Source organism: Apis florea, unplaced genomic scaffold (assembly GCF_048593485.1).
Source record: "Apis florea isolate Af1SG1 unplaced genomic scaffold, ASM4859348v1 contig_2350_pilon, whole genome shotgun sequence".
Taxonomy (NCBI): domain Eukaryota; kingdom Metazoa; phylum Arthropoda; class Insecta; order Hymenoptera; family Apidae; genus Apis; species Apis florea.
Window position 1 is genome coordinate 1,079,649 of NW_028256565.1, and position 1,070,417 is coordinate 2,150,065.

General features: G+C 34.4%; 78 protein-coding genes, 20 long non-coding RNA genes and 2 other non-coding genes across 206 annotated transcripts; 56 read left to right on the top strand and 44 right to left on the bottom strand.

Annotated features, from left to right (window-relative positions):
- Positions 1-1,976: 1,976 nt before the first annotated feature.
- LOC100865927 (cyclic nucleotide-gated channel alpha-3) lies at positions 1,977-62,996 on the top strand. Its single transcript, XM_086904305.1, has 13 exons — positions 1,977-2,407; positions 3,427-3,659; positions 4,432-4,646; positions 5,323-5,578; positions 6,186-6,440; positions 7,807-7,937; positions 51,352-51,492; positions 52,000-52,152; positions 53,577-53,726; positions 57,500-57,667; positions 60,168-60,485; positions 61,375-61,723; positions 61,838-62,996. The coding sequence occupies exons 1-12, from the start codon at positions 2,087-2,089 to the stop codon at positions 61,641-61,643; spliced, it is 2,610 nt and encodes an 869-aa protein (XP_086760431.1). The 5' UTR covers positions 1,977-2,086; the 3' UTR covers positions 61,644-61,723; positions 61,838-62,996.
- LOC105736302 (uncharacterized) lies at positions 14,855-59,053 on the bottom strand. Of its 2 annotated transcripts, XR_015290999.1 has the most exons (6): positions 58,792-59,053; positions 57,834-58,026; positions 18,679-18,794; positions 18,408-18,525; positions 18,036-18,322; positions 14,855-15,426 (listed from the first exon to the last, which is right to left on the bottom strand). It is a non-coding gene; the product is annotated as an uncharacterized LOC105736302 (long non-coding RNA). The 2 variants fall into 2 exon arrangements; XR_001112527.3 differs by lacking the exon at positions 14,855-15,426 and having other exon boundaries at positions 17,941-18,322.
- Positions 19,993-26,542, top strand: LOC116415410 (uncharacterized). 12 transcript variants are annotated; one of them, XM_086904296.1, is made up of 8 exons: positions 19,993-20,062; positions 20,377-20,682; positions 21,511-21,669; positions 21,779-21,889; positions 22,756-23,139; positions 24,188-24,678; positions 25,235-25,390; positions 26,289-26,542. In XM_086904296.1, the coding sequence occupies exons 6-8, from the start codon at positions 24,636-24,638 to the stop codon at positions 26,396-26,398; spliced, it is 309 nt and encodes a 102-aa protein (XP_086760422.1). In that variant the 5' UTR covers positions 19,993-20,062; positions 20,377-20,682; positions 21,511-21,669; positions 21,779-21,889; positions 22,756-23,139; positions 24,188-24,635; the 3' UTR covers positions 26,399-26,542. The 12 variants fall into 12 exon arrangements, with proteins under 12 accessions (XP_086760422.1, XP_086760424.1, XP_086760419.1 ...); XM_086904298.1 differs by having other exon boundaries at positions 22,756-23,006; positions 24,129-24,678; XM_086904293.1 differs by having other exon boundaries at positions 22,756-23,006.
- LOC147658083 (uncharacterized) lies at positions 42,169-44,652 on the bottom strand. The gene is made up of 2 exons (XR_015290998.1): positions 44,517-44,652; positions 42,169-43,341 (listed from the first exon to the last, which is right to left on the bottom strand). It is a non-coding gene; the product is annotated as an uncharacterized LOC147658083 (long non-coding RNA).
- LOC147658084 (uncharacterized) lies at positions 61,839-62,996 on the top strand (the record flags this gene model as incomplete). Its single annotated transcript, XM_086904291.1, has 1 exon — positions 61,839-62,996. A coding segment is annotated over one exon (951 nt), but the record flags the coding sequence as incomplete, so codon positions are not given.
- A 9,173-nt stretch (positions 62,997-72,169) lies between these two features.
- Positions 72,170-76,748, top strand: EF1a-F2 (elongation factor 1-alpha F2). Of its 3 annotated transcripts, none has more exons than XM_012490646.2 (5): positions 72,170-72,248; positions 73,682-73,858; positions 74,049-74,657; positions 74,856-75,131; positions 75,396-76,748. In XM_012490646.2, exons 2-5 carry the CDS (start codon positions 73,715-73,717, stop codon positions 75,750-75,752), a joined length of 1,386 nt encoding a protein of 461 aa, XP_012346100.2. In that variant the 5' UTR covers positions 72,170-72,248; positions 73,682-73,714; the 3' UTR covers positions 75,753-76,748. The 3 variants fall into 3 exon arrangements, with proteins under 3 accessions (XP_012346100.2, XP_012346099.2, XP_012346101.2); XM_012490645.3 differs by having other exon boundaries at positions 72,176-72,326; XM_012490647.2 differs by lacking the exon at positions 72,170-72,248 and adding an exon at positions 72,889-73,560.
- A 310-nt stretch (positions 76,749-77,058) lies between these two features.
- Positions 77,059-77,901, top strand: mRpS14 (mitochondrial ribosomal protein S14). Its single transcript, XM_003696489.4, has 3 exons — positions 77,059-77,220; positions 77,328-77,468; positions 77,598-77,901. Exons 1-3 carry the CDS (start codon positions 77,146-77,148, stop codon positions 77,781-77,783), a joined length of 402 nt encoding a protein of 133 aa, XP_003696537.1. The 5' UTR covers positions 77,059-77,145; the 3' UTR covers positions 77,784-77,901.
- Positions 77,902-78,471: 570 nt separating this feature from the next.
- LOC100866167 (gustatory receptor for sugar taste 64f) lies at positions 78,472-84,386 on the top strand. 2 transcript variants are annotated; one of them, XM_003696488.4, is made up of 10 exons: positions 78,472-78,739; positions 80,864-81,152; positions 81,232-81,463; positions 82,162-82,297; positions 82,646-82,842; positions 82,922-83,013; positions 83,159-83,379; positions 83,643-83,811; positions 84,002-84,091; positions 84,171-84,386. In XM_003696488.4, the coding sequence occupies exons 2-10, from the start codon at positions 80,931-80,933 to the stop codon at positions 84,225-84,227; spliced, it is 1,416 nt and encodes a 471-aa protein (XP_003696536.3). In that variant the 5' UTR covers positions 78,472-78,739; positions 80,864-80,930; the 3' UTR covers positions 84,228-84,386. The 2 variants fall into 2 exon arrangements, 1 of the variants encoding a protein (XP_003696536.3); XR_015291001.1 differs by lacking the exon at positions 83,643-83,811 and having other exon boundaries at positions 78,530-78,739.
- Positions 78,982-81,462, bottom strand: LOC147658085 (uncharacterized). The gene is made up of 3 exons (XR_015291002.1): positions 80,662-81,462; positions 79,382-80,438; positions 78,982-79,216 (listed from the first exon to the last, which is right to left on the bottom strand). It is a non-coding gene; the product is annotated as an uncharacterized LOC147658085 (long non-coding RNA).
- LOC147658086 (uncharacterized) lies at positions 82,831-83,739 on the bottom strand. Its single transcript, XR_015291003.1, has 2 exons — positions 83,574-83,739; positions 82,831-83,493 (listed from the first exon to the last, which is right to left on the bottom strand). It is a non-coding gene; the product is annotated as an uncharacterized LOC147658086 (long non-coding RNA).
- A 2,083-nt stretch (positions 84,387-86,469) lies between the features above and the next one.
- On the top strand, positions 86,470-88,176 carry LOC100864916 (cytochrome b5). Its single transcript, XM_031918361.2, has 4 exons — positions 86,470-86,739; positions 86,888-87,016; positions 87,152-87,225; positions 87,549-88,176. The coding sequence occupies exons 1-4, from the start codon at positions 86,620-86,622 to the stop codon at positions 87,583-87,585; spliced, it is 360 nt and encodes a 119-aa protein (XP_031774221.2). The 5' UTR covers positions 86,470-86,619; the 3' UTR covers positions 87,586-88,176.
- On the bottom strand, positions 87,516-97,962 carry trp (transient receptor potential). Its single transcript, XM_086904307.1, has 18 exons — positions 97,827-97,962; positions 96,157-96,382; positions 95,700-95,844; positions 95,441-95,536; positions 95,106-95,248; positions 94,405-94,606; positions 93,847-94,017; positions 93,532-93,766; positions 92,969-93,121; positions 92,612-92,757; positions 92,415-92,521; positions 92,086-92,219; positions 91,763-91,892; positions 91,485-91,680; positions 91,226-91,390; positions 90,610-90,832; positions 89,333-89,758; positions 87,516-88,869 (listed from the first exon to the last, which is right to left on the bottom strand). Exons 2-18 carry the CDS (start codon positions 96,309-96,311, stop codon positions 88,346-88,348), a joined length of 3,351 nt encoding a protein of 1,116 aa, XP_086760433.1. The 5' UTR covers positions 96,312-96,382; positions 97,827-97,962; the 3' UTR covers positions 87,516-88,345.
- A 1,649-nt stretch (positions 97,963-99,611) lies between these two features.
- LOC100865272 (FMRFamide-related peptides) lies at positions 99,612-106,610 on the bottom strand. Its single transcript, XM_012490765.3, has 3 exons — positions 106,037-106,610; positions 101,935-102,332; positions 99,612-101,351 (listed from the first exon to the last, which is right to left on the bottom strand). Exons 1-3 carry the CDS (start codon positions 106,037-106,039, stop codon positions 101,159-101,161), a joined length of 594 nt encoding a protein of 197 aa, XP_012346219.1. The 5' UTR covers positions 106,040-106,610; the 3' UTR covers positions 99,612-101,158.
- A 2,142-nt stretch (positions 106,611-108,752) lies between these two features.
- On the bottom strand, positions 108,753-112,209 carry Tango14 (transport and golgi organization 14). Its single transcript, XM_012490764.3, has 4 exons — positions 111,720-112,209; positions 110,262-110,381; positions 109,928-110,177; positions 108,753-109,840 (listed from the first exon to the last, which is right to left on the bottom strand). The coding sequence occupies exons 1-4, from the start codon at positions 112,012-112,014 to the stop codon at positions 109,750-109,752; spliced, it is 756 nt and encodes a 251-aa protein (XP_012346218.1). The 5' UTR covers positions 112,015-112,209; the 3' UTR covers positions 108,753-109,749.
- On the top strand, positions 111,790-114,340 carry Gar1 (Gar1 ribonucleoprotein). Of its 3 annotated transcripts, none has more exons than XM_086904312.1 (4): positions 111,790-112,216; positions 113,418-113,545; positions 113,618-113,858; positions 113,946-114,340. In XM_086904312.1, the coding sequence occupies exons 2-4, from the start codon at positions 113,436-113,438 to the stop codon at positions 114,192-114,194; spliced, it is 600 nt and encodes a 199-aa protein (XP_086760438.1). In that variant the 5' UTR covers positions 111,790-112,216; positions 113,418-113,435; the 3' UTR covers positions 114,195-114,340. The 3 variants fall into 3 exon arrangements, with proteins under 3 accessions (XP_086760438.1, XP_086760437.1, XP_086760439.1); XM_086904311.1 differs by having other exon boundaries at positions 112,207-112,429; XM_086904313.1 differs by lacking the exon at positions 111,790-112,216 and adding an exon at positions 113,174-113,322.
- On the bottom strand, positions 114,234-116,875 carry Larp7 (La related protein 7). The gene is made up of 5 exons (XM_086904309.1): positions 116,352-116,875; positions 115,934-116,280; positions 114,893-115,873; positions 114,658-114,802; positions 114,234-114,598 (listed from the first exon to the last, which is right to left on the bottom strand). The coding sequence occupies exons 1-5, from the start codon at positions 116,599-116,601 to the stop codon at positions 114,447-114,449; spliced, it is 1,875 nt and encodes a 624-aa protein (XP_086760435.1). The 5' UTR covers positions 116,602-116,875; the 3' UTR covers positions 114,234-114,446.
- A 278-nt stretch (positions 116,876-117,153) lies between these two features.
- Positions 117,154-119,187, top strand: Rpt3 (26S proteasome regulatory subunit Rpt3). Its single transcript, XM_012490831.3, has 6 exons — positions 117,154-117,332; positions 117,499-117,591; positions 117,714-118,047; positions 118,123-118,326; positions 118,423-118,687; positions 118,765-119,187. The coding sequence occupies exons 1-6, from the start codon at positions 117,300-117,302 to the stop codon at positions 119,081-119,083; spliced, it is 1,248 nt and encodes a 415-aa protein (XP_012346285.1). The 5' UTR covers positions 117,154-117,299; the 3' UTR covers positions 119,084-119,187.
- An 80-nt stretch (positions 119,188-119,267) lies between these two features.
- LOC100867538 (alpha- and gamma-adaptin-binding protein p34) lies at positions 119,268-121,347 on the top strand. Its single transcript, XM_003696495.4, has 6 exons — positions 119,268-119,824; positions 119,961-120,130; positions 120,198-120,312; positions 120,388-120,543; positions 120,669-120,785; positions 120,848-121,347. Exons 1-6 carry the CDS (start codon positions 119,761-119,763, stop codon positions 121,018-121,020), a joined length of 795 nt encoding a protein of 264 aa, XP_003696543.1. The 5' UTR covers positions 119,268-119,760; the 3' UTR covers positions 121,021-121,347.
- A 328-nt stretch (positions 121,348-121,675) lies between these two features.
- Positions 121,676-133,826, top strand: LOC100866940 (uncharacterized). The gene is made up of 18 exons (XM_031918422.2): positions 121,676-121,871; positions 122,463-122,601; positions 122,685-123,122; positions 123,216-123,296; positions 123,360-123,507; positions 123,602-124,075; positions 124,157-124,426; positions 124,489-124,706; positions 124,772-127,440; positions 127,513-128,845; positions 128,934-129,291; positions 129,395-129,769; positions 129,855-130,184; positions 130,377-130,527; positions 130,771-131,206; positions 131,293-131,914; positions 132,027-132,429; positions 132,571-133,826. The coding sequence occupies exons 2-18, from the start codon at positions 122,568-122,570 to the stop codon at positions 132,865-132,867; spliced, it is 8,637 nt and encodes a 2,878-aa protein (XP_031774282.2). The 5' UTR covers positions 121,676-121,871; positions 122,463-122,567; the 3' UTR covers positions 132,868-133,826.
- Positions 133,803-135,669, top strand: Daao1 (D-amino acid oxidase 1). 2 transcript variants are annotated; one of them, XM_003696497.4, is made up of 6 exons: positions 133,803-134,245; positions 134,337-134,460; positions 134,623-134,768; positions 134,841-134,997; positions 135,075-135,359; positions 135,429-135,669. In XM_003696497.4, the coding sequence occupies exons 1-6, from the start codon at positions 134,061-134,063 to the stop codon at positions 135,540-135,542; spliced, it is 1,011 nt and encodes a 336-aa protein (XP_003696545.1). In that variant the 5' UTR covers positions 133,803-134,060; the 3' UTR covers positions 135,543-135,669. The 2 variants fall into 2 exon arrangements, with proteins under 2 accessions (XP_003696545.1, XP_086760436.1); XM_086904310.1 differs by having other exon boundaries at positions 134,623-134,692; positions 134,846-134,997.
- On the bottom strand, positions 135,365-138,437 carry mof (males absent on the first). 2 transcript variants are annotated; one of them, XM_003696493.4, is made up of 7 exons: positions 138,059-138,437; positions 137,478-137,737; positions 137,316-137,406; positions 137,111-137,238; positions 136,790-137,020; positions 136,466-136,710; positions 135,365-136,388 (listed from the first exon to the last, which is right to left on the bottom strand). In XM_003696493.4, exons 1-7 carry the CDS (start codon positions 138,249-138,251, stop codon positions 136,169-136,171), a joined length of 1,368 nt encoding a protein of 455 aa, XP_003696541.2. In that variant the 5' UTR covers positions 138,252-138,437; the 3' UTR covers positions 135,365-136,168. The 2 variants fall into 2 exon arrangements, with proteins under 2 accessions (XP_003696541.2, XP_012346031.2); XM_012490577.3 differs by having other exon boundaries at positions 136,491-136,710; positions 138,059-138,375.
- A 931-nt stretch (positions 138,438-139,368) lies between these two features.
- On the bottom strand, positions 139,369-143,022 carry Mppe (Metallophosphoesterase). 3 transcript variants are annotated; one of them, XR_015291004.1, is made up of 9 exons: positions 142,431-142,572; positions 142,151-142,283; positions 141,781-141,990; positions 141,507-141,669; positions 141,294-141,425; positions 141,049-141,183; positions 140,742-140,973; positions 140,400-140,654; positions 139,369-139,810 (listed from the first exon to the last, which is right to left on the bottom strand). XR_015291004.1 is itself a non-coding variant. In XM_086904319.1 (8 exons), exons 2-8 carry the CDS (start codon positions 142,165-142,167, stop codon positions 140,485-140,487), a joined length of 1,059 nt encoding a protein of 352 aa, XP_086760445.1. In that variant the 5' UTR covers positions 142,168-142,283; positions 142,911-143,022; the 3' UTR covers positions 139,369-140,484. The 3 variants fall into 3 exon arrangements, 2 of the variants coding, with proteins under 2 accessions (XP_086760445.1, XP_086760444.1); XM_086904319.1 differs by lacking the exon at positions 142,431-142,572 and adding an exon at positions 142,911-143,022 and having other exon boundaries at positions 139,369-140,654; XM_086904318.1 differs by lacking the exon at positions 142,431-142,572 and adding an exon at positions 142,726-142,860 and having other exon boundaries at positions 139,369-140,654.
- LOC100867664 (DNA polymerase beta) lies at positions 142,968-145,008 on the top strand. The gene is made up of 6 exons (XM_003696496.4): positions 142,968-143,367; positions 143,660-143,859; positions 143,927-144,087; positions 144,147-144,441; positions 144,499-144,694; positions 144,758-145,008. The coding sequence occupies exons 1-6, from the start codon at positions 143,301-143,303 to the stop codon at positions 144,850-144,852; spliced, it is 1,014 nt and encodes a 337-aa protein (XP_003696544.3). The 5' UTR covers positions 142,968-143,300; the 3' UTR covers positions 144,853-145,008.
- Positions 144,959-148,751, bottom strand: LOC100867903 (heparan-alpha-glucosaminide N-acetyltransferase). Of its 6 annotated transcripts, none has more exons than XM_086904316.1 (13): positions 148,384-148,703; positions 147,996-148,098; positions 147,645-147,887; positions 147,432-147,556; positions 147,210-147,316; positions 147,013-147,122; positions 146,839-146,936; positions 146,654-146,761; positions 146,343-146,595; positions 145,973-146,255; positions 145,766-145,890; positions 145,511-145,694; positions 144,959-145,432 (listed from the first exon to the last, which is right to left on the bottom strand). In XM_086904316.1, the coding sequence occupies exons 3-13, from the start codon at positions 147,774-147,776 to the stop codon at positions 145,254-145,256; spliced, it is 1,704 nt and encodes a 567-aa protein (XP_086760442.1). In that variant the 5' UTR covers positions 147,777-147,887; positions 147,996-148,098; positions 148,384-148,703; the 3' UTR covers positions 144,959-145,253. The 6 variants fall into 6 exon arrangements, with proteins under 6 accessions (XP_086760442.1, XP_086760440.1, XP_086760443.1 ...); XM_086904314.1 differs by having other exon boundaries at positions 145,973-146,270; positions 148,384-148,492; XM_086904317.1 differs by having other exon boundaries at positions 148,002-148,098; positions 148,384-148,477.
- A 2,489-nt stretch (positions 148,752-151,240) lies between these two features.
- On the bottom strand, positions 151,241-155,234 carry LOC147658087 (uncharacterized). The gene is made up of 3 exons (XR_015291006.1): positions 155,051-155,234; positions 154,747-154,840; positions 151,241-151,500 (listed from the first exon to the last, which is right to left on the bottom strand). It is a non-coding gene; the product is annotated as an uncharacterized LOC147658087 (long non-coding RNA).
- LOC100865511 (caspase-3) lies at positions 151,269-156,345 on the top strand. 2 transcript variants are annotated; one of them, XM_086904321.1, is made up of 6 exons: positions 151,269-151,462; positions 153,724-153,815; positions 153,916-154,142; positions 154,691-154,869; positions 155,060-155,183; positions 155,284-156,345. In XM_086904321.1, exons 1-6 carry the CDS (start codon positions 151,322-151,324, stop codon positions 155,526-155,528), a joined length of 1,008 nt encoding a protein of 335 aa, XP_086760447.1. In that variant the 5' UTR covers positions 151,269-151,321; the 3' UTR covers positions 155,529-156,345. The 2 variants fall into 2 exon arrangements, with proteins under 2 accessions (XP_086760447.1, XP_086760446.1); XM_086904320.1 differs by having other exon boundaries at positions 151,317-151,450.
- On the bottom strand, positions 156,159-157,327 carry LOC147658088 (uncharacterized). Its single transcript, XR_015291005.1, has 2 exons — positions 157,025-157,327; positions 156,159-156,677 (listed from the first exon to the last, which is right to left on the bottom strand). It is a non-coding gene; the product is annotated as an uncharacterized LOC147658088 (long non-coding RNA).
- A 123-nt stretch (positions 157,328-157,450) lies between these two features.
- On the top strand, positions 157,451-160,326 carry LOC105736257 (caspase-7-like). The gene is made up of 6 exons (XM_086904966.1): positions 157,451-157,603; positions 158,596-158,693; positions 158,798-159,030; positions 159,385-159,566; positions 159,638-159,878; positions 159,976-160,326. The coding sequence occupies exons 1-6, from the start codon at positions 157,469-157,471 to the stop codon at positions 160,197-160,199; spliced, it is 1,113 nt and encodes a 370-aa protein (XP_086761092.1). The 5' UTR covers positions 157,451-157,468; the 3' UTR covers positions 160,200-160,326.
- A 1,973-nt stretch (positions 160,327-162,299) lies between these two features.
- Positions 162,300-164,652, top strand: LOC105736258 (uncharacterized). Of its 2 annotated transcripts, XR_015291056.1 has the most exons (4): positions 162,301-162,447; positions 162,784-163,004; positions 164,130-164,180; positions 164,292-164,652. It is a non-coding gene; the product is annotated as an uncharacterized LOC105736258 (long non-coding RNA). The 2 variants fall into 2 exon arrangements; XR_015291055.1 differs by lacking the exon at positions 162,784-163,004 and having other exon boundaries at positions 162,300-162,447; positions 164,292-164,558.
- A 127-nt stretch (positions 164,653-164,779) lies between these two features.
- Positions 164,780-165,731, top strand: LOC147658089 (caspase-7-like). Its single transcript, XM_086904967.1, has 4 exons — positions 164,780-164,790; positions 164,856-165,017; positions 165,148-165,278; positions 165,377-165,731. Exons 1-4 carry the CDS (start codon positions 164,780-164,782, stop codon positions 165,586-165,588), a joined length of 516 nt encoding a protein of 171 aa, XP_086761093.1. The 3' UTR covers positions 165,589-165,731.
- A 5,607-nt stretch (positions 165,732-171,338) lies between these two features.
- LOC100865628 (high-affinity choline transporter 1) lies at positions 171,339-186,875 on the top strand. 2 transcript variants are annotated; one of them, XM_012490505.3, is made up of 14 exons: positions 171,339-171,698; positions 175,203-175,394; positions 176,463-176,690; positions 178,669-178,776; positions 180,435-180,663; positions 180,804-181,032; positions 181,261-181,498; positions 182,090-182,196; positions 182,351-182,454; positions 182,546-182,676; positions 183,786-184,063; positions 184,155-184,829; positions 185,186-185,382; positions 185,528-186,875. In XM_012490505.3, the coding sequence occupies exons 3-14, from the start codon at positions 176,519-176,521 to the stop codon at positions 185,802-185,804; spliced, it is 2,745 nt and encodes a 914-aa protein (XP_012345959.1). In that variant the 5' UTR covers positions 171,339-171,698; positions 175,203-175,394; positions 176,463-176,518; the 3' UTR covers positions 185,805-186,875. The 2 variants fall into 2 exon arrangements, with proteins under 2 accessions (XP_012345959.1, XP_031774126.2); XM_031918266.2 differs by lacking the exons at positions 175,203-175,394; positions 185,186-185,382; positions 185,528-186,875 and having other exon boundaries at positions 171,341-171,698; positions 184,155-184,993.
- A 4,856-nt stretch (positions 186,876-191,731) lies between these two features.
- LOC100865743 (uncharacterized) lies at positions 191,732-198,639 on the bottom strand. The gene is made up of 2 exons (XM_012490512.3): positions 192,749-198,639; positions 191,732-192,442 (listed from the first exon to the last, which is right to left on the bottom strand). Exons 1-2 carry the CDS (start codon positions 198,410-198,412, stop codon positions 192,203-192,205), a joined length of 5,904 nt encoding a protein of 1,967 aa, XP_012345966.2. The 5' UTR covers positions 198,413-198,639; the 3' UTR covers positions 191,732-192,202.
- Positions 198,640-199,432: 793 nt separating this feature from the next.
- gcl (germ cell-less) lies at positions 199,433-203,334 on the top strand. Its single transcript, XM_003696503.4, has 8 exons — positions 199,433-199,786; positions 200,022-200,145; positions 200,255-200,351; positions 200,425-200,794; positions 200,891-201,160; positions 201,431-201,649; positions 201,724-201,814; positions 201,891-203,334. Exons 1-8 carry the CDS (start codon positions 199,641-199,643, stop codon positions 202,020-202,022), a joined length of 1,449 nt encoding a protein of 482 aa, XP_003696551.1. The 5' UTR covers positions 199,433-199,640; the 3' UTR covers positions 202,023-203,334.
- Positions 203,335-205,893: 2,559 nt separating this feature from the next.
- Positions 205,894-212,595, bottom strand: LOC100869121 (UPAR/Ly6 domain-containing protein crok). 2 transcript variants are annotated; one of them, XM_003696508.4, is made up of 3 exons: positions 212,194-212,595; positions 207,364-207,525; positions 205,894-206,683 (listed from the first exon to the last, which is right to left on the bottom strand). In XM_003696508.4, the coding sequence occupies exons 1-3, from the start codon at positions 212,261-212,263 to the stop codon at positions 206,412-206,414; spliced, it is 504 nt and encodes a 167-aa protein (XP_003696556.1). In that variant the 5' UTR covers positions 212,264-212,595; the 3' UTR covers positions 205,894-206,411. The 2 variants fall into 2 exon arrangements, with proteins under 2 accessions (XP_003696556.1, XP_086761112.1); XM_086904986.1 differs by lacking the exon at positions 212,194-212,595 and adding an exon at positions 208,290-208,391 and having other exon boundaries at positions 207,364-207,526.
- On the top strand, positions 207,388-208,566 carry LOC116414873 (uncharacterized). Its single transcript, XR_015291205.1, has 3 exons — positions 207,388-207,505; positions 207,719-207,854; positions 208,301-208,566. It is a non-coding gene; the product is annotated as an uncharacterized LOC116414873 (long non-coding RNA).
- On the top strand, positions 209,438-209,834 carry LOC147658090 (uncharacterized). Its single transcript, XR_015291206.1, has 2 exons — positions 209,438-209,576; positions 209,653-209,834. It is a non-coding gene; the product is annotated as an uncharacterized LOC147658090 (long non-coding RNA).
- A 75-nt stretch (positions 212,596-212,670) lies between the features above and the next one.
- Positions 212,671-218,318, bottom strand: LOC100868471 (uncharacterized). Of its 3 annotated transcripts, none has more exons than XR_015291204.1 (10): positions 217,277-218,036; positions 216,737-217,191; positions 216,393-216,671; positions 216,106-216,295; positions 215,755-216,009; positions 215,452-215,685; positions 215,031-215,381; positions 214,754-214,944; positions 214,439-214,675; positions 212,671-212,689 (listed from the first exon to the last, which is right to left on the bottom strand). XR_015291204.1 is itself a non-coding variant. In XM_086904983.1 (9 exons), the coding sequence occupies exons 1-9, from the start codon at positions 217,601-217,603 to the stop codon at positions 214,498-214,500; spliced, it is 2,460 nt and encodes an 819-aa protein (XP_086761109.1). In that variant the 5' UTR covers positions 217,604-218,318; the 3' UTR covers positions 214,251-214,497. The 3 variants fall into 3 exon arrangements, 1 of the variants encoding a protein (XP_086761109.1); XR_015291203.1 differs by lacking the exon at positions 212,671-212,689 and adding an exon at positions 213,725-214,174; XM_086904983.1 differs by lacking the exon at positions 212,671-212,689 and having other exon boundaries at positions 214,251-214,675; positions 217,277-218,318.
- A 1,201-nt stretch (positions 218,319-219,519) lies between these two features.
- On the bottom strand, positions 219,520-233,873 carry LOC100868346 (protein DOP1 homolog). 4 transcript variants are annotated; one of them, XM_086904982.1, is made up of 26 exons: positions 233,700-233,873; positions 232,861-233,101; positions 232,451-232,728; positions 232,184-232,349; positions 231,912-232,101; positions 231,664-231,839; positions 231,304-231,576; positions 229,656-231,204; positions 229,299-229,561; positions 228,085-229,222; positions 227,564-227,989; positions 227,179-227,489; positions 226,892-227,093; positions 226,338-226,739; positions 226,128-226,264; positions 225,872-226,028; positions 225,419-225,790; positions 225,227-225,341; positions 224,871-225,042; positions 224,586-224,797; positions 224,337-224,489; positions 223,967-224,162; positions 223,581-223,592; positions 223,115-223,282; positions 222,926-223,037; positions 219,520-220,909 (listed from the first exon to the last, which is right to left on the bottom strand). In XM_086904982.1, the coding sequence occupies exons 2-26, from the start codon at positions 232,914-232,916 to the stop codon at positions 220,706-220,708; spliced, it is 7,440 nt and encodes a 2,479-aa protein (XP_086761108.1). In that variant the 5' UTR covers positions 232,917-233,101; positions 233,700-233,873; the 3' UTR covers positions 219,520-220,705. The 4 variants fall into 4 exon arrangements, with proteins under 4 accessions (XP_086761108.1, XP_086761105.1, XP_086761106.1 ...); XM_086904979.1 differs by having other exon boundaries at positions 225,203-225,341; XM_086904980.1 differs by lacking the exon at positions 233,700-233,873 and adding an exon at positions 233,193-233,314 and having other exon boundaries at positions 225,203-225,341.
- LOC105736330 (uncharacterized) lies at positions 220,737-222,893 on the top strand. 2 transcript variants are annotated; one of them, XM_086904985.1, is made up of 2 exons: positions 220,737-220,875; positions 222,247-222,893. In XM_086904985.1, exon 2 carries the CDS (start codon positions 222,252-222,254, stop codon positions 222,771-222,773), a length of 522 nt encoding a protein of 173 aa, XP_086761111.1. In that variant the 5' UTR covers positions 220,737-220,875; positions 222,247-222,251; the 3' UTR covers positions 222,774-222,893. The 2 variants fall into 2 exon arrangements, with proteins under 2 accessions (XP_086761111.1, XP_012345871.1); XM_012490417.3 differs by lacking the exon at positions 220,737-220,875 and adding an exon at positions 221,305-221,724.
- A 935-nt stretch (positions 233,874-234,808) lies between the features above and the next one.
- On the bottom strand, positions 234,809-236,740 carry LOC100868702 (uncharacterized). Its single transcript, XM_003696504.4, has 4 exons — positions 236,245-236,740; positions 235,971-236,123; positions 235,763-235,876; positions 234,809-235,686 (listed from the first exon to the last, which is right to left on the bottom strand). Exons 1-4 carry the CDS (start codon positions 236,410-236,412, stop codon positions 235,495-235,497), a joined length of 627 nt encoding a protein of 208 aa, XP_003696552.1. The 5' UTR covers positions 236,413-236,740; the 3' UTR covers positions 234,809-235,494.
- Positions 236,741-236,788: 48 nt separating this feature from the next.
- LOC100869004 (waprin-Thr1) lies at positions 236,789-238,510 on the bottom strand. 2 transcript variants are annotated; one of them, XM_086904988.1, is made up of 4 exons: positions 238,107-238,510; positions 237,727-237,786; positions 237,048-237,221; positions 236,789-236,943 (listed from the first exon to the last, which is right to left on the bottom strand). In XM_086904988.1, the coding sequence occupies exons 1-4, from the start codon at positions 238,111-238,113 to the stop codon at positions 236,852-236,854; spliced, it is 333 nt and encodes a 110-aa protein (XP_086761114.1). In that variant the 5' UTR covers positions 238,114-238,510; the 3' UTR covers positions 236,789-236,851. The 2 variants fall into 2 exon arrangements, with proteins under 2 accessions (XP_086761114.1, XP_086761113.1); XM_086904987.1 differs by lacking the exon at positions 238,107-238,510 and having other exon boundaries at positions 237,727-237,930.
- A 985-nt stretch (positions 238,511-239,495) lies between these two features.
- On the top strand, positions 239,496-240,484 carry LOC147658091 (uncharacterized). Its single transcript, XR_015291212.1, has 3 exons — positions 239,496-239,654; positions 239,749-240,028; positions 240,111-240,484. It is a non-coding gene; the product is annotated as an uncharacterized LOC147658091 (long non-coding RNA).
- On the bottom strand, positions 239,935-243,901 carry LOC100868816 (WAP four-disulfide core domain protein 2). Of its 6 annotated transcripts, XM_086904997.1 has the most exons (5): positions 241,753-242,098; positions 241,098-241,291; positions 240,739-240,831; positions 240,486-240,670; positions 239,935-240,344 (listed from the first exon to the last, which is right to left on the bottom strand). In XM_086904997.1, the coding sequence occupies exons 3-5, from the start codon at positions 240,801-240,803 to the stop codon at positions 240,088-240,090; spliced, it is 507 nt and encodes a 168-aa protein (XP_086761123.1). In that variant the 5' UTR covers positions 240,804-240,831; positions 241,098-241,291; positions 241,753-242,098; the 3' UTR covers positions 239,935-240,087. The 6 variants fall into 6 exon arrangements, with proteins under 6 accessions (XP_086761123.1, XP_086761124.1, XP_086761125.1 ...); XM_086904998.1 differs by lacking the exons at positions 241,098-241,291; positions 241,753-242,098 and adding an exon at positions 243,776-243,901; XM_086904999.1 differs by lacking the exons at positions 241,098-241,291; positions 241,753-242,098 and adding an exon at positions 243,784-243,893.
- LOC105736331 (uncharacterized) lies at positions 240,492-241,513 on the top strand. The gene is made up of 2 exons (XR_001112555.3): positions 240,492-240,861; positions 241,059-241,513. It is a non-coding gene; the product is annotated as an uncharacterized LOC105736331 (long non-coding RNA).
- On the bottom strand, positions 243,784-270,487 carry stumps (DBB domain-containing protein stumps). The gene is made up of 18 exons (XM_031918260.2): positions 270,454-270,487; positions 269,265-269,321; positions 267,121-267,469; positions 266,820-267,047; positions 265,238-265,503; positions 249,697-249,856; positions 248,728-249,115; positions 248,296-248,592; positions 248,085-248,220; positions 247,609-247,799; positions 246,961-247,033; positions 246,545-246,829; positions 245,916-246,341; positions 245,701-245,820; positions 245,483-245,577; positions 245,191-245,410; positions 244,340-244,936; positions 243,784-243,921 (listed from the first exon to the last, which is right to left on the bottom strand). The coding sequence occupies exons 1-18, from the start codon at positions 270,470-270,472 to the stop codon at positions 243,905-243,907; spliced, it is 3,924 nt and encodes a 1,307-aa protein (XP_031774120.2). The 5' UTR covers positions 270,473-270,487; the 3' UTR covers positions 243,784-243,904.
- A 10,269-nt stretch (positions 270,488-280,756) lies between these two features.
- jdp (DnaJ domain-containing protein) lies at positions 280,757-286,984 on the top strand. The gene is made up of 4 exons (XM_003696509.4): positions 280,757-282,056; positions 284,204-284,305; positions 284,661-284,777; positions 285,687-286,984. Exons 1-4 carry the CDS (start codon positions 281,973-281,975, stop codon positions 285,897-285,899), a joined length of 516 nt encoding a protein of 171 aa, XP_003696557.1. The 5' UTR covers positions 280,757-281,972; the 3' UTR covers positions 285,900-286,984.
- An 8,746-nt stretch (positions 286,985-295,730) lies between these two features.
- On the bottom strand, positions 295,731-588,311 carry PH4alphaEFB (prolyl 4-hydroxylase subunit alpha-1). 8 transcript variants are annotated; one of them, XM_086904993.1, is made up of 12 exons: positions 462,280-462,554; positions 429,824-429,874; positions 367,427-367,532; positions 339,369-339,592; positions 302,778-303,100; positions 298,422-298,589; positions 298,097-298,269; positions 297,722-297,988; positions 297,412-297,636; positions 297,277-297,342; positions 297,010-297,175; positions 295,731-296,846 (listed from the first exon to the last, which is right to left on the bottom strand). In XM_086904993.1, exons 4-12 carry the CDS (start codon positions 339,575-339,577, stop codon positions 296,752-296,754), a joined length of 1,692 nt encoding a protein of 563 aa, XP_086761119.1. In that variant the 5' UTR covers positions 339,578-339,592; positions 367,427-367,532; positions 429,824-429,874; positions 462,280-462,554; the 3' UTR covers positions 295,731-296,751. The 8 variants fall into 8 exon arrangements, with proteins under 8 accessions (XP_086761119.1, XP_086761117.1, XP_086761116.1 ...); XM_086904991.1 differs by lacking the exons at positions 367,427-367,532; positions 462,280-462,554 and adding an exon at positions 588,078-588,286; XM_086904990.1 differs by lacking the exons at positions 429,824-429,874; positions 462,280-462,554 and adding an exon at positions 588,078-588,214.
- On the top strand, positions 318,342-322,799 carry LOC100869440 (ATP-dependent RNA helicase with zinc finger domain). Its single transcript, XM_086904989.1, has 5 exons — positions 318,342-318,746; positions 318,976-319,661; positions 320,022-320,693; positions 320,783-321,298; positions 321,458-322,799. The coding sequence occupies exons 1-5, from the start codon at positions 318,524-318,526 to the stop codon at positions 322,088-322,090; spliced, it is 2,730 nt and encodes a 909-aa protein (XP_086761115.1). The 5' UTR covers positions 318,342-318,523; the 3' UTR covers positions 322,091-322,799.
- On the top strand, positions 375,741-401,761 carry LOC147658092 (uncharacterized). Its single transcript, XR_015291213.1, has 3 exons — positions 375,741-376,143; positions 400,265-400,351; positions 400,632-401,761. It is a non-coding gene; the product is annotated as an uncharacterized LOC147658092 (long non-coding RNA).
- Positions 459,625-478,700, top strand: LOC116414889 (uncharacterized). Of its 5 annotated transcripts, XR_015291207.1 has the most exons (3): positions 468,667-468,773; positions 478,130-478,335; positions 478,447-478,700. It is a non-coding gene; the product is annotated as an uncharacterized LOC116414889 (long non-coding RNA). The 5 variants fall into 5 exon arrangements; XR_015291210.1 differs by lacking the exons at positions 468,667-468,773; positions 478,447-478,700 and adding an exon at positions 459,625-459,740 and having other exon boundaries at positions 478,130-478,340; XR_015291211.1 differs by lacking the exons at positions 478,130-478,335; positions 478,447-478,700 and adding an exon at positions 469,926-470,311 and having other exon boundaries at positions 468,624-468,773.
- On the top strand, positions 560,006-563,114 carry LOC147658093 (uncharacterized). 2 transcript variants are annotated; one of them, XR_015291049.1, is made up of 4 exons: positions 560,006-560,703; positions 561,411-562,213; positions 562,321-562,906; positions 562,993-563,114. It is a non-coding gene; the product is annotated as an uncharacterized LOC147658093 (long non-coding RNA). The 2 variants fall into 2 exon arrangements; XR_015291047.1 differs by having other exon boundaries at positions 560,087-561,340.
- Positions 570,745-572,388, top strand: LOC147658094 (uncharacterized). Its single transcript, XR_015291046.1, has 2 exons — positions 570,745-571,316; positions 571,526-572,388. It is a non-coding gene; the product is annotated as an uncharacterized LOC147658094 (long non-coding RNA).
- Positions 587,268-587,361, bottom strand: TRNAY-GUA (transfer RNA tyrosine (anticodon GUA)). Its single transcript has 2 exons — positions 587,325-587,361; positions 587,268-587,303 (listed from the first exon to the last, which is right to left on the bottom strand). It is a non-coding gene; the product is annotated as a tRNA-Tyr (tRNA).
- Positions 588,312-591,008: 2,697 nt separating the features above from the next.
- LOC100869680 (pyrroline-5-carboxylate reductase 2) lies at positions 591,009-597,955 on the bottom strand. Of its 4 annotated transcripts, XM_086905015.1 has the most exons (9): positions 597,590-597,955; positions 597,337-597,502; positions 596,511-596,684; positions 594,345-594,482; positions 594,077-594,147; positions 593,098-593,268; positions 592,148-592,360; positions 591,898-592,063; positions 591,009-591,802 (listed from the first exon to the last, which is right to left on the bottom strand). In XM_086905015.1, the coding sequence occupies exons 3-9, from the start codon at positions 596,584-596,586 to the stop codon at positions 591,681-591,683; spliced, it is 957 nt and encodes a 318-aa protein (XP_086761141.1). In that variant the 5' UTR covers positions 596,587-596,684; positions 597,337-597,502; positions 597,590-597,955; the 3' UTR covers positions 591,009-591,680. The 4 variants fall into 4 exon arrangements, with proteins under 4 accessions (XP_086761141.1, XP_031774210.1, XP_086761143.1 ...); XM_031918350.2 differs by lacking the exon at positions 597,590-597,955 and having other exon boundaries at positions 597,337-597,578; XM_086905017.1 differs by lacking the exons at positions 596,511-596,684; positions 597,590-597,955 and having other exon boundaries at positions 597,337-597,444.
- Positions 597,956-599,296: 1,341 nt separating this feature from the next.
- On the top strand, positions 599,297-602,563 carry LOC100866348 (transmembrane protein 135). Its single transcript, XM_012490788.3, has 9 exons — positions 599,297-599,836; positions 600,288-600,418; positions 600,633-600,759; positions 600,960-601,114; positions 601,186-601,444; positions 601,555-601,722; positions 601,822-601,962; positions 602,049-602,215; positions 602,294-602,563. The coding sequence occupies exons 1-9, from the start codon at positions 599,693-599,695 to the stop codon at positions 602,406-602,408; spliced, it is 1,407 nt and encodes a 468-aa protein (XP_012346242.2). The 5' UTR covers positions 599,297-599,692; the 3' UTR covers positions 602,409-602,563.
- Positions 602,564-604,059: 1,496 nt separating this feature from the next.
- LOC100869795 (uncharacterized) lies at positions 604,060-606,978 on the bottom strand. 6 transcript variants are annotated; one of them, XM_086905002.1, is made up of 7 exons: positions 606,600-606,978; positions 606,466-606,497; positions 606,304-606,396; positions 605,884-606,217; positions 605,600-605,787; positions 604,544-605,532; positions 604,060-604,470 (listed from the first exon to the last, which is right to left on the bottom strand). In XM_086905002.1, exons 1-7 carry the CDS (start codon positions 606,609-606,611, stop codon positions 604,187-604,189), a joined length of 1,932 nt encoding a protein of 643 aa, XP_086761128.1. In that variant the 5' UTR covers positions 606,612-606,978; the 3' UTR covers positions 604,060-604,186. The 6 variants fall into 6 exon arrangements, with proteins under 6 accessions (XP_086761128.1, XP_086761129.1, XP_003696561.1 ...); XM_086905003.1 differs by having other exon boundaries at positions 606,304-606,391; positions 606,600-606,682; XM_003696513.4 differs by having other exon boundaries at positions 606,466-606,700.
- On the top strand, positions 606,600-608,210 carry LOC100869920 (haloacid dehalogenase-like hydrolase domain-containing protein 2). Its single transcript, XM_003696514.4, has 4 exons — positions 606,600-607,011; positions 607,214-607,513; positions 607,665-607,875; positions 607,955-608,210. Exons 1-4 carry the CDS (start codon positions 606,917-606,919, stop codon positions 608,120-608,122), a joined length of 774 nt encoding a protein of 257 aa, XP_003696562.1. The 5' UTR covers positions 606,600-606,916; the 3' UTR covers positions 608,123-608,210.
- A 2,197-nt stretch (positions 608,211-610,407) lies between these two features.
- LOC100869560 (WD repeat-containing protein 48) lies at positions 610,408-615,042 on the bottom strand. The gene is made up of 12 exons (XM_012490582.2): positions 614,298-615,042; positions 613,684-613,900; positions 613,340-613,552; positions 612,965-613,260; positions 612,687-612,875; positions 612,305-612,613; positions 612,123-612,225; positions 611,869-612,034; positions 611,582-611,773; positions 611,249-611,495; positions 611,048-611,172; positions 610,408-610,986 (listed from the first exon to the last, which is right to left on the bottom strand). The coding sequence occupies exons 1-11, from the start codon at positions 614,343-614,345 to the stop codon at positions 611,110-611,112; spliced, it is 2,043 nt and encodes a 680-aa protein (XP_012346036.2). The 5' UTR covers positions 614,346-615,042; the 3' UTR covers positions 610,408-610,986; positions 611,048-611,109.
- A 223-nt stretch (positions 615,043-615,265) lies between these two features.
- Positions 615,266-621,710, top strand: SF1 (splicing factor 1). Of its 2 annotated transcripts, none has more exons than XM_003696516.3 (9): positions 615,266-615,718; positions 615,981-616,133; positions 616,752-616,827; positions 618,584-618,736; positions 618,838-618,944; positions 619,211-619,377; positions 619,446-619,604; positions 619,677-619,954; positions 620,031-621,710. In XM_003696516.3, the coding sequence occupies exons 1-9, from the start codon at positions 615,520-615,522 to the stop codon at positions 620,584-620,586; spliced, it is 1,848 nt and encodes a 615-aa protein (XP_003696564.1). In that variant the 5' UTR covers positions 615,266-615,519; the 3' UTR covers positions 620,587-621,710. The 2 variants fall into 2 exon arrangements, with proteins under 2 accessions (XP_003696564.1, XP_031774033.1); XM_031918173.2 differs by having other exon boundaries at positions 615,355-615,437.
- Positions 621,711-622,176: 466 nt separating this feature from the next.
- LOC100866464 (uncharacterized) lies at positions 622,177-630,910 on the top strand. 2 transcript variants are annotated; one of them, XM_086905011.1, is made up of 7 exons: positions 622,177-622,743; positions 622,812-623,215; positions 623,377-623,669; positions 623,839-623,982; positions 624,059-624,173; positions 624,264-624,441; positions 630,145-630,910. In XM_086905011.1, coding segments are annotated over exons 2-7 (945 nt in total). In that variant the 5' UTR covers positions 622,177-622,743; positions 622,812-623,002; the 3' UTR covers positions 630,147-630,910. The 2 variants fall into 2 exon arrangements, with proteins under 2 accessions (XP_086761137.1, XP_003696384.3); XM_003696336.4 differs by lacking the exon at positions 630,145-630,910 and adding an exon at positions 624,500-624,784.
- nAChRa3 (nicotinic acetylcholine receptor alpha3 subunit) lies at positions 628,032-698,524 on the bottom strand. 7 transcript variants are annotated; one of them, XM_086905009.1, is made up of 14 exons: positions 698,197-698,524; positions 680,640-680,692; positions 648,035-648,152; positions 642,160-642,299; positions 642,025-642,069; positions 638,930-639,039; positions 638,178-638,358; positions 635,799-635,914; positions 635,332-635,500; positions 632,504-632,640; positions 632,197-632,316; positions 630,938-631,120; positions 630,489-630,702; positions 628,032-630,338 (listed from the first exon to the last, which is right to left on the bottom strand). In XM_086905009.1, exons 3-14 carry the CDS (start codon positions 648,084-648,086, stop codon positions 630,141-630,143), a joined length of 1,665 nt encoding a protein of 554 aa, XP_086761135.1. In that variant the 5' UTR covers positions 648,087-648,152; positions 680,640-680,692; positions 698,197-698,524; the 3' UTR covers positions 628,032-630,140. The 7 variants fall into 7 exon arrangements, with proteins under 7 accessions (XP_086761135.1, XP_086761130.1, XP_086761134.1 ...); XM_086905004.1 differs by having other exon boundaries at positions 632,158-632,316; XM_086905008.1 differs by lacking the exons at positions 680,640-680,692; positions 698,197-698,524 and adding an exon at positions 689,724-689,984 and having other exon boundaries at positions 632,158-632,316.
- Positions 643,005-645,362, top strand: LOC147658095 (uncharacterized). Its single transcript, XR_015291215.1, has 2 exons — positions 643,005-643,464; positions 644,706-645,362. It is a non-coding gene; the product is annotated as an uncharacterized LOC147658095 (long non-coding RNA).
- On the top strand, positions 650,406-652,207 carry LOC147658096 (uncharacterized). The gene is made up of 2 exons (XR_015291216.1): positions 650,406-651,179; positions 651,776-652,207. It is a non-coding gene; the product is annotated as an uncharacterized LOC147658096 (long non-coding RNA).
- TRNAN-GUU (transfer RNA asparagine (anticodon GUU)) lies at positions 667,632-667,705 on the top strand. Its single transcript has one exon. It is a non-coding gene; the product is annotated as a tRNA-Asn (tRNA).
- On the top strand, positions 668,418-702,968 carry LOC100866699 (dynein regulatory complex protein 9). Of its 5 annotated transcripts, XR_015291214.1 has the most exons (8): positions 668,418-668,547; positions 700,504-700,681; positions 700,767-700,847; positions 700,984-701,224; positions 701,303-701,509; positions 701,762-701,893; positions 702,190-702,296; positions 702,513-702,642. XR_015291214.1 is itself a non-coding variant. In XM_086905012.1 (7 exons), coding segments are annotated over exons 1-7 (1,041 nt in total). In that variant the 5' UTR covers positions 668,418-668,546; the 3' UTR covers positions 702,714-702,968. The 5 variants fall into 5 exon arrangements, 4 of the variants coding, with proteins under 4 accessions (XP_086761138.1, XP_086761139.1, XP_012346277.2 ...); XM_086905012.1 differs by lacking the exon at positions 702,190-702,296 and having other exon boundaries at positions 702,513-702,968; XM_086905013.1 differs by lacking the exon at positions 702,190-702,296 and having other exon boundaries at positions 668,470-668,547; positions 700,444-700,681; positions 702,513-702,968.
- Positions 702,969-704,069: 1,101 nt separating this feature from the next.
- On the bottom strand, positions 704,070-711,986 carry garnet (adaptor-related protein complex 3, delta 1 subunit-like garnet). Of its 2 annotated transcripts, XM_086905019.1 has the most exons (15): positions 711,719-711,986; positions 711,508-711,603; positions 711,288-711,416; positions 710,536-710,946; positions 710,030-710,103; positions 709,626-709,696; positions 709,253-709,526; positions 708,949-709,176; positions 708,711-708,873; positions 708,251-708,433; positions 707,575-707,959; positions 707,235-707,503; positions 706,547-707,119; positions 705,953-706,378; positions 704,070-705,842 (listed from the first exon to the last, which is right to left on the bottom strand). In XM_086905019.1, the coding sequence occupies exons 1-15, from the start codon at positions 711,812-711,814 to the stop codon at positions 705,750-705,752; spliced, it is 3,471 nt and encodes a 1,156-aa protein (XP_086761145.1). In that variant the 5' UTR covers positions 711,815-711,986; the 3' UTR covers positions 704,070-705,749. The 2 variants fall into 2 exon arrangements, with proteins under 2 accessions (XP_086761145.1, XP_003696565.2); XM_003696517.4 differs by having other exon boundaries at positions 709,253-709,696.
- Positions 711,987-712,618: 632 nt separating this feature from the next.
- LOC100870751 (uncharacterized) lies at positions 712,619-715,875 on the top strand. Of its 2 annotated transcripts, none has more exons than XM_086905021.1 (3): positions 712,619-712,910; positions 713,320-713,664; positions 713,733-715,875. In XM_086905021.1, exons 2-3 carry the CDS (start codon positions 713,362-713,364, stop codon positions 715,674-715,676), a joined length of 2,247 nt encoding a protein of 748 aa, XP_086761147.1. In that variant the 5' UTR covers positions 712,619-712,910; positions 713,320-713,361; the 3' UTR covers positions 715,677-715,875. The 2 variants fall into 2 exon arrangements, with proteins under 2 accessions (XP_086761147.1, XP_031774116.1); XM_031918256.2 differs by having other exon boundaries at positions 712,784-712,890.
- A 1,655-nt stretch (positions 715,876-717,530) lies between these two features.
- LOC100870995 (uncharacterized) lies at positions 717,531-719,253 on the bottom strand. Its single transcript, XM_003696522.4, has 5 exons — positions 719,183-719,253; positions 718,821-718,896; positions 718,508-718,699; positions 718,226-718,413; positions 717,531-717,877 (listed from the first exon to the last, which is right to left on the bottom strand). Exons 2-5 carry the CDS (start codon positions 718,893-718,895, stop codon positions 717,700-717,702), a joined length of 633 nt encoding a protein of 210 aa, XP_003696570.2. The 5' UTR covers position 718,896; positions 719,183-719,253; the 3' UTR covers positions 717,531-717,699.
- On the top strand, positions 719,183-720,791 carry BORCS7 (BLOC-1 related complex subunit 7). 2 transcript variants are annotated; one of them, XM_003696338.4, is made up of 3 exons: positions 719,183-719,435; positions 719,634-719,907; positions 720,011-720,791. In XM_003696338.4, the coding sequence occupies exons 2-3, from the start codon at positions 719,770-719,772 to the stop codon at positions 720,188-720,190; spliced, it is 318 nt and encodes a 105-aa protein (XP_003696386.1). In that variant the 5' UTR covers positions 719,183-719,435; positions 719,634-719,769; the 3' UTR covers positions 720,191-720,791. The 2 variants fall into 2 exon arrangements, with proteins under 2 accessions (XP_003696386.1, XP_086761149.1); XM_086905023.1 differs by having other exon boundaries at positions 719,401-719,502.
- A 31-nt stretch (positions 720,792-720,822) lies between these two features.
- Positions 720,823-722,690, bottom strand: LOC100871117 (ubiquitin thioesterase otubain-like). Its single transcript, XM_012490677.3, has 5 exons — positions 722,368-722,690; positions 722,249-722,301; positions 721,651-721,950; positions 721,350-721,550; positions 720,823-721,219 (listed from the first exon to the last, which is right to left on the bottom strand). The coding sequence occupies exons 1-5, from the start codon at positions 722,408-722,410 to the stop codon at positions 721,022-721,024; spliced, it is 795 nt and encodes a 264-aa protein (XP_012346131.2). The 5' UTR covers positions 722,411-722,690; the 3' UTR covers positions 720,823-721,021.
- Positions 722,691-722,800: 110 nt separating this feature from the next.
- Positions 722,801-724,361, top strand: PolE4 (DNA polymerase epsilon subunit 4). The gene is made up of 2 exons (XM_031918311.2): positions 722,801-723,537; positions 723,893-724,361. The coding sequence occupies exons 1-2, from the start codon at positions 723,289-723,291 to the stop codon at positions 724,031-724,033; spliced, it is 390 nt and encodes a 129-aa protein (XP_031774171.1). The 5' UTR covers positions 722,801-723,288; the 3' UTR covers positions 724,034-724,361.
- Positions 724,362-727,366: 3,005 nt separating this feature from the next.
- LOC100871238 (uncharacterized) lies at positions 727,367-731,075 on the bottom strand. Its single transcript, XM_012490836.3, has 6 exons — positions 730,780-731,075; positions 728,870-730,401; positions 728,323-728,764; positions 727,961-728,176; positions 727,652-727,881; positions 727,367-727,573 (listed from the first exon to the last, which is right to left on the bottom strand). The coding sequence occupies exons 2-6, from the start codon at positions 730,387-730,389 to the stop codon at positions 727,447-727,449; spliced, it is 2,535 nt and encodes an 844-aa protein (XP_012346290.3). The 5' UTR covers positions 730,390-730,401; positions 730,780-731,075; the 3' UTR covers positions 727,367-727,446.
- Positions 731,076-731,914: 839 nt separating this feature from the next.
- On the bottom strand, positions 731,915-733,604 carry LOC105736393 (uncharacterized). The gene is made up of 5 exons (XM_012490824.2): positions 733,405-733,604; positions 733,197-733,316; positions 732,891-732,995; positions 732,732-732,811; positions 731,915-732,268 (listed from the first exon to the last, which is right to left on the bottom strand). The coding sequence occupies exons 1-5, from the start codon at positions 733,460-733,462 to the stop codon at positions 732,134-732,136; spliced, it is 498 nt and encodes a 165-aa protein (XP_012346278.1). The 5' UTR covers positions 733,463-733,604; the 3' UTR covers positions 731,915-732,133.
- A 131-nt stretch (positions 733,605-733,735) lies between these two features.
- On the bottom strand, positions 733,736-735,850 carry scf (Calumenin B scf). The gene is made up of 4 exons (XM_003696524.3): positions 735,391-735,850; positions 734,518-735,085; positions 734,244-734,359; positions 733,736-734,145 (listed from the first exon to the last, which is right to left on the bottom strand). The coding sequence occupies exons 1-4, from the start codon at positions 735,490-735,492 to the stop codon at positions 733,957-733,959; spliced, it is 975 nt and encodes a 324-aa protein (XP_003696572.1). The 5' UTR covers positions 735,493-735,850; the 3' UTR covers positions 733,736-733,956.
- A 1,234-nt stretch (positions 735,851-737,084) lies between these two features.
- Tsp2A (tetraspanin 2A) lies at positions 737,085-741,556 on the top strand. Its single transcript, XM_003696525.4, has 5 exons — positions 737,085-737,328; positions 738,192-738,389; positions 738,571-738,747; positions 738,988-739,173; positions 739,274-741,556. The coding sequence occupies exons 1-5, from the start codon at positions 737,242-737,244 to the stop codon at positions 739,349-739,351; spliced, it is 726 nt and encodes a 241-aa protein (XP_003696573.2). The 5' UTR covers positions 737,085-737,241; the 3' UTR covers positions 739,352-741,556.
- LOC100867061 (uncharacterized) lies at positions 740,321-760,151 on the bottom strand. Of its 2 annotated transcripts, XM_012490838.3 has the most exons (9): positions 760,025-760,151; positions 748,328-748,416; positions 747,431-747,604; positions 746,957-747,183; positions 746,600-746,764; positions 745,259-745,640; positions 744,247-744,403; positions 743,572-744,160; positions 740,321-742,896 (listed from the first exon to the last, which is right to left on the bottom strand). In XM_012490838.3, the coding sequence occupies exons 2-9, from the start codon at positions 748,371-748,373 to the stop codon at positions 741,748-741,750; spliced, it is 2,889 nt and encodes a 962-aa protein (XP_012346292.1). In that variant the 5' UTR covers positions 748,374-748,416; positions 760,025-760,151; the 3' UTR covers positions 740,321-741,747. The 2 variants fall into 2 exon arrangements, with proteins under 2 accessions (XP_012346292.1, XP_086761146.1); XM_086905020.1 differs by lacking the exons at positions 748,328-748,416; positions 760,025-760,151 and adding an exon at positions 747,851-747,906.
- LOC147658097 (uncharacterized) lies at positions 742,820-746,901 on the top strand. Its single transcript, XR_015291217.1, has 4 exons — positions 742,820-742,956; positions 745,262-745,481; positions 745,538-745,660; positions 746,629-746,901. It is a non-coding gene; the product is annotated as an uncharacterized LOC147658097 (long non-coding RNA).
- Positions 760,152-761,428: 1,277 nt separating the features above from the next.
- LOC100867174 (tRNA (carboxymethyluridine(34)-5-O)-methyltransferase alkbh8) lies at positions 761,429-764,855 on the top strand. The gene is made up of 7 exons (XM_003696341.4): positions 761,429-762,091; positions 762,160-762,391; positions 762,515-762,637; positions 762,756-762,953; positions 763,029-763,414; positions 763,511-763,666; positions 763,736-764,855. Exons 1-7 carry the CDS (start codon positions 761,990-761,992, stop codon positions 764,291-764,293), a joined length of 1,755 nt encoding a protein of 584 aa, XP_003696389.2. The 5' UTR covers positions 761,429-761,989; the 3' UTR covers positions 764,294-764,855.
- Positions 764,382-767,593, bottom strand: LOC100871587 (high mobility group protein B1-like 1). 3 transcript variants are annotated; one of them, XM_086905024.1, is made up of 8 exons: positions 767,215-767,591; positions 767,072-767,100; positions 766,416-766,495; positions 765,915-766,089; positions 765,647-765,765; positions 765,416-765,558; positions 765,171-765,345; positions 764,382-765,089 (listed from the first exon to the last, which is right to left on the bottom strand). In XM_086905024.1, exons 4-8 carry the CDS (start codon positions 766,021-766,023, stop codon positions 765,027-765,029), a joined length of 609 nt encoding a protein of 202 aa, XP_086761150.1. In that variant the 5' UTR covers positions 766,024-766,089; positions 766,416-766,495; positions 767,072-767,100; positions 767,215-767,591; the 3' UTR covers positions 764,382-765,026. The 3 variants fall into 3 exon arrangements, with proteins under 3 accessions (XP_086761150.1, XP_086761151.1, XP_003696574.1); XM_086905025.1 differs by having other exon boundaries at positions 767,072-767,120; positions 767,215-767,577; XM_003696526.4 differs by lacking the exon at positions 767,072-767,100 and having other exon boundaries at positions 767,215-767,593.
- A 200-nt stretch (positions 767,594-767,793) lies between these two features.
- Rrp45 (exosome complex component Rrp45) lies at positions 767,794-771,011 on the top strand. 2 transcript variants are annotated; one of them, XM_003696342.4, is made up of 9 exons: positions 767,794-768,613; positions 768,713-768,807; positions 769,055-769,277; positions 769,465-769,682; positions 769,778-770,005; positions 770,100-770,233; positions 770,353-770,432; positions 770,505-770,631; positions 770,762-771,011. In XM_003696342.4, exons 1-9 carry the CDS (start codon positions 768,548-768,550, stop codon positions 770,824-770,826), a joined length of 1,236 nt encoding a protein of 411 aa, XP_003696390.2. In that variant the 5' UTR covers positions 767,794-768,547; the 3' UTR covers positions 770,827-771,011. The 2 variants fall into 2 exon arrangements, with proteins under 2 accessions (XP_003696390.2, XP_086761152.1); XM_086905026.1 differs by having other exon boundaries at positions 768,137-768,613; positions 768,693-768,807.
- A 111-nt stretch (positions 771,012-771,122) lies between these two features.
- On the bottom strand, positions 771,123-773,033 carry Sap30 (SIN3-associated polypeptide 30). Of its 2 annotated transcripts, XM_012490808.3 has the most exons (4): positions 772,926-773,033; positions 772,341-772,615; positions 771,599-771,826; positions 771,123-771,408 (listed from the first exon to the last, which is right to left on the bottom strand). In XM_012490808.3, the coding sequence occupies exons 2-4, from the start codon at positions 772,509-772,511 to the stop codon at positions 771,280-771,282; spliced, it is 528 nt and encodes a 175-aa protein (XP_012346262.1). In that variant the 5' UTR covers positions 772,512-772,615; positions 772,926-773,033; the 3' UTR covers positions 771,123-771,279. The 2 variants fall into 2 exon arrangements, with proteins under 2 accessions (XP_012346262.1, XP_012346261.1); XM_012490807.3 differs by lacking the exon at positions 772,926-773,033 and having other exon boundaries at positions 772,341-772,658.
- Positions 773,034-783,164: 10,131 nt separating this feature from the next.
- Positions 783,165-796,309, top strand: LOC100871828 (high mobility group protein DSP1). Its single transcript, XM_003696528.4, has 5 exons — positions 783,165-785,011; positions 791,760-791,984; positions 793,847-794,010; positions 794,135-794,309; positions 794,401-796,309. Exons 1-5 carry the CDS (start codon positions 784,424-784,426, stop codon positions 794,509-794,511), a joined length of 1,263 nt encoding a protein of 420 aa, XP_003696576.1. The 5' UTR covers positions 783,165-784,423; the 3' UTR covers positions 794,512-796,309.
- Positions 796,310-798,084: 1,775 nt separating this feature from the next.
- msps (msps cytoskeleton-associated protein 5) lies at positions 798,085-809,946 on the top strand. Of its 2 annotated transcripts, XM_003696527.4 has the most exons (32): positions 798,085-798,328; positions 799,143-799,210; positions 799,302-799,495; positions 799,686-799,892; positions 799,972-800,091; positions 800,177-800,352; positions 800,431-800,654; positions 800,760-800,954; positions 801,190-801,370; positions 801,440-801,552; positions 801,662-801,872; positions 801,942-802,105; positions 802,190-802,341; positions 802,443-802,661; positions 802,796-802,979; positions 803,120-803,323; positions 803,387-804,391; positions 804,505-804,708; positions 804,800-804,935; positions 805,007-805,200; positions 805,279-805,496; positions 805,740-805,865; positions 806,233-806,406; positions 806,674-806,845; positions 806,912-807,070; positions 807,136-807,323; positions 807,435-807,597; positions 807,686-807,859; positions 807,955-808,104; positions 808,202-808,376; positions 808,440-808,583; positions 809,242-809,946. In XM_003696527.4, the coding sequence occupies exons 2-31, from the start codon at positions 799,154-799,156 to the stop codon at positions 808,556-808,558; spliced, it is 5,958 nt and encodes a 1,985-aa protein (XP_003696575.1). In that variant the 5' UTR covers positions 798,085-798,328; positions 799,143-799,153; the 3' UTR covers positions 808,559-808,583; positions 809,242-809,946. The 2 variants fall into 2 exon arrangements, with proteins under 2 accessions (XP_003696575.1, XP_012346003.1); XM_012490549.3 differs by lacking the exon at positions 805,740-805,865.
- LOC100872192 (putative divalent cation/proton antiporter TMEM165) lies at positions 809,573-812,824 on the bottom strand. Its single transcript, XM_003696530.4, has 6 exons — positions 812,322-812,824; positions 812,044-812,245; positions 810,999-811,174; positions 810,688-810,870; positions 810,467-810,572; positions 809,573-810,312 (listed from the first exon to the last, which is right to left on the bottom strand). The coding sequence occupies exons 1-6, from the start codon at positions 812,457-812,459 to the stop codon at positions 810,236-810,238; spliced, it is 882 nt and encodes a 293-aa protein (XP_003696578.4). The 5' UTR covers positions 812,460-812,824; the 3' UTR covers positions 809,573-810,235.
- Positions 812,825-813,310: 486 nt separating this feature from the next.
- Positions 813,311-814,189, top strand: LOC105736312 (uncharacterized). The gene is made up of 2 exons (XM_012490284.3): positions 813,311-813,665; positions 813,735-814,189. The coding sequence occupies exons 1-2, from the start codon at positions 813,639-813,641 to the stop codon at positions 814,146-814,148; spliced, it is 441 nt and encodes a 146-aa protein (XP_012345738.3). The 5' UTR covers positions 813,311-813,638; the 3' UTR covers positions 814,149-814,189.
- A 337-nt stretch (positions 814,190-814,526) lies between these two features.
- LOC100867413 (fatty-acid amide hydrolase 2) lies at positions 814,527-820,338 on the bottom strand. Its single transcript, XM_031918355.2, has 9 exons — positions 818,945-820,338; positions 818,476-818,684; positions 817,602-817,828; positions 817,136-817,465; positions 816,279-816,571; positions 815,947-816,042; positions 815,523-815,681; positions 814,970-815,152; positions 814,527-814,853 (listed from the first exon to the last, which is right to left on the bottom strand). The coding sequence occupies exons 1-9, from the start codon at positions 818,975-818,977 to the stop codon at positions 814,764-814,766; spliced, it is 1,620 nt and encodes a 539-aa protein (XP_031774215.1). The 5' UTR covers positions 818,978-820,338; the 3' UTR covers positions 814,527-814,763.
- On the top strand, positions 820,283-826,208 carry LOC100872310 (protein SPT2 homolog). The gene is made up of 7 exons (XM_086905028.1): positions 820,283-820,691; positions 820,771-820,915; positions 821,007-821,138; positions 824,291-824,448; positions 824,670-825,630; positions 825,752-825,973; positions 826,057-826,208. The coding sequence occupies exons 1-7, from the start codon at positions 820,638-820,640 to the stop codon at positions 826,140-826,142; spliced, it is 1,758 nt and encodes a 585-aa protein (XP_086761154.1). The 5' UTR covers positions 820,283-820,637; the 3' UTR covers positions 826,143-826,208.
- A 5,257-nt stretch (positions 826,209-831,465) lies between these two features.
- REPTOR (repressed by TOR) lies at positions 831,466-836,264 on the bottom strand. Of its 2 annotated transcripts, XR_015291218.1 has the most exons (7): positions 835,696-836,264; positions 834,958-835,601; positions 834,156-834,569; positions 833,521-834,018; positions 833,196-833,318; positions 832,710-832,943; positions 831,466-832,388 (listed from the first exon to the last, which is right to left on the bottom strand). XR_015291218.1 is itself a non-coding variant. In XM_003696532.4 (6 exons), the coding sequence occupies exons 2-6, from the start codon at positions 835,589-835,591 to the stop codon at positions 832,849-832,851; spliced, it is 1,764 nt and encodes a 587-aa protein (XP_003696580.2). In that variant the 5' UTR covers positions 835,592-835,601; positions 835,696-836,264; the 3' UTR covers positions 832,494-832,848. The 2 variants fall into 2 exon arrangements, 1 of the variants encoding a protein (XP_003696580.2); XM_003696532.4 differs by lacking the exon at positions 831,466-832,388 and having other exon boundaries at positions 832,494-832,943.
- On the top strand, positions 836,155-842,929 carry morgue (modifier of rpr and grim, ubiquitously expressed). 4 transcript variants are annotated; one of them, XM_086905033.1, is made up of 6 exons: positions 836,155-837,448; positions 837,564-837,734; positions 838,479-838,604; positions 839,363-840,390; positions 840,508-840,679; positions 842,643-842,929. In XM_086905033.1, the coding sequence occupies exons 1-6, from the start codon at positions 837,287-837,289 to the stop codon at positions 842,664-842,666; spliced, it is 1,683 nt and encodes a 560-aa protein (XP_086761159.1). In that variant the 5' UTR covers positions 836,155-837,286; the 3' UTR covers positions 842,667-842,929. The 4 variants fall into 4 exon arrangements, with proteins under 4 accessions (XP_086761159.1, XP_031774117.2, XP_031774118.1 ...); XM_031918257.2 differs by lacking the exon at positions 842,643-842,929 and adding an exon at positions 840,882-841,488; XM_031918258.2 differs by lacking the exons at positions 836,155-837,448; positions 842,643-842,929 and adding an exon at positions 840,882-841,488 and having other exon boundaries at positions 837,469-837,734.
- Positions 842,525-843,124, bottom strand: LOC147658098 (uncharacterized). Its single transcript, XR_015291219.1, has 2 exons — positions 842,905-843,124; positions 842,525-842,815 (listed from the first exon to the last, which is right to left on the bottom strand). It is a non-coding gene; the product is annotated as an uncharacterized LOC147658098 (long non-coding RNA).
- On the top strand, positions 842,739-852,230 carry Regnase-1 (zinc finger CCCH-type containing protein regnase 1). 4 transcript variants are annotated; one of them, XM_086905032.1, is made up of 9 exons: positions 842,739-843,144; positions 847,263-847,388; positions 847,818-847,926; positions 849,426-849,885; positions 849,995-850,280; positions 850,670-850,777; positions 850,838-850,994; positions 851,119-851,371; positions 851,559-852,230. In XM_086905032.1, the coding sequence occupies exons 1-9, from the start codon at positions 843,037-843,039 to the stop codon at positions 851,902-851,904; spliced, it is 1,953 nt and encodes a 650-aa protein (XP_086761158.1). In that variant the 5' UTR covers positions 842,739-843,036; the 3' UTR covers positions 851,905-852,230. The 4 variants fall into 4 exon arrangements, with proteins under 4 accessions (XP_086761158.1, XP_086761157.1, XP_012346195.3 ...); XM_086905031.1 differs by having other exon boundaries at positions 843,010-843,144; positions 851,143-851,371; XM_012490741.3 differs by having other exon boundaries at positions 843,010-843,144; positions 850,670-850,994.
- Positions 852,231-853,559: 1,329 nt separating this feature from the next.
- On the bottom strand, positions 853,560-860,532 carry Usp16-45 (ubiquitin specific protease 16/45). 4 transcript variants are annotated; one of them, XM_012490700.2, is made up of 15 exons: positions 860,307-860,511; positions 860,122-860,226; positions 859,523-859,656; positions 859,242-859,432; positions 858,643-858,796; positions 858,343-858,510; positions 857,937-858,158; positions 857,455-857,717; positions 856,905-857,107; positions 856,513-856,759; positions 856,107-856,430; positions 855,509-855,746; positions 854,970-855,236; positions 854,436-854,617; positions 853,560-854,259 (listed from the first exon to the last, which is right to left on the bottom strand). In XM_012490700.2, the coding sequence occupies exons 2-15, from the start codon at positions 860,207-860,209 to the stop codon at positions 854,187-854,189; spliced, it is 2,754 nt and encodes a 917-aa protein (XP_012346154.1). In that variant the 5' UTR covers positions 860,210-860,226; positions 860,307-860,511; the 3' UTR covers positions 853,560-854,186. The 4 variants fall into 4 exon arrangements, with proteins under 4 accessions (XP_012346154.1, XP_012346155.1, XP_086761155.1 ...); XM_012490701.3 differs by having other exon boundaries at positions 860,313-860,381; XM_086905029.1 differs by having other exon boundaries at positions 856,905-857,104; positions 860,122-860,532.
- Positions 860,533-860,570: 38 nt separating this feature from the next.
- On the top strand, positions 860,571-862,538 carry beg (malonyl-CoA-acyl carrier protein transacylase beg). Its single transcript, XM_012490703.2, has 2 exons — positions 860,571-861,967; positions 862,048-862,538. The coding sequence occupies exons 1-2, from the start codon at positions 861,171-861,173 to the stop codon at positions 862,487-862,489; spliced, it is 1,239 nt and encodes a 412-aa protein (XP_012346157.2). The 5' UTR covers positions 860,571-861,170; the 3' UTR covers positions 862,490-862,538.
- Positions 862,539-862,937: 399 nt separating this feature from the next.
- On the top strand, positions 862,938-864,638 carry SmD1 (small ribonucleoprotein particle protein SmD1). The gene is made up of 4 exons (XM_086905036.1): positions 862,938-863,454; positions 863,630-863,706; positions 863,788-863,985; positions 864,180-864,638. The coding sequence occupies exons 1-4, from the start codon at positions 863,441-863,443 to the stop codon at positions 864,260-864,262; spliced, it is 372 nt and encodes a 123-aa protein (XP_086761162.1). The 5' UTR covers positions 862,938-863,440; the 3' UTR covers positions 864,263-864,638.
- A 5,560-nt stretch (positions 864,639-870,198) lies between these two features.
- On the top strand, positions 870,199-872,626 carry LOC147658099 (uncharacterized). Its single transcript, XM_012490706.3, has 2 exons — positions 870,199-870,404; positions 871,104-872,626. The coding sequence occupies exons 1-2, from the start codon at positions 870,224-870,226 to the stop codon at positions 871,793-871,795; spliced, it is 873 nt and encodes a 290-aa protein (XP_012346160.2). The 5' UTR covers positions 870,199-870,223; the 3' UTR covers positions 871,796-872,626.
- A 376-nt stretch (positions 872,627-873,002) lies between these two features.
- Positions 873,003-873,829, top strand: LOC100867780 (uncharacterized). Its single transcript, XM_012490708.3, has 2 exons — positions 873,003-873,181; positions 873,326-873,829. Exons 1-2 carry the CDS (start codon positions 873,146-873,148, stop codon positions 873,692-873,694), a joined length of 405 nt encoding a protein of 134 aa, XP_012346162.2. The 5' UTR covers positions 873,003-873,145; the 3' UTR covers positions 873,695-873,829.
- A 199-nt stretch (positions 873,830-874,028) lies between these two features.
- On the bottom strand, positions 874,029-875,984 carry fln (flightin). Of its 3 annotated transcripts, none has more exons than XM_003696536.4 (3): positions 875,783-875,984; positions 874,776-875,028; positions 874,029-874,621 (listed from the first exon to the last, which is right to left on the bottom strand). In XM_003696536.4, exons 2-3 carry the CDS (start codon positions 874,988-874,990, stop codon positions 874,378-874,380), a joined length of 459 nt encoding a protein of 152 aa, XP_003696584.1. In that variant the 5' UTR covers positions 874,991-875,028; positions 875,783-875,984; the 3' UTR covers positions 874,029-874,377. The 3 variants fall into 3 exon arrangements, with proteins under 3 accessions (XP_003696584.1, XP_086761164.1, XP_086761163.1); XM_086905038.1 differs by having other exon boundaries at positions 874,776-875,047; positions 875,783-875,932; XM_086905037.1 differs by having other exon boundaries at positions 875,611-875,896.
- A 1,890-nt stretch (positions 875,985-877,874) lies between these two features.
- LOC116414875 (uncharacterized) lies at positions 877,875-881,731 on the top strand. The gene is made up of 4 exons (XR_004225419.2): positions 877,875-878,290; positions 879,118-879,221; positions 879,435-879,573; positions 879,883-881,731. It is a non-coding gene; the product is annotated as an uncharacterized LOC116414875 (long non-coding RNA).
- LOC100867902 (nephrin) lies at positions 881,732-984,387 on the bottom strand. 10 transcript variants are annotated; one of them, XR_015291221.1, is made up of 15 exons: positions 982,676-983,109; positions 980,834-981,061; positions 966,057-966,189; positions 950,679-950,884; positions 935,216-935,326; positions 928,769-928,996; positions 920,765-920,916; positions 911,749-911,890; positions 891,297-891,427; positions 885,826-885,985; positions 885,315-885,665; positions 883,422-883,692; positions 882,782-883,021; positions 882,149-882,257; positions 881,732-882,067 (listed from the first exon to the last, which is right to left on the bottom strand). XR_015291221.1 is itself a non-coding variant. In XM_086905044.1 (15 exons), the coding sequence occupies exons 2-14, from the start codon at positions 980,958-980,960 to the stop codon at positions 882,181-882,183; spliced, it is 2,325 nt and encodes a 774-aa protein (XP_086761170.1). In that variant the 5' UTR covers positions 980,961-981,061; positions 984,118-984,387; the 3' UTR covers positions 881,732-882,067; positions 882,149-882,180. The 10 variants fall into 10 exon arrangements, 8 of the variants coding, with proteins under 8 accessions (XP_086761170.1, XP_086761166.1, XP_086761167.1 ...); XR_015291220.1 differs by having other exon boundaries at positions 882,149-882,261; XM_086905044.1 differs by lacking the exon at positions 982,676-983,109 and adding an exon at positions 984,118-984,387 and having other exon boundaries at positions 883,426-883,692.
- Positions 984,388-1,051,542: 67,155 nt separating this feature from the next.
- Positions 1,051,543-1,062,979, bottom strand: side (motor axon guidance molcule sidestep). 3 transcript variants are annotated; one of them, XM_012490809.3, is made up of 13 exons: positions 1,062,898-1,062,979; positions 1,061,427-1,062,280; positions 1,058,495-1,058,651; positions 1,056,611-1,056,822; positions 1,056,432-1,056,542; positions 1,056,127-1,056,345; positions 1,055,042-1,055,338; positions 1,054,838-1,054,968; positions 1,054,617-1,054,776; positions 1,054,239-1,054,541; positions 1,053,662-1,054,120; positions 1,052,178-1,052,390; positions 1,051,543-1,052,096 (listed from the first exon to the last, which is right to left on the bottom strand). In XM_012490809.3, exons 2-13 carry the CDS (start codon positions 1,061,575-1,061,577, stop codon positions 1,052,053-1,052,055), a joined length of 2,457 nt encoding a protein of 818 aa, XP_012346263.2. In that variant the 5' UTR covers positions 1,061,578-1,062,280; positions 1,062,898-1,062,979; the 3' UTR covers positions 1,051,543-1,052,052. The 3 variants fall into 3 exon arrangements, with proteins under 3 accessions (XP_012346263.2, XP_086761104.1, XP_086761103.1); XM_086904978.1 differs by lacking the exon at positions 1,062,898-1,062,979 and having other exon boundaries at positions 1,058,495-1,058,627; positions 1,061,427-1,062,486; XM_086904977.1 differs by lacking the exon at positions 1,062,898-1,062,979 and having other exon boundaries at positions 1,053,668-1,054,120; positions 1,061,427-1,062,484.
- Between the last annotated feature and the right edge of the window lie 7,438 nt (positions 1,062,980-1,070,417).

Sequence of the window (1,070,417 nt, forward strand, 5' to 3'; positions counted from 1 at the left end):
TCGAATTCGCTATTGACCAATTAAATTTCATATTTTTATTATAATTTATTTATTAATTTTTATATAAAGCGTATCTACTCTTTGCACAATATTCTTTTCTCATTTTCTTAGAACATATTGGTGCAGTTTGATCGTTTGATCCTGTAAAATACCAAAAAAAAAAAAAAAAAAAAAATTCCAAATTTTGAAAAACGCAACAGCGAGATGATAGATAGATAGATCTCTTTCCCCTTCTGCGGGAGAAAAATCACGTTTCGCGCTTTTCTCGTAAATTTTTTTATCGACAGCGTCCGCTCACCCGTCGTTACAATAAAACGTCGTTGATAGTTTCCAAGACGTTGGAACCGAGGAGCTGAGTTACGATGGCTTCCATAAAGGAGGGGGGGAGGAGAAATCTTGGACCTCGAGGAATACGCGTTGCGTGAGAAAAAGGAATGGAAATCGGATGGGTAATAAACGGAATGCTCGTAAATTAAAAGGATTTAACGCGGTGAAATCTGAATTTTATTCCCGGATGACGTGGAAAGGGCGAGGTTCGTGGTGGACAGAAGTCGGGAATTGAAACGATCCTCCCCATTGTGCCGTTTAGAATTTCGTTGTTTAAAGGGAGGCCCATTGTCATTCTGTGCGCGGTGTCTGAAACAGCATCGCGCAAAGAAAACGAAAGAGGGGAGCTTTGCCGTGCACCCACCATAAACTAATTGCCAAGAGAACCGGGTTCTGTTTTGTCAAGTTGTTTTGTCACGTCTCTCGTATAGAAAATAATTAATTCTATAGTAAAATTTTACTATATAATTGTGCGTCTGGATATATCGTTTAAGTATTATCAATTTAGAAATTGAATTGAAGATATTTTTTCCATAGAATTAATGGAAAAATTTATATATTCTGCATACCAATGCTTTCCTTCGTGAAGATAAAGTTTTTGGAAGCACGGAAAGAAGGCACGCTTTCCTATCAAACAGTGAATATATTTGAAAAAAATATCAAATCAAACGTCTAATTTTTATTAAATCGCATTTAAATTTTTGTACAGATCGAGCAAAAAGATTTTTTCGAATAAATGAATTTTCGAGAAATATATTCTGCGTGAAATCGGCTATTCCAATCGGAACGATGTTTTTTTCCAAGTACGAGTACGAGTCAAACAGGGATCTAATTTACCGACGAAAGTTTAAACGACGGGAAAAACGGATGAATCATAAATAGCGAAGTGGACAAAGCATATCCAATTACGAACGAATACTAAATTCTCCGGAAGTCTCGATTCTCGAGAGAATTATTGACCATCTGTATTTCCTTCCCGGACGGCAAATAATCCAAAGCGCAACAAATAATTGCTCGGCAAATAGGAAAGTTGAAGCGATCTCCTCGGTCCAATTAGTCACCTTCTCGCTTTCGAGCAGTCAATTAACTTGGAGAAATTCCTCGAGCTTTTATTTTTTTCGTTTTCCCCACCTGTTTCGAATCGATCGATATCAACGTCCCCCTCGCCAAATCCCGCTTTGAAGCGCGAATCCAGACGTCGCGAATTAAATATCGTTCAAATATAATTTAAACACGATGCGATGCAATGACGCATAAAATGAACGCTCGAAGCGCTACCGTACATTCGAGCTTTCTTAGATCACTATTATCTCACTAATTTTCAGATTTATTAGCCATGAAACGACAATTTATCATTCACAAAGTAACGTAATTATACAGATTTTATTTGCCATTTGTTCGTGATCCTTTCTCACCGTAGATAAAAAAACGAAACGAGAAAAACGGTACGTTTATTCGAATTTCCATCAGTTGTATCTTGATTCCTTTCATCATTTGATGTAATAAAACGGTTTGATCGAGGGCAACCCTGCTAATTATTACTTGATTCGTCAAACCAAGGGAAATTCAATACCATCGATCTCGACGCAGTTGTACGATGCTCGATCGATAATCGCTCACGCCGACGGCTCTCGATGCTTTTTTGTCCGTTAACCGTTCTCTCTCAAAAGAGGGAGAGAAAAAAAAGATAGAAGAGAAAAATGACGAAATTTCTCGTGCTTTTTAACGTTTTAATAAAGAAAAAAAAAGTAGTAAATTTATGAAATGGCCGCTTAAAGAACTAGAAAATCCATTGGACGTTGCAGGCATAATTGCAGGGGGCGGTGGCGGAGGGAGAGATCGGTATAGCGGTGGTTCCGCTTCCGCTCTGAGCTGCGGTGGCGAGAAGGTTCGAGAGGACAGGCAGGGAAGGATGGTGGACGGGAAGTCGAGGATCAGGAGGGAGAGGGAAGAGGACACGAAAAGCGCGGACAACGTGTCGAGGGGCGCCCCCTCGAGGCAGAGTTTGTTGGAGCTGGTCAGCGGTAAATGTATGAGCCGCCACACGCCCACGCATCATTATTATCATCAACAACAGCAGGTACCGTACCTGATCATACTTTGCCTCCAGGTTTATCCGGCTAAGGATGTTTCGCCGGTTGTGCATCGATGGATAGGCTCGATGCTAATTACGTTATTGTGACGATGGGATTAACCTCGATTCGCGTTTCGGTCAACTGTAATTAATCCGATAATCGTGCGGCTTTTCATCGGGCTCGACCGGCCGGACCGTCCAATCCAAAATTATCTCTTCGTATTCTCTCTCTCTCTCTCTCTCTATATATATATATATATATATATATATATATTTCCTTCTATTTTATTATTTTATTGTCTGAATAAGAATAATAAGAAAAAAAAATAATTTTCTTTGAGACGAAGAAGAATAAAATGGAAATAAGTATTCCTATTTCTTACTCGAATAAACTTAATCTACTGTTCACTGGTGGAAAGAAGTCTCGCGGAACGAACGCGCGTCTGATTGGTTAATGTGGAAACGCCTATTTTCACACGCATTTTTGTTTCTACCGTGGTATTTGTCACATATACTAATTCAGGCATCTAAACCTCAATAAGTAGCGTAGGCATAGAATCCAGAATATTCTAACATATCGATATATTATAAAAATTTTCGTATTTCTCGTAATATACTAGTAGACTAATTACGATTTACGTAACGAGTATACGAATAAGCTAAACTATAGGTAGTATTTCAAAAATATTTCAGTTTTGGATGATTATCCTAACGTAATTTTATGAAAATAAAAATAATTCTTACAATTTTGAATATTCAAACTATAGCTCTTCCACTGCTGTGGTGTCAGCGTTTGAAGTGGGGGATGGGCGGTCCTAACGGAGAACTCCTCTTGCCCCTGTGCCAAACTTCCCGCAAAACTTCTTTCCGCAAAAGTGAACAGTATATCTCGTTCCCTCAAGTAACGCATTCGCTTTCGATCGAATTATTCTTATTCCTGGCTTCGTTTAACCGCGTTTTTAAAGCGTTCTCAATTTCGATGCCAGTTTATTAACAGTTGACAAATTGAGAAACGCGGTTTACAGGTGTATTCGGTGCCGCAGAGATACTTCAGCTCGTCCCGAGACTCGCTTCAAGGGGCTTACGTGAACCGAGGGGCGAGCGAGTTCGACTTAAGTCGGAAACCGAAGAGAAGGGACCAGCTAAGGGGCAGATTCAAGCTACCGTACACCGTAACGCTCTCGCGAGATCAATCACACTTGCACACACCGGCGTCTGTCAATCATCTGAGCAATAGCAGCTGCAACGGCACCGAAACGTGAGTATCGATCGCCGATATTTTCCTTCGATTAACGCGGAATCGCCAGATGTGCCGCTATTACTCCTCGTTAAAAATCGTATCGTTATTATATCGGCTGATCGTAAAATAGGAATATAATGTCTTGGTAATTTAAGCTTGCGCAAAGCTTTAGCATTTTGCATTTGATTGCGTGTTAAATTTCGTTAAATTTTTCGTATTTAAGACGTTGGAAATTTTATGGGAAACGAGATACGACGTTTAGTTTCGTTGAATAGAAAATTTTGACGGAGGTGTCGATCGCGACCACGAAACGATATAAAATAGCGAATCTAATATGGAAAATCTCCGTCAATAAGTGTAGTAAATATCTAACAACAAACACTTGCACTATAGAAAAATATCGAATACGCTTTTTGTTGGATAGAGCAAATATTCGATGCTTGGAATAATCGAAGTAATAGTAGCACGCTGAATTATTTCGAGAGATGGATACATTTGACGAGTATCGAAATTTCGACGTAAAATGAAAATTTATATATATATATATATTTTTTTTTTTTTATAACAATTCTCGATAAACAACGAAAAATAATTACAGACGTATATATCGAAATCCGATTTTTAATTTCGAAAATTTAAAATTTTCAAAATTCAAAAACGCATACGCACACATATTCCTATCGCTTTAATTCCCTTTCGATGCGCCAATATTAAAAAAAAAAAAAAAAAAAAAGAACTATCGTCCTAGTAACTTTTCGCATAATCGTCTTGCCCTAATTATCTTCCCCAGGAGGTACACGGTGCAACAGCAACAACAACAACGCGGTAGCAGAGGTTACCCGGGTCAAGCGGGGACAAAAGGTTTTCGTACGGGTGCCCCTAATTGGTCCTTCATCTTCGATCCCGCGGGACGTCTCTGTTACTATTGGTCGATGGTCGTTTCCCTCGCCTTCCTTTACAACTTCTGGGTCATCATCTATAGGTTCGCCTTTCAAGAAATAAACGGTTAGTCTTTCTTTCCCGCGATTCCCATTTGATTCTTTGCCTCGATTTTCGATTCAATCACGGAGGGGGAGGGAGGATCGTTGCTAGGAAAAAGGGACAGTTCGTCCATACGTAACGATTGGCAAATTATAAGAATTTTCTATCCTACGAATACGAATGAACGCGAACGTTCCGCGTCACGAGGATTTCCTATAATGCGGCGGGTGACGCGAATATACGCGTCATGGTGGATTTCCTATAATGCGGCGGGTGACGCGAACATACGCGTCAAGGCGGATTTCCTATATATATATATGTATATTATACGACGAATGACGTACACGATCGCGTCATAGTTTTTTTCTCGAGAAATATAAAAGGTTTTTTCGAAATATTTCGTTTTTTTATCTCGCATACACGTTCAATTCGTCGTTTGAATTTTTTTTTTCCCCCTCGTTTTCCAAAATTGTTTTTTTTTTTTTCCTTTTCTCGTACGTAAATTCTCTCGAAAATTCGATATATCAGCGGAGATATCCTCTTTGATATTTGGCGAAGCGTTGAATATATTATAACGCTGAAATTTTGTTTCGTTTAAATTTTCGTTAAAATTTCGCTCGATAAAATAATTAAACGTGTATACGTACATTTTTTTTTTTTTTTTTTCATATATACATATTATTATTTTGTCGTTGTCCAGGCGAAACGCGGTGGGTGTGGTTCTGTTTGGACTACTTCTCCGATTTTTTATACGTACTGGACATAGTGTTTCACATCCGAACCGGATACTTGGAGGACGGTGTCTTGCAAACAGACGCGACCAAGCTACGAAATCACTATACGAACAGCACTACGTTTTACATGGACATCCTGTGCCTGCTGCCCCTCGATTTTTTATACTTATCTATAGGATTCAACAGTATACTTCGAAGTTTTAGGCTCGTGAAGATATATCGGTGAGTGAACAAACTCGACGACGTTAACGAATGGATTTATCATTTCGTTTATTCGAAACCATTAATAAACTACGTAGTCAGAGGGGAAGTTATCGATCCCTATTTCCCCTGTATTAATTTATTATTCTAGACTATAATAATCGACGATAAATAGTTATCGTCGTCTCGTTAATTATTTCCTGATAATCGGAATTTGCAAATGATACTCGACTCGTAAAGCAGCGACGAACGATGAATGTTCGAGTCCAGTTTCGACGTCGACACTTTTATCGAAATGTCGGGGAACGAGAGAATTCTCGTCTTTTTTTTTTTTTTTTTAAACGGATAAAAAAAAAAAATTCCGCCATGACAATGATATACCGCGCGATATTCGTTTACGTTCTATAATAAAAAAAACTTGCAGGCAGAACTTTTCTCTTTTTTTTTAATTCCAATATCGTGCGTTGAAGTGATCCAAAAAAAAAAAAAAAAAAAAAGAAAAATCGTAATTCCTACCAACTTGATATTTTTTAATTCGTATAATTTGAAACAAAAAAAAAAAAAAAAAAAAAAAAGGAAAAAAAGAATAACAATGAAATATGACGGAATTTTCTTTCTACGAAACCAGGTTCTGGGCGTTCATGGACAGAACCGAGCGACACACCAACTATCCGAATTTATTCCGCTCCACCTCCTTGATACATTATTTATTGGTGATCTTTCACTGGAACGGGTGCCTCTATCACATTATTTATAAGAACAACGGGTTCGGAAGTAAGAACTGGGTATTCAGCGATTCCGAGACCGCGGACGTGGTGAAGCAATATTTGCAAAGCTACTATTGGTGCACGCTGGCCCTCACCACCATCGGCGATCTCCCCAGGTAATTTTATCGATTTTTCTCTCCTTCTTTTTCTTTTCCTTCTTCTTCTTCTTCTTCTAAACAGTTTCTACTTAGAAACTTAATTACAAGAGATACGAAAATTCCGATTAGAACGATCGAAGCGAATCGAAATCGATGTGATATAAAGGATCGATTTTTTTTTTTTTTTAAATATTTTTCTGCAAAACGGTGAATGGTGAAGATTTTATTTAATAAAAATAATAAAAAAGGATTAGGTTAAGCTCAAATGCAAAGCATTAAACGATGTCGAACAAAATTTTGTTTAATTTTTAGTAGTAGCTTGAAATAAAATCAATAAAAATGGAATAATAGGAGCCAACTGGACAAAATTATTACGATACTGTTTTTTTATTATTTCATTAAAAACGTATATAACATAAAATATCTAAAAGAAAATGCATAATAATTAATATATTAAAAGATATATATGTGAATATTTATGGCAATATTTGTAGCAATTAACTTGAAAAACGCTTCGAATTTGACAAGCTAAAACTGGACTGAGAATTGGAAATGGTATTCCAAAGAAACAAATGTTAAGAAAAAAATGCTTATTAAAAAAAAGAAGTTATGGTTATTTGCTACGGAATATCCTCGACACTTCTATCCTATTATATAAATTATCCGATAAATATGAATCAAATTTGTGCCTAACGATAATTTAACGAAATAACGATAAAAACGGTGAAACTGAAAATTATAAAATGAAAAATATTCATTATTTTCAATTAACGTTAGGAATATTATCATTAATATTATCATATTATAACATAAGATAGATTAAAATGAATCCATAAATATCGGTGGCTAAATTAAAGAATCCGCCAGGTGTCGTTAATATATAATTTGCAAAGTTTTGCAAATTAAATATGGCGGTAAAAAAAAAAAAAAAGTAGAAAGTTTCTACTTTTCGTACATTCGACTCTCTAGCAGCGTGAACGAATCATTGCGTCTCGCGAATTTCTAATGCGAAGTAATTATTCAACTTTAAATTTAATTTACAAAAAAAAAAAAAAAAAAGAAACCAAAAAAACTTATCGATAACGGTTTAAATTAAAACAGATGTTTCGAGATGTTACAAAATTGAAATTTTAATAAATGTTTCTCAATCGTTGAAATACGAGCGATCAATTATCTATATTAATTCTTTGCCTGTATTTTGTTTAATCTGTTACGTTATATTGAAACAATTATTTTTTATACATTTCAAAATGAATTTTGTCCAGTTAACGTTACACGTTATTCGTGAAATTAAAAAATTATCTCTCTGCGAATATATCCATCAATAATTTGAAACGTACGGGAGAACGTGCAACTTATGTTCGCCCATTTCATTTTTTTCCAGGCCAAGAAGCAAAGGCGAGTATTTGTTTGTAATAGCTCAGCTGCTGTTCGGCCTGCTGTTATTCGCCACGGTACTCGGACACGTAGCCAACATCGTAACTTCCGTGAGCGCGGCCAGGAAGGAGTTTCAGGGTGAGCGAAAACAACAAATCCAATTATATTTCTCCCCCTCGCTTCTTTTCCAAAAAAAATTCAAATTTATAACGCGCCATTTATAACGCGATTGATCGTAACAAAAAAAAAAAAAACGCGAAAATAAACGAATTTCGAAATTAAAAGAGATGAATTTCATTCATTCCACGCAAGACGGATCTAATCTTTATTCTTATAATTTCTGCGCGAAAATTCTTTTGTGATGTTTGTTAATTACAGCGAATTCCGAAACTGGTGCAAATATTCACAAATGTTCAGCTCGATCGTATTCCCTGTTGGAAACGTAAGGATAGGTGTCAAATATTTTTTTTCCAACTTTCTGTTCAGTTTCTTCGCGAAACAATCGGTATATATAATCCTCTCCGCTCTAACGAATATCGAATGTGTGTTGCGCGCAATGAAATCTATCTCTTCATATAGAAATTTTGCACTTATTATAAATTTATCGATACGCACGAGATTTAATGAATATTTCCATGAAAATTAATACGTTGTTATAGCTCGAAACTTGTGTTATTTTATATGACGATAACTTTCACGGGATTATAATGTAAGATTAATGTAAATAATTATAATATAAACTTCTTAATCAAGATTCTGAAAGGATTAATAATATTTTTGTAGTGGCGAGAGATTCGACTTTCGGCGAACGTCGTAAATATTAAACGACGTTGGAGCTTTTTAAAACGATCGCGAATCGAAAAGGAAAAAAAAAAAAAAAAAAAAAAACACATCGAAGCAATTTCGCGTGGAAAAAACACGTCGATTTATATGTCAAACATTTTCAAAAGTCGTATCGAGGAAACACTTTTCCCGGCAAAAACAAAAAACGACTATTAGGATACACGTGATGTTTTCGTTTCCGTTGGTCATCTCTTTAAAACTGAGATACCTCAAGAACATCAACTTTCTATCTTTTTATAATTATATTATATCCATCCTTTGTTGATATAAACGCACATTTTTCAAAAAGCCTTTTGTTAATTTTAATAATTACGTACACGTGTGTGTATATCGTGTAAATCGAAACACAACAGGTATAATATTATTACACACAGATATTTACCATCGATATTAAAGTTACGTTTCTTCAATTAACAGAACATATTGATACGACATGTTTTCGATAAACTCAACCTATCGATAATTAACGGGACAAATTTGCATACAACACGTGTATTAAATAAAAGTTTAGAGAGAAACGCTCGCAATAATTTGTGACGGTTGTAAAAATTTATACCGTCATCGTCGTGAAATTTCGTTCGTTCGTCGCGTACGTAAACTCGTTGCACAGCCGCCATTTCTCGAGACTTGCCGCGTTCAGCGCGGTTCAACCGTGCTCGTAAAAATCTCGAATCCACTAACTCGGCGAAGTCGAATACGCTGGAAATTTCCTCTACACAACATTCCTCGACGAAATTGCGAAACGAAGTGATTCTCTTTCTCCCGCGATTAGAATCCCAAGTAGAGATGGTAAGGAACTGGAGGGAATACAGTGGTGGTTCGAAACAATCGAAAAAGGTGTAAAAATAATTTACGCTCGATTAAGATAGCCGTGGCGGAGAACTTAATCCGGCAGTTGCAGTGTTGCCGCGTTCGCGTATCCACTCGCCACAATTTCGCTCCCGTTCGAGCGCATTGTATTCGAAAACTAATGGAAGAAGGGGTTTGAAATAATTCCGTTTAAATGGAACCGAACCCGCATTTACCTTTGTCCCAAAATGGACGTGAATTTTTATCGTCGGGATATCGTTGGAACAGGTTAAGTTTCGATTCTTTCTTTTTTTTTTTTTTTAAATATAGGTAGGTATGAGACGCGTGTCAATCGCTAAAATGTAAAGTATACTTTATAGTTATAAACGAGCACGATGAATGATTAAAAACTACACTTTCCACTGTACGTATACATAATACGGTTAAATCGAAGTAAACATTTTGACGAGCACTTCGTAAAACGTCAATTCGTCGAATTTAAGTGTTGAAAATTTTTATAAAAGCGAAATTCGCCACGATTTTTCGTTAAAAAAGATGATCGCATCGGCGACATAATATCCAGGCGAATAAATCTTAAAAACGCTTCTCGTTACGTTAGGGGGAGAAAGGAGAGGGAATTCCCCCTCGTCATAATCGTGCTCTGGTACAAGGGACGAGAATGGACGGGTGACGGCGTAGGATGGATTATCCATGGGTAGGACGAGTGCTTTTTTACTCGAGCGGTCGTTGACGAATCGCGAGCATTAACTATATCCACGGTGCGAAAAAAAGGAAGTGGAAGAAACGTGCTCTCGCCCGACGCGAGCGACAAGGACGACGAGAGCGCAAAAAATGTCAATGTGGTTTCACGAAACGACGAGGGGAGCGTGATCCGCGAGAGCACGGTGATCGTTACGAGATAATACGGATCGGCCCAACGTTTTTTCTCCTGAACCACCGCTCCTTGTAAAAACGCATTAAGCAACGTTTCAACCAACCACGGTTTGGGAACACGAAAACAACATTTGTCGTAATTGCATCCACCGCTTTCCGATCTCCCCTCGAGAGGATCATTTATATATAGCTGGTAGCGATAATTTCGGCCGAAGAACGAGCGACCAGGGACTCGTTCGATCAATATTTGACGGGGACATTTTTAGGGAACGTACCCCGATATCGTGATCTTTCCGGTTTAATCCGTCTTGCTTCGTTTACGACGTCCAAAGAAGATCCGATTTCATTGTCCCTTTCTTAATTACTTTTTTATTTACGAGTACGAAAGAGATTTTTTTTTTTTTTTTATTAAGATATTGGCGCGGTTTTTTTTAATTATGGTAAAATTCGTTCGATCGAACAATGATAATCTAATGTCTAATGATATAACTTCATGTATGCGCATGAATCATGTGTAAGTTGATTCAAGAGAAAAGAAGTTGAAAAATTAGGAAATCGACTGAAGAAATAATTGCGATGAAATAATTTTTACAGAAAGGAAAATACATTGAAATTGTAATTTTGTTGAATATTTTCATTCGATGGCTTATAATTTGCAACAATCGCAATGCAAATTTGCATCTCCATTTCCGATTAACCTCTAATAACTAACGTAATAAAATAGTGAATGGCACTGAATTTTTCGTGCAAGAGAGAGAAAAATATATATCGAAATTACAATTTTTACATCGACCAATTTTCTCTAATTTCGAGAAGACTAAAATATTTCCATTCGATTGCTTATAATTTTACTCCGCAATTGTTGCACTTCCATTTTCTCCGATTAATCGAAACAACCGACACAAGCAAACGCAGTAAAATAATAAATCGCGCTTTCTTACAAATTATAATTTTTAGTCGATTTTTTTTCTAATTTCCAAAAGCTAAAATATTTCCATTCGACAATTTCACTCTTTTTCATTCTTATTGCGCCACTACTCTAATCGACGTGGCCACTCATAGTTATGAAACCGGATCGTCCATCGTTCTCAAAGAAGATTCTCGTGACGGTTCATTCGATCCACGTCGGATTTTAAGAGGAGCTCGATACCGAACGGAAGATGACAGGAGAGTTGCTCGAAGAAAACTTACTTGCTTGACCAACTTACGTCGAACTTCCATTTTCCATCCTAGGATCCAAACCAGAATTTCGAAATTTTAGTGAGAAGCGAGCAGGCCTGTGGCGCGCGCAGCAAGGAGAACGAAATTACAGAGGGCGCTGAATCTGTGGCGTGTGAAAGTAATCGTGGTGGCGAGCCCTCGAATATCGTATTTGGCTGCGGACAATTACGACGCGTTACCACCACGTTTTAGGCAAAAACGTGTTAGGCCGCGATTTTTGAAAGGAAGATTTTATTTTTATTTTCAAACGTAGATTTTAGATTTTAAATTTCGATATTTTTAAATTAATTCCGCTCTCAATCCAGTCAGATTTCCACTCGTGGTCGAATAAACTAAAATAAGACGGGTACATATTTTTTATGTTAAAAAGAAGCCTAGGTGAATTAAGTGAATTTTACTCGAAACGAGAGTTTTCGAGTTTTGAAAAAATTATTCAGCAGCAGGAGGGGAAAAAAGAGAGATATCTTGAAAGAGGTGAAATATCCATAATTTTTCCCCGCAGCTGGAATGGAATCAAATAAAATCGTGTAAAATTTAAAAAACGATTTATTAAAAAACAATTTGTTTTAATCCAATTTATACTCGAAATATTTCAACCCAAACTCGACTTTCGAAACTTTCGATCTTCAATGCATCTCTAGAATTTTTACAATTTTAAAAAGGGTGTATCACACGCTTATTCAAAACACTATTTCAAATTCATGTATCGGCAATTTTAGGTATTCTAATTGCCCAGTTTATCTGTAATTCTATTCGCAAAAATTTTTTCAAGAATTCTCCGAGAATCCGAGACAAGTCACTCGATTAAATCGTAAAGGGATTAATATTGTGAACTTGTAATCTCGAGGAATCCGAGAGAGAGAGAGAGAGAGAGAGAGAGAGAGAGAGAGAGAGAGAGAGAGAGAGAGAGAACACCGCGAAACGGTCCGTGGCGATCTCGTAATGGGTGGGATTCTACAATTTCCTTGGGGGAATTGAACCAAGTCTTGTCGACGAGGAGGGGAGGGGGGGGAGGAGGGGAGAAGGCGGCTAGGCGACGCTGATGGGATATAAAATTTCATTTCACTCCCTCCCCCTCCCCCCGCCACGCCTAAATCCACGCCTGTAACTCCACCTCGCGTTCCAGATTTCACTTTCGATAAACCCCCCTTTATCCCCCTTAATTGGCCGTTTATCCAATTCGCGGATTTAATTCGCCACATTCATGGAGCGATGCTGTAAAATTGTTTGTTTTAAACGACGTGTAAGAAAATAAATACGTATACGTATATATTATAAAACGATTTGCGATTGGTGTGATATTACGATATTATCGTTATCACAATTAATCCCCTAAAAACACGCTATATATAAATTATAATAAATTGGGAATGAATGTTTTTAGTTGGAAAGAATTAATGAAAAATCCGTTTCGAGAAACACGCTAGAATTTAAGAAATAGAAATTTTTCTTCTTTTGTTATTCGATATGTTGTCATTTCGATGTGTGTTTTCTTTTCAATATATAAAGTAATTGTAGCATTTCTTCAACAATTCTTTATAAAAGTGAAAGCAACGCGCTACTCGTTTCTTTTTAAATATAATGTACAAACAAATGATACGCATATACGTTACATGCACGTTAAAGATATTCAGGAATAATAATAATAATAATTTTAATAATAATTTTTAGAGAGAACGTTCGAGAGAAATTTTTTTTTTTTTTTTTGACAATATTCTAGAAACTCGGAATTAATCGTAAAATCAAAACTTAATTGGGCGCGTGATGAAGACAGTGCAATTCGAGAAAGAGAGAGAGAGAGAGGGAGAGAGAACGCGATTCATAACTATTTACCCGCACGATAAAATTTTCATTCGTCCGGTACCGTGACGAGCCAGTTTTTAAACCGCAATTTGCCAAAGTTTGTCCCAATTCCCGGTTATTTCAAATTTTAGTAGAAGGTAATCGTAATTTTCAGTGGAGACATAGTTTGCAGTTACGATTATGGAAACGCAACTAGAAGCTCGTTTTCGAGTTATAACTCGAGGAAGAGGGGGAGGGGGGGAAGGAGAGAGAGGGAGAGAGCGAGCTTTGCCGTTCCGTGCTCTGAGAAATGGGTGAATACGTTTGCTCGAATGAAGGCCCGTGATAAAAAGGAAAAACGCGCCGCGTCATCGCTGTTTTTCCCCGGAAATCTAGTCCCGATCCTCTCCGCATATGCTAAACCAAACTCTTTTGCGCGTCTCTCTAGATTTAACGAACCGTCGTGTCTTCTGTTCGATACGAATTTTGATATACGAATAATCGATACCAGACTGAGTTTTGTCAAGAAATAGTCGAGAAATAGTCGAGAAATACGTCAGTGATAGTAAAATGATGGATGATTTAATGCAAAAATTGCCGATATCAAAATTATTGAATAATATGTAAAATTCTGGAAGTAGGTATCGAGACTTAAATGTAGAATGTACTGTGGAAAAGTAATTTTTTTTCCTTATTCTGAATAGATTTATAGATGTTTAGAATTAAGAAATTGTGAAAATTATCGTTCGCAAGTTAAACAGAAATTTTTCTAAAAAAAAAAAAAAAAAAGAATATCATCATCAGTGTTTTCGCGATACCTTGAAATTATTCCTCTTGATTACACGGATCTGCAGGAAACGTTTCAATAAACATAAGATGTTACCGTTGATTAAGCAGCATGTTGTTTTGATTAATTGGCTTTATAGTCGTATATATATATATATATATATGTACAAGTGTGCAGCACATAAACTAGGATCACCGAGCTGATAAATTGTAAGATACGTCTGGTAATACTCGTTTCGAATGGTGTGTATCTGTGCAATAAGCGTGTGACAGCTTCGTAACTCTCCAGCAGAATCAACGTGCCAAGACTTGAAAGCTATTACAGTTAGTCTTTAAACAAATCTAAAAGACCGATGAAGAAGATAGATACAATTGTTTCTCTGGTATTTCGTATTTAAACGTTTTTTTTCAAATTTTTACTTTTTCGTTTTATCACCAAGATTTTCAATACCAAATTCTGATTCGTTTATTTACTATTCCCCTTGGCACGCTTAAGAAAGTAATTGGGAAGCGTTATATAGAACAGTAAGCGTTGTAATTGTAGGAGCAACTACTGGACGAGACCAAGAATTAACCTCCACGGACATTGTCCCTGCAGTTTAATTGCAAGTATGGCCAGGTTATTACGTCTTAAAGTCCTGAACATCGTTGTCCTTTCCTGAATCTACCTGCAAGTAATTTACTTATTGTAAACTATTGTTCACTGGTGGAAAGAATGCCGATTTGAAAGGAAACGTCTATTTTCACAAATTCAAAATGATCTGTATTTAAACCACGATGTATTAGATATAAAATCCGGAGAATTCTAACATAATATAACAATTTTTTTATTTTTCACAATATGCTAATTATGATTTGTAACGATTTAAGTTTAATTTATAAATGTAATTTCATATTCAAGTATATAAATTAGACATACTAGATAGATAGTTTCAAAAATATTTCAGTCTTGGATGATTATTCTAATGTAACTTCATGAAAATGAAAATAATTATTCCGAATATTCAAACTGTAGCTCATCTACTGCTATTTAGCGTGTGGTGTCAGAATTGTCAACAAAGCGTCTGAAGTGGGGATAGGCGGTCCTAGCGAAGGACCCCTCTTGCCTCTGTGCCGTCTCTCCTTACTTCTTTCCACCAGTAAACAGTAGTTTTACAAAGTTGCGTTTGAGAGAATCTTCGAAGCGAGCCTATGAGAGAGGACGTTCGATTCTAACATCGTAAACTCGTTCCGTTCGTTACTGAAACCGTTATTTCTTGCCAAACGCTTGTTATTTGTTTGCACGAACTTCGACAAGGTGAAAAAGCTCGTTCTGAAAACATAACCTAACATTAACCCAGAATTGAAAAAGTAATAACTGGTTAAAAATATCGAATAAAATTAGTTTAAGCAATTACTCGAGTAACATTTGTTCGCTTTCCATTTGGCACCATAATTATTTCCAATTATTATTATTAAATTTCAAACAATAAATTATCGAAACAACTTTATTCGTATTTCTTTTCAAGAAAAGAAATAACACTCTCGCTTTATCTTAAATCGTTAAATATTGACATTTTTTCCCTCCCTTTTAACCAGGGAATATAAAACACTCTCTAAATTAGCAAGAATTTTTCCGAATTTATGCGTAAGCAGAGGGAAATTTTTCCTTTAAACCAGGGAATTGAGTAAATTAAGGTACACATATTTCGATTTCGAGCAGACACAAGCGTGCAAAGTTTTGCATCGATATTAACGGAATAAAAAGTAAAGTGGAATGGAGGGAAAGGGTCGATTTTACGAAATTAATCGATAAACCTACCCATAAGAGTGACTATGATAGTCCGTTGACCCGCGGTGAACCACAATACTAGCCAGCTGACTAACCTTCCACCAAGCCAATATTAATTTCATTAATTATGCACCACCGTGTTACGATATTAGCGCCGGCCATTTCGCTTTCGAGCATAATTTCCTCGAGAACCGGCGGTAATTATTGCGAGAACCCTTCGGTGAGAGGGCGACAAAGTTCGTTCGTTTGTGGTCGTTGATGCTGAATCCGGAAATAAACGTGGTGGATTTTGTCGAGCGTTGTTGTCGATTTTACAGATTGCAAAAAAATGGCTCTAAAGGAAAATCTAAAGTTAAAATTTTCGCGCTGCGATTATTATTAAAGAAAATAGAGAAACGAAGTTAAAAACGAGATTCCTGGATATATGCTTATAATTTATTTTTCGAAAGTGAAGAATTACTCGCACGAAAGTTAAATATTTCGCAAAAAAAAAAAAAAAAAATAAATGTTTGGAAGATTTTCAGTTTTGCGAATTTAAAAATTTCCATTTTCGCGTAAATCCATGGATCGCCGCGAAGAATATTATCCATGAAAGGAACGGACTTGTTTTAAAATACATGGCTTAAAATTACGAGCCGAGCTTGTTGCCGTGTCAACGGTGGTAAACTAAGTTGTTCACCGTCTATCCGCGAATTTAACGTTCAGACTTTCGAACTTGGCTTGGGAAAACTAAATTTTGAATTGAGCCGTTCGATTAATTTCTAATTTGTTCCGTTCTTTCTCCGTCGAACGCAATTTCTCGTATATTCTACGTACATTCTCAAATAGTTAATTCGAATTTTTAATTTTGATTAATTTTTCTTAAAAGAAATTAGTAGGATGACAGAAATGTTGCTGATGTCAATTGTCCGAGAGAAAAACTGTTTTTTCCAACAACTTAAGTCCGCTCGGATAGAATTTATTCCAAAACTTTGCCACGTTTTACGTTTCCTCGATAAACACATCCCCCCACAGCTATCCGAACTTTATTATTCATACGGAAAAAACATTTTTGCGGAAAGAAAAAAGAAAAAAAAACGAATCCATCCAAATAATACGTGGAGAAAATATGTGCAAAATATTCAGGATATCGTTGGATTAGAAAATAAAATTAAATAAGAATTAATTCCTATATAATATATAAAGAGGAAAGAGGAAAATAAATTTTTTTTATTTCTACTTTTTTTTAATTGAAGAAGGTTAAAGAAAAAAGAAGAAGCGAGAATTTAACATTTCCCTCGTCGAGTGGATATTTTTCGTTTAAACCAGAGATTAATATTTCCCCGTATATTCGCATGTCTGACCGATCAAAGAAACCGAAGAAACCGGATTTTAAGATTTTATAAATTAAAATCCTCCATCTCATGATTCGAATATATATTTAGGAATCGAATATAAAAATCTCATTTTCCAATGTTATATCTTCGACGCGAATATAGATGGGCACGATAGTCCAAGTTAAAAATTAAAGTTAAAAATTAAGTTACTTCGATAATTTATTGCTCATGGTTATACGAAGATCGACTGTAATAAATAAACGTATACCGAAAATTTTTTTCGAAACGACGAGAGGTAACAATTTCCTCGATAAATCGTTGGATCATAGCACGGGCAAATAAACGGGAAATACGTAGCTGTTGCTTCAATTCATTGCCTATGGATGTGACTCAAGATTGAAGTACACGCGTTACAAGAGGATAATTCCAACGTTCCATCGGCACGAATGCTTTTGGAACTGTTGGTTATGTTGTTTCCGGTGGAAATGGCAGCATGTACAAGTTACCGACAAGCTATAGTATTACAACGTTCAATCTAGAGCGCAATCTAGAGAGCGATACGCGTCGCTTCGTTTTCGTCCATTGCTTCACTTATCCTAATATTAAATTATTGCGGCGCACAATATCCAAAGAAGATGAAAATTTGTCCCTTACTAGTGATTCCATAATCAAATTAAGAGATGCAATACAGAATTTAGAAATTGTTCTGTGTGCACGGAATTATAAAGAAATCGAACGATTACCGATTGAACGATGTTGCGATTTATTCAACTTTTGACACTTGTGACGTAATCTCGTAATCTTCGACGTTAAAAAGGTTTTAAGACTTCGTACCTTCTCTTTCGTTACGTTCTTTATTTGTATCCACGGAAGAAAGATAGAAGCTTCTTTCAGAAGTTGTCACTTCGCGCGTTCTAACTTTTGGAGGAAGCCATATTGGCCGAGGTCGTTTCGCATCGAAGCTTGCGCAATAAACACGCGCAGAGATCATATGCCATCTGCTGGCGTTCAAATGAACAAAATTCTATGTTTCTTCGCTCAAAAATAGCGATAGTTTTACGCGTAGTATCGCAAACGCTGCCTAGCAATTCGTTACGGGGTTAGCAATCGCCCTGTATAACCTATAAATTAATTAGAATTACTTTTATCTTTTAATTTCAAACTTTTTTGCTTATTTCTCTCAAAAGAAAAATTATCACGGCATACCTGTGCTCCGTCGCGTGAGCAGAATAAACGAAAAGAAGAAACATCTTTTGTTCCTTTTTCGAGTTAAAAGCCGATGTGTAGCAGGATGGCGGTAGTGGCGAGTAATACAACGTGTTAACTGAAATTGTCGTGGACATTAATTATCGGGCATAACGCAGGTGGTCAGAAAACGACATTAAAATTTCGTCGACGTTAATTACATTGGTGTCGGATGAATACGAGCGCATTAATGCACTTGACGCGTAATTTTATCAACGATAGCTACACTCACTTTGCGCTTTTGCCGCGACGTTGCTTAACAAGATTGAATTATTGCCAAGAGGCTGTGATTCCAATTAGTCAGTCATATGCGATTCCTTCTTATTGTCCCTTCATCGCATTTCGAATCTGAAAAAATTGAGAAGAAAATATATTTTATTTATGATTTACTTATTTCTATCGTAATAATACATGATCGTGTATAGAATATAGATCTTCTCGTTTTAGGAATAAATTGCTAATTGTCTTCCATTCTCTATTGTCTACCTCTATCTGCATATAAACATTTTCATTTTTTAAAGCTTTCGCGTCGCTTAATAAAATAGCTTTCAAATATTCCAAAACCCGTTGTCGAAAAAGCGGTGTTCCAACATTGCTGTTCGTTCTCTTATCTTCTTTTTCTTCTCTCTTTTTTTTTTTTTTTTTTTCATTCGAACGATCGCGAACACAGTTTGCTCCTTAAACGTAATTATCTCGAGCATAATTTCCAACGAGCGCAATTACATTTCTATCGCGGAGGATCGTCGATTATTATTGGCGAGATAATGCGCAGGTGGTTGGTCGACCAGCTGCGAAAATAGTATCGCTATTTTTATTTTAAACTATCAGATATTTGGAACACTTTTGCACACTTTTTAAACGGTTATCGTGAAAAATCAAATTGTACGAAATTAAAGTATCGCGTATACTATTTTAAACCATATATAAAAGTAGTTTATTTTTACATCATAGAATTAATTTTCGTTTGTCTGATATCATGAAAAATAATTTATCGGACAAAATTTTGTATTTTAAATCGAAATATCTATTGCAATAATTATTCGGTAAAACTCGTAAAAGACTCGTATTTTGAATGATAATTGATGGTTTTTGACCAGTCACATGATCGCTTCGCATTTCTTCGATACTGTCTAACGTGCACGTGGGCTTGCGAATTAAGATTTATGCGTTAATCAAGCTATTCCGTAGGCGTGCTTAAAACGCGTTTTCGGTAGGAGTGATTGAAAACTATTTAATAATAATAATTATTACGATTATGATTTTCGAACAATTAAGAAAAGGCGAATATGATCCGGTTACGTGAATATTCGAGGCTTGTGTACCAGACTTAACAGTTCGTGCGGCGGTTTGGGAAACGAAAGACGAGCGCGTGTTGTCAATCGCGACAGTGATAACGAAAATGGCGGGCTAAAAAGCAATTTCATTTTCTTCACCTCCGTTTTTCCCCCCATTAACTTCAATAACAAATTTCCGTCTCATCATGCAACTTTCGAAACTCATTATTCAAAATTGATAGAATCGAAGAAAAGAAAAAAAAAGAAATAATAAGTTACTGTCGCAAATAGTTGAAAAACCCCTTTACAATCTCGAAGAGAATCGAAGAAAATATTCAATAAGTAAGTAACATCAATATATATACATGTATATACACATTTTGAATCTTCGACTCGAAATTTCACGTAATTTTTTTCCGAAATAAAATAATATCGATTTAATGTCGAATGCTCTCGATATAAAAAAAAAAAAAAAAAAAAGAACACGCAAATTTCGCGTCAAACGTTCCAAGATCGAGCCAAAAGTAAAAAATAAAAATCTCGAGGCAAGAATAACATTAAAAAAAAAAAAAAAAAAAAAAAATGAGACAACGAATATCGTACAACGAAAATACCGAATCTCTAGCATGATTTTCTTTGTATAATCCATCTTGAAGAGGAGGAGAGAAAGAGAAAGAGATAGCCCCAGATCTCGAGAATTGTTTTATCTCCTATTGGCGAGGAGATAGATCTCTCTCTCTCGAAGAAGACGCCGAAAATGCTCGGTGGATAGAGAAAAAGGGGGAAAAAATTGGTTGAAATCAAAGAAAATGGCCGCCCAGGAAGGCTCGAATAATCAAGCTGGCGAACAAACGAACGATCAACCGAATGGAAACGCCGAGTCTCGCACCGTGGCCACGCCAGATAATTTCGATTGCGCGCCCGATTGTGTCTCCCCCGATGACGAAGATCCAACTCTGATCGTGCGTAGTTAAATTACTCGAAACTCGTTAATAAACCAACCCTTGTATCTTTGTATGATTGTATCTATGAGAATCAGGCTAGGATATGATGGATAGTTTTTTTTTTCTTAGGCTATATATTCTAATTTTTCTCTTCTTTCGATGAATTTTTGACGAGACAGAGTCGTTTTTTTTTTTTTTTTTTTTGGACGATATCGAAAAATTGGGGAGAAGAAGAAAAAGATGAATTTTTCGATGAATCTCGAACGAACGAGAGAGATTTTATTCGAAAAAACGAAGGATCGACTCGAGGCAGAGTCGTTCTTTTAAAAAGAAAAAAAAACGAATTCTCAGGACGAAAAATTAGGGAAGAAGAAGAGAGATCACCGGTTTGTTGCTCGTTAAAGTATGCGCCTCGGAAGTATTTCGATTATGAAACACGAGAATGAATTCCCATCGACGTTGCGGGATATTCGGGGCTGGGGGCGCTCGACGCGCCCGAGTTAATTCGACAAATACCGATTTCATCGAATTGTGAACAATAATCCCTCATAAATTCTTATTCTGTAAAATTGTGCCGAAATCGAAATCTCAGCGAAAAGGCTACGTTCTTTACTACGATGAAATGAGAAAAATATCTGACTTTTCATATCTTGCTTTCTAACGTTTCTCTGTCGGTAAACGAGAGAACTGCGATATAAGCGTAGCCAGGAAGGCTATCGTGTTAAATTAATCGATCGCGTGTTAAATTTCGAGAGAGAGAGAGAGAGAGAGAGAAAAAATTGTCAAAAACCTGTTGTTGTTGATCGCGTCGAGCAAATTGTAATAAATATCGCATTTTGGGAACAGTCGACGTTCAAAACTCCCGCTTGTGAAGCACGGTGCAAATACGAGAACAGCAGAAAGAAAAGTAAATGCAAAGTCAGTGATAAATGCGGATTGTGGAGTAGCTGTATTTGATCCATATTCTGAGGAGGAGGAACGTCGGAGCTGAAACGTCGAACGAAGGTTTTTTTTTTTTTTTAATTTTATTTTTTTCTTGTTTTCGATTCCTTCGAAAAAAAAAAAAAAGGGACGTAAGAAATGAAACTCACGTTGAAAATTTGTTCGTTTGTAGATCCTTTATAAGAGAGCGGGTCAAAGATGCCTATAATTGGATGCACCAAGGAGAACAATTGCAAGAAACTTGCATTCTTAAAAGCAAAGATGCGCGAGCAATATCTAGCAGGTTTGCTTTTGTCGATCTCGTTAATAAATTAATTCGGGAAAGGAATTATAAAATTGTCGTTCACAGATCCAATTTTTATCTTGATCTTTCTTAACGGTCCATCAAAGATTACGCCTTTGCGCTCGACAGTCGCCACAGCGCCATCTCTCTTCTCAATTTGTAATACAAATTGTCCAATTCATGTATGTATTTCCCCCTTCTTAGCCTCATTGGATTCAAATAGATACAAATAGCGAATAAAACTATACCACATTTTATAATTAAGTAAGTATACTTTTTTTAATGTTACATTTAAAAATATTTAAAAATAAATATTCATTGATTTTTTTTTCCATTTCATTATTTAAATTATATCATACGCGTTATATTTCCTTTTTATATATTTTTACATAAACAATAATAATAGTTTTTTAAAAATTAAATCTTCTAAATATAACCTCAAAATCGGGAGAAAATTAATTTCGCTCAGAGGCTAATAAGAACGCGGTATTGATTCACGAATAGATACTTTATTATATCTATATTTCTTTGTTAGAAAGATGCAGAAAAAGTCGTCGAGCGCAAAGGGTTAAATATCATCGATATCCAGAATCAATCGAATTAATTTTGAAATTTGATTTAAAACGTAAAAATTTCCTTTGAATCGAACTCTCCTTGGCCGTGAACACGATTCGATCCAAAGAGAAAATTAATTTTTAAATTAATAATAATAAAAATAATTTTTAATTAATAATATTAATTAAATTAATAATAAATTAATAAATTTTTAAATTAATAAATTATAATAAATTAATAATTAAACGAAAAAACACGCGAATATGTATATATATATATATATATAAACACTCCACTGGATTCGAACCTAGAGAAGAATAAAGGCGGCGAGGAGGGGAGCAGCTCGCAGAATCCGAAGAAGCCCAGCCAACTGTCCGCGAACGCGTCGGTAAAGGGATCGAGGATCGTGGAACAGTCGGAAGTGGAGCAAGGGCCGATCGAAGAGGCGGAGGTCCCGATTCAACTGCGCGAAACAGCTCCCGAGAAGGAAGAAATAGAGGCGGAGGAAGTGGATTAGATAGAAGAGAGGGCGGAAAGAAAATTGAAAATTCATCATCAACAAGTAGATATATAAAGGAAATAGAAAGATAACCCCTTTTCACCACCTTGTGTGGGTAATCATTTCCCCTCCCCCCCTCCTCATTCCATCGAATTCTTGTTTCTCGTTTCGCATTTTGTATGAAGCAGAAGTGTGTGTAAGTATCGTTGAGAGGGATGTGTAACGCTTGAAAAGATAAGGAAATATCTTCGTGCATCTGATTTCTTCTGATGGCCTTCTTTTCTTCTTCCAGTCTGTTATATCATAATATGTTAAAGGGAAATTGATTAAAGATTAAATTGGAAACGATTTAACGAGGGATCGAGGCGATTTATCGTACAGATTAATTTGTTGCGCGTTTTTCTATTCGAAACGAAAAATGGATAATAGAGTGGTGTAGGAATATTGGGAGAGAATCTTTCCAAATCGTTTTGCCTTTATATTTTCTTTTTTAAAGAAAAAACTCTTCAGAGAGGACACTTTGCAATCTTAATCGAACTTCAAACGACATCTTTGAAACTTCAATCTGCATTTAGAAAGATGTGCGAGAATTTCTTGCAAACTTGTCTCGAAACGTGTTTTAAAAAAAAAAAAAATTGTGTTTCGAGACTCTTAACTCTTTTCCAATTAATTCCATGGAACTTTTGTAAATAGTTTCTCCCCTCCACTTCCCACAAAAATTGCAAATACCGAAACAGAGAAATAAATTTCTCGAACGAAAATAATAAACGAAACAAAGAAATATTTGTATCCAAAATATTCAGTTGTTTGGATAGAGAGTTGCACGAGAAAGATTTTCATCCTTTGAAAAAAGAAAAAATTACAATCCACACCGTTTTCAAAATCACGCGTTAACAAAGAGAGAAAGAGAATACCAAAAACATTTATTTCTCAAAATACGGTTGACAAATACTTTTCCTCTAAATGTACAATTAAACAAAAATAATATTAAAACTTGAAAATATACTTGAATTCAAATCAAGCCATTTTAAGATGCACGAGGATTTTTTCACATCTCCCTCTCTTTAAAACTATACATTACCAATCCTCTCTTGAATGGAAAGTTTTTCCCCCCCACTTACTTAATAACACTCTCTTGCCGATCAAAACTCCCTAAAATTAGCCTTTACCTGTTTTCTATTCGAGCTCGCTTTGATCGACGACCACGGCCACGCGCTTATCATAAATTTGCATGATTCGAGCAGAAAATCAGGAACAACGGAGAGAGAGAGAGACAGACAGACAGCGGAGTCGTTTAGCCGCTTAATCAGCCAGAGTCGGATTAATTCGAGACGACTATAATCGAGAGGAGAAGCCTCGAAAGTCCTGTGTCCGTCCGACGAAAGGCGGAGGCGAGAAATCAAGGGAGAAGGGAGGAAGAGGTTTTTGCGTTTTAAAACGACAGCTCGGATCAGAACCGTAGTCCCTGGGTAAATTTACCGACCTCCGCTACCTCAGGCCCGCCGCCCCCTCTTCGTGAAATCCGACTGGCACTCTGAACTTGTCTCTTCAATCCCTCGTGCTTTTGCTGCTTCCCCCCCTCCTTCCTTTCGTCGTTGTTTCACGATGACGGTGATCGAGAGGCTGAATTGAAGCCAGGCCAATTTTTAAGAATTCGGTCAACACTTGTCCGAGGAAGATCGGTTTCGGGACATGGAGAATGAAAAAAACGAGAAGGAAGAGGAAAAGGAGAAAGGTATCGGAATATAAAAATGTGTCTATATATTTTCTTTTCGATGATTCGTGCGAGTCGCGAATTTTTCACGTTATTTTTCAGTTACAATTCTGCGGATGGTTCATGCATTTATGGAAAATTTTAATACGCGTAACAATTCCAAAGAAAAAATATGTATCGTAGAAAAAAATAGAGTTTTTTTTTATTTCAATTCCTATTTATCTGTGATCGTGAAAACAAATTTTAATTTGCATCGAACGTCAGCGATGTAGTTGCGAAACGGAAAGTTTTCGATTCGTCGCGTTAACTCTAACCGTTTTTTCGTATAAATATAATTAATTCGAATAAAAAATTGCGATCTACTCGTGACGGTACGTGTGGAAAAACTGAAAAAAAAAAAAAAAAAAACGAATATTTGTTCAACGAAATATAAAGAAAATCATTGTTTAAATTTCCTTTCCTCCATCTTCCCTTCAAAATTCCTCGATTATTTTATCGCACAACGGTAATAAAATGGGGACAAAACGACAATCGTCGTAAGAATAACTTAAATTATAGTCCCGTGATCTTTCGTTAGAAACGACCGAAGAAGCGCCTAGTCCCGTAGAAGAAGCGCCTAATACGACGGAGGAAGGAACTAGTCCGACGGAGGAAGGAACTAGTCCGACGGAGGAAGCGCCGTTGCAGGAAAACGAAGTAACAACGGATCCGTGGGACGAGGAGGCGAAAGAAAGTGAGAGGGGGGAAAAAAATGTTGATTTCTTTCGTGAAGGATAAAGAGGGATACGATGATGATAGAGACGAGGATTGGAAGGGTGAAGTCTTTCTCGTCCGGATATTTCATATGGTGGAGTTTTAATCGGCTTTGCGAAATTTCGCAAGTAGCGAAGGATTTAAAGGTTGAGGGTTCGGCGAGAGTCGAAAGATCGAATAAAACGCGCCCGCCTTTGTAATCGGCTTTGTCAAATTTCATAAGATCTCCAGCCAGCTAAAATTCCATTGTAGAGGAATTTTAGCCAAGCTTTTATCACAGTCTTATTAACACCGTCCTTCGATCCATCTCGAGAGTTCGATTTAAATATAAGTTTCGAAAAATTCTATGAGCATAATATATATATATATATATGCACGTAAGAGATAGTAGGTCTTACGATTGCGAACTCGAGTAAGTCTTCTTATCCTTTTTCTTTTCTCTTTTTAACTTTGAAAGCTCGAAAGTTTCGGCAAAGGATTCGAGTAAAGTCGCTAAGTCGCTGATTTTCTAAAATTTAACAAAATTTCTCTTCTTCCGTTTTTAATATCAAGGATTGAGAGTTTTAGAAATCTACATAAAGGGCCAAAAGTTCTTAAAATTAATTTTTTTTTTAAATTCTTTTGTTAAGCTTCAAAAATCTATATAAAGATCCAAATGAGTTTTCTAAAATTCAACATTCTTATCTCTTTCTTTAATCTCATCCATTAAGATCGTAAGAAATCTACGTAAAGAGTAAAGAGTCTTTAAGACTTTAAGACTGATTTTTCTGAAATTTATTACTGTAGATATATTTATTATTTCGACTCTGTATAGTAATAGTCAGCTGTATAAATAATATTCCAAACTCGTGGCTTCACTCACAATTTTGTTCCCTTAGGATTCGAAACAGCCGTGTTCACTTTGGCCACGTTCGCTGCGGTTTTCGCTGTCTACATGTACATCGTATACAGTTTGAGTAGCCCACCTACCGTGTTGGATCAAGTCTAACACTCTCCCCGTTACCCTGATCAAATGAGCGAAAGACCCTAGAATTCCGACCGACAAAGTCAACTGTTTGCGACAGTTACGCCACCCAACAATCATGTAATTCGACCATGTAACGAAATAAAACTTGCGGAGGAGAAAAATAAATTTCAACCGAGTATTTTACATTTCGTTCGAACGAAAGTGAGAGTCGATTTTTTTTTTTTTTTTTTTTTTTCTAAGAGCGAGTGTCGTAAGAAAGTTTCCTCGATGAAAAATTCAGTCGAGTAAGAATAATCGAGCTGATCGGCTCGTTCTGTTGTAGATTAATTAATTTCGAACTTCATCGAGTGATTCAGTTAACAAATTTTAATTAAATTTGAATATCGATAATAGAATTTGAAAAATGTTAACAATTTCGAAGAAAGAGTATCGAAGAGATTAGGATTAAGTTCGAACGATTGAAAAATCTTCGTTTAGGTTAGGTTTACTAATTTTCATTAACTAGGACAGCAAAGAATTTTTAAGAATTTGTTATATCATTTGTTATATCATAATATATTGAATTTATTTATATAAAGATTCTTGTATATTTGTGTATGAATTGAATCACTGGGCATGATTCTTTTTGAACCGTCGTGCGATATAATGAACTCGGTATAGTAGAAGTTCATGAAATCGACACGATGTCTATATAACGTAATTTATTCCTATTTCCTTTATTAAATATATTCTTTATTTTAATCGAATCATTTCGCAATCTTTTCCCTAATAAGAATTTTTTCATCTTCTTGATCGAGTGAAATGGAAATGAAACGAACATGAATTATCATCGATCGGTAAGATATATGGTAAAAATAAAATAATTCGCATTGGAAATGCGAGAAAGATTCTTTCATGTCGAAGCGAATATGATGCATATATCTTCAACTCGAATTAATTAAATTTCTGGATTCCGTTTGGACATAGAATGATGACCTTTCTCCGTACTAGATAACATTCAAACTTGTCTTAGAGTTGTCCGCAAAATTGTTGATAAGTTAGTGCTTCTACGTTAAATATAGAATTCCAGAAATTAGAGGAAACGTCTAAAATACGAACGTTTCTCCATATATGTACCTCGTGACCTTATTCGTATTTTTAAACACGTTAATGATCGCGTGGAAAGTGAACATTTATCCAGAGCTTACATATGTGGTATATACAAGGAAATTTATTTATTCTGGAAAATTTCCGTATGTATAGATCATAATGATTTTTATCTTTTTTTTCATATTTTTTTTACACAATTTCAAAATATATTTTACAATAGAATAATAGAGTACTAAAATTTAAACATTTGAAATTTTTTGTTCCTTGTCTCGTATGAAGTTACGTTCAAAAAATACCGATATTTTGAAATAATATTCCATTAATTGGAAGAAATTGTTTCATATATGATACAGTAATATAAAACAGAATTATTATTATTACTTTTAATAACGCAACTTGTTAATTGAACTCTCGTAAGGAACTGTGCGAAAACTTTTGAACGTGGGTGCTTCTCGACGAAATAACGAGCTAAAAATAAACATTTTCGAAACGGGAAAAAAACACGATACCCTTAATTCGTATTTTTCATCCGGTGAAATAATGCGGAATAAAGAGAATCGTTGTCTTGGCCTCGTTATTCGCGATGTTCTTATTCGTCGAACAGAGAGAAGATCATTGACGTCAGAGTACAGCTCGAAGGTTAATAGCCTTCTCGAAGACGATTGTACGGAGAGCAGAAAGCGGAAAAAACTATCGGTCATTTTTTTCCTTTTTCTTTTTTTTCCCCCGTAGATGTACGATTAAAAATGTAATTTACTTTTTTTTTTCTCGCCATCGTGAGAATAATTAATCGAAAGGATGGATCCCCTCGGATGGAAGAAACTCTGTCTGGATGAAAAGGAGGGAGGGGGAGGTGACGGCCTTACGCGCGAAATTGCCACTTAGACCTGTGCCGCGGATTGGGTTAAATTTCAATTTCTGGCACACGGCTGGCGAATTATTGGATTACTCGGAATGTTCGACGAATCTGTCCGCGTGACGGAATGTTTCGTGGCGTCTCATTACTCGCGCAATCGAGTTTCTCGGCGGGTGGCTCGCGCCGCGATGAATTTTCGCGCGATCAAGATCGGCCATCACGAAATTACTTCGAACTACATACTCGTTTAACATACTCGGTCGCGGTTCGCTTCGAAATTCGTCCAGATCGAGTGAAAACGTTTCTTCTTTTATCCAATATCGGATAAAGTAAAAATTTTTCTTAAACAATATGGAATAAGAACGTAAGTTAAATGTAAACCGAGGAAATGTTTCATCGAATGTTAGCTAATGAATATTAGAAATGTTTATAAGTTGAACCGTAATTGAAAAAAAGTGTTTGTAAACGAATTCATCATATTAAGAATAAAAATATTAAAATTAAGTATAGCTCAGTTGAAAAATGTTATCGAATATTAATTGAAATAAGAATTGCTCAAACATAAATTTGGGAAATAAAAGTTACAAGCGTGATTGAAAAACAGCGTGTAAATATTGAATTTGTCTAGAATACTAGTTAAATTGCAATTTTCCAAAAAGTAATGCGAAAGTAAAAATGTTTATAAGTCGAAGTGAGTTTGCACATTGATCGACCCTTACTTAAATTAGAAATTTTTCAAAACGTGACTTGATTTACGTTTAAATTTAAAATGGTCGAGAAAAAGATTTGAAATGAGCTATTCTTTTTCGAATAGAGGAATATTAAAATTTTAAAAGATAGATTAAAAAAAAAAAATTCGCACAAAACCATATAGAATATAACGAGAGTTGACGCTCGAAGGAAACTTTCCAAGAAAAATTTCCGCGTCTCCTCTCGCTTATTCTCTACGAACAGGATCATTCATTTAAATTAGTTTTCGTTTTATCGTAGTGGGTGATACGCTTTTTACAAAGCACGACAAGTGGTTACATACGTGGGAATATACGGAAACGATCGATATTCGACAACCGAATATTCCACTGGTATATCTGTCCTCGGGGATCAGGGATGGGGATAATATCGTGACACGAGTCGACAGTCTCGTCGAGATTCTCGGGCAGAATCGTCCCACTTGATGCGCGATATCGAAACACGGCGACCAGAGAATCGTCGCCGAAAACGTCGATTAATCGAATCGCGTACGGAAAAAATCGAACTGGCTGCGGTTATCGAAGAATCATTCCTCTTTTTTTTCTCCCCTCTCTCTGTTATCTATTTATAGCGTTTATCCTTAAGGCGCTCTCTCTCTCTCTCTCTCTCTCTCTCTCTCTCTCTCTCTCTCTCTCTCTCTCTCTCTCTCTCTCTCTCTCTCTCTCTCTCTCTCTCTCTCTCTCTCTCTCTCTCTCTCTCTCTCTCTCTCTCTCTCTCTCTCTCTCTCTCTCTCTCTCTCTCTCTCTGTGTGTGTGTGTGTGTGTGTGTGTGTGTGTGTGTGTGTGTGTGTGTGTGTGTGTGTGTGTGTGTGTGTGTGTGTGTGTGTGTGTGTGTGTGTGTGTGTGTGTGTGTGTGTGTGTGTGTGTGTGTGTGTGTGTGTGTGTGGAATGGGGAGGCAGAGAGAGGGAGGGAGAGTTTTCATTCGTCTCTTTTGTTTAATCCGCGGTTTTATCGTGAAAAAAATTTATTGTTCGGGCCGGTGAACGTAACGCGAAAATTTCTGATAAGCTTAGATTAGATTTTTCTTTTTTTTTTTCTGAATACTGTTTAGATGTGTACGATTGTGTTCGAGAAAAATGTATTTTTTTGGTTTTGTGTTTTTTTATTATTTTTTTTTTTCTTATCGTTCATCGAGTTATTTCTTCCAGTCACGTTGAATTTATCGATTGTAAAAAATGAGAGATCGGTATAGTTTCATTTCTGGGTGGATCTTTATAATTTTGCTTTTCTCGTGAAAAGAGAAATTGTATAAAAAATTATATGAAAAAATATGAAAAAATTTATTACATATCGTATATATTGTATAAAAAATATTTTCACATTTTATTTTATTTTATGAAACGAAACGGTAATCGAGTAAGATGTAGAACGAACGTAAAATGATCGTTCCAAAAAATGTAAGAACGATCATCAAGGTTTTAAGAGGTTGCAATAACCGTTTTCCCTTTAAGATGGCATTAACTTTATCAAATCGTGCAATCGTAAAATTCTCGCATCCGTCGCATCCCCCCTCTCTTCATTTTCGTGTTTTTTCCCCCTTCTTTATTGCGTTGTTCCCCAACTCGAAAGGAGTACTCGTTACTTGGATATTACATACGTTCTTTGCATTCTTTACATCATCCTTTTCTTTAAAAATGAAAGAAAATTGTACAGCGTCGAACGTTTTACGATATATCTACGATATATTAATATCATATTCATATAAGTTTTTATTAATCTTTCTTGAATCTATGAAGAAGAACAATCTTTTTTAATTTTCTAATTTTTCAAAAATTACACCAAATTGCTTTTCAACGTTCAATAAGAAAAACGAAATAACAATAAATTTTAAGAAATTTCAATCTATTGCAGATTCATTCGCGTAAAAATTCTTCTAAAAAAAGAAAAGTATCTTCACTTGTCTACTTCTCGCATGATATAATAACAAAAATCTTTCAAACAGATGATATTTCACAAAATTCATTGCTTCTAAAATTTTAAGCGACAACTAACCTTCCAAAGTGCTCATTGTCTTCAACTTCTCCACAATTTTTATCTCTTGAGCACTCCTTGCACTCCCACTTCATGATAGTATCTTGAGAATAGAAGAGTGGGCGAAAGTTTGGCAACATTGTGTAGATCGATGCTTGACTCTCGATTGCAACAAATTTTAAATTATAAAAAAGCATGAAGCAATCCACAAAAATCGAAGCCTTCGATTCGATCTTGGACGAGAGAACTAAGCTAAAACGAATCATTGTTTCACGATTCAAAAGTACGATCTTTCATCGAGCAATGTAATTTATCGTGCACTCCGCACTAAAGAGTGTTCAATCGAATATAACGAGCGGTTAAATCGACGATTCGAAAGGCTGTGCCGATTGAAAATATTCGCGCGCAATACGAGCGTTCGATTGAACGAGGGAGGGACAAAGCGGTTCAAATTAATTTTTCAAAAAGCGATCGTTACACGAGGCGTTATTAATTACGGCATTAGCGTGGATTTACCACGAGGGGAGAGGAGGGGGAGCAAATTGCGCACGATGAATAAATACCGCGCGAGTCGTTCGCGGAAAACTCGATTGAAAACTCTCCTCTTCCCCTCCAAATGAACAACGTGCGAATATCGTTCTCGATCCGTCAATGGTATCGAGCTCGTAACGCGTTTCGATTCCACGCCTCTCCACGCATCCGATTTACGAACGTCGTTGTCGATATCGTACTGTTCGAATTTCGAAAAAAAAGGTTCATCAGAATCATCACGGGCCTCGCCTTTTTATCGTTACGCGACGATAGAGATTCGTTTAAATTTTGTTTCTTTAACTCTACCGATTGAAAAGTTTGGAATATATTCCATGAGCAAATATTGTGTCAAGCAGTTTAGATTTGAAAATTGGAACAAACAAATTAAAATGAAGAAATTATAATTCCGAAGAGATAAAGAAAAATTAACGTTGAATATAACGATAATAAAATCGAATAATGATAAGAGAGTGATAATATTCGATAATTTTTTATTTCACGGATTTTATTTCACCGAGCGAAAGTTAATAAATTTATCACGCTATCGAAGTATCGATGATAATACATTGCGGTTCGATGTAGAGTCGTTTAGATTTCCTGTAATCATTGATGGTTACTCGTTATGCACAAAATCGAACCCTATTGCCGCAAATTGATCGTGAAACGTGACCGCAACCGATGGACATGTAACCGATGTAAATCAAGATTGTCGATGTTAAACGAAGGGAGAGGGAGAAAATGTGAAACACATGCTATGAAAATGTCGCGCTCTCGTCCCTTCAACTCCATTATGTTAATTTATTCCACTGACAATGCTGTGTATAATTTGATTAACTTGGACATACGCGCGTAGAATTCGAGAATTGAATCGTTCGATCAATGGCTCTTTTTTTTTTGGATCGATCTTTATCTGGTTTAAAATGAAATTACTGAAAGTTCTCAACGTTATATCCATAAAATTTTCAGTCTTCGAATCGTTATATTCGTTGGTAACTTTTTTTTTATACGTTAAAACAAGAATATAATTAATACTTTTGTTCTTACGAACGAAACACGAACGAAATAATTCGTAATTCGAACAATGGAAAGCTAAATTGGAAAAAACGTTCTGTGAAATTGGGTTGTCAGGAATGTATCAGACAGTTTAAAATTTCTATTAAAATTCGTAAAATTTTAGGAAACGATTAATTAATAAACGATATTTCAACGTACGATTTCGAAAAATAATACTGATTTCCCGTCGGAAACAAGTATGTCTCGTTTGCATCAATGAAATATATTCGATTCGATCATAACCGAAATATAAATATATGGTTATAAATTGTTCATTCCCGCGTATTTTATTCCGAAAATAAAACACTGTACAAATCATATATCATATGAAAACACAATACTACGCAACATATGATTTCTACGAAATTACGAAAATTATTATGAAAGCGACGTCTAATGATATTGTTCACACTGTATAAAAATTACCACAAAATACAATAACACATGCACGCACACAGAAATCTATCGACTAACTTTGCGAAAATTTTCGCTTCGAGTTATTAACTGAAAAATACTGACCAATCAGAGAGCCGCAGTAGTAGTATGTGCTGCCACTGATGCGCTTCGGCTGTTTACTAAAAGTTCAGCGACGACATCATCGCTGCGGTTTCCTGATTGGTCAGTATTTTTTGTTGATAGTTCGTTAACGAAGTCGAAAGGAACACTTTTAAAAAGTTGCTTGAAATCAGGAGATTAGAAGTCGATCGACTTGAAAGGATATTTTGTACAATTTATTTTCAACTTTTGATCGAGATATAGAAGTAAGTAACATATTTTATTAAATAATCGTACTAAAAAAATGAAATACTATGGACGTGATACGGCAATATAGTGCAAGGTATACGATCGTCGTGTATATGCAAATAGTTGTTGTCGTTCCGCGTTCCCCGGTCGAAAGTTTCAAACTCTGGCTTGAACAATTCTCGTTTATGAAAGAAGGCTGCGATATATTTCTCGAAACGGACCTTTTGAAAAAGTGGTTCGCGTTTCGGCGAGCTACGCTTGTTCTTCTCGAAAAAAATACGCTCGTTCGATGCATTCTCTCGAGCAAGTTCGAATCTTAATCTCAAGATTTCTTACTTGAAATAAGTTGGAATAAAAAAGTCGAAAATATCGTATTTTTCCTTCTGAATTTTCGCTTTTCTCTCTCTCTCTTAAAAAAATATATCACAACCTCTTAATCGTTTTATATAGCTTTTATTACATCAATTTTAAAATCTGATCTTTCGTTGAAGAGATGTTTAAATAGGTGCATCGAAGCATGGCGTAGAAAGAGAATTAACAACCTGATTTCTGCATTATCGATAGGGACAGAAAAAATTTAAGTATCATATCGAATTTTCCACACGCGATCGATTTGAAGAAACGATTGTAATATCGAGACGTAATAGTCCGTCTCGCTAACAGACGAGCCGAATAGAGAAATTCCGTATCGATTCGAGAAATGATAGAGCAAAAATTTGTGCAAACGTCTGGAGATACGGTTCCGTTCGATACGTGACAGCTGGACTTTCGCGTAATGTTAAAATATTGCGTTCGAAGGAAGAATCTTTTGTAAATCGATCTATATTTTAGTAGAGGATCGGTTCAGTTTCACGAATGGTTTATCGTTGGACGTACAGTGTAGTACATGACCAGAATAAGCATTTAGAATCACGATTATTCATCATCAGGAATCGAGATTTCTTCTCGCGTCTCGATCGATTTTCTTCGTTTTTACTTTATCACTTTAGATAAGGAAGAATAGTGAGGAAGGAAGAATAAGTTATGGCTATGTATAGAGGGCGGTAAAAATTCGTAAATATAATTTGGGTAACGAAATCGAGGATCTGATGAGTGAAGGATAGGAGATTGGTGAAAGGCAAAGTGGTGTCAACGGTCTGGTGTATCATGTGGTGTCGTGGCGATACGGTTGGATGGGAGAGTGGGGAGCGGTGTGGTGGATCAGTGGTCGATGCATTCTTGTCGGTCAGTAAATAAAACTAGGAGAAGACGTCCTTTGCGGGAGTGTACGTGCTCCTGAATATCGATTTTATCTCGAACGAAGCGACCGCAATGTTGCTGTGCGAGATAAAATGTAAACAATACTGTTTACACGCTGGATTTCGCGCCCATTCCAGGATTTTATATACCTCTCCTATATTCGTCGCTTCGTCAAATCCATTAAAAATATAACTGAATTGGTAACCCGTGTATTATCAATGTTCAAATTGCATCGCTCTCTTTTATTAGAGTACCGCATATATAAAATTTTCGAAAAACATATCTCGAATTAATATGAAATCAAAATTGTTGAATTCTATCGAATCAAGGCAGAAACAATTTGGATTATCGATAAAATCGTCTTCTTTCTCTATTAGAAAGCATATAAAATTCAATTTCCACGGACATCCAGTATATCTCGAGACTGCGCTCGTTTAACAACGAAACGAAATACGAAAATACTTCTATCTTAAACTTGAATTAGCGAAATCAAATCTTATATTAGAGCAGCGTAATTCTTGATTCGACTTTGAAGAGCATATCTAGTACAGAAACTAACGACCGAAATACGAGTTCCAATACGAGACAAGTATGAAACTAGTTGTTGAAATTTGTTTCGTTGTTCATGTTGAAGTTTCGATAATCTCAATTTTCGTTAAAAATCTTAGAGAAATTCGGATTAACTCGTTCCGTTATGCATCGAGCAACGAAACGGATGCTCAACTCGGCATGATTTGTACCGAGCACTGCCAATTTATAGCGTCGTGATATCTGAAGCTGCACAAACTTGCCGTTTTATTGACCCTGTTTCCAACCAACCACAGAAGCTGCCGTTATACGTTTCATCTGTCCTTAAAATTCTCCTACCTCTTGCTTTGTTAATCAACTATACGATTGTATTGTAGTTGATAAAATGTAACAAAACTTTCTCGATGGAAAGTTAGTCAAGGTTAATTTTTTTCCCCCTTTTTTTCGTCAGTCTTCAGTATTTTTACCATTCATTATTAGCACTTACTAAATAATACTAGTCTAGTTACTAATCTCGATTAATTTCAAATCCCAATCGAATTTCTAATTTTCTAAACGCCTAGAAGAAGAGTTTCCATAAATAACGACCGAAAGAATTCCAATTCCTCAACTAGTCAAAATTCTAACTATTTTCGAGTACATATTCAGAATTCAACGATGTATTATGGGCTAATTGAGCTGAAAAATTAGAATTTTAATTATTTTAATTATACGTGAATTGGGCGGACGCTTGGATGAACGCCATTGTTGTTTCGATTCTGTTTTGTCCGTTTTCCTTTTTGAACCGTCCTACGACACAGTGAGCTCAGTACAGTAGAAAGAACAAAGGCATCGGTACGATCCACGTTTATATAACATAATTTATTCCTATTATTATTCCCCCATTATTATTAAATAGATTCCTTTTTATTGTGTATTATTCTAATATTAATAATCTTATATCCATAATGCTAAAACAACGTAAGCTAATATAATTGAATTCACGTCATAACTTCGTTACAATTATTCGATTGACTTTGCTTCTTAATTTCGATCGTTCGAATTTCGCCGATCGCAATGCTTGCTCTACCTCTTTACGTTCTTATAAAATTCGAAAAAAAAATCTCCTTCCCCGATAGAACAATCTTTTCGAATCGGGAATAGGGAATATAAAAAAAAAAAAAAAAAAAAGAGAAAGAAGAAAGTTCAAATTTTTGCTGATCCTGATCAGTAAAAGCGTTCTATCTCTGTCCGATAAAATTCAAGCGGAAGAAAAAAAAAAAGATCCCCTTCCCCGATAGCAGAACAATCCTTTCGAATCGATGGAATGCGAAAAAAAGAAAAAAAAGAGGGAAGGGAAGAAAGCGCGATCTCGTGACACGGGGCGCATAGAAAAGGCGGGTTAGGTTCACAAAGCGGGCCCGTGGTTCCATATTTCCCGCTCCCCTCCTCAAAGCGAAGAATTTCCTATTTTTCCGAATTATCGCGCTCGATCAACGGACGACCGCTCGATCCACCGCCTCCCCTCCCCTCCCCTCCCTATCCAGCCACGAGTCGCCAAACAATGATTTCCCTCACGTACAGGCGCCGTTCAACCGGCACAATGCGGAAAATTGCGGTGATTGCGGACAACGTGAACGCCGCCGTTCGTCGAGCCGTTGTAGAGGGTGGGGGGAAGGAGAGGGGAAGGAATTCTTGAGAGCGTGCCAGCCGTTCGTAATTGCGAACGGCCCGCGACTTACGAAACTTTCGGCGTCGATACTTCTATTTTTTCCTCGACTGAACGTGTCTTTTTTTTTTTTTTTTTTTTTTTTTTTTTTTTTAATTTCATTTCTACCGAACGACCGGATTTGTTCTTAATCGAAAGAAAGAGTAAATTTACATACTTTAATATCTCCGAATTTGAATTAAACTGAACTGTGACGTTTTGAAAACGCGTATCCTACCTAAAAATGATCAATCTATTATTTTATACTTATTATAAATATATTTCACGCGATAAGTTTGCCTAAATAAAGAAATTGAATTTATCGACAAATTTCATTCTTACCGATCGATCAGATTTATTCTTAAACCGTTTGCTAATCGAAGAATTGCTTTAATATTTTAAATTTTTAATTTTCATTTTCCATTCTTTCATCGACAAATTTGATTCCTTCCGATCTCTATTATGTATCCATGTATCCCTGAATTAATTCGAATTCCCTGTCTCTGTTCGCACATTTTTCTTCTTCTTCTTCCTCCTCTTCTCTCAATTTCTTCTTTTCTCGGTCGGTAATCACGAATCACCGAGGAAAGAACAAATGCAACGCGATGGAAGCGAATAAAAGGTAGTTGGGTACGTCATATCGCAGCCATTCACCGCGAAGAAAATTCTTCTTGTAATGAGAAATCTAGAGAGTTGTGTAGCGCGCGTATTCCCCGTTGAAATTTTTCCCCATCCCCATCGCAAAAGGGATCCTGAATTTCCTGAACAAAAAATTCTGTCCCTGATTATTTTTAAATATTCCCGATATTCATTCCGTGTCGCGTGAATTAGATCGATTTATAGACCGAATATAATTATTATCTCTGTTCGATGAGTTTTTTTTTAAAATTACTTACTATAATTTTGTTATATTCAGTGGATCAAAAGGATCGATTTTATATCAACGATGTCACAAATTTACAAGATAACGAAATCGATCGATTCAATTTACGATTCATATATAAACGGAGATAAACAGAAATGGACGCTTTATTAATTCATTCGAGATACGCGAAATTTTATTCGAGGGAGAAAGTAAATTAAGTTTATTATCGCGCTTATTCGTTATTTCTGATTTCGATAAAACGATTAATCAATACACGATGATGTTTATTATATAATGGTAATGAAATTACCATCAAACGCGTGCATCAAATGAATGAAATAATTCTTTCCCCCTTTTTTGTAAAATATAAATAATATCGCGTAATAATATTCTTTAATTACGAAGTTGATTATTAAATATAAAAAAATCGTTGCAATTGTTGTTGCGATAAAAAATAATAAAAAAAATATTCTTCGTACGAAGGAAATATTAATTAAGCAAATATATAAATATAACAACTAGGCTGTTCGTACAAATTAATATTTTTCACGAGATATAGAAATGGAATTGAAACAAAAATCATTCATGATGTACATTTTTACTTTCGAATATTTCAATATTTTCTTGCCTATCGTTCTGTAGATTTTTCTACGTACAAATTTTCCACGAATGCATAAAAATCCGCAATTTATTTAATGATATGAAACGACGACCATGCTAGAATTTTGGATTTCTGTTCTGATAACAATAATATATCGCGAAAGCAATAACAATAGCTTTATTCCGCTCTTTGAAAGAAAATGGATAGGACAATGAAAGTCTCTCGCAATAGAATCCAGCTTGCTCGTTACGAAACCTTGGCCCGAATTCAGAGAGTGCATCCTTGAAAAGGGCAAGTGCCCTCAACGCATTTCCAACTATCAAATTCGAAGAGAAACATTAACAAATCGCGAACAGTTTTTTTTTTCTCGACTAATGAACTCATTCTGTCCCGAAAAATGTTCGAAGAATCTCTAACTGTATTCGTACGTGCTCGAGAGATCAATTAATCGACAACGAGAAAACAATAATTTCTAGGTAAAATTGAAAAGAATCGAGAGAATCATCGATAATTTAATGGAAATCAAATTAATAATAAAAATAAAATCTTCGCGAGTCTTTCTTCGTTTATCAAATAAATTTATTCGATTAAAGGTTTCGAATATTTCCATATTTATCGAATGTTGAATATTAAGAAACATTTTAAAATTCATATTTCAATATAATAATAAGATTTATTAAGGATATTAGAAAATCTCTTTGTTTTTTTTTATCATAAATCTTTATATGAAAATAACGAGAAAAGTAAGTAATGTCGAAAGAGACAAAAATTATCGACATTTCCTCAAAAAAGAATTTTATTCCGTCGTCCATTTGTCCAACCAATGAAGATCCATATTCGAATGTTGCATCGTAAAACATCCAAAGCGTATACGTGACTTACAGCGCCACGCCTAAACCGTGTAATTCCGAAGTAATGGGTCACGTGTGTGATCCGTACCCACACGGACGACCATATCATCGTCGAGTAGAACGCACGAAGCCGATTGGCTATCGGCAAGGAACGACCGAACCGAAACGAAACCCGTCGCTCTTGGATCGCATCCACAAAGATACGTGTGTAATCTTGATCCATTCGTTTGTCCATTCGTTGGCGTCGTTCAATTTTCCGTCGTGACTTCTTTCGTCGAATGATGTTTCGCACGGTGGATCCTTCTCTGGATTCTTCGCGATTTTTCTTTCCAAATTTTAGAACCGATGGACGGTGTGAATGTGTTTTTTTTTTTTTCGATCGATGAACTTTCTTCGCGCGACATGTGAACGTAAAATAACGTAAAATATTTTGCGAAATATTTATTTTCAAAAATAATACTCTTTCATCTTTTTGATAAATTTTTCGAAGAGAAATCGAATAATTTATAATAACACGCGCAATGTTTTTACAGTGTTTTTCCAGTGTTTTTTCGATCGACGAAAATTTTCGATTTAAAATCAATTCTTCGACCGAACGATGATTTGCTTTGGGAAATAACGTAAGGTGCTCTCGTAATATTTGCCCGTTGATCTTCGTTCCGATTGGGAATAGCATTTTGTAAACATCAAGAACAAACAATTTTCATTTCTATCAATTAATAGGAATTGTGTGGCGCGGTTTGCCTCTATTCTAGTATACGTGACAGCAATTGTTACGTTCATTAATATATCAAACGTGTATATGGTATCTACGTGTACCAAGTATCACTTTCTCGACTATACTATACTAACTTAACTTTTTACGATTAAATTTTTACCGTAACTCGTTAATTTTAGAGAAGAGAAATTTTTTCGTATACGTATAATTTTGATAAAAAAGATAATTGTTCGATTTTTAATTCCCTTGATTATCGACGAACGTTTAAAGTAGTTTTCACTTCCTTAAAAAATTTCGAAAAAGTTTATAGTATCTCTTTCAGAGAATCGCTCATTTTCAACGTGGATAGGGAAGATGAATACAAGTGAACGATCCTTCGAGAATGCATCACGCGGAATTCATTTTCATTTTCTGATTTCCCAGCAGACGTTTCCCAGGTGTGGTGGCTGCTAATCCGTTGAAAGTTGGTTTCTAGTAACTGAAACTATGCTTTAAACCACGCCAGTTCAGTTCGAGCCAATTTTTGATCAAACGATCGATCGGTTTCTTTCATTCCAATTACGAAAATAATTAGAGAAATTTTAATTATGTGGACCAAGTTGTTTTCAGATTTTTTTTTTTTTTTTTATGAAACGAAATCATTAAACAAACATATTATACATAAGATGTTGAATATATTCGTGGAATTTTGAAGGATCGATTCTAAATGTTAATCAAAGTAAATTCAAAAAATTGAAATGCATTTGTTAAATTTTAGATTGCGGATTTTTTTTACGACGTTGTGCAAAAAATATTTGAAATATACATTATGATATTTGAAAAATAAAACAAATCTTAAATTCCATTTTCTTTGATCATATTCATAAAAATTGCGATGTTTACAGTTAAAATAATCTAGCAATTTGTTGGAATGAGATCGCTCTCCGTCTCGTTTCATATAATACGAATTTAAATCGTTTATAACTCGATACAAATCTTAAACAATATTTCTATATATATCTTCCAAAGCAATCCTACGAATATTAATATTTTATAAGTAGTAAAATCATGAAGGATTCTGAATATTCAAAGGAACAGTCCAAAACGGAACATAAATAGCCCCAAGGGTAACAATCTCCTAATCCTGATGTAAATCAAACTTACACAAATACGTGTAAGCGCAGTGAACTGTATTTCGAAATAGCAAGAGGAATAACAAAATGTATTTAAATCGTTCCTAATATTTTAAAATTAATTATGAAAAATAAGCAAAATTTTTTGAAAGATTCAAAAGTAATGTGGATACTTTTTCGAATTCAATCTCTTCTAAAATATTTTCTATATTTTGGTAAGATTTCGTCATACCCATCATTATCGATCGATAAAGAAGGCATCGATAATATGAATCTTACCAATCCTCGAAACAACGGAAGAACAATATCAGAAAATAGCAAAAGATAAGAACAAATAATAAAATTTGAGGTTTTCATTTTCGAGAAAATGAAGTTTGAAAATGCATTTGCCATCTTTGTATCTCTTTGTATCTAACGTTGTCAAATCGTTTCGTCTGTCTCTATTACAAGTTAAAGATCGTACAAAAGATTCATTTCTTTCAAGTAACGGAAGTATCCAATTCGTGTAACATCTTCAAAATGCTAAAAACCTTGCAAGCGCTTGAAAAATCTTATTCTCGATTTATCTGAATAACCCTGTTACGTACACCGTCTATCCGCGGTCCATTTATTAGCCCCGAGCCAACACCAGAAATCCCAGATTACCCCGATCATTTTATCGCAACGTGAAACATGTTTCGTTCCACGGTCCCGCCAGTATCGTTAATCGCGATAAATCGTACAGAATCGCGAACCGATCACGCGTTCCTCCTCCCCTCTCCGTCGTTCGAATCCGCGTGGCGGCGAGGCGCATGCGTGCACTCGATCTCCTTCCTCCCTTTCCATTCTCTGGGTCAGCAGCAAGGATGAATGAGTCGAGGGGAGAGCGGCCTCCGGGGATGTCACCGATCCCTCGCGTCACCCTCACTCCCTCCCTCCCTCCCTCCTCCGCGTCGGGGGTTAAAAATAGCCGGATCCACTGACGTCATCGATCTGTCGTCGCCGGACCAGAATGGTGAGCCAGTTCGTAACATTTGAGTAGTGGCTCAAAATGCAAAATCTTATCTGTGCAGCCGCATGAGGTGATTGAGGCGTGTAGGTCAGTTACGTACACGATCGATCGATTTTCGGATTTTCAACAATGAAAGGAAATAGGATGTTGGAGATTGTTGGAGAGGTCGGTATTATAGAGAGGAATTTTGCGAATTTTGTTCCAATTTTGCAGAATAAATTTTATCATAATAATTACATAACTTTGTATTAATTAATTTTTCGTATACTCGAAATAAATATTATTTAAATACAATTCAATCGAAACGAGTTACTCGTACGATCGAAACAGAGGAATCATGATAACGAGAGTGCGAAATAAAATTTGTATAAACTTTCAAAAGAAGTGGACGTTAAATAAAGATTTGTCTTTATTCTTCAAATATCGTAATGCACCTGGTACATATTCGAATATTTTTTTACGTTTTTAAGTAATGGTAAGAAAAATAACGATAAGAATTAACCGTTTCTCTTATCTTTTCGTATCTCTTTCTTTTATATCGTTTTTCATCAGTTTTGTTTTAAGCCAGTCTCGAATGTGTGTTAATAACACGTGACCATCACCAGCCCTCCCCACCACCGCGTTTCATCGGTCTACGCTTTTTCCACACGGATGAAACACGCGTTTCATTGACCAGCTGGAATTCTCATCGAAACAGCGCGGCGCTGCGGTGAGGCCGCGTTCCTGTGGACGATTCACAGCGGCGATTTTACAAAGTTACCCCCTCGACTCGATTATTTCGAGCTCGTTCGAGCCGCCGTTCGACGACCGTTTTGCGGATTTTGGATTGAAAGGTTGTCGAACGCGGATGGAAATTCTCGCGCGAATCGGATACACGATTGTGAAGAGCGGTTTTGATTTAACGAGTCATCGCTGCCTTTTTTTTTCCACGCGCCGCGCAATAATGTATATTAACAAAATTCATTTTCAAATATATAAAAAAAATAATTGTTTCTTATACATTTATTACATTCGGAGAAATAAGCAATAATAATATTCCTAATTTTAATTTTTCTATTCCTTTCAATGTTTGAACGATTGGTATGTCTTCTTACATTTGCTTTTTCATTTTATAATTTTCAGTTTCGTTGTTTTTATCGTTATTTTTCGTTAAATTATCACCATTTTTCCTTAACATCTGTTTCTTTAGAATATTCCATTTCCAATTCTCCAATTTTCATACGCTCGTCAAATTCGAAGTTCTTTCTAATTGCCTGCTACAACTTTTTTGCGTGGTTTTACTTTTAAGAGCACAAATCACAAATATTTGTATATTCATGTATATTTTTTATATGTCGATTATTATTGTATGTATTTTCGTGTTATGCATACATTTTTACTGAAATAATAAATTATACATGATGAAAAAGCTGAATATATAATTTTCTAAAAATTAAATCTTAAATCCGAAAAAAAATTAATTTTGTTAAGCTGTCGATTCACTGTGGCTGGTTGCAGATATTGCGGCAATTGTGGGGCCGCGTAGCGTTTCGAAGTATCTCTCTCGCATAGAAAAATCGAGGGAAATGTATACACGGAATTATCGAGTGTAACAAGCGCGTTCGACTCGAGTATTTCTTAGACGGTCAACAATGCGAACTGGGTCGAGGCGAGGAGGATCGATCCCCCCCCTCCGATGATGTAAATGAACGAAACATTCTGTTTGGGACACGAGTTGTCGCATCGCGATGCTCCTCCCCTCCACGTTCGAGGATCGAGCAACGTAGAAATTGAGAAAAAGAGACAAATTCATTGTTTTCCAAGTCCTCTGCTACATCACGAATCCAAAAAAATGTAGGGAGTGCTCGTCAAGAGGATAAATTGGCAACACCTGCTCGAGATGGATGGCGTATTTTTTGGTAGACGCCCACGCGGTTCGAAACGGTCGAAACGCGAGAAGAAATAATATCATGGTTGTTTATTACATTTTCACGTAAAACATTTAATTTATAATAATTAATTAATTAATTAATTAAATAATAATAATATAAAATGAGTTTCTTGAAAATTGACTAATTAATTCGAATTACTATATCGTTTTCTTGTTCATTGCAATTATTTAATTTTTTCAACAAAATATAAAAATTATAATTTTTTTATAATTAATTAATTAAATACAGTCACGTATTTAAGCTACACATTAATTGTATAATTTCCGAATATTAGACAAGAAATTTATTATATTCCTATTTTTAATATAATCTAACGAATACTTTTATGCAAAATTCATCGTGACTTGGTATCGTGAATCTTTCGCTTTATAAACATCGCTAAACGTAAAAGAAAAGAGAAAAATTATCGAGATTTCAGAAAGGATAACTCTTAGAAAGGTTAAAACAAATGTATTCTTCAATATTATGATATATATTCTAATTAAATACTTATCTTTTAAACAAAATCGTATAACAGATTGCAAACATTGGATGATTTTAGAAATCTCGTGCATTTTTCCATATTTTCAAGTTCAAAAAATGCTGGATTATCTTTGAACAATTATGAAATACGATATATTACCTTAAATATCATTGATCTTTGAACGAATCTGAGAAATTGATTTTTTTTCGTAATAAATGTTATAATCGTTTACGTGTACGAAGAAGAATACGTGAAAAGTCGACGACTCGTCGAAGCCTTGGTTGGCACGCTACTGATCGCCAACCTCCCGAGAGACCGTTAATTCGTCAAACGAGAAAGAGAGAGGGAAGGCCTCTCCCCCCGATTTGAACGTCGGTTGCTTTCCGCCCTACTTCACGCACGGATCCACTTGGTGGCGCGACGTGTTTCAAAAAGTGTAGTATCGCTGAATTATTCATCACACGTTTTCTTTTCGGCTACGACCGACCACCGCCCACCCTCCACACGGGGAGAGGGGAGGGCTTCTCGTTAAGACGTTTGCGAGATGAATACAAAACACGCCGGCTGCCGGTGAAAAATAAGCACCAATCATCGGCCGTCCTCTAACAATTCATCTTTCCCCCGCAAATCGAAACGAGCTCCTTTCGGATCCGTCTATTTCGAATTTGCGCCAATGCCGTTCCCACCACGTTTCTTCGATTAAATTTCGAACGGAACTCGACGAATTCTAATTGTATCAATAATTGAAATTAGAAATTGTGATCGCGTTGAAAATATTTGAAACACACAACTACTCGTATGATAAATAAACAAATTTCGAGATTATTAGAAAAAAAATAAATTGAAATATTCATCCCTCTTGAACGGGCAAATTTTATGTTATTTCATTATTTTGTTACAAATTATTTTATTAGAAGTTAGAGATAGTGATTTTGAAAAATATTTGAATACACTACTGACTATATGTTAAAATGAAAATTTATTCTTTTTGTCACGTTCCCAGGAGTCGAGAAATTTGCTTTAAAAATCGTACGAATTAAAACATCGAATATTCCAACCTATATAATCTGGATACATCCCTTCTATATCTGAAGCACGTCAAAACGAAATACCATCGATACACATTGTAATAATTAACGTCGAGAAAATTGGCAGTAGTAATAATTCGCATTACCTTCAGTCAGAGAGCCTCGTTCGAACGAATCGATTCCCTTTGATATTTCGACGCGGCGAATCCATTATCGACGATCGATCAAACAGAGAGAGAGAGAGAGAGAGAGAGAGAGGAGGCAGGCAAGCACACGTGACGCGATCCATCGGTGGTATATGGCCAACGGTGCATCGAAGAAGGCACACTAATTCTGCCGTAAACGTGCACGCCCTTAATACCCGATCACGTATGCGTGCACCCCCCACACACCTAGGATTAGGATTCTAGATCCGGGCAAACGGGCCTGCTTCCACTCTGGTTTAACAGTTCATCCCTTAATCCAAGCGTTATACCCCTTATCTCGGCCTTATCCGAGTAGCCGTGCCGGATCGAAAATTCGCTACCGGCTATTCATTACGGATTATCCGGCGTAGCTAATCACCCGGCCAGAACAACTGTATTTCGACAAAATGGATCGAGGCGTGGTCGATTAGGCGATAGGGGTACTACCACTTAAGGGGAGGGGAGGAGGGGGAAGAGATCGACGAGATAAAATTTGAACGAGTTCAAATTCGAGAGATTGGATAATTTTATTAATATACGTTATTCGAATAATTGTTTTAACTAATTCGCTTTTCAAATATACTTTGGATGGAAAAATCAACGTGTTTCTTATTATAGTTTCGAAGATAAATTTTTTTAGGCGTTTTTTTTTTTTTTTTTGAACCAGGATAGAATAATTTTTTGATTGTAATCTATTCTTTAAAAAAATTAACTTCGTTCATTATAAAAATTGACGAAATAATTAACGGAAAAGAATTATTCTCACTCTTGATAAAATTTGATCAAGAAAAATTTAAAAGAAACTTTTGACGATTATTAGAATTTTTGAATATCGCAATATTGTATATTTATTCTTTTATTCAATACTTTTAATCTAATAATAAGTTAAATAATTAGATATCTTGGGATCCTTAATTTCTCGATATTTTTCATATCTCGAAAGAAAGGAGAATTTATTTGAACCGAAATGAAATCTCGCGCAACTTTTCGAAAGTACGATTGAAATAATTTTTTACGTGCAGCGTATAACTTTTTCAACTTTGATCAGTTAAATTTTTCATCGATTTTCGTCGAGTTTTTACACCCCTCGTCATTTTCCCTCTACACGAATAAGATTATCGTTATTAAAATCTGAAAGAACCTATTATTATCCGTATAAAGTGTCAATTTTAAACGATTCTAATTAATTATATATATAACGTGTATGTGAATTATATATGTTAATTTTTCTCGATGAAATCGCGAGAGAAAAAAACAAAATCCGTCAATTCTCGATGTTTAATTGTATATTCCGGTAGATTTTATTCAACAATCGAGAATTAGAACGAATATAGATTATTATTAAGGGATATGAAACGTGAAATCGGGCGGAATTAAATATTCAATCAGATTCTGAATATCGAATGAAGGAGGAAGAACGCAGACAAATGCCTTTATGAAATTACGTTAAACGATCGACCGCCGCCATAAAAACGTCGAATCTGTTTCCATGGATCACGTCGAACCGTAAAAAGTTCGTATCTCCTCCTTTGTTAACCTTCCCTCAGTTCCCGGATATTCAATCGTGCTTCCGTCTTCACTTTTATTCGAACATGGGAACATCTCACCGATCCGTCGATATTTCATAGATTTTTTTTTTTTTTAAGATCTCTTTTCTTATCTTTACCCTCACGAAAAAAGCGAGATGAATATATTCGTGGATTATTCTTTTCTTTTTGCGAGATCCGTGTGTAGAATCGTAAATCGAAGGAATGACAATGATTTTATTACACAATTGTAATATCTAATCTTAATAGATTATGAAATGATTCGATTAGAATAAAGAATATATAGTAAGAAAGAATATATTTAATAAAGGAAATAGGAATAAGCTATGTTATATAGATGTTTGGGTCGATGTTTTCGTTCCGCTACACTGAGCTCACTATGTCGTTTAGGACGGTTCGAAAAGGAGGGGAAAAACAAAACAGAATCGAAACAGCGATCGTACGCAATATACAAGATACGAGTCGCGTATATAAACTCAACGATCCGAATTCCGTCATTCTATTAAATTTTTATCGAATGTATTAAACTTAGATATAGTGGAATTTTTATATTTGTCATTAATTAATTCTTGATAAACTATCGATGGACGAGTAGAGAGATCTTTGTATTTCGATAACAATTAACGAAAAATAATTGGATATTACAAATTTGATCGACGATACAAATTTTTTTCGATGCATTCTTTTCAAAAAAAAAAAAATATTTAAAAAACGATAGATTTCATAATTGTACATGTTTACACATCGATAAGTATTACACATCACAAAGTATCTCGTTGAAATTAATGTAAGAGTGAATGACACGAACGACAAAGTTGGAAGAAGCTATTCCATAGAGGATGAGGCGGAAGAAAGTTCCGAGTGGCGTGGACGGGGTCGGTTTCAATCGGAAATGGGCTTCCAACCAGCCGAATAAACGACAACCGAGCCACGATAGACGCGGGTCGAGGCGCAATTTAAACTTTCTCGTTCTCGCTTATGGCTCCTTCGTCCAACGAGATTCCGGCTGATAGGCCGAAAGAAGGATGGCAAAAGATGATGGCACTGACAATGTACATAAACCTATTTCTAAAAATATCGACAGATTTTGGCAACGATCTTACAAAGATTCTTCGTTCTTCATCGAAAAACCAGATTTTTACTAACAAAACATTTTTAAAAATAGAATTTTTTTGTTGGATAGCATATAACTTTCGTGCTACAACTACGATATGTTTGAATTTTTTCGGATAATTATTTAAAATTAATCGCAAGATTGAGAAAATATCCCTTTTTCAACAAAGAGAAAAGAAAATTGGTGAAACGAAACACGAGACTGCAATGGTGCAATAGGTCAATATTTGAAATAGAAAGAGAATTTTACATGGAACGATCAAAGCGATCACGAATACTTTGGCGCATTTCCGGCGAATAGGAATCAAAGTTAACGTTTAATTTTGAATTTAAACGATCGAAGGTATACAAAAAAAATATTTTTTTTTTGTATTTTATTTCATACGAATATTCCCATCGAGATGTAATATTCAATAGAATACGTCAAATGGAAATACGTTCGATTAAATTTAATTAACGAAATTTCTAATTATCGACAACACGTCTAGTGCGAATGAATCCGCACTCGATATCCAAGCGCAAGGCAATCGTATTAAAAACAGCCTCTGACTCCCCGACCCCCGCCTAAACGATACCTCCAACTGACTCACAATCACTTTCAAGTTTTACTCGGTCGGTAAGAACAGTTGCCCGCCCAATTCCCTTCCACTTAGCCGAGTGGATCGAACTTGCCTACTTCTGCGGACAACTATACGCTGCAAACAGAACTGCGTAGAAGAGCAAACTTGTTCGACTTTCTTCGTGTTTCTAATAAAGTCTCGTAAACTAATTTCTCTTTCACATGAAGTGAATTGCGATGTTAAAAAATTGGCGAAATTGTGACACGGTATTTATAAATATAGATATTGGAACAAAATTGTACATTACGTTTAACGATATACAACGATATATGTGTAAATCATCCACGATAAACGAATGGCTCCTGTGTTTCTGGAAAAGTATATTCGTATATTCTGAATCCACAGCCTCATGTAAATTACATAAAGCATAGTTACGAGAGAACATTGAGCTGAACTTTAGCACGAATGTGTCATCACTTTCGAAGACTTTGTAAATTACGTTTGGGAGGAAATTGCAATTGGAATTGAAATTATGTTTAAAGATAAAATTAATAATTAAAGAATCTCTTATAAAAACTCAAAAAGTTAATTGATAATTATTTACAAGAAGATATTAGCTTTCGTGTTGATGACTTTTTAATGTAACAAAAATAATTTAGGTTAGGTTAACCCAATCATTAAATCGCCTAACGATTAAACGACTTTCTATTTAATTTTGATTCAAGTATATCGATATGAAACAAAAATTTATTCAATTTCTAGTTTTATATTAGATTAAATTATGTTAGATCAATCGATTTTTTAATAAACAATCAAAAAATCATCGAAATCATATAATAATATCTTTTTATGAATATCTATCGAAAATTTGTACATCAGTGACTAGATTCCTATTTAAAACATAGAGATATAAGAAACGCATTCGCATAAATTGAACTTGTATTGCGATTATTTACGAAAAAATAGCTCCTGCGAAATTCTCCTGCGAAACGATGAGAATTAAAAGCGCTAAGAAAATGAAGGAAGAAAGAAAAAAGAAATCGAAGTATTTTCGAGTAAATCCGGATAAATGCGCGAGGCTAACGAAAAGGGAGAGGAGAGAAAGAGTAGAAATTACGCGCATCCGCCGTAAAATATCCTTTTATGAATACGGTGGACTCGGATCTTTATGAAACACCGTCATTTCCGTTCTTCCATACTGGAATGCACGGCGCGAGTAAATTAAACGTTTCAGCTAGAACAACATCGGGTAGATGATACGGTACAGTAGCTAGCGAATGTAAGAGCAGAGGAAACACGATTTTTATTAACACGTTGTTCTGCGTTGGACGGAGTTGGACGTTTTACGACTTTCTCTTCGTATCTACTTCTCCCCCTTTTCGCGCTTTTTCGTCGAGACAATAGCACGTTCCACTGGAGGTTATATCCAGAGTTGGACGCTAATGAGCCGAAAAATAAATAAGAAAATTTCGAATAATGTCGTTTTAACATTTTTTCGTTCGTCTTAAAGAGAAACGTAGTTAATTAGCTCTTTCTTTAATACGCGCGATCATATCTTCGTTAAATGCAAAACAAAATTTCATGAAAATTAATAACGAAGGGGCGTGATCAACGAATGAACGAATGTTACCATAGCATAGTCAAGGTGTGCGAGATATTGTTAAATTGTAAGAGTGAGTCACGAGAGCGTACAGAAGGTTTCTTCTTTACCTACGAAACCTAATAGAGGAATTAAAAAGGTATGAAACTCGAGGCAAAATAGAAATAGTTGTAAACACACTTGTCAAGGTTGCTCGAGCTCAGTCTCTGAATCGACTCCCAAGGACACGACACTTAACTTGTTAAACTTCGTTCTCACTTCGATCGTTCAAATTTTCCTCGTCACGAATTCGAATACGCAACAACGTTACACTTGCTTCGAATAATAAATTATTCGAGTAGATTTATTAAAAAACTTTAATCGATCAATTTTGTCTCGATAAATCATTGTCTTAAAAGAATACTTAAGAAATACATTTTTCTTCGAGTTTTAAATATCAAGAAGATGAGATATATTTCAAGTTATGAATTATGAAAAAACCAGGACGGAAGAATACCAGGGTTTGCCGTATTCATTCCAATTTTCCATAAATTCGACCGGTAAAAGCATCGAAACGATGAAAATATACGCAGAATATTCCGATACGTGACCGTGCATCTCCATCCGCCGAGTCGAATTCGTCGCTCTTCTCTTATTCATAAATTTACTAAAACTACGCCACTCGTGAACGCCTTCCATTTTCGATGGAATAATCACGATGCCGCTTATTACACCCTATACATTGATCGATCGATAGATATCTCGAGAATACACGTCAGGAATCACGAGCAGAGGTATTCTTGCGTGAAATTTTTAATTAATACCGGTTTTTGTTCCGACTGAAACATTACTAGTACATTGATGTATAGGTATAATTGACAAATACATATTTTTGTACACGTCGTAATATTCGAGATATTCGAAAAAAAAAAAAAAATATTTCGACAAGGGAAAAATCGATAAAAGAAAATTGTTTTTACAGCAAAGTTGGATGGTGTGAAAACGTACATGAGGATGAGAAGAGTGCCGAAACATCTTCAGGTAAAGGTCATTAAATGGTTTGACTATTTATGGTTGACGCAAAAATGCTCGGACGAAGAGAAAGCTGTCAGCTGTCTTCCCGGTAAGTTTTCCTTTGTTCGAACAAAGAACAATTCCAGATAGAGCAAATGTACGTTTGTCTAATAAGAAAAAATTTAAAAATGAATGAAATATCAAATGAACGTCTTTTTCTCGTTATATATATTTATTCCACGGAATTTGCATCATTTTGCATAAATACTTTTACCCCTCCCCTTATTTCTTTTCATACACGTGAATCGCGTGTCGTCAAGATTCATTCCACCGAATTTATTTTTATTTTATTTTTTCTTTTTTTTTATTCGTCGTTGCTGCGATCTTATTTCATCTTGCTCTTAACTCGCGAGCAGAATTTTCTTGCTTGATTTTATTTATTTAATCCAAACATGGAAGAGGAGATATTAAAAAATATAATAATATTATTATAAAATCCCTTCAAGAATATCTTCATCCCTCGACAATAATCAAAAATATCGCGTAACAAAAAGACGAAGAAGAAAGTTTTCCAAGTTTTCCAAAGTTTTAATCGTAGTTGGGACAAACGTTGCAGACAAACTGAAAGCCGAAATCGCGATAAACGTGCACCTGGACACGCTGCGGAGAGTGGAAATATTCCAGAACACGGAGGCTGGCTTCTTGTGCGAGTTAGTTCTCAGATTGCGACCCGTTCTTTTCTCACCTGGCGATTATATTTGTCGCAAAGGTAATAACCATCTCTATTATTTTTTTCCCCTCTTCTTTTTCCTTCTCTCTTTCCGCTTTTACACGTCGCGACACGTTTTTCCTGGACACTGGAAGCTTTTGGAACGAGAGCAACTGGAACCGCGCCAAAAGATGTATCCTGGCTGGCAGAGGTTCGAAAAACCGATTGCCTACCCTTCCCACTTGGCCTCGTTGCCAATGGCCGTACCCAGAAGGCGCGCAGTTACGAGCGAGAAATACTTTATTCGAAAGGATAGGCGTATCCGTGAACGCGAGACGCGAGGAGACGCGAGGAGACGCGAGAGCAGAGTTTCGAACGACCGTCTGCGAACCGGTGCGAAAATCTTATCTTCACGCCCGTTTATCAACGGCACGATTTAACCGAGAAACTGAATGCGTTTGATAACTCTGAACTGTTAAAACAAACGATAAGAAACTATCGTTTCGAAAACGTTCGAAAACTTCTCAAATGGTTAAATTAGTATTTTCTCGGATAAGTCGTAGAGGATCGATTATCGATCGTGGAGAAAAAAGAGAATTGGAAAGAAAGATTATACAAGAGAAGAATAAATCCGAAATCGTTCGAAATCACCGACTTAAATTTTTTAATTAAAATCGACCGAGCGTCGGAACAGTTTACCGTTGGATACGCGATTGGTCATTGTTTCTCCTTGATGGACCGTGTAAACGAATAGGAGCAGTCAGGAGCAAATAACGTTCCTCTTTTTGTAAGAACGAGAAACGAAAGGAACGAAGAGAAGAGAAAGAGAGAAGTCGTTGACTCGGCGCTCTTCATCGGCGTGGAAACGACCGTCGCACGATCCGTTGGAACAGTCACCGTTTTCTAGATGCTTCCGTTTAATGGCCGACCTCTTCTCGAAGCGCATCACTGCCGCACAGTTGGCAAACTTATCCCGACTTATGGCTGACCGTCGCTACTGAAAGACGACAGATGCCGCTACCGTTTCCATGCTTCCTCCTCTCCCAACGTTCGTTTCGGTTTTCAAAACTACGTGATATGTCGTATGCCGTGGTTAAAATTAAAACGTTGCACTTGAAACGTACGACCAATTATAACAATAATTAAAACTTTATTTCTTAACGGTAATAGGAAAAGTTAATAAGTATACGTAGAATAGAGAATCAAGTTTTGACATCTCGTGATGTAGGTCTAATCTTCGTTAAGTAATATAACAAGCAGACCAACTAACAAACTTAAGGACGTTAGGGTAAAGGATTGTGACGCGGTAGAAGTAGAGAAGTATAGAACGTTCAACCGTTGTACAAAGTGCAAACAGAAAGATAAATAATTCTTCGTCTTTCTCGATCCTGTTCTTAAAACTTAAGAATTTCTTTTATTCTCTTATCCCTAGTGGAAAATTAATTTTAAAAATTGGTATATTCGTATTATGAAATTTGTTTAAGGTGAGGTAGGGAAGGAGATGTACATAGTGAACAGAGGGCGACTACAAGTGGTGGCCGATAACGGGAAGACAGTTCTCGCTACCCTTAAGGCTGGTTCCTACTTCGGGGAGATCAGCATTCTCAATATGAGGACTGCAGGTAAAGAGTGCGGTAAATATTCCAAGCGGACCAGGGGCCCGTCAGCTGTCCCCCTCTCGTGTTTTCACGATCACGTTTATCACGTTTCACGTTCTTACTACTCTGTGAGAGGCAAGCCGTCGAGCCGGTATGAGCCGATCTAAAAACCGAATTTTCTAATAACTCTTTTCTCTCTCTCTCTCTCTCTCTCTCTTGTCACTCTTTTACCATTTTATCCAACATTCCATTATTGTTGATTTTTCTTCTATTACGATCGACGATCACGCAACACGAAATAAATAATATTTTTTAATATTTTTTATATATTCGATGAAAAATTTTTAACGTTTTAAAATCTATAAATATAAAGAGTAAATAAATTTTCCAATGCTATGGTATCAAAATGATAGCTATTGCCTATTCAAAGGATCTTGACTAACTCACTTTGTTATTCTGATTCGAGTATCCATCCATTTGTTTGTCCTTGTCCCTTTCCATTCGCTATCATTAAACGGATTCGTCAAATGAACTTACGTTCGAATCATAAAATGAAAAATTAATGTAATGAAGATACAATTATTAAATAATTATTCCAAGAGATTATTTTATTTTTTTCTTGCAAATATGACGAAACAAAGGGGAAAAAGAAATACACGTTGTTAATGCATGGAAATTGAAGAGAAATTGAATGAAAACTTTAAAGTTGACGCACGTTGTTTATAATTCCCATGAATATTCACGCTCGTACGAGTCGAGTTTAAAAATTCCATTTAATTCTCTCGTCCATAGCGATTCTCTTTTATCTCGAAAGACATATGCTCGAACATAACCTCTTTCTTACGTACACGTTTACTATTTTCTCTTTTTCAATTCGTCGGGAGAACAATAGATGCATGGAATTAAAATGAAATCAATGGCACGAAGTCGTTGCGAGATCGTCGATATGTATTGAATAAGGCTCGTGACACGTATTACTCTTTAGCCTTTGCCCCTCTGTTTTTATCGATTATTGTCTTCCAGCCGATAAACCAACATGACCTACAGCAATGTAATGGATATGAAAATATACGATATTTTATAACGGGAAGCCGTACACGGCCTCGACCGTGATAAAAATACTAGCGTGCCGAAAATACGAGCCGCGATGGAGAGAGAGAAAAAAAAAAAAATATCAATCTTGTTGCGGGTCTTGTCGGTCGATCGATCTAAAATCAACGGAGATACATACACAGTGATCCAGTAATCGAAAAAAAAGGAATGATTCTTCCACTCTTCGCTTATTTGATCATCTCCTTTCTTGATTGTACCTCCGTATTTCTAGGACACCCTGTACTTTTGGTCACTCATATTTTATCACGCTTCCGTAGTATACGTTAGAATATTTTAGTTTAGAAATCGAATCCCCATCTTTGATAATTAGACTCTCCTCTGGTTTTTTTTTTTTTTTTTTTTTTTCTTATCGATCGATTGATCGCTTTTGATGACATGCTAACACGTATCGTTCTTTGCGATCTTATATTTTGTTTTATCTACATTACGTGGAAGGAAATATTTGCGAATCGTCCATGCGAAACAAACGTTTCGTTTGTACAAGAAATTGTGAAATTTCGAATATTAATTCGAGTCGTATCGTCAATCAAACCCGATTAATTTATCAGTCGTCGAAAATGAACAAATAGCGGTAAATTGCCACCGATGGATATTGTGCACGGATATATACAGACGCCAGGAACAGAGAATTTTAGAGGTCAATTGTAATTTTCTTTCTACCGTTATTTTTCCTCTCCACCATTTCTCTCTCACTGGCCATATTTTTCTTTTCATAAATTTATCTCTTTCTCTCAATGTTTATTTTCTTTTTTCTTTTTTTTTTTTTTTTTTTTTTTTTAATATATAAATATATGCACAATATTTTTATAGAAAAATGTAGATTTCTCTATCTGTCTTATATAAATAACAAAATTTTGTATTTATGAAAACAATAATTTCAGTCATAGCGTTAATATTAAGATATTATTATATGATACAGATAATAATTTTTCGAATATAACGGTAAATATTTCCTTCATTTACGTTCATTTTTTTAATATAAATGCACTATTTATATCTTATTATATTTTTCACGATTCTATCTAATCTGCATTCGGAATTAACATTATTTTTCATATCCATACTTTTTATATTCATATTACATTGATTATAGTAGATAGTTATTTATATTATATTAAACAATCCAAGAATATCAATACTTTTAGGAAGATCAATTTCTACTAAATTAATATTAAAAATGTAAAAGATATTTAATATTTTATATTATATTTTATATATATATTTTATATTATACTTATTAAGAAAAATATTGAATTTTTACATAAAAGAGAAAAAATTAATAATATATATAAATCTAAAACGAATTCAAAATTTAAATATATATATATATATAATTATTATTAAAATATATGACAATAAATATTAAATTATATCAATATTGCCTCATAATTTAATTTATTATAATTAATTGTAATTGAAACGAATGAATCGAAAAAATTAAATTAATTAAATTTTTATCAAATTATCAATAATTTATAATTTTCATATTGACTTATAAAATTTTTCGAATTGCAAAAATATATTTTTCATCTGTTTCGAATAAAACCATACAATCTATAATATTGCCTATACCGCGTCTACATGTGTGCACATGAACGAAAAGTGTATTTACATTTTAGTCATCGATAGAACGTCCCGTCATCAGTTTTGAAATAAATACACATTCCTTCGTATTTGCCTACGTATAATACGAATTCTTTGCATGTTCGAATATTATTTACACTTTACGCAAATAAATTAAATTTTATTCTTTATCTTTGTGAATTAAATTGCAGTAAATTATTTCCTTTTATCACTTTGACAGTTAAATTGCACCGTCAATAATTCGATATGTACGATTTCAATATATTTTCACATTCAATCTCATATTTCTATTTCTTAAATATAAATGTGTAGTTAGAATTAAACGTTGATTAATATTTTTCAATATCTTTCATCGTTTACGATTTATAAGCATTTAAATACTAAATACAACTCGGAAGGAATAATTTCTCTCTTAAAATATAAATACGAATTGAGAAAAGTAAGGTTAAGTTGATCTGATAGCGTAACATTTTAACATACGAAAATTGATACATACTAATATTTTTTTGCGATAAATAATAACGATTGATACATGTAAAATATGAATTTCTTGATCAAAATTTCAATCGCATTATTTTTATATCCACATATTTCGACAAAATAATTGTATATATTTTTTAACGATTCTAAAATTTAAAAATTCTTTAAAATGTTGCATTTTTTTTAATTCCGTAACATTTTACTTGCTAATAAGTTATTTACTTCAATATTTGAAATAAATAAGTAAGAATATCAATGTATAAGAAAAAAAACGTAAAAAAATTGATAAAAATTCTACGCCAGAAAGTCGAATATTCATATATTTTGTATAGACCAACTTAACACACACACACGCACACACACATATATATATACTTATATATTACTCACACGTAGTTTATCAATTTTCAATGATATTATTTTGCCAAGCATGATTTTTACGGCTTATAAGCCAAAGTTACGTTTTGATATGGTATTAAAGATGTATTGTTAGGTTAGGTAATATCGGCGTTTGTAAGGTAGGATCACAGTATTAATGTGGGATGAAGGAACGATCGATCGATCGTTCCTGAGCGGATACAAAAGAAAGCTTGACGCATCCCGATAACCAATAAATGGCTACATCAACGCAGGTAACCGACGAACAGCCAGTGTACGCTCGGTGGGCTACTCGGACCTTTTCGTCCTTAGTAAGAAGGACATGTGGGATGTATTAAAGGAGTATCCTGCGGCTAGGATCAGGCTAGAAGCTATTGCAGTGAAAAGATTGGAAAAATACAAGAGAGCTCCTCTCGAGAAAGGTAAAAATATATACATTGTTAATTTATAACCTAACAAAATTATCCAAACAATTTTATTTATCACGTCCACTGATTATTTTGAATTATTTGAAACTCAAATACTATGTGGATAATAATATGGAATTCGATAATATAAGAGGAGTAGAATTATATAATTAGTACTTACTGCGTAATTGAAATCACGTACTTTAAGCCGGTATCGTCACAATGATTTTCGGCTGAATAACACTGCGTTACTAACGTTCCACAAGTTTCTCTAGCTACTTTCTAATTGGCTAGAGCGGCGTGGATCTTTATTCGCTCAAAATTGCGCGAAAATTGAAACATTATATGATATACATTAATTGTTTCCATACCATCTATTAAAAATATAATAAAAATAAATTTATAAAATTAATTTAATATGAAAACTAATGAAATAAAAAAAAGATTGCAATGAAAGAAGTATTTAAAAAAATCTTTTATTCAAACGTATTGAAATTGATTTAAATATCGTAATATCGATTCAAAATGGATTAAAATTCACCATTCAAAAATTTAAAATATTAAATAGAATTTAATAACAAGAAATTTGTAATAATTGGCAAAAAAAGGAAATAATAATAAAAATTAAAAATTAATCGATTTTCTACTATATTGCTTCATATTTTAGCATCTAAGTATAACTTTAAACTATATACGGTCCTGAATATCAATACTGTCAAGAATATATATAGTGGAATCTATCAGTGGTATTATTTGATTGAGTGATTTATGATCTCACAATTTCTTTGAACGAATTACTAATTAATTGCTGAACTAATTAATACCAAAAGCATAAAAAGATTTTCGTGATATTATAAAAGCATTTTAATAAGATATTTCCTGAAAATATTTTCGGTGAAAACCAATCAGTGTATTATATTTTCAAGAAATGAGTGTCCTGTCTACAAGTAGTTTACAGTGTTTTATGTACATATTTAATTCAATAAAATTCGTAAGTACAATTTCTATTTTCCTATCTTTGTTTAATAGTCTGAATTATTAATAATTATTTAAGACAGAGCACAAATCGATACCTAATTGCTTTATAAAACAAAAATTAAATTTTTTATATAAAAATAATTGTTTAAATCATGACTCACAATAATAATAATGTTAATGTTGATCCAGAACTTCATAAAGTAGAGGTTAGAAAGGATCTCGCCACGAATAGTTTAACAAAGAACGAACAAAAACATCAAAGTCATTCTCAAAAGAATCTTAATCTTACTAGTGTATCGGTAACAAACGTGTCTAAACCACGAAACTTTAATTAATTAATCCGAAAGTTGAGCACAAAACAAATGCAACTCGTCTTCGCGGTTCTTTCTTTCGTTTGTTGTTGTTTCGCTGAAAGAAAGTTACGAACGGACTTTCGAACCGTTCGTTTCGTGTACACATACATGCACATATGTACATATATACGTATCTACTTCGAGGCGGTAAAGTGCAACACATACAAACACATATACGTTGGAGCGCGTGCGCGCGCTCGACACTGCAGTGACTGCACAATGAGAAAGGCTGTGGCTTAATTAAAGAAGCTCGCGGTGGTGAAAATGAGAGACGGTTAGACGTCATTGCCGAAGCGCAACTGGATCTGCAAGGCCTATTCTTGAACAAAGGACTCGAACACAAAACAAAGCGAATAAGCTTGAGACGAAATTTGAGAGAGAAAAAAAAAGAAAGATAAAAGAGAAAAGGAGATCGTACTCGTGAATCAATTCGACATGGAATAACGAGAAGTTCGTTCATATGTTTCAACTTTATTGCGTTTTGCCGCAATATATACCGTTGTTCGAAACGTAATATAAAGTTATACGTTGATTTGGAAAGAAATGTATCTTATGGGGTATATGTGTTATATAATTTTCAGTTTAACTTTACAAATTAATTATTTTTCGATAAATGTGTACGATAAGATTCGTTTATAAAAGTGTGGTAAAAAGTAATAATATTTCATAAATAAAAAATTTTAATTTCGTTTCAATTTTTTATTTTTATCTCGTATTAACAATTTTGATAATAAAAAAAAAAAAAAAGAAATAAATAAATACGATTTTTACCGCAAAAAAGAAAAAAAAACAGAATTTGTATAAAATTTATTCGAGCGGTATTAAAATTAAAACGCATTAATTCCAGTTATCTTAAATTGTAGGACACAATTTTTATATTCAATTATTTTCATTAAAACTGATATTACTGATGTTTGTATTACATTATGCTTCTCTTATGAAAAATTTTATTTCTAATATGAATAATTGATTATGAAAAAAATGATTTCTCACAACATTTAATTTCTCAATTAAAAGATAATCAATTTGATAAAATGATCTATATCCTATAAGCAATTCCTTCAACACGAGAAGATTCTTAATTCAACTAAAAGTTCCATTACAAACAACATTGCTTCCCCGAAAACGAACTCGATACATACATCTGTCCTGACACATTTTACGACTACGATACAAACTTGCAGCTGCAATGGGTCGATGTCAAAGCACGCCAGGACTCGTGGAGTCACGAGGTCGTATACCATTGGAGGAGATGTGGGTTTCGCCCGTGGATACAAAGTCCACTCACGCGTACTCGACCGGCCACTCGTTGTTCTCCCCCAGCCCGAGTCCTGTGACGTCGCGCGGTTTGGCCAGCACCAACGTCAACGTGAACAACGTTGCGAGAAGCATGGATAGTCCGATGAGTGCCACTAGCAGCGGCCACAGCAGCGAGGACCAAACCACCAGGGCACCGCAATCCGCCACACAGCCCTCCACCGGCAGGCAGTCCACCCACTCTGGCAAGTATTTCATCTTGAACGCCACCGAGTGGAAATATACCGCCTTCCTTCTGAATTCTTCGACCTCGATTCTCTTTCTTCGTTCTCAGATCTTGAGATTGAACGAATTTTTTCCTTTGCAATTTAATGGATGTTAAATCACGAAAGAATCCTCCCCGAAAATTGAACTGCTCGATGCATGGTTTGATTTACACGATTGGCTCGTGTAAAAGACGACGATTTGTAAAAACATGATATGAAACTTTGTACAAAAATGAATTGAGAATCTATTATAACAATATTTTTTTTTTCACAAGAATGATATTAAAAATACATTTTATTTTATGCATACATTTGCATACATTTGTTTTGTTAAATTTAGATTTCTTTCTTCTCTAAATCTAAATCTTTTTTAATAACTTATCCATATGTAAGAGATAAAACACATTTTTTTATAAAAATTCATATCGATGTTTAATTGTATGATATTTTACGTAATGTAATAGGCGAACTTGCGTAATTGAATAAGAAAATAAATGACAAAACGCACAGAATACATACATATATAATACAAATAATATATTCCGAATATGATAATATCGAATCCCTGTCAAAATGGTACTCATAAGTGATTAAAGGGTTATTGGCTCATACATTTTAATCGTAAACATTTACATTTCAAATAACACTGCTTTTCACTTTAATGAAGCAACAGTTTCAATTTGAATTATTTTATTCCATAATGTATTGTTTTTATTAAAAAGTAAATTAATTTATATAAATCGAACATAATTTATAAAAATGAATATTAATATACAAATATTACATATATCAATCAAAGTATACATATATATTATACTTTTAATTGATATATATTAAACATAGAGTTAATTGACTGATAATCTTCTAGGAATAACCTGCAACAGCATGACGCAATTAGTCGGCGAAGGTGCCACACCACTTTTAGGCACTAACGAAGCTTTATTGGCCGAAATTAAACGTCTTCGAGAACGTCTAGTTTGTTTGGAGTCTGAAAATGCTGCGATGAGTGCTAAACTGAATCAACAACAATGGGAAGTAGAAAATCGATTGGCCGAAATCGAGATGCAGATTTGCGGTGCTAGCTCGTCTTCCAGTTTAGAGGATAACAATGAAAGAAATCGAGAAAGTATCATTTAACAAGAAACAAGGCCGCGAGAGCGCGGCAAAACAAAAATAGGGCGAATACGACATTATTTGTCTGAAACTACGGATGATAGGTAAAATACTTTGCTAAGTATGCGAATACGTAAACAAATAATATTAAAATAATTATTTTGGAACGATTTTTCCAATCTTCTTTCATGTGTATGTGTAAATTTTTTTTTTTATAGATATACAGCAGATGATCGAGAAGAATTTGAAGAAGCTAGAATCTCTGGAAGATCTAGTGATACAAAATCAATAGGTAGTCTCAGCCAACATTTCTTTGAAAGTGACGAAGATGAGAAATATTATGGTACTTGTAATGGTTATGCTTCTCAGCCTGGCAGTAAATCAAACTTATTGCTATGCAGTGAATGTGATCAGAAAACTCGTACCTGCACATACAGACCACAAACACCTGGTTCTTATAGTAGTAGATACGTCGAGGAACGTTTTGACGAGCGACTTCAAGAACCAGGAACTTCTCGCACATACAAAAGCCCAATTCATATATCTTCTCCTCGGTTAGTATATCATGATCAGGATTATAGTGGTCAATCATCTTCACCTAGATCAATTTATCGTGATCAAGAATATCAAACTCGAAGAGGTTGGTCAAAGAAATATGAACAAGAATTTGATCGAAGAGAGTATGAAGACAGAGAATTAAAGCAGGATGATGACAGTCCTGTTTGTGAAGTTTGTCATGGAAATGGTCATATTGTTCAATGTGAACATTGCGATTTTTCTAGCGAAGGTGATTTAATATGTTTCCGATGCCAGAGTGATGAAGGTTCATCAAATGGTCAAAGTTGTCCTCGTTGTGAGAAAAATGAAAGAATACTATCAAGTAGATCGCAAAGAGGAACATCATCCAGCGATGAGGGAAAATACCCAGTAGATGCTGTAGTAAAAATACAAGTTAATGATCATATGATTGATGTAGATTCAGATGAGACACCTGAAAGTGACTTATCAAGTAGTCATCATCATCAAAGGAGTACAATGGAACGATTAGATACTATTGTTGAGGCAAAAGGAGACACTGCCAGTGAAAATGACGAGGAAAATGGGGGTACAAAGTTAAATGGAACTAGTAGTGCAAGATATCTCAATTATATGATTGTACTGTTTCTGTAAATAACATGGTTATGGTAGCTGCAGTTGAGCTATGGATTATGTTGGTAAATGGAGAGTGTTGTTTTGTTGAAGCTATCGATTAAAAAATAATTTTTAATCTTTATTATAAGCTATTATAACATTTCTTGTTAAAAATATAATAGTGTTATGCTACATTGGATTTATAAACTTATAAAATTATATAATAAAAATCTAATATTTCCTTCACTGATGTTAGATTAGTAATTATAAATAGTACAAGTAACAATTGATAAATATTGATAAATATTCTTCAAAAAATTTTTTTATAATGCAATAAAAATTAGTTGAAACATTTTCAAAATAAATAAAAACCAAGGAAGCGTTAGATTGGAACATTTTACACTTTCTTATTATACTATTTCAAATTCTCATATTATGTGTAAAATTTCTAAACGATTTATACTAAAAATTTTGGAAATCAACTTACTAAATATTCAACAACGATACTCTTCATCTAAGTCGAAACATTTTCAAAAGTACAATTTCGCTGCACGAAAAAATCTATTGATTTTAACGTGTCATAACTTTTCAAAATGTTCCGTACTTCACAGATTGCTTGACATCGAAATTTGTTGCCGTATGATATTTTCGGCGCCGTAGCTCAACTTGCATGTAAATAAACTGCCAAAGGAACATTCATCCGTATATCGTAGGGCCGTATAGGTTAATAGGTAACTCGTAATGTTTAAAATGCTATATGAGAGAATGAGAAAGAAAGAAAGATTCGAACGAAAGAGTGAAGAGAAGAAAGAGAGAGTGAAAGAGGGAGAGATATTATATTACGTTCGACACGCGCAGTGTTGCCATGAGCTGAGATCCGTAATGCAACGATCGACACGATTCCATGCGCGACTTTTAGAATAGGTTTGTGCAGAAATCGTGTTTATTTTAATTTATTGTTATTTTTATTGTTTCCTTTTCTTAAATTTTCTAAGAAAATTATATTTAATGGTTAAAAAAGTTTTATCATAAGTAGAGAAAATTTATAATTAAATTGAATGAAAAAGAAATTAGTTTGTCTATTATATATTATTTACCACGTGCAATTATTAAAACAAATTGGATATATTAATTGCAAATACATGGATTATATTTGCTTTGTAAGTATTTCAAAATATTTTAATTATCAACAGATAAAAGATTTGTACACAAACCTGACTAACTCATGTTCGGGACCAACTAAAGCCACCATCTGCATGACTGCTTCCGATTTCTGCTTTCATTTCCGCTCATTAGTTTTCATATATTGTTTTCAATATTCATATACGGAATACGAGAGTAGTATTAAACGATTTCCATATGCATCTGCTTATTGTCAAATTATTTTCATTTTAATGAATATTAGTTAATTGCTTCCGATTACTCGAAGAAGTTTAGTACAAAAATAGTGCTAAAACTTTTCATAAGATAATTTACACGATAAAATTGAACCTTATACAGTCTCATTTTCTTATACATTTTTCCTTTCATAATATACCAAAACCCAAATAGATAAAGACTACGGACGTGAATATAGTACTTACATATATATTTCGATCAGAATAAAAACATTCATAACGAGTCGTATTATCATAATTGAGCTTTGAAAGTTCAATTCAGATGAATGATGATATAGAATTCTTTGTCCTCGGATTAACGAACCATTATTCTTCGAGGGCCTCAACGGGACCGAATTTTTCCAGGTATGAAGAATCGAAATGGGATCACAACTTCCCTCCCTTTTTTCCCTCACTTTTAATAGATTTCATAATCGATAAAATTTGTTTAATTATTGCTAATACAATTTCAGCTATAACTTTCTTTAAAAAATAGAATTATTAAAATATTTAGAATTTTAGACAAATTTCTAGTCACGATTTTTGAAGATACGAATATTCGAAAACTAAAATTATTATTGGTATATATATATATATTTTTTTTTTTTAAGAATTATTTTTCATCATTCATTGATATTTATACATGATACTTGCGTAGATACTCATTAAATATTATAAATATTTAGTTGCGGGGGAAATGAACAGACTCGATCGTTTATATTATAGAAAAAAAAAAAAAAAAATAAAGATGAAAGCAGAATAAATTCTTCGAACTATAAAATACGAAACGATTTATAATAAGGATAGCGACTTTTTTAGTATTTATAAATCATTGAATAGATTTTAATAGTTAAATACATTTTTTTAATGTTCACTTTCCACTTTGTAAGTAAAACCGCACACAATATCGCTTGGAACGAAAAAAAAAAACATTTGGATTTAATGAACGAAACGTGTAATTCCTATAGACAGAAAAAAGAAAAGGAGGCAAGGAGAAGAGAAATGCGCAGAGTATAATGCATAGTTATCTAGTTATCTTCGAATATTATAGAGGGAAGGTATTTCATGCGAAAGATTTTGCGGGATTCTAGACTTATGTATCATCTGTATGATATTCACGGCGATAGATATTATCGAGAATAGATCGCAAAGGGAATAATTAGTAAGATATATCAAACCTAACCTTACCTCGAAGCAAAAATGTAATAACTCGAAGGGATAAAAAAATTATATCAAAAATATAAAAATTTTCAAATTTTATGCAGAATATATCGAAAATCTAAAGATTTTCTTTATTTCCGTTATTATTAATTCACTTTTTACTGAAAACTATTTGCTCTCCATCCATCCATCCATAATAGAATTATTTTATCTTTACGATTCGTTCTCGTATAATTAACTTTTATGAAGTGAAGTGAAACAACAATAATATTTATACATACATATTATCGAGTTAGTCCATATTTGCGACGAGGTGTATACGAGGTGTACTATTCTACTGCCACATTTTAAAACTAGAAAGAACTTTGAAATCATTGAATAACCTATATACATTATCGCAAGATACATCGCGCATAGGGAATATACTGGAACGACTAATCTCTCTTTCTCTCTTCATTTTATAAAGTTTTATACGTGATAGCGTTTATTCCTGATCAAGTATTGATTTATTCGCATGACGCGCAACGCTGTAGTATCCATTTTGATTGTGGGTGCAATTCGAGATATACAGGAGCATGGTTTACTGTGACTGTATATAAAATGGAGAGAGAATGCCCGGTCGCATTCGAATGAGGAAAGGAGTGCGTTTAATCAGCCTTACTTATACAATTATTATCTACATTATTATTATAATAAATTTATAAGCATGATTTGTGTACGTATATGTATGTCGGCGTACTTTTAATTACAGCCTTGAGAGAATGCTGTGGACAACGATAATCTCTGAGCAACGCATGGCTTGTATGTTTGTCTATAGTTCTATCGTTGTTATAATACGTTTCGTTTCATTTTTCGTTTCACCTCGACACTCATAACATTTATAAATGTAAAAATTCTAGGCTATTTAAATGGCTGTGATACGTGTACGTTCATAATTTTTTTTTTTTTTTAAATGAATAACCAAGTAATTTTAACACGATTTATTTTATTATCATTTATATCTATTTATTTATCGTAATATCGTAATATGCGTCAACGAAAGATGTTTTTTTTTTTTCTTCTTCTTTTTTTATTTTATCATTTAGCCTGTTGCTCCGAGCAATTTTCTTATTTCATAATGTAAAATATTTCCGAAACACAGCATTGAAACTGCTGATGAACAATTTATGAACTTATCCGATATTATAAGCCTTCCGATATCTTATCATGTATGAATAATACGTTTCAGAGATACTAGATTTATAGTTAGATATTTTAGGCCCCCATCTTTAAATAAAAGTGTCTTATTATGCAAAAAAAAAAAAAAAAAAAAAAAAAGAAAAAAGAAAAGAAAAAAAAAAAAAAAAGATCAAAACCATATTAACGTAGCTCTTCGTTGTATTATCCATTACTTTCTATCATTTCTCATAAAATTTATCGTTTATTCATTGAATTGCCGTCGAATTAAAAAGCAATGTATTTTGAAGAGAGGAAAAGAAAAAAGACATGCGAATAAACATGAAAAATATAATAGTAGAAATATATAATATACCAGGATGGTGCGGTGAAAAAAAAAAAAAAAAAAAAGAAAGAAAAGAAAAGAAAGATGTAGTGTCTCTGAAACTTTCGACGCGAGCCAGGAGTAGATTCGACGATTCGAGTCCGCTCCTAATCGCCATAGTTTTTATTCGATTTTGAGAAACTCGAATTTACACGATCGATAGAGATATATAATACTTCGAAAACGCTCGATTCTTCGCGATCTGAATAAATCTCGAATCCACGACTGTTTGCATGATATTGATTTTATTGAGATGTTTATCGGTGTTAAGAGGAAAAAAAAAAAAAAAAAAACGGAAAACGAGATGTGTTCGCCACTCGCGAGGAGGGGCGAAGAGTGACGGCTCCCCCCTCCCCCTCCCCTTCCCCCACACCCCCTCCCCCTCCCCCTCCCTCCCCCTCTCCCTTCCCCCTTCCCCCTCCCCCTCCCCTTCCCCCACACCCCCTCCCCCTTCATCCCCCTCTCCCTTCCCCCTCCCCTCCCTCTCCCTCCCCTCCCTCTCCCTCCCCTCCCCCTTCCCTTTCTCCCCCCTCCCCTTCCCCCGCGTTTATTCAGCAAGGGATACGATTCGTGAAAGTTTGTTGAACAAAGTCAAATCGATCTTCGATCAATCGATCGATCGATCGATTCCATACCTTACCATACCCATTCGAATATTGATATATTGTGCATGGAAATCAACCCGTTCGCCTAATTCGTATTGTTGTATTATATATTTACGCTGTTTAATTTCATTTATTATTATTATTATTATTATTATTATTATTATTATTATTATTATTATTATTATTATTATTATAACAAGAGACTTAAGAAGATGCACGTGTTATAATCGACGATTCGTATCGTTCAATTGTTGTTGCTCGCAAGAATTTCTCTCAATCATTTTGTGGATCGTTGTACCGTGTGGATATAACGGTTGAGCGCCAAGATCGGGCCGTTCTTCTCCTCGAACGGAATCTTTATGATTTTCGAATAATGATTTTCTTTCGCGTTGCTGTGTGTTTTTTATCGCTCGATTGACAGCCCACCGATCTTCTTCCGTAAATTTAGAGAATTTACACACGATTGACGATTATTAATTGTTATATGTCAATAAGATTCGCAAGATTGTATTAAATAAGGCCATTTGATTGTCAATTAAAACGCGTAAAAAACGCGCGCGTCTCGTTTCATTTTTCGAAATAAATGTTCGCCGATTTGTATAAGCCAAGTCTTATAGCCTTCCTTGAAATAGATTTAACAATCTGTGTTTCGTTCACGTGTTTTAAATTAAATTTCTATTTTCTTCTTCTTCTTTTCAAGTATTTCTCAACTTCTTCCACGACTCCTATAATAATAATAATAATAATAATAATATAGTTAATATGTATTATAATCTTAACATGTATTATTTTCCACAAAATTAGATTCAGAAAATTCTTCGTTTACGTTTTACGATTGGAGTTATTAATAATAACGATATGATATTAAACCAATCCATATCTGATTAATTATATAAATAACATAAAGAAGGAGAATGTTTGTTCACATTTTAATATGATCCAATTTATTCTATTTATATTAGATAATAAATTACACGCATATTTATATTCATTTAATACACACACAATTTACGCGAGCATTTTAATTGTAATAATGAAAGTTTTAGGAAAAATTAGGAATTACAAATTTCAAATTTCAAATTTCTTCGAATTCCACGATTAAAGAAAATCCACCACCATGTATCGTGATCGGTTTGGTTCAAAGATATCGAAGAATTGTATTTAAAAAAATAATTTTCATTCCGTATTCATCATCGTTTTTCGCTACCTCGGTTTCTTATCTCTCAGTGCTTTAAACAAGCTATTTGATAAAAGTTAATTATAGTTAAAATAGTGAAATAATTAAAAAAAAAAAAAAAGAGAGAGAGAAAAATAAGGAAGAGGCGAGTCTCTTAATGAATGGTCACTCAGGAATAATGTTATAATATAATAATAACAGTTGCGATATTGAATATTAACATTTAATGAACAACTTTTTTGTAAATAGGAGTATAATTATAAATATAGAATATATAATGATAAATATACAACATGATAATAGTATGAATAATTGAGTATAGAGAGTAACGTGCAGGGTTGTATAAAAGGTGTTCACGATCGGATCGAAGTGTTTCTGTGAACGGGGAAAAAAAAAAAAAAAGGTGTAATCGATACAAAAAAGAGGACGGGGACAGGAAAAATATCGATCACGAATTGTAAAACGCGCGAAACATTGAAAATTCCGAAACAGAAAATAATCGGGAAAAGAAAAAAAAAAAACACGAAATGTATTTCGAATTTAATTTAACGATTTTTCTTCTTCTACAATACAGCATTTCTTCGACTCGACGCCTGAAATTACGTTACCCTGCACACAACTTTACGATTGCCCCAATAAAAGATAACAAGCCTGCGAGATACCAATGCGTGAGTGAAGAAATAAATGTATATGTGCACATTATGAGAGAGGAAGCGAGAAAGAATGGGAACGAGGAAGAAATAGGAGAGAATGTAAGAGCGTGGACGGATATTGTGAGAATCTATACTTCCGATTATAAAGAATTGACCAAAACGTCGGCATTAAGGTAAATAATACGCAACAACATATTGTATTATGTTGATGATCGTAAACTGTCAACAAAAAAAAAAAAAGGGGGAGGCATCGACCGAGCAAACGGGAATAATCGTAACGGGAATAAAATTTAAAAATAAAAAAAAAAAACGATAAAAATATCACGATGAAACGCGACTGTAATCATACCAATTATCAATTAATATACTCGTAATGAGTATATTGCGTGTATCATCGACTACATTACTCGAGCATAAATTATGTCTACCCACGCGAAATATGCGTGAAATTTTTGTCCATTTCTACACGTATATCCGTTTCCTCCTCGACGATAGAAGTTATTTTTAAATTTTCGAAACTTAGCTACGCCGCTCCTACGTGCGAGTGTCTGTACGATCGGATGTCAGTAGGAATTCAGAAATATAAATAGACGATTGAAGTTGGCAAGATGTTTTCTTTGACAACACCCCTATTTGCCCATATTTGGAAAAAATTTCCCTTTTCTTTTCTTTTCTTACCCTGTTGTCGCGGATAATCGCATATTCCAACTCCTTGAAAACAATTGTAAAAGTTTAAACAAATGTCGTGTAAATAAATAATCAAATCTTTATTCTTTGATAAGAAATATATAGACTATTATCAAGGTTAATTACTTTCATATATATATATATATATATTTCTATATTTTTACTGTACTTTAAAAGTGATATATTTACAATTTAATTTCTTAAACTTGAGGAAAAAGTCAAAGTATTTTTTATTTACAGTTTTCGATTATAATGTTTTGTATTTAATTTATATATGCATATATATCAATAAGTAACACGTTATTATCGTATCTATGAGACAGTTTAGTATCATGTGTCATAAACGTATATATAACACAATGGATGTTTCATAGAAAAGGTATTTCAAACAGTAAAAAGGCAAAGATTGTGCCATTTGAAAATTTTTTTTTTTTTTTTTACGTATCATTTCAAAATTTGACTCGTTGTATGGATAAATATGGAAAATATAAATAGTTACAGATTATAGAAATGAATTAGAACTTTATTCTTATTTATATATTGTTCAAATAAAATAAAAAGATAATTTATTATCTTTTACGTAAACAAAGATAAACTTTTCAAAATTTTATGAATATTTTTTCCAAATTATCAGTATCATTTATTCTCGAAGTCCCAAGAAAATGACGTATTCGCTCGTTATTTTCAATGAATCATTCACCGGACAGAGAATATGATTACATAATATCTCGTAATAAACTATAATTCTTTTTTGCATATCTTTTTTGCAATATAAAATAAATGTTTTTTGAATTTATCGTTATGAATAAACTGTATTGAATATTGTACTACTTAATACTATTGTTATTAAATATTATTAATTTAACATAAATATTATTAAATGTTATGATATAATATTATTAATTAGATATCAACATGAATTTTTTAAAAAGTGATATACCAAAAAAATCGGAATAAATAACATTATTAAGAAAAATAGACAAGAAATAAAGTATAAAGATTAAAGAAATTGCATTATATTATCGTTGGTTAGGTATTGTATTGTAACAAATCCAAAACTGTAACGACTTTATTATGTTTCACGTTAATGAGTTTAAAAATTAAAAAAAAAAAAAAAACTAACTATATTAAAAATTTTTAAATTTATATTATAAAAGGGCAATATTGAAAAGTTCAATTTTATATGCATATTAAACGTTACATAAAGATGTTGTATAACTCCTATTGCCTACGAAATAAAAGAATAAACCTACTGCATAGGAAGATACATATGTACATGTACATCTGGAAGCATTACTATTGTATGTCTCGGAACAATATCATTCAATGTACTATGTAATATATATCGTACAATCTGTTGTTTTTCAACGTCTTTTTCTTTTTGACTCGTTTAATGATATAATTTTTTTCAGTGATAATCTAATTAATTTTTAATTTTTAATCATTTTATGATTAAAAAAATTTTCACATTTAAAAAATTAATTAATATTTATAAAATTAATATGTTTATCAATGTATATTAAAATTTCATTAAAAAATAATTAAAATATAATAATATTTTTTTAATATATATATATATTCTTGAAAAATAATTTAAAAATATAATTTTCTTGTGTGTTATATATATATATATATATAAATAAGCATATTTCCTTATTCATATAGCAATCAAGTATTGTCTGGATTGTTGCACATAAATGTATCTGTATTACTTCGAAATGCTAACGATAGATGCATTAAATTCATCTAAACAATTTCAAATAAATGCTCTAATTAAAAAAAAAGTCTGAAAGAAAATCAAATATTGCTTTATATTATCGTTTAGATTAAGAGTTATGATATTAAATCAAAAATTAGAAATGTGCATCCCTATACGCATCAACTTAACATTCTGTGGTTGAGTATCCCCATCTTTATTTCAATTCCATGCTCACACACATGCATGCATCCTAGGACTACCTACCTATACATATATGTATATGAATCTCTGGTACGCCTGTTGTTGCTGCGTAACCGTAATCTCAAACCCAGCGTTTTATCCTCCTAAAAACTTTAGTTTCACCGTTTATTAATGTCAATAATTTTTTACGAATTTATAAAAAATAAATTGAATATTATTTTTCAAAATTTATAATTTTATTAATGATATGATAAAAAGAATAAACAATACATGAAAAAATAATATATTGTTTCACAAATGATCGATATGGTGGAGGCGCTGGGTTCGAGGCTATAGTCGGGAAGCCGTATGCGCATGTCACTTCACTTGGACGATCTCTTTCTGTTGTGGCATCTGGAGGTGAGTGGTTGTTCGTGGTTTACGCACAGGAGTATAATCCGTCGATTTTCTTACCGAAAAGGTAGCATCGGACGTCAGGTACGGAATAAAACAACGATCAAAATACGGACAAAATGTGTTGTGAAAACAGTTTTACTAAAATGTTATTTTTTTTCGGTGAATTATAAGATTAAAAAATGGGCGCGTGGTTGATAGCTATATTTGCCGGCTGTTCGAATACGGACCACATGCTGATCTTAAAATTGTTTGTCATATCGTTTAAAAAACATGTTGAATTTAGCGATTAATTGTTAATTATAAACAAAAATTTTATTAATAAACGTTATAAAACGATTGAATAACTAAATGTGACTTTTAAACTATAAAAAATTAGAAAAAGCAAATAACCGGATGCAGTATGGCGGTCGCTTGTCAGAACTGGAGAGTTACGGTCACAAGTTTAGGCATCATTGGAATTAATTGTGTAAAATCTTCGTAATCTACGAATTTTTAAAAATATTAACAAAAATAATTTTGATTACATTGAGAAACAGCTGTATATATTATTTGAATTTTTGTAATCATGGTATCAAGATACACAATACGTATACTGGAAATCGTGTGCAATGACGACATTGTGGGACGATTCTTCGCCAACAATGGAGATTGCTTGCTGATTTCCAATGTAGTGGATCGTTAAATCAGTCATTTTCCTTTTTTCTTTTTTTTTTTTTTTTTGTTAATGTTAAAATATTTATTGCCGTGTCAAAGTGGTAACAAGTGAAAATTATATCGAAGAACGATAAGTGATAAACTTGATAATTGAACAATAATCTATAGCAATTGCATAATATACCGCTGTGTGTGATAATTTATCAATTTGTTAATATTCTTATTTTTTTTTTTTTATATTAAATTAATATTAAATTTGACTTATACTATTCTAATATTGTAAAAATAAATTATAGAAAAAATAGTAAAATCATTTATAATTAAAATATACATTATTTTTAAATCGCGTTTCTAATTAATATAGTGAATATGTACGTATATAGCACAATTTCGTCCATTGGAAATTATTAAAGATAATTTATAATATAGCATTGTGCAACAGTAAGCGTCAAGCAATAGTGGCAACGTTGCAATGTTCTTACCATGTACAAAATGGCTGCTAGTTCCGTTCTCGAATATTCAGATACCGCCACGTGGACCTTAATTCGGACACCTGCTGCTTCCTTAATAAAAATAAGCGTTGATTAATTTGAATTAATTTTTTTAAATAAAATTTGAAATTCAAAACAATTAATAAAAAGATATTTTATCATAAAATAAGGTTGAAATATTTTATTACATGGATATATGAATGCAATATTTATTAAAATTGTTTTCAAAAAAAAAAAAAAATTAAAATTTCATTTTATTTATTATTTTTTAATATTTTATATTTATTTCAGAGTTAACCAGTAAAATCTCGTAAAAACTTTATCATGGGTAAAGAAAAGATTCATATTAACATTGTCGTTATTGGACACGTCGATTCTGGCAAGTCTACTACCACTGGTCATTTGATCTACAAATGTGGTGGTATTGATAAACGTACCATTGAAAAATTCGAAAAGGAAGCCCAGGAAGTAAGTAATTCTTCCAATAATATATATATTTTAAAAAAAATATAGGATGTTTATTTTTATTATAATTTTTTCATTGTCATTGATAATTTTATTTTTCTTGGTGCATATAGTGATGATTATATTTTTTTTCTGAAACAATTAAGGATTTTATATATGACAAATTTTTAAATAAAATGAAATTAATTTTTAGATGGGCAAAGGATCCTTCAAATATGCCTGGGTATTGGATAAGCTAAAAGCTGAACGCGAACGTGGTATTACAATTGATATTGCCTTGTGGAAATTCGAAACGTCAAAATACTATGTTACTATTATTGATGCTCCTGGGCATAGAGATTTCATCAAAAACATGATTACTGGTACCTCTCAGGCTGATTGTGCTGTATTGATTGTTGCTGCTGGTACTGGAGAGTTTGAAGCAGGCATTTCAAAGAATGGACAAACTCGTGAGCATGCTTTGCTCGCTTTTACTCTTGGTGTAAAACAATTGATTGTTGGTGTTAACAAGATGGACTCCACTGAACCACCATATTCTGAAACCCGATTTGAAGAAATTAAAAAAGAAGTGTCATCTTACATTAAAAAAATTGGTTACAATCCAGCTGCAGTTGCATTTGTACCAATTTCTGGTTGGCATGGAGATAATATGTTGGAAGTTTCTTCAAAAATGCCTTGGTTTAAGGGATGGACTGTTGAGCGTAAAGAAGGAAAAGTTGAAGGAAAATGTCTTATTGAAGCGCTTGATGCCATTCTTCCACCTACTAGACCTACAGACAAGGCTCTCCGTCTTCCTCTTCAGGTAGATTTCTAAGTAAAATATAAAAATAATCAGATTTATTTGTTTTTTATGATGATATCATTATTTGCTCATTCGCGGTTTCCACCGGAGAATTTTATTATTTGGTGATGGTTAGAGATGTCTGATTAAAATAAAATTTTTTAAAATTATATTTGTATTAAAAAATTGGCAATAATAACATTATAAATATGATTGCAGGACGTATATAAAATTGGTGGTATTGGAACAGTACCAGTCGGTCGTGTTGAAACTGGTGTGTTGAAACCAGGTATGGTTGTCACATTTGCCCCTGCCGGTTTGACTACTGAAGTCAAATCTGTTGAAATGCATCACGAAGCTTTACAAGAGGCTGTTCCTGGTGATAATGTTGGTTTTAACGTCAAGAACGTATCTGTCAAAGAATTACGTCGTGGTTATGTTGCTGGTGATTCAAAGAACAATCCACCCAAAGGTGCTGCTGATTTTACTGCACAGGTATGTATATTATGAAATGATAAAAGGATTAAATATACAATAATTTTGCAAATTTAGTAAAATATTATTTATTAATTCGCACAATGATGAGAATTTCTAAACATCATTCGCGGTTTCCACCGGAAGATCCTTAGGATCTATTGATGGTTGATGGCGTCTGAGTGCTATTTTAAATAATTTTAATATAAATTAAATAGATAAAAATATACAAGATTCATATTTATCTAATTTTTTTAAATGTTATTTATATTTTTTACTTTTTAGGTCATTGTGTTGAATCACCCTGGTCAAATCAGCAATGGTTATACACCAGTATTGGATTGTCATACTGCACATATTGCATGTAAGTTCGCTGATATCAAAGAGAAGTGCGATCGTCGTAATGGAAAAACTACTGAAGAGAATCCGAAAAGCATCAAATCTGGAGATGCTGCCATCGTTATGCTTGTGCCAAGCAAGCCTATGTGCGTTGAAGCTTTCCAAGAATTCCCACCTTTGGGGCGTTTCGCTGTTCGTGACATGCGTCAAACGGTAGCTGTTGGTGTTATCAAAGCCGTCACTTTCAAGGACGCTGCTGGCAAGGTCACCAAGGCTGCCGAGAAGGCCCAGAAAAAGAAATAACTAGTTTCCGTACATGTGTATCACCAGATGGGCTTCGGCGTATAGTAGCTGAAGTAGTTTACCTTCTTTCTTCACGTTTCTCGCACGAGAGCAGCGCTACATTATTGCCATTGGAGACTGAAATATTTTCAACGAAATCGCGACTAATGATTAAGAGTAATAAAGTCGGTAAAGAATCGCGACGACTGGCATTTATTGTGCATGTAATTGCACGTTCGCCATATTTTTTTGATATTCGTATATTCCATTTATCAAAATGGTTACTCCGTCACTTTTCTCACCGTAAAGAATTTCGTAGGAAAGGTAAGAATGATCGACAATGGTATATAAGCAATGCTTTTCTCGCCTGCGAGTTCCATGAGAAAAGAAAGTGAACTATGGAAAGCTACTTGTAATATCTTTCACATAAAAACATCAAAAACATAATTTAGCTCGGCTTAATTATATTTTCTAATTATTATACGGAAATAAATCTTATATCTGCGATATTCGAAAAACATTCATTATTATTTTTTTGCCGTCATTATTAATTAATCATCGCCATCCTTATTGTAAAATGCTTCATATTTCCGATTATTTGTAAAAAATTAATTGAAGAATATTAACAATTTTTTAAATTTTTAACTATGAGTTGGGATACATCAATGTAAAAAAAAAAAAAAAGATTGAATAGCAGAAAAAGAAAAAGTAGTAGTTCCAATACGAATTTGGTTGGGAAAAAATGGGACCTGTTTTTTTATTACTTTCCAATTACCTGACTAGGTGAGGAATTGAACTGCTATACTATATACACATTTTTCTACGATATATGTCTTTACAAAGATTTACCTTATCTTTTTACACATTCTATGTTAAAAAAAGTATGTGCGGAAATATGATCTGCAATGGTTCAACACTTTTTATCCGCGATTTTCCGATTGAAATTGGTTAACAACGGTTTTCTGTACATACATATAAATAACAATAATAAAAAATAAAGGAGCTACGGAAACATTATATTGTGTCATATTATTATAGAATCCTTTATTCTTAGAAATATATATTATAATTAACTATTAAAAGAAAAAGTTAAAATTATAAAATACTATTTATATGTAAAAATTTATATAATTAATAAAAAAAATTTTTTTGAAATTAAAAATAGCTGTATTTGTACAAAATATAATTAACAATAATATCGTATAATTATTTTTATAAATAAGTGGTAAATTTTCTATTTTTTAATATCTATAAATACTTTATTTTTCTTTTCATAATTTTGAAAAATACAATAAAATATAAATAAATATAAAATTATAATAAACACGTCCTCATATATGCAATATATGTACATACACAATATATAAATATGTTTTCTAGTACGTGAATTTTATGAACAGCTGTTGAACCAAATATGGCTGCTGTAAGGAATGGTTTGTTAATATGTTCAAATTTTCTTTCAAGTAATGCAAATTTTATAGCCTATAATGTAAGTAAAAATAAATTTTTAATCATTTTATTATAATGATATTTTTTCTTCTTATATATAAAAATTAAATTCTCATATAATTTATTTTTGTTACATTCTTCATTTAGTTTCAACAAATACGTAATAACAATATTGGTCGCTGGATGATTCGTGATAATAAACGAAGAAAATTAATAGAAAAATATGCACCTGAACGATTACGATTAGTAGCTATGAAAAGGAATGATATTTTACCACCTGAATTACGGGTATATTATATATAATTTATATAACCTTAAAAATATATAATAGTTTAAAAATATATCAAGAAATTTATTTTATAATATTTAAATAACATTATTTAAATAGCAATTTTAATTTATTTATTCTATTTTCAGGAAGTTGTTAGTAAAGAAATAAATGAAAAAATTCCTCGTCAAACTGCTTTAAGACAAATAACATCACGTTGCATATTAACTTCTCGTCCACGTGGTAATGTTCTGAGATGGAGAATATCACGAATTATGTTTCGACATTTGGCTGATTATAATAAACTATCTGGTGTACAACGTGCAATTTGGTAGAAAAATAAAACTTTATTTCAATACGTTGTTCACAAACTAATTATGAAATAAATACAAAATATTTTAATTATAGTAAGATAAAAGATTATTAAATAAATATAACGATTAGTAAAAAGAACATAGAAAAGTTTTATTGAAGTATTTATATTATGTATATATTATTATCTTATTAAAAAATAAAATTTTTCATAAATTAACAAATAGTATTTAAAGAAAAATGTTTTTAAAAATTATTTGCTTAATAAATAAGATAATAAACAAATTAAATATATTACATCTATTATTTTCTAATTCTAGACATAATGAAAAATAGATCATTAATTATTTATTTATTTGTATTAAAAAATTAATAATAAAGATAAAGATTAAATTACATTTTAATTTATATACAATTTTGTATATAAATTTTAACATTATAGACAAATTTGTAAGTACATAATAATAAATTATAAAGAAAATATATTTTTTTTTATTTTATTAAAATTTATACAAAAATAAAAAATATCAAAAATTTGACAATTAAATAAAAATGGCATCTATTTATAGGAATATTTTTCTTTTATAATTAAATGAAGTCAAAGAAAAATAAATACTTTAGTATAAACTTAAAATTTTATATATATAAAATGGATAAGAGATAATATTACATAATTCATGTTTAAATTCATAATTATTTTTCACTGTTTAGCTTACTAAGCAAGCGTGTAAAATTAGTAGTATAAACGTTTATCTGATCAGGCATGTATGGCGCAGGTCCGAGTTTATAGTTCAGTTCTTCTGAATCAAGAAACTTTTCACGCGGTAGTATACATTGACATACTCGAGCAGAGGATTCTTTTTTAATCTTGTTAAAATTTGATTTGTTGCATTCGATATCATTATTTATCATAAACCATATTCTTCAGAACATCAAAAATATCAGAATCATGAATGGCCGATTCATGCACGCATATATAGTAAGTATTTGAAATAAAATTTTCTAAATTAAACTTGAATTTTTAAGAATAATTTTTCTTTAAATACGAAAAAAATATTTCTTTAATATTATTTTAAAACATAATTTTTTATTACATTTCAATATTATTCTAAAAAAAAAGCTATAATAAAACTGTATTCACAAAATAAAGATAAAGTATGAAGGAAGGACATGATATGTTAATAATTTTTTGTACGTGGAATATTTTCAGAAATTTCAAAGTTTTTATGTTTTGTTTAAATGACATGCTATATTTTCTTATTCTTATAGTGCAAAATTAAAATTTCGGATGACTTCAACAATGCAAGGTCATTTAATTATAAGTAAAAAAGTAAAATAGTAAAACAAGTATTACGTCACAATGTATAGAGCACAAACTTGACTACACAATGACTTTTTGTTCCATATCTTTTGATTATTATTGGCTTTTCTGATACAGAATATCTTTTACTGTTTCCTAAAAAAATGCTTCAATAAGTCACTGTCTGAAGAATCATATTAATAAACAAAAATTTCAAATTCTTTAATAATATCAATTATCAATTGTATTCGATACTTGTTTTAAAAAAAAAAGACGAAAATTTTATTAAATAAAATTAAAAAATATATAAATGTATAATACCATTTTGCAGTTTAGTGGTTAATCTTTTATAAATTTCATATTTTCTTTGGTTTCTCGCCAAATACGTTTCATGTTTTTAAGTATGCGAATTTCTGTTCTGATCAAGAGTTTTACGATTGAAGTGGATACATTGTTCCTATGTATATTTTTAAAATTAAAGTCGATGGTTATACATCGAATCAATTCATCCAAGTGTATTCCATAATTTTATCTCGATAATATATTTCAAAATCATGAATTTTGCAAATAATTTTTTACACATGGCTTTGAATTATAATATATAAAAATATATTTAAAGTAATTATAATCAATCTCATGTATGAATACATTTGTATTTCGAAATTTTTATCAATATAAGTTTAATATCACCCTTTTATTGAACTTATTCAATAAATGATATCAGTTATCTATTATCCTCAACAGTTTATTAACTAGCAAGAATGCATCCTTTATCATCTCGCCTAGTTTTGTTTTTGTTTTAATTTTATTGTATTTTTAATGTTTAAAATGTGATTAAAATATATAAAAAAATTAGCATTTTTATTTAAAAATTTGATGCAGTAACTTGTTACGATCGTTGTTACTTTTACATCATCGTTAATTCAATCTAATTGCATTCAAGAACATTGTTATTTAATTCTCTTTAAAAACACAATACAATGAAGTATATTTGAATGAAATATATCGTAAATCGAATCTTGGCTATCTTCCAATAATTCTTCTTTAAAAAGAGGGAATATAATGTAGAGGAGAAGAGAATATCGCAAATTAACAAGACTTTGCAGTGTCAACACTGTTACTTTGCATCCTAGATAAACACAAAGTCACCTCCTTCCTGGAATATGATGCATCATTGGGATCGGTTGTCTCAAAACATGCGTCATACCGTTAGAATGTCCACAATGGTAATTAATTGCACTACCACAGGTTCCGCAGGACGATGCTACTTTCGCATAGACAAAAGTCTATTGAAATTTATCGCTTAATTTTACGTGGGATTTAACGTAATGCAACCTTTCCATGATTTCGAAAAATGAGACATTATTAGCTCATGTTTCTGAAAAGAAGAAATATTCATCCAGGATATGATAAAACGTAAAATATTAGCTCGTATAATATTGTCAAGGATGCATGATATTAATGAAGACTTAGTATTTTATTTAAAGGGAGATATTAAATAAAAAAGAAAAACAAATAGTTATCAATTTGCTTAGTAAAATTATAAGAAAAATATAATTAAGCAAATTTAGATGAGAAATGATGAAAAAGTAATATTATACCATGCAATGTATCAAGGAAAAATGAAAGATCCAAATGGGAATACGCCCATGATTACGTCGTATCTATTTTATTTTCTCGTTATTGTTGCTCTTCTCGATGGGCGTGGAGGTTTCCTCGATTCTACATTAATAACATTCTGTTTTTTTTTCTTTTCTGAAATTAAATCAGCCACTTTCATCACTTTTTAATAACTCTTCACAGGATCATTGATGACGCATTTCAACGGGATCGTATTAGATGCACGATGTAATATTGCCGTAACCTAAACATGCATTCGGAGGATCAAATCCAACTTATGATGTTAAAAACGAAAGATGGTTTGGGCGAAATGCCGAAAGGCATAGGCAGAGGTTCCAATTTGAAGATATGGTCCTCTGTCATATATCACAAGGATAACAATAATACCGAGGATACGATAAGCGCGAGTCGAGAAAACGATTTGTCCACCAAGCGATCTCGAGGCGAACGAAATTATTTCAGAGATAGCGAGGTGAGAATTTGTTCGTTAATTCGAAAAAGAAATGATTTTAAATAATATTATTCGCAAGTTCGTTCGTTTACTTATTTAGGCATTGGAGAATTTTCATTGTGCAATCGGCCCTGTTTTAAGAGCCGCTCAAATATTCGGCATGTTCCCAGTGTCCGGAGTTGGATCTTCGTCACTATCAAAACTTCAATTCAAAATATTTTCATTTCTCACTATCTACTCAGGTTTTATCGCCTTAACGGTTTCGTTTATGACGATTATATCGGTGATACACATGTTGAAAACTTTTAACGCCAGTACATTTCAGATTCGTGGTAAGTGAATAATTTACATCATACACGTGTTGCAATAAATATACACGATTCAGCGTTTGCCTTTTTAAAACTGATATAAGTCTAAGAAAAGAAATGAATTAAACTAGTTTTAGCTTAATGATTAATATCTTCGATTTGTTATTTCTAATATTAAAGTCTATATATATACACAAGTTATTTAAAAAATGTTGTAACATTCGTAAATTAGAGATTTCTTTTGTTACTTTATTAACGAACTATTAACAGAAAATACTGGCCAATCACAGAGTACGTAACCTAGTCGAATTGCGACAGTAATGTTGGCTACCTGTTGCCGACCGAACATGAACAAATCCAAACAACGTATCGAAAAAAGTGTGAAGTTTGTGAAAACTCCAGTTTACGGATGTTCCAACATTTTTGAGACGTTCTGTGAAATTTCTGTTTCATCATATTTTTCATCAAAATAGATTGTTATAGAGTTCTAGATATCAGAGTGTTGCGCTATTGATAAAATGATAAAATATTTTTTCTTTATTAATTCTAAATTACGAAACATGCACATAAAACGTGTATATAAAATAATATTGACTTTTGGATCTGAAATCGATGACAATTGCATGAGATATTACGTTAAAACGTGATATCCTTTGTTTTTTTTGCCCGATGGATTAACGCGATAAAAACGAAAGAGGATAACCTATCACGTTTCATCCCAGGTGGTTTAGGTGCAGCGACAGTCGGTGCAGTGTTCTATGGGAACAGTCTGGTGGGCAGCATCTTATTTTTCTCATTATCGTCACGCTGGATATCTCTTCAGTACGAATGGAGAGCCATGGAACGATATATAGACAGGTCGATATCGCGTTCGCATGTGCAAAAGCTTGCCACTATTCGTGAGTTTGCTAATCGCGTTGTTTGCCGCTTATCTGCCGCACACGCGAGCTTTAGATACCCATTAATCGTCCAGGAAACTACGATAATTAGTTTATTTTAGCGTGCAAATGCGATACCGTGAGATTTCCAGATAATCCTATCCTTGATTGCAAGTTTTTTTCTTTGAATAGAGAGAAATATTCTTTTCTTTTTAAATGCTTATTTATTATTTTGTCTAGGCAGAAAAAGAAATTTATTCATTCAAATTTCTCAAAAATAAATGTTAAAATATAAAATAAACGTTTCATTCGTCTTCCTGATCCTCAGCAATTCGACAGAACCCACACGGCTTCGATGGAAATTTTTTATTATAAGCACCGTGGTGCTGGTTTTGTCTCTTATAGAACATGTTCTAAGTATATTTAACAATATCGATGGTTACGAGTGGAACGAATCAAATTCGACGTTTCGCAATTTCTTGGAGATATACACATTACGATCTCATTCGTTCATTTTCGACACATGTGAGTCACTTTATTTAATAAGAAAATGAAATCAAATTATCAAATGTTGCCATTTAATCAGAGACATATTTGTTTTCAGTGAATTACAACTTTTTTTACGGTTTGTATATCTTTGTCGTTAGCAAGCTAGCGACTTTCACGTGGAACTTTACAGATTTATTCATCATGCTTGTAAGTCGAATAATCGAATAATTTTCTCATAATTATGCATTTTACAATTTATTATACAAAAAGTAATTTAAATAATTATATTTACGTTGATAATATATTCTTCAATTAATTAATTCATTGATCATTCATTTCTGTGAATTTTCAGGTTGCTACTGGTTTGGCTGAAAGATATAAATCTTTAAACAAGAAATTAGCAATTACAATGACGAAATGTCAAACGGCATTTAATTGGCGCGAACTTCGGGAGGATTATGCGATATTGAGTTGTATTGTGAAAAAAGTAGACGATCACATTTCTCCAATAATCCTTTTATCTTTTGCAAACAATGTGTACTTCATTTGTCTTCAATTATTAAACGGCCTATCGTATGTATATTACACAAAAATACACATAATATTAAATTGGCGTTTATAATTGATTTTGTTTCCTAAATTTGAATCTACTTGAATCATTCATTAAATTTGATCCTAGAACGCAAACTGAAAAAAAAAAATTTTTTTTGTAAAAGATAAAAAATATTCTAAGAACGAATTAAAGAATTGCTAGAAAATTATTTTACCTTCTTACATGCGATTTATTCAAATCGAATCGATTGTGCATTAAGTTTTATTCTATTTTTGTTTCAAAGCATATCAGATAAAAACAGTGTATTGAGCGAAGCTTACTTCTTTGGCTCCTTCGCTTTCCTTATCTGTCGCACGTGCGCTGTCACCTTACTTACTGCTAGAATACATGATCAGAGCAAGCAAGCGTTACCTTATCTGTATAATTGTTCGACATCTAGTTATGGCGTCGAGGTAAATGTACATTCATATCTGTATATATTGTTTTTTTTTTTTTTTTTTTGAAAAAAGAATACATCGCAAGAAAGAATATATGTAATAAAAATTAAAATTTTTGAAAAAGAAATCGAACTATTATATAAACGGTTAATTTAACAAATATTTTGTTGTAACGAACTATAAAATTCTATTTCTCTATTCACAGGCTCAGAGATTACAATATCAACTCGCGACAGACGATATAGCCTTAACAGGATTACGTTTTTTCTCTATCACAAGAAATTTTATGCTTGCGGTAAATTAATTATTTATATTTGATTATAATGTGTTTTTGATATAAAATATTTAAATTGAAAAAATATAATTATTTGCAGGTGGCTGGAGCAATCATAACATATGAAGTAGTACTTTTACAATTTAATGGTAAATAAGAAAAAATTAAAATTTATTATTACTCTATTTGTAAATATATTTTTGATAATATTATTGCTATAATTTATGTAATTAATATTTTGCCCTCTATTAAAAAATATGAAAGAATACATTTCAATGGATTAAATTTGATTAATAAATTTCTAATGATTTTTAAATTTTCATTGTATTTAATTTTTATTAGTTTTCCTATATTTTAATTTTTTAAAATATGTTATCTAATTATAATTGTATTATTAGTCGTGTATCGATATGTTGTACAAGATTATCATCCTTGCAAAATTGAGAATGAGAATATCTATATTTTTTATATCTATATTTTTATAAAACATATTGTAATTTTGAAAAAAAAATGATGGAAGTGTGTTGATATCCCGTATCTTGTTTGAGTTGCATTTTAAATGCATTTTAAACAAGGAGAGTAAATAGTAAGAGAAAGATAGAGATAGCATAAAAATATTGAAATCAGCAACACATTCAAAGTATCGCATAAAAATCATAAAAGACAGAAAATAGTGAAAAAAGGATAGATATAATAAAAAATGACCACTAGTGGCATCTTTTGAGTGTTATATTTCTTTAAAGTTAGAATAAAATAAAAATAAAAATTGAGAATGAACGCCATCTCATGACTACTTTTAAAAATACGATTTTGGTACTATGATAAGTTAGGCAACGATCGAAAAATTTTAAGATTAGCACCATCTCGCGTTTGGATATTCGAAACTACGATTTGTTATTAGTATAACAGGATAAGTAAGAAGGTATTCGAATTCGTGTGATATCACATAAAAAAAGAGTAATATTATAAGAGAAGGTTAAAAGATACTATCAAAAAATTATTAATTTTTTACTAAAAATTTTCGCTCTTTATTCTTGTCGCACAATATCTCTTTCTTTTTTCATTATCCGAATTAGAATACCTCTTTGCACATTCTATTATGCTAATAACAAATCGAAGTTTCGGAAATACAAACGCGAGATGGCGCTGACCAAAATTTTTCGATCTAACTTATCGATGAAATATATTTCGTTATCAATTTAGGATAGAATTAAAAGAAATGCAAATAAATATAGATAAGGAAAGCAAATAATGATTTAGTTAATCTATTTATTAGACGTTTATACAAAAAACAGCTCTAATGTTTGATTAACTTTACTATCTTATTGATTAAGATCTTAACAAATGTTATGATTATTTTAATTGAAGTTTTATATATCTGATATATATATTTACATTTTTATATTTTGTGGAATAAATATTTTATATATACATTTATAAATTTTTATATATAAAATTTTTTAAATATCACAATGAATTTAAATGAAAATCTACATTTTTATATTTTATATCTATATTTTTATCATTATTTAAATAATATTGTTAAATTTTATTTTGCAATTCCAAAGAAATCTTCATCAATTTCGATTTTCTGAAATAATTGAATCATTAACAAAAAATTTAATCTAAGAAATAATTACATAAAATACAATTATTTTAATCATTAATTTTCTGTTATCTTTACGGATTATTCTTCAAGATTGAAACACAAGTTCGTTTAATATTACAATTAAAATTAAAATTTAAATTCACACAAGTCGTGTATTTTCTTTAGTGAAATGTTGTTCAAATTTTATACGATTTATCAAATATGTTTATTTTCAATTATTAAAGAGCTTTTCATCGCTTTAATTAATCTCTTAGAAAAAAAACAAAAAAACTATGGTTATTTTCAAAATCGTGAAACTTATTAATTTCATTTAATTAGAATAAATAGAAATTTTATTGATAAAATATTATATAATTGTTCAATTGTTAATAAAATTAATATTAGAAAAATATTAGAAATTAAATTATATTAAATTTGTTAACAAAAATGAAATGGAATATTCAAGATAATAAAAATTATTTGTGATTCATTAGTGAAAAATTACACGAAAGATTACATGAAATAATGATTATAAGAGGAAAATAGATACAAAAAAAAAAAAAAAAAAAAAAATAATACAGTGAATCCCCAAGGAAAAATAATTTAAGGAAAAATATCTGTTAAAAAAGACAAGTTAATTGAACTCTTCAGCTTACGATTTACAGATAAACAAAATGAATATTTCCTCTTGAAATTCCCAATCTGTAATCAATGTAACGTGACGCATATTATCTTTGTCTAGCGACGTGTGCGAAATCAGTCATGATTATATATGTATGCTTGTTCAAAATTATTTTCATCCAAGTATCTCCTCTCATTTAACGATGGAATAGTGAAGAGACTTGATCTTTCCAAGCGTTTCCATTATTTAATAAATTTCAATATTTTTTTTTTTTCCTCTTCTCTTCTCTAATTAAGTGTTTATACATTGAAATTTTGTTTTTTATAAAAAAAAAAAAAAATGAACGAATTAGCGAAATATTCGTTGAAAGAAGTTGCGACACGAGATGGAAAAGAAGAAACGAGAGTGTGGATCGTTATTTACGATATGGTTTACGATGTGACGGATTATAAGGATAAGGTAACAGTAGAAGAAATATAGGATAATAACATAGAATAAATTTAAGTTAAAATTAATATCATTAAATTAAAGATGAAATAACTAATATATGTGCATATATGTGTACATATACAGTGGGTTAAAATTAATGCGTTGAAATTAATTTTAGCATCCTGGTGGGCCAGAATTAATCGAAGAATATGCAGGACAAGATGCAACACGTGGATTTGACGAGTTTGGTCACAGTGCAGATGCAAAACGTATATTGAAGAAGTATCTTGTGGGTGAATTAGTGGAGGTAATAGCTACAACATGCTTTTATTATTTACATTATATGCTGTTATTATTTCTATTTACATTATTATTTCTTAATAAAATATATATAACTATAAATAATTATAATCTTGTAATAAATATTTGTTTTAAATTATAGGAAGACAAAATAAGGAATAGGAGAAAAAAGAATGGAATTTCTGTTAATATAGAGGAAAAAAGTAGAAGAAGAAGGTATGATAAATTCTGTTTGAAATTTAAATCTTTAATTTATTTTATAAATTTTAACTAAAATATTCAATAATTATACTTTTAACTTTTCGTTATACTTGAAACTTTTTTAAAGAAACGATTCAAGTTATCAAAAGAGTTATCTCGTAATTAGCGTTAATTTGTATTTTTATCTTTGAAGTAAAAAATTGTTGAATAGGCTGAAAATTAAAAAAGATCGTAAAAAGAAAGGGAAAAATTAAGAAAGAAAAAGAAAAATAATGTTTATCAATAACTTACACGTTAACAAAGAGTTATCTATGTATGATACGAAAATTTATTTGCAGGTTTCTATCAATATTATGTGGCAAATGTGCAACCTGACAAAGGAACGATTTTAAGTTAACAAATTATGTGTGTAAATAATATATTAATTTATTTTATTTTATTTTATATTATCCGTATACACAGATATAGAGCTAATTAGAAAGTTTAATGTAAAATAAGAATAATTATTTTTATTATCACGTATAAGTTTATTTTTTTAAAAAATCGCGTCTTAAAACTTTTATTTTATATAGAAATCGGAAATACTCATGAAACGTTGGCCGCGTTCCTAAATGTATACGAATAAAAAATATGAATCAAGCAATGAATCTTCACGAATGAATGTCCATTTGTTCTTAAACTGCCTTATTAATTCTTTTTTTTTTTTTTACGTTAATTTTTGATATCGATTAAAATTTATAACAAACGAAACAATATTAAAAAAAAAAAGAAAGAAAATAAAGAAGATAAAATCATTCATCACATAAAGATAGAAAATCGAAAACAAACGATCAATCTCTTTCAACAAATTAATTAATCGTGAATAATTAAATTAATTATATCTTATTATATGTAATTATTAAACAAAATTTCTTTCGAAAAGAAAGATAGATATGAAAGTAAATAAATCGAAAAAAAATCAAGAAATCTCTTTCCATTCAATTATGTTTCGTGAAAATTATAATCACAGTTGTATATTATAATCAAATTAATTATACTAATACAATTTTCGATATAATTTGTTCAATTCTGCCTGGTGAATGAAATCGAACAATCATCACACGTTGAAAAGTGCAATAACAAAGAAGAAGAAAATTTAAATCCATCCACCCATTATTTGACCGGTCGCTTTTGATTTTCCTCTCAATTTTGTCGTGGCTACCGGTTCTTGCGGTTCGTTTTTCGGTGGCTCGCTTTTTGCTTCTTTTTTCTTCTTCTCTTCTTCCTTCTTCTTCTCCTCTTCTTCCTTCTTCTTCCTCTCCTCTTCTTCCTTCTTCTTCTTCTTCTCCTCTTCTTCCTTCTTCTTCTTCTCCTCTTCCTCTTTCTTTTTCTTCTCCACGTCCTCTTTCGCGCTCTTATCTTCCTCCTTGCTTAACGATGGTTTTGGATGTACCGCTTTTTTCGCCGGCGTAGTTTTATCCTTTCCATCCTCTTCTCTCGGATCCTCCGGAATCGGTGACGGTGTCCTCATTTCCGCTGTGCCTCCTTTGTCTCCACCTTTCTCCATGCTAGTATTACTTATACTCTTTAATAATGTTTTCTTCAACAATGGCTTCGTGCCAATTTCATTGGATATTCGAACAGATTTTTGAGATCCTTCTTCATTTTCCTTCTTATTTTCTGAAAATAGAATACGTTAAATTAGGCAGACATATTTCAAGCAAATGTATATTTTCTTCGCCCACAATGGAAGCAATGGCAAGCGAAACGATAGAATAACTAATTACTATATTACTATTAAATACATAGAAGTAGGATTCTTATAAACTATGAGAAACAGATTTTTATCAATAATCAACACTCTGCTTATGGAATAATAAAGTTTACGCCAATATATGCTTTGAAGTTATAGTCACTGCATCTGTTTTGTTTCAATCACGCTCAATCACGTTCATATATATTCATTCGTATTCATGAAGTACAGATATCAGATATCAGTAGAACAGTAATACCTGTACTTTTCTGGATTCACCATCTTTCACCATGGATGAACAATGCGATAAGGAGATTCATTCAGTTCATCATTTTCGATAAAGATATACAAATGTATATGGCAAATATGTCAGAAGTTACAAAGATATACCTTCTCCCTGATCTCCTCCCGCCGGTTTCGGCCGGCGCATCATGAATTTCGCGTAAGCGATCCTCGTGGTCGGTGACACTTCCATCAAATTTGGATTATAATCGACCAACCGATTAGGATCCAACGAGGTTAGATCCGAGTTCGGTTGATGGCCAAGTCTGCGTATACTTCGCCTTGTTTGTTTTTCAATTGCCTCGTTCGAGCTGCCAATAGGATCCTTGGCGATCGTGTTCTGCCGTACCACGGCGTTCCAATCTTTCTTCTTGCTTCCGCTGCTCTTGCGGCCGATCGCCTTCGCGATTTGACTGAACACGTCCTTCGGCTCTTTCTCGCTCTGGATCACCGCGTTCACTATACCCTCCACTATACCGATCTGGAAGTCCTTCTGGAGTCGGCGTTCCATCACACGACCCTTCTTCCCGGATACTAGAGTAACAAAAAGTGTTTAACAATTCTTGTGTTTAACAATTTCTTTTTTCCTTATTTCTAATTATTAAAGTATTATTAAAGTATCCTTTTCACAATGATTGTTGTAAAAGTTTAAAGTTGGTGATTAACTTATTTTCCTTTAGATCAAAGAATTTCTTTAAATTTGGATAATGAAGTGAAAGTATAATTTCTCGTATTTTGAATTTTTGATGATGTCATGTATTTTGCAACATCTCTTGTATTTTTTTCTTTCTTGTTATTTATTCCCTAAGAAGAATGCAATGATGCAATTCATTTTCGCGATAAATTATTCATACAGAAGCTTCATATAGAATTATATCTAACGCAAGATATAAAATGATAAAAATTAACGTAAAACACAGTTCATGATACACGTTAAATTATTTACAGATTTTTGATTAGATAATTAAAAAATAGTCGATCGGCACGTTTCATGATAAGTTCGGATAACAAATTAAAAATAAATCATTCAGAGTTTAAGTGGTTCTTGTGAAATATTTATTTGTAATATAAATAATATGACAGAAAATAATCGTATTGATTCATTCTCGCACATCGCTACTTTTTAATTAAAAATCTTCCTTCTTATCGCTGTAATTAATATAAAATCAATAACTTTTTTAATACGTGTGCTGATATCCGATAGCAAATTTCTCACTTGTACTCGACACGCATTACATAAAATAAATAAAAAGACGCGAGTCATTTGTTACATAGCACGTGTGATATCGAATAATTGAAATTTTACTTGATCCCTTCTTGTGAATTTTTTTATGAATTTAACGCAATAATGAAACCAATATGGCGGAGATAATTCGTAAACTTACTCGCGGCATCCTGTTTCTCGAGCATAGGTGTCCTCATCCCATTTTGTCGAAGAATATCAATCAACTCGTATCGCAACGTGGAAATATCCTGCCTGATTTCCATCACATCGTCCTCGGTGATACCAAACTGATCTCGTTTCCTTTGCTCCGCGGTCACGTATCGTCTGATCAGTAATCGCATAACCGTATCGTGTCTCGCCTTTGCCTTCTCTCTTGATTTTTTCTGTAAATTACATTAATTATTATAAATCGAGGATATTTGAAATTTCTATCGGTTGTTTTCACACTCTCACTTTAACCACATCCTTTTTTTTCTCTTCATTCGACTCTGAAAGTGATTCTATCCAGCAATAATAATACAAATTAGAGATGTTTAATTATATATTTACTTGATTTATTACCGAAAGCATCGAATAACTGTAATTAACTGTAACGTCAGAGGTTATACAAAGAAGAGCAAGTAAGTAAAATAGCTACGAATTATTTGATCATCTTTAATAATGTTAATATAACTCTATTCGAAATTTTAACTAATTCATTTTTTTTCAGGTTATCTAAATCTGATATAAATAAATAATCTATTCTACTCACATAGCGTGACGATAAAAATACATACGATCAGAGATCTAGTTTGACGACCAGCCTTGCCACAGGACAAAATTTTGTTGAACGTTTTGGAAGTTGGGATCATGTTGAATGGGGGAGGTACGGTGTCGCCATCTTCGAAGTAACTCATCCACAAGTGGCTCCTGGCGAATTTCCATTCCGTATCGGATCTTTCCTATTCGTATTCGCATTGTATCAACAAATTCATTAATTGTTTCGCTATTGAAGAAAATTCATGAATGAAAATATATTTTACTAGTTTATCGTACCGAGATTATTTGATAGGAGTTGGACATCATAGCGATAAGCATGTTTAGTAAGACGATCACGTTTATCACGGAATAAGAACCAAACATAAGCAACGCCCAGAATCTGGTGAAACTTTTTATTCCAGTTAGATCAAACGACATTAGATCAACCATACCGAAACTGGCCCAGAAAAGCGATTGTGATGTCTCGAACAAGCTAAAAGTTTATTATTTATAGAAAATTAATTTCCCAAATAATATTTTTCACCAGAGAGTACAATCGAACAATCGTTATATACTTGGCGAAACGTCTCCATATCGAGCAAGCTTTCTCCTGATTATCGAAGTCGGGCAGATCTGGAAAATCCTTTATGTTATAGCATTTTTGTTTCTCCAGATCCGCGTAGTACCACATCAGCTGATTCATTCCTGAATTATTATTAAGTTATTAGTATATTGCAAGAGAGGGAAAAAACGAGGAAATAAATATAAAAAATATATGGAATTTTTGGAGAAGAATAGAAACTAATTGAAACAATAATTGTTGAATCTTTACCAAATGTTGTCTTTAACAACTTGCTAAGTAAGAAGCTAAATAAATAAACGGCAGGGAATTACTCACCACATCCAAAGGCGAACAACACCAGTGTATAAATGAAGAAGAACTTGATAATGTCTATTATCATCCTCCCGAGGGAAATTTGGAGTGGCCCGAGATGGGGGTTCACGCTGAATATGTGAACTAACTTCAAAAAGCTAGAAAAAGAAAAAAAGCGGATATTTTCATCCCGAATGAATTAATTATTCAATATTTATTTTGTTACACGATTTGTTTAATTTTATTTATATTAGAAAGGAATGTAATTTTCTTTTGACGAATTTTCGTTTTTCAGAGTGAAATTTTTATGACGAATTATCGCGAACGAAGATATTTGGACAACTTTGCATTACCTGAAAATCATCCCAGCGGCGAAAGCTCCCTCGGAGAGAAGCATGGGATCGAAGGCGTGCCATTGGTCTCTGGGATACCAAGGATCCAACCCACTTTTATACTCCTTCTATCGGGTGAACGATCGAATCAAATGATTATTATCACGTTAAATTGAACGAAAGTTAGAAATTTAAGAAAAAGAAAAAGAAATGTATACTTGAACAATAATCCACGCAGTTATTCTCAACATAATCCAAATCACGTAAAACATATTCTGAACGAAATCCACTATATTCCAAAGATCCGATATATACTCCATCAATCCGTCCGACCATAATGATCTTATTTCTCCAAGGATCAAGCCTGAAAGATTTAAAAAAAAATTTAAATTATATTATACAATGTGTGTGATTTATCTCGGAAAAAAATATAAATGATTCCAAATTTTTATTTGCAATTGAAAAGATTTATATAAGAGACTTGTTTAATAAATATTATATCAATGATAAATAAAATGAAAAATGGGATCATCCATTATTTTTATTTATTTTTAAGAAAGCATTAATTTGTTTACTGATTACGTAGATGATGACACCGGTTTCGACGAAGCCAGGTATGCATCCACGTTCCCGTCTTTTCCATCCAGCCAATATCTCGTGCAACCAGTCGTTTCCAAATAATTCGATAACCAGGTACTCGATACGTTGTGACGCCATTCCAAGAAGCACTAACGGAAATTTCAATCGGCTCGAGTCTCGTTATAACTAAATTTTCTAACAACTAATTCTTTTAACCGCGCCACCCCTTTTGTTGAAAGACTTACCTTACGAACAAACTAATTGAAAAGTTTCTTCTTCTTCTTCTTCTTCCTCTTTTTTTTTTTCAAACACACAATTAATTAAAAGTCGAACTTTAAAGGCTAATTTGATTTCTTATTTTTAGAGGAGGAAGTTAAACTTATTTGCCTTGTTAAAGTTCATTTCAGGGGTGAATAATATAAAAATTAATCGGTTGAAAGAATTTGTCGTTCACTCTGACATGTTTCTATGTTTTTTTTTTTAAATTTCTTATCATTGAACAGAAGATAATGAAAAATAAGATCGACTTTTAATAAATGAAATCGATTGCTTTTCTTACTGAGAAAGAATGCGTAGGAGGAGGAATGACAGATAAATTTGACGAAAGGTTTCTTCATGAACAGGCCCATCGGCGATGTTGGTGAGAGCATATAGATACTGCTATACACTGGGAACATTGCTGCAAGTTTTCCAATATCTATAAATTGCCCAATCATATTTTTCCTTCGAAAACCAGGCAAACCGTCGTACCAGATAGCGGCCAATAATTGTTGAACATTCGGATGAGCCACGAACTTGAAAAAAAATAAAAAAAATTGTATATATATATACATATATATATATATATATATATATTCAACAACAATCGTGTCACCTGTTTCTGTTTGTATTTAATGGCAAGCTTGAGTCGATCCAAGGTTTGTCGTTCTCCAGGCTCCCAGTTGTCACCATAAGGATTGTAATTTAACATTATCTCCAATTCTAAGGACGTGCGAACGTGGTCCAGCAAGGATGTGGCAAAATTTTGCGTCAGTTCTCGCATTTCCTATTCGCAGAATAATTGAGCGAAAAAATTAAAATTAAAACATTGAACATTGATGAAATATTAAAAAAGTAAATAGGTAAAAAATTTCGAATAAAGTTACTTTAAGTAGTTACTTATTAAAACGCTTGAATAACATTTATTCCCTTTTCATATAATAACCATTTAATATTAAATTATTTGCGATTATTATTATGTTTCGAACAATAAATAATTATCAAAGTAACTTTATTCGTAACTTCAATTATTAAAGTTTCTCCATCAACTCTGATCCAACGATTTGAATAAAAGTCGAATCGTCCACAACATTCGGTGAACAACATTGCGTCGCGGGATAACTTTCTTGGTTGGACTCGAATATGACGAAGTTCAAACGGTGAAAATTCGCACCTCATACTCGAAACGGAACTCTTGTTCCATTCGACTCAATCGGCGAAGTTCCCAAGAAAGTTCAAAAGCTGTGAGAAGAGGATCCCTCGAAGATAAAGCGATTAAAGATGGCGAGGTGAGAGCACGATACGCGTTTATTCGTGCTTGGGAGTGTCTCAGAGAATCTTGTTCGCTGGATGTCACGCATTCGTCGCATCCACATCTGGAAAATAGAAAATATATATAAGAATCAGATGGATAAACATTTTTCTAAATACTTTTCTTCGTGGCAAATAGTTATTTTTGATAAATTTTTGTTCGATATTGACATTAATGTTTAAAAATATATAAATGAAAAAAGAGGTAATTCGAAGATCTATATTTGAAAAGTAGGATTAAAGTAATATTTGGATAAGAGCTAACGATATTAGAATTAATAAATCGAGAAGGAAATTATATATCTATATTGGAAACGATACGTACATTTTAATAAAAGTTACTGGACACACGTGCACTGGCGAGCACGTGTCACATTTTCAATAACATAATTAGCATTCTTAATCGAATAACTGGCATCATAAGTGGAGGACAAGGATTGGACGTGAAGCCAAAAAACGTGAAATAATCGATCGGATTCGATTTAAGTTTCTCACGAATTAATCACTCATGAAATATTAAAATATCGATTGGAGGTTAAGACAAAATTAAATTTCGACTTGTACCTGGCATCGTGAGGAGTGGGAAGCGTGGCGCCACGATCCAGCAGGATTTTTAAAATTTCATAGTTGTTCTTATGCGCGGCCAGAATTAATGGAGTTATGTCCGGGGTGAAATTCGACGATGATTTGTCAACAGCTTCCCAACTCTGTGAGAAAATCAACGGAATGCTGATAGAAATTTCCTTTGTTACTTTTCAAATTCTTTCTTTAGAAAGAACATTTATATTATTTCCAAATTGTTCGATTCGCAAAATATTTCAAAGATTATATAAAAAAAGATAAGAAATAAAAAAAATATATAAACGGAAAAGGAAAAAATAAGCTTGAATTGAATTTACATAAGCTTGGCCAGGCTTGTGCGTTTTTTCCTCCCATTCCAGCAAGATTTCCACAGCTTCCACGTATTCTTCCTTTATAGCATGTAAGAGTCCATCCTGAAGGGAAAAGCGAAAATTATGTGTGATGCTTTTAAACTCCACGCCACAAGTGGAAACTTTATCGGTGATGTTTAGTTCTATCTATCCATCATTATCTTTCATTCACTCGCACAGAGAGAGAGAATGAAACGACCGTTTTGCTTCTTTATCTTCATCTTACCTTCACTTGAATCCCTAACTCGAGAAGTAGCTTGATGAGTTCGATGTTCTCGTTTTCGATGGCGGCGATCAGAGCGGATCGGTCCAAAGGATCCACGCAGTTGATGTTAAGGATTTCCGGATGATCCTTGTTCTCCAGCAATAATCTGATCGATAATATTTCATTATATTTCATTATATACGATCAAAATATAAGTAATCTTCTAAAAAAAAAATCCGACATTTTCACATTTTCACAGTATGAAATAAATCGTGAATCGAAATTCTTCTATCCCCTCCACCAATCTCCATTAAGCAAATAGACGAATAGAGGAATAGAGAGGAAGAGAAACGTAGCAGCAACGATCCTCGCCATTTTTCACGACGATTCGAGATCGATGCTACGACTCCCCCCTCCTCGACCACTAACTCCCCCTCCTCCCCAACGATTTATCTTCCGGCCGGGCACGAAGGATTACCTTTTGACAGTGGCACAATCACCTCGTTCCGCGCTCAGCAGGAAGTGCTTCTCAACTGGGCCAAGAGCGTAGTCCGTGGGCGCGTTTAGAGATTGTACCGACGGTGCTCTCGCGTCATCCGCGAGAAGATTCTGTTGCGACTCGGATGGATTCATTCTTGGCTTGGTGTATATTCCCGCGGATATTCACGGGGGATGGTTCATCGAATATATATATATATATGTACCTACGAAAATTCGTTGGAAAATTCGTTCAATATGGGAGGAAGAAATTTTTTGGCAGTTGGGATATTATTGTATAGGTTTTTTTTTTTTCGTGGGTGAGAGGAAAGAATAAACGAAAGAATGGACGAGTTTTGACCTTTGTCCTTTTCCAGGCAAACTAATGGAATGTGATACGGAAGGAATGGAAGGGAGATCTTTGAGAAATCGTGAATATTCAGATATTTTTCACTTAAATTTGAGAAATTTGTTAATCGTAAAAAAAGTCAATATTGGGATCGATAAATTGAGAAATTTATTTTGTTAATTCTAGAAAAATTTAATATAGGAATGAGATATTTCAGAAAAATTTCAGAAAAAGTCAATGTTGGAGTTGAAATTGATTTGCTAATTATAAAAAAACTTAATATAAAATTGAAATTGAGACATTTAAAAAATTTGTTAATCGTAGAAAAAATTAATATTGAAATTGAAATTGAGATACGTAGAGATTAAATGTAGTGGAATCGCGACGAAAGGGAAAGTAGGTTCGGATTGAACATAGAGAATATAGGATTCCTTTGTAATGATCCGAAGATAATCTTATGAGCGTGAACACGTCATAGTTATCGATTGCTCCGCATTGCTTCTATAAAATCCATAATTCAATTTCGATATTTAATCTGAAAGTACTTAATCTGAATTCTTGACCGCAATATTTCCATTTAAATCCATTCTGTATTTCAATTTTTTCTTAATCTACGAAAGAAACAAAATGTGGAAGCATTAAAACGATGAAAAAAAATATTCGCGAGTTGAAAGATTGGACATTTTTAACGAATTATTACAAAATAAAATTTCGAAAATTATTTAAAATTAAAATACTTATGATAACTCTCTTTAAAATGTTTTCCATATTAAAAGAGAAATATTTCAAAATTTTTATTGGTAGATATTTCATAGTCTCCAATTTCAGTTAGAGTTTTGTAGCAAAGCTTCTGAAATTACATCTTTGGTTACATGAAATATGAACACATCGGTGAAACAATTTCGTCTAGTTAACTAGATCACTCCTACTTTCTCTGAGATAAACATGGTACACTTTTACGTAAAACTTTTTTTAATATTATTTTTAATATTTAATATTTTTTAATATTATTTGATAAAAAAAAGAAACAAATAGAAAAACTATACTATATCTATATATTTATAAAAAACTATATATAATATTTCAACTAATCAATAAGAAAAAAGACTTCACTTCATCACTATATAACCTATAAAATATAATAAATACCTACTCGATATAAAGAAAGACAAAAAAACTTCATCTTCACTGCAAAATATATATCAATAAAATCATACGATAAATTAGAATCATCTTTCGTTCGATGTAACTTATAACAACTCGAAATCATTCAAATTTCATTTTCATCCACGCACAATCGACACACACAATCCGATCCGTACCTCGTAACGTTTCTAGATTAACATGAACCGACGATCATCATCGTGATTCTCGTCAACTCGATTCTCTTTCGATGCCTTCTGATCAGCTTGGACTATAACTAGAAATAACTTGGTGGCCAACGATAGTAGAATAAAAGCGGTATGCTCACCAGAGCTCTAGATAGTTGGTCGAAGCCATAGTACGTCGGTCAGCTAAGGCATGGATTAGGCACAAACACGTGGATCGCATCGAAAAAGGAATTGATCACACGCGTATCCACGTGCACAAAATCTGGCGACTCTCTCTTAGATCTCTTCATAATTCTTCTTATGGATTAACCTATCAAGGGACAACGCGACACTTCATTCGTAATCTTTTTTTTTTTAATCTTCTCTATATAAATCAGAATTTGTTCGAGAGATTTCTTTCTTCGAATTTCCTCGAATCGTTAATAAATATAATTTAGAATTGATACGCTGTTTTATCGATAAATCGAATAAAATAATACAATTGCCAGAATGATAATAAAATGAAATTAAAAAAAGATACGTAATTTATGATAAATCGCAAGTGGTAAAATCTTAAATTTGACAATTGGTTGCGATAAAAATGAAACGATCCAGTAATCATTAATTATTTAATGATTCGTCGATGATCTAATCTAATATGTATCAAGGAAGGACGCGTGGGATGTTTCTTCCTTTTTTGTTCCTTTTTCTTCGTTTACCTTTGGATTTGAGATAACGAAAATAATGAGGACTGATTCGGTTGAACGAAGCACGCGCAATTCTTTTTCGTCGGTCATTTAGTTCGTATACGTGTATATACCTGCACCCAATGAGATTTTTCGAGGTTGATTGGGAAAAATGGTGACATCTAAGGGATTCGAGACTTTCTTCTTCTTATACGATGTGTAAACTTTCGCTTATTCTCGTCGAATAGATTTTTGGATGTTTCCCCTCGTTCAAAAGAATAAATTCTTTTCTTGCGGAAGAACCACGTTCACTTATATGCAACATGTAATTTACAACATGTAAAAAAAAAAAAATAATAATTTTCTAAGAAAACGTATCCATTGGTTTCAATGTTAAGGTCATTTACTGATTAACTTTTGTAATAGTTTATTATATTAATTAAAAATATGTCAAAAGAAATTAGAGAAGATTAGTTTTATCCACAGTTGGACATTAACCCGTTGAAAAACTAATTAAAAATTTCGAATAAAATTATTAAAATGCTTGAATAAAATTTATTCGTAGCTATATTATAGTTGATTCGTTTTTCGTATAGTTTCGACTATTTGGCAATTATTTGCGATTATTATTATGTTTTAAATAATAAATTTGAAATAACTTATGAAAGTACTTTATTCGTAAACTACTAAATTTTGTCCATTACTGTTTTATCTATTATTTATCACATAAATGATAAACATTTTTTATCTCTGCTTATTTCGACTTATTCCATGCCTTAGATAAAGTTGAAATGACAGTTGCAGACGACTAATTTCTATTCATAGATGGTCTTCGAATAACTTCGGTTAGTTACCATTCGACTGAAGTTAACTGCGGTTATTCAAGCATTTCGAATAATATCACCAGATAAAGTAATTTTATTTGAAACTTTAATTACTACTAGTTACTTTTTTTAACTCATTAATTCTCGACTTAGATCACTGATTCGCATTTTTTCTTTAACAAATAACGAACAACACATGCAAATTCAAAGAGTCTGGAGAAAGTAGTAAGTTCTAATTTGTGTCAGACTAAAAAAAAAAAGACGAAAGAAGGATATAAGAAACATAATTCATTTTTTTCCAGCCACTTATTTCTTGTCCGTTTAATTATTTAATTATACGTGTGTATTAAATTACATCCATTTTAAGAATGATGTTCAGATTACAGACGATATTACAGTATCGTAATACTACAATCATAGAATAGTCGAGAAAAACAATAACTAAATTCAAGTAAAGCTATTTACGTATTTTTAAAAAGATACATTTCTTCGAAAAGAAAGAGCTAAAAAACAAGATATAATTATCGTTTAACTTCATCAGACGATACAAATTCATTACGTTATTTTACAATTTATATAATTTTATTTTAAATAATTAATCTTTTAAAATTATTATATCTCGTCCCTATCCCGCAATAATTAAAAGCATTTTTTCTATTATTCAATTTTTCTATTCCTTTATAAATTTTCTTATCGCGAATCTTTATCTTTTTTTTTAAATTCTCGATTCTAACCTTTGTATCCTAATATATTTTGATTATTTAAGAGATATAATGTTTATAAATCACGGAAAGAAAAAGGAAAATAAAAAAAGAGATTAATTTTTCTGTTACGAAATTTTCGTTGCTATTTCATCAATAAATAAAATGACGAAGATGATTCGTTGATAATAATAAATGGACTTGACCAAAATATTTTCCGATACAATACAACAATGGAACGATGATATCTTTGTCATCGACAATGATCGTTCGAACGTTCGATTTATCTTTTTTTTCTTCTTCGATTTCCTGTGAATCGATTCGCGTGCAACGTCATGTCGATGTTGAGATCGGTGATACAATTTTCCTATGTACACGCAGGTGGATGCATATTAAAATACCCAGAAGAAACATATGGAACAACGCTATTCGTTCGGCCATTTTTATTCAACTGAACGAGTATCTCTAAATAATTTTTGAATAAAATTTAAACAAATCTAGTTTTTTTCGCAAACTATTATTTTATAATAATAATAAACTGAAAATGCAATAATTTGCGCAGCCGATTATTTATGAGCTATAATTCTTTTATTCGAATAAAGATAACATTCGAAAAAATAGTTGTACTACAATAACGATAAATCTTTAAACTTTAAGTAGAAAAATCTGTATACCGTCGGACTGTCAACTCGTTATGATCCAATGCCGAACTAATATTCGTTTCCATCATAAATTAAATTTTAATAAACGTCTTATCACATCACACATATGTAATATATATATAATATATATATATATTAATTACAAAAACATTAAATGTATAAAATAATATAAATTAAGTATTAATTATAATAACGTCAAGTTACAAAGGATTAAAAAAAAACCTCTATACAAGTAACGTAACGCTAATTTATATTGAGAATGAGAAAGCATGAACCGAATCTATAAAATTTATTTTACAAGAAAGCTTACGAGGAAAGTTCGTAACTCGATATATGGATCGGCCAATAACAACGTTGTCCATGGGAAAAATTTGTAAGATCGTAATAAGGCGAGGCGAGTCGTCCCGAGAGGTCGACACACGACAAATCTCGATGAATTGGCGCGATGGATCGAGAGCGTTTCTTTTCTTTTTAATCGTGCTTCATGCCGAGTCGATCCTCGAAGAAGTCCAGGTTTTCTCTGTGATCGACGTCATTGTTGTTCAAGCTGTTACAGAAACGCAATAACCTTGCCTCGTATGGTTGGATGTCCTCGTTCGACAATAGATTCGAGCATATCGCTGTCACAACGCTGTCCGGATAAATCTGCATGCCTCGACCGTATCTGATGGAGAGAATTCATTATATAGAGTGATTTTCATCTTGCGACATCGTTTCGTATTATCGTGCCTCCTCGACACGACCGCTTCAAGAAATGAATTAGAATTGACAGCCATGAATACCACGCACGACCGATCATTCCAGTTTAGTATGCAGCAAGCGATTATCGTATCGAAAAGAATTGTAGAAAATTTTAAAATAGAGAAGGGTAGAGAATTTTAAAGAAATTAAAACACTTTGATCTCGAATATAATTCTAAAGATTTTTTCGAAGTTATTTTTCACGAATAATCAGACGAAACTTTCGTAACTCGAGTGATTCGAAGTCAGCACCGTACCGAAAAGAATTGTTGAAAATTTTAAAGTGAAGAAAAAAAAATATATTATCTCGAAGTTATTTTTTCACAAATCGATCAGAAGGAACTTTCGTAAATCGAGCGATTCGAAGCAAGCATCGTACCGAACAGAATTGTCTTCGATCATTAAAAAATTTCCATAAAACGAAATTATCTCGTAATTCGAGCAATTTGAAATTTTGAAAAGATGATATTATCCTTAAATCGTTACAACAAAGTCTGCCACGTCTACCTGATGAAATTCAAGTCGTTTCTTCCCCGTTTCTGCTCCCTGTTCAAGCTCTTGAAGCCCGCTCGGCCGAATCTGATCACGATGTCGGGCGATTTCCAAGTGCGCGGGGATCTGTTCGAACTTCTGTCACCGTCGCCGTTGTAAAATCTCTCTTTGCCTCCGTCTGGATCGCTACGCTCATCCCTAATGAAAAACGAGCCGCTGCATCCTTGGGAATTCTCTCTCTTGTCCGAGCGGCAGTCGATGCTATGCCTCTTCAACGCTTCCTCGAACTCGTTGGGCGCGTCTTTGAAGATCCTTAAACCTCCATCGGCCTTCAGGGTAGTCAACACGGAGGAGGAAACGAGGACGCAGTTGCAGATGAAGGGCAGCACGTACAACGATGATAAACAGCTCCTCTGGAAAAAAGAAACGATCGAAAGAATATATTTTATAGAATCGTCGCGCTCTCCAGAAGAGTAAGAAAGAATGAAAGAATCGGTTTATAGAGAGTTAAAATTTGCGAGATTATTAATTTCTTTTGATGATCGATGGAGAGAGTAGGATGCGTCGTCATTTTTAAAAAAAATCAGACAGATAACCGACGTTACGTATTTTACGTAACAAAAGACGAATGAAGATAAGATCTTTGTTACGTAACTTTCGACAACGTGGAATCCTTTATTGAACGGAGTGTATCTATACAATAGGTCGTAGTTATCAAGATTCAAAGAATCGACGCTTAATAACGTTTCTCTTTGTAATTTCGTAGATCTCTTTTTTTTTCTCTCTCTCTCTTTCTCTCTCTCTCGTATATTCATAGAATATTTCCAACCAACGTTCAATTCGAGATTTCCACGAATGTCGTTGATCGTTGAAAAAACAAAGAAAAAAAAAAAGGAATATATCGACCGTGAAAGATTAGAATCCTAATTCTAAAATAACAGAGAATAGGGGGCGAAATTCTCAAAGATTCAATGCCTAATTTACAATTCTCTATAAAAATGGCGCTTCATCTCTCCCTTATTATCCTTTCTCTTTTTCGCTCAAAGAGAATTCTCTGATAAAAAGGAAGACACGAAATTGTTTCTATCTTTTCAGAAATTGAGAAAACGTAACATTCACGGAGGATAAAAGAAATTTTTCACGAGAATTCGCCCTGTCTCCCCTCCAAGATTTCCTCAAATATTACAAATCACTAGAAAATCAGTCAGTGCAGGAACTACTTGTTACAGATTATCTCTAGATGCAGATGTCGCAGAGGTCGCGAGACAGAGTATGGCGATAAATAATATCGGTTTGTTATTAGCCTGGTCTTAATTAAGGATGTTCGGTAATATTGTGGTACACCGAGTCGAGATTAATGGCGATACCTTACGTTACTTTAATTAACCCCGGTAACATAGTCCACCCTTCGCGATGATCGCGTCGCCTACGTTTTCTGCTAAAAAGCTGGCAAGAATTTACGAGGATGGATCGAGAAGATGAACGGACATAAATTATGGCCTGAAAATAACATCGATGCTCCGTCGACGATCCGTTATCTCTCTTTTATTTGGTCTAGTTTTTCTAGTCTAGTTTCTTTGAGAGAGAGAGAGAGAGAGAGAGAGAGAGAGAGAGAGAGAGAGAGAGAGAAGAAAAAAGAATAACTTTCTACTTTGACTTTTTTCCTTCTCGCCTACAAAAATAATATATAATATTAGATCGACAAAATGATAGATCGAGAGATCAAACGATTAAAACTTTTGACGTGTCCTTCGATCTAAAAAAAATATCAGAAAACTTGAAACTGTTAATACTTGTCGAAACTCTAGCGTGACATTTGCGTTGATAAAACATTTTTTCCTCGCTAAGAAAACTTCTTACGTCCGTCTTTAACCGAATTAATGAACAATTAAGAGTGATCATCATTCTTTCTCTCTTTCGAAAAGGAAAATAGGATATTCTTTCTGGATGCTTTCCGCAAACTTTCCTACCCATTCATATCTCATACCTCGAGCTTTTTCGCTAACCGCCAACGTGACATCCTCTCTCTTGCTTGCCTTTATAAATTTCAAAACATCGGTAAAGAAACTATATTTGGAACAACGCCGGAAGAAGAAGAAGAGAAAAGAAGGAAGAAAGAAGTTTGAATGAATATAAGATTAAAAAACCGCCCATCTGATATCGTATTCGTCGTTCGCAACGACGAGGGAAAATCGACTTCGCAAATTATGTTACATCTCTCCCCTCTCCTTTCTTCTCCCTCGTGTATATAGTATATGTATCTAACCTTCTAATAGCAATTTATACGGCCAAGTCGACGAAAGAGAGAAAAAGGCGAGAGAAAGTATAGTAGGTTGAAGCCGCTGAAGGAATTTTAAACATGCGCACTCTTGCAAAGGAAACATCTTCTTTTTACGACACTGTGGGGTATAATCGGTGCGCAAGAAACGAATTAATCTTTAACTGTATGTATAGTGAAATGCGTCGGCTCTCTTGTGCCTTTCTAAAGTACCCCGATAAAAAATTTAAATTTAACTTGAGCTTGAATTAGTCGTGGTTCAAAGCTTGGAAAAGTGATGATAAAAATCTTTAATCTTTAAAGAAAATTTTAAGAGAATTACGGACGAACGGGAGCGCGTAATATACGTTTAAATAAATAACATAATCGAATCGTTGCTACGCGCGTAATTTCTCTCCGGCAATTGGATTCATTTACGCGTTCGAAATGCGAATTTCTATTATCCGAATTGGTGAAATTTTAGTTAATGTTCGATCAGGATATTAGGATAAAGTTCGGCCACAGGTTTGATCCACTTATCTAAAAGCGGTACCAAGGGAAACTATTATAGGAGAACTCCATTTAAACCTGATAAATTATTCCGTAAGTACCAATAATAAATCGAAATAATCGTAACAATTTTTCAACAATTTTTCTTGAATTGCTTATCTCTTCTGTCCTCTGTTTAGATTACTTTCGACCTTTCGTAAGGCAAAAAAGAAAAAAAAGAAGAAAAATTGAACTAACATAGGCGCGCAGCAATATTTTTTTGATCGGCCAGAGGATCGACCTTGATCTTTAGGCGGTGTGGATATGGAAAACACGGCGAAGTAATGAAATGAATAAATATTAAAAGTCGTCAATTAAAAAATAATAGAGGCAATTTTCCCCTTCGCGATTCTCCCAAGGGATAGCAGCCTACAAGTTGAAGTTAAACCGTTATAACTGTTATGGTCTAACCTTTTATAACTCGAAAACTTTCATAAAATTATAATTTTCTTTATTCCCTTATGCTCCATCTTCGAAATAGATACTATACTTTTAATCGAAATTATGTATTTCGATTTATCGTTTAACTTTCGTTCTCAAACTCAAATTCAAAATTGTCGAGCGATCGGTCCACAATTCGATACGAGAGTAAAATAGATAAGATGTTAACAATCGTAGAATTTTTTCCAGGGAAACAAATAAGAGAAATTCCTCTTCTAGAAGGAAATATATTAGATAACAATCGTAAAAGTTTTAATCCAGTTTTTCTCGCGAGATGATTGAATTCGAAGAATCAACAATTAAAAATTTCCGACGAATATAAATTCAAATAAATAATAAAATTTCATCAAACTGGGTGTAGTTCAATTGTGCTTGTCAGTGTTTGCTCTGGAAATAGCGATCTATTCGTAATTCGTTTCACCACGGAATTTAACACGTTCACCGTGTGTATATATCCATGTCTCAAGTTCGATTTAGCACGTACATTTTTTTTACGACGTGCACACATACCACGACTCAAATTAAAAATCACGAGATTTTGAAAATAAGTAAATTTCTTGTAATAATTCGTGCGCGTAGGATAATACTCTACGAGAAAAAAGAATAATAATATTCTCTCTCGTTCCAAGCTTTCCCTTCGAGAAAATCTAGTTCGAGTTCGAAGTTGAAACTATCGAGATTGAACGTCTAATTACTCTGATTAACAAACGTCATCAAACAAAAATGTATGATTAATATACCCGTTACTCCTTAATATTCATATTCAATACAAAGACACAGGAAATAAAAATAAGAATTATTTCTTAGTCCAAAAAAAAAAAAAAAAAGAAAGAAAGAGAATAGCAACAAAGGGATCACACGATCACTCACCATGTCGCAACTCTCGTTATCGTGTGGCTACGAGGGAGATTTTTCAACCGGTCTCTCCGACGATGTTTTCCTCTTCCCTCCGACGCGCGTGTGTATGCGTGCGCGCGTGTGGTGTGCGGTTTTCGGCCGATTCGAGGCGAGGAGGAAGAAGAGAGACGGCAGGGAGGAGGAGAGAACAGAGGGGGGAAAAAAACGTTCGCGTACTCGAAGATGGTTGTACGCGAGGTTTGCGGCCTGTTGCTGCGGTGGAACGAGTGTGTACGGGGTGTAGAGATGACACCCTTTATATAGAGGCACCACTCACGGCGCATCCCCCGTAGCCGGCACGGGCCGACACCGGCCGAGACACAGAGACGTGATAGCCTGAGTTATGATTGCCCGAGCCCGGTATAACGCGATACCTCTACATTATTTTGATTCAATTACACCGACGCCAGCCCACGTAATTCACCTTTATTATTTACGACACTTGATAAATAATAATTTATTCTATCCTAACCGAAATTTCTTGCGTCTAACAATGCACGGATAATAACAATCGGCCCGCAAAATCGGCCAGCATGTTGCCACGAATGTTGTATCTAGGTTAGGTCGTGGATAAATTATCTACTTCTTTCTTTTTTTTTTTTTTTATCCAAGGAAAAAAACTACAATATATACGGGTATATATACGAGTTGAAGAGGTTAAGGTGGGGCATTTTTGAATTTATTATTTATTAACACTTTTAATATTTATATTTTTATATATTTTTTTCGATTGATCGCTCTCTTTCTTTCGTATCATTATAATCGAAACAATTTTGTATCCGATTTTTTTACTTCCCCTTCGTCCTCTCTTTTTTATCGTGAGATTTTCAAATTAGTAGATTTCTAAAACGTTCGCCTTCAATTTTTTTTTAATAGTATTTTCGTTATAATTTAACTTATCTCTCGCCGATAATGTTGTCACTGATAAAGATCCAAATTGCAATATGTATTATTGTGAAAAGAATGTATTATAGAAGATTTGAATAAAAATTTGTGCAAATACGTCACGCGCAAAAGATTATTTATTTTTCATCGTTAACTATTTTGATTATTGCCATTTTTAATGAGATTTTAATGCAATATCCAGAAGATATCTTTTTACAGATATCATTGAATCTTGATTCGCGCTTCCTATTAATTCTTTAAATACTTTTATTATCCATTTTTTCAAATAAATATATAATTACAAGAAAGATTTATCATTATTAGAATCTAAGAAATTACTTTTATTTAAAAAAAAAAATCGAGACAAAAATTACAAATAAAAATTAATTTTTCATCGATTCTCTCTCTCTCTCTCTCTATATATATATATATATATATTTTATTCAACGTTCTTGTCAGAGAAATATTAAATACAAAGTTTGTAATTGTAATTTAAACAGACAAAAAAAAGAACATAATGTAATATGTAATAATTTAAGGAACAAAATATTACAGTTTGCAAATATTATTACAGAAAAAAAACAGTTCGTCTATCTCTGTGTTTTTACTTGTGGGATTGAACCTTTCCCATGAATCGGGGATAAAGTGCAACAGGTAGAGACACTTGTTTTCCAATGGAATCTGGGTCACTTGTTTTCGTGAAATAATCGCGACACAGGTGTGAATACATATTTCGTTCTTACTCGACATATCTTATATGTATAATTAAATATTCCTTAAACCAGATGCGAAAATGGTAAAGGCATGTTTCTAGAAATTAACTAATGTAATACTCCATTCCCAAAACACATGTTGAAATACTTGTTGCACATCTTCTGTAATATCGATTCTTTTTCCACTTCCGGTTAAGAAAAACTTAATATTTAAACGAATGCGTACGAAATCTCGATAAAAGAAATAACGATCTATTCGATGGGAATAATATTGAATTTTTATGATATATTATATTATATTTAACATAGGAAAAAAATAAAAATTTATTTACTTTGATTAATCAGAATTTGATTAATGATTAAGCAATAAAATATTAAATTTTAACGATTTAAATCTTAATTCTTAATAATAACGTGATATTCGCGTATATAAAACGATAATTTTATTCTTGATACGTTCTTTCTTGTTGTATTCTCCTTTATTTGCCTCCCACTCACGCAGGTGTATAACGTATATAAGTACAATATAGCACGCTTTATCTTGAGAAATGTTTGTTTCCTTGCTCGTCTACAACCATTGTGTGGCTTTGTGTGCACAAAAAAGCTGAACTGACATCTCTAGAGGTATATAATGTCAAACCTACGAATCGGCAAAGAATGTCGCAAACTGTTCGTTGAAAATCGTTATATTTATGAACGTCGATGAACGCGAACCATAAAAGTTAATCAACATTTTTTTTCCAAGTTCTCAATTGTTAAGAAATAATTTTTGAGCGTTGTTCAATTTGATCGAAAAGATTTATAGAAATTAAATATATAGGAGAATCGAGTGAAAAGTATTAAGAAGAAATTATAATTTTGAATGTTTTATCGATCAATTTTATAATTTAATAGAATCTGTATCTGTGATGATTACAAAGTTATTCGTTTAAAGTATTTGAAAAAGTAAAAATCATTGATAATTAAGTAATTATCAAATAGTAATTATCAATCGTATCATTGATTTTAAAGATATACTTTCTGGTTTTAATAAATAAAATTTATGAGCTGTAAGAAATGAGCTGTAAGGTTTGTCAAATAATCAAGACACATTTGTGAAAAAACGAATATAATATATTTTAGGAATTTAATTCCATAATAGGCAATTTTTCACGAGAACAATACCACAGATAAAAGTAAAAGTCTTATCGACGTTTTATCAAAATATCTACGTGATATATGCACGTGATCATTTTATTTTTTTCAATAAACTATTATATATGTACAATGGAATGTTATCGATTTTAATAAATGACATGCAATTACCAAAATTTTAATTTTATACAGTGATTGGTATAAGTATATTTAATTATAAAATTATAAATATTTATGATCTTTCTTTTTTACAAAACACAAGAATAGTGATATTAATTAAAACTTTAAAAAATGTACTAAACAATAATGTTACTAAAACATTATCTTAGATATACATATAAGTTTATTTGTACTTGAGTTTAAATTAATATACTTTTCTCTTTGACATTTTATTATTTATGGAACTTCTATTAATTTTCTTCATATTTAAAATTATTTTTTAAATAGCATATTAAAATATTATCATATTAAAATTAAATCAGTATATTAAAATTAAATCAATTAATAAGGCTGTTAATTATGAAAAAAATCGCACTGAAATATCACATTTTTAATATTTTTTTTTCTTTTTCTATGATATTATTTTATGGCAGGACAATTATTATATTTCACATAATTAAAAATACAATTAAAATATTTCACTTTTGCAACTTTTTGTGGAATCTTCTCTTTGATCCATGAAAATCTTTTCAAATTGAGTTATCTAAATTTTTATTTATCGATATACGTTAAAATCGGCTCATAAAACAAGATTTGCGCTACATATGTAGCCATTATAAGTTTATTTAGCACACAATCACTTATAAAATAGTATCTGTAAATTATTGTAAGTTCAGTCTTTGTAAAAAATCTCCTCAAAAGCTACTTTTTGCTTCATCCATCTGTTTTTTTGTTTTTGGATACATTAACCATATTTTTGCTTTATTTAAATGAAAAAAACAACAAAATTTCCAGTTATTTTCCGTATCGTTGTTCGCTTTTACTATATTTTTCCAACAGATATATAAAATCCTTTGCAGATAAACTAATGTGTAAAGGTAACATGCTGAAATAAAAAAATAAAATTATTAAATATTAAATATAAAAATATTGAAGTTTTCACAATAACTATAAATGATCATGAAATACCTACTAAAATTCTGTTATTCGTGTTTGCCACGGTAAAACACCATACGTGGAACAAACACGGCCATAAATTATTCCTAAATCAGGATCCGGCATTTTTCGTGAATTTAATTTTTCATCGAGTAATTCGATATTTATTTCCTCCGGCTTAATTGTTCCTGTGATTACAGCTTCAGCTAATGTTTTTGTCAAGGATACTATTTCTTTTTTTCCATCTAGAGAAGACAATAAAAATATCCGCATTTTCGATTTAGAATCTATAAATTAAAAAAAAAAAAAATCATTTAGAAAATTTATAATATATCGTGAATTATGAAACTTTATTCTTGTAAAAAATGCACCAGTTATTCCATTTTGAGAGAATCCTATATTTGATTTACTCCAATTGATATACTCCATTAAATCAGGTTGTCTTTTTGCAAGTTCATATTTTAATAAATTTTCGTTTCGGACTAGAAAACCTGTAACAACAAAATAAATATAATTTATATTTAGATATATAATAATTATAAACACAATATCATATCAAAAATCATATAATTAAATAAAAAAATTTTGATTAAATAAAAAAATTTATATTTTTCGATTTAATAGTCGTATAATATTTTATAAAGATTAATGAATTTTTTCTATTATAATCTTTCTTTCATTAATTTAACAATAAATCAATAATAAAAATACATATTTTTTTAGTATATGTTTAAAATAAATTATATCCTCATATAATATTATACGTACATTAGATACGTCTTCAAAATGATAAAATATTTTTGTGCAAATTAATATTGTGCTATTATTTTAAATATAATTTTAAATATGTACAAAATTAACTTAATTAATATATTTTACAAAAATTCACTTTTATGAAATTCAAAATATTTATTTTTACGAAATATTTATAATTTATGAAAAAATATTGTTATGATTTAATTTTTTTTAATAATAATTTAATATAATAATAATAATAATAGAATCAATAGTTTATGATATGTTTTATGATATATATATAATTAATAGAATATTATTTTTTATAAATATATATATATTTATAAAAAAATAATATTTTTATAAGAACACAACTGTTTATGAAAATAAATATATTATTAAAATAATTACTTTATAACAAAGTTATAACAAAATTTTATAAAAATGTTACATCATTACTATTATAAAATAAGACATAAATCTTATAATAATTATTTTTTTAAATATTAAATTTGAAATTGTAATAAATTATATTTAAAAAATTGAAAATATTTACAAACAAAAAAATTTATGCCAAGAAAACTAAGTAATAGAATTGTTTCGATTTTGAGGTTAGAATAAATAATGTACGAGATAAATATGTACAAAAATATTATTAATATTAAAATATGCCAACTATTTATATAATCATTGTTAAAGAATTATAAATCTAATTAAATTGAAATATGTTAATTTATTAAAACTTAAAATTAGGTAAGTTTAAAGTAAAATATAAATCATGAAGTATACTAAATTTATTGAAACATTTTTTTATATAATCTTTGTCGCTAAATAATAATATAATTAACAATACTTTTTATTTTGTTTACATTTACATTTTTTTGAAATCAATATAAAAATATTGATTTTAAATAGATCTTAAAAAATTGATATATTTCTCTCTTGGCATTATATCTACTTATAAATGTATTTAAAATTCATTTCGATTATATTTTTTTAATAAATTCATATTAAAACAAAATAGCAACAAAAATTAAATATATAAAATAAAAGAATACAATCATAGAAAACTAATAAACAAAAATGAACGTTACCACTGATGTCAAAGAAACTGATGTAAGATATACCAAGGGTATAACACCATCTAATAATTCGTATACAATCGAAAATAGTGTCCTCCTTCGCGCCGAAAATGATCACTATATGTCTTGGTAGCTTTGTCATCCTGCTCGCGGCACGCGTCAGTATTTCGATTTCTGTCCTTAAATTTTCACCGTACCATATTTCGATAAACTTACGATGAAGAATCATACAGCAATTATAAAACGCGGCAAATAAGTCACATGAAAAGTGGATTAGTATTAGTAACATGCGAAATACCGTGAACATTATACCGTCCAGTGACCGTCCGGTCTATAGAACATAATCACGCGGAACTAGTTGATAAAAGGTTTTCAAAACTACCCGGGGAACGTCACGAGGAGGTTCATACACTTAATTACTGATCCGTCTAGCAGACGGTCACCTCACGTGCACCTGCTTATGCCGGATAACATACGCACTCTTCTGTCGACAAGAAACACTAAATACAGTATGTCGGCCGCTAAATTATATGTCTATTTCACGTGATCTAGTTATTTTACATGTTATTTCCTATTATTGTATAATAGTTGTATAATATATATATAATAATATAATTTTAGATAATTGAAAATAATTTATTTTTTATCTAAATAATACTAAAAGTAAAAATTGATAATATATGATTAACTTTTTATGCTAGTAACAATATACAAAAAATGAGGTTATTTAATTATTTAATAAGTTTTCGATATTAATGATGATTGTTTAGATAATTCATAGTCAGAAGAATCGATGAAAATAAAATATATTTGATATTAATTATTTATTAATTTTTAAATTAATGTGATATACATTGTAATTATACAAAGACAGAAAGAATGATAAAAATAAACTAATTAGTAGTATTTTTAATAAATTATAATTATAAAAAAACTAATGACAAAACTTTAATTTGTTAATAAATATTTGCTTTAATTGAAATATATGTGCACAGCAATTATTTTTAATTTTTAGGTTATGTTTAATTTCAATCACTAGTACTGATTATTCATTTTCTAAATATAATGTACATTATCATAAAAATTATTTTATTTTAAAAAATGTTTGAAATGTATTCATATAAATTGAAAATATTAAATTCAAATTTGAATTTTAAATTATAGAATTAATTTTAAATTACATTTATAATTTTATAAAAAAAAAATAACGATGTTGGTATTTGTGTATTTCATAGCATCATTGCAATTTAAAATTTTCAAAACACTGGCCTATAAATCATATAATAATTTATTCTTTGCATTTGTATTCGTAACTATTTTAGCACAAAAAACTTTCTTCGACTTTTTTAAGATCATTGGAATCTACTCCCTTTTTTAATATTTTTCATTATTTATACATCAAAACAAAAATAATAAAAGAAGTTTCGTTCAAATTCTTATATTTACTGTAAACTTTACGTTAAGATAAAACTTCCGGTTGTAGTAGCGATGTTGCTATATTCAACATAGTTATGATTATACATCATTTTATATCAATGTTTGAATAACAACGAGTTTAAATATCTAGGGATATTATATAGGAATATTTTCATTTCGTTAATTTCAACTTTCATAGGTTAAGCACGTGGTTTTAGTTTACGTGGTTTTAGTTTACACAATCTTATAATACTTATCTTTAAATTAAAAAGAAATTCAATGTCATTTTTTTAGTAATTGCAACATAAAAAAATGTCATTCCGAGGTCGTGGAGGTGGATTTGGAAGAGGTGGAGGATTTCGTAGTGGAAGAGGTGGAGGAGGATTTCGAGGAGGACGCAGTAATGATAAGAATGGAAGAGGGTAATTATTAATTTTCATTAAACTAACTATTAAATATAATATTTAACTATAATTCTAATTTATATATTATAGATTTGATCAAGGACCACCAGAACATGTAACTCCATTAGGTCATTTCACATGGACAGTTCAAGATGATTTAGTAGCTAAAGTAGATATAGAACAAGTACCTTTTTTTAATGCTCCAATTTATACAGAAAACAAACAACAAATTGGAAAAATAGATGAAATATTTGGCAATATTAGAGATTATTATGTATCTATAAAACTATCAGAAAATATAAAAGCATCCAGTTTTCAAAAAGACACACAGGTATATTTTATTTTTACATACATAAATTGAAATTATTCATTTTATTGATTATTATCATATTATACTATATACTATGTTTTATTATAGCTGTTTATAGATCCAGCAAAGTTATTACCTTTACAAAGATTTTTACCTAAACCTCCTGGATCAGTTCAAAAGAGAGGAGGTGGAGGTGGACGAGGAATGAAAAAAGGAAGTGGAGGACATAGTGGTGGCCGAGGAGGAGGTAGACCATCCTTTGGGCGTGGTGGTTTTGGAAAAGGAGGTGGTGGTTTTAAAGGGCGTGGAGGAGGAGGAGGAGGATTTGGTAGAAATCGTGGAAAAGGAAAATGGTAGAAAATTGAAAACTACAATAGATTTTTATGCAAAGACACATTTAGTGATAAGAATTTCTTAATTTTATTAAAAAGACTAAAATGTAGATAACATTTGAGATACAAATGAAAAAGCAATGAAAACAATATATGATTTATTTACACCAATATTTTGTTAAATATTATTTATCATTTCTATTTTCATAGTTAATAATAGTAAATCATACATATTATATACATTGAATATATTTAACAGAAAAAATATTTTCTAAATTTATACTTCATCAAATTTGATATGCTTTCCAAGTTCTTTTTCTGCTTTCTTTAATAATTTATTTCTTCCTCTTTGTTTAACTTTAACTTTTTTACTCAATTTTTCTTCTCTATCGCGCAAGATTTTATCCCAATATATTTTTTCTTCATCACCTACAAAAAAAAAATTTTCTATTAAATTATGTTTCTGTTAAAAAAAAATATCTGCTTACCTTCTAATATTGTTATATGTTTTTCTTCACCAAATTTTTGTGTAAATGTCTGTGCTGCTTCAGCTGTTTCACATCTTACATAAATAAAACAAGAACCATCTTCAACATCTATATATTTTATAGAATTATTATTTTTTAATTCCATCTGTAAAAAAATATAAAATATATAAAAGATTATTTATTTATATTTTATTTTTTTATGCTCATATTATATTTTTATAAATATATTATATACCTTTAAACTTTTTGAATCTGTACATGGTTTATCCATTTCAATTTTGACTATAACTCCTGGTATGAACGAAAAACGACATGCAGTTATATTTGATTTATTCCCTTTCTCTTTTTCATCATTTTCTTCTCTTTCAGATTTATTTTTTTCATAATTTGACCATTGATATCTTGTTTTTCTTAAATGTTGTTTAAGTTGCTTCATTTTACTTCTCTGTAATTCTAAATATTTATTTCTAAGATATTTCCAATTTTTTTTAGCCATCACTTGTAATCCTATGCTATAATTAAAATCTTCCATTTTATTTCGCTTTTTTCGCTTTTTTCTTTTTTTCTTTTTTTCATTTTCATTTTCTTCAATATTTGCATTAGTACTCTGATCAATTACCATTTGTTCATTTTCATCACAATTGTCTAATATTTGTTTTTCAATTGTAGATACGTTTTTAAATTTATTTAATTTTCTTGGTAAATCTTCTAAAGAAACATCACTTTGTTTTTCATTATTTGATATGTCTTCTAAAGAACCATTATTTTGTTTCCCATCATTTAATGTACCTTCTAAAAAAGCATTATTTTGTTTCTGATCATTTAATTCCATTTCTTTGTTGTATACATCATTAGAATATTTGGGTTTTTTCTTTTTATTTTTTATCAATTCATTATTTATTTGTTTTTCTTTTTCAATTGTTTGCCCAATATCAGTATTCGTATGTTTTCTTTTTTTTGCTTTTTTTTTATTGTTATTTTCATTACTTTCTAAAATATCATTAGTGTTTATATTTTCCTGTTTTTTAATATTTTTATCCATTTCAATATCTTGTAGTTTTTCATTATCAATAACATTTTCAGTGCACTCATTTTTTTCATATAATTTTGTTTGATTTGATTTTATTTTTTTCTCTGTATCATCAAATGTAGTAATACTTAAAAGTTCATCAGGAGTTGTATGAGATGGTAAAAGACAGCCTTTTTTTTCAAATGCCTAAAATATTATTAATTATAATATAAAATTCATTCTATAATAAATTTATATTTCACTTACCTTCAAACATTTTTTAGCACTTTGAGGTATATCAAACTCTACAAATGCAAAACCTTTTATCTTTTTATTATTTTTAAATCTTGGAATAGAAATATATACAACTTGACCATATTGAGAAAATATTGAACTTAAAGTTTCATGATCTGAATCTGGAGGTAAATTTTGTACGTAAACTGTACATTCATCTATATTTTCTCTTGATATTATTGGTGTTATACGTCGAATCTTTGTTCCATCTTCAGATAAAGATAACATTTTAGATGTTTCTACAGCTTTAGCTATTCTATTTGAATCAGTAGTTAATTCTTTTATTCGATTAAAACTTAGAAAAACATTTAAATCAATATCTGAAATATTTTTTAAAATAGATTTTTAAAATATTACATAATATTTTTTATAATAATTTTACAAATCTTACATGGATCCTCTTTAAGTAAGTTACTTAAAAATCTATCTTTACTTAGATTTGCATCACTGAAATAAAATTCCATTTGTTTGAGTATGGCAGCGTGCAATGCCTTTTTTCTAAGTCTAGGTTTTCCTCTGGAAATGTTTGTAACCTTGTTAACTGTTTTTAAACGCGAATCTTCTATTGATTTTTGTACTTGTGGTACAGGAATTCTTTCTGAATCTAGTTCTATATCAGATTGTTGTTCTTCCATCACCATTGTTATTAATAAATTTATAAAAGTAATTTTGAACAACTACGTATAATTTTTTCTGCCACCAACTATCTACAAATTCATTTTTAACATATAAATTTCAATCTTTGTTAAACAATTTTTTAAATATATTTTTTGAAATTAAAATATAATAATTAAAATAATAGTTTTTTTAATATACTACAAGAAACGTTCTACGCAAAATAATAAAATTTTTTATACACAATCCGAATTGTTAATGTTTCCCGGTCGAGAAACCTCGTAAACATAGAGCCTGAAACTATATAAATTGTAGTTAGATTATCCAATGAAATAATGTTTATATAAAATTATTTTTAAAAGTATTTTAGAATTATAAATTTATAGGGAATTTATTTCATTACTTTAAGAATCAAAATTTCATGTTCTAACATTTTAATTATTCACACAATAATTAAAAAATATATATATATATATTCGTAAAAAATAAATTGATATATACAATTCGAAATAGATTTTTTAATAAAAGTTTAAATATTTATATAATTATAATTTTATATATTTCAAAAAAATGTTTTTATTAAGTTTGTTTCTTTAGTTGATTAAGTAGTTAATGGTAGCCACCTTTGATGTGTATAATCATTGAACTGAACTGCTGAAGAAATTCAAGTCATTCACTAATTCGTATGTTTAGCTGCGGTTAATTGTTAAGATTATATTAAATAATGGATGATATGGGTATTATTCTACCCGATAAGGTATCTAATATATGCATTTTTATTCATATTTTCTGTTCTAAAATTAAAGAAAAGAATGATTGAAAATTATATTTAAATTTAAAATTATATAACCTCAATTTTTATTCAGTTTAATTTGTTTGTTTAATTATTTATTAATAAATTTTTTAAATTCTTTTTAATTAAGGATGTTGGAGAAATGGAATGCAAACCTGTAATTGGACATTATACAGGTGCTGGTGATGAATTGGATGTTGAAGATCTTTATACCAAGTATAAGGTAAAAAAATTTGATGTTGGTAAAAAAAATGGTAAAAAAATTAACAAAAAAATATATTTTTATATATTATTAATTTACAAAAATATATAATTGATATATAATAAAAATTTTGTATTTTATAGAAATTACAAAGAATGTTAGAATTTCTTGAAGTTCAAGAAGAATACATTAAAGATGAGCAACGTAATCTGAAAAAAGAATACTTGCATGCTCAAGAAGAAGTAAAACGCATACAAAGTGTACCTTTAGTTATTGGACAATTCTTAGAAGCTGTAGACCAAAATACTGGTATTGTAGGTTCTACTACAGGCTCAAATTATTATGTACGGATTTTATCTACAATTGACAGAGAATTATTAAAACCATCTGCTAGTGTAGCTCTACATAAACATAGTAATGCTTTAGTAGATGTTTTACCACCAGAAGCTGATTCAAGTATTTCAATGTTGCAAGCAGGTATTTAGTTTAAATCATAATAAATTATTGTTTGATAGAACAAAACATTATTTTACATATTTTTGTATTTTTAAGATGAAAAACCTGATATTCAATATAGCGATATTGGTGGCATGGATATGCAAAAACAAGAGATTAGAGAGGCAGTAGAACTACCTTTAACTCATTTTGAGTTATATAAGCAAATTGGAATTGACCCACCAAGGGGTGTGTTAATGTATGGTCCCCCTGGATGTGGTAAAACCATGCTTGCAAAAGCTGTAGCTAGACATACTACTGGTATATATAATATTTTTAATATCATATATTTTAAGGGTATCTGACTAAACGGTATACTTAACTTCTTATAACTTAGTACAATTAATATTCTTTTAGCTGCATTTATTCGCGTAGTAGGATCAGAATTTGTACAGAAATATTTAGGTGAAGGTCCAAGAATGGTGAGAGATGTCTTCCGTTTAGCTAAGGAAAATTCACCAGCTATAATTTTTGTTGATGAAATCGATGCTATAGCTACAAAAAGATTTGATGCTCAGACTGGTGCTGATCGTGAAGTGCAACGTATTCTTTTAGAATTGCTTAATCAAATGGATGGTTTTGATCAAACTACTAATGTTAAAGTTATAATGGCAACGAATAGGTAAAATTTTTATTTTTATTTCTATTTTTGAATATGTAAAAACTAATTTAAATAAAATAATTTATATATATTTTTAGAGCTGATACATTAGATCCTGCATTATTACGTCCTGGCAGATTAGATAGAAAAATTGAATTTCCTTTGCCTGATCGCCGTCAAAAACGTTTAATTTTTTCAACAATTACTGCAAAAATGAATTTGAGTGAAGAAGTAGATCTTGAAGATTATGTTGCGCGACCAGATAGAATTTCTGGCGCTGATATTAATGCAATTTGTCAAGAAGCAGGAATGCATGCCGTTCGTGAGAATCGATACATAGTCTTAGCAAAAGATTTTGAGAAGGGTTATAAGAATAATATTAAAAAGGATGAATCTGAACATGAATTCTACAAATAATCAGCAAGAAACTGTGTTATTATGTGTCACATTTTATGACCATATATGTATTTGCAAATTTATGTATTGCTATAAATCTAATAATCAATATATGTTTATACAAATTTGTCTTATCAATTTATATATTTTTATATTATATATATATATACTATATTATTATATATTTAATTTTTAAAAATTATCTACAAATGAGTATTTGAAAATTTATAGATAATAATGATATAAAATTTTATCGCGTGTAATTGATCTATTTAAAATTATAAAATATCAGTTTTAAGTAACATATTAATTTTAAATTAATTCTCTATATTTTGAAATTTATCAAAACAATATTACATGAAAATTTATCGAAATATTACATGAGATTAATAGAATTATTCTAGTTCTTTTAATGATCAAATAATGACAGTTCTGATGGTCTATCACGAAATGTTATGAATTGCAATTTTATCGATGTTTAATATAATTCAATTGATTTATTTTCAAATATAGTGACAGATATCGCTATATATCACATAAAAGTAATTTATTTTATCTATTCACTATCATATTTTTATGTCAATTGATATTAAGATCGTAATCATAACCTAAATATCAAATAATAAATAGTATCTTTTAAATTTTAAAATATTCTTCTTATAATTTTAATAGTATTATAAAATATTATTAAATTAATAATGAATCTACCACGAATATTAATAATAAGCACAGAAAAAGGAAAAGCTAACGAAATTGCTATAAGTAAGTTGAAATTTGAATATCTTTCGTATTTAATATTAATTTGACAAGTTTAATAAATTAATTTTTTTAAAATAAAAGTATGCCTGAGAATTATTTTGTAATGATTTCTTATTTTTATATGTTATATATTTTATAGATATAGGAGGAGAAAAATTATCTAACCAAGATCATTTTGATTACTATTTATGGAATATTCAAAATAAATATTACAAAACACAGGTATTGATATGTGTTATAGAAAATTCTTCTCAAGATATTTCAATCAATGATGTGGAAGCATTGATTATACATCATGATCCACAGACAGTAAGATATTTAAATTTTAAACAGAATCTTTGACAGAGCAAATGAATTTTAGTTTTGATTTTTTTAGGAAAATGCAGATCAGAATTTAAAGGAATGGTCATCTTTGATTACTTCTTTAGCAGAAGTAGAAGTGTTATTGTTTTCTTGTAATTTTATAATAGATACTGTTATTAGAAACAAAGGTATATAAAAATAATAATCGACATATAAATATTATTAAATAATGAAATATTAAACATGTGTTTATAATATTTTAGTGATAAAATGGTGTCTACAAAATAGATTTGAGTTAATTGAATTAAATAGACCTGATATAGATGCTTCAGAAGCTGATTCAGAAAATAACAAATATGGTATTGAGAGAATTATTGAAGCTTTACATGCTCATATGTGGCCAAATATGACACTTAAAGGTTTTCAATAAAAATTTGAATCATAAATGTTTAAATTAAATTAATTAGATTAAAAAGTGTTATTTCATGAATATAAATACTTATTTATTAATTATAAATATTTACAATTTATATTAATTTTATAGGAAAACCATCAGATATGGAAGAGCGAAATCCTGACATGAATAAAGTTGAAGAACAATTTGGGAAAATTGAATTAAATCAAGATTCTACAGAAACATTGCCAATAGAAAATATGTTAGGTCAGTTGAACAAAAATTTATCATAAATTTTTGTTTCAATATATATACATTATTTGTTTCAGATGGAATTATGGGTGAAGAAAATACAGATTTTGGAGAACTGTTTAGTCAATTAAGGGCTATGAAAGAACATGCAGCATTATTGCCAACTAATCAAAGACGTATAGCAGCTGAACAATTAGTCACTGCTTTTTGGAAAGCAATGGGTGGTGATCCATCAGAAATGGAAGATTAATCTACATATTTATTTTATAATGCATATAAATTCATATTAGAAACATTCTATCTTAGTATTTCTATTTGGATTTGATATGTTAATTTTCAAGAACAAAAGCAAAAATATTGTTAGATAATTATAAAATCTTAAAAATTGCTTAAATAAAAAATAAACATAAAATTGAAAATTATAATAAAATAAAAATTAACGTAAAATTATAATTAAATAAAAATTAACATAAAATTAGATAATAAAATTAAAGTTATAATATTGCATGTGTATAAAATATACAGTTAATTATAATGTATGTTTTGTAGTAAAATTCATCAAATTTATTATTTTAAATGATCTCTTTTATGAATATATTCTTATTCTAGAAGCTTTTGTATAATTTCATGATAGATGTAATATTAAGTAGAATATAAAAATATATTTATATATGCGTGTATATTAAATATTAATGTAAACTTTTTATTTGTAAGCGTAAATCTATACAAAAATTTGATATTATAGAATTAATCGTAAATTCAGTCAGAATTATTTTTAAAATATTTTTTTGGATTCAAATAATTATCAAACCGAAATGAAATACATGTTTAGTAGTGCTCTTCGTTTATTTCTCAAATATTGGCATCCTTGTTCTTGTTGAATTAATGAACGAACATTTATAGTTGCCGGCCTGCCGTTTGACTAAAATGTCGGACGCTTTTCTTATAGTAGCTCTGTTTGACTTAGATGAACACAGGAACAGAATAGTGGAATTAAAAATATTTGTGGAACCGAAAAATCCGGTGTGCGAAGTTGATAATATTCTGTCATTTTTATCGTGGGCAACATGTATCCGTCTGTTACATAGCATTCACTATGAAGTAAGTTTTTATAACTAACAATATTATATCTAATGATATTTGGTTTTTATTTAACATTTTTTGGAATTTTTATGTTTCACTAGGTAATAATAAATTTTTAAATTTTATTAAAAATAGCTGCATTCATCATAACCTGTAAATTATCTATATTAAAAAATCAGATATTTGAATTTCTGTTTTTTAGCTTAAATTTTCTTCGATAAAAACATGCTCCACTAAATTAAACTTATCGATGTTTTAATGTTTTACCTGTCTATCTCAAATAAGTTTAATAACTGATTTTTTGTTCTTATTTTGAAAATTATCAATTAAAATTATTATCGATAATAATAAACATTGTGCAATTGTGCTTGTGCTACTTCTTAATAAAGTTTTCAGCTGTGTACATACTTATAATGTTTATATTTAAGTATTTTGATTATATTTTATATAAGTAATATCAGGTAAAAATATTTTTTAATCGAAAAATAGAAAAAATATTAATCATATTTTTTTTCAATATATAATTTTCTTATAAATGTGAAAATTATGATTTTTTTACAAGAAAATTTAGAATTCTTTTAGATGTAAAATACATGTTTTTTTTTATAGAATCTGATATATATGCATATTAAGCATGAAAAGTAAAAGTTTTATTGATGCTCGTAGTATTATTTTAAAGAATAATCACATGCATGATAAAATAAGGCATTGTCAATGACAAAGACAGATTTAATCGATCTTTCTCAAGGTAAATTTTCATATCTATTTGTTTATTTTTATCATAAATTAATTTTATTATATTTTCTTATTTTGATATAATTTTATATGTAGAAGAAACAGAAAAAAAAAATATTAACATAATGTCACAATCAGAGGATGCTTATGCTCCAGAAGAACCAACACCAGACATTCCAATATCTTTGCTTGATATACAAATGCCAGAAACACCAGAAAGTACAAAAGGTCAAATCAGTGATGGAGATACACCTAGATTGGAAAGTCCTAAGATGCTCAAGCCAGTATTAGGAAAACTACAGGCTAAAAAGAGATTAATGGCATTTGCTAACAAATTTAATGTACCATCAAAAATTCAAAATAAATCCAGTTTGCTTCAAGTACATACTACTAAAGTTTCTAAATCTAAAAGTATGTTGGGTAATAGTGGAAAATCTTTGCAAAATGATCCAAACACACTGTTAAATATTGACTCGGATTCTATACAGTTTCATAATCGTCATTCAAGTGGTAATAAATCAAAAAAAAAAACAGGTAATATGAAATGTGAATTTAATTTGCATTTGAATTATTTTTTTATATTAATTTATTCTATTATTAATATATACAATTTCCACTGTACTGTAGAGGAAAAGATTCTGGCTATTGAAGAAATTAGACGAGAAGAATCCAAAAGTAAAATGTTATTGGCTGAAGCTATGGCTGCAGGTATTTAGTATGACATATTTTAAGATAAAATTGATTTTTGGCAATAGTTAAATTATTTTACAGCTAGTTTGGAAGAAGAAAATTATGCAAATAGAAATGGACAAAATTTATTAGAAAATGTAAAGATAATAAGAGAAAAAAGTAAACAAGATGTTAATGTTTCTCATAAAAGTGGTTTAAAGTCTGCAATAGAAAATAAATATTCAGAAAGGTATAACAAAATTTATCGTTTATATGTATAACATATAAATAACATATTTCTTATATTTTTATATGTATAAATAATATACAAAAACTATTTTAAGAAAACGATATGGAAGAGAAGAACGAAGAGATAGTGCGAGTAGAGAATCCAAAGATTACAATAATAAAGAACGATATTATAAAATTTCTTATGATAAAGAACAACGTAGAAAAGATAAAGATAAAAAAGATGATAAAGATAAACGGGAAGATAATAAGTACGAAGAAAATAAAGATAGAAAATATGAAGACAAAGATAAAAAGGATAATGATAAAGATAAATGGGAAGATATACGAGAAAAGAAAGGAATAAAAGAAAAGAAAGAAAATTTTAAAGAAAAGAGAAGTGATTCACAGGAAAGATCTGAAACCAAGGATAGAAAAGAAAAGGAAAAAGACAAAGATAAAGGAAAAGAAAAAGATAAAGATATAATGAATTCTTCTTCATGGATAGAATTAAAAAAGTGTGGTATAACAATGGATGATATTATAGAGATTAGAAGACGTGATCATTCTGAACGATCAACAAAAAATAGGTTTGTATTTTAAAAATATGTATATTATTTATATTTTTTCTGATATATTAAATAAATATTTGAAATATATATATATTATAGAACAGCCGAGGATTATGTGCGTCACTTTGAACAAATGTTAATGATAAACGATTGTCGTTTAAAACGTTATGCTTTTATCGTTGAAGGACTTGATGGTCCTAAAGAATATCCTCCTGAATCAATAAAAATAACTAAACGCGGAAGGCCTCAATTATTTTATTCTGAAAATCCTCGCATATCTCTTTTTATCAATCATCAACAAATTCTTCAAGCAGTTACTATCGATCATCGTGAAAAAATGCGTAACATATACGAGGCAGATTTTATACGGTATATTAAAATATTTTGTCTGGCCAATTTTCTTTTATCTATTCAGATTTTAACAATTCTAGAGAGGATGCGGGAGAAGCTGAAATATCTCAACGTATACGTAATTGGTATCCAAAAGCAGGCATATGCAAATCTGATGAAAAGACCAAATGGCATGTACCTATTAATGTACAATTACCTAAATCAAAATGGGATAGTGAAGACGAAGATAGATTATCTAATGATACGGAAAAAGAACAAGAGAATGAGACAAAATCAGGCAATACTGTTTCAGAACATGGTAAACATTTTGTATATTTTATTTATAAAATAAAGAATATATTTAACATATAAAATTTATTTTAGAATCAGAGGAATTTTCTCCACAGTTAAGTACGATAGAAGAAGACGTCAATAAAGATAAAAATGTTAATGAAACTGAGATTTCTAATGCTAAAAAAGTAGATGATAATAGACCATCAACATCCCCTTTGTTACAGTCTGCGGGTAATGAAAAATTAAAATCGGAATATGAACAATTTATGAAGATGGTTTGCAATGATATTCCTATGTCAAAGGAATTTTCTCCTAAACCGAATAAACCATTTTCTCCTAAACCGAATAAACCTACTTCAACATTAAGTTATCATGAGTTCAATATAGAAACTAATTTACCAGATGACAATTTCTCATTTGTAGAGCATAGTATGTCCGAAAAGTCGGATAAAAGTGATTCAAATAAAATTGAAGAAAAATATAAATCTAATGAAAATCGACAAAATTTAGAGAAAATTACGGAGACTGAAGATGATAAAATGTCATTAAGCAATACTCATATTCAAAAACGAGTAAGAATGGAAAATAAAAATATGCATGATAAAAGTGAATCGGAAGATTCTAAATCTATACCCAGCGATTGGGAAAACGTTCGAATCAAAGTAGAACGTATGAGCGATGAGAATTCTGATTCTAAAGAGACAAGAAAAAAAAAGAAACGGAAAAAGGTGACTTCCAGCAGTAGTGAATCTTCTAGTTCGTCAAGTTCATCTGACTCTGAAGAAGAAGTAAAAAGAAGAAAGAGAAAACGTAAAATATCAAATGATTCAGATTCGTTATCAGATTCAGATAGCAGTGATAGTAGTACTAGTAGCAGTGATTCCTCTAGTTCTGACGATAAACGAAAGAAACGAAAGAAGAAGAAACGGAAAGCTGACAAATGGAAAAAGAAAGCGAAACGAATAGCAAAAATGAAAAAGAAAAGAAGAAGAAAAATCAGTTCCGATTCTAGTAGTAGTGATTCGTCTGAAGATAAGAGAAAAAAAAGGATAACAAGTAAAAAAACTAAACAGAAGAAAGAATATAGTAATAAACAAAACAATGAAGACATAATAAAAGTAATACGAAAATCATCTTTAGAATCCTCTTCTTTAGAAAATACAAAATTGGTACATTCACAAGTTCCGTTAAAGAAAATTAAAGAAGAAGTAAAAGTTGAAAGTAGAAAAAGATCCACAGATAAATGCGACATATGGGACAAAGAACAGGAGTTAGTTAGAAAAGTAATTTCTGATAATAATGTGCATAATAAAACTCACAAAGATGAAGAAAAAAGAAATAAAACTGATGAACAATATTTAGAGGAGTGGGAAATGGAATCTGTAATTATGTCACAAAAAGAAGATACTCTGTTAAAGAATAAAGTTGAAAAGGTAGAAAATAATGAAATAGAAAATATTCGGAAAATGGAAAGAAAGGATGAACGAAACAAAAAAAATGAAAAAAATAAAAAAGATGAATCTTTTAAAGAAAAATGTTCCAATATCAGCAAAGAAATTATACCTGGAAATTTGAAAATGGAAGAAGATATTGATGGAAAGAAAAAAAGAAAAAAAGATAAAGAAAGAAAGAACAGCAGCGAATTTTTAACTGATTGGGAGAAAGAGAGCGAACGTATATCTCAACAAATAATGCAAGATGAAATTAAACTTTCTAAAAAATATAAAAAAGAAAAATGGGCAGAGACTGAATTCGATACCCTAAATGTCCCATCATTGACACAACTTGAAAGGGAAGTAAGTAAGAGACAACTATTAGCAGATGAATGGGAAGTTGACAGCTTGGAAGCTGTATCTGATTTAATGATAAATAAGAAAAAAGCCACTCATATTTCAAAAAAATTAGAAAAGGAAGTCCGATATGATAAAAAAACAGATACATATATCGCTATAGAGAAAGAAACTTTGAAAGAATGTAAAAAGAGACAAGATAGATTATCTGCAATAAGAATCTGGGAAGAAGAGCAAGAAGAAGGAGAGAGAGAAGCTATGATGCTTCTAGAACAAAAAAACAAGAGGAAGAAAGATGATTGGGACATTGAAGAAGAGTCATTTCTACGAGAAAAAAATGACAGAAAAGAAAGTATAGAAGATATCACTATTATTGATAACATTCATAAAGAAATAAATACAATTAGCAAAAATGTTGATGCATCTATGAAACATGATATTACTGGCAAAAAAAATAAAAAAAGTCGTTGGGATATGGCATCACAGTCCGAAGAAAAAATAAAATTGAAAACTCCTGTTATGTGGGAGGAAGAGTGTGTAGAATGGGCGAAGATAAATAAATTCGATCATAAGATTGAAAGAGTATCTTTAGAATGTTGTGATTCAATATTACCTAAAATAAAAATAAAAGATGAGGATGTTTCTATGGTTGAACAACAATCAAGAAAATCTATATCTAAAAATGTAACAAATCCAGATATCGATTTATTCCCTAGAAAATCTCAAGATATAGACTTATTAGAATCATCTTGGACTTCAGAAGAACATATTAGAAGCAAATTACGCATAAAAAGTTTGGATAATAATTCTCAGAAAGACATATTTTTTGATAAGACAAAAGAGTTAATACCTTTAAAGGAACAATGTAATGTAGAATTAAAGGATATATTCGAGATAGATGTAAAATTAACGAAAAAAAATACAGAATTATATAGTCCTAGTTCTCCAGCTGGTTCTCAGAAATCTGAGGTATTTTTATATAATACATATTTTTCAATATCATATTAAATATACATATTAATTATTTATTTCTTTTTCTAGGATATGGAAGCTTTTAACAATAATCATACAAGTTCTTTAAATTTGAAGGGAAGCTTTCTTCAAGATAAATCAAAGAATGAAACTCTGATCAAGACTGATGACGAATCCATTCCCAATATACCTCTTCAAATAAAATATCGCGATGGGAAATATACGAAATCTCCAATAACAAAGATAGAATTTGAAGAAATTATAGGAGTGCAAAAGACAGAAGATCAAACTATTCCAAAAAAATTCGATGTAAAAACTATTGAAAATTCGCCTGAATTTTCAACTAACGAATCATATTCAGATACAAGTTATAAACCTTTACGAATGGATATATTTGCAGAGTATGAATCTGATGAATCATGTGAAAAATTAAATAATAAAAATTCCGAAATAATATCTTCATCTGTCAATGTAAAAGGAGCAGAGGAAACAAATGAAGGAAAAGCAGCACTTAAATTAATTCCTAAGCAATTATTAGTCCGACGAAATAATGAACGTATAAAGACAAAATTGATATCGGATGATCCTGTGCAACATGCTGCAGCTTTGTTAACTATTCAAAAGAAACTTCGAGAATCACATGCTATGAAAAATGATATAAAGACTATATCTTGTGACGAATCTTCTGCTGAATTCAAGATTGAATGTGAGAATGATAACACACACACATCAGTTACTGAAATTATTCCCACAGAACAAACTACTATTACGGATGTTAAGGTGGACTCAAAAGATCTATCAATAACAGTAAAAACCTCAATTACTACAAAATCGGAATCACCAGGCACAGTAAAGCTTGATTTTACTGAATATAAATCTGGAGATAAAGAAACTAAATTAGAAGAACTTAAAAAACCTAGATCACGTAATAAAGATGTGAGCGACACAGAATGTCAAATAAGATCACCAAGTACAGAACAAAAGAAAAAAAGTCCTAATAGAAAGGAAAATAGAGAAGATAAACGAATTAATGATCGCAGCAAAGAAAAAAGAGATAAAAAATTCGATGATAAAGAAAAAGGAGAAAGAAGAGATAATAAAAATTTAAAACAAGATTATAGTGAAAGTAGGAGAAGATTTAGTCCTTCTGATCGTAATAAAAAAAGAAGAAGTACTTCCTGGGAACAGGAAGGAAGTCGTAGTGAGAGTCATAGTCGTAGTTGGAGTAGAAGTAGAAGCAAAAGTCCAAAAAGAAAGGAAGAATCGCTTCCAGGTTCCTCTAGTAAAGAGAGACGATCAATTAGAATGGATGAAGATAGATCTGGCAGATCTAAAATAAATGATAGAAGAGAAAGATCCATAAGAACTTCTCCTCGATCTAACACTGCCTCATACAATAAAGGTAATATTTTTTTATATATTATTAAATATATATATATATTTATATATATATTTTTTCTTTTTTTAATATTATTGATGATTATTTATAGATCACTTTAAGAAGCATGGATCTAAAGGAGAGCGAGATGAATGGAGCAGAAGAAAATACGATTATATAGAAAGAGAAAAGGAAGGTAGATCGTATGAAACAATAGAAGTATTAAGAGAAAGAAATGTAGATCCTGATAGACATAGAGAAGGAAGATTTCGCGGAGATGAAGCTGATCGATCATTGTGGCCGTATGAAGCAGAAAATATACTTCGGGATGGAAATGAGTCCTTGGATTCCTATCCTAATAGTCAAGATTTGGACCTCGATTACGAAGAAAAATTGTACTATAGGAATGATAGTATTGAAAGAGATATTACAGAAGGTCCTTTCCGTTCCTCATCAAAATTCAAACATAGGTGCTATTAATATTAATATTAATTATTAATATAAATATTTTATTTTTATAAATAATGTTCTCTCTTTAATAAAAAACATTAAAAATTTATATTATTTCAAAAGAAAAAGCAGACCCAGTACAAGAAGAGATAGACAATGGGAGAAGGAAAGAGAATTATTAGATCTAGACAGACATGGACATGTTCGAAGAATAGAAAAACCATCATCTAGAAATCGTTCTCCATTACGATTACGAAGATCACCGCCTAGATCACACGATCATTTCAGATGTGAATCTAGATCGCGATCGAAGTCATGGTCAAGATCTAGATCAAGATCTAGGTCCAGATCACGATCTCGATCAACATCCAGATCCCGAATGATGCGTTCGAGATCAAGATCCCGATCTGGATCTCGATCAAGGACTAGATCTACCTCGAGATCAAGAATGAGGAACCCAGATCATATACGAATAACTGAACGATTACGATCTTCTAGGTGAATTTTTAAGAATAATTTACAATAATTAGTAAACTATTATTCATGTTAGGTAATCAGTAAGCTAATCTTACTGTCGATTCAGATCACCTTCTGTGGGACGAGGTAGAGTCAGTGAAAATTCAAGGGAAAGGAAGGATGAACACGATAATATGAAAATAGATAGCTGCACCGAAAGAGGTAGACGAATAGAAACAATTGTACAGTCCGTGTCCGGACTATCTAGGGACTCGACCGTGTTAGACTCGGAAATGCACATAGGTGACAATATGGAGACAGTCACAGCAGGTTTCCAATATTCGACTGAAAACGAAGTTGGAAACGAATACTATTATACAGAGAATAACTTAACTTATCCACCGTGCATTGATGACTCTGCAGCGAGTTCTCCGAAACGTTTGCCACTTGATGATAGGTAATATTTATAGAAATCGTGTTCGGAATCCTAGCCCTAACTGCCCTTCCTCTCCATTATTTCCTAAATTATTATAATATATATGTATATATATATATATATATATTATCATTGATCCCAATAATAATAAAATATATATTTTGTTATAAGAAATTATATTTTTTCATGATTAAATTTTTTGGTTAATTTTAGATTAGAACTTGAACTAGGTATTAAGAAGCAACAGGATGGAACAGGAATATCAAATGATTATGGAGATAATTTTAATTCAAATGTATGTTATTCGTCATCACCTCAGCAACAACAACAGATGTTATACCGTCAGCAACCTACCGTTTTACAAGTATGTAATTAATTCTTTATATACATTAAAAAATTTAATTTTAATTTATATAAAAAATCTTTTATTTAATAAATTTTATGAATTTAATTTTTATTTTATATAAATAAAATTAATTTTTATTTTATATAATTAAATAAAATTAAATGTAATATATTATTAATATTATTGTTTATTTATCTTTGTTTTATTCAATGATATAAAAAGATCAAAAAGTAATATATTTTCATATAAAATATCAAACAGGTTGGCAATGTATTGCAAGTTGTACCTGCAGATTTCAATGGAGTCTCAGCAACCCACAGAGACTCAACCAATTCCTCGAGTACACCGATTGTACGAGGCTCAAGTCAAGTAGTTCGCGTAGGTAATGTTCTTCAAGTTGTTCCGACATCGTTGGACTGGAGCGGCGGACAGTCCTCTTCGATCGATCAGTCAGCAGGGATGATATACTCCGCGACAGTCCCTCAACCCTCTCCGGTTCCCTCAGTTCCTATATCTGTACCTGTTCCAGTTCCTGTTCCAATGCCTGTACCGGCCGTTCCACCAGCCATGACTTCAACACCAGTTTCTACTTTGTCCCCGGTTCCATTACCTATTTCTGTTCCTGTGCCTGTCCCTGGTCCTGTCCCACTTCCGGCATCACAGCCGACATTTGCAAGAGCTGAAGTGACATCACAGAGTAAATAAATTTAATCTTTTTCTATGACACATAACATAGATATATTGTTGAAATATAAATAATTATTTATATAATTAAATTTATAGAAGTACCAGTTCTCCCAGTTTATAATTATGAAGTTATTTTGGAGACCCGCAGAAAAGAACAAGAAGAACGTAAACGATTGCGTGAGATTAGAAGAAAAGAAAAAGAACGTAGGCGAATTGAACGAATTAATCGTCGCGCTCTTCAATTATTAGAAAAAAGTAACATGCGCCAGACAGAAAACGCGAATCAGCAAAAAAATACAGGTTTAGATCCATGTGTTTTGAAAGCTCTTCTAGAAGGTGAAGAACAAGGTGATGTAGAAGAGCAACAAACTTCCGCTGCTATTTTTGAAAAAGAAGAAGAAACACCAGTTGTTGCATCTTCTATTTCTACAGAAGAAGAAGAAATGCCTGTTGAAGAGGATGAAGAAGAAGAAGAAGAAGAAGAAGCTGAGGTAGAAGATGATGAAGAAGATGAGGAAGAGGCAGAAGATGATGATGAAGAAGAAGAAGATGATGATGAAAAGTTGCGATTAAATAAATTAAAAAACGATGTTGATGAAGCTACTGCAACAATAACAACAGATGAAACAAATAAAACTCAAATCGAGACAGAATCCAAAGAATGGCCAGAATTGCCCCCACCACCTTTGAAAGGAATCTTAGTTGCATCAGGGTTCAGGTATATAATTATTTATATTTATATGGAATAAAAAATATTTATATTATTTTTAAATATAAATATATTTTATAAATATAAAATGCAAATATATATATAAATAAATATATTTTAGAACATCAGTTCCTAATGGTAACTTAGATGATTTATCTACTCCTGAAAATGATAGTGGAGATAACACGGATAAAGAGGGTCCAGAATCAGATAAAAAGGAATCTAACAAAGATGAAGCTGGAGAAAATAAATCAAGCAAATTCAAGATTCAGATGAAAAAATTAAAGTTAGCAAAATTGAATAAGCGTAAACAAAGAAGTAAAAAATCAGTGCAATTTGCAGATGGAATCAAACCTGGAGAAGGTACCAGTCCTAGTGGTGGTGAAGGAGATATGCCTTCGCCTCCACCACCCACATCTATAATTGCTCGGAATGGAATTCGTGATGTTCGAAGATCCAGTTCTAGGAAGAGCAGAAAGCAAGAGAAAAGAGTGCGACCTCCAAAAGCAAAGAAAAAAGTAAAGGTTAGTATTCTTTTAATTTATAAATTTAAATTTTTCATCTTAAAAATTTATTAAATTACTTCAAGATATAAAGAAAAAATTAGAACGTAAATTTCTAATTTTTATGTATTAAATTATTGTTTTATTAATTATGCTTATTAGGTGAAAATTATAAAAATAAAGAAACCCCGTGTCACTCCATTGACGGCAATGATGATGGATGATTCGGACGAACTAGATGATCGTTCTCCGCCGCCACCACCTCCTGGATCTCCTCCACCACCACATCTTTGGCCAAGTTACCTTTCTGCTTATAATGTTAATATTCGTAACAATGAAGCTCAATCAGCGACTACAGTTTCGAATACTGTTCAAGCTCCTCCGCCTCCTACTCCGCTGCCTCTTTTAGTTCCTCCTCCTCCTTTGAATTATACTATACAGCCTTGCAGTAAAGCGTAAGATTTTTGTATTTTAGGTAGCATTCTATTTTAACATGTAACAATCTTAGATATTAAGCTTGTAAAATGAACAATATACAAATATTTATTTCTCCATGAAGAAATAAAAAAAAAAAGAAGAAAAAGAAAAATCGCGAGTGTGGCCTTACATACAAAGGCTTTGTAAGATCGTTGAAATTTGCGCAGAACGTAGACGCAAAAAATAATGTATTATTATTAGTGACAAATTCATCGACTGTTTGCTTATTGTAAATAGCTTCATTTTTTGTGATGCGATATTAATCGTTTTCGGAATAGAGTTCGCGTATGATGACTATTCCATTGCGTCCACATCTCTGAAAATTCGCGTTACGTTTATATATTTTTCGATACGAAAAAACAAATAGTCGAAAAAAAAAAGAGATCCGAGGTACAATGGAAAATTGTAACGCGTAACAATGTAATTTATACAAAAGAGGACCGATTGTTAATAACAATTACATTGTTGAAGATGTAAGATACCCGTAAGGCAAATGAACTTATCATTGTATATTTTACTTTTGTAGTTTACAAATTATTTTTGATTTAGGCATAGTTTTAAAGAAAAAAGAAATCTTGATACAATTTCTTTCTTTCTTTTTTCTTTGAAATTAAAGTTTGTATATATGCGGGAAAATAGATGTGGTTAGATCAAATTTCATATTAATCTATAAATAAGACAAATAAATAAGAAAATGAAGCTAAGTTTAATTAACTAATTCTCTGAATTTTTAACATTCGTTGTACATATCTCGATTAATCATTGTTTAACGCGCAGAAATCTTAAATTCTTTTTATGCTATAATCACAACTTTACGTTTTCCATTGAACGATGTTATCTTATCTTTAATAAGAGAATAATTAACTGCCCATAATATTTGAATTACCACGACTTTTTGGAAAATGTCAATTTGTATTAAAATAAACATAATTCTTTTAATACATTTTGTAAATTCATTTTAACAAACATATTATCGACTGTAGCTATAAGTAATTTCATGATACATTCAGAACAAGAGTATTTTAACAACAGATAAGATGTGGAATTTTTAGAATCTTATCAAACAATATTACTTATTCTTAATTAATAATATCTTCTAATAATTAATAAATTGTTACATTCTGGAATCTTTGAAAACATTGTTTATTAATTAATTATTTTAAAAAAACAAAAAAATGAAAGTAGTTATAATTGGAGGTGGAATAATTGGTTTAACTACAGCTTTACAATTAAAACATGAATTACGTAATGCTGAAATTACTGTTTTCGCTTCTGATTTTAATAATACTGTTAGTCATGTGGCAGCTGGAATATTTAGAGTTGGTTCATCATATTTTGGACCAACTGAAGAAATAACAAGGTTCATACGTAAAAACAGATTTTATTTCTGATGTGATTTGATTTGATTTTGATACTTAAAATTTTTATATTTTAATAAAATGTTTTTTTAGATGTTGGATACGAGATTCATATGAATATTACGATGATATTCGAAAATCTCATGAAGCTTCTTTTGCTGGTATAACTGCTATATCCGGTTATTTATTTGCAAATTCTTCACCAGAAATTGTTAAGGTTTATTTTGAATTTTTAGGAATATTTTTTAAATATATTGTATGTTCATTAAGAATATTATAATATTTTTTGAGAAAATACATTATATAAATTATCATTATCTAATTTTAATTTATAACTTTGTTAAAAAGAAATTAATATTTTTTCTTTTTTTTACAATAGAATCATTGGATCGAAAATTTAGTACCAATATATAGAAAAACTACAGACGAAGAATTTGAATTAGTGGAAGGTAATTGGAAGTATGGTTCATTTTTTAGAACTCTTCTCACAGAATGTAAACTGCATCTGCCATGGGCACGTAATAAGTAACGAATTTACTTTATTAATTAACATAATTTTTTCAAACTAAACATTCTTAAATGAATATTTATTCCTAGATTAGAAATAAATGGAATTAAATTGATAGAAAGAAAAATAAACTCTTTAACAGAACTTGTATCCGATTGGGATTTAATTATGAATTGTACAGGTCTCGGAGCACGATCTTTATGCAATGATAAACGTCTCGTTTCTATACGTGGTCAAATACTTAAAGTATATTTGTTTTAATATACATAGAATTAATTTTTAAATGTAGAATATATTTTAATTTTTTAATTTTAAAAAAATAGGTAAATGCGCCATGGTTGAAAACATTTTTTTATGGCGAATTGGACACTTACATTATACCAGGTTTTAATGGTATAGTTACTCTAGGTGGTTCGAGGAGTTTTGATTCTGAAAATTTAAAACCTTGTCTGTATGAATCTGCAGCAATTCGTAATAGATGTAAAAACTTCTTACCAAATATTAAAAAAGCAGAAGTTGTAAAAGTAGAAGTTGGCTTAAGACCACATAGAGAAAACAATGTCAGAGTGGAAAGGGAACAAATTGTAAATGGATTTTCCAAAGCTATCGTTAGTTTCAATTTTTATGAATATTTTATTTATGAATGTTTTCGTTAATTGATCAAAATTATGTTACAGCTAGTGCATAATTATGGACATGGAGGTTACGGAGTGTGCACTGCGCCTGGAACTGCTAAGTATGCCATTAAATTGGCAAAAGAAATGCATAAATCATCTATTTCAAAATTATAAATAATGAATATTTTGGTATAATGATGATAAACTTTAGTCTCAAACTTACATTTGTGATTATTCTTTTTCATGAATAATTAATTTATTATTAATGAATGTATATAATAAAATCATTAATGGACTAATACTGTGTGGTATTATCAATCTTATTTTTTTTTTTATGTGAAACACAATATACTTGTATCTTGAAATTATAATCACACATTGCAAAATTGATATATTTCTAACAAAAATTAACAATTCGTTATTAAGAAATACATGGTATTTCGAGTCAGTATCAGTATATTATCTTCAATTCTTTTTTTTTGTGTACTACCGAAAAAAAAATTAAATTATTTAAAGAATATATTACTACTTTTTAATATCTTTACGCTCCGAAGATTTAATGAAGCTCTAGAAATCATCATGTTTACTCATCTTACGAGTCAAATACGAGTCTTACAATGCATATTAGCGAAATATACGCATATTTTACATAAATTCGCAAATGCGTATAAAAATTGTTTACCAAACTTAAGAACATTGTTGCATATCAAATGCAACTTTTTTTCATCAAGTGTTTAGTAAACACATTAAATCGTGAATCTCACAATAATGAAAATCATTGAATTGCAATTTGATTTCTGCTACTTTTTGCCAGGTTTTACATTTTTTCGTGGTGGAGCTCCCCATCTAAGTGCACTACTATCCACTGTTAACCGTGGTCTCTTGTATTGACTACTTTTAATATGTTCTTCGACTAATTTAGGTGTTACACAAATTACGTGTTGACCCTTCCAATATTTAACCATATTCATACTTTGTAAAGTCGATATGATATCTGTTTGTGATATACTTGTCATTTGACTGTAAATTATATTAATAATTATTTAAATTCTTTACATACAATTTGATCTAACTTATATTACATTTTATAAAGTTACCTCAGATCTTTTATACTAAGAGTACCTCGAAAATCCCGCAAAATTTCTAACAAAATCCAACTCCAGTAACTTCTATATGATAATTTTCCTAAATCACTTAAGGGTTTTTCAGGACTACCAACAGTTTGTTCTATTCTGCTTAATTCATAACTAAAAGCGATTAAAAGCTTTCCATATCCTTGTCTTTGAAATGGTGGTAAAGTTAAAATGCAAGCAACATTATTACCATCAGGTGATTCTTTCTCCTGTATGTAAATCAAACATGATAAACATAATTATATTTATATTATATAAATTATAAATATAATCAAATAAAAAATATACCTTTGAAAAATAACCAACTAAATGAGCTCCATGTTTATCAACTTCACAAAGAATATAAAAAAGAAATGGTTCAACATCAAAATAAAGTGTTTTATGATCTAAAAACAATTTTGCAAGTAAGCATAAATTTTGACAATAAATTTTATGCTCTCTACCATCCACTTCCCAAATACTTAATGTGCCTTTGCGATATATTTCTTTGCCAACTGGTTGCCTATGCGTACATTCACTCTAAAAAGAAAAAAATTTCAATTCTTAATTATAAAATTATTTAATTATTTTTGTTAGAGAATTAAATATTTTAATATTAAAATTTTTTACCATATGATATCTGTAAGTTTTCTCAAGACGCATATATTTAAGACAATATTCACAAATCCATAGTTTTGGTTGCTTGCCATATTCCTCTGGATATGGACTAAAGTACCAAGTATCAATTTCATACTTTCCTAGAAATGAACTTTTGAAAATAATGAGACTCTTTTCAAATAAGACTTAGTACCATAAAATATATATTAATGCTTACCTATTTGAATCTTATCAATGTATTTGACTTTTGTTATTGCTTCATGTTCTTTTTCTAGTGCAGCAGTTGTAGGATCCATTTCGGCATATGTCTACAATAAAAAAATATTGATTTTTTTTTATAAATATATATTTTTAATTTAATGATAATATAAATATATACCTTTTGAATGTGATTAATTTCATCGTGTCTTCTTTTTTGATTTCTTGTAATTTTACGATCTGATGAATCTGCCAGTAAATCAGTACCAGAATTTCTGTCTCCACTTTTCCAACTTCTATCACTCATATCAAATCTGCTTGACATAATTCTGTCCCTGGGTACCCATTCATCCAATCTTCTATTATGTCCTTCATAATGAACATAATATTCATAGTGGCTTTCACTCTCGTTATATCGAGTTTGAATAATTTCTGCTGGATCTACATAAAATTGAAAAAATTCTGTTAATATCATACACTTTTTTAAATTTATATTTTTCATTAATAATTTATGATTTATAATCAAAAGAAATAATCATAGAAATAAAAAAATAAAATATTAATAACAGATAAAGTATCTAAATCACATATTACACATATTGTTCATAATGTTTCCAAAACAAGTATAGTTTATTAGGATAAAGCCGGTAATACAAACGTAACAAATCGCGAAAAAAGTGCGCGAATAAGTAATTTATTAATATTAAATTATTCTTTATATGTATAATATAAAAATAATCATATGATAATATACATATTTACGCCAGGAATCATCAGATCTGCGAACAAGATAGTGTTCACCAATATCAAGAGGTAATTCTTCGAGACTATCCGCGTCATCCCCAGATCCTTTCCCGCCATTCGTCAACGTGTTCTCACGCTTTTCTTGCTTCACCATCATTTCTTTTGATCCTACGATACAATTCTCTTTGTTCCTTTGTTCCGATTCGGCCATTTTTCAGATTAAAAATTACTGATCATTGAAGCGATCTACCGCTACGAGACAATCGAAAATAGATGAACATTGCACTTGCTGATGCAACGCAACCAATGCGGCCATGAAATTCTCCACAGCATATATTATATATATATAAAAGAAACTAGATCGTTCAAAGCATTTTAAACGGAAGTGAAGAATTTTTTTTAGAACTAATAATTAAAGTTATAAATATATTCAAATAATGCAAAATTGTCATAATGTATATAATTTTATTGAGGAAAAATAACTAAAAAATACTTTGTTTATTCAGATTATTTTTTGTTATTATATTATTTTGTTTTTATCAATATTATATCAATATTAACTATTGCTAGTCATTAATCATATTATATTATAATATTATCCTCTTAAATGTCTCATTTTTTTCGTTTGAATGTGAAAAAATTATTCATATTATAATTAAAATTCTTTTTCTTTAGATCAAACATTCACTTTATTTCGATAACAAAAAGAAATATATCTCACTCATTCTTGTTTTTATTTTCGCATTCGATGTTATCAACAAGTGAACGAAGCAATAAAAAAATTTCTTAAAACATTTATCTCCTCAGATAAATGTCACAACATAGACTTGAACTAAGATTTTAAGCTATACCGTTTCGTTTCAAAATTTTCTAATTAACTTAATTAATTTATTATTTGTAACATATAATTAAAAAATAACATGTAATATCTTTTTTATTTGATTTACTATGATATATTATAAAAAGCAAATATTTCATAAAATTGGGAAACTGCGGGAAACTGAGAATTTGAAACTAGTAATTTCTAGTAACTTAATTAATTATATCAATTTGCGTCCGGATATTAGTATTGTCAAATTTATCTTTATAATGGATTGATGATTGGATGATTTTCTATTCTATACTTTCATTTCAAATAATATGGAATTTTTTAGGGAATAAATCTATTTTAAAAATTATATTGTAATATTGTATTAAATATTTTATAATTAATTCGTTTTTAAATTATCAAGATATAAAAATATATTATTTTTTAAATTATTTTATAATTATAATATAGATAAATTAGATATAATTATTATTATAGAAAATAATAAAATCAATCGAACTTTAACGAATACAATAATATTTATTTTGGACAATATATTTTTACACACAAATATAAACTCTCTTCTAAAAAAATTAACAATTGCGCTATGTTTTATAGCGATTACAATCTCTTAATATATTTGAACAAGAAATATATGAATTTTAACTATATTAAGTTTATCAAGTGTCAACAGAAGTTCGTTGGATTTTTAAATTTATTTAATCAATATACACAAACAATGAAAAAAGGATATATATTCATATATATTTTAATCAAAATATTTATGAAATCCATCTTTCTACAATTCATCTTTTAAAAAATTGTCCAATTTCTAAAAAATGATATATATTTAAGGCAATAAAAGTTCTTATTATGGGATATTCAGCAATATGGAATCTAGAATTATCATAAAACAATAAATTTCATCATATGTGGCTATTTATGGCTTTTTTATCTTTTACCTATAATAAAAATAAAATTAATTATTACTCAAGATGGTGTAAATAAATTTTAAAATTATGAGTAAGTATCTTGCTCCATAAAGAAATAAAATTGCCAACTTGCAATAATTTCTATTTATTTGGAATCTGACGAACTTTTGCAAGCACTTAATATATATTTAAATTAAATATTATACTAAAAATAAAGTTATAAAGCATAATACATAGATTTATATATTATACAGAAGTTATATTAAATTCCATTTTATTAATATTAAAAAATAATTAATATTTTATTCAAATTTATAATTTGTAAATAAAAATTATCATACTTAAACAAAAAACGAATAAAATATGCATTGTACTAAAATATTTTTATTAAAAATTTTTAATAAAAATAAAAATTTAAAATTAAATTAAATAGATAATGAAATCATGAATTATTTATTTTTAATTTTAAAGTTATTAATTATTTAAAATGTTTTATAAATTATGATTGATAATAAATAAATTTTTCTTATTTCAGGTGTGAAATAAGAAATTTTATCATCATATTATCATCACATTATTCTATTAGAAACTTGGCATAGATGGTAATAGAGTCACTTACATTGGACGGATCTTTATCTCATCTGATGTCAAATTATATTTCAGATTTTATGAAGTATTTGAATAATATTTTTGATTATACGCTGTTATATCGAAGACATACGATTATATACATGGCTCTTTGTACAATAATTGGAAATACACATGCAAATACTAAAGGCTAAAATAAATATTCCAACAAAAATATAAATCCATAGTTGAGGAAATCTTCCAGGGAGCCATAAAATTGTAAATTCTACTATTTTTTCTTGTGTATCTAAAAATAAAAAATAAGAAATATAATTAAGAAAAAAATTATTATTAGATCATAAAATAATTTTATAAGTGAGCATAATTTTTCTACCAATATAAGCAAGTCCATAACCCGTATGAGGAGTACCCATTCTATATGAACAAGTGGGTATTTGTAATTCGTGAATATCACCTACATCCATTCTTAATTGATATAATGGTGTTTCATAGGGAGGTAAAATCCATATCTCACTTAATTGATCTGTTGCTGTATCTAAACTGATACGCATAGCCTTATGCTCATGTGCAGTAAAAATAATTTGGGGAGACAATTCTTTCAGTACCTAATATTAAAATATAATTGTTAATAAGAATTGAAAATACTATTATTTTTTAATAAATGCATAAATTTGACATACATTTTGAACAAAGGTACCAGGCATAAACAATAAAGGCATATGACTAAGTACAACATTTGTTGTATTTCGTTCTGCATAATCATTAAGAAAGGCATCTTTAGGTGCTTCTGGTATTGTATGAGTTAATCTATTTACCTAATAAAAAATATGTATATTACAATCCATCAATAAGATCTAGAATATATTTGAAATATTTATGTATATTTAAAACATTATATTATATATTCATATATATTTTTTATTACCTTGAAAAATGTTACTGTTTTATAAACTAAAGTGTCTGGTTGACTATATGCAAAATTAAATCTTTTGTGAATATTAGATGAAATTGTATCTTCTTCTCCCCCAATATCATTGTCTCCAGGTAGATAAATTTTCTAATAAAATAAAAGTTGTTTTAATATGTTTCCTATCATAAATAATATTATTTATCAAATTATTAATAATATATGATATACCATTATATGATTAGGCATTTCAAATATGGAATCTAATCTTTTTTTATAAGTTTTAAAATTATCTGCATTGGCAATATGACCTTCATCCATGAGATCTCCCAGAAATATAACAACATGAGGATCAGAATGATCTAATGCTTTGGAAAATGTTTTTTTTAAATACCTGCAAATAATACACTGTGGAACAAAATGGCAATGTTTATATTTTATATGAAAAACCAAATTTATATATAAGAATTATGATTTTATATAATAAATTAATCATTATTCGTACTTGTCACTATCCCATCGTGCTATCCAAGAACCAAAATAATTTTCATTTTTTTCTCCTAATATCTGAGGATCGGCAACAAATAGTACCTTGACACATTCTGAACATTCTCGTGTCGACCATTTTAACTTTTGTATATCATACACTGAAAATTCATTGTAAATTACAGCAGCCAGCACCAGAAAACCAATTGCAATCATCCTATTCTTCAATCTATATAATATAATTTGTTAAATAAATATTTCATTAAAATTTTCAAAATAAATCAAAAACAATAAAAATTATAATACACCATTTTATAATTCTAATAATTGATGAAAAAATTAATTAAAAATAATGATTCAATAATGATATTATAATGATCACACTTCACCTGTTTCGTCGTAACATTTTTAAGATTTCCAATGTTGTTTGGTTGCATTGGTAAATTTAAAATCAAAGTAGATTAATTCATTTTTTACTATATCTTTTAAATTATAGAAAACTTATAACATATTCTCGTTTATCTACAATATACAATAATTTAATTAATTATAGATTATGCAATTATGAGAAGTAAATTTCTTAGTTCCATATTTATAATTATCACGTTAAATAATATAGACAATTGTGCAATAATCGAATATTCGATTTTGAGATTGATTTATTCTTACAGAAATTAAAATAATATACACGAATTTCGTTTGGATCATGCTTGGTTGAATAAAATCGATATTTACAAAACACTATGCTATCACAGAAGAGATATAGAATAGATCTAACATTCAATGTATTTTTTTATCCTATGCTTTAAAGGCATTGCAAACCTTATTGAGAATAAGATTGCAATATTAATAATGATTGAAATTGAAATTAAATTATAATATAATATCATTAATATAAAATTAATGAGAAATAAGGAATAAGGAAATAAAACAAATATTCTGTAATAGAATTTAAATTCATTACCGCCGAACGGTATTTTCCGTCAAGCATTCTCGTTATATAGAGAGTATACTATGTTTTGTGAAATCATTCTAAAGATACCTTACAATGCCAACAATGTAATATACTTTTTATATTAAAAATTAAGGCACATTGAAAAAAATTAGTCTTGAAAAAAATATAATGAAATTTGATTGAATTGACTGTACCTTCTATTATGTATAATTATGTATAAAAACAGTATAAATAAAGAAAACAAAAGAAATGAAATAAAATAAAAATTGACTATTAATGTCATTTTTTAATTGCTTTTAGAAGCATGATTATTTGAAGAAATGTTTTTGATATTTTAAAAATAGCGCAAAAAATCAATTCTTATTTTATCTTTATCTTTTTTCTACTATTTTCTGTCCTTTTTTATATGTTTTATTTGTGACACTGAAGATGGCGCTGATTTCTTAATTTTTATCCTACTTCTATAGTTACGTTTTCCATTATTACTGTTCTTGTCTCTCTCATGAATTGATTCTGTTTTGTGTTTTTTTTTTATAAAAATTAATTAGTGAAATTTAATAAATTGAATTCATATTATTCTTATCATGGGAAAACGAAAGGCCAATGATAATACCGGAAATCCGAATCAAGATTTATGCGATTTTCTGATAGGTGAATTATTTATTAAATATTTATTAAATTATTAAGATTATTGAGAAAAATTAATAGAAATTTTAATCACTTAACAAAACTATAATATTATTATTATTATTATAATATATTATTATAATAATATTATTATCTAATTATTTGTAACCTTAAATCTTTATGTAATAAAGTTATAAAATTTGTAATTTTAAATATTTATGTTATAAAATATTAAACTATTTGAAACTTGAAGTATATATATTATTAATTAATTTGTTTTAGCAATTGATATAGAATTTATATAATGAAATTACAGAGTTAGCAAATTATGAACGAAATGTTAGTAAAAATATTTATAAATATAATGCCTATCGCAAAGCAGCTGGCACTTTAAGTGGATTAACAGAAAGAATAAAAAGTGGACAAGAAGCAAAAAAATTACCAGGAATAGGAGAAAAAATTGCTAAGAAAATTGATGAATTTCTGAGTACTGGAAAATTGCAAAAATTAGAAGATGTACTTTATTTTAGTTATTTCTTATCTGAGTTTTTTATTAGTTTTTAAATTTATAATATTTTTTTAGATTAACAAAGATGAGAATAATATTGCAATAAATTTATTAACACGTGTATCTGGTATTGGACCTGCAAAAGCTAAAGAATTAGTAACTGCTGGTATTAAAACTTTAGATGATTTAAAAAAACATGAGGAAAAGCTTAATCATCATCAAAAAATTGGACTGAAGTATATATACAATACAATAGAGAATAAATTGATTTTTGTTATAATATAATTATTTTTAGGTATTTTGAAGATTTTGAGAAAAGAATTCCCAGAAAAGAGATTGAGCAAATTGAAAAAATTATGAAAGATATTATTGCAGATTTGAGTGAAGAATATATTATAATTATTTGTGGAAGTTATAGACGTGAAAAAGAAGATAGTGGAGATATTGATGTTCTATTAACATATCCTGCATATACATCTAAAGAACAAAAATTAAAGAAAGAAAACTCAATCTTAAAAAATGTTATAAAATGTTTTGAAAAAAAAAAGTTAATTGTAGATACAATATCTCTTGGACCAACAAAATTTATGGTATATTAAACATTTAATTAAATTTAGACAATATTTAAAAGTCTTTAAATATTTTAGGGTGTTTGTAAAGTACCCGGAAAAAATAAAAAACCATTTAGAAGACTTGATATTCGATTTATACCTTATGATCAATATTATTGTGCTGTACTTTATTTTACTGGAAGTGATCTTTTTAATAAGAGCATGAGAGCACATGCGTTGGAAAAAAATTATACTTTGAATGAATATACATTAAAACGACTTACATCTGAAGGTATAGAAAAATATGATAAAAATTTATTATATATATATATATATATGATACTATGTGATGTAGGAACTCCAGGAAAGGCAGAAAAAATTACATGTGAAGAAGATATTTTTCGAATTTTAGAATTGCCATATAAAAAGCCAAAAGATCGTAATTCATAATGAGCAAAGATATATATATATTTATTATATGTTAAGAATTTCTTATATACTATGTACCAAGTGAATTTTATTTTTCCTTAACTACTAAAATAATGAAAAAAATAAATATTTATTTATTATTTTTATTTATAAAATTAAATAACATTTTTAAAATTATTTAAAACTGATATAATTATTTTCCTGCTCGATATTCGTTAACTAACATTAACAACGTCCTCATTTCAAAATGTAAACATATGCCATTTATTCCCTGTTTATAAACATTGTTTTTCTTTGTGTAATAATAACGTTACCTGTTTTTTTTTTCATATATGTTAAATTGTAAGTAAGAAATGTTTAATTCGTATTAAGCCATAAATATATTTGTAACATTTTGAGTATTTTAGTAGTTGCATATATTTTTAAATTGTTATGATAATATCTTTCCGATAAAGAAGATATGCTATTATTGTCCATAAACTTGTTGTCCATAAGTTCATAGCAAGAAGAGATGCATGGGATGGAAAAGCAATATTCCATGACCATGGAAATAAACCTTTTGTCAAAATATGACCCACATAAAGAAAAATTGGATTTATTCCTATAAAAAAATAATGAATATACAATTTTATATAAAAAATATAAAATATTTTGTATATACGATAATTTTTATATATACCGGCATAAACGAATGGAGCTCCATTCCAAAATTGCTTATAATCGATAAGGACATATAAAAGTGCGTATAATAAGAAGGCGAAACTGGAACAAATCAAAACGTATGATAATGTCATCATTCTTTTACTGATTGGAATAATTCCTCCTTGAGTTTCGAAATTACATAAAATTCCAGCAACAATACCCTACAAAAATATCTTCTTTTTATCAAAGGAAAGTATTTTATATTTTGAAAAATTTATTTTTAATTTCTTACCGTAAATATAGTCCATAAAAACCATCTAATTACTCTAGAATTACATTGATAATACAATAATAGAATTTTACCAGCATGAACTCCCAAATAAACAATAAATATAGCTGATATAGTGTTCATCAATCCTGTAAGTTAATTATAATCGTGTATTAAATAATATATAAATAATATTTTGTATAATATTTAATATGTATTTGATCATTTTACCTTCAGGATCATAACGTAAAATCTGACCATAAAGAAAATTTTCTGTGTGATTATATGTATGATTCCCAAAAATTAATCTATCTATATAACCAGCTGCACCTGCAGTACAATTCATATATTTTCCACGAAAATGATATTCTCCACCAGGACCAAAATAACCCTTTGGACAATTCGATATAGGAAGAAGAAAAGTAATCAAAGTATGTGTAGTCACAATGCCAGCCATAATCAACCACTGAGGCCAGCTTTCTAAAATATCTCGAAACATAGCGAAACGGCCGAACTGGTGTAAGATATCCTAATAAGTTATTTTTGATACTTATCAAATAAATATAGAAATTCTATGTGATAAAAAGGACTATATACTAACCTGAGAATGAGGTTTCATAAAGATTGTTTCTAATATGGCGCATACAAAATATGATACACCTAATAATTGAAGAACACCGGGAAAACGAAGATCGTGTAGGGATTCACTATCCTTTGAATTCAACATTAATCCAAGAAAAATCAATATTGCTGATCGTCGAAGACAGTATAAAGTTATTTTAATACGTGAAGTTGTTAAACGAAGTTCTGTGCGTTTTGAAACAGTTATCATTAATCCCATAATCCATGCAAACCTGCAAGTTATTTGTTATATTATTTAGAACATTAATTATGATATAAACAATTTCTTACCAAGGAAGTACCAAATCAGCTATTGAAAGTCCAAACCATGCACTATGATTGAAAAAGACATATTTTCCTCCTCCATTATTCACAAATATCATTAATAGTATAGCAATTCTATAATAATATATAATGAATAAATAATGAATCTGAAATGATAATTATGAAGAAAATATGTAAAAATATAAAAATACCCTCTGAATGTGTCTACTGAATGTATTCTTGTGCTGAATTTTGTAGTTCTAACTACTAAATTTGTTACATTTTCTGCTTCTTGAAGTCTATCTAAATCCTAAAATGAAATCGAATAAATGAAACGGAATTATAATAATATATATATTAATTAATATCAAAATATAATATATTACATCATAAATATTATTGGGTGATAATTTTCCTCTTATTACTCGTATAATAACCTTGAATGTCGTCCATAAAATTGCTAATAGAACATATATTATAAAAGCTGCCAAAATTGCTGTAAAAGAAATAATCTGTTAATATTTTATAATTACTTTTAAATGTAATAATATATTAAAATATAATATATTAAAATAGCACTTACGAAGATAACTCTCTGTTGGTTCATGTAATACATAAATATTAGAACACAAATAAGCATTTGATATATTCCATCCATAACTTCCATGTTCTTTGAAAGTATAAGTTGTACTATAAGAGACATAAAAAGATAATTTGATATAAATGAAGAATCAAATATATATTTAAAAATATATATATGTAATATATTTAATAATATTATATATATTTAGAAAAAAATACTTACTGACAATATTCATAAACTCTGTCAGCTTCAATAGATTGATAATATATATGTAATGGATATTTTGTGCTTATTTTTAAAGTTGTATTACTATGTGGTTCTAAAGTGGCTATTGGAATACCATTTCCCTATAAATCAATTATAATGAAATTTAAATGTTTATTTATATCACATATGTGTTATATGTATTAATTTAAAAAAAAAATAAATACATACTGTATAAGCTTCCCATGCTATTGCATAAAATATAACAGGATTAAAATACAAATTTAAAATACTGAAATAAGCTTGATCTATACCAAGCGAAGTATTTGAATTTAAATAAGGATTCAGGGTTGAGTTTATCATTTTGAAAAATGTATTCCAAAATTTGATTTTTATTTAGAATAATTACATTTGTATGAGAAATTATATTTTTACAAATTCTCTCTTAATTTATCCCATAAAATAGAATCATAACTGAAATTAAATATATAATATTAAAATAAATATATTATAATTATTTTTATTATATTATTTTCATTATAAAATATAAAAAAAAATTATAAAAATTTTTGAAATATATACTTATACACTTGGATTGATACAGTTCTTCGAAATAATCCATACACAAACTATTATTTTGACGCAAATCGACGAAAATACATTTTAACTAAATGCGCAATTTATTCTTTTTTTTTTTGCACAGATTGAAATATGAAAAAGAACATATGATCAATTAAACTTTGTCATTTTTTAAATAAAAAAATTATCTAAATAAATTATTATTTAAAGAAATAGCAGTCGATTGAAAGACAAAGTCGATGAAATATTAAAGAAATATTTAAGTACAATATAATTAATAAAAACAATCATAAAATATATCAAACTGCGAATGAAACTTTTTGTTTCAAAAAACCAACTGTGACACTTAAAGATTAAAAAAATAATTAATCTATCGAATTGTTATATTTACGTAATTTCGTTATTAAAGAAACAAAAACTGTTGCTTGTTGAATGTTGCTTCGTTGATACAATATTGATAGACACATGAAAATATGGCGGAAGCCTCTTATTTTTAGTGTGAATAAAAATATATATAAATATTAGTAAAATTATAATATGGCAAAATCCATATTGTCATCTAATGTTTTATTATATTTGAATATTTATATTCATAATTAATATTTTAGTATTAATTTCAATTGAATTTAATTTGGAATATTAAATATTTTGAATTTTTTATAAGTTTTGAAGAATAGAATCAAAAATTTTTAAAAATTAACAATTGGAATTAATTGATTCAGAAATTATCTACATATGAAACTTTTGAATTTTTTTATATAATGTTGACTTTTTATCTTTCAGTTTAATTAGATGATATATTATGCGCCAAATTTAAATTACTTTTTAATTACTCTATATTTAGTAAAACTGAAGCAATGTAATAATAATTTAAATCGCATTAAAAATAAGTTTTCAAACGATAAAATTTAAAAGCAATCAATTCTATTATTTCAATAAATTTTTAAATTTATTCAATTTTATTTTTCAGTAAATAAATTAGAATAAATTAGGATGATAATATCAGATTATTATGTATTTAGAAATAATATTTTATTTTTTCAGAAAAAATTAAAGTTATAGTAATTTTAGATTTTTTTTAAAATAATTGAAAATTTCTTTAACAACAGAATAAAATATATATAATATAAAAATATAAAATAATATATATAATATAAAATATAAAATAATTTTATTTAAACAATATGCATTTTGAAATATAAAAATATATTATAAATATTTTATATGTTATAATGCATAATTAATAAAAAAAATTAATATTAATATAATATTAATATTAATAATTTTATTTTATAATTTATAATTTTATAATATTAATATTAATATTAAATAATAATATATAAATTATATTGATATAATATGAAATATATATAAATATAAAACAATACAATACAAATGAGATGAAAAATCAAACAATCATGAACAATATATGATATACTAGCAATACTACTTATCGATGATTCTGAATGATTCCCTAATTAATAGTTTTTAATTATCTTTATTTAATTTATTTTTTTCTAATTTATATACAAAATATTTATTTAATGCAATTTGATCTTATATTCTATATTTAATCTTATTTTATTATCAATAAATAATATCAATAAAATTATCAATAAAATTATATTTCAAGATTAATTTATAATGAACATTCATGGTTAATATATATATATATTAATATGTATAAGAATCTTAAAAATATAGGAATATCATTTAATTGATATAATAGATTCCGTACATAACTTCCGTAGATAACTTCAACATTTTTCTTTGTAAAAACTTTTATTTTGCTTTATTAACAAAAAACATTGTCCAAGCATAGAATGTATAGAATGATCGTAGAGTGCAGAATAAGTTGGAAAATTCGGTACTAAGCTCGCTGAAAAAGTAACTAGTTAAAATTTTGAATAAAGTTACTAAAGTAACTAAGTTTTTTAAATAATTTTATTTAAAATTCTTGAATAACATTTATTCTTATTATATTTATTATAATTGATATAATATCGATGCTTTGATTAAATTATTGATTAAATTATTGATGTTTTTGAATAAATTACTGAAATAATTACATTTTATTCTTAATTTCAACTGTTCAAATTTTAATCAACTGCGACGCGATAGTGTTCGATACACACCTCGTATTTAAACAAACAAGTTCAAACAACATGTGTCGAAAAAATTACAATACAATAAATAATTGAATAAATGAATATTTTTTTTAACGAAAAACAATCGAATAATAAATAAATTAATTAGTTGTTTCGTGTAAGATGAATATCATTCATAATTCGTCAATCAAAATGAATAAAGCAAAATTATGGTATACAATTTTTTTAACAAACTTTTTAAAAAATAATATAATAAACGATAATCTATATTAAGTTGAAGAGCAATACATCAATCCAATTACATATCTGAAAATTGTATATATTAAATATTTACATATGTGCTATTATTTTCAAAATTATTCAGAAAGAATTAATGAAGTATGCTATTTTTCGTCCATGATTGTAAAAAATCGGGATATTATCGCAGCGATTGTTTATAAATATGCGCCCTTGAAAAATTTGGATAATCAAAATCAAAAAGATAAATGATTTTATAAGATTAAATATAAAACAATCAAATGCGAAAAGAAATTGGCGATTAGCCAAATGCCGAGAAAATGTTAAAGTTGCAGAAAAACGTATATGAAAAGAAGAAAATGAATATCGAAAAAGAGAAATGCAAGAGAGATCAAGTATAATAGTCAAGTATCAATAAGTATCTAAAATAGAATGATTCCTCTTTACGTATTCTGAAACAAAAGTCCTATTTCCTTTTTCATTGACTATTTTTTCTTTTTTTTTTTAAGTTTAACAAAATACGAAAGAAATTGACTTTGATCAATTATATTCGAATTATATTTTGATTCCAATATTCCATCAGATTAAATCTCAGTTATCCAATTTGTTGTATTAATTTCGAGAAATTTTTATTAAGAAATTGATTGGCTTAACTTATTTCAATAGATTTTTACAAAATGAAGTAGCAAATAATTATAAAAATATTCTAAAATGATAAAATAAAAATTGAAAGTTATACAAATTGAAAAATATTCTGGAAGTAAAACAATGCGTAAGGACTATAATATATATATTATATATATTTTGTTTTAATACATTTAATCATAATATATATTAATAGAAATTACATATATATATTTTATATATATTATATATTTTATATATATATATATATTGCTCATCTGATAGTGAGTGATAATGATGATAAGCTATAATTCTTCACTTATATAAAGTATAAATATACAGCACGTCCAGGACTACATCATGTTCATAATTCTACTTTACCTGATCACTCGTTCCACTATCTATTTATCGAATTACTTGTTTCGGAGAATGCATGAAATCGATGATCAAGATAATCAGCCAAATTCGAACGATGAATCCAGTAACGAGGTAAGTATTGCAGTAAGTTGAAATTTTACACAAATTTTCTATTTCTCTGTCTGAAAAGTATATATGAAATCACATATATTTGAAAAAAGTAATCTCTGCATTAATATTTAAACAAACATTATTGTTGCTTCATTCGTATTGTCGATCATTTGATCAATGTGCATTTTTTTTTTTTTTTTTTTTTTTGTTTAGTGAAAAACGACCTTCGAAATCGCTATCACATGATTATGATAATGATAAACTATGAGAAATACCCGATAATTTGAAGCTGAATAAGATATGCTTGATTCGGGATATGAAACAATAATTTATAAAATAATTTATAAAATGTTAGTCATAATTATGGTTTATAAATTTGTCAATGAGATTTAAAAAAATGTTATTACAAAGGAATTACGAACATGTGTATTTTCGCCGAGAATTTTCGTTATTCGTGATATCAAAGAACCTGCAATGCGAAAAAATTTAGAATCGATTAAGTTAATAACATCTGTTCTTGTTTTACATTAGCATGTTGAAATAATTTTATATTTTATCGAACAATTACGTAAAAATATTACGTAGTCAATATTCAAAAATATAACTTTATTATATAATTTGGAAGAGAATTTAATAAAAATTTAATTCGAATATTTTTATATCGGAATATTAGAATGTTATAAATTCATAATAGAATACTAAAATATATATGTATGCATATCGTTTCGCTTTATTGCTTAGATTTTGTTATTATTGATTATTTTTCTGCAATCTTAAAGTGAATCGTTTTCTTTGAAAATTATCGAATAATATTATTATCGATAAACGAAATAAACGAATTAAAGATACGGAAATGGAGAGAAACCACGTTGACTAAATTTGAAAATGAACGAAATTTCATTGAAATCGAATTGAAAAATTATTTGAACGTACTAAAAGGTATACAACTTTCAAAAAACAAAAAGAGCAGAGAAAAATGGAGAAATATTTATATAATTATATAATATTTATATAATTTGTTTAACTAGAGATTTAAATTTATTGAAATATCTTTTGTAAGATTACAAACTAATAATTGCGAAATACATAAATCCTGTTATTTTCTTATTTGTTTTTTATTGGATCAGAAATGAATTATTCTTTGTTATTCTTATCAAAATATTAGACGTGAAAGAATATAAACTGATAATAAGTAAACATTAATTAATTTTTAATCAAAGATAACCAAATATAATACATTCTATCTATTAAATGATGAAACTTATCATTATTGATATATATATATTGTTAATATTTAAGATAATCGACTTAAGATTGTTAATAAAAAAAATGAACTTAACGATTAATTTCTCTTCCTTTTTTTTTTTAATGAAAAATACGTCGTAAAAGATACCATTTTGAATAATTTTTTTCTTCTACATATAATACAGATTATCAACTTTAGTTTTCGAGTTTGTCTATTCACAAAATACTATTGCTATATTATAAACACATTGCACGATACACGAGTGTCACTTAACCTATCCTTTAGCTAAAACTCTAATTATATATATATATAATATTAGGTTAAACGTGTAACTTAACCATAAATAAAATATGAAATATATGTGAAAATTTCAAATCAAAATTTAGTTCGACTATCGATCGTTCGAAGTATATTTTTAAATGTGGAAAAGTTAAATTAATTCGTTTAAATTACAATCTTACAGAACGTTTTCAATCGCGATAATTTTGAAACTTTTAACAAAGATTGTCCTTTCGATTCTTCGTGTTGTATCCAAAATTAGAAAAGGAGGTATTTCGAGGGAAATCGAACAAAATATAATATGGCCTTTCCATTGCGGAAATCCGTTTTTATCGTATTTTATCATTTTTGTTTGATAACATGATCGTTTTATCATAAAATGACCAAGATTTGAAAAAAATAAAAAAAAAAAAAAAAGAAAAAGATCACATATTGAAGAACGATGGATCACGTCGAATCGATATTAGATATTATATGATACCATTGCAGAAATTGAGATAATTTTAACGCGATACATAATGAATAACGTCATTATATTCTTATTTTCTATTTCTTCAACTATTGAATTATCAATCAATTTAGCATTCCTTAAGCCAATTTTTCCACATCGAATATGTACACAATCGATTATTTATTTATATTATTATAAAATACAAAATCTATTATTAATATAACAATTTATACGTTAATATTATTAAGTTGATAAATTATTGCAAAATATAATTGATTGTTGGGATAAAAGAGAATCTTGAAATAAAATTATTTGCAGAACGAACCGACAAATTTCGACGAAAGTTTCAAGACGAACGATATGACGGATGCCCATATGTTAACACCGTCGGATAAACCCAAGCAGAAAAAGTAAATGAATTTAAATTTAAATTTCTTCTTTTTTTCTTCTGCGTTTTTACGCAATATATATACTATTAATTAATTGATTATAACGTTGATTTTCATTCAGATTCGCCAAATTCGTTACGCCGAAAGATTCCCCTATTTACTCGATGCGAAAACGCGGCAAATGCGTGGTATTCAACCACAAGATCTTCGAAAATGGAAGAGAACTACCTCGAGAAGGGACGGAGTATGATGGGGACGTGATAAAGGAAACCTTTTCTGCTCTTGGTTTCGAAGTGAGGATCTATAAGGATAAGAGGTTCAACGATATTGTCGATATCATTATGAATTGTATGTAATCAATAATCTTTGTCAACAAATTTGTATATATTTATTCGTTACACGCTTCGATTTTGTTTGTGAAATAACGATAAAAATTAATTAAAAAGAAAAATCGGACTTCAAACCTGGATATTTTTATGGTGTGGAATCAAAATTTAATTTTTACACGACTTTCAATTCAAAATTTGGAATTTCATTTGTGCTCCGTCGAAATATAAAGAGGAAGAAAAAAGAATTTTATCGATGAGTTTTACAATCAAAGAAAATTTTTCATCGGTGAAGAGAATACTTTGCTTATTGTTGAATACTATAAAAACGAGTATATAATGTATCCACGTTGAAATAATATGTGCATCATAAATTTCTTAGAATGAACGAATTTTCAATCCGTTTTCCCTTATAGTTATCGTTACTTCGACAAAAATGAAATAAGGTTAGAATCTCATAATCTCATAATAGATAGATGCTCCCTCTTGATTGATTTAATTCCGAGCTTCTGACGAATAAATATAATTTTTCTTTGATATAAGATAGAAGTAATATCGGTTACTTTTCAGTGCAAAATGAAAAACATGATGATTGCGACTGCATATGTTTCTTTGTATTAACTCACGGCAAAATCGGTGATAATGTATCTGCGTACGATATGCCTTATCCGGTTCAGATGATCTGGCAACCATTCAGTGGAAACAGTTGCACATCATTGGCTGGTAAACCAAAACTATTTTTCATACAGGTAAAGTATTGTATAATCGTGTGAATGATATTATCGTTGTATATATTATTTGTGATATAATAATATATAATTATTTATAAATATCTTTGTATAGTATATATTTGTGATATAATAGTATATAAATTATTTACAAATATCTTTTCTTACGAGAATCGATAATTCTTACGATATTATTTTTTACCTCCGTCAGGCTTGTAGAGGTACAGCCAGCGATCCAGGTATTCAGGGTAGATCCTCTAATACAGATTCAGATGAAATGACTTATATGCTTCCTACTACTGCAGACTTTTTATACGCTTTCAGCACTATGGAAGGTATTTCTTTTTATTTATTTATTAATTTTGATTATAAATAAAAATTTTTTTTTCTATCTGGAACAAATTTTTATAATAAAGATATTTATTCCGTTCATAGGTTATTATTCGTTTCGTGATACGAATAGAGGTTCATGGTATATTCAAACTTTATGTAAAGTTATTAAGGAGCATTGGAAGGATTGTGACATGTTGAAAATGTTAACGATAACACTACGGAAAGTTGCTACAGAATATTCATCTCAACATGATAAATCGAGTTTAAACAACAAGAGGCAAATGCCTACTTTCACTTCAACATTGACCAGAGATCTATATTTTAATTCGAATTTCGTGGAACAGTAACGATCTATTTCCAAACGAATTAATTTTATAAGAAAATCCATCATTAATGTTGTAACCATTAGATGAAAAAAGGGAAAACAAAAAGAATTATAAGACAAAGTTACGTTTATAAAAATATTACTGCCATTTTGTACAAACATGATGATGATGATTCGTCGTATCGTTACAATTATTAGATTAGAATATTATTGCTCAATGTTTAAAGAAAACTGGTTAAAATCATTACTGTATTTTTTTGGAAAATATTTTTTAATTTACAAATTGACAAATGCAATAGATGAATCAATAAAAAAAAAAAGAAAAAAAAATTACAAATGCATTGCAATATGCAATATGCAATATGTATCTGAGGGATTAATAGGATTTGGGCAACTATTGAGGGGATCTTGAGCAATTAATAAGTAATAAGTAATTTTGAATAATTTAAATTGCCTTGAAAAAGAACAAAGAGAATTGCTTTTTTGAATTAGAATTATGTTATTTGAATAAAATATTTTTCCTTTTTAAATACTTTTTATATTGTAATTGAACCTCTTTATAAATGAATGCCAATAAAAGTCGAAAAATTAATATTTCTAAAATTATATACGGATAATGTTGAAATAAAATCTTAAAATTAAGGAAATAATGTATTTATATGATCTCTTATATATTTCGTAAACAATTAAATTAAAACATGAATATTAAGTTAAACATATAATTATAATTTTCTTACATAATTATATTAAATTATTTTATTTATGAAAAATCTCGTCATTTTGTAAATTTTCTAATTCTTTTAATGTAAACAAATTAAATAAAAAAGAGTGTTCAGAGAGATAAGAACAACTTTTCTTTTCCTGTATACGAGGTATCACGTATTATTTACTAATTTATTTTTGAAGAATAACTTACAAAATTAGTTTCCAATATTATTACATAATTATTTATCCGAAGTTTTTTTCTTCAACGAAGGATCATATATTTTTTCCTCTCTTCAATTTTTTGATAATGAAATTTCCTCTTGATTCACGATTTTTATTACGTTCTTTTTTTTTTTTTTCTTCCATTCAACGATTTTTTCTCGAGCTCTTGTCTTTGCACGATCTCTCATCGTTATTTAATCGATCCTTCGATTCGAACATTTCGAAATGAAGAAAGTTCTTATTACTTTAAACAGAAGAAATATTCCGTCACGAATCAAAGGTTGATGAAAAATAAATCCGTTTTACGAATTTATCTCGAAATGAAATTCTAGGACGATTTTCAAGAATTTTTTTTTTTTCGAATCGAACCGTGGTTTCGAACAAAATTATGATAAGATTCCGCGATATGTCAGGTTTATGATATTAAAAATTAATACAAATCAAGTTTATAAGAGCTTGAAAAAATTTTCTTCTATAAGCAAATAAATTCTATTGTTATAAAAAAGAGTTACTGTTTAAAATTTCGCGATCATGAAACTTACTTTAAGACTTACGACGAGATATGCGAAGAATTTTATAATTTCAACTTACATTTTCTTTTGGAACTTGGTTATCTACTGAAATTTCCGTTTCATGTTTCCAAGGTTATTCCTATAATATAAATGATCTTCATAAGTGAATCTTTATTAAATCTCTCTCGTGAATGATGAAAATTGATTCAAGCGTAATTTAATCTCTCCATGATTAAAATAGTTTAGCTTAAAGAAAGAAAATTGTTATTCCACGTTAAATTTTCTACAAATTTTCTGAATCAATGTTTCTCGTGGAAAGTATTTTTTTCTTTTTTCTTTTTCTCTTAATCAATATCTTTCCTATACGAAACTGTACGTTTCGTTTTTTATATTAATCTTACATTGAGCATTTACTTTGTCGATAAGTTGAAATTAAAAATCTGGATAATATAATGATAATAAACTATCAATTCCTTCAGTCATATGAAAGACAAATATAGATCAACACGCCCAGAATTTGATCATGTTCATAATTCTGCTCTACCTTATCATTCGTTCCATTACTTATTTTTCCAATTATTTGTTTGGGAGAATACCTGAAATCGACAATCGACATCAAGATAATCAGTCAAATTCGAACGATAAATCCAATAATGAGGTAAATGTTGCGCCAAGTTGAAGTTTCACACACAAGTTTTCTATCTCGCTTTAGAAGAAATATGTATGGAATCATGCATACTTGGTAAAAGTGATTTGTGTTTATTAATGTTTAAACAGACGTTATTGTCGTTTCGATCATTTGTTCGATGTGCATTTTTTTTTTTTTTTTTTTTCGTTTAAAAAACAATGTTCAAAATTACCATATAACGATACAAACGAGGAGAAACGGCCATATCGATCGAGATATGGCGGAACTGGTGTTTCTAAATAATTTATATTTTTTCAAATAACTCGTTTTACGTTGAAGCTTTCTCTTTATTTTGTTTTATAAATTTTTCATTGAGATTTATATATTTATAAAATGTTAGGAGTACAAACATATATTTATGTGCATTTTCTAAATCTAAAATTGATTATTAGCGATCAAATTTAATTAATCAAAATAGCTATTTCTGAGGTGCGAAATGATTTAAAATCAATTAATGAGAGTATTTAAAAATTAATATTAATATGCAGTTAATTATTTAAAGTTTGTAAATTCTTCTGTTTGTAAGAGTACAAACTGATAATTGTGAAATACATAAATCCTATTATTTTCTTATTTGTTTTTTATTGGATCAGAAATGAATTATTCTTAATTATTTTTATCAAAATGTTAGATAAGAAAGAAAACAAATAATAAGTGAACATTAATAATTTTAATCAAAAATAATATAGATTTATTAAACGAAACTTATCATTATTCAGATATACATATTATTGATATACATATATATTGACTTAATACCTAATATTGATACGCGATTATTATCTATCTTATCTTAGCTAAGAACACAATTGCATTTTGAGTCCAATGTGGATTAAGTTTGATGTTATATGTTAAAATTTCAGAAATCAAAAATTTAAATCAACCATTGATAATTGAGGTGTTAGAATTTAAAGTGTATTCTTCGATGATAAATTTTATATGTTTTTAATTATTTATTTTAGAGTTTTAGCGAGTCGGCGAAACAAAACCATTTTGGAGAAAGTTCCACGATGGATTATACTGAGATGATGAAAGAATCGTCCTCGAGTGAACAGGAAAAGTAATTGAATTTAAATCTAAATTTCTTCTTTTTCCCCTTTTTTCTTCGTTTACACAGAATATTATATATCGATTAATATTACAAAAGGTTGATATGCATTACAGAATCGACGTTAAATTGATTATCCCGAAAGATTGCCCTGTCTACTCAATGAAGCGGAAAAACCGCGGAAAATGTGTGGTATTCAGCCACAAGAAATTCCCAGATATAAATTTATATCGAAACGAGACGGTTTATGATGAGAATGCGATAAGAGAAACCTTTTCAGCTCTTGGTTTCGAAGTTGTGATTCATAAGGATTTGTACTTCATTGATATTATACATATAATTGATAAATGTATGTAATTAATAATTCTGTTAGCAGAATTTTCGATATTTATACGCTCGAATTTTCATTGCGAATATTGTGAAAGTCGAATAACTGTAAGAAGATTGAAACTGAAACTGGATACATCTTTGGAATGGTAGAATCAAAATTTAATCTTTACGCGGCTTGATCAAAATTTGGAATTTCTTTTATATTTCGTCGAACATGAGAAGGAAGAAGGGGGGGGGGGGAGGGAGAATTTGAATAGAAACGAGTTTATACCATGAATTTCAAGTGATCATTGTCAAAATAAAAATAAAATAAGATTCTATTCTCATGATAGATGGATTAATAATAATAGGATTAATATCTGTCATTTTTCAGTAAAAGATGAAGATCACAGTGATTCTGATTGCATTTGCTTCTTTGTGTTAACACACGGCGACAGTAAAGGTGCAATATATGCTTCCGATGGGTCTTTTTATTCAATTAACATAATCTGGCAATTATTCACTGCGGATAGTTGCCCATCATTGGCCGGCAAACCAAAACTATTTTTCGTACAGGTAAATATTGCATAATCCTGTGAATGATTTTATTGCTGTATATATTTACTTATATATTTATGATATAATAGTGTATAATTATTTACAAATTTTTATGCATTTTCTTACAAGAACCGATATTATTTGTTTATCTTTATCAGGCTTGCAAAGGTTCCGAAGGCGATGAAGGTATTGAAGGTACTTATCTTCATCAGGATTGCCAAAGTTTCAAAGATGATAAAGGTACTGAAGATACTTATACAGATTCAAATGAACCAAGCTTCATAATTCCTACGAGAGCAGATTTTTTATACTGTTTCAGTACTTCGGAAGGTATTTGCTTTTATTTTTTCTTCTTAGCTATAAGCTAAGAAAAAATTTTTTTTATCCAGAACGAATTTTTCCATAAAAATATTTGTTCCGTTCACAGGTTATTATGCATTTCGTGAAAATAATGGCTCGTGGTATATTCAAACTTTATGCAGAGTTATTAATGAGTATTGGCAGCATTGTGATATGATAAAAATGTTAACGATAACATCACGGATAGTTGCCACGGAATATTTATCTCAACACAATAACTCGAGTAAAAACGAAAAGAAGCAAATGCCTTTTTTTGTCTCAACATTAATTAGAAATCTATATTTTACTTAGAAATCCGTGGAATAATAACGTAATCTGTTTCTAACGAATTTTTAAGAATTTTTTAAGAAAACGAAACACTGTAACTATGAAAAAAAAAAAAAAAAAAAGAAATGAAAGTAAATACACTGATATTTTTTTATATACATATTGATTATTTCAAATGAATTTCAATATAAGATAATATACAATATACATAAATATCGTATGCAACTATGCAACATTTTTATCATCATTTAAAAAAAAAATTTTAATTATGCAAATTGAAATTATGTAATTAATTATCTAACAGAAACTTACCTCAAATTATACCAAATTCCACAATATTATGATGTTAGGTTAAGAGTTATAGGAGTTATATGATTATACAATATTTCATTTAAAATCATAGATAAATCATTCAACTTGCTGTATTTATCCATAATTCACAGAATCAAAACACTCTTCTATAAAATTTCGAGTTAAAAAGGTTGAATGTGTTTTTATATGCATAATTGCTGTTTTAATTATTTTCACATGTATAAGAAAGTCCGAGAAAGTATTGATGATACTTGAATCAATTTGAATTTGAGAATATTAAATTATCCAATCGAATCACTGACAAATATTTATCTTTATTTCACTAAATATTTTTCATTTTTATGAAAAGAGAAATAATAATCGATCTGGATATCACTTATTAATAATATGAATCAATATCATATATCCATAAAAAATGCATATCGCGATTTCTTTTTTTATGTATATTTGAATGAATATTTCAAATTCACTGATTTTTTTTTTCTTCACACTTTTATTTCTAATATACGTTACATGAATGTTATGAACGAACTGAATCCAGAACAAAGCAACACTATCTTACCAACGGAAAAGACTGCTGAACTAGGCTTTCGTATTCTTATACTTAAAACATACAACATTACATTCGATGTCAAATATCACTATCTCATTTTTTCTTTCTCTCAACTTTCTTTTTCTAACGTCCAGCGTTAGCACGCTATTTCAGTAACACATTGTCGCGTCATGGAGTTAGTTCAGAAAATGATTCATATTTGAATATTTGTTTTAAATATTATCAAAGTTTTAATTAAATAATTTTCAAATAAAATTAAAATGTACAACAAAATAAATAACAATCGAAATAATTTTCTTCAAAGAAATTAATGTGAATAGTGGATAAAAAGAAATCTAATATGCAATAGTAATGTGAAAAAGAAAAATGCAATGCTTATATGATTTTTTAGTGGATATAAGACAGTGGCATTAGTATTATATTAAAATATAGATATTGAATTTCAACTTTCTTGTTTAGTAATCTCATATTCTAATAAAAAATATTGAATTTAATATTAAATTCTAAAATATTGAAATAGAGACAAAGATTTTTCAATCGATGCTTCATTTGGTCTATGAATTTCAAATTGATTCGAGTGTAATTAGTGACTTTCTTGTACATATGAGGATAAACAAGTTTATGTGTAAAAAGTACATTCAATCTTTCTAACCTGTAATCTTATGCGTTTTGATTTGCTTTTATGGATTTCGGTAAGTAAGGCAGATTGAGCGCCATACAACGATTCAACTATGAGTTTAAATAATTTGTTTGTACTATAAAATAAGTTATCTACGGATTTATAAAAAGTGGTGTATATGTTAATATTCTGAAATTTACTAAAACTTATTATAAGTTTTCGTTGAATAAATTAAGTTTCATAATACGAACATTATATTACATTACACTGAAATTCATTTGAATTAATCAATTGTATATAAAAAAGTATCGATATATTTATTTTCATCGAGGGCCTCCGCTACGGAGGAGACATTGCAATACGGTACTGCCGCGCACCCAGCTGAACGTTTTCGCTCATTTGCCGTCTCGCTCTATCTAATATAAACTTAAAATACTTATAACTTCTTAATCTTTTTCGAACATATGTATATATGAACTTTTTTTATGTCTAGAATTCACCTTCCAAATATGTCTCACATTTTTATAAACACACGTATATATAATTCGCATATATAAATTACACATGTATATCTTATATAATTATATATATCAAAATATTACTTATCCGATGATGATAAATTTCCACGGTTGTATAAATATACAGTATATAAGATTACATGTTCATAATTCTGTTTTACCTGAATTTCTGATGTTTCATCTATTTTTCCAATTATTTGTTGTGGGACAATGAGTAAATTTGATCATCAAGATAACCAGCCAATTTCGAATGATGAATTCAATAAGAAGGTAAATGTTGCAATCAATTTATACAAATTTTTTATTTCTCTAAAGTACATATGAAATCGTGCATATTTGGAAAAAGTAATCTCTGCATTGTTGAAGCAAACATTCTTATTATATTGTCGATCACTTGTTCCATGTGCATTTTTTTTTTTTTTTCGTTTAATGAAAAACGGTCTTCGAAATCGTTATCACATGATTATGATAATGATAAATCAGGAAAAATATCCAATAATTTGTAGTGTAGCCAAGGACAAGCTATTTTTTAAGTAATTTATATATAATTTTTTAAATAATTTCGACATAATTTTTATTCTAAAAGTTTTTATATTATTTTTTCAGAATGGGAATACATGTACACGTGAAATGTTATTCATAATATAATTATTGTGTGAGGATATCAATCAAGTCTAATCAATTAAAATGGCAGCTTGCTGCAGTGCAGAAAGATTTAGAATCAATTAAGTTAATAACATCTTGTTTTACAACATGTTGAAATAATCTTATATTTTGTCGAATAATCCAAAAATTACGTATAATCAATATGTAATCGATAATCAAAGGTATAACATTAATTTGGAAGAGAAGAATCTAATAAAAATTTAGTTCGAATATATTTTTATCGGAATATTAGAATGTTATAAATTCAATAATAAAGTACTAAAATATATATGTATGTATATCGTTTCGTATTATCGCTTAGATTTTGTTATTATTGATTATTTTTCTGCAATTTTAAAGTGAATCACGTTTCCTTTGTGAAAATTCTCGAATAATTATTATTGTCAAGATAAGTAAACGAATTGAAGATACGGAAACGGAGAGAAACCACATTGATTGAATTTGAAAATGAATGTAATTTCATTGAAATCGAAAATGAAAAATTATTTGAACGTAATGAAAGGTATACAACTTTCAAAAAACGAAGTTGCAGGGAAAAATAAAGAAATATTTACATAATTTGTTTCTAAAACTAGAGATTTAAATTTATTGAAATATCTTCTGTTTGTAAGATTACGAACTAATAATTGCGAAATACATAAATCCTGTTATTTTTGTTATTTGTTCTTTATTGGATCAGAAGTGAATTATTCTTTATTATTCTTATCAAAATATTAGATGTGAGAGAATATAAATTGATAATAGTGAAGTAAACATTAACTTTTAATCAAGGATAATCAAATATAATATATTTTATCTATTAAATGATGAAGCTTATCATTATTGACATATATATATATATTGTTAATATTTAAGATAATCGACTTAAGATAGTTAATAAAAAAATGAACTTAACGATTAATTTTCCTTATTGATAATCTTTATAACTTCGAAAGGAAAAACAATATCATTTTGAATAATTTTTTCTTTCACATATAAAGCTGTCAATTTTAGTTTTTGACTTATTCACAAAACGCTATTGTATTGCTACTGTATCATATTGTCTATATTAATTTCCAATTATCATTTATCCTATCTTAGGATAGGTTAGAAACTTAATTTTATTATTTCAGTATGTTCGTTTGTTCAGTGTGAATAATCGTGTTAAAAATTTTAAATCAAAATGTAGATCACCCATCGATAATTGAAGTAAAAATTTAAGATATATTTTTTAATGTAAATTTTATATGTTTTATTGATTTAACTAATGTTAAAAAATTATTGAAATAAAATTTACGTTGTTTTAGCGAATCGACGAAACCAAATTCTGAAGAAAGTTCCTTGAATAAACAGAAAAGGTAATTGAGTCTAAATTTAAATTTCTTCTTTTTTTTTCTTTTTTCTGCGTTTATTGTATCACAGAATATTGTATATCGATTAATATTACAAAACGTTGATTTACATTACAGAACGGACGTTGAATCCCTTACGTCGATAGATAGTCCTGTCTACATGATGACACACAAAAAGCGCAGCAAATGTGTGGTATTCGTTCACGAAAAGTTGGAACAAAAATTATGCGATCCAATAAAATGGAACCGTGATGAAGCTATGATAAGCAAAACCTTTTCAGCTCTTTGGTTTCGAAATTGTGATTCATAAGGATTTGTACTTCATTGATATTATACATATAATTGATAAATGTATGTAATTAATAATTCTGTTAGCAGAATTTTCGATATTTATACGCTCGAATTTTCATTGCGAATATTGTGAAAGTCGAATAACTGTAAGAAGATTGAAACTGAAACTGGATACATCTTTGGAATGGTAGAATCAAAATTTAATCTTTACGCGACTTGACCAAAATTTGGAATTTCTTTTATATTTCGTCGAACATGAGAAGGAAGAAGGAGGGGGGGGGGAGGGAGAATTTGAATAGAAACGAGTTTATATCATGAATTTCAAGTGATCATTGTCAATAAAAATAAAATAAGATTCTATTCTCATGATAGATGGATTAATAATAATAGGATTAATATCTGTCATTTTTCAGTAAAATATGAAGATCACAGTGATTCTGATTGCATTTGCATCTTAATTTTAACTTATGGTAAGAAAAATGGTTGGATATATAGTTTCGATGGATTCACTGCGGATAATTGGCCGGTAAACCAAAACTATTTTTCGTACAGGTAAGTGTACAATCCTGTGAATAATTTTATTGCTGTACATATTTACTTATATATTTATGATATAATAGTGTATAATTATTTACAAATTGTTTTGCATTTTCTTATGAGAATCTATCATATTATTTCTTAGCTTTATCAGCCTCATAATCATTGTGAAAATAAAATTACAAATAGTAATATATAGTCATACAGATTCAGATAAAATAACCTACAAGATTCCTACGAATGCAGATTTTTTATACTGTTACAGTACTAAGAAAGGTATTTGCTTTTATTTTTTTTTTCTTAGTTATAAGCAGGAAAAAATTTTTTTTATCCAGAACGAATTTTTCTAATAAAGATATTTGTTTCGTTTACAGATTATAATTCAATTTGTGAAAAAGATGGTTCATTTTATATTCAAACTTTATGCAAAGTTATTAACGAACATTGGAAGAATTGTAATATCATAGAAATGTTAACAATGACATCATCGTTAATTGTTAAAGCAGAAAGTGAAAAAAAAGAAGATATGCCTATTTTTTGCTCAACATTGATTAGAGATCTATATTTTAGTTCGAATTATGAATAGTAATGATCTATTTCTAATGAATTATTTATTGAACAAAATCAGTCATTATTATTTTATTATTATAACCACTGGAAAAAAAATCGTTACGAATATAGCAAGAATAAATTATTATCTCTTAAGGTTTAATTGAAATTGTCACCTTAGATCCTTGGGAAGGATAAAACTTGATGAATAAATAAGAAAAAAAAAAAGTAATTGATATGATGTATAATAGTAATAGATATAATAGTAATAGTAATAGTATGAAATAGTAATAGATGTGATGTATAAAATGTATAGATTGTCTGCTATTCATGCAAATGATTTGAATATGCATTAACAAATGATATTGAGCAAGTAATATAAAATATTGAATAAATTTTATTCTTGGATATCTTCTTTGTAATAAACGCGCAAATATGCATGAATAACTTAATCATTTCGTGTAGTTACAATTTTAATTAGTTAATTTTTTCTTATTAAGTCATCAACTTATTTAAAAGAGAATTAATTGTTTCCATGAATGAAGTTTGTCATAAAAATTTTACCTCAAAAAATGAGTAATACTTACTATTCTATTCAAGAAATTGATAGAATTATGTCAAAATTATAGCAAATAGATGGTATCTTCTTCAAAATAATCTTGTTTTGAACTCGTATATACTCGTCCAGTGGCATTTTCATTGCTCAAAACAGTGTTGGAAATCTTCTTGTGAAACTTTGTTCAGGATCGTCGTTTTATAATTTCAATGTCTTTTAGATATCATAACATTATTTTATATTGTGCAAGTGAGTTGCAGTTTGATGTTTTCTAATCATGAAACATGTCTTATAGAAATATATGAAAAATTTGTTATTTTAACAAAAATTACCTAGAATTTGGAGAGTGCACAGAAATTTCCGTTTATCACGTTCACAAAGTTATTCTTATAATACGAATGATTCTCGTAGGTGAATCTGATTTAAATTTCTTAAAATTAATTCGATAAGTGCGCAATGTAATTGCTATAATTAAAATGTAATTCTTATTCGAAATGTGTTTAGCAAAAAAAAAAAAAAAAATATTATTAATATCAAAAGTATAATAATCAATAAACTTTTTATAAAAATTTTCTGAATTAATAGTTTTTTGTTGAATACTTTTTAATTAATTAATTATTTTTTTACTATACTATATATTTTGTTTTTTATATTCATGATTTTCAAAATATCTTCTTATACATTTTACAATGCTAGTAATAAGTCGAAGCTTCGAGAGATGGCGTTGATCGAAAATCTTCAATCGCAGTCTAACTTATCAAATGAATTTCTGATTGTCGGTTTATTATTCAAATTTAACAATCAAAGCATAAAAAATAGTAAGTAAAGTACATACATATATTTTATATACATTTTATATTTATATATATAAAGTATCTTATAAATATTTTTATACATCTTATATCGACAGTTATTTGTATGTTTCTATATCAAGTATTATCATATTTTATACATTAACAATTTTTACTGCAAAATTATATTTTTTATTTCAAAATTTTGATTTTCTACAATAGAAAATAATCCGAAAAGATACGTTGGACACGAATTTTTTGGAATTTTAATAAAGATTCTGTATTAATTCTAAACTAAAAAAAAATGATCTGAGAAAAACTAAGGAATTATGAAGATGCACACAAGGAAACGGAATACATTGGATAATGTATTTCGTGCGACATTCACACGTCCCATTAAATCAACCGTTCACCAGTATGTTCGCAGTTCCGCTTGACAAACATATCCCCACAGACATTATCCCCAGTATGGCTAATAAACCGCGTCACGATATTATCCATGTATCCGATCTGGGATACATTAATCATCTCGGTGTTGTTTCATAACCAAGAAATCGCCGTTATCGCGTGAATTAATACTGATTGACGTGGTCAATCTGTTATTTCTGATCTTTTTAATAAAATTAAAGCAATTGACTCGAAACTTTTTACATATACGTAATATAATACGAATACGTTCATATACAGCGTAATATAAATACACATACAATATTTCTACTTCGATAAAAATGTCGACTCGAAATTCTAAATCTTCTATGATAAATCAATTTTCCAGGTTAAGGGGAAGAAAAAAAAGCTCTGTACGGAATAACCGACGCAATTACAAGCAGAAGGTCGAGTAGCGATTTACAATCTTCCGACCACACTTTTGTCTCCGCTCGATGATGATCGTGAGAGAATATTTCAATCAACAACTTCCTCTGACGCGAATCGAGTCGACGAAAATGCTCGAAACAACACGCGTGCGTCCATAATGGACAAACGGGGGACGATGACCAGGCTTATAGTCGATGCCAGTGGAGCACTTTCGGCGTCGACGGGCATTCGTTGGCTTTGGGACGGACCAGTGGCGGAGTGGAGCGGAACAGGAAGGGGAGACATGGTTCTGGTACGGTGGAGCGAACGTAAGAGTCCAGGAGTTTGCGCGAACAGATCAATACTTCCCCCGCGCGTGGATATCCTCCTCTCTCTCTCTGTCTCTCTCCATCCACTCTTCTCGTAAAAATCTCCTCGTTGATCTATCCTATCCTCTTTCATCTTCCTCTTACTTATTTTCTCATTCTTCTCGCTTTCTCCATTTTTCTATTTTTTCTCATGTTCGAGATCTGAATAAATAAAGTTTGGCAAATTCATTGCCATCAGGAAATGTGTTTATGTCTTTATCTTGTCGCTTTTTCTGGAATAATTTTAATTCCTCGCTCTTAATCATCAAGGACGAGCCTTGATCTTCTAGCGTTATCATTATCATCTTTCACTGCCTATATTTATCTTCGAAGAGTCCTCGTCCTCCTTTCTTATTTTTTCTAATTCGTTCGTTGTTATCTAATTTTATTTCGATTGTCTCGACCGATTTCCGTTATAACAACATTAACGAAACGTAAACAAAACAATTTAACCTTTTACAATCTTTGACGAATTCTACGCTCTTCAACTTTATGCACTGTCTATTAAAGCGTTTAACCGACCACGACAAATAACCTCACGTTTTAGTTTTATCCCGATTTTCATCTCATCATCAACTCAACGTATAACTTTCTTCATCCATTTCCCTCTCTATTCCCCTCTCCCCACATCTGTTTATTCTGTTCTTCAGACTCCATCCCGAGTTTCTACCCTTTCTTCCAACAGTGGAGTTCTACTTCTAGGCAGGATTATATACCCGCTTTCATCTTTCCACCCGCGTTCATCGACGCACGTTTTCCCCGCGACGTACGACCCTCTTCTCTATTTGTATCGTAACCTCCTCCCTTCCCTCCCTACCGACCTTTTTATCTTTCTCCTATACGCTTCGCCCCTCCTTTTCTACGCTACGCCTCCCTTAGCGAGCTTTTAGTTTAGCGTCACCGTTTCCGCGTTACAACTCGTGTCGAAACTATACTTCGATACTTGTATTTACTCACAACGACGAACCACTCAATTTTGATTCTTTGCTCGTTATCGAGCATAAATAGAAGTTATGCTGTTAAATAAAGAATACGTTATAGGAATGTAACTATTTAGTCTCTTCGAGATTAAGAAAATATATAATTCCTATTTATATTTCAATTTTTCGAAAAAAATGAACAATCGTCTCTAATTTTGTTTCTTCGTTCGTTAGACAGCTTCCATTCTTGGCTAGAGTTCCTGGGTCGATGTTTCGTAGTTCTCTTTCTGTTTCTACATGGAAATATAAATGTAGACGTGTGCGTGATATTTCCGTCCTCGTTTATGGAGAATTGTGCGCATATATATACGCATATATATCGTCTCTGTCACGCAGTTCTCTCGGTTCGTTCATTCAACAACGCGCAACAATTTTCATCATTTTTAGATCCTCTTCCTCGTTTTCACCTTCGTCGCATCTCTGCGTTGTTTGAACGCAGATTTCACCTCTCTGCTACTGTTTCCCTTGATCTCTTCCTTTGTGTTCCGCTATTCCTCCGCGTTTGTTCTTCCATCCACGACGTGTATGCGCATGCGTACGTACGTGTATGTCCGTGTTTTCGGCGGATATATAGATGCATCCTGCCTAATGTTTCATTCGCTTTTTTTCTTGGATTTTCCATTTTCTATTCCCGTTGCGGCATTCTCCTGTAATCTTTCGTGTTCTTTGTTTCGTTTTAGGGAAAAGTACAATGTGTGAGAGATCGTTTTAAAAGCATTCCTACTGAAAAGTATTCTTTCAATATATATATATTTTAACGATAAATATAATCTTGTTTATCCGAAACAAATGAAAAGAATTTTTAATTCTGCGAAATTTTTTAAAAATATTTGTTTTTAAAAATATAATCAACAAAGTATTAATCTCCAATTAGCGCTAATTGTCAATTTCGAATGAACTCGTAACTGTTTGAGTTTACGTCGCTCCTTTACTTGCCGATATTTGCGCTGCCATTTTAAGCAGCAAAACTATTTTCCGCTTGTGTACCGTTGTCCGTTTCCATCAGCTGTCTATATTTTTCATTTATCCTTTCCTTGCTCAACTGCTATTCCTTTTCTGCGTTTCTCTCGACTGTCTAACACGTCATAGGATTTCTGTCAGGTTTTCTATCTACTGTGTCGTATTTCCTTCCTTTTTTTACCCGCGATATCTTTCTATTCCTGTCGCAACGGCAACGTTCGTCACGTTTCCCCTCATAATTCGCAATTCTTCTTCTCTTCTTCCTATAAACAATGCCGTAAATCATCCCCAATTTTTTTATTTTGCATCCTCTGCAGATAACTATTTTTTTTTTTTTTTTTTTTTTTTTTTACATATTGCGATTTAAAATGACGAAGAATCCTCTTTATCTTTCTTTCTTTTTCAGTATCTTTTCAATACTTGTAACGGTAAACCTACGTCTCGTGTTTGTTATTTTTTTTTTCTCTCTCTCTCTCAAATCATCTCGAATTACTTTTCTTGGCAAGTTGCTTTTTTCCTGTGGTGTTTACAAACAATCGTCAGTTTCTTTTCTCTCATCGTTTTAGTAGAAAGAAATTCTATTCCACAATTTTGCATCAACATGTATCCTAGCTTATCTACCCTCGTTCCAATTTCTTCTCTTCTTTCCCTCTACTTTCTTTATTTCCATCACTTTCCATCGTTTTCTTTACATTTATTATCTCTCTTGGTAACTTCCATGTTTGTTTTTCCATTTTTGTTTTATTCCCGTGCTCTTCATCCTCTTCTCTTTTTCCGCTTCATTCTTCTCGGTAGCTTTCATCTCTCTCTCTCTCTCTCTAATAATTCTCATTCCTCTTTCTCTATCACTTTTCTCTCCATCTCATTCCCCTTTTTTCATCCTCTCTTCTCTTCAGCTTTTCTACCAACATCCCCTCTCTCTTCGATGATATCCATATTCCTCTCTTCGCCTCCTTTTTCACACATATATATATTTCTCTTTTTCTTTCCCTCCACAAGAGAAAGAGGAAAAAGAGGGGGAGGGGGGTTTAAGTAAAAGTTTTGCAAAAGAAGAAGGTAGAAGAAACAAGAAGAGAGAAGGAGGAAAAAGTGGAAGAACCGAAAAAGGATGAAGATACACATCTCGGACAGGAGAAGGATGGGAAAAAGAGAAGAGGGGATGAGGGGAGAGTGCGTTTTTCCCCTTCAACCCCGATCCACCAGACACGTTCCCCTGCGCGGCGCATCAGCTTCCATCCTTCTCCCTCTCCATCTGCGGCACACGTCCCCCTCTGGCTGTGCCGCCTCCACGGCCTATCAGCTCTACACGGGATGCTGCGAATCCGGAGTGCTGCGATTCAGTCGTACGCTTGGCTCCCTCGTGTCGCCGCCGTTCTGCTCGCGTACACTCGTCTCGCGCGCACCCGTCCTCGTTAAAAGCGTCCGCGTGTCGCGCTTCGGCCATCACCCCGATCTTCCAGCTCCGACCTTCCATCCGTCACGCGTCTTCGCTTCCTTCTTCCACCCTTTCTCTCGATCCTCGCCGACTAATAAACCATTCTTCATCGTTCTTTTTTGATCGTAGTTTGTTTTCTTGTAAAAAAAAGGAATCGAGCTTGTTGGTTTCTCTGGAGAATCCAAGATTATTACTGGCCGGGAATATCCAGTCGGAAATCGAAGCAGCATGGGGATTCTCACGTGAGAGGCGTGTTCCGGGGGTAAGTCGCCATTCCATTCTTCGCTGAGAGAAAAATTAAACGGAAACTTCCTCTTTTCCGTTTTTATTCCCGAGGTTCTTTCGATTTTGTTGTTGTTGTTGTTTTTTTCTTTTCTTTTTTTTTTTTTTTCTTCTTTTAGGGAGAAGAAAATGTTTGATCCGTTTCTTTATTGATTCGTTTTCGAAATTCATTTTCGAAGAGAACGAAATTTCCGGGATGGGAGGATATTTTTCGCTTCGCTTCTTGAGATTCATTCTCAAGGAAAGGGAAAGAAGGAAACATTCGATTCTTGGTCCATTCTTCGAGTGGAAATTTTGATGATATAATCGAAGGTTAACGGTTGTTTTCAACGATTCGGTTCATCTTAGGAAAACTTAATTTTTCGAGAGCACGCATTATTTTCTAGATGTCACGTGTTTGCAGAGTGTGCCATCCACAGTGATTCGTTTTGAAAGCAATTTAAATGAAAAGCTTAAAATCGATCCTTCGTAATTTTTTCCGCTTAAAAAGTTGGAGAAACGACAAACGGGTAATAATGGTAAATAAAACGGTCGTCCTTTATCGCGTACTGTGTACGGAGTACATGAGATGGCAGTCCTTTGTTATTGTCCTCCGCCGTCGCATCCCGAGCGCCATTGTAATGGAGACGTCAAGATCTGGAGACAATAGGATGGGATACGATTTGAAAATTAGCTCTGCTTAACAACGGATGGTTAATCGATGTGAAACGGGATGAGAAAATTTATCAGAAATTAAATTAAAAAGCACAAAAAGAATCTGTGCGCGTTTCAATTTTTAAAAATATATTACACGTTTGAATAACTTAAACTATCTTGGAACTACCACGAAATTGAATAATTCTCTCTAATTCTCTTCGATGAAATCTTCCCCGTAATAAAATCCTCGGCTCGTGGTGATAATCGAACAAATTAAACGACGTACAATATGATAATCTCTTCCTTTGTCTCGGCTGAAAGCGATTAAGGCAGCGATTGAGGATATCCTGCGATGAAAATTCGTTGCGAACGATCGTGGAGGAGGAGGAGGAGGAGGAGGAGGAGGAGATTTCGAAGGAGGGAAAAAAACAGAGGAACAAACCGAGCAAACTTCTTAAACTCGTTCTCCCTCCCCTCCTAGCCATTTAACCCCTCGCCTTCTCACGCGTTTCTCTTCCAACCAATCCCTCCCTCCTCCCCTCCCTGTATACGTGTTTTTCCTCCTCCCCTCTCCTTTCCTCTTTCTTTCTTTCTTTCTTTCTTTTTTAATCTCTTCAGAGAAATGATTCGCGGTCTACAGAGTCTGTCTGAAACTCTCTCTCTCTCTCTCTCTCTCCTTTCATCCGTTCCAATTCACTTTTCCGACGCACTTTTTTTTTCCACAAATTTATAACGAGCCGCGCTCGCTATTTATACATTCTGTAGTTAGAAAACGGCCGGCCGTTTCCCCTCGTTAATTCTCTCCTTCCTTCTTCTCATCTCCTTACGCTCCTCCTCTCTCCGTCCGTTCCACTTTTCCGTTACACTTAATTAGTAAGCAATTTCAGTAACGAACCGGCCTTTTGCGGGCCCCGGCTTTTCCGTTTTCACCCGCCCTCTCGTTGGTTCATGTTCCTCCGTGTTGGCAGGAAAGCGATAAAAGTGAATTCGAACAAACGTATCGGAAAGGGCGGAAAAACTCGGGGGAGGGAGGGGGGGGGAGAAGGAAGAAACAGGTCGAGTCAAGCAATTCGATATTATATTTATCGATTCTCGATTTTTAAGAGTTTCTCGATTTGCGCGGGGCAAAGGGGGAGGAGGAGGAGGAGGAGGAGGAGGAGGAGGAGGAGTGGAGGGGGGAGAGGCGGCCATCGTGGAAATACACGCTCGTTCTAATTGGTTTTCTTTCCACGAGGAGCGGAAACGGATAGATGACGACGAAGGAAAAAAATTGAAGGAAGGCTTTGAACGACTGGTTCTTCTTCTTCTATTTTTTTTTTTAAACGGAATCTCTCCGCCGAGAGATTTGAATCAAATTATTAACCGACATTGTTGGACAGATAAAATGGGATGGATGCTTTCCTTTGGATGCTGGAAAATTTGAAATAATTTTAAAAATATATAGCGGAAGTTTCAGAAAAGAAAAGTATGATATAATTAAGAAACACTTGGTTGTAGTTAGAAAAATTTCCATAAAGGGATAGAAAGAGAAGACGGGAATCTTGATTGAGCGAAACGACTCCTTTTCCTAATCCTAACGAATACTCTAAGAGATTTTTACACGAAAATCAAATTATTAACGCGAAATACGCGTGTGTTAGTTTAACAAAAAATAGAATTTTAAAATATATTTTAAAAATTCGTAAAGCAGAAACAGAAAGGTATAAAAATATAATTAAAGAATAATACGCTTGCGATCGGAAAAATTTGCATCCTCTACAATTTTCATTAGTTTCATCGATAAGAATAGAAATAGCGATAGATTGTGGAGGAAATTTTGGTTAAACGATTTGATCTAATTTAATCAAATCAATTAAACGGGGAAGGACGCGATATTGCGAAGAGAATCTATCGAATAAAAGGGCCATCATTGGATGAAATCGAATTCATCCCACTTTTCTTTGCTTTGGAAAATTTAAAATTTGCGCTCAATTTGCAAAATTTCGCGAGGCAGAAGCTTTTTCGCCGTAGAGGGGGAAAGAAAAAAGGTACATAAAGTATAAAGTGTAATTAAGAAAACACGCTTGTAATTAGAAAAATTTCCGCCGGGATAAAAAAAAAACGGGGCCCCTTTTTCGCCAGTTGGTTTTGGTTTCCACCTGTGAAAAGCGCGCGCGCGCGCGCGCGCGAGAAAGGCGGCGGTTGATGCGAGCGGTTAACGAATTCGCTGAGAAGCCATCGTGAAACCGTGAAGATGCGTCCTGAACTCCTCCTCCTCCTTCTCCTCCTCTTAAGTCTCTTATTACGATTTCCGCGAGAAAAGTCTCTGAAAAGCCCTGGATACACGCTTTAGCCTGGGGAACGAGAGCGATGAGACGACGAGAGCGATGAGCTTCTCCTGAAAAAGAAAAAAAAAAACGCCCCGTAATACTTCCCTTCCCCCCAAAATTTTCCAAAAAGCATCTCACATTTCGTTGTGTCGTGTAATACAGTTATAGCGCATAACCATTTCTTCATTTCCACTATTAATTTGGAAATTAAGAACTAACAGGTTCTTAAAGATAAATAAAAAATTAAAAAATTAAATTAAGAACTAACTGATTCTTAAAGATAAATATAATTCTCTTGCGAAATTATATTTCCGCAAGGCGAGAGTAATTACATTAATAAAAAAAAACTCGTCAAACACGATCGAAGAAAAAAAAAACGAAAAGAAAATCGAAAGCGTGCTTCGTGTTCCGAGAGCAAATGAAATTCGAGGGATAAAAAAGAAACGAATACTAATGCTCGAATTTTTCTATCGAAAAAAAAAAAATAAATAAATAAACAAAAACCTCTGAGCATTCTTTTGTCCTTCGTTTTTTTTCAGCCGGTGGTTTCTCCACGAACGAGAAGAAGGAGGAGGAGGAGAAGGAGGAGAAGAAGGATCGAGAAAAGTCGAGAAGGAGGGAGGGAGGGGCAGGAAGGGAGGGTGGGAGGGAGGAAAAAGTGGGGAGCGACTCGCGAACGAATTAATAATGCCGCGCGAGAGGGGCGCGGAGGAGGATCGGCTGAACTTTACGTGAGTAAAAGCGGCGAGCCGGGTCATGACCCGACGACCCATCCATGCCCGATATCTGGGCCACACTTGAATTTTAATCCAGCCTGCAATTGCCGCCTCGCTCGATTAGCTCTTTCACTCCGCCGAAGTTTACCGAGCTTTAACTTTTGCTTCTCGTGCCCGCCTCTGCCCGCAACGATGCGAAGCCTCGACTGTCCGAATTTTATCGAGGCGAGAGAGAAGGACGATCGATACGGGACGAGCGAGACGCTTTCCAGCGTGGAACGAGAATGAAAGAAATGGAATGGAAAATAGTTTTGCCGGGGATAATATATATATATATATATATATATATATATATATATTGACAATTTTCAATTTTTGTTCTCTCTCGTCGATCGATTCGGCCTCTTCTTTCCCGCTTGCATAGAACTTGGAAATGGGAGAACAATCGAGAGCATTGAGAACGGCGGAAAATTAGTGCACGAAACTCGAGTCTTTGTTGCGAGGCTCGATTTGCTATTTTGCCCGCGTGCCCTGTTGTTCTTTCCAATCTATAGTTCTGTGGCGAACGTGCGATGGGCTGGAATTCGAATAACGGAAGTTACGAGCAAAGTTACTTTCATGAATCAATTCGATGATTTATCGTGCTCGAAACGTAATAATAATAACGTAGCAAATAATTACAGTGTCAAATCGTTATTCAAGTGATATTATTCAAAGTAATTTTACTTTCATAATTTACCTCAATGACTTATCGTTCGAAGTAATAAGAATAATAATAATCGTTCGTAATAATAATAATCGTTCGTAATAATAATAATTGTAAATAATTGCGAATAATTATAGTGGCAAATGGTTATGCGAAAAGCGAATAAACGTTCGAGCGTTTAAATAAGCAATTTACTCGAACTTAACTTTATTCGAAATTTTACTTTTTCAATCGGTTTAATGCCCGACTAATAAATTAGCAAAAGGGATTTAAAGGTGTGTTCAAATATCTTTTGTAATTAATCTCGCGTAATGACAAGTGTGTGTGTGTGTGGAGAGATAAAGGAGAAAACGCGTTAACGACTGAAAACGATTCAGTTGCAGGGGATCCCGCAATTATCCCGGAAGAAGAGAGAAGTGAAGGGGGTGCAGCGATGGGGGTGTACGTGATAGGTTTGGTCGGTGTGATCGCGTTTTATGTGGCGGTGTTGGGTGTCGGTATTTGGGCGGCCGCAGTGAAGAAGAAAAAATCCCGCCATGGCCATGACGCTTTGATACTGGCCAACCGTGGCTTAGGTCCGATTCTTGGTGTGTTTACTTTGATCGGTAAGTTTCACAAACAAATTCGTGCGATTATATATTTGATTCGATCTCGTCGGGCGAGAATGTTCTTTTGATAATGGAATATTGGAAATTCAATAAATTCAGACATTGTTCGATTGTAAATGCTTGTTATATAATAGTTGTAAGTTATAAAATAGTCAAATTGGGAATTCAATTAAAAATTGATCGTTTGCCTCGTATAAATAGAATTATCCGAATTCTGTTCCTTCTGAAATTCATGGTTCTATTAATCTGTTGGCTATGGAATCGAATATGATATTAATAATTCTGATGAAGATTATTAAATTATCAATTCTCAACTCTGTTCTCATTGAATCTATAAGTATCTTAATCATTTGCTTCATTGGGATTTGTGGGACGGTATAATCTATTCGGAATTACAATATTATTCAATTTCAATGTATATTTGATTCTTTAAAAAACAGGCAATCAAATCTATTCTTATAAAATTTAAATTCCAATTTGAAGTAGATTAATATTTTTTAAAATACTATTAAACTCAACAATCAGATTTGTCTTTATAAAATTTAATTTTTAATAAAAGCATATTTAACATTTTAATTATTAATTACTAAACTTGAATATAACGCTTCTAATAAAAATTAGTTTTAAAATTATACGATTCCCTGATTACAAAAAACAAGAATTCTTGATAAAATTTTATTCTATATTTTTTTGTTTATTTTTATATACAAAGTAAATCAAAACTATCAAAAAAAAAGTTCATTTATATTCAATAGAGAAATTAATCAATTTCCCTTTCATTCGAAAAATTTTCAAGCATGATTTACTTTATCAACAGAGCTTCGCACGAAAAAATATTATCCTTTTTTTTTTCCAACTTATTTTTACACGTAGAATCACCATCCGCTGTATCATGATTTCAAAAATCATATCGCGTATCTTCTTTACTCTCTTCCCGATTCTTTGAACGAACATACGCGATGTTTTATCGACTGCAGGCACAGTAGGACACCGGGGAATCCAGGCTTTGTTGTCGCGTCAATCGTGTTTCTCGTTTTATCCCTAGTTTCCTCTTTTTATTTCTCCCGTCCGCGCGTCTCCATTTCGCGTTTCCTGTGTTCCTCCCCTGCCCCTCATCACAACCGTTGAATCCATTCTAAAACCGCGTTTCATTTATTACACACGCTCTAACCGTACCCTATACCTCTCACCGTGGAAATCATTTTTGCATCCCTCCATTAGCTTAATAACACTAGGACGGGAAAATATGCCGTGGAAAATGCTCCGCTCGACCATAACTGTCCGTATTATGTTCTTTCTTCTCTTCCTCCTCCCTCCCCTCACCCCTCTCTCTCCGCTCGGTGAAGAGTGAATGGTAAGAGCAACGATGGAGGGGATTTGCACGCGTTTCTGCGGTCTTTCCGATTGTTCCAGCGGCGTTCGGTCAGCCACGGGAAAATTTAGGTCGGGGAATTGGTTTTACACCAGGAATAGCTTTAATCTTAATGGTCGGATCGACAAAGGTCGAGCTGTTTTGGTAATTGATGAAATGAGATGAGATTTTAATACTCTAGCGAAATTTAAATTTACCTTTTGTTTATGATATAATAGATAGAAATAGATTGTTATGAACAATAGATGCATTTATAAATAATTGGCACTTAGAGATATGATTAATTTACGCGCGTTAGAGAAAATAGATACAACAAGATATAAATAATTGAACTTTCGATCTTGGATAAACAATTATTTATATATTCGTGGGTATAATTAATCACATACTTATTTCTACACCACTTTTAACTTTTTTCTCTAATTTCAGAAGAAAGAAATAAAAGAAACGTCATTTCCTCACCAGTATATAGTAACATGTTTATTAAGCTTTTACAGATGACCGGCCTCGCTCCCTAACATTTTCCCTCGAAAGAGCGATTTCTCGCTTAATCGAAGCCAACTAATCGAGAGATACAGCACGTTCTTTGCTCTTTTTCCACAGCCACGTGGGTCGGTGGCGCTTACATAAACGGGACCGCTGAATTGATGTTTACCAAAGGATTGGCCTGGTGTCAAGTGCCCTTCGGTTACAGCCTCAGTCTACTGTTCGGTATGCTACTGATCTTTCACGCTAACGTTAAGCGTGTGACCACGTGTATATGCAACGAGGGCGTAAAATTCATCAATAATCGAAACAAATATTCCATATTCCAAATATGGTATCGAAAAATTTCTTAATTGAAGCGTTCTATCCAACACTTGGAAAAATATATAAAAATATATAAAAATAAAACTTCTCAATTATTTTCATTGTAAATCAACGTTGTCGTTGCATCGTGGTCCATGCTACACCGCACACATAACCTTAACTTAGCTACGTATTCGATGAAATATGGCGGTAGAGGGAGTGGAAGTAGATCGATGAGTATGAGAGATGATGAAACTGTCAAGGCCGAGGACATCCAAGGCTCTTATATTTATCTTTCCTTCTTTTTCTCTCTTCTCACGCGAATTATTTGAATTCCGCGAAAGTTATTTTAAAAGAGAATTATTGTTGACGACTTGTCATCCGAGGCGTGCTTTAAGAGAGTTGATCATCGTATTTTTTAAATATTCGTAAACAATTTTCTCAATAATTAAAATGGGGCAAAACATATAAAAATTTCGATATTAAAATTTATATAAATTAAAATTACTTTTTGAAAAAAGTTTCGCAATTGATGTAAACAATAATAAAGATAATTGCAATAATTGTCGATCCTTTTTTCCGATACGATTTTTAATACGATAAAAAAGAATAAACAAATGGTGAAAGATATTCCAATTTCAAAATCGTCAGAAATGCCAGATTAAAAATTTTTCCGATTCGGCGGAGAGCGTCTGGAAAATTCTCTGCTGAAATATTGAACGACCCAATCGATGGTTCGATCGGACGGACACACATAAGCTCGATTTATTTGCACGCCGACGAATGCTCAAACCACTTTATCGCCAATTCTTTTTTTTTTTTTTTTTTTTTTTGCGCGCGCGTATCCTGTAGTAATGGATATCCCCTTTCGTTAACGATGTTTCCCCCAATCCTCTCCACCTCCCCCCCCCCCATTCCTCGACCACAGATCCCGAATTTGATTGAACTCCAATTAATCGAGGCTATACTATTCACAACGTTTGCGTTTCACTTAATCGAAGCATCCGCTATCTAATTAAAAGCGCGAATCCATCGACATCCGTTAACAATTCAATCCCCTCTCTTTTTAAAACTAATTTTAATTCTATCAGAGCTTATGGTAATTTAATACCTCCTTCTATTTTATTCAATTCCAATTCGAAAGCTCTCTCTAGTTCGTTAGAATCCGATTGAATGTATTTTAGAAGGATTGTAAATAAAGGATTTGTTCGATACATTTCGTTTTCATTTCATAATTATAGATAAAATAAACGATACAATTTTACAGCATTCGATTCGAGGAGAAAATGTTTAAAATTATTAATATTAATCGATTGAGAAGAAAGAAAGAGAAGGAATTAGGTTCACGTGCAGGAAGAGGGTTTTTATCTCGGAAGAAGATTAGAGAGTATGTTAAAGTAGGTTTCTTGTTATCGACGATGCTTTCTCCTCGACCATGAAAGAAAATGGCCTCTTGAATCCAAAGGTTCAGAAAAATTGCATTTTCGCACGAAACAATTTCTTGATCGAGTTTTGATCAATCTTCGCGACGAAGATGTTGTTCGAGAAATGATGGATGTAAAGAAAAAAAAATGTTGCAGGTGCGGTGTTGTTTGTACGACCAATGAGAAAAGCGGAACACGTGACCATGTTGGATCCTTTTCAAGAGAGATACGGTGCAGGGGTCGGGGGGCTCTTGTTCCTCCCCGCCCTCTTCAGTGATTTGTTCTGGTGTGGCGGGGTGTTGAGAGCTTTGGGAAGCTCGTTGGCAGTGGTTGCTGGCGTGAATCCGGACATCAGCATAGTCGCCTCTGCCCTCTTGGCAGGCGTGTGAGTAAAACTTTGGGATTGGAGAGAAATTTTGAAAAAAAGGAAAAAAAAATAGAAATTATAAGCGATAAAACTCTATGACATACTATAATATATATCATAATTAAAAAAAAAAAAAAAATTAAACCTGTGAATTGCAGATACACCGTGTTCGGTGGACTTTACTCCGTCGCGTGCACCGATGCGTTGCAGCTGGCATGCATCGTGATCGGGTTGGGATTGGCTGCGCCATTCTCCGTTCTCCACCCAGCCGTCAACTTCGAGAAGAATCTAACGCCGCACGAATGGCTTGGGGAGATTAAGAACGAGGATCTTGGCGAGTGGGTGGATTGCATGCTGTTGTTGGTATTTGGCGGTATACCTTGGCAGGTATATTGAATATTCATCAAGATAATATTCTGATCTATATGACGCGTGAATCTGCACGAGCAGTGTACTCGAACGCGAGAACTTTCGTTTGGTTTGGTTTGGTTTGATGAAAGATTGTTTCAAGCGAGGACAAAGAATGAAAGAAAGAAAGAAAGAAAAATATCGATTAGTTCGTTCCGGTAGTTACGAATCTAGTTACAAATATTAAAAGATTTCACAATGATCCAGGGCTACTTTCAAAGGATCCTAAGTATGCGAAGCACATCGATGGCGACCGCTTTGTCAATAACATCGATGTTCGGTTGCATGATCCTCGCGTTTCCATCAGCTCTAATTGGCGTGGTGGCACGTGCCACCGATTGGTCATCCGTGCAGGGATTTAACAAAAGTATAATAGCGCACGAAGCGAATGCAGCATTACCGATCGTTCTCCGATACTTGACACCGCAGTGGGTCTCCTTTGTCGGTAAGTGTAGAACCCTCTGTGACGATTTCGAAAGCTAAAACAACTGTTCCCCTCTCTCCCGATAGTTTTCTCGATCTCCTTTCCTTGAGACGCTCAGACTTACCTTCGATTCCCTTCTAGTTCCGAATGACAAACACTCGAACTGTGTTTCGAGCGTGTTTCTCTTTCACGCGTTTTGTCTGAAATCTCGCGAGAAGCAGCGAGCCTGTTTTCTTCGCCTACAACCATCTGACCCTCTTTTCTCACCTTCCGTATAAGCACACTCACTCTCTCTCTCTTTTTCTCTCCGTACCAGCAAGGCACACCTCGAACATTAGTCACTTAAGCAACCGCGAAACAGGTCGAGTGTCCGTAAAGAATAAAAATTCAAGTAGTGATACACGGGCTTTCGAAGACTTTGCACATTCTTATCGACTGCTTCGCTTTGTAAAATAAAGTTTAAGCTTTAAGTTAAGGAAAGAGAAATAAAAGAGATTTGCATGATTTTAATTAAAAAAAAATCGGGAATTTGTCGAAATCTATCGAATGTATATATTAAGTAAATGTATTTCACGCTTGTCAATAGCGCAATTTTCGATATTGATCTATTAGGTCTGGGCGCTATTTCCGCGGCAGTAATGTCCTCGGCGGATTCAAGTATATTGGCCAGCAGTTCCATGTTCTCCAGAAATGTCTACAGACTGACGCTAAGACCGAAGGTTAATCCTAAAAAAAAAATGATCTATTTATTTTTTATTTAAAATAAGATTCTTAATTTTTACGACAAAATCGAAAATATTCAAAATGTTGTCTGAATGAAGATTCGAAAGAACGAGAACAATGGTAAAGCTTTTTCATTTTTTCGTAACACAGGCATCCGAAAGGGAACTGAACTGGATACTACGGATATCCGTGCTTGTGATCACAGTCTTGTCGACTGTGATTGCACTTACGGTGGACAGCGTTTATTATCTGTCGTAAGTAGTAATACGCTCATTTTGTCGACTCACTGATTGACGATCAATTAAACAGATCAACTAATTCATCTGTTTTTTTTTTTTTTTAAAGGTATTTGGCTTCTGATCTCGTTTACGTGGTGCTCTTCCCTCAATTGTTAACTGTGGTCCATTGGCCATCTTTGGTCGACACGTATGGATGTCTGGCTGGTTACTTCGTGGCTGTTGTTTTACGCCTTTGCGGTGAGAATAATAGAATATTTCCTATGTATTCCTATGTATTAGGCTGTACCACATAAAGTTGCCAATTTTAAAACAAATGACAATTATAACAAATGTGACTTGTAAACTCTACTTAACCTATATTTTGCTTACCATATTTTAACCTTATCCTTTTATATTTCTTTTGCGTAATAAGTTCTTTTTTATATTAACCTAATTATTTTTTGAAAAGTAAACGAATTTATAATATTATTCCTGTACGAGTTTAAGCTGAGTCACAGTGCAACTGAAGCATATCGAAATATTAGGTTAAGTTTCGGAGAAGATTCTATTATTGAGGATCGTGATAGTTTCAAAAATTCAGATCTGAAAATGACAATCTTAAAAATAAGCCTCGAAATAAATCAAAACAAAGATAGATCGAAAGTCAAAATGAAAACATAAATCTCTGATGACAGTTGTTAGACATTGAGTGCAACGGATAAAGTGAAAAAATTGGAAAAGTGGGTACCGCACCAACCGACAGAGGATCAAAAGTTGCGACGTTTAGAAGTGTAAAGCTCGAAACAGTAGAAATCCATTTTTGAATAGAATTATAACTTTGTACACGATCTGAATAATAATTGGATCCTAATGAAAATTCTAAATTCTGAAACCATCGTTACGGAGTAAAAAAAGTTACGGTGACTGTATGATAGTCTGTAAAGGGAATAATTCTTTGAAACAAAGAGGCATCATAACCTATTCTTTCGCGTGTCAACACTCGACATACATCATAAACCACCATACTCATCAGACATTTCATCGACCGATTATCACTTGTTTCGCCATTTACAGTTGTTTTAAATATATTCGACATTGAAGAAGCTGTAATCGCAGCATTCGAAGAATTTTTTCGTGACTGAAACCACGAAGTTTTACAAAAGTGGAATACGTCAGTTGAATTCTCGTTGAAAAAAAGATTGTTAAAGCTAAAGGTTCATATTTTGATCGAGAAAAACGCCAATGTGATCCAATATCTATAAATTGTTGTTCGATAACGCGATAACAATTTTCGTAAGGAAGAAAATTTGTTCTTAAAAATATTTTCATCTTAACAATGTTCATTTCGAAAATATTCTCTATCCTAGGCGGAGAAAAAGGATTGGGTGTGCCGGCACTGATCGAGTACCCATTTTACGACGTGGAAACGCAATCGCAAAAATTCCCATTCCGCACCGGGGCCATGCTAGTGGCCCTGTGCACCCAACTCGTGACGAGTTTCTTCACGAGAAATCTTCTAGGGAAAGGTTACTTTCCCCGATGCTGCGACGTTCTTAGCGTCTATTCACCGGGGAAATCGAAGGATCAGTCGGGAGTTGTACAGAGCAGCTCGGGCGCCGCCCTCATGGACACTTCTTCCGTCAATGTGAGTTATTAAATTATCCTCTCTGTTTTAAAAAAAAACTGTGAAAGAAGAAAAAGAAAAAGAAATATAAAATTAAAATCTCCCTCCCCAGAAATCTACCTCAGGAATAGATTCTTGCGATGGGATCGGGCCTGGAAGCTACGACGACGACCGCACCACGACTAACTCCGTCGAGGACTCCGTGACCGATCAAAGGGACAACGGGACCATAGCCGGCGATCTATACGAGAAAGACACTCCCCAGAAAAAGATAAACAATATTGGATCCGCTGCCCAAAAGGCGAACCAAAGCCTGCAACACCTTCAAACGTTGAGAAATTCCATTCACGCGAGCTCGATCACCGGCAGACATACCCCGACCCCGAATCAATATGCCCCCATACAAAGCAACGAGGTCTCGAGAGGTCAGATATTAGGCGTGCGAAATCTGAGAGGTTCTATGGGCCAGATGTTGTTGCCGACCGATCGTCCACCGATAGCCATGGCCCCGTGCAACAACCCGGCCATGGTCACCGTTCCGGCCAATTCGACGATGGCCACCACCGTCACGCCTGACGCCCATTACGCTAAAATCGAGGATCCTGGATCCTGCTTGGTGAACGACAAAACAAGGGAGAACGAGAGGCACGGTGTCGTGGACAGGGGGGCGACGGAATTTCAAACTATACCGGACAACATGTTAACCACGATCAACGTTAAGAAGAACGTGAAAGGGGTGAAACTGGTTGGTATGGAGGGTGGCACGTTGAGGAGGCCATCGTTGCAGGTGAGCGAATCCAACGTCACTTCCTTATGATTCTATCCTATATTCTATTATTATTTTAAATTCTCTTTCTCTCTCTCTATATATATATATATTTTTTGGTTATATTATAAAACGTTTATGTTGATTTTGTATTTGTTGTTGAATTAAACTTTTTCTTTTTTTTTTTACAAGTTTGATTTTTTTAGCAATTCCTCTCATCAACTGTTCCTGCTCCCCGTTCCTTCCTTCAGATGTCGAAAAGTATATTTTTTTTTAAGTTTCGCAAAGCTTACTTCCGATCATTTTTATCGCGGTGTTTCGTTATTCGTGGCACATGCACGGATAGGAGGGTGAGGTTTGATATAAAGCGTCTTTAGGGCACGTTCTCGCCGACACCGTCGGTCGAGCTTGTCCACATCTTGGACAGGAGGCAGAGCAGCGGTTCTTACGGGCCTGGCTCCCTTTCCCCCGTTCCCATGGGGGTGGAGGCGTGCAAGACCCATGGAACGGCGTTGGAGGGGCAGGGCGGGAACGAACATTGCAGGATCAAGAGGGGCATCGTCAGGCATCACAGGTATCTATATAATTTAACCATTACGATATTGTATCTCGATTAATGTTAGAAACAGAAAAATTCACCACGAAAAATAGATCTATCCACGACTCGATATTCGTTATTCGAACGCCCTCTCCGATTGTACGTTCAAACGTTTGCGCAGCTTCAACGACACGGGTGACCGTGCGCTGACCACGCTAGCCAGGCAACCGACCTATCCATCCATGCCGTTGCGTTCCGAGGACTGCCGCATGACGCTGGTTAAGAAGGACAGAAGGACGTCGACGATCGCCCGACACGGTTCCATGACGAACGAGAAAGAGCTGAGCGGTTGTATGACCGGCCTCGTGGTGTGCAGCCCCACTTACAACATGTACAGCTCGGCTGTGAAGAATTCCAACTACTTCGTGACCGACGACGAGGCGGTCAGCAGGTTTTAGAAAGTCGTACAAAGGGAAGGACCAAGGAAGGACGAGAGGACAATCGAATTATCGCCCCCCCCCCCCAAAAAGATCGAGTCGCGAGAAAGATACGCGAAAAAGATCGTGTCTTTTTTATCTTTACGATCCTATATTTTTCTCCAACGGTCGTACAACTTTACCACTGCCCGACTTTTACAACTTTTCTTACTTACTAAGCAGTTTTTACTACCACAAGGTTTTTTTTACATCCACTTTTTAGGCCCAAGTTTATTCGCGAGGAATATTTTGAATTTTCAGGTCGTTCCGTTTGCGGAGACGAGTCGATGAAAATTTGTGTAAGATTAAAAGGAAGAATTTGAAATTGTACGTAATAGGAAGATCTGGAGAGGAACGTTTAATTGTTGTGTTACGTTGTGACACGATATCCATAACCGAGCCACTTGATTTGTCGAAAAGATTCGAAGAGATTTGGAAACACGGTTTAACGACGATCTTTCGTGATTATACGAGTGTATAACCTCTCGACTATTGTCGGGGTTATATTACGAATCATATTATTTGAAAATAGGTCCGCAAACGGTCCGTCCATGATTTTCGTTTTCGCTCCTTTCGAAAGAATCGTTCGTTTTCCGCCAAATTGACGATGGAATTATATCCTTAAAACTCATCCTTAGAGATATTAAGGTAACGATAAGGTTTTAGGTAGCAAATGGTCGGAAAACGATCGTAGGTATTAGATTAGAAACGAGACAAGTTTTCGGTTGGAGCAACTGATATTCCACTCGTGGAGGCGAAAAAGGCTCCTACATTTTATCAAATTTATTGGACGAATCGTGAAAACAGCCGAATTTTTCGATCTCGTATTTACACCGTGAACATCCCATTGAAAAATTGCGAGCTCTTTTTTCAACTCATCTTTATTCACATGTTTCAAGGTTGTTCCACTTTTGTCCGATAAATTTTCTTATTCCTTCTCGTATTTTAATGCGGAAATCTCCGAGGGGAAAAAATCAATCGAAAGATTCATACCACGAATCGTCACTTGTCGCCATTTTTTTTTCTACCAAAAGTAAAGGATTACAATTGAAATTTTGGAAACAAACATCTTGCGCGATTCACGATATTTTTCTCGATTTGGAATTAAGTATCTAAAAAAAAAAAAAAAATGAACTTCACACAAATGTGATCGATAATTTTAATCCGATAATTAAATATTAACACGCGAATTAGCGTTGGGTGAAGAGAGAGAGAGAGAGAGAGAGAGGAGTTAAGAACATACGAAAAAAAAATACTAAAAATTCTAGTCATTATCTAGTGATTTTCTAGTCCGTTGAATTCCCTTTCCAGACTGATTCTATCCAGAGGACCGAAACAACCGATAAACGGTTTTTCAGAAAGTAATTAATTTTTCTTTTTGTACAAAAATCCGAGAGCGAACGAGTGATCATCTCTTTTGCGTGATTGTGTAGATAGAGCGATTGATGTTAAATCGAGGATCTTCGACCATGTTCGTATGTATGAAAGAAAGAGGGGAAAGAGAAGAGAGAAGAGAAGAGAAAAAAAAGAAAAGAAAAAAAGAGAGAAATCTTTGAAAAGCACGATTAAGCATTTAGATAATTATGTACGAGATACGAATAGCTTTAGTCAAGTTTTAGCTGTGACACGGTGAGAGAATTGGTACAATTGCCGCTCCGCCATTTCTAATGTCCAGAACGAGTAAAGTGAGAAGCGAAAAGTGAGAGGGATAGTCGCGATAAAATAAAAAAAGCAGCAGCGTGAGCTTCGCTACTCGAAGCCATTCTTCAATTTCGTTTCCAGCACGAAGAAAAATTTCAAAATTGAACAAAAACTCTGAATGCATTTTTATTTTATTTATTTATTTATTTTATCTCTCCCTTACTTGAATCTAATATAATTTCCAAGCTATAAGGTTAATTTTTGTAAATTTATATTTATCTTCTCGGATTGTACGATGTTCATTCTTGAGTATGCTTAATTATTTATTCAACAAAATTTCGTTGTTACGTTACGTTGGAAAAGAAGGGGAAGGGGCAAGTGTTATTTTCCTTCGAGCCGGAAACGGGTCAGGTATGGGGAGGGGAAAGGAGATGTGAAGGGGATTCCGTCGCTCAACCTACTTTTTCGTACCCGTGAGGGAAGGTTAAGCTGCTGGATATAGAACGTCCAATGTATTACGTGCGTAAATTTATGATATTCCGATTGACGAAGAATAACGATATTTTTCCACCGATTATACATCTAGTCTTGTAGGATTAATAAACCGTAAACTGTAGCTGTACGACATACATACATACATACATACATACACAACACACACATCACACATACGGAGGTTTCTCTCACGTGTCAACCGATATGTAACGATAGCGAGAAAACAACTATTACTGTTATGTACGAAACCTCCGTTCGCTCAATACCATATGTGGTAAAAAAAAAAAAAAAAAAAAAAAAAAGAAAAAGGAAAAAAAAAACGATTTTTCGTAGAGTAAACCCATTTGATCCTTCGCACGAAATCGTGTGATATCGTGGTATTTTTTCTTAAAAAGAAAAAAAAAAAAAGAAAAGAAAAAAACAGTTGTAGAGAAAAAATCAGTTTAATTATGCGATTTTATAGGATTTTAAAAGGATTTTCTAATTAGATTTTTTTCGCAAACTTTGGTATCTTTTGACATAGTACATACAAATATGTACGATTGAAGAAAATAATCGATGATTTAATTAATTAATTTAATTGATCGAAAACAACTCGGTTTTTGAGTTTTTTCCATTATACATGTTCTAATGCGGAGAATGTAATGGATAGAAGTAGTTATAGCATATGTTTAATGATACACAAGTGATAGTGATGAAGTGTCAAGAAGTTCGAAACATTTTTTTTGCTTTTAAGTTAAAAATTCAAAAGCGTTACAAATTCAAGACAAAAAAAAAAAAATTTATTAAGTTTTTTAGATTTTCTAGAAATTTAGATTCAGAATTCTTAATTTGAGATTCAAAATTAATTACACGATATATCTGTTGGATTTTAATATTATATTTGATTCGTACACCAATCTGCAACTCTTAATTAGAATCTTTTGATTAATCTTGGATTCTTTTAATTTAGCAGTTCTATTTTTTTATTTTTTAAAGTTCGATATAAGATGATAATATCAATCTTTTTCATCTGTCCATTATATCTTATCACGAATTATTTTTTTTTTTCTCCTTCTTTAGATAGAATGTCGTTAGAATGTCGATTTTTTGAATTTTCCGTATTTTTTATAAAAACAAATTGATTAAAAATTTTATAAACGTCGGGAGATGAACGTCGAAAACCTATATCAGTATTATTAAAATATACAGAAAAGGATTCGAAACTTAACAATCGACTCCTGGGGGGGACAAGCCTCGTGAAGGACCCCTATGGTCTTTCGTAGTGATACTTAATCATTAAGATAGACTTATTTATAATATAATATACTATTCGCACTATGTATTTGCGATTTCTTCACGTGTTTAAAAATTATTACGATTTATTATTATTAATTTCACTTTCTTTTTTGAATTTCATCGTTGATTTTAAATCTTAATCCGAGATAACAAGAAAGAATTAATATTAAAACAGCTTAAGTAAAATTTTTAAATTTTTCCTTTCTTTTTTTAATTCATAAAAAAAAAAAAATAAAAACCTTATCTAAAATCAAATTCAAAGCATAATTTAAAATTAATTATTATTTCTTATATAACCGGATGCTTTTCTTATTCTTTTCAAATAAGATTTACGAAAATACATAGTTACGACATAGTGAGTAGCCTTCCGCCTTTTATGTTCAAGATTCAAGTATAAGTCTCCATTAACGTTTAGCTTTATATCATGTATCGTCACGTAAACTGCACTGTAAAATGAATATGAAAAACATTTTGTTCTTTCGAGTTGCCGACACAATAAACGAATTGTGTTGAAATTGTGTGAATCACGTGCCAAATTCTAGGATAAATGAAAGTGTACTGCATACGTACGCTCGTAATACAGATAATACACGAGTAAATTATATAGGCTTGCCTTTTAAGGATCTTTTATTATCGTAATCGATTGTCTCGATTATTCAACCCTTATCGGGCATAATAATTAAACAATTCCTTTAACATAAATTAAACTCGATTCTTCATTCCCAAAAAAAAAAAAAAAAAAAGGAAAAAAAAAAGAAATAAATTTCTAATATCTTTATATGATAAAATAAATTTATATAATTTTTCTTCTTTTGAATATTTTATTTAATTTATTCAAGATCGATATGCACCTTTTCTAAATATTATAAGAATATTTTTCATCATATTTCGCTCAAATAGGATTGTACAACTCGTGTAATAATCAACGCTTCGAGTTCGGCCTTTTTAATATCTAAAAATCATATTTTTAGTAATAAATATTTATTATTGAACGAATATTGTTATTTTTGTTGTTAAAAAATGTTTTTCATTCCCATAATTATTTATAATTCTATTTATTTAATATTAACAATTAAGATTATATACATTAATTAAAAGCTCGAAGCGTTAATACAAGTCACGAGCAAAGCGTAGGATTTGAATATTTTAATTAATTTACAAAAAGAAAAATCGCGTAATGAAAAGTTCCGTTTTTCCCCGATCTAACTTCAAGTTACGTGATTTTTATTTATCTCTGTAGAAATCCTTCGAATTGCTAATAACTTTAAAAAAAGTATAGAAATGAGATTCCAATTAATTTTTACAATTAGTAGTAATTCACGTAAAAATTATTATTTGCAATAGTTAAGAGCAAGCATAATAAAATGCAAAATTATTTCTTTCTGATTGCTCGTAACTATTGTCTTACTTGTATTTGTACTTCAATATAGTAAACATTGAATAAGTTGTCAAATCTAATTATTGGGCGTAAATATTTCTTTAATGCACTATGACGTTCAATTATTTTCAGTCTTTATTTTTTTTCGCTTACTTTCTACAAAAGGAATTTATAATCTTTATCGATATAGATTGATATTTCGTTAATATTTAATTTGGATCTCGATTTTCAGGCACTTATCCAATGTTTACCATAATCACACAAATTGAAATACAATTGTTGGAAAAACTATAATTATAACTATAATCAGTCGATGAATAATAATATTTCAACGACTTAATAACGACAAATGACAGTATATATAAGTATATTAACTTTGTTCTACCTACTAACTCCCGATTTCTCGGATCACAATAAACAAGAAGTTCGGTCACGCGTCAGGCCAGCCTCGTGTTGTTTATATTTGATCCGAACGAAATACCTACGAGTCAAGCTTGTGTTTACGTTTAGTCCGAATGAAGTACCACGAGTCAGGCTCGTGCTTATAATTTTTAGCCCCTCTTATCACGAGTCTCATTCGTTGTTGTAGGACAAAAGATTAACTAACTTCAATCATCAATTCATCAAATCGATTAATTTCTAAACGATTATATCCTTATAATCATTTAAATATCGAAATATGTTTCCAATGATTGTATTTGTTTGTGACTTATCAATTACAAAGGTCGAAACGTTATTGTAAAAAAAAAAAAAAAATATAAAGCTCAAAGTGCCGAATAAAGGGAAATACATGTATATTATTTTAATATTTATTCATATTTAAAGATCATCCATTTAATTTCCTTTCGTCATAATTCATTTATTTATTCCTTGATATCGATATTAACAATTAAAATTATAATGTTAAAATACTTTAAAAGTATAAAAATATCTTATATCTCATATAATATTATTACTCATCTAATTACTATTTATTTGAATCTATTAGAAGACAAATAGTTTATATATGTAAGTAAATTTTATATAATAATAGTCGACTGATTCTCCCCATATTTTATGATTTCTCTTAGTTGAAATTAGTTAAAATAATGAAATTTGGACTAAATAAATTATTTAATACAAGTTTAATTAAAATTTTATTTTACTGTATATTCCAATATGATATGCTATTTATATAATATTATTTAAATATGAAATATACTTAAATCTAATTATATAATATATATTTTATTTAAATATGATACGATAATAAAATATTACTAAAAATTAAACCTTACTAAAATAAATGTAATTTTACAACAATGAAGATATTTATTATGAAAATATTAAAATATATTTTCTTATAAATAAAAATATAATATTAAATTATTATTTCATTCAGTGCATAATTACTACAGCTTAATGCGGTAATTTTTGCAAAAAATTATATATCATGCAATTACAATTATATATTATATCTTCAAGATATATAATTTTCACATACAATTTACACATACAAATATTTATACAATGTTTATGTATAAATATCAAACTATAAATATCTTTTAATATTTTATATTTATTATTCTAAATTAGTAACATTTTGAACTTAATATATCTTGTGTTTAATTTTATGAAGATTAAAATCGTTAAAATTATATAAACGCAAATTGCAAATATTACATACAAAATTATGAAAAATGTTCATATGTAACTGCAATAAATCTTCAGAAATAAATTTTTTCGTACAGTAAGAACATACGCATCGAACTTCATAAGTAATATTTGGCTTAGATAGTTTATACTGATTGCTCGTCATTTGGTAAACATCAGAAAAATTTATTAAATTCTGTAAGTAAAAAATTAGAAAATAAAAATACATATGATACTAATGATTTAATTAATTGTACGAATAATAATTAATTCCTTAAGTTGGGAAAGTAGATCCATTCGTCGCTTATATTAGTAATTAAGTAATATCAATTTTGATTTAGAAAATTAAAATTACAAATTAATTTTTGTAATTAAAATCATTGTTGGATTTCCTTATCCATATTAATAAAATTAATAAAATTATTATTTCCAAAGCGACTAAATCTATAAAAATAATCCAATTCAAAGAATTAATTATTTATGTATGATTGGACCAATATACCTGTGATTGCTGCATATATTGAGCATCTATAATTGTCATTGGTTCATTGTAAACTTGTGATTGATATATTTGTTGCTGTGTTGGTTGTTGCACAAATTCTATTGTTGGTACATTCTGTATAGCAGGAGCAGTTTGATTGATCACTATTGACATTCCACCAGCATTATGATTTAAATTTTTATAATAAACAGAAGAAATATTTTCTGTTATTGGTTGATTAGTTATTATTTGCTGATTTTGCTTAAGCATTGGAGTACTTTTATCTGAATTATTTGTTATTTTAGCAATATAAGGATATTGATAACATGTAGGCAAAGAAGTATATTTAATTTCTGATTGATTTATAATTGATTGTTGAAATTGTTCATAACTTGGATCTTGGTTTTGCATAATTCTTGTCTTTGTTTGTAAATTATCAACTTCTTTGAATTTTTTGTTCTGCTTACTATGTTGCAAATATTGTTTTTTACAACTAATATGATTACCTGGTAAGTTATGTTTTGACAAGTTTGATAAATTATCTGTACAAAAATCGCAATAATGACATTTATATTTATTTGACTTGATTGTGTTATTGAAAGAAGACATTTGATCATTTTTATTGATAAAAGAAGACGTTGTATGTGCTACATTTACATTTTGCTGTATATTAATAGTTTTTGCAGTTTTATTAGATCCATCATTACTGTTCAAAATAGAATGTGGTATAGTTGTAGTTGTTCGAACAATATTGCAAGCTGGTAAATTTTTATGGTATGCTGACGTTACTTGTGGAAAAGATGAATATTTATTTTGATTTATATTCGTTTGCAATTGCTGCTGTTGTTTATTATTATGATTATTTATTGTTATACTATATGGTTGCAAAACTTGAATTTTAGGGTCATTTAATCGTGAATAATTTGAATTAAATGAGGACAATGGCAATATATTTGAATTTTTCTGAAATTGCGTTGTTTTTTCATATAATGATGATTTCTCAAACTTGTTCGAAGTAAAATCTATAAATTGTTGTGAAGGTAATTCTTTTTCTATAATTTTATGTTGTTTATCATTTTCATTTAAAATATTATGATTGATTGAATCACCAACATTTTCAATAACATGATCATCAAATTTGTCTAATTCTAATACAGGATCTCTAAGCTCTGCAAGAGTTTTTACTCTTAAGAATCCTTGTCTTGGTGGAACTTCTTGTTCTTCGGATTTTAATAGTGTTTTCAAAACTGAATCTAATTCTGTAGTTGAAACTATATCTTGAAGTTTATTATTTTGAATAATTGGTTGTATATTTTTTATGATTAATTGATCATCTGTTGTTTTAATTTTTGGATCAAATTGATTACTATTATTATTAATCTTTTTTGAAGATATATGTGAATCTTGCAAAATATTTGTACATTTAATATTTGAATTAAACGTTCGTGAATTTAAAATATTTTGAGAAGATTCTAAATTTGTAAAATGTGAAGATGTTTGAACATTTAGACTTGTTACTGGTGATTTAGTTATATTATTTTTCAATATTATATTAGTTTGATTAATACAAGACGTTTCTAATATAGTATTAGAAGTAATTTCTTTTTCCTTACTTTTTTCATCACTTAATGATTCTGATTCGTTTATCAAATCTATTACTAATTCATTATCAGAATCATTTTCATTTCCTTCTAGTATCTTGATTAATTTCTCAGTATCGTTATCTACACCAGATTTTGTTGGACAAATTTTACTTTCTTTTTTTATTGTTTGAGTTTCCATTTGTAATGTTTTTTCTATTTGTTTCTCAACAGTTGATACTTCTGTAAGATTGGAAGCATGATTTTTCTTTGATAATAATGCAGAGTTATTATCATTTGTAACTTCATCAGTTTTAAAATATATCTTATTATTTAGTTCATGAATAGTAATATGTTCTTGCATATTTTGAGAAGATTCAAAACCAATATTACAAAATTCACAAATAAATTTCGCTTTTTCATAATTCACTATACATGTGAGCATATTATTACTCTCTTTATGTTCTTTAGCATGTTCTATAAAAGAATTTAAACTATTATAATATATAGTATTGCAATATATGCAAGTAAAATTTGCATGAATTACATTATGCTTCAACCAATGATCCTCGAAATCATTTAAATTTTCAGTTACTGTTGTACAAATACTGCAAATAAATACTAATTTTGCAGTTGTAGATGATATACAAATAAATTGAGGATCACTAAAATTATGTTTATTCTTTATATGCTTATAAAATTCATTTTTTTTAAATGTATTATCACATAAATTACAAGTTATTTTTATTGTCAAATGTGTCTGAACAATGTTATTAGAATTCTCTATAACAGTTACATTTTTAAATAAATTAGATTTATTACATTTTTGAATATGTTCTTTTAAATCATCTTCATTAATAAAATGTAATTTGCAATTGCAGCAAACATATTCTGCAACATGAATATAATCTTCTGTAGATGTATTTAAATTTATTGAAGAATTTTTTCTTAATTTTGAGTTTATTATAGAATTCTTTGGAAATGATTCCTTGCTAGCTATCCAAAAAGAATCTTTTGCATGTTGTGACCAATGAATATAAAAAAGAGTTCCTATTCCACAAAATATAACTTTACAAATGTTGCATCGAAAATCCATTATACAATTTTTTTTAAAACGGGCGTGTATCTCTAAATGATGACGTACATCTTGAACTGAACTAAATATCATACCACAAGTAGCACAAAATAAATTTGGAGAACGACCATTGTTTAAGCAATTCTGATTACAGTCTGCATATTCAGGAAGACGATAATGAGTCTCAAAACATTTTATACTTCTATATAATACTTTACAAGTATGACAAAAAAGAATTATTTCAATTTGCAAGCAATTTTCATTAGTTTCTGATTTATTGTGACATTTACATATTGTAAATGATTTTTTATTACATTCTTTTTTATTTATCTTCTCTTTATCAAATTTTATTGGTAATTCTATATTTTGCATATCATTTTCTTTGAAAGCAGTGCATTCTATATCTTTAATTTTAGAATTTTCTCTAATTAATGATTTATCCGATTCTTGTACACATAACAATTCTTCCTTACTGTTAATTTTTTCATTTATTTGAATTGTGTTAGGTATTATATTACTTCTACTGTCAATAAGTTTTTTAGAATTGTTTTGTTTAAATTCTTTATCTTTCATCGTTTCACTCTCATTTAATTTTTGATTTGCAACTTTATAAGCTTGTTGCAATTCATTTTCTGTATGTAAATAAATATGAGCTGCCAAATCAGTTTTTGTTAGAAAATCTTGTAAACAAATATTACATTCATTTGAATTATTAATAAATTCAATTTTTTTTTTCTCTTTATTTATTAAACTTTTTGTTATATCTTTTTTCTTTGATTGTTTATCATCATCAGTCACAAATTTTGACACATATTCCATATTTTTTTGTTCAGATATTTTTGGTGATTCTAACATTTCTATTTCTGAAAAACAAGTTACGATTTCTTGAGATTTTTCAGATGATTCGTTAGTATTTTTCGACATACCTGGTAAAGTATTACTTTGCTTTTGTGTATGAATAATTAAATGTGAATGTAAATCAGAATACTTTTTAAAATTAAGATCACAAACAATACATTTATAAGTAGAAGTTTTAGTTTCTTTCTTATCTTTAAGTTTTTTATCTTTTATTGGAGATATTATGGAAGAGTAATAAGTTACACTTTTTGTAGTATCTTTAAGATGTGTATTAACTTTCACATTTTCTGGAATTGATTTTTGTTTACATAAGGAAGTTTTTAGTATTTTTTCCTTTAAGCATAACATTTCATTAGTAGATTTTGTTGCAGAATCCAATATATTTATTGATTTTTTAATATTAACAATATTTTCAAATACATTTGATAAATTAGAAGTTTCATTAATAGACTCATGTGAAGAAGATAATAACATAGGTTTAGTAATAGAAAGTAAATCTGAAATTTGTTCTGAATTATTAATTGCATTTTGCTTAAATTCTTCTTCAGATTTGTTTTCAAATATTTTTGTTTTTTCTTTATTAATTGAATTTAAAGATGACTTTTTTGGAAAAGTTGATAACGGTTCATTTATGCTTTGTATTTCTTTGGCAGTTATGCAAATATTTTTATTTGCAGTTTCACAAATGTTTAAATTTGAAATATGGTTTATAGATTCTTCAGAGTTAACATTAGCATTTTTAAATATAATTGATATTTTATTTATCGATTTTATATTTTTCTGAGGTTTTAAAACATTAAAATTCGTTAAAGAATTTATATATGTTTCTATTAATTTCTCAATTTCTTTAGCTGAATATTTATTATTAAAGTTTTTCAAAGCATCAAATTTTATTAAAAAGATTTTTAACTCTTTAAAAAGTTTGTATTTTTGTATAGAATGTGTACTAGAATTAAATGATTCTTGCATTGGTTTTTGAATATTTTTGTCTTTTAAAATTGGTTTTTCAATCGCCATAAAATCATGTTTTTTTGTAGAAGAAGTATCATTTTCTATAATACTTAGAAGATTTAATTCTGAAGGCATAAAATTGGAATTATCTTCTTGTATATTTTGATCAAGATCTTTGTTTTCATCATCAGGATCACATGTTGTAGATAATATAGCTAATTTCTGTTGTGATATATTTATATTTTCCTTTATATTTAAATTTTTTTTGTCTGATTGATTAAATAATTCATTAGTAACATCTAATGATGTTAATTGCAACATTGAATTTTCATCTATATATTTTTTCTTAACATCTTCATGTACTATGTTAGTTTCTAATGTTTGCTCTGGTAAATTTCTTTTCAATCTTTTTATTTTATTTAAAATTATTTTACGTATATTATTATTTTCATTGTTATTATTATATTCATTATTATTATCATAATCATTATTCATATCATTTTTACGTTTCTTTTTAAAATTCTCTTTTCTAGTAATTCTTATAATTTCAGAATCAGAAGAATCATTATCATTATTTTTATTATTCTCATTTGATTGTGAAATTTTATTTATGTAAGGATTAATTATTGCATTTTTAATTTCTTGATTATTAACATATTCATTTCTATCAGTATTTATAGATGTCAATTCTACTGATTCTGCAATAAATGCATTTAATTCAGTTTGATTTTCTTTCATGCATTCTGTTTTTACATTTATTGTACATTCTTCAAATGAAATTGTTTTTACAAATGTTTGTGATATATTTTTGGTTACTTCATTTATTCTATGTAATTTTATGAATGGTTGCTTAATATCTTTTGATAAATTTTTTATATACAATGTTTTATTTTTACTTTTTGTTTCTTTAGAAAATAGCATATTTTGAGATTTAATTTTAATTTTTGATTTACATAAATGATTATGTTTGGAATTTATTCTTTTAACATAATTTTTAGTTTTTCGTTTTCTATTTTTTGATGTATCTTTTATTTGAGTTATAGATGAGTATTTTTCACAGCATTTTTTTATCTCTGATTTATTTATTGGTAACTTTATGATATTTACATAAACTGGCTTACACAATTTATATAAAATTTGTAATTTATTTTCTTTCTTTGACAATTGTTCCATAGCATCATTTTTAAATCTTTTTCTTAATGTATAACAGCTACTTTTCATGTTTTTTTTTTTTATATTTTATACTTATATACTGATTTTTGAAATAATAATGGCGTTTACTTTTTCTGAACAATTATTAGATGAATGTTAATTTTCATCAAAAATTCCTATTGTCAAACACGATAAAATTAACATAGAACTTAACTATATTACTTACAAGTAATATAAAAATGAATTATTGTACACATTAAAAATTATAAACATATCTATATCTTCAAACATGAATCAATCACTTTCAAGTGAGTAACATGCTATGCATAAAAATCAATTGCTCATTTTATTTTAAGTCTGACATACACTTGGTATAGTAACTATATATAGAATACATTATAACATAAAATATTAAAAAAATAAAATAAAAATTTATATATATATATTTATATAAATTTATATAAATTTAAAGATATATAATAATATTTGAATAAATTTTTAATTTATTTTAAAATTTAGTAAAATTTTCAAATTGATTAGCATATAGCTTATACTTTATATTTCTTATAATATAACATTACAAGATTAGAAATATATTATATTATATTTATATGGCTAGAAATATCAAAAGATAAGGTACGAGAAATTTTTTATCGTGCTCTTGTTTATAAATTATGTTTATTTTAATAAATTTATTAAGTCAATTGAAATTAACCAATTGAATTCGTATTCCTCACATGGAATTTTTTTACATGAAATATCTTCTCCACAAACTTTTCATTAATTCAATTTCCATTACGAATATTTTTATAATTTCATTTTATAAATTTATATAAATCTATTTAAACATTTGCATTAAATAAATACTTAAATATATAATATAAATTTACATCTTATTAAATTGTATCTGATTGGATACTTTCACTTCACAAGAAAAGAAATATCCAATTGGAAGATACTTAAATAATAATTTATCCATTAATGATAAATAAATTCGTAATATTCTATCTATAATAAGTATATATTTATGTATATATATTTGCTGCATCAATGCTGTATTAACTATATTTTTTGTTATGTCATATGTTTATATTATATATAAATTGTGTGTGTGTGTGTATGATGCGTGTATGTTGCAATTTCAAGAGGGATATCTATATAGACTTTCCTCTGTGTACTGAACACTAGCACTGGCAGCGAAAATACAGTTCCTGTATTAAAAACAATGTTGAGAATATTCAATAATTTGTCGGTAATCGAACTGAAAATTTCTTTTGCTCATTGAAACACAAAGACAATGGGAAATTACGTGAGCAAAATTGCATCGATGTCAAACAATGCGATGCATTCCATGTATCGCGGTCGTAAAAGAAAATGTATCGAGGAAGATGATTTTGATTCTGAATCGGATTACATCGATCGCACTCTTCAAACGCCAAAAAAGTATGTAAATTTTGAATAAATAATCTTAATTCGATAACAATAATTGATTATACAATTGAATTTTTAATGGTATTAAACAATGTTTGCATCATCGAAAAAAATAACTTCTTAATTTTGTAATTAGTATCTAACAATATATATCGTCAATTGTATTAAAAATTGCTTTCAATCTCAATAATTTTATACATATGAATTAATTATATCATAATTAATACATTTTTTTTAATTCATACAGAAGGAAATTGTTGACAACAGCACAATACATTTATAAAACATTATTCCAAGAAGAAAAAGGAAGTGACATAACTGTACTAATGTTGGGAAAAGCATGGAGATTACATAAAGTTTATATCAGTCAGGTAAATTGCTTATTTTAATATATATTGTAATATTATAATATTTATTGTATATATTATGCAAATTTATATATTTTTTATTTTAAATTATAATATATAATTTTTTTTACAGAGTCCATATTTTGCAAGTATGTTTTCAGGATCTTGGAGGGAAGCAAATGAGACAGTTATAAGTGTAGAAATTGCTGATCCTAACATTACATTAGATTGTAAATAATTTCATTTAAAAATTTTTTATTTTAATAAATAATATTTTTTTTTCTTAATTTTATATGTTTTTAGCTCTTTTGACAGTTTTTGGTTCCTTTTACCAAGATGAAGTCAGTTTAGAACCAAAAGATGTCATACCAATTTTGGCTACCTCCACTTTATTTCAATTGCAAGGACTAATTGACCAGTGTACAGATATTATGGTAGAGACAACAAATATAAAGACAGTTGTTCCTTATTATAATGCTGCTGTATCTTATGGTGTACCAGTGGTAAAAACAGCAGCAAAACGATGGTTAGAAGTTAATCTTTTGGGACATGGATGGTTACATCCAACTTTTTTAAAAGAAATTACACCTGATTTAATGGCTGAATTAATTGCTAGTCCTGATTTAATTGCTATGCAAACAGAATTTTGCATATATATGATGTTACGAGTATGGTAAATAGTGAAATATTGAAATAAAATCGTTTTTAAATATATTATATTATTATTAATTATAAATAACATTATTATTAACTATAAATAACATTTTAGGTTATTTGTTCATGTACACAATAAAGAGGAAACACTTCAAATTGATGAATATTTTAGAAATCATAAATGGACAAAACCATTTCTTACAACAGAAGAAGGCAAAGAATTTGCAGCTCCTTTTAAAGCATTAAGAATGAAATATCTTTTGTTACATGATCAAGATGTAAAAATTTTATATAGTGATAATTTAATACCACATGAATGGTTGCACAATGCATATAAAGAACAATGGTTACATTTATTAAGAATAGATGCGAATAAAGATCGAGGGTAAGTTATAAAAGTTTTTATTTTTTCTAAACATATCCTTGATCTGTACTTAGGTCGATGAACATAGTAAAGAGTCTCAAATATGTGCCTTCTTTTTTCTTCCCTTCCCTTTTATAACCAGCTTTGTGGCCAGAATTTTTACTCTAAAAAACCTACTCCCATGTTTGTCCCACTTTAGGTATCTGTGTAATTCATAATACCGAAGTAATTAACAAATAGACACAACAATAAAATGCAATTTTTCTTTTTTTTTTTTTTTAATTATTTTAGACCAAAACAGATGAGCGAAGAAGAATTCGCTCGTGAATGTTTCCGTTGTGGAAGGTGCATCGAAAAAGCTGGTGAACATATTTGGAGATGGACAGCATTTCATTTTGGTTTAGATTTGGTGGTGTGCTTAGATAGTACTACTTTAAGAATTAAAAGGAATCACAGATTAGATACAGATCACATAAAAGCAAATCATAGCAAACATAATATAATTCTGAAGTTAGTATTAGTTTAAAAATTATGATCTTTTAAATAATTATATAATTAAAATTTTGAAAAAAAATTATTTTCAGAGTAAGTCTAATTTCATTAGATGAACAACGTCAAGTAAAACATATTCAGAGTTCAGGTATGCTTAGGTTATCACTCCATAAGAATGAAGAAGTAAGTAATATTTATAAATTTTTTAATTGTAAGAAAATGTTTTAAGTCATTAAAGTAAATCAAATTTATACTTTAGAAACAGGTAATGTCTTTGGATAAACAACTCACTTATCCTTTGTATATATCAGTCAACATGCAAGTAGTTACTCCATTTGTATCAACAGAAGAGGAAAAATCAGCTGATATAGTAATATTCTCGGATACTTAGCATATTAAACATTTGAACTGAATATAACAACATACGCTTATCTGAGATAATAATCCGGTTGTTCCAATTTGTAATACTTGAATACAACTAAGTGCTATAAATTTTGTTACTCTCACGTGACGTTATATTATGAAGATTCTAATTTCTGATTAAAACTTTTATAAACTCAAGAGCTTCTAGTCGACTAAATGGAATTACGACGTTAGTAAGAAGAATAATATAATTTCTTCCGTTTGTACTTTTCAGATATAATGCAGATACTTATTTTTTCTAACTTAAAATCACACTTATTACTTATAGAATTATATTAAGACTATTTAAAAAAAAAATGTCAAATATAAAAATTTTATTTTTTAATAATTGCAACTAATTGAATGTTAAATTTAAAAAAATGTAATGTGTCATAAAATATCACACAGTATTATCCATTTGCTTTCACACTGCTCTTTATGCATTTATATATTTATATACCATAATGACATTAGTAACAGAATAGAATAATTTTTTAATTAATAATTTTATACATTCATAATAAATATTAATAACGTAAGTGCATAAATGAATTCATAGACACGCTGATCGAGTGCTTCTGTGTCTTCCGACCAACTATCGAAACATCGAGCTTCGTGCCTTATGAATACTGATTAAAAGTAAAATAACTATGTGTAAACAAATGTAAATATTGTTTTTAAATATTGCTAACTGGAAAAAATTTTTATACAGAATTTTGAATTAATTTTCGAAGAAACGTTTATTGCACGCAACATTTTCAATTTAAATGATAAATAATTAACGTTCCTTTAATTGATCTAATCTATATAAATATTATATGTATGTGTATATGGATATATATGTATTTAAGCGCGCGCATACATGTATATATACATACATTTATATATGGTGCTATTGTTTAATATGCGCGAAAAAATTTTACTTTTTACATATTATTAAATAAGAAAGTTTACTTAGCCTAGTATCTAAGATTTTATTACATTTAACAAACATTATTGATTTCAAATTAATTTTCCGATATAGAAAAATATGTTATGTTTACATAACGCTATCAGTTATGATTTATTACTTACCTTTTTAATAATTTATGTGTATGATTCTGTTAAGTTTGTTATGGCACTGATAAATTTTAAGAATATATGAATAATTACAATAATTTGCGCATAAAGACATTGCGCTTTAAAACATTTTTGTCTTAATTATGAATGAAGATACGAATTTATACGAATACATCATGAAAGAAAATATCATTTATTTCTGTACATTGAAATCGCTAAATAATAAACTAATTAAATTGCAAGGTTTTTAAGGTTTACTTTATATATGAAGTATAGTTTTGATTCTGTCATTTTTTTTTTTTTTTTTTTGATTTTTTTTGATAACCATTCAACAGTTTATTGGCAGAATATTTTCTGTACATAGTGATGAATGTACATTGCAACAATAGAATGTGATAATAAATATTATAATAAAATCAAATTTTAATTAACATTTTCTTGACCTGGCATGTCTTATAAATAAATATACTTATATTTTAATGCAAAATATGCAAATGGATGATCGATTTAAAATATAATATTTTTCCGTTGTTTCCTTTCTTGTTCATTGTTTCGATATGCTTGTATAGAGGGCAGTGTTGCCAGCAGTTTTATTTCATCAAAGTATGACAAATAGGCAGATGATATGAAATTAATTAAATATAAATAATTATCTGGAGAAGCAATTTCGTTATATTCCGCTCGATATTTGATAAAATTTCTATGATGAATCATAGATATATTCGAAAGAAAGAGAACATTAAGAAAAAAATGTCATTAATATTTATTTTTATTCATTATAGATATTATAGTATTTACTTTTTTTTGTCATAGTTTAGTTTTTATGATTATTATTGATCGTGATACATTTAGGGAAAAATAACAACAAAAATGCATCATAATGTACGCGTATATTTTTGTGTTTATTCTGGATATCATTATTTTTTTTTGTTTTGTATTAGAATAATTTTATGCATATTGTACATGTATATGCACTAAGTTATAGAAGTTCAAGATAAAATTCTAATCTGGATTGAACTCTGGAATTAATTTAAACATTATGTATAAATCAACAACTATATAAATTTTTTGTCACATTTAGATTGAAATCTTAAATAAAAATAAAAGAGCTTAATATATTACTATTCATACTTTTAAATAACTTTTCTAAAATAACTAATCAATCAATTAAATTATGTAATTGAACGAAACATAACGAAATATAAATTTTTAATTATCTTGATAATTTATTCTGTCTTTTGTTTATCTCACTTTTATTTATTTCTCCAGATTATTTTTTTATAGGTATTTTCATATTACGCCAGGTATAAGAAAAAAAAATACAATTATCGTAGAATTATATGTTCCTGTGAAAATCACTTCTTCAAAACAAATTGCAACTTTCGGTATGTACTTTTAATTGGACGTGTATCAATAAAAATTACACGCTTTTTTGTCTCATCATCCGCAGCTTAAAGTGAATCGATATTTAAAGCATTTGATCAAATATGACAAGCTCGTTTATTTGATATCCATATTGTTATAATTTCCGATTACTTTTCCATCTTTTAAAGTGTCAAAAAGTTCGCCATCGTTTTATTGTATTCTTTATATTTTATTTAAGTTATAAGTTTTATTATAAGTAACAAGAAAAACAGGAATCATAATAGCAATAATATAACAATGTTAACAACAGTGACAATGATTAGTTTAGTAACATTAATTAGTAGTAGCAATTAATAGCTATAGTACTGATGATGGTAATAGTAATTAGTAATAATAATAATAATAATGTAACGATGGTGACAATATGACACAATGACAACAGCGGTAGCAACAATTAATTACGTACTGCGGTGAGACATGTATTCGTTTTTATTATATTTTTATTTTCTTTTTTTATTTGTTTGTTTCAATAAGCATTCTACTTTATCTTCTACTTTCTCCATTGACAATAGTTTCTACATCTTCGTTTTACTTCTTTTATTTTTCTTGTATTATTTTTTGGTTTTCTGTTCATACTTTTCTTAATGTTCTTATTGGCTACAATTGAAGAAGTAGCAACATTTCACATTTTAATCGAACTGTATATATCTTTTAATCATTTTTTAGCGTTTTTTGACGTGCATATAATATACACGTACACATATACGTTGCCGTGTATCACACGTACGAACGTGCACTCATCACACGCACACATGCACACATCAATATCCTTTCTTTTTGTCGCGAGCCTCCGCTACTGTCTATCGTTTACACAGCATTTTATTGCAAAAATTAGCAGAATATGGGTCGCAATCATCATGCCAAATTTTGTTTCATCTTCGTCTCAACGAAATGTAAAATAAATTACTCATCGACGATATGTTTTTCCGTTTTTTTTTTCTTATTTTATTTCATTATCCCGCGTGCATTTCGATTTTGAAATATTTTATACAATACCAGGCAATTATGAAAGCAACCCGATATTATTTTTCTAAAAATAAGCTATAATATCCTTCTTGCGTGCAATTCCATTGCTTTTTCCTTTCAAAATATAATATATATTTGTATATATATATTTTTTTTATTTTATTTCATTTCTTTCATAGTAGCGTATAAAGTGCAATCGCAATCCGCTACACTTTTATATATATATTATATATATAATATATATAATATATATATATATATCGTATATATTCTTTAAAGTTAATTTCTTTTCTTATAGATTTCTTATAGATATTGTAATTTTGTTTCTTCTCTTTTTACTTTCTACGCTTATGCAAGACGCTGAATGGTTTCACGTGCGGAGGCCATATGTTTTCTTCTTCTCATTTAAATTTTCCTGAAGTGTACTACTGAAGTACGCTCTTGCGTATCTGGCAGTTTGTATCACCATTAAAACTACTATGTTGTAATTTGACTACTTTTTGCGAATTGTTCGAATCCTGGAATGGCATATACATACATACATTTCTATGTGTACAGTGCTCTCAATCGAGCATTTTTTAAAAATAACAGCTACAATAGCTGTAATTATATTCAACTCGTTAACAATCTCAGTTCCCTTATATTTCGTTTCGCTGGAAATTATTATACATTTAAAAAGTCAAATTGATCATTTAGAGAAATTAATGAAATATTTGATTTCTAAAATTTAAATATTATTTAAGGTTGATCGATAATATGTATTATATTGTCAAGTCTAGAATCAATCGCGATCTAACCTGAAAATGTAGCGCTTCGAATAGATAGGGAATCGGACGAAAACGAGTTGCTCCGGATCCGAACGGTGTTTTCTATGTTATCGTTGATTCAGTTTTAGGCATTAAGTATTATCCTTTGGTAACTGCGAAGTTTAGGCTATGGAGAAGTGCGGCGAGGTCAAGACAGGTAATGCGAACGGGTATGAAAGAAGTAAACTCGGCATCGTCAAAATAACCGTCAACAGAGATGTTAACGGCAGTAAGAAGGACGGTGTATGGCTTTCGGCCGAGTTACAAAGATCACCGGTGCATGCGCAATAAGCTGCGTGAACGTCGTGAGTGCCTGATCTCATCAGGCAATCGGCATTGTCTCTCTGGTCCGTAATGTATCCGCAACTTCTGACAACTCTGATCTTGCCATACACTGAAAATTGATCAAAATCATAGCATTACTAAATTTACAGATTCTCCATCTTTTTATAACAAAAACGATACCTAAATACGAAATAACTAACTTGCTACAAAGTTACACAAACAACCAATTAAATCAAATTGTTTACTTAGTATAAATTACCACAAAAAATTTTCTGACACATTCAAAATTATTTGACACATAATGATAAAATATGCATAATCTATGAGGAATAATGGAATTTCAAAATTTATTCCAAACTTAAATCAATTTTTACTTTTAGATAGTATATACTATATATATATATATATATACACTCCCGAAGAATAGATCATGGAATTTGTAAGTTTTTAATTATTTTAATTATTTATAAGCTTTATATAAAAAAAATTTATGATTTTTTTATATATTTAACAGAGTTATGAATTTAGGAATGTTACATATATACTATTTTACTTTGATATTTAAATCTTTTGAAATTTAATTATCACAAATGTTAATATAATGTTTGCTCAATATATAATAATATTGATTTTAATAATGATTAAAATCCATGAATAGTTTGAATAATTTATTATATATTCCAGATACAAAATTTATTAAATAATTTTAACAAACTATAATAATTATTTAATAATTTTAACTAATAAAACTATATTATGCATACAATAAATAATTTTTTTTGGATATACCTCTTTGGCTGATTTTTCGACAAAGAGTAGGTTCCAAATGACTTAGATGTTCCAAACGTGGTTGAAAACTGCAGTTCACAGTTCCAAGACTGTACGGATCGAATGGATCGCCGCACCTTGGGTCGTATTCGCTGTTGCATTGGTAACATATTATTGCTTTTCCTAGAAAATAAATTTAATATGAAACACTGAATATTATTTTAAAATTTTTTATAGATTATAAATAAAGAAAATACAATTATTATATAAAAAATATATATATATAGAACAAATATATAAAATATTTTATTTATAATAATTATTTATGTATTTCTAATAAATATATAAAAAAAATAAAATAAAATTTTAATTTTAGGATAATTAAAATAAACATATGAATAAACTTAAGAAGGAAATATACAAATCAAATCAAATCATATCAAGATTTTGTGTTATAAACATAACGAAATCACGAAACTTTGAAATATTAAACTACTATTGATTAAAATAAGGTAGGTTCGGAAGAACTGCTGAATCCATATTGAGTCGTAGCTGTTTGTGCGCTACTCTTATCGCGTATTGCAATTTAATCAAATCTGGGCCACTTATATTCAAATATTTGTTATTATAGATGCAATTAATTTGTTAATATTTGTTAAAAGTTTTATAACATAAATAAATATGTTTAACATTGTTAAACATGTTGATTCATGGTTATTATTTCTAATTTAAATAAATTATTACTTGATTTGATAAAATAGTCAAAATAAATTAAGGAAAAAATAATTTCTGAATAAAAATTATTCAGAATTAATATTATAATTGAATTAATTTCAATTTTTTAGTCCTGTATTTGATATTTTATATGATGATGATATGATGATTGCAATATGATTTAATAAAGTTAATAATAAGTATAATTTAATACAAGTAATTAAATAGATTTAATAAATTTTAGAATTTATGCTTGATTTGCTAAGTCTTGTTGATTGGCTACGACCCTGCCGCGTTGTGACGTCATCAGGCAACCCCATTCACCCTCCCAATGAGTCTGGTTACAGCACCAGCTGATATCGAGCAGGAAGACCCCGACCAATACATGCGATGACCTACTGATATACACATGGGAAAAGAGATCTATTGAGGGGAGCACAAATTTTGTAAATTTTTATAACAAAAATCTGGCCGGCAAATAGATATATTTATTGATTCCAGTCTTTGAAACTATAATTTAATCATTTTTATATTCTATTATATTCTAATATTATTACGTTATTTTATACTTTTTATCTTAATGAATTATTTAGTAAAATTTTTAAAAATCTTTTTTTTTTTTGAACTATATATACAATTCTCCAACATTTTTAAATTTTTTTACAAAATTTATTAAAAGAAAAAAGAGTATAGATATAGAGAAATGAAGAAATATGGAAAAATATTTAATTATGAAAGGAAAAAATGGAATAATATATAAAATTGTTTTTCTCTTTGTCAGCATCTTCACTTTGAATTTACCTTGAGCGAGCGAAAATATAGATGAAACAGTTCCATACCCTGACCTTGAGTAAGTAAATTTTGTAGGATCTTTCACTGGTTTATTCCACAAGCGTTTAATAAAAAGTTTCGTTCCATTAAAATATAAATATAATACCTTCTTTTCTATTTGATAACTAATTGATTTCTAAATGATAACTAATTAATGTTGCAAGAATACTTTACAAAGAAACTATTTAATTATTTTTCAATCATTGACATATTATATACATTTATATACTTTTATTATATCTTTCCATACACTTTTTGCATTCTTTTATATAAAAATTCTAACAATTTCTTTATATACAATTTCTTATAGATGTATTAGATGTGTTCAAGCAATTATTTCAATACAATTGAAATCCTCGACTATGATAATAAATCTCCATTGAAGAAAGACAAGTCAAAGTGTTATGATATCGACAGATTAATAAAATTTCTGTATTATTATTCTGACAATTATAGCGAAGTATGGAAACATTGATCAAAAGTATGTGCATATGGGAGGCTCTTCAACGACATTTGAAACCACACGAGACGTTCGATCAGCAGTAAATAGGGCAGGGCGGCTGGATAGACGGTAGGGGTGAGTCGCGTGAGGAACTAACAAGCGCTGCGTGACATTGCAGGTCCTTATGTAATCGACAGAAACTAAAACGAAGAGATTATCCTTCTTTGTTGATATAAAAACATTTCTGGTAAGAAAGAAGAAAGAATATCGAATAAAGACAATAGTATTTCTATTCTGCAAGATTCAATAATTTAACATTCTAGATGCATTTTTTTTTTATGATGATCTTTAAAAAATCGATATCACGAGACAATAAATTTCTTCCAAAAACTTGTACGTTATTAATACTTGAGAACAAGTATATAAATTACAAAAATACAATGTAATATCATTGGTACAAAGTAATTATAACACAATATATTATAAAGTAATATTATATTTTAAATAATTCTTAAATAAAAGCTATATAATTATACCCTTGATAAATATTTAAATGATTCGTATAAACATTTAAAATAGATGATATTCAATTATTATTATTCCTGCTAATTGTCATTTTGTCAATTTCCTTGCGCTTTGTTTAGAATGATTGTTTGAAACTCATTTCAAGGACATGTGACATAAACATGGTATAATAATTTTTAACAATATATTATTAAAGATTAACACGAGGAGCATCCCCTTGGTCACGGTACCACACGGTGCAGGGAGAACAGAATTCGAAGAGTATGAGAGAATGCAGCGGAGGGAGGGGAGAAAGTGGGTCGCTCGATAACCCTCGCGTGGGCCAGGTTCTATGAACCAAAATTCCAAATTTTAACAAATTGCATCGAAATTAACATAATTTTTCTTCAAAGAAAAAAAAAAAAAAGACAGAGAAAAAGAAAAAGAAAGTAACCTGCTTTTGGTCGACTTTCGTCGTTTTCCCCTTTTTTCACTTGCTAAAAAGAGCTGCAATTGGATTCGACTAGCAGCTTTAAGTTCGACCAGTTACGGAATTGTTTCTTTAAACTCACCATTTAACGATTGTAGCAGACTACACGCAGCAACGTATAATTAACGACATTTTTAAATCCTTCACTTTAAACGTTGCACTGTTTTCATGAAACTACGTTATTTTTCAAACGCATAATCGCATAATTAATTTGTCTTGTCGATGAATTTTCGGTTTAAACACTCTTATTGTAATTTTTCTCGTTATTTTTACGATTATTAAAATATTATATAAATGTTGAAAATGTCGATCGTTTATGAAAAAAAGTTGCTTCCTATTAAAAGTCGATATAGCATCGCTGTCGCAATGCTTTAAATTTTACAAAAGTCAGTTTTCTTAATACGATAATTTCCAATTTTTTTTTTTTTTTTTTTTTTTTAGAAATATGTATTTGTTTAATTTTTCTCATTTATAAGATCGACGTTAAAAATAAAAAATCATATTTTTCCAGCAAAAATAATTATTCTCTATTACACAGCATACATTTTTCGAATTTTTTTTTTTCGACTTTGATAATTTTCATTGTTAAGAATATCTCGTTTTAAAATTTTATTCTTTTCCCACACGGTAGAATCTTCATTTCAACTTCCGCCAACTTATTTCCCTTTCCTGTGATTTATTTTTATAATGAAATTCAATTTAGAAATTGAGTACAATCTGTTCCGGATAAGAATCGGGGAAGTACTACAAGTGCTACTATTGTACGAGTTCTCTGACTAACATCTGGAACACCATAATCTTTTACTAGACTGGAATATCCTCTATAATGTACTTTTTTTATTTTATATTAATTTTTCTCTGCACGCAAATATTGATTTGTGATACGAAATATCGCAGTTCGATGATTTACGTCGATACGATAAGAAGAGAAAGAAGAAATCATTGAGTGGAAGAAGCTAACTAAAAAATTGCAAGAACTGCAACTGATGAAAACTCGATCGTACCTTTTATGTAACACGAAATCAATATTGCGTTTGTTTCTTTATATATATATATATATATATATATATATATATATATTTTTTTTTTCTACAGCTTACACAACTTTACAACGAATACTTTTTAACGATTCTCTGATTCATTAGATAGAATTTGTCATTAGTATGTGAAACACATGCAAAAATAATGCTATATTAAATTATTTCCTCTTACTATATATATATATATATATATATAGTTATACTTTTTCTATCAATTACTGCATTGCGCTGCAATATACTATATGCTGCAATGTTCTTTTCAAATTTAATGTTTTTATTCATTATTTTATAATTTTCACAAATTTTCATTGTTCACAAATTTTTAAAAATGTTATTCAATTGATTTTTATTTTTATTTATAAGAGTTTATAAAAAAAATGAAAAAATATAAAAAGAATATATGAAATATATTTTATAATTTAAATTTCTTGTTAAAAGAATTTTATTAACATTAATGCAACGAAATGTTATATTCTATAGAGATATTGAAAAATAATCGATGAAAAATAACCTAACATTTTTTAAACATGTATATATTCGTCTGATTTGAAGAATAAGTCACGATAAAAAAAGAAAAAAAAAAGGATTTCTTAGTGATTCTTATCAATTGAAGTTGAAAAACTCATTGATTTGATCAATGAGTTGAAATTAAAACAGAATAGAAACAATACGATTTATTATCTCATATGTATACATATAGATTAGTTTCTTTTAATATGTGAACATAGTTTCAAATTGACAAAATTCAACGTATCGATTAATCGATGACAATCGTTTTAAAATGAATGAATAGTTTCAATAGGAAGAAAGGCGCCAAATATTGCACTCACCGGAATGAATAGTCGACAGCAGTACCACGAAGACGAGGGTGACGATCAGCGAGAGACGATTTGCAATCATGATCACGATCACCGGACCATGTGTTTCAACTAATCACGTTGCAGTCAGTCACTTCGGACGTGTTGTCTCCACCCTCGCTGCATGGAAAATTTGCACGCGACAGATTCGATTAAATATTTTCAATTTTTTTATAAAATAGATTCACCTTGAGAATCGAACAATGATAAAAAGATAACTCGAGAACAAATTGAAGGGAATTTTATTTGATGGCAGTGTTTAATCGACAGATCTTGTCTTCTCCTTTCTCACGTCCGAAATGACTGAACGAACGTGTACGAATCTTCTGATCTCTTGTGTGGTACACCTTACGTGATCGCGGACGCGTCGCGTCTGATGAGAATCAGAGTTTCCGTCGGCTATGCGGCAGATCTGCCCCCTCTGGTTTTTCCATGCGCTTTACGTCCATCCGTTGTTCACCACCGTACCCTATTAATTGGGAACCAATTTTTATCATTAAGATATATAATTTTTCGATTATTTATTTTTTTTTAACTTATAATTATCAATGAAATAATTAATTAATTCACGGAAAATATTTGAAGATTTACGATTGCAATTTATTTTTTGTTCATCATATATATTATGTAAGAATTTTAGGCTGTTGTTTTTTTCTTTGATTTTTTTTTTTTTTAATAAAAAAAATTATTTCAAATTTTATATTTGTATAATTTTTACTATTTTTTTACAATAATAAATAAATAATAATTAATTAAAATAAATAAATTATTTTATAATATTTTCTAGTTATATTTATTAAACAAAAATTTTTAAATTATATAACAACAAATTTTAATACCAATAATTACAGTTTTGTTTTGCAGTTAATGCTATATAATATAAAATTATTATATATTTGCATTTGAAATGTTAAATTGACGACAAGACTATAAATTGCATATAATTACATATAATTTGATCAATGGTAAAAGTTATTTATAATTGTGCAGCCTTTAGTAGTACATAGTTAATATAGTCAGACACTGAAGATGTTAATAAAATTTTTATTTTTCATGTATTAAATAAAAACACAACAATTTTTAATACAAATTTTGATTATTTATAAAAAATTTTTAACTAGTTATTTACAAAATATATCGCATTATAAAATATCATCTATTAAAATCTTAATATTTATTTAATACATGGGTATAATAGACGTATAGTAACCGCGCTATCTATTGCTAATATCATGTACTATCTTTTTACCTACATTAGATATGTTTGTAAATTTATTGATAATGCATTAATAATAATGTACTAAAAAAATTTTTTTTCATTATTTGCCTGACATCATTTATGTGTATTAAAAGCGAGGTTTACATTGGTATATTTTATATTAAATAGTAATAAGCAAAATAAAAAAAGTCCGAAATTAAAATTTTATAAATATAACGTTTTAATAAAATTAAATAAATTTTTTGAATAACAAAAAGGTAAATTATTCGGCTTTATATAGAATTATTTTCTATAATAAAAGTTTATTTAATAAGCGTACAAAGCTTTCTGTTGGTAGTGATTTTAATATAAATTTTATACATATAAAATAAAACGGTAATTATTTACAGTAACAATATATATTTACTTGTTTGCTTTTATTTGTTAAATTTACAAAAAAAATTCTGTAATTATAAAATGATAAGAAAAGAACAAACAAGCATTTCTTAGAATTTCAAAAATTTTCTTATTTAAAAAAAAAAAGAAAAAAAAGGAATGTCTGTCAATGCTAACAAATTATATAAAGAAGATAACATTTTTATACAACTTTGTGAAACTGTCACTAATGAACAATATATACAATATCTAATTTGATAATATATTTCTTCGGCATTTATAAATCAATTTGACTAAAAATTCATAATACAGTACTTAAATAGGCACGTTCAGTATAAGTACTAGTTCTAATCCAGTCTCCTATTAATAAATGATGCTTCATTATCAAAAATTATATTTCAACACAATCTATATTTATTTATAAATATACTATATATATATATATATATTTTTTTTATTTTTCATGAAACAGAATTACAAAACTTTTATTTAAGGCCAATTATTTTATTCAGGAACTAATGTGCCAGATTATCAAATAATTCAGTTTCAGCATAAAACCGATAACTGTTAATATTTATGTTAATATATATAATTATATATAACTTCTATATAAACAAAAGTTACCCTTCTCAAAGGCATTATTTTATGGTATAATAACCATTTGGCATTTTAACTTGTACAATTCAATTCTCGTGTTCGTCAGGATGATCTGTTTTAATATGATGCGTGAATGTATATTGCGTAGTAAATCGTTTTTTACAATAAGGACATTGATATGGCATCAGAGGATGTGCAGATCTTAAATGTGCAACAGCTAATTCTCTTAAAACAAATGGAGATTGACACACTCCACATCGATACCTAAATATCATAAATATTAATATTTTATACATTTTTTTTAAAAAATTCAATTATTTTTAATATAAATTTAAATCCTACCCGCCCATTGTCTTGATTAAGGTTCGTTTAATCGGAGGTGGTGCACTTTCTTCATTTATTTCTATTTTCGGTTCAATAGGAGATATGGAATATTCCAATGACGTTTCAGGAATTAATTTTGGCATAGCTTCTTCTTCTTCTTCTTCTTTTTCTTCTTCTTTTGACTCTTTCTTTAAATCTTGTTTTCGCACCTATGAGAATAATAGAAAGAATAATAGAATTTTAAAATATGTTGAATGTATAAAAATTTGTGTAAAAGTAGTTCTCGATTAGTTACCATTGTATATGAACTTTCCATGTGTATTCTCATATGAGAGTTTTTAGATTGAAAACTACTGAAAGAGGCATTACACTTGGAACATTTATATTTTTTGCTGTTACTAACTGACATAGATTTTTGTGAAGTCTTTGAGGAAACACCTTTCTTACTGAGCACAGTTTCTGCCGAACATTGATGTGTTAATAGAGATACTTCTTTGAAAAATATTTTATTACATTTTGAACAATGATATGTTTTATCAATAATGTGAGATTTTTGATGCGTTTTATATATATTTTTGTCTACAAATGATTTGTTACATACTGTGCATATGTACATTGATGTCGATTCATTTCGTTTATGAGATACCTATTATTAAGATAAAAAAATATTCAAATATATATCAAAAAATATCATTTTAAAAATGATAAATGTATACCTCATGTCTAAATAGTTGCCATTTTTCTTTGAAAGATTTTTTACATATGTGACAAGTGAAATTTTTACAAGTATAATTATCTGAATGTGTTCGTAAATGCGTTAACATTGTAGTATGATCACTGAACCATTGTAAACATATACCACATCTTGCAACATTTTTAAATGCATTAGTATTTAATGGAACATTTCTTTTCGATGGTAAATCTTCATGATTAGGAATATCTTCCATCATCTGAAAATTATATTTTATTTTTATTATAATATTTTTAAATAATATACAAATAAATAGATATAAATCAACCTCTGAATATGTTCTAGTTTTTGCACGAGTTCTGGCTTCTTTCGCCTCTTTAGCTTCCCTTTCAGCATTTAATGCTTCTTCTTGTTCAACACTGGTCATTACAAGTGATACTGTGGGTTCTTGACTATGTTCGCTCATTCTATGTGCTGCTAAACGTATAAAAAGTCCAAAAGATCGACCGCATATATCACATTTATGTCTTTTTGGTTCGTGAGTACGCATGTGATTTGATAATGCACTTTGTTGAGTACAAATCTAGATAAAAATGAAGAAAAATTTATATAAAAATTTAAAAAATTATTAAATTATAATTAAATTTTTTTTTTATAAAATATATATAAAATTATTTACTTTTCCACAAGTAGGACATGTAAGTGATTTAGTGGTATCTGTAAAATGTTCTTTTTTCATTTCTTTTGAAGATTCTTCGTTTTTGAGAATTTTCATTGATTGCTGATTTGTTAATTGCAATATTTTTGTTGAATTACTGACTTCATGCAATTGAATGTGACTTTGATAGGCTTCTGTACTTGGGAAAAATCTATAAAAAAATTAAGTATATTAAATATATATAGAATATTAAAAGTTAAAAAAATTAAAATGATAAAAAACAAACATTAATAAAAAATATAAACAACCTATTACATAAGGAGCACCATGTATTGGTCCCAATTTCATTTATTTGAGTTAAATGATCACGTAATCTGTGTTTCTTTAACATTTCCCAGCTCACAAATTGTCTATCACATTGATCACAATCTATAACACTTCTATCAAAGTCTAATGTTACTTTCAAGTGATTAGTAGCTTCATGTTTAGCTAAGTCTTCTACCAATTCAAAGCAAGCAGAACATTTTCTACAGTTATATTTTCTTGGACAGTGTAACTGCATATGTTTCATTAAGCTTTCCTTTGTTCTATAATAAATAATTACTAATTATAAAACTGTGGATATGATACATTATAATTATCAAAAACTTACTTATAGTAACTATTACAAGGAGTACACCACCATTTAGAAGATAATTTTGTTTCTGAGTTTAAATCTTTTCTGTCATTCATTGTTAAACTACCTGTCAGTACTTGTTCTAAAATACTAGTTCTTTTTTCTTCCTCCTTTATTTTTTGTCTTGAGACATTATTTTCATTTTTTAATAAACTTGTATTATGATTTACTATTATATTTAATTTATCATATAACTCATTTTCTATACAGTTTTTATGTGATGATTCATATGTACTGATATCTGTTTCTATTGATTCTGTAGTCATTTCTTTAATCTCTACTTCACATGGTAATTCAGGTAATGATTCTATGCAACTATTTTGATGCTCTTGATTAATATCTATTGACATTGATGGACTTTCAATTGGCAGTGAAACTGGCAAAGGTACCAAAGGTGGTGGTGCTCTAGCCTTTTCTCTCCATAATTGAGCCTAAAAATCATAATATTATTTATTCAAAAAATATAAAAGTAAATAATATCACACAATATAAATTAATTATTAGAAAATTAGATACCTGACAAGGATCAGGAGAATTTTTCATTGCTTCTAAATAAATTTGAACAGATTCAATATCCTTATATGCTAATAATTTCAAATACATACTTTTGTAAACACTCAAACAATATTCTCTGAACTCATAAACATCATCCAGCCTTGCGGCACAGAACTGACATATTTGCTTTGGCAGTGGATCGGTTTTGTATACTAAGACTGGCAAACAAGCACGTAATTTTTGTGCTACTTTACGTTGTACACCTTCATTACCAAAAATTGATAACATTTCATTCTTCTCTTCTGAACATAATCTACAAGCATTCTCCCACTTGTTAGACACAGCCATTATAAATAATTTAGTAATAAACTATTTTTTATATTTCCTTAATCTTTGTGATGAAACGATTAAGCGACGATGAACATACCACGATATGTGTTTATTTTCCGTAGTTATGTTCACGTCAAATATGTGATCGAAAAATACGATCAGTTTTACGAATTAGGTTAGCCAATAGTCCATACCGAATATAAGAGAATATAAGAAATTATGATCAAACGGTACATGCATCTCTTTCTCACGTTACACGTGCTACCCGGATACTTCAACGGGTAATTCTTGTTTTATAAACTTCAAATTTTCTTTTTATCATTCTACTTTCACCTTGTGCCGTTTTGACCATTCGGAACTATCCTTTCAAGTGTAACGATTCAGGAGAACCGGTTTTCGTACGTAACCGCTTATGTGCATGGATATTGCTTAATACTGTCATCTATCATATGCACCTTCCAACTATCTTCTGTTGAGTAGCTTTCTTTTTACATTCGACAAGTTATGTAGTCACTATGTTTTGATAACTACTGCTCGAAAAATTATCTTTGAAAATTTCAAATATTATCACTATATGTATGATTCAATGGTTCTTTTTATTTCACCTATAATATTATTGTCAAAATTAAATTTTCAAACAAATATAATGTACAAAGTTATAAATAAAAATAGTAAATCATTGATTTTATGAATGTATTCAATATTTATAATGGCGTGGCAAGGATCATTGATCGTCGAGTAAGAATCACACATGTAATGAGAAACGCGGTCTATTTAAATTTGCATTTATTATTTTTTGTTCCTTAAAATGTAATTAATAAAAATAATGTTATGTTAATGGAATAAGAAATTAATTAATATTTAAATAATAGTTATGAATTATGTAATATTTTGTTGAACATTAATTTATTGTATAAATTTACATATTTCAACATAAATATATATGAATATAATTTATTTTTCTTTGCCAATATTTTAAAATCTTATTTTTATAAATTTTTAAATTAATAATTCTATTTATTAAGAAAAAAATAAAAAAAAAAGCAAAAGTTATAATAAGTATACATATGTATTTCCTACTAAAAAATATTACATTATAGAATAATTTAAAAAATTATTTAACTAAAAATGTATCTTCAAATATTTATACAACATATAATAATAAATTACATAATAATTATTATTAATGAATTATTTCATCAAACAATTGAAAATATTTTATATAAGAAATAACATAATCAAATATTAATTTAATTATATACAATTATAATTAATAATTATTTAAACAAAAGACTTTTTTAAAAGAAATGAATGTATAATTTCTTAAATTTTAGAACATACTTCAATTTTCATTCAATATATTAATTTTAATATTAAAATAGTTATATTATTAATTATAAATATGAGGAAAATTAAAGTATGAATCCTTATATAATTATTAATCCTTATATGATTAGAATAAAATATTCAATTGAAAAATGATTTTTTCTTTCTTATACATTATATAAACAACAATTGCATATTATTTAAATTATTAGATATTCATATAAGTAACTTAATAATAATAATAAATAATATATAAATGCTTTTTAATAAAAAAATAACAAATCATATAATGAAAATATATTAATTATAAAATTTTCTATGTGAATATTTTTGCTTGTAACTTAATTTTTTAATTTATAAATTAATTGATACTACAATATTTTATTTATTTTTTTCAATTAATTTGTTTTGTATCTAAAAATAGAAGTAAAGTGTAAGATGATATGATAATACAATAACAATTATATAGCAAATAAATGTATGTACACATAAATGTGCACATATATGTATATCTGTATATGTGTGTTATATATATATATATATATATATATATATATATAAATACACACATACATGGTAAAATCAAAGTAATAATTATAACAGAGAAATATTTCATAAATAAGTTATATATTTTATAAATTATATTAAGAACTTGCATATTTGAATTCACATATAGAAAAATAATTTTACAATAAATTCTTTTAATCATTTTCCTTCCAATTACATATGAATTAATGAATCACATGTGTGAAAATTATAATTAAAATTGTCAGTAATAAATTTTTAAATAAATTTAAAAATTTTTTCTAGATAACAAATTTTAATTTCTTCTTATAAATTTAAATAATATATTTAATGATTTTTTTTAATAATCAATATATATAAGTAATCTTAAAAAAGATATTATAATAATATTCACACATATGATGTAAACGCATCTGTTCCCATTTCTTCATGTACATTAAATTTCTTAATATAATAAATAACGTTTCAAATATAGTAGTTATTATTTTTCAATATTCGCACTTTAAAATTTACTATAATTTACAGATGTATATTTTTAATTTTTAAATTACAAAAGAAAAATAGAAGATTTATTAATATAGACATTTTAAAAATGCAATTATTTTAAATACATATTATGCAATCAACTGAAATTTTATTGATATTTTGTATTTTTGATATTTCGTATTTTTCATAAATTGATGTGAAAATTTAAAGAAAATAAAACACATAAATTTGTTTATTTATGTGAATATATATGTTATTATATTTATATTATCGCTGTATCGATAATTCTAAAATTTAATCTTAATCTTAATTCTAAAAAATTAATATCAGGATAGAGAGATATACATGATAAATAAAGAATAAACAACTTTTTTCGAAATAGTTGAAAAAATAACGTTTCAATAAAATGTTATGTTACACTGTACATATTTTCCTACATTAATATTTAGCTAGGCACCAGCCTGGCATGTAGTATCTTTTGATAACTATTCACAACCGAATGAGGAGACAAGTTAGAAGCTTAACTAATAAAAATCAAATATTCATCTGAATATTTCTATATAATACATATTCTATGTTATTTCATTTATGATATACAAGTGAATATAGTTGAATTTCTGGAAGTGGATCACTTCTTTTAATAGAATTATTTTATCAGTTTATCATATGTAGATTAATATTCACTAATGAATTAAAAAAATATCAAAGAATAAAGATGTTTAGATGCCTCTTTCATTCTTCTTTTTTAAAAAATCGTTCCATTATGTTGTTTATATATTCCTACTATCTTGCAGCTGGCATTTTTTCAAGAAAATCTTGTTCGATCACTGTTTCCACTTGTGTAATATTCAACGGTGTTTGTGTATCGTTCGATCTGCGGCTTAGTGTCGTAAAAAAATAATGCAGATCTTGCAATGAACGAATATTATTTGACGTTAAAAGAAGTTCACCAGGTATAGTCTTTTTAGAGCTTGTTTCTTGTTTGTACTGAAACAAAAAATATTATACAAAATATAACTTTATTTTATGATTTTCAAAGAATGAAGAATATTTTAATTAATATTCAATATTTTGTATTATTTATAAAATAAATAACAAAATATTAATAAATTAATAAAATAATTATAAAGTACATATATTTATTTTTTTAATTTTTTATAAAAATCTTTAAATTAAAATTAAATTAAAAATTTATTAGATAACAAATTATTTTAAAATTTTTATAAAATAACACAAAAGGAAGATGTAATTTATAAATTTATTATAATTATCATTTTATAAATTGATATTATAAAATTTATTATAATATCAAATAATTTAGATATTAAATTAGAGAAATGAAAAATGATTGGCTTACAAAAATAAAATGTGTACATATATATATGTACATATATATAATTTGTACTAAAATAAGTATTTCATCAGAACTAATGAAAACAATTGAAAATAAGTGTAAAATAAGTATTCTATCTAAAATCATATGTTATTAACATATTAAGATTAAAAAATATATAAAAAACGAATAATATTATTATCAATAAAAAAAAATAAATAAATGTATAAAGCAATTTATTTTTTAATATAAATAATATTAAAAAAGATTTTTAATTAGAAAAAATATATGAGTGTATGAAGTTCATTAAGTTACTGTTAATTAAGTACATTTGTAGTAAAAGACTGCTGCACTTTACTGTTAGTCAGTTTAAAAGTGGCCATGGCAGTGACTAGATTAAGAACACTTGCTTGTTTCATTTTTTATATTATAATAATGATAAATGCTAATAAGTGTTATACACAATCGCGTAAGTATTTTTTAAATATTTAAAATAAATAATTATTCTCTACAATAATAAAAAATAAAATAAAAATGTTTATTTAATTATAGATAATAAATATGTTAATTATATTTATATTATAATAGTATATTAAATATTTAAAAAAGTTTTATTTAAACTTTTTCTTTTTTACTATTAATTTTTTAATTTAATAAAAATAATTATTTGATTTCTTCTCTTATATATATATATATATAAATGTCATGAAAAACCAATTTTTAAATAAAAATTAAATATTTTTTAATTTATTATTTATTTTAAATCATATAATTAAATGGAAAATAAAAATACAATTGGCGATTCATTGTAACTTCTCCACTTTTAATAGACTTCATTTAAGTTAATTGGCTGTAATTAATAGAAATTAAATGATATAAATTATACAATAAACTCACTTACATAATATTTTATTCTAAAAAATTAATTGAACTTTTTATAATATTTACCTATATTTATGCATTATTATAATGCATTATAATTATATTTTAGAATATATGGATGATTCTGATTATAAAGATTTAAAATTTTATGAAGATATGCCAGTTAATTATATTGAAAACTTTGATAAAGATCATATGGATATGATTCAAGACGATTTTTATATTTTGAGCAATTTTGAAGATGCAAACATACAAAACAATCTTTACTTTCATAAAAATAATCTTCAAATACCGTTTGAAGCTAATGATGATTCGTTCAAAAAAAAATCAGTTGAACACTTAGAATGGTATAAACCTGAAAAAATGTATCGATATACGAAACATCGAATTCCTGGATATGATTATGAAGAACTTGATTATATGATTACAAAAAATTTTCACCAATGTGATGAAAGATCCATTTGGACCCATTGTCTTTGTCAATTCACTTGTTCTGAACCAGATATGGTAGATTGTTATACACCATGTAAAAGTGGATGCGAATGCAAAGAAGAATATGTTTTTGATGAAAAAACACAACAATGTTTGTTACCAGAACAGTGTTTTCCAAAACAAGATAATTTTTATATCACATAATTTATGCAACTTAATATATAAAAAATGCAATGCTTTCATTTTATTTTGAATACTAATGTTGTTTTGTGTAATATAAAATGCTGAATTTATATTAATTTGAATAAAGATAATGATATAAAAGTTTGTAAAATCAAATTAATTCTTAAGTTTACCTTGCTATCCATCAATTTTGCTATTCTCGTAATATGTGGTACAAAATCAGAAGATAGATTATTGTTTTCTACAGATCCTGCCGCTGAATCGCCTACAAATGCCCACCGATACCTATAAAAAAAATCTCAATTTTATGTAATTTTTTAAAGAATTATTCATTATAAAAATTATTTGAATTTTTAACTTACATTTGAAATTGAGGAAGTCTATGTGCAGGCAAAAGCAATGCTAGATCTAATAATTTAGCAGCTGCAAGTTGTAATTGCAACCAGTGAGGATGACCATGTGCTTGAAGTCCATTGCTAGCATTTACTGCCCAAGATGAATCCAAAGCTGAGAGTAGTTTTATATGCGAACTGCACAAAAATAAAATATCTTAGAATTTCATTAACAAAATTCATGATAAATTTTTTTAATTGTTTTAATAAATTGCAATAAAAGCAAAAAAACAAAACAGACACAAATCCCATGAATTATGCATGTTGTAACTACTATTTCCCAATATTGCAAAATTAGATAAAATGTATTATCTTTCGATGATATCAAAAAATAATAATATTACATTTTTTTAAAGAAATATCTAACAATTAAATACGTTCAGAAATTTACATTTTGTTTTATGTACGTTAATATGCAAGAAGCATTCAAAATTACCTGCTATGACGACTGATGTCCCAACACCAATCAATTTATGGAGGCATCATAAATTCCACCAAATCACGGATACCGAAACAAAGTCAAAAACAATATGACATTAGAGGTATCATTAATGTTAGTAAGGAGGAAAAACAAACAATTTAATTAGAACACAATGCTAAATGTTTAATGAGATGTTTTATCAAACTACGCAAAGACTAGAAAAAACTAAACTCAGAATAAAAAATAATTTAATATAAAAAAAAAATATTCCCAAAAAAATTATTTTAGATTTTTGTTCTTGATAATTTTTAAATAATCCATTGAAATATCATGCATTAAAAGCACCAAAATCCCGAAAGCAGAATAATCCAATAATTAAAAATATGAAGTATTTACTCTACCTAAATTCTTCACTATCTGCATTCAATTCTTGTTCGATGTATAAGAAGACTTGAACAAGTTCGCTAACTATTACTGGCCATAAGGAAGTTGCGTGCTGTGGAGACATTCTAAGGAGTAACACCCGAAAACAAAGAAAGACTTGTGCTTGAATAGATGGAATCACTTGTGGTAGTCGTAAACTGTCCGCTAATCGTTCTAATAATAGACAATAATAATAATAATAATAATAATAATGATAATAATAATAATAATAATAATAATAATAATAATAATAATGATAATGATAGCAATAACAATAATATAATAATAATAAATTCAATATTATATAAAAATTCAATAATATTTATTAATGTTTTAGAAATAACTGACCTTGAATTTCAGGCATATATTTATGATATTGATCCATTTCACTGCAAAGTATCACATATGCTAATCTTTTTAATAGTTGTGCTTTTTGCTCATACTCTTGTTCTTTTGAAGAGAATATACTGATACTACTACTTTGAGCCATAGAAACGCGATCTGTAATAAAATAAATTCATAAAATATAAATTTACTTATAACAATTTATTTATTTATAATTTATTTTTTGGCATTTTTTCTAAAAAAGATAACTACTCATTAAATCTCGAAACGTTGTATTGTCATGTGTCATTAAATTATCTATAATAGTCCTCCAGTATGGCAAACATGCTGGTGTCATTTGGAAAAAGGCAGAATCTAACAAAAGATCCAGCACATCTTTGCGCCATGCTTTTCTTGTATATTGATAACCTGATAAGGAACTCAGTAATTGTGAACAAGCCGTGAACGAGGCAATATTCTTTGTCCTAGAAGTTTAGTTATTAGTAGAACACAAAAACTGCTAAAACAAAATTGATTAAAAGTTAGATAAAATCTTACGAATGATTCTTGAGATATGGTGTAACATTATACATGAGATTGGTTAACAAGGTCACTACACGTTCTTTTTCTTGGGAACCATAACTAACATCGAATAAAGGTGCTACTATCTCTGCTAATACTGCTTGAGCTTGGATACTATACGCTGCATTAGGCGGTGTACCGGGTGTTACTGTAAAAGATGTATTTGTTAGTTTTTTTGTCAAGTGAGGATTAGAATGCTAAAGCATATTGCTCTAACAAGAAAAAAGGGAAAAATAAATAACAAAAGTTACAATTTCTAATAGAATAGAAAATAAATTTTTTCTAAAAAAAAAAAGCACATTACGCACCAGCACCACTTTTGCCTTCTTTACCTTCCGAGGATCCTTCAGCAACTTCAAATGCATCTTCTCTTACCGCTAAGTTTCTTCTTAACCAAGTTGTTTGTTCTAAACATGCTCCAGCTATTTGTGAACATGATTCAACCAACTAAAAAATTTTAAAATTAATTTTATGATTATATGAAGTAAAAATTTGTTAATTTAAAAAAAAGATAAAAACAATACTTTTGCTGAAACATCTTGTAGATCTCTAATATCCTTTTTTTCTTGCATAGGTGGACATTTCTGTACATATTCGTTTAAGATAGCTAATAAAAGAAATTGAGCAGGTGCGGTCAAAGATAGACCATCTTTAAGTAAACCAAGTAAAGATGCCCATGATTCAATAAGAGACTGAGATGTATTACTTTGCATATAAATGTAAAGTAATTCCAATACAGAAACTTCTAATGAAAAATCTTGTTTTACACCGTGAATCGGTGGTGGATTTCTTACGACTTGATGAACAGTTTGAACTAAAGTATCGATAGGCATTACACGAATCGCGCTTACTAAATGAACCATGACTTGTTGATTTGGACAAGCTTCTGGAAGCACCTAATTATAAACAAATAAAATAAAAATGTATGATTATTTAAATATATATACGACATATTATTAACCCGCTGATATATTCACCTTTTTCGAATTAGCAGAATGTTGTCGTCTTTCATGCCAAGCGACAGCAATGGCGGCCAAAAAGTTTACACCATGATGAAAAGATATAGGAGACAAAAGTTCTAGAAGTTGATGCTTGACTATTCGTGGACTACCTACTACACAGCTAGCTTGATCACTAAAAAATTAATTTAAAAAATTTATTAATATAAACCTATTTTTATAACTTATTAATTATAAAAAAAAATGAAAAAAAAAAATGAAAAATAAAACAAACTTGTCCTTCGTTGCTAACACTGCTTGCCAAAGAGTGGAAAGAGATGCAATTATTCTTGGTAAATGACTTAAAGCAGTTCTTCGAGCATATTGTTGTAATTCACTGATCCCATTTTTATCCTTCGTTGTAGTAAGATCCTACAAAATTAAAATAAATGAATATTTTTCGTTAAAAATATATTTTTAAAAACATATATCTATAAGTTCTTACTGGAGAAAGAGGACTCGGCATAAATACGTGAATAAGATTATTGAATATTTGACCAGGATTTGCACCAGGAATTCCAGTCTGAATCGTACCACTTAGAGGTTGATTAAATGAAAAGCCGATTTGTTGTGATGTATCCAATAGACAATAGTGAAGTAAGAATGTTAAAGCTTCTAGGTGCGTAACTGTATAATCTGCAGGAAGACAACATTCAACATTACTTATATCTTGTAACTTTATCGCTGTTGTTGTTTCTTCGTTGATATAATACGATGCTAAATGTTCGATGTTGCAACACAATTGATGAATGACTGATGTAACTATAGATGTTAACGAAGATCCCATAAACGGAAGACTCGATGTAACGAGAGTTGTCCAATGTTGGTGTAAATGTCTCATGTGATCCTTTAAAAAAAATTTAATTTTTTGTAAAAAAAAAAAAATAATAATAATAATAAAAATAAAAATAAATAAAAAAAATCAATGAAATAATAGATTTTGTTTTAAATCATATAATGTTGAAAATTAAAAGAATGGAATTTAAAATTTATATTTACCAATTGTAAAGCGCTTAATATGCTAGCAAGAAACATTGGTTGTTGTGGAATTGATGCACCAGGTATATATTTTAAGCTATTTCCCATAATATTAGGAATATTTTCAGTTGGAGTATTTGGTATTGTTGTATTTGAAGGACATATTTCTTCACCTTTTTGATTACCACATTGATGTTCTAACATGATTAAAGCTAATAGTAATCTTAAATAACAAAAAAGTTTATTATAATGAACTAATAATTAGTAATATAAAATTTATAAATATATTTTTTTTCTCAAGTATTCACCTTAATAGTTGAATTTGAAAAGCTTCTGTATGATCGCTCGCTCTGTATTTGCATTTATTTACATCATTATCTGTAATTGGATCATTAAACAAAATAATTTCTTCGGTAAATGTAAATACTTCTTCATTTTCCTTATGAGCGTTTTTCATATTCATTACACTAGATACAAGACAATGTAATGCAACTTTTTGTACTTTACATTTAGTAAGTAGATCGATTATATAACAACTGAAACCTTTTCCTGAATCACGAACGATTGGAATTAATTCAGAAAATATAAGTGTTAACAATTCTGCGCTTGCAAGTTGTACCTAATTAGAAATAAATTTTAATTAATAAATATTCACAAAATATAAAAATATTATGATATTATGAATATAATTACCTGTCGATTTCCTGAAATTTCTTCGTGCGTAAGTCTCATTTGTCCTAAATTAGGATAGTAACTCCTAGCAAAATAAAGGCACACACTAATTAAAACTTCTAAATACATGCTACTTCTATAAGCCGCTATAAATTCTGTATTTGCTATCTCTCCATGAAAGTTTCTTCCAAATACACTTTTTCGGTGTCTTGCTAATAAATTTAATAATGTTGTATTTTTTGTAGTATTAGTTACACTAGTTGTTGCAGCACAACAAAGAAACATTCTTGTGTTAGTTAATAATTCGTTGCGAAGTGTACGCAATGCATAAAGTGTTTTAGTTGAATCATAAACCCCACAATAAAGCAGCATATGCGAATGGAGATTGTGTACACCGATTCCGAAATTACGACCCGTTTTTGAATTTTGATATATAGCTTCATCAATCTGTAAATATAATATTGAATCAATATGACATTAATATATTGATATTATATTTAATTATATAAACACATACAAAGTAAAAATAAATTACTACTTACAATTTTAGGTGATTCTACTGCATCACATATTTGCATTACTTTATCAAGTACTTCATTTAAGATTTCTTCGACTATGCTATTCCCACTAGAGTTACTGAAATATTCTTCTGCAGTTGTACTAACATCAAGGTCTGCTTCTTCATCATCCATTGTCCAGCTAGGTACTTCAACGCTCGCTTCGAAACTTCCAACATCATGAACATCATAATTCGTTGCAAATTCGTTTGTGCTATGATATTTACCCTTAATGATAGTTCCTGCTACTTCTCTAGAGCTACCTGGCATTATAATGGATTCTTTTTTCTGTTTTCCTTGTTTATTGGTAATTTCAGGACTGCTGGAGTCAAAACTATTAGTAATAGAATCCAAAGATGAGCCAACTTCTCCATTTAATTTTTTAAATCCATTTTTTTCTTTTGTTTTTAAGCTGGAATTCGCTGATTCATAAAGACTTTCATCCAGACTAGCAGTCGAACCTTTGTCAAAATCCATTTTCTTAAATCTTGTTGCATTTTTTAATAATTCTGTTGTTAAGTTTATTTTCTTTACAGTAGGCAACAAATCATCTTCCATTAAAGAATCATTAGAATTTTCGTTGCAATTAAGTGATAAAGGATTCACAAAAACAGAAATTTTTCTATTGCCAGATATACTAGGAGGTACTTCTAATTCTTTCATAAATTGATTCTTTTCAGTTACATATTGATTACAATTATCACCGGCAGCTAATGTCGTCACAGCGAATATTCTTTTTACTTTCACAGGATTTATGGCTTTTTTCTTTTTTTTACCCTTTCGCCATTTTTTATCTTCATCCACATTATCGCTAACGTGATATATTACATTCCCATCTACAGAACTAATTGCATAAATTTTTGCTGCACCTTCTGTATCATCTTGTATCTCAGACTTTTCTTCTATTGGATCATTTTTTGTGAGAACAGTATTGCTATGTTGTATACTGACATGGAGTACACTCATACGACAAGTGGATGGATCCAAGAGCATGATCAATAAAGGGTCTACTATACGTGAAATATCACCTCGCATTAGAGAGTGCAGAAGCCATGATTGAGCATGAAGTTTTAAAGAAGAGTTATCTGCAAGTTGTAGATTATCCAGTATTTTTAACAATGACCTGTTAAATAATTTAAATTAATAATAAACGAAATAATAAATTATTAAAAAATGCATAAAAAAATTATATGACATACTGATCAAAAGATTTCATACAGCCTCGTAATCTAGGATTCGTTTCAATTTCTCGCCCGAGATGCCATAATGTAGCGAATCTATTAAATGCTTCTATTCTTTTTTCTATATTTTCTGATGTAAGCGCCACTCCTATTACATCTTCTACAGCATCACAGGAATTATGTAAAGCATGGTGCAATTCGTGCAATAATTCAACACATTTCATTCTATATTTATGAGCAGGTAATTCACCAAGATGATGCCATAGAGAATGCGCTAATACCTTCAAAATAAAATATTTATAAATATTATTCTAAGTTTTAAATTCTTAGTTTAAATTTAATTTTTTTTTAAATATATGAATATATTTGAAATACCTGAAAAACATTAGTATATTGCATCAAATAAGTTATGTGCCATTGTTTCAACAATGGTACCATAATTACAGCTGTGACTCCTTCTCCACTTTTTGGATGTGTCTCAATATCATTATGAGCTTTTAACAAAGCTACTAAATCCAACAATGTAGCAATAGTTGTTAATTGGAGAGCAGGCTGTTTTCCCAACCAACAAGTACAAACTACTAAAACTTTTAACCAATCTGGAAGAATAATATTTCCTTTTGGTTCTTCTTCTATAAGTAATCCATCACCAGGAAGAAAATATTTAGGAAATGTAGATAATTCAACAAATAAGCTAGAAGCAATTTTCATAGTTTCATCCCATTCTGATTGGGAAACTGAATCAATGTTCAAATGAAGAATGTCCAATTGTTTAGTATCTTCAATCACAGAAAGATCTTGGCTGAAGAAACCAGAATCTTCCATGTTTAATCTAGAGTTTAATAAAAGTTCTAAATATCGCATTCTTTCATCGAAACTCTCTCTTGGACATGATATCATTAAGTTATCGAACATATTCTGAACTGTTCTTTCTTTAGTTAATACTCTATCACTAACAAATTTAACATAAAAAATTTCATACTGTCTTAAACATTTTTCCAACATTGAATGTTGTGCTTGAAATGCAGGAGATGGTCCTCTACCTAAGGATCCTGTGGAGCCCATAATGCTATTTTTACTAGATTGTTTTAATGTACTCAATTGATCTTTAGTCGGAGAATTAATAGTATTTGTTTCTATATATCCAGTCTTTATATCATCCATACTTTTATTTCTTGGCAAACCCTTGGATTCTTGATTTACTTCTATTGAAATACTTGTACTTGGTTCTGGTAGAGATTCACTTAATTTTGATGTACTTTTACTAGATTTCTTTTTTGACTTTTTATCAGATCGTTTAGTGGCACCCCCAGAATTTGCTCTTCTCCTAGGACTGGGACTTTTCTCAGAAAACGAACTAGTAGTTATATCCGGTTTATTTAATTTACTATCGGATTGACTTTTTTCCAAAGGAATTGCAGTTAAGGAATTATCGTTGATTGTGGTAGTATTTGTAATTGTATCCAATTTCGCTTCTAATTCGTTTTTCTCTGTGTGATTCGAAACTATTGTTGGTTGAACCTTCGTTAGAATTTTTGCGCATAATCGGAGACTTCGTGAAATCTCCATAGGAGTCAAAAGATCAATATGATACAAAAGTTTACTAATGATCTCATAGAACAAACCCGGTAGGTGCTCGGAAGGAGTGTCTATAAATGCATCCAATGACACGGTTTCAAGTAGGAATTCAGTCAATATACATATTTCTATGAAATTCGGCATCCCACTGCCAACAGGCCTCACAATAATATCTTCCGTTTCTCGTTTACTTTTTGCTCTAGCTTGACAAGCATTTTCAAATAAATGACCACAATGTATCCAAACATAAGATGGTTCTAAAGTTGAAAACAATAAATTTGCTGATTTTACTACTTCATTTGTTTTTGGTACTCTATTTGATTGTCCACAAGCATTATAAAAAGTTCTATAATTAAAAAAATTATCATAAGTTATTATAATTATAATTTTTATATTATTAAAGATTATTTTATTATGATAATTTTAAATATATTTTTTTTTATACCTAAAAACTTCAAATAAAATATCATCCAAAATTACTGGACCAATATCTGCTTTTTCTAACAAAGAAACTAATATTCTATATGGTTTTAAATCTTGTGGACTTTCTTCACAAATAGTTTTCAATAATGACTTTATTGCTTCAATTAACATTTCTTTTGAATACATATCAAAATAAGTAGGTGTATTTTCCATATTTCCTGATACTTTAGTATCTACTTTCCTCTTTAAAATAGATGTACTGACTTCAGTACCCAAAAGCCAAGCAAATAATCGTCTATGATATATATGTATATAAATTAATTTTATAAAATATTTAATTTGATATTTTTAATATTTTATTTTTCATTTTTTTTTACTTTACCTATTTAAACTCATATCTCTTCTTAGTATAGTCACAAGAGCAGCTGTGACTAGTGATACCATGTGCTCATGTGTTAATTGACTATTATGTACAGGAAAACCAACTAACAGCAAATCTAAAGCACTTCTTTGTACTAACACAGAATTGTCTTGTACTCCAGCACAAAGAGCAGTAACCTGATTAAGATTTTAATAATTAAAAAATAAAATAAGAATAATATTTGATTTTTTAATACTTTTCATATATACCATAATATTAGTATCTGTGCCCATGATATAATTCTGTTCTTCCATTGGCAGTTTTTTGTTAAAATGTGCTAATACAAAAGATATAGCAGGTAATCGAATTCCAGAATTTGAGGCTAAACAATCCCACAAGCATGCATAGAAATGTTCTGGACCTACTCCCTCACACACTTTTTCAAGTAAAGAATTTGTTCTAAAAACAATTTTTTAAAAATATTTATAATTTGTATATTTGTTTTATAATTTGTATTTAAAATCTATTTTATTAATAATACCTATCAAAATGATCAGAGCCATCTTCTAAACCAAGTAAAACACCACTTAAAAATCCACTCAAACCAGGCCTTAATCTTTCTCCAAGAGGTACAAAATGTGTTTCATATACTGTCAATAAAGATGGTCTTACATTCATAGCAGCATGACCCAACAATGGAAATAGACCTATAAAAATGTTTATATTAATAAATACAAATTAATAAATATATTTAAATTATATAACTATATGATTTTTATAAAAAATTTATTTTATTTTTTAATCTTACCAGCACTATATATAAACAACTCATGACTCAGTCTATTAGTGCCCATACATTTGAAAATAATGTCATAAGTTTCAAGAGCTTTTAAATGAACACCGGATGGCAAAGCAGGATGCATACATTGTGCTAATCTTTTAGATATCTTAATTCTTCTAGGAATAACTGGAAACTTCATATGACTTAACAATACTTTGTTTAATTTTCCAAGTGCAGATATTAAGTCTGCCCATTCGCTGGTATATTCAAAACTTTTTAACGCTTTGTCAACAGCAGATACATAACTGTATAAAATATATTCTTCCATTTATAAAAAATTAAAATACAATTTTACAATTTTTTATAAAAATTTAAAAATTTAAATATATAGTTTAATTTAATAAAATAGAATGTAAGTCAATAATTATATTACTTACACTCTATATTTAGAGTCTTTCATAAGTTCAAACTCTTCCAATGCTATAGAACCCATTGTTATGATGTTCTATTGTAATTTATAATAAAAATATATAACTATATATCACATATGCTTGATTTTTCTTACATTATTCCAATATTACTGATTGGTATCACAAGTGATTCATAAGAAACAATTATCATTAAAAAACGCTCTTATCACATAGCACATTGTGTTTAGATAAGAGCGTATTCTTTTGCCTAAAAAAGAAATTGAATAACCTCTTACAAATATGTTGATCTTAATCAATTAGCATTTTAGAAATTTGCAATAAAAATTTTTCACAATTACATTTTCGTTTATGGATAAAAATAAATTATCACGAATATCGTCTGATTCGATGATTTCGTAGTATTAAAAATAGATCGTTTTATCTGTAGTCTACAATAGAGAGTAACTATATAACTTATTAATTATATTCTACCATATGATTGACAAGTGATGTATGATCAAGAACATGTATTTTTTCGGATGAAATATAAAACAATATATCCCTTTTATAGCTTCGTGAAAAATATTTTTAAAATATAACCATATATGCTTAAAAAAATTATAAAAAAAAATTTAAACATGATGAAATATTAAACGTTGTCTCTTTTTGTACATTTATAATGATTTGTCCGTATTAATAATTTAATCTGTCCTATATGAAAATCATTTGAAAATATTTTAGGAAAACGTCTCATAAATGTTTCATAAATGAGGTTAATAGACATTATTCAACATATAAATCTATAAAACAAATTTTAAAAATCGGTTATGTTCATTCTTGCACATAAGGTCCGATGGATAGCTCACCTTTTGATGTTGACATTTCGAATTTGCATATGTCGTTAGGGATGAAGATAGAAAGCATCGAGTAATCGCGTGCGTTTTTCGATCACGAATGCGATCATTGAAAAATGATATTGAAAAAAAACAAAGGAAATCGCAGAATCGCTCGATAATCCTAAAAATGGATCACCATAATTCTCTTAAAATGCCCTATCAAATGAATTTTTGCATTATTTCATACACGTATGACATGGATGATCTGAAGTTGGTGGCACTGGATGAAACAGATTTTACGCGCACGTCAACGTAGATGCAATTCGTTGTTTGCTTTGTTCATGTACACAGCCACGTACATAATCAAAATTTTAATGCGCATGACGTAATTTAAAAAGGGGAAGTTTACATTCATTAGTTTTTGATCGATGCTATAGTAAATATAATTCTAATTTCATGTATGATATTATCATAAATTGAATATAAATTTCTTTATAGAAAATGTCATGTAAAATGCAAAATCACATGTTTTATTTTTCGCAATTTCATTCATTAATAAATTCATATTTTTGTAAAGAATATAATTTATTTTAATAAATGAATATAATGTAATTTCAAGATATTTTAAATTAATGAATTGTAAATTTATTTTTAGTATAAATAAAATTTTTTTATACTTACCGATTTATAGCGGTAAATAATCGATAAATCCAAAGTGATATGAAAAATATATGTAATTTAATAACACAATAATTTATAAGAATTTTGTAACGATGATAAGTAATAATGTAGAAGCAATATGAATGAAGAAATGAAGCAGAAATATGAAAAGAATAATATTATTCTATCCTGCGGTTTTTGCCCGTCCTTATCTCTTTTAGTTCACTCTTATCTGGTTGTACACAGGGGAAAATTTGTTTGATCATATACATTTTATCGACACACGAATAATTACATTTCAAAAATACATTCATTTATCATCTCTATTCTTTATAATGATCACTTTCCATATATAATTTCGTATAGACGATATTTTAAAAACAAAGCGATTTTTAACATTTATGAATATTTAGAATTTTTTATAAAATGTTAGTTTATTTCTTTTCAAGGTTTTTATAAGATATTTTAATTACACAACATTTAGTAATATGATTTATTTTAATTCACTACAAATTCAATGAACATGTTTTGAACATTACATCAATATGATTAAGAAATTAATCATATAGATAAAATAATATTTATAGAAATTAGTTATAAGATTTTATGATTAGCTTTTAAAAAATAGTCAGATTTGATTATAAAAAATCAACTTTTATATGGTATTAAAAAGTTATTTACATGGAATGTCTTTAGCTGTTAGAAATACTTTAACAATAAAATAATTTCAACAATAAAAACAACAATATTATCATTCTTTTCAATATGGAAATTCGTTCATTATTTTTGCATATATGCAAATAAGTAAATTCTCTTAGTCTTTCAGTATTTTTTAATCTATTAAATACCATTTAGTAATTTAATTAAATAATTTGAATTAAGAAATTAATTTCACTACATATATCAATATTAGTAAGCTTACAAAATATAAATTTGTATGTTTGAAACAAAATATCTTTACAATATGTTTTCCGATATAGAATGTCATTTGGCTTATTTTAAAAAACATAAAATAATAATTTGTGATGCATAAATAATCTTTGATTTTTCTTATTTTTAATCGACGTTCCATGCTATAGAAAAAAGAATATTTGTGCATGAACATCATTAAATAAAAAATTATCACTTTCAATATAAATTTTTGCAACTATATTCTTCCTTCTCATCAAGAGTTTAATTTTGCTCCTAATGGTAATGGTCTTGAACTGCGTTCGATTCTCTTTTGTTGCTGTTCAAATAGTCGCTGTTCTCTTTCTCTTCGTTTTTGTTCCCTCAATGTTTTTGTGGGATCTCCAAATTCTTTTGTTGTTTCTTCTTCCCAGCCAACAGCATTGTCTTCCCATTCTCCTAATTCATTCTATATAAATATAGTTCCACTAATTAGTTTTATATCATTAAAAAATTAAATATTGTAGTATGAAGTATGTAATTACAGATGGTATAGGATCATTGATCACAGCAAATTTTGTTGAATTCCAGGATGTATTCTCTAAGTTTTTATCTTTGATTAAAATTTTTGTCTGTGCAGTGATCTTTGGTGTCATATTCTGTAAAATTAGAAAAAAAGATTAAATATATATATATATATATTTATTATTATTTATTATTATTAGGATATAATAGAAATAAAAAAAAAACTACCTCAAAAAAATCTGGTTGTTGCTCTTCTGTAGATTCTGGTGGTTTAGATGCTTGCTGTCTATATTGTTCAATCTTTGCTTGTATTGTGTCAACTGGCCTATCTGGCACGATCACGACAGGATTTTCCTCCCATTGATCCCAGTGCTCTAATTCCTTGAGCAAGCATCTTCAGTAATTACTATTATCGGAGTCAATAGTACAAAGGGATTTACATAATCTTTAAATCGTTACAAAATATCGAATTGAAAAGATGGACGTAATACTTGAAACTCACTGGTTGTGTTGTGTTCAAGGTGTTCGGTACTACGCCAATAGCAGATAAGGGAATAGAATCACAGGATGATCTTCTTCGGCGTCGAAAACAGCACATTGCTCGCCGAAATACTCCCAAAAGAAATACGACGAGTGCTTTCAATCGATTTACTAAAAATTCTATTGCCATTGTAATATCGGCATAAAGCCTAACCTCTTTTATATAATATTAAGAAAATGTGTAAGAAATAATTTTATATATTGTGACAATTTAAGATTGATCAAATGCCATCTTATTGAAAAATGTTTAGAACGATGTGACTATCTTGTTATTTTGTACTTATTTTATAAATATTAATAACAAGCAAGTAGTACTCTATTCGGCATACACTCCTTATGAAACAATAAAAGGTTATCGAAAAATATCGATTAAAATCTGTATGTCGATTGTCGACTTATTTCAACAAGTTTCTATCGCTACTGATCGCAACTCGATTTGATCACTTAATCGAATTTGAATTTGAAATTTCTCTACTATTGAAAAATAAATTTATATACGAAATAAATTGATTAAAACAAAAAAGAAATTATTTATTTCATAAAAAATATATTACATCTAAGAAAATCATCTATGTACGAACACATTTCTCTCGTTTTGTTCTACGATCAAATTGACATTTTTCATATGGACCACATTTTATTCCAGCGCAATAAACATCATCTAAAAAATAAATTTTATGAAATATCCTAAAAAAATATATCCTAGAAAAAGAATCTTAAAAAGATATATTAAGAAGATATATTGAAAAAATATATCTTTTTTACCGTTCGATGATCCTTTATATCCATTGCCAGTATTAATAGGACTTGCTTGAACACAAGATTTACTTCCACATTTATTTGGACAACATTTTTCATTAAAAGAACATTGGTAATCGGAAACACATCTAGGGATGCATTTTGAAACACTATTTCTTAATGGACAGTAACCCTCTTTATCTGAAAGATAAAAAGTTGTAAGAAAAGAAGAAATTTTAATTTTTGTTCTATTTCTTGATAATATAAATTGATATAAACATTTAGTAATGTATAAAATTTTATATATTTTATATATGATTTTATAATGATTTATATATATATATATATATATATATAATAATTTAATAAAATTTAGTATACATAAAATATATAAAGAAATATAAAAAAAAAGATATAAAATTCAATAAAAAATGTATAATTTTTATTAATTATTGCTCAACCAAAAACTTTATAATATTAATACTTATAATAAATATTAAATATAAAAATAAATTTCATTATGATAAAAATACAAGAAAACAAATGTTAAGCAAAAATGAATTTTTAATGTTATAAATGATATTTGGTATTATAATGTCTATGATATTATTATGTAATTTTAATGATATATTTTTACGATATTATCTATATCATATACTCAAAACAACTTATTAAAAGTACATGTTCATACTATTAATTAACTTACGAGACAGTTGACAGACTGCTGTGGCAATTAATAAACACGCTAACACAATTGTTCCTTTCTCTATGACAAAATAAAATTCATTATCCATATATCAAAATTGCATATTATGATAGACAGTGAATAATCTCAATATAAATAAAAAGTAGATTATGTTTTCATCTAAAATTATATATAATGTATAAAATGATAAATCAATTTTTTTTTACATTTCAAGAATACATTTTTTTTCATTTTCAAGAATAAAAAATTGTCCATTTTCTATCTTTTTATCTTATAGTGTTTTTTTTTTTTTTCACATTAAATATATATTTTTTCAAAATATTTTTCAAAATATTATACATAAAAAAATATACATAGAAAGACTGATTTTTTACACATACTATACATTTCTGTTTATTTCACAATCCTGTTTCACAATATGTATTGTTCTTCCTCTGAATAAGATCCAGTTCGAAGATGAAACACGTCTAACTGGTGTAAGATAAAAGTTTAGCCTTTTAAATCTTTAATATTTTCTTTCCTTCTTTATCTACTTGTCAATCTCTATGTTTTTATCTTTATCGTTTCCACCTCTACTTTGCGGTCAGCGAAAGGAAAATAGTCATGAAGCCATATACTTGTATAAGTTATTTACATTTAATTGATTCAATTTCTCAATATTCCCCAATTTCAATTTATGAATTTTCTTTTTGTAAATTTTTATTTTATGTTTGCATTATGATTCAACAATTCGATGAATAAAGCAGTTGCGTATCTCAATTGTGTAAGTGAATTTACATGACTCATGCAGATGTCCGTTCTTTGATTGACGTAAATTATTTTTATGAAAATTCCCGTCAATGGAGTTAAGGAATAAATGGTATGAAAATTGTACGTAACTCACGATTAATTTTAGAAATAATAAGTTGAGAGTATTTTCGCAAATTTATTGTAAATTAAATAAAACGTTCTTTTTTTCGTTTTTTCTAATATTAAAAACTTTTTATTCGATAAAATGTAAAAAATATCTTAATATCAATCTTTGCATTGAATACACATAAATTTAATTTCATTTAATTATTAATTCATTTCATTGTTAGTTCTCTCTTTAAAATTCTATTAAAACAGATTGTTGTACTTACATGTTTTAATATTTGAATTATATTTCAAATATGAATCAAAATTCAAAGTTGATAAATCAATGAACTTTGAAAATAATTTTCTGATACTTCCATTCATATTCTCAAATATTATATATATTGAATTGTATTTGCAGATTTTTGTATTATGAATAGATTCTATTAAGATTTTTTAATCAATAGGCAAAATAAATCAATAAAATTAATCAAATATCGAGAATGTATTATTTGTTAAGCGCATAAATTTTATAAAATCTAAAAATCCCTTATAGAAGTAGGTATATTAATAGTAGAAATGGTATAATAATGGTATAAACGAAGAGAATAAATAGTGGGAGAAAGACAAAGATAGGATAAAAATATTGAAATTAGTGCCATCTGTAGAGTGCCTCAAATGAAACACATAAAAAAAAAGACAGAAAATAATATGACAAAGATAGAGAGAATATAAGAATTGACTAATAATACCATCTCTTGAATCTCAAAGATAAACTTTAAAAATAAGATAATGTAAGAATTAAAGAGTAGCGTCATCTTTTAAGTGTATTTCAAAGATAGTTTTTAACATGCATAAAAGATAGCGCTAATGATTAATTCTTATTCTATCTCTATCCCTTCTCTTATTATTTTCTATCCTTTTTTATGAGTTTCATTTGCGACACTCTAAAGATGGAGTTGATATCAATATTTTTATGTTATCTCTGTCCTTCTTCTGCTACTCGATTTCTTTATCTATTGTACTTGTTTTGATGTGTGATCATAAGCAAGTGTACAATGTCAATTGAAAGTATGTTTATTTCTCTTTTAAAGGTATTTTTTTCTTAATTGTTAATGTAAATTAAATAAAAAAAAATATATTATAATATAAAGATATTATATTTTCGATTTTACATTATATTTGTAGGATGACAATTACGCAATATAATATTCTGATATATGATATATTTTCGTGAAATTATTTCAAAAAATAAAAAAATAAATATATAGCGTCTGGATTTTAAACATAAAAATATAATAATATACAAACAAAATAGAATTTGTTTTTAATTAAATATTATTATACAGTTAAATAAATTTAAAATTTTGTTAATTAACATGAAAATGCAAATTTATTATTAAATGATATAAATATTACAATTATTTATTTTTATAAATAGATATGGCACAGAATATTTTATATGATGGTAAACAAATATTATATTTTCATATTAATTTGCTTTAGCATAATTTGCAATTATTTTTACTAATTGTTATAAAAATAATAAGGATAATTATTTGGATTGACTCTGGAATTGACGTATTTGGGAATATCATAAGAATCTTCTGGCAGTGAAACAACTGGGATGTCTATAGATTCTTGGATATCTGGTTTTTGACAAGCCATAGCTCCACAACGATTCTTACAACATTTCATTGTTCCTCTGCAATCACTGTCAACACTGCAAGTTGACGAACATATCCATCTTCCTTTAGGTATTGCTGGGCAGGAACCTGGTTTTTCTAAATATATATATTAAATCAAATTTAAACTAAAGATCATTAATTTTTTAAAATTGTTAAATTATTATTCTAAAAACTGTTATAGTTATATGTATATATTATTATTATTATTGATAGAAAACAAATATTATTTTATTATACCTTTAGAAATTGTCCTCATAGTCACAGGTTTTGTGCAAACAAAGCCTCCGCAATTAGTAGGACAACATTTGCCAATTCCTGAACAATACGAATCAGAGAAACAAGATTGGCTACAAATGTACACTGGTAATGGTGGTGGACAGGAACCTGGTTTCTCAACAAATGGTTCATATCTATGTTCATATCTATGAAAATATATAAATTGTATAGAGAAATCAATTATAATTAATTAATTAACAAAATAGGAACAAACCTGGATTCACCATATGTAATGGTGAAGTATAACACCAGTGTGAAAATGATTAAAAAAAGCTTCATTGTTCAATGTTTTCCTTGCATAAAATTACTAAAAGCAAAATTACAAAAGAATAGCATTGTAAATATTTTAAATTATAATATTTTATTTTCAAAATCTTATTAAATTTTTTTATAAAATTTTCACTATTGACACTATTGACACTATTGATCATGCTTTCAAAAACACATCTATTTTTTATTAATGATAATCATTGTTACAGATTCTCTAATAGCTCACGAAAATTTATAAATTATTCTATATTATTATGTTTTCAGAATTGAAATAAAATTATGAAACTGTTGCTTTATTCTTACTTAAAGAGGCGATCGTGACTTCCGTTTTGTCGGAGGGAGAGCAATTTCTCTACTATATAAGATTGATCATTACACTTGATAATAAATGTGCGGAGCATGTAGCAATTCCGTAAGGGAAATTGAGAATCGTTGTTCCTACTTCGGATGTTGAACCGCAGCGATAATTAACCGGACAAATTCAATTAACAAGAAATCTAAATCGAACGGAAGGAAGATAACGGTTTCTGTAAGCTTTAGGGATAAAGAATGAATGAATGCCTGTAATCTGAACGATTTCCTGATTTCATTGGGAAGAATTTTTTAATATAAATTTATAATCATTACTTTTTGTATTTAATGAAAAATGATTTGCAAATTTTTTAATTTTTCGTGAAATGAATTATGATGAAATATGATAAAATAAATGATTAATTTCATTTTTTAGTAAGTTTACTATTCTGATTTTTCAATCAAATAATAGATATAATGAAAATTCGTAATTGCCAATAAAAGTAATTTAATTTAATAAAAAGAATATTAACATTGCACTTATATACAATTTACCGTTTAAACAAATTTTAAAAAATTTAAGTTTCTATTCATTTTATTCTTTTTAAATTTCAATATATTTATATGTCTATCCAAAAGACTATCTTTTTAAGCGAATAGAAAATACCTTTTTGGTACCAAAGATAATTATATATCGTAAGGGAAGAAACGTGCGTCGTTCGTCACAAATTGAACACTTTTTTTTGAAAATTTGAACACGCTTAGTTATTCCTATGATGTTGATAGTACGACAAGTTATTCGATACTGTCGATGCATACTTTCCATTGCATGTTTTATTCAGAAATACATTTGCCATTATGTACACGAATATGACATCACTTATACTATTCAACGATATGTTATTTGCAAAAAATACACGTATCAATAAGTTGTTAGTTTTACATTTTTGAAAAATAATCTTTGAACATTTATAAATGTTTATTCGTATTTTTAATTTGATTAACGAGTTATTATCCAATTTATTATTATATTATATATTTATATAATCTAAATGTTGCGATTAAAATATTGTAATATTGTCAAAGTTGTATCAAGAATGTATCTACTTTTGTACAATAGATTATCCGAAATATTTACTTTTACGCTTTTTCCATCCTTATTCGTAAAATTTGCATAAACGGATGCGTCGAATTATGTAATCCATTTTAAGCGCGTGATTTTCGAGGATAACCGGTTTTTCTGGAAACAGAAGCAACATTTTTTTTTTCTTTTTCTTATATTGCTCGATAAAAATTACAATTTAATTGATGGTATTTATCATTTTATATTTATATATCATATTATAAAATTCTATTCAATTTATAATAATTGATTAATCATTTCATAGTTATATCATATTATAAAATTCTGTTCAATTCGTGATAATTGAGTATCATCATAGTTCATTGACTATCATTAAATTGATATGAAGAGTCAATTGAAATAATTTGTCACAATTTGTTATTTTCACTTTTATTGACGTACGACATAAATATAAAAAGGACATAACAGATCCAGTAGAAAAAACAAAAATGATTTTGCGAAAAACTATTATAACATAATTGGGACATTACAATTATAAAACGATAAATGCATTCTTGGTACTTGAAACACATTTCATTCGTTGCTCTATATATAAAATTACAGAAAAAAGAATTCAATGCCTGTATATACAGAATATCGTTTGTATTAGAGAATGATTACGATATACAACGTACGAATTGGATGATGATCGATGATAAAATGATTACGCGATGCCATATTTCGATATACAGTCTTTTGGTATCGTTCAAACACTTTTTTTTTTAACAATTATATATATAACGTATAAATTGATCTAACTTAATAATAAAGAGATATATATATATATAACGAATTATAGAAATAATATATCATAAAATAGAAGACAGTATGTACAAATTGTGGTCTTGGCTTCCTGCCAAATGACGAAAATTTGATTTGGCGCTCGCTAGCATTGTATTCCTTTTTGGACCGAGATCCGAGCAATTAATATACAACTTAATGGCATAATTAGAAAGCCTCGAATGCTTAGTTAATTAACTCTTTCTCTAAATGTTCTAAAGATAAATAAAATAATTCTTTGAATATGACTTGATTAAAAGAAATTAAAAATTTTCAAAGATATCAAATTAAACAATCTTAAATTGATTATTTGAGATCTTTAAAAATTTGTATTGACTAATTTTTATTAATAAATTTATTATTATTAATAACAAGTTCAACTTATTTAACGATTAAAATATAATATATAAAATATATAAAATCTCTTGCTTTTAGAGATATCTTTATTATTACGAATAATGATTACTAGATATTAATAACAACAACAAATTAATAACTAATTAATGCATCGATTTTATTCTCGCAATGCATTCGAGGCAGTTTAAAAATAATAACGAATAATAGATGTATGTTAATTGTAACACAATAATACAAAATAATCTACAGATGAAATCATGCTTTACCGAGTATTGAAAAAAAAAGAAAAAAAAAAATATATATATATACGTGCCGCGTTTCGAATATAGATTCAAGACATTTTACAGATTCTTCCCAATACGAATCATCTTGAAACGAACAATTTACATTTAAATACATTACTAATACATAACGATTACGAAGGACACACTTTAGTACTTGAAGTTATGTTCCAATAAAAACAATTGTCGAGAGCACTTCGGTCGATCCATTTGTTAAGATTTTCCGGGAACAAAAGGCAGCACAGCAGTGCTTTCGTTTGTAGTATTCGTTTTTTCTTTTATTTTTTTACGACGACTGTAACAGAAAGATGAAAAAAAAAAAGCGTTACGAATCGATTATAGGAGAAAAATGAATTTTATATATATATATATAGTGTTCGAAGTAACCAACGATGATGAAAGTTCGTTCAAGCAATCAACCTTCGTAATTCCCCAAATGAAAAGGGGAACAAGAAACAATGATTAAGATATTCGTGGAATAGATTTCAACTTTTCGCTCGTTGAATATAATTTTCCTTAAAGAATAATTCGTAATTTTTTTCCCCGATATACGATGAATAAAAGTCATATTGAATTTTTATAATTTAGTTTCTCATACTTCGAACAAATTCCACTATTCAACGCGATACTTTCTCCTAATTTTTTCCAATACGATAACATGATAAAATATTCATATGGACGAAAAAAGGAAAAAAAAAAAAAAATTTTTTTACCTCTTGGTGGAACGGGAGGTGCAGGCATGTTCGCTATATCGGCTTTTTGATCCTGAGGAACATCGACATTCATATATTCCGGTAGTTTACCGATATCCGGCGGCACATCCACGTCCTCCGAACTATTCATCAAATTTGTTTCCACGTATTCCTCGTTGCTTTTACTTTCGATTTCATTCGCAACATGACCTTGATTATTTTTACTTTGGATTTCATTCGTGATACGATCTTGATCTTGCCCATTATTGGATGTCACGATCTTGGATGAGTTTTTTGAAGTTTCGCACGCGTGACTTGATTCAAGCGAATGTCTCTGCTCGGTCTGGTGACCTTGGACAGTTTCTTGAAACGAAGTGACGCAAGCGGGTGTCACGTTCACGTAATTTGTAGGAATGCCAGCTGGCGGCACTGGCGCAGAGTTCAACGTAGACGGGTCTATGTTTGCATAATTGTTGCCAAGATGTCTAGAAGATGCGTCTGATTCTAAGATATCAGTTGTTGCTGGAGACGAATTTTGTATCATATCCAGGTACTTGGGATGATCACAGGGGGAATTTGGTGTTTTTGGTTCCTTCAGAGAAGTCTCTGTCTTGAAAGCTATTTGTAATTATTGAAAATAATTAGAATTTTTACTCGGATATTAGTTTCAGATCAAAATTAAAATATCTTTGACTTAATTTTATATCATATGGCCCTTTATATATATATCATTGTATTTAAATTATTTATTTATGATAATTATTATTTCCTAGATTTTAGGTTAAAAATAAAATTATAATAAATTTTATTAAAGATTGTATAGCGATAAATGTCGCTATTCGATTTAAGTAAATTTAGTTTTAATAGCTTACAATGGATAGGTAATCCCGAAGGTGGAAAGGCGATGTAATATTCAGTATCCTCAGTCCTTGATGGTGTCTGTGACGGTCTCAGATCAAGATCGTTTCCAGTCGAGGAACGAGGAGAGGGAGAATATCTAAGCGCCGGTGAGTATCTTCCAGTGAACGGTTTTGGAGTTGGTGGTATCTCATACGACATCACACTCGGTTTGTCCTCTCTAACATTTTGTAACTGAAATAATTTTTCGATTATAGAAAAATTTCATTTTTATTTTCTAATTACAATTGTTTTAAAAATACCAACCCGACGATCCTCGGTATCAGAATGAGTTCCACTGTCGCCTAAACTAGTTCCACTACATCCGCTAGCAGTACTCATTCTACCAGACGAAGAGGAGCCTAAGAAAACGGAAATTAAATATAATTCTTTTCAAGAAAAATAGTAATGCTATAATCATGAAATTTCTTTCTAACGTTTTATCCTTTAACAACATAAATGATTACCGTTATCAAAATACATACTTGAAACGCTACGCAGACTCAAACTACTAACTGGTCTGCGATCGGCCAGTGCGCCATTAACATTCTCCGTTTTGCTGGTCGAAGAAGAATCGTCACTTCCATTCGAAGAGTCTTTTGAATCTAGAAAGTAAAAATAAAGCGTTTGCACCAATATTAACGAAGTTACGAATAATAATATCAATTATTCGTAATAACGTTATACGCTTCGAACGAACCTTTCTTTCCCTTAGAAAAGAATTTCTTAATTCTATCAAAAGGCGTTGGAGCCTTCATCTCTTCTTTCATTCTTTTCTGTATCCTTTCATACTCTTCTCTCATTGCGGTCAACTGCCTCTGTTTATCTTTGAAGCTTTGTTGAACGTCGTTACGATTCCTCCAATTCTCGACCAGTCTCTCCACTTCTGTTATCGTGAACACGTTATTCTTGAAGTCGTTTATTATCTCTAATAACTCGTCCTGGGGTCCGGACGGCTCCCTCGATTTCACACTGCTGCAATTGGAAGTCGTTCTTCCATAAGAGCAAGAAGATTGACCGTTTTCCTCTCGAGCAGCCATGGGATGGGAATCTGGACGATTCTGCGTAGGCGTCCCTGTTCGGGACGGTTGCTGGTTTGGTATATTCGACGTTGGTGTTTTGGGACCTTGAACGATCACATTTGAACATTTATCTTTTGAACGTATTTGAAAATTGAAAAGTTATGAAATTTAATAAAATTGTTTTATTAAAAATTTAAATATTCAAATATATTGAGAATATTTGAAGATTAGAAGAAAATTCCAAGAGTTTTCTTATTTTCCAAGTTTTTACGTGTATCTCTCTATATAAGAGCGATTAATTTTGTACCAGCTGGATGCATTTTCATGTAACCTTGAAGAGAAAGTTCAAGGCCATTCGTGATGGTTGGTGTTGATGGGTTGACGATGACTGGAGTTGGTGCTGGTACGATCGAGTAATTCGCCTCAATGGGGTTACTAGTGGTTACTGGTAATTGACCTGGCAAGATTATGGACGTTATTGGTCTTGCGGCCGGTGGTACCGAATAAGCTTCGCTCAAAGGTCGTGGACGACAATAATCTTCCTTGTCGTTATTGGTTTCGTTTGTTGTGTTAGTCGTTGATGGTTCCGTACCTGGAAAATATTCCGAGTTTTATCATCGAGATTAATGATTTAAATCCTTTCTCATATTTTCCAATTTTCATTTAAAAAATATATATATAGAGATAAAATAAATCTTTTAGCAAAGAAGGGGCAACACTCACTTGCCGCTTGATCCGTCGTCGTCTCGCTGATCACTTTCAAGTAGCTGTACATGTTAGTGAACTCGTTCATTTGCTGCGGCACCGCGCACGAGGATTCAAGGGGAAGCCCGAAACATGCAATTCAAAGACAAAATACCAGTTAATTCATCGAAATGATAAATGAACAAAAGTATCGAAAACAAAAAAAAAAAAAAAGAAAAAAATTTATTAAATCAAATCGATTGGAATGCTCATTAATTAGTATTATACCGCGGATTTTTGACAAGTTTTTGCATATTTTATACAACATGACACGAGAGTCCTTTAAAGGAATGTTTTAATCGCATGCATTGTGTATCTTTCATCCTGTATTAAAATTTTTTAATTGTTTCATCACGGAAATTGAATCTTGAAATCTTTAGAGAAATTTAAAGAAATCAAGAACTGATCTTAAGCGAGTATCATCATTACATTACATTAATCGATGAAACGAATTTTTTCACCGATTCTAATTGAAGATCTGATTGAAGGTAGACGAGTGATTAAAGAAAAAGAGAGGCTAGATATTGATATCCAAGCGACAGTTGCAATTAGGAATAGAGAAATATCGCGGAAGTACCGGTTTCATTGGACTAACTGTGACGTCGTTTAAAGGCGATGTTTTTGTACCATGTAGCCACGTAGCTGATGCGCAAGTCTCGCGTGTCCCGCCTGCTCCGCAAGATCCGCAGGAGTGAGTTCCGACACGTTCCTCAGATCGCATGCTATATCACCGCCTGGGCATTCCAACAGTTGCCAAGCTAATCGTTCCAGACCGAAACGGGCGGCAAAGTGTAGCAACGTCGGATTTTCTTCGGGACCTGGATTGATCAAGGATCATTAAATCTTAACGAAATTTGAAAACAACCCAAGAGACGTTTTTCTTTTCAAAATCTTTAGAGTCTCGAAACGAAATATCATGATTTGAATATAGTTTTAAACAATTTGAGATACGGGATAGAGCTTATTTATATAACATTCTTACCAACCAGTCTTTCTATTTCATATTCCAGAAAGCGTGAATAAGTAATTTGAATAGATAAATTCGAATCCACAATATACAATACATTTCTCCCAGTTGGGAGGAACAATTCAAACGAACTTACTCGAGTGGACTTTCTGAGCAGAGACCACTCCACTGGGCGTGGATAGGAGGTTGAAATGCGGTGGAACGTTTCGTTGAAACGCGTGGACCATCCAATTATCCAATTGTTCCCTGTCGCCAGGATTGAAGCCGAACGTCTGCGAATAAAGTCGCGGAATTAAGAAGAATTCGCAATAAAATCCGAATTACCCGATTTATCCGAATCATTGTACCTGGCACATGAATTCTAAGGGGTTATCGTGAGCCCTGAGGATCTGATCGAGTTCCCTTAGCCTGCTCTCGCACTTCACCTGCCTCACGCCCAACGGACAACCGTTCTTCGATATACGAACACCGACCAGCATCGACACCTCCAAACATCTGTCAGGAATCGAGAATTGCAAGGCGTAGGGATTCCTTCGTTTCACGTGGGCGATGTCGATCGCTTCGCCGCAACGATCCACGATCACCGACACGTTGTCCTCGGGTCGCAAGGGGTCATTCAGCAACGCTATTATCCGATTGTGGCCCTGAAACGATTTTGCTTTCAATTTTTGGAAACCTTAATTAATAATATAATTTCTTCAAAAATTCTCGAATGCGTGAGAGCAGCAGTGAGTAATGGAAGAAAAAAAATAAATAAATAAAACGCTGATTCAACCCACCAACTTCACTTTCTTCGGATGAACCGAAAACGCTGTTTTGTCGCTCCTCAATGCGGGAGGTGGCGTGGCACCAAGAATTCCGATCGCTGCACCCAATAATTCACCAACAAACGTCTCGTCCTGGTCTTTCACGAAGAATTTCCTCCACTGATTGTACGAGACCAGAATCGATTTGTGAAGCTCGCTTATGTGGTTATCGTGAACGCCCAACATCATCGCGAGCACTTTGTCGGTGATCAATTGTCTCGAGAGGTTCGTCGCGTGTTCCGGACGATTTTGAACCCGTTCCAACAATATTGGACACACGACGACGATCTGCAAACGCGCCGATCGAATCCTCTCCTCGGTGCCGGGTTGTATCGATTCTTCCACTGTCACGTGACGAACTCTACAATTGAAATAAGAAGAAGAAGAAAAGAATGAAAGTAAAAATTATAGATATTACAGTCAAATCTATGTGTTTCATGATGAAAGTACGATTCAAATGAACCTAATGCAACTTCGATTTTTGCAACGCCCAAAATGTCTGAAAACTGTCATTGGAGATAATTGTCCAACTCTGCTGATATTTGTTCGTTGATTAGCTTTCTCTTTGGCTTTCAATTTATCTTTGTTTAATATGGATTTTGATTTATCTCAATTTCAGATCTGAATTTTTGAAACCATCATCGAACGGTTCTCCCAATAATAGAATCTTCTTTGAAAGTTAACCTAATATTTCGATATGTTTCAGCCGCATTGTGGCGGCCAAGCTTGTACAAGAATAATATTCTAAATCCGTTCATTTCTCAAAAAATAGTTAGACTAATACGAAAAAAAGAGGTTATTGCACAAAGGAAATATAAAAGGACAATGTCAAAATATTGTAAGCAAAATATAGGTTAAGTAGAGTTTACAAGTAGCGGTTGATCGTCGTTTATTTTAAAAATTGGCAACTTCATGCGGTACAATCTGATAATCGTAACTTACTTGAAAGGCGGCCGGCCCTGTTGCCTACTGATCTGCTCGAAACAGGCGGTGAGATAATTGACCCACAGGCTTGAAATCTCGCTGTCTTTGCTCGACACAAAAAGCACGTCATCTTCGGGATGCGAATCGATCTTCGATAGCCCGGTTGCTGAACGAGAACCTGTAATAATTCGTGTTTCAATTCGTATTAAATTTTTACCGATAATCGGTAATAAAATTGGAAAGAAATAACATTATAATAACAATTAGCTCAATATCATATTATATAATGATATACTTTTTACCGATTCAATTATTATATACGTAGGTATAAATCGATGGCCGTTTCGTGGTATTAATTAACGAGGTGGATTAATTTCTACGAGCCATTAACGCGAGGAGGCGCGCCTTGCTTTAATTTTCTTCCTCCTCGCGTTCAATTTCGCTTAACGCAACCCGAGACACGCGAGCCTAATGAAATAATGCTCTAATGCGTTTGTTCCGCGTTATTCGAGAAAAACAGACATCACGAAGATGCCTGATTAACGAGTTGTGAAACAACTGTGTCGCAAAACGCGCAAAAATTCTGAAAAATATTATCGCGATGGAATAATAGTACGAATATAATATATACGCTTGTTCAATAATATACAGGGATAAAAATAATTTCAACATATACGAGTTAAATAATCATCGAATATAACATGGAATGAATATCGAGCGTAATAATTTTGCAATTTGGTAAACCTTGTAGGTGGTGGAACGACGTTGAACGCCGAGGCCACAAAAGTCTTATCTGGGCGTCTGAATGCGGCAAAAGTAGCTCGTGAGTTTATCGAGCGTACAATGGTATAAATAATGGGGTCGTTCGTTTTCCATAACCGCGATCGTTTCTCGTACAACGGGGCTTTTGTGCCGGCCGATATCGATATCTGGCAGAAACCGAGCGGCTGGAAGCAAACCGAGAAGGATCCGTGATTTCCTTAAGTATTCAAAAAATAACCGGAAACGCCCACATTTTTCTCCTCTTCGTCTACTTCTTTTTAGAGTCCCTTCGTTAGTTAGATCGTAACATTCTATCCGTTATCGGTTGTCGTTCAACTGGGAAAGTTTGGAGGACGAGTTTGAACATAGATACTACTATCCCGACTTTCGTTTCTTTTTTATTTCTCGTCGTGGAAACGATTTATTTTCTTGTTTCTTTTAACTATTCTTCGTATACGAATTACGTTACATCTACACGGTCAATGTGGATTCGTGTATGGTAAACGTGGAGAGTTGAAACGATGGTGGAGAGTTTACGGTGGAGAATGGAAAGGTGGGGTGGAAAAGATCTGAAAATAACCGGGCACGGGGTAAACTTTCGTTTCGTCCCCTCGCGCGCGCGCGCGTACAGTTTCCCCGTGAAAACCGCGGACAAATAAACGCGTTGTTAAGAATAGAAGAACACCATAGTCGCGTGGGCAAAGGGGGTTCGTTTCCGCGTTCGTAACACGTGGTTTCCATCCTAACGAACGTCGACTAAGATCGTCGAATATTTGAATATTAAAAATTATTCGAATAAACGTTTCTCATTTTCGTTCTGAAAAAGGATTAAATGAACGAACGAGTGAAAATGAGGCGTGGGTGGGCGAAGTAATTCAAAGAGATCTCGCGTGGAAGAAGAATAGCTCGGGCAAAGAGATTTGTATTAAGAGATACGTTTAAGATTGATATTATTTCTTTATTTATTTTTTCTTCCTTTTATTACAAAATAAATCGAATCATAACGAGCGATACATTTATATTCGTTATATTTCCCGAAATATATCCGTTATATACGCTTCCTGTTCGTGAGAAGAGTGGCTGCTTCTTGCGCACGAATAACGGCCCACGATTTTAATCGTTCGCGACTATTAATTCGGTGGAAGGCCGGATATGCCGAAAACGGAAGCCACGCGCGTCACGTAGCGAACGCAAGTGCCACTAATATGGCCGCCTTGGAGAGCTAAGTATGGGGAGCAAGATTTTTTTTTTTTCTTCGATTGCTGCTCGATTCACAGCTCCTTTCCAACGAGAAGAATAAGAATCTTTCAAAATTCTAATCGAATTAATATCGATAATAAGAAAGATTGAAATATTTTCCCAGCCTCCTTTAAATTCATGAGGAGCGTATACATATCTAATCTCGATCAGCCACGGCTATAAAACATTATTCAAAATACTTGCAAGAGAAAGAGAGAGAGAAAAAACCGTGCAACTTCTTATTTCTCTCTCTCTCTCTCTCTAGTAAAAAAAGAATGGAAAAACTGGAAAGCAAGATTAAGAGCAAAATGAAGAGACTCACGGGTGACGTTGGACAAATCCAAGAAGGTAGGCCGATTTCGTCGCCGTGACCGAGGCGTTTCGCACGTGTTCGCCATATTTTTCTGCGGGGCAAACTTTTCACTCTTCTTCGCGCCCTACCAACCAATCAACCACCACCACCACCACCACCACTATCACCTTTCGTTCCCAAAATCGTCTCCTCGAGTTATTCGCCACCGTATTTACCACCCATCCTCTCCTTTCATTTCTTGCTCTCGACGACGAATGAAAACAAATGAAAAGAGGAAGGGGAGGGTGAGGACGAGAGTGAAAGAAACGAAAAGAGCAGACGAGAGAATCGTGAATCCGAGCAAGGTTGGACGAGGAGAAATACGAAGTGTCGAACGATCACCTTCGATTTATCGTCGACGACTGACCGTCGGTTCGGATTCGACACCGTGGAATGACCATCGTCGAATTCGAACCGTTCCCCTCTCCCTTTCCTCCCTACTTTCGTTCGCGTCATTGTTTTCACGTACGGACTCAGAAATTAGACGATGCCCATATAATTATGACGGACGATGGGAGCGGAATATGAAATCGCGCATCTTCGTTTGTTTTGTTGCCAAGGGATGAAAAATACGAAGATATTTTTGCGATTATTTATTTTTTTTTTTTTTAGAAGCGTGAGATCTTTCGCTTTTCAGTTATTTAGCTTGATAGAAATAATATGGAATACACATACTGGTGAAAAGTCGTGTGTGTGTGTTATATATATATATGTATCTCTCTCTTATTAACGATATATATATATATATATATATATATACACATATACATATATTCGGGAATGGGGATATAATAATAAAGTGTCCTTTTACGCTCCAACGGTGGCTCGGTTAGATGCGATAACTCCAGAGGTGACTTTCAGGCACCACTCGGATCGAACGGCGACGAAGTTTGTTTACGTTTGGTTTTTTTTAAAATATCGCTTCACGAATAGACTTTTAAGCCCTTTTACGCTTTTAAGCATAATCTTATGAAGCGTGGAATAATGTACCGTCGAAAGGTTAGATTTTTTTTATTATATATATATATATCCCAAATTAGATCACGGATCGAAGTTTGATCCACTCGTCGCGATAGAAATATTATTTTCAATGTTCTCGAGTATTGCAAGCATGGAATGAAATTAGTTCGAAGATGATTTTTGATTTTTCGTTGTTGAATAACGAAATTACTTTTATTCGTTAAGAAATTGATGACAGAGAGAAGGAGAATAAAGGCAATAAAAATAAAGATGTAATATTCATAACGACATTTTATCGTGATACTTGCCCTGACCCCGAGGATGCATCTTGGTAATTACTTTATTAAAATATCGCACGAAACACAACAACGATATAGACTTTAATATTCGACATAAATTTCTTTACACGCAACGATACGTAAGATATTAAAATATAAAAGTTTTAATTTGCGCGTGAAATCATATTGAGTTAAGCTAAGGAATTCAGCTGGAACGAAAAGGATTAATATTCAAATTTTTCCGATCAAATGATATCCAGCAGATAGTACGGTGTCTACCGTTGGAGAGAAGTTCCGTTCAAACGTGTCAAGTTGGTGGCAGGACGGTTGGCGAGGGGAGGGAAAGAAGGCTAGGACGGTTGGCTCCAAGATGGTGGCAGATGGTTGACCATTTGTATTCGGCGCGGCGCGCGAGGCCCCGCATACGATTAGCATATACTGCATATCCTGCGCATCGGGGCGCAACAGGACGACAACAGGCGCTTTCGAATGCACGAAATTGTCCCCCTCCTCCCTCGCCGCAGGGGAATTCTCGAAGGACGCTTTATAAATAATTTTCATCGATTCGATTCCTCGGATTTCACCACCCCTTGTCGCCTTCGTGTCCTTGTTGTGTCACGAGTTGCTTGCACTTTTCGTCGTGAAAAACGAAACGTACGAAAATACAGCGAGTCGATACAAAATTTCCAAATTTTGTTGAAATTGATTGAAAAATTCATGGTTAATGGTGTTCGAAAGTGATGGATATAGATATTGTTCGACGTATCGGATATACCAACGTCATAGGGGGTTCATTAAAATTTTTAATCGGACTATTGTCGCGCACGATGTCGGCTCTTCGCATTTTTAAACCTTAAAACGATATATGGAACACTGGAACACATTTGTAAACAATACTGTGTTGGGCTCGTTTATGGGCCCAAAGAATTTTTTCTTCGATCGAAATATGCGATTATTAATTTCTGTTAACAGTCATTCATGACCCAGAACCAACAATATATATTAATTTGGGATAAATTTGATTGTATATATTTTTAATTATCTAATTGCTGAATAAGAGCATCTTAAATTTTCTAAATAATTCGTTAATTAAATAATAACATATAAAATCAACGTTACCGAAATATTCGATGCTTCGTTTCGCATAATGATTTTCCTCCTTGATCTTCATCTTCTCGATATATATGTATCTCTCTCTCTTATTAACGATCAACGAGTTGAAATTTTTTACCACGAACACGTCGTATCGATCATTTTTCACCTTGATATAAACGCGTCGATTTTGCACGAATTTCGTATGTCACACCATCAGAAGTTTCCTCGACACGTTCTATCCGATGCAGAATACCAATGATTTTCGATTACGGGGAAAAGTAATATATCGAAGAAGAAAGAGGGAGAGAAAGAGAGAGGGGAAGAAGTCCGAGAAACGGATGAAAAATAGTAATAGAAGAAAAAACAACGTCCGGCTGGAGCGCGGCGCGCCTCGTCACTGATCATCTCGAGGGTTGATTCAGGAGATGCATTCGGAGAACTCCGTGGGTCGCGCGCATGCGTACTTGATTGCGCACGGATCTGCGCAGACGCCGTGTTCAAATATTTTGGGAATCCACGTGGTTGCTCGCGTGAGAATCGCGGCACGCGATGCGATCCATTTCGCCAATTTCACGAGACAGAAGTATCTTTACACTCGTGATATAATTTATCGTTCCCTGTAAAGATAAAAGAATTATCCCATAATGTGGAATTAAACGAGCACGATACGCGGCCTGATAACAAAGAAAATAACGTTCAATTTCCTAACCTCTTTTTTTTTTTTTTTTTTTTTTTTTTACGACTCTCTGTTGCGAAACTATGTTGCGTTAAAGTATTCTTGCTCGTTCTCCGTGATCCTAAAGACGATCATTATTGTCGAATTAGTTAAAATTACGAGGAAAGGAGTCGTGATTAAACGAAAAAGATTAGTGTCGAAAATGGAAATCGACAACGATCGCGTTTTTATCGACTCGATTTAATTAAACATTAATTGTCTTAATTAAGAACCGCGGTTGAGCGTACATGGTATACACGTATCGCTTTATAAGGCGACTGTTCCTTTCGCGAATAAGACGCGTGTACTATTTAGTCTGCAATTGTTGCACACTGATGCGTTTGGACGTGCCTCGTTATCGTGCCTCGAGATAAGAAAAACGCGAAAACTTGTATCTTAGATAAACAGATACGTAACAATTTCAGATAGAATAAACGCGATAAATCGCGTGGCAAACATCCTTTCCATTTTATTTCGCTATTTCGGTTTTTTCCTTGCGATTATTATTGGATGATTATTCATCTTCGCTTGTACTTCGAGAGTACAAGATGGAATCGCCTAATTAGTATCAACTAACGATACGTTCGTTAATATGTATAGATCGTAGTACTTGTAGTATATAAAAAAAAAAGAGAGAGAGAGAGAGAGAAACTCTTATCTCTAAAAAAAAAAAAAAAAAAAAAATCGGTTCTGAATGGATTAACATCAATAAATTAATTAAGGATCGAGTTAACTACAAGCGTAATAGGGATCGTGAATATTATTCAATAGAAAAATTGATTCTTTGTCCTCGTTTTCCGAGGAGGAGCACAATTCACACAAAATTCTTCCATTCTTTCATCTTCGATAATAATGCAGCAGTCCCCTTAAACTTTTTCTCTTCTCTTTTTCCCTTTCTTCCCTTTTTTTCTTCCCCCAAATTAAGTTCTCTTCTAGCCACTTGACACCGAGCCTCAACAAAGAGTCCTCACAGTGTAGGGAGTTGACGTGAGGAGGGGGGAAGGGGAGGAGCCACGATAACCGGCGATTTTCTCGACGAAAAACCTTGAACAGGGCGCCCATTCACGAAGAAATCGAAATTCCTCTCGCTGTTTAGGCGGCACCCTTTTACGCGTTCCTCCATATTCTCTCTATTTCCGTCCCCCTAAATCGCAAAAATCGTCTGGCCTGGACCCTTTCACGACGCCTATTTCTTCCTTTTTCTCCATCCTCGCGCGACCGAATTTTACAATTTCACAACTTCGTCCAAGATTTGAATATAATTTTTTTTTTTTTTTCAACCGAGAGAGAATCGAAGTGGGCGAGGTCTTGTTCGGAACGAAACGAATTCTCGTTGAAAGAAAACGAGAAACGTTTCAGAAAGCCATCCCGGCAAGTTTTTAAAGGACACCAATTACATTTTATTATATCGCTTCCGTTCGAAAGCGTTTCCTCCCATAGAAAACGAGGAGGGAGGAGGAGTCGCTCGAGGAATAACAAGGAACGGGAAAATAATTGCTTCCAGGTATTATTACTCGCGGCGGAACTCGGCGACAACGACGGGTTATCCGTTTAAAAAGTTTCGTCCACGTCCACGGATTTATAAATATCGCGAGATGGAAAAATTAGGCAAATTATTTTTGATCCGTTTCGCCTCCCTTTTTCCTCTTTCCGTTCGAGGAGAGACACACGCCCCTCCTCCAGATACAAGCGCCTCTCGGCCCTTGATTATAATAATTCGACCGGAGCAGGGCGGCCGACAAATACTTTTATTCGACTAGTCTAAATAGGCCCGAATAATAGTAATCCGTTTTACTCGGCCGTTGTGCTCGACCCTCGCGACCCTCCTCCCCCTCCCCCTCCTAACAGAGAGAAATTGGGCCTCTCCAATTAAGGGAACGGAGGGGAGGAGGAGAGGAGAGGAGAGTTGTTGGCGCGGCCCAGCCGAGTGACCGAGCTGAGAATAATCGTCTTAAGGTCTGTTGAGCGCGCGGCTCCACGGCGTCTTGTTGCACACGTGTCCCGCATAACAAGTTGCCAACACGTTGCCAACACAGTACAATACATACAACTTCACGAAGGAACGAAGGAGAGTTAATAATGCTTCAGGTACCTCGGATCGATAATGGAGTCGATAAAAAACGGCGTTGGACGCTCGAGGCGGCGATAATTTTTTTGCTGCGCCGTCGACGAAACGAGCGGCCGAGAGAAATTGGTGTTTAGCTCGAGAACGGGCAACGTTGCAACTCGAGGAATACGTTAATAATAAGATATATATATATATATATATATATATATATATATATATATTAATTCGTTGAAATCGGTTCGGATATCTCGTCGATTCGGATATCTCGAACAAAATGGTAAATGTGATCGGTTGACTTGGTTGGTTGGTTGGTTCGAAAAGGAGACACGTTCGAGGGTCGATCGATAATACAGTTTTTCGTCGCGGTTCTACATTACACTCGCATCGCGAGAATTCTATTTTAGAATAATCGAGCTTCCCGTATCTCAAACTTTGTCAAAGTTCAACGAGCGGTTTGTTAGCCGCGCGTCCATTATACGTTATTCCACGAAAATGTTTAATATCGACGCGAATTTAAATGTTAAAATTAATCAACTTTGTTTTTATAACATTTTACATATATTATAATATTTATATATTCGATAAAAATTTATTCAATTTCTCGCCTTTTATATCTTGGAACAAATCAAATGATTAATCATAAGTACAACAAAATTTTATATAATATTTAAAAATATATATTTTTAAAAATTTAAATATTAAAATTAATCAACATTTATATATATATATATCCTATATATTTTTATATAGAAAAAGTGAGTTCCTCGATAATCGCTTTTGCCAACAAACGCTTCACCAATCCGAGAACGAGAAAATTTATCTATCTATTATTACTTCTGCTCTCGTTGAGAAATTATTTCGAGAAATAAAAAATTCGTCGTTGGTTTCAAGTCGAGAGAGATCTTGGACTCGATCTCGATCGAAACACGGACGAGAAGTGATTTTTCGAGAAGAAGCGCGACAAAGTATATAATGTCAAATCTGGGGATTATCTGGATTATCTGGTCGGCGGTGATTGAACCAAAAAATCATCGTGACCCTTATTTGTTACAGCGTATCTCGCGTGTACGAGACAAGCGGAGGGCGATCACAGATAATTTATCCGTGACGCTCATAAATTTCCATGGAGACGATAAGGAATTAGAATCGTCTCTCCCTGCCCGATCATCATCATCATCACGATGGCTTGACCCTTGCACGTGGCATCGTATCCAACCGCGCTCTTTCTTTTCAGGAGGAGAAGAAGGAAAGAGGAAGTTATGACAGAGAAAGAGTGATTTAGAACGGGAGAAATGCGGAAAGAAATTTTTACATTTTTACGCGGGGAAACTGGACACTTTTAACGAGCACAAGGGTATCGAGTTACGTTGGCCCTGAAAATAGGCATAGTCGCGAGAACACCATCTTGGAAACGGGCATCTCTCTCTCTCTCTCTCTCTCTCTCTCTCTCTCTCTATTTATCTACCTCTATTTCTATCTCTATCTCGACTCGTAACGAAAGAGCAACGATTCGAAATCCATATCGATTTCTAGATTCAGCCATCCAGAAGCTTCCAGAAGAAAATTTTTTTCCACGGTGAGTAAGAAGAGAAAATGTCGAGAAACAAAGAAGAGATTCTTAACGAAACTGGTTACGATCTTTGTGGGTGGCTTTGAACAAAGAAAAAAAAAAAAAAAAAAAAAAAGATTAGGATCGAGTCGATTCGTTAAACATGCAAATTTTTTCGATAATATTTTTCGTGTAATATTATTATTGAAAAGGTTTGTTGTAAAGAAGAAAGATTATCTTTTTTTTTTTTTTTAAATTACAGACAGAAAATTTCGTGATAAGTTTGAAAAGAGATATAAGAGGAAGATAGAGGAATCGTCTGTGAAAATAAATAGGCTTTTCCTATCGCGACCAGATCCACGTACCTTTTTCCTCCGGGACTGAAAGAGCAAACAAGGTCGCACGGATTTACCGTATCTCGAAGGTGAGATCTTTCTCCCCGTTCGATACGAACGAAGGCGACAGAGGCAACTTAATAAATTCATTGGAAATTCTTCGAATCGGTGTATCGAATCGATCCTAGCTCTTTGTATTTTTGTACGCTCGTTGGAGATATTGAAAGAGAAACGTGAATAAAAATTGATAATTCCAAGAATAATCGAAGAGAAAAAAAAGAAAGAAAGATACCTTTATAAATTCAAAAACGTTTAACTTAACCAATTTTCATCAATCTTTGTTAGAATTTTATCCTTCTTCTCGAATTCGAATATCGAAGGGATATAATTTTGTCGAAATTTATCGAAGAAAAGGATAAAATTCCGCGACACCGTTTTCCAGAACGCTTTTTCACGGTAAATAAAAATAGTGAACGGCGGTTATGGTGGAGGCACCATGGAAAATGCATATGAACACGAAAATAAGCGGCCGGCGGAGGAGTAGATAAAAATAATAAAGGGGGCGGCTGTAAAAACAGAAATAGGCACGACTTTACGCCCGTGAGTAAGGCGTATAACACGGCTGCGGCTATACACATTTCACGCGGTATTTACCAAAGATTGTTGCTAGATCGGTCCGCATTGCCGAGGAAATGAGCCTACGCCCGACTTCCGTTCGATAATTTATTCGTGGACGTTCGTACGTAATTTTTTACCTACGGTGAAAAGCGAACGAGAGCACGATTTTCAAATTTTCCGTAAAACCGTCGAGAACCGCGCGGGGAGAAGACGAAACGACGAATCTAAAATCGCGAGTGCGCGCATGCGCGTGCGCATGCGCGTGCGTGCGTGTGTCGACAAACGTTGTCGACAAATCAATCAACGACATGATTCCCTTTGATAGAGGAGCGTTGTTCGAAACATTATGCAAATGATTTACGCACGGCGAGCACGGACGTGACATTCGTACGAGAGTTATCGACAGAGGAGCAACAGTGGACTTCCGGTTCACCGAATAAATCGCAGTTGCCGGACATCGCGTATTGACCAATCAGGGTTCGTTTAGGCACTTGATGACTCCGTTCCGACTCCCGAGGCCCTTTCTTTCTTTCCAGGGCGCGAATCAAAATCGTTTCCTCCACCACCATTTCTTTCCTTTCCTTTTTTCCCGCTTCTTTTTCTTCCTGCTCTTTCCAACCGCAATTAACCCTCGTTTAAAAACTGAAAGAGGCTCACTCTACGTCTCTATCACGGATTTCGTAATTCAATACGAGCTGACTATATTTTATTTTCGTGTGTGAATGATATATATTTAAATTGTCAAAAACACGTCTTATATATTATTAATTTTATTTAACGATTCGATCTGCTTCGAATTATTTTAAATGGCTGCAGTATATATGATAAATTGTTTTTTGATCGAAGAATTGAATGAATGAAATTAATGAAAAGTAATCATTGTGTCTCTAAATTTTTTCCTTAAATGAATTTAAATTTTTTAGTTAAAATTCTGAAATGTAATTATGGAACGACAGAATTTAATTTAATTACTTTATTTGACTTTCTCCGAGGACGGAAGAAGATGGAATTCTCTCATCCTTTTATCCGTTTTTTTCTCTTCTTATTAATTCTTTCTCCGATTCAACTTTCCCTTTTTCATGTTGGAAAGAAAATGATTCTGCGAAATTTTTCGACGAGATTTTCCGATTCGTCTGGTTCACGTTTAAATTAAAATAAACAAATCTGGTGAAATAATTTAATGATTTTTGCAAATTTTTGTAAATTCGATGTTTATTTTTTTTTTTCCCCACGTTTCGTCACACGCGACGTCACACGTCACACGATATTTGTCGTCGATCTGTCGAGATAAGACGTGACATCTCGCCCGTTTTCGGATGTCTGTTGGCTTTGTAGATATATTTTTTCGAGAAGAATAGAATTGAAATAGTTCGTGGAAAAGGATCGAAGATCACGAAGGAGAAGACGGAACGGTAATTTGCAATTTCGCTTTGGACGGATCGATGATTGGCTCGTCGATCGTCGATCCAATTAATCCGATTAACGATGCCGAGGGACGACCGACGAATAATTAAGATTAATTACGCGCGGCAGGAAAAGAGTTTTCGATCTCCTTCCCTTTCCCTTTGCCCTTCCCTCCTTCCTTTCTTTCTTTCTTCCTTTTCTCGAAAGGAAGAAGGAGGAGAAGGAAAGATAGACGAGATCGATTCTAGAATTTAAAAAAAAAAAAAAACGTGTCGAACAGCGTTCAATAATTTAAATTTATTTTTCTCCTTTTTTTGTTTTTTTAGATATATACAGCGAGGCGAAATCGTAAAATTGAGAACGTTAGATGCAAATAAGAATTATATATTTCGCGCAAGTTACAAAAAGTCTTAATTCAAGAGAGAGAGAAAGAGATTAATTATATATCTATCTATCTTTCTATTCTCTCTCTCTCTCTCTCTCTCTCTCTCTCTCTCTCTCTCTCTTTCTATCTATCTATTCATCTATCTATCTGTCTGTCTCTATTTTTCTCTATCTTTTTCTCTCCTCTATCTATCTATTTATCTTTATTTCTATCTTTCTTTATCTTTATCTATCCATCAATCTTTCTCTCTTTCTCTCTCACACATATATATATATATATATATATATATATATATATATATATATATATATATATATCTTCCTTTATCTACCTTTTTTTCTATCCTTTCTATTACACACACACACACACACACACACACACACACACACACACACACACACACACACACACACACACACACACACACACACACACACACACACACAGAGAGAGAGAGAGAGAGAGAGAGAGAGAGAGAGAGAGAGAGAGAGAGAGAGAGAGAGAGAGAGAGAGAGAGAACATATATTTATATTTATCTAAGTATATATTTCATATCATATATCTAGAAATATATATATATATATATATATATATATAGAGGGAGAAAGAGGTAGAAAAATTAAGAAGGAATTGGTGGGCGAATCACGTTTTCAATAGTGGAGCGAGGTGAACAAGGTGTAACAACAAAATCGGGCGCGGAATGAAGATCGAAGGTGGCAATCGATATAGAGGGGGGTCGAGGGGTCGCGTTCCGGAAACGAAGTTGGAGCAAGGGTGGGACCGGAAATCGTGCACGACCGACACCAGGAAGTACAACCGGTAAATATATACGCGGATGGAAAGAGGCGACGCGCCTGTGGAATGCTTAATTTCACGGTTATTGAACCGGCATCTTGATCTATCGCGACCTGCTCTATTGTCTGTTTAACATGCCATCAGACGATCATGCCTCGTTACGCGAAAAAAGAATCGTTCAATTATTATTCCGCCATCTCCGCGCCTCGACAACTATACACACATTGTTTCCTGTACGCGTTCTATAAACGGGTCTGGCCGCGTTTAAATATTCAATTGTGTTTCAATTTGTTCGCGATTAATTTCGATCAATCGATCGAAATATCATCGGTCTTCGAATTATATCGTATCTTTTTTTTTTTTTTTTTTTTTTGATTTGATTTTTTGAGGAGCAGTTTTAGATTTGACGAAAAAAAAGAGGGGGGGAAGGAATTAACAAGTTGAAGTCGTTAAAAAAGTACGATTCGAAAAGATTTCGCAGCAATTCTTCTCTCCGCTTCTGTTTTCAATTAAAGCCGGAAATGAAGCGTGGATATTCGGGTTTCGAAAATCCACTCGAGATCGATTCTCCACCTACGCCATTTTCAATGGAGGAAGAAAAAAATTTCAGTTTTAAACCTTCCAGATATTGTAAAGAACAGAGAAACTTGCGTTTCGTTTTTCGTTTTCAATTGCTCTCCTGTTGTATGTTCTATAAATAGCAGCAACAATTTTACTCGTAGCGAAAAATTTTCAATCAAAAAACCATTTCAGAAGTTTTAGACTCGAAATTCTAAATTTCAAATTCCAAATGCTAGATTCCAAATTCCAGATTCTAGATTCAGGATTCTAAATTCTAAATTTGATTTCAGCCATAAGTGAAACGACGTCGATAAGTTTCCTTAGGTCGTTAATTTGTAACCGCGAAGGATTCGAAACGGAAGCGCGACAGGTCTTGTCGTAAAGTTGGAATACGAATCAGGATTGGTTGCCGGTTTGTTTTAACGACAGCCGAGGACAGCGAGTGACACGACAACGTCTCGTCCGGATGCAACACGGCGCTGTTCCGCCGAGCCGGATGCACCGGTTCTCTCGTCGTACGCGCACAGTTTATCCTGCCTGTGCTACCCCACACGCGCTGTGAAAAATATGGTGTAACGAGCGGAGCGCATCCTTTCCACGGCTCGTACGAGCGGAACGACGTGACAATGTCAACAAGTGAACGAAAACTTCCGGTTCAACCGTCCGTGTCGAACTGAGATGTTTCTTGCTCGAATTCGAGACGTTTCTCCTTTTAACGAGATGGCACAAACGGATTATTGAAACAATTGTTCGGATGATTGTTATTTCGAATCGAATTGATTAACTCTAACAATTTCGTTTTTCCTTTAACGAGACGATTTGGACAAGTTTTTTATTCGATTTGAACGATGTACGATCATTAACTCAAAAACGATTCGATCAAGTTTGGACAAGTTTCATTCGATTCGAATATCATCGAAACAATTATATATTTCCAATATACCGATTCTCATCCATCGATTTTTCCAAACACAATCGTCCTTCCCTTCTCAAGTTTGAATAAATACCACTCGATTTGATTCCGACACCACAACCGTCGACCGAGTCTTCCAAACGCGATCGTCAAATTCATTCGAAACGGATATATCCCAATTTCCAGTTGCAACTTGGTACTTTCGATTCACGTCGGTTTCCACGCCATCTTCCGGCCCCGCGGCTAATTGAACAACGCACACGTTGGGACACGTGGACGACATCGATGGACGCCACGTACGGCCGTAAATTTTACAATCCGTGCGGGCTGCGTTTCGGTCGCCGGGCCGCAGATCGGAAAACGCGCATTCGTTCGACGAATACTAAGAGTAGCGGGCTTCCGGAGCCCGTCCACGGCTGAAAAAAAAAAATTATCTTCACGAGCCGATCAAAGATCACCGGATATCCTTCTCGAGGGCCCCCGCCTAATTTCGAATTAGAATTCGAGAAGAAAGACGGGGAATCGCGTTCTCCCTTTTTTTTTCACGATTATGCATTTCTCTCTATCTCTTCTTCCTTTCTTGTCTTTTTTCGCGCCACGACAAGAGAGGGATCGTTCGAATTCGTAACGAGGCTTTCGTACGTGATTCGAGAAGGCATGCGGGCGAAAAATCTGGCCCGTGGGAACCAGAGTTCGAAACGACCTCCATCTTCGTCCACCACCATTCTTTCACGATTCTTAACCAAGCCGATCGGCCAATCGAGTTTCGTTGACTCGAACGAAGTGGTTTTCTCGAGTCGAAACAGAAGGGACGACGATGAAGGGATACCTTTGAGCCATCGTGGTGGCTCTCGACCGTTATTCACAACGGTATTATTGATCCTTCCTCGATCGATGGCCGCTTCTTATTCATAAAAGATCGATTAAATTCATTTCGTCTGCATCGAGGGAAGACGTGTGCACACCTTCAAATTAGTTTCAATCATTTTCTTCCTTTAACACGCTCAGAATGATTCAGTTGACAATTTCTCACGAGGCTGAAATGTTACTGTCGAAAAGTCAGAACGTAAACGGAAGTTTTTAGTTCTCATTAATCACCCGTAACACCGATTCCGAGATCAGTTATTCTTTTGTGCCTTTACTTCTTCGCTCCCTACTTCATCTGTTTCGATTCAGTTCTGTATTATCAGTGGAAATTCATAACAACACTCTCCTATGTTACTATGTTACAATATAATTTTAGATTTAAAAATTGTATAGAGATGTAAACTGGTTCGCCAACGGATCATATTTGTCTTCTATTTTTCCAATGTATATTTTATATTTATATTTCAATGTTTATTCCATTAAATTTCTTTTAAAATTCCGCTTTAACCCGTTGCACTCATATCTCGCTATATAGTCGCCATCCTATATTATATTATTATACATATATTTACTAATGTATAATATAATTACATTTTAGAGCCTGTTGTTACTCGATTGCTAGTCTTCTTAAATATAAATACGAGTGCAAAGAGGTTAACTCACCCTTGCTCGAAGCGCTTCGATGCCTCCTGCGCCTGGATCTGCTGCACGACCTCGGTTTCCGCTCCTCCCCGCGAGCACCGTCCACGGTGTCCATCGTGGGTACAGGTGGCGCCATCGCGTCGGGCTCCGTCAAAACGGCCGAGCTTTGCTGCTTCCTCGAGACGTTGTCCTTGCTCGAGGAAGAGCCGCGATCCTTCCCCAGGAAGGTGCTGATCGAGTGCCTTCTTCGACCCGTCGCCGGCAGAGTGGACGAGAGATTGTAGTACCTGGAAAATGGAAAAATGGATATAGACATCGTCGAAACGCGAGGAAATTAACGCTTTGCACCGCGGTCGATCTTGACGTTATATCGAGTCGATAGATAAAATTCGAAGTGATATTTTACAAATTGTGTTTAAGCGCGATTGGACATCCTTGTTTCTTTAAATACTTTTAAACAAGAAATGTACCGCGAAGTTGAAAGTAGCGATGAGGAATTTTACTGTGGAACACTTTTGATTTCGATATAGAAAGTGACAATTGAAAATAGAATTGTATTACGAGAGAGAATTGTATTGTTTTACGAGAAAATCGTGCAAATGGCGGAGAAAAATTTTTTCTTATACAAGATGCCAGCTAAAAGAGAAAATGAGACGTCCGTGTCAAATGTTTTATGCTTGTTTGGAAATTGGAAATAACTTGTAGGTGATTTTCGGTAGATGGAGCGTCTTCAAAATCGGGAAGACTATCGTCCTCCGAGGATAAAGAGGAGAGGCTTAATGGCAAGCTACGTATATCGCGGCACTGTAAAGAGTAAAGAAAAATTAAACGGACATGCTTTGAAAGATATCACACAATGGAGAAACTATAAAATATAATTTTCACATAAAATCACAACGTATAGTTTAAAAAAGAATCGACAAATTTTGTTTTTCCTTCTTAATCCTGTCATATTACGTATTACTATTCTCGTTCAAAACGAAAATTAATACCACCTATACATAAACTTAACCTTTTGCGCTCCAGCGCTCCCTTTTTTCGCTCGGCCGAACCAACAATTTAAAATGATTTCACGCACAAATTAACGTGTAAAACTTTTACATTTTAATATCTCACGTATCTTTACGTATGAAGAAAGAAAATTTGTCGAGTATTGAAGTCTATATCGTTATTTCGCGCGATATTTCAATAATTTATCTTATTTCTCACTTTCTCTATTTTCATTATTATTTTTCCTTCTCTCTATCGTCGAATAGAAATAATTTTATTATTCCTTATATGACGAAAATAATATTTCTACGCGACGACTCTCAAACTCGGGCTAGAAACGTAATTCGATCCGCGATCTAATTCGAGATAAAAAGAATCTAACGGTATATTTATTCTACGTTTCTACACATAACAAACATAAATAAGTCACCTTTATCGCGTCGAACCAAGCGATGCCCGAGAATCGCCATTGGAAAGGTACATTAGTAAATACATGTAATTATATAATATAATTACATTCTAGGGACTCTTGTTACTCGATCTTAAGTAACCTTCTTAAATATAAATACGAGTGCAAAGGATTAAATACGAATGAATTAAACGCTCCCGAGACCTGGCATCCTCCACGCCGACGAACACTTCGTTCGACTCCCGATCTTCCTCCTCTCCGTCCCCCTCCTCCTCCTCGTCCTCGTCGTCGTCCTCGCCGTTCCCGCCGTCGTGATTCTCCCTCGCCAACCCGCAATACACCATATCGTTGGACAAGAGTTCGCCGGCGGACTTCAACGCCCCTCTGCTCCGCCCTGGCCGCCTCTTGTCGTTCTCAGAGTGCGAATGCGACCTGTCCAATTACCATCTCTCTCCTCGAAAATCGTTCCAAAAAAATCGTTCGAAAAAGAGATTGTTATACCGACCTGTGGGGCAGATAGGGGGAGGGTGGAGCGACGTCGGACGGCCTGGGATCTCCCTTGAGGAACTGCTGAGTCCTCTCCGGGTCCGCGTTAGCGCTCACCGACCTGAACAGATTCCTGAAGCTCCTCCTCTGGTTGACGGGTGGCCCGTTCAGTCCCGGGTTCCCGTTCCTCGCCGACCGTTCCTCCGCGGCCCTGTTGCCGCCGCCCTCCGCGGTCTTGCAGGGGCGTCGACGGAACAGGGCCGTCAACCCCGTGGCGGGCCCAGGCCTCGAGGGTGGCGAAAGGGCGACGCTCGTTGCCGGCGAGGCCGACGAGGCCCCGCTCGACAACGAGAAGTACGAGGGGTTGTCTGTGAACATGCGGCCTCATAGAATCCACCCTCCTTCCGTGTTCTCTCTCTCCTCAATTTTTCTCACGACACGCCATCTCGGAAGGGAGGAAGCTTCGACGAGATTCTCTCGAGGATACAATGTTTGTTTCACTGTGAAAGCGTCACGAGTCGAACGTGCGTTTCTCGCGTCCTTCCATGCTCGAATATTGTTATTGTTACGACACTTTTGACCGGACACCGAGGATATATCGTGGACGAAAAAGAGAGATAAAGAAAGGAGAGAAAAGAGAAGTAGCTCGAGTTCTTTCTTTCGCTCTTCTGAAATTCGATCCTTTCGCGAGAGAGAGAGAGAGAGCACACGCGCGTAACGGAAAGAAAAAGAAGAAAAATAAATAAAAACGCGTATTTATCGCGACCAAACGAACACGAGGTCCACCTGAGACTGTTCGGTTGGCCGGAGAGATACACCATGCCTATAGGACGCCATCGACTCGATTCGAATGGTAGTCGAAAGTGGGGGGATGGACCGGACGTGGCATTGTCCCCCACCCCGTAAACCAGAAGCGAAGCACAAGGCAGACGTACGCGGCACCGGAAGTCCGCCGCGGCGTTGTTCACGATCCAAGCGTTATTACTCTCCGAAGATGAATTGACCTCGCACTGTGACGAAGGAAAAAAGAGAGAGAGAGAGAAAGAGGGAGGAGAGGGAGAAGGAAGGAAAGGGGAGATAGATAGACTCACGAACCGAGTTTCCTGTAAGAATGAACTGCTTCTCGTTCTAAGTACATATATTTTTGAAACCAATTTTCTTCTCGAATTTCCCCATTTCGATCGTTCGTTTTTTTTCTTTTTTCGATTGGAATTATTTTATCGTATAATTTTTTTTTATTACATTCTAGTTTGAATAACGATCATCGTTTTTTCCCTATTTTTTTACCCTGGCACGATTCGATATTCTTTTAGTATTATAGTGATCCAGGGAAATGTATAAAGGAAGAAAAAAAAATTATTAAAAAATTAACTCGTGTTTTTGTTCAATTTTTTTTCGTATTCGATCAAAATGAAAACGTTTTTCCGGGGAATTATATTACGAGTTAACTTGCGTTACGTTTTGATAGAAAAAAATTTGAACGAATTTCATCCGCGTTTCAACTCTTTTATTTTTAAAAAATAAAAATAAAACTAATTTTCAAATTGGAAGGAACACGTAGAAATAAACGCTTCGATATATAAAATATATATAAAAAAATACAAGTATGTCCAAAAAAAAGTAAAAATGATCCTGTGATTTGGACTACGAGAACTATAAATGTTTATATCCGATTTTTATTTACAAACAAATGAACATACGAGTGCGAAGGGTTAAAATCCGCTCATCCCCACCCTCCTCCATCCATTTCCATCCGTAACGAATCCGCCAGGGGAGAATTTATGAATATAAATTCGCGAGGAATGTGAAGGAACGAAGGAGGAGAGAAGAAAGTGTAATGGCGAGGAAATCGAATTAGAGATTCTCGCCGTTGGTCGGAAATAACGTTCTCGGCTATCCGAGAATGGCGCGCATAATACGCGATAAATCGATTTCGAGAGGAGAGATGGCGTAGAGGAGGGGTAAACTCGGTGAGCGGCGAGGGAAAAGGAGGGGGAGAGAAGAAAAAGAGAGAAAATGAAATGGAGGAAAGCGCGTCGCGATACGCGGTAGCCGGGCCCGCGATACGTGGCCGCGTGCGATTATGCGCGGAACGCGTGACTCGGGTGCGAAAGCGTCCTCTCCGAGATGTACGTGACCGCGGATCGGTCCAAGAAAGCTTACCGACTGCCATGCTGACCCCTTGCCGAGAGACAAACCTCTTTCCCCGCTCTTGGTCCTCTGAAACAGTGAAAATTATGCGGTTTGAATCGGATTCGAGAAATAGTCGTGGAAGAATTTGGAAAAATGAGTAAAGGGGCCCTCGACGGTATGATATTTATACGATTTTGTCGTGAAAGGAAGAAAAGGGAAATTAGAAAGTAAGAGAGCGTTCGACGAATCGTTCGAATTGAGAAAAATTGAGGAAAATTAGAGGGTGAGTTAAAATATCGTGGAAGCAAGAAAGCGTTCAATACGATATTTATAATAAATAAGTCTAAGACTTTTTAGCCGAATTTCTAAAAAAAGACGCTTAAAAATCGATTTTCTTCCGTGTTCTTAACCTCGATCGAATAATCAAACGCAATTTTCTAAATTTATATTTCGTTTTTTTCGTATATTAAACAACGTTTCTTTAGAAAAAAGAAAAAAAAGAAAGAAAAATTTAACGATTTAAATTGGAAGAAAAACACGTTTCAATCCACCAGTTTTTAACAATGATACAAAATGATATAAAAAAAAAAGAAGGATGGAAAAATAAAAATTTTCGCGAGAAACATTTTTCGCTTTATTCTTCGCGGATGTTTCGATTGAGAAATCGCGTGTAACGTTGTCGCGGAGCATGTGATTTCATTCATCGCTGAAAATAAGGAGGAAATATTATATTTAGCGTGTATGCGGGGAGGCGAGAATCTCGTGCGACAACCACGACAAATTTATGATGGTATGAACAGGGTGAAATAGGGGGGAAAAATAGAAATCAAGTCGTGCCATTCATATTTTATCGATGTATTGGTTGACGGTACTGATTTATAACACGTTTATAAACAAGAATTCTAGAAAAATAACGTGAATGTAATCTTTTTTAAACAAGTTAATCAATAACATTATCTTCTCTAAGGATTCTTCAAGTTTCATATTTATGAATATATATATATAATTCTTTCAAAAATTTAATTCTTCTTTTTTCGAGCGAAAAAGCAAAAATTTTTTTATCTTATCCTACTCGTAAACTCGTTTTATAATTTTCGTGGAGGTTATTATCTTTGTTCCATAGCTGGCAACATTAGCCCAACGTGTTACAAAGTATAATTATAGTCGGTCATGCAACGATGGTGTTATTAAATTCTCGAAGAATTGCACTTCCATTCACTTCCAATTTGCATTCGCATTACGATGTATTCCGCTCGAGCGTCGTAGCAAAAGAATTTACGATTAATTGCCACGATTATCATCCTCATATATCGTATATTTTCGCTTCTCCATTCGATGGATAGATCGGACGTCCTGAATGTCAAACGATAACAACGAACGAACGTGTAATTGATTAACGTGGAAACACCGATAGTCACGGTTTCGACACTGTATGCACGCGATCGCTTCTTCTTCGAGTTCGAGTTCGAGTCATAGGCAACTTTAAGTTGGTAACACGAAATATAGGTCTCGACTTATCGAAGCGAATTTCGCTATTCCGTTACTTGCCACTTCCATCGACTTTGCTCGTCTAATATAGCGAAGGATAATTACCAATCTCATCGAAGGTTAATGGAAGGTTTATTATTAAATTCGATCGAGTCGACTTGCCCCTTCTGCATTACGGGCATTTCAAGGGACCGAGAGCGTTGAAATAACGTTAAATCACTTTTGTTTCCTTTATATACAATGTATCTCGTTGCATACTTTTTCGCTCGATAATCACCAAACTTCTCTACCGACCGAAACCGTTGAAATAACATTAAGTCACTATTGTTTCCTTTACATACAATGTATTTCGGTGCACACTTTTTCGCTCGATTTATTTCATTTATTTACGTACGATTCCAAATGGAAAACTTCCAATTCCCCTAGAATCACTAAACTTCTCCATTCCAGATATCTCTATTATTCTATTATTCCAATTACATTCCTTCGTTCCCTTCGCGAAAATTTACCAATCCTCGTGTGCGTTTTGATCCGAGGTAAATCCAACGAAAGTTCGTTTCTTCACGAAAAAAAAAAACGATCGTTCGAGAAATTGTCGGTGATCGAGGGAACGTTGTTCTAGTGGCGGGGCAGGCCTCGCATGGCGGACTATTTTCGTGCGGGTTCCGCCAAGGAGGGCGGGAGAAAGACAGAAAGAGAGAGAGAGAGAGAAGGAAACGGTGGAACGTGGCAGAGAGGAGAGAGTAGCAGATGGAGAGGTTATCGTTCCCATGAAAGCGCGCACTGATTTACTCCCTTGTCCAAACGGATCAGCTGATGGGACGAATCATCATCGTGGCATAAATTGCCTTGCATTCGTTGCGATGTCGCGAGCCAAAAAACGTGCACGTTCTCTCTCATCGTCGTTTCCACTTACGTTTTCATCGTGTGAAATATGGAACGGGACGCGTCGAGACTTCTTCCATGGAAAACTTTTTTCACCGATTTCAATATCGTCGTTCGAGCTTTCGTTCGAGCGGAATAATCGTTATTTCTTCTTTCTGTTGACCGTTCTCTACTCAGCTCTCATTGTCCCGTCACGTTTGCTTGGATTGCCGCCATTTTTCTCGATATACCATACGAGTGCTACGTATACTCGTAGTAGTTGCTTCGTTATTTTTCCATTGTCCTCGCTAACTGTGTAACTAGTGGTTTCGTTTAACTCGTAACTCGTGTGGACTGTTCGTGTCGTTATACCGGGTGTCTCGAAGGGAAATTAATACTTTTTTATCGAATCCGAAAAATTTTTCGAGGAATATTTGTTAATTAATTGTGACGAGCAACGATTACAAAAATTTTTGAATTCCGTGAAATCAATATTTTATGAATGTTCTTTTATCTTTTGTTAGCGATATACGATCAACACGGTAGAATGGTTCTGGCTCGAAATTCAAAAATTTAAGAGGAATCTAAGATTTCGTTCGATTCAAAAATCCATCAATTATATAGCCCGCGAAATTTAAATTTAGAATCCGAGGATCTTGAAATTCGCGAATAAATTCTGAATATCACAGTTTTAGCTACAAATCTTTGAATTTTACATTCTATGAAAATCCCAGGATCAATCTCAATCGTATAGCCCGCGAAATTTAAATTTAGAATAAAAGTAGAATTCGTAAAAAATAAAATTCATGAATTTTAAATTTCTCGATCCATGCTCCTGCGAATCCATAAATCCTCGAATATGAATAGAATCCAAGAGAGAATCCAAGAGTCCGTGAATCCTAAAGCTCTAAAATTCACGAGTGCATGACTTGAGAAGTGCGGAGTGAAAAAGGAGACCGTGAATCGCCACTTTCGATATTGTAAAAAAAGCAAAGATCCTCCTTGATTTACGCGTCGTTACAGTCTCACGTGTACTTCATGTTAATTAACGGCGCGTTACAACGCGAACGAACGAGCGTAAAACTTAATGCACCAAAGTTAATATAGAAGGGGTCCCCCCCCCCCTCTTAAAACAGAGAGGCACGTGCATCACGCTACCCTTTTTTCACAGCTAGTAGGCAGGTGCGCTAGTAGGGAAAGAAATTAAATGCGATTCAGCTCGGCGAACTTCTTTTTTTTTTTTTTTTTTTTCACCTCGAGACAAAAATAGCGTTTCGAGTATTTCAAATCTCAACTTTCTTCCCCCCCTCCCCCCAACTGGCCCACCACAGTTTCGAATGGAAGCTTTTCAAAATAATCAATACAATCGGTAAATAATTTTAGCGTCAAAAACGAATAAACGTTATTCGAGCATTTTAATAAGTAATCATTTTTAATCCAATTTTATTTTTTCAATGTTAACCCTGTTGAACACCCCGTGTTCGAAAAATGGCCCGTTTATCGCGATCCCCGTTCTTGCGCAAGAAGACTTACTTCAAATCGAATGATTCGTACGTGACACGCATTTTAACACGCATGCCCATTGCGCAACGCGGCCGTGTTATGGCACCGGCCTCTGATCAACTCAACGCTCGATTCCTTCGTCGCCCAAGTGTTTATCCTTGCACGCGTGTGCTCCTCGTTATGGATCAAGGTCGTCCTGCCATTGAATTCGGTGCAACCGATACACTTCCTCCATATACTTTCTCTCGAACCGATACTCGACGAGACCAGAAACGTTAATGTTAAATTACGCTACAAAGTGTTTCACACGAGGGAATAAAGAGAGTGGTCGCTCGATTGACACGTGTCCACAAATTTTCCCTCTCGTCGACAAATATCGACACGCGTTCTCATTTATTATACATAGCTCGCGATCCAAAAACAAACGTCCAATTGAAACGTTCGATTCGTTCGAGCCGATAGAAATATATCCGAAATTATCGATCTATTTGATGCAAATCATTACGTATGCTATTATTAGCATTGCTAATCGATTATTTGCGTAACGCGTGAATTTGCTAAATTTAAACTGTAATGTTTATCCCTATGCAAAAATGTATTTTAAAGATAATTGTGGACGATTTTTTTTTCTTAATTGTTCGCTTAATTAAAACGTTCGAAAATAAAAATAAAAGAACGTAAACAAAAGGACGAATTCCATGGAAAAAAAATAAAACTTACGATCGGCTCGAGGTCGAGTAATACGAAAACGAATTCGCGTGTAACGTTCGAGCGTCGTGTCTGGTTAAGTTCGGCTGTCAGGTTCGATCTATTAATATACACTGCGAGCGGCCTGCCTAATTCCTAATGGAATATTCGTACGGATTTCTCGACGCCTTAAAAGTATTCGTCGTTGGTATTCAAACGTAAAATATATATCGTTTCGTTGCTCGTTGAAACGCGGAAAGAAAAACGTATTCGAAAATCGAGAGAGAGAGAGAGAGAGAGAGAGAGAGACAAAAAGGAGAAAAAAGTTAAGGAATAATATATTATTCGGTTCCGCGAATGCATCGAAGAACGAATAGCGAATAAAGTGAGGTTAAACGCGCGGAGGTTTAGATTCGCGGAAAGCGACATGGGTCGTTCGATCAGCTGATCGTCCACGTGCTCGCAGTCCACGAGAACAATATTTGCGTGGAATAGGATTTTTCGAGGAGAGATAAAACAAGAATACAAAAAAAAAAAAAAAGAAACTTACCTATCTTTAGATTCTACTCGATAATCGATCGATATCTCTTCTTAAAACGTTCATTCTTTCCTCGTCTTAAGTGTATACGAACGGTTGAAATATTTTCCAAGATCTTCCAAGATGACAATTCTCGAGTAATTTCTCGGCGATTGAATTTTACTCGGAGGATAGGACACGTGTTGGTCTGATCGATTGAATATTCGAAGAAAAGAAGGGTACAGGCTACGGGATGGGAATGCTAACGAAAGGAAGGCATGAAAGGTGGCATTATTCCTTCGTTAACAAGACTCTTCGAACGTTCGTTTCGATAACTTCCTTTTTATTTCGACCTCGGTTGATTCACCGCATCAAAGTACACTCGAGCGGCGCGCGTTCCTCAGACAACGTTAAATGATGCTCCTGTTAGTTTTTTCCTTCGAGTTCCACTTCGATACACTTCTCGAAAAGTGGCTACGACCAATTACCAACGAGTATTTCTTCGAGCCTTTTTTTTTTCTTCCTTCCTCTACTTAATATTTAATACTTCTTTGGCGGTTTCTTCTATCAACTTTAATATTCAATTTTATTTTCTCCCCCCCCCCCCGAATATTTTCCGATTCTTCCCTCGTCCCAACTTCCCAAAATGGCTTCCAAATTCCTCCGCGGAGACCTTCGAACCACTATCTTTAGACGGATCGACCTTCAAATTCGAACGATTCCTACACCGAATCACACCGGAATCCTCGTTTTCGACGACGACGATGCCACTCGCAGAATTTTAAGAAGAGAGGAATCTCGGCTCGTGATTCGCGCCCGAAACTCGTCGAAGTACATTTTGAACGATCGATTCAACTCGCACGTCCAGTTTTCACCTTCAATTGCGTAAGATTGAACGTGTCGGACGAGAATAGAAAATCTTCGAAAATAGTATAGTCTTTCACCAGAAATAGAATTTATCCCACCAGAGGGAAACTTCATTCCATCTTTCTTAAATCTTCGAGGAAAAACGCACGAGGGAATATCTTCAAAACTTGCCACCCGAAATATTATCACCAAACGTGCCACCGCTCGAGCCAATGTCCAATCTTCTTCCTCGTCCTTTCCACCAGTCCTTTCTCGAAATCCTTGCTCGAAGAGAAGTGAGAAAAATGTTGGAAGGAGGCGGTTCGATCCTCCACCATCGTAAGAAATTCAATTCATCATCGGTTCTCTCGCAGAACAGAAGCAACGGGGAAGAGATTCTCGACAAAGAAGAGGAGAATCGAAGGGAAAGGATGAGGGAGGAAAAAAAAAAATGATAGTTCTAGAACGTTTTTCCAAGCGGTGTTGCGCGGGGTTGCGGACGTAAGGAGGGCCGCACGCAGTCACGGCACAACACTTCACGGAATACTGACAAGTCAGGGCAGAAGAGTAGCCCGCTACGATGCCATGTGACCGTCATTCGTGCTCTCCTTCTCTTCTCTTCACTGCCACCACCCACGCATCTGGCAGTGGCCAGAAGAAACGCCCATGTGCGACCGACCAAGCGACGTTATTTCGAGATAAACAAGGAGGGAAAACTGTAAGGAGAAGTAAGAAATCGACAAGTGTACACGTTTTCACCTTACGTGTCTGCGTTACATATATGTGTGTGTGTGTGTGTGTGTGCACAGTGTGCGTGCGTGGACAGTGTAAAAGGGAAACTGAGGGTATATTCCTCGAAAGGCGAGAGGAAACGTGCACCTCGACTAAATATATAATTGCTCCCGTGGATCTCGTGTTTTCGTGTAGAGAACGAAATGAGGTGTCAACGAAAAGGAAGAATTTTCGTTTTAATGCGAGATATTTAATGGAAAAATAAATAAATGTGAAGGTGGTTTTTTTTTTTTGCAGAAATTTTATTTATATGTTTTATATATTTTCTCATTTCGGTTAACGAAAGAAGATCATCATTTCTGTTTAATGGTCATTTTGTATTTCTAAATTTCTCTTTATCTCTCAATCGTATTCGAGTATTTGCACCGGTTCCATCTTCGATCATCCCTTCGACTTAACCTAACCTAAAAGTTTCCGTTAAAAATTATTAATATTCGTTTTCACACGGTGAAAACAAAACGAGACGCAAACTCACTTAATATCTAAAATTAAAAATTAAATTTTTTCTCCAATTATCAAATAAATAAGAATTTCAAATAATAAAGAATGATCTGGTAGATATATATTTGTAAAAATAATTAGAAAAAAAAAAGGTATAAGAAAAATCCCTGAAAATATATATATATATATATAAAATAATTCTGGAAAACATAACCCTCGATCCCGGTAAGAGGAGAAGAATAAGCGAGCATCGCGTGCGTCTTCGACGGTGCACGCGTGCACCAACGGGCACAAAGAATTTGAGTTGGGGTAAGGTTAGTGCCGCACGCGTGCACGCTAGCGTGTCTGTCACGCATGTGCGTACGGAAACAGAGCGAAGCGTGTGTTTCCTCCTGCACTGCCGCGGGGCTCGCTGCAACTTGGACGATCACGTTTCCTTTCGGTATAGGACGCACAGTGACCCCTTTTCATTCTTTTCTGCGTCCAAAATTTTGGACATCAACTCGTTATTTGAAAGAAAAGAGATTAAAAAATTTGAATAGTACCACTTTTAATTAATTACTTACTAAAAATTGCTCGAATATAACGTTTATTCGCGGTTATTATAGTTTTTATCCGCTTTACACATAACCTCGATCACTACATACGGTTTGAACGATAAATTATATTATTTGATAAGAGAAATAACTTTCACTTGTAACTATCAAAGTTTGTCACTGGTTAGGGATTTATTTATCGAGTTGCGAGCGATTGGAACGGGATGGAAATGGATTTTTCTTATAAATAAACCATGAAATGCCAACTCTTAAAATATATAACATTACGGTTTAGAATGAAGTTGGCTGGATAAACGTTCGACTAGCGACACTCGTGTGAAAAAACGAAATTACTTTCCGGACAACTCATATATGCCTTATGTAATTATAGAAATGCACGTATAAAGCAGAGTTTTGGGCATTGAAAAAGTAACTTAAAGTTAACAATTTCGAATAAACTTACTTCGAGTAATTATTTATTAAAATGTTCGAATAACATTTATTCGTTTTTCGTATAACTACTTGGCATTATTTGCTATTATTATTATGTCTCGAACGATAACGATTATCGAAATAACTTTATTCGTAATTTCGACTATTAAATTTTCCCCCACTATTGATTGGGGACATTTATTTATCAAGTTGTGAACGATTGGAACGAGATGGAGATGGATATTTTGCGTTCGTTTCGAAATTTATAGAACAAACTTCAACTATTAAATTTTTCCCATCACTGAATGCACGCGTAATCGATCAACCATCTGAATAATCCTCAATGACAAACTTATTACATACGCATTACACGAACAAACAATCGTTTATCGCTTCTGGTTGATTCTCGTTTCGTTGCCGAGTATAAATTTTAGTGTAACACCGAGAGAAATAAATTGATGTTTAATGGAAGAGTGAATTTTGTGATTTCTACTGTTCACATAATGGATTGATGTTGATATTAAAAAATTGAAAGAAAAGTGAAATTGAAGTGAACGTTTATCGAGGAAAGAGAGAATTAAATTGTTTGGTGTTGGTAATTGTTCGTTGAATTATTTATTATAACTCGCTTCGAAACTCATGACTATAAAATAAAATGGGTTTATTTAAAGGATGATAAATAAGTTTTGGTACAATGGAATAGGATGCGGGAAAGAAGAGGGGGGAGGGGAGTGAGAGGAGGCGGAAAGCGGAGACGAAATGTGCGTAACACGTGCCGGCCAAATGTCAACCTTTCCTTCTTTTCTTCTTCTTTTTTTTTTTTTTTTTTTTCTGTTCTGAAACAAATCAACGAAACGAGCGAAACGAAAAGCGGCCAGCATCTTTCAACGTTCGAACGTATGGCACGTGACAGCACGAGCCACGAGGGCGAATCAGTCTTCCTCGAATTTAGAAGAAACGACGAGACGTTGTTTCGTCATTTGCGCGCTTTGTCCCGATGAAAAACTGCTAACGAGCATATGAAAATTGCATATTTTCGTTAAACTCGTGGATAATTTTACTATTATAAAGCGAGCGATCTCCACCGATTCGAAATTCTTGATTTTTTTTCGTCCCAATAAATCATGACTAATTTTATTATTATTTACTTGCAACCGATTTTCATACATTTAAAATTCTTGATTTTCCTTTGTATATAATAATTCTAATTTTCTGCTCGAACAAGCCATTTGTAATTCGAAATTCCCCTTCGTATTAATAATTTTCTAATCGGAACGAATAATTTACAAAGATTCGAAATTCTCGATTTTCCTCCGCTTTAATAATTCACGAACAATTTTCTATCTAAAGTGTGAATGAAAGTGAAAGATTCGACTTTTCTTTCCAACAACTCGCTAATAATTTTCTAGTTCTAGCAGAGCGAGTGATTTTAATTTTGCTCTGATAATTTTCTAACGAAGCGAGCAATTTTGATTTTCCTTTCTCCTAAATCACGAGAAATAATTTTCTATTAGACCAACTCATTCGAAATATTTTTTTAATAAATCATTTTCTATCGAAACGAACGACTCGAAATTTCCCTTTCGTTTCGAATTTTTTACTAAAAAAAAAAAAAAAAAAAAAAAAAAAAGAGGAGGAAGAGAACAAAGGGTTCCATGAGGTCGCAGGAAGGCCGAAGGAAGCTCCGCCGGAGAGCTTTCCTTCGTCGAGAGCCAGGTTTCCAAGACAATGGCCTTAACAGCTGTAAGCAGGAGGTACCGATAATCAGCGGCGTCTTCGGCGGAAGCAAGACGAATGCATAATGAGCTTCACGCATTCACTCACGTTTTCGTGTCCTCCTTCCCCCCCCCCCCTCCCTCCTCTTCTCGTTCTTCCACTCCCGCGCCTCGTCATCCAACCGACGGAGAAATTTGAATTTCTAATGGCGTACGAGGCTGGGAGAGGATTATCCGCGAACAAAACACGTCTCTCCGTCCATCCTCCGTTCGAATTAAACTGGATAAAGGCAAGCCTAAAGTTGCCTTTCGACGACTATCTCTCTCTCTCTGTCGTTTCCCCTCCTCCCCAAAAACGAAACGAGAATGAATTTTCAAGCCTCGACTCGTATATATATATATATATATATATAATCGATATATTATATACGGCATTTAATAAAATGCACATACGGGATATTATCGGAACAAAATGGTACGAGGGTGTTGTGGCAAGTAAATGGACCGTGGTGTAATATAGGTCGCGTGAGCGCGTGCGCGCGCGCGCCTCGTAAACCTTTTGAAACATCGAAACGCAATTAAAACGTGGGCGCGACGAAGTGGGAGCGAGACAAAAGGTCGATCCTTTCTTTCCAGCAGACCGCGAATGGCAGCGTGGGGGAGGCACAAGTGGCGCAAAATTAATTCTCGAGCGGCTATGATCGAGGGTAAAAGCGGCAGACCCCAGGTCGTGGAGAAAAGGGTGAATACACCGTATTATACACCACAAGTTCATGGGAGTCGAGACGGTGAAGCCGTGTGTACGCGAATGAGACGTACGTGCACGCGAAAGTGTGCCACCATGTTCCAGCGGCAATAAGCCTCTCGGCCTTATTTTTTTCCAATTACGTCCTCTCTCGAAAGTCGACGATAGAACGGTTCGCAATTCTCCCAAAAATAAGAAATAGAGAGAGGGAGGGAGAGAGAGAGAGAGAGAGAGAGAGAGAGAGAGAGAGAGGGAGAGAGAGAGAGAGGGAGAGAGAGAGAGAGGGAGCGTCGTTTGGCTTAATATATTTTTATAATATTCCAAGCTCGAGTTACGTTCGAAGATAAATAAACGAAGATGGTCGTAATCGTAAAAATTTCCAGTATCTCGAGTTCTTGTTTCTATTCACATCTCTATTTATATTTCTCGAAGAAGAGATAAGTCGGGAAAAATTGCCAGGGAGTTCCGTTTCGTGAGAATATTTTTTTCTCCGGAGAGAGAAAGAGAGATGTTTATTTCGTTGAAAAAAGGAAGGAAGAAAGGAGTGTTCGACCTCCTCGAGCGTTCTATTTTAAAATCTAAGCAAAATTCAAATTTATCGGATCGGATTCGATTTTTCACATTTTTCACATCGTTCGTCATCTCCATTGCGAATTGGAAATTCAAATTCTTCGTGAAAATGTCGAAGGCGAAAAATTGAAACTGTATTTATACTTTTATTAGTAATTATGTCTTAAATTATTCGCAATGCCGAATTTATGCTTGTGCTGAATCGGTAAGGTCGAGAATGACAGCGAAAATGAAAATGCATCGAACGTTAGATCTATTCTTTGAGCTGCTGTGATCGAGATATGTGACCGATATATCACTCGGTCGGTAACATCGGTAACATAGGTTCGAGGTCACGTAGCCGCAAGTGAAAGCCACAAGTTTCTGGAATGTCATGTAATCAAGGTGCAGTATACGCTTGCGTCGTGTTTCCAGTTGTTAATGTGTTTCACGTGATAAAGAAATCGCTCCAAGAATTCGTAATACAACTTGATATAACAAAATATAAAATACCGAATATAACTCTTTCGTCCGTCGAAAAAGATTAATTTAACGATTTAAAAAATAAAATAACGGAATAGAACAGTGTTTACCACTCGATGGGAAAAGATCAACGAAGGATCGAAACTTGTGCGAGTGTAATTAATCATTCGTGAATAATTTTGGTCAATTCGATATTTGTACGATTCTCGATTTTCGTACAGCAGTGATGACTCGTACGAGATGTGGATTATCGAATTTCACTCTTGAAATATTAATTAAACGCGATATCGTTTGTGTTGTTCAAACGGGAACGATCCATCTTGCATTATGTGTTAATTAATCAACTTCGATGACGGATAGTTGGTTGGGAAACGCAAACGATGATTTTCCATTCTTCTTTCGAGACATTTATTTTCATCGAACGATAGCGCGCTCGAAAACAGAAAGAAAATATTTCGTGTATCATCGGAATACTTTCGAAAATTCTTCGATCGAATAGTATCGACAATTAAAATCGAATATTATACGAAAAAGTAAAACCTTCGCGTTTATTTTATAATTAAATACATATCTTTAATTCTAATAAATTACACGATTGATATTAAAAAAAAAACTGTGAACAATTTCTTTATCCGAAAATCGCAAGGCAAGACTCAGCCGGTAAGCGAGAAATCAAAAGATCATCCTTGGGACAGGGAGGATCTGGTCCAAGTGCGCAGGAACGGTGCGTCAAGAGAAGGGGAAAGCCACGATCGACGGCCACCTTCGTGGCCACGGCTGGATTGCGCACACGCGTGCAATTTCCCGGGAATCGGGTCTTTCCGGGTCTCCGACACGGTTCTTCCTCGTTCGGCTCACTCGAGTGTCCGACGCGCGACACGGCAACAGGTGACGGGAACAGCTTCGAGATCATCGTAGAATACCATACACTGTCTCTGTGACCACAAACGTGTGTCACGATCCACGTTGTGCTCGAATCGATCGTCGGGTGAACGAAGAGGTTGACTCGATTTTTCATTCGCTCGATTTTTCTCATCGTCCCGATATCTTCGGTTTCGGTTGGACAGGAATCGAGGAGAGGAAGAGAAAAAGAGAGAGAGAGCGAAAGAGAAAAGAAACGGAAGGATTCAACGGGAAAAAATGAGCGTCGAGGACGCCATCAACTATAAGCCTAGCGAGGAGGAGGATTACTATGCTCTGCTGTCGTGCGACGAGTCCTCGACGGTAAGTTTCCCAGCGAAGTTGGTTAATCGAGTAACACTTTTTTCGCGCTCATATACAGTTGGCCGGTCTTTGAATAAATTCGAATAGTCGAATCCATCTGATTATTTCGAATAGTATATTTCTACGTTAAAGTTAATTTTACTTGAAACTTTCATCAATTACTTTTTTTCCAGGGATTGATTTCTCGATTCTCGTTTTTTTCTTTTTTTCTATGTTCACGTTATTATTATGCGATTTTGTTTAAGTTTCCTAGGGCTTATTGTTTGTTTGGACTCTTTTCTCTTTCTTTGTCAGAGTTCTGGATGATGCAAGTTCTTTTTGATATTGCATTCCGACAACTTGGGATGGAAACTTTTATGAGAAGTTAAAATATTGACCCGTGGATGATCGTGTGTCATTGATTACAAATAGAATCTCGCTTTATTTATTTACCTTCCAATTTTAGAATATAGTGTGATGCAATAATTAGTTTACGTTAACTTTTTCGTTTACGTTCGATTAAATATTTTTTTAATTTCTTAAATTATTCAACGTATTCACCGTATAACGCGTTTTAAATTTTTCGCTCGAGAAAATTTTTCCCAAACAATTTTCCATCCCCGTCCTTGAAACTTTCGACGAAGCCTATCCCGAATCGAAATTTCCATTTGTTTTTTCGCGAATTTTGCCTCTGTTCTCGCGTGAAATTATTTTTAATATCGATCGAGGTTTAAAGTTTATCGGATCCCATGGTGTTTAACGAGATATTACGTATGCGTTTAACACACTTTCGAAAGTTATGCCGAGTTAATTAGGTTCGCTGTCAGGGGAGACGCGTCAACGGAGAATAATTGCATCACCGTTGAGCACAAGTTCAATTAGCGCTTTGGTCTCCAACTTCTCGATTAATATCAACCGTTCGGATTGTCAATTCGTTTAACAAAAAAAAAAAATGCGACTACGTTTCATCATGCAAAATGAAATCATACCGAATCGAAATAACTATATGTGAAATAGTCTTTTATAAAATTCCTCTTAAATTGTAATCGGCAATTTTACGGATAGCACGAGTATTTATACGATGCATTCTCTTGCCATAGAAGAATTGGCCATCTCGTACGGTGATGAGTATCGAGTAAAAGTGACGGTTGACTCGCCAAGGAATTATGTCAACGTTCAACGATGCTTTCTCTCCCGTGTGCTTTTGCTCTCACTAAAAATAAACAGCGCCGGTTTTAAATAAAACCCAAGGGTTAACGAGCGTTGGCCTGTTTGCCGACGGACCGATCATTATCTCATTAACTCTAACCCCCATTAGGCAAATTTCGTTAAATTGGCCGGCAAATATCCAGTCGTCCAATCGTCTCCGGGAAATCGAAGGGTGAACACCCCCTCCTCGTGCCTTGTTCGATTATCAAACGGGATCTAAAGCAACGTCGTCGGTTCTCCATCCAATTTTCTAGGCTTTGTTAGGTCTTCCGTGCCAGTGTTTCCCAACCTTTCTCCCCTCCCTCCTCAAAAAAGTTGCCAAGTCCTTTGCAACGATCTTCACGGTTTAAATAAATAAATAAATAAATAAATAAATCTTAATTACGCTTGACACAGACGGGTCGTTCTTTTTTTTCTGTCTTTCTCGGTTTCCAGGCATTTTTTAAGAGAATTAAATAAACACGTACGTATGATTTTAAAGCGTTGCAGTTTTATTAAGTCAACACTATTTTTGATAAAATTTTACAAAGTTATTTATTTATATTTATCTAGTATCTTATCTTACGAGTGTGATATTTTGTAAAACATATCCAACCTCGTAAAGTGGAACAGAATTGACATATATGTATATCTTGTTTCGCTTCTTTTTCTCGTTGCACACTTTTCAAGGCTTTTAAGGATATTTTTTCTTAATTTACAATTTCACTGTCATCGCAGTTCTCTTAGATTCATTATCACTTTCTACATCGGACAATTCATCCGCATAAATTTCCTTCCACAGAAAACTCTTTCGTACTTGCCACTTTTCACGGTTACAAAATTATTAAAAAGCAAAAATGTTTAATCCGAAGAATTATTGTCTCGTTGGAAAAATGCTGCGTATCGAACGGAATTAGATTTCACTCTGCGATTCTTTTCCTCTCCTCAAAAGCGGCGTTATTACAAAATTTGCCCACCAGGTGGAACAGATCACGGCCGAGTACAAGCTGCTCGCTCTCCAATATCATCCCGACAAGAACGAAGGAGACAAAGAAGCCGAACGAAAGTTCCAACAATTGAAGGTTTGTTTCTCCTTCTCTTTATCTCCTTTCGAAAATCTTTGATACATCGCGCATCTTGCGATTGGATTTCAAATTAAAAAAGTTCCAGTTTTTAATCCTTTGTCCCATCTCCCTATTGCCATGGTAAACAAGATCGGTCACGCCGGTCGAGTCGTGTTGTTTACGTTTCGTTCGAACGAAGTAGCTCGAGTCAACCGCGCGTTGTTTACGCTTCGTTCGAACGAAGTACAACGAGTCAGGCTCGTGTTCATTATTGTTTCTGGCCCAAATTTCTTACCACGAGTCTCGCTTGTTGTTGTATAGGAGAATCGATAACATAATACGTAACGTAATACGGTTTCTTTTTTTGCAACAGCACGCGAAGGAGGTTCTCTGTGACCCCGAGCAGAGGAGCAAATACGACAAATGGAGGCACAGCGGGATCGCCATCAGTTACAAGCAGTGGCTCGGATTGAAGGACAGCGTGCATCAGGTGAGGAGGGGGGTAGTAATACATTGGAAAAGTTTTTATCCCGGCCTAGCAATGGCCGATGGAAGAAATGGTGCGAGAAAACTCGTTCGAATCTATATTTTTGAAATTCGAAGTTTGAAAGTTTCATTTCACCGATTTATTAACTTTTCCAGATGGAAAAGAAAAAAAAAAAAAAAGATAAATCTCTCGCACGATTGCTTGCATCCTCGGGGAAACATCCCATCCTCCCTCTTTTTTTTCACGTACACAAATATTTGTACATCCTTCGACCAACTCGAACTCGACTCGACCGTTGGGTCGCTTGCATCGATCGATCGAAACGCGGGAAAACAAATTCGTCGAAATCAACCGTTTAACTGCGGGTTAACTTTTAAGCACGAAAAGATATTTTACTTAAAATCATAATATTATCATTTTATAAATTACAAAAAGTATAACAAACATACGAGATAAAAACCAGAAACGTATACATTTCTGCAACGGGTCGTATTATTCCATCTTTTTCACTTATAGCCGTTCATCGTCACAGTGTTCAAAATATTTAAAAAACTATTCGTATTCTTCTATATTTACGCGCCTTTCTCTCGAGGAATTGAAATAAGCAGAAGACTTATGTATATATATATATATATTCAAGAGAACTTAACAAAAGTATATACTTTGAAAGAGACTCGAACAGCGGTCAAAACGAAAACCGAATAGGATAAAAAAATAAATAAATGAAAATAACTAAATATACACGTATATACAAGCCAAAAGCAAAAATTATGTTATTTCTACGCCATGCCCGCAGTTAAGTGGTTAAAGTGTCGTCTATGCGAGTCGATCCTCTCTTCCTCCCCTCCCTCCCTCCCTCCCTTTCTCTCTCTTTCAGAGAAAGAAACTATTTGAACCGAATATCGGTGGCAGTCGATGCACTGGAGCACACCGAAGACGAAGGATCGCATGCTGCAGGACGGTTCCGGAGAGGGCGCCGGTTCACCGGGCCACAAGTCGACCAACGCCCACAGGAGGGCGTCTGAGGGTGGGGCGAACATCTACTACGGGGCCCGCCGGGACCTGGGCTGGGACTCGGAGGCGCCCAGCGAGGTGGTGAACAAGTTTCGCAACTACGAGATCTAGAAAGATCGTCCAAGTGGCGATCTCTCCCCGCCCCCCTCCTAGGCGGCCTCGCCGGAGGAGAGGGGATCTCTGTGCCCACTGTTTTTTCTCCAAGCGTAGTAGAACGAAACGAAGAGGATTTCGTGCGATTTTTATCGGCCGTTAAAATTCCGAAAATTCGGTTTGCCGCCAAAACCGTTTTCTTTCGAGATTTTTTTTTTTTTTTTTTTTTTTTATAGAAGAGAAACGAGGATAGGTAACTGGACGCAGGGGAGCGTGTGAGAATAAACGAGAGATTTTCGAGGCGGAAGAGTAAGAGGAAAAAAGGGTGATGTTGGTGGTGCTTTTTTTTTTTTTTTTTTCCTCTCTCTCGTTCTTCGAGAAAGGGAATCCTTCGTTAAGGAAAAATTTACGTTAAGTGGTCCAGTTTTCGTGTACGTTATCATTTTTCGGGACGAACAACAACGGTTCTTGTTCCCGTCTAGCTAGAAGAAGAAAGAAAGAAAGAAAGAAAGAAAAATAAATTAAAAAAGAAAAAAAAAAAAACAGTAACTCGTTGTTTCTACGTATATATCGAGTACCACGGTGTATTCGTCAGTGAAAAGATACTCGAACAGTTTGAATCGAAAAAAGAAAGAAAAAAGGCTCGCTCGAGCGTTCGATCGGATAAATTGTTCGAGTATGATTATTCGACTGTCGAGCAAATCGATGATCGGCGCACTTGTACCTGTGTCAAACGCAAAGTATATATATATCGTTTTCTCTCGACCACATACACACACACACACACACACACACACACACACACACACACACACACACACACTTGTCAATGTTCGAAACGAAATCGTAATAACACCGGTATATATAGCTCTCGCGTGTATCCCTTGTGTATCCCTTTCCCTTATTTTGATCAACCCTTTCGCTTTTATAATAAATTTCACGAGAAAGAGAGAGAGAGAGAGATAAATAAATTTTGATCCGATTCACCCCGTGGACTGAGAAAAAAGGGGAACAATGATAAATACAATACGAAAGGAACAGGAGGATCAATTTTGCGACGAACAATCCAAAAAAAAAAAAAAAAAAAAAAAGAAAGAAGAAAATTCGCGAACACTTCCAAAACGTTCGATTCACGTTGATCCACGAGCGAAAGGATTGAACGACGTTAATTTTCACCCTCGCCTCATTGTTAAATAGGATTTCGTGTCAACGAGTTACGAGTCACGTACATGTTCGTATTTCTTTTCTTTTTTTCTTCCTCGACAATTTTTCCGTTACACCCTTCGTATAATACATCGTGTATTATTAGGTGGTTGAAAAAGTTGCGTCGATTAAAATCGTAACATTGAATTAACTTCCCTCATGATTTTATCATCCTTAAAGATACTTCAATTTAATTAAAGCGTTGCTTCTCCTTCTCTTTCTATCGTTAAGAAGAAGAAGAAGAAGAAAAAAGAACATGCCCTACGTACTTATCATCACCACGTTACCGTTAATTCAATTAATTCTTAATACTTGATAAGAAAAAAAGAAGAAGAAGAAGAAGAAGAAGAAAAAAAGAAACTTTTGCACCCACCTAATACACCGATAGGCGAAGAAAACATTTTCTAACGCACCGAACGCCGCCGCGTTCGCGATAATTAAGGCACGTAGCCGTTCAGCAGCTAATGATCGGTCGGCCGAAAATAGAAGCACAGTGCAGTATGTCGTGTATGTATGTCGATGTGAATATCTCTCGATAATATATGGTCGGGTAAGGCCTTAAAACGATCCTGCCCCCCCTCGAAACCGAGTTTTTTTTTCTCATTCTCCCCTCTCCCCCCACCCCACTCCCTCATCGGAGAGACGCCATTTAAAATTTCGAAAATTTCCGATCGAAATTCGTCCTCCGCGAAATTTCTCGACAAATACTCGAGAAATCGAATGATTCGTACGAGATATCGTATATATACACATATATATATACATATGTATACGTAATTTGGATGGAAAGTGACCAAAGAACCGGAAGCACCGTTTTCGAGAGAGCGCAGAATCATTTTCGAGGGAGCAAAAGATGGTTGGAAGCTAATCTCGATCGAAAAATGTATGCGTATTATATGTATATATGTGGTGAGGATCGAAGGGACGAGAGAGGAGGATGAACTAAAAGGATCGATCTATTTTATAAAACAAGCATCGATAGCGCGTTGAAACTTTTAAAAGAAATCGTGTTTCGTTCTCGAGTTTCTTGAAGTAGAAGAAAGAAAAAAGAATCGAGTAATAGAGAGAGAGAGAGAGAGAAGGAAAGTCGAGAACGTAACGAACGATGTACGAGATCTCATCACACTACCCGTGCATCTGTCTTCTTCAGCGAAAAAAAAAGAGAAAAAATAAATAAATAGATATATAATAAAGGAAAGAGAGAGAGAGAGAGAGAGAGAGAAATGGAACGAAAACGCAACTTTCGAGACACCCCGTACGTGTGTTGTTCCCACATCTATATTTTTCTAGACGCGCCTCCACCTCGTGGAACACTGTACCTTCTATCTATTTATTATTTCCGCGCGATCGACCTATCGATGATATCGTGCATCCGGTCGGGGCCGAGGAGGAATCTGTCGTTCGATGAAAAGGGATAAAAAAGGCATTGTGAACGATTGTGACGCGAGACATTTCACGCGCTACACTTTTTCTTTTTCCTTTCCCCTTTTTTTTAATCGTTTCTTAAACGAGGCGACGATTTTAAATGGAAAAAAAAAAAAAAAAAAAAAAAAAAAAGTCTCGTGAAATATTTTTTTTCCGTTATTCCTCTCACTATTCAGTTATTCATTTCATTCATTCACCAGTATTTTACGAGTTTTTTTTTTTTTTAAGCAAAGAACGATTTTATGCAAATTACGATATGCACATTTCGGAGAGAGAGAGAGAGAGAGAAAAAGAGAGAGAGTATAGTGAAGAAATTATTTTTTTAAAATATCGGACAACGACAGTTTCCTTTTCCCTCGTAAACGCGTGAATCTCTGTTATGTATAAGTATAAAGATATATATACACATGCATATGTAACGAATAAGATAAATATATATATAAATATATATTATATTATAATCGTCACGCGCTGGACGACGCGACGAGATGTATCTATGCGATTAAAGGTTCAATAAATGTGTTTAATTAAAAACAGTTTGATCCGAACACTCGTTATATAACCTTGTTAATAATAACAATCATTTTTAAAAGCTACGATAACATCACGCGAAAATCATCGAGACATATTCATCTCTCGAAATTCCGGAAATTCTTTATTCTCTACAATTATCCAGAAAAAGTACAAAAAACACTTTTCACTTTTCTCTAAGAAATTCTAAATTCTTATTCTCTCGAAGAAAGAACGACCGTCAAAAAAATTAGAAATACGTTGAAATTAATCATCGAGACGAATCACAAATATCTCGAAAATCTTTTATTCCTTCCAAGAAAAGAACAACAATCGTTTAGAAAATTGGACATTTCTCGAGATGATCTCTGAAATTTCCCTTCTTCTCCCTGCAAATCAAAGATTAAATTTTCCAGGAAAAAGGGAAGAGAATCAGAATCATTGGCGGATCGAAAAATCGAACGAAACCGGATGGAAAAAAGTGGAATTGAATAACTGAGTGAGACGCGAGGGGGGAACAATGGGCAGCCGCGATCCTTTGTCACCGATGGAAAACTTTCCCTATCTGTTGGAGCACGTTTCCACGTGGATCGACACGCGAATATACACTTCTTTATGCAAAGAAGAACACGGCGCGGAACCGTGGCCTAATTCACGCGTCAACGCGAAACTTAAACATCGTTTGTTCGTCGAAGCGGGCATTCATTCCGTTTTATCCGTCACACCTTTCATTCATCGGTGGAACTCTCGAATGGAAACGACCAAACGACTCCGCCTTTGTGGACAATTAGAATTACCTCTCTTTTCTCGTCGAATGGAAAATTCCAATTTTAGTCGGCGAGACTCAGGATGGAAGAAATGGAAAAATAATGAATGGTTACTTTCCAATGGAATTATTTCCGAATCTCGATAATATTTTAGACAAGATGAGAATCTTTTTTAGAAATTTTTCGTTTATACAGAAAGGAACGAACAGTTGTGTTATATGTGAATGAAATTTGTGACTCGAAAATGTAGCATTTATATTTCATAATGCAAAAAGGAACATTATGTTTTAATAACACGTGACACGCAGTAATATCCAACACGCATGACCACCAAGTGCCATCTCCAGATGGTCCCACCAGATGGCAACACCCACACTACACAAGTTCAAGTGTAACGTACACACAAGTTGTAACAAGACTTCACAACTAACAAGATCAAACAGTGAAACAGTGCTTTCTGCGATCGATCTCTTGTTCCCGCGTAAGAATTCTCGATCTCAACCTTTTTCTCTATTCTATTTATCCAATCAATAACATACGATTATTCGTTTGAAAACATCGATCCAATTATTACAATCCACGTCCCGATCCTTTTTGGACAACGAACACGGACCGTGCAGCACGTTCTATCGTTCTCGTGAAACATCTTGACGAGCAAAAGGATCGCAAACAGTGGGCGCTCATCAGATAAACGAGCGAAATTGTCGGGAATTTCTTGAAGCGCGAAACGAATGCCTCGCTCCAGTTCCCAATCATTCATCGGTTGGACAGCATTCTCTCTATGGGAAGGGGGAGGAGGAGGAGGCAAAATTCTCCGTCGTAAACCTCTGCGGAAGGTAAAACGTGTCGAATTGGACGTGGACACGGTCCACGGGATAAAGTAACAATTAGCAACAACGTTTTGGTCGTCGAATCCCTTTCTCGTTCCGTCCGTTCAGCCGCTTTTTTTTTTCCTTTCGATCGATACGATGCTTTGTTACTTTCGCTATTTTGAACAAAGCTAGGCACACAGCTAGGCCCCCTTTGATCGATCCTTTTGTCCCTTGATCGTTTTGCAATTTTTTTCATCGTCGAAGAGAAAGAGAGTTATGGATACGTTTTAGCTTGTTTAATTTGCTTTAGAGCTAGATTGGTTTCTTGTAGATAAATTTCTTTACGAATCAATTTATAAAATCAATTGGATACTTTTCTGAATTAAAATCTTTCGATCTTTTTTTTTAACAACAGATCGTTGGACAAATTTTGTAAACATTTTGTTCCCTTTCGAAAAGATCGAACTGTAATCTTTCATGGAAATGATGTTATTACTATTGTCTCGCGAAATATTACGTTTAATCGTATTTCTATGCAACATTGGGCAATTTCAGACTCACGTGAATAAAGATAGGTACAATATTGAAAGATAATTTGTCAAATTTGTTAATTAAATTATTCGAACACCCTTATAAAACTTCCTAACCTTCCATTTTTTTTTTTACCTTCCTCATTAAACGTGCACGTGGTTATTCCCCTCCTCGCTGATCAAGTCGAAATGTCGAGGAGGAAAAATAATCCGTTTTCGAAGGTGTGCCGATGCAATCGTTAAAAAGACCCCTTCAGATGGTCATTATCGGTCTACTTGTCTCGGTTCGATCGTGTAACGCGTACATTTGTGCCCGCCTTTCGATTTCTAGAATTTTTCGATCATCGATTCAAACCGTTCTTACACTTCTTGCGGATTTATCGGATTCATTGTTACAAATTAACATCGAAATACAACTTTGTAAAAACTTTTTTAGGTTAAGATACACATTTTCTATAATTAACCCGTTTCTTTGTCGAAGGATACGAATCAATTCTCCCTCGAACCGAAACATCGTGCGCCATTTTCCCAGGTGTTTCCCACGACGCAATTGTTGCAAGGGATGTGGAGGCCATTATCGCGGATGCACTCGCCTCGATTCGACCTAATACGAACATTGGCCTGCGTTTGCCAGATAACGCGAGATCCCACCAGCCGCCTTTCGAGCATCGCTTTAAACTTTGACCTAGCCGATCGATCGTCCCGCTGTTCCTCGTGTTTACTCGGTTTATCGGCTACAGAGGAGGCGATTAAAGAGGTTTCGAGTTATTTGGAGGTTAAGTGTACGAATTTTATTTATTTATTTATTTTTTTTTTTCAAATTCAAACTCTCCCCATCTCGCGTACGTTTTACATAAAATAATTATACATTCGGTCCAATATTTTTGAACTTTGTTTTTTTCACTCTATCGATTATATCGCGGTAAAAGTTCAGCTATTTTCAGTATTTATTTTGTTTAACGTCACTGTGGACGAACGTCACACGTACGTTCGCGCTGTGAAAGGAACGTATTAAATTATATTTCCAACGTAATTAAATACACGATATAATTAAAATTCGGGATAAAAAAAATTGATGCAGTTAGTGAAATGGACCTGTTTTTTTTTTTTGTGGGAGGAAACTTTCTGCAATTATATTTCGAAGAAAGTTGCGTCAGACTCGCAAACGATTTTTAATAATTTAACAAGGAACCTCGAGGTTGCATCTGTTCACCCGATATATCTTCCTACACCCATCCGTATTTATATACTTTGACGAACTCGATAACTAAAAAGTGTTTAAATCTTCTGATGGATGGAAACGAAATACTGTTCCAAATTCAATTTCTGTCGAACGAATTTCGTTTCATTTTTTTTTTTTTTGAATGCAAGCTCGAGACTCGATTTTCGTAACGAGATAATGTACAATTGAAGAATTAATTAGACGATGGTATTTCGAAGGAAGAAAGCGAAAGAAATGTTTAAAATAACTGATTGGATATTATATTACATAATAATGGAATTAATAAGAGCCGTACGTAATCTACACTCGAACAATTATTTCGAGAATTAGGGCGTATATTTGATATCGAATAAGCTGGCAACGTTTCGTAACATTGATTGTGTAACGAATTACACAATATATTCCATATTCTCATCGCTTCGTGCGCTGCCATGAAAAATAACTAAATATTCGGATAAAAGCTTCGATCATCGCTTTTCTTCTTATTCTCCGCGAATTTTCACGTAATAAAGTTGTGGCATAAAATTTTCATAAAATAAACGACTCTCGCATCGAAGTTTTTATCCCAAGTTCTGATCGAATTGATGCTACGACACATGCTACGAGAAGATTTTGCCACGCCAGAAAGAGAACCAAAAAGAGAGAGAGAAAAAAATAGGAAAGAAAAGAGGAAGAGAAGTTAACGGATGAAAATTGGATACATAACTTTTTATAATAACTTATTGGATTGCTGGAGGATAGAAGAAATGAAAGTCGTTTTTAATTCAAAGTGAAAAGACAAAAATAGAAGGGAAAAATAATACATTTCTCTTTTAATTTGATTTAATTTGTTATTAATATATTCATTTATTATCACATTTTAAATAATAATTCTTGAAGATTTATATAATAATTCCTTTCAAAAAAAAAAAAAATCAATAAAATATCTCTTTAATAAAGATTTCTTTTAATCCCTCTATTCTACAATTATTATTCTACAATTTTTTTTTTTCATTTCCTTGCAAATTCACCAGAAAAAAAAAACTCACTTGAAAGTTCATAAGTCGAAAAGATGAATAAGATGTGACACGGAGAAAAGGCTAAAAAAAGCGGAGAAAGGTATCAGAAAAGAGCTGGCCTGATAAAACGAGGAGCGGCACGGTGATAAAGGGAGGATAGGGATGGCAAGAAAATATAGATTGCTCGGGAATGACAAAGTTCGAATCAATTGGAGGAAGAAGGACATACCGTACCGGATCGATTCGGAGGACTATTCCGTGGGTGTTGAGTTTCGTCTCTCTTCAACGGACAAATTTAGTTCAATAAGAAAGAAAGAGAGCAGATACCGATTCATGTAACACGGTTTCAATAGGAAATAGGATATTATGGAATTAGGATTACTATAGTTATCTAGAAGAGATGACCTAGCGAATAGAATGATGTAAATGAGATTGCTGATTAGGAATGCCATTTATCTTGTCATTTCCCTTAGAAAGTGGCGTCAATTTTGCGAACAATCGTATGTGATCGTACCATCGAATAATTAATGTCAGAGTTCATCATTGTAAATTAGTCGATCAAATACAAAACGCTTAAAATGGAAGGAGTATTAAGTATAAGAGTCATAATCGAGTCAGAAACCTGCACTTTCGGTTGATAACTATAGGCTGGGTAACTAGATGAAATAAGTTTCATTTCTGCTTTTGTAAAGGGAATAAAGCTCCGGAGAAAATACATTTAGCATAGGTTATGATATCAAATTTGTGGTCTATTTAAATTTTTATTAAATGACAATATATTTTGAATTTTTGGAAATGATACTTTTAGTGTGATTAAAAAAAATAATTTTTATATATTCTTATATTTCAAGTTTTAAATAATTAAGAATTTAATCTTTATTTAATTAACTAAATATATTATGGATGAAAGTAAAGCAAAAGTAAGCAAATAAATATATCATTTTATCTTAATCTTACCTTTATGTAAAGAATTAATAAAATAAAACAATAATGTATCTCGATATACACATATGTAAGTAAATCACAACCAAATGAAATGTAAAATTAGGAATTTTATTTGGAGTTTAAGGTTAATTATTCATTATCATGAATGCAGAATTTGTAAATATTTATTATGTCATATTATTATTATTGTATGTTTATTAGTTGAATGAAATAACGAGCGTTATAAACGAACTTACAAACTATATGTTACGTAGGAAATACAGTAATTCTGGCACTGTATATAATCGCTGTGAAGTGAACTGCTTCAGTTCTAACAATATCTCTTAAGTACGATAACAATGAATCGCAACAACTTTGTTTGATCAAAACCTAGATCGATGATATTATTTAGGTTCAAATATTGATATGGAAACAAAGTTATATATGTTCAAACTTATACGCAAATTATTTATATGAAATTGTATTTATAATTTGCACCAAAATCCTTTCTCATCTAACCAATTACAAATTTGTACAGTTGAAAATCTATATATTCTAATAAATTTTATTACCTGTTCAGATGCGTCGAATTTCTCGAAAAACAGTTTCTCAGTGCAGTAATATGACATCATTTAATAAATTAGTCACTACTAATGAAAAAAATTCCTATAATATTATCACGTATAATATTAAATTCAAATTTTGACAAACACAATAATTTGAATCACTTGGTGTCACTTTAAACACTGAATTACGTTATAAAACGTTATACCAATAACGCGTCAATTTCAACAAATGTATTAATTTGATTGGTTCATAGCTATTGCTGGTAATAAACGAACCAATCAGCGTACAGTCTGTGTTCGCCATATTACGTGGTATATCTTGGTACGAAATATTCTTAGTTCCAAGTTCACCGCGCTACGTGCAAATTTTTGTGCTGTGAAAATTAAAATTAAATTAAAATCAAAGAAAATTTATGTTAATAAGTGTTAATAAGTTTTTTATACAGTTAATGATTTCAGATATTTTAAAATGCACAGTTTTTTCTAATAAAATAATAAATATTCTAATAAATATTCGTACATTTAAATAGTTTTTAATTTCTCGATAATGAATGTTAAATGATGTGGTGATAGTGCGCGTTATTTGCGTCAAAATTTCGATTTTGAAGTTTTTTTTTTTTCATTTACTGTTATAAAAATACTGAAAATATAGCTTTAAATAAAAATATAAAACTTTAAAAAAAGAAATACATGAAATTAATTATCAAACTCGCGTTTGTATAAAAACATTATTTTTACATTTTTATACGTAATATAATTTTAACAATTTTAATTAAAAATTGAAGATTGAAGACACTTTTTCTGGATTTTTCACACATACAAAGATCACGGTTGTATATGATAGGAGAAGGAATAAAGAACAATGATGGTATCTAAGGTAAGTACTCTTCGATTACTTGATTTCTACTTTAATAATTTCGATAAATTTTTGTTCGTTCCACGATGATGGTCATCGAAGCTCGCAAAATAACATCTTAAATGCTAAGATCAATATCACGGTGTAAAACAGACATGTTTCTCCGTCGATAGATTCTATATTTCTTTCCATTTGTCATTTCTCCTCTCTTCTTTTATTTTTTTCTTATTTTTACAAGTGATTCGTATACAAGACGAATGGATTTAAGAAATTGTCGACGTTTCTCAATTATATTACTACTATTTACAAAAAAGACCCAATTAAAAGGGTGAAACATGTCGTAGGAGAAGGAACGATGTGATTAAAGATTTCATTAGAATATTTTGATGAACACAATGTGGAATACTAGATCCCACATTTTACATTCTTACATGTTAATTACGTTAATAAATGCGAAAATGCTTAGGATTTTGCACAGGATTGTTATATATAATTTCCGTGCACGATACTTTTCTTCTGTACACAATCACAAGAATTCCGATTTTCTTTTAGGGAAAAAACTAGTAACTGGCCCAAATGTGCAACTTGTTATTGCTTGATACTCTAACATACGCTACCGCCTACGTGCTTCTGTAAAAATTCTAGGGTCTAGGGATAAGATTACTCGTAGATTACAATGAACGAATTTATAAAAAGAAAACTGCCGTACAATTTTTGTAATATTTCTTACAAGATAAAAAATAAAGATACTTTTTTTTTCTTTCTCATTATTTTAAATGCGTAATTAAATATTGGCAGTTTTCTTGTCGAGATTGCAATCGTTTAAAATCATGTTTTTTTACCATCGAGAAAACTTGTTTAATTTATAAAAAAATCACCGCGAATTAATCTCCATATTCTCATAATTCTCGTTCAACGTTAAACACACTGTTTACAACGGCATAGATTACTTTAAGTTTTTCGCGTTTCAGCAGTCGATTAAGGAAATTAGAGATTTATCAACATTCTCTTTTTCTGTTCATTTTCACTAATGACGATCCGGGATCAGAATGACGATTCAATGCCTGATGTCAGCTTCATCAGCCGTTTGATTTTCGAGAGTGCACGGCCTCAGGAATTCTTGACCTCTTTCGTGAAGCCATTTGTTTGCCACTAAAAAAAAAAAAATCAGATGATCAACGTTTATCGAAGAAAATTTTGAAAAGATCTTTACAATTTGTTTTTATATTTACTATAACAACTCTTATTATCATTGTTATAATATTAAATGATAATTGATTATGTTAAATTCCAAGATTTTTGTTAGTTCACATACCCCATTTGGAACCCGTGAGAACAGGACAAGCCGCGTGTCTAGTTTTAAAATCTCCCTCTCCATTAGGTTTGAGATTGTACCAGAAGGCGGCGCTACCTTTCTTGGGCCACAAAGCAATATTAATAGCTGTAAAAACAGTACCTCCACCTTGTTCTACGTCACTCATCTGAAACAGTTAATAATATATTTGAAATTTAAATAATAATAAAATTTTGAAATTAATAAAATATTTAATAATTTTTCTATACTTTTTTAGATATCACTTACATAATATAAAACTGTTGCAATACGATTTCCAGTTCCTAGACTCTTGAATGCATTTGTTTCCTCTTTCTATGTATAAAAATAATCAATCGGTTTAATCGTTTTGCTAATATAATTTCTCTCGTAATTCTGACTTACCCTTGCAAAATCAAAATGTGGCTCGTAATGACCACCAATACCATAATTAACCACTTGCAATTCTTCTGCCGTATCGACAGTCATGCTCGTCATATGTTCCACACGTCTGCTCACAGCTGCCACGTGTTTGTGCTCGTGCTCTTGAAGCCAAGCACTCTTACTAATTCTATAATTCGCTATTTCTAAGGCACCAGTTTTGTAATTCTGTACAGTAGCTCGTTTGAACTGCAATGTTTGAAAAGAAAAATCATTTTTCATTTCTTTTCGAAAACAGTTTGTATCGTTCCATTATTATTTTATCAAACGTTACCCTCGGTTGCGCCATTCTTTTAATAGTCTCGATTTCGTCGTCGTATATCACGTTGTGGTAAACGACTATCCTCGGGTCGAGATAAGCTTCCTCCTCTTTGAACGGAGCAATTTTCAGGAAGGGAATTCCACGATCGACGTAACGACACTTGAGATTCTTCTGCACTTCTGGCGGGATCGTTACCTCGCCACGACACAGCATCTCGTAACGTTCCCTCTCCGTCATTTCGTCCAAAGTTTTTACTCTTTCCTCGACAACTGTGAAATGCTGGAACGTTCGTAAGAAAACGTTCATTATAAGAAACGAAATAGTGAGAAAAAATCTTAATAGAATTTACTATGAATCAGACACATCATAATATAATCGTTATCTTACTTGTGCAGGAACAGCGGTGTCATCTTGACCATCCTCGCCCCGTTTTTTCTTCGATTGACTCGCTTTGCTCTGAATCTCCTTTTGGTAATAAGCTCTATTGCCCAGAGCACGTTCGTGCGTCGGCACCAGCTCCAGTAGCTCGTTCGTCATACTTAAAGCTCGCGCCACGTTACCTACGCACGATTCAATTCATGAATAAATTATCATTGAAAAAAGTTATAGTACTGTCCCTTGTATAAATTTCTTCATCGAAATGCGTAATTAATATAAATTATTGAACACGTATTCTCTCTATAAATGTACTATATATAGCGATATATCATACCTTGCATATACGTCGAGAATGCCAAATACTCTAATATGTCTGGTTTCGAAGTTGTGGTCGCGTTTTGTTCCTCTTGAAGACGATCCATGGCCTCCTGCATCCAGAGGACGGTGTGATAGTAATCACGGTTATGATAAGACTGTCTCCCAAGTTCGAAACAGTCGCTGGCTGCAAGAAGGAACAAGATCAGATCTCGAGGCTAAATTAAACTTTTTTTTGATTCTTTATTTTTCCTTGCTTCCGTAAAACTTTAGAAGAGTTTAATTTTCCACGCATGCGCACAAATAAAACATTTCGAACCTTCCAGTAAGTTCCACGACGACGACATGTACACATGTGTGCATTCTCTCTCTCTCTCTCTCTCTCTCTCTCTCTCTCTCTCTCTCTCTCTCTCTCTCTCTCTCGTCCAAGTCCACTAATTCTAAGATTCACGAGCTCGTCAGAATTTCCAGCCGGTATTATTCGCAAAGAAAAGAAAAAAAAGGGAAAAAAGAAACAAAACTTTGGCAACGGGAAAAGAAAATTTATTCCCGCGATTTCGGCTTATTTCTCCTCCAGACCGTAGCCATCCCGCTTCCTGATTGTCCCGACGACTCTGAGCCCGACTCTGTATAATTCATGACTCTATTATCATAATTAGATTCGTAATAACACCGGTTGATGGACAACCATTAGGAAATCTGAAAGTTAAAGCTGAAAAAACGAACGTCCCCCTTCCTTTCCTGTATTTTTCGAATCGAACGATCCCGGCTTCAACTTTCTTTCGCTTCTTCAACTTCCAAGCATTTTGCCTCCTCCCCCCACCCGTTTACGTATTCCGCTCGTTGTCAAACGGTGGAAAAACTTCACCTCCCGTACCGCCTCTTCCTTCGACCGTTTCTTTCCATTTTCTTTCTCGTGGAAAAACTTGCTTCGTTAATTAATTTCCGGGGTGGTCTTTCGGGTCCAGATTGCGAAGTTTTTCGCGGTTCACAGGACGAGAGAAAGTTCGAGCTAAATAAAATAGGAGGTTTATTCGGTCGGAGATCGGATCGAGGAATAAAAAAAAAAAAAAAAAAAAAAAGAATGGAAAAAAAGTGTACTTATTTTCCAATTCAAGCATCCTTTCATCAGATTTTATATGTAATGTAAAAGTATTATTAAATAAATAATAAGAGATATGAATCGAAGTTTTATTTTTTTTTTCTTATTGTTAAAGTTGTATACTTACTGTCTTAACATAATCATCATTTATTGCAACATATCCAGATTATTCCAATGATTGTAATAATGATTTTCGAAATTAGGAAAAAAGATAAACATTTGTATTTCCACTCAATCATCATCTATTGCAATATATTTGGATTATATATAGTGATTGAAATAATGATTTTCGAAATTATTAAAGAAACGCTAAAAAAAAAGACAAACATTTCAGTGTTTGTATTTCCAGACTACCATATCGGTCGAAATAGTGATTTTTGAAGTTATTAAAGGAACGCTAAGAAAAAAGACAAACATTTCAGAGAAATAGAAAAATATGTAATTATGAGGATAAAAATTTCTTTCTTTCTACCTTTTGTTTCACAAACGATATATTGAGTTGCTCGGAAAATAATTTCGTTTTTTTCACGACAATGAAACACCAAGTTGTTTCATGTGATCATGAACAATCGAATTCGACAAATTCAGTCTCGTAGCAATTTCCCGTGTTATTCGTCAGTTTGCTTCAATCGATGCCTTTATTTTGTTTTTATCGGTTTCAATTGGTCTTTTAGAACGTATTGTATCTTTAATATCGAAATGAAATTTTGAAAATCAGTTTTGATACTTTCTCCATAGAATTCGCAACTTTTTTCTTGCCTGAACAACTTTCTTATCTTTTCGATAATAAAAAAGTAAAATATACGGAAAATTTGGTCTTTTTGGTCTTGCATCTTTGTTATCACGCACAAAAAAACACAAAAATCAAACGAATTTTTCTTATAAATAAACCACGAAATGCCAACTCTCAAGATGTATAATAATAACAACACGGTTTAGAATGAAGTTGGCTGGATAAACGTTCGACTAGCGACGCTCGCGTGAAAAAACGAAATTATTTTCCGAACAAAATATTATTTTTGTAAAGGCATGATTTTTTATCCTCCTGTTTTTTTGCTCGGATTTATCAATACGCTAAATATAACAGAGTGTAAATACGCTTTATAGCCACCGCGAAAGTTTTACGCGGGTTTTAACGAAGTTCCGAGTCGTAAAAAAAAGCGGCGGGAGAGAGAGAGAGAGGAGGAAACAACGTTTCCTTGTTGCAGAATTGTTTGCAAGTTGGTGGGGGATCACTCGTTTATAATTTAATCAGTTGCGGCCGATCGCAGCAACTGGAAATTTCGCGTTGTTTCCCGGTTTACACCGCGGGATTAAATTTATTTTAATCTAATTCACGCTGCTACGGCCAATTGGATCGTTTCCTCCTTCGAATAGAAGATGAAACAACGAATTTAAATCACTTTTTCCTTCGAACAAATCCTTTTGCTCCGCCATTCTCCAGAGATAGAGAAAGATAGAGAGAGAGAGTTTAAAGGAAGAATACCGAATCTAGCGAAGAAGTAGATCATTCTCCATTACCCATTCAATATTCATCGAACTCCCCATGGCGGGGTATAAATGATGCAAGGAAACGGTCCGTACTCCCGTTTCGGCGAAAAAATCACTTTCTTGTCGCGGTAAAAAGCTCGAACGACGCGTAATAAGAAAAGACCGTGGCGGTAAAGAAAGAGAGAGAGAAGAAATAGAGGCGACAATGCGGAGGGAAAGTGATGGAAGAAACTGGTGTATTAATCATTCATTATTCGGGGATCGTTAAGTACAGGTAACATCGGTAGCCAATATTCCTTTCGATTCGATTCGTTTCGCAACGTTTTATCCCCCCTCCCCCTCTTTTGCCCCCGATCCGAATAAATAATTCACCAGCAACGAGCAACGAGCCCGCTTCCTTCTTCACTCCCCCCATCACCCTTTTTTGTCCGCCGGAAGCAGCAGCCCGGGCTAATGCGATAACGAGGCGTGGATGGCCCCTAATGAATCATTTACCTCCTAATGTGTTGAACCTTTCGAAGGATTCTATTTTCTTGAGATCAGACTTTTTTTTTTTTTTCTTTATTTTAAAGGAAATTTTCTTACCAAAAAAAAAAAAAAAGAAAAAGAAAAGACGATCGAATTCCAATTTTTGGAAAATTTATGGAATCGATTTATATATAGGAATAGTTTTATTGAAAATTTTGCCAAGAATCGTTTCTCATCGATATCTCGAAAAAAAAAAAAAGAAAAAAGAAGTCTCTTCTCCCGAAAGAGGTATTACATCTCTCGAGAGTTTGACGTTATCGAGACGTTCGAGAACTTCAAGAACTTTTCACACACTTTGCCTCCCCTTCATTTCTTATCTCTCAAAGACACAAGAACGTTACGTTATTGTTCGAGATGATCCTCCGCGCGAAAAACTTCACGGCTGGTTTGATTCGACTTCTTCGCTTCTCTCGAGACAAGTCTCGGTCGAAAGTTTTTCTCGTATGAAAAATAGGGGAGGGGGGGGAGAAAAAAGGCGGTTGCTTACGAGCTCGATTCGAAACAAACCCCTTCCCCCTAGATGCGTGCATTCGTGCAATGTGAAATTCCCTCTAAGCTGAGGCAATAAAAACGCGGGATGTTCGTTTCGATCCTAAATTCGGTTGGAGAAAAAAAGAAAAAAAAAAAAGAAAGAAGGAACCAAGATTATTCATTTTAAAAGTCGCGTTTACCGCGTGTAGAAATCGAATCAATTCATAGAAAAACTCACTCTGCTCTGAAATTTATCGATGAAAAATTGGAAGAGATATAAATTTTCGTGATCGAAAGAATTACAAATGTTAAAAAAATTGTAGCGTGCAAAAGTTACACACACACACACACACACACACACACACACACACACACACACACACACACACACACACACACACACACACACACACACACACACACACACACACACACACACACACACACACACACACACACACACACACACACACACACACACACACACACACACACACACACACACACACACACACACACACACACACACACACACACACACACAGAGAGAGAGAGAGAGAGAGAGAGAGAGAGAGAGAGAGAGAGAGAGAGAGAGAGAGAGAGAGAGAGAGAGAGAGAGAGAGAGAGAGAGAGAGAGAGAGAGAGAGAGAGAGAGAGAGAGAGAGAGAGAGAGAGAGAGAGAGATATTTCCGGCTGGAGGAAGTTAGGAAGAAGTTAAGAATAAAATTCTGGCGAAGAAAAGAGGTGGGGAGGGGGGAAGGGGAGAAACGTGTGCGTACGAACCGGTTAATCCTGTGCTGTATTGGACCCCGTTCAACACGCCCCTGGCGACCTGTGCAGTCTCGAGTTTGTACGTGTCCTGTAACCTCATCAAAGCGACAGCTGCCCCGTTAAGATCCTCGTCAGTGGGGAATTTAAGGTCGCTCCTCGAGCTGGTTATATTCGTGACGAAAGACTTGCCCACGTCCTGGGTGATCAGCTCCTCGACCCGTTTCCAATCGGTGGTCAGTCTTTTCACCAACAGATAAGCGTTGATCGGATTGGACAGGTACTGCTGAATGTTTCTCGACGCCTCCTCGTGCTCTCTCGCATAATCCTCCACATTTCTGAAGCGAGACAAGAAGGCAGCCGTTAAGAAAAAAAAAAAAAAGGAAACGTTAAAAAAAATCATGCGACACGCGTCGCGATCAAGAAGAATCCGACGAAACCGCATCGTGGACGCTTTTTAATTTAATCTCTGGTTGCAAAGGGGTTGGCGTGTTCCTCTCCTCCTCCTCCTGTGTTTTATCGCGATTCAGCAGATGTTTCCCTTGATTCAAGTAGCTTGTTGTCATTTTTCTTTTTTTTTTTTTCCTTGTTTGGCCTAGCTTGCAAGGCAAAAAAGGATATTCAAGCTTAACGATGAGATTAAAAAACGGTGAAAGGAGGAAACGAGCAGGAGGGAAAGGAAGGATGTTTTGAAAAATAGGGAGGGGGGAGGAAAAAAAAAATCTGTCGAGAACGCGCGAGAAAGTTGAAACAACGACGACGTTCCGCGTCCTCGACCGGCGTTACATTGTTAAAAAATATAGACTTTTCCTGTAATTTAACTTCGAAACTTCGAACCAAGGGAAAGTTTTCGCGTTGCGAAATCCTCAAAAGCAATGATAACTTTTCCCCTTCCCCGATTCTTCCATCTTCCGGAAGTTTGCGGTTAAAGGAGATATACATATATATATATATATATATATATATATATATATATATATATAACTCTTTCGAACTGCGATCGATTGCGAAATACAATGAATAGAACTATAGTTGTTCCAGCTATAAAAATACCTGTGTTTTTAGAACGCAATTCGTCAAATTTTAATCGGAGAATAATTGGGAAGGTTGACGATACTTTTTCCGTCTCTTATTTTTTATCGATTGAGAAAAGAATTTTTGTTACCAACATAGTAATTCCTGTGCATCGTATTCCAAAGTCGAAGTGTAAAGAAGTCTTTACACATCTTCAAAAGTTTTATGCGGATCGTAACGCGTTTATTAGTGGAATATAATAGAAAATTTTGTTATCAACAAGTAGTAATAATTCCTATATATTTCGAAGTCAATGTGTCGTTATGCGAAAATTTTGTTGCATAAATTGTGAGTTATTTTCAAATTTTGCCGATATAATCTTGAAATTTCCTATTATACATCCCTCATTGTCTTAAACAAGTTTCTTTGACATATATATATACATATTTTGTTCATCGAAAATTGCAAATGTAAGCGTTCGATTACTTTCGTTACCCACTGTAGATACATAGTCACACATTTTAAAAAGTTTTGTGCGGATCATAATTTATTAGTAGAATATCATTGAAAATTTTCCTGTGTAATCGTATTTCCAAAGTCAAAATGTTATTACCTTGTACGAAAATAGGAATACAGAAGTCTTTATACATCTTATATATCAGGAGAATATCAATAGAATTTATCGGTAGAATATCATAGAAAATCGATTTCAATTTTTATTCCATTATCTTGCTAAAAATAATTCCACTATTTTCAAAAGTCTGATACACACAATAATACGCGAAATCATCAATTTCCAAATTTATTCGTCGTTATCACTCTTACGAAGATAAAGCAGCGAGTCACGATGAATTCGTTGCTTCGACTCATTTCGGCAAGAAATCTTTATATCCTCGCTCCCGCCACTGATCTCGAAACACTTCCCTTCCCATCCACCTTCCCCCCTCTCCTCGAAACAATTTACCAATCCTCGCCGCTTCCTGCCGTTCCAATTTCTCTCTCTGTTCCGCGATCCACGATCCCTTCCAATCCTCCCCCAACAGGGTTTAAAGAGACCCCGTACAAAGGACTCTCGGCAAGATGACGAGGGAATTATTCAACCCCCTATTTCCTCTATTTTGGCCGGCCACCGTGCAATAGGCAATAACTGCCTGCCGTAGATAACGACCGAACTTCACCTCTGATCCTCGAAGGGGGCCCAGAATAATTCGCGAAGATCTCTCTTCGTGCGTGGAAAATCTCCCTCTCAGCGGGATGGTTAGGAGAAAGAACCCTATTTTTACTTATTTTTACTTACTTGAACTTTGATTTCGTAAATTTCGTTGATCTACTAGTATATACAATATAACGTGTTACGTGTTCATTTATCGATCAGATTGGAACGGCGGCAACATTTATTTACGATTTTTTAGAATATCGAATTCACGAATAGCTTTTCTAAACTCTGCGTATAATCTTGCAAATCATGGAATATCGAATATAATAACATTTGTTCTCTTTTGACTTGGCTATGTGCCTCGGGATATTTTTCTCCTCTATCGTTATTTATTTTATTTTAAATGTGCAAATAAATTCCTTTTCCTTTTTTCCTTATGATCATAACTTTTGACCGAATTCGAACAACTTCCTATTCGTGGCGCCATCTGAGAGAGCGTTCTTTTATTTTCAAGAAGAGTCGTGACGAGCGCTCCAAGAGTTTCCAGTCATATACAACAATTTTAAGCAATATGGCGTACGAGAAGCGTCATTCGCGTCACTGCTTACTTTTTCCATTTCAGCTTAAAAAATCGGCTATCAAAGCTACTAAAATAGTTTGTGCGTGGTATTGGATTCTCTTACTTCAAATTGGTTCGTGATCGGACTGCATCTTCGCCATTGGTTCGTTGTTGACAGTAATAAGTGATGATAGGGATATTATTTTCAATTTTTTTTTGAGCTTCGTAACCACAGATTAGTGTTCGAACGAAGACGAGTTTGATTTTTCGTTATTGAACGAGGAAATCATCTCTATTTGCGAAAAAATAGACGATAGAGGGAAAGAAAACTGCAATGAATAGAAACGAAACGTAAAAAGTGTAAAAAGACGAAAAATAAGAATAATTAGACGGTGAACGTGAGAGCACATTACGTTAACGTTACGTTAAAGATTATACTATTAATGGTATAGTGGTATAATGGTATATAATCGAGGACGCATGTTGCCCGATTGCTTTACAAAATATCACACGAAACAACGATATATAGAGTTTAATATTCGACAAATTTTCCTTCTCTACACGTAAAGACACGTCAATTACGCGCGTCCGTGAAATCGTTTCGAGTTTGCGGGTTCAGAAATTCATCGAAACGTACGTAACAATCGTCTCGAGCGCAAAGGATTAATATAACAGGGAATAACAAGAATTTCCAATTGCGTCTTCGAAAAGGAAGAGTAGAAGTAAGAAAAGTACAAAATAGAAGCTCAAAGAAAGTAGTAATAACCAGCTACCTCTAGAAAAAAGAAGAGACGGCAGCTCGTTTCCGAAAAGCAACGAACGGAATAACCGTAACAGTAAATCGAAGAGACGGATTAAGAGAAGAAGCGGCGTAAGACACAAGGGAAGATTTCGTTTGAAGAGAGCCTCTCCTCGAATCGAGATCCCTGGCGGCGATTTGGCGGAAGCGGATCAACCAGCAGTTTTCTTTCTCGTTTCATCCGGTCGTTCAACCGGCCGACCGAGATTGAGGACGGGGTGGGGGAGGGGGAGAGGAAGAGCCATTTGCGTGATCGGTTCGCTCGAGATAACGAGGGGAAACGGTCATGCAAATGCGATCGAAATGGAAACTCGGCCGAAACACAGCCGCTTTATCGCGACTTTAATTCGGCCGTAATTGGTAACACGCCGCGCGATGATGGGCAACCGGTTAGTCGATTCATCGACTGGAAATCGCGATGGAATCACCACCACCGAATTCTCGGTGGTGGCGGGTGTTATCGGGAGGTTGTTCTCGATGTTGCGCAATTATCGGTGGAAGGAATACGGATGGATAGAAGTTGGACGGGATCCTGGATTCCTGCTTCAACACGGAAATCGTATCGGGAAAGGTTTTATTATCTATGAAAAGTTTATGGATATATATTTGAAGAGTGTTATGTTATCTTAATGAAAGGTATCATCCATCGTTTTCTTTCAATGGAAAATGTATCCTTTTCGATCATTCGAGTGTTGGTTGTTTTTCTTACAGAGTAAACTAGTTCTTGAACTGTATTTTCAAAATTTCTCGAAAAGGTGAAAATCGATCGATGAGGGAGAATTTCATAACCTCGAAAATTTTTGTAAGTTTTTAATTTAGAAGGAAATTCATTAGAACACGTTTTTCTTTTTGCAGAAATACAAGTTTTCCAAAGACATCAATCGAAGAATAGCAAAACAACTCGTTGAACGAACGCAAATTTATTTCTCGTGTATTTCTGACTTTCTCTATTAACCTTTTCTCTCACAGAAACCCAACGTCTTGTAACAAAGTGTACTTGAATTTAAAGTTTCAAAATAATGTATTGGAATACATTATTAATAATTTGTCTATAAACAATACACAAAGATATCTCGTTTATCCTAAAGAAAATTGGCACGCGTTATTATAGACACGCGTAGAAAGCGATTAGCGAGTGAAATACGTGGTAGAGAACGTGTGTGCGCGCGTGTCAACGGTTCGTGTCTCGACTATTCGAGAAGGAAGGAGGTCGATTTTCGTCGCGATGATTCTCCGTGAAATTGGAGGGGAGGGGTGCGTGGCACAACACTAGGAAATGTACACAGAGATATAATCGTGGCCGTTACTCGAGAATTATTATGATTCGAAGCGAGGCATTGGGTTGTTGCGTGATAAATCTTGTTACGAGATAAACGGTACAAATAAGCGTAATTTCCGTGCCGAATGAAACCGTCGCAGTTGTTGATTATTATCGTTCGATAATAAGTTCGAGATAAGGGAATACATAATCGAGCGTATAATTAATAGCTCTATTAATGTAGCAATTATTTTCGAATTTTTCATCGTCCAAGGACAAAATGGACCGAATGAATAATTCCACGGGCGGTTCATGCAAATCGAGTGTGTCAAACATTAAAATACGGCTCGTTAGGATTCTCTCCCTCGACAATGTTTCGCGGGAAAGTTTGCGATTAGTTCCTAAGAAAATATTTCGTGGGAAACGGGGGTTGCCTCTGTGTTGTCCTGCATAAATTTAAGCACGGTTAAAATGGAGGAATTGAACAAACGCTTCCTAAAAATATCAAGTACAACTACTCGTAAACATTGAAAAGTTACAATCGCTTCGCAAAATTATACGAAAGTAGATGATTGAACGGGATGAAAATTACATCGTGCTTAAAATTAAGAATATTTATACGAGCAGGTTTAAAAATTCTTTTCATTTCGCCTCGAAAGAGCGAAAAGGTTGAGAGGATCAGGTGTATACGAGATGTCGTGGAACGCCTGTCGGAATAGTCTCGTTCCACTTGATGCAAGCAATTAAAATAATAGCCTTTTGATCTGGCGCTGCAATTCGTTACTTCCGCCGATGTAATCGAACCGGATTCCGGCTATTCCACGTTGGAATTCTTCCTAGGTAGACCTGTTTAATCTTGAAAAATAATTGTGCATCATTTTTGAATGAATTTTAAAGGTTTCTTTGATCATTCAATTTCGATTTTGAGTAACTTAAAAAAATTAATACATCGAACATTCTTGGATGGAATTTAAAGAAAATATTTAATTCCAGTTAGTAGACCGAGAGATAATCAAAAGATAATCTCATCGATCGAGGAGCATTACTATGATTAAAAAGTGACAAAAAAAAGCGTAATTTCTTGCCTAATCGTAGTTTAAGATACGTCGCGTGTCAACCTGTATTTTTCATGCACATTTTCAAACACCGGTTCCTCTTAAAAAAAAAAAAAAAAGCGCTCTTACGTTGATGAATGAACGTAATTCTCTTGGCATAGTTGCGCCAAAGTGGTAGATTGCATAATCTAAATCGCGTGTATTAAAATCGTTGTACGTGCTCGACGATTCAACGAACGAGAATCGATAGGAAAGAGAGAGAGAGAGAGAGAGAGAGAGAGAGAGAGAGAGAGAGAGAGAGAGAGAGAGAGAGAGAGAGAATTTCCTACGAACGCAAATCAATTTTCCAATCGATTCGACCCGCGAAATTGATTATATATTCGAAACACGCTCGTTCAATATATTTGTTCCAAGATGGCGTCCATCATATCGGTCGCGTGTCTAAGGGGCGTTCGTCATTTCTTTTCCTTCTTTTTTTTAATATAAAGTGTAACGTTGTTTAAAGTTTTACGAGGGGATTAAAGAAAAAAATTTTAAAGAGGAATCTCGAGATTTCTTCTTTCCACGGGTTCATAGGAGAAGATTTATTCCGAGATTTATCATTGTTTTCTCGTTAAGATTTGAAATTAAATAATCGTTGGATGGGCAAGAGCGAAGGGGGAGGGGAAAGAATCGAGCGAATTGTTCGTCGTATCGTGAATAATAAAACTGTCGAGAAGGTGATTAAGTAAGCGGTCATGGTTGCGTTTACCATCTCACTATGCATCGCCCCGTGAAAACTTTCCGCTCGTCCCTCCTCCCCCGGCCTAAATACCTCATTTGTACTTCCATTATCTTGGCACGGTGCGCCATCGTTGAGAATGGAACAATGGATGAGCGAACGTTTCCAACGTTTATCCTTTCTTTCTCTCTTTCTTTCTTCCGTTTAAAAGTAAACACCGAAAATACTTTTTAATATTCGATAACTTTCTTCTTCCCTCCCCGAATCTTTGGCAACTTTCCAAACGCGCCTCGTTCAAAGTTCCAAACTAATATCTGTTGCATTCGCGGGGAAAAATAACGTTAAATACGAGGAAAGAAAAGACGTTCACTTTTATATATGTATCTCGTTTCACCTTCGTAATGACGAGCAAACAGTAGTTGTATTTCCCTCCCCTCGCCGCCCACTAGTCGTCCAGAATTCCGATAAATCATCGTGATACACGTCGATGGATGACGAATGCCCGAATGGCCGGCCAAGTAGCGGAGAATGTTCGTGCGCCTCCGGTAAAATTGGCAATGTCGCGGCCAATTCTAGAACGAGGGAGAGAGAAAGAGAGAGAGATAGATAGAGAGTGGCCAGGCCTCGGCTTAATAATCCACGAAAGCTCGGTGGCGCTCGATAAATTATTCCTCGCCGTTAGATTCCCTACAGGGGGTTTATTAGGTTAAATCTCGATTTTCCCATCCACGTTCCTCCTCCTTCCCTGTACTTGTTAATCAATCGTCGAGGAAATTTTAAGAATAATTTTCGTTTCAATTTCATTCGTTTATAAAACATCGAGTGTGACTGTGTAATATGATACGTTTTTTGAGAGAGGGGAGAGGAGCGCCAGAGACACGTGTCGGGCAAGTTTAAAAACATCGTCCGGGATCGAACGAAAACATTGTCGATGTGGAACGGCCGAGGTATTATTCCAACGGCGAGTCGGTTTTAATTTCTTCTTCCAAGAAAGAAATATCTAGATGGGAAAAACGAGAAACGATTAGCAATGATATTGGATATTGCGATGACTTATCGCGAGTCTCTCTATCCTCTTCGACTATTTTGTGGAAAGAAAATGATTTCAATGGAATGCGACTTTTTTTTAGTTGCTCGATAAGCTGTGGACCTTTTAACGGCGAGATCGCGTGAAAAATTCGAATTTCTGTGCCCCGAACAATTCGTATTAGTTTTTTCTCCTTTTTAACCCTTTGTCTTAAATTCCAATAGCACGTGCCATAAACAACAAGAGTTTACCGGTTTCACGGTTTGCCTGAGCGTTCATCATTTTTGGTAGAGAAAGTAAAATCTTACTATTTCCGCTATCGTTATTTAAAATATATCTTTCATTTTCGACAATTTTTTTTCGATAACGTTTTCAACGTTATCTCTCTAATGTTTCAATATTTTTAACTATTTGCGTTCCAAGCGTTTTTCGCTCGGCCGAATCAACAGCTTAAAATAATTTCACACATAATTAATTGATATTAAATTAATTTTTATAAAACTTTTATACTTTAATATCTTACGTATCTAATTTGAGATAAAAAAAATCTAACCATTCGACGGTATATTATTCCACGCTTAATTAGATACACAAATAAATATATTATCGAATTGCCGCATCGAATCGAATGGTTTGGCCTGAGAGTCATTGGACCGCAAGGATTAATATTTTTCAAGAGAATTAAGCGTTCGTCGCGTGTCACGTTTCTTGCACGTACGATATCGTGAGTTAATTTCGAGAAACTTTTATTCCACTATACTCCATTCGGCCACGATCGCGAAGATATAAGAACGGACGCGTCATCGAGGAAAGAGAAAGTCCTCGATTATCCGTGGAAATTGGAATCGATAGGTTGCAAGCTCGCCTTCCTTTCTTTTTTGCGGGGAAACGTGTCGCTGTCTGGCGGAGTATCCAATTACAATTGGACCGCGATTCAATCGCGATATCAACTCGGGAGAGCTTGGGGAAGATAGGGACACCCCATTGTCCCCGTGTTGGCACAATGGCCACCGGCGCGGACGTCTTTCGCGCTCCGTTATCTCGCGGAGAATCCCCCCACGAATTTCTCCCCCTTTCAACCGTCGATTTCACGCTTTCGCCGCCTCGTAGAACCGCGGCGCTGCTGCACGGTGGAATAACGCGCGTCAAACGGACAACGGAATGTAATAAAGAAGAACGATCGTTTCTGTAACAACAAATATTATATACGTTGAAATTTTAATAAAGGATTAAACAAAATACATGTATATATAGAAAGAGAATTAATTTAATGATTGAGAAATATCGTGTAAATCTTTTTAAGAAGCATTTTTCACAAGTTTTTTGTTTTTCAATTAATGAATTAAATTTAAGTTAACACCTACAATCCAGTAACGATTGAAAGTGCGTTCCAAAGAACAATGTTGCAACCATCTTAGAAAATCATACGCATCTCCTTCGTATGTTCGAAGGTAAATTCGACAATTTGAAAAATTGCAAAATTACTTAATCTTTTCGATTTCTATTGCTTCCTGCCACGTGAATTTTCGATCGAAGTTTCACAGCACTGGAGTATTTTTTTTTTTTTTTTTTTGCGGATATCGGCTCTTTTCTCTCGAAATCGAGTAATATTCGATCGAATTCGCCGAAAAAGGGGACGGATCGTGACGAGTCGGAATGCGGGGTGGGGTGGAAATGCGAACGGGGGGAAGCCCTCTAAATTTTCTCCAGGTTGAGCACAATTTACCGCGCTGGGAATGCGAGGATGTATAATGTAGGGTTGTTGAACGTGTTCCTAATTTGGGGAGGGGAGGAGGGGAAGTAGAGGGCTGCAATTTCAACCGCTGTCTGCGAAATCTCGCATTCTTGCCAGGTAACGATCCTGCTATCCTCGATCTCCGCTGCTGCCTCGGAAGCCAGGAATTTTAAACATTTCCCGATATTCCGTTAAAAGTTGGCGCTTGGGGAGGGAGGGGAGGGGAACGGGATTAAAAATTAATCAAGGAATAATAATTAAAGGAATTTCAGAAGTCGATCCCGAACGAAAAGGTTTGCGAAGGAGGGGGAAGGGGATCGATCAATCGGTGAAAATTAATTTCTCACTCGCAAACAAACTCCGACTCTTGACGCGAGCCGAACTTCAAACAAATTTTAATCGAGCTCTCTCCATCCGCATTCTACGCAACAATGAAATTCGATTAACGATATCCAACTCCCTTTCTCTCTTCGTTCCCTTAATTTGCGATTTTTCTTAATATTTACATTAGTGAATATAATATGTGTGATATAAATTACATTGTCTAGGGACTTTTGTTACTCCATCGGTAACCTTCTTATGTATATAGATATATTTGGTTGGTTGGATTAATGAGAGTTTTAATGATAGATGGATTAACGATATCCAACTCTCTTTCTCTCTCGTTCCCTTAATTTGCGACTTTTTAACTTAATATTTATATTAAATATACGTGTGATATAAATTACATTGTCTAGGGACTTTTGTTACTCGATCGGTAACCTTCTTATATATAGATACGAAAGTGCAAATGCTTTTGTTTATGTATATATATATAACGATTTTCCGCACCTATTCGATGAATTATATTGATTATATAAAGTGAGTTATTGAACTTTTGACGTAATTAAAAAATTTGATTTTTCCTTTGTAACCTGGTTTCTTACGCCTGTCAAATGATTTTTGTCCAAACGGACATCGATCGATGGATACCAAGTATTTATTTAAGTACGTCCTTATGTTATAACTTGAAATGATTTCACGCGCAAATTAATCACGTGTAAAACTTTTATATTTTGATATCTTATGAGAAAAGAAAAATTTATCGAATATTAAAGTTTATATCGTTGTTGTTTCGTGATGATATTTTATATCGCGATAAAATATGCTCTCACATTCTATTATTCTTATTTTTCACCTTCTCTTATCGCATCTCTATTGTCAATTTCTCAATGAGTAGAAATAATTTCGTTATTCGACAACGAAAAATCAAAGCTCACCTTCACTCGAACTAATTTCATGCTTGCAAAACTCGAAAAACTTTGAATAATAATATTTCTATCGTCACCGATCGTCCAACTTCGATCACGATATCTAATTTCAAATAAAAAAGAATCCAACCATTCGATGCTATATCATTCCACGCTTAATAATAATAATAATAAGATATTTAAAAAAAATCAAACACAAATAAATATATCATCGAATCGCCGCGTCAAACGGTCGAGTGGTGACTGAGAGAGAGAGAAAGAGTCACCGTTAGAGCGCGAAGAGTTAAATGTATTCACGATTCCAAAAACTGAATTTCCTCGAACATTTCGAAAATGAATACGATATTTCGAAAGGATGTATCGATTTCGCTGGTGGCCGGAAGGAGGAGGGTAAGCGACGAGGTGTCGTATAAATTACCGGAATAAACGAGCCAGGTGCGCTTGACTTTGGCCGTACGCTCGCGCTACACCGTTCACCTGACATCCACAGCTGTGACAGGCCCGTGACATCCTGCGCATCTCGTCCACTCGTTCCCTGATGAGACGAGACAGAGACAGAGCAAGAGAGAGAGAGAGAGAGAGAGAGAGAGAGAGAGAGAGAGAGAGAGAGAGATAGGAAACCGATCAGGCGACTCCTGAGCGCCGTTGCCTTCGCGACGGATTTCCTAACAAGCTTCCGCGATCGTTTCCATTTTGCCCCACTCCGATCGTGCCCAGATGCGCACGTGTCCTCACTCTTTTCTCCCATCCAAACCGAATCCTCGTTCTTCACGAGCCTCATCTTCGTCGATGGATGCGAGCGAGAAAAATATCCTTTAATAAATCGATACCGCTACACGCCTCGCGAGATAAGCCGCGAGAAGGCAGAAATTCGATTAAAAAACCGACCGAGCATCATGTATACATGTATATATGTGTGTGTATATTCGCTAGCCATGTTCGCATTCGTGCCCGAGGGACACGTCGAAGGTGCGCGATAACGACAGTTCTTTATATTCTGCCTCCTATTCGATATAACGAATCCTCTCGTTAGCGCGATTTCGACGTTTTCGCTCCCCTTTCGCTCCCACTGCGCTGTGTCCAATGACGCTGGACGTTCGTACATAGCCTCTCTGTATTTTTCTCTCTCTCTCTTTCTGTTCCTTTTTACCCTCCAACGGTCAGGCGACAGATTTTAATTAGCGATATACACGAGCCTCGTTCGCTTTTCGACTCCTTTCGCTCCGACTCCCCTCTCTCCTCGTACATCTTGATTTCTACTTTCCGCTTTAACGAGTTTTAACCCCGACTCGATCATTCGATTGTTATCTCTAGCCGCCTGATATAGACTTTTGGTCTGTAATATTCACGGTGAAAGTGAAAAATACTTGATACTTGTATTTTTTTTTCGAGACAATGGATAAATATCGTTTGCACACTGTATTTATATTTATAGAAAGTTACCAATCGAGTAACAAGAGTCCCTAAAATGTAATTATATTATACATTATATCCATTTGGAATTTTTCCATTTTCCAGGTACCATAATCTCTGGTAGTTCACTCTGCCAGGGAATGGTCGAAAAAGTGTGATGATGAACGTAAGGATCGCGGTTCTTCCTCGAGCAAGAATAATGTCTCGAAGAAGTAGCGAAGCTTGACCGCTTTGACGGAACCCGATGCGATGGCGCCACCTGTATCCACGATGGACGGTGAGTGGAGTTAACCTCTTTGCACTCGTATTTATATTTAAGAAAATTACCAATCGAGTAACAAGAGCCCCTAGAATGTATAATTATATTATACATATATTTATTAATGTAAATATACGTGTGATAATAAAATGGTGACAAAAGAGTGCAAAGGGTTAAAATGGTATTTTTTTCTTATGACGACGAAGATTTAATAAAAGAACTTGGAGATTCTTCTCAGTGGTTGCTCTCCGTTTTTGTTTCTCTTGTGCTCTTTTCGTTGTTTGTTGTTCGTTGAAAGGGTAGTTGATAAAAGCGACACGAGCTTTTGTCTCTTGAGCGTTTCAGAGCAGCGTCGGGCTTAATAATCTTGAGCTTCGTTAACGGAAGCGCGGTTGAATGAAAATATTTCCTGACGAACCGAAGCTTCTATAAAAATATTCATTGTCCGTTGTTCCTTCTTTGTCTCTTTTTTTTTTTATTTCCTTTTGTCGAGAATGACCCATTACAATTGGAATTCCAGTATATATATATATATATATATTTTAAAGGTGTACACAATTACCGTTAGTTAATGAGAGTTCCATTAATGGAAACGGTAAATAGATTTCATTATCGTGCAATTTACATCGAGAATTAATTTATTCGGTTGTCCTTCTCGGTTGCCAAATGGATTTTCGGGAACAAGAAGCGTGGTTGTTGAACACACTTTTTGCGCTTGCAACATTCGCGTAATTGCATCCATATATATATATACACATGACATAAAATGTAAAACAAATTAATTGTACCAAATTAAAAATAACAACGTGAATTGTTATTCAGTTTAAATATTACATCGCATATGCACGAAATTCAAAAGTTAAATTAGAATTACATACATGTGTATACATATATATATATACATATATGTGTATATGCTCTTACAACGTCGAATGTCGTGCCTCGATTTATTCATGAGAATTAACCATCGTTGTACCGTCTTGGAATATAAAGTAGATAAGAAACTTGGTAAAGTTTGTCCGCATGCGATACAGCCGTGTTCCTACCTAGAAGGCAAACACCAGCTATAAGTTCATAACAGGTAGTGACTTTTAGATGGAATCGTATGCGAGAGAACAAACGCGAATGAATGAAATTCTTCTTACAAAACATTATTTCATGCGAACACGATATAACGGTAAGTTTTTATAAGGATTGCCAAAGATATTAATGTTTCTTCGTACAACTACATATATATATACATTTATTTTTGAAAGGAAACCGTCCCATTTGATAAAAATAAAATAAAAGTTAAATAATCATCGCAATTATCCGTGTTACACGAGGAAAATTCTCGAGAATCTTAATCAATTTTTGCATTTTCTTTCAAAGTCATTTTTGAAGTGTGGTTTCTAATCTCTGTTTACATTGCTCACACCGAGGAGCCTGTACTGTAAAATTTGTTTTACAACGATCCGACGTATTCTTACAAATTCTTCGTCTACGATATCATCCAGTGTCGATCACGCACGTTCGACGACAGATCTCCCTTAACACGTTACCGACGGGAAATGAGAATTCTCGTTTTATTGAAATATACATTACCGACAGGAAACGAGTATTCTCGTTTTACGACAAGTGTGTGTTTTTCTAGTAAATTCTCCGATAACGATATTATTTATGAGAGTGGTGCATTTTTACATTTTATTCTACGCATTGTAACATATATTTATTAGCGTTTTTTCTGACAGTTGAATACATCACAGTAATTAATTTAAAAGCTTATAGATATCATGATGAACAAAAACATAAATATAAAATTTTGAAACATGCGTTAAAATAGATTGATTCTGATAAAAACGAAGAAATTTTTTGAAATAATAATGCTAATGGATTTCGAAAAAAAAAAAAGTGAAATACGCAATTGTTGGTCCAAAAGATCCGTTAATTAAAACGCTAATATTTTAAAAAATTCCAATATTTTCCATTATATAACTCCTAAAAATTTCAATAAAATATATTATAATTACAAAAATCAACTCTTATCACATTTTCAGTACACACATATTGAAGGAATATATCATTAAAATCATCCGTCGGAATATTGGAGAGTTTTATAAAAATGTCCCCCCATCGTTAATGTGTTAACAAGGACCAATCCTTCTCATCTCCACGCATGGAGAGAGAGAGAGAGAGAGAGAGAGAGAGAGAGAGAGAGAGAGAGAGAGAGAGCATCCCTCGTGTCGTTTCCTCTACTCGACGCGCATTAAAACGGTCGTTCGCACGCACGAGGCGCGCACTTCGTGCAATACCATGGAACCACCACCACTACTACGCCATCGAACGTCGTATTGGATTTCCCTTGGGTAGAGTTCGAAAAACAGACAAATAGTTTAGTCTCGCGTTGGAAACGTTGGTCAAGCTCCCGGCGACTGTCAGGATTCCGCTAGTATTTTTTCATCCATCCCCCCTCTACGGCACGATTCGAGGCGTCGGTGTAAATGGAATAGGCTGGTATCAAGGGGGTAGGGGGAGATACCTGGAGTAACGCACGAAATGGTGGACGATTCGAAAGCTTTCAAGCCAGTCGGGGGTTAACCGCGACCCCAACTCCACCTCTTTCCTCCACGCTTCGCCCCTCTCGTCAAGGCTCTTCAACCGTCCCTTCAACTCCCACCTATACACAGGCTCTCTCTCGCCTCTTCCTCCCTTTTGGTGGTGCGCGGTCCTCTATCTCTCGAAACCCCCTTCGCCAGGCCGCAGGATAATGGCGATCGTCATTTAGCCACTTCCGGTGGTTCGATAGCGGTGCGCGATTTACATGAGAATCTTCTCTGGAATTTCCACCAGACTGCGCGAGAGATATGAAGGGGGAGGGGGAGGGGGAGGGAGAGGGGGGAAACAGTTCCCCTTCCCAGTTGGATTCTGATCGTTCGTCTTTTTCTTCTTCTTCTTTGTTTATTCGTCTCGAGGATTTATTCGCCCTCGACAAGTGTTCGCGATTTTTCGCGAATCTGATCGGAACGGTACGAACGCGAATAAGAGTGATGATTACGATCGAAAGGTGATTATCGTAGCTTTAGGAATATTAAATCGCCTTTTTTTTTAAGATTTTTCTTTCAAGATTTTTTTTTTTAATATCTCGTTATTTATATTCTCGTTTATGGGAATTATGAGAATTGTATTTAAAGCATTGATACAATAAACGTGATGAATCTTTTTTTTTTTTTTTTTATCGTTAAAAACTTTGCTCCCAATCGTCGATAATATCACTCGCCCGGACCTACGAGTACGTCGATAGTCGCAAGATGGCGGCGACTGTGTTCCGACATTATACGTTGGCGCATGCGCAATGCGCACAAGTAATCCATCAGTAATGGAAAGCGTTGTGCGGCGTAGAACAGAGTTATCGTAGCGATGCGTGGTGAAATAGTGCATCTGTTGCTTCGAAAACGTGAATAATCGTGCATTGTGGTATGATGTAGTTACTAATATCGAAATTTTGTTGAAATTATGCGGAATTTTTATCCGCGATCATGGTTGATCACTCGTACCGAATGAACGGAGAGGTTAATACACCGCTTTCTTCCGGCTTCGCCGAGAAGGTACACCACGACTGGGTAAAATCAGAAAATCCCGAGACGATTATGACGTGCAAACAAACGGACGACGTGTTGATTTTCCCTAATAAAAATCTTTGTTGCCGTTCGACCAGTAACAATGTGATTTTCAGTTGGGACTTCCAAATTTTGGCGAACGGTAAGTGTCGTTTTTTCATCGTGTTTACATTTGTATTTGACAAAAATAAACAGTTATATATTTGTAAACAACGCATTAAAGTATTTATCGAAAAAAAAATATGAAATATTAGAATAATTGTTGTTAAAGTGATATTGATATACACAGATGTGAAATACATGTGGTTGAAATTTTTTCCTATATTGGTATATGATAGGTGTGAAAAAAAATTTATTGTATTTATATATAGGTAAGCAGTTGCAAAGAGTAGTATTAACATTGGATCAGAATCGCAGGAATTTTGCAATCAGATCTGTTCTGCATAATAACGTTAACATTGGGATTACGAATGGCCAGGAATGGTACAATTCAGAATTAAACGAGTCGAATGCAAGTGGAAAGTCAACGAAGAAAATGCATTATTTTGTTAAAATTTGCTTTGTTGCTAATAGATACGGCACGTATCGCCAAAATGTTATTTTCTACTTTGGAGATTATCCTGTGATACTCCAAAGGATTTGTATGGATTGTTTGCCAACCGAAGATTTTACAAGGATTCACGAAGCAACAAATTATCAATTCTCTCAGAATCCAAAAACATGGAATAACGAAACGTCACAAATTTGTTGGTTTGAGTCGCCTTTTGTGTCCGCAAAAGATCCAAAGGAGGACAAACTGTCAGTGATCTATCCTTACCCCGATAGAAGCAATTTCATCTTGACTCAAGAGTCTCTTACCGACAATTGTTTAACACCAGAGAATTACAGAGGTCGCCTTCATGAATTGATCACCGTTGAAGAGCTAGCTAGACACGAACAGATAGCTAGATATAACGAAACTTCATATATGCGTCTTCTTAGTCATTACGTTTTGACTTCTGCAGGCGATGGATCCACCATTGCCAAATATGCACCACCTGGTGAGCTCTTTGCTCAGGTGCGGTTCCTTTTAGCAATTATAGCTTTCTTTCTCTTCTTACTACATTCTTCTACCTGCTACTATTTTGAACAATTACAATTAAAAATTAGTGCTAGCTATATACACACACACACACACACACACATACATACATACATACATACATACATACATACATACATACATACATACATACATACATACATACATACATACATACATACATACATACATACATACATACATACATACATACATACATACATACATACATACACATACATATATATATATATGCTCTAATTTAGTATAGTAATATATATTTGTTTCTCGCGTTTTGATTCTTAAAAAAAATTGTATGATGAATTTTTATCACAGCTGCCGCTAAGCCGCAGTATCTCAGAAGATACGAAAAGCGGCAGACTGTTCCTGAGAGGTTGCAATAAAGTACTTTTCAAGAATTTGTCACGAGCCACGAACATGATATTCGAGGCGCACATAGAGGACAAGTGTACACAGACCGTGTACGTTAGATTGTCGAAAGAGTGCGTGCACACGTTAAATTTGGTGGCCAACACAGATCTCCAGGTGCAAGTGCAATTTTTATTGAATCGGCTACCGTTCTGCGAATGGCACAAGACCGTGGACAGTTTGCCCGACATAGGATTAGTATTTTTAAACAAGGCCCACATGGATATGAAAGAGATCAACTTTTTGGATCTGTTAGGAAGGGACGCGGTCAATTTCAGATTCTCATTACTGAACGTGGAACAGAAAAAGGCTTTGGCCGCGATAACCGCGCCTGATAAAATTTCCATGCCGCCTGTCTTGCTGCTGGGACCATTTGGAACTGGGAAAACGTTCACCATCGCCCAAGCGCTTCGCTACTTGCTCACCAAGAGCTCCGAGTACAAGATACTGCTCTGCACGCACAGCAACAGCGCGGCCGACCTATACGTGAAAGAATTCTTCGACGTTTGGTATAAATTCGAGAAAATTCCCCGGTTGAAGCCAGTTAGAATTTACTACAAAGGTAGAGCCAAGAATACGGTACGTCTGTCCGGAAGAAGCGAAATGCTCGATCTACTACTACCGCTCGATCGGAGAGAGTTCCCTCTGTTCTCATTCCGCCATTTCAGGTGCATCCAGTGGTTCAGGAGTACAGTCTAATGAAAAAGAACGGCACGTTCCGCAACCCGACCGACGAAGATCTGAGAGATTGCGGCCTGATCGTGACCACCTTGGCCACGTCCAGCTGCCTAACCAGCCTCAATCTATCCTTCACTCACATAGTGATCGACGAGGCCGCCCAGGCGTTGGAGTGCGAGGTCCTTATACCGTTGTCCCTCGTCACTCCTCAAACCCGCCTCGTTCTGGCCGGTGATCAGATGCAGCTTGCGCCCGAAATATACAGCGACCTGGCCAGCGAGCGTGGCCTCGGTATAAGCCTGTTGGAGAGGATCTATGGCATGTATCCGCAAACCCATCCATGCAGAATTCATCTGCATCAGAATTACCGGGCGCACGAGGACATCATTAGGTTCACCTCGGAAATGTTTTACGAGGGGGTGGTGAAACCGGCCAACGATATGCTGATACAACACCCCGTCCTAAAACCGTTGACATTTTACGCCGTTCAAGGTGTGGAAGTACAGGTATTGAACAAAACAGTATTTAAATACAACCCAATCCCATACCTGTTGCTTCCTTGCATCCTCGTCGGCGAACCAACCCTAGGATAAAGCATCGATTCCCCTTCTTTATTAAATCAACTTTCTGTTTCTCTTTTCTCTCTCTCTCTCTCTCTCTACCAGGACATCCACTCGACAGGCTACGCGAACATGAGCGAGGTGTACGAGTTGGTGAACCGCGTTCAGGAGCTGAGGACGAACTGGCCGGTGGATCGTTGGGGCTCCTACGACGAGAAGTCGATCGGCGTGCTCGTCTATTACGCGGAACAGGTCCAAAGGATCCGAGCCGAGTTGAGGGAGCGCGGGATGACGGACGTCTCTGTGGAGAGGGTGCTGAACGTGCAGGGGAAGCAGTTCACCGCCGTGTTCATCAGCACCGTGCGGACCAGACACTGCTGCCGTTACTCGGCCGAGAGGAACGTGAAGGACTACGGGTTCCTCACCAATCCCAGGCTTCTGAACACGGCCATGACACGGGCCAAGTGTCTGGTTGCCGTGGTGGGTGACCCGGTCGCGCTCTTCACCATCGGCTCGTGCAGAAAGCTGTGGCAAAGGTATCTGGAGCTGGCCGACCTCCACGGCATCGATCGGGACACGCTTAAGCATCACCTGAGCCTGGTCCCCGAGCTCCCTCTGATCGCGCCCCTCAACCCGTTGGCCAGGGAATTCGTGCCGAGGAGCAACTTCTGCATGGTGGTGGAATACGTGCCGGTCCCAATGATGTACCCGGTGTTCCATTGCCCGTATTTCTCGTAGTGCCGGCGGAAATCGAACGATTCGATCGTTGCGCATCGTCGTTCTTAACCTGACTTCTCTGACCCGACCTTAAGTGTCTTAATTTCTCCCCCCTTCCTATTCCTATGACCTCCCTCTTCTTTTTTCTCTCTTTCCACCGAACCAAGTCGAGGAGAGTTGAATTTTTTGCGGTGCATCGATCGATTTCTTTCGATGACGAGATTTTTTAATACACTTGATATTTTGTAAAATTTGTGAAATTTGAAAATTGGAAAAAGAAAATACCGACGATACCGTGAATCGATGTAGCGATGATGTTGGGTTAGAAAGATTGACCGGTTGATCAACGATGATGGCTTGTATGTATACATATTATATATCTATCTGTGTCGGTTATTGGGGATTACTAATCCTTGGAGTGTCTCTATCATCTCTTTCTTTCTCTCCCTCTCTCTCCCTCCCCCCCTCTCTCTCTCTCTCTCTGTGAATAGATTTAAGGAATTAACAATTGTTGCTATATAAATAGATTGAATTGTGCACTTAGTCTTATGAATGTGCCCTCGGAAATCAATGTTTATTATAGATCGTATTATTTCTTTAATCCCTTCGCCTTGTTGGTTTATCAGAGATGCATCCGTTTGGAGATTGTGCAGCTTATCATATACGACACTATATATACCGATCGATTATAGAAATATATTTTTTACTAGTTCCTTTACTAGTTTACGCAGTTTTGTATGAATCTTTTAATATCCCCTTTTTAATCACCTTGCGTACGATACGATACATTGAAACGCTGCCCCCCCCTACAAATTGTAAAATTCACAACCGAAATAACCGAGGAACGCTTCCTTTTATTAAAAAACGAAAAAACAAAAAAAAAAAAAAAAATCTACCACCAATGCTTATCGAATAGTGATATATCGAAATTAAACAATTTTTTATTCGTATATTATTTTCGATTTCTTTTTTCAACGAAATATATATATATATATATATATATACATTTTTTTTTAACGAGTCACCCATAATAAAAAGTCACCAAATACTTGACACTTTCGTTTCGAACGAACGTAGCATAAATTGGATATTGATTACATTTTTCAAGATCACACACACACACGCATACACATTCAACATTTACATTTCCCCCGTAATTGTGCAAGCGTTTGGTGATTTGTGAACGGAACTGTACATCCGGATGCGAATACCTCGGAATAAAAGAAACCCGTTTCTAGACGAGTGACGCTAGCTTGTCTGGCTGGCTCGCTCGCGAGTTGGAAGAAGTCAAATGGTCACCGAACGACCCTCGAACGGCTGAAAAGGGTGGTGGCGAAAAAGGCGAAAAGCGGTTCGCGGGTTCTTTTGAAAAGCGCGCCGCTTCTGTTTCACGCGTCGCGTGAATGCGGCTGCGAACAAAGCCGCCTCGTCCCGCTTTTATTTCCGTAATTAAGGACCACTCTGACGAGCATTGCGACCAGGTCGTCTTATAATTAAGGGGGAAAAAAGAAAGAAGAAAAAAGAAGAGAGAAAAAAAGAAAAAGGAAGAAAGAAAAAAAAAAAGATTTTGCGAAAACAATTTTTATCCAAAACCTTCTCCAACGGATATTTCTTTGTTCGGAGAAAAAATAAATAAAGTAAATTGAGGACCTTTGAGGTGTTGGAATTTAATATTATTATTATTATTATTATTATTATTATTATAATTTAATTATATATAGTTGCATGCATTTATTATTATTGGTTTATTGCACGAGACGAGATTGTCGAGTTGGTTTGGTCGTTGTCTTGTTTCCTTTCTTTTTTTTTTTTTTTTTTTTTTCGTGCGAATTTTTGGTTCGTTTTGTCCAATAAGTTTTTATTTGTCGTTTTCATTCTCACCGTTTCCCTTTCAACGTTCCTAATCTTCTCACGATCGATCGAGAAAAAAAAGAAAAAAAAGAACGAACAGCGATAGAGAGACGAGCAAAATTAAAAAAAAAAAAAAAAAAAAAAAAGAAAGAAAGAAAAAAAAAAGAAAAAAAAAAGATACTCTGCGTGTCAATGATAATAATTTAAATCCCCGTGTACCGAAAACCATGTTGTACGAAATAAATTTTTACGAGTATTCAGTTACAACGTATATATACAACTACGCTTGGAACGAGAAAGACGAGTTGTTCCTTTCCTTGTTCCCCTTGTTGTTGCGTTGTCGCCATACATCTCAACGCGATCGTGTTATTTCTGGAAATACGCGGATTCGATGACTTGACGCGCGATAAAAAGGACGGAGGAAAGGAGAGGGGGAACGAGCGAATGAGCAGCTCGTAGTTAAACTCAATTTCCCTCTAACAAGGGGGTTATATCGCCTCGGGCATCGGAGGAATTCCGAGCGATATTCTTGCTCTCTCTCGACGAGAGAGTGGGACGACAGCCAACAGCTTGGAATTTATCCACGAATACTACTTGCCCCGTTTTCACCATTTACTTGGATAAATGGTAATATTTAATTTCAGTTCATCCTGCAATTTATCCATTTCGCGCGAATTAGAGAGTAGAAATTGGGAGGAAAAAGAAAATTATATCACTCTTAGTGATCCAACATATCGTCGATTCAATCGTGAAAAAGTGATTCCGAACGACGTCGAGGACAGCGTGAGCGAAACAGTTAATTGTGATCGTCGAGCAAAACGACGCACCACCACTGTCGACAGATTCACCGACGGATTAACTCGGCTGTAATCACATATTACCGCAGCGTCTCGGCGATATCCGGAATTACGCGACGATCAATACGGCAAAGACGTATTAATATGCGATCTCTCCTCCAAGGATATTATACTCGGATCATATCCGAACGTATAGCGTCACGTACACTTTGAACAAAAGGCACGAGTATCGAATCGCGCGTGCTCGAAGTGGAAGGGGACGACAGGCTTCCCGATTCTCGGTCGGTAACGCGAGCATCTATGGTGAAAAATGTTGCAACGCGATATTAACACGCAATTATTCACAAGCTGCGCTCTGCTTCCGTTATCTATGGAAGAAAAGAAAAAGAAAAGGAACGAATCTACCTCTTCGAAATCTCATCGTGGAAAAATTCCCAGCTTCGAAAATTCACGATTGATTTCAGTTCGATCGTGAAACGAACGGCGTCACGATTTTCGTTCGACTCGAAAAAAAAAAAAAATCACGATCAACATCCATAACCAGGCAATTTCCATTTTAAAAAGAATCTAGTCAATTTTCACGGATGATTGGTCCTCGGTATAAATATCGGTTTCTCCTCTCTCCTACGATGTATCGGCTGTGCACGAAACACGACGGTGCACGACGGGTGGCCATCTTGGTGGGGGCTCTCGATATGGTTTCATTTCCGAGGCTGTCGCTGGAGATCGGGACGATAATTTTCTGGTGGCTCGTTGCCCCGACGTTTTCCAACCGTTTGGCCACGGCCACGTCAAATGGATGGATCGTCGCCACCGGAAGTCGATTGTAACGTAACAATTTTGGGAATCGCGGCGTTGCAATCGCAGGTAACAAATTTTCGGGACGATGAACTTTTCCCGTTAACGGTTTCCAGCTGTTTTTTCGCTGCTCCGTGATAAAGTGCCGTTTCACGCTTCTCGATTCGAAATTGTCGGCCGGTTATATAAAACTTGTCCAGGCGATCGTTCCATAATTCCATATCATTTCGGTTAATCAATGTCCACGATTGGTTTAAAATAAATCGATGCTCTTTGTCGCGTAATTGTGATTTTTTTTTTTTTTTTTTCCTTTAAATTTTGATAATTGAACAGTGCGCGCGTATCGCTGTTATTTTAGCCAGATCTTTCGTCGTCTCGCTTCGTTAAATTCGATTTTTATCTATTCCCGAGCGAGCGAGGCCAATTAGCACGTGTTCCTTCACGAAAACACGCGCAATTCGCTCTCGCCCCTCTTTCTCGCGAAGCGTCGAACGAGATCGACTTCCGGCCTTGCCCAAGCAACTTTTTCCTAATTGCATCGCGCTTATCGCGATACAGCGAGCCGCCTAGAGCAATTTCCTCGTTAATTGAAATTTTTCCTGGCCCGTCCCAATAGGTGGCCTGCAAAAATTGGATAAACCCCTCCTCCTCTCTTTCCACCCAACTTTCTACGACGAAACTACGACGAAAAACTGGAGTAGAAGATCGTTACAGGATCGTTAACGGCGAAAAACTTTCGGAGAAAGTTTTTCCGCTCCTCTTCTTACACGAAAATTTCTAAAAAGTATCGTAGTACCCACGCTACCGAACAATACGAAGGACGGGGCTCTCCCCGTTTAATATTCCAGAGGTATCGGAAAGCTCGATCAAAAAGATATCGCGTACAAGTAGTATAACCAGTATAAGTAGTACGTAGGAAGGGAAGAAATTTAAAATGCGCGCGCGCGTATTACATATAAACAACGTTAAGGACGTTTATCTAGGAGGCTCCAACACTTAATACCCTAGCATTCCTTGCCTCGAGGAAGGAATCCCCAGGCCTCGGTGAAATTGTTCGCGCTCCACGAAGGAACCTCCCTCTCCCTCTCTCCCTTCTAAGACCAAGATTAATCGTCGGTTAATTAGCACCACCCCCATTGGATGCGAGGGATAATTTTATCAGACAGCGACCTATTGCCAGGGTTAATGCCGCAGTGATATTGGCCGAGGTAGATACGCCGATGACAGCCACAGCCGTTCATACATACACGTATGTATATATACATACACACACACACATACACACACACGCGTGTTCCACGCGCGCGCAGCGACGGATCAGCGTGCATCCGTTAACGCACGCCCGCTCGATTGTGGTTGACCGTGGTTGAACTCTCGTCGCCGACTCTTCCCCCTCCCCCTCCGCCTCCCTCTCCCACTCCTTCTCCCGCTCCTCGCAGCGCGTCCCGCGTCTCCTCGATTCTACTTGCTTAGAGATATTGTCTGCGCGACGCGTGTCAGCGCGTTGTTGCCACCCACGCCGTGTGCCCCGATAAAATTATCCTGTTGACGAGTTACCTTAACGAGCGAGACGTGGATCACGGTAATTCGTAGCCGAGATGTTGGGGCTCTGTTTCAGAGTTCTCCGAGTGTTTGAAGCCTGGTTTTTGACGTGGCTGGATTTCGTGAAGGATCGTGGATCGCTTTATGGGTCGAGTTATGGGATGATGGGATTGAGTTGGAATTAAAATTTAAAGATGTTTTTCTTTTCTTTTTTTTTTTTTTTTTTTTTTTTTTTTATTATCGGTCGAGTATTTCTAATGTTGATCGACGAAAATTAAAAATTTTGTTATCCTTCCTTTCGTATGGGACGAAACGATTGTTAATAAGAATATTACGACGAGTGGCGTTGGGGGGAAAAATTTAAAAACAGCCTTCTTCCTTTCGTACGGGATGGATGAAACGATTAATGAAGATATTACCTTGTGATGAATTTAATATTTGGTTTTCGAGCATAGAGGGCGGGTGAGTTTTAAAGTATACGATGCTGGTAATGGCTCAATGAAAATTTAAAAATATCTTTCCTTTTATACCGGGATGAGATGTATAATAAAAATGTTACGTTGGAACGAGTTCAGTGTTTCCAATGTTGGATTTTAATGTGCTTAGAGGGCGGATGAGTTTTTAAGTATACGAAAATTTTAAAATATTTCTTCCCTTTTTTTCGAGATGAGACGATAATTTATTACGAGTTTAATATTGATTTTCAAAAGGATACTGGAATGGTATTCTTTCTTTCGTATGTGATTCTACTTTTAAAATGATATATGATTTAGATATTTCCCATTCGAAAAATTTACTTTATTATTACTCGTTTAATTCGTTTAAAAATTCATCGATCATTATTACTTCTTATTCACAAATTTATTTTTTGGAACTAAAAGGAAAAGTTCGAAAGCAGTCTTCTCGCGGTTATTAAAAAAAATTACTTTTTCGAGGAGTTTAATTAAATATTTTCCAAAGTTAAAGCAGAGCTCTCTCGGTGTTCTCCTTTAAGAGATAGGAGGGAACCTATCCGATTCATCGAAATTTCCTCTCTGGCTGGAAAAATCAAGGAACAAAAACCCAATAAACTGATTCCCACAGGAGTCGATAAAGCGTTAACGAGTTAAACTAATTTCACGCGCCATTTCGATCGCTGGGAAACCACCATCGTTAAAACAAACATTCCGACTGTTACATATATAAAAAAGAAGGAAAAAAAAAAAAAAAAAAAAAAACAAGGGCAACAAATTCATATACATCGCTTCGATCCTATACAGGGTGATCCACTGTAACACTGTATTCTTCCATCTGTAACCTTATTTCTAATTTTTAATTTCTATTATTATTTTAATACAATTGTTCTATCTATATTCTAACAATTTCTATGAAAAAATTCTATATAATTTTTCAATCTCTAATTTTCAATGATATTTTCTACTTATTTTATAAATATACCGTGTGAATGCCGTAAATGTTCATTTCCTGCAACACTATTTCTTCGATCTGTAATAATAATTCTATCTATATTGTAATAATGAAAAATTCTATACAATTTTTCAATTTCTATCTCTAATTTTCAATTTTAAACTCGTACTTTATATTTTCCATCATATTTTATAAACAAATGAATGTGCAACGATATATTACATATAAGATGTCTTCGAAAGATCGATTTGACAAAAAAAAATCGATACACGAAAAGATTTATCTCAGGCTAGTTTATCAAATTATTAATTCTAATAAATAAGAACAAAACTCTCGTTTTATTTTTATTTCCCTTTCCAATGCAAACTTCAATTGCTCGTAACTTGAATGAAAAAGTAGGCAAAGATCGTACAGAATATCGTTCTATGTGAACACGTGTCAAAGATAGAATTTGTTTCGATAACCGCCATCTTGCGGTCACCATTCGGCGTCACACTCGATTTCGAAAGGGAAATTTTCGAATTTTCCGCGTTAAATTTCCACTGGTCTTCTCTCGAAAGTTTTCTCGGCGAAATTCGTGGAATGAAATGAAGCGTGATATTTCACCAAGTTGGAATTCTTTCGATTTCTCATCGGCCTTTTCGAGTTTTTGAAGACGAAGAAAGGATTCGAGGGATGGTTGGAAGGTCGACGATGAATTTTCCCTTTTCTTTTCCACGCGTCCCTTGCCAGATCGAGATTACAATTTTTTTCAAACCTTTTTTCTATCATTCTTCGCCTTTTGTTGAATTTAAAAAGAGAAATACGTTTTTTTAGGGGGATCGATTGCTTGCAGTCGAATTTTTTCGATTTTTTGATCGATTTTGTGATTGTCCTTCCATCATTGAATTCAAAAAACGGGATTTATGGCCGACGAGGAATTTTTTCTTTTCTTCTTCATTTTTTGTCGATTTCTTTTTGCCCGATCGAGATTCGAATTCTTTTTCAATTTTCTATCCCGTCCCGTGCGATCGTTCCTCCATCTTGTAGAATTTAAAAAAGAGAACTGCATTTCTTTAAGAATATCGGAACGATCGCTCATCATGATCGACGACGAAATTTTCTCTCGTTTCCTTTCTCACCTCTCCGTTCGATTCGCGCCAATTTACTTGGGATTCGTTCACAATTACAGGACGAAACAATTTCAACCCGATCTTTTTTCTCACAGGACAAATCGCCCCGTTTATCAATCCTTGGGATCTCGCGGCGGGCGGGTGACAAATGGCGACGCGTTGTTTTTCAAAAAAAAAAAAAAAAAAAAAGAAAGAAAGAAAAAAATTCGGTTATTCATCGGTCCATATAGAAAATTGAATGGAATCAAATGCTCTGTCCGGATAGTTTGTAACCGATCTAGCGAAACGGGCGACCGCAATTTCGCGAGCGGCCAACAATTCAATTAAATTCGCGCCAACACCGCCGCCACCGCCACTTCCGCCGCGGAAACGCGCCCGGAAAATTTGGCCGGCGCAAAATTCGCGTCGCGCCCGAAATAAATTTCGCGAATCCGTCGCCCGAATCGATCATCGTCCTTCCAATGCTCCTCTCTTTCTCTCTTCCCCACCCCCACTCTTTTAATTCCACGGTAATTCGGTAATGTAATTACACACAACAGTGAAAGGAAAGAAGGGAGGGGATCGATGGTCCTCTTTGTTCAACGAAACAACTCTGGTTTGTACTCCCTTTGTTAATCGCCTTTCGATCGGAATTCCCGTGTAATAATCACGCGATATGTTTTCTCTTCTTTCTCCCTGTTCACTATTCACGTTTAATCGCGCGATTCGCGTTTCAATTCGTCAAGAAGCGTGGTTGGACCTGAGATTGTCCTGTGAGAACAGGATGATAGGATGGGATAAAATCAATTATCAGCGACGATTATGAAATATATCAGGCGTGGAGATTTTATTACGTAAATCGGGTTACAAGATTGTCCAAGATTGTTTCGGTCGGTGATAGACCGAACCGTTTGTTCTCGTCGAACATTCTCGATACACTTGAACGATCGTCCTTGTCCTTCAGATTAAAATTTCCGGCTTCGAATCTTTGCTACGACTTTTCCCGCGTTCCGTAAGATGCGGCGTTCTCTTCAAGTGGCGCACGAACCATTTCGGTAGCTTCGACAGCCGATCTCCTATAAGCTGGAACGCGAAAAGTAAACAATGACGCGAACGACGCTTCTCGCACGCCGTATCGCTCGAAATGGTTGCACGGGACTGGAAACTCTTGGAGCGCTCGTCGCGACTCTTCTTAAAAACAAAAGCTCTTTCAGATGGCGCCACGAGCGGAAAGTTAATTCGAATTCGGTGAGAAGTTACGATCGTAGGAAAAGGAAGGAACTTATTCGCACATTCGTTTTCTTCGCTTTCTTTTTCAATTCCTCTTCGACACAGGGGAAAATTAGAAAAAGGAACAACGAGGAAACGTGGAAACGTGGAAACACGACCCCTTCTCTCGTATTATCCTCTCGTATTATCCATCGGGCCGAAGCCCGTTAATAACGAAGACGAGCGCTCAATCGAGCCTCGAACATTCCCTACCTCTCTCTCTCCCTTCCCCACCCACTTTTCGACCTCGATATAATCGATAATCACACGGGAAACGGGGCCATCGCATCGTCGAGATGGCTCGAATACAGACATCTCTCTCAGACGTGTATCTCGAGTACGTAGCGTCGTTTAAATCTCTCCCTTCTCTCCCTCCCTTCCAGAGATCACGCTCCCTTCCCCCCTGTTTTTCTTTTTTAAAAGGATCCGAGAACAGTGGTCCGGCATTGTCGAATATATGTCGATACACGGAGGGATCGAGAGAGGATTCGACCGTTTCGATGAACTGGAGAGAGAGTGAGAGAGAGAAAGAGGGGCTTGCTCGCGTGCCTTCGAACGATACGAGCGCTTCTATGGAACGGAGAAGGATGGAGACACGATATCATTTATCCACGAGGCTCGCTCGTCTTTTACGGAGCGAGGAGGAATTTTTACCGCCGTGCACGATGTCAGGTGGAGGAGGATATCGCGTTTTATATCGTCTCCCCTCCCTCTTTTTCATCGGATATCGGGACGAAAATGCGCGGATTGTTTCTGAAAGGTATATACGATACACTTCTGTACCGTTTCGAGGCGACGGTACATGTCGTGTCACGCTCTCGAACCGTTGCCGATATAAGCGATGGAAATGGAATAGAAATGGCGACACGCGCGACTTATGCGTTCGCACGGGGGAGGGAGAGATTGAAGAAAAGATTGACGTTCATTTCGAGAAGTATTTGAGAGTACGTTTAATTTTTTAGAAAATTTATTATTCTATTAAAAATGTATATATGCGATCGAATACATTAAAAAGAATATTGCAAAAAAGTTGCAGCAAGCAATTAACTTGGAAAACGCTTCCAATTTGACAAATTGGTATGGGCTTAAATTGGAAAATTATAAAATGAGGAAAGCATTGTGAGAAAATATACATTGTTCAAAAACATTGAAAGGAATATTGTTATATTTATATTACAGATATAAGATAAGATTAAAATTGATCCATAAATATGAATGGTTAGATTAAGGAATCCGCCAGGTGGCGAGTTGTTCGGTTGTGCCTGTACGTGCCCTTAATACAATTCTGCAAAATTTTGCAAATCAAATATGGCGGTCTCTACTTTTTTCGTACGTTCGACTCCTGTCGCGTGGAACATATAAAAAAGTCATTGACAAATCATTATTTTAAGTTTAAAAATTAATTTAACAAAGATTTAAATTAAAACAGATGTATAAAACACATCGAAACGATTAATTTCTCGTATCTCTATAATTAACCTCTAAATTTATGCAATATATCGACTTTCTAGGATTCGTTGTTCGAGCACATTGAGTATATTTACAAGATTAGACGTTGATTACACTACAATAATTATTACACTATTACAAAGTTAAACTTACAAATATTTTCCGTTTCACGAGTTCTTCAAATTTTGTTTTATTTTTATTCGCACAATCCTCAATTACTCTGACTATTCTACCTGAGAATTTATCAGAACAAATCCGCGTATAACAAATATACACGTATAGAAGGAGTTGGAGCGGAAGCAACGAGAGGCGTGCGAGGTGTTGGAGTTCCGGAGTCGGAGGGGAAGGCCACGTGGAGCGGATTCCTTGGAAAGTTGCGGGCAACGACGCGTTCCCCGTTTAATATCCAGCCAAACCGTCCGGGTTCCGATCGGAATTTCGTGTTGGAAAGTTTCACGCGTGACTTCGCCCAACGATCGGAAGCGTTCGACTTTGCACTTTGCCGATATCGAGGGGCCCGCCTCCTCTCCGCTTATCTTTTGATCCGGCCCCTCCCTCCAAATTTCTCCTCCCCCGCGGCCGTTGAGATCTGTCAACGAGGCGAGGATAGAATTCTTCTCCTCCTCCTCTTTTTTTACAAGCTTCTTGTTTTCATTCGATGGAAGGACGAGCAATTATCGTTAACCCTTTTTTGCACTATATTTGATCATTATAAAGTATATATATTTACGTGTTAGTTTCTGCTTATGTATTAGTGTATATATAAAATAAAATAAATAAATAAAAGATGTATTATATTTTCACTGATCAAGGGATTGAAATGCGGATAAAATTTACGTATTTTTCAAATTTTTTTTTTACTAAAATGGCGATATAAATTCCCAAAGAAATGGGAATTTTCGTTTTGATCGAACGAGGAAAAAAAATTTCGAGTCGATTGGCAGCCTTCTTAAATATAAATAAAGTGCAAAGCTTCGAAATATATTTTTCGGCGGAGAATAAATCGATCGCGTTGAAATGATCGAGAAATATTTCGAAATATTTCTATTTTTTTTTTAATTTAAATCGTTATAAATTGTCGGTAAATTTTTTCCTTTTTGCAAATAAAGTCGAGTAATTACTTCTGTGTTGGAAATGTTCATTAGAAATGTAACGAAAAGTAGAAGAAAGTTATATTAACTCGCCATCTAGCGGATTTTTTTTAAATTTCAATCTTACAACGACGGTTACCTCGAAATGTCTATTCTTTTAATTTAAATCGTTATAAATAAATTTTTTCTTTTTTCCAAATTAATTTTAAACTTAAACTCAATTGTTAATTGATTTTTTGTATCGTTCCAAATTGGGAACTTTTGATTTTAAATTTCAAAATACGTCAAATTTCACGTTTTATGGAAAAGAATACTGTTGGAATCGATGTATAATACATCGAGGGGCGACGATTCAGAACTCGAAGACGAAGAGGCTGACGATGGAAAGGAAGAAGTAACGAGAGCAATAAACTCTACTGATTGATAGCAATTTCTAAGTTGATTGCCTGCTATAACTTTTTACATCTGCCACGCAGATTTTTTTTTTTTTTTTTATTTAAGGCTACGATCTGAGTAATTCGAGAATTGTCACCTCTCTTGTCAATTCGTGATACAAAATCTGCGATCCGTTAAAGTCAGATTCAGGTTCAGGTTCAAACTTGCGATTTTTAACGTTATATATTTAAAAAAATTTTATCAATTTTTCTTCTATTTTATTTTAAGTTAGCTCGTACATTTACATATTCTTTTATATAACTGATTTATTACTCGCACTTCCTTTTTTATTCCATATTAATTAGATGCAACGTCAATTTTTTTTTTAGTTACATTTAAACATTTTTAATAAAATAATGGATTATAATAAAAATATCGTTTTCTAAAAATAATTTTGCCCCATTTTTCGTTTCAGGCTAATCCAAAAAATTCGTCGCACGAAGTCGAGAAATCGTTTCTTTAACGCGAAGCGAAGAATTTTTGGGAATCGTCGAAATTTTTCGTAAAGTTCGATCATTCACGAATGAAAATATAAAAATATCTTTTTCGATATTTTTCACCGAATTTAAGATCGTCAAGAATATAAAAAGTTTCTTTGAAACGAGTTTCGAAGTATCGATCCGTTTGTCTTTATCTTTCGTTTTCAACCAACGAAATTTCACCATCTCTCTCTCTCTCTCTCTCTCTCTTTCTTCCAGAGATTGAAGAAAAAAAGAAAATATTTTCTCTCTCTCTTTCTCTCTCTTTCTTCCAAAAACAATCGTTTTTCAAATTTCTATAAATCGAGAATCTTTTCGAAAGATTAAAGGAAACAAAGAAAATATTCTCTCTTCCTCTCTCTCTCTCTCTCTCTCGCGCGCGCGCGCGCGAATAAAACGCTTTTCCAAACAGCTGTATACATTCTTCGTTACGAGAATCGTAACTCGAAAACTTTCTCCTTCAACTTCTTTCTTCCTTCTTGAACATCTTTTTCCACGCGTTTTAGGAAAGGTTTCTTCTTTAAAAACTTCTTTTTTAAAATCTCTCGCGAAAACATCGTTGAAAACATCGAGTACAAGTCTCTGGATAACTATTGATTGGGGTTCGGGCGTAAATAGATACGGGCCTGATTAAATTTTCAACGCGGCGAGGAGGTGAGAGAGAGAGAGAGAGAAAGGAAACAAACTGTCCGTTCGAAAAAAGAGGACGAAAATTCGCTTCTAATTTGCTCGAACGCATCCGAAGAATCCGATTCTTTCGTCGAGTCGATTTTCGAGAGTCCAAAATTTTGGAAGGAGTGAAATTTTATTGCTCAGCACCTTGGGCAGTGCCGCGAATTTTGTTTTTTTTTTTTTTTTTTTTTTTTTTTAAACGTTTGATGTTCGATCGATTCAATGGAAAAATAAAAAAAATAAATAAATAAAAAAAAAAGGAATATCGCTGTACACCGATTTGCAAATTTGCTCCGGGCCTGGCTAAATATTTTTTTATTCGGTTCGTTCGTCGAAAAACGTGCGAATTGCCAAGGCGATCCTTTTTTTTTTTTTTTTTTTTTTTTTTACATATAAAATATTCCCTTGATGATATTCTCCAAATCGAATCGGACCGGTCGTTCGATATTTTTTTTCGAAACGGAATATATATATATATATATTTTAATTTTCGGTCGAAAAAGCGAACGGATAAAAATTAAAAAATGAAAAAAAAAAAAAAAAAAGGAAAAATTTCAACCGTTTGATCGGAAGATCTTTCACCTTTTTATTTTCGTACTCATGGAACCGGTGTACAGAGATCGATATCGGATAGACTCGTTACACTTTCGTTCATCGCGCGTGCAAGATATCTCACCCGATTTTCGACACCTCGACATATCTCAGAAAAAAGTTTTTAGAAGTTGAACGAATGCCGTATTCTTATTCGTTAATTCTCTAAGTAAGGGGAAAGGACCGTAATCTAGAATAGATTGATCTAAAATTATAAATATTTTTCATAACAATATCGAGTGAAATCGTTCAAAAATTATCAGCTTAAGAGATATTTCAATTTTCTGAATAATTTTTGGTCATACACGTTAATCATATCGCTTTAATTCATCAAAGTTGATCTAAAACTATAAATACTTTTCGTGACGATATCGAGAGGACGAACGAGACGAAAATTAGGCGAGATATTATGTTTCTATGTTTACGTTTCTCGCGCAATTTTCTTCTATCTCTCTCTGGCAGATTCGAAGAACGCGAATGTTTGGAGTGGCTCGAGGCGGATTCCTCGCGCGCGTCGGATCCTCGCTACGCTCGCGACACCATGGCGATCGGTGATTCTCGAAAGCTCGTTAAAACGGCCAGACGCGAATGACGGGACGCGACGTTGTTCGACACGTGTTCGAGCCGGTTAAAATTAATCGATTTTCGGGAGTGAAAATTCGTAATTCGTGGGTGAAATGGGGTAATGGTCGTTTAAACGATCGTCACGAGACGCATGATTTTGGAAGAGTATCCTCGAGGAATCGAGAGAATTTGTTTCGATGGGATTTCGAAATGGCGGTTGCCGTTGCTCCCACGAGCGAACATTTTAGTTTTAATTCCCCGTCTAACGTGAAACCGTGGTCTTTGACTTTCAAATTTCTTAATATCGGTCGGCGAGATGGTGTTAAATACGGAAATTCGATGAAATGAATCTTAAATGGGAAATTTATATGATGTAATTTTCCCATATAAATTAAAGAGATTAAATAAATCTCTCTTCGTGAATCGCGAATCCCGAATTTGTTTAAATCGTATGAGAATGTGAATGATTAAGACCTAACCTGAATCGAATCTCGAGAAAAAATTTTCGTCGAAAAAAATGAACGATCGGACTAAGGTGAAATATTCACGATCTTTCCTTTTAATAAAAATTCTCCCGAATTTTCTCTCGATATATATATATATATATCTCCATTTTAAACACGCATTAACGCGGTTTCCATAGATCGAGAATCGTGGAAGATAGTAGAGGATAATTAATTATTATTGCTATTGGCCGGAAGATCAACAATTCATCGTTTCGAGGATTACTCGAAGAGAGACGTTCGGCCCCATTACCAGAGTGGGGTTTCGCAAGGTCCATTGTGATAACTGGTTATTAATGCGGGCATTTCGATTCCCTCCCCCCCTCGCTCCGTCTCTCCTCCGCCCCTCGTTCTCTGCCATGTAACTGACAGTAACAATCGTTATTCGAAGGAAATTTTGGCGAACGTTACTCGAATGGCTGGCACGTGACTCGATTGCGATTAGAGAGTCTGAATGACTGTCGAACGCACGCGTGTACCGCTCCTCGAGCGATCGTAAAAGCTTCCTCGCCGCCTCTGATTTTCCTCCCCTTTTCCGGGGAAAACTCCAACGTCGTTTTATCGCTTTCGATCATTTTATATATATATTTATTTTATTTATTATACATTTATTATATTTATATAAATCGAGAATCTTTTCGAAAGATTCAACAAAAACAAAAATCTTTTAACAATTAGAAGTACAATTTTATATATTCTCTCTCTTCTTTCTGTTTCAGGAAGGATCGTTTGTTTTCAAATTTATATAAATCGAGAATCTTTTCGAAAGATTGAAGAAAAAAAAGAAAATTTTCTTTCTCTCTCTCTCATTTTCTTCCGCTCCAAGAACCATTATTTTTCAAATTTCTATAAATCGAGAATCATTTCGAAAGAAAAATCAAAAAATCTTTTAAAAATTCCAACTGCAATTTTATATTCAATTCTTTCTCTCTCTTTCTTTTTCTTCCGCGTCAAGAACGATTATTTTTCAAATTTCTATAAATCGAGAATCATTTCGAAAGATTCGAAAGAAAAACCAAAGAAATCTTTTAAAAATCACAACATATATTCTCTCTCTCTCTCTCTCTCCCTCTCTCTTCCACCGCAAGAATTTTAATCACTCGCGTCGAATTCCAAAAAGAAAGAAAGAGGAAAAAACTCCGACCAATAATCTTTCTCCTCCTCCTCCTCCTCCTCCTCCTCCTCCTCGGCAACCTCGTCGCGAAACGGAAAAGAAACGGGAAGAGAAAGCGAGAAAGGGAGGGGAGGCGGAACAGACGACGAAGATAGCGCCATCCATTTCCCCGAAAAGTAATTACACGGTGGCCGGATTAAAAATAGAAAGGACAGCTCGCTTCGAGGTTCGGAAATATTGCGGTCGCGCGAAACGAAATCGTCCTGTTCCCCGCCGCCGAGGCGAAACCGAGAGAGATAGGTAGATAGATAGATAGACAGAGCGGGAGAAGGACGGGAGCCCAACGTTTCTTAACCTTTCTTCCCTCTTATTCCCGCTATTCGAGTCCAGCCCCGAGCGAGGAGGCATCGGTATCGGAATCGGGCGACCCGCCAAATCACACCCCGGGGAAGATAAAGGAAGGAGGAGGAGGAGGAGGAGTGGAGATCGGGGGAATTATTGGCAGCGCGAAGGAGAAATCTTTTTTATATTCTCGCCTTTTGTGACCCCCGAAAAAAATCGGAAGCGGAACGTGGCCCGAATATCGAATTCCCCGATTCGTCCTGCTTCCAATTTTCCACAATATTCTCTCCTCTCCTTTTTTATTCCAGATTGGAAAATTGTATTAATTAAGGTGGGGGAGGAGGGAGGCGGCGATCGGGATCGATGACTCGTAATCATTCTCAAACGAATATTAATGGGGAACGAATGGGGACGAATGGCAAACTCGGTGAGAAACTCGGTGAGACGCGCGTGAGACGGGAATTTTATACGAATATCCCCTCCCTCCTCCCCTCCACGGCGTTTTGCCTAACGTCGTAATAGCGCTCGCTTAACTACCTATTGAAAAATTCATGGGACTTTTTAAGCGGGCGCTGCGAGTGCTGCCCTCTCGTTTCTCGTGAAGGAGAACGATTCGCGAGTCGAGGCGTGCGATATATTTCGAAGACGATTACGAAAGCGTAAAATTATATAGTTTCTGAGAGAATATCGAGAATGGGATGATGATCCCTCCCTCGAATCTCGGAGTCTCGTCCCGAGCTTCCTATAATTGTCCGGATTCGAGGGGAAATTTACGGACACGCAACCGTTTATCTGCCATTAAATCTTTCGATTATCCCGACTGTTCGTTGTTATTATCAACCGGGCAGCGTTTGCTCGGAGATCGAGCGGACGCGTCTCGACAATTAATCGATTCGATGCGTGTTTGCTCGCTAACGAGCTGTCGTCCTTTTTTCTCTCTCTCTCTCTCTCTCTATCTTTCCTCTTTTCCCCGAAAATTATTCGAAATTAAACAGAGAATCTCTCCCTCTGGCGAATTTACAAATTCGGATGAAATAAAAAATTGTTCCAGCCTCGATCTGTTCAAAAAATTCTTCCTATTTCGAAACTTTATTTATTGGACGGACGCGTGGAGAAGGTTGAGAAACACTGGCTCGTTCCGTCACTTGTGTGTAAAAAAATTGCTCGAGCCGTTTCTCGTTCTCCTAACTCTTGAAAATTCTTCCTATTTTGCAACGTTATCATTGGACGGACGCGTGGAGAAGGTTGAGAAACACTGGCTCGTTACGTTACCAATGTAAAATCGTAAAAAAGAGAGCACTCACTTTCTCAGGGTGGCGAGGCGTTCCTCCTGCGCCTTGATGTACCCGTTCAGAGTGTCGATGAGCACCGCCTCGGTCTCCAGTAGCTCTTCCATGTCCGCCAACGCGGTGTAAAGTTCCGCGACGCAGCCATGCTGGGACCACGTGCTCGTGATCGAGATCAGGGCCAGAACGACGCCGGCCAACCTCGTCGGGACCCCTCCAATTTCCATCTGCCTTTCCCGTGTCTACAATCGTGAATACAGAACAAAAAAAGTAGAAGAGAAGGAAAGAAAAGAAAAGAAAGAGAGAGATAAACGAGATAGAAAGAACGAGAGGGAAGGAGAGGTGTAATCGAAACAGCGATGGCGATTCGTTTGCTCGATTAATCGCCACGGATACTCTCGATCGACTCTCGTTCTCCCCTTTCTTTCTATTTTTCTCCCCCTCCTCCCTCATGATTCTCGCCCACTCATCCCATCGAGAGCCACCACCGATGGAAGCGGCTCGCTTTTCGGCCGAAAAAAAGCGACACTAACGAGGACCAAATGAAGATAGATGGCTATCAATTAATCATTCGTGGCTCGAGAGAGAGAGAGAGAGAGAGAGAGAGAGAGAGAGAGAGAGAGAGAGAAAAGAATGGTTCGCGAGTTGATTCCGCAACTTCGTTTATCTTTCTCCATCTTCGAACGTTATTTAGAAATTTTAAAAGTTTCTTTCTTTTTTTTTCCCCCCTTTTTTTTTTAATTAGATACTCGCCGTCGAATTATCACTACATCCCAGGATTTATCTCAATCACCGTGTTTCGAACGATGCGTCGTTCGACGTTCATTTAACTCTATTTCGAATCAATGGAAAAAGAAGGAAGCGCGCACGATTGGGATTGGACGAAATTTGACTCGAACGGTGATTTCTCGGCCACCGCTTTGGATTCGAACGGCGATAAAATTTACTTACGATCGATTTTTTTTAGAATTCACGAATAGCTTTCGTAAGCTCTTTACGTACAATCTTGTGAAGCGTAGAGCAATATAATGTCGAGTAAGTAGATTTTCTTATCTCGAATTGGATCGCGGATCGAACTGCATCCTCGTCATTGGTCCGAGTTTGATGGTAATAAGTGGCGATAGAAATATTATTTTCAATGTTTTTTGAGTTTCGTAAGCATAGAATGTTTTCGAGTTTGATTTTTCGTTATTGAACGACGATAGAGAGAAGGAAAACGCAAGAGGTGTAAAAAGATGAAAAATAAAAATAATTATAATTAACATTCGACGAATTTTCTTTCTCTATACGTAAGGATACGTTAATTATACGCGCATGCGCGAAATGTGTTGTTGACCTCGAACCAAATGATTTCACGCACGAATTAACGTATAAAACTTTTGTATTTTAATATTTCATGCATGTTTACGTATAAAGAAGGAAAATTTGTCGAATATTAAAGTTTGTATCGTCGTTTCGCATATATATTTTAATAATAAAGCAATTACCAAGATGTATTCTTCTTGTCAGGGCAAGTATCGCGATAAAATGTGCTTTCACACTCACATCGTCTTATTATTCTTACCTTCTCTTTTACTATATTTCTATCTTCGTCGCTCCTTTCCTTCCCTCTATCGTCAATTTAACGAATTAACGAACAGAAATAATTCGTCGTTCAACAACGAAAAATCAAACTCTAATAACTAATTTCATTACCGTATTCCATGCTTTTCAAACTCGAAAACTTTGAAAATAATACTTCTATTGCCACTTATCACTGTCAAACTCACAGTCCAATTTGAGATAAAAATAATCTAGCCATTCGACATTATATCATTCTGCATCACTTTACAAGATTATACGTAAAAATTTTAGGAATCTATTCAGAAAAAAGCGATATTCTAAAAAAAAAATCAAACGGAAATAAACATTGTCGATTTGCCGCTGTTATTAGAATTTAACGTTCACCGAAATTTTATTTTTGCTTTTATTATCGACTGTTGCCAGCAGCATCGCCATTTCATAGTTAATATCCATTTCTTTTTCTTCGATACGCACACTTCAAATGTTTCGTAAACAAGCACGCGCAATTAAATATAAAGATTCACGTAAATTCGTACATTTTATTTTCACTGTCCAGTCAACAATCGCAACGAAGCAAATACATACCGGAAAGTTACCATCGGAGCACAAAGGTGGTTAAACGTTTGGAAGAAAGAGTATATTGTTTAGTCATCGCGCACTTTTCCCTTCCCCCCTCTTTTCCCTTACTTCTCACTGTCTCTGCGGCAGAGTTTCCACGCGAAAAAGCTTCGATTGCATCAGCGTTCGAAGTTCAGGGAATCCACTCGCCGTGTCTGTCCGTTTGCAACTTTACTCGCGGTGGGGGGACGGGAGAGAGAAGTGTTTCGATTTCTGGACAAGCGCGTCTCTAGTCTCGTTGGCCGAATATGCGAGCGTCTCTTTGTTCGAGTGGAACGGAAAATGGCGAGTGCCACGATCTTTTGACGAAGTTTCGGGATGGAGATCGACTATTTCGGACATAGAAGGATTGTTTTTGGAGCGAGAAACTCGAGCCTCGAAATGTTTATATATATATATATACGGAAAATATGGAATTTTAACTTTGGATCGATTCCACGTTGGTGGAATCGAGCTTATATTTCGGGTATACGCGGCGGATAATTTGCTTTTGGGAAAAATGGATTTCCCCCTCCCCTTCCGAAAGGAATATCATTTATCTCGGAACGAATGGGCGGTTTTTTAACTTTGAACTGATATTTTTCCTACGTTTAGAAATTGAAGGGATACACGTATGTATATATACATACGTCGAGGCTATCCGGGGAAAATGGATTTGTTGAAATAAATAACGAACGTTATTCCGGAGAGTGTTTCGCCGAGACGAGGGAAAATAGCGTTTCGAACAATTTGGTAATCAGTTGCAATGACGATTGGAAATGATCAAGGATATCGAAAATATTAGAGAGAAAAGAAACAGATTATGAATATCCTTGGAATTCTTTCGCGGAAATGAGAAGAAAAAAATAGTATCGAAGTAGAAGAGTCGGAATTTTGTAATAATAATAATTTTCCGTTTAAAATGAGATGGAATGTACAGGAATAGTAAAACGGACGATTTTCGAGTATCGATTATTATTTTTTTTTTGCCATGTGTATAAATAACGCGGTAATATGCAAGGTATTTCCGTAACCTTTAAAATTCACCGGGAACACCGCATCCTGAAATTCCTTCGACGGTAATTCCCAACTCCTTGCCACGTTCCACGCGTTCCTTGGCAAAAATGTCGGGGATAAAAACGACTTACTCGAGACTTCGCCCTAAACCGCACAGCCTAGTTTCCCCACCGTAACATTCGTCGCTTTATTAAACTCGCGGCAACACGAATGTCGGAATTTCCGGTGGACATGCGAATTTCCGGTTTTATTCAATCCCGGAAACTCCTTTAATCAACCCGTAACTTTGACATCGCGTGTATTCTCAACAAATTGAAATAAATCCTTATCGACATAAATTTTGAGAACGAAAATTAAAGATCGAATAATATCGATATCTCGCGATGATATATTTTTAGTGGTAGTACTTTTTAATTTCTTAATGATAATAATAATAATAATGATTTAATTTCATAATAATTACAGTCAGGTACAAAAATTTTGAAAGAAATTTAAAGATGAAAAATTAAATGAATGATATTAATATATGCAATTAGAGGGAACAAAGTACGAAAGTATTTCACGATAACGTTAACAAATTGAAATAAATTCTATCGACAAAATTTGGAAGAAATTTAAAGATCAAAAACTAGAGAATAATATTAATATTCACAAAGCATCTTTGCATCAAATAAAAAGGAGATATGAAATATTTCACGATAAAAAATTTAAAGACTGAAAACTAATGAATAATATTAATATTCAGCGACAAGAGACAATCAGGTAAAAAACATTCCACGATAACATTAACAAATTAAAATAAACCCTATTAACAAAACTTGAAAGAAATTTAAAGATCAAAAACCAGAGAATAATATTAATATCCGTAAAACTTGTTTTAAATACGAACGAGACCAGATATGAAATATTTCACAAAATTTTTAAGAAGAAAATCAAGGAATAAAAACTAGGGAATATCGATAGAAATTCCACAATAACATTAAAATCCTATCGACAAAATTCGAGAGAAAGAAATTTACAAAACCAAAAACCAGAGAGAATAATATTAACACGATATAAAACTCGTTCGTAGCCAGCCACGATAATCGGCCTCGACCAACGGCGACGATAGATACCGGCCGGCCACGAAATATCCCATCATTCCCCTCCCCTTCCCCCTCCACGCGGCGCAAATCCTGGCGAAAAGTTTGAGAGCCCCCGCTTCTTAAACTATCGATCGAACTAGCGCCCCTTTCTCGCAGGGGGACAAATTAAAGAAAAATTCTCTAATCGAGTTTCCCCCGGCGACGGAGGTGGCCGCCAGGTTGCCCCATTGCCCCATCCCAACGCGGTCGCACCAACTTTTCCTCCGGAGAGGAGGATTAAAGTTGGGCGCGCGCGACTTGCACCTGCCCGATCGGCCATCTATCCCGTCACGCTTTCGCCAACTTCTTCCCCCTCCTTCGTTTCTCGCCGCTTCCCTCTCCCCTCCCTCTTTTTGTTCGAGGCCACTCGACGAAGTTGAAAAGCGAGCGGGGGGGGGGAGGGGGCACGAGAGAACTCGACTCGAATTATAAATAAAAGAGGCGTGAAAATTGCAACTTTATAACAATTCTCCCTTCCCCTCCCATCCTCCTCCATTTATTGTTCGTTGTATATATATTTTTATTTCACTTGGAACGCGAGTGAAACGAGTCTGATTTTTGAATTGAAAAAAATCTAATCGAGAAATCGCGCTGCTCGTGGTAGTAATAAAGTTGAAAGAGACCGTTCGAACGTTTCGAAGAGACTCTCTTTCGAGGAGTTTCGTTTTTTTGAAACGAAACTTTTTTACCGACTGACGTTAAACTGGAGGAGTGGAGATTAAATTCATCGATGGATTTAAGATCGATTCAAGGGATGGCACGGCGCCGATTCGCCGATGAAAAACATTATCAGAAACGAACGGGTCGAAACGGGCAAACGCGCCGTTATACATTAATTATCCTCGATTTTCGATGTTAACATTTAATATCAGGAAACAAGGATGGCGTTCCGGTTATTATACCACTCCGATCGGAATCACATCAACAAGCTTGTTGCTCACGTTCATCTCGATTCACGGCTGTTTACACAGTTTGAAAATTCAAACCGCTATGAATATTCCATCGCCGTTTTATTCGTATTATTGCCGCTAATAAATATCCAAACGTTGTCGAACGTTGTCTCTTTCCACCGATCTGTAAATTTGTGTTTGTTGAGCAAGAAAAGGAACAAGAAAGAGGGGGAAAAAAAAAAAAAAAAAAAAGAATCGAAGATGGAAACGCGCGGAGAAACAAAGAGGAGGAGGAAAGAAAAATCGCGATTTTTCTTCTCCATTGTGCGACACGAGAGGAGCGGTTGGGCGACGAGAGGAAGAGTGGCGGCGCGAGAGAACCCCTTAACGTTTTACCAACTTTCGGAAACGGCTCTTCTTCGGTTTCAATGGCCCTTCTCGCCCCCCCCTCTCCGCTCCTTCTCCACCGGTTCTTCCACAGGGAGGAACAAAGGGCGAGAAACGCGGTTTTTTCCCTCTTCCTCGCCGAGGAGGGGAGAAAAATGTGATTCGCGCGGAGCACGAGAATCTAATTGTTCCACGGTAATTCACCGTGGCCGAGGCAAGCTTTGAATCCGGCCTCGCTCCGTGTTCCATTTATCCCCTCCACTCCGGCGGTCGTAACGCTCGTCGCGCTTGGCCCGATTCGCTCTTTTTAACCTTTCGAAGATTTTAAAAATGAAAGGAATTTCGAAGAAGCCCTCTCTTTCTCTCTCTCTCCCTCTCTCTCTCTCGATATTTCGATATTTCGAAAAAATTTTTCTTCTGCAAATATAAATGGGCGAGAGTCGAAGTTACGAAATCTGTGAAATTTAGTTAATCATTTGAATAATCATTTTTTAAATCCCTGAGAGAGAGAGTATATATACACATTTTTAGTATCTCGAGGAAAATAAGTTTGTCCGTCCAGTTTGTAAAACTGGAATTTTCAAATCTTAAAAAAGGCGATCAGATTTTCCAAACAAAATTGTTCGTTCGAAATGTTCGACGTCAAGATCGATAAGATAACAAGATAATAATATGAGTCACGAGGCTAGAAATTATCCCCCACTCCCCGCCGAAACAATGGGAAACGACGAGTTTCGAGCGAATGTTAAACCGGGATAAACGAATCCATCCACGAGAAGTGTATCCGGCTGCAGCTGATGGCCACCGCGATCTCTCACTCTCTTTCTCTCTCTCTCTGCTTCTCTGATCGGAGGCAGACAGAGTTTTCACGAGGCCTCCGCATCCCTCCCTCCTTGTTTCGAAACAGGGGAAACTGTTAATTTATGCTCACGAGTTTCTACCGGAGCGAGTGTATTACCGGATCCATTAGTCCCGTGCCGCGTGAATTTCTATGAATTTCGTGCCCCTCCTCTGCCCCGCGCGAATTCGTGCAAATTGGCCGCCGATACACTGCGAGAAATTCAACTTGCCGCGGCTAATCGGCCGAATTAGCCCGCGTGAAAGCGACAGAGAGAAGGGGGAGGAATGGGAGGGGGGGGATTCCAGCCTGGAGGGAAGGAATTAGCGAATTTTCGAAAACGATCCCGTGAACTGTGTAGAAATCATATACGTTTGAATTGGAATATTGAAATCGATATTTTTCTTTTCTTTTTTCTCGTCGAATCAATTTAGTTTCTACAATTTCGTTTAGGACGTTTCGTTTCACGATTTTAACGATCGAGAAGGAAAGAAGAAATCGATAAAGCCGTTAAGATATATTAGGTGTGCAAATAAATTCCGTTTCCTTTTTACCTACGATCATAATTTCTGACCGAAATCGAATTATTTTTCGTCGTTTGTGGCGCCATCTGAAAGAGCTTTTGTTTGTAAGAAGAGTCGTGACGAGCGCTCCAAGAGTTTCCAGTCCTGTGTGACAATATGGCGTGTGAGAAGCATCGTTTGCGTTACTGTTTACTTTTTGCAGTTTACTGAAATGAACGTTGCATCGTACGGAATGTGTAAAAAGTGGTACCAAAGATTTAAAGCCGAAAATTTTAATTTGGAAGATGACGATCGTTCAAGTGCACCGAGAAAGTCCGACGACGATGAGTTAGAAGAATTTCGACGAAACAATTGAGTAATCTTATACCCGATTTACGTAATAAAATCTTGAATTTGGAAAAAAAAAAACTTATTTACACACCTAATAGTACAGTGCAGTACAGAATGATGCTGTTTCGAATAATTAGAAACGATTTGACGTGGATGAAGTGTCAACGTGATCCAGTGCTCGAGAAAAATTATATTACAAACGCTTGCGGATTTCTTTGCGAGTGACGTGGTTCCTCCTAGATCAGGGGGTTGGTGATATTGGAGAGGATATAAGGGTTTTAGGAAAATTTCTTGAATTCGAAAACCGTTCAACAACTCTTTTTGAATTTTTGAAATCTTTTTGAACTTTCGTAACCTCGAACTTTAGTGACAAGCGTAAACCTTCATTAGTGTATGGATCTTTGCTTTGATCGTCTTGCAATGGAACTCGTTAACAGCAAACTTTGTAATAAATTAGTTTCGTTACATACTACATGCCACAGGTCGAGGAGCTGTGGAATCAACAAAAGCGAGAGAAAGAGAGGAGATTGTGGATCGATCAAGATGTAAACTGGAAACACTCGCACCACTTTTTACCACGTCACTCGTAAAAAAGCTATTTTAATCAGTTTTCACGAATTATCCGTGCCAGTTTCATGGTTTAAATCAAAGAAAGGAAAAGGCGGAATGAAACGGAGGAATGAAAGTGGGAAGCGGAAAGTGGGACGCGTACACGACCCACGCACCGTGAAACGTGTTAAGATTACTGTTATGCTCGTATCGTGTAAAGTTATATTGCGAAAGATTCCATTTTTTTTTCTTTCTTTCTTTCTTTTCTTCCAACTTTATTAAACCAACTTACTACCCTAACTTAATCTCTCTCTCTCTCTCTTTCTCTTCCTCTCTCTCCTTCCTTTCGAGTTAATTCTTCTAAATTCTCTCGTCTGATTCAAAGAAGGAGAGGCAGGGGGGAAGAAAAAACCGCCGGAAATCTCGTTGAAAGGGTGGTTTCCGTTAATTAAGCGGAAGAAACAGACGCTTCTACCGAGAGGAGAAGCAGTCACGTTAAGTTAAAAGAAGGAAGTCGACCAAGTGGAAGAAAAACAGCAGCGGCCAACACTTCTCCTCCTCCCTTCCACATCGAGATACATTTCGATGAATTCTGGGAGAGGAATTCTACGAGTTCTACGATCGATCGGAATCGGAATGATTCGATACGTTGTTCGACGCGATTTTTTATCATCATTTTATATCTCTGCGCGAAACGGTGAGCGGGATCGACGAATCGGAAATCGATTAATCGGATACGTAGGTGGCGAGCAAATAGAATTCGAGGATCTATCGGAGGGAACTCGATCGGATGATGCGCACGGATAAATTTGATAATTGATCTGTTAGAACTCAAACAGTTTTATATATATATGTGTGTGTGTAGAAAGAGAGAAAGAGAGAGAAGTCAGTGATTGATTAAACGGAAATCGATCGATTACGCGGTGAAAATGTTGGTTAATTAAATGATGAAACTCGATCGATTATTACAGAGAATTCGGTCGAATTAATCGAATTTATCGCGTATCCGGATAATTCAAACACCGGATTCCCTGCTTTTACCTCTGAAATTATTAGATGTGCAAATAAGTTCTTTCCCCCTTTTTTCTTCCATATTCGAGATTTTATTAAAATTTCCAACTTTGAATCTTTGCTACCAAAGAATCTTTGAATTTTTGCACGTTCCGTAAGATACAGTGTTCTCTCCAAGTAGCGCGTGCAAACCATTTCGGCAGCTTCGACGGTCGATCTCCTAAGCTGGAGCGCGAAAAGTAAGCAGCTACGCGGACGACGTGCTTCTCGCACGCCATATTGCTTAAAATTGTCGCACAACGAAAAAACGTTGTTTCAGATGGCGCCACGAGCGGGAGAAGTAATTCGAACTCTGTCAGAAGTTGCGATTTAGAATAGAAAAGAAGAGGAAAGAATTTACTCGCACATCCAAACGATGAATAAGCTGGACTTCTCGAGGTGGACGGGTAATTGGAATTTTTTTTTAACGCGATTGCAGAAGTCAAAGGGAGAGAGAGAAAAGAGGAAAAACGAGGAAGTGGTAACGTCAAAATTCTCGATTCCTTTCGCGAAATGGACGAGACGGAAAGTTTCGAGCAACGAATCGGTCCTCTCAAAGGGGACCACACCGTCCAACCGTGAACAAGCATGGTTTGTTCCCGTCGATGAGAAGGGAAAATAGCGAATGCCGTGCCATGAAAATCGGAAATAAAAAAAAAAAAAAAAGACGCGAAACAACACGCCGTTCCTCTGTCTCGTCGTTTCCATTTCGAGTATGTGCACGGGAAAAAGGAAGAAAAGAAGAAAAAAAAAAAGAAAAACGGCGACACGTTGGAAAATCACGGCACAAAGGAAATGTACGCGAAAGAGAGGAGAATAGAAGTCGATTTTTCGAACCGATCGACTTTCGTCGAACTTTTCGTGGCCACGTTCGATTTGGCCAGCTTTTCGGGACGGGCGGAAGCCAATTTGCGGCCACGCGTAATTAGCTTCGTAACAGGATTGGGAGGAAAAGTGAAGGAAAGAGACGTTGAGGTTACGTTTAAAAGACCTTCCCTCCCCCCCCTCCAATTTTCCCCCGATCCCAAGATCGACTTCGCATCGCCTATCGTGACTCTGCGATTTCCCTTCTCCTCCCCTCAAATGTCGAGCTCTCGAGATGGTGATGGATTAATAACTCTTCCCCCTCCCCCAAAGTCAAGTCGAAGATCTAATCTTTTTAAAGATCTTCGAATGTCTCTCTCTCTCTCTCTCTCTCTCTCTCTCTCTCTCTCTCTCTCTCTTTGGTATTTTTCCTCGAATTCGATTCGTCAATAAAGAGAAGGAGGAGGAGTATAAATTTTGTCTCGTCCCGAGAAGGTATAAAAGGCGATAGAGATAGAGAAGGGAGGAATGCTGGAACGTGTCGCGAACGGTTGTGGATCGTTGTCGGGGGGGGGGTTTCGAGAGAGAGGGCACGAGCCTCAAAAATGGTAATTTCACGGTTTCACGAGCATTCTCCCCGCGGCCAATTTAATTCAGGACGGATGATCCATCCTGTCTCTTTCTCACCCTCCCCCTCCTACTGTTTTCCACCGTCACCGTTTTGTGTCATCCAATTCCGCTTGTTCGAACTCGTTAAACCTCCCCGCTTTCCAAAACTTTTCTCCGTCCTCTGTTCTCTTTTTCTTCTTCCATCGGTTTAAGACGACCGTTCGCGGTCTCCCGCCTCTCCCGCCAATTCGTCGGCAATAACAATTATCATTAAGATAAGATAAGATAGTAAATATAACCGTACCTCGCTTCACGGCCTGGATACACGTCCCGGGAATACGTTGGCCGTGAAACAAAAAGCCTAACGAATCGATTATTTCGATACCTGAAATTGTACAAAATGTTCGATTGGATTTGTCCCAATTTTTTAAATAAAATAATATAGTTTTTGATTCGTAAAGCATTTTTTTTTTTTTTTACGGCCGCATAGCGAAACATCGTGGGCCGTAAATCGAAAAAGTGTCATAATTGAAAAAGGACGTGTAAGCGAGGTATAAGTGTGCTTCGTGTTTATTATCGCAGTTTTCGTACAAAAGTGAGAAGAAATTCGCGACGAGAAGAAGAACGGAAGAGACTCTCAACTTCGAGAAGAAACTTTGTCTCGTCCAATCGATTAAACGCGTGAGCGGTCAATTTGAATCTGACGTTTCTTCGCCTCGCATTTTTAACATTTTTAACAATTTAGACCTCTTCGAAAGTCTCTCTGTGAGAAGAATCGATTCATTCGTTCTTTTTCGTTCAGTTTTACCCTTTCGATCGTCATACCTTCTTCTTCATGAAACGAAATGAAACGTTACATCTTCAAACGATATCAATCATTGTCTAAGCACATTCCTATGCAATTGCAACAATTGTTCCTATTATTCATAATATCTTTCTTCTTTTATATAGGTCGTTCTATATAAATACACTGCCTGAAAAAGCAATTGGGAACAAAAAATTGGGCGAATCGATCCGAATTGAACTTTTTCAACAAAAAGAGAATAATTGGCTCGTTGGCCAATCGAGAAAAATTCGTGATCCACGACTGGGGGAAGAAAAGGGAATAATTGATCGTCAGCCTCGATAGAAATTTATTCACACGGCAAAAAGCGAATGAAATTTCTGACCGACGAATATCGAGCTTGTTTTCCTTCGTATCTCGCGACAGAGATGTTCGATCCCTTCGAAGAAATCTTCCTCGAAAAAACGAGCGAAAAGTTCGTCCCCACTCGTTCGAATATTAATCAAAGTTCGCGTCTCGAGGAATTTCGCGATGCATCAGGCTTCGTTCTCGGCCTCGACGATAACGACAACCGGTTTACCGGTTCTCCCGTAATTTGTCAGAGTTAACGTTGCCACGCGAATCCTTTGCTCGAGCCTATTGTATTATTTACGGAGGAAAGAAGATTTTCTCCATTTCTCAGCGTTAACACGGTTCACACACCGTTCGAGTAACGTGTTATTTATGATTCTCTCGCTCTATGTTGGGGCCATCGATCGCGTGCAGGGTCTCTAAAGATAAGAAAGCGATTTCGTTTATATATATATATATGGAAGTCCGTTTATTTTGAAAGTCGATTTTGGTAAAAGAATGGGATATAATATAACTTTTTAAACTTTTTATCTATATTTCATAAGTATAATATATTCTTTGAACGATAATAAACATTCGTACAAATTCGACGAAAGAGAGGGAAAAAATGGCGACGCAAGTTCGATCGCGATCCCAAAGTATCCAACGCTCGTCCAATTTCAAAACACATCGGTTTACATTTGTAATCGTGTATCGTGGCTGCAGATAAATCGTGCCATTAGATATCACGTGAACTCGAGCCACGAGCCCTTAGGGTTAATGCTGTTTGTGCGCACACACAGAGAGAGAAAGGAGCTTTGCATTTCTCCATCCCCCTCCCCCGTGGCATTTGTCAGCCTCCCTGATAGAGGAGCGGCAAGAAAAACTCGGCGAGTATCGCGAATTTCCTTCGAGATCTACGACGGAAAACGAAAATTACGGTCGTTTATTTTGAAAGTGGTGGTAAGTCCATTTTGACAAAAAATGAGAGATATCGCGTAATTTGTGATTGATTTGGCATAAACTTCGTATCAATTAGTTAAATGTTTAATATCTTAAAATATGCCGATGATTCGTTCGATTCGAAATCGGCTGATAAAAGGAATTGCGTGGCGATCGATTATGGTCCAATGTCCAATTTCCATAGGTAGCAAACATGGAATTTAAGATATTAAATTTGAAAGAATCGCCCTTTTAATTTTCTCGAAACAATAAAAAAAATGGATTTGCACCTCCATATAGAAACGCCACTTAAGATTAGAAAATTCTCTTAAAAATTTTGCACTTTATTTGTAATTGACGTTATTGGCGAAAAAGCTGAGACGGGGAAAAGATTGGAGAATCGAGCAAGCGAAAAAAAAAAAAAAGACTAGATCGAGTTTACTCGCGAACTTTCGATAATCGTCAGAAACTTGGTTCGTCTCTCTCTCTCTCTCTCTCTCTCTCTCTCTCTCTCCGTCAGCCTCTTCATCAGTTTACGTATAAATTACGAAACTTCGGGAGGAAACAAAATGATCGAACATCGATAGAGTCGATATCGAAGACTCGGGGAACGAGTCACTTGCCTCGAACGCAGAAAGAAACAAAAAGTTTATGGCCGAGAGAGAGAGAGAGAGAGAGAGAGAGACGTTTCGAGAAGGTGGCTAAAACTCTTCTTGTATTCCTCGGTTTACGCGACCTCGATAAAATTTTTACCGTTCCACCACACCGTTCACTATCCACAGCGCAGCTTTGCAGACCCGAAATCGGATACTCGAGCGATATTCTTTCGTCCAAAGATAAGTTTTTTCCTCGACGTTTCAACGTTTTTATCGCGCGTCCGTTACTCGACTTTTATTCGTTCGTTTATAGAAAAATATATATATATATATATATTTGAAAATTTTTTTCCAATTCTTTATCCCTTAACGGATCTTTGAAACAATCATTTCGTCATTTACACGTCCGTTGCAATTTTTAATGTAAACGTTCGTTGAAAAAGAGAGAAAAAAAGTTTAACGCTAAAAATTTAGTTTAAACATTTTTCTAATTCCGCGGAAAAATCCCTAATTCTGCGGGAGAACGAGAACGGACGGAATAACGGATGGAACGAAATAAATTTTGGATAAAGGAAAGTTTCCGTTGTTTGGATTAAAGCTATTCGGGAAATTCCGTTTTTCTCTCTCTCTCTCTCTCTCTCTCTCTCGATCGTCCGAGAATATTCGAACCATCGTTGTTTACGGACGCGCGAACGAACGATCGATCGACCGACCAAGATTTTTCCAAACGGGCGACAAACGTGTTCCGCGGAAACAGGGAAGGGAGAAAGGAAAACAAGGGGAGGGAGGGGAAAAAGCGCGTATTGTAAAATAAATAACTCTGTCAGTTTCGGGAATCTGATCGGATCTGCTCCTCCTTTTATGATTACTGCCGTTTCATTGTATTTGTACAAATTTACAAATTGATGAGATTGAATTTCAACAATAATACGAATCAGGATAACATCTATCAGTAAAGTATTGATATTAAAGCTGAAAAAAAAATTAACACCGACAAATATTATAATAAATTGAATTTTTAATCAAGTTCAATATCAATTATATAATTATATAATATCGTGAAGAATTGCAAAGTTCAACATTTTCATTTACTATTAGGATAAATATAATTTGGTTAATAATTCTTATTATTAATTTTGAAAAATTCTCAACAGCGTGGTCTCTTTTCCTAAAAAAAAAAAAAAGAAAGAAAGAAAAAAAATATATATATATATATATATATACATACACGTTCATTTTCGCGATATTTCAACGTGGCAGCTCGTATTAATTCCATGGCGCGTAATAAAATTACCACACGTTCGTTTAAACTGTCCGTCCCCTTCAAACAGTGACTTATTACTTATTTAAAAAAAAGAAAGGGGGAGAGAAAAAGAGGAAAGAAAGAAAAAAGATGGAACGATCCTATTTGGGAACGTGGACGGAGTTAAGAGAGCGACATTACGAGCGTCCACACTTTTTGCCTCTCTCCCTCCCCCCCCCTCCCCTCTTTCCCTCCTTCAAGCTGTCCGCTGCTCTCGAAACGGAGATACATTAAATATTTCCGTTGGTTAATAGAATTTGCGTGAGGGGAGGCGGACAGCCAAAGGCAAACAGGAATTTCTCGTTTTGCGGCCGACCCGTGTAATCCGTCGCGCAAAAGCGAATTTCGCGGGAGTGGCTTGTTTTTATTCCCATCCCACTGACACCGGAATCGTTTCCGGATCCTTGCGTGTTTCTACTTTAACAACTCTGTTCTTAAAAAAAAAAAAAAAAAAAAAAAAAAAAAAAAAAAAAAATTTGCTCCAACGAATCGTGTATATATGAAAATATATTAGGAACAATTGAGAGAGGAAAATTCGTATCGAATTAGTTTAAACTTTTTTTTTTTTTCGTCCCGTTTTACGTGATTTTCAATTATTTTTTTTATTATGTTTTCAAGATCACAAGTCTTGGATAGAAGATTTTATTTGGCGCCTGTTTGTTTTGTTGCTAAAAAGTTGTCAACAATTCAAATTAGATCGGATTAAGAAAACTAAATCCGATGGAAATTATTAAATAAGTGTCTAACACCGATTTTTAAGTAAAAATCAAATCTGGAATAGATTAATCGACGTGAAACAAAAATTAATTTAATTTCCTTCGAATAAATAACGATCACCCGTAAATAAAAATCCTTCGTGACGATCTTGACAGTGAGACGGCGTTAAATTAAATTTTTTACCAATTTTATCAATCGATCGACTCAAAAAAAAAAAAAAAAAAAAAAAATATCCAATTCAACTTAAAAATCCTTATAAACGATATTACATTCGAATTTCAAGTTTTATTCATTCGTTCGAGGAAAATATAGAAGACATATAGAAGACTAGGAAGAAGCTATATAGCTGAACGGACATACGTATAATATTTCTTTCCTTCTTTCTTCTACCTCGGAACAGAACGCAAGGTGTATATACGAGGCAAAAATCGTAAAAACATCGGCGAATATTTTCCCGTCGAATCGACAGCCGCGGTTAAATCATTATTTCCGGTTACGCACCCCGCCCCTCCCCCCCCCTCTCCGCCCCTGGCGCACGCAGAGTAGTCACGAGTAAATCATGTGCTCGAAACGTACTGGCTGGAAAATGGTGGCTAAGGTATGGGGGAAGAGGAGCGGGAGGGGGGGGGAGGGAGTGAACGAGAAATGACAAAAAAAGGAAGGAAGGAAGGAAGGAAGGAAAGAAGGAAGGAAGGAAGGAAGGAAGAGGGGGAGGGCGAAGGGAGATGCAGGGTTGGGAAATGGAAGCGTGGAATGGATGATTGTGGAAGTGAAGGAAAGGAGGAAACGGCGGGATGAAGTGGTTGGAAGAGGGAGAGTAATTAAAAATGAGGGGGAAAAAAAGGAAAAAAAAAAAAGAATAAAGTTGAAGGAAACGAAAGAGAAGGGAGAGGAGGGAGAGGGGAAGAGTGCTGTGCTGTTTTCTTCAGGGAATATTTCGCGATATTATTTATTTCTTTCGAATTTTTAGGAAAAAAAAAAAAAAACGATTCGAAATGATCAATCGATTCGATCATAGGAAAGATTGAGAGAAAAAAAACCCCCCTTCTCCCCTCCCCTCCTTATTTTATTTCTCATCGATTTGTAATTCTCGTTTCGTTTTGAAAAAATTTCACTGCTACTATTACTCTTTCATTATCTCGATCGAGAAGGAAGATCAAAGCGAGAGAATGAGAGAGAGAGAGAGAGAGAGAAAGTTTCGCGAGATGAGATCACGATCCTGCCCTGCCTCCGCCCTCCCCCTCCGCCCTTTAACTGGCATCATTATCCACGGAGGGAAAGTTTCGTCAAGTTTCGTCCGGCTTTTAATACATTCCGTGAGGTTGAGGGAAAGCTGCGGTCATTCGCGAGTTTCCCCTCATCCCCTCTACCGGTAAACAGTTGGCAAACAGGAGCCGCATATCAGTCGGTAATTAAACTTAAACTTCTCGCAAAGTGATATACCAGCACGCTCTTGTCTATGCACGGAGGAGAGAAGGAACAACGCATTCGGTATCCAACCACCATCGCTCCTTTCTCTCTCTCTCTCTCTCTTTATCTTTTGATTTCGATTCGTCCCGAACCGAGTCGATGATAAACCGAAATAAAGGGAACTCGATTCATCCGAGTCTAAAATAAAAAATACAAAAATGTTGGGCGCGTTCGACTCTTCTTGTTTATCGAGTTGCAATTTGTTAACTCGTTTATTCAACGAGTTTGTTAAGCTTTTTTTATTAAGCGAAATTAGGGAAATTAGGATGGAAGAAGGATGGACGGATTCGGATCGAACGTGGGCCGAGCGTACAAGAGCGAGATACACTTCGTAGTTACGGAGTTAAACGGATCGGAAAGTTTCCTCTTCGTCCTCCGTTTAGAAATTTGTCTTTCAATTAGAGGGGAACTTTCCTTGAACATTTCTCGTAGGATGCCCTCGTAATCTCTGCAAAAAGGGGAAGTTCGGCGGGAGATTTTCGATACTTTTTTTACGTATGACTCGTAATTACGCGAGATGCAGACAAGTCAGAAAAAAAAAAAAAAAAGAAAAAATGCCTAAAGGCACGAGACAAGGAAGTTAATCCTCGAGGGACTGAGCTGTAGCTCTGGCCGTTCGATAAAAATCAAAAGGAGTGACTTTTTCTTTTTGCGTTTCGATAATCCCCTCTCCCGGGAGTATCACCGCTCCCCTCTCCCCCTCCCTCCGTCCATATTTTTCCGTGCCTCTCCACGGACGAAGGAAGAAAGGAAGGGAGGAAGGAAGGAAGGAAGGAAGGATTCGACGAGACGAATCGGCCTTTCGAGAGGAAGGGAAGAGGAGGAGGGGGGCTTGAAACAGAGCCGATGTTTTCCCGATGCACGGTGTATCGAAACAATCGTCGAAAACTTGGAACGACAATGCGAGTCGTGGCAGCTCGGACGAACAACAACAATCCCGCCCGCCTTTCGTTCGTTTGCTCGCTCGTTCGCTCTCCGCGGTTCGCTTTGCTCTCCCTTCTCCCCACTCCTTTTGTTCTCTTTCTTTTTTCAACTTCCTCGTCCTCCTTTTCTCCTCTTCCCCTCCCGCCGTTCCAGCATCGAGCAGAGCGTAAAATCGAGCGCGCAAATCGCGTATATCCCAAGCAAGCGTGGATTTGAACGTTGCCACCGACGATTGCGAGGACGATCCTCGAGGATGAGGCTAGGTTGAGGATTTGTTTTGTGATTACTTACACAGGCGGGTAAATAATACCTTTCTTTTTTTTTTTTTTTTTAAAATCCCGGGAACAATTAAACGCTCCCTCCTCCTCCCTCCTCCTCCATTGTCCCATTGGATTTTATATAATCCAACTCGCGGCGGATATTAATGGCCGCCTTTTATTTTCCGATTCTTTTGAAATTAGGTTCTCTTCCCCCTTCCTCCCTCCCACCCTCTCCTCCTTCCTCCGGGTAATGCTGTTTTCGCAGATGTGGTTCGCTACAAGGAGGAGGTGGAAGAGAAAGGTAGGAGAGGAGCGAGGACGATTGTTGGGATGACTCTTTTGTTCGAAATAGGAAGGGGGGAGGGGGAGTGTAATTGGAAAATTATGAGCTGAAAAATTCCTCTCGTTATTTTTCCTTTTTCCCTCGAATACGGATTCTTTATTATATTTATAAAACATCCCGTCCCGCAACAATCTCGACCTCTCGTCGAGTCACTCTTACGTTATTACGATTTCTCTCTTCCGTCCCCTTCGAAAATACGACAGAGAGAGAGAGAGAGAGAGAGAGAGAGAGAGAGAAGAGAATCTAATAAAACTATTTTCGCATCGTTGGAAAATATTTCGAACGGATCCATACGTGATACCATATGTATTCCATAAAGGAAGAAGAGGAAGGGTGTTTCTCACGCGAGTGAAAAATTGGGGAGAGGGGGAAGAAGGATATTCGCTAAGAACTGCTCGACGCTTTCGTAATTTCTTCTCGCTCCACCGAAAATGATTCGACCGCACGCATCGCGTTCCGCGCGATGTACACGGTGTGTATATTCGTATATAATCGGGAAGCGCATGCGCGAGCGTGTGTGTATGTGTACGAGTGGGAAGCATCGCTGTTGTACCGGCTGTGAATTTGCGCGCGAGTAATACCCGAAGAAAAGAGGATATCGCGTCGTAAGTGGCGTTGTTCGAGGGCGCAGAGCTCTCGACTGGCACGGGAAAGGATCCGGGTTCGAAACCTCTTCCCTCTTCCCCCCTCCATTCTCGTAACGAGAAGTATTTTATATATTTCGTCGAAGGGAAGAAGGTCGAAATCGCTCCGAAAATCGAGCCAAAAATATTATACGATCCACTTTCTCGTATTTTTCACGGAAAAAACTGTGAAAACGGGGAGATATACGGCGACGGCGGAGAGAAGAGAAAAATGAATAATATAAAGAAACTTGATTCCTTTCTTTCCTTCTTGAACGTTGAAATACGGAAACTAATATAAAATCGAATAAAAGTAAGGGAAAATAAGTTTCTCGAAGGAATACGAAATTCAAAATGTAAAAATATAAAAAACTTTCTTCTTTCCCTTGCAGAACGCGGGGAATACGAAAATACAGTTTCGGAATTCGGAAAGGGGAAGCGAATAAAAACTTTACTTCAAGTACTACTTACATGTTCAACTTTGTTATTATCATTATTAAAACCTCGTTCATATTTATAATATATTCTCGGTCCACGAATTGAGAATCACTGATTCGCAGGGATAGTTGCGAATAAAAACTTATTTACGGGATTCAATCTATTATTATTATTATTAAATCCTTATTTATATTTAAAATTTATATTCTCGATCCACGGACTGAGAACCACTGATCCGCAGAGATAATTGCGAATAAAAACTTATTTAGGTACTTACGTGTTCAACTTTTTGTTATTATTAAAATCTCGCGTTACTTATATTTAAAATATTCCCGATCCGTGGATCGAGAATCACTGATCCGCAGGGATAGAATCGTGCAGATAGGATCGCAGAGAGAGAGAGAATCCTTGCTCACGGGGGATACAAGCGTATCGCGTGGCCCGCGTTCATTTCGGATTCATTCCGAAAATGAATTTTAGATCGAGTCTCGCGTAATTCCGGGGGTACGACTGGCCGGCCCAGAGTAAATAAATAAATAAGCAAACAAATGAATAAATAAGAGAGCGGAGGGAATTTATTCGCTGATTTCGAAAGCTCGAATCCCGGGCCGCGATTTACGGATCCCGTTCGCGGGAACGTCGACTCGCGACCATTTTTCTAAATTGGCCGCGAGAGGGCAGGCTGTTAGGAAATCGTGACAACTCGTAACGAGATTCGCAACGTTCTTACAACGGTTTTATCTAATCTATATTCGTTGCGATAGGATACTTTCGAATTCGACTTTGGCGAATCTAAAAAGCAAAGTTACGAGATGAAAAGAGAAATTCAATCGATATATGTATATTTTTCGCGAGGAAACTGAGTTTGGATTAGATTAGATTAGGTTAGGTTTGATGGTCAAAAAAAAGTATAAGTGCGATCCAAAAACCTAAGCGAAATTTTCTTCAATTTCTGAACAGTGTTTCCGCAAAAAACTACCAGCTTTCTCTTCGAGATCATAACGTTTCGATCATAGACTCGATAGACTCGGCTTTTTCGCAACGTCCAACGATTTAATCCCAGAAGATCAAGTTTCACGCGCGTGGTAATTAACAAATCCGCAACGCGGGGGGAGAGGGAGGGAAGGTTGGAAAACTGTTGTACTCCGCCGGAAGCCGCGGATTCGATATCTCGAATATCGAGCCCCGGCACTCGCAATTACCGAACTGTATATACGTTCCACGCCGTATCGTGGCTTATTACATTAAACAAGCCGCGCAGCAAGTAATTGTTCCGGTAATAACAGCCTCGGCAAACACACAGGGGAACAAGGAGGAGAGGGGGGGAGGGAGAGAGAGAGGCGTGCAGCATTAATAATTTGGCGAGTAACAACGCGGCCCCCACGAGCGTCATATTTTCGTGACGGCCCTTTGTTCCTCGGTTTTGGAATCTAGAGCACGCCGATGTCACTTCGCCGCAATTACCGGGCCAAAAGTAACAAACGACTGGATGCTAGCTTAATCCTCCCTCTCTCTCTTCTTTCCCTCTCTTTTGGCCCCTCTGACAAATTTTGTATCGCGTTACCCGTCCGGGTAAAAAGCGAAAGAAAGCGTTTGTTGTATGCGAGTATTTTTTTTTTTTTTTAAGGGACGAGCACGAAGAAAGATAATTCTCATGGTTGTCGAAATTTTTGCCGTTTAGAATCATTGGATGTTGCGTGAATAAGGAAAAAGAAAAATAAATAAACAAATAAATAAATAAGAGTATTTTATTTTCGATACGATCGAGAGAAATCGATCTTGGGTTGAGGTGCTCCTATTCTCGAGGAAGAGAAACGGGGGGGAATTTCAATTCGCAAAAAAGGAAAAGAAAAAGGGAAGAAACGGTGTAGCATTCGGTGTACACAAAGCAGAGAGGAGAGAAAGAAGGAAAGGAGGGGTGAGGAGAGGGGTATTCCCGGCGAATATCAATTTAAAACCACTTTTCGACGCATCCCTCGAATTGCTTACACGTACGCCGTGTTGTTTGTAATCCCCTTCCACGAGCCTCTCGGCCCAGGCTGTTGCTTTATCATTTCCTTCCTTCCGTGCGCACCACTCTCTCTCCCTCGTCGCCGTCCAATTTGTCTCTGTGCACACCGGTATTATGCGTGCTGCATAATGCACTGTGCCGCACGATGAACCTACGCGCGCATGCGCGCGCCCACCCCTCTCCCCTCCAAGATGAGGAGAAGAGAGGGCGCGCGTTGTACGTCGTCGAGATGTATCTGGCGTGTAGGACGGGTGCGACAATTCGCGAGATGCTAAAAGATTTGACAGGTTTAGATTACGCGATCGTTTCCAGTGGAGGAATTCGTCTCTCGTTTCTCTCCATCTCCTCTTTTAGGAGAAGCAGAAGGGAGGATATCAAAGTTGAAATATTTTCAAAAGAAAGATTGTACGAGGTAAAATATAGTATTATCGGTATTTCGATCCTTTTTCTGTTTTCACAGCAAATTCCGTAACGAATGATTCGAGTGGGATTTTAATTCTTTTCTTTCTTGGAGTAGTTTTAATAAAAAAGAAAAAGAATTAAACGTGTTGTTCACTGGTGGAAACAATTCCTCAAGAATGGGGATCTGATTGGTTAATTTGGAAGGAAACGTCTATTTCCACATAAATTCAAACCTGGGTACAATAGCGTATAAGCATATAGAATCCAGAGAATTCTAGCTATAATTTTTAACTTCATATGAGAATAAGCTAGACACAGATAAATTTTTTCCATAAATTATCGAAATAACATTCGTTCGTAATTTTCGATTATTAAATTTTCCTCGACAACAAAGCGACTGAAGGATCCCTCCTCCACCGTCCCGGTTCTTTCCATCAACGTCGAATGGTACACGCATCAATAATGTCCCGTAAGAAACGGAATTTCTACAGAACGAAAAATTCGAATTAGAAAGGAGAGAAAAGATGGTTTCCGTCGACGTTACAAGCGATGGGAAAAATCGATGATATCCCTCTCCCTGCTCCCTCGTTCGGTATTCGGGGCCGAGTCGAATCCCAGTATCGGGACGTATGACACGCGGTGTATCGAGTTAAACGCGGCGTACAGCGATGCGTGACGGCCGACTAATTTATTCAGAAGCGTCATAATTGCGATATCGCGGGGGCTGGCATTGCGGATTACCGCAAACGGAGTCTGCACGCGGGGGGCTGAAATTGCAGAATCGGGATCGTGGGGGGAGCCACCGTGCGCGGAGTGTGAAAATCGGAAACTGCCGCCGTGTGTAATGCATGGAAATGCTAATTTTGCGATTCGCAACCTGTCGTTCGCCATTTATAATCGCCATCGAATTCCGCGGGATCATCCTCGCGCGTGATTTAGTTGTCTCGTCCTTTTTTTTTTTTTTTTTTTTTTTTATTTTCTTTCTCTCCTTTTTTCTTTTTTTTGATTCCAACGAGTAAATTCACAAGTACTTCGCTCCTCTTCTTTTTTTTTTTTCGTTCCCCCTCCATTTCTTTTTTATTTTTTTTATTTTTTTTATTTGTTTGAAAGGACATTTTTGTTTTTCACGTACCAACGATTCGTTGCCTTTTAACAGATCTACCGTGATGTAATCTGCACGGCAGTTCGGTCCTTTATTTTTCTTTTTTTTTCTTCTTGTTTCTCTCTCTCTCTCTCTCTCTCTCTCTCTCTCTCTCTCTCTCTCTCCCCCTCTCTCTCTTTCTCCCTCCGTGCGTGTTTTTCGTTTCAATTTTGTACCGGTTTGTTTCGGTTTATTTTTTTCACGCGTTTCCGGGGCGGGCGAGAGAAATTTGTTGCTCCACGGGAAAAAATACGCGCGGGACGTATGCGCTGATCGTTTACAGGATGCGCATCAGGCGTGGACGAGGCTCGGTCCTTTCGAAATCGTCCTCCATAATCTAATAAATAAATTTTTGCATTACTTTTATTCGTTTCGAAAACGCGTCACTTACTTATTTGCGATCGAGAAATCTTGAATTGGCTTGTTTCAAGATCGAGATGATAAGCGTGAAAAGATTTTTAGAATCGGCGAGTTGGCTTATGAATTCTTCTCATGTGAACCTTGTAGCGACTTGGAGTTAACAGTCGGTCATCAGCGAGGCATCGACCACTCCGGAAGCAATCAGGCATCCGCCGGTAGTCTGTTTGTAATTGGACTGCGAGCATCGAGGCAATTAGGCTTCGGTCTATCAGACGTTTCAGCTCTATCGCGTTCGGTTAACGTTGAGAGTTCAATTACACGCGCTCGTATTGCGCGCCGTAAAAAAAACCATCGAATACGATTAATTACATCGACGACTGGAAGAAGTCAACAGCTCGGCAATATTATGTGTATTATTACGTGAGCTATATAAGGGAAATATAAAGATATATTGATAAAAATTTTAATTCAAAAAAATAATTAATAATATAAAAATGTGATAATTGAATTGATTGATTTTAAGTAAAATGGAAGAGAAAAAGGAAATCTTATTAAATACTCTTACTACTTACTACTCGCTAACTCTCGACTTCTCGGGCCATAATAAACAAGGTCGGTCACGCGTCGTGTCGTTTACGTTTGGAACGAACGAGGCTCGTGTTGTTTACGTTTGGGTCGAACGAAGTATCACGAGCCTCACTCGTTATTGTAGGACGAGGAGCTAAACATATATTTCGTTCGTCGAAAATTGCAAATGTAAACGTTCGAATACTTTCGTTATATAATGTAATATAATATCGTATAGTTGGTAATTCGATTAACGTGAAAGTTCAGTTGCACGTTCTATTTATTGCAGAGTATAAAAACGATCGAATAATTACATCGACGTAGAAGGTAACATTGGAACAAAGTCAGCGATACGCGTACAGTGAGCGAGGAATTTAATAATACCTGAATAATTGTTGTTATTGGCGTTTGGAAGGAAACGTGTCAAACCAAATATTGTATAGCGTTGGTAATTCGATTTGGAAGACCATGTGCTATTTACCGCACGTCATAAAAATGATCAAATACGATTAATCACATCGACGTAACACACTGGACGGTAAGAACAAACTCAGCAATACGTGTATTACAAGACGTGATATACAAGTGAGCGAGACATTTAAAATATTTGAATAATTGTTGAAAGAAAATGTATCAAATATTGGATAGCGTTGGTAACGTTCGATCAACGTGGAATAATAAGAACAAACTCAACATGATATGTATACAAGGCACAGAGAGAATAAGCCGTTTAAAACGGATTATTTGAATATTTATATCGATCGTTATTGGTATTGGAAAAGAATGTGTTGGACCAAACGTGTATATTTATATCTCGTTATATAAATTTGTTGATCAATTTGTTTTAAATACAAATGCATTTAAACGCGTATAAAATATATATATGGAAGCCTCGAAAAGCAAGTTTAACTATCCCTGGTATATAATTTAATTGCAACCAGTCTTTCTTCAAATAAATGGACACATAAATATAAAAAGATCGTACGAAATTCAAATATAGAAATTCAAGATTCGACTGCTGGAAGAAAAAACTCGAAAAAATTGAAATTTAAAAATTGAAAAAAAACACACAATCTCCTATCGTCTCTTCCCTTCGAAAAAAAGAGGGGGAAGAGAAAGAAGAAGAAGAAGAAAGAGAAAAAATTCGCCCAAAATAATTCATATCGCGTTCCCCCCTTCCTCGAGGGATCGCTTTTGCCACGTTGCCCTTCCTTCCTTCCTTTCTTTCTTCTTTCCTTTCCTCCTCCCCCGCGAAAGAACTGGAAGAAGCACAGTGGACAGAAACGCACGCACGCACGCACGCACGCACGCACACGGTGAAAGAAGGAAGCGGAAGCTGGGCGGCTTTTGTGTCCACCGTTGCTCGTACTCGCGAAAACAACCGTTGCGTTCCTTCCACCGTTTTAACCGTCGTCTCCCTCCCTCCTCCCCTCCCCTCCCACTCCTTCCCCCTCCCATCCTAGTGTTACAACAACTCCCAGTGTCCCCGGCCATCCCATGAAGTTGTTGCACGGCATGGTTTTTTTCACGACGACTCGCGGTTTTTCAGTCGGAGAGGCGGCTTTGTGCGCGCGCCTCTCCGCGGCAGGATTTGTCCCCGACGGTTGGTAATTTCTGCCTTGCCTTTTGTTTCTCCCTTGCTCCCCCCCCCCCACTCCCCTCCTATCCCCTTTATTCGCTTCGATTCTCTCTCTCTCTCTCGCCTCGTTTTCGAATTTTCGAATTTTCAATTTCGCGGTTATGGTTATGGAGAGAGAGAGAGAGAGAGAGAGAGAGAGAGAGAGAGAGAGAAAGAGAGAAGATTAAGTAAGTGTTGGGATGAAATTGGGGGAATTAACGTTGCTTTGAAAAGGGAAAGGGAATTTTTGTTGGAAATTTAATATTTTTCCTGTCGAGTTATAGAAGTTATATATAGTAGAGGCGAGTGAAGATAAAAATATTGTAATTACAGGGTTTGCGCGTGTTTCGACGTGCGTGTATCGATCGTTTTTTTTTTTTTTTTTTTCCTCCCCCTATTTTTTGACGAGAAAAATGTTTAGTTTTTGATCAACTGTGCATTTGGATAATGAAAAATTCTGTGTTTAAATACTGAACACATTTTCAGATGTATGTACATTTGATAGAAAATTGATTAATTTTGAAATATTTTTTTTCCCCCCTCCACCCCTCGGACTGTCGGAAACACTTGAAAAATGGATATCGTTAAAGCGATATGTGCATTCTCTATTCCTCTGGAAAAAAAAAAAAAGGAAAAATATACGCAATGAAACACGAATTCGATTAAAAACAATTCGAACGATTGAAAAATCTACGATTCGATTAAAAGACATATATATATATTTAAAAATTATAAATCTCGAAATCTCGTGTTTGATCGATAATAAAACACCAATCATCGTCGTTTGTTTATCTTTGTAGGGGCGCGAGAGGAGAAGAACGGCACCGTGACGGCAATAAAGTCAACGTCGGTGTATAAAACGTCGGTGAAATTTAATAAGCCGAGTTAAGAACATTTCTACACACGCGGCCCGGTATTCGCGGAGTTAACGTTGAAACGAGAAAGATCCACGGGGATAGGAGGCTTTAATATCAGCCTCCTTTATCCCAACGGCACAAAACAGTCTTATAAAGTCACGACGGAATACCGAAAATAATCTTTTGCCCACATAATTCTCCCCTCCCTCCTTTGCTTCTTCTCGATTTCTCCCTCTCCAACCAGGAAGAAACCTCCCCCCTCCAACTATTCGCGATCCGAAAAACGGATGGACGTTCATAGAAATATTTGAGTATATATAAATAAGTTGTAAAGCGCGATGGTGACGATGCTAGCAAGCCGTGCCAGGATACTTTCTCTCTCTACTCCATCGAAAAAGAAAAAGAACTCATTTTCGATCGAAAACATATTTTAATAAATTCTCAAAATAGATCTCTAGATAGATGATTTTGAAACACCCCGTTGAAAACCATTCTTACGGTAAACAACGGTATTTTTTCGAACGATCCTCCAATAATTACGATAAAAATAGACTCTCTTTGTTACTTTTACTCGCTGACATTTTCACGACGCCGTCCCCCTGACATTTCTCGATTTACCGAGTCGACCCCGAGGCCGATATAACGAGACGCGCGATCGAGGTATCCTACACCTTAAAGCAACTTCGAGCAAGGATCGTCCTCTTCCTACTCCTCTCTCTCTCTCTCTCTCTCTCTCTATTTGTCAATCGGTGAAACTTGGAGAGAAACGGGGGCTCCGCATAAATGCAAAACGGATTATCGAAGTTGCACAATGTTGGAGCGTAAAAATAAGAGGGAAGGAAAAATAACGAGATAGATGGCAGCACCGATGAATAATACATCCTTCCCTAGGAATAACGTATATACGACATATACATCGTGGCCGAATTTTCGAGATTGCAACTCGAACGTTTCTAAAGACCTTTGGGAATCGCATCGATGGCTTTAACAGCTCCCTCCTTCCCCCACCCCCCCTCTTCTCGAAACGCGAAAGGGAAGTCTTTAAACGTGATTGCTTGCCCGTCATATTCGTTCCCGCATACGCCTTATGCGCCACACAACAGGAAAGAAATTCAATTTCACGGGAAGGGAATTTTCGCGAATATCGACGAGGATCTCGATTTTTACCGGGTAAAATCGTCGTGAATTTTTGAGGATGAAAATTCTTAATTTCACGGAATATATATATACACATATACACTACTTATATATACACATACTATATACATATATATATATACATATACATAATTGATTCTATCACAATCGATTAAACGTTCCAAGCGTTCGTTCGATACGTTTCTTTTCGATAATATATTATCATTGGTTGGCATTTAAAGATATCGTCACAAAGATCGTTGAAAAAACTCGCAATTTCTTCTCCCGAGCCACAAACTAGCCACCATCGATACACCATCACGTGACGCCCGTTCGTCCATGTCGTCGAAACGCGTATCACGCATGCGCGGGGACTAGTCGCGTATCCTCGCTTTCGTATCCTCTTTCGTTCTCGAACGAAAGTATCGGTTATTCTCGCGCGAATATTATTACACATCTCGTCGACACGCCAATTAGAAATGAATAAAATCTCAATTAAAATGGACAAAGGGAGGAAAGATTGGTAAGGGCAACGTCCGATATCTGTCAATGCTCAAGCGCATCGATCTCTCCCTCCCATCCCCCCTCCTCCCTTCTGCCGATTCGATTAGCGTCATCGCGTGCAAACGCGCAAAATTTGTTTCTCGGCTAATTAATCCGATTATACCGGATGGAAATTTATTTTTCGTCGCTGCCCGGATATCTCTGTCAAATCGAGGCAAACTGGATCGAGATCCAGGAAACGGAGAGGAGGAGAAGGAGGAGGAAGGGAAGGAAGAGAGAAAGAGATGGATCGAGAGAACGGCTCTCTCTCTCTCTCTCTCTCTCTCTCTCTCCACGCGCTTTTATCCACCCGTTCGAGAATAACGAGACAAATTTTCGATGGATCGTGAAAATAAGAGGCTACTATGAGAAGGATTTTTGGTACTTTTCCCTTTCTCCTTTCAAATTTCTTTTCCTGATCGAATTACCTCCTTAATTGCGCCTCGCGATGTATCCGGCGAGCGTGTAACTTGGCCACCCGTCCAAGAGGGGGGGGGGGGGTGAAGGGGATCAGCTCGGACGCAGCTCGAGGATCTGGAAGAAAGAAGAAAGAAGAAAGGAAACGTTAAGAAACAATGACGACGAAACGAGGGGAAGAAAAAGACTTCTCCTCTGTTGACGATCATCGTGTCGTCTCTCTGTCATAGAGAGCACACGGTGTAAGAGAAGTTCGATTCAAGGCCGTCACCGCAGCGCCTTCCGACGTGACGGCATTAATCTCCAACCTCTTCCTCCCCCCCCTCCCTCCCTCCCTTTTAATATTTCCACATCTTTCCCAGCCGTGCATACCCGGCAATTACCCGAAGCTGGTGATTCCATAAAATTTTCCACCATTATTTCCTTCATCGCTCTTTGTTCCCTGCGCCTTTCCCCTCCCCCCGCGATCCAGCGTCGCCATTCCTCGTCCCCTTCTCCGCCTCTTTCTTCCAATCTCTCATTGTTTCTTTCGCTCGCTTCTTCTTCTTCTTCTTCTTCTTCTTCGCCTCCCTCCCTCTCCCTTCCTCTCCACCCCTTGTTTCTTAATTCTTCCTCTCCTATTCCCCCTCTTTTGCCTTTTGCTTTCGGCGCACGGAGCACAGTTTCTTTTCTTTTTCATCACCGTTCCCTTTGATCTTTTCCGTTTTATCCTTTCCCGAATTTTGACCCTCGAAGACTTTTTCAAGACTGTTTCTTTTTTTTTTTTTTTTTTTTTTTCCTTTTTGAGCGAGATTTGTATAAAAGAGAGAAACGCATTATCCGAATAACGCAAACGAATTGATTCGATCATCGGTTATCGTATCTTGTATTTTTTTATCTGTCAACGTTCTCTCTCTCTCTCTCTCTCTCTCTCTCTCTCTCTCTCTCTCTCTCGTTGTTTACCCGAATTCGTCGCGATTTATCGCGTTCATTACCAGTTTTTTCGTCGCTTCTCATTTTTATTTTGTTGAGTTCGTTTGCAGAAAAAAATCTTTTCCATTTTTGCCACCGTAATTAACAGGAAAAAGGAGGGGAGGGGGGGGGGAGGTGGCAGCAATTTATTTCCCCGCATTGTACAGAGGAAATATCCAATTTAAAAGAAAAATACCCGCCCAGACATTCAGAATCAAGAATAAATACGTGATAGAGAATATATATAAATGAAGAACGGGATGATAATTGAACGAAATTAATAATAAAAATACGATATCCAAGATTATACCACCACTTGCATCCAGAGTTGGGCATTAACTCGTTGAAAAAGTTATTTCGAGGATTTATTTAAAATAACATGGAATAACATTTTCGTACAACCATAAAGGTTAAAGGGTCATTTATCAAATTCGTTCGTTTCGAGATTTCTGGAACGGAAGACGATCCAAAAAATACGCTTCTCGTGCTACGTGTAATTGTAGAAATGAAATTGCACGTATATAAAAGCGAAGTTTCGGGGATTAATCCGAAAGTTGAGAAAGTAATTTAAAGTTAAAAATAAAGTTTTACCATTTGCCACTACAATTATTTGCGATTATTATTATTATTGTTTTGTTTCGAACGATAAATTATCGAAGCAAGTTTATTAAATTTCCCCCGTCGCTGCTCGCCTAGTGTTATTCCGCTCTTCCCGGGGGAATAACAGAGTGGCCGTGACATTTTTCAAAGCCCGCAATCAACGCGGAGAGCTTTTGGAAAGCTTCGAATCCTCGAGCGAGTATAATAGTTCGTCAGAGAAGTTCGACAAAGAAATCGAGAGGAGAGCAGTTCGTAGCTCATTTTCTTTCGAATTTGAAACATGCTGCAACATCTATCCTTTCGATTCGACTGTGAAATTCGGCAATGACAATTTTCGATAATTTAAAATTCCCGCCACGGAAATCGCCGCGACGATTAAAACGGCGTGAATGCTCGCTTTCGTTCGCGCATAATCCGCCTTAACGTTTCGAACGAGCAATTTGGGGGGAGCGATGCGGCTCAGGTTTCCCTCTGGGGGGAAGAGAGAGAGGCTTTAAACCCGGCGGATCCAGTAAACAAAACGGTGCCCTCCCTTTTCTTAGCGTCTTACCAGCTCCACAAGCTTATTTTAAGACAATACTCAAGCCCGGCAAATATTCATAGAAATTTTCGGACGAACGCTCCTCTTTACGCCGTTTTAAACGCGGCTACTTTCCCCCTCGAGAGTGAATTCGCGTTGTTATGCATACCTGGAAACTTCTTTTTTCTTTCTTTCTCTTTCTTACGCGCAAGATTCGTTCGACGATTTTTCAATTTCTTCCTTATTATTTTTTTCGTTGATTTACTATCTAGATTGATTTATGTCCACTTAGAGAGCAATAGATAGATTGTAGAAAATTTGAACGATAGATTCTATCCGAGAATCGTATCCAATGGAAACAGATACGCGTTAGCACACTGCCTCGAAGTCGTATAGAAATACAGTAGAGAATCCGAACTAACAGGGAGACAAAAGTAGAATAGTGGAATAAATAGAACAGTTACTTTCTTTTGCATTAAATTTGTTCGAGTAGAAATGAACAAAATTGACAAAGTTTCTTTCATTATCTAAGAATCCCTTATCTTCTTAGTCGTAAATTTTTATCGTAAGCAGCTGCGTGGAATTACCGTTACGCGTCGAACCATATATTCTTGCTAGTTTCGTTACACTTTTATCACTTTCAATATCTTTAATTATTTTGTATTTCTCTTCAATAGTTAAAACTACACGTTTTCGTTCACTTGCGACACCACTTCAGACTCAATCGATACGATTAACCGGCCGAACACAGGAAAGTATTTACGTTGTAATCTAAGTATCTTATGTATCTATATAAAAACATCGAAACGTTGCGCGGATAATGGAACAAACGGATAGTAGAACGTCCGTGTATTAGGCTATTCTCTGTATCGTAAAAAGCAAGTCGCGATGGTTTCAAATTCACGCTACTCGCGTGCGACTCGACTTTTTTCTTTTTTAAGCACAAACGTTTCATAAGTATAAATTGACGAACGAGGTGGAATTTAAGCCGCAAATATATATATAATAGACCGATGAGATCGGAAGATTCTCGAGGAAGAACGGCGTTTCATATGCGCTACTCTAATATTTACCGAAACTGGTGGTGGATCCGTGAGAGGCGAGGCAAAGAGAATATTAAAATTCCTCGTCGTCGTTCTGTGATCTCGCCCAACGTGTTGTGCGTCGCTGCAACTTTACGCGCTTTTTAGGCGCGGAACACGAATACGCGAATTATAATTAATTGCCTTCGTAGAGGCAAAGTGAATTTCTTCACTATCGAGTTTATCTATTTCCTTTGAATTTCTATTTATTTTTTTTTTTCTTTCCTTTCTTTCTGAAACGTACGTTCGTTTTTAAAAAAGGATTCGACGGATACTTATTGCAATTTGTTGCACCTTGCTAAAATATTAATCGTTGCTCGTTGGTTCATTGATTTTTTTTAAAAAATTCTTAATTAGCTTTATTTGGACTGCCTCGTAATTAATATTGAAAATAAATTTTCCTACGAATGTTTACGATTATTCTCTTCGAAATCGAGGAATTATATATATTTTTTTTTTTGACACTTTTGCCACTATATTTTCAATTTTTGAAGAAACACCGTGTATCCCAACAATTCCTTACGTATCGACAAATTAATTTATTATTTTCCACAAAATATTTCCCACCAATATTTTTCCTCTAAACGGGATCCGAGTAATAATATTTCCCTCGACGAGAAAAATTACAGAGAGCAACAAGATTTCCCTTTAAACGGGGGGGAAAAATGGTTGTGTTATTACATTACAACAACACGCGTGCGGCCAACATTTCGTTTCCAATTGTATAATTGACAAATATGCGAGATATCCCTCCCGATGCGAGATATTTCCCCGTTTATCAAACGACGCGCCTCTCTGTTAATTTTTTTTTTATCGCGGCGAAAAAGCAAATAAAATATTTGGAACGAAATACAAATGTGGTAATTACTCTATGCAGGAAAATTCTGGATGGAGAGGGGGGAGGGGGAAAAATCGTCCCTGCGTGTTGATAAAATTTATCGTCCTGCGCGCGAAACCAATGAGGGGCGGTGTTTTTTTTTTTTTTTTTCCCCCGACGGTAAACGTGTTACTCTATCGAGGGCAGCATCGTATCCGCTATCTCGACGGGACGAATAATTAAAGCGCGTTTTTCAGCAGCTGGATGGTAATTAACGAAAACTTCAAACGGCGACAAAAACAGCGAAAAATAATGGCGGGTTGCGTGCCTCGCGTGTGTACCTCTGTCTCTCCCATGTTCGGGGTATGAAAAATATGCGTAAACGAGGGACAAGCGTCATCACGTACGCGCTACGTTCTCTCATATCTCTCCTCTCTCTCTCCTCTCTCCTCTCTCATCTCTCCTCTCTCTCTCTCTCTCTCTCTCTCTCTGAGAATAAAGAATTGCCGCGATAATATTTTTCTACGGTTAGGTGGATTATATGCAGTTTTTTGTAATTGCATTCTCGAATTAATCGAGTACGTTTTCGAACGTACGTATACGACGACACGAATGCATTTTGCATTTCGAGTAAAGAAAACTCTCGGTTTCAGTAATTGCGTAATTAATTAATTATCTTATGCTGAAAAAAAAGCGTTGTAAATATAAACTCGTAGCAAAACGATATAAACTTTTTTAAAGTAATATAAAAATGTATTAGGCGCATTTTCTTTTTAAGGCCGCTAATTTTTAATGTAAATTAATAACTAATCGATCAATTTGGGAGGAAACGGCTGTTCACAACACGCATTTCCGTTTCTATTCCGAATCCAGAGTATTCTAACCTATCTTATATATACGATACAAAAATTTTCTATATTTCTCTCAATTCATAAATGTAATCTCGTAATTTCGAATATACGAATAAGCTAGACACACTGCACACACTTTTTAAGATATTTCACCTTCCAATCTTGAATAATTTTTACGAATTCGTACGTTCAGCTTATATGCAATTCTTCCATTGTCGTGTAGCGTGCGATGTCAGGGTTGCCAACAAAACGAGGCGGAGATAGTCGCACAGTGGAACGATCCACTCGCATTAATTAAAATCCGCGCGAATTCGTACAGAAAGGAAATACGTACAATCTGAAATATATGGAGTAGTATGGACGAGGTAGGAAGAAGCAACAGAAGAAAACAGGCGAAAACACAAACACTGAGGATACTTATCGCGAGCATTCCGCTCACGTGCCTCGAATCACTGCTTTTCCACGCTTTCGATGCGATATTTCCTTAACCCTCCGTCCCCCTTCCCTTTCTCTCCCTCCTTTTTCACCAGTTTCGAGCGGAGGATCGGCGTGGGTGTGCAGACAGGCCGGCCAAAGAATTCGTCGCACGTCGTGTCGCAGACAGGCTTGCTAGGCTTTTCAGGAAACGCATTTGCACATTTGAGGAGGAGGGACGACGAAGGGAGCCGGCCAGGTGGTTTGATAAAGAAAACGTGGTGGAGGGCGACGGATCAACGCTGCCTGTCATCGAACAGACAGCAGGGTACACTGAGAGAAGCCCGTTCCTCTTCCTTACGCATCGCCGCCAACCGAGCACTTTCCCGACGGTTGGGGATTTTTGCTCCCGAACGTTTCCTCTTTCTTGTCTCCTCACGGATCGAAAAATCTCTGGTAGACGATACTCTTTCCCGTCTCTGCTTTCCTTTTTTTTTTTTTTTTTACTTTTAACTTTCGGGCACAGGCAGCAGAGGAAAATGTAATTTAATTCGATTTGAATAGAAGTTACTCACTGGATAATTTATCGTTCGATGCGTAATAATATACGCTGTCCGGAAAGTAGTTTCGTTTCTTCACGCGAGCGTCGCGAGAGTCGAACAGTTTATCCAGCCAACTTCGTTCTAAACCCACCGTGTTGTTGTTATTATATATCTCGAGAGCTGGCATTTCGTGGTTTATTTGTAAGAAAAATTCGTTTGATTCTGTGCGCTGTTTCGTGTGCGTGATAAGAAAGATCAAAGATCGAATCGAACGAGCATTTTCAGCGTATTTTGCTTTTTTATTACCGAAAAAAGGTGAGAATGTCGTTCAGGCAAGAAAGTTAGTTTTTAAAATTTCGTTCCGATAATTTCGACATTGAAGACGCGCCACGTTCTGGAAGACCAGTTGAAGCTGATTGAAGATTGAATTTATCGAATTCGACTGTTCGTGATCACATCACTTGGTGTTTCAATGTCATGAAAAAAAATTTTAAGTAACTTTATTCGAAATTTTTAACCAGCCACTATTTCAACTTCTGATTGTTTATATCATGTGAAAGATCAGATATTGAGGCTTAGGCCTCTGTTCAAAAAGTAATATCCCTTACATTCAAGACTAGAACAGACTTACATTAAATTCTAATGTCATTCGCTACAATTCTCTTTGAACGACAAATTATCCAAGCAGTTTTGTTCTCAAATTCTTCAAATTTCATCACGTTGCAACAACAGCCACAACAAACTATGTGTTGAGTTCATATCTTGTATACTTATCTGCGAATTAGTTACGGTTCTGTTTTCGTTCCTCTTTTATGCAACACATCTTTCTGTCACTTTTACTCGAATCCCTTCACAACCAATTCCCCAATGAACTAAGAAGAAACCGATCACTTCGTAATCCGGTCGAAAGTTATGCGGAAAGCTTATTCGACTAGCTTCGTTCTCGACTTCAAATTCGTTCGAATTTCATCACTCGTCAGCTTACAACCAAACCAAAGATACAAAATTGCTACCGAAACAGGGAGTCAGGGAAGAGGAGAAGTGGTGGGGGAAAGAAGAGACCGAGCGTGGTCAGCTCGCGATACCAATTCACCAATCCGGTCGAACCTGTTCAGGAAGCGTGGCGCACGGGAGGCGAGGAGGGAGGGAGGGTTGGGGAGGTGAAAAAGTACCGCGAGCGCGGAGATTAGTATCTTAGCGGATGTGTATCGACCCGATACACGACGGAGAGGCACGTGTACCGCGAAATTGCAATTGCCCAGGTCGTGCGCACCGCCTTATCTCGCCGTCGCCTTCACTCCGCTTCCTTCCTGATTTTCATCTACCGTCCACGCCCGACCTTCTAATTAATGAGGAATTACCGCGTCCACCTCGAGCCGATAAGAATCGCACCAACCACCGCGCGTCTATATTCTCGATCGGAATTTACATTCGATGTCGTCGAGAACGTTATCTCAAAATTAATTTTATCCCGTGGATGGTGAAAAAGTTAGGTTAGGTCAGTTTAAGTTCGAATACAGTTCAAAGATCATAGCCATATTTTTTTAGAAGAAAGATAAAAAAAAAAAAAAAGAAAAGGCATCGGAATGTCTTTCCAACGATTGCATATTTATCGTAGAAACGTGGCGGCAATTTTTTCTCGAATATCTCGAGAGCCGCAAAAACGATAACGCGTACGGAGAAAAATTGTTCGGAAACTGTTGTTCGTCGCTCGAGAACATATTTCAAAACCGAGGAGAGAGAAATCCTCTGTTGAATAACTACTCCGCTGCTACCTTCTCTTCCTAAAAAAAAGAAAAAGAAAATTTAAACAAGTAGAACACGATCGTCTCCCCCATCATCGTGCATCGCCACTTCCGCCGCAACGAATGTATCCATCCATCTCGAATGCCAATATAGCGCCGCGTCGCTCACACGGAACACAAGCTCAAGGATCAACGAATCGAACAGAGGCCACGATAGATTTACCTCCGCGTATTCCTCGATCGAATACAAACCGTTCCTTTTCCATATAACCGCCGGTATCACGAGCCGTTCACGTGGAAATCAGATCATCCTCCCTCCCCAACAATCTTGGCCCGAGTATCGAAGAAAAGAGTATCGAGAAGCTGTTTCCCCTGCCTTTGCTCGAATTTATTCGCGACAGTCGCTGTCCCATTGTCTGATCTCTCTCCCTCTTTCGTTTCCAGCTTCATCAGCGCGATTCAGCATTCGCAACCGTGGAAGAAAATGGCGGTGATGGTGGTCGAGATGGAATTAAGAATCTAATAATCTTCCATCATTTTTGGATAGAAACTCGAAATTTCTACTCGATATTCGATCAAATCGTATCTGGCCCATCATCCCCTTCTCTAGCTCGTTTCAATCCCCGTGTTAATCTGTGCGACGAGCGTAGACGATAAACGTGGGGCGGGGGAATGGAGAGGAAGGGAGGGGGAAATGGGGCTTTTGTGCGAAACGATTGGAAAAGAGGCGCTCGGTTGGGTGGGGCGAGGAATTTTCTTCCTAATCGTTCGGTTACGGCCGACCTCCTCCGGGACGATCGAGTAGTATTGTAACCGCTTTACACCGAATACACCGTAATATCGCGCTAGTATTTCTTGGCTTCTTAATTTTATCGGGCGTTAACGTTAAAATCGTATATATAATCGATCGATATTTTTAACCGTATTAGCGTTAATATTGTCGCGCTACGTATAGTCCCTAACGGCTATTATCGTCGTTACCCGCTATATCGTGTTATACCGCGTAATTTCGATATAATCTGGTACCGTTCGAGAGCGTCGTATTATCGAACGTGACACGTGTAATGAAAGAACAACCTCAAAATTTCAACGTCCCGCCCTCTGGATTGGTCGGTCGGTCGGTCGATCGATCGATATCGCGAAGCACAAAGAAAGAAAGAAAGGAAGGAAGAAGAAAAAAAGTGAAAAAAATCGATGGAAACTATGGTATGGAATAAATCGCGTTCGTTGCGCGGGGAATAATTCATGCTGGTGTCCCGATCCTGATAAATAGAAAGCGACAAGCGGCGAAAATCATGCGGGGGAGAGTGCATTAGCGAGGGAAAATCCGGCGAAACAAGAGGGAAGGCTATGTACAGGGTGATTTTCTCGCCAATAGAGTCTAAAGAGAGTGTCATCGCTTCGAAACATGGCGTGTCAACGCTTCTATAACAGTTTTCATCGTTGTCGATCGCGCAACCATCGATAGATTAATCGTTCTAACCTCGTCGAGGAATCACTCCAACGATTGAAAATGAGAATTTCATCGTTGCTACACTTGGAAAACAGTATCACTTTTGAAACGAGAAAGTTTACGCAGGTCTAAAAATTTCTATATATATTCATTCTATATATATTATCGATCGACAATTTTAACTTCTTTATCGACAGATCACTCTATATACAAAATTCGTTAGACATTTCATCGTTGCTACACTTAGGAAACAGTATTACTTTTGAAACGAGAGAACAATTTTAACTTTTTTATCGACAGATCTAATGTACAAAAATAGGGATTTCGAGAGAGAGCTACACAGGATAATACTCTTTTCGAACACAGAAAGAATAAGAAACAATAACGAGAACTCTACTCTAAATCTTCGTCGAGCAACCATCATGATTAGAATTGACCAATATTCGATTTCTCATCGCGCGAAAAATAATAATTCGTATCGGTTTTATTTAAAAGCCACCCTATATAACTCGCGTCTCCACTACTCCGCAACTACTCGTTCCCCGACTTTTCCTCGAGGTTTCACGCTTATCCGGATCCGCTTTCAACGGGCGCCGCCTCTCTCTCCACGAGGGGGATAGAAAGCCAGCCTCGAGCCATACCCCGTTTTCCGCTCGAGAACCAACGAGAGAGGACTAGCGGCGATCCCAGGACGAGAGCGGCCCGTATGTCCTCCTCGCTGTTTGCTCTCGCGCGTTCTTCGATACGTCGCCTCCCGCGTCTCTGTTTTACCGTTCCTCTTGTTTACCAGCCACAAAGGAAGGCTCGGTGAAGGGGGCGACGGCCGGCTGACAACGTGTTCTCTGAATAGATTAGAACGCGGGCAGGGATGCGTTGGAAATTTTCGCCGTCAGGAGGCGGTGCTAAAAGCCTCCGTGTATTTTTTATTTATTTATTTTTTACAAGACCTCCCTTTTACTTTCACAAGACTTTTTATTATCGCGTAAAGGAATAAATGGAAGGACAAAATTTAACAGACTCGCAAACGATTTATATATATAAATTATAACGTTATAAAATTTTTATATTTTAATATTCTACGTATCTTTACGCAGAGAGAGAAAGAAAATTTGCCGAATATTGAACGCCTCGACTCTATCTTTTCTTTCCTCTTCGAAAATAACGAGAAATCAAACCTAATCCAATTACCATTCCACGCTATACGAAGACTGGAAACACTTTGAAAATAATATTTTTATCGTCACGACTTACACGGTTTACACTTGCTCCGCCACCACGTGGTCCATTGCCACGATATTTCTCTCGTAAAAGGAGGAGCAAACGAGGAATTTGTCGTAACGAGGTGGGAAAAGGAGAGAGAGAGAGAGAGAGCTAAGAGGAGACGAGGGTGATAAAGGGTGCGAAGCGATGGAGGAAAAAGGGAAGAAGGAAGAGGATGTTCGTAAGGGATGCTTCGCGGGACCGGCTAATGGAATATCCTTGTAAAACGTGGGCGGGGAGGGAGGGAGGGATAAAGTCACCTGAGCACGAGAGAATTTCGAAATTCTAATACCGCCCGTGAAAAAACTCGGCCCAGGGATTTCGATCAACCCACTCCTCCCCGGTGGTTAATCCGGGAATTTGTACGTTTTAACCTGGTCCCCCGGGATAAATCTGAACAGCCGACGGGGAAAGGTGGAATCCGGTTAGATTTCCGCGATTTCGTGCACGATTCAAAATTTAATTATCATTCCTGTACAGGATCCTTTTTGAGTCGAGATAATCGAGCGACGTACTCGAGTGAAGATCCTTCTTGACGATACACTATTATAGTAAAAGAGTAGAAGTTTATTATAGTTATAAGTAGTTATAATAATAGAAGAGTAAAAGGTATTTTCTTATTCGTCGTATAATTCGTCCAATTACTGTCTTGAGTAGTTCAAAAAAAAATTACGTTGCAAATCGTAATTAATACTACTCATATTAACAAGAGATAAAAAAAATTTTATGTGGCAAACGATAGAAACAAAAAAAAGCGAACAGTGGACGTATCGTAGCTTTTAAATCGGTCGTGTGAAAAGTTACTAGCCTTGAAAAGAAGGTACACTTGATATATTTTCACAATAGCTACCTTTAAGAAAATTTACGTATATATTGTCATTGTTTTGCTAATCATTAAACCGAGAAATTTCTTTACTATTGTATACTAACGCACTAGTTTTCAACCTTTTTTCCGTCACACTTTTAATAATTTAAAAATTCGGCGGCACACTAAGATACAAGATAAGATAAATCAAAAGAAGAATTTTATTTGGTTTACGTGAACAGGTATTCGCAGTGGGCCAGGCTTCCTTTCAGGAAGGAGCTAATTTTATACGTATAATGTTACCATCTCTTCGATTCGAGTGATCATATAAACATTTGTAGCGTCGATCGATAAACAAATGTAAAAACAAATAAATAATTTTCACTTCGGGAGGCCACTCACACTAAAGTTGAGAACCACTGCATCGAGCTTTCCATCTTAGGTTATACGCGACAAATGTACAAAATATCCAACAACATCCTAATCCCAATCCTGATCCTGAAATTATAATCGACTTTCCTCGCCGACGAGCTCGTTGGACAAATTCAAGCGAAGTTTTTCCTTTTTTTTCTCTCTCTCTCTCTCGATTGCTCTCCCTCGTGTTAATCGACGGTGACCGGTGTTTCGAGTGGGATGCTCGAATGGAGGAGTTCTTTTTTCGTCCGTGGCGCGCGCCACTTGCGGCTTCCCCTTCCACGCCGACGGTTTCCGATATTTGGAGGAGTTGGTGGCGGCGTTGGGGGGACAGGAAGGGAAGGATCGTATTGTTTGGAAAGGAACGGACGGCCGCGGTGTTTATACGAGCCGGCTGTGCATCCCGTTAAACGTGTTGTGCCGACCAGCGACCGTTGATCGAGAGCGGTTTCCAACGCGCGGCAAGAAACGGGATTGGATGGCGTTTTAGTGTCAAGGTCATCGTCGCGGCGCGAGCAGCTTCGTTTCACCGACACAGGTCGTTATTATTGTTGCTGATTCAAGATCAAGTTCAAGAATCGAATTTTTGAAATTGAATTGTTTTTACAATAATCGTTCTTGACTTGAAAGTAATTATTAAATACTCGGGTCTCGTAGATTTAGTTTTTGTTTGAATTTTTATCACGCTGCGTTACTTTTTCATTCTTGCTTTTCAGTAGCTAGTATTTTATTAGTTATTTCGTAACCGTGAAAATGGCAAGTACGAAAGAGTTTCCTGTGGAAGGAAATTTATTTACGAATCTAAGAGAACTCTGATGAAAAAAAGTGATGAAGAAAAACAGAAAACAAGATATATATATATATGTCAATTCTGTCAGGCTTCACTTCACGAGGAAGTATCACACTCGTAAGAACTGGACGTATAAATAAATAACTTTGTAAAATTTTATCAGAATAGATTCGATCGTTCTTCGACCAGATTCACTCTATAATATGATATTTCGTTCCGTACTGTGATGGTCGTGATGGTTGAGTTATCCCCTTACGTCGCTATTATTCTCGAAAAAAAAAAAAGAAAAAAAAAACATAAAAATCTGGATCGTCGCCGAGTGTATTTCACGTTAAACGATAGCGGCAATTAAAGGATTTATGGGTATGGCGGGGGAGGCAACAAATTGGACGGCGAAGAAGAGTTTATTAGGAAGGTTGGCCGCTTTGACGGATCGGCCGAGCGATAAACACGTGGCTTAAATATCGATTTTTAATTAGGCGTATCCCGTTGTCCTCCCGGATAGAGAACGCATCACCGAACCACGATCGAGGAAAACCAAAACTTCTCTCGTAATCGATTTCCAAAGAAGAGAAAAAGCGTTACACTTGAATCATCAATTTTTATTCCTTTTTTTATATTCCATCCAAATGAAAACATTCGTCGTAATATATTAACTCGTTAAATTTTATCCCTTGATCGATGAAAATCTATATAATATGTGTACGTATATTTTGATTTTTCAAATTTGTTATTTTACATACACACGTTTAAGCAGAAACTAAAAGAAAACTAACGCAAATATATATATATAGTAATAAAATGTAGTATACGAATTAAAGAAAACGTAATGCAATTATCGAGAGAATGAACAGACGCGACGAATGGATCGATTAAACGTATCTACAAATCTAAGCTCGGTAGCTTTATCGAGTCTTAAACCTGCACACGTAAATAGAACACTCGATGAACGATTTCTCTCTCCCTCTCTTGTCGTATTCCCTGTAAATTTAACGTGGAGAATATGAAAACTGTCGCGTATAGATCAAACGTCTGTTTCGAGAGTCGTCGTCGAAGGCGGTTAATAGAAACTCGCCCGAAGCGCGATTTCCACGCATCGTCGATTCTCGCTCGGCATCCGTCGGCCGGAAGGAGAGGGGAAAAAGGAAAGAAAAAACCGGAGAGAGGAGAGAGAAGAAAGCTGTTCCGTTCGAAAAGCTGTTCGCGAGGTCAAAGGTTGTCCATTCGAAAGGACGCGACCTTCGATACGGTTTCGAAAGATGATCGCATCCGAAAGTAACGAGGCGATGCGACGGGTGGAAAAAGGAGGAGGAACGACTGATGTGGTGGGGGAAGAGCCCCACCTTCCTTCCGCCTGCTCCCCTCCCCACGTTGATTGCTTCATCGCGGTCCACGGATCAAACGGATCGGGAATTGAAACGCAGCTTGGCGTTACTTAGATTAGCTTTGTGGCCGCGGAGAAACACAGGGACGCTCGAGCGGGCCGCGTGATTGGAACCGCTCGCTCGAATCCTCGATCGAGACGGGATTCTCTCGATTTATTGCTCTCTGCTCGCTGGATTTTTCGAGTCGATTGTATACGTGCCGATGAAGGTGGAGGACGACGGCTCGTTGAAGATGGTCTTCTCATCTATCGTTCGATAGATCCTTATTCCATTTTTCGTGGAAAAATCTGCATCGTATTTTTGTCCAGAAGAATTGTTGTTTCTCTCGTTTCGAAACTGTTATTTCGACCAAGAAACTCTTCTCCAGCGAATATTTTATTTTCTAAAAACAATTGGCTGATGGAGAAACGAGTGATAAATAGAATTACCTCGATTCAGAAAAGAATCCCTTCACGTGACTATGGTTCAAGATATTCATCAACGTTATAATATTCTACTCAAAAATAAAAACTTGTACCGTTTCGAGCTCTTTCCAAATTCTTTCACTTCACTCAAACGTCTGAAAGCTGTCACTCGAGATACGTCTAACTACTTCACCTTTCGATTCATCTTCTTCAAAATTCTCTTTAACTTAATATTTCGAGCCTGCTTTAAACTCAGCAAAGAAACAATATTATAAATTTGCACCTCCTCTGCTAATGGCAACAATGCTTATAACATAACGAAAATATCGATCCCCTACTTCAATACGGATCTAAAAAATTTGTGAAATATCGTTGGTGGTCGAAATCGAAGTTTCGAGGGGAGGGGCGGTGGGGAGGAGGATACGGATAGCGAGAGAATCGGGAGAAGTTTTCGAGCTTCTGGGGAGTGTCAGACGGGGAGCACGAGAGAGTGTGAGGTGCACAGTGTCGGAAAGTGGAGAGATACGTCTGAAGCATGCGGGGAGAAATGGAGGAAACGTTTCCATTCGAAATAAAACCTTGGCGGGGATACAACGTTATGGTGTCGCGGCGAGTGTTACGTCGAATCAATGTCTTTTTCGTGTCGCAAGCGTGCGAATATACATTTATCATCTCCCACTTTATATCCATCTTCGCTCGACAGGATCGCGATATCGACTCGAAATCATCTTTTTCCAACCGAAGAATTTTATATAATTTCGAAATTATTAATTTCTCTCCAAGTAAAATTGGCCATTTTTGTGGGATACAAAAGTCCAATCTACATTCATTCCATAAATAATATATATTGGGCGTGCAACTTTTGACCGAATTCGAATTACTTTACCATTCGTGGCGCCATCTGAGAGAGCGTTCTCTTTTCGCTTTGTCTCGTGCAACAATTTCAAGCAAAATGGCGTGCGAGAAGCGTCGCTTTTCGCGTTCCAGCTTAGGAGATTGGCTGTCCAAGCTACCGAAATGGTTTGTGCGCGCCACTGATTCGACGAAAATCCGACCGAGACGCGAGAAGAATCAGCAGAAACAATCGAATAATTTTGTATCCGATTTACATAACAAAATCTTGAATTTGGAAAAAAAAAAGAAAACAAAAGGAGAAAAGAACTTATTTGCACGCTCGAAAAAATTAATCAGAATTTCGAATAAAGCTGCTCTTAAAAGGCCATGATCCACACCTGGATCCACAACCGCCATTCCACTCTTCTCCGCAGCGCGGCGCCACTGAAGAGCGAGAGAGGATCCTTCTTGCCTCGTAGGAGGGTCGAAAGGTTCGAAAGGTTATCCGGGAGAACGTGGCGTACGTACAACACGTACCAGGTCGACCCTTGAAATTGTCCCCAGGGACGCGTGACCTTCGACTCTCGTTCGTGGCGGAAACGAACGAAGCGGCACGCCTAATTGCCCGACATAAATTTCGCTCGTTCGCTCGCGAAAATTTCGTCGTTCGATTCTTAGAGTTGGAAGAATTTTTCATTTTCGTATTCTCCCTTTTCATTTTTTTTTTTTTTTTTAAATCAATCTTCGAGCTCATTCGATCGATTTATTAATCGCACTCGGTATTTTCGCATTAACGAGAATTTACCGGTAGAGGGGGAAGGGTAACGAGTCAGACGCTGGAGATTGGACTCTTCCAGCGAAGTTTAATCGCAGGGAGCCGATGATTAATTGCAATTAGCGCTTCGTTACGGGACGGACGTTAAAATCTAAGAGAAGAAATTTCAAACTTCTTCCCTTCCCACAGAAATTCACCGGCTACTATATTTATCCAACCCGTTTATCGACGAGTAAATTTCTCGTGATTGTAAGATTGTAACGAGTTATAAGAAAGAAATTATTAATCTTGTGTTGCGTCTTTCCTCCTTTTATCTTTCAAGATTTCATTACGTTGAACGCGAAAAGTAAGCGGCGACGCGAACAACGCTTCTCGCACGTCACATCGCTCGAAATGGTTGCACAGGACTGGAAATTCTTACAGCGCTCGTCGCGACTCTTCTTAAAAACAAAAGCTCTTTCAGATGGCGCCACGAGCGGGAAGTAACTCGAACTCGGTCAGAAGTTACGATCGTAGGAAAGGAAGGGGAAGAAACTTATTTGCGCGCCTAATAAATTATCCTATATTTTCTCTATATATTTTTTTTAATTAATCAATTAACGATCGATTCGTTCCTCGCTCGAATCCTGCTTTTCCTCCTCGAGGCGTTTAACGCTTTCTCGAAACCCGGCTATTTGAAACGATACTCGACGACTCCTGTTCGGAAAATTACGAAAACCGAGCGAGATCGTGGAGAGAGAATAAGTTTCGTTCGTAAGACCACGGACAAATTACTTGCGCGGCTGAATAATAATTGACAAGAACGAGCCTCGTCTTCCTTCTTCTTCCTCTTCTTCTTCGTGTCCGTGATGGCAATCTCGATCTCTCCTTCTCTCTCGCACTTTCTCGAGCCGGCTCGCTTCGTCTGCTTCATTCGTAATAACTTTTGGCGAAATTACGTTTGACCCGAGATTTCGTCGTTTCGAGCCAGAGATTCGCCTCGCTCGTAATTTCGAGCGACCTAAGTGGCGGGCATTAAGAAACGTGGTATTTAAGAGGGGGGAGGGAGAAAGGAGACTTTTGGAAGTCGAGAAAATGGCGGAAATTTCGCAAATTTATATTTAACTTTATACTACAACGAATCCTTTGCTTACGAATTTGCAATTTAGAATTATTGTTATTACTTTTTTTCCCCTCTCTTTTCGAAAACGTAACGTAATTACTTTTCCACGAATCAGAGATATTTATTTATCGATTTATCTCTCTCTCCTCTTGACGAAAAGATACGATTCTAAATTCACAGATCCAACATTTCGAACTTTCGTTCAATGATTTAAAACTTAAGTAAAGATCACTCGTTTTCGAGCTCGTTTTTCTCAATTTTCTCAAAACTCGAATCGAAGTGAATGTTCCACGACGAGGTGACGGCGAGTTTCGAGACTCGATATTTCGGCCAAGCGAATCGATCGACGAATGAAAGCGAATTATTTGATGGAACGAGGAGGAGAAGGATAAAATTTCGAGCGATTCTCGAGCGATCGAAAATACGATTATTGATTGAAAACTTTATATCCGTTCGTTTTTTTTCTTTTTTTTTCTTTTTTTCGTTACAACACCTACCTCTCCGCTCTTAATAATTATCCTCCACCGCGGAAATTCGACGACCGCCGTTTTTGCGCTCGGCAGCGGTGTTTCGAATTTTGTTCGAGATTTTGTGTGAATCGGTCGATCTTTTTTTCCACCGCGCGACGATTGAATCGAGCCTCTCGTATCTCCGTTTCATTGACGGGTGAAAAAATAACATCGTTGCAACGTTGAATCCGGTTATTACGTCGAAATGCAGATCGCCTCGTGAAATCAAGAATAATCGAATTGGAGGGAAATTCATTTTTGAAATTGTAATTGTTTCGATGTAATGCATGATGATTATAAGTTCTTTGAGACCTTTTCTTCGAACGTTTTTATATACGATCGAACAAAATGGGAAATATTCTGTAAATTCGTTAAGAGGCATTTAAGTTTCAATTTTATAATATAATATCTCGTGACGCGACCGTTTTTGATCTAAAATCGTTGAAAAATTGATTCGATAAGTTCTTTTTCACTTGTTAAAATTAATTTTAAACTTGAACTAATGATTTGTCAATGATTTTTTGTACGTTCTCCACGCGAATAAAAGTTGTGCTTCTTTTTATCGCCATATTCGATTTGCGAAACTATATTAATGATTAGCCATTAATATTTATTTGGATTAATTTTAACCTTACATTATATACGTCTAATGATATTATTAACAATAATATTCTTAACTTTAGCTGGAAATTTTGTCACTCCTTTCGATCCTTCATTTTATAATTTTCAATTTTATCGTTTTTTTTTTTTTTTTTTTTTTGTTATTTCGTTAAATTAATCACTTTTTGGAGGATAATTTATAGGAGAAAATCTCGTAACAAATAACTATACCTTCTTTTTTCATATTTTTTTTCTTATCTTTGGAATACCATTTCCAATTCTCGAAATTCGAAGTTCGCTTTCTAAGTCATAGGGTTCAAATTCAAAATAGTGAATAAAGCTGGCACAAATTTTAAGTTTAATTCTTGTTACTTTTATTATTTAAATATTTATTGATCCCTTTTCTACTTTGTTATTATATTTTTCTATACATCTACCTGTTTTCTTTTTTAATTCTTTTTTACAAACAAATTATGATAAATTTATAATGTTTTCCAAACACTGAATCTTCCCTCAAAATCGAAGGGAAAAATAATCTTTATTCCAATTATATTTATATATTTTTAATATATCGATTAGTCGTGTTTCTCATTTTTCATTTTACACTAATTAAACACAATTAATTGATTCTTTTTTAATAAATAATGACAAATTTGTCGTTTTCCTTTCACGTCAAGCTCAAAATCGAAGGGAAAAAAAAAGTAATCTTGTCGAATTAACTTCAATCGTTCAAATCACTATGGCTTATCTTTTATTTTATTAATTTATATCATATATATTTTATTTGTATATTTTTTTTTATATACTGATTACTCGTATTTTATTTCTTCATCCTATTAAATGCGATCAATCAATTCTTTTTCACACATTCGGATACACTTTCGACGAGACAATAAATTATAATAATAAGACGTAATTCTCGCGTTTTCTAAAAGGTAAATCTCAAAAAAAAAAAAAAAAAAATATAAGCTCAAAAATCTTGTCCAATTATTATATCCCTATTATATTATATCATTATAATTTATTTTAACATGTTCTATTTTCCTATATATTTGTACGTTTATATACATCATATCGATTTATATATTTAATAAAAACCAATTTATCATTTATCTAAAAATTAAATATATAATATTAATGATAATAATATTAATTCTTTTTCACGTATTCGGATACACTTTCGACGAGATAATAAATAATAATAATGTCGCGTTTTCTAAAAAGGTAAATCTCAAAAAAAAAAAATATAAGCTCAAAAATCGAGGAGAAAAAAATAACCTTGTCCAATTAATTCATTCAAATCAAATGTGACTTATCGCTTAACCTGTTTATTTTTTACACGTTTCATTTTTGTATATTTGTACATTTACACTTATATCGATTTTTTTACATTTAATAAAAACCAATTTATCATTTTCTAAAAAATTAAATCCCTACCTCCTCTCCCCTCCCCCCCCCTCCATATAAGCTCAAAAAATAATTTTGTCCTAATAATAATTATTTGATTATTATTATTTAATGAAAAGCGATCTCAAAAAAATCGAAGAGAAAAAGAAAAAGAAAAAGAGAACAATCTCTAACGCCCTAAATTAACACTTAACGCTGTGACTCTTAGTGGCTCTTACCCCCCCCCCTCCTACCCTCCCACCCGTTAAGGGCGAGAAAAAAGCGGCGAGAGAAATCGCGCGTTACTAACTCCCCCTCCCCTCCAGTCGTATCTCACAGATTCCGCGTAGATCCGCGAATATTTAGATTATCGCGTTATTAATACTACCGGCCGATTACTGTTCATCGATCTCTACCCGCGAAAATTTCCTATTTAATCGTGAATCGGTGGATTATTACACTCCACGGATCCACCGAATTCCTCTGCGGAGCAACCGTCCCATATATAATATCCATCCAATCTATTTACCCAAAATTCCTATTAAACTTCGATCCAATTGATTCGCGCAAACGCTATGCGTACAATATATTGGAAAATAATTCGCTCGATTATATCCCCCCGAAAGTCAACAAATATCGGTGTGTTAATAACTTAACTAAACAACGATGCCTTTTCTCGCCGATGTTATATATAACGCTCAGTCGTTCGAATCGATCAAACCCAAGCCGATGATCTAGCGAGCAATAATTAAATTTAGAACACAGACACGGAATTCCGATATTTAAAAGAAAAAAATTTAAAAAACATCTTTACTTTCCAGGCGAATGCTGACGATCGAAACGTTCCGTGTTTCTTCTCCAAACGCGGTACATCTATTGCCAATATATCTATATATATATATATATATTGGCGGACAATTCGTGTAACTGCGGCCCTGCAGATTACCACGTCCATTACGCGACACTGCCACACAGCTGTGGTTTTATCGAGCTATGGATCCCATAGGTTATTACGCCCATTAGCCCGGCAGCTTCCGCAACGCTGCCACTTTTATCCGACCGACCGCGATACCTACGCCCTCCCTGTTTATTAACCTAGAAATTTCGCTCCACGCTCATCGATCCGAACGTCTCGAAATTTCGATCGAGTCGTCGCAGCTGGCCGTGAAACGAGCAGGAATCTCGCGAGAATTCCTAACGCCTAGGCGGCAAACTTTTCCTAATACTCGCATATTTTCACTGTAATTCGCCTCGAAACATCGTTCCTCGGATATTCTCGTTAAATCGTCGAGAGATACGTGTATATATCGGAGGTATTAAATCGTAGCGGGCCTCCACTGCGAAATTTGGAGGGATCATTTGGATGATTGTTGAAAAAAAATATTTCTCTTTCTCTTCTTTTCAATCCTTTCCTTTGAACCGAATGGAACGAGACGAGAGAGGATCGACGAGTGTGGGAAGAGGGGAAATCGTTTCGTTCGATGGAAACGGAAAAAAAAAAAAAAAAAAAAGAAAAAAGGAAAAAAAAGAATCTCGGACAACTGTTTACAACTATTTGTAGCCTCGCTTTCGGAACGACCATCCAGATTCCCTCCGGGGGCAATTTAACTTCCGTTTTCCAGAGTTTTCGCCAAGAACGAACACCCATCGGCCGAAACAGAGTTCACCAAACTGTCCAATTCCATTTATTCGCCGAGATGACTCGCCTGTCTTTCCTTCGCGGAACGAGTGCTACGTCTCTAACTACGTTGATCGATCGATGTATCGATGAAAAAAAAAAAAAAAAAAAAAGAAGATAAAGGGCAATAGATTTTCTCGAGAGATCGATCAGATTCTCATTTCGTCGAAATGAAATAATAAACAAATTTCTCCGTTGATGTATAAAACCCCCATTTGCCTCTGCATGCGTGCCTCTTTTGCATACCCGCGGGATGAGGCGCGAGATAGTTGTTGGCGGTAATTAAAATTTGAGACGAGGCGCGTTCCGAGAGATTATATCTCCGGGAACGTTTACGTTTATGAGGCAACTAAGAAATTCGCTGAATAAGTCGCATAGGTGTGGGGGATGAAAGAGTGAAAAGAGATTTTGCGTCCTTATCTCCGTACGTATAACCGAATGTGAACAAAATTGATTCGAAATGGAGAGAGGAAGAAAGCGAAGAAAAAAAAACGCTTGTTGTTCTACGACTAATAACTAGAACTGCGAATTTTCTATGGAAATGCACATATTTCGCAATAATTACAAACGTATTAAAATTGGAGAAACTTTGAACCGCTGTAACTTCGAAGATAGCAACTTCCGGTTAACGAGCGAAGGATCGTTAGAAACGTGAAACCTTGCTCTTCAAAACGATTCTTCGTTTATCGCGATACGACTTCCGGTTCCTGAAATATCATCGTGTAAAGAAAAAGTAATTTTCAATCGTTTGCTTTACACCTAATCAAACGTATTAAAATTAAAACAACTTTGAATCGCTGTAACTCCGAAGATATTGACTTCCGGTTGACGATTGAAAGATCGTTAGAAGCGCGAAACCTTGCTCTTCAAAACGATTCTTCGTTTATCGCGATACGACTTCCGGTTCCTGAAATATCATCGTGTAAAGAAAAAGTAATTTTCAATCGTTTGCTTTACACCTAATCAAACGTATTAAAATTAAAACAACTTTGAATCGCTGTAACTCCGAAGATACTGACTTCCGGTTGACGATTGAAAGATCGTTAGAAGCGCGAAACCTTGCTCTTCAAAACGTTTTTCGATTCATCGCGATACGACTTCCGGTTCCTGAAATATCATCGTGTAAAGAAAAAGTAATTTTCAATCGTTTGCTTTACACCTAATCAAACGTATTAAAATTAAAACAACTTTGAATCGCTGTAACTCCGAAGATACTGACTTCCGGTTGACGATTGAAAGATCGTTAGAAGCGCGAAACCTTGCTCTTCAAAACGTTTTTCGATTTATCGCGATACGACTTCCGGTTCCTGAAATATCATCGTGTAAAGAAAAGAATAATTTTTTTTCAACTTTCGCTCCCACTGGTCCACTCGAAACTCCAGACAAGCGTTAGATGCATATTCCTTGGAAGAAAAATATCCGGATCACCAAATCGCGAGCTCGTTCATTACTTTCGCGCTGTGTTAAACATTTACGGAAACTTTGAGTGCTTATATCCGAGCAACGGATCGAGATATCGGGATAAAACAAAAAGGAAATTGAACGGCAAGGTCTCCTCTATTCGCCGAACGTGTTTTTAATAGTATATCCACATTTTTTTTCTTCTATACATTAATTGAATATTTCCACTCGTTTAACTGCACGCTGTACCTGGACGATATTTTTATCCGCTCCACTTCTTTTTTTTCCTTTTTTTGTACCGATCGAAAACGTGATTAAATCCACATGGTATACCACCTCCTCGAATACCATTCGCTTCGATTTTTCGAACTGTCGCGGCCCCACAGTTTCACGCCGATTTCCTCGTCGTGGCATAGCATGACGTAATCGCCACGGCAATAACAACAACAACAACAATAATAAAACGAAGAAGAAGGAAAAAAAGGGCGACACAAGCCAGGCACAATGCAATTCTTCCTCCTTCCCTGACGTGTACGAGACAAAAGATTCAATTTTCAACAGGCGCCGGTGCGTGTCCTCGCGCGGAGGGTGGCTTCGCCTCTAACGAGCCACCCCCTCGTTTTTCGGCGGTGACACGCGCGCGCACGGGGGGTTGTTTCCAGGGGAGAAATGGATGAAAGAGGCGAGGGAGAGGAGCGAAACGGGGGGATACGGAAGAAATAAAAGATTAAGCGAGGGGATCAAGTGGGCGAATCGAAAAATCAGATTGAAAGTATCATATTCGATACTTTCGTTTTCACTTTTTTTTTTGACAACAGGACGGTTCAACGATAAAACACGAATGTAACGAGATGCAAAAACGAGGATGGAAATTTCGAAACGACGCGAAGTTACAATTAACAATAATTTGGGGGAACAATGATTTCGAAAAAAGAAAAAAAATGGCGATGAAAATTTATTTACAAGAGGGAAGAATAGCCTACCCGAGGAGGAAGATAAAGAACGGCAACGGGGATATGAAACTACGTCTAAAGTATCAAAGTCAGACGTGGAGTAAACCTGTAAAAAGGAAGAAGGAGAATGATACAATGAACGGGGCTGTGAAATGCGGGGAGCAAAAGAAAGAGAGAAAAAGAGAGACGATCAAACTGCGAGGGAACGCGGAGAGAAAGAAAAAAAGAGGAAGACAAAAGGAGAGGCAGAAGGAAAAGGAGGAAAGGCTGCGGGTTGAAAAATGGATGAAAATAAGCGAAACGACGGGAGGGGGGGAGGGAGAAACAGTGGTAGAGCTAGGTTATAAAGTAATATATGAATAGCGGAGAGAGAGAGAGAGAGAGAGAGATGGAAAAATGCAAACAACAGACTTTTATGGGCGGAAAAATGAGAAGCAAGGGCAACACGACGAAACTACACGCACACACACACACACACATACAGAGACGCGAGTAATTAGCGTCCAAACGTGATTGACTCGGCGAGAGAATAAAAATTGGAGGGAGCTTCGAAAATTGCATAAAGGGAATTTTCTTTCGAGAAGCAGAAGATACACGCGCGATAAAAATTCTCGAAACGACGGAATAATTCTACGTGGAGAGGGGGGAGGGGGGAGGGGGGAGGGGGAGGGGGAGGGGGGAGGGGGAGGGAGAGGGAGGGGGGAAGGGAGGGGAAGGGGGAGAGAAAGGTACAAAGGGTGCACACCTAAGACAACCGGAAAGTTGTCTGCACAAAGGATGACCTCGCGGAAGGAAAGAAGAGAAAAAAAAAAGAGAGAGAGAGAGAGAGAGAGAGAGAGAGAGAGAGAGAAGTCGTAACAAGCTGAAAGAAAAACGTGCCGAGTAAAACACGGGTGAGGGGGAAGAGGGGTTCCACGCTCGGCACAATGCGGGGACGCACAATGCGGGGTTGGATGAAAGGCAGAGACAGAGGGGGCGAAATGCAACGGGTCGGTTGGGGAGAGTAGGGGGAGTGCGCCCCTCAATGCTGGATATTTTCGACGAGATTTCACCCTCGCCGATAATAAATAATAAACTCGCTCGGGACACTCGGGAAATGTGTCGTAGACCGGCTTCGAAACTTTCTTGTCAATCCTTTTCCTTCTTCTCGCGCGATAAGGATAAACAGATAAGAGATCTTAACAGTAGGATCTCGTATATGAAGCGAGAAATTCGCAAACGCGGCCTTTGAAACATATAGAAACGCGTTTGTGTCTCGGTGTTAACCGTTTTTCACTCGTATTTATATTTAAGAAGGTTACCGATCGATTACGTTTTTAAATAGTGAATATATGTGAAAAATGTAAATATATACGCGGTGCGTTGAGAAAGAAGTTGAGAAAATCCGCAAATATGGTGTTTTCGTTCGAGAGAAATAAGATTTTAATTCGTTTGCACTCGTATTTATATTTAAGAAGGTTACCGATCGAGTAACAAGAGTCCTCCTAGAATGTAATTATATTATACATTAGTAAATATATGTATAATAATAAAATATAAGATAGCGAATATATAACGATGTACGAGTGCAAATGGTTTTTAAAAGAAATTTAATGGAATAAGCGCTGAAATATAAAATATATACATTGGAATCACAGAAGACAAGTATGATCCGTTGGCGAACCTTTCAATCTAAAAATTATACCGTACGCGGTGACATAGGAGAGTGTTGTTACGAATTTCTATCGATAATACAGAACCGAGTCGAAGTTGGACAGCAACCAATTAGAGGCTTGTATTTACCACCGGAATACTTAAGATCGACTTTGGAAAGTCTTGAAACGGGCGAAGCAGGGAGCGAAGAAGTAGAAGTAGAGAAGCATTGAGAACAAGTGATTTCAGAATCGATATTACAGGTGGTTAATGAAAACTAAGAAGTTTATTATTAAAACTGCTTCAATTCATCGCTTCGCTTGCGTTCTTACGACACTAACATTTCGATCCCGTGAGAAACTCGATTGAGAATCACGCTAGGCGTAGAATAAGAAACAACGCGAGAGTGGTAAAGGTTGAGAACCGCTCTTGAGAAGAAAAAGAGGAGGAAACGAAGGGAGGGAAAAGAAGGGGATAAAAGAAGCGAGAAGAAAGGTTTTTGGAGAACGAGGAAAGTTGAGAGGAGTTTCTCTCTCGTCGGATATCGGAACGGAACCGCTCTATGAATTATTCGGAGGCGAGCTTTGGACCGAGTTCCGTAGCTCGATCGAGTCGCGGTGACGCGCGGAAGTGCGCGGGTTGGCCACCGGTTCGCTGCCATCGTTTCGGTGATCGGGGCACGAAAATTCGCGATAAATCTCGCGGCCGACCGGCGGAACAGCGCACGAGGAACAGTCATTTCCGGGGAATTTCTGGACCAAGAATCTATCTCTCTAAAATGTTCTAAACGTGGAAATGTATTTAATCGTTCTAAAGATGATCGATTAAATTCTTAAATCTTTTTAAAATAATAAAAAAGTCAGTCTATTTAATGAAATTGTTGATCCAATTGATGGAGATTGAATTTCAACATGTAATATGAATCTGAATAACGTCGAGATGTCGATATTAAATCTAAAAAATGTTAAATTTACACCAATAAATATTATAATAAATTGAATTTTTAATCGTTCAACATTTATAATAATAAAAAACCAGTAATTAAATCTTGAAATAATAGCAAATTGCTGCTCCTATTGATAATGGAAGTGAGCAATAACGTAATATGTATCATGAAGAATAATATCAATTGAAAAATTTCAAAGTATAATCCCTATTAATCCTCCAATAATAAATAATAAAGTAAATCCTAATGATCATAATACAGAAATATTTAAGATTGCAGAAATTAATCTTACAAGTCAATTTCCAAGCAAGTCTCAAGTTGGAGAATAAAATTCGTTGTGACGCACGATTAACAAGTGTCCGCGATGTATATAAGATGGCGCGTCGAAACGGAAACGGTTTCGGTTTACGCGTGGATCCGCTCGTCGAACGGATCGTTTCCAGACTCTTAATCGCGACCGTTTGACTCCTCGAGTCGAGTTTACCGCTTTACTGATTCACCAGTGGTAAACGCGGACGTCCGTGGTTAAGATCGGATTAAGCGATTATGAGATATACGATAGAGGCGTAAAATCCCCTAATGGCGGAGGTAATCGCGTTTCGCCGCTCACGATTTGTCGAATCCTTCCTTCCTTCCTTCCTTCCTTCCTTCCTTTAGTCTCTCCCTCCTCCGTCGAGTAAGTTTGGAAACACTGCGGCTGGAATTTCTACAGTATTATCTAGGAGGAGCAAACAGATTTCATTTGACGATTGGAAAGAACCGGGTCGAAAAGTATTCCCAACTAATAGAATTCCTGTGTGCTCTCTGTCCTGCTGCAAGCTACGCGTAGTTAACGGGGGGAAGAGCGAAACAAATCGGATCAAAGCGGATGGATTCGAGGCTGAGGCCGTGTGTCCTCTTCGCTTAAATTCCAGTAAACCGGCTCGCTTTTGTCCCATTTTTCTACAAAAAGTGGTTTTCCACGTCGCTTTTTTCTCTTTCCTCGATTCTAATTGCGTTAAACGATGTTACGTTTCTTTCTTTTTTCAATTTTGTTGTAAATTGGATAAAAATCGATCGTTCGAAGCTACTAGATGACGAATCGCTATCGCCAAGTATATTTTCGATTTACAAAAATCCTTTCCATTTCCTATTAGGAATATTCGTAGCGATCGCTTTATCCCTATAAGAAAAAGAAAAGTCTCTTCTCTTCAGAGACGTATCAAAAACAGATCCAAGATTCGTAAAGTCTGACTTTTATTTTCAACAACTCGATAGCCTAAAAATAATTTATAGCTCCTTAACGCCTATATAATGTAATAAATAATAATAATCGGAAATATTTACGAGATTATACGAAAAGTGGATCGACTATAACACCTAATACTTATACAACAACTTACAAAATAACGTTTCTCGAAATTTCTAACCAAGTTACTTTTTCAACGGTTAATTGCCTAACGGATCTTTCCAGATGCTCGATTTAAACGGACGTATTAGCAGCAACGGTCACTTCACGAGTCACGGTTGCGCGTGAAACGAGCGTCCTGACCCCCCACACGCTGCGATCCCGCGAGGGCCCATCCTTCGAAATCTCCAAACGCGATTGGTCCCTCTGATCCCCACTTAGCTCGCATTTTCACGAAAAGTAAGGATTAGACAAGCAAGGCTCGCGACAGCGTTCCAGTTCATTTAGAATACGGATAGAGTACGGATCGAGAGTTCAGCAACGATACAGTTAGACTCGTTAAAGTTAAATTGTATTATATACAGTCGTGTATAGTAGGCAATAGTCTTTCGAGCAGTAGAATCGATTCAAGCATTTGCAATATTCAAAGTCGTTCAGTTTCTATTCTTCTCTCTGTGTGAACATCACTTTGAATCGATTCAGCATTAGTGTCTTCCCTTCTTTTTTTTTTGGGGCGAGGATTCGATTTAATTTCACGTAATCACGAGAGATTAGGAAAGGAATTAGGAAAGAAGGAAAATTCGAGAGGAATATTCGAGGAGTGACGGTGAAAAGATTTGCTGGATTTCGAAAATTGCATCGGAATGATCGCGCAATGCTCGCTCCGCCCCGCCCCGCGTGATAATCAATCCATGCAAATTTCTGCGACGTTGCGCGTGGATAAAATGAATATCCAGATTTTGCATATCGATTCCATTCGCGACGAGAACTCATCAAACGGAGATCAGGAGGGAAAGATGGGAAATCTGTAGAGAACAATTGATAAAACGGGAACCAAGGCCTTTTCCCCTACTCGTAATAAATTAGCCGTGTGAAATGTGCCGGTTCGGCGTTTTATAAGTTTCCTTACAAGGAGGATAGAGAGGACACTCCTTTCGAGACATTCTGAAGATGAAAAGAGGATCGTCGATTATTTGTTGATATTATTGATACGATTAACGCACTTTGTTTATAAATAAATGATTTTAATTTATTAAAAAGATATTATCCCCAAGATAATTTATAAATCAAAATTAATATAAAAATAAAACTTAACAATCCTTTCTTATTATTTCTTGCAACATTTGAACGATACGCGATCGTTTCCACTGTTCAAAAAATCATTTCTCTTTTTTATATATTTTTCTTTTCTTACTTCTATTCTAGTGGAATATATTTGTTTCCGGGGACACTGTTGAAAAAGTTTGCGCTCAAAAAACCTATATTTATCGCGCACACGAATATATTTTCGCTCGTAACTTCTCTTCGAAGGATTAAAAGAGGATAATATTAAAATAAATAACGATGATGGGAGAAGAGTATCTCGAGTAGCGGCACGAAGAGATAAAAGAGAAAGAGGCGATTGAAAATCGAGCGATTTTTAGCGGCGTGGATATTAATCGTTGATTTATAACGCCGCGAAAAACGAAAGAAGAAAACGTAAGAGTAATAAATGCGCGAAAGAAGAAGAAGGATGGAACAATTGCAAACGGTTTGAAAATAGCCCTTTTTTTTTTTTTTTTTTATTAATCCCTCGATATATATATACCTTGGACCGGTCGTTCATAATTCACGATTAGAAAGAAAGAGGGCGCGCTCACGTTTCCAAAACATTTCTCGAATCATCGACAGCACACGCCATACTTGCCTACCTACCTACGTACGTACGTGGAGGTGAAATAGCCCGGGCTATAGATTTTTACGGGCCGTTTTCCAGCAAGCAAATCGCGACAATTTTGCCGGCCATCGATGCGGAAAATGAGTTTCTGCGGAAGTTCGCCGGATATTCGCGACTCGAAAAGTCGGCAAACATACGATCCCTTTGCACGAGCATTCCTGGTGTACGTGTGTATTGAAGGTGGACGACGCGCGAGAGGGAAAAGAGGGGCGAGGGGGGGAAGAAAGAAAGAAAGAAAAGAAGGATGGACGGTGAAAAACTTTGGAAATAAGAAAGTTTCGAGGAATATGGGCGTCGAGGTGAGACCATTTATGGGTGGAAGGGAGGGGGATTTTTCTTTCGAAAAAACCGGCGAAGAGCGGAGAAGAGTGAACGTGTTACTACGTGTCGGTTTGGAACGAATTACGGGGGAGAAAGGGGAGTAATTTAACGGGGAAATTGCGTGTGAAAGAAAACCATCTCCTGATTATCCTGATTTTTCGACTTTTTCGGCGAAAATCTATTTGATCGGTGACCCCGAATTTCAAGAAGCTTTGGAAACTTTCGACGGGTAAATTTAAGGGGCTCGAACTTGGGAACATTACGAGGAATCGTAAAGTCTTTCGATGCCTCGGAAGAATCGAAACTTGCAGGCATCGACGATTACGATTTTTTCTTTTGTTTTAATTTTTTTTTTTTTTTTTTACGATATAAATGAAACACGCTCTTTCGCAAAATTGCTTCGATTATTTCGATTATGCGTGGCGTGATCGTAATCGATTATTTAACGTATTATCACAGTAATTTTCAAGTCAATACTATTTTAGACGGATATCCTTTGATAAAAGAAAAGTTTTACTTTATATAATAGACCATTGACAGATTATTTTCACGCGCAATGATAAACGCATTAAAAACAAATTATCACGTTAAAAATGAACAAATAAACTCGTCCTAAGGATTTTCTATATAAAACTATGCAAAAATATTTATCGAAAGTACGGATCAAATCGTAATGTAATGTAACTTCACAGTATCAGTAATTAATAAATCGCAACAACTTCCGAAACCTTTCTTACACGTTCGATCAACGATTGTTCAACGGCCACGATTAATAATATCTTTAATCCTCTTTTCTCTGCGGAGAAAATCGTAACGCCTCTGGATTTCGATCGAAACAGAAGCATTTCTGGTAAAGTCTCGAGCACTGTTCTACGCGAAATTGCAAGTTGGCAAGTGTCGGTTATCGAATTCTTGGCGTGAAATTCGATTTTACGTTATTAATTCTTCTCCGGTTGCGAGTATATCGGTTTACAACGGGTAACAGGATTCGAGATGGGCGAGCAGGCCATCGATCGATCGATCGATCGATCGGATCTCCGTTCGAGAATTGGAAATTTTTCGTTGCCGCGTTGCGTTTCGAAAAATATCGATCGAATTAGGAGTGGGGGGGAGGGGGGAAAAAAAAAGAAAGAAAAAAAAGAAAAACAAAAACGAGTCGCTCTTGTCGCGAATGATTCGATTATAGGTGGAAGTCGGCTGACTTTATCAAAGCTTGAAATTCATCGATAATTGTATTATGTACAATTACTTGGAGGCAGGTCGATCGAGCAGGGTAAATGAACCGCTTCTCAGCGAAACTCTCTCCGTCTCTGTTTCTTCGACTGTTGCTTGCCTCTTCCTCCGCGGATGGAACGAAGGATAAATTGGCATTTGCACGGATCGAGGATTCTTAATGAAACACGTGCGAAGTTTCAAGAACGAGCGTGCAAATCGACAAATTATTTTTCGAGTGTCTCGATAACCGATGATCAAAGCGTTCAGATCAGGTTAGATTATTATAGATATCCACGCACGAATATTATTAGTGCAATCAAAGATTGTGAATACGTATAATATATATTAGGGGAAATTAAAATAATTATGACGTATTAAAATTAATAAATCAACAAATTATCCACGCGCGAGTATCTCAATAATCAATAATTAAAGTGTTAGATCAGGTTAAATTATAGATATTCACGCACGAATATTATTAGTACAATCAAAGGAACATACATGATATATTAAGGGTGATTAAAATGATTATAACGTATTAAAATTAATAAATCAACAAATTATCCACGCGCGAGTATCTCAACAATCGATAATCAAAGTGTTAGATCAGGTTAGGTTATAGATATCCACGCACGAATATTATTAGTGCAATCAAAGACTGTGAATACGTATGATATATTAGGGGAAATTAAAATAATTATAATGTATTAAAATTAATAAATCAACAAATTATCCACGCGCGAATATCTCAATAATCAATAATTAAATGTTGGATCAGGTTAAATCATTGATATCCACGCATGAAAAATTACTATTACTGCTACAATCGAAGATTGTGGATATACATAATGCACTAGGGGAAATTAAAATAATTATAATAATAATTCGTATAATCGTTAATAAAATACGTACAAAGTTTCGAACAAGCGAAAAAACGTGTATATCTCGATACACGTACGAAAGATCGACATCTAATTATCTCCCGTTTCTTCTTCACGCGTTAATCTACATTTCCAGTCAAAAACAGTGACCGGTATCGTTCGATTCTCTAATTTCGTCGCAATCTCGATTCTCGGCGAAATAACTAACGTCCAATTTCCCTGCCGAGTTATCTCGACGAAACGAGGCCAAAAGATCGGCGATATCACGCGCAGGACGAAAATTTGCGGGAAATCGAAGAGATTAGAATCGTGGCCACGATCTTGGACGATAGCCGAGCGTAATATCGTCCCCCTCTTGGATCTTCTCTATTCACTCTCCCTTCATCCCTCTCTCTCTCTTTCTCTCTTTCAAAGCGTTCGACGAGAGGAGGAAGTCGGGTGCCGGAAACGGGGGAGATTAAACCGACGCCCGATTCAATTCGCGCCTCCGACTTCTCTCCTCGCGAAAAAGAGCGGATTCCGCTGGAAAATTACGGTGGGGAAGGATCCGTGCCACCTCTTGGCCACAACTTCGAAGAACGAGAAAGTGGAAACGATTGTGCTCGTTGGAAAATGGTCGGTGAATCGATCGATTACGTTGAAACGTAAATAATAGCGATGCGAAAGAGAAGATAAAGAGACGGAGGACGAATGTGGGTCGCGATAAAAATATTTACACGCTCGCTCGGCATACGCACATCTATATATATGTGTGTGTGTGTGTGTGTGTGTGTGTGTGTGTGTGTGTAGGCGCGCGAATAAGTTCCTTCCCCCTAAGTTTTTTCACGATCGTAACTTCTCGACCGAGTTCGAATTACTTCGCCGCTCGTGGCGCCATCTGAAACAGCGTTCTTTCGTTTTCGAGAAGAGTCGCAGCGAGCGCTGTAAGACTTTCCAGTCCCGTGCAACCATTTTGAGCGATAGGAGATTGGCTGTCAAAGCTGTCGAAATGGTTTCGCGCGTGTATCTTATGGAACGTGGGAAAAGTGGTAGCAAAAATTTTAATTTTGGAAATTTTTTAATTTGGAAGACGACGATCGTTCAGACGCAAAGTTCGACGAGATTGGAAGTCACGAGACAGAATTTGGAAAAGGACTTATTTGTATAATTAATATATATACGCACAATGTCTCAACTCGATTATCTGCAAAGCGAAACACGTTTCGCTTGGCACGGAATTGAATAATTTTTCGTGGAAGATACTTTTTTACGTGATAAATTTTTGATCTTATAGCCATACCTTGTTCAAAAATAATTCCAGAAAAGGAGAATGCTTTGAAAGGATATATCAATCGTGATATAGATCAAGCGGCCAAGAACGTTTATTCAACTTTTGACGAGACTGGATCCTTTAATTTTAATACAGAAGAAATTCGACGGCTTTCATAAAGTTTTAAAGCGATTCCTACAATTGTTGATTGAAATTATCATTTTTTTCAGAATCCAAAAATTATGAATGTGAATAAAAGATCTGGCTTTTGATATTACGAAATACCCTTGGTCAACTTAATCTCAAATTAATACAAGGTAAACATTATGTGATTATTGTATTCGACAATATTATTTAAATAACGTTAAATTGCAAAAAAGAAATTCTATTATTATTTTACATACCGATTTGTTCACAATATAACCTCTGCTTCATCTTTACTTCCATTTGTTTTTTTTTTTTCTTTTTATTTTACATGACTTAATATATAACACTCGTAACTCGCCATCCATTTTATACATGTTGTACATATATTTACATTAATAGATATATTTATTTACTAATATTTTAATAATATATAATGTAATCACATTCTAGGGACTTTTGCCACCTCGATTGGTAACGAGTTCGACGCGCCCTCTCTCTACAGCCGAGCGCTCCGCCGAGGTTGCCGTCGCGAATTGTGCTATCGCGAAGCGCCAACCGATGGAATACCGATGGAATCCCAGGGCCAGGGTTGGACGTCCAACGCCGGAGAATATCGTCGAAACGCCGTTCCGCCGATCCTCCTCGCCTCCCCCTCTTAATGGACTTCCTTCTCCCGTCCCTCGCCCTTCCCCTAGGGATTACAGGACTTTCTCGGTCCACAAAGGGGCCACGTAACTCTCGGCTATTTTCTGGACACTTTGCCATTGGATCCGAACGGCGACGATAAATCGCCCGTCCCCGGTCGAAATTTGCCGTGGAATAAGGGCGAGGCGAGGCGAGGCGTGCGAAGGGGAGGGGAGAGGAGGACGAGGATCTGCATTTCGTGGAAGAAAGGGAGGGAGGGAAGGAGGGAAGGGTTGGTTTTTTGGAGGAGGCAAGTTTCGGGGATTTATTCCGTGGTTGGAAAGTTGGTTGGTCGGGTCGGTGGGCGTTGTGTGTGTTGTTGTCGTCGTCGCGTTACTTGGCTACCGGGCTACTCTTAAGCCGTTTCCGGCTTCCTATTTCTCCAGTTTTGGAGAATTTCTTTCGAGGATGTTTACGTTCCCCGGCTTCCCTTTTGGGGGATAAACGAGAGTCTGTGTCTGTCTGTGTATCTGCTGTTGTGTGTGTGTGTGTGTGTGTGTGTGTGTGTGTGTGTGTGTGTGTGTGTGTGTGTGTGTGTGTGTGTGTGTGTGTGTGTGTGTGTGTGTGTGTGTGTGTGTGTGTGTGTGTGTGTGTGGGAGAGAGAGAGAGAGAGAGAGAGAGAGAGAGAGAGAGAGAGAGAGAGAGAGAGAGAGAGAGAAGCCTCAAATCGGTTCTTCTCCCTTTCACCTTTCCAGTGGTTCCAATTTCAAATCGCTTTGTCGAGGTTCGTTTAGACGTAGTAAAGATTAGATTAGAGGGAGGGAGAGGGAGCGCGAAGAAAGAAGCAGGAATAATATAGATCGTCGATCTGTATTGTTATCTGGCGTCTGGCCACGGGAGACAGGAAACTTTTTCCGAATAATCGTACCGAATAATAACGGTAGATTTCCCAAAGCAAATTTAAATAACATCCCGGTGTTGTTGCAACTTCTCGTAAATCGAATTCGATTATTATAGGGAGGAAATTTATGAACTTAATTTTTTCGATTATCCCCAAATTATATTCTGGTATATAATAATTAATACCGCGCCAATAACGCGATTTATTCGAACAACGTATTCGCCACCGCGTGGATAAATGGGACAAAACGCGGCTAATGCCAATAACGGAGAAAAGGACAAAGGAATGCGGAATCGAAGGAGATAAGGAGGGAGAGGGAGGGAGGAAGAGAAATAGACGCGAAGGAAGCGGAACGTGACGAAGCCGAGGCGGAAACGAGAGAGAGAGAGAGAGATGCGTAGGAAGGATCTTAATTTATCGCGTGGAAACGCGTCATTCCGAGCTAACTTTCCTCCGGACAGAGACTGCTCCACGTATCAAACGTGGTTGGTCCGCGTGGAATCCGCCTACGATTCGAATCACGCTTCGAGAAAACGCCGTGACGAGATTCGATTTATTCGAGAGGCTTCCACGCGCCTTCCTTCGACATAACGGGTGTCGCGCACAAAAGGAGAATTCGAGGTTTCGAAATAACGGTTACGCTATTTTAATTAAATCGGCGAATTGTGTTTTATTTTACCAACTTTCTTCTTTGAGATTTGGAAACTCGTGAAAATTTCGGCGTACGAAACTTATCGTACGGAAAAAAAGAACGTAAAAATGTTCGAGAATTTTCGTATAATAGAACTAATAGTTCTTGATATTAAGCTTCTTATAGCAAAAAACTATCACGTTCTAAGCTAATAATTTTTACGGTGCCGAGTTATCATCAATCGACCTATGAAAAAGTATTGGATTCCATTTAAAAAAACATGTCGAAAAAAATGTCGAACGCATGCATTCGACCGAAACATTTTTTAATATATAAAACAAACGCTTTAAATTACAATGACGAAAATTGTGAAATATCGCAAGAAGGCAAAAATTAATTTGCGACCGAGTTGACAAGCTGCTGAAAAAATTCGATAAAATTCGATAAATTTCCAATACTAACGTTTCGTCTTCGAATTAAAATTCTTAAGCCTCGGTGGACTCGGTCGCTGACTCAGCGGCTCGCTCATCGAAAATTCGCGAGAAACAGTCAACGGCGAGGTTGCTCGACCGATTTCGATTCTCGACCGGTCCCAGACTCGAATACGCCTCGCTTACGAATTCAACGGCTGTCTTTTCGGGTCACTCCAGATGCTTCGCCCACTCCATCTCCTTCTCCTTTTCTCCCACCTAGCCTAGATGTATCGTTATATCCTTGTCGCGAACCATGTTTCACGAAATTCTAAGGAAACTGGAGAAAGAGAGAGAGAGAAGTAGAGTTATCGTAATCTGCTTTCCGAACGTATCGCAATGTCGACGGCATAAAGTAATCGTTCCTTCAATTTCCAGTCACGTCACGCTGTTCGCGAAAAGTGTCCACCTCGGACATAGCCGTGGCTGTTGAAACAATTTTGAGAGTTTCTCGACCCACGACGCATCTTGGATTTTTGATTGCGGTCCTTGATGATTTCGAATCGAACGTATTTGCTCGAGCAAAGACAAATTGGAAATTTAAAAATTAAATACATTTTAGTACGTTAATTGTATAAACACGAGACATCTAGTGGCAATCGCTGCAATTATTCGTATATATTAAAGTATTAGAATTAAAAAAATTTGAAAAATGTGTGTGTGTGTTAATTTTATATCCTTTCTACATTAATCCAACATCAATGTATAACCGACTCTTACTAATCTACTTTTCTTATCCATCGAAAGGAAAATCGTTCCTTTCAAACTTGGAGTACTCGTTAGAGTCGTATAACAATTGGCAACTTCTACTATAACGAACCTGTTGCATCCTTGCAGGCGTCAAATCAGTCGTACCGATGCCGGATCGTTCCTAACTTACCGATTAAACCAAACTTAACCTCCGATGAACGAAGACGAGCGTATAAATATATAACGTGTATACAATGAAAATAGACACGATACAAGTGAATCCAACCGACAAATCGATTTCTCGACGGAAGAATACATGTTTGATAAGCGTGTGAAACAGGGAAAGGAAATTTTGTCGGTTCGTACCGTGAATGCGATACCATCTATACCGTCCTGGCGGGCATGTCGCGAATTTCATCTGTTTTTTCGACTGCGGAACGTGTCACGTGAGTACGTACGAGGAAAATGGCGTCCAAGAAAGAGAGAGAGAAAGAGAATGGAAGAAAGGAAGCGATTCGTGCAAGATTTACGACGTTTGAGAAACGAATCGGCGACTGTAGGATAAACAGTGATGGGAAAAGCGGGGAGGGAGGTGGAAATTCGAGGAGTTTACCGGTTGGATCGGTGACATAGCCCTCTTTCACCTTTTCTTCGGACAATCCACCATTAATTTTTAAAACTCTGCTCAAAATTGCGTCTAGCCGTTCCCGTTAGACGTTTCCCTACCTTTTCTCTCTGGTTCTCTTTTCCACTCTCGTTGCTTTTTCAGTTTTTCTTTTACCCCTTTCTTTTTTCTTTTTTTTTCGATTCGTTCCAAAATCTTTCCAATTAATTTATCCAATTACTTTTCCGTTATAAGATGTTCGACTCTCCCCCCTATTCGTTTAATACACCGTTACTCTCACCCTTTTCCGGATTCGTCAACGATCTACGATAAGACCCTCGATTGTCCACAATCACGATCGAAAGAGCGATCGCAGAGTTCGAAAACGAGGACTTTGGTCGGCTTAAGGGGCCCGGAAAACTTCGTCAGAGATAAGAGAATCACGGATCTACTAAAAGACCGAGCTCTTCTTCCCTTGAGCTTGAAATTGCGGACAACGGCACTTGATTCTTTCCCTTCGCTTACCTTCCAACAAGAAGAATAAAAAATTATTCCACAAATATCGTTAAAGAAAATATATATATTGTTTCCCCTTTAAACCGTATTTCATCGATTTCGAAAAAGAAAAATACGCCAGACAATCCACACCAGCGACGATCCAGCTTGCAAATACTCCTATCAATCGCGTCCCGACCACTTCTCAACCTCCATAATTCCATCCCCCTTGGGGTCGGGATCGGTTAATTTTTAAGCAAGGAATCGCAGGGAGAGGGAGAGTCCGCTCATTTTTCGTTTCAAGCTCGATCTCACGACGACGGGTATCGATCGACGAGCGGTATCGATCGACGTGTAGAATTGGAACGGTTGTGGGGAGGGGAGGGGGGAGGGGAGCCTCGGCGACGACGAGCCGACTGCTTGCTCTTCAGACGCGAGAGAATTATTTTCCAAGAATCGGACGCGAATCATTAGGGATCGACCTCGGCGGGATTCGATCGTCCCCTCCCCTCCTCCTCGCCCCTCGCCCAGAGTTGGCGTACTCTTTCCACGAAATCCACGGCGCGCTGTTTCACCGCGGCCGGTAAAATCGGTTTGGTAAACTCTCGATATCGGTTTACAGACAATTAGTCGCGGTAATCTCCGATTAACTCTCGATCGAACTCTCGAGGGGGGGGGGGAGGGGGAGGGATGAAGTTTCCACGCTTTCGTCTTCTCTTCAATTCCTTCGTCCGGTTTCTTGGGACCTGGCGAGGATAAAGGCGAGCGCAGAAAAATGCAAATTTTTAATTCGCAGCTTCGGTTCGAAATGAAAAATATCGATTTAACGAAATCTTACGGAGCTTGTCGCTTTCTGGAGTCGTAAAATAATCGAATTGTGATTGTAATTGTGAAGAAAACGTGCTCGGTGCTAAAGTTTACCTTCTTTATTGGCTTTCTCTCGACGAGATCCCATTTTTAATAAAATATACATGATTTTAATATAGAAATTCTTCGAATTACGCTGCGATCACAGCGTCGTCGAGTATTTTATTTTCCAACGACGAGGATTATTCCCCTTTATAATGACGACGGTTTCGACATTTGTCCAGGCATTTTTCATCCAACCATCGTCGCCGCGGATTACAAGCTGTTCCATTCAAAAACAGGACTCCAAGCATCGTTTTATTCCCCCTTTCTTCCAATTTTTTCCACTTTTGAGAAACGCGTCCAACTCCGCTTTGTCGATTTATCTCTGTTTAACATGGATTAACACGGGACTCGTTTCCGAATTTTCGAAACTCGTCAAGCTTAAACTCGTCCACTTCTTTCGAAAAACACACGCAAGAAGAGATGTAAGAGGACAACAATATTATACTATACTATGCTATATATAATTATACATATAATACTAAACTGAATCACGATGGGGCAAAGACTAACAAAGAAATTCCTATTCCAAGGGATTAGAATGATCGAATCTTCTTCTTTGTTAAAAATCGGATGTCTAATACCTTCGAGTCGTGGAATAAAATTAGAGATATTGGATGGAGGTCTGTTGGAGGAGGGGGAGGGATGAAAAGATTGCTCTGATACAGCTGATTCGCCTGGTTGGACTTTTATCAGGGGCACGTAGATTACACCGCAGAATTTACCGATAGCGCCAACGGTCCACCCATATAAAATACCACCCATATCTCTGGAGAAAAAAGAAGAAGAAGGAGAAAAGAGTCTCCTTTTATCGCGTATCGCGCCACGTATCTCATAATTAGATCCGTTATCACCCTGTTATCTCGATTAAACAACCAGAAGGGTGGAATAGGAAGGAGATTTGGACGAGGGGGTATCGAAGTCGAGAATGGATTTACGGTGTAGGATCCTTGGCTAGGTCCTTCGATTGTTCTCTCTCTCGCGCTCGATTCCAGCCGAGGATTATCTCGGCTCTGTAACCCTTTCGAGCATTGGCAACCGGTTAGGATTACAAAGGCGCTCGATAAGCGTTCCGCCACCCACGCGTTTAAATAAAAGAGGAAAAAATTCGCTCCTCTCCTTTTTTTTTTTTAAGTTTTGGTTGAACCAACTACTACGATTTCTCTGAATTTCTTAAAATAATTTCACGATTAAAAATGGAACTTTTGTGTTTTAATAATATTTATCAAAGTCTGTGTATCTTTTAATAAATTAAGTAAATTAATCAACAAGATGCATCCTCTTGGGGCAAGCATAAAATGTCTTTCTTATTTTATTGAGAGCAAATCTTAAAATTCTAATAACATTCACTGTATGTATTATTTTTCATCGATTTCTTAACGAATAATTATTCAATAACTCAGCTTGAACTAATATTTTAATAAAAACGCCTTCTCATTTATTCTATTCGATCTCTTAATTAATAGAGATAATTTCGTTGATCAAAAATTAAACTCATCTCCGAATTGAATTAATTTCGTTGCACGAAGCATAATAAATATATTGTTCCAAGTGGTGTTTGAGAGCCACTGTTGAAGGTGTATTTTTAATTACGCGGGGCGGAGAGTCGCTTGCCATGCGCGCCGTTTCGAATTGTAATCTTCGATCCTCTACTTTTTTAATTATTTAGACGGGTTATCGAGATACGCTCGACCAACGCGTCTAATCCTCTTCAAAATTACTCTCGAAACGTATCTGCGCGATGATTATCATCGCGAGAAAAATTACACTCTGTTCAACTTGAACGACCTCTACAATATATGCTTCATTCGCATTTGGCCACATATCCAGTCTCGATCGATCGTTATAGTCGAAAGAATTAATTGATTCCAACGAATATCGATATTTGTGTGTGTGTTAAAAAAAGCATCGTCTCAAACTGTTCTATGCACTAAGAATAGCCTCTTAACGATTCTCCTAAAAACGAAACAACGCTGTTTCAGGTGGCGCCACGAGCGGCGAAGTAGCTCGAACTCAGAAGTTGCGGTCGTATGGAAAAAAGGGGGAAGGAACTTACTCGCACGCCTAATAGCTTCTGTTGCGCCAAGCGTGTGGACGACCACTCTTACCGACTAATCGTACACTCCAAATTCTACCGAGGAAACAGCTGCTCGATATCCCTTTGCACTTTGTATTTAAGAAGGAATTTTTTTTCATGTTAAGTTTTAGTAGAAAAAAATTTGAAAAATACGTAAATTTTATCCGCATCTCAATTCCTTGATCGGTGAAAAGATAATATATATCTTTTATTTGTTTATATATTATTTTTATTTTATATACGCACATACATGACAAGAGTCCCTAGAACGTAATACTGATGTACGTATAGTAATAAAACGTGGGACAGAGACGTACGAGTGTAAAAGGTTAAGGTCACATCGAAAACAAAAACAATTTCCATGCTCGCACTGTATAAGAGATAAATTCTACTGTAGCAATTTTTTTTTCTTACAAATATCTTTTAACAACAACACGTCGAAAAGTGGATTTTCGAAATATAATTATCGAGACGCGAAGGAAGCGAAACACGATCGACAAAAGCGAGCATCAATGAAGAAGAAAAGGAAAAAAAAACACGAGAGAAAGAGAGAGAGAGGGCGATCGAAAAACCTGGCGGTGGTTCGAGGGACATTCGTCAAGCTGGGCGGTGGGCAAGGATGGCCTAGCAGGAGGAGAGGGGGTGGGAGGTACACGTATTCGGCGCGTACTTGTACACGGCTGCCTTTCAACGGGCGCCTCTCTCTCCCAGGTTTGAAATATGGGAGTCGGCGGGACAAAGCGACCCTCTCCCAAGGGAGGGCCCTGATAACCCTCGAAAGTGAATGTAGTCTGAAGCAAAACACGGTTGGCTCCACAACCATTGAGATATAATGTCCACCGTTTCTATACTTTATGCGCGGAATATGTCCGAATATGAACGTGCCGCGACTACTTACGTCAACACCCGAACGCCATCTCTCTGTCGATGCCGTGATCATCGGAGAAGATGGCGGCCGAAAGAAAAGTTGATTGGCCAATGAGTTCTCAGTAAAATTATTACAACACGTGACTTCTGGCACTTGTAGAGCGAGCGTGGAGTGGAAGAAGAAGAAAGAAAGTATGCCTCCTGGATATTGAATAATAATAGAAATCTAATAAAGGTGTTCTGTGAATTTTTGGGGCGATTTATTCGATTTTTGGAAAATATAACTTTGAATTTGATACGTCGAACGGAGAGTTTTCGTTATTCACGTTGTACACGTTGAAATGGGGAATTAATGGCCATCGAAGGAGTGGACGATATGGAAATGATCGGTGGGATATCGGTAATGATGGTCGAATGTTAGCTCCCCTCTAAGAACGGGCGGCATAATTTGGTTTATGGCTCGTGGTCGTCAGGTGGCTCGGGAATATGCGAATATAGGTTATGTAAATTACGCCAAGTTCTTCGATTTACAATCATCGAAAGAAACTTTCCAATTTCTAATTGATCTCTGTTAACTCTGTTACACCAGACAACAGGGAGAAATAATTCCAAACCTCAAATTCTTCGAAAACTCCATTATTCTCCTCAGGAAGCGTAATTAAGATGTACAAAGAGAGACAATTCTAATTATTCTTCGAAGATTCAATTACATAGAAAGCGAAGAAAATGATTCTAACCTCAAAATCAATTTTCTCTAATACTTCTGTCTTCTATTTATTACGACGGAGAGAAATAATTCCAACGTCGAATCGAAAATTTCACTTTATTTCTCCAGGAAACTCTCGTGCCTAGAAAACGTTTGATTATCGGCCAGATCGAATAATTCTTGCGTTTTCAGCAAAATTACAATCACGGATGTACGGGAACGCGGTTACAGCGATACAATAAATAGCCGGTTCTCCTCGCAGAAAATCATCGTTCCGTTTATCTATGTTTGTTCACGCACTGCAAACTGGCGATCCTCCTCTCTTCCCTTCCCTCCCCTTCGCTTTAGTTTCAGGCAATTTATGCGCGATCGACGGCCGATTATTCGCCCGTTACAAGAAATTTTTCGCCCCTTTTTTTTCCAATTCGTCCTTACAAATTCGTTCAACGGCGTTCACTTCGATAATCGTTTCGATTTCTCTCGTATCAGTTATCATTCGTGACCATATCTGGAATTTTATTTGTTTATTTTTCTTTTTCAAATATTTATACGATAATATTCGATATTTAGCCGAATATAAAATATTTGCAAAGAAATTGCAATTGTGCCCTATGTATCGCGGAATATAAAATGGAATTATTCAAATTTCACTCCTCGCGCAGTAAACCTCGAAATTTCAAATATTTCAAACGCGTGCCGATATGGAATATTATTAATGCGAAATATATTTTCGAACTTGGGATATATATATATATATATATATCGAGATATTTTGAAAAAAATAAAAAATCAACTCGAATAAGAATTAAATCAAATAAACGAGAGATTTGATTTTTCTAAAACCAATAATCAAATAATTCAGAAAAAAAAAAAAACTACTTTAACAACTTCTGATAGTTTCGAAATATCGAAAGACAAAGGAATATTTCTCTTTCAAAAAACAAAAAAAAAAAAAATAATAATTCATATAACGCCCGACGGTTATACACACGTATCCCCACCCACGGATTCAAATGAAATAAATTTACGGGCGCCAAGATGAAAAGGATGGGTCGGTTTCGAAAAAAAAATTCGCGAGTTTCATTAATCTGATGTATAAACAGAAAGAGGAGGGGAGAGAGGGAGATACATTGATAAACGACTTGCGGGGAACAGGTTATATTTATTTTCTAGCGATTATTGTCTACGTACGTGGCCGCGTTTGCATATAGATTAGACGATTAACGAGTGAACCCGTCGATAACTTCATCGTTTTCATTCGTTAACGGGGCGGACGTAATGTCGGAAAAAATGACGCGGGGAACACGAGGATGAAATGGACGGACCGGCAGGCACCCGGCTTTAATTTGTCGCCTTCGATAAATTGTTCGATTCCGTTCGAAAACCGTCCGGAGAGAAATATCGCGTACGCATTTTAATTTCGAGAGAACACAGAAACACAGATTTCAAGGAGAAAATTTTATCAAAAAATATTATCATTTGATTTGATATTCCGAGGAATTTGGAATTTGAGCTTCTTGGCTCGAGAAGAGAGGAGAGTTTCTTTTAGTTCGTGTCAAAAAGATGACGAGAAAAGAGGAAGGAAAAAGAATACATAACGCTGCAAGTTGGCAACAAGCTTAGTTGTGATAGCTGGACGACAGATACATACGTTTCCGTAGGCGTGGAAAAGGACGAAACTCGAGCTTGGAAATCACGCAGCTCGTCATAGAGGACGATTTGGGGGGAATGGAAGTTCGTACACGGTTCAAATTACAAATATATCTCTGGTGTATTCTGCGTTTCGATTTTACGTTTGAAAATTCTCTATTTCTCTTTTTTTTTTTAAGATGAGTATAAATATAAATATGGAAATTTACTTATTATTTTATTTCGTACGAAATTGCGTACGAGGCGTGACCGCGAACTGTCACAGGTTAACTCGCGGGCCAGCACAAAACGAAACAGTAATATCAGATTCGATCCGTGCAGTATCTACTCCGCTTTAATCAACTCTGCCCGGCACACAACTCAATATCCCTACCCTATTATCGCTTCAATTTATATTTTACGCGTTAGACCTGACCGCAGCCAAACATTCCTCCGCTATCGATTATAGCGATCGAATTTTCGACTAAGTTCACGTTTCAACCGCGGCCACACCGTTGACAAACAAACCCAGGCATTCACGCGATTCGATTCGTGTATACGCGCGCACACAACACACAGTCGTAAAAATCTTGCATAATTCTGGAACGAAATTCGATTAATCCGAAAATACCGATTTCGAACGAACGTTCGATTGGAACGTAAAACAATTTTTCCCGTCAGAAAGTCGAAGGAACGAGATCGAAACGTTCCGTTATTTTTCTCACTCGCGAGAATGAAGGCGTTTGGCGATAACTTCAAGTTGAACTCACTCTCTCGAAGCGACATCTAACCTAACTTAACCTAGAAAGAAGACTGCCCTATATACATTACACTCTGACTCACCGTTAGATTCTAGATCGATATTTGCACAGTTGGGCAAAATTTAAACGTGCAGGATGCGCACGTGAAACAACGAAAACGCTAATTTAACAAAAAAAATTGCTATGATAGTCTGACTCATTATTAGACTACGTGTATACGCAAAACGTTCAAAATAAGGCTTCGTTCCTTCGATTACACGTAACAATTAGATTTTATGATTCACTCGAAAAAGAATTATGATCAGTTTCGGAAAAAGCACGTTACGTTACGTAAACGCAGATACACCAGCGTGGAATCAGACTTCGCAGCAAGTTTGAACGGATTGCTCATTCTCGGACAGTCTTCCGCACGGACGCCCCATAACGACGATGGTCCTTCCAAGTTTAATGAGAGATGATCAAATTGCGCTCCACGCGGCTGCGGCCGTGGGGATCGATCCCTTTCCCTCTCCAACCTCTCCTTCGTTCCATTCGCTCGTCCCTCGCAACTTTGCGTTTCGAATCGTTGAAGACTGCTTCGTCCCTAAATCTTTTTTTTTTTTCTTTCGTTTCGTTCTACACACTTGGATCGTGGAATTATTTTTTAACTTCGATAACAATCGTGACCACCTCTTTTTCGATTTTGAATGCTGTAGATTAGATTAGAATAGATTAAATGGGGAAAATTGGTGAATTTTTTTTAGGTTAGGTTGAGTTGCTCTTTTGCGAAATAATGAATCTCCTTGTTCGATTTCGATCACTCGTGGATTAGGTTAGGGAAAATTGACGAATTTTTGACTTAAATTTAAGATGCAGTTTTGAAAAATAGAGAAATAGAATGATGAATCCTCAATTATTTTTTACAATCCGTATTAATTCATGAAGTGTAATTAATCAATCGAAAATTTATGTACGATTCACGATTTATTTTCTTGGATCGATATTGGATCGATCTTGGATAGATTTTCCAGGAGAACAAAATTGAGAACAAAATTTCCTAAATCCTTTAAGTATATTTGCGAAATTAATCGACGTATACGTCAGATATATCCTCATTTTAATAATCTATAGCGTGCAATGCATAATGAATTAATCAGTCAAACATCATTCACTCAATTTAAAGAAACTAATTGTAAATAATCTCAAATCAGAAAATCTTACATCAACAACAATAATAAATTAGAATAAAATGAATAGCGATCAGAAGAAGGAATCTGAAACGCGGGTGTTGCGTCGAGAAAGAGAGAGAAAAAAAAGAGAGGGGATAAAAACGGAATGGAAGAAAACGAACGGCAACGGGGCAGAAAAAAAAAAGAGGGATCGAAACGAATCGTGTCCGAAACGCGCGTTTTTCTGCCTCGATCGAACGTTTTTCCCTCCCCTCCCCTCGTTCGTAATCGGACAACGACGTCGATCAAATTCGTATTAAACCGTGCAACTTGACGGAGCGGGATGGAAAACGTAATCAGCCGTGTCGAAACGTTGGAAAGGACTCGCGTCGAATCGATTCTCCCCTAGCGTTGGTGACACTGTGTTCACCCTTGCTCGCGAAATTCGAATCTGTGCCGTTTTCGTTGCTCGCCCGTGAACCGATCCACTCGACGGATCGATGCCCACCAACCATGCAAGAAACCGGTCAAAAATTGTAAATATTTCCCTCTCTCGATCATCCTTGTAACGGGTGATATTTTTTTATTTTTATTTTTATTCATTTATTTTTTTTTCTTTCTTTCTTTCTTTCTTTCCCTCCTTCTTTCCACGTCAATTTTTTTCGCGAAAAACTGTAACTGTTTGTAATGGGTATATCGTTGATTTTTCATCGGGGGGGAGGGGGAAGGAGAGTTTTGCAACGTGATACGTTTTTGAAACGTATTTAAAAAAAAAAAAAAAAAAAAATAGACGTTCCAATGGCGAAACGAATTTTAATCGATTGTAACAGGTGTAACGCATTTACAAAATATTGATTCGATTTCCCTCCCTTACCTGTCCCCCTCTTTTTTTTAAATAAACGTTCGACGACAGGAAATTAAATATTCGTCGGTCTGGAAAATCTGAATTTTTTCGCATTTATATTTATATATATATATATATATCGGGGAGGTTGTTATCGGAACGGATTAATAATACAAAATCGTGTAGAACGACACGATCGATTTAATCGCTCTTAACGCCGATGTCTCTCTTGTCTCGCGTTGTTCAAACATTTACCAATGTATTTCAAGGGTTAAAGAAGTATCAAGAACCCGCTAACTGCATTAGTACCCTCGAAACTCGAGGGGTCTCCTCTTTCCTCCTTCTTTTTTTTTTTCCCCCCCTCTCTTCCTCTTCTTCTTCTTCCTTTTGCACGTCAACCCTCCCTTCAAAATTAGATTTAACCCCGCCGCTGCCACCCTTTGCCGTATCTTCTCCCATGCCTCGTCGGGTCCGGGATAAATTGATTAACCCCTCCTAGGGGTGATCACCGATCCCATCTGGCAACCCTTTACACGGATTAAACATTTCCGCAAACCTACTACCCCGCTTCTTTGGATCAACCAAAAAACTCTCGATGATCCCCTGTTTTTTTTTTTTTTTTTTTTTCCTTTTAAGAAAATTACAAATAAATCGAACTTTCAATTTTTGTTCAACCGTATTTACGTATAGACTTACGATCGAGCAAAATTTGTTTCTTCTTCCAACATTTCGTCTTTCCTTTTTCCACACACACTTCTTTCGCTATTATACTTGGAGATATTTGTGCACATAAAACGACCACACTTCTCAGCTGTTTGTCCGTTACTCGTTCCGTCCTTGTTTATTTATCTCGTTTCAGCTTTTCTCGCTCGGATTATTTCTTCGTTATCGCGTTCTCGAGCTCGACTCGGAAATTTCTTCGAAAACGTTCCAAGTTGTTTACCCGTTCGACCTAGGACGGCACACGCTTCGATAATAACATTTAGCAGTGCAAAATATTTTATGTTTTGTAATTAATATTTTATTTTGCATTTCCGTTTCCCGTTCGAAGATTTTTGACGGGGAAACTCTTGGAGAATAAATGAAAAATTCGAGAGACTAGGAGAGGAAGGATCGAACGGAGTTTTTTTTTTTTTTTTATAATGAAACTTTACTCGTTCACTCGTTACCATTGCTCCTCTAATTTCCGTCATTATTATTCTCCGATTTCGGCCATTATCGCCTTCCCATTGGCCATTAGTGCCACCATTACCATCTGCAGTTTCGAGCAACGATACTCACGTCGTGAAAATAATTGACGAAAAGAGGAGAGGAGAGGAAAGAAGTCGAATCCCGAACGAATTTTTATTTTTACTTCGATTCATCGCGAATATAAAAAGGATCAAAAAGGAAATATTCGACGCTGGTGGATTCCGGATATCCTTGATGCATTATTCGCGATTTTCTCTTTCGAATTTTCTCGCTCGACAAATCCCAGAGACACGTGGCTCTCGCTTCGATCTGACAGGAGATCCTCCCGTAATTGGAGCCCGGAAATGAACGTCCACCAGGACAACGATCCTAAGAATTTAATTAATAATCCACCATGATCGAACGAAAGTTCAAACTCTTCCACTGACCGCAGATATCGCTTCCTTCCGCTTTTTTTGCCACTTACTCTTCAATCGTTCGACGAATTTTTCGTAAAAGAAGAAATCTTGATAAAATAACGTAGGAGTGGAATTTATTTATCTTTATTATTATTATTATTATTATTATTATTATCGATGATCCTTTTCATCCTTCTCTTACCAAGATCTTTTAAAATTCACGTATTATTAAACGTTAAAAGTATCTCTGATCCTCGAGGACATCCATATCTCGAATGATTAACGACGTTGGGGAAACGTTCCTTCACCCTCCATACTTCATTCTTCCCTAACTTTGTCCGACTCTTTCTTCCTCCTCTTTGCTCCCAACTTCTTTTCAACACATTTTAACATCAACGTGAAAATCAAAATAAGTAAAACGAGAAAAACAAGTAACAAGGATTAAACGATCCTTCTTATATCTGGAACGAAAGTTTTAATCTTTTCGATAGATAATTCGATCTATCGAGCGAGAAGAAGAATGGATAAAATAAGATGAGGATGGAAAAGAGGAGGAGGAAGAATTTGATCGTAATTTAATAAAAAAGTTTTTTTGTTATTTTAATAGTTTAATGAATCTATATAATCGACGAAATTCTTGAATATATGAAGAGGAAAAAAATTGCAAAATCAACTGATATGAGATTCAACATCTGTTCCTGGTCTCGGATAAGAAAAATTTTTTAATAATAACAATAACGAAATCTAATATTACTTATTCGTGGAAATATATCTGGAGATCCTAATATAATAATCAATTTTTCAAATCAGCCAATTAGAAATGGTGTAACTTTAAAATTATTAAAAATGTCCGGTTTACAATTGTACAACAATAATTAAACTCATCGATGATGATCTAATATTCCCTATGATATCATATCTTTACGATTGATAGTCGACACACAAATCATTTTATAAATTTACAAATTTTTTTTCCAAAAATTCTTCTCCCTTTATTTTTCACCGATTTCGATTGCATTTTTTTAAGTCTAACACACACACACACACACACACACACACACACACACACACACACACACACACACACACACACACACACACACACACACACACACACACACACACACACACACACACACACACACACACACACACACACACACACACAAAGAAAAAAAAACAAAATATATCTCCGCATTCGAAACTCTCTCCAAGTTGGAAATCGCAAAATTTTTTTGGAAATCGGAAAAATCGGCGATACGATCGATGATGAGGGATCGATATCCGCGTAACCGCGATACACGCGTTCCGTATGTCGCATCGAGGGGGGGGGGGATCCCGCATCGCGAACGTAGCCATAAACCACGCGCGCGCCACTTGTAATACGGCGGCCGTGTAAATTAATCGGGGATAATGCGAGTGACGTGGCCGCCAACTGTATCGCGCCACGATTACGTCATTACGCGCCTCGGTTATTACGATATTTCCAACGATCCCATATCGCCCAATGACACCGTTAATAAATACGTACGTACCGATCCGACGGGCGAATTCGCTTTCCGAACGATGACTCCTGTCAATTTCGTCAAAACTGTTGTTGCTTCGTTTTTTTTCTTCGTATATTTCTTTCGAGTTAGTTTTTCCAAGGATTCGAATGATGTTGTTCAATGATAAATAATAAAAAACGAGTCAATAATCGCGTGCATGCGTTTTTCGAATGACGACGAAAAATTGTTGGTGTTTTCTTTTCTAAAAAAAGTTAATTCGATTTCATCGTTCGACTCGTTCTAATGACAATAAGGAAAATTTTTAAAACAAGCGTGTCTATATTAAATATATGCAAATAGATAAGATATCGTGATATTAATACGAGTACGGTAACAATCACGCGAAAAAAATTTATTCAACGTTTATTCAATGCTCTTCACCAAATATCCGTGTTCCATTTAAAAGATACGATTATCGTACGAGTAGCTAATCACAACACAGAAAGAAGTATCATCAAGTATCGCCATCAGAGAAGATCGAAAGGAAAGAAATAATTACGAATAAATAAACGATTCGTCCAATTTAATATCTTTACCTCAAATATCGAATGTCTCGTCCCGTTTAAAATACGTACAAATGCTTCTAGTTAGCTTTTACCACCCAAGAGAGCGCTCTTCCTCTCGTTTCTTTCCTCGTCTGAGAAGTCACGGATCCTTGGTGAACATCTTTAACGAAAAGAAACACGCTTCTCAATCGCGACTTAAACGCGGTTTCTTTCAACGAATCGACGACCGCGATAACGAAGGATCGGGATTCTTTTCGTTTCGATTAAAAGAAAAGAACCGTTGGAAAAACAACGGAGAGTCGAACGGTCTGCCGAAATTTCGCCCGCCCCTCGGATTCTTGATCGCTTGTTTCGCGGCGATCCTGGACGGGGATTGGGAAGAAGCGATTGGGCAAAGAACGAGTGGTTGGCGAAAAAGTGGGGCAGAGCGTGTGTGGAGGGGGAAAGGAGAAAACGTCGTTCGAGCCTTCGTTTATCTATGACGCGTTCCGTTCCGATTGTTCCGTGTAATTTGCTTTGTCTCTCTCTCTCTCTCTCTTGATCTCTCGATTTTCAACGCAAGAACGACCTTGGAACACTTTGATCTCTCGCATGTGAAATTCATTATATTCCCTCCTCCCCCTCACCTCTCTTTTTTTCCACGTGCCCGTGGATGGAAACGTGGAGTGGAAACGATTTTCAAGCGATGATATTATTATTATTCTTCTTCTGAAAGCTTTCGTCGATCCTTTTTTTTCTTCTTCTTCTATTTCTCGACAATAACAACACGCGTGTTTATTAACCGTGCCGACGCGATTACACGCATTTGAATTTTAATTACGGACAAATTACGGTATTTCTCTCTCTTCTCTCCAATATTTCATTAGATGTGAAATTTTATTCGTTCTTATATGCGTAACCAATTCTGCGGATCGATCTTTCGTTCGTTAATTTCTCGTTGCGAAATTATTGAATATATAGAAGTATACGAAATAAATAAAATTGAGCGAAAAAAGAAAAGAAAGAAAAAGAAAAATGAATTTTGACGGACGGCTCGGGGAAATACGCATCAAGAAAAATATTGCAAATATTGTACGAGTACGGTGCGCGAATGCTCGTTGCATTTTTTAACAGGCGGCGGATCGCAGTTTCTTTCTTTCGCAACGCGAAATGCGAATGAATTATTTAACCGATATCTCTCGATGGAATTAAAAATTCCAGGAAATGTTCCAGGAGGCATCGATCATATGGGATTTTAATGTATAATTATGAATAATTATCGATGAATTATTCACCGTAATAAATAATTAAAAGGGGGTGATGGGATGGAAACGAGAATGGTTTCGAAAACTTTGTAAATTATGAAAGGAAAAGAAAGAAAGAAAGAAAGGAACGCGTATCGATTCTCTTTATTAAATTTTAATCAAACTAAAGTATTTATTTATTTAACCGATATCATTAATATTAATTTTATATCTTATCAATATTAATATTATCGATATTAATTAAAATTAATTTCATCCGCATTTCTCATTGCGAATACATATTGATTAAAATTTTCGAATCTAATCGAAACGTAACTCGGCTCAGAAAAATTCTTACGCGTCTCGGTCAAATTTTCGTCGATTTTCCTCTTTCGTCTTTCTTCGCCTCTGAACCGCGCTGACCGTAATACGAGCATCCTCCGATTTAAAAATAGCTCGTTATTCATTCTCGCATCGCGTATTCGCCTTCAAACGCCAACAAACTAATGAATACGAGGAATCTCCATGATAAACGACTTTTCGCACCTACGCGTTCCGACTACGCGATCATCGTTCGAGTCAAACGATAAAAGTCACACCTTTCTACAGGTAGATTTAAAAAACGTTATTTGTATTATTAAACCGTGAAATTCGTCGTTTCTCGTTCGCTCGGTTCGAAAAACAATGTATTTTCGAAATTGTAATCCGATCGAGATTCCCAATCGACGTGTTCCACTTTTATAAAACTCGGCGAAGAAACTCTTCGAACGCCGCGATTCCGGCTTCTCCAGCGTCGAATGTTTTACGAGCGATGATTGGCGAAATATCTGGCCAATAGAATTACCTCGATTCAGAAACGAAGCGTCCAATCATCGTCGTCGCAGGTTGTAGTTCTATTTAAAAATAAGACTTGAACCGTTTCGAGCGATAAACGCACTTTTGATCTTTCTTTTTGAAGATGCGTCTAACTCTGTTTCCACTTTGCCTCTCGATTCGTCTTTTAATCATGGATTTTATGGAGCCTCGAGATTTTCAAGATTCGAAAATTAACTTAATATTTATTATGTAAATTCGTTCACTTCCCAAAAAACAAAAATTAAACTGATACGAAAGAAAACTTGTTACACGAGGGAAGTATATAAGAGAACAATGTCAAAATATAGGTTAAGTTTACAACAATCGATTTTCATTTATTCGAAAATTGACAACTTCGCGTGCCAACAACGAAATCGTTTCACATTCGTTCGATGCTGCGAAAAAAAGAAAAAAGATCTCGCTATCTTAAATTTAAATTTGTTTCGAATATACTTTTGCGCACTTTTTATCTATCATACGTTGCAACATCGCAACGTAGAAGCCATCGTAACGTCGAACGCTGAAAATTCGATAATCCCGTATTAAACGATCATAATCGAAATGAAACGAATAGATAACAGGGTTGAACAGGGATTCCAATAAGCCGTGATAACATTATCGCCGTCATCTCCTTCTCGCGTTTCACTCAATAATTCAATTGCCGTTAATTGAGTTAGTTAAAAAAAAAAAAAAAAATCAAGAAACAAAACAGAAAAAGAAAGAAAGAAAGTAAAAAAAAAAAGAATGTATAAAAAAAATGCGAGAAAATTGGACACTGGAGAGAAATTGTATCGTACGAAAGTATATACACATACGATATATATAGAACTTTCAAGGCAAGGATAAACCGCGTATTTTATATTGCACCGTCAACGTAATTTCCAACGACAACTGTTGTGGAAATGGAAGCAGGAGGAGAAGAGGTGGAAGAAGCAGAGAGGGAGGGCGATTAAAGAGGAAAAAGGAGAAGTCGAGTAGTACGGGATGGAGAACAGGGAAAGTGAGTGAGTATCTTGGCGTTGGAGAGAGAGAGAGAGAGAGAAAGAAAGAGAAAAGGAAACAGGAGTCCAAGGAGTGAAAGAGAGGAATATAAAGGTAAATAATACGGGTAGAGGATGGAGAATTGTAACGGTTCGAGAAACGAGCGATGTTAATGCTAGGTAGGAAATAAAAGCATACGTACGGGGAAAATGGACAAAGGTAACTAGAGGAGAGAAAGAAAGATGAAGACAGTTTTACGTTTCGCGAGTTTTACATTACTTTTCGAAATCATCCTTTTCGATTCGATCGATGAACGAATTCTCGCGGAAAGTAAGAACAAGATTAACGGCCCGACTGGAGAGAATTTAATGAAACGCAAACGATATAAACAATCCTCCCTCGTAATAAAAAGCGTCCCGTTTCCCGGAACGCGGAATGTAATTTTTCACAAATAGGGCATAGGTGAAAAAAAAAAAAAAAAAAAAAAAGAAAAATGAAAAAGGCGAAGGAAAAAGAGGGAGCGAAAATTGAGTTGAAATTATCGAGGGTGAGAGCGCGAATGAACGAAAATGTACTACGTGCATCGTCGTACGGAATGAAGTGCTGGGAGGGGGGAGGGGGAGGGAGGAAAGCAGTTTTCATGGCGAAGTGGCATAAACGAGAATGCAAATATTGGGGATAAACGCGCGAAAACGTTGAACGGCCGCCAACACCGACTCGTTCCACTCGTCATTTTTGTCCTCCCCCCCTCCTCCTCTTTCTATTCCATCATTTTTCCTTTTATGTAAATACGCGCGCACGTACTTACCACACACACACACACACACACACACACACACACACACACACACACACACACACACACGCACACGCACACGCACACGCACACGCACGCACACACACACACACACACACACACACACACACACACACACACACACACACACACACACACACACACACAGAGAGAGAGAGAGAGAGAGAGAGAGAGAGAGAGAGAGAGAGAGACTGCTCGCGCGCGCGCGCGCAACATTCGTTAATTCGCGAACAGAGAGGTGTCGCGTCGATGGGAAAATAATAATAAAAGATAAAAATTATTCGGGATCGTTATCGTTGGGAAGAGGGCGGAGATACGAAAGCCTCGTAATTTCGATCGCGAGTCGGCGATCGTTCGATAAACACGCGGCGCGTATCCCCGAAACGGGGGGGAGAGGGTGGGGTTGGAAACGCAATCAGAAGCTCGAATTCGACGCGACAAAATTGCACCCCTTAAACGGATTACGCGATTCCGCACAATTATCCAGCGCGTCGCGTTGCTCGACCGAAAAAACGCAGCGCCTCTGATAAATGACGAGGGGGTGGTGAATTTCGGGGAAACAGGGAAAGAGGGGAGGGGGAGGGGGGAGGAGGACAATATTTAGGCGGACAGATATTGCGAATAAACGTTGATTATTTTCCCCGTCCCGATTGCAAATCTTTCTTTATCCTTTTTTTTTTTTTTTTTACATATATAAATTTTTTACATATATAAATTCAAATTCCTTTAAAATTTCATACGGAATTTTTTCTTTCCTCTTCGATTCGTCGTTAAATATTTATCCAACGAAAGTTTGTTCAAGAGCCTCGCTTCTTTGAATGGACGCGCATTCGAACACGATATCATCAGAGAAAAATATCTAATTTTCAACAAAGTTATTTTATCTTCGAGGAACGCTATCAACATCCGCGAGGAAAAATTAACTTTCTATTTTTTTAATAAATTTTAAACGCTTAACAGTCTTACCGAGCCATGAATGATCAACATTGATTTAAATTTTGGCTAAATCTAGGGTAGGAGCGAGATAAAAAGAGAGAAGGAGGAGAGGGAGATGTTTTGTCGGTGCCGCGAAGTAATTCCTTCGAAAAGATCGTAATGAAACGCCAGACCGCTATCTTTCTTTCTCCGTTGGTAGGCGGGCTTATCGACCCGCAGGAAGAGCGTGCCAGATAATTTCAAGTGGGGCCTACACACAGACCGGCCTGTAAACTGGACAAATGACTTTATCAGGCGAGGCGAGTCGCTGGAGTCGGTTTCTTCATTTGCATCAGAATATAGTGGCCGTTATAAATAAATCCTTGATTTTCCTCGATAATCGAGACGCGGCCGATTAACAGAGAACGCCTTTACGAGCAATTCTTTCCCTCCTTGTAAATTTAAAATCGAGAAAAACTGTCTTTCTCCTTCGTGTTCCAATCGCCTTTCCATTACTCGCGTATTGTATATAGAGATTTTTACTTCCACGAGTCTCGATACGACTTCTCAAATTTTTCTACTCGAGTTTCCACGCTTCTCTCCCCACCCCCTGGAGGAACTACGACTCTCAACTTTATCAACAAGCGACGCTATTCCTTTCAATTCTTCGAACGTTTCTCAACTTTTCTCGAGGTTCTCCAATCGTCACCTAATTTTCACGTTTAAAATTTTCTTTTTAAAAATTGTCCTTACTTTTCCTTCGTTTTTCTCCTTTTTTCCATAAGCGCAATTTTCGTTCGATTTATATCGAGCACAAATTCGAAAATACGAGAGTCGATTATATTTACACAGATATGACGGTTTCCTCGAGATCAAAGAACAAATAACGACGAATAATCGACGACTCGAGCGCCGAAGCAAAGTCGGCGGACGAGCGCGGTACGCTACTACTGAAATGGCTTCGATTGTGAAAGGAGAATAGGTTGGGCATTAACGCGGTGAAAAAGTAGCTTAAAGTCAAAGATCTCGAATTAAAATGCTCGAATAACATTTATTCGCTTTTTTAAGTATAATCATTTGATGCTACAATTATTATTATATTTCGAATGTTTTCAACTATTAAATTTTTCTCACGATCCAAAAATGTGTTTGTTATACGTGTCGCGTGATTATAGATTGCGCGTATAAAAGCAGAATGGGCGTTAAAAAGTGACTTAAAAAGTTAGAAATCTCTAGATTAAAGTTACTTCGAGTATTCGTTTCGAATATTAAAATGCTCGAATTTATAACATTTATAACCGTTTGGCGGTAAAATTATTTGCGATTATTATATTCGAACGACAAATTGTCGAAGTAACTTTATTCGTTAACTTCAACTATTAAATTTTCCCCATCGCCGAATAGGTGACATCGCATTATCCCCACCGCCACTTATAATACGACGTCACGTGACAGAATGTGACGCTTGGCTTTGGCGAAATACCTCTACTTATACGATACAGCGACACTGATGTCACGTGACGCTTCGTTTTGACGCGCTCTGCCTAATGTAGCAGTGACATTGGATAACGCGACGACTGGGTAATTCTCGTCCCGCGGAAATTCGTTTCATTCGAGCCACTTTTAACGGATGATGATCGTTTCTGCGAGCGAGGATATCGATTTCGAAAGGAAGAAAATGATCTCGTCTTAATATTACAAAATTCATTCTCAAATCTGTAATTGTTTCGACGTAACCATTAAAATTTCAAACCCTCTTTTTAAACGAAATATAGGCAGAGAATTAATCTGATCGGTCACATCTTATTGAATTTCAATTTTAACAGTCGCTATTTATAAAATAGTGATTTGTCAATGATCTTTTATATACTTTTGGTAGTAAAAACTTTCTACTTTATTTGATTCGCAAAATTAATTTTCTTCACAGCATGCGGTTTATTCAGATTTCGTAATTAATAAGAACGTAAAATCATGAAACATTCGATACTCGGACCGATTGAAAAAGTTGTCGAGCGCGAATAATCGAGTCTCTTTCTCCCTTTTTTTCTCACCTCGCTCTTCCATAATTTTCCAAACTCTTCTTATTTTTTCCTTTTTTCCCCCCTCCTCGAATTCGCCCATTCCATTCAAATTCCCGATTCTTCCGCAACGCTAACCCCCGCAATCCCTCCGCCAATTTCTCCCTTTTCATCGTGATAAATTGCGGCCAATAAATCCGTGTCCCATTATGCCGCGTATTAGTTTGGCTCGCCCGATAAATTAACATAAGAATGGACGTCGAATGGAGTCCGAACGATACCCGCGTCGCGAAAATATTCCACCGTCGGAGGAGGAACGCGTTTCGACCCTCGCGAAAGCGAAAACTGCAGATATCCTGCCGTGCTCTGCTTCTCCAATTTTCCCAACCAGTCGAACGGATGAATTATCGAAGAATCGCGATTATAAAATTTTTTTACGAACAATGGACTATGGCGGTGAAAAAGAAAAAAAAAAATGTCGAATTCCTCCGTTGAATAATGATTAAACGGAGAACTTTGTTACTCGTTTTTTTTTTTTCCAACGCAACTATTCATTCGCGTTTTCATCCGATTTTCCATCTACGCTTTTTCGCAACGCTCCATTATTCGGCCACTCTTTTGTGCTCTCTGCAATTTTGTTAATGTTTCCAATTTTGTTAATTAATTCGATCGAGTCGTTCACTCGAATCACCGCAATTTTTTCCGATATTTTCGGAAAATAAGACGCTTCGTCCAAGTTGACTCGATCGTAATCTTCGTAGTCGCAAGGCAGAGGGGATTCGGTTTCTTTTTCTAGGAACTATGTAACGGTAAAAGAAGGGGAAGTGTGCTCGTAAAACGTATCATTTTCGACTCGCGCATACTCCTGACAATCCTCGAAACACGCCCGATTATCTCTTTTGAGTCGTGGCAACACTGCTCGCCCGAGAGCAGTTTTCAACTGTCTCTTATTGTCGAATTACTTATTTTACCAACTTTGGTAATATTCTCTCGAGAGATTTTCTCGAAATTTTTCCATTTCTGGAAAACGAAACCGCACCGGAGTGATCTGTGTCGACCGAAAGTTAGGCGCGTCTGTCGGCTCGTGAGTGAAGTTAAACTAGGAGGGGAGGGGGAGGGGAGGAAACGAATATTTTCTATCCTGTACCGAACCGTTCTATTTTCCCCCAGAGAAAGAGGAATTTAATTTCGCGAAGAACGATATCAAAGCGGAGAGAACTGTCCCTCCAAGCAGGGCCGCGATAGATTTAAACGAGAGCGTTCGTTACGTCGTGGAGAGTGGAATGAAATAATCCACGTCGTCACGCAAATCTCGTTTCCAACCTTCTGGCTCACGATTCAAAAAGTAATCCCATAAACTTCCAGCTCCCGAAAATCCGCCAACAGAAATATAACCAGATAACTCCGGATCGATTTCACCTTTCCCAGAGAATATCGATCTATTTCGTCCATCTTTCGCCTCGAATCCCCGTATTCCTCGTTGTTTCGCGTCTCGAGTCACGGCCTTCGATATATGATTCTCGTGATTCGAATATATATGGATCGACGATTCCTTCTGATATACATTATTGTTTTCACCCTCGTATTTTTCTATCTCCCTCTTTTCGCGACCCGTTTCGCGAATTTTTTCGAAATTTCTTTCGGGATTCGAGTCACGTTCAAGTGCACTTAACCCGTTTGCATCGTGGAGAAGAGCGAGGGCGAAGTTTAGAGTGGAAACGCCAAGTTTAAACACTGTTTTTCTACCATTTTTTCTTTTTTCTAAGTGCGTACATCATCTTATACAGTGTCCTCCCAATTTCTCGAACCACAATAAACAAAAAAGGTCGGTCACGCCGCGTCGAGCCAAGTATTGTTTACATTTGGTTCGAACGAAGTATCATGAGTCTCACTTGTTGTTGCAGGACAAGCGGTTAATAGAATGTTATATAAATGTCTTTAAAATGTCTTAATTGCGTCGAAAAGAAGTTTGTTTCCATTTTTCAATCCATCGACGAATTAATTTGGGGGCTACGTGTAGCAGCGTGATATCTCGTTTCAACAACAGAAACGAGTATCCCGAGTGTCTCGTCACTGCGACGTTGCCGTTCATTGGTGGAAAGAAGCGTGGCGCGACAACACAGGGAGGGGGGCAAGAGTGGAAAGAGAGCTACATTCGTGCGTAAAAATTATTTTCATCTTCGCGAAGTTTCGAAACAGTGTGTCTAGTTTATTCGCGTACAATTGAAAAGTTACACGATTAACCCAAGCATTTTACATCGTATCGATACGTTGGAATTCTCTGGATTTCGTGCCTATACGTCGAGGTTTGAATACGAATACCACTCGAATCCCCACGAGACTTCTTTCCACCGGTAAACGATACTTCGTGATGTTTTTCGTAAGAGTAATACGATTGGAATAAAGCTGTTTTCGACGTCATCCGTTTCTTGATAATTAATTATTAATATGTCTACATATTCTGCGTTTAAATGTAAATATAATACTCTTGCGAAGAGACAGAGTTCTGTTTTTTATAATTAATTACGATATCAAGAAGTATATGAGTGAAAAGAAGTTTACGTTTCCATTTCAAAGTTACGAATGCAAGCTTGACGAAGCGAATTCGTTTGGGGAAAGCGAATTTATACTCTTTGAATTTCATCTTCGACCATTTCGAATAATAAACGTGGTTAAAAAGAAGCGGATTTCGTATAATACCATCGTCTTATTGTTGCAACATACGACGAACTCGCGTGTTGATTTAGGTTTCGTATTTTTGTTACGATACTTTTTCTTATAAAGCATTTGCGCACCTACGTTCGCACAATATTTTCTTTTCTTACTTTTACCCATGGAATGTTATACCGTTCGATCATGATATCGATTGTTTGCACGAAACGTTTTCTACGCGATATCATCTCTTAGTAGGAAAACAATTTATTCGTTACGATACCCACTAATAAAAATATTAAGAAAGAAAAGGAAAATCAATTCGTAACAAGACGTGGAATCTTTTTACCACGAGGAAAAGAATTTAATTCTCGTTTTTCATAGATCTTCCATCTAGACGAGCGTCCAGGCTGCGTTGCCAGATCTTATTAATTCCATTTGTTAATTTCGTTGCGAGTTATGTTTATCAAACCTCTGTTCTACTAATTCATACAGCTTCGTTCATTTTTAATCCATCAGGTGAAAGTTTCTGGCTGAAAAAGTCACTCATTCCCCCCTTTTAAAGGGTTAAACGGCAGTGTTGCTTTCGATCGTTAAGAGTTCGGAGGACAGTTAAGAAATACTGCGGCCGTGCGATAGTGCATTATTCAACGAGGTTCGAGCTATAAAATGGCGAAATATCGATCGGGATGCTAATATCTCGTACAAGAGGCACAGTTTCGAGGATAATTTTCCCAGGAATATGGAACTTTTCGTTTTAACATCTTATCAATTAATCCGTAATTTAATTACGGATTCGGTCGAATTTATTCATTAATTTTTTTGAGGGGGAATAATTCGTTGGCCTTGGAATCTCGTCGAGATTATTATATACTGGTTCATCCTTGCCATGTTACGTTGCGCGATGGTAATTATACTGCGTTTTTCTACGAATCTTTATTTTTCTTCGAAAATTGCGCTCGTGATATAAATTGTGCTCGCGTTATCGTAACGATCTTTTAATCAAGCTGAATAAAGGAATGATGTACGAATCGTGCTTATTACACTATCGTCGAATCTGCTGAAAAAGGAAATTGTTCTCGTTTTCAAGACCCTCTGTTCTTCTACTCTTCGTTGCTTTTTTCTACGAATAATCACATTTTTCAAAAATGAAACTAAATTTTTTTAAAATCTCCTGTCTTCCTATTCTTTCTTGCATCCTTTTTCTGTATCCAGATGAATAATCATCAGGACGTTCCAAGTCTAAGATTTTGCTAAAAACAGCAATCTTTCCGTTTCTCAAAAAATAAATAGCCAAATTAATACAATCATACTAAAAATTCTGCTCCTCTCTTTTCTTCTTTCTTGCATCCTTTTCCTAGAAAACAAAGATCTAGCGAATTTTCCAGAGAATGAAAATTTCTCCTTCCTATCCGACGAAGTAAGATGTATCGAGCGAAAGATTCCTTCAAAACTAACAACTTTGAACAATTCGATCATTTTCAAAAAAGGAACGAGATCCAATGAATAAGATGGAATTCTCCTATATCCCTTATATATACACATATATACAAAATCGCAAAGGATTAAAAGTAAAAAATCTTCTTGCCACATCCTCCCACACTTTTCAATCTCCCTCTCGACTTTCTTTGCGAGAACCCACCCACCCATCCGCCTTCCTTTCTCCCAAGGAGGATTTCCGTTAATTCGAAGCCAAATTGCCAAGGATGCAAAGAAACAAATTGCACTTCAAGAATCCTCCTCTGTGCCCTTCATCCTCCACTAAGTTCCACCGGTTAACCCGTTCGGTCCCCGAGCATCAAAAGGAGACGAGGAGGAGGAGGCGACCACGATCCTTCCTCCCTCCCTCTATTTATTTCTCTTTCCTTTCCTTTTTTTTTTTTTTTTTTTTAAATTACGACCGTAGTCGAGGCTCGGCTTTCGAGAGTTCAAGAAGTTGAGAGCCAGAGGCAGATTGGTTAAGATACTTCTCCTCGATATGGGGGAATGGAAAGGCCAAAAGGGGGGGGGAGGGGGATTAAAGATCGTTACGCGAATTAGCGTTGTTTTTCGTGACGAAAAGGACGGATCTCGATTCGAGGATAAGAGAAAAGGAGAGAAATATACGCTTCTTCGTCGATGATGATATCTGGAGGAATCTACGAGGAGCAAGAATTTTGAAATTTGAAATTGTAAAATTGTCCATTTTCATCTCACCCCATAGATTTTTTTCCATCGTCATGATAAATATATCGAGTGTTATATCTTCGATTTTAATTCCATCCACTCGGATAAAAACGAGAAACGCGTGGTTTTCGAAAGAAGAAATCGCGTTCGAAACGAATCAGATAAGGCGGATCCATTAGTCTTCGATATCGAAAGTTTTTCCTCGGATTCCAGGTGGGAATAATATCGATCCCTTTTGTTTCGCTACCTCCTCCCCCTCCTCCTTGCTTCTTCTCCTCGTTTTTTGAGTTTTCTTTCTGTCTTAAAATTAATAATCGACGACACTTTAATACACGTTCATCGTGGTGGATGTCGAGAAGAAATTCGTTTCAGGGAATCGGTTCGACGATTGTTATTGTTTTCGTTTTTTCGAGACTTTTGTAGATAAAAGGTAATCGTAATTTATAATTAATAAGATGCAAACGGATGCATCTCTGTAGATTTAATCAACGATTGGTCAAAACAAGTAAGTAAAGTGATTCGCTAGAAGAAACGTTTCAAACGTGGAATTATTTCAGAAAATGTGTTTATCCGCAAAGACCAATTTTTGGATTTTTATTGTTAAGAATTTCTTTCGTTCCCCTTTCCCATTCGTACTCCATCCTTTGTTCAACTTAGTTACGATTCTACCTGGAGGAATATTTTATCTGAAGAGAAAATGAGGGTATAATAAATAAATTTCTAGGCAGCTAAACCCAAAAGTCCAAATTTTGAACAAACACTAGTAAAGATTGGCAGTCCAACCAATCAAACGAGTGTGATCGACTGAAAGACATATTCCAAACGTAGAATCGTGTTTATCGAAATCCACGAACACCGATATTCGCATCTTTATCATTAACAATATCTTTCATCCTCCGTTCTTTCTGCATTTCACCGATTTTCGTATTTCTACCATTAATAACAATATCTATTTCATTTCACTCTTCACCATTCGTCCGACTTAGTTACGATTTCACGATTTCAGCATCGTTTTACCTGGCGTAGCTTCGACCGATGGCCGATGGTCGCACAAGAATCGCCGGGTGTCTGCAACAGACGAAACGATTAACCGGTTAACATAAGATCATCGAAGACGCGCGAGTAAATTCATTCATTTATTCCCCTCCCTCCCTTTCTTATTATTATTATTATTGTTGTTGTTATTATTATTATCGGGACGATAGGATATCGGGATCCGGGAAACGAAAAACCTCGAACCACGGAGAGACGATGAACGAAAGGAGAGCGAGGGAGGGGGGGGGGAGAGGAGGGAAACGAAATTTGCCTCGTGAAAATTACAAGGAACTTGGAAGGTAAACGGGGGAGAGGGGGAGGGGAGGGGGGGGGGAAGGAAGGAGGAACTCGAGAAGCCCCGGCAACGCTCCGCTTTCCAAAAGGGAAGTTGGCGGAAATTGCTTTGGCCACGCCGCGCCCCCGTTGATAGGAATTACCTCGATCCCGCTTTTCAACCTTCTTTTTCCATCCTTATTATTATATTCCCATGCACACGCGTGCACCTCCCGCCTCAAGCTTCTCCTCGCGCAAACTCCTCGCCGATCCACTAATTAATTAGGTAGAGAGGAAAAATTACATACAGGAGGGGGGGGGGGAGGGAGTAGATTCCCCCGCTATTTTTTCGTAAATTTCAAGGGGATAATTTTCGCTCGTAACACGCGCGCGCGCGCGCACACACGCACACACAAACAAATTCACACACACACACACACACACACACACACACACACACACACACACACACACACACACACACACACACACACACACACACACACACACACACGTCCATACAAATACACACATGCCGCACTCGCGCGCGCGCGCGCACGCACACACACGGAGGGGGGGGGGGGGGAGTCAACGGTCGTTTGCGCGTTTAAAAAGATTCTATCCTCTCAAATTAACTGTTTGCGCTCGTTCGATGAATTTATTGAGCCGATTTGATTTAGCGCGTGAAACTTTGATATTTTGATTTATTTTTACGTATCTTTACGAGGAAAGAAAATTTGTCGAGTGTCAAGGTGTGTATATTGTGGTTGTTTCGCGAGGTATTTCAATGATAAAGGGATTGCCAAGATATCTTTCTTATTACGTATCTATCTTGGTCGCTATTTCTCGTTCTCTCCATCGTCGTCGATTTCTGTTCAACGAATAGAAACAATTTCGTCCGTCGATGAAAACGAAAAATTTCAAACTTCGCTCGAATTAATTTCATTCCATGCTCGGAAAACTTTGGAGATAATATTTCCATCGCCACGTATTAAACTGTGTAAAAAACTACGTAAAAAATGTAGTTCTAATTCGATATAAAAAAAAATCTAAAACTAATTCAATATATCATTCTACGCTTTATAAAGCGTAAAGAGCTTAGGAATCTATCCATTCACGAATCTATTCTATTTAAAAAAAAAAAAAAATCAAACGTAAGTAAATGTTGCCGCATTGGAGCGCGAGGGGGTTAGAAAACGCGGCATATTCGAAATTTTTCGCAACGCAACGCAACGCAACGCCGCCTATTTCCAAAACCGGGATACGAATTCTCGCGATCGCGAGCGCACGACGGCTACTTCGAAATCGCATTTCCGGTGGCAAGAAACGGCGCTTAATTACTTCATCGCCGGTAAATTCAATGGAAACACAATTACGAATTCGCGCGGCCGTGTATCCTCTCTCTCTCTCTCCTCTTTTTCCCCCTCCTCCCCTCCCCCTCCCCCAACTCGTTAACTCCCTCGATGAGCACCGCGTCTCGAATCCGAAACCGGAAGCTCGTTACTCGGCCCACGGTGTTTTCCGAAGGTGGCGTTTATCCGTCGGGCTATAATTTTATTAATCTAAAAAGTGGAAAGAAATTTCCGCTTCCGTGGATCAAGTCGAGCGAAATTTTACCAAATCTGCATCGTGTAGACTGTCGAATGTACGAGCGATACGAGGAAATTCTTGAAGAAGATTATTTTTCATCCGATCTCGCCAAGAGGAATTTTCAAAATTTATTCCGTTTCCATTCACATCGATCCATGCTGCGAAACACAACTCTATGACACACAATTGTGTGTTGAAAAGTGACTCGGCTTGCGTTGCAAAATTCAGCTCCTCCCCCTCCCCCCCCAAAAAAAGAAAGAAAGAAATCGTATCCTCGTAACATAAATTCGAACGTTCAACATTGTCAGAGACGGTCTTTTCCCTCTGTCTGCATTTCTGCTAGGATGAAAAAAAAAAAAAAAGAAGAAAGAAAGAAAAAAAGAAAAAAAAAGAATTCGCGTATTTTCGCTTAGCATCCCTCGTCATAAATCTCCGCTACGAAGAGAGAGAGAGAAGAGGGAAGGGGGAGGACTACGTTTCCATCGCGGAGGCTTGCTCCTTTCAGAGGGAGGGAGAGAAAGATAAATAGATGTATAGGAAGAAAAGAGGAGCCACTTTAATTTCGCGAGTGTTGGCCGTGGCGCGGAAAATGTCCCCAATTTCGCGCGCCTTCGCCGAGACAAAGGGAGAAAAGGAAGGGAGGAGGAGGCTGAAAAAGGAGCTGCAAAAATTCTCCTCTCGTTCTTCGCGAGAAATATGTCTGAGACAAAAGCGGCGACCGAGTCACAATTAGCGAAACAACGTGCAAGGAATGCCGTGCCGGAGAAGGCACGGAGAGTGGAGGAAGGAGAGGGTTGGTGGAAAAAAAAAAAAAAGAAAAAAAAGGAAAAGTGGATAGTCGGTGGTTTCCTTGGTGGATTACTCCTCCAGCTTCTTCCACTCTTTCCTTCCGCTCTCCCCTTCAATGTCTCCCCTCCCGTCTTCTTTGCTTTTTCGAGGGCGCAAACAAGGGGCGGAGGAGGGCTCGTTCGAGAGCTTTGGTTTATTTACCTTGACCGAACGCTATTGTTTGCTCCCCGACTCGGCACACTCTCGTCCCGCCTGTATTTTTTCAATGGCCGCCCGAGTTCCGCCCTGGATGGGATTTCCTTTGACTGTTTCGAGGACGCACAGTGGGTCGAATAATGTGTATTATAAACTGGACAAAATTTTCATTTTCAAACGCGTGACGTGTAACAAACGTGTACGTTAAAAATTTCAAATCCTCTTTTCAAACATTTAGAACGATTAAACGAAATATTTTTGCAAAAAATCGATAAATTACGTTTCAATTTCTCGATCGATTAGAAGAAACTTTGTAAAGCTGTATTGATGACTTTGATCTAGCTATTCATACTTGTGGATTGATTTTAACTTATTTTATATATATAATTTTAGGTAGAAATTTTTTTATTCGATCTTTCGATCTTTCATTTTATAATTTTCAGCTTCGTTGTGATTTTGTTAAATAATCACTGTTTAGGTTCATATCGGATTTATAGAATTTCCAATTCTCGAGCTCTAGTTTATCGTACGTTTATCAAATTCGAAGCGTGGCAATTAACTTTTTAATTCTATACTAATTAAATACAATGTTAATTTTTTTTACATATTTAATCATATTTTACGTTTTACACATTTTTAATGAAATAATAAAGTACAATTTAAAAAGTGTCCCCATTGCGGGACGCGAAGATTGAAATATATCGGATGACATTCATCTGATGGAAAGAAGTCTCGCGAATCTAATTGGTTAATTTGGAAGGAAACGTCTATTTTCACAAATTTAAACCTCGATGCGTTAACGTAGACATAGAATCCAGAGAATTTTAACGTATAGATAAAATGCGTAGGCTACCTACAATTCGTAACGATTTTAATTTATATAAAACTGTATATTGCTAGATAGTTTCGAAAATATTTCACCTTCCAGTCTTGGATAATTTTTACGATTCTGAAAGTTCGACTTATATACAGTTCTTCCATTACCGTGTAGCGTGCGGTGTTAAAATTGTCAACAAAACGTTTGAAGGACTTTTCTTGCCGTCCTGCGAGACTTTTTTACGGCAGTAAATAATATTGTTCACTGAAGTGGAAAGAAGACTCGCGAGTCTGATTGGTTAATGTGGAAGGAAACGCCTACTTTCACACGTATTTTTGTTTCTATCGTGGTGTTCGTCACATATACTAATCCAAAATAGCGATCTGTATCTAAACTTCGATGCGTTAACGTAGGCATAGAATCCAGAGAATTTTAACGTATAGATATAATATAAAATGCGTAAATACGATTTGCAACCATGGTTTAATTTATAAATGTAATTTTATAATCGCATAAATACGAATAAGTTAGACATATTAGTAAATAATTTTGAAAATATTTCAGTCTTGGATGATTATCCTGTTACTTTGTGAAAATAATTTTTACGATTTTGGATATTCGAATTATAACTCTTCTATTCTTGCCACCAATGAATCACACCAAAAACTACGACGATATGGAACGACCGTTCCAGCGATCAAAAGTGAAAAAAAAAAGAGAAAAAGAAAACAGTGTGTGATAATGTAGACGAATAAATCGTTGGCAGGGAGCGTGAAAATACGCGATACGGTTTTCGGCGAGGCGTTAAAACCCAGCGTGGAGGAGGAAGGGGGACAGAAAGTCGTCAGAATAAATTGGAGGCGGTAAAATTAACCGTGCCTCCTCCCCTCCGTGTCGTTCTTATTTTTGTTTATCGTTCTATTTACCGTTGCGTTAAATTCACCCTCTGTCTTGTCGGCTGATGTACGAGCCGAAACAGAGATGGCGGGCGGCGGTGATGCATCGCGCATGCGCGAAAACCGGCGGTTAACAGCTGGTGTGTGCGAACCGGGCGGACGACGAAATCAGGCAACTTTATTTCGATTTCCTTTCTGGTTCACCGCGCTTTTCCTTTCCCTTTTCTCTCTTTCTTTCTTTTTCTTCCTCTTTTTTTTCATCCCTCACCCGCTCGTTTCGATCGAAAATACTTCGTTCTTTTTTTTTTCTTTTTTGTCCCATCTTTCGAGCTTGTACATTCGTTTTCGAGAATTTTTTTAACAATGAAATTGAATTTTATTCAGGCAAAATCATATATCATATAAGAAGATTCTTCGAATATGGAATATTTTAGAAATGTACGCGTAATTCGATTATAGAATTCCTCTCTTATTAGTTTTCATTTGGTAATAACGATACACCACTTTGATGAAATAATATTAATTCGAAACGTTGGATCATAAATGTGATCGCGAACGAATTAGATATCTCGTTTTGAATTAATTTTATCGTAATTTAATCTCAAAATTTATCATTTAATTTCGAATTTACACTCTATTTCATCAAATATCTTTCATTCGCGTGCTCAATAAATGCTCGCTTCCAACAATTATTCGAGATACAAAAAAAAGTAAAATTTTATTCGAAGAAATAATTTTCGAGGGGAAGAATCCGATGCGAAAGCCGACCTAAAAAAAGAAAAAAACGAATTTTTCACGGTTTTACCAAGTTGATACCATTGGAAATAATAAAATCCCTGCTGGAAAATCTGCTCGGCTCAACTGTCGTCAACTTCTTTCTGTATGGGGCAAGATTAATGTCGAGCTCTGGCAAAATGGAATAAATCGCCTTTAATTTGTCCACACCTTTCAACATTGGCCGCTCGAGCGCGCCACTATCGCTCCTCTTTCCTTCCCACTCGTCGTAACGGTTGAAATCGGTCGTTGACTGATCTTATCTCGTCGAATTTAATCTCGAAACTCGAGGAGGACGTAGAAAAATTTTTTGTACGAATCAACCGTTCGTTCAGGAACGAAAGAAAAGAAAGAAGAGAAAAATTTTCACGAAAGGAGGGCAGGCAACAATGCGATCGACGATTGCAAAAAAAAAGAAAAAAAAAAATTACTGAAAATGGGAAGGAGATCCAATGTACACGAATTAAAATTGCGGCAAAACTGGGTCGAGACCGCGGACGATAACGAATGCGTTTGAGAAAAAGGAGAAACAGAGGTACGAGACACGAGCATATTCGCCGTGGCCGCCGCCGCTTTATTCCACGTGTAAGCGTTTAATCACACTTCCGGCGGCCACCGTATTTTCCACCTCGTACATCACCTCCCCCATCCCTACGAACCGTCCCTTTTTCTACATTTGCAGCGTCAGGTACACACGTGTACCTACGTGTGCCATCGCGTTGAATATGCAATGAGAGGGAGAGAGATGGGGAGAAGAGGGCGCCAGCCAGCCAGCCAACTCTCCCTACGCAAACGCGCGTTTTTCATCCTCCCCACTCCCCGTTTGCCAAGGTCTGGGACGCGTTCTCCGGGACTGGGTGAACCGTTCGGGTGGACGTGGCCAAGGCGAAGGGGTTGGAGGAACGGTGATTCCGTTCACGATTTAAATTCGTTTCGATTACACGATATCCCTTCCCCTCCCCTCCCCTCCCGTTTCTCCCGTTGTTTGTTCAATCGAGACGTTGTCGATGTTTCGTACGGGTATATTTTATCGCTCAGTTGTTACACTCGTTGCACCGCGAAATGTTTATCCTCGGTTGAAACTTGTCAAATATTCGGATGGAAAATATATTTAAATTACGTTATTAAATTTCGGAATTTAATTGTCATCTGGAATTTTGTTCGATCAATTAAATTGTACGTTTGTTTTTATTTCAAATGATAAGTGATCCAGTAAAAATCGTTAAAATATATATTGAAAATATTTATTCCGATTTATTTCGATCCGTCCTCCGTAGAGGAGGAAAGTTAGGAATGAAGTGGAAACCTAATGACCCGGATATTTTTCTACGCGCTGTTCCATCGCGTCTGGCACTTGTCTGGAGTTTGGGCTAGGTCAATGAGACGAAATGGGGCGCGAGAGTAGTACGAATAAAAGTGGCAAGGCTGGGAATGGGTAAACGGTTTTCTTTACGCGACGGTATTTCGGGAACCGGAAGTCGGGATAAATCGAAAAACAAATCGAAAATTCAAAGGAAATTCTTTCATTCTTCGAAGATGATGGCGGTTTTTCCTAATTTTAGTAAGATTCGATTAATATTTGCAGTGAACGAAAATCAACATTTTCTTTGGACGATGATATTTAGAAACCGAAAGTCGTATCGGAATAAATCGAAAAACGATTCCAAAAAAATCTTTCATTCTTCGAAGATGATGGCGGTTCAGAGTTTTTTTTTAAATTTTAATAGGTTTTAAAATAAACGATTGAAAATCAATCTTTTTTCAAAATGATGATACTTTAGGAAATAATTTACTCGAAGTCACTATTTTAGTCCACCTTCTCTTTACACGGATTTTAGAAACCGTATTGGGATAAATGAAGAACCAACGCTTCTAATAATCAGAACTGTACATCACCAAAAGTTTCTCCAAATTTTTAACAGGATCTTTAATCGATCTTCGAAGATATAAACTTCTCGTGACAATTTTTCACCAATACGATATTTTCGAAGAATCTCCCTTTAAAAAATCTCGAAAAAGTTTGCCAAAAATTAATTTTCATCTCCCCTCCCTTTTTTTTTCTCGTTCCAACGCGTCGAACAAGGTAATTCTATCTCGAAAACTTCTCGCCTCTCTCGTCCCATTTAACCCTATTATGCGTCTATCAGTTATTCATAAAAATCTGAAAAATTCATTCGAAAATTCACCCCGGGATCCCGGCTCGAATTAATCCCAATTCTGTATTTCAATGAAAGAGAGAAAGAGAGAGAGGAAGAGGAGGAGTAAATTTCTCGATTTCGAAATTTTCATGTCAGCTCGAAAATCGATCGATCGATTTTGGCCGAGAAGGAACGCGACGAGGTGAATTAGAACGCTTCTTTCTCTCGGCCGTACCCGGTAATACGAATTTACGGGACGAGCAACGTTTCGTGTTTCGTCTTTATCGATGCGCCAACCGTTCCAACCGTTCCTCTGCAGTCGAGCAACGTCGAGCGATAAGTACTGCTTCCGCCCGTTCTAAAATGTGGCGCGTATATGTGGCGAGGTTGGTAACGAGTTGGTTAGTCGTTTTCCACCTCGTTCTCTTTTGTTTTGAAGTTTTGAAAAATATCGTTTCGATTATACGCGATATCGATGAGGTATATTTTTATTTTTTAACAGTTATAACGAGGCTCTCAAAACGCTTTTGTTCGATTATTCGAATTCTTCGAATTATTCGTCGAGTTCTAAAAATGTGTAGCGAGGATAATCGAATTATTTGATTTTGGAAAATATCCTTTCGATTATATGCGATCGATATCGATCATTTTTATTTTTTAATAGTTATAACGAAGATCTCGATTGCTTTTGTTCGATATAAATGATAAATTGGGAAAAAATATTCTTCGAACTGTTTTTATCTAATATGATCGGTGAATTTGAAAAATTTTGATTATTCACGATCGATATCGAGTACGATGAGATATATTTTTATTTTTCAACAGTTAATAACGAAGATCTCGACAAATGATAAATTATATCAAACAAAAATATTCTTTGAATTATTCGTCGAGTTCTATTATCTGTAGCAAGGATAATCGAATTGCTGGAATTTGAAAAATATCCTTTCGATGTATTATTCGCGATCGATATCGAGTGATGATATATTTTTATTTTTTAACACGTATATAAATGATAAATTACAAAAAATATTCTTTGAATTATTCGTCGAATTCTAATATCTGTAGCAAGAATAATCGAATTTGAAAAATATCCTTTCGATGTATTATTCGCGATCGATATCGAGTGATGATATATTTTTATTTTTTAACACGTGATAAATGATAAATGATAAATTACATCACACAAAAATATTCTTTAAATTATTCGTCGAGTTCTAATATTTCTAATAGCGAGGATAATTGAATTTGAAAATTATCCTTTCGATGTATTATTCGCGATCGATATCGAGTGATGATATATTTTTATTTTTTAACACGTATATAAATGATAAATTACAAAAAATATTCTTTGAATTATTCGTCGAATTCTAATATCTGTAGCAAGAATAATCGAATTTGAAAAATATCCTTTCGATGTATTATTCGCGATCGATATCGAGTGATGATATATTTTTATTTTTTAACACGTGATAAATGATAAATGATAAATTACATCAAACAAAAATATTCTTTAAATTATTCGTCGAGTTCTAATATTTCTAATAGCGAGGATAATTGAATTTGAAAATTATCCTTTCGATGTATTATTCGCGATCGATATCGAGTGATGATATATTTTTATTTTTTAACACGTATATAAATGATAAATTACAAAAAATATTCTTTGAATTATTCGTCGAATTCTAATATCTGTAGCAAGAATATTCGAATTTGAAAAATATCCTTTCGATGTATTATTCGCGATCGATATCAAGTGATGATATATTTTTATTTTTTAACACGTGATAAATGATAAATGATAAATTACATCAAACAAAAATATTCTTTAAATTATTCGTCGAGTTCTAATATTTCTAATAGCGAGGATAATCGAATTTGAAAAATATCCTTTCGATGTATTATTCGCGATCGATATCATAGCACGATGATACATTTTTATTTCTTTAACAATTAAACAAAGATCTCGAATATTTTTATTCGATATAAACGATAAATTGGAAGAAAATATTCTTCGAATTATTCGTCGAATTCCTAATATAATATATATAATCGAATTGCTTTCATCTGTTATATTTGAAAAATATCCTTTCGATTACTGTACCTTCAAAATATTTCCTTCCTTCTTTTTATTTCCGTGTTTGATATTCGACACGAATAATATAGTTTTCAATATTATTTGGGGAATAAATGGATCGTCACGTTTGATCCAATATTTTGCCGATACCGATTTTAATACCGATTAGTTGACGCGTGTAAACACGTTCGCTTCGAAAGATTCGAGAAATATCAATGATTGAATTACCCGAATTAAATAACACGGATTCGATAAACGGGGCAGGATAGACGCCCCGTTATTGAATCCAACGTTTACAACGATCGTAAATAAATTATCCACGAAACGAACGAAATTTTCCACACCCTCCTTTCGATCGATCCTTAACTGAATTTAAATCCATGTTAAATTCCACGATATATATATTTATATAATTATAATTTATTTCGGCTTAATTTCCAGACCGAATAATTATACAGCGTCAAAGTTAATTACAAGATGCAATTATTCCACGGAATGATACTGAAGCTTTGCACGAAAAATTAACGAGTATTTTTCAATGTTATAATAATAATTGTTATAATTCTTATAACGTAGAGATTTTTCCCCGATTTCTTTAATACAACTCTCGTCCTATGATAAATACTCCTCATCTCCTGTCTTCGAGTTTTATGACACAGCTGTGCGGGATAACGCGAGGGACGCGATTTGGTAGAGATTTTCGGCCGTTTTCCTTACGTGCCGCCATCTCCATTTTTTACCCTCACGCAACACCTTTCGAGCTTTCTTATCCCGTACATTTCAAACCTTCTCTTTCATACCCCTTTTTCATCTCTCCCCCTCGTTTCTTCGTTTCGTATTAATTTTCGTATTAAAAATAAGGAGAATGGAAGAATGGTCGGTCAAGTTCGTTGATTAAGTTTCCACTTTGTGCAACGGCGAAATTAAAGGCGTTGCAGATTTCTTTTCTTTGTTATCCAGATCTCGATGAATAATATAAATTACATAATAATAATTAATTTGTTATTCCGCTTGAAACAAACCGTGTAATTATCATATCTATATCTAACGTATAATCCTTTCTTGTTGTTCCATTTTATTCAAACAGAATTGGACGAGGAAGCAAACTCGACGAGGTTATGATAAAAGAAACGCGTTAAAACGTTCGTTGGCCAATTAAGTGATTCGGTTCAGTTTCTCACGAGACCGAAATATTACCGTTGGAAAGCCAGTTTTAATATTTTTATTTTGTATATTGTAAAATAAACTTCTTAATTTTCATCAACACCGATTCGAAGATCAGTTGTTCTCAATGCTTCTCTACTTCTATTTCTTCGCTCCCTGCTTCGCACGTTTCAACCGTTCCAAAACTTTTCAAAGTTGATCTTAAGTATTCCGGTGGTAAATATAAGTCTCTAATTGGTTGCTGTCCAACTTCGACTCGGTTCTGTATTATCGGTAGAAATTCGTAACAACGCCCTCTTATGTCACCACATACGGTATAATTTTAGATTGAAAGATCGGGTCATATTTGTCTTCTGCAATTCAAATGTATATATTTTATATTTGTATTTCAGCGCTTATTTCATTAAATTTCTTTTAAAATTCCGTTTTAATCGTTTGCACTCGTACGTCGCCATCCTACCTTTTACATATATTTACTAACGTATAATAAAATTATATTCAACATATATAATGTTACATTCTAAAGGACTTTTGTTGTACTCGATCGGTAACCTTCTTAAATATAAATATGAGTGGAAAGAGATTCTGGAAAACAATTTAACAAAACAATTTTCCATTTCTCTATCTTTCATCTTTTACCACATTTCAGAAGCTGTTTCGAAAAGAACTGCATCGTTGCTATTATATAGCAGACGTTTTATTTGTTTCATTCGTACAAAAATGTTGAAGAGATTGATCGAGATGAAGGGATTCGAGCGAACAGTTTCTCTTCGCGAAAAAGAGGGGCGTCGAAACGAAAGGAGAAAAATCTTAGAGAGAATAAAAATCCTCTGTAAGGAGAGGAGGGCGAAAGTTGGAAACAGACGGGAGATTTTCTCCAGCGGGAGAATCGTCCGCCTCGTTACGCGGCCAAATATTCCTCGAATGGCCGCGACGCGACAGTATCCAGATATTTATGCCGGAATGAAGAGAGCAGATGGCGCGACGATCGGTCAACTCAACGGAGAACTATAGAAGAGAAAAAGTGTGGCGAGGATGAGAAAGGATTGAAAAACGTAAAGCGTTTCTCGCGAGGATAAATATTAATATCGTTTAATTTTGGATGACTGTTTCGAACAGATATTTGTTTGAGCAGATTTTTATTCACTGTTTCGAGCGAGAATAGTAACAATGAAGGAGCAGGACGAGAAAGGTTGAAAATATTCGTCGTCGATTATTAATCCAGTCGAACGACGATGTGAAAAAGTACCGCCTTATTGGCGGCGCGTGGACAGGAATGAAAAAAGATTTGGGATTGATAAATATTAGATTCGAGATCTGTTATTGGTTGAATCTAGTAGCGATTGTGCTCATCTTTCATGCGCTGCAAACTTTGTCGTACCATTTTGTTGTGCAAAATGTAACATTCGTGTCTCGACAGAAACAAAAATTGTACTTATATATAATCAATAACTAAACTTTTACAACGTGCACTTATAATACGCGTATTTCGATAAAATAAAATCTTTTCAACTTATTACCGAGATATTATACGGAAAATCTGAAAAATCATAATTCAAAGAACTGAAGCAGCCATGATTTTTTCTCTTCCAGAGGGATTCGTGGGGTTGAATATTCTTTCTCCTTCCCTCTGTCGAATATCTCGAGCTTCGACAAGTATTTATTTCGCAGGTGAGCAAGGAAAGCACCGATTTAATGGAAAGCAAATGGCAAAAACAATTTATTAAGATATTATCTTCCCTCTTTGTAAAACGGGGACGGCGTAATGTAATATTCCCTTTCTGAGAATCTGAATCCGCTTTGAGGTTGCGTACACACTCGATATAAATTGAATCTCGCGATGACTGCATCGAGAAGACAAGATCCGGAGGGAATGATTAATGTATAACGGTATAATCCTAAAACGTCTACCGGCGCTTGGTACTTGCAACTCTTTTCTTTCCTTTTTTTTTTTTTTTAGCTAACAACAACTCCTTAATTGCGTGAAATGTAACGAAATACGGCAAATTCAGTTTTTTGTAACTTGTATAACAATGTATTCGAAGGAAGAAAAAGGCTTAGATTCAAACATTTTAAATTATTTTAAAAATTACTTAAAAGCTATATATAACGTTGAATCTAGACATTGAAGTTGACGTAAGAAATACGACGTCGAGCCACGTAACGCTTTAAGCCTTGGAGGAGGAATCTTTTCATCCGTCAAAAACCCATCGCTTTTAACACATTGCACTAATTATATTTAAAGTTACCGATCGAGCAACAAAAGTCCCCAGAATGTAATTATATTATATAAAATATAATACTATGTAATTTACCAGTGTAATTTAGTAATTTACTAATACAATTTCCTAATATAATTTACTAATGTAATTTACTAATGTAAATATTTACTAATGTAATTTATTAATATAATTTGCTAATATAATTTACTGATGCAAATATTGTACTAATGTAATTTATTAATATAATTTACTAATACAAATATTTATTAATTACTAATTTTACCAATGTAAATATTTAACTAATATAATTTACCAATGCAAATAATAAAACGTGGAACGAGTGCGAATGATTGATCACCAGTCGTCCTTTTCAGAAGAAAGGAAGACATATTCAAACTTCGATCCCTTTCGTCCATTCGCCCCTTTGACATTCTTCGTTTCTCGCTTTCGACTTTTTTCGTCTCGAAAATAACGTGTCTCGGTTTAAACCGAATTATGGCTCCCAGCCACATTCCAGCAGCATACATTCTGCGCTCGTGTCAAAGTTCGATTAATTAACTCCCCCCCTCCCCCTCCCCCCCTTCCCCCCCAATTACAAGTCTGCAGATCGTTGAATACACACGGCACTCCGATGTTTCGAACGTTTTCCACTCCTTCTCAGTTTTCCAGTTTCTTATTCATTTATTTATTTATTTATTTATTTATTTATTTATTTATTTACACGTTTTCTTCCCCCCCCCCCTCGATAACTTGTTCAAGATTTTTCTCCTGAAAGGAAGGAGAATTTTTTTCCATTGGAGTTTCCCCTTCGTGAAATCTAACGAATCATTTCATCGTCGATTCAAAACAATTAATTGGAATTAATTGGTTGAAATTTTGAATATGGATAAAGTCACTTCAAACGATTGATAACTTATATAAAATTTTGAAGGTCGATTATTCAGTCGGTCGACTGAAACGTCGATATTTCGATGACAAAAGTGGCAAAGAAAAAATGGCAAATCAGTTCGACGAAGAGAGACAATTTACCTTTTTCCCCCCCCCAACAAACGTATACTCGTTTGTTTATTCCTCTATTTCGGAAGATGTATCAACGATTACTTGTATTATCGTATACAATTCGTGTTATTGTATTTTGTGTAACGTTGCTCGATTCCAAAGTGTAATTGAAAGCGACGAGCGTGTTTAGAAGATTATAAATAAAAAGATTGTAAAATTTTTCTTTTCGATGGATACCGTCGTTTTCGATTAATTACGAGCGAAAATCACAGAAACGAGTTACAACAATTGTGATCGAGCCAGGCAATTACACGCGAAATTTGGGCTATGCGCGCACCAATACGATGAAACATGTACAACCTTTGTTAATAAATTGATAATTTGACCCTTTGCACTCGTATATATATATATATTTACGTTAGTGATATGATTGCATTGTCTAGGGATTTTTGTTACTCGGTCGGTAAATAATTCTTAAATATAAATACGAGTGCAGAGGATTAGTATTTAATTAAAACTCTAAACTCTAAAAAAAGTTACCATTCAATGATAATCGAATCGATGAAACATGTACAACCTTTGTTAATAAATTGATAATTTGACCCTTTGCACTCGTATATATGTATATTTACGTTAGTGATATGATTACATTGTCTAGGGATTTTTGTTACTCGGTCGGTAAATAATTCTTAAATATAAATACGAGTGCAGAGGATTATCGAAACGGGGTGATGAACGTCGAAAAGAAAAAGTTATCGGGGAAAAAAAACTCGGTGAAATTTCACTTCGATTTCTTGGAAAGACGAGACGAGATAAATTAATCGAGAAGGAGAGATTCGAAGATCTAAAAATTTCTTTCGAAGAAGCAACGATTCAAAAATATCGCCACGTAATATTAATATTTAATATTTAATTATTTAATTCAATTATTTGATATTAATATTTTTCCAGAGCATTGTACACCATCCAGTGACGATCGAATCTCAAGTCGAATTCGAAAAACGTCATCGAGAGGGTTCTAAACTAAAAAAAGAAATTTCGTTCGTGTTGGATTTCTAATCGATCGGAACGAATTCTTGAATATCGATTTCCCATCGAAAGACGGGACGAGATAAATTAATCGAGAGCGAAGATGCGCTATTTTAGACTCTTTCTCCTTTAAAACGAGCCTTGAATGTCCATTCTATGATATTTTTATCGAAAGTTATAGTATTTTTCAAAGATTGACCATTTTAAACTTTTTTACTTTTGAAACGAGTTTTGAGTAACCGTTCTACGATGTTTCTAATCGAGAATTATGGTATTTCGAAGATCGACAATTTTAAACTCTTTAAAACGAGCTTCGAATGACCATTCTACGATATTTCTATCAAAAGTTATGATGTTTCGAAGATTGACAACTTTTTCTTCAAGAATTGCTCGTTTAATTTGTCACCGAGTAGGAAAAAATCCAAAAATCGACGAAGGCTGCTCCATTTTAGACTCTTTCCCCTTTAAAACGAGCTTCGAATGACGAATCTACGATATTTCTATCGAAAGTTATAGTATTTCAAAGACCGACAACTCCATTTCTCCCTCTTTAAAACGAACTCCCCTGAATAACTTATTCTACGAACTTATTTCGACAGGTCAAATACGATCAACAAGTTCTTTCTCGAACCTGTTTACACAAAATAAAAAGATACAAAGAAACATAAGAAGAACGACCTCTTAATTTTTTTCTCCAAGAACATTACATATACATATATATATACACACACACACACACGTTTCAGTAATAAATTTCGAACAAATAGATCTCCAAGAGAAGCATACGATACGTGGAAGCGCGCATATCGGATCATAGCCACATAGCCACGATTCGTATCAACGTATTTTGCCCAACACGTGTCCCACCCAATATCAACCCGCGGTTTATACGCGCGAGATTCGAGAATCGCGCCTCGTAAAGATGATACAACGGGCACATACGGTGGTTTCCACGTGTCTATATATATATATATAACTGGAATCTCGTTTGAATATTGCATCGGCCCGCGACAACGACGTTACGTACGAGAACGCGTGCGAGAGAAAGAAAGAGCGAGAGAGAGATGGCGATGCGTGTTTTTCGCGACGCGTTGGGGGAGGGAGGGGGGAGAGTGGCGTGAGTGGAAAGCGGAATGTGGGTTATTGTCGTCTGAATGGAAATCGATATTTGTCGAGGACGGTTCAGTTGCGGATTCGTCCATGCGTTTCTTGCCGCGCTCTCTTCCCCTGTGTTTTTCGACGCTCTGCCCCCACGCGTCGACCTTGTTCTCCCCTCCCTTTCTTTTCTCTCTCCTCAACTTGCATCCTTTCGAATCTGAATTTCTGAAAATCGATTTTTCCTAAGGATTCAAATTTAATATATATATATATATATATATATATATATATATATATTTGAATTATTATTAAAAGTATATATAAAATAAAGATCGAATTAGCGATAAATATTTATTTTCAAATTTTGAAAATATATGTCTTATTAGATTATAATTTTAGGCCGATCTGCTCCACGTGTAAGTAATTTTAATAGCTGCAGTATATTGACAAAGGCATGAGCATAATAAATTGTCTTTTGAACGAGGCAATTAGTTTATCTCTAAATTATTTTATGAATTTAAACTTTTTGCTTCAAAGTTTCAAAATTAAATTATGGGACGATAAGATCCTGTAGAACCCTTTTACTTATTTAATTCAAATTATTAATAAATAAATAAATAATTAAATTTGAAGGATTAATGAAATTAAAAAAACTTTATTTTAATTTATTTTAATTAATTTTTCGATTTTAAAAAGATTTTCAATTGATTTACAATTAAGATAAAAATTAAACAGCTTCTTTCGTTCGACTTTTAAAATCTTTCTATCTATAATCAAAGATAAATTAATCGTAAATACGAAAATTTTTCCCTTTTAATGCCTTTTAAAAAACGTGAAGAAAGAATCCAAGAAAGGAGATCCACGCAAGTAGCCAACTTTTCCGAAATTCGTTTAAGATAAAGATTCATACGGGGAGAAAGGAAGATCAAAGAAATCCATCTTTTTCGAAATTCGAATCCATCCCTCGATTCCTCGAAGAAGAAAAAAGAAAAAAAGAAAAAAAAAAAATAAAATAAAAAAGGAGAAGGGCGGTCAAGCCGTCCTCGCGATGATTTCGAGGATCGGATTCCTCCCCTTTGCCAATCTCGAAATTTCGCGGAGGAATTTCACTCGCGCGTATCTCTTTGAGCCTCTTTCGTCCGCCACCAGAATGCGCTCCACGCTAATGGATTACGGTTTGGTTTAAGATTCTAATCGGGCCGCCCCATTTGGAATATTGCGCTCTCCACGCAACAAGGAATATCCGCTCCTCCTTGAGAGCAGGTGGCTCGTCGTTCCAGGCAATCGCGTGTTTATTATTATTGCATTGTATACGAATGTACAGAGATTAATTACATCAGTGAATTTTGTTGTTTGTCTCCAAATCAAGTTTCATTCTCTCTATCTATTTTGATAGAATGAATCGATTCGGTTCATTCCAATAATTTCTGGGATAAGTGTAAAAGGTATAGTGGATATCTTTTTCGATAAATCGATTTATTGTTAATAAAAATTCCAACCTCCTTCCTACTTGGAAACGGTTTAATCGCAAATTACACGATCGCCTCGTGAAAATTCAACCTCGAGTTATCTCGAGCCTTCGAACGGACGAGGATCCAGTTAATCGCGGTTGATCTACGCTGTAGAAGGGGGTGGAATCTGTTGGAGAGCCGCTTCCAAACTAATTGCTCGAAATTATAAAAGGAAAAGAACAGAGAGAGAGAGAGAGAGAAGAAGAAGAAGAAGAAGATAGGAGAGTATATAAGAGGGAAGGAAACTGTCAACGCGTGGTAGTTCTAGTAACTAAAATTACATCCTTCCAAGCCAGTAACGGCGTAACTTTCGCCGAGAAATCTCGAGATTTGCAGCTCCAAGAGTCTCTCTCTCCTCCTCCTCCTCCTCCTCTTCTTCCGTTTCTCTTGGAGAACGTTGAAATTTAACCCTTAATTTTTTTTTTCTTTTATCTAGCAATTCCTCAATCGTGTAAAAATGGCGAAATGTAACGGATTCGGTGTTTATTCATTTGTATTTAAAAATTGTAACACACAGGAGTCTCAAGGGTTAAGGTTCGAAAAGTGAGCGAATACTCGATTTTCAAATATTAAGAGGTTATCGAATTGTCACAATAATCGATAATTTTTAAATCGTTCGACTTCCATGATGGAACGAAATTTAAAAATTTTAGACGGATGTACTTTGATAAAAAGAAGTTTTCACACAGAATTATTTTCATACGCCACGCGATGATGAAAGCATAAATTGCATAAATTGTTTGAAACGCGAATAGTATTAAAGGCAAATCGCACTAAAAAGTGAGCAAGTAACTCATTCTAAGGATATATATTTATAAAAAAACAGACAGTACGGATTATAATCATAATCGATCAATATCGATTTTATATCGATTTATCGTTAATTATATTTTGCCCAACTCTGATCTTCCTCCAACGATCGCTCGTCGTATCGCACGATACGCGACATCTTATCCAAAGCGACTATAGTCGCTCGTAATATCTCAGTGACATCTTGTGCAGAGCGACTGTAGTCGCCCGTAGCAGTGGAATTCAATGGAGAACGACTGTAGTCGCCCGCAATAGCTCAAAGGTATCTTGTACGAAGCGACTATAGTCGTCCGTAGTAGTGGAATTCAATGCAGAACGACTGTAGTCGTGCGTAGCAGTTCAATGGAATTTTATGCAGAACGACTGTAATCGCTCGTAGTGGCTCGGTAACATCTTGTACAGAGCGACTGCAGTCGCCCGTAATAGTGGCATTTTATGCAGAGCGACCATAGTCGCCCGTAGTAGCATCTTATGCAGAGCGACTGTAGTCGCCCGTAGCAGTGGAATTCAATGGAGAACGACTGTAGTCGCCCGCAATAGCTCAAAGGTATCTTGTACGAAGCGACTATAGTCGTCCGTAGTAGTGGAATTCAATGCAGAACGACTGTAGTCGTGCGTAGCAGTTCAATGGAATTTTATGCAGAACGACTGTAATCGCTCGTAGTGGCTCGGTAACATCTTGTACAGAGCGACCATAGTCGCCCGTAGTAGCATCTTATGCAGAGCGACTGTAGTCGCCCGTAGAATCTTGGTGGTATCTTATGTAAAACGACTGTAGTCGTCTGTAGTGGAATTCTATGGAGAGCGACCGTAATATCTCAGTAGCATCTTATACAAAGCGACTGTAGTCGTCCATAGTAATGAAATTCAATGGAGAGCGACTATAATCGCCCGCAGTAGAGCGATCTTATGTAGAGCGACTGTAGTGGCATTCAATGGAGAGCGACTGTAGTCGGCCGTAATAGTGAAATAGTTATCGAACAGAATCTTCTTACTCGAGGAATCGCGTCGAAGACGTTCGAGAGTGGACATGCGAATAAATACCTGGCGAGCGATTCGGAGCGATTGGCGGACGGAAAAGCGAAGAAAATTGGTGGAAAGAAACGCGTTGAAAAGAAACGACGACACAGAGTCGCGAGACACGAGTTTCCAACAGTTTCCTTCCGGCCGTTTCACCGTTGGCTGGCGTCAAATTTGCATCAAAGGTCGTGCCGGGCCAATTTAAACAACGGCCGGTGCACAATGGAATTGAAAATTCAAGGACGCGCGGCTTCGAGACTCGTTTGCTCGCCCCTGGGACGAGTTTCGCGATAATGTTCCAACAAGGAGCATCCGTGATCCCGGAAAGAACAATCCCTTTGCTTGTCGCACAAAGATTTTGCTTTTTCTCTCGATCCTCCTTTCGCCATAATTAATAAACGTGGACTTTTTTTTGACTCGAGGATACGAGTATCGGGCGAGTAACAGGCTGTGAAACGATTCGAACAAAAAAAAAAATTTCGTAAGAAGGAATATATTTAATAAATTTAATAATATTATTGATTAAAAGTGATGCCTTTTCTCTATTGAATCGAAACACTCATTTTTGTACGAAATTTTTTTTCATATTCGATCAAAATGAAAACATTTCTCTGGGAATGTATTACTAGTTAACTTGCCGTTTCGGTAAAAAAATTTGAAAAATATGGAAATTTTCGGTGAAAATATAATATATCTTTTATTTATTTATTTTATTTTATACATACGCACACATTTAAGCAGAAACTGTAAAAGAAAAAGTTATAAAAAAATCTCTAAAACGTAATATTAATGTAAATATACGTGTAATAATAAAACATAGAATAGCGACATACACGAGTTCAAAGAATTAATATTAATGGATCACCAATAATACGTGAAATACGAAATGTGGCCGAATATCCGGCACGCGTTGCGCATTGACTTATCTTTTTCCCGATCGGGACGCCCCCCTCCTCGTACACGCTACATGCCTCGTACATCGTTTGTTTAGAGGCATGGAACCTCCCCCCCTCTCTTTCGCTTTTCGTCTTTTTCGCTTCAGCCACCACAGCGGCTCTCCCTCTCGCCACCACTGTTACATAAACGTACGAGACACGTCGATATACGAAACGTAAAAAACGAGTGAGAATACAAAACACCGTAAAAAAAATACCGTACAAGGATTATTAAAATTTTGTAAATTTTATCGAGACATTGGTAATAATTATATATGCGTTTATTTATTCGATCAATGATCATTGATTATGATCAATGATTATTTGATAATATTTATTGAACATGTTGCATATCGAAAGACACGTGTGATTCGAACAATCGAGCTTCTCGATGTTTATAGCTATTGGAACTCGAAATAAGGCAATGGGTTAACATCTTCGCTGTTTAAGCGAAAAATTAGTCAGTTCCTTGATATATTTCGCGCAAGAGCCATCTATAATTCCGGTTTCATACGGTCGGTAAGCTTTAATTTTGGGCGGAGGCGGAGGATGGGGTTCTTAATCAACAGCCCCAACCACCGAAAATCCCTTCCCCCGCCTGGAGAGGCTGCCGCGCTTTTCACCTCTATCGTTAGACATTGGCCTCTCTCTCCCCGCTTTGGTTCTAGGCCAAATTTTAATGAGAAAACTTAACGAGAGCTCCGTGCTCCGACACGCATTTCCCATGCTGATTATGCATCCGGAGTAGCTCGGTGAAACGGATTTGTCCTTCCCCTTTGTCCTCGTTACACGAAGGGCGGGAAAATCCGTTCGATTCGCCCGTCTTCCCGGTTTTACAACCGTTCACAACAATGATTCACGATCCCTCTCGAGAAATTTCCAACATTTGGAATCTCTCTTCGTTTAAATTTACATCGTGATTCCATGCTCTCGTTTTATTAGAGCATTAACTTTGTATCTTTTTGCGAATTCGAAAACTGTCATCTTAATCTTAACCTTTAGCCGAACGAATCTCTGAACATCTCGTGTTTTTTTTTTTACTACGACATTACATGACGAAACAAAGTTGATTCTAAATCGACTCATAATTGAAAGAAGCTTTATGGAAAGAATCATCAATTGAAAATTGGAAACCAGAGATCGAAGAGCGGTTAACTGAAAATGTATTAGACGTGCGAATAAGTTCGAATTATTTCCCGTTTGTGGCGCCATCTGAAAAAGCTTTTGTTTTTAAGAAGAGTCGTGACGAGCGCTCCAAGAGTTTCCAGTCCTGTGTAACAATATGGCGTGCGAGAAGCATCGTTTGCGTCACTGTTTACTTTTTGCGTTGCAGTTTACCGAAATGGTTTGTGCGCGATACTGCGAGAGAACGCTTCATCTTACGGAACGTGCAAAAAGTGATAGCAAAGATTCAAACTCGGAAATTTTAATTTGAAAAACGACGATCGTTCAGGCGATAAAGTTCGAAGACTAGGTTAGGTTATCTAGGCTCACGTTATTCGGTGAATTAGAGAAATCGCTCGACGAAAATCCAATTCTTAATGATATATCAAGAATGTGTAGTAGTGAAAAATACAATAGATGTTTGAATATGTACAATTCACGCAGCAATTTCGCAATATATATATATATCACGTAGAGTATTTTTTAATTTTATTTTCTTCTTCCGTCCCTCAGCAACAAAAGTCGAAAAAATAACGAGTTTGACTCGCCGATCTTCTCGTTTTACAACGATCCTTCTCGAGAAATTTCAAACTTTTGTAACTCGTAACATCCCGAACTGCATACACTACATTCGTTAGAGGATCACAGAGAAGCATATATCATATATTTATTCCATTTCTACTCAACATCTCTCTTCTCCTCGATTCTCTATAGCAACAGTAATCGCACCAAATTTCACTTCATCAATTCGTCACTTAACCTAACCTAAACCTTTATTTTCCGCGAAAAAACGAAAACACTTGTACGATTGGACGGTTTACGAAGCAATTCTCCGTTGACGAACCTTTCGCGCACGATGTCTCTGAGCGACACAAGTGAAAAAAAGAATATCGAGAGGGGAGAGCCGTTTACCAGCCCGATAGCGTGTTTCGCGAAACAATGCCACCGCCATATTGGCAACGTCGACGCCGGCCATTTTACGGCACAAAGCCCGGTTGAATTACGTTTTCGAGCAACAGTCTATTCGTCGTCGGGTAGGAAGTTTGCGAGCAGAAGGAGAGGAAGGAGAGGAGAGACCGCTTAATTTCCTGCTTTAAATGCGGAACAGAAAGCGGACAAGGGAAGCAAGAAGATGGTAAAAACCGAAATCGAATCGAGCGGGTGTGCGTGTTCGTTCCTGTCAACCGATAATTGACTCTTCCGCACAAGTAAAACATCTTCCCCCCCCCCCTCCCTCCTAGTTCGAGCTCTCGAAATATTTCTATCGTCCGTTCTTTTTTTCTCTTTTTTCCCCCTCCCTAAATTATCGTAAAAACTCGTCTTTATCTTTATTGTGCACGAACGATCGACAAGTATATGAAAGGATCGCGGAATATTTCGAAGCCTGGATAACATCAACTTCGTGCGACTTGTAATCCGAGCCACGAGTGAATAAACGAGTGAACCACGATAGTTCGTTAGGAGAGAAATACGTGATGTTGGAGAATAAGTAACGTGTGGAAGGTGCTCGTTCATGGACGATAGTTCAGAAGATGCCCGATATTGCGCGCGTGTCGAGTCACGTGTTAAACAGAGAGAGAGAGAGAGAGAGAGATAGCGCTAAATTTTCGCGTGGAAGTAAGAGCGAATATTTTAATTCAAAGTTAAACATCGATCGTTGAAATGATATAATTGAAAAAAAAAAAAAAGACACGTTCTCATGTATAATGGTATTATATTTATTCGTTATTAATCGAACGTTATCCGTTATTTATACGATTGTTCTCGAACATGCCACGCCATCGATAATTAGCCCAGTCGTCATGGATAAATGCTTTAACACTCACTCCCATGAAATCCATGAATATTAATAAGGAAAACACAAATTCGTGGCTTCCCAAAGCAAATATATTTTTGCGCGTCAGAAGATAATTAACCATTAACGAAATTATTCGCTCGAATTTCAAGGTATCAAAAAGATCATTCTGTTGTTGTACTGTTGTTGAGAGGTATTTCGATTACGCAAAAGAAAAAAGAAAAAAACACGAATAAAAAATATGATATTTTCGAGGGAAAATATTTGAAAATTGTACGAACCGATCGATTCATCGATTGACGGAATAATCCTGTTCGTATCGCCTTGATAAATTTTTAAATTACGAGAAAACGAAACTGGAAAGGAAAAGACGCGTCGATTCCAAGAATATTTTGCAAATTTTCCAAGGAGAAAGTAGATATTTCACCGTGTATAAATTATGCGCGGTATAATACTACACTAGTTCCGGAAGTACAAAGTACTCCGGAGCACCGGAGTTATCGATCAAACTCGTCTTCCTTCGCTCCCGGTTGTTTACTCCCGGTAACCTGCTTCATTATTTAAACTGGTGTGCTAATAAAATTCTCGGTTTTCGGGCAATTTTTTTTTTTTTTTATTTCCAATCTCGCGCGCGAAACAATAATTCTTCGGGTGTAATCAACGGGAACGTGGGGGTGGAAGGAGTTCCAGAACCGCGGCGAACGCCAAAACTCTGCGAATGCACTTGAATATTCGAGCGCGCGAGAGTGCCTCTTAAGTGCGATCACTGCATTGTTGCGTATAGAGTATACATCGTGTATCGTATCGCGGGTTCCAAGAGTCTCGAAAGGGTGTTCGAGGCTCGACCGTTTGAAAAAAAAAGACAAAAGAGCAATGGAATCTCGATAAATCAGATTTTTCGATTGAAAATTTCGAAATCGAACATTCGATGATCTGGTCGATCAGTGATAATAGATAAATGCGACAAAGAGTTGATTCGAAGATGCGACGAGGAGACACTTTTATTCCAGCGAAAAGTACGTCGAGTAATTTGCTTTCCTTCGAGAAAGATATGACCGAGTCGTCGGAATCGTAATATTTCACGCGATACGATAAAAATCGCCAAGGTTAAAATTCCGCCAAGAATTCCGCGTTTTATCCTGTTTTATCCGCCGAGTATACAGGATGAAGCCGTAAAAACCGTAAGTTATTTCAGAGACTGTGCTACGAGCGATGCAACGAATTCGAACTATTCGAAATCTCTCTGATTTTCTCCGAGAGTCGAGGATATTTTTCGCGCGAATCACGAATTAAAACATTGGGAACAAAGAAAAGAATAACGCGTTAAACACGGCAATTTTTAACAGAAACTGAATTTTTGTTCGTAATGTTTCGATTCATCAAAGGATTAAAATCATAATTTTTCAGTTACATTATATTATCACGCAACCTGTATTACGTGTTAAGCGTGCAAATAAGTTTTCCTTCCTCTTTCTTTCTACGATCGTAACTCGTGGTCGAGTTCGAATGACTTGCCGCTCGTGGCGCCATCTCAAACAACGTTCTTTTGTTTTCAAGAAGAGTCGCGACGAGCGCTCCAAGAGTTTCCAGTCCCGTGCAATCATTTCGAGCGATGCGGCGTGCGAGAGAAGCGTCTTTACTTACTTTTTGCGTTCCAGCTCGGGAAATCGGCTGCCGAAACTACCGAAATGGTTTGTGCACTACTGGAAGAGAAATAGAAGATACTACTGTATCTTACAGAATGCAAAAAGTCGTAGCAAAGATTTAAAGCCGGAAATTCTTAATTTCGACGATCGTGTTCAGAAGTGCGATAACGGTGAGTTAAAGGAATTGCTCTATGCGCGAAAAGAATTGTTTGAAAGTCACCATACAAGCGTCTCGTCTCTTGTACCCGATTTACGTAATAAAATCTTGAATTTGAAAAAGGAAAGAACTTATTTGCACACCCTGTACATCGAGGTAACCGGAACGAGAGATACGAGGGTTAGATGTTGAATTTAAGCGTTTTCGAGTAGGAAAGCAGGGGGATCCAGTTACGACATCTGGCTCTACATCGTTTTTGCGAACTCATCCCGAGGAAATACTATTTGCCGGCCGGGCCGAGCGAACGACATCCGAATGTTGGTGTGGGAAGGAAATGGTGGCTGGTACGCCTCTTAAAATTCGGTAAGGTAAATTAATCGCGCGGCGGACGAGATTGTTCAACTCTTCGGGAATAATCGATTTTCGTTTTCTAAACAAACGAGAATCCTCCCTTCGAAAAAAACTTGGCAAGAACTTTCGCTTCGAGCATCGCGAAGTAATTTTTAGAATTGAATAATCTCGACAATCTCTTCCTCGTCTCTCGGATCTCGCGCTCGCGAAAGAACGAATTTTTTTTAACGAAAAAGTTGGTCAAATAGTTTTTATAGAAGAGAAACAACAACGTTTTAATGTGAATAGTAAAAATAATATGAAACGAGTATGGGAACCACTGAACGTTAATTAATACGAAGCGATCGATAAACAGAACGAAAACGAACGAGCAAACAAAAATAGAAATAGAATAGAATAAAACGGAATCGAGAAGAATAATATTCGAATCGATTCAATAGCGAAAATAATGATAACTGTGAGCGCGGGTGTCATTTTTACCATACGACCAATCATTCTCGTGCCTTGCCGATCCTCTTTCTGTATGAAAGGAGAAAGATACAAGGATCGGAAGGATAAAACCAAAGAGCTGGTCCGTTCGAATTCCAAGAGAGGTTCGTTTTTTTAACGAAAGGCTCCCTTTATTTCGCTCTCGAAATTCACGGACACCTCGGGCTGACAGGAGCGAAGGGGGAATATCAAGGACGACACGCGGGCGATAACGTGGCCTCGACGATTGCCTGTTGGACGAGAACTTGGCAGCCTCCCCCGGTCCTCGATCCGTGGGGTGGGAAAAAAGAAAAGGTAAAGGTGGTGGAAAGGGGAAACTGGGCTGATTGGTGGAATGGAACAGAAGGGGAGACGATAGGAAAAGAGAAAGGAAAAACGAACACGTCCGAGTCGGTGAATATTACGAGACGTGCAAAAGTGTGATAAATGGTACGGATTATCACGATTAATCGAGTGGGAAGCTATTCGAAAGAGAGAGAATAGACACTCCCTCTCTGTACACTCGTCGTCCACGTTTCGTTTCAAATTTTTCTCCCACGACACGTAACAGGTGAGGTGAAAAGTGACTCCTCCGACGGTAGATTACGATTACGGAAGAGAAAAAAAAGTATGAACTGCAAGTATCGCGGAACAGGAGGAGAACGGCGAGCAGCAGGAAGAAAGGAAAAGTCGAGTGAATTGAAAAAAATTAAGAAGGGCTCGCGTTGAATTAATCGAGGACGGAAGGGTGGAACAAAGGGTGATGTTAAAATAATGGGGGCGAAGGGTGGGCTCTGGTAAAGTGGCACGAGGCGGCAGAAATAAAATGGCGGTGGTCGTAAGCAAGGTGGTCGAGAGGGGAGCAAAGTGGCCGAGTTCAGTGCCTCGTTTCCGCCCGTATTCCGTCTTTCGAAGAGAAGAGAAGGTAGGTGGTTTTTAACATAAAGGAAAACGCGTCGAACGGCCCGTCCCCCCCTCCCACCGCTCCAGCCGTAATTTCGGTGGCGATCTCTCGAGCGATGGCGCTGCGGTCGTCTCGGAAGAAAATTCGTTCGCAATTCGCTCGGCCGGCCTCCCCTCCCCCTTCTCCCCTTAACGACGCCAACGTCGTCGCGAAAGTGAAAACGAGGGGAGGGAACGAGAGGGTATTCGATCGCGTATTACTGGAGCGGAATGGGGAGGCGAGTAGGGGGGGGGGGATGGTGGCTCGTTACGAGCGAGCAATTCGACGCAAATGAATTTTCACGACATTGTTAATTAATTCGGTGTTGGGCTGCACGCGCGTTAGGCGTGCACCGCCCTCCCCCTCCCCCTCCCACGATAATTCGACGGCCGTTTAATTGGCGATGGCCTCGCAAATTGACCGTTCCGCTTTTATTATCTTGTAACTCTTGGCGATGGGGGCGCGGGGATTACGAGCTTTGCTCTCTTCGTTTTTTTTCTTTTCTTTTTTTTTTCCTTTCTAAAGTAAATTCTTGCGAATTTTTTTTTTTTTTTTTTTTTTTTTTTGATTCGAATAATATCGATGAAAGATATTTCCTCGAGGAGCGAAATTCCTTCTTGATTTCGAAGAACGAAGACGGTAAATCGTATCAACGAGGCAGCGCTCTGATACATCGTTCGCCTCAATTGTTCCCGGAGAGTCGTAACAATTTCGTATCCCGGTTACATAAACGGCGACAATTCCCTTCATGGGCAATTCCCTCGTTTTCCAACTCGTTTCATTGGCCCGATAAACCGCGAATCGTACGGGGGTCGCGGCTTCGAAAATCTTTCTTAATTGAAATCTCCCGCTCGAGCGTTATCAATTATCATCAGCAACCACGATTTTTATTAGTCTCGAATCAGATCTCGAATTTCAGATCCCCTTAATTAAAGCTGTGACGATAATAAAAAGAGACGAGGGGAGAATTTTCATTCTTCGTAAAAAAAAGAGGGGAAAAAACTTCTTCCACGAGGAAAGAAGAAGCTAAACTGCAACTCCGCTCCTTCCGTATAATAACCGGCCAAAGAAATAACAATCCGGATTAAGTCGAGCTTAAACGCGTTATCAGGACTGATGCTACGGTAAAACTTTGCCCTCCGCGCCCCGTGTTTACGATTATGAGAAACGCGGCGTTCTTGCGCCACGAGGAGAGGTGGTGGTGGTGGTGGAAGCGAGGCTCTCCCTCGCTCTCCTTCGTTCGTTTCGAAAAGTGGAAAGTGGATCCCTTTATTTTGAACAGGACAGAGAAGTCGATTGATCAATCGAAAGCTTTGGATGAGTTGGGACGAGTTAGATTGGGTATAATTGAAACGCGTGGCGTGGAAAATCAAAAATATTAAAACTTGCACTGTGTAAAAAAAAAGCGTAATGAGATGCAAACGTTTCTTTTTAGAGAAGAGTTCGTTGAGGAGCGTCGATTGATGCAAAATCGAGTAATTGCGTTGATAAACAATATTTTTCAGCGCTCCCCACAAAGAGCAAAAAAATCTAATCGAGTGTAGGAGAAGCAAAATGTAAACACAGGTGTTCATCAAGAGTAACGTAGCAAAGTTTATTTCACTACTTATCTGACCTTGCATCGCCTTCGAACGCTCGAAGTCTTGGCGACAAAAAAAGGAAAACATTCCAGTTGGCAAAATAGAGATAACCTTGAATTCTCCTCTGTGCCTTGACTCGACGCGAAAAATGTTTGTACCGCCTCGGCTCTCTATACTATAGTGCAAGTTTTAGTGCACGTTTTTTCATATTACAAGGAATAACCGCAATATTCAACTATAGTTAGTGCCTCATCCTGAAAGCTGGAATACACGGTTTGGACACGTTCTTTTCTCTACGAAAGATAGAAAAGTTTTTGTCCCGCAATTCCAAAGCTATTATACGATACGAAGGGGCCGTGATGCATATATAAGAAATAATCTGAGGTAAGTAAATTTATCGTAGACGTACTCTCCAAGGGGCAATAGTGGCGGAAAAGACAAAGTTATAGGAAAGATAAAAGCAAGAATGATAGAATATATATATATACACACACACCTCGATCCTATCTCTGAATTCATACCATTCTGCTATTCCTTAAAACCCTGAGGGAAATTCCTTGGAAAAAAAGAAAGAGAAGGAAAAATAAAAAGAAACAAAAGGAATGGAAAGACGATCTAATTCGAATTTCAGACACGGTACCGAACCAAAAATCCCACTGATTCACTGGAAAATCTCCTGGAGAAGAAATACGACGGATAAAGATCTAACCTCTTATAAACTTGCAACTTAAACATTCCCACAGAAGACAATCTTTTGTTCTTCCGCTTCTGAAATCGCGGAAAAATAGAAAAAAAGAAAAAAAAAAGGAATTTTATCTCTATATTATTTCACTATCGTTCATATTTTATAACACGTTTACAGTATTAACTGGAACGAATTGAGAAAAATAATAATACGACAAATAAAAATTAGAAAATAACTGTCCTATTCTCTAGAAGAAATATACTCCACTGTGTTTATAACACAGCTTAATTACCAGCGGAATCGATAAAGTTAAAAGAAAGGGGGAGAAAGAACGAAAGAAAAAAAAAAATGGATGTGCAAAGATTCGAACGACGAGATTTACGACTCATAAATTTGGCGAGGCAACGATCGCCCCCGTAAGAGCCGGCTTTGATACAATGAACGGGCCGATAGCAAGACTCGCGTTAACCGACGTTTCTCCGAATGCACGTGTGACGTAACCGTTGTGTATCGCGCGAGATGGCCTGGAAACGGACTGTCCAATGGCCACCGTGGCCCCTTTGCCCCATCGCTCGATTTATCGCGGCCAACATTCTGACCCGCTCTCCCCACCGCCACTGCCGCTCCACGCCGCTTTGCTTCTTTCGAATCTTCGAAAGAGTGTTTATCGTTCGCTCGAGAGAAGAAAGTCGAAGAAAGTCGGAGGAAAAGGAAGGATTGGGACGAGGCGAGAAGAAATTGCGAATAGCGTTCGTGTTTCGGTGAATCGAAGGGTGAGTGGAGAAAAAAGTAAGAGTGGTAAATAATTCTGGAAATTTCGACGAGAATTCGGATGGGAAGTTTTTGAAGTTTCGTCGAATCGATTTCGAGAAATAGAGAGATCCAATATTTTGTCCCTTTGAGATGTAATTTCGTTGCGTTTTATCCAGAGTTTTTAAATTATTTTACTCTTACGAGGGTTGCTGCGGGGGTCCAGGGGAACTTTGATTTCAACGCGACTTGTACACGGGACTCGCGTAAACTCGCTAAACACGTTACTTCAGAACGGAAGTTTTCTCAGAGTTTCAGTTTCTAGCGAACAACCCTTATCCACAGACCTCTGATGTACTACACGTGTTATTTATACAAAATATTTCGCTTGAACAAACATCTTCGTTATATCCATTATACGAGAAATTGTTTCTTCGATATTCAATTAGATAATTAAAAACGTAAATGCGAACGACAATATTCGTTATTGTCGTATCATAAAGATTCTGCTTTTCTAACTTTTCACGGGAACAATCGTAATGCAAACATTGTGTGGTGAACAAAAAAAAAAAAAAGAAATGACGAAACAAGGTGTCCCGTGGCTAGAAATTGTTTTGAGAGAAAACGAACGTAAGATGTTATCGTTCGTGGAAAAATGAAAAGTGAAAAAGAAACAGAAGCAATGAAAGTAAGAGAGTCAAAGGTAGAGTAGACTTAAAAGAAAGAAAACCGAGAAAAAGAAAGAGGAAAAGAAGGAAAAACGCGGAGAAAAACTGGTTCTTTAATCGTTTGCGGGTGTCAACGACACCGGAGACGAGAAACGTTTCAACGAGCTTAATAGGATGAAGCTTGGTCGAAAACTTCTCGTGATATAAGAATCTAATTATTGGCCAGCCTTGGAGGATATAAATTTTGCGCGCCAACTATTTCACGAGTTTGGAAAGCCGGTGGAAAGCTTTAAAAATTGGAGGATCGAGAAGGGTGAAAAGTTTGGGGATCTTTCGACGAACGAGAGAAGAATCGAAGAAGAAGAAATGGAGGAAGTGATTGGTAAACGAAGTGAGAAATCGAGGGATTAAGAAATACGTATAATATCGAATAATCGTTGAGATTAAGTAATTGAAAGGATCGAGATAAATGATGAATCGGAAATAAAAACTGAAAAACAAAAAAAAAAAATAATAAATGAAAAATTAAATAATAATAATAGAAGACGTTTGATCGAAAATAAATAATTGAATATCGTTATATTTGAACAATTGAAATAACTAAGTCAGCTATATAATAATGATGATATAAATGAAATATAATACTAAAAGTTCGTTTTAAAGTTTCAATCTAATTTCCTTCGTGTAATTAGAAACTTCGATAATACGTAGCGAAGATTATTTAATTTACGATCAAAAGAAAAATACAAGGAGAAATAACAAATTAATAAATAATACCGAAAGATCAAAGTTTTCTTTGTCACGATGTTGACAAAGATACACAACTTTAAACGTATAATCTTCCATCCCATTTAAAACGACGTGAGATCTCTTGACTTTCGTATTTACGAAGCTACAGTTTCCATGGTTTTCTACAATACTACGTTCCGAAAAATTCCGACTAAAAACGTATTTACACGAAGGACCGCTCGAAAAGTTGGCGGGGACTCCAAAAATACATCATTCGGCTCAGCATAACACTGCACTCTGGTTGAGCTCCATATTTTAAGACGCGTCACAGAAACTGCATAAAAACAGGACACAAGTATACACAGGGAGAAGCAGAGTGTGCAACTCAGCGTGTTTCGGCCCCTGTTGAACGTTATATCACCGGTTGTGGGGGAAGCCACGGCGACGAACGTTGAAATACATGGGACATATCTCGTATGACGCGACCAGTGACACAACGCAATTGCAATGCCGGCTGTCACTCTCGCGTTTATTAAGTCATACTTCGTACAACTCTCGTTCAACTGGATTTCTTTGAACCTAACACGTGCACGTGTCAACGAGCACTGGCAAACGATTTGCAACGCGGATTTAATAAAATATACGTGCGAAGTGTTTACAATGCGATTTTCCACCATTATATTTCTATACTAAAGCTTCGCAAAACGTGTACGACCAACTAATACATATACGTGTTGTGATACACACAATGTCAATCGCAGTTTTACACGCACATACGCACACATATATATTCGTCTGGACTCCTCTTTTAACTGGCAAAGAAACTCGTAACTTCGTGTCCTCATTCGTGACTAGTTCAACCGAGTCAACCGAGTCGAAAGTCAAAACTAAATAAATGATCCGTCCTTTTCGCTAAATACGCCAAAATTTATATGTAAGTATTTCTGCCACAAAATTTGATCATTTCATCTCGAATATTTTTGATATTGCATAAAAGATACGAATGACGAGGACGATGTCACGAATTAATGGTCAAAAATTTTAAATTTGATTGTCTGGCATCAGAAAGAAATCAACGCGATATTGCGTTTCGAATCGAAAACGAGACATACGATGTCTTTAACGACACCACACCGTAACGTATAAACATAAGATGCTGACTCACCGGTAGTCTGTTTATCCAACGATCTTCCTGTCTGTCACGTTGTACACCCCAAAAATTCCAATCACTGTTTGTTGCCTGTCGAAAAATTCAATGGAATGTTCACACAACGATGATGAAAAACAACATTAAATAGCACTGAACGAAACACACTAGAAACTTTGATTGATAACGTGATAACCACGCGGTTTGTAGCATGCGTCTCAGTACTAGAACGCAAACTACAAAATCTCTCAAACGACCTGCACGGCTCGAGATCCGACAGCCGACTGACTTCACGCGGATGCTGCGGCAAGCGTGTTGCCACGCGTCCCCTGCCACACGTCGCGCACATCCCCACCATTTCTCACTCCCTGTCTCGCTTACTCACGCTAAGATTTCCTTAGCGCTCTCTCCTTTTAGAATTCTCGTTTCTGCACGTGCGAGCAGCAGTTGACTTCGAGTCAGTTAAATTTTATCAAACATGAGAATTCGATCTTGACTGAATTTCGAACAATTATCTGGTTTCTTTGAAAACTATAATATAATATAATATAAATAATTTCTTATTTTAAAGGAGAATATTTATAAAATAAATATTTTAGAAGATTGAGATCAAATCGAACACTTTCTTAACCTATATCAGATTGTATTTCTTCTTTATCACATATTGAACCAACGTATTCGTTTCACGTATGAAATTCAAATAAAAGAGAAATAGTATAGCAAAAAATTCACAAATTCACTGTTCTTGTCTTCCGTCACTCATGAATGAATGAAGATAGGTACGTATACGTACGAATCCAAGCATCGACCTTCGAGACCATTCTATCGCTAACTCCCACCTCGAAAAATCGAATCGAACGATCGATTTGAAATTCTGGAGCACGAGTTCTGTTCATATCGATACTATTTCGTGTTCGGCCGAGCTTTCACTTGATTCCATCAGTTCATTTTATCTTTTTTGAGTTTTATCGTATCGCATCGCGTCTTCTTTTTCTTTCTCTTTTTCTCTCTTTCGTTCATGCGGTTCTCTATCCTTTCTCTGTCAGTGGTCGCTCCATTTTTTGTACTCCGATATTTTTTTTCTCACGAACACTTTTCGTGTTGTCTTCTTTCTCCATTCGGCTCATTTCACCCACGTTTCCCGCGACGCCTCATTTTCTTCGTAATCGTTTCACTTTTTTCTCTCCTCTCTTTCTTTCTCTTTCTCTCTCTCCTTCCAGCTGTCCCTATAATAGCTTCGTACGCGGTTTGCTTTTCCATGCGCCATCGTCCCTGCTACCGATTCGTTTCATTTTGCCAGCGCGCGTCTTTCCTTTTTGACTTTCTGGCTCTCTCCCACGCTCACTGGTGGCGTTAGTGTACCATTCTTGACTGTCTTACCGGGAAATACAGTGGTATGCATTTACACTATGCGCTAGGGACGTTAAGTCCGTGTCGTTCCATTAGCATAAAACTCTCCATACTTCTTCAAGTATCAAAAATTCCGCTTGTAGACGCTCACGAGAAAAACACGACATAATACAATCGCGGCTGTGACAGTCGTTGTCTCGCTTATTTCGTTTTTTTGTTTTTCAGAATAATACATAGAATAGAAACAACGAAAATTAGAATTCGAGTTATCGCGTATGATAATACTTGCATTTCTTTATCTTCTTATAATCTTAAATAAAATACACATTCGTACGAATGTACGCGAAAAAAAATGTTGCACGAAGTTGAAATTTAAAAAATTTTTTTTTCTATATTTTTACCAATAATGCAAGTACTAGAGTAAACGCATTTAAAAACACTTTATATTCGATTAGTAATTCGAGCGTAAAGCCGCTACTTAAATCTGGACAAGAGACAAAAATTGCAGGTATATTTAATCCGAAAGAATTCGCAGTGAATGAACATTCACGTGCAATTATCGGTCGCGTGGCATTCCACGCTCGATCCTATGGAAAAAAACTACGTTGCTTACGGGATTACGCGATGTTCCTGCGTTTATCCGCCTCGATAAAATCGTAAATACACGTTCAGGGCCACGCCAGAGAAAACGGCGCGGGATTTAACAAAATCCTAAGCGGAGGGAGGTGTACATTCCGAAAGATTAGCAACAAAGAGACCCCTTTGTCAGGAACTTCCCGTTAAACGACCATTTTCCCTTCTTTTCCGTCTCTCTTTTTACACTCGTTCAACCGAGGATCGCTCGTTCTGGACTCGATAAATGCGCACAGGCTCTCTCATTCCTGCTGAATGTTGTAATTCAGGCGCGTTTTGTAGCAAAGTGTGATAAAAAAGGGATTGTTTATCCTTTTTTCTTTCTTTTTTTTTTTTCATTTTAAACTAAGAGAACTTAAAACTTTGAGCGATTATAACATTGTACTCTCCTTAATCAAAATATTCTTACTTTTCATTCTTCTTTCTTCTTTCTTCTTTTAGAACAGTTTTAAAGAAAGTGCAAGAAAAGGACACACATACACGCAAATTAATCGAACGAAGAATCTTCTTACTTTTTCTTCTTACAAAACACATTCTCAAGAAACCTTCCAACTTAACAAGCTACCCCTCGATCAACTCCTATCCCCTAACAATCTCTAATAAACGATTCGAAAATCGAAGTGGTCGCCTCGAAACGGCCAACGATCCGTCCAACTAATGAGACACCCCGTAGAAACGCGTTTGTATGTATGCGGCAACGGCTCGCCGAAACTTTTCGGTTTCGTCTGCATCCATTCCTCCCTCCTCCCCTCAAGGCAGGTGGCAAGGACGGCGGCGCCACGGCAGGCCGGAAAGACTTTCGCGAACTCGTAAGAAATTAAAGTTTGTTCGCGAAACTCCGCCGCAAGTCGTTCTCCATCGTTGTCGCCCCTTGTCGCCGCGGACCACCGCTCCTCCGCCGCGGACCACCGCTCCTCCGCCGTGGACCACCGCTCCTTCGCCGCGGTCTTCGTTGCCGCGACGGAAGTCCAATCCCCTCCCCTTCCACGCCGACAGGGAATATCGCGACGAAATAAATCGACCGATCCGCGCTCTCTGTCTCTGCCTGTCTCTCTCGCTCTCGCTCATCGAACTCAACCCGCCCACGTGGTCCGAGGAAAAATTCGTGACTCGGTTCAGTTCTCGCTGTGACCGACGGTCGAGGAAGAAGCGAGTAAAGGTGAAACGTGAGCCGAGAAATATTTATGCAACTCTCTTTTTGGGATATAGAGATGTGGAAAAAAATTTCTTTAAATATTTATTTCTGGGAACCTTAACAAGAAATCTATTATTAAATATAATTTTATCATTAACTTTATGATTCTTAATTTATAAAAATTTTCTTTACAATTTTTAAGACAAATTTGGTTTCCACTAAATTCTCCTGTATTTTTAATTAGATCAATTATTCGGCCATGAACTTTATCAATTCAGCAAATTTAATTTTAATACCATTTTATTAGAAATTTTATCTCATTGCTATCAATTAATCTATTCATTCAAAATATACTGTTAAATTTAGAAATTTTGTATGTCGATCATTCAAAGTTACGTATTCTCTGTTCTTTTAACTCTATGACCTATTATTATTTAGATTATTTAATATATTATCTAGAAGTACAATTTGAATTTATTTATAACATTTAATTTAATTAATACGACATTAATTATAGTATTATTCACTTTGATGAATAAGAAATTTGAAAAATAAAATATACATCTTTTATCATCATTTATTTATTTTATTTTATATATATATATTATACACGCACATTTAAGCAGAAATTGAAGGAAAAGATTGTAAGAAGAATGGCTAGGATGTTAATTCGACTTCGACAATGTCCACAATTCGGCTGAGACGAACGAATTGTGCGATCGAGCGTCTGGCGTGAATGGCGTCCAACCGACAGTGGTCAGCGGCCGTTTACCTATAATCGTTCTTGGCGACTACCTGACTGCTGTGGACGCCACTTGGATGGCCCCCTTCCGGTTCCTATTACTTGGATGGACAGCGGTGTCCACCTCGTCGGTGGAAAACAATCCATCACTCGACGCGCTGTCCCCTGGGAACAGTTTTCTTGCGGGCCTCTCAATTGCGGGGGGGAAATTGAAAAGGATTTGGAAAAATATTTACAAAAACATCATCCCCGATCTCGATTAATTTTTCGCGACGAGTGTTCTCGAAGATTCCACTTTATTAATAAAAAAACATCTATCCAAGTTGTTACTCGACGAATGAACGAATCCACTCGTGAAAACGATATATTAAATAAATTTCGACCAACCATTTTTCACTTTCTTTCTTTTAATCTAACCTAACTGACTAAAAACCAAACAAAAATATTCCAGCTCAATCAATGGAAATATTTCAAATGATTGTTAAAAATTTTAATAATCCTTCCACGGGGAATACGTAAAATGATCGAAAATTGTCAGAAAGAAAAAGAAGGAGAAGAAAAAAAGATCGGTGTTGAAGAAATAGTGTTGCTTCTCACGAACCAAGTACGTACATCGAAGAGTTATATATATATATAAGTGTTAGGTTAGGTTACGAATCCAGCTCGAGCCCATGGAAACTATAAAAAGTGAGAGATTACGGCCGTAGCTGGCCGTGCGCCCGAGTCGCGATATAATTGCGGTCGTAGTGGTGAGGAAAGGTGGGGGAGAAGTCGAGGAAACACGGAAAATGATAAAGATCCGGTCGACGTGGAGGTTCGAGATTAAAAAAAATGTGGAATTACGATTGCGAAAACTGGGGGAGGCGTGATACGTTGTAGTTTACGTTGAGAATACAAATAGTTGGTACAGAGAGAGTATACGCGATGAGAGGGAATGTTGATTCGATTCGGTATAGTTGCGAGCACGCGAACTCGTATAATCGTCATCAGAACAGAAAAATTAAACAAAGCCACGAAATTGGCCGATTAATTTTTTAACCTGGCCTCGTTTTCGATTTCGTTTTCGTTTTTTTTTTTTTTTTTCGCAACAAATTATAAAAGGATTGAGAGAAATCGAGCTTTTTTCTTTTTTCGAGCCGCTATGTTGTCGGTTTTCCATTTGGTTCTAATTGTTATTCCCGTTTTTTTTTTTTTTTTTTTTTTTTTATTTATTCTCATTTCAAACAAACGATGCGCGTGTTCGTTCAAATAAACATATTGAAAATCTCAGTGAAGGGGTTGAGGAGATTAAAATAGGCCACTCTATCTCGTATATATATATATATATATATACATCTTTAATAACGTGGACCAAACGGTATTTGAACCGTAAAGGATTAAGAGATCAATCGAGCTATTTATATCATCCAACAGTTTATCCCCATTCGCCAGAATTTCGGGCGTTATCGAAATATTCGAGCCAAAAACACCTCCTCTACACCTCTTTTTAAAGTACAGATTTCGATTCGTATTCATCCAATTATCGGTTAAACCCATCCGTTTTTTCACTTTCCCAATGGGATCTGTCTCTGTCTCTCTCTCTCCTTTTCAAATCCAACGTCACGTCATCCAACAGTAGACAACGTTAATACCTGGACGCAAACGATTTCTTCTCGAGAAAAGAAGCTCTAGAGAGAGAGAGAGAGAGAGAGAGGCGTCGAACGAATGTCGAAGATCAGTGGCGATTTGTCACCTTTTCTCTCCAATCTACTCGGTTTACGCATTAATCCTGCCGGATGAAAAAACCTCGTGCAAATAATAATGTTTCAACGCGGTCGTACGCGCTTTATTTCGTTCCTTTCGCACAGAACGCGCCCATTTCTCCTTCTCCTCTCTTTCTCTCTCTCTCTCGTGCCTTCTTCCATCTCGTGGAAATTGTTGCACACACAACACATAAAACACACACACACACACACAAACGGGCGGTGGCCGTCGCGGTGACACGCGAGCCCGTAATTAAGCGGAGCTTTAATTTATCACTTGTAATTCACGATTATTAACGGAAAGTGGAAGAAAGGGAAAGCGAGGTGGCTCGCGAAAACTGGCGGCGAGACGTGTAATTAGTGATAATTATACCGAGCACCGATGAAGAACCGCAGCTTTGGTTCACGTGGAGGAGAGAACGTGTCGCGTCCCCCTCCGCCAGTTAATGGTCTTGTCGCGTTGATAATCCTCTAATCGTTGACGCGTTATTTGCCTTTCCCAACCTCTTCTAGTACGCGATCTCTGAGAACGAGTCGTCCACCAATTACCGCTTCTTTCCCTTTGATCCGATCAAAGAGTAACAGAAGAATTTTCTATTCGATTCGAAGAAAGAAGCTCTCGAATTTGTGTCGCTTAATTAATCTAAACTTTTCGAAATTCTGAAATATATATATTGGGTTGTTCGGAAAGTAGTTTCATTTCTTCGCACGAGTGTCGCTAGTCGAACGTTTTATTCCAGCCAACTTCGTTCTGAACCGTATTGTTATATTTCGAGAGTTGGCATTTCGTGTGATTCATTTACAAGAAAAATTCGTTTGATTCTGTGTTTGATTGTGTTTTAACAAAGTGTGATACAACAAAGATGCAGGACCGAAAAGAGGATTTTCGGCATATTTTATTATCGAAAAGGTAAGAATATCAGTGTAAAACTTCGTTCCGACAAAGGCAAAATAAAGGCGATCGATCGAAGCTTGAATTCGTCGAGTTCGATTTGGTCACAAAGAACGAAATTACTTTCCGAACAATCCAAAAGAGTTCAAAGGGTTCAATATTTAAACATTCATAAATACTGCTTTAAATATTTTTTTTTAATTTATCCTCGCGTGAAAGTTGGAAGACGGTGTCGCGCGTAAATAAGTGAGGTTATATAAATTTTCTATATCGATCGCGGATGACGAACCTATATATGCATCCCGGTGTAAGCAACGAGCGCTTAATCGATGAAGGAAGACAAGGCTTTTTTTATCATTCGTCTATTTTAACGCACGATTATATCCACGGATACGATACACGATTTCGAAATTACGCTCGTTTAACGGCTCGTTTCTCGACTCTTCCCTCGGCGGTTAAATTATCGCGATTTCCAGATGGCCGAGTATCTCCTTTTGAAATTAGAATACCGTTACGTGAACGCGTTCCGCGCGGGAAGGAGGGGAGGAGGAAGGGGAGTAAAAAGCTGTTTTCCACAAACATATAAATATTTCATTCGAATTTCATATGCGCTCGGGGTTTGCTCGCGACAACGAGGACGACGGGGAGAGCAGAGACTCGAATATTTTTCCGCGGAACAAACGGGGCCAGGGAACGCGACTTTTATTTCGTCACGTTTTCGAAAAGAGCGAGCTTTTTTTTTCTTTCTTTCTTTTTCAAGAAAAGGCCATTTATTCGGGGATACGCGGGATGGGAGGAGGAAAGTGCAAAACATGAAAAGATTCTCCCGAAAAGTGGGGATCTCTCGATCGATGGGAACATCGTATATACATTTTCCATGATGATAAACTATTGTTAGCGACGTGACCCAGACGGTCGATTTAACCGCGCAGTTTCCAAGACTGGCCTCGCGGAGGCGAGAATTATTTCGCGCTACTTGGACACGTTACACAAGTTGGACAAATAATATGGAGCCGAGAGATAACAGTTTGCAAATTTTGCAAACGTTTATCAACGTGGAGCAAAGAAAAGATGTGTGTGTATGTGTGTGTATATATATATATATATAATGTAAAATACGAAATTGCAGAGGAGGAAAAACGACGTAAAATTTGATATTTTTCGTTACAGACGAACGAAGGGGTTCTCGTTCGATCTCTGTTTGCGTCGAAACGTTTGTTCATTTCCGTTCCCTTCGAAATTCCTTGCAAAGAGGAACGTTTCGTGGCGTTTAATTGGACGGTGGCTCGAAGGCTACGGCGAAAGGCAGTGGCTCGACACTGAATTTTCACACCGATCCTGCTCCCCTCGAAAATTTTCGATCCTTCGATCGCCGCGAATTCGAACTTCGACTCGATTCGGTCAAAGGCGAGGAGTCGTGAATTATTTATTTAAAAAAAAAAAAAAAAAGATCGAGACACGATTGGAACGAGCAAATTATTAATCGAATAAAAGTAATTGTTCCGGTTGAAAAGTGAATCGAGGATTAAAAATAAAAAAAAAAAAAAAAAAAAAAAGATCAATTGTGGATCGTTCGGAAAACAGGGAGGAATTATTGCTCGTTAATCGTATTTACAAATAGCGATTGTGCGATCAAAATGAAATGAATATATTACGTATTAAAAAAAAAAAATAATAATAAAATAAATAGAATTGTATATAATGCAACAGTGATCCAATTAATAAAACTTATTCGAACAAAAAAGCGGAATCGAGGAGCGAAATTACGGTTCGGTAAAGAATTTTGGAACGAATTCAAATGTTTCGAATATCGATCGAAAAAATAATAATAATAATAAAATCCATTCGTCGTACAAATTAAACGGGAGAAAGGATCGTTTGGATCGAGAGAGCAATCGATGCATTATTTTTGCAAACGTTAATTCCATATTCCCGATACGAGTGATTCGATGATACAACATTGTCGGGGATAGATTTTTTTTTTTTTTTTTAACGAATCGATTCGAAACCTTGGGGACAATCTCAATCTTCGAGATCACGGAATGAATGTGATACACAGGCGTGATGGATTGCGATTCGAGAATGATGCAACAAACCTCATTTTGCCCCGTGAATAAAACCACAGACGAGGAGGTATACATACGTGTCGTCGAAGTATGCATTTCCTTGTCCTATGACCTCGAGAGAGAACTCGAGAGTTATCATTTTAGTTACATATTCCCGATGTTGTGGATACATAACATTGGACGAGATTGGATAATATCGGGGCATTTCTAGAGAAATGAGAAAATTCTGAGACGTTTCTCTCGTGTAGTAGAGTAAAAATAAGTAAATAAAGCAAAAGCGGTATATCGAGTATAGCGAATCGAAATTAAATTTTAATGTAAAGTCGTAAATAAAGTATTATTGCAGAACATCTTGTAGTTCTATCCCATTAATACTTGTAATAATTTTAAATTTGAAGAAAATTGTTTTATCTATGTGAAAAAAGAAAAAATAGAAAAATTTTAAATATAAAATATCGAAGAATCTATAAATTCTTATTTATTGAAAAAAATATAGAGATTCTTTTTTTTACGCGTTTTTGCACGTTTAATTTGGCATGAAAATATTATTGTTGGTCATTTTATAAATCGAAAAGTAATAACGTAAAATTTTAATTTGTAAAAATATATCGATCGTTGTTGCGTTTAATACAACAAAATATATCGTATAGAATCATAAATTAATAATAAAAATTGCTAAATTATTGATCGGTGTGTATGAAAAATCAATTTTAACGCGATCGGGAAAGTACGTTTATTTTCGGCGAACTTCGTAACAGTTGCCCTATATATAAATACAAGACAAGTCGTGAGAAACAGTCAGTCTTTAACGAACTTACAAAGAGGTCGGAGCTATAAAGTTTTAAGTAAATTTTAACAAAGTAATTTTTAATCATTTATTTATTATTATTTTATAACATTTAATATTAATATATATATATTATTTATTTTATTTTTCTCTACAAATTTATTTATTTATTCGCTACTATACTTAGTTATTTACACATTTATTTATCGATTTATTTATTAATTTATATTTTTATTTATTTCTTTGTTACTTTTCAATCAAATTATTTATTTATTTTTTCATTTATTTATTGATTTCATTATCAATTTATATTATCATTTATTTATTTATTTATTTATTTATTTATTTATTTATCTCTTCGTTCATTTATTTATCGATTTATTTATCCATAATAAAACACAAATATATTTTTAATGGTCGCGTCCTCATTTTTTTCACAATCTTTGATCGAATAAAATTTCAAACTAGATAAAAACATTACACTCTTGCTATTCATCTACTAAAAACTATTATTTTAACACGCATCCACGAATCCACGGATAATTCACTTTCCACCATTCCTTACCGCCATTACTCGACAGATTTGCAATTCTGAAATATCCCATGTTTCCGTATTCGAATGGAAACCGTTTAATCGTTTATTAGCGGATCCCGATCGATCCCGTATCGCTGGATTATATCACATTACAAAGAGAACGGCAGATTGTTTCTTATCCGTGAAAACCGATTCGAAACGAGGATTTGAATAAACATCGAGCCGTAAACGCGACGATACGACGACACGATATATACGACGCGCACCAAGCTCTCTATTCCAATATTATAAGATAATGAATTATTTAACGTATAAGGGGATGGGTGGAGGGGAGGGGGCTCCGTCGTAATGTTCCGTAATGCATGCGACGATGAATATTTCAATAGGATAGGGGTGAACTACCCCTGTAAACGTTGTCGTGTTAATAATAATCGCCGAATCCCGGTTATTCGACGTTGATAATTTCGGGATCCTTCCATCCATCCGTCCAGACATTTCCATTGTCTCGATCGTCGCAACGAGCGTATTATGATATCTCGTCTGAACGTCCTCGAGAGTTTTTTTTTTTTTTTTTTTTTCCTCCTCCTCGAGTTGGCTGGAGAAGAAAGAGTAGAAAGTTCTCTCTCTCTCTCGCGCGCGCGCGCGCACGTCAAAAGAATATTTCTTCTTCCCTTTTGAAAGGGGAAGAGAGAAACGAAATATAAGATTCTTTGTGAAACGAAAATCTAAAAGTATGCTGGTTCGAAGTACGTTGTTAAGAAAACGTGCATGCAAGTTGACTCTGCACGCACTTTTACGCCCCGTTTTACGACGAGAGCGAGAGGAATTCCTGCTGACGATGTCTTCCTCCACCGCGTATTGTGTACGTGTTCCACAATTTTTCAAAAATCCCATCGAAGTTTGCAAAAATATTACCCCTAATTTTCTTAAAACTTGTTCATCCCTCGGCTCGGAAAAAAAAAAAAAATTCTGGAACAATATCTATCCATCGATTCTCCAACAAACCCTTTCTTAATCCCTCTTCACAATCCATCACTTCTCCTCGTCTCCATAAAATATTCCCCCTCTCGAAGGAAGGAGGCGACACGAGAACAAACCGCGCCACAGTTTTTCTCGCGATTTACACGCATCGATCATCGGCAGAAACGGGAAGAAATTTGCTTTACCGATCGAGCGGCTTTCATTTCCTGACTGGACAACGAACGATGTTCGCCGCGCTACCCGTCGAGATCTCGTGACGTGTGTACACGCCCCTCCCCTCCCTTCCCCCTCGTGTATACACCAAGCGAATGGTAATCGGATGCGGCAACGTGGGTTCAATTAGCTCGAGTCGGGAGCACGGTACGTTCGTAAGGAAGGCGCGCTCGATTTACAGCGAGGCGACGGACAACGGAAAGGTGGGCCGCGCGAAAAATTATGCTCGCGTGGGAATAAATGCGAAATTGTATCGCAAATTGAATTGCCGAATGTTTGAATAGTAGTCGCTTCCAATTCGATGGAACAAATTCTTTTCTCTTTTTTCTCTCTCGTTGATTTCTTTTAGGAATTTAAGGTGGGTGATATATTGGGTAATCGTGCAAGATGAGCATACGTTTGAATGTGGAAAAAGTTTTTCGGTGAGAACAGCGTATCGTCTGTACACTATATAAAATTTAACTCTTCGTGTTAAAATATTACGATAGAATGGAATAAATATAGAAAGTTTCTTTCTTTCGCCAATTTCCTTAGGAAATTGTAAGTGTAATATTAGAGTTGAACGTACACCTTTTAAACAGACGAGGATAATTATTTTTTCGGCAAGGATATCCGTGTATCGTTTACACTGTAAAATTTTTCCAGTTTTTCAGAAAAGTTCACGAATAGTGCAAATGTAATTATGGAAATTGAATAATGTAGCAGGATGGATGAAGGATAAATGTGGAAAGTTCTTTTTGGAATTGTACGTGAAATATTAGGTCATATGGTATCGTACATTCAACGTATCTTTAAATATTGAAAAAGTAGAATCACTTTTTCAGAAATGTACGAATAGTGCAAATATAATTACGGAAATTGAAAAGTGTAATGGAATAAATGTAGAATGTTTCTTCTTTTCTTTTTTCCCATATCTTTAGATATTATGAAAAAATACAATTATTTTTTCGTTCAACAATTTGCACTTTTTCGATAAGAATAGTATACTGTCGCGTGTAAAATTTCTGTAAATTTTCGTTATTAAGCATCTTTCAAGATCGTATTTTTATATGATTAATATGCATAAACTTTTTGTCTAATTTTATAATAAATTTTACAATATTATGATATTCATATTGAAAAAAAGTGGGAAAAGGTTGGAACAAAAGAGTTTAATTACATTTTTTTTTTCATAATTTTTAAACGTACGTTTGATATATGATTTTAAAATAATAAAGTGAAAAACGAATTTAATATTTTTAAAATTAACGAAGAAATTGTAGAAAAAAAATATTCAATATCCGAATATCGTTCGACATCTTAACCAATTTTGTCGTGCGCTTTCGTAAAATTTTCGTCGCCAGGATTTAATAATAATCGGAATTAAAAAATTAGACAAAATACATTCCATCCAAAGAGAATTTATAGAATTTTTCAATCATTTCGAGTTGAATAATAATCGACAAGTTGATCTTGCGATCGCGAATTTTCCTTTTTCGAATTATCATAATTGTTGTCCATCTTTTTTCACGATAAATTCCACAACGATACAACGAAGCGAAAATTTAAAATACACTTCTCCAAAGAGATAAATATTTTAAAACAATATATTTTAATTGGTTAAAATTAATTTGCAACAAGAGGGATAAAGGGGACGGATTCTAATTCGTGTAACAATGGCCGGAGACAGGTTAGTTTCGGATGGTAACACGTGTGAAAGCGTATAGAAACACGGAGACGGTGTGGGGAGGGGATAGGTTTAGAAAGGGAAGGGAATGTAGGTGACGAGGAATTGGGATAATGGAAGGAAGAAAGGGTGATATTAAGGTGTGTTATGGCTGTTACAGGGCGGGCACCAAGCCGTGTATATTATTATTAAGGTAATGTAAGATTAAGGTAATATTAAAGGCAATATAATAGAACAGTAAATCCTCCTTTTCCTTCATTTTTACTCTTACACCGTGTTTAAAACGTTTCTGAATAATTTCCCTCCTTCTTCCTTATATTTTCTGCCTCCTAATGCGCTGTAATGTCTATGTTAACGCATTGAAGACATATAATACGCGCTACGTTTCTTGGTTAGCTTTATATATATATATATATGTTGTTCGAAAAGTAGTTTCGTTTCTTCGCACGAGCGTCGCTAGTCGAACGTTTAATCCAGCCAACTTCACTCTAAACCGTGTCATTATTGTTATATATATTTTGAGAGTTGGCATTTCGTGGTTTATTTATAAGAAAAATTCGTTTGATTCTGTGCTGTTTGTGTTTTTCGTGCGCGTGATAACAAAAATGCAGGGCCGAAAGGAGGATTTTCAGCATATTTTATCACCGAAAAGGTAAGAATGTCAGTGTAAAAACTAGTTTTCGAGATTGAAGAGACATTGAAGAGACGCCATGTTCTGGAACACCAATCGAATTCGACTGTTCGCGTGAAACGACTTGTGAAATTTTAAATTCCAATCGAAGAACATTGTATTCCATCGTTGTATTCCACGAAAAACAATTCGGAAATCGGATAAACATAAACGGAAGCATAAGCGTGGATAACACGGGTTTGAGAAAATCGAAGAACAGAGTAGCCCAGCCGACAAATTGTCCGAATCTGACAAGTATTATTCGAAACGCGGTTATCCTACCTATTTCTCCTTCCAATGGATCGTTTCTCCACCTCTTTAAGCAGATCAAGATATCCATGAGAAGGGGGAAAAGTGGAGAATCTCCTCCGGGCTAAAGAAGTGAATGCAAACTTCGACGAGAGATTCTTCCTCCTCCTCCTCCTCCTCCTCCTCCTCTTCTTCTTCCGCAAGAACGAATTTTTTATGTTTCGAGGAAACAACGGGACGATTCCATCGTTGGCCGCCAATTATTTGATCTTAATGAGCGGCGAGATTTCATTTAACGCGAGGGAAAAGTTTGAAATTTAATCAACCGCGACCACGGCTCGAATTCCGCAAACAAAATCCTCCCATCGCTGCTGGCTATTACCTTTTTCATCGTAACAACTTTACGCGGAAAATGCGTTTTTATGCATTTCAAATGTATATATATATATATATATGTATATCTCGTCATGAAACATCTGGGAAATTGTGATCGTGTACGAAAAAAGATTTTTAATTTTTTTTTTTTTAACGATTTAAGAATTGAACATTCGTTTTTATGCATTTCAAAAATTGCATTTCGAAAAAGGATTTTCAATTTTTTTTTTTTTTTAATGATTTAAGAATTGAACATTCATTTTTATGCATTTCAAATATATATATATATATATATCGTGGAACGTTTGGGAAATTGTAATCGTCGAGAAAAAAGGATTTTCAATTTTTATCAAATTCTTTTTAACCTTACGATTTTCTTTACGATTTAAGGGTTAAACACAAAGGTGAAAAATTTTTCCTTTTCTCTTAAATTTAAAAGTACGATATTCGATACTAGCTTTATACGTCGATTATTAATATCTGATACAAAGAGGTGAACCGATTTCTCCGAGGGAAAAATCAATCAACGAATTCCAATCAAAGCCACGTGACCCGGATAATCGACGTATCGTTAAAGCGATACATGCTACGCGCGCATATCGAATATCGAATATCAAGAGGAAGATATATATTTAGATAGAAACGAGGAATAATTTCTTAAATTTGCTTCTAAATCCAAATTGCTTCACCAATCACTCGTTCATTATCCTTATTACTTCCTTTTTCATCTAATAATTATCCTTACGTAACATCATCCTTCCCGGAACACCGTCCGACAAACAAAACGATTAATCTTTTGCATAATCGAATAATCGCGCGTGCACATATATAACCCTCCCCTATTATCTCAACAATAACACGACAAAATTTCCTTTGACTGAAAAAAACAAAGAAAGAAACGAGATAAATCTTCTCGGATCGAATCCTGTGTAAAAAAAACTTCTGCCCGTAGCGTATCATCGCGAGAGAGGAACGAACGATATAACGCGGCTCCTCTCGAATAGAAACGAAAATATTACAAAAAAAAAAAAAAAAAAAAAAAAAAAGGAAACTTGTCCATTTTCATCCGCCATTATTATTCGAATCGAGCGAACGATTTCATTATTTGGATATTCGAGAGAGAGAAAAAGAGAGAGAGAGAGAGGAAAAAAGAACGTTACTCTATCAACCCCCTGTTATTATTATTTATCGACCTCTCGAATTCGCGCGCGCTAGCCCAGCGGATCATTAAATTTTACGAGCGTGCTACTTAACGACGACCGTGGAGGAGAGGGGAGGAGGAAGAGGGGGAAGGGAGGGGGGAGAGAGAGAGGACGAACGAGTTTTTTTCCACGCGCACAAAAATGCGACTGTGAGGCAAATATGAACTTTTGAATTTGAATTTTGTCAACTTCGGTTGGATCAAGTGGATTGAGTGGCGAGACGAGGAGAAATTTTTCGATCTTTCTTTCTCTGTTCGTCGGAATCGAAAGAATCGTACTCTTTTTTGTGTTAACTCTTGCGTCGAGTGTGGCTCGAAATCATATTTCTTACACCCATACTCGTCGAGAGTTATTGTAATTTTGAAAATAATTTTTAAAATGTTTGAATCTAATTTATTTTTCTTTTTATATGATGAATAAAGAATTTGTTATATTTGTTATATTTCACACAATTTTAAATTCTTGTTGGTATGGTTGGTATTGTATGAATGAAAAATGTTAATTGAAATTATTGTCGTGTGCTACCAGTATGTTAGCATCCTATTGCTTCATGCAATAGGCGGAACACGTTGGAGAATTTTATTCAACAAAATTTAGAGAAAAGTTATCGACGAGTTTAATTGTCCACAGAGATGAGATGACCATTCAAGATGGGAAGATTCATTTTATTTTTCCTCGTGAAAAACAACAACAAGGACTGTGTTACAATCGGAGAGTCAAACGAGGGAGAAAAGGAGCAACCTTCTATCGTGATAGAAACCGTATTGTGTGTGGTCTTTATCCAGGAGAATGTTTTAAAAAAATACCGTACTATGAAAAAATTATTAACAATTCAGGTAAATGAATTGATTGAATGTATATATAGTCTATTGTACTGTTGCAAATACAACATTTCATTGAGATTCTTTTTTTTTTGATCTATTTTATAAATTAAGGAATTGTTGTAGGTAAAAAAAAAAAAAATTAAGAAGTTCAAGTTTGAGGAGAATCAAGGTGAAGAAAGCTGGTTTGTATTTTTTTAAATGAAAAAATATTACACACATTGCAATAGAACATTTCATTGAAACTCTCTTCTATGATCTATTTTATAAATGAATTAAGGTATTGTTGTAGATAAAAAAAAAATTAAGGAGATCAAGTTTGAGGAGAATCCAGATGAAGAAAGAAACTGGTTTGTATTTTTTTAAATTAAAAAATATTACACATACTGCAACATTTTATTGAGATCCTCTTCTTTGATTCTATTTTATAAATGAATTAAGGAATTGTGATAGATAAAAAAAATTAAGAAGTTCAAGTTTGAGGAGAATCAAGGTGAAGAAAGCTGGTTTGTATTTTTTTAAATGAAAAAATATTACACACATTGCAATAAAACATTTCATTGAAACTCTCTTCTATGATCTATTTTATAAATGAATTAAGGTATTGTTGTAGATAAAAAAAAAATTAAGGAGATCAAGTTTGAGGAGAATCCAGATGAAGAAAGAAACTGGTTTGTATTTTTTTAAATTAAAAAATATTACACACACTGCAACATTTCATTGAGATCCTCTTCTTTGATTCTATTTTATAAATGAATTAAGGTATTGTTGTAGATAAAAAAAAAATTAAGGAGTTCAAGTTTGAGGAGAATCCAGATGAAGAAAGAAACTGGTTTGTATTTTTTTAAATTAAAAAATATTACACTGTAATACAACATTTCATTGAGACCTTCTTTTTTGATCTATTTTATAAATGAATTAAGTAGTTGTTGTAGGTGAAAAAAAGGAATGCAAAGTTCGAGAAGAATTCAGATGAAGAAAGAAGCTGGTTTGTATTTTTTTTTTTATACAAGGAGAAGACTGAAAAAAAAAAAGACGAGAACGAAGAACAATCTCCGTTCAGAACTCGCTATTGTCCCGCTCTCTGCTTATCTTGGTGAAAAAAAAGCAAAAGAGGGGAAATGTAAAGGAGAAATAACAAAAAAGAAGAGAGAGAGAGAGAGGGAGAGGAAGCGCACGGATTACACGCGCAGCATTCCCATAGAAGCGTTGCAGTTATCCGTTGTCGCGGATAATAATTCAAAGCTAATTGGCCGGTGGATAGGACACTTTCCCCGGCTTTGCTGCGCATCTTTTTGCAATAATGGTCGCCGTTAAATTTTTACCGGCCGAATTAACGACAATCTTCCAATCTTTTCAACGCGTTAATTTCTCCCTCTCCCTCTCTCTCTCTCTCTCTCTCTCTCTCTCTCTCTCTCTTTTGCAGAGAATATAACTTTTCAACGAGAGAATCGAGAATTATTAAGGCAAAAAATAACAATAAAAAGAACAAAATTCGTGTCCACAGAATAAATAATCCATCCAACGACAGTGGAAAATCAGTCGCGATTAACAAAACCATTCCCCGAATTTCTATTCCTCTCCGATTATCATAAAAACAAAAAAATTCGAAACCGAAAAAGATCTCGATGTATCCTCTTCCCCATAATACGTTCCGATAACCAGATATTGTAACAAAAGAGGCTAGAACGCGTTCAACGAGGAGTAAAAAAAAAAAAAGGGGGAGGGGCAAAGAAAAGCGAGAAGGAAAAGTAAGAGCGAGTAGGTCTATTAAAGCGGCCCATTATTGCGGCGGATTAATTAAAATCCGTGGAGAAATCCGCCTCGAGGCCCCGATACGCCGCGGTATCTTCGCCTAATGAACTGACCATTATCAAGACGCGAGTCCAGCCGCCCCATTATCGTCCCATCATCCCCGGCTATTTGCTATCTCGCACATGATTATTCATCCCAGAGTCCCAGGGACACCGCAACGCCACCTTTGTCCACTCTGATTTATCTCCTCCTCCTCCTCCCCCCCCCCCCTCACGATCGATTTCGAAGCTGGCTACAGAAGGATAATTTACGGCCGGTCTTTCGTCCGTGCATCTCTCTCTCTCTCTCTCTCTCTCTCTCTCTCTCTCTCTCTCTCTCTCTCTCTCTTTGTGTGTGTGTGTGTGTGTGTGTGTGTGTGTGTGTGTGTGTGTGTGTGTGTGTGTGTCCGTCCGTCCGTCCGTCCGTCCGTCCGTCCGTCCGTCCGTCCGTCCGTCCGTCCGTCCGTCCGTCCGGGCATTGGTGTTGTTTATCGAGTTCGAATAATTGAAAACGAAGTATTTCGAATGTCGAGAGAAGCTTGGAACTTCTTCCGTAATTTCGAAGATTTGCTGGTCTCGATAACTTGAGAACTTCCGGTTCTTGGAATATCATCGCGTGAAAAAGAAAAGAGAGAAGGAAGGATTTTTAATCGTTTCGATCGAGTTCTTGTTGAGATATTAGGAAAACTTTGGATAAACTTTGAAGATCGGTGGTTTAACTCGACGCGATTTCCGGTTCTTGAAATATCATTAAAAAAAAAGGGTAATTTTTCGTAATCGTTTACATTTAATTGAGTTCGTATTACAAATTAGGAAAATTTTGGACCTCTTCTAACTCGATACGACTTCGGATTTTTGAAATATGATTTTTCGAATCGTTTAGATAATCGAGTTCTTGGTAGAAATTAGGAAAATTTTGAACCGCTAATGACTTGGAAGATAATTACTTCTGGTGGACGAATGAAGGATGGTTAGAAACGCGGAAACGCTTTCCTCTTTAAAACGATCCTTCATTTGTCACGATACGATTTCCGGTTACTGAAATATCATCGTGTAAAGAGAGAAGTAATTTTTTTCAACCGTTTATCTTTTACCTAATCAAACTCTTGAATTTTGAACCGCCATAAAAATAGTGACTTCCTATTAACGAGCAAAAGTTCATTAGAATCTTTAAATAATAAAACCTTTCATTTATTATTTCCGGTTCCTAAAATATCATCATTTAAAAAAAAATTGATTTTCAATCGTTTATTTTCAAACCTGTTAAAAAATTAGAAAAACCTTGAACCGCCATAAAAATAGCGACTTCCTGTTCTCGAATAAAATATCGTTAGAAGCGTAGAGCCTTTAAAACGTTTCTTCATTTATTATTTCCGATTCTTAAAATATCATCATTTAAAGTTTGATTTTCAATCCTACTAAAATCAGGAAAACTTTGAACCGCCATAAAGATAGTGACTTCCTCCTGTCAACGAACGAGAGATCGTTAAAAGCGTAGAATCTTGCCCTTAGATACGATTCCCGGTTCTCGAAATATCGTCACGTAAAGAAGACCGTTCACCAGCGCCTTCGTCTTCTCTCCCTTCGTCTCGCCGACCTACCCCAAACCCCAGACAAGCGCCAGACGCGACTCCCTGCAAGAGCGTTTCCCCAGGAAAAATATCCAGGTCACCAGGCCGCAAAACCCGATTCAACAACTTCGTGGACACATCGAGGCGAAAGAAAGAAGAAATTTCGATAGAAATTTCCTTCCAATTTCTCTTCGACCGAATTTCAACGACAATTCGCTTTCGATGATTAAGAAAAAAAATATATAAATTAACGAACCCGACAATTATCGTAATAATAGTCTCGCGGCAATGGTAAGTCACGCGTGTCCTGCGAAATCCTAACAACGCCTTTGTCATTGTTGCTCACGTGACACGTGTGCGCATGCGCACGCAAGCGATTGTTTGCGCGGCGATCAGCGAGACGACCGCCTAATACGTAAGCAATCCTAATAACGAGAGCTATGACGCGAGGCCCACGGTGCCGTGTTCCATTGTTGATGGATCCGCCTTTGGAAACGTAAACAACGGACGATGAGACGACGTCAAAGCGAATTTTCGAGAAGATTCGACGGAGAATTTTTCGCGAAAAATTTTTATCATACCAAATAATCCCCTTTTGAGAGCCGAGTTTTCTTTAATCCGAGAGAGAGAGTCAAGCTTTCGAAAGCCCTGCGATAAAATCGTCGAGGAGGCGAAATTAATCCTAGCAGGCTCGCCTGGCGGCATCAAATTTTCCTAAAAATAAAAAAAAAAAAAAAAAAAAATGCTTTCGTTGGGGGAGGGGCCGGTTTTTAAAATCCCTCGATTCCCCTAACTCGCTTAACGAGATGTGGATCGAACCGCGTGTTTTCCTTCGCGAAATTTTCCGCGACGAAGCACCTTTTCCCCTTTTTTTCCTGTCTCTTCTTTTCCCCCTCGAAAACCGAACGAACGCCTTGGAACGAGGGTGAAAAGTATTTGGGGGGGAAAATAGGGCTCTGCAGCAAAAGCCCTCGAGCGAAATAAATCGATGGAAACCGGGCGTTCAATCCTTTCCCCTTTCACCAATTTCTCTAATTTTCTTCCTCCGCCACGCGTTCTCGCTCCGTTCGTTCGCAGGAATCGATTTTTTTTCAAAGGATCGTACAATTCGAGGCGAGTATAATGCATGTTTCTAATACTTCGTTCGGGAAGGATCGTTTCGCCCACGAAGGAAGGAAGAAAATGGCACAGCTAATAATAAACCGATAACAAGTTTTCCCCAACTATCCCTTCGGATTATTATAATCTCCGTTGAAACGGCTGCGAAGAAGACTTGGCCGTGTGTATAGGGCCTCCTCCCTCTAATGGATGATAACGCAAATCCCATCGCAATTTCGTCCAGAGAGAATCCAACAATGAGGCGAACCGCCTCGAGGAGTAGGAGATGGCTGGGTGGGGAGGGAGGAGGAGGGGACGTCGTCGTTTCGAGAAGCCTGGCATGTGCCCGAGTTGTGCAACAATGTATCCGCTCTACGACGGAGAGAGAGAGAGAGAATACACGGCGGAATAAATGGCGGACAGGTTGGTTACGAATAGAATAGGGAAATCGAGCGAGAGTGAGAAGCGCTGGTCGTCGATGCTCGTAGAAATGGCGGGCGGCGTTTGCTACTGCTACTGATCTTTTTCCTGAACCTGCTCTCGTTGTGATTTTAACGGGGTTGGCGAAGTTGCTTTGATAAATAATTGATCATTCGAAGCATTCGAGTCGAGGTTCGGCCGGGGTTAATTATAGCTAGGAATAAATTGGTTGGCTCCGCTAACCCGTTCCTGGAGCGGTGAATGAAATTTGATTTATTACGAAAGTCGATAAAGTTTTATTTCGAATCAAGAACGGGAGCAAAAGTTCGTATGTCAATGAAGATTTATGTTTATAGATCGTTAAATTAAAACATGGTTTTAAAATTCTGATTTTGAGAGGGTTCAAATAGTTCTAAAGTTGTGAAAAATTGAGAGGTTCAAACAGTTCTGAAGTTCAAAAATTCCCTAAAGTTCAAAAAATTTTGATGTTGAGATTCCAAAAATTTTGAAGCTCGAAAAATTCTGAAGTTCAAAAAGTTTCTAAGGTCCAAACAGTTCTGAAGTTTAAAAAAGTTTCTCTCAAAATGCTCACACTTCTTAAAAACCCCCTCCATGCTCATCTTACGAGATCTTCGACGAGGTACGCAAGCGACCAATAACATCGTGGACCATGTTCATGATTGAGCCCCACTCTCGATTTAAGGAAAATTCCTAAAATGAGACTAGAATGAGAAGCTACACCGCTCACAGAGTCCCAGGAAACTGAGAAGTATTAGCAATAATTCCTCTCAAGGATAAAGCTGATTGTGAACGATGGCTGGAAAATATCGTCTCAAGTCCTAAAAAAGAAAAAAAAAACACCAGCCACGCAAAATTTGTTTCCAACAAATATATACAATTCGAAGAATCTTCAAATTCTTCTCTTAACGTTTGAACATAAATATTATTTCAACTCTATGAAAGGCAAAAGTATATAGTATATACATGAAAGGCATACATTCTCGAATCTTATTACCTTACATATTCCATTATATTCAATTATCTCTTTGTGCACATTCGTTGAACAAACGTTTCGCATTTTTGTCAATGCATAACGATTGCGTAGAATTATCGAGCAAATATCGCGTATTTTATCGCGCACGTATTGCACAGTCAAAGCGATTATAAATAAAGCAGGGTTTATTCGAAATTTTAACCAATTAATTTTTCATTCCCCGTTGACTCTGTTATAACGCTCATAACGCTAATAAAAATTACGCACAACTGTGCGCCTCATCGCGAGTGACGAGCAACAGCAAGGAAAAAAACAACCGTCGCATTCTCGTTTTGTCACCCTGTAATGCAAAACACGTTTTCGAATCGCACGAAGCTCTCCATTCCGTTCTCTTTTAAACCGCGCGTGCACGCGTGTGCAATTACAATTATATTACACATCCTATCCTAGTTTAAATTTACTTCCTTGTGATAAACTATCGTGCAAATAAATTCTTTTCTCTTTTTTTTTTTCCAAATTCAAGCTTTTATTACGTAAATCGGGTACAAGATTACTAAATTTCTGTCTGGATCGGATTTTCGTTGAACGATTCCTCTAATTCACCGAATTAGAGTGAATTAGATGAACCTAGATAACCTAACCTAATCGTCGAACTTTCTCGGTGTACGATCGTCGTCTTCCAAATTAAAATTTCCGCTTTAAATCTTTGCTATCACTTTTCGCACGTTTCGTAAGATACAATGTTCTCTCTCAATGGCGCACGAACCATTTCGGTAGCTTCGACAGCCGATTTCCCGAGCTGGAATGCAAAAAGTAAGAAGCGACGCGAACAACGCTTCTCGTACGCCATGTCACGTGAAATCGTTGCACGGGACTGGAAACTCTTGGCGCGCTCGTCTTGAGAACAAAAGAACGCTGTTTCAGATGGCGCAACGAGCGGGAAGAAATTGAAACTCGGTCAAAAATTATGATCGTAAAAACATTATGTTCATTAATTGGACCGTTTATTTTGAAAATGGCGCAAGTTCATTTTTTGTTGTTTCAAGAAATTAAAGATTAGCATATTAGTCAATTCAAAAATACAAATTGTAACATGTAATTCGATTATATATTTACGGCCTGTAAGTAGACTTACATCATTTTCGTAATTAATCAATTGTAAAAATCATTTAATTTCAATTATTAAAATTAAATATCGTTTAAAATATATTTCATATCGATCCAATTTTGTTCACGAATAATAACAAAAAATAAAATAGAACTAATTTTTTATTTTAAACGTTAATCATATTTATATATTGTTAAATTTAATACAATATATTGATATTATTTATTCACGCTCTTTACGTGGCAATGTTTTGAAATGTTCATGATGCACAGGAGATATATAAGGTAATAACTGTTCCATATCCTTATATTTTTCGTATGTAATAGATCTGGCATGTATGTTATAAAGACACGTAGGTGATAAATCTAACCTCTAATCTAAATTCTGTGTCCGTCATCTACGTTTATGGAAATTGGACATTACACCACTTTCATAATCGATCGCCACGCAATTCCTTTTATCGGCCAATTTCGAATTGAACAAATTATCGGCATTTTTTCAGATATTAAACATTTAACCAGTTACAGATAAAAAGTTTATGCCAAATCAATCACAAATTATCTCATTTTTTTGTCAAAATAGATTTACACCATTTTCAAAATAAACGATCGTAATTCTCGTTTTCCGTCGTAGATCTCGAAGGAAATACGCGATACTCGCCAAGTTTTTCTTGCCGCTCCTCTATCAGAGAGGCTGACAAATGCCACGGGGGAGAGGGATGGAAAAATGCAAAGCTCCTTTCTCTCTCTGTGTGTGCGTACAAACAGCATTAACCCTAAGGGCTCGTGGCTCGAGTTCACGTGATATCTAATGGCACGATTTTTCTGCAGCCACGATACACGATTACAAATGGAAACCGGTGTGTTTTGAAATTGGATACTCTAGGATCGCGATCGAGCTTGCGTCGCCATTTTTTCCTCTCTCTCTCTCTCTCTCTCTCTCTCTCTCTCTCTCTCTCTCTCTTATCGAATTTGCACGAATGCACGTTATTGTTCAAAGAATATATTATACTTATGAAATTTGTAAATATAAATATTACACTTTGCGGTTCAATTTGCGATTGTTGTTGTAAATGAACGTGAATATTATTTTCTACTTATTCTTTGTACAATTGCAAATTAATTTAATGTTGCGACTAAAATTAATTTTTATCACTTTTTTTGAAGGTCACTTAAATTACTTGCTTAACAATGCTTAATAAATATTAATTTCTCGCGAGATAATCTTTCGATCAGTTTCCTTATTTTTTTCCATTTTTTTTTTTTCCTTCTAAACAAGAGTTTAGCCTCGACGAGATATCTGTGCAATTATAGCGTCGCATTTTTTCATTTATATAATTTTTTACGTAAAGATTAATCGTCATACCCACGAATAGGTATGTTGTGAAACGATTTGATCGAAATGAAGAATATATTCAATAAAGGAAACGAATTATGTTACATAGACCTGCTTTTCTGCTACTTTAAGTTCACACGTGTGGCACGTGGACGGTTCAAAAAGAGGAACAATAATGTTCAATTCATATATATTCAACGCAATATTACACGAAATTATTACTACATTTTTGTGATTAATACAACAAGATTTGCACGTAATTTGAAACTCGTGATTTATTTAAAATCGAGACGAAAATAGTTGAAAAATAATTGCGATTCGAACGAGATACATATATACAGGGTGTTCACTTTGAATATTGCCGTTGTTTCTAGAATAATACGAAAAAATATTATATACAAAATTTGTATTGTATAGAGGAAGGGGATATATTATAAATATATATAAATATTTTGTGTGTATATACAGGGTGTCCACGTTGAATATTGCCCTTACTTCTAATAATATGAAAAAATATTGTAATATATACAAAACGGTTCACTCGCCACGAAACGGGTCGTAGCAAGGGCACACGTGGAAAGTTGCATCATCCGTTGCGCCGTTCGTTTTATTTCGAATTTATACTCCTTTGAAAACGAACGAGCAACGTAAATTCCGTTCCAAACCCGAACGAAATATACCATTTTTTTTTTCTCTTTCAAAGAGAAGGAAGGAACGACGAGAAAAAGAGTGAGAAGGGAATCGGATCGAACCGATTCGTATTTGATCGATCGAACGAACGAGCCTCGACGACCAACGACACGAACGAGGCGAGAACAATAAATGAGATGGAACCTCTTTTAAGTAGCTCGTTAAGAATTATTGCTAAATCGATACAGGCATGGCGAGCATCCTCAACGCATTTTCCTCCCCCCTCTCAAGTGTAATAGACTTGCCACGGTGATCCACTTTTATCGAATTTGGCCTGCGAATATATATATAATATATGCCCTTTCTCTATATAATGCAAGTTTTGTATACAATATTTTTTCATATTATTAGAAATAACGGCAATATTCGAGATGGACACCCTGTATATATGGATTATACAGAAAATATTTTTATTCGAACGAATTTATGGATATATATATACCCACGCAAAAAATGTCTGTATGCGTAGATGAAAGCATAGAGAATCACAATATGCCTTCTCTCTATACAGTGTAAATTTTGTATATAATATTTTTTTATATTATTTGAAATAATATTCAAGATAGACACCCTGTATATATATATGGATTACATACAAGTTTTGTATTAAATTTTTTCATATTATTAGAAATAACGGAATTTTCAAGATGGACACCCTATATATATGGATTACACACAAAACATTTATATATAATATATGCCCACCCTCTATACAATTCAAATTTTGTATACAATATTTTTTCATATTATTAGAAATAACGGCAATATTCAAGGTGGACACCCTATATATATGGATTACACATAAAACATTTATATATAATATATGCCCACCCTTTATACAATTCAAATTTTGTATACAATATTTTTTCATATTATTAGAAATATAATGGACACCCTGTATATATATATTACACACAATATATATATATATATATATATATATATATATATCTTTTTCACTCAAAAAATGTTTGTATGGATGAAGGCATAGAGGATCACAATATGCCTCCCCCCTTTCTATACAGTGCAAGTTTTGTATACAACATTTTTTCATATTACTAGAAATAACGGCAATATTCAAAATGGATACCCTGTACATATAGATTGCACGCAAAATATTTTTATTCGAACGAATTTATATATTTATAAAAGATAATATATATAATTATAAAGATATAAATGTAATTATACAAGGATAAAAAAAATTTATTTTTCGGGCAAAAGTATGATTGGAAACGTTGGAAATAACCTTTCCAAGGATGGACATGAGGTTTTTGCTTTCGCATTGTCGGATAACTTGTTCGTAACCGATTCGGCTAATTAGCCCGATTAGGTTTCTTCCTAATCCCAATTTCCTTATGGATGCGCCTTTGCCTTTGCTGATGACTGCGATCCAGTTTAAAATCACGATTCCAAGTTTACCGCGTTTACGAGAAAATAATCCACCAGGTGGATCGGGGTCCTGTATACGAAGCGAATAATAAATGGTCTCGCGGCAAGTTGAAACGATCGATTCGTCAATGCCTTCTCCTCGATGCGTCTTGAAGAATGGTGGACCTTTTCCTCGGATCTTGCAAGTTTACGCAACTCACTCCCCGTCCCCGTTCACTCGTGACCCTGTCGAACCGTGGACTCGCGTGTAAATTTTTCCAAGTTTTTCGATCAACAACACTTCTTTGTCCTTATATATATTATCGTGGATTTCCTATTGAAAATTTCACGATTTGAAGTAGATACACCTCTTTCCACCTTAAAGACAGAAGAGAAACGATAAAAAATTCAAGGCAAACCTCTTTATAATTTCATCATTCAATTCAATCAATTGCGATAAACTTTCCATTGGCAAATACCCTTACAATTTCCCTCTACCTCATATACAATGACTCCAGAAAGTATTCGTACTACTATTTTACTATTAGAAAAATTTTACCTCACCCAAAAATCCTGATTTTAATGAAAATTCGTGTAAAACGTGATGATTGATACAGCAATATTTTTTTTTTTTCGATGGAAAAAATTTCCTTGATAAAATCAAAGACAAAGCATCATTGAATTTTTGGATCGAATTCCAACGAATAAAATAACTTCGCGTATAATCTTACATACGTAAAAACTTTCGTTAAAATCGATGATAAAATTCTACACGCATTGGATATATAAGACACTAAGTAAGAATATTTTCCAGAGTTGTTGCGCGTAAATAGAAACGAACGTCAAAGAAGCGCGTCAATCCTGGAAATAATTGATAGCGGTGTTGCGACAATGCCGCGCGTAGGCTTAGAACGGAGCCTTGGCGCTGGCGAAGACACCGGGTGAAGGATTGCGTTGTTGGGGAGAGGAGAGGAGGGCGCGTGTCAGACGGGCGATCTATCGCCTGAGGCGTGTCAATAAGCGTTTAGCTTTCGAAATCGCTGCCCTTTACCCACCACCATTCCCCCTCCCCTCCCTCACCCGTTCTCTTTATTTTGCGGTAAATCAACAGCCGCAGAATGGAGAAAGTTCGGCGGATATTTGAACGGAGGAACAACGTGCTGTACTGTTGTGCCGTTAATAATAAACGCGGTTAATAATAAACCACGAATCGCACGGTGTTGCTGAAAGTTTCGAGTGTCGACACATATACATATATATATGTAGACGCGCAACGGTCGCTGGCTTCGACTATTGTAATTTGAGGATGTACAACTGTGCTCTATATTCTCTGTTACCGATGGTTTGGTCTACGATACAACTTTTTTTTAGTAAAATGTCTTGCAAACTCTACTATACTTTGCTCGCATATTTTGTCCTCTTATATTTCTTTCGTGTAATAAGTTCTTTTTTAGTATCACGTATTATTTAATTTTTCGAGAAGCGAACGAATATTAATCCTGTACGAGTTTAAGTGCGGTTGAAGCATATATAATCGAAATATTAAATTAACTTTCGGAGAAGAGACTATAAACGAGAGGATCGTTCAAAAATTCAGGTCTGAAAATGAAAATCTTGAAAATTAGCCCCGAAATAGACCGAAATCCACGTATCTCGAATGACAGTTGTCAGACATTTGGATGCTATAGGTAAAGTGAACAAATTGGAAAAGTGGGTACCGTACGAACCGACAGAGGATCAAAAGTTTGGAAGTGTAAAACTCGAAACAGTGGAAATCCATTTTTAAATAAAATTATAACTTCGTACACGATCTGGATAATAGACGTTAATGAAAATTCTGAAACTATCGTTACGGATGAAAAACGTTACGGTATAGTAATGAAGCGAATAATTTTCTGAAACAAGGAGACGCCATAACCTATGTTTCCTGCGTGACAACGCTCGACCGTGTACATCATAAATCATATTTATCAGATATTTCACCAACCGATTATCGCTCGTTTCGCCATTCATAGTTGTTTTTAAATGAATGAAATATTTGGAGAGGCTAAATAATCGAAGCAACATTCGAAAAATTTCTTCGCGTTGAAACCACAAAGTTGGCTCGGATCGATATATATATATTGTTTTTCTTTCGACTACCGAAAACGGCAGTTTCACGCGGTACGAGCTAATAGTTATTCTAGCGAGGTAGTAGTCATCTTTCAAGAAACTAAAGTTGAAGAAGGAGATTTCTTACACTGTTTGCTTTCGATACTTTGGAACTTTATACTTCACCAAGACATTTATCGATGTTCACTTCGATATTGAAGTGAACGCAAAATAAATCTTAAATTTATTTCTGTGTCTTTGTTAAAATTGTTTATAAAGCAAAAAATGATTCGTTTCGAGCGTAAATATATATATATTCGTATTCCGTATATATTCGTGACCCCGATTCAAATAGCCAGCCGAGCGATGAACAATTAACCAAACTATCAAACTTATCTCTAAATCCTAATAGCTATGCTCTAATCCATCGCGATAAACAATTTAACTCATCATCCGGCTTACCGATATCTTGAACGCAATAAAATTTATCCCATCTTTCGTTTTCATTTATACACCTGCTTATCTCGATTTACATCAACGATACTGCAACGCGAATAAAATACGCGAATTGACGATTAATTCTCGCGCAATCGCGAGAAAATAATTTCGATTATTCGTCGCATCGAAATTCAATTCCTTTCTTCAAAATTCTTCAAAAAAATTCGACCGTCATGGATAGGTTAAGAAAGTTAAAATAATTAATTATTAACCCCCCGGTCCAGAACTTCCTCTTAACAGGAGTAGATTCCCGATCTGGGAAGAAAATTCTCCCGTCTCGAAAAAGAAAGAATAAATGAAAACGGGAGAAGAAAGACTGGCCAAGAGATGGTGAGAGGTGGGGAAGAATGGGTGGGGATGCAAAGCACGGGCTGTTGCTCATGTCGGTCGCGTTAGCAGCTGCGTGGCTCGTTACTCGTTCCTCGTGATTTATTCGTAGCCTCTAAGTGGCAAAGTGCATCGAAACCAGTGCAATCTCGCATAATCTTTCCTCGCCACGGAACCAGCCTTAATTCGTCTCGAAAGTGATCGTAAGTCCGTTGTCGCTTGCGTTCGAATTTTAATTACCAATTACACCGGATATCTGCCTGGTATCAGTCTCTGCTCGAAAACTACTAGCAAGCTAGTTTCTTCCTAATTTCTCCATTCTCTGTTCTCGTTTCAAAACGAATTTTCGAAAAGAATTACTTGCTCAAGCATAGTGTAAAAGATAAGTGTTTCTTTCTAGTTTTTCTCATTCCATTTTCTGGATAATCTCTTTTCTCGTTGCGATGCCTCGTTTCGATAATTTCGACAAAAAATTTCAAAAAGGAAATTGGAAAAGAATTACTTTGCGCAAGAATGATGCGCAAAAGGCGCGGAATCTTCCTCCCCTCTCCTTTTACTCTTCTTGCCGCGTAATCAAAATGGAGGAGGAAGAAGGGAGCGCGAAGGAAGGAAGGAGAAATCATTCGCGCGAGGAGGGCGCGCAAAAAAACGAAAGTCGTGGTAATTACGGGCGTGGGCGTGGCGAAAAGCGAAGCGCGGGATTAACGGTTCGCCTGAAAGGCAAAAGGCAAGTCTCTTTCTCTCTCTCTCTCTGTTTCGAAAAGCCAGAAGAGGTTGGAAGAGTTGAAAAAGGCTGTGTGTGTGTGTGTGTGTGTGTGTCGTGTCTTTTTAAGCAACTGTAATCGAATCCCCGTGCCTGGAAGCGCGTCAAAACAGAAGAAACAAGCTTCTCCCCTCCCCTGAGTTTTTTTCGTTCTCCTCCTCGTCGTGAAAAGGAAAGAAAAGAACAAGAAGAGAGAAAAAAAAAAGAAGAGCACGAAGAAAAGTATCACGAAAGAAAAGAGAAATAAAGGAGAGGAGAGGATATTGTTTGATTTTTTGGCAAAAAAAGGGAGGGGATTCAGGGGACAAGCAATTTCCTCGCGCACGCGTTTTTCCCTTCACGCACGCGAGGATTACGCGGATTTACACATCCACCACCATTTCTCCTTGGAAAAATTATTCTCGAGTTGGCTCCCTTCCCTTCCCCCTCCAGAAGAGAATTTCGCTCGCGGATTTCGCCCTCATCAACGGCAAACGGGCGACAACCTACTCCTTCCTTCTCGTTTTATCTTTTCCTCTTTTCTTTTTCGTTTTAAAAAAGATGAAAAATTTTTCACCCACGTTTACGCACGGTTCGCGGAGCCGCGCCAAGCGGATTAACTGAAAAATGTATTAAAGGGGTTGGGCGATGTACGAAATGTTTACATGCCGCCCCTTTTCTCTCCTTTCTTTCCTTTGGTTCCATTGATATTTATCGAACAGCATTTTTATTGCGTCTTGTTCTCGGTTTAAACAACGACTAAAGTTGTCGTCGTTGTCGTTGCTGCTAACTTTTGACTCGTGTTGATTTGATCTTTTGCATACATACGTTCGAGTGTGTTTGTCAAAGAGAATGCCAAAGGATTTGAAGGGAAGTCAGTTTACATGAATGGAGCTGAATATCCTGTATATCCGTTTCGGAATAAAGCAACGACGCAACACCGAGAGTTCGAGAAAATAGCATTTTCGCAGGAGACTGGAGGGCAACCGGGCTGGAAACTTGGCCGACGTCAATTTCTTGGTGAAACAATATCGAGAAACGAGATTCGAAAACGTTTTTGTTCAAGAAATTTATCTTGAAATTTAATTGATTCGTTTACTCGTCTAATCGTTCAATTTTGCAGTAATTACAGCGAGTAGAAATAAATTTCATTCACCATAAATATTCCTCGCATCGTCCACGAAACGATCGTATCGCACGAAAAATTGAAAATTCGCCTTAAGATTGCAGATTTTGCACGCGTCTTTTTTGTCGCTCATACATCTTACTCGTCAGAATAATTTAATATGTACAACTCGTAATTATAATATTTTCACAAAAACAACGACAAAGTATTGACAATCGCGCGTTGAAAACTCGCCTTAAGATCGCACTTGCACTCCTCGCATTCCCCACATTCTTCAAAATCTCGTCTGTTGCAATCTTTTCCAATTTATAACGAAAACCTCGCATCAGACGGATACAGACGAAGATATTTCCTGTTAATTATCACACAGTTGAAAACTCGCCTTAAGGAGTTCCACACTCGCACATTCCCCCTATACTCTCTCCTCGTAAACTTCGCACGTTTCGAAATCTCCTATAATATTCGTCTACGACGAAAATTTCGCACCAACTTGTGTATCTTATTATCGCGCTTGTATCAACTTGAATCGCATTAAAAATTCGCCTTAAGCCCGCACCTAAAAAGATACTACCTGAAAATCCGCAGCTCGTCTCGCCTCTGAAGTCTGACGAATCTGACGAAAAAAAAGAAGAAAACACGTTCGAAGCGGGAGGAACGTTCGAGGAGGCGCCTTAAAGGCAGGCAGTCCAGTTTCCGTGGCAAACAAGTTCTCTCCCGCGGCGCGTGGTGCGTTGTCGTCGAGGTGAAGGCGCAAGACGTCCGGTAAGACACGGTAAGAAGCTTTGTGCGCGGTTGGCCCGCGGTTGCCGAGTTTCTTCTTCTTCCTGGCTGAGCGCACGCGAGCGTGTATTGTTCGCGCGTGGCCACCATTGTCGCGCACAACAATGACGCGGTGCCGAGGAATCCCCTTGTAAGCCGTGACGGGAACGTCGCATTCGTTAGCGGGCCGCAAATTGCAGTTTCCCCCTCCTTTCAACCCACTCCAATCCCCTCCCCCTCCTCTCCTTCAAGACGACGAGAGATGGCGCGCAACGGGACAAATTTTCGTTGAATACAATACAACTTGTTCCCGCTTGACGAATTGGTTTGCTCCTCTCTCTCTCTCTCTCTCTCTCTCTCACTCTGTGGTGTATGGAAAAAGATGTAACAAACTGTGCGTGTACCCTCGATCGTAAAAAGAAGTAGAGCGAATAGAATTCGATTTATTAATAAATTTTAACGATTATTTGGACTATTGGCGAATGGAAACTCGTAGGATAATAGGATAGAAACGAGAAGTAGTCTCTTCGAACGAAGAGAAGTCACGAGTCGATGGATTCCTGTGACGAAATTCGTACTCGATGCGATGACACGCTCTAACCTGCCACGACATTTATCGCCACGTTTACGTCATCCATGGGTCGAAACATGGTAATTAAAGGAACTCTGTGGAAAGAAATTCGATGTAACGAGCCCCTGTCCTGAAATTTCTCTTCGAAGCGAGCAATTAACCGTGTTTCGATTTCATTCCTCGCGGAATAATTTTACCTCCTCACTGTCTCTAGGCGATGGTTTACAGGTGGTAATGCAACGCTACAGGTATGTATGGAGCGAAGCTTCATCGATGGAACCGACTTTCTTCCCCCGACTTCTCGTTTCATCGTTTAATTTAAAATTGTTTAATTGGTTCTCGCTTACAGTGATTAATCGACGTTATTTCCCGACCGTTGGCGAGGCGGAATATTTATATTGTTTGTGGGTCGAGTGGATTTGATTAAATGGAACCTGATAACGGTGGAGAGGAGGGGGGTGGGTAGCTATAAAAATTTAACGAGATTCTTTTATGGAAGGTTTACTTCCCCGATTCTATCCGTTTTAATTGGACGAACGAATATTCGGATGGCGGATGCGTCGATCCTGATTACCTTGTCCAATGATGTTTTCACGGATGGAAGAGGCAACCGCGAGTAAAATTAAGAAGAGCAAAATACTGATTACTTCGAAAATATAATTTTCTCGCTCGAGAATATTGTTGAAATCAAAGTCGAGGAGAGAGAGAGAGAGAGAGAGAGAGAGAGAGAGAGAGAGAGAGAGAGAGAGAGAGAGAGAGAGAGAGAGAGAGAGAGAAAGAAAAGAAAAGAAAAAAACGAAATGCATTATTTTAGAAAAGAGCGAGCAGGAGAGGATTTTATAAACTAGTTTCGAGACGGAATTATCTCCTCGAACGTTCTCCGATATTTTTTTTTCTTTTTTTTTACAATTTAACAGGGTGAGAGAATCGGTAATGAAACCGATTCGAGGACAAGAAACAAATGACCTTTTCACCAGATAAATCACCCAGAGGAAATATCTCCAGAGAGAGAGAGAGAGAGAGAGAGAGAGAACACCTCGTTTCACGATCGATCTTCCGCCACCTTGTCCCAAAAAAGAAAATTCAAAGAAGCGACGAGCATCGAATCCCTTCTTCCCTCGCCGATGTTTCGAACGAAACGAGCCGCGATAATCCCTCCTCCTCTTTGAAAAAAAGGCGCGTCGTTCATTATGCCTTTTGGCCGAAGGAAATTCGAGGAGAAGCGATTTGAAGAGAATTTTCCGGGTGCGAGAGTGGGAGTGCATCGTTCTCGAAAAGTTGCGGGACGGGGAGGAAGAAACATTCGCGGCGATGAAAGAAAACCGCAAAGCGATATATTTCCTTTGGGAGCTGCGGCGTGTCCGAGGCTCGATTGCCGGCTCCGGGCATTTGTTACGGTCACTTACTCCCCCACGAAGCGGGGGAAACTCGTGTCGTCCCCCGGGGCCCACTTTTCCGCCCCCTTTTCGCGACAGCGAAACATACTCGGCGGATACCCTCTGCATTTTTCAATGCGTCGCCATCGACGAATTAATTTGGGGGCCACGTGCACCAGTGTATCTCGTTTCGACTGCGGAAAGGTATCCGTGTTTCGTCATTGCGACGTTGCCGTCCATTGGTGGAAAGACACACAGAGAGAGGGGCAACAGTGGAAGAAGAGCTACAATTCGAATGTTCGAAATCGTAAAAATTATTTTCTTGCGAAGTTACGTATATAAGATTCGAAACGCGTCTAGCTTACAATTCGCGTACAATTGCAAAATTACATCTATAAATTGAACGATTCGTTACGAATCGTGGTTAGCCCATGCATTTTACATCTATCTATACGTTGGAATTCTCTGGATTAGTATGTGTGACAAATACCACGGTGGAAACAAAAATATATGTGAAAGTAGGCGGTTCCTTCCACATTAACGCGAGTCTTTTTTCCACCTCGGTGAACAATATTATTTACTGCCGCAAAAAAGTCTCGCAGGACGGCAAGAAAAGTCCTTCAAACGTTTTGTTGACAATTTTGACACCGCACGCTACACGGTAGTGGAAAAGTTGTATATAAATTGAATATTCAAAATTGTAAAAATTGTAGAAACGGAACGTATTTGGTGCAGTTTGATCGTTATATGTTAATACAGCATATCTGTATATGGATCATATACGAAATATACTGTTCGATTAATAGAACGTTTAAGTGACATCTCGTATTTTCGTGATTGATATTTTTGAAATAATCGCATCGAACGAAATCTGACGAAAAAAACGAATGAATATATCGTGTAAAGATTTTGTATTATTTACGCGTGAATTGAATATCACAGGACGCGATTCTCTTTGAACGCCGTGCTCAAAGCAGTAAAACAAAGGCATCGAGCCACATATAACATAATTTATTACTTCATTAAATATATTCTTTATTTTAATGATTTCACAACTTATACATCGTATCATTGGAACAAAGCAATAACATTGACATAAACTATATACACATATTCTTCTACATATAATTCTCGTGAATTATATTTTGTCAATAATTAATATTACATGTACACATATATTATATCATAAGGTTTATTAATTATTAAATATATATGTATATAATAATTATTGACAAAATATAATTCATCAGAATTATACTCATAGTTTACGAGGAAATGGAGATCTCCTTTGACCTAATTTTCGTTTTGCAAAATTTCAAAGAGAAAAAAGACAAAATAAAACAAAGACATAAATATTCCTTATATATTCTTCATTTTAATCGAATCATTTCACAACCTATATATATATATATATCGTACGATTGGATTATTAAATATCGACAAAATATAATTCACGAGAATTATTTACGAGAAAATATTTCCACAGAAGATCGTCGAAATTGGGGCTTCGTTTTAAAAAGGAAGAAAGAAAGAAATGACGGAGGGCGAAGAAAGAAACAGAAACAGAAGCGGAAAAGGACGAATAAATCTAGTAGGCGGGAGCTTTTCCAGCTCTCGCTGGTGTGCCAGCTAATAGGAGCGGAGAAGTTGTTTGACATTAAACAAACACACGGTGGGGGAGTCGTAAACTTTGACAGTTGGGATGGGGTAGTTGAGAAAAATATTCCGCGGGGATTACTCGCCTCGTCTGTTAAGAGTAACCGAGCCTAATGAACGCCTGCGATCGTCTCTCTTCCACTTCTCTTCTATATATATATTTTTTTCTTTCACCCCACCCTTCCCCTAATAAAACATTCCTCCTCGAATCTATATTATAATTCGCCCAAGTGGACACTTTCCAACTCGCCAAGCCTTTCCAAGCCCCTCATTTTCTTCGTCCAAGTTGATGAGAAATGACTCGCGCCCTCGTGAAAGGGGATTTCTTCCAAACGAATTCGAGTTGAAGTTTCGCTTCATCGATTTTCCTTTTTTTTTTTTTTTTTGAATTTTGTCGTGAAACCATCGCCATATTTCTATTATTATAATTAGCTATTGTTATAATTAGATATCCCTTAAATAAACGAATTCTTCACCTCTAAAAAGTGTCTAAAAATCTTCTCCAACAATTTTTAAGATTTCCCTTATATACTGTATTATTCAAAGTGCGAGAGGAAATTAGAAAGTTCGAAACACACACACACACACGTATACATACACATGCAGCAAAGTTGAAAAATTTCGAAGCAACTTCACGGTAGGATATCGAGCGACAGAGTTTCAGGGCTGAAGCACAGGCGCCTCGAACCTGAAACTGAATAATAAATTCAGCGTGAAGGGAGAAACGCATCGTGCTTTTGCGCGATACGACACGATAAACATTGCGGTCAATCGTATCGCGTATTACGCAAGCGGCGTTCTGCGCACTGTGGAGAAGTCGAAACGGGCGATCATCCTCTCAACAAAAGTTATATCTTGTTGATTGGAAAGCAAGCGATTCGAAACAGTCGAATTTTTGGCGTCGATTCATTTTTTTGAAGAACGGAAAAAGCACGATGATGAAATTAATTATATATTGTGTGTTTATAAAAGTGTGGGACATTTTTGGAGGATGGATTCTAGACATCAAAACGATGAAAAAAGTTCATGTACGCGTATGCCCTATAAGGCTTAATTAAGGAGTTATAAGGAGTTTAAGTTTGTATTAGATAGAGCGAGACGGCGAAAGAGCGAGAACGCGCGGCAGTGCCGTATTGCAATGTAGCGGAGCCCCTCGATGAAAGTAAACATACTGACATTTTTTTTTATGTACAATTAATTATTTCAATATGAATTTCGATATAAGATATAATATACATAAATATCGTGTAATGTAACTATGTAACATTTAAAAAAAAAATTTTGATTAAACTGAAATCTATGCAATTAGTTATTTAATAGAAATTTATCTCGGACAAATTACAACAAATTCCACGATATTTGCGATATTTCATTATTTAAAATCATAGACGAATCGTTGTATTTCATTCAACTTGCTGTACAAATTCATAATCCATTGAAGCGACAACACACTTCTATATAGAAAGTGTTTTGAATGCGTTTTTATATGCAAAATTGCTTTTATAAAAGAATCCAAAATAAATTGAATCAATTTGAATTTCATACTATTAAATTATCCAATCGAATCACTGACAAATATTTTTATAAATACCCTATATATATATATCTGATCATTGACTCATATTTTTCGAGGAAAAATAATGATTTGGGGGGAGAGCAGGGTTTTTGATTCTTTCAATGATTAAAATAGCGAGACAAAGCTTGGTTCGTTTATTTTGGAAAAATTTGAACGAATTTGATGGACGAAGGATGTATATGTATATTGAGAAGAATAATTGTTTTTTAAAATTTAAATTAGAACGCGGAGGGAGGAAGGTAGCCGATGAAGAAGTTTAAATTACGAAATGTTAATCAGCACGAAGAGCGAGGCGAATGGAAGCGACCCGAATCCACTTGATGTTCATTAGGGTCAGTTACTTTTAATGGTGGGAAAGTAATTCGCCGGATTATTTTACCCCCGCCGTGCCACCGGCCACTTTCAACCTTCGAGCCCCCGTGTCATCCCGCTTTATTATTAATTAGACGGCCGTGTCTTTTTTTTTTTTTTTTTACCGTGCTTTCATTTTTTAACGAAATAAAATTTCCCCTCCTTTGCCTTAACCAGGATTAATTTATCGATCGTCCGCGATTTTCAAGGTTTCGTTGGTGTTGGTGTTGGTGCACCTGTCGAGAAATTGCTGCAAAGTTCGCGATCGATGTTACGCAAGATGAATTCGAAACGAGTTCACCGTTTAACGAATCGAGTTAGGTTAGATTAGATTTGCCCCGCTCTGAGCAGAATCAAGTGGACGACGAGTTCGCTTTTCACTTTTGGTAGGCTTATTAACCTTCGCCTGTTGCGTCGATATTCATATTATCGTGAAACGATAAATTTCTATTTCTAGACGTATACTTTTATATCTTCATTAGATAATATCGGTCACCCCTTACAACCTTTCTTTCCATACGTACATTTCTTTATTTGGAATGCTTTGATCAGAAGCATATTTTCAAATATATTCTATAAAAGTATTTCGAATACTTTAATTAAAAGCATATTTTCATCAAATATATTCTATGAAACTATATTGGTCACTTCCATCCATATATTCATTTCACAAATCTCTATTTGAAATGTTTCTTTAATCAGAAGCGTACTTTCAAACAAATATTCCCTAAAACTATTGCTCACTCTTTATCTTTCTTTCCATCCGTATATACATTTCTCTATTTCGGGCGGTTTAATCAGAAGCAACGTATTTCCATCGAGTAAAATTTATCCTTTATACAAAACGGAATTCGATGTGGATTCTGGTGAACAAGGGACGAGCGGGAGGGGGGGAAACTCGCGTCAGGATGCGAGACACGCGGGTCGCTATCCACAGGTAGCGACAACTTGGCGAATCTCGAAACGTGGGGGTAACACGCGTCCGTGCAATGTTCGGCCGGGACAGTGTAAACGCGAGCGCCGTCCCGTCAAAACGTGGTGGCGCGCGTGTACACGCACACGCGTCTATCAATATTGGGCCAGGTTGCCTAAACGTTGGACCGGCTATCAGCGCCGCGCCGGATACATTATTCATGCGCGATAAAGTATTCCACGGGATGCGCGTGTGCACACATCGAGCGGAGGGGATCGGCAGCGCCACGCGACGAATAAAGCAACGATATTTTACCTACTCATCCCTGGCTCGCTGGGATGGGCCGACTCGATATTATTCGCACTTTTATGGGTCAAATGGAGGTTTAGATTTTTTGTTGAGGATTTTTCTGCTGGGGAAGGAGAAGGAGTGGAGGGGGATGGGTTTACGGTTTCTCGAAGGAATGGTCTGTTGGAAGTGAAGTTAAAGTCCATAAGATCGAGCTTATGGAGTCAAGAGGGAAGAGAGTGAAAGGGGATGAGATGAAGAGGAGATGAAAAGAGGTGAATTCGACGTTTGATTTTGCCAGTTAAATTTTGTGAAAAAGTTAAATTCCCTAGGATAAAGTGCATAGAATTAAGCTTAAGTTTTCGCGAAAAGAACATGAATTCGATCTTGTATAAGTTTAAATTTTTAGATTTTACGAAGAAACTATGGTTGGATTCTTCCATTTCTTTATGAAGAGCGTAAAGAAGGATGAATTCGACGTTTGATTTTGTGAAGAAATTTATTTGAAAAAGATGGTGATTGGTAAACTAAAAAGTCCCTAGGATAAAGTGCATAGAATTAAGCTTAAGTTTTGCGATCGAGTTGAGACGAAGGGAACGAAAAGAGGTGAATTCGACGTTTGATTTCGCGAGTTAAATTTATTTGGAAAAGATCGTGATTGGTAAACTAAAAAGTCCCTAGTTCGACGATTGATTTTTCGTGCGAGTTAAACGGATCTCGCGAATTGATCTCGTGAACGAATTTATTTGGAAAGAGATCGTGATTGATTGATAAACTTGTTTAACTTAAAGTTAAAGTCTATAGGATCGAGCATATATAGCGAATTAAGCTTAAGTTTTTGGCGACAAAGTTGAGATGAAAAGAGCGGATCGAGGATAGTTTGTTGGAAAGGATCGTGATCAGCTTCGAGCTTGTGAAAAGGGGGATCGAACGAAGAGAAGAAGAATTCGATTTTGCGAGTTAAATTTTGCGAACAAATTTATTTGGAAAAGACGGTGATTGGTAAACGGAAAAGTCCCTAGGATAAAGTGCATAGAATTAAGTTTTACGAAAAGAATTTTTGCGCACGAGTGGATTTAGAACTCTCGAGTTAGCTGCTTGTTGGAAGGAACCGTGATCGGCGAATTTAAAAATCTATATTTTTTTCTCATACACGAGGTGGATGGAGCCTCGGGTTAGACGAAAACGCTCTCGAAACTATTAATTGGGAAATTTTTCAAGACAAGTTTCCCTGAAGCAAATCTTTCTTCGCCTAATTTATAGTTCGTAAAAATTGGATTGGAAATTCTTATCTGCTTCTCGAGTGAGTTTAACAGGATTTTAAACAAGAAAGCTTAAAAAAATTATTATCTCGTTTCTTCTACTTTACGCACGGATAAATAAAAGATGTACTTCGATCGAAGTTGCGTGTTAAGAGATAGCCTTACCTCGTCCTTAGTGTAAATGCGAAAAATCTTTCCCTTCTTTGTTCCCTTAACGACATTACAATTTAACTTGTGAATGTCGAAACGCGTCGAAGAAGAAAGAAGAAAAGGTGTAATAAAAATCTCGCAAATTTCTCTTACAAGACTCGTAAGAAGAGAAACCGAAACACATCCCCTTTATTCACCACCACAACTGCCACCTATCCCGACCGTAAACCAGAGCCACTTAACCCCGAGGAACAACTTTATTTTACAACCGGATCGTAAACCATTGCCTCGAACTAAAAAGGGCTCCTCCAGTTTCCATTCGATCCTTTCCTCTTCAACGACTTCGTTTCGTGGGCCGAAACCGAATCGAGGACGCGCCAAATTCGAAAAACTTGCTTCATCACTCCTTTCAATTCCAACCGAGAAGAAATTGGGATGCTGGGATTAATCAATCATCGGTTGATAAATTAGAAGAGCGAGGGAGAATTCCAAATCCTTTGGAGGATATTTTTTTTTTTTTATTATTATTATTTCAGACTCGCAGGATTGAATTTTTCGTATTTATAATTTCGGATTATACACGTTTTTCATCGTTGCGATTAATATTCATCCATCCGAACGATTAATCCGCCCCGATTTCCGGTAAAATATCCGTTTATTCGTCCGGCGATATTGTCCGCGTTTATTATTATATCCCTCGATATCGAGCGCATTGTCATCGTCACATCGGGACAGATGGGACGTGTAATCGTGTAGAAATACGAAATTTTTCCATCGAGAAAATCCTCGAACAAGATTTTATAACGCGCTACGTGATAATGACCGTGTTAAAATTGTCGTGAAACAACGACAAAAGATCCCGATTCCCGATTGAAAAGCGAGGGAGGGGAGGGAGCGTTGAAAACGAGCACACGCTAATTGCCCGCTGTTAATTCTCCTCGCTGTTATGGAGTTTTAATATCGGCCGGTCGGATCGGGAATTTGTAATCGGCCAGCGGCACGCAGCTACAAATTGACGCTTGCTGATTAATTAAAGCGTTAATTAGGACGTTTTGGCTCCTCCTCGAGCTATCCGTGTCCTCCGCTAGAGGGATCCATTGTAGAGAGATCCATCGACGGGACAAGTGGCGCCAACTGTGCGCGAATTCGTCCGCTAATTAGCGCCCGACGAAACGTGGTTACGTGGCGATCCTCCAAGGATTACGTCGAGGACCCGAATCGATAGACTACCCGTGCCTCGATCGCCTATAAACTTCGAAACTTTCAAAGATATATATATGTAATTCTAATATATATTCCGCTATATATGCATCGAGAAGGGAAGAGTTTGCTCGAGAAACGTTTCGTCCCGATAATAATTATTTATTATCATTGAATGGCGTTTTCGCGTATCGATGGGAATTTGATTTTGAAACGAGCGATTCAATCTATCAGATTTATCGGAGAGAGAAAAAATATCAATGAAAAGTCAATCTATAAAAGATAAACTCTTTTCCCTTTCGGTTCTTTTTTCTTTTTTTTTTTTTTTTCCACACGCCGAAACCAATTTGCATTTTTCGCGACCGGTTAATCCCTCTAAACCGTTCAATTTTCAACAACCGACACGGCGCACCGTGGAAACATTCGAAATATTTTCGAGCCGACCACGTCCCACCGATTATCACGCGCGTTCAACTATTTAATCGAGCTTTTGTCTCGACGGTTTCGAATCGACGCCTCGAAAACTTCGATCGTGGAATTTCGGTGGAAATCGGTTGAGAACAGAATATATATATATATATATATACACGGCACGATCCTTCGAGAAACGAGATCCAGTCACGGATAATTAACCGTTTTGCCTCGATGAGAACGACTCGGTTGGCTCGTGCTCGTTTCGCGTGTACCGAACGTATCCCTTTCGACTCGAAGCGCAAGGTCCTTTATTGACCCCCCCTCCTTCCCCCCTCTCTTCCTGCAGAGAAATACGCGGGGAATATCTCGTTGAGCTCGGATATCTCGCGCGTATTTTCATTACAACTCGGACAAAAGTTCTCTGGGATCTCGGCTCGCGAGAGGACGCGACAGGAGTGGATTTTATTGTCGAGCTCGAGTGTTCTCGATGGTCTAATTTAAGGGTAATTTAAGGGTGGACGAGAGTTCCCTAACGCTCTCCAGATCTTCAGATTCGAATGGAGAACGGTTCGAATGATGGAAGATAAAAATTATTTCTCTTCTATTGTATCTTTTTATTGTGCGATTTATTACTTCGTTAAAAATGTGTATACAAAAATATGTATAAGAGGAAAATAATCGATATATAATTGAAAAAATATTTAAATATTTACCAATTAACTTGGATAATATTCTAAAGAAACGGATGTTGAGGGGAAAAATGCTTATTAAAAAAAAAAAGAGAGAGAGGTTGTTACGACGTGATGTTCTCGACGATCCAATAAATTATCCGATAAATATGGGCCGGATACGGGCCTGATTTAATAAAATAACGATAAAAACAATAAGTAATACTGCATACTGCACTGATCGTTCAAGCATTGAAAGGAATAAAAAAAATCCGAGCTAAAGGGAGTATAAATATTATTATTAATAATAATATTACGATATAAGTTAGATTAATTCATAAATATGGCTAGATCGAAGAATCCGCTAGTCATTTTTTCGTGGAACATATAAAAATTCATTATACATAATTAAATTTCTAATACGAAGTGATTACTTAATTTAAAAAGAAACAAAAAACTTATCGATAATTTATACAACGATTTAAATTAAAACTAGAAATTTAAAAACGCTTCTTAATAAATTTACGCAATATTTCTCAATTTTGTTGAAATGTGACCGATCAGTTTTATATTTTATTGTTTAATTTGAAACGATTGTTTCTTTTTCGTTCCTCCAACCTCCTCTTATTTTACATTTTCACGATAAGAATAACGATCGAAAGAAAAACTCTTCTAGATCGGATCAGATTTAGAATAAAATGGAAATACAGATCGGATTAAATTATAATTAGAATCGTTACAGTGATCGATCGCAAACAATTAAAGTAGAAATCACTCGTTTTCTCGTGAACACAAACCTATGCCCAAATCCAGTCACGTGACATTGCAATACTCGTTCGATTCAGACATCGATTTTTCGATCAACGACACGATCTCTTCTCTTCTCCGTCGAGATCGGTGACAAATTTTGCAAAGCGAATTAATTCGAGGCGAACAACCTTGCTGACAACGATTCGAGACGTTCCATGCGTGCAAACAATTCGAGGATCGCGCGAATGGCCGGCGACAAACTGCGTCGTTGCAATCAAGACGCGCGTACACACGAGTGCGGCGTTGCCAATCGGCTCGAAACAGGATTCGCGGCGCAACGTTGCTGTCCCAATTAGGGCGCCAATTAATTAGCAATCGAGAGAGAGAGGGGGGACGAATCGTGTCGCATCGCGGTCGTCGAAATCTCGTTAGAAGAACAATCGACCGCCTACAAAGCCACCGTTTTCTTCCAGTTACTTGTAATCAGAGCCTGTTTGCCACCACTGTTAATTGCCCTCCCTCTTCCCTGTCCAACGCTCGTTAACGACGAATCGGCCTTCGATCGCAACGTTTGCACAGAACAACAGACTCGGTCGAAAGATTTCGAATCGAGTGTCCGAGATTAAAATTATTCTAGGTGGAAAGGAAAAAAATAAAACTACTAGAACCTTTCAACGATAAAGAGAGGAAGCTTTTTTAAAGTAAAAAAAAAAAAAAAAAAATATTTGACGAAAGATCGAAGTAAAGAATGTATTTTCGTATACTTTCCAGAATTTAATCCTGGAAAAATCAAACCAAGTTGCGAACAATTTCTTTTGGAATTTCTCGAACGAATGGATTCTAAAAATTACGAATTAAAAAAATTATTTTGTAATGAATTTGACGAGCGAGAGAGAGAGAGAGAGAGAGAGAGAGAGAGAGAGAGAGAGAGAGAGTACGTCGGTAAAAGGGGCGGCGATTAACATTTTGACACGCGGATGCCTGCCGCGGTTTATTTATCACATTAGGTGGGCGGCCGGTTAAACCGATCCAAACGGAACGAGTTGCGCGACAAAGGGTGGATAGGAATGCGATGGAACAATCTGTGCACGCGCGCGCCAACAATCAATTTTCGATAAACCGACAGGTAAACGTATTTACAAACATTTATGCGTATAAATCGCGGCCGGCGACAAATTGCATCCGCCCAGTGTCACCGGAGACACCGGGGAATCGAAATGATTTAAACCCAACGAATTCGAGGATCGTCGCCCGAATCTTTCGCGAGTCGCTGCGCCATCTGTGCAATCTACGTTTTCCTTCCTTTTTTCTCTACCGAAAGTAACAACATGTTCGACGATTCCACGACATGGAAAATAATTTTTCTCGTTCACTTGGAAATTTAAAAATCGACACTATTTCTATTAAGGCATTCGTTCGTCATTCCCCCGGTTTCTCCATTTCGTCCCGATAATCTGGACTATTTTATGTCGAGAGGCGTTCGGCTATAATTCGTTCGTATTTTTTGAATTTCCCGCGCCTCGCCCGGTAATCATATATAGATATGTATATACGAGCATCTCGAGCTACAACTCGATCGATCTCTTATTGCGTCGCTCGCGAAATATTTTTCGAATAATCGTGCCTGTCTCAGAAATTTGAAAGGGATAATTATATCTTTACTAATAATAAAGTTACTTCGATATATTTATCGTTCGAAACGTAGCAATAATTGTAACGGAAAAATAATTATACATAAGCGTTTTAATAAGTAATTAATTAAAGTAACTTTATTCGAGATTTTTAACAAGTTACGATAATAATAATCGTAAACTTCTTTATCGACGAATCGATTTCTCGACTCGAAACGATTAATGAATCCCTAAACGAATTTTGAAATTCCCTAAAATAAAGCAACAATCCCTCTTTATCGATGAAAATCCAATATCCACCGTGCACGGATAATTTTCCAAAGGATCGAATCGAGGAAAAAAAGAAAGAAAGAAACGACAATCTCTCTCCTTTATTCCGAAGAATCAAAATTATCGAATAGATCGACGATTAAAAAAAAAAAAAAAGACCCAAACGCCATTATATCCACGACAACAATGATTATAATCAACCGTGAACGGGACAAATAAACCGCGACCATTGAACGACGATTCCCCCCCTCCTCGGTGATAATCGCGTAACTCGACACTCGATACACGGCGGAGGGAAGGAGAGAGAGAGAGATGGTTGAATAGAAAAGAGTCCAATGGGATGAAAAACGCCGTTGGATCCGTTTGAATCCCTTTGAAAATGAGCGGAAAGTGAGCGCGAGAATAAAGAGGAAGATGGATACGGGAGGGAGAGGGCAATGCAGGAAATGCCGCCGCTCGCTTCCACAACTATTGTTTATCCGCCGCATCCGTTTTATCGCGCGAGCCGTGATAATTGCTCTCGGTGAAAAGCCGATGGTTTTTGTCCACCGATGGGTTTTGATATTTCGACATTCGGGTCGGCCAGAATCTCTTCCGTTCCAAAATTATTGTTGTTGGAAAACGAGCGTGAACCCTGTAACCTGTCGTAATTAGTTGTGCGGCTAGAGAGGAGAGGGGAGGGGAAGGGAGGCCCCATAAATAATGCAATCGCGCGGGAGCAGAAGGTAAATTACGCGGTCTGTGCGCTCTCGATGGGACGCCTAATAAATGTTAATTACCAATTACGCGACCCCTCTTTCAAACGCCCTCCCTCTTCACCCTCCTTCCTTCTCCACCTTACCTATCTGTTCACCGTCCATTCCAATGTATTCGTGTGTCCTACAACGACGAATTGAGACTCGTGGTCGAAGAAATTCGGTGGCCAAAAACAGTAATAAGCACGAGATAGTGACTCGTGGCACTTCGTTCCACGACCAAACGTAAACAACGCGAGGCTGAGTCGTGACACTTCGTTCCAAATGTAAACAATACGAGGAGCCTGGCTCGACGCGTGACCGACCTTCTTGTTTATTGTGGTTTGGGAGTTAGCTGGTAGGACAAACGGTTAAACGGTTGGTTTACGCTTTTTCAAGGAGATTGGCACGCATGCTCTTCTCTTGACGCGCGAGAGAAAGTTCGATTTAACGGTTCGAAACGCGATGACAATCGAGGAGCGGATCGAATAAATGTTGTCCGAGCGTTTTAATTAGTTGAAAGTAACTTTATTGGAGATTTTTAAATTTATGCTTTATTTCGGGTTTTTCGACGGGTTAATGGCCGAAACTCTGCTTTAGTAATAAACACATTTTATTCCAGAAATCTCGAAAACGAACGCAAATGCATGTTCCATATGCATCTCGTAGCTTGATGAATAAAGCCTCGACGAATGATGGGGAAAATTTAATAGTCGAAGTTACTTTGATAATTTATTACTCGCGAATAATTGTAATGGTTATATGAAAAATAACTTGAAGTTAATTTTATTCGAGATTTTTAAGTTTATGTTACTTTTTCAACGGAGTTAATGCCCGGAACTCTGCTTTATACGTGCATTCTATAATTACATAATACATGTATGACGGGGAAAATTTAACAGTCGGATTTACGAGTGAAGTTACTTCGATGATTTATCATTCGAAAAGTAATAACATTTGCAGTGTCAAATTTTGAATTTTTTTAATTTTATTCCAGATTTTTAATTTATATACGTTATATACGTGCAATTACATAACACGTACAATAAACACATTTTAAACACATCTTATTCCAAAAATCTCGAAACGAACGCAATAAAATATCTTCCATCTCATCGCAGCTTGCTAAATAAAACGCTACAAACTTGCTAATAAATTTTGAAACATAATAATAATTGGAATCAAATAAATATCATTTTAACAAATAACTTTATTCGAAATTTTTAAATTATGTTTTTTCCTAACTCGAGGTTAACACTTGACTCCGACTTGGCTCTTCAGGAGATTAAAGCGAGCATAGTGTACGGAAAAACCCAAGGTGTAATCTCACATTCGGCTCGAAATAATGTCGTAAAGCGATCGGGGAGCGCCGGGTTCGATGCTCCTCGACCGTTTCGAAACTTCCGTTATAACGGCCTTTAAGCGTCCATCGAATCCATGAAAATGCAAATAGCGATAACATTCCTTCGAATCTCGATTTTATTCGCCCTCCGCGACGCGGCTCGAATAAAAATCCAATGCTATCGCACCTTTGCCCACACCTTTTTTTAATAATTCTCCATTTCCATCTCCGATTTTCCACGCACGCTTCACACGATTCTCGCTTCTCCTCGATATTCTCGCCGTGGAAATGCCATGTTACAACGACTCCGCCAAGCGATTCGTTAAACCGGGGCCATCTTAAACGGCGTCCATTTCAGATCGTGAGATTGCTTCAGATTTTAACCCTTTGCCCCCCTCGTATTTATATTTAAGGTTACCAATCGACTCGGAATTTTTTTTTTTCATACTCGATCAAAACATTTTTCTGAAAATATATTGCGAGTTAACATCGCGTTTTGGTAGAAAACAAAAATTGAAAAATACACAAATTGTATCCGCATCTCAATCCCTTGAAAATTTATATATCTTTGTATATATTTTATTATCTTTTATTTATTTATTTTATTTTATATATGCACACGCACATTTAAGCAGAAAGAAAATATTGTTGTAACAAGAATGCAATATTAATATTTATATAATAATAATACGAATGCAAAGGGTTAAAACGAACTGTTGTAACGTCTTTCGAAACCGTTGTGGCGGAGGGAAAAACGAAAATTCAAATTCGCGACTTTCCCAGGGGAAGGGAATTACAAGAGAATGTGAGCTTTTCCCCCCGAGACTTGCCGCGCCCTCTAATTCAATCGTCGTTCCACGGAAGATACGCCTATAATTTTTCTTTCTTTTCTTTTTTTTTAACAAAAAAAATCGAAAGCAACCTCGAAAATCCAGAAATATCGAAAGATAGTAAAACGAAGCGAAAAAGAAGAAGAAGAAGAGAAAGAAAAAACTTAAATAACGATTATCCAACGTAATCGGCAAGTATCTAATAGAAACTTTCGTAACTTTCGTTGCCAATCGCGAAACCGTAATCCCTCCTCTCTTTTCGACCGTTGCTCGCGATATCTCCTTTGTCGAGTGGAGGGGAGGCGAAAGAGAGAGAAAGAGGATCGAAGGATCCATTCGTCAGGAGAATTTCTTTCGAGGAAGTAGACGCAGCACGAGTCACGGGCAAATAAGGAGAGGGAGCGCGACGAGTGTTTGAGCAACGGACACTTCTCCATTCCCCCACTCCTCCTTTGGACTTCTTTCCCAACTTCTTTCTTACGGGGACACGCAGGCTTCGAAGAGACAAGAATTTAGTGGAGTGGTTTAGTCGGGAATATAGGGAAAGATAGATGAGGTTAGGGCGAGTGGAGGAAACTGTTTCGTGGAGGAAAAGTATTACTCGAATATGCGCGGATATTGAATGTCTGTAATGTGAATCAGCCAAGTCAAGATCGATAAACGATACGTTTATTCAACACTGGATTCTTTTATTATAAAATTATAAGCGCGATACGTGAAATTAAATGAACGCTTATTTTTCAGAAAGCGTTTATATATTTATATATGTAAAATCGTAGATTTCTCAACGTGTTATTTTATTTATGATCCGTAGCAGTATATTTTTGGAAACAACTATTTTCAATGTTTAAAAGATATAATAAAATTTTAGAAAGTAATTACGGCTCGACGAATTCGAGGAAATTTTGAAGATTTGGTTAATCGGAAAAAACGTTGCCAAATTTCTTCAAAAAAAGAAACTTTCTTACATACATATTTATTAATATTCTGTATTATTATTTTGTACGTATTGATTTGTTTATGATATAAGCTGTGCTTCGTCTTTATTTCCATTTATTTCTTCTTTTTTTTGTTTTAATTAACGAGTCTGACGCGCCTGTCATGAATATCGATCTTTGTTTCATTTTTTTTGTAAGGATGTTTAAAATTACTTATTTACATTAACTTTACTTACCAAATTATTAACGCGTCGATGAAATTTTTGAATTAAAATTTCTACCTTCTTTCTTCTTCTTTTTCCTCGATCAATTTCCTCATTGTTTCCGTGGCAATTTTGTTTTAGAAACGCGGTGCGATTTCTAAAGATGTGATGGAGAGTTTCTCAGGCATTGACGTGAGATTTTTGTGAAACTTGTATTATTATCGTCTTTCTTTTTCCCTTTCTTTCTTTCTTTCTTTCTTTTCATTTATGCGTAAAAGAGAATTTTTACATAAAAATAATCGTTCTTTCTTTACAAAACTCAAATTACATTTATTTCGCGCGAAATAAAAGGAATTCCCGCGAGTACGTGTTTCAACTTTTTTTCTTCCGATAAAATCGTAAACAAAATCTTATTTATCTTCGATAGAGAGATGCTTACAATGAGAAAAAAAAAAGAAATTGTACGTACTCATCGGTCTATAAACGTGATCAAACGTGATTAAAGCAATTTTCTCATATTATCTCATACACGTTCGAATTGATTAAAAACTGTCATACGCTTTTTATCATTCATTGCCAACTCCGTATCGTCTAATTACACGCTTCGCGTAAGAAATTTCAAAGAACAACGTCGTTCCATCCTCTTTCATCTTTCGACAGACCTTTCGAATTTCAAAAATCGTGTCCATCCATGAAACGATCGTTCGAAATAAAATAAAAATGTTCGAAGAAGCGCAGTTACTAGCACTTCCGCTAGATGGCTCGTTAGATCGTCGCGTTTCGCGCTTACGGATTCAAGATCCGTTAGAATATAAGTTTAACCAGAGTCCATTCGAACTTAGTCGATCGTGGATCCTCTTTGCGGCCCGTTGTCGCTCTTCTTAAAATTCACCCATTAATTGACATTCCTTCGAAAGAATATGCTTTTTCGATTATTTTTCCTCCTCCAAAATATTTCATATTCGCACGTAGGATCGAAATTATATCGAGGAAATATCGAGAATATATAAGAATCACAAAATTTCCTTCTCCATATAATCTAATCGCATCGCCAAATCCAAAACCAATAATCTTAGTATCGATCGTAATTATTAATTATCTCGAGTTCAACTTGAAATCCATCCATATCCATAGAAAAAGAAAGAGAAACTAAAATCTCTCTCGAGCCACAGAAACAGACTTTTCTGTTATTCGCTATGTTATCGCGAAGCGTGTTTCAACTCGGCTAATGGTTGATCAACATACGCATGCGCCAGACGCTGGAATATTCCCTTAGCAGAATCGTAATCTTATTGGACGATCTTGGCTCGAGAGGAAAGGTTTAACGATTTCGCGATCTCTATTTATCGCGGGTTTAGCCGCCGCATTAAAAACGTGCACAGTGCTCGAGAAAGATGTTCAGTGGTCGCGTTTACGTCTCACAATTCGAGTTGCTTCGAAACAGGGTATTTATAACTTCTAAACACGCTTGTGCTTTCAATCACACTTTGGAATCAAACAACGTTATACAGAATATAATAATACGATATAATTGTACGATAATAATAACCGTTAATACATCTTTTCTTATTTTTCGTCATTTTAAGGGAAAAAATCTGTTCAAATTAATCTAAATAAACAAAAAAAACAACCAAGTATACCTTTGTCTGTCCGTTGTTGGAAAAAAAGTGAACTATCTTTCTTCGGCCAACTTTATTCGCTGTCAATATTCGGAACAAGCGTTTCCAAATTGATTTGCCATTTTTTTCTTTTTTATCATCGAGAAATCTTTTATCATGAGAAACGAACGATAGAAACGAAATATCGACGCTACGTTTCCAGTGAGAAAGATACTCGATATGCGATAACTCATACAATACAGACTGTAGTTGCGAAAGGGTTAACGAAGAATGGAAATTTTTATTGGAGGAGGAATCGAGGGATACTGTTACGCACGATCGATGGAGAAGACGAAGCGTTCCTTCTTTCGACCAGTTGGGGATACATTTTTCAGCCGCGATACTTGCTCTATTTTCTTCTTCTGCTTGCTTGCTTTATATCGGATCGGTGGAATAGGAGAAAGTTGGGAACAGCGATAAATCGAAGGTCTGAGGGATTTTTACGGAAGCCGATAAGTCGAGAGTCGAGATTGGACAGAGAGAAAGAGAGACGAAGATCGTCGGATCGGTTTCGTCCGACGCAAGCGTATCTTTGTTATTTGAGAGTGGAATAATTATATATAATTTATTTTTAATTTCTAAATCTCCATATTTGAGAATGAACGAATTGACAGGGTAGCGTCTTTGATTTAAGAAAAATTATATATAAATTATTTTAAATTTCTACTGATATTTATCTAAAAACGAAAGAAGAGAAAAGATAAAGATTTTTAAAGTCTTTAATCTCGAATAGAAAAATTATATATTTTAAATTTCTAAATATTTCTTTAGATATTTTTGAGAACGAAGGGATCGATGGATAGGATAGGATAATCGAAAGAAAAAGAGAGAGGGAGAAAAGATAAATCGCTATTTTCTGTTCTCATGCCGTTTAATAATAATAATAGTCTTGGTATCGTTATTCATAAAAAATACTTACAAGTATTCGAGTTGGTTAACTTACGCATCGAGTCAACGAGAGGTTGCCGCTGTGCCCCTCGCCGCGAGAAGGAACACCGTCGAGAAAAGCAACGACGAACGTACAACAGTTCGAGTATGTTCGCGATGACACGAAAATACGACGCCTGGCTCCATCTCTAAGCGAACGACAACGTTAATTCTGAACGAAATAAATCGAACGACGACCCCAATCGAGCCCGATGATTCGTTCGTTCTTGAAATGTCAACTACTACGACGAAAGAAAGGAAGATCTGGTGGAAAAAATGTCGCTGGATCATCAGGGTGTGCGCGTATCGTGTACGGGAAATTAGATCCGTCAAATTTTCATCGTGGTTTATTAAAACATTATCGACAGAACGGTCCATAACAGAAACGGAAGAAACGGATAAAAAGGAATAACTCCCGAAGCGACGTGCGCGCCGATTCCATCAACCGCGCTACGTCAATTTTCGTCAAATCGAGTATTCAGAAGTGTCTTCGCGCAAATGTTTGCCACGCTTGTCTCACAACTGTTTTCAGCGAAAATGAAACTTCGCCCTCGATTCGAAACCCGAAAATGAAAATTGAAATCGCGAATCGAAGGATTCGAACGATTCCCTCTTTTTTTCCTCGTTCGAGAGAAAATACACACAGGTATAATACACACGTGTCAATGGATATCTATATTTTCCTTTCGTGGTTTAAAAATTTGCTAAAAAGAAGGTCGGTATACGAATATTTACGAACAGGGATCTCGATGATCTTTCTAATGCGTCCTCAAGGTCATCGTTGTTTCGTTAAACTCAAATGCGAATAGAACGCCGTGTTGTATCGAATAAATATTTCTCTCTTATCAAGACATTGTTTTCGCTTCGAATCGAACAAAAACTTCGATCGTACTTCGAGGAAGAAAAATCATCGAGTGATATATTCGGCTTGGCTACGAATAATCGGCCAAAAACGTTAGAATATTTATATAGGGATATTTTTTCTAACGTCCAAAAAAAAAAATAAAGAAAAAAAAAACACACGAACCGGCAATATTTTTCCATGCAACGGAAGACGGACAGGCTCTCGAGAAATTCGAGAACGCGCTCGCGCGCGGAGATAAGCTCGAAAACGTTTCAACGATAAAATACATATATTACACTGTATGTACACGTATCGCGGTTTCGAGAGGGAAGGGACGTATAACTCGCCGGACTATCGCGGCTATTTTTTTTTTTTTTTTTGCACGGCGACGTGCCGATCGAACCGATCGTTTTTTTCTCCCCTCCCCTCCCCTCCCTTCCCCTCCGGATTTTTGCGACGCTCGAGAATTCGAGACATCCCCCTCCACGAACGAAAATATTTTCACGTTCACGGATTTTCGATCATTTTTTTCAAATCCGCGCGGGATTTTCAAAATCCCTGACGATTTTTCCTTTCTCCTTTCTTCCCTTTTTTTTTTTTCGTTTGTTTCGCGCAGGGACAAAAAAAAAATGCTCGATACACGGATGACGGATCGAATCCACCTCCTCTCTTTCGACGTTCGTTTCATCTTGAATACCACTTTATATCCTTTCGAACGTCGTGTCAACGATAAAAAAAAGAAAAAAACGAAAGTTTCTTCTCTCAAAAGAACTCGATCACCATCGTCTCGATGATACATGAACACGGTTAGGGAACAAAATATTCATTTCCAAATGCGTACGTATAAAAACGCGTGTACGTTGAGTGGCGGAGCGAAACAACAACGCCACTCGAAGAAAAAGGACGAATCGAAGGCAAGTTGGAAGAAGCCAACAAGAACAACAAGAAAACAAGGAAGAAAAAGGTTTTCCCTTCCCTTCCTGGACACCAATATCTCCTCCCTCCTCCTCCTCAACGTATTTCGACTCGAGTCACCTGGAGGATCCAGGTGAAGGACGAGATTCTCGCCAACTCTCCTCGCCTCGTTGACGGTGATCGATCGCTACGAGCCTCGAGCATTCCCCTCCTGCTCCTCCTCCTGCTCCTCCTCGTCCTCGTTCCGTGGAAGCATGGTCGCGAGCTCGTACTGAAGGCTTCTCGGTATATCGAGTTGGAACGCCTGTCGATCGTGGGTGAGGCGCCGCTTGATGGCCCTCAGGGAGAGCTCGCGGAGAGTGTAGACGGGCAGCGTGATGTACACGCTGGTCCTCTCGTGCCTTTGGGGCAGCTCGCTTCGCCGGAGGTCGCGATACCTGGCGAACCAAGGCTCCGGGAAGAACACGTCCCTTTGGTTCACCGTGTACCTGGAAGAAACCGTGCTGCGTCCATCCTCGTTTCGTTCGCCTATTCTCCATCCGAACGAACGAATAGAGGAGGGGGAAGAGAGATTTCGATCGATCCAATTCGCGCGAAATATACTTATTTTTCACCTTCTCTTACTATACCTCAGTTTCTTCTTAACGAATAGAAATAATTTCGTTATTTAACACGTTCGTCGGCCAGCGTGATTCAATTGAGCTTCTCACGGGGCCGAAATGTTAGTGTCGAAAAGTTTTAGTATTTTTATTTTGTATATTTTAAAATAAAATTCTTAGTTTTCGTTAATCATCTGTAATATCAAGATCAGTTGTTTTCAATGCTTCTTCGCTCCCTGCTTCGCCCGTTTCAACCGTTCGAAGACTTTTCAAAATCGATCTTAAGTATTCCGGTGGTAAATATAAGCTTCTAATAGGTTGCTGTCCAACTTCGACTCGGTTCTGTATTATCGATAGAAATTCGTAACAACACTCTCCTACGTCACCGCATACGATATAATTTTAGATTTAAAGATTCGCCAACGGATCATCATACTTGTCTTCTGCGATTCCAATGTATTCCACTAAATTCCTTTTAAAATTCCGCTTTTCCACTCGTACGTCGCCATCCTACATTTTATTATTATACGTACATTTACTAATGTACAAATATACGTATTTACATTAGTTAATATATGTATAATAGTACTCGGTCGGTAACCTTCTTAAATATAAATACGATTCCAAATCTCATTTTTCTTGAACAAAAAAACGTCACCTATATTTGGACGACGAACGTGTTAATAACGAAAAATCGAGCTCGTCCTCGATTTTTATCGCCACGGATGGATCGCGATCACTATCCAACTCGACGTAAAAAGAATCTAAACACCATTCGACGATATATTCCACGCTTTGTAAGATTAATATAAAGAGCTTGGGAATTTGTTCGTGAATGTTGTCGATGTTTCAAAAAAATCGAACGTAAATAAATATTATCGTGGCAATTCGAGTTACCGTTGGAGCGCAAAGAATGTAATTCATTCCGCAAAATCCAAAAGTAGAAGAGTCTATACAACGATTCGAGGAGGATCTCGCCCTACCTGTCCCTGGTCTCTTGGTCGACGAAGATCCACGGATGGGTGACGAACGTGTCGATATCGAGGCAATCGCCCGGCGAGAGGGCGCCGTAGCTCACCGCCTGGCCCTGGTAATCGATCCAGTAGAGGACCACGTTGTGCAGCGTCCTGTTCACGAACTTAACGAACGATCTGTGCACGTTGTTGATCGAGCGGAGCAGCGGCTCTCCCTCGCGGGCCCCGTCTTCCATTCTTCCTTCCTCCTTCCTCCTCCACCCCCCTGCCGCGCCACCTCCTCTCCTCCTACCCTCGTCTCGCCGCGACAAAGACTGAAAACAGAAAAATCAGAAAGACGGGACGGCGTTAATCGACCACCCACAATTTCTTCGAGCGACAAATCGATTTTCCTCGATTCGAGGAGAGGAAGAGATTTTTTTTTTTTAAATATTTATTATTCGATTCCAGCGCGTGGATCGAGGCGAGGGAGGAGGATTGGCACTCGCGTGAGACTTTTTCCTCGCAGTTTCGAAGTTTTTAACTCTCGTTAAAAAAAACTGATTCGGATGGGAGAAGAGAACTGCACGGGATGATGTTGTTGGAAAATGTTGACGGAGAGAATAAATCCAGCAAAAGTTGAAACGGCCTCGCGAGAATAGAATAATTATTCGTTTAAATAATATCGGGCATTATCTCGAAGCGATCAATCAAACGGATAATGATAATCGAACGTGACATGTGAGAAACTCGTCACACGTGTTTGCATTCTCTTGTTCTGTATATTTATAGAAATTTATTATTCTTATTATCTTATTATCCATTCTTGTTCTATATATATGCATATATGAGAACGTGAATGTGAGAACAAGTTATTGGGATTTATTAGTTCAAGATGAGTTTTTCGTTATCGAGAAATAACGAATAAAAAAAGATGCTTTATTGCTTTGTTATTAAAATATCTCGCGAAACAACGATGTAGATTCCTTAATTATATTCAACATATTTTCTTTCTTCATGTTATGTATCGTATTTATTCGTAATGGAATATGATCACAAAAGAATATGATCTGTTTTTCGTCTCCATTGTTTTTTCGTCTCTTTTTGTCACGATCTAATTAGTTCGAGAACGAATATCGATTTCCCCTCGAGAGAGGAGATAAATTGATCGAGAGCAGAGAATCGAAAAAATTTCTTTCCACATTCACTGACAATCGAATCGAAACGTCGAGACGTTAAAAAAAACTCGGTGAATTTCGATTTCTAATTAAATATAATAACTTCTTGAATATCGATTTTCCCCACGAAACACGAGACGAGATAAATTAATTATTGAGAGCGGGGATCCGAAGATCCAAAAATTTCTCTCCAAGAAGCAACGATTCAAAAATATTATCAAAATACCACGCGTTAATATTCAATGCTTAACATCGAAAAGCGTCATCGAGAGGATTCCAATGTAAAAGAAGAAATTCGATGAAATTTCGTTCGTGTTGAATTTCTAATTGATCAGAACGAATTCTTAAATATCGACTTCCCATCAAAAGACGAGACGAGATAAATTAATTATTGAGAACGGAGATTTGAAGATTTCTGTCCAAGAAGCAACGATCGATATCGAAATGCACTCGTATGTCGTATATAAATATACGTATAATATAGTTACATTCTAGGGACTTGTTACTCGATCGATAACCTTTTTAAATATAAATACGAGTGCAGATTAATATTCAATGCTCCAGAACATTATACCATTTCGATCCACAGACGACAGAATCTCGAGTCGAGTTCGAAACCCGATAATCTTTCTCATCGAGAGAGTTGCACAGGGAAAAAAAAATTTTGCTATAGCGTTTTCGATTTCTTTATCGATCGAGGAGAAGGCGCTCGGTCGGAAAGGAAGGAAGGTTTCGCGAGGATTCCTCGGTTTTTCAATTAAATTTTCAACGACAAAGGGATGGCGAGCCGTTGTCGAAAAGCGGAAAATCGATTGCCTGCGTATGGGTGGCATTATCAAACAGAAACGCGAGTGTCCTAGCGTTTTCAAGCTTTCTCTCTTTTTTTTTCACGGGGAAAAGCCGTAATGGAGTTTCGACGTTCTCCGCCATTGTTTTGCCGTTTTATAAGCCGATGAGAGCGCCGACAGAGGGGGGGAGGCGGCGATTTTACACGATACAACATCTACAATTTTGTTATTCGCGGTGATTAAACATCCACTCTCTTCTTTCCATTTTTTTTTTTCTCTTTTAATCGAAGCGATTTCGAGGCATCGAGAATGTTCAGTCGATTAATTAAAAGACGATACTTGATTCCGAATATATATTTTTAACGAGCTTTTGTATGCCTCATTCTTTCGAAACTGAAAATTAAATGCTTTAAAATAAATCCAGGAATAACAGCATATTTTTGGCTTCGTCGAAAAGTTGGCGCGCTATGACATTAGCCTTCCACTTTGACGTTAACTCGAATGAAATTCTCGCTGGATCGAAGACGAAGAAAAAGGAAAAATCAAGCCAAGCTCCGTATTCCGACGGTGAACGATCCACGTAATAATTTCCCCTTCGACAGGTCGTAAAAATATTCTATTCGAGACTCTTTCGTTAAAACTCGTCTCTTTCTTCTGCGTCTGCCCCATCGAAGACACGACATGAAGGAACGAAAGTGGCGAATCAGGGACGACAGAGAGAGCAAGGACTTTATTCTCTTACATCTATGCCGATTTATCGCTTCGTGAACAACCGAGATTACAACCTGACTAGGATTGCACGAGCTCGCGTAATGAAGATCCTCGTTAATTTCGAACGTCTTCGTGCTAAATTTAATCCGAATGTACTATTCTCACGCTTCGAGAATCGGTCGATAAGTTAAAGAAGAAATTTAATAAAATTGCTTGGACGCAAGCGCAGATGCATAATAAGCGTGCGAAGAATACAAACGAAAGCAATGGTTGGAAGTAAAGTGAAAGAAATTAATTCGAATGTGCCATTCTCGAAAATCGGCCGATAAGTTAGAGGAATTAAATAAATTTCGTAAGATTGCAAGCGTAATAATAAAGCGTGAGAAGAATACAAACGAATGCAATGGTGTCGAAAATGGACGGCGAACGAAAAAGAAAAAAAAAAAAAAAAGATGGCGCGAAAGAAATTAATACGACACGCGGGAAGTGAAAAATGATCGGTCGCAACACGTTCTTCTTGGGAAATGATTCTTTGCGGACGAGTCATAACTAAGGATAGGAGAAGATAAATGAACGAAGTTAGGGAAGATGAGAAATAATTGTGCGGCGTAATACAACTCGAAAGAAATTCCATGATCTATTCTCTCGTGATTCGATCAATTTTTTTCAACCACCGCTGTTTCGCTTGCACGCGAAAAATTCCTTTACTATTATTCTCAACCGTTTGAAAAAGAAAGAAAAAAAAAATTTCTCGATCGCAAAATATTTCGAACGAATAATTATCAAAGAAAAAAGGATTATTCGTATCGATCGACAATGATTTCGTTATCCTCGTCTTCCATCGTCCACTTTTCCTCCTCCTTCCTTCGCCGATCATGAATTAAACATCTCTCAAATGGCCGATTATTCCGACGCCAGCAGGAGAAATTGCGCCTAAAAGCTACGCGTGTACGTTGCATAACGCGAACTGCAATTACATTCGAGAGAGAGAGAGAGAGCGCGCCAAAGGAGAAAACTTGGAAACGTCCAAGTTAAAGTTATCTGGCGATTGTTTTCCTGGGGTCAGAGGAGGCCAATGTTTACGACCGCGGTCGCGATTCGATCACGGTTCACTCGAGGGATTACGTCGGTGTATCGAACAAGGAATTTATCCAACTTTCTCCCCGAATCTCTCTGTCTGGGTAAAAGCGAATCTTTTGAAAGTAACAGTTATAACACGGCGTATCCTCGAAAATTTTTATTCCAAATCTTTTTTCCTTTTTCCCTTTTCAAGGAGAAAAGAAGAAGACGAATTTCCAAGATCCTTCCAAGCTTTCAAAAATTAACCAGAAAAGCGACGAGAACGTTTTTCGAACTTTCCAATCTTCCAGAACGAATTAAAATCGAATCTCTTTCCCTCTCTCTCCACCGAAGAATATTTGCACAACGCTGTCTCGATTTTCAAAGAAGAAGGGAAAAAATCCGAGTTTCCTAAGGGTGAACGGAATTATTCGTCGAAATTTCCAGGTGAATTCGGAATGCAAACAAGGGAGACGAGGAAAGGGAGGAAGAAAGTTTGGTCGAACCGACGGTGCTGAACGTTTTCATCCGACAGAGATAGTCCGACGATTTCGACTATCGTGGCCTGCGAAATTACAGCCGGAGCCGACGTTGTAATTTCCCCGGTAATTTGCAACCAACTCCTGCGAAATGGCCGTCAGCAACGAGGGGGGGCAACCGGGGCCTCCTTCAAATTGGAAATAACGAACCGTCGAACTTGGCCGGGCGATCTTTCCCGCGCAGGCCGCTTGAACGAAACTTTCTTAACGAACGTGCAATTCGAAACGCGCCGAATCCCACGCCACGTCGAATCCTGCGCGAAAACTTGAAACCGTTTCAGCAATTTTTTCCAAAATTTAGATGCAAATAAGTTCTTTCCCTCCTTTTTTTCACCAAATTCAAGATTTTATTACGTAAATCTTTCCGCCGATTCTTCTCGCGTCGAACTTTCTCGATGTGTCTGAACGATCGTCGTTTTCCAAATTAACATTTTCGGCTTTGAATCTTTGATACGATTTTTCGCACGTTTCGTAAGATACAGTGGCGCACGAATCATTTCGATAGCTTCGATGACCGATCTTCTAAAGTGCGAAAAATGCGAAAAATAAACAGCGACGCGAATGACGCTTCTCGCACGCCATATTGCTCGAAATGATTGCACAAGACTGGAAACTCTTACAGCGCTCGTCGCGACTCTTCTTGAAAACGAAAAATACTGTTTCAGATGGCGTTACGAGCGACGAAGAAATTCGAACTCGGTCGGATGTTACGATGACGTAGAGAAAATCTTATCGATGTAACATGAAAAATGATACACTCGAAAGTACGGTAAAAAGGGAGTCCATCGTTGCGATCACAGTTCTTTATTAAAGAAAAAGTAACTTAAGAAGTTAAAAATCTCGAATAAAGTCGCTTTAATATGTTTTTGAACGATAAATCACCGAAACTGCTCGAAACTAACTTCATTCGTAACTTCGACTATTAAATTTTCCCTATCGCTGGTTCAAGAGTTTATTTATCAAGCTGTGAGCGATTGGAAATAGATGGAACGAGATGGAAATGGATATTTTCGAGAATAACACGATCCAAAAATGTGTTTCTTATATTTGTCGTGTAATTACAGAAATGCGATTGCACGTTTAAAGCACAGTTTTGGCCATTGATCTGTTGAAAAAATTGAAAATAAAGTTACTTCGAGCAATTGTTTATTTAAATGCTCGAATAATATTTATTCGCTTTTCGTTTAATCACTTTGCATTACAATTATTTTCATAAATTATGAAAGTAAACTTTATTCGTAATTTCAATTATTAAATTTTACTTATTACTGAGAGCTCGTCACGACTCTTCTTGAAAACGAAAGAACGCTGTTTCAGATGGCGCCACGAGCGGTGAAGTAATTCGAGCTCGGTCAGAAATTATGATCGTAGAGAAAAAGGGGAGGGAACTTATTCGCACGCCTGATACACATTATATACAAATATTCTATAATATTTGAAATTATATGACGAGATATGATGATATTTCACTTAAAATCATAGATGAATCGTTGTATTTCGTTCGATCTGCCTGTATTATAGAAATTCATAGAAGCAAATCAAAATTACACTTCTATGAGATTTCGAATTAGAAAGGTTGAATATGTGAAATGCTTATATAATTAAATAAACTTATCGGACACATATATTAACTTTTTTGATCCTTCTGATGTATAGAATCCACTCTCCAAGGTGTCTCATATTTTTATCAACACCTTGTATAAATTAAACTTATTATAAATTAAAATTATAATATAAATTAAATGCGATTTCTCAACTCGAATCGAATGGATTGATTAAGAGAAGTAATCGAGTAATCGATGTTGCCTCGTCAACTTTCCGTAATGAAGATCCACAAAATGTTTCTCTTTGTGGAGAATATTGAAAAGTCAGTTTTCATTATGGTATTTAACGACAGGCCGTTAAAAAAAATTCAACAATTTCACATTTGGTAATTTATTATGTCATCTTATCTTCACCGCTTACGTACGAAGCCTCCGGTTATCAAGCAAACACTGGATCTCGACTTTCACTCGGCTGGCTTCCTCCTCGTTTCTTATTGTACATTTTTCGTTTCAAGAGTTGGAAAAAAATTTCAATCATCTCGTTCGAGTCCAAAGAATAAAAATTTGAAATCGAATTCGTGCGACGAAATTACAACTTCGATCGATTTCCACGAAATCAAAAATCGAAAACGTTCGAGTTGGTTGGCCAACATCGTAATGAATTTTACAGAGCTACAAATTTGCAAAAGTCATTCCTTCATCTTCTTACGAAACAATCCACAGTGGTTCGAATAATAGTAGTTAATTGGACAAAATTATTTCTTTTCGGTTTTTATAAATGGAGATTTAATTCTTAGAAAATGATACTGCTTTTTTTATTATATAATTTATTGTCTCGTTAAAAATGTATATAAAATATAAAAATGTAAAAAAAAATATAAACTAAAGTTAGAAATATTATTATTAATATTATTATATATATACATTATAAGATAGATTAAAATTAAGCCATAAATATGAATTGAAATTTAAACGTTAGATTAAAGAATTCGTTAGGTGAGAATTCGAGTTGTGCGGTAAAAAAAAGTAGAAAGTTTCTTCGTACGTTCGACTCTTATCGCGTAGAACGATATGGAACACATAAAAAATCATTAAGTTTAAAATTAATTTACAAAAAAAAAAGCTTATCGACATTACATTATAACGATTTAAATTAAAACGGATGTTTGAAATTAAATGCTTCTTAAAAAATTTATTAATTCTTCGCGTATTTTTGTTCAACGTTTGTATCTGTTCAAAAATATATCATTACAACTTAATTCTTACGTTACATCGGAACGAACAACTATTCTTTGACACGTTTGAAAATTAATCTCGATACGCGAACACCAATCAAGTTTCATCGTATCCGAAACCGTCGAAGCAAGGAGGCAAAAGCTCCGCCACGAAACGCGCATCCGTGTGGGGAGGAACGGGCAAACAACGAATCCTTAATTTGCAGGTAACGGATACGCGCAGAACGCGAAGCGACAAGCGATTCCGCCGAGGATCGGCAGCGGTATGTTTACTTAGGCCATCGACGAAGTGGAGAAATTGCGGCTGCGAGAGGCGCAGGCGCAACAGACGCTTTATCGCGTTTCCATGTTTCTTCGTGTTGAACGAGGCGAAGGAGTCTGTCTCGCATCTCGACAAACTCAAGATGCCGAATACCTTGGGGGTTTAAGAAAATTTTAACGCGTGTCTTTCCATTCCTTTTTCTCTTACCTTCGAATTTTTTCTCCGTTCGATAATAAACGAAACATCGAAGAAGTTTAGAGGGAATTTTCTTTTTTTTTTAACTTCGAATTTTTTTCACGCTCGATATCAGCGAAAGATCGAAAAAGTTTAGAGGGAATTTTTTACCTTCGAATTTTTTTCCCGTTCGTTGATAAGCGAAAGATCGAACAAGTTTAGAGGGAATTTTTCTTTTTTTCTTTTTTTTTTGCGAAAGAGAAGACGAAAGAGGGTCAATTATTATTAAAGCTTCGCGAGCCTGAAGGGACGTTATTAATAGGCTTTCGAGCAGCAAGGCAACGCCGATCGATAACGCGTTAATAATCCCAGGATTCAGAGAAGAGAAGGAGGGGGGGATAATTTTAATATTGACATTCTATCGAACGAGTCGATTTTAAATATCCCTTAATTTGGATCCACGCTTAACTTCATATGTATATATATATATATATCATCTTCTCCTGATTTTTATTTAAAATAATGAGAAGATAATAACTCGTCGCCACAAATAACAGTATAAATGAATCGTGATCGACCGTGTAATACTATCCTCGCGTCCGGAAGAAAGTTTTCGCTCGAAACAAGAAGCCAGGAGGGCGTTGAAGAGAGAGATCTCTCGACGGACAGGGATAACCTCTAAACCGTCTCTAAACTCTCTAAATTGAAAACAGGAAAATTTGAGAGAAGCCAACTGTTTACAGGCCGAAGCAGTTGTTCTTCATCCAGAAACTGTTAATTCCAGCCCGAATGAACAATTTCTCGCTCTACGATAATTCGTAGAAAAGATAATCAATACCTGGGTTAATTAATTAACGCTTCGTAAATTACGCGGCAATCGTTACGTGGAATAATTTGAACGTCATCGATTATTATATACTCACACTTTCGCTCAACCTTAAAACATAATTGTGTTGAATTTACGTGTGTCTTTCACATTTTATTCTCTTTTCTCGCTACTAGAGGCGACTCTGTCGCTCTGCGCAAGATGCCGCAATGTATCGTACGATACGACGATTGGTGTTTTCGCACATCTTTCTCTGGAATTTTTTTTTTCGATAAACACGTTTCTCGTGCACACGTTTTTAGTGCAAACAGTGGAACAAAATCTATCCTTTCGTCCTTTCTTTCTTTCTTACTTACTTTCGTGGCCACGGAAGGGAAAATAATTCTTCCTCCTAATTTTCAACGTCACACCGCCGAATCAACGACTCTCTTATTCTTCTTTACTTCCATTCGACGTGTTTCAAAGAAGTGATGTAGAAAGATCCTTGCATCGAAAGAAGGAAAAACGTGCGAAGAGTATTAAAACGTGGTATTGGAGGCGGTTGGAAATGATTAATGCATAGCCCGTTTCTATCTCTCGGCCGGTGTGGCGATCTATGCCGCCGATTCCAGCCTCTGATTCCGCCCACGTGACCACCGCCCTTTGCGGCCGGGCACGGGTCGGCAAACAAACGAAAACGCCCGTTGTGTATCGATTGTGTTCGCGCCCGATCGCGGCAACAATGGGGATAATTGAGCGTGCAAATTACGACAGCGAGAAATTGCGGGGAGGGGGGAGGGGGGAGAAGGGTGGCGTGGTTGGAGAGCTCTGGAAACACCGCTTCAATTAGGGTATTCGCGATGCGGCGACACAGGAGAGCGAACCTCGTTTGCTCAGCTCAGATGTTTTTCTCGTGTTTGATCGTCGATTTGGGGGAAGAAGAGCGATTGAAGGATTGGAAATTTGGATTAGGAGGGGAGAATGTTGGGGTAGAAGGAGTTCGAGAAAAATTGTTTTGGATTGGGAGTGAAATCAAGAATGTAAGAATAGATTGGAGAATAGAAGAATTCGAGAGTTGAATTAACGTTTTGCTATACATTTTCTGTTTAATTCTTATTGATATTAGTATTACAGAATTAAGAGACATTTTATTTTTCTGTTTAATCATTGATTGAAAAATTGATTTGAATTTGGGTTAAGATCGAGAATATTAGGAGAATTATAATCTTCACATTTACTTATTTTCAAATTTAATTCTTTCGAATTTTAAAAATGAAACGAAGATTTTCGAGACGGATGAATTTCGGATGAATTGATACCAAGTTACATATACTCGAAACAAAGAAAAGAAAAAAAAAAAAAAACGGACATCTTTCCCTCCCCTCGCTCGATTTTCATTACCGCGTATAAGAGGATCCGGGAACACAATGCCCAGAACCGCCGCGGCCCTTTCGCGGCGGACGTGAAACACCTTTGTAATCGGCTTTCCGCCAATAATGCGATTTGTATTCGGCGACTGCGCATCCCAGCGCCCTCTCGAGAGGCCAACCACGCGGACAACGATACACCGTTTGACTCGCGATCGAGGCTTCTCGAAATCTTTGGGAGGGGAGAAGAGCAGCTCGAAACCGTTAACCATCCCACGTTAAACGAATACGAACGGTTCGATCACATTCGTACAACTGATCTGCGTCAACTCGAATAAGAACGATCAATTAACGATATATCTTCCGAAAAATTAAAATTATAGGCGGGCGTGGCTTGTATACATTACTGAAATAAAAATAAAATAAATACTAAATGAAGAAAATCTTTTGATAAATGTGACTGTCATTTTGGTGATATAATTTAAAGTTAGAATAGTGTATATTATTTTCATTTTATTTTTTATCGTACTTTCGTCCTAGTACAAAATAAAAGTTATTCAGTTTCGTTCTCTTTCGAAGTATATTTTTGTTAACTTCGAACCTGAATACGGATAAGCCTTCTGCTTCTTCCAGTTCCTCGAGAACGCGTCGAACGAAATATTGACGAATGTAGCGACGAAGACGAACTGTTCGAAAGTAAATGGCGATAATGATTCCTCGTCCGAGTCCAACAGAAAAACAAACGATAGCGACGAAGAGACTGCTGCCGGTGATTTATTCTGAAGGCAATTCGTGACGAGTTTCCTATTAAAAATTATCATTCTGATCCTGAACAATCCGGAATAACTGAATAATTTTGATGTTATATTTTTAACATTACATAGTCCATATTTAAAAAACTGTAATTTTGTTTTGTTCCTTTCATTTTTACTCAAACGTTTATTAATTTTTTTTCTATTTTATTCTAAGTTATTTTCCTAAATATTCGTATATTTATATATTTTCCATATATTCATTACTCGTATTTCCTTTTTTATTCCATATTAATTAAATTGCAACGTCAAATTTTTATATATGTGTATTCAGTATTATATTTTTACGCACATTCTTAACGAAATAATAAATTACAATAAAGAGCAATACAAGTTTTCTTGTATTTGTAAAAATTAAATCTCCGTATAATCCCAAAAATGAAAATAATAATTCTGTCCAGTTCGGCCCCCTATCTGTCGAAGTTCGTCGAGTTTCGAGCGTCAACGGTTAAAATCAAGGATGCAAGGAGACGAACGCAGCGCCACTCGAACTCGTGTGGAAAGAAAGGAAGAAACGCGAAGTCGAAAAATTGAACGTAAAACGAGTAGGCGCGTTGCGTGGACGGCGGATGAGCATCAAGGAGGGAAAGGGAGGGGAGAGTTGGGTTGGACGAGATAAGAGGAAGAAGGGGAGTCCGTGAAACTTAATAAAATCAAGGGAAAATCCGTGGGAAGCAGAATGGAAACTGGAGATACCGGCGGAGTCGGTGTTTCCGATTTTAAGACGGTTTTGCACGGCTCCGCGGGTAAATAGAGTGGAAATTCAATATTTTAATTTCACTTTGCTCCGCCTTTGTTCCACGTTGCTGAAACTCGACGCGACGGTGTACCATTTCCGCGGGAACACGCGTCGTCTCTTCGAGGAACGATCTAAAAATTAATTTCTCGTTAATTTATAACAAAAAATTTCGAATCGACTCTTGCGTTTTTTCAAGAACAATTCAGGGAGAGATTTTGAGAAGAATTCCTATCGAACTCTCGATAGGAAAACTTTGACAAATACCTCGCTCGAAAAGCTACGTTGAATTCCTGTTGAACAAGAAACGTTTCGAGAAGGAATTCCAATGAACACCGGATGGACTGGACTTGGAATTTCACTTAGACATCGGATTAAAAAGTAACGAACAGAGCGTGACGTAATTTCAACTTGCCTCTTCTTCTCGAGGAAAAAACCCATTTTCCAACAATGGAAGCTTTTCAAAGGGGCAATTAGACCACTTTATTATTCGCGCGACAACCGTCCGATAAATAGCCGACTCTCTCTCGCTCGATTTTTCAAGTTTCCCGCCGGAACCCGTTTAAACGACGAATGCCACGCGATCCTCCCGCACAAAGAGAAGGATGTTGGAATCGACGATATAATGGCCGAGAGAGAGAGTGAGTGAATGAGTGACGATTACAGAAACGACGTTAACGACGACGAGGATTTCGCGTCGTTACAAGGTGAGAGGCGAGAAGAAGCCTTTTCATCCCTCCCCCCCACTCTTCCCCCGCTCTGGCCACGCTTATTTGTTCCGAGAGGGTCGCCGCAAACAATGGCCGGATCGCAATGGCCTGTTTACCATGAATTGAAATTCTTGTAAATTTCAACCCGCCCTACCCCTTTCCCTCGCCTCCCCTCACCCTCGGTATTCGTGTATTGAGAGCACGATGACTTGGACCAACCACGATATTTTCTAAGACTCGTTACCTTTTTTTTTAATACGTTATTCAACCTTTTTCGAATTTTTCTTTCTTGAAAATTGCGAAATTATTGTAGAATTTTTTTCCCCCTTTGAAGGAAATTTTTCTCTTCTCGGGAGAAGAGTTGAAATGTTTCTTTGCACTATTTTCTTTTTTTTTTTTTTTTTTATACGTTATTCTCTTTTTTTAATGAAATTCTAAATTTCTTCCCTCTGAAGATAGCTCTCTTCTTCTTGGGAATCGTGTCCAACTTCCTGTGTTGCAACTTTTTTTTTATATATATATTTTTTATTCTCCCTTTTTTTGGGGAATGATGAACATTGTGAGTGCGAAATTACTGTAGATTTTCTTCCCTTCGAAGCTAATTCTCTTTTTGGAAATCGATGAAGCGTCTCTTTTTTCCAGGATATAAAAGACGATTAATAGAGCGAGAACATAGACAGACAACATACGAAAATTTTTACTTTTATTCCATTTTATTTTATCCTACGTGTATATTTTATAACGCGAAAAACAACAGTGAAATATCTTCACCGACTCGCCTAAAAAGAAAAAAGGAAAAAAGAAAATTGCACGTTCTCCTTCAACAAAAATATATATATATCAAGAATAAACATAAATAGAGGAAAGACTTTCTCTCGTCCGATTCAACTTATCCGCAAATTTCGTCCCCGAACCCGGGCCGAAATCCCTTCTTTCTCGATCCGAATCGGGCGGAAGCGGTGCCGATTCACGGAAAGTTATCAGGTCCGATTGAAAGCCACGGCAGAATCGTCGAGCCGATTAACTGTGAAACGCCGCCGCCTTTGTTCCTCCTCTTTAAGGTCGCCACGGTAGTGATTCGCATTAGAGGGAAGAGGGGGAGGGGAGCTCGAGAGATCACAGGTCGCAAAATACAGGCTTGGCCCACGAGTCAAGTGCACTGCTCACGTTGCTCGCAGACATTGCGGTTCGTTGAATTCGACTGTCAATTCGATTGGTGAAATCGTTGCCGACGTTGGACAACGCTGTGTTTCTTACGTGGCAAAGCCGCTTTGAGATCCGATCCGTTCATTTTCGACGACAGAATTTATTCGGGGGAAATATGGAAGGGATCGACGCGATTTAATCAATCTGTTTTCGAAACTGCGATCTTCGTTCGATTCTATTTTCATTTATTCATAAAACTTTAAGGCCTAAGAAATTGCAGCTTCTCGAACATTTTATTTCTTTGAAAACAATCGAGTATTCGTTTATTTGATCGATATTATTAATGCCAATATTAATATCATCGATTGAAAATCTGCACCTTTTTGCGAATATATATATATTAATTAAAACTTTCGATCTAATCGAAACGTAAAAATTCTTACGCGTCTCGGTAAATTTTCGTCAAATTTATTTCGTCTTTCTTCGCCTCTGAACAGCACTGACCGTAATACGAGCATCCTTCGATTTAAAAATAACTCGTTCATTCTCGCATTCGTCTTTAAACGACGCCAACAAACTAATGAATACGAGGAATCTCCATGATAAACGACTTTTCGCACCTACGCGTCCCAACCACGCGATCATCGTTCGAGTCAAATGATAAAAGTCACATATTTCTACAGGAGTAGATTTAAAAAACGTTATTTGTATTATTAAACCGTAAAATTCGTCGCACGGTTGGAAAAACAATGTATTTTCGAAATTGTAATCGTCATTCAATCGAGATTCCCAATCGACGTATTTCACTTTTATAAAACTCGGCAAAGAAACTTTTCGAACACCGCGATTCCAGCTTCTGCAGCGTCGAATATTTTACTTTTCAAAAATAACTGTAAACGGTGAAACGAGTGATGATTGGCGAAATATCTGGCGAATAGAATTACCTCGATTCAGAAAAGAAGCGTCCAATCATCGTCGTCCCGGATTATAGTTCTACTTAAAAATAAGACCGTTTCGAGCGACAAGCACACTTTCGATCCTTTTTCCATCTATTTCACTTTAGAGATGTGTCTAACTGCTTCCACTTTGTTTTTCGATTCATCTTTTTCAAAATTCTCGTTCTCAGACCCGAATTTTTGAACAATCCTCCTTTATTTATTGAATCTTTTCGAAAGCCAACCTAACCTAACTTCGATATGCTTCTTGAGCCACGCTTAAACTCGTACTGAAATAATATTCGTTCACTTCTCAAAAGAACTAGTCAACTAGGTTATTCGGAAAATAGTTTCGTTTTTTCGCACGAGCGTCGCTAGTCGAACGTTTATCCAGCCAACTTCACTCTAAAGCGTGCTATTGTTATTATTACAGTTTGAGAATTGGTATTTCGTGGCTTACTTGTAAGAAAAAATTGATTCCTATTTTTCGTAACAAAAATGCAAAAAAGACCGAAAGAACATTTTAGGTTGGTTTTCAAAATGAATTTGTCGAATTCTGTATTCGCGATCGCACGAAACGTTTCATTATTACGAAAAAAAAAAAACGAAATTACTTTCAATCCAATAACACGAAAAAGAAATTATTACACGAAGTATAATTTACAACAGTCGGGTTGTCGTTTATTCTAAAATTGGCAACAATAAACTTAAATATTCGAAAAGGAAATTCAAATTCATTCTTTGCATTTAAAAACCAATCGCTCGTAGCATCATAATAAAATTGCTTCAACATTTATCTTACTTATACATTTAATAATATTACACGAATCCCGAATGGATCGGTTATATATTCTTGCTCGAAGGTGACTCCAGGTTGCAACTGGAAAAAAAAGAACACATCGATGGTATTTTTACATCGATCCGGAAGTGGATACCAGAGTTGTATATAAAAATCTGGACGGTGAAAAAAAAATCGGGCAACGCGATTATTCTGTTTTAAAGGAGCGTAATCACGTCGAGGATTTACGTCTGCACCTATAAAACTTAATCCTTCCCCATTCTCCGCTTTAAGAATCATCCCTGTACTGTATTTTCTCCCCCCTCCCACCCTGTTCGTTGGTACACCTGGTTTTATTGGGCGGCGTAATCTATTCATTATAAGGCAACTTAATCCGGTTGGATTAACGCGGGAGGGAAAAAATGTTGTACGTTTCGCTCTGTTTATTCGGGATTTAGAATTTAAGGCGAGTGGATAGCCAACGCGATTTCTCGAAAGATCGAGACGACACGATATCAACGTATCTTCAACAAACTTCCATTCGATAATTCGATTAGTTGATATTCTTGTCGAAATTTTAAACTTTATCGGGCTTTATTTTTTTTTTTTTTTTTTTCACTGAGGGACATCTTTCGTCGTGTTTATTCGTTGTGTGAAAAGTTTATCAATAGAGAATTGCTTCGTAAACCGTCCAATCGTACAAGTGTTGTCGCGGAAAATTTAGATTTAGGTTAGATTAGGTTAAATGACGATAATTGATCACGAAATTCGGCGATTCTTCTCGCGTCCGGATCGGATTTTCGTCGAACTTTCTCGGCGCGCCTGAACGATCGTCGTCTTCCAAATTAAAATTTCCGGTTTTAAATCTTTGCTACGACTTTTTGCACGTTCCGTAGGATACATCGTTCTCTTTCAGTGGCGCGCACCATTTCGGTAGCTTCGAGAGCCGATCTCTTAAGCTGGAATGCAAAAAGTAAACAGCGACACGAACGACGTTTCTCGCACGCCGTATCGCTCGAAATGGTTGCACGAAACTGGAAACTCTTGAAGCGCTCGTCGCGACTCTTCTTGAAAACGAAAGAACGTTGTTTCAGGTGGCGCCACGAGCGGTGAAGTAATTCCAACTCGGTCGAAAGTTACAATTCCAATACATTTTCAGACGATTCAGTTCACCACTCTTCGATCTCTAATTTCCAATTAAAGCTTCTTTCAATTACAGATACGAATCGATTGAATAGAATCAACTTTGATTCGTCGTCTAATTTGGTAGTAAAAGAAAAAAAAAAAAAAGATTAATGACAGTTTTCAACGAATTTCGTTGAAGAAGATGCAAAGTTTTCGAAGAATTTAGAGACGTAACGTAACGTGTTGGACAAAGGCTGATTGGAAAATCGTATCCAACCTTTTCGAAGTTATCCAAGGATTATTCGCGAATCGTTTTACAAGCGAGGGACCATTCTCAAGGAGCAGCTCTGTTCGAAACAATGGAATCCCCAAAGACTTCCTCCTTTGAAAGCGGACGCTAATTCCGGCTGATTGAGCGTGCATTTCCATTGGATGGAAATACGATCGCTCCCGCGATATTTGACGAGTAGGAAGATTACAGGCGGAGAAGGCGGGGCAAACAGCGTCTCCTCCTCCTACCCCCGATTCCAATTGCCGCAACCTTGATCCACTGTGCATAATTAGCACGAATTAGGCTGCAAATTGCGACTCTCCTCCCTTCGATATCGCTCTGATATTTCTTGCAACTTGTTTGTACTCGAGGCGGTACAGAAATGTGGATCATCCTGACTGTTGAAACTGAACGAACGTGACTTTTTCGCGATATAAAAGAAGAAAATTTCTTTTGCTCTGAGAGGATAGATGTGGTGGTTTAAGTGGTGATAAAACGTGGATGAGAGAAATATTTAGATCTTTTCTTGAGAGAAAAGGTTACGAAGAAAGATTTAACATTTTCGTTGAATAATTTTTTCGAGAGCACGGATTCAATTAAAAAATCAGTTAATATGAGTTATTAACACGAACGATCGTTCATTTTTCGTAATTATCGACGGGCGTATCATTTGTCGCAAGATCGATACGTTAATTGAGAAACGTCGTAATAATAATAATAATAATGATGATGATGATGATGATGATGATGATGATAATAATAACGCACACCAGACGTAATTTTGTTCCGATAATTTTCGTTCTCCGTGAAACATCGTTTACGATTTATTCCGATGATAAAAGAACCGTTCGTGCAAACGGGCTTTCCCTCTCCCCTCCCCGCCGAGAGGAATTAACGAGAAATCCAATATCGCCATCGATACTGAAAACAAACATTTGTTTTACACTTTTCCCCGAAATTTCTCATCCGTGGGAGAGGGGGAAAAAAAAAAAAAAAAATCTTGCTTTCCAAATTTTTACGAAATCGAAATCCCCTCGATTCGATGAAAAATTTATATTCAATATTAACAATTTCGAAAATTGTTACGAAGATCCTTCCCTTCTGAAACTAATTTTCAAAATTAATTTCAATCGAAAAAAATAAATAAATAAAAGCGATCACTTTATAATTCCCTTTGAGATATCCCCACGATATCCCCAACTGTTGCAAGAAATTCAATTCCCATCACCGACATATTAAGTAATAAAACGGTGGAGGAAGAAAATCTCCGCCGAAAGGGGATGATTCGTTTAAAAAAGAAGAAGAAACGCTTCTGCTTCTCTCCGTTTATTAAAAAAAAAAGAAAAAAAAAGGGAGGGGAACAACATTTAAACAGATTCAATTTATCCACGAGAGATCTTTTTCCATTAAGAGGCCAAGAAGAGAAAGGTAATACGGAATCACGAGGTAAAATAACAAGGAACAAGGAAAGAAGATTAGCTTCGAAAGGGATCCAAGTTGCAACTTCGCCCGCGCGCAAAAAAAGATGAAACAAAGATATCCTAGAATTTACTTTTCGAGCCGAGAAACCGCGGCAACAACTTTCTTCTCGATCGAAGAAACGAGAATCCTAGACAGAACCTATCTACACACAGTCGTGCACCTGATATCACTTTTCGTGATGAATGAATGGGGGAAAGATCGCGTTTCAGGAGTTCAGGGGAAACTCGATTGGCTTTCGTTCGGTAACGAGATATCAAATATGAAAATTGTTTACGAACGCGCGAGCTCTCCCTGGATAAAGTTCACCTCGGATTCGCGATCAACCAGGCTTCGATCGACCATTTTCGGATGAGATAGAGAGTCCATTTGGCTTTCCATTCGATCAAAGATGGATATATATATATATATTGTGTTTCGTGATTGGAAAAGCTTCCCTCATATTTTATCCACGGATAGTTTCTTTTTTTCTTTCGTGTAATTTATGACAGTATATATCGAGAGTATCGTTATTATTAAAACAAATTAAAAAATGAATAGGTTTGAGATGATTCGATAAATTTCTTAATTCATAATGATTTCGTGCATGCGCGCAATTAACGTGTCGTCTTTAAGTATAAAAAAAAATTCGTCTAACATTGAACTCAATGTATCTGTTGTTTCGCGTGATATTTTGTAAAGCGTCCCACGATTAATTTTATAATTCTTCTTAATGTAACGTTAATGTAATGCGTTCATCTGTTACTCTTATTTTCTATTATTCTATTATTTTTATTTTTCGCCCTTTTTACACTTCTTACACACTTCTATCTTCGTTCTAACGGAAAAACAAACTTAATCGTCACCGCATTCTACGCTTACTCGGAAACATTGAAAATAATATTCCTATCGCCGCTCGTTGCTCGGTCAAACTCGGACCAATGGCGAGGATGTAATCCGATCCGCGATCCAATTTGAGATAAGAAACCTACCTACTCGACGTTATATTATACCACGCTTCTACGCGAGTTTATACATAAAAAGCTGGAAGAAGAAAGCTATTCGAATTCGAGCGCAAACGGTTAATATCGTTCGGAGAATCGTCAACAGTATGAACAAAAAACAATCGAAGGTCTGATAATTTAAAAAAGAAAAGAAAAAGATCCTCGTATACGTGAATATTATATCCAAAGATCGAAATAACTACGATACCTTTCCATCCACGTCTCCAAGTGTCAAAAAAAACTTCACCCCTAATTTTGGACGATTGGAAATTTTCAATTTCAGAAATAATCCGAAAGAAAGATCTTTAGAGGAGAAAGGAATTTTCTTCGAAAATTTTTTGGTTTTGAACGATGATAGATTCCCCGGACGCGTCGACGTCGACGAGGATCGAGATCCAGGGCGAGGAAGGGGCAACAAGGAAGAGACAGGTGCGCGAGGGTCGAGGAAAATGATGAACGAGACAGGTCGAACGATGGAGTCGGGTTTCCTTTTTCCCCCTCCCCTTTCGAGTTTTCGAATCGTTCTAACCGCGATATCGATGAACCGGCGCGGCGAGAGAACAGATCGCTTCGCGCCACTTGTGAACGCGGCCGATTGCTCCTTTTGTCATCGGGGAAAAGATATCGCTTCCTCTTTTTTCTTTTTTTTTTTTCAGTCGAGCTTTTAGTTTTTCCATCGATTTTTGTTCTCTCCCTGCGTCGTTTAAACAGAAACTGATCGATTCTTGGTAAACTTTAATTATAAGAGGAGGAACGAAGGAAGGATATATGAATATACAAATATTTGTGATTTGAGTCCTCGAGCAATTAACTTGGAGAGCTCTACGAATTTGACAAACGAACGATAAACTGAACGTTGAGAAAAGAATGCTTATTAAATGTGGCTATTTGCTACGAGATGTTCTCGACGATCCTATCCCAAAAATTATCCGATAGATGTCGACCAGATGTGGGTCTAAACAGTGATAATTTAACGAAATAAAAATTTGGCGGGAAGTAATTCGAATTCGGTCAGAAGTTACGATAAAGTGGAAAAAAAGAGGGAAGAAACTTATTCGCACACATAATAAATACGTATGAATTGTATTAAAATATATCTTGGTCTATAATATATTAAAGTATTCGAAAATGAACGATCAACCACGGCGCGTATCGCGCGTATAATACGTTTCAACGGATGTATAGACAATATACGTATCGTATGAACGATAATTAGCATGTATTTTATTCGAACAATGGCTGAAACGTGTAACACCGAAATTACATCGTTGAAAATCCTTCAACGGTAAAAAAAGTGTACCGTAAAATACAAAACATGAAACTTTCTCTTCCTTTCTCCGGGATAATTAATCTTGGAAACACGTTGAACAACTAAAAATGAAATTATACAACAAAATTGCGTATATATATACCGTGGAGTTTTCCTCACTTGAAGAGTTTTGAAAATAACAGTTTGGAACTACGCCGAGAGTGGAAATACAGTTGCCACGCGTGTTATTTGAACGACGTGTCTGACCATATGCGGTTCGCTTTCACTTGCATCGTTACATTTTATCTCTCTCTCTCTTACACACAATATATATATATATATCGATTTCTTTCTCCTTCGTGTGATTTCTACACAAATTATAAGGAATCTAAACAAAAAAATATCGCGCAACGTGATAAATCTTGTAATTATAGATACGAAAAGAGGAATATATAGCACTTTATTCTATCACGCATTTACATCTCTTTTATTCCAACGAATATTTTTTCCAAAAACTTCTTATTCGTACGCGCTTTCGAATACGAAGACACAAAAATAACAAAGAAAGAGAGAGTGGAGCAAATTCGCTGTAAAAAACAATCGACTTCTACCGCAGAAACGATCATCGAGCCAAGATGAATCTGCAAAATCGAACTTTTCTAAATATTTCCGTTCGATTTCGAGATCGCCCTCGTTGAAACGCCGCGTCTAACAAAAGTTGGCGCGAAATTGCAATTTTGCTTTATACTTTCGGGACCAACCCTCCCCTCCGCAGAAGCGACGCGTCCACGAAACGCGGAGAGGCGTAATTCACGCGTGATACCCCCACCCATCTATCCCTCGATACATCGCTCAGTCGCTCGATTCGCTCGCTGAATCTCCTCGTAATTCATCGACGACCGTCGCGCGCTCACCCTCCTCCGCTATCCATCCCCCTTTCGAAACAACTTGGAATTCTTTCTTCCCCTTTCCCCTTTGCTTTTATTACCACCACCTTCCTTCCATGTTTCTAAGGAAGAGGAAATGCGAGTAACCGCGAGATTTTTCAGGGGATTTTACCGGCGTCGACTGTGACTGTGTGACAGCGTGGCAAAAGCAAATGTGGGAAATATCGATCTTGGATAATGGGCAGCGCATGGGACTCTCCATTCGTCTCTCTCTCTCTCTCTCTCTCTCTCTCTCTCTCTCTCTCTCTCTCTCTCTCTCTCTCTCTCTCTCTCTCTCTCTCTCTCTCTCTCTGTCTCTCTCTCTCTCTCTCTCTCTCTCTCTCTCTCTCTCTCTCTGTGTGTGTGTGTGTGTGTGTGTGTGTGTGTGTGTGTGTGTGTGTGTGTGTGTGTGTGTGTGTGTGTGTGTGTTCACTTTTGAGATAAATTATCGGTGCTTTTAAAAATAAACCGTGTAATATCGTTGCGGTTTTTCCTTTGGCAGATCTTTTTCGGTGTGTCGCGATCGAAGATCGAGCGATTCCGGAAAAACGATTCGCGGAATTTTTCGGTTCGAAGCTTATCGCGAAGCTAGCTACTAGTTTTTAAGTTTTTTTTCTTTCTTTCCATTTCAGAGCCACTTATTCATTGGCGAATAAACATCCACGAGATTTAAGAGATTTATTTCTATTATATTTCTCTTGCACCCGATAATAATTGTAAATAGGGACGTTTTAACGACAAACACGGACATCATAGTGTTGATCGATTCCTCAGCGCAACCGATTCAGCAGCGATTATCTTAATCGGACTCGATATTCGTCGTCCGCTCTTGCGAAAAGTTGAAGTTCGGTTCGAAAACGTTGTTTCGATCGCGTCTGTTAATATGCACGCGTTGTAAAAAGGAAATACGATTTATTTCGTCGATCGAACGAGTTTTCAACGACGAGTTTGACACCCGGATGTCGAAATCGATCGAGCGCGCAGATAGGATATACGAATTAAGCGAGGAGAGGAAGATAAAGGAAAATAAATGTATACATATGTTTCGAGACGAGACGCGCCCGAGGTTGTGCTCGTTTAACTTGAACGCGTAATTGTATCGAGGCAAGGCAAGGTTTCGTTCGAAAATTTTCGTGAGACGAATCCCTCCTCGCGTGGCAATATTTACAGTCGATTAGTCACTCGAGTGAAAATATTTCCACAACGCGTTTCAATGCGCGAAGAAAACGGTGAGAAGGGAAGCTTTTAAAGCGAGAATCGCGTGTCGTGGTTTAACCCTCTCATGGCGTCCTCGTATAAGAATATAAAGCTAAATGGTGTATCTAAATTCGGAACAGAAGGTAAATGAATTGTTACAGGAAATTTTTCGCGCAATTCAATTTTTATATTATGATATAACATGAAAAATCGTGAGATACACTCGAAACTACGGTAAAAAGAAGTTCATCATTGCGATTGACTCGTTGAAAGGGGCCATTCTTCTTTCTGAAATGAATTAAAATATTCCGTAGTTTATTTTCATCGAGCAAATTTTTTCTTTCTAATTCCTTGATTATTCGCCAACGGTTTACGACTCAAGCGCGTGTTGCGATGAATAATCGATTTGTAATGTTTACTAGGGCAAAAAAAGAAAAGAAAATTAAAAGCACCATTGAAATTCAAAGTTTTGCGAAATTGACGAGCCACGAGAACGAGTGAGGTTATGAAATGAAGGAATGCGTATGTCGTAATTTTATCTCGACTATAATGACGAACGATGGATAATTTAACACCGAGGAGTTACATTTATTGCCAGAGAATTGCTAGAGATATAACAATCTATTTCTATACCAATTTCTCCAGAAAAATTAAGCCAGACGCGTATCTATTAGGTGTGCGAATAAGTTTACCTTCCCTCTTTCTTTCTACGATCGAAACTTCCAACCGAGCTCGAATTACTTCCCGCTTGTGGCGCCATCTGAAACAGCGTTCTTTCGTTTTCAATAACAGTCGCGACGAGCGCTGTAAGAGTTTCCAGTCCCGCGCAACCATTTCGAGCGATACGGCATACGAGAAGCATCGTTCGCGTCTTACTTTTCGCGTTCCAGTTTGGAAGATCGGCTGTCAAAATAATTCGTGCGCCGCTGTATCTTACATAACGTGGTACCAAAGATTGAAAGCCGGAAATTTTAAAAGAAGAATCGGCGGAAAGATTCACGTAATAATAATCTTGAATTTGGACAAAAAAAAGGGGGAAAGAACTTAATTCGTGCTAAGCTTTGTTTATATTCCCTTGAAAAACACGTCTCGTATTTCCCTTCTCCAGACAAACACGACGAGCAAAAGTGATAAATCCCACGAATTCGCAATATGTTTCATTATCGCCGACTTCAGATCTCCCCTTCTTGCTTTTTGCCCACGGACGAACGGTTAAGCCCATTGTTATCCCTTTCAATGACTCGATCCGCTCTTTTCCCTGGCTCTTCCTCCTCCTCCTCTGTCCAGAGGAGGAACAATAGCGTCTGCCTTGATTTAAAACACCCTCTCTCCCTCTCCTCCCTCTGTAAAGACTTCCTTTATCGATTCTACTTACCCTCGTAACGCAGGAAACACGGCAGTGTCCCCCTCGCCTGACAAGTTAATACGATAAGCGCGGAAAAAAACAGAGGCAGGAACAGAAGAGGAGGAGGAAGAGTTGAATCGTCTCTTTCTCTCTCTCTCTCTTATTTATTCCCATTTTATTCCGTCCTCGTTCGAAAGAAGACCTCGAAACCTTCGTTTTCTTTTCGCGTAACGCGACACGCACAGAGCTCGTCGAGCGGTGATCACGATAGTTCTCGAGAATGTGAGGATCGAATCAGGAACTAGAAAGAGAGAGAAAGTAATTTTTCGGGTTGGTTTGCGGGAAGCCGAGTAAGAATCATGCGCGAAGCAACGATCGTAATTGGATGAAGACCGATATTATTGCAAGCGAAATTTTATGAATCATGGAGTTATTCCAATATTTTTTCGAATCAAAGAAGAAAATTGTTGGTTAAAATCTTTATTTAATTTAGTGATTCGAAGATTTTTGATCTTGCTGTTTTAGATTTAGCTCGATGTTTACGATAAAAATAAGTGGCCTAAGAATCAAGGTCTCGTTCTTTAATGAAAATTTCACGAGTTATTTCGTTTTTAATTTATCCTTTTTTGATTCGAAGATTTAGATGTTACGAAGGGACAAAAATATTTGAAATTTCACGGATCACGAGTTATTTTAACGAGTGATGGTTCGATGTTGCGAAGGAAGAAAGAAAATGAAAACAAAAAATAATAAATTATTTAGTGAGAAAGAACGTAGATGAGCCATTGCATCTCAAAAATTGTATTAAATTGTGAGCCGTGTTTACAATTGTCACCGAAATTTTACTATCTTCGACGTTTGAAAAAAGAGCGAAGGAATGCGAGCGAGTGAAAATTCTAAAAACAGATTTTTTCGAAAATGTCACGAAAAAAAATATGGTTAACGCGATTCGAGAATTTTTCTTCCTCGAAGAGATTTTCCACCGCACCTTTCGATGGAAGAGTCTCTTCCCTCGAATTCGCGATTTCGAGCCGACGACAACTACTCGAAGATTTTTGAAACGAAATGGAAACTCGTTTCCTCCCCCCGTGGAACAACGTTGGGGCCCTGCATAAAACAGAGACGATACAGAGAGGAGGAGGAGAGGCCACGAAGGTCCTCGACACTTCTCCCGTTCGAGCGATGTTTACGCGCAAATATTGAAAATGGAGGACTCGAAGCCGAGTGGAATTAAAACGAGTTTCGAACGAGTTCGAATACACGTGTAAGTACGTGTGTTTGCCCCGGGACCTTCCGTGCGCAACCTTCTTTCCAAACGTGCGTTCCAGGGAAAAACAAACCCGGATCGAATCGGTCTGAGAAAGTTTTTCCAACGATCGTTTCTCTCCTGAGAAAGATAAAAGTTGGAGAGAATCCAGAGAGTCCAATTCGTTTCGAAAATTATTGATAAAATCGATTTGGCAATTTGCGACAGATCGCAAGATTTTATATTTGATGAATATATTTCAACAATCGACACTTTGAAATATCCATCTCTGTCTCGTTCCAATCGCTCACAACTTGATAAATAAGCCCCCACCACAACCAGTGATGGAGAAAATTTAATAGTCGAAGTTACGAATAAAGTTACTTCGGTAATTTTTCCGTAATAATAATTACAAATAATCGTAGTGGTAAATGGTTATATACGAAGAGCGAATAAACGTTACATTCGAGCAATTATTACTCGAAGCAACTTTATTTTTAACTTGCTTTATACGCGCAATCGCATTTCTATTATTACGCAAAACAATAAACACAAATGTAATAAACGCGTTTTCGTATCGTCTTATTCCAGAAATCTCGAAACGAACGAACTTGATAAATAAACCGAATGATATGCAAAATTTAATAATGTTGCGAATAATGAAAGCAGCGAATGGTTATATACGAAAATAAATTCAATCATCCAATAGCTATTTCAATAACCGATTGCTCTTTATTCGAAATTTTTACCTTCGACTCGCTTCGACCCAATATTTACCAACTTCGAATCTACGATCCAAATCTTTCCAACGCGAAAGCGCGCGTCAACAGCCCGTATAAGAATTGACATTGTAGTCGTAATCCTTGACTCGCCTTAATCGTGGAGAGAGGATCGCGGAACAATCGATAAAATCGCTGATCCTCGCCAGTTTGTACACTCGGTCGGTAACAATGGCCGCCCATCCTCGGTGGAAGGCATTGTGGCGCCGCATTCGAAACGTGTTCCAACTGGAAAGGTATTTAGTCGCGGATCCGAGGCGGATGGAACGCAATCAACGGGACGGGAGAACAGTCGGGGCTGAATTATTTTAAGTAGCGAAACGCTTATGACTCGAACGCGTTCATGCATATTCAGCTGCGCCTGAGAAGCCGGATTAGAAGCGAGCCGACTATGCACCGAGTCTTCCACTTCTGATTACTCGATACGAACCAGGGGGGAGGGGGAAGATATACGGGAATATTCTCGTTTCGAAATCGAACGGGCCAGCGAAAAGAGAGAGCGCTGGATCTTCTCTCCCCTCGAGATACGACTGCTTGGATGATTTAAATTATCGAGGATGAGAGAACGTACGAAGTTTGATTCTTTAATTGCGGCTACTTTTAACGCAGCTCTAAAAGAGACGAAAAAAAAAAAAAATATTTTACTAAAATCAAATCGTAATACCAGATGTAATTTTAATTATTTTACAAATTATAAAAAGTATAGAAAGTAAGAAAATATCGTATAATAAAGCGTAAACATGCATAAGATAAAAGCCAGAAACGTATATATATATATATATATATATATATATATGGCTGTTCATACAGTGTTCGAAATATTTAGAAAAATATTCGTATATTCTTCACACTCTGTGTTTGCATCAAAATTATTCAGTTATTCCGGACTGAATAACTATTTCGTCAACATTTCGTTCAACACGCCTTTTTCTTGAGGAAAAGGAGAAGAATACTTATCCGTATTCGGGGAAAGTTGACAAAAATATATTTTGAAAGAGACTCGAACAGCGGTCGAAACGAAACTGAATAACTTTTATCTTGTACTAGAATAAGAAATGAAAGCAGGCCGACCGACAAAATATGCATTTTATAATCAACTAAGATAAGAAAAATAAAACGAAAATAAGTATCTAATTTTAAATTACATTACTAAAAAGTGATATTCACATTTTAAAAAATTTTCTTTATCGTGTTTATTTCATTTTTATTATGTATATAATTTCGAATTGCTCGATTTCCAATCGTTTCGTCGAAGCTCAGTCGAAATCAAATTCCTAAATCTTTCGTACGATCGATGTATATAAATTTATAAAATTCTGAGAAGCACGGATTTTTGCGAAAATCTTTCGCTCGACCGTCGAAACGATTGATAAGGGCGAGGAATTTTTGGAAAAGTATCAAGAAGGAAGGGAGAACAGAGTCAAAGAGCGAAATCTCGTTTTGTCGTGGACGGTCGGAATGTTCTTGGAAATTGGGCGAATCAGAGGTGTCTTCTCTTTCCTCCCCACCCCCTCGAACAGCCAAGAGCGGCGAAGGTTCAAAGGCGTTTCTCTCCTCCCACCCCTCTCCTTTCGCTCCGCGAAAGAAGCGTGAGCGGCGAAGAAATTTTCTTTGAGACGCGGTATCGGAGGAGCATTTAGCGGAGAGAGAGAACTCGTGAGTCGAAGGGACGTATAAACAGCCGATATATCGGCCAAACGTGCTCGATGAACGACATCTCCTCTCCCGACCCGTGAAATGTTTGCTTGCTTGAAACGATTCCTCTCCAGACGGATCGGAGAAAGTGGAATGGATTGAAATTTAAAAAAAAGAGGAAAATTCTCTCGGCTCGCTTATTCATAGAATTTTTAAAGATACGGTGTAAATAACATGAAGATTCGATTCGGGAATAATTGTATTTAATTCATACTCGGGATGAATGTTTCTCTGCCGGATAAATAAATGCGGGCTAAATATAATATACGCCGTATATCCATACACGGAATTTTCAAATCACGGTGAAACCGTCGCAACGCCAAATATTTGCACACCTACGTCGGTTCAGAATTCAGAAGTCGAAAGGAAGAATAAAAAAAAAGGAAGAAAAAGGAGAGAGAGAAAGAGAGAAGAAAATTGGAAATGAAAAGGAAGGGAGGGGAAATTAAACGGTAAATAATTCAAGAACCTCTTAATGATTCTCTTTTTCGCTCGAGGGCATACGTGAACTTGCACGCAGGGAGGGAGACGAGAAAATGAAAAAGAAAAGAAAGAAAGAAAGGAAGAAAGAAGAAGCAGGGAGAAAGACCGCAAAAAGGAAAGAGAAGAGGAAAGAGAATCAAATGTACTCCCGATGTGTCCTTTTATTTGAACTCTTGCATGGAGACCTAGTGGCACAGGAGAACGGAAGGAGGGGGTTGGAACCACTGAAAATTCCGGAATAGACACTCAGCCAAGTACTTGACTCGATTATGAAAATGTACTTTGCTCTCTCTCCCCTCCGTGGTCCGCAATTTCAACCTCTCTTTGATCGCGGCGTAAATGTCGGCAGCCATATATATATATATATATAACCTATCTGCACGATTAGTCGGTATTGAATTCATCCTCTTTAAGCTATATATTGTGTAATTTTTGTTCCAATTTCTTAACTTTTATAGAAAAGTAATTTTAAATTGCGAGTCATCGAGCTATTAAGTGTGAAAATAACTTCTTTTTTTTCAAATTCAAGATTTTATTACCTAAATCGATTCTTCTCGCACCTAGATCGGATTTTCGTCGAGCGATTTCTCTAACTCACCGTCGTCGAACTTTCTCGATGCGCCTGAATCATCGTCGTCTTCCAAATTAAAATTTCCGGCTCTGAATCTTTGGTACCACTTTTTGCACGTTCCGTAAGATACAGCGTTCTCTTCCAACGGTGCACACAAACCATTTCGGTAGCTTCGACAGCCGATTTCCTAAACTGGAACGGGAACGACACTTCTCGCACGCCATATTGCTCGAAATCGTTGCACAGAACTGAAAACTCTTAGAGCGCTCGTCGCGACTCTTCTTGAAAACGAAAAAACGCTGTTTCAGATGGCGCCACGAGCGGAAAGTAATTCGAATTCGGTCGGAAGTTATGATCGTAGAGTAAAAAGAGTAAAAAGAAAAGAAACTTATTTGCACACCTAATATTTCATCCTGATTATTCCATTTTTTTTTTTATTGACTTTTTCGTCAACATTTTCGATGTAATATGAAAAATTGTAAGAGATACACTCGAAACTATGGTAAAAAGGGAGATCCATCGTTGCGATCAGAGCATTAACCCGTCGATAAAGTAACTTGAAGTTGAAAATGTCGAATAAAATCACTTCGATATGTTTTGAACGATAAATCATCGAAACTGCTCGAAACAAACTTCATTCGTAACTTCGACTATTAAATTTTCCCCATCATTGGTTTAAGAGTTTATTTATCAAGTTTTGAGCGATTGGAACGAAACGGAAATGGATATTTTCAAGATTTCCGGAATAGGACGATCCAAAAATGAGTTTATTATACGTGTCGTGTAATTGTAGAAATGCGATTGCACGGTATAAAGTCGAAGTTAAATAAAAGTCGCTTCGATTATATACGTTTCGAACGTATATAAATCATCGAAGTAACTTTAACTCGACTATTAAATTTTTCCCCCTCCATCACTGGTCGCAATGCTTCTTCACCAATGCCAGTCCTCGGAAGCTAGTTACTTCTCGCCGAAGGACAAAGAGGCGGGCCTACTGAATGTAAAACAGAGAAAGAAAGAGAAAGAGAGGAAGAGAGCGAACGTCGAAAAGCCGGTTGAGGAAAGTTGCTCGCGTTACATCTCGGCCTCGACATTATCATTTTCATTTACATTTCCAGCCACCTTTCTCGTTTCGTCCTCCTCCATTTCCCTTCCCCTCCACCCACCTTTCTTCCTCTTTTTTTCGATCGCCTCGATACAAGAAGAGGCAGAAGAAAGGAGAGAAGAGAAAGAAAGAAGAAAGAGAAAAAACTAGAGCGGAGTGGAGGCTGGGGGGGGGGGGTTCTCTCTCCGGGGAGAAGCAGGAAATTGCACGGAGGAGGCTGAGGCGAGAATCTAGTCGCCTCGACGTTCTCTCTTCGTCGTTTCATGTCGTTAGACGGTAAAAGTGCGACGAGAATCAGAAATGAGCAGAGCGGCGAAACGAGAGAGGAGCCTGTTCAACGAAATTATAACTGGCTTTGCTTAGGGGATCTCTCTTTCTTTCTCTCTCGTTTAACTTTTTTCCCCCTCTTTTTTCCGTTATCGATACAAGGCATAGATGGCGGTCGACGGTATCGAAGTGTTTCGTATTCGAGCTGCCTCGACGAAGGAAATTACGAAGGTGTTACCCGATGTAATTGAAGCTTTCGCTTACCTGGATTTTACGCGATCTCCAAGGAAACAAGAGTTGATAAGGATAAGTGTCGTGATATTGTTTTCAGTTGCAAATGTACGAAGCTTGTACGTTCTTTTAATTAAATTAAAGGAGACAAGGTTGCGATATCGTTTTGTTTCGTTCCCGTGAACGCTTCGAATGTAAATACGAATGAAATAAATCGTGAAGAAGATTTCGATGATCAACTTCGACAATCACGACGAGAGTACATGTTGTAAATAACCCGTGTTCCACTTCAATATTAAGTAAGTTTCCAATTTAATATTCTAAGTTGTCTAATGATAATCAATCGTTATGGATCGACTCAGAAAAGGAAAAAATTCAAATCGAGGAAACATTTCTAAGACGCGTGAAAAAAAAACTCGTGCAAAGAGAAGACTTTGCAAGGGAGATGCAACACCGATAAAAAGAGAAAAACGTTTGCGATGCAAACAAATCGAGGTCGTCCCCCGTTTCCTTCTCTCCTTTTTTTTGAACGACGTTCAAACGATCGGCTCGCGTGTCCTCGACTCGCACCACTTGAATTCGAGTGGCGCGTCGCTGTGCACCGCGGATCGTTCCTCCCCTCCACGGACATCCGTGCACTCGTCCCTCCTTTTTTCCCAAGCGAGACGAGGAATTTCTCCTGTTTTTTCCTCGAAGACGAAGAAACGAGCCAAGAGCGGAAAAGAAACCTGTAAGAAGGATCCTGTCTCGCGCGTTTAACCGCGAGTAAAACGCTCTCTCGGGTGAAAATTAACGCGAGAAGTACGAGTTAAGTAAATTCGTTCGAGTAGAAATATATATCATATATTCGTTGGAATATATGGAAACGTCTCTGTCTCTTTTGAGAACAGTTTTATTAAAACAGTTTTGAAAATAGTTATTTTTATTTTTAACAAATATTAAAATTGAAAAAATTGTTCGAAAAAAAGTCTCGGATTAATTTTAAGACGCTTGTCAAAATTTTAGAGGGGGAGATTGTTGGATGAATCTCGAGAAATTTAATTATTCCAAAATTTTCGGCTTTCTCAATCGCAATCAATGTTTCCATATTTTTAGCACATCGTGCTCTACATTATCGTTATTAATAATAAAATAAAAGTCATTATCATCACAACATAGCATTCCATAAGATAAAATATCGATAAATACAGTGAAATGCTAACGAATCGAATTAAAGCAGCATAAATTTCTATAAGAGAGACAAAATGCCGATAAATACAGTGAAACACCATCGAATCGAGCTGAAGCGGCGCATAAATTCCAAGTTTCACGCGCAAAGCTTGCAAAGAAATTTGAACGCGTTATTCACGAATTCCTGGCGCATAAGAATGCAGTTTCGAAAGTAGTTCTCGAGGAGCGTTGACGTTATTAATAGCGGAGAGTTAACGACCGCCGCCCTTTTTAATCGTCCCACTCCACCCCCGGAAACTTCCCTCATTTCCCTCCACGACAATTTTCCAACTGGACTGGCGGGAAACTTTTCGCCGTGACCTCGATGCGATATTCAAAAATACGTGATTCCGACGCGTCGTGCTTCGAAATTTCGTTCTTTGTATCTTATAAAAAAAATACTACGCCCACATTTCGTTTCACAGCCTAGATACGTCCCGTGAAAAGCGAAAAACCGCATAACGAATCAATTATTTTGATACCCGAACCCATACAAATTCAATTGGATCTGTTTCAACTTTTTATAAAAAAAAAATAATACAGTTTTTAATAGAGCATTTTTTTTTATAACGTATAACGAAACATCGAAAGTCGAAAAATAATCAATTCTTTGTCCTACTCGCTAACTTTCTCGGACCATAATAAACAAGGTCGGTCACCGAGCCAGGCTCGTCTCTGTTTACATTTGGTGCGAATGAAGTATCACGAGTCAGCCTCGTCTTGTTTACGTTTGGTCCGAACGAAGTACCACGAGTCAGGCTCGTGCCTATAATTTTTGGCTCAAATTTCTTACCACGAATCTCACTAAAACAAGAGATTAAAAAAGATCGTTATTAGCGAAATGTCGTATAGCGAGGTATACAGGTGTAATGTTGAATAAAACGGTAAAAAAGTGGATGCTATAAACAAAATTACGAAACGTGTCTTTGCATTTCGCGCTTAAATAATAGAAAATCAGTTATCGATCGTATTTTAAAAATTTTTTAAAAATCTTTTTATCGGTCAAAGAAGTGGAAGATCCGTTTGTCGAATATACGTATATAACTGTGGACAGTGAAGTTGATTTTTCGACACGATTTTTAACCTAAAAAACTAGAGGTGTCTTTGTTACAGGGAATGGATCATGGAATGATCTGACCAAAAGTGGCAACAAGAAAGGAAATATATTCAACAAAGGAGGTAAACTCTGTTACACAGATACGGTCTTTTTTACTACTTTAAGTTCACCGTGTCGCACGAACGAAACAGAATCGAAACAGCGATCCAATTCACAGATAAATACACGGAGTCGCACCTTTGCATATATAAACTCGACGATCTTCGAACGTGCTCATTGATTTTTAATAAAATATCGAACACTTGTTGAATGCTATACGCTCTTTTGAATATTCTCGATCGAACGATTCGAATCGTTTTTTTAAATCCGACTTAACTCGGGCGAGTTAAATACGGCAGATTTTACGACAAATGAGCACTCGAGAATTTTATGTAGAACAAACAAACGACGGCTAACATGGATAGATAAAATCAAGGATGGCGGAGAGTCGAGGGAAACTTAACGAATCAGATTAGCAGATAGGAAGCGGAAGTTGCATCGTTCTGCGCGCTATTTAGATATGAAAACGAGGCGTATCTCTCGAGCGGATACGACGTCGTCGATGCTCGTTGTTAACAGCTGGATTGCATTCCGTTCGAATAAGCGAGGCTGAAGGTGGAGAAATTTCCACATGGTGGAAGAAAAACAGGAAAAATTATGAGTAGGAAGGGATTAGCCAATTCGTTGTTTCATCCCTTTCGAATATTTTAAACCGTTGGGATAGTTTGGAATAGTTTTGCCAACTTTCCAATGCTCGTGTTTATATCCCGAGAAACCGTTGCACCGTTGAATTGGAAAAGTTTCTTTCGGGAGGGAAGGGATTAAAGTTTGGAAGAAGAGAGTCAAAGTAATTTCGAATCGCCCGGTTTAAGTTCCCTTAATTGACTCTTTTAATTTCGATGCGCGAATCTTGTGGCTCGGGGCCCAAGAACACGTACCGATTTATTTTTTTTTTTTTGAAATTCTGAAAGGCTAAAATATTAGGCGTGCGAATAAGTTCTTTTCCAAATTCGAAAATTGCAAATGTAAACGTTCGAATACTTTCGTTACCCACTGTAGGTACAGTCACATTTTAAAAAGTTTTGTGCGGATTATAACACGTTTATTGGTAGAATATTATAGAAAATTTTATTACGTAGTAATTCTTGTGTAATCGTATTTCAAAGTTAAATTGTTATTATGTAGAAGTAGTAGTCTTTACGCATCTTAAAAAGTTTTATGGATCGTAACACGTTTATTAGAATATCATAGAAAATTTTGTTATCAACGTAGTAATTCCTGTGTATTTCAATGTCGTTACGCGAAAATTTTGTTGCGCATAAATTGTGAATCACTCTCAAATTTTGCCGACATTAAGATTTCCTCTTTATTCTCTTAAACAAGTTTCTTTAATATATACATATTCATCGAAAATATAAACGTTCGAATACTTTCGTTACCCGCTGTAGGTACAGTCACACATTTTAAAAAGTTTTGTATACACCATATAGATATTGCGTAGAAGTATAATCTACGCACCTTAAAAAGTTTCACATGCGTAACACGTTTACTGATTATAGAAAATTATAGAAAATTCTCTTATCTTAATTCCTGTGTTCATTCATCGAAAATCGCAAATGTATACGTTCGAACACTTCGTTACTCGCTGCAAATCCAACGGATGTAATAATAATAATAACAGTGGATGTTCCTCGCGGGCAAAGAGATAAATTCGGCCTCGAAATCGAGGAAAACTCGAAGGTGGAGGGAAGATCGGAAGCTCGTAAGCCCCGACGAAATGGCATGCGGCGAATCTTTTCGAGGTTGGAAACAGAATTCGACGCGATACGTCACGTCTTGATCCAAAGGGTGTCCAAAGCCGTGGGCGGCGAGGGGAGAGGGGAGGCGTCCTCCCGGCAAACACGATGGAATCCCGGCTGGAATTCGGCCAATAAATGGTCCCTGCCCGATCCCTCTTTCGACGCTCCTGTTTCTCCAGATCCCGAGAGTTGATGAAAAAAAGGCTCGTAGATTAGCGGCCGGATTTATCGAGATCCTCTCGTTCGACTTAACCTCTTTGCACTCGTATTGCATTCATATTTAAGAAGATTACCAACCGAGTAACAAAACTCCCTAGAATGTAATTATATTATATATTTACTAGTGTAACCAATTCCCCTAGTAAACGAGATTTCCTTGAAACATCTGTCCATCTTGGAGAATAAACACGCGTGTCCTATCTTTTTTTGTCTTCTATTCCTCAAACTGATCGCAAAGAGGCTCGATCGAAATATCGTCCATAGAATAATTCGCGTTGTCCTTCAATTTCTTCACGCGAATACTATAATCCATCTATGAATCCTTAAAACGCGAAACTTCTTAAAACGAATCAATTCCAAGGCAATCTCGATCCTTTATCGATCAACGGTCGACGCCAACGGTCGTTTCGTTTCGCTTCTTTCGAGCTTCGAACGTAACACGCAGAGCCAGAGATTTCACGGTTCGAAAAGAGGGAGGGAGGGAGGGAGGAAGGGAAGGAAGCGGGCGCGGAGATCGGCGTTTGCGATCCGTGTGATCCGCTCGAAACCTAATTGCCCTCGGCAAATATTTGCCCGCGCCCCGTTTTTCTCCCCGTTCTTCCCGACGCGGCTAATTAAATACACGAATTACCGGTGTAACCGCGGCGCGGTTTGCATAACGGAAAATCGGTGCTCGCCTGTTTGGACGAACGAGAGAGGAGGAAAGGGGGGAAGGGAGGAGTTTGAACAACGCGGGCGTAACGCGAACGCCATGCAGAAATCGTGATCCCCCCCTCCCTCCCTGCCTCGAGTGAGAAGAGAGATTGAAGAGAGGAGGTCGAAAATTTTTGTGGGAAACGGAAAAAAGAAAAGTGTTTTGGTCGAGTGGAAAGGTTTGTTCAAGGTCGTTTCTCTTCCTTCGCTTCGCAACTTAAACAGGCGTTGGAAATTTCCAACTGGCTTTTTCCATAGTTTGAGTTGAACTTAAATCTCGAGAGAGAGAGAGAGAGAGAGAGAGAGAGAGAGAGAGAGAGAGAGAGAGAGAGAGAGAGAAATTTGTTCAAGGTCGCCCGTTTCGCAAACTTAAAAAGGCATTGGAGCGAGTTGGAGTGGAAATTTGTTCGTTTTTTTTTTCTTTTCCACGGCAAACTTAAATCTCGAGAGGAGAGAGGGAAGGGGGGAGAGGGAGAGAGAGAGGCTTTTGGAACGAGCACCGTGGAAATTCGTTCGAGATCCCTTTCTTTTCACTTCAAGTTCGAGCAAACTCTTGAACTCTGTGATTTTATAAAATAATCTCTTTTCCTCTCCTTTTCGAGCAAAGGATTATTTATTATTATTATTAAATCGTATTCGTGAACATTCCGTGCACAGATGCAGAAGAACAGTAACAAGGAGCGAGAATGCGCTATGCGTCGTATTTTCGAGGTTAGAAACGTTCGAGGGAGAATGGACGTTTTGGAAATGCTTTCAGGAGGTCGCGACCGTGCGCATCTGGCGGGAACTTTATCAGGCGAGAAAGAGCAGTCGGACTTCTCGAGTCACTATAGGATAGGCGTAAACCCGCCACCTATGCGCCATCTAGAACGACAATTTTACAACCGATTAAACTTCGGCTCATTGGGTATTACGTTGGCGCATCTCTAAACGCGCACTCCCGAATATGCGGCGAAACTCTGCGTCTCTCTCCCTCCTTTGGGAGATCTCCCCCCGAAAACTTGGCTCGCCACGTATATATAAATATTCCAAACGGAATAATTTGCACAGAACGATCGAATTTTCGAAGCGAGGAAAGAGTTAAGGAAGTTTGAAGCGCGAGTTGAAAAACAAGTTGTCCAGTTTTTTGTCAGATTACCTGCCAGAAAAATTCTTTGAATATAGAATTTAAAGTTCATTGAAATTTTATACGTGATTTTATTATCGAACGTTGCCAGCAGCGTTTCATAGTTGGTATATATATTTGTTTTTCTTTGATACAAATATTTTGTAAACAGATGCGCGCAATTATATTTTTATACTTGTCATAAAAATTCACGCAATAGATGATTAACGTATACCTGGCACGATCTCCTCCCCTCCATTCTCTCTTTCTCGTTCACAGTGTTTCGACTTTCTTTCTTTCTTTCTTTCTTTCTTCTTTTTTTTCATCAAGATCGCCAATCAATCAATTATTTGCAATTTTAATTTTTAAATTGCTCGAAGGAATCTCGAATCTCGCGTCGTCATTGTTTACTATCAATCGTTTCGACGATAAAATAACCGATAAATCGATAAATCGTCGACGAGGCGAGAAAGGGGGATAGGTCGACGAAAATCTCGGCCTATTTAAAGACCTCCTCCCCTCCTCCTCGTTTCCCTCGGATTTAACGCGATTCAAGGATATAATAATGGAAGAGGAGGCCCCTACTACACGTAGCCATTCCAGAAATATGGAAATCGTACAACGCGAGCAAAATCGCACGCTTAATTAAATACAATTTCAATGTTTCAACGGTTGGGAACCGGCCGGCCCCCTCCCCTTCCACCCTCCTCCCCTCTTCTTCGCCCTTCGCACGGTCTAATGCAAAATATATCATTTCAATTTGTATGCAAATTAACGCGTGTATTTTGATTATATCAACCCGACGTTTATTACCGCGTCGCGCGACTGCAATTTGTACACCTTTCCCTCCCCCCTCCTCTCCCTTTTATTTTCTTCCCTCGCCCCGCGCGTTAAACTCGCTGTCTGTTTTTCCGGTTCTCTCTCTCTCTCTCTCTCTCTCTCTCTCTCTCTCTCTCTCTCTGTCCGTTCGTTCGTTTAATAAATGTTAATTAGAGCGCTTTTTAATTACATTAATGCAGTCGGCGATCCGAGAGAAGGGGGAGGGGAGCGACATCCAATTGCACGAATCGATTTTAATTTATACAATTAACCGACGAAATTCCATCCACGGCCGAATCCACGGATTTCCCGCGTTTCTTTCACTCCCTTCTTTTCTTCCTCTTCTTCCTCTTTTTCTGGTTAATTCTAGTATTTCATCTCGGTCGCTTCGTAATTTGCAGGAGCGGGAGGATTATTACGTGTATAAAAAGAATGGAGAGAAAGAGAGAGAGAGAGAGAGAGAGAGAGAGAGAGAGAAGTGATATTTGGGATTTTCCGCGAGGAGAGCAATTAAAAGGGTACGTTGTTGGAAGCACACGCCGCTGTTCGCGAGCGTTAATAAGCGTGTAAGCGGGGCTGGGAACGCGCGTTTTCTCTCCCCCCTCCACCTCTTTTATAAGGACTCTGTTTACTCGACCTCGAAATATTATTTCGAGAGATGATAATCGAAAGGTTAAGGAATGAAAATAAGGTGTGATAAAAATTGGGATTTGTGTGTTGTGGAAGACGTGGTGGTGTAGTTATAAGAAAGTTTAAAACGTTACATGACGCCCACAGTTTCTGCTTTATTTGCGTTTCGATCGCGTCACAGTCAACCGTCAAGTTAGTTCGGGTCGTTTGCCGATAGGCGAGCCACAGTATAAATATTTAGCAGTGTCAAATATGGCGAAAAATTAAACGCAAAAAGTTACAACCTTTTGTAATCAATGTACAAATAAACCTCACTTTTGTTTACCTTGTTTCAATAAATTACATTAATGTTTTTAAGTACTATATTCTTAAAGCATTGGCCGAACAAAATGTTGCCTAAATTAAATGTTCAGTGTCACAAGTAAGCAAGGACCGACACGCGCGCGGGAATAATGAACGAAAAGTCTCCGTCGGGACCGGCGTTTAACGTGTTGAAAGATGGTAAAAATGGAAAATCGGTCTTAAACGGGGAACTCTTATTTTTACCTATCAATTTTATTCTCCCTTAAACGAATATATCGAGGCATCGAGTATTAATCCTTTGCAATAATAAATATATGTATAATATAATTACATTCTAGGGACTTTTGTTACTCGGTTGGTAAGCTTCTTAAATACAAAGGGTATAAAATGAAACGTGCGTGTGCTTATCTAGATTACACCTAGAGGAATTACTCATTGAACGGATGTATAAAGTATACTTTAATAATAGTTTGTGTATCGATCAGTATCACCCGTACACGATTCCAAGGGTTTGTAAACATGCAAACAACACTGATTCTTAATCGTGCTCGAGATTAAAGATCTTCGAGAATCGAATTTCATCGAATTCGAAATTCATCTTTCACGACGAAAATTATGGATAATAACTTGACTTTCGTTCATTTATTATTGAAAAAAAAAAAAAAAAAAAAAAAGAAAGAAAGAAAAATATTGATCAAAAGAAGCAAGTTTACACGAGAAAGCCAATGAGATTGTGGATCGAAATTTGTCCGATTCGTCTCGGCCTTAAGCAAAATGAGCTTTCATACTTTGGAGGGAGAGGAGAGAGAGAGAGAGAGCGTTCCGCTTGGAAAATGGAAATGACGCGAAACGCGAGGCGAGCGCCACGCGAAAATAAAATGAAATAAAATAAAATAAAATGAGAAAGGAAGGGTCGGCTTTCGTGTCGGCGGGGATCGAAAGGCGGATTTTATCGGCGAACTCACGCGAGCTCTAACGCTTCAAGATCAAAGGGCGGATACGACTTAAGTGCTTTTTATCGAGGGAATAGAGTGCGGATACTGTTGCGACACGGGCTACGAAGGCGGATGCTCTATTCGCCGATCCTCGAAATTAGAAGGCGACGGTCCAAGGCCCTCGTCAAACGCTGTCGAACGCTTTCGTGCGTTGATTTTTGCGCCATCTTGCCCCCCCTCTTAAACGTTGACGTGACGAGCTTGTATGCTTCCCACGAGCTTCTTTTTATCGCGTAATTATCGAGAAGCTTTTGCTTCTTTAATTTTGAATCTGTGGAAATAATTATTTGCATGGAAATTTATTCGGAAAAAAAAAATTAAGGAATTGATTCGATATAAAAGTGTATTGGATATTTTGAAAGTTTGAAATTTTTTTTATTATAATTCGTTTTAAACAGGACATGACTGGACGTGACTTCTTGACAGGTTTTTTTCAGCGCTTTATCCGATAATAATTATAATAAAAAACTCGAAATGGAAATAATAATTATTTACGTGGAAATTTAGTTAGAAAAAGAATTAAGGAATTCGTTATACGACTTAATTAGGATAAAACTGTATTGGATATTTAATATTTTTTTGTTATAATTCCTTTCAAACAGAGTGACTCGACGTGACTTGTGTGCTTCCTTTTTTTATCGCGTCCGATAATACGCAATTATCGAGGAGCGTGCTTCTTAATTAATTTGTTTCGGAATTTGTGGAGTTATGATGGAGAAATTATTGGAAATGGAAATAATTATTTGCGTGGAAATTTACTTAGAAAAAGAATTATTAAGGAATTCGTTATACGATTTAATTAGGATAAAAATGTATTGGATATTTGAAAGTTTAATCTTTTCGTTATAATTGCTTTAGAGTGCTGGAAATTACTGGAAATGAAAACAATTATTCGACAAATATTATAGAAATTTATTTAGAACAAAAAATTAAAAAAATTGATTCTATTATTCGAGTATAAAAGTTTATTAGGTATTTGAAAATTTAATCTTTTTGTTATAAACTTAAAAAGTGGGGTGAGTTCACGTGACTTCCTGCCAGCTATATTTTTTATCGCGTATTTTGATAATACGTAATTATCAAGAAGCCGTAATTTACCGTTTTAAAATATACGAAGTGTAAAGTTGGAATTAATTATTCGTACAGAAATCTGATTAAAAAAAAAAAAAAAGATAAAGGAATTAATTTTATTTTAACACGATTTATATCGTACATAAAATAAAACTCCTCGAAATAAAATATCTATATTTAAAAATTTAATCTTTAACGTTGATTATAGCGGAATCAATGGGGAACAGAAATATTTTTGCAAAATTTTACAAACACAAACAACAAAATCCTATAAAATTTTCGTACCATTCCATAAAAACCAAATTATGGATATAATTAGGAACAGAAACGTATCGAGACGCGCGTGGATTGTCCTACAATAACGAGTGAAACTCGTGGCACTTCGTTCGGACCAAACGTAAACAACGCGAGCCTGACTCGTGGCACTTCGTTCGAACCAAATGTAAACAATACGTGCCCGACTCGACTGACCTTCTCATTTGGCCCGAGAAATAGAAGGACTTCGAATGGATTCAAATAAAAACAAACCGTCTACCGGCTTTAAAATCAACGTTTCAACTCGTAGAGGCGCACGCTTTTCGTTCGCTTCACTCAACGGTCGCAGGAAGTCTGACAAAGTTTCTTCGCAACTTCCGGTCATCATCGTGTCTACGTGTGCGTGCGTGTGTTTGCTTCTTGAGAATTCGGTGTGTGAAACGCAACCAAGTACGTGTAAACAGCGACGAAGTACATAGGCGTGGGTTGGGCGCCTTTGATGTTCCTCGCGTCGCGAAGTGGTTAATGGTAGTTAGACGAACGGGTAAATAGAAAATAGAGTGCTCGTCTCAGGATTGACGAATCGAATTTTTGTGTCGAATACCTTCGTAAATTGAGAGAATACTTTCGATCGATCGATCAACTTTTCTTTTCCTTTCAAATATCCGTAGTAATCCTTAAAATTATCAATTATCACGAATGTTTATCGTTGTTAAAACGTCTCCTTTTTTTTTTTTTGAAATTTCTCAATTGCAAATCGTTAACTTGTTACTCAATATCCTTCTCTTCCAAAATACAATACCTTAATTGACAGAATTCTTCAAATCGGTTACGCTAAAAAAAAAAAAAAAATTCTCCAAATCTCAAGAATCTCGCTAAAAACAAAATTCACTTCGATTCCCCCGACGATCCTCGTCGTCACTAAAAAAAAAAAAGAAAACTCCTCCTCCCCTCTTGCAAAACTCCCCTAATTAAAAGAATTCCCAAAGCGGAGGAGAGCGATTAACAAAAAGTGGCCGTGTAATATCCAAGATTACCTCGTCAAAAATTAGCTAGGAAATTCGGCTTAATTGCCCGGTACATTCTGACCAACCGCCATTCCAACTCCTTCATCCCCTCTCTTCGTTCTTTTTCCTCGCAAGGCGCGTCTCTCCCTCTCTCTCTCTCTCTCTCTCTGCCTCTCGCGAGCCTTTTCACCAGAGATCTCTCCTCGGTCCTTAATTTAGAGGAAGCGAAATCCCTGGCACGGCTGATAGGCGGGCACAAAGGACCGACGGGCCGTGTACCCTGCTCGACAGGCCGCTTTGGGGCGTCGAGTGTAATTGGCGAAATTAATTAACGGTCTATAAGCGTTATCTCGACGCCGCGTACACGTGGCCGGGCGTACACCAGGGAAGGGATGGAGGGCGGCCAGCAGCCGTCCAACGTCGCCTCGCCCAGACCCGATGTCCTTCTGCCCGCCGCGGAACAGGGGAGGGAGGGGAAAGAGGGATATCGTTGTTGTTGAAAATTACGGCGAGAGGGATATTTCACCCACGTCCACCCTTAGGTGTCGTACCCTAATTTTGACCGTGTATTATGCCCGCCCATTATGCCTGCCCGCGGAGATGCTTAATCTTCCAGAGGAGGAGGAGGAGGAGGAGAAACGTGGCTCGACCACGTTGTTTCTATCGGGACAAGACCCTTTGTGTTTTAACCCGTTAATGGGACAAGGATGGAGGAGCGGATGAACGAAAGCTGCGAGATTAATTTTGTGTTGAAATCGTGCCAAGTATCAAGATTTTTGTTTCTACCTGTATGTGGTCGTATATGTCGCGTGTATTAATCCGATCGGTGACGGAGAGGGGCGATAAAGTCGAAACGAGGATCTGTGTCCTCGATGCATTGGCGTGGGCGTAGAGCCTGTGTCTTTTCAATGGCCGCGGATGGGATTTCCTTTGGCTCTCGAGGATCGAGGGAAGATTGAAATATATCGGGTGATGCGTTCACTGGTGGAAAAAAAGTCTCGCGGAACGAAATACTTATTTTCACATTTTCATTTCTGGCCGTGATATCCGAACCTACATTAGCGTAGACAGAGAATTTTGATTTCTCTTCTTATTTCTCATCAATATGCGTGGAATGGGCTAATTAATGATAATTCAATTTATAAATGTAATTTCGTATTCGAGTAATTAAAATATATTATATCGAAATGATCGATAAATTTCGAAAATATTTCAATTTTATCCTATCCCTCGTGAAAATGAAAATAATTTTTACGATCTTGAGTGTTCGAATTGTAATAATTCTTCTACTACTGTGTGCAGCGTGTGATGTCAGGATTGTCAAGAAAACTGTCTGAAGTGGAGATAGAATCCGTCCCGCGAGACTTCTTTTCAGTACCAGTGAACGGTAGGTCGAAAGTCGAGAGCATTGGATGTATAGTCTATGAAAAGATGGCAAAAGGCGGAGGAGGATCTTTTCCGTTTGCCGTCTTATCTCTGTGAATAAATAGTAAAGTTATCACGCGAAATAATTCATCGAGTAGTCGAAGGATGGTGAAGAATGGTTTCCAAACGCGCTTCCTTTTCAAAAATTTCGATCGACGAATATTTTTATAATTCCGTATATTCACGTTAAAACCAATTCTACTTTCATTACATTTACATTCGTTCGATTCTAGACACGTTAGATTTTGCCATTGAAATACATCAAAGATATTACGATTGAAAGCGTTGCCTAAAACAATGGAAACCAACCTCAACGTCGATTCAACGCCTATATCCTTTGTTCGATGGAATAACGCTTCCCTGAAGTAAACAATACAACGTATATTATCCCGTTTCTAAATACCTTCGTGCACAACACAACAAGCAAATTTAACGTCCCTAAACTAAACGTCCCCCTCCCTCCTACAGAAAATGAGAAAGAGAGAAAGAGAGGGGGGATCGGCGGGTGTCCACGAAGGACAAGCTCGACAAAATCGCGGTCGTCGTTGTCGCGGGAGTCGCGCTGGCTTCGGCCAAAGCCGCGGATATATCTGTGCAGTGGTTGGCCGGCCACAAAACCGCGAACCGTAACTCAATTAATCCGGATTGATCCGTTCGTACACACGAGGGGACGTTTCCGCGCCCCGGCATAAACAGCGCCGGGCCCCCCTCGTCGATCGATCACCACTCGCCCTCCCCTCGTCCACCGATTATATCGCGGATTACGCGCAAGATTTTCGAGAAATATCGTCGGTCGAACAGAGAAGAGAGACGAGGAAAGGGAAGGAGGTTATGGTCTTGCGAAACTCGACGATCGGACGTTTCCTATTGGACGTTGCTCGAAAAGTAGTTCCGTTTTTTCGCACCAGTGTCGCTGCTCGAACGCTTAATTCAGCCAACTTCATGCTGTTATTGCTTTATATTTTGAGAGTTGGCACTTCGTGGTTTATTTAGAGGAAAAATTCGTTTGATTCTTGTGCGGTTTTTCGTGCGTGTGATAACAAAAGTGCAAAAGGAGCATTTTTACTTAATTGTTACCGAAAAGGTGAGAATGTCGTTCAGGCAAGGAAAAAATTACGCGAATAATCAAAATAAAGACATCGATTGAAGCAAACGACGAAGAATTGAATTTGTCCAATTTGTTCACGATCGATTGTCATGTCATGAAAGAAAATAACAACCCAATATATTGATTCGAGTAAAATGGTGATCATTTATGAATAAAAAGAATAGATAGATTGACAGTTTTTCTTTCCTTGATATATATATATTGTCAAGGTCTTGTCAACGAGCAATTATTGTTTAATTATTAATCTGATCTTGGTCAGATACGATTAAGAGAAATAATTCAAAGCTAGAATCGATGGTAAAAATTTATTTAATTTCTTATCAGATTTTATTTCTGATACTTTGAAACCAGTTTGACTTTGATCATTGAATAGGATAAAATATTAATCGGTATTTTCGAGTTTCTTTCTTTTTTTTTCATTATTAAAAAAAATTCCATGGTGGTGAAAGAATTCTTTTTATTTGTTTTTATCGTTGGAATAATTTTAATTTGAAACATGCGTGTCCCCGAGGAGGTTAATAAACAACGATCGCCAAATAAATTCTTCGCAATTCAACGCAACAATATCGACGTGAAATATTAAAAAAAAAAAAAAAAAAAAAATCATCAAAAGGTATCATTTTATCAACATTTTTATAAATAAATAATTCGTGAACTCGAATGAACGATAAATATCATTCCAGGGAACCGGTATCAAGAAAAAATCATTTTTTTTCCCCCCCTCCCTCCATGAAAAAGATTATTGAGCTGTTCGAAAATGTCCCGGCTACAGCAAGAAAGAAAACGGTGGAAAAAGTCGGCGGAGGAGGAAATTGTCGTGCAAGGGTTTCTCGATAAAGAATAAAAATAACGCGTGTGCGTCGAGTCGAGTTCGCATGCGACGCGCAATAAGTCTTCCCGAACGACAAAATCGCGAGTGTTGGCGAGAAAATTCACCGCGTGAGCGATAAGAAGATCGGGAATACGACGTTCTCTCGTAAATATTTCCCTCCTTCCTTCTTTCCTTCCTCCCTGGAACCTGTGTGAGAGGAGATCCTTGTGAAAAAAAAAAAAAAAAAAAGAAAAGTTGAACGAAAGAAAAAAAAATTTGAGGATTTCGCTTCAAACGAATTAATTTAATAACAATAAAATATTCGTGGAACGGATAATAGTGTTGGAATAACGATAACGAATATGATTTTACGGTCGGACCTTTTAATTTGCGGTGTAACACGCCCACCGATACTATCCCCTCCCCCGATGATCGATCATCGGGAATAAATATTTATTTATTAGTCGAAAGGTTCACCGAAATTTAAATAATTGAAAAATAAACAATTTCCAATTTCAATCTCTCCTCCTCCCCCGATACCTCTCAATTTCAATCGAACAAAACGAATCAAAACCGATACCGGTATTGTATTCTCTACGCTCGTGTGGAATCATCCAACGATTGATTCGGTTGATTACCAGGAAAAAAAAAATTTGCTTCTTCGATACGAAACACGTAAGTGCACATATTTGGGTAATTTTACTCTTTTTCGCCATATTCTCTACATACGTCTCTTTATTCGTGGTATTCGCCGCTAATTAAAGATAACCATTTATTGACAGGCACGGCTGATGATATCGGCCATTTTAAACGAGAAATAATACTGGAATGTCAAAGTCAGAGGGAATCGCTGAATAGCGAGAAACGAATACGAACTCGTGACAGCGAATAATATTTAAATTACGGAGGAAAGAAAAAGAAAGAAAGAAAGAAAAAAAAAAGAATCCCTTCGACGGATCGGTCGGGAAAATGAAAACCGAAAATTGTTCGACGAAGCGAAACGAGGAGACGAAGAGGAATCGGTGAAAGAGAGAGAGAAAAAAACGAGGAACGATGAAAACGGCGAAGAAAAAGCGCGGGAAATTCGATTGGCAATTCGAGCCCGAAGGATTTTCCAAGTGGTGGCCGTCGACAATTACGCACGGCCCATTTAAATGTAATTCGACGCTGTTCGATCGAACCGAACCGGAAATAACGTCTCGACCGATTGTTATCGCGCCTCGACGATCGCCGATGCGAATCAAATTAGATTTCGAGGAGGCCTGTGAAAAAGTGAGGTGAAGAGAAAACTGAAGCTGCTCGTAGCAGCAAAGCGTATTGGTGACTAATAATGGATTTATAGCGGATTGTACGAGGTGTTTCTAAAAGGTAAATTAAATATTCTCACCATGCGTGGTCAAAATCTTGTTACAATTCTTTTAACAAATCTTCTAACTATACTTATATATTTACAGGAATATTTAGAGAAATATATGTGTATATATAAGGCGATAATTAATAATAAAGCAAAGAAGAATGAAATTGATGAAATTACTTCTCACCTTCTCCTCGAATTAAATTCTTCTCTAAAAGAAAAGTGATCTTTCTTTTTAACTGAGAGATGGATTTCTGCGAGTGATTCGAAAAAAAATTGTTTTTTAATGCGAAAGGATGGTTTTGTGGAATTTTGGCGGAGGGGGAAAAAAAAAGGAAATGGCCGATAAACCAGGGTCACGCTCGATCGAGTGTAAACGATAAATTACGATCCTCGTATTAAACCGTAACAATTAATTCAATAATCGCGAGGTCGGCCGGCAAAGCTCCCATTTGTTAAGGCCGATTCATACAGCGCAACCCTGGCAACCGTATTTTCGTTCGAGTTCAACGATCGAAACGATAAAATCGATGGTTCCTCCGCGCTTAAGCTAACATCGATGTTAATATCGCAACCGTGCCATTATCCTCGAAACGAGTTCCAAACGCGCTAAATGAACGAGTTTGGATATCTTCCAATGCCTGTCAACATCCACACTGCTCGTCCACACTTTTATTATTTTCTATTAATTCAACGAAGCACAATTTGTGTCTTTTTAATTTTTTTTTTTTTTTTTTATAAATAAACGAATGGATATTCGTCGTCGAAGAGGATTCGAAGAAACGGCAAATAAATTATATCGGGAATAGCGAGACACGGGTTTTATCTTTGACTACGACCGGACGATATCAATTCGCGGAGGAGAGATGTATCAGTTTCAACGGAATAAATTCTTGGGAAATATTTGTCCTTCGAGGGAAAGGGATATTCGTTCCCAACCTGGAAGTTTCTATATTTATACCATCCGAGAAACACGTCCGTTTCAATTGGATTTCACATCCTTGTTATAATAATACTTTCCTCGTATTATCCTTCGAAACATTCACAATTTTGAAATAATAATTATTTACGAAAAGATAATAGCATCCCTCGATCTTGATCATTTTTTTTTCTTTCTTCCTTTTTTATACGATGTCAAGGTTATCGTGAAAATTTTACTCGACGCCATTCTTCTTTAAAAAAAAAAATTTAGGTTATGTCAAATTGAGTCGAGTTTCAATCGAGCTTATTTGTTACGGACAATTATTGATAATCAGATATTGATGCATTGAGAAAACCAATTAACATATTTAATATAATTTGTGTATTATTTATTTAATTTTAAACAAAACTCGATACGAATCGAACAACGCGAAACAAAAATTTACTCAATCCCCACATTCATGATTTATCATCCCACAGGGGTATAGGTTAAGCGAACATTCAACGTCGTTAAAAAAACATTTATTACTCGATTTCCCTCCAATTCTTATCCTCGAATGATCCCCGAACAGCGGTTAATCAACGGCAATTTCATTCGTTTATCGAAACGCAACGTGATCGACGGAGAACGTGTCGGGTCGAGCTTCGTTCCGAAACGCCCTCGGTCGGGACATCCGCGAATCACCGATTTGCTTAGATCGTTACGTACAGGCTTAGACGCGCACGCCTCGATTAATTCAGGAGGCTAAACACCTTTCCAACCAAACCATCCTCTCTCGAGCTTCCGATTTGATTTCCAGCCACGGAGGATTCTGAACGGGGGGGGAGGGGAGGGGGACGCGCGCGTCCTCCCCCTCTTCTCCCCTCCCCGGAATGCAAAGCACGGATTGCCGCTGACTAGGCAAGGGGCGACAATCGGATGCGGGGATGATCCAGCGGGGGAAAATGTCTTGAAATCGGATCGATAACGCTGATCGGGCGAACTAACTATGAATAGATGGATTAATGAGGGAGGATGCGCCTGGTGGTCGACGATGATTCGATTCGATGGTCGATTAGATCGGTTATTATCGCGTCTCCCCCGTCCGTTTTTCTCCGTCGCGTGTATTTCTAAGAATAAAAAAGAGAAAGTGGAAAATTCGTTGGATAAAGTGATGCGAAAAAATCGGTTTACTAAACGAGAATTGACAGAGTTTTGAAGTTTAAAGATAAAGTTACGTATAAATAATTACTTATTAAAATGCTAGCAATAACATTTATTCGCTTTTCGTATAACCGTATATTTGCCATTACGATTATTTGCGATTATTATTGTGTTTGGAACGATAAATTACCGAAGTAACTTTATTTTCGCTTAGTATTAAATATAATTCAGTGAAGAAGTTACGATTTATTTATAAAAAAAAAACTACGAAGAATTTTTGTCACTTTATAGATTTGAACGAAATTTAAAAATTTAAAAATCATTTGTACCTCTTTCTTTTTCTTTTTAACCGAGTTCCGAGAATCACGGGGAATTCAATTTAGAAATTTCTCTTCTTAAAATTCGTTTTTAAATTTGAAGTGTTGGAACGTTTATATATCTCGGACGATGATATCCAGACGAGAGTCTCCGATTTGCAATTCATCCTAGATTTTCCTAAACTCCTTTCAACATTTTGGCAAAACCCAGTATGAATTTCAAATTGTAGATCGCGATTTCAGCGCTAGATTTTCATAAAATCCTTTCCGGATTTTAGGAAGCGTAGATCAGATTTCGCGCGGTTTGGTTTCAACCGTGTATAACCCCCCTCCCTCCATGGAGCATCAAACGTTCGAAAACATCGACGATCTTTCCACACTTTTTCCACATAATTCTCCAATTAATTTCTCCAGAAAAATCGCGTATCCTCGAATTCGTTTCATTCCTGCGAAACCCCTACTAATTCGTGATCGACAACGCGCCGAAAAAAAAGAAAAAAAAAAAAAAAAAAAAAAAGAACACCCAATCCAAACGACTAACAAGTCGTTTAATAAAAAAACAGAAGCCTGGTTAACGAGCCATAGAACACGGACAGAGGGGCGAAAATTTTCAGAGGAACAACAACAGCAACAACAATGACGAGACAATGAAACGTCGGGTTCGATCGATGTTACGTATTGTCGTTTCGATCGAGGCGTGTCCGAGCTGGACGAATAAACGAAAAATCACTAGTAGGAGGGGGAGAGAGAGAGAGAGAGAAAACACAGAAAACGAAAAATAATATATCGTTTAACCCTTTCGATTCTAGCGAGACAACGAGACACCAATGAATATTTCTGGTCCTCTAGGGGACGCAATGTGTACTCGATATGTTACGTTAGCTTGTACCTTTTTTCGCTCTGTCCGACCGTACGTGGCGCTACTATCGCTGATTGACATCCTAGGGGAGGGGGAAATGGACCGACATGGAATATTTTTCATTTCGGCTGAGAGTACAGAAATTCTAAGTTTTAATTTTCACTCGCTACTTGCACCGTGGTAAAATAAAATTTAATTGTTAAAACAACTATAGTATATCCGCTCGATTCGGATGTTTAAAAATAAAGATGGAAGGGATATTGGGAGAAAAGGTGAAATGCCATCCGGCGAAAAGCCAAGCCTTCGAATGTTTTCTATGTCGAATGGGCGGCGGCTTTAAGCCGATTTGAACGCGATAATCGCGATATCCGGGTAATCAGGTTTATCGGCTTTCCATTCGTCCCGCTTAATTCTGCGATAAATATCACTGGAGAATGTTAGAGGTTTTATTCATCGAGATTCATCTCCAAACGCTTTCTCAATGATCTTTCGTTGTCACTTATTCTTATTTATGTTCTTTCATTATAATTATCGTTCAGACATACGATCAGCGTGTCTATTTTTCGAAAAATTTCAATCTTGAATACCAGTATTTAAAACCGATACGCGATCTCTCGTGTATTTCTCGATTTATTTACTTGCCACTGTTTCGAGGCAAAGTAATTAGACAACCACCAACTGTTAGAACAACTGTTTTACCGTAAGCGGCAACGTAGGAAACAAACGTTTATGCGTGTTGCAACGATTACGAAACCCGATGTTTTCTCCGTGTTAACAAACATGACGATTATTTAAAACTGCGAGCTGTTGAAATGATGTAATTAAACGAATGAAAAGAATAATAATTCTAATTGAATCATTTAAATTACATTTGAATTCTTCGTCCCATCGATAATATTGGATTGTTCGGAAAATAATTTCGTTTTTTCACACGAGTGTCGCTAGTCGAACATTTATCCAGCCAACTTCACTCTAAACCGTGTTATTTTTGTTACATATATATTTTGAGAGTTGGCATTTCGTGGTTTATTTATAAGAAAAATTCGTTTGATTCTTGCGCGGTTGTGTTTTTCGTGCGTGTGACAACAAAAATGCAAGACCAAAAGGAGCATTTTCGGCATATTTTACTTTTTTATTACCAAAAAGGTAAGAATGTTGTTCTGAAAGACAAGAAAAAAGTTATGCGAAGTCTGTAAAGAAGGTGTATCAACAGTGTCGCCAGTGTCAAAATTGATTTTCAAAATTTCGACATTAAAAACGCGTCACGTTCCAGTTGAAACTGATGAAGACTGACAGCTCTTGCTTTCCTCTACTTTTCTCTACTGCTTCTCATCGCCTTTCATCGCGTTCTCACATCTCGTGGCCACGTTATCCGCGACACGTAAAAATCCGGCCAACCGGCAGGTTGAACGGTTATTAATCGAGATTTCGATCGGTAATCCAATAACGATCGATCCCTTTGCTCGATTAAGAGGGCCAGGCAGAGGGCGCAGCCAAGATCGAAACTCGGATTATCGAAACTTGCGATATCGGCCCGTTTTTCGTTAAATAAAGATTTTCCAAGATATCTCGTTTCAATTTTGGGAGAAGTTGATCGTTACTTGTGTATCAGAATCAACGAGAAAAAGAGAATATTGGTGACTCGAGAAACGTTATATAAATTGTATAAATAAATTTTACGGAATTTAGTCAATTTTTGGAAAATGGACTTTCGACTTTTTTTATACAAAATTATTAGATCATTAAATTAAAAATTAAGAGATAATCAGAAAGATAAGTTTTCACCGCTTTGAATAAAATTGTGTATAATAAATGGCAAACGAATATTGAATACTGAGTTGGATGCATTCGCTCGTTAAATTGGACAATTGATTTTTATCATTATCGATTCCGCTCGAAGAATATTTAAACGTCTTTACGCCGTACAAGAGTACAAAAGTAGTACAAAGAGAATTGAAGGGAATGAAGGTTTCAACGATGGAAGGAATGCACTTACGCCAATTGAGAGACGGTGAAACTTAATTTTCGTTACAGGGAACAAAATGTCACTTGCGCCCTTGGGAAAGTTAATATCATTCGCGAGCGAGGAGAAAATTGGAATTCCGTGGACGGGGAAAGGGAGCAGGAATAAAACTAACGATAATATAAATTTCGCTTTTAACTTTTATAATTGCAGCGTGACGACGAAAATGTACAGGAAAAATGTGCGCATTCCGCGACAAAATAATCCATGATTTTCAATGTTTCTGGGGTAACTTTAAAGCTGGTTAGAAGAAAAAAAAAATCATACAAATTAAATAAATTTGATTTTACAAGAAAGGATTCAAGTAGATTCGTTTGGAATTCGTTTGTCATGGATGTAGCAGAAGACATTCGATCAACAAAATCTTGCATGCAAAAGAGTTAAATTTGTAAGCAAGAATAAAAATTATATATTAAGGAAGGAATAACCCATGAAAAATAAATAAGATATTTTTCTATTCTTTGAAACAACTTTGCTATAATTTTTCTCCATCAGAGAAAAAGAGTTAAATTTCTAAGCAAGAATGTAAATTGTATATTATTAAGGGAAAAAATATTGTATATACATATATATATACAATTATATGATACGTCAATTTCAACGAAAAACGTCAAAAAAAAAAAATCACAAGAAATAGTATATCATTTATTTCTGTTGCAAATAAAAATTAACACGAATAAAATAAAATCAATCGTGATCGACAACCTCTCGTAAATGTAACAATGAAAATGTTCACCACTCCTCGTTCAAAGAATAATATTTTTTCCAATCTCTATCGAGCTATGCATATAATGAGCCCGATCATGTTTCTCGATATTTACGCAGGAAATAATTCAACCGCGTTATTCGCCGTTGAAATGAAAAGTAGGGAGGGGAGGGGAAGGGAGAGAGAGAAGTGGGGGAAGTAGAAAAGAAATAAAGAAGAGAGGCGCGAGAACAGTTCTCGGAGGAGGAGAGAAAAAAAACGTTGCCCGTTCCGTTTTATTATACAACCATCGCCATCGCTGCCAAATCGACGACGACTTTTCACTGTCGTCGCATCGGAGAAGGCAATATCGCGCAGCTGTCCTCCGTTTTTTAATTTCGTTCATGGACGAAACGGAAATCAAGAGTGGGGGGAAAGAGAGAGAGAAAGAAAAGCGAACGAAACGAAAAACGCCGATCGTTTTATTTACTAAACCGAACCGCGAGAATTGCGCTTTGTAATTTTGCTTATCCGTTGTTGTTTCGATTCAAATAATTCGATGAATTATTTCGATCTTCCTCTCGGGTCGTTTATAAACGAGTTTCGGTTCCTTCCTTATCTCCTCTTTCTTTCGCTCTGGAAAAGAGACACAAGTTTCGGGACAGGACACGTGTTCCACGTGCGTGCGTTAGTTTTCAACAATCGGGATTAATTGGGGAATCCAATTTTGTGTTACTTTGCTCGGCTGTCTCGATACGCTGGTTACGAATCAATGCCAGTCCAACCGTGAACTATGAAACCTGAGAGAGATATATACAAAACGAACGATACGACGTAAATTCTCGACGTAAAATCTCGATAATTAAATAAGCATCAATATTTCCGTTGATGTAGCGATATTATTTTGTGAGAAATACGTTACTCGGTTCGTCGTAAAAGAGAGAAAAAAGATGCAACAACATCTCACGATCGATCCACAAACCATCTGGGTTCTCTCCCTTTCTTTCCCTCCCGCGGCCAAGGAAAATTACTTCTTCGCATCGTCGATATGGTGATGAAATTGCAAATTCACGCGAAATTTGGGGGGGAAAAAAAACAGGCGCGAGGCCTGTGCGCGCATGCGCGGGCTCGGCTGCTTCACACAACCCGTATGCGGTCGATGCGCTTCAATCTTGAGAGGGCAAATTCGAGGGGGCGACGGACCGTGATCGTGGATTATAGATCAAAGGCGGGGTATGTCGGGGCGAAAGGTGTAGAATCGAAGGTTTCCACCGACTAATGGAGGGCGGAGATTCGAAAATTTGCAAAGAGGAGAGGAGCAGAAATTATTACTCGAATACCTTACACCGCTCCTTCCTCCTCCTGATCCTCCTCCTTCCTTCCTTTCTTTGAAAATTATCCGGATTATTACACACGGCGAAAGCGGAAATTTCGTCGTCCATGCACCATGATTTTATAACGAGAAGAAATGGGAATTATTCCTCGTCTTTGGAAATGTTATTAATTTTTTAATCCATCCTCCTCCCCGGGGAGGAATCCATAATGAAAGCGCGAAATTCGTCGAAAATTATGCGTTATAATTTGAAAATAATAATTTTTTTCTTTACTCATTACAGTGGAACGCTTATACGTGAAAAATTTTAATGAATTTGAAAATCCATTAGAACGTGCGTGATACCCAAAACAACTATTAAACTATTCAAAAGCATTATTTTACTATATATAATCGTGATCATGCAAATTTTGCTACATTAAAAATTACAAACCCTGTATATTTATCCTCTGACACAAGTAAAATTTCAAAAAAAAAAAAAGAACTGGATCGTTTGAAAATTTATTTGTCACAAAATGAAATTGAACATTAGATTCAATTCAAAAATTCCTTTCTTAATCTCTTTTACAGAGAAAAATTTAACGAAGCCAAGAAACCTCATCGTTCGCCTGTCTCGCTTCCTCTTCCACCTGCCTTCCCCCTCCCTCGCCTCCTCGAATGCTACGCCAGCTTCTCTCGTTTCGACACGAACAAGAACCGAACTGCTTTTGAAGCGGACCCCGTTGTGACACGCTGCGCTAATTTGGCGGTAACGAGTTTGCAAAATAGAAAAAAAAAAAAAAAAAAAAGCAGGCGAAGCAAAGTTCCAGCCAATGTTTCATGCCAGACACGGAAACGAACTTTGTGCGCGCGGCTGAAAGGACGGAGAACCAAGGAGTTACGATTTACGCTGGCTAATTTTCAGGGGCGCGATTATACGACTAACACGCGTCTAGGAAGACTTTTATTTAAGATATGAAATAACAACGGCTGACAAAATATTTATTTTCTTTCCTTTCCAGCAGGAAACATTTAATTAACATTTTCGAACAACCATAATTTTATAAGATAAGATTGTTTCGAGGAGAGAGTTTTAAATGGAGAGGTGTGATTAAGAAGTGTCAAAGTAAAAATAAAATTTTGATCAAAAAGAAAGAAGGAAGGTAAGGGAGAGTAAAAATAGAAATGTAAAAATACTTTCATCTCTACCTTTCTCTCTGACATTCTAATATCCTCGAGCGTCATGCTCCCCCCTCCTCCTCGTTCGTCGAATATTTTTTTCTCTTTCTCTCTCTCTTTATCTCTATTTTTCGCGTTCCACCATTTTACTATTTTCAAACAAATACACGTATAGAGATGCGTCCATTTGCAGATTGAAAGAGGACACCTTGTGCATACACGAGGTCCACGTACATTGTGGATACGTGTTTAGAACACGTTTCGACAACTGCGCCTAACGCGAAATACGAAGTTTCCTGCCGGATGGAGTTCGGGAACGGTTGTTGCGGAAACGGTTGGTGCTGCCTCTAACTTGTTTCTGCTATTTACAGTGAACCGCGTCAGTATTCGTTATGTAATTCACCAATTTCAACAATTGCTCGTACTCCGCTAAACCTATTTTGCCTACCTTCGTTGGTAATTTCCATTTTTAAAAGATTTCGATTCGTTTTTCGATGGAATAATTATCGTGGAATCTTTCGAAAGCCAGCTAGTAACAAAAGCGAAAAAAAAAAGTCAGTCAAATCAAAGTATAAGGTTAGGTTAGCTTAGACAGTCGGTTTTTTTTACGAAAGTTAATATTATCTAGTTACAAAGTCTAGAAATATTAAAATACAAAAGTTAGGTTAGATTAAACATTCTTTTGTCATGATGGTCAATATTATCTAGTTACAAAGTCTAGAAATATTAAAATACAAAAGTTAGGTTAGATTAAACATTCTTTTTTTACGAAGGTCAATATTATCTAGTTACAAAGACTAAAAATATTAAAATATCTAGTATTTTAACAAATTAAAATCGATTTAATAAATAAAAATTAGCTTAAATTTGGCTTAAATTAGATACTGGATTTTTGTGATATTTATACCGTCTAGTTAACAAAGCAAAATTAAATTAGATTAGATTATGTACGAGTAATCATACTATATGGTCTATTTTAAAATTTTTGTCTATAAAAATGCATATCAATTAAATAACGTATAATTTAAGAGTAATAAAAGAATTTTTTATAAAAAAGATTTATTTATCTGTAAAAATCTGATGGGTAAAAGAATCCATCGTTCCCTACAAAAGAAGATAGAAAAGGGAAAAATACGTTTTATACAAACGTAAATAAAGTATATTTCGGTATTCTTCTAAATAAAACATCGAACAATCCTTTGGAAGAGGGAAGCATTCGTTCGAAAAGCAATGGACGTCGTCGCGTAAGCTTGTTCTTCGTGTTTTTCTAATTAGAATGGAATGGCAGATTGAAATGTTTTAAATTCACCTTTTTTAATCCTTTGTAACGTCCAACTAGGCGCAGTCGCGCTTGAGATACAATTTAATTTCAATTTTAATTTTAATTTGTACAACCTGGACGACTTGTCGGGGATGGGATTCACGCTGAAAATGTTTACTTTTTCCAGATGTGTGTGTGGACATTAAAGAACATGGAAACATGTTCCCAACAATTTTTGCTACTTATAAAAACAGCTTCTCAAGAGAAACTTTTAATTACAAGAACCTTACAAGTTACCTTACAACATGATTTTCAAATGTACAAGCTTTAAGCCAAAGAATTATTTCACGTCGACAATGTTATTCCATAATTTAATTAATTTACCTGCATTAATTCACTAAATTATCACATTGTTGGACGTTTATGCAAAATCAAATTTGTACAAATTTTTAGAAAGAAAGAAAGATAGAGAGAAACTTACACACAGATTCCCTTCATTCTTCAAACGTGATACGTACTTTGTATATTTTCTACTTTTTCGCACAACATATGCACTCGCTATAACTAATATTTCAAAAGAGTACAACTCGAAGTACAATACTAAAATGAAATTTCCTAAATTTCAAAAACACTTTTCCTTTCTCAAACCGTTCGAATTTCCGTTGAAAGATATAAGCAAGAAAAAAAGAAACATCATATTATTTATACACATATCTCGAAGCACGATATTTCCTCGAAACGATTACCGTACGTATACGCTTCTCGAATTACGAGGCCATTTTCCATCTCGCTCGCGATGGCCGAGAATAAAGGATAGAAAATCGAAAACGGGCGTCGAGAGTAAGAGAAAGAGAAAGAGAGAGAGAGAGAGAGAGAGAGCGAGCTAGGTCTAATCGAAGTGATGCTCGTAGGAAACGTGGTCGGCATACCCGTATCCTTGTGTCGACGAGTCGCTTCGCCTACGGGCATCGTTCGTGCCCGAGTATTTCGACTCGATAACCGACCCACACCACCCCTCCCACCGTCTCTCTCCGACCGTCGCTCCCACCGTGAGCCGACGACGCTTTGTTTTTGTTTATCCAGCATCGATATCGAGGGGTTCCGGTGTCGACTTTGTATTGAAAACCAACCTCTCGCAGCTCTGCCTTCTAGGCAGACGACGAGGCCTCCCCTCTCCTTCTCCCTCGTTTCCCTTCGTATATCTCTGCTCGCGCCGCCACACAAGCCGTGTTCCGCGTAGCGTAAAGGAAAATTTAAAGGATGATTACAAAGAGCGAAACGAATACGAGCGTGTAAAAAAATGTCTTTCTCCCTTTCGCTTTTCTAAATTTAATCAATTTAATTTTCGTTCGTCGTAGGATAAAGCGAGAAGCGTTTTTTATCATATTTCGTCTGTCCCGAAAGAGGGAGTGAAATTTTTTACTTTCATCAATCCTTTTAAATTTCCATCGATCGAACAACCGTTGCACAACCGTTCGTTCCATTCTCTATCGCTTATACTCCTTCTCGGTTACACTTGTATAGCTTCGCCTCCTTCTATTCTCCGTTCCAGGAGAGACCAGACCATCTCTATCTCCGACCGGCGAATTTAATACCCGGTTGCAACGAGACCTTAATACAACCGACGGCGAACGTTTACTCCGTAATATATGCAAAGATGAAGACGCTACGGTTTGTATGCATACGCCTGACGGGATTAACTGTTGCCTTCGTGTTAATGATACGGGGAGGGAGGAAGGGAGGGAGGGGGAAGAGTATCGATGTTGAAAGAGAGGATGAGCGGAGAGTAAATTTGGAAATTGTAGATGGGAGATAATCGATCCTTTTAAGCTCGATTAAGCTCGATGCTATCTATTTTCGATCGAATGACACATTTATCTGGAAAAAAAAAAAAAAAAAAAAAAGAAGAAATCACAAATAGTAGCTTCTGGAATATCTCTGATTTCCATTTGTATTCCACGCAAATACTAGGCGGAAAAAATTGTTTTCTATTGACGTCAAAATAGCTGCGTTCAAAATGGATAATTAATTTCTACGCGACCATGGAACGTGTTTTTACGTTTCATTTGTGGAAGAAATATAAAATGAAACGGATTTGCGCAGTCTAAGAGTAAGAAAAAGATACGATACGTGTTATTTATACTCGTAATTCAAGAAATAAGATAATTTTACGGTATTCCTTTATCTTGCATCTTTCGATACACCGGGTTAAATTTTAAAAGTGTCGTGACGAATTATCTCGTCACGCATGATAAACTCGTTTTATTTACACGGAGGAAATATTTCGTCACGTCTCGAGAGGGTTAATCGTGCAATTTCATCGAACCGTGCCACTTGACGAACGACAGAAAAAAAAGAAAAAAAGAAAAAAAAGAGGCACGAGTTTATTCAAACTTTGTAAAAAAATTTGTCAAACCACCTTGGACGTTGTCGTTTTCCATAACGGATTATTAACAAGGTATTAAGAACGCTCCTTAACGATCCTCTTAATCCCGATCCCGTCCGCCGTCCGCTCGACAGGATGTCTTGGCGCGTCTCCCATCTCCTCGTTTGATCGCTCGCTCGATGGAATTTAAGGGGACATGGCGTGTGTGCACGAAAAATATGCAAATGAGGTGATCACTTTATTCGAGGCATACGCCGTTTCTGACCACTTTGCAAACCCGTGGAGCGAATTCCTTCCTTTTGCTCGTTACGAAAGTTGTTGCGATTGCGAATTCTCGCTCGAGTTTTTTTCGCATCAAAATTAAAAATTTTTTAAAATTTAACGTAACGAGGGGAGATAATTTTTATATCGAATTAGAAAGAAATAACGCCCCTGTCTTTTTTTTTTCGACAAATGAAAGAAGATGGGAAATATTTATTTTAATTTATTATTATCGACGAATCGAAAAAAAAAATTATTGGATATTATTGATTAAAGAAAAAAATATGCAAGGTATATGATGAAGAGGCATCGATAGAAATGCCCGTACGAAGGTAATCTGCGTGCGAGGGAGGGAGAGAGGATTGGGAGGGGAGAGGGAAAAGCAACAAGAGGCGAGAAAACAAGAACGCTTTTGATCCTGTTCCATATGCATACGAGCATTTTGTGTATGCAAATCTTCGGCACCGACAATATTGTTTTCGCGATCGACACTCCCTACAAAGCGACTATGTCGCGCACCGACGCTCCCGCCAGAATTTTCCCACAAAATCTTCAATTAACTAGGATTGTTAAGCGCGTGATATTTAAAGTAGGCGAAATTATTTTACGAAATCCGGTGTTTAATCGTATCGTGGGGAAGGGAAATGCTAACAGCTCCCCCTACAACGTTTCAATATTCCATCGCAAATCGTTGTTTATTTAAGCTTAAAGAAGAAGAAAAATTCTTAACGCACCACAGACTAACTTAACATCCTTTTACAATTTAATCGAGAGACGTTGGAAGAATTACTTGTTTAATTTCAAAAAATTTGTCAAATAATTGTAAAGGGAAAATAAAGACTCAGATATTTCCATCAGACTCTCGATAAAGCGTTAGAAAATCTATGATAACTCGTCTCGTTGCGTACAAGACGAATTTCTAACATCTTTAAAATTTCAAATTGAATTCGTATTTCAATTCAACTCGTTTCAATCGTCTCCACAGTCGAAACTTTCGCACGCCCCGTGGCCGTGAACGAACTTCGAAAGACCGCCGTATTAATCAAGGAGCGCGTTCGTCGACCATCATATCCACGGCAAAAGGAGGGGAGACGAGCGTGGCAACATAACCGCACGAACAAGCTCGTCTTTACCGGTGCAACCGGTGGTCAACCACGACAAACAGGCGCCACTCGTGTCTTCCATTGTCGCGAAGCGTACGGAATTCCCGATTTTTCCCGCGAAACGGTATACAACCCGGTTTGACCAGTTCTTTTCTACCGCATCGCCGATTTAACCGATTGTTTCATTTCATTCATTCGTTATTTCAGCCTCGTAACACTTGATTCCCGCACGGATAACGAAGAGTTTTAACCCTTCGCATTCGTATGTCGCCGTTAGAGGCGACGCGATACGTTTTACCGTTGCACTCGTATATCGCCATATATAGTCGCCATCCTATATTTTTACATTTTTTATTTACGTTAGTAAATATAATTACATATAATATATAATATATGTAATAATTAGTAAATATTACTATTGTAAATATATGTTCTAGAGATTTTTGTTACTCGATTGATAAAAATAAATACGAGTGCAAAGAATAAGAATATGAAGCTAAAGTTGTGTAAACATATCGACTCGATTCCTAATTTCGATGATTATTGAACAGTGATGCGATTCTTAGAAAAAATATAGAGTGATATCTGGTATCCCTAGAATATCGACGCAAGAATTAAGCAAGAATTTTCGAAACTTTTCGAATCGCTAGAACAAACGAAAATTCTACGTGACGCAAACTATATGCAGACAGAATTCGGGCAAATCTCTCCTCTCCTCTTTCCACCAAGTCCTCAACGCTTGTTCCTTGTACGCGTCATTCCTTATTCCATCAAGTGACCAGATCTCCGGGGGGAGTTGGACGGAAAACAAGAAAATATCGAGCAGTAGGTGGCGAACGGCGACAAACTTGTTCTTCCTTCTTCGAAGGAAGAAAAATTTCCATTCCTTTTTTCAAGTAGAAAATTTCCCCGGGCACTGGCTGCCACCCGTAAGAAAATGAACCGAGTCGAGCCAATTGTCGTCCGTCTTCCGACTCGTGCCAACTTCCGCCCGTCCGAAAACCCTATGTGAAAACTTTCCAATTCAATATTCGACTTTTCTCGAATCGTGACGAATGTACCCTTCTTTGGAAAAAAAAAAAAAAAAAAATTCCTAATTTCTCGACGAGCGACAAAGACGAGAGATCGAAATAGGCGGATCTCTCGATTTTTTTGAAATTGATTTCCGATCGATCGATTTTTGCGAATAAAAATTTCTTTTCTCTTTTTTTTCCCCTAATTTCCCTCGATACTGAAATTTAATGGGAATTTATTATTCTCAATGATGGTATAAAAAGTGGAAACGTGTAAGAAAACGCGAATCGAATATTGAAAACACGCGACAGGATACAAGATGATTAATCCCCGACATTCCTCCATAGAATTTATCACGTTTCCCTCTGCAATCCAACTATCGCAGCCTCGTTTATTAATATCAAGCCTGTTAATTATAACAAACAACGTCCCATCGTAAATAACTTTTTAATCACACATATATCCTGTCGAGAATCTTCTGTCAACGAGCGAACAGACTCGCGTAAATTTTAATCTCCAAGTCAAATAAAAATAATTCTATCTTTTTCTCCCAGAAAATTCATCACGATGAATTGTGAGAGTCTCGGTGAAAAAAACTCGCCATTCTCGAATATTAGTGTTTTCAATCTTTTTATTCAATCCCCATCTCCAATTTTGATTTTAGAATTTTCTTTTTTATTTTTTTTTTTTTTTACTATGTCGAACAAACAAGAGGAGAAAGCGAATCGGCGAGGCAACGTAATTCTCATAAAAATTTATAGAAACGTAATAAATTATCGAATCTCCGTTACTTATTGTATCTCGCTTCAATGCTGATATTTTCTTTTGAAAGTCCTTTTCTCTCTCTCTCTCTCTCTCCTTTTTTTTCGCGTTAATCTACGATTTTATAGATATTCGATAATTCACGTCGCTAAGACTCGACGCACAATATAAATCGGTCTTTCGAAACGAAGAAATATCGGTGTCCTCCGCTGTATATAAAACGCCACGACGCCCAGGTAATCGAACGAACTGAAATTTATTTTTTAAGTTCGTCCCACCAACGATAATCTGCTGATAGATTATTTAAACCGGTGTGAAAGGCGTTTAAATCATCACACCTCTCTTCAAAGAATCTTCGATTGGAATAAAACACTAGCGAGCTGTGTTCGTTTCATTTCATATTACGAAATGTATTAAATCTAGGAGGGTATATGAAATATCGTTTTTAATATCAATTATTATCAAAAATATTTTTAAAAAATATCGTGCGATATATAGATTCAAATAACAGATAATAGGAAATGCAAAAATTAAAAAAAAAAAAAAAAATGATTTAACATAGATTTAAGTAAATGCAAGTTTAAATTGTTCCTATTTTTATCACGTTTAAGTTTGGCATCCAAGCGACGCACGACACGTACGATAAAATTCCACCAAATAAATAATCTAGATTATCGGCTTATAAAACGTGTCTGGCGTTAACTCGCGTCACGAACGAACATTTCATGAAAAAAAAAAGAAAAGAAAAAAAAAGAAAAAAGAAAAAAAAAATACGTTTCGTAAAAAAATTCGGAGAGGAAGCATCAAGGAGTCGGCCGCCGCTTAACGAGAACATCGATTCAGGCGGTGAGAAAACTCGGCGAGAGGATGGTATGGAAATAAAAGCGGCGAAACATCGGCGAGGAAGAACAATCCGGGCCGATCGAGTAAAAGGAAAATTGGCTGCTAGGCCAAACGAGGTGAATATTCAACTGGAGGAAAAAAGATCGTTCCGTTCCTGAACGCGTTGATGTGAACTGGTGGAGAGACAAGGATGAGAGAATATTAGAATATGGAAGGGAGAGGAGGATAGGCGAGAGAGAATTTATCGGGGATTGGTTTATTAACCATTAAGGAACAACCTTCTCCTCGAATATTGTCCCAAGCACATTCCAACGCGTCTGACTGTCGATCGAACACACACACACACACACATACACACACATATACACGAGTATATATATATATACGTGAAAAGCAACGATCAGTCCGTGTGTAAGCTGCAAGGCTGCATTCGAAGGGTGGAAAATTGAAATTGAGCCGGCGACGACGTTCAGATATAGCCTCGTGTCAGCACGGATTCCTAACCTATCCACCTCCTTGCGTACCATTCGGTATTACGCTACTTTAATAATTTCCTATGCCCTTATACCCCACCACTAGATTATTATCTCTCCATTTTAATCGAACTCCACGCTATCGTGAATCAACTTGGTAATTAGTTTTCTACAGAGTTGTCTGCATCGTACAATCCTTAAAAATATGAAAAATAGGAAACTGGAGTTTTCATCGAATCATATTCGTATTTTTAAGGATCTTCGATGTTCGAATTTATCGAAAGATAAAGGGAAGGTGTTTAAAGATTCAGCGTAGGTGAAAAACGTTAAAATAGCAACGTCTGGACAACTGTATTTAGAACGACCGTTGGAAATAAAGATTCCTGGTCTGTTTCTCGATCTTTTACCATCTGTACGTGATCCGTTTACGCGGTCCTCCTCCTTGGCACCGGTAAGAGAGCAATAGCGGTTTTTTACGACTGTTGCATTCCATCGCCGCCTCTCTTTCTTTCTTGCGTTGTGAATGTTATACTTAACTCGCAGTATGTGTGTTGCCATCTGACGGGATCTCGAGATGACGCTTGGTGGTCACGTGTGCAAGATATTGCTGGTGTGCCGTGTGCGCCATGTGTAATTAATTCTAACGTTCTTCTGTAATGAGATAAATGTCACAGTTCCAAGACACAATTCGTTTCATACGTAACGCTTTCACTGATCTTCGAACGAACGAAATTCACGAAGTTACGCGGAAAAATACAGGGAAGAATGGAGGACATATCTTAAATCTTGATTTCAGAAGTTTCGCTTCACGAATTTTGTCGTTTGTTTACCTTCGATTCCGTCGCAAGCGAAATCCACGTTTCACCGATAATTGCTAGAGATTGCCAGGAATAACTAGGATAAGATAGGAACGGCACGCGTGAGATGCATCGGGCCAGATTTCTAGGAACAAATGGGATAATTCTCAGGTAGGTTATAGGTCGCAACGTATCTACAGGTGCGCCCTTGTTCATGCTCGTCTTGGGACGTGTGGCTCGGTACGTACGCGCCTCGAACACAACGTATGATAATTACTCAGATGTAATCTTCGAGTAATTTCCTCGAAGTATCATGTTATTAATTATCGTTAATCTTTTGTTTCTTGGTAATTTAATTTAGTCACGGTCGTTAATAATAGTATATTGAAGTTTAATTTTCCGAATCGATAATTTTAACAAATTATCCTCAATGATTGTAAATATTTAATTTCGTCTCGTAATAAAGTAATAGATCTTGTAACGAGGTGTCTTTATTTATTCCACACGAGAAGAGGAATTTAAATATAATGAACGAATACTCGAAGATTAAGTATCCATTTTGAAGAGATATTAGAAATTTAAAAATCTTTAAAATTAATTTTTCGAAATCACCTATTTACAATTCTCTCGATATATTATTAACACGACGATCGTTAATTTCAAGTCATTGGGACACGAATTATTCGAGTCATTGGTAATTATTGAACAGTAACAAAAGGAGATGAGCCCTAAGAAGGTTGAAACACGGCGTGCGACAATGCGAGTGGCAGGCGGCCACGTTCAAAGAGGGTTCAGAACTAATAACACGACCCGCGAATCCGGTGGACACAGAGCACTCTTTGGGGAATTTGCTCGTGCGAGCAGTCTGCAGTTTCCATAATTCACGTGGTCAGGGAACGGTCGAATCTCCCCGGGCAAATAATACGTTTCCATTTCTAACGCTGCATACGACGAATATCGAGTCGAAGAAAATTGGAATGAAATTCAACGGTTGCTTCGAGGGGGGAGGAGGCGTAATTCGATCACGAAGAATTCTCCGGTGTATTGTCTCTTGATCGCTCGTGTTTGGGGATGTTCCTTGTTCGGCACGTTTCGATGATCGTTCAAAAAATTGTTGCAAATTCTTTTTTTTTTTTTAAAGTAATTTTTATATTTTTATTTGTACGCGAACGATCGAAAAACAATGTTCAACGCATTATTTTTATAATATGCAATTTAACTCTGAATAATTGTTGTTGATTAAAAATTTGAAGAACAATAATCTCGCGGAAATTTCTCGAGAAATCGATAATTGAAATATCTTTGACGAAGTGATTTTTTTTTTTTGAAATTCTTATTCTCTTTTCTTTCTTCTCTTCGTCTCGAATAAATCTTCGGGAAAAGTTCGAGAAGAATTTAAAAATGTTTCAGCCGAAGTGGAACGCCAAATCCAATCCCCACGAATTTCAAACACGCTGTCGTGTTTATTGGCCAACGTGAGAGCCAAGAGATCATTTCCCAGCCGATCGCCAAGAATAGCTGCACGAACGTCCCGCTTTTATCGGTATTCCACGGTTTATGCGCTCATTGAATCTTCACCTGTACACTTTGCATTCTATTCGGATTCACTGGGGCGACGTGCGAGCACGGTACGACTTTGATCGTGACCGTGCGAATCACGCTTCACCTTTATCGTGTACAACTTGTTTTCTCAAAAGGAAAAAAAGGACGAGAAACGAGAAGTAACGTTAAACTTGTTTTCTCGAGGCGCGATAAAATTGCACGTCGTCGGATGGGCAAAATTTAATAGTCGAAGTTGCGAGTGAAATTATTTTGATAATAATTGCAATTGGTTATACGAAAAATGAACAAATGTTTCATTCGAGCATTTAAAAACTGACCTTGTTCGAAATTTTTAACCAATTACTTTTTCTTCAACTGATTTTTCAATAAGAATCAAGGAAGTAATTAGTTTCCAAAGATTGGCCTTGGTTTGAGAGATTGCGACTAGTGAAAATAGTATAGTATATAATTTATTGTTCAAGACATGATTACAAATAATTGCAGTGAAAAATGGTTACACGAAAAGCGAATAAATGTTATTTAATTCTGACGATCCAGAAACGTGGCGATACTCGATTAAAGTGATTTCGTATTCCCCACGAAATCGTAATAAAGGCCGGGTGTCACCGTTACGAGACGAGAAGGAAATGGACCGTCTAACGGCCTCGTTGATCCGAGATTCGCGATGGCACGCCAAGATACGCTTCTTCCTGGTGACTTCATTCCACGATGAATTGAAAGTCGTGGTGTGTGTATCTGCCGAATACACGCGCTCGAAACGACAAAAATCACTTCGTGCATTCGATCGTCACCTCGATTAACCACAATAGAATACATTTGAATGATTTCGAAACGAACATTGCGATACTGTATCGAAGAAGAACAGCTTATTCTCGTACAACAAAAAAATATCGTGTCCATAAATCCTCTATCAGATTACTGTTACCTCAATCTCACGATTCGACAGAAAAATTATTTTCTCGAACATATACCATTGCGTAATGGTATACGTTCGATCGAAGAATGTCCGACCAACGATCATGATAAATCCAAAAAAAAAAGAAAAGAAAAAAAAAAAGATTGAGAAATATTCATTTTCACGAAGAAAAAATATTATTACTTCAAGACGTTGAAAAGATAGTTCAACTCTCTCGTGCTCCCTCTACAAATTGCGTAAAGATTCACGCAACGCGATTCCCTCAATTTTCCTGAATAATAACTAAATAATGCACCGAATTACTTAAAAACATCGTGTAGACACTCGGCAATCCGCGGTTATTACGTTTATCATACGACTTCCAATTACCAATTTGCACAACCGCCAAGACGTTGGAGCGAGAGTTTCGCAGGGCTTACTCGAGGGGAGGCCGAGTGGATGTGTGTAACCAGTCGGAAAACGAGACCAGTTTGGAAAGAAGGTAGGTGGCGCACGCTCGGTCACGTGATCGTGACGCAATCCCCAAGCTGTTGTATCGTTGGTCGGGAGCCCCACGCCGGAAGTAGGTTCGCGGTTAATGAAATTGCCTAAGTAACGGCCGCGTGTTACGTGTCTCCCCGTGCACAACGAAGGGAAATCCCGGGATCTTTACTGTTATGCAAATTGGGGACGACGAGCCGAAACGATTGTCGAAAGCGTCGCAACACGACGGTTCCGTTGATCTCCTAATTTTAATTAAGAGATCCCTCCTATCGATCCATCTCTCCCTTAAACTACGATTTCATTTTTCTCCTTTATTTTTGCGACGGATCATCGCGCTGTGTATACACCTTGTCTATGCTTCTTTATGAAACGTTATTCTTTATTCGAAAGGCGTTATTTACAAGAAGAAGGTATTCTTGTCCGGGATAAATATAAAGCGAAATAAACCGAGGAATAAATCTTGCAAGGGAGAGATTGTATTCTATTTTATTTCCTTGAACCTCATCGAACCGTCAACTTCTTATTTCATATATATCCATTTTTCTCGTTTTTTTCATCGATTCGATTTCGCCTCGGATCTCCAAGATGAGATCCAGGCGGTCGTTGCGTTTTTCTAGAAGAGCCTCCCCTCCCTTCCCACGCTCGGTGCGAGACACGAGGTTTCAGTTTACAGACGCCATTAATTTTTATTATTCATCGACACTTTTTTTCCCCGCCGTTACATCACGCCACCGTTAATAAATTTTCATGAATATCTGGAAATCTGTTGGCGCAACGACGACACGAATTATTAATATATGAAAAATAGTTGGATGTTAAATATTTATCGTTGCGTTTCAACGGCGAGCGGGCGGGCGCATTCATTGGACACTTCCTTTAATTACAAGGGGCATTAATTTTAAATCGAATACAGATCGATCTCGTTTCAATCCCGATAATTTTCCATTCGATTTAACGATCGAAATAATAAATTCTATTCTCGCTTCGTTTACACCGCGATTATTTTAATTCTTTATTCTTGTATTCAATGCCCTTTCCTATTTTCCACGAATTCTTCTCTGAATCTCCAACCAAAAGAACGAAGAATCATCGAATTGATCGATAAATTTCAGAAATAAGAAGCACTTGTAACGAAGCTCTTATAACGTTTTTAAAAAAAAAAAAAATCATCCTTTCCCCTGATCTATTCCAACAAGTTCCTTTACCTAACAGACCTAAAAGAAAATAAAAAAGAGAGAGAAGAATCAACTCGTTCGGCGCACCTGTTCCCCGAGAAAACCGATCCACCGTCTCTCGAATCTCGATCGAGTTCTTTCACGCTGGAACGAAGACGTTTTTCGATTTAATGAAAGAGTTCCATCGAGTTCGAATCGATCGCCGGTGTCGTCCATGTGCAATCCGCTTCGTCCCAAACAAATACTGGTCCCTGCCTGCTCCCCCTCCCCGGGCCAATATTGATCCCGTAGTTTCTCCTTTCGCGTCTTCTGCCGGTGGTCATCTCTCGAACAATGACCCCGACGACGACGACGACGACGACGGCTCGGCTCGATCGGCTAATGAAACGCTTTCAACAGTTTTGTTTCGACGCTAACTCTCTCGAGTCTCGAGATCGGACTCTTCGAATCTAGGGGAATTCATAGGAGGTTTTGGCCTTCTATTCACTAGCCGACGGGTGAAGGATTACACTAAAAAGTCGATAATTGGTGTACTTCGTTGGAAAGGAATTTTATTTTTATTATAAATTAAATTAAATTCGAGGGATTCGAAGCTGTATGTAAATTTTTTTTTTTTTTTTGCGGAATTTGGAAGAAGGAACGATCAAAATTTATTGTAATTTATTTTTGTCAAACGATTTTTTTCGTTCGATTTTTTTTTTTTTTTTTTGTTTAGAGGAAAATTGTATTATGAAACGTCGATGAAATTGCGTGCGATCAAGTCAGTCTACGATTATCGTTATGATGCCAATGACAAAAAGCTATTGGTGGTTGGCCAGATTCGCCAACGTCGAAATTCCGGAAGCAAATATTTGACCGGATAAATCGGTGACGCGATTCATCCGATCTGGTTGTTGTGGAATGATCTGATTATCGTCTATATCTATGGGTTCAACGTTTGAGCAAGATTTGTTATCGATAATGTAAATTGATTCTCTGTATAATTAATTCTCTGCAATTTTGGAATTGTGTTCTTTTTATTATATTAAACCGTTACTCCTACATCATTTTCAAACCGTACATTTACACGTTAGCTTAGCAATTATGAATAAGCACAATCGTGATATCCGTAACGTATTCACACGAGAACTCGCCTCAAGTCATACAGTGTGTGGCATGGCAAGTCACGTAAGGCTTGCTTTGTACGATTTCCTTCAAGTGTCAGATATGCACGTCTCACGCGTCAGATATACACGTATATCGGAAATAACTTGCGTGCAAATAGTGCGTACAGCAGAAAACTTTGAATGTGTGTGTGTGTGTGTGTGTGTGTGTGTGTGTGTGTGTGTGTGTGTGTGTGTTCAAAGCTTTTATAGGAAGTTTCGCTTTCAGAAAGAGAGAGAATCAAACTCTTTTGAGATTGCAAATGCTTTAAAATAGAAAGAAAGAAAATTCAGAATAGAAACGAAAGATAAGATATACACTCGTTAAACGATAAAACTGTATAATAAGATAGATAGAGAGTTTCCGAGTTAACGTAATAACAATGAAAACTTCTATTAAGTAAATCGAGGTATGATATCATCCTCTTGAATAGAATACTTATGAGCCGAACAGAGGCTACGTTGAAGATAGAGGATCAGTTAAACCCGTTTCGATCAATAATCTTTAATATGTGTGTGCTAAAACTGTCTTATAACTTGATCTTTTTTCAAGAAAAAAAAAAAGTAGATAGATACGGATAAAATGTCTAATAATACGATATTAAATAATAACTCTTCAAAATTGATAAAATTAATAATGATCAAATGAATTTTAATTGAAAAAGAAATTAAAAATAATAAAATTCAAATTCTGTATCGGATTATTGCACGATGCTTACGCGCAACGATGAACGCATGCGCAATGTCGTATAAAGTACCACATCAAATCATGTTCGTCCACAGTTACGATCTATCGAGCGCGCATCAGATATCACGCCTTTGCGATCGAATAATTTATCGCGATCTGACGTGCAACCAACAATATAAGCAATTTCGCACGTACAATACACCGCACCAGGAGCTTGCTATCCCTCCAATAAATATGAACAGAGTAGTAATAAATTACGAAGGACGATTAGAGCGGACCGGCGATAAATTAACGTGAACGCGCCCGCGGTGTATCAGCGTCGCGAACGATTCGCTCGATTGCCCAGGCTAGATTAATCCCTATTTTCTTTCACGACACACTCGATTATTTAGAAATTTTTTCGCTAATGATTGTTAGTATTACTGTTATTCATTTGCTACAAATTCACCGAGATTCTTATTGAATTTCAATCGAAAATTTGATTCGATCGCGAGATGACTTTGAAGCCATCTTGCGACAAATGTAAGAATGATTATTACATGAGATAGTGATACAAATATTTTTTATTTAAAAATAAATGTCTCATAATTCAAAATTAATAAGGAATATTTAATTTCTACCATTTTTAATTGTTTTTCAAAAATTAAATAAAAAAAAAATAAAATAATAATTTTTGATACTTATTTTCAATTTAATAAAAATACAAATTAAATATCTTTTTCTTAATTAGTTAATAGCGGAGTTGTAAAAAGAATAAACTGCATTACCACCAAACATCTACACTATGATATGTAGTTGCACTTCCAGAGGGCAGTATGAATTTGATGCATAAAATAAAATAATAATAATAAAATTATACTATATCGATTAATAAAATGCAATAATGCATTCGAAGAACAAGACAAAATATTTTTTTAATAATAGAAAAATTTATTTTTTCTATTTCTTAATATTATATTATCAAATTACGTTTTATTTATGTTATAAAATATAGTAAAAAAAAAATGTAAAAATATAAAAGCAGATGATGAGAATAAAAATCATGATTTTAGAAAATTAAAAAAATTTTCCTTCGAGCCGGATTCGAACCAGCGACCTATGGATGTCTCTCCAGAAATCAACCAACTACAGTCCACCGCTCTACCAACTGAGCTATCGAAGGAATTACAAAAATAGTACGTTTTAACGTAAACAAATCGCAATTTATCATGCGGTAAATTTTAAGATTTTTCGTTAACAATAATACACATAATAATAATTATTATTGTTATTATTATTTTTAGTGTATTAGATAATGCATTATTAATATATATATATAGATATAAATATATTCGAAGACAATAAAACAAAAACGTTCTAATTTTTATAGTTAATTTTAACAGACAAAAAGATAAAAAAATATAATACTTAAAATAGAAATATAATTAGAATTAAAATATATATAGTTACATAATAAATATCATGTTTGAACATATCAAGTTTAAAAATATATTGAAAGATTATTAAAAATAACGATTATTATTACAAATATTACAAAATAATTCTGGATCATGTAAATGAAATTAATCATGTAAATTACATGATTAAGGTTAAACCTCAATAATATTAATAGAAATTATAAAGGAAATTTGAATAATTATATGTTTATATTTTTCTTTTCATGATACGTAAGTATTACATATGTCATTAAAATTAGATACGATGATTAATAAACAAATGGCAGATAAAAGAACACATTATACATTAATAAGTGATTTTTGACAAAATTGAAAGAATAAAATAATTCTACAATGATATGACAGTAGTATTGATATGATATTTGATTAAAATAAGCGAAATCGTTATTCATAAATCAATGCATAACCTAAAAACACTCACCCACAATGCTCGCTGAAATGCTTCGTTGTGATGGTAACCGAAATATTTCTTGACATGAATGTCCATCCAATCATTTGATGAAGTTAACATTTATCACAAACTTGTATCAGGTTTTCCAAACATTTCGCGGAACATTAATACACTTTTTTTGTTTACACACATCATGCATCGCACTTGTAATATCAAACGCCACTTGTCGAACGTTTCCGAATAAAATATTCTACTGTCAAATGTGCTTATAATTGTATCATGTGCTGCCATCTAACGGCATTACAAGAATTTCAAATTTGAATATTTTTTAAACCATTGTAAAAAAATCAATCACAGAATATTTTAAATATATAAAAATAAAATTGAATTTTATGCTTTAGAAATATTAAATTATATTATTATATTATTAATATTATTATTAGATTTTTAATACTTAATTTAAAATAATGATTACAAGCAATGCAAAATTTTAAATGAAATTTAATCTAAAATAAAGTATGAAATTTCTATTCTAAAATAAATCAATATTGATTCTAAACAAAATATATTGAAACCACATATTTATGAACAGTTTTTTTATCAAATACAAACATTTTATATATCACGAACAAAAAAAGAATGTGAAAACTTCTGATTTAGTAACTATTAACAGTTCAAACTATTAAATTAATGATGATTGACATGTAACAAACATTGCCATCTTCAAGTCGATTACAATATTAATATTTATATTCAAAATTTAAAAGTTCTAAACAATATTTAAATTATGTTAAAACATTCTTTTTCTTTATAAATAAATAAATGATTAATAATTAATTTATATCTTTTAAAAGCAAAGTTTTTCATATTAATATCTTAATTATTGAATAAATTTTTTTTATTTCACATTTGTTATTTTAAGTGATATTTTGTTACTTGTATTTTGCTTATATGTTATAATATAATTAATTTAATTTTAATGATATAATTTAAACTATTTTTCCATTTTAATTTATAGTATTACAATACATGATATTACTCATCATTATCAACGATATCTATAATTATATCAAACTAGTTTAAAACAAGAAAATATTATGTGTAAAAACATAACCTAAAAAATATTGCATTAGTATAAAATTGTAAAAAGTATAACTATTTTTTATTTTTTTATCTCTATATAAGAGATAATAAAATCATTTACAAAAATAATAGAAAATACGGAAAATAATATAAATTATGAAAAAACTATAATGAGTTATTTTAAATAATTATATAAATATCAAAATAATTTATAATTATAATGAATAATTTAACAAAATAAAATATGATAATAATAAATTTAAATATTTAAAATGAATAAGAAAAAAAAAATAAATATTCATTTAATGAACAAATACATATATAAATACAGTCATTCTTTCTATTTGTAATAAAATATCTTATTATAAATATTAAAATAATAGGTAAGTAAAAAATAAATATTTTTATATTAAATTTTGTATTATATATATTATAATATAATTTATAATATAAATTATATATAAATTATATATTTATAATATAAATTATATATTTTTAGATAAATTATATATATATTAGATTTCTTTAAGATTTATGATCATGAATTCAATTGATTCTTTGATTAATGCTTCCATAAATATCCAAATGGAGGAATATATTATTTATTATAGATTTAATAACACAATCTAAATATCAATATAATGCTTCTCCAATGTAATTCTTCATTAATAAGTAATAAATTGCATTTCATATTTAAAATATTAATGATATTTTTTAATTTGATTAATTTATAGTTTTCCTCTATTGAAATAGAACTGGATATCAAAAAATAATTGAAAAGAAATTGAAATTCAAAAAATATAAAAAAATTTAAAGAAAATTGCTAAAATATAAAATAATTTCCTGAATTATGAAAACTAAATGTGAAAAAAAACGCTAGATTAGAACGAAGAATATATTGCAGTTGAAAATGAATTAATTCTACTTTACAAAATATGTATGTCATTTATAATAAGCTAAATTATAGGATTTTTTGTAAATATTATATGCATTGGATAGAAAAAATAAACAAATTTGTTCAAAAAGAATTACATGATATTATTTAGAAGATATTAGCAATTGGGGACAATGGAAATAATGCATTGTATTATAAATTAAGGAATTTTTGAAATAATTTGTCGGGCAAAATCATAACATAGACAAATTATCTTTATTTATTCCTTTTTATTGAAAAGAAATTTTATTATAGTATGAAAATGCATATTTCTTAACACATTATTTGAAAAATTTGTATGATACATTAAAAATAAAAAGAAAATTTTTCTGAACGAATGATAGAAACAAAAAGAAAAGTACCAAAAAAAAAAGTGAAAATGTTAAGAACAGAATACATGACTACATTAAATTCTTAGTAATACAAAAATCAACAAATTTGATAGATTATACAGAATTGTAAGAGTATTTAGATTTTAGATTAAATTACTACGCATAAATATTATGAATTGTAATGTAAAGACAAAAATATTTCATATAATGATATTATTGAAAAAAATTATTATATATTATAGAGAAATATTTAATTTTAGATTAAATCAGATTTTAATTTTTAATAGTGAATTTTAATTCTAAACAAGAAAAATATAATTGAACAGCAAATATTATAAATTATTATAATAAAATTATAATAAATATTTAATTTTTATTAAATTTAATTATTTTTACATTATAATGCTAAATGTTTTTATCTCATAAATATTCTTAAATATTTTACATCTTAGAATTAATGCTAAATGCTAAATGCTAAATAACCTAAGCTATTAATTTAATTTTAAAAATGCAAATGCTAATAATCGAAGAAGAAATTATATTTTTCTATATGCGTATATTAAAAAGAAAAGGTATCATAAAATCTATTTATAAAAAAATTTGTAATAGAAATGTTTAAAATTTCAATATTTATTTTAACATTTCAATATAAAACAGTAAAATTAACATTTAATATGTTAATTAAATTTTATTTAAATACAGTATAAAATGCCATAATTTTATATGTAATATATATTATGTTTGTATGTATAAAAAATTATAATTTGTATGATAATTTTTATAATTTTAATATGAATTTATCATGAAACGTTTAGACGAAGAACATATTCGAATTTTCTTATTTCATTTATACTAAAAGCATAAGCGTAAAAATGTTATTATTAAATATATTAGTAATATATTAATAATATATTATAAGATATAATTATATACATTTTTATACATTTTCATTACAAAATATGTTCTCATCAAAAAAATAACAGATCTTAAATTAACATTTTTGGACGCTGTTCTTTGAACATACAACAATGAATCATAAACATTTATCAAGTTAAAAGAATTATATACAAAATATACAAAATTTTTTTCAGAATTATTATGTTAGAAATTTTTTATAAAAGATAACGATTGTGAAATTATACATAAAACGTTTCTACGTTACAAATTAAAACATATTATTACTATGATTTACTTTGTTTTCTACGACTGTAACGATTACAACGATGCTTTCTTACTTCGTTTTTTTCATCAACAACTACATAGTTCCTCTTTCATTCTGTCAATCTAATTTTTCTCTGTACTTGAACTAACTTCCTTGCATCGCTTCGTTGAGACTTCAACTGCTCCAATTATAGCTGATCTCAATCCGTGTTGTTCTAAATAGTGTAATGCAACTATGGTAGAGCCTAATTCAAATAAGAATAAATAAATTTGTAAATAAGAAATGTATAATAATTGTTTATAAATGTGTTACATGATATTAAATATAGCTTTTTTAAACCTGCTGGCGATGCTACATCATCTTTAAGCTGTCCTGGATGTGTCTTCGTATCTCGAACCATAGTACCAGCTCCAAGAACAGTTTGTGCAGCTAATTTGTACGCGAATGGCCTCATGAGACCCATTTTTACACCACCATCCGCCAAAGCCTCTATCATCATATATACCTATATTGGTAAAAAGTATAAAAGAATAAAAATTATTTATTACTGTAATTATTGAGAATGTATATGTGAAATTTTGAAACGTACATAAGCAGGCCCTGAACCAGCTAAACCCGTAACGGGATCAATTAAATTTTCAGGTACTTCTTCGCATAGACCCACAGAGGAGAATAATTTTTCTGCTATTTCAGCTTCTTTATCGCCTGCATGCTTTCCACGAGCATACACTGTTGCACCACAACCTACAAGAACTGGTGTATTGGGCATTACTCTGATTACAGGAGTTCCATCTGGTAAGGCCTAAAATTGAAATTAAAAGTGTTAAATAATAAAATCAACAAATCAAAAGAATAAAAGATAGAAAATAAAATTTTCTTTTGTTATGAATCGCGATACATATTTATAAATTTAACGTATTGAAACGCCAAAGTAAAAAATAAAAACTTTCAAGGCTATGTATTATTATTCTTGATTTCTTTTGAAAATATATTTTCCAAAAAAAAAATTTGAAACTTTGAAGAATATTTAAATATAAATACTATTTTTTTGTGATTATGAAGTATAATATAATTCATAGAATGTTAAGATCAATATAATATATATCCTGCAAAGTACTTTACACATAAAAATATAAGAACTGATATGCAACAATTTCTTTGAAGAAATTCATTTTTTTATGTTTAATATTTTTCTTTTTTAAACATAAATCGTTAAAAATTATTTCTTAAACCAATAAAATCTTAATTATTTATATAACTTTTTTTTTTACTATATTTTATAAAAATATTTTGATGTTTCTGAAAAATAAATTGAATTTCAGTTAGAAAATTGTAATTCTAGTATATTACTTATATACATAATAAAAATAAAGATTTTGTGGAAAAGTTAAGATCATACAGAAAGTAATTGTGATAATATACAATTATATTCTGAAAGACATCTAATTTATAGAGTGTCCAATCTGCGGTTGAAAATATCGTGAGTTGTATACAATTTATGTTGCGTTCAATGTATCAACAATAAAAGTAAAATTATACCTTTTCTAATGACGACAATGGAATACCCATAGCAATAGAAAGTAAAAGTTTTTTGTAATTCTTTAACTCTGGAAGAACCTTTGGAACCACCTGTGGTTTCACTGACAAAATCAAAACGTCACCATGATCAATTACAGGTTGATTTGAAAATACAGTATTTGATCCTATTTCCTGGAATCAAGATAAAATTAAGATATTAATATTAAAAATTAATACAAATCAAAATATGTGAAATATATATTCAATAATATATTATACGATGTATCAATATATGATAAATGAAAAGTAAATTTTACAAGTGTTAAAAAATTATTATGAAGGAATTATTATTATATCATTATTATTATGAAAGATAAGATACAATACGACATTGAAAATATTTTTCCAATGATCATCGATAAATTGAATATTTGTTAACAATAATAATATTAATCTCAAAACAAGAGATATAAAGATTTATATTTTTATTGAGAAATTATTTCAAATTTAAATATTAAAAGAAAGAATGTTATATTTGTTATCAATACATTATCAACCCGCTAAAGTGAAATCACATTGTATTTTAATTATCAGCGTTCCCTTTTCAAAGATAAAATTAGAATTATATTTGTTGTTAAAACAATATGTTAAAATAATTTGAATTGCAAATTAATATGAATTGAAAACAATTCTAATCGTAGATTAAAATTACAATAATGAATTGATTTACATTTAAAATTGTATTTAATTTCAATTGTGAATCGAATAATCATACATATACATATATAAAAATTAATTATTATTATTATTGAATGTCAAGTATTTCTATCTTTACTATCTATTCGCCGAGCAAACAAAAAATATTTGTTTTTATGTTTTTTTTTTTTTTTTCAAAGCAAAACTGATAAGGATAATGATCTGATAATCATCTTTTATTATCGTTGTTTGTACATCTTGGAATGCAATGATAAGAAATTAAATTCACTCGGTAAAAAATTACCTTAAACGCATCTATACTACTTATATCATTTGGAAGACAGCTAGCCAACATCATTTCACCTTTGCTTAATCCTGAAAATCATAAATATTTTTATTACGTAATGGACACGTTGAAAAATCAAACATTGATGATTTGTGCGTTTAAATGATAAAACCAGCGTATTCACACGTCAGAATTTTATTATATAAAATCATTCAATATCAATGCTCAATATCGTCGCAAGAAATAATAATTATTATGGAATAAATGAGTGCAAGCTAATTTTTACCAGATCGTATGAAACCTCTAGCCAAAGCCTGAGCCATCTTGCCTCCTCCAATAAATCCAATCTTTAACATTTTCGTGTCAATATTCAACGTGATCCTTTTCTTCTTCTCCTCTCCGTCACCAAGAAGTTGGTCGCTCACTGTGCAAAGAAAAACTAAATTTCATAAAGATGAATTATCGTCTTTAAACGTATATGTAATCAATTATTTACGATCTTCACTTACACGCTTGTATATATATATATATATACAACAAGCCAAAAATTGGAAATATTTAAATTTCAAAATTGAAACTGATTTCATGAAATTTCTTTCTTAATTTGATTTGTGAATATTAATCGATTAAGAATCGTTTGAGAACAAAAAAAAAAAAAAAGAAACGTTTGTTTCCTTCCTCCAAAAAGGCACACAATAATTATGAAAATATTGAAATCACAAGTTGGAGGAGTTTCCAATTTGACGCAATCAATTACAATGTTTGAACAAATCGTCTCCACTTTCCGCTTCCCATCCCATCTTCTTCTTTTTCGACAGAGAGATAATTTCAATAGTATTTCTTTTTTCTTTTTTTTTTTTTTTTTTTACATATAATCACGCATGAGATAAAGTATAAAGTCTGCGCAATATGTTTTCATACATTAAAAACATGCGACGAACGGAACGCGAGTAACAAATCTCTCAAAACATTTCTACTGATCGCGCCGTTTCCCTGGTGAATTATTAAACATTTCTATTGCACTTTTACAAGAAAATTACGAGATGCCATAATTCGTCGTTCTATCGCATTGTTTATGACAACTGAAGGTTCCCTATAAATCGCTTCTATTATATGCACATCGATAAACGAGCATTACATAATTGTTGTTCAAATTGTTCTTAATAAGATGAATTTAAATGCAGACAATCAACCAAAGTTACATTTTCAACGGTGAATTGTATTCAACATATGACAATAGATATTTATAAGAGATCTGCAATAAGTGGATAAAAGTATATGATAAAAAAAAAAAAAAATGTATAAAATAACGTTTACTTATGTAACGAAGAATTTTTTTAAAAATAGAGATCAACAGAGTTGGAATTAAAAGTAACATGGAAAGATAATATTTTTAGAAACGTTAAATATTAAGCATTAAAAAATTATTGGTTCAAAAATTGTAAGTCAAAAATCAAAAGAAGCGTATTTCAACGAAATTATTATATAATCATTTTTCAACAAAAATAACGATGCGCAAATGTTTGTATTTTTCCTGATTTTTTTTTTTTTATCAATTAATTTCTTTCTGTCTTCTGGTGGGAAAAAATTACTTCTCGATTGGTGTTATATTTTGGATATCATTTTTTTTTTTCTTCTTCTTTTTTTTCATCAACGAAGTGCAACTAAAAGAAATTATTATCAAGAACATGAATGTATTCGACTGTAATCGAACGAGTACCACACAAATGTACAATTCACTTATCGAATCCAAAGGTCATTCAACATCTTATTAAGATATTATGAAAATTGCAGACATTTGCTATTTTTATTAAAAATGATTATTTGACTAATACATGTATACTTCTTAACTTTTTCTCCTTCGCTTTTTATTTTTCTTCGATTCAAAGTTTGTGCAAACAATAAAAAAAAATTTTAAGCGCTTATTTAACACTTATTGACGCTTCATTGATGCTTACGGATCGTTATCTTCTCTGTGTATTATATTTAGTTCCAATCTATCGGCTTAGAAGCATAACAAGTATAAAGAGATTCATCGATGATTTGCTCTCTAAATTTTTGTGCGCATTAAGTATAATGGATAGTATAAATAATATTAAGATAACTTAATATTTCATTCGAAAAGTTCGTATACGATATATTAAAATTTTTAAATTCAAATTTCAATGATAAAATTTTAACGATTGGAATAATCATTGAGCAATTAAATGATTCGTGGAAACATTTCTATTATGAGCGCTATACTTTCGCTCATATTTCAGTTTAAGTTTAATCACGTCGCACGTATTCAAGCGAATGCATATAGCGATAATAGCACGACACAAACAATATCACGTGCGAGAAGACTCAGCAATTGATTAAGCACGCTCACGTTTCGTTTTATTATCACGGATCATTTGATAATATTGCGATCTAGATTGAGCGGAAGTAATATTACTATTTTATTACTCACCGCTTCGAGCATTTAAACGTCGACGAACCCGTCGACCTAATCTTAGAAATTCCATTGTCTTTAATCCTGTAGTCATTGCTCTCTTTTTCTTTTCTTTTCTTTTTTTTCAGCAAGATTAGGAAATAATTGATAGATACAAAGTTGTTGAGATTAAACGTATGGCGCCACGATAAGCTATAAACAAACATAATTCGTTGAAACATCTAAAAAAAATCATGTGTTTACAATAGAAATTTCTCGAATGCAATACGATATATATATGTATGTATGTATGTATACAATAGACATTTACTCTTATATTTACTTTAATATTTATTTCATACTATTATTACGCGAATATATTTACATTTATTTAAAATTTATATCAAGATAATTGCATATTAAATAGATAAAATGCTTAGATAGATTAAAATGCATTACTTGTTATATTTGTGTATATGTTTGTGTATGTAGGTGTATATATTTATTATGCTAATTTTCCTTAAAAAAAAAAAAAAAAGAAAAAAAAAGAATTATCGGAACGAATGTGAATATATATATATATATATATATATGTATATTTTTCAATGATTACCAAACACATAAAACATGTATGACATTATAAGAGTAGAAGAGAATATAGTAAAGGAATATAAACATATAGTTAAACTGATTGGTTACGAAAAAAATATAATGCTAAAAAATGCCTACGTGATAGAAATCACGTAACTGATATAATTACACATATATCTATTAGATATCATTCATAAACAACAAATGATTTAAAATTTTTTTTTATGTGTATTTAATAATTTATAAAGTTACGTAAATAAATAGTAAAACTTACATGATTCACATACTGCAGAAAATGTCTCTTTATATACAATCTTATGATGCAATGATGTCACACTGCAATCGGCAAAACGATTGTTCTCTTCGTAATTGTGTACTATATTTAACACATATACTGTCTCTTCCCTGCCTTATATACCAACATGGATCACCATGTAGAACTGAAATACGAGTAACAATTATTGTTCATCAGATACGGAAAACTACAGTCGTAGTGACCAATCACAATTCAAACATAATTGTATCACCCCTTATCTGATACAGTGTCTTTCCAAGTCTAACGTATAGGATCTCGAATTATCTACAACCAGGTATCTTTGCACTATCCTTAAATTGAATTCTGCTTAAAAATTTCTATTATAACGAATTGATGTTCTGATAAATTTTAATGTTAAATTTTATATAATTATATGTATATTGATATTCATTTCCTCATAATGTAATAACGAATATGATATATAAATTCGACTTATTAATTATCAGAAATATCTTTAACGAATCAATAAATTATCAATAGATTGTAATTAACGAAGATTTCTCTTAAGTAAATGCTAAGTATAAATATTGAATATGACAAAACGAATGTAACCCGCGATTTGTAAGCTATAAAATTCTCTAAAAAGACGTTCCAGAAACAGTACATAGATGTCAGTAGTAATGCGATCATGCGCGAGTGTGGTATAATATATATCACATTATGAAATCGATTTTTTTTTTTTTTATATAAAATAGAAATAAACAAATACATCTTTTTCAACTTAAATATTACTTTGTACATAATTAAAAATGTAATTCTAATTTTCTGTTCTGATCATTATAATTTTTCTAATAAATTTATCTAGCATTATATTACAAATCGTGATTCAATAATAAAAGATTTTAATATGCTTATACATATAGCTTTTAATATACTATAATATTTCATATATTTTTATGATTATTTCCAGATCTTAATATAAAACTACACTCATAGTTTATTACTCATCAAAATTTTTTTTTTTTAATCATCAATGACCAACAGAGCAACAACATAAAAAAAGATCGCTTGAACTTCTAATAAAAAAACTTCTAATAAAATACTACTTCAGTATATTTCACACATTTATGTTGCGCATATTTACATTTGTTTTTTATAATATTTTGTTTCACAAGAACTTTTACTTCTTTCGCTTTTTTATCACAAGAATTTCTACTACATTGTTCTATATTTGTTAGAAAATTTTTAATTTTGTTAAAAAGTATTTCATAAAATATTTTAATAACATAATTTTTATAGTTTCTTATAGTTAATTTTTATATTTTCAAATATTCTATTCAAATATTTTATATGAAAAATTTAATAATGATATATAATTTGATATATAATGATATATAAAATTTCAAAATGTATAAAATTTTATTATTATAATATTATAAAATATTAATATATTTATATATAAATATAAAAAATTTTAAAATTTATATCATAAATTTTTCAAAAAAATTATTCTCGATATTTATATATTACATTTCTAACGTATATTACTAATTTTAGTCAGATATCTTTTCACATAAAGTAGGTTTATAGTAATACTAAACCGGAAATAGAATTAGAAAGTTATTATAAATTGTAATATATAAATTTTAATATAATGCATTTAAAAAAAATCATCAATATTTATTTATTGAAAATGTATAAAATGAATTTTTGATATAAATTAAAAAATTATAACAAATAATACATTTATCTTACATAGAAATATATATATATATTTTATGTATTTTTTTTTATCTACGAAAAAAAATAATAAAATAAATTAACATAAATCAATAAGATAAAATAAAAATAATTTTTTTACTTTAATACTAATATTAATCTAATGAAATATATTTAAATATTGAAATATATTTAAATATTTAAATTATAATAGTAAACGTAAAAGGTCGTTAGAAAATGAGTTGACTTTATACTGCTTGTTCAGTCAGTGACGAGCGGTCGACGAGTCCGCACGCATTGATTTAAGTGTTACTGTGAATATTTTTGATCTACAAAACGCATTACGATACACCGCTTTAAGAAACTAAAATTTAAAATCAGAAACAAGTTTATTTAATTCTTGATAAATATTTTCAACTATTATATAGACTTTTTTAATCAATCATAATTCTATCAATTCATGTTTAGCTGCGTAATTCAAACTATATAATAATTAAAAAAAATGAATTCAATAAAGTATTTGACATTATCAAAATAATTATAACTCTGTGTCAACAAAAGTGTTATCTTTAGTTTTGTGCAATATTCCTCATTGCAAATTGACATTTTGTAACCAGACATTGGATTCAACTGCGAAATTTTTAGTTATCAAAGAATGCCTTCTCAACTAAGCAAATGCATCGATATATCCTGTAAGGAATACTCACATTATTGGAGAGATTCCTGTTTAATAGCCGCAGCCGGTCTTGGTATAGATGCTCTTCAAGAATGTCTAAAGATATATTCTACAGTTTACATAGTATGTTTATCAATTTTTTCTTTTAATTTTGTCTAAATTTTTTTATATCTTGTTTCTAATGTAATAATCGTATTATATCATTGAGATATAAACTATAAGAAAATCTTAAATATAACATATTTTTATTCATATTTTTCTTATGAAAAATTGTAATAATTGTTACTATAAAAAAGAATAATGTGTTTAAACTGCAACTTCTTCACGTGTAAATCACAATTGGTTGAATTATAATACTTATATAAACAACGGTAAATAGCATTTCATCTTCTCGAGAGATATTTATTGGTAGATTTGTTTGTATTAGCTGATGAATAATAATTTTTAAACTTCCAAGTTGTATAATTATTTCAAGCAAAAAGAAAAAAATATTACAAATTACAAGTTCTTTCAATTTTTCAAACTAACGATGTTAGCGATGTACGATTTCTATTTTCTTCGATATTTATTTTAGGTTGCTCTTTTAATGAAAGGGAAAGTACCATCTAAAGCAGACATTAAAAAAACAATATTAGGTCTTTTGCAATCAACTGCTTTTCTCTCATGGAGTGCTTTCTCATATTCTGTGTTTATTTGTTCTCTAAGGTTTGCACAAATGAATTTGTAATTTTATTCATAATCATATATAATTAAAAGTTTTTGTTAAATAAAAGTATAAAAAGAAATTTATTATATATTAAAATTAAAATAATTTGAAATAAAATCTTTGAATTGAATTTGTTATTCTTCATTATTTAATTTAAGAATATTTTTTTATTACTTTATATTATTATATTTATATAAAAACTATATATTTCAGACGTATACTTGGAAAATTCAGTCTTTTGACTGTATCATTTCTTCCATCTTTTTTATCTAGTTTGTCAGCTATTATTATTGAGCGACCATCAAGGCGTTCTTTATTAAGTTTATATGTATCTAATGTTGTGAGTAAATTAATTTTGCTAATTTCTTGTTAACATAATAGAAAATAGAATTTCTATATAAAAATTTATATGAATCTATAAAAATATAATTTCAATATATATTTATTATATATATTTATATATATTTATATTTCAATATATATTTCTTAGTTGTATATTAATTTTTTTATTACATAATTAATTATAATATTCTTTATCAGGCAACAGAAACATTATTTAAAATGGGAGTAGAAAGAGGATATTATTCTCCTATTTCACATGGTGGAACATACATTTTTGCTATATCAATAGCATTGTTACTTTATTTCTATCGTTCTAAACCAAATAAACAAGTTTCTTTATATAAAATATTTAGGTATTTATTTAATTTATTTTTATTTATTAATATTACAAACAATTTCTAATTAATTAGAAAATTTTCATTAGAATTATTGTTGGAAAATATGAAGGGAATGAATATCTTAAAAAAGAAAATTTAAATTACGAAATACAAAATAATTCTACTAATGAAGAGAATAATGGAAATTTAATAAAACAACATGTTTTAAATAAAACATCCTGTAAAAAAAATATATTTATAAAATCACTTGAAATATACAAGAAAATCATAGAAAGATTAAAACAATTTAAAGGAAAACATATATCATGTTCACATCCTTTTAGTTGTGTTCATTACATATTAAAGGTATATATGTATATATATTAAAGGTATATATGTGCATATAAATAAATGAATAACAAAAATTATATAAATGACTTGAAATGCATATTATTGATGCTTATTTCCATTTATAGGGTAGTATACAAGTATTTAGTTATGCTCTAAGTGCCCAATTAGTGATTAATTTGTTTTTTGGTACTAGAAAATTAATTACAAAACCATTTTTAACAAGAGCAATAATTTTTAGAAAAGGCAATTTAAATTTACCTATGTTTTTAGGTGGTTTTACTGGACTTTATAGGGTATTATTATTATTATTATTATTATTATTATTATATTTTATTACAAAACATCAATTTTGTTTAATTTATAGTTTTATAATAATTTCAAATATATTTTAGCTAATATCCTGTTTATTAAGAAGATTTTTTAAAAAAGATTCTTCTTATTATGCAATACCTGCTGGACTTATTGGCGGTTTAACATTTATGATTTATAGTAGTAATACAATAGCTTTATATTTTATGTGGAAAGCATTGCAGGTATTTTTGAAACTAATTTTCTAATTTTGCAGTTTAATATTTTCTTATAAAAATTTATATTTTATATTATATCCTTTTTTATTTAGTTATTATGGAATGATCTTGTGGAAAAAAAGGTAGTACCTGAAATAAAGTGGTTCGTGATCTTTTTATATTGTTTTAGTACAGCAGTACTCTTCCATGTAGCAATTTTTGAACCACATCTTTTAAGATCTTCCTATTGGAAATTTTTATATGCTATATCTGGAGGAAGGTAATAGATAAACTTATTACTCATTTAAATATTTAACATGAATTATATTACACTTCTTTTTTTTTTCTATAATTTCAGAATAGCAACAATGTCTCGAGAACCATTAGATATATTTGGTTTTGAAACATCTAAGCATCTCACGGATGTACTAAGAAAAACTAATACTATTATTAAAAAAGCTTATATTTTTTAATTTAATAACATAAAAAAAGAAGATATATTGAATTTTGTTTTTATACATGCATTTGTTATTTATAATATCGGAAAAATGACAATATGATTCAAAATGTTTGTTTCTGTGTAAAAAGATACAAAAAAACTTATATAAAAACTTGCTCCTCAAGAAAACTGGATTTGAGTTTTTTGAATACGCGTGCACTCAAATAAGGTCGATATATATTCGAGAAATATCATGAGGTGAAGGGGAATACTTCTAAAAAAGGGAAAACAACATGTATTTATTATCAGTGCCGTTCACATTTCGGAACTTCTTGTTTCTTCATATCATATTATAATGTGCTATCTAATATTGTATCATATATAATATCATTATATAATATATATATTTATATTATATATTATATATATTATATATAAATATATATTATATAATATATATATATATATATATATATATATGTATATTATATATTATATATATATTATATATAAATATATATATAATATATATTTTCTGTATATGTGTGTATCTATATGATTTCTTTTCGATTTGTAAAAATATATTAATTTTAAATTTGTTATTTTTACTGTATCAACAGTAAAAATAACAAATTTAAAATTAATATATTAATACGAGAGGATGAAGTTGTGTGCAAAAAGTTTGTACGGTATTGCTGTAGGCGGAGTCAATTCTGTTCCCCTTTCTTCATAGTACCCCTTACATGCCTGGAATGATGTTTTAGTACATGTGTACTTAATAAATATTCGTTTTGAATTTTTGTAGTAAAATAAAATTTTTTAACAATGAATAAAAAATGTATACAAGATGTTTTTTTATAAAAAAACTATATTTTATGAAAATTAAATTTGAATATTTATTGGATATGCTTATACTTATATAGTCCTTGATAATATAACGGTACAGTGAGGCAAGGGCAATAAGATAACTCCGCCTACGGTGCACATATACTCTCACCGATAAAGAATGAGAAATGTTCCCCTGACCCCATTTACCCCGAGAATATCCACCAGTACATTGAGTGCACGTGTACTAAACAAATACATCATCGGTTTATATTTTCATATTTTTTCATAAATTTTTGATGTATCATTAATTTTAAAATCTTAATACAAATTTTAATATCTTACATACATTGGAAGTATGTATCGTAAAATATATATATTAATAAAATAATTACTAAAGAAACAAATATAATGAACTTTTGTATTGTTAATATTTTGCAATAGCTATAATTTTAAAATTAAATTTTCATTAAATTATACTTAAAATGATTATTCATTATTATTATGATTTATACAATAGATATTTACAATTATACGATATTTATTGGTTATTCTTATTCAATATATCTGTGATGTTAATATAATTCATCTAATTTATAAATTTTATACATTAAAATATAATGCGTGTATTTATGTGCGTGCACGTGCGCGCGCGTGTGTGTATGTGTGTAAAAAAGAAAAAAAAGAGAAAAATGCAAAAGAATAATTATAAATAAGTTGTTATAAGATTATGTAGATATTTTTACAAGCATGTACAAAAACCTTTTACCTAAATATATATTCAATATATGTGATATTAAAAAATTTATATATTGTTAATTGAAATTTTATAAATAGTTAAAAAAAATTTTATATCTTGATTATATTTTAATAAAATTATATAATTTATTTATTAAGTTAGAAAACCTACATTGAATTTTTTTCTATTTCCATATTTCTTGTGAACATACTAAAATAATAAATATGCATATATAACATTATAATATATTATTTTTGTTTTTTAGCAGTTTCTAATGCTTTATTCATTATAATATCTGCATTTCTTCGTTCTTGTTTCTTTTTTAAACGTTTTTTTTTCCTTAAAATATTATTCCAATTAATTTGACCTTTCATTTTTAAGTTTTTTTCATTTATAATTCCAGGAATAATTTTAGATTCTAATTCTGAAATATTATATTCTTGTACTATACTATAAAGTGGATGTATAAATTCCAAGGTATCATTTTGCCAAGGAAGCAAACCAATTGGATATTCTGCCCAATTATACGTTGCTAAAAAATAAATAATAACTTATATCTATTTATTAATAACTTAAAAAACAAACTTATAACTTAATATACTTACTAACTGCAAAGTTCCAATAATTATTTCTAATATTTTCATTGGTAAAAATATGATATGTTTTATCTTGTAAATTATTCTGTGTATTATCTGTATTTAATACACATTTATTAAATTGGATATCTTCGAGAATAAAAGTTTTTTTATATTCATAAGAATCCATATTACTTTTATCAACTGTTATATAAAGATTCATTAAATTTAACAATAAGTGTTTGTTATCATTATTTATTATTGGACTTATTAATTCTAAAAGAGGCACAATAAATTTAATTGAGAATTCATTTACATTTAATATAAGCTTTGAAATAAATTTTATATCAGTTAGACATGGTAATACTATATCTGATAAATTAAACCATAATGCATATTTCAAATGCGGATAAATACGATCTGTTTCTTCTTTGACTTTAAGTTCAAAAGTTTTTACTGGTAAATTTTTTTGTGTTGTTTCTAACTGATATTCTAAAACTCGAGATATACAATGTGCATTATTTAATTTTAAAAAACTATATGATATAGAACTTATCCATAAAGAAGCTAATAATCTCTTTTCTTTATTTATTTCTTCATTATCCACTAATTCAAGTAGTTTTACAATTAATGCTTCCATGAAATCTTTTTCATATAATACAAATATTATATCTTTCCAAAACTCCATCATACCTAATGGCAATACATTATTTTGCAATGTAGTTTCAATATCCTCATTTTGAGTAAAAATTAATAAAATATCTTTATTTGGTAAAAAAATTTCTGAATTAAGTAATGTATTGCAAACAATATTTTTTTTATTGGGTATGGATTTTTTGTTAAGATATCTAGATATTTCTGATAAAAGAACGATTCTTGCAGTTTCTAAAGTATATTTTTTATCTTTTTTTATATCAGTCTCTTTTACAGTCTCATAGTTATCTTTTTCATTTTGCATATTTTCACTGTTTTTTTCCAGTAAAGAGATAGCATATGAACGTAGATCTTGTAATGTTTCCCTATTAATGATATTAATTTATTAATATATATTTATTATAAACTAAAATAATTAAATGTTATATATACCTCAATTGAGCATCTGGAATATTAGATACTAAATGATAACCAACATGAATGTACAGACTAACAGAGCTCCAAAGTTCAATTAAATCACTAAAATCCTGTATTTGTTCACTCTCTTGAATTTCTTTCATAGTTTCTTCCGTAACTAAGCACTCCTCAATTCTTTTACCTTCAGCTGCCCAATATTCTTCCTTTAAATATATATATTTATATAAAAAATGTTTTTCTTTTTTTGATATTGAACTATTATTATTAAACTGTAAAAATTATTGTAAAAATTAATTTACATGTAGCCAGGTTAACAATATATTCATTGCTATTCTCAATACATCAATAGATGGTAATTCATAACCATGAGCAGTATCATGTCTTAAGTTTACTATCCATTCTGGAATGTTAAGCTGTTTTGCAATCTGAAACAAGGATGTTTGCTTCGTATGTCCTATATTAGATATATGATTTAGAAATCTCATTATTGTAGTTGAATACATCAAACATAAATCATTTTCATAACTAATTGGCAATTCGCCATTATTAATCTTGGAAGTCCATTCGCGATCTCTAATACACACTTGCATAATTGATAGAGTACAATCAACTCCTATCGGTAATTTTGGTATCCTAAAATACTTTTAATTAATTAATATACTAAAATATATACTAAAATACTACTTATTTACGATACTTTATTAAATATAATTAATTACCTTGCTTTCCATGCAAGTAACATTTCGTATCCCATAAATTGTTCATTTATATTGTTAGAATAAATCTGTTTATACACTTGATGCCATTCTGTGCTATGTAATGCAAATATAATTTTTAATTAAATAAATTTATTTAATATATAAAAATTATCTAATACTTACAGAGAAAACCACGGTACTTGTTTTACACCTTCCTGCCTCATGGAAAGCGCCATATTTGACCACGTGCAATGAGAAACAACGTTACTATTTTGTAATTGTTTAGACTTATATATACAGTTGCCACAATATGCTACCTTCTCTATCATTAAAAGTGGTTCATTTTCTCTACAGCAAATTTATACAAGAGAAGAATACGTTACATCACATTGTTCTTAATGTCGTTGCTAGATTAGACAGAGATACTTGCGTCACATAACAAGATTTCCATCAAAACCAAACATTGTATTGTCATTGTGTATGTAATATATATACTTTCAATTGTGTAACAAATATTGGATAAATAAATAAATATATATAATAACCAAATTTAATATATAATATATAAATATAATATATAAAATATAATATATAATATATAAAATATAAAATAAATAAGAAAATTTTATAAAATATGGCAAAACAAATAAAAATGGTACTAATAGATCTTAGTGGAACTCTTCATATTGATAATACAGTGATTCCAGGTGCAGTGGAAGCTTTAAACAGGTGATAATTTCATTTAATTTATTTAAATTTCAGTTTATGTTGCGACGATTCCATTTTATGATTTTCTTAAAATTAAATTCATTGATTTTAATGTTTAAATATTTGAATAGTAATAAATAAATGAAGATTTAATAAATGATATAATTTATTAACGATATATTATAATGATATATTAATATGAAATTTTATTATTTCTATATAGGCTTCAAAATGCTAATATACCGTACAAATTTGTCACAAATACAAGTAAAGAATCTAGCAACTTACTACATAATCGATTAACAAAATTAGGTTTTAATGTTAAAAAAGAAGAAATTTTTAGTAGTTTAATTGCAACAAGAAAATTAATCATTTCGAAGAAATTAAATCCAATGTTATTAATTGATCCTCATGCTAATGAAGATTTTGAAGATTTGGTAAAAACAAATGAAACAATGAATGCTGTAGTAATTGGATTGGCACCGGATAAATTTCATTACGAAGAATTGACAAAAGCATTCAGGTGTTTGTTTGTATTCAGCATGTTATGTTATAAAATTTTTTTCCAATATTATATTCCAGTATGTTTTTAACTTTATGTTTCTAATATTTAAACATATTGTAATAAAATACTTATTACAATATGTTTGGAAATAAATTATTCTTAATTTCAGGTTATTATTAGATGGTGCATCTCTCATAGCAATTCAAAAAGCCCGATATTATAAAAGATCAGATGGTTTAGCTTTAGGACCAGGGGCATTTGTTGCTGGTTTAGAATATTCTGCTAATGTGAAAGCAGAAGTCATTGGAAAACCTACTGCAGAGTTTTTTAAAGCTGCTTTAGGAAATGTATCTCCCGAAGAAGCAATTATGATCGGCGATGTAAAAATTATTTTACATAAAGTTAATCAGTATTTTAATTTTTAATTTTTTTATATCTCGTGTTTATATCTTTTTTTAGGATGTTAAAGATGATGTAGCTGGTGCCCAAGCTATTGGTATAAGAGGAATTTTAGTACAAACTGGAAAATATCGAAATGGAGATGAAAATACAATTACACCACTGCCTACAAAAGTATGCAGCTCTTTTGTTCAAGCTGTAGAATATATTCTTAAAAAAGAAATTTAAATATTATGATTTTGCAATAATATAATGTATATTAGTGCACATGTACATTTATATAAGTTATTCTGTATTAAATTATATTTTATTCAAATATTAATAATTTTCTAATAATACACACATGTTCTAGGAATAATTTCACAATATAATAGTTTAAAAATATAAAGTAAACATCATAATCATAAAGAATTTTTCCTGAAATGAAATATAACATTATCAAATTGTTTTTTCTAACAATAATAAAATATATTACAGATTTTTTTTTAATGTATCGCGCGATCAATAGTTGAAAATATTTTATAAATATTAAACGAATATCGTCTCATCGCGTAGGATATAGAAAAATTTATTTGGTATCATATATAAATGAATTATAAATTATTTTATAAATTAAAATGAGTAACCAGCCCTTTCAATCATAAAACTTTATAGATGTGAGACGATATCTATTAGATTTCAAAAACAAAAAAAAAATTATTTATAATTATAAATTTCTATCAATTATATAACATTAGATAATAAATATTAGAATTATTGTGATTAATAAATTAATATTAAAAGCAGTTGTACAGAAAAATCTTTTTACAAGAAATAGGTGCACTGCGGAAATTTTTGTTTAGTATAAAATTTGGCACCATTTTACAATCTTTTCTTTCTTTTCTTCTTTTTATATGAGAACTTGTATTTTGAGAAAATTTATTTGTCCCTTATTAAAAAGAGGGTATATAATTAGTTTTGATTTAAAGATCTCGTGTTTTAAAAGTGTAATTACAAGCGCTTTTTTAATATTATACATTAATACTTCCATTAATGAACAATGTTGTCTTCAATGAAGAAAGCTCAGTTATAATATTTTACGAATACTGTATGAAATGCATGTCTTGTGTGTAAAATAATTACAATATTATCTACAAGTGAAGCTATGAAAAGATACTAAATTTTTATGAATTTGCAATTATGCAATTATTTATGATATAAAAAATTATAATATGAAAAAAAGTAAACAATAAAGTTTTTACAATGAAGCAAAAAAAGTAAATTATCAAAAAATTTCATTCAATAGTTAATACTTAAAATTTATGAAGAGAACTCTTACAAATATATAACTAAATATTAGATTCTGATAAAATATTTTCTATGATTATGCACCACAATAACATTAACTTACAATTCATATTATTTTTAAAAGATCAGTAGATTATTTCATAATTTAAATGCCCTCTACAACTTATAATCTAGGATCAGGCACATATTGATTTTCTGTTGCAATAAGGAGGGTCATTTTACGAAAATACATTTCACTTAAGAAATGAATATATATATAAGAATCAAATGTGGCAATAATTGATACTGGATCTTTGCAAAAATATACATATAATACCGATATATAAACATAAAAATGAATCAAACTTAACTGTAATTTTACAATATTTTTGGTAGTTATTCTATTAATTAACGTCCTTAGCTCGAAAAACATTTATCACAGAGCTCTAAAATTCCTAATAAAAATAAAGAAAGAAACTAAGTTATAATAACTAATTCTTTTTTACATTATTAAATAAGTATAGCAAAAACTTAGCAAATAAATACTTACACGATATGTAGCATATTAAAATGTAACAATAGAATAATCTCTAGATTTATTAAAAAATTGCTTCTATGTCATTTTTATAACACAAAAATTACAACATTTAGGGCCATATTTTTAATAAAGAACATTTTTCTCTTTATGTTTTTTTTTTCATCTCTTCCTCTCATTCATTTTTTTATAGAAAAGTTAAGCGTTTATCCCAATTTCGTAAAATTGGTGCAAAGGCTTTGATTTTTGATATATTGAATTTTATGAGTACAGCCCATCACCGTAATTAAAGAATCTTACTTACAATCGCATTTATATGTACAATTGATAGGATTCTAATAAAATGGATGTTTTAACATATGATTAATTACACACTTTGTGTTTTTATCTATTATAGAATTGTCTTCTAAAATCAAATTCTGCCAATGTATTTATACTTGTTTTACCAATAATTGTAATGTATTTATGCTTTTTTTTTTCATATGAAATATCATTATATATCCATTAATGAAAAGTTTAATTAATTGAAAAGTATTATTAAAGGCAGAATTTAATCTTATTATATCGAAGACATACTATGTTACTTCCCATATTATTATAGGAAATATTAAATTATTAATTTGGCTGTTCAATTTTAATTTGATTAATGATAAATTGACATTTTTCTCTTCCTGTCATAGTTTGTTTTTTTTTAAATAAAAAGGCAGGTGTGTGGAGTATTGTTTATACATATATATCTCTTTGATTTCATTCTTTCAAATACATTTGTTTCTAATTTTATCAAAAAAATAAGGATGGATAGTATTTACAAATCATAAAAATATATAGCTACATGGAATTAATAAAAAAAAATTCAAAAAGCATATGAGAAAACATGGCATTTAGAAGTTACACTCAATAATAATTTCCTGGGCCATACAATTTATACTTTTTTGTGCTTAAATTTTTTTTTTTTAATATTTTTAAACTGGGAAGACTATAAATGGCTGACAGTAAATACTTCGCATTAAAGTACAAAAAACATGTTTTTAAAAATAAAATAATTGAAATTATTTTTGTATTTGGCCACAGGATATAAATATACAAATATGAGCAATTTATACTAATGTTTCCACACATTATTGCCTTTAAACTCATTTAATTTTAAATAGTCTACATGTAACCTGGCTTTTATTCGTCTTCAATCGCAGCATCTAATGAAACATTCACCGAAATTCGATTGAATATTTCATGAAAAGAAGGTAGTGTGAAGTTGCACACTCTGCAACTAGACCACATATTTTCCGTAATTCTGCAATATTTTTATATTATTATTTTTAATAAATAAGTATTGCATAAAAGTATTTACTTACTTTATGACGGTATAAAACCAGGCACATTTTCGTGATCTCTGTTCCGATATACTTAGCCCTAACTATTTTACTGGCCGAAAATGAAGTATTAAATCTGCTGAACTTTTCCAAATAAAATGTCTGACCTAATATATATTAAAAATAGAGTTAAAAATTTCATAAATTTAAATAAATATTGTTGCATAAAATATTAGAACATACAGTTCTTAAATCCATAGAAGGATCTAAAACTTGATCATTACATAGCAATTCTACTTTTTCTTCGGCCAGCGAAGAATTATCAGCATTTGAATCTGTATTTGTTCTATCTCCTGCTGGAGATCCTCCAGAAACTGTATTTCCAGCACCTGCTACTGATCCTGAATCACTTCCAGCACCAAGCACTTTATCACAAACATGTTCTGCTACTTTACGAATTTGTATAAAATCGTTTGCGATTAAGCGATCTCTTAAAATATATACATAAAATTCATATTATTATATATATATTATTTAATAATAATTTATACAAAAAACTATTTATTTATTACATACTTTTTTAAACTTTTTACGCCAGATGTGGCATGAGGAAGAATATAAAATGATATTTTAATGAATTGTGGAAGATTTTTATCCACAACAATATTAACTACCCATGCTGGTACAGTTTCATTTAATAATACTCCTTCCATTTCTCCCGCAGCATCTCTAACTAATAATCTATATAAAGGTCTTCCTCCTACTTCACTAAAATATAATTATAAATTTATTGTGAATTATAATTCAAGATATTTAATTAAATTTATTCTTATTAAAAAAAAATGAATATAATATTTTTGTACCTAAATATAACAGGTGTGTGGGTTGGTACAGAGAAATATAGATTTCCTCCTCTAGTGTGCATAGAACCATTACCATCATTACTATTGCCCTCATTTTCATCGTCAACATGTAACGGTCTCCACCAATGTTCGAGTAAAGCTTGTAGTAAAAGATTTCCATAATTCACTAAAAAAAAAAAAAAAAAAAAATTAAAATAAAAAAATAAAAAAAAATTTTAAAAATAACAAAAAATAATATAAAAAATAAATATTACCTTTTTGATCTACTGCATCATTTTCTGCAAGTCCAGTTTCTTTTGCAGAAACCCATGCAGAAAAACAATCATTTTCATCTTGACCTAAATGAATGGTCAACATCTATAAAAATATAATATTAAAAATTATCTTCAATTTCATTATATTAAATATATTAAAATTTTATTATAAGATTACATACCCCAGTTTTAAGATCTATACTAAACCAATTTGGAACATACACCATTTTATTTCTTTTTTTTATTTCTTGTTCAAAATCTATCTTTCCTAAATCTTCAACTTTACGCGCCTTTAATACATCATATAAAGCTACATTTTCTTCTGTATCTTTTGTTAGAACATGTCTTCGATCGTTTAAAACGTGACAGTGCCGTATCGCTGGAGCACCTAATATTTTTTGTGCAGGTTCTGTATTTTTAGGTGTTATTCCACTAGCAGAATCACAATAATCTTCTATTCCTAATTCTTGCCAATCCTTTTGACTTATAGACTATAATAAATTTCAAAATATTATTTATACTATTGATAAGATTTTTTCTTATATATAATAAAATGTACAATACCCAATTATTTATAGTAGATTCACTAGTTGCTACCCAAATGCTGGATTGATCAGGTGTCATAACCATTTTTAACACAGGTGCTTTTTCTTCACAAATAACTGTATACCTTTCAGGATAACATGATAATTCAGTCATTACAACTCTTTTGTCTCGACCTCCTGATATTACATGACTGAAAGTATCTGTTGCCTAAGGATAATTATTCCAATATAATAATTTGCACTATTTATTTTAATAAAACATTAATAAAAAACAAAAAGAAAGAAAACTGCAATTACCAATAATGCCCAAACACCCTCTTTATGTACTCTATAAGTTTGGATACATCTTTGTTGCCCTAATGACCAAAGTTTAATTGTTCCATCAGAACTGGCAGATAAACACTGAGTACCATCTCTATTTAATACTAATGCTTTGATATTATCCATATGACCACGAAGTTTCATTAATTTAGTACAGTGTCTTGGATCCCATACTCTTAAAACTTTTTCTGTGCTACCACTTACTATAATTGTTCCAATTTGATTCATGGCAAGACTATATATAGAATCTTTATTTCCACTAAGAGACGATGCTATAAATTATTCAAATATTAGTTAAATAATGTATAAACAATAATAAGTCATTTAGCTATATACGAATTAATTTTTTACTTGTTACTGTATTGTTGCTTGCTGTGAGAGCAGTTAATGTATTTACATCCCATAAGAAGATTAATTTATCTAAACCACCACTAGCAACTTGCTCTTTATCTTTAGCATATGCTAGAGCTTTCACATAATCTTTATGTGTTCTTAATGTAGACATACAAAAACCTTTATGTGCATTCCATACTTTTACTGTAGTGTCAGAACTGGCTGATATTACTAAAACCATTTTTTTTTATCAATTAAAAGTGATTCTAGCATTAATATAACAATATTAATTTAATGTGATATTTTATATATATGGATGTAATAGATATATAGTAATTTAAAAATGTAAAAAAAATACGTACAATTTTTGCCACCACAACATAATACTATATCATTAACCCAATCTGTATGATGTTCCATTGATTGAATGTATGGGTCTTTCATATTTTTGCAATTCCATATCCTTATAATGCTATCTCTACCTGCAGAGTAAAGCCTATGCAAAGCTGGATCATATTGTAATGAATTAACTCCAGCTCTATGTCTTTTTTCCACTTCATCTCTTATAACCATGGATACCTTTATTAAATATATATAATAATAAAATAATTGAGTGAAACATTCTGAATATATATTTTCATCACAAATAAATTTATTGGAAGTCTATAAACATAGAAAATCATTTACGATATTATTCGTTACAAACAATATTACTAATTAAAAGAAAATTATGAAATCGATAAATAATTGTATATAGTATTAAACAACAAATATGAAAAAATCATAGATCAATCGTATTTCTATTATTTCACACACCATCATGTGGTTTTTTAACGATCGGCATATCAATATTAATCAGCATGTAACAATGTCGTTTTCATAAAAATATTTTATTTGATTAAAAAATATATATATATTCGAAAAGCTACGCTGTAATAATATGTTTCAAAAGAAAAAAAGTATTACGAACAAGTACCTGTACTTTCTTTCGAGCACTTTGCCCGCCTGTCTTATGAGCTGCCATTATACCGCGAACTGTTCTATAGTTTTGTACTTAAAGATAATAGAGAAAAACATTCGAAATGTACTACAGTTAAGCTGTAACACTTGCACGTTCCGATGCGTTGAAACCACGCAGTAGTTTCATCGTTGATTACATAGGAAACCTTACATGACCAGAAGGTACTGCGTTTTCAACGCTCGTAAAAAACAATCCAGTGCACATCACACTGAAATTTAAACAGCTGTCAGACTATCAGATACAAACAGTGTTCATGACGATCAAATATAGATACTGTTAATGTTCTAACGCCGGTATCAATAAACTCCGACGTTATACACATAACGTTACATCACGTTTCAGAACATCAGACAACGTTTCGACACCATTGTTGTGATTGAATAAAGCCGGATATGATTATCATTCGTATTTTAGCAAATATTGTATTTATTTGATCTATAAAAAACAGATCTTAATATAGGTTTTTAAATAAAATTAACAATAATAAAATAAATTAAAATTAAATTTGGATTTAAAAAATCAGTATTTTTAAGAATTATATCTTGTAACCAATAGTAATCTTATAACCAATAGTTGTACAATATGCAACTGTGAATATATATCACTGTATTTATCACAACCAATGAAAAATAATAAACTATTGCATTTGGATGCATGTATTTATATATTATTTTTAAAAACTATTCCAATTAAAATAATAATTTTATAATTTATTAGTAAAAAAATTTCAATAGATTATTAAAAATTATTTATAGATAGTATTAAATAGAAAATACAATACTATTTTATATTTTGCTAAATTTAAGAACGCAAGATAATTATTCTTGCAAATAATAATTATTTTTTATAACTTTATATTAAAAAATATAAATAAAATGTCACACACATTTCGTTAATAAAAAAAATTAATTTGAATCTTTTTTTTTATTTTTTTTTACATTTATTTTGTTAAAATTGAAGGTGTTCCAAAACTCATCAAAGCGCCAACTAGCGAGAATATTCTTTATTAATTCTACCCGAAAAGACAGCATCCGTCTCCGGTACGCCCATGAAAGAGGCAAAGGTGTCCGTCAGTTGAATGCCGCCATTTTCGTGGTGTGTAAACGTTCTGTTGATTTTGGAAAAATAAGCGCATGATCATTTTGACGTATCATACGTCTTTGGCAAGTTTTACATTATGAATCAGTCACGGAATTTTACATCATTATTAAATCCGAGTTATTTGCAAAACGCGCAACAAAATGCTGCGACTGCAAACGCGGCTGCCGCTGCAGCTGCAGCAGCTGCCGCGGTAAGTGCTGCAATTGCAAATGGAACACAGCTTAACACCAATTCCAATTCCACAACAAATAACACAAGAAAACGCGAAGCGGAAAGTACGTTTGAAAGTTTCTTAATAATATGTCATTGATTTTGTTCTTGTATTATGCGCGACCTGATTTCTTATGTACAATTTGCTTAATCATATGATTTTACATAGCTTAATATAATATAATTTTCAATTCTTGATCTTTTCATATAATATATAGGTGCTGCGTAATGTGATCTTTTTCATTTTTTAAAAAAAATTTAAAATTTATTTAAATGTTAATTTAGAAAAAAATTTCAAGAATTGTGAATAAATTAGACATATTGTAGGTGATGGTAAACAGGAAAAAGAGACGAAAGAGGAACGTAGGAAGAGGAGGAAAACTAGATGGAGCGGTAGTGAACATGACAAAACTTTTATACCAGGAATGCCTACAGTTCTACCAACAAACCTGACTCCTGAACAGGAGAAAGCTTATCTCTGTAAGTTTATTTTCTGTATTTCTTTGATCATCATTTCAATTTAATTATGTATTATATATATACATATATATATACATATATGGGCAGGATATGATTTAAGAATCATGCTTCTGTGTATAAATTTTTGAAACTTAATTTGTAGTACTATAAAAGATGTAAGTATGTATATATTGTTAAAAATTTATATTTGCCAAAGGTAATTGCCCTTTAAATATTTTCAACAAGCGAGTTTGGCAATAGGAATTGCCAATTTTGCTGAATGATGAAGTTATCAGATTTCTTAGATTGTTTAAATATATTAAATTTTCTATTAATTTTATTTCTTGTATATTTATATATATATCAAGATTTATCACATATATATAAAATAGAATATATATAAATAAATTAAAAGAAAATAAATTATTAAAAAAAAACTATTGAGTATATTTTATAATTATTCATGAAAAGAAATAGAAATTTATTCAAGAGAATTTAAAAATTCAGACAAAATACTAGACTTAAATGAATATTCTATTCTTTTGAAACATGCTTACATTATAGAATGTATATTGGTATGGCAAATTGGCAATATCTAACTGTTGGGGTTTCCGCCCCCTCTAACCCGTTGGTTTACAGTTCAGCTGCAGATTGAGGAAATCAGCAGGAAGTTACGCACTGGAGATCTTGGAATTCCACTTAATCCTGAGGAAAGGTTTGAACGAAACTTACATACCAAAAATGACCATAACATATCTACAATACCTATCTACTGACCATTCAGCAGCCCATAAATACAGGGGCCTTATGATATGGCTCCAGTACAGTTAATGTGGGATACTGATGTCTGTTTGAAAAGATTGGGCTTGATTAAAGCCACCACGCAGCACAGAAGATGAATTTTGATAATATTGGTTTGCCCTAAACAATTTCTTTTACTAATTCATTTTTATTAAACACTGCTACAAAATTCTTATTAGATATACATTTAAACAATTTAGGGCAATAATTAAAGTTATTAGTTATAAATAATTAAATAAAAAAAAAATAAAGCATTTTTACAATGAATATATTTATTTTGAAAATAAAAATGCATATACATTTATATGTAAATAATGCGTCTTTTAACATTTGATATGATTAAAAGTATAAATTAAAAAATAATTATAGTAGCAGTGTTTAACATACAGTGGGTATTCTAGTCCATATATTTTCTAAAATAGTTATATTCTTGCACATGTAGGGAAATTCAGAGGTGTTCCTATGCAGAATGCTTTATTCAAGTTAATAGGCTGTATTTCATTATTGTATTGACCAATTAATAAAATAATTTTGTGCATAGGGCACCTTAATAAATTTTTTTATTAGGCTGCTGTGATTTGCACGGCATTTATTTGTTGTTTAATACTGTAATGCCACAGGGATATTTATCATTAATTAATAAAAATAGATATTATCCTTAATCACAACTTAATGACCAGATTTCAGGCAAATAATAAAATTCATAAGAATATAATTGCTAATATAAACATAATACTATAAAGATCAATATTACGTTACTTTCAGGTACAACTTAAATAAATACACATTAATTTTTCTAATAAATTAATTTACTCCAATAGGTTTAACTTTTCTGATTTTAGCTGGAACCATTATTTTATATCATTGTGTTTCATTAGTTATTATACAGTATAGTAAGATATACAAACTATTAACTAATCCAAAAAAATTATTTCCTAATAATCACAGGATCAATCTTAGCAGCTGACATCATACCGATTTCTGCCGTGCACAAACGCGCAGTCTTCCAGGTGTTACCTACTGAATAGATTTATAGCAATGTTATATTCAACATTACATAATTTTTTATTCTTTATTTTCATATCGTGACACTGTTGGAAAAAATTTTTTTTTAAATTTGTATAAATGTAATGCATTTTAAGACTAATTAACAATTTTATTACTAGAAACATTTTTTTAGCTTTTAAATTAATAATAACTAACTTAAGATTTAATAGATAAATCTTTTAAATATAAATTATTGCAATTATTGTTAATTAATATTAAGATTTTTATTTAGTACAATATTCCATCTTTAATGAAAGATCAAGAAAAATATCCATATATACAAAAATAATATATTATTCAATTTTTATTTGTTTTTTAATAACAAAAATTGAAATTTAACTTATTTAATGAAAAATTTTATGTATATTTTATAAACGATTTTTTAAAATTTTCCAACATGGTCAGAATTTCTTTTATTTGTTAAAAAGACAGAAAAGAAATATTATGTTAAAGAAAAAAATATAATTAAAGCCTAATAACTTTGAAAATCAATTACAATGTTATCTTAGTTTCCAATCTTCCACTTAATCACACAATCATAGTAGGATCAGGTTGCTTGTATGCTAGTACCATCTTAATGCAAACTTTGTTTCTTGACAAAATTTTATTTTTTTATTTTGCAGATCTCCATCTCCAGAACCTATATATAGTAGTGATGGAAAACGGTTGAATACGAGAGAATATCGTACTAGACGTAAATTGGAAGAAGAGCGTCACAATCTTATTCAGAAGATTCTCAAAATTAATCCAGAATTTAAACCACCACCAGATTATAAGTAATTAAAAATACTTTTTTATTTATATTATTATTTTATTTATTTATATTTAGAATTATAGTATGAATGATTTTTTGTATTTTATAAAATATTATTTTTAGACCACCAATTATACGTGTACATGATAAAGTAATGATTCCTCAAGAAGAACATCCAGACATTAACTTTGTTGGTCTTCTGATTGGTCCACGTGGAAATACATTGAAATGTAAATTTAAAATATTCATAAATATATAATATTAATATAATATTGTTACTCTTGCTCAAAAAAATTTTTAAAATGCAAATGTAATTGATCATTTTTGATAAATAATATAATATAAATATAAATAATATTCAATATATAATATTAGTCATATTTACAAATAATTATAACTATATCTATATTAACATTGTAACAATAATTTTTTCTCATTAATCTATTATATATAAATTTTATATAAATTTTATTAGTTTTTTTTTCGTATTTTATAGCAATGGAAAAGGAAACTGGAGCAAAGATAATAATTCGTGGTAAAGGTTCTGTAAAAGAAGGAAAAGTTGGAAGGAAAGATGGACAACCTTTACCTGGTGAAGATGAACCTTTGCATGCATATATTACTGCTAATAACTTGGATGCTGTAAAAAAAGCCGTTGAAAGAGTATGTAATAATTTTATAAATTATTATATAATTATTTACAAATGTTTCGTTAAATTATTTTTTTATAGATTCATGAAATTATACGACAAGGTGTAGAAGTACCTGAAGGACAAAATGATTTAAGACGTAATCAACTTAGAGAATTGGCTTTATTGAATGGAACATTACGAGAAAATGATGGACCACGTTGTACTAATTGCGGTGCATCCGATCATAAATCATGGCTGGTTAGTACATTGATATTTAAATGCACTTAATTAAAAGCAGATTAATTTCATTCTTATCTTTTTTATTAATAGTGTCCAGATAAACCAAATGTGACAAATAACATAGTATGCTCAAGTTGTGGTGGAGCAGGTCATATTGCACGTGACTGTAGATCTAAAAGACCTGGCCAAGGTGGACCAGCTGCTGCAGGCATGGGAGGAATGGGACCAGGTGGAGATAAAGCTAAAATAGATGAAGAATATATGTCTCTTATGGCAGAATTAGGTGAAGGTCCACCACCTGATCGTTCCAAAACTGGACAGCCACGTCAACCAAATCCAAATCCTAATTATCCTGGTCTTTTTGATAGGTAAATTTTATCTTTTATTAATGTAATTAATTTTTGTAAAAGATTATAAATAATTATTTTTTTCAATTTTGTTTAGACAACAAGCACCTCGTGCTTTAATGGCAGCACCAGCACACCCACCACCACAAATGATGCAAGGTGGACCAATGATGCCTCCGCCAGGAATGGCTCCGCCACCATGGAGTCAAGGAGAAGTAAATAATATGAATGGTATGAACATGCAATGGCAACCTCCAGTTAGTATGCCTCCACCACCTGGTGTAATGCAACCACCTCCACCACCGCCTGGTTCCACATCTCAACCAAATATTCCACCATTGATGCCTTGGATGGCCGGAAACAATCAACCACCGCCACCAGGACAAATGCCACCTACACAAATTCCACCACCTGGAATGGGTATTCCACCATGGCAACAAGGACAACAAGGACCAATGCGTCCACCTCCACCTGGAACTGCTCCACCACCAGGTTTTCCAGGATGGCAACCACAACAAATGGGCGGATGGCCACCAGCAGCCCCTGTTCCTCCCCCACCTCAACAACAGACACCAGCTCCACCTGGCATTGATCTCAACACTTTACCTACATTATTAGCACAACCACCTCCACCACCACCACCAACTAGTTAGTGTAAAGAATCATCGTACCGTCTAATCAAATCTTTATTCGTATAATAGAGGGATATTATTGGTCGTGTCAGTAAATAGATTATAATATTGGACTGAAAACAGTTAACTATTAATTAGTTGAAATAATTCACGATTTTAAATAGCCCGTTCGTCGTACATGGCTTTGTTCTTTATAAGTAAAGAAATATATAGTTAGATAAATATTTTTCAATCCATCTTAAGGATCATATATACTCTTTATAGAAAATTGCTTTAGGATTCATATTTTCGGAATTTTAAATTAAAAATTTGTAAGATTTGTTTTGGTTATTTTCAAATGTTATATGTATCTAAAGCTTTCTTACAAGTATAAATGTAAGTGATATACCAAACGCAGTTTTATAATGTTGTTTCAGGCACTTTATAATTTTTACTATGTTTCTCTAAACTTAATATCATATATTATAACTTAGAACATAATTTACTTGTATTTTGTCAGTAGTATGCATAATACTTTGTAGTATCACATTTGTTGTTCTGTACAAGTACAATTATGATTTACTCTTGCTTCAATATATTACCTATTAACAAACATTGAATGAAGACAAATATTATATAATAATCAACAAACATTACAATAAATAATCAGAGCGAAAATATGTTTTTTATGGAACTGTGCTAAGTTCTTAATACTATTTATTAGTAATACTAATATATAATTATTATAATTAATTTTGTATTACTATTTCAATAATTTTGATGGATATAATTTGTCATCATGAAATATTAGGTGATACAATGAAGCATCAGAATTGTAGCTTGTGCAAATAATAATTTGTCAATTTTAAATTTCACATTTAGATTATTTATATGTTAAGTATAATTTTTGCAAAAAAGGTCTTTTTCACACATATATTTAGAATTCATCCATTACCAAAATGTACATTATAAACGTCCAAGCGCAATAATTTCGTATCACTGATTCACTAATAAGAAGTAAATTTATTGAACAAAAATCTTAAATTATATAAAACATTCGCTTTATATAAAATAATATTAGTATTGTGTGTTACATTTAGAACACAGTTTGTGAACTTCATAGCTTAACGTGTATATTAACTACACAATAAAGGTATTAAAATATATATTGTTCATATATTTTTGAACACTCTATAGAAAAAATTTATATATAAACAAAATATATACATGATATATAAAAATATATAATAAAATATATAAAAAACATATATAATATTTATGACGTTAAAAAAATTTTTTTTAATGAATTAAACAAAACAGACAATAAAATTAATCGAAATTTTTTTTTTGAGTGCATAAATTTTAAAAAATAAACAAGAAGAGCAAATAATAAGAATAAAAGTAGATAAAAAATCAGCGCTATCTTTTATAATACCGCAAATAAAACATAAAAAAAGAATAAAAATAATGGAAGAAAGATAGAAATAGAGTAAGAATTATTATTTGATCATTGATTATTATAGAATACCAAAAATATTTTTTTAAAAAGTAATATTTTAAAAGTATTCGAAAAATGATATTGATTCTTAATTCTTATTCTATCTTATCTTTGAAGAGATGGAGCTAACGGTTAATTCCTACTCTACTTTTTCTCTTACTCTACTCTACTTCTTACTCTTTATACTATTTTTTATTTTTTTTTATATGTTTCATTTATGATATTCTAGAAATGGCGTTAATTTTATAATTTTTATTTTATTTTATCTTTATCTTTTTTTCATTATTTGCCCTCTTTGTCTATATTTATTTCATATAATTATAATATTACATATTATATTTACATTACAAATTAATTAAACAAATTTCTTAATGTAGATTAATCGATTAACTTATCGAAATATTGTCTATATAATTATCTAAATTCATCTTTACACACAGGATGAAACGATAGCAATCTCTAAAATTGACAAAAAATTATAGATAAATAATAAAATAGATGTATTCAGAGTTATCAAGAAAAATTTATTGACGAAGAATTTTTCTCCTTTGTTTGCAATTTTTATGACATCATTATTTCACTTATGCCATCTACATTATATTTAGTAGTTGCGATTATTAAATAGTGACTCCATTACTGAATCAAGATCGACTTTCTTATTATCAATTGAACCTCAAATCATTTTTAAATTTTTCAATTTGGTAATGCTGGATCTATTCTAGATCTAGTCTTTGATGTTATATATATATTAATTATTACATTTTTACAGATTTCTGATGGTGTGATCAAAAATGCTTTAATTGCATTTTGCATTTTATAATGCATCTAAAAAACGCTTTAAATTAAAGTTTTTGATATATTTTCAATTAATATTTAATGTGACCTTCGTCATTGTTACATTTATATTGTTGCATTCATACATTTTACAACGTTTAAAAAGTTTAATTTCAAAAATTTAATATGCTGAAAGAAACCGTAAGCAGTTGGACAATTGGATTATATTCATTTGTTGAGATTTCACAATTTACTCCAATGGTTTCAAATTTATGGGATAAAGAAACATTTAATATAGCGCATGTAGATGGCACAAAAATAAAAAAATCTGATATATTAGTTGGATATTTAATTATATTTTGGATTATTTTATATTTTATATATGAAAAGTGCCTTAATGTAAGTTTAAATTATTTTATATTTCCACACTATGTTACTATATTAATTAATGAATTTGTCAATTACTTTTTTTTTTTTTTTGGGTTATTTGTAAAGAATACAGATAAAGGATAACAAAGTCTATTGACAATACATTTGATAATTTTCATTTATTAACACAGTCGTTACTTCGACGAATGCGCATTCCATTGATACAGAGAAATAGAATAATCAAAGCTATATGGAATTGTGGATTTTGCTTCGGTAGCATTTGTTACTTAAAATCATCTTCAATTAAAACATTAAACTTTTTTTCTGAAGAACGGAAGATAACACATGAAGAATTGGGTGTTATTTTACATAAAAGCTTTTATTTTCATCAAGCAGAATTAGAGATTTTATGTCATGGAACTTGGATAAAAAGCTGGGCCAATTTATTATTTGCATCTTTCATCATAAATCCATATCAAGAAAAGTAAAGCAGTTTCTGTTGTAATATTTAGCATATATTTGATAATTTATACAACTTTTTTAAATACAAGGTTTATTGTAATTTTTGTTTTAACTTAGTTTTTTAATTTAAATAATATAGATTATCGTGTTATTAAGAAATTATATTTTATGATTTTTTATAATCTTTTTAGATGGTGTACAGTAGTGAGTACTTTTCTATTTTACAAAGCAATTGATACTATTATAATAAATATTTGTCGAATCTTATTATGTATACCTCACTTTATTGAAAGAAAGTTATCTAAATTATTCTTCTGTTTTCATTGTCTCAATTGGTTAGTATACAAGAAAATTGAGATATTTATAATTATATTTTCTTAATTGTTCCTTATTATTTTAATAATTTTTCAGGATATATTTATATGTATTATTTGTACCAAAATTGATGTTATGGTCAGGATATGTAGAACAGACAAGAGCTCAGTTTAGTTTATGGCTATGGTTTATAACAGAATGTCTGGATTCTGTAATGTCATAACATATATTTATAAAATATTAAATTACAAGTACAACATTTTTATTATAAGAATTTTTTTCTAAAAAATTTAATTTTTAGGTATGGATCAAACTTTTAGGATGTGCAAAAGCTACTCATTGGTTAGAAATTTGTTTATTTCCCTCACCAACACAAGAAGCAATTGAATTAGCAGGAATACAAAAACGACATAGAGATTCTTTAAAGAAATTAGTTAACAAAACATCAAAAAAAACTGAACTCTGGCAAACACTATTTTGTAAGTATATTCAAATAAACTATTTATATCAATAAATTGCGATTTTTATTAAAAACAGGTGCTGTGGCTATTAAGAAAAAAATCAAAAGAATTCGACAAGCAAAGCAAAATGATTGTATACCAATATCTGATGTTACAGAAAAAAAATTAATTCAGATAGAGAAAAAAAACGAGATAAATGAGCAACAAAAAGATGAATTTAAAGAGCATAACATACGAGTATAAAATTGAAAACAAATAATATAAATTTAAATCAAATTTACAAAATTAAAATTATTATGAAAAAATTTTAAGTAAAAAATATTAAAGAATTAAAAGAAAAAATAAAACATGCATGCACAAACTCTTATAATTTTTCATTATAAAAATCAAGTTTATTTAAAAATTTTATACAAATATTTATTTATACATCATATAGTCATATTCATATATTTTTTTTAATTTTTTTCTTTAGAAATTTTCATTATTTATTTACTTATTAAGTTAATTATGAGTAATGTTATTTTTATATATATATATAAAATATCTTATATCTTTTTTTTAAAATTTTACGCAATTTTAGTTAAATATTTTAGAAATGCTAACAGTATTTGCAAAATATCCAAATAAAGATGTGAGGATGAATATTTAAAAACAATATTTCACATTTGTTAAATGTTCATTTAACGAACCTTCGATTTTGAAATGATAATGATTTATTTTATCATTTATCATTTATTTTTTAAATTTAACTTGCATTAAATTGCAGAACTAAAATCTACAAAAAGTAATATTTTTAATAACAATAATTTTTATATTGATTACACAATATTATCTTAATTTTTATGAAATGGGAATTTTATTCGTGATAATAAGTAAAAATTAAAGATTACAATATAACAATATATAAAAAAAGAACATTACGATCGCGAAACAAATTAAATTTTAATATTATATTTAATATAAAGCAAATTATATTTAAAATAATATTTTACTGTCTTTTTTTTTTTTTTATTTAAAATCTAAAAAAAAAAAAAGTACAATTTTTACATATGTATATAGATTTAAGTAATAGAAAATTAGTAAAACTTTGAAAAGTAAAAAATTTTCAATTTTGATATTTATATAGAAAATATAAAATTTGTTATTGTTTATTATCTTTGTAATTAGAGAATGAAAAATAATAATTATTGTTTACACAATTTTTTATAATTAAAGTTGCATAAAATATAAGAAATTAAAAAAAATTATTAAATATGTACGTATATACATATATATATGTATGTATGTATGTATGTATGCATATATTCATACTAATATTTTACAGAGAAAAATTAAACAAATGACACATTATTCCTAGATATATAAAGTTTTATTTCTGATCATTTTGGACTGTGTCAATAAAATATAGTACATGTATTTAGGCTGAATTGTTCCACGATGTTATACAATTTAATGAAAAATATTATAAACGAATGTTTGAATAAAATCCTATTCAGTATGGCAGCAGCATCATATGCCTCGTTAATATCAATTTCTAAAAATTGTTAAAATATTTAGTTTAGAAACTTATACATAAAATGTTGTATTATACAAATGCATAATACATTCTTTTTTGACTTGACAACAATTAATGATAAAATAATTGAAGCGATCTTACTTTTATATCAATGTCTGATGGGAAATGTCATAGGGAGTTCCTATGTTTTTAAATGTGTAAATATATCTTTGTTGTTAATATAGTAAAAGAATTATAATTTTGTTTGCAAATAGATAAGATGATTCAAATTAAGTGTCATATGAAATAGCTATTAATTATAACATGATGTTTTATTTAGAATCTAAGGTCATTATATATATAAAGAATTATTATATATATATAAAGAATTATATATATAAAGTATTATTCAAGTCAAAAATTCAGAAAGATATAAATTGTAAGAATCTTGACATTATTTTTTGATACTTTATTTACAAGATATTTTCAAAGTTACACCTTAGTTCCTTAAACACAGTTATTTCTCTTATTTTCTCTTATGACCTTAGATTGTTTAGAAGTAATTTTTTTGGATTTATTAAATTTTCTTTTACAAAATAAAGTTATAAGATTCTATTAAAAAAAGTACAAAAAATGTAAAAATGTAAAAAACTAAATTTATATCTTTTTATAATTGTTTCATTTGACACTTATTTTGAAATATCTCAATGCATTGTAATATTATATTATTGTAACATTTCAAGAAATATTTACAGAAAATATTTTTTAAAAAAAATTATGTAAATATTTGATTCTTCGAACATAATAATATATCTAAATAATTTCGTTTGTGATTAAAAATTATGTTCGTCGCACTTTTGAAAGTTCATTCAAACAATGTATATCTTATTTTATATTAACAAATGAAAATCACATATAAAGTGAAAATGCATAATCGAATTGATGGTAAAATATTTAATCATAGGTTGATTAATTATGCTTTATGCATAATCCCATGAGTAAAACTACATTTAATATAGCAACACTTCTCTCCCTGAATGCGTTGTGAGTCCGAGTGCTGAATATAAGGCCATTTCATGTGAATGACGACCATTAAAAGTTCAACACACCATTTATAAAATCTTTTCCTCTATTGGAACAACATTTTCAATCTCGTAAATGAAGACAAACTGTCTGCTTAATTTACGTAAATTTTATAATCGAGCTTATAGACACACTCACAAAATATCTTGCCATATTACTTTTATCGTGTGTAGTAATGGTTATTTATAATATTTATATATATATATATATATATATATATACAACATAATGTATACATAGTATATATATATATATGCATTTAGATATATATATATACATATGCATTTACATATATATATATACATATACACACATACAAACACACATATACATATATATATATATATATATATATATATATATATATATATATTGTTAAATTGTTTTGTAACTTACGTTGAATAACTATCACTGCGCTTATTTCCTCGTAACATATAATCAGTTTCTCTTTTCTTTCTTTTTTCTACTTTTTGTTTTGTTTTGTTTTTTTTTTTTTTTTTTTTTTTTTTTTCCATTATTATTCTTCATACATTCACACAGATATCTTTCATGCTCTCTCTCAAACGACAAGAAATTAAAATAAAAAAATATTAATAAACGTAAAATCAATATGTAAAATCCATATCAATGTCATGACCACGCCAGCCAGCGATAATTTTAATTTTTTTTATTTCTTTGAAACTATTTTCTTACTGTTAACTTTATCGTTTTTAAAAGAAATTACAATAATGATAAAATTTATTGAAGAATTTATATTATTGAGTAATTCATTGATTAGATTTTTTCGGAATAGTGCATACAAAATTGTCAAAATGTTTTTCTTTTTCAATGTATTTTTGTTGACTACTGGCAGGCATTAGTGGTTCGTCGTGATACAGACGATAAGCCGAATGGTAGGACTAAGTTAAAAAATCTACGATCAGCGATCAAAAAAGAATTCTTGTCGAAAGAATTTTTAAGCTTCATTCTTAAGACATAAAATTCTGGGTATTCATATATACTTAATTAATAGTAATTTTACCAATCAGGCTCTACTTATTTTCCTGTTTTTATAATTTTTTTTATTTTACTTTTTGCAAGTTTATTGGGCTAGAACAACAGTAAATCGCAAACACATGACTGTTGCTCATCAAAAGTAAGTCATTAATTTCGTAGTTTAGGAAGACAGTAAATTATTCAGAATGCGATTGCAATAATAAACAGTTGCAACGATTTCATTTTTCTTCGTGCATTTCATCTTGTTTTCTTGTCCCTTCATGCACGCCATGTTAATATGTGTAATAAACATCTCATAGTTCGTCGGTGGTCTGGAACGAACGTAATTACGAAAGTGTACCTTATTACAAACATATTACGTATTATGAGCAATAAAAGTTGAGTCAGTGAAACTTTCTTAGGCCCAACACTTTTTTTCTTATTTGCTTTTCTTATCGCCACTTTGCGCGCCTTATATGGATGCAAATATTTAGAATTTACAACTTCACACTTAGAGAGACACGCGATTTCGTTCTCTATTCTTTTCCTTGTTTTTTTATTTTGTGAAAATATGGCCCCATTGTTACAGGCTCGATGTAAACTTTAGAAATTGTTCTCTTCCTTCCTGAGTCTGCAACAGGCTTTATCGAATTCCATGCCATATACATGTCAATGATTGTGATCCTTTTTATATAATTTTTACAATTGCTTTAATTTATCGTTGATCGATCATTATTTTAAAGCTCATTTCAATTTGAAACTATATTGTGTAAAATATAACACTTCGGTCCCATGTTTTTTTATAATTTTTTTTTCTTCGTATTTAATAATATTATGAGAACACTTTAATGCGATATAATTACAAAATAGTGTTCTTTGAAATTTTTTTCAAGTTAATGGAACATTAGTGTTACTTTAAACATTTATAAACAATAAAATATTACATGAACATAGTTTTTTATATCTATTGTTTTCAATCACTTTTGAGATGATAACATCTAATGTAATACGTATATTAATTTATTTTTCTAAAGAATCACAATTGTACCGTGAATGCAACTGGCATAAAATCGAACCCTCTTTAAGTCTCTCCGTATTAATTCTATATTGTGTACATATTTTGACAACCTGATCATTCTACATATCTTTCGTTCGTTTGTAATATTAACAATAAAATCACGAGTCAAAAGTCGTTTGCTTTCAACTTTTATGCAAAAACATATTTCTTGACCATTATAATTCGAATTTTAATCTTTTATGTGAAAACAAAAGAAATATCATTATTATTTAGAAATATGATTTTCAAAGATTGCAGTCAAGGTCAAAAAATATGTTTAATTACATTTATTCCAGTTCCGTTTCATCTAATTTTCATTCATTTTTGTTAGTTTTATTCCTATGTATGACCGCTTGTGTGCGTATGCTTTGAGAATCCTCGCCTCGAGCGGGCAAACAGCAGTTAATTGGCCATTAGTCATATAATTCACGCGAAAAGTCGAAGACTCACCGAGGCTTCAGTCTTTCAGTCGTTTATACCAGGGACGTAAAACCTTTATTTCAATAGTATTCACAAGAATATTAGAATTTCTTAAATTTGAATAAAATCTAAAAATATTTGGATACATTTACTAATATCTATTCCAATATATAATTATCATTCTCGTATTACAAACTAATCAATTTAAAAAAAGAATTGCAATTCTTGTGAGAATCAAAGAACTGACTTTAATATTCGATACCAATAATCGAGATTAAAGCGATAGAAGTAGAAGTAATCTTTAATAGTACTAGAAATACTTTAACGTATCAGCCGTTTCGGATCTAGCAAAATGACGATCAATGTAAGTTATCAATGTCAATTAACGCTAACAGACTTTCTGTACAATCTATAATAACATCAAAATGATTGATAGTATGTGGATATTCTTCATAGAGTCCCTGGTCAACGTGAACGCATTTCGTATTTGTTCTTACGTTGTTGCGTAATACATTGTGTGTATATATATATATATATATATATATATATATATACACACACACACATATACACACACATTATATATTATATATATATGTGTGTGTATGTGTGTGTGGTGTATAAACGCATATATATGTATGTGAGTATGCGTTGTACGTGAAGATAACGAAATTGAACAATTGTTTTTCAGAGGCTCGTAACGATGTGTGGCTTGGCAGTGGTGGAAGCGATCTCGGACAGTCGTACGTCAATGGGAATGCGATCGTCATAAAGCGTTGGTGCCTGTAGAATAATTCCTGCCGTACCGACGACTACGGCTAATGTAAAAATCCAGAGGAATAGCCTGTCAAGCACCATCGCGACGTATTTCCAATCTTCCTTGACCTAAAAAATTAAATATGATTAAATTGATTAAATAAATAATTTCAAGATTATTATAATATTTAATTAAGAAAATTTTTAAATAATTTATTCTAAACATTTTAATTCGAATACGTTATTATTTTGCAAAATCAAAAATAAAGATTCGCATACTCTGGTAGAGTCCTCTTCTCTTTTCGTATGATCAGCAATGAAACGAATGCCTTCGATAGCTTTATATATTTCTGGGCAGTGATGCCAATGATGAAGAGTGTTACAGAGAGCGTCCACGCTCTCCTCGGTCGGCAGTTGCGGTGGAGGAGCAGCCGTGGTCGCTGGTGAACCGTGAATGCGACATGCACTTCCTAAATTCACAGCTTCTAATTCCCTAATAGGAAATAGTTTTTTTCAGATAGATACAGATCATAAGTTTTTCTTTTTAAAGATTAAAATATTATAAGAAATATTTCTTTTTGTACAAATATTCTCTACACAAGATTAACAAACATTTGAAAAAGAAGATAAAATTAAACATATAAAAATTCCTGGATCTTTTTAAGGATTGTATGAATTTAATAAATATCGATATAAAATGATTATTAGTCATTAAAATTTTTACATACCGAGGGTGTAATTCGTCCCGCGAATCGAGACTCGGGAACAAAACGGAAGATTCAACCAGCTCCGAGGCTGAAGTCTCTACAAAAAGTGACGGATCCCGCAATTCGAGACCATTGCACGTTCTGACCATTACTCGTTGACCATGATGGCTACCCATGCTACGTTTATCTATCTGGTATTGCGGCCTATCGATAAAAGATACAATTACCATCAAGATTTTTGTTTAAATAATTTAAATAAAATATGTAATTATTTTTCTCAATTTTGATTTTTAAATAGTATTATCTATTTTACATTAGTTATTTATCTATTCTACATTAATATTAAAAAATAGTTATTGTACAATTTCTAATAGTTAATTTTCTAAGAATTTATACAATAATTTTTCTATAATTTCATATAATTTATTTAAGCATATTCACTGATAGGAGCTATTGATAAGTCTCTTCTAATTTTTGCATATTTGCTAATAATTGATATACATATACATATATATTAATTTTTATGAAATTATGATTCTAACTACTATTACATTACTGAAATGATATTTCATTTGCACAAGTGATATGACTGTAATAATAAGCCAATGGTATCAAGCGTGTCGATAAATGTTAATAATCAATTATACTGAGAATATTACGTTGCAAATAGTGTAAAATTTCAACAATGTGCTGTATGCGACGTAATGCTAAATTGTGCATAATTTTATATAAAATTATAAATACAAATACTGTCGAATTATCGTGTTAATATTTACAGTGACTAATTTACAGTGCAGGATTTCAAATCATTTAAAGAGGATAAATAATGGATCTGAAAATTTTCAGTCCCTGCCCTTATGCAAATTTTTTCATCTCCTTATTATTAAGAATTTAGAATTATTAAAAGTTTTCGAATTTTAATATAGTACCTTTAACATTCCAATTTCCTTTTTCCTTGTTGATGTTATATTTTCCATATCAAACAAATTTCAATATTGTTATTGTGTTGTGTTGGAAAATTGGATTAATTTCAATTTGATGGACAGAGAAAGACAAATAGAAATAGAAGAGAGAGAGAGAGAGAGAGAGAGAGAGAGAGAGAGAGAGAATGGTGGATTGTGCTAATGGTTGCAGACACGACGTGACACTAATGTCACGTGCGAGGCCACTAATGAACGTTCTAATGCTGCTTGGCATAGACTCAACGGTTGGTCCAAATGCTCGATAGAATCATATCTTGCCTGGAATCATAATCGGATCTCTTCGAAGGCGTATTATACCTGCGCATCACCAGTAGTCTTGGCAGAACATGAATAAAAACACGACGGACCCATGGCGCCATCACGTGCGTCTGTGGCGACCGGAAGTGAACATTGAGGACTACCACGGTTACGCATATACTGAAAACGAAGCGTTACAAGTTAAATTAATAATTATAATTTATGGCTCAATAGATTTAAAGATTTCCAATTTAAAATTTTCCTTTGATCTTGATTTAAAATTTAATTTAATGCTATGAAAATAATTTTACAATTTAATCCAAAATTTTTGTAAAAGTTTAAATAAATTTGTCGATATTTGTTATACCTGAAGGTGTCTAGGATCATGGTGAAAAGGACGAATTTACCAAGAAGCGGTACTACGAGCGATGTGGGCGGGATAATTTCGGCCAGCAGAAGGAAGAACACAGTCAGCGACAGTAGAATTGAAATTGATAGGCTGACCTGCAATTAGGCGGTGAAAAGTTTCTTCATTTTTAATTCAATAATATATATTTTCAAAGGAAGAGATGAAAAAAGTGTTTGTAAAAAGACAAGGATAAATGAATAAAAATTACAGAAAAATAAAGAAAGAAAGAAAAAGATCAAAGAGACAATGTTCCAATTTTAATTTTTTTTTCAAGAATATATTTGAACAAAGCATGATCGTCACAACAGAAGAAGATTCATTCAAGATTAAGCGCGAAGAATAGAACGTTTTCTTCACATAATGTTCATCAATATCGAAACACGTTAATGATCGCACGCGATCATATCAGATAGAATAAAAAAAAAAAAAAATTTAAACACAGCGCAGAAAGAACAATGTGGAAAGGATTACGCGTAACGTAATCGCTACATCATGTCAAGAATCTACGTTCACGTGGCAGATCATCGTTTCTATCAATACGAACCCCGAAGTTTTCAGACACACGATAGCTAAACACAGCTAAACAATCGCAACACGCGATACAAGCGAAGATAAATGTGACTCGGTGCTATATATTCACGATAGGTCGGTCGATGTGGGTAGTTTCAAATCAGTAGGCAAACTCGAAACAAAGAACAAAGCCCCCGAGATTCGAATGGCTGCATTGTTTCGTTTTTTTGGCAGCATTCGTCTAAAGTAGCTAGCAGATTCGCGGTTCAACTGTCCCGAATCCAACTGTCCCTTTTAAACGAGATTCATCGTAAAACGTGTGTCCGTTCGAAAATCGTTTTTTTTTTTTTTTTTTTTTTTTTTACGTGCACAAGTTAGAAAAATCAAGGAAACTTGTACGCAATTGAAAAATTTATATCGTGTATATTATCTTACGTTGAAATGTACAATGTTGAATGGGCAAGTGGATGATAAATTCAAATTGGTGGAATTAGAAAAACGAAGTGTAATTTAAGGAGGACGGTATAGATCTCGATCTTGTCCTTTTCAAGTGATGAAATCGGAAGAAGTGAACGGCTGGCGGATGGCACGCTGACATCTGACCTTCTCCCAGTTTTTTTCTTTCTTTTTTTTTTTCATCACCCCTCTCCTCCTCCTCCCTCGACGTTTCTCCCTCTACCATTTTGCCCGGCTGTTTCGAGCCAGAACAATACGACTGAATTATAGAGGCGCACACGGCGTCAAGTGGGTATCGGCTCGAGGTCAAGAGTCTGCGAGGAATGGAGGCCGAACGGCATTTAGAGGTTTGCATTCCCGACGATGGATTTTGATATTTGACCCTCTCCACCCGGAATTTCTGATCGAACAAGTCGACTTCGCCCACACGCGAAATCGCGCGACGCATTAAATGGTAAATACACATAAATCGTGTAAATATTTTTGATTTCCATTTACCGGGTGTGCTTGGAAAAAACTTGAAAACTTTTTTCTTTCTTTTTTTACGCACAGTTTTCTCCATTCTTTCTCGAAACAACATTTGAATGAAACGTTCTTTCCACGTTTTTGAAACTTGATTTCGTCGTCCTTTTTTTTTTTTTTTTTTTTTTTTGATAGAAAAATATCTTTCTCGATTACTTATTCGATTATTTGATATCGAAGGCGGATCTGAAAAGGGCGTTTAACACAGGCGTAAATATCATCTTCAGAGAAGGGGGGGAATTCAAGAAATTCCAAGGGGATTCTCTGTGCGGAAAAAGGATGGAAGAATGGGGGCGCTTCCTCGCCCGTTTTATCCTGTCACGTGACGTGCGACGACGAATTTAATATCCCTTATTGGCTTTACTTTCCTCTCGAATTGGCCGCGGCGCTGCGACGACGAAATTTATCGATACACTCTCGCCACGCCCCCTTTCGCGAGTCTTATATTAAATCCTCGCCACTAACTTTTCCTTCCCGTAAAACGTTTCAACTTTAGGCAACAAATTCATCACCGATCAACCTGTTAAAACCTGAATCAATCCTTCGATCGAGAATTTTCTACGATGAAAAGTTAAAACAAAGATCGCGCGGAGGAAAGTTAGTTTACGATTTTTATTATTGGAAGAGATTAACCTTTTGCGCTCCTTTTTCGCTCGGTGAAAGGCTCGTTCGATGAATTTCTTAGCTAATTTAAAGTGATTTCACGCGTAAATCAACGTGTAAAACTTTTATATTTTAATATTTTTCGTATCTTTATAAAGAAAGTACAAAGAAAAAAAATTAGTCGGATCAAAGTCTATATAAGTTGTTTTGCGAGATATTTTAATAATAAAATAATCGCCAAGATGCATCCTCGATTTGTCAATTTTTCATCTTCTTATGCAGCATCTCTATTTTCATTGCTATTCTCCTTCTCTCTGTCGTCGATAGAACGAATAGAAATAATTTCGTTATTCGATAACGAAAAATCAAACTCATCTTCGCTCGAAAATTAATTTCATTGCACACAAAACTTTATTCATGCTTACAAAACTTCGAAAACATTGAAAATAATATTTCTATCGCCACTGAACTCGTCGAACTCGGACTATTATTCCACGTTTTAATAAGATTACACGTAAAGAGTCAAGGAATCTATTCGTGAAACGATATTTTAAAAAAACCGAAAGTAAATAAACATCGTCGCCGTTCGAATCGCCGAGTGGTGCCTTGGAACGCAAAAGGTTAAGCGAGAACTAAAAAAAAAAGAAAGAAAATGGAAAATTAAAATGGACGACTTGATAAAAGCGGGCTCTCACCTTCTCGCCACTGTCGCTTGGCAGATAGAAGACCAACACCGTGAGAAACGAGATACCCATACACGGTATTATAAGATTGACAGTGTAAAATAGAGTCTTCCGTCTCATGGTGATGTTGAACGTGATGTCGAGGTAGGGCTCGTCGCAACACGTGTAAAATTTTTCATTTCTGCAAATGAAATCGCTATATGTGATTCCTTAAAGGGACAAAAGCAACAGCATATTTTCGTGCAAATTTCGTTTCGGCCAATCTCTCGAGGATCGAGTCGAGTTGGAGAAAAAGAGAAATGCAGGGAAAGCAAAAAATTTAAGACTTTCAATTTGTTCGACCCACTCAATGCTCGCTCGCAATATGGGATATTTTATCCTGTTTTCTGGTCTCTTTGCGGATTAAATTGGACACTAGAAAGTGAGTGACAAACGAAGAAAAGTATTTAATAAAAATGATCGGAGAGTAAATGGCTTACCGCACGGCTGGGACTTCGAGGATGTCCCACTCGACGGAAGTGTAAAACTCGGACAGATCAACGCCGATGTCGACGACATTGCTGCCACGAATTTCGTCGATGTGTCGAAGATCAACCTGCGAAAATCAAAGCGAATCGTGCGTTTGAAAAGAGATAGAAAGATTTTTTTTTTACAGAATTGCTTTAATAGAAAATAAAAAGAAAAAGAAACTATCTTTCTCGCTTTCTCTAAGTCCTCTTATTTATTTCGATTTCAACAAGGATTCATCATTGTTCAGCGAACTTGGGAATAGAACGTATCAATCAGTCAGGTTAATAGAGGAAACGCGAGGTATTACGGTAGATACGTTTGATCCATTTGAGGGATGGAATGCCATTCGATGTTCCTGATATTTACGCCCATTTCTGGCCGTTAAGTTGGAGTTAACGAGATTCCTCGTTCCAACTCTATTGGAATGCTCGATTATTACTTCCAGGCAACAAAGATTCGAAACGGCCAGTTTCGAAACTTCGAAGCTCAAATTTTTCAACGGTCCTTTAACGTGAAAATTCTTCTTTCTAGATCAGTGATTTTCAACCAGTGTGCCGCTTTCCGAAATGAAAATTATTTACTATTTTTACATTTCTTTATCAATTGACATTACATTCAGTCCAAATATTTATTCGATCATTTGAACCGAAGAGGTAATAACATTTTACAGAATGCAGAATCTATTTATACGTTCTGGATTATAATCTTAGATATCCGACAATATCGCAAAAAGTTGTGTTATTACAATTTTCTCAATATCTTATTTGTGCGAAAAAAATGTGGAAAAAAGATCCAGACTTTTAAATCCGGAAATGGCATTATTTAGCATTATTATTTTTACGAATATAAATAAGGTTATCAAAAAACATTAAGCTCAAATTTGGCATTAAGTGTAATTTGTAATTTTATCATTAAATAAACATTTTGTTTAATGCAATTTTCATCTTATTTTTCGTTGAAAATTATTATCCTATGCTAATTTTACAAAATTATATTAAAATTATATGTATTAATTTATTTTGCTATTAGCGTGCTGCCAAATTATTAAAAGTGTAAATCGTGATCGAAAAAAGGTTGAGAATCACTGCTCTGAATCTTCGATTGTAAATGTTGTTAAAAAAAAAAAATTAGCCTGTCTGCGTTGGAACTTTAAAGGGCCGCGCACATTTAAAAATAAAAAATTCGGTCGGATGATCACACATACGAGACACACGACTTTAACGGCGTCACAAATGGAAAAATATGATCACGGTGGCGGTATATAATAAACAAGTCTGTGCGGCAGACGAGGGAGGAGGCGTTAATCACGAGAAATTTATGCGCGTTTCATTCGGCGTACATCCGCGGCCACGGTGTTCCACATATCTCATGAATAGTGATAAGCATTTCGGATGAAGCTTTTCGTACGAGATGTGGCAAATAACACGTGCAAATAAACAAATATCCCAAGCTCTTTATACGCCGCTCGCTTAATTACACTCTCTTAATCTAATTTCTAATCATTGATGCTTTCTCAGTTCCTTCGATGGATGGACACGTGTTAACCTGTTTTGCTCTATTTTTATTAACTCTTTCCATCCGGAATTTTTTTGCCGACTAACGTTCTTCGCATACAGAGAGAAAAAAGATACGTGTTCGCGCCCGATGTTAATGTAGTTCCACTTGTGGACTGTATACCAGTGTCTTCCACAAAGTCTCAACAATGTGATCGTATCGAAGCACGATCTCTATATTACTAACCGATTGTTGGCGATCGTCATGAGATTCTCTTTGGAAGTGAAGTTAGAAGAAGCGAAGAAGTAACCGTGTTTTCACTTGAATCCCTTCCTGGCTAATTGGGAGGGTCATGATATTTGGTGGGGTATGCCAACGACCAATAACATCGCAGGCAGTGCAACATGGTCCAAGGACAAAGAAATTACACACACGGGCGGTGACTTATACACAAAGATCGCATGACAAATAAACAGTACAGCGTCCTTCCTAAGCCTCCAAACAAAGAGCAGTGTTAGCACGCAAAGTCAACTTGAGAATCGACCCAGGCCGTCGACCAAACGCATAAAAACAGTACTTCAGAAGTATCACTTATCACTCTTTGTTCAGGTCTATTAGCGGCCCGCTGGAAACAGGAAAAGACCTTCACAGAGAACTTTCCCGAACAAATGTCTGTTTACAATCTCGCGAACAATACGAAAATAATTTTTTTTTAAATTTTATATAAATTACGATTCTTGGTACAACTTTATTTTCCTTTTTCAATATTTTTTAACAGCTCTATCTCTCTCTCTTTCTGGGGACGCGAAAAGGAATTTTTCATTTTAGTGAAAAGAAAAATGTGGAAGGTTTACCTGGAAGCCATCGTAAGTCCACGAGCCGAACTTCATGACGCACGTTTGCTCGTCGAACGGAAAATATTCTACGTCGATCTCGCAAGAAGACTTGTATATGGCCGGTGGCTTCCATTCGACCCTCCCTGTGTAATTCAGCGTCGCCTTCGTTGCCAGCGTCACCTCGAAATTACCGTCGGCACTGTTCCATGAAAACAAATCGATCATGCGATCAATAATTGTGATTCTTCCCGCTAGAAAGACCTGTTGTGAAGAAAATTTGGAACAAAATTTTATTTACTATGTCGACAAAGTTCTCGACAGAGGGATTATATATATATATATATATATATACATTCTGTCGAAATGTTAATGTAATTTCGAGATCGAATCGAATCTTTTTACGAAATCAATTTTTTCGCAACGTTTAAAATTACGTATAGATCGATTTCGAGTTCTAAAAAAAAAAATTTTTTTCTTTATCGTATATTTTATCCAAGTTGAACCGAATGTTATATCTCGTCGTTTAATCGTATAGCCGAAAGGCAATAATGAAACGGTAAGCGATACGAGTGAAATTTTATAGGGAGGGGATTAATAACAAATCGAATTTCGCCCCGTTATGAAAATTCCAAAATTGGGGAAATTACTCGTGGCAGTTTGCCAAGTAATTCTAGACAATCTCTTATGCGTGTAACCTTTTCCAAAGTCAGATCCATTAACTGGCTAGAGATAGTAACGTAATTTTCACAGTGACGAAAAGATGGTCTTACTTGTTGTACAAAACTATATCGGGCCTCCATATATGATCGGATGGCACGTGCAGCATTTCCACCCCACCATATTCCTTTGGATCCCATTTTAACTTGTAATCGTACCATGACTGTAACAATAAACGTTTCGATTATGCAGCGAGAAACTTGAAAACGTTACTGCTATAACCAGTCATTTAAAATTCAATTTCTTTTATTCTTTAACATCCTCCACAAAGATGGAATAGAGACGTACAACGCGACTCGATTAATGAAACAGAATATTAAAATTTTCGACGAGTTTTTGAAATTCTTCGTCCCTCGTTCATTTTAAACCGATAAAATACACAATGATAAGCATTTACTCGAAAACGCGTACCGCTGTGAATTTTTGACAAGTCGTCAAAAATTTTGATCTATTTATTTATTTTTTTTTTTAAATATCCTCCACAGACGAATGATAGAATCCGGAAATAAATCGAGCGCAATGGTTTCCTAGGGATATTTCGAGGAGAGAATTACGAGGAGGAGGAGGAGGAGCGTGTTCCAGAATTGCATTTTCCCTCCCCTCCCCGTATCGTTCGTGCGCACAGCCCGATTATCGCGCGCCCCTTTCTATTCTTTTCACCTTTTTCCACGACGGATTGTTTCCGTGGAACTCGGCCTGCCACGAGCACCGGCCGCCGGCCTTACTTTGTCCACGACACGAACAGTTTTGACGTCTGTCAACCCCTCCTCTCCCTCCCCGGGTGAAATTAATTAAAACACGAAATGCACGACGATGAGACGCATTCGTTTCTCGAATGCATTGCATTGCATTGCTCGTGGATGATACACACACGCCTCTACCACGCCCGCGATAATTTCTGGGAGAGAAAGAGAGACACAACATACAAAATGGTATGTCTAACGGTTTCTAGAGAGAAGGAAGAGGATACGCGTTGCAAATTAGAAGAATGAATATCTTTCTTTTCTTTTCTCGATTAATCGTCGACACAGATGGAGAATACGGTTATTTATTACACGAGCGATTCGAAAGCGAAATTATGTATTTGAATTATCACGTTCATATATCTTTGTTGTATATCTTTGGTTGAGGAGGGAGAAATATATAGAAGAGGGAAAGATAAGAGCGATTGCATGGAATTGTACGTCGGGCTAATTGACGGAGGGGGATCGCAGAGAGCATGCGACAGAATGTTAATTAACAGGAAATAGAGCAAGTTTTTTTCCCGGATAGCTCGTTTATGAGAGAGAGAGAAAAAAAAAAAAAAAGAAAAATAATTCATTCGACGAGGTAAGCAGAATATACTGGTTAAAAAAGAAAAAATATTTCTACAATTTATTTTTAAATAATTTTTTAAGTCGATAAATCTTACTTGATTGAATAATTGAGAATAGAGATAAAATAGATTCTCGAGCTTTTTATTTTTACAGTTTAGAATTAACAGAAGAATCATAATTGAGAACAAAACACTTAATATTTGCTAATCTAACCTACATCCCTACTACATTAATTATTCATACATTTATTTTATTAATTATTCAAGGATAATCAAGAACGCAACGCCTTATTAATTATTGATTCATCTAACAAAGATTACTTTCCAAGATTTCTACGAGTCACGATTTGCAGAAATTAATTAATGAAACAGGGAAAGCAGTGTAAAAATTAGATATGACAAATTCGAAATAGCCAAAATATAAACTTTATCACGTATGATTCCCTGGATAATACGCTTTCTAAGATTTCTACAGAATTTGCACAACGAAACAGAGAAAAAGACGCTGTATTCTGGTTTCTCGAAAATCTTTCAAAACGAAACTAGGATTAGGTATAACGAGTCCGAAATATCCGAAGTATAAACTCTACTACTCACTTTATGATTCCCTGGACAACTCTCTCTCGAGGAGGAGGATATCTTTTACGCTCAGAATTCGAAGCTATTATCGATAAAGTCGATCGCGGTAAACTGGAGGGTAAACTGGAAAGTTTTACGAAATTCGAGGGAAACCGCCACTCCACTCCCCACCCGCTCCTCTCTCGGTCGTTCGTTACACGTGGCCACCGCCAACCCTCCATTAATATACTATGGGAACACCGGGGGGGGGGGAGAGAGAGTTCTCGACGAGCCACCAATATTTGATCTGATTATGTATCGGGTGTGCTCCTCTTTATGTACTTACGGTCGTTTACCCGATCACGCTGTCTAACAGATTAATGGCCCGTAAGTACCGCGTGTATCAACCACCATCGAATACGATTCATCGAGGGGATTCGATTAAGGGAAATTGCGCGTCAAAAATGGACGCGGAGCGTGAGAGCGTAGACAAATAGACACAACCCTCGATCGTTTTCTTTACTCGCGAGATTTCTCACTTTGTTGATTTTTTATTGTTTTAAGAAATACATCGAAGACACGATTGTTGCGATAATTTCGAAACAGTGATTAAATTTTTCCCCTCTTTATTATTAAAAGATTACTTACTTGGAATAATTTTAATTCGAAAGAAAAAAGTTAAGTATACACGTGTGATTGATTCTGCAATTTTTTTTTTTTTGGTCCCTAATTTCGTGCGAGATAACGATAAAAGAAAGGGGAGGGGGAGGAGGAGGGAGGGGAGGCGAAATGGATGCACGAGATCGGATGCGAATCTGTCTTACGTAACGTTCGAAAGTGGGTTGCACGGTTCACCGGACTTATTTTGCGACTCTCGAGTGGAAGAGCTCCCGATTTTCGTTTTGCCACGTATCCGCCCGTTTTATACGTACATTCACGGAAAGACAATGCACGGTGCCGCGACTCGAACGATTACCAGAAACGAGGGATTTATGCAAGCGGAATCTTTCGAGTTCTCGAAACCACGCGCCCACCTTCTCCTTCAAACAAGATTAAGCCTTAAATTTTGCCTCGTCGAGTAAAGGAAAATGATTCCGCTTGAACCGTAGAAGAACACTATTTAGATAATTATCACGAACGATGTCACGGGAATTAATTCGCGATATTAATTTTTTTGCCAGTAAAAAAAAAAATTTTCAATTCGTCGGAGTTCACGACGGATTTAGTTGTTCAAATTTGGTTAGCAATTACATTATAATACACGCGCACACACACCTGTTCTACCCAGAGGTTCGTTGTCATGATTTGATTTTTCAGATTCTGGAAAGAAAAACAGAAGACGAACGATCATTTTAATTTCTCTATCGCGGCTTTATCGTCTCTTTGCTCTTTGATTCTATTTTATCTTACTACGTCGATCAACTGCGAGAGTTTGAGCTTGATTTTAACGGTGAGGGCGTCTGTGACGTTGACCACTGGACGAACCAGCTTGTTGTAATTCGACAGGAGGTCGTCGTATAGCCGCTTCGCATCTGGATTTCCCGAGCATCCTGGAACAAAAACGCGATTACAATTGTATTAAATTTGATCGATATAATGAACAGCGATTTTCGAAGAAAAAACGGTTTTTAACGGCGAAGAGAGGCGAACAACAGCTCGTGAAACGAACCGAAACGCGTATAAACGTGAATCGCAATTGCTCGATACCCGAAACTACGAAAGTCACGCGATCTTTGAACCGAACATGTTGCTCCATCTATCATTCCCTCGCAATTTAACGCGTTTCGTCATAATAAATTCGGCGCGATATAGATATATCGTATTTTTGCCATACAATTTTTCATCGTCGATGGAAAAATCTCTCGTTTAATTTCAAAGTGCAAAACAGCGTGAAACAAACATGCGCGAACGAAATAATCACCAAATTATCACCATTTCCATAAACAATTTCCGCCGGTTCGGTTGTTGTCGTCGCGTACATTTATTCCAAATCATCAAAAGCTACTGTGATAAATAATTGAGAGAAACGCATCATCGTGTCATCCGTTTATCGCAATTTTTTCGATCAGGCGAATTAGCAATTCGAGATGATTTTGCATATGTGTATTAGGTGTGCAATTAAGTTCCTTCTTCTTTTTTTTCTACCATCATAACTTCTAACTGAATTCGAATTATTTTACCGTTTATGTGGCGCCATCTGAAAGAGCGATCTTTTGTTTTTAAGAAGAGCCGTGACGAGCGCTCTAAGAGTTTCCAGTCGTGTGGATTTCAACAATTTCGAGCAATATGGCGTGCGAGAAGCGTCATTCGCGTCACTCTGCTTATTTTTTGCGTTTCAGCTTAAGAAATCGGCTATCAAAGTTACTAAAATAGTTTGTGTGCGCCATTGAGAGAGAACGCTGCATCTTACGGAACGTGCAAAAAGTGGTACTAAATATTTAAAGCTAGAAATTTTAATTTGGAAGACGACGATCGTTCAGACGCACCGAGAAAGTTCGACAACGATAGAGGAATCGCTTGACAAAAATCCGATCGAGACGCGAGAAAAATCGGCAGAAAGATCGGAAATCACAAGAAAAGTATCTATCCGATTGAAACAATTGGATAATCTTGTACCCGATTTATGTAATAAAATCTTGAATTTGAAAAAAAAGGGGAAAGAATCTTATCCGCACATCTGATGTATCTCATAAAATCTCATTCACTCTTTGAACGGTCAGTACATCTTATAATGCTTTTTTATAATTTTCTTTTTTTATAATTTTCAATTTCATCGTTTTTATTAAATTATCGCTATTTAGTTTATCGTTTCTCTATCTCCGTATAAGCTTAAAATCGAAGAAAAAAATAATTTTGTCCATTTCTTCGAACCATTGTGCGTGTCGTCGACGATTCGCCTTTCGAGCGCAAAAGATTAAAATTCGTATCGTAAAAAAAAAGAAAAGGAGGAAGGAAGGATTCTTCGTTATCAATCGCCTTCGTTCAATGTTTCCAAATTAATTTTGTAATAGATTTCTCTGGCATCGCCCCCGGCAGAGATATTATTTATCGTTTCCGGACATTATATTATCGGTGTTTTACGAGGTTCCTGGAGCGGTACCAGGATGGTTCATAATACGCGTCAACGGGGGCAACCGTGGCTACAATTGCAGTTTTGAAGCTGTGCCAGAATATTTACGATACACCTTGCACAGGGGAGGGAAGGGATCGTCGATCTTTGTGATGATGCATTGTTTCGCAATGATCCTTCTTCGTCCGCGTCGGCAACAAGACAAGACGTGCTTTCTCAAATTACAAAATAAAATGTATACTTTACGTTTGAATTCAGCTACTCGCGTTTTTTTTTTATTTTTCTAACGGATGCTATTGTCCAAAACGATCCTATCTTTATTTATTTATTTATTTTTTGAAGTTTGATGAATGAGTTAAAAGAGGGAAGGTAAATAAAATCTTGAGAGGAAGAATATATCCATGAGTTGAATTGAAATGGTTTTCGAACAAAAATATCTCGAACGTGTATTTGAAAAATTGATACGATATCTCTTCACGAGAGAATCTTTTCACGCAGCGAAATAAATCTGAATATCCCCCCCCCCCTCTCTTTTTGCGCGTTTTGCATCTGTTGCAATTTGTACAAGCGAAAATTTGTAAAATTTAAACAATTTTTTCATAACTAAATTATTCATTCTCATTTATTCGTGAAAGTAAGCTTTAAACAGTGTATCTTAAAAAATTTTCAATAAAACATCTTATCATTCCTTTTCTTCAAAGATTCTAAAATAATATTGCCAACTTTGATCAAGATTATTTCACGTGGAACAAAGCGATAAATTCCTCTAAATATCTCCTTGTGCAATCCATTGCAAAATTTGTAACAAGCGAAAAATATGTAAAATTTAAACAATCTTTTCATAACTACGTTATTTTCATTTATTCCTATATTATACTCTTTTCAGAATTCTCTTAAAGAATCGAGGCAATATTGCCAAGTTTCGCCAAGATTACTTCACGTGGAACGAAGCGATAGATTCGCGAAATAATATATTCACGATGAGATTTCCATTGGAACGAAATTACGAGTTTCGACGATTCCAGCGGTGGTGGTACGGTGGATCAGAGATATTATGATAACCCGCAGCACGAACAGATGGCCATCGATTCGATCGCAATCTTTCGTGAGTAATCGGTTAACTAGCCGGAAATTACGTGCGCCTCGTACGTGCCTGACTTGGTTTTCGAGGGAGCGGATGCAAACCGCATGAATCGCGCGGCCCTGCATCCGCCGGCTTACACGAACGAATCCTACGTTTCAATTGTTCCTCCACGTTTCGTGAACCCCGTCGAGAATCAATTTTCAAGGAAGGAAACTTATACAAAATTTATATAAAGAAGGGAAACGATAAATGTTTGGTTTTACTTTAAGTTTTTTTTTTTTCCATGCTCGTTGTTGGTTCTCTTTTGATCGATCGGTTCTTTTAAACTCTATGAAAATAGATGGATAATGAAACTTCGAGGGAAATCTCTCTCTCTCTCTCTTTCTATCGATTGGACAAGTGGCAAGGAAACGTTTGTTATCGACAATGTAACGACGAATAAAAATTCGTTTTATCCGAGATAGATTTTTTGAGCAAGCGTTAATGGTATCAGACGGGACGATAGTCTTTTTTTTTTCTCCCCCCTTCCCCCTTCTGTTCGACGATTAAGTCGGAGAAAGAAGAATTGTGTTAGAACGGTGCCGAGCATTTTTGACTCGGGAGCACAAAGGCTGCGGTGGCTGACCAATTGGAAGAAAGGCTTTGTCAGTCGAAACTGATTACTCTTATTCCTCTTCTATTTCCTATCTAAAAATCCGTTTAATATACCCCAAAAAAGATATTCTGTTTGTCGATTACTTAATACTCCGAAATAAATAATAAAATTGTAAAATTTATCGAAATAATATATCGATATCGATTCTTGATAGAAAAAAGAAAATTTTACAAAAAAATACAAGAATATTATTCTTAAATCGAATAAAAAAAAAGACGATTCCATCCACTTAAGACGAAAATTAAACTTTTCTGATATTTCGGCTTATTTTATATAAAGTGATTTTCGACGGTTTTCCAACGTAAAAAAATTCGTAATAAACATTTTCTAGACAACAGTAAGTTTGTCCAAATATTTAAATTTAAAAGAATGAACGAAAGTTCATAGTGCTATTGGTGAATCGATCTAAAGACACATCTTTTTTAAAACTCTTAAAAAGCTCGCGAAAACACGAGAATTATCCACAAAAAGCTTCATCGTGTTTAATCATCGCGATCGGTAAAACAGACGAGAAAAAAGGAACGAGAGAAAAAGGCACGATATCGGTCGTCGAATCAACGTCCGTGAAATTGTTGCTACTTGGACAAGAGCAATAAGAACGAACCACTATATTACCAAAGCGATATTGCGTTTCGCGCGAGACGATTGCTCGATGAGCCGGACATATCGAGAAACATGGAGAAATATCGCGTGTGGCGGACGTTTAAAAGACACTCGGGCCGAGTATCCACTTATTCGGCTGTTTATTTCCCGGGAAAAAACGCGAGCAACTTTTCTAGTCGAGATTTTCAATGAGGCGGCGTTAACCCAAGTCGACGATGAAATCGATAAGAGACAAAGAAAAACGAGTTATCGATACGAAGTAGGTTTCTAATATTTTGTATCCTTGTTCAATAAAGAATACATATGTACGTATTATTGCTAATCTAACATTTAATTATTATTTATAATTTTTTCTTTTTATTGAAATAGAAATCCTTTTTAGTTCAATTAAATACGAATCGAAAAAATTAATTTAAATGACAAACAAACTATTAGAATTATATAAAAATAAATAGAATGAATCTGAAAAATCGTAGAAAAGAAAGTAACTTTATTTAAAAATAGTTTAAAATAGAAAAAATCATCTAAAGTCATCGATTAAAGAAACAAGAATAGCCAGTCCACAGAACGAATTTGAAAGAACGTGTTATACCTTTATGCATAGTTCGATAAGTAATACGAATCAACGAATCGTCAGACAAGTGTCCACCGAAGCCAAGTAGAATAAGGCTAAATAGAATACGATCGTGTTTATGAGGACAAGCATGCATAGGCAAGTACAGTGAAAACATGATCGCATTCCATTTTTCCATATCGAAAACAATCCAATTATGATTCTTCCTTATTGATTTCAATTACACGTATAACCTCTATCGACTATCATGAACAGAGCATCAATTCCCGCAAATGGTCAAACACCTGTACCACGGCCGTATTACAATACTGGTTCAACACGAACCGCATATTAAGTGCGGTATCAGGATCTATACAGGCGCTCGTTACACATTTGTGCGCATGCGCGCTAAGCCTCGCGGAAACTTCGAATCGGGCTTAATTCGTCTCGTAACTTTTTTCTTTCTTTCTCGTGCCTGCACATCGTTTCGAAATTACGGCCTGCCCCAGTTTCTCGTCGAACGTTAACTCTATTCGTAACGAACATGAAGAAACAGTCGACTCTAAAACTTCATTTTGGCGATATTGAATATATATATATATATCTATCGTTATCATTGTTAAGAAAATAAACGTCGCACACGTGTTCACATGTTTGGAAGTTTTAGAAACGAAGAGGATGTACGAGGAAACGGGTACGAGCGCGGATTTTTCTCGCGAAAGATAGAATTTAAATTCATCCCGTGATCCGGCCGAAAGTTTCGTTAACCACCACCAGAGGTGGAAAAAGGACTGGACGTTGATAGCCGCCATTGTAAACGCGCGTGAAGCATTTACATGTGAATGGAAGCCAAGTGAGAGTAGAGCTTGATGCATATGCAGCAAGCGTCGTATCTTATACGATAGTTATTCGTCGCCGGTTATATTTGGCTGCTTTATTGTCTAGAGATGATAGGCTTCGCGCCTTGCCGCGCTTTATACAATAGAATGGCGGACGCGATCGTGGCCTTGCCGAAATTGAACAAGGTAGATCTGAATTTTGAATCCTCGAATATTAAAATTTTTCGCATTTAAATTTTGAAATTTTATACGTTTTGTTTTAAATAGTTTGAAATATAATATCACGAATATTTGATATCTGAAGCTTAACGTTTAAAATTTCAATATATAAGACTTTAGAATTCGCGAGTCTACACGATTGGACGATCGGGGAAATTCCATAAATCGGGCGCCAACGTCCATTTTAACTTTGTCCACGGTGACATAATAGCCGCGAATACGGCAAGTACGTCTTATTGTCGGATAGATTTATTGAACATACCTGATATGAGCACCAACACTATCCACATGATCCCCACCAGGCTCTTCATCATGTCATTGTGTCACGTCCAACTCATTTCTTCTCGCCTTCGTGCTCTCCGGGCCCTTCAGTTCTAGCACTGAAACAGGTAGAGCCGTTGCTCGATTAAGTGGAACGATGCGGCTGGAATAAGCATTTACAATTAAAGTTGGAACACGTTCTCCCTCGATTTATAATCATTCGTCACGAGTTGAAGGAATGGAAGGATCGATAAAAAATCCAAGTTTTAATTTGGCAATTTTTTACAAAATATATATATATTATTTGATTCGAAACAAACCAATAATTCACGTTCATGGTGAAAATTGAAATTGAAATTGAAATTAATTCGAACGTATCATTTTTAATCTTGCGAACGAAGAAGATTAGATCAGTTAACAGGTTAAGCCGATGCTTTTAACGAGTATATCCTTTTTCCAATTTTCCTTCTAGGAATTTATGCCGGTCATAAGGCTCGTGATTACGTGATTTCGGATCCCCGGCCTGAAATTTTCGCGTCAGATCTCCCGTAAATCTCTCTTAGTTAGGCGGGCGGAAACGCGATGGCGTATCTCTTGAAATATCGTTGAATCTGCAACTCGGATACATAAGCAGCTTCTCATCCCCCCACCGACCCATTGCTAGGTTCTCAACCGTTCCACCGTTCGTTTCCAACGTCGAAACTTTAGAGAAACTCGAAAACTGGGGGAATCTGGATTTTCCTATATTTTTTGAATTCGGGAAGGAGAGAAGGGAAGACAATAAATGCGATGCATCCGTTTGAAACGTCGAGGAGAGGCCGCTTGATCGATTAATTTCTTCGAATATGGGCAAAATTTTAATTAGTCGAAATTAAGGAGAAAGTTACGTCGATAATTTTTGTTATTCGAAGCATCGAATAAAACACGTATTACGAAAGGATTGAAGTTGTAGAAAAGAATGGATCAATTATACGAATAAACGTTTCAACGTCATTTCAAACGAATTTACGCAATTAATTTTATTCGAAATTTTAGCTATTTTGAGGGAGATAAGCGTAACACTTTCGAGATTCATTTTCGAAAAATTTTTTAGAATATTTATCGAAGCATGCAATATTGTATTTGCCGTTAAAAAAGAAAAACACGAGAGGTACATTATTACCGCATTAACGATCATGAACGTACGAGATTTCTAGGTCATTAAGTCTCGAAATATTTCCAATATCATCCTCTCGAATTTCACAAAAAAGGGAAGGGAAGAGAAAGGAAAAAAAAGAACAGGTATCGGATTCTCAACGGCGATACAATTCGCAAGCGAATCGGTTCTCGCTCGATCCGTTTCGCAAACTGGCGTCGTATCGTTCCAGACCACGTGGACCGCAGAACTGTGGCTGATGCGTGCTATAGCGTGGCGCAAGATGGAGAGACTAGTGAATTTGTTGCCCGCTGTGGCGCTGCGTATGTATCTATATCTTTTTCTGTGTTGTGTACGTCCATTTCCACGGTAATCGAACGTATTTTCTTGCGTTGCCCGTCATCAATTAAACGCTGCTTGCAACCGAATTATCCGATGCGAATTCTTTGATAAATATTTTGCGAAGAATAGAACAGGAAAGAGATGGTACGAAAGAGATATTTTTGAACAAAAAATCAAACGATATTCTATATTCTAATTGATAATATTGAAAAGACCGACTTTCTAGATATTTTAAAAAAACTAGGTATCTTTTGTAAATTGGTTGTATCGAGATATTTTTTTTAAGAAACGAGACGATTTAATCAAGCGTTTAATCAGATTGAGATATAATTGACTATGTTAAAAAATTTTGCAATCGATCTTATTAAATTTCCTTTTCGTATTATTCCGTTTATCATTTATTATATTTTGTATATCAATTGTACAGTTTTGTTTTTCAGATGGAATTCTTGAACTGAAAAAAAAATGAAGAAAAATATTCAACTTTCGTAAATTTTTAAAAAAAAATTCATATTATGCTTGATACAACAATGACTTAGAACTGGATGCAAATGCATATAAGAAATGTTACTACAAAACAAATCTTGGATAGATTTTCCATCTTCGAGAACTTTACCATGTTTCTTCCATACCACCTCTCTTCTAATTCTTTATATAAAAAAAAAAAAAAAATGGAAAGGAATTTCAGTACAAGACTTCCCTACGAATAGGTACGAAACACGGACGAATCGTTCACGTACGTACGTTAAAAAGCACGAGAGGATAGATTTCATCTTCGCGTGCACATAATCGCGTTCTTTGATCTTCGTTTCGCGCGATAAACGTGAACGGCCGCGTTTCACTGCCCGAGAAACGTTTCTTTAATGCAGATATTGCGACCTTAATTTCTGTTAAGACATTCTTCCCCTGGTCTGAATATTATTTTCGGCTGCGAATTTCGCTACGGAGTTTGGACTTTTAATCAAGGATAATCTGGTGTAAAGAAAAACGGGGTGAAAAATGCGACTTGTATGTACGGATCCGCTCGTTTTGCTTAATCCTTTCGTTATGGGACACGATTATGCTTACGAGCTGTTAAGCTTTATGTTGAAAACTGGAATATTCCGTCCGACAAGAGCCATTCATGGTAATTGTTAGTCCAGGAACGATCCTTGTATGTATATATATATATATATATATATATATATATATATAACAAACTATCTAGTTGTGAAATAGGTCTAATATCACGTTTTAATACTTTCATAACCTCTATCTGCGAATATTCATTGTATCGTTAGAAAAATTTATAGCTTCTATCTATCATCAATAACGTGGAAATATTTTTCCATATTATCATTTAACTATGAAATTTCTAAATTAATACATGTATTATTCTTTACACAATTTTAAAACTTCTCAATATCACTTCGCAATATCATATTTAACGAAATTTTGTCAAGAAAATTGGCAAAATACGTGGAGAACGCAGACAGATGGCACGAGTAGTCCGTATAACGGCGTATAATTTCGCACGAGCAGTCTGGTTAAAAGGTTAAGGCTCTCATCACGCGTGAGTGACGAGACTGAAGTGAAGGTAGCAGATAATTAGCTCGTCTCGAGGCACGAGTGAGCGACTTCAGACAGAGACGTAGTTCGATCGATCGAAGCTCGCAGAAATAACTTTCAGGTTAGTGAGAGAAGTCGATGAGATGGCGACAACGCGATTTCGTTGAATGGATTCATCGTCTGAACACGATTCGATGACCGCATCGTGACAGGATTAAACCTTTGAAACGATAAACAGAAGATTATATAACTTTATTATTTATTTATCAAACAACGTGTTATTAAAATTAAAATTAACATTTATAAATTTAACAATAATAATTCGTCGTAAATCGATTAATTTTCCTCGATTTCCCAAAAATTATTTTTATTATCTATTTATTTTCTCGAACAAAGTGTTAAAATTAGAATAGTAAATTTAACAATTTGTCACGAATCGTTTTTTAATTTTCTAGTTATAAACAAGATAGAATGATATTCGTACACGGTCACGGACACGTCGATCGCGAATATTCGAGACCCATCGAGTTAAAAGCATTCCCCGTCCGCGCTATTAACTCGTTCACACAGCGATTCACAGATCCGATTCAAAACAGCGTCGTTGCACCTTTGTATCTCGTGGCGATGAATGCGTTTCAACGCCGAGGATCGCGAGCAACTTGTTGCTGAATAAATTCACCGGCTTGTGCTTCATTAATTTTAATACGCTTTTTGCAGGTCACATCGCCTTCGGATACAACTCTGTCCATTTTCATCGCTCTTTACCACTCGTTCATTGCCAGTTCGTGCTTCAACATTTTTCCGTTAACTAGTTTCATCTAGTTTCTCGATGCTTGCGGAAATCACTCGTATCTTTTTCGATTTCCTTTTTATCTAACTGGATCAATTCTCACTTGTATAAATGATGATCGGCTGTTACCGGTGGTAAATTAGATTAATTTCTGAAAATTGGCAAAGCTCTATTTCTCTACGCGAAGAAAAAGAAACTTACAATGGAATTTTTGAAATAATAGAGAGAGATTGTATATTTTAAAAAGATTAATAACAATTGCAGAAAGTAAATAAAATATTCCTTCAATTATTATTATATATATTGTATATCCACCATCAAACAAATTCTCTAATAAAATAAAGGATCAGTGATTCAAACTCGATCATTTATTGAACGACCCGAAATACCAATTGGTTAGTTATTCATCGATAAAGCCAAAACATTTGTGAATTTTATAATGCATCGAAGGAACGATTGTTAAATATATTGTTAAAGATAAAATCGAGCGAGATAGAAAAAAAAAAAAAAAAAGAAAAGGGACAAAAATCTCGAGAATAAACGAATAACCCCACGCGTTATACTCGTTAAAATCGCGAATTTTGCAGAATTTTCGGACTTTCTGTGTCAGATACTTGAAATTTTCGCGGAGCCAAGCGTATTTTAATACCTTCGATTCCCATTGAGCCATCCACCACTTCCTGGTGGTTTCATTGATAAGATCACGGAAACTTCTCGAATCTGATGAATTCGGCCGGGCAAAGGTTGGCACAATCTTCTCTCGGCCGGATTAAATTATTTGCGGTTGCAGATCGAATCGCCAATTTTATCGCTTCTGCATTGCATAAGATTTAGCGGTTTCTTGGAGCTTCTTCTTTCTGGAGGAATCGAAGGAAGGAGAACCTCTATCGCCTTTTTTTTTTTTTTTCGATTTCCAATTGTCTTCATACTCCTCTGTGCGAATTATTGTTTATCGAGAGAGAGATGTGTGTGTGTGTGTGTGTGTGTGTGTGTGTGTGTGTGTGTGTGTGTGTGTGTGTGTGTGTGTGTGTGTGTGTGTGTGTGTGTGTGTGTGTGTGTGTGTGTGTGTGTGTGTGTGTGTGAGAGAGAGAGAGAGAGAGAGAGAGAGAGAGAGAGAGAGAGAGAGAGAGAGAGAGAGAGAGAGAGAGAGAGTCAAAAGAAACATCAAATTTTTCTCGAATATAATATCGTTCGATCGCTATAGCTCGCTCAATTTGTACGACAATCGAGAAAACCGGTCGATAAGAGATCGGCCGATCTTCTTATCATCGGGACAGCCGATGATTTATTGCCCTAGTCCCAACTCCTTCATCCATCAGTGTCCGAGTAGAACGAAAAGAGAGAGGAGGGAAAGGGGAGGGGGAAAGAGAGAGAGAGAAAGAGAAAGAGCTATCGACCGCAACTTGTCGATACTCGGTTTAGTCGTCGTGATTACACAAGTTGGCGGGTCGGTAAGCGAACCGTGCTTTTTAGCCTCGGTTCGAATCTCTCGAAAATCTCGTGGTGAAAACACGAGGTGCCGGGTGAAAAACCTGTTATCGATCGTCATTTGGAACGCCGTAACAACGGCCAGGCTTCGAATGGAAAGATTCGCGGACTTTTTCCTTCTTCCTCCTTCTCCTCCTCCTCCTCTCATCCCTCGAGCAGAAATTTCAAGGGAAGAGTCGAGTGATCGATTTTGATGGAATGGATTTTTTTTTCTTTTTTTTTTGCCTTTTCTTCCACCGAGAATTTTAAAGTGAATTTTAAAACGAAGGAAAAACGGCGATCGATCTTCATCGATGCCTTCGTCGATTCGTATATATATATATATATATATATATATATACATGCTCGAGAAATGATTAAACGGCAAGAGATTTAATTAAAAAAGAGAACGAGATCCTCGAGAATCTATTTCACAACAAACGTTTACAAAAGGCAAGAACCAAAGACACACTCCAACCCGAGAACTCGTTAAATTTGTCCAATTCCTTCTTCGTCCGCCAATTTTCAGCCGATTACCTTTCCTCTCCTCTTCTCCCCCTCTTCTCCCCCGGGAGTAAAATCCAATTTTATGAAAACAAGTGGAAGATAAGTGGTCGATAAGACCGGTTCCACTGGAGGGAGGAGGGAGAGACCGAAGACCGATGCGAGGAAAATGGTAAAAATGAAGAGCGATATAAGAAGAGGAAGGGGAAGTTTACACTTTAGGTGAGGGAGAGATTTCGAATTTCGCGAAAGGCAAGGCGCGCGGAAACGGATGACAATTAACATCCACATGATTTCTCCCACTCGTTCGTTGAATTTCTTAAGCCAACTTGAAATCATTTTACGGACAAATTAACGTGTAAAACTTTTATATCTTACGTATCTTTACGTACAAAGAAAGAAAATTTGTCGAATATTAAAGTCTATATAAGTTGTTTCGTGCGATATTTTAATAATAAAGTAATTGCCAGGATGCATCCTCTGTTTGTCATTTTTCATCTTCTTATATCGCATTTCTATTTTCATCGCTATTCTTTTTCTGTCTATTGTCGATAGAACGAATAAAAATAATTTCGTTATTCAATAAAAACTCATCTTCACTCGAACTAATTTCATTGCACACGTATTCCACGTTTACAAAACTCGAAAAAACATTGAAAATAATATTTCTATCACCACTGAACTCGTCGGACTATTATTCCACGCTTATAAGATTACGTGCAGAGCTAAGGAATCTACTCGTGAAGCGATATTTTAAAAAAGTCGAATGTAAATAAACATCGTCGCCGTTCGAATCGCCGCGTCGAGCCGAGCGATGCCCTTGGAGTCACCTCTCGAGTTATTGCGTCGAGCCGAGTGGTGTAGCCTGAGAGTCATAAAGTTATAGCGCTTAATTTTCTCCGAAACGAATGGATATTTGTGTCCATTGTCTCGACCTATGATGGATACAGTTGCACGAATATCGCCTTTTCTCCAACGCTTCGAGAACGAAACTTCCTTATATACAATAAAATACAAAATTCGAATTTTTTCGAATTCGAGGGATAAAAAAGAATTCGAGAAGAAAACGATCCTGAGAGGATTGAAGATCCTCGAGACGAGGAAAAAAAAAAGAAGGAAGGAAACGACATCGCGATTGTCGAAGAAGGTGGCGCAAAACGAAGGGGGAGACAGCCGGAGGGGGGATTCTCTTTTATTCACGGATAATCGAATATGAACGAGGATGAGGAGGTGACGGAAGTGATATTCCGTGGGAATCGGCAAGTATCAGGCTGGAAAGGATCAATTCGACCGTCTGGTTTTCCTCGTGGAAAATTAAATATCCGCGTGCTCCTCCTCCTTAGAAACCCTCCTTAGAAATTTTCCTCGATTTACCCACCATCATTCGAATATAACGTATCGTCCGTCCATCCCCCCTCCATGGCTATCTCGAATATTCTTCGTTCCTCGACTTTCGATTCTTCGATGGAGAAGAATGATGGCTCGAAGAGGATCCTTTTCGATTTTTTCTATTCACCCAGTGGAATAAATTATTCTTACTTTCTTCGTTTTCGTGACTACTAGTTTTTTTTTTCTTTTTCTCTTCCTTTTGCAATTTAAGCTTGTTTTCGGTACGAATGAATAATGAAATACACGTAGGATCCAGAAAGGCAGGATCATGCATAATCTTTCCGGGATTATGCAGTTGGTTTATAAAAGTATTCTCGACCGCCCAAGTATTTCGTATTTCATATGTATACGCAAAGGAGAGGGAGAATTTTGTAAAATTTAACGATCCGTAACGATTTCGTTGGTAGATTTTTAGACGCGTCTTTTCAACGATTGTAAGAATTTGTTCAACTCTGTGAAGGGGAAATGCGGCGAGTTAAATGAAATTCGATTTCTTTCATCCGTCCAAGGAATATTTTCGAAGCTGGAGATAAAGTTTCTCTTTCTCTCTCTTCTCTCTCTCTCTCTCTCTCTCTCTCTCTCTCTCTCTCTCTCTCTCTCTCTCTGTGTGGAAAAACTACCTATTTTTCTGCTCTCGATGCCCCGTCTAATTTTCACCAAAGATAATATCCAATGCAATTATCGAGATTCTTGAAGAAAAGTTCCAGAGTTATTTTTTCAACGTCCTCTCCTCGCGCCGGAATTTCCACGATTTATCGAGGGGGAAGAGATGTTAGAAATCTTAACGACGAGTTACCACCAGTTTAGATCGCGAAACTCTGATACATTTGCATGAAAGCCGAGCTCTGTTATTAAGGGTCGTTATCGTTAACCCTTTGCTCTCCGCGAGATTGAACTCGCCATTTCGCAATTTCGAATGAAAGAAACGAGGCTCGAAGAAAATTATTCTTCTCCAACGGAAAAACTTTTAACAACAAATTGCTTGATGAAAATTTATATATATATATATATATATATATATTTGATTTATTTGGATAAATATGAAAAGATAAGATAAGATAAGAAAGTGAAATCCGATTTGTTTATAAAAATTCCACGCGTGAATTGAAGAAAAACTCGAAGAAACCGAGTTCTCTAAGCTATCTAAAAAATAAAAGTTACAGGATCGCTTTATCGAGTTTAACAACCGTCCCAGCTGAAAGACTCACGATCCAGGAATCCAGGACGGTAGAAAATGCGGTGGCATATTTCCAAGGGAAACGCGTTTCGATCCGACGTGAGCCACGCAGGATGCAAAAAATGATCGTTCGACGCGTAGCAACATAGTCGGCATCCAATGGCGTAGAAACTTCTTTTTCAACCGACGCGACAACGACGATTCTACTATACGAGAAAATCCTCTTCTTTTGCAGGCCCTTTTTCGCTCTTCCAAGGCATCTACGGCTCTCCACGCGGAAAGTGGAATTCTAGTGGCTGTTGATGATCCGAAAATCTGCAAAAAGACATCTTTTCTACGTTTTCCACTCCTCTTGTCGAAAACTTCTCTTCGAATTTCTTTTCTACTTTTCGCGTCGCCAAGAGTTTCCACCGGTCGGTCAGAGGAATTGAAAAATGAACTTCGATCCAGCGTCCATCTATTTATTCGCCCGTTTTATTTTATTTTTAGACGAACCCTCCTCTCCTCGATTCACGATTTTCCGTAAATTGAAAATTCGACATCGCGACAGATCCTTCGAATGGAAACACGTCGATAAGAAATCGACTCGTGGAACGAATCCTTTCGATCCTTCGACACGATCATTATAATCCCGATTATAATCGTGAGATGTGGAGGATTTTCGTTTCTTTTTTTTCCCCAAGGAAGTCAATTCCTTTCGTTTCCTTTGCTTCGTTTAGCTCGCCACTCGAAGAAAACGGAACGGTTTGTCAACATAAAGGGATAGGAGGATCTCGTTCGAGAGAATTGTTCGGGATGAGTTTGATCCCCCTAGCGAGGATTTTAGTCTACAGAGGACTTAAACGATTTTATTATACTATCGCAGAAGAAAGATAGACAAGGAAAATTATCTCTGATCCAATTTAATTGGTCTACAATTGAAAATAATAAAATACTTCACTCGTATTTCTCGTATCCTCTTTTGCAATATTTCGGCAAAATTCTTGCAAAATGAAAAAGAATGTTCGAAACGTTCCTTCCGAAAATTGAGAAGACGCGATTCTTTCTCTTCTTCTTTCTCTTAATTTTCGAAGCTTATCTCGCACGAGGCGAGATATGGGCGAAGATACGGGGGAAGGGAGCGGAGTTGGAAGGCATAAAAACACGGACGGTTGGAGGAAGGAGGAAGAAGGGAAAAGGTAAGGCAGGCAGGAACGAACGAACGAACGAACGAACGGTCGGTCGGTCGGTCGGTTCGCAAGTAGGTCGCATCTCACGGCTCAATATCACCGAATACTCTTTTGTGTCCTCTTCTAAATTGGGTTACGAGGGTGCCGCAGCCGTTAGCTGCTGGCTGCGGCTTCTTCTCGCATCGAGCCACCCAGAATTTCAATATGCCAATTTTTCCCTTACATTTTCCCCTGTGTGTGTACATTGCCCTTTCCCCCTCTCGCGAGCCGCGATTCCCTGAATACCTGATCGGAACGGATCTACCGCCTTGAAAAATCCTCCTCGTTCTCGAAACGTGAATCAAAGGGTATCTCTCGGTAATTCGCAAGCGAGGGATATTAATGTATATTCGTTGAGCACGTTTGACTTTAAACTCTTGAAACGGACGAATCGAAAATGTCGTGCAAGCAAATTATAACGAACAACAAGCGATATTTTTGTATATCAACTTTTTTAGATCTTGTAAATTGTATAAAAGTGGATATCTGTATATATACAGAGTAACTTTTCTATCTGTCTATTTCGATTAGATTTTTTCCAAAAACTTTCAACAATTAATAAATTTCACAATCGTATATTTAAGATATTCTTTCTATTCGAACTGTTTCCTTCCTAAAAACGAATACGTTAATCACGAAATACGTATATAAGATATATATATATATAACGAAAAATTATTATTACCTTTCCTATCCTAATACATTTCCCTCCCCGGCGAGGAGGAATTTCACGTTAATCCGCGAAACGGATTATTTATCACGTGACGCACGAATAAGAAAATTCTCCCTCTTTCATTTTGCAACGGTGGCGAAAAAGGTTGCAAAAAGGCCGAGGAGTAACGAATGATCACTCGGAGACACTCTCGTCAAAGATTCAGAGGGATCGCGGTACTTTATTTCGGGACGCGATACTTCGATCCGGCGAAACTCATTAAAATAAGATTCCACTTGACGGATAGAAGAAGGGACGGATAGAATGGAAGGGAGGATCGCGTGGAAGGGAGCAGCCGGAGTCAGCCTCCTCCTCCTCCCCTTCCCTCTCGTCCCCCATGTTGAAATTGAATTTGACGATGCGTCATGCTCGTGGAATTTCCGTGAGCGGGAATTAATTGGAAACGAATCGATCCGACTGCGAACGCCGACGTTTCTACCCAGTCTCCATATTTGCAAGTTAAAGTTCGCGCGACTAATTGTACACGGGGCGTTCTCCCTTCTCGATCCCTCCACCCCTCCACTCGTGCCAATCCGAAACTTGTCGGAAACCGAGTTTTCCGACGATCGAATTTCCCTCTTCGTATTCGTATGGTCGTGCGATCGGTCGATTCGACAGGGAGAAATTTTCGTCGAATCGACCGATGGTAATTTGGATGGTTTCTATGGTTTCAATCTGTGTCATAAAGAGGAAAAATACCATGTTAAATCCGTGGCTCACAAGGTAAACGATTTGAAGGAGGAGATTGTATTCGGAGGAATATCGTGATAATATATTACGCGATAATTCTTTCGTTCGATCGATTCTGATACGCGCGAGGTTATGGTGATTGATCGATTCGACAGGGAGAAATTTTCGTCGAAATGTTCGACCGATGGTAATTTGAATCGTTTCTGGTTTCAATCGTGTCTACGTGTCATAAAGGAAAATATCGCGTTAATTCCGTGGCTCGCGGGTCAACGAGTTGAAAAGAAGTTGAACGAAGATTGGAGATAACAACGCGTTCGAAAGATAACAACACTATCGAAAAAAATTCTTCCATTCGATCGATTCAACAGGGCGAAATGTTCGACCGATGGTAATTTGGATCGTAATCCTGGTTTCGATCGTGTCTATATGCCGTAAAGAAAAATATCGAGTTAATCCATTGGCTCACGAGTTAACGAAGCTGAACGAAGCAAGAGATTGCGTTCGAAAGATAACAATATCACGCGATAAAAATCCTTTCATTCGATCGATTCGACAGGGCGAAATGTTCGACCGATGGTAATTTGGATCGTAATCCTGGTTTCAATCCTGTCTATATGTCGTAAAGAAAAATTCATTGGCACACGAGTTAACGAAGCTAGACGAAGGAAGAGATTGCGTTCGAAAGATAACGATATTACGCGATAAAAATCCTTTCATTCGATCGATTCTTGTATGATCGATCGATTCGACAGGGCGAAATGTTCGACCGATGGTAATTCGGATCGTAATTCGATCTGGTGTGTATACGCCGTAAAGAAAAATAATATCGAGTTAACGAGTTGAAAAGAGGAAATTGTATTCAGAGCAAACCGTAATAATATTACCGCGACCGTTGAAAAACCGTTTCACTCTATATTTTACGAAGATGCGCACGCTTTCATTCGAGACACCTTTCATTTCTTTTTTCTTTTTTTTTTTTTTTCAACCCCCTGGCGATGTTTTTGTACGGTCCCGTGTATATATATCTCCCTTTTTGCATTTTCAACCTCCGCGGCCTCTGTTAACATGGATTTCAATTCCTTCGCATCTCGCCGGCCGTTCATTCAACGTACTTAGGGAAAAGGGAAAATATAAGTAGGTATTCGCGTTATTCGAGAAGACTCTTCCGTCAACTCGAACGTTTCTTTCGATATTCTTTCGCATAACGATATAATGCAGGACGAAGGCGACATCTTTCGAGTAATGCGTCGTCGCCAAGGTTGAAAGCGGAACGCATTGTTCGAGACGGATCTGAACGTTGAGAGAGTGAAGACGCGTTGTGGTGGTGTGAAAGGCGTTTAACTGGTTTGAATCGTCGAACCAGTACCGAACATTATTAAAACAAATGAAACAAAAATTTTTCGGAGAACGTAAATCTCCTGCTCGTGTGCGCGGAATAGAGAGATTAAAAATGTACGAGTATCTGAATATACACGTATATATATATATATTTTTAAAAAAGTAAAATAAATTTCAACAAGACCGAGTAAAAATGATTTAAATTCATCCGTTCGTTCGTATAGAAAGAGAATGATAACGTGATATTTGAAGAAACGTATAAATAAAAATATTCCCTATTCTTTCGTAAATAAATATATTTTCACGAAAAACAAATGTACGGATACTCGAATGTACGAAGGGTGTATTTTCAGGATGTATCTATTTATTTATCGTATCCAATAATATTACATCCCCATCAAACGGATGATAACAAAAATTATAACAAAATAAAATTAGAAGGTTCACAATTATAACGAGACGAGCGATTAATTGTTATTACGAAGAGAATGAAATATTATGCAGAGAGAACGAGTGAAAATTCGGTAGTAAGATGCGGAAAACCGAAGAATATAGTCGAGCAGGAGCGAGAGGAAGGTCGCTGCGGTTGGAACACGCTGCGAGGCATGCACGAGAAGAAAAACGAGTTTTTCGCCGTCCCGACCGAGCACTTTTCTCGTTTATAACAATAAGAGAGGCGTTAGAGTCCTCGAAACTTGCGACTCGTTCGCGAGCAGAAAATCTACCACCGTGCGCTTTTGTCACCGTATCGCGATGCACTCTTAACCGACGTTAAAAAAAATATATTCCACTTTTGTTTCCTTTATTTCGTTTGTATTCTTTACACTTCGAAAAAAGAAAGAAAAAAAAAAAAAAAAAAAAAAAAAATACTGTATCTACGCAAGAGAGAAGATTTTCAAAACTCTTTTTTTTTTCTTCTCAATGAGAATTATGGATTAAAATTTATAAAAGTTTTTTACGTTTAAAACACGCATGCTCTCGACCACCGAATTCTCTAGATACGTTAATAATTGATCGAGAAAATACGAGTACCAAATATAAAATGGAAATATAACGTCGTGAATAATTTAAATCTCCAGCCCTGTTCGACTCTTTTCCCAACCGAGATTATTGCGTACGATACGCCATGAAATATTCGCTAAAAAAATTCCCCTTCGTCTTCGAAACAGTCGGCACAGATATCAGAAACTGCATTAAGAAACTGCGACCTTTCCCCGGTTTTCTCAAGGGATGGAAAAATAAAGAAGGCGAATAAATGTTAACGAGCAACCTGTCGTACAGTTGCCAGACGAGTTTCGAACACGCGCATTATCCAAAGTTCAAAGAAGATCCCTTCCTTCATCGCGAAAAAAGCACGCATCCATATTTCCCACGTTGCATTATTCCTTCGTCATGGTAAATGGATTTTCACCTCTTACCGGAGATAAGGATTTCATATCAAATATTTACAATGATAAGACGAAGTTCGGGTCGCACGCGTCACGTTCAACTGACAATAGGACGAGAAGCTTAGAAACTTCCAATCGTGTAACAAATGCACCATCAAATCTCGTTTTCTCCCACCTCGAATCGATACTTCCGATGTTTTCTCAATAATAAAGAATCGAAAGAATAAATTTTCGAATATGCAATTCAATATCCTATATTTATAAATAATTTTAAGTAGAATAACGATTTAATAATTCGAATTAATTGAATGAGATAGAATAATTCTTATTTCTATCGATTATAAAAAAAATGTGCGAGGTAAAGAAAAATCGATAATTTCCGAGAGTAAATATCCGAGAACCTAACCTAACCGTCGTTCGAATCCAATTTTCGAACTAATAAACGATGATATCCCAGCAAATTTCAATTGTAAAACTCGGTATCATGGTAATCAAAAGGAAAAATAAATTTACATGTGGGTGAAAATAATCCAACGAGGAATGTAAACGATCCGTATAATCGCGATGAAACGTACAACGAGTGGTGTCGCCCCCGTAGTCGCGGGAAAGGTCATTCATTCCGCGAGGATTACTTCATTCCTCGACTTTCGAGGCGCACACGACGAATTCCATGACGTTCCGTGTCCGTTCAATTGAAAATCCCAATAGATCCGTGGCTCCCATCGACACCGAGAACGTATTCGAAGATCTTCCCCCTTAACCTATTCCTTGCCCCGTCCCAGTCTCCATGATTCCGCCCTGGAATCCGAAGGCCATTCTGAACATGCACACACGTGCATCTATGCCTCGATCCAATAAACGAGCACCCAGTCAATTGTGTATGTTAAAATATTCCGCGTGCCCAGCTTTCATAGACAAGGATAAGGATAAAAGCAAATAGTCGGTTTGACATGTGGCAAATGAATTCTATATTTGACACTTTTCTGAACTGATTATTAAAAAGATATGTTTTCAATAAAAATTATGGATGTTTATTATTTCAATCGTATATCTTATAATTAATCGTTAACACCATTATTGTTAAATATTAAAGAGATGTTTAAAATCTCGAAAACTTTCGAAGTACAAAAGGTTTCAAATTCTCAAAATAAAAAATAAATTGTATCTTAATTTTCATAACAACGAAAAGCCTTATTATATAAATAATAACAATAATCAATTCAAATTCCGTTTGAAAAATAACAAAAGACTTACCTAACCTTCATCAATTTCTTTACTCTGGACATTTTCGAATATTTCTAGAATTTTTCTTCTCTTCACAAACATTGTATAATTTCTTCCATCAGTCTGTACTCTATTTTCATAAATTCAATAGAACATCGTCAATTTCCACAACTATCCACAAATATCGCAACGAACACAATAATTCACTCGTTTCGCGTCACGTGACGCACGCTCTCCTTCGAAACACGTTACATCGTTACGTCGTATTCAACCGCCTTTGCAGTGCTACCAATACCAGAACAAAAGAATTATTAATTGGCAATTGATACGGTTCGTTCGTTCGTTCGCAACTTGATCGACGAGAACCAATTGCTCGTGGAGAACGGCCCTGACAGATCCAGGAAATTTGCCAAACGTTCAGGAATCGGCAAGCTGTGACTGGGGAAAGTGACGAATGCCAAGCAAATGGTGTCGCCGGCGACGTTTAATTGAACGATATTTGCCGAACGCGTGTAATCACCTGTTGCACCGATAGGAGGCGCGCGCGCTAATAGTCACTAGACGAAATAAATTTTCATCAGATGGAAAGAAGGTTATGTTTGTGTTTGTGAGACGAATTCCAAATCGCGGAGAGAAATGTACAATGCGATGTTCATGGTACGAAAGACGAGAATTAACTGATTTCGTGGCTTGACATTGCAGAAGTCGATAACATCGGTGTCGTTCGATTGAATATTAACGGAGAAAATTTATTCGATCGCGTGACTCGTTCACGGAATAATAGGAGAAGTAAACAACGTATTTTAAAGTATATCTAATTTGACTATTCATTAAAGTATATTCAATTTATTTTTCTAGCACAATAGTATTTTCATGCTTTGAATTAATTTTTTTCTTTAATTTATAACCGTCAATTTTATAACTATCTCAGTCCTACCACTTGTTGAGAGATTCTTCAAAATTAAAGAAGACTAAATTTCTGGAAACAATTCGCAATTCCAATTGAGAAAAAGGCGTGGTGGACAAGAGTGGATGGGTTAAAGCACTGTTTCTGTGTTTCTAGAGTAGACATTAAAGGGAGTATTTCTTAATTAGCGGCTCGCCTCGAAAAACGAGGTGTCTCGAGCCAAGTCAGCCGCTCCCTCGATGCGCCAAGCCCTTTACCATCTTCTCGTAGATCACGATTTGCTTTAAGTGCTCAAGTTCTTTAAGGTCGATGGTAAGGGGCGAGAAGCTCGTTCGAACTCGTTGCTACCTGTTCATGTTAATCGCGTGATTTACGATCCTGATGAAAACACAAAGAGCCTATATATACATAATATTCTTAAACAATACAATGAAACGAAAAATAAGTGAATAAGGAATTAAATATAAAATTATCAAGAAGAAGCTTTTCTTTTTTTTTTTTTTTTTTTTTAATCAAAAATATTAATATTATAGCTTTCTGACGTAAAAAAATGTCGAATGATCAACATTTCATTTATTCACGCGAAATCAAGTTTATCGTTTATCAAATTTTCGATAGCATTCGAAGTAAGATATTCAGCTGTCTGGAGGAACCGAGTATTTAACCGAGCTCGGTTCTAAATGGTTCTGATCAGAATTCCTGTATCAAGTAAACGAATCAAATACCACGAGTAAATGTATTAAGATAGCGGTCCACTAACCAAGTAAACGGAGATACATTTACCGGTCATCAGGAAATAAATTGCTCGGGTTACGGAAATTGCGAGATTCCTAGTCTTCTCGGCATAACGTGTACCATCGAACCAGAAGACAGAATCCACCGGTTGCTAAGAAACAATTTTCTTGATAAATAAAACTGTATTTCGCGTGTCAGGAAATCGTGTGCAGTTTCACTTGAACTTGTATTTTTACTTATATCGGTGATCAAGTCGAACACGGCACTCGATCAAATAAATATTTATACATTAGAAGTAAGAATAAAAATTTGACGAACAAATCGTTATACACATATGGTGGGGACGAAAATATTATTATCGATAAAAGAAGACACGAATTTCAAACATCGACGGAGAATCAACGAATTGAAATCGATAAAAGAATGGGTTAAAACGGACACGATAATGAAAATCCATCCTTTCAATATCTCTCTGGATGGATATCGATGGAGGGAAAGTATACAGAGGGGAGGGGAGAGAGAAAGAGAGAGAAAACTGCCGGGAGAAACGACGGAGTCGTGTCAGGGCGGAAAATGGAATGCAGCAGCTTTGTATTCAATTGTTTCGTCTGAATTTGTTTCCGACAAAAAAAAAAAAAAAAAAAAAAAAAGTTACTTCGCCGAACTCGTTGAAAAAGCAAAAACTAAAAGAAAGAAAGTAAAACTTCCAATTATAACGATAATTTTTAGAAAAAAAGGAGAGGATATAAATTTAATAGGATTAAAAAATATGAAGAAAGAAAAAAAAAAGATATCGAAAATCAAAGTGTAATTATGGGAACTCGTACTTCCGCATGGCGTGCAGCAACGCGGGGTGGTATCGACTTCCGGTTGTTTCGTTTCCTCTTTCGAGTCTCGTTTTCTCTCTCTTCCCCCCCCTCCCTCTCTCCTCCTATCATTCCATTTTCGGCCTCATGGGTCGTCGATTGCTCGGCAACAATTTTGCATATCGAGCGGTGCAGGCTATTATTTGAGCGTCGACACCGAAAAGCTCGTTTTTCCAGACTCTCAATGATGGACAATCGATCAGCAGCCGCGAATCGTCGATGCGACGAACCGTGAAACTTCCTTTCATAAACACTCGTTATTCTTTTCGCTCTTCTCGTTACACGGAACAGGATTCTCTCCTCTTTTTTTTTTTTCTCTTTCGTTTAATTTTTTTCGAGCGTCGATTTTTTTCTCAAATTAAAATTATTCGACTCGAATGTTTTTTCCGGCAATTTGTTTTTGAAATTCATTTTTCGATTTATTTACATCATCAAAGAAATTTCTGATAATAATAAATTCAATGATGATTATAATATATATATGTACCATTCTCGAGGGACGAGGAAGAAACAATAGATAAGAATCTGGAGGGGGGGGAAGGAGGGAGTTGTCCTCGAGAGGATTTGGTGGTTGAAAAGAGGGAAGGGGGGGGGGGAAGTGCGCGCGATGTCGGTGTGCATTTTTTTTTTTTTTTTTTTTTTTTTTCAGTCGAATACTCGGAGTTAACAATAAGGTCGTGCTGACGTGGAGATAAGGAGGCCCCGATTGGGTAGAGATCGCGTGCTCGACAGAATACGGGGCCACGAAACGTAATGTTATCGGGGGCCGCGCACACAGCTGCACTAAATTTTTTTTCGCCGACAGTTCTACTTTTCGAACGATAACTTCGTGGCCCCCCTCCAGGCGTTCAACCCGATGCCCTTATTAAAACAATAAAATCGCACGATATTCGTGCAAATTAAATATAGCATAAATTATAATCATTTTTAAATCGTAAAATATTCGATATTTATATTTTTGTGCAAAAAAAAAAAAAAAAAGTGATCGTTATGGATGATATGAATTCACGTAACAATTTCTCTCTCTCTCGCTTTCTCGCTCTTTTTAACGCGAATATTCTCTGTTCATAAAGATTTTTAGAGTTTTACGTTCGTTTTTTATTATTTATTGTTATAACGTGGCGGATATGGTAATGCTATAAAGCGTGGGTCAAAGGTTGTACAAGTTGGTCGTTATCGAACAGCAATTTCCCCGATTCTAATATGGCCACTTCCTGCTTGGTAAATGTGTTATTAATGAATTTATTAAGGTTATTGAATTTGCAGGTGAAATTTATGCACGTACCGAATGATTCCATCATCAATTGTACACGATCAAATCCATGCACTTATTAATATACATATACGTATCCCTATTAAAATCAAAAGCTTCAATATGATAATTTGCATATTCCAATAATTTTCTCCCGAAGATTCGATGAAAATATAATTATTGACAATTAGTTAATGCGCGTGTTCAAACATGCGAGTAATCTTAAAATGGAGGAAATTAAGAAATAAATATTTTACGATAAAATATTGTCTTAAGAAGTAGAAAGAAAGAATCTGTATTATTTGTGTATAATTAAAAAATTTCAAGTGTTAATTTATATATTCCTCATAAAATATTTTCGAATTTAACGAAGCGAAGAAGAACGAATTACACAGAGAGAAAAGAAATTGTCCAGAAGTAATCTCTTGATGGATTTTCTGATTACATAAATGTTTCACGTGGCAAAACACTCGCGAAGCTGCATACTTGTGTATTTGTGTAATATTCTCGATAATTCCTCCCAACGATTTCCTTCCGGCCACCTTTTGTTCCATCCCTTCGCATTAGAAAACGTTTCCGCTTATTTCATTTAAAGAGGAATAAGTAATATAGGAAAATAAAAATAATTGGCCATTTTATCAAATACAATCGTTATTTTTTAGAATTAAAACAAGAAGAAACTTTTGTTATTATTCGTCATAGAAGATATTCGTAATATAAATAGCACAGTTAAGTCAAAAATCGATTGAATTCTGATGAATCATTTAATAGAACGCGATAAATTCGATAAAATAATGATGCTGTAAGAATTTCAAAAGAAGTATTAAATAAATGATTATGTGTTTTGTGCAAATATCAAATTAAAGTTGGAGTACAAAAAAAATGCTTGGACGTATGAATGGACATTGAACTCGAAAATACCAACAGCCTCCGTGGCGCAATCGGTTAGCGCGTTCGGCTGTTAACCGAAAGGTTGGTGGTTCGAGCCCACCCGGGGGCGGTTTAATTTTATTTTTTTTTTTTTACTTATTATCTTAAATAATTTAAATATTATAACATGTTCTTCCAATTAAACATCAAACAATACAATTATTCTTATTTATTATAAATTAATTTTAACAGATTCTTATTCGATGTGCAGATATATATCTAAATATTGTATATTATAGCATAGTAAAATGGAAAAGAGAATAATAGAGTTTTATAAATTTTTTTTTTTTTTTTTGTATTGGCATATTATATGAATTTTACTTGAATGTTTAATTATATTCATATTCAAAAATTTTGTTATACGATTTATAAAGGCAAACTTCACGTCGCAAATTTTGAAAAAAAATATCAAAACAAACAATTGAAAGTTTAAAAAAATAATAATAAGTAATGAACAAAAAATATTTTAGCTTTTTATTTAAATATAAGTTGTTCATCAAAAAATGAAATTATTTAACTGCTATAATATTATTTATAGCATTTTTTCACGATTAAAAAATGAAAATTTTTAATAGCATTAGTATCTATACATCCGTTAAAATAGTTCTCTTACCATCCACTAGATGTCCACGAGGAGCTAACTGTTCTCGCGTATGAAGTTAAATGGCCGAAGTAATATCTTGAACGGGAAAACTACACTCGATAGTCATTCAGTAGGAGTACTACTGATCGATTTAGCAGATGATGATTGTCGGAGATGATTCCTGATTAAACTCCACTCCCTGGCTTCCATTTTGCAACGACGGTTGTCAGTGGAATTTTCTGATGCTAAATCACTATTTTTTTTTTTCCATTCTGCTCTATATACAATTAACAATAAATAATAGATTATAAAAAAAAAAATAAGATAAAGTAAGCATGAATATCGTACACAAAACGATTTTAAAAAACTACTTTTAGTTTTATTATATATTGCAGTTTATTTGTTTAAATAAGATTATTAATTAGAATATGTATTAAATATGTTCTACATTGATCATTTTTCAAAAAGAATATCGTACGATCCATCAATAATCCAATCAACTTTCTCTTAAACTATACGTATATACGGTCAAAAAAGATATATCGACAACAAGATTTCTTCGAAATTCGTTAATAAGAAAACGACAGCGTGTAACAAATAAATTTCGTGATCGATCGTTGTTTCGGTAATAAAATGATGGTCGAAACGATGCAAAAACAGCGTCTCGACAATCTCGAGCACCGCGAAATAATGTATCAAATTCGTCGTGATCCGCGAATTCGTCGCCACGCTATTACGGGTTATAGTGTGCACCTTCCCGACCTCATTCAACTTTGAACCGCGTCGAGAACGATGACGTACAAGGCACAAACATCTGCCACTGGCGCGTGTTGGAACTCTGTTTTACTCGATCCCCACCACCCATCCCCACCGCTATCCCCCACTTCAATTCATTTGTATCCCCACCTCTGGATCACTGTTTCTCTGTGATAAACCCGTGGATCGAGAAACACGTGCGTATCGCATTCGTGGTGTATTGAAAAATGGAAAATAATGAGGAAAAAAAAAAAAAAAAAAAGAAAAAGAGAAGGGAATCGCATAGAGATAGTATCGTTGACAGAGCGTTAAGTGGAAGTGCACAGGTTTCGAAAATGCGAATAAAGACCCGATTATCCGGGATTCGAGGGCGGATTTTCAGGTGTAGATTAGGAAATTGGTTCGAGACCGAGATGAGGAGATATGATGGAGATTGGGAGAGTGGGGTCGGAGCGCAAGCGACCGCCATATTGGAATATTAGGCTTAGGGAGGCGAATAGTTCGAGTGGGATAGAGAGAGATAGAGACTGGTAAAATGGTTGTCTGGCAACCAGAGAATCCTTCTCCGATCTTGTGCAATTCGATCGGCTTTCAGGAATTCTTTCTATTGAGATAAAAAAAAAGGATGTAATACGATAGTTTTTAAATCGAGAAATTTAAAAATTAAAAAGAACGAAATTTAAAATATCTCTATCGAAAATATGGAAACTTAGAGAATAAATATGAAAATACTATAAGAAAAATTAAAAAAAATTCTTTTCACGATGGAACGAAAAATAATTGGCAAAAAATTCGTCCAAGTCATCAACCTCGACTCGATGCGACGTCGATCGATACCCAACCAACGCTTTATTTTCGAACGGCAAATTTTTCGGCAGGAAAATAGTTACCGATAAACAAAGAAAAATACAGTGACGAAGAAAAATCAGATCAATCAAGATGTTCGAGAAATTTACAATATTTTCAACCAGAATGGAAGAAGTCTCTTCATTCCGTTTCACGATATTGTCTCCAAATATACCAAAAGAAAGAGAGAGACGACTCTATCCTCGAACCTTTTGCCTGTTCTCACGAGAAAGCTCCTCGAGGCCATGCGGTTGACCGATGGAACTAATTCCATCGCAACGTTGCTTCTACGTTGCTCGACCGTAAGTTCGATCAACTTACTCGCCTGGTTTACCTTCCTCCTCCTCCTCCTCTCTTTCTTCTCGGTTGAAACGTTCGATTTCTGCGCGAGGACTCGTTAATCGACTCGTGCAAATGTTTCGCACGTTGCACAAAAAAAGATGATCGAGTCCCTCGTTTGATTCCTCGCGCGAAATTTCACGGTTCGTGGCAAGTTTTCATCCTCCTTTCCGATTTTCCAATTTGCGCTTCGAGAGTGTCTCGAAGATCAAGCAAAAAAGGAATCAGACTCGCGAAAGAACAACGGGATTATCGACTCGTTTCCCGCTCGAGCGACTCGATCATCTTGGATTTTCCGCAAAAATTCGACTCCTCTCCTCGGAGGAATACGAAAGGGAAGAGAAAGGAAACAAATTTCGTTCCAAATTTTTTCTCCATCCTTGACGAAACGAAACGAATCAAGGAGGAGCCTCGAGCGGGATACAATTGGAATTTCGATCATTGGCGCGGCAGTCGTAACAGTTAAGTAAATCCTCAGTAAAACGGGGGAAACAATAATTCAACGCGGCGCGTTTCCCTCGAAGATGGAGCCTCGTGGAGATGACTTTAATCGCGTCTCCCACCTCAGTGGCTCCCTCTCAGGATACCATTATCGTAAATTAGTCCGCTTCGAAGTTACTTCAAAACAGCTCCGCGAGGGGAGCTTATTGTGCTGGGCCGGCCCATCCCGGGGTCGTTGTCTTAATTTCGTTCCAGTTTCTTTCTTTGTGCGCGGCATGCAGGAACTAATTATCGATACTTGGCAAGTCTCCAAACTCTCGACAATAAGCTCTTGCTTATATATATATATATTTCTGTAAATTTATTACGCGAAGAAAGAAAGAGAGAGAAAGAAAGAAAGATGGAAGAATCTTTTTTCTTTTTATTTTTATCTTAACGGGAAGAAAAGAAATGGCCGAGGAAAAGAGGGGAGGGGAAGGAGGTAAATAAACGGGATACGTGATTGGGTTTCGAGAAAATTTCATCTTCTGAAAATCGGTTCGATTAAGAGCTGCTTCTTTGATAAATGGCGTCGCTTCGTTTCTTTCGTGAATAAGCGAAAGAGGTCGTTCGATTTCGAAAAAGAAAAGGATCGAGAAATGTTGAAAAATAACGCGGTTATCCAGGATATGAAATTAAATTAAGGAGGAGGAATAAATTAAAATAATAATAACTTTTCGATATTTATTTTTGTTTAACCCTGTTTCGCTATTCGGGCGATTTTCGTACGGTGCTCGAGAAAGATGGTTTACCGGTTTACAGGGTATTTATAACTTCTCATCGTTTTTAATTACACTTTGGAATCAAATAATGTTGTGCAGAATACAATAACAGAATATAATGATAATTGTACGATAGTAATAACCGTTAACAACGTCTTCTCTTATTTTTCGTCATTTCAAGGAATGGGATAAAATCTGTTTAAAAATAATTAATCCAAACAAAGGTGAACAAATTTGAAAAATAACCAAGCATACCTTTGCGTCTGTTGTTGGAAAGAAAGTAAATTATAAAATCGAACGAGTAGAGATAAGGCGTTCGCAAACGCATCCGAAACTCGACTGCACGCAGTCTTCGTTCGGTTCGGTTCACATTGGGCAGAGAGAGAGAGAGAAAGAGAAGTGAAAAAAGAGAGAAGGGACGATGGCAGTTTGCTCAGTGGCTTAAAAGGCCGTTTGCCTCGGATCCAGAAGGCGCAACTCTGCCAACAAATTGAGTTTACACCGTTGGAGCGTTTGCTTCGAGGCAATCCCTGTACGGGAGAAGGATTCGAGGATGAATGGAAATGCTCGAAAACTCGATCGAACTCCCTCGGACGATAAACGTTCCCGCATGGCCGGAGCTTCTCTCTTCGCGCCGCGGAGGAAAAAGTAAAGTTGATCGCCTTTCTCCACACGATATCGAGACACCAGCGCCACACGTTTCCCCTTCTCCTTTGTCGCGCGATGCTCCTCTAATATCTATCGCGGTGGGTAAAGAAGGGGGAAGTGGAGTTGAATGGTGGCGAGAAATACAATCCTCTTTTGTTAGGATGACGAATAAGATCTTTTCGAGAGAAGATAAATTGTTGAGAAGTAATCGCTTGGATTTTGATCAAAGCTGTGTATTTTCTATTTAATTCTGATTAATAATTTCTTCCGTACCATCCCTTTGAAAAAAGAGATTTCCGCTTATTTAAGAAGTAACGTAGGAAAATAAAATTACGTAAAACGTGATTAAGCCGTAGCTTCGTGCCCGGTGAGTTTCCTCCAGCAAATTACCATCATTCGGTAAATTCAATTTAATATATTATTAAAACTTTTCTTTATTATTCATATACCGTGGAAGATTTTTCATGAAAGTCCGAGTCAAACATTGGATCGTTTATAGATCGAAAATATACATATACAAAAAAAAGTAAAACGTAAATAATTCTCTTTCGTGAATAATTTTCGACGGGAGAGCGAAACATGCACGTGCAACATTACCCGTGCTGGACGTTATCGCTTCAAGAGTTCAAACACACAAAGTGTGTTTTTCATACTTGGAAGGCGCGTCTGGTTTGGATTTGGCCTTTTACCAGGTGAACACGGAACGCCCGCTCATCATCAACGACGAAGCGAATTCGCCTGGTTCCTCTGATAACGAGATGAACTTTCGGCTACTCCGCAGGTAGTCTAGGTGATACATGGATCATTAGGGAAACTAATCTTACTAGTTATCATCAGTTCACCCTGATAATCTTGGCCTCGTCTAACCTCGTTTTCTATCTGCCATCGCGTTCCAACCGATTCTCTCTCTCTCTCTCTCTCTCTCTCTCTCTCTCTCTCTCTCTCTCTCTCTCTCTCTCTCTCTCTCTCTCTCTCTCTCTCTGTGTGTGTGTGTGTGTGTGTGTGTGTGTGTGTGTGTGTGTGTGTGTGTGTGTGTGTGTGTGTGTGTGTGTGTGTGTGTAAGAGAGGGGGGGGGGGGGGAAGAGCGTGGGAAAAATGTGCAAGAAGATAGAGAAATTAAAGGAGAAAAGAATTAAAAAAAAAAAAAGGTAGCAACGCGAAGTTGCAAAACTATGCACCCAATAAAACTAAGATTCTTGAATAAAGGGAAAGATACGATGTGGTGGATAGAATGTTATAAAAAGCGTGTATAAAATGAAAAAAAGCTTCGAGAATATGGAGAAAAAAAAAAAAATAACGCGAAAGGAAAGAGGATAAATAAGAAAAAGAAAAAATGGAAAAAAAGCAACCATCCGCAGTGTACGTACGGATGAAACATAATAAAAAGAAGGAACATCCACCTATATCTAAGGAAAAATATTAAAACAAAAAAAAACAAAAAGAGAGAGAGAGAGAGAGAGTAGTAAAAAGGATCGTAGAGGAGAGGATTAACCGCGTAATTGCGCACGGTTGTTCGAGCGTCCATCGCGTAATTAACGCATCCTATTAACACTCGTGTATATACACAGACTCACCCTGGAGGAATTAGCTCGAAACTGGTTCTAGAACTAACGCGCGAACGTCTAAGAGGAGCAACCTCTGGAAAAATTACTTGGTCGTGTAGAGAAAGAAGAAAAAAAAAATAATAATAATACAGCATCTTTCGTAAAACTAATTTATATTAAAAATTTCTATTAAAAGGGAAACGTAGTATATTCTTACTACGAGCCGCTCGTTCTACGTTAATAACAACAAGGAGGAAGGAAAGAGAGGGGAAAGATAGAGACAGTTCTCTACCGCTTGTCAATTACGAGGCTTCCGATAAAAGGAAACGAAATAATTGTTGTTACAGGTCGATAGCTTGCCGATAATTTTAGCCTGTCGGCTGACCGAGAACCAGCCTTGTTCTAATTTCGATCCCGCTGTTTCTTGAGGACACGAGGCGACGCGAGCGGACAAAAAAGGAAACTATCCCAAGAGCATCGAACGTGAATATTCGTTTCTTTCCCAACTTTCCGGAGTGGAAAGTAAGCTCTCTCGGTCGAATCGGTAAAATTCGCGAGAAATCGTTCTCTTCTTTTCTCTCTCTCTCTCTCTCTCTCTCTCTCTCTTTTCTTCTTTTTCTTTTTCAATTGGCAAAAACGAAGAAAAGAAAAGAGATATCTTCTCGCAGATATTTTTATCTATCTCGAGTCTCGTTTGCTCGTAGGAGGGGATATAGATAAAGAACGTTCCTTCGTGGATGGGGGAAAAAAGGCGGCAAAAAAAGGCGATCTGGCGTCTGAAGAAACGATCGTATTCAGGACACCCATGAAATAATTATGACCCTTCTCAACCCTCGGCCGAAATTCATACGATCTCTTTCTTCCTTCGCGTCTAAAAGGATCTATCTCTCTTCTCTCTCTCTCTCTCTCTCTCTCTCTCTCTCTCGTTCGACTTTTAAATCACAATCTCCGCCATTCCTCTGTTCGACAAATCGTCTCACGATTCCACATCCTCTTCCACGATGAGAAAACGTCTTTCCTTCGCCTCATCCATTCACCATGACCCTCTCCCGATCCCTCCCTTAACGGACGGAGAGGAGGTTGATGATCCCTTTGTTTTGGGATCGCCACTTTTTTTTTCTAAATTACGTGATACGATTTTTTTTTATATTTAAGTCTCATCGAGAAATAAATAGAAAATACTATCGGATAATATTGGAAAAGAATTTCAGAAAATTCACGGAGAACGAATCTCAATCCTCGAATAAATTTCATCCACGATATCGATCCTCGCCTTATAATTTCGCAAATTATTCGCGCCTTGATGCACGCGATCGAACGACGGCCAAATTATTTCCGTTTCCAGGCCTCGAACGATCCCGCCGATCGACGCCCACGAACTTCCACCCACCATTTCGTCCCCTCATTCCTCCCCCTCGAAGTTTCGAGACAACGAATTTTCGAATAAAATCGGCGCACGACCTCCGCCCAATTATTCTCACGGGCCACGAAAAAATAGGGATCGAGGAGGGGGAGGAGCGCTGGCACTGACAAGCGATTAATTCTTTCGATCGGGCAAGAAGCGAGGAATCCCCCAAAGAGCCGAACCCTCCCCCTCCGCTCATGAAACTTTGTCACTCGATTATCCGTTTCATCATTCAATTCGAACGATTTTCGAAACTTCTTCCTCCCCACTTTTCCTTTCGTTCGAACATCGTCGAAAGACGAGATGGGGAATGATATGAGATGTATTTCTTCTTCTTCTTCTTCTTTTTTTTTTTTTTTAGGTTTCGTTTTTCGGCCGACACGAAAAGAATGTTTCGAGAAGAAATTGACGAAACGAGATAAAGAGTTTGATTTTACATACGGTTTTCCCGATGATAGGAATTTTAGTGAGTCACGCTTTTCTGCACACGCGGCAGAATCGAATTAATTTTTACGAAATAGGAAACATAGTTCGTTCGATTTCCTGTTGAGAACAAGTTGATATTTCGTTGGAAAAAAAAACGAGAGAAGAGAAATTCGCGCGTGGATAAATAATACGTGTTTTCAACGTCATCATCCGTTACCGCGAAGGGAGCGATAAACGTGCATTTTTCACGATCCCGGTTACACCGTTCCTCGCAATTTTGAACAATCCGGATCGGAAACCCATTCGGCATTTTCTTGATCGACGCGCGAACGAGACCCCGAAGATCACCACCCACCCTCCTGCATCACCGTTCGTTCTCATTTCTGACTCTCCACCATCCAGAATTCTCTTCCCAATAAAATTCGATCGTTCCAAACTACGCGCGATAACGCGTTCCCGCTCTTTTGTCGTAAATTCAAAAGTAATGTTTCAACGGGATTATAAATAAAGTTCGATTCTATTTCTTTCGCGAAACAACTCTCGAAGACGCGTGAAAATGTTCGGAAACGATCGAAGCAAGCCTCGAAAGAAAGAGAAAAAAAAAAAGTGAGGAAAGTTTTGTCAACGAAATTATTATAGATCGAAGGGTATACGAGTTTTTCTCAATTACTTGCTTAATTTTGTCTTCTTTCATGTGGTAATGCGCGTTCGAGAACTTGAATATAGAAAACGCATACGATTTTAGATACAGATAACGATTCTCACGAGGAGATAAGTTCGATTCTATTCCTTCCGTTATAAAATTCTACTTTTCGAGGCGAAGACGCGAAGTCATCCACGAGTAAACACGTCGAAAGAAAAAGTTTTGTCAACGAAATTACTGCGCGTTCGAGAACGCGATCTTACATATAGATAACGATCTTCACGAGTCGAATAACGTTCTCGTAACGCGAGAAGATAAGTTCGATTTTATTCCTTTCGCTATTAAAATTCTACTTTTCGAGGCGTGAAAATTTTCGAAAACGAACAAAGCAAACCATGAGTGAAAACGTCGAAAGGAAAAGAAAAAGTTTCGTCAACGAAATTACTGCGCGTTCGAGAACACACAGAGAGATAACGATCTTCACGAGTCGAATAACGTTCTCGTAACGCGAGAAGATAAGCTCGATTCTATTCCTTTCGCTATAGAATTCTACTTTTCGAGGCGAAGACGCGTGAAAATTTTCGAAAACGAACAAAGCAAGCCACGAGTGAAAACGTCGAAAGGAAGAGAAAAAGTTTGAGAATGCACGATCGATTGGATAGAATTATTATCCTGGCATTCTCGCGGATCCAGCTAAGATCGAACTCTTTAATATCCTCTTATTAAGCCTCATTAAATTTCTCCCAACGCTTCTAATACGTTCGAAAGAATGCCTCCCTTTTCTTTCACCGATCCTTTCCATCGAAGGAAGAAGGCTCGAAAATCGAATCGAGAAAAAAAAAAAAGAAATACGTGAAAATTCCTTGCGAGAAATTCTTTGATAAATATTCAACATATTTAAATAACTTATTCGAGCAGGAATACGACATTTCTTTCTCAACCTCTCATCTTTCTCTCGCCATCGTCCATCCTGTACACGACGAAGTGGAGAAAGGGGGAGGGAGAGATCCAATTGGGATGCGGTTTATTTTTCCATTCACGAAGCGAAGAGAAAAAGTATCGAGATAGGGGGGAATCGATCTTTCATCGATGGGCGGAAGAGGGGAGAAGGGGGGTCGGTGGCAATTATTCTCAACGAAGTAGCACGTTTCCGGCAATTTTCACGGACTGTTCGTACGCCGTCTCGAATCGAGCAGCGTGTGGTCTGATGATTCTCTCTGTATATCACCTATATCACCTATACATGTGTACATATATGTGTGCTGCATTAGTGTGTATATCTATCTATCTATATATATATATATATATTATATTCCTAAATATACGCGTGTGTGGGAGGCGGACCGATGGAGGTGGAGGGTCGTCGGTGTAAAAGCAACGACCGGAGCTGACCTGAATCCACGGTCGGGGCGATGAAAAGGGAGCAACAAAAGCTGCACGCGGGACGAGGACGAGAGTGAAAATACGGAAAATAGGCCGTTGTGCAGGGCCACCTTGTGCAACTATTTCGTCGATTCCTTCTACCGTAACCTCTACCCAGCCAACTCGAAAACCTAACTAACCCTCCCTCCCTTCCTTCTTCGAGGTGTCAACCAACCCCCAACTCTTCCGTAAATCCTTTCTTTGAATGGATAAATGAACGGGTTAATATCGAGCAACATTTCGAAAGGAAGTTTAAGAGGCGCTCGATCGAAGGTTGCTTACATCACGTGTACTTTATTAAATCTTTCGTCAAGCTAATTTAGTATTCTTTAGAAATAATAGATAAAAAAGTGCGGAACCGGAAACGAAGAATTGCGCAACGAGGAGGATCGTAATTAATACGCGCTCCAATTAAGCGCGCGAGAGTTTCCATAATCGATCAACCGTTTGTCCATTTCGACACGGGCCGTGGATAATTATTTCCAACGGGGAGAATCGTTCCCCGATTAATAATGCAAGTATATATATATATATGTATAGCGTATCGTGGATCTTCGTTCTCCAACGGACATCGAATATCAACTCTCTCCTTCTCTCCATTAATGCGATCCTGACATTCAACATTGCTCGACGTACCACCGGTTTTATAATAAAATAGAGAGTGTACACTAGCGTAACGTGCGTAATTAACGTACGTTTCTTTTTAGTCTCTTTCCTTTTCTCGAGTCGCTCGAGATAATCGAATTACTTGTGTACCTCTCCGTATTACAATATTTAACGTTCAACGGAGGAGCGTAATAAACTTTTTTAAATGGAAATTCAAATGAGAAGATGGAGGATAAAAGTTTATCGGGGAGCTTGCTACTTAATGTTGTAACGTGAGCGTGGGTTTTCGTGGATTAAAACGTTGGATAGAATTCGCCCCTATGCGAGGCGTTGAAAAATATTTTTCTCCTCTCTCCCTCTTCTATTTTATTCCTTTTTCTTTCTTTCTTTCTTTGTTTTTAGAGTTTTTTCTGTTGAAATTTTGTTTTAATAGCTTCAATAGTTTTTGGATTATTTGAATTGGGGATAAAAGCGAAAGGAATTCAAATCTGAATTATCTAGGCAAAATTTCAGAATTTCCCTCCTTCCCCTTTTATACCGAAAGCGCCAATTCCTCTCCCACGGAATACATCGGCATCGAAAGTACGAGAAAAATAAAGAGGCGCTGCTTCCGTGTTGACCAATCCACTTTCCGCGGATCCTACTAATGTCCTGTTCAACCAAAGCGTGTGTACCGAGCGAATAAGCATCATCCACGTAGTCCAGTCCCTGCGTAAAGTGGTAATCGATGTTGAACCACGCTCGTTTGCTTACTCCTCCCTCCCCTCCACTCCCGGTATGCGTGCACGTGGTGCACAACGCCTACCTACTCGAAAATCTTGGAAATACTTCCGAACGATATCTCTGTAATTATAAATTCGTATCGCAAATTTTGTATAATTACACGTATATAGTATTCTATATATTTATATGAAAGTTTTATATAACTTCTTGTCCTATCCGCTAACTCTCGATTTCTTGGGCCGCAATAAACAAGAAGGTCACATCGGTCACGCGTCGAGCCAGGCTCGTGTTTACGTTTGGTTCGAACGAAGTATCACGAGTCAGGCTCGCGTTGTTTACATTTGGTCCGAACGAAGTACCACGAGTCAAGCTCGTGTTTATTATTGTTTTTGGCTCAAATTTCTTACCACGAGTTTCACTCGTTATTGTAGAACGAGAGGTTAAAAACGGTTGAACGGTGATGTTTAGATTAGTAAAATTCACCTTGACTTGTCCGATTCGTGAAAATTGTACGAAGAGAACGTGTTTCGAGGAATAATGGGAAACTTGCATTGTGCATTGTAGAAACATCTATAGTTTGAGAGTATATATATACCGTGGTTGTACCGTGTTCGAAAACGATGGGAGAAGTTTTGTTAAAGGGAAGAAAAGGAAAGATGGATTTCAATTACGGTAGAATTATGAAGTAACTATAGAATAACCATAAAGTGTACTTATAACTATACATAACTTGGATATAATTAAAAAATTTATAGAGAAGGAGCACGGTTCGAATATCCGTACGAGCGACCAACTAAAAGGCACCGCTCATAAACTTCTAACTTATTCACACATGCCTTCTACCAAAAAAAAATCCGTATACTCTTTCCCCGACTCTTGATAAAAGAGAGATGCTCTCAGTTTTGTGAGCAGAGCATCTTTCCTCCTCGACGGAAGTGGAACAACCCTCTACACACACACGCATATAGTCAAAGGGAACCCATCATAAAAGAGAAAGGTGTCGAAAAGATGGATCTTGCGTGACGCCGAAATATCGAAAAATGGAAGAAGTTTTTTTTTTTTTATATTCGAGGCAACGATGCCGTCGGCTACTTTGAAAGTATAATTCCTAATCCATTGGTAAAATCGAGCCCGGAACGGAAGCGTCTTCAACGCTTTTCAATTTTGTTCGGCCAATTTCCTTTCCCTTCGTTGTCGAGCATTCACCCTTAGTCGGATAGATTGGTTAGTCAGGCAACGAGTCATCGCGTTTAGAAGATCGATTACTCGATTGTTTTTTTCTTCTTTCTTTCTCGTGCTCGATTAGCAACGAGATATAAATGTATAAATTTATAATAAATTTGGTCGATTATTTCTAGGGCAATTAGGATAAGATAAAATCAATTGTAGGAATTTGAATCGATCGATTTCTCGTGTCAAGATAAATTTATGAATTTGGTCGAATATTTTTAAAACGATGGATCTATATTATCTTTGGGATAAAGTAAAATCAATTATATACATAAATTTAATCGAATATTTTTAGAGCAATGTATTAATTCTTATACTTGATATATATATATATATATATATATATATATATATATATATACAAAGCACTTGAAACGTTCCGTTTAAATTAAGAAAGTAAGAAATTAAACGAACAAATTAGTTCTTCTTATAAAACTCTAAATTATCATTCTTGATTTAAATTTTTACCCGTGGTAAGAAATTTTTAATCTTATCCAATCATAAACGTATGTATCCGTCCACGGTTAAAATAACTCGACGTGCGCCACGAGTCACTTTTATTACCAGTTTTACGATTATGCCCCCACGCATAAAAGGGATCTTCTATATCGCGAAAAACTGACTTTCTTACCGTAGGCTGGGTCGACGTGTAAACGCCTGGGAGCACCGCTATTGGACGGTTACCTATAACAGAAGAGTAACAAAATTTATGGAGATAAGAAGCACCGCTTAATACCGAGAAATCTAAACCTTATCAAGTTTTGTAAAAAAAGAAAAAGAAAAATAAAACCCTCTCTTTGGCAAGTCAATTCGGCCCACTTTCGATGGGGATATAAGACGCTCTGTGGTAAATTCATAACGACGAGATAAGATTAACCGAGATAAGATAAAGTTGCTCCAACTACGTTTCTATCCTTAATAAATCGATGTAGAACGAACGAATGTCTCAACCGAAGAGAACGAAGGATTAATGACGAGTGAAATTATGATCGTAACACGGTACAGACGTCGTTGGTTTTACGCTCTTCGTTTTCCCCTTCGTCCACGATCGAACGATAAATCATGGCGGCGGTTTCGCCGCCATTATTATTCCATAGAAAGAAACCGGATGCTGGATTTAAACGACATTCCAATTTGAAGAATTCGTCAAGGGAAGGGAACGTTTAAAGGAAATGTTTTCGAAACGATCTCGACGGCACCTGTTACTCTTTCGCCATTTAATATCATCGGATCCGTTTCAATATTTCCCGCGTCCTCGAGAGCATAGGACAGATAGATCGTCCGTACTCGATCGATCATCGATCGAGAATTAATATCTCCCGCGTGAAAATAATTCTGGATAAACAGAATCATTCCTTTCCATCCATACGGATCAATATTTCACCAAGATATTCGTTTCGTGTACGAGGTCGTGTATATAATCGAATTGGTACCGTACCGAAAAATTCATTTATCTTTCGAATGATTTCGCGCACGCCGCGTGTGCATAGGCGGAAGTGATTAAAAATGAAACGAGATATCGACACGTCTCGCTTGTTTGCACTCGCTCACTCGATACTCTAATAATATATCCAGATACGCGAGTGCCATTCCTCTCGCCTAACTATCATTTTAATTACTATCCGATATTTGTTCGATAGAAAAAAGAAGAAAAAAATATGGAAAATATTAAATATTTTCAAAATCAATCAGAATTGTTTTTACGACCAACTACCACCAACCGTTATTCTCTCTTTCTCTCTCTTCCTATCTGTCTTCGTCGTTTCTCGTTATCCCCGCGTTATCCCCATTCCACGCAAGAGAAGAGGGAAAGAATTGTAAATTCCAAGTGATTTCGTACGCGCGCTTCGAATCCGACAGATACACATCCTCGTCCTCGATCGACCGAGGAGACTTATATTTATTATTATTATCACGAATGAACGGAGAGAAAGAACGAAAAAGGGGGAAGGGGATCGAATCGAACCGGTGCTCGAGCCGACGACGACTTTATATTCAAGAACGTGCACGCCGCGTCTCCGCTCGCCCTAATACGTCGTGCGCCACGACACTTCTTTCTCGACTCTGCATGGATAACGCGTTGGTTGGATCTCGGCCGCCTCCGATCGATATTTTTCATTCTCTTTTACATCTCTCCCTTGAAAATGTACTTTTGGGAAGGGCTTAGAATGGTATTCTTTACCATTGATGCCGGAATTCAGGGGATTCAGAAAACGTGTAAAAAAAAAAAAGAAAAAAAAAAGATGGCGGGCATTTCACGTGCGAACAATACCATTTTTTTCGATTTTAATCAATTTAGAATCGGTTCTTTTTTTCTCTCTCTCAAATATTTTTAATACTTAAAACTTTTACGAAAGTTTTTATTACACAATATTCGGATGTCAAAAAAAAAAAAAAGGGATGGCGAACATGTCGTTTCATTTTGTGTACGAAGAACACGATTTTTTCATTTTTTTTTTCGATTTAGGAAGAATCGGTTCTTTCTTTTTTCTTTTAAATATTTTTAATACTTACGACTTTTAAAAAACTTTTATTAAATACTCGAATAGGGATTTGGATGTGTAAAATTTTAACGCACAGGATTGAAATTTTATTCCATTTTGTTTCGTGTGCGAAGAATACTATTTTTTTTCGATTTTTCGATTTACAATCGATTCTTTCCCTTTTCTCCCAAATATTTTATCTTATTAATATCTATTTATCAATGTATTTTTTATACTTTTTTAAAAATTTTTTTACCGAAAATATTTACGAAGTATTAATCGCTCGAATATAGAGATTCGAATATGTGAAAAAAGAATGGCGAATTTTGCACAGGTTGAAATTTGTTTTGCGTGCAAAAAATATAATTTTTTCAACTTTTCGACTTAGGGAGAATCTTTTTCCTTCTTTTTTTTTTTTTTTCGTTTTCCAAATATTTCCTTCGGCATTTATGAAAGCATATAAAATACTGTTTAAAAAAAACACTTGAAAAAAAGACTCTTTCAATTAAAAGGAAGCTCATAAAAAAACTCTCCATCCAATTAAAATACGTAAAACGGGTAAAAAAAAAAAGGATGTTCTTCCAATTAAAAAAAAAAAAAAAAAAAAAAAGGAAAAAAAAAAAGGAAAAAAAAGACACTTTGGAAATATATAGTCCGTCCAATTAAAATGAAAAGCTCGAAAATACAGTTGGGATAATCTTTCGTCAAAAATTCAAAAGGAAAAGCAATATTGGAAATCACGATCAACTTCAAAAATTCGTTGCATCATTAAATATCGATGTTTTATGGTAGAATGAAAATATAAGACAAAATATTATCGAAAATCGATTAAACGGAGACTAACTTTTTTCACGCTCAATCAGGAAGATTAAAGGCAAATTTTTGTTTACTATTAGAATTCTACGTAATCTTCTTTTTTTCTTTTTTCTTTTATTTTTTTTTTTTTTTACCTTCTCTTTTCAACTCTTCTTGTACAATCCCATAATGGGATTCTGCACCTCTTTCACACATTCGGCAAAGACGATGCAAAAAGACCGTGCAAAAAGTCTGGGCAAAAAGTCTGCTCCAATAATTCGAGATCCCCGGTCCGCTTTGAGGCCGAAGGCGGTCAATACGCTTTGAATCTTCTCTCCTTAATCTCTAAGGCGACGTTATTTCGTGTCAAATTTGTCCAATTGGATCGACACAATACTCGAATTTCCCCTCAAACCTCCACTTTTCACTCCCTTTTTCGAAAGATTTTTTCCATCTCGGGCTAATTTTCAAAATGTAACATCTTCGAAATTCCCCGTGACTTCCTTTTCTTAAGTTTTCTCCTCTTCCGAATTTAAAAAATGAATCCAGAATTTGAAGATCGAGTTCAAATCAATATAATAATATCTTCGAACTATCTTTCAAAATTCCCGCCATTCCTTTTCTCCTCTTCCGTACTTTCGAATTTAAAATCCAGAATTTGGAAGATCGAGTCGAGTTTCGAAATGTTCGAAAAAATTCTTTTTTCCCGCACTTTTAAATTCAGAATCGAAAATTTGGAAGATCGATTTTAAATCGAATTTCGAAATGTAATATTTTTAAGTATTCCCGCCGTTTCTTTTTTTTCTCCTCCGCGCTTTCGAATTTCAAAATCCAGAGTTTGGAAGATCGATCTCGAGTTTCGAAATATTCGAAAAAGCTTTTTCTCTCCTTTTGAATTCAAAAGAATCGAGAGTTTGAAAGATCGATTTTAAATCAAATTTCGAAATGTAATATTTTTCAAATATTCCCGCGAGATTTACCATTTTGATATCGCGATAAATTCGAAATGGAAATTTATCTGATCACTGGTTCGCGATAAATCTGTGGATGTTGCGATAAACTTTCCGCGATTGTTTTTAAAACGTTTTTCACGAAGATAGAAATCAGTTTTTCTTTATCTTTGATACATAAAAGTTGGAAGTATCGTGTATCTTGTAAAATCGAGAATATCGAGAATATTGAGATATAAGAACATAGAAGCAATGTTTAACGTTGTCACGATAAACAAGAAAATTCAACAGCCAATTAGTGTAAGTTACATTTTCAATCTTGAAAGTTGTTCAAAAGTTTCTTTATTGTTCAATTCATTAATCTAAGAATTGATACACTGTTAAATAATTACTCGATCAATTGATTTTTCAATAAAGCATAAATAATAAAATGATTCTTGAATTACATCATCTTCGGAAAAAATGTGATTTACATTGTTCAATCCTTCGAATATATTTCAAGAGAATTAATATTCTTCAAAGAGAAACGCGAGATGTAGTAAAATTTGAAAGAGGTAGAGAAAATAAATTAGGAAGATTCGATATAAAAATGAAGAAGAATGTAAGAAAGAAGCAAGAAAGAAAAGAATTTCTTTCGTTGAAATTAAAGTGTTCCCGTTTACCAAGAGAAAAAGATCCCACCGCGAGAACATCAAATAGAGTGTGTGTGTACGAAACATTTTCAAGCAACTGAAGATATCTAACACACTTTGCACTTCGAGAAAATCGAGCCAACATTATTGAACTCGAGTAAATAAAAATTAAGCATTATCATCCAAGGAAAAAGATGCAGAAACACATTCTTTTCTATCGTTTTTTCCATTTTTATTCATTTATTTTTTTTTTCTTTTTTCTTTGAAGATAACTTTGTATATTTTAAAACGGATGGAAAAACATTTTAATCCAACCGGGATCAACGAGCGAACGCGATATTTCAAGGAGAAAGAAAAATGAAAATTTTTGACATCCAACAAATGAAGTTGTTAAAAGCAGGCGAAACGAGTAAAATACAAAGTATTGTTCATTGGTGGAAAGAAGTCTCGCGGGACGGCACAAGAGCAAGAGAGGTTCTTCGCTAGGACTGTCTATCTCCACTTCAAACGCTTTGTTGACAATCCTGACACCATATAGCAGTGGGAAAGCTATAATTTGAATATTCAAAATCGTAAAAATTAATTTCATTTTCAATTGAAGTTACGTATTAAGATAATCATCCAAGATTGAAATATTTTTATACTATCTATAGATAGTATGTTTAGTTTATTCATACACTCGAATACGAAATTACATTTATAAATTAAACTATAGTTACAAATCATAGTTAACCTATTGCTGAAAAATAAAAGAATTTTTATATTACAATCGATACGTAGAATATTCTGGATTCTGTGTCTACGTTAACGCATCGAAGTTTAGATACAGATCGTTGTTCTGGATTAGTATATGTGACAAATACCACGGTAGAAACAAAAATGTGTGTGAAAGTAGGCGTTTCCTTCCACATTAACCAATAAGATTCGCGTCCTTTTCGCGAGTCTTCTTTCCACCTCAGTGAACAATATTATTTACTGCCGCAAAAAAGTTTCGCAGGACAGCAAGAGAAGTCCTTCAAACGTTTTGTTGACAGTCCTAACATCACACAAGCTTACATTAGTAGTGAAAGAGCTATAATTTGAATATTCAAAATCGTAAAAATTATTTTCGTATATGTACAATTATTATCTTTACTACTCGAATACGAAATTACATTTATAAATTAAACTACAAATCAATCGTAATTAGCTCACGCGTTTTACATCATGTCGACACGTTGAAATGGATTCTATCCCTATACGCTAATGCATCGAGGTTTAGATAGATGGATTGTCATTTTGAATTTGTGAAAATAGATGTTTCCTTTCAAATTAACCACAATCACATTCCGCGAGACTTCTTTCCACGTTACTCGTGGAACATTCGTTACATTTTCCTTCAGAAGTAGCTTTACCAACGAGTGTGATGGACTCGAGAACCTTTATCGAACAAGAAATCGAACACAATGCTACATATGTTTCACAACCATTCGGTCCCGATCGATAAAGTTTCTCCCTCGAAGAGCATCGTATACATTAGACGGGCCGGTGTAAAATATGCGAAGGAAACGCGACACTCTCGGCCGGTCTAATAAAATATTCGATACTTTGCATAGTGAAAACTCCTATCCAAACTGTCGTCCCGAATTTCCACTCCCCCAAGAGTGAAACTAACTAGAGCGTTTCATGAAACAAGCGCGCAGCCGGGAAAACGATTCGCTCGAACGCGGAACCAACGAGCAAACGCGGGCCATCTGTTTTTGTCGGAATAGAAAAAAAAAAAAAAAAGAGAAAAGAAAAAAATTACTCTTTTACAATTCCCAATTCGCAATTAAAATTGTAACGATTGGAACGGAATTAATCGGCGAGCTGGAAACGTCGAAACATCGGGTTGAAATTTTTAAGCGTGAAATGTTTACTTTCACGATCGTGCAAAAATATCTCCCGCTTCTTTTCCCTTCTCCTATTTTTCGACAACATTTCATCCCATTTTCGAAACTAATTATAACACCAAGTCCCAACGGATCCCTTTACAATCCCTATTAAGGACACGTGACGCATCCACGATGAGAGAAGTCGTTAAAAAGGGATGAAAAGTTATTACCACGAAAACTTGGAATATGAGATAAGAATCGGGAAAAAATTAATCTTTCTAACTTCGATATCATTCGCCAAGAAAATTTCTTTCTTTTTCGTGCGCTTTTCCTATTTTCAGAGACAACAATCCGTTCCTCTTCAAAAAATACCAAGTGGTTAAAAAGAGATGAAACGTGATTACCACGAAAACTTGGACTATGAGATAAGGATAGAAAAAATATTAATCTTTAACTTCGATATCATTCGTCAAAAAAAATTTTTTTTCATGCTTTCTCTATTTTCGTAACAACAATTCGTTCCTCTTCGAAAAATATCAAAACGTCTGGCCGTTAAAACGTCTGGTCGTTCAAGAGTCAACAAACGCGCTCCTACTTCTTTCCTTCTCCCCTTTTTCGCTCTCTCTCTCTTCTCGTGTCGCGGCGGCAGTCGCCTCATAATTAACCAAACTTGTTGATGCGACACGAGGGGAAAAGCACGACTCTCCCCGGCTTTAAGGCTGGGGAGAGAAAGTCAACGAGGCGTCGTCACTCGCCTTGGACGCGTTTTCCGCGGAAAGGAGAGCGCGTCGCGGCCAATTAATAGCGGAAGGGAAAGCGGGCGTGCAGAAAGTCCCGACGAGTCTCCCTCTCTCTCGAATCGGCGCCACCTCTCCTCCTCCACCTATCCTCGACTCTAGTTCGCTCCGCCCGTCTCTAGTTTCAGTAAACTCGAAGAGAGAATCCACCGCTCGAAAACGTCGCGGTTTAAGCCTTTGAGCGTTCTCAGTGTCAAGCTTGGAAGTTGGCAATGATACTTAAGAAGGGGACGGCCTCTTGGGAAAAGGGATTTCGATGTTTTATGCATGGATCGTGCGTGTCGGTTGCGCGGAAAATTGAAATTTGATGGCGATAACGATCACGGTTATTCTGTCTAATCTAAAACTTTCGTCTAGGATGAGTTTTTTTTTTTTTTTTTTTGATTTAAGAAGAAACGAGTTGTGAGGGACAAGGAAGGATCGAAATATATCACGATATCACGTAATTTTAAAAAGGAAAATATCGTTTGTATGCAAAGGATAAAAAGTGATTCGATGGATGAGATTATTTTATTGAGTTTCATTACATTTTTTCCTGTTTACACCGAGTATTACTATTTCGAATGGGTATTTGCATCGCGATAATTGATTTTCGAAAATTAATGGAAAATTGATGGAAAACAGCTTCGTCGCGTGTGAAATTCGAATCGCGTGTTAAATATATGAATTTTGCAGGGGATTAATAAGCCGAGCGTAAATATGTAATTTGATATACCATTAAAATACGTATAAAACAAGTATAACTAAATTTCATAGGATTAACGGAGAATTAAACGGGTGACCACAAATGTAGTCTCCGACTACTGGCTGCAGATGATGCCTGACCACAATCGGTCCAAACCACTGAATCCATACTGGAATAGAGAGGGCCCACGCGTCTGTCTAAGCATTACTCACTCTACTTTGCGACTGTGCGATATTTTTATACGCACGAACGCATTCGTTAGAAAGAGTCGACTACTAAAGATTAACTTCCAACTTACTTTATTACCCCTAATTTCAACCATTGCTGAGAAAAGTTTACTTTTGCTCACTCTCGTGTGCACACGATTATTGGCCGATGACGAAACAAAAATCGATGAAAATGAAACGGAATAAAAATAGATTTTTAACACAGCTAATCTTAATCGAAGGAATTCCGTTTCTACTAACTGTTACCGTGAAATTGTTCTCAGTAACAGCGATAACGCGTGTGATACGAGGAAAAGTGTAAAATAGAGACGAACGTTTTAGGAAGCGAAGCGGCGTAAATTCCCGAGATTCAATTACAGAAGTCTTCGAAAAAGACAAATCGAAGCGGAAGGAAAAGAATTTTTTATGGGGGAGAAAAACGATCTGCGCCGCGAACGCGAGGACGAAAGGGCGAAACTTCGTGTTTTAACTCGTTATAAAACACACGGTCAACGAGAAACGAAAAAACGGGGCACAGCGAGAGGAAAGAAATTGTACCATAATTTAATTAAACTGTTGCAACTCGGCTTTCGCCCGTGGTCATGAGATATGCCCGGAGCTCAGAATTCAGAATGAAACTGAAGAGAATTCCCGAGTCTTGGGGCGCGAGGCCGGCCCTCGCAATTATTCTTGTCGGCTCGTTTCACCGAAACTTGCCACACTTCTTCTTCGAGCACGGGCACAAAAGCTGTGGAAGCAGGCGAGAGGGAGGCAAAACAAAGGAGACAGAAGGCAGTAGAAGGCGAGAGAGGAGAAGGAAGAAGGGAAAAAAAAAAGAGGAGGAGGAGGAAGAGTTAAGGAGGACGGAAAGGGGGGACGGGGGGAAAGTTGGGGAAAACGTTAAAAAAGTTAGCCTCAACTTCACCCAGAATCTAATTTCTCGCCATTAAACTTGTAAAATGTTGTTCGAATCCTCGAGTATCTCGATATCTCTCAAGTATCTCTTTCCCCTCGAGTGAATATTGCGATTCATCCGCCTTGCGTATCACCTTTCCTGTTCGATTTAAGCCACGAAACTGTTGGCGCTCGCGAACTGTCCCCAATCAGATTTATGCAGATTCGCGAATCAACTTGGACAGGGTGTAGGGAATATTATCCCGAATGGAATAATCGGATCTTGTATCGAGGATTTAGAAATCTGAATCGCAGTGCTATTCTACTTATCGTTGAAGTGTTAGGTGTGCAAATAAGTTCCTTCCCCTTTTTCTTCCAAATTCAAGATTTTATTACGTGAATCGGGCACAACAAGATTACCCGATCTTTCCACCGATTCTTCTCGCGTCTGGGTCGAGCGATTCACCGTCGTCGAACTTTCTCGATGCACTTGAACGCGATCGTCGTGTTTCAAATTAAAATTTCCAAATTTAAATCTTTGCTATCACTTTTCGCACGTTCACGTAAGATACAGCGTTCTCTCTCAATGGCACACAAATTATATCAGTAACTTCGACAGCCGATTTTCTAAGCTGGAATGTGAAAACAGCGACGCGAACGACGCTTCTCGCACGCCATATTGCTCGAAATCGTTGCGTAGGACTGCAAACACTTAGAGCGCTCGTCACGGTTCTTCTTAAAAACAAAAGAACGCTCTTTCAGATGGCGCTACGAGCGGGAAATAATTCAAATTCGGCCAGTTATGATGAAGTAGAGAAAAAGGGAAAGGAACTTATTTGTACACCTATATATATATATAGAATGAATAAGAAAAAATACCAGTAATCTCTCTGTTCTCCTCTAATTTTCTATTCTACCCTCCGGTTATTTCCCTTGCGTTTAACCATTTGCAAGCGTCATAATCGAATTACCATTACAGAGGGAATAGACGAAAATTCCAAGGTAGAGTGGTGGGGGAACGAGGAGAGAAATACAGTTTCAGAAGCTGTTCACACTCGCGAGTCGCCTCGTCGTGCTTTTACGCTATCCCCTCCTCTGTGTATTCGGAACACTTGTAGCAGATAAACGACAGACAAGAGTTGACAAGAGAGACAAGAGGCCGCGCCAGACTTTCTCCCGAAAGCTTTGAGCTCGACTAATGCGGCTCCCTCTCCTTCTCTCTCTCTCTCTCTCTCTTCTCTCTCTTATTCTCCCTCAAAGCCACGCTTTTGAGGTGTCCATTGTCACCGGTTGAATTTCTTCCTCGCCTCCAGTTTGCTCGGAACTAAATTATCCCGGCCAATGACGGGATTAACCCTTGAAACGTTCTCCACGTCCTGAATTCTACGTATTCGACGATATAGCGGGAGTAGAAGAGAAAAATTTTAAAAACACTTTTCTTTTCGAATCTTGACACGAAATTCTCCGCTCGTCCAGCGAAAAATTATTTTCGCAAGATCTTCGAAAATCTAAAAAATGTTTCGTAATTAGGATCAGATAGAAGATGGAATTTGGGACAATTTCGTTCGAGGATTCGACCGATATTACTCTCGATCATAAAATTTCCAAAGATTAAAATTTATTTTAAACAATTTTTATCAATCCTTTGCGCTGCAACGGCGATTCGAACGACGACGATATTTATTTACGTTCGATTTTTTTAAAATAGATTCCTTATCTATGAAGCGTAGAATAATATACTATTGAATAGTAAAATTCTTTTTATCTCAAATTAAAACTATATTTTTAGTCCGAGTCGTGACAATCGCGGCGAGAGAAATATTATTTTCAATGTTTTTGATGAGTTTTTCGTTATTAAATAACGAAATTATTTCTATTCGTTAAAAAATTGAATAGAGAGAAAATAGAGAAAATAGAGATGTAATATAAAAAGAAAAATAAGAATAGCCGATGAATGCGAGAGCAAGGGATTGTAATAATGAAATAAGAAAGGTGAAAACGACAAATTTTCTCTCTTTATACGTAAAGATATCAAAATATAAAAGTTTTATACCTTAATTTGCGCGTGAAATCACTTTAAATTAGCTAAGAAATTCAGCGAACAGGTGTGAGAAATCGTTGTTTCGGCTGAAACCTGAAAGGATTAAATCATAAATCATAACACAATTAAACGCAATTAAGATTGTTCGAAAAACAATTTGAAGAAGGAGTCAAAAAAAATCTGGAGGGAAGCCGTTGTGTGTCCCGCTTTATGCAATTAGGCGAGTCGTTGAAAACACGCCATTCATCTTTCCCTTCCTCGTGTAATCCCGTTTCTTTGGAGGAGAGGGGGGGAGAGCCGTCTTCGAACGCAGGAAACTGAAACAGTGTTCGGCGATTGTGATCGTTAACGTTTCCATGCTCGTAATTTTCATTACGAGGGAAAGAAATAAACGAAGGAGAATACATCTTTACAGCCAACTGTATATTTCGTTCAAAAGGAAAACTTCTCTTTGTCGAATCAAATTGGAATCAAATTTCTAACTACGTTTGTGCGAATTTCGATTCTATCCGATCGATTGATTCACGTCATGAGGAGGGAAAAAAAAAAAAAAAAAAAAAAGTCGAGAAATGATTAACAGCCGTTAAGAGGGCCGAATGGATTTACTCGTTCGATTCCACTCGATGATCGTTTCTAGTTTCCTTTGATTCACAAAGGATCGTCGATTTTCAGTTCGACGATATCCCCGATCTCGTTGCAGCGTCTTTCAACGGTCCGGGTCCGGTATGACGGATGAGAAACAATAGGTAGAATGGATGGCGAACAAAGGGAGGAGGAAGCACAAAGAGAGAAAGAGAGGGGAACGAGCAGGAACGAGGGGAAGAGAGCGTGGAATAAAAGGGGAGGGTGGGGGAAACGAAAGCTAAAAGGTAAACGCGGATAAATAGCGAAGAGGGGAAACGCGAGAGACGAGTGGAATCGAAGCTGATCCAGAAAGTTGCATTGTATAATTTAACCGTTTCAGAAAGCTCGTTAACGCTAGAGGCTTCCGTTTCCTCTTATTGATCTCTTTACATGTTGAAATGAAATATCTCATAATGAGAAAGATAATACTATGACGAATCATTTTAAACTTTCGTAGAAGTTTCTATCAACTTTTCGATATTTTTACAAAAGAAAAAAGAAATTACGAGAAATTGTATTTGTTGTCGCTCGTTTGAACGCTTGTTTAGTCTAGACGAAGCCGCGAATGGCTACACAGGCTAGTTGATGGTCGGCAACACTATCTGTTTACGCGAGTAAATCCCCCTGTACACGGTACAATGTCGCATCTCCCTCGCGAAATGAGGAATTAAGCGTCAAGGAGGCTTCACGCTTGTCCATTATCCACGCGATTACTGTAGACTTAATTCCTCTCTTTGAAGCGAAGAGACGTCCACAAAACGTCCACGACAGACAATAGCCGGAAACATTTTTATTCCTTCCTTTCGTTTCGTTTTACAAATTAAATATATCTATCACAGAATTAAAGGAGAAAATTTTTTTTTTCTTTTAATCGATCTATATATTCTTCTTTCAACATCCGTCGAACAACGAAGGTTAATAAAGAAAGGGGAAAAAATTTCTTCCGAGAAAGGAAGAACTATCTCCTTCGGTTGCCCAACGACCAAACAACGGTGTCGTATTCCACAAAAAATTAATGGTTTTTCCGTGGCGAGGCACGCGCGTATCTTCGCCGAGTAAATCGAAGAGGCGCTCTTCCAACGAAGAAGAGAAAGAGCGACGCTCCTTTATGCGTTGATCGAGTTTCTATGAAATCGGAAGAGGTTCAATGGGTATTATTACCGCATAAGAGGAACGTGGCCCGTAACGACGGTAATTCCACCGGTCGATAAGCGATTGTGCCGGCCTTAAAAGGGAGAAAGATAAGCAACACGTGAAAAATCTTTTCGCGTTCACATGCCGTCCACTCTTATCGCGAAACCTTCCAAGGAAGCCACGACGAGTAGAACTCGTGCCTCTTATCGCCGGTTACCGTAATAGCCAAGCGAAACGAAAATCGAAAACTCTCCGCCTCTCTCTTCTCGATTCCAAACTAGATACTTGGCTCACTTCTCGCACGATTTTTGTAAACATCGTTAAACTTGATGTTAGAGTTTAAATCGTAACCGTAATTCTCCAATCGAGTCGGTCTCGTTCCTTGGCGACAGATGGCGCCAATAATGCTCTAGTTTAATTGAACGTTACTAAATAATATCACTAAATGAGCAAGGCGGGAGATTTGAAATTGAAATACAAATTATAAATATTTATACATACAAGAAATATTCCAGAACGTTAATTTTACGTGAATGAGATTTAAATTTCGTTTTAATAAATAATTTCATATTTGATACTAATTCAAATTTTGATACTGATTCAAAAATTTCGAATAAGTCGAAACGATAGATTTTGCGCGAAAGAATTCTTTTCGTTTAGATAAACTTGCATTTTATCCAAGATCCCAGAATCTAAATCCCCATTGTGCATGAGAAAAAATAGACTTGAACCGTATTTTTTCGGTTCCTTTGTGCGCCGAAATTGGTCGAAATTCTTTGCAAGTTTCTCATGTACACGAATTTCGCTTCGAAACGAAATAATTTGAAATATCTTTCCTCTAAGTCTCCCAAACTGTCTCTCCTTCAATAAAGAAGAAACACAAGGAAAAGAAATAATATTCCACGGAACTCTTTGACACCGGATATCCTCTTCTTTCTATTTTCTTTCTTTTTCTTTTTTTCTTTTACATTCACTTTTTTAGCTTTTCCTTCTTTAACAAAAAAAAAAATTTAACGCGTCTGCGTCTGTTTTTTCCGCTCACCCCGATTCTTTCGGTTAACCATCAACGAATCGAGCAAAAATTCGAAAAATATCGATAAAAGTTGTAATCATTTCTTTGGGTCGGGAACTATTGTGCAGTTATCCATTGAATCCCAATAGGATTCGAGATTTGTTTCGCGGTAACGATTTTGCCAGACCTTTCAAAAAAAAAAAAAAAATCCACAACCGCGAACAACGCGTAGATTTTACGATCAAATCAAATTCGTTTTGAAGCAAACAAATTTCGTAACATTTTTTGCAAAAATTTGTGGATAATTTAATACGAACAACTTTCTCTTCGAATCATCGTCGACATCACAGTATTATCTCGACGCTTCCCAACATTTTTACCCGAGAAAACATTCCTACCGAATGATGCAATAAACAAGCGTTAAAAGATCATCGATTGCATGCAAAAGTAACAGCAAAAATACGTTATATCGAATCCCTCGACACATCCAGGAAATCAGTACGCAACTCCTCTTCCGGATCTCGGGGAGTTTCCTCCGGAAATCGCAACCACCACGCCGCTTCCGTTCGTTAACATCGGGGAATCTTCGGTGGTGCGGGCTCGCGTGAAACCGTTCGTGCAACCTTGCCGATACTACGCTTGCGGAATGGGTAAGTAGGCTGTTAGCGCAGTACGAAAGTGTATGCGACGGAGGTATTGCAGAGGCAAGAGTCGCCACTGCGACAAGGTTTTGAAGAGAGAAACTTTAATTATATTCCACTTGCAGAAGTTTTGTCTCGAGTGATCACTTCTACCTCGGTCCATTTCGAAATATCGTAGGTAATAGGGTTTAATCTTAACCTCGAGTCGAGTTGCTGGAGAGGAGGGTTCAACTATCAAAAAAATGTCTCTGCCTGCCAAATCAAAATTTATATTTTGATAAATCACGAAAAATCGTAAAACATTGCATTAAAAAATTACTCCTCAAAAATTCTATCCATCTGAAGAATACGCGATATTCCGAGCGATAATTTCTTGTTGAAACGAAGCGGCGTTAGAAAAAGTTGATGGACTGAAAAAAAAAGTTAATTGCTCGTGACGTAAATTGTGTCTAAGAGAGGGAAAAAGGTTTTCGCCTAAATAAGTTGTTGGAATGAAAAGAGAGGAGAGAGAGAGAGAGAGAGAGAAGAAAAAAAGAGGGTGCATCAAGAAGGGATAAAAGGAAATGGGGTTAGATTAGGTCGATCGTAACGAGCAATAAAACAATGCTATGAGAGCAGAGGTTGAACGGAACCCTTTGATTGTGCGTGGAAAATGTCGTCGATTCGGTTGCGCCTTTATCGATCAAATTTCTCTCGAGCGAACTCCCCAAGCATGGGAGGCCAAACCGTTTCTACAACGTTCCACCTTCGCGACTAGCCCTGCTTGTTTTCCTTTCACCGAGTATGTTTCAAACGGTACGTAAAACCGTTATCAGAAATGTTTCTACCTCCGTTTCTATGCTCGCGTTTCTCTCGTGAAACTGATAAAGGACGGGTCTCGAAAACCGTGCTATGCCGTTGTAACGTATTGTTGTCGGGATTTACGGCTCCGTAATTGCACGACAATCTCCCGATTAATCCTCTTAACAATTCTGAGTTGAAATTGATTATAAATGTTGAATTAATCCGGATGCGGAAATATTTGAAAATTGATTTTAAAACGGTATAATTAGGTGTATAACGATCTTCTCTTGTAATTTGGAAATTTTATGATATAATTATTGGAAATTATTTGTTTTTTCTTTTTTTGTATAAACATTATTAAAAGTCTCGAGAAAATTTTTGACAAAACTTCGATTATCTAATTTCAATTCTAATTTTTTGAATAAATGAGAATATATATGGATTAAAACGTTGAGAGGGAATTATAATAATTATTAACAATAGAAAATTATTAACAACAATTAACGAGCCTTCTTAAACAAACGACAAATGCATCGATAAACCAAGCGAATTCGATGCGTCGTCCCGTTTCGATGGGACGACGATAAATAACCGAAAATGATATCACGCCATTCGAGTCAGTAGTAATTCTAGCAATAAATCCGACAGTGCCGTTTAACCAATAATCGCGAACGTCATCTAGGGAATCGAGGATTACGGTTAACGGCACATGAACAATCAACCAATCACATGTATCTAATATTTACCATATATACCGAGCAGAACGATTAAGAAATTTATCCACGTACGGGACCGTTCGATCTTTCTTTACTATACGACGTAAAATTTAACCGTTTGAATAAAAGATTTCCTTGTTCTAGATAAGTCGAAATACGATTGATCTTCGAAAATTCGAAACCAAGTTTCGCCAAGATTCGAACGAATTATGGACAAAACGAGAATTGCAAGTGATTATTAAATACGATTTAAATTCGCGCGTATCGGAAAATTTCGCTTTCAATCGATTTTAATAAGTTGTTTATCTATTTTGTATCTTGTATGTTCGCTTTTACAATTAGACACTAGATTTTATGACAAAAATTTTTATGATTTGTTTCCAGAATACATAAAGAATACAAGAACACGATGAAAAATGAAAAATAAAAAATATGTTTATCATTTAACCTTATAACAATTATTTATATTGATGATTTACTTTCCAAGATATAAATTAATATTTTTATCGTTAGAATTTGTTTTTATAAAGTATTTTCTGATATTTCGATAAACGAGAAATTGATACAGAAAGAAAAAGTAATTATAATCATATAAAATAATCCTTTTAAGTTAGCCGCACTACACATTTAATAATGGCGTACTTAATACATGGCAATGGCCGTTCTTGACGCGTGTGTAAACTAACTACTCGGCCACGAACCCATTAATTAAAAAGATGGCGAAAAAAAAAAAATTCTTTTCAAATTCCCATGTTCTCAAACGGAACAACAGAAAAATAATCATTTAATGATTAGAATTTTTAAGATGAATGAATGCAAGATGTTTGATTAGTTTATTTATATTTGCGTACTCTTAGAGAATTTTTATCAAAATTTATTATTAATAAGAATTTTAGAATATTTCTTGTATTAAAACTTGATCTTATTTAATGTTCAAATTATTTCGTATGCGATAAAAAATTACAAAAATAGAATGACGATTTCCATCGATAAAAAATATCGATTTCCACATTTTTTTATTCTAAAGTATACTCAAAGATTAACAATTTAATTAATTTCATTAATTAAGTTCAAGTATTGATATGCATTACAAAAAAAAAAAATTCTGCAAAAACAACGCTAATACAAGTAAAACTATATTTCTTACAAACTTTCGAATGTTCTTTCTTTTCGCGGTATAAACACGAGGGCGTACCGAAGATTCTGTAACTAGGTTAACCCTGATAGAATTAAAGACGCTGCATATCTACCGCCAGAGATTCGTAAAACCGTGCAAGAAGCGATTTAAATTCTGTATTTACCTACAAAACTACCAGCGGGAAAGTGCAATACGAATATTTACGTAATTTGCCTTTTATGCCTGTCAACGCTGAGAGAACTCAGCGAGGACTGTTATCCTCGGTTGCTAAATTAGGTAGATTTAAGCGCCACACAAGTGACTGTAAACTACGAGACTACTTAACGCGAAACGAAAAGTCTATCTTGAAACTGTTTTTTTTTATTTTTTTCCTTTCACGTTGCACAGAAATCAAAACTATATTATATGCAACGAGTTTCTCACACAAGGACAGTTCGAAGATTCGTAACTAGGTTAATCTTGATAGGTATGGAATTTCCCTTGGGATTCCTAAATCGGTAAAGGCATCGAGAACACCAATAGGTCGATAATTTCACTTATCTACATCGACCGAATTATATTCACAAAAATTATGTATACAAATAAAGTGAAAAAAAAAATCTTACAATAATTAAAAATATAGATGAATTGTTTCAATCGACTTTTCTTTCTCCCGGCATTTCAAACATATCGCATTTTCGCGGCATAAACACGAGGGCGTTCCAAAAGCAACGCAACTAGGTTAACTCTAATATCCACAGTGATACAAATGGTGAACACGAGCAAAAGTTACATAGAAGAAAAACATAAATATTTTTTACTCACCCGCGAAGCAGCTGATCGAGACTGACGACGACGACGTCGGCGGCGCCGATGACGATGACGACGATGACAGGTTATAACCTTTGATTCCACCGTGACCGAGGATCCCTCGCGACAGGTCGACAGCTCGAAATATCATACGCGATTGCGAAGAATGATATTATTGAAGGAAAGAATACGATCCGAACCGCGTATCGACTCGTCGACTGCGGCAATACCACTCACTGCACCGTTCGCCACGAGTGTGCACAATGAAACGATAGATGAACATACGATGACAACGACGACGACGACGACGATGACGAGCAAAGGGTAGAAAACGTTTCTCTGCTTCCACCACCGACACCGCCCTCGCGCCTCGCCACACTCGCCGCAATATTACGCATGCGCGACGCCGCCTCGATTGTGCGCATGTGTACGCATTTTATTCCTGTTTCCAAGCTTTCATAGCAAAACGGAATTTTCGTACACGGCGTAACTTTCGGAAGCACATTACATTCCCGTTACAATGTTTCCGACGTGTTTCTGTCACCTTTATCAAACTCTATCCTCCACATTTGTCAGTTTTCAGGCTTAAAGTACCATCATTCTCAATGGCTTTACTATTTCAGCAGACAATTAATGAAACTTGAATCATATAATTTTAAAAGCATTCTTCGTATTTTAAAACTATTCTTCGATTTCATTTCATAAAATTCTTTTGTTTTTCGATTTTTATTTATTTCATTTGCTGCTTTTTTGTTTTTTAATTAAAACGAGTATGATTTCTGCTAAAAGATTAATAAATTATGCTAAATGAAATCAAATGAGAATTTAAAAAAAATTTGTTAGCTTTATTAGCCACTAGAGTGCAAATTAGATGTAATTTGAAGTTAGCGCGCATAATAGTGGAGAGGTCGATTGCATATATAATATATATATATATATACGATATAAAATATCTTTACACCATTTTGTTAAAATAATTTATTATTATTTTTACTTCATAGATATTGGTCTACAAACAAATATCAAAAGATTCTTTACGTTTCCTCCTATCTTTTATAATCTTTGAATGAAAATATGAATGTTTTTTTATAGAACAGAATTCTGGCAAAATCATTCGTTATGCGAGATTAAAATAATCTTTCAAAAAAGACTATAATAAAATATGCATAATTTGAAATAAAAATTGAAAAAAGAGATAATTATTTCTTTTTAAACAAAAAATTTGTCCAACAGAATATTACATCTTATATTATTCTTATATTATTCTTTGGCAATTCGATTTTAACGAATTACAGATACATAAATATATCTCTAAGCCACGGGTATTGGTGTAATATATGTATAACTTTTAGACAACGCAGATTCGATTAAAGTTCAAGGTACAAAAAAGTTTTCCAATTAGGACGGAATGTATTCGAATGAACCTTTCTTTTCTCGGCAGCCTTGCTGAGACAATCGACGAAGAAAGCGCCAAGGAAGAAAGTTGTCGAGTGTCCACAAGATATCTTTCCCAATGAATTCTTCAATCGAGCTTTAACATGGAAGACTATCTATCTATAACGTTTCCCAACTGCTTAACTGTTTTCGACTCGACCTTTTGCCGCCATCTCTTTCTTTCCAAACTGCTTGAAACTTCCAACGAAGGAAATAATGCAATTAAATAATTACCCTGAGAAAAGTAATTTTAAAATCGTTCAAATATTAAAAAAAAATCGCACTTCCTCGTATATCCGACGATAAAATGTTGATTGACGAAAAATATATAACAATTCAGGCGGCTCGATCGATAGTAAAAAATACCAAGAGCCGCTGTTTCCAAGGGCGACCGTGCCGGTAATGGATCAAACCCGTATCACGTGTTTGGAAACTCGGCGAGACCGCCTCTCTCGAATATTTACTTCCATCAAAAGTGTGGCGTATCGTGTGATCCCCGATATCCCTTTCGCGCGGTATTTTAATTAACCGGACCATAGTTTTTCCATTATGACTGACGTCCATAACTTTAATTTAGAGTTGAGAAACCGCAATGTGTGTTTCTGTTAAAGAGAGGGAGAGAGAGAGAAAATATATAAGAACGAAAGAATTTTTATCTTACGTTTCGCTCTTTAAAACGAGCACTTGATTTCCATTTAAATTAAACTAAACTAAAGAAAAGAATATAATTAGCGTGCAAGATAATTTTATGAAATAGAAAATAAAGATCGTATATCAATTGTAATATTCTCGAATATTGGGTGTAATTCAATTTCAACAAATTTCAAGCTTGAAAATTACCAAAGATATAATTAAAAAATACGTTAATAAATGTTCGGTGTGCAAAAGTGAAAAGAAACACGGATACTCAAATGGCCACGAATGGTCCTTCACGGTTCTCCCCGGCGGAACGGCCCGTAATTTTAGCAGCGCTCGAGGAGTTCACGAACGCGTTGGCCATTTACCACAGCACGCTGAGAAAGCAGACCGCGAGACGCGGTATTCTTTTCGACTGTTCGCCCCACGGGTATGATGATACGAAATTTTAATTCGAGTCGAAAAGAATATCCTTCGAAACGAAATTGGAAAACTTGTTTTTACATTCGTTGCAGTGGCTTGAATCCGGAAATGGGAATTATGGAGATCGACGATGTTAAAGAACGAGCCGTCCCGAAGAAAATTTACGAAAACAGGTTGGAGAAACGTAACAACTTCAATTTGTAATAATATACTCGAGTATGAAGTAAATGATAATTTTTATTTATTCGCTCATTTCTTCTTTCGTCGAAGCACAGGACGATAAATAATAAAATTTCAAATTTTTAACAGTTCATGCATGGAAAGAATCATGGAGGAATTGAAGATAGAGATACGAGAGCGGGGAACGTTCGAGTTATTGAGCGAAGAGATCGAGAAGATCGTGAGACGCGAAAAAGGAGAAGAGGCAGTTTTCAAGGAGCGAGAGAAATTAAGAGAAAGTGCGAAAAAATTGCAGGGAATGATCGATGAGAGGAAGATTGTTAACGAGCAGGAGAAAAGACGAATATTGAACGAGGTCGCGAAGGAGCAGGTATCGGCGCTGTGTATATATATATTTTTCCCTCGTGTTGAAATTTTTAATTTTCAACAATTTTGAAACAACGCACAGCGCAACGTGGAAAAATTAAAATTAATCTCGAGCATGGAGTTGGAGTACGCTACGGAATGGGAGAAGGCAAGATACGAGCAGAATTTGTTGCGTTGCGACATGGAAGTGGAAAAATTAGAGAAGGTATTAGAAGATCGACGCGTACGTGAAAAAAATGAACGGCGCGTTCACGCCGAGTTAACAAAATTTCTGATCCAGGAAACAGCGGTGAGCATTATTTCTTCTCAATTATCATAGACAAACTTTCATGAGTTGTGCATATTTCGTGTGTTCAAAATATGTAAATAAACATGTTGCATTTTTAATTTTATTATTACGACAATGTATGAATTCGATGTAAAATGCATATAAAATAAATATTTCAATATCAAGTATCATCTTAAAGCGTTTGTTAATGCTCGTATTAAAAAGAGAGGGAATTAGACGGGGATAAAAACAATCTCTTCTTCAAATTCACAGTTGCTAGAGAAAAAAAACAAGGAATGGGAAGAGCGATATATTCGAGAAAAAAAGATCTACGAAAAGGAGATCCAACAGTTACGAAGTGAAATAAAAATAATTCAAAAAGAGATGGATAAACTTGAAGAAGAGGTATGCTTGTTTTGTATTGTTGTTATATATTTTTTTTCTTTTTCTTTATATTTTACATAACGAACATGTTGAATAAACGAGAGGCATAAATTTTATAACTTTTTCTCCATTCGAAATTTCGATAGAAACCAAGACGCGTAGGAAAAAAAGAATATAAATGCAAAGGAAGAAGAATGTAAATGTATATATCGTAACCTTCTAATTCTCATTATTCTATCTTTGAATTAAAATCAAAACTCGACAACTTATTTTTGTAAGCGTAGAAACAACGTGTAATGCGTGTGAAATTCTTTCAGGAAATCGATAATCGAATCGTGTCAACAATAACCTATCTGTTATTTTAAATCATGTTAAATTTCATCGATGAAGAAATAATAAAGAGAAAAGAAAGAATATCGTCTTGGTTAGTTTTGGTTCCATTATAGTCGGGAAGGTTAGGTGAAAGAATTAAAAATTGTTTTATATGCAAATATGGATTTGTTCATATGGAAAATTGTTAATGAATACAAACAAGATAAAAATTTATAAATTTTTTTCCGTACTTTTTTTTTTTTTTTATATTTGCTCTTCCTTGCAATCTTTAAATATTAAATCGATCTTTAAAACCATATTTTTACAGTATCGGTGTAATCAAAAGTTCATAAACACGTATCTGGCGGAAAAGGAAGCATTGAAAAAGGAGAAGGAGCGATGGGAGCACATGCAAAAAAGTGCAATCAAGATTCAAGCTTGGTGGCGAGGCGTTATGGTGCGCCGGAAGTTGGGACCGTATCGACTCGCGGAAAAAAAGAAAAAACGACCGACTAAAACAAAGAGATGACTCTCTTTCCGTTTCACTTATCCCTTAATGCCTGTACAGATATGATTCTTCTTAGAACAATACTTGAACGGAAAATAATATTTTTTTTTTAATAATTTTGTTTTGTATATGTTTTATCTTTTGTCGTATTCATTATAAATAGATACATTTAAAAAAAAATGTCTGAAAAATGAATTCCTATTGAATAAAAATTTTAAAAAATTTAATTTATGTAAATAATTCTAATTCATTATAAAAATAAAAGATAAAGAGAAATGTGTATGTTATTTATTAGAGAAAACTGATCGTGAAAACTAATTAAAAAAAAAAAACTAATTTAAAAAAAGAAATTAATAGGTTATTCAAATTCAATCAATCACGAATAAAGAAAAAAAATATATAATTTATATAAAAAATATCTTTGACGAACGATTTAAATTATGATTCTGCTCTTGATTTCATTTTTTTCTTTTTACTCTATTACATATAATTTTGTAGTAATTTTATTGTTTAAAAATTTTTATTTTTTATATTAAATAAATAAATGAAATAATTTATTAAATAAAATAAATAATTCTGAAAATGTGAAAACTGAGTAATTTTTTTTAGATCATATTCTTATCTAAATCTTATAAACATCCCGATATTTGATTCCATAATAACTCTAATTAAAATTTCCTACTATATATCTTCTATTATATAAATTTTCAATAGATTTTTTCCTAACCTCAAAATTTAAACGTTTGTTCATAAAGGCGGGAAATATCATAGATTATTATTCGATATTCGATTCGATTCTTCGATATGAAATAATAAATTATTTCGAGTTATTCAAGAATATAACTACGTAAGTCAAATCGACCTCAATCCAAAATCATATTAAATTCATCGGTCTATTCTTAAGTAACAATCAATTTAAAAAATTGATCGATCAATTTAAAATTCTTTTAATTAAAATATGTGCGAAATAAAATTGAAAAATAAAATTCAAAGAAACAATTTAATACAGTCTATATTCGAATTGTTGCTTTATTTTTTCATGCTAATCTCTAACCCCAATCAATCATTATTAGTGATTACCATTAATTATTACTGATTACGATTAGACTACATGTAGTCACATAATGATAGAATCAATTAGTAAATAATCATCTAATAATTGTTAATTGAACACTTCGCTAATCACAAATTAATGTATTAAACTTGATAAAAAAATGATATATTAAAAAAGAATTAACTTTTATTTATAAATTTAGATTAAATTTCAATTTTAAACATATTTAAATATTTAAAAAATATATATATAAAGTCAAAATTAAAAATAATTTACATGAGATTTTTTTTCTTTTTATAAGAAAAAATTATTTACATAAAATATATTTTCAAAGATAAAATCTATTTTTCTTTATATATCAAGTACAAAGAGTAAGACAATTTTTATGAATAAGTTTAACAGATTATTATTCGTAGAAACGAATATTATAAACATCAGTATACATAAACTATAATTAATGTAAAACATGATATCAATAATTTTCTCAAATCAATATGTTATATATTTAATATTATTTATGTATAAATGCAAAAAGGAAACAAAAAATTATTTGGCTTAAATATATCTTTATACTGTTATGTTTCAAGGACGAAGTTGTTACTGATTAATCATTTTTGGCACAGTAAATGTCATTATAACAAAATTTATGTTTCATGAAAATTTATGATTTCAAATAATATAATAAAAAATTAAGTAATTTAAAAATTTACACAAGAAAAAATATTTAAAGCAAGAAGTTTAGAAGTAAAATTTTAATATTTATATTATTGATACGTAATAGTTCTATTTCTCATTGTTTACATTGTTTAAATGCTGAAGGATTAATTTCAATTTTTATAAATCATTTACTGGCATTTAACATTAATGTTTTCAATGATTCATTAGTATTTATTTGTTCTTCATGACTTTAAATGATAAATAAATCATTGAATGTTAATGAGGAGCAATGTATAATTAAATTATTTCTTATAGAACATTTTTTTCATATAAATGAAATTGATTTTTGGAAGATATTTAAAATAAAGATATTGTTTATCAGCATACAAGTATTAGCTATTTACATTTGGTGTTCCACATGTTACTGTATTGCGTATTTATATGCTTATCATAAATTCTTATATGTATTAAATTATTGATATTACAAAGTCATTACATGCAGAAAGTATATATTCCGCTGAGAAACATCGATGTACATTCACACGAGTCGCGAGTATCCATGATGTATTTTACAGTTCAATCAGAAGTTCAACAATGTAATGATATTAATCTTTAATAACATAAAATTGAAGATATCAGCGTATAAGTAGTTAATTTTTAAAAATATGTATAATTTTCATAATTCATTACAATATTTTACAGATGAATATCCTTATAAATAATATTTCACATAATAACTTTATCATGCTTTACTTTGGCAAGATAATGTAATATTTCAATGCTATGAATTATATAAACATGTTTTATTCATATTTATATAAAACAAAGATCAATTTTTAAAAAATTGTTAAATAATAATATTTACATATAGTAAATTGTACAAAGAACTTTTTATTACTTAAGAAATGATGAAATTAATTAAAATAAATATTTAATTTTATCACTACTATCTTATTATTGCACTTTAATTTATAAATTGAAATTACACATAAATAAAACAAACTACTTTCATTCTGATGTCTTCAATTCCCAATAATAAATCTCTTTCCCTCTCTTGAAACGTTATCTTACACACATATTATGTGTGATATTTATACATATACATGTATTTCTTTACATGCATATACTTAAAATTTGTTTACCTAAATTAAATTTAAAAAGTTTAGATAAGATTTTTTTTCTGAAAAAATTCGATAAGTTTGCAAAGATGATTTCCATAGCCATTATTTTATATATAATGAATACTATTAAAATTTCATTTTACTATTGAGTTATGCAATGAGCATGATTGTAATGAATAAGGATAGGACTCGTAAAATACGGAAAAATTTCAATTTAAATTTATATTATGTCAGGATCCTTAAAATTTCGTCTCCAATTCCTGACAATAACGTGTTATTGTCACCTTTACCTTCAATTACCAAATTTCTTGATGATTTCTATAAAAAAAATTTTATTATATCTTTTTTAAAATCATTAATAATATAAAATAATATAAAATATAAAATAAAATAATTAAATTTTAAAAGATAAAATATGTTTTACTTACATTACATTTTAATAAAAGGCACACATGATGTCCCTTCAAAGAATGTCCATATAAAGATGCAGTATCATTGATTTGTTCCACAAGTGTAAGATTACACTTATTACAAATTAAATTTAAAATAATATCAAAATCTTGAGAAAGAATAATTTCTTTTTTAACTTTATATATAAGTTGACCACTTTTAAGTAATTCTGTTAATATATCCTTATGTGAAAGGTGACCGACCATGAATTTACCGCACGTTAAATGTATAGTAAAATCAAGTTTTTCTTGCAATGTACTTTCTTTGCTTTCTAACATATACGTAAGTGTGCCTCTCAACCTCTGAGCAAATGTTACATCTGAGATTAAAATAGTAAACTGTGTTTCTTTAGTAATTTGTGGAGGCAATTGGAATGGCAGTTTTATACCAAATTCATCTCCAGTCTAAAAGAATCATATATTTATTAAAACAGATTCTTTATTTTACTATTATAACAAAAAATATAAATGCATAATAAGAAATAATAATTATAAAAAGAAAAAAGAGAATAATAAATTCTGAAAATATATAATTTTTTTTTGTTTAAAATTTGTTGTGTATATTTAACTTACATTTCTCAATAATCTCAAGGATGATGTATCTGGAACATCAAAAACTAATTCCTTTACAGGCTTTTGACAATTATTTGTAATGAGTATTGATGCAATTAATTTGTTTGATTCATGAGGAATTTGTTTTAATTTGTACATTATAGATAGTATTTTATTATTAGCTAATTCTTCATATGAAGTAAGTGGCTCTAAAATTGTATTATCCTCAGAATTTGTAAAATTATATCTTAAATCTGGTAATATTTCTTTAGATGGTGTTGAGATTCCAGCTGTTTCTTCATAATCTGAAGATTTTTTTGAAGATTCTTTTTTACTTTTAGATTTCTTTGATTTTCGATGTTTTGAGTTTTCATCTGTTTTTTTATATTTCTCTTGACTTTTTGATTTTTTGCGTTTAGTATCTTTACACTCTGATTCTTTTTCACTGAAAACTTCAGAATATTCATTAGTAACAGGTGGTTGAATATTTTCCGAAGGAGTATTATTTTCCAACCACATATCAGTAAGTTCTAATTGATTGTCATAGCATTTATCTTTAACTTCTTTAATCTTTTTTTTAGATTTTTTATGTCCCTATAAAATACAATAAAATAAAATAATATTTAATTGTGGGATAAAAATTTCTTTGTTAAAAAAAAGTTTATATTTAATATATTACAACTTTAAACAAAAAGAGACAAAATATTACTTTTTCTTTTTTCTTTCCTTTAGATTCAGTAATTTCTTGATTCAAATTATTTTCAATAACCCTATGTTCTAAGACAGGTAATCTTTCATCATCTCTCAAAGGTAAATCTAAATTAATATTTAAAGCTCTATGTGGATCATTTATATCCACTTGATCATAATCATCGCTGTCACTTAATTCTGCACCTGGTGGTAATTCACCTATTCCAGTATTCACTACTTGAATAGGATAAATATCATCATGCTCATCTTCTGAAGCAGGCTTCTTATCTGAAAATTTCATTTTTACAATTTAATATTTTATAATGATTATGAATTATACATACAAAATTTTAACATACTTTTCTTAGATTTTTTCTTTTTCTTGTCATGTATTTTATATCTTTTATGATTATTTGTAATTTTTAAAGAAATTGGAATATCTAACTCTGCTACAGGAATGTTTTCAAATTCCTCATAAATATTTGATGAATTATGATATGATGTGGAATTTTTAAATGTGCCTTTCAAATAATGTGGATTATTTTGTTGTTCCAATTTTCTAGCTTCACGGCGTTTTTCAAGTTCTTCTGCTGATGGTTCATTAAATTCACGTTTAGAATAGGAATCATTAATTTTCTCTGTCTTAATGAAAATATCATTCATATCTAAATCTTCTGAATCTGAACTTTCTGATGGTGGATCATTGATCCATGAATCTAAATCCAAATCTTCAGGAATTGGCACCTAAAAAAATTAAGATTATACATATAAGTAATTTTACATTTTTTTATTATTGTTAGAAATAAAAAAAACAAACATCTTCTTAATACTTATCTAAACATTATATTTATAATATATTTAATGAAAAAGACAAAAAAAATCAAAACGTAGAAAATTAATTACCAATTACTAATTATAACAATTCAATTTTATTATAATATATATATATATTCTTAGAAAGAAAATATTTGTAATAATAAAATTATGTAAAAAATATATATATATATGTAATACATATATATATATGATTAATACCTTTCTTTGTGCTTTTGGAGCAACAGGATTAAGTTCTCCTTCAAATGTTTCCATTAACTCTTGTGCTAAACCAGGATTTTCTTTTAAACACTCAAGTAAAACTAATGCAGAACTAGATCTTTCTTGTACTTCTAAATCTCCACTGCACACAAAAGCAGCTATTTTATCTTTCAATGCAAAAATCTATAAAATATAAAACAAATATGTCATAATTCTGAAGAAAATATTCAATATTTAAAATTTTTCAATATTTAATATAATTAATATAATATGCTAATATTTATAAAAAATATTAAATAGAATAAATTATTGATTAAAAAATTATTTATTACAGATTATTTATTATTATTGATTACAAACTAAAATTATATAATAAAAATGAAGTAACTATTGAAATAATAATAATATTTACAAAATATTATTTACAAAAACAATAATAAAGTAATATAATATATCATACCTGTTCCATAATTTCTATATCTTTATCTTTTTCAGCCTTACATAATGTTGCTGTTGCAAGTTTTAAAATGTTATGAACATAAACAGCTTGAATATGCCCTGGTAAACTAGAAGCTTGTGATCGTAACATTGACTGTAATGTTGCTATAGGATCTTCTAGTTCACTATTAATAGAATGTATTATCAATTATATTTTAAATAGAAAATTAATATGAATAAAAAGTTGTTTCACAAAATACCTAGAAAACTCTCCACAAATCCATGCAGCAGCATATAAAACTTCAGACATTGTTGCTCTTGGTTGACCTGTTAGAAGATATGAATTTTCTAACAATAAGGCACATTGTTGAACTGCATATTTTCGTATAGCTTGTACACGAATTGCTACATCAAGTAATTGAGTTGCTACTAATGGTCCATGTTTGGTACCTTCCATTCTTGTAAGTTCAACCAATACAGATATGTACCTATAAATATAGATAAATATTATACAAATATAAATAAAATATTTGTTAATAATTATAGATTTGATGATTATTTTACCATTCAAAATAAGTAACAAATTGATAATTATTTTGTGAACAAATCTGAATAATTTTTGAAAGTAATTCGTCTCTATAAGCAGTGCCTTCAGCTTTATCCATATGAACCATTAATTTTTTAACAATTTCCATTAAATTTTTCTTTGAAACCATTCCATATAGTAGATCCAAGGCACGCAATCTTATACTTTCATCTTTATCATCCAAGCATTGCATTATAAGATCTTTATGAGCTTGTACACTTTTTGGATGAGTTTTCAAAATTTTCGACATTGCTAACAATCCCAAATATTTTAAATTTTGATCAGAATCTTCTATCAATATTCTCAATTTTTGAACACATAACTGTATTGAATCAGAATGATTTGGCATACCAGATGAAATTGAAATTAATACAGCTATTACGGTATTTATACATTCATATAGTAGAGACATTGCAGATGTACTAAAAATTAATAATATCATATGATTAATTTCAAATTACAAAATTACAATAATATCATATATAACTATTATATAAAATTATATAATTAATAATTTTAAAGAATAATTTTAAACAAAATACAATAAATTAATAAATTAATAATAAATTATATAGTTTATTTTTTTACATTTTTTATCATTATTTTACAAAATATGACTACAACAAAATATAAATAAAAAATATTAAAAGACAATAAATATCTAAATTTTTCACATTGAGAGCAATAAATATTAAACTAGCAATAAACAAACAAAATAATATATTTGCTTATATAGACAAAAATACATGAAATACCTGTGTATCAAATTTGTAAGGGGTTCTATTAATTTTTTGCCAAGCCTAGGTTCTAGTGGTGTCAATGCGCCAAACTGGAAATATAATTGCAATCTAAGAAATATAATAATATTTAACACATGAATATTTCTAAACATGTAATTGGTATAACATGTAAATCATAAATACATATTAGAAATAAAAATAAGCTACTAAAAATGCAAATACAACTAATATCTATAATTTACTATATTTTATTAATAAAAAAATAATCAACTAATATGAAAACCTTGAAATCAGGTCAATTAGTGGTTGAGTGAGTCGCCGACCCATTTTTGGCTCAATCAGTGTTATAGTGGAGAACTGAGCATGTGAAACAAGACCAATATTATTTGGCTCATGTTAAATGTATATGTATACATATATATTCATGTATACAAATATTTATTAATTACAACAATGAGCCTATGTCATTAATCTGTTTCACTTTATTAATATAAGAATTTTTCAAATTAATATTTACTTACCAGTTTGATAATTTTTATTAACATCCAATTGTTAGTAGATGTTGTCATGAGTTTGAAAAAAACAGGTGCTAAACTTAAATAGTTTTTTGGATTTTTTCTTGCTAATTCACAAACTACATTAACAGCAGCACTTTGTACACCACTATCTGGATCTTCTAATTTTTCTTTCAATCTAGGAAAAGCAGGCCTTAAAGCCTCTGGAAATCGTAAGAAAACTTTGTACATCATCAGCACTGCTTTTTTGCGTAGATATGGTTTTGTAGACGTTAATAATGTCATTATATCATTAACTAAATCACGTGCAAGATCTGAACTTATAAAACAAGAGAGACCACTCAGAGCCAAACCAGCATCATACTGATTTTGACTATTTAAATCTTTACGAATCATATTTGTAGTTAACATCAAAAGCTGTAATAAATCAAAAATTTGTATTTGTTAAAATCAATTTCATTATAAACTCAAAATTTTTAGAAACCTGACAAATCTTCTTTGTCATAACAGAAGTTACAAAGTAATTGAATTATTTACTTGCATACAAAATAAAGTATTACTTTTACAAATATCTTTTTGTGTTAAATGTAATATAAGAAATATCAATTTAATAAACATATATAATTAAAAAAAATCTTTCATATACATCTTCTACTATAATTTTTATAAAAAATAAAATTTGAAATGAAATATGTTAAAATACTTATCAGATTTCTTTGAAATTTAAATTTTATGTCAATTTCCAAATAATATCATACTTCTGTATCTGCATGAAAACTTTGACTTGCCGCCAAATATCCAATTCGTTTATATGTAAATTTTGCAGATGACATCACTTCAATTATATTGAAACCAGCCCAACTAATATCATAGCCTAACATTTGAAGCTAAACAAATTAAAATATAATATATTAATAATAAAATTATATATTATCTTGCAATGTGTATATTGATAAACTGTATAAATCTATAACTTACATATGTTAGCTTTGCTACAGCATTTGCTTTCACTGCAACATTATCTTGTCGTAATTCTTGTTTAATTTCTTCTATACACTGTGCAATATATTTTGCCTATAATAATACATTAACATATATTATAGATAAAAATTTATATTAATGGTTCGAATAAGGTTATGTCCTTATAATAAATCTTAAAATAATATATAACGCATAATTATAAATTTACCTCATTTTCTTTATTGTTTCTAATTCCACGTACTAAATCGGTCAGATTTTTATCGAACATACGTTCAAAATTTCCTTTTACTTTGCGTAGAGCCATAATGGCATTTAAAAAATAAATATATTTCCAATAATGCCTAAAATCTTGTTTTCTACATCCGCCTAATATTCCGACTTAATCGGATAATTTGCTTCGATTGCATTACCGTATGTTAGAAATCTCAAACTTCAATCACAGTCTTACATTTACATTTTTTGACAGATCGGCGGATAAGAAAGTTCCACGAGAAAGTCAAACCTAAGAATTATCACAAATAGACAAACCACTCAACAATTGATTTATCATATATAAAATTCCCAAATTTTGTAAAATTATAAATCTGCTAGTTACAAGCTTTTTCTTTCGATTGGCTATCTAATACAAAAATATAAAATACATAAAATGATTTTATACTTATGCCGAGTTTAAAATGAAAAATGTATATTTATTTCATAAAAAATTAAAAAAAAAAAATTAAAAAAAATTTAATATCAATAAAAAGTCTCTTTATTAATAATGCATAAATTTATAAGAAATATATTAATAAAATATTTTATAATTAACATTTAATTTATAATATAAAATCACTTACTAACAAAGGTAAATTAAATATCAATTTAAAATTAAATATAAATAAAAAAAATATAATATTTTTTAAATATTTTGTTATATTATCTTGTAAAAATTATATCTAAATTATGTTATATAGTTGCATTCTATACATGAAATAAATGTTATCAATATCGAAGTATATATGCATGTACATATAAACTTTCTTTGTATTGACCCATCTAACAGTCCACTAAGTCTCTAGATTCCTCATTTTGTGCGTTCATTTCAGATTGCTCTCAACTTTTGTAGTACATCTTTGGGAATACATAGGGAAGCCATTAAACAAAGAAATAGAGAAGTATTAAACTTTTTCATAGGAAAATAACGCAAGAACGAATAATATATAATTAAACGTGTGACATTGCTCTTAAACATACAGTGAAAATTTTATAAAAACTGTGTTTGATAAAATTTTAAGAGATAAAATTTATTCAAAGAAACTTCAATGTATTCACCTGGGCATCACTGTTAAAGCATTATCTCAACATCGTGGCATGATTTCGCGGTGCATAAAAGATCCGAAGGTTGAGAACCTCTCATTTTTGTATGTTAATTTTTTTTTTATTTTAAAAAATAAGTTTTTTTTAAATAAAATATTTTCATCTTTTATATACATTCTAATTTTTTATTACATATATATTATGGAATATGTACTAATGCTTCTCAACACTTTTTATCACAATGTTTTTAAACTCTATAATAAATTTATAATAAATTTTTATTTTTTATTATCAATAACATATTGATTACAATATTGTTATTTATATATTAAGTAAAATTTTTAAATAAATACTATATATATTTAAATTTGAATTTAATAAAAATCCAATATGTTATAAAATATTTTTTTCTTATTAAAAAACAATTTAAAATCAAAAAATAAAAACTGTTTTATTAAAAATATATATTTATGTAGAAATTATTAAATAATATAATTCTTATGGATTTTTCAGGAAGTATATTAAAGATAAATTGCTTTCTACTTGTAATAAATAATGACAGAATATTTTGATTTACCACTTAATATGGACAGAATATGTAGAATTTGCCTTACAGAAGGTACTAATTTATCGCCTATTTTTTGTACGGATCAAGAAGTGAATGATTTTTCGGCTCTTCCTCAAAAGATACAAGTTTGTGGATCAATAGAAATTCATGAACAAGATGGATTACCTTCATTAATTTGTGATATTTGTATTTATAAAGCAAGTGTTGCTCATGAATTTAGACAACAATGTCAACATTCTGATGCCAAATTACGAATGTATTATAATAAACCATCTAAAATTACTATTGTGGTAAATATATGATATATTAATATTTTATATTATGTAGTAAATATAAACAATAAATTTAAATATTTTAGGATACATATACACAAACTGAATCTGAGATAAGAACATTGTTATCTAAAGAACAAATTAATCAAGAAAATTATTTTGTAAAAGAGGAAATGCAAGTAGCATCAAATTCTCAAGAATATGTACAAACTAATGATTCATATTGTAGAGATGAATCCAACTTAAGCACCAGCCAAATTGATATGCAAAATGAGAAACTTTTTATTTGTTCTATTGGATTTGAAGGAGCTAAAGAAATTGAAAAAGAATCAGAAAATAATATACATGAGACATCTCTTACACAAGAAATCAACAATGATATTTCTGAAACTATAAATATGCAAAATAAACCAGAAGAAAATCAAGATATCAATCAAAATTCAGAGGAAGATGATAGAAAACAAGAAGTGGAATTTTTTGATGAAAATATATTAAATGATAATGTTAAAGAAGAAGAAGAAGTTGTGCAGAAACGTACTTCTACTAGAAAAGTAAAATCAGTGCCTAATAAAACTTATAGTGAAGATGAAATTCATGATAATTATTATGACTCAAGTAATGATGGTGAAGATTCTGGAGAATTAAAATTTAAATGTAAAGTATGTGCAAAATGTTATAGCACACAAAGAGGTTTAAAAAAACATTCCCTTGTTCATGAAAAGAAACATAAATGCAATATTTGTTCAAAAATGTTTTATAGATTGGAGAATATGGAAAATCATAAAAAAATACATGCATCAAAACCACTTGCATGTCAATTATGTCATGCATGCTTTTCTAAACCTCAAAGTCTTGTACGTCACCTAAAATCTCATACAGAAAAAGTAAATAATATGATTAAACAAATTAGTACAGATGAACAAAAAGACAACAAGGAACCAAAAAAAGAAATGAAATTTGAAGATGATACAGATGATGAAAATGGTACTGTAAATGAAGTTTATGATTTTGAAAATGCACCTGAGTTGTACAAATGTGAAATTTGTAGCCAATATTGTTCTTCATTAAAAAATCTGAAAAGGCATAGTCTTGTACATGGAGATAAAAAATATTCCTGTACTGTATGTAAAAAATGGTTTTTTAGGCCCGATACATTAAAAAAACATGCAGAAAAACATGGTCATGGATTATTAGATAATTTAGTAGATGATAATAAATTTTTTGATTCTGATGATGATTCTTTCCCAAGTACTACTCAAAATACTTTACAAGAAAATGAAAATGTTAAAAAAGAAGAAAGTGATGAAGATGATTCTGGTGAATATAAATGTCAACATTGTGATAAAATTATGGCAACAAAAAAAGGTCTTAGACGTCATGTATCAATGCATAAACCAAAAGCTGAACCAGTTACTTGTGAAATCTGTGGAAAGGTATGTGCTAGTCAAGCTCGTCTTGTTCTTCATCAAAGGACACATAAACCAAAAGAGAAGGTTCCAAGAGAATATTTGTGTCACATTTGTAGTAAGGTGTATCCAAGTAATTCTTCTTTAACGTATCATATGAGAACTCATACTGGTATTAAACCACATGTGTGTAAAACTTGTAATAGTGGATTTACTACAACAACCAGTTTAGCAAATCATATTAGAATTCATACAGGTGATAAACCATTTGTTTGTCATGTATGCAGTGCTGCATTTGCTGTGAGTTCAGCTTTTAGACGACACTTGACTCGACATACTGGAGAAGCAAATTATTTGTGTAAAACATGTGGCAAAGCATTCAAAAGACTAAGTACTTTAAAAGAACATACTTATACTCATTCTGGTGAAAAACCATATGTGTGTAAAACTTGTGGAGCTGCTTATAGCCATAGTGGTAGTTTGTTTGCACATCAGAAACGTTGTCGAGCTCAATATGGAGAGATGGTTGTAGATGAACATCATCATACAGTTGCTCACCATATTCATGTAAATAATGTGCAATCCGCAGTACGATCACTTGCTGTGATAGGACAAATGTTTTAATAAATAAGTTTCATTATATCAAAAAAACAATGGTTTTGCTTGTGCATTATAATAAATTATATATATATAAATTAATATATATATATAAATACATTGAAATGTGCTATGATTTATAATATATATAAGATATGTATACAAAATTATTGTAGAAATCGTGCACTTATGTAAATATATAAACAGCTTTTTTTACTAAAGAAAATTTATTTAGATATTCATATATTTAGAAACTCTGCAGATTAATGTTTTATTGCAAAATTTATTTCTTCATTTAAATAATGATTATTGTGAATATCTTTTAATTATATATGATTTTTTTTTTAAGTTTAACCTAATATTCATAATTATAAAGATATAATTGTACAATTTAAATATATTAATAAATACATTATTTATTTAGAGTGTCCCAAAATCATATTAAAGATAAAGATAGATGAATTTCTTATATTAAAAGAAAATAATGAGTTTCAAATAATTTTTAATATAAATTAATTATTAATATAAAAATAACAATTGATAAATTTTAAAAAAAAATATTAAAAATTTTGGCCTATAGCAAGCATATAAAAAACTTTTGGCAAGATCTATTCAAATTTCAATAATTAAATATATATTCATATATATATACATAAATAAAATATATTTTAGCATTAAAGATAATTTCAATAGTTTTAATCTATTTTATAAATATTTATATATGTCTAATATCAATGTTACAACATCAATGAATTATAATTATTATGTTTAAATCTTAATTTTTTAAATTTTTGTGTAATAATTTTTTAAATTCTTTAAATAAATTCAGCAAAAATTTTTTTATTTTCTATCATGATTTTGGAACACTATATATAAACTAAATATGTAATTATTTAAATAATTTTTTTATATGCAAAAAATTGAATAAAAGTAAAAAATTTATATATTTTATATATCACTTACAATTTTTCGTTTTTTTTTTAAATTGAAGTAAGAAATTTATTATATTAATATTGGCAGTATTATAATTTTGTATAAAAAATTAAAAATTTTTTGTACTCATGTATATATTATACAATTACTTAAAATATTTTATTATTTATTTTATTCCATTATATGAAAAAATACATTTAACAATCATATATTAAAAAAATAAGTATGCATTAGTAAATTAATCGCACATTTTACTTTGAATTTCATGAAAATGTAAAACATAAAAAAATTGTATAAATTGATAGCCAATATTTACGAAAGTAAAAATTTTATTAAAAATTGTCCAATATAAATTATTTACATTTTATTTCTACATAAATTATTTCTATTTAATTCAGAAAATATTATATCATAATTGCAATGCATATTAATTTTTAATAATATAGAATATTCTAAAGATAAATTTATTAATATCTTTATTATTATTACACACAAACAATTAATATATATTATATATTATTTAAATATATATTATATATAGATTATTAAATTTATACATATATTCGTTCATTTGAATCATACAACAATTCATTTAATATTAATTGTATATTATATGATAATTATTACAAAATATTATATCTTTATATCTTTATAAAATTTATTTTATATATTTGATAATACGTAATCGTATTTAAAGTATATAAATAATAATATATTGTGCCATTAAAATAGATAATAATAATAGAAATTTAAAAAATTCTTTTTATTATTTAAAATTTTATTTTTTTTACCTTGTGTTAATATAAAAAATATTAAATTTTTTATATTCAATATTCAAATTAATTATTTCAATAACTATTGAATCAAATATATATAAATATATAATAAATAAATGCTGAACTTTGTTTAATTATTTATTTATGTAAGAAATTCAATAATAGTATAAAATTAATAAAAAATTACTTTCTTATTTATTTATTACATAATTAATACAATCATAATTTAAATCAATTTAGTTATAAATAATATTATATTTTTTGAAATGAAGTACTAAATAACAAGCATTAAAACAATAATTAACATACAAAATTGAAATAAATATTATAAAGATTTTATTTTATTTCTCTTGATCTGATTCTCTTTGTCTTTTCTTTTTAAGCAATTCATAACGACGCCAAATAGAAGCTCGGGTTCGTTTTAAAACTTTTGCTAAATCTGCATATTTTCGCTTCTGATCAAGGTTTGCATTATGTTCTAAATAATTCAAAATCATTTTATCCTCTTCTGGATGAAACCTTTATATATTAAACATAATATTAATATAATATATAATAATAATAATAATAATATACAAAATAAATAAGCATTATATTATTAAATGTATAAAATAAATTTTGTAAAATCTGAATTATATTATTTTTAATCAAATAAAAAGCATTCAATATATAAAAAAAATATTTTATTATAAGTATTTTTATTTTTGATATAAAAAATATGAATTTCTTTTTTATATAATATTTAATAAAATATTATACAATATTAATAAATATTAAATAAATTACGTAATATAAAAATAAGATTTGTTATATAATAAAAATAAAAATGTATATCATTATTTAATACAAAAATGTTTTCTACATTACCTTCTTTGAAAATTATTTGTATATAAATTTCTAAATCTATGATATACACTATATAAAGTTCTATTTGGCAAGCCATCAGCTAAAAATTGTACAAATTTTCTTCTTTGTTTTTTACTGCGAATATATGTTTTATTTCCTTCTCTTAAGAGTAAAAATGGTTCAACTTTTTTAGAATCCCATTTATGCAACTGTGTAACAATATTTTTAATTTTATCATAATAAAAATTTTTTTAATAAATTTTATTGAAAACATTATAAACATATAATATTTGTTGAACAAACCTTACAAAATTCTTTCCAATTATTAGTAATTATTTTATCTTCTACTGAATCATAACATCCTTTTTTGATAAATGTTATTTGTTTAAATCTTTCTATTTCTTCATTTTTTGGAGGACGAGATCCTGCTCTAGTTTCAATTTCATGTTGTGGTAACACAGGATTTTTTAATTCTACATTTAATCCTTTTAAATGCTATAATAAAAAAATTTGTATAATTACTTTAACCTAATATAACATATTAATGATTTAAGATTATTAACATATTAATTTTAAAAATTTTTATATATTGCAACATCTATTATAAATACATTACTTGTGTATCTTCTTTGCAAAGTTTATTTGCTTCTTTAATTTGTTGTACAATTAAATTGACATCATCAATACTCATTTCTGAAATTTATATTTCAATAATAAATGCTCATATATACATATATATATACATATATATATTATATGTATGTATATATCGAAAATTATAATAGTATAAGTATTTATTTTTTTTTTTTTCAAAAGTGTTTTTCTTCGTTTCGTGTTATTTTTATAAATTTTAAAGTCATTAAATAATATTCAAAATATACGTAATTTATAGGTTAACTTCTACAAAATTTTTATTATATATATATTATATGTAATATAGTTTAAATTAGATTTATATACTATATTTAATATACTATATTTGTCAAGTCGAGTTATTGAAAATAAACAAAACAAAATAATCAATCTAGGGAAATTCAGTCGATTCAATTAATAAAATTGAAACTATGAAATAAAAAGATATCTTCCTGCGTATAAGTTTATTCGCAAGATTCAAGATTAAATATAAACATAATGCAATAATTTCGAACAATAAAATAACGAATCCAAATTAATCCAAATTAGTCAGTGTCTGTAATATTGGATAATAAGCCTATTCTATATCTAGTTTGTGGTAATATTTATCAGCTGATTTTATCATTATTTTGATTATTGTATCTTAAATGTCATATTTATTTGTTGTATGTGTAATATAATTTATTTGTTTACATGCAATTTTTTATTAAAAAAGAATTTTAATAAATAAGATTCCAATATATTATTAATTTTTAAATATTATTTTTATTATTAAATCTATAATTAATGATTACAGATAGTAAAAAATTATAATATTTACACAAATTTAATACATGTGGTAATAGTTGTCAAAATGAAGATATGAACTTAAATTAATTATAATAAATTAAAATTATTTATTAATTTTAAAAATTAATAAATACTTATACACTATGGCTTCAGCTTCAAGTACAAGTGCTCGAAGTTTATTTGTTGAATCAAAAATGAGATTAGCTGATAGAGTACAAGTTAATGTGAACAATATTGCATCTCTTGCCAGACAAATACAAAGAGGTTCAAAAAGTAGCGAAGTAAAATTTCATTATATAATTTTTTAATAATTCTATTATTCTATTATTTAAATATATAATTATATAAATATTATTTTTCTTTATAATTAAAATATTTTTCTAGATAATAATGCATAGTGCAAAAAATTTTGCACAGCAAGAACATGGTGTAGAGATTGCAGAAGCTAATCTAAAAAAAATTGCTCTTATAACTACTCATTTAGAATATCAAATAGAATCTATTAACAGAAGTTTTATGACTTTAGAAGAAGTTACTGAACAAGTACGTGCTATGCAAAGATAAATTATAAAAGATAAATATTTACCATAATTTTATTTATAATATATACTTAATGATATATTTTGTATTTTTATATTATATTATTATTATTACTAATATTATTAATATATTACTATTATATTATAAATATATTTTAATTATATATAATATTGTATTATTAGTACTAATGAAACAAATTAATCTATTGAAATTCAGCTTATATAATTGTATATATATTTTATAATTATTGTTTCTTAAATATATAAATAAGATTATTATATAATTTATATAATAGAGTTCAATTTTATGAATATTTGTATAGTATTGTAAAATATTGTTTACTTAACATTTATCTTTAATTTGTAATAAAATTTTATTAATTATTATATATTATATTATATTTCATAATTATTATAATAAAAATATATCATTCTTGTAATATGTATAGTAAAAATTTTATATATATATTATATATTATATTTCAAATTAAAATATAAATATTCAAGATTTATTAATATAATAATTTATATTGATACAATAATATATACAAAAATTATGTTAAATTTTGTTATTTATTTAATGCATTTAATAAACTTATAATAAACTTATAAATTATAAAGATCAATTAGAATTTATTATTTAAAAATAAACAATTATTTTTACATAAAATTTCATAATTTTATTGAATATTCTATAATACTTAAATTAATTACTTACAATTATAACGTATATTTAACCAAACTTCCAAAAATTTTATGAAATTTAATTACATACATAAGATATAATTTGCTAAATAATTGATCTTTGTCATGAGATTTTTTTAAAAAATTGTATGTAAATTTAATGTATCATTTATCAAGGATATAGAATATCATAATGACCAGGACGATATAATAAATGAACAGCAGGAGTAGCACCTTCAGGGAAATCATGTGCTGTTACTTCAGTTCCTGCACCTCGATCCATATAACGAACACGTACTCCAGTTCCTAAAGCAGTACTCATAGCTATGATGTGAATGTGATCAGATTCTTTGTACATTGGTTCTACTTCCTATAAAAATAATTTAGTCAATATTAATCAAAAAGTAAGAGATATTAAAATTTTCTGGAAAATTTTAATAATCATAATATTTTATATACATTTTTTTCTTTATCATAAATAACAATATAATAATACTTACTTGACGACAAAATTCTGAAACAGTACGTTCCCCTTCAATAAAATGCTGATAAAAATCAGCTTCTCGTCGTAATTGACCAGAAGTAATTAATCTAAGATATACAACAACATAATCAGAACAACCTTGTTCATTGAAAAGTTTATGTAATTCAATATAACTTGATTCTGCATCTTCTCCTACTTTATCAATTACATCCATAAACTATAATACAAAAAATGAAACATTTATTTCTGTAAATTTAAAGAAATAAAAAAACAAATCATAAACTTATTATTTATAATTTATAACAATACATATTTACCGTATCATGAAAATCTTCAACTGTAAATTGAGGAAAACCTAATGCTACCAAATTATCTTTACTTTTTAATGCAAGTTCTCGAAATTTTTCATATTCATCTTTATTTCCAATTAACTTTTCAAGATATGCATAACTAAAAGCTCTAAAAAAGCAATTTCCATCAGGTCTAGTTCTCCTAATATATGAATATTTTTGACCTAATGCTTTAGCTTTTGATAAATATACTTCATCTTCAGAATATTCACGTTCCAAACTTTTTATAGATTCTTTTTCTCCAACTAAAGCAATAGATTCAGAAATCTGGAAAATAATTTCATAATTTTATTTATAAATATAAAATAAAGAAATAAAGATCAAATATTAAATTACAATATTTATATTTGAATTATAATTATATTTTAATTACATATAATCTAGAATATAATAAGATAATCAAATAAATAAATGATTTAGATCAAAAAAACAAAAAATAAGAACGGAAATTAATGACAAGTATTGAAACCTCGTAAACAAAGATATATAATTTTTCAATTTAAGTATTATTTGATAATCAAGTGAAAAAGAATAAATTTATACAGTAATGATAATATATATTAACCTCCATTTCGATTCGCCTTTGTTGTTGAAGAATCAACTCATCTTGATTGACATCTGTAATAAAACAAATATGATAAGTTATATGTTCATTCTTTTGAATTTTAATTTATATTTGTGAACCTGTATTTTCTGTTAATTGTTCTTTGCAAGATTTCTCTTCCATATTTCAAGAGGTTTTCATAAATTTTGAAACGACTGTCAAATTATCAGTCGTAAATAAAAGCCCAATGTCCATGTGGAAATTGAAAAGACATCTACCGTTGTATTAAAATGTTTTAGATTGGTAACTATATCTTCTGATAGTTATAGCATAGTACATAATTCTTTAACGGAATAGATTTTTAAATTTCTTCTTTATGTTATATATTATGATTAAATTCATTAAAATAAAATTGTAGAGAAAAAAATATTCTTTTCTCTTTAAAACCATGTCAAAGTATATTATTGAAAATTTCATATTCTACCACTAGAATATCATGTTATCACTAGATTAATATAACCCGCCAAATGTTAAATACAATATAAAATTAAATATAATATAAAATTATGTGAACATTTAATTTTTTGTTTTTGATATAATTAAAAATTAAAAATTCTGGAATCATTATATATTATATATTATATATTATGAATATATAATGATAACCTAAAAGAAAAATAAGATTAATTATTCAAATTCTTATCGTTGAAATTTATAACTTTCAAATATTATTTAATGTTAATTATATTAATTTAAATTAATCATATTTAATTTTATAAGAATATAAATTAATATAAAATAATACTTTATAATAACTTATAAGAATTTAGAAATTTAAGTATTACATTTTTATACATATAATATTATTTTAAATAGTATTGGAATTTAAAGATATAAATAAAGTATAAATAATATAATTTTAAATATTAATAAATTAAAAACATTTGTTCCTCTAACAAAATGATTTTTAGTATGCGTTATTAAATAATCGAATTATATTATTAAAATTTTATCATTAAATTCAAAATTATCACTAATTTTGTAACTGTTGAAATTTTAAAATGAAATCAATATGTATAAACATGGCACATTTTGAAGAGGAAGGAAGTGTAAGTGACAAAGAATTAAATGAAAGTAGTACAGGAAAAGAAAATTCTCAAGAAGAAATTGAAAATAATGCTCGTATTGATGAGGAACAAAAGGAAAAATTAGTAAAATTACCATTAGGTAGAATAAAAACAATAATAAAAATGGATCCTGAAGTACATATGGTTAACCAAGAGGCTGTTTTTTTAATTACAAAATCTACGGTAATTATATTTATTTATTTACGGAATATTAATATAATATTGTTTTTATCTTAAAGTAATTGCAAAATATTAAAATAATTAATCATCTTTTAACAATGTTTAAAAATCTTTTAACATCTTTTAAATTATAAATATAATAAAATTATTTTCCAATTTATATTTAATTTATATTTTTTATTTTTATAAACAGTTAAACAAATTATATTATATTATATCATATATATTAATATATAATATATAATATTATGGAAATTGTAATATGTAGTATATAGTCTATTTTGATATTTACTAAATGAACTAATTTTTATAATAAATGTTTTATATCTCAATTATTAAATTTTATTTTATATTACAGGAACTTTTTATTGATTCTCTTGCTAAAGAATCATATAAATATACAGCACAAATGAAAAAAAAGACAATACAAAAGAGAGATGTAGAAAGTGCAATTAATAATATTGATGCACTTGTATTTTTAGAAGGAATGTTAGATTAAAATTTAATGAGATGTTTAACTTTTTTATGTTTTAATATAATAATAATATTATAATAATATTATCTTTTTATTTTTTTTTAATATAATAATATTATAATATTGCATTGAAAAAGAATTATATATATATATATATATTTTATTTATGTGTAAATATATTTTAAATTTTCCATATTTAACATAAAGGAATATAAAACAGTTTAGCTTACTATTAAAAAATGAAAAATAAATATATTATATTTTATAATTTATAGAAATTAAGGATATAATTATGAGTATAATAAAATTCATATGTTTTTTATATACATAAATTAAAATTTTATTAAATTTATTAAGTTTAATATTTAATTAATTAAACATATTTATATTTCACATAACAGAAATGTTTTTTTATATATTTATACTAAAATGTTAACATCCATTTAAGATATATTTTAACATCAATTTTATTGTAAAACTCATTTAATACAATTATATAATTTCATCTGCATGTACAAAGAATTGCATAATTTTATTATTATACAAATATTCAAATAAGATTTATAATATTATACATATGAATATATATAATATATATTTTATTAATATATATATTTATATTTTTAAAATATTTTCACATTATTTTATTAAATATTTCTAGGTTATCTGTAATGTATCTTCTATAAAGGATAAAATTTGTACATTGCAATTATTTTTAATTTTCATTTTTCATTATTCATTTTTAATTGTTGTAATTTGTATATTACAAAAATCAAATTATTTAAAGTATTATCTTATATAAAGTATTAAAAAATATTCTTTATGTGGAAAAGAATATTTAAAAATTTTTTATCTAATACTTATAAATAACATAGAAAGGAAAAATCAGTCTTATTTCATACATGTCAATTATTTAGTTTTTATTTTACAATAACTTAAAAATAGAATTATTAAAGGAAAATATTTAAACTTTTTCATTCTTATTGAAAATAAATAACATTGCATTTATTTATAAGTTATTATGTTACAAAAAGAATTCAATAATAGTTTAAATTGTCAATTCTGATTTTTCAAAATATTTTAATTAATTCGTTTAATTAATTAAATTATCTAATTAATACTTTATAATAAAAAATTGTTATACATATATATATATATATAACAATAAAAAAAAATATATATATTTTTTAAAATACTTATCATAATGTTTAATAAAAATTATATGAATTTTCATATTGGTTAAATGTGTTATTATGAACATTTCTATCCGTAATTTTGTTTAAAAATTTTTTAAGTTAAAAATCATAAATTAAAAAATGTAAAAAATATGATTATTAAAATTTTATTACAAATAACAAATTTTTATTAAATATTTCAAAATAAAATATTACAAATTACAAAATATTTCATTTAATATCTACTAGTACACATATAGTTTTAATATAAAATTTAGTAAATAAATTAAATAAAAATTAAAAAAATTAAAATAAGCAACAAATTATATTATTTTATTTTAAAAATATTTCTGGATTTTATCTTGGAATAAACATTTATATATTTATAAAAACATTTATTATGAAATTAAATGAGATAATTTATCATGAATCAAACGAAATAATCCTTGTTTCAATTTTATTAGATAAAATCAATGATCATTTATAGTATTTTTTCATTTATAATATTTATAGTATTTTTTATCAGTTTGCTAATTTTTCATACATATAATAATATTTTAAATATGTACTACATATATACTACTAGTAAAATTTTATTGTTACTACATTTAATAATAAGATAGCATATTTTTTTATATTGAATTTATAAATTCAATCATATATTTTTAGCTAGTTTATGATTAAATTATATTATTTAAAATATTTTGAAATCAAGTGATCAGAATGTACATTAATATATTAACTTATACTAATTTATATAATTTATAATTAATACTAATTTTTTTCAGAATATCTTCTACTAATTTTTCTAGCAATTAAAAAATGATAAAAATATATTTTTTTTCAGAATAATAATAATAAAAATAATAAAAATAATAAAAATTAATATTTATAAAAAATTGTATCAAGCAATTCAAATAATGATTTTAGAAGTAAAATCTTTCCAAATCTTTCCAAATCTTTCCAAAAATTTAAAAAAATATTCTTAATAAAAACATATTTAATTTTAATTTATATTAATATATCTCTGTCACCTAATTGTATTTTTATCCTTGAATCTTTTTTTATATTATTTAAAAAAAATTTCTTTAAATATTTATTTCATTAATAATAAAAATAAAACAAAAAAATGTTTAGTATTCAAAAATTATAAATAATTTTTTATATGTAAAGTTTAAAGTTTAAAATTGAAAAAAATTATGATAAAAACTTTGCAATTTTTATCATAAATATTTCATTAAACAAATACATTTTTCATTATAAATGAAATAATGTAAATTTTTGACTTCTATAAAATATTTTATTACATTAATCATGTGTATTTAATTATAAAAAACAAAAAACTTAAAACATAAAATTTGTTAAATTTATAATAAAAAAAATTGTTTAATATTTATATTACATGGTTATGTCATTTTATAAATATTAGCTTAATAATAGTTTACTGAAATAAACATTCAAAGCAATTTAAAAAAGATTTTGAATTCTTTTCATTGCTTTTAGTTTCTTTAAATTTTCAAAAATTATTGAAATAACTTACTGTAACTATATTTTGCATACTATATTAAAATGGTATAACATTAATATAATATTTGAGTATTATATTTCAGTTGAATTGAAAGATTATTTATATTTTCATAAGAATTGAAATTATTATTTTTTATATATTTTTGTTTTTCTTAATATAATCTACAATTGATAAATTCTATATTTATAAATATAATGATTGTGAAAATGATTTGTATATAGGGTTATTATTTCATATGGATTAAAAATTAATCCTTACTTTTGAAATTTTAATTCATAATACATTTTAACATTTTAGTAGGATTGCAATTTTTTATATTTTAACATACATTAAATATGTATATTTTATTAATCTTAAGATAGTATAAGTTGATTTCATATATAAATTAATAATTAAAATATTTGTTTTAAACAATTTTTCTAACATTAAACAAATGTTATCTAGTTATTAAATAAATTGTAATTTGCAATTGCATTTTTGTATAAATATATACATTTGTTAGAAATAAATTTTCATTGCAATAAATAAAAAAATATTTTTGGTAACAAAAATTATGTAAATATTCTTTTTTTAAGTTCATTCTAATATGATTTCAATGTTGTGCTAGAGTTAATGAATATTATTTATATTTATATGAAGGAAAGAATATAAGAATTCATTATGGTACTATATATATTACTGTATAATTATACATGACGAATGCTAAAAGATTAGGAAGTAACTTGCCATATTTTTTACTTCTTGCGTTTAGTTTTACGTCGCTTACAGTCTCCTCTAAAAGAACTTTGATCTGGTGAACTTGAATTTCCGGTTTTGCTGTGATTGTATAAATTATTTAAAAAGTCTTCAAAGTCTGCTTCACTATTTAATGTGAATAATTATTTATTATATATTATTAAAAATCATAAAATATTTATGAATTTAATAAAATTTTAGTACCTGGTATTCGGATCTATTTGTTGACGCCTTTTACTATTATTGGGCGTTTGTGACGGTGGTCGTTGACCTAAGACAATTCTATACTGAACACTATGTGTATTTGCTCTTAGGTGTTTTAAATTACCAGCTTGACAAGCTGCCCAATCAGTAACATCATATACTGCTCCTTCCATACAGGCATAATAATGCCAAAGAAAACCCATTAAACGAGACTCTGCCCAGATATCTCCCTAAGTTAATTTATATAAAATAATTTACAAAATTATTCAATATATTGTTTCTATATATATATATTTTTTTGATAATTACTTCTTTTGCACTATGACGTATTTTACATTGAGCACAAAATCGTGCTGCATAACAAGGACGTTGTGTTGGAATTCTTTTATGCCTCAAACCACAATTTGTACATCTAATTGTATTTGCTGCCTGTTCCATCTTTCTATGAAGTTGAGAAAGTAAATCACTTAATACACCCCAAGCTGCTTCAACTTGTCTAGTTTGATCAAATGCTTGTCTGCGTTCCTAAAAAATATTAAAAATACAACAAAATTATAATGAAAATAATAAAAATGAATTATGAATATTATGAAAATATCAATTTTTCAGAAGTATATATAGTAAACATATATATGTATATATATATATATATATATAAAAATATACAATACCGGTTCACCAATTATGTCAAATGCATGTACAAGTATTTTGAATGCTTCTTCTGCACCAGGCTGATTATTTTTATCTGGATGAACCAAAAAAGCCTGCCTTTTATAATACTTTTTAATATCATCATCTGAACATGTTGGTGTAACACCAAGTATACTATAAGGATCTTTTCCTTTACACGCTAATAATCTTTTCATAGCTTCTTCACCTGTACTAGGTAATGCAATATTGGCTTCAAGACCGCCATGTATCCAATTACTATTTTCTTCTTTTTCTTCATTTTTAGTTTTTATTTTACGCCAAAATGCAAATTTACTATTACCAAACCAGTTATCCAATTGCTTACCAACAATATTTAAAATACGAATTTTTGAAAATGTTATAGCCATATAAACCCATGAGTATTTTAAATATAATATAGTGTGATACCATCCACATTTTGCACTATAATGTAAATATATATGATCTGATTACTCAAATTATATAAAATATATTAAAATAGTAAATACAGAAATATAAATATAAAATATAATATTTTGTATTACTTACAGTAAAATCATAAGATTAGCGCTCATACTAACTACATCAGATACTAAATGTAGCAACCAATGAAATATTTTTAAACCAATTTTAATCCAATGACTGGCATATTTATTTAGATTTTTATACAAATCTTTGACTGGTGATTCTTTATTTTCTCTTCTTCGATTTCTTTGAGCTTTTTTGATTTGTTGTGTTTTTTCAGTCTGAAAACGTTTTGAGTTTTTTTCTTTGGTTGCTTTTTTTTCTTCTTTATTCATTTTATTTACAATTTGTTGATTTTTTTCTATTTTTTCAGGAGAAATAGTTTGACTGGAAGCATTTATTATGTTTAAATTATTATTTATTTGAATAGGACGTTTAAGAATATTTCCAGTAGATTTGGGATTATTATTTTGAATTTTTGAATTATTAAGTGTTTCTCCTTTTTCTATTTTTTTAGACATTTTAGAAACTTTTTTTTTTTCAAATTGATTTGATCTATCAAAAGTATTTATTTCATGAGTTTCAGTTGTTGAACCAAGATTATCTAATGATACCCAACGTCTTGGAAGATTCGAATTATTTTTTTCTAGAATTTTTCGTGGTATTTGCATTTTTGGAGAATTATGATCATCACTTCCAGATGAATTTTGTCTCTTTAATGTTGTAGATTTAGATTTATTCTTTGAATTTTTATTAGAGATTTTTTTATTTACAGATTCTGTTTTAGGTTTTATAGATTGAATTGTTAAAGGTGATGGAGGTGTTGGAGCAGATTTTGTTAGAACATCAGAATAAGAAGGCCGCATAGGTTTTACTTCTGCTACAGCACGAGGTTTTTTGTGTTGAGAATCAGTTGAATTTCTAGGTAATTCTTCAGGATCTCTAATATCTACATTTGATTGTACTACTGAAGTTACATTTGAAGATCCACCAAAAGGACTATATGTTCCAGATTGATTTGGTACCCAATTACCAACTAAATTTTCAATTAATTGTTTTCCATTAAAATTTTGAGTTGGTAATTCAGGTGGTATATTCATATGTTGATCATTAAAAAGACCATATTCTCGATCAATCATATTTTGATTTCTATAAGATATATTTGATAGTTGACATTGTTCTGCCATAATTTGTGAAGCATTTCCATAAATCACATTAATATAATTGCCTCCTCCAACATCTATAGTACCAATTAAATCATTATTTTCATTTATACCTAAATGATTTACTCCTGTTTGGGATGGAAAATAGATTGAATCTGTTGGAGAATCATAATTAGATATATCTTGCATATAAAGAGGAGCACCCATTGGAGACATGGATTGCATTGTGGGTAAATTAGAATGAGGAGATTGACTAGTAATATAATGTCTTGTTTGATTTGAAGAATAATTTCCCCAATTATGAGATGTAGTTTGTTGTGAATTTACACCAAATTGAACGTAATGACCATTAGAACTTTCTAAGTCTGAAGTCATAGCTTCTATGATTTTATCTAAAGACATACGTTTAAAGCCAGAAGATGACTGTTGTTGTTCTGCCATATTGTGATGTTTCTTTAAAAAAAAAAAAAGAAAACATTATTTGAAATATATACAGATAAATAGTAAAAAAAAGATAAAATATTATAGCAAAATTATTTTATTAAGCATAAACTTTCTTTATTTTGTCAAAAAAGGAAATTATATGTGATAAATTGAATTTTATTTTTCTTTAAAAAAAAAAAAAAAGATAAAAATGAATAACTTAAAATCGTTTGTACATTGCATACAAAGGAAGAAATATACATAAGACGAAAATATCTAGAAGGAAACAAAAAAAATTTAATTTAAATTATTAATAATCAAATGAAATGATTTTAAATAATTCAATAACCTAAAGCAAAAGTTTTTATTTCGTAAAATCATGTTAAAATATAACGATATAATGCTTACATTTGTTGGCAAGTATATCCATTTACATTATACTCAAAATAAATGGTTTCTTAACATATTGCAAACAAAATATTATATGCAAGTGACATATACAATTTTAAAGTATATACCATGCGGTTAATACAAAATCAGTCACTGTATTTCGTGGTCCGCACTACCAGCAGATTCATAAACGGATCATATAAATAGTTTTCTTTCTGTATACATACAACCATGTATATAATATTGTTATGAAAAGTTCCTAGATAAACGGATATGTTCAATTACTGAATCGTTATGGCTTCGATATATAGAATCTGAAAATAATTTTCATTAAGAAACTTTTACTTTCTTTATATTATATTTTGTTATTTATTTCGCTGAAAATAATTAAATTCATAATTATATAATAATTTTATAATTTTAATACTTTAGTTATTTTTACTGTTATTTTACTACATAGTTTTATTAAGAAATAATACAATCATAACATTTATTGTTAAAATACAAGTTATCAATATTATTTTTTAATTTGCAATTGATGATAAAGTTATAAATAACTATATAATCTTATTATTTGATATTTATTGACTTTATACATAGACAAAGTATAATATAGACCCAACATTCAATGCATTTTTTTCCTTGCCTTGAGATATATATATATATAAGAGATATAAAATAGAACTCTTTCTTTACTATTTTCGTATTATTCTCAATTGTTACCAATTTGATTTAAAATAAAATTAATAATAATTGGAATTGAAACTAAATTTCAATATAAAATTACGAATAAGAAATAGAATAAATATTTTGTTATAAAATTTAAATCTATTGCTATATCTCACATCATATATTATGTTTAGCAGTTGTCATTTCAGAGATATATAATAAAGTTGAGAATGTAATATATATATATATATTTTACATTAAAGATTAAGACAGGTATAGTTTTGAATTTAATATTCTATATAATACAAGCTACAATATAGCGAAATCATAAATTAATTAATTTTTTATTTTTTTCTTGTCTATATTTGTTCTATAAAATTTATATTATCTTAGATGTTTTTGATTCTAATAAATTTGAAATATTGACTATTATAATCGAAAACTGACAAGAAAAAATAATTATCTTTGTGCAGAAAAATTCAAATTGTTGATAAATTATAAAATTTTATTCATGTATCTTCCATTTTATTACAAATACTTATAAAGAATATGATATTAAAATATTTAAATATAATGATATTTATTATAATGTATATTTATAAATTATTATAATAAAAATTTATAATATATAATATATAAATATATATTATAATAATTAAATATATATTATAATTATAAAAATTAAATTAACCTTATAAATATTTTATAATAATCTTATAAATATAAGTAATAACATTGTATTTATTAAAATAATAGAATATTTTATTGTTACTGATGTGTTACAAGGTTTTCCTTGTCTAGCTTCACAAGCACACATTTCAAGTACGTAACCATTAATCTACAAAAATATTAGTATATAAAAGTTTTATATAAAATAAAATAAATTTAGACAAAAGTTATTATATCATTGAGATAATCTAAAGTAACAATTACACAACTTTAAAAATATTATTCTTAAAAAAAACTAATATCATTTTATTACATTTACCATGAAAAATTAAAAAAGATAATGATATTAAAAATAAAACATAATTATTTTTCAATTGCATTAATTGTAAAAGAATATGTTTAAATATTATTACAATATTATTAAATTGCTGAAAAAAAAATAAAACTAATAATTATATATGTAATTATTATATTAAATTAAATTTTATATTACAAATTAAATATTTCTTAGATTAATGACACTATTAATCTAAAAATTTTATAGTTGTGTCATTGTTTTTTTAAACAAATTATATTATTTATAATTATATATATTTTATATATAATAAAATAATAAATTTAAAATTACTTACTTGTTGTTCATAACATCCTGATGTGATAGGTATTATATTATCTTCTATTGCTCTTCCACAAAACAATGATGTATTAACAACTGCAATTATTTTTATCTTTATCTTTATAAAGTATTGTATTTTTTAATACAAATTTTTATAGAACTACAATATACTCACTGTTGTTATTAAAGTAAAAAGTATATTTTATACAAACATTGCCAGATATTATAGAACATAATCTTTGTTTTGTTTCCCACAATTCATTTGTATCTGGTGGTTTTTCTAAAATAAAATTAATAATTATTATGTGTGTTGTTATATTAATAATTTTATGCTATTATATATAGTATTATTATATATAGTAGTTATTAATTAAAAATATATATATAAATTTGAAATAAGTACTATTAATATAAATAAAAATATATTATTATTATTATTATTTTATATAAAAGTTAGGTTTAAAATGAAAAATAATTTTACCTGTATAAATTATGGGAGAGATGCAAGGATTATTTTTGATTGATGAACAATTATACTTGTCAGAATTTTCAGCAAATATTGGAGCTATCCATGTATATTCAAAGCAATTTTGTCCATTAACTACAAAATATATAATAAATGTCATTTTACTATTCTTTTCTAATTCTTTTATAGAATTGCAAAAATTTAATATTTCAAATATCATTACCTGATAATACATATCCTTTATAAATAATTAAAAATATAGAAAAATAAATTTTCATCATTTTGATATATTCAGTATTTTACTTTAATCACTTCATTTTATTATATCATTTTCAACAATTTATATAGCTTATCTGATAAAATTAGCCATTATCATAGTGATGTATCAGCTATCAGATATTCATTGTATAGTATCATATTGAACTAGATAAAGAATAAAGAGGAAATCACAATTAGCATCATGTATGTAGAAATAGTATACTAGAATATAAATTAATAATTATATTATTATTATTATTATAATAAATAATTATATTTTAATAAGAGAGACAATATTTAAAATATTTGAAATTTATTACAATGATTAATATATATTTACATTTTCATGTAATGATTTTTTTGTTTACAATGAGGTAAGTAAAAATTAGCCATTTCTGATTCTTAATCTATTAGTAAAGATAAATATCTCTAATAAATGCTTTATAAATGTTCTTCATGTTTCAATTATCTTATTTTGTTTATTTCTAAGAGTATTATTTGAAAATTATGTACGATATTAGAATTCATCATGTCTGGTTAATGCTTCACCGAAATCAGTTGCTTGAGAACCAACAAAAATATCGTATTTTTTCAATATTTCATCTTTAGTAAGTTTTTGATCTGCATCTGTATCTGCTTCAAATATAAGATGACGAGATTCTGCCTCTGCATGATCAAAATCAGCTGGAATAATCCACGTTTTAACCTAAATCAAAATAATTAATTAGATAAAAATTGATTGCACTTTAATAGATAAATAAATAATAATATATCGCATTTTATATGCAAAAAAATATATATCACCTCTTCCAAATCTAAGAAACCATCACCATCTTTATCACGATACATAGAAAATTGCTCTTTTTCATTTTTTACCCACTCTGGTTCTTCTTCACCTTCTGCCCCATCATATACATCACCTATAATAAAAAAAAAAAATATTAAATTATTTAATAAAAGATTGATTTTAAATAATCTCCAATAAATACTTATATAAAATAAATATACTTATATATAGAAAAATACTATATACTTATATAAATATAATATATACTTATATAAAGAGAAATAAAAATACCAATATATTCTGAAAGAGATATTTTGCCATCACCATCTTTATCAATATCTTCCATGGTTTCTAATACTACAATATCCTTTGTATGATCAGCTTCCTCTACATGAAGGAAAGCAGCAAACTCTTCTTTTGTAAGAGCATCATCACCATCTAAATCTGCAGCTGTCCAACGTCTGCGATCTTTTTTAAGCATAGCAGCATATGAAAAAGTATTATCTTTAGATTTTTCATGATTCTCTGCTTCCTGTTCATCCATATCTCCATAAACCATTGCTAAGTATTCTGTCCATGGAAGTTTCTCTTTTTCTTCAGGATTATGAGATTTCCATTGATGTTCAATATTGTTCCGTATGTAACGCCGTTGAGAATATAATATCCAATCTTTAAGTTCTTCTCCAGTAACATAGCCATCATTATCTTTATCTATTTTATCAACTATTATTCCTAATCTTCTTGTACTTTCTTCAGGAGTAAGCTGATCAAAAGTTTTTGCTTCTTCACCTAAAAAAACTTCATGATCATAGGCAGGATTATGTTGAGAATTGACATAATGTTCTTCATTGTTTGGTTCCTAAAATAAATTTTATTTAGAAAAATGTGAAAAAAAATGTGTATAAATAAATGCATAATTATTTGAATTAAAAATTTATTCACGATATATATGTTATTTATCTTAATAAATTTTAATATAAAAAAGGAAATATTATAAAAAAAAGTATATATTATATATATAAAATTATTTTAACATAAGGTTATGTATATAAAATTTGTATATTATTATCAAAGAAATCGTTTTTATTTTTAAATAACTGAAGATAAAAGTCTTTTATTGTAAAGATATCTAAATATTTTGAAGCATAAAAACTACAAACAAACCTTATTAATAACTCGCGACTTGTGATCATTTTCCGGCTTCGAAATTGCCGTTGCCAAGAAAGAAAAACCAATCAGAATTTGAAGAAGCATGAATTCTTGCATAACGCACGTGAGCACAAGAATATGAAAAGAGTATTTAAAATTGGCAAATGAACAAAATTATTGGAATCTTAAATATTAAAAGTACTGATAGCTTCTTTTTTAGTTTTAGCTTACTCGGACTTCCACATCAGCAAAGCTTAATGTCTTGCTTGACGCTACATCCCCACTTCTCAACTGTATATTCATTTTAGAAACCATTTCTGATGCTGATGCTGAAATGTCTTTGTTCCATATCACGAGCATTATAAGAGTATTACACTCGTAGGATGTTGGTGCCCAGCTTGTGTCGAATGTTATCAAATTAACCCGCGTATGATTACGCATGACTAGTCTACGTAATTATTTACAAGCTTAAAAAAGGAAATTTTGATCAGAATTGTAATTATTATATATTAAAATAATTAAAATAAAATAATTAAGATAATTAAAATAAATACCTAAGATAATTTAATTATTTTAAATATTATATTATTAAGTTAGTTTTAAAAATTAATTTATTTTTTTTAATTTTGTTATATACAAAAGATTTTATTTAATAGAATTATATAAATAATTAACAAAATATTGCGAAATTTTTATATAATATTATTGACAACTAACTAACTAACTAATTAAAAAAAGATATCTTATAAAAATGATATGCATTTTTATATTTAGATATATTTATATTTCGCATAAACAATTATATTGTGATTGTGTAAGTATTCTGATAATTGTTTGAATTTAATCACTTAACATTTTTAACATGTGTTTAATTATGAACATCAATTAAGTTATCCATTCTGATTATTAAAAGAAAATGATGTATTTAATGATATGAATCCTACATCTAATTTTAGATTTAACATCTGTAACATCTAATATTTCAATTACTACTGAGAACTACATTAAAAAATAAAATTTTATTATCTCTAGTATATCAATAATATCTAGTAAATCAATATATATATATATATATATATATAAAATTAATAATAATTAATAAAATATAAATTATAATTATACAAAATTTTATATAATTATAATTTATATTTTAGAAAAATACGATATATTCATATATTTTAATATGAATAAATTATAAATTTGTATAAACTAAATTAATTAAAATTAATTTAAATTTTAATTATTATTTTATTATATTGTTTACAGCGAATCTAATAATGTTTAATTTTTATTATGAATATTAAAATTTACTTAATGTTGAATATAAACTTTTTTTCAATACTCTAAAGATATTAATATACATATACATATAATATAATATACATATGTATAATACTAATTACATATAAATTAATAAATTAATAAATAATTTTTTAATATTCAATATTATCAGTATATTCAATTATCAATTATAGTATTTTATATTTCTTATATATATTTTCGAATTCATTTTTGAATAATATATATTTTTTTCCGAATGGAAGAAAAAAATGAAATTTCAATAAATCGTCTTTAGATCTTTTTTTAAATCGAGTTATTCCAATAATAATTTCTTGTAATGAATGAATCACTTACAACGATTCTTTTTATCTAGAACGCGCTTATCCAGTTATCTTATATTTGTCAGCGATAAAGAGAATACTAGCTAAAAGAATCAAAAGGTGTATACTGTCGAGAATGTACGTTCATAACTAGTGTTCACGTTTTGATATCAATTTATACAGTGATTTTCGCGAAAAGAATTAAAACGTATATTTTTAAGCGTAAAATTTGGAATATCCAGCTGATAAAATAAATTTTTAAGCGATGGTTGCCAAAACTTCTGGACCTCAATTAGAGCAACGAATTCAGTGTATAAAATTTATTATTTTTTGCTTGAATGCCATCATATGGGTAAGTATAAAATATATATATTTATATATATATATTTCGAATATATTGTTATCTGATGTTAAAATTAATATTTAATTATTAAATAAAGATTTATTTATTATCATTTTTGATCCAATTGATCCAATGTTCGACATAACGTTAATTAAATAAAGAAAATTAAATAAGTTTGAATCTCGTATACATATATATATATATGTATAGATATCTTTTCCAACCACGAATCACACTGATCGAAAATTAAAGTGCCTTTTAGTAATATTTTAAACGATTTTTTAAATAAATATAGATTTAATACAAATTAAATCCAATACAATTTTTTGTTTAAATTTATTGTATGTTCTATTAATTGCATTTTTTTATGTTTATATATTATATATATATATATATATATATACAGTTATTTAGATGATGCCATATCGTATACACTTGTATGAAATAATTCTATTTCGCGAATAATTTTTAATACTTGATTAATAGTATTACTACATTCCTAAATGAGTATAAGAATGCAATTTAACTTAAAATATTTTATATTGAGATATAAATACTACCTCGTTATGTTTATATCAATATGAGTCAGATTTGTAACAATCATATCTGTGTTTATCAGCGTGGCAAATATAAAAGTGTAATGGCTTAAGACTAAATGTTAGAAATAAAATAATTCGATAAAATATTGTTTCTTTTTATGTCCTCGTAATTCTCCTTTTATTCTTGTTTTTTTTTTTCATTAAATTAAATTGATTATTATTAAATATTTTGAAATTATATTATATTATATTGTTATTGATTAAAATATTAAAATATTAGAACTTATTCCAATTATTCGAAATAATTTTTTGAATTCTATATATATTTCTTAGTTACTTGGGAGCTCAATGTTTGGATTATGCATGTGGTTAAGATTGGATCCAAATTTCCAAGAGTGGGTGAATTTCCTCGAGATATATGAATTTTACATCGGCATTTATATCTTACTCGCGGCTTCGATATTCATTGTAGTTATCACATTCATTGGCTGTGGAGTTGCTCTTATGGAACATATTCTTGGTCTCTACATTGTAAGACATATGTATATACGTATTATTATTATTATCAGTTTAAAAAATAGTTTGAATATCTATCAAAAACATCGTATACCACACTTCTTGAGAAATAATTTTATTACATATTTTAAACTAGAGAAAAATATCTTGTATGTTCATACGAAAGATGCATTAAAAATTGTATTTATTTTTCAAGTATGCAGGATTGCAATTATTTTCCTTTATCCTCGGCTTGGTAGGAACCGCAATCCTCCTCGATTATTCAACTTACGACAGTAAAATTCAACCTCTTATACGACGATCTATGACATCTCTCATTAATAATTACCAAGATCCAAAAGCAACGTACATTCTACAATTAATTCAAGAAAGCGTAAGATGCTATATTATATTATTTAATGATAATGAAAATGTAGGAAGGAAAATTTCAATTTTCTTTTTTACTTATTTTATTACGTTAATGAAAATTAATCAAATGATACGAATTGATATTTATTTACTTTTTTTTCGTATGTTGAAATGATTCATACGGATGTAATAATTTTTTTATATACACATATAATTTTGGGCGTAATTAGAGATAATTATAAATATAAAATTAATTTTGATGTAGATCGGTTGTTGCGGTGCCGATGGCCCGATGGATTATTTAACTTTGAAAAAACCACTTCCCACTGAGTGTAGGAACACCGTTACTGGAAATGCTTTCTTTTACGGATGCGTCGAGGAAATTTCATGGTTTTTGGAAGGTAGATCGGGTTGGCTGGCTGGTTTAGCATTGGCTCTGTGCATGCTCCATGTAAGGCATCAAGCATATTTTATTTATTCATAAATGAGACGAGTATTAAATTATAAATTGTAATTTGTAATTTGTTGTATTTCATAATTAAATTTTCCAGATAATAATAACAGCCCTTACTCTAACATTGGTCCGAGCTATTAAAAAGGAAGAACAATATATCACATTTAAACGTTAATTTATATTAATTTAATGGCAATTTTCATTCTCATTACACATCACGTCTCATAATAACGTTTTTATTAATGATAAAGTAAGATATTCACCAAGTGAATGGAAATCTATAAAAAAAAAAAAAAATAGACTGACGAAATGTAACAAATTTAAAATACTTTTTCCGAGAAATATGCGGAATAATATATTCAAAGATATTCCATTGGAAATTTTTGCAATTATCTATCAAATTGTTAATAATGGAACTTATTTTATATTTTGATATAATTTGAGAGTGATTTTTTTTTAAATCTTAGATACTTGCGTCCAAAATTTCGAATGGATGGAAATTATGTAGAATATTTTTTTTAATGCAATTTATATTTTTATTTTTACATATATAGAACGAAAAATTCGAGGAAACTAGATAATTGAAGATTCCCGAGATAATTTCAACAAGCAATATTTTCCTTTGCAAAGATTCCATATTGATCAAATGTTTTGATTAAGTTGTCACGATATAACATAAGAATATTTGCCACGAACGCGAACAAATCCAAAAACAATGTGTCGAAGAGAATTATTCGAAATGAATAATCGCGGTTATAAAAAGTTATATATATGAATATAAATAATTTTTCAAACAAATGAAATAATATTTACAATAATTACAATATATAGAAGATATTCATTAGGAATAGGAAGGGGAAGAGGAGAGTGATAAAGAGAGAGAGAGTGGCAAAGAGAAGAAAAGCAATTAACAAAGAAGGGAAAAACAAAGTTTTCGTAAAGGAAAAAGATTGCTTGAAAAATTACTTCAGAAAGTTTTTCAGTTAACCAATGTTGGCACATTTTTACAACATCTAAATGTAATAAACGTTCTATCAACTAGTGTTTTTAAATAAATATAAAATATAAAAATAGAATTTCATATGGAAAACTACTACTAATTAAATATATTCTAGTTTTTGATAAAGCAAAAAATATATATGTATTAGTTTTACATAAGTATTTACTTTATTTACAAAATTTTTAATATACAATACTAATATATCGTAGTCACTATAATTGTTAATTTATATACAACGTTTTCATTATCGGCCAATTAATAATATATTTTTATATGTCAAATAAACATATAAAATAATTTTTGTAAACTATAATTCGTTTTCTATATTTGCATATTACTTATCGATAAATTTTATGTGTCATTATCTAAAAACGTTAATCTTCTAGAAATTAATTCAATTTTTATGAACATTGTGTATAAATGTATGTAATACGATATCAATTGATTTGTTTCTGATTTAATTACAATTTTTATAAAATGTATTTTTTAAAAGTATTAATTTACAAAATTACAATACTTAGTTCATTTGTGCGTGTGCAGATTTAATTTAGATTAAACGAAAAAAAATTTCGTTTCGCCTCAAAATAAAAAAAGAAAAAAATGAGAAAAATATCGATTCTAAATATCTCTAAATAATCATTTCAATAATATTTATTTTTCACTTATCAAGTCATGCACTTTAATTTATAAACGTATCTATAGATACACACAAATATTGAAATAGCGCATAATTAAGATTATAAAGCGTCGTTTCAACTTGTAATCTTTTTGTTTGATTGAATTGCTCATGTATCATAATGTGGCATGCAACACGATCCGATTGATTTAAGAAGAAAAATTGTTATACTTATTTTTTTGAGTAATCATAAGAACAACACACATATTTAACACCTGTATCGTAAATATATATTAAACACACATAGTTTCCTTTAAAATTAATCAGTCTTTGCAAACGTATGACACTATTAAGAGATATTTTATTCTATCTTTATTATTCTATCTTTTATTGAAAAAAAAAAAAAAATCGTATCTTTTAAATTTGACTCTAAATTGAACATCGTCTGTCGCAAATAACGTGTTGCATGTCGCATTATAACGCATGAATATAAACGTAAGCGAATCTTAAAAAAAAATATATTACAAATCAGAAAGAGTATTTCGATTAGCACGAAGAGAAATCTTCTATTTCTCGAGACTTATCTTGAATAACTTGTACCTTGCGTATCAACGCTAAACAACCCTAGATTTTAAATATCTTAAACAAGATACACGCCAAGATAGCGAATATCTGGGCTAATTGAAAATTGATCGATCGAATACGTTTCCCGGCTATAATTTGTACACGTATTCGTATATCGTATATTATAAAGTTGTCATTAACATTCGTTTTATTTTTTTCTCGCTCACCTCCACGATCTTTCGATTTATCCGATCCAAAACGGTTTTTTTTTCTCCTTCTCCCCCCCCCTCCCCCTCCACAAAAATAACATTCGGAAAAAAAGGCATTCCCTAGTGTATTTTTTCATTCGTATATATCGTCCGCACGTCGAAGCGCGAACAACGTGACACCTTTATCCCACGAATGGGAAAGGTGGATAGCCGACAGGCGGTGGATAATAGCCAGGGAAAGGAGCGACGGTCGGTTGAACGGGTACAGTAGTGGTGACGTATGTGGTGATCTCGGTCGGTACCACTCTGCTCGAGAATAACGTGGTGTAGGCGGTCTTCGCCCCGAACGTGAGTTTCAACACCTTCGAATCGGAGAGAGTGGCGAGGGTTTGCGTGATCAGGGGGGCGCTGGTCACCGTGAACTGCGGTTGCTGTGGAAACAGAGGTAATTGGGGGGGCAATTGAGGAGGCAATTGGGGAGGCAATTGGGGAGATAAAACCGGCGCGATCGTGGACGTTCCGTACTCGTAAGACGTGCGCGGCACGGTACCGACTGGCCTCGACAACGTCGAGTATATCGTATTCCCATTATTCACCACTGGGATCACGTGTGACTCGTAGAGAGTGTCGAGGACGACGATCGGTCGCGACGTGGCGATCACCTGCGGCTGCTGTTGACCGAAATACTTTAACAGAGCCAGTTGATCGGGAGTCAATTGGGATTCGATCGAGGCGCTCGCTGCCTCGATCGACTTCACTTTCGACGAGGATACGGATTTGAAGGGTTCCAGATCTGCGTCCATTTCGTTGCTAGGAGCCACCACTCTTTTGGGAACATCATCGTCGTCCCTGTCCTCATCGCCGACGTCCAATTCGAGATGAAGCTCGCTACCAGCCTCGTCCAGTTTCGTGTTGAACTCATTTAACGCTTTGCTCGGGATGAACTGGTAGATGTCCATGGGCGGTAATGTCTTCGTTGCCGTGACCACTCGAGCTATGTTGTACGTTTGGACGAGCGTGATTTTGGTCGTGTTATTGCCGGAAACGACCGGGAGCAGATGAGTTTTGAGCAAGGTTTGAGTGGTGGAAAACGTTTCCGTTAGAGTTTCTAGAGGTGGGGTCGCTTGGCCGGTTTCCAAAGACACGGGGGGAAGAGTCGCGACGGCCGAGTCCAATGGCAACGACGTTTCGTAGGCCGCTCCGGTATTCGCGAGCAGATTTTCGGTCAAAGGTTCAGTCGGTGATATAGCGGTGGATGGATCCATCGTGGCAAACGATTTCTTCATCGTCGAAGTGACCGTTACGTAGCGGGTATTCCTCAGTGTCCCGACCTGCGCGATAATAAATATTATCACAGAGAAAGAACGTACGAAAAGAAATTTGAGGCGAAGGCAAGTTGTTATTTACGTTGTTATTTACGTTCGAAGCAACGTAGTTTCACGATGGATTATATTACTAGTTAATTGTTGGGTGCTGATTATTAGAGAATAGTGTTTCCCACGAAAGTTATAACATTCTATGATATCGTGTCCGACGGTCGAAGCACGATTCTAATTATCGCGTATGACTTGATCTGTTCGAGAACTTGATGTGTAGTGACTCTTAGCTAGAAAGTAAACGTCTTAACTTGAATCTCTTCCTGGCTAATTGGGAGGGTCTTAGTTCTTAGTGGGGCATGCCAATGACCAATAACAGTGTCTGATTCGCAATATGGTCCAAGAACGAGGAAATTTTATTGTGACTTGTACACAAAACATCGCATGGTAACAAGCACGTGTCCTTCCTAACAGACCTAAACAAAGAACGGTGTTCGCACGCAAAGTCAACGGTGCGACTCAAGCTGACCGTGCTGTATCAAAACACATAAAAACAGAACAAGGATTCACTCTTTGTTTAGGTCTATTAGCGGCCTACTGTTCATGGGAACGGAAAGGACAGAGAACTTTCTCGAACAAGTGTCTGTTTACATCTCGCGAGTCATAAACGCTCGCGAACAGTTGGCTTACCTGGAACGTGTAGGGCGATTTAATAGTGGCAATCTCGAAATACACATTGCTCATGTCAGCGGCTGTCGAGATTTCGACGTTGATCGTTTCGATCGGTAAAATTTGTTGCTCGGAATGTTGATCCTGAACGCTTACGCTGGCCACGTCCTCGCTCTCGCTCGGGTCCAGCTCGTCATCATTCGCCGCCTCTTGAATTTTTCTCTGACCGTTGACCGCTTGGCCGCTCGTGACCGAGGCAGACGTGGTGGACGTGGGAGCCGGGGAAGCCGAGGTAGTCTTGCCATCGTCCATGCCTGACGGTGCCTCGGTCGTGCTAGTTTCGGATATCGAGCGCGATTGATCTTCTTCAATATCCACTTGCTTTCGAATAGCTATTCTCGGCTTGGGCGTCGTTTTGTACGACCAACGGCCCTGCGTTCTTGGCAACTTCGGCTTCGGCAGAGGGTTGGAAGTAATTGGTTGCTGCTCGTTCTTGCTTTTACCGCTTTGCTTCGAGGGCAAATTTGATGGTTGATTGTTGGGCCGAAAACCGGTACGGCGACGAGTGATGGGTGGCGGTTCGGTGGTCGTTGTCAGGGGGCTACGATTTCTGATCAAACGGAAAATATTAATTTATTGATTTTTCCTCGATCGTATTGATATTTCGTCAAGCTCATTTTCCATTATGGTACTAACTTGTAACTTGGCCTTGAGGTGGTGCTGCTACGATTCTTAGTCGGTTTCGATTTTTGCACTTCGCCGCTGTTTTCGTAATCGTCGTTAATTTTGTTGCGGAATTTCGGGCGGGATGAATTTGGAGTTGAATTTTTTCGAGTGCTTCTCACCGTGGAACCTGATAACGGAAATGATATTTAGATCTCATCGTTACGTTATTTCTGCACCGATTAGGTTATAAAAAAATAAGTAGAAATAATATCGTAATTCAGAATTTTTATTTTTCTTTGCACTCGTGTTTATATTTAAGAAGGTTACCAATCGAGTAACAAAAGTTTTTAAAATGTAATTATATTATACATATAGAATGTAATTATTAGTTAATTACATTAGTAAATATGTATAATAATAAAATGTAGAATAGACGATTGTACGAGTGCAAATCATATTTTCTTTTCTTAAATTTTAACCCAATGACATCATATTTAAACACTCTACTGCTTGCTGTGAAATCAAATTTAAATATCCTATTAGTGGATGTGAGCATCATAATTTTTAAAAAATCATATAAAATCAACCAGTAGATAAAATTTCAAAATTTTGCATGTATAATATTAAAAAATTCACAAATCATATCAGCTAGTAGTATGAATATGTATAATAGACCTCAAAATAATCCTTTAAATGTAGAGCAACACTACACTTTTTACACTGCTTTAATATCACACACTTATATCAGACAAAGAATTATTTTTTCCCGGTGAAAAATCCACGAGAAAAAGAATATATTTCGAACATCATGGTTTCTGCTTCGTTTTAGAATAGAATATAAGAGCCATCTATTAGCCAGAAATTGAACTCCATGCATTCATGCATAGTGCAGCGCGAGTTGAGCTCGTCATCCGATTTAAATGTCATAATAGCTTCATGCGACTACAGCTCGTCATTTGATGCGATTGGATTAAAAAGGCAAAGGAAGAAAGAAGCGATATGCTGAATATGATAAAAATTTTATCAAAATTCTCTATTTTACCAGCTGGAGCGCTAAACAAAACTTCCAAGGGTAAGGATGATTCCTCTTGCTGAGGATGAGTTGGTGTGGGTTCCAGCTGCGGTTTCAGCTTTCCCTGTTGCGGCCCGATAGTCTTCAGGATTCGTTGCGTGCTCGAGGGACGGATTTTGCCTTCTTGAACCGGCGGCGTGGCGGAAAGTATTCTCGACGAGCTCTGAAGCACCTGGGCGTATTTCCCATTTATGTAGGTACCGATCACGCTTGTCTCGTGAACAGTAGTCAATCCATCTTTAACGATAGTCCCACCGAGCTTCGTGACCAGCCCAGTTGGATTCTCCTTCTCCCGACGACCAGTTGGCCTCGGTTTTCCGTGAGCTTTTGAGGACGGCCTCAAATTAATCAACTGCAAGATTATAAGAATGGGTACGATTTTAATCTTGAATTAATCCAATATTCTCGATTGATTATTCAATCAAAAATATCTTTATTAAAATTATTCTATATTCGTTAAAATGTAATACGCTAAAATTAATACAAATTTTGGAAATTTTGGATTGTTTATGTTATAAGTAAATGTTTCAAATAATTTCAAGTTGGAGAGTCGAGACGATATTGATTGAATCTTACTATAGAATCGACATTTTTCTTGTATGACGCATTAGGTAGATAGATTTTTATCGAATGAACTTTAAACATAAATCGATGAGCTGCAATGGTGAAATCGTTTATCAGAATGCGATCCGACGATGAGACCCAACTTTCACGTTCATGACCGATTATTGCACGTTAATAAATGATGAGGATGACAAATATATATATATATATATATATATATATCAATGAATTTCACTTCAATCGAGGAAAATTATCTTATCGTCTTATTATCTTACGTATTTGTAAATACATAATTATATAATATTCTTTCAAGAAATATAATTTATCACCCTGTAAAACACGATAAATTATCCATCTTTCTTACTTTTAATAATGAAAATATTAGAATCTATTAATTTAATAGCTGGAAAGAACTAGATTTTCTGGTTCAGTTGACTTATCTCGTATCTATTTATACACAAAGCAACAATTCGTGTCAATGTTAATAACATGCAAGAACTCGATAAAATTATATTACTGCTCAATGGCTTGGAACACGGAAGACTTATGAGCTATATTCGAATAATAAAAATAATCGATAATTAAAAATGGTAAAAGAAAGAAAATCGAAGAATGTGTTCTATTTGTAACAAATTAATTCTCAAAGCCTCGAATAGAATAACTCTGAGAGAGACTTCTGTGGTTAAAAAATTTTCTCTTTCGCGATTTAATATTCGTGAAATTTTTTCTACATTTGAATTTATTTACCTTGTACGTCTCATCGACTATTTCCGTAGGTTGCTTCGACAAGAAATCATATTCGGGTTCCGCAAGATTGTTCTTAATCACAGGCGCTTCATCCTTCGACTTTATTTGGACTTGAGAGGATACTACAGGACTTTTTGTCATCACTTGCGTTTGAATCTTTGGTTCCTTTAACGTACACATACATACATACACGCATACATACATATACAGGATGCATTATTAAATCTAATTGAAATATGAAATTTGTAATCTCGTTTTTGAATAATAATAATAATAATAATAATATTCACGATTAAAACGTATCGGACAAATATTACATAATCATTTAATATTCACGAAAAATATCATTAATCTTACTTGATCTTTTACAGTTCTTAATCCATTATCCTCGGAGGAATTAATGACATTCTGTTCGATCACTGAATTCACAACAACCTTCGTTCCTTTAATTTGTTTTTTCGTCTCTTCCTCGGAATTAGTCTTGTACGTCTTGCTTGGTTGAATAGCGGGGGCCACTTTTTCCTTCGTTTCACTCGGCTTCGTTTGGATAATCGAAACGCTGCTTTTCTTTTCCTTTTCACCGCCTGAAAGGCGGTGCCGATAAACAAATAAAATCGTTCGATCACGATACGTCGAATTGTTTGCGAAATTATTTTCACAATTTTAGAAGAAGAAGAAAAAAATTCCATTAGAATTTCGCAGCGAAAATTTATCCATTTATCAATTTTGCAATTTCTCTTTCGTTGAAAAACGATTAAGTTGGTTGGATTAAAAGGCGATCCCCTTTTTATAATACAAAGAGTCGTGCGGAAAAAACGTGGAATTATATACCTGATGGCGCGCTTTGCGGGCTGAACACCATCACCGTATTCCCAATAGTGGTAGTAAAATCCAAGAATCCGTAGACGGTTTGTGTAATAAAGTCATCGTTTTCGAGCGCCGGTTTGACCACTACTGCAGTCTCGACCGAGTGGCTTTTGTAAACTTGGGTGGCGCATTCTGTCACTGTAAAAGTGAAATCAAAAAAAGATATTATAATTATCATTATAAACAATATACCGTGAACAAATCGATCGTACGTACGAATCATTGTAAAATGTATAATTACATTTACGTAATATGTTGTATTGTGAAATACAGGTATGGTAATTTAACGCGTAATTTATATTAACGCGAAGAAAAAAAAAAATAAAAGAAATGAAGATACTCTTTTTTAATAATTTCGAATTGCATAAGAAATGTGTTCCATACTTTGTTACTTATAGAAGAATTCGTCTTCGAAATTTACATTTGAATCATAGTTAGTTTCGCGTTTGAAATGACGTGTCCGAGTGGTGTAACGAAACGCTTACAAATCGAAGTCCTTTACATTACAGAAGAATACGTGGATGCGCGTGTGTGTACATGCCTCGATACGTGGCAAGTGTGGGAACGAATAGCCATTTGGCAATAAAGGAACGCCTTGGCGTTTACGTGCTGAAATATATTTCTTGATCAATAGCGGTGGCACGTTGAAGTGTCGCGAAGAATATATGGGTATCACGGATAAGATTGAGAAAAAATTTCGAGAGAAAAAGTGTATACTTTTTAATATTAATGGTAATTTTCAATATTAAAAAGTTTATACACGATATTCTTGCTGCTGAATATTCTTCGTGTATTTATATACAATTAACTTTTTTTATTAATGTTAAACGTCAGAATAGATGGATTATAATAAATACTCACCGTATATTAGAGATATAGCAATAATAATGTACCTCGGCAGCATCATATTCAGTTTGATTTCATTCTCTGTCAAAGCATGAACTTTCAATCTGTGAAATAAAATCGAGAAACATAAAAATGAAATATGTGGAATTGAAATAAAATACATTTTTTTTTTCTTTTTATATATATATATATGTATATAAATTTATTGACGTACGTCGATAAATCAAGTAAAAAACGTAAAAGTTTCTTTAATCCTATTTTTTCATTCTATTTAAAAAATGCAAATTTTAAATTTCGTAATATTATTTAATATTATTAATATTATTTAAAATTGAAATTTTCGATTGAAATTCACTTTTCAGCAAACTTAAAAAATTAAACTTACAATATAATAGAATTATACTTTTACATAATACAAGTGTGGTAATGGAAGATTCCGAGAAGGTAATCATGGTGAATGCATAAATAAATGGCTTTGTTGGGTGCACTTTTCAAACGTTATACGCCTCATAGCCCTCGACATTAGCATAATGGATTTTGTGCAATAATTGTCTTAAATACAAATATCCTACGCGTAACGTGTCATACAAAATTGTCATTCATGAGAAGAATATTATTATATGGATAGAATTGTAAATAATCGTAGAAAGAGCTTACATCACCCGTATAAAGTCTAAAAATAAAAAGTGAAATATTTACTGAATTATCTTGTCAGGAATATTCTAAATATTAAAATTTTTTGTCATTCGGCAAAAATAATTTTGTATTTTTGAATTTTATACCTTATGTCAAAAAAAAAAAAAAATACCTGTCTTATATATATATATATATATATATGTTGAATTCTTGAATTATGAAAAAATAAATCATCATTTTAAAAATCAAGAAATTTTTTTGCAAAATTTTATAAATTTCATTTCTTAAAATATACAAACAGATGCAAATATTATTTATATTTTTTTGAATATATCGTATCGTATCGTATTAAATATTCATAAAGATCATACAAATTAATAATCTTGAATCTTTATCCTCACATCCCTGCAAAAAGCCATGCACACGTTTGCTTTAAACACTAATTTTTATATAGGTTAAGTAAACGTGATTAAATAGAGTTGTTTATTTTAAATGCATCATTGTAACGCATGCAACGCATCCTCACGCATGTATGAATGGCGTCCTGAATGATGCGCTATCTCATCATTGCGCATGCGTATAGAACCCATATACCGTTGAGAAGGCAACGAAATTGTTGCATAAGAGTGTTGGTAATCGGTTAGCGTGTAACAATAGTAAAAGGCAATACCGTTGCAGGTTAGATGTTTAACGGGCATGACTGGAATTCGTTATTCTAGATCGATTCGTTAGGATAAATGCAATATCAATTTTTCCTTCCTTGTAAAGATTTCATTTACAAAAATTGTTCTCGTTCAATCTTAATAACCTTTTTAAAGCATCGAGAAGTTCGACTCGACCAATTTCATAATCAATTAACTTAATAATCTTTTAGTGACATTTTAGATGGGTATTGTGGAAGCGTAAAGAATGAAAATGATCAGGTACATTTTCAAAAGCTAATCGATTGTGGCTCGTTCGTTTGTACGTATAAAGCGTGAAACATCAAATGTAATTGAGGTTTCAAGGTAAATTTTTATAAAAAAAAAATTTAGTGTAAATAGATAAAACGAAACCACTATTAGAAGAAGTATCGCGAGTTCATAACCCGTTCCTTTCACTTGTATTCTCCCAAGATATTGCGGCAAGGTGTTCGTATAATCTACACACTTGTGGTAAAAAGCGCGAGCAATCCTTGATTCGTACGTTAGTAGAAACGCTCCAATAACAGGAAAGTTGAAGTAATTATCGACGATTCGAGTGTTTTCGCCTTTCGTTCTACCTTTTCTCGTTCACTTCGATCTCTTTCGTCAAATGCATCATTTCGGCTAACAACGAACAACTCGAACTCGATTATCGAATTCAATTTTTTTAAAATAAAAATTGTAAATCTTCTCGCTTTATATTACTTGCAAAACTTAGAAATGTGAGCAGTTTGTACGAGATACCAAAATTTGTATTTGTGACACTTCAAGGACTATCGAGTTCTATGTTGTGTCGTTCCATGACGTCTGCGAGCCAAGGAGTGGTCTCACAAATGCATAATATATAGCACACTCAAGTAGAATACAAAGAGATGTAAAGTTGGAATAAAGTTGTTTATATTTATGTTAATTGTAATAAATAGAAAATTTGCATGAAAATTTTTCTATTCATTCTGATATATATTTTTTTTTTTTGCAAATTATACATACATAGATCAAGTTCCGTTTTAATCAATAGTGCAAATAATAAAGATTATCATGATCCAAAAAGAACAAAAATATGTCCATATTGCATATGCAAATATTTAGATTTCGAGTTTACATCATTTTTCGATTTTTACATCATAAATTAAATATTTAAATTACAATATTTTGAATTAGAGTTAATTCTCTCTTTGATTCTAAAAAAATTATGAATAGCAATTATTAATTAGCAGAAATTCCTCTGACGTAATCGAATGTATTATAAAGTGGAAAAAAAAAATATGCAAATAAGAAGAGCTGAATTAATAATAAATTAATTAAATCATTTTTTTGCTCGTTCCTTTTTTTCAAGTTAAACGACGATTTTTCATTCATCGGTATCTTGTTTTCTTCTTTCGTCCACGTTCAATTAACTAATTTTAAAACGACGAATACTTTTTTATGCGAAGAAGTGGTGGCCAAGCATTGCTTAAAAATTCAGACGGACACCATTACTCTATCTATCTGTTCCCCGTGTCTCGAATTCCAAATAAACAATTCATCCGTCGGTTAACGTGTAACGGTCCTTCCTTCCACGTCCTTCGAGATCCACCTCGAGGAAAACAACGTATAATTTGCAATCTTGTCTAATACCATCGGATAATACTTCGATAATGATTACAGATAACAACAGCGATGTGAAACCAGGATATCGATGACGAATCACGAGTAAGAACATCGTATAACCAATGTAACGATGCTTAAAAATATCGATAATTATTGAAAGATTTAAAAAGAAAAATTAAGAGGTTAGGTTAGGTTAAGAAAAATCAAACAACAAAAAATCCGTTCAAAACCCTTGGGAAAACTTTTGCTTTTCAAATTCCGAGCTAAAATGTTCGCGAATGTTCACGGGCGAAGCACAGGAGAATTCGACGGATTTTCGAAGGATTTTCGAAGGATGAAAAGCGGGGCGGCCGGTCTCGATGGCTCACGTACCCATTGCGCATTTCCTCGTTTGGCGTCGCGAGCCAGCGTGCGTTTCGCAAAGAAAAAGTGAGCGGACACACTCGGTTATCTCGAGGCATTCACATATCTACCCCTGGGCGATTGGATTTATGTCGCTCGATCACGTGAAACTTTCCGCATGAGTTGAACGAGATACACCTATATACATATATATATACGTGGTGGAAACAAACTTCATCCATTATCTGTCATTGCCCCACTTTTTTTTTCACCTTTTCACCATTTTTCTTTTTTTTTTATTCTCGAGATCGGTTTCGAAGAAAATTGAGGTTATGTTAAATAGAGCTCGATCATAGATTGCGCGCTGATCACAAAATGTCGTTTTTCTTTTGGAAAGAGTTGGAGCAAAGAATCGGGTTAATCGAAACGCAATACGATCCTTGGCGTTTGATTTTATCCCGTGATAACAATTTTAATAATAATAATAATAATAATCGAAATAATGTTGATATATCGAAAATATCGAGAATAAACTTAAGTGTTATTAATAATATTGGTGTGAAGAACGACAGGTTAGAAAATTTCACGTCCATTTTGAATTTGATTCGAAAGCTAATTTATTATATACCGACTCGTTTCAGATGATTCACGTAATTTTTAAATCACGGATTAAAAACACGAAAAAATATATTTCTCCTCTCCTTTTTTTTTGACGATTGCTTATCGGTTTGGTAAATGGCTAATTCCATATTATCATACGATATAATGATAAATAATAGGAATGGAATATGATAATTAGACGGGAAGTTGATCGAGCTGAACACGCAACGCTAATAGAGCCTAATAAGCGCGATAAATTATTACTATTTCTAAGTAACCCAATCAAACGCGCGTAATATAACGCGAAATATAAATTTCTTACTTCTCTCGTCATTCGGTCGTTGTCGTGTCTTTCAAGGCCATCCGGCACAACACGTACTCGACTCACCCACTCGTGAAACTGAATTACCTCCTCGATTTTTCGGTATTTGACTCGAATAATAACAGGGATTAATACTTAACACGAACTACTGTTGTTCTCTTAATATTTAAAAATATTAAAAAAAAATATATATATATATACACGTATCATTAAAGAGGATATTATATAATAATAATAATAATAATAATAATAATAATAATAATAATAATAATAATAATAATAATAATAGTCGAAATTTTTAAAATTGGAAACAATTTGAACAATAATATTTGAAGTTATAATTGATAGAACATTGCGTATCAGCCACGGTCACACATATATAATTACAGACAGGGTAATGTCATTTCCTCGAATGCGTTAAAACCGGTCATCAATGGAGAACGGGATTTCTGGCCAAGATCCAAGATCACGGTCATCGGCTGACCATCGACTGCTTCCATTACCGCCTTCTTATTCCCGATATTATTTTCAGTGAGAAGATCAAGAAGTTTCGCGATGAGAAAAAAAAGAAAAAAATCATCGCTTTCGTTTCGCACGCTTTTCGATTCGAAGAGTCTCCTCGCATTTGACGAGGATTTTTCGTGTAATTTATGCCTCCTCGGTCGGAGACAAGTCCCACTTTTGCGCGGTTGAAAACAATGGAACGAGATCCGTCATTAAAGGCAAAAAAAAAAAAAAAAAACTTGGAACGAATTCATGGCGTGTAAATAAGAAGCGTTGAATGATTTTGAATAACTCGAAGGGAAAGTACCGATTCTTAATATTTTACAATAGGAATATTGAAAAAGATTGTAATTAAAATTTTATTTGAAACGGCCGTATGCATAAACCATAATTACATTGGCGCTACATGCCAATGATCAATGAAACAAGCGGCGACAACCGTTTAAAACCGCGAATCCATAGAACTTCGTGTATAATATTTATTATTGTATACGAGACGGTTAAACTGTGATTGTGAGAATCCTTAGGAAAGTACTTTCCCATGCATGGCCACTTGGATCGCCGAGAGAAAAGGTTAAAGCTTGTGAGACGGCAGAAGCTGTGCGTTACTACGAAGTAGTAAATTGGCTATTGGCTCATCGAATGCGCCCTTCTGCGCAAAAACAATGAATAGAAATATCAAGAAATATGTAAATGGCGTGTAATAAAATCGAGTTGACGCGGCGGAGTTTTTTCCCAACCTTCGACTTTGCGACCCCTTTTACGCACTCCACCAATGTGTGTCATCATCCACGTGCGATAAGATTGTTAAGAAAATTGTGTGAAATCGATAATTAAAAACTTGCTAATAAAATATTCATCCTGTGAAAATATGTTCAAACATTTTCATCACTGCTCTTTAGAATGAACTCTTTCAAGTTCAAGGGAAGAAATTTTGAAAATTACAAAAATTTTGTCCTCTCGAAACAAGGTGAAGAATGATGGCTGGCGAGAAGGAGAAAGAGAGAAGAGCTTTCTGAGAGGTTTTATTGTGAACATTTTCATTCCCAAACCGAGGCCGCATATTTTTGCACGAACAACTGGTATCGCGCGAGGACTTCTGGTTCCAGGATCAGGAACAACAACCTGCAGATAACGAAAAAATACCAGTGCAGAAAATTCGAATTCTAAATTTAAATTTAAACACGATAATTATTCGTCTCTATACTCCTATATGATGTAGATATCACTTTTAAGAAAGAAGAAACACTTTGAAGAAAACACAGTAAAGATCAAAGAAAAATTGGTTTTCGTATATTTCTATATCTGAAGGTAATCGAGATCATTTAAGCATAAACGATAATTCAAAAAAAATAAAAAAGAAAAAAGGACACTGGAATGCACAAGGAACCTTATCTTTCTTAATATTTTTCTCTTTATGATATATATATATATCGTAACTCAATAAGAGGGAACTTTGGTGATTGTAAGTGGTAAGAACGATTCTCACATTAAGAAGTCGCTATATTATCTTGCGAACGATCGTTCTTTGAAAGCAATTCCCAGCAGGTGTGATTGTTATGAGAACAATCCCCGAGAGAATCTTCCAATTGTCAAGAGCCAGTTCACATCTAACGATTAGATAACTCATTCTGAATTCCGTGACTCCACGCGTCTTGAGTATTCGCCATCTCCTTCGAAACAATGTTACCAACCATAAATTAACGACACTTGTTCACCGACTCATTGCAAAAAAAAAAAACACTATCTTTCAACAAGCTGTTTCTCGATGAGCTCGCTGAAAACTAACGTTGACTTTAATTAATTCTAAATCGAAAAGAAAGTTGATTTTCCAGGATATTATCTATCTCACTATCCAATTCTTTATTACAGTGGTTCATGAAAGTATTTAAACGTGTTATCTCGCTTAGGGAAATTTACGTAATAGGTAATTTCGATTTTAATCGAAAGTTTGTGTATATTCTTTTTTTTTTTTAAAGCAGGTGAGATCAATTCTCAAAGTTTCAAGTTTATTTTTTTCATTTCTTGAATTTTAAATTTTGCAAAATTTGCCAATTTCCAATAATGTGATAGAACAGCTCGATTCTTAACATTTTGTAATTTAAAATTTTACCCCTGCATCTCCTGTATTTTCCATTATTTCCTTTTTTAAAGTGATATTTTGATTAAAATTTCACCAATATCAAATTTTATACTATTAAATCTAATTTAATTCTATTTACGTGATTTAATACGTACGAGAAATGTACGAAAAAATATTGAAAAAAGGTAACAAATACTGAGAAACATATCCTATATAATATATATATATAATTTTTTCAACTTCGAGTTTCTAAGAAAAAAACTATATTTACGCCGAGAAAAACGTAAAACAGAGACGTGTCGAAAGAAAATCATAATTCCTCGCGTTCTTGAACTTTTTAACAACCTGTCTGATTCATCGTGATACGAGGCAAACTTTCAGAGAAAGGAAATCGAAATGTTTTGAAACGTCGTCGTCGTCCCATGTTGGCCTGGTCACCATTGCCACATCGAGTCTAGTTTTAGTGTTTTTAGGAACGGTAATACGGCTAATGTGTACACTTTGCCTCGTTTTTCTTCCCTTTATGGAAACCTAGGCGATCGTTATTTTAATTACTTCCCGCTCGAACGTACGAGTTTTGGAGTTGAATTCTTTTTCTCTAATTTCTAGCAAAGAACCTCGGATGAATCTCGATAGCGGAAGCTCGATTTCACTTTTTTGATTATCAACAAAAATTCATTTTTTATATTATTTCTTGTTTATTAATCACAAATAACTGCGCAAATCACAATAACGGAATGTAATATTGATTTATAAAGCACAAGGATACAATCACGAAAAAATGTATGTACAAAGGATTTATAAAAAAATGTATGAGAACTGTGGTATCGAATAGCTTAATCTGATCTATTACTTCCGCTTTTCTTCCTCAGTCTTGCAGAAAGAGAAAGTAACGATCCTTTCACTCTTTAAATCAATAAATATCAAAATTTAATAATATTCTCGCGCCTATATCTTATTTCACATTTCATTAAAATTTAATTACCTATCTTCAATCTCTTCATTGACACGAATAAATCGTTTTCTTATCACATTGTTCCAAAGTAAAAACGTTCGCGACAACGTTCCTTTTTCGTAATGCTACACACATATATATTACACTGTACATATATACTGTACATGTCCTGTACTGTATCGTCCAATACCTCGTTTCCTCTTCTATAGTTGCTTAAATACGAGACACCTCGCAATATAGAATCAGATGTTATCTGATTGTTATCCGTATAATTTTGTTATCTCGACTTGGATAGAAGAAAATTCTGTTACGTAAATCGCGATTTCACGTGAGACAAAACAGAGAGAGGGAGAGAGAGAGAGAGCAACATTCCGAAAGAGAGCAGTGAACGTTTTGCACGCAGTTTCTCGCGCGCAGTCCTTGTAAAATCTAAATGGATCGTGGTCACGAGTAAACGTCAAACGATGCACGTGTCTGTACACAAATATCCGCGTGGTGATAGAGTGCACGTGACAATCGTGATTAGAAAGCACACGATCATGGTGGAATGTCAATTTGCCGATCAACCGTTAATACCTTCGAATGGAAACCCGCGGAGACAAGTGGTTGAAGAGAAAAAAAAAATCATTTTCTCTTTGTCATAACTAACCTAACTCGTGTCAACTCGGTTTCTCGACCGACTTTACATCGGATAGTCGGTCGGAGAATTCATCGATGAAATCAGTACGAGTAAGAAAGTCGTATTGGCAATATTATTCTTTCTTCTGATAAAATTCAAAAGTTGATAATTCGTCACAAAATTTTCGAACGAGTTTTTAAAATTATTTCCAAGGACGAGCAAGATATTGGCATTGATAATTTTTCAAGTAGTTTTTCAAGAGTTCATAAAGGAGAATAATATTCGGTTAATGAAGTAAGTTTTATAAGTAATTTTATCGTGAGATCAGTATAAAAGTTCTAATCAGTATAGAATTAAAGATTCGAAGGATGAAATTATTTTTGTCTGCAATATGACATAGTCGAAGAAACTCGCAAAAAGGAAAAAATATAGAATTTATCTGTTCATTCGTCGGTATCCATATTTATATATAAGAAACGTTAATTGGCAAAAAATATATTTCTATAATGCTAATTTCGACTAAATCCAAGTCCCTGAGTTTCATTTCGTAATGTGGAATCGTAGAACAGTGTAACGTAACGCAATGTAAACGATGCCCCAATTATAATAAGGAACGTAAGCACGTGCTAGCTATACACACGTTCGCGCAAATTGTGATGTACTTTCACTCGGATTTCGTTAAACACGCTTGGTAGATATACAGAAAGATAAGCAAACCGTGGTTACACCTTCCGTACCTGAAAATTCTGTGAGTTAATTGGCAAAACTTGTTAAAAAATTTGATCGTTTTTTCGAATATAAAACAATAAAGATTAATGGGAAATGCATAATATGTCAAAATATATCAAATATAATATCCGAAAATGTGAAAATATTTATCCGATAATATTACCAGAAATTAAAATAAATCTTTACCCAATTGTTCCATTTTGTTGTTTATATTTTATTTTTGTAATGAAATAAAAGATTGCATAAATATCCGGTATTATTTGGACGTTATCATCAATTTCGATCGTTTACAACACTTTCTAGATGGAAAATATTTCATATATCGTAAATGCAATGAGAATAAAAAGAAAAAAAAACGAAAGATTTAAAGGAGTTCATAAATTAACAAGACATCTTTTCTTTTTTTTTTGCTAGAACCATAAAAGAATACGGAAAAAGGTGTGTCGCGCAACGTGAAAAAAAAAGAATGAAAAAGTTTTAAAATATATAGAAGGATTATTTGAATATTCATTATACGTATACAATCAAAAAATTAATACGATATTTTACAACGTAATATTTTTCAAGTTTTATTCTTTCTATTATATTATATTTTTATTATTAATGAAAATAGTTTGCAAATTTCAAACTGTAATTAGTCTTATAAAAATTATATAGTTAATTATACAGTTTTAAATAATTTAATGCCATTGTTTTAGAAAATATGAAAAATTGCATCTATTCGTACAAAAAGTATATAAATTCGATTTTAAAAATTCATATATTTTTCATGTATATGTAATCTATATATATGTAATTGTCGTAGTAAAAATTGAGCTTATATTTTTTATTATTTTATTTTATAAAACAGTACAAAAATAAAGTAAAAGTTAAATCAAATGTATTTTCACATCCTAAATTTCTTTCTAGAACACGGCATATCAACACGGTATAATTAACGAGCAAGGGCAATGCTAGAAAAATATCAATGATATAATCTCTAATTTATATTCATAAATGCATTCATCGATGATTCATAAGTTAAAAAAAAAAAAAAAAACAATTATATATTTATATTGCGAAGATGAAACGTGGGAAATTTAATTTCTTTTTATTTTAATACTTTTTTTTACGATCCTTCTAATTTTCATATCATTTAAAAAAAAAAAAAAAATTAAAAAAAATATATGTAATGAGAATGCAAGAATAGAAAAAGAAAAGAAAAATTTCTGTAATACATTTTTCATAATCGAACATAATTAGTTATTAAACGATATTATATCGCGAACGTTACATAAAACTATTCAATATATTTGTTTCCTATCATAAATAATTTATAATTACGTTTCATTTTTATTACGGTATTATCATGGAAATCATCGCGATGAAATATTGGAAGATAGACATGTAAATTTAGTTTAAAACAGTCATTATATTATATATATATATATATATCGTATATCAAACATGTTATAGAATACACTTATAAATTACTATCCTTTAAGTAAGAAAAATTTATTTCTATTCTTTTCTTAAAAACACTTTTAATCGTAAATTTAATAAATGTTTTTGTAGAATAATTGTACTTTCGTGCAATGTAATTAAAAAAAATTTTAAAAATACATTCTAAAAAATATGTTACAGTTTAATATTGAAAAGAAGATCTATTCCATCAACAGGATCTCTTTTCCTATCGATGTATCTAAATATTTACAAATCGATTGAAAATATTTGAGTGTATGTTTATTCAAAGATGTTTAAAATTATTAATACGTGGAAAAATATTATTATTTTTTTTAAAAATGTTTCGAGTTTAAATACTAAATAGTAAGAAATATACGCTTTCACTTAATGCGAATTAACATCGAAAAACCAATCTAAATTAAAATTAAAAATTAATATGAATTTCATTAAACTTTTTATAAATTTTTATAAGTTATATTTTATATTTGAAAAAAATAATATAATTCGGTGAATATTTTTTGCTAATAGCAACAACACTTTCTCTGGTATGTAATAAATATCAAAATGATACATTTCAAGAAGAAGTAATTGTAAATTGCCGTTCCATTAACGCTTTTGTTCATAAAAAAAATTTACGAATTAATTTACTAAATTACTTTGAAATATATTATTCAATAGTGTCCATTAATTCTTATTCTTAATAGATTCACAATAAATATCATTACTGTTCAATTAAAAATAACATTATACTTTTTAAAAATATATTTCTACAAATTTTATATAATAAAAATACGTAGAAAAACTACCAAATATTTTAAATAATTAAAAATATTTAAATATATCTATAAGTATAATCTATAAAATATAATCATACTTTATCAATGATAAAGTTCAGTTACTTATTAAATTATTACAATTAAAATCCAAAACAGTGTTCTTTTATAACATCTTCCCTGAAATTTAGAGATGCAACTCGAAAACGTGATTAAATTTTTAATGCGAAATCAAGTATAAATTTCTCGAATCTGAATTAAAATCTCAACGATTTTTTGAATCAGGAAACGATTTTGAAAAAATCGATTATATAAAAGTATCAAAAGCAAATACTTATAAGACTTCGTAACGAGGGTTGCCGAGAGACTACTGTCTGGAATAGCGTGGAGGAACAAAATGGATTGAAGCGCAAGAAGAGGGTTGTTTACTCACCAATGGCGCGTCGTCGACGATGTTGACGTTGATTAGAGATGTTCAGTGTGAGAGAACTTGTTGGCGTTGCGATGCACACCGCTCAACATTCCTTTCAGCTTGCCTTGGAGTAACTGGACGGCAAAGCGGTTTCCCTCTCTCGAATCACATCGACTTCTTTACATTCTACTCCAGCCTCGATCATGGCTTTCACTTCATCCGCCGAGGAAATGGTGAACCATGGATCGTGCGATCATGTTTGTACACGACGTTGTTGGTCCAGCATCGATAAAACCTGTGCCATCTTCGGTGAATCTGGATAGAACATGATCTAAGTAACCCTTATGGAGATATTTCGTTGATAAACGAAAAGCGTAATGGATGAAGCAATAATTTTTTTGGAAATTCTATTTGGCGATTCTATAATGATCAATTTGATCAGAAATCAAATTATTTCAATAAAAATCTTGACATTTTTTATTTTTCCTTTTTTTAGTATTGTATTATAAATTGAATATCACATGTATCAATGTTTATATATAAACATATTTACATATTATATATACATATACGTTATCATTATATTTCGTAATATATTTTATATACATTTCTTTTTTCATATATATCATATTATATTTTATATATATTTTTATATATATAATATATATATATTTTATATCGTTATATTTTTTATTTTTTTCTTTTTTCTTCCAAGAAATTCTTTTTTTCTGCTTTCCTTAATATTTTTGTAAGTTTCTTACTTTATACAGATTTATTTACAATATTTTTCAAATATATATTTTTATCATAAAAGTGCGATTGGAATATATGTTAGAAGAAGAAAATAGAAAAATTTAGTGACGCCATCTTGCGGATGGATGCTAGAAGCTTCGACTTGATACAACAGAATATACAAGGAGGTATTCGTAACATCATAGAGAAGGAGAGTAACAATACGAGAAAGATAAAAAAACGTTATATTATATTTTTGATTATGTAGTTCCTAATACTTCCCATCATTATATGTAGCTATTATATATAGCATTATATATAGCTATGTTGCTATATTGCTAAAAATTAATTAATAAATAATTTTCTACTAAAAATATTTTATTTATATTTTATTTATTATTATTATATTATAATATATATTATTTATTATTTTATTTATATTTTAAAATTCTCAAAAAAGTTTCGTATTAATTTTAACAATTAATAAATAATAAATAATTAATTAAAAAAATTTTCAAATTAAAATTAATTTAAGAAATTTCTTTGAGATTTCAGTTTTAAGATGCTTTAAAATACAACAATTTTTAATAAAAAATTAATTATTAAATAATTTTAAAATAATGATTTTCGTTACTTCTCGCATAATGTTCTTCTCTGTAACTGTGAATATCTCCTTGCATATTCTGCTATATTAATAAAAAGTCGAAGCTTCAGATATCCAACCACGAGATAGCATTACTATCTAAGTTTTAATTTGTTTTTTTGTTAAACATACAGCAAAATACTTTATATTCCTATATTTCGTATTAAATCGAGAGAAATTTTGCACATCATTTTTTTTTCAATTTTATTCTCCTGATACAAAATTATAAATTCAGATTAAAATTTTTTGTTATCAAAGATTTCGATTTTATATTAGAATAATATAACCTAAGAGATAATATATAAAAATTTTCTATAATTTTTTCAAGAATGAAAATTATTTACAAGATATATTGTGTACTTATAATTTGCATACATGTGAAATTATAATTAATGTACATATTTTTGGATACATTAATATTAGAATTTTATTATATTCTATGATATATTTTATTCAATCGATAATGTTAAAAGTGATATTAAAATGATATATAAGCAAGTGTTATTCTCTCCGATACACGGAATATAAAACTAAATTTAATTAGGATTAATCTATTCTGTACTTTGCCTGTATTTAATTTAATAAATTGATAAAAAAAAAATTAAAAAATAATGGAAGATAAATTAACTAAAAAAAGTTATCGTAAACAAAAACGAGCATATCATAGGCTTCTTAGAGATATGAATATTAAATGTTGTAATAATCCTACACAGGTTAATATTTATTTGTGAGACTTATTTATAAAAATATTGGAAATATTTTTCATTTTACTTTATTGCAGTATATAATGATTTGTAATGCTGGATTAGTAACTGGATTACAAAGAAAAACATTACAAGATATGATAAATCTATTTATTGATAAATATGATTTAATAATGTTGCCAAATAAGTCATATTGTTTTATTAAATTTTATTCAATAGAAGATGCTATAAATATACATAATAAAATTCATGGTAATATTAAAATTAATGGACAAAATACACCATTGTATACAACATTTACAGAATCAGGTATTTAATTTACATTAAAATATATATAGAATATATTTTAATTTAGTATTAGTGAAAATATGTTCATCTACAGACAAAGAAATACAAAGATTTTCAATATTTGATATTATATTTTTGTTTTAGTTCCTGATTTAAATTATTGTGAATGGTCTTTAAATCTACCTTCTGGTATTAAATTAATTGAAGATTTTATAACTGAAGAAGAAGAAAAAATGTTATTAAGTACAATTACTTGGAATAATGAAGGTAATAAAAATCTCATTGCTCTTATATAAAGAAATGTTATGTTAGAAATTAAATTAAATAATTAATAATTTAATAATTTAATTATTAAATATAAATTTGTTTTTTATTTAAATTTTAGAATCATCTGACTTAAAATATAGAAAAGTTAAACATTTTGGATATGAATTTCAATATGATACAAATAAAGTAGATCTGGATAAGCCTATTATACCTATACCTAAAAATTATCAATTTTTACAAACATTATTTAAGCAATATCATGATGTTTCATATGAATATGATCAATTGACAATTAATCATTATTTACCTGGTCAAGGTAAATTTTAACTTTTAATAATTAATATTAATCTTTTCATATAATTAAAATTATAATATTTTATATTTTATTAAGGTATTCCACCTCATATTGATACACATAGTGTTTTTGAGGATAGTATATTATCACTATCATTAGGTTCAGCATGCATAATGAATTTTAAAAAGGAAAATGAAAAAGCTTCTCTTTTTTTACCTCCACGTTCATTATTAATTATGTCAGGAGAAGCTCGTTATGCATGGTCACATGGAATTTGTCCTAGACATAATGATATAGTACAAACTTCAAATGGAATAACAACTCAATCACGGGGAACAAGAGTATCATTTACATTTCGAAAAGTTCACAGGGGTGATTGTTGTTGTAACTTTCCTGAATATTGTGATACAAAACAAAATAATTCTACTACTATTATTGATAATAAAATAGCGCTAGGAATAGAAACTTCTTATGTACATAGTGTATGTATTATAAAATATCTTTTACACATATCATATGATTATATTTAATAAATATATTTAATAAGTTATTGAATAAATTTAAGCATTTTCATATAGGTTTATGATAAAATTTCAAATCATTTTGATGAAACAAGACATAAACAATGGCCCAATGTATCAAAATTTCTTCAATCTTTAAAAGTAGGTGATATTTTATTAGATGTAGGATGTGGAAATGGTAAATATCTTTATCAAGATAAACATTTATTTAAGGTATGAATTATTCATTCTATAGTTGTATATAATGTAATAGTATATAAAATAGAACTTTTAATAATATAGGTTGGATGTGATAGAAGTTATAATTTGATGAAAATATGTCGGAGTAAAAATTTTGAAATATTCTTATGTGATTGTTTATATTTACCCTATAAAGATAATAGTATGGATGCAATAATATGTATAGCTGTAATTCATCACCTTTCAACTCATGAACGACGGAAACAAGCAATTTTTGAATTAGCAAGAATTCTTAGACCAAATGGAAAATGTTTAATTTATGTGTGGGCAAAAGAACAAGAAAAAGATTCTACTCAAACAGCTTATTTGCGATATAATTTAACTAAAAAAGAAAATAATATTTCATGCACACAAAAGTTAACAGAATATGGTGTAACATTACCAATACATGAAAACCGTACAAAATTTATTTGCAATGACATGCTTGTTCCATGGAAAAGAAAAGGAGGGGGAAATTTTCTTAGATATTATCATGTATTTGAAGAAAATGAATTATCGCAATTATGTTTAGAAATACCAAATATTACAATAAATGAAGTATATTATGATCAAGGAAATTGGTGTGTAATTTTACAAAAAAAGAGTGAAATAATCAAATAAATTAGTTTCTAATGAAAAATTATGTTAATTATATCTTTTCATAATTTTAATAAAATTTGAAAAGTAATGTATAAAAATAAAACAAGAATTTAAGGATTATAAATGCTTTAAATGATTTTATCTTTATTGGAAAAAGAACAAAATACATGGAATATGTGTTCTATACAGGGTTTTAGATATAAATAGTCCCTGATATCTAATTTTATCATTATAAACATGAATAATGCATAATTAGACAAGAAAAGTGCACTGTACAAAGCTCACTCTGCTTGACTTTTATTTGCTATTGTGCTTCAATTGTGTATAACATATTTAATAGCAATATAGATTATCATTATTATTTTTTAATAATAATAATAATATTATTATTATTATTATTACCAGCATCATACTTTTCATTATCATTTTTATTATTATTACTATTGATATTAATATTATTACTTGTATTAGGTATCATTTGTAAATATATTAGCACACCTTATTCACAAAAAATAATATCCAATTACAAAATAAATGTAGAATAATTGCTTTCAAATACTATTTGAAAAATAATTATAACCAAATATGGTAGCTTATAATTTTTTTTCAGATTTGTTAATGCCAATAGTGTACATAATATATACAACAATTGACAATACTAAACTATTAGTAAAATTGTTATACATTTTTAATTGGCGAGTGCTTGTCTTAGGGCAAAATACATTGTCCCTTCTTTTTTAATAGACTTAAAAACTTATACAGGTCCAACTTCTTCAGGGTCATAGTTTTTTACTCTTTTATTATATGCAATAATTTCCTTAAAAAATAAAAAATTAATAATTTTATTTTTTAATTAATAAAAAAATTAATTAATAAAATAATTTAATAAATTATTTACTCTTTCATATCTGGCTCTATCTTCTTCTGCTATTGCCATATACTTTGATTTAGTTTGAAGGTCTGTACTCATCCATAATTTACCCAACTCTTTGGCAATGTCACCTACTCCCATTTCTGGATGTAATTCTCTCATTTTTCCACGTAATTCTTGACAAAAATAGAAAAAGGCAGACCTAAAATAAAATTTATAAACAAAATATTATAAACTATCAAAATATTAATCAATATACAAATACAACATACAATGCTCTTTTAGGTGCATCTTTATCTCTATATCTTTTTGTTCCTCTACGTGTTGGTCTCTCTGTTTCTTCATGGCCAGTATAATGTCTATCATAATAATACATTTTCTTATTGCAATGTGCTCCATCTTCAAGATGAACAATCTAAAAATATAATATAATTTCATTAATATGTATTTTAAATGTACATTATATAAATTATTATTGATGTTATTTTATATTTAATATTTACTTCATTTTTTACTGGAACTGCATTAATTATAAAATTTTTACTTTGTGTATTAGACCACTTTGCTTGATTATTTGAAACACTAGATACATTTCCAGGTTTCATTACAGGTTCACCACATTCTAATAATTAAACAATTAATTAATATATTTATAAGATAATTGTATGTTTTTTGATTAATATTATAATTTTATATTAATATTATTTAAATTTATATTATTTATATGAATATTTAATAAAAGTTTTAAAATATATTAAATAAATTGTTCACCTTGTGTCATATTTGTCTGACCAACAATCATTGTGTCTCTCATTCCAGAATTCAAAGAATTATCACCCGTTTTTGTAAGGTAAACATTTTTCCTATCATTTGATTCCATAATTGTATGAAATTCTTTATAATGTTTTGACCAAGAAATGAATGATTTATCCAAAACCACAATAATCTACACATAATATTGTATATATTTTTATTATTTTTTATTTTATTTATTTTTTATTTTATTTATTTTTTATTTTATTATTTTTTATTCATTACTTTAAATTTTAATTAATGTAAAAAAATTGAAATTTGATAAAAAAAATATGTAAAATGTAAGATAATAAATCAGATAAATATACGATATAATTTATAAATCAACTATAATTATTTCTTTATTTTTAATGATATATAAAATAAAATATATATTTTTATATCAATTTTTAATAATAATAATATATATTAAGCATTTAGATAAAAGTTTATAATAATGATAAGATATTAATTACTTACCACAAATATAATTTATAGAAAGCACATAACAAATTGTTGTCATGACCTTAATAAAGCATCATTGATAATTGTTTCAAGTTCTGCAGAAATATAAAAATATATAAAATTCTCTAAAATAATGTGAACTATATAATAAATATAATACATATTTTTTTTCCTAGCAAAACAATAAGTAATACAAATAATATAAATTTATAATTCGATTCTAATTTTTTAATATTGATTAATAAATTATATATTTTAACACAAATGTATGTAATTTATTTTTAAATTTTCAGTATTTGTTTATATAATTTACAGTGTTAAGAAAACAATTTTACATTTTACAAATATTTGATTTTTATTATTTAAATATAGAATACCTCTCATGTATTAAAATTATATTTTATGTAAATTTATATATTTTTTATAATTATTAATTTGTCAAAAAATTCTACACAAACATATAAACACCGAAACTTTTCATTAAGTCAATCAAAAGATGGTATACATTAACGTAACACACATACCTTTTTGAAAAACAAAATATTAAGAATATAAAACATTAAAAAAAGAAAAAAATATCATTAACGAAAAAAAAAAGAAAACAATGAAATATTTGGAAATATTAAAGACATACAAGTAACGAAAGAAAGATAAATGTAACAGATATTTACCTACAGATGACGTACAAAGGCAATCGCTACTACAACAACAATATAAAAGCTATCTTACGATGCATTATCGAGAAAAATGAAAAAGTAGTCAATAGAAGTCAAAATAAAATTAGATATGTTTTTTAAAAGGTAATATAACTTACCAACAATAACTAAAAGCAAACGTTATAAAAGATTTCGAGAAAAATGATTATAAGCAACACGAAACGTAACTTATTAAGCATCCATTCCACAGATCGACCCTATCTATATGTATCTATCCGTACGTATCACGCGTACCGTGATCAGCATTATATACGAAACGTATGATATCTAAATACAACTTTTACCAAACACTAAAATTAAGATTATGTGAAGTTTTAAAAATTCACAGATACAATATTCGTCAGTTATTGAATCATAGAATTCGGATTATTGACGACAAGACTCAATGTTAAAAACAGATCGTATAAACTAAGCTGATTGAAGCAGATATGACCGGGCATGGCCACTTGTGTGGTGTACATATATATATATATATATATAATATATATATATATATATATATATAATACGCGCGAGCGCGTAACTAATACATCAATTCTTTAATATTATTTACTTTTATAATATCTTGAAGTTATTATTTTGTTATTAAATATTTTATTTCAGTATTTCGATTCTAATTAGTAAAATCACATTAAAATTTAAAAAGAATCAAAAAAAACAATTTTTTAATAAGAAATATTAAGGGATGTTCATATGTTGCATGATGATGTCAAATGTTATCAATATATATTATATTTTCGACAATATCGATTGGAAGAAATTATATATTATAAGAACGAAAATTAATTTAATATATGCTTATTTATATTCTAATTGAATGAAATATTTAAACATTAATTCTCATTATTTAAGATAATTATTTAAAAAAATATAAAAATTACAAAAAAATTGTAAAAATAATTATATATAATTTTTAAACTTAAATTAATAATAGATATATAATTTTAATAAAAATTTTAATAAAAATTATATTTCTTATATATTGTAATAATAAATTTGATTTAATTTATAAATAAATTTATAAATAAAATTAATAGTTTAAAATTTTTTTAATTAATTTTAATTACTCTATTATTTTCCATTATTACTTTTCATAATGATAAAATAATACTCATACATAATCTATTTCTAAATCGATTATCTCGAAAATATCGATTAATAAATTTACGTTATCATAATAAATGTCGATGATAAAAAATGAAATAGGATACGAAATGAAATACTGTTTAAAAATATTTATCTTTTATTTATAATAATATTAACATGAAAAAGAAAATTAATTTATATTATAAATAATCATAAACAGTTCTATAGTGATAAAATAATAAAATATAAAATTTATATAATAATCATTATATCATTATTTGAATTAAAGGTTATATTTTTTTAAAATCTACATATATCTTTATATGTAAATAGATATTTTAAATCATGAAGGAAATTCTATTATCAAATTGTGAAAAAAATTTTGTAAATAAATCAGTCGAACAAGGAATAGTATGTAATCATATTTTACTTTATAAAATAATGTGTAATAAGTAAAATAAATTTTAGTTTATAAAATAAAAATTAAAAGTTTATTAAAATATGTTTTAGCGATTAGATGGTAGAAGTTTATTGGAAGCACGACCTGTTAAAATTTATTTTGCATCTAATTGGGGTAGTTGTATGGTTTTGCTTGGTCAAACGAGGTAAAATTAATATTAATTTAATATATGACAATTTCTTAAAAATATTATAACTAATATTTCAAATTTATTTTTTTACACATAAAAATTTTTCTATATTTGATATTTTATATTTTCTATATTGATATTGATCAATAAATATTAATTATAAATTATATATTTAATTTATATATATATAAATGTTTTATTATTTAGATATTAAAAAAATATTAACATTATAAAATAATATAAAATAACAAATTTATTTCAGAGTTATAGCACAAGTAACTTGTGATATTCAACAACCGAAGACTTCTCGTCCTAATGAAGGAATGTTACATATAAATGTTGAACTTAATCCAATGGCTGCACAACATTTCGATAGTGGTAGACAATCTGAAATTTCAATATTAATTAGCAGACAACTTGAAAAATGTTATCAAGATTCCAAATGTATAGATCTAGAATCTTTGTGTATTATAGCTGATAAAAAGGTAAAATATATTTTTTTAAATTATATATATATAAATATATATATTAATATATAAATAAAAATATATAGTTATTATATATAGTTTTAAATACAATTTTTATTATATAATTATTGAAACTCTTGTAATTATAATATATAATAAATTATATGAAGAATTAAATATTATTAAATATTAATAATTAATATAGGTATGGAATTTGAGAGTTGATATTAACGTTATTAATCATGATGGAAATTTAATTGATTGTGCTTCCATTGCAACATTAGCTGCTCTCTCACATTTTCATAGACCTGATGTAACTTCAAATGGTGAAGATATTATTGTTCATCCATTTTCTGAAAAGGATCCTTTACCTTTAACATTATACCATTATCCTGTATGCGTCTCATTTATAACATTTGAAAGGTTAATTATTTAATTCCATATATATTCAATGAAAATATGTTAATATGAATGAAAATTTTTCATAAAATTATATTTATTTTTATTTTTATTTTTAGTGGAAATACAGTTATGGATCCAACATATCTAGAAGAAAGAATTGGAGTAGCTCAACTTACTCTTGGTATAAATTCATATAGAGAACTTTGTAGTTTACATTTTAATTATTTAACAAAAACTATGACTGTAGAAGACGTAATATCAGCAGTTTCCAGTTATGCAACAAATTATGCTGTTCAATTAGTGCAGCAGATTAAAGAAACAGTCTTTAGTGATATAAATGCAAGGTGAAATATTTATTTATTATTTTGTATAAATGTTAAAAATATATGTTAAATTATTATAAATATTAAATTATTTTCATTTTAAAAACATATTTAGGTATAAAAAAGATAATCGAAATATAAATCGTTTTAAAGAATGTATAACAACTAAAAAATTGACTACAATGAATAGAGAATGTATTAGTATCAAATTACGTAAATGGGATGAGATAGAAAAATTGGAATCTGATGGTAAATAATTTTTTGATTTTTAATAGGAAACAATTGTTTCAATAATCATTTATTAATTATATTTATATTTAAATAACAACAATTATATTTATTTTAATATTTATTATATTTATTTTAAGTTAACATGGAAAAAGAGATTACTGAGAATTGTACAATTTTAAAACCTGGAGAAGGTTCTGCTGAATTAATAACAGATACAGTAAATATTCATTTAGTTACAAAATGTAATTAAATATTAACATAAATCAACATTTTAAAATTATTTTTATAGAGTACATCATTTGGTGAAGGTGGACCTAATACATGGAATGTATCAGAATCTTCAGAAGGAGAAGTAAGTGATATTGAAATCACTGATGAAATAAAAAAAGAAGAAAATAAAATTATAGACAATATAGGTACTTTATATATTATTATACTTTATATACTTTATTTATTATATATTATTATTATATTATTATTTATTATACATATTATACTTTTTTTTTTTTTAGTAAATAATTAATTGATCAATTGTTACTGTTTCAGAGATAAATGAAAGTAGTGAAGAAGAAACTATTGAAATGTTAAATAAAGAAGATTTAATGCAATGACTGAAAAAATAATATATAAAAATATAATATACATTTTTATTAAATAATAAAAGACTTCAGTGAGTGTAGTCAAAGTTTTATATCATTACAAATTTTTATTACTTGTTTTCAAATGAATTTGTAAATGTCATCATTTCAAATGAATTTGTATTATCAAAATACGAATAAAAAATTTTTGTACAAAATTTCTGTGTTCAAAATATTTCAAAAAATGTTCTTTCTATAGTAAAATATCTTTTTTGAACAAAATTGTATAAAAGTTTATTTTATAAAAAGAACACAGTAAATAAACAATATTTTAATATATATTATATATATATTTTTTTCTTAATGTATTTTATACATTATTCTTATAAAATACCTATTCCTATTAACAAGTAAAAATCCATACATATATTTTTGATCTTACTAATAAAATATTATTACAATAACAAAACTGAAATGAGGCCTAGGCTATGTAGTATCGTTACTTAAACCATTTTTTTGATCCAATTTATTAGCATTAGTTTTTACTGTATAAATAAAAAAACTTAATGCTTCTTTTTCAATTACAGGGATGGTTTTAAAATGCTTCATAAGTGTCTGAAAAGAAAGTATATACTTTATATATATATATCATAATTTTGCTTATCATTAATAACATATTATATGAATTATTATTTAATTATTATTTATATTATTTAATGAAATATGTAATATGCATAATTTCTTTTTATAAATATATATTTAAATATATATCTTTAATATATATTTTGTATAATAATATACTTACATCAGCTAATTGAGCTTTATTTAAACCTGGACGTGTGGAAACTTTATAATGTCTTTTATACCGTCTTAATGTGCCAACTTGTAATTGAAAAAGATCAACTTCAGGTAGATCATTATCTGTCTCACCTGAATCTTCCTCTGAATCCTTGCGTCTACGTTGTTGTTGTTGTTTAGATCTTGCACATTGTATTACTTGTTTATGATAATCACAAATGTATATATGACGTGCCTAATGATAAATGATATATATAATAGCATATTATTATCCCTTGATTATGTATAAGATTTGTATTTAAAAATCTTTTTTAAAATGAATTATTTGTATGAAAAGTTACAAAAAAAAATTAAAGAAATATTAATAAAATAAAAATATAAAATAAATACAAAAACATTAAATTATTTTTATTTTGAAATATTGATTAATTTAAAATATGTATATATGTGATTTAAATTATACATTTTATTATATGGATATATTATCAAAATTTAATAAATATTTATATCAATATGACTTTGTAACATATTTAATAACTCTAATTATTTTAAGATTCCAAAGAATTTTAGAAAATCAATTATGAACTACTAAACTACTGAATTTACTAAAATCATATTTATTATTTTATAAAAAATACGAATGATATACAACATATAAAATCAAAGAAGAAAAAATTTCAAAATAAACCTAAAAAAAATGATAAATATATATATGTTAATATAATTTTTTTATTTTATTATCATCTTACCACTTGATCAAGATTAAGTTTTAATCGTCGTTGAGTTACAGTTTTTTGAATACGTTTACTATAAGAAGCGTTGCCAGCTGGTCGAGTACATCGTTCACCCTCATCTACAAGGCAACAAATTTGATCAGCAGCTCCTCTGGAATCTTCTTCACCGGTACTGAATCCATTCATTTTTTTTTATTCTTAACATCAACTAAATCGGTATGAAGAGTATTTAGAACTTTAACAACCTCGATATCTTTTGATGTATGTTTTTGCGTCAAAAAACAGCGTGACTGAAAGTAAAATATACTCGATGATGTCTACTTTTCACACTCATAATTTTTCGTTGAATTTCATTTGTTATTGATAATTCTTCAAAGAAATTTATATTTCAATTGCCAGTACAAAAAAATTTTTATATAATGTAAAGATTCAAACAAGAAATCAATAATTTAAATATTAGAGTTTGCGTATTACGAAGACTTCAATGTTAAACGATGTCGTATAACATTTCACTTTCTTTCTCTCAAACAATTTAACATACGAGTTGATTTTATGTATATATTGCTGTAAATATTTTAAAAATTTTGTTACAAGACAAACATTTAACACTACTGTCTCCTCGCAATACGTTTATGTTTCTACAAATTTCTTTAAAGTTCTCTGCTACAGCACTTCACCGCGTTTTATTATTTACACATCTACATTGACTCGTACAATACTGTTTGAAGATATGTATGTATATATACGCATAATGTAAATATGTATATATGTATATATTTATATATTACGTGCATATATACATAAACGATATGGCTTAACTTTGAGAAATGCCTGTTTAGTAAAATTCAATTCTACCAACTTTATATTTTGCTACTGATAGAAGATAAATAAATATATATATATACATACATATATATATATATATAAAACATAAGCTGATTAATTAGAATATTTTGTTGTATTATTTTTTTTATTATAATTATTTAATTTTTTATTTAATTTATTATCAAATTTATTATACGTATTTTTTAAAATTTTCTATATTTTTTAATATTATTTGATATTTTTAATTTTTAATGTTATAAAATACAAAATATAAACAATATGATAAATAATAAATAATATGTTATAAAAAAAACTATATACAAAAAATTCTAGAATTAATGAACTCTAGTTTTTTTCTCTTTATATGTTGTTTATTATAAAATAAAATTAACAATTATATTAAATATACATATAAAAATGTACATGAATGAAAATAATATATTCATAGTAAAAGCTATTTGTTATGAACAAATTGGCATATTATTTTAAAAATTATTATAATTGTTATTATATTAAGATTAATAAAATTTATAGATATTTCAGAATATACGTTAAATATAATGTACAATTTTCAATTATTTTATAATATTTTATATTATAAATCTTTCTCTCTCCCTCTCTCTCTCTTCCCTTCTCTCTCTCCTTCCTTTTCTCATTTATATAACGTATTTATAAATTTTTATTATTATAGTATTTTAATTCTTCTCTTAGTAAAATATGATAAATATAATTAAAAAAAAAAATAGAATATTATATTTATTTTAAAATGAACATAAATATTTTTTATAAATATTATTTACTTATAATAAAAATAGTAATGCATAATTATTTTTTTATGTCAAAGATTATTAAGTAATGCTTAAAAATATGTAATAAAACACATTTTTTTTATTTAACTGTTCCATAATATATAGAAAATAAAAGAAAATAATTCATCAATTAGAAATATATATTGTATGTATATATACATATATATATATATATTTTGTTGTATATAAAAGAAATATATATATATATATATATATATATATATATATACATATGAATATTGTATGCATCACGTTGGCGGTACTGTAATTTGCGCCTTAATATTTAGCTTTTGGAGCCTAGTGCCATCTACAATAATAATAAATTCTAACCTTAATAATTTAAAATATTTATTTATCAAAAGATGTTATTATTCTAACTAAATATATTCAACACATTTTATCATTAAAAATACATTTATTCAGTATGATAAAAAGAAATATTGTTTAATATGAAACAAATGATACAGTGTAGACGGTTTTCCACGCATGATTTTTCCCGCCCTTTCCACTAGCAGACATTTTATTGGGGGGGTAAAAAGAAACGCTTCAAAACATAAAAGGTTGATGCTGATTGGCTTACTTTTTGCGGCTTATCTGAAATAAGCCAATGGTAATACAGATTTTCCCTATACACTTTCATATGCCGCACAAGTGGCGTGGGGTCGCGATATTCGAAGCTGAGAATCCTTTTAGCTGTAGAGGATCGTTCAGGTAAGAAAAATCCAAATATTTTTCTTTTCGAGTGTTGACAGATTTCAGCGACCAATAATTGATTAATAAGCTATCATCATAGTATGATACACGTAATACGAGCAATTATTTAGTGAAGTGCTACTGTGTTGCATACTGTGCATATACCTTTTATTTCTACCAGCCGTCATAGCAAATGGCTGCCCAGAGATGTGTTTAGCAGGAAGGTTCTCGTGCACTTTGTTATCATTATATATAGATATGTGAAGAAATACCGTGTGACAATTTTTGCTGTCGTGAAAACATAGATACTCTAGATTTATAATGTAAAATGTGGCGTGGCCTATGTCATGAGTGTTTCGTCATAAATCAACCGTCAAGGCTATAACCCGCGTATGTTCAGTCTCTGTTTGGCTACTTGCGCCATGCATTGGCATATATGGGATCTTGTACTATAGTAGTCGTCATAGTTTTATAACATATAATTTGATGTTTAATGTTTAAATTATGATAATAATTATAGTGCGATTGGAAAATTTGGAAAAAATAAGAAGGAGTTTTAGTCATTAGTTTGTTATCCATGACGTAGTTTACAATATATTATAGTGCTTTTGATTTCCCGCTCACATCCAATTCTCTATTCTATTAAAGTCATATGCATGATCGATAATGATGTATTCAGGTTCTATTTTATATGATAATATGAATTCAGTGCATTTATCATTAAATCGTTTACATTATTTGTAGTAATCGAGTTTATTAATATTGAAAGAAGAAAAAGTGACTGTTATGCATAGTATGTTTACACATAAGCGTCTTTTAAACATCGTTTAAGTATCCGTTTTTATTCTGTATGGCAAATCATTAACGAAATGTATATTCTGTACAAAGCGCCAAAATAATTTTGTCCTTTTTTTTTTCTTTAATTAATATTGCATTTATAATTCTAGAATATATTTTTATTAGTCTCTGAAATTTGTCAATATTACTTATATTTTACATATCTAATATAAATATAATATTCCAGTTTATTATATATATTAAAATATATGAAGTTGATTATATATAAAATGGTGGGAATATAATCAATGTACGGAAGACATGTTTGCAATACGCAAACGTCACTGTACTAGTGTGTGCGTAATATGAGCTTACATACAGTCTAGTAAAGATGTATATGTGATATTATACTTATTCGTCTCTTTTGCTTATATTCACAACACGTTATCACAACTTTTTTTTAAGATATATATATATATTTTTTACATTCATTAATATGTGCTTGGATATTTGAATTGTCGTTCATTGCGATTTCTGTTATTAAAAATATTATAATTTTTTAAATACTATCATATCTACATTTAAACATCTGATAGAAAATTATCAGTAATATTTTTATAAATATATAGGTTAATTTTAATTACACTTATTTAAATCTTCATAAACAATTTTTCATATATTTTTTCATATATAAATTTTTTATATATAGAGTATTTAAAAATTTATACATTTTTTAAATAATTTTTTAAATTTAGTATAATTAATCTATGATTTTTTAAAAATATAAAAGATATTGATAATTATTTTGAAAGATTTTCTTTCTATTATTCTATTATTCAAATAATGAATCAGAGATAAGAGATTTAGATTTATAAATCTCATACTTTCTTAACATAAACGAAAAATTTTCAATGTTGTTTGAGTTTAGAGCTTTAACTTGATTTTTTTTTTTTATAAAATCTAAATCATTTTATATCAATATTACAATACATTATTGTCATAGTAAAGAATATAAAATAAAAAAAAATAATTATGACACATAAGTAATCAATTTATGTTACAATTATATTATATTATATTTAAATATATGATTGATATTTTAAATTATTATTATATATTATATATCATTTAAAAAAATATATATGATGTATAATAAATTTACACATACAAAATTCATGTATAGCATGTAATATTATGAAATCAAGAACAAACCAGTTGTTCGATTTTATGTATATTTGCCATATTATACGTAGATACGGATAATATTACCACTATCCATATAAATAATCATGTTTTATAATATGGATACATTTATTATTAAGTCAATATTAAAAAATATTAATAAATGTCGGAAAAATGTGAAAAATAATTATGGATAGATTGTGCACTATGTTCTCGATATAGCTCTTATTTCTTTATGTCATAGTAAATATGTGTATCATTTTACAATTCTTAATATAATATTTTTCAACAATTACTATGCTAAAATTCAAAACTCAAAATATATTCTTTCATTAAATAACAATAATTAATATATAGTATAAACTTAGTGTTGTTTATAGAATCATAATGATCATACAATGATATTATAATCACTTAAAAAAAAAAATACATTCTTGGAGAAATATATTGATATAAATGACAAAATAATTATCCGGTTTATTTTTCGAATTTTATTTTGAGATAGGAAACAGTACAAATTAGTTTCTTGTATGTATATGATTAATTATATAAACATTGAATTTTATTGTCGTTATCCTATTATTTTACTACATTTACATGATGTCAGTGTAATATAAAACATTATTGTATTGTACGATACTGTACGATACAGTATCTCTATATGTAACGTGTATTAATAATCGATTATCGAGTATCAACATTTAACCAATGTTTATATACTATAAAACTTTTGTGTGGATACTATTAATACTTTGCTTACGTGATTAAAGTTATATAAATTTTACATAAATTTTTTACAAAAAACAATATATTGTCGAATTATCTAATATCTAATATATACTGTAAATGAAAATAAAAAATACTTTAATTAAATTTTATATAATAGTAAAAATGTTATTTTTTTGCAGTTTTTATTATATTTATTTTTTTTCCATATTTATTAGTATTTTTCTTAGTTTCGTCACTTAATTTTTGATAATTTTTTAAATATAATTATCGTATACTCGTACAAAAGAACAAACAAATGCTAAATCTCACATATAGAAAAATTTTAAATATAATCAATTCTATATAAAAATACTAAGCAAATTACAAAATTATTCTATACGCATTCTTATTGACGTCAAGTACATTTTTATTCTGAAAAGGTTAATCCTTTCATTTGAATATGAGTATCTTATTTAAAAAAATAGCAATTTCATCTTCAATTTTGTAAGCATAAATTTTTAAAATAATTCAATTATAAACGGCAACGGTTTTTTTATTTGTCCAATATTCTATAACATGTATTTATAAAAAATAAAAGTACACGATAAGGATTCATCTTATTACTTTTATTTCTTTTTTAATGGCACGATAAATTTTAGATATTTTACTTCAATATTTTACTCTTTCGAAACATACTATCTTTGCTACATCATAATTATTATACTGCTATAAGACATACTTTCATATTCCCGTGGACCATTGACCCACATAAGAGTTCCTGATACTTCCTAATTGACGGTGTACATCTGTTCGAAGATTGTAGTTTTAAATTAACTTAATGTTTTAATGTTTAACTGTTTCGAAGATTATTAACTTAGTATTATTAAATTTTTCTAACAGAAAATTGAATTACTTGCAAGTAATAATATTCTAAATGTTTTTATGTTGCATCATATTTTGAAACATTTTTGAAGAATTACTATTAATTTCAATAACTATATTTCATGTTTAATTTCTTAGCAAAAAGCAATTTTTTTTATAAATATAATCCATTTGTTTTCATAAAAACATGAAAATAATACTGTAATAATAAATATATTTATAAACTTTTGAAAAAAATGATAATATTTTTAGTTTTAAAAGAAATGTAAATATTTCTAACAATACAAAGGATTCTTTCATCGAAATTATATCTATTCGAAGAAATTTTATACAAAGCAATATAAGTCATTGTTTACAGTCTCTTTCGTACATCAATTTCCCATTTAGTTGTTACCTGTTTGACTAGTTTTATTTGGGCAAGTATTATTGCAGTCAGGTATGTGGGTGAAGTTAGGAGAATTTTTTTTTATGATAATTGCTATAACTAATATCTTACATACCTACCTTTACGGCGTCAATATGTTTACTTCTTAAAGAATGCCATTAAAATAAATTCTCTTTTATATATACTCTGAAAAATATTGATAGATTCTAAAATAACAAATTTTGAAAAAATTGTTTACACAAACCAAAATAAAGTTCATCGTAATATGAATTATAAATATTATTTTAATAATAATTCATCCAAATTTTTTCGCATATAAATTTTACAAATAATTTAAGATACTTAAGTAATCAAATTAAGTTAAATGATTCATCATAATTTAATTTTTAAATGTTTATTCATATAAATTTTTACATCAATTATAATTAAATTAGTATAACATTCTATTTCTATAAAATTTATTATTTTTAATCTGTTAAGTTTTTTTTGTTTTTTATTTTATTTTTATATTTGATATTATGACATATAGATATATATTCAATTAACTTCTATTTTGTTTGTGAATTAAATATTTTTTATTTTTTACTATAAAAAATAATACAAAATATTTTATTAATATTTTTTTATTATTAATATTAGTAAAATTTTCTTTATTAAAATATAATACTCTTATCATATTTATCCATACAGAATGAAATTTTTAAAATAAAAAATCCAAGTTTTGTAATAAAATTTTACAAAATAATGTATTAAAAAGTTCATTATATATTGCATGTATTATTAAAATATTCCATATTGTTTGATAATATATATGAATATTTTAAAAAAGATAAATATCTAAAACTATGAAATTAAGTTTAGCTTAGGCATAATACGTAGTATCGTTGCATAACGTTTCGTGAAATGTTTTCGTATAGCTCCAGTTTATAAAGTGTTGTCATTACAAAAAAATATGTATATATACAAATATAATTTTTAAATTATCGAAATATTATTTTCGCACAGAACATTTAATAGATATTTAAAAAATATTATAATTGATACGATCATTTTATGAAATATTTTTTATTCGTTATTTCTTGAACGATCTTTTTTTTCTTTTTTAATATTAAAGATTTAAGTCTTCACGTAAAAATATTCCACTTAAATTATAACGAAACGCAAGAGCAGTTTCAAATATAGGAATAATAAAATTGAAAGTGATCTTGCGTAATTCTGACAGGCACGTTCAACGTTATACGTATACTATGTGTAGCTCGCAATTACCATTTATTCGATGTCAAGAAAAAACAGAAAAAGGTTATGTGTATAGATGTGTATAGATAAATTCGTTTTTTATATATTAAAATATATATATTTATATATGTATATATATATATATATATATGTTTGGCATTGAAAAAATAAATGAAAAAGAATATTAAATATTTCATATTGTTTCTTTATACAGGTGCATTGGATAAATGTAAATATAACACTCTTGCACACATGGCACGAAATATGTACATATACGTATACGTATACATACATTTGGCATTGGTCCATAGATATATCATGTTCCTTTTCTTACGCCAAATTACAATAAAATTTCGAATCGCATGTTTAAAGTCATGATACACAATTAAATATAAAAATATTTTGATTAAAATGATAAAATTCTTATTGATTAAATTGGTCAATAATATACTATTAAAAATAACAAAATCTTTTGTGTTTTAACTAGTGTATTAAATATTAAATAAATTTATTAGAAATAGTAAAGTAATAAATTGAATAAAAAGTAATAAAGAAATTTAATTTATTCTTATTTTTGTCAATCAATTTTGTCATTTTTTTTTATGAAATGGATATTTAATTGAATATGTATATATCAATTAAACGTAATTCATTTAAGATGAAAATTATTAATGAATTTAAATAACTCAATATATCATTGACAAAAGATATTTAAGATATTTATATAAATATTGCATATTCCAATATTTATATAATTTATATGGATATATTTACATTTATATAATAGAAGTATACAAGATATTCATTATATTTTTATAAAAAATTATAATTTATTATTTTCTATAATTTTAAAATACAATGAAAAAATCTTAAAATGTTTTTTATTAAATTTAGAGTATTTAGATTTATAATTATATTTAAAACACGTACAAATAGTATTGTATATTATGTGTGTATATATATACTTTAAAAATGATATATTGAATCTTGAATTAAATGTTACTTAAATATATTTTTAATCTCGAAATCTTAAAAAAAAGATCTCGTATTTTATAAAAGTAATGAATTTTAAAATGCTATCTATTTTCCACTAGAATATTTATTTCCTATTCTATTTTTTTTTTTTAATTCATACTATCAATGGATTTACAAATATTTACATTAAATATTAAGATAATTTAAACTGATAATACTAATGCGAGCTCAGCGAATTATATATATTTATTTATATGCATGAAATGCGAATTTTTATTATTTTTATTATTTTTAAATTTTATATATATTCAAATTGATATAAAGTTTTATAAATATATTAATATAAATATTTTATATCTTTTATATTTTTTTTAAAATTTCAAAAATTTTTGTTTTAAATTTTTCTCAACCAATACTTTTAATTATTACTTATTAATTATTTATTTTTTATATTTATTGTATAAAAAAATATAGTTTTATTTTAAAATGTTTTTTTTTATTTTATATAAATTACTATTTTCAAATTGCGATGTTTTGTTATAAAATAAAATTGCATTCGATTATTTTTTCATTCTGACAGTCTTTCGGAATCGAGAGAGATCGGTTTGTTTCGGATGGAATCGACTTGCTTCGGTCGAACAAACATCGCGGTACCAACACGAGTTGAGAATTTGAAGCCAGGACTCTCGTTGCTTGCTGTGCCTTTTCTCTTTCATCATATGTTTCTTTTTCCCTCTCTCTTTCTCCTTCCTTTCATCATCAGTGCCTCTCTTTTTCTTACCATTCCACCATTTCCCTTGTTCACCATGCCCCTTCTTGCATTCGTTCGTTACGTTGCCTAGCCCTGGGAATGCGCGGTCCCTGTTCCTCTCTGTTTCTCCAATATACTTGTTTGCTCGCTCACTCCTTCGATTTCTCTCTCTCGTTCCATCTCTGTTTCACTCGCTCATGCGTCTTATTGACCCGGACCCGGTTCTCTTCTCCTCTCTCTCTCTCGATTTGCCGGGTTACCTCCAACTCACCCGCCTCTTGATTGGGGGTTGAGTGGGAAGAAAGGAAGCCCGACGTAGAAATCCTATGATATACATTTTCATTTTGTCTTGTTCACGATTTTAAAAAAATTGAAATTCCAAAAGCTTGCGCAATTTTATGTTATTTATTATATGTTAAAAATTTTTCATGGAATTCATTTAATAATATTTGTTGCACAGTTTGTTCCCACGATTTGTTTCCATATTAATAGATTTGATTTTTTTCTGATAAGTTAGAAATTATGGGGAATATGTTGAATATGAAGTATAAGTTTATAGAATATATTAGAAATTATTTCATATATAACATTACATTTTATGTGCTGTTTGAATAAGCTTAATATATGTACTTTACATTGTAAAATATTGTAACCATATTTTTCAAAATAACATTTAAAATAATGAGGAAATTTAAAGCGTTGAAAAATTTATTTACTATTATATTTATTATTGTTTTATAGAAATTAATTTATTAATATTTGATTTATTAATATGAAATATTATTCTTAGAATTATTTATTATATTTTATCTTAAGAAATTAATTGAAAAAATATATTTAAATTCTAATTATTAATAATATCATAAATTAATAAGATTTAGATTTTTTTTCAATAAGTTTCAGGAAAAAATAAAACTAAGAGAAGAAATGTTTAAGTTGAAGTGTATTTATTAATAATTTATTAATAAGGATGCTTTCATAATAATTCGTTATTATACTTATACATACATTTAGTATGAGCATTTCATGTTTTTAAATGAAATGTATACAAACCTAAAATAATTTTGTTCAGTTGAAGGGAATTATAAAAGATTTCTTTGTATCTTGTTTTTATTGAAATTTTAAAAGTCCTTCTATATCGACTGAGAAGTGACATGAAGGAAGAATTCTTCGGTCGGTAAAGCCGGCTTGACACGCAGGAAAAAGGGTGCGCGAAAAGCAGGAAGTACCAATGTGGAGCAAATTCCAGTGACCGTAGCAGTGTAACGAAACTAAGAAGGGTAAAAAAAGGCGCGAGAAGAAAGAGCGCACGGCGACAAGTCAGAGTTGGTGTGTCTTCCTCTCCCTTTCGCTCTCTTTCTCTGCCTAAAAGTTGACCTCGAGTTTCAAGGGTAGAGAAGGGTTTGCAGTCGTTTGCCCCTCTACCTTACCGGGGACTACGAGCCATGGCTCTCGAATTCTCTACGAACGGAAGAGAGAAAGCGACGTTGCCTTGATGTCAGTAGTGGTAGACTCCCGCCATCCCCACCATAGTTGAAATGTAGTTCGATTGGTTGGTGTACTCGGGTTTTCCTTTGTGAGCGGGCGGGTGAAAGCGTGGCTTGGCAACGCTGCATGAGTTCGCCGGCGTCCGCTGGAAGGAAGGCTAAGCTCGTGCGCGTGGAAAAAAGATAGAGAAACGTGGAGAAAGAGACAAACAGACAAGTAGTGAGTGAGACTTCGGATCGGAGTGGAAGGGGACCAGATTGGAGAAAGAGAAAGAGAGAATATACAAGCGTCCATCCAGCCCGTCCTCGCCAGGTTCGCCCTCTGTGTGTGCGGCATCGCGTGTAGAGTCGGTGGCGAGAGAAGCAATCCGCGCGTAAGCTTCTCCATGTGAAAAAGCTATTACGCGTTCTACTACCACTGTGCAATTGCCAGCGTCGGTGTATATACACGTAAAAGAAGCATTGCGTCTCTACGCGAGCGTGGTGTCGCATAGAGCGTAATTAGCATCGTGTGTATGAGCAAGTAGAAGAGACATCACGTTTTCAAGGAAGAAAAGGGCAATATACGTATTTTTTACGTAACGGAAATGATAGTGTAGGCATAAATGAATGAAGATACATATTTATACTTAACACTTATCAGTGTCTGCGAAAAGAAACATTGTATCTCTCGAATGAAAGGCTCTATGAGTATTTAGGGGAGGGAAGAAAAGAGAAAGAGAACGGAGAGCAGAGACAGAGAAAGAGGGAGAAAAAGAGACGGATAGACGCACTGTATCTGTCGATGGTGGGGAGACAGAGGGAAAAAGAAAGAGCTAGAAGGGGAGAGAGAGCGCCCTCCCCTACCCACCCGCCCGCTCTCCTCCTCTACCCGCCATACCTACTCACGGAGCTAACGAACGGTTGAGCGTAGCGTCGAGTAGACCGCATCCCAAGTATAACGTACGTATTCACGAGGACCTCCTCTATACATCGTGGAAAAAGCGTGTATGAAGCCGCCTGTGCTACCAGGAGTACTAGTAGTGATCGTGTAGTGTGCCGGCTGGACAAGAGAAACGTGGTGTGACAGTGAGAGCACGGTAGCGCGTGCGGTGCGTGTCGCGATACACGACGGTCACAAACAGGACTCCATACGAATGTGAGGGTGCGTGTACGTATGTGTATGTCTGTGGACACCTTCTCGTAAGAGCAAGCGAGCGAGTGCGTGCGCGCGCGCGCAGCGTTCGCGTGCGTATGTGTGCATGTTCTGTATGAGGGAGACAGAGGAGCGTATGTGTGGTGCGTGAGTGCGTGTCGTGTAATTTCTTCGTGCATCCTTCTTTTCCTTGTTGGTGGTACCGCTTGGTAAACGAGGCCGAAGTGACAGACAGACCATCCGCGTGTACGATATGTCGGAACACCACCGCGTTGCCGGTGGCTGGGGCACAGCGAGCCCAGGAAGCCGCGAGGATGCCTCCGGTGGTACCGCCTGGTGGCCTTCGGGTTTAAACACTGTATCAGCCGAACAACAACAGCAACAACAGCAGCAACAGCAACAACAACAAAATTTACATCAACATCTGATGAATCAACAACAGCAGCAGTTAACGCAACAGCAGCAAGCACAGCAACAGCATCATCAGGATATCGTTAGGAGTACCGCTGCGGCTACCCAGCAGCTTTTCTCCTACAAGATGGCCTCCAGCTTTCAGAACCCAGCCACCACGGGCACACAGTCGAATCCCGTCTCGACGTCTACGCCGGTTGGCTCCTGCATGAGGGGAGGCTATGATTATAGATTAGGAACGGGGCCCGGAACAGGCGGAGGTGTACCTGGTACACCTTCCGCACCACCGCCTGGCGTACAGTGGTGGTACCCAGGTGGAGTTATGGACGCCGGACAGAACAACCTGCATCAGCAATTGCAGGGCCAACAACAGCAGCAGCACCTCTCGCCCATTACCACACAAACGTCCACGCCCCCCGTTATGTCCCCGGTATGTTGCGACCACGATCGACCCCCTTTATGCTTCCTTTTTTTCTCATTATTGCCTGCTTTTCAATTTTATATTTTATATTCTTAATTTATCACCCTATGTATTACATATATTTATGTATATTTTTCGCTTACTTCTATTTGCGCGGGATTCTTTTATGCACCTGAAAGAAAAAACGCCTGATTCCTATCAAATCTCTTGCATTGCTTTTTAACCAATAGGTTTAATATCTATGATTCTAACTTATTAAAATATGTTGTGGTTTCTTTTATAACGTTGCATCTTTGTTGTATTTCGTTCTTCGATTATTTTTTTTTCTTTCGTAGATAAAATGAAAAATTTATTAATTATTAAAATATTAGTAATTTAATATATATCGTATATATAAAATTTTTTTGGAATTTTATCTTAAACATGATATATATAGGTTAATTAATTATAGTAAATCTTGATTTTACTATCTTTTTATTCATTTAAGGAAAATGATTAATCGATTTCGACTAGCTGGGCAAGCATCAGTATTTCATTTTTTTTTTTTAATTGAAAAGAAAGAAGTGAAGCAGTGAGTATAATTACAGTAATTGTGATAACACGTGACTGAACTTCAATTTCTCCTTAACTATAAGTAATATCTTCATAAAGACATGCTTTAATATAATTCTAAGAATTTTGAACTCTTGTTATTCTTTGTTCAGCTATAGTAGTTTATGTGGTCATCATTGTAGTCATACTTTGACTCAAATGATGTTTTGAATAATTATGATTTTAACCATCTTATCTAATTATTTACTTTATTATTGTTATTAAGAAAAAGAAATTGTAAGAATAATGCAAGGAATAATAAAACTATTTAATTTATTTTTAAATTATTAATAATCAGAAAAGTAAAAACAATGCACTTGATAATATTTTATCAAATACTTATTTTTATAAATTTCAATTTTTGTAGCTTTATTAAATTCTAATATATTATTACTTTGACACAAAGATGTTAGTTTTATACTTAAGATTTATACTTAAAAGAGAATGATAACTAATGATAAGTTAATCATTAATATTTGATTCGTGTTCAAAAAGTCTTAATAACCGTTTCTATCGTGCTTACTTTCGTACTATCGTCTGCGTTTCATCCTGACTCGCGTCTCTTGCCCCACCGACCGTTGTCCGCTATTGATTCCGGGTTTCGTGCGGCCTTCTTCGTACGTACGTTCGTACAGCGGCTCTTGCCATGCCGGTTTCCTTCTTTTTTCGATTCCTTTGATTGAAATATTTTAAGCTTCCATGATTGGAAATAAAAATTCTAATTAATTATTGTTCATTTGATAAAATTAAAAGTAATTATTATTTTCAAATCATTTTATATTCTACAATAGAAATTTGTAGAAGAAATTCGAAATTTTCTTCATTTTGTTTAATTTTTTTTTTTTTAAACATAATCGATTATTTTTTTATAAAACAATGCTTTTTCATTAATCATACATGTCAATAAAAAACGAAAAATTCTTGTTTTTCTTTTCAAAAGAAGAATGAAAATTCTATATTTGATATTTTATATTAATATTTATGTGATAGCTAGAAAGAAAAAAAATTTTAATTGATAACTTCATCTTTTTAATACAAAGCCATTTTTTAATTTGGTTATTAAACACCAAAAGAAGAATCTTATTTTTCACATATTGCGAATTTTATTTAAAACTTATATTTAAAACGTATATTTGTTATTAATAAACAAATAATTTCGAATAATTGTATTTTCGAATTATATATATATATATATATATATATATATATATATATTTTAAATGATATATTTCTATTCGAATTGATTTTTTGAATTCATATTTAAAGTTCATATTTCAATTTATGTTTTATTTATTTATAATGGAAAAAAGATATAAATGAATATTTAAATGAATTTTAAATGAATATTTACTTCTTTTATTAAAAATTAAACAATTTAAATTATTCATAAACGAAAATATTTTTTTTTTTTAATTTTTTTGATATTTCTTTTCATTTGAAAATATAAGAAAAAGAAAAAATAATTCTACTTTTTAATAATTTTGAAATTAGAATTTATTTGGTATATATTATTTTTTTTTAATTTTTGTTTTATTGGACTTTATTACAATTATTTAAATATATTGTTATAATTTTTTATATAAATATTTTAAGATTTAAATAAAAAAAAGAATGAGGGATATTCGATATCACAATCTTTCTTTGACAATTTAAGATTTATTTCAATCTTAACAAATTTGAAATAGGATTTATATATTTTAGAATTTTGAAATAGTTTTACTGCATCTTGTTTTATTTTCTCAAATTTTAATATTTTAATATATAATTATTTAAAATAAAAAACATGATATTATATTATTGTTTATTTTATATGTTATCGTAAGCGCACAATATATTTTTTTTTAATTTTTCGATTTTTAGTTATTTTTATTCGATATTATTCTATGATTAGTTCAATCTACCAATTTCATTAATTTTCACTTCATATTTATGTTCTAGTCTAATTAAAGATGAAATGCGCGTGTTTAATAGTACAATTTAATATTTATATTGTGTATCTTTTAATCACAAAATTAATGATTTTTGAATTATAGGTAGTTTATAAATTATTTAAAAATTAAAGCAAAAAAAAACATTAGATTGTTTCGAATTGCAATCTTTCTTTTTGTATATCTTTTAGCTATAGAACTATTTGTACAAGAGTAGAAATAGACGAGTGTCGATATATATGTTATCACATAATCGAGAAGAAAACATAATTTTATAGTAAATTGAAATTTGTGAAAATATCAATAAGTAATTGATATTTTTGTACCAAATATGTATGCGATGCATTAGAATCAGATTTTTATTGTTGTACTTAAATTAAACTTACAATATATTAATATATTGTTAATGTTCTATTTGAACGTTTTATTCATAAAACTTACAAGAAAAAAAACCATATTGAAATTTATTATCTTACGAATTATTTTGTTAATCTTAATATTGAAAAAATATTGTTAAGAATGTTTTTCTTAAAAAATTTTCAGGTTTTTCAATATTCCAATAAAAAGTAATCAATATCGTGAAGCATGAAAACGTATTTGGAGCAAAATTAAAAGCGGAGCTCGAATGAAAGTTAAGATTAAAGTGTCTGTATCTATCAAGCGAAGAGAAAGTCAGAAAGTTGTCCGAAAATTTAAGATTATTGCGATATAGAAGTAAACGGAGGAAATAAATTTTTTCTTCGGAACAAAATGTTAAATATTGTTATTAAAGAAAATCTTTTATTTTTCGTTTCGAATCAAAATTTGAATTTATTGATTTATATGCATATGTTCAAAAAATGGATAATATTCTTGAGAAATATTATTTCTTACAATATTAATTCTATCAAGATATTAATTAATTAAAATTATAAAACATTTGTTTTGATAAGAATTTGAAAAATGTTACACTTAAAATATTTTTAAGTAATGTATTTTATAGGTATTGTTGAAGTTTTAGAAATTTTGAAATTTCTTTTAAATTTATAATATCTAAGAATTTTTCATAATTCATTTTGTTGAATTCTGTAGAAAATTCAAGACTTAACATTTTGTAGGTTACACTGAATGTATACGTATTTTGATATTGGAAAATAACCGATAGTTCAATTTTATATTATATATGAAATATTTAAAAAAAAAAATATTAATTATACGTTCTAATATGAATTAAGAATTATAATGAATTTTAGTTCGAATTTCAATTTGATTTAAAAATCAAAAATTTTTGTATAAAATGTAAAATGGAATGTGATTAAATAGAAGATATATCAACATAATTAGAAATGATACTAGCATTTATATTAAATATATTATAAAAAAATTATATATATTAAAATTATAAAAAGATATTTCTAATTTTTAAAATGCTTAATTAAATTTCTATTTTTAAAATGCTTTATTAAAATTAGCTGTTGATAATATATTTTAAATAAAGTAATATAAATTTTTGAACAAAGTAGATCAAAATAAATTATTATCAATAAGAGAAATTATATATTTATATTATTTGATAAATTGTAATTAATTTTTATATTTCTTATTTATTTTAGATAAAAATTTATTCTTTAACTGAATTTTTATATCATTATATTATCATTAAAATGAAATAATTTACCATATTAGCTGCTGAATTATGTTAAATATATAGAATATTTTATTTTATATGAAATCATTCCAATAAATATTATATTTTAGTTTCATAGATATTTTTAGAATAATTAATTTTAATTTTAATTCCGAAAAAAATTAAAATTGGATTTTAAAATTTTATTAACATTTCTAAAATTAATTTTTTTTTTTTTTTGTAAAAATTCTTATGAAAATTATATATATTCTCTTCTTCTTTAATATATTCGTTAATTGTTATTTGGTCGATTTCTTTCAAAGACATTGTATAGATTCTAATTAATAATTTATTAATTGACTAATGCAAATATAATTTTCACAGTAAAAAATTATTTAAAATACTAATACTTAGTTAGTTAATAATTTCAAATTGGAAAAATGTATCAGTGATTTAAATTAAAGATAAATTCTCATCATTAAGTAAATAATATTTTATAAATAAAAAAATTAATTTTACGTATTTTCTTTTTTATTTGATATTTTATGTGATATTCTTTATTTATGAATATAGAAAAAATAAAATTGAAAATTTTATACATAAATTTTTTTAACCATTAAAATTTAAAGAAATGTAATAAATAAATGCATAAAGATAAATTTTTACTATTTATTGAAATTAAAATTAAAATAAAAAAAAGACTTTTTATAAAATAATGAATAATAATAATATAATAGAAAAAAAATAAAAATGCGCTATTTTAAAGATAGAAATAAAAAATTCTAGGATATGGAAAGGAAACTTTATTATTAAAATTTTAATGTTTAAAATTTTATTCGATATATTTTATTTATTTATTTTTTTATTAAAATCATCTGAAGTATTTTTTCTATAATTTATATCAGTTAGATTCGATAGATGATAGAACTAAACTCTAATATTAAACAGATGGAATAGATATCAATTTCTATTTGACCATACGGGTAAATGTTTGTTAGATATATACACATAGTAACATGCAATCTAAAAGTAATTTTAGTTGATGCCGAAAACACGATCTCATTTAATGAAGTTTGTACATCAGTGTTCATTACAAATATTAACAATGTTCACAAAATTTTAACTATCTTCGTTTCGAAAATTTTTTCATGATACCTTTTCTTTATTATTATATATTATCTTTTTTTAATATTACAATTATTGATAATATTATTTAATATACAATTATTAGTACATCTTCATATCACGTGATAAAGTTAAATTATACTTTTTTTTTTTAATTATCTATTTTCATTTTGAATGAATTTGAATGAGATTCAATATAACTTATCACAATAATTCTTTTTCATAATTATTAATAATATATTTATACACATTTTTTATATTATTTAAGTTACCGTTAGTATTATAAGTTATTTGTAAGTACAAATTATGTAGTTTTTATATCTTAAAAAAAAGAAAGATTTCATTTTTTTTTTCAATAGATATGTTATATCAAATATATTTTAAGGAATTCTATTTAAGTATATAAAATGAGAATGTTACAATGTTTCTCATATTTAATGTTAAATGTTTTTTTTTATTTAGAATTGCAGTTTAAAATAATTTTGAAAATTAATAAAATAGTGTTGTTAATAATAATATACTTCTATTTTATTTAATAATAATTGTTTAATTATTTATTGATTTGAAAACATATTTATAATAAATATATTTTTATCATATAATTATATGATATGAATAATTTAAAATATTAACTTCGAACAAAATATTGTTTTGATAAATATTTGCTATCTGTATATAAATTGTAGTAAATGTTATTTTAATTATATTTTGATAAAAAAAAGCAACAGATGTATATTAGACGTAATATAATATTTATAATAAATTTGTATTTAAGATTTATCTCGAATAATTTCATAAATTATAAACTTATATGAAAGGATTTTTATTTTTTTAGAATAGAATCTTAACTACTAGCTTCTAGAATTATAACGTAGCTGCACGCAATATATTATGCGCCTAGTATTATTTTAATCTGTACGAAGCAATATGGTTTATATACAGGGAAGAAATCTGATTAGAAATAAATAATTTCATCTTTCAGAATTCAAATATTAGAAATAGAGTAATCATTGACAATATAGTGCACGTTACAGTAGTAATGGGTTAAACTAACATAAATTATATATGTAGATGCGCCTTTGTACGAACTAATTATTCGATATTTTAAAAAATGTTTTTCCTCGAAAATACGATTTTACAAATGACTTTTAGTCTCTATTTAGGCATTTAACAATTATATATATACATATATGTACATATATGTGAAGTTAAAAATAATTAAAATATAAAGAATAAAAACAAAGTAAATTACGGACTATAAAACATAACACATTTTGAATTAATATATCATTACTTTTACAATAATGAATTAATATCTCTGCAAGAGAAAGAAGGAAAAAAACAGAGAAAAAAAATTTTTTAATCTTTTCGTTTTACATTTACAATGTAAAACATAAGTAAATGTTCCTCTTTTTTCTTATTTTTGGAAAATATCTTTTAAACGAGGGACATTGATTGTTACATGTCAAATTTTTAATAATTATATCCTTCGATTGTTCCATTACAGCACCAGATACAACAGTTATCGCAGCAAAATAATCTTCAGCAAAATAACGCTCAGAGTTTACAACAGCGAGACAATATGCCGAGAGGAAAAGATTCAAAGCCAAGGGGACGGATGACCGCATATGCGTTCTTCGTACAAACGTGTCGACAGGAACATAAAAAGAAACACCCTGAGGAGAAGATTGTCTTTCGGGAATTTTCTAAAAAATGTGCAATGAGGTGGAAGGTAAGGAATATTACAATATTTTTTTTATAATTTATTGTTTAATTTAATTAAATAATTATCTGATTAATTGATTTTTATCAACTTCTATATTGATGTATGAATACTTAATTACATTAATTAAATACTAATTAATTAAAAATATTAAATTAGTCACAGTAATTCTTAAGTTTTTTTTTAATTGTTTATTAATTTTTTTCTTTTTTTTTTAATCTCAAATATTTTTAATATATATTATCATTATATATATTTATTACAAATAAATACCATAATGTTAAAAAGAATTAAAGATTGTAAAGATGTAATCAAAAAAATGAGATTTTAAAAAATTTCAATCAAATTGAATATATATATTTCTGATAAGACTTCTTTGCATAGTCTTTTAAAATATAAATAATCTTCATTATAATTAGTTTGTTAAACATGTTTCAGGAAATAATAATAGTTTCTAGTGTTGTTCGCCGGAGTAAAAGTGTAACTAATTTAAGTAGTAATTTACAGTTAACTGACCTCATCTGGAGTTATTATGCGTTGATTTCTTTGAAGATAACTTAGCCGTATCTTTTCATATAGTATAAGACAAACTCTTAACAGAATCATTTCGAATACAAGATTTTATAAACTTGAAAAATGAAATTACTTATAATTATTGAAAAATATTTTAATTAATGAAAGAAAAAGAAAAGAGAAGAATATTATATATATATAAGAATAAAATTAAATGTTAGTTTTTTTTATAAAAATGCATAAAAATACTTGAACGTTTATTTTAATAAATAGAATTCTTATTTAATCGATTGATACATAGTATTAAAATATAATTTTATATAGAATATCATGATTATAAAACTTGCGTTCAATATATGCTTGAATATATGTGAACCTTACCTAAATTCTAGTCAGAAAACTAGTTTTGACATGATCTGATCAAGAACATTCGGATTAACGGTTAATCATATACTGTACTGACTACCTGTGATCTTGTCACGACTAAGATTAAAACTAAGACCGGTTTACAACTCGTTGTTTCTTAGATTTTGCCCCTTTTATATATAACAAACATTATGTCAAAAAGCTAATAATATGTTATTCACATAAATGTCCTTTAGTCTTTCAAATTTTTTGCTCGATATTTTTCTTTTTATAAATAAAAGTAGCAATAATAATAATATATTAAAATTTAAATTTAATATAAATTTTCATTAATAATAAAAACAATATTCAATAATAAACAAATAATAAAATTTTTATATTAAATTTTTTAAAAATGATTAAAAATATTAAAATATATTGATTCGAATTGATTTATTTTATTTAAAAATAATTTTTCGTAATAATTATTATTAATTAATTGTTGATAAAGATTTATAAAAACATGTATAAATATATATTGCAAATTTTGTAATGAAAGAAGAAATGTTCTCTAACATTTGATTATTCTATCCTTTGAAAAGGGAGACTTTCTACACTTCCCTCTTTTAAACTACAGACCAGATGGTATTCAAAATTAAAGATTTTTATTATTTTACTAAAATGATTATATTAATTGTAATTATAATAATAAAAAAAAATATTTTGATTGGTAATTTTTATTAAATATTTTTCAAATGATATCATATAAATATAAATAAAAAAGATATTTAAAAAATTTAGTATATATGTCATATTTTAATGTTTTTTATATATAAAGTTAATTATGATATTATATATTATTACTCATATATAATATATAATTTATTTACATTTTCAAAATATTGAATGTATAGATTTATAGGTCAATATTTATACTGCTATAATTATATATATATATTGAAATCAAAAGATATTTTTATATTTATAATTAAATATCTATTATATGTTTGTAGACTATGTCAGATAAAGAAAAGAAACGTTTTCATGAAATGGCAGAAAAAGATAAAAAAAGATATGATGCAGAAATGCAAAATTATACACCACCAAAAGGAGAAAGTAAAGGCAGGGGCAAAAAGCGCAAACACATCAAAGATCATAATGCTCCTAAAAGATCACTGTAAGTAAATATGATTTAATAAAATTATAATGATTTTTTTTTGTATTATATAAATTAAATATATAATATATTTTTTGTATATATAAACATAATTTAAAAAGTCATACTATATTTTACCTTATAGATCTGCATTTTTCTGGTTCTGTAATGATGAACGTGGAAAAGTAAAGATGCTAAATCCTGAATTTGGTGTAGGTGATATTGCTAAGGAACTTGGTAAAAAATGGTCAGATGCAGATCCTGAAACCAAATCTAAATATGAGGCTATGGCGGAAAAGGATAAGGCTCGATATGAAAGAGTATATATAATATATTTGATTTAAAAATATTTTCAAATTATTCATTTGAAAATATTTATTAAACATTTATTTATAAATATATTGTATTTAGGAAATGACTGCGTACAAAAAGAAAATGAAAGATGGTGCACCTGTAGTAGGAGTTCCAGCAAATACTGTAAAAAGTGACAGTGAAGAAGAGTATAAAGAAGATGATGAATAGCGGATGCACGACAAAATTTCATCTATCACCCCGTGTCCTTGATCCTGAAAGCATACCTCACCTACTGTACGTACCATTGATCTTAGCGTGAGCGTACTTACACCACTAGGAAAACAAATAACTAATCACCAGTCCCTGATTATTTACAATAATAATTAAATACCCGCGATTATAATAATTATTTTAAAATTGTATGTATGACAGATGTGAGAGAAGATCGTATGAATGATATTTGTATTTTAACATATTGATAGTAACATGTAAAATGGCGTAGGATAGCAGAATGAAAAGATATGGTGCCCACTTTCTATCAGGTGGAAGGCGCAGGGGCTCAATCATTGTTGACATTGTGTCCAAACTATGTTAAAAATTGACTTAGTTATAAGGATACGGCGGCTCCATAGTTGGGCGGTATCATTCGTTCATGGCGAAACAGTTCGATTTTATCAGTTCAGTTCATTCGCTGCCAGTGTAAGAAGACTTATTGTATATCCTTGTACAGAAGATTTCTTTAAATCAAATATGTCGCAGGTGGGGCATGGGGCTGCTTTGTATGAATGTAATTGATTTAACTATGTGTCGTATAGTTGTAAGTATTAGGATAAGTATATATTTTATGCAACTTCGATTCTACATCTGCGTCAATATGTGATAGTTTCCATAAACAGTGTATTCTAAACCATGAGATTGAGCCTTATAGCTTATAAGTAATTGAAATCGAAACAAAATATCTAATTCACAACTTTATGAAATCAAAATTGGGACGATAATTAAAAACCCAGCCATGGAGCAGTGGTATTGTAAAGTACTATATAAAAGATATAAAGTGTGAATAACTTCTATTCGCAAGAAAGTGGAGCATAAAAACAATTCAATTTATTTTATATAATTGATGAAAAACTTTGCTTTTATGTTATCTTAGTCATATAATTTCAATTTTTTTATAATCATATGAAATAATGAATTTTTGTTCTTATCGAAATTAATGACAGTCGTTAAAGACAAACTAAAATAGAATTTTGAGTTTTAACAAATTGAAGTAGTCCCTGCCCTTACCATCGTCATTCTCCCTCTCATATTCATTTTCCAATAAAATAAATACGTTAAAATCCTTTCAGAATCGTGTGATTCCGTTCATCATTTAAGAAAGTAAGAATAAGGCGTGTCTTGTATTGCCTCGAGTCATCTGGTGTACAGCAGGCTGTATTATAATAAATTATTGTGGTTTCTTGTAATATTAACATTCCTAGATCCTAGTATGTACAGAACTTAATCATTGAGATTAGAGTCAACTGTGTAAAAAGCATACCAAAAAAAAAAAAAAAAAAAACAGGCTAAGTAATGCAAATATAAATTTCGTGGCCAAGATTGGTATGCAAAATGAATATACAAGAGGCTTCTTTACAGTCAGACTGACTTGCACCTTGATTTGGCTCAGCAGTACTACTTTTTGACATAAAAGCTTTTCATCTCCCCTGGCACATTGTCATATAATGGATAATTATGTGATTATATAAGCAAGAACTTGTTCTAGAGGGAGCTAGAGGACGAATACTGTAAAATATGAAATTGTAATATTTTAATACTGATTTGCAGATGTGCATAATTTTAACATAGCTGGTTAAAATGAATTGTACTGATACAAAAATATCCATTTGATGGAGATAATTAATAAAACAGATATTGAAAATTATGGCAGAATTTTCTGTGTTATTATAGGGGAATTATAACAGTTACAAAAGAAATGTTTGTTTTGTATATCTCTTAGGATAAATAAACTTTTAAAAAAATATATAAATATGTTTCTGGTATTCTCCAAACCTGTTTTTAAGTATATATGTATATGTATCAAAATACTTGATTCTTAAAGCATTATTAAATTTAAAATATTAACATTTATATACATTTATATAAAAATAAGTACATATATGTGTTATCTTTATTTGTTTATGACAGAATATTATTTTTTACATTTTTTCTTATAATATAGAATATATTCATTTTATACAATTGTATTGATACTAATTATATAAAAATTAGCAATTATTCTGAAATCAAAAGTAATGTATTAATTTATTTAATGTTATATATATTACATGTTTCAGCATAAAAGAATATCATTGTATTTATATACATTTTATAGATTCAGCTAAGTTTTTATTATCATATAAGTATTACTATAGGTTATAAATGTACCATTGACATAATATTTCAAATAAATTATTGTTACGCTTAACATAAATTTTCTTTATTGGTAATATGCTAGAACAATTTATTATTTCATATTTATAATTTAATAATATATTTAATAAATTTACTTTAATAAAATACTTTATATAAAATAAATATATATTAAAAAATTTATTTAATTTTTAATTTTAATATAATATTATAACTAGAAAATAAAATTTATTGTTGCATTTAATTATAATTAAAAAACCAAATATTCAAATAATTATAAGAAAATGTTATCTTAGATATTTATTAATATTATTAATATATTAGAAACATTATATATTATTATTAATTATAAATATGTATCCAATATAAGCTATTAGGAATATAGTTAGATTTAATTTTCATAACAGATATATAATATAAACATATATATTTTATAAAAATATATATATTATATATGCAATTCAATATGTGTATCAACGCGTGCGCGCGCGCGTACACGTGCAATATATATATTATGTGTATTTATAACCACTCTATGATATGTGAAATTTATATTAATTTAATAACGATATTATTAAAAATAATTATAAAACAATATTATATTAACAATATTATAAGTTATTAAGTAATTTATGAAAATATATTGAAATTTGTAAAATATTTAGATATAACAATATATATATGATATATATATATGAATATATAGTATATATACTATCTAACTATATATATACTATATACTATATAATATTTTGCCTATAGAATTTTTATAAAATCTTTATTTTTAATATAATATATTGACATTTTAGATTAAGTTGAATGAATAAAATAATTAATAATTAATTTTTATTTAATGTTTAAGTAAGTATTATTATTATCATAATTATGAAAATAGAAGATTTTATAATCTATGTTTATTTTTATATTGTTAAATGTTTAGGATTGTAGTAATAAAATATAATAATATATGCCAATAAAAATATTGTAACTACTTTTATAACGAGTGAATTTACAAGTCAATAATGCAAAGTAAAATTAAATACATATATGATTATATGTGTATATATGAATATTTTGAAGAATGTATTATGTATTCATAAATACATATATAATTAAAAAATATTTTAATATTATTATTTAATAAATATTTATATTATATTTATATTATTTATATTATTTATATTAAAATATTTTAATTTTTTTTATGAAATTAGAAATAAAAGAAAAAAATTCTAAATTGTAAATCTTAATATATAATTATTTAGCACTATCTGAGAATATGTGAAATTAAAGAATTTTTATATTGCAAAACGAGGTTAAAAGAATGAAGCATAAGATTCAGAACAAAAGAAATTGGCTTTTAGTACCATCTATCGACAGAAGTAACAAACTGCAACATTGACCGGGTTCAGAAATTCGTAGTTTCGAAAGATATAGTTGTCTTTTTGTTTGCTTTTAGCTTGACGGTTGTAGAGAGAACTTACATTTGAAAATTAAATGTAAACGATTTAACGGCCACTGAAAGGTCATAACAGACCTTACAGTTTGGTTACGTGAATATTTCGAATGAACTGAATCAACATTTTTCTAAGAACGTTCTGTCAAAAGATATTCTTCTATATCTTCGTTTTATAAGGTAGGTCCGAATTTTTAATGACGAATCCTTACGAAGAATACGCTTTGTTGTATATCTCTTATAAAAAATAAGATTTTTTATATTTTATGGTTTATTTTATTAATATAAAATATGATATATGAAGATAAATTAATATTTGCTTCGTTATATATGAAATATGTAAATTATTAAAATTAAAATATATTATTGTGCAATAAATTTATTTACAGCAAACGACATCTTTGAGTTATAATTTTAATTTTTATATATAAAATTTAATTGTTATCAATTATTTTAAATATTTTACGAAAAATATATAAATAAGATTATAATTTTTAATTTTTTATTTTATATGTTAATATTAAGACTTGAGTAATTCAATCTAGTTTTTATTATTATTATTATATTTTTTTTATCTTATATTTATGAATAAGAATAAAATATTTATTAAAATATATTTATATATCAACAGAAATTATACTATGCTTATGTATTTTATTTTTTTAAAAATATTGACTATTGAAAGTCTATTTCACATATTGATTATATACATATTCATAATATATATTTTATTCTAATTTCTGCAATTATAAGTTGTATAAAATTGAATCTAAATATTTTATATATTCTTTGCAAATTGTATGAAATTATATTAATTATTATTTATAAAAAAATTATATAATGTTATAAATGTTCATTGCAAATAATTTTATCATTAATATTTTTGATAAGATATATAGTTGTATTTATAAAATATTGAAAATAGATTTAATTAGATTAAAAGATTAGATTAAAGAAAAAATAAAATTAAAAAATGTAGAAACTCTTTTTGTAGATTTTAAAACAATGGAACAAGACACAGAATATATTAAACTACCATTAGAGGAAAGATGTGTGCATAAGGTAATATATTCTTCTTGATATAATTTAATGTTTAATTTAGTAAAGATTTCTTAAATTATTTTTTTAATATTATTTAATATTATTTATATAGTTATGGCGGGCACGTTTACATGGATATAAAGAATGTGTAAATACATTCCAATGTATTGATGATGAAAAGTCTCCAGAGTGGAATAAATTTTTAGGATATATCAAAAAATTTGTGATAGATAGTAATGCAGCTGCTCAAGAAAAAGGATTAGAAGCAGCATTAGCTTTCATTGAAAATGCTGCAGTAGCAGGAAAGTATGTATTTTATTAAATTAAATACATATATACATAAATATATAATTTATAGTTCTATTTATTTTCTATTTCTTTATAAAATGTTATATTGAAAACTTTTTAATATATTTTTGTGTATATTAAAATATATATATATATATATATATATATTGATAGTTTTAATAAAATTATACAAATCATAATTTTATAGAACTGTTGGAGAAGTTATGAATGGAATAGTTACTAAATGTATTGCTGCTCCTAAAGTCAAAACAAAAGAATTGGCAGTACAAATAACACTGATGTATATAGAAATTGAAAAACATGAAGCTGTACAAGAAGAATTACTAAAAGGAACAGAAGCAAAGAATCCAAAAATTGTAGCTGCATGTATTTCAACTTTAACATTGGCTTTAAGGTAATTATATATTTTATTAGTAACATATAAAAAAAATTAGCTCAATATAATAATCCACTCATTTTTTTAAATTTTTTAGGCAATTTGGACCAAAAGTGATTAATATAAAGCCTTTAATAAAGAAAATACCTGGTTTTCTTGAAGATAGAGATAAAACTGTTAGGGAAGAAGGAAAATTCATGGTTGTTGAAATTTATAGGTATTTTAATTTTATTTATTTTTTTTTAATATTATGTATTATATAATATATGGTAACGAAAATTCAATTATTTTACAATATTTAGATGGATAGGTGCTCCTTTAAAACAACAATTAAATACATTAAAACCAGTGCAAATTACAGAATTGGAAGCAGAATTTAATAATTTAAAAGAAGAAAAAGTTGTACCTATTCGATTTTTGAAATCGCAAAAACCAAAAGCAATATGTATTACAGATTCAACAAGTGATATTGGTGAAGGTAAATAATCTAAAAATTATAATCTTATATATGTAATTTTAATGTTTCTATTTTTAATTGAAAATTTTTATATTTAAGAGGGCAAAGATGATGGTGATGGTGGTTGTGTTCCGGAAATTGATCCTTATGAATTGTTAGAACCTATTGATATACTTTCTAAACTTCCAAAAGATTTTTATGAGAAACTTGAAGCTAAAAAATGGCAAGAACGAAAAGAAGCTTTAGAAGCTTTAGATGTTTTGGTAAAACATCCTAAATTGGAAAATGGTGATTATGGAGATCTAGTAAGAGCTTTGAAAAAAGTATGTATCTATTTTACTATTCTCTATTATTATTATATTATTATTAAATATTATTAATACTATTAAATATTATTTTTTTTATTTTTAAATATTATTTTTAAATAGATTATATCCAAAGATACTAATGTATTAGTAGTTGCATTGGCTGGAAAATGTTTGGCAGGATTAGCAGCTGGTCTTAAGAAACGATTTCAACCTTATGCAATAGCATGTCTTTCATCAATTTTGGAAAAATTTCGTGAAAAGAAACAAAATGTTGTACAAGCACTTAGAGAAGCTGCTGATGCTATTTTTCTTAGTGTAAGTATAAATACATATAGGTTCCATGTTTCCAATTTTATTTTAATAAACACTATAAGTATCACCAATTCAAACTGATATTGATATATTATCAAATTTTATATAGATTTAATTTTGTAGTTTTGTTTAATTCATATATTTATTTTTTATAATTTGTATAATATTTATAATTCAAATATTTCATATTTATATTCTATATAAGATTGATAAATAATATATTTTATATATCTATTAGGTTTCTATTGATGTTATATTAGAAGACACACTTGCAGCATTAGAAAACAAAAATCCTGCAGTAAAAGCTGAAACAGCTATTTATTTAGCAAGATGTTTCTCTCGCACACCACCACCAACTTTAAATAAAAAATTATTAAAAGCTTATACTAGTGTACTTTTAAAAACTTTAAATGAACCAGGTACATTTTGAAATCAATATTTCATTAATGTTTATTTATATTTACAATTTTTAAACTTGTTTATTTTAGATCCAACTGTACGAGATAGTTCTGCAGAGGCCCTTGGTACAGCCATGAAATTAATTGGTGAAAAATCTATGATGCCATTTCTTACGGATATAGATAATTTAAAAATGACTAAGGTTAATTTAGAAATTTATTATAACAAAATTTTCAGTTATTATTATATAAAAAAAATAATTAGATTTTTTATTTAAATTTTATTGCTATATATTTATTTTCTTTTATTAGATAAAAGAATGTGCAGAAAAAGCTGTAATACATGTTAAAATTCCTAATACATCAAAAGTAATCACGGAAAGACCAAATACTGCACCAAATAAAATTGAATCAATAGAAAAAATTAAAGAATCAGAATCAAAAACTACAAAAAAACCTAATAATAATACAATTAAAAAACTTCCTTCTAAAAAACCATCTGCTTCGTCTTTAACCAATTTAGGTAAACAAATATGGTAAATAAAATTTACAATTTTAATAAGTATTATTTAATTTTTATTATTTATTTCAGCTGTTTCTAAAAAGTCATCTGCTACTAAAATTCAAACAGAAAAAAATTATAGTGTTGAAGAGATAGAAGAATTAGCTCTTCAATTATTACCAGGTGATATCCTTACTGGTCTTGTTGATAGTAATTGGAAAGCTCGATTAACTGCAGTTGAACAACTATTAGAGGTACTTGAAATATTATATAATTTAGTAATAGATTTATACTTTTGTAATAAATATTAATTAACAAGAAATGTAATATTATTTTAGTTTGTAAAACAAATAGATCCAACGGAAATACCTATACAAGTTATTGTACGAACTTTAGCAAAAAAACCAGGTTTTAAAGATACAAATTTTCAAGTTTTAAAATTACGACTAGAAATAGTAAAGTTTTTGGCAGAAAATTTTCCATTTTCAACGTAAGATAATTCGTATATTATATTAAAATTTACATATTATGCTTTCTTTATATATTATGTTTTATACTTCTTGCATATAACATATTTATATTTCTTTATAGTACTATTTGTGAATATTGTATTATGGATATAACTGAAAAATTAGGAGATGCAAAAAATAGTGCAATTGCTGGTGAAACTCTTTTAACTATAGCAGAAGCAACAAGTTTAGAATATGTAGCACATGAAGTAATAACATTTGCTTTTAATCAAAAGAATCCTAAAGTTCAACAAGAAACATTAGCATTGTTATGTCGAGGTCTTATAGAATTTGGTTGTGTGTAAGTAATAATTTATTTAATATAATATTTTTCTATATATAATATATTTATTTAAATATATATATATATATATATATATATACACAGTAAATACAATAATAAAATTTAGTACATGTATACGTTATATGTTTTAGTATCAATGTTAAATCTTTAATGGAAAATATAAAAAAAGCAGTTGCAGCAACAAATCCTGGTGTTCGAACTTCAGCAATTACATTATTAGGTATATTATATTTATTTATGGGCAAACCATTACTTATATTTTTTGAAAATGAAAAACCAGTTTTGCGTCAACAAATTGAACAAGAATGTGAAAAGGTAAATCTATAATAAATTATTATTTGCTCAATATATATTATATAATATTATTTTATATGAATTAATATTATGTTCATAATAATAACAATATTATATTTTTATATATGAGCTTATATTCAATAATGTAAATTATATTTTAGCATAATGGTGAGACACCACCTATACCAATTCGTGGAATAAAGAACAAAAAGGATAAAATAAGTGATGATGATGATGATATAGAAATTGATAAAAAATCTAGTAGTAACAGTGAAATTGATATTAATAATCTTATTCCACGTGTTGATATTAGTAATCAAATTACAGAAGGACTTCTTAATGAATTATCTGATAAAAATTGGAAGGTAGATATTATATTTTAAAATGTGCAATTATTTTATAATTTAAATAATTTTTATTTAAATTAGGTACGAAATGAAGGTTTACAAAAAATAAATACTATTATATCTGAGGCAAAATTTATAAAAAATTCTATTGGTGATTTACCTCAAGGTTTGGCATTACGTTTAGTTGATAGCAATAGTAAAATAGCTCAATCAACTTTAGGCATATGTCAAGCTTTAGCTGTTGCAATGGGTTCTTCAGCAAAACAACATATTCGAGTTCTTTTCCCTGGTTTTATACAATGTTTAGGGGATAATAAAAATTGGATTAGAACTGCAGCTATTTCTTGCATAAATACATGGGGAGATCAATGTGGTTACAAAGAATTTTTTGATGGTGAAATGATTGGAGATGCTTTGAAATCTGGATCTCCAATACTTAGAGCTGAAGTTTGGAATTGGTTAGCACAAAAATTACCGTTGATTCCTGTAAAACAAATAGCAAAAGAAGAACTTCTTGTATGTCTTCCATATTTGTATAATAATTTAGAAGATCGTAATTCTGATGTGCGGAAAAATGCTCAAGAAGCAGTTTTAGGATTTATGATTCATCTATCTTATGAAGTAATGGCTAGAAATACAGAAAAATTAAAACCAGGATCACGAACTGTAGTACTTGCTGCATTAGATAAATGTCGACCAAATTTGCCTATCAAACCTCTACCGAAAAAACAAGCACCAAAGGAAAATAATCAGAAAATTGTTAAAAGTGCTGGAGCTTTGAAAGCTGCAAAAGCAGTAGTAAAACCTAAACAAAATCAATCAAGATCAAAGCCTAGTAGTGCTCGTAAAAAAGATGATGATATAGATACTAGTCCTTTATTGGCTATTAATAATTTGAAACATCAAAGATTAATTGATGAACAAAAATTAAAAGTTTTGAAATGGAATTTTACAACACCAAGGGAAGAATTTGTTGAACTTTTAAAAGAACTCATGACTGCTGCAAATGTGAATAAAACTTTATTAGCAAATATGTTTCATTCAGATTTTCGATATCATCTTAAGGCAATTGAGGCATTGACTGAGGTAATTATTTTATATATTTATTATATTAAATCTTTCATTAAATTATTATTATAAATATAAACTTTCTATTATAATATTTTTTATATTTGTAACAATATTTAATATAATTCTAGGATTTGCCTGATAATAGCAAAGCATTGGTTTCGAATTTGGATCTTATACTTAAATGGTTGACATTGAGATTCTTTGATACTAATCCTTCAGTATTATTAAAAGGTTTAGAATATTTGCGAATGGTATTTAATTTATTAATAGAAAACCAATATCATATGTTTGAAAATGAAGCTGCATCCTTTATTCCATATCTTATTATCAAAGTAAATTATTTCATATTATTTCAACAATATTATTATTTTATTATTTGTTTATTAACATATATTTATCTCTCTATATATAATATTTATCTAGATTGGTGATCCAAAAGATGCAGTACGTAATGGAGTACGTGCATTATTTAAACAAATAGCATTAGTATATCCAGTAAGCAAATTATTTTCTTATGTAATGGAAGGCTTAAAATCTAAAAATGCTCGACAAAGAACAGGTAAATAATAAGTAAAAAAAAAAATATAAATAATGCTAAATAAATACTAAATAAGTTACGTTTGTGTTTAGAATGTTTAGATCAACTTGGTTCTCTTATTGAAAATTATGGATTATCTGTTTGTCAACCATCTACATCTGTAGCACTAAAAGAAATTGCAAAACAAATCGCAGATCGTGATAATTCTGTTAGAAATGCTGCTTTAAATTGTATTGTTCAAGCATACTTTCTCCAAGGAGAACGAATATATAAGCTCATTGGTCAGGTAATCATTTTTTAACTGATATTTATCTTATAATTTTATATAATTATAATTTTTTTATAATTTAATTTTAATTTTTAGATATCCGAAAAAGATCAATCTTTACTAGATGAACGTATTAAAAGAGCTGCTAAAAATTATCCAGCACCTCATAAATCAGCTTCTACCAATAGACTTTCTGCACCTTCAAATGCAACACCCATTCCTTCTAATGAAGATATTAAAGTAGAATTTGAAGAAGAAAACGAAGAAGAAATACTTGAACCTCAGCCTTCTGAACCATCTCAATCAAATGAATTGTAAGTTTAATATTATATACATATTTTAAAATTTTTATTAACAATTATTATAAAATTATATATTTTATATATTATAATTTCTAGATTATATGTTATATTATATTATACATATATTTAATTGCTTTCAATGTCATTATTATATTACTAATATTAAATATATCAATTTAATATATATTTTTTATAATTATTTTATTTTTTTTATTCATTTATATTTGAATGAATTTGCTTTTAATGATTTTCCAGGCCAACAGAGATTGTAACAACAGAACATATAACAACAGAATCTTATGAAACTAATGAACCTCTTTCAAACATATCATCAGAAATAAATATTTCATCTCCAAATCATCATGAAGATGATACTAAAACGTTTGTGCTTCTTGTGATTTGTTTTCAATATGCTATATGGTGGCGGGTGTATTTTGGGAATAACAAATTGCATGTTTAATTTATTATCTTTTTAATTTAGTAGTGTAAATTTTTTTTTTATTTGATTATTACATATATATATTTATTTTTTCTTTTTAAATTTAATATTTTATGAAAATAATGATCTCATTAATTTTATAAAAAATAGCATATGATGTTTTAAATTTTGTAGTTTGAAATTGGTTCAATATTGTTAAGGTGATGAGATAATTTATTTAATTTAGTATAGTAATGTTAGATTAAAATTATATATAATAAACACCATTAATAAAATTTTATATAACATTTATATAATTTTCATTTTTAGAAATTCTCCAACATCAACACAACCAAAAGTTTCAGGTCCATTTGGACTTGATATGGATTTTTTACGAAAAATTGAGTTAAATGCACCAGTAAAGTATTGTAATCCTGTTCTTCAAGAAATTAATTTAACAGATTTAGATGAAAATCCCAACACGATAAGTTTACATAAAGTACCGTAAGTATTTACTATTATTTTTTCACAATAATTGTTTATATTTTCTAAAAAATTAGATTTTTTAAAAAAATAAATTTAATTCGCAATTTTTTTTATTTTGTATTTTTATATTAAAAATGAAGATTAATTAATTCTATTTATAATTATTGTTGAAAAATATAAAAATAAATGTAATAATCTAAAAAAATTAATATTATTTTCAAATGATAAGTAAAATAAGTTATTTGAAATATTAGATTTTGATAAATTTTTGTTAAATTTTTTCAGAGTGATTCCTCTATCTCCTCCAAAATTGTTAGTATCAAAATCTGCATCAATGGCGCAACAGCAATTGAATACTACTAATATAAGTAAAGAAGATAGCCTTGAACGTAAAATTCTTGCAATGGCTAGTTTAGATTTAGCTGTTGCAATACAGTCAATGAATAGCATAGACAATGTTCGTATTTAAAATATATATTTTTATATTAAATTATCATATTTATAACCTTCAATTATTTTATAGTTGATAAAATCTCACCAAATTTTGAGTTTGCAATCAAAAGAAGATAAATTTATTGGCTCGATAAATATGCAATTAAAACTTTTACAAACTTATCCTTTACAACAAGGAGGCACAGATATACCTAAAGGTTTTAGAAATACATTTATGGTTTTATTAGCGGTAAGAATTAATTTATATAATAGATATTAAATAACAGAAAATATAAAATATATTTGTGTTTATAGTTTTATGATACTGGAATTCTGGGAAAGAATGTTCCATTAATACATTTAAAAGAACTTGTGGATCAAATGATCAGTTTTTTAGCAGAGAACAAATTAAATCATTTACATCAAGCAGACTCATATCTTCGTATAGTTAATATTATTATTTGTAAAATAATAGATAATTCAAATCATACTACTATTATATGGTAATTTAAAAAATTTTGTTTATTAATATTAGAACTGATATATATTTAACAATATATTTTCATATTCAAATTAAAAAATTAATTAATTTTTTTTATTTCTTTAATAATAAGCGTATTAATAAAATTACTTCATGGATGTGCTGAATCAGTTGCTCCATCTAAGTATGAAGAACTAGTAATGAAGTGTTTATGGAAAATAGTAAAAACAATTCCTAATTGGGCTGCAGATTTAGATTATGACAGTATTCTTTTAGAAGTACATCGATTCCTTAAGGTAATTATATTTTTTTATGAATAAAATAAACATATATTTATGAATAGTATTCATGATAATCAAGTTATTTAAAAATATTTTTTTATAGGATTATCCAAGTATATGGTGGAAAAAACGAAAATCTGATACTCCATTACGTACAATTAAAACAATTCTTCATAGTATGACTCGCGTAAAAGGCAGTACAATACTTAGTCACTTAACACGAATAAATAATACAAATGAATCAGAATTGCATTCCTATCTTATCAGACTAATTACGGTTAGTTTATTAGATAGATATTGTAAGATTTATAAGATTTAATATCTTATAAAAAGTATAATAAAGTTTAAATTTCTTATAATAATGTTTAATAGACATTTAAACCAGATGAAATTAATAGTAATCCCAAATCGATTGTAAAATCCAGTAGCACTGGAAAAACTCAAGAACATTTATCAAAATTCACGCATCAACAGTTATCTGAAATATTTAAAAAGATTGGATCTAAAGAACATACACAAGAAGTATGTATTATCAATATTTTAGATATTATTCAATGGTTAACATTTTTCTATTTTTAATACTTATATTTATTTATTATTTATATATTTTGATATATAGGGTTTAATGCAACTTTATGATTTTAAACTTCAATATCCTGAGGCGGATGTACAACCTTTTTTGGTGAAGTCGCATCAATTTTTCCAAGATTTTATAGAACAAGGATTAAGAGATATTGATCAAGCACGAAAAAATCAAAATCTTATAACGCAAACTAATAATCAATATTCCACAGGTAATATATATTTAATATGAAATATTATAATTATTATATGCTATATGTAATTATGTGATATAGAAATAGCCGAATCTACTGGTTCTGAAGAAAAAAGCTTAATGGATCCATTACATAGGCTCGAAAAATTTCGAGCATCTGAAGCACAATGTAGAGCTACCGGTCAGCCAAATCCAACATGAATTAACTTCATTTAACATTAATTAAGTAAGGATAATAAAATTTACATATAATATAATACATAATTTATTAAATATTTTAATTTTCAAAAGAATAAGGTAAAATATACAGAACGTTTAAAAAAAGATTTTATATTAAAAAATATATATATATATATATAAACAAATAATTCTTTGTTTTACAATATAATTTTTTTCTTGTTGAGTTAAAAAATTTAGTATACTTAAAATATATCACTAAAAATAATATGATGATCACTAAGAATAATAAATATATAATATATAAATATAAAGCACAGCATATTTAAAAATATATATATACATAAAATACAAATAAAATATAAATAACAGAACACATTTTTAAAAGTAAAATAAATTTTTAATGATTTCTTTTTTTATTGATGTTAATAGTCAGTTATCTATCACAAAGTAATTTTTCTATAATAAATTTTTAAATTTATATTTTTTAACTTATATCTTTATTTATACATTCTGTATGTTGTATATAATAAATATATTTATAAATTATTAAATTATGCATTGTGAAATAAAATTCAAATTAAAAGATTATATTTTCATATTTACATTCTTTTTTTTTTCTATATTTTTTTATTTTATACAAATAATATTGATAATAAATATTATATATATATTATCTATATGAACAAGTAAATTATATTTTACAGGATTGCAGTGCTTAAATAACTGGATTAAGAAACAATAATACATAGAATACAATAATAAGTAAATAGTACATAGATCATGAAGAATAATTGTACCTAATGTACGTAATGTTACACTGTCAGTGCAACATTATCTGTAGCATTTCTTGATTTTCTGAATAGATATACACATACATGTTATAATGCTAATTGCAAGAATTTTATGTGTTAAACTATTAAAATAATTGCGAACATGTTATAATACTCGTATTTCTCAATATTTGAAAATGACAATTATTTTACAGCTGATTTATATATTTCGTTACTTCTTTTAAAATAAATCTACTCATCAATATTTATCGTTAATTCTATATTTATATATAAAAGAAATATTACATGTTTGACATTAATTAAAATTTAATTATATATAAAAATCATGTTTTTCCATATTTATAATCCTAATATATAAATGTGGATTTAATATATTAATTTTTCATAATATACATAAAATAATATAGTATTAGTAAAATAATAATAATGATAATAATAACAAAAATAATAGTAGCAACAGTAATAATAATAATAATAATAACAATAGAACAACAACATGAATAATAATGGTAATTTAACATAAATGTCTTAAAAAATTTCTTGAGAAATTTATGTAATGTAAGTAGATTGTATATATATTCTAACATAAAATATTCAATAAAATAGCTTATAACAATATTACTTATTATTTTTACACTATATTTATACATTGTTGTTTAATATTTGATATATTGTATCATTTAATCTTACAATAATTTTATTCACATTATTAATTATTTATATCAATATAATTTCAAACATAATGTACAAAATATATACATAAGTACTTTTTAGAAATAAAATTTAGTGTACATTATGATTTTTACTATTTCATAACAGTCTGTACACAAATAGAAAAAGTATGTACATTATCTTATAGCAAAATATATTTCATGACATATAGCTACATAAATACTGTATATTGTTTTCATACATCTTCTGTAGGACTAATAAAAAGTGCTGTTAAAGCAAATAGTAGAAATACCAATCCACCAATTATGGTCACTAAGAATAATAAAAATATTTTCAATTATTTTTTTTTTTTGTTTCATTATTATACGTTAATATTTAATGATTTGTATTTATATGTATCTAGATTATATAATTTAAAAATTTTTTTGATAATATCAATTTTTTTAATATAAAAAGAATATTTTACCTGTTCTCACTGAAATTTTTTGAGCTATCATTCGTCCTCCTAATACTGCCAATCCTGTGCAAAATGAGTGTCCCAATATTCCACCTATTACAACTCCATAAACATCCTAAAAATAATAAATTTTTATATATTTTTTTATATAAATTTATCCAAAATTTTTTTATGATTCTAGAATAATAAATATTACAATGTTACAAATATTAAATATAAATATCATTAACCTCTCTTGCTGCAAGTATAATAGTTGTAAGTTGTGAACGATCACCCCATTCTGCAAGAAATGTTAACGTAAATGCTTGAAGAAATATCCTAGATAGGAGCATCAGTGCACTAATTTTTGTTGCTTTCCTTATAACACCAGTTTCTGGATCTTGTACTAAAGTGCTTCCTGTTTCTTTTTCATACTGAAAGTGATGATATTTAAAAATTATTTAATTCCTGCAAAAATGTTAAAGAAATAGTTTCAAAACACTTATACTATAAAATCTAATGAAAAATTCTTTGAAACTATTTATATTTTTAATATTCATACCTCATCTTCTCGTTTTCTTAAGTCTGATTGTACTTCTTCTAATTCCTCTTGTCCTTCAGTTGCAGACATTTTATAACCATCTCGTAACATTTTTAAGCCAAATAAAGCAAAAAGTGCAGTAGAAATATAATATGTATAAACACTAGGAATTATGGTTGCAGCATATCCAAAAATTACTGAAGGTTAAAAAAACATAGTTGTTATAATTTTAATATAAAAATAAATAATTATAAATGAATATCTCTCAAATCAAATAAACAATTAGAAAGATTATTTATTAAAAAATTTTTCATTTTGTTCTCTCCTTTTATTAGATTTTCTATTATTTTATATTATAATTATAATATATGATATATTTTTTTATCATTTACCATTATATCATTTAAAAATATTATTACATATATATTAACATAGTAGTTAACTTATAATACAATGTTTTTTAAGATTACAAATTGCAATGATTCTATTTAATTATTTTAATTCTATATAAAAAATATTTATAAATTAATATTCATTTATAATAATCATTATATTATTTATTTTATTCATATATTTGGAAAAAATATTTTTGAAATTTGAAAATTATTTCAGAAAAGAATCAGCATTTAAAAATAAATGAAAAAATATTATATACATTATATTAATTTTATTTTTTAAAATAAAATAATTTTCTTAAAAATTTCACGAATATATATATATATATATCATGAATATTCCTTTAATTTATTTATATTCATTACTGATAAACATTGCTGATTATAATCAAAGCTCATAATAATATTACTAAATTTAGTAGCAATCACAATGATTCTCATAAAATTTAATATATACAGAATATAGAAGTTTATTATATTTCATAACCAAAGTAAAATAGAATATTTTATATGAATTTTTTTAATTATTTTTAAATGCTAAGTTTATTTTTTAAATGAATTTTTCTACATATAATATATGTATATATAGCATATGTATTACTCTGTGTGTGTTATGTGTGTATGTGCTACAAACTGTTTTATAAGAATTATATATTTATATATAATAATACCTGAAAGAAGAGTCATTAAAGCTAAAGCACTAATTGCTCCTATAAAAACTGTTAATCTTGGATGTTTCATTGCCATAATAGCAGCAATAAAGAAAGTTTTGTCTCCCAACTCAGAAACAACGATGACAGATAAAGATGCTACAAATGCATGTAGAAAACCAAGGTTATCCTTGGTTTGTGATGGTATTGCATTTTCAGGTTTCTAATATATATTATGAATATTAATATATGAGTAAATATATATTATTTAATACAAAATAATTAAATTAAATACTTACCACAGATGTCATTATCATTTGAAATCTACCATCATATATTGGTTCACTTTCACCTAATACTATAGATAAAAAAAAATAGTTTATTGCACATATATACAAAAAATATTCATTTATTATTAAAAATCGGTTAAAGCTCATTGTTTTTAGTTTATATTGATAATACTGAGGGCTTTAACTATAGTTATTTTGTACTGAAGACGTATCAAAGCATCTAATACACACACCGAAGTGTGGATACATGTACTGTTTTTAATGTTCCACAATGCAGATTCTATATCATAAAATTTAGATAATATTCACAATAAACATTTAATGCTTTGAAAATTAATCATCTACACACAAAAATATTTAATATAAAAATACTATAAATTTAATTTATTTCGTGTAAATTAATATCTAAACTCATTAAACTTTTAAAAGATTTAATTTACAATTTTGAAAATATTTATTCCATGAAATATGTCTATAATTGAAAGATCACCACAGTTAGGAATACTTAAAATATATAATCATGCTAGATGTCACTGAATAATAATGTCATTTTGAGAATTTATTATTTTTTAAATGGATTTATAAAAAAGATAAATTTAAAAAATTATATATCAATACAAATTTAATAATTACAGAAAAATTCTTTTAATATTTATTATATATTTTATAACGCTCTCTATAAATTTTAATTTTGAAAACATTTTTAGGTACTAACTGTATATTTATTTTTATATATCAATCTTTAATTATATATATTTTAGAAAAGTATATTGCTAATATTTGATATGTTTATATATGTTCTAATTATTTTATATAAATTAATAATTTTATTTGCAATTATAGTTTTAAATATAAATCATAATAAAAGTAAATAATTCAGTAATAATGTTTAGATTTATATCTATTATTAAAATTACTTAAAAATTAATAATTTTGGTTATTTATATTCTCCACGATTTTATAGTATATTTGCTTTTTTCATTAGATTGAATGGATTATGAATAGAATCATTATGGCAGTTGAAATAATCTCTAAACATTTCAATTTTACATACGTATAATTTTTAATCCTAAATGAATTTTTAATATTAATATTATTTATTATATTCTACTTGTCAAATGTTTTTGGAAATTGTAAAAATTTGTCTTATAAATTTTTGAAGAATTATTTTAATTAATATAATTAAATGTACATAAATAGTATAATTATATGTACATTATTTATCATTTATATAAGTTTCAAAACTTTTATTTTATTGAAATTGCATATTAACTATAACTAATATATAAACTATATTATATTAACTAGTAAAAAATAAAATATAAAATGCAGAAGATAAAAAAAGCAAAAGTGGTATGTAACAATAAAATTTTCTAATATAAGTCCAAAATTATTGATGAAAAAAAAATATATTATTTATAGAATCAAGCTATTGAAATACTTTGGTTAAATAAAAAAGATGGATCGAAAAAAAAGATAAAAATGGAAAAGATAAAAAAATTACAGAATGTTGATACTCAATGTAAAATCATACATTATTATAAAAAGAGTGAAAGACAATATCCAATAAGTTTTTCAAGGCACAGAATTCTCTCTGAAATAAAATCATATATAAATAAAAAGGATTGGATTAAAGCTAAAAATTTATTTTTATTATTACTTGAGTCTTCAATTGATATTGAACCATTAATATGGCGTTATAGTTTTATACTTACATTATATAGTAATATTGATAATTTATCTAATATTTTTCAATTTTTCAATATGTGTATTGGTAATCTACATTCCGATAAAAATATGATATTAAAAAATATATTGTTATTACAACATAAATAACATTTCTTCTTATACGAAATAAAATATTTCATTGAAATCTATCTTTATTTTCATAATCTCTATCAAAATACTTAAAAATAAATTTTTAATTTAACAATTAAAATTCATCTGTAATAATATATATATATATATATATATATTATATTATATATTATTTTATATAATAGCAATCATATAATAATAAAAATTACAATTGGTATTGCATTAAATAATTTAATATTTTGCTATGCATTAATATTCGAATGCATTTCACATGCTTTTTAACATATGTGTCATTAATTTTTAATATATATCTATGTATACATTTAATGATAGTAAATATTATTCATTTTATACCTATAATTATCAAATATTTTATTATATTTAATATGAATGTTATTTTGAGTTATATTTATTATATATTTATTTATATATTTATATTTATATAAAATTATAAAATAAAAATATACTATTAACTTATTATTATTCTATTTATATATTAACAAATATAATAATATATCATAATAACAATATATAATAAAAAATCTTACATTACAATAATATTTGATAATAATTATAAATTATATTATATTATAAATTATTATTAAATTAAATTAATATCGATTTTATAACAAATTAAGATGGTGGAACCCAACCACCAAATACTTTCTCCAATTCTCGTGCTACAGCCAAACATAGATGATCATTGTATGGAGCTGCTATGACCTAAAACAAAAAAATTATAAGATTATTTTTTATTAAATTATGAAGTATCTAAAGCTTATTATCAAATATGTAAAATCAAATCTTTTTTTCAAATTCAATTATTCAATAATAATCACCTGTACTCCAATAGGTAATCCATTTTTATCAATACCAAGAGGCACTTGACAAACTGGAAATTTTAAAACATTGAAAAGACACCAGTAACCAAAATTATATGGTCGTAAAAAAGCTGTATAATGATATCCAGCTGAATAAGGTGAAGATGGATAAAACAATATCCCATTATGTTCTAATTTATTCTGAAAATAAAAAAGCACTATCAAACTTTATAACTTTATAAATCAATAATTAATATCAAACTTTTATAACTTAAAAATTAAGATTAAGATTAATTTATTATCAATTATGATTTATTTAAGATTTTAGGAAATCTTATAAAATTTTATAAGAATCAGAGGAAATCAAATAATATAAATAATTATATAAAGATAATTGTTACATAAGCAATATATCTAATTGAATATATTAAATATTCATTGAAATGATTATTTTTTCCTTATATTTAACGAAAAAATTATTCTGTAAATAAATCTCAAGTGATAAATCTTTTAAGAAAAATTTATAATTTATAATTACTTAATAAAAAAATTATATTAAGTAAAATCTTACCATCAAATAATTTTTCATATTTGTAGTAACATTTATTGCCCATTTAGCATCTTCTGCAGGAAATAAATCTTCATCAATTAATTTTAGAATTGCAGCGAACGTTAATTCACATTTTCCAGTTAACAATTTTGAAATTTCTGCAAAAGCACTTGTACGATACTAAAAAAAAAACTTGATCTTAATATGTTCTATTTTTTTTTGTTATTATATAGATATATAATTACATTATAAGATTTTAGACATATTTTTAGTTAACAATAAAAATTCATGTTATATCATATTTTTTTTAATCGTGTGAGAAAAGATAGGAATATTTCAATAAAACTCATTCAATTTCAAGCAAACTCATAGTCTTTGACTAACTATTGATCTTTTCACTATATATATACATAATATATCTTTACAAAATTATATAAATTTATACCTTTCTATTTGTTATATTTAATTTGAAATCCATATTTTCTTGTGTCATCCAAAATCTCCACAACCGATAACTGTATTCAGAACCAGGTATTTTTATCTGTAATACAAATATATCATTAAAATTATTTAAGAACAAAAAAACATAAAATGTAGTATATGAAATATGATTATATACATTTACAATTAAATTCAATGTACATATATATATATATATATATATATATGAAATTATAATTAAAATGTTAAACGAATATGATTATCATATATCATATATATCATTATCACAAGTACTGTTATGAAGAATATAATTTGTATAATGTATAGCAAACTCACTTTTGTTATAGATCCATTAATTTCTTTAAAATGTTGTACAACTTTTAATAGAGCAGTTCTCATTTCATAATTTATTTTACTTGCTCTTATATCACCTGAATTTTCTTGGTAAAAGATATTAAGTTGTGTTATATCTACTTCTGCATCAAGATTAAGTAAGGATATTTTATCTTGAATTAAAACTTTTAAAAGAGGTATTAAATCTTCTGCTTTCTTACATATTGGACCTACTTCTGCCATTGAATTAGGATAATCTTCTTGTCGAAGTCCAATACCTTTTAGTGGTGTTAAACCTAAATTATTTAAATTACTTAGTAATAATTAATCATATTATAAATTTGTATAAAATTATTAACAGAAATGTTCAAGAAAACAGGAATGTTGCATGAATCGAATTTCAGAGAGTACCTTGCAATTTGAAAATATCGAAATTTTCGATAATATCAAGATTTAAAAAATCTCGAAATTTCAAAGAATTATGAGAATTTGAATAATATTTTATTTATTACAAATAAGATTTTCAATCTTTGAAATGTTTTAAAATCCAGCATTATAAAATTGTTAAACAGAAATTGTTAAACATAAAAAATTAAATATAAATGACTTAATTTAATAAAACATTAAGAGTGAATGAAGCAAATTTTGTAAAAGTTTATATTTAACAAATTTTCAAATTCGATTTTTTCGAAAACAGAATTCTATATAAAAAAATTGTATTTTATGCAATTTTTTAACTCATTTAGTATTTTTATATTATTTTATATTATACTTTTTAAATCATTTTTTCTGATTATATTACAATTTTAAAAACATCCTCATATAATAATGTAATTTGTAAGTTAATAAAATATGAAAACCTGCAGTTGGTTTAAATCCAAATACTCCATTAAAGAAAGCAGGCATTCTAATAGAGCCACCAATATCACTGGCAATAGAAAATGCAGTTCCACAAGCAGCAGTAATTGCTGCTTCTCCACCACTACTTCCACCAACATTTCTAGTGGTATCATATGGATTACATGTTTGTCCATATAAATTGTTTCTTGATTCAGTCCACAAATTTAGTTCAGGAATATTTGTTTTTGCTATTAAAATTCCACCAACATCTTTTATAAGATATATTGCTGTTGCATCTTCTTGAGAACGAAAATTACGTCTACTTATTAAACCCATTGTATGAAGCATACCTAAATAATTAAAAAATGAATACAATATTTAATAATAAGTCATTTAAAATTTAATAAAAAATATAATTAAAAATTATTTTCAAATTTTTAGACTTTTTTTTCATAATATATATAACTATAAACATATTAAAATTACCTTTTGCTTCATTGCTTTCTTTTGTTGTAAAAGGAACACCCAAGAATGGTTTTTTTTCTTTTATTAAATCAGTATTTTCTAATGTTTGTAAAAGTTTGTCTATTTCTTTGGCTTCTTCTAAAGCATCAGAATATCTATCTTCAACAACTGCATTTATTATTTCATTTACTTCCTTTGCTCTTTCTATAAATGCCGTTACAACCTCTAATGATGATATTTTTTTTGTTCTATAAAATCATTTATATAATAAATTTAATTTTATATTAAATTTAAAAAATTTTAAATTTAATTAGCTTTAATATTTATATTAGATTTGCAACAAAGTTTTTTTAATTAATAATTTAATTAAATATAAATATAAATATAAATAATTTAATTAAATATAATTAATAACTAAATTTTGAACTGATTTATTTAATCTTATCTAATCTTCATTTAAATTAATTTGTTTTTATTGTATTAAAATTATTTGTATTTATTTATTTTTTAAATTGATTTTATTAAATTAATTTGTTAAATTGATATATTTAATTATAAGATAAAAAAAATAAAACATTTTTTAATAAATAAATAAATACTTATATTTTTTTAAGCACATTTATGACTATCAAATAATATTAAATGATCAATAAATAATTATTAATCAAAGATTATGTAAAGTATTCAAAAAGATTCTAATTAGTTGTATATTTTCATTTTCATAATACAAAATATTTTGAATATTTTAATTATCAGAAACTGAATATCTTACAGTTTATATTTCGTACAATTAATCTTCATATATTGAATATATAATAACATATATTGAATAAATAATATTGCAAAATTGATATTATATAAAAATATAATATCAAAAGTAAAATTTATTAAATACCTGATTTTTTCAGCCAATTCTGATGCACTCATTAGTACTAAATTATTCTTGATTGGAGGGACTTTTTGTATATCATTTTTATAATATAATCCAAAAATTAAATCTATCAACATGTCAAATATTATATGAAATTGGACAAACGAACATTTCAAAAAATGTTTTAAAATTCTGGTTGACATTTCAAATATTATTTGGCATATGCCACTTTCCTAAAGCATATAAAAATTATTCAATTAGTTAATTTCATTCACCATACAACTAAAAATATTTATTATAAATAAAAAAAATTATTATAATTATTAAATATTTGAAAGGAAAGATTATTACATTTAATTTTCAAATATTTATATATTTATCTATTGCAAATAAAAAATTAAAAACAATTTTAAAAATAAAAATAAATATTCAATACAAATTATTATTTTACTAGTTTAATATATATTTATTTAGTAGTTTTATATATATATACCTGCGTTTTTGAATTTCTTACTAAAGTACACATATTGATAAAATTAATGATATGATATATACGTAATATATTTCAGGCAGATTTAAAAAAATTCAGCAATATTTATTTACATACGAAAAAATGATGAAGTTTTCGAAAAACTGCTTCATCATTGATTTTAAAGAGTTTTTAAATCTTCGTTGCGATGTATACACAAAATAACAATTTAAAAAATGAATGCTCAGATGAACTCGAAAAAAATTAAAAAAATTTTAGAAAAAGAAATTGAGAATGAAAATGTCAAGAAATTAATAATTTATAGAAATACATAAAAAAAAATATTATAATATCGATATTGATTTGATATACTTAAATAAATTGGTAATTGTTTTTTTTTATAAACCAGGAAATAAAGTCAATTCATTAAAACTAAGTTACAAAACATTTAAACTAAGTTTGTCATAATTTTAAATTAGATTTAAATTATATTTTTAATGTAAATGTTATAAGATGTCAAATTATATTTTTAATGTAAATGTCATAAACTGCTGGCTATGCAATTAAAATATCATTTGATTGATTTTAACTTGATTTATTATACATATATGATATTGATACATATATGATATATATATGTATTGTTTAAAAATGGTTAAATTAAATTCAGATCACATATAAGCAAAATTATTGAATAAAATTTTGCAGAACAAATAGAAGAATAAATGATGTGAAAATAGGAAAAAAAGAATAAAAATATGAAAATTAGCACCATCTGTAGAGTGTTGCAGATGAAACTGTGGAAGCAAATAGGATAAAGATAGCATAAGAATTGACCATCAGTACCATCTTTTGGATATCAAAGACATCTAAAAATATCTCTCAAAATTAAGATAAAGTCAAATAAATCAAATGATAAAAGAGATTATCTTTTTTAAGTGTTTTTAGAAAGATATTTTTGGCACTTAAGAGATAATACTGTCAATTTTTAATATATTTATCTTTCTCTTACTATTTGCTTTCTTTATGTTCATTTGCTACGTTGAAGATGACATTGATTCCACAATTTTAAACCTATTTTTATTTTTCTTTTACTATTTATTTTCTTTAACTAATAACAAACGAATTAAATCCACTTTTATTATTTTTTTTTTGTAAAAAAACTATAAGTTTCACTATTTAATAAGATATAGATATTACATATCTATATAAGATATATTATATTTTTGACTTTATAAGAAATGAGGAAAATGATGAACTATATCTCACAAAATATTCTGACATATAACGCGATACATCGCTCGGCATAATCTAATAAATGAAAATCTCATGTATCGTTTTATGCGAGCGTTTTCTTATGCTATTATTTTTTGACGCTGCCTACTTTATCCCGATTTCCGGTAACTCTGTCAGAACATGAAATATAAAATTTTATACGGTAGTAGATCTATCCTTTAATTTGTTTGTGACAATATCTTGCAAACATTTAGTTCATTCTTATTTCGAAGATCTTTGTTTCTAGTAAGCGTTCGAAAGTTTTTATGTGATCGTAAATTTCGTCGTCCAATTTAATTGATAATTTATAAAACGAATTCGCACATAATAATGTTTAAATAATTATGATGAAATATTAAAATGTGAACTTAATGTGCAAATATGATAAATATGTCATGAAAGATATCTATAATTTATTATATTCTTTGTTTTTACTATTAAAATGGATTTTGGTACTTTGCTGAGTGTGGCACAAAAAAATGAAAATAACAAGCAGGTTATTATATTTTTTTTTTGAATGTTTCTTTATTTATAAAATTATTTATTTTTAATAAAATTATATTTTTTTTTTATAGCCGATTGCTTGTTACCAAACAAAATTCTCTCCACCTAAAAAACCAACTAAACAAAGCAAATCACTTTCCGAAAATATAAAAAAATTTTTAGCTCGTAAAGAAGAAGAAGAAAGACAGAAAGCATTAGAGGAAAAAAAAAAGAGAGGTATTAAACTTTTATTCGAGTTATATATTTATAATATATATTTATTTATTATTATTTATAAATTTATAATATTATTATTGTTTTATTATTTAGAATTTATTAGCATTGCGTGATCATAAAGCCCAAAGTCGAATAAATAAACATTTAAAAGTATGTAAAGCTGCAAATAAATCTGTACTGGCAGATGCAATTGATAATGAGAACACAGCTGTTACAATAGCAGGTATGAAATATTATTATATAAGTATAAAAATGTGTTTTTTATGTATTAAGAATTAAATATTCTTAGATTGAAATTAAACAAAAATATATTAATTTTATAATAAAATTTATTTTTGAAAATATTAATGATTTTCAAAAGATTCATTATTTATATTTATTTATATTTTTTATAAATTCTTATGAAAATTTAAAGAAATATGAGATTTGATACATTGATTTATCAAATTCCATAAATATTAATTTTTGTTATAATTATTTATCATTTAGCATTATCATATTTTGTTTTTAATATAATATTATTACATATTATTACTATTAATTTAAATATGATGATAATGAGGATTTCATAAGTAATAAAAAATATAAAATTAGGATTTATATTTTAATTTAAATTATATTATTTTTATTGAATATGAATATATTTATTATATGAATAATATTTATAATATAAAATTTATAATATGAATATATTATATGAGTTGCATTATAATTATCAATAATTTATTAATATAAAATATAAGAAATTTATCTCATAAATTTGATGTATAAATACAATGAAGATGAATGTAATAGGTTATCATGTGGGTTTTGCAAAATAAATTATTATAAGTCTGTGTATGATCAATGATCTACATATTAATGAGTATTTAGAAGTATCAGTCTATATATCCATAATGGGCAGTATTTTTGCCCACAGGTAATTGAATATGAATATATACAATCAACGCAATGCCTTCTTACTTTTCCACCGTCCAACAGGGCAGTGAGATTTTGTGGATTTACATGGCCAAGGATACCAAACAATTCAGGTCAGAGTAAATATAAGTCTTGAGTAGTTTAGGGGCCAAACTCTAAATTGATTTTTATTATTATTGATCAAGTTTTGAATGCATAAAGTGATACACAATAACATAAATGTTCAGATGCTAAGCTATTATTAACTTTGATGCTCTAACAAATATACTTTGTTATTTAAAGAGGAAATAAACATGAAATTGTATCCACATTGATAAATCATTTATTGTATGTAATAATAATAAGTATGCATTTTTTTCCCTTTTTGGTCTGGGTCTCCCTGTATTTATTGGCTTATGCATTGGTCTCTTTTTTTGTGTGTCTGATATTCTATTATACTATGATTTATTCATTTTCTCCATATTTTTTGCCATTTTCTTTATCATTATCATATTTAGTTTCTATATGAATATTTAGATTCTACATGAATTTCTCATATTTATAGTCATTTTTTTCTGATATTACTCTGCTTTTTCTTTATCCCAAATTAGTTTTTTTACTTATAATGATTGCTCACTCTGTTTAATTTTCTTTTCTTTGCTTTAATTGTGTTTTTATTTAATTTTTAATATCTAATATAAGTATGTCAAATTAATTAATTAAAAAAGTTTGTAAATACAACAGATGATATATCAAAAACAAAATAGTTTCAAGTTTATATCTTCTTTAAAATTCAAGTATAAAGTATCGAAGTTAATGAAATGAAATAGATAAGAAATTTAATAAATTTTCCACAAATCAAAATAAGGCGAAAATGAAGAATAACAAAATTGCGTTTAAATTCGTTTTATAATAATTGAAAATTAAAAATCAATAAAAGTATCTCTTGGAGCATTGCAAATCATTTTAAATGAATGAATATAGGACAATTAAAACAGAAAAATATATTTATTATATTAATATCTATTATTTAGTTCAGGACATTTTATAACATATATGACACATACATAATTTTGTCATATAGGATTTTGTAACCAATTAAAATTACTTTAAAATTGACTTTTGCTAGGTCAAACTTATCATAATGTAAATTCTTTTTTTATCAATAATTAAAATTTTTTCATATATTATTAAATTATTTTTCACAATTTAGTTTTTATTATTTATTTGTATTCTTTATTCTGCTATCAAATTTTATTCTTTTTAGAAATTTTGTATTGTTTTTGTTATTCATAATTATATTATTATATATGATTATTATACTATTATTTTGTCTATCAAATAATAACTTATAACTTATATCTCATAAATCATATTAAATTTTCAAGAAAGAATAAAATTTAAGCTAAGATATAATTATATCAACTTATATTAACTAAAAAAAATATATATAATTGTTAAAATATTTATAAGGATCAAAGATAAAGAAATGACTTTGCATCTCTTAAATGTTTTGCAAATCTCAATGTTAAAATGAAACTTCTTTTGCCTGTTTATTATATTTGTTATAAAATTATACTGGATCATTGCAACTTAAAGAAAATTATACATACATTTCTGTTTCTTCTAATTCAGTTTGTCTTATAGTTTGAATCTAAATTTAAAAAATTTATGATACTATAAATTAATGCGCTAAATTGACAATAAATTTAATTCAATTTATTTCAATTTCATATAATATACATATATATATAATTCAAAGAAATATATATTATGATTTATATATATACAGATAATTCTATATGTGATTTAATGAAATTTAATAGCAAAAAAAAAGCTATTGAAATTGAAAATTTATTCCATTATATTGTAATAACATATCATTTTACAATATAAAGATCAATTTTTACAGTCTATTTTTCAGATGAAAAATATCAAATATTAAATATATGGAATTATTGTATATGTGTATATATATATATATATATATATATATATATATATCATGATATATATTTTTTACATTCTATATTATTTTACATTCTATATGATTAATAATAAAAAATTATTTTTTGAATTTAATAATTTCTGTGTTATTCTATAAAATATGTTTCCAATACATGATATAAAAACTGTTTTTAATTTTTTGATATTATTGCAATTTCCTATTGAAAAAAATATGATATATATGATTGAATAAATTATATTTTTTAAAATTATATTATTAAAAAATTATATTTTTTAATAATTAAAGTTTATTAGTGTATATTACAACTATTTATATATATATATTGATATATATATTAATTATGTTTTTTATTATTATGCTGAATATATTAAAAATTAATAATATAATAAAAATTGAAAGATAAGATAAATGAAGTATGCATGGAATATGAATAGATGGATAATACATGCAGAAGCACATTTTAATTAATATTGAATATTGAATATTTAGGTACTTTCATTTGTTTTTAGGTCCATCACAACCTGATGAAGATGATTATGGATATGTTTCACAGGAAGCATCTGCTTTTTATAATCAGTTAATGAGTAAATATAATAATACGTCTTCGCAAAAACCAATTTTTAATGACTGCCGAAAGAAGACAATAAAAGATATAGCATCTACAAAGGTATGAAAATATATGTACTTATATTTTAATATATTATTATTATTATGATGTAAGAAAATTGTGCAACTTTTTAAATTGTTAAAAAGTTGTTTTTTCATTAAAATAAGAACAAAATATTTCAGTTTATCAGATTTATAATATCTTTAATATGTGTCAATATAATTTCTATTTAAATATACTAATAATTATTATTCACTTAAATTATTTAATTATGATTTAAGGACAGAGTGAAACAAGCTTTAAAACAACAAGAAGAGGAAGAAATTTTAGGACATCGTCGAAAAAGAAAGCTTCTTGTAAAAGAAACAGAAACAGAACAAGAAAAAGTTGAGAAAGATATTAAAGATGATAAAAAAGAAAGAGATGAAAAACCAAAATCCAAAAAGAAATCTATACCACCACCAATTGATTTTACAGAATTATTGAAAATTGCTGAAAAGAAACAACATGAACCAATTGTAATCGATGTTAAGCCAAAAAATGATGAACCAGAAAGATTAATGACAAAGAAACAAATGAAAGAATATGCAAAAGAAAAAGAATGGCGAGAACGAAAAGAACAAAGAAATAAACTCGGTAATGTAAATAATAAAGAGGCAAGCATTGTTGCATCTAAATCAAATAAAACACAAGATAATCGTAACAATACTAATTGTAGTAGTAAAGTCTCAAATGTGTCCGAAAAGATAAATACAGTACCTGCAATTTTGAACAAAATTCCTTCGAAAGTAACAGGATTGCAACCTTCAACTAATAAAAAATCCATTGACAAAATTAATCTTAACAAATCCGGCATAAATAAGTGTAACATATCAAAAGTATCCGAAAGAGATATACTTTTAGAAGAAAGGAAAAAATTAGAAATAGAAAGGAAAAAATTAGAAGAAATGCGACAAACAATTGAAGAAGAAAAGAAAAAATTAAAAATAAGCAAAACACACATTGAGGATATAAAAAATGCAAAATGTGACAAGTCAGTATCAAAAATGAAAATCTTAGATAAACAAGAGTTATTAAAAAATGCACAAAAAGAATCTCTAAAATCTAATGTAACAAAATGTCGTATATCACAAACAATGAACGATAAAATAAAACAATTCCCACCAGCAGATCTTAAATCAATTAAATCTAAACATGTGCCTCATTTAAGGGAACAAAAAAAGTCATTCATTAATAATAAACGTAAGAAAAATTTTACTTTTAATTTATTAAATTGGAGAAAATAATATGAATGAATTAATATTTTCATAATCGAAATTTTATAATTTTATAATTTTATGTTTTTATATATTTAAATATGTAGGTCGTATAATAGATGATGAGGATGAAGAGGAATATGATTCTGAACTTGAAGATTTCATTGATGATGAAGTAGAAGAAGGAAATGAAGATTATAGTAAATATATAAGTGAAATATTCGGTTATGATAAAAATAAATATAAATATGTAGACAATGATGATGATGCAGCAATGGAAAGCAGTTTTGCACAACAACTCAAAGAGGAATATGTATCTACTAAAATAGGTAAAGGGTCTTTTTATAATATTTTATAATTTTTCTATTATAGCTATTTATGAAAATAATAAATTAAAATTATTTTTTTTGAGGCATTATGGAAGATTTAGAAGACATGCGTATGGAAGCTTTGGAGAAAAAACGAAAAGCTTTTTTAAAAAAAAAATTTAAAAAGTGATTATAAATAATTGTTTATAAATTTTTATTATATTCTATTTAATAAACTATTATATGCTTATACAAATTTTGAACTATTAAAATTTTCTTGTTTTTTAAAGGCTTGTAATATTACTTTATTTTTTAATCACAAAAAATTATTTATTTATCCTATTCAAATTAAACTTTTTTAAATAGAAAAAAAATTTAGTAATATTTCAATTTTTATGATTGTTAATTTTTATGATTATATAATATGTAAAAAATATAAATATTAATATTAATAATAATAAAAAGAGGAGAAAATATAAAATATAAACTAAAAATAAGAATTTGCTTGCAAGATAAAATAATATAATATACAAGGAAAGACATAACGTCATACAGAAAGAAAATTTAATGCGAGAAAAATGATATTTCGTGGATATAGATTTGCATTGGAAAGAATTGTGCAATGAAAAAGAATGGAATTTAGATGCTATTTATATGATTAAGGGAGAAATGTCAGAGTGTCATTATAGCAATTTAAATTTATTAGTTTTGCAATCTAAAGTTTTCTTGTTAAAATTTTATTTAATTAGAATGAGGAAATAAAGGAATAATATCATGAAGAAAATACTTAAAAAAAAATTCTTTATCAAAATTTAACAACGACGGTGATGAAATTACGCGATTTTTCGATTAAATAATTTTAAATTCAAAGTTTTTTTTTATTTTTAAATAGTATTATCAAATTTATAATATTTTTATCCAAATTTATTTATCTTACTATTTTTTTAAAAAAAATATAAAACTTCTATTACACATGGAAATTTCAATTTTCATAATTCTGTTATTGACAATAATTTAAAATATATTAACAATGTTTAAAAAATATTATTAAAGATAACCTATAATAAAAAAACAAAGAATATTTCAAATGGATATTACAAATGCAGATTATTCTACTATGGAATGAAGATAATTACATATTTATTTAATACAAATAAATAAAGCCATTTTTAGAATGAAAAAAATTATGTTTTTTGTAACAATAATTTTAATGAATAATGAATAAAAAATAAATTTCTAGAAAATGTTTATAGTATAAAATAGTATGTTATAATTTAATTAATTAAATATTAATTAATAGTATATAAACTAATTAATAAATTACTTAATTAATTTAATACTAATTAATTAGTGTAATTAAAATAAAATAATATCTCTATTTACTTAATAAATAAATAGCTTATTTTAAATGACACAGATCATTATAAATATTAAATATTTATTTAAATTCAATTTTTATAAATTCTTTTATTTACAATATTAAGAATAAAACAATTATTAAATTTGATTTTTCTGTAAAAAAATATTTAATTATATTTTAATGTTATACATGAACAATGATACTATACAGATGAATAATATAAAAAAATTATCAATTATATATTTCTTTTTTTCCATTTTATATTTTATTAAAAGAAAACATTATTTGTTTTAATTGTTTGATTTATACTAATATCATATATTATATATCTCGTAACAAAATAAATATATCGTTTCTAATATTATATTTAAATACAATGATTTATATTGAGGTAGATAAGAATCGCATTTTTAGGCGCTAAATTCCAATTTCATATTACAGTTTTTAATATTCGTTGTATTTGGTAGTAAAAAAAAAAAGTGGGAAAAAATTTTTTTATCTCACGATAAATAAAATTTTTTTTTTTTAAATTATTTTTTTATATTCCTTATATATTTCTAACTTCTGAAATAATTATATAAATATAATTATCTATTTATATTAATTTAAAAGTTCTCAAGTACAAATTCAATTATATAAATTTTTAAATAATCATAAATATGATATATAAATAAAAATTCTTTATGCAAAAAATTAGTATTGAAAAAATTAAATATAGTATTTAATTAGGGAATATATACTTTTATTCATCAATATATATATATATATATATATACACATACATATATAGATATATTTTTATCGAAATATATACATAAGTTATTTTATTTTTTTATATACAAACATGATTTTTATTGATCAAGATTACTAAAAAATTAAAATTATTTTATAGTTATTTAAGTCTTTTTTTTATATTTGTACAGATAAAAATGATATTGTACGTTAAAAAATTAATTTGATTAGAATATTTATTTATTTAAGGCACAATTTTTTTTTTAATATTCATTTTACGATTTTGCTAGTAAAATACAAGATATAACGTAATGTATAATGTAATATATGATTTGATAAAAAATAATCAAAAATAATAATATTCATTTTAATTTCATTTTAAAAAAATAAATTTTAATATTTATCAAATACGCACTTGATTTGTAAATATTAAAATTCTGCTTAAATTATTAGAAAATTTATTCCGAAATAAAATTATTAAATTTAAAATTATTTAATTTTAATAAATATTCAAAATTATAAGTAATTTTATTTTTTAAAAATGAAAAAGTTTTATTATGCACTATCATAACAATATATTTCATTGCATAAAACACGTATAATTTCTATTATTTTTATATAGTCTTGATAAGAAAAAAAATATGAAAATAAAAATAAAAACAAATAAATTGTTACTTTATTACTAAAATATTTTTGTAACACAAAGTATAAAAACTTTAAAAAAATTTCAGAATAATAAATATTTGTGGAATCTTTGGAAAGATCTTAATTTTAAAAATCAAAATAAAAAGTATATAAAAATACCTTGAGATTTATTTATTAAGTTATAAACAATTAAATTTACATTAAATAAAATGAAGAGATAGAGCGACGGAGATAGAGTTATTTAATGTTAAATATCAATTGCTTCAATTGCTTATAACTTAAAAAATAATTAACATATAAAATAAATTTTTATATGTTAAATTTTGTACTTGTGTTGATTTCTAGAATCGATTTTTAATATGAATATATTAATATAATAATATCAAAATATTATTAACTTTTATTATTTCATATTTACTATTTTTCAGATAAATGCTTTATTTCTTTATTTTTTTTTTTAAATTAATAAATATAACAAATAATATAAACTATTATTATCATAATAATAAAGAATAATTCAATTTAGACTAGTAAAATATTTTAAGAAGAATTTAAAATTAACATTTTTTTTTTAATTAATAGAATTTGATTGAAAAACAAATATGATAATCAATAATAATTAAATTGTAACTTTATGAATAGTGATTTAATCAATGTATTAATTCATATCAAATGAAAAGAATTTTTTTTGGCTACTTATTTGCAACAAAATGACTACTTTTATTTAATCGCTCCATCCCTACATAAATGATATTATTTATTTTGATATTCCATTTACTATTGTATATTTTTCATCATTAATATAAAATGATAAAAAAATCGTAGAACAATTTTAATAATATAAGATTTTATCCATTTATAAATTTAAATATCAAAGTTATTGAAATATATATAATAATATTGAAATTTATATAATAATTTCGAGATATATTGTTTATAAAAGAAATATTTAATGTTAATATTTTCATTTCAACTTTTATTTTTTCTATGTATAAATTATAATAAAAATAGATTATTGATAAGATTACGTACAAATTAAGTTTAAAGTATTAATATATCTATTAAAGGTAAAACAACTAATAATATATGTAATGAAAAAAGAAAATTATTGAAAAAAGCGAACCTTCATTCATTAATTATAATTTAATTAAGAGAATATATATTAAAAAATTACTTACTTACGCTTAAAAAAATAAAGCGTAATAAAAATTTTAACGTTAAATATTTCGTAAACTTTTATTTGTTTGCTCTTAAAATATTTATAGCAATATTTCTAATATCTCAAATCCTATTATTGTGCAAGACTTCGTATAAAAATCAGTATTCTATTTCAGAATTTTCTTTTGTGACTAATTTGGAATCTTAATCAAATTGATTTTAAATAGCGAAGATAAATCTTAAATTTATAAATTCATTTAATATTTATAAATTCTTAAATTAAATATATTTTTTGACATAAGAAAAATGAAAATATCTTTTAATGGAATAAATTAAATTTTAATAATATATATCTTATAACACTTAAAATGTATTAATTACTCTTCTGACATTTACTTTAAATGATTATAATCACATAATATGCAAAAATATTATATTTATAACATAATATTGTTTAATTTGGTATAAAAATCATAGAAATATTTTTGAGAACTTTCTATTAATTTCAATATAAATTGCAGAGAATATTTTATATAAATCATAATTATAAATAAACAAAATAAAATTAATAAAAAATAAAACAAATTACATAATTCTTTGGAAAATTATTCAAACATAAAAATTAATTTTAAATACTAACAAATAAAATCATAAAAATGTATATTTATTAATATTAAATCATAACTTTAATGCATATATAATATGATTAATTTATCTGGAAATATTTTATGTTCATAATATCTTATAAACAATCGAAGATAAAAAAAATATTTTTTATATTTTATAAGAATATAATTTTCTTATAAAAAAAGTCATTTTGTTAATAAAATAATTAATATGTAATCATAATATAAATTCAATTTGTTTTTCAAAAACAAAGTCGAATCAAATATACATTCATATGAATTTATTTCATTATTGTTATATATTCAAAACGTTTCGTTGTTTGTATATTTAAAAATATATAAAAACATTAAAATAATATATTCAAAGAATAACAATATTTTTGTAAAATATATACTGTATAATATTTACTATTATTATACTATGTATAATATTCACATATATTTAAAAACTACAAAAACTACAAAATAAAATTATGTTAAGTAATATATTATACATACAGATATATATTATATATATAAGATATTGTGGAAGCTTCTTAGACATAAATAGGCTATTTTTTTATATTTTATATATTATGAAATTAAAATATTTATAGCAAATGTAAAACGATACCCAGAAAAAAAATATAAATTTGTTAGTAAAAATTCAAAAAATATTTACAAATAATCTATATAATTATTTAAAAATTAGTATTCTCGATTAATCTTTTCATTTCCATATTTTATCTCGTTCATTATAGTAGAGGCTGAATGTATTGATTAAAAAAGGAAATCCATACATTGCAGAAAGAATAAACAAAAAAATATTTTATTATAAGGTAAAAGATAAAGAGAATATTGTCAGATAAAAAAACTTAAAAATGACAGTAATAAAAAACTTAAAATGACAGAATGCTGCATGCATTCAAAGTTTTGAAATTTGCTTATTGCGGTGATTCGGAACCACTATATATACAAATAATATAAAATAAAATTTATAATTTTTCTAAAAATTTTGGAGAAATATTTTTTATTTATCAGTACATATGGCCTCTAATATAGTTAAAAATTTTGTTCTGATTATTATTGTAAATCAAGAAACAAAATTCTACTTATATGATATTAAATCCAAAATGTTATTTCGTTTACTAATAAAATTTATAATATATTTTTTTCATTTGTTATCACTTTTCTTATGATCATAATAAATCACATGTATTATAATAAGATTTTATATACAAGATGACAAGTATGTGCACATGTATTAAAAAAAAAATTTACTCAAATTCGCAATATTATTTCACATTTAAATATTGCAAAAATTTCTATAAAAATAAAATAGAAAATAATTATACATCATAGAACTTATCAAAATTATTGATTCAATTTATTTTCAATAATGCTTAAAATTTAAAAATTTATATTTATATAACAAATGTATATGTAGAAATAGATATGTATTATATTTATAAATTAAATATATAATTTAAAATTCAATACTATAACTTTTCAAATTTATCATTAAAATATATTAATATCACAAAAAAAATTATTTAATTATATAATTTTTAATTATTGAATATTATAATATTTTTTCTATTATAATGCTAAATTTAATGTTAAAAAGAAAAACTACTACAAAACAAAATTTTAAATTACTCGAATAGATTTTTTTTTATACTTTATATTTTACATTATTATTGTTATTTTCTTAATTATATTTTAATATATTATATATGAAATAATATTGCAATGTATATTGTTTTTTTACTTCATGTGCACATACACAAACACACGCATACATACATACAAAACATATGCAAAGATATATACAGATAATGAAAGAGAAAAAAGCAGAAATAGGAAATAGGAATGCAGCGCCTTGGCGAGAGAGAATCGATGGTACATTTCAAAATATTCCAATTCAACCAACATCCTAAAAAGTTGAAAACTTATGTACTTCTTTAATATGAAGTATATATATTCTATCAAAAACTCATTGATTATTTAAAAGAATTATCACAGATAAAATCAAAAACTATTAATATGCAATGTATACAATTTTATATAAAAGAAATATATAATCAAAAATTGTATTCTTGGTAAATAGCATCATAAAATAACATTCTATTATATAAAATACAAATATAATCTATGTTAAAATTATTTGTAATTAGGATACTGATAATAACCTATTGTTATGTGTTTATTGATTGATTAAAACATATTAAAAATCAAATTATTAATATTTTCTTACTTTCTATTTTTGGTTTTCGATTTCCACGTGTAGCATTCAATTCAAGATTTACGATGAAATTAATATTTTATACACATCGTTTCCACCTCGCATTTTTTATGCGCTCATATAAATATTTTTAGCAAACAATTATTGTGTATTAGAAGTCATCAATGCCACCATCAGGAACACCAGCACGTACTTTATCCAATACTTTATTAACAAATTCAGTTGAATGATTTGCTATCCGTATTTCTGTAACAATAAAAAATAATATCTTTTCAATATTGATCAAATTTAAATTTAATTTAAAAATAATTAAAGAAATAATTATTTATATAAAATAAACATTTAAAAACAATTAGTTAAAATTTTGTAAAATTTAAATTTATTGGTAAAATGAAAATAATTAAATATTTTTTTATCATATTACTTAAAATCATGCAAGAAAATAAAATTTTTATACAAAAATTATATTTATATTTATATTTATAGAAAAATACTAACTGGTAGCCAATTTACAATATTTCTCCATTTGACGTGTTAACTCTTCTTGATTTTCAGGATTAGGTTCTGTTAATTTTGCTGCAAGTGTTTGTTTGGCCTGAGATATACCTTGAATTAATCGTCCTAAAACAATAATTATTTATCTAAATTAGTTTTTTTATTCATAAGAAATTTACTAGAAAAAATTGTTTAACATGTGTATATGTATATAATAGAAATTTTTTTTTTTTTTTTTTTTAGTTTTAAAAAAACTTAAATTTTAATTAATGTTGTAGCATATAAATATAAAAATACATTAACATGAATATAATCATAAGTACTCAACTGTGTTCTTGTTCTAAGCCGTGTAATTTTATTTTATTTGCTTCATGTTGAGCTTTCTTCTTTAAACGACATGCTCTCGAAGCAAGTTTATTCTTTTCTTTGCGCGTTTTGGGCCTTGCCGTAAATGGTAACTCGGAAACTGGTGTCATATCATTAATAATACGAGATAATTTATCCAATTCGCGACCTATACTATATAATTTTCGTGGATTTGGAGTAAGATCATTTCCATCTCCTTTTCGAGCTTTTCCACTGTGTTTAATTCCACGAAGTGCACAATGAGGACTAAAAACAGGATCTGTAGCTTCATTTAAAATATGTGGATCTTCAAGACGAGTTCTTGCAACCAATCTTTGTCCTTTTGGTCCTTTTGCTTGAACATTATATTGCCAAAAATATCGTTCTTTTTTATTATGTTTACTATCTCGATTTGAATCCAGACTTCCACCTCCTCCTCTACTTCCATTATGTTGATCTTCACCATCACTTCCACCTGTATCTATACAAATATCTATTTTATTGTATTTTATATATATTATTGATATAAAGATATATAAAATTAAGAATTTTTAAAAGAGAGAGAATAGAATATTAAAATATTATTTATTAATAATTTATTTAAAAATTTCAAATTACCGTTATCGCTGCTATAATCATCATAATGATCACTATCATCATCACTATCTTCATAACCTTCATCATGACTGAGATGATCAATATGATACAATGGATCTGGACTAAGCGCGCCTCCAGTACTTATACTACTTGTTGAACCTGCTTCAACAACACCAAGACTTCCAGTACTTAATAAATGTGGACGTGGCTCTCTACGAGCCCAAATTTGGTCTAGTCCCATTGTTCTGGTTGGTGCAGACATAGATAGTCTAGAAACTTTAGATTTATTATTTGTGCATCCAACATCCATTTGGCCATGGGAAGTATTGTCAAAAGAATTTTCACATCGTCTCATTAATAATTCATGAAGAGCAGATTGTCCATTAGGTTTATTAATTGGATGTGGAGATGTTGAAGAACTTGCAGTTGAACTACCTTTAAAACAATTATTTAAAGTTAATTTAAAAATACTTTTTTTAAAATTAATTCTTAAAAATATTTCTTAAAAATATCGTTCTTATTTTAAAATACAAATATTAGTCTATAAAAAAAAAAAAATAAATTTTTTAAAATGTGCACATATATATTTTTTTAAATGATTTTTTTATTATTAATAACTTCAAAATATTTAAAATATTAAAATATATTATTTTAGAATTTTAGAAATACTGAAGATGTATTAATTTTATTTCAAGTAAAGTTTAATAATTTGTAATTAGAAAGAAAAAATTATTTAATTTTTTCACTATATATTTAAATCAATAAAAAAGTTAATATTAATTATCAAATATAGAAATATAAAAGTGAAAAATTATATATAAACCTGCAATGTTACTGGTTCCTGGACTTGGAAAAGTATTAGGACTAATTGTTTCTAAATTATCTGCAACATTGATATTTATATTTAAATTGAATCCATGTGTATTTATATATGTTGGAATATTACGATATGTTGAACCAGACTGTGGAAAACTACTTGGAGCAAATCCAACATTGTTATCATTAAATAATGGGGCAACTGATTGAACTACATTAACATCCATTTTAAATGGTTGAATTCTTTCTTCTGGCAAAAGTAAATCATCAAAATTTAAATCACCAAGAAGTGTATCATCATTTGCATTTAATTCAGCAAGTGTAGGTCCTTGAATAAGATCTGCTTTATCCACTTGTAATATGTCATCATCTTCCCATTTCTCTGTTTTAAAAAAATCATCTAACTGATCAGAATCTACTTTAAATGGTGATTCTATATGATCCGATCTATTGGGCCATATTGATGTCAATGGAGATGGTGAAAATTGTTCATATACACCTCTGGTACTTCTATGTCCTCCTGGTATTGGTACTGATGCTGAAGATGGACCCATTTCTTGATTTGGTTCTTGCTTTATTATTCCATCCATTGGGCTAGCTTTGATTTTCGAAAATAATTCAATGTATCCAGATTCTCCCATTAATATAAATCTTGAATTAATTAAATTAAAAAGTAAACTTTTAATAAGATTTATTTCAAAAAAGTACAATTTAGATTATTTAATATTTAATATAACAAACTTACCAATTTCTTTTTTTTTTCAAATATTCTATTCTTTATAATAATTTAAAATATAACTTTTAAAATCTAAATTTTTTAACAATAAAATATACTTGATAGTTAAATTCAATTTGCATAAGTCCAAAAAGAACAAAAATAAATTGGAATCCGTATATGTTTACGGATTCAAAATTGATAGTTCAGGTAATTAATAAAATCCTAATATAAGGATTCATCCGTTTTCATACTTTGTGATATTGCAAATTAATAACAATCTTCAATCATACGATTACATAGTACATTCACCGCCCTCAAATGAAACGACCATGACTTTCGTCAGCAAATATTTTTCTTAGCCAACAACATTGGCTCAAAATATTTACTGAATTTGATGTCTTGTAAATTTAACTTTTTTCCAGCTTTGATAAAAGATATTACAAACAAAAAATATATATTGTTATTTACTTTTACACTATTTTTTTTAGTTATGCACCGAAAATTCATACGATCCAATCGTAAAACACAGTTTGTTATTGTTTTGCCACAAGATTTCGAGACAGTATCACTGATATTAACATAAATAGGAAATGATCACATGACAAAAGTCTAGTATCCAACCAATGAAAATATTTCACCAATCACGAATAAATCTTTAAGTTGTCAATTACTTATGATTTGTGAATTTAATGTTGATTAGAATATAGTTAAATAAAAATTTATTGAATACTATAAACTCTGAAAAATATATCTAATGTTATAAAACTCTTATAAATATAAAGTAAAATATAAAATTTATTTTTATACAAATCAACATAAATAAAGAAAACAATATTTATAATAAATATATAATAAGGATAATAAAAAAACATTAAATAATAGTAAAAATTGGAATAAAAAAAAATTATTTGTTATTTATAACCTTTTGAAATAATACGTTCAAATAAATTGTATTATATGATATTTAAAATACATAAAATACATAAAATCATTATTTATAAAATATTTTTTATTAAACAAGTATATAATAAATAAATATTAATAAAGATGAATTTATAAATTGTATTTTATAATATATAAATTTTATTTTTTGATTTTAGAAAATATTCACAATTAATTAATATCTTTTTAAATTATATATAAAATTTTTATATCGGTTTATATATATTTATTATAATATCAATTACATTTAAAATATTTGTTTAATTAATTTTTATGTATGAACTAAATTTTCAGAAATATATATATATTTTTTTTTTTTCAAAATTCATTCATATTATAAAGATTAGTACAAAAATCATTTGAATCACATCTTTAAGTATTTTTATAGTTATTAATAAGAAAAGAATATATTTATATTAATAAAATAATTTGACATTTCTAAAATAATTTTATTTTTTTATAAATTAATAATCCTATAAATTTTAATTTAGAATATGTAAAGTAATTTATAATAATAACAAAAAATAAAAACAATTTTTTACCAAAAAATAAAGAAAAAAATTTTTACCAAAAAAATAATTTTTTTAAATGTTATATGCGAAATAAATAATAAAGATTAAATAAAATATAATTATATTTATATATGTAATATTTATGTTAATAAAATAATAAATTTATGTATTTATGTTGGTATAATATATATGTGTACATATATCATTCGATTATACTTCTAAACATTGAAGATAGTCAAAACTATAGCTATTTTGCTATTCTTATATTTACAAATTTTGTTAAAACAAATAATAAAATAGTGTTATTGCTTTTCCTAATATTTAAAGTAATTACAAATATTAAAAATATAATATTAATATATATAATAAGATCAAATAATGTATATGTATATACATATTTCTGAATACGTATAATTTGGATAACCTAATAAATTATTGTAGAAAAATATTTGTTATGATTCAAATATGGCTGGTGATAAAGTAGTTGGTTGTTCTTCGCATCTAAGCAAAGAAAAGATACATCAAGAAAATACTTATAATGAAAACTTAAATTTAGAAGAAGAATTTGCAGAGCCTATTGAATATGTACCTTGTCCTGAATTTCATTTTTCGGTAAGTTTTACAAACATTAAAGGGATGTATTTAAATTTTTGTATTTATAATTGTATTTATATAGTATTCAATGTTATTATTTAATATTAAATATTTTCGAATAATAAAATTTTAATATTGTAATTATTGTAATTATTTAAATATTAATTAAATAATTGAAATATGTATTTAAATTTACATTATATTTTTATTTTATTATAAAATTATTATAAAATTATATATAAAATTATATTATTATTTTTATATATAAAATATTGCAAAAAATTTTTAAAAAATTTTAATAAATATAAATTTTGTAATATAATATTTATGATTATAAAAAATAATTATAAAAATATTTAATATTTATTTGAAACATTTTTGAATGATATAATAATAATATAAATTAAGATGATAATAAATGAACCATTTTATGTAATACAAAAGTAATTTAGAATAAAAAAATGTCTTTAATATTATTTAATTATAATATTAATTATAATAATAAGAAGAATGATTTTATAATAGATTATCACATTTTAGTTTATAACTTATGTAATATATTAAAAAAAATTTGAAATAATTGCAAAAAAATCTTTCAAGAAATATTATTAATTATAGAATGTTTTAAATTTATAGAAGACATTTCGTTTATTTTTTAAATTATATTATATGTTATAAAATATTTGATATAAGAAATATTTATATAAAATATTATATATAAATCTTTATATATAAATATTTTAATTTATATATTTCTTTTAGACAATAACTTGTTGTTTTTGTAATGGATATTATGGACCATGTTTTGAAGAACCTGTTTGTTCAACATGTCATGCATTTTTATTTCCTAATGATATTGGTTTTTTACAAGTTCCTATTTTCAGTGAAGTAAGTTATTTTCATATATATATATTTTATATATTTCATATATAATGTATAATAAAACTTCATTTATTCAAATATTATATTATATAATATAATAATATCTAACTCCTTCATTTGAATAATGCAATTTCAGAATAATTAGAATTAGTATTTATTTCAACATTATGTTTAACAATGGAACAATTAAGATTAGAATTCATTATTACATTGGATTCAAAAATTAGTAAATATTTGTTTAGATTTATTTAAATCAATGTTTTTGAAGGTAAGAATTTAAACTTGAGACTTTATTATATATTTTTGCTTGATCGTCTTAAATTTACTATTTATTGGTATCACATTTTTTTTATATATTTTAATTTCAAAATATTGATATTATATAATATATAATTTTATATTTTAATATTTTAATTGTTAATTTTGATTATATATTGTATTTTTGTAACAAATGTTTCTTTGTTTTCAATTATCTTGGCTATATCTTCTTAAAAATATTTATCTTTTTTAATTCGCTTTTTAATATTTTATATAAAGTAACAATTATTATCATAAATTTCATTATTGTCATATTATTTTTTAATATGATTATTATATTAATTTTTAAATTTTTAATATTAATTTGTATTTATATAAGTATTTATATAACTAATTCTTGGTAAAAATTTATATTTTATATGAGTAAATGAAGTTTAATAAAAAAAAGTGAAATAAAATTAAAAATATATTTCATATATCAATATTTTCTGATTTTTTTTATTTAGAAAACAGATGATGAAGATTCAGGAAATGATGAACCAACAGAACTTTATTATAATCATGAAAGAAGAGCTAGTCAACAGCAACAAAATTCTCCACAAAATGCAATTTCAAATGTATTAAATGTACCTAATATTCCCAATATAAACTGTCACATAGCACAATGTTCTACTTTAAAAAATGAAAATATTTTAGTTATGCAAAAAATACATCATGGTATAAATACATATAGTTTTAAGAATACAATTGTATCACAAAATGTACAGCTTTCACATAACATGGATTCTAATAATATGCAAAATATAAATAATGGAAATAATGATACTCATCATGAAAATTATAAAGAAAAAGTTTCCACTTTTAATTGTGAATCTATGGCAGATGGAGAATTACGTAATAAGATTCCAATCAAGAAAGTTAAAGAAGTAGAAAATCGTCCACATTATCATTGGAATTATAAAAATAATATGGGAGAAATGTCAAGATCATATAATTTATCTGAGCGATTAGAAATGTTAACAAATTATAAACATGTTGAACATGAACCTATTTCAGAATTAGGTTTAATGGAAAGATTACCACCTGAAGTGTTATTAGTTGTTTTTTCACATTTGGATGATGTTAGTCTTTGGTCAGCTGCAAATGTTTGCCGTAGATGGTGTGGTTTATTATCGACGCATGTAACATCGCAACAATGGCAACAAAATGTTAAATTACGATGGCCTTTATACAAACCTATTGGAAATGTTAAAAATTGGTATAAAGTCTATGATTTTTTGGCTTCTTCAGCACCTTGCAGAACATGTTTAGCACAAACCTGTTTGAGATCGCGATCACCAAGAATTCAAGAAAACTCATGGAGAAAAAATCGATTACATAGTGAACTTAAAAGTTTAAGAATAGATCCTCCTGAAGGTATTGAAGCAACTCCTTTAGATCAAATGTGTTGTCATTGGCAAGCTACTATAACTGGGCCTGTAGGAAGTCCATATGAAGGAGGTTTATTTTATCTTTATCTACAAGTACCATGCAGGTATGTATAAATATAATTCTCTAATTATATATTTAAATTATCATAATTGATAGTAATTAAATTTCTATTATAAGAAATTTTTTAAAATTGATTAAAGAAATATATTAATTTTTACAGTTATCCTTTATATCCACCAATAGTAAGATTCCTCACAAAAATACTTCATCCAAATGTTTCTAGACATGGTGATGTTGGTATAGACTCAATACATCATAATTGGTCATTAGCATTAACAATTTCAAAAGTATTAATCAGTGTTCAAAGTTTGCTTACGGATCCTTATTGCCAGGTAATATAGTAAATAATAATTAAATATATTTGTAAATATATAATAATCTATAATTAATCAATTTATGTTTCTAATTAATTGTATGAACTTTTAATTGTATGAGACTTAAAACATAATTCAATATATAGTATTAATAAATAAATATTAATAAATAAATATGCATAATAATTAATAATAATAATATAATAATATAATATAATAGGTTTGTATGGAGCCAGAATTGGGTGAAATGTACATGAACGATCGTGAAAAATTTGATGAAATTGCGAGAGCATGGACATGGCGATATGCTATGCATGATGTTGTAACTCCATTATAAACAATTTATAAATATATTTCTTATATGTAAGATATCAAAAAAGAGTTACAAATTTTAATGATGCACAGTGTTTGTTAAAATAAAAAAACCACCACTTCAATTTAATATTTATATATTAACAAATTTTATAATTTGAAAATATTTTTATTTATTAAAAGAAGCATAAAAAATGATCAATTTAGTGTATATTACTAATTAAGATCAGTCATAAATTTGTTTTTAATATCAAAATGAATATATTTTAATTTATTTGTTGCATAATAATCAATATGAAAATATTAATAAAATATATTTTAATAAAATGCTATTTAAAAATTTGTTATTTATCCTAATGTGCACTGTGCACTTATGGTATTTGTAAATCTTTTTTTTAAGCTATTGTATGTTTTCAAATAATATTTATTACAATTTATAATTAAAAAATTTACATAAAAAATTATTCAAACAGATGTAAATCAATAAGTAGATTAATAAATAAACTTAAAATATATTAATATTCCTTTTATTAATTTAATTATTTAATTTGCACATACATAAATATGTTTTAAAAATATAAATTCAATTCAATAATTTTTTAAATTAATTTTGTTTCTACATAATTAATTATATATGTTAATTATATATAATTATATATTATATATTATATAAATTATATATAATGTATGCTAATTATTAGTATATATTTTATAAACTAACATTTTTAGAAAAATAATGAAAACTGTATATGAATGATTGTGTAATTTAACGATTTAAAATTAAAAATAAAAATTTTAAGACAGACAGCAACCATATTTTAACTTAATACGATCATGATCTAATACTCTACGATTCAAGATAAACTACAATTATGTCTTAATTCGATTATGCAATCGACATAATCGAAGGACAGTGATCTTCTTTTCAAGTTACAATTCAAGATAAGCAATAACTATTTAAGTCCGATGTTATAACCAAAAAATATAACAATTTCATTTCTCAGTCATTATCTACGATTCAAGACGAAGAACAAATCATTGTCTTGATTTCAATCGAGAACGACTATCTTTTTTTCTGGTCATAATGAAAGATAAATAATCATATCTCGATTCGACATTACAATAAGAACAATAGCATATCTTGGTCCGATTATGCAATCAGAATTTTTTTTTTAACCTAGGGTAATAATCCTTTAGTTACAAAATTACAACCTAAGGCTAAAATTCTTTTATAATTTAATACTAGGTATTTTATTTTTAACTTTCATATAAAAATAAAATATAAAAATAATAAAACCTGTAACAAATTATCATAGATCATATAATTAATATTAATAGTTCAATTTATTGTTAATATATAAAATATATAATTACATATGCAAATATAATTATAATTATAATAATTTTGATTATCTCATATATTTATATATATATAGATATTATTTATTTCACTCTTACATTAATAATGAAAAATGTCTATTAAAGGTTACAAAGTAAAGATGAAATCATACTGCATTTCGTAAGTTGTAAAATAAAAATAAATCTAAAAAATTAGTAATATTAAAATTGTCATTTTAAGTTTATTTTAAAGGATACATACTAGTTTGTAACATTTGTACATTATTCATTTATTCATAAACTTATTGATACTAGTTCACTTTGTTCGTAGTTTCGTGGCTATCGCTGCATGTGACGACATTGCTCGGAGACCATGAGTAATGGGGGGAAGAAGGGAGGTAATGACGTCGTAGCTCTCGCTTGCTCCATTCACTGACCGGCCGTCGCCGCGAGTAGTCGTGAGTTTGTCCTGCTTTCTTCTGCACATCGATACCGTTCCAGGATCTAACGGAATATCCCGGAAGCGTGTTTTAGACTTTCTTATTTCTTTTTATTTAAAATTCTTTCTATAGAATATTATAAATTACTATTACCGTTATTAAAAGAATTAAGTTCAAATCGACACTTTTTAATCAAAGCCTGGAATGTATTTGTGAAAGTTACTTATTCTTTCCATCTTTCTTCCTTTCGTGCTTTACGTTGTGTGCGCGCGCGCAGTCGTGTGTATGATTTGTGTACATAATAGTGTTTGTACGGATTCGAGAAGGTCTTTGGACGCGAAAGGATACGATCGATTACGATTCGTAGAAGGAGATATGACCGTCGCCGGAAAGGTAAATTCTTTTAGAAAATACTTTCGTTTTTTTGAATTTTAATATATAAATTTAGATGTGGCTATATATATATTTTGTAAAAATTAGAAATTGTAATATCAGAAATTTGTCGTTTATGATTTCTTCATTTGTTTTGTTGTATTTTTAAACGTGACAATTTAGATTAGATATAGATAGTAATGGTTTTGACTGTATTATATGCGCATGTGTATGTATGAACGCACACGTGAAATTAAAGAAAATTCTAAACTACAATATATTTTTCATAACATTAATAAAACTTCATAAAACAGCGTTAAAGAACGCAAAACAAATATTTTGTTATTTATTCTTATTAATATTTATTAAAGTATTTGTTTTTTTATATTTATTTATTAAAGTATTTATATGATTGATTTATTTTGTAAAAAATAATTTAATTTAAAATAAAATATTTTTTATTTTTTATCATTTGATAAAGTTTTTAACTAATAATCTTTTATTGCATGTTTTTTTTTAATTAATGTTATACTCTTTCTGTTCTATTATTTTATAAGTAACAGTGTCATGTATGACCACATGACCTAAATTGAAATAATGAAGAAATTGATATAACTTTTTTTTTAAATTTTCAATAATTTATTTCAAAATAATTATAAAAATTGTTTTTTTGGGATATAATTTTAAATAATTGAAAATTTTTTATAATTATATATATTATATAGTAATATATAGTAAAATAGAAATACAAATTTATATATTTGAATTTTTTTAATTAAAAACTACAAAAATAATTTAAATGGTGACTATACATTATATGTATTAAACTATAATTCAACTTTTTATTATATATTTTTTTAAAAAAAAAGTTGTCAAATTTGTTATCGAATATTTCTCCACTTTTCTATTTTACTATGTATTTATTGCTTGTTTGAAAATGGTAAATATCAATGAAAAATAGAAAACATGTTAATATATAACTTCATTATCTATTTATTTTGCTTTGTATTTTTTATTCAAATTTTCTTATACCAGAAATAAATATAGCTGTTAAACAAAGCCTAAATATTTCCTTAATTATGTCATATTGCGAATAAAGAATTTTTACAATTTGATTACATTTATAAAAACATATTAATAATAAATAAACAAATATATTAATAACAATAATATATATTATCTTATTATTGCTTCAATCAGAAGTTGCGTTTTTTTTTTACGTAAATTCGATATCATAGATCGAATTTAATATTTAAATATTTGAATTTTTGTTTATATAACTTACAGATTATTTGAATAACTTCATTCAGTTAATTAATTTTATGTTGAAATTCATAGATTTGAAAATATTATTTTAAAGATAATTGATGTTTTATTAATAATTATCTCAATTATGGTTGATTGGATACAAAGTAAGTAAATAAAATAAATACGATATGAAATTATAATATGAAATGATATTATTTTATTATTTTTAATTATAGAATATGATAGCAAAATTTATATAAATATCTATTATAAATGAAATTTATATAAAAGCTCACATACCATATATAGAGAAATAAAGAAAACCAAAATTACGATTGAACAATTTATTCTTCGAAAAATATTATAGAATTATCAAAATTTATAATACAATAGGTATAGATAAATATAAAATCAAAAATTTTTTTTATATTATTTATGATTTAATGATAAATAAAAATTATATTCAATTCATAATTTATTAAAATTTAAATTTAATTAATAATTTTTTTTACTGAATTTTTGTTTTAATCTTTTGTAATTATTTTACTTTTTATTTTAAACAGTATCTATTTTAATTTTTTTTTTTTTAATCAGTTAATCTGAATAATTGAAGGCATTTTTTCATAATTAAAAAGTAATCGCATAATTCTTATTTCTTCATTATATCTTAACATACAATAATGATGTATGTTGTTTCAATTTGTGAACTCTATATTAATAAATATTTGTTATAAATAAGTGTTAATTTCAAATATTTTCTAACTTCAGTTTAAGTTGGTAACATAAATATAGTGAATGCAAGCGAACGAAAGAAGAAAGCTATTGTCGCTCAACGCTTAAGTCGATTAACGATGAGTCATCACTTCTGTTGAAAAGAAATTTTTATAATTTTTATTTTTTCTTAATGAAAAAGATAGAAAATAAAAATAATATCCTTTATTTTAATATAAATGTACTTGTGATATATTTAAAGGATATATTTATATAAAAAGAAAAAAGTAAATTTTGTTAAAATAATTTCATTCTTCGTTTTAACAAGATTATATTTAATAATGCACGACATAATTTTTTGAATAGGTTCATATGTATAACAGAGAACTAGTAGTTGTTATTAAAGTTAATATAATTGATAGTTATTTACAAAAACAATTATTTAATTCGAAAATTCTTATTTTATGTAAATGGATGTTCTTTTTTAATGAGATGTCTATTTATTTTTTCCATATTTGAAAAGATAATGAGTTTTTTTTTAATTCTATTATAATTTATTATTTTATTATGAGAAAATTTATTTTTTTATTTAATTTAATAAATATCAATTTAAATATTTAGAAAGATAAATAAATGAAAAATTAATAAAATTTTATTAACTTTAAATAGAACTATTTAATATATTTATGATATGATTAAGATTATATATTTAATCTTATGAAATCTTAATTAAACCGAACTTGGATTTTTAGATATAAAAAGCAAAGATATTCAACTGAAATTTTCAAATATAAATTAAAAAAAGAAAATTTGCAAAATTTTTGCTCATTTAAAGCAAGTTTAAAAACAAAGATCTATCATTCTTAAAAAAAAAATACATTTCAATTTTAATATTCTCACAGATAGTAGATGAAATCTTAAAAACTATAATATCAATATTTTTATTTAATTTACTTTGAAAATGAATACAATCTAATATATTTAAGTCGTAGAAGTTAGAAGTGATATTTTACAATTTTATTTGTAAAATGTATTGTTAAATTGGTATTTTAAGTTTTGATAAATACATAGTTATTTTATTAAGTTCATTATATTGATTTATCTTGAGAATTGTTTTGAGGACAATGACACACACAAAAATGTATATGTAATCGTAAAGTGATGATTGCTTTAGTACAAGTATATAGCATATACATGTGGCCTCCATATGCATTTCACCACTAGAAGTTCAAAACAAGAAATATATAGGAATGTTAAGTAACATTTAGCACACCTTTAAAAGATAGATATCAAGATAAAAATAAAATGTACGGATAAGATTTATAAACAATTTAATTTGCAGTAGAAATATTTATATCTAAGCAAACCAATAATAGTAAATATAAGTAGCTAAATAATAGGAAAAATATAATAAATATTAAGAGAGCTTTAAAATTTTTAAAACGAAAAATATATATCATATCATATATATCATTTCAGATATATTAGTACTATCGAAACTTAATGTAATGATAAATATATGAAATAAAATATATGATATCATTAATATTGTATATCGTTGTACTTTTTTAATTATATAAGACAAAATCCTTATAAATATAAATATAAATTTTTTATTAAAAAAATAAATAAGAAATAATAAAAATTTATTTTATATATATTATAACAAATATAGCATTATAAAATCATTATTGAAAATCATAAATAAATATCTGCATATCTTCATATTCGCCAGAATTCACAGGCAATGCAGACTAATGACACCGTCAATTAATTGATAAAAATATCTTTTCCATTAATTTTTGATTTTTGAATCAAACGAATCGAAAGTAGAAAATAATTGGAACTTAATATCCTTAATTATTTTAATTATATATTATCGAGTTATGCATCGATATATTTGTATAATATAATTATGATATAATATATAATATAATATAATATAATATAATATAATATAGTTCATCTATATTGAATTTAAACAATTAATAATCATCATTATGTATATTAATTTTATTATTAATGAAAAATTATAACTAATAAAAGAAATGAATTTAAATAATAATTTATGAAATATATTTTTTATTGAAAAATTCTTATTAATATTTATCACTATTTATTTATTGATATTATTAATATTAATCATTATTTATTACTATTAATTTTTACATTGCTTTTAGAAATACGTAGATTGTATTGTTCTCGAAACTGAAAGTATTGCTGACGCTGAAGACTCTTCTTACGACAGCGACTACGAAGCTGAAGATCCAATTGGATCTACAGATATTCATTCACAAGAATTGCAGGTATTTATTCAAGTATTCAATCTATGAATCTTTTTTATTATAATAAAGATAATGTAATTTGTAAATTTGTTTTTTATTAAAAAATTTATGTGTAAAATTTTTCAATATCTCGATTTCTTGTTTATTTCATCTATATTGACTTTCTTATCAGATTTGTTCATAAATTTTCAATTTCCATTTTTTTTTTTATACATCAAGTTTCTTGACGTATGTAGATTATTTTTTATACATATTTATAACAATATTTCATAGAAAATATAATACAATTTTAATTCATAATCGATTCATTTTTTATGCTGGCAAAAGTTTTTTTTTTGTAAAAAACTTTTATAACAATATGAAATAATATTATTATATGTATCTAAAGTTTAAATGTTTTAATAATTCAGCGAACATTTTAATCATTAATAATTTAATTTCAAATCATAGGTATCTACTTCGAATCATTCAGATGTGTCCAGGACCGCCTCGGATACATTGGCTGCTGAATTTGCAGAATATGTTACAATACAAGGAAGTCCACCTACTCAAAGTCCAGGTATATGATTTCTTATAAAAATAATTTTTCTTTAACTAACTAAATGTATAAAAATTTCTTACTTTATTAATGGCAGTATAATGTAATGAATTCCTACTAGTAATGGTTTAATAAATTTAACTTTATATTATGTATATTATATCTTCAATAGTTTTAACAATTATTATTAAATTTAATATCCTTTAATTATTTAAAAAAACTTTATTTCAAAAAGTTTTGTGTATTGTGTACTCACCTATGTGGAGATAATTATAGGATTTTTTATGAATGGCTAATCTATTTAAATCTTAAATTTATGCTTTCCTTTGAAAAAATATATCATCATTTATCCTTAAACCTTTCTTTACATGTAATTTTGAAACCATGCACTTTAAAATCATCTTTAAACTTTTTTCATGACATCGTGCACATACCTATCACAAATTTCTCTAACATTTTAGGAATTCCTCCCCTCCTGGCACTGATGCTTCGTGTGTTTCAACCGAAGATCCTAAGCTTCTTTATGTGACAGGCCATCATAGATATTTGAGTCTATTCGAGGTCGGGTTTCTTACTACTCTCCTTGGTGAGTTGTCCTCATTCACCTGCTTCTTTTATTTATTACCCGTTTTAAAAAGGCACATTTCCAATTTATTCAAATCAAATATTCTCCTCCTAACTATCAATCTTTTAACCAATTTGTTAATCCTTTTTTTTGTTAAATATACTAATACTTTCGATCTAAATTATTTTTTCAAGATTTTGTTGTTATATATCTACATGCTTTGTTGATATCTGTTTTTTTATTTCTTTGATATATTTTTAAAATAGATTAGTCTTCATTATTTTTTACATTAAATTTAGAGTTTTTATGTTTGATAAATATATGGAATAAATATGCATGATTTTAATTAATTTAATTAACTTGATTAAATAATCTTAGCTTATACTCATTTATTAAATATTTTATTTATATTATGTTATTAATATTAATATAATATATTTATTTTTAATTTATGGCGTTATTATTAAGAAAATAACAACTTGAAAATTATATAATTATATATATTTTTTCTAATGTAATCTCCACATAGACAAGTACTTATCAAAATTTTAAGTATTAGAACAAATATCTTATATAAAAACAAAGATTGAAGATTTCAATTTACAAATTATTATTAAATTATTATTATCTGAATACTAAATAATATTTTATGCATATATAGAATTCAATAAAAATTATTCAGAATAAAGTTATATAGATATAATATCAGGAGAAAAATAAATCATTATTTTTATTATTATTTTTGTTATTTTTATTTTATTTTCATAAATAAATTTTAAATTATTTTCATATATTTATTTTATTCATAATTTTAGAAAACATTTGAAACTTAACTTAATTTCTGAATTAAAATCTATCTGAACATATCTTTGATTACATTAAAAAATTATTTAATATTAATTTTTTATAGAAAATCAATAAATCTATTAAAAATATTAAATATTTATTTTTTTAGGATACACAGCTAGAGTAGAATTCGCCTTAAAACTTGGTTACACAGAACGTTTAGTTCAAACTGCACTGGAAAAATTAGGTCCAGATCCAGAACAAAATGAACTATTAGCTGAATTGATAAAATTGGGTGCTAGCTGTTCTCAAAAATCAGTTGATACTCCAGAAGAATCTGATAGTGTTGTAGATTCTGATTTAACAACTACTGAAAATAGTGGATGTAGTCTCAGATCTGTTGTAATCGATGGAAGTAATGTGGCAATGAGTCATGGAAACAAAGAAATATTTTCATGTAGAGGAATCAAGATTTGTGTAGATTGGTTTAAATCAAGAGGACATAAAGAAATCACTGTATTTGTGCCTAAATGGAGAAAGGAAACTTCTAGGATTGATAATCCAATCGCAGATCAAGAAATTTTAGGAGAATTAGAAAGGGATCGTTTATTAGTTTTTACTCCATCTAGGTTTGTACATAAATATAATTCATTAATGTAAATTTTAAGTAATTTATTATACATATTCTCCTAATTATTAATATTATTATTAATATTAGTTCATAATTTTTAATTGCAGATTAGTTGGTGGCAAAAGAATGGTTTGTTATGATGATCGCTATATTTTGAAACTTGCAGCAGAAATTGATGGCATTGTTGTTAGCAATGATAATTATAGAGATTTAGCACAGGAAAATCCAGAGTTTCGAAAAGTTGTAGAAGAAAGAATTTTAATGTATACTTTTGTAAATGATCGTTTTATGCCACCAGATGATCCATTGGGTAGAAGTGGTCCAACTTTAGATAATTTTTTGAGAATTTTTCCTAAAAAGTCTGATCCAGCACCACCTTGTCCATATGCAAAAGTGTGTTTCATTAAATTATTTAAATAATAATTAATTCAATAAATTTGAAAAATTGAAATGATTGATTTCAATTGAGGTGAGACTTTGTGAGTGTTATAGGAATATATAGTGAATTCAGAATATAAAATTTCAAAAACAATTCATGCTTTCAAAAAATACAAATTATTAAAAAATAGAAATGAATATCTATTATATGTGAAAATTTGTATCTTTATAAATGTATGAATTGTCAAAATTGAAATTTTATATTTTGTCCATTTTTTATCTCTATGAAACTCACTAAGTTCATTTCGATTCGTCATTCATAGAATTATAGCCAAAATCTTTATTAAAAATAACAATTATTGTTAATGATAAAGTATAATGAAAAATAATTTTTTTAATTGTAGAAATGTACGTATGGTAATAAATGTAAATTTCGCCATCCAGAAAGAGGTCCTCATCCTCAAAAATCAGTCACAGAAAAACTAGTAGAACATGTACAAAAACAACTTCAAGTAAGAGATTCAAATTTAAATGTTTTTTTATCAAGTAATACATTAATAAATGTATTTCAGCATCAACCACTTTGTAAAACCAAATCTACAGTAACTGCTAGTACTCAATCATTATCTTCAGTTATAAAAAGTAAATCCGCAGAAAATGTCACACTTGATCAACCAATAAATTCTTCAATGCAAGGATCACAAGTATCTTCTACTATGAGTTCTCAAGGTAAATTTATATTATTTTTTTACTTAAAAAAGTATTTATTTAAAGATTTTTTTTATGCTTTACATTTTATTTTATGTATTTTTTACTGCTATTGAAACATAATTATAACAACTTTTTTAAATAGCTTATCATTCTTCTGGTTGGTCAGTAGGAAGATTGAATAAGTTAGAAGGAGAATCGCAAAATAAACATAAAAAGCTACAAAGACAATTGACTTTGAATCCCGTTTTCGATCCTCGACTTCATCAACTGAGGCAATATCAACAAGCATCTCAAACAAATTCATTATCACAGCAAACTAAAATAACATCTACAGTACAGCATAGAGCTTTAACTAGACATTCTAGTAATGAATCAGCATATAGGGTTGGTTTGAAGTAAGTCTTCCTTTCATTATTTTTACATTAAAAATATTGATTTCAAAATTTAAATATAATAAATATTATATTTTATTAAATAGATATGATAAATAAAAAAAATCATTTACATTAAATCAGTAATTAGAATTATAATTCATAATTGAATAAAAAGTTATATTATATTTAAAAAATATTTATTGTTTAGTTGGGAACATTCTGAAGGACAATGTCATCAGCATGTAACACGTATTGCTTCAGCACCCGATTCTTATCAAGCTTGGTTATCAAATAATTCAAGTATGTCTTTACCATCTGGATCAAATCAACGATTAGGTGCTTCAGATCCACAATTAAATATCGTTACATCTCCTTTATATTCGGCTATGCCATCAGATGTATTAAGAGAATTCCTTGATACCAGAACAAAAATACATTATCATTTAGCAAATATTTTCCCTGAAGAACATGTGAGAACTGCTATGCTAATTCATCCATTTGAAACAGATCCAATAGAAATCTGTGTTGCTATTTTGAAAATGTATCCACAGTAAAAAATAAGGATCGTTTTATTTGTTTATTTAATTTATATTTATTAAATAAGTATAACAGATAAAAAGATTTAAAACATTTGAAATATTGTAATATTCATTGAAAAAAAAAAATTATGTGAAAAAAATAAGGAAAAAAATATTGTATAATATTTTAAATATGTCTAAATTATTTTTATTTTATAACAGAAGTAGCCATTACAGATAAACTTTGATTTAAAATATCTAATTAATAGTATACTATAATTATATTATGAATTACAGCATATTTAAAATTAATTTTTAAAATATCATTATTTAATAAAAAATGAAAAAAATGATATAATGAATTAATGCTGCATTTTGTTTAATTAATTTGAAATTTTTTCATGACCTATATAATTTTATGATATTTATAAATCTTATTAAATTTTATTTCCTTAATTGTGTGTAATTATTTTGTATATTATTTTATATATAAAATAGTTATAATATTTTATATATAAAAAATATTTCTTTGATAATTAAATTTGGATATATAATTGAAAAAAATATTTCATAATTTTTAATATTAAATATTTTGTAAAATTAATTATTTCTGTACTAAATTGTAAAATTATATATGTATTATTATTCTAAATATATTTTAAATTTTATGATTTAATTATTTAAAATATAAATAAGCTGAATTCTAAATGATGAAATATTATTATCTATAAATACATTTTAACTTTTAACTTTCACTTTTCATTTTTAATCCAATTTAATGAAAATAATATTCATCAAAATATCGAAAAAAATATATCCAAATATAATTAACATAATTTTTATATTTATATATTTTAAAATTTTTTCAAGGAGTAAAGATTAAGAATACAATCTTAAATTATAAAATATTATATTACATTAATATATAATATATTTTGTTATATTATATTACTTATTTTTTATTGTACTACTTATTTATAGTATTATTTAAATTAGTTTTAATATATTTCTTAAAATTAAAGTTAAACAATTAAGAAGAATATTAAAATTTTCAATTTTGTTATATAAAACATTAAAAATATTTAGAATATACATTATAAAAATATATTTTCAGAAATTGAAGTTATTAATTAAGTTTTCTTAAAATTTTAAAATGTAAAATTTTATAAATTAATTATTTTTTTAAATCATTTATTTTTTATCATTTTAAAAAATAAAACATTTAAGAAGGAACATATTTTGTTATTTTAATTCAATATCTATTTTGATATAAAATATAAAATACACAATTTTGCAATATTTATATTATATAATTTATATTCTATATATTTAATATTAATATTTTGTAATAATTTATCAATAAAATGAGAATTTATGAAAGTAAATAATTCTATATTTAAAATAAATAGTTATATTTTCATATCAGTTAGTTACATAATTTAAATTATATTTTTCTAAAAGAGAATAAGTAATAATGTAAATAAAAATATAATTTTCATACATTAATATACTATTATAAAATATACTAATTTACTAAATAGTCTTTTTTATCTCTTATATAGATTTAAATTCATTTTATTTTTATATATCGTTTTGTACTTTCACTATAAATAAATATTTAAAAATATAAAATAATAATAATTTTTAAATTTAAAAAGGAAAGCTTTATAAGGTAAATATAAAATGAAGTATAGATCTTTCCATTTAGTTTATTAATTACAGCAACATCTAGAACAATTCTATTAATGTGAATTTATTGTTTTATTTATTTAATGATTAAAATATTAATTTCTAATAAAATTTTATAATATAAAATTTACTATTTATTTATTTCAGACATAAATTTAATTCTTTTATTTAAACTGTTTTAATATTTTAAAATTGTTTTGATAATCTGATATTATTAGATTCTTATAACTGTTATGGAACAGAAATTATTGTATTATTAAACAAAATATCATTTGTTATTGTAGAGAATAATGCATACAAATACTTTTAATATTTGAAAAAAATTAACATTTTACAATTATATTCTAAATAATAAGTATAATATTTCAAATTAAATATAAGAAGAAACTAAATAATGCTTTTTCAATATGATTAGTTAGAATGAAAAATAGATAGATATAAATTTCCATTTGACGTCAATAATAAATTAAAATCACGAATACCAAGAATAGATTTTAATATTACTCTTGATTAATTTAAATAATAATCATAGTTTATATTTTAAAATCCATTCTATTATTTTTCATTTAATTTATATTTCATTGTTCCAAAATCCAAATTTCTTGTATATCAATTAGTTACCAAAATGCTCAAAGAATTCTTTCATAAAAAAGAAGATAAGCTTGTCTTTGTAACACTGTTGTTTCATCGACTTCCGTTACTCTAAAAAATAAAACAAACTTTTAATCAAAATTAGCTACATAATAATAACTAATTAAATATTAGATTAATAATTTAATAATATAAAAATAAAGTAAATGATATACGATATATTTACATTCATATAAAATACAAAAATATATATATTATAATTATGTATTAAAAATATATATATATACCTAGAATCCGAAACATGATACCACTTCCCAGGTGGTGGTTCTACTGTAGATGATGGGGATGCAGCTGCTTCTTCAGTTTCAGATTCAGAACTTGAAGAATATGAATTTTCTTGTGTATTTTTAATATCTTTTGACGGTAAAAATGACCATCGAGGATCATCTGATGTTAATGGTAAACGTGACTAAAAAAGAATTTATTATTTTTTAGAAATCATTTTTATATTTATATTTTATGATTTTAATTATTTTTTTTTTTTTACTTTAAGTATCCTCTTCAATAAGTAGTAATATAATTGCAAATTCACAAAATCGCCTTGATGAGAATAAAAATATAGAGATCTTTAAATCAATTGTAATAAAATGAATAATTCTATAGATCAAATATAGTTTATTAAAAAAATTCTAATTATGACAATAGAAAATTTGAAAAATAGTTGTACCCTATATATATATATATATACATATAATAAATAAATAAATATAATATATATATGTATTTTTTTATAAATAAATTCTTCATATTTAAATAATTACCTTTATGTAAGCAACATAATGTCCACCATGGATAGTTCCGCTATGTTCAACAACTCCATACAGTGCATAAATTCTAGCTTTTTTATGATTCTTACATATAGGTGCTAGATCGAGTAGTATTGGAAATGAAACATGTCTTGTTACTTTTCGAAAATCAACTCGTTGAGCTTGAAATCGTTTTAAATGGAGAATTAAAACCGCAGGTACGCGAGAGATCAAATACTGTTTTGTACTTGGAGTGCATACCATCTTACAATTCTGTTTTATCTAGTAATATGAACAATTTATAACATATTATTATTATATTCAAAACGTTATAATTTTTTTATATAATTATTTTAAATTATTTTTATATATTTGAATATTTAATGCACAATATTTGAATTTTTAAAATTGTGATATAAAAAATTCTAAAATATTATTTTTCTATTTTATATTATTAATTATTTTATTATTAAATATATATTAATTTTTAAATTACTTAAAAAAATAAATTTTTTTTATAAATTTTCTTAAATTTATAATTATATAAAATATACCTTTTTTTCATTGGCAGTACAAGCTTCACAACTGACTTTGTTGCTACCACTCATCAATTCTAGAGCTGTAAATTGATTTAAACATGATTGTATTGAGCATTCTCCTTCCTTAGTTAAATATCTAGTAGGTGGCTGTTGAAGACTGCCACCAATACCTATTTTTGAAATTCCAGAAGTAATGTTATTGATTCCATTACTAATATCATTTGAATAGTCTTCTATTTTTCTCCTTGTTTTCCTATCAAAATAAATATATTAAATCGTTAAATTATTATTATATAATTAATTATATAATTATATAATAATTATATTACTTAAAAATATATTAAGCTTGTACACTAAAATATAATAATCTTCCAAAATAAAAAAAATATATAACATATACATATATCTGATTATATGTTAATAGTATATTAACATACATCAATATCAATACATATATCAATATTATATAATATTATATAATAAATATATATAAAAAATGAAATATTTTGTATTTTTGAAGATTTTTTTAAATTAAATTTAATTAAAAATATATAATATAACAATATATAATAAAAAAATGAAAAATTGAAAAGAGAATAAATTTTAATAATACCATTGATTACAAATAGATTCTTCTTGATCAATATGATTAACAGATTCGGTTAAATCGAGACTAAATGTTGAGAGTTTAGTATTTTCTATAGTTTTATCATTTGCTAAAATAATTGTAGAACTTGTATTCTCTTTTGATATAACCGAGTTGAAATTGATTGAAGGAACATCTGGACTTGTTAAATCTGAGGTCATTGCTAAAGAAGTAGACAAAGAAAACCCAGTTTGAATTCCACTTTCATTTTCAAAACTTTCGGAACTGTCTAATGTATCTAAACCTTTTGTTTGTGATAAATTTGTTGTACATGCGTTTGCTGAATTCGGACTATAAAACAATTATTAAATTAATAATTTTATTTGATAAAATCAATTTATTCTATTATATTATTAATAATAATTAATAATACCTGGGCAATGAATTCGTATCAAAACGATTCAAAAGTTGTACTAAGGAAATATTATCTTTAGTACTAAGTTGTAAATAATTATCTAATGGTACTTCACTTATAGTTTCATTTGTTTTCATTGTATCAGTTGATGGAGAAGCAGGACTTGCTAAAGTAGATTGTTTTTCTGAACTATAACCTGATTCACCAACTTCTGGAAGCAGGCCTTCTATTTCTGCATTATCTTCTACATCTGCATCACTTTCCTCTATAAAAAAATAAGCATTAATTTAGTAATTAAGTAAACAAAAGTTCTATTCTTTTATTTATTAAAAATTTGAATTAATAATATGAATTAATGATTTCCAAAAAAATAGTTCAAAATAATATTTTTAAATCTTTAAGCAACTTACCAGATTTAAGTATACCATTATTTTCTTCAACAATGTTATTCTTATTAGATATGAAATTATCATCTTGATGAATTTCTTGTTTTTTACTTTTTCGGTTTTTTCGCGCAGCTTTTTTCTCTTTTTTTAATTGATGTTTTGAAGGTACATGTGAAATATTATTTCCCATTATATCAAATGTATCTTCAAATCCATTGTTCTTCCTTCTTAAATAAATTTGTATAATAAAATTATATGTAATAAAATTATTCAGTTAGAAATATTATTATTTCGTTAATTAGTATTTTATCTAAATATTATATAAATTCATTTTGATTATTTAATAATAAAAATAAATTCTATATTGATTACAAAAACATATTAACATACTTAAGTGAATATTCCTAATAATATCAATAAAAAATTTAACTATTATAATTATAATGAGTATTTTAAAATATAAAATATAATTTTAAAGTTCAACTTTTAAAAGTGTACATAAAATATTTTAAACAATAAATTGAATGACATTCATGCCTTTTTTATTCTCTTATATTTCAAGAATGATTCTTACTTTAAAACTGGTGGTTGTGGTTTATCTGCCATAACTGGCAAACTGAGATCTAAAAAGGGTTCTGTATTCTGTGAAGTATGATGACAATCAAGACATTCTAATGTGGAAACTAAAACCCCACGAAAAACAAGTTCTGCTCCAAGTAGTCTTGAATTGGCTTGATTTCCATAGAATTTTACACGAGATTTGAGGCTCTCTTCTACTCCTTCAGGATTAGTTTTTTCATTCAAACCAACTTCTTTCAAAATTATACTTTGATATCTCTAAAAAAGTTGTTTTCGTGCTCATTAATGAATATTACTAATAATGATCATTATTGAATTGCTAATGACTAAAACAAAAATTAACACTAAATTTTACATATTAAATATAAACAAATGATATTTATAAAAATATAATGATATATAAATATTAATATACATGTATATAATAAAACTAAAAATACTATAAAATATAAAATTAAATAAAATAAATATACTTACTCTGAGATCTTCGTTTCGTACTATTTCTAGAAGATGCCTAAGAAGTTCATGCGAATCATGTTGTCCTCCATCCATACATTGCATTGTTTTTTTTTTAAATGAGTTTAACAATTCTGATGGACGATAAGATTGACGACCATCGGTGTTTTGCATTTCCGTAAGTGTCTTACATAAAATTGAGGTAAAACTGCCCCAACCTTCCAAAGTACCTTCTATAGGTGGCTATAATAATAAAATTTAAATTTAAGTATATATCATGTAATTATCTATATAATTAAAAATAATTATAGTGAAAAATATTTATAATGAAATATTATTTATTTATTTTTATAGTTTTAAATAATTTGATATAATAATAAGAATTATTTTTTATATAATATATAATATATTTTTAAAATTAACTTACTAAATCAATTTCTTCAGAGTTACTGGAAAGTTTATGTTTACCACCTGGTAAAATGAATTTTTGTCCTGGAAGACGCAAATCATCAAGAACTTTTACTAAGAAAGGTGTTTGCGCCAAACATTGTAAAACTGCATTAAAAAAACAAGTATTTCCCAAATTCATCAAACCCTAAAATAAATTTGGATATTTTAATTATTTATATTAATTTCTTTTATATTTATTAATATATATTTTAAAGCTATTTAATTTATTTTATATAAATTCATTGGAAAAAGTACGTAAAATTATCAATGTACATACCCCTACTTTAGGCAAATTATATAAATTTTTTTCTTTTTCTAACTTATCTGTATCAGTTCTAGTTTCTTTTTGAGATAATGACATTTTAATTTGTGATGAAGTGATAGAAGTGGTAGATCTTTTTATAAATTCCACTGTTTCTTGAAGTTTCTTTCTAAAAATTATAAATTGTTAAATAATTTGAAAATTTGATCAAAGAAAATACATATATAATATTTTTTTAATGATTAATTTAATTTAATTTCTAAATTATAATAAACATTTTTATTATTTTATTTTCTTTTTTAATATTGTAAGTAAAATTTTTTAAATAATTTTAAAATGTGAAGTAAAATAAATATCTAATTATGTAATTATTTAATAATTTACACTTTAAAACATAATATATTTTAACTGTATTGACAATTAAATTTAACATTAATTTTTTAAGTTTACAATCAGAATTTTTATAATATAATATAATAATAATAATCATTACAAAAATTACAAGATACAAAATTTCATATTTATCATCAATTATTCATCAATTTTTATTCTTTGTATTTTGTATTTTATATATTTAAATATAATTTTAAATTTACATCCATATATATACATACCTACATCCAATATTAACTTTTGTTTCACATTGAAAACACCAAACACTCCAATAAAGACTTTCAACAACCATAACGTGACAATCACTATGTGGTTTTTTATAATGTTCTAAAGCATGTCCACATTCTTCTCTTCCACAACCTTGATGTCCACATTGCAAACAAATTAATATTGCTGAATTCATTACACATTCCTAAAATATTTTTGTCTGAATAATATTTCTTTTAGATTATTATTTAATTAAATTAAAAATCTAATTGATTTTAATTATTTGAATTTATACCTTTTCATTAGTTTTTGATAAATTATTCTTACATTTTTTACATATTGAACATTCTATACTAATTCCCATTTTATTAATACATTTCTTAATTTTATTAAAATTCACTGCCTTAGGAATATGAGGACATTTAATACCTATAAATAATAACATTCATAATCATTATTTATAATATAAATATTATAAAAAAGAAATCAATAATTTAATAAAAAATTATATAAAAAAAATTATTTTTTTTTCTTTTTATTCTTCAATAATTTTGTCAATAATTAATTTAAATTATTTTTAATTTTTATTATTAATTTTAATTTCATGAGTTAATGAACTTCAAAAACTAAAACTAGATATTAAATCATTTATACAAACTACTAAATTTATAATTAATAATTTAGTTATAATTTAATTATAAATTTAATATTTGACTATTATTATATTAAATCACTACAAAATTTAACTGTACTGTAATTTATTGATTAATTTTTTAAAATATAAATTAATAAAATAAAATATTATGATCTAATTATTTAAAAAACATATAGTTTTAATATAAAAAAATAAATAAAACTTCAAAATTAAAATATCTTAAGAAAATTAATTCTAACCTGTAGTATTTGATTCGTCACAAGAATCAGTTGAACCTTCACTTAATTCTCCATTTGCATCAGGTTGTCGATTACGTTTTTTACTCATCTTGATTTATTTCCTAACTACATTAAATGCAATTGTCAATATTTATAAGTTTTATTACTTAATAGTTTGATAAACAAAAAAAACATGTGGAAATTACTTATACGATATATTTTAGAAATTAGTTCATGGTAACTTAAACAACTCCTAACATATAAATGTTATGTGTCGTTATAGTTTGTATAAATTCATTAAATAATTTTTTTAAATTCATTAATTTTTATAATAATTATTTAAAATAAACTAAAAATAACTACTACAACAAAATATGCTGTCACAATTATTGTTGCTTGCACAATTTATATACTGCAGATTCACACAGTTACAAACTGTCGAAACTATATGTGAACAGGGCTAACAACTTAAATTGATTACTAAATTTAGTTTGACTTTATTGATATGACATAATATAAATTTTTTTTAAAATAAAACAATATTAAATACAAATTAAATTTATAATTTTAATTTTTATTTAAATATTTTCAATATATATTCTTAAAACATATTCATTTCATTTACATATATATATACATATATTTATATGTATACTATATATTATTAAATTATATATATATATTTTTTTTTCACTAAATCATAAGGAACAAACAAATCAAATCACATGGTAGATGCTAAGATTTTAACTATTGGCTAATAAAATCTTAAAATCAGGATAAGTTTTTATCATTTATTTATTATTTAAAGCTATCATTCATTTAAGTTTCATATTAATAAACTGTAATGAATAATATAAGTTAACCTTATATATGTTTAAAAAATTATTATTAATTGAAATAAATGATTATATTTTATATGATGATATATAAATTGTTATTAGATTATAAATCTTATATTATATATTTTTTGTGATAAAATTAATTTTCAATAAAAGTTTTTTAAATATATATTTTTTTAAATATATAATTTTGTAAATATTTAATACATATTAAAATTTAAATTAATTAGGATGTTTCAGCAATTATTATTTAAAAAAATATTTCCTTATGTACCAAAATATTATTGGTTAAATCGAATAAATCAGATTTCAAATTCAGATTCAATAAAAGATGGGAATAATAACTGTGAACCAAAGATAAATGCATTTGAAAAAGGCCCCTTGCAAAATTCATATAAGAAACAAGAAGTATTGCGTTTACTTGAAGAATCTGCAACATTTGAAGATGCTAAAGATAAAAATTGGATGACAACTCCATATCCTAAGGATATTTCATTAAAAAAAGAAATAAAACCAAGTATTAATCCAAAAACTACTTCTGTTTTATTATTTCCTGGTCAAGGAACTATCAAAGTTGGTATGATTAAAAAATATTTGAATTATTGTGGTGCTAAGGAACTTTTTGAAATAGCCAATGAAATAGTCAATTATAATTTATTGAAACTTTGTTTGGATGGTCCACAAGAAAAATTAAATAGAACTGAATTTAATCAAGCTGCTACAGTAATATCATCTTTAGCTGCATTGGAAAAAATTAAAGCAGAAAAACCTAAAGTATTTGAAACTTGTGTTGCTACAGCTGGATATAGTGTAGGAGAGATAACTGCTTTAATTCTCTCTGGTGTAATAACTTTTGAAGATGGAATACGATTAGCATGGACTAGAGGAAAAGCTATGCAATATGCTGCAGATAAAGTACCTCAAGGAATGTTATCTGTCGTTTGTACACCAAAAACAAAACTTTCACAAGTTTGTCAAGAGGCAAAGCAGTGGGCAATGGACATGGGTATTGAAAATCCAATATGCAGGTAATGTTTTAAATTCAAACTATAATATTTAATAATTATATCATTTATATAAAATTAATTATATAATTAACTGTTTTTAGAATTGCTATTTTTTTATGTACAGAAAGAAAAATAATAGCAGGAAACATAGAAACATTAGAATATATTGAAAAGAATAAAATACAATTTAATTTAAATAATGTATCTAGATTACCTGTATCTGGAGCTTTTCATACACCATTGATGGAACCTGCTATAAAATCAGTTTTTAAAGTATTAAGTTCCATAGAAATAAATGAACCTAGATGTAAAGTATATTCCAATTATAAAGGTTTGCCTTATAATAATTTACGATATGTGAAAAAATATATATTAAAACAAATTGTCTCACCAGTCAAGTGGGAACAGTGTTTACAAAATATATATAGCAGACCTGAGGGAACATTATTTCCAGAAACATATGATATAGGATCAGAAGGAAGAATGAAAACTATTTTAAAATTAATTAATTCAAAAGCAAGTAAATCATGTACAGTAATTTAATTTATAATTAATGCTAAGATCAGATATTAAATATACATTTTTTACTTAATTCTTTTGTCTTATTTATTATAAACATGTATATAATATTACAAAAAATAAAAATAAATTTGAAATAATTGAAAGATATTATATTTATATATAATAGTAAAAAAAGTATCATTTATCTTAATGTTATTTATTATTTTATTTCTGCTCTCTATTATTTTGACAATAATATATGTACATAATAAACTATTTAAATTATTTTTTAAATTATTAATTAATTAATAATTTTTTTTAATTATTAAAATTCATAAGAATATTTTTGATAAAATATAAAATATTTGAATTTTTTTTTCAATTATAAAAACTTCATTATCAATATACTTTTTTAAATATGCTATTATTATTGTATTTCAAGCGTGTTCAAAAATATTATCAGAAACATCATGAAAAATGATTTTATCTTTTTTTTAACCTAAATATCAAATAATATCAAATAGTTTAGAATTTGTTATTTCACTTTGTCAAAATGTTATTATTATATAATTTCATAATTTTACATTTAAATCTTGTTACTTAAGTTATTAATATGTATGTAATCAAAAATATTATTTAATATTACATTAAAATTATATTATTTCTGTATTATGTAATAATATTTAAATATATCAAATGAATTTTTTCTTTATATAATTTATTATTTTTATTTATTTAATAAATATTCTATTTTTATTATTATTCTCAAATTATTTTACTAAATAATTAATTTTATTTGAGATATATAACCAGGATTATTTAAATAATAATAAAAATATTACTTATGTGATTTTATGAGATAAAATGAAAGAGTTTTGGAACACAGTTTTATATATATACACAATATATATAGCGTTTTGTATACTTGTAAGAAAACGCGGCATGAAACTGAAATTGTAATTTTTTGATAACGTAAAAACATTCAGCATTATCATGAAACTAGTAAGGTACGTAAATTAATTTATTTATAATAATTTATTAAGAAATAATAAATATTTATGTGAAATTCAAATTTTATGAAAAATTAATCAAATTTATAAAAATTGCGATTAATATTATATTATGTGATGTCAAAATTTTTTCTTACAAAGTGAAATGAAATAATTTGTCATAAAATTTCAGATTTTTAATGAAACTCAGTCATGAGACTGTAACGATAGAATTAAAGAATGGTACTCAAGTACATGGTACTATTACCGGTAAGTCAGCATAACCTATAAAAAATTTGTGTTTATATTTTTCTTAAAATATAAGATTATGTGTTTAATGTTCATTTGTAGGAGTAGACGTGGCAATGAACACGCATTTGAAGACTGTAAAAATGACAATAAAAAATAGGGATCCTGTACAATTAGATACATTAAGTTTACGAGGCAATAATATAAGGTATTATATATTACCAGACTCATTACCACTTGAAACGTTACTCATAGATGACACACCAAAAGCAAAAGCAAAAAAGAAAGAGGCTGCACGAGGTTTGTATATATATACACACACACACAATATATATATATATATATATATGTATAAAAAATTATTTTATATTGTAATTAATATAAGTTGCAAACATTCTATATATTTGTAAAAAAATAAATAATTTATTTGGGAAGCGATTTTGAATAAAAAATATATCTTAAATAAAACTTATTTATATTTATATCATTTTTAGGAGCAGTACGTGGTCGAGGTCGAGGAGGTCGTGGTACCAGAGGAGGTCGAGGAGGTCGTGGAAGAGGAAGGGGTAGACGATAATCAGACAATACATATTATTATTGTAATAAATCTGATTGATATAATTAATTATAAAAATCTTTTTCATCTCAAAAAAATATTTGCATAATGTATTATCATATAATACGAAAATAATTCAATGAAATATATTGCTTTTGTAACTTATCAGAACTTTTAACTACTTATATCTCTTAATAGAAATTCTTTTTCATTATCTTAAAATATATCAAAAAGTTGTATAATTTTTCCATGTAGTTATTTTTGTATTTGCTATTATTTTATGATTTTTTATTGTATATTCACATTATAGATTCACAAATGTTAAAAATATATCAAGTAATAGAATTATTTGTCATATTATATATAAGAATACAAAATATTTAAGATATATTACAAATATTTAAGAAACCAATTATTCTTTCCTCACATTTTATTATATATTATTTTAAAAAATAATATTATTTGAATAAATTAAATTAGTTCAGAAATATGTACTATAAATTAAATTTTGATATTATTTGAATGCAATATTTTTAATAGGATCATATTTATTAATGAACAACAAGCAATAATAATTATTATAATATAATAAAAAAATTTATTTTAAATCAAGAAAAAATTTTATTAAAAAATTTTATTTATCACGTTTAAAAAATATTAGAAATTAATTCATCTATATTGAATAAAAGAATATTAACATATATTCTCTTTTTTTTTTTTTAAATATATATATAAGAGCTATTTTCAGTAAATTTAAAAGCAAAGAAATTCCTAAATATTCAATATATACAAAACATAATTTTGAAATTTTTTTAGAATAATTAATATGTAAGGTTAGGTTACAAAGTTATCACAGTTATTTGAAATCATGGAAAATGCACACTCTAGGTTATTTATTTATTATTCATTTAAAAATAAAACTGTTGAAACATATAAGTGAATTTACGAACAAAGCTGCATGTCGTTTATGCCTATAAGCAAGTTTGAGAGTAAAGAAACAAATAATGTTGTTACAATTTTGTCAAATTTTTAAAGAACATGTATATATAAATTAAATCATCGAATGTAAATAAAACCACGTGATCAAAACTTAAAAAAGTTGAAATTAAATTTACAATCTTAAAATATGAAACAAAAAGCTATTTTTTTTTTTATATTAATTTACACATAATTATTTGTTTTTTATTATATTTTCCTGCTATATTGTTATGTTTTTATGTATTTATATTTTTTTTATAATAAAGTGTGTTTTTTATAATTTATCTTAAATTTTTTTAATGTTTCTTTTTTAAATGTTTCTCCATTGTCCGATGATTCAATGTATACTATTATAAATTATTTTATGAAACAAATTAATAACTATTTAAATATATAACATGTGAAATATATTTTGTTTCTTTATATTTTGTTTTATATATATATATATGCATATGTATATTATAATATAAAATGTGTGTTTTTAAAAAATGTATGATTTATGTGCGATATAATTTATAATGAAAATATTTTCTTATAAATTAACATTTTGACGAATAGATTAGAAAAATCAAATAAATACATTCTTATGAGAGTGATTATATTTTGATGTTTTACTTTTTTAATAAATTTACATGATAAAAAATTTCAGATTCATTCGTCAAAATTACAATTTATTAGAATATATTTGTATTCATATTCTGTTCTTTCTTCATTTTTATTCTTCATCTAATAATAATTCATCTAACTAAAATAAATAATTTTTATTCTACAAAGATATTATAAATATTTACATATTTATCATTGTATTATATGTATATTTATATAAATATATACAATATATATATATTTTTTTTTAACAAAAAAAATTATTTCAAATTCTATAAAAATTTCTTATCTAAATTTATAACATTAAAATATAAAGTTATTAGAATAATTCCAATTTTATATCTTGTTATATATATTTAAAGACATATAATTAAAAAAAAAAAAAAAACAAACGAAGATGCAGAAATATAAATTTAGAATTAGAAATAAAAGTTTAAACAAAATTTTAAAGTGATAAATAAATAAGCTTTATTGAAAAAAAAAAAAAAAATTCATCACAAATTGTAATCGAACTTCTCTAAATAAAATTGTATTTTCTTCGAAATGTATATAAATAAATTTATTAATACAATTTATAACATCACTCTGCTAGGAGGATTTATGATTATTAATAGATGTTCAATATATTCGTCATTACAATACATGTGTGTATGTATCATACATCGTTAAATAGAAAACGTAAAATGCTACATATTAGGTTTCAAATGAGTATTAGTCATACATTAGTTTTAGAAATATACACATATACATATGTATTTTGCATCAAATTTTAAATTTGCACATTAAAACAATTAAAACATTTTTTCCCCATAATATATTGTTTTCGAATATAAAATATCGATCTCTCTAAATTTAAGAAAGTTTGATTTATTAAATTTGAATACAATAACAATAGTGCTTATAAATGCTACTTTTTTCTATTATTAATATAAATACACTTAAGTAATAGAATTGAGAATAGTAATAAGAGATGTATGATTACATCTTGAATTTTGTTTTATTAATTATTAAGAGAAAGGAACATGAAAATCATATTAAATCATATGTATTTGATATATTATTAGATCAGTTAAAATTTAGAGATAGTAGATTAATGATAACGAATACATTTAAAAAAATAATTTGTATTATTCGGATCTCTAATAATTATTTTTACAAATATCATTGTAAAAATATGAATATGCAATAAAGATGAAAAATGTTGATAAATATATTTCCGATCGAGTGTTAGCAATTATTAGTAGAAAATACATATTAGACGAAAGAGATACTATGAAGAAGAAGGGGTAGATCTCGGAGTGGGAAATAACGAGCGTTGGAACGTCTGCGAGAGTCGTGTCGCTACTTCCGAGGAAATAACATCTTATAGGACACTTTGTAAGTTCACGTACAAAATACTATCATGCTGTTTGGTTAAAATTTTTTTTGCATTTATATATATATACTTGCATGTTATCCGTTAAAACGGATAGATTAATATTAAATTGATTTATTTGAATAATATTTAAATCATTCGTGTGCATTGTTTCGAATGGAGAGATCAAACATTTTAATTAAAAAAAAAAGTGAAGATTCATTACAGAGAAGTAATGACATTATAATATTCATTTCGTCAACATTGATTTCGATCGTAAATATTACGATTTGTAACAGCAATTTGTTAATTTATCTTAAAATTTTGATCGATTTGTTGCAAATCTGATAAATACATAATATAAGAAAATATGAGCGAAACAGAAAAGTTATTTTCTCTCGTTATTTCCTTTTTTTTTTTTTTTACCGTCTAACTATTATTTATCATTTTGTATTATATGTTATTACGTTTGTTTATTTATTTTCACGATTTATTGATCATATTAAATTTCTTTTATAAATAAATAAGTTACATTTTTGTTTTTACTATTATAAACAAACTGGATTCATATATATATATATATTTTCTTTTTTATCTCTCTTTTAATACTGCTTACTTTTAGAATTCATTTTACTATCTTTGATAATTTTATATTGTAATTAAAATTTGATTTTTTAATTAATATATTAACATTTATATAACATTTATATATTAATCTAATGTATATTTTAACACGAGCCTGCATCACGATCAATTTTATTCAATTAATACGAAATATTTATAATTATACAAAATAATTTTGAATTAAAATGATTTTGAAATTGATATCATCATTTTAACACTATGTCTGCAAGCTAAATTTGGTTAGTTCTTACGTAACGTGTTAACGAACGCACACTCTGGATACATGTACTATTCATTTCAAATTAAATTTCATCAAAACAAATCATCAACAAACAATGATAATAATGGAATTAATGGAATAATGGAATTAAAAATAAGGACGAAAATAAAATTGATTGTAACAAAATAAAAGATTGCTTTGTCGTTATATTTCGACGATTATCGATTATGTTTTTGATATTTTTTTTATCTGTTGCTAATTATTATTTTTCACATACTCGTTAAAAATAACAAAATATTATTAAAACTCTTTTTTTTTTTTTTTGGAATATATTAGATAATTTGATCGTTATCTCACATTATGTGCACCAATTGCTAAAAGGTATAAATATTTCTAATCAAAATCATTGAATTTTGCCGATAGACATAATTACAAATAATTATACTATTTTACGTTATTTGAAAAAAAACGTTTATACGTTTATCTTATATTATTATTATGATATAATCAGATATTTTTATTAAATAGATAAATTTTTTTAAATAACAAACAGATTGTGCGGGCGTAGGATAAACATTGTTCACAATGTTGCATAAATTATTGATGATAACGTTATTTTTTTTCATATCTTTATATTGATTGTTTCACATTTTTATTAAACTTGAACATTCAATTATTCATACATCTGTTATTGTTAAGCACTGATATTAAGATAAAAAAATGAAAAATCAAATAAATTTTTAAATTCTTGTTGAAAAAAAAAGTATATACTGGGAAAAAATAATTTTTGAGAATCGATTACGTTTGATTGGATACGCAATAATTAAAAAATAATTAAAAATCTCGAATCCTATCTCGTTTTAAATGCAAAAGCGATTTTTTTGAAAAATAATATATTGGATTATCCGTTTAACGATATTTGTTATATTAATTTGATATAAATATATATATAATTTCAATTCAATTATTTTTAATTTTATTTATGTTTTTCTTATTTACTGATGATAACACTGTTTATAATTTTTAAAATTTAAGAAATATCATATTTAATATTCGTGTTACGTGGCATTTTTTAATAAATAATATTTTTATTCAACGAATCGAATATAGCAATATAGCATGATACGACAAACAAAACAATTTTATAATTAATAACTAATAACAAGGATTCGAAGCGTATATTAAAAAGAATACACATTATAGTGCATATAATATCGATTAAGTTATATTGAAAACAAATAAAATATGAAATTTTCATTCATAAATGAAGTGGAAATTTTTCTGGTTTTTTCTGAAAGAAAAAACATGGAATGAAAAAATGGATATTTTTTTTTTCACTTTTATACATGCATATATATATATATATATATATCTGTTATAACTTGATATAAATTATACATATATAAATATATATATATATATAATTTCAATTCAATTATTTTTGATTTTATTTATTCATATATGTTTTTCTTATTTATTGATGATAACACTGTTTACAATTTTTAAAATTTAAGAAATATCATATTTAATATTCGTGGCATTTAACAAATAATATATCTGGATAAAAGGTTGTACAGTAAAGAGAAGAAGATAAAGGAATATACAAATTTGAAAAAGAAAAAAAAAAGAACAATAGGGTCAGATGTATACATTGTAATTGGAGGCGGTTGTCCGGGACTTGAGAGTACTGTGTGCCAGTTTAGTTCACGGACACCAAATTAGACACGGTCTATTTTTGAACAACTTATAGTTGCTTGTTCCAATTTACTGATTACTCATACCAGGAACTGTACAGCAAAATTAAATGAGGGATATCCAATGCTTAATGCAATAACGTTTCCAATTAAAAATTGTTCCACCCAATTGTGAAGGGATGAAACGGAAGGGCAAAAGGATCAGGAAACGAACCATTCCTCCCGTTCGAAATTAATCCATCAACGTTATTTTATTTCACCTGTTCCAATTAATTTACAATCGATACAAAATTTACTCGTAGAATTAAAAAAAAGTATTTTTATTAATTTTTCACTACTTCGTGCAACTATAACGCGTATACAATTAATCGACATATTTATTTTTGGAATAATTAATCAATCTTTAAAATGATTGTTGACTCGTATTCCGAAACAATTAAACAGATTAATTTGTGACAAATATAAATGTGACAAATTTCAGGTAGCGAAGAGGTAATTCTATCAAGATGTCAAGACCGATCCTAAGCAGACCGCGCACGCGCGTGTATGGATGCAACTATGACAAGGGGGAGTCGTATTACAAGCCAATGGTCGATCACTTGGATCGAAAGTATAGCTCACGACCACTTTTTTCCGAACCAAGAACTTCGTTGGCTGACGAGATCGCAGCCCGACGAGGCGACATCGGTAACATCTTCAGTCGTTTTCCAAAATGGTTTTGAGGAGTGTACTATTCCTATTCCTTCCTTCCCCTCCCCCCCTCTCTCTTAACTGTCGGTAGCCAGTAACATTTTTTTCCCGTTGTCGAGTAAGAAAACCGCTGGATCACCTTTTCGGCATGTCCGATCCAATTCCTAATGTGAAACGAATGTATATTGTTTTATATCCGCGCTGTTGTACAGCTACACGCAAAAGAAAGAAGGAAAAAATTTTATTCCATAAACAATCAACAATAAGAGAAATACTCATAATAACAAGATAAAATAAAATCGTGACATAAAGCTGCACAATCGTCTAATGATTTATTACATCCTGTGACACGAAGACTTTCAATACTAGATATCGTTTCTTCTCCCTTCGAGAAAAAAAAAAATCTTAACATTCAGATCTGCAGCAATTGATATCTTACCATTCTCGTAAAAAGAAACTTTTAAATAATCACGTGCGTTAATACAAGGAACACAAAGGTGCACAATTAATTAACACTATTAATTATAAATACTCACGTAATATATCGATTCGAAGAGGGAGCACGCAACGCATCGAAAGTCGAAAAGTGTCGTCTCGGAAATATAATTGTGAACAGGCGTGCTTAATACAAAGATCAACACAAAATGTCTTATCTGTTCCCCTCCCCAACATATTTTGAGATGTCCGTTTTTACAGGCACCCTCCCCGTGCGCAACAGTCCCGTCGGGCGTGACCTTGACCTTGAATCAGATCCTTCCATCCGCGGCCCACAATTACCCACCGCGCTACCCTCCCTGGCCGCCGCCGACGAGTTGTCCCCCGTCGAAGACGAGGATGTTGTATACGACAGCCGTGGGCAGCGTAGCCGGCGTCGGTTCGCTGAGAATTTTGCCAACGATGTCGTGGCCACCACGCAACATTTGAAAGCGAAGCTGGCCGCGATCGGGTTGGAGGACGAGGTCGGCGAGGTTCTGGGGAAAGCGCGGCGGCAACAGCACGGCCGGTTGAGGAGGAATCTTGATCAGGATATTAAGTCGATCGGCGAGGAGGCGGAGGCCACGTTTAAAAGGCGTTCCAAACTGTTCGACGAGATCGACCGTTTGGAGGAGGGCGGGCCGTTGGTAGCGAAGAAATGGTCGAGATTGATGGACGAGAACGAGAACTCGGCCGCGAGCAGAGCGAAACAGACGAAGGCTCGTCTGAACGACCTCGAGTCCGAGATGGAGGAGCTTGCGGAGAGGCAGGCGAAACGAGAGCGCAGGGCGGCCGGTCTCAGAGCGTTGATCAACGAGAATATTGCCGACACGAAGGAGAATATGCAGGAGCAGTCGGTTGTTAGCAAAAAGTCTGTCTCCATCCGTCGAGCCGAGAAACACGTCGCTTTTTAAATCGCGAGTTCTATATATGAGATTAATTGTTTGTTAACCTGAGGTATGATGATGATGATGATGATGATGATCGTGTTTTGTTTTCATCAAAAAAAAAAAAAAAAAAAAAGAAAGAAAGAAAAGAAGGAAAAAAAAAAGTACATATGTGTATATGTATCGTGGAAGACCATATTCACGTGAATCTCCCCCTCTCCTGTTTTGCCATTTTTAATGTAATCTATTTTTGATGACTTGTTCCTAATGATCCTACGAATATTCTTTGTATTGCATCGTGCATCATTTGATCGTCCCTCTCTTGCCCATTGAACAGGATATATAATAATACGTCAGGAACGAACATGTATTCACCGTCACACGAATAATATTTGATATCTGTACAAAGTAGGACATTAGCAATAATCGTGAGAATATAATTTTAATATATGAATTATTTTTATATATATATATATATATTCAATTATAACGTGTAATAGATTCTTTGCACGGCGTATATTATTATATACATATGTATATATACACGCAATACAACGTTACATGATGATATTTATTTTACGTACTTTAATTTATACGATATTTCATTGAAAGAAGATATAATTTATAATATATTTGAATATTCAATATCTCGTTTTCGTGAATTCTATTTAAAATGAAGATATATATATATATGTATCTATCTATTTATCTATGTAAAATCCAGTAAAGGATTTTAATTTTATTTATATACTACTTACTTTTAGGGTTCAAATTACAAGAAAGACATTGTCCTAATGTTATTGTATGTATGCACTCTTCTTATTTGTAAATAAATTTTGTTCTTTATTCGTGCCATGATATGTTTGCATGTTGTATAATCACTCATTTTTCCAAAATATTCCTCTTCTCTCTTTTACCTTGTATATATAATTTCAATCTACACAATCTCGAAACATTTAGTATATATAATCATCGTAATCGTGTACTTTATCTCTACTTTAAATTCCATATCCATATATATATATATATATAGCAACGATTCTCAAATAGTAATCTTTCGCGAAAATAGAAAAAGGAGAATAGATTTTAAATCAGAGTTATTTTATTTTACAAAATTTTTGAATTTCATTTTTTTGACGGAATAGAATCGAAGAAGAAGAAATTCAAGCATCGTTTACTTTAACAAGATGGAAATCTCTATCTAATATAATAACGATTCAAATTTTAGGTTCTCACAATCAATCGGGATATCGTAATGACTTTTTAGATGATTTGGATTATATATACGATCGAGCAATCGAGGACGATTTCGAAGATGATTTCGTTACAAGTCAACGACGTTACAAGGAACGAGCTTCTGCCGCATTTGCCGAGGATATGGCTGAATTGAGGCGCAAACGAAGGGACATGCAGGTTATATTTGCACCCAGAATACGCATGCGTAGTTGATTCGGATGATATATTTATCGGTGAAAGAGGTGTGTGAGGTTAACAGGTTCGGACAGGCTAGAAAATTTCAGAATCTTGAATTCTAAAACTGTTCAATTATCGTTGCAGGATCGTATATTCGATGTGATCGATTTGAACGCAGAAATCGAGAAAGCAAGGAACACTCTTGAACAAGCGGATATTATTTTCCAGCGACACGCAACGAAATTTGACAATACAGAGAATTACGATGACATGAGATTAAAAAAATTCCCGAATTTAGAGGCATTGCCGGAGAAACCAGCGCCGAAAACCATAAAATTTGTGAAAATCCCTAATGTAAATATAGAACCGTGTATGCCACAACCTGTAAAGCCAAGACAAGACAAAGTTAATTTGTCAATAGAACCAAATGAAATTGCGGATCCTTTGAATGCCATTACACTGTTACCGTTGAAAAGAAAATTCTCGAATAAAAAGAAAAGCGTTTCGTTTTGAAAAAAAAAAAAAAAGAAAAAAACTTATTCAGTTTAAATATTTTAAGATATTATTATCGTATGATAAAAAGAAAATATAAAATGTACCCATATCGTTTAATATTGTTATTTCAATAAAACATATACAGAAAGAAAATATTGCTTCAGAGTTTACTTCAGAATATTTTACTATAGTTTAACTATCTATATATTTACCTCTCCTTCTCCTGTTTGATCTCAGTTTACCTATCTAATACGCGTATACCTATTGATTATGAAACTTGACGCGATCTTTTAACATAAACGAAAAAAAGGATATTAATATCGAATGGAGAAAAATATACTTTACAACGTTGCTTAACGATATAATCTATTTACTTAACAATACAGTCTTTGTACAAGTATTTGAGACAAAAATTTGAACTTTCTATGAAATTGAACATGAGTTATATATATATATATATATATTTTTATCTATTTAAAAATGTTCATTTGAAAAAAAATTCTCACGAATAAAATTAAATAGAAAATTCGAATAAATAAAATTATCGATCGATCGATAAATTTTTAATCATTAACTTGGATGTAAACGAAAATCACTATAACTTTATCATAACTCATGTAACCCAATCCTGCCAATTCTGCCGCGTTTAATAAATTGTTTATATATACAGTTTTTTATTATTATTAAAAAAAAAAATAAAATTACAAAATTTTCTGATACTTCAAGCTGTAATACGCTCGAGTATGGTAACTGTAATATCTAGGCTCGTGTCTCATGTTAATTATATATTTCAGATCCGCGGATCGTTTCACACTCTTATCGACGTTCTTCTCGTCGTAAGTCCTCATTGCTCGTTCAGCCCATTCTTGTGCTCTAGGAGGTTCTCGGAATAAACCTTTCTGTCTTTGGTTCAGATAATTAATCACGTCGTCGTAATAATTTTTCCTGGAGAGAGAGAGAGAGAAACGAGGAATCAAAAGTTTTTCTTTTTCTTTTTTTTTAAAAATTAACGACGCAACTTATTTGGAAATAAATAAATTAATATTAGAATTTTTAATAGAAATAACATAGGAAGAAATAAGTAATTATGATACTTTACCTATATTCATAAAGATACGCGTAATTAAGGAAGAGGGGGCGAACCCAATGATGATTATAATGGGGTGGTTCAATTTTCTCTAATTTGATCTTTGGTTTCTCCCCAGGCGCAGCAGCTCCTTCAGCTGGGGCTCCTTCTGCAGCCTCTCCTTCTGCAGGCTGCTCCTCCGGAGTTTCTTCGATATCCCATGGCGCTGGTTCATCATCTGCCCACATATTTTTTTCGAGTCTTTTTTTCAAAATTCAAGCAGGACCTAAAATTTACATTTAATTCTTGTGAGACGTCACAATCAGTGAAAAAAATCAGTAAATAAACAAATAAATAATAATTTCAATCGTTCAATTCAGAAAGACTTTAGGAAGTTTAAGATTAGGAGCTGAACTGAAAAAAGGGCGAGGAAGAAACATTAGTAAAAATATGATTATTTACGCGATCTCTATTTTATTAATTAATCGTTATCAACGTTAACGAACAGATAGATGCTTTCGTTCCTTTTTTTCCTTCGATCTTTCCTTTAAGCTATATGTTACAACCAATACTCTAATTTGATATATATTTAGCTGATGAGATATATTTAACGAATGAAAGCAGGTCACGTTAAAGTACAACAAACTGTTTGATTGTGACATTGATTCATTATATCTGAATGTCGTGTATCTAATTCAAGAAATTACATGTTTAATCGCTAATACGTTTCAAATTGCTAGACTAAAATTTCTTGTGTACGCTTATTTCGATTACAAATAATCAATTCTAGTTTTTAACACGGAACCGCGAAATTTCATATTTATCCTGATAATTTCACTTTCCAGACACACATCCCTTGTATCTTTACCTTTCTAATTAAAAATATTCTTCTCCCACTTTTAAACAATTTAAACACGATATTAATTATTCACACTTTCACTTATTTATTTTAATTGTTGGTTAGAAGGCACGTATAACGTGTTAAAATGTCACTAACAATCGGATGGGAAGAAGACGTTTGTTTCTAGAGGGTGTAATACCTGCGATACGACAGCCACTCCACTAAGCTGTTCTTCAGACTGAAAAAAACGCTCCCGCGGACTTTGCCTTGTTTCGCTTTTATTTTAGCTTATAAGATTTTCCTTACCTTCCCACCGGTCTACCCCTTAAGTAAAAGAAGAATGCCCCTCTCCGTAGGAACAACGGCAAAGGAACAACCTAGAGAGAGGACGGGGAGGGGGGAGAGGTGGATATTTGGCACTTAATCTACTGTAATCATTATTGCCACGCAAGAGAACGATCAAATTAATAACTATTAGCCAATTTTGATGCTTTTGTATCGCACGACCTTTGCCCTGACAGAATGGTTTCGCTTAAAGCATGAAATAGCATGAATAATTTCGATGAATTCACATTTTGTGAATGAATGGTTGAGAAAATCGTTGTTTGCAAAATTCATTCTGCAATACTTACACGCAATGGGAACGTTGAAACAATCGCGATTAAAACAGTTATTTTATGAATGAGGATAGACGAATTTATAATATGTATACTTTAATGTTAATTTATATTAAAAAGTTAGATCGAATTATGTATTAAAATCGTACAAGTTTTCTATTTTTTAATGTAAGTGTGTATATATGTATACTTTGCGATTATGACAACTTGATATAACAAGTGTTTATTTATAGATTCGTCACTATAAAAAAGTTAAATAAGTATTGATCAATGGTAACATTATGACGAAATAAAAGCATTGACACGGTACCCCGGTTTACTTACTATAAATCACAAGTTGCGTTAAACAGATATATTAATTCATAAAATGATGCTTAAGTTAAAATGAGAATAAGATTGAATAACTTAATATAAATGAAAGATAATATATTGGGATGGATTATAAAATGATTTTTATTAATTTTTAAATTATTGTAACAATTAGTAATACAATTTAATATTATGATAAGATTTATTACCGATTTATTAGGCATTAGAGCATTTTTATTTTGTTGTATAAATTAAATTTATAATCAGTATATTGATTTATTAAAAATATTTAAATATCCTTAATATTATATTGGATTCATTTAATAAAGTTTATTTTATTCGACTGTAAAATTAGATGGATAATAAGATTTAGTAATTCATTTTTGACAATTATTTATTTGTATTTCATTTGTAATTCCATATTGAAATTTAATTTTAAATTTTTCCAATACATTAACAATTTTATTTCATATATTGAAATCGCAACGGAAATATAGAATGTAGAAAGGAATAGATTTAATGTTCAATGTTCAATTTTTCCATATATGTTTTGCAATAAAATTAAGTAAAAATATTGAAATTAATGCCATCAGAATGGTATATATGAAATTAATATAGACAACGAAAATATAGGAAGAAGACAAAGATAAGATGAAAATATTGAAATTAGCGCCATCTTCGGGAAGCTGCAAATAAAACATAAAAAAAGGATAGAAAATAGTAGGAGATAGAGTAAGAATTGATCATCAGCACCATCTTTGAAGTATTAAAAAAACTTGTTCAAAGCTAGAATAAAATAAAATAAGAATTGAAAACTAATACAATCTCTTGAATGTTTTCAGAAACATAGAACGATTTTTTAAACACATCTAACATCTTGAATTTTCAAAAGATGACGTTAAAGGCGTTTTTTTTATTCTATTTCTACTTTTTTATTATTTGTTTTTGTTGTTTATATTTATTTTACCAAATTCATTTGTTTTGAAGAAATAGTGTTTATATTTAATTAATTTTATTGTTTCTTTTGTTTAATCTATTGATTAAAAATCTTAACAAAATCCATTTGATTCAATTTTTATATATAAATATTTACATATTTATTTTTACATATTTATATGCAATACACAAATATTCAATATATATATATATATATTTAAATTCTTATATGTCACATAAATTAATAAATTAATAAATAAATTATAAATTTATTCGTTATATTAAATTATTAAATTAATATATCGTTATATTAAATTATAATTAATAAATTGTATAACTTTCCGAAGAATTATAAATAGCGATATGTGCTGTGTCGATGCGCGTGACTTTGCGCACCGAGTTACGCGCATTACGGTGGGGAGAAACACTAGTTACGCTTCAACCGCCATACCATAAACATGTGCCGGAGCGTACTCGACTTCGTATATAATTTATATTCGTTCGATATAATTATATATAATTTAAAAATATGCACAAATATTAAATTTGAAATACGTTTTATGTTATATCCGCGAGTGTTTAAAATATATATGTTTTATTCGTGAATGTTTTAAGTACGTTTATTTGCGTAGTGATATAGTAACAGTTTCGCGCGCTTTTTTGCATTTGTTTATAGTCTACACGTTTATTTACGAATGTTCAGTTTACACATTTATTCGTAAATTATTCGTATATATAATTCGTTTATTATATATATCATTTTATTTGTGAATGCTGGTATGTTTCATCATTAGACAAAAAGTTAGCAAATGGACGATACAATGTTCTACAAAGTTCTTCGCAAAGTAAGTCGCATGTTTATTATTTTTTGAATATTAATATTTTTAAATGTTGAGTTTATTTATTATTAAGTGTATTTATTCATTAAGTATATAATAAACGTAATAATTAGATCTCATATTTATCTATTATTTTTGTGATAGATTTTCGATATTTGTACGATTTTTTCGATTATGCTCAATATGTTTCGATTTGTTAAACTTGACGTTCTTCCTCTTATTCTGTCTCTTCTCGCTCCTTGCAATTTGTAATTCGATAATCGAAATCGTGGCCGAGACGTCATTTTTTTTGAGATACGTAATTTTTATTTATATTATACTTTATTATATAGTATTTACTTCAACAATTATATTTTTTTGTTTGTACATTAGCAGGAATTGAATTGAAATTTCTTATTTTAATTAGAAATTTTTTGATGGCGATTTTTTTTCATTATTCATTTATTAAACTTACGGTAATTCATATTATATTTTCTTAAGATGAATTTTGTGTTCGATTATTTTAATTTAATCGATTGATTAATTTTTTTCTTTTTTGAAGGAAGGAAAAATTCAATATAGTTATGAAAAACAATAAAGTTTGATTTGAAATATGAAATCATGTAATGTTAGCCAATCAGAAAGCTGCTAAGATTCAGTTTCAAAATGAATCAGTGCGCGTCATTATGCGCATGGCATCAGTCTACAATTGAAAATCATAGTGACAGGTTTCGTTTGATCGAGTTAATGAAATTTTTATCGTGTTGTAGTTATTAAATCATTACCAACCCTTATTTTGTCAATATGTGTTTGTTTAACCATTATTATACCAGAATTTAACATCTTTTTTATAGATTATTATTTGATTAGAGTTTTGAAGATGGAATGTCGTTGAAAGTGTAATATTTTTTGCACATACCATGCAATTAAGAGATAATCCGACTTTCATGCGAATGTGGTAAGATTTTATTTATTTTAAGAATATATTAATTAATAAAGTTTTTTTATCTTTTTATTCATAGAAAAATGAAATATATGTATATTTTTGTATATTTTTAAATGCATATTTTATATTTAATTTATATTCATATATTCATATTATTTTTATATTTGTTTTGATTTTATGCTTAAAATTCCAATATGGAAAATTTCTTATAATTCAATCTTTCAGGAAATTGACATCTTACTCGATGTGTTTTGATTTATCGAATCGTCGATTTATCGAACCCCCCTTTCTAACTTATAATTCGATGTATCGAAATTGCGGGATGCCATTTTATTACTGAAAATCATAAGACACTTCGTTTCTGGTACGTAATATCTATATATATTGCATAATATTTATTTTACAAATATTTTTTTATATTTTCAAGTTTCTATTTCATTAATTTGTTCGATTATTTATTGAATATTATTATAATTCATAATTTTTTGTAAAATAATTTATTTTCTTTTTTGTTTATATAATTAAACATTAGAATTATCACTAATTCATATTATAAGTTTTTAAAATAGGATTTGAAATTAGATTGTTATTATTATTTTAATAAAATTAATTTAATATACATTTATTATATATTTTATACATATTTAATTATATTTAATTATCTTTTGCGCAGATAAATAACTTGATTGGTAGAAATTACTTTAGGTAGGAAAAGTATTTCCAATATGGACGTCATGATGTCATTTTATACAATTATATGAAAAAAGAGGTAAAATTTAAATTTCTATATTGAAGAAAAATGTAAGTATTTACTTTTGTATTTTTCCTTTTAGTTCTTTAGTTTAACGTACTAGTTATGTATTATATATACGTAATTTTTATATAATTTATAATTATTGTATTAATTATTGAAAATATTAAGATGAAAATTTGTTTCAAAAATTTTATAGCAAAAATATGAGATCAAATCAATCAAAGTAAAAAAGTAAACTCTTGTAAAATCTTATATATTGACTTTTTGACCTTATCTTGACTATTTCATTTTTCAATAGTATAATAATAAAATCGATTTTATTGTTAAAAAAAACTTAAATATTCGATAATTCTTTTTTAATTATTTAACTCTGATCTTTTTGAAAAATGTATGCATTACATATATTTGATGCATATACTTAGATTGTAAAATGATAGATGGCATTATATGAAATTATAATGATTGAGATCGATAATGCAAATTTCCGAAAGATGTCACGTGTACTCTATTTCTCATTGAGTGAAATCGTTGGTTATTTAGAATCGATATTTCAGAACATGAAGTAGAGACTACAAGTGACATCTTGCGGCAGAGCTCGATATCACTCTAGTGTTCTGAAATATCGACGGCAATAAAAATCGGTTTCTTATGCCCTCTAGTATATCATATTCATCGTACAAAATATCTAATTTTGTTTTTTATTTATTTCTTTAATTACTTCTCTTACAATGTGAACAAAACTTTTATTACAAAAGTAATTTCATTTAATAAAATTTAGAATAATTAAACTTTAAATTCAATCTAAAGTCTAAAATATATAAATAATGGAAAAATAATAATATAACTTTTGTAATAAATTATTAGAATTTATTGTATTTTATTATTACATCATCATATTTATTTTGACAAAGGTAGATATATGTAGTATAGGTTTTTATTATTTTTTATCGATAATAAAATCGAGAACAAAAAATTATTATTTCATCGTACATATAACAAAAGTAGAAAAAAATAATTTTTTTGATTTGGATATATCAAATTATTTCTTTATTTCAAAGATCATTTCATCGTTTAATAATAAACTTTGCATTACTTTTTTAAGGAAAATAATTTGTATAAATATATACCATTTATTTTTCATGAAATTATATGCACGATCGAAGAGATTTCTGCGAGTGGGTCAAGTCCGATACGAATTTAGTGGTGATAAAAGGCATCAAGATTGCAGTCTAAAACAAAAGAAACATATATAAAAGAAGATTCTCATTAAGTGTCTGAGATCTTCGCGTCTTGAAACAAAGATTATCTGGGAACGAGGCCACGATAAATCGCGTCCTTTCCTTGACCCGGATTTCAACAGCAACCGAGCAGAGTTTATGCGATCACCTTTTGGTCTGTTTCGAAGATATATATCGTATGTTCCCCCAAGCTTTGTTCCCGACTACTATACGAGATAGCGCTATTTCCTTTTTTACCAACTGCATTTAACGTCCATAGATGCATTAAATCTCTCGTAGAAGTAGTCCAAATCCTCTCGATCCCAATTTGGAGAAAAGCTTGGAATTACTCTCTCCGTTATTATAACTTAGACGATATTTTACCTAATCCATATTTTTTTTTTTTTTTTTTTGCTACTGAAAAGAAAAGAAAAAGTAGAAAAATATAGGGAAGAAAATTTGGATCGTTGGAAAATTGAATGATCAATGGTTTTCATACCAAGATCAGGTATTATATATCGAATAAAGGAAAATCTCATGATACAAACGCATAACACGAATCGATGTGTTTTATTTATATACAATATTTACAAAGGCGTATTGTTATCGACTTGCTAAATAATATCTTCGTACGCTTGAACGTGTACAATATTGCATAAGCAAATGGCTTTAAGTCTTTTTTTGATTTTCACGGTGTTGCGTTGGAACACAACTCTATGGAGCGTATATGCAAATCCTCGACTTCCTCTTCCGTCCCCCGCAACACCGCTCTCCCTCTACCTCCCCCTCCTCCCTCTTCTCGATTCTTAAATGCAGCTTTCCTGAATCACGGAACTTCGAATTACCGTTTCCGAATATCGATGCGGCCTCTGGAGACTGTAAAATGTCTGCAAACAAAATTATTCGCCTCCTTGAGAGGGGAAATTCGTCCTTGGAAATCAAAGGCAAACAAAAGATGTGATTCTCACGTTTGGCGATGCTCGAGGATAATCCGACTCTTCTACGACGTTATGAGCCATTTCCCGCCCTTCGAGTTGACGCGGCCTTCGTGGTAAGGAACCGTAATGTAAAAGCTTCCTATCTGGAAAAAATTTCGTTCTAGCGTATCGTACCTTATATTTCTATCTCTCTCTCGAGAAGAAGAAGAAGAAGAATTTTTGAAATTCGAACGAATGCATCCGCAACAACCTACGATTGTTCGCGTAGATTTATCCGAATCGATGCACTTTAAATACATCAAAACAAATCGATGCAAGGCACGCATCTCTCGCGAGCAATTTCCTTGAAAGTATCGTTAACCACGATCGCGGTTTAGAACGGGATCCGATATATTTGCGATTCTCGTTTAAACCAAGCACTTTCATCAGATTGAGTAGAAATTTACCAGATGAGATACCGGGTTATTTTTCGACGATGCTGTTGAACGTGAAATAAAAAAAAAAAATAAATAAAAATAAAAAGAAGAGGAAGAAAAGAGAAGAAAGACTCCTCGTAGTCTTCTTCCGTTCGAATTCACCTTTGTTCAACAGTGTTGCAACAGTGTGAAACGTGAGAAACGTGATTTAACACGCTCGAATTCGAAACGTGATGCGACGACTCACCTGTGAGGTGATTGGTCAAGGCCGTGGTCGGTATGAGGTCAGGATTCCCGTCTTCTTCCTCACCCTTGCCGGCGAATGTCGCGATGCTCGGCTGTTGGGGCGGCTTCGGTTTCGCCGGTGTTGCCGCGTGCTTCCTCCAAAGTGCCATCAATACACCGGTCACGATCAGTCCTAATCCAGTCGCTGTTCCGCCCAGCCCGATCAGGATCGGCGACATGTCCACCGAAGATGCCGATTCCCCTGCAAAACCAATGCGTCCCAAGCGCCCCCCCCACCGAATAAAAAACCAAAATTCTTTCCAACTGTCGATAACTACGAGCTACTAATCTCCTCTCGAAACGCGATTCTGCATTAGCATCGCGCGATATAAGCGAAATAAATTAACTTTCCTTCGTTTCTCTTTCCTCTCCATCGATTCGAAATTTCCACTCGGGAGTTTTTACGTAAACGGTACGTTAGGAAAGAAACTCGGGAGGAGAGGGGAGAGGCGTATTCCGATTGGCGGAACGAACGATAGGCGAGAAAGCGAGAGAGGTATTCATCTATGAGGAGTCGCGTGTTTTGAAGAGGGCGCGCGTGTGAGCCGTGTTGCGTTTCTGCGGTCTTTGCACGATTCAACTCGCATCAGAGTTATACTTACGCACCGGTGAACTTGGCCACTCCTTTTAACGCCTCCCCTTCCATGATAACCGGATCGCTGGATCCCTTCACGTTGACCGCGTAGAGGGCGACCGTCATCGGTTTGCGAAGCTCCAACTCCCAATACGGGTTCGACGATTCCAACCGTTGCTTGTCCACGATCGCGACGAATTTTTGCGGCAAACCGCCGTCGTATCCCTCCACGCACGATATCCGGATCCAGGAGCCGGTCTGATTGTACGCCGTGCAATTCTGCAACGGGTACGGCCTGCCTGCGAGCGAAACACCATTTCAGATGGCCATTTCAAAATTCATTTAAAATAATCAATCGTAATACGAAAAAAATATCAGCATATTTACTTTCATCGAGCCATTTCATCGCTCTATCCAGTACAAATTTAAAATGCTTAATTAACTCGTTATTGAACTTTTTTTTTATCGTTTTTATGTCTAGAATCCATCCTCCAAAAGTGTCCCACGTTTCGTAATGTAAGTAGGGGAGATTTATTCGATTCGAAAGAACGTGCGTGCCACGTTAAAACCGTGCATTGTTTACCGTGTAAAATTTTATTCGAAGGAAGGGGGAGGAGGAGTGGAAAGAGAAAAACTGATACAGAGTGTCGTGCCGCTTCGCTGATTCGCGCAACTTCATTTTATTTCGAAACGAAAATTGCAACGTGATGCTGCTCCATCCATTCCCGCGGCCAATGAAATTATGTTCCACGGTCGTCATTATCGACGATGGTATTGCGTTAACGAGATCACTTGTATGCAAATAGAGGTCTGAAAAAGCTCTCTCTCTCTCTCTCTCTCTCGAGCGTAAGCAAGCATCGAACAAACGCGGTCGCTCGTGGTGCGAAGTTCTTTTTTACTTATTTTTTTTTCCTTTTTTTTTTTATTTTTTTATTTATTTTTTTTTTCTCCCTCCTCCTCGGTGTAACGCGTACCAGAAATAATCCTTTGCAGTAGCAAACGTAAATTAGTGTTACCTGCGATAAAACGCATCTCTCTTTTCAAAATTCTTTCTTTTTTTTCTCCCCCTCCCCCTCCATTCACACGTGCTCGCTCTTCACGTTTCCTCGCGTCGCTCGATCGCAAATTATCCCGACAATTCATTATTATACACTCAAAACGTTGCCTTTTACGCGCGTGTCAAAGGAGTTTCTAACGAGTCTAACGGAGTGAGAGAGAGAAAGAGAGAGAGAGAGAGCAAAATAGAATAAATTGCTCGATTTTCGATTTACCGCATCGATGGCAAACGATTAACGATTTAATTATTCGCGAACGCAGGAGGCTGGTGGCGTGAAAAATTGCTCTCTGATAATTACCCACTGCATAAGGAATACAATTGCTATCCTCCTCTCCTCTTGAAAATTATGCGTCCAATTATCGAGAAAAAAAAAAAAAAAAAAAAACAGCGCGAGCGAAACAATCCGAATCGTTGAGAAATTATCGAATACCGTCCACCGTCGAGTATCTTACTCGAATTTTATCTTTTTTTTTTTTTTTTTTTTTTTTTTCCCCATGCCATACCAATTTCGTACCAGTTTTTCCATTAGCCGCGATACAAACCGTGAATTAATTTCACGGATTTCATTTTCGGAATAATTCCCCCCCTCCCCTCCAATCCGAGCGTGGCTAGGTTTCTATCGGTTTCATCGGTTTTCGGGCAAGCGTTCGGTTTTCCATCGTCGTAGTCCATTCGAATATATCGGTATTACGTATATACATATGTGTGTGTGTGTGTGTGTGTGTGTGTGTGTGTGTGTATACAAGGCACGACACACCGCAAACGAGCATATTCAATTAGGGAAATTGTCGGCGGGACGCGTGCTACGATAATAATAACGAGGCAAATTCTGTGTAGGGAGCGAGGAAATGGTAAACGACGAACCTGCCGCGATCACTTGGTAGAGGCAGGGTTGTTTCGAGGGGCCGACAGCGTTACTCGCCCAGCAGCCCAACGTCCCGTAATCCATGTCGGACGAGGGAGTGTAATTGAGCTTGCTCGAGGTGCCCTCGTTCGTGTATTTGGCGGACGGAATGTCGGCAAGGTCACCGCTGCTGTTGAAAGTCCAATGGAAAGTGACCGTGGTCGGGTTGGCCTCCACCTCGCAAACCAGACCGATCGTCTCGTGCTTCAACGCGCCGTGCACCTCCTCGGGCACGTTCAACGGTGGTGGCGTCGCGTTTTGATACCTCCATCCTCCGGCCGAGTTTAAAACGTGCTTGCAAACAGGAGCGACTGTTTTTTTTTTGCACACAGCGAAACACACAGCGTCTTTAGATTCTCGACTTTCGATCGTCGTTGATATAAAAAAAAAAAAAAAATAGAAAGTATCGTTTTTTTGTTTTTTTTTTTTTCTCTCTCTCTGTTTTCTACAACAATAACATAATATACTCACACATAACCTCGAGGTCCACTACGTTGGAACTGGCGCGACCCTCGACATTGACGGCCGTGCAGCTGTATCTTCCAGCGGATTCTCGAGTTATACTTTGAAGAACCAGAGAGTGGTCCGAGAGCACTATGCCTGCGGTCACGTTGTAATGGAGCTCTTCTTCCTGAATAAACAAAACGGGAAAAAATGTCCTAACCGTCGAAAGAATTGTCGTACGCCTGGGAATTCGCCTCGATAGTTCCAGTTTTCTCCGCGCGTTGCGCAAATCTTTCGGCGATGTTGCGAGCGAGGGGAGCGGAAGGAAGGAATGGACGGAGGAGTGGGAGAAAGTGGAAGGGGGCGCGGCGGACGTTTATGCTTCCACGCCTCGTGTCACATACCTACATAGTTAACCTCTCTCTTCCATCGCCGCTACGTTTACCGGGGGAAAAGTTGGAAGCTGGAAGCTGGACGGCGAAGCTTGGAAAAGTTGGGACGTGTTTGCCGCATTCTCTGGTTTCTATCCGACCATAAAACCTCCTCTCCGTGCACGAGCAAGATTCAAAATATATATTTCGCGAGCAAAAACACGAATCGAAAACTCTCGGCGTCGAAACTTTTGGCCAACGGGAGAGAAACTCTTCGAGCGCCAAGAGAGAATCCTATCCTGTGCGATAATTTCCATCCGCGATCGGATTTGCGATCTTTGTCTCGCGAGATTTTTCTCTCCTCGTTTCCTTTTCGTCGTGGATTTAGAAAGGAGAGGAGAGAATCTTTCGCGAACGATAGAGAGAGAAAGGGAACAAAATTTATCTTCGCGTGTCTTACGGTTTTTTCGACCGCGGTTAAACATCACCGATAAAATGTGGCTCCCCGTTTACTGGATCCTCGCTCGCTTCGTTCGTTTCGGACGAAAAGGGAATTTACAATGCACGCTAAGTACTCGAGCGTTACTCTCTGTAGTCCTTTTCCTTTCGTCTCGCTTCGTTATTTCGCGTATATATATGTACATACACGTTTACGCTTTTGCTATTACATTCGTTTCTCGCCACTGGTTTACTATTCGTTCTCCTACGAATTCTTCAAATCTCTTCGTTTATACGCGCGTACACACGCATAACGTCAAAGCGTATCACGCACGCAGAACGTGCGAGAAACCGTAGATGGATGCGTATTTCGGGAATTCGATTATTTCTGAATGCTCTACACGTTATTCGTGCGAATGTGACACGGTGACAAGTAGATTAAACGCTTCGAAATCGTCTCTCGTGCCGTACAAATTTATCATTGAATCATCGTTGAATTATTGGAAAGAGGAAGAACGAACTAACTTCTTTTCGAATTACAGTTTTCACACTTTTGGAAGAAGGAAAGCGACGAAGGATATCGAGATAGTACGAAAAGTGAAAATTCACCTGTGTTTTTATATCGGCACACTCGTTCGTGCGATTTGACTGGAGGGGAGAAAGGACAAGGACAAATTACGTGCCAACCCGTGCTCCATCGAATATCCAGTATTCATAACGTGTTTCCCCTCGTGTTTCCGAAATATCGTAAGATCGATACGGGTAAAGCTGTTGTTCAAGCGAAGAAAACGTATTATACCGATATATCGCGAGATATATCCGTAACAATTGCTCTCCCCGGTCGTGTGCGTTTGTTTCCCCGTTTGTTTTACCACGAGATTTTCATATAAACGTGACTGTATTAGACGTTAAATATATACGCATTCACGTCAGAACGATAATACATATTTCGCGGTAAACAAGGAATATATTCGCCTGCCTGCGTTACAAACGGATGCCAGGAAAGGGGTAGACAAGAGCGATAACTCCTGTTCTTCGTGGAATATCTCGGCATGCGAGCCTTCCGGCCAACTTATTCCTCCGTACCGTATTCTTATACGGATTATGCATAAAGCATAGGCAAAGCTTTCGTCCGTTCTTTGATTCCTTTCGCTGCGATACCTTTGCTAATCTCAAAGAATCTCGCGGATAGGTCTCCATAGGAAAATAGGGACGCAGCGCGGTATACATATAGCATAATAATAGCGATAGTAATACGTCGAACGGAAATGGATAAAGTCGAGGGAGATGGCGCGTATGTATCAACGGATAAAACAGATTTTGAGATACACCGCGTTCGATGAAACGGGAAAATATGCAAATTTAAGAAGATTAATAACGTGGATGGCTCGTAGGAGCGATGTTTAAAATTTATTTTTCATGGATTAAAATAAAAAAAAAATTTCGAAGGCAATCGCAAAAAACGTTGTTACGTTTTCAATTTTAAAAACCTTCCCGATTATATTCGTTTCGTATACGATCATTTCTGCATCGAAAATCTAAAATTAATTCAAAAGCAGGTTCGAATATTCAATCGAGAAATTATATGTACGATCCCGGAGTTGGGTGAATTTAGCGAGGGATATGCATATGTATACCATATATTAACGCCATGTATATGTATATCAACGTTCACTAACTTTATAAAGCAACAAATGCATGCATACACACATACACACATACATATATATATATATGAATCACGGTCACGGTGTTTGCGTTCGACACTTTTGAACACGTTCTACTAAACGTAGTCGAAGCGTTAACCGTGATTTCAAAAAAAAAAAAAAAAAAGAAAAAAACGGGTGGAAAATGAAAGAGGAAAAACAAAAAAAAAAAGTGACGGCGAGTTTTTATCATTACTCTCGCTTTACGATCGACCGGTGAAAAGTCATCGCGCGAAACTGGCACGGCAACGCGCTCGTAATGACGTTTAACGTATACCCGTAATACCGAATACCACGGGCCAACGTGGGGCAGGTAAATCGGTTTGTCGTGATGTTACGCGTCCCATGGATTTAGTTTCAACCACGCGTCACGATCCAAGGGGAGGGAGGGGGAGATTACTCGACGAAGGTTATGTTATACCCGTTTATATATATCTCTTCGTTTCATTCGTCCATATGAATATATCCCCCCTTGTCGGAGAACGACAACGCTTCCTTATCTCATTCCCACGATAAATAAACATTCATTTATCGTGAAAAATACAGAATGGTTTCTTCTCCGGGTATTTTGCCGGCGAGAGAGTGACAAAGTAACAGCAACTCGAAGGAAGGAAGGGCAGGCATTCCAACGGCCTACTATATACTCTAGCATATACTATAGCTATACGGCCACGCGCCGTATTCATACATGGAGAGTCTCGATGCTTGGTGCTCGGGACACGCACGCCGTTAATTGGAACGAGTGTTTTGGTAAACGTTTGGGATTTTCGACGCGGTAAAGGCGGTGCACGGGCCGTTGTCGTTTCGCATCGAATATTCCGGTGAAAAGTTTGAAATTTTGATAACACTTTCGAAAAGGGGGACGTGTCGTTTCGCTCGTTCGGGAAATTTTCATGGCGCGCGGACGTTTTCACGTGAACATTTTTACGGATAGGTAAACCGTTTCTGCCCGGTGATTCGTGGGGCAATTTATCGGTTTGGTTTTCGGACTATGGGCGAGGTGGCGACCGAATGGATGGGAAGTGACAACGCCCGCCTCGTAAATTTACAATAATTTCGACAGAGTGCACACGAATGCGCGCACGGGGTGAAGAGGGGGGGGAGGGAGTGGGAGGGGGAAGATGAGGGGGATAGAGAAACGCTTTCGAGACGCTTTCAAATTATCCTTGCCTCTTCTCGCTACGATTCCTCTCTTTCTCTCCGGGCCAAAACTACTCTTTTTCCCCGCCACTTTTAAACTCTGTTACTTATTCACCGAATTTTTCCCTTACTTTTTCTTCTTCTTCTTCTTCGACCCGGCATTGAATCATATTTCCAAAGGAAAAGACGCCCTATTATTAAAACTTTTTCCCCCTCCCTCCTTCCCTCTGTTATCCAACTTCCCCCCGACTTTCGATTATCCCAGTTCATTCGATCGTAATTCTTACGATTAACGATCGCAAGAATATTAATGGAGAGCCGCGCGGCGTAACGCTTAAATCAAAGGAAGAACGTCGAAGAACGCGGAACTCGTGCGCGATCACGATACATATATTTTATTTAGAGTATAGAAAAATTTCCAATAAATCATCGAGCGGAAAAAGACATATCGTAACGATTCGAAATAAAAAAATTTCCTTCTTCTTTGCGATTCCGATGATAAAAAAAAAAAAGAAAGAAATTCCAATCACCTCTTTTAATCGAACGAGACAGGGAACTCGCGACACCAAGATATCCCTTTATTTTTTTAACGACGAAACTTGGAAAACGAGGGAAGGAGAACGACTCGAGGAAGTGTTTCGCGTGCTTCGATCAAGGATTAAGCCGGATTGGATTGGAATCCTTAACGTTTTTCCTGTTCGTCAGAGGTTCGTTCTCTCGATGTTCGAATCACCGGCGTGGTCGCTCGAAACACCGTCGTCAGAAGGGAGTAGAGAGGGGGTTTTAGCGCGACGATGCTTCCCGGATTCGTCGACCTCTTGGGAAAGCTTCCGAGCCCGGAAAATGATGGAAGGCATAATCCACGTTAAGAGGCTTAACTCGACGATCCTCGAGTGACCGGAGATAACGGCCGAGCTTTCGAGCAGGTGTGCGAGCCGCGGAGTTTTTTCGCGATATTTTTCGCGAGCCAAGACGAGAAGAAACGGCCTGCCAACCGCCCCCCCCCCCTCCGGCTTCTTGCGGTTTTGTTGTTGACACCGCGTCACGCGGAATTTACGTCCCCTGGGTTAGTTTACGCTAAGCAAACCAGAAGCAACGTATATTAGACGTTACTTCTATATTCGAAAGCTAAGGGGTTTTTTTTTCTTTCTTCGTTCTCTCTCTCTCTCTACGAAAAGTGACGCGAGTAGAAATTCTTTTTTTGGAAAATTTTTCCTGCGTATTTTCGAACACCGATAATTCTGCACGTCAAAATTTAGCCCGAATTACTCGAAAAATATCTCGCGTTTCACATCTCATCCCGCTCGATATTCGTTGAATTATTATTCTCCCGCGTAATCCGTTTATACGTTTTTTTTTTTTTTTCATTATTTTTAATACAATTCGTGAAAAAAAAAAAAAGGAACGATAAAAATTGACAGTTTTTCGCGAAATGAGAATTCAATCTCGTACGAGATTATTTAACTCATTTCGGCGAAACGTGGCTTCGCCTTAATTTTCAACTTTGTTACGCGAGGAAATTATCGCATCGCTTTTCCATCTTCTTTTTTACAGGGGAGCGCCTGTGTATAAAAAGAGAACAGGACGAGCACGCCCGTTTAATTTCACGTCCGTTTCGATTCATCGAGAAGCTTTTATTTTTCACCGCGCTTCTTTCTCTCTTTCTTTTTCCACCGACATGCCACGGTACTCGCGTCAGAGTACATCCAGGATGGATCTGCCAGATTCGTTCTCTCCCTCCCTCTCTCGAGTATTTTCGTAATTTTTATCCTTCTCCCTCGATGAGAGGAAAACGCGGGTGAGAAAAGTGAGAGAGGAAAAAAGAAAGAAAGAAAAGCAATACCTCGTGAAACCATGTCAATCTGTAAGCCCTAGGATTCGCCCTAACGTTGCACTCGAAGTAAACGTCGTCCCCTTCCTTGATGTTCTTTGGATTCAACGATGTGCCCATTTTCAGAGTGACGACAGGAACAACTAAAAAAAAGTAAAAAAATAACGTTAGAACGGAGAGAATTAGTTAGATGGTCTCTCTTCTTATTTATTATTACGAATCGAAAACTCGTCACGAGGTCACGTGTGTATTATATATATATATATATGCAATAATAATATTCAGGCATTAGCGAGGCTCGTTTAATGAAATTTGCATTTTCCAAGTGAACATCGCGTCGAAACGCGAATCGAAACGCGAAACTACCGTGTAGTTAATAACATTACATTCGAATTAACGAGAAATACTTTATCCGAAAATCGTTAATATCGAATCCCCCGAGCGATCGAATCGCGAAATTGCGTAAAAGGAAAATCTCCGATACATCGTTTTTCGCTCCTCGTATGCGGGAATTATTCGTACGAAATTAATCATAATAATGAGGAAGAAAGATTCAACAATGGCCTTCGATTTCGAATCGAAGAAAGAACGGATCAAATAATTTTCTATTTTCGTTCCAAGAGCCTCGTCCTGTCCTTCAACACGTTTTGTCCTCGCGAAGTGATATTTGATCCGCGAACGGCGGTTGAGGAGAGGAAGCGGAGGAGGAGGAAGCGTGTAACGGTAAGCGTGTAAGAGGGGGAAGGCTCTCGACGCGTCGCGCGAATTGGCTTTCGCGATGTATAAACGCGCGCATGCATCAAGGCACAATACGCGCTTTTCAGTGTCACGGGTTCGGTAGCACGTGCCAGTAGTCGCGTATAATTCGTAGCGTAGCACGCGCGTTAATCTCACGCCTATATCACGAAATCTCTCTTGTTCCGTGTCTTCACATTTCTCCGGAGAGAGTGGAGGAGGAATCCTTCGTTTCACCTATTATTTAACGAGTGCATCCATTTATCTTACGGTTACGTTTAACGAGCTGTCGCCCTCCTACATATAACGCGAAACGCGTTAACGTCGTTAACGTCGCTTTGTTCCACGATCCCTTTCGCTTAGCCATTTAAGATGTCTCGCTTATCTTATCTTTGGACCATTCGTCGTTAGACAACAATTTCAAACGCGTTGAAATATCGTGGCGAGGTGGATTATAAAATTATAAAATTGTAATCATCGGTGAAGTTCAACGGAAGGCAGACGGGATGGAAGTTTGTTATACACGTGTGTTTAATTTTCGCGAACATTTCTTGGACGAACAGTGCGAACAAGGAAACTACTCCTCATTTAAACAGGGTTCGTTTAAACGAGCAAAAAATGAATTCTACGAGGACGACCCCACCGTCCCTTAATATAACACGCGCAATTAGAGAACAAACGAGGAGAATCGCGCGTCTGTTTTTTCGAATGTTTGCGACTCGACTCGTCGGCCCAAACATTTGGTTTTCGCCAAACTTGACCGTTTCGAATTTTTATACCGCGGTGGTATTATGAAAGGAGGCGATAATAATTTTTCGACGTAGCAACCACTTCGTCTTTGATAGCCTCGATGCCAATGGTCTCGTCGATATCGTTGGATTTTATCGATTGGATATCGAATCGGGCGAATGACCGTCTTGGCACTCGAAATGCAGTCATCACTCGTCTTAACACTCCCGCAGAGCTCCCCCTCTATTCGATCCGTCGGGCTGGTGCCAAGCGAAAGGTAGATAAGATAAGAGAGAAAAGAGGATATTTAACACGAATCGTTCCACGAATTCGATCGAACGAATAAATATATGATATAATAACAAATAAATGTACGAGTATTTCGAAGAATAATGCAATTATATGGATCGTAGACGGATCGGTAACAACGGAATGAAACGAGACGAAATCGTGAACGGATCCAAAGTTTCGATGATGGGGTATATGTGGCAAGTTGCAATATACGCGGCTGACACAGTTTCGTTCCCTTAACTTTCCCGAACATAAACAACGGGCCAAGTGTCATCGAGAGAGAGAGAGAGGGTCTCGAAGATTGGACAGAGAGAAGTTTCGAATCGGTTTGACGCGATACGAATCTTCCATGGATAAAGTTTCGCGGTTATTATAATTGTTCTTGTTGTTGACACGTATGAAAGTTCAGATTTTCTCCCTTTTCTCCTTTGCCACGGTTCCGCACTCGTTATAATTGTTCTTCTTCTTGTCGTTGTTGTTGTTCACGCTACGTGAAACAGACACGCAACTTTGGATTTTCTATTCTCCCCTCTTTTTCTTTCTTTCTTTCTTTTTTTTTTTCTCTCCTTTGTCGCGAAAAATACGTCGTGGGTCGAGTGGAGAAACGTACCAGGCTTCCACGCTGGTACCACGTCATAACCGTGATGGGGACGAGAGAGGGAAAGAAGAAGATAGAAAAGAAAAAAAAAAGGGGGACGCAGCAAGCACGGATAGGCTTGGTTGGAACAATCGGTCTGCACGAGGGGCCACTTCGCGATATGAATTCTGCAGCGTGTGCCGATGAATCTGTTCGATATAGCCGCCCGGAATATCCTCCTCTCCTCTCCTCTCTCCATCCATGGACGGTGAATCCGATTGATATCTCGGTCTTGGTGCCGCTTTGTGAGATTTTTCGGGGATCTCGGCTCGATGGAACACGCGTTATCCGATCGGGGATGGTGGATACGTGCCTCTCCTTGAAACTGGGCTACGTGTCCCGCAGATCCTATGGACTTGCCTTCCGATCCGTCGTTGGAAACCGGTCAAAAAATCGGCAGCGGAAAAATCGAAAGTGTTCCATTTTATCAAAATTGTAGCGTCGAGATTGAATAGTTCTGGGCACGATATTTCTTTGGCAAAGCCAAATCTCGAGGAAGTTGGAAATCGGTCAAAAAATCGGCAGCGGAAAAATTGACAGTGAGTTCCATCGGTAAGGAAGAGTCATTTGGGGTTTTTTTTTTTTTTTTTTTTAATCAAAATTGTAATCAATCGTATCGATTGAACAGGTCTGAGCCCGATATCGAATTTCTTTCTTTGGCAAAGCCTTAACAACGAGACGATCTCGAGGAAGCGGAGATCGTTGGAAATCGGTGGAAAGATTAGGGGAAAAATTGAAAATGTTGCATCGGTAGGGAAGAATAATTTTTCGTTAAAACGTGCCACAATTTTTTTTCTTTTTAATCAAAATTGTCACGTCGTATCGAGGACCGGATTGAATAGGTCTGATATCGAATTTCTTTCTTTGGCAAAGCCTTAACAACGAGACGAAACGAATCTCTCCGAAGGGATGTTTCAATGGTTTCTGGAATCGGATCATTCTTGTCCACGGAAAGATTAAGCGTCCGCCGAACGAAAGAATCGGATAGTATTGGCAAGATACGATATCTCGTGTTCGTTAATTCGAACGTTCGATTAAAATTCCTTGTATACGCATCAGAACAAAAAGAAAAAAAAAAAAAGAAGGAGAAAAAAGGTTTAAAGAAGATACTCGTGTAAGCCGGGATTTTAAAGCAATGTTTTAACGACTCGTGCCGCGCTTCATTAAGGAACGGCGTCATATAAAAAGCGACGGTAACGCACAAACACGTTGTCCCTTAATTGAGATCGTCTCTCCCGCGACTCTTGGTCGTCCTCGTCGTTGCTCGTAAATTCGAGAAAGATTGCACCGCGCAACTTCTTCCGTTCGTTTTTTCTTTTTTTTTTTTTTTTTGTCTCGATCAAAATATTTGTCCCGACGTTGTTGCAAACGAAGAAGTTCAGCACGCATCGTATCGCGTTGATTAAACCAGCGCGCTACTTTTTTCCACGCGACGAAAATGGCGACGCTCGTTACGGGCCATCAGTCATCCACTTGGCTGCAACATTTTGCCTCGAATTAATCTCTTTCCTCCAGCATCGTATATCCAATTTATCCGCGAATTAGGTAGGCAAGATATGGATCTTGAAAGAGATCTCGAAGATGTTGGAATCGATTTAGAGTCGTCTTGCGTTTTCTTTGTCTCGCGTTCGATTTCGAAATATCGAAATTAGGAGAACGATCGCGCGTGTACTCGATTGAGAGAAAGCGATAAAACATCGGTGTTTCCGGCAACGATGAATTTTAATTAAACCTTGACTCTCTCTCTCTCCGTTAATGTCCGCCGATATCGTGAAATTGACAGAGGCGGAATTTAGAGTCGAAGGGGAGGGCGAAGCTTAACGATTCGGAGAACGCGAAATTTCCTCGGCGGTATTTCGCAGGTATCGAATCGTCAGATAGCGGAGGTCGACGATCCGAAACGAAGCCATTTAGCTGCGCGAATAATGGGACTCGATAATGGCTTTTCAACGTACGAAGACAATGCTACGATTTATCGTTTCTAGTCGCCTCTATTCTCCTCTCCTCCCCCCGCGAAAACGTCAACCGTTTTCAACTTTTCTTCTCCAGCCGTGGAGAACTGATCGAAATGATCGCGTTTCGTTTCGAGAATTGCGGGGAAGAGAAATTCGAATTCGATCCGATTGGCTTCGTTCTCAATTTGTTTCGTGAATACACGGTCACAAGTCGATGATAACGAAGCTTCGAAGAAGCATGTTGAGTAAAATGAGTAAACTCGTCTCGATCCCTCGAAAGGAAGTCTCGATGTATATATACATCGGGTAGAATTATCGGAACGTGACAGCGGCATATTCGAAGCGATCCCGTTCGAATCTGTTTCCTTTTTTGTTCGTATATACTCGATAAGCTTTCTTGTCCGGAAGTTGGATTATCGGGACGGGGTTACTGCCGCTCTTGCCCCCGTAAATCACCGGATTCGTCGTAGGTATTCGTAAATTGGCCACTCGACCGCAATATCGATGCTACGAAGTCGAGCTGCGGCCCCCGGTCGGACCGCAAAATTGGCAAGCAGGCTTCCAGCCGATTCGACAGATCGTTTACAGAAATCGTGCGTTAATTAATCACGAACGTCGCTTAAGCTTTCCCGGCCAACGAGCTGTCGTTCAATTAAACACCCGTATATCTCTGTACATTTCTTCACGATTTAACACTTTTCGCCGGTGTTTATTGAAAAGAAAAACTACTGCTCGAAACTTGGGCTATTTATAACTTCTAAACACGCTCATCGCTTTTAATCACACTTTGGAATCAAATAGAAGATAATAATAACTGTTGATACGTCTTCTTCTCTTATTTTCAAGGGGTGGGATAAAGTCTGTTCGAAAATAATTAATCTGAACAAATTTGAAAAACAAGAAGTAGAAGTATATCTCTGCGTCTGTTGTTGGAAAGAAAGTAAATTATCCTTTTTCGGTGATTTTTATCGTCGAGGAATCTCGTGAGAAACGAACTTGAATCGCTCGTTATATGCTCGAATACGCGGCATCTTATGGAGAGCCAATCGATAAAAAATCAGATTTCTGTTCGAGAAAATTATTTACGATAGATGGATCTTAATTAATCGATTAACGAAATATTCTGGGAACGTTGATGTATCTCGAAAGAATCGGTTTATAAATTCGAACAATTTTTCGCCGTAATTCTGTTTCAATTTTCTGATACGGTATAACTTATTATCCAGCTTGAGGTTACTTTTCGACAGTGTTCGAACGCGATACGAGAGGACAAGTCGTGATCGTGGCACGTCAAGCCTAAAAGCCGCGTCTAGCCGCCCTTATTGCTTGTAAAACGGATATATCGAATGCCTGCTCGTAAAAGCTCCCCTCCCCATCGTAAAGTTACTCGCCGACGAGTGGAAGGGGAACTTTCGAGACTGCACCACCACCGCCACCTGTCAACCTCATCCTTTCCTCTCTCGCTCGAGGAACATTTCCCCTTCCCTCTCCATTCGCGCGACAGTCAGACGTGTTTTACGTTTCTCACGGGATTCATTAACGCGTTACACGGTTTATTAAATCCCCTCCACACTCTTCCCTGTACCACTCCACGAGAATCTTTCCAACGAGATTTCCACCATCTCGATAGGTTTTGCCTTCCCCTTTCTCTCTCCCTGATTTTCCCCTTTAAACCGTTAAAAGGGAGTGGGGAGGAACCGTTACTTTGCCACACCACCTTGCGTCCTCCTCCTCCTCCTCGCCCGTTTCGTCGGTTTTCGTCGCGGAAAAACGTGAGAGTCGGGGAAAGCAGCGTGAAAAGTTCACGGCGCGGCTCGAAAACACGTTGAGTAAATAATTCGATCAACGTCAAAGCAATGCGAGCAGCGTCGTCGTTTCGCTTTGCGGCCAGCAACAGCGTCCCTCCCCCTCCCTCGGTTCTCGATGAATAGCGTGGAGCGTGGTGGTAAAGCGTGCAGACGAAGGAAAGAAGGAGGGAGAATGAGGAGAGATGTGGAAGAAGTGTGTGTGTGTGTGTGTGTGTGTGTGTGTGTGTGTGTGTGTGTGTGTGTGTGTGTGTGTGTGTGTGTGTGTGTGTGTGTGTGTGTGTGTGTGTGTGTGTGTGTGTGTGTGTGTGTGTGTGTGTGTGTGTGTGTATAGCATCGATCGATTTTTACGTACGCAGTTCCGTAAAAGCGTTCGTAATGACGTCGCGGACCGACGGCGGTGGAAAAGCGGTGGCTCGGCGCAATCAGCCCGCCCCGACCGTGAGCCATAAATAAAAATCGAAGGATTAAAACCGAATAAGGATAAGGATATTTCCCGTTGCTTTATTCCCGCGCTTCGTTAATCGTCCTCCGAAAAAGTATCGGCATGAGAGGAGATTTATATCGGATATATACATATACGGAACAGGAAGACGATGAAAGATGTCCTTTCATTGTTCGTTCGTCGAAGAAAGGTTTGTAAATCAAATCGTAAATTTGAATCGAACGCGGTTTGAAAGAATCGAGTGGGAGGACGGTCGTGTAAGACGGTCGAATTTGTCGACAATCCGACTTCCGTCCGTGTATTCCATTATGTATTTTTTCTTTTCTTTTTTTTTTTTTTTTTTTTTTTTTTTTATTTTTGCATTGTTTCCTTGTCGCTCGTCACCGATCGTATAAAATGATCGCGCATCGTCTCTCTGGACGTTCGGGTCGAAAAAGGAGGGGGGAGGAGCTATTCGGTTATCGATAGAGCCATCGTTCACCGAATTTATCGACCGATTCCGTTTGTCAGAACTGTCAGAACTGTTCCGCCAGGGTTCTTCCATCTTTTCCGATATTTTTTATCTCGTCACCAATCGTCACAAATTGGACGGGGGAAGAGGTAAGGTGGAAACGATCCGTGCCAAAGTTGCCGCGCTCTATATATTTCCCTTTCCACGATCTTTGAATAAGCTCGTTACACCGCCCGTAAAACTTTTAACGACGAATTTCCAAGTATGTAAATCGGCCACGCGACATTATCGATAACGAATAGAAATTTCTGAACGATCTTGTTCGAAGTACCTATACGATAGAAGAGAAAAAGAGAGAGAGAGAGAGAGAGAGGTGGAGGAGAATCGAAACTCGGTCCTCGCAAATAAACTATTCGTAAATATTCATAAGAGTTTTCCTTGAGGGAGAGAGAACCGGTAATTAAGGCAATTAACATGCGAGTTGGAAAAGAAACTGTGATAGCATTATACGATGCAATTTTGATCTCCTGTGGAGGTAAGGCAATACATAGATTTATAACGCTGGACACGCGCTCTGTATCGCGAATTACGCCAAGAGTTCATAATAAAGGCACGAGTATTTATAAATATTGTAAATAATTCGCGACACGTTTCTCGACACGTTCTCTTTTTATTTCACGAATGAAAAAAATGTTTTCTCGTGCGTATATATATATATATATATACTTAGATCGAACGTTTGAAATTGTTTAAATAAGAAAATCCTTAGAGAAAAGCGGTTTCTCTTACGATTCTTCTCCCTTCTCAAAATTCGAGCATTTTTCTCTCGAGCAACATTTATCGATCGTGCCCTCTACACGCTGTTCAGAATTTTTCACAATCATTTTCTCCCTCGATCCCCTCATTTATAACCATTTATTTTTTCGCGACCCCTCGCGTGTCGCGGTGATCTCGTTTGTCATTTTTTTTTTTTTTTCGCAAATTACAAATGCATCCGCTTCGTTCACGCGTCATCGCCTCTAACGATATCGGGGCCGGGTGATTTACGGGCTATGCGTGAACACAGGCATTTACATTCACGCTCTATCGGTAACCGTGACAATCGAATATTACGTGTATTAAATTGCTAATAATCGTGTTCGCGCAACGTCACGACAGGTCGCGCCCAATAATAATCAAGCGTCGATCATTCTGACGATATTTTTAATCAGCCGGTGTTTCCATCCGATGTATCCGTCCCCGATATTTTATTTTAATTTCGCATCGTTCGTCGTTCTCAAAGGGCAACAACAGTCGAATTTTCCGCGCGTACGAGTTTGCCGCGAAATCACTCGCGAGAGATCGTCGAAATAAAACGACCACCGGTCGGTAAGTTACTTTTTTTCTCTTTCTCTCTCTTTCTCTCTCTCTCGCAACTTTGACGATTCTCGAGAGTTTTACTAGCGCTGGCTGGTTTGGAAAATTGAGAAGAAGGGAAAAAAAGAAAAAAAAAAAAACGATGGATTTCGTTCGATTATATATACGTCGATCAAGCGAGTTTTCATCGGGCAGTTAGCCGCGCGTATAAGCGGTAAATTAATAAACAATTTGTTGATTTTATCGCGTAAACTATGCTCGCCGTGCGTATCGTTATTTAATCTATTATTGGAAAAAAGATTACCCTCGAATTCATTATTCCACTACCGATCCGAAACGAGTGCAACTCGAGTGCAAAAATTAAAAGCAATCGATCGAACGACGCTATTCGCAAGGAAACAACGTACGATAATACCTCTCGTGTGCAATTGGTGCGCAAATTGGGTGTTTCGAATATTACGGTACAATTTCGTCAATTTTCACGCGAACGGTACGTACGTGTATATATATATATCTCGTTGATGCACGCGAGGAATTCAAGTTCAAATTTTCATTCATCCTATATTAATTATCGAATATTCGTCCGATGGTCACCTCTCGATGGAACCAGTCCTCTCCCGCCGAGTGGATTCCAGAATTCGTTCGACGCGTTCGTTAATCCATTACGCGAGAATCGAAGCTCTTTAGCCTCGGCGAAAGAGCAACGAGAAAAGAGAGGGGGAGGAGGATGTAAGCGGTGAAGGAACGTCGAAGAAATTTGTCGTGGCTGACAACCACCACACCACCCACCCGCCAGTTCGGTTGTCGTAATATATTTGGAGAGACGAGCATCACCCATATACCCGTGCGAAACTCCTTCCCAGTTTGGAAAGCGTCCGTCGGTATGCCCTCTCCTCCTTACCCACCGAGTAGTAACGCGCCCCATTCATCACCGCTCCTCCTCCTCCTCTCCTTCGACGCATGTTGACGGCGATGTAACCGGTGCTGTGTGCGCGCGCATCGCATTCGCATGCATATGTATGAAAATGGGGGACGCGGGAGACGCGGTCGAGGCTTGATGCAACGGCTCCCGACGTTTAGTAACGCACGTTGACCAGCTACCCACGCGACAGATTCCAAGATTGTTCCGTGATTAAGAGATATCCCTCCAAGGTGAATCCATTGTTCTTGTCTCGGGCGGATCGATCGATTACGTCCGACTGCACCGGACGACGGATGCGATTCAGAGAAGCGTCGTGGATACAGCAGCAGCTGTGTTCTCGGGACGAGGAGGAGGGGGAGAGGGGAAATTCTGTTGGATTAATTTTTAAGAGGAGCTTAAGCTCCGGCTAATACAAATTCACGACGGGAAAGAATTCGAGGCGATGAGATACGATCACGCATACGGCGTCGATTCAATATTTACCGGGAATGCTTTGAGTCCCTCCCCTTTGAAATTCAGAGTAGCGAGCGAAGAAACAGCGAAGATCACGCCCTCCCGTTTTCCTTCCCTTTTCAACCGAGTATATTCCTTTCGCAATCCCCCTTCCAGCAAATAGCTCTATGCGAACATCTACGAGCTATTTCTCATGTATATAGCAGCGTTCAAGATAGGTGTATACCGTGGTTTTAGATTGAAGCAATAAATATCTCGCGCCGATATCCATCTTCTCGTGTTTTTGTCGATCGATTTTACGACCTATTGGTTATACGTATACGTGTATCCTCGTGGAGGATGTCGTGCAAAGTTATTTGTCGTCGCTAACCGTACCGTCCAATTTACCAGTATCGATAGGTGTGAAGGATAGGCGTGGATACATAGACGAGTGAAACGGTTGCCTCGTTCGTAAAGTTACTCCCTCAGCCAGCAAGTATCCATTTAGGAAAAGTATCATGGGAATATCGCTACTTTGCTCGGGTTAAATTCGCATTCTGAAAAGACGACACGCGAGTTACACCGGAAACAGAAGAGCTAACGACGGATGGTTTTTTGATCTCGGTTTTCGTCAAGGGAGAAACGTCATCTTTTGCCATTTCTCTTCTCTTCTCTTCTCCTCTCATCTCTACTTTCTACATCTCGTTAAGCAACTCCGAGCGCGAACTTTATTAAATATTAAAAGGGAATCTACAATGCCTCCCTTTTCCTTCACGCTCTCTTCCTTGTTTCCCGACTTCTTGAAACTCGTCCTCGAAATCGCACCTCGTCGTATTCACAACTCGTATCATCTCCACACTCTGCTACACTCTGGAAAAAAAACTTGCCCGTCTTCTCGCAATTCTTCTCACTTTAATTCGGATCGAATAAAGGATCGTTCTTGATGTAATATTTTTCAAATTCAAACGAATTCGAAATGAATTTGAAATTATTCCCACTCTCAAGGTCGTCGCTCCAAGTTGACGAAGACGAAGATCGTTGAATCCAATGCAATCTGTTATTAAATTTGTCAACGAGTTTCGATCTCGATTACACTTACAATTAAATTAACCGAGCAAAAATTTATTTCATTTCTCGTATTGTATCGAATTAGTCAACACCATTTTTGATCTTCCCGCCTTAGAATATTCTCCCCACCCTTGTTTTCATCTCGAAACGGAGGTGTAAAATTTTTCCACTGTCGGGAATTGGAAGAGTTTGCGATACAAATCGGGCTTCGCTCGATCGTTCGCCATTCTCGTGCCGCGCGCGCTTCGTCCCGTTAAATGGCGGCCCCGCCGCTATTTCGCACATCTTTTTTTTCTTTTTTTTCCCCACAATACCGTGATTCCGCGTTGATGCGCGGAATTAGAGATGCCCCGAATCGTGAACGTTTCAACGCTTTGCCCATTTCGGAATAATTCGAGGCCGAATAATCCGTGTTTCGGTGCGATTATTTAACCGGCCGTCCGAAAATACTTTTTCGCGCGCGCGCGCGCGTTTTCTCTCTCTTCGCTCGCGCGCGACGCTCGATTAAATGAGGTTTCCACCCGATCCCGTGTAATTCAATTTATTCACGTCAATCTAGGACGGATAATAAGTTTAGCGGATAAACACCGTGCAAAATGGCATTTCATTCGGGAATGGATTTATAATTGATACCGCATCGATTTTCGTCCCGAACCCGAATGTTGTTTTCCGAATTCGAGTCTAGGGGAGGTGAGGAGAGAAACGAACGAGCATCCAATTAATCTGGCTAAGATTTTCGTTTTGTCAACGCTGAATTTCTCGGCTAACTTGAAATGATTTCACGCGTGTTTACGTATAAAGCAAGAAAATTCGTCGGATATTAAAGTTGTACATAAGTTGTTTCGTGCGATATTTTAATAAAGTGATCCTCGGCTTTTCACCTTCTTACACCGCGTCTCTATTTTCATCGCTGTTTATCGCCGATTTCTCAACGAATAGAAATAATTTCCATGCTTGCAAAACCCGAAAATATTTCTATCGCCACGAGTGTCGAACTTCGATCGCGCTTTAATTTGAGATAAAAAAGAATCTACTATTCCACGCTTTGATAAGACTACGCGCGAAGAGCTAAGGGATCTACTCAATATTTTAAGAAAATCGAACGTGAATAAACGTTCGTCGCCCGTTCGTCGAATCGATCCGAGCGGTGAGTTCCATCGTTGGAAGGAGGGTAATAATATTTCGTGCAATAAAACACCTCCTCCCCCTTTTTGGAAAATGTTCACAATCCCCGTTTTACTCGTCCTGCCAATAATTGGCCAGCCACGAGTATGCACATCCGATTTTCAATGGTCGGGACCCTCGCGAATAATTCTCCTCTTTTTCGTGTGGTTTGGTCCCTTTGTTTTTATCCTTATACATAAAACAAAATGGAAAACAAGTGGCGGAACTTTCTTCGTTACCCAATAAAAAAAAAAAAAAAGAAAACCAACGAAAACGAAAAATCGTAGTTAGCGTAAACCATCCACTCTCCTTTTTCCTCTCTTCTCTCTCTTCCACTCTTTTTTTTTTAACGAGATCCCGATACTTCTACCCTCGCCATCCTCCCCCTCGTCTGAAATTCGTTATCGGAATGTTTCTCCGGAACCGAGAAGCAAGCCAGCTTTCGAGCCTCGAATATATTATTGCTTGTCCGTTTATTGATTTCTTGTCGGCCCGTGTATTTGTTCGAGGCCCGTGGCGTTGTCAACAAGGAATGAAAAACCGTGAAAGGAGAAAGAGAAATCGGAGAGCGATGATAAACGTGATTGATGAGCGACGGTAGCGATCGGCTCGAATTTCGGTGCAATATTTTCGCGCGGAGAGACACGAGGCGGCCCCCGTCGCCGTAACCCTATCCCCCCCACCTCTCCCCACATCGGATTATCCAAACCGGGTTTCATCGAATCCATCCCCGATCCTCTTTAATTAACGATTTTTCCACCGTTCCCTATTCTTGCCACGTTAGTTTATCGGTTAAATTGGTAGCCTTTCGATCGGTCGCGTCGAATTTCTCGTTCCTTCGACGGTTGGGAAGAAGCTCGCTGTCTCTCTCGTCTCGTATCTGTCTTTCTCGTTTTAATGGCCGAGGCTCGAGGCCACGACGAACGTTAAATTTTTATGGGTTTTCGCCGAACTGCCACGATCCAGAAACTTCGTTTCAACAACTTCGTTATAAAAGTGTGCGTGCGTGGTGCGTTCGTCACGGATAGGAATTAAAAATTCTTCGGCTCGAGAATAATAACGTTTTTGAGAATCATGAAGCGAATAAAAAGGGAAGAGGAAAAAAATTTTTTTTTCCTTTTTCAATTCGAAATGGAAAATTCTTTCGTCGTTTAAAGGAACGGAATAATACGGGATTAATAGCCTCGCGAGGAGAGAAGAAATTAAATACGCGTTATGCTGTATAAAAAAAAAAGAGAGAGAGAGAGAGAAAAAAGTATACACATTTTTTTCCCCCCGTGACCGAATCCGAAACAAGAAGGGAGGAGGAGAGAAAAAAAAATTTGAAGTGATGTTTGCGATCTCCATTGTCGAGACTTCGCCGTTGAAAATGTTATTATTTTCATTGTTGGGAAATTTCTATGGGAAGCCGAGTTAATGGAAAAAAAATGAACGCGCGAGAAAAAGGGAACACGTTTCTCCGCGCTATCTAGCTGTAACAACATCTAGCTTCAGAAACTAAAAAAAAAAAAAAAAAAAAAATCTACTTATCGTTAGAGGTGAGGAGAATCGGATGATAGTTTCGATCGATCGGACGAGATTCCAATCTTTTCTTTTTTTTTTTCTCTCTCTCCTCATCGGCCAATCGCATTATCCGGAGTGTATTCGTCCGAAATGAATTTTTTTTTTCCCCCTTCTTTCTTTCTCTCGTTTAATAATCGAAATGGTCGCCATCCGGAAATTAATGTATCGCCGAAGGGGGAAGGGGAGGGTAAAAACACGCGTGTATCTTTTGTCAGGGTAAATGTAAACGTCTATTGCGATAATTGCCGCATTTCCAGTAGATTGCGTTTCTCTCGTTGTGTTTTTTACGTTTAATTCGGTTTCAAAAGCGAGGGCAGAGACAACGAAAGGCTTTGCGAAACGTTTTGAATTTTATATTCCTACGTTTTTCTTTTCTTTCCTTTCCTTTCTTTCTCTTTTTCTTTTTTTTTTTTTTCTTCCAGTTATTATTTTTCCCGATAAATTTATCTCCATGTGATAAATGAATCGAGAATATCGCCCGTTATATAAAGGAAAATTTCGTTCGAGCGCGCGTGTAACGAAGGAGAAAAATGGACGACTACACAAGCCGTGGGTGAGAAAAAGAAAAGGTGAGAAAAGGCTCAAAGGTGAGAAATAAGAAATATCCGAGAATCGAGCAATTAGTGCTCCGTGCGAAGCGTCGCAAAGTGTTTTCTTCAAAGATATCGCAGCCGACTCGAGTCGAAATTTTTCGACGAGAAGCAGGGAACTAGCTTTTTTTTTTTTTTTTTAAATTACAAGGAATTTCGTGAATTAAGGATTAAGGAGAGCACCACACTTGTGATCATTCCGCGTAACGAAAGAGATTAGAACGAAATTCTGTAAAAAAAGAAAAAAAGACAAAGAGAAGAGAACAGAAACAAAGTTTCTCTTCGACGATAAAATTTCCCCCTTTTCCCCTCCAGACGAGCTTTGCCGTATTCGAGCTTCGCAACAGCGAAGCCAGTTTGTGGAAGATTAAAATTTAGAGTGGAATCAAGCTCTCTCGTTGCCTACTGTAAATCGTCTCCGCGTGATGGACGGTATATTTAAGCCGAGTTTAATTCGAAACGATGATGCATCGGCCTGCTGCGTCGAATAATTATTAGCGATGACGACGATAACAACGCTGGACGCTATGGATCCTCGTAAATTTCGCGAGAGATAGAGAGAGAAAGAGAGAGAAGTGGGGCGAAACATTCGATGCTGACCGAACGAACGCTCGCTCGATCGATGCTCGTCCTCGAAATTCAACGTATTAAGAATTAACGAGTGGAACGATCCAAGTTCAACCGCGCGTCCCGTATCCCCTTTTCGCCTCCTGTTCGCCCAATTTTCGAACGTCGAATTTAACGTCGTAAGCCCGTAAAGATCGGTTCAATCGATCGATCCGACTCGGTTGGAAAAATAATGCGATTTTTTGTCGATCGATCCCTTCAATTCTTCGCACACAACAACGTACAATGAAGTTCGACGGAAACGTTCGAACTATTTTCTAAATATTTCTCTCGAAAGTAGAATTCGAATGGAAATTTTTCTCCACGAACAATAAAAAAATATGTGTATATATATATCCTCGAAATTTCCTTTCGATCGACGATTTTGGCATGCAACTGTCCGCACCACGTTCCACGTATACACGTCGAAGTCGAGTTTACGAAATTCCTTGGACGGTTTATTACCGCTTGGCCGACGAGGGGAAACTTTAACGAACGAGGGGCGGGGGACGTTTCATTCTTGATTCCAGCGATGCACACGTATACACATCGCGACACGCGCGAGTTGTGGAAGGAGAGGATCAGGAGCGGGGGGAATATCCATCCACCGCGTCCCTTTTGTGTTTGATCACAACGCGCAATAGCCGTGGCGAACCGAAAGTTACCCCATCGCCAAGTCCAAGTCTGCGTGGCCAATCAAAGTTGCACGACGTCGTTAAGCACACTCTGGCGAACTCGCGTTATACAACAGGAATAACGAACGCTTTCTCCACCATGGGATAACGTCAACTCGGCCGCGTTCAAATTCTCCTCTTCTCCCTCTCCAAATCGGTAGAACGTTTGATTTCGCTCGGAATTTCACAGTCACGGCGCAAATGTTTTTTCTACCTTCTCAAAATATTTGTGCTTTCTCCCGTACGAATTTTTTTCTTCCCCACTGAAATACTCTTTCGTTTCACCTATCGTATCGAGTTCACCGATTTGTTACGAAGTTATCGCGGACAAGGACGCGTGATAAATTAATGCGTTACGACGATAAATCACGAAGCGAGATTAAACAAATTCCTTCCTCTTCTTTTCTACGATCGTAACTTCCGATCGAATTATTTCTCGTTCGTGGCGCCATCTGAAAGAGCTTTTGTTTTTAAGAAGAGTCACGACGAGCGCTGTAAGAGTTTTATGTGACAATTTCAATATGGCGTGCGAGAAACATCATTCGCGTCACCGCTTATTTTTTGCGTTCCAGTTTAGAAGATACTGAAACGATTTGCGCGCCTGTATATTACGGAATGTGTGAGAAGTGATAGCAAAGATTAAATTTGGAAATTTTAATTTGGAAGACGACGATCGTTCAAGCGCGCCGAGAAACGGTAAGTTAAAAGAATCGTTCTCTGAAAATCCGACCCAGACGCGAGAAAAATCGGCAGATGTCACCAGACAAGCGGTATCTTGAATTTGGAAAAAAGTAAGAAAAGAACTTATTTGCACTTTTTGATTGCTAAATGGTCTAAGTTGAAGCGCTTCGTGTGAACGATACACGACCGCGCAGTAGATCGCTGGGGACTGAAGTATAATACAATATAATAAAATATAGGACACAATTACTATTACTTTCTCCACTCGAAAACAAATCCAAACATTTTTTCTTTTCAATTATGGATCGTATTTTTATTACTGGATCATCACTTATATAAAAATCAAAGCGTAATATTACAATGTAACAATCACAATTGTCTGACTACAGTCTGAAACGAATTTAAGATACAGCGAATGACCGACGAAATAAACAAGATTTTATTTTTTCTCGTTGCTAAACAACCAAGTATGCACTTTGTAAAGACCATACTGATAGCCTTTGCAGAACGCATATATGCGCATATAGCGGTCAAAGGGATATTTTCGAATTTCGCGTACTGTTTTTTTCTCTCTCTCTTCACTCCGGATAGAATTTATCCATTGTTTTTCAATCAAAAATGGACGAAACGCGGCCGGGAAATTCGAATCTCTCTCTCTCTCTCTCTCCCCCCCTCTCTCCCCGAGTATTTCTGAATTATTTTAAGCGGAGACGAGAGGAGAGAGGAAAGTAGCAGCGAGTGAAGCGTAATTATATTTCGCTATTCGAAGGAATATCCTTGCCGAGTACGCATTCACGAGTCCGTTTCCTTCCGTTTCGATCTGTCGCGCAGTTGTGCCAGTAGATATTAATTAGATGCAACGTGTCTCTTTGCCCGGGTTGCCTCTATCAATCCGGATGGGTCGGGGGCGTTGTTGACCCGAGTTCATAATTTTCGAGAAAGATGGAAAGAGAGAGAGAGAGAGGAAGAGGGAGACGCGTTTCAAAACTTTGTCTATTTTGCCCGAGTAGAAACGACATAATTGGTGAGTAGAGTTGCAGCATCTCCCAACGTGTTTACTACGGGAGAATTATTATTAGTTTGCCGGGTATTCGCGCGACCAGGTTGTTTAGCCGAACTCCTCTACGGGTCTAATAGTCGACTCGACCCGTTTCCTAGATTGTCAACTTTGCAATTTGCATTATCCTCCCCGTAACGAAAGTTTTATCGCGTTTTTCCCCCTCCCGAGAACGATGAGGGTTACGAGCCGAGGTTAATAAAATAATAAACGTTTATAAGATAGTAGGAATAAGCTCGGAAGAAAATGGAAACGCGTGCTTCGACAAATAACCAAGTAAAACCAACGTTTATTCATCGCGCTTGGTAATTTATGGCGGTGGTCTACGATATCACCGCAGCTGACCGCCGAGAAATCATTCCACCTCCTCTCTCCCTATCGATTTCCCTTTTTACGAACGATTCCGTCCGATCGAACAAGTTTTACTCGACGAATTTCTCAAATTTCAACTCCTGAAGAGTGGATGATATCTTTTTCGCGAATCAGAAAAAGAATTTCCCTTTCTCTTCCTCCTTCCCCCTCGAAGAGAAACGCGTGTCGATCCGGGATACAGTTGACGCACACGGCTCGCAGTTTTACACAGCTCGTGCGTGTGTCGCGTGTAGAGACGCGCGGGGGGCGAAGCGGGGAGAGATTCGATCGCGATGGAGTGGAGAGAGGAGTGGTGGCGCGCGGGTCGCAAATATGCGCGATACACCGTCGTCCGGTAATGGAAGGGAGGAAATAGCTTTCCGGCAAATGAACACGCGCTATGCCTCGGATTCCAGCCATGGGGCGCCTCGCGCCAGTGGACAGATCGTTAGCCACGTGACACGAGGCGCCGATCCTCTCCCCTCCCCTCCAATTAACCGTTTTTCTCTCAATCGAATCCCGCGAATTCCGATACGTCGATCGCGATTGCATCCCAACGCTTTAAACCGACCGACTTCGTTTCTCGACGCGATCATCCTCGCCGTGAAAAATTATTTTCTCCCGGTTCGTACGAAGATTTAGTAATTAATTAATTTAATCAGTATAGGGTGAAAATGAAAATGTAACGTAATGATCGATGTATAAAAAAATTGTGTAAAAATGTACAAGTATGGGGAAAGATGGAAAGGAATGAAGGGAAAAAATTACCAGCTAAAGTTAGGAATATTGTTATTCCTTATTTGTTCAAAATATGATAAATGAACAATGACATAAATGGATTGTTATAATATGAGATAGTTAAAATTAATCCATAAATGTCAGTGGATCCGCTGGTGTCGTGTGCTCTCATAAAAAAAATTAATTCAAAAAGTATAGTTTTACGAATCAAATATGGCAATAAAAAAAGAAAGTAATAAATTTCTACTTTTCATACTTCCAATTTCTTATCGCATCATTAATTTGAAGAGATAATTATTTTTTATAAATTCGAAACATTTTATGAATTTTGTCCACGCAATATATATATCGTTCGAGCCACTGTTCGATTGCGAGTTTTCGCTTCTTCCTTCCCTTCTTTCCACGTCGCTCAATATGGCGATCGATGGGACAAGGATTTTCTCGATCCGCGGGATGGAAATGCACGGGTCTGACGAAGCACGTATCGTTACCACTGACAGCTCGAGGTTGACGTTGACAGATACGTAATTGTATATCGTTAGCCACCGGTAAACTGTACAGTCCACTTTGTAACAATAACAGTCGGCCATTCTCTCCCCCTCGCTCGATTTCGACATCGAGAAACATCTTCCTCCTTGGGGGAGGTGGATTATGTAAAAATATGGAAACGATTTACGCGACGATTCTTTTTGGTGCGGAGCCGGGGTCCCGGCGCCAACCACATATTACATATGCATGCGCGAATTCTTATTATTCGTATTATTTAAGACGAACCAGTTTACCAGCAAGTTACCAGAGTTTTATTCCCCTAGTTTTTAATTTTATTACCATGTTTACCCTGCTACGGATTTCGAGGAGATATTAAATAGCGATCAACCGAATGAGAAAGGAAGTTTTGTTTAAAATTTATCAACGAGATAAAACCGTTCAAACACTGCTTTCTCCCTCCGTTTCCTTCTCGATTTATTACGGAATTATTCCGATCGCGAGATTCCTCGTCATTCGGCCGCCCTCGAATTGATTCTTCCGTCGCGAGGGAGGAATCCACCTGGGAAATCCCTCCGTTCGAATATCGGTGTATCACCGACGTTCCACCGTGCCAAAGCGTTTGTTAGCGATCGCGATTCTAACTCGATCTCCCCCGATCTTTGATCCCGCGAGATAACCTCGTTACGCGGGGATAAACTCGATACACTTTTTTTTTCTTTTAATTCGAGAAATAATCTCGTTTCGTTCCCAATGTAATCGTCCTTTCGGGACGACGAAACGATTCTTCCCTTCGATTCCCACTCGAAAGACGTTACGTCGTCACGAGAAGAGTCGAGGCGTTAATGCGACGTGAAACGAAATTGTTCGTTGCACGCGTCACACAGCGCCAAGTGTGCGAACCGAGTACTCGCGCATGCGCACGCGTACGTACACGCGTGGGAAACAAGGGTAATGGCGGATGCATCGAGTGGCCGATCAGACGCGCAGTCGTAAATAAACGGATAACGATAGCTCGTATCTGGCTTACGTTATGCGGGTAAACGTTGGCAGGACAGATTAGCCGGCGCGTAATTTCGTCGTAAGGCTGTCCTCCCATGTGGGGAGAGAGAAATCCATCGAAATCGAATTAACCAGGAATCGTGCGATCCTTGCGTATAATATCGCGTTGGCAAGAGTCAAACGATTATTCTATCGCATCGTCTTCCCTTCGTTGCTATGGATCTTCAATTTCAAATATCGAACGTAGATCCTATTATACGTACATTCTTTTAGCAATTATCAACCGAGGGAAAGGAATATTTCAAACGAAGCAATAACTGCGGGACGGCACGTTCGTTTCCACGAGAAATCAATGCGTTGGCCGGCGAGTCACCTATTTCACCCGGCCCCTTTTAAGCCGAGGACGTTTAACTTTCTCGGTCCTTCTAGGCGGAGAGCTCTCTCTCTCTCTCTCTCTCTCTCTCTCTGCCAAGTATCAATTTCTTCTGAATTCCGTTCGCGTACGTCACGAATCCCCCCCTCTTCTCTTCTTTGTCTCGGTCGCAGTTCCGGGCTTTCTCAAATTTATCGAAATAATTGAATAATCGGGAACGAGGGCGAAGGCGCGCCAGGAATTCCTATCGATCTCGTTAATTTTAGATCGTAGATGGTACGAAGGGAGGGGATAGGGTAGGGTAGGATAGGAGAGAGAGAGAGAGAGAGAGATAGCGTGTTGTATATACTTACAATGCACCTTCAGCTTCCATCGTTCCTCGATACCCGTGTCCTGCAGCTTCGGATTGGTCGCCCTGCACACCAGAAATTTCCCCTCGTCTTCGATCGACGGTGTCCATTGCAACACGCTCACGCTTGTTCCGTCTTCCTGAAACTATACACAATCCGGATTCCAATGTGTACGAATTATATTGCGGGCATAACTCGTCCAACATTCCGTAAAAGTAATAAATCTAGCTTCGGGCATGCCTCGATGGTAAAATTCATTTCACCGTCGAATTTGTGTTGCCAGAGATTAGGGAGGGAGGAATTTCAAATTTTCATCTGATGATAATAATAATAATAATAATCATTCTGGGTTATTCCCTCCCCTTCCTACCTTTCCACCTTGCGTTTCCTTTCCCCCACTGCTCGGCCTGGATTTTTATTTCCTTCCGTTCTCGGAAACGAAAGAACGGAAGAATCGTGACGGATTGAAAAAGGCCGCGAATCTCAAATTCAAATGTTGCGTGGCAAGACGGGGAGGCTAGGGTCGACAGAAACGACGAGCAACGAAAAATCTCTCGAATTTTCTCGAACGGTCTCGCCAACATTGAATTTCGTCCCCTCCTCCTCCATTTTTCCCCTTCCTATACCGTATTTAGTTCGACGAAACGGCCCAAGCGATAGCGCTGAACGCGCAGTAAACAGACGAAAGTGATGCTCGAAAACAGTTGCTATACGAGTCGAGATATAAGTGGTGTGCTTTACGCGATACAAGATCTTATGGACTTTGCTTTCACATAAATCTATTATTTTTTAATATTAAAAATTTGAATCTTGATATCTAATAGGAAAATACTTACTTTAAAAATTAATAGTCCTGCATACAAACGTGTCACTATCCCTGGATATTGTTTCCATGTAAATGTTTCGTATATACAAAATACGAAATCACTGGCACGTTTGCTTTGCAACGTGGATTACAAGAATCGTGATCTTCTCTTCGTGGTTTAGTAAGGATTAAATCAAGATTGGAAGTGATAAAAATTGTAACGAATCAACCGGTGTCATCCCCGCCATTTTCCTAATTAAACAGCGCCCCCCTCTCTCCGTTCAATTTCGCTCGAAAAGGATTTTCCTTTGAAAAGAAAATATTATATCTTCGTTTAAAAAATTTCCTTGTAAGCACCTTGAAGAGATTTTATACTTTCCAGTCGCTTTTTTTATATATAACGCGAGTTTCGGTTCGACTCTGTAAATAGGTTCCGATTCGAATAGCTGTGTGTTGGCTCGGTTCCAACTCTCTTTGATTGGGGAACGAGACGAGAGGGGGCCGTGTCATCGCCGGCCATAATCGCGGGGAATTCCGCTCGTTAACGCTGTGCTCGATCCGCGACCGTGTTTTCAAACCACTCTTCCCGCCCGCGATATACACCGGCTTCGAACCACCCGAACGAAGCCAGTCTGCACAAAGATTATTATTTCGTTTTCGTCGATGCAGCACCACCGGTTTCGCTTCTGTCTGCCAAAACCTGCCCTGCCCTCGTCGCTCGTATGTATGTTACGTATGTATCGCAGGATCGTTAAAACCTTCGCCATCGGGATATCCTACCGCTCTTTATCCACCCACGCTAAAAATTACAAGGCGCGAGTGTAATCTTGCTCGAGAGAGCGATAAAAATGATGGTCGAATTATTATTTGGATTGGAATGGTTATTTATTTATAATGGACTTCTTTTTTTTTTTTAGAATATTTTATCTCGCTATTTTTTTTAATATATAGAATAATAGTAATTTTATGGTCACTCTTAGAGACTTTTGTTAATTATACTTTTTCGATTTAGGGCCCACAATATTCATGAAGCGTTAGAATAATATTAGGTGTGCAAAAAAGTTCTTTCCCCTCCTCCAAATTCAATCGGATTTCAAGATTATCCAAGATTGTTTCGATCGGACAAATGTCAATCTTTCTGCGATTCACTGGAAACTCTTGCAGCGCTCGTCGCGACTCTCCTCGAAAACAAAAAGAACGCTGTTTCAGATGGCGCCACGAGTAATTCGTAGATTTTGTAGATCGCGGTTCGGGTTGCGTCTTCGAGCATTGGTTCGAGTTTCACGTATTCGTGGAAATACGAATATCATCCTCAAAGTTTCGTAAGAACGGGGTAATGATTCGAGTTTGATTTTTCGTTGCTTCTATTCGTGAAGAACGATGGACGATGGAGGGAAGGTAAGCGTGAAAAGTGAGAACAATGGACGGTGAATGCGAGAGCGCGTTGCGTTAACAAGAGTTAAGAAGGATTATAAAAGTTCGCCCCTCAACGAGATAAGAAAGGTGAGAGACGTTTTACCGTGATACTTGCATCTCGAGGCGATTCCTTTGCAAAATATCGCGCGGAACAACGAGTTTAATATTCGACAAATTTTTTCTCTTTCTTTATACGTAAAATATATGTAAAATATACGTAAGAGTTTTACACGTTTTATTTTATTTCGTGCGTGAAATTGATCGAACAATCGTCGTTGGTTTCGAGAGAGTTAATTATTTTTTTTTTTTTCGAATCGAAACGTTGCCAGATAATATTTGTTGGAACATCATTATATACAGGTGGATTCGCGGTGACGGTTACCGACGGGTTTGCCATCAATCCAGATGTTCCTGGACGGATCGATAGTAATTACACGGGCGCATCCGGTAAATTATTATCAAACCGTCTGTCATATCCACGAAACTATTAATCTAAATGCATTGATAACATTGACGCGACGATAAATCATCGACTCGTAGAACGACCCTTGCGTTTTCTACGTTCGATGCCACTCTGTAATTTCCTCCTCCTCTCCCTCCTTTATATTATCCTTTCGTTCTTCTTCGATCGTGCAATATAACATATGTATGTATATACCTTTCTGTCTCGAAATTTTTCAATTTTTCACGCGACTTTGTCCCTTTCGTCTCGCGATGCTTCACATTTTTCCTATTCTTATCTTATCTTATCTTATCTTATCTTCAAAGAAGATAAAAAGAAAGAAAGAAATATTCGCGGGATACGAGTGTTCCTCGACATGTTTGTAACGAATTAGAGAAGAAGAAGAAAAATCCGTTATTAAAGAAACGGGATGAAAAATCTTTGATCGATTTTTTTTGTGATTTTCTCGTCGCGTCTCGCCACCGGATGTGTTTCTTGTTATTCGAACCGTTTTCCCCAAAGGAAAACGACGTGAAAAGAACGCGCATGTTTTTTTCCATTTTTCCAAGAATCTCTTTGATGTTGTTGGCAATTCTTCTCGGATAAAACTACTTTTCCCTTTCTCCCTTTCTCTCTTTTATCCCATAAAATTTCCATGTCGACAATTTTTACGAACTCGCGCGCAACGATTCCATCGATCGTTCTTATATATCGATAATTAAATTTACAAGAAGCGTTTCTTCGCTCACGTAACACGAATCCCTCTCTCCCCCACCAAGAAGCTTGCTCTCCATCCATTCATCGTCGATCTCATGCGGTTACAAAGCGATCGATTAGGGACGAAAAAAGGAACGATGAGCGTGTCCCGTATCGCGATTGGAATTTGGCCGTTCACGAAAAATTGGTGGTTGCCAGTAAAGAATAAAATTAATTGGATCCAGCGTTGATCGATCGTTAAAAAAAAAAAGAAGGAAGGAAAGAATAAATTGAACGATTCGAGGCGAGTATCGTTGAAAGAAAATATTTCATTTTTAACTAGGGTGCACCAGGGTAAACGTTTACGTTCCTTTCTTTCCTTTTTTTCTCGCGATAAACAACGAACGATTTTTCCCCTTGTTTATTTTTAAGCACTTCGCAGTTTTCACTACCCCCCTCCCCTCCCCTCCCCTCCCCGGTTCCACCACGTATCGTCAAATGGCATCGTTTATCGTTCACAGCCCCCGAAAGAGGAACGCTCGTTCAACGGAAACGACCATCGAATTAACCCAAGTATTTATTTCGACGCGAGTGTACAACCACGTTAATTAGAACGATACAAATCTCAATTTCTCTTCCAGCGAATATAATTTACGCGATTGTATTTCCACCGAAAAATAAAACGGAACGCAAATTTTTTTTATCTCCCTCTTTCTCTTTTTAATACGAAATATTTTTACGCGGTCATTTTTATATGTACACGCATATCGGTCGAGTTCGAGCTGCTGTCTCTCTCTCGGTTTTTTTTGTATATTAGATTGTTCCAAAAAATTCTTTTGAAAGAAGAGAATCGAGAAATTTCGTCGAGCATGTTTTTCATCCCCTGATTTTTCGAAATCTCAAATTTACGATAAGGATAAGGATCGTAGGAATTAACGAATCCTTTCGAGAGCGAAATTAGGCTCGATGGAGAGGGATTTCGAGAGATTAATTCGTAAGATATGGAAGGGAGTTCCACCACGTATTTTTCCTTCCCTCCCCCTTTGTGTATCCACGTGTCTCCTTCCTTTTCCAAGATCCAAGACTTCGATATTCTTTTAAATATCTATTACCTGCTGCGGAAGAACAGGCACGCCTTTGACTGGGATCGCTGATGACAATGTTCGCGAATGTTTTATTGGAGGGTCGATTCGATTCGAAATAAGAAGCGAAAAAGCGTATCAAACGATTTTCAGTAAAAAATATCAGGTATAGAATCAGGCGTGATTCGTTCATCGTTCGTGAGATGATATTTTTTTTTTTTTTTTCGATCGCGTCACAACAAGTGTCCACTTAAACCGAGATGTTCGTTCGTTCGAAAATTTGAACCGATAATAGAGGAAGTGCAACCAGGGGGGGGGGGGAATGAAATAAAATAAAATAAAAAAGAGAGAGGTATCATTCCATAAACTTTTTGTCCCGCAATAGTGTATCCAATCTTGCAACGAGGCTACAGTTTCCGGTTATTGAATCGTTATGTAAGCGGATATGGGCACGAGATATAGGATATATCGTTTGATGCTCCAATCATTCCAATAAACTGCAAACTGCCCACACCGATACCGTTACACACTCTTCCCCCTTGTAACCGGAAATCCGGGAATTTAATCAACCTGTCGCCGGGAGGAGGTTAATTTTTTATCGAAACAATCACCGACGACCCGTCTAATCTTTGCTCTTCCAACTTCCAACTTCTTTCAACCTCTCTCTCTCTCTCTCTCTTTCTCGCTCGTTGCCCCGCCTCGACTTCCGTCCAACCGTCCGACCTTTCCTCTCTGTTTAGACGAGAAACAACCTTTTCCACGGAAGAACCAAAAAGAAAAAAAAAAAAAAATCTCACGCGCTATCACGACGAGTGGAGAGGATTATCGTTCTTCCCGCTGGAAGATAAGAGAAAAAGAAGAAAAAAAAAAGAGAGAGAAGGAAAAAGGAAGAGGAAAGTTGGTCGAACGATAATCGTTAAACGGATACAGTCGGGATTGGCCTCGTTTCAACTGTTGCGCGATGACATCCCAACGACATCCAACCCGATAAGGGATAATAATACGACTGGATGTAAAAAGGGGTTGGAGGAGACGTTGAGCGGACGGTGTTAACCCCATGCTGGTATATAATCAATTAAACCTCTCCCCCCCTTGTCGGCTCATATTTTTCCCTCTCCTACCCTTTCTTTAACTTTTTCGCTACTACGGTCGACTATAGTCGCTTTCAATTGAATGTTACTACTACGGGCCACTATAGTTGTTCTGTATAAGATGCCATTACTGTAGACGACTATAGCCTGTATAGGATGTTACTGAGGCACTATGAGCGACTATAAAGGCTCTGCATTAAATGCCACTATTATGAACGACTATTAGTCATTCTGCATAAGATGCCACTAGTATGGACGATATAGTCGCTTTGCATAAGATGCCATTGAGATACTACGCACGACTATAATCGCTCTGCATAAAATACAACTGAGCTACTAGAACCGATTATAGTCGCTCTGCATTGAATGTTACTACTACGGGCCACTATAGTCGCTCTGCATAAAATGCCATTACTACGGGCAACTATAGTCTGCATAAGATGTCACTGAGGTACTATGGGCGATTATAGTCATTTTGCATAAGATGCTATTACTACAAGCGACTATAGTCGCTTTTCATTAAATGTCACTACTTTGGCCGATTACAGTCATTCTGCACAACATGTCATTATAATGGGCGACTATAGTCGCTCTGCATAAGATGCCACTGAGCTACTACGGGTGACTATAGCCGTTTTCTATAAGATTCCACTGAGCTACTAGGGCCAACTATAGTTCCACTTCATTAAATGTCACTACTATGGATGATTATAGTCACTCTGCATAAGATGCCACTATTATGGGCGATTATAGTCGCTCTGCATAAGATGTCACTGAGGTACTAAGGGCGACTATAATCGCTCTCCATTAAATGTCACTACTACAGGTGACTATAGTCGCCCTCCATTAAATGCCACTACTTTGGCCGATTACAGTCATTCTGCACAAGATGTCATTATAATGGGCGACTATAGTCGCTCTGCATAAGATGCCACTGAGCTACTACGGGTGACTATAGCCGTTTTCTATAAGATTCCACTGAGCTACTAGGGGCGATTATAGTTCCACTTCATTAAATGTCACTACTACGGGTGATTATAGTCACTCTGCATAAGATGCCACTATTATGGGCGATTATAGTCGCTCTGCATAAGATGCCACTATTATAGGCGATTACAATCGCTCTCCATAAGATGTCACTGAGGTACTAAGAGCGACTATAATCGCTCTCCATTAAATGTCACTACTACAGGCGACTATAATCGCTCTCCATTAAATGCCACTACTTTGGGCGACTTAAATCGCTCTGCATAAGATGCTATTGAGATATTACGGACGACTATAGTCACTCTGCATTAAATGTCATTGCCACGAGCGACTATAGTCACTCTCCACGAAATGCTACTACTATAGGCGACTACAGTCGCTCTCCATAAGATGCCGCTGAGTTACTAGAGCGACTATAATCGCTCCCCATTAAATGTAACTATTTTGAACGACTATAGTCGTTGTGCATAAGATGCTACTGAGGTACTACGGGTGACTATAGTCACTCTTCATTAAATGCCATTACTACGGGCAATTATAGTCACTCTACATTAAATGCTATTACTACGGACGACTATAGTCGCTCTCCATTAAATGTCACTACTTTGAGCGACTATAGCCGCTCTGCATAAGATGCTACTGAGGTACTACGGGTGACTATAGTCACTCTTCATTAAATGCCATTACTACGGGCAATTATAGTCTACATTAAATACTATTACTACGGACGATTATAGTCGCTCTCCATTAAATGTCACTATTTTGAACGACTATAGTCGCTCTGCATAAGATGCCGCTGAGTTACTAGAGCGACTATAATCGCTCTCCATTACATGTAACTATTTTGAGCGACTATAGTCGCTCTGCATAAGATGCTACTGAGGTACTACGGGCGACTATAGTCACTCTTCATCAAATCTCACTACTATGGGCGACTATAGTCGCTCTGCATAAGATGCCGCTGAGTTACTAGAGCGATTATAATCGCTCTCCATTAAATCTCACTACTATGGGCGACTATAGTCGCTCTCCATTAAATGTCACTACTTTGAGCGACTATAATCGCTCTGCATAAGATGCTACTGAAGTACTACGGGTGACTATAGTCACTCTAATCACTACTATGGGCGACTATAGTCACTCTAATCACTACTATGGGCGACTATAGTCGCTCTCCATTAAATGTCACTACTTTGAGCGACTATAGTCGCTCTGCATAAGATGCCACTGAGTTACTAGAGCGACTATAATCGCTCTCCATTAAATCTCACTACTCTGGGCGACTATAGTCGCTCTCCATTAAATGTCACTACTTTGAGCGACTATAATCGCTCTGCATAAGATGCTACTGAGGTACTACAGGCGACTATAGTCACTCTAATCACTACTATGGGCGACTATAGTCGCTCTCCATTAAATGTCACTACTTTGTGCGACTATAATCGCTCTCCATTAAATCTCACTACTATGGGCGACTATAGTCGCTCTCCATTAAATGTCACTACTTTGAACGACTATAATGGCTCTGCATAAGATGCTACTGAAGTACTACGGGCGACTATAGTCACTCTAATCACTACTATGGGCGGCTATAGTCACTCTAATCACTACTATGGGCGACTATAGTCGCTCTCCATTAAATGTCACTACTTTGGGCGATTATAGTCGCTACTATAGCCGCTCTGGACACGATGCCACTGAGACACTGAGGACGATTATAGTCGCTCTGCATAGGACACGACGAGCGACTAGAATTATCATACATCGGGTATCTTTCTCAGGAAACGTAGCGTCCAATTTTTTTAATAAACACCGTCGAAGGAACTCGAGTCGCGAGGCGTAGTAAACGTGGCCGGTGACGAGTATCTTTCTCGAGTGCACGGACGCCCGAGTCGCCCGTAGAGCGAAAGGGTTAAGACGACGTAACGTTTCTAAATGTCGTTGTAAGTGGGAGGGCGGGAAATAAATTGGAACGTCCATGAGGGGGGGCGAGGATACCGAGATTCGAGAGAGGATAGGAACAAGATAGATGGAGGCAATGTGGAGGGGAATGAATAAAGGGGGTGAGGAGGGGGAAGAGGTGGAAGGAGAAGATGCCTAGCGGCGAATTTATTTTTAGAGGTCTCTTTTTTACGCCTTGTCGTTTAAAGTTTATTCTTCTTCTTCTCCTCCTCCTCCTCCTCCTCCTCCTCCTCCTCCTTCCCCTCGATATCGTTTGGGACGAAATATCGTTATCGAGACGTCGTTATTTTCGATTCCTCCGCAATCGGAGGGAGAATCGTTTCACCCTCCGGGATATATAGAAAAAAAGAGAGGAAAAAATCTGTTTGTTACCGATGCGATTAACCAACCGATCTTGGGTGGAACTTTTTCTTGTTTATTATTTCTCCCTTCTCCGTCCAAGTTCAAAGTAACGAGAATAGTTTAGAAATCGTCGTGTCGTTTTTTCCCTTCCTTTTCTTCCCCAAGGGAAACGAAAGAGGAAAAAGAATATACTCACGTTTCTGATCGTCCTCTTGAGCTGCTTGGAGGCCTTCCACCAGGTTAAAACGGCCGGCGGCTTCGATCCCGTGCTCTGACATCTAGTTTCGTATTTCTTCCCAGCCGAGAGGATCTTGTCCCTTCCCGTAATTTCAACTTTCAACGGTTTCACTGCAAGCATCCGGGCAGATATCGATCAGATCGATGGGACAGTTTTTCTTCCTCCTCCTTAACGAAACAAAACTTAGATTAAAAAATTTCAACGAGAGACGCGGGGTAATTTCCCTTCCTTAATCCTCCTCCCCGCCCCCCTCCAACCCGGTGACGATACTTTTTTCGATTTCTTCCCTTTTTTAATCTCGTATGAATGAAGTAACGAGAAACGATTACGAAGAGGGCGAGGTTATTTAAATTTTTTTTTTTTTTTTTTTTTTTTTTCAAAACTTTCGAGGGACGAGAGATCAATTGCGAGGGAAATGGCGAGGATTTTTTTTTTTTGAAGAAACACGAAGGATTTCGAGATCGAATGTTTTCTTAATTGCGATTTATATAAATATAAATTCAGTGTTTGCAGTCTTTGTCGTACGTGTTACAAAGTATATTTGAGAGAAAAAAAAAATTAGATTTAAACATTTTAAGCGACTGGCGACTCTCCTCGAGGCACCACTCGAAAGTTTGACACTCGTGGCGATAGAAATATGATTATTCAAAGTTTTCGAGTTTTGCGCGTGCAAAACTCGCATACGCGTGCAATGAAATTAGTTCGAGCGAAGAGTTTCTATTAAATAACGAAATCATTTCGTTCCATCGACGAGGAAGAGAGAAGAAGAATAGCATCCTTTACTTTGTTATTAAAAACGACGATACAACAACTTTAATATCGCACAAATTTCCTTTCACAATTATACAAAAATTACCTAAAATATAAAAGTTTTACGAAACCATTCGAAATCAGGTAACGAGTACGAGATGTCGAACATCGAGTCCAACTCGACGCCCAAGGATCGAAAAGTATGGGCGCGCCATCTGCGAGCGCCTTGGCGCGTTATATTAATTAGATGGCGAGATTGGCGTGAGACCGCGGCGGCGGGAAACGGGCTGGAAACGGAAAAATAGGCGGGCATTAATTAAACGGGCTGAAAAGGCGCGAGCATCCTCTCTTTCTCTCTCTCTCTCCCTCCGTTCCTCGTTACCGGCCTGTAATTATCCGCCATTGTTCGACCGCCTGCCTCCCCTCCCTCCCCCCACGAGAAATCTTCGAATCTTTTAAGCGGCGGTCGATTAACGATCGCCGCCTTCCTCGAAAACTTTCCTCCGCCTCCTCTCGCCTTGGAAAGATTTCGAAGATCGCCCTCCTTCGCTTCTTCTTCCTCCTCCCCCCCCTCCCCCCGCCGTGGTTGATGAATACAGGAGGCGACCCAGCCAAAGATTTCCCAACTTTCCACCGCGATTTCCGCCGCGCCAAACTTCCAGAACCTCTCCGAATAATCATCGTTCGCTTCTTTCCCTTCTATTTACGACTCTTTTTTCCGTCCTCTCAACAACTCGGACGATATGTCGATTATATAAATTCAAATCGATCGTAATTTGGAGAGTTCCGTTTCGAACGAACGATACGAAGACATGGATCGTGGTTTGATAAAACGGCGATTGTTGTTTCGTTTCGGGCGGTTTTCCGCGTGGGGAGACAATTTTGGAGAGGGATTTTCGTTGGGGAAGGAAGAAGAGTCGGTCCGCACAGTTTGAAAACTGTGTCAGAGCCAGGCGAACAAGTTTTTTCGTTTTCCCTCCGTCTACGATTTTGACGCACTTACACTGATCCTGACGCGCGAAATGTGTTTCGCGAAATGCCCACCGAACCGAAGCGAAAGTTTCCTCGTTTCACACCCGTCTGCTCGGAAATTAAACCAAAACCGACCGCTGATTATTCTCCCTTTCTTTTTCCCTTCCTCCCTCCTCATTTCTTTTCGTCGTAAAAATCAATTTACGCGTCGAAATATTCTGGATGGGAAACGTTCACTTTCTTCACGATCGATAAAACGTAAAACGTATTTTTCGCAAAAAAAAAAAAAAAGAGAGAGAGAAAGCTATAAGAGATCGTTTTGATGAAACAGGATGTTGGGGAAAAAATAGAGGAGTGGAGAAGAAAGGAAGGTTGGGTATAATTAGAAGTCGCAGGGGCGAAGGGAAACAAAAACAGGCGGAAAATTAGTGTCGGCGGAAGTTCGGGGCGAGGTAGAAATTTAATTTGTAAATCAAAATTCATGTCGTCGAGGCGTACACGAAACTCCCTCTCTCTCTCTCTCTCTCTCTCTGTTTTAATATCCTCGCTTCAACTACGAGATAATCTTTACATTTTTCTCTACGAGGTTCCCCGTGTGCTCCTGTAATTCTCGTTTTAAATTCATCCGAAAATTCTTTGTGGCCGAACGCGCGCGCGCGAGAGAGAGAGAGAGAGAGAGAGCGTACGCCACGACACTTTATTTCGACGCGTTGCACACGCCGTATTTATGCGTTTTAATATGTTCCACGGTTCGCGGGCTTATTATACTGACGAGGGAATAATGCGTCTAATGCACCGTGGAGGAACCGAGCGGTTGTTGGGAAAAGAAGGAGGAGGGGGGACGAAATATAGGGGAAAAAGGAATTGGAGAGAAGTTTAAATGGCTCGTTTGTAGATTAAGTCTGGTTGGTTCCTGGTGAACGAGGGAACATTAGGGAGCGGCCCGTGTGCGGCGATCCTGCGAATTGCCGACTTAAGTGAAATTTTACCGCGATATCATTGGCGAAACCGCGGCTCGTATCGTTCGCGCCGAGGGCATACTCTTAATCTCCTCTCGGACCAGAGATTCCTTCTTCTTTTCCCTTTTCCCTTCTCGGGCGAATTCTCGAGCAGATTTCGATCTTTGTTCTCTTTGTTCTTTTTCTTCGGAAGTGCTAGGTTGTGCGAATAAGTAAGTCTCTTCCTTCTTTTTCTTTCCACGATCACAACTCGTGACCGAGTTCGAATTAACTTACCGCTCGTGGCGCCATCTGAACGAGGAGCTTTTGTTTTTAAGGAGAGCCGCGACGAGCGCTCTAAGTGTTTCCAGTCTTGTGCAACAATTTCGAGCGATGTGGTGTCGTTCGCGTCGCTGTTTACTTTTTGCGTTCGAAGAGAACGTGGTGTCATCATCAAACATTTAAATTTGGAAATTTTAATTTGGAAGAGGCGACGATCGAGAAAGTTCTTTCCAAACCGTGAGAAGAATCGGCGGAAATAAAATTCGTACGTAATAAAATCTTGAATTCGAAGAGAAAAAAGAACTTGCTCGCCTGATAGCGGGAGAAGTTGTGTTCACCGCTTGTAAACGGAGGGAAATAATCGTTCGAATTCTGCAAATTCCGTGGATTCCGTTGTCGCGTTTGGAAACGAGCCGTTTCCCAACCGTCGTCGTCGTCCCCGTCGCGGAGGAGAGGAAAGTTATTAGGTTGGCGTAAGTTTGGTTATTAGGGGCGAAGATTTACGACCGTCCAAGTTTATTCGTCCCGAGAATGGTCGAAATCCTTCCGCTCTTAGTTGCCCCGGTAGCTCGAAAAGTAGCTCGAGAAGAGAGAGAGAGAGAGAGAGAGAGAGAGCCCACGCGACTGTCTCGTTTCGTTCACGCGCGATCGAGTTTCAACCTTTCCTCCTCCTCTTCCCCTCCCCTCTCATCATATTCGTCGACCATCGAATAATCGTCAGCGAAGGAGCGGAAAAAAAAAAATTGGTGGACGATGATCGACGTTGGATTACGTTTGCTTCCTTTTCACCGCGTTTCAGAAATACTGAAAAGACTAACGAGCTTGAGGGGAGTAAATTTCATACGAGAACAGGGGATTCGTTAGTTTTCTTACTAATTAGCGGGGCGAGGGAGAAGAGGAGAGGATCGATTTTTTTTTTTTTTTGCAGGATCCGATTCCTTTTGTAATGGAGATAAGTGGATGAACGCGAGATTCATCCACTTGTTAACGACTTTTGTTCCACGCCGCTAATGAAAATGAACAGTTTCCAGAGAAAATGTGTCCCCTTCTTCTTCTTCTTCTTCTTCTGTGCGGGCTTTTTAACAGGCCGTCGTTACTATAATTGTTATCGATTTACCGAAACGGGCAAACGGCCGAGTAGGAGACGCGCCGCTCCACTCGAAACGACGATTTCGAATTCTTACGAATCGAGAGATTTTTCAATAATTCAGAGATATGCAGATGTATACGATGCAAACGACGACGGTGGATGCATTTTTCGGTCGTGGGAGAAGGAACGTTCGCCTCGTTAGAATTTCAACCGTACGGATCAAGAATCCTCCAATTATTCGACCTACGTTTCGTCGTCGTCGTCGTTGTCGTCGTCGTGGTCGTCGAAGCGCCTCCAATTAGTCCGAGATTAACAGAGGCGGAGAAAGAGAGAGACGCTTATTTTCCACCCTCTCGCGCGAAAGAATAACAAAATTATCCTCGATCGACGGCGGCTAATCTCACCATGCTTCTTTTTCCTGAAGCGGAGGGAGCAAGTAGTATAGCTCGACGACTCGAGTTGTCCGGATAATTGACGCGAATAAATTCCAATTCCCATCCCTGGCTGGTAGTAAAATTTTTAACTGGATCGACGAAAGGAGGAAATATTCTTCGACTTGCACACTTTCGAGTGTATAATTCACGCGGTTAGAAACGGACACCGATTTCGATTAAAAATTAATCGCTCTTCGAATCCCGTGGAAATAAATTTAAACGTTCAACTTGAATGTTACGAACTTTTTGAATTTTCTCGATTTCCCTCGTTCACTGCTCGCGTCCGAGGGATCGATTACCGAGGGAGGGAGGAGAGCAATATACAAGTTCGACTGGAGGATGATGTCGAGGAAGGATAATAGGAAGTTTGGAGATCGGTGTGTTAATATCGCTTCTCGATCCAACTCTGCCCCTTCGAGGGCTCCACTCGGACTGTTCTCTCGTTCGAACCAGAGTCTCTTCTCGCGCGTTTCCATCTCTGAAACTGCAGAGAGAGAGAAAGAGAGAGGAGGAAATGGAATTTCGATTCTTTTTTCTTTCCAATATTTTCCAAGCGGATCTTTCGAAATTTCGATCGAAACTTGTTTGTTTCGAATCCTTTAACTTACAATATTGTTTTCTAATTTTTTTATTCGAACGCAGATATATCTTGTTGGAAGATATTAAAAAAATTATCCTCGCTGCGCCAAAAAAAGTGCTCGAGAAATGGTCAGCGTTTACGCCTCACCTTCGACACGGTGTTTATTGAAACGAAAAATTTTCCGTCGAAACTTGCGTATTTATAAGTTTTAAACACGCTTTTTAATTACACTTTGGAATCAAATAACGTTATACAGGATATAATAACGGAATATAAGAGAATATAATATGATAATAATAACTGTTAATACGTCTTTCTGTTTTACTTTTCGTCGTTTCAACGAGTCGGATAAAATGTTCGAAAATTGTTAATCTAAACAAATTTGAAAAACAACGACATATTTTTCTTTTGTATTAATGTTTTTCGAGAAGCGAACGAATTTATTCGAGTATAAGCCACGTCGAAATATTAAGTTAACTTTCGAAGAAATTCAAGTCTGGAAACGAGAAGTGGGACGAAATCCATATTAAACACAGACAAATCGAAAGTGGGAGCGGAGTTAGAGATAATATCTCGAATGTCGACAGTTCACACGTTCGAGCGAAAAAATTGCGGATCAAAAGTGCGCTTAAAGTCCTATATTTGAACAGAATTATGAAAATCCTGAACAAATCGATTAAGAAACAACCCGCGATTAGATATATAGCCAATCGATTTCAATTTTTGCAAATTATTTTCGCGCCAAAACCAAACCGAAATTTTTTACGAAAATTGGAATCTGATATTTTGAGCAAAGTTTCGAGAATACATTCGCGCGACGTAATTTTTGATCGGTAGAAGCGAGGTCGTCTGCGAAGCGTGAAGACTCTTCCTTCGCTCATTGGACGAGTTCGAACGAGTTGGAATTGGAATCGGGCGGTGGTGACTTTGAATTCGAAGGAGAAACGGTCGATTGGCGTGGCCGATTGGTGGAAATTTGGAGCGAAACCCGGTTTGGTGTCGGAGGGGGAGCAGGGGGAGCAGGTCGATATCGCGAAACGATCCGAAAAACGAGTTTAATATCAAGTCCAAGTATAACTCTGCCACGCCCGAATTCGTAATAGAAGAGAATGCGTATTTTTTCCGCTTCGAATATTTCCCTCCTTTTTTCCACGATTAAATCCATCCACTTCTCTTCGTTTCGACGAGAAAACAATTAACTTCTTATCTTCGCCGACATTTATCCCGGACGGATAAATCTCTCTCTCTCTCCTTTCGAACGTTTGAGACCGCGGTTTCCAACCTGGGAGGCGCCAAAACTTTTTTATCTTTCTTACATTTTCATACGTTCGTTTAATTAACAAATTATCCGGAGTGGAAGATTTTGAAAATGGCCAAAATGGCCAAAATGGCCAAAATGGCAAAAATGGCGAAAATGGCGAAAATGGCGAAAATGGCAAAAATGGCAAAATCTTCTTACCATTCTGTTAATTCAATGGTTCTCAATATTTTTTCGTAACAAAATATTATAATTATGATATATAATTTAAAATATTATGTCTGTATTATATTACATCTATTTAAAAAATAGGGACGCGTAGTAGCAAGAAACCGTTGGGAACCGTTTGTTTAAGAAATTTCGATAAAAATCGAATGGGACGATTTTTCCCCGCTGCGCGCGCATTCCGCGAAAATTGAATGGAATGTCGCTGGTGGACGTGGCCGGTCGCCACGTTCGATCTCGCAAAAGTAACGTTTATTAACGACGTCGGAGTTCTGATTGCTTTTCAACCGTGATTCCGCGCCCGTTGTCGAACGTACGTATCGCTTTCTCTCTCTCTCTCTTCCCTCCCCTCCCCTCCTCACCGGTTGTAATCGTTCGAAAAACGTTTTCAATTTCATCTCGTCGAGATCTAACCTGTCCTCCTCCCCATTGATATTCCCCATATTCTCTCTCGTTCATTTCCGGCCCTGGTTCAATGGGGGGAGAAAAAATCTTCGTCAAAAATTAAATTATACCCATCGCGTTTTCGCGTTTGAAAAGAAAAATGTTGCTCGTCTTTGTTACACGCGACTCGAATTTCGAATTCGAGGCTTGCTCGTCGAAAAAGACGAACAGAGAGAGAGGAAGACAGAGGAAGGATAAAAGGGAAATACAGTCGGTCTCGCGTGGATAGGCGTGTCTCGGGTGAACGAGTACAACGAAATCTGGCGGTGGGTCAAACGGTAGAGTTTCGAGCGAAGCGATCTCTCCTGCATCACGGGTAATTAGCTTCGTTAATTATTGATCGTTTCATTAACATAACCGAGTTGGCTTTCACGGCTCGATGAAGGGACAAATTGCCTGCTGTTCTTTTTTTTTTCTTTCTTTCTTTCTTTCTACATTGAAATCTTGTATCTTTTATGGACGGTTAATTGCCAAACCGTCTCTCGAGTCCCTCGGGAGAAAATTTTCGACCGAACGATTCGAAAGCATCCTGCGAATAAGTTCCTTTTTTTTTTTCTTCCACCTCGTCGAAACTTTCGACCGAGTTCGTGGCGCCATCTGAAACAGCGTTCTTTTGTTTTTAAGAAGAGCCGTGACGAGCGCTCTAAGTGTTTCCAGTCCCGTGCAACAATTTCGAGCAATATGGCGTGTTGCGAGCAGCGTCGTTCGCCTCGCTGTTTACTTTTTTGCCTTCCAGCTTAGGAGATCGGCCGTCGAAGCTAATGAAACGCGGTTCGTGCGCGCCATTGTATCTTTTTGCGGAACGTGCAAAAAGTGATAGCAATGATTAAAAGTCGGAAATTTTAATTTGGAAGACGACGATCGTGCATCGAGAAAGTTAGAGGAATCGTTCTTGAATTTGAGGAAAAAAAGGGGGGAAAGAACTTTTTGTACACGTAATAATCCATTCGTTTCTTCATTCGTTTCTTTTAATAGTAACAACAACTCACTGTGAAGCTCGATGATGACGGCAGTGGTGGGCGGCGGCGCTAAATGAGTATTGTTCGCTTTGCAGAACAATTTGGCGTGGTAGTGACTTCTCGTGAGACCCTTCAGCGTCACGTTGCTTATGGTTACGACGTTGGTTTCACCTGCTGGCCCTTGGCTCTCCCGGATCTCCGTCGGCGCATCGATTGTCTGCGACTCCAGGAACCACGTGACTCGGGGTCTAGGTTTACCTAAATCGAACAGACAACCCATCTTAGAAACGCATAAACGCGCTATTTGCCATTCTGTTTCATCCCGACCCGAGGACACCTAATTGCTTCTTGCAAACTTTGCCTTGGCCAACTTTAATCCGGACAAAACTGTTCGTAAGTAACCGTAACGAAATTTACCGAGATAAAACAAAATCAATACGGGCACCAAGTTTACAGATTCTCTTATTAAAATTACGATATATCTCAATTTTCCTTCCCCTTTTCCTTCGAACGCCTATTTTATCCCTTTTGTTTTTTCCAAGTTCCAATTTCATCGATACGATAGATCGTGCACTTTGGCGAAACTGTTGGCCAAAAGGGAGGAGGTCCCCTTTACGAAAAAACGATACATTTGTTCGAACGTTTACCGGGAAAAATATAAGTAAAGATCGGAAGGGACGCCGGAGAAATCGTTTACCGATAATCGAAATAATTTTCCAAGGGAATTGTTATCGACAACCGCGATTGGAATAATCCTTTCTATCATTTTTCTTCGTACATATCCAATTTATCGTAGGAACTCGAGATTTCTCGAAACGTTGAACAAGGAACAACGAGCTCGTGATCCACTCGTAGGAGACACCGAGAGACGGTGTAAGTAAACCGGCCGAGCGTTCCGTGGCAAACAGGCCTGACTGTTCGTCAGTCGAATTCGAGCGGCCCGACTAATCTGAACGGGCGACAGAGACAAGGGGAGAGAGACAGAGAAGCTGGCTGGTCGTCAATCACGCCGCTCGACGGGTCTTATTCGGCCGCCACCGATCTCGATGGAAACCCGGTCGGTCCGACGTCTGCTCGTCAATTTATCGGTCCCGATGTACCGGTTGCGCTCCACCAACCTAATTCCCACGCTTAATTACTCGCGTAAATTTGTCTTTTCTTGGAAAACGATATAAAGATCGAATCCACGACGCGTCTTAATACCGTAAACGATAGTTCGACCGGCTTTCAATTTACTGGAACAATTAAATTTTCCCAAAGGGATTATTTAGAATTAATCGATTCTCGAATTGTTCCATTCTTTTCGCTTCGCAGGCGTCGAGTTAAGTTACTATTGTGAATATATAATATATTAAAATTTTATCAATAATATTATTCCGATAGATCTTATCTCGGTTGGAGGAAAGCGAATGTTAATTTTGCTTTTACGTATAATATAATTGAATGTAAGAAATGTAGGATTACGCGTTTATCCACGTTTCGAATTAGTTCGGAATACAACGAAACGATATTGCTTTGATGCAATGAAATTCAGTTATTGAAAATATTGTTTCACGACAAAAATGCATTCCTGCCCAAAATTTCGCCTTTTCTCGCAGTGCATTGCAACTGAATTCCTACCTTTCTATAGCAGAAGTCTCAAAGTTTGCCGTAATCAAGGGATTAAAAAAGAGAAAAATCCTGCCTGCCAAACGTTATCGCGATTCGGATACGCGCCACATTGCGGTTTCGATGAAGGGGATTCCTGTTGTATACAACGCGTGTACAACGCGTTTCTTTGTTTCTTTTTTTTTTTTTGTTCCTCCGCACGGATGATGGGCATGCATGCACGATGGTCGAGGGAAAACAAGTTGGTCGGGAGAGGAAGTTGTGCGGGCAGACGGTGTGGATCGTGGAAGGAGAGGGAGAGAATCGAGGGTGAGTGTGACACGCTCTCAACTTGCCCGCTACTGGCGGGGAATTATTTCATTGCCGCATCCCTGAGAGTGGAAGTAGAAAAGGTGGAGGGGGATCTTTATTGCTCTCCGGGCTTCCACCTGGTATCGTGGATGAAGTGGGGATATATGTGTGTGTGTGTGTGAATACATATATATCACCGAGGCTCGCGAGTCGACTCGGGTTCTAATAATGGCGCGCCTCGAGGAGAAGGATGGCACGATAGAGGACGAATTTTACGACCGTTACATTCGTGCGAGGATCATTTCGTTTAAGGGATCCCATAATTTCGATTCTTAATAACGAAGAATTTATATTCGTAAATTCGTTTCATTCGATTTTGTTAAACGAGAGATCATTGGCGGATCTTCCTTCCGAATTGGAAATTTTCTACTTGTCCGTGCCAGCGGTTTGGGAAAGGTTAAAAAAGGCGGAAGAATAAAGATCGGGCGAACAATGGAGAACACGGCACGGTTTTGCGCGGGTCGGTCCACGAGGTCGAAGAATGGAGAGTTGTGTAGCCGCGAGTCACGTTTTGAAAACACAAAACGCTCCACCCTGTGAAAATTACTTTCACGGCGACGTGTTGGCAACAATGCAGGCGAGGAAAAGGCCAAAGACAGTTACGCGAATCTCATTCGGGTGTCGTCGTGCGTGTCCCGCGTTTTCCAAAGATTTTACTTATTATTCGCGCGCGCGGAACGAGATCTTTTTGTTTTCTCGAGTTTAACGATCGCTCTCTTCTCACCTCCGAACACTGCCTCGAACCGCGGTGTTTCGTTTATTCTCCGCGAGATCTCGCTTACGAAATCTCATACACGCGATTCGATCGAGGCAAGTTAAAATATTCGTCTCGCACGGATGGAGAGATTTCGATTCGATTCGTTGGCACGTTCGTTCGACTACGTTTGGATTTCCATTCTTTCTCCCTCCTGGCCGGATAAGAAACGGCCGACCACGAGAAGAATCTCGGGGTCTCGAGTTTATAAAATTCCAAAATTCCGATCCCCTTTGCACCGTGAATTTCTCGCGGAAAGAGACGCGATCCTCCGCCTCCGTTTCAGAAGCGGGGCACACAGGAGAGAAACCGAAACTCGTAGAAACACGACCGCCGGAATTTTTGAAATTCAACGACGGCTCGTTGCTTTCTTTTTTTTCTTTCTTTCTTTTTCTCTCTTTCTTTCTCCTTTGTCCGCTTATGTACGACTTACAAAAAAGAAAAAAAAAATGTTGTTTCGACTATTCCGCCAAAAGTTTTTCGGGCAAAATATTTTTCTCGACACGGCTTGGATGCTTGGATCTCCTCCCCCGTCGTTTGAAAGGGATTCTCGTCGCGGGGTCAGACAAGAAACGGTGGAACGGGCCGACATTCCGTTCAAGTTCATCCGACTGATTTAAACTCGTGGCCAGAATGAGTTCCCCTGATTCTCCACGCCAACGTAAATATACCTTCGCCTCGAGTTGTTCTTATGCCAAGCGACGCGCTATCCGCGTATATATCGCAATATTTGTTCGTCCATTATCCCTTCGATTATACTTCGTTTTCACTAGAGATCTTCCAGCGATTTAGATGAAATTATATTAATCGATAGAATTCCATATTTCTACAATTTTTTTTCTCTTTAAGCATCCGCTTCCAAGATACTCGACATTTATTTAACTTCTTGCCCTATTTCAGCTCATCTATTGGACTCTGCGCTGGAGTATTTAACTGTACGTTTAGAATCGTTGTCCGTTGAAAGTAGAAGTCTTCCAACAATCCCAACTTACGGCCACTGTGTTCGAGATCGTTCTTTAGAATATGTTGATATTTGTATTTATCCAGTCGATAAATACTAACGAACCACCCTGTTTTACCTGTTGGACGTACATTTTGGATGACCGATTCTTCCACCATACGTAATTTTGCCCATCCGAATTAAAAATATTAAACTTAGTCGGAAAATATCATTTCTTCCCAAAAAGCGCCATCTCGATTTTGCTTATTAACTTGCCTATTTCCTCTTGCTGTTCTATTCCGTGAAAATTATTATTAAAATTATTATAGACAAAAGTGGCTAGTCAATAGAACGATTATTTTCTCTCGCGTTCAATTTTATTTATTTAAGTAGAAACGAAGAACGAGATCGACGGTTTCTTTCGACGTCTAACCGTCCCATATCGTTTTAGCCGTTAAGTCGTAAATTTTTTGTCGTAAGCAGCTGCGTAGAATTACCTGCTTATCTTATCTTTAACCATCTCGTATTTCTCTTCAACAGTTGAAGCTACACTAGTTTTTGTTCACTCGCCATCGCGATACCGCTTCGCGGCGAATATTTACGATTACGTTTAACCGGCCGAACGCAGTAAAGTATTTATTACATCTAACTAAATACGTTTTCTCCACTGTACATTCTTTCGATTCGAAACACTCTCGTCATTACATTCTCAAAAATCGAATTACGAAATGCTTGCGAATTATTCGTCCGCATTCGTTTGCAACAACGTGGAAGCAAAGAAGCGAGAAGAACCTCCTTTCTATATTCCTCCCCGGATGTACGTAAGCCGGGTCGAATAATTTCGCGAAATAGCAACGGAAACGGAAGCTCGTTCGCGGTCCATCGAGAAGGAATACGTAGGTTTTTCAACCGCTCTTTACTAAGGATCAGCGATTTCTTCGGGCAAGGGAGAGAACGGTAAACAGGCAAGAGTTTGAGTTGTGGAACGAATACGGGGCTTTCCGGCCCGAGTTGTGCGCCGAACGAAAGGAAAATATAAATTTATCGAAAGTTGCGAATAGACGGGTTTTGCCATTCTCGCGACTCCCTTCCTCGCCGACCGAATGCCAGCCGAGGTAAGGTTACTACCTGGACGGAAGGGGAGAAGTTGTTGGAAACCGAGTTGTTGGAAATTCGTTTTTCCTCCGTCGAGTGACAAATCGGTGATCCGGGGGAAGCGCGCGGAACTGGACGGCCGCGAGCAAAGTCGTGCAATCTTCGAGGACGAGAGAAGAAGGAGAGAAGGAAAATTCCCTGGTCGAATCGAGGGGAAAGTTTTGAGACTCGTTAATTTTTCAGTTTTTCCGTTACATCCGATAGTAAAACGCGTAATGAAAATTAAACGTTTTCCAAGTTTGGCCGAGAGGGGCAGATTTTTGTCGAAATTTTCGTTCGTCGGAAACAATGTCGAAAAACCTCTCGAAAAACTTAGTTCGTCGATCGAGTATAATGCGCGGAAAAATACCTGTTTTTTTTTTTTTTTTTTTTTTTTTTTTTTACGTTCCACGTATCAACGTTCAAGAGTGCTTTCAACTTTTATTACATTTCCACGAAAACCGATCGTGATAGAGGAGGGATGGATCGATGACCGTCAAAATTCGAGCGATTAAGCGTCCAACTTTTTTCTCCCTTTTTTCCTCGACGGTGATTAACACGCCACGCCTGATGATTCTAATTCTTAAAAAAAAGTTGCGAGCGTCGCGGCGTCGAAGATTAAAATTGGCGTGGATCCAGAGGATCCGTCCGGCGACGCGACACCACCTATCGGGCGAGAAGAAGTCGTGGAAAAATCGCGCCGGACTCTTCGACGGGTAGTAGTCTCCCTCCTTTCTCCTCCACCCCCCGCTCGCCTATTTCATTTTGTATTTACCTCGAATAAGCGAACGCGAGGCTGTAAATGGGATTGGCCTCGCGCCAGCCACGAATACCCGCGGTTCGAGGAAATGGGATTTTTCGTCCGACGCGCAAGAATTCGAAAGACCGTTCGCGAAAATCTCCTCCTCCTCCTCCTCCTCTTGTTTCTCGTTCTCGTTTTCTTCTTTTCTTTTTTTTTTTTTTTCTTACGCGCGGAGGATTATCCACGCTCTCGATATTACCGCGCGAAATTCAATTTTAACAGCCCGATATTCGTATCTCGTTCAATCTTATCCATCTCGCGGGGTGGAACAAAGCTTCTCGGTTTCGTTCGATCGGAGGGAACGTATCGAAGGAGACGAGACGAGACTTCGAGTTCGACTTCGAGTTTCTCCCTCTATTAAATTTCCTCGGTTCCGGAGAAACGAGTTTTTCCGAGGGGAGGAGAAACTACCGCCCCTCGCCTCGACGCTGTCGTCGAGAAGAAGAGTTTGATCGAGTATGACGGATGCGGCCCCGAAGCGAGAAACTTTTTTGCGTGACAAACGATCGCTATTATAATAATTCATCCGCGTCTAATCGGGCGGAAGCAATTTTCTCGCGGCCGATCCATTATTTTCGGTATCGGTGAGGAGAGAGAAGGCTTCCTTTTAACCCTTTGCACTCCTACATTTTATCATTGTTACATTTATATATCGGTATTACGTTCTCTTGTCACACAATCTTTTCGTTTAGTTTCTGCTTAATAAATAACAAATTTACTCGAGTAATATATATATATATATATATATGTATGAAAAATGTTTTCGTTCGGATCGAACATGAGAAAAAATTCCGAGTTTTGATCGCTAACCTTGTTAAACATGTAATATATAAATACGAGTGAAAAGGTGTGCTTATTTTCACAGGGACGATTCATGAAACCGCTTACCTCCGTGAACCTCGCACACGAGGAACAGATCCGCTCCCTCGGGATAGGCCTCGAGAAGTTTGCTCATGTCCCTCCTTTTCGCGTCGTAGATGATCGGCTTGGCCGGCGGCACTGGAAGAAGAAGAAGGGGAAAAGAAAAAGAATGGGGAATAATGACGAGGCGAATACTTCGATCGAAGTTACATTGGGGGAAGGGGTGCAACGAAGGGGAAGAAACGATTTCTTCGAAGGCGTGGAGGTCGTAATCGTGGGCCGAGATTACGCTAACACGCCGTACTCGCCATCTTTTATAGCGCGTTTTCCTCTCCACCCTCCTTTTAGACTCGTCAGAGTCGTTCCTTCCCCCCCCAAATCGCCCCATTTTCCTAGGAAAACAGCATTTTCTCCGAATTCCTCCCCCTCCCCCGACAAATTTTATAGTAATCGATTCCCTGTTTGCAGATCGTGCAAGATCGAGAATGAACGCGCATGCATCCCACGGAGAAGCTTTCTCCACGTTGTTAGGCAAAGGTAAAGGAAGGATTTCTCCGCGTTTCCTTTTCCAAGGGAAAGGTATACGAATATAACGTATGCGAAGCCTGAAAAATTTTGTGTAGAAATTCTAACCGACTCGTGGCGTGTAAGTCACGAATCTTGTCCCGTCCGAGTAGGAAGGTCGTAAAGGATGGAAGCTCTCTTTCTCGCGTACACGTATACAACGAGCTCTTCGTCGAATCCCGATCGTAAACTTTTATGTCGCGTTTAAACGCGTGGCCCTCGAGAGATAAGGAGAGCCACGAGTTGCTAATATTCCACGGCTAAACACTCTATGGATCTCCGTCTGATTTCGATTTATAACATAATCAAAAGCCTTTCAAAAATTTCTAGCTAGGATCTCTAGTGAAAGGACAAGATTTTGCGAAAACGATCCTAGCGGAAAATGGAAGAAGGAAGAAAGAAACGAAATTATCGAGATCGAGTCTTCTTGCGTCGCCTGGCTTCCCTTGGAACGCGTCGAAACGATACGTAACCGCGACCGTGCGCGCTATCATCGAGCTGTCGTTCCACGCCATCCAACCGGCATTTGTTCACCCGTGCGTGTTTGTCCATCCCTGTGCGAACGAATATCCGTCCGTACGTACGAGCCGAGGCTGCGTACAATGCATCGACGATGTACCGGCTACAGAGAAATACATATACGTGTGTGTGTATATATATATATATATAGAGAGAGAGAGAAAGAGCATGTATAGGTATTTTCTTCCTCATCCGGATGCACCATTTGTACCATGCTCCCCTATTCGCTCACACTGAGCGTACATTTTCTTCTTTCTCGCCCTCGCGGGGACGTTGCGGATTCTCGCGAATTTCCTTGATCCTTTACACGCTGTGCGACGATTATTTCACGCTCCAACTTTCTTTCTTTCTTTCCTTCTTTCTTTCTTCCCGTTGTTATCGCCGAGTCACGATCCCCTCCCTTTTTCTATTTCCATTTCTCTTTACTTGGAAAACGGTGGTTGGAAAAACCGTTACGTTGGATCGATTAGAGAGATTCCGAAATTCGTCGCGTGTTTGGCTTTCGGCCGATTTGTCGAAAAATTGCCACCGGTTCGTATATTCGTGAATTACTAACGATAAATAGTATTATCCGGGAAAAAGTTATCGGTGGGGGGGGACGTCGCGTAAATGCTGCCGATATTTCAGGAATTACGAATATTGGCCTATACCGTTACCCATATTTTTAGAACGGTATTTTTATCGCTCGCGTTGCTTGCCATCTTCCTTTTTTTTTTTTTCTCCCCTCCCCGTTCTCGCGTATCGATTAATAAATATCGCGAGAGTCCGAATTGACGGCAACCCGAACACGATACGCGTATATACGCGTTGTACAACACTGGACGATTCGATACCAGTTATGGTAATAAAGACAAATTTTTTTTTTTTTTTTTCCATCGATTGTTTCTACCATATTTCTACCAAACGAACAACGTTCAACGAAATTTTTATTATTCGATTGCTCCGAGATTTATCTCTCTCTCTCTCTCTCTCTTTCTTTTAAGTATCGTATAAATGATAATTTTCCCTGTTAAAGGATCGTTAAATATCGATAATAGAGAGAAGGGAGAAATCTCGTAAGCGAGAATATCAAATCCGTATTCTAATCTTTTCCTAAACTCTCTCTCTCTCTCTCTCCACAGAGTCCATAGAACTGGTCTATCTTGCCGCTAGTTAGCTAATCCTATTGGCCACGCTCGCCAACGTTTCGGAACGAATATCTCCGAGGAGGAAGGGACCCCCTCCTCGACCCGATTCATCGACCATGAATTTGGCCAAAAACGGGAAATTACACGAGAGACCTCGCATATTCGGGAGCAAAATTAATCCATATCTCGTTGATCCGATTATCGTACTTTCTCCGCCAATTTGCTCCCTCGTCGTTCCCACCATTAACGTGGGCCACGCTCGAACGACAGTGGCTCCCTCCGCCACCGTCTTTTACTTTATATTTGTATCGTTCCACCGGCAAACTACCGTTTTCCATTCACGTTGGGCAAACGTGAGGGCCAATCGGGCCTTGGTTGGCGCGTAAACGAATTGCGGAGGGAAAGGCTGGTCTCTGCCAGACCGGCGGCGAAACAAGGCTCGGCGAATATTTTGCATTTGGCACGAGGAGGAAAATCTATATATCGGGACATTTCTGGCGAGGAATTATATCTTTTTTTGCGCGCAGACAGAGCACACGTCAAGATGCAGCCATTTCCCTCCTCTTCGTGACTCGGATGTATCGGTGCGCGTGCAACGATTATCGTTAAAAATTTAGGGAAATTGTGTCGTTGGCCGGCACGTTATTTCTCCGCGTATGCGCCTCACGTAATATTCCTCGAAACGATCCCAACCCAATTCCGAATTCCATTTTCGATTTTTTTTTTTCTTCGCCAGTAAGCCTCTTTTCCAAATAATCGACGATTCATTTCGAAGGATTTCAAGTTCAAGAGTTTTGGACGAGTGTCTCGAGACGGAGGATAAAATCCGCTCCTCGACTTTATATAATAAATAATCCGAGATAAAGCGATTATCTATTCGCTCGCGTTGTTTCGTAAATCCTTGGTAGTTTTTGCTCGAGTTGATTCAAGCGCGGCTTTTAATTAAAGAAAGAAACTTGTCGAGACTTCGGAGAATTTCAGAAAGATTCGTTCGAGCACAAATTACGCTCTCCCCAGTTTTTCCTCTCGAATTCCGTTAAGCCTTCCAGCGACGGTCAAAGATGGCCGTCCATCTCTCCCGACGCCGATGGAATTATTTATCAAGGCCGGAGGAACGCGACATCTACCGGTTTCCGGTAGAATTAATAATTTTCCAAGAGTCAAGACGGGCCGACAAAAAACTCGTACAATTTCACGCGAGGAAGGAGGAGGAGGAGAGAGGAGGATGGACAAATTATTTAACGTGGCTGCATCGCGCCTTTGTCCTTCGCCCGTCTTTTTGCCCCGGAATTTCCACTTTCTTCTGTCCACCTCGCGTAATACGTGTCGTCCGCGCTCTTTGTTTTTCGCTCGCCCCAAATATACACACACACACACACACAATATATATATACACATATCTCGCGCCAAAGTGGTTGCCATGTATCTTACTATAAAATACATTTAAGAAATGACATCGAGAGAAACAAAATTCAAGAGCCATTTTCTTTGCCACTGTATAAAAGCTTCGTATAAATATGTAAATAAGATTTACACGATTTCCATTTGTCCTCGTTTTCCTGTTGGCTGAACGTTTCTCCGAGAGAGAGAGAGAGAGAGAGAGAGAGAGAAAAACACTGTTAAATTCTAACGTTCCGAAATTTGTCACTCGGTGTTTCTCGTTTCTTCTTCTTCGAAAAAAGATTTCCCGAGAACGAAACCCTCGTATTTTTCCATCTCGAGATTTTCAAAGATCGTCCTCCGTGATCGTGATCCGTTTCAGAGATTCAGGGGAATACCGTGAAACGGCACGTGAAACACTCCTCTCCCCGCTCGACGCACCTCGTCACCGCGGCGAAATCCATAAGCTCGTTTAAAGCGATCGTTATGAAGGAGCCAAGTCAGTTCCAAAGTCGTCTCTCTCTCTCTCTCTCTCTCTCTCTCTCTCTCTCTCTCTCAGTCGCGCCTAACCAACAGGCGCGATCGCACATTCAGCGCGTTTTGCTCACCGCTCCTTGCCTCGCCAACTTTCGCGAAAGTAATTAACTTTCCGTGAAAATAAACACGATGGATGTTCGAAATCCGTGCAGAGTTCCCTCTCTGGAGAAGATATGACTCGAATATGACTTCATCCACCGCGTTTAAATAAAATTGGCGCGGGGAAAACTCGTGAATGGCAGCCGTTGAATGGAAACGCCGCGTGGCGTTTTTACAGTTTCCACGGAAATTGGACGTTTTACGGACTTCGGCCGAAGGGGAGTGAACGTGACCCAGGAAAGACGAATCGAGAAAAGAGCTCATCGCTTTTCGAATTTCCTCGCTTTTTGTTTCCTCTTTTCGTCCAACGTTTACGCGATCAGCGATCCTTGTGAGTTCGAATTACTTGCCACTCGTGGCGCCATCTGAAACAGCTTTTGTTTTTAAGAAGATTCGCGAGGAGCGCTCTAAGTGTGTTTCCAGTCCCGCGCAACGATTTCACGTGACACGGTGTACAAGAAGCGTTGTTCGCGTCGCTGTTTACTTTTTGCGCGTTCCGGCTTAGGAAATCGGGTGTCGAACGCTGTATCTTACGGAAAGATGGTGACAAAGATTTGGAAATTTGGAAAACGACGATCGTTCACGTGCACCGAGAAAGTTCGACGAAAATTCGTCCCGGACGAACGGTATCTCGTACCCGATTTACGTAAATAAAATTATTTGCGCACCTAATAATACTCCATTTCGAAGAACGTGAAGGACTATGTGAAAAAGAGAGAAAAGAAAAAACCGCTCGAAACAGGTTCAACATTTTGCTTGGAAAATGGAAATTGCGGAATGAGGGAACGGATTCGGTCAAGATGTCTGGAAAAGAGATAGAATTCCTCTCGTCTTCCTTTCGGATGGGAAGGAGAAGAGAGAGAGTTTCTTCTCTTCCCTTCTCCATTTTCGAAAGAGATCGGTCTCTCGGAAGTTGGTGTATATAACCGGTTTGCTTGTGGTGCTTGCGCGAACCATTACTTTTCCGCCAACGTTCTTTCGGTTTTCTTCTTTGTGGATTCTTGTTGGAAAGGGGAATTTCTCAGCCGGCACGAGCTTTCTCGGCGGCGGCATTCCGCGCAACTTCCTATCCCCTGTCGGCACGATCAACGGGAAGGGGAGGAGGGTGGCGTGGGCAGATAGAGAGAGAGAGAGGAATAAAAATAAATGCCGGTGAACGGATTATCCGACCGCTTTGAATTCTCAATCCCGCGCGAAACGCTTCTTCCGCTTTCCAAGATGGCGAGCTTCGCCTACTTTTTCCTCTTTCTTTCTTTCTTTCTTTCCGTTCTTTTTCACAGCACAGCCGCGGCACAGAAGAGGCTCTCGACACAGATGCAAAAAACAAAAGCGACATCGAGCCAAGGAACTCTCGCAGCTCTTTTCACGGAGAATGCATGCGTCCAGCAAAACCCGATCCATCCTGCCTGCCTACGTTTCTCAGGTAATAGCCGCGTGTTCCACGCCGTAATTCCTTCGACTCTCAAGTCGAACGATTCGTCAAATATTTTTCAAGCAAAAAAGAGAGATCAATTCGAAAAACGGCTTGATCGTGTTCGGTTTTAAAGAGAAAGATTGTCGCAATGTAAGCAAAGATTCAGTTTTTTCCTTTCTACGGAGGGTTTTTTAACGATCGACGCTCGGTTTATTATTCCCTTCGCGGAAACACGAACGACACGAGGTTTACAGGCCGGTATAAAAACCATTAACTTGGACTCGATACGGTTCGCGATATCGAATATATAGATACACGTATTCCAGATGGTGATTCGCGGTTCGTTGCGCCAATTGAATTTCTCATTTTCCTCGAACAACCTTCCGACACCAACGATAACTCACACCGAGTCGCGACTCGACCCAGTAACGATCCAATTTTTCATCTCGGCAACGAATCTCGTTTCGCCTCGCCTACGTTATTTATGTACGTAGATTTTTACGTAAAAGATTGGGAAGATTTCGTTGTTTGGATGAAAATACCACAAAAGAAACCTTCGAAACGTCTCGAATTGAAATTCGAACGAACTGAAAAGAAAAGTTATCATCGTCCGAATTTTCTTCTCCGCGAATAAAATTTCATTATAACGATCGATCACGTGTTAATAAATCGAGGCGAGAAAAACTTTACACGCGATAATTCTATCCTATCCTCGAAACCATTCGACGCCCATACGTTTCTACTTTCCAGAAATTTTATTCCGTATACGTAGCAGAGTCGTACGTAATAGCGAAAATGGCCGAGGAAAAATGCCAGCCCGAAATTACGATCTATAAAACGTGTATATCGGAAGACAATGCGGAGTAGCGTTTTATTGGCCGAGCGTGACACATCTCGCCAGAACTTTCGAAAATGATTTTTATGCAGGCGCATCCCCTCCTTCAAAATATCGAAGAGACGTGAAAAAACAAAAAAGCTTCGAACGTATAATTCAACCACGATGCCAGCCAGTCGAAATCTCATCGCTACGGAATATCGCCGATGAGGCGCATCTTGGATAAGAAGAAAGAGAGGAGGAGAGTAATTAGAAAGTTTGCATAATATTTTTTTTTCCATTTTTTTTTTTTTTTTTTAGGAAATAGCAAGTATTTCGAGGTAGTAACGGTTCGCCTCGGTGATGTATCGACGTTGGCGATACTTCGAAAAAAAAAGAAAAAGCGAGCGCGTCCGTTTTGTCTCGTTTAACGCGAGTACACGTATACATACAACACACACACATATATATATATAGTTTTGCGGGTGGAGCGAAGGTAAACGCGCGCGCATAAAAGGAGCTCTCGAGTTCGATGTACGAAAACAAATGGTGGAACGTCGAGGTTGGAAGAAGCGTGGAAGGGAAGGAGAAAAACCAATGAGGCAGAGGGGAAATATTTGCGTAATCCCGGGGGAACGATTCTAACGAACGGGTAGAGTCGGGACTCTCGCTTTGTTTAATTCGGTTGTTTGAATATCTCGGCGATGGACCCCGACATCGAGCTTCCCGGCTTTCAAACGTTCCAACGATTATATCCAACGTTAACGATTTATCTCGCGGTCGATAGGGCGTGAATAACGCAGAAGAGAGAATTTTATATATATATATATATATGTACATACATACATACTCGAGGCTATTTTTCGCGAGTTTCGCGAGCGATTCTCGAAACGCGGCGTCCACTCGAGTGACTCTCCGAAAATGAGATCGACTCTCGTTTTATTTTTCCTTTTTTTTTTTTTTACCCACAAAAAATCGATTCTCGAGGGCAATCCTCTCAAATTTATTCCCGTCCAATTCGTGTCCGCTCGAAATTCGAGTGAAAAAAATGTGGTGGAGGAAGGGACAAAGGGGCGAAAATAATACGTCTTAATACGGAAAGGGAGAAGAAGAAGCGGTCGAGAGGAGACGCGAATAGTGGATTCCCTTCGGCGGCGGGGATACGCATCGGGGGCAAACGAGAGAGCAGGCGTTGTGAGTTACGAGGTCGTTGTGCTCGTTTACGAGCTCGTAAAATTTCCCATCCTTCATCGAACGCGCTCACACACGCGCGCGCGCGCGCGTACACGGGTAGTACAAAGTCGATCCTAGCGCGGAAATTGTTCCTGGATAAATTTTTGCGTCCCCCTCACCCGTAGTCGGAAGTCGTTTCCATCGCTCGTCCAATGAAGGGACCGATATTTTCAGTGGCGGTTACGCGGCTGAATTCAAGGTTACAGTTTCACGTACCCGTGGGTCTTTTCCAAACGCGCACGATAAATTTCGACACGATCGAGAAGGGAAAGAAGAGTCTCGAGGCTGGAAAATTCTGGCGGAGAGGAGGAGCGTGTATTGGCTCGAAATGGTTGGGAAAAATATATAAGGTGTCGCGTATAGGGAAGTCTCGCGAGGCGACAATACAAAATCGACTCTGAAAGCGACGGGGGATGCCCTTTCAATACGCGCGTATGCATGCATGCACGGCGAATAACGTAGCAACTTTCCGGGGGTAACCGAAAAAAGATTGACAAAGCGACGAATCCGGAACTCTCTCGACGGCCAGCCGGGGACTGTTCCGCTGAAGATCGTATTCGAATCGTAGGAAAATACACTTGGAAAATATACCCTCCGGGGAGAAACGAGAGAGGACGCGAGTCGAGTTTGAAATCGAGTTGTCGTTGTTGCAATATCGGTCCGAGTTCAAAGATATTTGTCCCCTATGTAACGCGGCCAGAGTACCGCCAGCTACGAGCGAGGAAGGAGCGCGGCTTTTTCCCTATTACGAAGGAGCCAAACACAATTCACCCGATTTCGCGCTTCGGGGCGGTTGAAAAATGCGAGCAGACTTTTTAGACCAGATATAATCTCTGATGGAGATAAAGCGAGAAAATAGGAAAGTTGGCAATGGTGGGGAAAGATAACCGCGGAATTCATTTTCCGTGGAATGGAAGGAATGAAATCGTAAGGAGTTGGTGTATGACGAATGCCTGTTTTGCCCGACGAAAAATTCGTACGTGTCTCTATTTACGTACGAGAAGAAGGTAAACTGCGTCTCTTCCTTTCTTTAAAGATGCGATAAACAACGATATTTCGTTCGATTGTGTGTCCTTATCGAGGAGACGACGGGCTGATCGCGAGGAGAACTACTCTTATTGGCCCGGTTCGAGCTCGTTGCAAGAATGGACGCGATAAAACGATCGCGACAATGGGTGGGGAGGGAGGTTGGACGGAGGGACGACGCGTTGAAATACGAGGCACGGCGTTATTATCGGTTACGATCCAGGAACTAGGCATAAAACGACTTTCCTTTTCCTCTCTTTCCTCCTCTCCCATCCCCACGAGCCACTCATTTTCTCTCGTCGTCCCCCTCCCCTATCCATCGTGTGTTGTTTCGTTCGTTTCCTCGCCGCGCCATTTTCATTCCGCGATCGTAAACCAGCGAGGCACGAGACGACGACGCGTCTACCTTTTCGACGAGTAAAGAACAGGCTATAACGAGAGACGCCGAGCAATTACCATTCTCGCGTACGTTAGTTCGGGAGAGCTCAAGAAGCGCGTATTTTTTCCCTTTCTCTCTCTCTCTCTCTTTCTCTACCTCTTTCTTCCTCCCTCTTATCTCTTATCGCGGAACTCCTTTGTCGCGTCCATTCTTTTCTCGAGCACGAGTCGGATACCTCTCGATCCCGAACCCTCTTTCCTTCTTCAAAGAAAATCTCGCGCGCTCTCTAGATGATAAAGAGAGAGAGAGAGAGAGAAAAATAAAAGATTCCTCTTTTATCGACCGTTCTCGCATGCGTGCGCATTTCCTTTCGATGAAAGGAAGCCTCGCCTCGTTTTTCCCTAATTGCTTTTCACTCTCTCTCCTAATCGGCCGTCCTTTTTTATTTCTTTTTTTTTTCTTTTTTCTTTTTTTGATCACGCGGTCGGTTGCCTCGCGATCGGTAAAAAAGGAACGCGACCTTCGTGCTCCCTCCCCCCTCTTTCTCGTTAAACGAGACGGATAAAAAGATCAGAGAGAGAGAGAGAGAGAGAATATCCTCTTTCCCGCCCGGTAAACATCCGCCCCCCGCACTTTCATTCCGTGTTTCTTATGAAAACTTTCCTCTCTCGCCTTTATCATCCCCCCCTCGGCCGCGCCAGATTCTGGTTGGATGACTTTTGCCCGAGTTTCGTGCCAATCCGTAAGATTGGGCGGAAAAGAGGGAAACGAGGGAGGAGAGGAGGAGGAGTGGCGCCGATTATTAATTATTCCGGTGTCGGTCCGGTCCAGGGGAGAAAGTATCGACTCGATACAGGCGAGAGAGGTTTAACAACGTTTAACGAGGTCGCTTCCTCGCGCTATACAAGTAAGGGGAGGTGGAGGGGACGGCGTTAATTAACGCGGTTGCGTGGAAAGAACGAAGCGGTGGCGCTCTTCCGTTCGAGGAGGTGGTACAATTGCTTTGTACGGTGCGTTAACTAAGCGCGACTCGCGCCGCTCTCAAAAGAGACTTTTCTCCTCTTTCCTCCTCCTTTCTTCGCTCGCCGTTTCCTCGAGATTGGAAAATCATCCTGCTACGTTTCGCTCGACAATATTATAACAGGAGCGAAACAATGAGGAGGAGGGGTTCGTGTTTTTGGAAGGAGAGCCAATGCGAGGAAAGAATCTCTCGAAATCAGGAGATTCGATTTCGAGCTTCGTACAGTACGCGCGTTGATTACGCGATCTCTCGAACGACGTCTTTGACGGAGACAGAATGCGAGACGTTAAAGGAGGGAATGTCGAGGGCCCTCCTCTCCAACCGGTGTACACGTTCGAGAGCGTGGGACAGGAGGATACGTCGAAGCGGCGGAATATCACAGGGATGACGGTGAATTCTACGCGTGACTCGAATAAACCCTCTCCCACCTCCCCTCTCTCTCTATCTCGATAAGCGAGGAGAGGTTGGAAAAATTCGAGATCTCTTTCCGAGTGTAATCAACGATTCCCGTGGAATCAACAGTTCTTCCTTCCGAACAGTTCCGCTTCCGGTTTCCGGATGCAACGATCCGCCAAACTGTGGCTATGATTCCATTTCCAATTTTTCATCGGGACGATAACGACTCGTTCCAAATGGACGGCTGAGAAACGAGTTAGCATCGAATCGAACTCGCGGCTGTTCGACGAAAATTGTATCGTGGCGAGCAGCAGTTTCTAAAGCACAAGTCCTTTTAAAAACGGAGAACGGAGAATGCGAAACGTTCCTTTGGATTTCCGTTTATATTAATAATAATAATGCGAAGTGGATGGTACAAAGGCGACACGCAGCGGTGAAATTGAAAATTATAAATTACGTGGATCTCACGGTTCGAGAGCACCACCTATAGAAAGGAATGGAATGCCCGCTGACAGCTAAGACGTTCCTTCTCTCTAGAGAAATAATTCTCGCCTGTTTCACCGTGGCGGTAAAACGTTCCCGTCGAAGATGGCCGGCAATCGCGTGGAACGGAGAATAGGGGTGGAAATTCTTTTCGAACTAGCGTGTTGCATAAGATAAGACGAAGGAGAGAGGAGAGAGAGAACTCGGGTCGGGTTTCCTCGGGCTCGGGAAGGAATTGCCACGAACGACGGCAAAGACGAATGAGCCTTTTGAAGCAGAAAAATATGGCAGCCGGACCATCTGCGGATTTTTCCATCGGTTTACTCTCTCTCTCTCTCTTCCTCGATCGTGTTCGAGGCCTGCCTTCGCACGTCAACGGGGGAATCGAAGTTTTCCTTATGATTCATGACGCGTCGTGACGATCGATCCCGCAATTTTTTTTTTTTTTTTTTTTTTTATATATTTCTTCTCGCGTCCCGCAGTTTTTCCGTTACAGAACATTTCCACTTCCACGTATAGCGCGTCTCACTGTCACTGGCACTGTGGAACAAAAGCGGTTACGGTTCCATCTACCGGCCAGTGTTCGGTTAACGGCCTTTTTTTGTCCTTCCTTTCCACGTTATTCCGCTCTATTCAACAGCGACACGCCGAAAACAAGGGAGAAAGAGAGAGAAAAAAAAAGAAGGAAAAAAGAAAGAAAGAAAGAAAGAAAGAATGTACAAAAAGAGGAAGAGAGCAGATCGAAATATTAATAATAAAAGGGGGCGGGGAAGGGGGAGGGGAAGGAGAGAAAACTCGTTTTCTTTCGTTTCGAAAAAAATCGCTTCGTCGTGGATCGATCCTCGAAGCTTCCTTGGAAAACAGGATGCTTTAAAATTCCCACAGACGTCCTTCCGGCTAATGAGCACCGTCGTGTTTTCGTAGCTATCCTCCGGCGACCGGTGAACTTTTACCGAAAAAACGAAAAGAGAGAAGGAAAAAAAAAAATCGGGTGGAATAAAAAGGGGAACAAGGGGAACGGTCGGTACACCGTTGAATTCCGCCACGCGATTTTCAAACTGCCTTTGGAAAACCTTGCCTATTTTTTCCTCCCCTTCCCTCCTCCCCCTATCTTTCTCGTTATCCCGCCGTCTGTCGACCGCAAGCTTCTCGTTATCTCGCTCGCCGTTTAGAAAATCCGCGCGATCCAGTTGTATATTAGAAACAGCGTTGTCACGAAAAAAAAAAAAAAAAAAAAACTCTCGGAAACGAATTATCCTTTTTTTTTTCTCTCTCTCTCTCTCTCAAAGCTTTAAACTTTTCGCGAAGAAACAGTGTAGCGTAGTTGGAGAGCGCTTCGTCCAATCCCCTCGAGAAAGTTGGATTGCTCGATACATTATTGAGCTCGCTTCGATTCATGATTTCTTTGGAACAAGTTGCGGCCGACCACCGCTCCCTTCCCGTCCCTTCACTCTGGAAGTGTTCCGAGAGAGAGTTTTGCCCGGCCTGCTGCCGTTCCGGGACGTTTCCATTACCCGCACTGTGGAAACTCTTGCTGGATAAGGGTAAGGATAAGTTGCATGGCCGATACACGTTATTACGTCCCGCGATAAATTATTCGTGCGAGAAAAAAAACGAGAATGGGACTCGATATCGAAGTTTTTAAGCATCGGGAGGTGAATTTTTTCGCCGTCGTTTCCATTCGAGAGTACACGTAAGGATTATAAGATTTTACCGATTTTATTCGAGAGAGAGAGAGAAAACGGATCTTTTCAATTTTCTAAAAGTATGGATAGGTATCCGGTTGGATGGGAAAGTTTCTCCGCTGAAAAATTGGAATATTGTCTTTCGACGAGGCGCGACTCGAAGAGAGGGAAGTAACTAGAGACGAAAAACTTTTGGAAATGGAAAGAGAGGAGGAGATTAGGGAGAAAGAAAGGAAATGATAAGGCCACCACCACCCGGTCATTCAGAGCCGAGGAATAAAGGAGGTTTCTTCGAATGTCTTTCCCATTGAATCCGTTAATGACGAAATACGAGCATTGTCGCCTTCCGTCGTCGTGAAATTTCGATGCTCGTATTTCACGCATAACGACGCGATCTCCTCCTCTCAAACGTCTCCTCCTCGTGGAGAACAGAGAAATATCGCTTCCCATGCAATATTTAATTCCCGTCGAAAATATGAAAAGAGGCCAGGAGGAGAGTGTTTGACGCGCGGCTTATTTCGTTCGAACCGATTCCTTCTTCCTCTCCCCTCTCCTCTCCCTCCTCTTTCTTTCGAGTAATTACAGATAAGAGGCTTAAACGAGAATTCTCCACGACGAATATCGACTGAGAAAGAAGAAGAAAAGAGAGAGAGAGAGAGAGAGAGAGAAAGATAGAGGGCCTTCGCGTCCGGTAACGAACGACACGATCTCTTGTTCGGGTCGCGGGCAAAACGATATCTTTTCACGAAGACGGGCTCCAAAGGCTTATATATGTATCGATCGCCAATGAGCTAATGGGTAATCATCGATAAGAGGCTTAACCATGGATATTCAGAATTAAGCGTCTATTTCAGGGAATAATGCGTCTCTCGATTATTCGTGTTTCGACGAAGCGATCCAAACGCGGGATACCTTTAGAGAGACGTTAGAGATTAAAAGCGTCTAACAGTTTGTGATGGACGAAGATATTATTATTGTATTATATCCCTTCAAACGATCACGCTTGAATACGGACGTATCCGAATATTTGACCGTTGCTTGTCGATACACATTTTGTTTCTCTATCCCCCTCTCTCAAATTAACACATATCTTGTCGAACTGACAGCCGTTTTAAGAATCTCAACTCGTCGATCAATCTCGATCAACCACGATTGTTGTTTGACGGAATCATAGTCAGGGGGACAAAGGTGTCGAAAGGAGAGACCGGAACCCGTTTAACACGGGGAATGAAAATTTTTGCGAGGATTTTAGCGAGGAAAGCGAAGGCACGAGAGCGCAAACTCGACGGCCGTTCGATAAGCGCATAACCGTGCGGTTAAGTATCTGGTTTCCAACGATGCGAAAAGTTTCGAGCGTAAACGAAGAGATAGAGGATCGTTAGCCTGCAAATATATATATACAACACACACACACACACATATATACATATATAGAACGAAGAGTACGAAGAGATAACGAAAGTGGAGAGGGGAGTTTAAGGGTTTGACGATTGAATCGGAGGTGATGGGATAGGCCGATAGAGGGGGACGGAGACGGGCCGTGGAGTGGAAGGGTGGATAAGACAAAATTAATTTCTCCATAATCGGCGATTAGACGTCGTTGAAGCGCGGGGGGAGGGGTAGTTCCTTGTCAAAATCTAGAGAGTAAAGCCTAATCGGATTAACGTTCGCCGACTCGACGCTTCTCTCCACGACCAGCTCTCTCTCGTTCCTTCCAAGTTTCTCGAACCCGAGAGTTCGCAGCTTCGAATCCCGATACGAGAGAGAGAGAGAGACAACTCGAGAGCTTCTCGTTACGTTTAGTAAAATTGGCGAACGAGGAATGGTCGATTGAAACGAAATTTAGGAACTGTTTAAACTGTGAGATCGACGAAAGGAAGGTGTTGTTGATCGATTTTTCGTTTCGCTTGGAAACAAGACGGACGAATTATTTGACCTTTGAGAAAGTTTGCCGGGAATGGAAGACGAGGCGCGGTCTCGTTATCACGAGATCCCTTTGTCCCTCTGTGTCCCGCCACCACGTCAGATTTTCTCAGCAACGTCTTAAAGTTTCTCGAGGCGGGTTATATTCCTCGGAGCGGAATCGGCAGCCTTAACTCAGTTTAATAGCCGATCGATGGGTAAATTCGGTTAGGGGGTTTCCTCCTAAAAGGAGGAGTTTGGGCTTCGTTCCGGGTTTCGAAGCGCACCGCACTCCTCGAGGAACGGCCACGATACCTGCCTGCCTGCCTCGATTCTATTAAGAGACAAGAGCCGAGGCGTCCTTTGGGCCTGTCTTTACACTTTCCAAGTATCGAGCGGCCAAGTTTCTTGGCTTCGCGACCCGAATGCCGAGACGCGTGCAAAGATGTCAATCCCTTTTCCGATTTTTTCCTTTTTTTCTGATTAACCAATGCTACTCGGAATTTAAATCCCTTTTTTTCTCTTCCCCCTTCACTTTCACACTTTTATCGTATTTCATAACCTCCTTTCATCCCATCGACGGGAATTTTTCTCGCCGGGGAAAAGACGAGGCGGATGAATTATTCGCGAGAGGTCTAGTGGATTCCGAAAGCGCGCCGTGGAAATATCGGTGGAAAAGTTTGCTATCGATCGATCCACGATCGAGGAGGGTTGATTAACCTTGGGATGAAGCTCGAACGAATCGTCGACACCGGCAATTTCCGAGTAGCAGACAAGTTTCGAAGATGGAAAGGAGAGTTTTTCGGCAAAGTTGGTTGGGAGTTTGCTTTTAAATTTTAAAACGTTGGTTTCAACTGGCTCGAAAACGGGTTTCGAGAACTTTTACCAAGTGACTTCGCTCGGGGACTCACCGATGACGGTGAAGTTGACCTTGAGGTTTCTGGTCGGCGAGTTGCGAAAATCAACTCTGCATCTGTAAACACCTTGGTCGGTCTCCCGCAGGTCTCGAATCGTCAGCTGGGCTGGTGGACTCGCTTTGAACGTGGCCCTGTCCCCCCAAAAGTGGGAGGCGCTCCACAGCTTCGCCTTGCTGAACTGTCGATTCCTCGCGTCGTAGCTGCAAAAACACGAGATATCCGAAACTTGAGGTCGCCAACTTATAACACGAAATGAATATATATATATATATCTCGCCGGATACACGTGACCAGTCTTATCTACCCGCCGCCAATTTTTCCCTCAAACTTTTGCAATTCGTCATACAGCAGGAGGAAGAGGAGGAGGAGTTTGCTCGCTCTCCAAGTTCCAAGCCTTGAAACTCAATACAGGCCGACACGAGTGCACTCGACCGAGAGAGTCAGATAACCTTTTAAGCGCTTCGAAGATCGACCTCTACGACGGCGTGTATCGAGAGAGACTCGAGGACACGTTTCTTGCCGTGCATCACACGCGTATAGGCGCGAGCGTTGCAAATGAGAAACTCTTTCGTTTTTTCTTTTCTTTTTTTTTTTTTTTTTTTTTCGAAAAACGAGCGGATCGACCTGTCAATTATCGGCTCGAGTCTAATCGGGCGGGGAAAGTTTGGCGACGAGTTTCGGTGATGAGAGAGAAGCTGGTCTTGGTCGATCAACGGGAGAGGAGGGAGGGACGTTGATTCGTTCTGCTAGCAGGGAAGTTTCGACGAGTCGGTCGCGTATAGTCTCGTCCGGTGGTGCACTTTGTTCCCGGCCATAAGACAAATTGGATCGGTTTTTAACGAACGCGATCAAGCGAGAGAGTTTGCCCTGGTAGACACCGACGCCTGGATTATCGTCGCCTCGCCTGATTTGACGAGAAATTGATACAGGAGTTCGGGGAGATGCGAGATCGCGTGAAGAGAAGTTTGCTCGTCCGATTTGTCTCTTTCGTCGTTAACGGCGAATTTGATTTTTTACGGAACAATATTTTTTATTGCATGTAATTTTAATTATTACTCGTTGAAAATGTGTGTATGTAAAAGGAATTGACATTGCATTTTAATTAGTGTAGGATAAAAGAGAAAATACATTTGAAATAACTTCGCGTGGCAATTAACTTGGAAAGCGCCTCGAATTTGACGAAACGATACGATAAACTGGAGCTTCAGAACTGGAAATGGTATTATAAACCTTTATAAACCTTATTCTATAAATTATCCGATATGGGCCAGATATGAGTCTAAACGGTGATAATTTGACAAAATAACGATGAAAATAATGAAATTGGAAATTATAAAATTAACAAAGCATTGTAAAAATATAAGATGTTCTAATATAAGATCCATAAATATGACTGAATCCGCCAGGTGGCGAGTTGATACAGTTCTGCAAGGTATTGCAAATCAAATATGGCGGTAAAAAAGTAGAAAATGAAATCAATTTACAAAATAACGATTTAAATCAAAATAGATTTTATATCCGTTAAAAGATTGAAGTTTAAATGCTTTTGAAAAAATTTACAGAATATTTCTCAATTATTGAAACGTGATCGGTTATCCGCCTGTAACTCGTTTAATCCGTAAACGTATAATCGTTACACATCACGTCGAAAATTAAAAAATTTTGCCGGTTCGAATCACTTTTTATAAAATTCGCGACGAGAGAAAGAAAGAGAGAAGACGAAACGAAACGAAACGAAACGTTGGTGGGAAACAAAGAAACACGAAATAGGCGGTGCAACGCGAGAAGGAACACAGCGATTAGAAAATGCCGTGGAACGAAGGATTCGCCTTTGTTCGTGATACAAAGAGAATTACGGGAAATCCCATCCGATGAATGGAATCCGCGAGAGGGGATTCTAATAAGAAAACGATAATTCCCTTCATCCTGAAGAGCTAGCGTCGTCGCATCGAGTGGAAAACGAGCGTTTAAAGGCGGCGGATTGAAGAAAAGGACAGAGGAGGAGGAGGAGGAGGATAATATCGGATAAAAAAAAAAAAAAAGAAGGAACGAAGGATGAAATGATTTTCTGGACACGAGAAAGAAAGAAAGAAGAAAAAACACTGAGAGAGAGAGAGAGTGGCCTCTAAACAAATTAAAATAATTTCCGAGGAGAGGGGGGCGGAAGATCGAGAAAGGGCCGAATTCCCGGTTAAAGGAAACGTTTCCTATGAATACGTTAGTGACGAGGGTGGGGGAAGCTCTTAAAAGGAGCTTAACTTGGCGCATAAAATTAAGGCATTGTAATTGCAGACGGTGTCGCCACTGCGCCACCACATTTCTTTTCCTTCGTTTCCACCCTGTTCGTTCCTCGTTCCACCACCCTTTCCCCTCCACCTCCTCGACACCTTCCTTCCTTCCTTCCTTACCCCCCTTCCTTTTCTTCCGTTTCCGCTCGAGCGGAAAATATAATTTGTCCCCCTCCCCCTCCCCTCAAGTTAACTTTTAGCTTCCCCGGAGGGCGGCCGGTGATAAAATGATTTTTAATTGGGATTAGACGTAAGTCGGCAACACCCGCCCCACCCCATCGCCGTCAAAGTTTTACCCATGAATTTAAGCGAGCAGCTTTTATAACCGCGTTCCTAATGAATTTCGAATAACAGCTCGGATTAAAGCAACCGCGGATCCGTTCGACCAGTTCCTCGTTTCGAGCGGGAGGTCCTACGAGAAAGAGAAAATTAGTAGCTTTTTCCACGCGATTTAACTTTTTTCGTTTATATTTAACCGATCGACGGAGAGAACGAATGATACGAATGACGCGATTTGAGAATAAAGATCGAACTCGTTTCGTCATCATAATATCCTGAAAATTGTATTATCCGATACAACAGCGCGACAAAGCTTAAACAAACGGTTGTTGACGCAACACGTTAGGGCGAAATGATTAATTTCTAATAATCTCTGATAAAAAAGATTTTCCATGAAATCGTGGGAGAGGAATAGAGGAGAATCGTAATTCTCTCGATTACACCCTGTCCCGAAAAGATTCTTAATTAACGAGCCTCGCGGCGGAGGAGAGAGATGGAGAGCGCATTTCCATACCAATGTAAAATGTCGATATGCATGGAAATCGAATGGATATACACTCTCATTGAGCGCCACTCTTGATGCGCGCCACTGGTTACCGTTTTCGATGGTCACCGGTTTCCGTATCCGCCGTCGCTCCCGATACCTCGAAAATCGTTGCGATAACCCCCTCCCCCCGTTCCACGCCTACTCTTCTGCTGGCCCTAGTCTCTCTCTATTCGAATATCACCTGTGAAACCGCACCCCCGGCATTCTTCAAAATGGGATCGATCCCGCACGATGCATAATGGGAACAGAGATATCACCGATCCGATCGGTGAATATAATATCCGATTACATCCGAGCATTCCTCCTCCGAGGATATTAAATATCTCTCCCTCTCGATACACGTCCGAATTAGAAATCATTCGGATTCGTCTTTTCTCTTCTCTCGTCTTTTTTCCTCGAATCGATGGAGAATTGTCGACGTAGAAGCGATGTTGTTCGATAAGTGGTATCGAATGGGGAAGGAGGATAGAAGTAACAATGTATACACAATGGAGACTCTTGAACTAATAGGAAGAATACAAAAACGAACGATTACTTTCCTTTTGCATTAAGTTCATTTCGTTTGTTCGAGTAGAAATGAGCAAGATCGACGGTTTCGACGTCTAACGTATCTTTTTGACCGTTAAAAGTCATAAATTTTTTGTGGTGAACAGCTGCGTAAAATTACCCGCTTATCTTATCTTTAACCATCTTATATTTCATTTCCACAGTCGAAACTACACTAGTTTTCGTTTACTTCGCGTTAAATTTTTGTTTATTCCAGTAGAAATGAACAAGATCGACGGTTTCTTTCGACGTCTCATACCTTTTTAACCGTTTAGTCGTAAACTTTTTGTGGTAAGCAGCTGCGTAGAATTACCCGCTTATCTTATCTTTAACCATCTTATATTTCACTTCAACAGTCGAAACTACACTAGTTTTCGTTTACTTCGCGTTTAAATTTTATTTATTCCAGTAGAAATGAACAAGATCGACGTCTCATATCTTTTTAACCGTTAAGTCGTAAATTTTTTGTGGTAAGCAGCTGCGTAGAATTACCTGCTTATCTTATTTTTAACCATCTTATATTCCTCTCCAACAGTTAAAACTATACTAATTTTCGTTCACTCGATATCGTTCTCCGCTTCGATGTAATTACGGTTTAACCAGCCGGACACAGAAAAGAATTTATTACGTCTAAATACGTTGTATGTAAACATCTCATACGGATAATAGAACGTCCGTATATTAGAGTATTCGGATAATGGGATTACGGATACTGTATTATTCGATCGTTGGTGTCTGGAAATAAGAGAGAAAAAAAGAAACGAATCGAATCCTTAACGAGATTGCGACGACTGTGCTTCCGACAGGATTGGAATCTGTATTTACGACATCGTCGCGGGAACGACAATGCGCGACAGGATTATTGTATTAAAATAGACGAATGGAGACGCACGACGCCCCTCCATTCCCCCTGTCGCGGAAACATTCGAAAAACATTCGGCATTCGATCCGCGTTAAGCGCGCTCGGTAAGATCGTTCACTTTTAAAAATCGTGCCGAGTTTCCTCGTGGAAAAAGAATGGCCGCCCTTCTTGCCGCACGGTCGGCTCCCCGATTTATTATATACATTTCCTGCTGCTCGTTTCGAAGGGAGGGATATATTTCGCGGTTCGTTTCCCCGTTATCGCCGATGTTCGAATGCGAAAATCACGCTCGATTTCTGACGAGGTCGAAGAAGAATTAATCCGTCGGTTGGAGAGGAGAGTCGCGGTTATTATGCGTGGAACGAACGAAGGGAACAAAGGGGAGACTTTTGCATTTATCGGCCGGTTGTTGTTGGCTAACGCGGCTACGACACGTAGGCAAACGCGAGTCAGGGACGGATCCCTTGGCGTGTTCGCGCGAATGCAAATAAAGCGTAAGCAGATAAAAGGCTTCGTTGTCCGCGCCCGGCTTTTGTTCGCTTCTCCCCCCCCCCCCCCTCCCCGCCCCTCCCCTCGTTCTTCTTCCTAACCCGGACGAATGGCAATTGGCTTGCCCGTAAACCTTTGTTTCGCCACTCTCTTACTCCTCCTCTTCCTCCTTCATCCGACAACGTGTCGTTGCTCGCTTGAAACTGAAAACGATCGCGCGCTCCCCTCGATATCGTCGCGAAGAAGATAAATAAATTCGATCGTCTCTCTCACGCTATTTCTCGCTTTTCCACACCTTTTATTGCGCGATTCGAGGATGAGCGGGACGAGTATTCTTACGCGAGATGGGTGGTCGATCGATTTTTGAAATCCGTTCGTTGAAACGCTGAAAGGAACGAAGGAAGGAAAGGCGAGAAACCTCGAATGAAATCTCTCCTCGCCACGCAAAGTGGCGTCAAATTAACGAGTTACCGAGAGTTTCCGCTCGGCGAGACGTGAGGGGACGTGAGAAGAGTGAAGAGAGAGAGACAGGTGGGAAACGAGGAGGTGGCTGAAGTAAAAAGATGGAAAGTTTCTTCGCGCGGTAATTGATCAACGGGGAGTAATAAAACGAATCCGTTATTGAAAAAATAAAAATTATAACTTTTATATAACTTTACGCAATGACGGTTTTGAGTGTAAAATTTTTTTATTTTCGCGCGATGAAAAAGACTAAAAAAAGAAAAAAAGAAGCATCGCCGTTTCATACGTTCCCGATATCTCGATCGATATCGCTTAACGGAGATTACGAAATGGCTCTGCTCTGTATTTTACTTTTTCGTGACGCGTGCTGCGTACTCTTCCAACATAACGTGTTGTTTTTCCAGGGATCGCGTCTTTTATTTGCCTCGAGTTTGAGACAGATCGGCGACACCGACAAACTCGATCGAAAATTACTCTTTTCTTCGCGCGAGGATATCTCGGCGACCGGAAGTCGTATCGGGACGAGTGAAAGCCCGTTTCAAGTAGCAAAGTCCCGCGTTTCTAACCATCCCTCGTTCGTCGATTAGAAATTAATACTCTCAGAGTTATAGCGGTTCAAAGTTTTTCTAATTTTAATAGAGTTTCAACGGAGTTAGATAATACGTTTACTTTCGATCGAAAGATCGATCTTGTAACGATCTTGCTAATCGTACATTCGTTTAATGCACGGAGTAAAGCAATTTTTTTCTTATTTTTAACAAAAATACGCAAAACTCGTACGCACAATGTATAACGAAAAATTCGATCTTATCTATGTGCTCTCGTCAAGTAAGTTTGTGCGAGTAAAAAATCGTGTCGTCGGAGGAAAAGCGATTTGAAGAGATGAATAAATAGAAATCGTAAATACTTGAACTCTTGGCGGAAAAATAGAAAGATTGCCGAGGTTCTATCTCTTAAGAAAGACGGTTTCGTTCCGCGTATTCGAAGGAGAAACTCGATCGATGACCCGTGGGAAATCAGAATAGAGTAAAGAGGCATTTACTCTATTTTGCTTATGAGAATTTTAAAGGGGCACGAGGTATCATTCGGGTGGAAAGCACTTTCGTGATTCGCGTTTATTTTTTTTTTTTTTTTAAATAAAACAAGGATTAACGGCGTTATGGATCGGCGTGTTAACTATTTACATCGTGTGTACATAATAAACCGTGGATGGAGATGCGTGCGGTTGAATCGCGTGTGTACGCGTATACCACGAGAAAAAAAAAAAAAAATATTGCCTCGATTACATTTCGTGAAACAAAGCGAAATACTTTTTATTACGCGAACGTTGTAGCGTAATAAGGGATCATGAATTAAAATCGATCAATACGCAAATAAAAGAAGTCCAAATATTAATAAACGAGGGCACGTTTCGCTCGAATAAAATCGCGATATAAATTTTTTTATCTCGATATATTATCTCGTATGTCGACTCGCGTGTATGTGTGCGCACGCTCGAAGTTCAAATCTTCCCGCGAATCTTCGATCATTTTTAACACGTTGGTCGAGTTATCACGGGACCAAAAAGAACAGAGCGATAAACGGAAGTAGTTTTAATATTTTTATTTTATATATTTTAATATAAAATTTAGTTGGGATATATTTATAGTTCTTAGTTTTCATTAACTAATTCTATACTGATTCTGAATTAGTTGTTTTCAGTTCTCTACTTCTACTTTGTTCGTTTCCAAAGTCAATTTCAAGTATTTCGGTCTGAATATAAGCCTCTAATTGGCAACTTCGATATATATATAATTTTAGATTTAAAATTGTATAAGAATGCAGAGTGACTCGCCAACAAATCATACTTGTCCCTCTTTTCTGTTTCTATTATTCTCAAATTTTAAATTCTGTGATTCCAAAGTATATTTTATATTCCATTAAATTTCTTTTAAAATTCCGCTTTAACCCTTTGCATTCATAATATAATCGCTGTATTTTATTATTATAAATATATGTATTTACATTAGTAAATATAAGTACAATTGTAAATGGTTGAAATTTTAATTTTCTTTGAAAAAGAAAGCGTCACCACCCGTACATGGGTGACGAACGTGTTAAGATGGCCGATGATCGCTAATAATGAAATTTTTCAATCGTAAATCGAATCACGCGGTGGGAGAAATTTTACGATTTATCGACGAGATACGTTCGATGATGATACATCGCGGCACAGTTTGTCGAAGGGCAGAAAATCTAGATAAACGGGGCGCGCCACATGCACGGGAGATAAAAGCGGCCGCGCCGCCGGTACACGCAAATGTAAACGAGGTCGTTGCTCCGTGATTGGTCAGCGTTTATCTATCAATAGGGCAGGATGGATCATCGGTGGCGGTTTCGGTGCCCGCCGATGTCCTTTCCAGTTATCATTAAATCCCCATCGCTTGGCCGGAGTAGTAGAATCCCGCCGACCAATTGTGGTTGCCTCGCACGAATAACCATCCCAGTAACTCGATCCATATATACGCGGTTCCCCATTCACCGAGAGTCGAGACGTCTTTGGTGCCCGATCCCCGTGTCTTTCCCGTTAAAAGGGAAATAGAGATATTGCGAGAATTATCATCGAATACCGAAATTTCGAATTTCGAAATACATATGTATAGTCTCTAATCGGAAACGACAGGTATCGAAAACGTTGACCAGGATCGGGCTTAATCGCGTCCAGTTTCGGGGAATGGCTCTCGTCATCGGTCGTGGTGCGCGGTCTGCGGCACGGTGATCGCTCGATCATCGCCCTCCCGACATCGCGCCACTCGAAATATTCTATCTATGGTGATCGATATTCGATGGGATAAACCGCGTGCGATGCCCCGATCGAAAAAATCGGGAACCGATTTAAGGTGTGTCGTTTAAACGAAGATAGACCGCCTGCCTCTCCTACGTCCGTCCAGGAAGGACAGATTCGACGATTGTTCGACGTGTTCCGGAAGCGAGGGAAAAACGGCGCAGGGTTTATATAAAAAAAAAGGAAGGGGATCGAAAAAGAAGAGGAAGAGAGAATGGAAATTTTTTTTTTTTTGATTGAGTTGAACGATCGCTATGTAAGTGTTAATCGCGAGATCGGACAGTCCGTGTAGCACAATAGGCCGGTAATAACGGATGGTAACGGTTTGCCGGTTCGTCCGTGCCGCGTTTCCACGTTACGAGAAGTCGGTTGCGTAACACAGCGCGGACAATAGCGCGATAATTCGAGCCGGTGAAACGCGCATCCGACTTGCCACGTAACGTCGCCCGTACCAAGAAGCTCGAAGAAAATTAATTGAAAGAGAAGTATCCGAATATACGGGCGTTCTATTATCCGAGACGTTATTTAGATGTAATAAATATTTTCTTCTGTTCGATAGGTTAAACGTATCGAAGCGGAGAACGGTGGCGCGACGACGAGTGAACGAAAACTAGTGTAGTTTCGACCAGTTGAAGAGAAATATAAGATAAGCGGGTAATTCTACGCAGCTGCCTACGACAAAAAATTTACGACTAAACGGTTAAAAAGGTATGAGACGTCGAAAGAAACCGTCGATCTTGTTCATTTCTACTGGAATAAACAAAATTAAACGCGAAGTAAACGAAAACTAATGTAAGTTTCGACTGTTGAAGTGAAATATAAGATGGTTAAAGATAAGATAAGCGGGTAATTCTACGCAGCTGCTCACCACAAAAAATTTACGACTTAACGGTCAAAAAGATACGTTAGACGTCGAAACCGTCGATCTTGCTCATTTCTACTCGAATAAACGAAGTTTAACGCGAAAGAAAATAATCGTTCTATTACTTTCTTTCCACTTTTATTTCTCCCTATTAGTTCGGATACGGGGAACGTTCGACAAAGTGTCTTATGAAATAATTTTCACGGAGTAGAGTATCAAGGGGAAAGCCATACGTTAATAAACAAAATCGAGAAGAGAGATCGACTTTTGCAGAAACATTTGAAAGATGATTTTTAACTAAAACGTAAAACAAGATGGTTCGTTAGTATTTATCGATTGGATAAATACAAATATCTATACATATTCTAAAGAACGATCTCGAACACAGTGGCCGATTGACGGAAGATTTCTACTTTCAACGGAAAAATTGATGGGCTGAAATAGGGCAAGAAGTTAAACAAATTTCGAGTATCTTCGAAGCGGATGCTTAAAGTGAAAACATATTATAGAAATATGGAATTTCATCGATTGTAATTTCACAAAATCACTGGTTCACGTGGTATGGAGGAACATCGACCGAGACAATTGTTACCACCAAAGGTGGTCCAACAAAATATTAAATGATATCGCATAAATACTGCATAACTTGGTGAATCATTTTCAAATTTTGCCGACGTAATCTTGAAATTTCCTACTATACACTCCCTCGTTTTCTTAAACAAGTTTCTTTAAAACATATATATAATTCGTTCGAATACTTTCGTTATCCACTGTGACTCACTAAATTCGACTCTGTGGGATATCTTGGAAATAGGATCGACCGGAAAATTGTCCGAAAACGGAAAAAATTTGTTCGTTGTTGCAACGATGCGTTACCAAAGAGGAGGAAATTGTAGGATGGATATTATACGAGATACGGAATCGTTGGTTGACCGCGTATTGGGGAAGAAGGTGTTGGAAGACAAGAAGGAGGAAGCTCGAAGGAGTTGCGGTCGAAGGAAGTGCGCCGCGATACTCGACGGGGCAACACCTGACGTCAGCGCGATCGCGTACGGAAGTGGAAATGGCTCGCAGGTGTGCGTCCCGTATTCGCCAAGTTTACCGCCACAATCCGCCGATTCATCGTGAGAAGTAATTAAAGTTTGCACGAGAGTTTGATGATCCTCCCCTCCCACTCGACTCCACTCGGTTTCGCTTTCGACGCGTGCACGATCGATTAGGCCGATCCTACCCTTTTATTATTAACTTCCGCCCTCGCCTCGCCTCGAAACCCTGGATTTTTCTCTGGATGCTGAATCATCAAACGATCGGCCGATTTTCACGATTTCAAACGAGGCGACCTTTCCCCCCGCCGCTCCTTCTTCGGGGAATTCGGTCGGATTAGGGAAGTTGCGAGCAGAGGGAAGTTGAGATTGTGGTCAGCGGAAAGTTTCGCATAGCTTAATGAAAGAGAGGGAGGAGGGGAAAAAGGAAGAAAGTTTGAGGAGATTTGCGCATCGGTGGGGAGGGAAGGGAGACAACAAATGGGCGAAGGATGAGGAGGAGGCGTAATATCGCCGTCAGCCGCGTTTAAGGGATTGCGTTTGTGTCAACGATCCTATACGGCTAAGAGAGGAGATGCCAAGTGGCGCGGCACTCTCGTTGGCCGATGCGTCTGACGGCTAGTGCGATCCCGCTGCTCGTGACGTTTGATCTTTGGACAACACCGAGGCGCCTCGAGTTTCTCCCATTGCAGCCTCGCCGCTGCTCCGCCGTAGCCCTTTTCTCTCGTTAATCTCGACTCGAGAATCGATAATCCTCCGACGACGATCGAACGAATTTTTAGCAAACGTTTTCATCTCGCGTCCCAGAGATTAACTTTTCTTCGAATGACCTGGTATATTTAACCCTTTCCAACGGTGACTCTCAGGCATCACTGTGTAGAATAATACACTATCAAATGGTTAGATTTTTTTTAAAATTAGATCGTGATCGAACTACATATTCGACGTTGGTCCGAGTTTGATGATAGAAATATTATTTTTTGAAAGTTTCTAAGTTTTGTAAGCTGTACGAATACTGTAATGAAATTAGTTCAAGTGGACATGAGTTTGATTTTTCGTTGTTAAGTAACAAAATTATTTCCATTCGTTAAGAAATTGACGATAGAGAGAAGGAAAACAATAGTGACAAACAATCGAATAAATGAGAGCATTAGGAGGTTTGTAACGACATTTTATTGTGATATTTGCTTTGAGAAACCGAGGATGCTTCTTAATAATTACTTTATTATATAAAATATCACATAGTATAGATTTTTAATATTCAACAATTTAATAAATTCAACAAATTACCTTTCTCCATATGTAAAGATAGATAAAATATTAGAATACAAAAGTTTTATACGTTAATTTGTGTGTGAAATCACTTCAACTTGGCTAAGAAATTCACCAAATCGTGTCGAGTTATTGGTACTCCTGGAGTGGAAAGGGTTAAACCAGTTCTCTGTTTCTACGTTAGATTCTCTCGTTAATCGAGTCAAAACCGATATCCTCGTTTAAATGAAGCGAGAATCGATATTCGTCGACTTTTCTTGAAACGGCCCGATATATTTAAACCAGCGATTGAGATCTTTGGTTTCCAGGTTTCTATTATTAGAGTTCTCTCGTTCCTGCTCTGTCGTTAATCGACTCGAAAATTGTATCCTCGTCCAAATTCGTTCGTTCGACTCTGTCGTCGAATCGACACTGAAAAATGACGAACCTCCGATAATCCGATCGTCGACGATGGATGATTCGGCATTTACGACCGAATTTATCCGGATTCGAGAGAATGGCGCGCGTCAGCAATTAACCTTTGTTCGAGTGGCAAAGGTAATATTTAAATTAAAGAGAAAGACATTCGTCCGGCCGTGAAGAAAAGACCGTTGCGTTTCAAGAATGCGCGATTAGTCTCTTTTTAATCCTGGCACGTGTTTAATAAGCGCGGTATTATCCCTTCTGTCGGACGAGGAGGAGAAGCTCGGTTAACGTTGCCGCCCGGAATAACTTGTTCCTGGTCGCTGCTCGTAAAAAAGAAAAAAAGAAAGAAAGAATCTTAAAAAGTTCTCGGGGCAACGAGCACAGTTTTTAATCCTTCCCTTTTCCACAGAGCTGGGAATAAACGCGTCAGGATACGCGAAATACGTATCCATTTCTTCTTATTTATTCTCCGTCGGAAGAATCAACGATTTCGAGATTCGATTTCTCGAGATTTTTGGGATGAATAAAATCACAAAATTATTTTTTCCCCTTTGATATACGGAGATTTAATTTTTTAAAGAAACGATATTGCTTTTTATTACAATTTGTTATTTCATAAAAATGTGTATAACTAAATGTATATAAAAAGATTTAACATTGCGTTTAATCAATATTTCGTTATCTCCAATTAATGTTACAAACCTATGCTTTGAAATGGAGATAAGATATTCGAACTTAAATTCCTCCAAAACTATCGACAATATCTTCAACTATCAGTTCAGATCGTGGCAAAAGTATTATAGTTTCGTAAAGTTTAAAAAAAAAAAAAAATGAATTTCAAAGATAAAATTAACTCGAGCGAAGACGAAATTAATTTTGTTGAGAAACGACAGATCGATCGTATTCGTCAAGGAATTAGCGATAGAGAAAATGAGGACAGCGATATGGAGATAGCGAGACAAGAAACGTAAGAAATCGAAAAATTATATACACGTAAATGGTGCCGAGTCGTTTCGACAACGAAAACAATCCATCGAAATAATTCCGGTTGATTTCTAATTAAAACCGGATGCAATTTGTATTTGCATTTCATTTGCTTCGTAACGTTGGGACGGAATCAATTAGACGCGAGCTATGATTTAAGTGTACGTCACGAAGACGGCCGCGTATCATGCACACGCGTATCCTGTGTAACTCCATTTATGCATGTACACACAGCTGTACCAATGCATGGGCAATAAGGGGGATTGATCGACAGCCATTTTGAAATTCACTACTATCCACTCGAGGAAGCAACTCTCCCTCCCCGTGCAACGTTATTGCCTCCTCGAGTCTTGAAAGGAGACTATCATCGATCCTTCCCTTTTTCGCGGAGCGTCGCACAGGCTGGGCGAGAAGAGGGGGAACAAAACGATCGTCAACTTCGATCGCTCGCTCACTGCGAATTAACGACTCTTGGCGAGCATCTCGTCCCGTCTGAGCACGTCTGACGGATACACGTCTGGCCGGGCATCACCTTCAAAAATTAAATTAACCGAATTCGGTTAAGGAGTTTCGCTCGCTTTCCGTTCTTCGTTGTTTTTCGAAGATGGAAATTTTCGTGTCTCGGGACGAGAAGAAGCCACACGAAACGAAAAGACTTCTTTAACTATTTTTCTCGTTTCGCTTTTGATACGAGCGAGGCAAACTTTGTGTATTTTGCTTTTTCTTTCTTTTTTTTTTTTTTTTTTTCAAAAATGAAAAGAATATCACGATCATGATAAAAGTCCACGAAATATTTCTCGTTTATCCGGATTCTTCGAGCGATTCTTCCGGCTCTTCTCGAAGCAGTGTACAAACGACATCATGACGTATGTATTTCGTTTCGTTTGTCGTTTGTATATACCGGATATATTTCGAAGATGCAGCTAAATTTTGTGATGTCGCGTTCTTTGAAAGAGCGACATAAAATAGAGGTCCGCCAAACATTTTTCATCTCGACTTTTCGATTGCTTGACTTTTTTTTTTTCCTTCTTTCTTCTTCTTCTTCTTCTTCTTCAATTTTGAATTATTCATTTTTTCGAAGCACTTTGTATAAACGACGTCGCTCTACTACGCGACGCATACTTTCTTAAACCAAGCGAATTCGTACGAATTTCCTTTCCAGCTATACGTGTTTCGAAGATAGCTAGCTAGCCAAACTTTCCAACTATGAAAAGAGGTCAGAAACACAAGTCCACAAAAGAGTTCTCGACTTTTTGATTGGTTGGTCCTTTTTTTACTCCCTCCCTCCCTCTCTTTTAACCTCTTACCTCTCCACTTTCGGAACACTCTGTACAAACGCTGTGCACATCGCTCCTAAATGAAATAATTTATTCCGCTTCGTATTTTTTTTTTTTTTTTTTTTTCAACTTTTCTATTCCCCGTGCTGCGACAAAGATTAAATATTAATATCGAATTCCGCCCTCCGTTGCGTGTCGAATATCAGTGGCGCGAAGAGGAGGAGGAGGAGGAGGAGGAGGACATTTCGAAAGTTTTTATCGTGCGCACGAGCAGCAGTGTGAGTAGCACAAGTACCGACAGAATGGTTCAACCGAGAGAATAAAAAGCAGAGTTCTCCCTCTCTCCGGCTTTTTATGTATTTCTCTTGGAACGAAATAAGACTTTTTTTACGAGACGCGATAATGCCAAGGCGTGGAAAGCCGGCTAGAGTATTACTGCTGTGGTGTCGCTGTTTTTTAAAAACAGTCGCTCGCGCGCCTTCACGACCCTCCGAGATTCCTCCTGAATAACGATCGTTCAATGTCCGGTCGCGGTTCAAATTATTCACGTTGATTAAAATTTTCGTAATCGAATTTTCGTTCTTGGTCGATTTACAAAAAATTTTAACAACATTCTCAACTTGGTTAGAATCGATTTTTTTTTTTTTTTTACAAAATTTTGATTCCCATGGAGGATCGGATGGAAAAAGAAAGAGAATTTTAAATGGAGACCGAAGAAATGTGCAATCGTGGTGAAACGATGGCTCGCGTTACCAAGAAAAAAAAAGAAATGCCAGTACTTTGAGGTTGATCCTCTTTTCACGAAGATTCTCCTCTCTTCATAAAGGCGGCGATATTTACGGGGATGGAATCGGTTGTCGAGGGAAACCTGGGCAAAGGCGACTCGCGGCTTAACGAAATCCCATTTCACCCCTCTCCTCCCCCGTGTATTCGGCTATTCGCGAATCCACACGTGAAAATTGCGGGAAATCTCCCTTCTTCGTCCCCTTTACCGTATTCTCGCAACATTTCGAACAACGACTCGAAGACTTGGAGAAAGCAGGTACGTAAATCCGAATATATCGACCAGGTTTGGAACGATATATTTTTCTCTCCCTCTTTTTTTTTTTTTTTTTGCAGACAAGAAATTACGACGAAAGAGGTGTGACGATCGTATATCGGCGGAAATATCGAGAGGAGAGGAGCGCAGGGATTTTGAATAATACCCATCGTAAATAACAATGATGGCTTACCTGTAGAGAGGTTCGCCGCTGTCCTCTTTGAACCAGAGCACCATGGAGACGGCATCGTTCGGCTCACGGGGTTGTATATTACAGGGCAAAGTTGCCCTCTGTCCTGCCACTCCCTGTATCGACTCCATGGGTACTGCAACACACATGGACGATGGGGCGTTGAAAAATTCTTTTTTTTTTTTTTCAGCTATCGAGCGGAAGAATTATGACGTGGCGCGATTTTTCGAAAAAAAGATGGGGAGAAGGAAAATTCGGAGGAGCGCGAAAGGAACGAGTGAAGTTTCCAGCAATTTTGTCCGGCCGCTCAACTCGTGAAAATGAATTTCGCCGTTTCCCCCCCCCCCCCCTTGGTCGAGAAATGAAACGTATCGACGTTCCGTTTAAAAACCTTTTATCGAGAGCAGCGGAGCCTGGAGCACCTTCGAAATTAAGAATTACGACGAGCCTGGGGGTTATGGATATTTCTCCCCGAAAAAAAGGAGGAATTGGCCAAGATCTATCGCCGGTGGAGTATCGGAGGGCCTCGTTAATAGGGTGGAAATAATTCATCGATTTTCACGATATTCAATCTTACATTCCCGGGGCGGCGACACGAAATATACCTTAACATGAGTGCACGCGCGTCGTGCACTAGCCGGCTCTCTCGTTAAATCTCTTCTCGCGTTAAGCCGACGGTGAAAAATTGCCCGTGAAATAAATTATTTTTCAAATCTGCGATACACTTGCCGCGCATACGGATGAAACATTCGCTTTACGAGAGGCGAATCGAAAGGATTTTTTTTTTTTTTCCCCCTTTCTTTTCGCAAATAATCATTTTAGAGTGGAACGAGGATGAATCGAATGGAGATGCAGAAACGCGTCACGCGTTATAATTCTCTCTCTCCCGTTGAAATATTTTCTTTAAAAAAGTGAACGTTCGTTCTCGACGAAGCCGAGTCGTAGTGATGATAGATGTAAACACAGATACGTGAAAACACAGAGGTCTGGAAAAGGACGCGGGTAATAACAATCCGCGGCGAAGGTCGTAAAGCGAATCGGTTGTCGGACGCGAAGTGGGCACTCGAGCATGGCTCACGACACTCGGCGTCCCGCCGATAATGCAGATTTTTATCGGGCAACTTGGCTCCCGCGTCAACGGAATTCATATGAATAATCCTTCCGCGTTCCGGTTCTTTTTTTTTTCCTCTCTTTCTCTCAAAGTTTTCGAGAGAGAGAGAGAGACAGGTTCTCGAATTTGTCCCCCTCTCCCTTCCCCGTTCGGTAATTAGCCGAGCATCGATCGCTCAACGACTACGACGACGACGACAACCCGTCGTTGAATTAACGTCGATGACTCGCAAATATTTACGATACGAGTCGGTAAATCTCGTTCCGCGAGAAATACCTCGTTACCTCGTTCCTCTATTATTTATTTATTTATTTATTTATTTATTGACGCAAGCAATTCGATACGCGTTGAAACCTGTTGTTGTAAAATTAACGCGAATAAGAAAATACGAGGGATAGTCTTCTGTTCGATCGATCGAAATTCGTTGGGAGGCAGGATGGAATTGAATATCGGGAATATTTTTGTTTCGGATAATTATTTATCGATTTTTCCTTCCTTATTCACGATACATTTATATGTATGTATATATATATATTTATTTGCATGATGTTATTGAAAGAGGGTAACGCGGGATGAAAGAGAAACGAGAGGCATTCGTTGGAATCTTTCAAGATGATACGGATTCCGGGGGAGTATTCTCTGGCGTCCCCGTAAAATGAGTTTTCCCGGGGAAAATGACAACATCGTCGCGGAGTTTGTCGGTGAAATTCGTTTAAGTCGATGTCGTGCTCGGTCGTCGCCGAGGACAACGTTTCGAGTCTCTGTGCATTTTGGCGCGGAAACACGTATTGCATTTACGTCCGCGTTACAACGACTTTATGCAAGTACGTGCTTCCTCAGACTGTTACGCGGTAATGCAGAAATTCGTTTTACCCGCTAGAATTGTAGAAGAAGTATCGCCCGTATTAGCTCTTCTTTCCCTACCCGACCAAACCTATACAACGGTCCAAATTTACATTTCGAAAAATTGGGAAAATTGGCCGTCCAATTGGCCTGTTTTCGTTGGTCAGCTCGTTCTTCCGTTCAATTTTCGAACGTTCGTCGAAAGCAGGAGAATCGATCGTTTTTGAATCTTGATCAAATATACATGCATATTTTTGATTCTACACACAACAGATTTGTTCCTCCGATCGGCTCGAAATAATCATTGTGTTTAACGTGTTTTATACGAAATTCGCTCGTTCATTTCACGCGATTGCAATACACATAACCTTAGTGTACATCACGTTTCGATGGCGCGCGTCGAAAGGATTGATCGATTCGGAATGGGTATAATAAAGGGGTCGGATTAATTTGCCCACTCATCGCGCGCTTCATTACAGGCCGGTATAACGAGATCTAATTATAATGTAGATCGAAAACTATTAGGCTCGCATTGTATTGCACACGCGGGATATATTGCGACTTTCCCCCGCGCCTCCTCCCCCACGGGGGAATTTAATTTAAATTCTTTGGAAAACAATGACGTTGTGAAGCGGCACCACCGTGAAGCGGTCATATAATAAACCGAGTCTGCTTGTGACACTTCTGTTGATGAGTATAATTACCGCGACGCTAAACTCGGACCAGAATTTTCCAAGCCAACCTACGTCCCCCTGCCCCCGTTCTTTCGCCACTCCAATCTGTCCCGTATACGACAAATTTTTGTCACACTCTAGATCTATCTTCTTGCTCGCGTCGCTCACTTTCGTCCATTTTCTTCGTCCATCCATGAGCATTGGCTTGCTCGGAAAGTAATTTCGTTTCTTCACGCGAGTGTCGCTAGCGTTGAACGTTTTTATCCAGCCAACTTCACTCTAAATCGTGTTGTTGGTATTATATACGCGTTTCGAGAGTTGGCATCTCGTGGTTTATTTATACGAAAACTTTGCTCGATTCTTGCTCGCGCGCGTTTTTTTCGTGATAAGATAAAGATTGAAAATTCGAAAAGAGCATTTTCGGCGTTAACAGTGTCGTCAGTGTGGAGACTTGGTTTTCAAAATTTCGTTCCAACGTTAACTCGAGAAATTGCTGCTAGATCGAATTTGTCCAATTCGACTGTTCGTGATGTGCTTAAAAAAGTGTCATGAGAAAAAGGAAATTACTTTCCGAATACACATAGAGACTTTGAATTATTTGCATTTTCTCGAGGAAGGGAATAAATTCGAGAATAACAGAGCCCCGTCACTCCCTCGAAATGTTCTCACAGTGCCACTACAAATATACCGCGTGGCGATAACTTCACGCTTGCGTGTTCACCATCATTCGTGAACTTTGCAAATACGATCCTCCCTCTTTAGTAATCGAAACAGTTATCGCGTTTCATCGATCATTGCACATTATTGTGTTTGTGAGATAGATAACTCTCTCTCTCTCTCTCTGTTACGTCTCGTCGTCCAAGTTTCGAAATTTTCTTCGATTGAAAAAGTTGTCGGCCGAGCAACCGACACGACTTTCTTTTCGTCGTCTGGACTTTTAATTCTTCTGGCTGGCAAAGGATAAAGATATATAATATATATAAACGAAGAATCGTTCTCTTACCTTTGGCGGGGGTAAGAAGAAAGAGATATTCCGTATTTATAACCTTCCTCCCGAGGAGGAGGGCTGGCAAAAAGAATAGGCCAAGCAGAATATCTTTCCTGCCTCTTTATGTCCGGTCGCCGGGATGGAATGGAGGGAGGGGGAGGGGGGCTGCTGCGAAAAACGGGTCGTAAAGGTTTCGGCGCAGCTGGCTCGCATACATTACAGCCTTTATTCCGCGGGAAAGGAAAAATGGAGCGGGTGGGGAGGGTGAAAGTTTTGAAAGATGGTTGGAAATCTAACGGACGGGAGGGCCCTGTTGTATCGGCCGACAAAGAGTGCAACGCAACCGATACCCGGATCGAATTCAACGGGTCCCTGACGAGGGAGAGCACAGGCGTTCGAAAGGGTTGGCGAGTAATTGGACGTGACTCGAGAGATTGGAGGAGGAAATTAAAACATCGATGGCGGGAAGAAAAGTTGAAAAGTTATAAATGGATAGATTTTCGACGAAGGAAGGAAGGAAGGAAGGAAGATTTTCGTGGTGGAGAAATACATTTTGGTGGTAATTTCTTCGCGACTCGGTTCTACCGAACCGGTGAAAACTTGCTTACCCGCGATTCTTTTCGTATTTTTCCTCGAGCGTCAGCTATGAATCGCGCGTATGAATTTTGCTTAGCACGTTGAAACGCGTTTCCCCATTTGCGGCCGTTCCGTGTATCGGAGAACCTGTTTCGAAAGGTAAACGGAAAAAGCTTGTCGGAATTGCGTTGCGGAGAGGCAAGAAATATCCTCGAAACGAATACGATGCAGAATGAGAGAGAAAAGAAAAAGGACATTTTAGACTCGGCAACGTTCGATAAATAAAGAAAAATCACTTCGAAAATAATATTAACTTTCCGACTCTCTTCTCTTCCGTTCTCTTTATTTTATTTTTGTCCCTCGGATATATATATATATATATTTTCTTAAAGAAGAGATTATATTAAAAGGGAAGGTCGAGTATTAAACTTTAGCCAGTTCACAAAGTGAGGGTATTTGCGTCACGTTTCAATGGAACGTCCCGATAATTAAAGCAATATCAAGCCGAGCAACAGGCTCGAGTTTTACCCCGCCTTATTAGGTTAGGTTAGCTTCGTTTCGAGGCAAGCCTCGAAAGATTAACCTTGAGGAGGAAACTTGAGCCGGCTGAGAAGGATTTACATTTGTACACGCGACACGTACGAGTCGATGCACGTACGAAATTCGAAACGTCCATTCTCTCGCAGAAACGTAATTTCGAAAGCGTGTCGCTTCGACGCCTTGGAAACGTGCGTCAAACGAGGATTATTACCGAGGACAATGATGATGGATCGACGATAAACCCGTCCCGAGGACGCAACAGGATGCAAACGGAAGAGAACGATCGAGTAATTCGCAAACAATCGTTACACACGCTCGGCCGTATCACGTGCCGACCTTTTAACCACGTTACGCGACTTCAATTTGAACCGTAACGCGTCACGCTGGGGGGGAACGTTGATTTCGATCGCGCAAAGTGCGTCCCGGCACACAGTGGCGGCGCTGTTTACACACGGGTTTACTACGACACGAGCCCGTAAACACGCCTCGTGTGTACACGCGCCAAACCTTAATTTTATAACATTGTTCACGGTCGAAAAAATAGCGGGGATCGAAATACCTTTTTCTCATATTAATCGCGCTTGATTTATGAACGTGCTCGATGAAGGGGACGAGGTAATTGCGACCGGTCGATAAATCCATCCGGTGTTGTTTAATCTTGATTTGTTCGTGGATAAAAGAAGAAAAATAGGGAACAAGAGAAAAGATATACACGAGTTGCACGACACACGAGTTGGATGAGAAATGTTTCCCGTCAAATCCATCGACAAACGAGATGTTGGCCGGCTGCCAGACGTGCTTGCCTAACGCTCCTACGTTCCCGCCCAGCTCGCCGTGTTTACTAACCGGCCGATTTACGGGGATAAAGAATGGAAGGAGGGCCACCACTTACGGTTTCGCGGTTTCCCCGTGAAATTACAAGAGTTTATCGAGTCCCCTCGACCTTATATCGTTTCACGGCCGCCGCAACCTTTGCCTCTCCTGTCAAGGCTCCGGATTTTCTCCATTCGAGATTCGATCGAGATCGGGCGTCAAGAGAGAGAGAGAGAGAGAGAGAGAAACGAAAGAGTCGCGATAACGTTTAATGGAAATGGGTCAGGTCGGAAGGAATGGAAATCGTCGGCCGAATCTCGTTTCGGATTCTTCGATCCGCAAAGAAAATCGACGAGTTTGTCTTTGCTTTCCCCCCTGTTTCTTTCTTCTTTTTCTTCTTCTTCTTCTTCCCGGCTCGGCTCGTTTCACTTTTTCTTTGCTTTCCCGCGGTGGCCAAGGAGGAAGGGAGATAGAGAAAGAACATTTCCGAGATTGGTTATAAAGAACAAACGGAAAAGGAATCGATATAATTGACGGGGGAGGACGAACCTTTGCCGAGCAAGTTTCCAACCGGTGAAAGAAATTGTATCCGTGAAAGAAAACGGCAAAGATCTCGGGGGCTGCATTATTCAGTTCGAAATCGAAAGCGCTCTTTCGCCCTTCCATTTCCGTGTCCTCCGGCTCGCTTCCCTATCCACAACCCCCTTTTTTGTTCTTTCTCGAGAGAGGAAGAGAGGATGCGGTTTTTAAAATCATATCGGAGTGGAATTCTCGTACCGTGACTCGCCCCTCATCCACGAGAAAACCTCTTACCGCGATTTACAGCGCGTCTGACCCGTCACGGCCCCGTTTCGCCACCACTCTCGTATCCCCACGCGTCCACGTATCCTAATTTTACGACTCTTCAACGTTATGAATTCAAGCGATTTTTCCCCTCTCTCTTTTTATCGCTTCGCTCTTGTTCGTCGCGGTATAAATAATTATTGGAACGTTGTTGTTGTTGTTGTTGGAAACGTTGGGTTATCGGAATACCGTAATAATAATTCATACGGTTACAATGGCACGGCTCGTTGATAAGGGTTATTGCACGCGCGTTACCCGCGCCACCAACCGACGATTACACGTCGAATGGAAAATTTGGTGTACGAGAGGCAATAACGACAATCGTTTTCGAAGGCGACCGCCTTATTTTTCGACGCGCATCGTTGGCCACGATCGAATACGACGACGACGATGATGATGATAACGGTAATTGTTCATTATGATTAATCGATCGGTGTTTTCTCGCAAACTGACTCTAAAAAATTATTTTTAACCCAAAAATTAGAAGAGTTAAAAAAAAGTATTATACATAGGTTGTGAAATGATGACGGATGAATATGCATTTAACCCGAGTTTGACATTCGTGGCGATAGAAATATTATTTTCAAAGTTTCTGAGTTTTGTAAGCGTGGAATGAATTGTAATGAAATTAGTTCGAGCGGAGATGAGTTTGATTTTTCGTTATTGAGTAACGAAATTATTTCTGACGATAGAGAGAAGGAAAATAGTGATAAAAATAGAAAGATATAATATAAGAAGATGAAGTATGTTATTGGAATTGTAAGGTTTGTAACGATATTTTACTGTGATATTTGCCTTGACAAACATAACATAGATTTTCTAATATTCAACATCGTCTGGAGTTGTTGATTCGCCGTTAATAATAAGAATTAAGAATAAACCGTGTTATATAAACTGTGTCTTTTTAAGCTCACTGTGTCGCACGGCGAAAAAACAGGATCGAAAAGAGCGATGGCGTGACATCCGATACGTAAACACACGTATATAAACTCGACAACTAAAGGTCACATTGACCAACCGTTAGGGAATGGTTGGACGAACATTTCCGCGAAAGATGGATGGATCTTACACCTCTAGATTCTTATCTTTCGTTCGTAGAAGCCGTGAAAGCAATGTGCATTTATAAACTTTTCCTTGTAAAATTTAATCTATTTTTACATTACATCGCGACACAATACTTGTCTTGCGAGTAACGAAAGGATAAGAATAATAATGTACGACTGAACTAAAAGCAAGATAAAGATAACATCGAGCAACGATATACTTTTTAAATTTTCTGGGTATGATGAGTATAATACGGTTAATAAAAATCCGACATAAATTCAGTTTCCCCTTCCCTGCATTCTTTTCAACCATATCGTTTGACCTACACGTTTATACGTAAACATTTTGTATATCCACGTAAGAAGGATTCGAATCCTCCTACACGAAGAGGAAACGTTGGTTCTAATCTAAAGGCAAGATATTCGGGAAGCGAAGTCGTAAGCAGTGGCTGCGTCGAAGCCACCTTATCGCGAATGGCATCCGTTCGATGCGTTTGTCGGTGGATCGCGCGTGCTGCCAGCACCGATTAGACGATTTTAACCGGCAGATAGGGAGACGTTCTCGAACGAAACGGCGAAATTTTGCGTTCCCTCCTCCTCCGAAGGAAAGTTGGAAATCGGTTATCGTGCTAATTGACCACGGATTATTGGACCCGACGTCGTTAACCAAGGTATATACATATATATATATATATATATATATACACGTATATATAGCTTGAAGCGAGTCGCTTCAATTCGATTTCTCTCGTACCCGTTGATCGTAATTGAGATCGATTATCGATCAAGCTCGTTTCGAGGGGAGAGGGAAGGATGTGCTCAAAGGAAGGGAAGGAGGATGCGTGTTTCCATTATGAAGTTGCCTCGTTCCAAAGTTATTCGATAACGGCGGCCCAAGTGTTCGCGATGTAAATTCTCACTCGTACTTACAACCAATTTTCTCTTTCCGATTATTGATTCCAAATTCCACGAGGATGTGTATTTGGCGCGATCGAAATTTTCGTCTTGGTCCACGGGGAGTAAAAGTTTCGTTAAGAAAGTCGAATATCGATAATTGGTGGAAAATCATTTTGTATAAAAATATCCGCTGCTGCGTGTTCCTGATTAATTAAAACTTGAACCGCCCTCCCTCCTCGAGGGGATTTTCACCGGTCAACCTACTACGCCCACTCTCCTCTCCGAGCTGGAAGGTAGTTTTGTAAGAGTCTCGTTTCACGGTTGTTGAACAATCCTTTCAATAACCTTCCCTCCCAATCTTTTGATTTACGTTTCTCCCCACGAAATTCGAATAATACTCGTCGTTTGTGAATCGATCGAACCGATTTCTATTAACGTAGACGGACGCGTGTTATCTTTGAATCGTCGTGGGAAGGAAGAAAGAATAATAGAAATATTTACATTTCTTGCGTTATCTTTTCATCTTGAGGCACGTTGTAACAAACATACGCGTTTAAAATCGTTAAGAGTTTGTGAAAGGGAAATAATTCTGGTTGATAGAACACAAGCAGGCAAGGAAAGCACGTTACACAACTTAGGTTAAAAAATCTGCCGCACACGTCACATATGTTCCTCGACCTCGAAATCGACGTAGAAATGAAGCGTTGAGAAAGAACAAAAGCTGGAGGGGATCAAGAAACTTTAATAACATCTTTGACAATACCTATGTAGAAAAAAGAAAGACCAATCGCAACGTTAAATGCACACAATGGAATACACGGATATATAAACGGAATCATTAAAATCGAAGAATGGAAAGGATTGGTTTTTGACAAAATTGTTCGAACGAATACATCGGTTGCACGAAATCAACTTCATCGATCGATTCGCAGATATTCGCGGGGCGGAAATTTTAAAGCGATAAATTTTATCTCGCCCAATATTTGAACGATAATATTATGTGGACAAAATTATATATTCATACGCCGTTTCATGTAAATTACACCGTTATTCGATACAGAATTTCGTGGTGCAAGGAAAACAAAGTTTTCGATATATATAAATATATAATATATATCGTTAACGAGTTTCACTTTTAGACAACCGCCGCCCATTTTCCTCCCTTTGAATGGGAATTCAACGCGTGGGGGTTGGTTTTCATCCTTCCGTGGAAAGTTGGCGGCACGATCCGATCGACCGACCGTCGGCGGTCCTCGAGGATAATCCGCGTTAACGAGAGAAATTACGATGCTTCCACGCTTTCAAAAATGCCGGATGGATAAAAGCTTTTATCGATGCGCGGATACAGATCGTTAACGAAATGCGCGATAAGAGACCCTCCTCACCCCCTCGCGCAAAGGGTAACGCGATTTCGAAAATTCGAGGAGGAATACAGGGCGAGGCTAAACTACGACGGCGGAAAACCAATCCTCCGAAATATTTGCCCACCCTCGAGAGAGTGCAACTCGATTAATTACCAGTTAGTTTACCTTCCTTTGATCAATCGCTCGACGTCATTACTCTCTCTCTCTCTCTCTTCGATTCGAATTTGTGCTCCACTTAGCATCGTTCCATATTTCCGATTATACGAAAGAAAAGGGAAGGAAAGAAGAAAGTAACGCGAGAGCGGAGAAAACGACTCGTTAACATTAATTCTATCGACAGTTTGGGTCGTCAACGAAATGACCGATGCTTAATTTATTCCGAATTTATTTTTATATATAATTTATATATAATTATACACTTGAAAAAAACCAAAACTTAGCATATTTCTGAAAGATTAGATTTTCGATGTGTATAATTAATAAACCAGACTTTACGGAGAAAAAAAAAAAAAAAAGAAATTGAAATACCGAAGAATATATTGTATTTTGCATATTTTAGGAAAAGTCGTAAAGTTTGATGGCCATGAGTTTGAAAACGGCCAATTTGACCGTTACAGGTAGGTTTAGTGTTAACATCGTCCGGATATGAATGTAAAAAGAAAAAAAAAAAAAAAAAAAGACAGCGGCGGCAGATAATAACAGTTAAGGGCGGTGTCGATATTGTCGATATGTGTCCGACCGAATTTATTTCGCGCAAATGCGCCCGTGATATTAGCGCGTGATTACGGTTACAAGCCGTTATTTAATAACCGCGTTTCATTGACCACCGGATTTTGTGACGTTAACCGCGGATGCGTGGTACATTCGCGTGCATCTGCTGCGCGCCGATTAAAGCCACTTCGAGAAAGATACTAACGGTGTATTTGCCGGATTGAAAATATTGGGGAATTTCGTCGAGAGCGACGTGACACGGGCTATCAAAATCGTGATCAAGAAATATTTTCAAATGCTTCACGAATAGATTCTTATGTAAGCTCTTCACGTGTATAATAAATCTTGTAAGGTGTGGAATTAATATATATTATCGAATGGTTAGATGTTTTTTTTTTTTTTTATCTGACAAATCGAGGATGCATCCCTAGTAAGTTGCTTTGTCATTGAAATATCACGCAACAATATAGATTTTTTTCAATATTCAACAAATTTTCTTTCTTTGTATGTAAAGATGGATATAATATTAAAATATAAAAGTTAATTTATACGTTAATTTCTGTGTGAAATCACTTTAACTTGGCTAAGAAATTCAGCAAATCGTGTTGTTGGTCCCGAGTGCAAACGGTTAACCTTTCGAATCGAAAGCCGGGGTAATTAGCCAGAGATAGAGGAAAGGATATTAACGAGATAGATAGATAGATAGAGAGAAGAGAGGGCGGGTTACGAGGTTAAATTCGAAAAATGCGTACGTTTTAATATCCTCTCTCCCTTTGTCCCCTTTAACGAAACATTATTAAAATAATGGCGGTGCGCGCCACTCGAGAGAAGGGGGGTGGGAGAGGGGGAGGGCAACGTTGCGAGCGAGATCGATATGGCAGAAACGAGGGTCGATGTTTGTATCTTCCGTTTTTATCGAGGCGATAGAAATTGCCTCGTTCGAATAAAACCGTCGAATCTGTGCGCGCGCGTTACTCTAATTTAAAAGAAAAAAAAAAAAAAAAAAAAAAAAAAAAAACAAAGAGAGAAAGAAAGTTTTAAACGTCTTTTCGATCGAGGAAACGCGATTCGATCTCGTTGAATTCTTTAGCTACTAAATTTTCCAGGTGAATCCAGGTCAATGGTGTTCCCCACCGATTCGAACCGCTTAAAGCGTTTGGTTTTAGTTATAAGAGGAGATCGGTGTGTCGTTTGACGACGATACAACGGTTACGTTCGAACGTGATCTTCTGCTTCTTTTTTTGCGCATGCGCGTATTCGTCTCGCTCGATTCGAGAGAGAGAGAGAGAGAGAGAGAAAGGAGTCGTCGGTGCGAAACGGAGATCCGTAAGTTCTTATCGCATCGACTCGACACCGTGGATGTCGCGTATAAATTTCATTGGGGATTGCATCCAGTGTGCGAGAACATGGAATCCTCTTAATACACCCCTGTGAGTTGTACGTAATTAGGTAATTATTATTTCACGTTCGTTTCGAGGTTCGTGTCGCAGAGGAGCTTAGCACGCTGTATCGAAATATCGGCTCTTGGGACGACGGTCCTCCTTTATCGGCTTGCCCCTGCTTTTAACGTGGCTTATGCGGCGGTGATTAAACGGGGGAAAAATTAAAACGGTCCTCAAGAAGATGTTTCGAAATTGGAAAAGTATCTAAAATTCGTTCGATGTTACGTATTACGGGGATAATAAACGGGGATACTTGCTTTGAAATTACCAAAGAGAGGAAGAAAGTTTGCGCGTAAAAGTTTTTCGCCACGAAACAGGTTATAACGTGAGAATTTATTTATTCTATTTTTTTTTTTTTTTTCTTTACAGCGCCTCCTTATAGTTCGTAAAATCTTATAAAATCTTTTTCGAGACCGAACACCGACACACGCATAACTCGAACGAATTATCGTTTATTTCTCCACGAATATCCACCAATCACTTTGCACGATGCACAGTTTCCAGTTTTCTTTCTTTCGGCAACCGCGTCGGTTCGCCACGGAAAGCGACTCGAAAAAGCGGGGTGGAGAGAAAACAGTGACAGACGAAGCACATGGAGTTAAAACACACGCATCCGTTTCACTTCGACGTTTCTTGCGCACGTTCGCTGCGCGGTTAACAAGCTTAGTTCAGAGCTCGCTCGTTAGAGCGGCTTGATCGTTGTTTCGAGTAAGCAGGTGGGCAGGTCGTGCTCCGTTACCGCTGTACCAACAAGAAGGGAAAGCGCGAAAGCGGCTTATATCCAAAATGCGGTCGTCTCCACGCGACGGGAAGAACTTCATCGAATGTGTTTAAAGTTCAACGCCATCCACCCCATGAAACGCACACGGACACACTTTCTCGAGTGATTATATTCGATTATCTCTCGATCTTACATCGCTCGATTTACGCGATAAATGTAACCGGCCGATTTCAAGGATGAGACAACGTTCGAAGGACGATGATCCTGATTCTTTTCTCGAAGAATTGGAAGGGCTCGTTGTTCCTCCTCCTCCTCCGTTCGAGGGAAAAAATATCGATTGCCCCAGGGGCGGTGGAAAATTACCGGGCATTAATCTCGGAAGCTTTAATTAGGAAGGACCGTGACAAACGTAGGAAATTTTTATCTAAACTCTCCCTCCTCTCTCTCTCTCTCCGTTTCGGCATCCCCTTAGGGAGGTAATTTTTACGCGATATTTCGCTCCTTCCTTTTTTCTCCTTCCCTCGACGAGCGCCCTTCCACCCTTTAAAAAGATACCGTCGGGGTAAAGGCAAAGTGTATTTACCGTGGACTTTTTTTTTTTTTTCTTTTTCTTTACAGCCTTCTTTCTTCCCCCTCTCCCTTTCTTCCCTCCATCCAAGAGGGAGTAGGATTTTTTTTTAACCCCTATTTTTTTTATTCGTTTCAGAAGAAGAGAGAGTGAAGAAAGAAAAGGAAACCCTCGAAATCCCGTTTTCGAGATAGTTTGAAAAAATTTGCATCGATCTCTTGCGCTCGCTCGTGTCACGAATTCTGTGCAATTCTTTGCTCGAGTTCGATCGGAAGGAAAAATACCTTGGTAAACTCGTTGACCAAGGAACAGGATATATCGTGGCAGGCGAATGTAAATTTTTTTCAAGATCGAACAAGAAGAAGACCCTCGACAAAGATTAACCGAAAGAGTCTCTCGTTCGAGTGTCGGGTCGAACGAAAATTGTCGCGAGGCTCGAAAAAGGAAACGTCGTTTCTTCGTTAATATTCGAAGGCACTTCTTTCGATTGGCTTAAACTTTACCTTCATAAAATCGGCCAACACGCTTTTGAATCTCTCGTTAATCAACGAGATTAACGGACAACCGAGAACTTCATCTTGACCAAGCCTCGAGAATATTCAATTTAATTATCGGAAAAATTGCCCTCTCTATTTCTCTCTTTCTTTCTTCCAAAGCGTTGGTTTGGATCCATCGAGCCGATATTTTCTCCCGACCAAGGATGGACTTTCGAAACCCAAATTTTCGAGAAAAAAAAAACTGCCGGTTTCGGGGAACGAAATTAACAGCCAAGTTCCATGCAAGAGCAAACGTTGGCCTCGGTTCAACAACCGAGGGTTAACTCTTAACTCTAATATTTAACCGTCTGAACCAGCTTTCGTTCGGGGAAACCTCTTCTTTCCTAACCGTTGCTAAATAATAAAAAAGAGAGAGAGAGAGAGAAAGAGAGAAGTGAAAAATATATCCAGTTGGACATTTGTTCCTTTCGTTGGAAGAGCACGTGTGTGCTTGCTTCTCGTCGCTTTTCCACGCATCGGCCGTTTCGTTCAAAGAACCGAATCGTCCAAGGGGACGGATCTCTCCCCTGGCGACGGATCCTTCTGATTTCCATATCGTAATTAATTTCTCATTTAGCCGGGGCGCATCGCATTAATTATACGTCCCACGGCGACGCTCCGACCGTATACATATCTAATTAGTTTGGTTTCATCCACGACTTATAAAGCGTGCACGCTCCACGATTAATCCGTTAAATCCCCCCGGTCCCTCTTCAACGCGTTCTCCTCTCCCCCCTTCTTTCGCGATCGTGAAAAAAAAAAAAAAAAAGAATCGTTTTGTATCTCGTCTACCAATTTTTTAGCTTCAAGAATTTCCCCCCCCCACCCAATATCGATATTTTAATATAAAAGGATCGCTATTCTACCTCTTTGATACCACCACCACACTGTTATTTGGCGCGCATAGCCCGGGCCAAAATTCTACAACGAATTCCACGAATTCTGTCGAATTCGCGAAACGAAATGCATATCCGTTGATTCTCGTGTCTACAAAAGGGACGAGTAGAACAAATATAATTAATCCTCCCCTTTCTCAATCATGAAAAACGAAGTTGGCGCGAATTTCGAGAGGTTTCCCTCTCGAAGTGTTTCACGAGTCGTTATACTCACTCGGATGATCCGGCTCGGTGTTGTTGCTCGCATCCTCTCGCATAGACGTGGCCGTGGTTTTTCTCGACTGTGCGTTGGCAATGGTCGATAGCTCGATGCACGTCACAGCGATCAATATCCACAGCATACTGACGAAACTGTTGTCCCTTGACAATTTCACCCTGGATGAACCATCCTAACCGCGTTCACGTCTTGCACGTTCTCCGCCCCGACGCTCCCGTTCTTCGTCTATCAACAGAACACATTTACGATATAACTTTTTCGTTTCGATTATTTCACACTTTCGAGACGAATCTCACTTTTGGAATAAATAATAATAATAAATTGGGATCGATCGAAGATTTATCATGGCAAGGCAAAGAGAGAGAGAGAGAGAGAGAATAGAAGGAAAGAGGAATCGAATTCCTGGCTCGAAGACTCGAGGATTCGTCTTTGTTAGCCGACTTCCTTCCCGATCATTATCCGCTGACCATTTTCGTATTTGTTCCGTCAATACGACATCCTCCTTTCGAGATTGTCCCCGATACTCGGCCCCCAATCCGGGCTAATTGCCAATAAACGAAACCCGATTCGTCCCTCCCCCTAATTTATCATTTTTCGACGAATTTTCGAAACGATTTATCTCCTTCTCCTTCTTGAAATTCTTTCACCGCGAGAATTCGAGGATTCCCCCCTCCCCCGTGTTTCTGCGGTGCTCGTAATATCGAAGCTTCGAAACGCGATCTCGTCGAAGATTTAAAGCTGCGTAAACATATTGGCGAATAGATCGTAAATCGTTCAAAGATAGCGGAGGGGATTATGATTTACGAGGGGAAAAGCAGGTGGCACTTGTTCGCGAACGACGTGGGGGGCGGGAGGAGAGAGTCGAATTCGATTTCCGTGATCGGCATTATCGGCCCCACCTACCATTTTCTCCGCATTACGGGACACGTTTTCGCTGCCCACGACACTTTGTAAGTACTTTTTACCCGCTCCTTTCTCACGGGATGGAAAAGAGAGGAAGGGAGAGGGAAGTTGTCTTTCGTCCCACACGCGAACTTACTTCCCTCCAGTTGCCTCCACAGCTACAACTATCCTACACCGAATACGTGACCCGAGGATCCCGCCTGGTGAAAATGCACGTTCGACGAAATAGAGAGAGACTTTATTGTCCACTTGATTCGTGTTACGATTCCGGTTTAAAGTTTCTCGGGGGGGAGAGAGAGAGAGAGAGAGAGAGAGAGACGGAATTTTCTTTCTTTCTTTTCTCTCGAAAAGAAATTCGATTTCGAAATTCGAAACGGTTTCAAAAACGGATTCGAGATCTTCTAGATTCGCCAGAACTTTTTCTCCTCGTTGTTTTCTGATCGAATTTTTATTCGTCTTCCCCCTCCTCCCCCGTTCGAATCATCGAGAACGATGACGAATCTTTTCGAATCGTGGCTGTTAAACGGCCATCAGGGGCGAAAGGAAAAGGAAGGGGAAGGCTTTTTCGTTTTTTAAAAAACGACAATCGAAAGATCAGCACTTTCAACGATTTTTAAGACAAACCTAATTTTCCCCGGGAAAAGAAACGTCGTATCGGTTTAGAGAGTTTAACGAGTTTATCTTGGATCGCGTTCGGAAAATTCGCGAAGGAAAAAGGGGAGAGAGCCTTTTTACTACTAGCTCTCGCTCTACCAACCGATTCGGTTCGTTCCCCGATAAAAAGTGTGTTCAATTTCCCGAGAAAATTTCGCGAGAGCCGAGGAAATCGAAAGAAACGTTTGAAAGAGAATCGACGAAACGATCTCTCTCTCTCTCTCTCTCAGTGTTTTGGGAAAGCGATTCCACGGAGATAATTGGGAAACAGTTGTTCCTTACCGGGCAGAAGATCGAGTGCATACACTTTTTCCCTCCAAGCTTCTCCTCCGAGATTCCCCAACGAGACCCGTGGCATATTTCGCGAGTTTCGAATAGGCAGTTACTTGTACTTTCGTTCATCAACCGCACTCCATTCCCCAACTTTCTTCCCACCCCGTAAAGCCATTCCCTCCTCTTCCTTTTAAAAGTTAAACTTCTTCCCCTCCGCAATTTTCCACTCCCGGTTCCGATACTTTTCGTGCGAACGGCGTATTATATTCGGCGAACTTTGCTTTATTAATATTTTTACTACCCCGACGCTTTCCAAAGTTTGCGGGCAAAGGAAGCTCGGCTTTGACTTCGAACAAGGCAGAGATTAGTTTTAATTTCGGTGGCAGAGATGATGAAAAGTAGGAGACGAGAGGTGTACGCGTAGCACTGTTCGACGAACAAGTGGCGCGATGATCGTCGCGTCGTATAATTCTTTCCTCTCTCTCTCTTTCCCCATCCGCCGACGAATCAGCGGCTTGGTCGCATCGGCAACGTCGGACTCGATTGACGAATGATTTTGCCCCGTTCGAAAGCGCGATAATATAATAACGGATCATCGGCGTTATTTTCCGTTCCAACGTTTACCTGGAGTCGAGTCGATATGCGCGTATCGTCGGGGGAATGGAATTCGTGATACGGGGCCGCGGGCAAATTTATGCAGCCGACTAAACCGTCGTTTCGACCGACGGGAAATTATAGAACACCGGCCTCACCGGAAAATTCATTTCGGAAGGAGGAGGGTGTGGAGGAGGTAGGAGGAGGGACTAAACATGAAGCTTACCAGAGGGTGGTCGTCACCGGTGGTAAATCCTTCGACTTCCGACTTCCCCGAACAGCCACGATATACGGCGTATATGTATGTGTGTGTATATATATATATATATCCAAGCGTGGCGCACGGCTTGTTTGCACACTTTTCACAACATCGCCTTTCGAGAAATTCTCCCAGGGCGTGTGTATTCAAGTCCTGGCCAAAGTGCGCCGCGAACACGTGCCGCTATCTCCTCCTATCATCGAAAAGGATGGAAAATCCCCTCCCTCTCTCCTTCTCTCTCGCTTTATCCTCAGTCACTCCTACTTCCAACTATTACTACTACTACTACTACTACTGCTGCTGCTGCTGTTGCTACTACTACTATTACTACCACCGCCGACACCTCCGTTTCGCAACACCTCGCGCACTACTTCCATCGATCCCTCGATCGAATCCCAAATTTCTTTCCACCAACCAACAACAAAGTCTCGTCAACGACGCCGGTCGCGCGACATCGCCGCGGTTATCTTATCTTATCTCGCATCGCTCGATTCGAACGAAAAGAGAAGAGAAGAGAAAGAAAAAGAAAGAAAAGGGGGAGAGAAAGAAAGAAAGAAAGAAAGAAAAGGGAGAGGGGGAAAAAAGAGGACTAACTAACTATAGCAAAGTTTCATCCGGAAGAGGAGATGCATCGTCGTCGTCGCCTCGTCGATCACGTCCAAGTTGTAGCAACGGTGTATCGCGTCGGTGGTCGAGTTTGGGAAACATTGGCCTTTGGGATACACGTCGTCACGTTGTACCCCGCCGGATCGGACGAAATATCGAAGGGAGAGATATCGTGACGCGCGGGGGAAAGGAAAGAAAAAACGTACTCTCCCCTCGCGAGAGGAACGAAGCGTGCGTCCCGAGGTCCGCGATGACACTGGATGCTGCCAATGAGCTTTCGCGCACGGATACCATTCTCGTTCCAACCTGCGCCCTCCAAACTCACCCTTCCCCCTCTCTACGCTCCCCACTTTCCCGCTTCGTGCATGCTCGATAATCTTCGTGCGAGCTCGTCAACCTCTCTCTCTCTCTCTCTCTCTCTGGAGGATCCGTCCTCCAGTGGAGATGGGGAAAACGTGCTTTCCCATTCACCGTTCTGGACAAGAAGGTCGAAAAAGCGCGGGGGTATACGCCGCTTGCCGCAAACTCAAGATTAATGAGGCTACGACGCGATGCTACTAACGGCTCTTTACCGGGGGCCGGGTAATTAACCGATATCGATCGCGAGGAAGGCCGGCGTTGATCGAAATTAATGGAGGGGTAAAGTTTTTTTTTTTTCTTTTTTCTTCCCTTCTTTCTTCTTCCCTCGGCTCGAGAAAAACCGCGCCTAAATAAACGTAAATCCGTCAAAGTGTCGACTCTCCCTTCCCTTCTCGAACGACGGGAGAAAGACACGAACGCGCCAATTACAAACAGAGTTTCGTGTTGTAGATTTGAATCGCGATTTAGTTTTATCCTTTGACGCGTTACGATGAATTGTAACGCTTTCCCGGCTCGAAGAATAAACGAATGACTCGCAGCTGATGATCTAACGCGCGAAGAAAGGGGGAAACTCGTCGAAATATTAAACTCTACACTCGTTGTGATATATAAAGCGATCGCCTCGAGACGCATCCTCGATTTGACAAGTATCACGGTAAAACGTCCTTCGCCTTTCTTTTGAGAGTAAACTTTATAATCCTTTTTAACTCCCGTTGACACAACGCGCTCTCACGTTTATTCTTATTATTCTTATTTTTCGCCTCTTCTCCTTCGATAAAACTCCTTCCTTCAATAACGTTCCTATTTCGAATTTGAGATAACAGAATCTACCTGTCCGACATTATTCCATACACGCTTCCATATACGTAATATCACACTTTATGACGAGCTTGGCTCGTCCGAATATTCTGAAAAAAAGATCAGATCGCAAAAATAAATATCGTCGCACATCTCTCGCATCGCGTGCGCGTGCGGTGGCCGAAGATTCGAGCGATAATTTATAATTTCGCCGATTCGCGTCGCTAGTCAACGAATTAGCGCGCATGCGCGCATGATCGATGCGGCGTTACATAAATAGATGCGATGCTCGCCGCTTTTAATTCGTCACGAAAACAAGCCAATCTTTTATCGCAAACATTTTTCGTATCGGCGGTCCGTGTAATTACACCGTGGTAATGTAACGATGTTAATCTGTTATCCGGGGCAGAGGATAAACGGGGGAGAGGAGGGAGAGGTAAAATAAAGTAGAAAAATATCGTCCTCGAACCGAAAATATCAACCGCGAGGATTTACGTATCGTCGCGTTACGGGGAGGGGGGAGGATATTTCGATCGCTCGATAAATACGAGATAATCGTTGCGAGCGAACAATCGGAAGTCTCGCCCATTTGTAAACGCGCGCGTAAATATCATTTATTTGACGAGGAGAGAAAAGGGGCAGGAATTATCGTGCGCAAATCGTGCGATAATACGATAATACAAACTCTCGCTTGATTTCGCAACAAAATAAATGCGTTCACGCAGATTTCTTCCGCAGATAGTTTTCGCTCGAGTTTAGGAGAGAAAAATCGTTGGCAGGCCGTTGCCACGCGTTCAAAGAGAATTTCCTATGACGTATAATTATCGCATACCACTTGTCATCGTGGCGCATTCGTTATTCGGTTCGATCGATCCGATATTATGGCTCGACCTTGCATGCTCGAACGATTAAAGCGCAATAATTAACCAGTCCGATACGATCCTTCTGCTCGCAGAAAAACGTACGAGTGGTATATTTCGTTCGTTGGCGATCGAAAAAGAAGGAATAGAAGGAAAGAGTGCGATCCGGGAGAAAGCGAAGGGTTTGTCCATTTTCGATTCGTACGTTCGTACGTGGATCAGCGTGGAACGGATTTCAGGTGCAAATAGAAAAAATTTATGTCGCAAAATTTGAACTCGTTTCGCGGAAAGAGAGAAGATATTTGCATCGAATCAAAAGTGATAATCCCTTCCTGTTGCCGAGGCAAATTTATGCGGAATCGGAGATATTGCATACGCCGGAGCGTTTCAAATTCGAGGAAAGATTCCGCGAGATGTTTGCCGGCGTTACCAGAATTCCCACGGAATAACCTGTAGACGCGGCGCGCATCATCTGCAATTTTCGAAGCCGAAAGACCATCGATGGCTGGAAATATTTTCGTGTATATTTTTATTTTATGCGAAATGCATGGTTTATCGAAACGATAAGCCAAGAATCGATTGCGCGTTGCTAGTTTTACTTTAAAGAAAAGAGAGAAAAGGTTTCTAATTTGAAAATCGCGTTGCTAAAAATAATCCAAGGTCGAAATTGTCGAACTCACCTCGATTTCTTTCTACCCCATTATTCAATTGTTCCTTTATTTTTCAATCGAAAAATCTAACAATTTGAAAATTTTTCAAATTCGTCTTAGGATAATCCAAATTATCTTATTTTTCAATCGAAAGAAAAAGAGAAAAATCTATACAATTTGAAAACCATGATGCTAAAGATAATCCAAAATCGAAATTGTCGAACTCGCCTCGATTTCTTTGTATCCTCTTTGTATCTTCAATTGTATTTCAATCCAAAGAAAAATCTAACAATTTGAAAATTTTTCAAGTTCGTCTCAGGATAATCCAAATTATCTTATTTATTCAATCCAAAGAAAAATTTAACGATTTCAAAACCATATTCTTAAAGATAATCCAAATTCGAAATTGTCGAGCTTAACTTGATTTCTTTGTATGTTTTTTTGTAATCAATTGTTCCTTACATTTCATCAATCCAAAGGAAAATCTAACGATTTGAAAATCATATTCTTAAAGATAATTCTCAAATTCGAAATTGTCGAGCTTGATCTTGATTTTTCCATCGCCATTCCACTTTCTGATCGTTCCTTAACTAACATTTCAATCCAAAGAGAAATATCTAATAATTTGAGAACCGTGCTGCTGATTGAACAATTTTCAACTTTGCCACTATCTTATCTCCTCGAAACTTTCACTTAATCGTTCCTTTTACATTTTTCGATCCAAAGAAAAAAGACGAAAAAAATCTGACAAACTTTTCAAAAATCAAAATTGCCGAATCCGCCTCGATTTCTTTCTATCGCCATTCCACTCTCTGAAACCAATCGTCCCTCACATTTTTCGACCCAAAGAAACATCGAGCAAACCTCAAAACCGTTTATTGCGTTTCCATCTCTTTTCGACCACCATTTCCCAATTCTCGAGCGTTAACGTTCGACTTGCCGCACGCATCGAGAACACAAGATAATGAAACCTACATTGCCCCCCCCCCCCACCACTTAATTATGCGGTTAATAATATCGCTCCGCCTCAAGGAAACACCCACGAGACAGATTCGTGGGCTTTATCGGCAATCGATACGCTGCAATCCACATTCCTGCCACGATCGAAAGGAAAACGCGGCCCGAGAACGATTCCGCGACGTTAAGATCCGATCTTAACGCGAATTATTGCTCAATAACTCTCCTCTCCCAAACGAAAAATCCGGAGTCCGGATCCACTTTTCAACAAGCTTCCAAAGAACGGAGAAGAGAGATTCTTTTGTGGGAAGAATCGGTGACAGAGAGTTGGCCGATTATCACTTTTCATCGTGCTCGACGAGAGGGAAGAATTGAATTGAAGAATCGCTGGAATTAGCAACACGATCGATTATCATAATATCGCGATTCGAATGATTTTTCTGGTAATTCTGGGGGGGCCGGGAGCACGATTTTAAGACACGAGTTTTGTACGAGTTTTCTTCAAGTTTTTATTTTCGGCGAAAACAGGGAAGGGAATGGGGATTGTTATCGCGATCGATTATCGTGCCGCCAGATGGCGACGGATTCGAAATTTCGATTCGTATTTATTCATCGGATTCGACGGATAATTTTTATCCCTCTTTCTTTGGAACAAAAGAGGAAAGGTGTGTGCATGGACGCTTAAGCCTCTTAAGAAACATCTTTCTCCGTCCGTTTTCTTTAATCCCTCCCTCGGATCGAGACAACGGAACACGGAGGATGATAAAGTATCCGTGAAAAAAGGATGAAATGTACGAAATAACCTCGTTCCTTTTTATTCCGTCTTCTGTTGGAGGCACATATGCCTCCATTTGGGCAAAGCAAGAGATGAACGTTCAGTGTCGATCGACGAGCAATTAATAATAAAACTCGTTCCCCTCCCCTCCTTTCCCTACCGAGGAAACATTTTTCATATTTACGTTTTTATCATGAAATCGAAATGGTGGTCGTAAATTGGCGAATTGTTCATCGGGATGAAATTTCGCTCGTGAATTAGTTATCGGTTTTAATCGATGCGCGTGCCGTTAAATTGCTAATGAACGTTGCGAAATGACGCAACAGATTCCCTTCTTTTTTTCACTTTTCTAATCCTTTGCAAAGTCGATCGTTTCCTAATATAGTCGCCTCGACCTTGGCTTCGAATATTCTTTCTTGTTTCTCTTCTTCTCTTCCATCGAGAAATTTCTTCTCTTCTCTCTCTCTCTCTCTCTCTCTCTCCCGTTAAGCAGGCATTAAACATTTTTTATTTTTTAATATCGCTTCGACGAATGGATGGATGAAACGGATGATCGTCGAAATATTTTGATTCAAAATTGCGATCACAATACGTGCATCGTTCGTCGAAACGAAACGCTGTATTTTTATCTGTTATAATGGTAATAAAAAAAGGGAGAGAGTTTTTTTTTTCTTTTCGTTTACGAAACTTTTCGTTCGATTGCATTACGGCAAGAGTTTCGGTAAATACGAGATATCCGAATGTTGTTGACGATTCTTTGGAATTAATCATCGATGTACGACAAATCTTCCTTCCTTCATTTCTCTTTCGAACCCTCCTTTCCCCACCCCCACCCCCGCCCCTCCTATCGTGAATCTTCAACATCTCGATCGATCGAGGCAACGAGCGCAGGAAGGGCGAAGGACGAAAAATCGGCAAAGATGGAAAGAGAAAGGATTATCTGAATATTCTCGTTGCTTCGAAATTTCCTCGAATAATATCGTCTCGACGGGAACGGGAATAGGAGGAGGAGGAGGAGGAAAAGTACTCGATGGACACGTTTAAATAAGTCGGTTAAGGGGAGAAAATGCGGTGGAAGGTAGTTTTAATCGACCGAGAGTGGAATTCGGGGATGGAGAAACCGAGGGAATCTTTCCAAGCTTTGAAATTGCGTTAGTTCCATTTGCCCGTCGGCGTTTTACCTGTTACTTAATTAATCACCGAGGGAGGAACGAGCGAGTGAAAATTTTCCCCCGACATCTTCTCCCAGAATTTCGAACGCCTTATTTTTCGATAACTTCGATAAACAGTTGTCGTTTCTTCGAAGAATTTCGATTCGAAATATTTTTTGCAACGACGATGGAGAATCTCTACCTTTACTAAAAAACAGACGGTTTTAAATACAATCATCAAGGATATTTCAATACCACGTTATAATAAAAACGATGGAAATAACGCGATTGGATATTTTTCTCGCGTGTAATAATATTTCCAGCTCTTATAATCGGAGAGATAGAGAGAAAATATCATTGGAGAGAATGAGACAGGCAACGATATTCCCGTGCAAAGAAGAAGAAAAACTCGGTCGGTCAAGAGGGAACATCAACAACAAGCGGATCGGTCGGTAATCGCTCCTATTTTCATTGGTAAAAAACTTGCGTTCAACTCGCGGATTCGTGCCTAAGGCCGTACGGCGTTATTCCATCCCATATTTTGTACGAAGCAAGATGAAGACGGTATGATTTCGTTTAATTCTCCGTGGAGGAAGATTCTCGAGGAATTTAGTTCTCTTAAGTTTCGTACGAAATCGGGCGCGAACATTGGATAAAATTTCAATCGCGACACGAATCGACCAGCGTCTGGCCTCGTTGCATTAGCGGCCGGCGAACGCACGATTTAATGGGTCGATCGATCGAACGCACTGTCGCCTCCCACCACCGTTGTTTAAACGAAACCCGCGACCAACTGGTTCCGAAAACCAGTATCCCGCGTGTCTCCCGCGATAAATCGATGCGGCAAACAACATTAGCAGCATTACGCAAGACAAAATCCATCGTATCCCCTTCGAAAAATTTCAATCTGTATAAAAATTAAACGCGTCGAGGATATAAGGAGGAATAATAATAAAAAGAGATGGGTGGAACGCGAGAGCTCGATGGAGGGGAGACGGCACGCCTCCGCGTGGAGGGGGGATTACGCGAGTCTCGAGGAACAGAAGGAGGAAGATATGAAAGTGGAAGAAGTCAACTTGGTCATAAATCGTACACCTTGCTGCACGGACGTGGAGATAAGAAGAAGAGCCGTTTCCGGGACGCGACGTCGCCCTCCCTCCCTCCTCTTCCAACGACGTTTTAAGAAGTTAATCATTCTTGGCCGGAGTTTCTTTCTGCCTTCGAAGAAGAAGAAAAAAAAAAAAGGAGGGGGGGAATTTTTCATTAACGGGGCCATCGCTTTAACCGGGGAACGAACGATATCGCCCCGTTTTTTATCCGCCGATTTTATTGTACACGTCGACGCGTCCATCCTGTTTCACCGAGTTGTTCGAGAGTTGTCAAATTGAGCCAACTTCTTTCGATATTGCGCGACGATACCCAACTTTCCTCCTCCTCCTCCTCCTCCTCCTCTTCTTCTTCTTCTTCTTCTTCTCCTTGACAGAGAACGCTATCCATTCTAATCACCAAACTTTCGATTTTTATTTATTAAAATGGAGAGGAGAGGAAAGGATGATTGGAAATAAAAATAAGGAGGAACGTTCGATTGAAAATTATTACAAGATTTCGATATTTCGTCGAAGCCTTCACAAACAGCGCACGTCGCTTAAACGCTTGCCGCAACGAATTTCAATTATTGGCGGCCGATAGGCGGCTGAGTTGCCGCCACTCTCCGCCAATTACCCTCTTTGCAACGTCGCCTCCTTCCTCCGTGCAATCGCGATAAATCGATAACCGTTTCGATAACGATTAACCGCGCAACGACACGCATCGCTCTGCTCGATTTAAATCGACAAACGGGATTAATCCCGAAAATTTCTCGAAAAAATACGCAACGCATTAATTCCTCTCCCCCTCCCCCCCCTCCTCTTTTTACTTAACACGCTCGTTTCCAAAGTCAATTCTAACTGTTTTGCTCTGAATATATATAAAGCCTCTTCTATCGGCATTATATACTTCGATATAATTTTCCAGAGTGACAACAAATCCCTCTCCAATTCTTCCAAAGTATATTTTGTATTTATATTTCGATGCTTGTACACACACATATATATATAACATTGTCTTGATCGACAACATAAATACAAATTTTTACACATCATTCCGTTTCCTTCTCAATTTCGAACCGATCGATAGCACCACACGCGTGATTATACACGCAGCGGCTTTTCGAAGGCGTCTTGAGGTCGGCTGCGGAATGGCGGAGCACGAAATTCCTGAGGGAACCGCGAACCTCTGGCGGAGGAAGCGTTGCGGTGAACCGCGACGGGCCAAACCGTACCATCTTCGTCGGTTTGAATCGCCTTCGTTTCTTCCAGAACATTCGATCGATTCCCGGGAACGAGAAGTGGCCGCGAGGTATCCGTTGATTGGTATCGCGGGCAACGTTTATTGGCCGACAGAATTTCGAAACAAATTTCCATTCTATTTTCGTTCCCCTTCTCCCTCTTTTTTTATTAACCGAGGAATTCCTCCGAATACTTCGATCTCGTTCACGATATTTTAAACGTTACATGGTCCGTGAACACATCGATTTTCCGCCTCTATTCCCTATCTGTTCGAGCCAGAGTCTAGGAGCGTTCACTTGGAACGCTCTGGCGTTAAATACGCGGCAGAGTCCATCGCTGTTATTAATAATAAACACGATCTCCTTCGTTCCGAGTCATTTTTAACGAAACGTTGTCGGGTTCGTTTGCTTCTCTCTTCCTTTCCGCACTCGTTTCACGAGTGTACGGCCGTTGGGATCGGAGAGAAGGAAAATTGTAGGCGCGCGCGCACAACACAGGAGTGGAAAAGAGTCATCTTGAATTCTTGTTTGTAGAAGCTGGAGAAATTTCTCGATCGAGGGAATCGTCGCTTTGTAAGATAGACTTTGTCGATCGCGTGTGTTTATTCCTCCCTTAAACTTCTTCTAATGGATTACGAATAGGGTATTATTTAAACGCATAATATCTCTCTCTCTGAGGGGATATCGAGGAACGCTTCAACTTTTATTCCATCCTAACGAACGAGAGTCTTGATTAAACGAACAATAGGGATAAGATCGGGATAAGATCGGTTGGCCGATTTCCTTTAAACGGGTTTACTCCTCGAGTTAATTATTCAGGTGGTGAAAAGTTCCTTTCTTTCTAAATATTCTATCGCTCTCCTGTATCCTCGATATTGATGAAAATATTTGAAGAAACTGTTTAAAGAAAACAACGAATTTGTTCTAACATTTCAAAATTGCAACACGATTATTTATATGGAATTTTTGAGCCAGCTTCTTCGCGAGGATACATAGACACGAAAATGGAGTGAATATTCGAAGTTATCCTCCAATATTCCAAAACATCTTATTCTTAGGATAGTCGCGAAACAATAACGGAGGACGTTTAATAAAAGTATTTAAAGTTATTTGAGGAATGTTGCAAGAAACGTTTTGAACTTGGCATCTCGTTCTTCGAGTCACGTGACACGATTAATAAAAGTGATTAACGATATTTAGCTCTCCTCGACAAAATATAATATTCGAAGTTATCCTCCAATATCCCAAAAATTGCAAATGGATCTCGTCCATATGGAATTTTTGAACTCGTTCTTTGCGAGGATACATGGAGCAATTAAAATTGTACTTGGGGGAAAAGTGAATATTCCATGATTCGAAGTTGTTTTCCCGTATTCCAAAATTGCAAAACGATTGTTCGCAATTTTCAATCTTCAATTTTCGGTATCTTATTTTCTTCACGAGGATTCACGTGACCAAAAATGGAGGATGATTAATAAAAATATTTAAATTATATTTATTTGGAGAAGAGTGAATATTCCAAGTTATCCTCCAACATCCCAAAAATTGCAAATGGATCTCGTCCATATGGAATTTTTGAACTCGTCCTTTGCGAGGATTCACGTGGCCAAAAATGGAGGATGATTAATAAAAGTAATTAAAATTACTCGGAGAAAAGTGAATATTCCATAATTGCAAAACGATTGTTCGTAATTTTCAATTTTCCGTGTCTCGTTCGATTCATACGTCACGTGACACGAAAATGGAGGACGGTTAATAAAAGTAACAAAAGATACTACTAACTTTCCTCGACAAGGAGAAAAATGAATATTCGAAGTTATCCTCCACTGTTCCAAAATTGTAAAATGATTGTCTGTATGGAATTTTGACATCTTATTCTTTAATCTTTATCGTTATAGTCACATAGTGAAGCGATAACGGAGGAGGACGTTTAATATTCAAAGTTATTTGGGAAAAAATGAATATTGCAAAATGATTGTTCGACAATTTTCAATAAATGGAGGATGATTAATAAAAGTAATTGAAAATTACTTGGGGAAAGTATAGAATTCTAAAGAACTGTCTCGTTCTTTACGAAAGAAGATCTAGAAGACGCACCCCTCCAGATCGAGGAAACTCGCCCCCTTCGGACGAGCTTATTTTCAAGAAGAAACATCGCATCTCAAACAGCGTATTTTCCTTTTGTTTTCGAAGAGAATGTTTTCATCGCAGATAACAACATCTCCCCCTTTAATTTCTGCCAACTTCTGATGAATGTTGGAGCGGAGAGAGGGAATCTCTGACCGATTTCCTTCCTCCTCCCCTTGTTGTCTCGACGAAGGTCAGAATGGAAGGGAAGACGATGCATTTCGAGGGGAACGCACTCGTTGCGAGCTCACCAACATCACAGCAAGTAATGCGCCACTCTCTGTGCGTAGAACCGCGCGCATTGTTCCGCCCGATTAAGTCGGACGTATCGCGTATGCAAAATTGTGCATTCACCATCGGCGTTCCTCTCCCTTTCGTTTCCAAGGGAACGACGAAGAATTCGCCATTCTCCTCGTTTTCCATAATTTCCACATAAATTGGTCGTGGAAACAGGGACGCCTTTGCACTCGTGTCCTATTACATTAATATAATTATATTAATAACATGTCTACTAATATAATTATGCTTAAAGCGAGTTTGATTGGTGGCAACTTGATTCTTGAAAACGTAGAAGAATGGATTGGAAGAAGAAAAAAATAATTTGTTTTTCGAGTGCAAAGGAATTTTTATAAAGTATACATACGGAATTTATTCGAGATAAGTTTTTGTTAAATAAAGAACAGCATATAATATATGTGTAATGATCAATTGCATATAAAAAGCAACGATTTCATCATCGTTTGTCCGTTTCTTCTTCTCCTCCACCGCGAGTTTTTATTAATCGCCACGCGCGAAACTCGGTCCAAAAGTGCTTTCCTTCGCTCGAAAAGTGTTCAGAATCGAGAGAAATCCGATCGATAATAAAATCGAAATAATTCGAAATTCGAAATTCGAGAGATAATTATTATCTTTAAATAAATATATAAAAGAATACATTCAATCATTCCAATCTGAAATCTTATGGAATTGCGTTTTGATTTGCACCTACGAATAATAAATTTCGAAATAATTCGAAATTCGAGAGATAATTGTTATCATTAAATCTATAAAAAAATATATAAAAGAATACATTGAATCTTTCCAATCTGAAATCTTATGGGATTGCATTTTGATTTGCTGCTACGAATTTTCAATAAGTAGGCAGATAGAGTACAACTATGATTTAACTATGGATTTAAATAATATGTTTGTAAAATAATTTATCTTATTATGGATTTATATAAAGTGTGTATGTATGTTAATATATTCTGGAATTTATTAAAACTTGCTCGAGATAAGTTTTTGTTAAATAAAGAGTCGCTTAATACGTGTAATATGTTATTACATTACAATGAAATTGAAATAATTCAATTGCATATAAAAAGCGAGTATATTTGCCTTCATCGAGGGGCCCCGTTACATTGCAATACGGCACTGCCGCGCATCCAACTCGGCTCTATCTAATGTAAAACTTAACCCTTTGCGCTCCAACGGTGACACTCAGTCACCACTCAGTGTAACGCGAGTGTAACTCCACAGGTGACTCACAGACGGCGCTTGGATCGATGCAGCTATTCGAACGACGATATTTATTTGGGTTCGATTCTTTTTAAAATATCGCTTCGTGAGTAGATTCCTAAGCTCTTTGAGTACAAAAGTGTAGAATAACGTACTATCAAATGGTTAGGTTTTTGTCTGAAACAAGAGCGTGATCGAACTATTTTCGGCATTAGTCCGAGTTTGACATTCGTGGCGATAGAAATATTATTTTCAAAGTTTTGTAAGCGTGGAATACTGTAATGGAATTAGTTCGAGTTTGACAATTGACGATAGAGAGAAGGAAAGTAGCGATAAAAATAGAGACGTAGTATGAGAAGATGAAAAATAAGAATAATAGTTTTAATATTCAATAAATTATCTTTCTTTCTACGTAAAGATAAATAAAATATTAAAAATCTGTGTGTGAAATCACTTTAACTTAGCTGAGAAATACACCGAGAAATCGTCTGAAGTTGTTGGTTCGTTAAAAAGGCAAAAGGGTTAATATCGAGAATGCCAGCCATCATCCGGTTCGACAGCTGACGCACCTAACGTCACTCTAACTCGAAATTTTCTACCTTGGTCTCTTATACGTGTAGAATCTTATACAGAGAATCGTCACGTTTATTTAACAATAGATGAATGGTATCTTCTTGTTCGAGAAAAATAAGATATTAATATACGGCTACGTATGAGTGCAAAGCGGAATTTTAAATGAAACTTAAACTAATTAATAAGCGATGAAATATAATCGACAACCGATCAGAAGCTCGTATTCAAACGAGAATATTTAAGATCGACTTTGAGAGAATCGGTGGTCAATGAAAACTAAGAACTTTATTTTAAAATACACGAAATAAAAATATTCGTGTTATAAATATAGCGAAAAAGATATCTCGAGAAATGGTTGGATTAAAACGACAATCTCTTTGATTCCCGTTGAGATGTTACGAATCGACGTGGAAAAATATGTGCAGCAACGAGAAGCAAAAAATTTGGTAGAATTGTATAGAAGTTAATATATATTAATTAAATATAAAATAAAAAAAATATAAATATTCGTCAAATTCTTTGAAACAAATAAGAAAAAACTTGTCGAGTATATTATATAATAGATTGAGATTTTGAGAAAAGATGATTTTTATATATATATATATGCCATGCTTTCAAGAGACTACAGATGGATCGATCATTAATATCCCCTGCCAACCACGAGTTTACCTTTGTCTTCGACGACTGAGAGAAAGGAGGAAAGGAGAAAAGTTGATCGAGTTGCTTTACTTATTTATCACCCGATGGAAAAGCGGTGTTTCGTTGGCAAATTTCGATCCGCTCCAATTAGAATCCGTGGGCGGCGTTTTAGGTTAGGTTTAATGTAGACGCAGAGAGCGATTGCAAGGAGATGGCGAAATTTTCGAAGACACGATAAATAAAATATATACGTATATTCGGGTGAACGAGTATACTTGATTATCAAAAATAAATAATACAAATAATATTTTAGTGTTAAACAAGCACACAAAAATTTTGATTAACATTTAAAAATTAATAAAATAAATTTATGGATATAAAAAAGTTAGAAGCAATATGTCTGATAAAAGAAATATTTTGACAAGATATAAATGTATATTATGTATCTAATTATAAATCTAAATAATGCATTTGTTCGATGATATAATCATAAAATTTAGAACCATTATTAATATTAGATTAATTAATATTAAATCTTGAAATAAAATTCCAAGATTAATTTATTATTTGATTTCACGAATATTTCAAGAATATTTTTATCCTTAATAATTATTTCCTATCCAAGACCAACTTATTACATTAAATCATCAAGATTTAATCTTTTAATCCAAATTATCATATTCTTCTTGAAAATTTTCCCGTTTCGTTATCGATTAATTTATTCGATATATGAAATGATAAAAACGAAATCAAATTTTTTTAATATCAATACTTTATGATATATAATCAACTGACACAAATCTACTAATGAGAAATTTACTAATTTCATTATTATTTACCAACAAATTTTATTCCTTAAAAAAAAAAAAAAAAAGAAAAAAAAATATCAGCTCGTTACAAAAACATTCGAAGCGAACGGGAGAAAAACAAATAGACGCCAACTGTGAGACGCGTGTGACGATATCTGGCCAACGTATATTAAAATTATAAATAAAATTTATAACCTTAAATCCTTGAACACAACGAAGAAAAAAGTTATCCGCGAGAAAGCGCGAATTTTCCTTCTTTTCGTCGAATCTCCGCGTGAGAAAATAGTGGAGAGGGGGGAGGAGGGGGAGGATAATGATATTTGTAGTCCGGTGGTCGCGGATTTGAATAATGGGCCCGCATAATGGATGGCGCGTCGGGGGTACATATTGCCTCTGGTCGCCTCGTGAATCGTGTCGCCCCCTACAAAACGGATAAGGGCCGCGCCATTTTGAACCGATTCGTCCGCTAATTTCGCTCGTCCACGGTTCACCGAGCATCGTCAGCCTTCGTTCCTCTTACATTCACTCACCTTCTCTCTCTCTCTCTCTCTCTCTCTCTCTCTCTCTCTCTCTCTCTATCTATCTATCCATCTATCTATCTGTCTGTCTGTCTGCTGCTGCTGTGTTTCTGTCTCTCTGTCTGTCTGTTGGAACGAAAATGAGCGTGAAAGGGACAAGGGGATTGGAAAGTTGTCAAAGTTGCCGCAGTTTTTACGATGGCGTCGCAGTCTCGCGGCAAAATAGGCGAAACACGTACGGCCCCTTCTCCCAGTTATATTATCCAATGGGAGTAGCCGGGCATATTTGTCAGCCTTGCCCAGCTTTCGTTTCATCGCTTTCGTCGATAATCCCACCTTACTTGTTCGCCTCGACTTCGTTACTACCGCTTTTTCGTACACGCGGAGGCAAAATATTTTTCTCGTTTCCTTTCCCCTCCGCGCCGTGGTGTCCTTGACCCACGAAGAAGAAGAAGAAGGAAAATTGCTCGTTCCAATACGCTGACGGATTTCCTCTATATATTCCCTTTTTTTTTCCCCCACAACGATTTCCATTCGAAGGGGAAATTCCAGGGGGAATTCTCCGCTCGCCCACTTTTTGCCGGCGAGCATTTTCTCGGCGAGAGAGCCTCGCTCTTTGCACGGCTCGTTGACTCATTCCACTTCCGCATCCTGTCGGCTCTGTTACACCTCGTTAGACTCGAAAACATCGTTGCTCCTCCCCCGCCTCGAAGCCCGCCCATACCGAGCCGAGGTGGAAATTCATTTAGACTTAGGGGAAGAGAGCATCGCGACCCTGAATATTTCTAATAGGAAATCCAGCGGGGGAAATGTTTGCCTCGTAACTCGCTCCTACGTCGTATAACGGATTACAGGAGAGGGGAGGGGAAGGAGAGTTTGCGTTACGTCGGATGTTCATTGTGCCGCTCTGTAATCAGACTTGCAAGTTGGGTAGTCGAAGAGATAGATAGATAGATAGAGAGAGAGAGAGAGAGAGGCGTGGATCGAAATTCACGCGGTGAGGAATTAGGTAATTTCTGTCGCGAAAGTGGCTACCTGTGTATAACAGAGACATTGATAGAGATTGGTTGGCGCGTGAGCTATGTCGCCTCATTTCCTTATGGGCTTTGTGTTTGTCTCAGATGTTGCCGTGCGATCTGATACGGCCGATTGCCGGTGTAATTTATTATCGTCGACACGATAAACGACGAGAGATTGAACGATATCGAATCGAATTTATCGATCCTCGCCAATTATATCCTTCTCTCTTACGAAGAAAGAAACGAGGAGAGAAACGAATCCGATACGATTCGAAAGGGGGCGACACCTCGCGGAGGATCGGCTTATTAAATTTCGGCTCTAATTGGCCGGGACGGACTCGAGAAACGTAATTAAATTCGCGGCGTTCTCCTTGCAAGAAGCGGTGGGTGGAACACCATGATGTGAATGAACGGGAACGCCAAACAAAATTATTACAATAATGGCGGAAAATGTTCCATCGTATCATTGTGCCCGGAGAAATTGCCCGTAACCTCGTTTTCTCGAATAATGCGAGTAATTGGGTGAGGATTTATATATAAAACCAACTCTCTCTCTCTCTCTCTCTCTCTCTCTCTCTCTCTCTCTCTCTCTCTCTTTCTTTCTTTCGTCCATGTTTACCGCTCGACGAGGATGCGAGATCTTGTCGCCATTCTCGTCTGCCCAGACGCGTCAAACAGACGCGTTAACCAACCGAATCAAGTATTTGCGTATTAAATCTCAATCATATCTGACGTCTTCCTGTTCAAGAAAAATATGATTTCAACTCGTTTTTATGAAACTTACCAATCATATGTAATTATATTATACGTATATTTACCAATATATGGCGACGAAAGAATTTAATGAAATATAATTGGAAGATTCGTTAGGGAACCACTCTTTGTAACCACTCATTTCAAATCTAAAATTGTACCGTGTGTGTGTCGAAGTTGGACAGCCAATCGGAGGCTCGTATTCAAACATTTAAGATCGACTTTGAGAAGCAGGGAGAGAAGAAGTAGAGGCACTGAGAACTTTATTTTAAAATATACGAAATAAATAAATGTTGAAACTGCTTTGGGCTTTTCGACGCTAAAGAAAGAAGTGTTAAATAAAATGTTATAATTTTTTTTTTTTTTTTGAAGACACTTTTTTGGCAAATTTTCAAAATTCGTCGAGTTACTTTGAAAATCGTTTGCAATCGTTAATCTTTCTTTAATAGTTTTATTATTTTTTAAGGTGGAAAATATATGGATGGATAAAATACGTTTAATTGCTGGTAACACGTCGGCGACAAATAATTATAGAAATGTGGAATCCCAACGTATATTTGTGTTTCGATGCGGAATCGCGCTGAATTTCGATTAATTCCAGTTGTAAATTTTCATCGATTTCAATGGACAAAGGAGAAGCGTAGCATTGAAATTGATATTCACATTTCTCGAAATATCTTTTTTCCCTGAAAACTTGTGATAACTGATTTTTATAATAACAACAATAAGATAAAATCCAAAGCGAGACGAATTTTCTTCTGTTTCTACCAGAATAATTTCACCTTTTACCCTAATTGATTAAGGTGATTAAAGTAAACACGTCTTTTAATATCTCTAAAATCGATTCATGATTTTTGGATTCTAAAAAAAAAAAAAAATGATAATTTCATTTCAACAATGGAAAGAATCGCGTTGACGGGGCAACACGTGAAAACAATGAAAAAATAAAATATACTTGAATTTGGAACGAATGTATTTAATTATCGTATATACTCATAATTAAGAAATAAGAAATCGAGGATGCATGAAACAACTTATATAAACTTTATGTTATAAAGTTCACTGAAATTTTACTTATAATTTTATTATTGAACGTTGGCAGCAGTGTCACTGTTTCATAGTTGGCATCCTTTCTTTATCTTCGATCTTACGTTAATCTTAGAGTATATTCATTCGTTCAGCTAAATCCGCATATATTACTTGTTGTTCACAACCAGTCAACGCTTTAATATCCGACAAATTGTCTCTCTTCGTACGTGAAGATACGCAAAATATAAAAATTTTACGCGTTGATTTATGAAATCATTCCAACTTGGCCAAGAAATTCACCAAATCGTGTGCAGTCGTTGGGCTAATTCTCATCCTAGTTACAAATTTTCTTGCCAGTTGCACAACATGCTTCTATTAAGAGCTCCTGTCCCACGTAAAATAAAACACACTTGGAATATATCGTAATTACCGTATATTCGTAAAGAAATTGACGATGGAAGAGGGAAGGAGAATATCGAGGATGCATGCTGGCGAAACGACAAATATAAACTTTAATACTTTCCCTCTTCATACGCTATACTTAAAACAAAAATGTTATACGCGTGAAATCGTGTGGGCTAATTCTCGCCTTAGTTATAAATTTCCTTGCCTTGCTTAAATCCTAGCCGCGGAAAACCTGCTCCTATTAACAGACGCGTATAAAAGATCGCGCGGATTTTAGATAAGCGAATAATCCGCGTGGAAGTTGAATCGGAATGTCATTAGAAGGGAAAAGGCGGGAACCAAGATCCTTTCCAACTTTCACTCCCTCCCTCCAGCATTCCATTTTCAATCGCGCGCCAATTACTCGCCACTTCCCTTCCTTTCACCTCGAGCAAACCTTCTCAATTAATACGCCTCGATCTGCGATCGTTATACCTCGTCGGTCGAAAGTATCACTTGTCCTTTCTTCCACGTTATTTTTACCGGTTCTTCTTTCCACGCTGGTTCCATCCGTCGGAAGAAATAAAGTTTCGTGTTGCTGCGCGCTCACTGCGATACACTGGTATATTTACTGCACGCCTATCGCCTCTAAGTAGCTTACTTGCGTTATACAAGCGTTGCGGGGCGAGAAAAAATAAATGGAAATACGTGTAACATCGGATGTGTCTCGAGCGATAAACACTTCTTGCAGGAGAAACTTTTCTCCTCCTCTTTTCTAATAATAAACAATAAAGTTTTAACACGATCTCCTTCAACTTGCCCACCGTGTTTTCCAACTATCCAACCGGAATGTTAATCCGTGAGCTAATTCGTTTCTTCGGGAAATTCCGTTCCGATTACGAAATTGTTCGAAAGTGGCTTGGAACTTTTTTTCGAGGAGAGGAGAGATGGAAGTGGAATCTTTTGAGCGTAATAAATTATTTTTATGAAATTTTGGATTGTTGCTGCTGCTGCTGTTCGATATTGTTAATGTTATTCCCTCGAAAGTAAGAACAGTTTTTTTTTTTTTAAACTGTGTCTCACATCGCAACACGTTTCGTGGAAATTTTCAATTCGTCGCCATCACGGAATTTGAAACGAAGTTTCACCGATGCGAATGATTTATCGCTATCTATATTGAAAACATCGTCGGCTATTTGTATATTTATGAGATTATTACGCGGAACATTATGCAAATGCTATGCAAATAAATAAATAAATAATATAAATATGGGCTGAAATCGAGCTTTGTACGTAGCAGGATCGTCGATTCGTCGAAATTGTCAACTTTACTCCTAGCAATTTCGAGCAACGATTTCATCATCGTTCGTCCGTTTCTTCTTCTCCTCCACCGCGAGTTTTTATTAATCGCCACGCGCGAAACTCGGTCCAAAAGTGCTTTCCTTCGCTCGAAAAGTGTTCAGAATCGAGAGAAATACGATCGATAATAAAATCGAAATAATTCGTAATTCGAAATTCGAGAGATAATTATTATCTTTAAATAAATATATAAAAGAATACATTCAATCATTCCAATCTGAAATCTTATGGAATTGCGTTTTGATTTGTTTCTATGGATAATAAAGTCGAAATAATTAGCAATTCGAGAGATAATTGTTATCATTAAATCTATAAAAAAATATATAAAAGAATACATTGAATCTTTCCAATCTGAAATCTTATGGGATTGCATTTTGATTTGCTCCTACGAATTTTCAATAAGTAGGCAGATAGAGTACAACTATGATTTAACTATGGATTTAAATAATATGTTTGTAAAATAATTTATCTTATTATGGATTTATATAAAGTGTGTATGTATGTTAATATATTCTGGAATTTACTAAAACTTGCTCGAGATAAGTTTTTGTTAAATAAAGAGTCGCTTAATACGTGTAATATGTTATTACATTACAATGAAATTGAAATAATTCAATTGCATATAAAAAGCGAGTATATTTGCCTTCATCGAGGGGCCCCGTTACATTGCAATACGGCACTGTCGCGCATCCAACTCGGCTCTATCTAATGTAAAACTTAACCCTTTGCGCTCCAACGGCGACATTCAGTCACCACTCAGTGTAACGCGAGTGTAACTCCACAGGTGACTCTCAGGCACCGCTTGGATCGATGCAGCAATTCGAACGACGATATTTATTTGGCTTCGATTCTTTTTAAAATATCGCTTCGTGAGTAGATTCCTAAGCTTTTTGAGTACAAAAGTGTAGAATAACGTACTATCAAATGGTTAGGTTTTTGTCTGAAACAAGGCGTGATCGAACTATTTTCGGCGTTAGTCCGAGTTTGACATTCGTGGCGATAGAAATATTATTTTCAAAGTTTTGTAAGCGTGGAATACTGTAATGGAATTAGTTCGAGTTTGACAATTGACGATAGAGAGAAGGGAAATAGCGATAAAAATAGAAACGTAGTGATGAGAAGATGAAAAATAAGAATAATAGACAATAAATGAGAGCACGTTATTGGGATTGTAAGATTTGTGACAAACCGAGGATGCTTCTTAGTAATCACTTTATTATTAAAATATCGCGCGACAATAGTTTTAATATTCAATAAATTATCTTTCTTGATATGTAAAGATAAATAAAATATTAAAATATAAATGTTTTATACGTTAATCTGTGTGTGAAATCATTTTAAGTTTGCTAAGAAATTCACCGAACGGGAAATCGTTTGGAGTTGTAAAAAAAAATGTGCAAATCGAGCATACGCGTATACGATGTCTGGAATGGTGTCGCACATTTTTATAAACACCCTGTATATATACATTCGTACGTGTCCGGCGATCAATTTTCCAATTATTCCACCCCGTCTCGAACTTTTTTTCGAAGAACGAGAAGCAAAGGGAATAAATTTGAACTGAAGAGGGGAGGGAGGGATCAATTGCGAGACTCATTCCTCTGATTGCACAGTTTCAAACGTGTCAAATCCTATCTGAAATCCATTTTTCCAGATTTGATGCAATGCAAATTCCGGGGCGGAAGACGATTCGTGACGAGGGCAAAAAGGAAAAAACGAGTTGTAACTCGTCGATATTTCTCTCTCTCTTCTTCCCCTACGTTCGTGAAATAGCACCACACTCGATGTTTGACCGTGGACTTTCTCGAGGATCATGTTCTTCTTTGACGAGAAAGAAACTGGGAAATCGATCGAAAATTTCGAGATCTCCGTTTATTCGCAACTCGACCGAGCGAAGCAGCAGTGGAAAAAATTTTATACGTTTCCTAAAAATCGATTCGAAAAAACTTATTTTTTTGATCGAGCGAAGTAACAGAGTGTCTTAGATAACAATGAAAAGGAATAAAAACGTGTTTAACTCTTTAGAAAAGTTGTGTGAAAGAAATGATTTTATACGCTTCCTGAAATAAAGAAACGAAAAGATAAGGAAATCGCAAATCGATACTGCGCTCGTATTAATTGGAGAATGTGGAATTGGAAATTTAGTATAAATCACTTGCTTGTTGCACAGTGGCGTTCGAAATGAATAGGATTAAGGAGATTTAATTTCTAGATGTAAATGTAACTAAATATACGTATAGAGAAATTAACGTTCAATTATTAAAAAAAAAATATATATAGTAATCGAGTAACATAACAAGTATATAAAAAAAGATAACTTAAAATAATAAAGAAAAATCAATTGCAACGCTTGAATAAAAGGAAGAAAACGAAATTCTAACTTTTCAAAAACATGGACCGTAACGTTAAAAATATTTTCATTCCCTTCGTTCGAATCTGAATTCGATGATGAAACAACCCGCAAATTCTCGAGCGCGAATGGTTAAAATTTCTCGCTCTTCGGTGCTTAGCTTGCTACGAATCTCCCACACACACACATACACGCACATTGCTCGCGAAGGAACAAGTTGGAGGAGTGGGGAGGAGGGACAGGGGAGGAGGAGGAGGGGCAGAAAGGGGAGGAGGAGGTTGTAGCGAGAGTTGGACGTGACTCTCGTTGGCAGCGCGACATCGCGAGATTTCATATTTCTCCTCTTCATCCTCCCTCTGGATTCTTATCCCTTCTCAGCCGGTTTACTTGTCACGTTTCGTTTTTCCTCCTTCGTTTTTACACGCGATCCACCGATAATTGTGACACGGATCGTCCCAAGCATGTTTGTAAATTTGTAAAGATGACGGACGGAAGAGGGCAGAGCGCGCCCCAACCTATCGAGAAAGCTTCGTTAAGAGAAAAATTTCCTCTCGTTATTGATTCCATCGTGTCCGACACGAAGCGAAGTTCCATCCAAGAGGAAGTTCGAAAAATTCCATGCAATTTATTTTCATTCTCCGTATATATTCGTATTTGGCGTGAATTCCCGATTTGTGTATTCGCGATTGTGAAAAATCTAGCGTTTCGTCTTGTTCGTTTAAAAATCGATCGAGAAAATTCCGCCTCGTGTAAACTTTGCGTCCATGTAACGAGTTATCGAGAACAGTTTCGAACAGCGTTAATAGGCGAAACGAAACGAGCGTTTTCAATTTGCAAACTTCTTCTTCGAGAAAATTCCCCCTCCTTTTTATTATTAATTGTCGGTTAACAGCGGCTCGTTCGTGGCTAATTTTTGCCAATTTCCAGTTTCGAAGCGAAACGGGACGTTAAAAAAAAAAGGTAATAATACAACGACAATGACAACGATATATATTCGGGGATTGATAAAACGTAGTTTGGAATATGGCGAGATGATATGGCAGGAAACGCGTTAATGGAATATCGATCCTCATAATTCGTCGATAGAATATCATAGTTAAACTCTGCGTCAGAGAGGTGGCATCTCAAACGAGAACCTGGCTAATTGAATCATGTTGGACGACTAGTCTCTCGGTTCTAACTAATTTATGAATGCGGTAACCTAACACAAGATCGCACTATGTGCTCGAACGTTTCCGCTGTTCTCCAAACCCTTTTCCTAACCCTTGAACTTTCCTCTTCCCGAGACATCTCCCTGCCTTCCTTTTTCCGTCCGTCTCTCCGGGGAGGAGAGACAAGATTTAAAGCTTCGACCTCGTCCCCCTTTTAATCTCTCGCCGCAACACAAAATAGTTCGAGCAAATACGGATAACAACAGTGCACGAGAATTAATTAGAATAATGTAATTCGATCGATTCGTCGACTTCCGTTTCGTTCGAAAAATCCCGAACCGTTTAATTAATTTCGCGATGTCGATCAAGGATTTTCCACAAAATTTTCCTCCCTCAAAAAGATTTCTTTCAAATTTATTTCTCGATCGTGCGGACGATGAACACGATCGAAATCGAATTCGAGTATCAAAAACGGCGGTGCTATGAAAATAAGGAAGGGTGGACGCCAGGATGGCAAGTCCTCCGGGAAATTTAGGATTTTCTCGCGCCGCACAGGTGTTCCGATCCCTGCCGATCGTTGTCAAAAGGACAAAGTATCATGCGCTTACGTGCTCCCTAATTACTTACCCTCCTCGACCTATTCCGCCTCACTTTATCTCTCGTTTCACAACGAGATCTTCTAATTGAATTCTCCCTCCCTCGGGCCGATTAATTAACTTGTTAGTTTTATACGTACGTAGGGGAGAAGAAATTATTGGATTGAGAAAAAGAAGGAAAATTCAATCATATGAATTATTCGCGTTGTTTCGAAGACGAATTTAAAATTCAAACTCATTTTTTAAAAAAAGGAAAGTATTTACCTCGTTTGTGTGGTCGTCGTCGTCTATCCGCGCGATTCTCTTCTCTTTTAGCTCAAATTGGAAAATTGGATTCGTGGATAAGATGGTGAGAGGAGAAAAAGATGAATATTTTGAGAAGGATTCAAACACGATCCTCGTTCCCGTATGATCGAGAGAATTCCGCTTTTGCCGGCAAGTAATTTCGGGGCGAACGAAGCATGGAGCACGCGTAGACGAGATCGTTCGGCTGGCTCAATTTCGCTAAGTAAAAGGATCCAGCGTGAACGTGAGCAACAACGTGCCCGCCTCTCCCACTCGCAGGCTATTCCTGTTTTCTTTGTCTGTTTTCGCCCCGAAGAGAGGCCGGAATATATACGAGCCAACCCGCGTGGTCTGATCCAACGTTGTGTTTCGACGCAACCTTTCCTTTCCTCTCCCCCTTTCTTCGTCCACTAAGCGGGTTACTCGATCCGCCATTAATTTTCCAACGTTTCCAACAAGCCTCGATAAACCACAAAACTCGCGACGAAGACGCAAGAAGAATTGCACGCAATACCTCGAACACACCGCACGTCTCACTTTTCTTTCCCGTGTCAAACGATCGACACGATATATATATTGCTCGGGAAATAATTTCGTTTTTTCACGCGAGTGTCGCTAGTCGAACGTTTTTATCTAACCAACTTCACTCTAAACCTGGTGTTGGTATTATTATATTTTGAGAGTTGGCATTTCGTGGTTTATTTATAAGAAAAATTCGTTCGATTCTGTGCGGTTTGTGTTTTTCGTGCGCGTGATAACGAAGATGCAAGACCGAAAAGAGTATATTTTACTTTTTTTATTATCGAAAAGATAAGAATGCCGTTCAAGCAAGACAAAAGTTACGCGAAGTCTGCGGAGAAGGTGTATGAACAGTGTCGCAAGTGTAAAAAGTGATTTTCAAGATTTCGTTCCGACGATTTCAACGTTAAAGACGCGCCATGTTCTGGAAGACGAAGATGAAGACAAAATAAAGGTACGATCAAAGCGGCGAATACACAACAACTCGAGGATTTGCTACGAAATAAAATTTGTCCAATTCGATTGTTCAAACCTAATATAACGAACTAAAGAATCGATCGAAATTAAAATAAAAAGTCTCTCTGCTTCGATTATCGTTATTATTCAAAAAAAGAAAAAGAAAAAATCAAAGTAGATACTAATGCTCTCTACTCGGGATTGTGATTAGATCGTGATGTGATTCGTATCGAGAAAGGAGAAAACGGAGAGGAGGAGAGATTCGTGGTTGTCGAAAGAGAGTTTAATCGAAGTTCGGAACGAAATTTAAGATCTTAAACGCGTTTTTACTATTTTCAAGACTCGTGGATTTTTGTTCATACGAATGTCGAGCCATCATTCCGCTCGGTGGATCCACCGTTTGAGAAAGGAAGCGTTTAATTGGAAGCGACAATTAAAGGTCCACGTAGTTAGCCTATCGAAGAGTCGTGGTGTGTCGCAGGGATAATTTCTCTGCGGGCGAGCAATCAGCTTTACACAAGTGGCTATAATTCGATCGTTTCCCTGATTACACGGCCGAATAGCACACAGTTTCTGTCTCGTTACAACCTCTTAACTCCCGTCTCTTTGAGCTCGCTTAATTGCGCGCCCAGGCGAGCAACAGGGGACAAAAATTTCATTTTCAAACTTTCGATGGCGTTTTTACCGGAGAAGAATTATTACGTGGAACACAAGTAAGTAAACGAGCTAATACAAAATTTCCGAATCGAGTTGATTTCAAAGTTCGAACAATCGTGTATTTGGAGATCCGTCTAGGAACGCTGTAGCAGAAGAGCTATAATTCGAACGTTAAAAAGCTCGAGTACGAGTTATAAATATTCGAATACTCTGAATTCTATTTCCAATTCCTCAACGGATAGAAACGAAAAATGCGCGTGAAAACAGGCGTTTCCTTTCCTTTCGGTGAATAACATATACGATCCTCTCCTCCTCTCAAATACATCGTAATCGTGGAACAAACTCGTATAAAGTTAACTATTGGCCGATGGGCGAGAAGAATTGGAAGAGGATCGATCGATCGATCCCGATATAAAATAGGGAAACGAGCAGGGGTGGATAATAGAGGCGGAGGAGGGAAGCATAAAGCAGGCTACTCTGCTGACTTTATAGATTCGATTATTCGCCCGAGCAGCAGTTCTTCCCGGCCGATTATCGCGGAGGAGAGGCCCCTCCCCTCCTCCCCCGTGACCACCGGGCATAATTTAAATTTATAGCAGATGGACGCGACAAGTCGGCGAATTTGCCTCGGAGGCGTCTTAAAAACGAATTCGTGCCCAACCACCTCTTTCTTTCTATTCTTTCTATTCGATCCCCCTTCCTCTCCCCTCCATTTTCTTTTATTCGAGCCATACCTATTCGGACATAGTTGTCGCCGCGTCTCTTCTCCCGTTTATGGCGCTTGTAAACGATATCGATCGACACTGCCTAACCCGATCTCTTCCCCGTATAGAAACGAGAGGAGATTTTTCTCAACGTCCAACGCCCCCTCCCCTCCCCTCCATACTTTTGTTTCCGTTTCTCGTTTCTCCACCTCCTTTCCCTCCCTCGAGCGGAGGAACGTCTGGAGCGGAAGTTGAAACGGCTGCGCGGAAAAATGGCGCCTCCCGAGACGGAAATTGCTACTTGCGCCCTTTAATTTCAAGCAAATCGGGTCGGGCGACTGTCATAAGGGCCCGATAGCTTCGAATCGCGAATAGTTCGCGCGAAAAAACGGGGGGAAGGAGGCTATACACTTTTTCATACTCGGAGGAAAAAACGAGGATAAGGGAGTCGCGAAAAAAAGATCGATCGGCCAACCGCGAGAGTTGGCTTTGCAGAAGGGAGGGGAGGGGGGGTGACGGCAGAGGAATTCGGCTTCGAGTGATAATCCAGAAGTTAGGAAACGCGATCTCTCTTCGAGACAGACGCTATTCGTGAGCACAGAGGGATTAGCATAGGAATTATTTCCGGTTGGACGAATGAAGTTGGAGCGCAAAACCTTCAAAGCCGAACGGAACGAAGGTCTTGCGGTGGGGATGCGTGTTCTCAGGAGAGGAAATTGGTGGGCCAACTATCGGGAGACTCGGTATACATATTATTCCAATTCCAATGGATTTGGATCTCTCATTTTCGATACAATGAGAGAGCGGCGGGATTGAAGCTACGTCAAACGTGCTCAACTTGGTCAATTTCCAAGCAAAAATCGTGGAACGATACGGTCGAGTGGAGAAACCGAAGTCCCCGTCTCTCTCGAATTTCAACTCGATCATCGTTGAAACGAGATTCTCGAAACGAATATGGCGCGCGTATTTCTGCCCCCCCCCCCCCCCCCAATTTTCCACCGACCTTTAATTCTTTTCGAATGCGCGATGCATTAATCGTTTTTGTACACCGAAAATTCGTAGATCGATCGAATCGAGTAACGAGCTACGTGGTGGACAAATCTCGATTGATCCAATCCGCGAAGGAAAGAGCGGCGTGAAGAGGAGGAAATAAACTTTCTCAACGATCTTTGAAAACTTCTTTATCGATCGATGCGTTTATTCCATAAAGGCACAAATACGCATAAACTTTACGTGTTTCTCCGCGCAAAAAAAGTTTCACTTTCGGCCACCAGGGATCGAAATTCGATCCAGGACTATTTAAAGAACACGGAAGAGACACGTACGTTGGAGATGGAATGACGGTAGAAATGTTGCAGTTGAAGCAGATTTCGCAGCAAGAACGCGAATCCCTACATCTGAATCCTTTGTTTGCATATGCAACTTGGAACTACCTCCTCGTATTTTTACTACCTCCTCTATATTTACATACTTGTTAATGCGCGTTAATAAGTACGTACGTTATCCGCTTTAACATAGAAGAAAGGACAGTTTTACAGAGGAGAATCGTTTCGTCGAAAAGGAATCTGTCGTTCGAATCTATCCACCACCTCGGCCAATTTCGCCTCCAAACGGGTGTGAAAATGCAAAGCTAACGAAAGGGGAAAGTACCTTGTTATTCTTCGTTCTTGGCAGCCAGCGTTTCGTGGCCGAGCTTTAAGCAAGAAAGTGTTTTCAAAATTCACTGAACGAATAGCCGTTAAGTTCATTCTCGCCGCGCTTTCAGCCCGCCCCTCTCTCTCTCTCTCTCTCCTTTCCAATATCTCTCTCCCTTCAACCTCGTTTCCTTCTCGATTCTTCTATTTGGTATATCGCGCATTGTCGCACCGAGCCTTGACAAACACCCTTCCCCCTCCTGGCTCACCCGCTGGAAATTGTAGCGCGCCCAGAGAAACGTCTTGATATTAAAGGACCGCCATAAATTATAAGGCTTTGTGTTTGAAGCTTCTCCTTATTTACTCGTCCCCCCCTCTCTCTCTCTCTCTCTCTCTCTCTCTCTCACCTTCTCCTCTTTCGAATCTTTCCGTCCTTTCGCGGAAACGGTCGTTTTCCAAGAAACTAGTCGAGTGCTGCGACGGAACACTCTCACTCTCTCTCTCTCTCCTTTCCGGGTTGTGTGTGCCGAACGGTGTATTTACCCTTAATGTCGTTCGCCCCCCGACTCGGTTCGGTTACGCGACGGGGAGATTCCATTTCCACGTTGATCCCATTCATTCGGGGAATCGAGTTACTTGCCGGGCGAATTTCTAACGAGTCGTGGAGATCGCCGTGGCAAAGACGCTCGCGTTTCACGCGTGTTTATCGCGCAGGTGGAGGGGAGGGGGGGGAAGGAATAGGGGAGAATCGGAGGCGACCGACGCGGAGAAGAATCGGCATGTTAATGTTGACGTGACGTGAGCCGTGGATGGGCGGGGAAAATGGAAAATATATACGGGGTGTTTGCGAAAATGTGGATTCACCTTTGGATTCTCTCACAACGATAAAAAAAGTTCGTATACGCGTTCGATAAGGCTTAATTAACGAGTTGCAAGCATTTTAATATGTATATGTATATTTATATACAGGGTGTTTATAAAAATGTGAATTTTGGATGGGTGGATTCAAAACGATAAAAGAAAGTTCATATACGCGTTCGATAAGGCTTAATTAACGAGTTGCAAGCATTTTAATATGTATATATATATATACAGGGTGTTTATAAAAATGTGGATTTTGGATGGGTGGATTTAAAACGATAAAAGAAAGTTTATATACGCGTTCGATAAGGCTTAATTAACGAGTTGTAAGCATTTTAATATATATACAAGGTGTTTATAAAAATGTGGATTTTGGATGAGTGGATTCAAAACGATAAAAGAAAGTTCATATACGCGTTCGATAAGGCTTAATTAACGAGTTGTAAGCATTTTAATATATATACAAGGTGTTTATAAAAATGTGGATTTTGGATGAGTGGATTCAAAACGATAAAAGAAAGTTCATATACGCGTTCGATAAGGCTTAATTAACGAGTTGCAAGCATTTTAATATGTATATATATATATACAGGGTGTTTATAAAAATGTGGATTTTGGATGGGTGGATTTAAAACAATAAAAGAAAGTTCATATACGCGTTCGATAAGGCTTAATTAACGAGTTGCAAGCATTTTAATATATATATATATATATATATATATATATATATATATATATATACAGGGTGTTTATAAAAATGTGGATTTTGGATGGGTGGATTCAAAACGATAAAAGAAAGTTCATATACGCGTTCGATAAGGCTTAATTAACGAGTTGCAAGTATTTTAATATATATATATATATATATATATACAGGGTGTTTATAAAAATGTGGATTTTGGATGGGTGGATTTAAAACGATAAAAGAAAGTTTATATACGCGTTCGATAAGGCTTAATTAACGAGTTGTAAGCATTTTAATATATATACAGGGTGTTTATAAAAATGTGGATTTTGGATGAGTGGATTCAAAACGATAAAAGAAAGTTCATATACGCGTTCGATAAGACTTAATTAACGAGTTGCAAGCATTTTAATATATATACAGGGTGTTTATAAAAATGTGGATTTTGGATGGATGGATTCAAAACGATAAAAGAAAGTTCATATACGCGTTCGATAAGGCTTAATTAACGAGTTGTAAGCATTTTAATATATATATTTATATACAGGGTGTTTATAAAAATGTGGATTTTGGATGGGTGGATTTAAAACGATAAAAGAAAGTTCATATACGCGTTCGATAAGGCTTAATTAACGAGTTGCAAGCATTTTAATATGTATATGTATATTTATATACAGGGTGTTTATAAAAATGTGAATGGGTGAATTCTAGACATCAAAACGATAAAAGAAAGTTTATATACGCGTTCGATAAGGCTTAATTAACGAGTTGTAAGCATTTTAATATATATATATATATAGGGTGTTTATAAAAATGTGAATGGGTGAATTCTAGACATCAAAACGATCGGGCATACGCGTATACGAACTTTTTGATGATTAGAATACATTCATTCACATTTTTATAAACACACTGTATATATATATATATTTAACTAGAGCTTCGAGTTTCATTTTTCACGACGAAAAGGCGAATTTATCTCGCCCGATTTCCTCCGGACTTTCGAGGTCCTGATGCGTTACCGAAATCCAAATTCCAAATCCTGTTAAACCTTCGATCATCCTCGTAATTAAGCGAGCAAGCTTTCTCTCCTAAACAATGATTAAACACTTTCAGAGTCCCCTCCCTTCCCAATTTTCTCGACGAAATTCGCCGAGGTTTTTTCGCGATTTTTTTTTTTTTTTTTATAAAAAACGAGGATAATATAAAGGATCATAGAAACGAAGGAATTATCTCTGCGAGTGGAGAGAGGACGAAGCGGACGTAACATTTCGAATTATTACGAAACGCGTGAACGGTGCAACGCTCTTCTTCGCGTTGTTATCTCGATGAACGTTTGTCGTCATTCGCCCATCGATTCGGAGGCCGATTCCTGACACCCGATTGCCCCATTGTGCCCACCGCCCAACATTATTTTCTTGCAAATGAATCTTCGGCCGGCCGACAATGGCGCAATTTGCCGCCACTCTTCCTCCTCCTCCTCCGCCTCCTCGCAACTACGAATTACGTTACGAGGATCGGTTTGATTAACGTTTCATCGAACGCGATATATTCGATCCGATATAAAAGGGGGGTGGAGGCTGGGGAGAGGAATATAATTCCTTTATTCACGGGGAGGGGTATGGAGGCATTATTAAACGGGCGAGGTCGCGTCTGAAAAATTCAACGGACGAGGATTGATTCTCGAAAAAAAAAAAAAAAAGATTAAATTCATCGATGTTTCCTCGCGATATAAATAAAGAAAGCTGGCCTCGATCGATACCTCGAAGGAGGAAATTTTCGGTGGATTTGAAAAAAAAAAAAAAAAAAGATACGACGATCGATATCATCGTTTAATCTTTTCGAAAAGAAAGAAAACGAAGTTTACCTAAGAGATTTTTATACACTTTTTAATCCTCCTCGATCGAATCGAATCTTTCTTTCTTTCGAAGCAGAGCCTTCATCGAATTAGACGAGATTCGAAATCAAGCTTGATATTCTCTCGAAGGAGAAAGAAAGTTGACCTTTCTCTCGCCGATTTCTACATCGTTCCACACATAAAATATCCAAGAAGAGAGATAAATATGGATGTTATTGTTATAGCAGCCTCCTCTCTGTATCCCTGCTTATACGAATTTTTGTGAGCGAAAACAGTCTGGGACAAAGGAGTATATCGATGATTTCGAAAAACGTAAACCGATAATCAGAAAAAGTGTTTTGCGATTTGCAAAATTATATTTCTGACATGGAGATTCATCGCTTTTTATTTATTATAATTTCGAATCGAAAGTGTGTGAAAAGATAACTAAATATACAAAAATAGAAAAGAAATTAATAAGAAATTAACAAAACAAAATTACAATTTTTTAAATACGTAACATTAATAATTACTCTCGAATCGCAAAAAAACTGCTTAGAAAGCATTTCGAGCTTGACAAACGTACGATAAACTGGAAGTTTACGAAGAGTTATCCTATAGATGTACAGGCAAACAGTGATAATTTATATATATAATCACAACATAAGATGAATTAATGCTTGTCACCCGTGAAAATTAACTCCAGTGTTCCAAAATTTTGCAAAGTTTCAGAAAAATCCGTGACGACAAAACGGAAGGGCGGCGAGACAAAGGGAGGAAGGGAAAAAGGTGGCGAAGTGAACGAGCTGGCTGGAAAATATCTTGGCCACACATACTTGGCCGAGTTGGAGGTGGCGAGCGCGGCTTACCTCGTACGTGTGCAAAAGGGTTGCGGCTGCGCCCGTACAGGGACTGGAATGAAAACCGAGCGAGCCGGAAGACTGCTCGTTATGCCGGCTTAAAGTGTTCGCACTCGGCTCACGCGAAGCTCATTAACGATCGAAGAGAAGGGAAAGTGGAATAATTAATTTCGCCCGTTAAAGGACGGATATTAAAGAAAATTTTCAACCACCGAAATTCCCTTCCCTGAATTCCTTGTGTAAATAATTTCATTGCACGCGTATTCCAAAACAATATTTCTCAAATCTAACCATTCGACGGTTATATTATTCCAGATCACACTTAGATGGATAGTCGTAGATAGGATAGGAGCTGCACGGTTGCGACGATAGAGTGATTAATTTTCCGCTCGAGAAAATGGTTGTTGGTCGAAGATAACTTCGGCGAATATTTATGACAATGTGTGGGCTTGTTGCAAAGTAAAGCGCGGAGACATTCGTGACTGGAATCGGGAGGGTAAAGCTGCTACGATTCGGCTATCGATGAATCCTTCGAATCTTTTTTTCGTTTAAGACACGTTTTTCATCGTGACTCGGTTGATTCTCGAAACAAGAGAGAGCCGATCGGAAGTTTAATAAACGAGTTGGACGAAAGGAGTTATCGTGTATCGGTATATAAGTGTAACCGATTTATCGATCGAAAGCAGGGAAAATGAAACGGAGATTTTTTAGCGGAGCGGTTTATCGGTAACTAGCTGGAACTCAACTTCTTCCTGCACCCGGTCTAATCCACTTTACGTTAAGTAGAGAGTTTCAACCGGATGCCCGTCCGATTCGTTCCCTATCTCTTCCTCCAATCGGTTTAAATCGGTCTAATGGGCGTCACAGCTTCGAATCAATCGCCCGATAATCGCTAAGAAGATTATCTCTCCTCCCCTCCAATTCCTTCAACTTTCTTCTATTTTAAAAATATATTATTAAACCGTTTGCTCCGTCGATAATATTTCATCGATCGACGAAGTCCGGGCCCAAACGAAATATAAGTCATTCGGATCCAGTAAACAATAATTCTTTTTCTACGTAAATCTATTATTTTTTTAATAAATGACAAATAACGTTACTAATAATAGGGAAATACTCACTCTAAAAATTAATAGTCCTGCATACGAACGCCGATATCGCTTCCATGTAAATATTTCGTGTATACGAAATCACTTTTTTTGGCTCAGTACCGAGTAAGAGTTAAGTCACGATTGGACAAAAATTCAGGTTTGGCCCGATTTTCAGAGTGAGTAAAGACTCGTTAAAGGCACGTGAAGGAATATTAATATGGCGTATAAGAAAATTAATATGGCGTGGCCCGATTCGATCAAGGGAAACCTGTGCCTTGATAATTTGCTCGTTGTTAAGTAATTTCACGACGAAACCAACCCTTCCTCTCCTTTTCCACTTTTTAATTAACACACGTCTAACCTATCCCCTTCTCGCAAGATTTTCATCCTCTGTGAAAAGTAGTATTTCGAAGGAGAAACTTTTCAAATTTTTCCCCCGTCGTTGAAGAAGATTTTTTGAATTCGAGCATAAATTATACAGAACACGTGTAATGTTCGAGGATTGTTGTAAACTTCACTGAAATTTTACTTATAATTTTATTATTGAACGTTGGCAGCAGTGTCACTGTTTCATAGTTGGTATCCCTTCTTTATCTTCGATCTTACGTTCGTCTTAGAATATATTCATTATTTATTGTTCACCACTGCAAAACATGAAAAACATGAAAAAAAATTGATAAATTCAAAGTATGGACGAGTTCGCAGAGATGTTGTAGAATACAAAGTTCACTGAAATTTTATTTACTGAACAGATACGCGTATTCACGTATAATTAGAATATATCCATTTAGAAAAAAATTCGCATATTTTATTTATCGTTCACCACTGCATAACCAGTCATTCGAGATATCCTCAACCTTAAAAAGCTCCCAATAATTGCAGTCGTCCGATCGCGATATTTTCGAGCTTGCTTCCCTGCTTTTTCCCCCTCCACATATACTTTACACCGTCGGTTATGCGACGAGCCGCCGCACAACAACGCTCGACCACGCTCTTCCCCCTCTCCTTTCTTCCTCGATCGTCGCTGCGAAAATCGTCCATCCAGGAGAAAAAGAAAAAGAAGAAGAAGAAGAAGACGCCCTCCTCGGCTTCGCTTAACGTGTTCCCCGATGTTCAGCCCAGTTTTTCTCCATCATCCCTCCAGGCATCCAGGTTTTTGCGAATTAGAGGAGCGAAATAAATTCCGCGGGAAGTGAATATTCGCGCGCGCGCCTAATTCGCCATTTGTCAGCAGGCGGATATCCCGTTTTCCGTTTTAAAGGAAAAGTTTTCAGGCCGACTCTTTGCCTACGATCTCTCGATGCCTCGCCTCGAACGTCGAAATGGATTACGGCGAGGAGGGGGGGGGGGAGCGAAGCGTCGAACTGCTCTCTCCTTTCACTCTTCTCCCCCCTCTCTCGTCACCTCTCGTATCTTCTTAAAGTTTCTTCCGCTGTCGCTTTAAAAGCGTCGGATAAGAAGAAAAGCTTCGGTATTATGGTAATCCGGTCGCTTGTCGGTGAGGCAGAGGGGGAGGGGGCAGATACGCGTTTTTATTCCGTTCGAGAGAAAAAAAAAGAGAAGACAAAAGGAAGGCTGGCAAATTCGAAAATTTTCCACGATTACGAAACGACGAAAACGAGAGATTATCAATTTATTCGGGGAAAATTTGCGTAACGCGAGATTTCACGTTAATTCGTCGAGCGAATGTGAAGTTGGGAATCCTTGCAATCCGGCGCAAGACGCGATCCAAAGGAGAAATCGGGGGTAAAGTAATTTCGAGCAAGTTGGTTAAAGCGTCTGAATCCCCCCCCCCCCCTCCAGTCCTCTCCCAACAGGTGCAGTTTCTCTATGAAGATTCGTTTCGCGAGGAGAGATTAAATAGCAGTGAAAAAAAAGAAGGGGCAAGTTTTCAAAGCGAGCGACTCGATTCCCTCGCGGTTAAATTCGGACAGCATACGTGCGTTAAAAACGAATCGCGTTACAGAGATGGTTTACACGGCGTGGATGGGGGAGGGGGGAGGGAGGAAGGGCGCGCGGAGCCAACCGAAAATCCGACGGAGATAACGGTGGGAGGTTGAGAGTTGGTGGGGAGGGGGAAAAAACCCGGTGGAAATACTCCATCTAATCTGAGTACGCGCGTGTTCTGCACGGGCGAGTGTGCAGTAAACGTGGAGGCGCGCAATTAATTAGTCGTAGCAACGTTGCGTTACTAGTGAATCGTTGGTTCGTGATTCGAATTAATTTCAATTAACCGAGATACGAGACGAAGAAAATATTTATCCCGCCCGAGATATCGATTTCGCGACATCGAATATCCCCCCCCCCCCAATCCAGTTTCTTCGATCTATCTTTCGTTCGATAATAAGATTCGTGAAGTTTTATCGAGGGAAACGAGAATCCTCGATTCATGGGAAGAATGTAATTCGGGCGTACGTAAGTGTATATGATACGAGTAAGATCGGGCGACACTCGCTTTACAGATCGAATTTTTCAATTTTTCCTCTCTTTCTCGAATGTGTTTACCTTTCGTCGTCCGCGAGGCCGTTTCGAGAACGTTTCGAGGAGTTTAAGCGAAGCGAGGAAGAAAGTAGGATAAATAAACTTGCCCCCTCTCCAGTTCGTTTCGGGACAGCGAGGGCGAGCGTAGACCGATGAAAATACGATTTCGAGTCGCGCGGATAAGATAGAAACGTGGTCATTTCGAAACGATTTCGATGAAAGCGATTTCGATCGAGCGTGTGTTCCGCTTTTTGCCCGGCTTCCTTTATACGAGGGACAAGTTCGTGGGACAGTTTTTGCGCCCGCTAAACACCGTTCAATCGTCAAAGCGAGCGTAACGGAAACAAAGAACCGCGCAATCTGTCCGTTTCAAATGCCTTTTGGATCTCGTTAAATTGACGAAGGGAGAGAGAGAGAGAGAGAGAGAGAGAGAACGCAGCTGTTGAACGCTTCCACGTTTTTTCCCCCTTTCCTCCTCCCCACTCTTCTCGATTTAGGAAAATACTAGAAGATTGCTTTTAGAAGTTAATCGTCGTTGCACGACAATGCCTCCGTGATGAATTAATATCGCTGAACTGTCATCGATTGTAAAAGGAACGGAACGGAAACAAAGAGACCGTGAAATAATCCGTTTCGAATTCGCCTCTTGGATCTTTACAGATTGTAATCGATTAGTTAGTTCTGGGGCAAAATTTAACCAGTCGAGATCCACGAATTGTGTTACTTCAACTATGTATCCATTGCTCTAAACGTAATATCTTAATGCCGAGGTTAGTAACTTTATTTGAAATTATACAACATCGATCGACCAACTATCGTCCCTTACGTATCTCACGTAGCCGTTGTAAATTTAACGAGCGAAAGGGTGATTTCCAAGTGACGAGCGAAGGAAATTCTAGAAATCGGGCGGAGATTATAGGTGGCGTCCCGGTCACGATTTATCGCCACATTGTTAACCGCCGAATTTATAAGACCAGCCCGCCACTCTCCCGACTGACCCGGCTGGAAAATCGATACTGCATGCTCGGGCTAGAAGTAGTAGGCTCGCCGCGTTTCGCTCCGAGATAAAAATCCTCTCTTCCTTTTCCTCTCTCTCTCTCTCTCTCTCTCTCTCTTACATATTATCGTTCGAAACTCGCCTTAACCGTGAGAAATCCGCGAGGAGAATCGGAGGAAATTATTCGCTGATCCAGAACTTTGTATCCGTGGTTTCAATCGAGACCAATTTGATTTTCTCTCGCGGATTCGATCCGAAATACGAAGCAAATTATCGGTCCATTCGAATTAATCCTTTGCGCTCGTATATAATCGCCAGCCTACGTTTACATTCTAGGGACTTTTGCCACGTGATTGGCAACTCTTTTTAGTAAGATTCTCGGTCTCGGGCGAGAAAAGTTTGCGGAACGCGTCGGTCGACGCGCGGGATACCGGAGGAGATGGGTGGGGGGAATGGGGAGAGGAAAGTGGAGGGGGAAGGACACACGCTCGACGCAACGACGACACGTTGGTGGCACCAACGTCGATGCTCAACGCGATCACCGCGTTCTATAATTTATATCGGTGGCGTTAACCGTCCAAGTTTCTCGAGGGAGCGCGTATAATCTCTTCTGGTCGAGCGAGGAATGGCTGCTCGCTACCTCGTTCCGCGTATAATCTCTGGCCGCGTTATCCCGCTCTAATTGCCGGCAATAAAGAAAGAGGAACGAACGATAGGGAGGAGGAATTCCTCGTTGAAGATGTTTTCCTCGATTCGGCTGCCCTCGTAAATACATCGGTTCCTCTCGCACGGACAGCTGAAACGGCTTATTCTTCTTATCCTGACTTGTTATTACCTCATATCGCGCTCGTTCGATCCATTTTGAATAAACTTATTACTTTCACAATCTGTGATCGTATCTGTGTCTTGTTTAAACCGATTTAAATTCGATGGCTCATCGATAACATGTTTTTTTTTCTTTTTTTTTTTTTTTAAGAGAGATTCTCGTAAGAAAAATTTATTCAAAGGTTATCGCGGAGAGTAGCACCTCCAATTTTTGGGGCAATTCGTGAGGCGCGATAAGCGGGATAATCCTGCGGCGGGATCGATTATTTTACGAGAATTGAGAATATAGGCGAGAGTTGGACGCACGAATTTATTGCCTCCTCCTTTCACACTGCTTTCTATCTCGCCGATAAAAATTGGAAACAGTCGAGGCGCGCCAAGACGATTCTTCCCGTCTCGAGGAATCAGGTGTCGCCCCCTCATAACGAGATATCGATCTCCGCATCCTCGAATTGAATCGGAGAATCGGATTTCCATTAATTTCCAAGGTATTTGCATTCTTTTTATCCGTCCAGCTCGACCAGCGATAATTCGTTCGGAAAGAAAAGGAGAGTAATCTCGTGTCTACCGATAGCCGATGGAAATTGGGTCGGGAGAAAAATCGACGGGGAGGGGGGACCGTTATGAGTGAGAGAAAGGAGGGGATGCGTGAAAAAGCGCGTGCACAGCGTGGCATGAATGAGCGAATGGTCGAAGACCTGCTGCTCCTTGTATCCGCCGGCGCCCACCCTGTTATTGAATTTCAAATTTATGACTTTAATAGAGACTAAGTCGGCGCGTTCATAATTCAAGTCAGATCGCGCGGGCCCGCAACTGCCACGAATCTCCTTCTTCTTTCAACCTCTCCCCTCCCAGCTGACAACTCTTTCCTCTTCTCGAACCTTCACCAGATATCCCGTCGAGCGGCCCGCGCAATGATTTAAGACGCCGCCATCTTCCAAAAAATAACACGTTCGCCGCCTAGCGTCGAGTTCCTCACGAAGCCGTAAGAACGTAAAGTACGGAAGTAGTTTTAATATTTTTATTTTATATAATATATAAAATTTAGTTGGGATATACTTCGTTCGTTTCCAAAGTCGATCTTAAGCATTGGCTGTCCAACTTTAAATCGATGGAAATTCGTGACAACACCCTCCCGTGTTACCCGTGTTACGGTATAATTTTAGATTTAAAATTGTATAAAAATGCAGAGCGATTCACTTTTCTGTTTCTATTATTCTGTTATTCCAAAGTATATTTTGTATTTATATTTCGTTGCTTATTCCATTAAATTCATTTTAAAATTCCGCTTTAACCCTTATTCATATAATCGCTATCCTATATTTTACTATTATAAATATATGTATAATATAACATTCTAGAGGGCTCTTCTTACTTGATCGATAATCTTCTTAAATATAAATACAAATGGTTAAAATATGGGCGACGAACGTAAGTAAATCTTTCGAGAGAAATTCAGCCGGCGAGAAAGCAATTTCCTTGCCTGAAAAATGAAAATCTACGTACTTAATGAAAGCGCAAACACGATTATCTTCATGCATATTTCATCGTATTGATGACGTGGGAAAATTCGCGATCGGTCCGAATATATATATCTCGTCTTGGAGGTTTTCGCAAGGCCACGACTAACTGGATTATCATCCCTGGTGTAATTTCGGTTACCTTCATTATCTCCATTGTTGCCGGCTTATCCGATCGAGGGAGGGCGGCTTGCACCGTCCGCTTTCACCGCGATAGACGTCTGTCAACGCTTCCTCGACCTATCGTCGTCTGCGTATCACGATGACGTAACTGCGCGGCAAAGCGTCGCGCTAGCCAAACCGTTCCCGTGCCGAGGGACGAATGCTCCGATCCACGATCCATTCCATTCGATATCGAGCGTGCATGAAGCGGCAATTATCCCCGACACGTGAATCCCCGCTTAAATTTCCATTATCGGTTCTTCTTTTTCTCTTTTTTTCTCGCTTCTTTCCATCTTCGCGCCCTCCATCGACCTTTATCGAACGATTCGTTGTAACGCGGCTAATCTCGTCGTCTCGTCGTCCTTTCTTGCGGGACGAGGATTTTGCGTGGAGCTTGATAGATGGCGTTACCGTTTCGCGCTATAACTTCCGCCGTCAAACCTCCACGTAACTTTAATTCCTCTCGTGATAATCGTTGCAGATTGGACGTGGATCGTCGGGCGTCGTGTTTTAATCGTGAAAAATATTTTTCACGTTTTTCGAATAGGAGGAATCGCGAGGATAATTTTTACTATCGTAGTTATTACGATGCATCGAGGTCGATATCGATACTAGCAAAATTGAAATTGCACGCGACGTTCATTTCAATAGAGATTAGCAGCGAATATCGTAGAACTGTTACGATTACATTTGTTGTACGAATCTGCAAATTCAGAAAGACGAATATCAGATGTTTACACGTTTCAATGAATTCCAATTTTATTACATATCCGAACAGAGAGATAAGCAGATTACAACGAGAAGTATTAATAGCCACGATTTCGATCGTTCCTCCCGAATTAACCTCCCCTCAACCTCCTCCACGAACCAACGTAAAAAAAAAAAAGAAAGGCAAATATTTCTCGGGTAGCAATCTTGTCGCTCGAACCGAATGCAGCGTGGCCATTCACGCGGCAGTTCGATCGATGAAGCGAATATCGAAAACGTTCCCCCCTCCCCTCGTGTGTGTTTGTACGTGGACCGAATTGATTGAACAAGCGCGCGCACATATCTAATTTACGTTCGACGACGGAAAAAACGTCGCGGTCCCCCTTCGATACTACGTCGTCGTCGTCGTCGAAAAGAAATCGGCTAATGAAAACGGTTCAGCGCGATTAATAGCCGTAATTTCTGGTCAAAGGAGGAGGAACTCGAGCGGAACTCGGTTAACTGAAACGCGTTTAACCTCGCCCGCCCCCTCAATCTCGAGCGATAAATAAGTGGAAGAACGTTAAAACGGGGGTCGTGTCGCCATTAAGACGAAATTCGGTCAGAGGGGAGGGGTTGGAAGTCGAGGAGGAGAGATGGAAAAATTAATCGAGTCGATTCTTCGTCGAACAGAAGCCGATATGAATTTCTCCCCTCTCGTCTCTGTATTTTCGAATCTCTTTCCGCTCTCGATTCCCGTCGACGATGAAAGATAAAACGATGCCCCGAAAGAGCGATTTATCGGTCCCCCCCCCCCCCCTCTCTATCGTTTACTAATTATTCCCGCTATCCTGCCGGAACAATAACGTTACGTAACGACGCATTATTCCGAATTACTCGTGATTTGTAACGGGCCGTTAACAATTTTGCCGTGGCGAGAATTAATTCGAAAATCGGGATTTAAACGTTTTGAAAAATCGGTGAAAATAATATTCCTCGTGCCGATCTCGATGCGTTTGATCACCATTTTCTCTTTCCATTGTATGTATGTATATATTTTCTCTTTTGTGTTTATGTATATACATATGTATTAATTTCTCTCTGTCCGACGAAAGAAACGAAAGAAAATGGACGCTCGAAAACTGCAAACTTGATTTTAAGACGCGGACGAAGGTTTCCAGGTGAATTTGCTTTTCGTTCGTAAATTGTCGTTCACCGGCCAGCCAGAAAACTAGCTTCGCGATTATTACCCCACCATCACCGGAAGTAAATTACAACTACTAATTAATTTACGTGGAGGGGCGAATCTGCTCGGTTGCAACTCGTTACACCGGCCAATGAATTGAAATCGTGGAAACATCTACGCAATCCCTACCCGTTAAAATTCAGTCGGGCGCGGCGAATTAAACTACGTTCCGTTCTAATAATTTATCCCTTTAACGTCCACCGATATGATTCCCTCACCTTATCGCGGACGGAAAGGGAAGAAGGAGGCGAGAAAATTACACTTTCGCTACGCCGAAAAAGATCGTCACCGGCCACCTTGGTTCGACTGTATTTATTGAAAAAAAATAGAGTAAATTGTATTAGCTTGTAATAGTGGTACCTTATGCAGGCGACTATAGTCGCACTCCATTAAGTGTCACCACTTTGGGCGACTATAATCGCTCTGCATAAGATGCACGCTGGTACTACGGGCGACTATAATCGTTCTTCATTATAAATATCACTACTAGTACTATACTACAGTGACTATAGTCACCTGTAGTAATGGCATCTTATGCAGAGCGACTATAATCGCTCATAGCATCTTGTGCAGAATGACTATAGTCGCCTATAATAGTAGCTTTTAATCGAGAGCAACTTAAGTCGCCCCTAATAACTCAGTGGCATCTTATGTAGAGCGACTATAGTCGCCCATAATAATGATATCTTACACAAAGTGACTATAATCACCGGTAGTAATGATATTTAATGGAGAGCGGCTATAGTACCTCAGTGACATCTTATGCAGAGTGACTATAGTCGTCCGTGGTAATGGCATTTAATACAGAGTGACTATAATTGCCCGTAGTAATGGCATTTAATGAAGAGTGACTATAGTCGGCCGTAATATCTCAGTAGCATCTTATGCAGAGCGAGTTAAGTCGCCCAAAGTAGTGGCATTTAATGGAGAGCGACTATAGTCGCCTGTAGTAATGACATTTAATGGAGAGCGATTATAGTCGCCCTTAGTACCTCAGTGACATCTTATGCAGAGTGACTATAATCACCCGTAGTAGTGAAATTTAATGAAGTGGAACTATAGTCGCCCCTAGTAGCTCAGTGGAATCTTATAGAAAGCGAGTATAGTCACTGGTAATATCTCAGTGGCATCTTATGCAAAGCGACTACAGTCGCCCATAATAATGGCATCATATGCTGAGTGACTATAATCGCCCGTAGTAGTGACATTTAATGACTATAGTCGCCCATAATACGTTAGTGACATCTTGTACAGAGCGACTATAATCGCTCATAATATCTCAATGGCATCTTTTGCAGAGCGACTATAGTCGTATGCAATAGTAGCATTTAATGGAGAGCGACTATAATCGCCCATAATAATGATATCTTACACAAAGTGACTATAATCACCGGTAGTAATGATATTTAATGGAGACCGACTATATACGTCGCCCATAATACGTCAATGGCATCTTATGCAGAGCGACTGTAGTCGTCTATAGTAGTATCATTTAATACAGAGTGACTATAATTGCCCGTAGTAATGGCATTTAATGAAGAGTGACTATCGCCCATAATAATGGCATCATATGCTGAGTGACTATAATCGGCCGTAGTAGTGACATTTAATGACTATAGTCGCCCATAATACGTAGTGACATCTTGTACAGAGCGACTATAATCGCTCATAATATCTCAATGGCATCTTTTGCAGAGCGACTATAGTCGCCCATAATAATGAAATTTTATGAAGAGTGACTATGATCGCCCGTAGTATTAATAGCATCTTATATAGAGCGCGTGTAGTCAGTCATAGTAGTAACATTTAATGGAGAGCGACTATAATCGCTCATAATAGTAGCATTTTATCCAGAGCGACTATAGTCACCCATAGTATTTCAATAGCATCTTATACAGAACGACTATAGTCGCCCATGGTAGTGGCATTTAATAAAGAGTGACTATAATCGCTTCTAATAGCTCAGTAGCATCTTATGCAGAGCGACTATAATCACCCGTAGTAGTGACATTTAATGACTATAGTCGCCCATAATACGTTAGTGACATCTTGTACAGAGCGACTATAGTCGTATGCAATAGTAGCATTTAATGGAGAGCGACTATAGTCGCCCATAATAATGATATCTTACACAAAGTGACTATAATCACCGGTAGTAATGATATTTAATGGAGAGCGACTATATACGTCGCCCATAATACGTCAATGGCATCTTATGCAGAGCGACTGTAGTCGTCTATAGTAGTAGCAGAGTGACTATAATTGCCCGTAGTAATGGCATTTAATGAAGAGTGACTATAGTCGCCCTTAGTACCTCAGTGACATCTTATGCAGAGCGACTGTAATCGCCCATAATAGTGGCATTTTATGCAGAGTGACTATAATCACCCGTAGTAGTGAAATTTAATGAAGTGGAACTATAGTCGCCCCTAGTAGCTCAGTGGAATCTTATAGAAAGCGAGTATAGTCACCCGTAGTAGCTCAGTGGCATCTTATGCAGAGTGATTATAGTCACTGGTAATATCTCAGTGGCATCTTATGCAAAGCGACTACAGTCGCCCATAATAATGGCATCATATGCTGAGTGACTATAATCTGCCGTAGTAGTGACATTTAATGACTATAGTCGCCCATAATAATGACATTTTATGAAGAGTGACTATGATCGCCCGTAGTATTAATAGCATCTTATATAGAGCGCGTGTAGTCAGTCATAGTAGTAACATTTAATGGAGAGCGACTATAATCGCTCATAATAGTAGCATTTTATCCAGAGCGACTATAGTCACCCATAGTATTTCAATAGCATCTTATACAGAACGACTATAGTCGCCCATGGTAGTGGCATTTAATAAAGAGTGACTATAATCGCTTCAGAGCGACTATATAGTCGTCCTAGTAGTGGCGTTTAATGAAGAGCGACTATAGTCGCCCAAAGTACTGACATTTAATGGAGTCTATAGTCGCATTTAATGGGGAGCGATATTATAGTCGGTCGTAATAGTGGCATCTTGTGCAGAGCGACTATAGTCGGCCGTAGTAACGAATGCGTTAATGGGGAAGGGAGGGGTAATTGGTTCGTCGGGGCTCGCGATTAAAATAATTCGCTCTCGTTCCCGTTTATCCGTTTGAATCGACGCGACGTGGACGAGGGAGAGAGGAGAGGGGAGGGGATGGGGGGGGGCTCATACATAGTCATCGAACGTCACGTGGCCGTTCGTCACTGGGCGCGAAAGCGCGCGTACAACAATGGAATTATAGCCGGCGTGAAATATCGGTTGCAAACTGGAAACAAGTCGATTTCGGCGATTTCGCTCGTTCGATTTATGGGACTCGTTATCGCCGGCTCGTCCGCCCTAACGATTATGGAAAACGAGCCCCGTCCCGATAGTTTCCGCGCCCCGCCAAATCGTGCCAATCTACGAGCGAACAATGATTTTTTTTTTCCACCCAGTCGATAGACAGTTATTAAACTATATTTCGATCTTTCGCCATTCTACACTACCTTCCTTCGAACAATTTCACTCGAGCTGCACCGCGCGAGATCACGCGGAATCAAAGGAAGGAATAGAAAGAGTCGTAAAGAGTGGAACGAAGGTTCGAGAAATTAGTGTGAAAAATGTGTATCGGTATTTTCGATGAATATTTTAACGCGACTATGAATATAAATTAACTCTGACCCTTCCAACCTTTCCGCTAATTTCCCCTCCCCCCCCCCTCCGATCATCACTAATTTTCTATAAATAATAATTTTAAAACCCTGGATGTTCGATCGATGCGCGCGTACAAGCTCTGTAATCGCAGTTCCATCCCTCTTGCAAAACCTCGAACGCCACACTGTTTTATCCCCACCAAACTTTCCACTCGCATCTCCCATCTCGGTCTTCCTCTCCGTATAACACGGCCTCGGTCGTAAAACGGTCTCGAAGTGAATAGAAGGGGAGGGGAGGGGAGTCGAGGAACAAAAATGAGAAAGTAAGTGTACACGGCGGAGTAAATGGGAAAGAATAGTGTGCGCGGAGAGGGGAACGCGATAAAAGTAAATAAAGCCGATAGTGTCCTGCCGGGGAATGTCGGGAGCGTTGGTGGAACTGGCTCGGCCAGTTCGTGTTTTATTAGAAACCGTTCCCCCTGTCTTTTCGACGCCGTACTATTCCTCTCCTCTCCTCCCACTCCTTCGCTCCAACCACGCACGCTTATCTCCCTCGAACCGCTCGTAAACCGCCGTATATATCAAGTATTCTGATCGCTTATTCGATTCTTATTCTATTCGCCGATCTAATAAATAAATATTATGCCCGGCATAATTCGAGAAATCGTCGAGGATAATTATCGCTCGAGGTTGTTAACGAAGGTGACTTAACTTAATTCGGCATCCGCAGTGCGAAAAAAGAAAAGTGGGAGGATTTGTACTCGACATTTGCTAATCCTTTGCAGTAGTTACGGAAGCAATTAAACGTATACCGAGAAGATTTCCCGCCAAACGCATCGATATCCTTCTTTCAAATTTCCTTTCTTTTCGATCCTCGGCGAAAAGGAAGGCGACGTTAAAACGACGTGTTGTTATTTGCCCGATTTCGATCGAAATTGGAACGGTATTCGAGCATAATTCCGTAACGGCGATGTGTAGCCGGGCATGTTTACGTGTTTCGAGCAACGTGTTGTTTCGAGGGAAACGAGGATGATGAGTCAGATTCGAACAGTGCCAGTAACTCAATCGGATCGTGTTACCGAACCCATTAGTTGGAGCAACGGAACTTTGCCGCCACTAATTACGCCATTGTCCGTTGCATTTTACCGTGACAATCCGCTACGTGAATTCTCATGAGATAGGGAGAGGAAGGAGGGAAAGGACGAGACGCAAAAGTGGAACGGGCGAGATGGACTTTTCGATCGATTCGAGAGCGAATTCTTTCCCCGCGTTTCTTCCTACGAAATCTGAAATTCTTCGCGTGGTTTGAACGGCTGGGATAGCGTATATGGGGGGGGAAAAAACGGGTGGTTAGGTTAAGGGACGAACGTACAAACATAACACAATTTATCTCCAAGAATCGACGAGAAACGTTCCTTTCCATTATTTTCGATCATATTTAAAACTTTCGACGGGAAAAATTGTATATGGGAAGAGTTGACCAAGTTTGATCGTGCCGAATGGAATGGACGGGAATGTAGGCGCATCGAGCGTACCTAATAACGGTCGCAATATCGCGGAAGCAGCTCGACGAACAGAGCTGGATCCAGTCGGAGGCGGTGGACCGAACAGAGCTTATCGATCCAATTTCCAGGGATCAACCGGTGAGAGAGTAGAGGCTGGGCGGCACGCTGCTGATCACGAGTGGATTAGGGACACCTTAAGACTTCGCCACGCGTCTTCTCGTACCCCTCCCCCCTCGTAAGCCGCTTGCAACCCAGCTCGAAGACTGAGATGGGTAGAACCGCCAATGCAAGCATCACCCCTATAATCGTGCTCCCGAGAAAAGATTTTCTTCTCCTTATCCGGCGGGCCTCCTCTCCTTTTCCCAACAATTTATCGGACCGTCCTTGTTTAACGTAATCCTCGTTCGACATTTCGATCATCTCCAGATTGAATCAAGCCACTCCATCCTCGCCCCCGTTAACGAGTTAACGTGATTTTTCCCTCTCGAGCTTTCGACAACCTAGTTTTCGAAAGAGACGCGTGTACAATATTTATGAACGAGTTTCACTCGACGCTCGAAAGTGTTATTGAAAATAAAAGTTAATGGTGTAACGTTGACGAGCAACGAGGAGGGGGGGGGGGTTGTTCGATCTGGATCGAGCTAAATATTCCGGATGCTTTAACCGATGCAGCGGAATCTCATCCGCTTAACAAGTATTTGGCTGCGAACACGGTGACGATTGTCATCCCGGCCTGCACCTGTATTTGCTCGTCACTGACCGTATTACAACGGACAATCCGGCAATCCACTTGGTCTTGTGTGCCATTTGTAATCCACCGGACAGCCTATAATTTTTCAACCGTCCTCGCTGCGCACGCACACACATACGTACACACGCGCGTGGCTGGCTATACGTATGTTCCAACACGGTATAAAGCATAATTCTGTATGATGCGTACATATGAAAAAAGAGAAAAAAAAAAAAAAAGGTTTCGCTCGAAAATTGTCCCATTTCGAATCGTACGATACATCATCTAGACAATTTCGTTTAATTTTGTCCGAAATTTTATTCGAAGATCGAATCACACGCTAGCTTCTCCCATAAACCTCGATCTCGCGAAAGAAACGAATCTCGATAATTGAAAGCCTACTCTCTCGTAGGAAGCTTCGCTTCAACGCCACCGTCGGGCGCTGCATTCGACAGTCGTACATGCGAGCGACGATGACTACTGGTTCGTCCTCTGGCGAGGATTACGTAAGCACGACACACGTTTTTCCACCGAACCGTATACATACGGCTCGGAGTGGCAAGAAAGCTTTCTACTGGATAGGTTTTCCCCGGCAAGAAAACGGTTTCCTGTCGTTTGCCGTCGATGCCCGCCACTGGGAACGGGGGCTTCGCGATATTTTCGTCATACGTCCAAACCGATATGTACCGAGCGGACGAAAAGCGAGAGACGACGTTTCAATGGAAGCCGTGACAGCGAAGGAAAGCACTTAAGCCATTATAGGAAATGCATGGAAATTTTATTCCCACCAAACTGCAAAGTTGTACGTATATATATATATATATTTTTTTTCCCACGTTGCTTAGTTTCGAGATAGGGATAAAATTATTATATCGCAAATCGGTTGTTAATTCGATAGAACGGTAATTTTGTTGTTAATTTGGAGAGATGGTGGAAATCGTTCGACGAAGGAAAGAACGTTGAAATGCGAACGATCGAAATGCAGAGACGAGTAAAATAACGGTTATTGGCTCGAGGATGTCATCGAACGATGTTCGTTAAAAAAAAAAAAAAAATAACTATATTTCCTCCGGCTCATCTATTTTCATATCCACTGTTTGTAACGTTTCGTTCACCTCGTCTCTTATCCATTTTGTCATGGATCGAACGATTGCCCATAGCACACCATCACTGTCTCTTTGTTTTTGTATCTAACAGCCGTGTGGTGTGATGTGGCTTTCGAACCACGATGAAAAATAAAAAAAAAAAAAAAAAAGAAAAACAATACGCGCGAAGGTGGAAGGCAATGTTTTTCCTTTGTCGATACGACAATCGTGGAATGGACGTGGAAGCTCGATTCGATTTGCCAAGTTGAATTAATATTAAACCAATTCGAACATTGATTCGCGACGGAATGGATGATGGATCGACTACCGAGCGAACCGTGAATACCGGGGGCATCGAGTTATGCGCTTCTATTCGTGGTGGTTCGATTGATCAAGACCGAAAGCTCGTCGAATCCTTGATTGGACGAGCGCGGTTGCAAGGATATGGCGTGAGGGAAAAAAATCAGTGCAAGGAAAAGACGGGACGGGAGAAGGGAAAGAATCAGAATTCTATTATCATAGAGATTACACAATTGGATACGAAGCCCTCGAGGGATAACGTAGTAATGAAAACACGAAGAGAAATTCTTCGATATCTTTCGTACTCGCTTACATCCATTTTGCCTCGTACGCTATTTTGTCCTCCACTCATTTTCTTCTCTCTTCCCATCCGCCAAACGTCTTTTTCTATTTTATTAGCTTATTTGTTTCTTTCATTAAAGAAACCATTTGCGACGGTATTCGGTTTATTCTCGCTAGTTTCCCCATTATATATTTTAGATATCAAACCAGCTGGTTATCTCGTTAAGGTGTACACCTCCTCCTTCAGCTTTTCCTTCTTCCTTTCTTCCCGTGATATCAACTTAACGTTTCCTTCGAGAAGCTCGCCTTTTCCTTTTTCCTTCTCTTTCTTTCCGCCTCTTTGCATTCCAACTTCTGTGCGAGATGTATAAACGCGGTATCCATGTTTGTTACATTTTTAACCGTCTCGTTCTCCCGCACAATCGCTTAAAGATTTTTCGAAAAGAATTACCTTAACGACGCAACAAGACGAGCGTCTCTCTTTGATTAAACTTCCTTTTCAACGTCCTTCGTCGTTAAAAAGTTTTCCCTTCCGTTGCATCTCTCTCTCTCTCTCTCTCTCTCTCTCTCTCTCTCTCTCTCTCTCTCTCTCTCTCTCTCTCTCTCTCTCCCTCCCCCCCCCTCCCCCGCTCTCTGCCCTTTCCCACGATCGTTCATCCAACAAAGAGGAGCTTTCAACACACTTATCTTTTCGAACGTAATATTCGAAGATTTCCATCCATTCTCCCGTCATTCGGGTCGCTCGTCTCGATATTTCTCTGTCTCGGCAGCTGTATAGCACGCGTGTTTCCTCGCAATCTGCTTACGTCTCCCAGGACTGGATCCTCGAGGGTGCGGCTCGGTGAAAGCGAGCAGTGCCCACTGTAACGTGCACACGTAATATCGCATTGTCGTCGCGCGCGCGTTGGTAATGCGGCGCTCGTTACCGTGCGAATCGAATCCTTTGATACGAAATGTGTATTGTTCGAGTGGCCGTCGAACGAAAAAAATGCGAAGTGAGAAGAATTCGAAAGGACGTAAACCGTGCTCAAAAGGATTTCTCGCGAGCGTTCTAATTCCGTCGACGGCACGCGTTAAGTTTGCCCGGCCTTTTCGCGGCGTGGAATTTTCAATTTAAACTGGAATTCCTCACGGTAAGTCTCGCCCCGCAGTAAGGCCACTAAAAGTTTATTGCAGGCCCTAACTGGGTTCCCTCTGAATACCGCCTCGTCCCATATTGCACGCGTGTCCCTCTTACGTGGATTAAGATCGGGATAATCCCGAGTTTCGTATCCAACTGGATACTCGCTCGCTTTTACAACGTGCTTCGAAAAACTGGTGCTGGTTTCTTTTTTTTTTTTCCTCTCTCCATGAAATCCTTCAGGCGCCACGAGTATCGCGACTCCCTTAAAGCCACTTGTGCAAACTCGATTTTACGCGAGCCGATCGATTTTTGCGGTCGTAAATCTCGATTTTTCGCGTGAAAAGAAATAGAATAAAAATTTCACGATCGAAATTTTCGGAAAAATAAAGGAATTGACATTTGGTCGTTGAAAAAAAATAATCACTTATTCAAGCTGTATAACGATAAATTATTCGTAACTTCAACTGGTCCGAGATCGAGTAAGCAGAGCGACAACGATTATTATTTAATTTATTGTTAAAAATATATCCAACTACGATTCCAGTTACGTTGAAACGATCTAAACGGATTTAAAAGTTACGGTTGTATCGTTTGTCGTTGCACGTTTGGCCGGAGGATAAGCGGGGAAAATAGTTTGCTCATCGCGGGAACGGGAGTTTGGAAATTTTTCCGGTTTCAACTGTGAGAAAGGGGCGGTAATATGAAATGCATGCATGATAAATACACGCGCCGCCGTGTGTCGGGGCAAGCTAGCTTACGCCTCGGGGAGAATGACAACGTCACTGGAGGAGGAGACGTGCTCGCTCGCATTCCCCTCGCAATCCGATATTTTCGGCTTTAATATTTACACGCGGAACAAACGAGGCAGGAATTCACAACAGTTGAGACAACGAATCGCGTCTCATCTTTCTCTCCTCTTCTTCCTTCTTAAATTTCTCACCTAATAGAATCCGCATCTGTACAAATTCGCCGTTGGACGAGTGGAAAGAAAGAAAGAAAGAAAGAAGGAGAAATTTCGAGAAGGAGTGGATATGTCCTGCGCAACGCACGTTTCTAGCAAAGTGGAGGGGATTGGCAGTCGGTCTTCTGCGGTCGTGGCGTGAACTCGTGCACACGGCTTTGTTTTATTTGGCGGCGGAGGCTTCGTGCTCTGCCTACGGCATCACGGTAAAAGTCTCCTCGTTGACATCGTTCCGACAGGCTTGCTGCTGACTGACCCCTTCTCCTCCTCCTCTCCGAGCAAAATCTGAAAAATGATTATTCGTTTCGCCGGTTTCGTACGAAAGTTTCTCTGAAAAATCGAGGAGAGCGATTATATCGGCAGTTTATTCAAGGTTATAGCGAAAACTTTATGGAAAGAAGAATGGAAATCAAGGGTAATCGAATTACGACGGGGGTTTGTTTTACGAGAAGATAGAATTAAAACATAGAGTGAAACTATCTTTGTTTGAGGTATCTTTTTTTTTTTTTTTTTTTTTTTTGAAAAACATCGAGGCGCAACACAACAGGGGGAGGGGGTTCGATCGAGAATTAGATTACACGTATACTCGCAAATTTTATTCCATCCAATATGCTCACACGTATGCTGTGTTCGGTTTATATTTCGAATTTTCGAATCCGACTAAATCACGTTTTCGCTTAAAATAAAAATAGTTTGTTACAGATATCGAGCTCGATTAATCTTTGCTTGGTTTTTTTTTTTGTTTTTTCCCCCTCCCCCATCAGAAACGGATAAAATAAAAATCGATGGCCTTTAATTTCGTTTCATCCTTTATCTATTATTTCTCTTTCTCTGTGAAACAAATGATAGAACGTACAACGATTGAAAGATTTTAACGAAATTTTATTGTCAGTAAAAAAAAAAAAAAAAAAAAGAAGAAAAAAAAAAGAAAAATTGTACACGTGCAATTGATGCTAGCTGTTCAAACAAACAAAAATTTTCGTTTATCTCATAAAACGTAATTCGAATACTTTCGAATGGAAACGCGGTTTTTACAATCGCGATAAATATGAAAACTGGAGTGATCGAATTTCCCGATATTCGAGTTTTCCGCATATTTATTATTGTTCGTTCAATCGTTTCCTCCACGAATATATGTTATATATAGTTTTCGACACTTTCTTACCTCACGTTCCGTACGTGGAGAGGAAAAATTGGGATAAAGAAGAATTTAAACCGCGATGGAAGCTGTACGTGGTATACGATACTTCATCCGGAAGATCGATATCGACGTTCTTGTCGTTTCACAACCCCGGTTTAATGAAGCATATTGGCGGCGTCAATCGTAGCAACGCGGTCGACATGCCCCGCGGGGATACGGATTACTGATAACTCGTTGCGTCCCGAATCATTAGTCACACACGAGATTTCGCATTCAATTTTTCGCGTCTGTCATCAACAGCTGCAACACCGTGCATTCAATTTTTCTCGTCTCTCAACGCTCTCTTTCTTCTCCTTTCTTCTTTTCCGAACAACTTTCGAAACGAAAAGTCGGAGAGAATTCGACTCGCCTCGAATCAAAAGGTGCGACGTTACCGACCGAGCGTTCAAGAATTCGATTCGTCGAAACGAAACATCGACGGGAAAAAAGAGTAAAGGATTTCGACGAAGAAGAAAAGATTTACGACGACGGTGGATTAAAACATCCAGCGAACGGGACGTTGGATGCAAATCGATTTTTAATAAACGAGCAGGCTCGAAGAGAAGATGCGGGAAAGGGAGGGAGGGGGTTTCGAAATTTAATATCAGCCTCGAGATCGCGTTCGTCTTCGTTACGTCACAATAACGTTCGATTCCCCGGGTCCAAAGCGGAAACTCGTTACGTAAGATATTATCATCATGTCAATTAAGCAAGCAGCTCTACGAGTCTGACGAGTTTCTCACTTGTGGTGTAATTACGTAACTGAGCTGATGAGTTTGTTACTATCTCTCTACCTCTCTTGGCTAAATTACGCATCACGTTTATCTACGAATCTGATAAAACTGGTTTATCGGGGAAGGAAAAAAAATATCGAAGACACTTGGAAATTCGTACATTTTTAGAATTACTCTCGCTCTTACAAAACGCTCTTCGAAACCGTGTAACGCGTTTACGAAAATAAATAAGCGACGCGCATACGTACATCCAAGACAGATTTCTGGAAAACTCGAGGAGCGTATATTATACACGCGACGCTATATTTTTCAGCCCTCCTTCCTTTGAAAAGAAAAATCAATTTGCTCGATTCCTTTTTACCCCAGGTTTTTACAGCCTCTTCGAGGCTAAAATCCACTCCTTTCCTCCAAAACCTGGCTTTAGAGAGATGCTTATCTCGTGTCTCGACGCCTCCACGCAGGATAAACACCTTTTATTTTCCCGAACGAGCGCGAGAAAACTGTTCGTTCGCCTCGATTTTTATCCCGAATCGTAGCAACTCGATTGAACGAGTAAGCCAAACTGGAACGTGTAAAAGTGTGTTGTGTGACCGGATCGGATCGATCTCGAATCGGTCGAGAGCATCGATACAACGCGTCCACATACATTGGTTCAATCAAAGGGGATCGCGTGAACGCGAATGACGCTGAAAATCTAATTACAGTTGGCGCGAAGGGGATTAACATAACGATCGAGGGCTGTTTAAACTTTCAGGCGGTGTTGGTCGATCGTCGAAGTTCGGTATCGGCCGTTTTTCCACGCACTGCTTCACGCACTCGCGCGGCAAGCGGACCGCGAAAACAACGAAATTACGGGATGGGGAGGGGGGAATTGAAGCCGGGCTCGATCACCGCGGTCTCCTCCGCGCGGATCGTCAATTATTAGTCCTGTAATCAAGGGGAGTGCGATTTTCAATTTTGCCAAGCTCTCGCCTCCGCGTATCGGGTGAATTCGCCGAGCGCGACTTGGAAAAAGCTGCCATTACTTTGATTAACCGTCATATTTTCGAAATGCTCCCTACGAATCGAAATTGCATTCCCCGGCTCCAGCTTTTTTCCAATCCGACCCGAGCGCGATGATGAATTGGAAAACGTGATCGCGGAAAGATACTTTTCCCCCAACTCGGCCCCCAATCAAGAGACTCTCTAATCGGCCAACGAAGAAATTGTGTGGAAAAAAACACGGGGAATAGCCGCGTGGAGAGGTAAGTTTGGCCGGTTAATTCGATCGAGGCCTCGTTTCCCCGCTAAACGCGCGCTCGAAAATAATTCGATCAATTCCCGCGGTGGGTCTCTCACGCTCGGCCAAGTCACATCAAATGAACGATCGCCCGCTCTATTTATCTATCGCTCCTCCTCGCCTAGTTCTCGATCCGCCCGCTAATCAATTCGTAGCGCTCGCATACACGCGTGTGCATTATTATTATACGCGTCCTGCCGTTTAAAGTTTTAACGCGCAACAGTCCTTGTGGAACCATTGTTGGCCCGAGTATTAATCACCCGACTGACGCTTCTCGACAAGATTAATCGTCCCTTCCCTCCTCCTCCTCCTCCTTTCTCTTTCGTCCTCTCAGGCTTTATTTTCGCGATTTTTGCCCTCTCCTCGATGGAGAAGGAGTATGAAAATCATAAGAGAGGAGGCGTACGATCTACTTGGTCGGTTTTGAACGTGTGCTTAGGGACGCGTTCAGCATTATCCAACCGACTCCAACCCATTTCCATCTATTCCGCGTTTATCTACGCTCCCCAGACCCGTTCGTCGAGCCTCGCACGTATTCCCAATCGTAAAACATCGCGGCTATCGGTCCCTCGTTACCAATATCGCGAGTACCAGATTCACGCGGATCGATCTCCCCGGATATATATCTCTCAGAGTTTCAATAACGATTCTTGATAAATAAACTCGATTCTGCTCGCAACGTCTACGATCTTTTTTTTTTTCTTTCTTTCTTTCTAGAAGACGAAAAGAAGAGAATGGAAGGGATAATCTTGCCTGTTTGATAATTGGAGCGCGATATTATTTTATTTATCTCCTCCGCGGGAGTCTCGTGGTGAGAAAAGAAAAAAGCGTTTTCAACTATTAACGCGATATCGTTTCCAAGATCGAGAAAGTTTCGAAACGGTTCGAAATCATTTATATCGTGCCTCGTGGCGATTCCTCGAATCTTCCGCGCCAACTTTAATTGCCGACGTTTCGAACGAGAAACGCTTCGATCTTTTTTATCGATCGCGAAATACCAAAGATTACCAGCTGTTCAATTAAACTCGGAAATTAACCCTCCCAAGATGACTCTCAGGATCGACGATATTTACGTTTGATTTTTTAAAAGAATGGATTCCTAAGCTCTTTAGAGTGGTTAGATTCTTTTATCTGAAATCAGTTAGTCCGAGTTCGACAAGCGTGGCGATAGAAATTAATTTCAAAGTTCCTCAGTTTTGTAAGCTGTAATGGAACACTGTAATGAATTTTAGTTCAAATGAAGTTTGATTTTTCGTTATTATAATAACGAAATTATTTCTATTCGTTAAGAAATCGATAGAGAGAAGGAGAACAGCGATGAGAATAGAGACGTAGCAGATGAAGAATTTTATTCCAAGGATTCATCTTAATTACTTTATTATTAAAATACTTTCAACAATTTTTCAAAGTTTTACACGTTAATTCATTTCAAGTTATTGGTTGGTTCGCCCGATCGAAAAAGTGGAGTGCAAAAATGTTAAAAGCGCACGATTTTAATGGAAGAAAGAAAATCGGCGGATCGATCGATCGGGGTCTGGAAAAATGTGATGAACGAGCTATTTAAAAAGAAAGTCAGGTCAGATTTCAATCGGATTCCTGACTTCGAGTCTTGCCTGTTTCGAAGCATCAGAAGATCGAAAATATCGGGATGGTTTTTCGCGTCGCTCCCTCATTTTCGCTCCTAGATTTCAACAACGAGACGTCGTAGCCGATATTATCGCGTCGTTCGAGCATATTTTAACCTCGATTAACGATTAATCATTAATGGAATTATATCTTCCAATAGTCAATTTTTCGACCGAGGATTTCGAGGATTGGACGCTTTTGATTTCGATAATCGAGGACCCGCTGTTTCGACAAGAAAATCGGTGTCTTCCTTCCAAACGATGGATATTCACCATCCACGGGGGATGCTAAATGCAAACGGAAATTGCAAATCGATAGGTCCTCCCCTCCCCGTCTCTCTTATTATTTATTCCTTCGAATTGGGTTTCGGCTAAAGTATATTCGTTTTCCTTCGGTGAATGAATCCTCAGACTTCCTTTCATACGGCTCGACGAAATTTGAACTTAGGTAGGGCACTTTGGCAACGTGGATTACAAGAATCTCCAGTGATCTTCTCGTGTAATAATGGTGGGAACTCGAAATCCCGATTGGAAAAATTCATTCCACGAGTCCCACTCGTGATGTTCACGTTTGGGCCGAAATCTTCATCACTCGTGATAATACGGGAAGGGGATTGTAACTTGATGGAAAAGAAAATTTGACCGTGAACGAGAGAAAACGAGCATTGACACCATTGGATAGATGTAGAAAATATTATCGTTTATCGTAAAATTATAAATGGAAATAATCTTTTTACGACGATTTCTTTATAAGAAATCGTCAAAGAACTTTGAAAATCGAAGAAGTAGACGAATTATTATTAGAGATTTCTATTAGGGATACGTTCCTCTTTCTCTTCTTCTCGTTCGAATCGATCGAATATCCATCGTAGTTTTCTCGATAAATAGAAAAGAAATGGAGGAATATACGATTTTTAATATAATCAACAACGTCGTAGATAAGAGATAAATGTAGATATATATATATATAAGGAGCGATTTCAATCGCTGTCAATTTGCTTCGAAATAACGGTTGGCCTTGAGCAAGCGAAAGCCTGTTGAAACTTAGGGAGCCGAAGTTTCGGTTCAAGTTGCGGAAATAGAATTTTCACCGGCTCCCTCTCCCGCCAGAAATGTCATGCGGCGGGCCACGCACGTTTCTTTGCCCGCGAACGATTTTCCCTTCCCTGGGTACACACTGGAGGAGTGGGGAGAACGCGCCAAGGTTTTTTCGCCTCGAGAAATTCGTTCCCCTTATTCGGATCGCTTATCGCTCGAATCGTTCGAAAAACCGCGCGAGTCACGTTCTTTCTCTCTCTCCTCCATCTCTTTCCTTTCGCCCAAGTGTTCGACGATCGAGCATAGCCGGCGGATATCCCGTGAATCACGTAGCGTCCTCCCCGCTTAACTTCGGCTTCGATGCAATTGGGCCGCTGCTTGCTATATAATGTGGAACGATCGTGTGTTCTCTCACTTTTCGAATGCTGTTAGATATTCGATTATACGAGATTATTCCTATGCTCTAAAACTTGGCCCAAAATTTGTCCAAACCGATCTCCTCGCCCGTCTCAAAACTCGTTCGAATAGAGACTTCCAACTTTCGTAATTATCCCTTCGTTTATCCGTCTAAAAATGCGTGGCCGTTTAAAGTTGAACAGTGAAACGTTTCTTCACGTCCTATGTTCTAAACGTTCATAATTATCCTTCCGTTTATATCTAAAGAAATGCGTTCAAACGAAAGGACTGTCGATAGACGGGGAGGGGAAAAAAAAAAAAATCCACGCTGTTCCCACGCTCGAGAGACGTGCACGTGGGAACAATGGTACGCGGGTGCAAATCCTAGCACACAGGTTTGTCGAACGTCGTCCCGTGTTTTCGATTCGCGCCGCTATTTATTTCCGCCTCGCCTCGCGTACACGGGAACCGATCGATATCCCCACCCCGTCTCCCTGCCGACGAATCGTCGTTCATTAACGACATTGGACGAAGCCGTGAATGAACACGCGGCCAACGCGAGAGGAAATGAATTTATCGGTGGCCGCCGATCGATCGAGCGAGCGAGCGAGCGAGCGAACGGACCGAAGAGGGAAAGTTTGATCGACGCGCGGTTAGGCGAGCGGCCACTTCTGATTATATCTATGCATACTTAATGCGCGTTCATAATGCGCGGAACCCGTGCACAACGACGCGTCGTTTGAGGGCGGCGCAAATTGCTGCGGCCATTCCGGGGCTGGGGAGGGGGGAGCAACCGGCCACGGCTCTCTCACCGAGAGAAGACCGGGAGAGAGAGAAGAGGCTCGGCCGTTGTTGGAACGTTGACGTTTTCCTTTTCACTCCCTCCTCCCCGCTAATGTTATTCATAGCTGCGGCGATACATCTCGGCAGCGATGCGCAACACGGAGGCGAAAAACAACGTTTCGTACGAAACTGCTGCACGCGAAAGTTCGTTAACGATAGAGAAATTTTGCCACGGTGGTTAAAAAATTTTCACGCTCGTCCTTCGGACGAGGAAATTTCGCGTTAAAACGTCCGGACTCGTTCCGCTCTATTTTCTCCTTTTCTCTCTCTCTCTCTCTCCCTCTCTCTCTCTCTCTTCCTCCACTTTTCAAGGATTTTCCCGTTTTACGTCGCCGTACCTCGTTTCAAATGAAATCGTTCGAGTGCGCGAGTTCTTTCCCCCCCCTCCCCCTTTAAACTGGTAAACACTTTGCTCGTTCTCATTAAAATCGTACTTGGCGGAAATGAAACGCCAAGAAGGATTTTTCAAACATCTTTGAAAAACGCGCGACCCGGCCGACTCGCGCCACTTCACCCCTCGGCAGAGGCGGAGGATATGGAGAGGGTGGACGCGTGCCGCGCAACGGTTTATTCGCGTTTTTATTCGCCCCGGATTTCCTTCCCCCTCCCCCGTACGTACGATTTGTACGCTTTAATCGCCTAATCCCTGCTAATTGGGTGGAAAATTTGGTCCCGGTGAGGAGGGGGAGGAGGAGGAGGAGGAGGAGGAGGGGAAGAGCAAAATTAGCGGACGGGAGAATTGGAAAAAGCGCTTGGTTGGTCCCGTTCCCTTCACGGATGATGCGGCCGCGAAATGGCGCGTGGCCTCGCGCCACGCTTTTCATAAATATGCGCACAGTTGTGCGTCCGGCCAATTTCCATTGAACACCTGTTGGTATCCCCCATCGGTTTCCAGAGATATCCAGACAATCGCCGGAGAAATATTTACCAGTTTATTAGCGTGGAACGCTCTCGATGCGAATCCTTAAACGCGTAATAACCGTTCTTCTTTTTCCTCGAAAAAGAGAGAGAGAGAGAAGGAACATGGTGCGAGTTCTTACTTTATCGTTTTTCCTTTTCCTCGAAAGAAAGAGAGAAAGAGAGAGAGAAAGAAATCGAGAGAAGGGAATATGGTGCGAGTTATTAACGCGAGAAGGATAAACGCGAAGAAGGATAGGATATTAGGGGAGAGGGGAGAGGCGTAGGAAGTCGTAAAGATATACCGCACGTGGCCGATGTATTCCCTCCCGTTTGCCTGTCCGTTTTCTCGACGAGCGGACGTTTTTTTTTTTTTTTTTTTTTTTTTTTCCTAGAGCTGTTCCTGGTCGAATGGGAAGAGAAACTGGCCTGGCCGAAAAATAAGAGCAGCATCGCACTCGGGAGACTCGTGCATCTGTTTCCCACTTTGCATAATATTCCCCTCGGGGGTCTCAGAACGCTTTTCCTTCTTACCTTGCTTGTTCTCCCTCTTTTTCTTTTATTTGTTTTTTTTTTTTTTTTTACCTTTGCTTTCCCCGTATACCCGCGGGATAGCCGTTTAAAACAGCGATTTCCGTGGAAACATATCGGTTGGTGCCACTAGGTAACCAGGATTTGTATCTCGGTGATAAATCATTAACGACAGCGCGTTAATGCTCGGTTAATTGCTATAAACACGGAGGCGAGTTACGCGGTCGATTAAACCCTGGTTAAACTCGCTCAACCTAGTTTTATCGCGGGCCAATTTCCATTATTTATATTTCACGAATACGGGACCGTAATCTTTTGTCCAAGGATATTGTTACTTTTACGATTTTTCTCTTTTTTTTCTTTTTTCGTCCTTCTTTTCTTTTCCAACAAATCGCAAATTGAATTAAGCCGTCTCTTGAAACACGACCCAGTTCGAAGAGAGGAAGAAACGATTCTGGACCGTGGTAAATAAGAAATAACAAATAACGATTATCGCTGGTTAATGGAGAGTTGCTTTGCGAACGCCTTTGCATACCGATTCTCGGAGAGAATCGAATCAAGACCGAGATTCAACGGCGACACAGTCCGTTTCGCGGGGATTACTCCAATTTTACGGTTCAATTGGCGAAATGGAGGCACGAATCGACCGTTTCCCGATTCGGATGAAAAATTTGAAATCTTTATTTGATTAAAGAAAAGCGGCGGGGACGAACGGTCCTGCCTCGCGCGCACCAAAAATAAAGATCGCCGATTAGAAGGATGAAGCGTATGGAACGCAAACACGGATCCGCGGATCCAGAAAAAATATTCCGTTTAATCCGGATCGGCGTGCGTCTGTGTATATACCTCTCTCGAAATAAAAAAAAAGAAAAAAAAGAATAAAACCGAATCGACTTCTTTTTTCTCCGCGAACGACGAATTCGACATTTCAAACGTCGAATTCGAGAATTTTCAATGCCTCATATATATATATAAGTTCTTTTCCTTTTTTATTCCAAATTCAAGATTTTATTACGTAAATCACAAGATTATCCGATCGTTTCGGTCGGACAGATCTCGATCTTTCTATCGATTCTTCTCGAGGTCGAGCGATTCTTTTGACGAAAGAAATCGTTGCACAAGACTGAAAACTTTTGGAGCGCTCCTCGCGGCTCTTCTTAAAAACAAAAGAACGCTGTTTCAGATGGCGCCACGAGCGGTAAAGTAATTCGAACTCGGTCGAAAGTTACAAAGTTACGCCGTACAGTCGTATACTTTATTATTACACGTATATTTACTAATGTAAATAATTACATTCTAGCGATTCTCGTTACCTTGATTAACCTTCTTGAATACGAGTGCAAAGGGCTAATTATATATCGTTTTGAAGTGGGAAAATGGAACGCTCGCGAAGGAGTAATTCGATCTCGCCGATTGTTAACGAGACGAGAGCAAAAAAAAAGTACGAATCACTCTCGATCGTGATGATCGTAATTTATGCGCCGCGTTGTGCGCAAATTCGAAGCGGTATTCGAACAGAGCGTTCGTCGCGTTGAATTTATATATATATATATATATACATGGCTGGTGGAAAATGAACTGCACAGAACGAACCGGATGTATTAATCAAACGGATATATCGCGAAACGCGAGACTCGCGCGAGTCACGTTTGATGTTATAGCGGAACATTTTCACGGAATTTGGACGGTTGATGTATGTATAGACAGAGTGGATTCGCGTCGAGGTTTGACAAGAAAGGAGAAGCGCGCTCTATCGCGCGCGAGCAGAAACTATAACCGCGTATAACTGGCTCCAAGGTTCCCCCTTTTTTTTCGAAACGCTCGTCTACGCGCGAATCATAAATCTATTTTCTGCGCGGAAATTTTTCAAAATAAATTGCTACAGCCGGGACGAAACTTTCATTCACCGGGGAATGTACGTAGCCGGGAATTATTCTAATTGTATCGTAACGAGATTAAACGTTCCGCTGGACTGCTCCCTCTCTCTCTCTCTCTCTCTTCTCGTCGTCGTTGCTGGCTACACTCGGAGTGTAACGAGATTCCGTTTCGCGGTGTTCCACTTCCTAGCAATCGTTGTGGATGCAATTGTTTAAAGGATTCACTTTTTAACGGAGACACGTGGTATCTGTGGTCCAAGGGCAAAGTTTTCCGACCGTGGAGGAAATAAAATAATGGAAGGAATAATGGCGACGAATCGGCGCCATAAAGAAAGGAAAGAAATATCGCCGGTCGAAAATAAAGCGAAATAATCGAAGGGGGTGGGGGGCCACTTTTTTCCCTCCCTTTTTTCCCTTCTCGCGAATGTTTAACGCCGGTCAGGTTTATAAGAAAATAAATGCACCTCCTTTGTTCGCATCTCGTTGCCGCATTCTATTTTTGATTTCACGTCAGCCAGCAAGCAGCAGCCTGTTCAGAGCCGAGGTTCGTTTGATAAACTTGGTTTCAACGGGGCTCCCGCGAGCAACGAACCCTCCACGCTAAACGAAAACTCGGGAAAACCGCTTTCGCTCGAGTGTGCCTCGCGTCGACATAGTCGAAAAGTAAAAACGGAACTTTGCATCTACGGACTGGGAGGAGGGAGGGGGAGGGGGGGGTGTGGAAAAAAAGAGGAAAAAAGAAAGGGAGAAAATTCCTTCTCGCAAACCACCACCCTCTTTTCCCTTCGTTCCTTCGACTCTCTCGTTTCCCCTCGCAGCTATAACGCGCGCACTTGTAGTTCTACGATTTTCCACGCCCTTTGTTCGAAAACAACCACTAACCTCGTCAACTCTCCTCCCCCCTTCCTTCCATCGAGCCAAATTTCAAGCCGATCGTTCGAAGCACAACGTCTCACTTGTGCTCGATCACCCCCCTATCATCCACGCACGTTCCGGACTCAAAGCCAGAAAGTAGTTTCAAGTAGGTATATAGTTTAAGAAAGTTCGATTGCGTGGACTCGACGACTTTGCAAAAAAAAAAAAAAAAAAAAAAAAACAAAACAAAAAAACCTTTTCGACATTCTCTCATTCCATTTGCCACGACATCGACGTTAATCGACGCTCGGTTTCGATGGAGGAGGATGAGAGGATCGTTGTTCACGATCGAGCACCGCGGATAAAAACGATTTATCGCGATGCGTAGCCGAGTCGAGGCTTTTTCTGCGGCCATCGTACGATTAATTAAATCGCGCATTTTGTCCCCAGATTCGGCGGCCACCGCGCGTGACTCGACTCGAGAAACGGCCGACACCTTTCCACCCCTCCCCCTCCCCCTCCTCCCCCCTCCCCCTCCCCCCTCCTTCCCCCTCTCCCCTCCCCCCTCCTCTTCTCTCCCGCCCCCCTCCCCCTCCCCTCCCCCCTCCGCCCCTCCTCCCCTCCCCCTCCTCTTCCCCCCTCCCCCTCCCGCTCCTTCCCCCTCCTTCCCCCTCCCCCTCCTTCCCCCTCACCTCTTCTCGTACACAACGCGGCGATCGTCCCATCCCTCCATGAATCCTCCCGTCCCGTCCCCTCCCCTCCCCCCCGACGCCCCAACGTGGAAAAATTTCACCCGCCGCTTTTCGTCACGCGTCGTTCCTTCGCCGAACGAGCGAAGTGCCCTTCTTTTTTCCTCGCTCTTTTATTACCCGCCGCCCGGACGCGAAACTGGGCCAAAGGAGAGAAAACAACGACTCCTCGTCCGTCGTAATTAGGGAGGTGGGTGGAGGGGAGGGGATAGTAGCGCCGCGGCGTTTCCTTTCCTCGATCCCGCCGAATACCCGCCGTTCGGGATTGTTGTTTCTTTGATCGTGGAAAGACGCCTGGCTTCTTCCCAGTCGAAAGAAAAGGCGAAGGATGGAGAAGAAGAGAGAGAGAGAGAGAGAGAGAGAGAGGGAGGGACTCCGTCTAATGGCCGAGGGAAAAACGGGGGGGAGGGGAAAGGTTCGTAAAACAAACTGTCGCTGCGGCGAAGTGGATGCTTTTAGCGATTCGCGGCGAGATTGAATTTCTTGCGAATCCTCCACGCGAGATTCACAAAAGCGAAATTTAAAACGGCGATCTCGGCCCGAAATAATACGATTTCCATCGATGGCGATTCGTTTCCAAGAGCCAGCTTCTCGAATCACGGTGGAAGAGCGAGAAGGAATATTCGTTCTACTCTCATCATCACAATTGAGAACCGTGTCCGCAGGGAGAGCTGCAACCAGTTTCCCTTTTCTAAGACGGCAGTTTTCCACTCGCCGATCATATCTCGGAGGGGGGAGGGGGGGAGGACAGAAAGAAAGAGAGAAAGAAAGCGATGAGGGGACGGATTCAAATCGAATCGGGAAACGAGGGATCCCTTCAAATATTTGCTCGGCGCCAGCGTGACGAGGAGAAAGATCGTGTCGATTATCCTTACATTGTCCTCTTCCAACCGACGATGATTCCGTAAAAATCCGTGAAAGGTGTTGGCTCTCGCAACCTCGAGAACAACGCAACCCTTGTTTTTCTCGTTTCATCGAAAAGAACAATATCTATTCGATTCTACTATACTAAAAAAAAGTTGGAGGAAGAGATCGATCGACGATCAAATTTTCCAATTTTTCGCGCAAAATTTCTCTTACGTTTGTAATTGAATTTCTTCGTTGAAATTTCTGCGACTATCCGATTCTTCGCTCACCGACTGGATGTGGGAAAACGCGGCACAGAGGCGTGTCCAAGTTTCGGTATCGATGCCTGAAATCTCGGCCTAGTTTCTTTCCAACCGAAACTTCAATGTTTCGCTCCAAGTCTGAGGAGCGAGGGCACCCTCCTCGCCTCCCTTATTAATTGCCCGCGATCAATTCGATCGAGACAGAGGAGGAATCGAAACTTTCCAATCCTTTTACACGGGAGTGAAATTTTGCACCCTCGAGGAAAAAGAGATCCCCCTCCACCTCCCTTTGTCTCGAGGGAGCAAGATATTGGACGAGGTTGCCTGGCCTGACATCGGCGGGGGATTCGTAAATTCAGCGTGAAATCTTGTGCAAACGGGAAGCAAGGTGACTCATTTCCGTTTCATCGGGGTGCCTTCGAATTAAAAGAGCTCGGGGCGTCGTCGGCAAACGGCGAAAGTAGCGAGGCTGGATTAATTAACGTAACGTAATTGCGTCGTTCGAACTGGTCGATCAATCGTTTCCCAACTTTTTCCCTCGCGCGCGAATAATCGAAAGAAGGAATTCGATAAACGCGTGAAACGAATGCGCTCGAATCTTACCTCACCGTTTTTTAGAGACGAGAATATATCTTTCGTTTGACGAGAGATTGTAACTGCGTCTTAAAATTTCTCGCTTGTTATTCATCCTGTAATTATTATTATTATTGTTGTTCTTGTTGTTGTTATCGATTTTCGTAATTTCTTCGCGTCGAGTCGAATCGAAGAGGAGAGGGACGAAGGAAGGAAGGAGAACGGTCGAAGATTTAGCGTCGCACGGCGAGACGAAATTCAAAAAGTTAGAGAGAGCGGGAATCGTGGATTTATTTGGCCAACAGGTGGATTAAACCGCGCTAAATCTTGGGGGAATCGGGTCGCGGAACAAATTACGGGATTGGCGCCGATTCTGATTCGCGCCATCTTTTTCTTCGGCCGAATACGTTGCTCGAAATCGGTGTTGAACGTGAAAGAAAATGCGATAAAAGTCGACGACGAACGATTTACTTTGCAATACGTCTCTGGAAATGCATACTTCGAATTCGTCAATTCTCTTTTATTTTTAAGGAATTTCGAGTACATATTTCGATTCCTATCGAACATATACGCGTTGATAAAGATTGGAAGATGGCCGACTCGTAGAAATGCATATTTCATTTTTAATGAATTTTTAGTGTAACATATTTCGCGTTCTTATTAAACATGTACGTGTTAATAGAGATTGGTTTCGAACTGTTGACTGGTTACGCAGTGATAAATAAAATATACGGATTTAGCTGAATGAATATATTTTAATTATACGTAATTGCGCGTACAAAATGTTTACAAAGTGAAGAGTGGGTGTCAAAGATGAACAAGTAGATATCAAAATATGAAATAGTAATACTGCTGTTCAGTAATAAAATCATAAATAAAATTTCAGCGAACTTTGTATTCTATAACATCTATGCCTCGTAGAAATGCGTATTTCGAACTTATCAATCCTCTTTTTCTCCCTTTCATTTCTAGAAGGAAATTTTGAATACATACACGTGTTAATAAAGATTGGAGTTTGCTGGAGTTCTGAAAGGGAATGATTTCTTCGATATATAAATTTCTTCTAATCGTTCTGTTGCCGGTAAAATCGATATTCTCTCCGAGCCTTAATATTACACGTTATTGCATATCGATCGATTTAACACTGCATATCGAGCACACTTAATCGTCGATGCTATTTACGTATGTAATTACGTTTTATAATTACCGTTACGTTAATTAAAATTATTATACGTTATTCCATATTAAATTTTCTGCTCCATGGGGCGCAAATAAATTAACGAGATCGTTCATATTATGCGTACAATCTTGGCCAAAAGTTGAGGAGGGGTAAGTGTAATTCTAATTTTTCCCCTCCCCTTTATCCGATTCCAAGGAAATCGCAGTTAGAAAGTTATTTAATCGATAATTTCGAACAATAAGGATCCATGCTGAAATTGAAATTGAAATTTGTTCGATCAACGATTTCGTACGATTTGTAACAATTTAGCAGCGAGAAATGAACAGTGTTTCGATGTTCGCGGAACCGTAATTAATTTCTCTCTAATAACGGTTTAACCATAAACTTACCTTTGTACACGCGTTATTCTTAGCGTTACAAAATTGTATCATTCGCGAAATTACTATGAATTATTTAACTGTAGAACTGTATCGTAACGCGTGCGTAAATTATCTATCTAATTCTCTTCGATGCAACGATAACTGGGGATAATTAATAACCCGTTATCGTTAACTAAACTAAACCGGTTAACTAAAACTGTCGTTTATATTACCGTTGTTCGATTCGAAATAAAATAAAACACTACCCCCCCCCCCTCCTCCCTTTTGTAAAAGTAAATCGCACGCGTCCCCGCAGGGGGCGGGCATAAATCCTCTCGAACTTGCGCACCGAACAGGTTGAAAACACTTTTTACCCCAACTTCACGTTGTCTTTCTCCCTTTCGCCGATGACAATTCCCCGATGAATAATCAGCCAAAAGATCGGGGGCGACAATGTTGAATATTGTCCGCACCATTCACCTCTAATTAAATTCATTCAAGTTTAAGAACCGAGAGGAAATTAAGTCTAAGGAGCGATTCCTTCTTCTTCTTCTTCTTCTTCTCGTTGCTTCGAGAGAAAACTTGGAATCCTTTTCAAAGGTCGAGGGAATCGATTCGAGTATCTTTTTCTGGATTATTTTTTTCATAATAATAAACACCGTCAAAGCAACCATCTTTCTCGAGCACACCGTGGTACACTTTTGGCACTGCGTGTTAAATACGGTGTGAAAAATCGTTGGACGCTTTGCTCGACTCGAGAGGGGTGGTGGAAAATGATAACGATAATACCTGAGAGCCCTTCTTCTCTTGGCAAAGTATAACCTAATTATTCCGTAACACGCAACCATCTCCTCCCCATTTGTCCGCTCCCTAGAAAATAAGATCTCACGTTTCCTTTATTCCTCGCCCCGAGGGGCAAAGGAGGGAGGGGGGCGATTGACGGTTACGACGGTTTAACGCGGCGGGCAAATCTGTAAATCGATTACGTCGGCAATGATAATTGAATTTTTCGCGCAATTGGTTGTCGCCGGGCGGCAACTAATTCACCGAAAATAGAATATCTGTCGACGCAATCGACGACACGATTATCGCGACGTTGATGAAGTTTCGAGCAATCGACCATCTCCCCCCTTCCCCCCCCCTCCTCCTCCTCCTCCCTCTCTTCTCCCTCCCCGCGTTTCGTCGATGACGCGTCGAATATAAAGTAGCGGCCGTTCGATCGAGAAATCATTCAATATTTTTTCTCTCTCTCTCCCCATTCGATCGATCCTTTAATTCGTGAGGAATGATGAAACGATGCCTCGCATTTGCGTGTAAATTAATAAATTCGCTTGTAATTGCATCATCCACGGTTACGCTTGATATGAATAGATAACGGCGTAACCGTGCGTTGTCGGATAATTGGGATCGAGCGGCGGATCCGTTATATTCGCGTCCATTATAAATTGTAAATTTTACATCGCTCATTCACTTTATACCTGCGCGTACAGTCGCTCTACAAAACTCTTCCCGAATGAGTTTCTTTCGTGCGCTGGAAATTTTTCGAAAATTCCACCAATCCATCTAATCCTCCCCCTTTTTTTCCCCACTTTCGTTTATTTCGAATATAACGGAGGAGTTTCGTAACAACGCGCGATGGTAATTTCGCTGGTAATTTCGCTGGTTGTAGTTTATTAGCACGCTACATTTATGCCAGATTGCGCGTAAATAACGCATAAACGGGACGCGATCGAATATTCCATCAACCTTTTCGTCAAAGCGAGTGAATCCGGGGCTCGATGCACGTGTTCTCGAACACTTTCCAAAATTCATCTATAAAAAGAAATATCTGTACCACCCGCTCGGGATCGAGTCCCAACTAATTCTAACAGGCTGCCTCGGATCGAGCGCCAAGATTGTTCGCCAGCGCCTTCGGCGGGACATCTGGAAACTTGGGCCAATAGTGTTTACCCGCCATTCGAGTTGCCGGTATCGCGGCAAACGATGGAGCCATGTTTTAAATCAACACAACTTCCCGATGAAATCGAGAAAGATCTCTCTTTCTCGATCTCCGTCTCGTATTTCGTTGAACACACACAGACACAGGGAAGTCGTATCGGGGGCAAAAGTTACGGTCTTTTGGAAAATTGTTTATGGAAGGTGGAAGCGACATACGCGTTGTATTTTTCGCCGGATGTATCGCGCGGATGGTCAAACGACCGTTTTTTTTTCTCTCCTCCTTTTTTTTTTCTTTTTTTTTTTATTACCAGTCGATAGCGCATCGAAACATCCGGTATCGGGATCGTTTTGCGTTTTGGTTTAAAAACAATTTGTTCTCCTCGGAGTGTGGCACGTATATAGCACGCGCGTCGAAAAGACAGGCTCGATATTTGGTAAAAATTTATTTCCTAGTTTTTATCGCTAATAATACAACGTCGGTGTTTTTTTTTTTTTCCTTCCTTTTTTTTATAAACGCTATTTACACAATTACATAAGCGTTTCGGTTCCTAGATGATTCGCAGGCGGATATTAAAGTACGCGTGGGGTTTCCACGTGATGAGACCGAAAGGAAACACTTTGTACACTTAACGCGAAGCGGCAAGCTTGGTTACAATACTTTCTTTGTGAAGAAAAAGAAGAGAAGGCACGTGGATTAGAGAGAAACGAAATAACAGAGCTCGTCGCGTTTTAAATCGATCGATAAAAGAACAGGTACAGGAATTGTGTAAAATCATCGGTCACCGTGCATCCAGCCTATCTCTTACCAACTTAAATTAACTTTTTTAAGGGAAATGGACACCTGTTATATACACATCGCGAAAAGCGTATATAATACACGTATATGGATATCATCGCATAGTCCTTTCTTCCTTTAACTCCTACGGAAGAGTAAATCGTTAATCGTGTACGTCGATCTCGACTCTCTGCAGGAGGTCAGGCTCTGGAAAAACAAGCGATGGATTTCGAATAATTTTTCATGATTCGAGAAACGAGAGAGAGAGAGAGAGAGAGAAAGGTTTACCGTTTCGATTTTCCTCGACGTACAAGCTCGCTCTTTGGGAGCGTCTGCTGCCGTCGCCCGAGTATCTGATCCTTGGCTCGATCCTTTGAGCCGAAACGTAGGTGGGGATGGTAAAATCGTCCGGCCCGTCTTTCGCCGGTGATCCGCTCCTTCTCCTACAGATAGCCAACCCGATGATCACGCCAATGCCGATCAGGATCAAAGCGACCGCACCTTAGATTCGGAAATATCCTTCGTTAGAATTTCCATATCGTTTATTATTCTACACGCGTAGTTGGTCATTCTTTACTTTTACTTTTCTACGTCGCTTCAAAAAGCGGAGAACGAAAATTACAGGACGTTGAAATTTTTCGCCTCGATTCGAAATTTCCTTTCTAAAAAAAATTCTGGCCACTGCGAATACGCTACTTTTGCAAAATATATTATAGGTATACGATGATATCGATCGATAAACCAAAATAAAATTCTTTTTATTTATCTCGTTATTAGTGGCCTCTACCGAAATAAAAATTTCTTTATCAATCGATATTCAATCCAAATATTTATTCCATCATTTGAACCAAAGAGATAACATTTTACAAAATGTGATAATTTATTTTTCTGAATTTCTTAAATGTATATATACCTACAAAATTATCCCGTTCCTAAAAAAAATCCTGGCTACGAGTCTGGCCACTGTGAATACGCTAATTTCACAAAATATATCATAAGTATATCTAATAAAATTCTTTTAATTTATCTCATAATTAGTGTGGCAGGCCTCCATCGAAATGAAAATTTCTTTATCGATCGATATTCAATCCAAATATTTATTCGATCGTTTCAACCGAAGAGGTAGTATATTTTACAGGATGCAGAATATGTTGTGGTATAATTTATTTCTCCAAATTTTTTATACGTATAAAATTTGCCCCTTTCTTGCCTGCCGATACATACGCTAATTTCACAAAATATATTATAGGCATATCGATCGACGAACCAAAAATAAAATTCTTTTAATTCATCTCATGATTAGCCGCCAAATTTTTAAATTATTTTAAAATTCCTCCCCCCCCTCCCTCCTCAAAAAAGAAGGTTGAGAACCACTGCACTGGATCAAATCATCTAAAACGCATTATAAAGATGCCAACTGAAAATCGTTTCAACCGAAGAGGTAGTATATTTTACAGGATGCAGAATATGTTGTGGTATAATTTATTTCTCCAAATTTTTTATACGTATAAAATTTGCCCCTTCCTTGCCTGCCGATACATACGCTAATTTCACAAAATATATTATAGGCATATCGATCGACGAACCAAAAATAAAATTCTTTTAATTCATCTCATGATTAGCCGCCAAATTTTTAAATTATTTTAAAATTCCTCCCCCCCTCCCTCCTCAAAAAAGAAGGTTGAGAACCACTGCACTGGATCAAATCATCTAAAACGCATTATAAGGATGCCAACTGAAAATACCTACTCTCTGATTATCGATCTAATTACCTGTACCTGTCAAGGCGACCACGATGATCATATTCTCGGGGCTGCTCTCGGGCAGCGCTTTCTTCAGATCCTCGAGGAACAGGCCGTCCCTCTCCACCTTCTCGCCTATAGCCCCGCCGACCCTCACATTCTCCAATAGAGCCGGCTCGCTCCTCCCTTGCCCGTTCACCGCGTACACGTACAAAGTGTAATCGAAGCCTGGCTCGAGGCCCCGTATCTGGAAATTCGGCCTTGGATTCCTCTCTTGGTATACAGGCGGCGCCTCCCCCCCACCGCCGACCGTCCCCTGGTCGCTTTGAGGCGCGTGCAGCGTGGCTTGGACCGGGCCATCCCTCGGTATCCCCCGAACTTGCAGCAAAAAGTACTGCGGCGTGCCACCGTCCGCGCCGGGGACGCAATTCACTTCGAGGGAGGTGGTCTCATTGTGCAGCGAACAGTCGGACGGCGGCTGCGGTGGCTCTGCGAATTTATAACCGCTCCCTCAGACGGATCGTCCTCTATTTTCCATCGAAATTAACTTTTTCGCACGAATCCGAAAAGAAGGATTAATTAGATCGACTTGTTTCAAAACACGTACTTCCAGCGACCACGTTGAACACGCAAGGCGTCCTTTGTCTGCCGACCGTGTTGCTCGCCCAGCAGGCGAGAGTCCCGAAGTCGGTGTCCACGGTGGGAGTGTACTCGAGCACGCTAACGAGCCCGTTGCTCCGAGCTTTCGAGTTGGGCATCGGCAACACGTCGCCAAGCGTCCCGTTGTACGTCCACGAGAACCTCACGCCGTCCCTGGGCACCGAGTCGACCTCGCAACGCAGCGACACCGTTTCGTAACGACCAGCTGTGACCTCGCGCCTCTCGTAGCCCGGCCTGCACCTCGGTGCATCTGGAAAACGTAAACGAAAACGCATGTAGCAACGATCGGGGAAGGGAAGAATTCGGTGGATCGAACGCTACTTGCATTTCATGCGGACCGAGATCGGAGGGCTGCGGCCCTCCCCCACCAAATTGATCGCCTGGCACGAGTACTCGCCCGCGTGGGCCAGCGTGAGCACCCTCAACGTCAACGTGTTCGAGGCTATCAACGTGCCGCCGGCCACATCGTGCGCCAATCGATTGTCCTGCAAAACGCTCGAATCTCACCTTGTCACCGCTCTCGGTGAGAAATTTGATCCCTCTTACCTTGTGATACCAAACGATGGCGGTCGGTGGCGGGTTGCTGTCCACGTCGCACACCAGTTTCAAGTCATCGCCCTCCCTCAGCGTGTCCAGAACGTAGCCGGTCGCCAGATCGACCGACACCACCGGCCCGTCTGACGAAAGCGAAGGAAATGAATGGAGGGGAGGAGACACGTGTGTGGGTATGCTGTGCGGCGGTACACTCACAGGCAACGTCCACGATCTCGGTTCGCTCGAGGACCCCGCCGGGGAATCTCGGATTCTCGGCCCTGCAAGTCAACTTCCTGCCGTTGTCGTCCTTGCCGAGGATCAGGGGCAGCTTGCTGACCGTGGAATTGCTCCTCTGCGTGGTGGACACGTTCGAGTCGCCTATCACCTGCCTGCCCAGCCTCCACACCACCCTCGCCGCGGGCGAGCTCCCCCACGTCTCGCAACGCGCCGTGATCGGCCGATTCGCGTAGATCTGCTCCTCCGTAAGAACGATCTTCACGAGCGCCGGTTTCACTGGAAGCCAGAAAAAAGTCCACACCTTCGTCCCAATTATTACACTCACGAAGGGGGTTGGAAAAAATTGCACGAGGAGACCGAGTCCCCTCGAAAATAACCGGGGGAGCCCCACATGCTCCACACCCGAAACCCGCGTATTTTTACTTTGGGACGGCAATTCCACGAAGCACGGCCGTCAAAGGAGTTAAAAAGGAGGGAGAGAGGACCGCGCGAAATCGTTGGAATTCATCTCGCTTCCGCTCGCTAAACTTCTATATTTAAACTTCTTTCTTCTCGAGGCGACACACAGTAGTCGCAGGACATTCGGATGAATAACAGTCTCGATATATTATTCCTTCCCGCGCAGGATGTCCGGCCGAAAGTTTCTTCTCTTTTTTTTTTTGGGAAGCCGTTCTCGTGCGCTCCCCTTCCCCCTCCCTCCCTCCCAAAAAAAAAGGAAAAAGAATTCGCTCCCCGCGAGAAATACGATCGGCTTACGCAACAGTTTAAGAAGCCGCACGCGTTCCTGCGGTTTTTCGCGGTGTACGCGCCGCACACAGTTACACAGAGCAGTGTACTCGTCGATACACGAGTGGAAGGGAGGGGGAAAAAAGAGTCGTTCCACAACGACGATCTCGCGCGTTTACGATCGTAGCGCGCGTGGTGAGATCGAAAAAAAGCGGCCTTGGCAGGCACGCGTGTTCGTCGTTCTTCTGTTTCGTTCCCACGTGCGCCTATTCGCGATGTGGAAATTTCTTCGAAACGCTCGTTCGAGGAGTCGAAATTAACAGTTAGATTATAGTTACGGTAAATGTCGAGGGGGACTTCACGGACGATCGGCGAGGACATGGGGGGCGACTGCGCCCTGCACTCCAGCTTCTTGCCCCACAACGATCTCGTCACGTTCGCGATGAAAAGTTGGTTCTCCGTGAATTTGCTGCTCGGAGAGCCGACGTGCGGGGTGTCGTCCACGCCGTCCAATATCTCGCCGTCCATCCACCACGTGACCGCAGGCTTCGGTCTTCCTGCGGGGGGCAGAAAGAAAGGGGAGGGAAGTTAGAGCGAAGTCGAAGCGATCGTGGACGAGGAAGGAAGGAAGGACGAGTCTAACCTCCGGACACCTGGCAGATCAAGGCGAGGTTGTAGCCTTCCAAGAAGGGGCCGCCCACCCCTGTCACCTCTCGCCCTTGAGCATCGTATATCACAGGCCTGGATGGCTCCTCTGAAAACGGGATCTCGTTCGACCATTAATAGGAAATAGAGGGAGAAGGAGAGAGATCTCGTACTCACCGACGAGAGTCAGATTCACGCGAAAGTTTCTCGTCGGAGAATTTATAAAATCCACCCTGCATCTGAAGACCCCCTGGTCCTTGTACGTGACCTTGGTCACTTTCAACTTCGCCTGATGCCCGTTCCCGATTTGAAAGTAGGTCCTCTTCCCAAGATCGTCGCTGACCGCCCAGTGAATGGCGGAGGCGAGATCCCTGCCTCTCGCGTCCAAGCTGCGCAGAGATCGAGAAACTTTTCCATTTCCATTTTCGAAAACTTCGAGGCCATCGTTCTCGAGGGCAAAACGCTATTTTAACACGTTAGATTCGTTATCCTGATGTACGGATGATCTTCTATTGTTCAAGTCTGTTCCTTGTATCTTGGATCACAACGTAAATATACAATATATTCAGACGTAACGAATATTTTCGGCCGTGTTCGACCGGTATCGCAGTGGCGGATAAACGAAAACTCGCCGTTTTAGTAAAAAAAATTTTGAAAAATAAAATACAAAAATATATATATATATGTGTACATGTAAATATACATGTATATATAATAATAAAACGTAGGGTAGCGAAACACAAGATCATTAAAGATAAGATAAGCAGGTAATTCCACGCAGCTGCTTACGATAAAAAATTTACGACTTTGCGGTTGAAAAAGATACGTTGGATCCTTAGACGTCGAAAGAAACCGTTGATCTTGTTCGTTTCTACTCAAGTAAACAAAGTTTGAACGCGAAAGAAAGTAATCGTTCCATTTCGGTTACGGGAGTCTCTACCACTGTATATTGTCGTTCGAACGAGGATGAAGATAGAAAAGTTTAGTTTCCCTCTCGACGGGATCCCAAGATCGAAGAAAGCGAGGTTACCCGGTCACCCAGGGGGAGAGGGATCCTGGCCCGATCAGCGGCCCGAAATTCTTGGCTCGTGTCGCGCGCGAGTCAACGATCGAGCGGGTTGACGTTTCCGGGATTAAAAGGAGGTGGTAAACACCGGACCCTGGACCCTCTGCCCAGTTCTAGTGACTAACTCTAGCACGCGCGTCTATTTGCGGAGGGAAAAAAGGATAGTTGGCAAGCAAGCACTAGGCGGATTTAGATTCGAACGAAGTTGACCGTTACGCAATGTCGAGGAGGAAATCTCCTCCGCGAGCAGGGGAATCGATCCCAGAGTTCCCTTCCAAGAATCGCGCCGCCACTTTCCCGCGCTTCTCTCTTGCGACCAAGAAAGAGAGAGAGAGAGAAAAAGAAGAGGTAAAAACTCGTAAAATGTTTGAGCCACCTGCTTCGTGTAACGCTCCTTTCTTTCTTTTTTATCCTATAGTTTTCGAGGCCACGTGTTTATATTTTTTTTTTTTTTTCCTAGGAACATCCTTCGGCCAGATATCTCGTAACCGTTTTACGGGTAAACTTACAACTCCCGTTCGTAAATAAACGGAACGGGAATACATCGTTATTTACGCGCGTCATTTGTCAATCTATTTCCGAAAATTACCGATTCGTGTCGAAGAGATACCTCCGCGTTTATTTATCGATCCTGCTCGCGACCCGAAAAAAGGGGGGCGGGGAGGAAGAGTTCGATAATTTTAATCGCTGAAACCTTCCAAGAAACCGCGAGACGAGAGAGGAAGATAATGGCGGCAACCCTATTTCGGGGGGGCTTGACCCGAGATATTTCGAGACGCGATCTCAGAACAATGGCATTCGCGGATATCGTTACCCGCTCGCGTTACACGACGATCCTTCTCCGCGTGGGACCAGGAAGCGCTGTATGCGTCCCGTGAGGGATGTTTTTACCCTCTGCCTGGATGAAACAAACCATATACTATACCGTGTAACGAAGGGATAAAAAGAAGAGGAGGAGGCATGAGATGAGAGTGGAACGAAAAGGAGGTCGTTACCTGTAAAGAGGTATCCCTGCGGTGTCTTTGAACCAGAGCACCATGTTCACGGAGTCGTTGGGGGTCGGTGGTGTAATGTCGCATGGCAGTTCCACGTCCTCCCCCTTGCTGGCCCACACCAATCTGAGCGGCGCTGTAAGAGCGAAAGTCGTAGTCCCTTGAAAAAAGGGGCACAAAAGAATAAGAAGAGGTTATCAAGACAGTTGGTTAGTTTCTTCTCTCCTCGAGAAGAAGAGGGGGCGCGTTACGAATAGAACCCCTCGTTTTCGCCTGTTCCCGGAAGGAACCGTTCCTAAAAACGATTCAATTAAGATAGAAATTAAGACGTTCCTCCCCTGTCCTCGATGATTATTCACTCTCTTCGAGATTCGATCTCAATTTTCCCGAATTTAATCCAATTGAAATCTGTTTGGAAATATTCGCGACCGTCGTTCTTTCCGTCGAACGGAGAGGAGATAACGCGTGCCAAGAGAGACAAAAGTTATCAATGGCATACCACGATGCACGTTAACACCGAGCACGTGCGCGTTATATCGTTTCTATTTTCTCCCGGTGGGTGGAGAAACCTCTTCACAACGATTCGCTTCTACGATTCTAAGTTTAAATCGCGGGACCGACGCGAGTCACGAGCGGCCGCCTCGATGATGCGTCGAACGAATTCCTCCTCCAACTTGCTGCTTCCTTCTCCTTCGACAGTTCAACGGAACGAAGCTTTTCCCGTGTTTCGCTGAACCTAGTTTGTCCAACGCGACGAGGATTGACGATATTCAAAAGGAAGAAACGGATAATTGTCAAATACACATTCGTCAACAGAGATAGATAGCTGACAATGATATTTCAATCGAAATCGAGAACAGGATGAAACTAGACTTTTTCTTTCCCAAGTTCAAGAACGTATTGAGTTTTTTGCTTCCTCCCCAAATCGTTTCTCCTCGAAATAGAATTCCGATACTCGGTCGGGAATCGAGAAAGATTATTCGAGGAAGGATGGAGAGAGAGAGAGAGAGATATCGTTATGTAAATAACGCTCGAAGGCCTCGAAGGGGCGATCCCCGTTATTTTTGTATCGTTCGCTCGTTAAAAAACCGCGCTTCCGCCGCCTATTCTCGTCGTTTCCCTTCGTTTTTGATCCTCACCTTTTTCATTTCGTCTCGATTCGCGTTTTTCATCACCATATAACGTATCGAGTCGATCGAGAAACGTTCATTCGACTAATTTACGAGGCACAACGAACGTGTTACGCGCGCGCGAGTGTGTGTGTGATTAAACGAGGCTCCATCGTGTCGCCTTCTCCTCCTCACGCGCCAAACTCGGAATTAATTTACGAGTTTTCATCGTTGAGCCGCCTATAACCGGACTCCTCGCCCTCGATCGTGCCGCTACTTCCTGCCTTTTGTCCGCCGACCAGCCAACGTATTCGAGTCACACCGTGCTCGCCTCCTTCGCTTCGATCCTTGCCTCGATCGGTTCTTCCTCCATCTCGATATTCACGTCTTACACGTTCCCGCGTAGTTCCAACACCTGTTGCTCGCCCCAGAACCCGGCCCAAGAAGAAGTCGCCTCGCTCGATAAAATTCCGACTGTCGCCGCCACCTGTCACGATATCCCCCACTCCTTCTTCCACGCGGAATAGGGAAGGGATGCTCGTAAAGTTGGAGAAAGAGGAGCTCTGAGACAGCTCTGTTGGAGGTCGAAAATCGAAAGATATTTCATCGGGCTGTAATTAGTTGGAAACCGGTTTCGATCATTCGTTGATTCGAAAATTTCCGAGCTATCCTTCGTTACGAGTTCTTCGAACCGCGAATTCTCGCTCCTCGAAATATTCGTTTGGCGTCTCCGCTTTTCGGGGAAAGCGTTGCTTTCGTTCCGGCCAGGCAAACGATGATGAATCGCGGCCCGCTGTTTACCTTTCCCCTCCCCAAATATTTTCCCCCTTCGAGGGGAGGTATCCATAGCAAGGACGAGAAGAGGTCCACCCCGAATTTCCTCTCCAACTTCGCTCCTTCCGTCTTTGTAAAGAGCAGCGTTCCAGTCTTCGAGAGAGAAGCGCACTGTTTTCATAAATTGTGGAAATTGGAAGCGGCGCCTTTTTCGCGCGGGGCCAGAAATAAACCGCGCGAATTCTTTCGCTTCGCGCCCCGACCAAAATAAATCTATAAGCTCTCGGATCGCTTTCTGCGATCACGATGACGGACGAACGCTTTCCTATCTTTCCTCGAGTTTAACTCGAATTTATGATGCGAAAAAAAAAAAAAGTAAATAGATTTTTTCGATGACGATAAAAATTCAATTTCGATTCCACTAAGAAGAAGAGGAGGAGGAAGAGGAAGAAAAAGCAATTGTTTTGACAGATTTGGCGTCTCTAACGAACGATCAATCGAGCAAACTTCGTAAAGTCTATCCCAAATATACAACGAGTCTTGTTTAAACACACACACGCGATCCCGTATCATTTTAAAGGCTGATTTCCGTTTCTTTCCTTTTTTTTTTCGTGGTAGGAAGCCGTGGTACGGAGACCGATAGAATTTCTCTGGCAAGAATTCGAGGCAGGAAGCAAGAAGTCGTTAAGGAGAAGGTCGGGGGCTACTACTTCTTTTATTTCATAGGAAGCGTATCGAGAGTCGATCGGCTGCCAAAAACTCGAGGGTTCTCGCGCCAGTGTGTCGCGAGTCCCAACATGTCGATAGACTCCTAACTTTTTAACTCGTTGCAAAATCCGGTCGAGGTCGAACCCGCGCTCGGATCCGAAATAAATCTCTGTACGAGGCTTTCTCGCCGCGCCACCTCCACCATTCCTCCTCCAGTTACTCGAGCAGAGGGATCGAGCTCGATCAAACTTTCGTATTCCTTCCTTTCGTTCTCGCGATCGACAGAGTGTTTCCTAGCTAATTTCGTTTCGTAGGGAGAAAAGGGAACGGAGAGAGAGACGTACCTCTGTTCGAGAATTCGGGGGGATCCTCGGCGACTGCGTCCGCTCGCCGCGCGCGAAGCAGTATCAGCAAACTCGCGAGGAACACGTGTCCCGACGTGCGCCGCATCTCGAGCCTTGGATCAGGTGTCGTTCGAGCCACCACCACCACCATCACCACCACCACCACCACCACCAACGATCGACACCTTCACAGACATCCGATCCTGCTCGAGTCCTTCTCCTCCTCGGCCGATCAACCGCGACACCTTCTCGACGACCGTAACTCGTATCTCGAACGTATACCGTTCCTCTCGTCCTTCCTCGCGCCCGCCCTCTCCTCGATCCACGCCGCCACGGCCGCACACATTCTCGCACGGATCGATATGGAAGCGCTACGTACACACACTTCGCTTCGAAATGTTTTCCACGGAATGTTTCGAGCGTTGGAACGCGAGGATCGGCAACACGTGCTCGTTATTAGTCGGAACGCGTCGTGGCGAGCCGAAATCTTTTGATTAAGAAAACGAGCCGACGTTTTTCTCCCCCTTTGTCCCTTTTCAGAAGCGGGCGCTCCTTCCTCCCACGCTCCTCCCTCGCATCCTTTCAAACTCCTTTCGCTTTGTTGCCAAAAAATTTTTTCTCCGATCGTTCTCTTCCTCTCTCTTTTCTTCCGTAACTTTGATCTTCGAGCCTGCAAAACAGCTCGCCCAGGCTTCTCCCTTTTTTACTCGCGCTCGTTATTCTTGGACGGATACTTTTTCCCGCGGTTCAAATTAGATCCGAACCAGAGATCAGGTGGAGTTCATTCTTTCCCTTTCGACGACGCAGCTGGATCGTCAAACGCGATTATCATCGTAATGACAACACTAGACACGCTAATGGTATCCCGGGGAAAATTTCACGGAACGTCGAACGTTGCACGACGAGAACAGAGAGGTATGCGAGTCTTGGCCGGAACTCGAAGGAAGGCAAGGGGAGAGAGAGAGAAAAAAGAAGGAAAGAGCGTTCTCGAAGACACGTCCGTTGGAGATGGCGGTCGCCGGCAACGACTGCCACGGAACTAAAACCAAAACCGACGACGACACGCGTGTAGTTGCCCCCACCCGTGCACCCTCCTCGCGCGGCACACGTCCATTTAACCCGAGGACACGCACACGCACACCGCTCCTTTCCTAATATCCCACGTCTTCCACGAGTATGCGCCACCGTGAAGATGCACTCGCGCTAATGACTCGCGCTAAATCGGACCGTGTGCCTCTCCCTCTCTCTCTCTCTCTCTCAATTCCTTGCCACTCCTCGTTAAATAATTCGAACGAGAATTATATGCCCGTTTCCGTTCCAAACTCGATCGAAACTCGATCGTTCGGTTGTTGGCATCGATTCGAAATTGGGGGAGGGGAAGTTTGTTTGAAGGTCGCGCGAATATGGAAAATATCGGTGCGTGTGCATGTTTTTAAGGGTGGAAACGCATGCGTTCCGCTTCGATGCGAACCTCTCCACTTCTCTCTCTCGCTCCGGTCGACTTTGGAAGTTCGCCTGGGCGATTACCACGGCGTGTAGGAGGGGTGGAATCTCTTCGCTCGAACGAGTTTCGTCCGGCTTGATGAATCGCTTCGCTCGCCCCTCGTCTTTCTTCTATCAATTTTCCTTTCCCCTCGATCTGCGCGTAAGAAAATAAACGTTCGTGGAGGAGGAGGAGGAGGATATACGTTTACGCGTGGATTCGAAAAATCGAACGATTTCGATCGGAAACGGAGCTTTGTTGGCCGAGCTTTGTATATTTACGCTCGCCTCTCTTTTCGTAATTAAAGCGAGGCGAGGGTTGTTTGGAACGAGGGAGAGAGGCGCACAGTGTTTCTAATGTCGCCGCGTCTATTTTCGGATGCCTCGCGTTTCCCTCGCGTTGAATGCCTACACCGCGAGAACCCGCGATTCCTCGACGAGTGGAGAAAAAAAAAAAGAAAGAAATGAACGAAATGCACGGATCTGTCCTAAACAATCCCACCACTTTGTCGCCTTTCTCTCTCTTTTCTATAGACGCAACAACGTGATTCGATTCGATTCGACTCGAAGTGGAAATGGTTCGCGATTCAATTAGCAATGAAAAAAACGACCTTGATAAAAGGGTCGAGTCTCGCGTGCTCCTCGTCTCACGGGAATGAGGGATGAAAATTTGGTCGTCAAGCAGCTGCCCCGTCATCATCCCCCTTTCGAGAGAAAAGATACGGATCGATATCGTCTGTAATATTGCCTGTATCCCTCGGCTGGGCAAAGTCTCTCCCATAAATAACGGAATTATAGAGGAGCAGTAATTGTCGAGTAATTTATTATAGGTGGTGTCGTTCCCCCCCCCCCTCCCCCCCCTCGACTCGAATAAAGTTATCATCAAAATCGGGGTGGGGGTGGGGGGGGGGGATTAACGCGTCACCACAACTTTTTTCCATATTTTTCAATCGACGTCGATTAAAAAATCGACGCGACGAGAGTATCCTTGAATTTTCTGAACCATAGAGACAAATAGATCGTGGCATGCGGGCCTTGAATATGATACTTCCGGCCTAGAAAGCTGGACAGCTAGAGGAATCTTGATGAGATTTCGTTGGAGAGGCCTCGAGACACCTAATTTTATATTATCGATATTTCGATCTCGGGTGTATTTCTCGTATATTTTTGGATTCGCAACCTAATTTTGCAACTCGAGTTATCGATGTACACGTACATCATTTTTATTACCTACCTGGTACAATGAACACTGGTTTCTGGTTATCAGTGACTCATTGAAACTTACGCACGTTGAGCAAACGATGCGATGACTAAACGGGGCAGGGAGAGCCCCCCCTCCTCCGATCGATATCAATCCGAACGACGCGGTTCGTCAAATATTTATTCGTCCCGTTGCGTTAATATACAGCTTATATTTCACATTTTATCGACGAAAGTCTATTCGAGATGAGATGAATTACCAAAGAAGTGGAAAACTTTCGAAAATGTTCGAGTCTCTCACGGGGGAGGGGGGGGAGGAGGGGGAGGAGGGGTTCTTCGAGACGTTAAGGGTGGGCGCCCCCATCCGACGAGAACGGGCTTATCGATCGAATCTTGGCAAGTGAGAGATCCATCCAGTTGCGGAGATGAGTCATGCGTATCGTGACACAGCCGTATTATTTTTATGGTGTTTTCGCGTGGCCACCATGATTCACGGGGCTCCAGGCTTTTCCGGCAGTCCGACGTCAATCACCCCAAACCGCTCTCTCGATGCCCCATATGGAATCACACGGCCCGCCATCTAATTACGACAGGCCTCGTATTTAATAGGAAACATTCGTTTAATACACGACAGAGAGTCTCCAACGTCTTCGAAACGTGGATCCACTTCCCTTTTTCGGAGAAATACAAATGGTTTCGAGGATTTGATTCTCCTTTTTCTTTTCGAAAGGGAGGTAAGATGGTGTGTTTAGCGAGGAAACGAAATCAAAGCGGGCCGGTCGAAGGAGAACGCTAATGCGTCGATAAATCTGAAGCTCGTTTCGTTTCGCGCGTGTCGCGATTCCACTCGTGTTTTTCTTCCCCTACTTCCGCTTCAAGAAACAGAGCGAAAGCTTGGCGAGATAAGTAGCGTTGTAACGATATCGTTCGAAGGTCGAACGAAATTCTCTCCGGAATGTCGGAAAGAATTCTGGGAGAATTGAATTTCAATGCGGCGGGGATCGCGGATTCTTTCTTTCCGAATCGAGTCAAATTATTTAGCACGAGCAAAGATCGAGAGAAATTGTAGAAACGTGTTAATGTTCTTTTAGAGGTTTCAAGAAAATAATAGTGATTAAAAAATAATAGTAATCGAGTTATTTCAACTTTCAAGTTGATCGAAAAAAGATTGCAAATGAAGTTGCAATACGTTCGCCATTAACTTCACCATTCAACAAAGATAGTAAAATACGAGGTTTTCAAACGAGGTTGCCAATTTTCGCTTCTCTTTAAATAAAATAAGAGAGAATCGTACGCGTTTATATAAATTTAAAATTATTACAAGATGTTTATGCGAAACGCAAAAAGAAAAATAAGAAAAGAAAGAAAAAAAAAGAAAGGTTTTCTCGGGGAGAAAAAGAGGGCGGGTATGCAACGAGGACGGCCGCGTGACGTTCCCCCCTTCTCCTCGTCTAACGGCGCCAAGAATTCCACGTTCCCGAATTCTTCGAGTTTTTTCGGCAGATATTGGCATTCTTCTCGCGTTCTAGTTACGTGTCTCGTCACCGTGACTAAATTGGACCTATAGCTAGGAAGGAATTTATTATTGTTCCCGTGGCAGGCAGGCAGGGAATGGCACCGACCCACCACTGTTCGAAACCAACGATTTCCAACCGAAAATCTCCCCTCCACCTCTCTCTCCCGCTCGTCAAACTCCGCCTCGGCCGCGGAGGAGATAAACGAAACGAGTTCAAGACGACGGTTTTCGCTCCCGTGGATACGAAACGGAACGTTATGCAATTGTGGTGGGCGCGCGAGGTCGGATGGAAGGAAGGAAGGAAGGAAGGAAGGAAGAAAAGGCGAGAAGGAGAAGCGAAGGCGCGACGATCGCTCGACTCTCGTTCCTCTCATCTCCTTCGCGCGTGCGCCTGCGCCAACGAGGGAACGAGCTAAACGGGGACCAAAAGGAGCGATTCGAGAGGAGCGGAACGATGGAATGTCGCGATTTTATACGCACGAGGTTGGACGAAACATTTCCCGTCGTGCTGCTGCTTATTCGCCAAAATAGAAGACGAGGCATGCACCTGTCCTCCGTCCCTAGAAAACGAACATTTCTCTCCGTTCTCTTCTCCTTCTTTACCGACCAACTCGGCATTCGTTCCAATCGTGTCTCGCTTTTTTTCCCCCACTCTTCTCGTTCTCTTCCCTTTCGTTCTCACGCCTCCTCTTCCTTTCCCGCGTAACGCTTCTTGTCCTTTTCCCTATATTCCTTCCCCTTCTACCCTACCCACCGCCTCGTTTTCTTGCCGCTCGCCATAACGCTATTTCCGTCAGACCACGGTGAAAACGTCGTAAGTCACTTAACGCTGGCTGGACATCGAGCGCCGCGTATCAAAGGGATACGGTTTTAACGAAAAGGAGGAGGAAGAGGGAGGGGGGGGAGAGGAGCGTTAAAAGCGGAGCGGAGAACAATAAAAGCGATAACGAATTCTCAACCTTATTATGTACCTGTACTGTGGCTACAACGTTTTTAACTTGCTTGTACATTAAAACGGGCGTATATATACATGTATGTATGTATGTATGTATATATTATGTGTATTAGGTAAGCAAAAACGACAGGTTTAGTATTTTCCTCCCGACGCAGGCGTCCTCTCCCTTTGAAAAGGAATTACGAATGCATAAGCAGCGCTCGGCTTTATCGATTCTAGATTTTTCTCGAAACCCTCCCTCCTTTCCTCTCTTTCCTTTCCTTTTCGTTTTAAACGCACACCCCGTCTTTTTTTTTCGCCATAACTGCAACACGTTGATTTCGACCGACCCTCCAATTGCTTTCGCGTATTTTGCATGCGTTTCAAAAGGGGGAGGTGGAAAAGATTTGAAATACGGAAATAGAATGCCGTGATTCGAAAAATGAACGGAATAAAAGAAAAGTAACTTCCTTTCGCTTTCCCAGGATGAGAAGAAATATCCCCCCATCGATGAGGCGAGCCAATATATATATAAAGTATGACGTTCGTCGTTGAAAAAACGCGTTTTCGAACCGGTCCCACGGGGAAATGCTTCCTTTCTTCGCTTTCGTCCCGCAGCCATGTTCCGTTTTTCATCACAGCTCTTCGAGCCAGTGAACGAAGGTCGATCAGTGAAAACAAGAGTATCACGTGACGCGGGACGCCATCATCCGCGTGACGTGGGAACGAAATTCGTGTGAGATATCAAGGCTTCCATCCAGAGGAATCCATTTCGACTTTGCGTGTAATTTGTGAATTATAGAATCGAAAGAATCGTGTCCTCTATCCCGTACAATGTAGAAAATTTCTACACGTTTTCCAAGGATTTCGCTTGTGGCGTTCCCTTTTCGAGGGAGATCGGCGATCGCGATGCGAAACGCGAGGGAGATCGCAGAATGCATCGGTATCCAAATATAAACGAAGTAAACGGTTCGGTCTACGAGCCGTCTGGTTATTTATCCCGCTTTTCCGAGATTATCCCGGGAATCGTTGGCAGACGGTTCCGTTTGTTTCGCGATTTCGCTTCGGGACACGCCACCCGATTTTACTTTCATGAAACGAGGCAATCTCCCTCCCTCGTTCGAACAACGATCGAAAATGGCCGGACGTTCTTCCGAGAGATAAGCTCGTTTGACATTAAAGAGACGGGAAATTAATGTTGTGGATCCGACGGTGGAAGATACGGATGGATGGGAATTCGAATTTTTCCACGGCCGAACAAACGAATAATGGAAACGTGTTACAAAGAGGCCGGATCGATAGTGGATTTGGAAAGAGGTTGAGACGGTCGCGCAATGCCATTTGAGCGCCGGCACGTACGGTTGGGACCAGGAAAGGTAAGGTTAGTTATAAATACATCCCGTTCAAGAATAGAGCCCGGACCCGGTGCAACTGCAAACCGCAAATCGTTCAAAACGCTACCGGATATTCGGACAGTTTGGTGGAAACGTTTGATACGCTCCGACGAAACGAATCATCCGTCGCGGCAACAACACACACGGGTAGGTCGGTGACACACTTTCATCGATCTTTTCCGAATCGCGAGATGCGTCATCATCGGTTTAAACGCGTTTAAAACGTTTCTCTCGAGAGATCGGTGAGTAGTATTTGGTTTTTTCCTTCTTCCTCCTCCTCTTTTCCTTCTTCTTTTTATGGGTGGATACTTTAACGTCGGTCGGTGACGTTCGTAAAAAGCTTTTTTCTTTGTGTTGTGACGACGGTCACCCGTCGAGCGTCCCAGATACCTTTCCATGCCGGATGCACACGACCGCTATAAATCAAAAAATTGTTTTTTCCATCGATGGGTAGTTTATTTTTGAATGGAGAAAAAAGAAAGAATGAAAGAGAGAGGGAATGAAGAAAAGAAGAAAAAGGGAGGCAATTGAGATAGAGTTGATAGGATGTCGAAGCTGTGTGTCTCGAGCTTCGTATAAATTTTGTGGGAATTGTGTGCGAGTATGACGAGGAGAACGAGTAGCGCGAGAAGGATGGACGTGGAATAAAAATATTGAAATTAGCGCCATCTTTGGAGTGCCGCAAATGAAACTCGTTAGAGAAGGATGGCGAATGATCGGAGGAGGATAGAGATAGATTAGGAATCGATCGTCGTCGCCATCTCTCGATCGCCAAAGATAAGTAAGAATCGAGTATTGGCGCCATCTCTCGAGAATATTTTTTTCTAAAATTGTCGTTTCCCCGTTCTACCTTATCGTATCTTTTAATTAGTACCGTTGTCGTTCCAGAGATGGTGCAAGCAGTCAATCCTTACCCTATTTCTATCCTTCTCTCTCTATTTTCTCTCCTTGTCCGATGTGAGTTTCATTCGCGGCACTCTGAAGATGGCGCTGATTTCCACATTTTTATCCTATCTTTGTCCTTCTCGCACTATTTGCTCTCTTTGTCATACTTGTTCTTGGTGCGTGACCACACACGATACAAAGTACGGATACGAGATCAATCGAATACGTTTTCATACTTACCTCTTACGTTTCAAAATTACAACTTAATCTTTGATGTAAAGATAATGTAAAATTCGTTTTAATCTTATAGATTGGTTACTTTAGATTGATCGAAACGAAAATAGGGATTTTAATCCCGATGCACGAATCGTGAAAATATATCGAGCGTTAATCCTGCTTCTCGTCCATCGTGCAATCCAACGTAACGAAAGTATCGTGGACAATCGGAACGACTCATCGTCTCCTCTCGACGAATATTGGAAAATAACGCAATTTCCGTACGATTTTCCACGTGCGAAATAGCGTCGTGTTTACGCAAGTTAGCAATACGCAATTCATTGAACCGCAATGAAAGCGATATCGTATCTGCTACTGCGACACAAAAATCTATACTTCTCTAATTACACAGTTTGCCTATCTATGCGAAAATCAATTCGTTCTTCTTTCGATCAATTTGTTTGCCCTATAAATCCATTCAATTTTCCGATTCTATCCCTATTATTCCACCGTGCATATCTTCCTCTCCTATCTCCTTTCGTAAATATTTCAAGCGAGGATCAAAGTTTCAAAGTTAGAAAATTAAGACGCAGCAACTTGGCTGATAAAAGCCTGTTAGCCCCTCGTACCACGTTCTAATTAGTCGAAATGAGATAATTGCCTTTCAAGAAGCTAGCTACACGGCGGAACAGAGATCTTACTTAGATATCCACCTCTCGATATTCCTCGTATCGCGCGAGCGAAGGGCAGATGGAAAAAAATTAATCGCTTTTCACGATAGCCGTTCGATATCGCGAATTCTTTCGCTCGGATATTCAACATTTTTCATCCTTCATCCACGCAACGGATAATTACACATACATACAATTGTCCATCCATACGCGAGTGGAATGTCGTAAATACTGAACAGATTTTTCGACGAACGAGGGGAAGAAAAAAAAAAAAAAAAAAATTCACAGAATTCCATTCGAAATTTTCCACGATTTTGCTCGATTTGGCGAAGAATAATGATCTCTCGAAGTTTATCGAGAATGAATTTTCCATGATTTCCATTGACTTTTTACTTTAAAATATAACTTATCGTCGCTGACGCGACGATTTTCACTCGCGCAAAACAACACGGATAATAGACACGTATCGCGCAGCGAGTACGCGACGCCTCGAGGAAGATTCGAGACGCGAGCGAAAAAAGGAAGGAAAAAACCCGTGGCTTTTTACTCGGTGGCGAAATTATAGCAGCGCACGAAGTATTTAACGAAGCAAAGAGGCGGCGCAATTATGGGCGAGCGAAAAGGATCCGTGTGGTGGATCCGGAAGGTTGGCTGGCGAGCGTCAAGGAAATTGACCGCGGAATTACTTCTAAC

Coding starts and splice junctions, on each gene's coding strand:
- Gar1 (XM_086904312.1), top strand. CDS start 113,436: ATGTCATTCCGAGGTCGTGGAGGTGGATTTGGAAGAGGTGGAGGATTT. Junction 113,546..113,617: donor AATGATAAGAATGGAAGAGG/GTAATTATTAAT, acceptor TATATATTATAG/ATTTGATCAAGGACCACCAG. Junction 113,859..113,945: donor GTTTTCAAAAAGACACACAG/GTATATTTTATT, acceptor GTTTTATTATAG/CTGTTTATAGATCCAGCAAA.
- REPTOR (XM_003696532.4), bottom strand. CDS start 835,591: ATGGGAGAATCTGGATACATTGAATTATTTTCGAAAATCAAAGCTAGC. Junction 833,319..833,520: donor CGGCTTAGAACAAGAACACA/GTTGAGTACTTA, acceptor TTATTGTTTTAG/GACGATTAATTCAAGGTATA. Junction 832,944..833,195: donor ATATTGTAAATTGGCTACCA/GTTAGTATTTTT, acceptor TTATTGTTACAG/AAATACGGATAGCAAATCAT.
- msps (XM_003696527.4), top strand. CDS start 799,154: ATGGAACAAGACACAGAATATATTAAACTACCATTAGAGGAAAGATGT. Junction 801,553..801,661: donor ATAATTTAAAAATGACTAAG/GTTAATTTAGAA, acceptor TTCTTTTATTAG/ATAAAAGAATGTGCAGAAAA. Junction 807,598..807,685: donor AAGTACATCGATTCCTTAAG/GTAATTATATTT, acceptor ATTTTTTTATAG/GATTATCCAAGTATATGGTG.
- LOC100865927 (XM_086904305.1), top strand. CDS start 2,087: ATGAAATGGCCGCTTAAAGAACTAGAAAATCCATTGGACGTTGCAGGC. Junction 2,408..3,426: donor ATTATCATCAACAACAGCAG/GTACCGTACCTG, acceptor CGCGGTTTACAG/GTGTATTCGGTGCCGCAGAG. Junction 4,647..5,322: donor CGCCTTTCAAGAAATAAACG/GTTAGTCTTTCT, acceptor GTCGTTGTCCAG/GCGAAACGCGGTGGGTGTGG.
- LOC100872310 (XM_086905028.1), top strand. CDS start 820,638: ATGGATTTTGGTACTTTGCTGAGTGTGGCACAAAAAAATGAAAATAAC. Junction 824,449..824,669: donor AAGATATAGCATCTACAAAG/GTATGAAAATAT, acceptor TTATGATTTAAG/GACAGAGTGAAACAAGCTTT. Junction 825,974..826,056: donor ATATGTATCTACTAAAATAG/GTAAAGGGTCTT, acceptor ATTTTTTTTGAG/GCATTATGGAAGATTTAGAA.
- nAChRa3 (XM_086905004.1), bottom strand. CDS start 648,086: ATGATGAAGAGCCTGGTGGGGATCATGTGGATAGTGTTGGTGCTCATA. Junction 638,359..638,929: donor GATATAGTTTTGTACAACAA/GTAAGACCATCT, acceptor TTCATGGAACAG/TGCCGACGGTAATTTCGAGG. Junction 632,317..632,503: donor ATGATCCTAGACACCTTCAG/GTATAACAAATA, acceptor CTTCGTTTTCAG/TATATGCGTAACCGTGGTAG.
- LOC116415410 (XM_086904296.1), top strand. CDS start 24,636: ATGGAGAATGAAAAAAACGAGAAGGAAGAGGAAAAGGAGAAAG. Junction 24,679..25,234: donor GGAAGAGGAAAAGGAGAAAG/GTATCGGAATAT, acceptor ATCTTTCGTTAG/AAACGACCGAAGAAGCGCCT. Junction 25,391..26,288: donor GGACGAGGAGGCGAAAGAAA/GTGAGAGGGGGG, acceptor TTGTTCCCTTAG/GATTCGAAACAGCCGTGTTC.
- SmD1 (XM_086905036.1), top strand. Junction 863,707..863,787: donor AGTACATGGTACTATTACCG/GTAAGTCAGCAT, acceptor GTTCATTTGTAG/GAGTAGACGTGGCAATGAAC. Junction 863,986..864,179: donor AAAGAAAGAGGCTGCACGAG/GTTTGTATATAT, acceptor TATCATTTTTAG/GAGCAGTACGTGGTCGAGGT.
- LOC100867902 (XM_086905040.1), bottom strand. CDS start 980,960: ATGCTGTGGATATTGATCGCTGTGACGTGCATCGAGCTATCGACCATT. Junction 966,190..980,833: donor CACCGAGCCGGATCATCCGA/GTGAGTATAACG, acceptor TGTGTGTTGCAG/TACCCATGGAGTCGATACAG. Junction 911,891..920,764: donor TCAAGAGGACGATCAGAAAC/GTGAGTATATTC, acceptor GATTGTGTATAG/TTTCAGGAAGACGGAACAAG.
- Rpt3 (XM_012490831.3), top strand. CDS start 117,300: ATGGATGATATGGGTATTATTCTACCCGATAAG. Junction 118,048..118,122: donor TATTTCAATGTTGCAAGCAG/GTATTTAGTTTA, acceptor TGTATTTTTAAG/ATGAAAAACCTGATATTCAA. Junction 118,327..118,422: donor TGTAGCTAGACATACTACTG/GTATATATAATA, acceptor ATATTCTTTTAG/CTGCATTTATTCGCGTAGTA.
- LOC100870995 (XM_003696522.4), bottom strand. CDS start 718,895: ATGAGTATTGATGATGTCAATTTAATTGTACAACAAATTAAAGAAGCA. Junction 718,700..718,820: donor TTTGCAAAGAAGATACACAA/GTAATGTATTTA, acceptor TTTTTATTATAG/CATTTAAAAGGATTAAATGT. Junction 718,414..718,507: donor ATTGGAAAGAATTTTGTAAG/GTTTGTTCAACA, acceptor ATTGTTACACAG/TTGCATAAATGGGATTCTAA.
- Daao1 (XM_003696497.4), top strand. CDS start 134,061: ATGAAAGTAGTTATAATTGGAGGTGGAATAATTGGTTTAACTACAGCT. Junction 134,461..134,622: donor CTTCACCAGAAATTGTTAAG/GTTTATTTTGAA, acceptor TTTTTACAATAG/AATCATTGGATCGAAAATTT. Junction 134,769..134,840: donor CTGCCATGGGCACGTAATAA/GTAACGAATTTA, acceptor ATTTATTCCTAG/ATTAGAAATAAATGGAATTA.
- Larp7 (XM_086904309.1), bottom strand. CDS start 116,601: ATGGTGATGGAAGAACAACAATCTGATATAGAACTAGATTCAGAAAGA. Junction 114,803..114,892: donor CAGATTCAAAAAGTTTAAAG/GTATATAATATA, acceptor ATTTTTTTACAG/ATGGAATTAAAAAATAATAA. Junction 114,599..114,657: donor ACATATAACAATATTAGAAG/GTAAGCAGATAT, acceptor TTTTTTTTGTAG/GTGATGAAGAAAAAATATAT.
- LOC100869121 (XM_086904986.1), bottom strand. CDS start 208,376: ATGGGGTTGCCTGATGACGTCACAACGCGGCAGGGTCGTAGCCAATCA. Junction 207,527..208,289: donor GCATAAATTCTAAAATTTAT/TAAATCTATTTA, acceptor ATTTATTTTCTA/GGAAAAGCAATAATATGTTA. Junction 206,684..207,363: donor TCGAAAAATCAGCCAAAGAG/GTATATCCAAAA, acceptor ATCAATTTTCAG/TGTATGGCAAGATCAGAGTT.
- LOC100864916 (XM_031918361.2), top strand. CDS start 86,620: ATGAACGAATTAGCGAAATATTCGTTGAAAGAAGTTGCGACACGAGAT. Junction 87,017..87,151: donor TTGTGGGTGAATTAGTGGAG/GTAATAGCTACA, acceptor TTTAAATTATAG/GAAGACAAAATAAGGAATAG. Junction 87,226..87,548: donor GAAAAAAGTAGAAGAAGAAG/GTATGATAAATT, acceptor ATTTATTTGCAG/GTTTCTATCAATATTATGTG.
- PolE4 (XM_031918311.2), top strand. CDS start 723,289: ATGAAATCAATATGTATAAACATGGCACATTTTGAAGAGGAAGGAAGT. Junction 723,538..723,892: donor TTTTAATTACAAAATCTACG/GTAATTATATTT, acceptor TTTATATTACAG/GAACTTTTTATTGATTCTCT.
- morgue (XM_031918257.2), top strand. CDS start 837,287: ATGTATTTATGTTGGTATAATATATATGTGTACATATATCATTCGATT. Junction 837,449..837,563: donor TGCTTTTCCTAATATTTAAA/GTAATTACAAAT, acceptor AAATTATTGTAG/AAAAATATTTGTTATGATTC. Junction 838,605..839,362: donor AAGTTCCTATTTTCAGTGAA/GTAAGTTATTTT, acceptor TTTTTTATTTAG/AAAACAGATGATGAAGATTC.
- LOC100868702 (XM_003696504.4), bottom strand. CDS start 236,412: ATGGCAATAGAATTTTTAGTAAATCGATTGAAAGCACTCGTCGTATTT. Junction 236,124..236,244: donor CCTTGAACACAACACAACCA/GTGAGTTTCAAG, acceptor TGCTTGCTCAAG/GAATTAGAGCACTGGGATCA. Junction 235,687..235,762: donor TCAATGATCCTATACCATCT/GTAATTACATAC, acceptor ATATTTATATAG/AATGAATTAGGAGAATGGGA.
- Sap30 (XM_012490808.3), bottom strand. CDS start 772,511: ATGAATGGATTCAGTACCGGTGAAGAAGATTCCAGAGGAGCTGCTGAT. Junction 771,827..772,340: donor AACTTAATCTTGATCAAGTG/GTAAGATGATAA, acceptor ATTTATCATTAG/GCACGTCATATATACATTTG. Junction 771,409..771,598: donor ATAAAGCTCAATTAGCTGAT/GTAAGTATATTA, acceptor CTTTCTTTTCAG/ACACTTATGAAGCATTTTAA.
- scf (XM_003696524.3), bottom strand. CDS start 735,492: ATGCAAGAATTCATGCTTCTTCAAATTCTGATTGGTTTTTCTTTCTTG. Junction 734,360..734,517: donor ATCTCTTTCAGAATATATTG/GTATTTTTATTT, acceptor TTTTTATTATAG/GTGATGTATATGATGGGGCA. Junction 734,146..734,243: donor GTTTCTTAGATTTGGAAGAG/GTGATATATATT, acceptor ATTTTGATTTAG/GTTAAAACGTGGATTATTCC.
- LOC100868471 (XM_086904983.1), bottom strand. CDS start 217,603: ATGGCTGTGTCTAACAAGTGGGAGAATGCTTGTAGATTATGTTCAGAA. Junction 217,192..217,276: donor ATTCTCCTGATCCTTGTCAG/GTATCTAATTTT, acceptor TATGATTTTTAG/GCTCAATTATGGAGAGAAAA. Junction 216,672..216,736: donor CCTTGTAATAGTTACTATAA/GTAAGTTTTTGA, acceptor TATTTATTATAG/AACAAAGGAAAGCTTAATGA.
- LOC100869795 (XM_003696513.4), bottom strand. CDS start 606,611: ATGATAGAGAAGGTAGCATATTGTGGCAACTGTATATATAAGTCTAAA. Junction 606,218..606,303: donor TTACTTGCATGGAAAGCAAG/GTAATTAATTAT, acceptor AAAGTATTTTAG/GATACCAAAATTACCGATAG. Junction 604,471..604,543: donor TTATTGGAACTTTGCAGTTA/GTAAGTATATTA, acceptor TTTATTTTTTAG/CAACGTATAATTGGGCAGAA.
- LOC147658089 (XM_086904967.1), top strand. Junction 165,018..165,147: donor CAAAACTATTTTTCGTACAG/GTAAGTGTACAA, acceptor ATTATTTCTTAG/CTTTATCAGCCTCATAATCA. Junction 165,279..165,376: donor CTGTTACAGTACTAAGAAAG/GTATTTGCTTTT, acceptor TTTCGTTTACAG/ATTATAATTCAATTTGTGAA.
- mRpS14 (XM_003696489.4), top strand. CDS start 77,146: ATGGCTGCTGTAAGGAATGGTTTGTTAATATGTTCAAATTTTCTTTCA. Junction 77,221..77,327: donor CAAATTTTATAGCCTATAAT/GTAAGTAAAAAT, acceptor TTCTTCATTTAG/TTTCAACAAATACGTAATAA. Junction 77,469..77,597: donor TTTTACCACCTGAATTACGG/GTATATTATATA, acceptor TTCTATTTTCAG/GAAGTTGTTAGTAAAGAAAT.
- LOC100872192 (XM_003696530.4), bottom strand. CDS start 812,459: ATGAGCTTTAACCGATTTTTAATAATAAATGAATATTTTTTGTATATA. Junction 812,246..812,321: donor AAATGATAATGACATCTGTG/GTAAGTATTTAA, acceptor AATATATATTAG/AAACCTGAAAATGCAATACC. Junction 810,871..810,998: donor TAAGAAAACGAGAAGATGAG/GTATGAATATTA, acceptor CATCACTTTCAG/TATGAAAAAGAAACAGGAAG.
- LOC100866940 (XM_031918422.2), top strand. CDS start 122,568: ATGACAAAGACAGATTTAATCGATCTTTCTCAAG. Junction 123,508..123,601: donor GAAAATAAATATTCAGAAAG/GTATAACAAAAT, acceptor AACTATTTTAAG/AAAACGATATGGAAGAGAAG. Junction 129,292..129,394: donor TCATCAAAATTCAAACATAG/GTGCTATTAATA, acceptor TTATTTCAAAAG/AAAAAGCAGACCCAGTACAA.
- LOC100871117 (XM_012490677.3), bottom strand. CDS start 722,410: ATGGAAGAGAAATCTTGCAAAGAACAATTAACAGAAAATACAG. Junction 722,302..722,367: donor ACAATTAACAGAAAATACAG/GTTCACAAATAT, acceptor GTTTTATTACAG/ATGTCAATCAAGATGAGTTG. Junction 721,551..721,650: donor TTGAAGATTTTCATGATACG/GTAAATATGTAT, acceptor TTTGTATTATAG/TTTATGGATGTAATTGATAA.
- LOC100869004 (XM_086904987.1), bottom strand. CDS start 237,814: ATGGATAATGAATTTTATTTTGTCATAGAGAAAGGAACAATTGTGTTA. Junction 237,222..237,726: donor AGCAGTCTGTCAACTGTCTC/GTAAGTTAATTA, acceptor TTTATCTTTCAG/ATAAAGAGGGTTACTGTCCA. Junction 236,944..237,047: donor ATATAAAGGATCATCGAACG/GTAAAAAAGATA, acceptor TTTATTTTTTAG/ATGATGTTTATTGCGCTGGA.
- LOC100867538 (XM_003696495.4), top strand. CDS start 119,761: ATGAATCTACCACGAATATTAATAATAAGCACAGAAAAAGGAAAAGCT. Junction 120,131..120,197: donor TACATCATGATCCACAGACA/GTAAGATATTTA, acceptor TGATTTTTTTAG/GAAAATGCAGATCAGAATTT. Junction 120,313..120,387: donor TACTGTTATTAGAAACAAAG/GTATATAAAAAT, acceptor ATAATATTTTAG/TGATAAAATGGTGTCTACAA.
- Rrp45 (XM_003696342.4), top strand. CDS start 768,548: ATGAAGGAAATTCTATTATCAAATTGTGAAAAAAATTTTGTAAATAAA. Junction 769,683..769,777: donor TCATTTATAACATTTGAAAG/GTTAATTATTTA, acceptor TTTTATTTTTAG/TGGAAATACAGTTATGGATC. Junction 770,632..770,761: donor TAAAATTATAGACAATATAG/GTACTTTATATA, acceptor TTACTGTTTCAG/AGATAAATGAAAGTAGTGAA.
- Tango14 (XM_012490764.3), bottom strand. CDS start 112,014: ATGTTCACGGTATTTCGCATGTTACTAATACTAATCCACTTTTCATGT. Junction 110,382..111,719: donor CAGTTTCTTTGACATCAGTG/GTAACGTTCATT, acceptor TTGTTGTTACAG/GTTTTCTAGTCCGAAACGAA. Junction 110,178..110,261: donor CTCTCAAAATGGAATAACTG/GTGCATTTTTTA, acceptor TTTAATTTATAG/ATTCTAAATCGAAAATGCGG.
- LOC100865272 (XM_012490765.3), bottom strand. Junction 101,352..101,934: donor AACGACTTGAATTTCATCAG/GTAGACGTGGCA, acceptor TCTCTCCATCAG/ATACGGTCGAGGCATGCAGA.
- LOC100866464 (XM_003696336.4), top strand. CDS start 623,003: ATGCTGAAAGAAACCGTAAGCAGTTGGACAATTGGATTATATTCATTT. Junction 623,216..623,376: donor TATATGAAAAGTGCCTTAAT/GTAAGTTTAAAT, acceptor TTATTAACACAG/TCGTTACTTCGACGAATGCG. Junction 624,174..624,263: donor TAACAGAATGTCTGGATTCT/GTAATGTCATAA, acceptor TTTAATTTTTAG/GTATGGATCAAACTTTTAGG.
- garnet (XM_003696517.4), bottom strand. CDS start 711,814: ATGGCTCTACGCAAAGTAAAAGGAAATTTTGAACGTATGTTCGATAAA. Junction 707,120..707,234: donor AAGGAAAGAAAAAAGAAAAA/GTAATATTTTGT, acceptor TGTATTTTATAG/GGACATAAAAAATCTAAAAA. Junction 706,379..706,546: donor CCTTGAGATTATTGAGAAAT/GTAAGTTAAATA, acceptor TGATTCTTTTAG/ACTGGAGATGAATTTGGTAT.
- side (XM_012490809.3), bottom strand. CDS start 1,061,577: ATGGTGGTGGTGGTGGCTCGAACGACACCTGATCCAAGGCTCGAGATG. Junction 1,055,339..1,056,126: donor AGTCCCCCTCGACATTTACC/GTAACTATAATC, acceptor TCTGGCTTCCAG/TGAAACCGGCGCTCGTGAAG. Junction 1,054,777..1,054,837: donor CCATCGTTTGGTATCACAAG/GTAAGAGGGATC, acceptor AGCGTTTTGCAG/GACAATCGATTGGCGCACGA.
- LOC100867174 (XM_003696341.4), top strand. CDS start 761,990: ATGGAAGATAAATTAACTAAAAAAAGTTATCGTAAACAAAAACGAGCA. Junction 762,954..763,028: donor TCATTATTTACCTGGTCAAG/GTAAATTTTAAC, acceptor TATTTTATTAAG/GTATTCCACCTCATATTGAT. Junction 763,415..763,510: donor AAACTTCTTATGTACATAGT/GTATGTATTATA, acceptor ATTTTCATATAG/GTTTATGATAAAATTTCAAA.
- mof (XM_003696493.4), bottom strand. CDS start 138,251: ATGGCCGAATCGGAACAAAGGAACAAAGAGAATTGTATCGTAGGATCA. Junction 137,021..137,110: donor AAACTTACAGATATCATATG/GTAAAAAATTTT, acceptor TTTTCTTTTTAG/AGTGAATGTACGCATAGGCA. Junction 136,389..136,465: donor CTTAGTATAAAAGATCTGAG/GTAACTTTATAA, acceptor TATAATTTACAG/TCAAATGACAAGTATATCAC.
- LOC100871587 (XM_003696526.4), bottom strand. CDS start 766,023: ATGGAATCAAATGATAGGAAAAATGTTTACCTTACAAAAACGGGTGAT. Junction 765,766..765,914: donor TCAGACAAATATGACACAAG/GTGAACAATTTA, acceptor TTTAATTATTAG/AATGTGGTGAACCTGTAATG. Junction 765,559..765,646: donor CAGTTCCAGTAAAAAATGAA/GTAAATATTAAA, acceptor TTATATTTTTAG/ATTGTTCATCTTGAAGATGG.
- LOC100871828 (XM_003696528.4), top strand. CDS start 784,424: ATGTCGGAACACCACCGCGTTGCCGGTGGCTGGGGCACAGCGAGCCCA. Junction 785,012..791,759: donor CGCCCCCCGTTATGTCCCCG/GTATGTTGCGAC, acceptor GTTCCATTACAG/CACCAGATACAACAGTTATC. Junction 794,310..794,400: donor ATAAGGCTCGATATGAAAGA/GTATATATAATA, acceptor TATTGTATTTAG/GAAATGACTGCGTACAAAAA.
- LOC105736257 (XM_086904966.1), top strand. CDS start 157,469: ATGTTCATAATTCTGCTCTACCTTATCATTCGTTCCATTACTTATTTT. Junction 157,604..158,595: donor ACGATAAATCCAATAATGAG/GTAAATGTTGCG, acceptor TATTTATTTTAG/AGTTTTAGCGAGTCGGCGAA. Junction 159,879..159,975: donor CTGTTTCAGTACTTCGGAAG/GTATTTGCTTTT, acceptor TTCCGTTCACAG/GTTATTATGCATTTCGTGAA.
- PH4alphaEFB (XM_086904990.1), bottom strand. CDS start 588,151: ATGATTGGATGGACATTCATGTCAAGAAATATTTCGGTTACCATCACA. Junction 339,593..367,426: donor CGCGAGGCGCAATTAAGGAG/GTAATTCGATCA, acceptor TCACGATTGTAG/ACACGGGAAAGGCAGATGGA. Junction 296,847..297,009: donor TCTCACGGGTTCCAAATGGG/GTATGTGAACTA, acceptor TTTTTTTTTTAG/TGGCAAACAAATGGCTTCAC.
- Mppe (XM_086904319.1), bottom strand. Junction 141,670..141,780: donor GCACGATGGGATAGTGACAA/GTACGAATAATG, acceptor TATTATTTGCAG/GTATTTAAAAAAAACATTTT. Junction 141,426..141,506: donor AAATGCCTAATCATATAATG/GTATATCATATA, acceptor TTATTTTATTAG/AAAATTTATCTACCTGGAGA.
- LOC100869680 (XM_086905015.1), bottom strand. CDS start 596,586: ATGACTACAGGATTAAAGACAATGGAATTTCTAAGATTAGGTCGACGG. Junction 594,483..596,510: donor ACGTTTAAATGCTCGAAGCG/GTGAGTAATAAA, acceptor TTCTTTGCACAG/TGAGCGACCAACTTCTTGGT. Junction 592,064..592,147: donor CTGGTTCAGGGCCTGCTTAT/GTACGTTTCAAA, acceptor TTACCAATATAG/GTATATATGATGATAGAGGC.
- LOC100866167 (XM_003696488.4), top strand. CDS start 80,931: ATGCATTCGGAGGATCAAATCCAACTTATGATGTTAAAAACGAAAGAT. Junction 81,153..81,231: donor ATTATTTCAGAGATAGCGAG/GTGAGAATTTGT, acceptor TTACTTATTTAG/GCATTGGAGAATTTTCATTG. Junction 81,464..82,161: donor CAGTACATTTCAGATTCGTG/GTAAGTGAATAA, acceptor GTTTCATCCCAG/GTGGTTTAGGTGCAGCGACA.
- LOC100867664 (XM_003696496.4), top strand. CDS start 143,301: ATGGGAAAACGAAAGGCCAATGATAATACCGGAAATCCGAATCAAGAT. Junction 143,860..143,926: donor AATTGCAAAAATTAGAAGAT/GTACTTTATTTT, acceptor ATATTTTTTTAG/ATTAACAAAGATGAGAATAA. Junction 144,088..144,146: donor CATCAAAAAATTGGACTGAA/GTATATATACAA, acceptor AATTATTTTTAG/GTATTTTGAAGATTTTGAGA.
- LOC100869560 (XM_012490582.2), bottom strand. CDS start 614,345: ATGGCAGCTCATAAGACAGGCGGGCAAAGTGCTCGAAAGAAAGTACAG. Junction 612,614..612,686: donor AATCTACTATAAATAATTGG/GTATTGTACATT, acceptor AATTTATTATAG/TCTATAAGTCAAAAGGATTG. Junction 612,226..612,304: donor GTATAGATCTTAAAACTGGG/GTATGTAATCTT, acceptor ATATTTTTATAG/ATGTTGACCATTCATTTAGG.
- LOC105736330 (XM_012490417.3), top strand. CDS start 221,637: ATGGCAGTGACTAGATTAAGAACACTTGCTTGTTTCATTTTTTATATT. Junction 221,725..222,246: donor TAAGTGTTATACACAATCGC/GTAAGTATTTTT, acceptor ATTATATTTTAG/AATATATGGATGATTCTGAT.
- Usp16-45 (XM_003696534.4), bottom strand. CDS start 860,209: ATGAGTAAAAAACGTAATCGACAACCTGATGCAAATGGAGAATTAAGT. Junction 857,108..857,454: donor CCACAACCACCAGTTTTAAA/GTAAGAATCATT, acceptor AATTTATTTAAG/AAGGAAGAACAATGGATTTG. Junction 855,237..855,508: donor GTACTGCCAATGAAAAAAAG/GTATATTTTATA, acceptor TCATATTACTAG/ATAAAACAGAATTGTAAGAT.
- LOC105736312 (XM_012490284.3), top strand. CDS start 813,639: ATGCAGAAGATAAAAAAAGCAAAAGTG. Junction 813,666..813,734: donor AGATAAAAAAAGCAAAAGTG/GTATGTAACAAT, acceptor TATTATTTATAG/AATCAAGCTATTGAAATACT.
- fln (XM_003696536.4), bottom strand. CDS start 874,990: ATGTGGGCAGATGATGAACCAGCGCCATGGGATATCGAAGAAACTCCG. Junction 874,622..874,775: donor GCGTATCTTTATGAATATAG/GTAAAGTATCAT, acceptor CTCTCTCTCCAG/GAAAAATTATTACGACGACG.
- LOC100866348 (XM_012490788.3), top strand. CDS start 599,693: ATGCCTTCTCAACTAAGCAAATGCATCGATATATCCTGTAAGGAATAC. Junction 599,837..600,287: donor TATATTCTACAGTTTACATA/GTATGTTTATCA, acceptor TATTTATTTTAG/GTTGCTCTTTTAATGAAAGG. Junction 601,445..601,554: donor GTGTTCATTACATATTAAAG/GTATATATGTAT, acceptor TTCCATTTATAG/GGTAGTATACAAGTATTTAG.
- Tsp2A (XM_003696525.4), top strand. CDS start 737,242: ATGGTTGCCAAAACTTCTGGACCTCAATTAGAGCAACGAATTCAGTGT. Junction 737,329..738,191: donor GCTTGAATGCCATCATATGG/GTAAGTATAAAA, acceptor TATATTTCTTAG/TTACTTGGGAGCTCAATGTT. Junction 738,748..738,987: donor TACAATTAATTCAAGAAAGC/GTAAGATGCTAT, acceptor ATTTTGATGTAG/ATCGGTTGTTGCGGTGCCGA.
- LOC100867903 (XM_012490506.3), bottom strand. CDS start 147,776: ATGATAAACTCAACCCTGAATCCTTATTTAAATTCAAATACTTCGCTT. Junction 146,271..146,342: donor TTATGAAACCTCATTCTCAG/GTTAGTATATAG, acceptor ATAACTTATTAG/GATATCTTACACCAGTTCGG. Junction 145,891..145,972: donor TTTACGTTATGATCCTGAAG/GTAAAATGATCA, acceptor ATTAACTTACAG/GATTGATGAACACTATATCA.
- EF1a-F2 (XM_012490646.2), top strand. CDS start 73,715: ATGGGTAAAGAAAAGATTCATATTAACATTGTCGTTATTGGACACGTC. Junction 74,658..74,855: donor CTCTCCGTCTTCCTCTTCAG/GTAGATTTCTAA, acceptor ATATGATTGCAG/GACGTATATAAAATTGGTGG. Junction 75,132..75,395: donor CTGCTGATTTTACTGCACAG/GTATGTATATTA, acceptor TTTACTTTTTAG/GTCATTGTGTTGAATCACCC.
- jdp (XM_003696509.4), top strand. CDS start 281,973: ATGAGCGTCGAGGACGCCATCAACTATAAGCCTAGCGAGGAGGAGGAT. Junction 282,057..284,203: donor CGTGCGACGAGTCCTCGACG/GTAAGTTTCCCA, acceptor TTTGCCCACCAG/GTGGAACAGATCACGGCCGA. Junction 284,306..284,660: donor GAAAGTTCCAACAATTGAAG/GTTTGTTTCTCC, acceptor TTTTTGCAACAG/CACGCGAAGGAGGTTCTCTG.
- LOC100867061 (XM_012490838.3), bottom strand. CDS start 748,373: ATGATGCTGCCGAGGTACATTATTATTGCTATATCTCTAATATACG. Junction 747,184..747,430: donor CCCGCAAAGCGCGCCATCAG/GTATATAATTCC, acceptor ACCGCCTTTCAG/GCGGTGAAAAGGAAAAGAAA. Junction 744,161..744,246: donor ACCTCAAGGCCAAGTTACAA/GTTAGTACCATA, acceptor CCGTTTGATCAG/AAATCGTAGCCCCCTGACAA.
- LOC100866699 (XM_086905012.1), top strand. Junction 700,682..700,766: donor TTCGACTGTTCGCCCCACGG/GTATGATGATAC, acceptor CATTCGTTGCAG/TGGCTTGAATCCGGAAATGG. Junction 701,225..701,302: donor ACGAGGTCGCGAAGGAGCAG/GTATCGGCGCTG, acceptor AACAACGCACAG/CGCAACGTGGAAAAATTAAA.
- SF1 (XM_003696516.3), top strand. CDS start 615,520: ATGAATCAGTCACGGAATTTTACATCATTATTAAATCCGAGTTATTTG. Junction 619,378..619,445: donor TAAAAAAAGCCGTTGAAAGA/GTATGTAATAAT, acceptor ATTTTTTTATAG/ATTCATGAAATTATACGACA. Junction 619,955..620,030: donor TATCCTGGTCTTTTTGATAG/GTAAATTTTATC, acceptor AATTTTGTTTAG/ACAACAAGCACCTCGTGCTT.
- LOC100865743 (XM_012490512.3), bottom strand. CDS start 198,412: ATGAAAAGTAGCTGTTATACATTAAGAAAAAGATTTAAAAATGATGCT. Junction 192,443..192,748: donor AATATATGCAGCAATCACAG/GTATATTGGTCC, acceptor TTTTACTTACAG/AATTTAATAAATTTTTCTGA.
- LOC147658099 (XM_012490706.3), top strand. CDS start 870,224: ATGTCAAGACCGATCCTAAGCAGACCGCGCACGCGCGTGTATGGATGC. Junction 870,405..871,103: donor AGCCCGACGAGGCGACATCG/GTAACATCTTCA, acceptor CCGTTTTTACAG/GCACCCTCCCCGTGCGCAAC.
- Regnase-1 (XM_012490741.3), top strand. CDS start 843,037: ATGATTTGTGTACATAATAGTGTTTGTACGGATTCGAGAAGGTCTTTG. Junction 847,927..849,425: donor TCCACCTACTCAAAGTCCAG/GTATATGATTTC, acceptor TTATTTTTTTAG/GATACACAGCTAGAGTAGAA. Junction 850,281..850,669: donor CACCTTGTCCATATGCAAAA/GTGTGTTTCATT, acceptor TTTTAATTGTAG/AAATGTACGTATGGTAATAA.
- LOC100867780 (XM_012490708.3), top strand. CDS start 873,146: ATGGCTGAATTGAGGCGCAAACGAAGGGACATGCAG. Junction 873,182..873,325: donor GCAAACGAAGGGACATGCAG/GTTATATTTGCA, acceptor TTATCGTTGCAG/GATCGTATATTCGATGTGAT.
- gcl (XM_003696503.4), top strand. CDS start 199,641: ATGGGAAATTACGTGAGCAAAATTGCATCGATGTCAAACAATGCGATG. Junction 200,352..200,424: donor TCCTAACATTACATTAGATT/GTAAATAATTTC, acceptor ATATGTTTTTAG/CTCTTTTGACAGTTTTTGGT. Junction 200,795..200,890: donor TATATGATGTTACGAGTATG/GTAAATAGTGAA, acceptor ATAACATTTTAG/GTTATTTGTTCATGTACACA.
- LOC100871238 (XM_012490836.3), bottom strand. CDS start 730,389: ATGGCAGAACAACAACAGTCATCTTCTGGCTTTAAACGTATGTCTTTA. Junction 728,765..728,869: donor GCTAATCTTATGATTTTACT/GTAAGTAATACA, acceptor TTTACATTATAG/TGCAAAATGTGGATGGTATC. Junction 728,177..728,322: donor TTGACATAATTGGTGAACCG/GTATTGTATATT, acceptor AATATTTTTTAG/GAACGCAGACAAGCATTTGA.
- BORCS7 (XM_003696338.4), top strand. CDS start 719,770: ATGGCTTCAGCTTCAAGTACAAGTGCTCGAAGTTTATTTGTTGAATCA. Junction 719,908..720,010: donor GAGGTTCAAAAAGTAGCGAA/GTAAAATTTCAT, acceptor ATATTTTTCTAG/ATAATAATGCATAGTGCAAA.
- LOC100869440 (XM_086904989.1), top strand. CDS start 318,524: ATGGTTGATCACTCGTACCGAATGAACGGAGAGGTTAATACACCGCTT. Junction 318,747..318,975: donor CTTCCAAATTTTGGCGAACG/GTAAGTGTCGTT, acceptor ATTTATATATAG/GTAAGCAGTTGCAAAGAGTA. Junction 319,662..320,021: donor CTGGTGAGCTCTTTGCTCAG/GTGCGGTTCCTT, acceptor TTTTTATCACAG/CTGCCGCTAAGCCGCAGTAT.
- LOC100869920 (XM_003696514.4), top strand. CDS start 606,917: ATGGCAAAACAAATAAAAATGGTACTAATAGATCTTAGTGGAACTCTT. Junction 607,012..607,213: donor GCAGTGGAAGCTTTAAACAG/GTGATAATTTCA, acceptor ATTTCTATATAG/GCTTCAAAATGCTAATATAC. Junction 607,876..607,954: donor AAGCAATTATGATCGGCGAT/GTAAAAATTATT, acceptor ATCTTTTTTTAG/GATGTTAAAGATGATGTAGC.
- trp (XM_086904307.1), bottom strand. CDS start 96,311: ATGAATCCATCCGAGTCGCAACAGAATCTTCTCGCGGATGACGCGAGA. Junction 95,845..96,156: donor GATTGTGCCACTGTCAAAAG/GTAATCCTTCGT, acceptor ATTATCGATCAG/ATTATTGCTGGAGAACAAGG. Junction 89,759..90,609: donor CGAGAAACAGGATGCCGCGA/GTAAGTTTACGA, acceptor TTGTTACTCTAG/TATCCGGGAAGAAGGGTCGT.
- LOC100865511 (XM_086904321.1), top strand. CDS start 151,322: ATGTTCATAATTCTACTTTACCTGATCACTCGTTCCACTATCTATTTA. Junction 154,143..154,690: donor TGTCGATATCATTATGAATT/GTATGTAATCAA, acceptor GTTACTTTTCAG/TGCAAAATGAAAAACATGAT. Junction 154,870..155,059: donor CAAAACTATTTTTCATACAG/GTAAAGTATTGT, acceptor TACCTCCGTCAG/GCTTGTAGAGGTACAGCCAG.
- LOC100870751 (XM_086905021.1), top strand. CDS start 713,362: ATGACAGAATATTTTGATTTACCACTTAATATGGACAGAATATGTAGA. Junction 713,665..713,732: donor CATCTAAAATTACTATTGTG/GTAAATATATGA, acceptor TAAATATTTTAG/GATACATATACACAAACTGA.
- beg (XM_012490703.2), top strand. CDS start 861,171: ATGTTTCAGCAATTATTATTTAAAAAAATATTTCCTTATGTACCAAAA. Junction 861,968..862,047: donor ATTGAAAATCCAATATGCAG/GTAATGTTTTAA, acceptor AACTGTTTTTAG/AATTGCTATTTTTTTATGTA.
- LOC100868816 (XM_086904998.1), bottom strand. CDS start 240,803: ATGAAGCTTTTTTTAATCATTTTCACACTGGTGTTATACTTCACCATT. Junction 240,671..240,738: donor ATTACATATGGTGAATCCAG/GTTTGTTCCTAT, acceptor ATATTTTCATAG/ATATGAACATAGATATGAAC. Junction 240,345..240,485: donor TATGAGGACAATTTCTAAAG/GTATAATAAAAT, acceptor ATATATATTTAG/AAAAACCAGGTTCCTGCCCA.
- LOC105736393 (XM_012490824.2), bottom strand. CDS start 733,462: ATGATGAAAATTTATTTTTCTATATTTTTAATTATTTATAAAGGATAT. Junction 732,996..733,196: donor CTCTCCCATAATTTATACAG/GTAAAATTATTT, acceptor ATTTTATTTTAG/AAAAACCACCAGATACAAAT. Junction 732,269..732,731: donor CAGGATGTTATGAACAACAA/GTAAGTAATTTT, acceptor ATATTTTTGTAG/ATTAATGGTTACGTACTTGA.
- stumps (XM_031918260.2), bottom strand. Junction 249,116..249,696: donor CAGGGCCGGCCGCCTTTCAA/GTAAGTTACGAT, acceptor TTTCAATTGTAG/AGTTCGTCACGTGACAGTGG. Junction 248,221..248,295: donor CCTTAGAATTCATGTGCCAG/GTACAATGATTC, acceptor CTTTATTCGCAG/ACGTTCGGCTTCAATCCTGG.
- LOC100865628 (XM_012490505.3), top strand. CDS start 176,519: ATGGGGGTGTACGTGATAGGTTTGGTCGGTGTGATCGCGTTTTATGTG. Junction 176,691..178,668: donor TGGTGTGTTTACTTTGATCG/GTAAGTTTCACA, acceptor CTTTTTCCACAG/CCACGTGGGTCGGTGGCGCT. Junction 182,677..183,785: donor TGTTGTTTTACGCCTTTGCG/GTGAGAATAATA, acceptor TCTCTATCCTAG/GCGGAGAAAAAGGATTGGGT.
- LOC100868346 (XM_086904979.1), bottom strand. CDS start 232,916: ATGGGTTCTATAGCATTGGAAGAGTTTGAACTTATGAAAGACTCTAAA. Junction 229,223..229,298: donor TGTATGAAATCTTTTGATCA/GTATGTCATATA, acceptor ATTATTTAACAG/GTCATTGTTAAAAATACTGG. Junction 224,798..224,870: donor CCATATCTCAAGAATCATTC/GTAAGATTTTAT, acceptor CTAAACTTCTAG/GACAAAGAATATTGCCTCGT.
- LOC100867413 (XM_031918355.2), bottom strand. CDS start 818,977: ATGTGTACTTTAGTAAGAAATTCAAAAACGCAG. Junction 817,466..817,601: donor AGAAAGCAATGAAGCAAAAG/GTAATTTTAATA, acceptor TTAATTATTTAG/GTATGCTTCATACAATGGGT. Junction 815,153..815,522: donor ATATGAAAAATTATTTGATG/GTAAGATTTTAC, acceptor TTTTATTTTCAG/AATAAATTAGAACATAATGG.